The sequence below is a fragment of the Pelodiscus sinensis genome, chromosome 3 (assembly GCF_052426305.1).
Source record: "Pelodiscus sinensis isolate ZL-2025 chromosome 3, ASM5242630v1, whole genome shotgun sequence".
Taxonomy (NCBI): Eukaryota; Metazoa; Chordata; order Testudines; family Trionychidae; genus Pelodiscus; species Pelodiscus sinensis.
The window spans coordinates 90,131,166-91,130,510 of NC_143054.1; the positions used below are offsets into that span (position 1 = coordinate 90,131,166).

The following is a 999,345-nucleotide window of genomic DNA, read 5'->3' on the forward strand; positions in this document are numbered from 1 at the left end:
TGTTTGTGTATTGTATTTAGCTATTTAGAAAGTATAAAGGCTTTAAAATAAAACTAGATTCAAATACAAAAAATGATAGTATGTATAGGGAGTTCTGTTAGTTCATTCTTCTCAATAATGGTCCTCTGTCTTTGTCTCTCAAAAATGGTACAGAACCAGGGTAAGAACAGTATCTTTTCCTCTTCATAAGTTGGAGAGCTTGTACTTTGGCCCCATCTGAGAAGCATAAAGTGCAAAGTGTGTGTATACATAAAGCAATGTAAAGACTACCTTTGCATTCCTTCAGCTGTAGGGTTGCTGCATGCAGAGCTGGTGCCTCAGCATAAGTGATAACAGCCTTAAGGATTTACTTAAAATGCTAATAGGCCCAAGAGGCAAAGCTGAAGCATCAGATCAGCACAACATAGGTGAGTGCTGGCTATGCCCTGTTTCCTCTGGACATGTCAGCATGTCAGTAAAAGGCTTCAGTTTCCTCTATGCTGAGGTAATCTTTCCAGGGATAGATGCACCACATGTATAGCCAGATTTTACCAGCACAAAGTGGCTGCAGGGAATTTTAAAATCTGCCCCATAGACTTTGCTTCCCTGGATAAATGTAAAACCGTCTTTTCTCAAAATATCAATAATTCTATTACAATTAGTTTCAGTGATCTGTCAGCAGAAGTTATTGCTATGTTAATTCAAAGACAAACTCAGAGGTTCTGTATTGCTAGGTTGATTATAAATGGCAGCACATCTTATCCTTAGTCCCCATATTTCTTCTGTTTTTGTACCCTCTTGCATCAGGCAGTTGCAGTGCAAGTACTCCCTGCTTATGTTTACATGGTGGGGCAGCCAGTTTGGAGAAGTTCAACTGTGTTATAGCAGGTTTCTGTGGCTATGCTGAGATGGCCAAATCAGGGTGAATTGCTTAAAGACAGAGCTACTTACAGCCCAAGACTGGTGGTCCTGCACTATAAGGCACCAAACCAGTCACACAGAGCACTTCTGTTCACCACAGTGGCTAGCAACAAGTCACACAAGCAGTCCCCTTGGACACTCCAGCTTATCCTATGCCTCAACCAATATCCCTCCTTACACAGATGAGAGGTTATGAAAAAAACCTCACTAAATCCAAACAGATCCTTCTGATCCCAAAGGCCACATTCCCAGGTCAATTTATGCCTCTGATCTTACCCAAAAGAGCACGCTGTGCCAATCCTTTAGAATCTATCATCTAAATGTGTATTAATAAAAGTAAGAAAGAAGAGGTTGAGAGTACAATTGTTAAAGGAATCAAATTACTTGCACCAATGCAAAGTTCTTGATACAGGCTTGTAACAGAGGTGGAATTACTTCAGAACGACAGAGCTTTAAAAAGCCAGTTTCCAACTAAGTGACCAGAGGAGCTAATGAATAGTGAAGTTTTGCAAGGAAGCTTAATGAGGAAGTATGAGAGCCAGATAAATCTAACAAACACTCTCCAAACTTTGACCAATGAGCCCAATCCACCCACTCCCAAAAAATCCCCAAAGAACAAATTAAAAAATTCAAGAGTAAAAATAATAGAGTCCAAAGTCCATCAGCAGACTGAGGGCTATCCAGTTTATTGTACTGAATGCTACATAGTTAAATGAAGGTATTGATATAATAGGAATCATAAAAACTTGGAGAATGCTTAACAAGGGGACATGATAATACCAGGGTACAAAATATACAGCAATGACAGAGTACACTGCATTGGTTGAGGAATGGCACTAAATGTGAAAGAAATCACAGAGTCAAATATAGTAAAAATCTTAAATGACTCAAATGTTACCCTTGACTTTTTTTTGATAGAATCCCATGCTCAGATAATAAGAGTATAATAGTAGATATATTACTGACCACCTGATCAGGATGGTGACTGTGAAATGCTCAGGGAAATTAAAGAGGCTACAAAAATAGGAAACTCATAGTAATGGGCACTTTCAACTATCTGCATATTGACTGGCTTCATGTCACTTTAGGATGGGATGCAGAGATTAAATGTCTAGACAGTGTTAATGACTGCTTCTCAGAGCAGCTAATCCTTGAACCCACAAGGGCAGAGGCAATTTTTAATTTAGTCCTAAGTGGAAAGAAGGATCTGGTCCAAGAGGTGAATATAGCTGAACCACTCAATAATAGCGGCTAGAATGTAATTAAATTTAACATCCTTGTGGGACAGGAAGTATCAAAGAAACCCAATAAAGTGCCATTTAACTTCAAAAGATGGAACTACACAACGAGGAAACTAGTTAAACAGACATTAAAAGGAACAAAAATGAAATGCTTGTAAGATACATAGAAACAACTTTTAAAAAACATAACAGTGGCTCAAACTAAATGTACGTTGGAATTTTTAAAAAAATCAAAAAAAGTACCAAAAATGTTCTCTTAGGCTATGTCTAGACTGCAGGCTCCTTTTGGAAGAAGCTTTTCCAGAAGAGATCTTCTGAAAAACTTCTTTTGAAAGAGAGTGTCCACACTGCCAAAACGCATCGAAAAAGCGATCTGCTTTTTTGAAAGATAGAGTCCCCACTGAATGGATGCTATCTTGCATTTAAGCTTTGATTACTATGGACGGGGTAGTCAACAGGGCACCTGTGCTTTTTCCTATTTCCTCTTATTTCGAAAGAACTCCCTCTTCCCCAACCACACACGCCTTTTTCCAAAAGAGCTCTTTCGGAAAAAGGCTTTTTCCGCGTAGAATGAGATTTATCAATGTCGGAAAACCCCTCTGTTCTTTCGATTTTCATTTGAAAGAATGCGATTGCAGTGTGGATGTAAGGGAAGGTTTTTTCGGAAAAATGGCTGTTTTTCTGAACTAATTCTGTAGTGTAGATATAACCTTGGTTAAGCAACAAAATAAAGGAGATTAGAGACAAAAAGACTTCCTTTAAAAATTGGAAGTTTAATCCTACTGAGAAAAATAGAAAGAAACATAAATTCTGGCAAATCAAGTGTAAGAATAATTAGGCGAAAAAAGAATGTGAAGAGCAACTAGCAAAAGACAAAAACAAAGAGTGCCTCTGAAGCATGATGAAGGCCAAATAGTCAGCCAGCCCATTGGATTATCAAGATGTTAAAGGAGCACTCAAGGAAGATAAGGCAGTTGTAGAGAAGCTACATGAATTCTCTGCATCAGTCTTTACAGCAGAGGATATGAGGGAGAGTTCCACACCTGAGCCATCTTTTAGGTGTCAAATCTGAGATACTGTCCCACACTGAGGTGTCATTCAAGGATACTTGGAATAAATGATACAGTAATTAAGTCACCCGCACCAAATGGTATTCAACCAAGAGTTCTGAAGGAACTCATCTATGACATTCAAAACTGTGGGATGTAACCTATTGTACAGATGTGGTTGCCTCATCTCAAAAATATATATTGGCATTGGGAAAGGTTCAGAAAAGGGCAACAAAAATTAAGGCTTTGGAATGGGTCCCATATGAAAAGAGATTAAAAAGACTGGGATTTTTCAGCTTAGAAAAGAGGAGACTATGGGGAGATATGACTGAGGTCTATAAAATCATTACTGGTACGGAAAAAGTGAATAAGGAAAAGTTATTTACTTGTTCCCATAAGATAAGAACTAGAGGTCACCAAAGAAATTAATAGGTGGCTGGCTGAAAACAAACAAAAGGAAGTTTTTCTTTACACACTGGCTACGTCTAGACTGGCATGATTTTCCGCAAATGCTTTTAATGGCAAAGTTTTCCGTTAAAAGCATTTGCGGAAAAGAGCGTCTAGATTGGCACAGACATTTTTCCGCAAAAGCACTTTTGCAGAAAAGCATCCGTGCCAATCTAGACGCGCTTTTGCGCAAAAAAGCCCCGATCGCCATTTTCGCGATCGGGGCTTTTTTGCGCAAAACAAATCTGAGCTGTCTACACTGGCCCTTTTGCACAAAAGCTTTTGCACAAAAGGCCTTTTGCCCGAATGGGAGCAGCATAATATTTCTTCAAGAAGCACTGATTTCTTACATGAGATCGTCAGTGTTCTTGCAGAAATTCATGTGTAGACAGTGTAGACAGCTGGCAAGTTTTTCTGCAAAAGCAGCTGCTTTTGTGGAAAAACTTGCCAGTCTAGACGCAGCCAGCATGCATGGTCTGCCTGTGGAACTCCTTGTCAGAGGAGGTTGTAAAGACCAGGACTTTAACAGCATTCAAGAAAGAGCTAGATAAATTCATAGAGATTAGGTCCATCAATGGCTATTAGCCAGGAGGGGTAGGAATGGTGTCCCTAGCCTCTGATAGAGGCTGGGAATAGGTGATGGGAGAGGGATTTCTTAAAGATTCCTGTTCTGTTTACTCCCTCTGGGACACCTGGCATTCACCAGGAAGACAGGATACTGGGCTAAATGGACCTTTGGTCTGACCCAGTATGACCGTTCTTATGCTCTTATGACCCAACCCATACTATTCCTCAGAAAGACTCACCATTCTCAGATTTGGTCCTGCTTATTATTCCAGATCTTCACATTTCTCCTGAATACTTACACTGACATGAATTTCTCTTCAAATGACTCTGAGCAGTACTTTGTTGTCTCAATCCTGAAATTCTTTCTTAGAAATCCAGTATACCAAGCTTCTGGTCCTTGCCAGCATTGAAATATCTTGGACCCAGGAGCCAGAAAAAACACTGAAAGATTAGTGTTTGAAGGAGTATATTTTTATCAATAAATGCTAGTAAATGTCAATGGCGTCAAAGATATTTCCATTTATGATCATCAAAATTTACAGATAGGCAAAGCAAAAAAAAATGCTGCTTAACAGCTAATTAGCAGTTGATTTAAGGATATTTATTCTGTATATTTTGACATCTGATGCTGCCAATTTTTATATTAAAAGTTATAAAGCTTTAACTTTTAAATCTTCACTTTTATTAAATATTTATTGTCTGAGTCCTTCATTGCCTAACCCCCATAATTTCTCAAAACTATGAAAAATGTAATTGATTACATTAAAACAGGTGTTTTAAAATAAGCATCAGTTTTTATCATTGAACTTTTACACACACACAAAAAAATCAAGCTGCCTAGAGTAAGTGTAAATATTACTCAGTGCTAATTCATCTTTTTTAATTAGCATAACTAAGGAGCTTCTTCAAGGTAAAATCAGGAAGCCCAGTTTCCCAATATGAGTGTCTAATTAGGACATCTTAGAACTCAATTCAATATTTAAGTTTTCTGGAAAGGGAAAATTGCTTACCTGTATCTCTTTGGAGGTTACTGTTACCAGTCCCTAAAGTCACTATGCATGCTGCAGTGACACCCCTTGAAATTTGGAGTAATGCACCAGATTGTTGGAGGCAAACACTGTAAATGTTCTCAGCACTCGGCCTCAGGCTCTGTCCCTTGGTGGGTTCCCATGAACACTCAAAGAAGCTGATGAACAACAAAGGGTTGCTTTCCTAGGTCTGCCAGAAATAAACAGTTTAATTACCCTAGACATGATTGCTTAATCAAAAAGATGGCAAAGAACACAATAAGTCCCAATCCAGTCTCCACAGAGAGCTCATTTGGGGTGCATCTACACTGCACCCGTAGCTCGAAATAAGCTACATAATTTGAGCTATACAAATTGCGTAGCGTTTTTCATGTCAATTTCGAAATTGCTTATTGCTAAATTTGCACTGTCTACACAGCACTTATTTTGAACTAAATCACTATTCCAAAATGTCCCTTACGCCTCATGGAACGAGGCTTACAGAGATGCCGGAATAGCAAGCCCATTGTATTTCAAAATAATGGGCGTGATCAAAAGACATGAAATAGTGCTGCAGTGTATACATAGCCTTGGAGAGTATAGATGCGGAGCTCTCAGACCTACTGCCAAGGATATCTGTGCCTGGCTAGCCATCTCTCTGAAGCAATCATGCTCTGCCCTGCAGATACATCAGTCTTTTTTGCTCAGCACCTGCTATCTCAATCAGGCCTATCTACACAGTCTTGTGACTGCAGGATACTCTTGGCTAGCCACCTATCATAGCTACTGCTAGCCCCTAGGCTCTCTACAGCCAGCTATTCCATTGCTACTTCCAACCTATCTTTTCTGCTCACTGCTTCCCCCTGAACCAATCCCCCTCAGACTATAGGCAATACAGCTCTTTCTTTTCCTTTTCAACCACAGCTCTTAGATTTTCTGTCCCCAAAACTTACAGAGGTGGTATAGAACATGAGCCAGGCTGCAGCCACAGGCTTTAAATATCATTCCCTCAGCCTTCCAGGCTGTTGAAAAAGGAGCTTCTGGTATCACAATCGGTAGTGTAGTCAAGGGTAAACTTTTACCCATTTCTCATTTGGAGAATATAGAGTTTAGTTTTAGTTAGTTTACCCACTTCTTTCTTTACCACTATATCATTGGTGACAAACTCCTCCAGCACTGCAAGTGTTTTTTTTTATTATCATCTTCTCACATTAACCCATTTCCAGTCAGTTTGGTAGGTTACCTAATGTAGTACACAGTGGCCTCACTGTTTCTGTATTTTTTGCTTTGGTGTGCTTCAGCACACCTCAAACTCTTCTGGTCAAAAATAATCTTTAGAGAAAGCACATTATAGTCACTCGTTGCTGTTGTAAACACACACATACAAGGCTTGTACATGCTTAGGCTTCAAATTTGAGTTTAAAATGAAAAAATAAAGCAATAGAAACCCCTTTCAGAATAAACAAAAATTACTTAAAAATGAAAGCTATGCCATACTGCCCGGGCTAGTAGCCAATATATGCTACTAAAGTGGAAGGTCCTGGTAATAATGATAACCAACTGTGCAAAGCTATACTAATTCCTCCATTTCATTAACTGACTCCATTTTGTACTTTACAATGTACAGCATTTTGCATACCAATTTAACTGCACCTCACCAAAGGGACCTATTAACCTACTGCTGTTCTTGATATAGAGAGCTAAAAATAACTCTTAATTCTACCCTTTAATCTGAATGAGTAATGTCAATAGTTTACCTTTGCCATGCTTATGGTGCAGTCATTTGGTGAGAAGGAATAAAACAAGGTTTCATGAGGAAAGAGTCCCTTCAAATCTTATTTATGAGCTATTCCCTCTTTATATAAAATCTTCTTCTCTGAGTTGTCTGTTTCATCACTGTTCATCAATAGCTCAGATAATGACAATTAATGGAAATACTGAAAAAAAATCTGATCTTGATAAGGTACCTATTTGAATGTTTGTAGTATTTTATTACATATTTTAGTAATTTTTCTCTATCATTGCTGAATGAATAGATATTCATTCATTGCTGACAAGAATCCATTTCCACTGATTTGGAATGCTTTTGGAAGCCACATTTTCTTCAATAGCATCTTTCTAAACCACACATTTACAGATCCTATTTTCACTTGTAAATGCTCACAAAGATTATTTGACACAAATAACTTGAGATATTTCAGAATCTAATTGCATATGTTTCCTTAATTCTCATTGGTGCAGTTCATGGGGCCATATCATAGAATCCCCCAAACACTTGCATGCAGAGACCACTAGGCACAGTTCTCACTTCCATGCAAGAACTGGGATGCAGTTAACTTTGTAACACTATTCCCATACTTAAGACCCCACAGGGGGCTAGAGAATCATGTAAAGGGAGGGAACAGAAGCTAAGTGGGGTGAGGCAGAGAATGGAAGGCCTCACAGTTAGTAGAAAAGAGACTAGAGAAATACACATAGTTCTCCTACATGTCCTTACTGAAATTACCCAGAAAAGATGCATCATGGGGACTGTGGATCTCCCCAGCCCTGTTGTCATTCTAATGAAGCCATGAGTGTTGTGGTTTTTCCTCACTAGACCTCAAATGAAGGAGCAGAAAGACACCATCTGGCACCTTGCTATGAAGAGGTCAGTTCACTATAAACTTCACAGACCTCTCTCAGGGTATGTCTAGACTACATCCCTCTGTAGTCAGAGGGATGTAAATTAGACATACCAAAATTACTAATGAAGTGGGGATTTAATTATCCCACGCTTTTTGCCGAAATAGCGGTTTGCATGTGTAGCCCCTATTAAAGTTAATTCGAACTAACGGCTGTTAGTTCGAATTAACTTTGTAGTGTAGACATACCCTCCGTTATGATGTTGACAGTCACTGCTTTCCCCTGGCTGTACCAATTCAGCTGCAGAAGTAGGTGAGGACTGGGCAAATCCTTTACTAACTCCCTTCAGCATGCCAACCAGTGTTGCTGAACTGTCACAGAGAGGACACAATGACCATCTAGTCAAGATGATAAGTATGGGAGCTCTCAGCAGCTGTCCCCTTGTGCACATAGTCCAGCAATACAGATAAATCAGTTCTGGAACCAGATGCTGTTTTATACCTCCTAACTAAATAAGCCTGGATGATCATATGCAGATTCCCCTAACGTATGGAAATGCCTGGGTGGTGTAAATCCAGTTTAGGTAGCTCTGTGCCATCTGCTTTCCCTACTCCCAGCTGATGGTGTATTTAGGACATACTGGCTCTGATAGTTTTCAACCAGCAGAGGGGTCCTGACGGTATTACTCCTGTTAGCATAATTTAGAACAGAATTTGGTCAGCTCCATGACTGGGGGATTTAGATCTGTATAATAATAACTTTTTACAATCCCTTTGGAGAGGTAAGTACCCTTTTGAATAAGTACCAGCATCCGTCACAGGGTGGTTCCCTGAGCATATTTTCTCATTGTAAGTATAGACCACATCCATTCTAAGCCACCTCTGCTACCACTCTTGATTATAGCATTCCAACAGACCTTGACCCATAGTACTATTTATCTATTCACAAGTCCTCCTCCTCTTCTTTGGGGGGGGGGAGAGGGGGAGAAGGGAGTGGTATTAGTGTCAGCCAGCTCTACTTTCCTTTGGGCTCTTTATTTCTTCCTTCCTTCACCACCCACCCTCACTCTCCTTGCCTTCACTATTTTTCAACTCCCAGAAGCTCGAATTGCTTCCCTTCGCTAATTAGACATTCAGTTCTGGCCCTGTTTGTTAGCTGATTCTCTATTTAGGTTCAAATTAACCTATATTGGCAGGGTTTTGAGTGACAGGGTACTGAGATAGCACATGGCTCAGAACCCCTGTAATGGCATCCACACTCATGAAGCTGCTGCAAGATGTTTAGTGAGGAGTAGTTTGAACTGCATGCCGTTCTTATTGTATCAAATTAAAAAAAGTGTGAGTAGTAAATGTTCTATATCTAGCTAGGTCTTCTATTAATATTATAAAAGCTAATGAAATGCTTGTTGATGTTGTGACCCATTTCTGGGGAGGCTACCTTTACACCCTCTAATTTCTGGGTTGTGATGGGGCCTGAAATAGCTAATGGTTTAAATTAGGCAGTGAACCCCATCAATCCCCATCAATCCAGAAAGCTTGTAGTATTCTGGCCTTGACATGCCCAACCAGGGGCAGATGACTGTTTTGCGGGGCCCTGGGCAGCATAACTCCGCGGGGCCCCCCCTTTGCCACGGCGCATGCACGGGGCTTTTTTAAGTGCGGAGCCTGGGGCGATTGCCCCGTTCGCCCTGCCCTATATCTGCCCCTGTGCCCAACACATAGGGCATGTCCTTCTTCCCATTTACACTGGGACTTCCTAGGAGTCCTTGAAATATGTTTATTTTTATCAGTTACTAAAATTCTTCCTCTGCTGGAGATAAGGTTTTTAGAGTCCCTTTATAGTGCTGCAGCCCATATGCCATGAATAAAAGAAGACTGGAGGTGTGAAATTTGCCCCAAATGTGTAAACATCTATTTTTAGATTTTAGGTTTGCTTTGCTGAATTTTCTTTTGTTGTATGAAAGTAGCACTGCTCATAGTCCTGGAATATATTCCCAATAACTAGTTTTCATAGTAATAAAATATCTTAGCTTTGGTATAGCATGAGACCACATATATATTCATGTGTTGATCCACACATTGTCAGGTACCATTAATATTAATTCTTAATCAAGAAAAAATACACAAATATATGAAAATGTGGAAGGCTAGAGAAAATGTCTGAAGTATGGTTGTAAAAAAAAGAGAAAAAAAGAAAATGAGAATGCAAAAAAACCCTTGGAGAAATACATTTGCTTTAAATATCAGAAAGGGAAAAATAATTAAGCAATAAGACACAACAGGGAGTGCAATTATCACATGATAATAATTCCCGTAGGCCTTTCCAAATGGTCTTTAATCCAGGCTATAAATAGCATAATAGTAACTGCTAAAGACTGATTTTTGCATTCATTTGCAGTGTTATCATTGTGCAGTTCTTAAGGGATGCAATCCTGATAATGTCCATGATGCCCTTCTGCAAAATGAGCAGGATTACAGAAACAAGGACTGAACAATAGGTTTTACAGAGCGTGACTGAGAAAATCCATTTTTTAACCAGTCTTGAAATATGTTGTAGAATTGGGGTTGCAGAGAGTCACATCAATTTCTTTATATGGAAATTGGAAGAAACGTCTTCTCTCTTCTTAGTTATGTTTATCAGATCAGGGCCTAGAGGAAAGCATACTAGACTGGAACTCAATGGGCCTCACTTCTCCCCCCGGGCTCTACCACTGGGATGCTGAATAACCTCCAGCAAGCCACTTCACTGCTCTGTGCATCAATTTCCACATCTGCAAAATAGTGATAATGATAATATCAGCTTTGTAAAACACATGGGGCCTACTGCTAAAAAGTGTTGGCTATGAGAGATAGTATTATTATAGCAACAATGCATAGGGCCATTAGGTAAGATGTACGGGATTTCAACTGATTTAATCAGTGTGTGTGTGGGAGGGGGCAGATATAGGAGTTTGACAGCTGCATATGTTGGAGTTGCTTGTCATTTGAGGCTACGAAAAGGTGATCTGCTTTTTTGAAAGATAGTGTGCACACTGAATGTACGCTATATCGCATTTAAGTTGTGATTACTATGAATGGAATGGCCACTAGGGCACCTGTGCTTTTCCCTAGAGGCCTCTTCTTTCGGAAAAAAAAACCTACTTTCCCGTCCACACATGCCTTTTTCCAAAAGAGCTCTTCTTCATAGAAAGAGGTTTACTGCTGTCGGAAAAACCTCTCTGTTCTTTTGATTTTCTGTCGAAAGAACACAATTGCAGTGTGGATGTAAGTGTAGTTTTTCCAGAAAAACAGCCACTTCCAGCAGCAGCAATTACCAGAGGGATATTTACTCCAGCCACAACAGGTTAGGCATGTTAGAACTCACTACTCAAAGAATTAAATTTAAGCAAAGGAAAGAACTGAAAATTATGAAATGCACAGACCAGTCAAAAACCCGAAATAACCTACTTTGCAAGGAGTAAAAGAAGTAACACCAATGCCCCATTTATGTGTTGGGTCAGGAAATAAGAGTGAAGGACAGTGTGTGTTTATGAGAATGACAGACACACACACAGGGTGCTAGAGTGACAGAGACTGGCATTGCCAAGCTCCCTCCATCACCTTCCCCTTGTGTGGAGATAGGGTACAGAAGTGGGGGACACACCCTGACAGCAGTGCCCCCCTTCTTCTCCCTCCCATACTCTCAACAGCAGGCAGGAGCCTCCCAGAGGAGGTGGGGTAGCTCCAAGGCAGAGGGCAGGAGCAGCATGACAGTGGGGGGAGGGGCAATTGAAGTGCCAGTGCTTGATAGCTTCCTGGCCAAATCAGTCAGGATCTCCTGTCAGAGGCTCCAAGATCTACCGGTAGATCCTGATCCACTAGTAGGTGATCATTGTTCTAATATAAAGTTTCAGTGTAACATTATATACTTAGATACTTGATCTTGCACACATAAATTCATTCTCCTCCGATCTGCTCTCAGAGATGATTTTCCTGTCTTATTTAGTGTAACCAAATTATGTTGTGCATGCCACCTGCAATCTTTAGAGCTTAAGAATGGCAGTATCAGTCACATGATCCCTGTGATGGAAGATAGCTGCTGAGTCCCAAATCTCCTCACTTCACATATATCAATTTGTCTCTATAATTACCTTCCTAACAAAATGGAAATAAGTTTCTGTCATCACCTTTTGAATTAATCTCCCAAATGAACTTCAAACTGTTGAATAGGGAGACCAGTGGGGGGGAAAAAAAGAGAAGCAAAGGGGGAAACTGAAAAGCCACAGCAGAATCCAGCCCTAAATATTGCAGCACGGAAAGAACTTCTCTGTCCAATTGGGTTCCATCTGAAAAGATATTCATGGCATCTCTAAAGGTGAAGTCAGATCCCCTATGACTCACTTGGGATATGTCTACACTACAGAGTTTTGTCGGGAAAATGGCCATTTTTCTGACAAAACCTGAGTTATGTCCACGCTGCAATTGTGTTCTTCCGAAAGTAAATTAAAAAAAAAAAAAGAGAGGGCTTTTTCCAGTGTTGGTAATCCTCTTTCTAAAAAGAAGAAACCTTTTTCTGAAAGAACTTTTCCAGAAAAAGGCGTGTTTGGATGGGGAAGAGGGAGTTCTTTCAAAAGAAGAGGAAAGAGGAAAAAGCACAGGTGCCCTGGTGGCCATTCCACCCATAGCAATCACAGCTTACATCTGAGATATTGTCCATTCAGTATGGATGGTATCTTTCAAAAAAGCAGATCACTTCTTCGATGCGCTTTTGTATGTGGACACTCTCTTCTCCTCTCAACTGTCTTCTCAATATTTATTAAATATTTTGGACAAATTCATAAAGGGTTTTATCCTCCATTGTAATAAGCCCTTTTACTTGCCCACTTGTCACTGATGTTAATTGGAATTGAGGGTGTTTATCACCTCAAAGGTTCAAATCCACATTAGGTGTATTCCATATCTACTTTCTTTAATGCACATATTCAGTTACTTTTCTAATTTGCAAAGAAAAACAATTTAAAAGAATCTGAAAAATAAATTCAACTAATAAAAGGATGTTAGCAGTTGCACATAATTTTATGTTGCAAACACATCCCCTTAACTTCAATCAGTCTTTCATTGTTTTGCACCACCCCAAAAATTAATTTGTTGAAAACCCACCAGGCAGTCATATTGCTGTTTGAATTAAATAATTAAGAGAGCCATTATATCATTAGTGGACAATTTTACTAAGATGTAGCTATATAAATTGGTAGTTTGTAATATAGGAACCAATGGTTTTCTAAAAAAATGAGCAAAGTGGTTCCAACTCAAGTAATGCACTTGCTACAATTCTGCCTGCAAGAATGCAAGTATACTTAATAAAATAGCAGGTCCTTTCCATTTTCACATAAAGTATCATTCATCATTTTCACAATAGAACAACACATTTTCTTTTAGCTTTGTCCCATTCCCAAAAGTAGGTTTTAAAAAAGTCAGAAGAGATGGACTGATGGAGAGATATTTTTCTTTTATCTTTAAAGGCTTGTTGACATTAGCAAAATGTCCAGTTGTTGATAACTTGCCCAACCTGGCTGCTCCATAAGTAGTATTGAAACCGATTTGACTGAAAGGAAATTGACTACTCAATTTCCAGTGCCCTTTATAGCAGTGGCTTTCAATGTTTCCAGATTATTGTATGCTTTTCAGGAGTCTGATTTGTCGTGTGTGTCCCCAAATTTCACCTCACTTTAAAACTAGTTGTTTACAAAATCAGACATAAAAATACAAAAGTGTCACAGCACAATATTGCAGACAAATGGCTTGCTTTCTCATTTTTTACCATAGAATTATAAAATAAATCAGTCGGAATATAAATATTGGGCTTATGTTTCAGTTTAGTGTATAGAACTGTATAAACAAATCACTGTTGTTATGACATTTGAATTTCTACTGATTTTGCAAGCATTTTTTTATGTTGCCTGTTGTAAAATTAGGAAAATGTTTAGATAAGTTGATACGCCCCCTGGAAGACCTTCGCATATCTTTTGGGATATGCATTTGCCTGACTAAGAACCACTGCTTATTTAGCATGTGTGCTAGACACCCAGCTGAGAGACTATGCTGTGTGGCATATTTTCTGTAGTCAGTGCTGAAAACAAATTAACTCCACCAATGTTAAGTCACAATCTATGGGAAGTTATTGTTGACAGCAATTCAATTTCTTAACATATTGTGGTCAGAACATGTCTATTAACCATGTATCTTTAACCTCCCTTTTTATATTATGATGGAGAAAATGTAAAACTTCTAATAAGAAGGACTTAGATGTATCATATAAGACCATATCTTCCAGCAGATACCAAGATGTACCAAGGTATTTTAGACCGAATACTATAAAATTGCATTTATTTTCTTTTGACACTTTTTAGTTTCAGAAAGTACCAATACCATTTACATTTGATTAAAAAAGTTATTTAGATGACTACATGGAATTTTCATGTTTGTGAAGCGGGGGGAGGTTGTTGTTTTGTTTTGGTTTGGGTATTTTGAGCCTGGTTCTGGTACTCAGTACCAGTAATGACTGAGGCCACTGTCTGTTCCAAGGGGGAAATAACCTTTTCTACAGGCATTACTGGAGTCAGGTGTCTCTTGGCCTGGGGACAGAATCCATGCCTGTGTTCCAACTCATTTTTATCTATGGCCACCAGGATCATAAAAATGATCCTGAGTGAATAAACATGAGTTTTCTGACATCCTGATGTAGGAGTGGACAGATACTCACCCAGTTGTCCAAGGAAGAGTATTAGGAGCTCTTTATGGCTGCAAGTTGTATTTTAGAGCTCTGCTAGCTACAATAAGACAGGAGGTCAACTGAGATTACCCCATACTCCAGATAACCTATTCCAAGAAAATCTTCAGCTTCCTTCCCTGGAGGGGGTAGCCTTTTTATTTGGTTCTGGTGAGAGGAGTTTCTGTGACAGGCCAACATTTCTGCTGGGCTGGTTCCAGAATTTATGAGATAGTCAGTCTGCTAAGAAAAAGGTTTTTTTAATTGCTATTCAAGTAGCATTTGACATATTATTACAGTCTAATTGTTACAAACATTCTCAATGACCTAGAGGGCATGCCATTAAGTTCTGCTAGCAAGTTCACTGTGATGTAGGATGTACAGAAATACAAATACTATAGTAAAATTAAATTACTGTAGCTTTGCAGAAATAATAGGAGCATGCGGCACTATGTAATTTACAGGTAATTAGAGATGGTGCTGCTTTCACCAATGTCATAAAAGGAGATTTTTATTAAAGCTTCTTTTTTAATGAAGTGGGATAAATATATTCTGCTGCCTTACAGATTACACAAACAACTGCACAAAAACCAAAATAACGAGATTCACTAAAAAAAATACATTGGTTGTATAACTCCTCCTCCTGCCTCAACAAATATGGAGATAGCCCTGCATTTTATTGTAGATTTCATCAGTAGATTCAGATCTAGAGCTGTGATTAGGGTCCCAAAGTCTTGTGCTAAAACTGAAAGATGCACTTCAGCTGCAAATATGTAGCAATTATCATGAAATGAAGTTCATTCCACATTTTAGCAAATCACCATGGAAACCTGCATTCATTGGATTCTAATTGGAAACATTGTAGTCTTTGAAAACATTTTAGGTTTAGGATTGAATAATTTTTTTATTTGAGCAATCATATTATTATTTACAGGATGTGACCATCCAGCATAATTGAGGGTAGGGAGAAAGGGAGTTGACAATAGTCTTTGAAAAAATGTACTCCTCTAATTGTATGCAGGATCTAATCTTGCAGTTTTTATTCATACATCAATGGGACATCTATCAAAGTAAGGATTGCTGGATCAGGCCATTAGCATGTTAACAAACACAAACACACACTCACCATGAGAGGAGGAAGTATTGATTATTATCTAGCAACTTTGACTTTGATTGTCTGGATATTTCCTATTTTTTTAAATGTAACATACTCAACTGTGTTCAGAAACAAAACATTATGCACATAGCATATTCTCCTCCTGAAAACAGGACAAAGTTCCTCCACATTCTGTATCATGTTCAGTATCATGGAGTTACAAAAGTATACATATTTATGAGATACAATCTATTTCAACCACAAACAATTGGGCTGTGTAGTGATTGTTATTTCTCTATATATATATTCCTTTTTTTTTCCTGCGGGATGACAAAATGACATCATCACATCATCTGCACTCCTTACCCGTTCCTAGGGCTCAGGCATAACCTTTCCAATATAGGCACCCACCCTTACCTTTCTGCAGGCTCGGGCATAACCTTATACTTGGCGGGTTTTTGGGCTCTTTTACCCGCGAAAGAGCCTTACACAGTAATATCCTTCTTAATCTCTATTTATTTACAATAATCAAAAACAGGTGCACACTCCAGGCACACAGTGCTCACCACTCCCAATGGGACAGATGAACTTGTCTTGATGGCCACTCAAGATCAGGTCCTTTTGGGGGACTCCAATTTCAGCACAGTGTCATGGGCACAGGGTTGAGGTCTGGCAGCTCTGATCTTGGAGCTGTGTCCTGGAGTTGGTTCCCAAAGAATTTCCTATTCGGTCCCAGTTTATATAATGAAACCTGAATACAGCTTAGCTCTACTTTAACCAATTATTTTAGTATAATTTTTCTATTCAGTCGTAGCCTACAGTAACAGATTTACCTAACCAATCAAACCTCACCTCCTAGTTGATTTACACTTAGCAAAATTAGTTATACAGCTGACAGTAACAATTAAAAACCAAACAGAGATCATACAGACAAACAATAGGAAAGTGAGGACCATAACCATAGAATGAGGATTCCACAACCTCAGCTGTACAGTTTCTTGCCAGATGAAATGCTATTAACTAAGTTTTCTTTATCCATTTTGAAATCTGGCTGTAGAGGAAGGTTTTAGGCCTACCAATATGGCTACAGGTCTTCCAACAGAGATATAGAAAAATCATATTATTACACCCACTACCAGCCTGGCCCTCCTCAGCAGCCATGTGGAGAGCCTGGACTGCCCGACCCCTCCTCCCTAACAGCCAGGGGAAGAGCTGGGGCTGGGGCTGGGGCTGGGGCTGGGGCTGGGGCCAGGGCTGCCAGGGCCTTGGCCCAGCCCTTACTGGTGGCTGTGGGGGAGAGCTAGGGCTGTTTTGCTGCGGCCTCGGCCTTCCTCAGTGGCTGGGGAGAGATCGGGGTTGCCACAACTCGTCCTTGGTCCAGCCTTCCCTGGCAGTTGGGGGGAGAGTCAGAACTGCCTATCCCCAGAGAGAGGGATTGGTGAGCATAGCAAGTCCCCTAACATATCAGGAAAGAATAATTCCCTCCACAGAGTCACTGAGCAAAATGCAATGGCCTGTGTCATGCAGAAGGTCAGAATAAATTAACATGAAACACAATGCACTCACCTAACCATAAAATCAATTAATCTATATATCTATATCTACCATACATTTAACCCCATGTGTTATGATGAATGTGTATAAAAGTGGTAGGCTGTGTCTAGACTGCATCCCTTTTCTGTAAAAGGGATGCAAATTAGACACATCGCAATTGCAAATGAAGCGGGGATTTAAATCCCCCCCGCTTCATTTGCATAAACATGGCTGCCGCTTTTTTCCTGCTTGGAGCTTTGCCGGAAAAAAGCGCCAGTCTATACACGGATCTTTCAGAAAATAAAGCCTTTTCCAAAAGATCCCTTATTCCTTATTTTAAGAGGTTTACATATTTATCCAACTCTTTTAATGAATTAGCACAAAATTTTCAGACTTCGATGCCTAAAAACATTTAGGGTGGGATTTTCAAAAGTATCTAAAGGTATTTAAGATACATTGCCTTTCTCTAGGGTTTGTGGTCCTAAATCAGGTAGAAGGAAAATCATATTTGTTAAGCCATATATATGCATCTAAACAAGTAGCCCTATATTCAAAGGGGCTGAATACATGTACATTCCATTGATATTAATGGGAACTTTGTGTGCTCAGGTTTCCTGAAAATCAGCTCATTTTGTTAACCAGATCCCTCTTTTTGCCTTATTTTTATTGTCCACTTCACCTCTACATTTGTAAATAATTGGCTAGATTTCAAGAAATGCTAAGCTCTTGCTGATGCCGCTAACATCCTATGCCCATGGTATATATGACCTGTGACATAAAAGACACAAACACAGAGGGATCCCAACACCTCAGTCAGACACATAGGAGTGTTTAGCTTTCATTAAGACTGTGGGGAATAATTCTCTCCACCATTTTAAAATTAGAGTTAAATAGTTTCAGTTAAGAATTGCTCTTAGTGGAAAAAAAAGCCCTCTGATTAGATATGAAGTCCCAGAATTCCTGGGCTCCTTGCTCAGGCTCAGACTTAGGCTTCAGAGCTCCCAGACATCCTGCTGCAGAGCCAAGAAGAAGTCCTGAGATGACTGTCTCAAGCAAGGATTTCCAGGCTGTCAGCTCCATAGCAGGGAGTCTGGAAGCCCTAACAACTCCAGCTTAGGCTAGGGGTGTCAGGATTTCCAGGTGCTAGGACTAGGGTCCCCGCCCTGGAAATTCACATGATGGTCTACCCTGCAGTTCTAAACCCTAAGGTTATGTCTACAGTGCAGAAAACATAGAAGCTACTGCTGTTGATCTTCCAGGGTTTGAATTAGCAGGTCTAATGAAGACAGCTAATTGGAACTGAGAGGGTGACTCTGGTCGATGCTGGTAGTCCTGATTCCATGAGAAGTAAGGGAAGTCGAATGGAGAGTGTTTTCCCTCTGACTTCCTGCAGAGTAGACAGTGCCAAAAGTCAAGTTAAGGTACTTCGACTTCAGCTACGCAATGAATGTAGATGAAATTGCATATCTTAATTTGGCCTTATCCCATAGTGTAGAAGTACTCTAAGAGCCCTGGATCCTAGTCTATGGTGCAGTCCATCGTGGGTTTGCTCTGGAACTGTGAACCCTGGAGTCCGAGGCGGTTACATTTTTCAAAACACTTTGGGTTTGAGGAATGCACATTTCCTAATAAAACCCTGTTGCATCAAAAACCTCCCAACCAGCTCTAACGTTGATTGATTTTCCAGTCCTGGTTGTTCATCAGGTTTACCTCTCAGCTGCTCCTATGAATCACATAGGGTATGTCTACACTACGCTCCTAGTTCGAACTAGGAGGGTAATGTAGGCATACCGCACTTGCAAATGAAGCCCGGGATTTGAATTTCCCGGGCTTCATTTGCATAAACTGGGCGCTGCCATTTTTAAATCCCTGCTCATTCGAACCCTGTGCCGCGCAGCTACACGCAGCACGAACTAGGTAGTTCGGACTAGGCTTCCTACTCCGAACTACCGTTACTCCTCGTGGAACTACCTAGTTTGTGCCGCGTGTAGCCGCACTGCACGGGGTTTGAACGAGCAGGGATTTTAAAATGGCGGCACCCAGTTTATGCAAATGAAGCCCGGGAAATTCAAATCCCGGGCTTCATTTGCAAGTGCAGTATGCCTACATTACCCCGCTAGTTCGAACTAGCGGGGTAGTGTAGACATACCCATAATGGGCTACACTCTGTTCTCGGTTCAACATGTGTAATGAGAGTTGCACCCTTGTACTTGAAAGTAGATTGCCCAATCTAAGTATTAGGCAAAACCACAAAGACCACACATATGTCACCATGCAGTTTGTTTCCCTTTTGTTAAGACAAGAACTCATACCCAAAAACTCTTGAACATTCATATTGTAGGGAGCACTGCATCAATATAAATTCATTTCAATGAATCTAGCCATCAGAGGATGAAAAAATTCTGCAGAATTCTGGGTGATTCTGGGTTGGACAAATTAACATGTACTAAAGCAGGAAAGGAACACAAAAGCCAGAAAGCAGTGTTCATGTGATGTCACACTATGCTTATCCTCTCTATTAACACCAAACCCATGATTACAGAAGCACACAGCAATATTAACAGTAATAGTCATAGCCATAAAAAGTCAAATCTACCAACATTTGCCAATATTTAGTAATCACACAGTTCAACTATAGAGAAACAATGTGGTAACTTAGGCCATGTCTATACTATAATGTTAAGTTGATGTAAGCTGTGTTGATGATTATAAGTCACTTTAATTACATAGGCTGTACAGGTCCACATGAGGCTTCTTGTGTCTACAGAGTGTATCCACAGTTGGTGCCCGTGCATCAACAGAGAGCTTTGCATTATGGGTACCTATCCCAACATACAATTCACTACCCTCTGCTACTCTGTGCTGCTGGAAACTAATGGAATGGATCACAATGCATCATTAGGACATGCTCACCATCCTATGAAACAGTTTTTGCTATCCATTATTCATGGGATTCTGACTTTGTTTCATGCTGCTTTTCAACAATCCTTGTTAACTGTGCACCTGCCATCTCTTGCTGAAAACATAGATCCTCAACTGCTGACCAGTCTGGTGATGAGCATTATGAACACAATGCAGCTGATCCTGCATTATTTAAACAGTTCTGCTGTATTCCATATAGGAATCCGTTTACCGTGGAAATCCAAAATAGTCAACTGGGACAATGCTGTGTGGATTGTACATGCTGAGCAAACAGGAAGAGGAATTTCAAAAATTCCCAGGCTTTAAACAGGGCAGGAGCATGTGCCTATTTACCTTCAGGACAAGGAAATTCAAACTGCTGACCAGAGTAGTCTTGATGGGCACTGTGATACACCTCCTGGAGGACAATTTGGGTGTCATAATGAAGTACAGTGTCTATACTGACACTGTATCAATCTAACCTTTTCACAAAAAGCTTTGTGCCTCTTGCCAAGGTGGCTTTATTTTGTCAATGTAATAGGAGAGTTAAATCCTCTAGAGGAGGAGCTCTGTAGTGTGTACACCCACACTATTTTCTTGATAAAAACTGACTTTTGTCGACAAAGTGCTGTAGTGTAGACAAGGCCTTAGATATTGTGAATCTTGATCATCCAGTCAAACAAGTTCCAAACAATGATTTTCTAGTCTGATGTCTGGCATTTAAAATCATCTGGCTACATGTTGAAGGGTTGTCTGCTGCCAAGTGAGAATTTATTAGAGTTCTGGCAAAGGACATTCTAGCTGACATTATTTGTGGACAAGAAATTCATATTACACTGAATGACGCTCGTTAGTTTAAAATCATAGGTTTCACTCTATTAAGTTATGATCTTCATGTAAAACATCCCTGAAACTGAATCACATCTGTAGTGATATATCAGCTGCTATCCATACCGAATCTTCACCCTTTTTGAGACATGATTGAAGTTGGTGGGTTTCCAATCACACATGTATATTAGCTACTAGGTAAAACACTGAATGCACAAGATTTCCCAAGGCTTAATCATTCATCAGTGTATTTGGCAATTTTAATGGTCATCACAGCGAGTGGAGTTATGTGACTGCAGATCCAACCAGAAAACAACTGTTGGAGTGTGAAACAAATAAGAATTTCACATTAGTCCATGACTTCAAGCATCATAAAAGTTTCCATCAGCACATTTGAATAATAATACTGCCCAGACCTGTGCTGTGTCAAGTTGTTTGTACACTGAAATCTACTCCTCTACCATGGCTAAGAGTTCTCTGCAATATTGTTCCACCCTGTATTCACAGACAGGAAAGTGTAGCAAAGCTCATGACAAAATTATGTGATATGTGAGAAAGTGACAAACACGTATCGTGTCTTGGACCCTATTCAACATCAGCCCAGGTTTGATTTACCACAAAGGCAATAGAGCCTTCTGATTGGGTTTCATGTCTAGCATGGAATTTGTGCTGCTCCACAGGATTTCAGTGGGGTTTTGGAGACAGTCCACTATGTCAATGTGAGCAGCCACAAACCATGGCACACATTGCTGAAGACTGCAAAATAAATCAACTTCCTAGAGGCCTTCATACCTTCAACATTGTGGATGAGAATGTTGACTCGGTTTCACCAGATTGTATACAACATATAAGTAACCTTTCCCATGAGCCGGCAGGGTGGCGCTGAACCTTTCCTCTGTTTTGTAATTCATTTGTCTTTCTACCTCTGCCTTCTATATTTTTCACAAACATCTTGCTGAGTGTATTGTGGTTGTCTCAGAGAATCTCATTGTTGCCTTGTTATTTGTCGCATGGATTTTAGTCTTTGGATTTACACCAGATATTATTTCAAGTTCAAACACTCGGGCTGCAACTACACTACCTCCAGTATCCCGAAATAGCTATTCCACATCTTAAGAGCAAGCCACTTTTGGAGAAATATAATAGGCTCACTATTCTGATTTCCCTGTAAACCTCGTTGCATAAGGGTTAAGGGACGTTTAAGAATAACGCCTTATTTTGAAATTACTTTGCAATAAGCTACACAATTTGCATAGTGCAAATTGTGTAGTTTATTTTGAGGTAAGGGTGCTATGTAGATGCACCCTAAGCTACTTCACTGGTTGTTATTTGCTTCAGGCTTTTATTTTACATACTGGTATAAAGACAGAAAAAACAATTCTTTCCTATTGGATCTTGTAACAATGTACTTGTATGTTACTGACAGTCCAATCTGCTAGTAAGGAACTTTAAAGGAACATACATAGGCCTTTTATAAGCTATCTTTTGCATCAACTTTAACAGAATTTCCAGATTTTAGATCTTGCAAAACATCTCTGCTCAGAGTATCAGACTAAGCATATGGTACATGTTTTTAAGTACACTATTAGGCCCATATCCACCCAGGGACTTAGGTGTTGTGATGCTTGACATCAGAACACCTAACTTTTGGGCACTTAGAAAAATCATAGGAACGTCACTGCAATCCCTAAAGCCCAAATCAGTTGCTTAGGCACCCTGTTCAGTGAATGAGGAGAAATAGGCATATTACAATGTGATACATAAAGTCAGAATGCTGGAAAAGGGGAAATCTAAGCTATCCAATGAGACCCGTGGATGAAAAGGGAGTGTCCTAAGTATCCTACCCTTATCATGCAGGTAAGCACTCAGATCCAGGCCCATTAGATCAGTAAGACCCATAAGATCCTCTGTCTAGATCACCTATCTATCCAACATTGGTAGGCATACTTAGAAGCTGTCTAGAGCTGCATTAATCAGCCAGGATGAGGGAAGGAGGGGAATTTCCCTTATAACCTTTTGCCCTATCATTAGAGCTCTCATTTAGAATGAGGGAAACCACTGGTTCAAGTTGCCTATTTGCTATCATAATTCATATAGTTAAGGGGATACAGGCAGTCCCCGACTTACGCGGATCCGACTTATGTCGGATCCGCACTTACGAACGGAGCTTTCTCGCCCCGGAGTTCGAGGTAGCGGATTGTACCTGCGAGCTCCGGGGCGAGAAAGCCCCGTTCGTAAGCTGCTCTGGTGCCCCTGGTCTGCTGGAGACCGTCTCCAGCAGACCAGGGGCACCGGGCGGGTTCCCGCGCTTCTGAGGCTTTGCCAGAGCAAGGCCTCAGAAGCGCGGGAACCGCTGCTGCTGCTGCTGCCGCTTGAGACCCGGTGCCTGTGGTCTGCTGGGGACCGTCCCCAGCAGACCACAGGCACCGGGACCCAAGCGGCAGCAGCGGCCGGGTCTCAAGCAGCAGCAGCGGCGGTTCCCCGCGCTTCTGAGGCTTTGCTCTGGCAAAGCCTCAGAAGCGCGAGAACCCGCCCGCTGCTGCCACTTGGGTCCCGGTGCCTGTGGTCTGCTGGGGACGGTCCCCAGCAGACCACAGGCACCGGGACTGAAGCCGCAGCCGCGGGGGGGAGGGGTCCCGCACCTCTGAGACTTTGCCAGAGCAAAACCTCAGAGGCGCGGCACCCCGCTGCCGCTGCTGCTCTGCTCCCCGTGTCCCTGGTCTGCTGGGGGGGGGGGGCGTGGATAGTGTGCCCCCCCCAGCAGACCAGGCTTTTGTTTTGGACCCTGGAGCAGAGCAGCTGGGGTGCTGCGGATTGGTCCTGCAGCACCCGCTCTGGGCACTACTGGACCAACCCGGCAGCACCCCAGCTGCTCTGCCCCAGGTCCTGATTCAGCCGCTGCTGGTCAGTTTCAGCAGTGGCTGAATCAGGACGCCTGGGGCAGAGCAGCTGGGGTGCTGCTGGGTTGGTCCAGTAGCACCGAGGGGTGCTACTGGAGCAACCCAGGAGCACCCCAGCTGCTCTGCCCCAGGCGTCCCCAAGTCAGCCGCTGCTGAAACTGACCAGCGCTGACTACAGGAAGCCCAAGGCAGAGTTGCTCTGCCCCAGGCTTCCTGGAATCAGCGCTCATCAGTTTCAGCAGCAGCTGACTTGGGGAAGCTTGGGGTTCTTAAGTTGAATCTGTATGTAAGTCAGAACTGGCGGTCAGTTTCAGCAGCGGCTGAATCTGGACGCCAGTTCCGACTTACATACAGATTCAACTTAAGTACAAACCTACAGTCCCTATCTTGTACGTAACCCGGGGACTGCCTGTATTTCGTGATGGGCCTCTTCTTCTCTCCTATTGTTGTTCCCCTTATCTATTTGAATTAAATATTAATTGTGCAAGAAAAGTAAAGAGAATGACAAAATTCCACAGTTCTACTTCTTTCATGCAAATATTTCGTAGACCTTAAATATTTTTTGCTGGCATATATTTAATTGTATTTGATGAGAGTTGATATGGGTAAACCCTAAGGTATGTCTAGACTACATCCCTCTTTCGAAAGAGGGATGTAAATGAGCCCGATTGAAAGTGCAAATGAAGCGGGGATTTAAATATCCCGCACTTCATTTGCATAATGGCATCCGAGCGCTTTTTTGAAAAAGGGTTTTTCTAAAGTGAAAGCATCGTCTAGATGCAGTTCCTTTTAAAAACACCCTTTTTTAAAAGATTCCATACTCCTCATTCTAGATGGCGTTTTTTCACTTTCAAAAAACCCTTTTTCGAAAAAACACTCAAATGCCATTATGCAAATGAAGCGCGGGTTATTTAAATCCCCGCTTCATTTGCACTTTCAATTTGCCTAATTTACATCCCTCTTTCAACAGAGGTATGTTATCACTATTCCGCAGCTTCTTTGTTTCCCTAAACATAACCACATTATTTCCATTAAAATCCTAACTTCAGAAATGAATGTCCTTGCTTTTCCCTGGTGGCTTTACAGTAGGAAAATATAACCCAAAGTTATGTCTACAAACACAATTAGTAGACATTTTAGATTCTAATTTTCTGACATTCACTCACATGCATGAAACTTCAGAAAGACTTAAAATTACAAAGCATTTCTTGTTAGATATCTGATTGTTCATCTGATAACTATGTATCTAATGTATAATTAATAATATAATTATTGTGCTTACCTGGTTTAGATTAAGCACTACTTCATCCAAATCATGAAACTTTACTGGAAATAAGCCTTTTACAATTTTATAGATTAAAATGATAGCAGGTGGAATAGATTCACTGCATCTACATATACTAAAACCTTTTACAGCACTTGTGGACAGAGATTTATAGACAGGGTATAATTCTGAAATACTTAATAAAGCAAATTTCATTTAAAATATTACACAGAACAGATAACACACATTGGTAGGATTATTAAGACAGAGAGGTACTGCAGTTGGAAACCCTTAAACACACATTTTAAGAGGTTAATTCAAATACAATATGCTATTGAGGTTATTTAGTGTCACTTTCTTCTTGCCAAGAACTTTTAGGGGTTCAGATACACCAAAGGTGTGGGCAAATGTAAAAGTTTAGAAAGAAACCCTGATGCTAAGATTAAAACAAACAAACAAACAAAAAGCCTTCCAAACCATTTCATACTTCTATATGGTACTGGTGTAGCAATATCTATTTAATGAATGTTCACAACATCAAAGTGTTTGCATAGGAAACTAATTGGGATCATTAGAGTGGTAACCAAAACCATTAATAAGGGAACTTGTGTTTAGTGATAATAACTAATTGAATGTCTTTACTTCTAGTGAGATTTTTATTTTGCAAAAGTAAATAATTCTAATGGCATGTGAGATGGGCAGCAGGGCTTATAATTCAATTTAAATTCTATGACTCAAAATCATTATTCTTTGCAGATCCAAAGGGAATGGTATCCAAGGTTACATAATGTTGACTTCTCTACCCTTGAGACTGTGGTGATTGTCTTATCGTTAGTGAAGCAAAAGCTAGCCAGTCAGTTAGTGTCAATCAAAGCTTGTGAGGCATTTTACAGATTAGTCCTTATTGATATATAATGATGTATGAATCAAAAGCAAGAGATGGAGCAATTTGTCATTGTAACAGCCAGATTTCCAATTAGCCTTTTTAGCTATTTTTGTTGGCTATACCATGCATTTTTCATTGCTCCGTGCATTTTGATTGCATAACACAAATGCTTGAAGGAGCTGACATTAATCCAAATCTTTGTTTTATAATTTAGTCAAGGGAAAGCACATATAGGGAAGAAGGAGGGAAGTAGATTCAGTACACTTAGGGTTAGTGGAGTTACTTTTGTTTTACACCATTGTGGCTGCTCATTCCCCACTCCCCACCCTCTGAAGCGTCTGACAGTGGGAAGCTACAAAGGAAATAAATGTATAAATGTATAGCTCGAGAATGCAGGGGAGTTATCAGGAAGGCGAAAGCGCAATTGGAATTGCGACTCTCAAGGGATGTGAAGGATAACAAGAAAGGTTTCTACAGGCATGTTAGCAAGAAGAAGGTGATGAGAGAGGGTGTGGAGTCCCTACTGGATGAGGGTGGTAGCCTAGGCTATGTCTAGACTGCAAGCCTCTTTCGAAAGAGGCTCTTTCGAAAGTATCTTTCGAAAGAGCATCTTTCGAAAGAGAGCGTCTAGACTGCACGTTGAACTTTCGAAAAAGCGGCTTGCTTTTTTGAAAGAAAGCATCCAGTGAGTCTGGATGCTCTCTTTTGAAGAAGCCCTATTTACATTGAAGAACGCCTTCTTTCGAAAGAGGAACTTTCGAAAGAAGGCGTTCTTCCTCGTGAAATGAGGTTTACCGCCATCGAAAGAAAAGCTGCGTTCTTTCGATTTAATTTTGAAAGAACGCGGCTTGAGTCTGGACGCAGGGGAAATTTTTTCGGAAAAAGGCTACTTTTCCCGAAAAACCCCCTGAGTCTGGACACAGCCCCTGTGACAGATGATGTGGGGAAAGCTGAAGTACTTAATGCTTTCTTTGCCTCTGTTTTCACAGACAAGGTTAGATCCCATACTAATGAGCTAAGTGATGCAATTTGGGATGAAGGTGAACAGCCCTTGGTGGGGAAAGAACAGGTTAGGAACTATTTAGAGAAGCTAAACGTACATAAATCCATGGGTCCAGACTTAATACATCCAAGGGTACTGAGGGAGTTGGCAAATGTCATTGAGGAGCCTTTGGCCATTGTCTTTGAAAAGTCGTGGAAATTGGGAGAGATCCCAGAAATTGGAAAAAGGCAAATGTAGTGCCCATCTTTAAGAAAGAGAAGAAGGGCGATCCAGGGAGCTATAGGCCGGTCAGTCTTACCTCAGTCCCAGTAAAATCATGGAGGGGATCCTCAAGGAATCCATTTTGAAGCACTTGGAAGAAGGGAAGGTGATCAAGAATAGTCAGCATGGATTCATGGAGACCAAGTCATGCCTGATCAATATGATTAGCTTCTATGATGAGGCTCTGTGGATATGGAGAAGTCAGTGGATGTGATATACCTGGACTTTAGCAAGGCTTTTGATACAGTCTCCCACAATATTCTTGCCAGCAAGTTAAGGGAATGTGGATTGGATAAATGGACGGCAAGATGGATAGAAAGCTGGCTGGAAGGTTGGGCCCAGCGGGTAGTGATCAATGGCTCGATGTCAGGATGGTGGTTGGTTTCTAGTGGAGTGCCCAAGGTTAAGTTCTGGGACCAGTTTTGTTCAACATCTTTATTAATGACCTGGGGATGGATTGCACCCTCAGCAAGTTTACAGATGACACTAAGCTAGGGAGAGAGGTAGATATGCTGGAGGGCAGGTGATAGAGTCCAGAGTGACTTAGACAAATTGGAGGATTGGGCCACAAGAAATCTGATGAGGTACAATAAGGACAAGTGTAGAGTCCTACACTTGGGACAGAAGAATCCCAAGCTTTGTTACAGGATGGGGACCAACCAGCTAAGTAGTAGTTCTGCAGAAAAAGACCTGGGGATTACAGTGGATGAGAAGCTGGACATGAGTCAACAGTGTGCTCTTGTAGCCATGAAAGCTAATGGCATATTAGGTTGCATTAAGAGGAGCATTGCCAGTTGATCCAGAGATGTGATTATTTCTCTTTACTCGGCTCTGGTGAAGCCACATCTGGATTATTGTGTCCAGTTCTGGGCCCCCAATTACAGGCAGGATGTGGATGCATTGGAGAGGGTCCAGTAGAGGGCAACCAGAATGATTAGGGGGCTGGAGCATATGACCTACGAAGAGAGGCTGAGGGAGCTGGGTCTATTTAATCTGCAGAAGCAAAGAGTGAGGGGGGATTTGATAGCAGCCTTCAACTTCCTGAAGGGAGGTTCCAAAGAGGATGGAGAAAGGCTGTTCTCAGTAGTGATGGATGGCAGAACAAGGAACAATGGTCTCAAGTTGTGGTGGGAGAGGTCCAGGTTGGATATTAGGAAAAACTATTTGATTAGGAGGGTGGTGAATCACTGGAATGGGTTACCTACGGAAGTAGTGGAGTCTGCATCCCTAGAGGTGTTTAAGTCTTGGTTTGACAAAGCCCTGGCTGGGTTGATTTAATTGGGATTGGTCCTGCCTTAGGCAGGGGGCTGGACTTGATGGCCTTCTAAGGTCTCTTCCAGCTCTATGGTTCTATGATTCTATGAAATAAGGAAGTATAAGGAGCAGATAGGGTTCAGGGTTCACCCTCTCGTCACTGTATTACAGCATAATTCTCTATTGACTGGACAGAGAACACTCAGACCAGAGAGATTCAGTTAAGCAGTGGCTGATAAGCTATCCAGTGGAGAACTTATTCAATGTCTGGAGATGATATTCTGTAGTTAAAAGATAATAGTAGTATTTTAATTACTCTATGTCTTCCAGGATTATAAACAGTGGAACAGCGGACTATTTTATTCTTCTCTTTTTATTGTATAAAATGTAGCTTTGGAAGCTTATTATATTTCTTATTGTATCATGCCAGTAATCCTGCTAAAATTATTCTTGAGTTGGCATTTTCATTATAAATTCCAGTTTTAGGTTTCATATCCTAGCTATTCAAAATCACACTGATCTGCCATTTGGCTGTCAGCTTGGATTCAGAAACTATTGTAGCTCCATTAAGCTACTTTTTGAGGATTCCATATTTTAAGGCAACAAAATGGCAACATAGAATAAGATGCTTTTCTCAGAATAAAAACAAAGAAAATTTTTAAAAAGTGAAAGCTATGGATTTCACATAATTTACTCAATCAAATATTAACTTGCATCTTTTAAGGTATGGAAGAATAATCACAAGTAGAATAGGGAATGGTCTCAGAAATTCTGTTCATAAAGATCTTGGCTCTGAAGATTTTGGCAGCTTCCAGTTCATCTGAAGATTTGGATTTTGCCCATGAAAGCTCATGATAAAATATATACATATACGTTCATATAGTTAGTTTCTAAAGGCTTGCTGTACTAGGAAATTATTTCAAAATTACTTATTTTGAAATAATGACTCCTGAAATAGCTATTTCAAAATAGCATGTCCACACTACAGGGAAGCCTCAAAATCAATCCGAGGCAGGCTCCCTTAATGTGGATGTGCTACCTTGACTCAGAGCTCTGGGAAGCACTGGGGAGTAATTACTTTAAATGGCTCTGGGGAGTAGTTATTTCAAAATACCAGCAGTGGAGCATCCACTCTACTGCCATTTCAAAATAACAATTTCAAAATAAGCATTATTCCACGTGGAAAGCAGAAGTTATTATTTGAAATAACCAGACCCTAATTTCAAAATAACAGGCTTGATAGCGTGGACACTCCGCTAGTTATTTCAAAATAAGGGTAATTATTTCGAAATAACTTCCTAGAGCAGACCAGAGCTAAGGTGCCACAGGACTATTTGTTGGCGTTGAAAAATGATTCTTGTAAGTATGAATCTTACTATACTTTACCACATCTTCATCAGCTTGGGGGGACTTTTCAGAAGAATTTAAGAGAGTTAGGTACACACTTTCCCATCACTGTTCAGGACAGTTGCACCTGTATCTCCCCTCTATGATCCAACAAGGACATCTATTCTTAGGCTTCCAACCACCCATCCATGTTTCTTTCTCTCCTGGCTGCAGAGCTTTCTGCCTTCACTATGAATTCCCCAGCAAAATCAGACTTCATCCATAGGACTTTTTAGCTTTTCTCCTCAACAATGGCTAACAGTGCAATCGCCTGCAATCTAAATGAACACTTGCCTGCAAGCCCATTTATTCTTAAGGAAACCATTAAAAAAACCTAAGAACCTACACACATGCCAGTAATCTTACCAGAGATCACCCTGTTAGGCCCTAGAGAATTGGGCCTAGTGCAGTTATGTTAAGACAGATCAAGGAAAGAGGTTAACAAAGGTTTCTGGGTAGTCCCTGAACAGAACTAGAGACATGGTTCAAGCAAGGGGCGCTTCCTACATACTTGCTTGAGTTCCAGAAGTAAAATAAGTGAAAGGCTGCATTCCTATACTGGTTGTGATGGGAACAGCTAGTTAGAGAACTGATAAGGTAACTCCCTGTTTCTGTTCTCACCCTGATCTTAACAAACTGTCTCTGCCCTCTGTTTGTTTTAACTCCCTGTCTCCTTGTTGTTTGGTACTTGCCTTCTGGGCTGATAAGAAAGCTGTTGACGCATTATGAATTGCTGAAGGCCATGAAGTATACGCATTAACACTAGAAGCTTCTAACTAATTAAGGGGGGGCTGAGATGCTTGGACAAATGTTTTATGATGCGACGGAACTGTCTATATAATCTTAATTGTTACTGAAATCGTGGCTGGTTCACTTTGGAGACGGGCTGCTCTCTATTGTAGTGCGCACTATTGAATAAAGAGCTTGTGATTGGATCTTGCTGGTGTTGCCTGTCTCTTTGTGGTCAGACAACGAACAGAGGCCGTCCAGGTTTGAGTCCCTGACAACCCCAACCCCAACCCCAACAAGGGCTCTGGCTGTTGAAAAGTCCTTCACACCCTACTCTGGAGATTTCCTATGATTATAAATTCTTGTCTCCTTTTGCAGAACTCCTGGGAATCTAGAAGATATTCCTTTGTACCATCTTGGCCTTTTGCTTCTGGGAACAGGTAATTCATAGACAAAGGTACTCTTCCCTGGGTGAAGTTTCTAAACCATTTACATTCCCTCCTCCCACACATTTCCTAGGAAACTCATTCTTGTTCAATTGTTTAAACAAGTTGAAGCTCCTAACACTTCCCAAGGTTTACATTGGTCATGACTTTTACTCAATTTACATATAATCCCACATCAACACAAATATTTGCATTCTTAATACAGTGAGCTCCTAAGATACTTAAATGACCAATCTGAAATCAATATGATTTAATTTAATTCAGTAAGGTTTCTCCTGGATATTAAAAGAATTTACTATACTTGTAACTCTCATTGAAACTCAAAGGAATTGTGCACGTGACTTCTATTTGTTCTATTTGTTCCTGTGAAAATCCACCCTAAGAAAAGACTGCAATGCATACTACATAAGGATACATATGGAGAACACTTGGAAGCTGAAGTGGTTGCAGAATACGGTGGCTTGCATATTGACCTTGATCCTGCAAAGTCCTTATGTATGTTTAACTTTAAGCACATGCATAAACTCTGATTTTTCTTATGTAAACCTTTATTGCTTGTTAATCTAGTTTTTCCTCTGCTTTTGTACTTTCTCCTATGTTGCCCCATAAGCATAGACACTGTTCATTGTAAAATCCACAGTCACATTATCTTTTCACACAGCTTCTGAGTACAAATAATAATAAGAGTAGGTGTGGAGGAAGAGTGTTTTTGGGAGAAAGGGTAAAACACAGCACTCTCTTCCAAACATAACTTTTATTTATATCTGGTATATTTGTGTAAGTGCAGGAGAAGCAGGGTCAGGCTGGAAGTAAGTCAGCTGGAGCAAATGGTCTCTAAGTGGTGAGAGAAAGAAGGTGGGATAATCTTTTGAAAAGGTGGGAGTGAAGTTGCTGAAAATAATTTCATTCCCGTTTCCCTTTCAATTTATAAAATTACTTACAGCAGTGCAAAATGTGTGTAAAAGAACATATAGTAAGCCACTTTGCAGTGATGTGAATGACTACATTACATGTAAGTCAGCAAGGAATCTAGCACTATGTACTTACATAAAACTATATTCCAGGAAAAGTGTCTTCTTTGAAAATAAATGTCTGCGTCTGCTTTAAGTGTTTACTTTCCATAAGTGTCTTAGCTTTCATGTAGAAGCAAGAGACCATAATTCTGTGACAATGTTCTCGTCACTTCATGTTATATCTCAATTATGTTAAAGTATGCTGTAGTGCAGACACTTATTAAACTGATAATTTGCATAAAGCAGGGATATAATAAATTTGTTTCCTAATCAACCAGAGATCATGGCTTGATAGAGTAAATATCTGGATTTGGTTTAGATTCTGTTATAATATTAGAATTCATAAATATTAATATTATAAGATTAATAGTATAATATACAGTTCAAACTACTGTTTAAACTTTAGATTGTATTGGGCCTAACTTTCCATTGCATTGTACCACCTTTCTAATAGATTGTCTCCACTGACTTCAGCTGTGTAAAATGGCATAAGACTGCAGAATCAAACCCTAGAGTTTACGTTTGGCTAGCACTAAGAAAATTAGCATCTACATGTAGTCCCCTCACTAAAGGTGCCTCTGCTTATCTTCTGGGAAGACCCTGTGTGCTGCAATCTAGTCCCACAGACTACAATTCCCATGAGCCCTGGAGGAAAACAGGAAGAAAGTGACTTTTGTTTTGGAGACCTGAGTCTCTCCACATGTGTGGAGGAAGACTCAGTAGCCTATGGACTCTTCCCTTTATTTTTTTGGAACAAAAGGGAGCCAGGGCTGCTGTGGAGGAGTTTTTATCCAGTTCAGGAGCTGATAAGTTGTAGTTACAGATTGGGACAGAGAGCCTTTGGAACAGGTTCTAGCATGCTGCTTCTGATTGCCCTAGAGGGGAGGCCCTTTGGATGTACTTGTGGCTAGAAGCTACTCTGCATCTAGCACACAGAAGAAGACTGTGAGTAACTGGGCATCTTTGGGAAAATGCTGCTTGGGACAGACCTCAGAGATTCAGACTAACTCTGGGTTCAAAGAGAGGCAGAGAGGCCAACCCGGTGAACTAGAGCTGCTGCATAGCTTGGACCCACATACACACTATCTACAGAGAATCTCCATTACAGCTGTAGTTCTTCAAGCGTGCTCACACAAGCAAGAGTTTGGGACTCTGTGTCCAGGGGTGTGTATACTCTGGGGTGGGATAAATATTGTCAGTGCAAATGGCAGCTAGATAAGTTCCTTTTTCATAGAATCATAGAACCATTGAACTGGAAGAGATCTCAGAAGGTCATCAAGTCCAGCCCCCTGTTCTAGGCAGGACCATTCCCAACTAAATCAACCCGGCCAGGGCTTTGTCAAGCCAATTCATAAACACCTCTAGGGATGGAGACTCCACTACTTCCCTAGGTAACCCATTCCAGTGCTTCACTACCCTCCTAGTGAAATAATTTTTCCTAATATCCAACCTGGACCTCTCCCACCGCAACTTGAGACCATTGCTCCTTGTTCTGCCGTCTGTCACTACTGAGAACAGCCTTTCTCCATCCTCTTTGGAACCTCCCTTCAGGAAGTTGAAGGCTGCTATCAAATCCCCCCTCACTCTTCTCTTCTGCAGCCTAAATAAACTCAACTCCCTCAGCCTCTCCTTATAGGTCGTATGGTCCAGCCCCCTAATCATTCTGGTTGCCCTCTGCTGAACCCTCTCCAATGTATCCACATTCTGCCTATAATTGAGGGCCTAGAACTGGACACAATACTCCAGATGTGGCCTCACCAGAGCCGAATAAAAGGGAATAATGACATCTCTAGATCTGCTGGCAATGCTCCTCTCCCACCTCAACTTGAGATCATTTATCCTAGTTCTGCCATATGTCACTACTGAGAACTGCATTTCTCCATCCTCTTTGGAACCTCCCTTCAGGAAGTTGAAGGCTGCTATCAAATCCCCCCTCACTCTTCACTTCTGCAGACTAAACAGACCCAACTCCCTCAGCCTCTTCTCATAAGTCATGTGCTCCAGCCCCCTAATGTGTCCACATCCTTTTTGTAGTGGGGGGCCCAGAACTGGACACAATACTCCAGATGTGGCCTCACCAAAGCCTAATAAAGGGGAATAATGACATCTCTGGATCAACTGGCAATGCTCCTCTTAATGCAACTAATATGCCATTAGCCTTTTTACTTCTGTGTACTTTGTTAATTGATGTAATTCACTGTTAATTTGTTCAATCCTGTTTCTTTAAGTTAAGTAAAGGTTGTTCATTCTAATGCAATCTATTAGATGTATATTATTTATGATTTGTAATTGTTGTTCTGGAGTTAGATCCAGTTTATTGCTAGAATAAGTTTATTCCTGGAGGTTCCCAAGGCACACCAGTAAGTGTGTACAGGGCCAGCCAGGTGGAGGCACCGCCATTGTACATTCTTTATGAGCAAGGAACTGCGGCAAGTGGGTGGATAGGTTTTCCCCAACCAAACAACATCACCACTGGGGTACTTAGGATCTCCTTTTATGTCAAGACCACCAGGTGCCCACACACACATCCAGATCAGCAGCACAGCCATGGGTACATGCATTGCCCCACAGTATGCTAACATCTTTATGGCTGACTTAGAACAATGTTTCCTCAGATCCTGTTCCCTCTTACCCCTTCTCTACTTATGCTACTTCGATGACATCTTTATGATCTGGACCCATGGCCAAGAAAAACTAGAGACAGTCCACAGAGATTTTAATAACCTACACCCCACCATCAATCTCAGCCTGGACCATTCTACACGAGAGATCCATTTCCTGGATACCACAGTACAAATCACCAATTAGACACCACTCTCTACAGAAAACCCACCGACTCATACAGTTACCTTCATGCCTCCAGCTCCCATCCAGAACACACCATACAATCTATCATGTATAGCCAAGCCCTTCGATACAATCGCATCTTCTCTAATCCCAGAAACTTCAGGATCTCTTCCAAGCAATTATAAACCTCAACTACCCACCCAGAGAAGTAAAAAAACAAATTGAAAGAGCCAGACGAATACCCAGAAACCATCTACTTCAAGACAGACCCAAGAAAACCAACAATAGAACACCACTTGTCATCACCTATAGCCCCCAACTTAAAACCCTTCTAACACATTATCAATAAACTACAACCTATACTGGAACAGGATACTAAACTTTGAGAGGCTCTGGGAGACAGACCCATAGTCTCCTATAGATAACCACCTAACCTCAAGATGATTCTTACCAACAACCACAGGACATACCCCACTAACACCAACTGTGGAACTTTCCCTTGCAACAAACCCCGTTGCGAGCTTTGTCCACATATTCACTCTGCTGATACCATTATTGGACCTAACCAATTGAGTTATAAGATTAAGAACACATATTCCGGCTCATCCAGAAATATAATTTATGCTATCATGTGCCGACAATGTCTGTCTGCTATGTACATTGGACAAATGTCTCAGACACTTCGCCTAAGAATCAATGCACACAAAACAGATATTAGACAGGATCACAAAGAAAAAACAGTTTCTTGCTATTTCAGCCAGAAAGGGCATTGTCTCAATGACCTGATTACCTGCATTCTGCTTCAAAGACCTTTTAACACCAAAGTTGAAAGAGAATCCTCTGAACTGTCATTCATGCTTAAATTTGATACTTTACACCTAGGTCTTAACAAGGACGCTAATTACCTTACCCATTACAAAGATAGCCCCCAATTATCACCTCTAATATCATTAGCTCACAGACATTTACCTCCCCACTTCATCCCTCTTCTGTTCTGAAATTTGATTCGTCCTTTTCATATGTATTCATTTTTTTGATTGTATCCTTTTGTATATATGGTCGTGCCAATTTTCTTCCACAATTTGATCTGAGGAAGTGGGTCTGGCCCACGAAAGCTCATCACCTAATAAACCATCTTGTTAGTTTTTAAAGTGCTAAATAGTCCTGTTTTTTGTTCCACACACCTGTGAGTGTGACCTGCTCCCAAGTAACCTGGGGAAGAAAAAGGGGATTATACACATAACTATGTTAATGCAATAACACTGGTGCAACCACCTAATGTAGGACTGCTAACCTGGTCTAAAGCGGTGCATATACTTGTGTTAATTCATTTGGCAAGTTATTCTCAAGGGGAAGATTTCTGCAGGCACAAAGGATGAGAAGTGGGGCACCTATTTGCACTTTTTGTATTGGAAAATGGCCCCTTTATTGTTTCCATTGTCTCAATATACAGCTGGGCATTTTATGGTTTGCAGTGTTTATATTCATATTAATTCTATTAAAACATGAAGAAACATGTTTCTCTAAGTTGTTTCTCTAAATGTATTAGGGATACTTGCCCTCCAACAAGTTTTCATGTATTACCTGATATTAACTGTAATAAGTCTAATAGGGTATGTCTACACTGCCACCCTAGTTCGAACTGGGGTGGTTAATGTAGGCAACCGAAGTTGCAAATGAAGCCCAGGATTTGAATTTCCCGGGCTTCATTTGCATCTTGCCAGGTGCCGCCATTTTTAAATGTCCGCTAGTTCGGACTCCGTGCCCGCGGCTACACGTGGCACGGACTAGGTAGTTCGGATTAGGCTTCCTATTCTGAACTACCGGTACCCCTCGTTCCATGAGGAGTAACGGTAGTTTGGAATAGGGAGCCTAATCCAAACTACCTAGTCCGTGCAGCGTGTAGCCACGGGCAGGGAGTCCGAACTAGCGGACATTTAAAAATGGCGGCGCCTGACAAGATGCAAATGAAGCCCGGGAAATTCAAATCCTGGGCTTCATTTGCAACTTCGGTTGCCTACATTAACCACCCTAGTTCGAACTAGGGTGGTAGTGTAGACATGCCCATAATTAGTGTAAGATTTTTAATTGTAAACCCGTTAGATGATATTTTACTGAAGAGATCAATGTTTTTGTTGCCTTTTGCATTACCTCAAAAATTTACAATGAACATTAATTATGAGCCAAATTTGCCCTTTGAATGAACACATTTTGCTCCCACTGAAGTGAATGGGAGTAGTATGGATTTATGAGTAGACTTTGCCATTTCCCTGGGAACTGCAACAAAATTGCTTCAATTAACTTAGGCCCAGATCCTCAGAGGTATTTATGTACCTAAGTCCCACTGATTTTAAGGATCTAGACCTTAATCTTTTTCTCTGAACTAGAGATGGGCCTGAACCAAAACCACATGCCAGAACATCCTGGACATGAACTTCACAGGTAGCCTTTTACAAAGGCTGATCCAAAATCCATTCTCAAATTTTGAATAAATTTGGATCTAGAACCAAATTTTGACATTCATATCCACATATACCCGATAAAATATTATTCATGATAAACTTTTATGTTCATTTTGAGGATGAGTATTTCAATAGCTAAATGTCAAAGGGGTTAGGTACTTTAGGAATAATGAAGATAGATGATTATCTATTATTCTGTAAACTGGTATAATCGTATTAGGCTTAACTTTCCAGACCTGATGTGTTCCCAGGACACTTAAAGATTTTGCAGAATGCCAAACCATCTTTGAAAAATATAGCAGATAAGAATAGGCTTGCGTGTAAATTGTGGAATAGGCTGCCAACCCAGCAAGGGATTGGTTGCCATGGCTGCTGGTTATAAAAGCAGCTAGCTTCTTGAGCATCCCATTATTATAATTTATTGGGTAGCATTCTCCATGTATGAAAAAGTAAAAATGATGTAAAATGAAATCTGCATAGGCAGCATTATGAACAGCATGATACACTAAGTCTTTTGTGTCTATTCCTGTAATATTCCGGTACTGGTCACAGCAGACATGGACTTTGGATTTGATGGACAAGTGAGCAGACTCAGTATGCTAAATTCTGTACTCCTACCTCTGGTATATGCATGCAGATGTTATGATATTTACCTTCATTTGTGAGGATAGGTGGGATAATATATTCATTTCTACACCACTTCATTTTTTTCCTTCTTGCCATTAAACTGGGAAAGAAAAGGGAGAGTGAAAGAGACATCTGTGTTTGAACTTTATGTAGGCATGATATTCACACAAAGAATTTCCTAGCACAGCCAATTTTTCTTTTGATTATTTTGACTAATTAAATTAGCTGCAAATACAAATGAAAAAATAAAAGAAAAACAAACTTACAAACTTCTAACTCATAATTCAGTAGCTCCAAGCTTTTTACTTTTATTTTTGCTTGTTCTTAGAACGTAAGTATAGATGTTTGATTCTTTGGTGCACAATTCATTATTGAAGCTTGTGTGATGACAATTTGCTATAGTATAGCAAGAATTATCATGTACAGCTACCATGACTTTCAAAGGGAATCATTTTTTCCCAGGCTTAAGCTGCAACTGGAAAAGTTCCAAATCACTACCTAAATTTACATTCCACTGATGTCCAGAAATGTATTTTTTATAATTAAGAGCTATGGCCTACTCCCATTAAAGTAAATGAGAGTTTTGCCATTGACTTCAATGTGAGCAGACTTAGGTCTTAGCTTTTTTTGGAGTGCGGGGAGTTCTGTCTGCCAATATTATTACATATACTATATGTTTGTGTGTTGAAAAAAAAGAATGGCACAAAGTCTGATAAGAGACATTTGTACATAATGGATGATTATATGAATAGCAGTAACATCCTTGCAGAGGAATAATGTTTATTTATATACATGTATTGCCGAGACTTATTTCTGATCTTTTAAAGGTATAATGTGGAAGCTTGTACCTGAACGTAAGAGTCTGTGAAGGGAGTTTTGCAAGACACATCCATTAGATTCTTATTTCCCTTAACCATTGATTAAAAAGCCTTATGATGAGATGACCTGATTGCTAATTATGGAAGGGAAAGCTGTGAGATAGAAAGACTTCACTGCTTACAAAAACAAGGACATATTATAGAACAGGGACATATTGATATTGACGTCAGAGTTTTATCACTCCCCTGGTTGATACAGGTTAGGCCAAATATAAGAATATAATTGAATTTGGGGATAAAACATGCTGAAAGTTTGCCTGTATAAAGTTCCAAACCAGCAAAGAATTTAGGCACATGGGACTACTCACATAGGGTATGTCTACAATACCCTCCTAGTTCGAACTAGGAGGGTAATGTAGGCATACCGCACTTGCAAATGAAGCCCGGGATTTGAATTTCCCGGGCTTCATTTGCATAAGCGGGGAGCCGCCATTTTTAAAACCCCGCTGGTTCGAACCCCGTGCAGCGCGGCTACACGGGGCTCGAACTAGGTAGTTCGGACTAGGCTTCCTATTCCGAACTACCGGTACACCTCGTTCCAGTAGTTCGGAATAGGAAGCCTAGTCCGAACTACCTAGTTCGAGCCCCGTGTAGCCGCGCTGCACGGGGTTCGAACCAGAGGGGTTTTAAAAATGGCAGCTCCCCGCTTATGCAAATGAAGCCCGGGAAATTCAAATCCCGGGCTTCATTTGCAAGTGCGGTATGCCTACATTACCCCGCTAGTTCGAACTAGCGGGGTAGTGTAGACATACCCATACTTACCAAGCTGGAATGAAATCTAAGGCTATGTCTAGACTGCAAGGCTACGTCTACACTGGCCCCTTTTCCGGAAGGGGCATGTAAATTTCACCTATCGTAGTAGGGAAATCCGCGGGGGATTTAAATATCCCTCGCGGCATTTAAATAAAAATGTCCGCCGCTTTTTTCCGGCTTTTAAAAAAGCTGGAAAAGAGCGTCTACACTGGCCCCGATCCTCCGGAAAAAGTGCCCTTTTCCGGAGGCTCTTATTCCTACTTTGAAGGATGCCTACTTTGAAGTAGGAATAAGAGCCTCCGGAAAAGGGCGCTTTTTCCGGAGGATCGGGGCCAGTGTAGACACTCTTTTCCGGCTTTTTTAAAAGCCGGAAAAAACGGCGGACATTTTTATTTAAATGCCGCGGGGGATATTTAAATCCCCCGCGCATTTCCCTACTACGACTCATGAAATTTACATGCCCCTTCCGGAAAAGGGGCCAGTGTAGACGTAGCCCAAGCCTCTTTCGAAAGAGAGCGTCTAGACTGCACGGAGAAATTTCGAAAAAGTGGCTTGCTATTTCGAAAGAAAGCATCCAGTGAGTCTGGATGCTCTCTTTTGAGGAAGCCCTATTTACATTGAAGAACGCCTTCTTTCGAAAGAGGAACTTTCGAAAGCAAGCGTTCTTCCTCGTAAATTGAGGTTTACCGCCATCGAAAGAAAAGCCGCGTTCTTTCGAATTAATCAAAGAACGCGGCTTGAGTCTGGACGCAGGGGAAGTTTTTTCGAAAAAAGGCTACTTTTTTCGAAAAAAACCCTGAGTCTGGACACAGCCTAAGTGAGATCAAATCTTGCAGTTCTAACTTGGACTTTAATTAGGCAAAACTCCTATTATTCAGTTGAAGGATTTAATGAATGAGGTGCGTAAATGTGAAAAAATGAGGAAAGTGTGAGTCTTCCTTCTTTTTTGTGATGCCACATTCCATCTTATACCAACTTGTATAAAGGTTAAGTCAGCAGGCACTGCTGTGATTATCTAGTATGGAAGTGCTAGCCACAGAAGAAAATGTGGCAAACCAAGACAAGGTGATGTGTTGGGTAAACTTATGGTATGTCTAAACAGCAAAGTTATTTTGAAATAACAGTTGTTATTTCGAAATAGCTTTCCTAGCATCTACACAAGCCAACTGCTATTTCACAATTAATTCGAAATAGTGGAAGGCTTATTTTGAAATTGATAAACCTCATTTCATGAGGAATCGTGCCAATTTCAAAACTGATATTTCAAAATAAGTGCTTATTTCGAAATAGGGGGCCTCCAGCCCTTCCCAGGTTGCCGTGCTGGCTGCCCTAGCCACAAGGTAACTTCTGACCTGATGCCCTGCCAGAACTAGTTCCAGCTGGCCTGAAATGCGATTCAGCATCCAATCAGCATGGACGTGCTATTTCAAAATAGCAAAAAGCTATGTCGAAATGCATTTTGTATGTAGATGCGTTATTTTGAAATAAGATATTTCAAAATAACTATTTCTAAATTAGATATTTTGAAATAAAGCTGTAGTGTAGATATACCCTTACCATGTGTTTGGCTACACAAAAAGGCAAATATATACAGCAACATAAAAGTTTTCCCTGCAGTAGGAATTCAGTAGCCTAAATCTGCCTGCCAAAACACAAGTATCGTCTAGGCCACGGGTGGGCAAAAGGGCTTCTGCGGGCTGGATCCAGCCCGCCAAGTGGGTTGATCTGGCCCGCGGAGGCCCTGCCACTCTCCTGCCCCTAGGCCAATTAGGGCCTGGGGGAGGGGAAGCGCACAGAACTCCCTTCCACTCTGTGCAGAGCATGCGGCACTTCAAAGTTCTACATGCTCCTCACAGGGTGGGAGGTGACATCACGCACCCACCCACCCCCAAACCCCGATTGGCCTGAGGGTGGGGAAGCTGTATGAAGTTTCCTTCACCCTGCGCAGAGCACACGGCACTTCAAAGTGTTGTACACTCATGCAGGGCAGGGGCAGGGCAAAGGAAGCTTCACACAGCTCCCCTGTCCCCAGACCCTGATTGGCCTGGGGGCAGGGGGAGGGTGCAAAACTTCATTCGTCTTGTCCTGGCCTTGAGAGAACCAACCGTGCGGCACTTAAAAGTGCCACATGCTCCTTGCAGAATGGGAGGAGGCTTCCCGTGTTCCCCCACCCCCAGGCCCTGATTGGCCTGGAGGTGGAAGAGCATGGGAAAACTCTTCTCATCCTGCCAGGGGCATGGGTGCCTAGTGGAAAGGGTGGGGTAGCCCGGAAGCATCCTGAACCCGCCCCCTTACGGTTTAGGCCCTGCCCCTTCTGGGAGGCCCAGGACCACTTCAAAAATTTTTGAAGTGGCCCCCAGCCCAAAATTATTGCCCACCCCTGGTCTAAGCCACTGCTTTGTAACTGCACTTCCAAGTCTTGTTAAAGGGGCACAGTACTTGATAAAGATTTCAAAGATTCTTAACATTAAGGAGCTGAAGTAAGGGTTCAAAGATAGGAATCTAAGGTCAGTCAAGGAGACCATCTGATTACACATTCAAGTTGTTAAGTTGTTTAGACTTACAGTTGTTATGGTTTGTAAGTATCTAGATGGGGAACAAATATTTAGCAATGAGCTCTTCAATCTAGCAAAAGGAAGTATAAAGCTGAAAGTTGAAGCTAGACAAATAAGGTGTACATTTTTAACAGTGAGCGTATTTGACCATTACATTTTACCAACAAGTGCAATTGATTCTCTATCACTGACAATTTTTAAGTCAAGATTGAATGTTTTTCTAGAAGATCTGCTCTTGAAATTATTTTAGGGAAGTTCTTTTATGACCTGTGTTATACAGGTCAGACTTAGAGCTACCATATTTCCCAATGTAAAAATGGGACACTGTATGGGGCTGGCCTGAGCTGGTTGGCTTCCCCACTGAACTGAAGATGCCCACTGTGTGCGGTCGGCCTGACCTCCCACTTCCTGTCCCAAGCGAGTCTGGGCCAAGCCATCTGGTGTTGCCACCTGTGCAAAACCTGAACCACCTGGAGTTGATGCCTGAGCCCAAGAATCCAGCACCACACATCACCATTTCCCTCCCGAATTTTTTTTTTTTTTTGGTGGAACTGGTCATTTGTTCCATTTGCTCTTGTCAACCGATGGCCAATTGACAAGAAGAAATGGGACAAATACCCATTTTTACCAAAATAGTTTGGATGTTTGGGACAGGATTTAAGAAGTGGACTGTCCTGATCAAAATGGGAAGTTTGGTCACCTTAATCAGACTAGATGATCACAGCAGTTCCATCTGATTTGCAATCTGAGTCTATGAAATGTCATGTTATACAAATCAAATTTGTCTGGGGACTCTCAAAAATTATAGGATTGTTATTAAATTTAGATGATAGGTAAGTACAGTCTAGGAGTGCTTGGTGGCTAGATCTATCAACGCATCCCTTATAGAACTGATTTCTTTAAAATTAATATTGTAAGAAATGTTATACAAAGACAAAAACTATAATACATTGCTATGTATGGGTTTCCTTTGAACTCTTCTAAAATCCTGTGATGAAGAAACACTTCATTCATTTGTTCTTTGATAAATGTGCATCCCAGAAGCAATAGCCACATGAGGTCACTGTTGTTCATCCATGAATTATAAATTTAAACCTTGATGGTTTGAGTTGACTGATGCCCACATGTGAGACTGGTAAAAAGCAAAGTGCTATACAGTATACATTGATAAATGGTATAGTTCAAGAATTAACAGCTTCTGTTGATTTTTTTTTAAATACAAACTTTAACTCCAGAAAGATAAGAAGATTATCAATTGTAAATCAGTTGTTAGTTGAGGTTTGAAAATGATCAGAAAAGTTTTTTATATTGGTCAAAAAACCCTCATAACATGAAATTTAATGTCTTGTTACATTCACTTTCGGGATATCACCATGTATATCTGGGTTATATTTTAATTGATGGCCTGGGATCGCATACAAAGATGGCCTGAGAACAAAAAGCTTTATATTCTCAGTGGTTGCTTTATGGTTTTCATACAACAGATTTTTGTTTTGTATTTAAAGTTCAGCATCTGGAGAGTTGTGACATTCCACAATGTGTCATTCTCCCACCACCCCCAAAATACTGTACTGTGTTCCTGGAAAGCCAGGTACAGCATTAGAGGAATAAGATTACCACAGTCTGCACTAGTTCATTTTGTGTACTGAGTTGATGAGTGTGATGTGAAAGCAGCCTGACCATAAATCTACTTCTTGGATTCTTTTCCTTAGAATCTTAAGAAAAAAATTCTACCTCTTCTCTATTAAGCTCATATAATTTATGTGATTGGCTCCTTTCTTACAGAAACCCTTTCTTTCATGTAATATTGATAAGTGAATTGCATGAAAGTCAAGAAACTGACTTAGGTCAATTTGTGTAGCTTATTTCAAGTTAAGGCCTGCTGTGCAGATTCACCCTAACATGCCAGGCAGTATATATGCAGTAATACAAAGTGCATTATGAGTGTACTTACATTACAGAAAAGGTGCATTTACTTTCCATTATAGTGCATTATTTGGAGAATTATATGTCACAGCGTCCATTGTTATATGGTCATGTAATGAAAGGCCCTATTTTAATGATACAATCAAGAAGACAGAATTAATTTATCTACGGAGAATATCAGCTTTGAATTTCTAGAATATATATGATTTATTTATATGAGTAAAATATATTTACATTATTAAAATCTTTACTTCTAATATGGGCTCATTCCTATTAATATCACGTACATATTTTCTGGAAAAAAATTACTTAAGTAGTTGTGTTCATCAATGCACATTTAAACACAAATCATGATTTGTACCATAGCTAAAATAACCAGGAAGTGTGTAGAAATCAATTAATTTTACAGCATATTTCATAAAACAATTATTTATATAAGTCTCAAAGAGTTTTACAGAATTATAAACAAACTATAATAAAAAAATGAAGAATGCTAAAATTGCGAAGTCTAGAATTCAAAAGTTAGGAAATGCTAAAATAAAAGCCATCCAGATATTCTTAACTTTATTACAAATATAAGCATCAAAATATATTATATTCTAAATAAAGAATGTGTCTCAGATGACACAGTTATGTCATCAAATTTAGATTAATATGTAAGACAGTAGAGGACTGTGCGCTAATGTGGGACTGTAAACAAAAATAAAACACATACATTGCTGACTCAAAAATACATAATAAAGTAATAAAGCTTAAAGAACCTAGCCCTGATGCAATACAGTAAAAAAAATAAATAGTAAGTTAACAGGGGATAGCATTGTCAATTTCCTTCGACGGGATATATTGGCTTAGAAAAATTACAAAAAAGTTCCCTAATTACATAACCATGACAGATTTCTAATTCTATAGCATATCTTGCTGTTCTCTCTGTGCCTCAATATTCTGTTACTGTGAGCATTACTGTTTAATCCAACAATCTATACTAATATAGCACACGCCATAGTTCCATGGTTTTCAGTTTAGTTTACTTTGTGACTTTGAGAGAAGTCAAGATGATGGATCTTAAAGGAGAAACAGTTTACTCTCTCAGGGTATGTCTACACTACCCTCCTAGTTCGAACTAGGAGGGTAATGTATGCATACCGCACTTGCTAATGAAGCCCGGGATTTGAATTTCCCGGGCTTCATTAGCATAAGCGGGGAGCCGCCATTTTTAAATCCCCGCTGCTTCGAACCCCATGTAGCGCGGCTACACGGGCCCCGAACTAGGTAGTTCGGAATAGGACCCTAGTCCGAACTACCTAGTTCGAGCCCCGTGTAGCCGCGCTACACGGGGTTCGAAGCAGCGGGGATTTAAAAATGGCGGCTCCCCGCTTATGCTAATGATGCCCGGGCAAATTCAAATCCCGGGCTTCATTAGCAAGTGCGGTATGCATACATTACCCCGCTAGTTCGAACTAGCGGGGTAGTGTAGACATACCCTCAGGGTATGTCTACGCTACCACCCTAGTTCGAACTAGGGTGGTTAATGTAGTCATACAAACTTGCAAATGAAGCCCGGGATTTGAATTTCCCGGGCTTCATTTGCATGTTGCCGGGCGCCGCCATTTTTAAATGTCCGCTAGTGCGGACTCCGTGCCCACAGCTACACGCGGCACGAACTAGATAGTTCGGAATAGGAAGCCTAGTCCGAACTATCTAGTTCGTGCCGCGTGTAGCCACGGGCACGGAGTCCGCACTAGCGGACATTTAAAAATGGCGGCGCCCGGCAACATGCAAATGAAGCTCGGGAAATTCAAATCCCGGGCTTCATTTGCAAGTTCGTATGACTACATTAACCCTAGTTTGAACTAGTGTGGTAGTATAGACATACCCTCACTGGGTTTGGTTTTTCTTTCTTCCTTTCATAAAATAAGACATCTAGGCTGAAAATATATGCCCTTCATCCTGCAAATGCTTAAGCACTTGTGTATTTTTAATCACACAAATGGTCCAAAAAACTTAATGGGACTATCATAGAATCATAGGGTATGTCTACACTACCCCGCTAGTTCGAACTAGCGGGGTAATGTATGCATACCGCACTTGCTAATGAAGCCCGGGATTTGAATTTCCCGGGCTTCATTAGCATAAGCGGGGAGCCGCCATTTTTAAATCCCCGCTGCTTCGAACCCCGTGTAGCGCGGCTACACGGGGCTCGAACTAGGTAGTTCGGACTAGGGTGCCTATTCCGAACTACCGGTACACCTCGTTTCACGAGGAGTACCGGTAGTTCGGAATAGGACCCTAGTCCGAACTACCTAGTTCGAGCCCCGTGTAGCCGCGCTACACGGGGTTCGAAGCAGCGGGGATTTAAAAATGGCGGCTCCCCGCTTATGCCAATGAAGCCCGGGAAATTCAAATCCCGGGCTTCATTAGCAAGTGCGGTATGCATACATTACCCCGCTAGTTCGAACTAGCGGGGTAGTGTAGACATACCCATAGATCCACAGAGCTGGAAAAGGCCTCAGATGGTCATCAAGTCCAGCCCCCTGCTCTACGCAGGACCAATCCCAACTAAATCAACCCAGGCAGAGCTTTGTCATGCCAAGACTTAAACACCCTTAGGGATGGAGATTCTACTACTTCCATAGGTAACCCATTCCAGTGTTTCACCACCCTCCTAGTGAAATAATTTTTCCTAATATCCAACCTGGACCTCTCCCACCGCAACTTGAGACCATTGCTCCTTGTTTTGCCATCTGTCACTACTGAGAACAGCCTTTCTCCATCCTCTTTGGAACCTCCCTTCAGGAAGTTGAAGGCTGCTATCAAATCCTCCTTCCCCCCACTCTTCACTTCTGCAGTCTAAATAAACTCAACTCCCTCAGCCTCTCCTTATCGGCCATATGCTCCAGCCCCCTAATCATTCTGGTTGCCCTCTGCTGGACCTTCTCCAATGCATCCACATCCTGCTTGTAATTGGGGGCCCAGAACTGGACACAATACTGCAGATGTGGCCTCACCAGAGCCGAATAAAAGGGAATAATGACATCTCTGGATCTGCTGGCAATTCTCCTCTTAATGCAACCTAAGATGCCATTAGCCTCCTTGACTACAAAGGCATACTGTTGACTCATGTCCAGCTTCTCATCCACTGTATCCCCCAGGTCCTTTTCTGCAAAACTACTACTTAGCCAGTTGGTCCCCGGCCTGTTACAATGCTTGGGGTTCTTCTGTCCCAAGTGCAGGACTCTGCACTTGTCCTTGTTGAACCTCATCAGATTTCTTGTGGCCCAATCCTCCAATTTGTCTAAGTCACTCTGAACCCTATCTCTGCCCTCAAGCATATCTACCTCTCTTCCTAGCTTAGTGTCATCTTCAAACTTGCTGAGGGTGCAACCCATCCCCTCATCCAGGTCATTAATAAAGAGGCTGAACAAAACCGGTCCTAGAACCAAACCTTGGGGTACTCCGCTAGAAACCGACCGCCATCCTGACATCGAGCCGTTGATATCATAGGTGGCAAATTATAAACATCTTTAATTGCTTGTAGTATTGGGGCCTGAGAAAGAAAGTATATTGTTTTGCTTTTTGCGTAAGAAAATCATAGCACAGGAGATTTGAATTATCTAACATGCTCCTTCTATTTACAGTGCTATAGATGTTAAAGAATTAAGTCATCTTAAATCAAAACAGATTTTTGAAGGTATGTAGGTGTTGCTACAAGGTAACTTCTGACCTGATGCCCTGCCAGAACTAGTTGCGGCTGGCCTTAAATGCGATTTAGTGTCCAATCAGTGTGGACGTGCTATTTCGAAATAGCAAAAAGCTATTTTGAAATGCATTTTGTGCATAGATGCGTTATTTCGAAATAAGATATTTTAAGAATAATAACTATTTTAAAATTAGATATTTTGAAATAACGCTGTAGTGTAGACATACCCTTACTGTGTGTGTTTGACTACACAAAAAGACAAATACATACAGCAACATAAAAGTTTTCCCTGCAGTATGAATTCAGTAGTCTAAAACTGCCTGCCAAAACACAAGTATCGTCTAGTGCCTACGTTTCATTTTGCTGTGATATGTCAATGTGATTTTGCACCTCACTGCTTAAATCCCATTTGAAATGAGATTTAAGATCTTCAATTAGCTGTGCATTGCGGTGCTGAGGGTAGCAGCATCTAAATACCTTTAACCATAGGGCCTTATTCTGGGCCTTAACCATAGGCTTGACATTACTCCCAGGAAAAGGGACTGCAAGGGGTCCATTCATGTGGTTTGAGTGCTTTGCTAGATCATGGCCTTGATCCTCTCAACATCCTTCTGAGGTAGATATTTATTATTTTCTCCAGTTTACAGTAAAAGATGCACAGAGAGATTATGTGGCTTGCTCAAGGTTGTACAAAAAAGTATACAGCAAAACGAAAAATGAAACTCAAATCAGTATGAAAGAGCTCTTAGGGTCACTCAAGGGTGTGGACTTATCCAGACTTCCTGTCCCCTGATGCAGACTTATCTCTTTTAAATACCGCATTGATGTGTGGCAGTCCTGTGCTGTAGGACACTCCCAGGAGAGCCATGTTAAAATGTCTCCACCAATTTGAAGAGAAGATTTAGATGATTTTCCTGCCTCTGCCTAGAGTCATTCCCTCTCTGGACACTACAAAGGCATCCCTGCCAGAGAGCTCATAACAATACTTAAAAAAAAGCAAATTATTTTATCTTTTGAAAGGATCAGATTGCACCCAAGGACTGGAATTTTAAAAATAAATGTCTCAATGAAGAATAATTCTAGACTTCTCTACAGTATTTTCACTGCATGCTTTGCCCTCTCAAGTTGTACAAGATTAACAGGATGGTATTAAATCAATACACTAGATATATTTTCTGGATCAAACCGATTTTCCTTTTATGGCCAGATTCAAACACTCATTAAACTCAGCAGAAAGATACTCACTGACTTTAATGGGTGCTGAGTCTGGATGTTAAGTCATTAGAGGCCTTTGGGCATGCAGTAGTAATAGTAGGCATCCTTTAGTCTCAAGAGACCACAGGTATGCCACCATAAAAAAATTATTCAGTTTGTTTTATGGCAGCTGCAAATGTGGTTGAAGAGACCCATTCAAGAGAGACAATATCTGCTGCATCTGTCACATTGAAAGTTGATGTTTTGACCTCTGCTTCTGCAAGCTATTTTCTCTTCTGCTAAATTGGACTATGGTATTGGGGCAGTATGCAACCTAGATGAACTCCCCTACAAATCTATCACAGGAAAGGTAATTATTACATCATAGGTAATGGATTACTATGTTCTTGGAAATAGAATCTTTCATTGGAAAATGAACTTTCCATTCCATTACTGGTAATGGAGTCTTTCATTGTATCTTTCTTTGCCATTACTGGATTTTCTAAATTTAAACTTGTATTAATTTTTATTTAAATAAAGCTTTGTTCTTAAAAAAATCTAATTACTAGTCTAAACATGCCAAAGGGTCCTGACACTATTACAACTCTTTTTATGTCCAATTAAACAAGTTATAATTCTCCCTGAGGTTTTTCTGCACACTTTCATCTGTTCTAAGGCAATCCAAACAAATGAGGCAAAATCTCTTGTCTCAGTGAGAAGATCATATTGATAGTAGACCTTTCAGCTCTGAAGCCACATTGTGATTCAGGATAGATTCTGTCTGCCAGGGTCTGAAGTCAGGAAATAATGATAATAACAATAATAATAATATTTAAATTGTGCATTTCAATAAACGAATATGTATTCTGCTGTGTGTATTAAGGACAATTCTCTGGATGATGTATGTATATTTTCACTTGTGACATGAAACATTTTCTTGATTTACTTTAATTATCACCAGTACAAATTACAACAAAATGTAAAAATCTGAATGGACATAAATTATGGCATCAAAATAATCTGATATTTTACGATTAAGTAAATTCTGCAAATTAGCCTTTCAGTTTCATTCAAACCTATACATTTCTCCTCCCCCTTCAAATCCTATAGATTTTGTTAGGGTGTATAATCCATAGTGATAAAACTGATCTAGGATTGAAGAAATTGCAGTTATAATATTACATATTATTAGGGCATTCTTTTTTTCAAAACCATGTTACTCCCCTTTTCTCATCTATAAAGAGAAAGACCATTAGATTTACTGAAAGAGATGAAAGTACTTAAAACAAAAAGCTCCATTCTCCCAGACACCCCTATTTCAACCTTTTCTAACAAATATATCATATATTATGAGATGGACACTCTATATGACATGTTGAGAGTATGTCAGTTGCCCTTCATTACATATTGTATCATCTTAACAAGTCAATGCTAACCTGGGTGACATCTAATTAAGACACTGCTAATGAGGTTGTAAAAATTGGGGTCGCTAGAGACACTTGATTACTGACACATATTGCTCTTTTTATCCAAGAATTATATAGCTGTCTGTCTTTGGTCATTAGACAGAGAGAAACATCCCTGAGTGAAAATTTTAATATTTTTAAATAGGTTTTGAAGAGCACAGCCTTCTGTTGTAAGTAGAAAACAAATGTACTTAATCATTCAGTTTTCAGCAGATCTTGGCGCAATAGGCTTTTGTATTCATACCAAAAGAAAATGTGCATGATGTAGTAGCTGTAGCTTTATAATGGCTTAATAGAACCAATATTAGGCATATTCAAATAACAGAATATGAACAAATGTATGTGCTGACATTCTGAAAGCTTTCATATGGGTGCAATTTTCAAATTAGTAAACTGAAAGTTATCAAAAAGGCAACGTATTGTTATCCTCTAATGGACTATTATGGCATAACTTATTTACTTCTGTAGTGATCTGCTCAAGCTTAAATTCAATTTCTGCAGTTTTGGACACAGAGGCCCCACAGGGCTTTTACAGTCTGGCTGCTGTAGAGCCTAATCCTGATTCAAGAACCAGAGGTTTTCTGGACTATTCCAGTGGAACTAACACTTCCGTGTTTGGCAATGCATCTATCTAACACAATGTAATTCTGTGGAGGCATTTGTAACTCTGTTCATCAGCTGTGAATCGTACAGTGGAAAAAGTCACATGTCCTAACATCCTCTTACATGCAATGCTGAAACAAGACAGACCTGAGAACAAGGCCACCAGTGGTGGGCTGGGGGAGAGAAGAAAAGGACAAAGGAGGCAGCTGCCCAGAGGCCCAGCAATTTAAAAGCGAGAAACAGTGAAGCCAGACTGCGGCCAATTAACCTCAAAAGGAAAACATCAAGGTTCTCTGTGTTGGTTCCATTGCTCTGCTGGCTGACAAGCATTTAAATACTCTCATTCATGATCGTTTCCCTTGACTTTTCCTTTTGTCTGTCTCTTTCCCCACCCCTAACACATAATGCTGTGGTTCTCTTAGGTTCAGCCTCTTGACTTGGCTGTCAACCCTCTAGGACAATTTGCAAAACTGGTATCTTAGCCTATACCATAATCACTCATTTCTCATTAAATTCAACCTGTAGTACTGTCACAGAATCATTGTAGGAATCATTGCAGGAATTAAATATGGAAAATACTCCTGTCTCTGAAGAATTGTTTCTTTAAATAAGCCATATCCTTAGATGGTCTAAAGGAGGGGTGAGCAAATACTGACCTCCTGGGCTGGATCTGGTCCAGCAGGGTTAGGTCCTGGGTAGGCCCCCACTGTTATATTTACCTGCACAGCCATAGGTGCCTGCAATCACAGCTCCCGTTAGCCACAGATTGTAGTTCCCAGTCAGTGGGAGCTGTGGGAACTGGTGACCTGGTCTGTGCTGCTTCCCACTGCTCCCATTGGGCAGAAATGGTGATCTGCAGCTAATGGGAGCTGTGCAAGTAAATATAGTGGTAGTGGCCTGCCAGGGCTAACCTTGGTAAACTGCCTTCATGCTGTAAAGCCTGGTCTCCAAAGTCTCAGGCTACCATTCTATCTATTTGACTATTCCTCCTTTCTCATATCTATTGTTTTCCCTTCATCCACTAATTTTATAATTCTATCCCAAAAGCAATCAGCTTTGTCTGGAATGATCTGCTCTTTATAAATGTGTCCTTTGGCATCCCTGCATTCCTCTCGGTGAGAGGAATAAGGGATGTTCTGAAAGAGGAGTTTTTTTCTGAAATTTGGCCCTGTATAGACGAGCCAAATTTTGGAAAAACCTCTTAAAAGGGGTGGGGGGGAGATACGCAAATTGTGTATAAAACTCTGCAGTGGAGATGGAGCCTCAGTGACATACAACGCCGAGTTCCCAATTTGTCACCCCTTTCTTGGGACTGGGAGAAGAAACAAACTGTTTTCTAGCCAGTAGTGAGGCTGTGAGAGTATAAACTTTCTGAAGAATCAGAGAATAATTATATAAAAGGTTTCATTATAAAAATTAAAAAGAGAAACTACAGTAAAACTCCAATAGTCCGGCATCCAATTGTATGAGACTTCTGATAGTCTGGCATCAAAATGGCAAGAGCCTAGTAAGTGAGCTTCGGCAAAAAACGAGTCACAAGGCAGCAGTGGCAGCAGCTGAACCGAGCAAAACTGGACGGGACCAAGTCAGTCTGCCACTGGCATTGTGTGATGCTGGACAGTGCTTGTGCTACAATAAAAAGGGTTAAAAACACTTTATATACAGTATATAATGTATGTATATATATATATAAACCACCTATAGTACCCCCTGATAGTCCAGAATATCTGATAATCTGGCACCACCTAGGTCCCAATTTAAAAAACTAAGGTTACATCTACATTGCTCATTCTTGCACAAGAAGATATGCAAATGAGGCACGGTGATGAATATTGCCATTCCTCATTTGCATACCTAATGAGCTACCATTTTTGCACAAGAGGCTTTTGCACAAGGAGCAGTCTACACTGCTCCTTCTTGCACAAAAGCCCCCTCTTGCACAAGAGCTGTTCTGTTGCTTATTTTCTGGCAAAATGGCTCTTGCACAAAAGCCCCTTGTGCAAAATTAGCAGCTCGTTCAGTATGCAGTTGAGGTGCAGCAATATTCATCACTGAGCCTCATTTGCATATATTCTTGCACAAGAATGCACAATGTAGACATAGCCTAAAAGGACTAAATTCCTCTGTCCTAGAGATCACAATGAGATTCAGAAATCTATCTGATCCCATGTTACCTCGGAAACTTTCTTTGTGTCTTTATACCACCAAAGCAATTAAATCCCAATCAGACGCCCCTTTTCCACTCCCCAAGTACTTTTCTTTCCCTCCAAAAAAACTGTTAGTATGATGAAACCTGATCATGTACATTTTTGCTTTCATTAATACAAGAAATCCAATGGTATTTATATAATATAACTAAGCACAACCAACAATGGTGGCAAAGAGGCTACCAATTTACTACACTACCTTTCTCAAGAGGTCTTCATAATGTTAAGGCGAATTTCAAATTACCCTTCCAGGAAACCAGTGGTCATATCTCCAATACAATGAGCATCACAGTGAGGGAAACACACATAGGATTAGTACCATCCTATGGCCCTATAGCTGTCTGGGAAAATACACAACAAATAAACCAAATGATAATGAACCCCAGCAATACCTAGGGCATTAACTACATCATATCACTCAGGGTATGTCTATATTAGCTCGTTAATTTGAGCTAGGTAGGCAAATGAGGTGACCAGAGTTGCAAATGAAGCCCGGGATTTAAATATCCCGGGCTTTATTTGCATGTTCCCGTCCGGTCGCCATTTTGAAATTTCACTAGCCCGAACACACTGCCGCGCGGCTACACGCGGCAGTAAAACACTAATTCAAACTAAGTCCTTAGTTAATGAGGAGTAACAGTTAATTTGAACTAAGGACTTAGTTCAAATTAACGTTTCACTGCCGCGTGTAGCCGTGCGGCAGTGAGTTCGGGCTAGTGAAATTTCAAAATGGCGACTGGACGGGAATATGCAAATAAAGCCCGGGATATTTAAATCCCGGGCTTCATTTGCAACTCCGGTCGCCTCATTTGCCTACCTAGCTCAAAGTAACAAGGTAGTGTAGACATACCCTCACAGAGTTGCATAACATTTATTTCATAATCAGCTGCATGCTTGCTTTCACCATCCTCCCCAAGAAAGGACTTGTAAATTCAGAAATTCTCTCAAAGATTATTTTAAATACCTTTTTTGCTCAGTTTAAAAAGAATAAAACAAACAACCCCGTGCCCTCAAATCTAGACTCTTGTAAACAGAGCTGTTGGTTATTTGAATCAGGTAAATATTACATACAGTATTTTACTGACATTTCCTTCAGCATCTATATAGAAGTAACCAAACAACCTTATGCTACCTATGTGTTTTCTGACTTTTGAGTGAATAGGTTAGAAATGTGAAAAAAACACTTCCACAGAAGAAAGGCTGAATAACCACTGATGGAAAAGAAACATTAAAGTATAATTTTCTGAGATGTTCTGAATTGTTGCATTACTGTTATTAGAATACAAATAGAAAAAACTGGCCTTCAACACAAATATAATGGCTACAGACATTTAAATGGCAGGTGAAAAGGAAAAAATATTCTTTTTTTTTAATAATGATTATTTTGTATAAATAAATTTTATAGTACTGCATATTTACAAAGCTTTGGACACACACATTGAAATAGTCATTACTAAAAGAAGGATTCTCCTTTCATTCTGTCTCTCTTCTTCCACATGAAAGAACATATTGCAAATGTAAACAAACTTCAAGTGAATATAACACTGTCATTTTGCAGATGGATGACAAACTCTTACATCAAAAAATAAATTGTGAAAATTGTTGTATTCACTTTTACTGATACACTTCTTTGTGATATGTGTACTGCCTGTCTGAAAGTGTAGGACCAACATATTTGTGTATTATTAACCATCTGCATATTAAAACAATGTCACTTGGATGTTTGGTGATGCAAAACTGAGGCTATGTCTACACTACAAAGTTTTCCTGGGATACTGTATCCTGGAAAACTCTGCTGCATCCAGGGAACGCATCTGCTTTCTGATTTTTTTTTTTTTTTTTTGGAAGAGCAGAGACACTCTTTCGGAAGCCCTGTAAATCTTATTTCGCAAGGAAGAAGGTTCTTCTGAAAGAGGAGGTTTTTCCAAAATTTGGCCCCTTGTAGATGGGCCAAATTCAGAAAAGCCTTTTCCAAAAAAAGAATTGGAAAAAGGTAAGTAAATTGCATACCTTTTTCCAGAAAAGAAGTGTAGTGTAGACATAGCCTGAGTTACATGGAAAGTTTATGACTAAATGCTGCAACCTAAATTAACTTAGTGATATTATTAAAAACTACATACAAAAAAATCCTTTTTGCTTCTATATTCCAGTTTGTATTTACATTTGACATTGGTGCTAACAATAAAAGGGAAGACCATACCCAAAACAAGTCTGAAAACTAGCATATAGAAGTGAAATTATGACTATAGGAATAGACCTTGCCAAGAAAAATCACAGTAAACCAGCAGCAGCCCCAGGAGATATTATACCTTAGAGACACCCCTCTGAGTCAAAATTCCTCCCCTGCTTCCTTTTTCTTCCAGGAGAAACAGGTTAGAAATTTACTGCTGGCTAATAAATCATGACACAATCTTTCTCTATGTTTTGATAAAATAATGGGGGAAGTCAGTACTCTACTCTGTCCCCACCCACCTGTTCCAAAAATAAAATAAGTAAGAACGTAGACTGATTTAATCTTACACATCTGGAGCCAAGATTATCTCATGAAAGTGGAGTTCATACTCCCTTGTGAAGGCCCCACAGTCCAAATCAGAATTTAAACCCTAAATTATACAAATAAATCACCTATCGGTCGGTGTGTTTTATATATCCCTGCCCTCCTTTGTCTGATCCACAAAGGTTGTGAGTTTGTTATCAACCCCACCTACAAAGCCCAAGCTGTGCAGATATATGCTTTCAGTTCTGTAGTGGCAGGGAGAGCAAGAAGGGGACTGTCATATATTACAAAAAGTTCACTGAGAAGGTGTGATCACAGACCTCAATATTAATGCACAATTATATTAATACAATTATCACTATTTTAATATTATGTCATTACAAACTTGTTTGCACCTTTACTAAATATTAAGATATAGATAAAACTATGTTATATCCAGGATGCTAGAAATATAACAATATTTATGCATATTGTTGTTGGTTATGATATAAAAGGTTCAGATGATTATGGTGTCACTCAAAGACAAACAAATAGCAGGAAGACCCTTCTTAGCCATGAAAATTTGTTTAGTACCTTTAAGATTGTCTGATCTATATCAGGACTCTTTTATGTATAAAATATCAGTTTGGTAAATGTAATCCTTATCTCAAGAAAACAAACCATGTAAAACATTAATGTTCTAGAAAAAGATCAAGTGGTGAAAAGGAATGTGCAGCTGTTTTTTCAAAGTAATAAACTGAGTCTTAAGTGGGTTTTTTCATCCTCCGGAGAAAAAATTGTTAAGTTAACCTACACAGATATTCTAGAAATTTCCTTGTTGAAATGAATGTTCTAATTACTCTAAAAACTTCCTTCAGAAAAGCGTATTGGAAAAACATGTGCAGTTGGAAATGTTTTTAAACTTTTGTTTATTTCTTAAATGTTGAAATGACAAATTGTTTTGACTGGCATAGCTGCAAAAACTGTTTAAATGCAAATTAGATTAGATGAGAGTACATGCTCCTGTGCCTTGTGAATCATGAGGCAATACAGTGCTTCCACCTCAGTCCGTCTAGTGCCACTTTTCTTGATCCGTTATAGTCTGTTTCCATGATAGTGGAATATTCTCATTACATTTCTAATATGTCCTCTGTTGTCTTCTGTTATTCCAATTTCCACCAGGTGGAATCCCAGCAAGGGCTTGTTCAATAGTGTGAGTTTTTTATGTGCACACAACACATCAATTCAGCCTTCCTTCTCAGCATATTGTCTCCAAGTGACCAGTCCTTTGTTACATATCTGAAAGAGCTAACCTACCATAACTTATTTCTCTAAACTATTATTAGTAATTTTAAAAATAAAACTATTTGGGATGGGTCTTTACAAAGGCAAAGAGGAAACTAATAAGATCCTCAGGACCAGTTCAACAACAATAAGGGCACCTGCAAGGCGAGTTCTGGCTAAGGCACAGGGAGACAACAATAAGTCTCAATGGTCCCACTGGACAATGCAGTTTGCACAACACAGACTTTGTACAATGCAGCCTCAGAGCAGAATTTCTCAGTGAGGAAGGGCCGGAGGTAGACCCCATTTTAAACAAAGTCCAAAGGCCTGACCCAGCAAGAATGCCTGAGATTCTCTTTATTTTCATATGGCCTCCCTTCTCTCATAAGGAAAGAAAGATGGCAGAGGACTTTTTTTGTTGTCTTGAAGAACTTCATTGTGCCTCTGCTGTGGAAAGAGAGGAGAGAGAGGCAATTACGAAGGACCTGAATTGGAGGTGGAGAAAAAGAGAAATGTCTATAGTCAATTTCATTCAATTTGGTCTTATCTTATTCCTTTGTATAGTACTAGGGGTTATTCCCAGCATTGCTTGGGTCCTTGTGAGGACTCTGGATAGAGAATGCAGAGGTGTAGGAATCCAGGGTGGGGGTTGGGAGGTCTGTGAAGGCTCACCTGGACCGTTCGTGGCAGCACAGGTGGCGCTACTCCAGCTATGGCAGCTCCCTAGAGTGCTCAGGGGAAAGGGTGCCTGGGGCCATGCTGCTTAGCTGATAGCTTCTCCCAAGACAGGGGGCATGCTGCCTGGCTCTGGCCTACAGCTTCTCTGGGTGCTGCTCCCTCCCCGACTCTGCTTCCCCCCTCACTGCTTCTGAGGGCTGGGGGAGAAGTGATTTGGCACAGGACAGCAACTTACCCATGGCTGGTGACTGGCAACATGAAGAGTCCTGGCCTCAGCTGGCCTTTCTCTTCCTCATACTCTTGTGGTCACTGTGCAGTATAACTATCTCTCCCCAAGTGGTCATTGCACAGCATAACTGTCCTTGCTCTCATAACTCTCTCTTTCCGAATGCTGGGGGAAACAATTCAATTTCAGTCGCTTCCCATTTTCCTGTCACAACCAAATCCTAACCTGGCTTTAAAATATGATAAGAGAAAGCTGCATACCAAATTTAGTGGTCCTAGCTCTTATATTTTAGGAGGAATTATTGAACAAACAGACTCACAGATGGACGGACAGACTCACAGAGAGAAAAATACACAAACTCTCTAAATATGGACCATAGATAGATTTTCATTATACTTATCAGATATACCCATTCCTAGACTCTTGTCTGATGTAATAAAAGTAGGTTTAATGTTACAGTTTATGTAGGGCATAGAGAACAAATGTGTTTGTTCATAAATTATATGCCTATTATTCATGGAATATTTATAAAAATTGTTTCTGGCTATGAGTATGGAAAATAAATGTTTACAATCTTCTTATATTTAATTTCCCATATGATTTTTAAATTCCTTTTTCAAAATATACAACATGATCTAAGAAACCTTTGGCTTGGAGATTTTGGCAAGTCAAAAATTGCAAGGTAAGAGCATCTTCATTTCATGATTGTACTTTCTTGCATCATATGTTTTATAGATACAGGCAGTCCCCAGGTTACGTACAAGATAGGGACTGTAGGTTTGTTCTTAAGTTGAATTTGTATGTAAGTCGGAACTGGTACATATTGTAGGGGAAACTCTAGCCAAACATTTCTCCAGAGCTCAGTTTTATTCTCCCACACCTCACTTCCCTCAGTCCTTTATTCTCAAGCTGAGGTGTCTGCTGAGAAAAGCCGCTCCGCGTCTCCCTGGTCTGCTGGGGAGGGGGGGCGCTAGCTTCACGTCTCCCTGGTCTGCTGGGGGGAAGCAGCTAGTGCGGGGTTGCCTCACCCCGTTTGTAAGTAGGGATTCGATGTAAGTTGGATCCATGTAACCCGGGGACTGCCTGTAATTGGCAAGAATAGATAACCAACCTTTTAAATTCAAAAGAGTGCTTATAATATATCTACTGGCATCCTTTTGAGACAGCTGACTTCCCCTGAAGGGTCAAGATAGAGCATCACAATTTTAGAGAGAGAGCAAAATCATGAAAAAGAAAAAAAGAAAAAAATTCAAAGTGCTTAGATCAGGGAAAGTGGGCAATATTCAGTGCAGGGGGTTGAAAGGAAAATACCATAAGATATTTCTTGTTGGTTACAATTATGCACTTAATATTATGACATTTTAGGTAAAGATTTTAATAATAGTCAGTTTTTATGAAGCCAAATACTCAATAGTCTTCAATGGTAATTTGTTCAGATCCTTAGTAGTTGCCCAAAGTTACACAGTGGGAAAATAGTCAAAATGGGAGTAGAACTCAGGTGCTTGACTCAACGTTCTGCTTTATTTCCCAACATGTTCTAGCTACACCTTGAGTGAATCTTTTTTTCCTACTTGTGTTTGAACAGCAGCCAGACTCTTTTGAGTTATGTCTGTGGGCTAGGAAAAGAACTGTAACTGAAATTAAGAGAATATGGACTGCAGGAATTAGCTGGAAATGAGCTTGAGAAGGTCCAGAAAATTTGGGGAATAGAAATAATTTTAGCAAGGAGAAGAAAAATGAAGGAAGTCCAACAATAGCAATAGGCTATAGCCCTAAAGAAAACAGGTTAATATGTGTGTCCAGAAAGGGAAAAATCTGAGGAAAGAAAAAAGAGAAAAAGCAAAAGAATAAACTGAATTGAATAAGAGCAGAGAAAGTTCCACCAGCCAAGGGCTGGAGGCTGCCCAGAAGTCAATCCCTTATGACATGGATGCATGAAGTTCTGACATTGAGCTCTTGGCCCATCCAGCCTTTGAAGCTGCATAGGAATGGACCAACTAATGAACAATCACTCCAGCTGACCATGTGGCTATGCACTGAAGAAGAATAGAAAGGAAGTGGTTTAGTAACCTGATGAAATAGAATCTTCTTCACTCATGAAAAAGTACACAGGCTTTGAAACAAGAATGCCCAGATCCAGAATGAATGAAAATTCTGTGGCATACAACACAAGAAGATATTCAAAATAGTATTGCACAGATCATGCTTACCAATCAATAATCTATTCACAGACTTTGCCATTAACATCCATTACCTCAATAGCCCTTTAAAGTTCACTTAAACTCTAAGGCTTTTAAATATTTCAGGGGTCTTATAATGGCAAATAATGGTGAAATTAAAATTAGCAATATAATCCCCACCTAGCTATATTCATCTCAAGTGTTTTCCAGGCAGTCACTGTGTCTGCCTTTATTTGAAGAGCACCTAGCATACTGAGGCACTAGTATGATAATAATCCATACAGTACATGTGTGAAGAATATAATATAGCTATCACTGAATCCTGGATGGGAAAGTCTGGCTAGAGTCTTTAAAGTCTCTCCCCTGCTGATAGGGGCTGCTCTGCTACACACTCATGCATCTTGATATAGGTATGGAAAATGGAGTAAAGTGGATCAGAAGCTACTGAAAATGAGCCATCCTTACCTGAGGAGAATGGTTGTCTCTAGAGAGGATTTCAACTGGGGACGCACACATTGGAACCTTGGTAAAATTCATATCAAGAGAAAGGAAGAAGGCATAAAGGAAGTGCTAAAAGAATCTTAAAGAAATTGTGTCAAAATCCCAGGGAATTATTGATAACTAGATAGAAACTACTCTAATAAAGGCTCAGCTCTGGTAGCTGCAGGAATTGACAAACCTTTCTAGTTCAAATCTAACCTTAAGGCAGAACATGAAAAATGGGAAAGGGTATTAATTGCAGCAGATCAGACAGCGCTGACACCTGCCACCGCTGAGGAAAAATGCACATAAAATCACTTTGAAAGAATATGTGAATATTAAAAGTAACCAAGAAACCTGCAATAAATGTTAATGAAGCTCTGAAAAAAGGCAAAAGTGGGATGAAGTGTTTAGTCAGTGTAAGCTTATGTACAGCTTAATGGTTCAAGAGGAGGGAATTAAACTTGCATTTGGTAAAGAGAATGTCAGAAATTAGTTTTGAGGAGGGATTTGAATGAGAAAAACTAAAATTGAGAGGTAAATTGGGTATCCCATGGACGCAGAAGGTGCAGGGGGGAATGGGAATATGAAAAGAGTCATATAGTGGCTCAAATATTCCATGAGTCTCTAAAAAAAATTAAAGTTAAAGATGGCTGGTGTCAGCAGATCTCATCATTTTGACATTAGAGGATTCTATTATTATAAAAATGAAAGAATCATAACGAGGGGTCAAAGCTTACTGTGATTTCAAGGTGCATGGGGGAATCAGTGTTTCTAGCGGAGAAGTTTACTTCCCAAGTCTTATGAGAAGGCAGTAGCCTCTGCAAAGCTATTATTACAACCACCTTCCATTATAAGAATTTATTTGTGACCCCCCCCCCTTGTAATTTTGTAATTGTGAGGTGGTAAATTGTTTGACTGGAACATTTCTGTATTTTCCTCTTAAAGAAGAGAAGAATGGTTCTGCAAAGACTGAAGAAAATTCTTCAAACTGTTTTTTCAGTTATAGGTCACTACAATTATTGATATGAAATGTTTCTATCTCTAACATTTTGTCTCTTTCTAGCTCACAAATGGCTTGTTACTACTACATCTATATTTAAATTACCTTTCAAATCCTGTATGCCAGATATCTATAAAGAAAATCAAAATCCAAGGAAGACAGATTATCTTTTTTGTGGATTCTATAGGGGACAAGCAGGCTTAGACTAGTTAGAGTGATTCAATAGTTTTGCCAGTTGACTGGATTTAACTGCTCTAGCCAGTTTTTGCAGTGCTTTGCTAGTTGCAAATTGCTGGTGAAAATGTGCCTATCCTTTTCCTACAGCACCAACATCCCCTCTTGAGCTGTGTGCAAGCATGGCAGCAGCCATACAGCAATATTGTAACTACCAAAGCTCACCAGCAGAGAGGGGTAAACAGTCAGGACTAAGATGGGGGAGTCAAGAGTGTCTACACAGGATGGTAGGGGGACTCCCTCAAGAGCTAGGGCTCCTTGGAGGTGGGGTGGACACAAAGAAGGGGTATGTCTACACTACAAAGTTAGTTCGAACTAACAGACGTTAGTTCGAACTAACTTTCATAGGCGCTACACTAGCGCTCTGTTAGTTCAAATTTAATTCGAACTAACGGAGCGCTTAGTTTGAACTAGGTAAACCTCATTCCACGAGGATTAAGACTAGTTCGAACTTACTAGTTCGAATTAAGGGGTGTGTAGCCCCTTAATTTGAACTAGTGGGAGGCGAGCCCTTCCCAGCTTTCCCTGGTGGCCACTCTGGCCAACACCAGGGAAACTCTACTGCTCCCCTCCCGGCCCCAGAGCCCTTAAAGGGGCACGGGCTGGCTACAGGGTTTGTGCCAGTTGCAAGGCTGCCAGCACCTGTGCCAGGACACCCAGAAGCTGACACCCCATGAGCCAGCCACCCGATGCTCCCCACCCCTCCCCCCTCTTCCCAGAACCAGCCTGGCGGCTCCCAGGACCCTCCCAGGGCCACAAGAGGCGGGCGCCTGCGTGGTCTAGTGCGGAGATCATGGACCTCATTCAGGTTTGCGGGGAAGCCTCCAATGTCCACGATCTCCACACTAGCCACAGGAACGCGGCAGTGTATGGCCGCATGGCTGCCAGCCTGGCCGCCAGGGACCACCAGCACAGCCGGGAGAAGGTGCACTGTAAGATCAAGGACCTGCAGCAGTCCTACTCCCGGGCCTGCCTGCCAGGGGCCGACCCGGAGGAGTGCTCCCAATTCCAGGCTCTGGACCGCATCCTGGGGGCTCATGCCGTCCCTGCCCCCTGGGTGGTGATAGATCCCGGGGCAGAGGGACCGCTCCCAGATACCAAGGAGGAGGAGGAGGGCTCCAAGAGCCAGGAGCCTGCCGGCAGCCTGCCCAGGACCCAGGACCCCCGAGGCACCCCACAGAGACACTCGCCTGTGTCGTCCAAAGTCGAGGAGGCGTCCACATGTGAGTACCATCATGCTCCCCTTATGTGTACAGGGGGCTGGGGCGAGAGGGAGCCCAGGGACCGTGCGCCTGGGCCTTGCCCACCACGGAGCAGCAGCTGGGGATCCTGCAGGAGCCCTGGCCTTGCAGAGGGGGGCTGGGTTTCACAAACCTGGGTCCCTGGGGTAATTGACTGCTGTTCTTGTTTCATCACAGCTGCAGCACCTGGGACTGCAGGGTGCACCACCCCGCCTGCAGCAGCCGTCCGCGCCTGGGCCAGCAGGAGAGCCAGGAACCAAGAGGAGTATCAGAGGCGGCACCTCCGGTTCCTGGAGCACCAGCTCCGCATCCAGGACCACTGGGTCCAGGAGGACCTGAGGCTGCGCCGGAGGAGCTTGGAGGCACTGGAGGAGCAGGGCCGTGCCCTGCGAGGCCACCTCCAGAACCTGCTCGACCGCTTCCCAATTCCTCCTGCTCCGGCTCCTGCTCCTGCTCCCCCTGCTCCCGCTCCTGCTTCCTCCACACCGCCCGTCCCTCCTGCCCCACCCGCCACAACCATTCCCCACCAACGCCCCCGGACCCGCAGTGTTGCGAGACGGGAGAGGCAGCCAGACCCTCACCCCTGAGCTTTCCTTTCCCTTCCTCCCTTCCCTCCCCTTCCAGCTCCCTCATCCCAGGTTTCCCCCTCCGCTCTCCTACCATCCCCCCTCCCTCCTCCCTCTCCCCACCCCAGTTATGTTAAATAAAAAGATGTTTTTGTTTGAAAAACAGGTGTCTTTATTTGACAGTAGGTAGGGAGGGGAAAGGGGAAGGGGGTAGGGTGGAAGAAGGCCCCAGTGGGGCATGCAAGGGAGAGGTCAGTCCTCCTCCTCCACCAGGAAGCTCTCCCGCAGGGCTTCCTGGATCCGGACGGACCCCCGCTGGGCTTCCCAGACGGCGGCGGTGCTGGGCTGACCGTAGTGGCCAGCCATGCGGTCAGCCTCAGCCATCCAGGCTGGCAGGAAAGCCTCCCCCTTTCTCTCACATAAATTGTGGAGCACACAACATGCTGCCACCATGGGAGGGATGTTGTGCTCGGCCAGGTCCAGACAGGTGAGGAGGCATCGAAAGCGGGCTTTCAGTCGCCCGAAGGCCCCCTCCACCACGATGCGGGCCCTGGTGAGCCTGGCATTGACGGCCTGGCGGGAGGGATTGAGGTGCCCCGTGTAGGGCTTCATCAGCCACGGCTGCAGTGGGTAGGCAGCATCCCCCACCAGGCACATGGGCATGTCCACGTCCCTGACCCTGATGTGGTGGTCGGGGAAGAAGGTCCCGTCCTGCAGCCGCTGGCACACGGAGAAGTTGCGGTACACCAGGGCGTCATGTGCTTTGCCGGACCAGCCCACATTAATGTCCATGAACTGTCCCCGGTGGTCACACACGGCCTGCAGCATCATGGAGAAGTACCCCTTGTGGTTCACGTAACAGGACGCCTGGTGTTCCGGGGTACGGATGGGGATGTGCGTCCTGTCGATGGCCGCCCCGCAGTTGGGGAAGCTGAGGGTGCCGAATCCCCAGATGACGGCGTCCAGGTCGGCGAGGTGGACCACCCTGCGGAGCAGCACCCGGTTGATGGCCTTGGCCACCTGAGGAGAGACACAGCAAAGCGCCAATCAGTGGGGCTCCCGGGTGGCTGGGAGCATTCGTGCCCTGGCAGTGCCCCGCGCCCCACTCCCGGAAGCAACCCCCTGGCAGCATGTAGTACGGCCGGGACAGACCGACCCCTCCGGTGCGGGGTGCTTTCGCCTCCTCCCGCCCCCCCTTTGTCCCTGGGGCAGCCCATCCCCTCCTTGCAGCCCCCCTCTTCCCTCCGGCGCAGTGGCCGACGAGTGCCATATCTTCATGAGCATTGCTCCGACGGTGGATCTCCCCACGCCGAACTGGTTCCCGACAGATCGGTAGCTGTCCGGCGTGGAGAGCTTCCAGAGGGCGATGGCCACCCGCTTCTGGAGGGGGATGGCGGGCCTCATGCGAGTGTCCCTTCTGTGCAGAGCAGGGGCGAGCCACTCACAGAGCTCCAGGAAGGTGTCCCTCCTTATCCTGAAGTTCTGGGTCCACTGTCGGTCTTCCCAGTGCTCCAGGACGATGCGGTCCCACCAGTCGCTGCTGGTGTCCAGAAGCCAGATGCGGCGGTGCACACCGGTGCTGGGGCGCTGCCGCGGCTCCTCCATGGCCCCCAGGGTGGCAAGGTGGAGAGGCAGGGGGTTGATGTGCACCAGGTGGTGCCAGGCAGCCTCGAGCCATTGCTGGCAGGCTTGCAGCAGCAAGTCCAGAAAGTGCACCAGAAGGTGCAGGGCGAGCTCTGGCTCCATGTTGCCTGAAGGGAAGCACCGACACAGACGGGCACAGAGACCAACACTTTGCTGTCCCTCGGCGAGGTTGGCAAGCAAGCAGGAAAAGCTGAGAACCGGCTGTCCAGGGGGGTCCCTTTAAGCACGAGCCTCAGATAGCCTCAGACAGCAGCCACACAATGCAACTACTGACCTGATGCCCTGCCAGAACTGGTTTCAGCTGCCCTTAAATGCACCCCTGCGTCCAATCAGTGTGGACGCGCTAGTTCAAACTAGTTTTTAGGTCTAGCTGCGTTAGTTCGAATTAGCTTAGTTCGAATTAATTAATTCAAACTAAGTTAGTTCAAATTAGTGCTGTAGTGTAGACATACTCAAGGTAAGACACAAAGAAGACTTGAATCACTTTTTGCACCCAGCCCCTATCTCCACTGCTACCTTCATGAGCAGTGCAGAGGGAGTGTCAGTCAGCTGGTGTGGATGGCACTTGGGAGGGAACGAAGGAGGTCAGGAAGTAGGGGGAGGGACAGTGTCTCATTCTTTCTGTGTCTCAATGACAACTCTATGTTAAATGAACAACAAATGGGAAAGGGGAAAAGGGAGAACTTATGAACCCTTGGTTAGCACAAGAAGCTGAGAACAAAATTAATCAAAGCTCCAAAGCATGAAGTTCTTTAATTGCCAGTACACCAAAACTAGAAGCCTAGGTAATGAAAGAGGAATTGGAACTGTGCATTTTGGAGCACAAATTTAACCTGTTTGGTGATACTGCAGCTTGATGGGAAGTTTTGCATGAATGAAAAATTAAAACCAGGAGGCTCAACATATTTAGGAAGAAGGTTTGAGCAATCAAAAGGGGAGAGGGAGTCACAGAGTAGGTCGATAATGACATTAACTATTTCCAAGTCAATAACAACTCAGAGGGTATGTCTACACTGCCACCCTAGCTTGAACTAGGGTGGCTAATGTAGGCATTCGAAGTTGCAAATGAAGCCTGGGATTTAAATATCCCGGGCTTCATTTGCATCTTGCCGGGTGCCGCCATTTTTAAATCCCCGTTAGTGCGGACTCCATGCCCGCGGCTACACGCAGCATGGAGTAGGTAGTTCGAATTAGACTCTCTAATTCGAACTACCGTTACTCCTAGTGGAACTACCTACTCCTAATAGAGAGCCTAATTCGAACTACCTACTCTGTGCCGCGTGTAGCCGCGGGCACGGAGTCCGCACTAACAGGGATTTAAAAATGGCAGCGCCCGGCAAGATGCAAATGAAGCCCAGGATATTTAAATCCCGGGCTTCATTTGCAACTTCAAATGCCTACATTAGCCACCCTCGTTCGAACTAGGGTGGCAGTGTAGACATACCCAGAGGTAGCAATAGGAATGCTTATGGCTCAATGTCCTAACATGTAAAACATGGGTGAGTGCTACAGACCACCAAATCAAACAGCAGAATGACCAGCTCCTTAATCACTTAATTATGCAGGGAGGAAAGCTGTGCTATCATGGTTGACTTCAATCTGAGTGACATATGCTAGAAGTCTTGAGCAGTCTGTACTAAAATATTCTCAGAATTCTTAAATATTATAATGACAAAATTCTAACTCAAAAAGTGTTGGGGAGTTCTATAATAGACCTGTTCTTGATAGACAATAATTGATCACAGCAACTTAGTGGTTGCTTACATGCAAGAGAATATGTCACATTGTAAAATTGAATAAGATCCAAATCAGTGTTATGTATACTTGGTCTTTAAAATGGTCACTTTAGCAAAGCTGAAAACAATTGTGAAAGGCTACACTGGTTTAAATATGTTTGGCTTGGAGGGAAAGTGAAAGCAGTGATAAAAACTTTCTAAAGATACATAACAAAATGGGGAAAGGGAAGTTGATACTTTAGCAAGTAATGTAAAATACAGGTTAGAAATGATAGAAAATTGATAAAAGAAGCAAAAGGACACAAGCAGAAATCTATAACCATTAGAATGAAGGACAGTAGAGTTTATTAAATACAATAGGAACAAAAGGAACAATGTCACTGGTCCACTGCTACACAAAAATAGTAGAACTTACAACAATAATGTTAAAAAGGTGGGAGTGATTAATAAATATTTCTGTTTGACATTTGGGAAAAAGCTAAGAGGAATAGTCAGCCATTTAATAATGAAGAAATTCTTTCCATTTTGATAGTAACTCGGGAGGATATTAAACAAAGTCAGACATTTTCAGACCAGCATGTCCAGAAAATGTTTACCCAAGAGTTTTAAATGAACTGTCCAAAGAGCTGTCTGTACCATTAACGTTGATTGTTTTCAGTCAGTCTTTGAACTCTGGGGAAGTTCTAGGGGATGGGAAGAAAGTGCAGGTTGTGCCAACATTTAAATGAGATAAACCAGATAATTATAGACCTGTCATCCTGACATCAATCTTGAACTAAATAATGGAACAGCTGGTATTAGATTTGTTTGATAAAGAATTAAAATATTATAATATAATTTGTAGGTTATAAATCCAGTAGACACCATTGTGACCATCTAGTCTGACCTTCTGTAGAACTAATGGGCAATAGGACTTCCCTGAACTAATTGTTGTTTGAACTAGAATATATATTTTAGAATCATTGGTCTTCCATTCTGACTATGGCCTTACCTAAAAGGCTGCTAAAACTAAATCAGTGCGTGGCTGGCAATCACATGTATGCCAAATGCTTTAGTGCAGGGGTGGGCAATGAAACAGAAGCCGTTCGCCAAGGTTAGCCCTTGGCAGGCCACTGCCAATATATATACCTGCACCACCAAAGGTAAAGGCGATTGCAGCTCCCATTGGCCACAGATCACAGTTCCAAGACAATGGGAGCTGTGGGAAGTGGTGCGAACTGAGACACCACTTCCCACAGTTCCCAGTGACCAGGAGTGGTGATCTGCAGCCAACAGGAGCTGCAATCACCTATAACTGCGAAGGTGCAGGGAAATATAGCAGCAGTGACTTATCAAAGGCTAGCCCCTGGGGAACCATATCTGGCCCATAGGCTGGTAATTACCACTCCTGCTTTCATGGTAAAATATTGCTCATGATGGGCATATACTGAACATTCAACCAGACCACCTTGAGATCCAGGTGCCACTCGACCTGCAAGGAGGTCACATCCCTTTTTTCCATGATGATTGTTATATATTTTAGGAAAACATCCAATATTGATTTTAAAAATTTCCATGATGGCGCATCTACCACAGTCCTAGGTCAAATGTTCCAATGGTTAAGTAACTGTTAAAAAAAGTGTGGCTTATTTCCAGCTTGAAATTTCTAACTTCAAATTCCAGCCTTTGCATCTTTGCCTGCTAGGTTGGAGCCCTTTATTACTGGAGGGAGAAGGGAAGAGGGTGGCAGGGTGAGCTGCTCTACATAAAAGACTATATACACTGTAGTTAAGTCACCCTTTAATCTTCTTTTTGTTAAGATAAACAGACTGAACTCTTCTCAAAAGGCATTTTTCCAGTTCTTTAACTATGCTTGTGGATTTTCTCTGAACCCTGTATGATTTATCAATACTCTTGAATTGTGGGTATCAGAATACAGTATGCCAGTAATTGTCTCACTAGATACAGAGGAAATATTATTAAATACAAGAGTAAGATAATCTCCCTACTCCCTCTCAAATGCCTCTGTTTATATAACTGGGGCTCACATTAACTTGTTAGGGAACAATATTGCACTGGGAGCTCATGTTCAGCTGATTATGTGCAACACCTTGAAAGTCCTTTTCAGAGCCACTGCTTCCGAGACTACAGTTTCCCATTCAGTAGATTATGGCCTGCATTCTAGGTATATGATTTTACATTTAGCTGTACTAAAACTCATTGTTTGCTTGTGTCTAAGTGATGAAGTGAGCTAGAGTGCTGTGAATGATTTGTCCTTTACCCCAATCTGGGTGTTATCTATCCTTTGTGGGGGAAGAACAGCTCAGTGTTTTGAGCATGAGCATGCTAAACCCAGGGCTGTGAGTTCAATCCTTGAGAAGGGATTTTGGGGCAAAAATTTGTCAGGGATGGTACTTGGTCCTGTTGTGAAAGCAGGGAACTGGACTCAATAACCTTCCCTTCCAATTCTAGGAGATAGGCAATCTAAAAAAAAAATGTATCAGAAATTAACATTTTAATCAACTCAATGGAAGAGAAATAAAATAAATAGTGTAGAGGCAAAAACCAGCCCCTGTGGGATGCCTTTAGATACACACCTGCTCAGTATTGGTTCCTTGTTTATAATTACATTTTCCCATCTATCAGTTAAGGTATTTTTAACTCTTTCAATGAGTGCAATCTTAATTTTGTATCATTCCAGCTTCTTTATCAAAAAATTCCGTGGTACCAAGTCAAATACCTTACAGAAGTATAAGCATATTCTAGCAACACTGGTAACTTTATCAGCCAAGTTTGTAATCTGACTGAAAAAGTTATCAATCTATTCATGCCACATGCTTTTATCTGATATCTAATCTGATATCTTTTTGAAGAGGTAACTGAGAAGCAGAATGTTTAAATGACTTGCCAAACACTGCACAGGAGGTCAATAGACGGCCTAGTAACAAACTTTATCTTGAATCCTTTAAATGACTCATATTTTACTTGCTAGACCAAAGTATCTCATGCAAATTGCTTCAAATCTCAGCACTTAGATGAGGTGAAACAAGGGACCAATAATGCTTACCCGCCTTTGTATAATGCTTTAGGAGCTACAAATGGAAAAGAACTAGTTTAGTAAAAAGCATTATTATTTGCCATATTTTTCAAATGTGCTAACTAAGGCACAGACAGGTTTAGTGACTCACTTTGAGGCACACTAATCTAATAACATATGCATTAAGAGTGCTACTTTAAAGCCCACTGATTTCAGCAGGAGTTTTTCCATTAACTCCAATGGACTTTGGATCAGGCACTAGCTGAAATACCTGAGGGTATGTCTACACTACAGCGCTAATTCGAACTAACTTAGTTCGAATTAGTTAATTCGAACTAAACTAATTCGAAGTAACGCATCTAGAACTAAAAACTAGTTCGAATTAGCATTTTGCTAATTCGAACTAGCATGTCCACATTAAGTGGACCCTTAACCGGGGTTAAGGATGGCCGGAAGCAGTGCCGACAGGGCATCAGATGAGGACTTAGAGCGTGGAGCTGCTGTCTCTGGCTAGCCGAGGGCTGTGCTTAAAGGGACCCGACCCCCACCCCGGACAGACAGTTCTCAGGGGTGCCCTGCTTGCAAAGCAGTCCTGGCTTGGAGTGCCCTGAGTGCCCACACTGGGCACATCACAGCACTCGGCCATCAGACCAGCTGCACTTGCCGCAGGCTGCCATCTGGGGAGAGAGGGTAATTGGGGGGGCTGCAGGAGATCTTCCACCCCCAGAAGCCCGTAGAGCCAGCCCAGTCCTTCCCATCGGGGGCTCGTACCCCATTCCTCCCTCACCTCTTTCCACTTACCCTTCTCTAGCCCCCCTTCCTGATGTACAAAATAAAGAAAATGTGTGGTCAAAAATAGAATCTCTCTTTATTGAAGAAAACTCAGGGAGACTGGGAAAAGGAAGTGGGAGAGGGGAAGAGAGAGGGTGGGAGAGGGGAGGGCAACCAACTAAAATGATCAGAGGTTTGGAAGAGGTCCCATATGAAGAGAGGCTAAAGAGACTGGGACTTTTCAGTTTAGAAAAGAGGAGACTGAGGGGGGATAGGATAGAGGTCTATAAAAGCATGAGTGGGGTGGAGAGGGTGCATAAAGAAAAGTTCTTCATTAGTTCCTATATAGAAGGACTAGAGGACACCAAAGGAAAGGAATGGGTAGCAGGCTTCAAACTAGTAACAGAAAGTTCTTCTTCACAAAGCAAAGAGTCAACCTGTGGAACTCCTTGCTGCAGGAGGCTGTGAAGGCTAGAACTAGAACAGAGTTTAAAGGGAAGTGAGATCAATTCATGGAGGTTGGGTCCATGGAGTGGTATTAGCCAGGGGGTAGGAGTGGTGTCCCTGCCCAAAGTTTGTGGAAGGCTGGAGAGGGATGGCACGAGACAAATGGCTTGGTCACTGTCGTCGGTCCATCCCCTCCAAGGTCCCTAGGGTTGGCCGCTGTCGGCAGACAGGCTACTGGGCTAGATGGACCTTTGGTCTGACCCAGGACGGCCATTGTAAGCTCAGGGCTCAGGGTCAGAGGTCTCAGTGCACCACCTTGATTTTCATGCACACCTGCTCCTGGGTGGCCAGGCTGGCAGCTCTCCTGCCCTAGACAGCCACTTTCCTGTGCCTAGTGTGGAGGTCGTGGACGAGGTCCACGATGTCCACACTAGACCAGGCGGGTGCCTGTCTCTTGCGGTCCCGAGCAAGCCTGGTCCCGGGAAGGGGGGGGGGGGGCTGGAGGGCATCGGATGGCTTGTTCGAGCCGTGCCAGGTGCAGGGTCTGCTAGCTGGGTGCTGGCAGGCTTGCACCTGGCATGGGCATCGTAGCCAGCCCGTGCCCCTTTAAGAGGTCCGGGGCCGGGAGGGGGTCAATAGAGTTTCCCTGGTGCTGGCCAGAGTGGCCACCAGGGAAAACTGGGGAGGGCTAGCCTCCCACTAATTCGAATTAAGGGGCTACACACCCCTTAATTCGAACTAGTAAGTTCGAACTAGGTTTAGTCCTTGTACAATGAGGTTTACCTAGTTCGAACTAAGCGCTCCGCTAATTCGAATTAAGTGCGAACTAGCGGAGCGCTAGTGTAGCGCCTATCAAAGTTAATTCGAACTAACATCCGTTAGTTCGAATTAACTTTGTAGTGTAGACATACCCAAACAGACTAGATATGGGTCTAGCAATTAACTTACTATGACTCTGCCAGCATTCTGAATGTTAGTAAACTGTGTGGTGCACACACACATGGTTGAGTTACCTACCTAGATTCATTGCCATGGAAGCATTGAGGTCTCCAGAGGAGCCATTAATTTCAGCTCTCACTCCTTCAATGTAATGTAATAATTTGGTGCTCTATCCCATTCCATTTCCTTACCATTCTGAAACCTGCATAAGTGGTTACTGCACACAAGAAAATGTGTGTGTGTGTTTGTGTGTTTAAAAAAAATCTTGGGAAATTCTCACAACTAGAAAATTCAGAAACTGGTTAAGATTGCTAAGGAAAATCAGTAAAAGCAATGTACTTTACCTTTCACATTAGTTACAGAATCCTGATAACTAAGAATCAAGAAAATGAATTAAAAACCTCAGTGTTCAAGAACATGAATTAAGGATGTCACATGTTAAACACTCTATTCTGATTTATGTTTTGTCAAAACCTGCAGGGTGGGTGAGAAGTGGTTTAATAGAAAGGCCCCATTATGTTAATCAAAAGGTAGGTGGAAGGCCAGAGTAGTGGAATCCTCTTCCCAACAGGGAGGGTCTTCTAGCTGTCAGAGAAAAGAACAAGATCATTTTTCCTCTCAGCAGCCACAATGTGATGTGAGGACACTTTAAATTATCTGCCATATGCTGTTGGGATTCCCCAAAGAAGAGCTGGTGACAGGCAGCACACACTTCCTCTTTACAACAGTAGGTCATTCCACCAGACCACTGGGCTCTTTGTTTCATGGATGGAATGATCCCACTCATTCTTCGGATCAGCCTCTAGGGGTATGTCTACACTACCCCACTAGTTCGAACTAGCGGGGTAATGTATGCATACCGCACTTGCAAATGAAGCCCTGGATTTGAATTTCCCGGGCTTCATTTGCATAAGCCGGGCGCCGCCATTTTTAAATCCCGGCTAGTTCGAACCCCATGCCGCGCGGCTACACGCGGCATGGAGTAGCTAGTTTGGATTAGGCTTCCTAATCCAAACTAGCTGTACTCCTCATTCCACGAGGAGTGAAATGGAATGAGGAGTACAGCTCGTTCGGATTAGGAAGCCTAATCCGAACTAGCTACTCCGTGCCACGTGTAGCCGCGCGGCACGGGGTTCGAACTAGCCGGGATTTAAAAATGGCGGCGCCCGGCTTATGCAAATGAAGCCCGGGAAATTCAAATCCCGGGCTTCATTTGCAAGTGCGGTATGCCTACATTACCCCGCTAGTTCAAACTAGCGGGGTAGTGTAGACATACCCCAGGTAGTTAGTTTGATTAATTTTACTTGCCTTGATCCCTAGCATAGTGGGATAATATAGCTCTTGCCATTTAGCTAAAACAGAGCCCTGCTTAAGAAACTTACATATTCAAATCCATTTCAATGCTCTGAATATCATTAATTTCAACAGAAACTGCTTCTTAGTGAAATGGATTTCAGGCATCAGACTCTTATATGACAGGTGATTTTGTCACTATGCAAAATGTGAAACCTGTAATCAACTTGTTATGGCATTTCACAAAAGTCTGTGACAGTAAAGTAAGTAAACTGTCATTTGGGCAATCAGGTCTTGAAATCCTGCGGGGAGGGGGAGGAGGGGAGGGAAGTGCTTGACATTCAATCTTCGTGGTAGAGATGAGGTTAAAAAAATAGTTTAAGATGACTACAGTTTTTCTGGTTTGAATAGAGTTCTTGGTGAAATGTATTTAAGCTTACAATAATTTTCTCCTAGGTATAACATTTATATTTTTTCTCGTCATTGATCACCTCCACCCCCAATTTCATGGTAATACATAAAAGGTCTATGATTTTAACAAGTGTGTTAAACTGAAGTGACATATCCTTCCCTCTTTATCACTATTGCATTTTATCTTTTACCAACATTAGTTTGAAACTAGGGTAGGTATAGTGGGCAAGTATCTACACTGATTTACCTAGAGTTGTGTCAGACTGTATAGACATGATATTGGTGGATGGAATGTTGTGTACATATGCAAAATTTCTTGTGATACATGTGTGGGCATATTACTAAGGGAAATTGTAACCAACGCAAGGTTGCAAAATAGTATTTCAGTTGATTCACCTAGAAGCTTCACCATTTGGGCTGACATCTCCCCAGCTTGTTCTTTGCCCATGAACAAAGATTATTTGGGGGAATACAAGTATAATTAGGTAAATTATTACTAAGAGCAAGTAGAGTGGGGAAAGAATACACCCTTCCCTTCTCCTTGTGATAATTTTAATATTACAATCCATCCTATGAAATCACTGATGTTTGAAAGTTAACATTTGCGTAGTAATTCCTTCAGTGAGAAGCAGTCTCCTGCCTTGTTTCCCAGAAAATCAGTTTTGATCTGAGCATTTGAAAACTACTTGCTGAATACACACAATAGAGTGTAAGTTAATTAAGTATGAACCAAGAAAACAAATACACTGTCCATGTGTGCACAACTGACTTTTCCGCACCCTGAACTACATGGGCTACAAAATGGATCCAAACTGCCCTGGGGAAAGTTCAGAGTGTCTGCTCGGCAGCTCTTTCAAACTAGCTCCTCCCTGGCTGATTACAAGTGCTCAGAAGTGAGCCTCACAGTAGTGGATATAGGGATAAGGATATAGTATACCTACACTCCATGAAGTTCATCAGGGTGTAAAGTCAAGGGACTCTGGTCTTTGGCAGGAGGGATTGAACCTGTGCCTTTACTGCATGAGCTAAAAGCCAACTGCCTCTTAACTAAGGCTGTAAATCAGACTTAATTATCCCTTTTCAGTGGTCTCAGTGCCTATGGATTACAAGAGCATAAGGTTTTCATTTTTCGAAATAGTATTTTGATTGTTAAGAAAACCTTCTGAAGGGGGAATCAAAAGCAAACCTATGTTGTGTGGAGACTGTTACAGATTACATAGCTAAATGAGAGATACAAACTCTTCCCAACCATCTCAGTGAAACACCCACTAGAGGATAATTTAAAGGTTGTTATTTGACCAGCATTAGTTGAGAGGGAGGGACATGTGCCTGGCTCTTTGGCACCCTGCTTGCATGAGACCAGGAACTCCCATGCTGTTTGCAGAAATCTAGAAAGACTCCATAATAAACATAGGCCATGCGATCTTCTCTTGACCTTAACTACTCATCTGATTGCATAACAGTGCCCCAAGGATTCAAGAATATTCACTAGGAGATAGATCTAAGGATTTCAAGCAAGTCCTCACAAGCTGAGATATACAGTTGAACTGGCATGTTTATATTCCTTTTTTCTGCTTTGCTAGCTGATTTTCTTTCCTCCTCAGTGCAACTGCTGGTGAAAAGAAGCTGGGGCAGAAATGGAGAGGAAAGGCTGCAGAGGTAGAGAACAGGATGTAACCGTGTAGTGCAGGGAGCTATGAGCTACAGAGCTCCCAGGGAAAAAGCAAGCTCTGGGGGAATGTGGAGAAGGCAGGAAGGAGAATGATCCAAGGAAGTTAAATAGCATGGAAAGAAACACAAAGGATTAGCATGGAAGGGATAGAACAAGATAAAGGCAAAGCGTTGAGGGAGAAGAGCAAAGGGGAAGTGGGAAAACAGAATAAGGACAGACAGATGGAAACACAAGAACTAGGAGAAGGGAGGAACTATAAAGATGGGGAAGAAGTGGAAGGTACAGAGATCCATGAAGGATTGTGCTCTATTATTATTTTCACTGTAAAGATTTGACAGTGTAATAAATGTGTTGGAGTGCTAACAGGAAAGTGCCCCTCTGTTTTGGTTCTAGGGTCACAGAGGTTTCTACCTCATCATATGACAGTGGTCAGTCTCCAGAAATTCCAGGAGCTACTGTGGCATTGTTGATATTGAAAATAAAGTCAAATTAAAATCAGACATAATATGAATCAAAATAACAAGCATGAATTGGTGGCATCAGTTAATAAAACACATAAATGAAGATGTTAAGGGTGGTGCTCAAAGTAGACAACCAAAGTTCCCTGGTAGATGAAAACTATTCTATTTCTTGCAGGGCACTTGTGAGTATCAAGTGTCTCTGATTTGCCATGGCTTTCTGATCACGTGGCCTCTTCTTGTTCTCCAAAGAGCTCCTTCTGCAGTGACTTGCTATGCTGAGGTGGATCCATGACCTGGATCTTGTGTGTGATGTCCTTGGTGTTTTTTTATGAGTGATATGACAAGCACGTTTACTTCTGTCAGCACCATCAATAGCAAGACAGTGTCTTCAAGAACCAGTCTCATTTTTTGGTTTTGCTTAGATGGCTTCTGTTCCCCCTGTATGGCTGATCCTCAGTGGCAGTTATGTCAGATGACATTGTGGATGGTATAGCTACAGCAATTTTGTGCTTGGAATTGTCATTTTAAAAGGCATACCGGAGCAGTCGACAAAGGCTTCCCTTGTCGACCGCGCTGCATCTAGACTGATCGTTGGCACAGCGTGGCAGCCATTTTTATTTTAACGAAGCGGGGATTATTTAATCCGCTTCTTTGACTATGCCGAGTAAACTATTTTACATGGCTCCGTCGATGGAGCCATGTAGTCTAGACGTACCCACGGTTATTATTACAGACACGTATGATCTCAGCAGGCTTTGTTTAGGCTTTAATAGTGCTCATGCATTGAGTGTCCAGTTTTCCGGAGTAAGGCATTCATTCACAGTGAGCATTCAGTGGACCTGCATATTCATTGTGCAAGTCTCTGTCTAAATTTGATTAGTAAATCTAGAGTGATTCCTGCAATTCATAATTGTTATAATTGCTAAAACAACAGCACTAATCAGTAACTCAGCCAAAAGAGTGACTTCCCTGGAACATTATGTTGAGTGCTTCTGATGACACAGCAGGTAAATGGCTTTGCACTCATAGATATTGGATGGTTTACATGATTTAATGCTGTCAGTTTTTCCCAAACTTTATCCACATATTTTGGACACCTTGGAAATAAAGAAAAAGCTGGAACATCCCAGTCAGTGCAAATATTTTCCATAGTGCTTTGTAAGACACTGAATTTGTCTCTTCCAACAATTTTGAGCAGCATCAGAAATTGTATTTAGTGTTCTTATAGCTGTGTTAGTCCCAAGATATTGGAGAGACAGAGTGGATAAGATAATATCTCTTATTAGACCAACTCCTGCTGGTGAAAAAGACAAACCTTTGAGCTATCAGAGAGTTGTTGTTAACGGTTCTAAATCCTGCTGGAAAGGGATAACAAGTGGAGTTCCTCAAGGGTCTGTTTTGGGACCCGTACTGTTCAATATCTTCATCAATGATGTAGATATTGGGATAGAGAGTACGCTTATTAAGTTTGCGGATGATACCAAACTGGGTGGGGTTGCGACTTCTTTGGAGGATAGGGACATAATTCAAAATGACCTTAGCAAGTTAGAGAAATGGTCAGAGGTAAACAGGATGAGGTTTAATAAAGAGAAATGCAAAGTGCTCCACTTAGGAAGGAACAATCAGTTCCATACATACAAGATGGGAAGCGACTGTCTAGGAAGGAGCATGGCAGAAAGGGATCTAGGGGTCATAGTGGACCACAAGTTGAATATGAGTCAACAGTGTGATGCTGTTGCCAAAAAAGCAAATATGATTCTAGCTTGTATCAACAGGTGTGTTGTAAGCAAAACTCGTGAAGTCATTCTGCCGCTCTACTCTGCACTAGTTAGGCCTCAGCTGGAGTACTGTGTCCAGTTCTGGGCGCCACATTTCAAGAAACATGTGGAGAAATTGGAAAGGGTACAGAGAAGAGCGACAAGAATGATTAAAGATCTAGAGAACATGACCTATGAAGCCAGGCTTCATGAACTGGGCTTGTTTAGTTTGGAAAAAAGAAGATTAAGGGGGGACATGATAGCGGTTTTCAAATATCTAAAAGGGTGTCACAAGGAGGAAGGAGAAAATTTGTTCCTCTTGGTTTCTGAGGACAGGACAAGGAGTAATGGGCTTACAGTGCAGCAGGGGAGGTTTAGATTGGACATTAGGAAAAAATTCCTAACTGTCAGGGTGGTCAAATATTGGAATAAATTGCCAAGGGAGGTGGTGGAATCTCCCTCTCTGGAGATATTTAAGAACAGGTTAGATAGACATCTGTCAAGGATGGTGTAGGTGGAGCTTGGTCCTGCCTTGAGGGTGGGGGGCTGGACTCGATGACCTCTTGAGGTCCCTTCCAGTCCTATTATTCTATGATTCTATCCAGAGTTCTTTTTTAGGTCTGGGAAAGATACAGATACATACAAGATTCAACAGATTTTTTATAATAATATATGGAGATATACCTATCTCATAGAACTGGAAGGGACCTGGAGAGGTTATCTAGTCCAGTCCCCTGCCCTCATGGCAAGACTAAGTACCATCCCTTTATCATAAGCACATATTGTAAGAAACCATTCAAGGTGAAGTAGCTTGTTAACATTCTTCTGGACAAAATTGTGGAGTTAGTTGGTTACAGGTTGTTATAATAATTTATAAGTCCAGTGTTTTCATAAAGATGATGACTTTTAGTGTCTAGCAAAGTTCTGAATTTAAACTCCCAGGCTGATCTTTTGAAAGTGTTGTGCAGGTTTCCTTTGAGGATAAGAACTGTCAAATATGGAATGATCTCTTTGTGAAAAGTGTCCACTCAGAGATGACAGGGTGTTTTTATCTTTTATCATTTTCCTGTGAGTTCATCTGAGAAAATAGTGATTGTCTGGTTTCTTCCACATAGTTGTTACTGGGACTACATAGTATGTTGTGATAGGCATGTGTATGCATCCATGGATCTTGAAAGGTATGTTGTGTAGGGAAGTGTTGATTACTGCAGAAGCAGAAACATCTGCAGATTCTGCAGTTATTCTGGCGGGATCTAGTGTTGCTTTCAGTTGATGTACCTGTTCTGTGTGGAGCTTGCTTCTGATGATGAGTTTGGTGAGGTGGAAGAAGGGGTTGTTTAAAGTGTGTGTGTATGGGGGGGGGAGAGATTTCCCATCCTTTAGCTCCCTCCACCAGATCTGCTACTATACCAAACCCACTCAAAATTTTCCAAGCCCCTTTCCTCATTTCAACAGCCCACCAATTCTCTGATCCCTTCCAGTTAACCTGCCTCTCCACAACCCTGGCCCTTCCATGCAGGGGCAGCCCGAGGCAGGCTGACGGCAGCTGGCGCCCCAGGCAGAATGTGCGATTGGCACCCCCGCCTCCACAGCCCTGAATGGTGTGATGTCATCATTGGGCACCCCGTTTAATGCGGCGCCCTAGGTGACGGCTGAGTCAGCCTATACTCAAGGGCCACCCCTGCTTCCATGCCTCTAAGCTTCCCACCATTCATCCCTTCCATCTTGGGTTGCCAGGTGTCCAATATTCAACTGGATAGCCCAGTCAAAAACAGACTCTAGCAATGGTGCTGACCAGGCCATTAAAAGTCCAGTTGGCGAGGATGGTAGGCTCCCTGTGGCTCCTGGAAGCAGTGAAATCTTCCTCTGGCTCCTAAGCAGAGGGTCAACCAAGGACAAGTTCTTGCATCACTAGAGCTGGCTCCACAACTTTCCTTATATGGGAACTGCAGCCAATAGGAGCTGTGGGACAGTGCCTGTGGCAAGAGCTCATTTCACAGAGCTCCCTGACCCCTCATGTTGCTGCTTCCACAGAGCCTCTCCTGGAAAGTACTGCCCACAGCCTGCTTCCAACAGCCTCTTCAGCATCCCAACCTTCAGCATCCCAACCCCCTGCCCTAAGCCTGAGCCACCTCCCACACTACAAACTTCTATACCTCAACCCCTATCTCCAACCCCCCCCCCCCAGAACCTGGACCCCAGACCAGAGCCTGTATCCCTTCCCACACCCTAAGCGCTGCCCCAGCTCCGAGTCAGACACACCTTCCACATCTTCAACCCTTCCTTTGTGGCCCCACCCAAATCCAGTAGCTCTGGCATTAGCCATCACCCCTTTCCAGCCTCCTGTAAGATGGGGCGGGGCGGGAGTGCAGCCAAGGGGAAGGGGGAGAGCAAATGTGTTTGGTTTTGTGGGATGAGAAACTTGCCCGCTCAATGTCTATCCCCTCTGCCTCCTGCCTTTCTCTGGCTTTAGAGCAGGGCGCGCTGGGGGCGGCCCAGAGCAGCGGCTTCTCTTTCTGAGCAGCCAGGAGCAGGGGCTAGGATCGGGCTCCCCGGAGCCGCCCCTGCAGCTGGCGCGGAGGCGCTGGGGGCACAGTGCCAGGACTGAGACGGGGGGAGCGTTGCCAGCGTTTTGCGCTGCTTCTCCAGTGCTGCCCGGCAGGCGGCAGCAGAGAGCTCCTCCCGCGCCCGGTCCGTGGCTGGCTCTCCGAGCCGGGAGCCACCGCCTCCCCTTCCAAAACCGGGAGCGTGGGAGGGGGCCTGGCCGCTGCCAGTCCCCCCGCAGCTCCCGGACAGGAGCCTCGTCCCCACCGCCGCCCCCGCCCGCCCCCTTGTCTGACCCAAAGAGCAGCTCCCCCGCCTCCCCCCGAGCAAGCTCTGTGCGAGCATCTGCCGCTGGAGCGTGTGGCAGGCAGCCACAGCCGCTCCCGCCGCCGCCCACCGCCAAGGCCGCCCGGCTGCGCGGGCGGGGTGGGGGGAGGCACTTCGGAGAAGTGGCGATTTCACCACTGAAGGGGGAAGCCCCCCTATGGGAGGGGGTGGAGGAGGCAGCAAAGTCGGTGGCAGAGCCCGAGCCCTAAGGGGAGTGGGAAGCCCTCCCCTCCCCGCGCCTCCGCCGGGCTGGGCTGGAGCAGGCAGGCAGAGCAGCAGCAGTCCCCCCGTGGCGAGCCAGCCCGTGCCATGCCGCTGAGCAGCCGCCGCCCGCGCCGTGCCACGCTCTCCTCCCGCTGCTGCACTGGGAGCCCGGCCGGCGCCGCATGGAGCAGCTGAAGCCTTCGCCCAGGGGACGCGGGAGAGCCGGCTGAGCCTCCCGGCGGAGGGACAACCGCCGCTGTCGCTGCCCGAGAGCGGCTGGGGAAGGAGCAGGCGGAGGAAGGGGGCAGCGCTGCTCGGGCAGCCGGGGAACCCCTCGCCCAGCATGAACTGAGCTCGGCCGCCCTGCAGGCTTCGCGAGCCGCGCTGCGGGGCAGGCTTTGAAGCCCAGATGCCTTTGGGGCTTCCCAGCACAGCGCGGCTGCTCCTGCTGGCACCTGGCGCAGCATTGCCCCCCGCGCTGCCGCCGACGCGCTCGCTGGAGGCTCGCTCCGTGGTCCGCGGGCAGAGCGACGGTAGCGGCGGCGGCGGGCTGCGGCTGCTCACCCGGCGCAGCGGGTCCTAATGCCTGTCACTTCCCGGGACTCGCTGGCGGCGGCGGCAGCAGCAGGCAAAAGCCCCCGGAGCCCCGCGCAGGTTTGCCTGGCCTCTCCCGCAATCTGATTGGATCAAGTCGGGCTCTACGTGGCGAGGGGGTCTTGGAAACCATGGGTTATTGCAGCGGCAGGTGCACGCTGATCTTTGTCTGTGGCATGCAACTGGTAAGTGACACGCGCTGTGTGCGGGTCCTCGGCGAGAGTGGCAAAGCCGTGCAGGGCAGAGGCTGACACATGGGCTGCAAGGGGGAGGTGGAAGGTTAAAAAAAAAAGACTTTTTAATGGATCACTGACACACGGTATCATTCATCACAGGGAGCTTCTGCCCCAGCTGCCTTGAAGTATCTCCCGCCTCCCCAGAACTTGGGAGACTCCTTCAAATGGGAGAGATCTGGTACTTTGGATATGTATTAGAAAAAATATCGTTACGGGTTTTGCTTAGGGAACTATTGAGTTGTGTACATAAAGTAAAGTTAATTTAGAGGGGAAATAAACCCCTGAGGACAGTTTTGACAGGAATTGACTAAACTTGGTGTCAGATTTAGCGAACATATTTAGTTAGCACTCAGTTTAAAGATTGTTATATTGATAATCCTGAACAGCTTGCCACACAGGTGTAAGTGAATTTACCTCAGATTTTTTTTCTGCAGCTATGTTTCTTCTTGCAGTATTAGTGGCCAATGTTTAACTGCATTACATTATTAAAGAAGTGAAAAAATATGTGGGAATTCATGGCAGATACTGTATTTACAGCCATCAGACATACAAACCATAGTGAGTTTAACGAGTATGCAGTAGAGGTCCAATAACTTAGAAAAGATTTAAAGATAGATCTACTTATGAGAAGTACAAAATAGATAAACATACTGACTGCACAGGATGGTGGAGTTTGTAGAATTCAGATTAAATGTGATACTAGTACAGTACACATTGTTAAGGACTCAGCCACACACAAAAATGTCCTGTCTTTGGATTTCAGTTGCCCAAGAGTGGAACATGTAGTACAGGGTTTCTTTAAGCAGTCAACCTTGATCAGGAAGGAGATCATTCACACTACCCATTCCCCTCTATCTCTTGTTGCTGGAAAAGCCTGAGCTGGTATCAATGGCAACCAGCATTGCCAACAATTCTTCCAATGTAGGCAGGTACTAAGAAGACTAAAAAAGAGGAAGAAAACAGTAGATTTCAGGGACCTAAATCAGTACAGTACATAACAAGTAGATTTATCAGTAGAACTGAAGTACAAATGTCTGTGGTTTTTATATATGTTGTGATCAATCCTTCATTCTTCTGTATTATGGGAAGCCTTCTATTTGTACAAATGGTCTTCTCCTCAAAAGTTATGCATATGGTGTATCCTGGTAGACTTGATTTGTTCATGTGCAATCTAAAAAGAAAAGCGTGAATAGAAGTCTGTAGTACAAGGAATTGTAGGAATGTAACCTTTTCCGAGCATTTTGGAAACACAAAGTACATCATTGAAGTTTTCCAGATTTATTAAAGTTTCAGACCCATGCTTTTCATTTTCTTTGACAAAGACAACAAAAAGTTTAATGTTCTTTATATGGACAAAAGATTCCTTTGAACAAATATTAGCTTGAGTGAATTAATTTATGAATGTGAAAAGATGTAAAATACATTCTTCTTTATAGGGTCTTTGTATTTGCTAACTCATTTTGTGTATGTATAAAAACAAAAACAACCTCCAGGGATGTATGAATTTGTGATCAGGTAAAATAATGGAGGATCTTGTTTCACATTATATTACTTTTGTATTTTAACTTGGTAGGATGTTATAGAATAAGTAAAACATAACCTGAGTACTTTATTCCATCCCTGTTTTTAAAAAAAGTTGAGAAACAATATATTTTAAATAGCTTGCAAGGCACTACTATTGCCCCCTTTGACCTGAGCAGTTACCCAAAAAATGGGGATTTAGTTAGGTTGTTCCAGTTCGGAGGAGAAAGCAGTAATAGGTTCTTCTCTGATTCAATTTTATCTATTTAAAAAAAATGTATAAAGTCCTTTGTCAATGAATGCAGAGAGAATCAAATAGCAGGAAACCGATTATTTTGCTCACAGCACCAAGAGTACTTTTAACCAGCACCCCAAAAAACATCTCCCAATATCCTCCAGGGTCAGCCTCTATCAGCTGTTTCTTCAGGCTCTCTCTCTGAGTGTATGCCACATTTTTCTTTTTATTCAGCCTTCTCTCCACCCCCAATCCTATTGAAAATGATATTCAGCAAAAGCTCCAGGATTGGTTCACATATTCCTTGTTTTAAGTGGGGGCTTATATTTACAGTTATACTAATTAAATGTGTATACAGACCTATCAATCTCCATGAGGGTTTTAACTTAATCTATAACAAGTTTTCAGCTGGCTCATGATAGTATGAAGTGTCCTGAGAAACCTGAAAGCTTTAATTTCTTTACAGCACAATAGGGGGCACCTTACTAATAAAACAGCTGAATCATAGTGCATCTGTGTAATGACATTTCAGTAGGTTTTTATGGAAGAGTGCTCATTTACATGAAAAATATAGTTGGCCATAGAAAAATACTCTTTTCTCACTTCTTAATAATCGCGTTCCTCCCATTTCTGTGCCATCACATTGACATAGGTCATGAGCCTTCAAACCCTTTCTCATATGAATACTTCTACTGTTTGATTGGTGTGACTTTGTAAGGACTCCTTATGTTTAAGTCCTGCTCTACAGTAGAAAATTAAGTTGGCTTAACTATATTTCCTAGCTTCAGAGGGGTAGCCGAGTTAGTCTATAACTGGAAAACTTAAAAAACAATTAATAGAAAACATCTGAAGAAGTGGGTTGTACCCCCAAAAGCTCATGATACCTCTACATGTTTTCTTAGTCTTTAAGGTGCTTCTAAATTATTCATTGTTTTTATATTTCCTATGGGTTTGAAAAATCAACATCCCTGATCACTATAGTTCAGCCAACTTAAAAATTGTATTGACAGTGCTAAGTCAAGGTAGATTTCTTCTGTTGATGTATCTACTGCTTCTCAGGACATGGATTACCTACATCAATCAGATGACTGAACCAAAGAGCATCAGTGGTGTAGCTGTAGGGGAGTAGCTTGCCACTTTAGCATTTTTCGGATAGATAATTCCCTAACTGCCATTGCTCAGGGAGATGGTGTTCTTACAAAGATAGAAGAACTCCTTCCATTGCTGCAAGCTGTGCTGGCATAGCTCTGGCACCATAGCTATACCATAGTAATCTGTATAGAGTAGAATGGCCTACATTTTTTAGGATTCAGGCCATAATTAGCAGCCATATTAATGCAGATCATGATTTTTTACAAATGATGAAGAGTCAACTGGCATGATATAGTGAAAGAGCATTAGTTGACTGTTAGTCATTTTTTTTATCCACATCATTTTCAATAGAGAAAAAAATTAATTGAAAAAACAGTGGTTTAATTTTTAAAACAATTATAAAACATAGAAAAATGTTCTTTTAAGGGAAAAGTTTCAAATTTTAAGAAGGAAAAGTGTTTTGCAACTTGGTTTATATTAAAATTTTTGCATAATTTGCTTAGTATAGATGTTGTGATTTAACTAGTCTTAGCAGGATTACCAAAATATGTAATACAATTCAATAATGTGGGTCGCTAGAAAAGTTTCTGCAGGCTCATGTGTACCATGTTTGGCTAATCTCTGAAATGTACCATATAGGCTACATTTGCAAAGAGCGCATCAGGAATGCAGATAGATGCAGTTGAGAGGTCCGGCTTAAACACAGGATTATTTTTATAAATGCAGTTTAAACACCTATTGCTTGTGCAGTGTATACTATATCATCCGTTAGCAAAAGGATCCAAGAATAGTTTGCTTCCAACTGCACACAGATCAGTTCTTCCTTGCTTAACATACATTTTCCTTCCTATTTGTGCTCTCACTTACACTATGCAAAGCAGCTTTTGATAGTTCATTTTCTTCTATATTTGTTAACCCATAAGAAAAATTAATGCAGTTGTGACTGTTGCAGGAATGCTGTATCCAGTCTGGTACCCACAATTCAAAAAGGAGTTTGGTAAATTGGAGAGATTCAGGGAAGAGCCAAGAGAATGATTAAAGAAAACATGCCTTGTAGTGATAGATTGAACATCTTGAGTCCATGTAGTTTAACAGAGAAAATTAAGGGGAGACTTGCTTGCATTCTATCAGTATCTACAGTCTATCAGTATCTACCTGCAGTCTATCAGTATCTACATAAGGAACAATGTATTAATAGTTTCTACAGTCTAACTGAGAAAGATAAGATGAACCAGTGGCTGGAAGCTGAAACTAGACAAATTCAAACTGGAAAAAAAGGCAAAGTTTTACCATTAATCACTGGAACAATGTACAAAAAGTTATGGTGGATTCTCCTTCACAGACAGTTTTTAAATTAAGATTGGATGTTTTTTTCTAAAGGATCTGCTCCAGGAATTTATTTTGGGGAAATTCTATGGCCTATGTTATACAGAAGCTTCAGAGGGGTAGCCAAATTAGTTTGTACAGGATAAACTTAAAAAAAACCCAAATAGTCTGGTGGTACTTGAAGGACTAACAAAACATGTAGATGGTATCATGAGCTTTCGTGGGCACACGAAACAGACCAGTCATCTGAAGAAGTGGGCTGTGCCCACGAAAGCTCATGATACCATCTACATGTTTTGTTAGTCTTTCAAGTGCTACCAAACTATTTGTTGTTTTTGAAGTTATACAGAAGGTTAGATTATCACAAGGGTTCTTTCTGGCCTTCGAATCTATGAATTTTATCAGGTTAGAGATAATTTGGCTGATGTCAGGTCCAAAGTGTTAATTCATTTAGTAAATGAAAACAAATCTCAGTATACCTCTTAATTCTCCAAAGATATTGAACTGATTCTTTGTAAGTCTCTCTCCCCTTCAAGAGGTCATAGAGAATGAATGTGTGTGAAATGGAATCTCAGTTTCTTTCAGTTCTCACCCAGATTTCATGTTGCTTTGAGAGACATTTTCTAGTATTCTATCTCTTCTCCTACCTCTCTGACTCTTTCTTTTTGGGGTCTCCTTTCTCATTAATAGCTCGACTGGCAGCCGCCTATGCTGTTGCTTAACAACATTCTCAAGCAGCAACATGAAATTGACCTTATTAGCAGCTTCAGGGCTGTCCTTAAAGCTCTGAAGATCAGTAATGAAAATGACCAGTTTTGTTTCCCTGTGTTGCTGTGTGTGAGAGAAGACTATGAACAATGACAGAAGCACTGAGTTGGCCATCTGGAACTTCAGGAAGATAGTACTTCATATTTTCAAACTTGAAAGTCATAGTCATAAGCAAAGACTAGAAAGTTTAAGAGTTAACTTAACATTCTGCAGAATTTAATAGTTTATCAGTTCACTTCTCTTAATTGGGAAAGGATCTCACTTCCCAGACACGATTAGGTGAATGGTATTCTCCATTTCTGTGCAATGTTTTATACTATTTCTCTATGTTACTGTTCACATTTTTTCTGTGTGTTCTATACAGTCACAGGGTCCATTTACTATTAAGGCACCTCCTCCTGGAAGGTCTAGATTTAGCTCCATCCAAATCAGTTGCCCTTTTTCATCATGGTGCTTCTTTCAGTCTGGGTCTCAGATCTCTCTCCTTAAAGACTCAAATCCAGCCACATCACTATAGTCTTCTCCTACTGGGGTAGCAAAGTCCTTGTCCAACACTTTCTGCACCATGGTCCAATCTGTGCCACTTTAACAGTTGGTAGAAAAACCCTTCCCCAAGTAGAGAAACTCTACTCCAAGTTCCAGTCCAAGGTCCCTCGTGTTTAGAGACTGTGATCTGTTTGCATCCAGAGCCTGTTGCTGTTTCGTTTGGACTCCTTCCTACTTCTCCGCTCTTATTTTCTGTACATGCAGCCCCTCCCCCACTCTGAATTTATTAACCCAAACTCTCTGCAGAGTACCTAAATCTGTAGTGCTAAACACACCTTCCTTCTCCCAAGGAGTGACTAGAGACTAGTTCCCCGTAGCCCTTTTCTGGTACCAACTTGCTGACACTACCTGTTTCTTTCCTGCTGGACTCCCTCCTCAGTTAGACTTTCAATCCCTGACTCTTCAAGCATCTAAGGGTAATTAATCTAATTTAACCTGCTCTGTTTTGCATGGGGTGGACATCCTTTCACATATACTTGTTTGATTGTAATAAAATTCAAGAGCAAAATTTATTTTCTCTTTTTTAAAAGGCATAGCCTCATCAATTTGTTTGCAGAAAATTTCAGCTACACTTGACAAATAAACATAATGTTTTTGAAATATTACTAATGATTTTAGGCACCTCAATTTTTGAATGCACAAGTTCAATTGCTTTAAAGAGGTCTGATTTTAAAAGGTATTTATTAAGGACTTTCTGAAAGTCAAAAAATTGATACAGCCAGAATCACTAGTCACTTTTGAAATTGCAGGCTTTAATACTTAACCTGAGTTTTATGCTGTTTAAAGTAGTGATCCGTGATCCAGATGCCTAATGGAATCTGACAGCTTGCTTCAAAAACTCACTTGAGCTTCATGGCCTTGCACAAATTATTAACATGAGTGTAGAGAAAATTCAAACAATTTATTTCAGAAACAACAGCTATTGCGGTAATTTCTATACTTATCTGTGATATTTGTGTATGTGAACCAATACTTAGTTACACTGTTGCACCTGTATGCACATTTGTTCTGCTGGAAATAAAGCTCTAGAAACTTTCAAATAGAGGAAATAAATTACATAGAATCAGAAAGTAATACCTGCAGTATGCCTTTCATGGTCAGAGGTGCAACTATTCCACAGTCCACACAGTGCTAGCCTTCATACTTACAGCATTTTCTCTTCCAATTATTGCATAAACTGTAAAACAATGATACATTTAATCAAATCGAACAGAGCTTTATTCTTTGGAGAACAAGTTTGCCTTAGTGATCATTTCTGTAAAAAGTAAGAAATATAACATGACACACTTTGGTTTTAATAGAAAGCAATCTTTATGCTCATTTTTATCTGTCATGAACAGAATGTTTTAAATCATCATTACTGGCAAACTTGTAGATTCTGTCATGTTTTGTGAGTGTTGGCTTTTCATGTCAGAAACTTAGATTAAACACCAGCTTAATGTCTGAAATGAGAATGGTGATTTCAGGTCCGTAGCAGTCTATATCACAGTTCAAGCCCACTTGATTTGGCATAGTTTTATATCATTAGTATCCTTATTTAAGAGAAACCCTTGTTTGAATAGCTTTCAGATTGAATTATCTGCAGTTTTCCAAAGAGCTATGGCTATCCAGGTTGGAGCTGATGTCACTTAGGTTGCATCTCGATGTCGACACTATTTTGGGATATGTCTGATATCCCGAAATTTTGTTTTCCATGTCTTAACAGCACACCTGTAATTTCGAAATGCGATCGAAATAAGGGGCTTGTTATTCCAATGTTTCTGTAAACCTCGTTCCATGAGGATTATGGGATTTGTCAGAATACTGGGCTATTTTGGAATTTGGTGCTGTATACACAGCACCACATTTTGAAATAGACTATCTTCAAATAAGATTGAAATAAGCTACGTAATTTACATAGCTCAAATTGCATAGCTTATTTTGAGCTAGTGCTGCTGTATAGGTACATTCTTACGGAGTAGTATTAGAAAACTCACAGGGTTGTGCCTATGCAATATTTACCTGGAAGTTTTACAGAATAATTAACATTCCAGTCTAGATTTGTTCTTATGCCATGCTCTTCTCCATAGTATCTGAGTGCCTTCCAGCAGTGCATTAAGGGATGTGACTGACATCACGTTTGTGTTCTTTCATCCTCTCTCCAGTTGGGAAGTGTGTACAGGGGAGTATTTTCTTTTGGAATTCTTTTGATAATGACACACATGTTGTTATATTTTTATGTTGGAGAAGGCCAGGTCATAAAAATGTGCCTTGTACTTAGAGCGGAAGGTGGTAGGTTTGTGATGGTCCTCAGTTTCCAGATCCATATACTTTTTAAAAGTACAACGATTCTTTTTGCTTCTGAAACTGGGTCCGTGGATTCCTTCAAAATTGCATATGTGTTTTAAAACAGGCTTGTTTCTTCCTAAACATTTTTTTCTGTTTTTGTTTTTTTAGTTCTGGTAGAAAAAAATGGAATGGATGTAGATGGATATCCTAGCCTCTTTCTATCCCAAAACTTTCTGATGTCACTAACTATACAAAGAAAGTAAACAGATTTACCTGCAGCAGACATTACACAAATGTATATATATATATATTTAAAAACTGCTGTGTAATGCTGAAGAGTTCATTTGAGGAACCAACTGGTTTTGTAACAATTTTTAAGTGAGCAAAAAGTGGAGGGAGAGGTGATAAGCACTATATTTCTGTGCTGTTATTCAGATGAAGTACTCCAGATTGATAACTAAGATCTTTATTTCTTAAGATTTTGGGATATACATGGTGGCATAGCTATTATGTAATTTAAGTGTATTGAGTTGACTTCCAATATGAATGATACAAGGTTATTTTTATAGAAAGATGGCCATAAGCAGATAAGGATTTTCAAAATGGAGCAATGTGAAATAGGGATATGAGGTGAATTTTTCCTGAAGTTGCTTACATATTTTCTTGGTTTAATGGTGTTTTACTGAGATGAAAATAGTGTGATTAGCCTGACATTTATGATTTGACAACACCCATTACTCTCTCTTCTACCTGCTTCTCTGCTAAAAATAGATATGTATCACCCAGGACTTGCTTTGTTATGCCCTCTGTTTGGGCCATTTTCTATTCACTGGTTTCATGTATTAGAGAATTTGTAGAGAAATTTAGTGTAAGAACAAAAGTTTTTAACTATCAAGCATGTTTTATTCTTGTTCTAATGAAGTTTTGTTCTTGGTTTTAAATATGGATAGACTAACAGTGCTCTTCTAGAGGGAAATAACCGCTTTCAATATCTGGTGAGTCACATCATGGAAGATTTAGCTCCTTCTAAGTTGTAAAGTGATAACAAGATACTATAATAGCTTGAATGACACCTCCTTGCCAGAGCCAACCAGTAGGTCCCAAACTACTACCCCGTTTATTTAAAAAATATACAATATACTGTTGTGTTGATGGTGCTTGAAAATGTTTCTGGAAATAACATCTAGAAGGAAAACTATTGATCTCTGTGTTCACTAAGAATAAACATGCATATCTAATAGTTCTATTCAACATGCATCATAGGTATGCATTTTTAATTTAAAATCTTGATTTGAATTAATAAATAACATAAAAATATTTATCCATTTGACTGTTGATTCCTGCTAAAATGTAAATGTAATATAGTATAAAATGAAGGATACTGGTGAGATATAATGGTAAATTCATTTACCTTTCATTCTCAAACCTGATGTTCAGCTATTTATGTAATTGTAAGTTATTTAAGTGAGAAATATTAAACTGGGAAACTAAAGTTAGAAAAATGTTACTGATGTTGAAAACCCCCCACCCTTAACATTGTTTTACATTTCTCCACTGATAGCTTTCTAGAGCTCCTCTTTTTAGGCAATTTAACCTACATATGGTTTAATTCTGGTGCTATTGAATGAACTGAAAAAAGCAGGGGTAGGGGGGCCTCTGAGCCATAGAAAAATTAGTTGGGGGCCACATGCAAGAGAGAACGATAAATAAATAAATAAACCAACCCTCACCAAGGTGGCCCCTCACTGAGAAGGAGAAAGACACTTCCCAATATTCCCCTTGCTCACTAGAGCATCTGGCCCCCAGGCCTTAGCTTCCCTATCCCTGGTATAAATTATCAGTTACATCAGTAGGAGAAGGATTGATTCAGCATGTCCTCTATTTGCATCTAAGTTGGTTAAGACTCAGAGTTTTATTTCCTGCAAATCACAAGTGTCTTGATGGAAGAGATAAGTGGAGAAGACATAAATGTGAAGTTAATTATATTACTTCTAAGAGAAACTTAGTTTTTTTGTCCACTGTAACAGTATCTACCACCATTATATTTTGTATCCCCTTTATAGAGTTAGAGTTCTCTAGTGCAGGGGTGGGCAATATCCATCCATGGGCCAGACACAGTTTGCCAAGGTTAGCCTGTGGTGGGCTGCCAGTGGTTTATTTGCCTGCTCATCTGCAGGTACAGCCACTTCCAGATACCATTGGTCATGGACCGCCATTCCTGGATAATGGGAGCTCTAGGAACATTGCTTCTCACAGCTCCCACTGGCCAGAAATGGTGATCAGTAGCCAACAGAGCTGCAAGGGGCCATACCTGCGGATGTACACATAAATAAAGCATTGGCGGCCCATCAGTGACTCACTCTGGTGAACTGTCTCCAGCTTATTGCCCACTTCTTCTCTAGTGGGCAGGTGAGGTATGGTAGTTAATTTTTAAAAAGCCCTGAATTATAATTGTTCTGTTCCCAAATCTTCAATGGCTTTGGGTAAGTCATTTCACTTCCCTGCGATGTAGTTTCCATATCTGTAAAATGGGGATATAATGATGCATAGTTCTTGGGTAAATCACTTTCAGATCTGCTGAAGAAAATGCTATAAAAGAGATAGGTACTCATCTTCTTCTTTCAGAAGATATTACTACAAGATCCTTTGGAGACTCTGCCTCTATAAGGATCACATCAGTTTCTTCTTAAATTCAGCCACTTCTGTATTGTCACAGCTGCTGCTTAACAGTACAGAGTGGGACAGGAAGTGAACAGTAATTTCTCTTATAGAACTACAGTGGAAATTGAGACAGAGCATAATATAGAACTGTTAATTGGAATTTTGTTGACATAAGCATGAAAGGTATATAAAATGTTACCTGTACTCTATTTAAGTAATGTTGCAGACCTAACAAAAGGGCCAGATTTTGCATAGTACCTGACACATCTCCAAATAATCACACAAAAATAACTTATAGAATAAGATACTATTCACTGAAGGTTTGTTTATACTGCTCCGTAGCTCAAAATAAAATACGCAATTTGAGCTATGCATATTGCCTATCTTATTTTGATCTTATTTTGAAATATTTTATTTTGTAATTTAGAACTGTCTACACAGCACCAAATTTCAAAATAACCCACTTTTCCGAAACATCCCTTACTCCTTCTGGAATGAGATTTACAGGGACATTGGAATAGCGAGCCCGTTATATTTTGAAATATAGATATTTCGGGATACTCTGGTATCCCAAAATACCATCGCAGTGTATACGTAGCCTGAGAGAAAAGGTAGTGAATCTGACTTAGAGACAAATGTTGGCTAATATTTATATCTGAAATCTTAACTGCTATTTGAACTAAAGTAATTCTTTCTCAGGTGACTCATACTATGGTTCACTTTACGAATTAAAAATTCTTTTAGAATTTCTCCACAGAAGGATCTACTAATTGGGTATCAACAATTATTTTCCTTTTAACTTTAAGATAAAAAGGAAGAATGATATTATGATGTTTCTTTAGAGTAATGCATGGGAGTATGAAAAACAGTTATCCAATAATTCATAACAAAATGTAAAGCTTACAGATGTTGGCTATGATCAACAATGGCTCTGAGTTTTTCCTTTATTTTGTGGTCACTGATTGAACAGACTTTCCTAGAAACTCATAAAGCATTGAAACAAATGAAAGAAAAAGCATGTTGCATATCATTGCTGCTTTCACAAACAAAAACACAAATATATTATGCCTAAGAAGTCCCTGTTTAATATTCATTGGACCGACTGGTGACATGGGTTTTTATGAGTAGCTTTACTGGCCAGTGGTGTGTCATTGCATTTTTATTCAAGGTGGTAGTGAAAAAGACAAAAAATATGGGGAGTTTAGGAAACGCTAAAGAGTAAAAGACTGATCTGGAAAATGACTTTACATAAAGATGCTGTATTTCTTGTTAATGCTGTTATAAACCTTTAAAAATAAGGCATACACACCAGGCCCACCCCATGTATTTCACACCAATAGTATTTTAAGTTTCTTTTGAAATTAGTACTCATGATGACAGCCATTCATGGTAAACCAGTTGATGACAATAGTAGTGTTGATTATAAAACTCTGGCTCAAATTGTAAAACTCTGGCTCAAATTTAGTGTATAGTGAAAAGAGAATAAATTGTCTTGTGTTTTCCATGCTAAGCGAAGCCCTCATGATAACCAGCAAAAGTGGTACTTGCAACAAAAAAAAAAAGAAAAACCCAACCACAACAACAACAAACTGCAGCTGGATGTAGAATCTAGAACACAACTAATAATGTTTTGTTTCAATTTTTGGCAATCTCTAACAATAGTTAGGGGCTCTACCATCTAGTGCAATGCATTTTCTTGTAATGAATGTGTAACCCAGAGCTGGGGCTATAATAGTAGGTAAGGAAAATGTTATCAGTCTCTACTTCTGAAAGAGACATTGTGCTGTATAATGCTCAATTGTTCCTTTCCAGATTCAGATTAAGAAAGTTATTTATGCACACTGATCAAGTGCTGTTTGTTGTATAAAATTAGATAGGCATATTATGAAAGGTACCAAAAGGCAGCTACTTTAGCAGGTCCTATGCATGCCATTTCTCATGTATTTGAATAAAAATACTTTTTGTGATTGCTGGTATTTGAAATCATTCTTATTTTGTAGTATGCATTGTGGCAGAGCTCCAGCTGTGCCCCATGGATCTCACATTACTGGTGGATGGTATTAGCCTCAGAGGCTCACTGTGGTCCTGCACACAGTCTCGTTTTCTTTACAAGAGGCAGGGACCACAGCTTACTGAACCATACTCATCACAGGCTTTTTCATGGTTTTGGGGAGTAAGCCCTCTATAGACCTGGTCTCTCTTCTCAGGGAAGTCTCTGTGTTGGTGTGGGGGAGACTTGAGAGGGAACCCAGAACCATCCACTACTCCGGGTTTCAGCCCAGGGACCCTAAGGCAGCAGCAACAAACAGGGTTGCTTTGCTTCCGATAGGACGGCTTTTTCCCTGGGCCACTTCACTTCCCCAAATGATCCCCTCCCTCCAAGTGCCTTCCCTCTGGTATCTTAGCCACATACAGCATTTCTGTACCACTTTTCCTCTTTCTGGGTCCATCGCTCTTTGTCTTCCCCCCTCCTTACCCGGGTAAACCTTTTAAAGGTTTACCACAGGTTTTAATTAGCTGCAGGTGTTTAACGACTTGCCTGAGGGAGCAAGCTAATTAACTAGCCCCCAGGCCTGCCTTCATTTTGTGGCAGCAGTCTCTAGAAGCTTATTTGGGGAATAGAAAGCCATTCACCCAGTGCCCTGTATACCTGCCCTCGATTAGAGCACGGCAGCTTGCTGGTTTGGGTCTGTCACAGCATAAAAATATCATCATGTGTGTCCCTTATCAGTATTATATATGTTGGTGGTCAGCTATTCCTCTCTATACAAAACATTAATGAAACTCCCACAGATAATAAAGTTAGGAGTATAACTCACCACATCATTACTATAATTTATGCATGAATAACTGTCAGTTTCAAATAAACATGGATGTAAAGCAGGAATTGTACAATTCTGTATCAAATCAATGCATATTATTGAGAGAAGACTAGACCCTTATATTGATATAGTTAGAGTGTGTTTGCAATGCTGATGTTAGGAAATAAAAGACCGGTGGTAGCATAAGATGGAAAAGACTCCTTGAGCTTGGCTTTAATACAGAGAATTCTTACAGAAGGCATGTGTTGGAAAATAAGAGTCTATGTGGACATTGACATCATATTAATTGCCTTCAATATTAAGGAAGGGTGAGAGTCTTATGTGCTCCATCAGCAAAAAGCAGCTGGGAAGTCATTTAACTGGCTCCCTGAGGCTTCTCCTTGTGTAAGGGAAATTTGAGTTGTATGGAGCTAGCACACTGACACATTCACCACAGGAGGGCATTCCTGGGATAAAGAGGTATGGCTGGACATTCCTATGACCCATAGATCCGAGGCTGCTGGAGGTTTTGGATCTGGAAGGAGCTAGTTCCAAGACCAGCCAGGAGGCGGTGCCCAGGGACATATTCTTGGGAATCATCCACTGACATCGTATGTATTAAATAACTGTTTATATATGCAGACAGAACTTTCTTTAAAAATGTGCCTCCCCCCATATCCTGTGCAGAGTGAATCTCAGATGGATTAGAGCACTTAGCTAGGCATAGTACCATGTTTTTGTAAATGTTTCCTATTTTTAAAACAAAAATGTCAAATAATTTAAAAGATTATATACCATATTTAGAATGAATGAGGTTATATTTTTAAACACTGAACTGAACACCCTTCATTGAGAGCAGAAACAATTATTTTTAAGAGGCTAACCACCATTCCAGACAAAGTTATTGAGGAATTAAGTGATCTAAACTGAGCTATAACTTCTGTGCTGAATGGAGCTATTGAATGGGTACTCTGTTACATTTGATTATTTGAGAACTTTGCCATTTAAAAAGTGATGTTTTGTTGGCATGGACACCTCAGTAGCATATTTTTATTTGAATCAAAGAGTCTGGGTTTAGTATAGGAGATCCTATTACCTTTTTGGTCTCTGGAGGAAGAATGGACTGAAGAATGGAAGGTCCCAGAAGCACTGATCACTGAGGACCTTTAGTAAAAGATTTAATGTCAATGATTCTAGAGAAAGGGGACACTTGCTTGCTCTGGTACGTCTAGACTTATTTCCACTTTCGAAAGAAGATATGCAAATTTGGTGGTAATTTGCATATCTTCGTCCGATCGTTTTTTCAAAAGTTTTTTTTGAAAAAGCAAGCAGTTTAGACGCAGTTCTTTTGAAAAAAAACCACCTTTTTTTTCAAAAGAACCTGTAAACTTCAATTTTTGAGGAAGAAGGTTCTTTCAAAAAGAGGTTTTTTTTTTTTTTAAAGAACCACGTCTAAACTGTTTGCTTTTTCAAAAAAAACTCTTAAGAAAAAGCGATCGGAAGAAGACATGCAAATTACCACCAAATTTGCATATCTTCCTTCGAAAGTGAAAGTAAGTCTAGATGTACCCTCAGCTAGGGTGATCAGTTGGCAACTGGGAGGAAAACATAGGCCAGTGGGAAAACTCCAAAAAAGGTCACTTTTAAAAGAAATTACAAAAGTAAAAATTGTTAATGTTGGCAAGAATCAGGCAGAGACTAAGCAACCTGTCTTAAATAATTGTACTAGTGTAGGTAGAGCTTGAGTGTAGAACACTGGCTTCACATGCTGTATCTACCTCTGAATAGGTGACATGGCACCAACCCTATAACCTGGTTCTTAGTATTTCCAAACGTGGAGAAACTTTAGCCCGCAGTGTAAATGTACCCTTCTGGAGTTGTCACCCCTTATTTCAAGGATCAGTCTAGTCTTCAGTGATGGAGATGAATATTAGGTCAATTTTTACTAAAACTGTTCTGTCACCAAAGCTATACTGAAACCCAAATGGAGATAAGTATAAGGTCAGTATATTAACATGCTGCCACCTGAATCCCTAGGAATGTCAAAGTTGATCAAGATAAAGCATGGTTCATGAATTGTATTTTTAAAAGGTCAAGAAGTAAAGATGATTTATTTATTTCAATTGAAATTCACCAGGTCCAGGGACAGGGTGAAGGGAAAAGGAATTAAAACTTGAGAGCTATTTATTTGTTTAGAAGATATTAATCAACAATTGTCCCAACCCCAGATGTTTGTGAATATTGTCTATGTCTCCAAAAATATTTTGGGATAGTAACTCCTTTCAAAATGAGTTTTCAAGACTCATTTCTTGCAATGTTTGACTTTGAATTAGTGTTCCCAGAACATTTGGAAGTCTTAGTTTTTCCATAGATAATCTTCTAAGCAACTGAATTTGTGTTCAGAGATTAAATTTTGTTCTTTCAAAGTTTACAACTGAACATTGACTTAATACAACTTTGAAACTTTACTATGCAGAAGAAAAATGCTGCTATTAACCATCTTAATTTAAATGAAACAAGCACAGCAAGCACTGTTTCCTTGCCTTGTTCATTAAAAAAAAAACCTTTTTGTTTTTGGTAGTTCACATTAAACACAGTATTGTATGATAGGGTAGAGTATTTGCCCTTTTTCTCTCTGCTGTCTGATTGCTTACTTCCAGTTCCAGATGAGATGTGTGGTTTACTGGTCACTTCATTACTCTGGTGTTCATAACTCTGAGGTTTTATTGTAGGTAACTATTGGCCAAGATGGTCAGGGATTCAATCCCATGCTCTGGGTTTCCCTAAATGCCTGACTGTTAGAAGCTACGGAATGGATCACTTAATAAATTGCCCTGTTCTGTTCATTCTCTGAAGCATCTAGCACTGGCCGCTGTTGAAACACAGGCTACTGGGCTAGATGGATGATTGGTGTGACCCAGTATTGTGGTTTATATATCACCCTCCAAAAATCATACAAACCAAACAACAAAAACCAAAAATACATTCACTTTTTAAAGAAGCTGTGACATATAGTAAGTAAAATCCATCCTTACAAGGATTATTTACCCACATAATGGTGACCGACTTCCTGCTTTTCAAGAGCTAACAGGCAGTGATGTAGTATGTAGCCTCACGTTTGCCACCTTGAGTATCTTTTAACTACTTAGGTCTCTTATGCACCGCTTCCTTAAGAAGACTTAGTAGGAACAAAAAGATTGAGCAATTGTTTAGAATCTATCTCATTGGCTCGAAAAAAGCTACCCAATTTGAGCTACGCAAATTGCATAGCTTATTCTGAGTGTATTTTGAAATAAACCACTATTCTAAAATGTCCCTAAATCCTTATGGAACGAGGTTTACGGGGATGTCGGAATAGTGTGCTTGTTATTTCAAAAGATATTTTGATGGATATTTCGAAATAACAGGCTTGTTCAAAAGACACGGAATAGCTATTTTAGGATACGGGAAGTATCCAACAATAGCTCCTCAGTGTAGATATTTTCTTAGTTACAATGGACACAGACACCTCATATCTCTGGTAAAGTCTTTGTCATGAAATGTTACTGAAAATCATTAAGGGTATGTCTAGACGACTTTTTTTTTAAACTACCCTTTTTTCTAAAAAGCTTCACCTGCATCCACACTGCAATCATGTTCTTTCTAAATTAAATTGAAAGAAGGCAGGGTTTTTTGTTTTGGTAAATCTCAAATTATGAGTAAGAACGCCTTTTCTGAAAGAGCTTTTTCGAAAAAAGGTGTGTATGGATGCAGAACAGGGACATTTTTTGAAAGAAGGGGCAGTCGAAAAAAGCACAGGTGCCCTGGTGTCCATTCTGTGAATAGCAATCAGGGCTTTCTTTCGAAAAAGCGTCCATGCAGTCTCGATGCTCCCTTTCAAAAAAGCAGATTGCTTTTTCGATCCAGTTTTGAGGTGTGGATGCTCTCTTTCGAAAGACACTTTTTTGAAAGAGCTCTTTCGAAAAAGCTTCTTTCGACAGACGCTTGCAGTCTAGACGTACCCTTAGATTTCTTAAGTCAGTAACACATCTAGTCATGAGATCATTTGTACTCTCTACCCACATAAAATCTTATTACAGTGATATTGCAGTGGTTAATTTTTTCATTTCTCCTTTAAAACAAGAATTAATAATACAAGGGAATGTCATATATTAGCAAAGACACTCTGGCCCCTGCCACAGCACATCAGAACAAAAAGTAGCAGAGAAATACAATGTAATTTTGTGCACTTTGGGGGAAATTAAATCCAGCTATTGAGTTAAGTGGCTAGAATTACAATAGGGATTATTAATTTGAAGACATGCAGTTGTGGAAATAAGAGCTGGATTGCTGAAATGTTAATAGAGCATTTTAATAGGATTTTTTTTGGGGGGGGAGGGAGAGTGCAGAGGAAAATGGAACTGCTCTTGCATTTATAGAATTTTGGCATCACAAAGATTTTTTTCCCCTTCATAGCTCACCTTCTTTCCTCCAGCGTGCCCTTCTCTAAACTAACAGTGCAAAATGAATGATGGAGTCAAAGGAGCTTTCTGTAGGTAGAGAATTCACAGCACACATACCTGCAGTACTGCCTGCTCGTGTGACCTTTTTTGTGAGATATAAGGGTTCACGGGGGCTGGAGCTCATCTGGTGCTGAAAGTTCAGCCCTGCCAGAAGCTGGCAGATTTCTGTTTTCACAGGAGGGAAGACACAAGCTCAGAGACCCCAGCCCACAACATCTCTCTGCTTCCTCCTCCTCTCTGTGAGCAGCAGGGGCAGGACATCTGGTCCTTCCCCCCAGGCAGCACCTGGCCTGGAAAGGGGCAGAGAGGGGTAAAGAGCCCCTGGATGTACCTCTTTATTTGGATGAGAAACAGTGGTCCCTCTGCAGCACCCCTACCTTTTCCCCTGAACAACACCAGAAGGAGCAGAAGTGAGGTTGGAGGAACTGGACTGATGTGAGTGATGGGAGTGGTGATTGAACTCATATGGAGAGTACTGGATGGGACGCAACTGGTGCGAGACTAGGGGACAGAATTAGCTACTCGGCAGAGGACAGTCAGATGTGAGGGTGAAAGTTTCTTCAGCAGGAGACAAAATCACCTTACCCAAAACATTTGGGAGCACTGGTAACATTAATAGTCACACATTAATAGTATTGGGGATGGGAAGGGGAAGTTCAAAAATCAAGATAGGTCACAAATACAATATAATGGTTTTAAAAAAAAAATCTCATGGTGCATGATTTCATGAGATTGTCAGTACCATTACTGGTATGTCAAAGAGCATATGCAATAACTGTCATCTTCACTGACATACTAACGATTGGATGGGGACCTCCAGAGATAAAGCATGTGAATCCCTACAGTTTGAGGTGAAAGGTCATCTTTTCAAGCTGAAAGCTGTAACACACCCATGTCCTCTGTGAATGACACACAGTTGGGGACATGTCATACACTGACTGGTAGGTTACATAGGCATTTTCCGCAAAATACTGTAGCAGTCAAAGTGGAAACTGAGGTCAGTGATTGTGCTTGAATGAGTTCACATCTGTTATGGATTTATTAGTGTATTTCTAGTTACAGAGTCAGGTTTTCCCACAGAGTGTAGATGGTGCTTCAAGCTTTAAGAAAAAGAATGGTAAATCTGTTTTTGATTAAAGAATATTGCTGTAACCTTTAGGAACAGATCTGAGTTTACTTTAAAGTATATGTTATTAGTGAACTCATCATTAACAGTCTATTCTGGACATAATAAGTAATACATACCTCATGCTTTTTCTGCTCAATTAAATTAAAAGAATAGTGATAATTTCACTTTAAACTTTGCAGTACTATAATTACACCATTGATTAAAAACATAAATGTTAATTTAAGTGGTGTGTAACAGGGTTCCAGGATGCTCTGTATGAATGTTAGATTCCTTTCCTGAAAGGAAACACTGAGTTCAAATGGAGAGCATTTGGTGCACACTCTTGATTATAAATGAAACTCGTTGGCTCAGACTATTCTGTAAGGCAGCTAGAATGTCTCCCTTGGCCAGAAGGAGGCCTTTAGGGAAATGGGGAACTGTCAAATTAGGAGAGCGAAGTTATGCTGGGCTTCGTTTTGACCAATAAAGGCAAACCCCAGGAAAGGGGTAAATTTGGACTATGTATGGCATATAGAGATGCTGTTCAAGACATGGGGACTCCTTCAAGTGGTTATATAGTTCAAATGTGTAGAGCTCTGTGCAAAATTGGTATCTGCATCCACAGCTGCAAAAATGATCTGCAGATATTTGTGTTCACATCTGTGGATGTAGATACCTACAGATATAAAGTGGATATGTGCAGATTTGCATGATTCTAGATAAACAATTAGTATCTGCAAATATGAGCTGCGGCTAGCTACTTCCTCATGTGCAGATGTGAATACCTGCAGCTATAAAGCAGATATCCATGGATTTGCAAAGTTTTAAAAATGTATATTGCTCTTGTCTAAAAAACTGCAGCCCTTCTGTTGTATGTATGTATTTCTTGTTCCCAAGGTGCAACCTAATTATAGGACTGCTTAGCTCTCCCAAACCCACCAACCCGAGTTGCCTCTCACACTGTGATGATGTTGTCAAGCCACAGACCTCTGTCAGGTATTGCACCTACACAGACATCCACAGGCAGGGACATACACAACTGAATTAAATGAATGATACCCCAGCTACTCATGAACCATCTATAGGGAGGCTCCAGCCAATTCCCCCCAGATCCCTAGCCTTCTTGCACTGGACAGAAGCCTGGACAGAGTCAGTTCACTATCCTTGGTAAAATGAGCTAAGATTTCAAAAGCACTTCAACCAAAACACACTGTTCTAGGTAAGATATAAAACAGAATTATGAAGTACAGTATGATTTTAAGTGATTTTAAGTGAAAGCATAGCAATCAAAGTCAGTTACCTAAGAAATGAATTCATGGTCTGAGCTCTACAAATGTGAATTAAGCAGAGTTTCACCCAAACAGGTTACAGATTCTCATTGTGCAGGCTTCCGCCCCAGGACCCTCCTTTCCCGGCTCAAAGTCTTTGCCCTGCAGATATTCAGGTGTTGAGGTGGCAGTGTAGGCACAGAGATACCTAGTGGTGATGTCACTTCCCCTCTGTTATAGTTTGTTCCAGCTTGATGAAGGACTTTTGCTGTGACTTGGGGATTAAGCAGTCCCCATAGGTTAAGCAGACTCCATTTTCTATCTGCTCTCTCTGAGAAGTAATCATTGTATACAGTTTCTGGGATTGTGGATTCTTTCCTTGAGGGGGGTTGATGAGCCATTATCCACTATCTGGCTACTCCATGGTTGTATTTGAAAGGCTACTTGTGGGTGTTTCCAACATCCCAACATATTTCAATAATATACACATAGCAAAACTTAATAACTTCACATGCAGTGACAGTACATACAAAAGGATATTAATGTTCAGCAGATCAAGACTTTTAAAATGATACCTCACAATACATATCATAATTATATGACATTGTTGTATATAGAGGTTCCAGAGGTACAGAGTATCACAATGTATATATGTATAGATCCCTTTTTAGAAGATATATCAATTTCTGCTGAATTTAGGAGTTCCAGTTTAGTCATTCTAACTGTTTCACACATTTATAGCTTTCTCAAACTGATGTTTTCTTTTGGTTAAGGATTCATATGAATGTTTTACGAATTTCTGAGCAAAATAAGCTAAACCATTTAAGTCATGGGGACATAAAAAATATTCCTTGCACTTAGGTTCCAGCCACAAACACATGCATAACCCAAACATAGCAGTATGCATTCATTTCAAACCTAACTGATCTTGTAGGTATTATTCATAATGAATGAATTATCCTACTTTGGATAAGCTTTGCCCAGTAGTTGTAAAGCCCTGAGCACTTAAATTTTAAAAAATTATTTGTAGCCACTAAAATTTTATCTATATTATTTTTTATCTGTTTACTGCTAAAGAGAGCAGACAACGGTGGGCAAAGAGTTGAATCTATATATATTTTAGAGTTTGTCTTTCTGTCTTTGAGCCCATTTGTTCAAGAACTCCTAAACTGTAAGAGCTTGGATCACCACATTTGCTGTGCATCTTCCTCTTATCTTAACTTAAAGCAAGGTCAGGGTTTGGTTGTGCCAGGAAAATGGGATGTGCCTGGAATTCAGTTGTTTTCCATAACATGATAGGAGGGATAGTTATGTTCCACGATGTCCACAGGGGGCAGTGAGTGTGGGAAACAGTTATACTTCAGAGTGACCAGAGGGGGGAGGTCCCCCCAGGAAGAAAGTGGCCAGCTGGGGTCAAGGCTCTTCATATTGATAGCCAGTGATCTAGAGGAGGAGGGATAGCTCAGTGGTTTGAGCAGTGGCCTGCTAAACCCAGAGTTATGAGCTAAAGCCTGGAGGTGGCCATTTAGGGATCTGGGGCAAATCTGTTAGGAATGGTACTTGGTCCTGCCATGAGGGCAGGGGACTGGAGTTGGTGACCTTTCAAGGTCCCTTCCAGCTCTATGAGATAGGTATATTATTGTAAGTGGTTGTTATGCCCCTGAGCCACTTCCCCTCCCAGATCCAGGCCTGGTCCACAGGGAACAACCAGCCAGAGGGATGTCAGGGCAACTCCCCCATGAGGAGATGTCAGGACAGTGCAGCCCTGGCCCTCTGGAAAGAGGTGCCCTTGGAACAGTGCCACCCCTGCTGCCACAGGTAGTCCCAGTAAGCCCTGCTTTAACATCCCAGCCTCCTGCCCTGGCTCCTGCGCCCATAATAGCTTCAGTGCCTGGACCTGAAGGACCTGAGTAATGCTGGATACATTTTCTATAATTATTTATACAACAATAGCCATGAAAACCCTAACAGAGACTAAACCCCCTTTTGTGTTTTGATGCTTTATGTTCAAAGAGTCAGAGACAATACCTGTCTCAAAGAGATTACAATCTAAAGAGACAATACTGACAAAGAGGAGAAAGGAAATACTATTTTTCTCATTTTACAGTTGGGGCACAGAGACATAAAGGCCTCAATTCAGAGTCATATCAATGACTTGATTAAGGACATAATGCAAAACTGGGAGAATTGGGGACTGAAAACATAATTACTGAAATCAGCACCTTAGTTTCTGGGGTGATTTTAATGTTGACTTGATCTGTAGAAGCTTATTGTAGGCTCATTGTTTAAAGCATCTTGTTTCTTGATCAATGGTAAATTGGGTGTTAAATCATATCAGTCAATATAAAACTAGACCCAGAAAACCCCAGGACAAATATTGTGATATCAAATAAAGTGACATTTGCAGTTGCATTTTTTAAATACAATTCATACAAAAGGAAAATGCAGTGCTAGGATTTAAAGTTCAAGTCTAATTCTGGTTGCTTTTGCTAGTTTTTTAAACTATATTCTCTCTTTTAAATCATAAATAAAATGAATAATTCAAATGGAATTTCTTTAAATATATTTCTCATACTTAGTCACTGTTCATGGCTTGATTTGCATCCAGTGAGAATTGTAAAATAAGCCCAGATTTGGGAAAAAAAAACATTTTTTCAATATCTCATACAGATATCAAATAAGTCTGAATCCTAATTTTGTGGCTCCAGAAACTGAATCCCAAGCATCAGGAACTCAGGGGAAGTGCATACAAACATCATGGTTTCATTAAATTTGCTGCCTTTTGTAGCCATTGATTTTAATTGCATAGTCTTTATTTATTGTGTAGTGTTATATTTAATAAATATGTTATATTACATATGTAACCAAAGCACTGAGACCACTAAGGTGGGTGAAGTCTACCCTACAACCTCAGCTAAGAGCTGGTTGTGTTTTAGATCATGTAGTTGAGGCTCATGGCTCGGGTCCCAGGTTCAATCCCACCTGCTGACAGTCAGGGTCTATTGGCTTTATAAATATATTCACTATAAATCAAAGTTACTTGGCAGAATAATAAAAATCTAAAATGAATGTTGGCAAAAGCCTACCCATCCTGTAAAATGCAGTCTCTCTTTTGTTTCCAGGGGACACAACTAATAAAAAAGGAAGGGTTAATCCTTTCATGTACATGCACAAAATGCAGGTATAAACAAACTCACAATATTAAAAAAGGTGCCTCAATAGAAAAATTAATCCTTGTATGAAAAATTCCAGCAGGAATCACTCTTGTATCAATGAAATGGCCAACAAACCATAACGCTATCTAAAAGGATGTGTGTTTGCCCGTATAACTAGTACATAATATTTATCTTTAGAAATTGTTTATGCTGTAACATTTATAACTTTATTGGTATTTATATTATAACTTTTTGGTAACTTTAATAAAACTATATATATATATATATATATATATATATGAGAGAGAGAGAGAAAGAGAAAGAGAAAGAGTATGTTATTTGCCTATGGTTTCATGTGTTCCTATGAATTCTAAATCCACAACCAACAGGTTGAATTTAAGACTCTGACTGTAAGAGTCCGGCTGTAAGAGCTAAATGCACAAAAGCATAATGAGCCACTAAATAAAATAAAAGACTACAATTTAGACTTTGAGGACAATCCAGAATATTCCTATGCAGCCCACATATTTCTTAGTTGGCCTTTGAACTGCATGTCCAGATAGTTATCCGACTTGTTGAAGTTACAGTCAGTCCCCGAGTTACGCAGATCCGACTTACGTCAGATCTGCAGTTACAAACGGGGTTTGCTGCCCATCTCCCTGGTCTGCTGGTTTCCAGAAGACCAGGGAGACGGGGAGCAAAGCTGGGGAGCATGCGGGCAGCGGACAGCCCAGACGCGCCATGGCTGTCCCGCTGCCGGCGTGTTCCGCGGCTTTGCTCCCCGTCTCCCTGGTCTGCTGGAGACCAACAGACCAGGGAGACGGGGAGCAAAGCAGAGCAAAGCCGCGGTGCACGCGGGCAGCGGACAGCCCAGATGCGCCGCGGTGCAAGCGGGCAGCGGACAGCCCAGATGCGCCGCGGCTGTCCCGCTGCCGGCATGCTCCGCGGCATTGCTCCACTGTGCTCCCCGTCTCCCTGGTCTGCTGGAGACCAGCAGACCAGGGAGACGGGGAGCAAAGCCGGGGAGCATGCCGGCAGCAGGACAGCTGTGGCGCATCTGGGCTGTCCCGCTGCCCCCATGCTCCACGGCTTTGCTCCGGGCGCCTGTGGTACAGCAGCTGGGGCGCTGCCGGTTGGTCCCGTAGCACCGCTCTGGGCGCTACTGGACCAACTCGGCAGCACCCCATCTGCTCTGCCCCAGGCGTCCTGATTCAGCCACTGCTGGTCAGTTTCAGCAGCGGCTGAATCAGGATGCCTGGAGCAGAGCAGCTTGGGTGTTGCTGGGTTGGTCCAGTAGCGCCGAGGAGCAGCGCTACTGGAGCAATCCAGCAGCACCCAAGCTGCTCTGCCCCAGGCGTCCCCAAGTCAGCCGCTGCTGAAACTGACCAGCGCTGACTACAGGAAGCCCGAGGCAGAGTTGCTCTGCCCCGGGCTTCCTGGAATCAGCTGCTGATCAGTTTCAGCAGCAGCTGACTTGGGGACGCCTGGGGTTCTTAAGTTGAATCTGTATGTAAGAACTGGCGTCCAGATTCAGCCTGTTGAAACTGATCAGCGGCTGATTCCAGGAATCCCGGGGCAGAGCAACTCTGCCTCGGGCTTCCTGTAGTCAGCCGCTGGTCAGTTTCAGCAGTGGCTGAATCTGGATGCCAGTTCCGACTTACATACAGATTCAACTTAAGAACAAACCTACAGTCCCTATCTTGTGCGTAACCCGGGGACTGCCTGTACTCTGAAATCCAAGTCTGGCTCTTCACCATGCTTTTTTATACCATCAATGCCTGAGACATATCTTACGCAAGTATGGAGTTTTGCACTGCGATATCTCACCATCTTTCATGCCAGTTTTTTTTTTAAGCCAAGATTTTATCCAATTCTTATCCAACTACCTTTTTGCCTGTGTGCTGCACAATGAATCCAGAAGAGAATTTTGTGAGTTCTGATAAGATTTTGATTATTATTTCTGTAAGCTAACAGGCTTGACAAAATGCGACCTATTGTCATCTTCACAAATACTGTATAGTTTTTATACCTCCAGAAGAATGGTCTGATTTTCTACCTTATCAAAGTTTATTAGTATCTCATCTATGTTACCAGTCTGCTGAAATTCATACACATGTTCTTAGTATAGCCTGATTCTGAACTTGTGAAAACTGTCTACTTTAAGGCTGAGATTTGTAAAGGTGACAATAGGATTTAGACTCCCAGTTCCTATTGAAATGGAAAAGGGACAACCAAATCCTTTCAGCAGTTTTGAAAATCTCAGCCTTAATCCTTTGGAAGTTTTTTTGTTTTTGTTGGGGTTTATATTGTTTTTCAATCTTTTCACTAATAACCTAACAGTCCATGAAATTGGTATATCACTCTATTATTTGGTACCTGCCACCTTATATTTTTCTTATTTCCAATTTCAGTGTTTTAAGACTTACCTATTCCTATCTGCTACTTGTACAGTGCTTTACGTCAAAACTATTAAGTTATGCTTTTATAACAATAGAGAGAGAGGTTGTCTTTGGCAGAAACACTTTGCTTACTAGGCTTCTGGTAAAAAGCCACTTTATTTGGGGAGGGGGATTAATTCTATTTTTACATAGACTAAGTTAATTAGATAATGCTCAATATTTGGTATGCTTTCTACACTTTGTAACTGGCTGTATAAAAGTAGCATAAGTCAGGGAACTTTTTCTACTTCTGAATCACTTTTTATATCCTGCTCCCTCTCCAGTCTCAGAACCCTTATCACTTGCCTACTATTGTACTATATTTCACCTGTTTGACTGTCAATTTCTTCTCCATTTCATGTTGCTCTAAAATTGTAACTTATTTTCTTGGCTTATAAATATGATATGATGTTTCAATATGGAATACGACATCGGGTAGTAGCTGGTGCTTTTCTAGTTCTGGTAATTAAAAGTACTTCTTGTCAGGTTCCCCCATCACAAAAGCATTTAAAGCATAGACTTTTTTCTGTAAAAGTTGATGAAATAATTATATGTAAAGCCTACTCTATAGAATCAGACAGACATCTGAACAAATAACTTCCTATGATGCCTCTGTAAGATGCACACATAATATAAATGTCTACTAGCCCCTGCAGTTATTCCACATTTAAGAACCACTGATGAACAAGAATAGTTGCTATAACAACTTCCATTTGAAGGCAACTAAGGATAAAAATTGTCAAGCATGGAGCATTTGTTTATATTTAATCCATGTTTTCTTTCCCATCATCTGTACAAATAGAAAACCTGTTGATGATAACACCAGAGATGGGTTGGTGCATACCTGAACTTGTCATTGATGCTGGAGAGACAATCGCAAAAATGTAGTTGCAATGTATTTTGGGGAACAAATTATGCAAATGATAAAATAATAGAACAGGAAAGATCTTTTGTCACAGATATCTATTGTCATTTTCACGGTGCTGTCACCATGTCTTCTGAAAAATGTCTTGTGCAAGAGAATGTCCACACACAAAAGCACATTGAAAAAGCGAGGCACTTTTGCGAAAGAGAGCGTCCAGACTGATTGGATGCTCTCTCGCATAAAAGGCCACCTGGAACCAGTTCAGGCTGGGCTTTAGGTCTCCAGTTGCTTCTGAGTGCTGGTGTCAGAGCCCTTGCAGAGACACGAGCTTAACGGGACCCTCCTGGGCAGCCGTTTCTCTGCTGCTGCTATGTGCTTGCTACCTCTTCAAAGGACAGAAAAGCTTTCAGGGTATGTCTACACTTGCTCCCTAGTTTGAACTAGGGAGGCAAATGAAGCATACCGAAGTTGCAAATCAAACGCGGGATTTAAATATCCCGTGCTTGATTAGCATATTCGTGTCCGGTCACCATTTTAAAATGCTAGTCGCCTGATGTAACTTGCCGCATGTAGACTCATTAGTCTGATTTAAATCCCTTCCCTCGAATTAACAGGTACTTCTCATGCTGAAATTCATACATATGTTCTTAGTATAGCCTGATTCTGATCTTGTGAAAACTGTCTACTTTAAGGCTGGGATTTGTAAAAGTGACAATAAGTCTTAGACTCCCAGTTCCTATTGAAATGGAAAAGGGACAACCAAATCCTTTTGGCAGTTTTGAAAATGCAAATGAGGAGTACCAGTTAATTCTAGGGAAGGGATTTAAATCAGACTACTGTGTCTACACACAGCAAGTTACATCGGGCAACTGGCATTTTAAAATGGCGACCGGCTACGAATACGCTAATCAAGTACGAGATATTTAAATCCCGCGCTTGATTTGCAACTTCGGTATGCTTCATTTGCCTCCCTAGTTCGAATTAGGGGGCTAGTGTAGACATACCCTCACAGTGCCTTCTGTGGTTGCCCTCTTCTTTTTTGGACACCACAGTTTTGTTCTTTTGTGCCATGGAGTCGGATGGCCCCATGCGATGGGCCTACATGGCCATGCCGCAGTTTCTGAAGCACTTAGTGCCAGCTGCCTTCCTGGTCCTGCAGTACCTGAACTCCGAGCTCATTCTGGGATCCCTCTCTGTGGCTGCGGCTGCTCCACTCTGGCTACCACACCCCATTGTGGAGAGAAGGTTCTGGAGGCTCAACACAGTTCGGACTGGTGGGACGGCTGGTCATGCAGCTGTGGGATGACCAGCAGTGGCTCAACAACTTCCGCATGCAAAAGGCCACTTTTCTAGAACTCTGTGCCTGGCTCACCCCCCGCCCTCTGGAGATGCAACACCCACCTGCGACCCGTCATAACCATGGAGAAGCAGGTCGCAGTCGCACTCAGGAAGCTGGCCACCCCCGACAGTTACCCGTCAGTGGGCAACCAGTTTGGAGTGGGGAAGTCCATCGTTGGGGCCCTCCTCATGGAGGTAAGGCACTGTAGGGCTACAGTCCCTGCAAGGGGTGGGGAGAGTGTTGGATAAGGGGAACCCTCGGGTCTGGGAGGCTGGGGACTTTGGGGGATGGAGTGGGAGTGGTGGGGGAATCTCCATCCCTGGGGGCTTGTGCAGTCCTGCCCACACACAGCCCTGCTGCTGGTGGGTGTGGGGGAGCAGCCTTATAGGAGGTGGCTCCTGGAGTGTTGGGGGGGTAGGGGAGAGGAGCAAAGTTGCCACCTTTCAAGGGCTCAGGAACCCCCCTCCCTCATTCTCTGTTTTGTGTGTTTCTTTGTCTCCTTCTGCAGGTGGTGAGGGCCATCAACTCCCTCCTGCTGAGGAGGGTGATCCGTGTGGGAGACTTGGGCACGACCATGGCCAGATTTTCTGCCCTGGGGTTTCCGAACTGCAAGTGAGCAATCAATGGGATCCACATCCCCATCCACGCACCGCACCATCAAGCGGCTTAGTACATAAATCGAAAGGGCTTTTCCGTTGTCCTGCAGGCCCTGTTTGACCATCAGGGACAGTTTTCTGACATTTTTGTCGGGTGGTCGGGCAGGGCACATGAGGCCTCCATGTTCAGGAACTCAATCCTGTACCATAAGCTGAAGGTGGGCACATTTTTCCCCCGCCGGGACTTTGTGGTCGGGGACATTCACAAGCTTCTGTACATAGTAGGGGACGTGGCCTACCCTCTCATGCCGTGGCTCATGAAGCCATACACCGTCCACACAGATCCCAGCAGGGACCTGTTTAATGCCCACCTGAACTGGGCCAGGTTCCAGGTGGAGTACACCTTCGGCTACCTCAAGACATGTTTACGGTGCCTCCTCACCTACCTGAATGTAGGGGAGCACGACATCCCCAAGGTGGTGGCAGCATGTTGCATCCTCCACAGTATTGTGGAGCAGAACAGGGAGGCCTTCTCCTGGGATGGGGGGCAGATGCCAACCACGAGAGCTGAGGTTTTGAGCAGCCCCAGACAGCTGCCATCCGCCAAGCTCATCAGTTGGGGGGGGGGGGCGCATCCGGGAGGCCCTGAGGGAGAGGTTCTCTCAAGCACCCCACTAACTCTCCCCAGGGCCTTCCCAATAGGGGATTTTGGCTTGCTGCTCTATCCCTTCCCCACCACCACTTCTCCCTTTGCCCCTTCCCTGACCTCCCAATAAACACTCCTGTTTGATTTTCAAAAAAAATGCAGTCTGTATTAATGAAAGATTAAGAAAAGGTGGGCAGGGGGAGAGGGATCAGACCTGGGAGGGAGGTTCTGAATGGGGAGAGGGGCAGCTCGATGTGCCACCTCAGGTGTGGGGACCTCGTTGGGGTTGTGCGAGTCTGGGGACCACAAAGAGGTGGAGAGGAGGGAGGGCTGCAGCGGGGTGAGGGTTGGCGAGGGGGTGGAGGAGGGGTCATGGGTATCACTTGGGGAGGGGGCATGGGCATTACTAAGCGAGGGAGCAGAGGCATGGCAGGAGGGGCAGGCAGAGGGTGAATGGGAAGGAGAGTGAAAGCCAGGAATAGCGGCATCAGGCACGTGTTCCATCAGGTGAGACATGATGACGCAAATGTTATCACACTGCTGCATCAGTTGGTCCCAGACGCACTCCCACTACTGCCGGAGAGGGATAAGGATCTTGTGCATAAAGGGGTTTTTGCTCAAAATGGACACGTCTACACTACTTGTTTTTACGCAAAAACCCCTTGCACAAAAACGGCTCAGAATAGATTATGCAAATGAAGCACAACAATATGCTAATAAGAGCTTGATTTGCATTGCCTCTTCTGGCAAAAACTGATAGGCTACGTCTACACTGGCACCCTTTTCCGGAAATGCTTAAAACGGAACAGTTTTCCGTTATAAGTATTTCCAGAAAAAGCACGTCTACATTGGCAGGATGCTTTTCCGGAAAAGCACTTTTTCCGGAAAAGCTTCCGTGCCAATGTAGACGCGCTTTTCCGCAAAAAAGCCCCAATCGTCATTTTCGCAATCTGGGCTTTTTTGCGGAAAAGAAATCTGTGCTGTCTACACTGGCCCTTTTCCAGAACAGTTTTCCAGAAAAGGACTTTTGCCCGAACGGGAGCAGCATAGTTTTTTCAGAAAAGCACTGGTGATTTTACATTAGATCCTCAGTGCTTTTCCTGAAATTCAAGCGGCCAGTGTAGCCAGCTGGCAAGTTTTTCCGGAAAAGCGGCTGATTTTCCTGAATAACTTGCCAGTGTAGACACAGCCATAGTGTAGACATAGCTTTTGAGTTCTGTTGATTTAAAGCATCTGGGAATCTGGTCCAAAAATGTCAAAAGTGCTTCCATTTGTGAAGAATTGTTTGGAGAACACACACACACACTGTAAATTTGTCTACACTAGTGTTAGCTCATTTTGGAGTCTCAGATGAGGAAATAAACAGGATGGGACCCAAATATGAATACCGAGGATGTTTTTTCACTCCCTAGAGAGGTTTCTAAAGAGAATTGGTGCTGCCAGTGATAATTAGGGATGTGAAATCCTGGTTAGGTGGTTAACTGGTTAAATGAAGTGTTTAACTGGTTAACTGCAGTCTCCCCACCTGCAGTGCAGTGGTCTTATGTGTGTTGAAGCACCCACTGGCGGGGGCTGCTCCAGCCCAGCCACACCTACCAGGGCCAGCTTTAGGTCGTTTCGCCCAATTCCCTGAATCGGGCCCCGTGCCTAAAAGGGCCCCGCACCCTAAAGGAAGAGGGCCCCATGCCCTAAATCCGTTAAGTGTGCTGGCTTGCCAGGTGCGCTGCGGGAGAGGGCGTTGGCTCTGGAGGAGCATAGTGGCTTCTATGCACTGCAGAAGGGGTGAGTTGAGCGCAAGGTTTGGTAGGGAGGTGGGATTCTGCTTTGTAACTGGGAATTTAAAGGCGCTGTGACTTTTTTGTGTGAGCTATTTTTTTTGCTCAACCAAAATTTGTGTGTGGTTTTTTTTTTTGCTCAACGAAAAATCCTGGCTGACAGGGCCCCACACTTCCTAAAGCCAGCCCTGACATCTACAGTGTCATGGGCTGCTCAAGCCTGGACCACCATGGTGTGTCACAGGAGCTGCTCCAGTTGTAGTGCTCTGTTCCAGTCCAGCCAGGATGGAATGGCTCCTGTGAGCCCCCTCATAGCATGGTTCACTTGGAGAGGCTGGAGCACCCTGGCCCGCAGCACAGAGCAGTTGGCTTGGCCAGGGTGGAGCAGCCAGGTAACATGTCAGTAAAGAGCATGCTTACTGATTAAACTGTTAAACTTTTACATTCCTAGTGATAAAGCCTACAGACATGGAAAGTTCAGATCCTAGTATTGAATATACTGAAATTATAATTGAGCAGGTGACTGGAATTTAAAGCTGTAGGCCTCTGAAGTAAAGTTCCAATGCACAACCCGTCATCCTACCAGATCTAGTACTTGGATATTTTTCCCTAGAAGTATGCTGAAGGGTCCCAGCTTATTATCACTAATCTTAGAATTAACTTGAAATGCTTTTGAATTATTACCACACTAGAAAACTTATCTGGTATTGCCAAGGTCTATCCAAGGGCCTGGCCAAAGGGGACAGGAGCCATATTTCCTGGCTGCCAGCTTCTTCTCAGGGCTGGCCTACAGCTAGGGTGGGGAGGAGCCATGAAGGATGCCCACCAGCTTCTCCCCAGGGCAACTGTCCCCTGGAGCAGGTTAGGGTGGCATGGGCCAGTAGCTACTCCCCAGGTCTGGGGTTTTTGCTGCTACCCCTATGGTCACTCGTGAGTAGTACTGTCCCTGCCATCACATCCATCACATCCATCTCATTTGATGAGAAACAGTCACATTCCAGGCACATCCATTGTCCTGGCACAACCAAAGCCTGACCTTGCTTTAAGATATAAGTGAAAGCTGCATACCAAATTGGGTGGTCCTAGCTCCTACAATTTAGGAGGAGTTCTTGAACAAACAGACTCACATATGGATGAACACACAGACAAATAGATGCACAGACTCTCTAAAATTTAGATAATTAAATTGTGTGTTTAACTATGACCTCTCATGGCTGATTAAGAAAATGAAAGATTTAAACTGCTCAACTGGCTCTTTCTATATTATTTAAGGAAGTGTTATATCACTTTTCCCATTTTTAGTGTCCTAACAGATCATTATGTGAAAGCGATGAGGAGTCCTGTGGCACCCTATAGACTAACTGAAGTGTAGGAGCATAAGCTTTCGTGGGCAAAGACCCACTTCGTCAGATGCATGCAGATGTCAGATGTGTTCAGGTTTTGCAAACAGAAATGTATACCAGCAGCACACATATTTGACTATGAGTCATAGGAATCAAACTCAAGAGCTGGAATAGTATTTTGGAATAACAGTGTTCTTTAGAACTGTACTCAATCCATCTTTATGAAGAGTGCCTGCTGTCTAAAAGGATATAAAGATGAAATTGCTAGGATGTAGAATATTGTGTTTTTCTGGTTTTAATTAAAATTGAGTTCAGGTAGAGTGAATTTTACTAGATACTTCATCTTGTTCAGTATGTGTTTATTTTTGAAGAAGTGGGATGTGCCCATGAAAGCAGATAATACTATCTATATTTTTTGGTTAGTTTCTAAGGTGCTACAAGACCATTCGTTGTTTTGTAAGTTTCCTTAATATGTCCATTCTTTCTTCAATTAGTCCTAGAAGATTTAATAACATACTGCAAGGATTGCAATTGACTAAAGTTGTGTTCTTTTTTAATTACAGTTATTTTTTAAATACAACTTAGGCAAGTGGTGGTATTCTTACCATATGATTATACAGTGTTCTTAAAATATTTACTTTTTGAAGTGTAAGAGTTGTATTTAGTAAAAATTTACATATAAATTATATCTCTTGCTTCAAAAAATTGCAGAACACACAGCAAAAAGCACCACAAACCCAAATCCACAGATTTTCCATGCAGTCAGAGCTGGCTTTGGAAGCTTACAAATTTGCTATTGCAAGCATACCTCTCAAGTGTTCCACATTGTCAGAAATGTTCTGCATTTCAGATCCAAAATACATGTTTGTTCCGCATGATGTTGAAAAAAATGGGCCCACCTATCTTCTAGAAGGCAAGGTTCCCTTAAAATTTTGTGAACACTACATTGAAAATTGCTTTTGGTATGTTCTGACCACTTTACTCATTCATATTGTGTGAAAGCAATCAGTTCCTATTCTCAGGCATTATTCTCTACATTCGTGACCTGTGTTTCATATTAGCAGAAATGAAAGATAAAACAAAGACACAATTCAGAGAAAAGTCGCTTTACCTTTTAGTTTTACTATTAGCACGTAGACACCAATCCTGTAAAGGTTGAAGCTCTCTAGTCTGGCATTCTCTGGTCTAGCAACACCATGATTCGGCATGATTTTAATTAGCTGGATGTCCACTTATCATGGGTTGGCCGAGTTTTTTGTGGTCCCATAAAGTTTGTTTACAGCTACCAGTTCTTGCTCTCAGTATTCTGTACTGTCTTTTTATAGCTCAGTAAGCTATGGAAGTGTTGGTAATGGTGCTAGCTTGACAGTATTGACCTTCTGTGGTCAATGACCTCTCTGTGGTCAATGACCTAGTTCAAACTAGGAGGGTAATGTAGGCATACTGCACTTGCAAATGAAGCCCGGGATTTGAATTTCCCGGGCTTCATTTGCATAAGTGGGGAGCCACCATTTTTAAAACCCCGCTGGTTCGAACCCCATTTCACGAGGAGTAACGGTAGTTCGAATTAGGAAGCCTAGTTCGAACTACCTAGTTCATGCCCCGTGTAGCTGCGCTGCACGGGGTTCGAACCAGCGGGGTTTTAAAAATGGCGGCTCCCCGCTTATGCAAATGAAGCCCGGGAAATTCAAATCCCGGGCTTCATTTGCAACTGCGGTATGCCTACATTACCCCGCTAGTTCGAACTAGCGGGGTAGTGTAGACATACCCACTAAATGGGGAGACAAGCCCTATGTTATGTTTAAGAAATGTTTTTTTCTCATGTTGATGAAGAGAATTAGCTTCTACTGTGGCACAGTGGTCTTCAATACAGGCTGGCCTTGCTGGTCCAGCACCCTTGGGACCTGACTGGTCCTGAACAAGGGGATTTGCTGGACCAGGGAAGATCCCTCCCCTCATGGGCCATGCTGCCACCAGGTTAGGGCTCCAGTCTGTCCCCCCTGTTGCCTCATCGCCCTCGGCTTTCTCCAGTCCTGCTACTGCTGGGGCCGGAGTGCCACAGCCAGAGCTGCACAGAGTCAGAGTTCTGTGGCCACCTGGCTCCGCAGCCAGGGCAGAGCTTTGCAGCTGCCTGGCTTTGTGGCTGGGGCCGGAGCTCTGTGGCCGGGTAGAGGGAAAGGGCCAGAGTTCCAGGAACTGTTCAGCACAAAGATAAACATGCTCAGCCAAAGCTGTCACCCTGATTTTACAGTCCCCTACCCCATACACACCCATCAAGCCTGCTGATGGGAGGAACAAAGAGTGCAGTTCTTCTGGGGCCTGGTAATTTAAAAGGCTGAGACTGGGGCTAGAGTTCCTTGGTCTCTGGACCAGAATGAGACCGGAGCTCCACAGCAGGGGATGGGGCCAGAGCTGCCTAGCCGCTGCTGGGGTTGGAGAATCCTTGGCTGGGGCCAGAGGTCTACTTGCTGAATCATCAGGCCCTGTGTTTTAGGAAAGAAAGATCCTGATTTCACATTCAATAAACAGCCATGGAATCTGTGGTCACAATATATCTTATAATATATTTATTGTCAAATGAATCACTAATGTATTGGCCAGAATCACAATTTCTTGACCATCACAGAAGAAAACACAACTTTCACAATTTTGTTTTGTTAGAACTTACATTACAATTGGGTGCTTCTTTGTCTGCAGGACATTTATAGTGAGCCAACGTTCAGTTCTGAAATGTGTCTTCATTTACGACTGTGTTGAACCACTGAACTGCTGACTGACTGAGTGAAGCAGAGTTTTATGCGGAACTCAATACCATTTCCGTTTGTCTGTCTGTAAGGGTATGTCTACACTACAAAGTTAATTCGAACTAACAGACGTTAGTTCGAATTAACTTTGATAGGCGCTACACTAGCGCTCCGCTAGTTCAAACTTAATTCGAACTAGAGGAGCTCTTAATTCGAACTAGGTAAACCTCATTTTACGAAGACTAACGCCTAGTTCGAATTAGCTAGTTCGAACTAGCTTTCCCTGGTGGCCACTCTGGGCACCACCAGGGAAACTCGTCTGCCCCGCTCCCGGACCCGGAGCCCTTAAAGGGGCATGGGCTGGCTACGGTGCCGTGCCAGGTGCAAGCCTGCCAGCACCCAGCCAGCAGACTCTGCACCTGGCACGGCTCAAGGCAGCCACCCGCTGCCACCTAGCCCTCCGCCTCTTCCCGGGATCAGGCTGGCAGCTCCCGGGAGCCTGCCCGGGTCTGCAAGAGGCGGGCGCCCGCCTGGTCTAGTGCGGAGATCGTGGACCTCATCCATGACCTCCGCACTAGGCACAGGAAAGTGGCCGTCTAGGGCAGGATAGCTGCCAGCCTGGCCACCCGGGAGCAGGTTTGCATGAAAATCAAGGTGGCCCACTGAGACCCCCGAACCTGAGCCCTGAGCTTAGAATGCCCGTACTGGGTCAGACCAAAGGTCCATCTAGCCCAGTAGCCTGTCTGCCAACAGTGGCCAACACTACGGGTCCTGGAGGGGATGGACTGAAACAATGACCAAGCCATTTATCTCGTGCCATCCATCTCCAGTCTTCCACAAACAGAGGCCAGGGACACCATTTCTACCCCCTGGCTAATAGCACTCCATGGACCCAACCTCCATGACTTGATCTCACGTCTCTTTAAACTCTGTTCTAGTTCTAGCCTTCACAGCCTCCTGCAGCAAGGAGTTCCACAGATTGATTATTTGCTTTGTGAAGAAGAACTTTCTGTTATTAGTTTGAAGCCTGCTACCCATTCATTTCATTTGGTGACCTATAATCCTTCTATTATGGGAACTCTAATGAAGAACTTTTCTTTATGCACCCTCTCCACACCACTCATGCTTCTATAGACCTCTATCATATCCCCCCTCAGTCTCCTCTTTTCTAAGCTGAGAAGTCCCAGTCTCTTTAGCCTCTCTTCCTATGGGACCTCTTCCAAACCCCTGATCATTTTAGTTGCCATCCCCTCTCCCACCCTCTATCTCCCCCTCTCCCTCCTCCTTTTCCCAGTCTCCCTTAGTTTTGTTCAATAAAGAGGGTTTCTATTTTTGAACAGACGTGTCCTTTATTTTGTACATCAGGAAGGGGGGCTAGGGAGCCGGTCTGATGGCCAAGTGCTGTGATGTGCCGAGTGTGGGCACTCAGGGCACTCCAAGCCAGGACTGCTTTGCAAGCGGGGAACCCCTGAGAATTGTCTGTCCGGGGTGGGGGTCGGGTCCCTTTAAGCACAGCCCTCGGGTAGCCTGAGACAGCAGCTCCACGCTCTAAGTCCTAATCTCATGCCCTGCCGGCACTGCTTCCGTCCATCCTTAACCTCAGTTCAGGGTCCACTCAGTGTGGACATGCTAGTTCGAATTAGCAAAACACTAATTCGAACTAGTTTTTAAGTCTAGATGCGCTAATTCGAATTAGCTTAGTTCGAATTAGTGCTGTAGTGTACACATACCCTCACAGAAGAGGCGTGGGTTTTTTTTTTTAAAAGAATTTTCCAATCAATTCTGAAATGTCAAGGTATGATCTACACCAGAAGGGAGAGAACCCTGTTGATTCTGATGATGAAATTTAGAAAAGGGTAAGAGAGGACACCTGGAGTACCTTGTACATGAAAGAAAATAAATAACGATGTACAATGGGACTGACAAAAGGGGTGGGGCAGTGGCTGGTCTCCCCTAGGCAGTGTCACTGCCAGCTCTAGCGTGTTGCTTCTATTCCAGGCAGCCCTCCCAGAGTGTGCCGTACAGGGCTGCAGCACTGATTTAAAGGGACTTGAGCTCTGTCTGCTGCCACAATGACAATGGCAGTGGCTGGGAGCTCTGGACCCTTTTAAATTACCGGGCCCCAAGAGAACTGCACTCTTTGCTCCTCCCAACAGCAAGCCTGATGGGTGTGTATGTGGGGGGGGGGGGGGGGAGGGGCTGTAAAATGAGAGGTAGAGCTTTGGCTGAGCATGTGTATTCTTGGGCTGGACAGTTCAATACCCCAGGTCACAAATCTCTCCTGATCTAGATCATAACCCAAACCCCTTCACCCCAATCCCTTAGCCCAGGTCACAACTGACTTCTTCACCTGAACTCCCTCCCAGATCTCTCCGGTCATCCTTCATCCCACTCCCTTACCCCAAGCTCCCTTCTTCACTCAACCTCTATTCCAGACCCAGCACCTCCATTAATATCATGGAAGAGTGCGGCCCTCTACCACTTTCCAAAATCCGGGAGTGGGCCCCCATCAAAAATTATTGCCCACCTCTGGTTTAAAAGATGGAAGTGCTGTAGCTTCAGCACCATTCTCCTCTGTGTTTCACTGGGTAGGATCCAGAAGCAGAGGTGGAGGGATTTGGAGGAGACAGTTGGGCCCTTAGCTAGCACACATTTTTCTCCTCTTAGTGACATCCCTTTCACCGCTTTGTATTATTATACCTTTAGCAATTATGGTTTCAGTTAAGTGTTTTTAAATAGCCCGCTCACTTTATTATACATATGTATTCATTTCAAATGCAGCATAAACAAGGTAAGATCATACTGCAAGAGTAAAATAAATAGTAGATGTAGCTGTAGACATAGTATTATTAGGCTGTCAGCTTTACACTATTCTTAACTTATCATAGATCTTGAAATATGCAGCACAGCCAATTTTGGATCAAATGACCCAGAAAAGAATCTATTTTATCTGAAAGTCAGTACACTTCTTAGCAAATAAACCATCACGATGGTTGGCCTGAGAATGCTGAACTTTGATAGTCCTCTGGGCTACTCTGCACCAACTATATAGGCAAATTGAATGGTTGTAGCTAAAACGCACAATCAAGCTAATGATTTCACTGTGAAATGCTGAATTGATTCATAACTTGTTGGTTTTATTCATATGGGTTGTTTTATATGTGCGGTTCAATACAGTCTCTTTCCTGCTTAATTTATAAATCAACAGTGCAAGTACAGCTATGCTTCCAGTATGCAAATGAACTTCATGGATTGCAGATCTCAAATCGCACTCTATTAAGATTGCAACATACAGAAAGTTTGAATGGGCACTGTTTATACTGTCCACTGAATGAGGCAGGGATCTTATGAACAACAGTATGTAATTACAAACTGTATCATAATACATATGCACAAGAGGGCCAAATTAACGTTTCAATGGCATTTACTAACTTTTGAATTCTGGACTTAATATTCTTTTAACTGAGTTTTTATGTGTAATTTTTTAGACTTTTTAAAAAAGTGAAAAAATAAAATTCTATAATGTGGGACCATATTGACACCCATGTGGATCATAGAAGCCTAGAAGATTAGGGTTGGAAGAGACCTCAGGAGGTCATTTAGTCCAATCCCCTGCTCAAAGCAGGACCAAAGCAGGCATCACCAGTAGGTAGGTGTGACGGAGTGGGCCGCCTCCACCCCGCGGAGGAAGACCTCCCCCGCACTGAACCCGCGGTCGCTCTAACACTCCTCGAGACGACCCGAGGAGTAAAGATGATGTGCCGCTCCTGCTCCGCCGCCGCCGCCGCCCAGCTGACGGGCGGCACACAAGGGACAAAGCCGGCAGAGGGGCGGAGACAGGGGGAAGGGGTGGGCCTAACGTGCGCAGCGTCCGACGTCACTACGTCGGGACACTGGCGCGGGATTTCAAAAACCCCAGCGAGGCTGGGAGATGGGAGGAGGAGGCAGGAGTGGAGTGGGGAAAGAAGGAGGCAGGAGTGGAGCAGAGAGAGGAGGCAGGAGTGGAGCGGAGCGGAGCGGAGGGAGGACGCAGGAGTGGAATCACGGGGGAGATAGGGACGGGGGATAGGAAGTAGCCCAGGGCCGGGTAGGACCTGGCGTGCTGGTGAGTTTCGGGCAGGTGCCCCACCAGCAGGACAGGTCTCGGTGTACCTGTCCTTAGGGCCCTGGGCTGGGGTCCGGGAGAGAGGGTGGGCCCAGACCCCTCTATTCCCCCCCCCCCCCATTGGTGAATAACCAGGGGATCGCGACTAGAGACTGAGGACAACAGGAAGGGGGACAAGACTCTCCTGTTACAGTAGGAAAATGTTATTTACACTGTGCAAACCTTGACCACTTGAGCTAATAGAGTAACTGATAGCTGTAGCACGTTTTCATTCTGTATGTGGGCCAGCCATTAGAGCAGTGTTTCTCAAAGAGAGCCACAGTCCACAGCAGGGCTGGTGGTCCAGAGAGGAGTCCTCCCAGTGGGCTGAGGGCAGTGCACTGGTCAGGCCAGCATCTAGGAGTGGAGCCTCAGGACAGCCTGAAGCCTGACCTCTCCTGCTCTGGCAAACTCCTTATTTGGGATCACTCAGGTCCTGAGGATGCTGGACCAGAAAGGTCAAACCTGTATTATGTTGGTTAGGGCTGATTGAGAGCTCTATTGAAGCCAGTAAGAATTTTTCCATTAACTTTATATGGGAGTTAGATCAATCTCTGGGAGCTGTTCAGGAGTTACAAGAACATTGTTTCTTTTGAATATTGCCATTTTCTGTTTCATGTGCATGTTTTATATTCTGGTACATTTCTAAATTTTTGCTTTGAATTTTGAAATTTTGATCCTTTGTTATACAAAAGCTAGTACCTAACTAGTGTCAAAAGCCTAACTACTGTTGATAAGACTGGGAAAACCTCTGTTAATTTCAGTGGTTACTCTTCTCCTCACAGTATTTTTGAACTTGTTCGCATAGTGTGTTCTTCCTATTCCGGTTATCCACTGTACTATGCAAGGTAAATGAAACAAATACAATAAAAATCATATTAAATTTTACAAGTTTAAACTTAGTATTTTTTTACTTAACATTGATCTTGGCCTTCCATAAATTATTTGCATTCTTAATCATTAAGGCAGATAATTGTTTTCTCTCTTGCTCAAATCAGCATATAGATGGTATTTCCTAGTCTAATATATGCTCCCAGCATAGTATGTAAAGAAAGCAAATCAGTTTACCTAAAACCATCTATGTAAACCTAGTCTCAGATGTGTCGTTATTAGCTGTTCAAAACATGTATAAGGATAATTTCACTCCAGGCTATTTTAATGAAGCCTTGTTTGTTTAAGGATAATTTTGAACAGAATATATAATTTTGAATATATCTTACAAAATTAGGAATTTAGGACATGGTGTAAGGCATAATAACTTCTGTCTTGTGGAGTTATTTGTTCTTCGATTTTGTTCTATCATTTACTCAATTTTATATGTATTTATTTATTTTTTTGTATAAGCTCTTATATATATATATATATATAATATATATAAAATCAAGAGCTTATATAAAAAATCCAGTCATGTTTCCTCTAGGCTGGTGTTCCAGAAATTAAAAGTAAAATATTTACATGGGTTATTTTTTTTTCAAGAAGACAGCAACTCCACTAATCTGGAAAATAATGAAAACTGCACTTCAGTTTTCTTCTTGTGTACTGGTACAATATGTGCAGGCATTTAATTGGTAAGAAAGGCTGTGTAAATAAAGACACAGTAAAGGAAAATATTCTCATTCATTATGAAAGTGTCATTTGGAAAATATGTCTTGTATAAAAGAATGCTGCCAGGGTAACAAGACCTGTTAAGCCCATGCTAGACACTGATTTAAGCAGCTAATCTAGTTATATTGCATTTTGATATCAGTGTAGTTTGTTTCCTTCTACTCTATATTTTTACTTAGCAGTGATGCAGGACTAACTGTACTATTCAACACTGGATAACTCTATTGTTAAGTATCGACATATTGGTTAGAATTCAACCTTACCATCCATCTCTGTTGTCAGGACATGTCTACACTAGGAAACTATTTGAAATAACTAAATTCAACTTAATTATTCCCGATTTTACAAAATTGAAATAATGTGTCCCCCCTATGGGGAAGTCTTAAAATTAGTTCAAGGCAGGCTCCATTACTGTGGATGCGCTTCCTTGACTTAGGGCACGTCTACACTATGTTTTACTTTCGAAAGAAGATATGCAAATTTGGCAGGAATTTGCATATCTTCTTCCGATCACTTTTTCAAAAGAGGTTTTCTTGAAAAAGCAAGCAGTCTAGACGCGGCTCTTTTGAAAAAAGCCCTTTTTTCAAAAGAACCTGTAAACCTCATTTTTTGAGGAAGAACAGTTCTTTCGAAAAAAGGTGGGGTTTTTTTCAGAAGAACCATGTCTAGACTGCTTTCATTTTCGAAAAAACCTCTTTGGAAAAAGCGATCAGAAGAAGATATGCAAATTCCCGCCAAATTTACATATCTTCTTTAGAAAGTAAAATGTAGTCTAGAGTTGCCCCAGTGGGGAATAATTAATTCAAATTACTCTGGGGAGTAGTTATTTCAAAATAGTGGCACTGAAGCATCCACACTAATAATGACGAAGTGGGTCTTTGCCCACGAAAGCTCCAGTACATCTGTTAGTCTATAAGGTGCCACAAGACTCCTTGTCGCTTTTGCAGATCCAGACTAATACGGCTACACCACTGATACTTCACACTAATACTATTTCTTAATAACAATTTCAGAGTTAGAATTATTTCACCCAAAAAGTAGGCATACAGGTTTCAAAATAAGTAGCCCCTTATTTCAAAATAATGGGCTTGGTAGTGTGGAAACTCTGCTTATAAATTTGACCTAAGGGGCAGTTATTTTGAAATAAAGCCCTACTATAGAACAAGGCTTATAGACTATAATCCATGGTTTCTGTAGTGTTTCTGTCACCAAGTGGCATATGCTATATATGACATATCTAATCTTACTGAATTTAGACATATGCATTTGTGTTTCTGCATTAAACATTGCTACAGCCTGACAGCTTGGCTATTTGTGTATCTAACATGTAACTGTTATAGGGAAATATCTAAATTCATGTGAAGCTACCCTAAATAGATGTTCTTATCAATACCATGCAATTAATTGATCTGCATAAAGTTATGACAAAACTTAAAATTATTGCAATGTTTTAGAGAGGCATTAAAAATAATTTATTATTTGTACCCTTAGGAGTATAAGTGTATGCTTAAAATACAAAAGAAATATTATTCTGGAAGTTAAGATGTAAGTAAATTGTATTCCCTCATAGATCTTGAGATTTTACTATAATATAAAGGTGCCAAGTGACCTATAACTTAAACTCACCAAATCAGAAAAGATACAACCATTCATACTGTGACATTCTGAATGAGTCTTCAGTTTCTTTACCCCAGCTAGTTTGACAGATTTTTTTAATGAGTTGTCAAATTTCTGTCATATAAGTATAGAGCCAAAACCCGACGTATTTTTTCCTATGTTCAGAGTATGACAGCAGGAATCAAAGTGTAAGGATTGCACATTATTCCCATGCTGTACAAGAAAACCTTTTTGATCAGTAAGCCACATCTGACTTTTTTGTACCACTCAAAAATATTCCCCTGATTTTTTCCTTAGATTTTGGACATATTGAATAAGTAAATAAAGCTTTAAGTATGTTTGTGAAGCTTTAAGTATGTTGTTGCTTGTTATTTTAAGAACATGAACAAATGAACATGAAACTCTGGTGAGACTGGGGAAAGGAGGCTAGAGAGGGGAGAAGAGAGGGTGGGAGAGGGGAGGGGGAAACCTGGCAGGAGGGAGCTGGAAGGGGGATGCAAGGGGAAGAAGGAGGAGGGGAAGCTCAGGGCTCAGACTGAGGGTCTCGCCAGACCAACTTGATTTTCATGAAAACCTGCTCCTGGGTTTGCATGTGGCTTTTGGTGGCCAGGCTGGCAGCTATCCTGCCATAGGTGGCTGTGTTCCTCCATCTAGTGCGGAGATCATGGATGTTGAGGGCATCCCCTGCAAACCTGAATAAGGTCCATGATCTCCATCCTGGACCAGGAAGGTGCCCACCTTCTCTGGGCCCTGGCAGGCTCCTTGGAGCTGGAAGACTGCTCCTGGGGAGCGGTGAAGGGCTGGCTGCCAGTGGCTGCTGGCTCATGTTTTGGGGCCACTGGGTCAGGGGCAGTGACTGCTGGCTCCGGGCTGGTAGGCTTGGAGCTGGCACAGAGACTGTGGCCAGAGTCAACCCTTTAAGGGCTCTGGGGAGAAGGGAGGAAGAGGAGTGTTCTTGGTTGAGCTCAGCTGGAGTGGTTACCAGGGCACCCTGGGAAGGCAGGAGGCTCCCTATTTCGATATAAGAGTCTACACAGCACTTATTTCGAAATAGCTATTTCTAATTTGGCATTATTCCTCATGGAATGAGATTTACCAAATTCGAAATAAGTGCTCTGCTATTTTGAATTAATTTCGGAATAGCGGTTTGGCTATGTAGATGCTAGTAAAGTTATTTCGAACTGTGTAGACATACCCTAAGTGATTGCGTCTAGTACACAGTACCTTTGCTGAAGCTAGGATGATTAAGAACATAAGAACAGCCATACTGGGTCAGACCAAAGATCCATCTAGCCCAGTATCCTGTCTGCCGACACCTGTAACCCACCTCCAGAGAAACAGAGGCTAGGGATACCATTTCTACCCATCCTGGCTAATAGCCATTGATGGACCTAACCTCCATGAATCTATCTGGTTCTTTTTAAATCCTGTTAAAGTTCTAGTCTTCACCTCATCCTCTGCCAAGGAGTTCCACAGGTTGACTGTGCACTGACTGAAGAAATACTTCCTTTTGTTTATATACACCAGTTGAGGATCTGCCCCATTAGGCTTTTGTGAGTGAAAAAACCCTCACTTTTCCTTATCGTGGTAGCGTTTGTATTACTACACTTATAAACAGACACAGTTATGTCAAGATTAATTATAGTTTTTTAGTCGTATTATATTGCCATCCGTAGTTGAGATGTTCTAAAGAGCTTAATAAAACCATAGGTGGTAGCTGTAATGTGGGAAGGATAGCTCACCCAGTTTCAAGCGTTGGAGAATGTTTTGCTAACAGAGACTGATGACCAAGACATCAGATTAAACCTCTTTTTTCCCAATGTATACTTTGTACCACTTAGAATGCAGCAATTAAACTCCTCCTACCAACAAAGGCTTCAATTCAGCAAAGCATTTAAGCATATATCTAATACTTTGCTTAGCTGGCCTAAAGTGAAATAGTGATAGAAATGTAGCCGTGTTAGTCTGGTGTAGCTGAAACAAAATACAGGACTATGTAGCACTTTAAAGACTAACAAGATGGTTTATTAGATGATGAGCTTTCATGGGCCAGACCCACTTCCTCAGATCAAATAGTGGAAGAAAATAGTCACTATAGTCACTATTTTCTTCCACTATTTGATCTGAGGAAGTGGGTCTGGCCCATGAAAGCTCATCATCTAATAAACCATCTTGTTAGTCTTTAAAGTGCTACATAGTCCTGTATTTTGTGAAAGTGAAATAATCGTTTTTGGTAAGAGCCTGAGACCTGGTGTGGCAAATACGGGCATTTGGCTTACCTCTCAGTTTCCTCTCTGCTGAAGGATTTCAGTCTGACCTTTACTAATAATTTAACATATTTTGGGTGAAAGTCTCATTTTGTTTTCACTGCAACAATAGGCATTCTACAACTATGGGGTTTCCTGCCTATGCATTCTTTAGTTAATAGTCTATAATGGTTCCAAAGGAGTTATAATCCTGTAAAAAATGTAATTATAGATTAAAAAAAATACACGTATTTTTTGTAGATAGTCCATAATGGCTGCAATGTGTAAACATGCAATTATGGAGTTTTTCTAAACACTTACTATTTACTCAATAGGCCGTGAGAGCTCCAGAAGGAGTTCTTTATTACTTTGCAGATCATTGAACCTATAGACTATATAATAGCTCCCTTGAAGCCAAAATGTACTATTTAACGTGGGTGCTGTGTGTAAAGGCTACATGCCTTTTTAAAAGTGAATTGTAGAAATATATTTTGTTCATAATACTGAAATGGTTGTTCCTTATTTTTGGAAGTGTCAAAAAGTTAACCATAAGTTATCTGAGAATGGTAAAGATTTGGGTTTTTTTCATTTCAGTTTTATGATTTTTTCAAAGTAATGCTTGTTTATTTCAGAGCTGAGATTGTGCATGCCAATATTTGACCCGGATTATTATTACTATTTTTACTTTTTTAAAAGTTTTTTGAAACTCAGTTGGAAATCTCTTAAGTCATTGGTCACCAACTGGCAGATCACGAAACCTTGACAGACAATTTCAGTCTAGGGTTGCCAGCCTTCCTGGTTTGGCTGTGAATCTCCCAGAATTGGGCTCAAGCTCTGGGAGACATCTTCAGAGAAATGGGGAGATTGGTCACAAAGGGCACATCTGCACAGCAGGGCTAAAGCCAAAATAAGTTAATAACTCGAGCTACGTCAATTGTGTAACTTAAGTCAAAATACAGTAGACTTCCAATAATCCAGCACCTTTGGGACCCAGGGGGTGTTGGATTATTGGATATGCTGGAGTATCAGAAGGTACTCCGGCGGGGGGGCTGTGACGGGTCTGTGGGGGAGGAGGGTCGGCGGGGAATGGCGTGGCGAGGGGTGAACCCCCCGCCGTTTTGCAGGGAGGTGGGGAAGCCCCATGCAGCTGCCAGCAATAGGCCAGCTGGGGCTGCAAGCAGCAGTGGCGGACTTGGGGAAGCAGCTGAGCAGAGCAGCTTGGGTGCTGCCGGGCTGGTCCCACAGCACCGCCCCTCACCTGAGTGGTGCTGTGGGACCAACCTGGCAGCACCCCAGCTACTCTGCTCAGCTGTTTCTCCAAGTCCGCCGCTCGTCAGTTTCAGAAGTGGCAGCCGGACGAGTGTGTTCCCCACCCGCCCGCCGGATGAGTGTGTTCCGGCAGACCCGTCACAGGGGTATAATTCCCTTCCCCTCGTCTCTCCTTTCCTTTCCCGACCTGTGAGCGCTCATGGGGCTCACAGGAGCTCCAATTGTCCAGCTGGCTGGAGCACTTTCGGGTTCCAGTTGGTGCTGGACTATCAGGAGTGCCGGACCACTGGATGCCGGACAATTGGAGTTTTACTGTAGCTTATTTCAGCTTTCGGCGCTGTCTATACAGCAGAAAGTCCGAGTTAGAGCATTCTTCCTCCAACTTCTCTTGTTCCTTGTAAAATGAGGGTTACAGGAGTTGGAGTCAGAAGTCCTCCAGCTCAACATTATTTCAACATTATGTTGAAATAACTGCTTACTGTGTAGATGCAGGATATGTTATTTTGAAATAACATCAGTTATTCTGAAATAATGCATTTGACATGCATCTGATGAAGTGGGTCTTTGCCCACGAAAGCTTATGCTCCAACACTTCAGTTAGTCTATAAGGTGCCACAGACTCCTTGCCGCTTCTGAAATAATGCTGCTTTGTAGACATAGCCTAACTGTCCAGCAGTGTAGTGAGTCTAAGGCAGACTCCCTACCTGTGTTGGCCCTGTGCCAATCCTGGTAGTGGCTGGCATGCTCCTGTGACCCCTGGGGAGTTAGAGGATCTCTGCAAACTTCCCTCTTCCGCAGGGACTGGCCCAGCAACTCCCATTGTCTGGGAAGGAAGAACTACAGCTAATTGGAGCTAATTGGGTAGTGCCTGTGGATGAGGGCAATGAACAGACCACCTGTCCCTCCCAGCCCCAGGAGTTGCTGCCAGACATTCTGGCTGCCTCTGAGAGTGACACAAGGCCAGTATAGGTAGGGAGCCTGCCTTAGCCCCATTGCCCTGCTGCTGGGAGTCACAGTCACTGAGGTAAGTGTGCATGGCTGGAGCCTGCACCTCAACCTCACTCCTGGCTGGTGAGAGGAGGAGCAGAGAAATAATTCATGAATTTGTGTAGTTTCCCCTTGCTCCCTGATAGGGGAACGGGAAGAAAAGCAAGAAGCAGCATCCTGGTACGCATGGCTGTTGCCCCCGCCCCTCCCCCCCACTCTCCCAAAATGGCACCCTTGAGCAGAGCACTGTCTTGCTGAAGTGGAGATTGAATAGGCTGGAGAGGCAGGAAATCATCTTCTCGATGACAGGTCAAAGTGGGACACTTTCCAAAAGAGGAAGATGTCAGGAATCTTGACGTATGGAGAGGTTTCAGCCTGTTGAGGGAGAAGTGAATCAGCTACTAGATGGTAGTTTGATTATTTTTATATATTTTTTAAAAGCTTAAAATCCACTAGAATAATGCTTTCCAGACAGACTCACTTGTTAGTGGGATGATTACAGCTCATGTTCCATTACACTAAATGAAAATCTTGTAGTAGTTCTACACTAAAGACAGCCAAGATTAAAGTTATGCAGATAATCGTTTCAGTTAAATCTTCAGCATGAGATACAGCATCTTTGTCCAACAGATTAATCAGTTCTCAGAGGAGCTCCCTCTATACTTCTCCATGCTGTGAGTTGGGAGTAAATATCAGGTTTTTTTAACTAATCATTTCTATAGTGAAAAGGATGGGGGAGACAACAGCATTGTGAATACATATGCTGTATTCATGGGCACTATTATAGGGCTAGAAGACCAAAGGTTGCATTTTCATAATGTCATTGAACCTCTCTAAAATGCAGTCAGCTGCACCCGTGTGTCAGAGCAACTGTATATCAAGAGTGAAAGTGACAGAGATTGTGGGCATGACAAGGTAACTAGGTAAAAGCAGACATGTTGTATTTAACTGACGACTGAGAGGAGGATATATTTCTGTTTCTTTTTTCATGCGAGCAAGAGTCTATTCAACTGCACAAAGCAAAAACAAATTATCTCCCTCCCCATCCCTCAATAATATTCATTTTATGCAGGGAGAAGGGGAAAGGACACAGATCCTTTGGCCTTCAACATGTGTAATGTAACGAAATACTCTAATTATGTTCACAAACAGGAATAAAAGAAATCATTTAAAACTAGTCAAGAGTGGATTCAAAAATAGCTGTGATTCAGAATAAATGTTTGCATTCAAATGGAAAGTTTAAAGTAATTTATACTTCAGGAATCAGCATATCTGAAACAAAGGTATTATCTGAATGTGGAGTTAACTGTCATGTCAACATGTTGCAGTTGGACACACCACCATACATTAGGAACAGTTAACACTGTCAGATCTTAAGTATGTCATCAGTCTTGATTTTATAATGATGTGTGATTTACTGATTAATTTGTTGGTGTGATACTGAGTACAAAGGGATCATTAGAAACACCTAACATAAAACATTTCCTGTCTTTAGTCACAGAAGCACTTATTGGAAGTAACATTGTGAAATGGATTGGGTCTTGAACCAGTTAGTAGTAGGTTATGATAAATACCATTATCAAAGGCACTAATTAACAGTCTCAGTAGAGATATAATGTTTTCTCCACTGTGGACATGAAGATTGAACTACTTGTCCAACAGCTTACAGTCTCTTTAACCAGAAGACCCAAAAGCACTCTCTAGAGTTATTTTTCCACAGGATTACACTGTGCTCACTGGCTGTTGCTTGGCTTTTTAGCTTTTTGCCTCTGCCTCTGCCTCTGACACCTTCCTCTCAGTTTTTGTGTGTTCTGTCTACACCTTCATTCTTTTTCTCTCTCAAGGGTATGTCTACATTACAGAGTTTTTTTCAGAAAAATGATGGTTTTTCTGAAAAAAAAACTTCAATTACTTCCACACTGCAATCACATTCTTTCTGAAAAAATATTGAAAGAACTGAGAGGTTTTTCTGACATTGGAAAAACCCCTTTCTATGAGAGAGAAGCCTTTTTTCCGAAGGAGCTCTTTCAGAAAAAGGCACGTGTGGACGGGGAAGAGGGAGTCTTTCTTAAGAAGAGAAAAGAGGAAAAAGCACAGGTGCCCTGGTGGCCATTTCACCCATAGTAATCACAGCTTACAGGTGAGATAGCATCCATTCAGTGTGGATGCTATCTGTGGAAAAAGCAAATCTTTTTTCGATGCGGTTTGGCAGTGTGGACGCTCTCTTTCAGAAGAAGTTTTTTTGGAAGATCTCTTCTGGAAAAGCTTCTTCCGAAAGAAGCCTGCAGTCTAGACATAGCCTCACACACCTGCATCTCAGCCAAAGCCTCCTTCCCATTCGGTCCAAAAATCCTGGGTGGTCCACAAAATCTTTTTGTTACAAGGGCCTTGTGATTAATTTATTCTTACAGTTGTGTTAATTGAAGGATGAGTTCACATTCATCAGTCTCAGTGAGGTTTTAATCTGATTTATAACAATGTTTCAGCTAGTTCATAGTTCAACAATTTACAAATGATACAATGTTAACTATTTTGTACAGTGTGTTCCTGTTAAAATGTTTTCACATCATCAACCCACAATGATTTTTATTGACACCCAAGCCCCTTATGAGATTTTTCTCCCTGATGGACTTTCTTTGAAACACCAGGGAGTGCTCATTTCAGTCAGGAATCTGGGTGAGTGGCTGGGGAGGGCCACTCACCCTCTTAGGAATCTGGGTGAGTGGCTGGAGAGGGATCACATGAGGATTACCTGTTGTGATCCCTCCCTCTAAGGTTGTGGTTCTCAACTGGTGGTCCATGGTGACTGTCTCGGTGGTCCACAGGAACATTGTCCAAAGTCACATGGCCTGAGCAGGTGCCGTTGTTAGGCTGTTTTACGCTGTGTTCACAAGCATGCGGTGCGTCCTCCATAACGTCACTTAGGATTGGCCTGGTGGTTCGTGGACTGAAATGAGTTGAGAACCATTGCTCTAAGGCATCTGATATTGGCCACTGTTGGCAGACAGGATACTGGGCTAGATGGACCTTTGGTCTGACCCAGTATGACCGTTCTTATGTTCTTATGAATCTCTTGTGTTTCAATGGAATTTCCTGGCTGAGGCAGACCTTTGCCCTTTCTGTTCAAATGGAGGATTTGCCTCAAATTTTCCAGCTTCAAATTCCACAGATAAAATTCTCAAATGTGATGGGGAAGGTGGTCCAACATGAAAAGGGTTTTGAAACCTGGATATACCTAGACAGTCCCAAGAGCCCTTTTCAACTGTGAAAATGCTAAATCACACCCACCTCCTGAGCACTGAAATGGTTTCCTATCTTCTCTATTCGCTATTTGTCACAAACATTCCACTAATGAACAGAGATCAGTTCTTGTATCAAATTCACAGGAGTTTTAGCAGCTAACATCTCCTCCCACTCCTGATACCTTGGATCTAAAAACAGGTTTCAACAACTTCCCACCTTTCTGGAAAGCTTCTCTAATGCATAGCAGTTATAATGCTCTCTGACAACTTGCTCATTGCAAACCAGTTGTCTACAAACAAGTTGTCTCACCTTGGCCTTATCTTTAAAGGAAATTTGCAGAGATTGAATTTGTAAAATATATTTACCTTTCTGGCAAAGATTACACTGTTATTAGCCACCATGAAACCCAAGTCAATTAGTAGTTTTTCCACTGTTTCAGACACCCAAACTTCCTCCTTGAATTCAGACGTCCAGTCCTCAAACCCATTTTTCCCAATATTTGGGTGGGTGCACTTACCCCAATCACTGTCTTTGTTGGAAACAAGTTAGGTGGCTCAATTTTGCATCCTCTATTCCCTACTAGACTAACACGGCTACATTTCTATCACTATTCAACTCTTTTTAGTGTGTCTGATCTAATAATGATTATGTTGGAGCCTGTGTTAATCACTGCTGTGTTTTTACAGATCCTATCACAAACTCAGTAGCCAAACTCCCATTATTGTTGTTAAATTGCCCAGATCTGAACATAAAACTATGGAGCTGATCCTTGTATCACCAGCAAGCTTTGTCCCTCAGCTTGACATTTCCACATTTCATGAACTGGGTGTGACATTTCTGATATGCTGTTTTGCCCAGCATTAAATTAATGCTCCATTCTGTGGCCAAGTTTGTCACAGTACCATCATGTAACTGAACTATTTCCTTTAATTTTTGCATTTTTATCACTTTCCCTTCTTTTACAAACCAGTTTGCTTGTGAATGAGATTAGATTTCCCTTTTCCCCTTAGATGTATTAAATGCGAAGTCTCACTTGCAGGATTCAGAGTGATCAATTTACTTCTTACTAGTGGCTGCTTCCACTTCTGGTGCATTGCTGCTAAGGAAGTTGCAGATTGCAGCCTCTGAGTGTCTTTGGCCTCTGTTTGCTGATCTTGATCTTCAAGTCAGCTAAACATCTATAAATTGGTCTATTGACAGTTTATCCTGGAAGGCTTGGTGATACCTGGGTATGGCATCAACATATTCCACAGGTCTTCTGCCACTTTGGGTGGTATTTCTTCGTTCTGTCTCCTTCTAGCTGTGCCTTGACCATCTCAAATTGATGGCTAGATCTAAATCCCAAGTCAAGGACTTGTACCAGGTGTGGATACCTCGGTCTCTTTTATGAGGGTAAATTCTGCACAACCATCAGAGGTAGGACACCCACTTTACTGCGGTAACACCCTCTTTCTGTTCATCATGTCAGCCATTAATTTTGGTTACAATGCCTCCCACTTGGCTTTTGCATAATTTTAAGCTGGGACAGCCCAGTTTTTCCCCTTTGGGCACTTTTGGTTTACAAACAGTCAGATTATTGGTCACCTCATCATTTGCCATTCCAGTTGAGGATGTACTACAGCAGGGTTTTCCAATCTGCATGGGCACTTTGTAGTTGTTGCTCCAAAAGAGATCTAATCTTAGTCCTCATGTCATCTCTGAACCCTTTCTGGGAAACTTCCAGTTGTTGTTTAGGGTTTTGTCTTAATTCCTTTTGCCAAATCTCCAGCTCCTCTTTTAGGTCTTGTTTTAGATCCCACTAGTCAGTCTTGATTTTTGCAAGCACCTCCATTATTTGTTTCTTATTGGTTCAATGGGTATACCAGCTCATATTCTCTCTCCTTAAAAACTGGATCCCAACACTTACAGCAGTGTTGCCTCTTCCTGACCTGAGTGTCTAGTCAGCTCTCGGGGTTCTAGGATATTCCAGTTGGTAGCAGAAATAGCATCTAAGAAAATACCAGATTCCATCTATCTTGTTTATGTACAGGTGTGTACAAAATCCTGCTTCTTCAGACACAAGAGGTACCAAAAACAAAAGGAGCAGTTAGCTTATAGCCAGCAGATCTGCTTTCTTTAACTTTTTCCAGGGTCACTCTAAGCTCACTATCACTGGATTTTCACATTTGCTTTTCTCTCTCTCTTCTCCCCTCCTATGTGATTTGTGTGTTTGCATTTCTGACATAAACATCCCTGACCCCAAAACAAACAATTCATCAAATGCTCTCTGCCCACTCACTCCAAACTCTTGGGCAAGTTTACATATAGAGGACTAGTGACTAATTTATGCTTCCATTTATAAGTGCACAATCATCTATCTTAGTGAGATAACTAGACCCATAATAAGGTTTCCCTCAGTTCATAAAAATGTGCATAAGATAGATAGGGAAGGAATAAAAGGGCAGATTCTCAACACGGCTTCTTTCTGCCATCCCAGAGGAGCTGGATGTTGGTTTCTGTAAGGCCTGATCTACACAAGGATCTTAGTCCAAAATTAGCCCCCTCTTCCCTCTCCCCGTCCCCGGACCAAGGTCGAATTTGTAAGTAATGTGTCCACACTATGGAGGGATTTAGGGGCCATAATAGACCACAAGTTAAACATGAGTCAACAGTGTGACACTGTTGCAATAAAAGCAAATATGATTCTGGGATGTATTAACAGACAAGTTTGTTGTGAGCAAGACATGAGAAGTCATTCCTCTGCTCTACCCTGAGCTGATTAGACCTCTATTGGAGTATTGTGTCTAGTTCTGGGCACCACATTTTCAAGAAAGATGTGGAGAAATTGGAGAAAGTCCAGAGAAGAGCAACAAAAATTATTAAAAATCTAGAAAACATGACCTATGAAGGAAGACTGAAAGAATTGGGCTTGTTTAGTTTAGAAAAGAGAAGACCGAGAGGGGACATGATAGTGGTTTTTAAGAATTTAAAAGATGTTATAAGGAGGAGGGAGAAAAATTGTTCTCTTTGGCCTCTGATGTTAGGACAAGAAGTAATGGGATTAAATTGCTGCAAGGGAGGTTTAGGTTGGACATTAGGAAAAATTTCCCAACTGTCAGGATGGTCAAACACTGGAATAAATTGCTTAGAGAGGTTGTGGAATCTCCTTCACTGGAGATATTTAAGAGCAGGTTGGATAGACATCTGTCAAGAATGATCAAGACAGTGCATGGTCCTCCCATGAGGGCAGAGGACTGGACTGAATGACCTCTTGAGGTCCCTTCCAATTTTATGATTCTAGGATCTATGACTACCAAGCCCATTATTCCAGAATACGGGGCCACAGAATTCAAACTCCGTAGTCCTGCTTTTCACAAGGAATAACACTATTACTGAAATTTTAAGTACAAAATAACATTAGTGTGGATACTCTGATGCCACTAATTCAAACTAATTGGCCTCTGAGAGGCCTCCTGTAGCTCCCCAGAGTGCTTCCTGTGGCTCTGAGTCAAAGGCAACACGTCCACATAAATAGAGCCTGCCTCAGCTATATTCTATTCTTCCTCATAGTGAGTACACAGTACCTCAAATTTGTAAAATCGGGTGCCCAGAAGTCAAACTTAGTAAACTCAAAATAATCTCCTAGTGTAGACATGGCCTAAAAGGGATCATCTGTAACAGGCAATGGGCTGTATTTTTTTTTGTTTTTGCAACTTGAGTTCCGTATATGAACAGAACCTTTGGAAAAGATTAATATTTTTGACTCACTATCACATATGTGCCCTGTATTTGGAGCAGAACTAGGAAATTGCCTATGGACAGTGCCATAGATGATTATAAGAATTTTACCAGCATAGGTAAATTGGACCTACTGTAGTCAATGGAAGGAGACTTCTTCCAATTCATCATTTATTAAACATGAGGCACAGAAATCTTGATAATCTCATGTCCAGCTCTTCTTTTAGTAATGAATAATGTAATGGTTTATAGGCAGATGAAGAGAGCCATTGAATGTTTGGTATAAAGTTGTACTTAATACGATGATTCAAACAACCTTTTCAAAGTACATGATAGTAGAAAATATATGTAAAACCTTTTATCCTAACAACTAACATTTTGCTAATCTGTTGTTTATTTCCAGTTCCTGAGTCTTCATTGAACTATATGGATAAAATCATACCCTTTCCTCTCTATCAAGTCTTTTAATCCTCATTCCATTTTTTTAGAAACAGATTCAATAAAAGAGATAAAGTTCCATTTCAGATATCACTTATGTCAATCTGTGCTGAAATCTGCTGTTTAGGGCTCTATAATATCATTTGCAGTAAGATTGTACTAAAAGTCCTCAAGCATTTGGGTTTAAAATAATTCTTTTTGTAGTATGTTGCCATTAATGTAAATAATTATACATATACACAAATAGAGATGAATGAAAAGTCTACGAATTCTTAATCTATGAAGTTTAATGTCATTATAGTAAGAAATATTTTAGTAAATAGGGAAATAATTCCTTTAGGCAGACAATTTGCAATTTCTCAGTATCAGCCTGCACATCATGACAGGTAAAAAACATTGAAACAAACATTGTAATAAAATATTCGACAAATTGGAAAAGTACAGTAACTACGAGAAAGCTTTTCAGTATATAAAGAAAAGCTTAAGACAATATGCAACTTCCTCTGGCAGAAAGACTGATTTGTACAGTAGCAAGATGATGAAATTCTCACTGAGTGAAATTCACACATCATAATAGTGAACCACAGAAAACCACCAATGAATTGTAGAAGGTAATACAGTAACTGTAAGTGATACAAAAGGCAGAGTTGTTGAAAAGAGATCTTTGTTATGATATATTATTTATTAAGCTATATAAGAACTAGATATTAAGTATGGTCAGAAAGGCTAAAGAAGAAAATGTGTTACACCTAACAAGGGGCATAAAAAGCTGTAATTCTTTAAATATATTAGGATAACTATTTAGTAGGGAATGAGAACTAATAATTGATGACATCAAGAAAGCTGTGGCATTTTATGCTTGTTTTGCTTCACTCTTCACTAAAATGCCTAATGGTGACCAAATACTCAATACAAGTAATATTAACAACAAGGGGGAAGGAATGCCAGACAAAACAGAGAAACAGGTTAAGAATATTTAGGCAAGTTAAATGTATTCAAGTTGGTGAGACCTGAATAAATTTACCGTAAAGTACTTAAGGAATTAGTTGAAGCAATTTTGGACCTGTTAGCGATTATTTTGAGTACTCAAGGAGGACAGGTGAGGTCAAATAGAAGAACGTCAAATTCCAAAGGAAAGCAAAGAGGACTTGGGGAATTGTAGACCAATCATCCTAACTTCAATACCTGGAATGATACTGGAAAAAATGATTGAATGACCAATATGGAAGCCCTTGAAAGTTAATAGGAATATAAATAATAGCCATCATAGACTTGTCAAGAACAAATCATGCCAAACCAACATAGTTTTCTTCTTTGGCAGGGTTATTGGCTTCTTGAATGGAGGGAAACAGTAGATGTGCTAAGTATCAGAGGGGTAGCCATGTTAGTCTGAATCTGCAAAAGCGGCGAGGAGTCCTGTGGCACCTTATAGACTAACAGAAGTGTTGGAGCATAAGCTTTCGTGGGCAAAGACCCACTTCGTCAGTAGATGTGCTATATCTTGATTTTAGTAAGGCTTTTGATAGAGTCCCATCCGATAACCTCTCATAAGTCAAGTAGGAAAAAGTGGTCTAGGTGAAATGACTATAAGGTGGATGCATAACTAGTTGAATGACCATACTCAAAGGCTATGTTTACACTGGTGCGATCTTGTGTCAGAAGTATGCAAATGAGGCTAAGAGTGGAATATCACCAAGCCTCATTTGCATATCTAATGAGCTGCCATTTTTGCGGAAGAGGCTCTTGTGCCAGAAGGAGCTATCTACACTGCCCCTTCTTGCGCAAGAAAAACCCTCTTGCGCAATGCTGTTACGCTGATTATTTTCAGGAATAACGGCATTGCACAAGTGGGTTTTTCTTGCGCAAGAAAGGGCAGTGTAGACAGCTCCTTCTGGCGCAAGAGCCTCTTCTGCAAAAATGGTGGCTCATTAGATATGCAAATGAGGCTCTGCGATATTCCACACTTAGCCTCATTTGCATACTTGTGGCGCAAGATCGCACCAGTGTAGACATAGCCAAAGAGTAGTTATCAATAGTTCTCTCAAACTACAAGGATGTATCTAGTCACATCCACAGGAGTCAGTCCTGAGTCCAGTATTAGGCAATATTTTCATTGATGACTTGGATAACGGGGTAGAGGATATACTTAACATTTGTTGAGGACACCAGTCTGGGAGGGGTGTCAAAGAACAGAATTAGAATTCAAAATTATCTTCAATTGGAGAATCAGCCTGAATTCAATGAGATAAAATTCAATAAAGACAAATACAAAGCACTTCACTTTGGAAGGAAACCTAAAATGCACAGCTACAAAATGAGGAATAGCTGGTACTCCTGGTGAAAAGGATCTGATGTTTATAGTATAAATCGATCACATGATACAGTTGGAATATCATTATTGAGTGTTTTAACTAGAATGTCATTTGCAAGAGATGGGAAGAAACTGGTGACTTCTAAGGTAACTCCTAGCCCTACATTTTTATGATTATTAAATATGCTGAGTGGTCCAGAGTTCACAGTTAGAACTTCTCTTGCATCTCCTGGCTCCTGGAGCCATTCTAAACTATAGTTTGGACCTCCCTGGTCTGCCACCCTCAGGACCTGACCTGTCCCAAATAAGGGAATTTGCCAGATCAGAGGCAGTCCCCTGCCACCTGCCTCCCAGGACATTGTCCCTCCCTCCAGGTGGCTCTGCCGCAGCCCTGCCTGCTGCTGCCAGCGAGATAGGGGTCTCCAGGGATAGAGCTCTCCAACTTCTGAAGCCCTGCTTCTGTTCTGCCAGGCTGGGGCTTCCTAGGGATGGGACTTCGTGTCTGCCCCACTGCTGCTACACATAGACTTGCCTATACACAGCCTCTTTAGTCAGACTTTTCTCTGGAATTGAGAGCTCCTTGGTACAGAGAGTGAGTTACGGCTCTATGATTTCTCATGGTATATCTGCAATATTCCTGGCCCTGGAAATTCTGAAGATTACAGTAGCACAGTATGCTCCATTCATCCCCAAATACACTCTCTGTTGTCCGACCATCCCCTATGTAGATACTGGTGTGAGGTTGATGGCACAAGGCCTTGAAATGCCGGCTGTAACCCTGATAGTTTTCCTATGCATGAGGAACTCTCAGTTGAGGAGATCTGCCTGTTTCCTGGTCTCTTGGTACCTATTAATCATAAAACAAAGAATCTGGACTTTACATAGGATACCGGAATTAACACCACAACCTACCTAGCCATTTCTCTGTGTGGTTAATAATTTATGAATCTTCAGAGATTAAAAGCCTGGAATAATTTTATGCACATTTTTTAGAATATTGGTCTCCCAATCACATCTTGCCCACTTAGCAGTTTTTGCATTGATGGGTTTCTTGATCAGTTGCTGAAATAACAATGAAGTTTTTGCTGCATTGGAAAAAAATGATGAGTAAGGCATTATAAAATGTGTTATCGCTGTTGTGAAACGAAATTGTCAGAGTACAGAAGCGGGAATAAGAAGTGTCAGGTTTGCAAATATGGCTATTTTTAAACATGGGCCACCTACGTGAGCATCATCAAGACTGGAAAATATGTTCTTCGGATTATATAAAGCTCGCTGGAGGTGGGTTGCCAGTGGGTTGCCACAGGGATTCGTGTCAATGCCCGTTTAAATTAATGGGCCAGATTCTCTGATACATTTCCACTCTGGTGGCACAAAGGGACTGGAAAGCAGCAGAATTGGGCCAGCTATGAATTCCTACAGTGTACTTGATCTTCGTGCTACTCCCAATGCACCCCCAGATTTGTGAGCATTTTGAAAGTATGGCTAGAATATAGTTGATAGGCTGTCACTTGGAAACACTGTGGGAGGAGAAATGATGTGAGATTCAGAACTTGAGTTTAAGCTGAGCTGCAACTTCAAGGCACTGTCTCAACAGGTATATTTTAGAGTACTAGCATAAGCCCCACTAACCTGAGTATGTGGATCTGGACTGCAAAATGCTTCATAGACATATCCTTACAGGGTAACTGACAACCCTCCCTCTCTGCTGCAACAAGCAGAAATGTAGGCAGTAAGATTGTGTGAGCCAGCATCTTTATTAATAACCTAGAATGGGTAAGCAGCTTGTTAATTACATTTTCAGATTATATGAGACTGGAAGGTGTTGTGAACACCAGAGAGAAGGGAAAAATAATACCGACAATGAGGTTTGCAATATGCAAAAGAAATGAGACTCAATCTGTAAAAGCTAAGCAATAATGGTAATAAGAGGTATAATAAACTGAAATAAATATGCAGGGGGAGGACACTCCAAGTAAAGAAGCAAGAGCAAATGACACCCAAGGGTGGTGGTGGACAGCTAATAAGCTATTGGGTTGCAATTCAATTTTATAGGAAAAATCCAATGTGTTTTTGAGTTGTGCACATAGAAGTGTTGTCATGTCATGGATCAGGAAGATGACAGCTCATTCCTATGTGGAGTTGTGATAGGGAAGGAATTGATGGAGGCTATTTATTTTAACAATATATTTTTATAAGATTGTCAAGGGCTCCTAGAATCTGGGGTGAGGGACTCTTTTTCCCCCTAGCACACTAAAATGTTATATAAATAAATAAAGAATACTCAGGCCAGATACAGAATTCCAGGTTCAATTCTCAGCACCTAAGAAAGGGAGATTTATCAACATACTAGAAAGAATTCAGAGAAAATTTTAAGAAAAGGTTAAGGAGATGGAGGAATTGATGTATTAGAAAAGAGTTAAAGCATCAAACGCTGTGAGCCAGATTCAGAGCTGGTATAAATGGGAATAGCTCCCTTGAAGCTATGTGAATTTATAGCAGCTGAGGCTTTTGCCTTTTTCTATTACTTGGCCAAACAATTGCAAAGATGGCCATTTAAAATATAATGGTGACTGCAAAAGATGGTCCTTTACCTACACTTATCACTGGGCTTAGCTGCTTTCTGTGGCAATGAAGTGGGTTGAGTTATTTTCTCTTTTTTCAGAGGGCTGAAGTGGGATTTATGTAGTGCATAGGCCTTATTCTGGCCCTATAGGTGAGCAAATTTCCCCTTAAGTATAGGAAAGAAAAGGGTTGAATAAGGTAGTCTGATTATAAAGCTAGTATCACATGGAAATACCACTTAGGACTTGTCTCCACTTACTGGGAGGGAGCTCAATGCTGTAGAGGCGGGTCTAGTAAGGATGGTGATCATGTTCCTGTTGACTCCGGTACTCCGCCAAGTTAGGAGAGTCAACGGAAGAGTTTCTCCTGTCGACACCCTGCAATGGGGAAGTCATGGTAAATCAAGCTATGATACGTTGACTCCAGCTGTTCTATTCACTTAGCTGGAGTTGCATACCTTAGTTTGACTTTGTCCAGTAATGAAGACATGATCTCAGAGTCTTGCCTTTTGGATTTCTGCTGATCCAGCTGGTGCACATGAGAATCACTGCAGAAAAGACATGTTGAGGGTTTGCTTGTATAGTCACTATAAAAAAAAAAACCAGATGGCTTGTGAAAAGGAGATAAGTATTTGTGCTCTCTTTACTCTAAAATATACAAGAATACAGTGTGTGAGGAAGTCCACCCCTGTTTTATCTGGGCATTCTACAATCACACATAAAACTCTGAAGGCCAAGCCAATGTTAAAAAAAACAATAACAATAAACCATTCAACCTCAAGACAGCTCCTATACCCAAAGATATATTGTAATTTTCACTGCTCTCTATAGTTCACGTTTTTGCTCCTTTCAATTGTAAGACCTTTGGCACTTTCACATCCTTTGGAGTTTGGCCATGATAGCATTTACCTAGAGGTGGGGAGAATACACTAAAACTGCTTCTGTGCCATAAAACTGAACAAGCAGGTGCCATTAAACTGACCTGAGTTCATTCTTTAATAGACGTCACTTGACCTATCCTATCTCAAAGACATTAGCATGCTCAGTATTCAGAAATACAATATTCTGCTTTTAGTGAGGTTATTGCACAAGTCATTAGGTATTTTCTGTTGAAAAGCATGTCACAGTTTTTAATCTTTCAGTCTAAACAAACTATCAGTAATCAGAGAGGAGTTTTGCCCTTTTTCACAACTTTACGTCTGTACGTTTAGGACTGGGTTGAAAGCTAAATTATCAGCTATGGCACTCTCAAATAATGGATTCAGTTAAAACACAGAGGCTACGTCTAGACTGGCATGATTATCCGGAAATGCTTTTAATGGAAAAGTTTTCCGTTAAAAGCATTTTTGGAAAAGCACGTCTAGATTGGCAGGACGCTTTTCCACAAAAGCACTTTTTGCGGAAAAGCGTCCATGGCCAATCTAGGCGCGCTTTTCCTCAAAAAAGCCATTTTCGCGATCGGGGCTTTTTTGCGGAAAACAGTACTGTGCTATCTACACTGGCCCTTTTGCGTAAAAGTCTTTCGGAAAAAGACTTTTGCCCAAACAGGAGCAGTATACTATTTCCAGAAAAGCACTGACAATCTTACATGAGATCGTCAATGCTTTTCCGGAAATTCAAGCGGCCAGTGTAGACAGCTGGCAAGTTTTTCTGGAAAAGCGGCTGATTTTCCAGAAAAACAGAGACAGCCAGAAGGAATAATATTAAATAATCCTTCACTTGCCATTAAGCCTGATCTGTACTAATAGCTGTGTTCATAGCCAACAGCACTGGTTAAATCACTTCAAATGGGATTCCAGTGAAGTTCTTGAGCAATATAAAATGGCTTTGTGATTTCTGAGCTTTCTGCTGGGATGAGCAGCAACCTACCAGAACAACTCAGAATCCTTGAAAGTTATAGTTGATGTCTACTGCCAAGGAATTGTAGGACTCGATGGGACCTCAAGAGGCAAGACTAATTATTATCTAGACCTTCCCTGACAGGTATTTTTCTAACCTGTTCTTAAAAATCTCCAGTGATAGAAATTCCACAGCCTTCCTAGGCAATTTATTCCAGTGCTTAACTATCTGACAGGAATTTTTTTCTAATGTCCAACCGAAACTGCTGTTGCTGCAATTTAAGCCCATTGCTTCTTGTCCTAGCCTCAGAGGTTAATGCTTCTCTCTGCCTTGTAACAAACTTGTATGTACTTGTAAATGGTTATCATGTCCCCTCTTGGTTTTCTCCCATCCAGACTAAACAAACCTAATTTTTTCAATTTTCCCTCTTAAGTCATGTTTTCTAGACTTTTGATGTTTTTTATTTTTCTGGACTTTATTCAATTTGTCCACATCTTTCCTGAAATTCGGCGAGGCCCAACTGACATGGAGTAGTGAATGATTTACTTCTTGGTTATGTCTACACTGCAGGCTTCTTGCGCAAGAACTTTTTGCACAAGAGTTTTTGTGCAAAAGATTTTGCGCAAGAGTACGTCCATACTGCCATGTTCTTTTGCTCAAGAGTTGGCAATGTGGAGCCTTTCTTGTGCAAGAAAGCTCTGATGGCCATTTTAGCCATAGTTAATGTGTTCCTGTCTACACTAGCCTTTTTGCGCAAGAGCTCTTGCGCAAAAAGGCTTATTCCTCGTGGAGAGAGGAATAACTCTTGCACAAAAAGCCCTCTCTTCTGACAATCTATTGGAAACTTTCTTGTGCAAGAACGGGTGTGTAGTGTGGATGCTCCACAAGTTTTTGTACAAGAACAGCCGTTCTTGCACAAGAAGTCTGCAGTGTAGACATAGTCCTTGTGTCTTGCGTATAACATTCCTGCTAATACACCCAGAATTATGTTTGCTTTTTTTTGCAAGTGTTACACAGTATACTTACAGAGATCCACTACAACCCCAAAATCCCTTCCTGAAGTACTCCTCCCTAGGTAGTCATTTCCTATTTTGTATTATGTTACCTTTGTCAAAATATACTTACCTGGAACCAACTCAGATGATGACCAAAAACTCTGTAATGTAATTTAAAGGAAAATTTCAACTAAGAAGTGAATCTTGCATTGCACTCTAAAAGAGATAAAGATTCAGAGTTAGCTCTCTAATTGTCAACTGACAAAGGGTTGGTCCTCCATGTTGAAGTGGGGATAAACATTAGTTAACATTGGGCAGTGCTTTGAAGTTGTAAAGTGCTGAAAATTTAAGTGCTAACTATAATTACTGTGAGGTTCTACAGCCAGAAAAAAGATATTTTAAAAAGTACTCAAAAATTTACCTATGCTAGGATAATCAGAGAGGTGACACTTAATTTAATTATGCATACAGATTACATCCGCATCCAAGTAAAATGGATTGAAGTAATGCTGTATAAAATCTAATCTAAGCTTTACTGCATAGACATCCAGATGTTTCATATGCCAATGAGGTTTTTTTTAAGAGGCAATTCCTCCTTCAACCACAGGGCTATTTTTGTGCTGTGAAAAGGATTAAGAGTTGAATCCATGATCCATATAAAGGAAACAAAAAAGCAGTTTTATTGATTAAGGTTACATTTCCTTTCCTTTTCACGGACTTGAAGTAATTGCCTGTAATGGATTTTTTTGAGAGCTCAATATATTAAATACAAAAAAATCTACATCTAAGTAACATGAAATCTGTGACACAAAACAATAAAAAATAAAAAACTTGCAGTGAAAAATAGCTTTCATCATACTGACTAAGCAAGGCACAGAGCTGGGAGGCATATATGTTAATCCCAAACTCCTTCAAAGAATAATTTCATTAGATTCCATATTACTTACAGGATGTAATGTATACATTTTTAAAGGTATGCCATTAGATAGACTGGAAAACATCCATCAATTTTTTTTTCTGGCTTTCAGGCAATTAAAATGTGATTTCAAAGGGAGTTAAGGGATTAGATAACCAATTCCCACTGGGATTCCCACAGAATTTAATTTGGAGTTATGCATCCAACTGTAGCAGGCCTTGCAATTAAACATTCATGACTGGCCCATACCAGTTGACTTGACTCTTGGACCAAGAGACTGTTTAATTGTGTTGACATTCAGGCTTGGACTCAGGCTAGAGCCCAGATTCTAGAACCCTTCAAGATGGGAGAGAACCAGAGCTTGGGCAGCAGCATGAGCCCAAATGTCTACACCACAATTAAAGAGTCCCTTAGCCTGTTTCCCAGGAACCCACATCATAGGCTACGTCTACATTGGCCCCTTCTCCAGAAGAGGCATGTTAATTTCCAACTTCAGAATAGGGAAATCCGCGGGGGATTTAAATATCCCCCGCGGGATTTAAATAAACATGGCCGCCGCTTTTTTTCCGGCTTGGGGAAAAGAGGAATAAGTAGGAATAAGAGTAGGAATTTCAAAGTAGGAATAAGAGATCCTCCAGAAAAGGGCTTTATTCCGGAGGATCGCGCCAGTCTAGATGCTTTTTTCCAGCTTTTCCCCAAGCCGGAAAAAAAGCGGCGGCCATGTTTATTTAAATCCCGCGGGGGATATTTAAATCCCCCGTGGATTTCCCTATTCTGAAGTTGGAAATTAACATGCCTCTTCCGGAGAAGGGGCCAATGTAGATGTAGCCATATGGTATGGGTCAGCCATGGCTTGCTTTTCCTAAGAGTAGACGTACCCTTAAAAAATTGCTCCTTAAGAGTGCTTCACTGTATCTGCTAAATGTTTCTGCTAAACATTTTTTGTAAGACACTTACTGCACATTTAAGCTTTACATTTTCCTTAGGATGCCTGTACATACCGAGGCTTTTTTGTTTGGTTTGCTTTTTGTGCAGTCAGAATGTTAGTGAATTTAATGCAGCACCTGGATTAGGTTTATTGGTTAATTGGAGCTGCAAAACGAGAAATGAAACTCGAGAGCATAAAACATTTTTGTGTTTCTTTCAGAGATATTATTTTATAATAGCTATAGTTTTTTAGTGACAGAAGGTTAGATTTTTTTTAAAAAAAAGTCTAATAGTCACTCTCTCTGGAGAACATTAGTAGAGTTCTCATCCTCTAATCAGAAACTTTTTTAGTCACCATTTAAACTGTCAACATTTTACTGTACTATTTCTGAATGGGCAGAGTCCACCCATCAGTCTGAACACAGAACATACGCACCATGCAAATTCTCTAAATTCATCCCCCTGCTTTTGGTTTTCATTTATTCTAATCAGTAAAGAAATCACCTTCATCCTTAGTCTGAGAATCTTACTGAACTGGTAGTCTTTTGGTGCTTTCTCAGTGAGATACTTTATTTTACACCCTAGAGAATCTCCAGTTTTCATCCTACTGAATTGGTGCTAATGGGACCCACCTGTTCTGCCTACCAAAGCTGAGTATGAAGAATAGCCCTGAATCTCAATGCAGATTCCTAGGACCTGACATCCTATCACAGTTTCCTGACACTGAGCCCAGGATGTAAGTAGTGTTTTGGATAGTGTTGCATGGTAACTTGATAAATACACTTTTTTAAGTGGAAACCCTTATATAATAATATATACAAGACATAGCAGAAATAGCTTTCTTTTCAGTGCAGAGTGACTGACTTTGTTTTTGTGGACTGTGAATTGCTCTTCCTTTTGGTGATCATACCTGAAGGCAATAACGTCACATTACACTATATGCATGGTGATCAATCTCCAATGTTAATTTTTCCTCTCCATTTTGGTTTTCACCTGTTTTAACCATGTCATGTGAAATTAAGGGGTTGACTCTGACATAATTTTGCTCATAACACACATTAGGAATCCATTAGCCTTAATCATTTGTTTCACCAAATATGGCTTTCCATTAGTACCCTTTGTAAAATCAAGGATGGTAAATGACTTGCTTCTGAAAGGGAGGGAAGCAGAAATTCAGAGAGATGAGTGCTTTCCTGATTCGTGTATCTTTGTGGTCAGCCAGCTGGAAAATAGTACTAAAATAAGTATGGCCATTAAAATATCAGTACTGAAAAAAAAAACCCTATTCATGCTATATTCCTACAGGGGTATGAAGGTTTCTTCATTTAATTCCAAAATGAGTTCTTTTATAACCATGGGAATTAGAGATGGGAAAAGATATTATTCATTCACCACCTCCATCCTTCTACTTCAACTCTCGATCAGTGTATGATTGTTCCCTACAAAACATTTTCAGGTAATAAATAAAATTTTAGAGGATCCAATTTTTCTTCACACAAGCTCTCAGAACACCTAGTCTACGTCTATACTGCAGCGATATTTCAGGATACCTCTGGTATCCCAAAATAGCTATTCCGTGTGTTTTGAGCATACCCTTTTTTTTAAATATAAGGGGCTCGCTATTTCAATGTCCCTATAAACCTCATTCCACGAGGAGTAAGGAAAATTTTGGAATAGTGATTTGTTTCAAAATAAGTGCTCTGTAGACAGTGCCAAATTTTGAAATAAGCTATTTTTAAATAACATCAAAATAAGATATTCAATTTACATAGGTCAAATTGAATATCTTATTTTGACCTATGGTGCAATATAGACGCACACCTATTGAAATGCTGCAGAGAGTGTATACAGTATTTAGATACTTGTGTGTGGTTTTCATATTACCTTGAAATTCTAGATGTTTAATTCTTTTAAATCTTTCCTGTGAGTTTTTCTGTATTATCTATTCTTTTCCCTTCTGTATTTTCTACTTAGAATATATGTCAGAACTGGACACAGAATTCTAAGTTCATCATCATCTGTACAGAAAGAAAATCTCTGTATCATGACATAATATTTTAATGAGGTAGTTCAAAATCATGTTGGTTGCTCCCATCTCTTCTCCGTCCTCTATGTATAGTGTTACTAATTCTTATCTAATTTAATTTACATGGTTGTCCATAGCTCTCTCTTGGAAGCAGTGTAAATAGGGCATTGAACTGATATTTAGGAAAACCAGGTACTAGTCCTGCCTGTGTCACTCGTCTGCTGGCTGAACTTAAGCAAGTCTTTTTACTTCTCAGGAGCTCAGTTTCTGTATGTTGCTCTTTGAGATCTATAGTCCTTTGTATAGTCTATAGTCTATGTATAGTCCTTTGAGATCTATGGATTAAAAGTGCTGGCTAAGAGCGTGGCAATATAGTCATGACTGATTTTCAAATGCCTTCACAATAAATATCTTTCTCTGAAATCCTCTGTAAATTTACTATTGCCATAATCCTTGATTATGGGACTCTTGTACATTTCAAAGGAGTAATGCAGAAGTGCCTATCGACTAGCTGAGAAGTCGATGGAAATTCCATCGACTACGTGACTAGTAAATTAATTGATATTTAACATCCTTAGCCCGTGATGGTTGTTGTAGTAGCTCTTTCTCTATCTTGCATTTGCAAGTGCTTCCTTAGTGGTCTTCTTTCTTCTCTATCTGTAAATAATTATACAGTTATATTGTAGTGGGTTTGTATAAATAGTTAAGTATATGTTGGTGGTTCCCCCCCTACAATCCATTCCCCAGGACTGAGGCATACTGTAGTCATAGGGTTTCAAGTCATGCAGGTTGCAATGCCTGTCTCAATTGCCTGGGTGAAAGCTACCAGTTAGATAGATTCAAAATTTTCAAGGGCTTTAAGTCCAGAACAAGAATGGAACAGTATTTTCAATTGAAACTCTTCTTGATGGAGATAGCACTTTGCCCCAAGCCAGCCCAAGCAGCGTCAAGCCCAGCACCGGGAACGTCTATGTGCAGTGCCCTGACCTTAAAGTGGGAGGCTTCGACACAAAGGAAGGACTCATCTAAGGAGTCCCAGCAGCACCACTCCCTGTCATGGATTACCAGGTTGCAGTCCTCGGTGCCATACAAGAAGAAAAGAACTGCTGAGAGTATTCCCCTCCCAAGTTATCAGAGCATGTGGGCACCGAGGGGATGCATCCTGTATTGAGACACCCAACTTCAGGTCCACCTATGCCAGAACCATTGACTGTGGCCTCATGGGGAGGTCTGTTGAGTTCAGTTTTGGTGGACTCCCTAGTGTGAGAAGAACTGGAGGAGGATCTGGATCTTCCCCCTGTGCCAGACACATTTGACATGGCAAGGTACCTGATTGCCACAGGCTTTGGCAGTAGCACTGGATCAGGCACTGATTGTGGCATCGAAAGTGGCAGCACCAGTACTTATCTGCCACAGTGGCAAGCCCACTATGGTGCAGTACCTTTTCCCATTATCATGCCTCCATTCCCCAGCACATCAGAGTCAGGGGTGGAATCCCATGTGTCTTGGCAGAGCTGTTAATGCTGCAGGGCACCACTTCCAAGACTTCTCCAGGCACAGATAAGGGTTCCCATCATGTCCTACCCCTCTCAGAGGCAGGGGCTGGTTGAGTGTCCCTTTTGGATATTATGAGCCTATCACCAGGCTCAGGTGCCACAATCTAGAGCCTTATTGGTGTCATCAGAAGCAAGTGTGCATTCATCAGCCTCTTTGGTCACATGAGAATCCAGTAGAGTTTGGGAAACAGAGGCTCAGGCCATCGAACCAGCAAGGAGGATACTAGCATGAATGCCAGACTATAGCCACTTTGGCACAGGATACTGTAACAGCCATGGCATAACACAAGGAGCCAACACCCAGATGGTCTCCCATAAGCCAGAGAAACAGGAATACCTTGTCCCAACAAGGGTATTTTCCTCTTCCTCTCCCAGCGAGGCAGTGGTAGGGATTTACACCAGTTTGTCTGCCGTGGGTAACAGGGCCCATCAGGACCTTCTTAGAAGGGTGGCTCAAAACTTCAAGTTGCAGGCAGAGGAAGTCTCGGAGGACATAGACCAGATGGTGGATATTCTGACCAATGAATGGTTCTTGAGAGTAGCTTTGCCACTCCTTAAAACAATTCAAATGACAACAAAGATATTGTAGCACACTCCTGGATTTGTCCTGCCAACTGCCAAGAGGGTAGACTGGAGATACTTTGTGCTGTGCAAATAGTATGAGTTCTCTTTGTGCACCCCCAGTCTGGGACCCTGGTGATGGAGGTGGTGAACCATAATGAGTGGCAAGGGCAACTGGAGCCTACACCAAAATCCAAGGATGCCAAGAAGTTGAACCTCTTCAGGTGGAAAGTTTACTCCACTAGAGGGCTCCAGCTTCAAATAGCAAAACAATATACAGTCCTGAACGTCTATCAGTGTTCTGTCGAACCTACATAGCAGCAGAGCCCCACAGCTGTTTAATGAGCCCTGCACAGTCAGGGGCTCAGGACTCATACATGGAACTGCCTGGCTAGGGCACTTCTCCCTCAGCTACAGCAGCAGCTCCCTGCTGAGGTCAGAGCAATAAGTCTCTCCCGTTTGGGAGGGACATGCACAAGTCCCCTCTCTACTAGCTGGGAGAGATTTGCTGCTCTCTCCTCAGGAGGGAGCTGCTGCTGTCACTAAGGGAGAAATGCCTCTCCCCCACCAGGCAGCTGTGTGTATGAGTCCTGAGCCCCTGGCTGGGTGGAGCTCATTAAGATGCTGTGGGACCGTGCTGCCACGCATCTTAGAGAGAACTCTGGCCTTTATGCATATATCTCCTGGAAAATTTTGGCAAAATTTCAGGGATTGCTCCTGGCAGACTCTTGCTTCGAGATTGTGATGCTCCTGGAAGAGGGCAAAATGGTGGCTAGGACCTCTCTCCAGGCTGCCCTGAAGTTGGCAGACTCTCCTACCTGCTCTATGGCTCTGGCCATAACATTGAGGTGCAGCTCTTGGCTAAAGTTTCTGGGCTCTCACATGGTACAAAATAAAATCTAGGATCTGCTCTTCAACTGTTTGGCTTGTTTCTGGAGCAGACAGACTCAAGGCCTCAAAGAGTCACGAGGTGTACCAGTAGTTCGGAATAGGAATCCTAGTTCGAACTACCTAGTTCGAGCCCCGTGTAGCCGCGCTGCACGGGGTTCGAACCAGTGGGGTTTTAAAAATGGCGGCTCCCCGCTTATGCAAATGAAGCCCGGGAAATTCAAATCCCGGGCTTCATTTGCTAGTGTGGTATGCCTACATTACCCCGCTAGTTCGAACTAGCGGGGTAGTGTAGACATACCCTCACGGACTTGCGGGAGTCCCTCAAGTCTCTGGGAATTCACACACTGATGAAAAAGAGCTGTTTAAGCTCCACACTGCACCACAATTCGGCTATGTCTAGACTGGCTCCTTCTCTGGAAGAGGCATGCAAAGCAGGCAAGTCAGAATAGGGAAATCCGCGGGGGATTTAAATATCCCCCGCGGGATTTAAATAAACATGGCCGCCGCTTTTTTTCCGGCTTGGGGAAAAGCTGGAAAAGAGCGTCTAGACTGGCGCGATCCTCTGGAATAAAGCCCTTTTCCGGAGGATCACTGTCATTAGTCACATACACATTGGCACTGGAGTGGGGATGCCCCTGTGCAACATTAGGATTCAAGGTCTATGGTCCTAGGCAGAATTATCGCTGCACATTAATGCATGTAGCTTGACAGAATATTCAGGCCGCTCTGCAGGAACATAAGTTATCGGTGTTGATGGACAACACCACAACAATATTATATATAAACAAATAGGGTGATGTTTTCGACTCTCCCTTGTGTCTTGAAGCCCTCAAACTGGGAATTTTGCATCACCCACTCGCTACATATAGAGCTGTCATATCTGTTGGGCTCACAAAAGGAACTAGCCAATTGCCTCAGAAGATCCTTTCATGGCCATGAATAGTCCCTCCACCCGGACATCGTCATCAGTATCTTCCAGAGGTGGGGCTCTTGTGGGAATTGAAATGACCAAACAGCTGATCAAGATAATAGGGTTACTTATCTTTTGTAACTGTTGTTCTTTGAGATGTGTTTCTCATGTCCATTCCATGACCAATGTCCTCTATTGGAATATCTGACAAGAAGAAACTGAAGAAGCAGCGGATCAGCAGAGACCTAAATATACAGCCAAGAAGGCACCGCTTCAGAGAGACTTCACAGCTGACCCAACAGATACTGCTATGGAAAAACATTCCAACAATCATACACATGGCATGCACACCTACTTGGAATGGTCATGAGCAGCACATCTTGAAGAACAACAATTATGAAAGGCAAGCAACCATTTTTTATCAAAGGTGATGAATTTCCTCCATTCAGATAAGAAAACTGCAGAGGAGCTGCACACATGGTATGCTGCTATTAACGTGATACTGGACAATAATGGATACATTTTTATAACAAATGAAAGAGGACGCTCCTTTTAATTCTGGTCAATATGTTATGCATTTATTTCCATGTTAGCCTTCACTGGAAGAAGTATTTGCATTCTCCACCACTGAAGAGGTTTAGATAGCTTGGAAGAGTATGTGAAGATTTTCCATTTTTTTTTCAGGGAGGCTTGTTTACCTTAAATGACATCCATTAAAACAAGCTCTGCTGCCTGTCTCTTCAAACACCTTTGCCTATGTGAGGAGGCAGAGCTGGGTGAAAATGTCAAGTCAGCCAGCTGGTGCTAAGATAGAAGAGCTTGAGCAGGGAAAAACAAAAGCAACTTTCTCTGGAAGAAATTACTGGCCCTGAAATAACATTTCAGCAATGAAACATAAAAGCCATACACAGTGGGAGATCATTAAAAAGTATCCTGTCACTTCTGTAAAGACCCTGGATTGTAATGCAGATTATATTGATTTGCTTCCAATTTCTTTGTGAAACTGGAGTTTCCTCCAAGTGAGCACAGGTACTAAATCTCTTTGAGTTACAGTGGTGAAAAGCAGGGTAGCTGGTGGGATGTCTCTCTTACCAAAAACTTGAGATCAGAAGGTTATTAGCAGGAGGTTTTCAGACTTTTTGAAGGCTTAATAAATTATTAACTAATTGCATCCATAGTGTTCACTGTACCATCAGTGGACAGCTTAAAAGCGGGGGAGGGGCGGGGAGGAAAAGATCGCGCAGTGCTGTACTGTGTGGTGCCTTTATATTGGTTGTAAAGAAGGATATTATTTTTGTTGTTCTTTTCAGAGATTAAGAGACGCTATCTCTGGTGGAAGTAAGTTACACTTTCCCAAGATCTAAATTCAAATCTTATATGTCACGTATCCCTGCAGTTACTGAGGCTTTAAGAAAATACCTCATTTTTACCTTTATAAAATGTTCTAACTTTATCAGTTTTACCTTTCACAGACACTTTAGCCTCTGCCCTCAATAGAACCAATTGCACAGGAAATACGAAAAGCCACTACAAACAGCCATGTCAGGACTACAGAAGAAGATGCTAGACTTATCCTCTTCTATGATTGCCTGTGACATTTCAAACCATCAAATGTAATAGTAAAGTTTGAGACATTCAGCTGAGCTGCCAAAATCATGCAGAATAGAGGTTTGCTGCTATTTTAATACCATGGTCTCACATTGGTATTACTCACAGCTGGACCTCAGTGGAATCCCAGAATAATGGGTCTCTGATTTCATAATGGTTCTAAGGAGGTGCCGAGGTAACTTCCACAATGGTTAATAAATTACTCCTGGTATCTGAGGAGAAATGACTGAGTATATCTACCTTTGTAGAAGGTCAAAGACAATGGGCCTGTTTCAGTTACCCTAAGGCCTCTTTATGCTGCTCTCGCAGCAGAAAGGGACCTTTAAAGGCTTGGAATGATCCCACTGTAAACACCCAGGCCTGCCAACATGGGGGGCAATGGGAACAGCTGCCCTGGGGCCTTGTGATTTAAAAGGGTTCGGGGCTCCAGGCTGCTGCTGCTACTACAGTGTCATCAGTAGCGATTGGAGCCCCACCCCCCTTCGATTGCAGCCTAAAGCCAGGCAGTACTGAAGGGCTGGCTGGGAAGGCTAGATTTCACCCTGCCCATTCTGCCTGAGGCCCCACTCCTTCTGGGGCCCTGCAGCCAGCCCCTCCACCTTGCCCAGGGCCCAGTAAAATCTGTTGGCTGCCCTGCACATGCCATCTGGACAAGGTGCCTTCACAGCCAGTGTCAACTAGCCTTCGAATTTGACATCAACCCTGCTTGCAGCCTCTGGAGTAGAGGATATGCCCAAGGGCAGGCTGGGTTTGGGAAATGAGTAAGTAGATGAATGTGGTGGGCCAGGGGAAGGACAGCAGTCTGAGGTAGCTCTAACTTGCACTGGGGCAGGCAGACATTCCCCTGGCTATCCCAGAATACTAGCAGTGCAAAGCAAAATTGGTTTAGAGACACTGTTCCCACCCTGTTCTTGCATCAAGTGGAAGAACTGAACAAAAGAGCTGGCATTAGGGAACAGGAATCAGATCATGGAGCTGTGGCTGATACCTGCGAGATTTACAACTCAGAGGCTGAGAACTACTGAAGATTTTCTTCACTTTTCAAAGAAACAGCACTCACTCTGTTTGTGTCCCCTCAGTGTATCACATCTGATCTGTCAGGGTTTGTTTCACAGTAGAACTAGCTTTAAAATATGGTTGTACCATTTCTTTCCCTGAAAAGGTTTCCAGATGAAGTGGAGGAGTATGCCATAATTTATTTTTCAACTTGATTTACCATTTTGGAGCAGTGTTCGGTAGCTAATATATCATATGTACATTCTACCACTTGCTGAATTTAGCACTGGCGGGAGTTTAGCTCTGGTGAAAGGTGTTAGCCCTACAGCCCTGGAGACTGAGCTACTCTGTTTCTCTGTGTGCCATGGGCATTAACATAGCTAATTTCCCTCACATCAATCCACTAATATGCTCAAACTGGATATGAAGTGGACCTCTGTAATCATAAGGACTATGGGTATCCTCTTTCTTGGCATCTCTGTTGATAGTGTCATCAAGGGTGCCAGTTGTGATGCCCCTTTTCTGATATGGCAACTTGTCCACTAGGAGCTGGGCTGAGTCTGTTACCTTATGTCATGCAGGCTGATAGGCATGTTCTTTTTGTTTGTTTTTTGTTTTTGTTGCAACAACAGCAAGTCAAGTATGACACTTTCTACAGGCAAGACCAGCCACCCCATGGCTTTTATTGGCAAGTTACTTTCAGTTCTTTTGTATTTTTAGAATTAGTTATCACTGGCTTGGGAGTTTTCATTATCATCATCATGGCTTGGCTTCGCGAACGAAGATCTAGGAAGGAAATCCACGTCTTCTGCAGGCACGCTGGTGGCTGACGAGGCCTATGTAGGACAGGCATGTCCTGCCACAACGGCTGCAAATATAGGTCTGATCTGGGATAGGTGCTGTGGGGTCACGGTTCTTCTTCCTTCTCCTTTTGTCCTGCATACAGGCCCTGCGGGTATCTTCGAAGAAAGAGGTGGCCTGGTGGACTGTGTGCCGCCAGCAGTTGTGATCAGCTGCTTGTGTTGCCCACTGACGGTGATCGATACAACAAGCAGTGAGGGACTTCTTCAGGGAGTCTTTGTACCTCTTTCGTGGTGCCCCTATGTCGCGGTAGCCAGAGGACAGTTCCCCATACAGCACAATCTTGGGTAGGTGGTGGTTCTCCATCCTGGCGTTGTGCCCTGCCCAGCGAAGCTGTATCTTGAGGACCATGGCCTCGATGCTGGTGACCTCCGCTAACTCGAGGACTTCAGTGTTGGTGACGAAGTCACTCCAATGAATATTGAGGATTGTGCGGAGGCAGCACTGATGGAAACACTAGAGGAGACTCAGGTGACGACGGTACGTGACCCAGGACTCAGCGCCATACAAGAGAGTGGTCAGCACAACAGCTTTGTAGATGCTGACCTTCGTGTCTCTTTTGAGGTTGCTGTTGTTCCAGACACGTTTGTATAGTCTGCCAAATGCACTGTTTGCCTTGGCCAGCCTGTTATCGACTTCTTTGTCGATCTTGGTGTCAGATGAGATCACGCACCCCAAGTAGCTGAACTGGTGGACAACTTTCAGTTCTGTTTGTTCAATGAAGATGCTTGGTGGATGGTGCTCCTCGTGGGGTGCGGGCTGATGAAGAACTTCAGTCTTCTTCAGACTGACTTCAAGACCGAAGAGCTGAGCAGTTTTTGCGAAACAAGACGTAATTCGCTGCATAGCTGCCTCTGTGTGAGCAAGGAGGGTGGCATCATCAGCAAACAGCAGCTCCCTGATCAGTTTCTCCATGGTTTTTGTATGGGCCTGCAAACACCTCAGGTTGAACACGCTCCCGTCGAGACGAAAACGGATGTATACGCCATCAGCGTCGTCGAGGTCCTCTATGACCTGCTGGAGCATCATGCTGAACAAAATGGTGAACAGTGTGGGAGCAAGAAAACAGCCCTGTTTCACGCCGTTTGCAATAGGGAAAGGCTGCGAGAGGTCGCTGCTATGTCTGACTTGTCCAAGCTGGTCTTCATGAAGCTGGATGATCATGGTGAGGAACTTCGGTGGGCAGCCTAGTTTTTCCAGGATTTTCCAAAGTCCCTGCATGCTCACGGTGTCAAACACTTTTGTCAGGTCCACAAAGGTGACGTACAATGCTTTGTTTTGCTCCCGGCACTTCTCCTGAATCTGCCTCAGGACAAACACCATGTCTGTGGTTCCCCGGTTGGCTCTGAAGCCACACTGTGTCTCTGGGAGGTGATCTTCTGCTATCGCGGGTACCAGCCTATTCAGCAGTACTCTTGCGAGGATTTTGCCGGCGACGGACAGAAGTGTTATGCCGCGATAATTGGAACAGTCTGACTTCTCCCCTTTGTTCTTGTACAGGATGATGATTTCTGAGGTCATGAGGGAGTTTACCCTGCTCCCAGCAGCAGACGAAGAATTCATGGAGTTTGGTGTACAGTGCTGGGCCTCCATTCTTCCATACCTCAGGAGGGATGCCATCAACTCCTGCAGCTTTACCACTCTTCAGCTGTTCAATGGCTTCCTTAGTCTCTTGTAATGTTGGTGCCACATCCAGTTCAGTTTTCACTGGTTGTTGTGGGATGCGGTCAATCGCTGGTTCTTGAACTGAGCGGCTAGCATTGAAGAGGGTGTAGAAGTGCTCAGACCAGCGGTTCAGGATAGAGTCCTTTTTGGTGAGCAGTTCTTTCCCGTCTGCACTCCACAAGGGGCTCAGGATTTGGTATGAAGGGCCATATACCACTTTTAGAGCTTCGTAGAATCCCCTGTAGTCGCCAGTATCAGCGCAAAGCTGAGTTCTTACTGCGAGGTTGGTCCACCACTCGTTCTGAATCTCTCGAAGCTTGCACTGGAAAGTGCTGCATTCCAGGCAGAAGGCTGCTTTTTTGTGCAGGCAGGATGGTTGGGCCAGGTGGGCCTGGTGTGCTGACCTCTTCTTTGACAGCAGCTCTTGGACTTCTAAGTTGTTCTCATCGAACCAATCCCTGTTCTTCTTTGTGGAGAATCCGAGGATATCTTCAGATGTTTGCAGAACAACGGTTTTGATACGATCCCACAGCACTTCTGGAGCCAGAGGCGAGTCTGCTAGGCAGCTCGGTTCCTCTAGCCTGGATCGTAGGCTCTCCTGGAAAACCGCCTTGACCGCGGAAGACTGAAGGCTGCAGACTTTGAGCTTCTTCCTCGGGGAGTCACCTTTCCTTGGTTTGAGCTCAAAGTGGAAGCTGAGTTTGAAGCGGACAAGGCGGTGGTCTGTGTGACACTCGGCGCTGGGCATTACCCTGGTGTGAAAGACATCTTTTAGATCACACTGGCGCACTAAGATGTAGTCTATGAGATGCCAGTGTTTTGACCTAGGGTGCATCCAGGTTGTCTTCAGACTGTCTTTCGGCTGAAAGATAGTGTTGGTAATGGAAAGCTGCTGTTCCGCACAGAGTTCAAGTAACAAGCATCCATTATCGTTGCAGCTGCCCACACCATGCCTTCCAAGTACGCCTTTCCAGGTTTCCGAGTCTTTGCCCACTCTGGCGTTGATGTCGCCCAGGATGACAATCTTGTCATCAGCTGGAACATCCTGCAGAAGGCTGCGTAGGTCGGAATAAAACTTGTCTTTGTCAGCAGGGTCTGCCTGGAGAGTTGGAACATACAAACTAAACAGTGTGGCATGTTGCTGGTCACGAAGTGGTAGACGCATTGAGATGATGTGGTCAGAGTGGCCGGTTGGCAGGCTTGCAAGCTTGATAGCGATGGAGTCCCTGATCATGAAGCCGACACCTGAAAGGCGTCTCTCTGTCGCTGGTTTGCCTGACCAGTAGAGGGTATAACCTGCGCCATGCTCTCTTAGACTGCCTTCCTCTGAAAAGCGGATTTCAATGAGTGCGGCGATGTCAACATCCAGCCTAGTGAGTTCGTGTGCAATTAAAGCGGATTGTCGCTCAGGTCGAGTGCTGTCGGCTGAGTCTAACATGGTTCTGATGTTCCAGCATGCGAGTTTAAGTCATTATAAGTATTACTGAAAAGGTAGGCCTACTATACTGTAAAATGTCAATAAAATGGACTAGCTTGGTCCATATATTGTGCTAGATCCCCATCTGGAGTTCTGTGCTTTATACCAATCTAAAGAACTAGTCCAAATTGCTGACTTTCTAATTTTTCTCAGGACAATAGATAGGCCTGTCAGCCATTCAATATTGATAAATTGTTGGTTTCAATACAGGGTACTGACCACTGGCTATAAAGAATCTCAGGGGCTCACATATAAATATATAGAGGTTCACACTGTCAGCCTCTATATAAAACCATGGTACACCCACATCTTGAATACTGAGTACTCATCTCAAAAAAGATATATTGGCATTGGAAAAGGCTCAGAAAAGGGCAACAAAAATGATTAGGGTTTTCGAATGGGTCCCATATGTAGAGAGATTAAAAACACTTGGACTTCTCCACTTAAAAAAGAGGAGACTAAGGGAAGATATGATAGAGGTCTATAAAATCATGACTGGTATGGAAAAAGTAAATAAGGAAAAGTTATTTACATATTCCCACAATATAAGAACTAGAGGTCACCAAATTAAATTAATAGGCAGCGGATTTAAAACAAACAAAAGAAAGATTTTCTTCACTCAGTGCACAGTCAACCTCTGGAATGTCTTGCCAGAGGATGTGGTGAAGGCTTGAACTTTAACAGGGTTCAAAAAAGAGCCAGATAGATTCATGGAGGTTAGGTCCATCAATGGCCATTAGCCAGGATAGGCAGGAATGGTGTCCCTAGCCTCTGTTTCTCTGGAGGTGGGTGATACCCACTGTTGTGATCCCTTCCTCTGGGGCATCTGGTATTGGCCACTGTCAGCAGACAGGATACTGAGCTGGATGGACCATTGTTCTGACCCAGTTTGGCCGTTTTTATGTTCTTATGTTCACAACTACAGGAAACAATCAGACACTGAAGACCAAAAATCAGAATTTCACCTGTTGTACACTGGTGTCGATTTATTGACCTCAGTGGCATTATGTCTGTTTATATCAGATGAGGATTTATCCGATGTAAATATTCTTGTTCCTGGAAATGTTAGTCTGAGAGAAACAGAGACTTTTTGCGATAGACATTCATGACTTTTCTTTGTAATGCAGGAATTGAAACTCTGTTCTCTGCTCATTCACCATCACTTTTCTGACATTCAAAATCCTCTGCTGCAGCATTTTCTAGATCTTGGCTGAAAGGAGTAGCTCAGAAGCTGTACCGAATGTTAGATTTTAAGCAGACTACAGCATCATGCCAAAAATAAAGATTATCCTTTTCAGGATTTGGAGATTGAATTAGCCATAACTTTATTTGTCATTGGCCTGTTTGGCTAATGACAAATGCATTTTTAATTACATAGTAGTGACTTTGGATTATGGTTAAATTCATGCAAAGAACAAGGAAGAGAGCTAATTGGCAAGAGAAGTCAATAAAGTAATCAGTCTGAATTACAGGATACTAGAGATGGTTCTATATGAAGTTCATGTACATCATGATTGTGAGTGCCAATAGAACAAACTGCATTAGCAACTTGAGTTCAATAAGTCTCTGGTGCATAAAAAAATCAAGCTTGAGTTACACAGGATAAGATATAAAGTCAATTACACAATCGAAATATTTATTGCGAATCTAGTCTTGAAAGAGCAAGACCATTTTGAGGGAGGGATCCTCATTTTAGACCCAAATTTACTGTATCTCATGACTGCGCATTGAGGATATTATTATTTGCTCCATAGGCACCCTCTAGCTGCTAGTTATCTCACAAATTCTTTTTCTTTCTTTCTTTCTTTCTTTCTTTCTTTCTTTCTTTCTTTCTTTCTTTCTTTCTTTCTTTCTTTCTTTCTTTCTTTCTTTCTTTCTTTCTTTCTCATAGAACAGTTTTTACAAGAAACTTTGTCTCTCGTTTACTGATTATTATGTTGTCTCTGATCTTTGTCTGGCAAGGATTTTTAAGGCTATGTCTAGACTGCAGATTTTTTTCAAGATACTGGAAGTATCCTGGAAAAACTCTGCCATGCTCAGGGAACACATCTGCTTTTTCGGAACAGTTTCTGAAAAAGCGGGCATGTTCTTTCGTTATCCCTGTATTCCTCTGTGAGAGGAATAAGGGATGTTTCAAAAGAGGAGGTTTTTCCAAAATTTGGCCCTGTTTACACTGGGCCAAATTTTGGAAAAGCCTCTTCCGAAAAAAAAGCAGAAAAACATACACAAATTGAGGTTCGCAATTTGTGTATATTTTTCTGAAAAAAAACCTGAAGTCCAGACGTAGCCTAAATATGTTAAAACTTCTCTATTATATGTTTAAAAATCAATGAACCTAGTATCAAAGCTTTTCCACTCTAGGAATTTGAGTGTGTCCTTCATTTTAGATAAAGTGTGATTATATTCCAGGATACTGAGAAGTGGTGATCTCATGTATGCCCAATTCTCCTGTGCCGCTGTGCCATTTTGCTTCAGGAAGAAAATATTAATAAAAGGATGGACCCAGAATGAAGGGGGAAGAGGAGACCTGAGAACCTAATTTGGGCCAGTTTTTGGCCCTGTACTAAATCTGAAAGAGGAAGTGGGTGCACAATTTGGAAGACCCCACAATCACAATTATTCAGTGCAGTCATAGGAGAGTGGCTTATCTAACTTATTAATGACACTCCAATAAAAGATTCTAGTAGAGAGCTTGTTTAGAATTCATTGTTCTTTCTGTTTAGAGTGTTAAGTGGCAAAACCTGTGGAGATAAGGACCTTTACAAAATGGTTTTGTACTCAACAGAAGTTCAGCTCCTGTGATGGCCTTCATTTCTAAAAAGGATGTTTGTAATTAACAGAGTGAAGGACACAATTTATCTGGTGATAAGACAGGTGCTAAAGCTGCCTTATAAAGAGGAAGTCTGTATTAAGAAGGAATTAAGCAGCTTAGTGTCTCCACTACACTTGTGCATATTTGGGAAAAGATAAGAAAGGAGAACTACAGAGACCTTGAATACTTTACTAATGGATTTTGACAGTTAAAATTACTAGATCCAGAGAATGCCAGCATACTGCTATTTTCTCTACCCAGGTTTAAGATACCCTGCTAATTAAGAGTCATAAAATAACTCTGCATATTGTCAGATAACTAAGCTTATGTAGCAGATTTGGCATGTGCTCTATAGAAAAAAAAACAGAATTAGAAATTTGGTTATAGTTGGAAAGTTGACTGTAAAAATGACTTTCCATATCTGTTTTTTAATGACTTTCATATCACATTTATTCAGTTTTCATACAGGTCACAGTGATATCGTTTCAAGAAACAATCATTAGTGCATTTATTGCACATTATTTAGTCTGGGTTAAAGGGTTATAGTTTAGCTTACAGTTGCGCAGCTAGCTATAAAAGGCTGGAAGTGTAACTTAACTCATCTAGACTCAAGGAATGAAGTCAATGGAAAGGGACTAAATGCTGAAGAAGGAACTAGAAACCACAACTTCATTAAAGAGGCAAGAAGAAAAGCCACAGGAAAGTCTGCAAGATATTTTCAGTGCCAATATATCAATGCAAAAAGTATGGGAAACAAGCAAGTTGAACTGGAAGTTGTGATACAAGAAAGAAAATTATGACTTAATTGTCATTATTGAGACCTGGACAATACCCATAATTGGAATACCAACATTAATGGAGAGGGCTTGTTATGAAAAGATACAAGGGTAAAGGAAGAGGTGGTTGTATTTATACGTGTATACACTTGCTCAAAGGTTCAAGAGGAAGTGAACAGCACATCTATTGAGAAGTCTCCAGGGGTGCATCTAGATAGCACTCTGCTCTTGGAATAAGATACACAATTTGTGCTATGCAAGTCTATTAGGGTATGTCTACACTACCCCGCTAGTTTGAACTAGCGGGGTAATGTAGGCATACCGCCCTTGCAAATGAAGCCCGGGATTTGAATTTCCCAGGCTTCATTTGCATAAGCGGGGCGCCGCCATTTTTAAAACCCCGCTGGTTCGAATTCCGTGCAGCACGGCTACACGAGGCACGAACTAGATAGTTTGAACTAGGCTTCCTAGTTCGAACTGCCATTACTCCTCATTCCATTCCATTCCATTCCATTCCATTCCATGAGGAGTAACGGTAGTTCGAACTAGGAAGCCTAGTTCGAACTACCTAGTTCGTGCCTCGTGCTGCACGGGGTTCGAACCAGCGGGGTTTTAAAAATGGCGGCCCGCTTATGCAAATGAAGCCCGGGAAATTCAAATCCCGGGCTTCATTTGCAAGTGCGGTATGCCTACATTACCCCGCTAGTTCAAACTAGCGGGGTAGTGTAGACATACCCTTACAGATTTGGACTACCAGATTAGGAAAAGGAGGTGAATGAAGCATTCTACAAGCAGACAAAAAGATCAGCTAACACACTAGTTAATACTAATGGAGGATTTTAACTTTTTTATATCTTCTGGAAGACTATTTCAGTAAAGCATAATATGTCCTGCAAATTCTTAGCATATGTAGCGAGCAAATTCCTGATCCAGAAAAGTAAAGAAATAATGAGGAGGGGTTCCATTTTGGATTTGTTTTTTACCAACAGGGATGAATTAATTGTGAATGTTAAAGTGGTCAAGAACTTTGGAGGAAGTGATCATGATCTCATAGAATGCAAGATCCTAGGGAAAGGAGGATGTTAGTACAGCAAAACAAGGACATTGGAATTCAGAAAAGCAGATTTCAATCAGCTCAGAGAAATAGTGGGCAAGGTCATATGGAAAGACCAATAAGGAAGAAAAGGAGTGAAATGGGGCTGGCAGTGTCTAAAAGATGTAATACTACAGGCTCAACATCAGGCTTTTCCAATTCAGAGGAAAGATAAGAAGAGCCACAGGAAACCAATGTGACTGCAAAAGGAGCTTTTCAGGTATCTAAAACTCAAAAGAGATATATATAGGAAATGGAAGGAAGGTTATGTCACCAAGGAAGTATACATGGGAATAGCATCAGTTTGTAGGGACAAAATCAGGAAAGCCAAGGCAAAGAATGAGTCACAGCTGGCAAGAAATATTAGAGGCAACAAGAAAGGATTAAACAAATATGTCAGATAAAAAAGAAAATGAGAGATGGTGAGGGTCCACTGCTCAGCTGACCTCAGCTGGTTTTGGAAGATGATATGAGGGCAGAACTGCTCAGCATCTTCTTTGTTTCAGTCTTCTTACAAAAAGTAACATAGACAGGATGACAAAGAAAATTATGATACCAGTGGTTCCCAAACTTTTTGTTACCAGGGACCGACAAACCTATTCACAAACTTTTGGTGGACCAGCAACATTTGCATATTTCCATATTCATTTTGCAAATAATGAATATGAAAATAAAATAATACCGATCCACCAAAAGCTCTGGCCTCCAGAGTCCCCCAGTGCCAGCCCTAACCCCTAGAGCCCCCCCACCCTCCACTACCCTGAAGTGCCAGTCACTGACCCCAGAGTCCCCTGCACTCAGCCCCCCAGTCTCCCCTCCAGTGCCAACCCCAGTCCTCAATATTAACCCTGTCCCCAGAGTCCCCCAGTGCCAGCCCTGCTCCCATAACCTCCCAGTACTAGCCCCTCCCCCAGAGCTCCACAGTGCCAGGCCCCCAACTCTTAGAGCCCCCCAAGCCCAGAACCCCTCAGCATTAGCTGCACCCCTGGAAATCCTAGTGCCTTCCCTGTCCCCTTCACCTAGCTCTGCACTGCCTCCCAGCTGCCAGCTGAGCATTGCTGCCTGGGTTGTGGCTGCTTTAAGGCTGCTGTGCCAGGCTCCACGCGGTCCTCCTGCCGTGCAGCAAAGTTCTCTTCTGTGTCCGGGAAGAGCCCTCATCCCTGCCTGCCATGCCAGACCTGGTGACATCCCAGCCCCAAACACACACATGGGATCAGGGGTGTCTGTGGCACAAGTGACTGGGTGGGTGCACATTTCTGGTGGTTCGAGAGTTTCTCCTCAGGCAATTACAGTCAAGGCCTAGAGGTGTAGGGTCACTTAGCCCGTGCATGTCTCAGGCTTGCATCACCCACCCATCAGCTGGGCAGTACTAGCCCCCCTGACAGCTGCTGGATTGAGTGAGGGAGTCCGGCTCCCTTCGCACAACTCTGACCAGCTCTGCCGGCTGTGGTATTCTAGGGCATATATGCAGTGCAGACCGGAGCCGGCAGGGGAGACCCCTCAGGGGAAGCCGTGCCCTGCTGGAGGAGGGGCAGAATTTGCAGACACCCAGCGCGGCTCCCCGGAGCCTCTAACCAGCTCCTCCTCGATAAAGGCTGGGATACTCATAGCCTCAAAGGCTCTGCTCCCTCGTCCCAAACATGCCACCCAAAATGGAAAGGACACGAGGCAGCCACCTGCCACACAGCCCCACCGGCTGGGCCGCATGGCTGCCACCGGAGATAGAACCAGTGCCATAATGAAGCTTCCCCAGCAGGGACAGCCTCACCAGGAACAGCATCACTGTGGCCCAGCCCCAGCCGTGGCACACTGGGGCAGTGCACAGCACCATTCAGCATGGGAGGGTGGAAGAGAATTTTTAGTGCGTGTGCAAGTGCTCACCTTATAAGAAATAGAGTCCCCCAGTGGGTGGGGCTCATTAGCAGCTGGGGGTGTGGCCTGGCAGAGTTCTACAGCCCACCAGGCAGGGGTGCCCAGCTGCCACTGGTCTGTGGACCGTTGGTTGGGAACCGCTGCCATAGACAATAAAAGGGAGCGGATGCAACTCAGAATAAGTGTAAAAAATGTCACAAATGTTCTGACCAGTTTGAATTAATTCAAGCCATTGGGCCTGATACTATTCACCCCAAGGTGCTGAAGAAATCTCAGAGCCACTAGCTATAATATTTCCTGTCAAATGGTTGACAAGAAAGATCCTTGAAGACTAGAGAAGGACTACCATAGTGCCCATTTTTAAAAGGGGGGAAAAGCGTGATCTGGAGAACTATAGACTAGTGAGTGTGACTTTGATACCTGCGAAGGTAATAGAACAATTTATAAAATATTCAGTTTCTGTATTCCTGGAGGATTAAGGTAATCACTAGCAGCCAGCATGGATTTACTAAGAACAAACTATGCCAAACAAGTATGATTTCCTTCTTTGACAGGGAAACTGGTTTGGTGGGTAGGGGGAATATAGTGGACATCGTATTCTGGGACATCAACTAAGCTTTTGACATCGTCCCTCATGGCAGTTTGATAAATACTGGATAAAAGCAGGCTTGGCAGAACTACAATTAGGTGGATACATAATTGGTAAGAAAACCACAAACAAAGTGTAACTATTAATGGAATGATGTCAGATTGGAGGGAGATCTCAAGTGAGGTTGCACAGTTATATGATCTGGTCTTGTATCTTTATTAATGACCAGGATATAGGAATGGAGAGCATACTGATCAAATTTGCAGAGGACACAAAGCTGGGAGGGTTGCCAACGCTTTGGAGGGTAGAGCTAAAATCAGAGGGATCTTGATAAATTGGAGAGCTGAGCTATAGACAACAACATGAAATTCAATAAACATAAATGTAAGATGCTACACTTAGTGCAGTAAAACCAAACGCACAAATATAGAATGGGGACAACTGGCCTAGCAGCAGCACTGCTGAGAAGGATGTGGGAGTTGTGGTGTATCACACCTCAACATGAGTCAATAATGTGATGCTGTTATAAAATAAGCAAATGCATTTTTAGGTTGTATTAACAGAGGCCTCGCATGCAAGTCATGGAAGTTGATAGCACCACTCTACTTGGTGCTGGGTAGGCCTCAGCTGTGGTACGGTGTCCAGTTTTGGTCACCAATATAAATGATGTAAAGAAATGGAAAGGATCCAGAAACGAGAAGTAAAGATGATCAAAGGGATAGGGAAGCCATATGAGGAAAGGCTGAAGGGACTGGGTATGTTAACCTTTGGAAAAGAAGAGATTAAGGTGTTGGGGCTGTTCCCCACTTTGGCACTCAGAGTGCAGAAGATGGGGACCCACAAGGGACCTTAAATACCTTGCCTCTTTAGGCTCTGCTTACAAAAACTCCCTAGAGTCACAGATTTACCGACTTTGGGGAGTTGGTGCCACCATCAAGTGATTTAACCCTGAAAAACAGAAAGGAACACTTGAATTCCTTCCCCAGGGGTATCCCAAGTTCTTTTACCCAATGGCTGTGTCTAGACTGGCATGATTTTGCACAAAAGCGACTGCACAAAAGGGTCTGTTTTGGGACCCGTACTGTTCAATATCTTCATCAATGATGTAGATATTGGGATAGAGAGTACGCTTATTAAGTTTGCAGATGACACCAAACTGGGTGGGGTTGCAACTTCTTTGGAGGATAGGGACATAATTCAAAATGACCTTAGCAAGTTAGAGAAATGGTCAGAGGTAAACAGGATGAGGTTTAATAAAGAGAAATGCAAAGTGCTCCACTTAGGAAGGAACAATCAGTTCCATACATACAAGATGGGAAGCGACTGTCTAGGAAGGAGCATGGCGGAAAGGGATCTAGGGGTCATAGTGGACAACAAGTTGAATATGAGTCAACAGTGTGATGCTGTTGCAAAAAAAGCAAATATGATTCTAGGTTGTATCAACAGGTGTGTTGTAAGCAAAACTCGTGAAGTCATTCTGCCGCTCTACTCTGCACTAGTTAGGCCTCAGCTGGAGTACTGTGTCCAGTTCTGGGCGCCACATTTCAAGAAAGATGTGGAGTAATTGGAAAGGGTCCAGAGAAGAGCGACAAGAATGATTAAAGGCCTAGAGAACATGACCTATGAAGCCAGGCTTCATGAACTGGGCTTGTTTAGTTTGGAAAAAAGAAGATTAAGGGGGGACATGATAGCGGTTTTCAAATATCTAAAAGGGTGTCACAAGGAGGAAGGAGAAAACTTGTTCCTCTTGGTTTCTGAGGACAGGACAAGGAGTAATGGGCTTAAAGTGCAGCAGGGGAGGTTTAGATTGGACATTAGGAAAAAATTCCTAACTGTCAGGGTGGTCAAATATTGGAATAAATTGCCAAGGGAGGTGGTGGAATCTCCCTCTCTGGAGATATTTAAGAACAGGTTAGATAGACATCTGTCAGGGATGGTGTAGACGGAGCTTGGTCCTGCCTTGAGGGCGGGGGGCTGGACTCGATGACCTCTTGAGGTCCCTTCCAGTCCTATTATTCTATGATTCTATGATTCTATGAAAATCTTGCTGCCTGTCTACACTGGCCGCAAGTATTTGCGTAACGTACAAAATCAGTGGTTCTTGTGCAAATACTCTGACGCTCCCGCTCAGGGATAAGCCCTCTTGTGCAAGTATTCTTGCACAAGAGGGCCAGTGTAGACAGCAATGTTAATTTCTTGTGCAAGAGAGCATCTACACTGGCACAAATCTTTTGCACAAAGGCACATGCCAGTATAGACGGTCTCTTGCGCAAATACTTTTAACGGAAAAACTTTTCCATTAAAAGTATTTGCGCAAAATCATGCCAGTCTAGACACAGCCTAAGAGATCTTGAGAAAAGAAGCAAAAAGCACAGAAAAACAAACTGTATCTCTGATAGCTGACCTCCAAGGCTGGGCAGACACACACTGAACTCCTATTACATTCCAGGACACCAGAATCAAATCATCACCTTAAAAAAAGATGGTTTTATTAACAAAACAAAAAGATATACTCGATAAAGCATACTTGGTTGTTAGGTATTATAGAGAACTAAGAAAAGAAAAGGTCAAAAACACAAATAATCATACTTCTCCAGGCTGTAATTTAAATGGTGAGTGTGGGAGAGAGGCATAGATTCACACAGAGAAGTTTAACCAAACAACCAAAAGAAAGAAAATACCCAGGATTTTCCTTTTCTTTACTCACGATCCCTTCCTGGTTCAGTCCTCATCCATGCCCCAAATTCTTTGGAGGCATGGTAGGCCTGTCTGGGTTTAAATCATTCTGTGTCTCTCCTCTCCTGGCTTAAATTCCTCACAAAGAAAACAGGCAAGGTACAATTCAAATTTCAACACTGTATCTCATCGGCTCTTCTGGCTCTCTGCCAATCCCTGTTATCTACCTGAGTTTAATCCTTTAGTCACTGGGTGCTAGCCACCACTCCTCCTATCCATCACATAAGGTTACAGATGAAACTTCAAATACTTGGGAGAAAAGTTGTTTTTTCTTGCCACAGAGGGCAAGACAAGAGACAATGGGTTCTAACTACAATATAGCAGATTTACAATAAAACAAAGGGAAAAAAAATCCTAACTGTAAGATTGGGAGTACAGTGGGCTGCCTAGGAAGGCTGGGGAAGCTCTTTCACTGGAGGTTTTCAAAGTAAAGTTGGACAGCCTTCTCTCTTGGATGGTTTAGATATAACAAACCCTGCCTGATGGCAGAGGATTAGATTAAATGACCCTTGCAGTCCCTTAACTCTATATCTGTCTACTATATATTTGAGAGGGGTTTGAGAGCAAGTGAGTCTGTCTGTCTGTCAGTCTGTCCATCTATTTGTTCAAGAATTTCTCCTAAATGGTAAAAACTAGGACCACCATATATAGTATGCTTATCATAAATTAAAGCAAGGTCAGGGTTTGACTGTTCAGGGGCAGGAGCAGGGCTAAAACTGTTCAGCTTGGAAAAGAGATGACTAATTGTAGCTGTGATCAGGGTTTGTGAAATCATCAATGGTGTGGAGAAATTGAATAACCTCTCGACATAACACACAAGTCAGGATCACCCAATGACATTAATAGGAAGCAAGCTTATAAAACAAACAAAAGGAAGCACATCACACAAGATGCAGTCAGTCTGTGGAATTCATTGCCAGGGATATTGTGAAAATCAAACATTTAACTGGGGTCAAAAAAAAGAACTAGATACGTTCATGAAGGACAGGTACCTCAATGGCTATGAGCCAAGATTGTTAGGGACACAACCCTATGCTCTGCATATCCTCTGACTACTAGAAGCTGGGACTGAATGACAGGGGAAGTATCACTCAATACATTTCCATGTTCAGGTCACTCCCTCTGATGCTCCTGACATTGGCCACTGTCAGAAGATGGGATACTGGGCTAGGTGGACCTTGGTCTAATTCTATATGATTATTCTCAGGGATCGACAAATAGTGTAATCTACTCACCCGTGGTGTGTAGGTTACACCCTGGAAGAACTGGTGCGGAGTGATATGTGCATGCGCAGAACAATCTGCACATGCGCAGATCACAGAACCGTGCAGCTGGCGAGCAGGGCTCGCCACCACTCGGCGAGACCTCGTTATTCTTATGTTCTTTCCAGCTGAGGATCTGTCCATTTCTATTGCTCTATTGAATGTAAGATATGTATATTTTGCTACAGGGTTGTTTCAATTCTACAATTGTTACAATACAATTCTAAGTGTAAAAAAAAAGTTGGTGTTCCCTTGACCTGGGCTGCATTATGAATTCCATTGACAAGCCGCAGAGCTAAAGAGCCGTTGGTTGATACAGCCCATAACAACAACTTGCTGGTTAGAATACCAGAAAGTTATTTGCAGGAGATTTTGAAAATGTTTTCTGGAAGGCACACTGAATTGCTAACTAATTGCATTCACATTATTTGCCATACCATCAATGGGGAGCTTTTTATGGCTGGATGCAGCTAGATTAAAATCAATTAAAAAGATGAGTTGGTTTTATCATGTATTTTTATTTTGTCTGACAGCTGTTTTCTGAATGCCACAGAAGAGTGCACAGGAAGCAGATATTTCCCCTCTGAATAAACCAATTGTTATACTCTAACTCTTTTATAGTAGAAGCATTACATAAAAATGAGGCAGTTTTAAGTGACGTCTAAAACACCCTCTATTCTCCTGCCTCAAGACATCTCCAGCAATGGCACAATCTGCTGTCTGTGCTATAATACTAAGAAAGACCAGGGCAAAGCAAGAATAAAGTGTGGGGACTAAAATGAGAGGGGATGTAATGGTGGCATAAGTTACACATCACAATACTCATATAACAATGGTAAAACATGAGCTACCAAATAAGATGCAGTCCCATCCTGTCAAAAAATTCCAATTCAACATGTATCAGTTTTCATGCAGAGCTCTTTATATGTCTCTACCTGCTTACTTTGCTATCTAGGACTCTTTTGTTACTAATTACTTTGATGTAAATGCAACCATGATCAGGATTGATGACACCAAAATAAAGTGCATGTGACGGACCGGGCCGTGTCTGGGCACAGCTGAGGGCGTCCGCTCAGGGCGAATTGCTCAAATCCGGGGCTCCTTACAGCCTCCAGACTGGTGACCTCTCCAAACAGGCCACAAACCAGTCCCACAGAGCGCTTCAGCTGCCTGCCTGAAGCCTCACGAGCAAAACCCCTCCGACATCCCAGCAATATCTGTGCACCAGATGGCCCCGGGCCTTATACACAGGTAGGGGGTCGTAGCACCCAATCCCAAACAAGTTCTGTCCGGTTCCAAGAAACCAGCCACAGATCCCTGGTCAATTTACCCTCTGGATCTTACCCACAAATCACGCTGGGCCAATCCTTTAGAATCTATATCTAAACGTTTATTATCACAAGAAAGAAAAGCATGAGAGTAAGGTTATTAAAGTACAGTACGTTACATGCACCGAATCTCCCAGTTCTCGATGCAGGCTTTAGCAGAGATGTTGCAGCTGCTGGTTTAAAAGTTCTTATTGTGCATCCTAAGATCAGGATGGGTCCACAGGTCTTTCGGGCCCTTCAATCCCTGCAATGCTGCCTCTGGGATGAAGTCCTGAGCTGAAGACAGAAAATGGCATCGACCACATGGCCTCTTTATACCTCTTTCCTGGCCTCTTCTTGTATGCAGCAGGTCACCTGGTCAGAGGCCAATCTCTGTGTTTCCTGCTGGCTGCTCTCAGGTGACAGCCCCCATTCTTTGAGTGTGTCCTTGGCCCATTTAGTGCCATTGTCCTACAGGGCCTGAATAATCAGCCTGTCCATAGCAATGCTTAACCACATTCAGAGAAATATTCAGCTTCCACACAGATTACAGATTCCTACCTACACACACAGACATTATACACTCACACAGGGTATGTCTACACTACCCCGCTAGTTCGAACTAGCGGGGTAATGTAGGCATACCGCAATTGCAAATGAAGCCCAGGATTTGAATTTCCCAGGCTTCATTTGCATAAGCGGGGTGCCGCCATTTTTAAATCCCCGCTCGTTTGAACCCTGTGCTGCGTGGCTACACGGGGCACGAACTAGGTAGTTCGAACTAGGCTTCCTAGTTCGAACTACCGTTACTCCTCGTGGAATGAGGAGTAACGGTAGTTCGAACTAGGAAGCCTAGTTCGAACTACCTAGTTCGTGCCGCGTGTAGCTACGCGGCACAGGGTTCGAACAAGCAGGGATTTAAAAATGGCGGCACCCCGTTTATGCAAATGAAGCCCGGGAAATTCAAATCCTGGGCTTCATTTGCAATTGCGGTATGCCTACATTACCCCGCTAGTTCGAACTAGGTAGTGTAGACATACCCATAAATAGCGTACATAAGATCAGCAAACAATAAGCTCCCATTCAATACCCCACATGGCTCTCTTTTATACCAATTTCTGGGGCCAACACCTCCACCTAGGGGTGCAGCAGCGATCTGGCTGCTTCCCTCCAATTCGGTAATGTGACAGTGCGTACGAGGGCAAACACATGGGAGGGGAAAACCAAAGTGTAAAGCAACAGGAGAAAACAAAGCAGCATGACTATGGACAATGAGGGAAGACTTGGAACTGATTAGGCTTGGTCAAAACATTTCCACTTAAACTGGCTTTTGACAGGAATTAGCTTGGCAACTTTTCAACTCAACAACATATTGGGTTTAGGGAAGTCACATTGCACGTAATCAGCTGATTGAGTAGTAGATGGAATTTCCATTGACTACTCGATTAGACAATAAGGAGGGAAACTGCAGAGCCACAGTGGGTTTAGCCCCCAGCCCCAGGTGCTAACCCCACTGCAGCTCTGTCTTTTAAATGTATTAAGAGTTGCCAGGCTCCTAATGCATTTAAAAGGCAGAGCCATAGCACAGGAATGAGCCGGGAATCAGCTGATTCCCAGCACACACCCATCCCCTTGCTATACCTCTGCCTCCTTTGCCCCCCAGATGGTGCTGGGGGGAACCAGCTTTTAAGCCGGCTCCCTCCAGTACTGGCTCCTGCTCCCCCCACCTTTGAGGCGGGGGGGGGGGGGGGGAGGGAGCAACTAGTCAAATCACTACTTCACTACCCAGTAAGCATGTGCTTATTGGCTAGTTGACTAGTTGACTAATCACTTACATCCCTAGCTGGGTTTGGATTTTTGTTTTTTGTTTGTTTGATGAAAAGTATCTGCTTTCTTGGAAAATTTCAACTTAACCCATAGGCTACGTCTAGACTACAGGCTTCTAATTGTGTTGGTGTATGTATAGAGAGGAGCAGAAATGTAATCAATCCATTTCACCCTTCACATTAAAGCATATATATTTTCATTCTCTCTCCTTTATGGAGCTCTAATAGCACTTTAACAAAACTATCAAGGTCTTTAGTTGCCACAGGGCAAGTGTTCATTTATGGCTGGGACTCTGGGAGAACAATTGGTCCATGAGAGGACCTAGTTAACCTTAAAAAATGGTGTATTATGTAAAAGTTTGAGAATCATTCCTTGATAATAGAATACTAGCAGACTTACCCGGTATTGCCTTCAAAGCAGGGAACTGGTTGTGGGAGGTGGGCGCAGGAGTCAGGGCTAGGATTTAGGGATTTAGGGGGAGTGCAAGAGGCTGGGGGCGGGGGGAAGTGAGGGTTGGGAAGTTAGGGACTCAGGGCAGGGGATCCCATCCCACATGGGCCTTTGTTCTCCCAGCAGCCTCTCTTGGCCACCGGGGGCCTTTTTTCTCTCCCCCTCGTCCAGGCCAAGGGCTAGGAGTGGGGAAAGGGTTTGGGTCATAGGGTTACTTACTTGGTGTGTTAGCAGGCAAGATTGTGGAGCCCATGGGGGCTAGGCAGGGGAAAGCATTGATAGCTTGGCCACACCCACACTCTGCCCCCAGAACACCTACCATTGGCATCCTGGACCAAGACACCAAGTTCAACACTGCTATTCTTTGAAATTTAGTAAAAGTTTTAATTTAGCTAGACCAACTAAAATGATAGTGAAGAGGTGGTTGCATAGGCTTCGGTTATGAGATGTGCTAACTAGCCTGCTCCCCTGGGTACATTCTTGAATTGCTAGCTCACACTGTAATCACACCTCTGACTGCAATGTAGCCAGACTGTTGGATCCAACACATCTGGCACCTACTCTCTCTGGCTGTGTGTTAGACCATAAGTTTGGCAAGCTTTAATGCATGTCACAAGACATACCTCTATGTTCAAGCTTTTGAATAATATCCAGACCTTTAAATCTAGAATCACAGTTTTTAAGTCACTTTAGACCTATATTTTGTGAACTTCATTTTTATTTTTAATTAATATAAGGAGCCCAGGTGCTGAGGCAAAGGATGCAAACAGGTAAATACATAATTGTGGAACCATATATACATAAAGGTCTATAAATATATATAGGTATGTATCATACTTGCAGGCAGACTCCTTGAAATAATCCAGCGAGTGAATGTGGTGGGGAGGAGGTGAGAGGAGTGAGCAACGGGGAAAGAGGCTCAGAATGGGGCAAGGCCTAGGGGAAAAGGCAGAAAATGATGGGGCCTCAGGGAAAAAGGAATGGTGGGGCCAGAGCCAGGGGAGCAAGAGCAAGGCTTTATGTGTTCAGTTACCAGTAATTCAAAGATAGTGACCTTATAGATGTATCATGTAAAAATCTTTCTGGTCAACATCATTAGTTCATGTCATATACACCTCCAGAGAAAAAGCTATGACAGAGATGTAATAGGCTAGTCTTTTGTACTATTGTAATGTAAAAAAATGCAATATAGTTCTGATACTGTGTTCTTAATGTCCACAAATCCTGACAAATGTGCTTTTCAGAGACTTAGTAATACATGTGCTGAAGAACAATAATGTTTTTGTTGACATTGGTTCTAATGACACATTTGGTACAACTTAAATGTAAATGTAAAATGCTACTTGTTTTTTATATTTTGTATGCTGCTGCAAAAAGGAGCCACAGTATTTCTTAAAAAATACTTTTTAAAATACATTGATAAAAACAAGGAAATTCAAATTAAACTCAGCTCTGACAGCAGTGTATTTGAATGATCTGAAGTATTTAAGTGCAACTGAACAAGCTGTTTAGAGTTCAAACCTTAGCTGAATTTCGTAGCTTGTGATGTTCAGAGTGAGGGCTTGTCTACATACTGAGGTAGTGCGCATTATAGGAGCACATTGGTCCATGCAGCTTCTAAAGTGCATTAATACATTGCACAATTGTTGGTCCTGCTGTGCTTTAATGTCATGCTGTTTCAGTCATTTAGTGAGCACCAGCAGGGGCTACAAGGACAAATTTATGTACAGCATATTGCACTTTAGAAATCACACCCCCATAGTGCACATTACCCTACCATGTAGACAAGTTCTGGGATCAAACTGGTTCTACAGTGAATATTCCTATCTTAAGTACACTTGAACCTCCTTAATCCAGGTGTCCCTGATGTGGGAACACTCATGGTTTGGACCCTGGCAGGGGGAGGAAGAAGTGACTCTATCTGGGGGAACATCAGCACAGCAATGCACTTGTCCAGCAGGCTTGGGAACAACAAGGGGGTGCGGAGCCAATTGTGCCCCAAGGAGCAGGATGTTAGGTAAATGCCCCACCCACATCTTGCTCACGCCAAGTCCCCACACCCTCAATGAGCTCCTGTCACCCTCCCTTCCAGATATTGCACTCCCACTCACAGCATGATCCTGCATCCACCCTCTCTCAAAGGTAGACTTTGTTTACCCTTCATTTTGGCGAACACTAATGGTCCAGAAAATTCCATAATCTGGCATCATCTGTTTCTCAACATTGCTGGATTAAAGAGGTTCAAGAGTATTAGCTTTAATTAGTGGTAACTTGTTCTTAAACTCTCCCTATATGACAACAATGATCACGTTTTCTCAACTCTTTTTAAATTGTCATTTGCACTGAGAATTTGTGTTGTCATTCCCCATTTCTAGCCAGTGGCATTGCTAAGGAATCCTGCTTTTAGGTTGATGAATCTGAGATCTCAAATGAAGTCAGAGAGATACCATGGCCATTGTTGCACTCCTCTTTATCATTTGGTCATCTTGCGCCTCTTGTCCTGGTATCACGCATAGCTTCTCATTTAATAGACACAGAAGTTAACTTTCCATGGAGCTTCTTTTGTTAATGATTGTCTACTCTAAAAAAATAAATGCCAGTGGCAAAGAAGTGACCTGCAGTCAATGAAAACATTAAAAGAATTAGGCACCTAAGAACCCTTGAATCTTTTGAAAATATCACTTTACCAGCCTCGTAACTGTGGCTCCAAACTCTCAGGTCAGAATGTTCAGTTTAGTAGTTTGTGTAATTGAACCTAATTCATTTTCCCTTTGATTAGCACATCCTATTTTTAAAATTCCTTGTGTTCATGACCTGTGATATCTTTAAAGTTGCCTAATTTTTCCATTGAGAGTAAGCTAACTAAATTCTCCCATGAACACTGCTATGTAATCCCCATTGATCCCAACAAAAGTCACACATGCTTAGCAAGGGCAGTTTAGACTCCTAAGTTATCTTTATGAGAAAGAGGAGTGAATTACCTCTTGTACTGTTATAATACTGCACGTTTTTCCTCTGCAAGAAGTTTCTTTGAAAATATACCTGTAGGCACAATATATTATTACTCTAACATAATCAAATATCATTTTAAGAGAGAATTATTTTCTTAGTTGTCATCTAATGAGACCCGCTTTTATTTTAAGTATTTTCTATGAGATAACATGAGACCATTTCTGCCTGCAGGGTAACTTTTTATTAAGTACATGGAAAATACCAGTACTTTATATAAACCAGCTTGCTCACTTCTCTTTTTATTAATGATTTTTGCCTATAGTGATTTTATTACCTTTATACTTCTTGCATGTATTGATTCATTGGACATCTTCTGGAACTCATTACTGCATTGATATATAATTCAAAAATTTATTGTAAGCCTTTACTTACTGGAATAAGAGATTTATAAATTTTAACAAAGACACAAAGCATATGCTTTAAAAAGCTCTGCCACACTGAGAGATATTACTGGTTCTATTAGTGTTCCACATTTTAAGTATGTAGAATGGGTTTTTTTTTTTTCAATCTGGTAGGCTCTTTAAAATGGCAAGGAACTTTTGGATTATGCTCACTATATGAATGTACAACATCCATTGACTTCAGTGGAAACAAACAGGTATAACTGCCAGCAGAATTTGACTCATGTTTTTTAGCCTGGTCCAGAAAATGAGCCCCATTGCATCCTTATGCCATGCAATGCTTCTGGGTTGGTCATCAACACTGTGGAGCCCCAAAAGGTCTTCTGGATCTAAAAGCATGCCTCTACTGCCTTAACTAAAACTCCAATCATGTTGGTTCTAAGTATGTAGCACACCCACCAGCTTGTATTTGTGGCCCAGGGAGATGTACTGTATAACAGTATAAGAGCATGTTACATTTAAAATAACAGAAGCATCATACCAAGCTGTACTACTGGTTATCAAAATGTTTTTTCTTTTTGCATTCATTCATTTGAGCATTTGTAATTTTTTATAGCAATATGAAATTTGGGAAATAAACTATCCAAATATAAGTTTCAGAGGGGTAGCTGTGACAGTCTGTAACTGGAAAAACTTTAAAAACAGCCAATGGTCTTGCAGCACCTCAGAGACTAAAAAGAAATGTAGATGGTATCATGAGCTTTCGTGGGCACAACCCATGCCACGAAAGCTCATGATACCATCTACATTTTTTGTTAGTCTCTAAGGTGCTGCAAGATTATTGGTTATTTTTTAAGTTTTTCCTATCCGAAGATAGTTATGCATAGTGATGATAAGTCTCTGTAGGAACAAAGTTTCCATAATGTCCTCTCATTGATTTTCTTTGCTTGTCTTGAATTGACTAAGAATATGATGAGAAAGGTAAATCAATATAAAATATAGTTAATGAAAGAACTGTTCTTCCACTAGACTCTGATGATGGTTTTGCAAGTTTACACAGAGGAAAAATGTATCTTTCTGAGGGCAAATGGAAAAGAATTCTGAGTGAACTGGTTTCCAACTGGTTGAAGCACAGATACAGTTTGTCCTCTAAACAATAAGAATACAACTGTTCAAAAATGGTTCTGTATTTAAAAGTAGCAAAATCCACAATACTAAATTATGGCATTTGAATCATATGACATGAATGAAATAGTCACAGAAATAAATCATTGTCACAGAGTCAATATCGCTTTCTTTGAAAACAAATAGCTGTGACTTTGAGCATTTATTTTTGCTCAATATCTCGTCTTCAGTTCTGTATATAACTCCAATACCAGCTGAACAGCATACTATTGTGAAAAAATCAGGTACATCACAAAATATTTCACAGAGCTGGGTTTCAACTAAATAACAAATAACAGAACCAATATTTGAGTCCACTGGTAAATCAAAAGAAAAACTAGATAGTTGAGGCATTGCAAGTAGATAATATTCTTGAACCTTTAACATTCCACAATAAAGTTAAGTATTGTAAAGGCACAATTATAATGATTTTAACTGTGCCCTCTGTTCAAGCAGTGAGCCCCTACAGTAATCAGAAAAAGATGGAATGGGAGATGATTGATTTCCTTTTTTTCTATACTCTTATTTAACTTCTTATAAACAAATTATCTGACACTTCCTATAGATGCACAGAAGGCAGTGTTTAGCATAAAGGACTTTCTGTATAATGACTAAGTGATGGGCATCATGTTGAGCATATGCCTCTATGATTGTTGTTTGTGCTGCTACATTGCTTTTTAAAAACCAAATGAAAATAATGTGAGGGAGAAGGAGGCACCCAGCCAGTTAGCACAAGATGTACTTCAGCTCAAGAACAAGAAGCTTCATAATTTTACGGAGGAGTCAAAATCCCTGTTTTGAAAGGACTTATTTTAAAATGTAAAACCTTGTTCCAGGTGGATGTCACCAGTGAAGAGCTTATTTCACAGAAGGCTGGCTGTTAATTCTAGGGCACTACATCAAATTCCAGAAGATAAATTAACAAGGAACAAATTTGTACTAGTTCCGTCAATAACTAATCTGACTCTAGAGCTGTAGTTCATAGACAAAAGGAGCTTCGATAAACAGACGGGATGACAAAAGGCCCTTTCTTTCTCTTCTTATTCAAATGTTAAATGTCTGTAAATGTCTACCAGCACGAAAGCTGCTATTAATTAAAAAAATAAACTGCTGATGTTTGCTTCTTTCCCAGAAAACACACACACACACCCCACCCCCACCCCTAAGCCCTAACCCTACTCCCCTTTACAAGCTGCTGGTGGCTAGCCTATAGGCTCCTGGGGAAGTTTTATTATTGTTTGCCCATTCCGCAGAAAACAAAATGTAGCAACTTATGCCATGGCATTTTGTGACATTGAGATAGAACATCTGGGAAGTTTAGTGTGACAATGACAGCAAAGCTGACAGTGATGCTGACTAGCTTTGCTGAATACAGCTTGGGAATCTGCAATCATTGTCTCCCCCCCACCGCAGAAAACCACGGTACAGCTCATCTCTTTTTTGGCCTTGAAAATAGAATAATATCCCCCGTTTACTTTGAAGCTGTACATAGAGAACTGTGTATCACATACACCACAAAGCAAGTCATTCAGAAAAAAATATGAACTATAGTAAGTGAGAGGAAGTGCAGCTGAGAACATAGTCCAATTGCAGACATTGGGTGGATTTGATAATCAGATGTCTACTCTGCATAAAATGGAAGTTAAACAGCTAAACATTAATTACTCTTATTATCGCTTTTATATACTGAAATGTGGGACAAGATGAAAGAAGAAAAAAAACATCTTGGGAATAGAGCCAAGAAAGGGGGGATGGGAAAAATATTTGCATGTAGAATCTAAAATTACTCTTGCAGGCGATCAAAAGCTGCACTAGCCGAAAAGAAGGGAAGGCATTTAAAAAATTAAATCAAGTCTCTCCATCAGTAGGAATTTTTTAATACACTAATGTAAATGAAGTCAAAATATACCCAGCATTTTGCAAAACATTATTAAAATACTTTCTTATGTTGTCATTTATAAACATAGTGAGGGACCAAAGCAGAGTGAGAGAAAGCTCTGTGCCTGGTAGGAGTGTTTGTGTTGGAGTCAGGCTCTGAATGTGAGAACCTCTGTAAATGTGTGATGCATCTGGGAGAAATTTGCAATGCTCCTAAATGAGGATTAGCTGTTATCTAATGGTGTGTAGAATAAATACATACTAAACATGGGTATGTCTACACTACAGCGCTAATTCGAACTAAGGGTATGTCTACACTACCCTCCTAGTTCGAACTAGGAGGGTAATGTAGGCATACCGCACTTGCAAATGAAGCCCGGGATTTGAATTTCCCGGGCTTCATTTGCATAAGCGGGGAGCCGCCATTTTTAAATCCCCGCTTGTTCGAACCCCGTGTAGCGCGGCTACACGGGGCTCGAACGAGGTAGTTCGGACTAGGTTCCTATTCCGAACTACCGGTACACCTCGTTCCACTACCTCGAGGTGTACCGGTAGTTCGGAGTAGGAACCTAGTCCGAACTACCAAGTTCGAGCCCCGTGTAGCAGCGCTACACGGGGTTCGAACAAGCGGGGATTTAAAAATGGCGGCTCCCCGCTTATGCAAATGAAGCCCAGGAAATTCAAATCCCGGGCTTCATTTGCAAGTGTGGTATGCCTACATTACCCCGCTAGTTCGAACTAGCGGGGTAGTGTAGACATACCCTAATTTAGCTAATTCGAACATACCCTAATTTAGCTAATTCGAACTAACGCATCCAGACTAAAAAACTAGTTCGAATTAGCATTTTGCTAATTCAAACTAGCATGTCCACACAGAGTGGACCCTGAACCGGGGTTAAGGATGGCCGGAAGCAGTGTCGGCAGGCCATCAGATGAGGACTTAGAGCGTGGAGCTGCTGTCTCAGGCTAGCCGAGGGCTGTGCTTAAAGGGACCCGACCCCTACCCCGGACAGACAGTTCTCAGGGATGCCCCGCTTGCAAAGCAGTCCTGGCTTGGATTGCCCTAGTACCCACACTGGGCACATAACAGCACTCGGCCATCAGCCCAGCTGCACTTGCCACAGGCTGCCATCTGGGGAGAGGGGACAATTGGGGGGGCTGCAGGAGAGCTTCCACCCCCAGAAGCCCACAGAGCCAGCCCAGTCCTCCCCATCAGGGGCTCGTACCCCATTCCTCCCTCACCTCCTTCCACTTATCCCTCCCTAGCCCCCCTTCCTGATGTACAAAATAAAGGACAATTGTGTTCAAAAATAGAATCTCTCTTTATCGAACAAAACTGGGGGAGACTGGGAAAAGGAGGTGGGAAAGGGGAAGAGAGAGGGTGGGAGAGGGGAGGGCAACTACAATGATGAGGGGTTTGGAACAGGTCCCATATGAAGAGAGGCTAAACAGACTGGGACTTTTCAGCTTAGAAAAGAGGAGATGGAGGGGGGATATGATAGAGGTCTATAAAAGCACGAGTGGGGTGGAGAGGGTGCATACAGAAAAGTTCTTCATTAGTTCCCATAATAGAAGGACTAGAGGACATCAAAGGAAAGGAATGGGTAGCAGGCTTCAACCTAGTAACAGAAAGTTGTTCTTCACAAAGCAAAGAGTCAACCTGTGGAACTCCTTGCTGCAGGAGGCTCTGAAGGCTAGAACTAGAACAGAGTTTAAAGAGAAGTTAGATAAAGTCATGGAGGTTGGGTCCATGGAGTGGTATTAGCCAGGGGGTAGGAGTGGTGTCCCTGCCCAAAGTTTGTGGAAGGCTGGAGAGGGATGGCACAAGACAAATGGCTTGGTCACTGTCTTCGGTCCATCCTCTCCAGGGTCCCCAGGGTTGGCCGCTGTTGGCAGACAGGCTACTGGGCTAGGTGTACCTTTGGTCTGACCCAGGACGGCCATTGTAAGCTCAGGGCTCAGGGTCGGGGGTCTCAGTGGACCACCTTGATTTTCATGCACAACTGCTCCTGGGTGGCCAGGCTGGCAGCTCTCCTGCCCTAGACAGCCACTTTCCTGTGCCTAGTGTGGAGGTTGTGGACAAGGTCCACGATGTCTGCACTAGACCAGGCGGGTGCCCGCCTCTTGCGGTCCCGGGCAAGCTCCCGGGAGCCGCCAGCCTGGTCCCTGGAAGAGGCGGAGGGCTGGGGGGCATCGGGTGGCTGGCTCGAGCCGTGCCAGGTGCAGGGTCTGCTGGCTAGGTGCTGGCAGGCTTGCACCTGGCACAGGCATCGTAGCCAGCCCGTGCCCCTTTAAGGGCTCCGGGGCCAGGAGGGGGGCATACGAGTTTCCCTGGTGTTGGCCAGAGTGGCCACCAGGGAAAGCTGGGGAGGGCTAGCCTCCCACTAGTTCGAATTAAGGGGCTACACACCCCTTAATTCGAACTAGTAAGTTCGAACTAGGCTTAGTCCTCGTAGAATGAGGTTTACCTAGTTCGAACTAAGCGCTCCGCTAGTTCGAATTAAGTTTGAACTAGCGGAGCGCTTGTGTAGCGCCTATCAAAGTTAATTCGAACTAACGTCCGTTAGTTCGAATTAACTTTGTAGTGTAGACATACCCCATGATTTTATGTTGGCTTCATTTTCAGATTCACTGTATCTTTACTCTTCTTATCTTTTTCCTGAAGGAGCACTTTGCAGGGAATGTCCCTTCTGTTCTGAGGGAAAAAACCCAATGAGAGAATGTTACACAACATGACTGGTGTGTTTTTGACTGAACGGATGTTTGGGTGATATCTTTCAAAGGAACAAGTCTTTCAATACACACTGTAATTTTTAAAAGAAGTTTCAAGGACAAATGACTCGAAAACTCCATAATCTTAAAATAATATTCGGGTGGGGCATCCAATATGCATCTTTATAAAAAACTTTGACAGCCTCCCTTGTACTGGAGAGAGACTCTGAAATATAATTAGTTTCTTTTTAATTAATGGGGTGGACAGTACTATATTTCAGGAACCAGTTGTTGTGGTTAATGATATAGTACCCAAATCTTAATGGTTTTGTAAGGGTTTCTTCTACGTACATTTAAAAAGCACAAAGAAAAAGATATATAGCAAAAAGGAAACAACAGTTTTAACTGGGGGAACATAACTCTTTAAATCAACTTACCAAAGAGAAATTTCACATTTATTCTTTTAGAATTTTTGTAAAAGAATACAGGAATAGCTGTACCAGATAGGCCCTGTGATCCAGCAACTCCACTGTTCTGTATCCACTGTCCATCTAAGAGATACTTCAGAGAAAGGAGCACAAAAACATTGGAATAGGCATTTGGGCAATAACCTGCTTACAATGAAAATTTTCCTCCTAGGGCCTCCTATAATTAAAGCATAAGTTTTATATTCCTCCCAGAATTTTTGTTTTTGATTTTCACTATTAAAATTGCTGTGAAAATACTTGCAAATAAACCCATTTACTAGAATATGCAGAGGTCTTACACTGTCTCAGGCAAATGAAGAATTAATTACAACTGAGGTCCACATAGGTTCTCCATGGATCGACCATGAAAGCAATTGCTCCTGGAAAAGGAAGAAAGACGTTCTGAAAGAATTCAGGGCTGCAGGTTAGAGGACTTGTTTATTTATTATATTCTGATAGGTGTTCTCTAGTCTCTGTGACCGAGAGATAATAATAGCTTGTAGTTCTTGTGCTTTTTAAAGTTTACCTTCAGCTGGACTCCTGTCATAGTCAGCATGGTCTGTCAAATTTTCTTTTAGTGTAGTAAGGCTCCTTAGTGTTCATTTCAGCCTGAAGGCGTTCTGAGAGCTCTAATATAACTTTGCAACACAGGACATAGGACAATATATTAAAACAAATCAAATGATCCCTTTCTAAAGTGCAAGTGAGGTGATGAATCAGACTTCTTGAGTGGTTGTCATTATCCCCACACACTGGCTTTGTGCTTATTTCTAAATATCTTATACATTCTCTCTTCTAGTTTCAGGGTTTCTGGCTCTTTCATTGCATCATTTTCTATTCTCCATTCTTTTCTTAAAACCTAAACTGAGGCTTATAGAGCAATGCCAAGATTCAGTGTGCCAGGATTAAGTGAAACTATCCTTAATAGCCAGTGTGCAGCAAAGCTGCATTTGCTGCTTCATAGCACGGGGAGGGTGGCAAATTTGATCAGCTGTTCCATGGAAAGTTTTGGCACAATGGATCTCTTCTGTGCACTGATATACTGGCTATACCCTCAAACTTTTCCACTCCTTTGCTCTTTTACACATTGTTCTGAAGAACTCTGTTGGTCAGGGGATGAGTTACTCAATACATTTTCTGTAAGGTTCAGGGTACATGTGCAGCAGAAATATGGCCTTAATACACCAGTATTAGCAGACACAAAATTTGCCATCTATCCTACAACATCAATGGGGGCTACAGCACTTGTGGACTGTTTTTACGTACTTCCTCTACTATAAAATCTTTAAAAAAAATCCAACAATGGTCCTGTAGCATCGTAGGGTGTGTCTATACAGTAAAGTTGTTTCAGAATAATGACCATTATTCTGAAATAATTATGCAAGCATCTAGACAGCAATTCCATTATTTCAAAATCATTTGGAAATAACAGACAGCTTATTCTGACTTCTGTAAACCTCATTCTGTGAAGAATAATGCCTATTTCAAAATAGCTATTTCAAAATAAGGGGTGTAGATGTTCCACTTCTGCTATTTCAAAATAGCCCCTCACCAGGGCCATTGTAAGTTATTCCTCCTGGGGCTCTAAATCGAGATAGCATGTCTATATTAGGGAAGCCTGCCTTGGACTTATTTTTGAGGCTTCCCTGCAGTATAGACATGCTATTTCAAAATAAGCTATTTCGGAATAACTGTTCCGGAATAGCTTATTCCAACATAACTGTGCAGCGTAGACGTAGCCTTAGAGACTAACCAATATATATCATGAGCTTTTGTGGGCACAACCCACTTCTTCAGAAGACAAATATGGAGTAAGAGGTTCAAATATATAGCAGAAAAAGAAGGGGGAGGAGGGAGGAAAAAGACCTTTCAATTAAAGTGTCTTTGCTAAATGTGGCTAATAGTGTGGGCTGTAAGTTCCCATACTTAGCTTTTGATGTCATTTGGGTGTTGACTATAACTGCCCATCTAGTTCATGTCTTTGTTCAAACCATGAGAGAGAGTGTCAAATTTGTATCTGAAGGCCAGTTCCACACTCTCCCTCTAGGTGATTCCTGAAATTGTTTTGGAAGAGAATAGTCACCTTTAAATCCATTAATGAGTGCCCAGACAAGTTAAAATGTTCCCCAACAGGTTTCTGTATGTTACCATTTTCAATATCTGATTTGTGTCCATTAATCCTTTGCCACAGAGACTGTCCAGTTTAGCCAATATACATGGCAGAGGGGCATTATCACATTAGTGGAAGTTCAGTTGTATGAGCCTCTGATGTCATGGCTTATGTGGTTAGGTTCTGTGATGATGTCGCTTGTGTAGATGTATGGACAGAGTTGGCACTGGAGTTTGTTGCAGGGGTGGGTTACTGGGTGAGTATGATTGAAATGTGCTGCGTGGTTGCTGGAAAGAATTTGTTTCAGGTTAAGAGTTTGTCTGTAGGTGAGGATTGGCCTGTTTCCCAAGTTCTGTGAGAGTGAGGGATCATTTTCCAAGATAATCTGTAGATTGTTAATTACATGCGGGGGGGGGGGGGGTGTTAAAATTGAGGGCTGTGGGTGATGACCAGTGGTGTTCTGTTATTTTGTTTGTTGTGTCTATCTTGGAGAAGCTGATGCCTGTGTACATTTCTGGTTCTGTCAATCTGTTTTTTCACTACCCTGATGGGTATTTAAGTTTTAAGAATGCATGATAGAGATCCTGTAGGCGTTTGTCTCTGTCTATGGCATTGGAGCAAATCCAGTTGTATCTTAGGGCCTGGCTATAAACAATTGATCAGGTAATGTGTCCTGGATGAAAGCTAGAGGCATGTAGGTACGTATAAAGATTGGTAGGTTTCCGGTATAAGGTAGTGGAAATGTGGTCATCATTTAATTGTACTGCAGTGTCAAGGAAGTAGCTCTCTTGTGTAAATCGATCCAGGCTAAGGTTGATGGTAGGGTGGAAGCTGTTTCCTTTCCATGGATCCATATGATGAAGATGTTGTCAATGTAGCATAAGTAGAGTAAGGGTGCCAGGGAGCGAGAGCTGAGGAAATTTTGTTAAAGGTCAGCCATAAAGATGCTGGCATATTGTGGGGTCACGTGGGTGCCCATAGTGTGCTGCTGACTTGAAGATATAAATTATCCCCAAATTGGAAATAGTTGTGGGGGAGAACAAAAGCTCAATCACCAGGTGTGAAGTGGTGTCATCAGTGATAATGTTTCTGACAGCCAGTAAGCATTGTTTGGAATACAAAGTTTCAGAGCGGTAGTAAACTTAGTCTATAACAGGAAAAACTTAAAAAACAACAAATAGTCCCACAAAAGCTTATGATACCATCCACATGTTTTGTTAGTCTTTAAAGTGCTACCAGACTATTTGTTGTTTTTTTATTGTTTGGAATGTTAGTGTAAAGAGATTCTACATCCATGCTGGTCAGGTTGGTGCTTTCAGAAAGATCACTGGTGTTCTTTAGTTTCCTCGGTAAGTCAGTGGTATCTCAAAAGTAGCTAGGAGTTCTGGTAGCATAGGGTCCGAGGAGAAAGTCAATATAACTGGATAACTCTGCTGTAAGTGTGCCAATGCCTAAATTAATGGGGACATCTGTGATTTTCAGGTTTGTGGATCTTGAGTAGCTACTTCCTCTGCTATAGTTGCATGTCCATTGTTATTCTGTGATACTAGAATATGAATTGTTCTATGCAAATGAAGGTGAGCTGTATACATGGAGCTATTATCTAATTCTGATCTAGTTTCCTGGCTAAGTTAAATGGTCTAAGTTTGTGGATAATTTTCTGCAGGGTTATCCTTAACTATACACATACATTGATGGGAGACCAAGAACTGTCAGCAGTTAGGGTATGTCTACACTACAAAGTTAATCGAACAGACGTTAGTTCGAATTAACTTTAATAGGGGCTACACATACAGACCACTAGTTCGAATTTAAATCGAACTAGCGGAGCGCTTAATTAGAACTAGGTAAACATAATTCTACGAGGAGTAACATCTAGTTCGAATTAAGTTGTTCAAATTAAGGGATGTGTAGCCACTTAATTCGAACTAGTTGAAGGCTAGCCCCTCCCAGGTTAACCTGGTGGCCACTTTGAGCCAAACCAGGGAAACTCTTCTGCCTTCCTCCCGGCCCCGGAGCCCTTAAAGGGGCACGGTCTGGCTACAATGCTTGTGCCAGTTGCAAACCTGCCAGCACCCAGCCAGCAGAACCTGCACCTGGCACAGCATGAGCCAGCCACCCGCTGCTATCCAGCCCTCCGCCTCTTCCCAGGACCAGGCTGGTGGCTCACCGGAGCCTGCCCGGGGCCGCAAGAGGTGGGTGCCCGCCTGGTCTAGTGCGGAGATCGTGGGCCTCATCGAGGTTTGGGGGAGGCCTCCAACGTCCACAATCTCCGCACTAGGCACAGGAAAGCGGCCGTCTAGGGCAGGATAGCTGCCAGCCTGGCCACCAAAGGCCACATGCGAACCCAGGAGCAGGTTTGCATGAAAATCAAGGTGGTCTGGTGAAACCCCCGACCCTGAGCCCTGAGCTTAGAACATAAGAACATAAGAATGGCCATACTGGGTCAGACCAAAGGTCCATCTAGCCCAATAGCCTGTCTGCCCACAGTGGCCAGCACCAGGTACTCCAGAGGGGATGGACTGAAGACAATGACCAAGCGATTTGTCTCATGCCATCCATCTCCAGCCTTCCACAAACACAGGCCAGGGACACCATTCCTACCCCCTGGCTAATAGCACTCCATAGACCCAACCTCCATGAATTTATCTAACTTCTTTTTAAACTCTGTTATAGTTCTAGCCTTCACAGCCTCCTCTGGCAAGGAGTTCCACAGGTTGACTATACGCTGTGTGAAGAAGAACTTTCTTTTATTAATTTGAAGCCTGCTACCCATTAATTTCATTTGATGTCCTCTAGTCCTTCTATTATGGGAACTAATGAAGAACTTTTCTTTTTTCACCCTCTCTACACCACTCATGATTTTATATACCTCTATCATATCCCCCCTCAGTCTCCTCTTTTCTAAGCTGAAAAGTCCCAATCTCTTTAGCCTCTCTTCATATGGGACCTGTTCAAAATGCCTAATCATTTTAGTTGCCCCTTTCTTAATCCTTTCCAAGGCCAAAATATATTTTTTGAGGTGAGGAGACCACATCTGTACACAGTACTGAAGATATGGCATACCATAGTTTTATACTTCCTCTCCTCCTTCTTCCCCTGGCTTCCCCCTTCCAGCTCTCTCCTCCCAGGTTTCCACCTCCCCTCTTCCACCCTCTCTCTTTCCTTCTTCCATCTCCTTTTCTCAGTCTCCCCAGAGGTTAATCCCCTCCTCTCCCCAGTTTTGTTAAATAAAGAGAGTTTCTATTTTTGAACACACGTGTCCTTTATTTTTTACATCAGGAAGGGGGGGGGTGGAGAGGGGTAAGTGGAAGGAGGTGGGGGAGGAATGGGGCACGAGCCCCTGATGGGAAGGACTGGGGTGTCTCTGCGGGCTCCTCGGGGTGGAACCTCTCCTGCAGGGCCTCCTGGATCCTGACAGCCCCCCAATTGACTCCCCCGGATGGCAGCCTGCAGCAAGTGCAGCTGGGCTGATGGCCAAGTGCTGTGGTGTCCTGGGTGCAGGCACTCAGGGCACTCCAAGACAGGACTGCTTTGCTGTCCCTCATTGAGTTAGACAAGCAAGCGGGGAACCCTGAGAACTGTCTGTCTGGGGTGGGGGTCAGGTCCCTTTAAGAACAACCCTCGGCTAGCCTGAGGCAGCAGCTCCACACTCTAAGTCCTAACCCAGTGCCCTGCCGGCACTGGTTCTGGCCAGCCTTAACTTCGGTTCAGGGTCCACTCAATGTGGACATGCTAGTTTGAATTAGCAAAACACTAATTCGAATTAGTTTTTAGGTCTAGATGCACTAATTCGAATGAGCTTATTTCAAACTACCGCGCTGAGCCGACAAACAGCTGACATGTAAATTTAAATGAAGTGGCGATTATTTAAATCGCCGCTTCATTTTAATATGCCTGGTAGCCTAATCTACATGCCTCTGTCGCCAGAGGCATGTAGTCTAGACGTACCTTAAGACAGCTCAAAGTTGCATGTATAGGTCCCCTTGCAAGTTCCAGCAGCAGTGTAAGGGAAGTGCTGGGGATAGATAGAGGGAGGGGGCCTATGGCATATAGTGTAGCTGTATAAGTACACATAGCCATTCTAAAACAGGGTGCAGTAATTTAGAGCAACCCCCTGAGATATTTAAGCTGTGAACTGTTTTAGTCACCGCAATAGCCTGCAGATTTCAAAAGTGACATAAAGTGACCTTTGCCTCTCTTTCCCTTGAGCTATGAGTTTTTTGCTCTGCCAGGAAGAGGTGCAGCATGGAATATTACCCAGAGTTTAACCTTTTACATAGTGTCTTATACTTCACTTATGAAATTTTGAAGCAGGGAACTCCCTTAGACTCCTATATATAACAATCCATTTTGCAAAAACTAGCGTCTGCATTATAGCACTTACAATAGGATGGTGAAGGTTACATTTAGCTGTCTCTATTCAGTATCTTGGACACAGCAGTTTTACACAGGATGTAAACAACACCAAAATGTTTCATCTGGAAGACACGGAAATATAAAAAAAACTGGGGAGGATAAGGTTGGGAACATATCTGCTATACAATTTTAAGACGTTGATATGAGTAATGACTATTAGCTTTGGCTTGCGCCTGTCCAAACAATCCATATATTAGGGCTTTTAGCAGTATTAATGAGATGTGGTTTTGGGAGTGCACACACTAAGTTAGATTTTTGATTTTCACTCTGACACTGCTAGCTTTCACCCTGAAGCTCACTATTATTTTGTGCCATTTGTTAATTTCTTGCATGAATGCCTTATTTACCTTCATTTAGACTATGCTGCAGGTGGGAACAGAACAGTATTTATTGGCAATGTTTCTGGTGGTAAAAACTGAAGGACAGTTCAGGGTCTTACATAGCTCTAGGGTGTCACCACTGTGAAAGCAATTTTGAGGTGTGATTTGTCATTTATGAAGAAGATGGATCTGTTAAATACTGGTGCTATCCAGTGCTAATTACAGGAATAAAGTGTTCTCAATGTCTTCAAAGCAATTAGATATTACTGTACTGTTAAAGAGCCTGATCCAAACCCCATTAGAATCAATAAGTGTCTATCCTTTGACTTCACTGGGTTTTAAATCAGGACCTCAGCACATTTCTGTTTTGTTCAAGAGTATATGATAACCATAGCTGATCTCTGTGAGATAACAGATTTATGTAATAAATTAGTTAGTTTCTGACACTAAATCATTATTAGATTTCAGCTGCTAGTCTGGCCACTATTTTTTTTTCTTTTAAGACATACTATTTATTGCACATTATTCTGTTTTATGTGCATTGTATAAGTTGTATCAACAGAGTTTATAGCAGGTTTCCTTTAATTTGACTTTAGCAGTTCTAATTATAACAGATATTCCACAAGGATATCTGGATATGAATACAAATTAAAACACTATTATAACTAAGCTTTGCAGATTCTAGTTGTCCTTTATAGGAATGTGAAAGGTTAACTAGTTAACTGTTAATCAGTAAGCAGCACCCATTATGGGAGATGCTTACTGATTCAGGTTAACCAGCGGGGGCTAGGCAGGTTAACCAGCCCCTTGGGAGTCGATGGCAGATCCAGTGCGTCGCAAGCAGGAGCAGCCCTTGTCCATGGTGGGCCCTGTGCATTGTAGGCAAAGCTGCTCCGGGCGTCTGGCACAGCCCCTGTCCCTGGCAGTTGTGGGTTGCTCCTACCCAGCCTTAGCAGAGCTGGGCTGGAGTTGACCCCCTTAATTGGTTAACTACTTAAAGATTAAATAAACTTCACATTTATTCAGTTTACCAATTACAGAGGACTTTACATCCCTAGTCCTTTATGGTTTATGCATCTTTATTCACTCCCTCTCATCAGTTTTCTTTTTTTTTTCTTAGTTACTTTGGTAGTTTTTGGATTTCAGAAGTGTCTTCCAGAAGGTTGCTCAGCAAATATTTTGGTTCTAAGTTGTTTTCATTATCCTGGAACCTTTGTGCAAATTTCACACCACAATCATTTAGTCCAACATTAAAGCAAATGCATTCCCAAGTGTGAAAAGAATAACTCAGTTGTTATTTATGGAAATGTAAGAAAATATGTACTAGATTTTTTTAAAAATTCAATTCTTTATTCTTAACACAGTCAGGCCCCCACTCAAACTAATGGAATTTTGGTGGGAGAAAGTAGTGCCCAATTGCATCCATAATAATAAAGGATGTGTGACATTGTTCAGGTAAAATAAGAAAAATCTCTGTTCTTCACCCACTTTCAAACCTTGAACTGGTTTCCAAAGTTTAGAACAGTTGGGAACCATTCCTTTTGCCATTTTCTCCCTCTCCACATTTTGTAGTAAATGAGATTACTAACTTTAAAGGGGCTAATAGTTCCTTTAAAGTTAGAAGCATAAATAGCAGAAATAAGCAGATATGTTTCAGGTTTTCTGACACTTATTAGCATTGCACTCAAAAGTGCAAGTGACTATAGCAGAGGGTTGACCTGTAGGCAGAACAAAAATGAATCAGAATAAGAATCCGCCTAATGCTTCAGCTGTCAAGTGTTTACATTTATCATTTTTTCCCAGTGAGTAAGATCTTTTATAGAAATTAAGAATGGAGGCAGATTATATTTATACACCGTTGTATATATGGCAGCATAAAAAACAAGGGTCTGTTATTCAACTGTATCATTGAAAAGTGTGTACACTCTAGAATTATGCCTTCACAAACACTGACTGAATAAAGAATATGGGTGTAAGAGTGCAGTCTCTAAAAATAGCCCAGTGTTTATGAAGCAGAAAAAGCTCAGGTAGAGGAGAAATGGGTATTACAGAATCTGTGTTAAAACTTTGATTTGATATGTAGTGCGAACTCTGATCTCAGTCCTTGGTGTTTTCTGACTCTATTATTTCTGTCGTTGTTTTGAATGTGTATACACCTTCCTTGACAGTACGGTGAGTAAAAACATTGTTTCCTCAGCCTTGGGAACTGTTTGTTGTTTTACATACAGAGGAGCAGGCAGAGCCAGCAATATGCAAATTAATTGTTTGTCTTGCCCCAAAGAAACAGGCTCCAGACGAAGATGAATTCTAAGTGAAGTGTGAATGTACTGCCTAGTGCTCTAGTGCATGAGTCGGGGAAGTTAAATTGTATAATCTTCAATGCCTGTTGGAAGCTCTGGGCAAAGAATTAACATTTTATGGTGTATCACTCTGCAGCAAGAAAAGACATTGAAAAGGAAAGGGAGTTCTGATTGGTTAATAAATGCACATCTGAGAATTTTAGATTGTGAGTGTAATGCACCTCACTGGCTGGACAGGTGAATCAAATACTGGGTAGCTACAGGATAAATCCAAATCCAGGCCACCTGTGGTTACTGAAAAATCTCTGCAGCTATTCTTTCATAATAGTCCAGTGCAATGTGGCTCCCTATAAAACACCTGTACAAGCTGGTTGGCAGTAACTCATTCTTGTTGTTAAAATGACCCAGATTGTACTCATTTTTAAAACTACATGTCTCATTATTATTAACAGCATCATAGAAATGGAGATAATGAAAATATGTCTGAACAGATAGAGCCCCACATTTTCACATTTGTGCCACATCTGTGCCACATTTCTGCTTTGTGTGGCAGAGAGGGGAGGCCACTAGAGAATCTATGATGATATGCACTAATCCTTGCCCTAGCTTGGGCTAAAACAACCATGGGGCTGTACATTAACAGGGCATATCTGGAATGTAGCAGGCTCCAGCTATTCCTCTCAAGAGCTCCCTCTAATATGGCTAGTTGGTGGATAATGCAGCAGAATCTGGATATGCTAGGTATGTGCTGACTGCAAGCTTACCCCCTCCCTCCCATACTTGGTGGATTCTCAGCTGACCAGATTTGACTGCATTGCAACATGTGCATTGCAGGCGTGACGAAAAGGGGCCAGAAGGCACCCAAAGCATAGGGGCCCATACCATAAAAATGATAGGTCAATTTTTAGACCTGACAATTATCCTTTTGAGGATATTTTGATGAAATTAGTGTTTCAAAAGCTGACAGTTTTTAGCCTGTTATTTTACATAATGTACAATAATTTAGAAGTCTGGTTTGGCAGCTAAACTAGTCATTGTCAAGAAGGTAGGCATTCTTGTCATGAATTTATGGTTGAGTAAACTAGCTGAGATTGTTAAAATTGTATGTTTGTATTAAACTCCAATATAAAATACCAGGTAAAAACAGGATAACACCTATTAGTCACCTTCAGGCTGGAATTTGTATTGCATAGTGGTTTATGTAAAATAGGAACATACTTTGTATTTTATTCATATTGGATATTATTTTTTGGGGGGAAAAAAACCAGACACCTTAAAAGAGATGAATGAAAAGTGATACATCTACACATTTTCAAGTTACTGGTTCATTATCTTATTTCCACATCTCATCCTGCTGCACTTTTCAGTGGTTAATGTCTTTCTAATCAGGCCAAACTAGAAAGTTCTTTGTAGCTTAAAAACGCTAAGTGGGAATACAGCTGATCAGAAGTGCAGTCCCTGAAAACAGGACAGCTTGTTCCAAGGCTTTCCTCACGAGAGATGATTGTACAGCAGAGAATCTCATCCAGCAGCTGTAGATCAGGAACTGACCATCCAAGACAATTGAGATAAAATACCTGCTTCCACAGGGATGTAAAGTCAAGATCATTTGGAATGGAGTCAGAAATGAATCAGCTTTCAAGGAAGGTTCATATTTCAAAAAGAAAAGAGGTTACGTAGAAGGCTGTAACCTTGCTGGAGCACGTTTTCAAAGCAATACAATTGTATTAAATGCATGGGGACTGATGTCTTAAGGAATGTAAAGAAAGATGAATGCAAGTTTCTCCTCTTCACAGTTCTGTAGCCCAGGATGCAGCTGACACTATCAGCAATTGAAAATTCACATTGGCAGTTAGAAATTTGTAAGAGACATTCTAGAAAGGAAAGACAATGCAGTACAAACATAGTGCCATAAATGCACTGACTTCCCTCCAGTGTCCCATTTTCTTCAGCAAAGTGAAATATTTCTTAAAACTGTACATAAAGCTTTTTCTTGCCTTATATTGCTGTTATTCCTGTTCCATTAAACACCTTCACTCCTATAATCAAACTTGTGGGAAAATAGCCATAGAACAAATGTGAAAAATCAAAGCCCAATTGCTTGTGCATTATTATTGCTATTAATCAGCATCAAGGGATTATTATAGTAGTGCAGTGTATCTGCAGTATATTTTACAAGTTCATAAGCACTCACTTCTTAAAGGATTCTAGACAGAATATGAAATAGAGGAAACTAGGTGTATCCTCATGGGCAATTACAGAATGGAAGAAACAATCCATTACACATATACAAAATGGGAAATGACTGCATAGGAAGGAATATTGCGTAAAGGGATCGTGGCGGTCACAGTGGACCACAAGCTAAATATAAGTCAACAGTGTAACACTTGCAAAAAAAGCAAAGATCATTCTGGGATGCATTTACAAAAATGTTGTAGGCAAGATATGAGAAGTAATTTTTTCACTTTAATCTGCACTGATTAGGCCTCAACTGTAGCATTGTGTCCTGGTCTGGGTGCCACATTTCAGAAAAGATGTGGACAAATTAGAGATAGTGAAGGTGAAAAACTATTCTCCAGAACCTCTGAGGATAGGATAAGAAACAATAGGTCTAAAACAGAGATTTAGGTTGGACATTAGGAAAAACTGAAAGCGTGAACTGTGACCAGTGGGAGCTAGCAGCATCCCTGGTGAATCATGTGCAGCCAGAGTACTGGAGGTTCCTCAGTACTCGAGGTTCCTCAGGAGCTTCTTGCAGATAGAAACCGCATCAGTATCCAGCTATCAGACAGCCTTTTATTGCCTGTACCCACACCTATATTATCTTCTTAAAGGGGCAGTTCTCATTTCTCATATTCCATAATTTTATATTATTATTAAGAAAATTAACAACAAAAATATTCTAGCTTGTTACTAAATAGAAGCAGCATCAGCCTAGCTCTCTAACAGCTATTTACCAGCATCAGACATCCTCCTCACTGATTCTGCTGCACTCCCCCACGTTTCTTGCTAGGACTTTGTGGCGCATAGCCCATGGTTCCCTGTGTTGCACTGAGCCGAGTGTCTGTCTTGGGTATGTAAATGGGTAGGGGATGAGGGATTGTGAGAATGTATCTGTACTTGCGTGGTTTGACCTGACTCCTCCCTGCCAAGCAGAAGGGTTACCAGTCTGAATGAAAGTGGAACCTGTGCTCTAACCCATTCCCTCATCTGCGCTGGTTAGCTTGAGTGGAAAACACTCCCAATCTCAAGTGAGAGGGTTTTGTGTGTGGATCAGGGTGGGGCAACACTTGAGTGAAAATTCTGGTTAACTCTGCAGTGCAGAAATAACCTGTGTTGAGGCAGGTCTGAGTGGGACAGGAATTGTGAGTATTCATCACCTCTAGTAAAGGTTTGCCTAGATGGGTGGCTTACATCAAATTGGATTAACCTTTCTTCTAAGTTATTCTTCTTTCCCTCAACCCTCTCTTACCCTTATAGAGACCTTGTTTCTAAGCCTGTGTAAGAGAGTGGCTGGTTAACTTCGCCATAGATTTTTTTCCTCTATGAATATGAGGGCTGATATTAAGGCATAGTTTTATGTTATTTTGGAGGGGGTAGGATTTGAAGTTTCAGAAAGGGATGGGGGAGTGAGCCCTAAGGAGATTGAGTACAGGATTAAGAATTTTTGTGGTTGATATTTTCCTACTCCCTTTCCCCTACATTTTTGTATAATAGGGTAATTTGGTAAGGGAGCCCATGCAAAGTGTACTATAACTGGCTAACAAGGCTGGGATGTGGAAGAATAAGAAAGATCTTGGTTGGCTGATGGAAGTTACGTTATTAGAACAGATTTTGCAGCCTGTCCTGAATATCACTGTTTTATTGTGCACCGTGGGAGCTTCATCTCATTGATGGCAAATTTAGGGGGACTTACAGATGGAAGAATATTCATATGAACTGGGGTTTGGGGACCCTAGAGACAGTATGTCTGTATAGTGCCTAGAACAAGGGGGCTCTGATTCTTGACTGGATACTATTGCATGATATATAATAGTTTGTGGTAGTAGTGGTTTGAATGACCAAGGCTTGAGTCCTCAATCCCTGAGGTAGCAGGCACAGGGAGACAAGATAGAGAAAAATATCATGCAAGGAGTGAACTTGAATTGAGATGTTTGATTGTTATGTTGTATGAAAAGGCCTACAGTGTTACAGGGGTATCCACAGTTGTAGGTTTTTATTGTGAACAGAATGTGGGGATGCCATTAAATACTGTGCCATAGGTCAGGAGGCACACCAGGAAGAGTATTATGATTGTATATAGCATGAACCTTTCTCTGCAATATCCGTAGTACAGTGGACTGAAATCCTGGCCCCACTGTAGTCAGTGGGAAAACTCTGAAGCTGAAATTTCACCCGTTATTTCCTGATTTTTGAGTGCTTAAATGGGCAACCTTCACATTCTTCACACAGACATTTTTGTATAGGATTTTAGTGTAGATGTGAAAACATGATCTGAAGAGTTTTGTTTCCAAAGGGTTTGGCGTATAGTTTGGATGGCATAATGTTGTCAAACCACAAGTACATGATTTATTTTTGCAGATGACAGATGGCTCTCATGGCAAGATTATTTCTGTCATGAGACATGTCATAAAGTGCAAGGGATCTCTCATAAAAATAAACCAGATGTGTATTGCTGGCCTCAGCAATTTCTGATCATAAAAAGCCTTTAAAAGTGTAAATATAAAATATTTTAATAATCAGCCCCGCTGTTTTAACCTCCCCATATTATTGATGTGCTTTTAAAATATTTGCATTTGCAGACAGTTTACTATAAATCTTCCTCATCTTTTTTAATGTACACTTATAAAACTCCCTCTCATGCTCTCTTTGCTGTACGTGATCCAGTGGGGGCGGGAGAGGCAAGATTTCTGATGCCTTGGAGGCAATTTTATATTGTGTCTTCATGTCTGACTGAACCATGGAACAGTTTTTGGTGGCAAGGGGAAGAGAGAAATGTATAACTGGATCAAAGGCATTGCACTTAGGAGAAATCAGTCTTGAGTAGGATCAATGGAGAATTCAAGCTAGGGAGAGGAAATCCAGCTAAGGCATTTTAGTCTTTGGAAGACTTGGCCCAAATGGCAATTATTTTAAGATGCTGGTGTAATGTTTTTCATCTGAAAAGCCTCAATTTTAAACATGGTATATATATGCCATAGTTAAGGGTATGTCTACACTACCCCACTAGTTCGAACTAGGGGGGTAATGTAGGCATACCGCACTTGCAAATGAAGCCCGGGATTTGAATTTCCCGGGCTTCATTTACATAAGCCGTCCGGCGCCATTTTTAAATGCCGGCTTGATCGAACCCCGTGCTGCGCGGCTACACGCGGCACGGGCTAGATAGTTCGAACTAGCAAGCCATTCCGCACTATCTGTACGCCTCGTGGAACGTGGAACTAGGAATGGCTTGCTAGTTCGAACTATCTAGCCCGTGCCGCGTGTAGTCGCGCGGCACGGGGTTCGAACAAGCCGGCATTTAAAAATGGCGCCGGCCGGCTTATGCAAATGAAGCCCGGGAAATTCAAATCCCGGGCTTCATTTGCAAGTGTGGTATGCCTACATTACCACCCTAGTTCGAAGTAGGGTGGTAGTGTAGACATACCCTCTGAGAACAGCATCAGATACTAAGGAATGTCTGAGTAAAATTCTTGGGCTTATTTTATTCAGATGGACATTCTAGAGGATCACAATGACATTTTAAATATACAAAACCTAAGAAAGAAAGTTGTCTCTCTCTGGTTTCAGGATGCCTAGGTTCTGTTTGAGAGTTCAGAGATCAAGCACTTGTATACAGTCATATTATATTTATCACGTGTAAAACTTTATTTTATGGAAAGGGGAATATATGGGATGCAGCACTTAAATTATGCTCTGATCATGGAATTATTATGAGCTAACAGGGCATCTGCCATTAGGAACCAAAGTGGAGGGCAGAGCTGACTGAAAAATCAAGACATTTCAAAAGAAAAACAACATTTCCATTTTTTTCCAGGCCTTTATAGCAAATGTTTCAGCTTCATATTAAAAAATGGTATATTTTTTAACGGCAAGAAGTGATTTTTTAATGGAAATTTTCATTTAAATAAATAGTCAGGGTTTTTTCTTTGAAAGAATATGTCAATCAAAGAACAAAGAATTGCAACCTAATGGAAGTTGCAGAATTATTTTGCTGATTTTCTCCATTAACTAGACCAGGAAGGTTTTATTACAAGCACGACAGCTAGATAAATAGTAGGTGTGATGCCCTGAGGTAGCAGAGCATAAAAAAGAGGTAGGGTCAGCAGATGACCCAGGGAGAAGCCATTGGAATAAGCCATCTTGGGCCAGGGTTCTTGTTGAGGTGTTTGTAAATATAGTCCTGCCACAGAACTTGGTCACTTGAATCACATATAAACCTGCAGAATAAAAGAAACAACAAAGGGGGGAATTTTGGATCGGATTCTGCATGTTTAACTGGAAAACATTATTCATGTTTTGAACATATCTGTATCCATGAACAATGAAAAAGAAAAGTCATCTGCAGAAAACATACAATATGCAGCCTGATTCTCAGTTACTCAGTTACTCTAGTTTCACAGTAATGTGACTTTATTGACTTCATCTGTGCTTCACTGAGGTATAATTGGAGTAATGCAGTGATGACTCAGGCCCTATATGTTTACTTGTAGGATTAGATGACTGTGTTTTCTGTTTCTTTGTAATTGAAATGCCACATTATTTGTTTAGGATGGTATGGCTGCAACTTTATACCTTTTGCATGGCTCTGGATCTAACATGTTCAATTTAAAAGATAGATTGCACCCAAAGAGCATTTTAAAAAAAAGGTTATTTCAGAGAAGTAAATTACTATTGTGTGGTTTAAAATGGCAACTGTATTTGCAATATAAAAGAAAAACCTTTATTTTATAATATTGGAGAGCAAAGATTTGAATGAGATTATAATGAGGCATGATTGGAAATAAAATTTTACTTTTACAAGCTAATTTCCTTGCAGGAGAGAGAGAACACCATTCAACTTAGTATTTCAACTAAAGAATAAGCATATGAGGCAGGAACAGTAGAGTGCTTGGGAAAATTAAGATGTGTATGTATGTGCGTGTGTAGGTACGATCATAGATGTGTAGGACTGAAAGCATACTTTCCAAGCCATTATCTAAGTTATTAATGAAACTGTTGAATAGTACTGGATTTCGGGCAGATCCTTAATGAACGACAACTCTATAGAGTAACCAGAATATATATATATATTCATATATACATATACCTTCCTGTGCTGTCTAATTTATTAATCCTTCTCTAAATTTTATTAACTGAAAATAATAACCCGTTAACTGTATCTGAAAATGGTATTGACAGTAAGGGTATTAGCAAGACTGTTTATATTTGACCACACTTGTGTAATGGAGTCTATTGCCAAACATTACAATTTCATTACTCATTTTATCCCTTTATTCACTTGATCATGTTGATAAACTGACTGTGTGATTAACAAAACAGCATGCTTCGGTTTTCCCATTATAGAAGAGTGCAGTACATGGAGAGAAGCTCTACATATTCTTTGGTTTTTACCGTGCTGTTTCAGAGTGAAAATAGTAAATCAAGTGTTGAAGTTTTCTTGAAATGTTGTAGCTGTTGTGCAGGAAATAGTTTATTTGAAATGCTCTATTCCTTATCTCAGACCGTTAACATTTTTGCCATTCAATACTTTTCTGTTATATAATGGGACTTTGCGAGCTCCCTCTGGTGGAAAAAAATAAAAATTCTTAGTTGTTGAATGACTAAAGATCAAGTGAGATTTCAAAAGCAGCTAAGTAATTTATTATTTATATTGCTGTAGTACCGAGGATCCCTAGTCATAGACCAACGCTGCATTGGGCTAGGCACTGATTTAGAAGACCTGTTCCTTTTCTTACATCCCACTGTTCGTTCAAGAATTGTAGAAGAGCCCAGAAAAGCATATCTTCCTCATGATGAAAAGAGGAGTTTGTTCTCAGTCTTACTTCAGGGTTGCCCTTAATCTAAACATATTATAGTTATGCCCTGACATTAATAGAATATGTTTCTGAATTAGGATCACTATGTAAAATATTATCAGGACTATGTGTGGTAATTTGAGTGGTCACATATTTCAGCAGCAGAAGGGGGTCTATGAGTCTCCAAAAAAAAAAGGAAAATTTCAGCAGTAATTTTTCAACAGATGGACACAGCATTAGGAAGGTGACAGCAGGCAGTCAGCAGGTGGAGGAAACAGGAAAGCAATGTCACTTGCTGCAATGCTTGGCATTAATTACTACTGTTTGAATTGTGCATGCCCTTTGGCTTGCTAAAGTTAATCACTATGGATAATAAAATAAAAGTGCAAAATTATTACCTGGATTTAGTGAAGGAGCATAGGAAAACAAAGCATTCAAAAGCATCACAACCACCCTGAATTTTTAAATTGTCTTGAATTATGTTTACTGTGGGGAAGGTGGGAAGGGCAAGAAGATGGATCTGAATCTATCGTTTATTTAAGAAACATGTTAAGAGCCAGAAAACTTTTCAGCGATATTCTTTTTAGTAGCTTGGAGTGCAGTCATGGGTACCTTGAGTTGGGGGAGGGAAAAATTAAGTTTTCCTCCCCCAAAATTTTACAAGCCATTTTTCCATCAATGAAATCAGTGCTGTCTCTATGGTGAACATAAACAGCAGTAAAAAATTAAAAAACAACAAATAGTCTAGTAGCACTTTAAAGACTAACAAAACACGTAGATAGTATCACGAGCTTTCTATCTATATGTTTTGTTAGTCTTTAAAGTGCTACTAGACTATTTGTTGTTTTTTTAAGTTTTTCCTGTTACAGACTAACTTGGCTACCCCTCTGAAGTTCATAAACACTAGTGTTCCCCACATATTAATGCAGGCAGAAGAGTGCATCTGACTAGGATCTACTAGCTCTGCCATAGGCATGAATGAAACAGTAGTATTACCAATGAGTAAGGGACAGGAAACAATTGCATATTTAAAATGTACAATATTTTAAAGAAGATCAAATTTGTTCTGGATTTTGTCCTGATTCAGCAAAGCATGTGTGTAACTTTAAGCATGTAAGATGTGCCATTGACATCTGTTTATGCATGTGCTTAAATGCTGGGTTGGATCATTAGAAGTTTTTCTCCTGATTCCTACTTAGAAGTTAAAACATGAAATTCCCTTTGTTTCTTTTACTGATATTATGCTGGTATTCTTCTAAACAATGTAACCTGTCCATTATCTAATACAGGTTGAACCTCTCTAGTCCAGAACTCTCTGGTCCAGCAACATCCATGATCCAGCATGATTTTAGTTTGCCAGATGTCCACTTATTATTGATGTGGTCAAGTTTCCCACAGTTTGTTTACAGCCATCAGTCTTATCTGTCAGTGTTCTGTGCCATTACTTAGCTCTAATTTACCCTGAAATGCCTTCTAAGAGCCCAGTAAGCAGTTGAAGTGTTGGTAATGCTGCTAGACAATACTGACCTCCAGTGGTTCAGCAAATTCTCTGGTTTGGCACCAGTCAGGTCCTGAGGATGCCAGACCAGAGAGGTTCAACCTTTATTTGTATCACTTTGCTTTGGATGATGCTGAGAGTGAGTGCATCAAATGGAGTTAGCAAAATTATGCAAAAACATTACAGCAAAAACTCTGGGCATATTCTTGTTTAGTTCTGGCATCAACTTTTAATTGTTGACTTTCACTAAAACAAGTCTCTTGTTGACAGAAGAAAAGCAAGATAATATCTCTCACGTGCAGCAAAATTTCCTATCTTTTTGCTTCAACGAGGATCCGCTCTTTCCCCCCAGGCTGTTGTAAAATTGCAAAGGAACAGATGGACAAAACACTAATGGCCAACAGGATATAGAACAAACCTTTGCTTAGTAGGGAGCAACTTGATGTCTGTTTAGACAGAGAAGTTTGGATTCAGGACTCGGATGTAAGGAGAATGAAGTGGACTAGAAGTGAAGAAATATCACCTATAGTGAGTGGCAGTACACACTATGGAGTGAGATTTATTATAAACTCCCTATTCCTTAAATCCAAATATAGACAGTATACTCAGGAGACAGATATACAAAATGCCAAGGAACCTTTAGGTCCTCATTTACTCAGCACATGCCTCACCATTAACAAGAGGCTTTTAAAAGCTTTGCACTAAGATGTTAAGGTATATCTTTGTGACCTGGAAGAAAACACAAGATTTCTTCTTGAAACAAGGAGATGGCTAATGGATTATCAAGATTCTGGGCAGAATGTGCCTAACCAACAATGAAGAAACTAACTAAGTCTTTATAAATATAGTTGAAGTGATTAACGCAGAAGGGTGTCCTTTCCACACCCTCCTCCCCTCCAGAACTAGAACCAGAAAATATATTTAAGACATAAAAAGGGGAAAAGGTTACTAAGACACAAACCAAGTCTTAGATATTCACATTCTTCCTTAAAGAGCTCTATCTTTACAGAAGAGGCATTGGAGTCTGGTCCAGAGCACTTACAGGAAGAAACTAAGGACAGATTGTTCCCAGAGGATTTCTTTGATACTATGGTCAAAAGAGTCATAAAAAACTTTAGTGCATCAGCTGAAAGAGGACAAAATGAAAAAGTCAAAGGGGAAATACAGATAGTAAAAAGGAGTCCGATACTTATCCCTGAGGACTTGTAGATGAATTCAGAAACTTTAAAACAGCAGAAGTGGCAGTATAGGCCCCTTCATTACTTTATTTCCAGCGTAGGTCTTACGCATAACTGTAACCCATGAAAGGATAAATTAAAAGATAAGAAGTTAATTAATATTGTGGTAGATATTCCTAGAAGCATCTCCCCATTTCATATTCTTCTCTAGCCAGAATTAAGCGCTCTCATCCAAGGCTATGGTATCAAATGCTACTTCCAGGAAGCAGAAATTACTACCTTTGTGGAAAGCTAACACTCATGTATAGATAAAGCTGCTGCAGGATATGTGGGAAAAAATAAGGTAAATATAAAGAGGTCTAGAAAGTGATCTTCATTTTTTCCTATCAGAGTAATCACTCATGGAAAAATTACAGCTACAGCAGCTACATGTCAGGCAGGTATTAGGCCTATGGAGCAAAATAGCAGATAATCATTTCCTCTGTAAAAAAGACTATTTATACGGATTGCACATGTACTCTTTAATTGAGAGAGACTTTCCAATGGTTGAAAGACTGCCTTTCTTGAAATCAATATAGACAGTGACGATTACAGACAATTGGGTGGTTGAAGTTATACGAGAATGAAAAATTAGGTGTTTCAAGCAGAAATTCTTGAATTCCCTAACTTTTCAGTTGATTTGCAAATGAAGTAACATAGAAGAGGACATACATATTGCGGATGAGTTCCTGGCCTCACTGAAATCAGAAGCATAACTCAGCAGGGCCAAGATTTCACCCAGTGTCCCAAGATAACCTAAGAACCACCATGCATATTTAGAAAACTAAGTAACATTAACTGGATAAGAAGGAAGAGTAAAACAAGGAAGAGTCTTCTTGTTAAAGCTGCTGCCCTGGATTCAGTCCCAATTCCAACAGTCTTCTTACTGACCAGTTTTGTTGCTACTTAAAGCTCTACAGTGCAAAGGCTCTGTACAAGTAAAGCAATTACAGTTACATACCGCATATACAACATCATATTTTTAACTGTCACAGCCATGGAAAAACATTCATGTTGTTCTCAAAGAAACAACAAGATGAGTAGGGAAAGAAGAGCGGCAAGGTACATTTCCCCTTTCGGCCACTCTAACAAAGTACAAAGATGAGACTGGAGCAGAGGCAGATAATGGGCAGGGTAAAAAGAAGGTATAAAATGTATGATGCATGGTTTGGGGAATGTCAGAATTATTGGTGCCCAGTTGGTGGATATTCTTGATGTCCTTGGGGATCATTGCTGAGATGGAGGCAAGACAATAACAAATAGACAACTAAGTTGATTGCAGACTGAAAGTATTGGCCAATATGTACCTCTCTTGTGGAAAATCATGATAAGACCCAATTACTTCTTATTCCCCATGGCTCTAGAGGTTACACAGTCTCCCTGTGATCTGCAGGGTCAATGAGGATGATGTGTGGACAGTGGCTAGGGTCAGAAAAATGAAGCATTTTAGAATGTTTCTGAACATGAGGCACTGTACCAATTGCTGTAGGCTAAAAATGAAAGCATTGGCATCTGGTCAATGCACTGGTCTACAAATTAGAAGATGTGGGTACAATTCCTAGCTCAGATACAAATTTTCTGTGTGACTTTGGATAGGTCAATTAATCCCTCTTGGGTAAATTCACAAAGGTGTAGTGCTGCAGCACCTGTCTTTTAGGAACCTAGAAAATCACAGGAACACCACTGTGTTTCAGAAAGCCTGGGTTAGGTGCCTAGGCTCCATATAAAATGACTGGGGAAAGAGATGCATATTAGATTGTGATTGACAAAAGCCAGCATGCTATGTGGAGAGCTGTCAAAGCTAGTCAGTGGAAGATGGTGACCACAGGAGTGTGTGCTAAGCCCTATCCTTCTCCTGGAGATAGGCATCTAGTCCAAACTACAGAGAAACACCCAACTCTGGCGATAGGCACCTAAGGCATTTTTTTTTTACAAGAAACTGTGAAAGAAGGCTTCTCTCATAACTTTCTGCTTCTCAGGTAAGAATATAGAATATTGTGATGTGGATTACCCTCTGTCTCTCCTGCTGAAGCTATTCCACTGTGAATAATAAGTCATTTGGGCTAGAGAGGGAAAGCATTATCTCAGGAATGACTCTGTGGCCTGGTGTTTAGATTGTTCACCTAGGGGATGAGAGACATAAGGATTTGCCCCCCTATTCAAGAGAGACTGAGGGACCTTGCCCCAACCACAATATCCCATTTCCTAGTGGCTAAAGGTTATCCCTGGGATGTGGCAGGTTGCTCTTTGGATCCCGTCTCCTCAGCTGGTGGAGAGCAGACTTGAAGCAGGGGTCTGCTGCATCCCATGTGAGGGTGGGCCTCACTTTGTCCAAATTCACTTGTGGCCCCCACATGAGCTAGACGGCTGAATGCCTTTTTTCCCCTGATTTATGAATCACTCTGGACCTTAAGCAGAAGACAGGCATCTGGACATCTAGAGGGAAACAGCAGTGTGCATGCCCAGAGTTACTGTAAAACTTTAGGCACTAAGTTCACGTGCCTACAGGTTTAATAGAAGTTTGGGGAATTGCTTAATACGGGAGTTTAGGCCTTTGTGCAGGGCTGGCCTTACCATGAGGCGAACTGAGGTGGCCGCCTCAGGTGCTAGACTGTGGGGAGCGGCACCACTAGGACCCAGAGTATAGAAAATTGTGCCTGCTGCTGGTGCATATGTATTCTCTCTGCTCTAGATGCACAGAGATGGTGGAGTGCCATGAGAGGAATAGAACAGGAAGAAGGCTGAATTGAGATCTTTCAAAGTTTTGGCCCAAGCGAGGTGGTGTGGGGGCATCATTTGAGCTCCCTGCCTCAGGTACCAAAATGTTATGGGTCGGCCCTGCCTTTGTACCACTTATAAATTTGAGATAATATTAATTTGCCATAAGTTCTTTGGAGCTAGGAGTGTCTCTCACTAGGTTTGTAAAATGTATAAAATATTTGGGGCCCTGATCTTACTTAGGGAACTCTATGTATATTATAAATAATAATGATTATTCAAAAGTTTAATAATAAGTTTTGATCAAGTATGACAAACTAGAAAATATAGTTAATAAAATGTGTATATGCATCGCTGGTGGATAATCTAATATAGAATTTCTAGTAAAGAAGCTTTCACATTTTGAGCAGTGTGTGATCATTCACATCAACATATGTAATAATTTACAGGCCTTTGAAATAGTAAACGGACTCCCATTTTCATTTTTTCTTGACAGCTCTGGGTGTTATGTATCCTATAATTTCCCTCGGGATTCTGCTTAAATTACACAAGATCCCCCATGATTCTCTGGTGAAAACTTTCATTGCGGGGAAACATTAAAGATATAATGATAGGAGTTCTGTACTTTAATTTTTTGCCATTTCATTTCTTGCTAGCCCTATGTAGGTTTAATTTCTCTTCAGCTTCAAGAATTGCTCTCCCTGGATTCCCTTTGATAAAAATGTCAAGCCTGAGAGACATGCTGCATTTAATGGTATACTGTGCATTGTTTTATTCGCATTAGCCTACAGTTTGAGCCTTGTAGATGTTGTCTCACTCAGCTTGATGAATACAGTATATTTTTTTCAGTTAATTGCAAGCCTCATGAGTCTTTCACCTATCCCATTCTTAAAATAGAACTCTTTCACTATCCAGGAACTTAGTTTTTTATTTGAGCAATCCTTGATTTCTAATCTAATATGGACTTTACCGGTCCCTTGCTTAGTGACCTCAGGGCACGTCTTCACTCACCGTGCCAGAGATCGACTAGTCTAGCATAGACCTGTAAATCAAACGCTGAGGACAGCTCCAGCCGGCGCCTGTACTCCTTGCAGTCAGGAGGAGTACAGGAAGCCAACAGGAGTGTTTGCTCTTGTTGGCCTCCCCCAGTGGGGATGCCACTAATTTAGGTTTAAGGTAAACTGATTCCAGCAATGTATTCTACATAGCTGGACTTGCATACTTTAAGCTGACCGTTCAAGTCTAGTGTAAGCCTGGCCTCAGTCAGATAATTTACATCTGTTTTCCCACCTGTAACATGGGGATAATACTGACCAGTTTCCCTATCACATGAGGGATTACTTAGTGAATTTTTGTACAGTGCTTTGATGATACAAACTGATATAAAAAGGTTAAACCTTATCATGTTTATTATACTTTCAGTACCTTCCCTGGGCTTTTAGCCACAGATTCCCACTGCCTTTAATGGGAGTTGTGCAGTTAAAACCTCATGCAACACTGTGGCCATATAGGGAAAAGAGTTAAGGGGCTTGTATTTTGATTGTTACACTGTGCACCTTTCTTTCTATTCCTATTAATATTCATTATTAGATTGCAGTTGCGTCTAGAATCAGAGTCTCTCATGCTAAATGATATCTATCCATATATTATGAGAAGGTTCCTGCCTCTAGGAGCTTACAGTATGAGGCCCTGGTCCTGAAAATATTTTTTGGACTACTCACATTTCAAACCAAGTATGTGCATGCATCACTGTTTGCAGATGCAGGGACTGAGAGCTCAAGACCAATTACTCTTATCCCGATTCTACAAAAGGAGGACAGACATAGAGATTAGGTGACATGCCCAACATATGTAACAGGCCTGTAAAAGAATTGAGCCCAAGTCTCTGGAGACGCAAGCCAGTGCCTTGACAAGGCAATTTCTCATGTTTATAGGCCCAACCTTTCTGATTTATGTACATTTTGCTTGCTCTGATTGGCAAAGCTCCTTTTACCAGCTTGGTTTTTTGTTTGAATCTTCATACCATTTTACTTACACAACAGTAATCTTCCATCCATGCTATGTATCAATTTATTTCTGGAAATTGCTTTATTCTGGGATGCAGATAATAATAACGCTGCCACCAGTCTCTTAGTATTACAACCATGTTTTTCTCCCTCAGATATTTGTGTGTGGAAATATACAATTTGCTATTGTTCTGTAAAATTATGTTACTTTTTCACAATAATATGTACAAGTGTGCTAATGCAGTGGGAATGAGTCAACCCTCATACAAAGAAATTGAAATCGTGCTTTAGCAGATAACGTTATTGCTGTCACATGGAACTTGGTATAATATTTGTCAGATAATAATATGACTTGACACTTACATTATAAACTCGTTGGGGCAAGGACCCTGTCTACTGTTATGTTTACACGGCGCTTTGTACATTATGGGAACTACAAGAAACAAATAATGATATTTTTATCCCAGTACAACAGAATGCTTTGCAAGAATTATAAGTATGTGTTTGCTATGGGATGTCTTCCCCTCACAAACATTGTTTTGCCTTCCTGCTTTTTTCCAAATGAGCCTGTTGATTTAATTCAGTAAACATAGTCATACGGTAAACATCCCAATATTTAACCCAATATAATGATGTGATATACATTCCAATAACCAGATCAAGATAATGGTATTTATAAATTATTACAGAGCAACTATATTTTTATCATAATGACTACATGGAGTTTTGACTAAGAAGTTCAAATGGGCTCTACTTTAATATGGTAAGATTCATCCTGCAATCTTCTATGGAGGAATTTTTTTTTTAATTCTAAATTTAGGGCACTGAAATTGTGCAAATCATAATTAGTTGTCCCATCTTTTGGGAAAGTCTACATTCTTTTCAGATGTTTATGGAACTCCGTAGGTGAAGCATTTCCTTTTCCCACACAAAGGAACATAGGAAGAGACCTAAAAAAGAGTCACCATGGCTTAAAAGAAGCAGTGAGGGACAAAAAAAGGTATCTTTTAAGAGTGGAAGTCCAATCCTAGTGAGATAAATAGAAAGGAACATAAACACTGTCAAATCAAGTGTAAAAATGTAATAAGAGAAGCAAAAAAAGATTTTGAGGAACAGCTAGCCAAAAACTCAAAAAGAAATAACAAAATGTTTTTTAAGTACATTAGAAGCAGGAAGCCTGCTAAAAAACCTGTGGGTCCCCTAGACTATCGAGATATAAAAGGAGCAATCAAGAATGATAAAGCCATTGCGAATCAACTAAATGATTTCTTTGCTTCAGTCTTCACGGCTGAGGACGTTAGGGAGATTCCCAAATCTGCACCATCCTTTGTGGGTGATGAATCTGAGGAGCTGTCCCAGATTGAAGTGTCATTAGAGGCGGTTTTGGAACAAACAGAAAAACTTAATGTTAACAAATCTCCGGGACCAGATGACATTCATCCAAGGGTTCTAAAAGAACTCAAATGGGAAATTGCTGAACTATTATCTGTGGTTTGTAACCTATCCTTTAAATCAGCTGCTGTACCTAATGACTGGAAGGCAGCCAACGTGACACCAATATCTAAAAAGGGCTCTAGAGGCGATACTGGCAATTACAGACTGGTAAGTCTAACTTCAGTACCAGGCAAATTAGTTGAAACAATAGTAAAGAATAAAATTGTGAGGCATGTAGAAGAACATAATTTGTTGGACAAAAGTCAACATGGTTTCTCTAAAGAGAAATCATGTCTTACTAATCTATTAGAGTTCTTTGAAGGGGTTAACAAACATGCAGACAAGGCGGATCCAGTAGATATAGTATACTTAGATTTTCAGAAAGGCTTTGACAAGGTCCCTCTCCAAAGGCTCTTGTGTAAATTACATGGCCATGAGATAAGAGGGAAGGTCCTTTCTTGTATTGAGATCTGGTTAAAAGACAGGAAACAAAGGGTAGGAATAAATGGTAAATTTTCAGAATGGAGAGGAGTAACTAGTGGTGTCCCCCAAGAGTCAGTCCTGGGACCAATCCTTTTCAACTTATTCATAAATGATCTGGAGAAAGGGGTAAGCAGTGAGGTGGTAAAGTTTGTGGATGATACCAAACTGTTTAGGATAGTCAAGACAGAAGCAGACTGTGAGGGACTCCAAAAAGATCTCACCAAACTGAGTGATGGGCAACAAAATGGCAAATGAAAAGTGTAAAGTAATGCACATCGGGAAAAATAACCCCAACTATATGTACAGTATGATGGGGGCTAATTTGGCTATGACAAATCAGGAAAGAGATCTTGGAGTTATCGTGGACAGTTCTCTGAAAACTTCCACACAGTGTGCATCGCGGTCAAAAAGGCAAGTGGGATGCTAGGAATTATTAAGAAAGGGATAGAAAATGAGACACAGAATATCTTACTGCCCCTGTATAAAACGATGGTACACCCACATCTTGAATACTGTGTACAGATGTGATTCTCCTCACCTCAAAAAAGATATTTTGGCCTTGGAAAGGGTTCAGAAAAGGGCAACTAAAATGAGTAGGGGTTTGGAACGGGTCCCATATGAGGAGCGGTTAAAGCAACTGGGACTTTTCAGTTTAGAAAAGAGGAGACTGAGGGGGGATATGATAGAGGTATATAAAATCATGAGTGGTGTGGAGAGGGCAGATAAAGAAAAGTTATTTATTAGTTCCCATAATAGAAGAACTAGAGGACACCAAATGAACTTAATGGGTAGCAGGTTTAAAACTAATGAAAGAAAGTTCTTCTTCACACAGAATGTAGTCAACTTGTGGATCTCCTTGCCAGAGGAGGCTGTGAAGGATAGGACTATAACAGAGTTTAAAGAGAAGCTAGATAATTTCATGGAGGTTAGATCCATAAAAGGCTATTAGTCACAGGATAGAATTGGTGTCCCTGGCCTCTGTTTGTCAGAGGCTGGAGAGGGATGGCAGGAGACAAATCATTTGATCATTGTCTTCGGTCCACCCTCTCTGGGGCACCTGGTGGTGGCCACTGTCGGCAAACAGGCTACTGGGCTAGATGGACCTTTGGTCTGACCCAGTACGTCCGTTCTTATGTTCTTATGTTCTTATTATTTTCTAAAGTATAATCAGTTATTGGCCAATGAATGGATGTATGTTTTCACTTTGAAGGCTTCTCATGGACTATCTGCACCTTCCCCACTATAATTTCTGATTCAGAATGAAAAGGTCAGCTCCCTGCTTTGATAATCCCATGATTTCCTCCTCCAGCACCAATGTATGATTTCTCTTTGAGATTCATAGATCCCAATCTAGCATCCTAATTGCTCTGGTTGGTTAGGGACATAAGAATTGAATTGGGAAAGACTTCTCAGTTAGCCCTTATAGTGTGTTTTTTAAAAAATTCTCTCTGTCCCTAGGGTTTTCCTAGTGCCCATAATTGTAATAGTTCTTTTTTTAACATGACTGTACTTCTACATCATATATATAGTAGTCCAATGTCTGTGACTCTGTGATGCTGAAATGCTGGCTGTTCCCTCTGGGTGGCGCTGTTGCCTCCCTGGCTGTTCCCTCTGGGCGGCGCTGTTGCCTGAGTCACGTCCTTCGCCTCCCACCATAGCGCTCGGCTGACTTCTGCGCCACTCAGCCGGGTCGCCACAAGGGAGCAAGTGGCACAAGCGGGGGTTTGGGTGCCGTGGTCCCCATGCGGTACAAGGGTGCTGCATGGGGAGCATGGGGCCCAAACAGATGCTTTGTGCTGCTTGCTTCCTGCGGCGGCCCGGCTGAGCGGTGCAGAAGTCAGCCGAGCGCCACGGCGGGAGGGGAAGGGGGCGGGGCGGTGACGTACATGGCCAGGGGGCGGGGCCTGGCCATGTACGCCACTGCCCCGCCCCCCATCACGCCCCCCTTCACTCTTCACCTCCCGCCATGGCGCTTGGCTGACTTCTGTGCCACTCAGCTGGGCCACTGCATGAGAGCAAGTGGCGCAAGCGAATGTTTGGGCTCCACGCTCCCCATGCAGCACGGGGAGCATGGTGCCCAAGTGGCATTCTGGGCTCCGCGGTCCCCCAAGTTAGAGGCAGGAGGGGGAGGAGAAGAGAAAGAGAGAGACAGAGGGTGTGTCTAGACTACATGCCTCCTTCGACGGAGGCATGTAGATTAACCAGATCGGAAGAGGGAAATGAAGCCGCGATTAAAATAATCGCGGCTTCATTTAAATTTAAATGGCTGCCCCGATCTGCCGATCAGCTGTTTGTCGGCAGATCGGGGGAGTCTGGACGCGATGCCCCGACAAAGAAGCCTTTCTTCATCGACACAGGTAAACCTGGTTTCACGAGGCTTACCTGTGTCGATGAAGAAAGGCTTCTTTGTCGGGGCATCGCGTCCAGACTCCCCCGATCTGCCGACAAACAGCTGATCGGCAGATCGGGGCAGCCATTTAAATTTAAATGAAGCCGCGATTATTTTAATCGCGGCTTCATTTCCCTCTTCCGATCTGGCTAACCTACATGCCTCCGTCGAAGGAGGCATGTAGTCTAGACACACCCAGAGAGAGAGGCAGGAGGCGGAGGTGAGCTGAGAGGAGGGGGAGGAAGCAGTAGGAGGAGGAGACACACACACACACACACACACACACAGAGCAAGAGACTGGAGGCTCAGGAGAGAAGACCGATATGGAGGAGAGACCTGAAAATCCCGTCTTATGATGGGCTAATTGGCTAGTATCCTAAGAATTGATGTTATTTCTAGTCTGGCTCTTTTACAAGTGAAGGATCAGATCCTTAGGTCCTTTCTTGATTGCCTGAATAGAGACTAAGTACAAACTTCTTCTGAGGTCTAGAAAATGACCCAAAATATTGCATATCAGATGGATGTCTATGCCATTAACAAGGAATAAATACAGCACTGATTATTTACAATAGAATAACTGTAGCTCATTAATTTCAAAGAGATATGAAGACAGATTCAGATGCCACCAGAAATAAAGAATATGAATTGTCTGGTGCAGTATTTTAAAGAATAGAGTCCAAAGCTGTTAATGAGATGTAGTAACTGCCTTTTGTAAGAAAGACACATTGTTTTTATCAAGAAGGTCATGCATGTCAGACAGAGTTATCGTTTTCTATGTTAGATTGACTTTGTCTCAGTCAGTGGGAATTAAGATTTCAATGCACATTACTCATAGTTAAGACATGTCTGGGGATGAAACTGGTTTTGATTTATTGTCATTACTGTTAAATACTGTTTAAATACAATCAGCCGATGCATGTCACTGAAGCCATAGAATCATGCAAGTATTAAATTTACAACACGGAAAATAGCTCAGGGATCAGAGGAGCACAGATAAATTCTGACTCACAAATGAATGTGAAGAGCTGCCTCTTCATCTCCAAAAGGTTCACACAGTGTAGTCTTTTGTGTCTAAATTACCAGGCATGTGACAGAAAACTCTTCACACAAACTCAGAGATACACATCCCCATATGGAGCAGCTTGAGATGCTTTATTTGTATTAGAGGGGTGCCCAAAATGTGCTAGATACTGTACGCACAAGAAAGAAGACACAATCCCTGCCCCAAACAAGTTAACAATCTAAAAGACAAGGGAAGTAATCTCTTTTCATGAATCATTCACAAATCATTCCTGTTTTCTACAGATGTACTTATTATCTACACGTATTCACTAAATAATTTGTGTGAACAAATTTCAGCCTGTGTGGTGTTTGCAAGCTGTTCATCCTTTCAGGCTGTCTGATTTCGTCAGACACAGTTCCGTAGTATATGTCAAGCTCCCATGAGTGTATCAGCCTCAGTACACTCTGCCAAGAAGCAGGATACAAACTCCAAACTGATTGTGAGTTCTGTATTTAGATGTCATCAACTGAGTAACAAGTGCAAATTCCTCAAGCACTATAGTAACCTAACCATGGAGTCATAGCCCCCTGGCATACTCCAGTCTGTCTTGCCACTCAGGCAAACATGCCATTGTTTAACTAAACTCTTTTCCCCAAATGTGAAAGTTGGTATTACGTCACCTAAAAATAGGGGAAAAATCAAACAACCCATGTATAGATAAAGATTTATTAACTAAGAAAAATAAATGAGAGTGATGGTAACGGTTAAAGCAGGTAAACATACACATACAAATGAGTTTCAGAGGTAACAGAAACTGCTGTGATATGTAAGCTTTCTATAGCCCCTAGAGCGAATCCAAGCAAAACATCTTGGGGATCCCTTGTTTATGCTTAGAAATATGCCTTCTCTAAATTCCAACCAGTAAAGTGATACAATTCCTCTTGGTCAGGGATTTTATTCCCCTTCCCCAGAATGCCCCTCAGTGCTCCAGTTACTACAATATCCTCTGGCAGCTGAGGGTAACTTAAAGCAGCTCAGTGGTTGATCCTGGAATTGGGGACATGTGGAAGTTAGAGTGAAGCTCTTCATTTGTTGCACACTGCTGTGTTATGCCACTGAATACAGTGTAGCCTCTAAGGAGCTCTAGCCACTTAGCTGAGAATTCTCTCTACAGACTCCTTGAAGTATGATTTTTACCGTACTTTGTTTACATGTTAGCAATAGAAGCATCCCAGTAGCAGATAGAGGTGTATGATATAAACTGAATCTCGCTATATTTCTTTTCTTTTCTTTTCTTTTCTTTTCTTTTCTTTTCTTTTCTTTTCGTCAGTTCTATCATTTTCTGGCTTGTCTCATGTACATGTTAATGTATATAGCTGTGATTATCTTGGAGCATCTGGCAAATCTGTTTTCCCCTAATGTGAAAGTTGTTATTATGTCACCTAAAAATAGGGGGGAAAATCAAACAACCCATGTCCTCAACAAATAACCAGCCCCACATTTTGGGGCCACTTAAAGGAACTCTCATTGCAGACTCGCCCAAATTTTTCTAGATTCTCCCCATATGCAGATTTGCTATTTTGGCTCTTCGGTTTTAAAAGGAAGCATGTGAATCCAGATAGATAAACAAGGACATTATGTTTCACAGCTACTTCCCTTACTACTGGCGGTAGCTCTGTTGCTCTAATGGCAATTATGGCCTATGTAGGCTTTAGTCTGTATAGAAAAAGTCCCGTGTCATAGCATTAGAACAGAGAGAAAAATAGAGAAGGTTGGGTTTTTTTTTTATTCCTTGGGAGTGGTGGAAAGAGAAAATATATTTGGTTCATTATTTTTTAAAATGGCTTCTTGCTATAATAGCTGGATTGAAGTTATGATCACGCTTTCTGATGGCAGGAAATGTTGATAAAGAGTAACATGGGACACAGTTGCTTTTACAATTTGTATGACAAGCTTGCTGCATTCATTCTTTTCATTGCTCGGGAAAGATTGCAAACATTCTTTCATTTTTATTCTAACCTTGCTGATATTCCCTCTCTCTCCCCTCCCCCACACACTGTAAATCACTTGAGTGAGAACTGGTTTCTTCTGATTTTACTGTTTCTTCACTTTATAACTTTCTTGAAGTACAATAGAATCTAGGCATCCTTGACTCCTTGTCATCCAGTTTACACAATCTTGGCAGTGAAACCAGAGATGAGCAGCTGTATAGCACAAACAATCAGGGATAGGGCAGTGCCAATGAAATAACAGTATCAGGGTACGTACGGATATTGCCGTTGAGAATTAATAACATTAATATGTATTAGTTCTTATATGCATTTAGCACATGCAAAATTACAGTTGGACTGATTGCGCCTTTTTGAACTGTGGAGAGAGAGGAACCCACTGTACCTGAACATCTTACTGCAAAATGGAAAGGGAGTCAGTAGCCTCTGTTACAGTGCCTCCTGCTTCCCAAACCCTGTAAAAGAAATTCTGCTGGGATCCATTTGGGGATAGGGGAATGGGCAGGTTAGGGGGAAATTGTGCATCTCTCCCCAGTAGAATCACCCTTGGCACATTTGTACCATCTCTCCCAGGCTTCATTAACTTTCCATGACATGGACTTCTCATTTGAATATAGGGATACCCTTTTAAGAGGGTTTCTCTGGGCACTTGCTAACCAGGGAAGACATACTGAGGGACACAGAAGCCTCCCTCTGGTTTCCTGAAATTAGTGTGTTTTTAGCAGCCAGTCCAACAATCTGTTTAAAAAGAGTGAATCCCCACTGCCAGTTATTTTCCTGCAAGGTCTGCACAGCCCTAACTTATTGCCCACTTTGTGCTTCCTCTGTACCTCCTTTAGCACTTCAGACCCTCTCTGCCCTCATGGAAATCCCATGACAGGCTGACTTCCTTCACTACAAAGTTATTATTTCCTTTATTTCTGCTATCTTCTTAGCTACGTAGCTCTAATTTTCTAACTTAACTGAATCCCATGACCACAATCCCAGTTGCCTTTTCACCACTTATTCCTCAAACACCCCCTTCCTCACCTCTTTCTACTTGCCCAGTGACACCATCCCATTGACTGACTCCCTTAGTGGCCATTCTCAATTCACTTCCTTGCCCTTTTCCTCAACTTCTCACTCTCTTCCTCTCAAAATACAAACAACAACAAAAGCCCTTTGACTCAGTTGCCTCTAGCTACTGTACAACAGGGGAATTCTACAGGACATTTATTACTAGATTACAGCCCCTTTAAACTGCTGATGTGTCATCAAGGAGCTCAAAGGTAGCTAGAGACCCTGGCCTAGTGTATAACCATACAATATGACATTAAGGTTTTGAATGCATAGCACAAACTTGGAAAGAAATTTATGAAAGATAGGAAAAGTATTGATTCATTGTCATCAGTCACATATCCAAGAACTGACACACAGCAGTGGCTAATCAGAAGTGTCTGGGCATAGATTTAATAATGTGATTAAAGGTAGGGCAGATGTTGTTCCAAAGAATAAGTGAAAGTAATGATAAAGCCCTTTATGCATCACAATAGTCAACAGCTCTTGGGACTTCTCATTGACATGCATTTGTAAATACGCTTGACTCAGATCAATCTTCTAAGCTTTTGCCCTTCAGCCAGGCCCTCAAAGCCGTCATGGATGTGTGAAGTATCAGAGGGGTAGCCGTGTTAGTCTGAATCTGCAAAAGCGACGAGGAGTCCTGTGGCACCTTATAGACTAACTGAAGTGTAGGAGCATAAGTTTTCGTGGGCAAAGACCCACTTCGTCAGGACATGCATCTGACGAAGTGGGTCTTTGCCCATGAAAGCTCATGGATGTGTGGAAGAGGGTATTGCTCTGCCAACAACACTAGATTAACAGTGTCCTTAAAATTACCACAAATCTGAATGGGACTGTCTTTCTTCAACATTGGAAGAATTGGAGTTGCCCATGGACTATGGGTAACTGATATTAGGACTCTATTTTTGGCTAGGTTCTCCAGGGCCACTTCAACTTTTGGCCTGATAGCATATGTCACAGTTCTGGCCTTCAGATATTTTGGTTGGCTGCCAGTTTTAATATTCAGTTTCACGGTGATTCCTCTCATACTTCCCAGATCCTCTCCAAAAACTGCAGCCTATTTCTTTAATACATCGATCAGACCTGTTTCTTCTTTTGTCATCTGGTGCACTTCTGCCCAGTTCATCTGGATCTTCCTAAGCCATGGTGAATGGTCTTTCGTCACAAACGGTGGCAATTCAGCAGTCTGTCCATTGGGCTCCACCTTAACATCACTAGTGCTCTTCTCCCGTATATGTCATCAGAACAGTCTTTGTTGCCTTATGAAGAAGATACATTAGCTTTTCTTTATACACTGTGTCCGAGACCAACAAAACTGCTGAACTGGTGTCCTGTTCCATACATACAGGTTTGTCATCCAAAAACGGGATTATCAAGTATTCATGTGAGCCTGCTGCCAAAGACAAAACATAGCATGGCACTTCTTCAGATGGGGTGTCATCTTGAGTCTGCCCAATGGTATGCAGATTTCCCTTTTTGGTCCACCAACCCCAGGCCTTTTTCTTCTTTTGTTTTCAGGCATGCTCAATGTGTCCCTTTTCCCCACATTGTTGACACACCAGGTCGTTATATCAGCATTCAGATGCATGGTGACCTGGCTTACCACAGCAATAATATTCCTGACTCCCCACTGTTTTATGCGTAGGTTCTTGGGACACTTTATGAACCATAGGGGGTGCACTGAGGTATTGTGCCTCCAGCATGGCCAGTTCCATGGAGATTGCAATATTAACAGCCTTCTGTAGGGTGAGCTGGGCCTCTGTTAATAGGCGCTTCCAGATAGCTTCACTGTGCAGGCTACACACTAACCTGTCACATATGGCGTCATTTAACATCTCCTTAAATTCACAGCGTTCTGCAAGCTTTTTCAAATTTGCTACAGATTGTACAGCTATTTCACTTTCTTTTTGGTCTCTGTTGTGGAACCTATACCTTTCTGCAGTTATCAGTGCTTTTGGAACATAATGTGACCCCAGGATTTCCACAACGTCACTGTAAGATTTGGTATGTGGCTTAACAGGGTGCAGCAAACTGCGTAGCAGAAAGTAGGTGTTAGCCCCTATAACACTTAAGAATATTGGCACCTTCTTCTCTTCCTTAATGTCATTTGCAATAACAGAAAGCTTAACATGCTAAGTATATACGTGTCATTGCTCTATACGTGCCTCCTCAAAAGCTCCAAGAGGCCCTGCAAGTGTAGCGATGGCTACTGCACCTCCCTTCCTTTCCTTCTTTCTCTTTTTCCCCCGCTCTCCCAGCCTCTGGGCTTCCCTCCGTCATAACAAAGCAGACCCTGATTTTAGCTTCAGTTTGCACTGTCAGTGTAACAATCAGTTCTCACCCTCATCTTCCAAAACAGCAAAAAGGTTTGTTTGCTTACATTGATTTCTACTTCTTCTGTTGCTGGAGGCAGCACAGGCATCTCATTCTCATCTCCACTTTGTTATATTGTTTAGAATTACAGAGCTTAGGAAGAAATCACTTGAAACACAGAGCACTCTAGTGGATTCAAGTTGCCATTTAATTCTATAATAGAACTAACTAGAACCAGCCCAAACTGGCTCGGCTGACCCCCTAATGACCAAACTGAGTTACTATAACAATAACAAGATCTATGGCTACATCTAGACTATAGCGTTTTTCCAGATATCCCAGAAAACTCTACCGCATCCAGGGAATGCGGCTGCTCTTCCAAATGCTTTTTGAGGAAGAGCAGACACGCTCTTTTGGAAGTCCTTCCACGAGGAAGAAGGGCTCTTTCAAAAGAGGAGGATTTTCCAAAATTTGGCTCCTTTCCTGTGCGATGCCCCAGAAGCAGCTGGCAACAGGCCTGGCTTCTAGGTGTGTGTTGGGAAGAGTGCACAGGGCTCCGCATACTCCCCCTGCTTTGAGCATTTTCTCTGCACTCTCATTGCCTGGGAAACTGCTGCTGATTGCTTCTGGGATGCAGCAAGGTCTATGGCGCCAGGAGAGGCAGGAAGCCTGCCTTAGTACTCCCTCTGCACTGCTGACTGGGAGTGGTTCAAGGTAAGCCCCTTCTGCCCCAGCCCTGGCCCCCATCTCAAAGCCAAAGCCAACTCCTACACCCCAAAGCTCATCCTCAGCCCCATTCTGGAGCTCACATTATAGTCAAATTATGTTGGGTTGCAGGCATAAAACATTTTCTTCAATTGGGTCATGATTAAAAGTTTGAAAACCCCTGGTCTAAAAGATAAAAGAGGTCTTAGAATTGCTATACATTTACCCAGCTAGAAAAGTATAAAATGGCCTAGATATAAATGAGAAGCCCAGATGCAAATTACACACATCGCAATTGCAAATGAAGCGGGGATTTAAATCCCCCCGCTTCATTTGCATAAACATGGCTGTCACTTTTTTTCCAGCTCGGAGCTTTGCCAGAAAAAAGCGCCAGTCTAGACAGGGATCTTTCAGAAAATAAAGTCTTTTTTTAAGAGGATAAGGAATCTTTCGGAAAAGGCTTTATTTTCCGAAAGATCCCCGTCTAGACTGGCGAAGCGGGGGGGATTTAAATCCCCGCTTCATTTGCAATTGCAATGTGTCTAATTTGCATCCCTTTTACGGAAAAGGGATGCAGTCTAGATACAGCCCTTATGTCCTCTGTTACATTTAAAAATGAAAAGCAACCTGTGAAGGATATACTACCAATGCAAAGGCTTCCTGTTTTCACATGTCCGACAAAATGTGATCTCTCTATTGGAAAGAGGCTGTTTCTCTTCCAAATAAAAAAGATGTGGTAATCTGTTTAGAGAGCACTGTATACACGGTGCCAAGATTGAAAATTGCAAGTGATATGGATTTATTAGCTACTTGAAATCTTCTCTTTATTTTCACAGAAATGATTATTTTGTTTTATTGAGGTTTTAACTTCAGTGCTTTCTGTAGAATAACATTAATTACAATTCATTTGCTGCTTTTAATTTAAAGGCATAACTAAATATTAATGAATCCACATCTTTGTAAATTCCCTCAGCTAAGTCACAAAATAAACAAATATTGTTTTAATGTGCAGTAGCCTTTAATATTCTAAATTACATTTTTTGCGCTTTTGATATAAACCTATCTGCCTCTCAACACAATAATATGTGGAGATATTCTGACCACACCTTATTCTGTCCACAGTGTGCTGGTTACATTAGAACAATAGTTAAGCTGTTAATTCAGGAGGAGGTCCTACAATTATTGATATACAATCTTCTTTCCAGTTCTTAACCACAGCCCTGCTACAGTGAAATGTAGAATCAGGGTCACTATTCATTGCCATATGACACAAGTCACCTCCCCGCTCAGCTCAAAATGTTGTTGTTTATTGTTATCCTCCATTTACCCTTTTATTCCATTTCAAAATTCTCATTCCAGGACCACTGAAATTTTGTGAGATCCTACCTCACATTCCTTTGTAAAATTACCTATTGTAAGACAACTCTGTTCCTTTTTCTAATTTTGAAATTTTGATTTAAAAAGCAGTTAGGTTCTCTAAAAAGATTAATTCCTTATGGCCCCACTTTAGAGAAGCACTTAGTTAAATTCTTAAATTGAACCAATATGTTTATATCCCATTGACTTAAGTGCATCTTCTTGTGTGTTTAAATTGAAATATATGCCTAAGTGCTTGATGAATTGGGACTACTGTTCATACATAATATAATATTTTTGTGCTTAAGTATTACTTGTAACAATAGCAGGGACAACATACTCAGAGTGACGTGATTTCCAGGTTGGTGGAATTTTTTAACGATGTAATTTATGTTGGTGCCATTAAATGGCTGGTAGATAAAATATGATCAGATATTTACATAACATAGAAACAACTAGCTGCCTCAGAACATGTTATTTTTGTACAAAATATTAAAGCTGCAAAACAAACTTTGAACTCAGAAATAATTCTGTTAATTTGACTTTAACAGATAGCTTTGATTGAAAGCACTAGTGAAGGACTTGGTGTGTAGAAGAAAATTCACAAATCATGAACAATGCAAATAGAATTACAAGGTGGTAATCTTCTCTGCTGCACTGAGAAGCTTACTGATGTGACAAAAGCCCTCAAGACCACATGCAATCTGAGACTGTGGCTGCTGGTGAGCATCATTCCTGGAGCCCAACAATAAGGAGGAAACTTAACATATGCAGGTTTTTATTGCTGGTCACTTAGCAACCTGATTAAGGATCCTCAAAGTTGCACCAAACTTGCATATAAGTATGAGAAGTTTTTCTCCATAAAGGATGGATGGACTCAGTTCATAAGAATGGCCACATTGGGTCAGGCCAAAGGTCTAGCTAGCCCTGTATCTTGTCTTTCAACACTGACCAGTGCTTGGTCTTCTAGAAGGAATGAACTGTACAGATAATAATCAAGTGATCCATCCCCTGACATCCATTCCCAGCTTCTGACAATGAGAGGATAGGGACACCATAGCTGCCATACTGGCTAATAGCTATAGATTGACCTATCCTACATCTATCTGTCTAGTTCTTTTTTGAATCCTGTCATAGTCTTGGCCTTCACAACATCAATATTTTCTTGTGTTCATCTCTTCTTTAGCAGATTAATTGCACTTGCTCTTTTGAACTCACTAGCAACCTACACGTACTAATTTTTTACTTTATCCTGTAATGCAAAAGGATGAAAGAACATGGCTAGCATCCCTTAGACTGATTATTTGCTAAATTGGAAAAATTGGCTGTATTTGTAGGATATAGTTAATTTCAGAAGAAAATATTTCCTAATCTTAAGGAAACAAAAGAAGCAAGGGAGGAAAACACGTAACTATCAATGAGGAGTCTTTCCAGATTTTAATGAAGTTTAGATTTAAGATTAGGAAGATTCAAAAATATATTTGACCCTTATATAGGCAGAGCAAGCATATATAAGGCTAACTAAATTTTTAAAATACTATTAAACTTATTCTGTGGGGTTTAAAACTCTATTTAAATCTCAATGTAAACCTCTCTATTTATTAGAGATTGGGATGAAATCTATATAGGAGGCAGATTATTCTATGTCTTTCTACAAAGGGATTCTTACTCCTTGGGTGTGTCTAGACTACATGCCTCTGTCGATGGAGGCATGTAGATTAGACAGATAGGCAAAGGGAAATGAAGCCGCGATTTAAATAATTGCGGCTTCATTTAAATTTACATGGCTGCCGCACTGAGCAGACAAACAGCTGATCAGCTGTTTGTCGGCTCCACACACTAGTCTGGATGCACCGCGCCGACCTGAAAGCCTTTTATCGACATCCCCCTTATGCCTCGTAGGATGAGGTTTACAGGGGATGTCGATAAAAGGCTTTTATTTCAACAGGGGAGTGTCCAGACTAGCGCCCGGAGCCGACAAACAGCTGATCAGCGCGGCAGCCATGTAAATTTAAATGAAGCCGCGATTATTTTAATCGCGGCTTCATTTCCCTTTTTCGAATACACAAATCTACATGCCTCCGTTGACGGAGGCATGTAGTTTAGACGTACGCCTTTATTTGACATCTCTTGGCTTCCTATTGGTTGAGCATACATCTCTTTCATGAGGGAGAATTTTCACTTTAGGTTCCGGTCCTGAATAGCTAGGTGATATACTGCCTTCCAGTGAAGAGTGATGCATGTTTTGGCCAGCAGAAAAGAAAGGTGTGTGAATTTGAGTTTATATTGGTACAGTATAAGGCCATGGAAACAGGACACTGGATAGAATTCTGTGACAGTTCCTGTAGTTTCTGTCACATTCTATAGCAACACATTTAATGTGGCCTCAGATAAGGTTGGTGAAAGCAATTAGCATCATAGCAGTGGCCGCTTCCATCCCTGTCATATTCAGGACACCCATTGGATCAGCCAGGAAACTGAGTCATTCTTAATTTGAGGATACATTTTCATCAAGATTTTGTATGTTTATTTGTGTTTATATTTTCTATACATTTGAGAGAGTTTGTCTGTCTGCCTGCCTGCCTGTCTGTCCATCTGTCTGTCTTTAAGTTTGTCTGTTTGTTCAAGATATTCTCCTAAATGATAAGACCTAGCACCACCAAATATGGTACAGAGCTTCCTCTTATAATTTAAAGCAATGCAAGGAAAATGGGATGTGTCTGGAATGGGATTGTGTCTCATAAAAGCAAACACAAAAGACAGAATCAGCAGGCAGGTGAAAGGGGCTGGCTGGGGCATGCCCTCTTCCACCTAGCACTGCCCAACTCTGAGCCTCACGTCCTCCAAGAACCCTTTAGAGTGGGTGAGAGAATGTGAAGCTCCCTGCTGATTCATACTGTGATGTTGCTGGCTGTTCCCCTTTGTCAGGGAGTGAAGGGAAAGTGCACAGTTTGCTGCATTTCTCACTCTGTTTGGGGAGCAGAGGGGGCAGATGAACCTGGACCTGCCCCAGGTGGGGGATATGCAACCCTCCTCTGGCTGAAGAGCACTTTTCACCTGGCCTCAAGTTGCTACAGTAAGAGAGGGCTGGGGTAGTCCTCTCTTATTGGGGCACCCTGCATACTGGACCCTCATCTACAGCCCCATAGCAGAGCAATGATTTAAATGAAGCATGCACATTTTCATTTTATTTTCCAAAAAACAAAAAATGAATTGAGTTAAGGACCTGAGGAATGCCAGGTAAATCTTCTAGCAAGTTATAAGCACATTACAAAACAAAATATATATAAATACATGCACAGAATGGAAATATTCAGTAAAAACATTTGATGTTCATTATTTTAAAACCTGTCAACAAAACAAAATGAACCCTCCATCCACCATCCCCAAACCACCAAACCCTGAATCCCTAGAGGTCATGAAAACCATCAATTATTGAAGTGATTATCTAGATGAATGAGAACAAAATCTATTAGTATAAGGGACTAATATATACTGAACTGCAGAGTATGCAATTTTCATGTGTGAGTTGACATCCTCATATTATTTCCTTTCTATTTGAAAGGGTCATTTTTTCCCTATTAATGCAGCAGTAGCAAGCTCTCTAAGTCAGTCTGTGTATGAGGGAGGAATTGCAGAGAACCATTTTCTCAAAATAACTCAGCCTCTAAAAAAGTTTGCTGAAATGCTAACTGGTAATACCAGTCAGCATCCCTAATATACAATAATACAAGCATGGAGAAGGAAAGAATTTTTGAGAGAGCACTAATATGGTATTCCAGAACATACACTTTCCTGGATAGGTACAAAGCAGGGGTTTTCAACGCTGGGTCACGGGCCTGCTTGGGTAAGCCACTAGCAGGCTGCGAGACACTTTGTGTATCTAAGTGTCCATAGGCATGGAGCCTTGCAGCTCCCATTGGCTGTGGTTCACCATTTCCAGCCAAGGAGAGCTGTGGGAAGATAAACAAAGCATCTTCTGGCTCACCTGTGATCCATCTTTGAAAACCCCAACTCTAGATCCTAAGCAGCTATAGCCGGCCAGAGTAAGTCTAAGGTCCGACACTGGGCTCTCAAAGTACAAAGGACGCTACACAGGTATCTGTCAAACAGAAACAGTTTATTTCCTGACAGCTAACAGCTAACAGCTGTGCCCCATAACTGAAAGAACAACATAACAAAGAAGCGGCATATCTTACGTCCCTTCCTGCAAGCCTGGAACCCCGGATTAGGCTGCGGACGAAGTGGGAGGTTGTCTCAGCTTCCAAAGTCCATCGTTGAGGTTCAATTTGCTAGGCTTTGAGGCCGCCTTAAATACAGTTTTTCCTGCCTTGTTTTGCAGTTTGGAAATTTCCAGAGGTTACTCATTAAGTGTTGATGTAGGGCTTAGCTGTTAGTTATTGATCTGGTTCTGATCTAGTTCTGCTTTTTCTTTGACCCTGTTTACGTGATCAGTACGTTAGGGTAAACAGAGTTGTTTATGCATTTTTGCCCTTTACCCTTATCATATACTTGTTCTTGCTATACTGGCAACAATGCTAATCTTAAATGGCGTATGTTCCCAAAGACTTGCTTCTGGCTCATCAGATATAGGGAAAAGGGTGACGTTCCCTATATCTGGGGTGACGTTCCCTCAGTGGGCAGCCTCTGCGATGCCCCAACTCACCTCGGCATCTCTGCTGCTTTCTCCTGGGGTCTCAGGTTGCTGCTGGTCAGGAGCTTCCTTTATAGGTCTTTCTCCTCTGGCTGCTAGCCCAGACTGAGCGCTTCTCCAGGCTTTTATAGTTGAGCTGCATCCTGGGCATGCTTGGTAGGGTTGCGGGGGTAGAGCCTCTGCAGCCAGGTAACCCTGTCTGGGCACTGCGGATTCAGTTCAGGGCTGCCTTGCCCCATCACATAGAACATAAGAATGGCCATACTGGGTGAGATCAAAGGTCCATCTAACTCAGTATCCTATCTTCCAACAACGGCCAATGGCAGATGCGCCAAAGAGAGTGAAGAAAAACAGGTAATCATCAAGTGATCCCTCTCCTGTCATCCATTTCCAGATTCTGACAGAGACTGGCCAATAAGTATCTATGGACCTAACCTCCATAAATATATCTAGGATTTTTTTTTCATAGAATCATAGAATACTAGGACTGGAAGGGACCTCGAGAGGTCATCGAGTCCAGTCCCCTGACCTCATAGCAGGACCAAATACTGTCTAGACCATCCCTGATAGACATTTATCTAACCTACTCTTAAATATCTCTAGAGATGGGGATTCCACAACCTCTCTGGGCAATTTATTCCAGTGCTTGACCACCCTGACAGTTAGGAACTTTTTCCTAATGTCCAACCTAAACCTCCCTTGCTGCAGTTTAAGCCCATTGCTTCTTGTTCTATCCTCAGAGGCCAAGATGAACAAGTTTTCTCCCTCCTCCTTCAGACACCCTTTTAGATACCTGAAAACTGCTATCATGTCCCCCCTCAATCTTCTCTTTTCTAAACTAAACAAACCCAGTTCCTTCAGCCTTCCCTCATAGGTCATGTTCTCTAGACCTTTAATCATTCTCCTTGCTCTTCTCTGGACCCTCTCCAATTTTTCCACATCTTTCTTGAAATGCGGTGCCCAGAACTGGACACAATACTCCAATTGAGGCCTAACCAGCGCAGAGTAGAGTGGAAGAATGACTTCTTGTGTCTTGCTCACAACACACCTGTTAATACATCCCAGAATCATGTTTGCTTTCTTTGCAACAATATCACACTGCTGAGTCATATTTAACTTGTGGTCCACAATGACCCCTAGATCCCTTTCTGCCGTACTCCTTCCCAGACTGTCGCTTCCCATTCTGTATGGCTACGTCGACACTGGCACCCTTTTCCGGAAATGCTTAAAATGTTATAAGTATTTCCGGAAAAGCGCGTCTACATTGGCAGGATGCTCTTCCGGAAAAGTGTCCGTGCCAATGTAGACGCGCTTTTCCGCAAAAAAGCCCTGATCATCATTTTCGCGATCAGGGCTTTTTTGCGGAAAAAACTACTGTGCTGTCTACACAGGCCCTTTTCCAGAACAGTTTTTCCGGAAAAGGACTTTTGCCCGAACGGGAGCAGCATAGTTTTTCTGGAAAAACAATGACGATTTTACATTAGATCATCATTGCTTTTCCGAAAAGCAAGCGGCCAGTGTAGACAGCTTGCAGCTTATTCCGGAAAAGCGGCTGCTTTTCCGGAATAAGTGGCCCAGTGTAGACACAGCCTGGGCTCGTCTACACTGGCCCCTTTTCCGGAAGGGGCATGTAAATTTCACCAGTCGTAGTAGGGAAATGCGCGGGGGATTTAAATATCCCCCGCGGCATTTAAATAAAAATGTCCGCCGCTTTTTTCCGGCTTTTAAAAAAGCCGGAAAAGAGCGTCTACACTGGCCCCGATCCTCCGGAAAAAGCACCCTTTTCTGGAGGCTCTTATTCCTACTTTGACTTAGGAAGTAGGAATAAGAGCCTCCGGAAAAGGGCGCTTTTTCCGGAGGATTGGGGCCAGTGTAGACGCTCTTTTCCGGCTTTTTTAAAAGCCGGAAAAAAGCGGCGGACATTTTTATTTAAATGCCGCGGGGGATATTTAAATCCCCCGCGCATTTCCCTACTACGACTGGTGAAATTTACATGCCCTTTCCGGAAAAGGGGCCAGTGTAGACATAGCCCCTATGTGTAAAACTGATTGTTCCTTCCTAAGTGGAACACTTTGCATTTGTCTTTATTAAACTTCATCCTATTTATCTCAGACCATTTCTCCAATTTGTCTAGGTCATTTTGAATTATGACCCTATCCTCCAGATTAGTCGCAATCTCTCCCAGCTTGGTATCATCTGCAAACTTAATAAGTGTACTTTCTATATCAATATCTAAATCCTTGATGAAGATGTTGAACAGAGCCGGTCCCAAAACAGACCCCTGCGGAACCCCACTTATTAAACCTGTTAAAGTTTTAAACCTGTTAAAGTCCTGGTCTTCACATCATCCTCTGGCAAGGAGTTCCACAGGTTGACTTTTCATCACATGAAGAAAAATTTTTGTTTGTTTTAAACCTGCTACCTATTAATTATATGTGGTGACTCCTAATTCTTATCTCTATCTCATTTTCAAGTGAGCTGTTTGGGATTTTATGTCATGTATATCTTTGGAGAGGCCATGGATATCTTTGGAGAGGCCATGGATATCTTTTGAAATGAATCCAGTTGGTCTGTGTATTCTTTCCATGGCACGATATCCTGTGCTAGGTTCTGCTGTGGTTTTACAGGCTTCTCCATCAGCTGCTGAGGTGATTCAGGCTTAGGTCTTTTGTGGCCTTTGATTGTTTCCATGTGTGGAAACCATGTGCAACAGTCTGAAGTTTATTCAATGAATTAGTTTAAATGGTTTTGACAGAAACTTACTGCCAGTTTACTAATAAAGTAATTATTAGACATGAATTGCTATGAGAAGAGTGAGGAGGTCCAGGACTAGGCAGCCATCTTCCTCACAAGTGGCATTTGACTCCTTTTTTCAAATATAAATGTACATCATGTAATCTTAAAGTTTGCATGAATGTATGTCTCCCTTAATAAAATAATAGGCATTGTTCAATAATGTACCTCTTGAACTAGTTATTCTTTTATGTGTTTGGAGAGGATATGATCTTACAATGTGTTGAGCACTCAACTTCCTTTATTTTACATGGGAGATGAGGCCTTTGAAAATCTCACAGGATTGGGATCAGAAACAATCTCAGAATTCTCTCCTGGGATTTATTGTATGTTATTGCTTTGGCACCCATTAAACATGCCTCTCCAATAAATGACTAAAAATGGACTGCATTGGTTTTGTAGATTAGGGTTATATCTATAGCTTGTAGGTAAAACTTTGTGTGTGTGTGTGTGTGTGTGTGTGAGCATATTTTCATCAAATTATATTTCATAAATTATATTTACTTCTGAAATAAATAGTACCCACAAATTACCTTACCGATGTAATTAATCAAATTAATTAATATCAATAAATGTGAATATTTTTAATTTCTAAGATTACTGTGTGCCTGAGTGATAAGTAAGAGATGATTTACATGCTACATTGCTGGCATACAAAAATGTACCAAAAGACAAATGTAGAAAAATGTGTTGAATTAATGCATGTTGTGTCCTGATTCAGGAACCATTTAAACATGTGAGTAAATCAGTCATTACATTGGAAAGGTCTTACATATATGCTTAACCTTAATGGGACTTAAATATGTACTTTAAATGCTTTCCAGAATTTCAGCCTTAATATCTAGAAAATGTCTTGTAATATTACCTCAACATTACTAAAAATGGTGATCTGGAAACCAAAGAATTAGGTAGGATGAATGATTAATATTTTTATTTTTGGGATATAAATTCAGGGATGTGACCTGACTACTGCTTACCTGAAAATTCCTTCTAGGCCTTAGTTGGATGCTGTAAATTAGATGAGCTAGAGAAATCAAGTATATCAGTAGCTATGTATCTTTTTAATTCAAAAAATAATTCCATAAACCACACTGTGCTAGTTGAGTTATAACTTCATCTGCTGTGTCTTTCTCATAGAGAGATTCCAAGTAAGACTGTACTAACTGCAAGTGTGAGGCATGCAATGTATCTATTGTAGGAAAACTTTTCTCTATGCATGCTGAAAGAGAAGGTAATTTGAGCCAGGGGAGATAGATGGATTCTAACTATTGAAAGGAAGTCAGGTCCTGTTTAGATTTATAACAATTTATTAAATAACAAAAATAAGTGCTAAACCCTTAGAAGCTGGAGGAGAACTTTAATTCAGTTAGTAAAAGAAGCCACTTGTAGATTAGGGTTAGTTCTATATCAGTTGTATGGTGGAAGAAGGTAGGAGTGAAAAGTAATAAATATGTGGCCATCAATTGTTGTACTAAAACACCCTTGGAAAAGTTGTTTTTTCCAATTAGAAGGGAGTAACTGAGATGTATATTATAGGAGTTCCCTAATGCACACAATAACATTGTGTCTCATCATTCTTTGAGCTGAAGCTCATGGAGAACTTCCTGATTTAGTCAACATGTACATTGCTAATAGACTGAAAAATCAACTGTTCTACCTTGACGTCAGTGTTCTTATTTACACGCAGCAATACAAGGTGTGTATGATATCCTGGTTGCTGAAACCAGGGAGCAAACATGCTGCTGCATTCTAAATAAGTTATAAGCACTAGAGAAGCACTGCTGGAAGTCCTAAAAAGTGGAGCTACAATAATTAAGCCTTTTAATGCCAGGGTCATGCCTTATTTCTGTACAGTTATAACAGAGTAGACTGAGAAGGAGCTGGGTGCACTTAGAGGGAATTTATTTAACTTTTAAACTGTATATAACTTTATAAAAATATGCATAATTTGATTGCATTCTTCTCCCCCACCATTCCTATTGCTTGTCTTCTTAGACAGTAGACTCTTCAGGATAGCAGGTGTCTCAAATATTTTTTCAGTGGGGTCTTCCATGGAGCCACTGCAATACAAATAATTAATAGTAATAATAATAAAAACATGATTAATAGAAAATTGGGAAAAAACATACCTTTTGGCTATAGCCAACATATTTTTCTTTAGAATAGCTACGATTAAAAGTGTTACCAAGATTATTAACCTGATTAATTAGCCCTCCAACTAGAATATAAGAACATAAGAACTGTGTGAAACCAAAAGTCCATCTAGCCCAGTATCCTGTCTTTTGACAGAGGCCAACTCCAGGCGCCCCAGAAAGAATTAAGGGTATGTCTACACTACAGCACTAATTCAAACTAACTTAATTCGAATTAGTTAAATAGAACTAAGCTAATTCGAACTAGTGCATCTAGACCTAAAAACTAGTTCGAATTAGTGTTTTGCTAATTCGAACTAGCATGTCCACATTGAGTGGACCCTGAACCGACGTTAAGAATGGCTGGAAGCAGTGCCGGCAGGGCATCAGATTAGGACTTAGAGCATAGAGCTGCTGTCTCCGGCTAGCCGAGGGCTGTGCTTAAAGGGTCCTGACCCCCCCCCCCAGACAGACAGTTCTCAGGGGTTCCCCGCTTGCTTGTCTAACTCGATGAGGGACAGCAAAGCAGTCCTGGCTTGGAGTGCCCTGAATGCCCACACTTGGCACATCACAGCACTCAGCCATCAGCCCGGCTGCACTTGCCGCGGGCTACCATCTGGGGAGGGGTCAATCGGGGGGCTGCAGGAGAGCTTCCACCCAGAGGAGCCCGCAGAGCCACCCCAGTCCTCCCCATCGGGGGTTCGTACCCCATTCCTCCCTCACCTCCTTCCACTTACCCCCCCAACCCCCCCTTCCTCATGTACAAAATAAAGGACACTTGTGTTCAAAAATAGAAACTCTCTTTATTGAACAAAACTCGGGGAGACTGGGAAAAGGAGGTGGGAGAGGGGAAGAGAGAGGGTGGGAGAGGGGAGGGCAACTAAAATGATCAGCAAAAGTGACGAGGAGTCCTGTGGCACCTTATAGACTAACTGAAGTGTAGGAGCATAAGCTTTCGTGGGCAAAGACCCACTTCGTCAGATGCACGTCACATGCATCTGACGAAGTGGGTCTTTGCCCACGAAAGCTTATGCTCCTACACTTCAGTTAGTCTATAAGGTGCCACAGGACTCCTCGTCACTTTTGCAGATTCAGACTAACACGGCTACCCCTCTGATACTTAAAATGATCAGGGGTTTGGAACAGGTCCCATATGAAGAGAGGCTAAAGAGACTGGGACTTTTCAGCTTAGAAAAGAGGAGACTGAGGGGGGATATGATAGAGGTCTATAAAAGCACGAGTGGTGTGGAGAGGGTGCATAAAGAAAAGTGCTTCATTAGTTCCCATAATAGAAGGACTAGAGGACACCAAATGAAATTAATGGGTAGCAGGCTTCAAAGTAATAACAGAAAGTATTTCTTCACAAAACAAATAGTCAACCTGTGGAACTCCGTGCTGCAGGAGGCTGTGAAGGCTAGAACTATAACAGAGTTTAAAGAGAAGTTAGATAAATTCATGGAGGCTGGGTCCATGGAGTGGCATTAGCCAGGGGATAGAAATTGTGTCCCTGGCCTCTGTTTTGGAAGTCTAGAGATGGATGGCACGAGATAAATGGCTTGGTCTTTATCTTCGGTCCAACCCTTCCGGGGTAGCTGGTGTTGGCCGCTGTCGGCAGACAGGCTACTTGGCTAGATGGACCTTTGGTCTGACCCAGTACGGCCATTCTAAGCTCAGGGCTCCAGGTTGGGGTTCTCACTGGACCACCTTGATTTTCATGCAAACCTGCTCCTGGGTGGCCAGGCTGGCAGCTATCCTGCCCTAGATGGCCACTTTCCTGTGCCTAGTGCGGAGGTCGTGGATGAGGTCCACGATGTCCACACTAGACCAGGAGGGCACCCGTCTCTTGCGACCCAGGGCAGGCTCCTGGGAGCTGCCAGCCTGATCCTGGGAAGAGGCGGAGGGCTGGGTGGCAGCGGGTGGCTGGCTTGTGCCGTGCCGGGTGCAGGGTCTGCTGGCTGGGTGCTTGCAGGCTTGCACCTGGCACAGGCACCGTAGCCAGACCATGCCCCTTTAAGGGCTCCAGGGCTGGGAGGGGGGCAGAATAGTTTCCCTGGTGGTGCCCAGAGTGGCCACCGGGGAAAGCTGGGGAGGGGTAGCCTCCCATTAGTTCGAATGAAGTGGCTACACAGCCCTTAATTCGAACTACTTAATTCGAACTAGGCGTTAGCCCTCATAGAACGAGGTTTACCTAGTTCGAATTAAGCGCTCCACTTGTTCGAATTAAGTTCAAACTAGCGGTTTGCCTGTGTAGCGCCTATCAAAGTTAATTCGAACAAACGTCTGTTAGTTCGAATTAACTTTGTAGTGTAGACATACCCTAACATAACAGGAAATCATCAAGTGATCCACCTCCTGTCACCCATTTCCAGGTTCTGCAAACAGAGGTTAGGGACACCATCCTTCCTCATCCTGACTAATAGCCTTTGAACATACATAACGTAAGAACATAAGATCGGCCGTACCGGGTCAGACCACAGGTCCTTCTAGCCCAGTATCCTGTCTGCCGACAGTGGCCAGCACCAGGTGCCCCAGAGAGGATGGACTGAAGACAATGATCAAGCGATTTGTCTCCTGCCACCTCTCTCTAGCCTCTGACAAATAGAGGCCAAGGCCACCATTTTATCCCCTGGGTAATAGCCTTTTATGGACCTAACCTCCATGAAATTATCTAGCTTCTCAGATAATTATCTAGCTGCTCAGAGGGACAGGCAGCCTAACTGTTAGTGTGCATCACTGATGTTCCTATCCTCTATGAATTTATCTAATTCTTTTTTGGGACCTTTTGTTATAGTCTTGGGGTATGGCTACACTGCAAGGCTTTTTCAGGATACCAGAGATATCCCAAAATAGCTACCATGTATCTCCAAAAGCTGACTGTTGCATGAGGGATAAGGGATGGCTCAAAATATGGATGGCTCAAAATAGCATGTTATTTTGAAATTTGGCATTGTGTGAAATAACATACACAATTTGTGTAGGTTGTCTGTAAATTGTGTGAAGAAATGCTGCCTTTTGATTGTTTTAAACCTGTTGTATGTTAATTTCATTTGGTGACCCCTAGTTCTTGTGTTGTGAGAAGGTGTAAATAACACTTCCTTATTGATTTTTTTCCACTCCAGTCATGATTTTATAGACCTCTATCATATCCTTCCCGCCCCCGCCCCAGTAGTCTCTTTTCCAAGCTGAAAAATGTCAGTAACAGTAACATCACATATAAAACTATTTTGAAAAGATTCCATGTGATTGTCTGAATGACATGGGGTTTCAGTAGTGGAACAAATGTCTATCACCCTTTCTTTTTTGTATGACTTGAACTATTTAATAGCAATTCCAGACCCACCAGCAAAATTTCATCAATTATATTAAAAATGCTGAGACACGTTATAGTTTCATTTATAGTAATGGACGACTTCTATCTGAAATAGCAGATCGTTCATGAATCTGAGGCCAGATCAATACCAAAATGTGAGGACAACCCAGCTAGATCACTCATGGGTGTGAACAATCCACACCCTTGAACTATGTAGTTAAGGTAATTTAACACCTGGTACAGACAGTATTATGTTGATGGAAGAATTCTTCCATTTACCTAGCTTACATCATCTAGGGACAAGGATGAACCCCAACAGTGGCAAAACCCTTCCTTTCACTGAGGGAAATGTTTGCACTGAAATGGCATAGTTGTATGATTTCAGCAGTTCAAGTGTAGACATAGCCTATGAAACACAATCTTTACTTCAAAGGAAAACCTAAATCGTGGAAATCAAACTGGAATATCATTGGCATACAAGTGCACCTGGGAATGAATAGGGCCTCTTCTCAATTCCCTTCTCCAAAAACTAGAAGGCTTGAAAATTGGGCCTCAAATAGGAGCTGCTACAGGTTCAAGAAATGTTTCCTTGATAAGTAGGCAGTTCTGTGCATATCTGAGGAAGATCATGAGCTTGCAAATGAGGAGTTAATAATTTTGTAAATTATTGTACAACAGCCATCGTAGCTGCTTCAAACAAACAGGATGGAGAGGGGGTCCAATCCTGAGAAAATGGGTCTCGAGGCATTCAGAAGACTCTTGCAATCCAAAGGCCAAGAGAGAACAGGTTGCAAGCTATCTCATCCATGAAGGATATAAAACAGATTCCTCTCTGTAGCAAGAAAGCAGATTCCTCTCTGTAAAAAGTGGGTATAGGCAGTCCCCGGGTTACGTACAAGATAGGGACTGTAGGTTTGTTCTTAAGTTGAATTTGTATGTAAGTCAGAACTGGTACATATTGTAGGGGAAACTAGCCAAACATTTCTCCAGAGCTCAGTTTTATTCTCCCACACCTCACTTCCCTCAGTCCTTTATTCGCAAGCTGAGGTGTCTGCTGAGAAAAGCCGCTCCACGTCTCCCTGGTCTGCTGGGGGGGGCGCTAGCTTCGTGTCTCCCTGGTCTGCTGGGGGGAAGCAGCTAGTGCGGGGTTGCCTCACCCCATTTGTAAGTAGGGATCCGATGTAAGTCGGATCCATGTAACCCGGGGACTGCCTGTATACAAAATCCTTCTCCAAGTTGCTTCTTGGTCATCTTCTCACTATTCTGTACCTAGTCTACCTCAATGCACACAGATCACCAGTATGTTGCAGTAGTTTCTTTGCTAAGGGGACAGACAAACTAGTTAAGGCAGACAGGAAGGAAATCAAGGCCCCATTACAGTTGGTATCAAAACCATGATTTGAAGAGCGAAATTAATTATGTCTCAGCACCAATAAGGAGAGTACTAAAAGTCATGGGATTCATTAGTCTCTAAGGCATATGCAATTTAATTGGCTCTAGCATTAATAAATGTGAATTACCACTGGCATTTACATGCATATAATGATAGCGCGCGTATTTTGTGGGGTGAGACAATTATCTTAAGTACTTTAAACCAGCCCAAAAGATGAAGTAGAATATAAGGCCAGCCCTGGGCAATTTCTCCTTGGCCCTTTGAATAAAACCTAAAGCAGTGGTCTCCAACCTTTTTACACCCAAGATCACTTTTTAAATCTCCGAACAGGCAAAGATCTACCGCCCCGCCCCTTCCTTGAAGCCCCGTCCCTTTCTTGAAGCCCTGCCCTCTCTATTCTCCTCCTGTCCATCATTTGCTATCCCCAGCCCTTACTTACACGCTCTGATAAACAGTTTATTTTTAAATTATGCAATGTATAAAATTAAAATCACATGTTTATAGTTATGAAATAAATGGTCTGTTTTTTATTCATGCTGTTTAAATCTAAAATGAAGCATTTATAATTATACATTTTGTGGGAACAGAGTTCTTTGGCTGGGGGAAGGGGAAAGGGAACAGGGTGCTGGGAGGGCAGAGGACAGGGTTCTGCAGCAGGGGACAGAGTAACACTGGGGACAGGTTTCTGCAGCTGGGGACAGGGTGCCAGTGGGGACAGGAATAGGGACAGAATTCTGTGGCTGAGAAGTGGGGGCTGTGGAGTGGGGTGCCAATGGAGGCAGAGAGTCCCCTGTACCTGCCTACTCCCAGGATTCCCCCACCCCCAGAGGGAAACCAGCGCGTGCCTGCCCTGGGGCCGACCCAGCCGAGGCGCAGGGAAGCCTGCGCACGCACGCCTGTCCCAGGGCCGACCCCACGCAGGGAAGCCCCCCCGCACACTTGCGTCTGCCCCGGGGCCGACCCCCCCCCAGCGCAGGAAATCCCCACGTGTGCCTGCCCCAGGGCCGACTGCCCCGGTGCAGGGAAACCCCGCGCACGCACCTCCCCCGGGGCTGACTCACCCCTCCTGTGTGGTGCAGGGAGCTGATGCTCCCTCCCGCAGTACACCCGGCGGAGCAGCTAGCGCTACTTCCGGAATCGCCGGAAGCGGTGCTAAGCTGCGGGACTTCTGTCTATCCCCGGGAAGCGGACACTATCTCCATTTTCACTGGAGGTAGGTAGTGGGGCTTCTCAGGGGTGAGAGAGAAATGGGGGCGGGGCGGACAGGACATATGATTAGCATCAGTGTTCCCTCTAACCTGAAGGCAGCACAGCTTCACAGGTGATTAATCAGCTCCGCCCAGTCAGAGGCTCAGGGCTTCTTGCACAGAGCTAACTGATTAGGTGAGTCTGATTAATCACCTGTGAAGCTGTGCTGTCAGGCAGCTTAGAGGCAACACTGTTTAGCATACATACGTGTAATAGTTTTCTAGCAAATATGGTTCTTTTAGTAATAGTTCAGTTCCCGGCGCATTTTGTATGATGATACCAGATTAATGCATAAATTATAAAGACTTCTGTATTTGTATACCATGAGACCTATCTTGAGTGGCCCTCCAAAAAACACAAAAATCAGTTGCCTAACAGTACAGCTTTTTAAAAAGAAGAATTGCTCTTAATATTTTTGGTGTAATCTCTCAAGATAGTAAGGGTGGTTTCTTATATAGGTTTATTTGCAGTGAAACCTATGTAAATCAGATATTTCAAAGCTCTGAATGAGGTTTAGAAAGCTAGTTTCTAAGACATTAATAATGTTAGCACTTTCAAAGGGATTCATTGACTGAGCAATAAAAACTCCATTTAGTATGAAATTTGGCATATGGCTTTCAAATGAGATCAGATTTTTATTTTTTGTTTTGTTACTGCTGATAGTATATCTGCTCCTGTAACTCCATCAAAGTCATTGGAATTACATCAGAAAAGTGTTTGCCCCTACACTCTTTTAAGACAAAAAACAATCATAGAATTTTCTAGACCAGTGTTTCTCAACCAGTGGTATGAATACCGTTGGGGTACTCAAGAGAAGCCTGGGGGGCACATCAGCACAACTGAAATTTGGAGAAACCTGAATTTTTGTTTTAAGTTTTACAGTGCTTTATTATTTTTGTACTTTTTACACCCAAAAATGTCATTGTTTGCCCAGCTACGATTAATTTGTTTAAACAAATGTGTTACAATAGTAGAAACAATTTTGTGTGTCTAAAAACTGTAGGTACTGGGGGTACTTTTTTTTTTTAAATGGAGTGATTTATAAAAAAAGGTTGAGAAACACTGTTCTAGACCCATTGGGCAAGATTCTCAGGTGATGTAAATTGACTTAACTGGAGCTATGTTGTCTAACACTAGCTAAGAATACTGTGCATCATTTTTTCATCATCTTGGCTAGTGTGGTCTGTTAAAAGTTGCTTATTTTGTGCTTTTTAAAAGTAAGACATCAACATTTAATTACTATATGACAATTGAATGTGGATAGCAACAGCTAAACTTTTAGTCTGATTCATTAGCAGTGACCAGGTTTAAAACCCATGAAAACTGTAGAATGCCTACAGAATAAATCTGTGAAAAAAAATTGGAGCTGTCACTGAATGTGAGGGGGCATAGGCTAGAAATAACTTTCACTAACGACAGTATAATTCACTGGCAAAACATTACTACATCAGTGTTTCTGTTACAGTAAGATAGGACTTGGTAGCTATCCACCAACTTACCTGGATAGTTATTTTAGCAATGGCAGGATAGAGTTCATAGTGTGCTTTTTTTTTTTTTTTTAAGTCTTGACTTCCCAAATAGCAGTACCAAGAGCACAGCTGGTTTCTGCTTGTCCACCCAGTTATGTTTACAGTGACCAGATATGATGAAATTCAGTAAAAAAGGTGCACAACTGCCTGCAAAACCATATAAAAAAAGCAGCCATCAGTGGCTCAAAATAAAGCTAGAAGGACATATCAATTGGGGTCCTGCATAGATCTGTCCTGGGTCTGGTTCTAATCAATATCTTCATAAATTATTTAGATGATGGCTTAGATAATACACTTATAAAATTTGTAGCAAGCTGGGAGATGTTGCAAGTGCTTTGAAAAACATGATTGAAATTCAAAATGATCCTGACAAACTGGAGGAATGCTCTCAATTATATAAGATGAAATTCAATAAGGACAAGTGCAAAGTAGTCCACTTAGGAAGAAATAATCAATTGCAGAAATGCAATATGGGAAATGACTGCCTTGGAATGAGTACTGCAGAAAAGGTTCTCGGGGTTACAGTGAATCACTAACCAAATATGAGTCAACATTGTAATACTCTTGCAAAATAAACAAAGTAAGAATCATGCTGGGATGTATTAGCAAGTCTCGTAAGCAAGACACCAGAAATCATTCTTTTACTCTGTATTCAGTATTGATAGGGCCTCAGGTAGAGTATCATGTCCAGTTCTGGGCATTACACGTCAGGAAAGATATGAACAAACTGGAGAAAGTCCAGAGAAGAGCAACAAAACTGATTAATTATCTAGAACACATGGCCCATAAGGGAAGACTGAAAAAAAGAATAGGTTTGTTTAGTCTGGAGAAGAGATGATTTAGGTGAGCCATAACAGTCTTCAAGTACATAAAAGGTTATTATAAAGAGAAGAGTGGTAATTTGTTCTCATTTATCATTTAGGACAGGACAAGAAGTAATGGGCTTAAATTTCAGGTAGGGAGATTTAGAGTAGATGTTAGGAAAAACTTCCTAACTATAAGGGTAATTAAGTTAAGGAGGCTGTGGAATCTCTGCCATTGTTAGAATGGTCTAAATAATATTTAGTTCTGACTCGGTGCAGGAGACTGTACTAGATGACTGACTGAGATCCCTTTCAGTCCTACACTTCTATGATTCCATGATTCAAGAAGGCATTCAGAATCAACAATCAAGGAAGTACAACTGAATAAATCATTCGTAAATGACATTAAACTTGTGAGAGAGTCCCCAAAGCCAATCATTCCATAACTGAAATGAAATGTAAGATTCCACATGATACCACAGCCATGACTGCTTTTTACAGGGTAATTCAGTGCCCAAATATTAGTGTGCCATCAACTGAAAACACCAAGTTGGGACCCTTTACCTCATGGTTACCATATTTATTTTTCTCAACACTCCATGCCGCTTAAAGAGCTTTTGAAGATTGCTTTTATTTCAGGAAGGGTTTCTGATCATTTCACATATTCAGAGATTTTTTTCAAGCCAATAAATTCTTAAGTTTTTTTAAGTAGTTGCAAGTTTTGGAGGGAATCCAAAATAGTGACTTCTAGTAGTGTGCAACTGACTTTGGAAATCCCAGAGGGAAAGAATTTTGAGGATCTATGAATGTATAGTGTGAATGTTTGTATTGGCTGTCTGTCACTGATATAATGTTATTTCAGTATAATTTTCATCTGTGAAGAAAATTATCTGTACCATCTCTGTTCAGGTTCAGAAATGAAAAACGGGTTATTTCAGTATATTACTGTAGTGGTATGGTGTAATCCTGACTCCACCTAAGTCAGTTACAATTTGCCAATCAGTATATTAGGGCTAGCATTTCACCCCTAATTATCAGCGATTATGACTGTATATTTACACAATGCTGCATCATCATAGGTTCAGAATGTTCTTGGCCCTAAAGAGCTTTTATTGAAATATGTGCATCTTCATATAAATGAAAAAAGACCATCCCAAAGTGGGGCAATGTCTTCTATGGAGGTTAATAGATAGTCTTTCACTTGTGTTATTAAGGCTAGATTTTCAGAAGAGTGTGATGCAGCTAACATGAAAATCTTACCACTGTTTTTGGTGTCCAAATGTGAGCCGAACTCTTTTGAAGGACTGAGCCCCATTGTGGGTTCTCAAAGGATTGTCTCATGGTATGGCTGAGAAAAATGGGACACAAAGCCGAACAATTCTGGAAACTAATGAAGCAGAGAATATTCTTGACCATAAGCTCAAGGGAGAGTTTGCAGCAATTGTACAATTATTTTAAAAAAGAAAATGTAGTAGAACTATTATTCTCTTTACCCTGATGGACAGCCTGGGTGGAATATCCCATGACAAGGACACAAAAAATATTTTCACTGGCTATGACCCTTCTCATGGCATTCAGTGCTGTGAGTTACTATCTGCCTACAGTATGAGGGACTATGGCCTATAGTAGCTGAATGTTAGCTCCCGAACTCAACCAGCCTGTCAGTGACTCAGCACTCCCTTCTGCACTATACCAGCTTTGGTTTTCCCCTGAAGTTTCACAACAGATGCACCCTTGCCCCCACATCCCTACAAAGTGTCCCCCTGCGGTATCCATCCACTGATCTCTTGATAGCCACAGAAATATCAGCTCCTCTGTTCCCAAAGGAACAGTGAATCAGTTTCCCAGGTTTACCTTAGATCCCCACATTCATATATAATGCAGAACACTTGAGTTCAGTTATTAAATAAAAAACATAAATTTATTTAAGAAAGAATAAAGATTCACATGTAAAATGTGAAGTGATTTATTTTGTGTGTGTGTGTGTGTGTGTGTGTGTGTGTGTGTGTGTATTTACTCAAAGACCAGAGTTGCATAGGTGGAAACAAAAAAGGGAGTTAAAATTTCCATCTTGAAATACTGGTTGAAATATTAATAAGTCACGCATTTAAAAACCATGAGATTTCTAAAAATAGCAAGATGTGCTAGCTAGGTTTTGTAGAAGAGATTTTAGGTGGAAAGCTATTATCCCTTGTTACTTCTAGGACACCAGAAAGTATGTGCATATGAATCTGTGTAATTATAATTATTCATGCTCTGACACACACACAGAAACCCACACACATAATATCTCCCTATATATGTCATGCATAACAAAGAATTTGCACTGAACTTTAGCTAGGGTTTTATGACCAGTGCCTCCATAATATAAGGCATCTTCAGATATGTTGAACTGGCCAATTAAAGATGGAATTTTTCTATATCTCTACTTCAGTTTTACTGCAAAAAGAATTAGTGGGGAAATAGAGAGGAATCGTCTTAAGAATCTCTGTCAGAAAAAGTTGACAGGCCTTGCAGAATAATGCTGAATATGAATTCACAAGCCCTTCATAGCAGAGAAGGTATATTCAAACTGGCTTATAAATAGACCATCGTTAGCTTTGAACTGCCTCCATTTTACTCTGAGCTTCCAGTAAACCTTTACTTATATGCAACTCCAGTGAGAGTTCTAAAGTTGGCTATGAAGAAATTGACAGAGGTTCTGTTTGGAGGTTTCTGTCAGCCATGGAAGAAGAAAAGAAGCCTGACTTTGTGCCTTCTCCTAACTGTGCAAGAGGTATAGAAAACTTTTGGCTCTCAGAACTAAAATCCTTATTTGGAAACGTGCCCTGTGTATTGGGGCGCAAGGGAGGTTAAAAAAGTCTTTCCTTCCATGTGCCGCTATATGTAGCATGTACAATAGGATTCCTTCAACTTTTTCCATATACCCTTTGAAGAGCAAATATCCGAGAACTTGCCCTTACCTACCATGGCCTCATGCAGTGGTCAGCAGAGCACATAGTGGCAACAATATGATGAACCTTCCAAAAGGATGCTGTGTACTAACTGTCTGCAGCAGGGAAGTATTCCTGCTGGATATTCCTGTTACAGGATTTACTTACAAACAGAAGGACACTTACCCACCTCAACATAGAAAGCTAGAAAGGTACTCTCTACCTATACTTCCTCATCCTTTTCCCCTTTTTAATAGATTGCATGGCACCACATTTGTCTGATACAGAGATCAAGCACATTGCTGGCAGGAGCTCCACGCATGTGTTGATGTGTTGACATGAAGCTACAGATTTTTGCTTTTCTTTTATTTAAATATGACAAAACCAATGCACTCCCCAGAAAGAAAATCCATGATGACAAATGCATCTGTAAAACAAAATCAAAGCATTTCTTGTTGTAGGCAGAATGGAATCTTTCAGAATTAACAAACAAAGGGCAATGAACAAGTCTTTAGTTAGCCTTTAGTTTGCATCAGGTACATACCTTGTCGCCAGAATTCAAAGGGCACCCATTAGGAAAGGGTCCTAAATTACCTTTCATTGACAAACCCTCATAAAGGGTTGACAAATGGTAATTAAACCACCATATAAACAGTTCCTACAATAAGGCCTGTGGCGGGGTAGCCCCGCCCCTCCCGAAGACTGCCGGAACGCCGCGAGCACGGGGGGGGAAGCTCACCCCCCGCCGCAGCTCGGAGAGACGCCCGCTTGCCCCGAGAGGGAGGGCCGATGCGCCGGCCGGGGGACGAGCCGGGACTGGCGGGCAACGCAGCCAATGAGCAGTGGGAGGAGGCGGGAGGAGGGACGTCACAGGGAGGCCGGCCGGGGGAGGGGCCAGAAGCCGACGAGAGCGGTGACATCATCTGCCTGCGCCCAGCGGGCAGTTTAAATGAGTGCAGAAGGCCGGCAAGCAGGGGGGAGACCGAGGCGGCACACTCCCCCCAAGAGCCGGTGGACGGACGCAGATACTGGAGGCCCTGGGCAGGACCAGAGAGTGAACCCAGGTGAGACAAATGGACCTGGGGGGAAGAAGTGGCCCAGGACGGGGACGCGGACCCTGAGAGCAGGGGAGTTTAGGGGTCTCGACCTCCCCTGCTAGGTGGGGAGTCTTTCCCTGACCTTAGGGCCCTGGGCTGGGGTCCGGAGCGAGGACGGGCCCGGACCCCCTTCCCCCAACCGCCTAACGGAACCGAGCGAAACCGGTCACTTCGAGGCGCTAACGACGGAGAAACTGAGGGGGGCGGATGTAAGCCCCTCCGCACAAGGGGGGAACCCCTACAAGGCCCCGTCGCATAGGAACTATAATGAGGTTCCATAGGTTGAATAGTCACAAGTGGGTGCTGCACCTTTAAGAAATAATTGTGTAACTTCCAAAGAGGCCACCATGAAAGGAAAAATTGGGGGAAAGCAGGGAATGGTTCGGAGTGTAGGGTGGGAAACTGAGTCACAAATCAACTCATATTAGGTTTAAGTTATTTTAACCTTTATATGTCATTTTCAGACAGAATTGTTGTTACTTATAGTTTCTGGACATATATTTAGGCCAGACAGTAAACATAAAAGATAGAACAGGTCAAGTTACCAAGTTCCTGAGTACCAAGAAGTCTGCCTCCACTTCAGGATTGTCATGTTAGTCTCTGATTCCTAGTCTTATCTCTTAGGGTATGTCTACACTACCCCGCTAGTTCGAACTAGCGGGGTAATGTAGGCATACCGCACTTGCAAATGAAGCCCAGGATTTGAATTTCCCGGGCTTCATTTGCATAAGCCGGTCGCCGACATTTTTAAATCCCGGCTAGTTTGAACCCCGTGCCGCGCGGCTACACGTGGTACGGAGTAGCTAGTTCGGATTAGGCTTCCTAATCCAAACTAGCTGTACTCCTCATTCCATGAGGAGTACAGCTAGTTCGGATTAGAAGCCTAATCCGAACTAGCTACTCCGCGCCGCGTGTAGCCATGCGGCACGGGGTTCGAACTAGCCGGGATTTAAAAATGGCAGCACCCAGCTTATGCAAATGAAGCCTGGGAAATTCAAATTCCGGGCTTCATTTGCAAGTGCGGTATGCCTACATTACCGTCCTAGTTCGAATTAGGAGGGTAGTGTAGACATACCCTAAGTTTTGTTCCTTCACTTTCAGGTTCAGTATTCTTCTGATACAAGCCTTCTTCACTTGGTTATTTATATCTGTTCACATTACATATTCTGTAGCTTTCCTCCAACCAACATTAAGCATTGTGTCTTACATAACCTGTATGATATGTAGGTGCAAACTTTAGTTTAAACAACTTTTTATACTATTTTCATGTTGTTATGATTCCATGTCACCTTATTCTTGCTTTTCTTAGTACAGGGACACTTTGGCTATGTCTAGATTGCATCCTTTTTTCGTAAAAGGGATGCAAATTAGACGTATCGCAATTGCTAATGAAGCGGGGATTTAAATCTCCCCCACTTCATTAGCATAAAAATGGCTGCCTTTTTTTTCGGCACAGAGCTTTGCCAGAAAAAAGCGCCAGTCTAGACGTGGATCTTTCAGAAAATAAAGCCTTTTCTGAAAGATCCCTTATCCCTCTTAAAATAAGGGATAAGGGATCTCGGAAAAGGCTTTATTTTCCAAAAGATCAGCATCTAGACTGGCTCTTTTTTCCGGCAAAGCTCCGTGCCGAAAAAAAGCGACAGCCATTTTTATGTTAATGAAGCGGGGGAGATTTAAATCCCCACTCCATTAGCAATTGCGATACGTCTAATTTGCAGTCCTTTTATGAAAAAGGGATGCAATCTAGACGTAGCCTTTATATCTACACTACAGAGGGTTTTTTTTAAAAAACGGCCATTTTTCTGAAAAAACTCGCGGAACATCCACACCTCAAGAGCGTTTTTGCACCTAAAAATTGAAAGAACAGAGGGTTTTTTCCAGCTTATGCAGTCCTCATTCTATGAGGAAGAACACCTTTTTGCAAAAGAGCCCTTTCGCAAAAAGGTGTGTGTGGATGGGGAAGAGGGGAGTTTTGCACAAAAAGAGGAAAGAGGAAAAAGCACAGGTGCCTTGATGGCCATTCTGTGCATAGCAATCAGAGCTTACTTTCCAGAGAGTGTCCATGCAATCTGGACGTTCTCTTTTGCAAAAGCGCATTGCTTTTTTGATGTGCTTACGCAGTGTGAATGTGATCTTGCACAAGAAGTTTTTGTGGAAGATCTCTTCCGATAAAAGCTTCTTGTGCAAGAAGCCTGCAGTCTAGACGTAGCCTAAGTGTGACATTTGTGAATTTATTAAACTAATTAACTTCCTACTTTTTATCTAAATTTACCAATGCAATACCAAAATGCTACTTTTGTCTTATCAGTAATAAGCATTATATAAACAAATCTATATAAAAAGGGGGCAAAACAACTCTCATGCCAGGCATAAGTTCACATATAGTCTTAGCCAAACTTATTTACTATCTATAAATATAAATTAGTAAAATATTACTGACAGGACTCTTTTTATCAGTCTATAATTCTTCATCTTTACATTTCAAACTCACAATTGGACATATGTGTATCAGCCCCACCTTTCATTTGCATTTTATTTTATTTATTTTATTTTAATGGGAAATTTATGGTAAACATATTGATTTTTAATGTCAGCTATTTTTCTTCAGTCCTGGGTTTCCAAGAAATTTTCTATTTTATGGTCTAACATCATGTTTATATATTATTAAAATAGTTATCTATCATTTTGCCAGTTGCTTTTTAAGAGGTGCTTTTATTTTAGTTAATGAAGGATATTTATTTGTATTTGTATTTGTTTCCCAAGAGAATGATCTGGGGATGGACCTGTAAAAGGGTTATGGATCTCTGTGCATGCAGATACAGTAATCACAGTATCTCACACTCTCATCCACAGATTAGGATAGTAGCTGCCTTGTATCCAGCTCCCAGGATGGGAATTTAGTGCTAGAGAAATTCTGGTTGTATATGTGTTTTGCAAAAATGGCTTCAGAAGGGTAGCCGAGTTAGTCTGTAACTGGAAAAAACTTAAAAAACAACAAATAGTCTAGCAGTACTACAAAGACTAATAAAACATGTAGATGGCTGTGCCCACGAAAGCTCATGATACCATCTACATGTTTTGTTAATCTTTAAGGTCCTGTAAGAATATTGAAACAAAAAACAGGAATGTGTAGCACTTTAAAGATTAACAAGATGGTTTAATAGGTGATGAGCTTTCGTGGGCCAGACCCATTTCCTCAGATCAAATAGTGGAAGAAAAATATTCGCTTTTTAAAAAGTTTTTGCAATAATGTTAACTTCCCAATGCTGCATATAGGGTAATAACAATTGAAACTGTCATCCATAAAATTCAAAGAGCATCACAAAGGTGGGCATGCATTATTCCCATTTTACAGATGGTAATCTGATGCACAGAGCAGTTCCAAAATTAATTTCCTCTTAATATGAACTTCCGTCAATTACTGTGTTACCTATTCTATACTATAAAATGCAGAGATTCTGTATTGTAGCCAACTGGCTAAAACTTTAACTTTTGTATATCCTTACTTGTGATTGCTGGACTTCTCTCTCACACAGCTGAATCAATAGTAGCTTTAGTATTTCATACGTGGTCAGTCCTTACTCTCAGCTGCTTCCTAGCTAAGACAGTATGGAGCTGGGTTTGGCTGCTGGGCTTCATGCAGAGTACATATGCCCCATCAAAGTGGACTGATTTTAAAAACCTTGTAAAGGTTTTCCTTGAATCTGATGGAGACATCCAATTATAGTGGGAAGAGAGGCTTTTAAAGTCAGGCTTTTAAAACCAGTGATAAGTGAGGTGGAAAGTAAACAAATGATGGTCCAGTGGCAGTATATTTCAGGTTAAAAATGACATAGTGTTGGCCAAATCAAGTACAGTCATTATGCAGTGCAGGTACATAATAAGGCAGGAAGATGCTTGGAGGGTACAAAATTGCTATGCCAGAGTCACTAATAAATGCTAACGGTGACTAGCCTCACATACACAGCTGCAGAAACAATTGGGTCAGAGCTCCTATGTGGTGTTCTGCATCCCTCAAAAAGATTTCTTAGAAAAATAAAATTAGAGGGCAACTCAAAGGGCAGCTCCAAGGGAGATATGGTGACTAAAATCATTATAAAACAATTGGAAAATATTTTTCAAACACCAGATTGCTTTGGGCATTCTCATAAGCTACTTTGTGGTTCAGAACATTTTTGATTTGTCCAAAACAAACTACAAAACTTTCAGTTCTCCATGTGCCATTAGCTGGACCCAATATTTTGCCATATTATAAACAAAAGACCATTAAATATAACTAACCTCATGCCCAGCAAAAACAAGGCAGCAATAATCATCTTAGTTCTTTCACTTTTTCCTTCCATTTCTGTTTCATTAAGCCCTGTTTTTCCTCTGCTCTCTGTCCATTGCAGTTTTTTATCAGCCTTTGTCATAGTGTTTATTTCTGGCTGTGTCCTACTCGGAACTGATACTTGAGATCCTGAATTCAGAAATGTTCACAACAAGTGGCAACCAATTAGCTATTTTGTGGGGCAGATTCCCAATCTTGAGACCCATTATGACTGATCCTATTGTTCTTAGTTCTCCCACCACAAATTAATCAACAAGACAGCCTAAATATATAGTAGGTGCAATGGCTCTGCTACTCCATAAATGAGATCACTTTAACTTGTCTTTAAGACTAGAGTCTATTTTATCCATTTTCAAAATAACATTTAAAATATGTAATAGTACAGTGAATGTGTAAACATAGCATCTTCTTACTCAGTAACTCTGCTCCCTACAACTGTTCAGTCATATCTGGTGACATTTTATAGAATAGATTCCCTGGTTGGGCTTCCAGTGCAGGAAATTAGGAAATCTATCTTTTTATATGTAAAGTCAACACATTTGATCTAAAAATCATTAAGAGACAGTAAAAACAGAACATCATGATGACATTTTACAGTCACATTTCAGAGTATAACTTCACTTCATCTCATTGAGCACTTTGTTCTCATGCTGTGACTTCACTTCAGCTTTCTGTGTCACATGCAAACTTTTCTAACTGGGAAACAAAGAATCTTCCTCTACAGAGCAGAAATGATGGCTGTCCTGAACATCAACAGTGAGGCTTTCATTCTTTTTCACTTTATACAATAAGTATTTCCAGTGAGTATCAAAAAGTTTCTGATGTCTAGAGAGTAATGGTTAGTGCACAGAACTAAAAACTACCACCCAAACAGTTTGTTGCCATCTTTTTATTCTTAGACACTTTCAAGGATGCTGTTCATGCTCTAAAGTGCTGAGAAACAAGTACATCCACTTCTTTCTTCGAAATGATATAATTACATAGTAGGGGTTGTAAATGTATGAATTTGCTGTTTCTTGTATAAGATAAAATACATATATATATGTTGGGGGAGATGAATAAAATAGGCCCATGTAATCTCATTCCTAAAATCTTCTGCATTACAGAAATGGGCATTTCAGTAATTACTCATTTAACACGTGCCTGCTTAACATGTTTTCATGATAGCATGATTTTTTTAAGGGAATGTTTTTTGAATTACACGACTGTCCCCGGAATAACACGATTTCCCCAGCCGGCCTGTTGCCAGCGGCTGCACGGGGCTTCCCCCGTCTCCCTGCAAAGCGGCGGAGGGTTCATCGCTCGCCACACCATTCCCCGCTGACTCCCCGTCGCCCGACACCTTGCCCCCTCTCCTCCGCCCCCACTTACAGGCTGGTGGCTGGGTTTCCCCAGCCGGCCCATCGCCAGTGGCTGCGCGGGGCTTCCCCTGCCTCCCTGCAAAGCAGTGGAAGGTTTGCCGCTCGCCGCGCTGTTCCTCGGCGACGCCCCCTTGCCGGATGCAGTGTGGGTCCCAGCAGACCCGTCACAGGGGCATACTCCCAACCCAATCCCCCTCTCCTATCATCCCGTTCCCTTCCCCAGAGCCAAACACCTCCCCTCCCTGCTGTAACCCAGTCCCCTTTTTCCCCTTATGTCCCGGTCCCAACAGACACCACCGCTTGAAATGCAACTCCCACCTTTTCCATTATTTTCAATGGGAAAATTGACCCCGCACAACACGTTTTCACTTAACACGATCATTTTCTGAAACATATCTATAGTGTTAAATGAGGAATTACTGTATATAAAAATGACCATATTGAGCCTGACCTCATTTATCTGTGACCAGCACTAGATGTTTCAGAGGAATGAACAGATCAGAACAATTTCTAGTGATCTTCCCCCTATTGTCAAACCCTGGCTTTAGGCAGCTGAAGGTTTAGGGACAGCTAAAACACGTGGTTATGTCTGTCACCATCTTTGCTAATAGCTAATTTGTGGAGGATCTCTGATTCCTACTTTTAAGAGAGGAATAAGAGATCCTCCTTTTAAGTAGGAATAAGAGATCCTCCGGAAAAGGCTTTATTTTCCGGAGAATCACGTCTAGACTGGCGCTTTTCTCCGGCTTATCTCCAAGCCAGAAAAAAGCGGCAGCCATGTTAATGCAAATACCGTGGGGGATATTTAAATCCCCCGCGGATTTGCCTATTCCAAAGTGCTACATTAGCATCCCTTTTCCAAAAGGGAGGCCAGTGTAGACACAGCCATTCTGTATTAATTTCAATAAGTGACCCCTAGTTTTTTTTATTATGTGAAGGACTAGATAAAACTTCCCTATTTACTTTCTCCCTACCATTTGTGATTGTATAGACCTTAGTCATATTCCTCCCTTAGTCGCCTCTCTTTTCTAAGCAGAACAGTCCCAGTCTTTTTAATCTCTTCTTGTACAGAACTGTTCCATACCCCTAATCATTTCTGTTGCCCTTCTCTTCACCTTTTCCAATTCTAATATATCTTTTTTGAGAGGAGGTGACCAGAAGTGCATGCAGTATTCAAGATGTGGGCGTATCATAGATTTATGAAGAGGCATTATGATATTTCCTGTCTTATTATCTATCCCTTTTCTAATGGTTCCTAACGTGCTGTTAGCTTTTTTGACTGCTGCTGCACATTGAGTGGATGTTTTCTGAGAACTTTGTATGAGAACTCCACAATCTCTTTCTTGAGTGGTAACAGCTAATTTAGAACCCATCATCTTTGTATGTATAGATGGATGTTTTTTTTCAATTTGCATTATTTTGTATGATCAACACTGAATTTCCTCAGCCATTTTGTTGTCCAACCACCCATTTTTTTGTGACAGCCTTTTAAACTCTGCAGGCAGTTTTGTTCTTAACTTTCTTACGTAATTTTTTATCATTTGCAATTTTTGCTACCTCACTATTTACCCTCTTTTCTAGACCATTTATGAATATATTGAATAGCAAAGTCCTCAGTGCAGATCTCAGGGGAGGGTGGGGAGGGTGAAGAGAGAAAACTGCCAAAAATATTTCCTGAGAAAACTGAGCTTTTACAACTACTTATTCCTCTTAGTATTATAATGCCAATACAGCTAGGTGAGGAGATGAAATCAGATCAATCGCTTGCACATCCTTGCATTATTCTCTGAATTCCAACTGCAGAAACTCTAATATGCACTGTAATTAGAAATACACCTTGACTGCACTTATGTGTCAGTTGGCTCAGAGACACTGATGCAGATGCCAGAAAGAACACAATTTGACTTTCAGATTCCAAGTTTGCATTGTCAGGACTGGCAGTTATAAAATAAGAAATAAACCAAACCTTCTTTCACATGGAAACTAAACTAAATTCCTATAACTTCTCTGAGAGATAATTAACATGGAACGCCACCTCCCTCCTCCCCAATGTTTTTTGCAGGGTCACTTTTCAGACCACAACCACACTTTAAATCCCTTTCCAATATCCTCATTTGTGTCATAGTGCATGTTTAGTAATCTTCTTTGGACTGATACATCCTATAGCAACCTGAGCACAGAGTACCATAGGGCAGTGAGCAACTTCTTGCATAGATGATAGATCACCATGCTGTATTCAGCCTAGCCTAGCCCATGAGATAAATATTTTACTGGTTGATTTCATAGTCCACTAAAAGAGTTCTATTTTCACACCATTAGGCTACAGATGAAAACATTGGGTGAGAAACTATATTACTGAGCTCCACTAACCTAAATGGCTATGCCTTTGGCAAGCATCAAAATCATTAACTGCAACCACATGATTATGAATTATTACATCTCTTTCATTACATACACATATTGGTTAGCCCAGAGAATTTCAACTGCCTTTCTGTATTCATAATATGTGAAATTTGGGTGTTTAGGGGCTATAGATCACAAGAAGAAAAAGTCAACTAATAAGAAAAGAATAGATTGTCTTTTAATGCTGTCTCCCAGGATTGTTGATTTTCATGTGGGTGGATGATGGAATTGGGGATGAATTATTGAGAAATGCACTTCCTACTGTACTTTTTTCTTTCACCCAACTTGTACAACCATTTTTTTCATACAGCTAGGGTGTGTCTAGACTACAGGGTTTTTTCGAAAAAAGTGGCACAGCATGGTGGCCATTTTTATTTTAATGAAGCGGGGATTACTATGTTGAGTAAACTATTTTACATGGCTCCATTGACAGAGCCATGTAGTCTAGACGTACCCTAAGGGTAACTCACAGCAACTAGACACAGATGTCCTGGTTTAAGGTATTTCCTTTCACCCATATGGACTGCTTAAAATGTGTGCATGTGTTGGTGGTGCACATAAGAAATTTCAACCCGCCCAAAAGAAAACTCATCCTACCCAAGGATAGAAACTGTTAGAGGAAACACTGGTGACTGGACATCCCATTTTTTAAGGGACAGTTCTTTTATTAAGCCCTCCTGCAGGCATCCTGACTTTTTCTTAAAAACGGATGAATTGTCCCATATTTTCTGTCCCCTCAGTATTGGTGGATCCTGCTACTGGCCAGATCCTTGCTCACCAACTGATTGCCTTTCAGTGCTGAGCAGGAGGGTCCAGTGACCAATGATGAAGGTAGATGTGCAAGGCTGTTGGCAGGGACTGCTCCCCATCAGCTCAGCTCCATCCCATTTCCATCTGGCATTGGTGCAAACACAGTATCAGGGCACATCCTGCTCCTAGTGTTGTGCCTAGAATCAGCCCCTGGCAGGAGCATTCAGCTCAGCAAAAAGTCTGGATGGCAGGATCTTTCCTTCCCCTACTACCTATGGCTGGGCTGGTTCCCTTAGAAAGAAGAAGACCCTCCAGCCTAGAGTGCTGACCAGGCAGACCCAAGCCCTGCATGTGTCAAAGCCCTGGGCAGCACTGGTATGGGGAAGCCTCTCTGCCCTTCAGCTAAGCTCTGGTGAGGTGGAAGCACAGTTCCAGTCTGTTCACACCCTGACCATGCAGCCTCCATAGTCCACTAAACAGAAGCTTACCACCCTTTTCACACACACACACACACACACACACACACACACACACACACACACACACGTCCTGCCCCCCAAGGAGTTAGGCCCCAGCCCAATTTTGGTCACCAGTTTCTTAAAAGGATGTGGAGAAATTGGAAAAGATCCAGCAGCAAGTGACAAAGATGTCCAAAGACTGGAATGCCAGAATATGAGCAAAGGCTGATAGATATAGTATGTTTAGTTTCAAAAAGTTAGGGGAGGATGTGATAAGTCTTTAGATACTTGAAAGGCTGCTATGAAAAATTAGAGACAAGTTTTCCTATCTTGCCACAGCAGGCAGGACAAGAGGCAATGGTTTTGAACTACAGAATAGAAGATTTAGATTAATTCTCAAGAAAAAAACTTCTTAACTGTAAGACTGGGTGGACAACAAAACTAACAGGGAGGTTGTCTTAGCTCCTTTACTTTTTCTCTGATGAAAATAAGTTGTCCGTGTCTCCTCACCATACAGAAGAGTGCTGAGGATGTAAGCTTAGTGCACTAGCATTTTGGTCTTGAGGGTAAGCTTTGAGTTGTTCCATGCTCTTTTAGTTGGGTAAAGGTTGTAGCAGCCTTTCCAATGTGAACATTTAGTTCCTCATCCAGTGAGAGGCTGGTGGTCACTGTAGAACCTAAATAGCTGAATTGCTGGTTTACATTTAAGGAAATTGGAGGATCTTTTGGGAACCCCTGTCCCAATACAACTCTTTGCTTGATACTGATGGTGAGAGCAAATGACTGACAGGCACTTGAAAGGCAGTGTGTGAGTTCTTACGGTAGATCTTCAGTGAGGGACTTGAGGGCAACATCATCAATGAATAGAAGTTCCCTGATTAGCACCTCTTTGACGCTGGTCTTTCACTTAAGTCAGGAAAGGTTGAAGAATTTCCCATCTGATCTTGGGTGGAGAGACACTCCACCTTTCATGTCCTTAGATGAACAGTTCAAAAATACTGAGAAGATTCCAAAGTGTGTGGGGGCAAGAACACATCCATGCTTAATTCTGCTTTTCATCTCATGTCAGCTTGAACTGAACCCGTCAAATTAGATAGTAGCTCTCATATTATTATGGAATGAAGATATAAGATATAACAAGGTTTGTAGGCATCTTGTCTTCTCTAGTATTGCAAATAGATGTGCTTTGCTGACTGTGTAGAATGCTTTGTTTAGGTCCACAGAGGTGATGTACAATGATTGGTTTAGCTCTCTGCATTTTTTTCTTAGAGTTGTCACAGAGAAAACATCATGTCTCTAATGGATCCTCAGCCCTGAAAACCTGTACTGTGATTCAGTGCAGACATGATTCACCAGATGCTTTAGTTGGACTCAAGTGACTTTTGCAAAGGCTTTCCCTGCCACACTTAATAGTGAGGGTATGTCTACACTACCCCACTAGTTCGAACTAGTGGGGTAATGTATGCATACCGCACTTGCTAATGAAGCCCGGGATTTGAATTTCCCGGGCTTCATTAGCATAAGCGGGGAGCCGCCATTTTTAAATCCCCACTGCTTCGAACCCCGTGTAGTGCGGCTACACGGGGCTCGAACTAGGTAGTTCGGACTAGGGTCCTATTCCGAACTACCGTTACTCCTCGTGAAACGAGGTGTACCGGTAGTTCGGAATAGGCACCCTAGTCCGAACTACCTAGTTCGAGCCCCGTGTAGCCGCGCTACACGGGGTTCGAAGCAGCGGGGATTTAAAAATGGCGGCTCCCCGCTTATGCTAATGAAGCCCGGGAAATTCAAATCCCGGGCTTCATTAGCAAGTGCGGTATGCATACATTACCCCGCTAGTTCGAACTAGCGGGGTAGTGTAGACATACCCTGAGATACCCTTGTAGTTGCCCTTTTTGTCTTTATTTTTATACGTAGTGATGATGTGTGTGTCACACATCTTTTGTAGCCCTGCACCCTCTTGCCAGCATTGAAGTAGCAGCTGATGAAGGTATGGTAATGGGCTGTCTTTCCAGAGCTTAAGGATTTCTGTTGGAATGCCATCTTTTCCAGGAGTCGTTCCACTTAATAGAAAATCAATGGTCTTGCCTAGGTCTTCTATAGTGGGCTTCATGTCTATCTCTAGCACAACCTATAGAGTTGGTATTTGGACCAAAAATTCACTAGTCTCTTTCTTATGCATATAGCTCTGAATAGTGTTCAACCTAATGAGACAACTGCTTACTTTTATCTGTAATGATTTCGTTGCCAACGACAGTGTTGTTGACAGTGGGACCTAGAGTTTTCTTTGGACTGTAATGCACAACTTGTGAGTTTTCCTGTGTCTGAGGCTGTCTGGATCTCTTCACAGAGCTTGTTCAACGAAGGATTTGCACAGTGGTTTTTGTATCTTGTTTTTGCATGTTGAAGTCTCTTTTTGATGCTCTCTGTTGGCTTCTTGTTGTGTTTCAGATAGGTTTTGTTTTTTAGTACTGATGAGAGATAACAGTTTCACTCCATTTTCTTCATACCAGTCCTTTCTTGACAGTCTCTTTCCCAAATTGTTGCTAAACGTGTTTTGTGGATTGTTGTTCTTTAATCTTCCCAAAATTACTCTGCCTTCTCTGGTAATGACTTCATGCATGCTAAGTTCAAAAGTCTTCACAAACTCCTGGCATTTCTTCTGTTTTTTACATTAATAGCATTGATTTTGAGTTTGCTCCTAAGGTTTTGTTCTATGCAGTTTCTTGGCTATAATTTTTACATTGCTAATAATCAATGAGTGGTGAATGTCATGATCAGCACTGTGTGTGGTGGGGTGAGAGAGAGGGGGCATTTGAATGTTCTGCAGTAAACGTAGGTCTTTCCTCCTGATGATAACAGGTGCCAGTGGCTTGCACTTGGTTGTTGCCATAAAACTTTGTAGTGATCTTTTCCTGTAAAATATGAATTGATAATGCACATTTGGTTGTTGCTGTTCTCATAAATGTTGGCAATGCCAAAATGTCCTAGTCAATCTGTCCATGACTTATTGTATGTGCCAATATTTACATTGAAGTCATTAAAGGAGGAAAAATTGCTCAGTTGATGGTATTCTTTTATGACTTGATACAAAGAGTTGTAAAATATACCCTTCTCCTTGGGACTAGTTTGGAGTATTGGTGCATAAGTACTAATAATGTTCACAGAGCTGATGATTGTATGAAGCTTAAGTGAGATGGTATGCTCTGATTTCCCAAAGTGTGTTTCTAGGAGCTTCATTCATTTGTTTTTCGCTGCAAAGCTGACACCATGCAGATGTTTTTCTTTGTTGCTTGTACCTTGCCAAAAGAAGGTGTAATTGGTCACTTGGACTGAACGAGCATCTGCAAGTCTCATTTCCTGAAGTTCTGTAATGTCAACATAGAGTTTGTACAGCTGATAGTCTATTGAAGATGATTTCTGTATGCTGCTTATGCATTGTAGGCCATCATTGTCTGTCAATCCTGGACACATGGTCCTGACATTCTAGCTTCCAAGCTGAAATGACCTTGATTTCTTATTTTTGCTAGGTGCAACATTTCTGCATTCCTTTCAACTGTTGCTCAAGGTCCATGCACCCTATGAGATGGACAGATCATGGAGGGTCAGCACCTAACTGTTCAGGGGCTACTCAGGTTTGTAGTAGATGGTTACTGGCCAATGGAATGCAGTGATTCCTCCTAAGGTCAAAGGTGATCTGTGGCTCCCTTTTCTATACCAATGAAGTTAGAGCTTATTAACCATATTTGCATTTTAAAAACCACCCACAGTAGTGTTCTCTTCTGCTATATCTATATTGTGTAATCTACATTATGTATTCATGAGTCCTTGCCTACTGGTATCTCTTATGTTAGGTCTGGAGCTTTGGATGCTTCTATGAATTATGTGGAGCTAGCAGTATGTTAATACATTTGTCTGGGTGTTTTCCCGAAGCTAAGGATTCTTTGATGCTTGGTGTGCATTTACAAGTATTGTTGGCTTTTTAAAATACTGCTATGCATTCTGTAACATTTGTTGTGAACTAATAATGATCATTTGATCCTCCAAAAATATAATTTTACTGAGAGAAAAAAAACACTGCAGAAAATTAAAGTACCAAACTGACATGTAATGTTATACAAATCTAATGGGGCACAGGAGGATCTAAAATTAAAAGAATGTAAACTTTTATGTCCAATTTTGTAAACAGATGTGTTGTGGCTACACAAACACTAATCCCGACTCTCACAGATGAGAAGATGTGGTTTTCTTTGCTTTCCTCAGTGTGCAGTGGTAGGTGGAAGTATGCAGTCTGTGATTTCACACAGTATGCTGGGGAGTGGAGAGATTTAGGAAACACCAACCATGGAGTCCTGCAAAGGGACTTTTGGATGTGTGGGTCAGCTAAAGTCTGCAGCATTTGGGTTTGCTGCCTGAAAAGACACATTGGGTGCGTCCAGACTGGCAAGATTTTGCGCAAAAGCACATGCTTTTGCGCAAAAACTTGCCAGCTGTCTACACTGGCCGCTTGAATTTGCGCAAGAGCACTGACTTTGTAATGTACAAAATCAGTGCTTCTTGTGCAAATACTTCCCTGCTCCCGCTCAGGGATAAGCCCTCTTGCTCAAGAATACTTGAGCAAGAGGGCCAGTGTAGACAGGCACCTTAATTTTTTGCACAAGAAAGCCTAATGGCAAAAGCACGTCTAGATTGGCATGGATGCTTTTTCGCAAAAGCACTTTTTGCACAAAAGCATCCGTGCTAGTCTAGACACTCTTGCGGAAATACTTTTAACGGAAAAACTTTTCCTTTAAAAGTATTTCCTCAAAATCGTGCCAGTCTAGACGCAGCCATTATGTTCTGGTGTATTTACTGCTTCTTATCCTGCGGGGACTCTTGGGCCTAGTTCTTGTCCCTCCCTGTCACCATGCTGTCAGTCATATTAGGTGCCTAAGCACTGTCTGATACAGAACTGGATTGCAAGATTTTGCTTTGATATAGAATGTCCTCCCTGGTCATCTTCTTCCTCCTCCTCATCAGGGTGAGGCATTCTGTGGGTTTGGAGGGGATACCATTCCCCACCTTCCACCAGGATTGTACTTATTCACACACACATGGCTGCTGCAGCCTGCACAGGGGCTGGGCAGGCAGGTAGGCTGCTTCAGAAATGAACTGGGCTACTGTCCAGGAGTCATTCAGGTAAGTCTCCTGGCCAGAGCCTGCCTCTGCCTCCAGCCTCCCTCTCCTTCCAACCCTCTGCCCCCCCCCCCACTCCTGCCTCCTAACCCATATAACCCAAACTCTCTACCCCTTTCTGCATCCATTCCCCCTCCCAGATTTGGCAGCCCAATCTTCTGCCCCAGGTCCCAACTCACTCCTGTCCTAGGTCCCAACCCAAACTCCTGCACCCTAGGTCACAACCCCCTCCTGCCCTAGGTCACATCCCAAACCCCTGCATTCTAGTCTACTGCCCCAGATACAACTACCTTCTTCACCCCAACTCCATCTCAGACTCCTCACTTCCTCCATTAGTATCATGGAAGAGTGCAGCCCTTGACTACTCTCCAAAATCTTGAAATAAAAAATTATTGCCTACCCCTAATTTAGGATATGCTAGCAAACCCTATGAAAATAGCCCCCTTTCTGTTGCTGTGGTAAATGATACTCTATAGCTTTCTGATATTATTACACCAAAGTTTACTTCAACTAGTGTAAGGTGTTATGAGATACGCAAATTAATTGATCAGATTTATAGTAAAGGTATTGGCCAGTGTAGGTGATATAGCAGCTATACCGTTTTGTTTCATTCTAGTTGTGCTTAATACATACTAATATATGCATGGTGTAATTATAAAGCATATATTAGTCAACAATACACATGAACAATTCAAAAGAACTGAAAGTAAATATAGTTAAGCAGATCTGTAAGAGTTTGCAAGACCGAGATTTTAAATGGAGTTCTTTAGAGCAGGATCTCTATTTGTTTATTGTCATGTGTAACAGGGACCTAATCTTTAGTGCAGAAGAGGCAATGTGATTTAGCAGATGGAGCACTGAACTTAGATTCAGAAGGAAGAGGGGTTTATTCCTGGCTTTGCTATGACATTTTGGGGGAGGGGTCTTGGGCAAGTTACATTCTTGTGCCTCAGTCCCCTCGTCTGCTTTTCTTTGCAATGCACTTTCAGAGCTACTCAAAGTGTTAAATAAGAAGTATTATTATTATTTGGGCTTTCTGGGCAATACTGTGATAGATAGATAATTTTTTTCAGTAAAGGAGTCCACTGAGGCAGAGGCATTTCAGCCCTTTACCTTCCTCCATTTGCAGTGGTATGTTAAATAATGGCTATTCTACAAAATGTTGAGCCCATTAGAAAGCTGCCAGATTAGACAGAAATAGCAGATATCATGCATCCCAACTCATCTAGTTTTTAGGCAAACTTCTGACATGGTAAGTTCAGAAAAAAATAGTGGCAATGAATGAAGTAAGTTCTAAATGCATTAAAAATTGCTGTATGTGATATGGAACAAGTTAAAGGTGTAGAGACATACTTTTACAGATGGAATATCATAAGGAAAGAGTATTAAGATTAGTTTTCTTTATAGTTACTGTAGTAACTTTAGTCATTTTATTTGAAAGACTATTCACTATCATGACATCCACTTACTTATTTACAGTTTTATATAGTATAGTACATCATGGTAATCACAGATCTATGCAAAGTCTGTTAAAGACAGGACTCCTTTCCTTTTGTGATTTTAATATAGAACCTATTTTTAAACATCTTTTAACTATTATTCACAAGGTTCTTTAGCAAAAAGGAAATTCAGTTATGCACCTTATTATTATACTAATATAATATAAAGTATAGTAATAGTTGCTTAAATCCATTTTCATTGTTAACACTTTCAGATACAATATATAATTTTAGAGGCATTGTGTGATAATATGCAGAGTTTTGGAGAGCAGAGCAGTAGGATTATTCTAGCAACAGCTTTGCGTTTGCCGAGATGAAAAATGTGTTACAGAAGACAACCACAATTGATTTAGAAGGTTATAGGACCACAAAATATGGAAACTAATGAACCAGACTTAATTTCTAGTTCTCAAGAAAGAAAATGGTAATTTCATAAAAGCAGCAATTATTCTTGAAACTAGTTGCAAAAAAAGGCTGAAATCAACATATTCTGGACTGTTTTAAAAGGATTATTGTATATATGATTGTGACTTCACTATGAACCACTGCTGCTCATCTAGACAGGATCCCACTAGCCTTCATCTAGCTAGCATGAGTATAAATAGCAGTGTAGCAACAGTAGCACAGTTAGCAGCAGCAAAGGCACATCTGAGTCATGCTAAGTACAAATCTGCATGTGCCTCCACTCCTGTTACTAGTGCTGTTGTGGCTACACTGCTAGATGTAGACTGCTACTCTGTGGCTGGACAGATAGAGCCTAAAACACAGGAGGTTACTGTCAGACTGTACTTGACCCTGGTGAGGTCTCAGCTGGAGTGCTGTGTTCAGTTCAGGGCACCACACTTTAGGGAAAATGTGGACAGACTGGAGAGAGTCCAGAAGACAGCAACACAAATAAACTATTTAGAAAACTTGATCTATGTGGAAAGGTTAAAAAAACTGGGCATGTTTAATCTTGAAGTGATCAGTTGTCTTCTGTGTCCAGTAGGACAGGAAGTATTGACTTAATCAGCTGGAAGGAAAATTCAGTTTAACATATTAAGTAAAACTTTCTAATTATAAAGGTAAGATCTGGAATAGGCTTTTAAGAGAGGTAGTGAGATCCCCATCCCTGAAGATTTTTATGGACAGGTTGGACAAACACGTGTCTGGACTGGATTGGAAGACCCTCAAAGTCTTACATCTCATGAAGCAAATATCCTGTTTGGGGCAATAACTTATCTAAAAACAAAAGGTCGAGGACCAAAGTTGAACTAAAGCATAAACAAAGTTAATCAACCTTTCTTATCAGCAAAGGTGACTGAAATACAGGCAGTCCCCGGGTTACGTACAAGATAGGGACTGTAGGTTTGTTCTTAAGTTGAATCTGTATGTAAGTCGGAACTGGCGTCTAGATTCAGACACTGCTGAAACTGACCGCCAGTTCTGACTTACATACAGAATCAACTTAAGAACCCCAGGCGTCCCCAAGTCAGCTGCTGCTGAAACTGATCAGCAGCTGATTCCAGGAAGCCCGGGGCAGAGCAACTCTGCCTGGGGCTTCCTGTAGTCAGCGCTGGTCAGTTTCAGCAGAAGCTGACTTGGGGACGCCTGGGGCAGAGCAGCTGGGGTGCTGCTGGGTTGCTCCAGTAGGCCGCTCCTGGTGCTACTGGACCAACCCAGCAGCACCCCATCTGCTCTGCCCCAGGCGTCCTGATTCAGCTGCTGCTGAAACTGACCAGCAGCGGCTGAATCAGGACCTGGGGCAGAGCAGCTGGGGTGCTGCCGGGTTGGTCCAGTAGTGCCCAGAGCGGGCGCTGCAGGACCAATCGGCAGTGCCCCAGCTGCTCTGCCCCAGAGTCCAAAACAAAAGCCTGGTCTGCTGGGGGGAGGGGGGGAGCACACTAGCTGCGCTCCCCCCCCCCCCAGCAGACCAGGGACACGGGGAGCAGAGCCACAGCGGCAGCGGGGTGCCGCACCTCTGAGGCTTTGCTCTGGCAAAGCCTCAGAGGCGAGGGACCCCGCCGTGGCTGCGGCTTCAGTCCGGGAGCCTGTGGTCTGCTGGGGACGGTCCAGAGCAAAACCTCAGAGGCGCGGGGAACCGCCGCTGCTGCCGCTTCAGTCGGATCCGCGTAAGTCGGGGACTGCCTGTATGAAATAAACTTTCTGGGTACAGTTTTGATCCTATTGAAATCAGTGTTAAAATTCCCATTGATTTTGGTGATGGCAGAATTTCTTTTATCATATCAACAGAAGCAGGTGGCACAAATCAATTTAAAAAATTTTAGCAAGAAAAATTCAAGCCAAAATCATCTAGCAGATTTGTGCGTTTAAATATTAGGAAATGGACTATTTTTTAGCATTATAAAAGCATATTATTTTGTTCCCCACAAATCTTAGGAATATCTCAGTGAGAACATGCTTTTAACTTGATTATGTTGGGTTTTGACTTATAATCCATTGACTAGATGAGCCCAACCTAAACCTCTGAAAACCTCTGTCAGAAGGATTCAAAACCTGGATTAAGACTCATGTTTTTCAACTCCGACCTGTCTCTTAAATCTTGAGTGTTAAAATTTTGATTCTGACATAATACATAAAGGTTTCAAATGACATGATTTCTCAGACTCCAGATTTCTGATCCAACTCCCATTTTCTAGAGTTTGTGCTGGATCAGAATTTAAGAATATAAATTCAAAGACTGATTTATTAAAGCTGTCAAGGACAACAACTTAAAACTTTTTAATGATTGTATTCTTTATTCTCATATTTGAAAATTCATATTTCTCTTTAAACCTGTCTATTTGCGATTGTTTTCTATAAAGGTATGCAAACTTTTTGAAAAACAGATGATTAACTTAAAGAAAACACCAAGAATTGCTGTTCATGTGCTCATTCTTCATATCTTAGTTCATCTCCTGTGTTCTGCTCCTTGGTAATTGTATACAGGATCAGCGATTATATGGGATATTAAGGATGGCACAACACTGACTCATTAAACAATATCATGCAGTTCATTATCAATTCACATAAACTACTTAAATTGTTACTGATGCTATTCTACCATTTTATCATATGCCTGTTCCTACACTAACTTATCTATGCTTAGTTTTCTTTTATAGTTAGCTGCATGGGTCATTTAACAAGGGGTACACCTGCTTAAAAGATGAAGCATATCTCCTTAGGCTCAAAGTCAGCTACTCATAGACCATGGCCAGAACTCATTTCTTAGCATTTTTTAAACTTAATTTTTTCTAATATTTTTCCATATCACAGTTCTTCTTATTAACTCTGTTTCTAGTGCTGCTGCATCAGCTACAATAAGTGTTTTCACACTTCATTTCTGCCTTGGCTGCATATTTTGGTTCAGTGATTCAAGTTGATTCCCATTCATCACTAAGACTGTGGTCTTACTTCCTGAATGAATCCCCTACTTTCCTAATATACTAAATTACTGAAGCCAATTTTAGCTACCTTTTTATGTTTCTTAAACTGAGCAGTGACTATGAAAAAACACATTACAGCTTTGCTGAACATCAGGCCTAGCTGCCTAAAGTTTTGTACAATCACACCAGACTGGAGGGCTTACTGCTATAAAATAAACTTTAATTGCAACTGTATAAAGCTGCCACTGCAAAAAAAAGTCAGGATACATAGGAACATTTTTCCTTAGAGCTTGTCTACAAGGTACATTAATTCGTGGTAGAGGGGTGTGAATTCTACTGTGAATTTTAGAGTGTGCTGGACAGTAACTAACCCATGTGAACCCTGCTGGCACACAATACAAGTTAACAAGTACAGATTAAGTTTGCACTGCTTGGAATAGAACTGAATTGATGCACTCTTCGTAGCTTTTAGAATGTGCTAGCAGGAAAAATTGAATGAATTGTTCATGTTTAATGTAGAGAAGACTGAGATGAGACATAGTCTTCAAGTATATGAAGAGGTAGTTTAAAGAGGATGGTGATCAATTGTTCACTCTTCCTACCAACAATAAGAGAAGAAATAATAGGCTTAGTTTTCAAAAACAGAGATTTAAGTTACATATTAGTAAATGCTTTCTAACGACAAGTTGAACCTCTCCAGTCTGACACCTTTGGGACCTGACTGGTTTTGAAACAGAGAAATTTCCAGATCACAGGAGGTCAATATTGTCTGTCAGCATTACCAACACTTTCATCGCTTACTGGGTTCTTAGAGGACATGTAGGGGTAAATTAGAACTAAATAACAGCACAGAACATTAAGCGCTAGGATTGGTGGCTGTAAACAAACTTTATGGGACCGTGGGAAACTTGGCCACACCTATGAAAAGTAGACATCCGACTAAATCATGCTGGACCGTGGATGTTTCTGAACCAGAGAGTTCTGGACTAGTGAGGTTAAACCTGCAGGGCTTGACAAATAATACAATCTACTTGCCCGTGGCAAGTAGATTGCAACCTGGAAGAACCGGGTTTGGGCGATCTGCGCATGCGCAGAACAATCTGCGCATGCACAGATTGCTGGAAAGCGCTGCTGGCGAGTGGGGCTCGCTGCAGTTCACAGAGCCCTGTGTATAAGGATAGTTAAACAATGGAACAGATTACATATAGAATTTGTAGAATCCCCATCCTCAAAGAATTTTACAAAAAAGGTGAGACAAACACCCATTAGGGATGCTATAGAAGTACTTGGTCATGTCTGAGGGCACGTCTACACTGTACCATTTTTCCGGAATAATAGCTGGTTTTCCACACACAAAAAAATACTGGAGTCCACACTGCAATTCTGTTATTTCAACAGAAAGTTGAAATAATGAACGACTTTTTCCAATGGCAGAATAAGCCCTTTTCCGAAAAAGCTTTTTCATAGGAGGGTGTGTATAGATGTCCCACTGCTGCTATGTTGAAAAAGCTCTTCACCAGGGCCATTATAGAGTTATGCATCCCCAGTGCCTCTCGGAGCTCTAAGTCAAGATAACACGTCCATATTAGAGGCTTTTGTGAAAAAAGGAGCAGTCTACACGGCTCCTTTTTGCACCCAATCTCCCTCTTGTGCAAGAGCCGGTCTTCTGGGAAAAAAAAGCGGAGGCTCCTTTCTACACAAAATCCTCTTGTGCGAAAATGGGCGCTCATTAATTATGCAAATGAGGCACGGTGATATTCCACACTCAACCTCATTTGCATATGTTTTTGCTCAAAAAGGCTATAGTGTAGACATAGCCTTAGACAGTAAAACTCTGAGCCAATTTCATTTTTTGCTTTTCATATATATTAGTATTGCCCTGCACTTTTTAGGATCCCACCAATACAGGGCAATATTAATGTTTAAATAATAATACAAATTGGAGAGAAGGGCAGAGAGAAATGAAGAAAGCATTTATTTTAAAATTAGGTTTTGATAAATTTCTTGAGACTAAATAAATAGATACATTTTTATCCTAAACAAAAATGAACAAAACAGTTTATGATAATGTAGAGAACACAAGGAAAACTAATATATAATTTTCTTTCTTTATTGGTGGGGGTGCTGATGTAAAAGCAAATGAATGCCCACAAAGTGAAAAGTGGAAACTAATGAACAACGTGATTCTGAAATAGCTGCAAAAATAAAAAAAGAAAGCCCAGTAAATTGCCATTTAACCACATTCTAGAGAAGCATATTACTAAATTCTATAAATCCTGTTGGGTTTAAATGAATTATTTTGAGCATATAGCATTATTAAAGGTTAGATTGTGGCTGGCACTATGCACCCTGCCCCACACGTTCTTATGTGGGTGACTGAATATTGGGTCCAGGAAATGTAAAATAAAAGGGCACTGTGTACCAACTTCCTCCTCCCTACACAGAACAAGTGAATGTGGTCTGGGCAGAGCCTTGTCCAATAGCCAACCACTGGCTCTGCAAAACAAGGGGGAAATAAGAAACAAAGAACATGTCTATACTACAGAGAAGATCGAAACTTTGAAGGTCAATCTTCTAGCATTCGATTTAGCAATTGAAGCTGAGACCCCCAAATTGAATGCTGAAGTCATCCCCCCACCAGTGTCCTGTATTCCTTCTGCAAGGAATAAGGGAAGCCAACAGAAGCGTGTGCTCCCATTGACCTCCGCAGTGTAGATGCTGTGGTGGCTTAGCTTGAAGTAAGCCAAATCCAGCTATGCATCTAGTGTAGGCCAGGCCAAATTGTCCCCTGAAGACATCTCTCTGAGGCACATTGTTTCCTGCGGTACTCCCAGGTTGGTGTATCTTAAAACTCCTAGCTCAGGGCTGTATCTAAACAAATACATAATCTGGGTTTGTGTACTTTGGTTATTTTTCTTTTTCTGCAATAAAGACTACACAAAAAAGGAAGGCATTGTAGTGTTTAAATGACTCTTATATCAATGAAGTGAGGTTTTCAAGTTAGAAATAGCCCAGTAATAATAGCAATTAGCTGATAATTCTACTAGTATTTTAATGCACACTTCAGTGCCTCCTTTAAAAGAAAACAATAGTTTCCAAACAAAGATAAGAACTAATGATAGCCATTGTTCTGTTGAGGGCATCATTCTTGATCAGTGTTGTGTTCTTATCCTTTTGTTTTCACTGTTGTTCTGTGCAAAGGCATTTGAGCAGATTTGCTTAGCTTAACAAAGCTGACATTACGTCACACTTGGCACATCAGAGAAATGGACAAAGAGCTGTTTGCTGGTGGCTCTGTCATTAGTGACAAATGCCATCCCACACAAAGAGAGAAATAGAGAGACCTCTGAATTATTAAACATCTGATCAGCAACTCAGCTGGGAATTTTGTTGGATCATGAATGCTGGTAGGTTGTCAGGGAAACAGGAATAATGTAACTGAATGCTTAGATCTGTTGTAAAGCGGTTTCATCTTTCATATTTTTGGTTGCTAATAGCTGAGCTGGATTTGCAGACTAGCTACAAAGGAAAAAATATAATATGCTTTTGATTTAATACAGACAGCTGTCTAAATATGCACGCATAATATGTGGGGTTTCTATTTTAGTTTGCCTGAAACTTATTTTTGCTATACTAATCAAATGCTCCCAAATGTCAAGATTTCTAGATATTTTGGTGGTACTGCAAGCAATTAAGTGGTGCTTTGCTGATGACACTACTTTGGTGTAATGCAGAAACAGTTCAAACTGGTCCAAATGAAACTGTTTCAGCACAACACATCATTTTCAATGGCCTCCCTCATACAAATTTTATCCTCAAACTCTATAGAATTAATATGTTCAGAGCAGCTAGATACATTTTCAACAAGTAAGTCACTGGCCCCTTGAATAAAACTGCAGTATGGAAGAGGAAGGTAAGAGGCATGGGCAAGAGAAAAGAGGGAGAGAGAGATTTATCTACTAAATGAGAAGGAATTGAGAATCTGTGAGATGCAGAGCTAGGAAAACTATTTTAGATTGATTGCATGGGCTGCAGAGGGAAGGACTCACACCAATAAAGCTATAGAGGAAAGCAGCCGGTGACACATGGACAGGAAGGGGTACATGGCTGTAGTACTCTCCAAACTGTCTCCATTCCAAGATCATCACAGCCTAAATTTGCTGACCATCACCTAGATGTGAAGCTCAGTTAACATGGGCAGTTGTGAAGGGAACGTGGTTGTTAATTTGGAAGGAGATTTGATAAAAGGAGGATGGCTTTACATTCAGGACCTCTTATTCCAAAGCCTTTTCTACATTCAGGGATTGCCCCAATTCACTCACTGGTGGCTATTAGTCTATGGCTGCACTGGTGTGATGATCCATGTAGGTGAGGGTCATTTGGGGTTTGCAATCAATGAATGGGGATTTATATTGATAATGAGAAGAGATGAATTTTAATTAACTCAATTGGGGGCAAGTCCCAGTTTGCCATTGTCTGCACTCATGGGTCAGCATTGTTACAGAATCACTAATTGCTGGCTGTTTAGGATATTCCCATGTGTTAAAATCTGTACTCTGCAACCACTATTATGAATTTCTTGCAGGCAATTTTGTGCCTTATTATTCAACATGTTGGAGAAAACTAAGCTAGTCATCCACCCAAACCTAGTTTCAATATGCTAAATTTTATGGGAAGACCTATTAGAATGGCTATCCTACAGAAAGCTCAGATTACTGTGTTACTTACTGGGGAAAAATAGTTCTGAACCGATGTGTAACACCAGCTGTTTAAACATTGAATATGTGGTATTGGAAATTTAAAAAGGTCTGAAGAAATTCACATTAACCCAAATCACCATAAACACAGTTGAAAAGTACTATGCAAATTGGTGCAAATATAGAGCAGCCTTTGTCTTTTCCTGAGTTATCTTCAAAATAACACTAATTGTACTGATTTGAGTTACTGATGATGTAAAATCCTACAATTGCTTTCATATCAGACTTAAAAACTCATACACTTCAATTGCCAATTTGCAGTGAACATTTCAGCCAGCTCTTGTCTATTGATTTTATTTTCAATTGGATGTCAGTCCATATGCTAGGTGTTCTATAGACCTCCAACTACTAGAACAATCTCATTGTAGATGTCAGACGTATTTTCTTTTTCCTTGAAAGATGTCTGTACTTGAGCTGAGACCGAGGCAGTAAGAGCACATGTTGTTTCAAGGTGTGAAGGGAAGCTATCCAAAGATCTAAACATTTTCTTCTGTAGTCATACTTACTTTGGATTACAATGTTTTTCACTGCTGGAATTGGGTTTGAAATAAAACCATCCTCATCTCTTGGATCAGCTGGCAACTGAGGGTATGTCTACACTAGCCACCCTAGTTTGAACTAGGGTGGCTAACGTAGTCATTCGAACTTGCAAATGAAGCCCGGGATTTAAATATCTCCTCCTGCAATGAGGAGTAACGGTAGTTCGAATTAGGAGCTTTAATTCAAACTACCTAGCCCGTGCTGCGTGTAACCGCGGGCAGGTAGTTCGAACTACCGGGCATTTAAAAATGGCAGCACTTGGGAACATGCAAATGAAGCCCGAGATATTTAAATCCTGGGCTTCATTTGCAAGGTCAAATGACTACATTAACCACCCTAGTTCGAACTAGGGTGGCAGTGTAAACATACCCTGAGTGTTTTGTGTCGAAGAAATTTTCCTTGCTGTGTTGGAGCGATATGTTTTTTTCCTGGAAATACAGGTTTTACCTCCATTAACTGGGACTCTGGTCTGGCAACATCCATGGTCTGGCACGGTCTGGCATAACCATGAATGTTTCTAGTCCACAGTGCCCAGGAAAACGGGAGGTCTGGTGGGGGGACAGGAGCACTGTAGGGGCCAATGACTCAGGCAGGAGCCCAGTGTTGGGGGCAGGGGAGCACGGCATGGCAGGGAGTTCTGGTCCCAGTGGCTGTGGAGTTCCAGCCCTGTAGCCAGGGAGCTCCAACCCCAGTGGCAATCAGGGAGCTCCAGTCCCAGACCCAGACCCATTCTGGCTCCAGCAGCCGGGGAGCTCCAGCCTCAGCCCCAGCCAAAGAACGTTCCATCCGTGCCTCTCTGGCCCTGGCAGTACTGGGACTGGTGGCAGTTAGAGAGCCCCAAGAGGGAAGCAGAGGGGCCAGGCTGGAGCCCTTGCCGGGTGTGAACAAGGTAACATGGGCCATAAGGAGAGGGACCTCCCCTGGTTCGGCAAATCCCCTTGTTCGGGACCGGTCATGTCCCAAGGGTGTTGGACAAGGAGGTGTCCAACCTGTAGTTTCAGCTGCATCTTCAAGGCTAAGACTCCCCAAATATCGTTATTTTCTGTTTGTTTTAAGGGACTTTCTCTTTGGGAAGAACATGCTTTTAGTCTCTTTCCCTGTTTGATTCTGAAAGTTACTGAGCCTTTTACACAGTCTGAACAAACAATTTCTCAACTAATCTGTCTTGTATTGCTGTTTGGTTCTTTCACAAGTGAAACTTTTCAAATGTCACATTAATAAAGAAACTCTTTATGGAAACTAAGTAAAACTACAGCCCATAGCAATCAGTATAATCAAATCCATTTCTCATCTATTTAAAAGAGGTATTTCTAAACTGCTAATGAAAGCATTAAGAAGTTTCATTTTTGAAGAGGGGAAAAGGTTTTCATTTATTTTCCTTCTGTTGTTTCCTTTGCCACAAGCTAAAGTTTAGAAATTTATCCATTTTGTTATTCAGTATGAATTTGACTAATCAAAGTGCATCTGAAATACCATTCTTCATTCTTATTAGGGATGTGAAGAGTTAACCAGTAAGCAACACCCAGTAAGGTGATGCTTACTGATTATGGGGGCTTTGGTTGCCCCGTATAAGCAGTTAACTGGTTAAACTAGTTAAACATAACATTTAACCAGTTAACTGATTAAACGGGATTTATGTCCCTAACTCTTACCCTATAATATGATCTTCAAGTGAGAACACTGGTCAGCTTACATGTTTTAGGGTATGTCTACACTACCCCGCTAGTTCGAACTAGCGGGATAATGTAGGCATACCGCACTTGCAAATGAAGCCCAGGATTTGAATTTCCCGGGCTTCATTTGCATAAGCGGGGAGCCACCATTTTAAAAACCCCGCTGGTTCGAACCCCGTGCAGCGCGGCTACACGGGGCACGAACTAGGTAGTTCGAACTAGGCTTCCTAGTTCGAACTACCATTACTCCTCATTTCACGAGGAGTAACGGTAGTTCGAACTAGAAAGCCTAGTTAGAACTACCTAGTTCGTGCCCCGTGTAGCCGCGCTGCATGGGGTTCGAACCAGCGGGGTTTTAAAAATGGCGGCTCCCCGCTTATGCAAATGAAGCCCGGGAAATTCAAATCCTGGGCTTCATTTGCAAGTGCGGTATGCCTACATTGACCTCCTAGTTCGAACTAGGAGGGTAGTGTAGACATACCCTCTGATAGTTTTAGTATATGTGGATGAATGAAACGAGAATGAAAATACTGTAGATTAATTTCAACAGAATTTCTTCTTGCAGATGATTGTTTTCCTTCTTGTCATGTAGTTAAAAACCATCCATTTGTTCAACTGTATAGCAATCATTTCAATTAGTGGCAGTGGGCCTTTCACAACTCAAGAGTCATTTTATTATCAAATAATTGCAGAGAACTACAAACAATATAATAACAGGAAATGAGCTAGATACATTTCAGACACACAGGATGACTCAGGCTATGTCTAGACTGCACAGTTTTTCCAGGATACTGCAGGAGGGCAGGGATAGAGTACAGAGTGATTTAGACAAATTGGAGGATTGGGCCACAAGAAATCTGATGAGGTTCAACAAGGATAAGTGTAGAGTCCTGCACTTGGGACAGAAAAATCCCAAGCATTGTTACAGGCTGGGGACGGAATGGCTAAGTAGCAGTTCTGTAGAAAAATACCTGGGGATTACATTGGATGAGAAGCTGGACATGAGTCAACAGTGTGACCTTGCAGCCAAGAAAGTTAATGGCATATTAGGTTGCATTAAGAGGAGCATTGCCAGTCGATCCAAAGATGTGATTATTCCTCTTTACTTGGCTATGGTGTGGCCACATCTGGAGTATTGTGTCTAGTTCTGGGCCCCCAATTACAGGCAAGATGTGGCTGCATTGGAGAGGGTCCAGCGGTGGGCAACCAAAATGATTAGGGGGCTGGAGCATATGACATATGAGGAGAAGCTGAGGGACTTGGGTCTATTTAGTCTGCAGAAGCGAAGAGTGAGGGGGGATTTGATAGCAGCCTTCAACTTCCTGAAGGGAGGTTTCAAAGAGGCTGGAGACAGGCTGTTCATGGTAGTGATGGATGGCAGAACAAGGAACAATGGTCTCAAGTTGAGGTGGGAGAGGTCCAGGTTGGATATTAGGAAAAACTATTTCACTGAGAGAGTGGTAAAGCATTGAAATGGGTTACCTATGGAAGTAGTGGAATCTCCATCCCTAGAGGTGTTTAAGTCTCATCTTGACAAAGCCCTGGCTGGGTAGATTTAATTGGGATTTGTTCTGCCTTGGGTAGGGGGCTGGACTTGATGGCCTTCTAAGATCTCTTCCAGCTCTTTGATTCTATGATCCCGGAAAAACTCTGCTATGTCCAGGGAACATGTCCGATCTTCAGAACAGTTTCCGAAAAAGCGGGTGCATTCTTTTGGCATCTCTGAATTCATTTTGGTGAGAGGAATAAGGGATGTTCCAAAAGAGGAGGGTTTTCAGAAATTTAGCCCTGTGTAGGCCAAATTTCAGAAAAACCTCTTCCAAAAAGAATGCGGAAAAAGATACGCAAATTGCAAAAAACCTGCAGTCTAGACATAATCCCTGCTCACAAAAGCCTACATTCAGAAAAGACAAAGTCGTACTAGTGATGTAGAGAAGATATACAACATACAAACAGATCAGAAGAATAGTCATTATAATGGTTGCGTCTACACTGGCATGATCTTGCGCAAGAAGTCTTTTGCGGAAGCGTTCTTGTGCAAAAACTTCCAGAAGAGAGCGTCTACACTGGCATCTGCATTTGCGCAAGAGATGTGCTGTTGCGCAATAGCATCCATGCCAGTGTAGACGCTCTCTTGCGCAAGAAAGCTGTGATGGCCATTTTAACCATAGGGCTTTCTTGCGCAAGAAATTTATGTTGCCTGTCTACACTGGCGTCTTGCGCAAGAACAGTTGCGCAAGAAGACTTATTCCTGAGTGGGAGCATCAGAGTTCTTGCACAAGAAGCACTGATTTCATACATTAGAACATTCATGTACTTGCGCAAGAACTCGCGGCCAGTATAGACAGGCAGCAAGTTGCGCCAATATAGACACAGCCTATGAGTATGTCTACATAGCAACATTATTTCGAAATAGCTAGTGTTATTTTGAAATAACTCACTCCACATCTACATAGCAGTTACTTATTTCGAAATAATGTCAAAGTACTGTTAATCTGGTGGACTTCTTACTCTGACTCCTGCAACCCTCATTGTATGAGGAGTAAGGGAAGTCAGAAGAAGAGTGCTCTTTTTCAAAAGAAGCGCTGTGTAGATGCTCCCAATTTCAAAATAAACTATTTTGGAATAAGCTCAAATTGACATGGCTCAATTTGTGTAACTTATTTCGAGTTAAGCCCCTATGTGATCATTTATATTTGTATTCTTCCCCAAACCAGCCTCCTCCCCCATCTTCCACATCATTTGTTTCTAAATTCAGTTCCAGTGCTCTTATAGCCTGGGGTGCTAGCAAGAAACTTTATTGTGGGCAAGTTGCCTCATAAATGTTTTCTGCAGGGTTTCTTGCACCTTCTTCTGTGGTATCATGTAATAGACTCTTTTGGAAACAAAATACTGGATTGAATGCATTTCTGGTGCTGAGTGGCAAATCTTCCTACCATTCTATTCCTTCAGCACAAATGACCAACTCACCTAAGCCCAATGCCCTTATACATTTTTTCCCACCATTCAGTCTCTATCCCATTTAATGGGAAATGAAATCACTGGGAGCTAGTTGTCTAACATGCTTATTCATTTTTGAAAATCTTGTTCTGCACTTATCTGTATTTTAGATGCCTAAATCTGTCACCTAATTTCTCCCAAGTGTACCAGGAGATCTCACAATTTTAGTATATCACACCTTTGTGAGAAGTTGGGTTCTACCAATATCTCTGCTGTCCACTTGTGTTTTTGTTAGTGTGTCAGCCTGGATATCTTGTTTTTGTGTACTATGTTTTCTCATGGCAAATTCTGTATTGACATTGATGACAGCATACTGTATCTTACTAAGAGCTATGTAGAGATCCACCTCCAGAGCTAGAACAGTTGTGATTTAAGTATCACTGATTTAGGTTAAAGACTCTGTTCTTCTGTCAATTAAACTATCTTTCAGCATTATTTAAAATGACAGAGTTGTTTAGGGCCTGTTGTCCATGAACTTGAAATCTTTTAGGTAAGGCAAGGTATCCCAAGTCAGGGAATAGCTAGCATCACTTACACTGTGTCAGACAATGCAGTCTTAGATTTATATGTAGTTGTGACATATGCAAAGAGTTCCCTAATGAACTGTCTAAAAAGTATACAAAAGCAGATAGGAGCCCTTTTACCGGTATGATATTGGATCATGCTGTATTGGCAAGCACATTTCCCTGATGATAGTCACATGGAAAAGTTAGATTGGAAATGATGAATTGTGTAAGGAGTAGCAGTGCAGCAGTAGCTTGCAAATTTCATATTGCTATCCATATTTTGGTATGCTGTTCTATTCTTAAGCTTGAGCTAAGCATTAGGTGACATCCTCACAGACCTTAAGGCCAGAGAGAACTTCAAGCCATAGAATTTCACCCAGTTACCCCTGTACTGAGCCAACAAATTGACAATGTGACTGTTGTCTGAGAGCAAACTGGTAATTTACAATACAGAAAGCACATACTCAAGAAAGGTAGGTTAAAATTGTCTCTGTGCCGATACTGGACTAAGGAAAGTGAACACTGGCAAGCAAGCCATAGAATTTTACCCAGTTACCTCTGTACTGAGCCAATTTGCATAGAATTAATCTTCCAAGCAGAATTTATTTTTTTTCTGCAGAATTTATGATTTACCCCCAGCCACCTGAAGCTGACAGCTGGAGCATGGTTATATTGTGTTATTTTGACAAGAATTTTTAATATTTTGGCATAGAATTCCCCTGGGAGTAGTAATATTCAGATGTGATTTGTGAGAGGACTTTTCATTTATAAAGTAGAGATACAGTCTTAAGATCTATCTTACATGACAAAGACCCCAGGGCTTCAAGAACAAGACAAGAAATCTGAATAAAATGGAGAGCCAGAGGCCATCAGAGATGCTGGAAGATAAAATGAGTGTTTGAAAACTATTTCAATGAATATGAGAGAGAGAATTTGAAATCAGAAGGCAGGGAGAATCAACAGAGAGAATATAGCCCTAATCTTTATTAATACCCCTACCAAACAAATCTTAGACTATGCTTCCAAGTTTACCCTAGATTGCCATCTAAACAACTCCATCAGAAAACTCTGTAAAGCAAGACACCTGTTTAGCCAGGAAGTCAGCTCTACTAGAGTAATTTGAGACAATTAACTTTTTCAACAAGTGTAGCACTGAAATAAAGAATATCTATAGTGAATATTTCTGGAAAATAGTCCTGAATCACATTAATATTTTCATACTAGCAAACTGTTAAATCTATGCAGATTATTTTAGTGGAATATTGATTTATGATTAGTTGGGGGACAATCAGGGAGTTTTCATGTTAATTAACTTGGAAGAATTATGTTAATAGTAAAATATTGCAATTGGCATCGCTGAAATAATTTGAGTTAAATAAAATTCAGCAAGAGACAGTTTATTGATTTGAAATTCTTAAAGTTGAAGAACTGCTTTAGGATAATAGTATTAAAAATTAAAGGATTAATTTTATTATTTTATTAGAATAGGTGATATCACAGTTTCAGGGAAACTGCACCTGTATTTTCCCTCCATGGTCCCTAAAGGACACCCATTTAACATTTCAGGCTTCAAGACCTCACTTGTATTGAGCAGAGACACACATCTCTTTCTCTCCTGAAGGGAGGTTTAAAGGCTGTACAGCTCTCTGCTACTGTGGCTATCTCTAGACTGCAGAGCTATGCCGTGTCCAAGGAATGGGTCCACATTTTTGGAACAATTTCTGAAAAAACAGATGCATTCTTTCACCATCCCTATAATCCTTGTTCTACGAGGAAGAAGGGATGTTGCAAAAGAGGAGGTTTTTCCAAAATTTGGCACCGTGTAGAAGGGCCAAATTTCGGAAAAGCCTCTTTTGAAGAAAAGTGGAAAAACATATGTAAATTGCAGTTCGCAATTTCTGTATCTTTTTCCGACTTTTCTTTGCAGTGTAGACCTAGTCTCTGATATCCTCAGCAAGCCAGACGGCCTGAAGGCCTGTGTGTGTGCCTTCCTTTCTCTTAATGACCAGTGGCAGTGTTTTAAACTGAGACCACAGAGCTCTTCTAAGCAAGCACTTTTATTCATAACATAACTATGCTACAGAGAAAACACACCCCAAACCCAGATTTAAAACCACACTAAACAAACACCAAATCACCCATCTTCCACATGGAAAATCTGATAAGTTAATGTCCTTTCCAACATATCAGCAAAGATTGTGGCCTCTCCTGGAACAAAGAGTCATGTTGATTTGCTGAATCAAAATGAAGACCCTGGATCAATTTAAAAGCAACCTTTATCTACCAAAAGCCCCTTTTATTCATCTGACTCTGTAGAAAACCTCTTTTGAACCAGTATATATATACCTCTCCATGGGTCAGTACCTATCAAGAGTTGTTTAGTCTCAGTGATTGGCCTTAACAATCCCACACTATTTTTAGTTCCTGGAGGAACTATTGTAACCCTCCCCCATGGAGTGGAACACAATCATACATAAAACCACTCATTAATGTAATAAAGGGGCTGATAAGATACAACATGGATTCATAGTATCTGACATGGGTGACTATTAAAAATGTATTAACTCCCCTGCTATTTTTTAAAGAGAAGATCTGTACTTCCCCTTTACCATGTACTTTCTTCTTCCCAAAATTCTAGGAGAAAGCACCTTGGTCTTCTCTGCCTACATGGATTAAGAGATTGTGTCATTTTCTGCTTGGAAAGCAGATGCGACTGTCAGCAACTGAGTCATAAGCAGTACCTGTGGGAGCAAGAGTCATTATAAAAGCAAGAGCTTTTATAAATACATTAAAAGCAAGAGGAAGACCAAGGACAGGGTAGGCCCACTGCTTAGTGAGGAGGGAGAAGCAGTAACAGGAAACTTGGAAATGGCAGAGATGCTCAATGACTTCTTTGTTTCGGTCTTCACCGAGAAGTCTGGAGGTGTGCCCAACGTAGTGAATACAAGCAGAGAGAGGGTAAGTTTAGAAGATAGGATACACAAAGAACAAGTTAAAAATCAATTAGGAAAGTTAGATGTCAGCAAGTCACCAGGTCCTGATGAAATGCATCCCAGGATACTCAAGGAGCTGATAGAGGAGGTATCTGAGCCTTTAGCTATGATTTTTGAAAAATCATGGCAGACAGGGGAGATTCCAGAAGACTGGAAAAGGGCAAATATTGTGCCCATCTATAAAAAGGGGAATAAGAACAACCCAGGAAACTACAGACCAGTCAGTTTAACGTCTGTCCCAGGGAAGATAATGGAGCAGGTAATTAAGGAAATCATATGCAAACACTTGGAAGGTAATAAAGTGATAGGGAGTAGCCAGCATGGGTTTGTGAAGAACAAGTCATGCCAAACTAATCAGATAGCTTTCTTTGATAGGATAACGAGCCTTGTGGATAAGGGAGAAGTGGTGGATGTAGTATACCTAGACTTTAGTAAGGCATTTGATACGGTCTCGCATGATATTCTTATTGATAAACTTGGCAAATATAACTTAGATAGGGCCACGATAAGGTGGGTGCATAATTGGCTAGATAACCATAGTCAGAGAGTTGTTGTTAACGGTTCTAAATCCTGCTGGAAAGGGATAACAAGTAGAGTTCCTCAAGGGTCTGTTTTGGGACCCGTACTGTTCAATATCTTCATCAATGACGTAGATATTGGGATAGAGAGAACGCTTATTAAGTTTGCAGATGATACCAAACTGGGTGGGGTTGCAACTTCTTTGGAGGATAGGGACATAATTCAAAATGACCTTAGCAAGTTGGAGAAATGGTCAGAGGTAAACAGGATGAGGTTTAATAAAGAGAAATGCAAAGTGCTCCACTTAGGAAGGAACAATCAGTTCCATACATACAAGATGGGAAGCGACTGTCTAGGAAGGATCTAGGGGTCATAGTGGACCACAAGTTGAATATGAGTCAACAGTGTGATGCTGTTGCAAAAAAAGCAAATATGATTCTAGGTTGTATCAACAGGTGTGTTGTAAGCAAAACTGGTGAAGTCATTCTGCCGCTCTACTCTGCACTAGTTAGGCCTCAGCTGGAGTACTGTGTCCAGTTCTGGGTGCCACATTTCAAGAAAGATGTGGAGAAATTGGAAAGGGTACAGAGAAGAGCGACAAGAATGATTAAAGGTTTAGAGAACATGACCTATGAAGCCAGGCTTCATGAACTGGGTTTGTTTAGTTTGGAAAAAAGAAGATTAAGGGGGGACATGATAGCGGTTTTCAAATATCTAAAAGGGTGTCACAAGGAGGAAGGAGAAAATTTGTTCCTCTTGGTTTCTGAAGACAGGACAAGGAGTAATGGGCTTAAAGTGCAGCAGGGGAGGTTTAGATTGGACATTAGGAAAAAATTCCTAACTGTCAGGGTGGTCAAATATTGGAATAAATTGCCAAGGGAGGTGGTAGAATCTCCCTCTCTGGAGATATTTAAGAACAGGTTAGATAGACATCTGTCAGGGACGGTGTAGACGGAGCTTGGTCCTGCCTTGAGGGCGGGGGGCTGGACTCGATGACCTCTTGAGGTCCCTTCCAGTCCTACTATTCTATGATTCTATGATTCTATGATTCCTAGCCAGCTAAAGGTGAATCCAGAGTCAGCACCAGACCTAAGCGTTGTTACCAGGAGTCCTCAGAGACCAAAGCATAAACCAAAGAATTAATTGGAGTTGCAAATGATAAAGCGTAGCAGAGGGTCAGAGTTGGGAGTCAGAAATCAAACCCTAAGCCAAAAGATTAGTTAGAGTCAGTTAAAAGGTGGAGATGAAAGTTTGAGCTGGACATCAGAGGTCAAGAAGAAGGTAGGTACCGGAGCATGAGCAGCACAGATGCTCTAGGAGGTAGAGCTGAGGGTCTGAGCCAGGGAATGGAGCAGGAGCAAGAGCAGGAGCAGGAGCAGGTACAGACAGGAGCATGGCTATGGATAGTTGAGGAAGGAGCAGACCCAAATGCAACTGCAGACTAAGAGTGTATAGCGCACTGTACTGCTGTTGTTACTGAGCTTGAGCACCAGCCTGCAGACTCAGGCAGCCAGGTGGCATGGTCAATTGGGCAGCTTCTATCAGGGCCATCTGTGCTCAGTGGGTTGCTTAGAGACTTGCTGTGCTACAGGCTGGCCCCTGACTGTGACATTCCCTCTAGATCAGTGGTTACCAGCCAGTAGATCAGGATCTACTGGTAGATCTTGGATCCTCTGTCAGGTGATTCTGACTGGTTTGGCCAAGCAGCTATTATGTGTCAGCACTTCAACTGCCCCTCCCCGCACGGCTGCACACCTCCTGCCTATTGCCTTGGAACTTCCTCCCTCTTCCTCCTCCCACCCCCCAACCCCAGGAGCCTCCTGCTTGCTGTGTAGAGCAGGGAAGGCAGAGGAAGGGGTGCTAATGATAGGGTGCCCCCTCTCTTTCACCCTGTATTCTGTCTGCACAGAATCGAGGAGGGGGGACACAACAGGACTTGGGATGGAGTCTGCTGGCTGCTTTTGGGAGTGGTGCAAGGCCAGGGCAGGGGTAAGCCTGCCTTAGCCCCATTGCACCACCATCCAAGAGCCACCTGAGGTAAGCAGTGTCCAGATGGACCCAGCTCCAAACCCTTGTCCCAGTCATGCATACTCTCCTACACAACAAGCCCTGAGCCCCCTGTATCCAAGCTCCCTTGCAGAGCCTATACTCTGAGCCCCCTCCTGCACCCAACTCCCTGCCCCAGGCTCAGCTCAGAGCACCTCTCACACTCCAAATCCCTTCACCCAAGACCAGAGACTCTGCCCGAACCCTCTGCCCTTTCCCAGTGAAAAGGAGGAAGGATAGTGGAGGGAAGGAGGATGGAGTGAGCAGGGGCAAGGCTTCGGAGAAGGGGCACAAAGGAGGCAGGGCAAGGTATTTGGGTTTGAGGTAGATCCTGGATTGTATTTAAATTCAAGAAGTGATTGTGTTTAAAAAGATTGGAGACCACTGCTCTAGATTCTCAACTTTTCCAGGTAATTGAGTTTAATACACTGATTTTGCTTGAACCACTGTTTTCCTTCTCTTGCAGTCACTACCTTTCTGCCCCCTTGCCTACAGCACTTATGATTGAACATTCAATTAAACACATTAGTGCCTGAATTCAACCCATTTTTCTTAGAGTAGCCAATTTTTAAGAAATGAACCAAGGTATTTAGGAAAGTTCTAAAAGACTGAGGCTAAGAAACCACTTCAGTATGGAAAAGAAGTGGAATCTGGAATCCAGAAGTATTTGACGTATGGCAGAGGTGATTACTGACTTGTAGTGATCACTGGTTCATTGCTTAGTGTGATTGCTGAAAAGGGTGACATAGATGTGCCATGTGTGTATAAAAACCATTAAAACTTTTATTTCTCCTTTGCAACACAGCTCCAAAACAGAGAAATAATGTTAACCATTTCACTAATTATAATTTACATTTTTATAAATTTAACTCAATAATTTTGTAGTTATATCATCTACAGCAATTCATTTCAACTGAATAGTGCTGTAAAATATTCACATTTGACCCATAGAACATCTTTTACTCATGGCTAATTAACAAAGTAACAGTTCAGTTATATACAGGGAAGTGGTATTATGCAAAAGTGGACGTTTATCATTTGTGTGAGTGAGAAGGAGGTGTTACTCCATTCTTTCATTTTATAATCTTTCCAAATTACATATTACAATGTATTAATAACATGTAACATGTATTATTTACATTTTCATATACAGGCAGTCCCCGAGTTACGCGGATCCGACTTATGTCGGATCCGCACTAACGAACGGGGCTTTTCTCGCCCCAGAACTCGTGGGCGGTGGGACGACCCAGACGTGCAGTGGTCCCGTCACCGCATCCTCCGGGGCAAGAAAAGCTGCTCCGGGTTTCCCTGGTCTGCTGGGGGGGTCCCTAGCAGACCAGGGACACCCCGAGCAAACCCTTGGAGGTGCGGGACCCTGCCGCCTCTGAGGCTTTGCTCGGGGTGTCCCTGGTCTGCTGGGGACCCCTCCCAGCAGACCAGGGACACCCCGAGCAGACCAGGAACACCCGGAGCAAAGCCTTGGAGGCGGCGGGATCCCGCGCCTCTGCGGCTTTGCTCAGGGTGTCCCTGGTCTGCTGGGGACCCCTCCCAGCAGACCAGGGACACCCCGAGCAGACCAGGAACACTCGGAGCAAAGCCTTGGAGGCGGCGGGGTCCCGCGCCTCTGTGGCTTTGCTCCGGAGCAAAGCCTTGGAGGCGCGGGACCCCGCCACCTCTGCGGCTTTGCTCCGGGTGTTCCTGGTCTGCTGGGGACCCTCCCCCACTCCGCAGCGGACCAGGGACACCCGGAGCAAAGCCTGAATCTAGAGCCAGTTCCGAGTTACGTACAAATTCAACTTAAGAACAAACCTATAGTCCCTATCTTGTACGTAACCCGGGGACTGCCTGTAGTTACTAGGCATTCCAGTTTGCAATCTATGTTGCTCCTTGGTATTACTACTGAGGTGTTACTATTGAAGTGCTTAAGAGGGCAGGATTTCTGTCACCATTTGCTTTGCTGGGATTGACGATTGATTCGAGGGTAAAGTGTTCCTTTGAAGTGACTGAGCATACCCACTATGGTATTCTTCCCATTTCTAAGAGGGTCTGTCTACACATCAGTTATTTTGAAATAACTGACATTATTTTGAAATAACAATGCGAGTGTCTACACAGCAATTCCATTATTTCGAAATAAATTTGAAATAACGGATGGCTTTATCCTGACTTCTGTAAACCTCATTCCACCAGGAATAATGCATATTCCAAAACAGGTATTTTGAAATAGCAGTAGTGTGGACACTCCACCCTTGTTATTTCAAAATATCTCCTCCCCAGGGCCATTCAAAGTAAATACTCCCTAGTGCTTTCTGGGGCTGTATATGGTGGTGGCACACGAACATTAGGGGAGTCTGTCTTGGACTAATTTTGAGGCTTCTCTGTAGTGTAGATGCACTATTTTGAAATAAGCTATTCTGGAGTATTTCTTTTGGAATAGCTTATTCCTAAATAAGTGTAGAGTATAGATGTACCCTTAGCGTTCTCCTAAACCCTTTTTTGTATTTAGGCATCCAAGACTCCCTTTGCTTCAGTAGGCTTGGATTGGACCCATTTTTCCACATATTTCATCACATTAGGATTTGGAAGGGAGAATATAGACATGCAAAGTAAAAGTCAAACTTTTTAGTAGTAACAAAGGTATGAGAGTTGGGATTCCTTTGTATATACATTTTGCACAACAGAGGATAATCTATAGAATGTTTAAATATATGTAATTAGCTAAATAATGACACACAAATTTAAAAAAAATTGTCCTCCATTTTACTTCGCAGGTTTATCATGAAAAATAAAATGAACCTACCATCTTATTGCCAAGTTTGTTGGATTCACAAATTAAATGAGAGGATGAGCATTTGTGTATAATTTAGTCCAGTGGCTCTCAACCTTTCTAGACCATTGTATCCCTTTCAGGAGTCTGATTTATCTTTCATGCCCTCAAGTTTTACCTCATTTAAAACCACTTGATTACAAAATCAGATATAAAAATACACAAATGTCATGGCACAGTATTATTTAAAAATTGCTTACTTTATCGTGTTTACAATATAACTAGAAATAGAATATAAATATTATACTTACATATATACTTACAGTATATAAAGCAGTATAAAAAACTTACTGTCTGGATGAAACTTTAATTTGCACAGACTTTGCTAGTGCTTTTTTATGTAGCCTGTTGTAAAATGAAGCAAATATCTAGATAAATTAATATACCTCAAGGAAGACCCTTGCATGCCCCCAGCATATAACCCTGGTTGAGAATCATTGTTTTAGTCCATAAAGAGCTTAATTCCAAGATACAGGCTAAGAACAATGAGATATAAAACCACAGAACATATACCGTGATAGAATTTTAATGGTTCATCAAAAGCTTGTCTAAAAGAATAATATTGGTAACATTGGTAATATTGTGGTAACAAGATAATATTGTGGACTGAGTCTGTTAGAATGCTTACATGAAATGAATCAGTTCCTACCTGTTCTTATTCATATTTGCCCTTGTCTGAATGATCACTGCAAACCTCAGACATAAGAGCTTAATACTTCACTGATAGAAAATAGGAATGGTAACCTAGTAACCCTTGTCTGTTTCAGAGGCTTAAAAATGAGGCTAAGTGGTTCTTTCATGGTGATAGTGATTACAGTGTTTCATGTCATTTTTTCTAAATTACATTTAACTCACTTTAAAAAAAAATCAAAGTTGCTATGCAGTTTTTAAAATAACTTAACCTAAATCAGGGTTACCCTTCTATGCCCTTTTCTCTCAGATCCTTTTAGTAAACATGAAATATATAAATTAACATGTTAAAAGTGTTGTGCTAATACAGTGTGCATATAGAGATTGTTCATCTGACTGCAAGTAGAATCTGTCCTGTGAATGTTCCAGTTTGTATAGATCTAGTTCAGCCAGATGGCATACTGGATTAGACTCACTGGTCTTCCCTCAGATAACCACTTAATAAGGTATTTCCCAGATTTTGGAGGAGTATCCAAATCCCACTGAAGTCAACAGAACAAATTCAGGGTGTATCTAGACTACCTGCATCTAGACTGCTGCCGCATTCTTTTGAAATTAAACTGAAAGTACGCGGCAGTTTTTTTCGACCACGGAAAAACTCATTTTACAAGGAATAATGCTTTTTTTCGAAAGTGCTCTTTCAAAAATAGTGTTATTGAACACAAACAGTGCTTTTTTGAAAGAGGGCATCCAGACTGCCTGAGTGCTCTTTTTCGAAAAAGCGGCTCTCTCTTTCGAAAATACTGGTTGCTGTCTAGACTATATCTTTTGAAAGAAGCTTTTTTGAAAGATTCTTTCCAAAAAGCCTCTTTTGAAAGAGGCTTATAGTCTAGAAGTAGCCTCAGCTGATTTCAGTGGGAAGTGGAACTGCCCCTTGAACTACTACTCACTACTACCTAGTTCGTGCCCCGTGTAGCCGCGCAGCACAGGGTTCAAACGAGCGGGGTTTTAAAAATGGCGGAGCCCCGCTTATGCAAATGAAGCCCGGGAAATTCAAATCCCGGGCTCCATTTGCAAGTGAGGTATGCCTACATTACCCTCCTAGTTCGAACTAGGAGGGTAGTGTAGACATACCCTAAGCTAGTTGTGAGCGATTTGCCATACAGTATTCCCTCATCTACTGGATGCCTGTTGCCTGCTGGAGATTTCCTCCTCCTGGAAACAAAGTCAAAGAGCAGGACAAGGATACATTTTTACAGAAATTAATTTCTTTTAATTCTCAGCCTGTTTTTCCTGGGCTAGTTAGTAGTTTCCAAGGAAACAGGAAGGGATCAGAAACATGAAACCAACAACTGAATTTACTCCTTTCCAGTCCTAGTATTCTATGATTCTGTGATTCCTTACCTTATTTTGTTTTTCCATGTCTGGGATTTGGAAGAGTTACTACACCAGGGCTAAATCTAGACTGGCCCCTTCTCCGGAAGAAGCATGCAAAGCAGGCAAGACAGAATAGGGAAATCCACGGGGGATTTAAATATCCCCCGCGGGATTTAAATAAACATGGCCGCCGCTTTTTTTCCGGCTTGGGGAAAAGCCGGAAAAGAGCGTCTAGACTGGCGGAATAAAGCCCTACTTGCAAGTAGGAATAAGAGATCCTCCGGAATAGGGCTTTATTCCGGAGGATCGCACCAGTCTAGACGCTCTTTTCCGGCTTTTCCCCAAGCCGGAAAAAAAGCGGTGGCCATGTTTATTTAAATCCCGCGGGGGATATTTAATTCCCCCGCAGATTTCCCTATTCTGACTTGCCTGCTTTGCATGCCTCTTCCGGAGAAGGGGCCAGTCTAGACGTAGCCCAGAAGTACTATATTCAAACTCTCAAAGACTGTAACATTTTCATTTTGCTGACTGCCTGCTGTGTATCTGATTATTTTTAAAAGACAAATGTTCCTCTCATCTGTATTACTGTTAAAATGAAATGATTTTATAAAATCCAAATAAGGAATTAATAGTCCAAATAACAAGGTGAATCCGTTAAGTTATATCAACTCATTATTTTTGCTTCTGAGTCTTCACCTATTTTATTTATGAGTAAAGACCTATAAGAAAAAATTATGAATTGTTTGTTCCTAACAGATAAACAGAATAATTGGTTCATAAATTGAAGCTAATCTATTTTTATAAGACATATTTTGGCCACTTCTGCAGTATCGATCTTTTTTAGGGTTTCTATTACTGAACTGTTTTGCTTAGGTTAGTAGTATTACGTTTTCAGTGTTGGAAAAGGCACAAGATTAATAGATTTTCATTAGAGTATAATTCTAAGGATGATTAGAGATCTCCAAGAAAACTTTGCAGCAGGGACAAAACACTAATTCTTTTTCCCATGTATAAAATTGCAGAAAGGAGTCTCTGGTCATGACTAAATAATTCATTCTAAGCTGAAAAGAATAATTGAAGCTGCCGAGGGAGTATATAAAATTAAATACAGATGTTCAGTAACTTATTTAAGGTAGTGAACACAAGTAATTCATCTATCTTAGGTTGTAAAGAAAAAGAAGATAAACCATAAGTAGAGAGCAGTAGGAATACTAAGACCACTAACCTGATTTCACTTGTGAGACATGTAGTCTCATAAAACCTAGCAGCGCATAAGGACCAGGAGGGGCATGAGAAGTATTCAGATTAAACTAGTGTGGCCTTTCATTTATGAAAACTGCAAATTCTTAAGGATGCATTTGCCCTTTTCTCATGCAAGAGTGGGATTGTGAGATCTAGATAAACAATATTTTGGCAAGATCATCCCAAAGCTGAAAGATGCTACCACGAATCACTGAAGGAAGAAAATTACGATTTAAAGTTGTCTTACAAGAGAGTTACTATATAAATTAATCTTTGAAGAGTTAGATAATGCTAATATGTTCCCATGTAATTTTAGATCTCAGTGGTCTTTTGTCTGGAATAGGAAAAAATGGCTTAACTTTTTATCTCAGTTTCTGAGTTATTCCTAATGTTTTAAATGCAAGTGCATATTCCAGACTCTTAATATGACATTTCTGAGCTGCATGAATTTGATAAAACAGTCCCAATTCAAAACCCAGCAAAATGGATACATGCTTTGAGCCAGAAGGATCCTTCGGGTGCAGCATTAGGGTTGCTATTAATGGCAATGGATAATAGATACAATGCATTCACTTCTGAATCACTTCTTTGAATAGTGCACAGTCAATACTGATGGAAAATGGTTAGGATATGGTAGCTATTGATTAGTTTTTCATGAAATAAGGTGATGGCTCTGCTTCGTAGCTGTTATATGTATGCATATACCATAAAACTGACTATTGCAATTGGTACCTTGTCATTATGCCATTGTGTTTTATCTCAGGGGGGTTTTTTATTGTTAAAATTCTGGAAGGTAGGAAATGTCATGTCACATGTGGCCAATTAACACTTTTGTAAACAAACTTTGGTTACGAAAAGTTTGTTAATTCCTTGTTGTCTGTGGAGGAGTCAGATTCAGGAAAAGCTCACACGCATATACCAATAGAGGAAGCATTGTATATACTTTTCCACTACACAAGACAGAGATTCATCTAAATCTTAGATTAGATCTTTGCTGAAGCAATGATCTGGGTTACTCTAATTTGCAGAAACATTTGTCATATGTAGGCATTTTTTGTTGTTCTTTCTGTGCTAAGCAAATATTTGTGAGTTTAGTTTTTCCTAGAAAGACATCATTAAATAGCAGTGCTTGAATATGTCTTTACCCTCATCCCCTAAAATATGATTAATTAAAAGTGCTTCTTTGTAGGAGCCTCTTGTGACTGTATGGGAATTTTTCCTTTTTTATCCCGATGAGTTTAATAAATATTTAAATTATCCCTTGTTAAAAATCAGAACCATAGAACAAGTTATTCCTGTCACGGAAGCACCGAGAATTTGTTTACAGTAATATCTGAATGCAGTTCAAAGGATATGACACCATTAGGGCCTAAGGAATGTCTAAAGAATATGGTTTTTGCATCCTATTGAAATGTAATTTCAAATGTACCAACTTGTGAACTATACAAAATTTGTTCTAAAGGTAAGTATTGTATGAAACAAGGTTGAAATTAAATTTAGCCTCTTGACTAAATTTAGCCTCTTGACATATGGGTTAACTAAGGTCTCGATGCAATGCCTATTGGAATAAATGGAAAGACTGAAATTGCTTTAGTGGGTATTAGATCAGGCTCTAAATGATTCTGAAAATAGACTTATGGTCCAAATTACTGTATTTAGTACTTAGTTAAAAGAGTTTCCTCAACATTTTTGCAATAATTATTGTCCAATAACATCATTCAATGTGTTAAATCTAAGTCTAATAGATATAGATTAATTAGCATATTAGTGACTCTTTTAAGAGCCAGTTGACATAAACTTATTGGCCGCAGTCAATGGGTTTTAAACAAGTATCAATCTTTGTTTAATGGAATTGAATAAGGACATTTTTCTAATATCACAATCAGAGGAATTTGGCTGGGGATGTTGTTGAGATAAATCTTGCATACATTTTCTATTGTGACACTAGAATTCTTTCAATTTGGGAAAGTCCTATATCATATGATGGGGTCTTTATGCAACAGTATTCTATCCATTCTTTTCTCTGAATTTTGCATCTGTTGCTCCTTTAAGTCTGGTATATGCAAAATATTTCATCATAATTTTCCATTTGAACTTTTAGCATGCAAGAGACTTGGTACTATGTATTAAGGTTAGCTTTACATTTTTCTAGATACTTTGGAGAGATTTGTTGGTTTATTTCCTTTCCTAGCTTAACCTCATATTATCCATATTGCCGTACATATTTTTAGAAACATGGGTATTCAGTATACCTATTTAGCTTTTGATTTATTTTTGAACAGGAAACTTTATTTCAAAACCTTTTTTTCTAGTGAAACTGTATTCCAGGATTATAATTTTTGTAAATATCAACCTGAAGATAAAAAAATGCTATTTTCTGATATATTTTTCTTTTAGTTGTGTGAAAGATTTTAGCTGGCTTTTTATGTGGTTACAGGAATAAAAGAATTAAGAGAAATGGAAGGAGGTACTGCTTGTTACAGGCTAAAAGTTCATCTGTTTGAAGAAACCTACAACAGGTGGGATGAACCGATTAATATAAATAATGTATATAGTTTTATTACTTTATAGTATATACAGCAGTCCACAACCTTCACTGACCTATCTCCACTGTTCTCAGCTAGCCCCTCAACCTGTAAGCTGATATATATGGGAAGACCCCTACAGTCATTCATAGCCCCATTGATTTCTAGCTGAACTCAGTGCATGTGTTTGTAGGATCAAGGTTTTAATTTATATATCCCTTGGAGTGCCAACAATTCTGTTTATATTTTTAGAAATGGTAATTAAATATACAACTACTTACAAGTATATTAAATTTATTAAGAGTATATCCTGTATATAAACATAATCTATCTTGTCTTTCTGGAGCAGTGACCTTTTACATCTTTTGAGATTGGCAATGGCACTAGTAAGTGCTGTCCAGTATACTGAAAGATGTACAGGAGGCACTCAATATGGATTTTAATCAGGCCACAACTTCATAGATGTTTGTGACTGGCCGGCAGATAAAGTATACAGTGTATACAAATCATTAACTGCGATAGGGAGCTTCAACAAGGACACTGCACTTGGGACGGAAAAATCCCAAACATTGTTACAGGTTGGGGACCAAGGGGCTAAGCAGCTGTTGGGCAGAGAAGCTGGATTACAGTACATGAGAAGCTGGATATGAGTCAACTGTGTGCCCTTGTAGCCAAGAAGGCTAATGGCATATTAGGAGAAGCATTTTCAGCAGATCTAGAGAAGTGATTATTCCCCTTTAATCGGCATTGATGACGCCACATCTGAAGTATTATGTCCAGTTCTGGAGCCCCCACTATAGAAAGGATGTGGACGCATTGGAGAGGGTCCAGCGGAGGGCAACCAAAATGATTAGGAACACATGACCTACAAGGAGAGGCTGAAGGATTTGGGTCTATTTAGTCTGCAGAAGAGAAGAGTGTGGGGGGATCTGATTGCAGCCTTCTGCTTCCTGAAGAGAGGTGCCAAAGAGGATTGAGGTTCTCGGTAGTGACAGATGGCAGAACAAGGAACAATGGTCTCAAGTTACAGTGGGGGAGGTCTAGGTTGGATATTAGGAAAAACTATTTCACTAGGAGGGGGGTGAAATACTGGAATGGGTTACCTAGGGAGGTGATGGAATCTCTATCCCTAGGGGTTTTTAAGTCTTGGCTTGACAAAGCCCTGGCTGGGTTGATTTAGTTGGTCTCTTCCAGCCCTAGGATTCTATGATGTAAATCCAGGGTAGGGATGTGAATGAGTAGTCAAGTAGACGATTAACACATAAGCTGAAACTTATCAATTAATCATCTTGACTACTCGCATTTTTTCCCCCTTGCTGCCTCTATATCAGAGGCAGCAAGGGGGGGTCAGGAGCTAGTGCTATGGGGAGCTGGCTGCTGGGGGGAGTAGCTATCAGGGGTAGTAATGCAGAGAAGGGTGGGGGTGACAGGGGAGGCTGCTGCAAAGCAGCCACTGATTGTGGTGGCACCTGGCTCACCACAGAGGCTGCTTTGTGGCAGGAGCCCCTGTCCATGGGGGTCCAAGCTCCCTATACACAAGAGGTGCTGCCAGAGCAGCCTCTGTCTGCAGCGAGCCTGGGCCCACTATGGGCAGAGGCTGCTTCACAGCAGCCTATCCTGCCCCCACATGCGTTGCTGCCAAAGCAGCCTCTGTCTGTGGCCAGCCCAGGTTTCTGCGGACAGAGGCTGCTTTGCACAAGCTTCCCCCACCCTCTCCCCACTGCAGACTCTTTCTGCATGAGCTCAATTACCCCACTAACCAGGGCTGCTGCCACCCTGCACTGCTACCTCTGTATCAGAGGCAGCGGTTTGAGGCAATAGGCAGCCAGTCTGTAAGAGGAGCTGTTTTTTAAACTAGGTCCCCTCACAGAAAAACTCTTGCCTGGCACCCCACACTGCTGCCTTTGATACAGTGGCAGCAGTGCAGGGTGGCAGGAGGCTCCCTGGGAGATTGCACTAGCTGCTGGCCCCACGTGCAGGTTCTATTGAATAGTCATGTAGATAGTTGACTATTCTATTACCTGATAGCTAACATCTCTAACCCGAGGCTTCCATCAGCTCTCCTTCATTTCAATCTAAGTCCTCCAGTCCATCCATGGCTTGGACCTTGCCATCCACAAAGGGGCTTCCCCTGCCCAGGGCTTGTACCTTATGACTTTCAGACCTCACATTCCTGGGGGATTAGTCAGTGCCACACACAGATCTTTTGCAGCAGTCTCTGACCTCATTCTCCTAATCCCACCCCAAGCCATAAAGCACAGCTGACCTCCCTCCACTTTAAATGCAGTGCAGTTATTATGCTGATAATAGTAGGAGCATCAACATCTAGTATCAGTCTTTGAAATTTTTCATTTTATACCATGAAATTGATTACAAATACCAAAAAGGTCATATTTAAATAAAGCAATCATCTTATAAGATTAGAGAGAATAAAATATGTCTGTAGAAGTCTGCCGAGCAACTGCTAATTTAGGCCCAGATTTACCAGGAACGAGCCTAACTCTACATATGCGGAGAAGTTCCACTGAAGACAGTAGAATCTGCACATGTGCAGGGGTCCATCCCTGGATATGAATTTGCTGGTAAAAGGCTTAAGTGATTGTGACTCAGAGACCTCTTTGTGCCAAATGGCAGAAGGCATAGGGGTACATAAGTGATCATCTGGGTCCAATGTCTACAAATAGAGTGCACCAAATAATGTCATGTAAAGATCTTTCATGAAAGTCTGTCACAACTGTCATCATAATCAGTGTGAGATGTATGTGCAGATAATATATATATATATATATATATATATATGAAATAACGTCCTTAAGGATGGTAGATGAAGGCAAGATTACTCAACGGTAATAGGACTTGGACACTTATCTCTATAGCTAACCATAGTGAATTGCATGTCATACAAGAGAAGTCCATTACCAAACTGACTCAAATGCTAATAAAGAGCCTCAAAGGACATAAAAAGAAAATTAATAGGAAGAGAAAAATATCAGCAAGGAATCCCTATTTTCAAGGTGAAGATTAAAGATCCGGTCTGGTCTTGTCTAACTGGGGGAATAGATGCCTTCACATCATTCATTGGGGGAGGGAACTTGCTAGTGGGCTTTGCCATGTGAAAGAAAGGTTGCAACCATCCTAGTTGAAAAATGCTGTGAGAAGAGCTTTGGAGTAAGCAGTATCTTTATGGACAAGAGACGATATTGTTAGCTAGGTTTATTTAGGTTCTATAAAGGCATGTGATGATTTTGTTTTATATGTAACCTTTTGTTTTAATTATTTCTGTTTGCTACCATAATAATATGTATTCTATGTTAAATAATCTTCTACTTGCTTTCTCCTCAAACAAATCTAAGTTCAGTGTGTTAATCAGAACAGTGATCAAAGGCGAGCTAGTAAACTGTGGTTCCTTTGGGAACAGAGGCTGCTCTATGACAGGGGTTTTAAAACTCTGAGTCACAGCTTATAAGGGCAAGCTGCTAGCTGGCTGCAAGACACTTTGTTTACCTGTGTTTCTGTGGGTGTGGGTGTTTGCAGCTCCCATTGGCTGCAGATTGCCATTCCTATGGAATGGAAGCTGCAGGAAAACCCCTGGCCTAAGGTGACCAGACAGAAAGTGTGAAAAATTGGGACAGGAGGTTGGGAATAATAAGAAAAAACTGAATTTTGAGACTTTCTCTATAAAATTGGTCTACCCTGGGTCACCCCAGGCAGGTCATTCCAGGGGGATTTTTCCCCTGCCATCACTCTAGGCAGTTTGAAGGATTTCTATACTGTCCTTTTCCTGGTAAGGACATGCCAGGCCCTGAGGCCTCCAACATAGGGCCTCTGCCCTTAATCCTGCCTTTGTTTTGTTTTGACTTTGTTTTATACTTATACTACAAGTCCTAGTAAAGATCAGTACCTTATGCAAGTCATTGGAAAAGGAGGTATGAAGGTTCTTTTCCCCGGCTGTGTCCAGACTCAGGGTTTTTTTCGAAAAAAGTAGCCTTTTTTCGAAAAAACTTCACCTTCGTCTAGACTGCAGACGCTTTTCTTTCGACGGCGGTAAACCTCATTTCACGAGGAAGAACGCCTTTTTTCAAAAGTGCTCTTTCGAAAAAAGGCATTCTTGAATGCCAACAGGGCATTTTAGAAAGAGAGCATCCAGACTTGCTTTTTCGAAAGTACTGCTTGCAGTCTAGACGCTCTTTTTCGAAAGAGGCTTTCAGTCTAGACATAGCCCAAGAGTTTACTGTCTAAAAAGACAAGCCTTTCAACTAAATGTTCATAAACATCTCACAAATGCTGAATGCTGTCACCAAAAAAATCCTTAAACTTGAGGGCTGTGTCTACATTGGCACGATTTTGCGCAAAAGTGCCCGCTTTTGCACAAAAACATGCTGCCTGTCTACACTGGCGGGGAGTTCTTGCGCAAGAACACTGATGTTCTAATGTGTGAAATCAGTGCTTCTTGCACAAGGACTATGATGTTCCCGTTCAGGAAAAAGCCCTCTTGCGCAACTGTTCTTGCGCAAGAGACCAGTATAGACAGGCAACATGATTTTCTTACGGAAGAAAGCCCAATGGCTAAAATGTCCATCGGAGCTTTCTTGCACAAGAGAGCATCTATACTGGCACAGATGCTTTGCGCAAAAGCACATCTCTTGCGCAAAAGCACATGCCAGTGTAGAGGCTCTTTTGCGCAAATACTTTAACGCAAAAACTCTTGCGTTAAAAGTATTTGCGCAAAATCATGCCAATGTAGACGTAGCCATGACTGTATTTCACTGATTATAGATTAACCAGTTCAACATTCCAGTTTTACATCTTTTTATATTGTGTATTTCTTTTCCTAATGTAGTGCAAATGTGCCAATCAGTTGTTATGGTGGATACTCGAATGAGACTGTGCAATCAGAGTAAACTCATGGCTCAGTTAGAGCTAAACAGTGTGACTCTCACCTAGCACATCTACCTTAAGCACCTGCTCAACTGTGAGCACACAAGTAGACCCATATGTCTACACAGCAGGCTTCTTCTGCAAGAACTTTTTGTGCAAGAGTTCTTGTGCAAAAGGTCTTGCACAAGAGCGTGTCCACACTGTCATGTACTTTTGCGCAAGAGATGTGCTTTTGCACAAGAGCATCCATGGCAGTGTGGATGCTTTCTTGTTCAAGAAAGCTCTGATGGCCATTTTAGCCATAGGGGTTTCTTACGCAAGAAACGCCTGTTCCCGTCCACACTAGCCTTTTTGTGCTAGAGCTCTTGCGCAAAAAGGCTTATTCCTTGTGGGGAGAGGAATAACTCTTGCGCAAAAAACCCTTTCTTCTGATGATCTAGTGTAAGCTTTCTTGGGCAAGAACAGGGTTGTAGTGTGGACACTCTGCAAGTTTTTGAGCAATAACAGATGTTCTTGCGTAAGAAGCCTGCAGTGTAGACATAGCCCCACTGTCTTTAACTGAGGGAACTCAGCCACTCCAGGGCTGTGTCTATACTGGCATGATTTTCTGGAACTGCTTAAAACGAAATACTATTCCGTTTTCAGTTTTTCCGGAAAAGGAGCGTCTACATTGGCAGGCTGCTTTTCTAGAAAAGCCCTTTTCCCGGAAAAGCGTCTGTGGCCAATGTAGACGCGCTTTTCTGGAAAAGACTACTGGGCTGTCTACACTGGCCCTTTTCCGGAACAGTGTTCCGGAATAAGGACTTATGCCCGAGTGGGAACAGAATAGTTTTTCCGGAATAGTGGCTGATTTTGTACAGTAGAGCGTCGTCACTTTTCCGGAAATTCAAGGGCCAGTGTAGACAGCTCGCAGCTTATTCCGGAAAAGCGGCTGATTTTCCGGAATAAGTGGCCCAGTGTAGACACAGCCCAGGAGTCGCTTAGTTCTTATCAGATCAAGACCTGTCTGTATCAAAGACTATCTAAGCTTTTCCTCGTGACATTTAAATCTATTAAAGATAACCCAGTACGTGCTCCTTTTTGCAGTGTAAAAACGAGTATCTAAATATAGGCAAATAATAAATCTGTATCATTAATCATTAATGGGGTAGTAGAAAAGCACAGGATCAGCATAATCCTCTTGGACTTTGACAAGTGCGTACTGCCACTTTAAATAATGGCATAAAAAAGCAGCTCTGCTACCCAATATAGATTTACCATAGTAAATGAGTTTGCATTACTGTATATATTTTGCACTATATGCCCTGTTATCAATAACAGTCCTCATGCTTTACAAAGGGCAGTGCAAGCAGGAAAAGAATAATTGCCATTCTGCATGGAGTCAGTTTATTGATGAGGTGGACAGAAGTAATATTTTTAGCCTGCTGGCTGTCCATCTGTAAGCAGTTTCCTGGAGCTGCCACTTCTCTTTTCTCTGGAAACTGTTATGGCTTTGTCTGCCCAAGGAAAATAATGAGATCCATCTATCAAATAGAGAACAAACAATAAACTCTATACCTTCCAATTAATTTGTTTTTCACCTCTGTTTACCACTGTGCATGCAGTTAACTATCCATCATATCATATGCATGTAAAGAAGTACATTTTTCAAAAGGTTAAATCCATTAACTCTTTTGCTAGCAAAATAGAGTTGAATGCCCTCCAGCTAAATGAGGGACTTGTAAAAATCAATCCTTTTGGAGAGCCTGAAACCTAACAGCACACAGTGTTTGGTGAAACCTGCTGAAATAATACCATCCAAACATAAAGCCTAGTTCTGCCACTCTTGAGATAAGCCATACTTTTGTTTTACTAAAACTACCTATGAAGTAAAATACCCCTCAACATTAGCCAGAGTGGCAGAATTTGTCCCATTCATTAGTTCTGGTGTTTGTACTGGTAGATACGTATCTTCTAAAGGTGGTTTCAGCCACTAACTCATGTTCTAATGCTTTATCTCCCCTTACATTTTGGGGAAGTTTTATTCCTGATCTATAATTATCCTTTTGATCACAGCTCTACTTTACACTCTTTAATTTTTGATGCTTTCCTAAAGCATCTTCAAATTTGTGACTTTTAAAAAACAGTACCAGCTGCTAATTGAAGATCCATACAGTCTGATTATGATTGATATGGTCATATGAGTAGAGCAGTGTTTCTCAAAGTGGTCCATGGATCCACTCTGAGAAACCTGCTAACTGACCACTCTGGTTTGTTTATTTCCTGGCTTCGCAGCCAAACAGCCTCGTGGTTTCCATTGGCTTTGGTTTGCCATTTGCAGCCAGGATTCCCATAGCTCTCCTTGGTTGCAAACAGAAAATCGGAACCAACTGGAGCCTCGAGGCTCTATGGCTACAGAGCCGGTAAATAAATGAACTGGAGCAGCCACTTAGTAGGTTTCTTAGAGTGGATTCGTAGCCCACTTTGAGAAACACTGGAATAGAGATGAAGGCAGAACTGCACCCTTTATTTGATAGGATAACCTATATTTTTGTGGGAACAATTCGTACCTTTATTTTTTGCATCCATAATCCTGGCATTTAGATGGCAAAGCAACTGGTTTGCCAGTTACACCTGCAGCTATTTCACCCCGAGTCCTAAAATATAAGAGTGTATTCAGGTCCCTTCATTACTCCCATATGCTACTCAATTTGCATTTCTTCCATATGCAAATCTCCAGGAATACAAGAAATCCATGTGATGACAGGAAAATTTTTAAAAGGTTTCAGGACTGTAGTATGAAGAAAATATCATAGAAATATGATGGGTAGGAGAGGGTCCAGGAAATATAAGACAACCAAAACCAAAAAGAAAATTATTTCTTAGAGATTTTCTCTTTTTATTGGATCTATACCTAACCACCATTACATTAAGTAAATAGATGAGATTTTATGCATATGAACTGATGATTTGCACAGTTCCTGTACTATATACAGTGTCTAATATGCAGTAGATGTTTTAGCTTCTATTTGTTAGGAAGCTACTTTGTATTCATATGTTTTTTGGAGCTCACCCACAATGGATTGGAGAGAGAAGTCCACTCATCTTGAATAAATGTGAGATAGAGGGGCAGATGTATAATCTGGGATTACTTCCAGATTTTTTTTTAAATTGATGTGTTCAGTGTTGGCTACATGAAATAAGATCCTTCTGTCTGCAATAATACTACAATTGGTAGAAATGTTCTAGGAGTTCAGGCATCAGCAAACTTCACTAGAGGTTCAAATGTTTTATTGGTTCAATATAGACCCAGGTTTCAGCCTGGGGAGTTACAAGCCTTTAAATATGAATGGAGGATTTATTTTTGGTGCTTTAGTTTTGTTATTGATGTCTTTACAATATCCAGTAAGCCAAATTCTCATTTTTTGCTAAGTTGATGTATCTCTTTTCAACCAAATGCTCAGCTACTGATCTGGTCTAATATAGCATATGTATTAGTTTCAAAGCTTTTACTTGATTTTAATTTTTTTTAAATAAGAGACTTGGCTTTCCTTGTCTTTTGCTATTGTCCAGTTATGTCATATGGATTTCTGGCTAGCTAACTCTTCTTCTGTTCACACCACATCTGTCTGATACCTCTACTCAAATCCTTTCCAGCAGCAGCAATAATTATGTATAACCATAAAAAGGCTACAGAATACAATTCATGTCTTCTGAATTTGAACAAACTGTGGGCTGAGTGCAGTCCATATTAAGTCCTAAAGGACAATAAATGCATTAATCTCAATGGGAGGTAGGATTGCAGGTGTTATCTGATTGTTAAGCAATTATATGCACAGTGGTTACATTAAAAAGCTAACTTATCATTTACAATAATTCATATTTTAATATTCACAACATCACCAGGTTAAGTATGATAATTAGGTAAAGGGCAAATTCATAATGGATTTAATGGCAACCATGTACCCCAAAGGGTTTGTGTGTAGGGTTGCCAGATGGTTTCAACAAAAATACCGGACACACTTGAGATTACATCACAATCTACATTACATCTTATTTAGAAAATACCGGACATTTATATTTTCTCGTTTATATTTTCTCAATTTATTTTCCAAACAGAAAGATCAAATACTGGACTGTCCAGCTCAAAACCGGACACCTGGCAACCCTATTTGTGTGTAAAAAGATAAAGATATGTGTCTATTTTGATATACTGGCATACCAGCGAGACCTTATTCACAAATATGGGCATCTTAACATGATGTCCAAATCCTACACTTTGGATGTCAAATGATTTAGGAACATCATATGGGTATTTGGCAGAGACCAAGTTTGGAAAAAAAGGCTTCTGCTAAAATGGAATACACAAAGGCTGTGTCTAGACTGGCAAGTTTTTCTGCAAAAGCAATTGCTTTTGCGGAAAAACTTGCCAGCTATCTACACCGGCCGCTTGAATTTCCACAAGAACACTGACTTCCTACTGTCTGAAATCAGTGCTTCTTGCGGAAATACTATGCTGCTCCTGTTCGGGCAAAAGTCCTTTTGCGCAAAACTTTTGGGCAAAAGTCCTTTTGCGCAAAACTTTTGCACAAAAGGCCCAGTGTAGACAGCACAGATTTGTTTTGGGCAAAAAAGCCCCGATCGCGAAAATGGCGATCGGGGCTTTTTGCAGAAAAGCGCGTCTAGATTGGCACGGATCCCCATGCCAATCTAGATGATCTTTTCCACAAATGCTTTTAATGGAAAACTTTTCCGTTAAAAGCATTTGCAGAAAATCATGCCAGTCTAGACGTAGCCAAGGATATTACAGGCAGTCCCCGGGTTACGTATAAGATAGGGACTATAGGTTTGTTCTTAAGTTGAATTTGTATGTAAGTCGGAACTGGCTCCAGATTCAGCCGCTGCTGAAACTGATCAGCGGCTGACTACAGGAAGACCTAGGCAGAGTTGCTCTGCCCCCGGCTTCCTGGAATTAGCCGCTGATCAGTTTCAACAGCGGCTGAATCTGGACGCCTGGGACAGAACAGCTGGGTCACTGCCGGGTAGGTCCCCGCAGGACCAACCTGGCAGCACCCCAGCTGCTCTACCCCAGGTGTCCCGCAACAAAAGCCTGGTCTGCTGGGGGGGGGGTGCACTAGTTGCACCCCCTCCCCCCCCAGCACACCAGGGAGACCCGGAGCAGCTTTTCTTGCCCCGGAGGACGCAGTGGCGGGACCGTTGCACTCTGGGCGTCCAGCCGCCCGCAAGCTCCAGGGCGAGAAAAACCCCGTTGGTAAGTGCGGATCCAACATAAGTCGGATCCGCGTAAGTCGGGGACTGCCTGTACATAAAATGGAATAAACAAGGACTAACATCTATCCCAGTCCCTCCCTCTCCCCTTGAATGAAAGAATGCAGCAACAGCAGGGCAAAATATCTCCTGGGTAAGAGGCCTGCTCCATTAGGACTAAGAACTTTCAGCTGCAGGTGTTCCCTGCTGCCATTACCAGGGGTGCGCTTAAAGCCAGGAGGCCGCTGCTGGTGGTGGGTCGCTCTGAAGGGGGAAGCCCTTGGTGTAGTCTGAGGGGGGGTGTTGTAGTGGTGGTGGTTTTGTGTGATATAGTATAATTTTTGAGTGTGTGTTTGTGTGTGCTGGTGAAAGCAGCACACTTGTTGGTTGTATGCTGATCTATTCAGTCTCTAGTGAGAGCAGGGAGGTTAGGGGAGGGTTCTTGGTGAGAGGAAGTTCCCCTTACCTGCCTACACTGAAGGTGAAGGAAGATTTGAGTTTATTCTTTTTTGTTTGTTTTTTGTTATGTGCTTTGCAGAGATGGGGTGGCAAAGAGGGAGGGTTCAGATAGCACTGTGGAAGTTGTGATAGGTAGGGGAAGATATGTCAGTAAGATCCTGACTGGCCAGCCAAGGTGAACAAGGTTTAGACAGTTATGTGCTATTCCTTGTTTCGGTTCTGTTCCCAGCCTCAATAACTCTGGGAACCTTAACACCTGACTATCAGCCCTGAGGGTGCTGCTGCTGAATGCAAGATCAGTATCCCATAAGACAACTGTCATTCGTGACTTAATCCTGGATGAAGGGGCTGACCTGGCTGGTATCACTGGGAGTGGAGGGAGGTGTTGACCTTTCCCAATTGTGCCAGCTTGGTTCTCGGTACAGCACTAGCCATGACTCAATGGTCGAGGAGGTGGGGTGGCGATTGTCTATCGAGATACCATCTACTGGCCAGGGCCTTGGTCCAACAAAGTGTTAGATTTGAGTGTTTGTACCTGATTTGGGGTGGCCAGGATAGGTTGGGTATTCTACTTGTATACTGTCCACCCCACTGTACAGCAGATGCTCTGCTTGAGCTGGCCGAGGTAGTCTTGGACTTGGCATTGAGGACCCTGAGGCTTCTGGTCTTCCACACTAAGGCTGTCCTGTCTGGTCCGGCCCTTGATTTTATGGATATCATGATGACTCTAGGACTATCCCAGGAAATAACTGCTACCACACATGTTGCAGGTCATATATTCGATCTGGTCTTTTGGACTAATGGTGATAGAGTTCTTTGGATAAGGGATGTGGTTACACTCCCTTTGTCATGGACTGATCTCTAACTGGTCAAGTTTAGACAATCTACTGATCTTCCCCTCCACAGAGGCGGGGGACAAATTAAGATGGTCCACCCTTGGAGGCTGATGGATCCGGAGGTCTTCCTGAGGTCCCTGAGGGATTGTTCAGCCATTATGGCAAATAGTCCTGTAGATGCCCTAGTTGATATATGGAACATCAAGGTAGTCCAGGTAGTTGACACAACTGCTCCTAAGTGCTCTCTTTGGGCTAGTTAAGCCAAGTTTGCTCCCTGGTTTTCTGGAGAGTTGATGGTGGCAAAACAATCTGTGTGACGGTTAGAACACCACTGAAGGAGTCTGATCGATTGCAAGTTAGAGCTGAATTGCAAGCTTACTCTGTGGCGGTGCTGACAGTGAAGAAAAGCTACTTCTGCACCCATAGCTCATCCACGCAATGCCATCCAGAGAAACTGTTTTGAGTGGTGCAGAGATTGTTACAGTCTGTCACTCATGATGAAATGGAATTGCTCTTGGCTCCCCATTGTGATCTGTTCATGAAGCATTTTGCAGATAAGATAGTTTGCATTCAGTCTGATTTGGACTCTGGATGTACGTGAGGTACAGAATGCGTTGAGTGCACTGCCTAGTTGTTTTTCTTTGGAACAGTTTCAGCTATCGCAGACTGAGGATGTGGACAAGGTGCTTGGAGGATGTGACCGACCACGTGTTTGCTCGACACCTGCCCTTCATGACTTATTAAATCTAGCTGGGAAGGGATGACTGGTTGGGTCCAGGGGATTATTAATGCAACTTTTAGATCTGGTAGGTTCCCACCGCCTTAAAAGAGGCATTGAAAAACCTCTATTTAAGAAGCCTTCCCTGGACCCACATGATTTGAGTAACTATTGTTCAGTTGCTAATATTCCTCTCTTGGGCAAGATACTCAAGTGGGCGGTGGTGTTGCAACTCCAAGCTTTCTTGGAAGAAACAGATTATTTAGATTGATTTCAGTGTGGCTTTAGGCCGGATTTTGGAGCTGAAACTGCCTTGGTCACCCTGATATTCAACCTACTCCGGGAGATAGACGGGGGAGTGCATCCCTGTTCATTCTCTCGGACCTCTCAGCAGCTTTTGATACCATCGATCATGGTATCCTTCTGGAACACCTGGTGGAGATGGGTATTGGAGGCACTGTTCTGCAGTGGTTCCAGTCCTTCCTGTTGGGAAGTTTTCAGAAGGTGGAGCTAGGGGACTGCTATTCGACTCTGTGGTGATTGTGCTCCGGGATCCCGCAAGGTTCCATCTTGTCCCCTATGCTGTTTAACATCTACATGAAGCCGCTGAGAGAGGTCATAAGGAGTTTTGGAGGATGGTGCCATCAATATGCAGATAACACCAAACTCTATTTCCCTGTGACATCAGAACCAGGTGTGGCAGTGACTGACCTAAACCAGTGTCTGGAGGCAGTGATGGACTGGATGAAGTCAAACAAAGTGAAGTTGAATCCATATAAGACTGAGGTCCTGTGGATCAGGAGGGCACCTGTTTGGGAATGTGACATGGTACCTGTTCTAGATGGGGTTACTCTCTCCCTGAAAGAACAGGTATGCAGCTTGGGAGTCCTCCTGGACCCTTTTTTAACATTTGAGAACCAGATTTCTTCAGTGGCCAGGAGTGCTTTTGGGCAGCTTCGTCTGATCTGCCATCTCTGTGACCCTTCCTGAACAAGCATGATTTGGCCACAGTGATCCATGCTCTTGTTATATCCTGACTGGATTACTGTAATGCACTTTATGTGGGGCTGCCTCTAAAGAGGCTTTGGAAACTCCAACTTGTCCAGAATGTGGCTGTTCGAGTTTTAACTAATACTTGTTATATGGAGCACATAATGGTGCTGCACTGGCAGCTGCACTGGATTCTGGTATGTTTCCAGGCACAATTTAAGGTCTTGGTTATGATCTATGAAACCCTAAACGGGTTGGGTCTGGGGTGTCTGAAGGACAAACTTCCCCCATATGAACCTTCCCAGGGATTGAGGTCAGCTGGGGAGGCTCTGCTCAGTGTTCCCCCATTTATGGAGATAAGATTAACATCTACATGGAACAGGGCCTTCTCAGCTTTTGCTCCCAGGCTGTGGAATTCTCTTCTTCGGGATATTGGCATGGTGCAAACAGCATTTTTTTGACGTCAGGCTAAAGCCACCCTTTTATTCATGCTTTCATTGGTGTTTGAGTCTATCTGTGTGTGTTCCTCTTCAGACATTTTTAGCAGGTTTTAGGTCCTTTTGTGGTCTCATATTTTAATTTTTATATATATTTGTATTGTGTTTTAAAAAATTGTGTAAGCCACCTCAAATATTTTAAATAGAGAGTTGGGGTAAAAATAAATACATAAATAAATTCTCAACTGGGAATAATTTTAGAGCACTCTACTGAATTTAGTGGAAACTATCCCAGTTTACACCAGATATGAATTTGTCCTTTAATTGTTAAAGACTCTTGGTCTCAACCTGTTGAAATTTGAAAACATGAATAAAGAGAATTTCTGTATAACCAAACTGCTTAGAATAAGACAGGAAACCCTGAAACCAAAGTGGCTAATGGGCTGTTTCTGTCATTTGCTATGCTGAATAAACTCTGGATGGTTGACATTAGGTAATCAAATAGAGGGAGAAAAAGAAACAGGCTTTGCCTGAGCTAATCACATCAGTTTTCAATACATTAAAGGGTTTTCTTGGGTATGTGTAAAGCTTTACTTATATACCATTATAGGGTTGACAGAACTTGTCTATATTAGTCCAGCTGTACTATATGCTAATGAGATACAGTACCTTTTAGTTTATCAATATGCTTAGCAATTGGTGCTGGTGGATATTTGTTGTAGCTGTATTTTTAAAAATGAGGAAAAACAGTAATGTGTTAAAAAAAAGTGTTAACCTCAGAGAGAAACACAATACTCAGGCAGCAATAATTAGAAACAATAATGGAGCACCTTACCCTCTTGCCTCCCACACCTGCTCTGTACCTTTGTACATTGTATAGAAAGAATGGTAGAATTGGGCCTTTCTAGTGAATTATGACATAAGCTTTGTGTAATGCATAACACACATTCCAAATGGGATTTATATGATAGACTAGAACAATTCAGTCTCTTGGGTATTATAAATAATGCAGATTTTTAAAATAGAGTTTTAAATATATATGTCTTTGATGGACTAGTATGGCTCACAAACTGTTGCACATTTCGGATGTTTAGAAGACACTACTTCAAGCAGAATATACATCCTTCAAGCTCCATAAGAGACATACTGTCTTGAACTAATCCAGTAAAGAACTGAAGCAAATACCTAACTTTAGGCACCCGAGGAGTCCCATCATCCCAGAGTTGGGCTGTTAGATCACTTGTATCAGTGAGATTACATGGATACTTGAAGTTACATTTAAGTTGCTTTGCTGGAGTGAAACCTAAACATGGTATTAAAATATAGTATTTTTAATTTTTGCCTTTGGGAACTGAGCTCTTCCACATCTTGCACATCTGACTCAAACTCCATATTTTTCCATAGCTTTGTTGTCTCATGGATCAGATAGAAATTTTCTTGGAGCATTATGACAGAAAGCTTTGTTGAGTGGTAATGATGGATCTGAAAATTTTAAAGAAAGTACCCTCATCTCATTCACTTATCATTTCTTGTTGCTTTAGTTTGATCCTTATGTCATCTTAATTGGAAGATCAGAGGGTACTTTAAGGTAGACATTAATAATCTTCATGCACTATCTATCCACTACTGAATAACAGTAATAATCTAAACCATAAGATCGCATGTAATGTCCAATATAAGACAGACTGTTAATTGTCTCAGCAGTCAGCCTCTGAAGATGATGCATAAAAATAGAAAAGAACAAATCACTAATCAAAAGTTTTCAGATCCTCTTCAGATAAAATATTATGGTGCACTAAGATTTTGGGATTGCAGCTTTTACTTGACTCAATGTCTTTTCTTGTCTTTAAATTTATTTCTTAGAAACAAAAAATTAGTATAAGAACATGAGAACATAAGAACAGTCAGACAGGGTAAGATCAAAGGTCCATCTAGCCCAGGATCCTGTCTGCCAATACCAGATGTCCCATAATGAGAGAACACAACAGGTAATACTCATGTGATCCTTCTCCTGTCACCCATTTCCAGAGGCTAGAGACACCATTCCTACCCATCCTGGCTAATAGGCATTGATGGACCTAACCTCCATGAATCTATCTAGCTCTTTTTTTAACCCTGTTAAAGTCCTAGTCTTCACAAAATTCTCTCACAAGGAGTTCCACAGGTTGACTACGTTGTATGGTAGAGGAATTATAATCAGTGACAAAGTTCTACTATGTTCTCACACGTATGGGTGCTAATAGCAATGTGTCATTAAAGTAGGGACCATAAAGAGATGTTGCATAGCCAGAAAGTTGGAGCTAAGCAGAGGGAAAGACCAATAAAGAGCCAAAGTATGAAATGAAAAGTTTTAGTAGGAGGAAAATTGTTACACAGTGTGTGAGAGGCAATAGAAAAGAAGAAAATATTGGTGCTTGGAAAATGGGAACCAGATCAAGCAGAAGAGATGGAACAAATATGAGAAAATACCAGACGTATAGGAGAAAACTTCATTAAAATCATATTCGATATGCATGCTTGTCCTAATGCATGATCTAATTACTGCGAGGTAATATTGTTTTGTCTACATAAGAAAGTTTCACCGATTTAAATTAATTAATTTTTTCAACTGATTTAGACTTTGTCTACACTTCCAATTTTAAAGAGCTGCCACAGTAGTGATTTTACTTGGCAGTATAGACACTATGGGTATGTCTACACTACCACCCTAGTTTGAACTAGGGTGGTTAATGTAGACAACCAATGTTGCAAATGAAGCCCGGGATTGAAATATCCCGGGCTTCATTTGCATCCTGCCGGGCGCTGCCATTTTTAAATCCCCGGTAGTTTGGACTCCGTGCCCGCGGCTACTCGCGGCATGGAGTAGGTAGTTCAAATTAGGCTTTCTAATTCGAACTACCGGTACACCTCGTTCCACCTCGTTCCGATTTGCAACTTCAGTTGCCTACATTAACCACCCTAGTTCGAACTAGGGTGGTAGTGTAGACATACCTTATGGGTGCATCTACACTGCACCCATAGCTTGAAATAAGCAACACAATTTGAGCTACTATTATTTTGAGTCTGTTTCAAAATGGCTTATTTTCAAATTCAGTGCTATCTGCACAGCACTTATTTTGAAATAAATCACTATTCGGAAATGTCCCTTACTCCTCGTGGAATGAGGTTTACAGAGATACCAGAATAGCGAGCCCGTTATATTTCAAAATAACGGGCATGCTTAAAATATGTGGAGTAGCTATTTGTAGCTCTCGTGTGCTGGGTAGCCTGTTTAGACTTGTGCTTTATTGCACTGTAACTTGCAGCACTCGGAAGAGACAGGAAGGGGTGTTTTTTCTCATCCTTGAGCTACAAAGTTACAGTGCAGTAACTTGTCAGTGTGAATAAATCCTTAGTTAAACTGGCAGAAACCTTTATAGGGACATTCTTATTTCAGATAAAGATAGTTCATCTGGTATAGACCAAATGACCCTAAATGACCCTTGCTTATACCGAAATAAGAGTGTTCACAAAGGGATTTGTTCTGGTTTAACTAAATTGGCTGAAATTCACTCCTCTTTAACTAAACCACCATTCTCATATAAAAAAGTTCTAATACCACTAACCCCATATGAAATTGTCAAATGTCACCAAGGACAAGTTTTATAGCTGCAATTTTTTTGACAAATTAAGCAATTACTTTTGGGACAGGTAGTTAGGCACTCAAGAGAGATACTATTTTCCAGTTAGCCCAAAGTAACAGGCATGAATTGGTTCAAAAAGTAGCTAAAGTTGAGCCCATAGTTAGAGACCATGATATAACCGAAACCAACATTCTTGTGATAATATCAAATAATGATCCTATAATGTTATACATTTTGAATGAGGGAATTAAAAAATGAGCAAGCTGAAGATGGCCTGCAAGTGAAGAAATGAAAATCCTTAACTCAGTATGGAATACTGAGTCCAAAATAAGGGTACCATAACAAAGTCATGCATCCTCCTAAGCAAAAAAAAGAAGAAAAAAAACCCCGAAACAAAACCAAAAAAAAGGAGCACATATAGCAAAAGTAAAGAGGATAGTAAAGAGGATAGCCACGCCAAATGGGTTTCCTTCAGAAATTGGACATCAGACCTAAACAGAAGCTCTTAGAAGAAAATATAAAACATGGCAGATACAATGGAGTACTAAAGTAGAGTTGGAAAAGGAAATAGTCAAACACACAAAAACAAATACAAGAGAATCTTTAAATATACCAAGCAAGAAATCTACAAGGGAAACTGAGGAGCCAGCAGACAACCTGGGGGTAAAAGAACTATAAAAAGATAAGCAAAATGCAGGACTATGTAGCACTTTAAAGACTAACAAGATGGTTTATTAGATGATGAGCTTTCGTGGGCCAGACCCACTTCCTCAGATCAAATAGTGGAAGAAAATAGTCACAACTATATATACCAAAGGATACAATTTAAAAAAATGAACACATATGAAAAGGACAAATCACATTTCAGAACAGAAGGGAGATGCGGGGTGTGGGAGGAGGAAGGAAGGTAAGTGTCTGTGAGTTAATGATATTAGAGGTGGGGAAAGTTAGATGTCTGTGAGTTAATGGTATTAGAGGTGATAATTGGGGAAGCTATCTTGGTAATGGGTAAGATAGTTTGGGTCTTTGTTCATTCCCTCTCGGAGAGTGTCGGATTTTAACATGAATGACAGTTCAGAGGATTCCCTTTCAAGTGCAGATGTAAAAGGTCTTTGTAGCAGAATGCAGGTGGTTAAGTCATTTAGAGAGTGTCCTTTCTGGTTGAAATGGCAAGAAACTGTTTTTTCTTTGTGATCTTGTCTGATATCTGTTTTGTGGGCATTAATCCTTTGGCGAAGTGTCTGAGACGTTTGTCCAATGTACAAAGCAGATGGACACTTTCAGCACATGATAGCATAAATTATATTTCTGGATGCGCAGGAATATGTGTTCTTGATCTTATAACTCACTTGGTTAGGTCCAATAATGGTATCAGCAGAGTGAATATGTGGACAAAGCTGGCAACGGGGTTTGTTGCAAGGGAAGGTACCAGGGTTGGTATTAGTGTGGTATGTCCTGTGGTTGTTGGTAAGAATCATCTTGAGGTTAGGTGGTTGTCTATAGGAGACTATGGGTCTGTCTCCCAGAGCCTCTTGGAGTATGGTATTCTGTTCCAGTATAGGCTGTAGTTTATTGATAATGTGTTGGACAGGTTTAAGTTGGGGGTTGTAGGTGATGACAAGTGGTGTTCTATTGTTGGTTTTCTTGGGTCTGTCTTGAAGTAGATGGTTTCTAGGTATTCGTCTGGCTCTTTCAATTTGCTTTTTTATTTCTCCGGGTGGGTAGTTGAGGATTAATGCCCACAAAACAGATATCAGACAAGATCACAAAGAAAAAACAGTTTCTTGCCATTTCAACCAGAAAGGACACTCTCTCAGGGTATGTCTACACTACAGCGCTAATTCGAACTAAGCTAATTCGAACTAACACATCCAGACTAAAAAACTAGTTCGAATTAGCGTTTTGCTAATTCGAACTATCATGTCCACATTAAGTGGACCCTGAACCGGGGTTAAGGATGGCCGGAAGCAGTGCCGGCAGGGCATCAGATGAGGACTTAGAGCATGGAGCTGCTGCCTCAGGCTAGCCGAGGGCTGTGCTTAAAGGGACCCAACCCCCACCCCGGACAGACAGTTCTCAGGGGTGCCCCGCTTGCAAAGCAGTCCTGGCTTGGAGTGCCCTGAGTGCCCACACTGGGCACATCACAGCACTCGGCCATCAGCCCGGCTGCACTTGCCGCAGGCTGCCATCTGGGGAGAGGGGGCAATTGGGGGGCTGCATAGTCCTGCATTTTGCTTCAGCTACACCAGACTAACACAGCTACATTTCTATTACTATGAAAAGATAAGGATATTGCAGAAAAGTTAAATTTCCAATTTGCATCAATCTCTACCACAATGAATGTTATAAAAAGACCTTGGAGTCTAGTCCCTTTTCAACTAAAGCCAAGGTACTAACAGAGATTGAGGTATCAAAAAAAAAAGATGTAAAAACAAATGGATACATAAAAAATCTTCAAGTCACCAGCTTCAAATAGAACAGGTACTTTCAAATTCAGATGTAAAACTTTGTTTTACATAACTGGGTACAGTTCAGCTGTAACTTAAGGGAAGCATATTTGCCTATGCTTCACTGAAACTTCAGTTCAGGGGACAAAAAAGTAAAGAAAAGCTTTAAAGCAAATGAAAACAATATTTGTTGTAATTTATAGTAAGTAGGGGCCAGAGTAATACATGTTATACTTAAATATCCCCAAATACACTTCCTCTCTGTAGTTCAAGGCCTAGATTCTGAATTAAATGTTGAAATGTTACAATCAAAGTTTCTATTATTAGCTTTAATAAGAAATGATTTCTTAAGAGAATCCAGAAATCACATGTGCTCCGTAGAGATCTCAGTCTTGCTGCTTTCATTAACAGAAGTCAGTGCTCACACTATTCATATCAGGATTCAGGCTGCTGCTATCCATCTATCAAAGTATTTAAGGGACATCACATTAATATTGAAGCACGTCCCACATAGTAATGAATTTATCCTCACAACACTACTGTTAAGATCCAGTGATCAAAACCCCAGCTCAACCCAAAACCATAGTGCATCCTAGGGTGTGGGAAACCTAATACATTAATCCAATAACACCCTGTTCTGAGGAACCATGCTGCTTCCATTGTCTGTCTAACTTTCTGTATTTTCAGGGGTAGGGAGGGAAGGACTGATTTTCACCCAAATGCTTTGTTTTTCTCTGTTAAAAATATATGATGCATAAGACTCTGTAGCTATTTGGAAAGAAATACTACTGCCTATGGTTTACAAGTCACCCTGGTGTCATTGAGGGTTTTTTTTTTCTGTACTGAGCAGGTGGAACTATCTAAGAACTCATCTTGTAAGAACCTCACAGATTTGAAAGAGTGCCATCATTTTCATAGTGAATATCATATTATAGGGTATGAAGAAATGAAATACTGTACTTGAAGCGATTAACACATATCAGATTTTCATCCCAGATTTTTTATTATAATTATAGATGGGGTAAATGAACAATGTCTCATTCCAGATGCTCTCTGTGCATATTTTCATGCATTGTATAATCAGAATAACTGCATCTCCCTTCACTCAGAACTCTCTGAAATACCATTTTGATTAATGGGTATTTCTATGAGGCAGAAGTGCAGTTATAAACTATAGTAGTCTTTATTATAACAAAGGAGAAGAGTGTTTGTTCATGAATGTTACAGGTTGTACTGAAACCAAATTAGGAAATATTTAGAACAAATTCATATCAGTGATAAGTTTAGGAATGATGTTCAATGATGAACATGGTCCCTTATGTAACAAACAATTTTCATAAAGTGTTTTCTGTTTTACCTTGGTAATAACAATAGGATTAAAAACTTTATACCTTATACATTTCCAACATAGTTAGGCTGGGAATTATTAGATTGTTATTGATAAATGTCCATTTCATCACACACATACATACACACACACCAATGGAAAAAAATCCATTGATAATAGTCAAATTTAGAGAGTGGTGAAATAGAAAAAAATGCTGTTTGCGAGGTTTGATTTAAGGATATTCACAATGTATATTTTAATATGTGATGTGAATATTTATGTTTTAAGAGTTATAAAACATTAATGTTTTTATCTTATTTGCCATTTAATAATTATTTTCGGATCCCTCATAATTTCCCAAAACTTAGGTTATGTCTAGACTGCAAAGAAAAGTCAGAAAAAAAATACTCGAATTGCAAACTGCAATTTCTGTATATTTTTCTCCTTTTCTTTTGAAAGAGGATTTTCCAAAATTTGGCATGTCTATACGGTCTATGAGGTATACAGGGATGGCGCAAGAATGTGTCCGCTTTTCCAAAAATTTTTTTTGGAAAAGCGGATGTGTTCCGTGGATGAGGCATTGCTTTTCAGGATTCTTCCAGTATCCCAGAAAAGCACTACAGTCTATATGTAGCCTTAGGAATTTAAAATAATGGAAAAAATATTTGAAAAAATACTGATATTATTATTTTCTGATCCCTTGTCATTTTCCAAAACTTTGACATTTTAAAACAATGGAAAAATGTTTGAAAATAGACACCAATATTATCCATCAAAATATATATAAAAGGGAATTCTGCCAAGTCTAAACATTTTTCACTAATTGTTAAAATATTTCCATCTGTTCTTAACCCTGCTGAGGAAGAAAAAAATCCCTTGGCAACTCTTTTGTGGCAAACCTGTCTAATTCTGCTGCCAATTCAATGGAAAATTTGTTTTACTTGACAAATGAGGAATTGGGCAATCTTGTAAAACTAATCATGGACAAGATATTGGTACTACTTAGGACCTGTTTTATTCAAATGGCCATCTGGTGGCATTGTTCTTCTGTTAATGTTTGGTAACGCCCTACAACTAGTAAGTCTAAGAAAGAAACAAGAGTTTTTTAATAATTAGAATTAATCATCAGAATGATGTCATTAATTTGGGGAAGCACAAAGCAAGCACAAAGTATATTTTTACAATTTGCTTTCACCACTTTCTGTGTTCTTTTTTTGCCCTGTATTGTCAGGAATTGAGAATGTTGTTGATTTTTGTCTTTCTGCACTGGATAAATACTTTTGCTGAGATTATAGCCCCTGATACAATCCTTTATACCACCCCAGAATTAAAGCTGCCCTAACTGAGGCTCTGGGGCTTCATCTGTCACTCCTGAGAAAGCCCAAAGCTGATAAGTAAGTTTACAGTACTCCACATGGAAGGCTTGACCACAAGGCTGCTCTACCATGGAATATAGCTTGGCCCCAGACAACCATAGTGATCAGAAGTGCAAAAATACACAGCGCCCCACATCTCTTTGTATCTTTTTGCTAAACTCAGCAGGCCTGCAACTTATGTTTTCATAGCACCAGTGGAGATGTGATATAAAACACTAATATTCTGATTGGAAAGCCTCTTACAACTTCTTGACACTGAGTGTACGTCTACTCTGCATGACTATTTCGGGATACTGGCGCTATCTGGAAATAGCTACCCCACATCTTAACAAGCCGCACTTTGTTTCAAAATATTTTTCGAAATAACAGGCGTGCTATTTTGGCATCCCTGTAACCCTCATTCCACAAGGGTTAAAGGATGTCTTGAAATAGGGCATTATTTTGAAATTTGGGGCTGTGTAGACATGCCAAATTTCAAAACAATTTCAAAATAGAATCAAAATAAGATACTGAACCCATTTCAACTGTAGGGTACTATGTACATGCACCCTTAATTTCCATTGGTGCCAATGATGTTATGTGGTGCAGACCAACAAAGGATCAGGTCCTTTATCTGCTTTTCCACCAAAACCTTCTTATTTTAATTCTTTTTTTTTCCTGCCCATGAATCACAGCTGCTAACTGAATGAATGCATGCAGCTCTTGGGACCGTTTTTTAATTAACTTCCTCTGAACTGAGGCTGAAGGGTCTCATAGATTGCATTTTGTAGTGACCACATCAAAATGGCAGTATTATATTTTTGAGTTGCCCTGCAAGGGTGCTAGCTATGTCAGGAAAATAGATAATTAGGTGTTGATTATAATCTGGGATATACAGGCACATGATAAATTGCTTTAGACCTAAGTGTTTATCCAAAGGCCTTCTCATATTATAATAAATATATAAAACATTCACAAGTTAATCACAAAATTTGATTATAGAAAATTATAGTGTACAGGTTAATCACGCATCAAAAATTGTGTTAAAATATAAACGGTATGCTTGACTTTGCTATTGTAATTTTATTCCCAAATGATTAGCCATATTATATACACCCTATGTGCACATATTTCAGAACAAAAGCAGTCACAGCTGAATATAAAGTGTATTTTTACTTACAACATTTAAATACCAGAAATATTTGAAATACATTTTCATCATAAATTGAAAAATGAGATGATTTGCAGATGAGAAAAATGGGATTCTCTCCAATGAGAAATACATTTGTCCCAAATAACTTCCTAAAGTAACTTCTCAGTTATGAGACTATCTAGACCCTTCAGATGACATGACAGATAAATCAGTCACCTTGCACGAGGCACTTTCCATATGACAGATTTTTTATTATTTTCCCAATTTATTCTATTTCTTTGCTAATGCCCCTTTTCCTTTTTGGGCTGCCCTCACCTCCCCTGTGTCTGGATTCAGAGATGAGCGCCTTAGGGCAGGAATGAGACCAGTGACATAGGTGAACAAAATGTAGGACACAGAAACAGAATGTACAGATGCCATTTGTTCTCTTCCCGTATCCCTGCCCCCATCTTTTCGCTTTCTGAAGAATTATTCTTTAGAATCCTTTCCCTGAATTATTTCTTCTCTAAATCATCCGTTCTGTTGTTATATTCACTTCACTTTGCTGTTATCATCATCCACTTGGCCTGCATTCATTCCTCCAGGATGGCACTCATTCTTTGGCTGTGCTAGATATCTGACTCAGGTAACATCGGAGACACATAAAGTCAGAAGCTAATATTATTTATACAATGCTTTTTGTAAAGGGACTATACACATTTTAAATGTGTGTATTGTGTATAAAAGGTAGCATAGTGAGTACTCTGGAGTGTTTGACCCATCCACTGAATAGTTATAGTCAGAAGCAGTGCAAACATGTCATACATCAACCCTGCCCTAACTACCTAAGGTGCTTGTCACTGTAGTATTTGAGGGTATGTCTACACTACAACCCTAGTTCGAACTAGGGTGGTAATGTAGGCAACCGGAGTTGCAAATGAAGCCCGGGATTTGAATTTCCCGGGCTTCATTTGCATAAAGCTGCGTGTCGCCATTTTTAAATGTCCGCTAGTGCGGACTCCGTGCCGCGCGGCTACACGCGGCACGGACTAGGTAGTTCAGACTAGGCTTCCTAGTCTGAACTACCGTTTCACGAGGAGTAACGGTAGTTTGGACTAGGAAGCCTAGTTCGAACTACCTAATCCGTGCCGCGTGTAGCCGCGCGGCACGGAGTCCGCACTAGTGGACATTTAAAAATGGCGGCGCCCGGCTTTATGCAAATGAAGCCTGGGAAATTCAAATCCCAGGCTTCATTTGCAACTCCGGTTGCCTACTTTACCACCCTAGTTCGAACTAGGGTGGCAGTGTAGACATACCCTGAGTGTTTCACACTCTTTAACGTATTTAACCTCACAACACACCTGCGCCATTATCCCAACTTTACAGATGAGAAACAGAGGAACAGAAAAGCTAAGGGGCTTTCTCATGGTCACACAGGAAGTCTGGCAGTGTATAAATACTTTAACCAACGTTTTCCAACTCTTAGACTATTATCTATACATTGGGTCATCCAGCCTTCCTGCCAGGACCACATTAAAGACCAAAAAAGGAAAGCAGCGTCCAGCCCCATGTAGTTTTTGGCTTTCCAACTGAGAATGTGGACACCCAGTCACCATATGCTCTGTACGATGTCTGTGATTAGAGGAAATTAGGTATGAAGTCTTTAAAACAAATCAGCCTACAGACAACAAATCTAATAGGTAGTCTAGAGTCATTTTCTAGGTATGAACCAAGCAGCACAGTTGAAAGAACTATAGTGCATTGAAAAAGTTAGAGCTTCTAGCTTACATACAGCTGCACTCAGTGCTTTCATTCCCCTCTTGTGTGTAGTGAGGGTGATAGTCACAGTAGTGAAGGGCATTCAGGCAAAATATAGTGTAAAAGACGACAGGAAGGTGTGTCCAAAGTCTCTCCACGAGATGCGTGTACAAGAAATGTAAATGTAGCTGAACCAGGCATGTTACATCTACACTACTGATGGCCATTGACACTTTTTGCTGGGACATTACAGTGGGCCCCTATCCAAGGAGAGAGAACAGGGCTTGGGCAAGGGATACTATCAGCTTCTACCTTCTATGATGTGAATTCTTCATAGCAGAGGCCTGAAATCCAGTCTGGCCAATCCCTATAAAGACATCGGCCCCAATGACAGCAACCATATTCTAGAGGCATGTAATCATAACAACAGATGGCAGTAGTTCGTCAGCCCCACATTTCTGTGACAGCACAAGAACATGCATCAGGCATACACCATGCAGTCAGATCACACAGGCAGAACACCAACTGCATTATAATGGCATTTGCACTTCTCAGTCTAACAACCACTATGACTTTCTCACTCACACCCTTAGGGCCTTGTCAGAACCAGTACCAGTTCCCAGTGTCATCATCTTGAGCTGCTGAAACTGCCATTCTGAGCATTTGTCCTTGCTTTGTGATGACTTTCTCTGCATCACTGTCCTTATCTGGGTGGTGGAGGCAGGAGAGGACTGATGAGCTCCTCCCATAACTGGCTATTGCCAGCAGTTTTAAGGAAGACAACTGACTGTTTCAAATTCAGCCCTATTTTGAATTAACCTTTTCATTCATGCAATCTTACTAATGGAAAGGGGATAACCAGTGCTATGCTATGGAGCCTGTAGCAAGATTATGGATTGATGTAACTAGGTTCACATTCTGTTTGCCTGTCTCTGTTTCTGCCTAGAGAAAATTCCCCTGTTGTGTCACAACTCACATAGCAACACCATTAGACTCTGCAGTTGATCCATTTGAGTCTAAGTTCACATGCAGTTTCATCCATCTTTGCAAATTCACTAGCTCAAAACATTTAGTTTTGTAAATAAGGAATTTTCTTGGCTGCATATTTCCCGCTTGTAAATTTGTGACTGTCCACATTTCAAGAATAAACTTCCTTCCCAAAGCCTATACATATATCCCACCTGAATTGATACTGCATTTGGAAACATTACAACATTGAACCTCCCAAGAAAAGGAACCTGAAGTGGGGTTAACTAACAAAAAACAACTTTTAGCTACTGGTGTTGTTATGATTGAATCCAACAGTACAACAGCGAATTTTCACAGCTCATTACAAAGGCATCTTTTAGAGCTGTATGTTTCTGTAATTGTTTTCCTCTATTTATACAAATGAGAGAGAATTGTTTTTTTTTAAAAAACAGTCACTTGGTACAGTGGATTGTGTAGGGGTTTAAACTGAATGCTCCCATTGAAGGCAATGGGAATTTTGCAGCTAAAATGATGCACAATGCTTGGTAAATTTACTACTGTTTTTAGAGGAGATAGGGTGAATGAAGATCCTGTGACATCTTTTTTACCATGTGGGCCTTGATTCTACTTGATGCTTAGCATAATGCTCCTAATCCAGCAAAACACTAATTTTAACTTCAGTGGAACCACTCACATGCTTAAAGTTATCAATGTGCTCAAATATTTTGCTAGATGTGATCAGTGTTCCCTCTAAGCTATGCACCAGCACAGCCCCACAGCTGCTTCCACAACCCCACCCAGTCAGGTAGCTCCGTGCTTGGAGCCCTGAGCCCCTGGCTTGGAGGCAGGGGAGCTTATTAAGCAGCTGCGGGGCTGTGCTTAGAGGGAACACTGGAAAGCTCAGCCTCTATACCTCAAGTGCTTGGTGAGTTTCAAGGTTATTACACTGCATCTATTGAATCAAGCTTTGAGCTGACCTCCCGACCATTTTATTGGTAGAACGTGCAGATTTGCTTGTGTAGTCTTTAAAGAACTAACATATGGAAGTGATGACTTGCAAGGTGAACCACTTACAAAAATGCAAGTAAATAAGAGGAAAAGCAAGGATACTTTTCTTTCATCGCTAAAATAAGGATTTCCATTCTGCATGTGCAGAGATGCAGGATATATGCAGTGTCCCACTCTTAGCACACATAGCATGAATTTCTGCAAGCTTTGGGTCTTGAATCTGTATTGGTTCTGTGTAGTTCCTTATTTTGTAGTTTAAACTAAGGCTGGCATTGTGATGTCACCAGTAATACGAGCAGTACTATTATTTTCTTTCCTTCAGATGACAAGCCTTTGTATGGAACTTGCAAGTAACGGGTGAAATACCTGTCAGATATTAGTGGGGTTACCTTCTTGATCATTGCATTTGACAATAAGAATTAGTTTTCTTTAAAGCAATTAATGTAGATGAGTGGTTTTCAGCCTGCAGTCTGTGGACTGCTGGGAATCCACAAACTGTGTCTCAGATTTACAAAGGGGTCTACATCTTTCTTTGAAATTCTTTAAGGTTTCAAAATGAAAATTAAAAAAGGTGGAAAATGAGTGATTTAGATCTACAGGAAGATTCCCTATTCTCTGACATGAAGCAATCTATTTTGAATTGAAGGGTCCTGTTGAATTGAAGGGTCTGCTCCTATGAAGAAAGATATGCACATGCTTAAATGCTTCGCAAGATTTGGCTTTGCTGAGTATATTAAATAACTGAGTTAGCTGATATTGGCTCTTAACCTTAAAATCATATCTAGAAACCAGTTGAAAAAAACTTTATATATGCAAAAAAGTCAATATAGCAAACTGAAGTTTCAGAAGTTGCTTAAATGTTGCAAGATCCCATTCCACCGATTTTGTGTAGCTCACAAAGCCACCTTTAAGAAAAATATGTACTATGTAAAAATAAATGTCCCCAGTGACATAAATGCACCCTCCCCAGACCTCCATCCTTGTGGGTACTCTTGTATACAGTTTAACCTTTTGGGAACACGTGGGAGTTACAGCAAGGAATTCTGAGATTTAGCAAGGTAGCTTTTTCCACACACTTACTTCACAGAGTGTAAAAGACCTACAGATCTGGAGTAAAATAACTTAACTCCTATACAAATAGCCTGTGCCCCCACCACTCTTAGAGCTCCAACAGTTTTTCATCAGTTCTTTCACAGTCCCCAGACCCTCTAGTTCTCATGTTCAACCTTCAGGATTGTCCTGTCTTCACCTACAACATGTTCTGTTTAGCTTGCCTAGGTTAAATGTTCCATATAACTCAGAAAACATATCCCTTTGAGTATCTAGAACCTCTTGGAGTCTTTCTTTTAAAAAACACCTTTTATAACGTATTTTCTGTTCCTGTGTTCTTCTAGTGATTTTCTGCTGCTCTAACTCTGTGTACAGGCTAGATGCACTAGTTTTTCCTAAGATGGGGCTCTTCCATTGTTCTAAGGTGCTCCAATTGGATTGGGAGGCTATATAGGTTAATGACTCTCCATTGTTCTGTCTAGATACCTGACACAGTCCTCTGTCAACATCTGTTGAAATTTCCGTCTACCATCCAGGCAAAGAGAAAATAGGAAAGGGATAGTAAAGTGTCACAACCAAGGTGGTACTCAGAAAACAAAGTACAGTTTGATCTAGATATAGGCATATATTGACCCTCATAGTTTTCCATTGATTAGTGACAGTTGCAGTTCTCAAGACAAACAAACAAAAATAAAAATGTAATAAATAAAATGCAGCTATTAGTTTATTCAAAATACAAGGCTCCCAAGGGAGCTGGGATGTCAGGATCTTTGAAACTGAAGTAACATATTGATTTAAGATGTTTTATTCAGGTACAGGAGCAGGAAAATTTGGCCTAGTCTCAATATATTGCAAGCTATTTTTCAATTAAAAAGAATGACTTTTGGGCAGAGATGGTAAATTTCATCATAAAATTTTATTACAGTGTTATAAGCCCCTGAATATAAGGAATGGAAAGATTGTAACAGCCTGACACTACTGTAAGTAGTGTATCTATAGAGTTGCAAACAGGGTCATTATAATAAAAGAAGTGAGCAATGTATTTCATTGATTATGTTGATGAATGTAAAGTAATGTACCAAAATTCAATTAGCATTCACAGTTGCGTTTCTATGGGGATTATTTTTAATGTTGCCTTTAAAATGAAAATCCATACATTTCCTGGTCACGAACTATTTCTAAGGAAGCTTTTTTATTTTTATTATTTTACAGTTTTAGGACTATAATTTGTAGAATGCAGAAAGGAAATAAACCTGTACTTGTTGTTTTTAAAACATGCTCAAGAGCAAATAGTGCTAATTAAAGTTACAGAAAATATGGATTTAAATAGGTATGGTGAAGGAATTTGTTTCTTTGCTTGACTTTTTTTTAGAAGGTTATATATCACTTTTGAAAAAAAATTAGGCTTCTTGGGATAGATATCTTAGCAATCTCAAAGTATTTTCCTAAACAGATGATTAATTTATTTTTTCCATATCTCAGTCAGTGTACTACTTGTATATTACCTCTGTATATAGAGTGCATTTTTGTACATGTATAATTATATGGAACATTATGTGGTTATATAGATCATTTTATTGAGAATGCAGTTTAGGGATTTTTATAAGCATACCACATCCCTTATTAAGCACTCATCAATATACAATAAATAGCTCTCTACAGGCTCCATTTTTATTTTCTTCCTTTGGAAAATAATAGGAAGCAATCATATTTTTCAACAAACTACTTTGTATTAAGCATCAAGTTCAGTAGTTCTCCTGGGTGCTGTTAAATAGTCTGTCATAATGGCTGGTTTAGTGTTTGAAAAATCAGCTGGTGAAGTTACAGTGCTGATATAATGTTGTGTGCACATATGTGTATGCATGAATGTATATCAGATCTTTGGTACTTCTTTAATGCTTCCATGGGAGAGTTTATGAACTTGGAAAGTTTGTTAAGTAAACAATCAGGATGGCTTGGTGCAGAAAAGCAAAAAGAAAATAACCCCCTTCAAAATTTAAGCATTTATTTAATAAAGTAAATAACTTTTTTTGCATGAGTCGGTGATTATTCTAACTAGTTTAATCACATTGAAAGCAGGAAACTAAGGTGTTCTGTTAGAACTGCAGCATTCTTTTTGCCTTCAATGTCATGTCGTAATCCCCTTGTAACAGATCATGAAGGCGTAACATACTATCCTTTGATAACTTCATTCCTTTTAATATGGTCTTATGGAAATCTGTCTGAGCTATTGCCATTACTTAATTGGACAAATTTGCATACAAAAATTGATAGATGACTGTAGGCTACGCCTTTCTGTTCTTATTACATTACAAAAAAAGTCAGTGATTAGGAACACATTTAATGAAATCCTTAATTTATAGGCAATCTTTTTATAGAATTTTGTTTTATATTGATATTCATTAGCTCACAGACACTTACCTTCCTCCCCCCTCCCCCCCCCCCCCACATCCCCCTTCTGTTCTGAAATGTGATTTGTCCTTTTCATATGTGTTCATTTTTTTAAATTGTATCCTTTGGTATATATGGTTGTGACTATTTTCTTCCACTATTTGATCTGAGGAAGTGGGTATGGCCCATGAAAGCGCATCATCTAATAAACCAACTTGTTAGTCTTTAAAGTGCTACATAGTCCTGCATTTTGCTTCAGCTACACCAGACTAACACGGCTACATTTCTATCAATATACTTTATATGATCCATGAACTTTGGATATGGACAAATATTTCTGCAATAATTAAGCTAGTTGTACTGATGTCCGGACATCTTTTTAAGGGTTGCTTTTGGAATTACAGCTGCTCCCTGAGTTACTACCACCTCCACTTATGACCATCAGCACTTACGACCAAAGCGGTCATAAATGCAGATCCGAGTTACGAACGGCAATCTGCACTTACGAACAGCACGATCGCCATGTAACTCTATGGGATCTGAGTTATGATCACTTCAATTCACGGACCAAGTGTTGGTCTGTAATGTGTTTGTAACTCGGGGAGCGGCTGTGAGGATTTACTATTTTTACTAGGCAAATTTTGTGTAGGTCAGTTACTCAAACCTACATGTTTTCTTTTTTTCTTTATGTGTGTGTGTGTGCATGTGACCTATTTTACTGATTCTTGGCAATGAGTGTCACATATCTCTTGTACTGGAAAATGGTACCCAAAAGTGTGAACTCTCTTTGGGCACATCTATACTTACCAGAAGATAAAAGTTCTGGAAGTTGCTCTTCTGGCGTTTGCTCTAGTGGGTCTAGTATAGACCCATAAATTGGTGCTGAAAGCAGCTCCTAACAGCATCTAATACTTCTCCTTTTGCAAGGAGTAAGGGAAGCCGACTGTAGCAAAAACTCCCATCAGCTTCCTGCAGTGGGGATACCCCCAAGACTCGGCTTAAGCTAAGCTGACTCCTGCTACACATTTTGTGGAGTTGGAATTGGGTACCTTAAGATGACCTTCCTAGTCTAGTGTAGACCAGGACTTCCAGTATGTTTGTTGCTGTTTAGAATGTTGAGAATGCTTGAGATAGAGAAATATTTAACTCTTATGAAATTAAGAGGATCTACCTTCGCTTTGAGCTGGTAATAGTTTCTTTATGCATAGCTTGCATCCTGCCCCTGAGAAAATACAGTCTACCACTTAGAGCAGCCAATGTGTTCCATTTTCCACCTTCCTACTGCTTTCTGAGTAATCATGGCTAAGTCTCATGACCTCTCCTTATCTTAGTTTCCCCATCAGCAATAATCCTTTAAAAAGTGTTTTGGGATATTTAGCTAAAAGCACTATAAAAATGCAAACTATTATTTAATATTATCATTACCTGAAGACATTAACTAATCTGAGGACATTTATCTGGCTATGCAGAATATTGAGAGTTTTCATAATTAATAATTGTTCTTTGAGTGCTTGCTCATGTCAATTCTACCATGTACACAGTACCCAGAAAGTTATCTCCTAGCAGCAAAAATAGCATGTGATCATGTAAATAAATGTAGTATCACAGTGCAAACAAAAAAGGGTGCCAAATTCAAGGTCATTCAGCAAGCCAAAATTCTTGCATTTCTGAATTTTGAGTGCTTGTATTTGCAACCTTAACATGTCTTTTTACAAACATTCACTATGGAAAATTTAAACCTAAGCAATGGAACTGTGGCAAAATTATAAACAATTGAAAACAGAGAAGTGCTGAACAACTTTAACCACTGGTGACACTTCCACCTCTGCCTATAAATAATAGTGTATATGTTACCATTGGTGGCTTAAGTCTATTTTATTTTAGTTCTGTTCCTTTTGTTTTGGCAGTTCTTTGATAACGTCCTTCTTAGTCTGTCTTATATATGTCTGCCTGGCAATGGTCTGTCAGATGTAATTTGTGAAATCCAAAAGTATTATATCATTTAGGGAAATTTTCACTCTGTATACATGAAGGATTAACTTGGGGGTGTTTTCTGGCAGCTAGAGCTAGTAAAATAGGCACTGACAGCCTGACTTGCTCAATTTCCTTCCCTGGAGCAGAAGCTATGTAGATGCTGTCATCTTCTCTGAAGGTGCAGTTTTTCGTGCTGACTGAAGCTTTATTTTAGCAAGAAAGACGTAGGGAAAGTCTGGAAGATCTGTTTGTCTGCTTTCTGCACCTGGTATTTTAGATTGCCACTGATTAAATTGCAACCTGTTTTTCCTCCCACAGATTTTCCCTAGGTTTAACAGAGTCTTAGCTTTAATTTAAATACTCAATCTGGAACCAACTTGCCAGTCTCAGGAAAAACTTGTAGACTCTGAAAAGTGTACATATCCACTAGAAAGCAATCACTTCAATTAATCACGTAAGTTAAAATTAACATTATTACCTAGCATTATTCTGATACTGCTGTAAAAACAGTAGTCTCTACTAAAAAAAGACAGTATTTGCTAATAATTAAATTACCATTCTAGCTATAGGGGAAAGTTGTGGTATTTCAGGTGTTAACACAACTGATAGTGTTTAATGGAGACCACCATAAAAATGGTGTCACATCTGGTCTAATACCACAAATGGTAAAACAGCCTGGAAAGTACATTTGCATTTTTGCATCTGTTTACTTTAACATGGAATGAAACGTGATTTTATGTAAAGAAAGTTCTTTCTTCCTGTTAGTATCTGTAATTATGTAATATTTGAAAACCTCAAAGAACTACACATAAAATAAGTCTCCCAAAACCTTGGTACTGTGCATAGAGAACTCTGAAAGGGCCTTTACCACAGTCACTTGTGGGATGTGAAATTCTAAAAGGACAGAGAAAGCTGGAAGTGAGATGCTCAGGTAATAGCAGCAACTGAGGTTTTAGCTGTGAAAATGCTTTGAGAAAGGAAAATCTCCCGCTCCCAAAGATTCCGAATGGATAACAGTAGAACAGCACATAACTGCTTGAGAAGAAAGGCTTGATATAGTAGAGAAACCAAAGAATGAATAGATATATAAATGAGGAGAAAGAGAGTAAATGTCACAGGAACAGAACAGATAATAGTCTTTTGCTACCACATAAATGCTGAGGCCAGAGGGTGAAGCAGGAGACATTTCAAAACAGGCAGCATTGATCCTGTGATAACAGTCCATTACCATGATTTTATTTCCATGAAACTGATTGATACAGATGTAATCATTTTGTCTGATAGCTGTGGGTGCAATTGAATGGTATTTACTCACTGTGTGCCTGCTGCTAATATGATATGCCCACTTGGAACTCCCATTGACATCACTGCATCATTGTTAACATGCCAGGTTATAATCTGATGAGAGAACAAAAGCGGGACGCACTTGTTAGAGACAAGCACATGTTCAGAAGCACACTTCTAAAAATGCACATTCTATTTTTTTTGGAGATTCTAGCTGCAGCCAGAAATGTAATACTTTTAAAACTGTGCTATCAGCAAATCTTGGTCAAGTGTCTAGCAGTCTAATAAGCTATAAATATTGACACTACACAGGAATGTAAAACAGTGAATCTACAAGTTTATTAAGAAATGGTTGCAAATTAAAAGACATCCTCAGATGGTGTAAATCAATATATATCTATTACTTCAATCAGCTACATCAATTTATACTTCCTGAGGATTTAGCCCTAAAATTGGCAGCTGTTTTGTTATTGTCTGAAGAGTTATATAAGCTAAACATCTTCTACTAAATACAAGCCTATAATGAACAAAAATTCAATCAATGGAAAATTATGCATCAAAATTATGATATTTTATATGCATGTTAACTCAATTTAATAAATAATATACAGTGTATTAATCATCACGGCCTTCCCACCACTTTGGATGTATGCTAATTGTGGCATAAAGGAGAACAGTGGTAAGACCATACATATACCATATAAATGTGACCCAAAGACCTTTGTAGCTATATAGGTCTTCACAAAGTCATTCTATTAAAAGTAAGTTTTAATGAAGCTTAGGGACATGAGTTCCTTTTCATCTTAAAGAGATTTCATTTCCTAGTTTATTTTATTCAAGTAATTGATGGCACATTTACAAGAAAATAGACAAAGTTAAGTGTTTCGGTTAGTGCTTCTTTATCATAGAATCATAGAACCATAGAGCTGGAAGAGACCTCAGAAGGTCATCTAGGCAGGACCAATCCCAACTAAATCAAACTTTAAAATGGTTTTATACTCTAAAGAAGCTTTCCTACCTTCTTCTTAAAGGATTACATAAGAGAAAAATACAGGCAGTCCCCGACTTACGCGGATCCGACTTATGTCGGATCCGCACTTACGAACGGGGCTTTCTCTCCCCGGAGCTCACAGGCAGCGGTCAGCCACCTCGACCTCCAGGGCGAGAAAAGCTGCTCCCGGTGCCCCTGGTCTACTGGGGACCATCTCCAGCAGACCAGGGGCACTGCGAGCAAAGCCTCAGAAGCGCGGGACCCCGCCGTGGCTGCGGATTTGCTCCCGGTGCCCCTGGTCTGCTGGGGACCATCTCCAGCAGACCAGGGGCACCGGGAGCAAAGCGGGTCCCGCGCCAGAGCAAAGCCTCAGAGGCGAGGCACCCCGCCGCTGCGGCTTTGCTCCCCGTGTCCCTGGTCTGCTATGGGGGGGCGCAGCTAGTGTGCCCCCCCCCCCAGCAGACCAGGCTTTTGTTGTGGACCCTGGGGCAGAGCAGCTGGGGCGCTGCCGGTTGGTCCCGCAGCGCCGCTCTGGGCACTACTGGACCAACCCGGCAGCACCCCAGCTGCTCTGCCCCAGGCGTCCTGATTCAGCCGCTGCTGGTCAGTTTCAGCAGCGGCTGAATCAGGACGCCTGGGGCAGAGCAGCTGGGGTGCTGCTGGGTAGGTCCAGTAGCGCCGAGGAGCGGCGCTACTGGAGCAACCCAGCAGCACCCCAGTTGCTCTGCCCCATGCGTCCCCAAGTCAGCCGTTGCTGAAACTGACCAGCGCTGACTACAGGAAGCCCGAGGCACAGTTGCTCTGCCCCGGGCTTCCTGGAATCAGCAGCTGATCAGTTTCAGCAGCAGCTGACTTGGGGTTCTTAAATTTAATCTGTATGTAAGTCAGAACTGGCGGTCAGTTTCAGCAACAGCTTAATCTGGACGCCAGTTCCGACTTACATACAGATTCAACTTAAGAACAAACCTACAGTCCCTATCTTGTACGTAACCCGGGGACTGCCTGTATAGGGAAGCTGTGTGGTGTGCACAGGTCAGGGATTCTGGAACTCATGGTTTCTAATCTTAGTTTTGCTTTTGACTCTTTGGATTAAATACTAAACTATTTTACAGCAGCGTAACCAGGAGGATTTCTGTTGATGTCCATAGGTATAATCTTAGCCCCAGTGAGGCCAATGATGAAAGTTTAAACTTAGCATAAATGAAGAGAATCATATTCACTGTGTTGCCTTAAGAAATCTTCTACCTTGTCTTGGCCTGATTCCTGGCCGCTTCTATACATTTTGTTTAGCTATGACCTCTGCAAAGAGGGTTACATGACAATGAAAGGTACAAGGCCACAGGGAATCAGGCCTCCTGTGTGTTATTTTCTCATGTGTAAAATGGGAATAATATTTAGCAGCTATACTGGGGCGTTATACATGATAAAGGAAAGTGTATGAGTGATATTAATTAAAGAAGAGGTGAATAGTTTTATTTAGCAGTTTCATTCTCTGGAGGATATACAGAGGGGAATTTAATGTAAGCATATACATTAATTTAAAGTTAGTCTCCTTCAAACCAATGGATGGATGCCAAACTCTACCTGCTTGACAGGTCACAAAATGTATTGCACTTTCACAAAAGAAAGTGATAGTTAAATCACAGCCTAGAGTTTGAACCACTCTGCTTGGTATGTTTTGGTGTTAGTATATTATAGAAAGTTAAAGGCATTGCTAGTATTCAATGTGTAAATTTATTAGTGATGGAAATAAAAGACTAACAGCATTGACTTGAGCATAGTGCAAGTATTCTCTTCTCAAGCTTCTCCACTCATATGCTCGATGAAAGCGTGGCTGCATAATTCCAGTGAAGTCAGTGGAATAATGCTTGCTTACTGAAGAGTTGTATTTGGCCTAATTGTATAGATATATCACTCCTTTAACACATTTTCCCCCAGCCCTATAATGTACACCATATACCATGGGAGAAAAAAATATAAACAGAAGCTCTTTTGTAATCACAATTTATTAATGGGTGATAACACCATTTACAATAAAACTCCAATAGTCCGGCATCCAATAGTCCGGCACTCCTGATAGTCCAGCATCAAAATGGCAAGAGCCTAGTGAGTGAGTTTCGGCAAAAAATGAATCACAAGGTAACAGCGGCAGCAGCTGAACTGAGCAAAAAGGGTAAAAAAGGCTTAAAAAACCTAAAACATTACAGTATACTGTATACAGTATGTACAATAAAAAGGGTTCAGAACACTTTATATACAGTATATAATGTATACAGTATGTATATAACTATCTTATAGTACCTCCTGATAGTCTGGCATATTTAATAATCCGGCACCACCTAGGTCCCATAGGTTCCGGATTATCGGAAGTCTACTGTAGTTGCAAAATAACATCTGTTTAGAGCAGATATTGGAAAATATACTTTGTTCCTGAAAAAAAAAAAGTAAATTGGTGATATATCACAGTCCATCTAGCGAACAGTCATATAGGGATTAGTTTGTGTGATTTTCAAATAGGGATAGAGGACAGTAGTAAAATACCTTGGGCTGATCTACAGATATAATCTACAGGGATTTTTTTAAAAAAAAGACTTGGCAATCAGAACATTAAGAAAGCCACTAAATAACTGTACTGGGTAATTATTTTTATGAATCTCAGAAAGAAGTCCTTTCTGACAGGGATTTTAACAGTGTCTGGAGATTTTCTGTTCAATTTGGTGTGGAATTTTAATAAGGGCACTAGTCAGAAACTCACATTTCCACTGTGATGGTATCAATGACTATCCAAGACGAACTATTGATTGAAAATTTTCCAACCTTTTTTTTTCAATTTCCCCTTTCCAATAACAGGAATATTATTCAAGTGCTAAAGCAGACTCACTATAAGTGACTTTTGCAGTTACCTAATATCTCAGCTTATTTGCAAGGCTATCCTATGTGAAAACCATTGCCTCTTATACATATTTAGGAAGATGTGCACACATGTGGACTACGAAAAAGTGAACTCATAGGCCATGGGTATACTAGGAAACTATTTCAAAATTATTAAATTCAACATAAGAATTCTTAATTTAACAAATTCGAACTAACGTGTCCACACCATTGGGAAGCCTCAAAATTAGTCCAAGGCAGGCAACAGAACAAGAAGTAAGGGTCTCAAGTTGCAGTGGGAGCAATCTAGATTGGATATTAGGAAAAACTATTTCAGTAGGAGGGTGGCAAAGCACTGGAATGGGTTACATAAGGAAGTGGTAGAATCTCCATCCTTAGAGGTTTTCAAGGTTTAACAAAGCCCTTGCTGGAATGATTTCATAGAATCATAGAACACTAGAACTGGAAGGAACCTCGAGAGGTCATTGAGTCCAGTCCCTTGCCCTCATGGCAGGACCAAGCACCGTCTAGACCATCCCTGATAGGTGTCTATCTAACCTGTTCTTAAATATCTTCAGAAATGGACATTCCCCAACTTCTCTGGGCAATTGATTCCAGTGTTTAACCACCCGGACAATTAGGAAGTTTTTCCTAATGTCCAACCTAAACCTCCCTTGCTGTATTTTAAGCCCATTGCTTCTTGTCCTAAGTTGGTTCTATTTTGACCAGAGGATTGGACTATATGACCTCCTGAAGTCTCTTTCAACCCTACTCTTTTAGGGTATGTCTACACTACCCTCCTAGTTCAAACTAGGAGGGTAATGTAGGCATACCGCACTTGCAAATGAAGCCCGGGATTTGAATTTTCCGGGCTTCATTTGCATAAGCGGGGAGCCGCCATTTTTAAAACCCCGCTGGTTCGAACCCCATGCAGCGCGGCTACACGGGGCACGAACTAGGTAGTTCGAACTAGGCTTCCTAGTTCGAACTACTGTTACTCCTCATTTCACGAGGAGTAACGGTAGTTCGAACTAGGAAGCCTAATTCGAACTACCTAGTTCGTGCCCCGTGTAGCCGCGCTGCACGGGGTCCGAACCAGCGGGGTTTTAAAAATGGTGGCTCCCCGCTTATGCAAATGAAGCCCGGGAAATTCAAATCCCGGGCTTCATTTGCAAGTGCGGTATGCCTACATTACCCCGCTAGTTCGAACTAGCGGGGTAGTGTAGACATACCCTTAGTGATATTATGATTCTAAGTCTAAAATCTAGATTGTGAGTTATGATTTTATTTGATATGTAATCATTTGTTTCCATTACTTCCACTTAAATTTCTGTACTTTGTTAAATAAACTTACTAGTCACATGCAAGGCATTATTTTTAGGTCTCTGGGCTATCAGACTTTCACAAGAAATCCTCATGAAGAACATCATTCTGTAGCTCTGACCCACAGAAATCTAAGGAAAGCAGAAGCTGCTGAATATGTTGTATCATACAACAGTTGGTTTTATGCTGTGGTAACACATTTCTAGGCTACCATTTTTCAAAAACAGAGAAGTAGGTAACTAATTATAATTGTATGATATCAAAAGAACTTCATAGGTGTAGTTCTTAAATTTCTGTTCTTCAGGTGAATGGACAGGTATTGAAGACAGATTTTGTAATAAGCAAACTACTAGTATGTACCAATCACATCATTGATTTAGAAGGGCAATTCTGGAAATTAAATTGTCCATGTGGATGGAGAGGATACTATTTATTGAAGTAACTGATATCTCTGCTTGAGCATTGTTCAATGTGCATCTGAGAATAATTACTTTATATGATTCTTTATTAATAATACAGTAAGTAGCACATTTAAGTATTGGAATGCATGTCTCAATAATGTACAGACAGTATGTAATTTATTTTATCTCTGGTTAAAAACAGCAACCTTTGTAATGGTTCTCTTATGCACCAAGGCGTCTCTCTGTCTTTGGATATTGCACTTTGCCCTCAGCAGCATACCGGGAAAGACTAACTAATGGTTGTGTCTGTCAGTGAGCTGTTTATATTTGTGCATATGCAAGTATAGTATTGCTGTGCTTCTATGCCCAGGTATTGTTTTATTCTGGTCTCAATTACATACATCTCCAATTTTAAAGCATTATTATGAACTGTCAATACAATATTTATTATTTTACTTTAAAGAGGTTAACATAGACTCCAAAGGTGGGATCCAAATGGAATGTAGGGAGTGTGAGGCCTCAATCGAATGCCTGTGGGGTCACCAAATAGCAGTCTAACGTTTTGCACCACTGTGCTGCAAAGCTAATTAGGAAAAATGCATATGGTACCTCTCAAACAGAGGCTACCTCTGTTGCCCCATTAGCATCAGCTAAGTAGTAGCCAACTGCTGACCGGTCAGCTCCTAACATAAATCGTCCTGTTCTTGTCACACCCCTTTTTTCTAAGCAGTTAGCTTCTAAGCCTGCTGCTGACTTGGCGTCACCCCTCTCCCCCCTCCCCTCCCTCGCCCTGTTTTTGCCACTTTGTCTGGTTCCTACCATTTGTTCCTAATTCTTCATCCTGATACTAGTAATTGACTTTGGCTTTGACTCCTGGAGTGGCTTCTATATATGATTCCAGTTTGACTCTTGGAATTACTTTGGTCGCTGACTCATTGGCATGACTCCTGACCCTGACTGTGCTCTGGGTTTTGACCATTAGGTTAGATAGCCCATATACAGGGAGAGTCAATGGAATTGCCAGGCATGTGGCAAGTTGGAAAGATGTGGTGCTTTGGGGGGAAGAGGAAGAGTGGGGAGTGGGGATTTTGTAACTCAGAGTGGTGTAGCACACAGGGACTTAGGTGCCCGAGTCTGAAGTTTACATGCCTAAATTGTTTTGTGGCTTAAACCTCAAATAACTAATGGAAGAAGCATGAATTCCTAAGAGAAAATCTCTAACTAGAACCATAGGTGCTGGAGCTAAGGATGCTGCAACACCCAGGGCTTAAACAGAATAACAACAGAAATATGAAAGGATTTCTGTCTTCAGCACCCCCCACTGTAACACATAGTGGAAATTTGTGTGAACTAATATATATAGCGAGAGCGTGTGAGAGTGAAATGTGACATTAAACCATGAGTTTGCCTTATGTTTGAAAATCTGGTAAGAAATATGGTGTTATTGAATAAATAGGTTAGCTGAACTGAACAGTGCCCAGCTCTTCTGTATAAAGAAATATGAAGTATATGTCACTTTCGGGTGGAAAAATAGGTAGTATTTAGGCAGAATGAAAAAAAAGTACGGTAGCAAACTTTATTTGCTGAATGGCAAAGAAAGATCACAAAGGTATCAGAGGTTTTCATAGTCAGGTATGTAATTGCTGATCTGACTAAAATATGACACAATAAAAAAATTGTAGTATATCCTGGTCAAAAAGATAATGGAAACTCTGAAATTTTTCAGCAATACTTTTTTCCCATATCTATGCCCAATGTAATCTTTTCTATGCTTCTGTGTCATATTATACCGTAAAGAAGAGTTGTATGAATTTTGTTTATTTATTTTAAGATGCTCTGCATACAAATAATGTAGGCCTTATAGGTGGTGCTATTCAACAATACAAGTTGAAAGTAAATGTTAGCTTATTGGTTTAAAATATTTTCAAAATTAAAACTAAGGTGACCTAAGTCCATCACTCTTTGGTTCTAGAGTGGGCACAAGTAAAGAATGTTCACAATTGAAGAAAAAAAGTGCATGGTCCAGATAAGATCCAAAAATTCAACATAGATATGGTTCATACAGTTGCTTGCACAGCAAGCAAACTCGAACTAAAGGAACTGCAAGATATTTTTCATATGATTCTTTTGCTGGCAACCATGCACATGATACTTAAAAGATAAAATTTGTCTCTACTCCTCAGTACATTAGAGAGCCAATTGCTTTTCTCTTGCTGTCTGTGTATGAATTCCTAATGCACCATCATCACAGTAACTGAGCACAATATAAAAATTAGTAGAACCATTAGAGTGCTGTCTTATTTGACTCTAGGCTGTGCCTAGAGAGGCTTATCCTTCTTCAGGATCTGTTTTTGGATGGTTATTACAAACTAACAGGTGAGGTCAGTCATTGACCAGACAAAGTAATTTTGTGTAAATTACACTTATAGGAAAGTTCAAGAAATTAAATATATGTAATAGAATTTTTTAATAATGTGCTTGAAAACGGAAGAAAAAGAACAGTTTTAAATGTGTAGAATTTCAACTTCAAACATTATTTATTTTATTGAATAATTACCATACATAGTAAATTGGAATCAGAAACTGGTAAAGCTTCCATTACTCTTTCCATTACTAATTTGAATTATTTTGTGATTTAACAGTGAAAAATTTCTTGATACTAAAATGACAGTTGAATAGATGACTTGATTTTAATTTTGTTAGGAAATACTTTTTATGAACTCTAATCATAACAGTCATGACTTTTTTTCTGATGATAAACAAAATAAATTATTTCAATCTTTCACCCAGCATATTCTGGTATAAACAGTAATGCGTTCAGCTAATTGAAATGGCAGGACTATTTATGCAAAATTTGGCATCTGAAGTTAATAGTGAAATATGACTTTATTTTGCAAAAACAAATTGACAAACAAACTCTTCAAAATATATAATAGATAGATACAGTCAGCCATTCAACAATCTTCTTTTCGGAATAAATTCTCACACTGAGGTGAGTCTTGTTTTTTGCTATCACGGTGATCAACCCATTTTAGCTTGATCTTTCCTAGCAGGGATCCCACAGCTATGGACTCTCCATCAAAAATGCTCTGTTCATGTTCTTAGTATTTGTTTTATTGTAGTACTCCAGAACACCATTGTGTTAGGCAGCATGCATATGCACAGAATAAGAGCCATCCTCCCCTGAATTTACAATTCAAATATACAAGACAGACAAAAGGCATGCAGCACATGTAACATACAAGAAGCATGAACAGTGTGGTGAGTTTGCTTGCAAATTTCATGTTATATGCAAAATACCTTTGCTGATTTGTTTCTTTTTTTAAAGTGAATATTGTGATGGGCTTATCTGAAAACAGAGACAAGAAAGGTAGAACAAGCCTGTGACCAGGTGTCTACCCCACACCTGAACAAGGGTTTAATAAAATCTGTGAGCTCAGTTAACCTCCAGGTGCAACACAGTGGGTGATGTCAGATTTCATTTATTATTAAACCCAGCTGGGTCTTGTTTATAAGAGGAGGTCTATGAGAAGAGGTTAATTAGGGAGTTCCTGCTCATTGAGATGGGCTTGGGGACAGGGAACAGAAGAAAGCCCCAGAGATGGAAAGAATTTCTGAGATGAGCCTGGGAAAGAGGGCAGGACTGAGAGACAGGGAAAGAGTTGGGAGGAAATGTGGAGGAGCCAGAGGTTTGAACCTGAAGACAGGCTGCAATGAGCATAGACTGGAGGGAAACAGCACATGGTGGGGCTTGGAGGAAGGAAGTGGCCCATGGAAACAGAAGTGTACCCAGGAGTAGAACTAGCTGCTTAATACAAGGGCCCTGTGCTGGAATGCAGAGAAGAGGATGGGAGTGGATTTCCCTCCTAGCCCTAAGAAGTGGTTGTACAAGTCTGATGTAAGGACTACTGATTCTAAAGGAGGGGTAGAAGGATCTCTTGTATTGGGACACTTTTGGACTTCTACATATACTCTTCTTTCCCCAGAAGAGGTGGGATTAAACTGTGATTGACCAGAGGGCCAAGTAGCAAAAAGGGAGCCATCACAGGGCCAGAGCAACTGTTGGTGGGAGTGATGAGTGGAAAAACCTACTATTTCACACGAGCTACAAGGGAGCATGCAAGTGGTGAGTCCCTTCTTCCATACGGAGCCACTACAGGGAGGGGTTGAGGGAAAAAAGGTAGAAAGCTTGTCAGCTGAAGAAGCCCTCTCAGTGGGAGTTTTCTCAGAAAGGTGCTGTGAGAAATGGAGGTAGGTTGTATCATATTGCTTTCTCCTTTGCTATTCTCAGATGAACATGTACAAAAGCATTTTTTAAACTTTCTGATAGGGATGGAACTCAAGTCAGGACACTACCCCAGATGACCATTCTGATTATCCTATCTGTTGCACAGGCACTGTTTGGGCCTCAAGTGATTGCATGAAGTAAAAGCAACTGTTCAGCGATTGCAAGACTAAATGCTTGCTTACAGCAGCCACTGTATCCTGCCTTGTAGTCACTTGCTTGCCTCATATTCAGAGTTGTAGAATACAACTCAGCTTGTACTCAGAGGGGATAATCTCTGTGCCAATATGGAAGGCAAGGCAAGAAACTTGCATTCCTGCACAAGTTCATCTGCAGTAATATCAGTTCTCTGGGCAGCAGCGTGACTGCGTGTTCCTTCCCTTTGCTAGGCAGAAGGATGCCACAAAGGGTACTGTGGACTCCATCTCTGTACATGCTGACCCCTGGAACCATCATGCCAGGAGCAGCAATGACACCCTCCCACACTGAAGAAAGTCTGTCTAGTGCTGTTCTGCAAAGCCCCCTGCATAGGAATTAAAGCTATAACATAGCCCAAAGTGTGTCCATGCTAACATCTGAGTTGCTACAAACCATAGCCCTTTGGAGAAAATAAAACTAGATTAAAGCTGCTCAAGCTGCACTGAGTTAAAGTGTACACAGATGAATGAGAGACATTAGGGACATTGCACTAAGGCCCAGCATGCATTACTCATAATTAGGAAAGTGCGCATGAGAGAATAGAATGCTAATCACAAAAACCTGAAGCACCGAGCCTGATATGCATGTCAGTGATGGACAACTACTGTGCTGAAGTACCTAGGGGACAGTCCTCTAAAAAGCTACCAATAAAACAATCTTTGAAATGATGCTACTATCAACCTGTGGAGGAAGAGTATTGCGGGCTCCATGTCCCCACTGCATTCCTGTGGAACTCCCAAGTCTAAAGACTGGTTGGATCTTTTTTGTAGCATTAATCTAAAGGAAGTAGGCCTCTTACAGATGCTCTGACATCCATTCAAACACTCTTGCCAAAAATAGGATTTAAAAAATGAGGTAGTAATACATTGGGATCCTTCTTCAGGAAAGCATTAATTGCTTCCTCTTTGAATTGAGAAAAGAATTTGTATTTGTTTATAAACCATTGAATAAGGAAGGAAGGAACCCCTTGAGGTGCAATCATCTTTGTTCCAGGGCAGTCTGAGTAACAAAATCTGGGATAAAAGAAAAAAACATAAACTCAACCTCCATTAGCAACTTGCTAACTATCTTCTTTTACTTACCAACAAGTCTGAATCAGTCCATAATAGAGATTGGGAGAGATTTTATGATAAGACTATAAAGATTATAAAGTGATAAAACTGTAAACCTTCAGGGCTGCTGGGTAGTCAAATGAGGAGATTTGAAATTGAGATGGTTTAATGAAGCTTTGTTGGACTGAAAGAAAACAGGCACTAAGCAGATCAGACCGCCTGTTTGGGGTTTTCAGTTGGTGAAATCTTGAGGCTAATAGTAATAGACTGTAAATGAAAAATAACTGTTTTATTATGTATAGATCTCATAATGCCAGGGGGAAAATGTCATGTCACTGTAGAGTTTATCCACTTTCCCCTTCTGTCTCGGACAGCCTAGTCATTCATGTATATGTAACATGAGTGAGTTCCAGTTACTTTTGAGTATTTTAATATTTGCATTTTCTGGTTCTAGAATGTGTAGAGATGTATCTTTAATGTTTTTGTAAGTTTTGTATTTTAATGTTTTTTTCTTTGTTTTGGTAGTCAAGAAATGAGGGAAGCTTTGAGCAAATGGAACAAAATAGAAAGTCTGTGCTTTTAAACATCTAACTTCTTACAAGCTCAATAAAGCAGGCCTAAGGCCCAGTCCTGCAAGCAGACTCACACAAGCAAACTTCAGTGCTTATGTGGTATCCTAATGACTTCAATGAACCTTTCTAAAGCCACAAAGGCACAGAGCTATTTTGATTTTAAAAGCCATCTTCTCTCCTCTCTGCTTCTTTCTTAAGGGTCTGTTTTCCCCTTGAAAATGTTGAGAATAAAGGGTAAGAGGAGTTCTATTCAACACTGAAATGTTTTTTGTTCCAACTTCTCTCTTCTCCCACAATAGGTCTTTGTTTTGGCAACCTGGGTCTTTTTAGATAACTAGGAAAATGGCATTGTCTAGGCTGGGTTATTGCCATTTATATTCCAGTGACTAGAGGAAATGGTTGATTCAATAACTGTAGAACTGCCATCTCATCTACAGACAACATATGCCATTTGCACATTTAGCTCCATGTTCATTGCTTAAATTCATAGCCAAATTATCCTTGTAACTGAGATCAAGTATAAAGAACCTTGTGTTGCTGTCACATCATTGTATAAGCCTGTTAACATTTGTCCATTGGTGACTCATCCTTTGTGTTTGTGAAAATAGGCATTCTCTCCCTTTCTCCTTCCCTTACATCTTGCTTTTTCTGTTGTTTGTTTCCATCTCTTGGTGTTAATGACCCCTGGTCTCCTATGCTTGTGTATTTCTATATAATTCTCAGTGTTAAAGGGGCTTAGGTACAAACAACTAAAGGATAAATCCCACCACCCTTCCTGTGGTATTCAGAATTTCTTTTGTTTTCTCTGAGCTTGCTTTTGAAGTCCAAATGTAGCTCTCTGAGAGACACTGTTGCATTGCCATCTTTTAGAGTTTTAATTGGTATTATACCTCCTTGACCTACAGAACAGGGGGTCATTTTCCAAAGCAGGAAAATTATGTACTTCTAGTTCTGCAGCAACATCACACTTTTGAGCCTATCCTTTAAATGAGTTCTGTAGAAAGTACTTTTGAATTACAATATATTGAACTAATAGTGTCCACATTAGTGTGTTATTTCTATGCCACTGTTAACACAGTAGTTCAAATCCCATAATTAAAGTCAGTGTAGTACAATATTCATCTCCTATTTAGATCGAAACCATTTCACCTCCTTTCTGAAATACTGTAATTGGAGAAATTATATTTGCTCTATTTTTATGAGTTAAAATACAGCTTTGGGCATAGTAAGAAAATTAGAGATAAAATAAAAAAAGACTTAAAGATAAAGGCAAAGATAAGTCAAACCACCCAACATAATATTTAGGGAACGTCAAGCAAATTCTTTGTGTGTGGTGGCAGGGAGATAGTTGTTTTTTGAGAGTGTAGAGGAAATTCATGCTGGTCAGCACTTCCCTCACCCTTCCAGTTCTGTTTAATGGGAAGCAGAAAGGAAAAGTATTGGCTAAATGCACCAGTTCTTGGTGGATGTAGGTAGATAGAGAAGACTTACTGGTACTTTAAACTCTACATGGAGAGTGGTGTCAGTGAGAGAACAAACTAAACACTAGAATCTCTCTTTAAAAGAGTTTTAATAAGAAAAATGCTCTATTTGAAATGAGCGTGTATTATGATTTCAGTAAGAAAATTTGGCTCGGGGGAGGAGAGAGTGAAAAGTGACTGTAGGCAGCACATCTTTAATACTGAGGATGGCTGCCTGAAAACATAAACTTCTCACATCCACATACATTGTATCAGGACATGTTTTTCAAAGTCCTGCTGAAAGCCTACTGATCAATAATATTTTGTGGTTTTTGTTCCCCTAAAGTCCAACTTGCTGTGTTCAGTTAATTAACTGAGAATCTCAACTTCAATTAAATAAAAAAAGCAATTTCTGGCCCTCATGATTGTGAAGAAAAGCATGAAAACATAACCCCCAAGGAATCTACTACCAGAGGGCATATATATATTCTTTTTAAAAGCATGATATTTTATAATCTTGTCCTTTTTTAGGCCAATTTAATGATTCTTGAGACCTGAGTCATGATTTTTTTTTTTACACAAAAAATGTTTGGGATTGACAATACTACTTTCCACACTCCCATCACCTTCCTGAATCAGAGGAGGAGGTCAGCTTTCCAGACTATCTCCACAAGGAAGAATGCCAAGTACCTACTTCTGTTTCTATTTCTCAGAAAAACAGGGCTCCTGGCCTTGGGCTTGCAGGCTTGAGAGAGTTGGCCACTGGCACAAAAGCCAACAAACTCCACCTTCCAACTGGCCAGCAGTGAGTCATTTGCACTGGTGTTTGTGTATAAGTGCAACCCTGGAAGACTATGTTATCCTTGCGTAATTTTAATCAGGTAACGAAGGCTAAAAATAACCACCCTGTTTGTGAAAGGAGAGGCAAGGTGGGAAAGATACAGACTCCCACACAGTAAGAAAAAAAAATAAAGGTAGAATTCACTGAATAACAATTGAATTTGAGATGTTGGGAAATTAGTATTCGCTTCAGCGAGAGAAGGAGAAAAGCCCAAAAGTAACTCCAGATTTTACTTGCATATACAACTGCTTCTCCTCCCACACGCTGAGCACTAATAGCTGAAGCACATCCCGACCAGAATTCTCAGACACACATAGGGGTCAGACAGTTCCCTGGAGCTCTCTCCTATTGCAAACCATTAAGTGAACAGAAGAAATACCACAAAGAACAGAGCTATAGTTCATCCAGTAAACACATTATGTCTCCTGTTGAGACGGCATCTTCCTGTACCAGCTCAGAAACACTTTGAGCTGGAAAATGGTTTGTGTCTGCAGAAATTAAATACTTGTGAAAAACACATAGACATTTGGCAGATACCAGGCTGGTGGTGTAAGTTTAACATAAACAAAAAACACTGGGCAATGAATCTGTATGACTCTTTTTCATTTTGCTATGTTTTGCCTAATTTTGAACCTATTCAAATACCATCGCTGGAAAAGTGCTGCTGCACTAAATATTGGCTGTCAAAACAGGAGAGGAGGCAGGCAGGGGAAAAAAAATCAATGAAACATGGGACACAGTAAAAAAAAACAAATGTAGAGCTGTTGTGGAAAAAGAGGAGGAGAACAGTCTAATAAAATAGTGTTGTCTTTTTTCTTGACATGAATGTAACCTCTTCTGAGTGGTAGCAGATGTCTGGGGCCTTGCAGATTTCATTTCCCGTGAAGGAGACATCAGTGATACAGCCTGTAACTTGTTTCGTTTATACATGCAGCATAGTGCTGAAACGTATGTGGTCAAACAGCATGCAATGCACTTTGTTTTTCCCAGGAATCTCAGCAAAGCGCCAATGCTGGGTTCTCAGGCAGTAACTCTGCTTAAAGAATTTTGATTCAAGTCAGAGAAAACTCCTCCCACTCATGCAGCTCCTTCTATCCAGAACATTGTATATCATAAGATTGCTTTCACAATTAAAAACTTGCTGGCATGCTAAGAATATGGAAGACTGGGTAACAAGATGACCTGGTGATGCCTAGATAGTAACAATTGTTATAGCACAATATATACTGTCTGTTTACTTGCATGAAGATTTTTGGTTTGAGTATGTGGTTTCTTTCCTCACTAATATTTCAGATGTTACTCTAAAGATTAGGGTTGCCAATTTTTGAATCCCACAAAACCAAATCCTCTTGCTCCGCCCACCATCCTATCCCTTCTCAGGCTCTGGTCTCATACTCCACTCTCCTCCCCCAATATTCAATCTCCTCCACCCTCATTCCCTTTCATGGGGCTTGAGTTAGGGGGAAGGAGGGGATGAAGGCGCTAGCTGGTGGTTCATTCTCCAGGACAGGACTGGGAATGAGGGGTTTGGAGAGCAGCAAAGGGAATCAGAGCTGGAGCAGGGAGGGCCATAGAGACATACTGACCACTTCCAGGAGTCCTGCAGCTCTGCTGACTGGAGCCACGAGTCCCTTTCCAACCAGTTTCCAACTGAAAATTAGAACCTGGTAGCCCTACTTAAGATCAGTTTTTGTTTTGTTTTAGTTCAATTTACTTTTAACTTGGGGGGGGTAGGTGGATGTATGTACTCAATACTTGAACAATTAATACATTTTGAACTGACACTAGTTATTTACAAACCTATTGCCCCCCCCCCCTTCCAAAGTTTTCCATTTCTGTACAATCCAGCTCTCATAAGTTTAATTTTTTTAAGTGGTGGGGGGTTGTTTTGTACTTCAAAGGATGCTCAGGTAGTGATTACCAGTTTTTTTCTCCACAACCAAGATAGCTAGTCGCTTGATACTTTTGCCTTTCTTTTATGTCAATGACATTCTTGTGTAATAAATTGTCTCCAAGAACTGGGAATTCGATTAAAAAATACACATTTTTGTGACAAAATTGAGAATTGGCAAAAAAAAAATTAGACACAATTACTATGTGTGAGAAGCCTGTTGAAGGATAATGTGCTGTTTGTAGTTTAAGGGAATTTGTTTAAAAACCAAAAAAGTCTTTTGCCATTGATAAATTAATTTTCTTCAACAGTAGTTTCCGGAATAGAAACTTTTAGTAAAAGTACTGCATTGCCTAATGCTCCATTGATTATTTCTCCTTGAAATACAAAACCAAAACAAGAAAAATAAGGCTCTGTGCAAAGAGAATGAACACTTGAACTGCATCACGTCTGTTCAGTTCCCAGGAATATCATTGCTGATCTAGATACAAAACCATCCTCCTGTAAGGTATGAAGACTAAAAACATCATCTAAAATATTGCAAACCCACAGTCCACTTAAGGGATAGACCTGCTCTCAGCCTTTTTGCAGAGGTAAGTTGCAGAGGATCTTGTAAAATTGGCTCCTAACACTGTGATGCTGAAACTTTGAGGCTCCATCTGCCTCAGATGGGACAGGAATTCTATGCCTTCCAGTATTATTCACCTTGCATGGCAAGAAATCTCTTGCATAACATGTGGCATTATAAATCTCCACGTCTATCATTGATTTTTTTTTTTTTAGAAACACAGTGATGATCACTCCATATATCAGGCAACATGATCAAGCTCCATAAATGGTTTGTTCTATCTGTACAAGGCTTTCTGATTGTTTCATAACTCTTCAGCATCCTGTGGAGATGTATCTGATTGCATATTTGGCATTTTTACTGTATCAGCTGTGTGTCTCTGTGTTCTTTTGTGTTCTGCCTTCTCTTATCCATAATAATCAAATCACTTTCTTTCTGTTGATCTACCTACTTGGCCTTTCTTCCTTCACTCCATTTTACTTTGAAGGCTGTGTGAAATATTTACAGCAAAACTAACAGCTTTTCATTCATATTTCTTTTTAATTTCAGAAAGATGTTTCAAATCAATCAAGAATAGTACAATTTTGTGATGTTTGGGGGTGGAGGGCTGGTTCAAAAAATAGTACAATGTTTGAATGAGAATGAGCTTGTTTTTATCCTGAAGTGGTAAACCCATATAGTTCCAGATTATATTTTCAGTTTTCTTGAACTACAACAACAAAAAAACACCTACAAAGCTTAACTCAAAAATTATATTGAGAGAGTATTAAGGTCGTAAAATCATGCATTCTAAAACCGAGACTGTTTATGCATAGTCAAAGAAAATTAATTTAAATTAATACATTTCATACATAAATCACTATAACACACATAATTTGAGGATTTTTACAAACTATAAAATGGAGAGCGTTTTGATAAGACACAATGAAGGCTATGTATCAGTCTTGCTAATTAAAAAATTCTTAGCTACATTTGCAGAATGACACCTGCACTATAACAAAAAAAAATCTGTACTATAAAAGTCAGCCTCCTTTGTGCTTTACTACTAATGAAACATGGAAGTATGATGATAATTTATATGCTTACGAATAATTTTTTTTTCTTTCAATCGGTCATATGGTTGTTATGTTGGTGCAAATTTGTGGAGGTATGTGTTAAACATTTTCAGTGAATAGGACTCCAGGAGGAAGGTTGGAGGAAAAGAAAGAAATTTGTCAGGGTGTATTAAGGTCCACCAATGCAGGATAACACTTATGCATGTGAGTATTCCCGTTAATCTGTGGATTAAGCACTGGTTAACTGACAGATCCCAAAAATTAGTAGTCCAGTGAGGAACCCTTTTTAAATGGGGTATTTTCTAGTGAGGTTCCATAGAGATCAGTTTTAGTTAATAATAGATAATATTTTTATCAGTCATCTGAGGCAAATACAAAATCTGTTGATAAAATTTGTAAGAGACAAAGATTAGCAGAGTAATTAATAGGACAGGGCAACCATATAGAGTGGTCTATAAGGTGGGCCCAATAAAACAAAATGTGTTTTGTTTTGTTTTAATATAGCTAAATGCAAATATATAGATTGAGGAGCAAGGAATGGAAACCACAGCTGCTGAATATACCTCTGGGCACAGTACTGTGGAGACTAATTCTGGAATATTGTGCATCAGTCTAATGCCCACATTTTTAAAAGATGTTGAATAACTGGAAATGGTGCAGAGAAGAGCCCCAAAACATGACGTGAGGATGGGGAGGGGCACTTATAAAAGTTTTAAGCAGCTCTCTTTTGGTCTTATCTAAATGAAGATAAAGTGATGACTTTATTATTGAGTAAATTTATGGGTAGAAAATACTAAGGCCCCAGTGGAAATAGGCATGAAATTCATACTAGAAAGAAGTCACAAAATATTAACTGTGAGGGTAAATAATGAATGGAACAAACTACCCAGATATTCTCTATTAAGAGTGGATGCCATGCTAGAAGATAGACTTTGGCTTGTGATATACAGGTCAGAGGATGGCACAAGTGAGAAGATATACAGAACTAATGGTACCTCTGAGTCTAAAAACGTATCTATATCTTAGAACTCTAAACAAAGTTGCTGGACCAGACCTGCATAGTTACGAAGATTCTTGCTATAGGCCTGATCCAAAGCCCAGTGTGGTTAGTATGAGTGTTTCCTTTGGCTTCACTGGACTTTAGATATGTTTCAAATCATACAGTTCTGCTAAATAATAATGAAAGTAAAGATGGGATCATTTCAGATAGCAATTAGAGTATACGAAATAAACTATGAATGGAACAAATCAATTTTCGCTTTGCTACATATTCTAGATTTAGAAGCTACTTGCAAACTGATCCGATATTTACAGTTGATATTCTTGAGGAATAGCATTCAGCACTGGCATAGTCAGTCCACTTTTATGCATTTAACGTGTCATTATAATTTCATTTGTTTTTAGTTATTGAGCTGGCTTCTTGTACTCACACCCTTGAAACACTTCAGTGCATTGTTTGTGGAAGTGCATGTAACCTTGAGCACATTGCTTCTAGACATTCCCTTCTCTTCTGAGAATACAAAACCTACATGGTTTATAGGTCCTCTCAAAAATGAAAGCATTTTTGCTGCCTTGATGCCAAAGTAGTTGCCACTACATTGAAATAAAAGGTAAACAGTTTGAGGCAAAATCTAATTATTTATTGTTGTCTATATTTGTTGTGCTAATTGAATATTTACATTTTTCAATAACAGTGCAGAATATTCAAGTGTACACCTTTCAATGAGTAATTATTGCCACCACTTTTGGTCATAAACTCCTGTGGAGACAGACAGACAGAACAGCTAGGGAACTAATTACTTCAAATAGATTTCTTACAAGCTAACCAGTAAAAGTGTTGTCAAAATTATCACATATGAATTTATGAGGAGAATGTTGAACACTGTGTGATACTGTTCAAGCAGCTGTCCTTAGTATAGTTCAGTTTATAATAACTGGAATTTTTTTAAAGGTTATCTTAGGGAAAATTTAATAAGATGCTCTTTTTATTTTTAATTCCTAGTTAATATTTGTATAGAAAAGTAAATATTGGTGGATTTGGCATCTGAATTCCCTGCTTATCAATTTTTACTTGTTTAGATGACCCAGTCCCATAGATCCATGTGTGATGTAACTAATCAACAGTGCAACCTGTAAATGTAACAATTCAAACTAAAAATTTCCTGTTTGTGAGTATTGACTGGCAATACCTGAGCACCTGTATGCTTGTGGCACAAGAGTTGTGAACATGAGCAAATCAATTTTAGTATCAAATTCCAGCAAACCTTTGTGGAAATCATAGCCAAAACCGGTGCTTCAATTGGTGCCCAGAAAGGAATTGGAAAGTATTGCAAGCTATTAAGTACAGCTAGAGGTCCAAACTTCCAAAGGAGCTCAGGGTCGAGAGACAGAGTGCAAGGCTAAAAAGAACTCACCTGGCACATGAATAAGGACCAGATTTTCAAAAGTGCTTAGCAGCTTCTGTTGTGATACTTATTGCTGGACTTTCAAAAGAGGTCAACAGCCAACATGCTGAGTTCTTTGGGAAATTTGTCCCCAACTGTGAGAGCTTAGCTGTTCTGAACAACTTGGTCAAGAGTACTTCCTTAAGAGATATAAGTAAATGGAAAACACTCTATATGAGCTAAGTTTCCAGGTAGTGTTCAATTCCTTTGTGATTTTTCACTTGTACAGTTTTTTAACTGTATGTGGTGGAGAGATGTATTATGGTGTAGGATGCATTCACAGATCGTTATTTATTAGCAGCTTCTCCGATGACAGATAGCTGATGTACCCTGTATGTGTGTGTTAGGATGACACATCTCTTGAGAAAAATATGACTGGGGTTGAACTAAGCAAGTATCTAAAAGAATTTTAAATTGGACCTATTTTCCACGAACATTAAATACTCAGCTGACAAGTGATGACGTTCTTGAAATGCTTCAAGTTTGAAATACTTAAATAAGATTGTATGTCAAAACTGAAAGCTTTGTCTTGGTAGCAGGAAAAAGGTATTGCCTGTTTTGCTCTCCTGAAAGCTACTTTAATATCTCTTACATGAAAATTAAACATGATTGAATAGATTCTTAACATCTCAAATTTAACTTTGTAATTTAAATTGAATACTTTGTGTATTTATTTTAATAAATTGCCTATTTATGGATGTGAGAAATGCAATGTATTGTCTCTGAAACCTCAGTGGCTAATCTAATTGCTATTAATAAACTCTGAGGCTTTGTCTACACTGTAAGTTTTTGCAGCAAAAATATGCTAATGCTAGCACTACTTATGCTAATGAGTCCGTGATTAGCATATTTTCTGCAGCAAAAACTCGCAGTGTAGACAAAGTCTGAGAGTGCATCTAGACAATGGCTCTATTTCACTATCCGGAAATACTGAGATAGTGTTTTCTGTGTCTTGATAGTGTGCCCATTATTTTGAAACAACTTTTGAAATAACAGGCTTGCTATTCCAATGTCCCTGTAAATCTTGTTCCATGAGGATTATGGGACGTTGTGGAATAGCGCTCTATTTTAAAATTTGGCTCTGCATAGATAGCTTATTTCAAAATTTGGTGCTATTTCAAAATTAACTCTCAATAAACTATACAATTTGCATAACTCAGGGTTTCCAGCTGCTGCTAGTGTGGCAGCTAGAACCCTGTATCTCTTAAATCGCTGCTGGCACCACAGGGGGGTCAGCATGTTCTGGATACTTCCGAAGAGCTGGTAGTGGGAAGCTAGCACCCAGCTCCACCCCTTCTACCCAAAGCCCTGCACATTCCAGGGGTGCAGAACTAGCCTGGAGGTCTGAAAGTTCTGTCAGCCCCCTGTACTCAAATGTGGTTTTTTCATCAGATAGAGGTGTTAAAGATGTCAAACATGAGGATTCTTCAACAGGGAGCTCTCCCTAAATGGAAATTCCTGTGAGCTCCCCAAGATCTTCTAAATGAAGATTGTACATCAATGTTTACTCTGTGTTTGCTTACTAGCCTTCTCTATTGTCATTTAAGGTGACAGACTGGTATGGGGCAAGACTGATTCCTAGTCCACATGGGTACACAAAGTGGAAGGGAGCATGTGGGAAACTATTTTTCTAACTTGAACTCCCAAAATAAGGAGGAAGTCACAGTACAAGTGGCCTAGAATGGTGTGGGTGGGAGATGGCGGAGTCACTCACTGATACATGGATACTTCTAGAAACTATCTCCATGCCGAACCTCTTCATATATCCCCTACAAATAGTAGTTTAAAGATATGTCAGCCCAAGATACAACCAGTGGTAACTTGTATTTAGCAGAAGACTGTAAAAATGACTGCTTTTGATTTCTAAAGCCCATCAAACCATTCCCATTGTTGCATGTACAATCATTTAAAAATTATATACAAGATCCAGTGGTTAATTTTAGTCATGCATTGTGCTGGAAAAGAGCCCTACATTAAAAAGATATATAGATATTCAGAATTTGTCTGTGACATTATTATTGCAGGACAGTGCTAATGCATTACTTAGCCTATTCAGATTGTACTTTGTAATGATTTCATAGAATTTTTTTATGCATCTTTTCAATTCTCCTTATAAAAATAAATTGACCTATTGGCTTGCAGGAGAACAGTTTCCATCCATGCCCCTGAAAATAATACCCTTCTCTGATATCTCTGTTGTTTGTTCATGCTCAGTGCTGAATAGCATGAGAGGTTACAAAAGTCAAATAGGGAGTCTTATTTCTTATTAGAAAAATCAGACATTTGGGGGCTGAATAGGTCAGGAACTTTGTAACAGGCTACAGAAGCTTTTCATCTCAAGGTCACTGGTTCATCTACAACCGAGGCTGGTAGTAACCAAAACATACAATCTATTAGCTGGTTGGTGTCTTGAATTCAGGTAAACTGGTATTATTACCATAAACATCACTACCGGTTTCTGGCACTCTTGTTGGTAGACTCAGCAGAGAAATGTAGGGTTGAGTGGACTACGGAAGATGAGCTCCTTTGTTCAATGGAGAAGGTAAGTTGAGGTCGGTGGTGTCACACTGGTGTTGTATGGGAAATTTGATGCTGCCATGGCTTGGGCTGCCCTATTCTCTAAGGAAAGAGAAGAAATATAAATGCAGAAGGGAACAGCTTAATAGCTCAAACCTCAGGCTAGGAACATGCAAACTTCTTGGAGCCATATTTCATTCATCCTGAAATAGATGAATTGACTATAGTGCAGGTGTCTTTGTGTGGCTCTTATAAACAAGACCTTGAAAACTACAATTCTCTCTGCTCAGTGTGGACACTGAATACCCCATGACAGATTTCATAAGTAAAGAGTTTTCTCTGGTGCACTTAGTTAAATGCCTCCCCTCTCTCCCTGCATCATTATTTAATGGGCTGCACACCAGCTGGCTGCATTTTAGTGCTGCTGTGTGTGTACAGTTTGATAATCACTCTGCAGCAAACCTTCAAATGAAAGCCTCTGTATAAAAGTCAATTATTTATTTATTTATAGAAGATTTCATTCTCCAGTGCCATTCACTGGTTTAAAAAAAAAAAACAACAACAACAACTTTAGTAGCCCCTAATGCCAGCACACTTAGCAACAATCCAAATCCTTGTTGGCAGAAAGGCTCAGGATTGAACTGGCACAGAGGTGAAAGTGACCCCATGTAAATGTGTTATTCAGGTCAGATTTGGAGGCATGTTAATGGGCTGTACCTTTTCTAGGAATTGAACTGATTCCACAATGCTGTCTGTCTGGCACTTTTTCTGAGCAGTAAGAGTTAAATACTAACTTAATATAGTGTGGTGGGTGGGTGTGTGAACCCTGACAGAGTTACTTGCATGCATTCTAGACCTGAATATGATTCTAAGGGCTTGCCTAAATGAGAAGGTGTTCCAGAATAGCTATTCCTGACTAATTTCATGTCTGGGCTCTCCTAGGGTATGTCTACACTGCACAGCTATTTCAGTATCCGAAAATAGCTACCCGGCGTCTACATAAGCTGCCTGTTGTTTTGAAATAATGGGTGTGCTATTTCACCATCTCAGTAAACCTTGTTGCACGAGGGATAAGGAATGGCTCAAAATACTGCATTATTTCAAAATTTGGCGCTATGTAGATGCCCCAACTTTCAAAATAAGCTATTTTGAAATAGATTTAAATTAAGATATACAATTTGCGTTATGCAAATTGCATATCTCATTTTGAGTTTAGGGTGCTGTGTAAATGCACCCCTACTCCAGGATAAGAGTGCTTTTATTCCAAATTATCATAATCCACTTTGAGTCCATTTGCAAAATTGTTTAAGCTTACTCAGAATAAGGCACTTGTATCCTAGAATAGGTGTCCATATATGAAGTTAATCAGGAATAGTTCCACTTTAAATTCATGTCCTATTTTAGCTTTCAAGCCCTAAATTCACTCTTAAGTATAGGGTATGGCTTTATTTTTATTACTTAGGTTATTTCATAAAGAGTTATGGTTTCTTTTTCGTAAATTTGTTTTGGCATCTTGGGCATTTTTTTAAAAGTGGCACAAAGCTTTCTTGCTTATTTCCAGGCCATTGATCTGTAACACACATTATGCTTTGTTTTTGTTAGAGTTCCAGCCTTTGGTGGTGTTACTTCTCTTGGCTTTCTGCTGCCCAAATCTGTCTTATTACTTTCATGCCCTTTTCTCAGTAGAAACAATCAATAGAAAGTGTTTTTAGCAGTGTCACAGTACACTGGTTTACTGCAGCGTGGGTGCGGGATGGTATTCAGACTGTTGACCTCCAATGCACTGTGATTTCAGTTAAATAGCAAGTATCTTTGTGCTCCATTTATGTGTGTCTTCGTTGTGACTGAACATGGATAATATGCATATTTGAACTTCTGAGTAAATGCCTCTCCCAGGATATTTTATTTTATTCATTGTTACTTTAAATTCCTCTGAAAGAACAATGGTTTATATTTATAAGGCATTTCTCATCAATGTTTCTGATAACAGTACAATGCTTATGAAAGGAAGCACAAAATAAAAAATAAATAAATTGGGGAGTTGAGATGAATTTCAGATATCCCGTCACCCCAGGTATCAGTGGGAATTAATTTGATGGGAATTTTGCTTTTTACTTTATTGGGCCCAGGGAATCTCCAGTGCTTGGATATGGGAGTTTTGCCATTTCCTTTAGTGGCGCTGAGGTTTCGTTGTTTGTCCCGAATCTCAGGTCTCTGGGTATCTGTGTATGAGTATCTTAAATTTTATCATGACATGTGCCAAAAATTAAGACTGTTGGATTTCAAGATGTCCTATAGTACACGTTTCTTCATGCAAAATGACACTTGATGTTAAAAATTAGTTATATACATTAGCATTTTTAAAAAGTTAGACTATGCAGAGCTCCTAGTGAAAAGGCTGGTGAAAAGGACTTGCAGCACCAGGGACAGCTCAGTGTTATAGAGAGTGAGGAGGAACACTTGCCTGGCTGCTGGTTGTGAGCACAGAATCCTGAGGTAAGGGTGAAGATTTGGGGACTGTTAGGGTTGTGGGGAGATGAACCAGAGAAAAGAAAACAGTTTTGCTAAAAGGAACAAGGTGGCATATGACTGCTATTGTTAGGGTCCCTTGGATATAGCCAGGAGTAGTGGTTGGGCCTAGGTCTGCCCATAGGCCACTGGGGAAATGCTGGCCCACCAATGGGGATGGGGGAAAAAGGGGCAACTGCCCTGAGGCCTGGCAAGGCTGTTGGATCCCCCTGAAAAAGTGACCTACAATTGAATAGTCTCTGAACTATTTAATTGCCTAGTTTGGGCCAGAAAGGACAACAGAGGGTGAATTCATTGCCTTCAGGAAGCCTTGAGGGTATGGCCCCAAACTAGGTTTTTCTAATGTTACTCATCATTGCATATCTGACGCGAGATTTCCGTTTCTAGATTATTCAACATCTTTTGCCAGGCCTAAATTAGATTACAAAAATTAAAAAGCATGCCAAAATGCACTGTCATATGTTAATATGTGAATACAGCTTTTATCTTGTAAAGAAGATATAACGTGTCACTTCTTGAAATAAAGCCTTACAAATCCAGAGCTGGATTTTATTCTTGATAAATTAGTCTAGAACTGAGGGCTACAGTCCATTTGTAACCCATAGGAGGAAACCAACTGGTAGTTGTGGGACGTTAAGGAGGCCCCAAGGTTGAAGAGAGGCATCTCTCTACAGAAAAGAGAAGTAAAAATGTTCTAATGAAAATAACGCTGCTTCCATTTTTTACTGGCTACTGAGAATTGATTGGTCCTTCTCTGGGAGGGGGAGTTTTTAAAATAACTTTTTATTTGCTGTCTAGTGATGGATTGTTAGACTTTTCATTTAGATTCCAAAGCTTCAGTAAATCTATACTGTATAGATGTGAAGAGGTACAAGTATATCAAGGGAATAGGAATAAAACCCTAGCTAATGAGGTGGATAATTCATTGGTAAATATAGGAAATGCTTTATTGCATTTTACTACTTATTGTCAGTAGAAGCAAATAAAGGTCACCACTTGCTAATGGCACTGCAACCTCTGCCTCACTGGCATCAAAATCTTATGAAAGAAATGTTTCTGTGGAAAAAAGGCCTTTAATACATTCTTATAGTTTCATTTTAGTACCAGTCCATTTTCTTTCCATACTCTGGTGCTCAGTAATTTATTCATGACCTTTATTTGCTTTTAAGAATGCAGATAGAGAATTACGATTGTCCACACCATTGGAAGTGTTAAGGCAGGAATGCTTTGAGAAACTTCAAGGTATTTTAACAATGAGATCTACTTCTCAAGCAGAATGGAACAGCTGAAGATGCTGGTTTCAATCCATCTAGCCAACAGGTGGAGGAGGAAGATCTGTGTTTAAAATCACATATTGATAATTAGGGTCTACGATAAGCAAAATGTTAGAATACATGAGGATGATTTGTGACCTGTAATTAGGAAAAAAAAAACCTTAATATACCAAGAATGGTTTGTCTGCTATTTTTCCAGGAACAGCTGGAAAGAAATGTGAGTGTATGAATTACAATAACGTACTCTTTCCCTTACTTCTAGGAAAAGTAGGTAGTGTGTGATATATATGTCACATATTTCATACGTATTTCCACATAAACACCGCTAGGGTGAAGCTAGTGCTGCAGGAGCAGAGGAAAAAGAAAGTCTCAACGTTAGACAACCAGCAAATATTAGAACTTCATCCTACATCCTTGAGTTGCTCGTAGGTGTCCCCACCACCGTCTGCTTCTGGCAGTTCTTACTGATGGTGACTGACATTCCTGATTTAAAATTTAATACATTTTGAAATGGGTCTTTCATCAAGTTGCTGATCTCTTCTAGCTAAGTTCAATTTTATATCTCTTGTTCTGTTTCTGCTTTCCCCAAAAGAGCAGAACGGGTCAATACTTACCATGTTATAATTCAGATATCCCATATTTAATTCAGTTCAAACTTGATAGAGTTGGGGTCAAAGTCAGATTTTTTTCTAACACCAGTTTTGATATCCATGTGATTTCTTTGTGTTTAGTAAAGAGAAGACCTAACGTTGTCCTAAGATAAACACAGCCGTGACCTTAACTAGGGAGTGGCTCAATCAGTGCATAACTAAAAGTAATCATTTACATTCTAGGGCAGGTTAAAGTAACTTCCATGTTCTGTTTCTTGCATACTTTGTGACGATTTTTTGAAAAACTAGATTTTTTTCTGTATAATAAAGGTATTTTAAGAATATTGGGGTTATATTATTTGATCAGTCTAAGTCTAATATATTAGAACTGGCTTTCTCAGCAGTGTAAATTGCATAGGTGTACTGTAAAAAGACATTTATAGTAATCGCCTTTATTAGGTTGCTTTCCTGCCTGCTCTCTAAACATCTACCTCTTTTATCTGAACTTATAAAAGGTAAGTGGGGTTGGCCTCTCTCACAATGGCCCTCTCTGACATTTGTGCCCTTTATTTTTCACCAGAAATACTTCAGCTCTTTCGAGGAAATCCTTTCAGATTGTGACAGGTAATTGAATGGGGTCTGGTTCACAATAACTAGTGTAGTACATCTCATTTTCAGATTCATGTATATCTTTGTGAAACCTGGTTATCTTTCAGGATAAAGAGGTACACACACACCTTAGTTTTGCAATTTAATATTTGTATGTACAATATTGATCTGAATTCTAGACTGGCTGGTGGAGCAATTGAGATTGTATGACATTTCTCCTATTCTTAGCATAACTGAGCCCTGCTCCTGGTTGCTATTACAATACAATATAATGGTGAAATCCTGGTCCCATTAAAGTCAATGGGAATGTTGCCCTTTCAGTGGGGCTAAGATTTCATCCTTAATATTATGCAACATGAAGATAAAGTTTTGCTTTTCCAATTATGGACAGAGAAGTGTTGCAGTTCATTTTTAATTCAGTGGGACATATTGTGCCATTAGGTCTCAAGATGAACTATTTATTGCTTTCCTTGGGGACCTTTGCTTTGTGAGGGACATTGTATGGCTTCATGAAAACTTTGTGTATAAGCTAACTTGATAATTAGTCTTTGTTTATTAAAGCAGGGTTTATTTGGATGATAATGCAATCTTTTCCTCGAAGCAACAATCACTGGCTTACAAGTTTTATTTCTATAAATCATCTTACATTAATGTGGATTAGCATACTTTCTTAAATGTGCCATTTTCACTTTAAATAACATTTCTATTCATGACTCTCTTGCCATTAATGGTATATATTTTTATTTTCCACAAAACATGGTTCCTTTGGGTGCATGAGAATCTGACTTTAAAGGGTTAAAAATGTAAAAAACCTGGTGGTTGTTTCTAAGATTAGATAGCACTTGTATGAAATGTCAGGGCATATTTTCCCTAATCGCAGAAGAAGCTTCACATATACCTCACCATGCACAATGTAACTCCGACTGAAGTCCATGGGAGTCTTCCTCTTCGCTTTAATGGATGTTAAATCAAGCCTCAGTTCATTGATGTGCTTAGTAGAACTTAGCAAGATTTTTGTCAAATGAGAAAATTGTTGAGAAATGCATTTTGGGAGGACCAAAATGATTCAGAAAATCTGATGGGATTAAGTGAGTAGCCAGAAAAAATGATTTGAAAAACACCAGACCATTTTGACACTTTTGTTTAAAATGACATTCTCAAAACAGCATTCAGTTTGAAATAATGTTTGAAATGTTTCAATCAAAATATTTTTAGATTCTTGTTTTTACATAAAATTCAGTTTCTGTTCAAAAATCAACTTTTTTTTGGATAGGGGGGGTCAGCCACTTCAGTGAAAAAAACAACTATTCACTCATAAAATGTGCCTAACTTTAAGCACATGAGTAGTTTTATGGATCTCAGTTATACTCTTTATATACTTAAACCAGCCATGAGCTTTGTACTTAGAGAATGGGGACTGCACGGAGTGATAGTTGGTCTACCAGAGATAATTGGGATGTGAAGACAGGCCATAAAGGTGTCACAAGCTGCAATATCAGTTTAACAGGTTTTGTATTAGATTCTGAAATCATTGGTGGCCTTGTTTCACAGTGTTCTAAATATGTTGCGCTTTAGTCCCCTTCCAAAATAACTTTATAACTTTTATAGCTTAATGTCACTGTAAAATTATCAAAACCTAGTTCTACATGAAAGAAATGTGGTGTGTGGAAATAAAGAAAAGCCCAGAAGCTGTATGTGATGAAGGGAAGGGAAAACCTTTGAGAGTGATGCAGAATTTAGCCCCTGCCAATGCACAAAAACAAACGCTGAGTCAAGACTTTGTTAACATGCTTTGTGAAAGACACATTTTATATAATGAAAAATAAAATATTTTTCTGCTTAGTGACTCTTTCTATGCTGCCTTTCCTAGCTATTATCTTCACAATGGATTTGTCTGATTATTCAAATAAGCATATTTTATAGTGTATCCTTTCACACATGTGAAACTATTTTTTTTGGGGGGGGGCGGGAGTGGTAAGCTTTTCATGCCTTAAATTATAAATATCACAGAATATGATAGGGCAGTTTGTAATTGTCAAACTAAGGCTTCCTTTTAATTCTGCTGCAATTCAGATTTAATGGTGTGGGAGTCAAATTAGTAGTGTTTGAAATAAGGACTGTTAAGGATTTTGTTAGGCAGCATTTGTTAAGAAACAATATTTATTTTGATGGTAAGTACTCATTACCTGACAGTACTAAGAACATAAGAATGGCCATACTGGGTCAGACCAATAGTCCATCTAGCCCACTATCCTGTCTTGCTGTCAGTGGCCAATACCGGGTGCCCCAGAGCGAGGGAATATAACAGGTAGTCCTCACATGACCCACTCCCCTGTCACCCACCTACAGAGAAAAAGAGGCTAGGGACACCATTCCTACCCATCCTGCATTATAGCCATTTGTGGACCTAACCTCCGTGAATCTATCTAGCTCTTCTTTGAACCATGTTAAAGTCCTAGCCTTTCCCTCCCCCCCCCCCCTCTTTTAATGCAGTGATGGTAGTGCAAAACTGGGAGAAAATGAAGCCATGAATTAAGATTCATATGACCAGCACATAGATGCATTTATATGAATCAGATCTTTTAGGAGTTAATGAAATGTCTCATATTGATTTCAACAAGCAATCATATGTGTCTGTCTTTCATGAAAACTGAGCATAAATCTTACAAAGAGGTTAATTTTTAGGCCCTCTTTATTTACATTTACGATGTGCACTGCTTATTCACAGTCACCTGAAAATGAGAACAGGCATTCACATCGCACTGTTGCTGGCATCTTAAGATATTTGTGCCAGACATGTTAAAAATTTGTCATGATACAACCACTATTCCAGTGGGCATGAATCCATGCTGATGATGGGTTCTGCTCAATAACGATCCAGAGCAGAGCAAATCAACGCATGTCAATTTTCATCATCTGAATCAGATCCTACCAAGAGAAGGCTGATTTTCTTTTTTATGGTTCAGTTTTGTAGTTTTCACATCAAAGTGTTGCTATTTTAAGACTTCTGAAAGTATATTCCCCTCCTCATTCTCAGATTTTGGATGGTACTTCAGGTCCTTAAACCTTAAGTTAAATGCTGGAGCTATTTTTAGAAATCTTACATTGATGCCACCTTTGTGGTGTGTGGGTTGTGGTGGTGTGGTGTGCGTTTGTGTGTGTGTGTGTGTGTGGTTTTTTGTGTGTGTCAAATCTGCTGTTTGAAAATGTTCTTAAAATCAACTTGTGCTGGGTCATCTGAGACTACTATCACATGAAATATATGGCAGAATGTGGATAAAACAGAGCAGGACATATTCAATTCTCCCCCAAGGAGTTCAGTCACAAATTTAATAAATTTTTTTAACAAGCATCAGCAAGGAAGTATGATCTCTGGAATGGTGTCCGAAGCATGAAGGGATTTATGAATGTTTAACATATCTGGCACAAATACCTTTCAACATTACAAAAAGTGCCATGGGAACACCTGTTCTCACTTTCAGGTGACATTGTAAATGAGAAGTGCACATTGTAAACTTGTCTGTCTTAGAGAGTAGCTGAACAAGAAGTAGGACTATTTAACAATGTGATTTTTAATCTCAATTTGCCTTAGTTGCATGAGTTAACTGTAATCAACAGCAATACTTTTTTTCCATATACCAGGAGTGTTACAAACACAGACAATTATTCTTACTTGGCAGACTATATATAAGCCTCCACTACAACTCTTGCAGAGATTGAGCATACTCAATACTAAATTACTACTTCTCTACTTTTTTTTCCTGCAATAAAAATAACATAGATACATCTAGTTGTGTATTTAAATATTTTGGCAGATCAAGGTAGAATTATTGAACTTGCAGGGCAGTTCAATAAGAACACGCATCCCTGAGATGTCATAAGCAATGAAGCAGACTTATGTACAATCAATGACCTAGTGAGTTTTTGTTTAGTTAAACAGAAACTTATAAATCCTTCAATATGACATCTTCAATGTGTGTTCAGCATTCACTGTAAGTATTTCTCTGACGGGCCAAGGTGCTTTGGGAGGAATTTGTACAAATCACCAAGCCATTTTCTATGATTGTTTTATTTAATTTCTTGGTGACTATGGGTTTTAATGTTAAAGGATGTGCTGCTTGTGACAAAGTATTCTCTTTAATAAATCTGAGCAGAAATCTTTCCTTATCTTTAATTATAATTCAGATTACTTCATTCATGCTACTCAGAATATTTCCCTTTCCATGCTATGTCCTTTCAAATGGGGATTCCAAAGTGTTTGGAGGATGTTTTATTTCAGAGATCTTCATATAATACCTTGATATGTGCTGCATGCTTTACTGTATCTCAGTAGAACATATCACTCTGGTTAAGTGTCCTAACAATTACTAAAAAGTGAACTCTTTGCTCTTCTTCTCACTTGATCAGAGAAATTCATTGTTTTGAGTGTTTTTCCTATCTTGCTTGACCCGTTGACGCTTCCTTTACCTGTGAAGATCTGGCTATAAACTGTGCCTTATATTGTGCTCTCTGGATCAGAAGCAAAACTCACCAAAGCTACTTCAGGCTTCCATATATATTTCGTTGGGCGGGAGATGAAGCCTCAAATGCAGTGAGAGACATGGCTCATCCTAATCTGTCAGGTGTTTTTGTTCTGTACCTCAGTGGCCTTTAAGATGATGTACTTACTCTCCCTAGCAGATGTAGTATTCTTCACCATATAATCCAGACCTCCTCCAGAAACAATGATCCCTTAGCTAACAAGAGGAAGTATTTCAAAATGAAATCTGGGGCATTTAGCCAAATGCTGGTATGACTGACCATCCATCTGTCAGAGGGGTAGCTGTATTAGTCTGTGTTTGTAAAAACAATCATAGAACGCTAGAACTGGATGGGACCTCAAGAGGTCATCAAGTCCAGTCTCCTGCCCTCCCATCAAAACTAAGCATTATCTAGATCATCTCTGACAGATAGCTAACTTGCTCCTAAATATCTCCAGTGTTGGAGATTCCACAACCTATTTATTCCAGTAAATTACCGACCCTGACAGGAAGTTTTCCTAATGTCCAACCTAAACCTCCCTTGGTGCAATTTAAGCCCATTTCTTCTGTCCTATCATCAGAGGTCAAGGAAAATACTTTTCCCTCTTCCTTGTAATACTATTTTATGTACTTGAAAACTGCTCCTCCTCCTCTACAGGGCTGAGATAGGGAACACTGGAGACAGGAGTAGGAGGATATGGTGGAGGAGACAACACATTACAATTGGACTAAAGCTGTTCTGGTTTGCGGAGCAACTTCTTAGCAGCTGTAAGGAAGCCTCAATACTTTAGAGCATTCCCTAAGGTTGTGGTAATGCATAGTTAGCCCCACAATACCAGAGGTATGAAGCAGCCAGATGTATCCCCACTGTTCCTGAGTCATACTTTCTACCAACCTGTGTACTGTGCCTTGTGGTAGGAGTAGTACAGAATCTAGCTCTCGGTATTTTTTTTTAAACCTATCTCCCATTGCTTGTTACAACCTCTGGCAAAATAGTCAAGCATCTCTTCTACTATTTCAATTCCTTTCCATGTCAAATTCATGAATCACTTCTAATACTTAGGGTGCTTGAAGATTTTATGTTTCCCCCACCACCTAATTTTCTTGTAGTAAATCAACTGTAGCGAAGAGTTTCAAAAGGCTCTTACAAAAGTAGGTGATTGGACAATGAAAAGGCAAATGAATTTTAATGTTTATAAATGTAAAATCATTCACATTAGAAAAAATAATCCCAATTATTCATCCAAAATGGAGACTAATTTAGCTATATCCACTCAAGAGAGTGATTTGGAGTCATTGTGGATAGTTCTCAGAAAACATTCACTCAATGTGCAGTGACAGTCAAAAAAGCAAATAGAATGTTAGGAATCATTTTAAACAGTATAAAGAATAACACAGTGAATATCATATTGCCTCTATATAAATCCATGGTACGTCCACATCTTGAATACTGCATATAGATGTGGTTGCCTCATCTCAAAAAAAGATATATTGGCATTGGAAAAGGTTCAGAAAAGGGCAACAAAAATTATTAGGGGTTTAACAAGTCCCATATTGTCAAGGTGTGCTCTCCCCACTGTGCCTCAGTGACCCACTGACTGTCTTCATCTATCCCATCTCTGGGCAAGCTACAGTCTGTATTGGCTGCTCATCACCGGCTCTGGGGTATATCTGCTGCTCCGCTTACCTGGGCTGCATTGCTACCACCCTCCAAGCCCCGGGCCTTGCCTCAGGCCCCCAGCCAGGGAATGCCTTAGCCGGTGCTCCCCTAGCCCTGCCTGGCTGCCCCAATACTGTTCTCCCACCTGGGAGCCTCCTGCTTATTCTGCTGCCAGCTCTTCACTGCTCCCCCTTCCAAAGCAAACTGTGCTTCTTTATATATCCCCCAGCGGGGCTCTCATTAGCCCTAACGGCCTCAGCTGGGTCTTTGCTTTTAGCCCCTGTTCTAGGCCTGAGTTTTGCCCTTAAAGGGCCAGTGCAGAGCAGGCGCCCTGTCACACATATGAAGAGAGATTTTTAAAAAAACAACGGGACTTTTCAGCTTAAAAAGAGGACACTATAAAGGGGATATGGTAGAGGTCTATAAAATCGTGACAGGTATGGAGAAAATGAATAAAGAAAAGTTGTTTTCATGACACAAGAATTAGAGGTCGCCAAATGAAATTAATAGGTAACATTTTTTTAAATAGGAAGGTTTTTTTTCATACAGTGCATTGTCAACCTGTGGTACTCCTTGCTGGAGGACCAGGACTTTGAAAGAGTTCAAAAAAGAAATAGATAAATTCATGAAGGTTAGGCAGGATGGATAGGAATGGTGCCCCTAGACTCTGCTGGTCAGAAGCTGGAAATGGATGATGGGAGAAGGATCACTTGGGGTGTGTCTAAACTACATGGCTCCATCGATGGAGCCATGTAGATTAGGCTGATCGGCAAAGGGAAATGAAGCCATGATTACTTAAATCGCAGCTTCATTTAAATTTAAATGGCTGCCACACTGAGCTGACAAACAGCTGATCAGCTGTTTGTCGGCTCCGCGCACTAGTCTGGACGCTCCCTCACCGACCTGAAAGCCCTTTATCGACCCCCCCGTTATGCCTCGTAAGATGAGGTTTACCGGGGAGGTCGATAAAGGGCTTTCATGTCGGCAGGGGAGCGTCCAGACTAGCACGCTGAGCCGACAAACAGCTGATCAGCTGTTTGTCGGCTCAGCGTGGCAGCCATTTAAATTTAAATGAAGCCACGATTATTTAAATTGTGGCTTCATTTCCCTTTGCCGAACAAACAAATCTACATGGCTCCATCAACAGACCCATGTAGTTTAGACGTACCCTTGATGATTCCCTGTGCTGTTCTCTCCCTCCGGGGCATCTGGCATCAGACACTGTTGGAAGATAGATGAACCTTTGGTCTGACCCAGTATGGCCATTTTTATGTTAAGATGTTAACAGCATATCAAAGAATAACTATTTTAAACACTGCTGCAGACCCACAGTGAATAGCTGCATACTGTTTCAGTGCAGTATCTACATAAGGAGTGCACGTTTTAGAGGATGGTGATAGTTTATTGTAATACTCGCTAACAGAAATAGATTTTTCTTCTTCCACTCAATGAGTATTTAGAAAACACAACTACTACCTCACCAATTAAATTTGTGATGGTAGGTCAAATTTTGAGCCTAAATTATTACATACTATGGGCCAGATTTTCTGCAAGGCACCTTATGGAAAAGGACCAAAAGGTTGAGGTTCCCTCACTTTGAGGGTGGACCTTGGGTCTAGTCTGTGTGTTTTCAGTGCAAGCTTAATAAGAATGATCATCTGGTATACCAACTATGTTTTGAGTGTGTCTGTAATGGAACATAGGAATAAACACCATATAAATTCTTTATCCTCTATTAGGGTATGTCTACCCTGGAGCTGGGAGCAATGTAGATGGACTAGGATTTTTCAGAAGTCTGAGCAAATGGCTGAATGCCTGGAGCCAGGGCCATTGACCTCTTTGCTACCTTGGAAAGGTTCATTTTTTGATTGACTCACCCAGAGAACTGACCTGTTGAAGACCTGCCAAATGTGGTCAGCAACCTACAGAGTTTGCTAGGAGCAGGAACATGGCTGCAGTACCATAGGAGGCACTGAAGAGGCAATTGCCCCTGTAACACATCCCTTAATAGGGATTTCTAACAAAGAGGCAGGACTATAATAAGAACAACACATGCCTAGGCTGTATTACCATGTCTTTTGTTCAGAATCTCCTCCAGGCCTGAGGAGGGGCATTATATATCCCATCCAGTTCCTCATATGCAAGTCTTTCCATTGGCATCTGTGGGATTTGGGTTAGGTCAGTTACAGCATCTCTCACCTCTAGGGGCTTTCTCAGTAAAACAACCCAATCTGGTTATTCAACTCCACACGTTTTGTTAATCAGGAATGTCTGTAAGTATGTTCAAGATACTGCCTATACAGCAGACTGACTGAAAGGATTCCACTATACCAGTTGTGATAGCATATTGTAAATCTCTGCGGGATTACTCTATAATAAAGTATAATTAAATGTAACTGTTTTTCAATAATTTATATGTTCCTGTGTCTTCAGGGAGTCTTAAACATAGATGAAAAGTCTCCAAGGGGAAGCCATGTTAGTCTGAGTCTGGAAAAACAACAAGGAATCCTGTGGTCTCTAAGGGTATGTCTACACTACCCCGCTAATTTGAACTAGGGGGTAATGTAGGCATACCGCAATTGCAAATGAAGCCCGGGATTTGAATTTCCCGGGCTTCATTTGCATAAGCCGGGAGCCGCCATTTTTAAATCCCGGCTGGTTCGAACCCCGTGCCGCGCGGCTACACGTGGCACTACCTAGTTTGTGCCACGTGTAGCCGCGCGGCATGGGGTTCGAACCAGCCGGGATTTAAAAATGGTGGCGCCCGGCTTATGCAAATGAAGCCTGGGAAATTCAAATCCCGGGCTTCATTTGCAATTGCGGTATGCCTACATTACCCCCTAGTTCAAATTAGCGGGGTAGTGTAGACATACCCTTAGGGATTAACAGATTTATTAGAGCATAAGCTTTCATGGGTAAAACCCACTGTAGATGTATTGGAGTGAAGTTTACGGAAGCATGGGTATATATAAACTCCACTCCAATTCATCTAAAGGGGTTTTTACCTACGAAAGCTTATGCCCTTATAAATCTGTTAGTTTCTAAGGTGCCACAGATTTCCTCATTGTTTAAACATAGATGGTGATATATGGAGCATGAGAAATGCATACACTTCATTTTTTTATATGAATACTTGAAATATAACACTATGTACTTTATTATATTATGAAAATAATTTTTAATGCAATGGGTACCCAGTCTCATTATTGAAAAATCATAACCCTAGAAGGTACCTTGAGAATCCAGTCCCGTTCCCATGGCAGGACTAAGTATTATCAAAACCTTTCCTCGCAGGATTTTGCTTAATCTGCTCTTTAAAATCGCCAATACTGTAGATTCCACAACCTCCCTAGGCAATTTATTCTATTGCTTAACCATCCTGACAGTTAGGAAGTTTTTCCTAATGTCCAACCTAAACCTCTCTTGCTGCAATTTAAGCCCATTGCTTCTTGTCCTATCCTCAAAAGCTAAGGAGAATAATTTTTCTTCCTCCTTGTAACAACCTTTTAGGTACTTGAAAATGTCATATCCAGTGTTCCCTCTAAGATTTTCCACTCGTGAGTGGAGTGAGTTTTGTCTTGTGCATCAGTATTGAGTTCATGTGCGTTTGTTCGGATGTTTGCTACTGTGGCACCCAAATTATTAAATATCTTATAAACCTCTCCCTTTTCCCATCTACTGGTCTTCTACTCTCCCCTCACCCCATTTGCTCCTTTGGTGCTTGCTGCTGTTCCCCCCCCCCCCCCCCCACTCCTCACTCTCCTCTGCTGTTCTGGTTCCTGCCCTTCTCACTCCTTTCAGCTCTTTGGGAATCTGCCCCTTTCCCCATCCTCCTTGACCCCTGCACCTGCCCACCCCTCTTCTAGCCTGACTCTGATAATCTGTAGCTATCCTTCCCCATCCCCTCTCCTAACACCACCCTCTACTCACCTGCCCTGCCTCTCTCCTCTGTCCTCTGGTGCCAATCCCTCCCCTCTACATGTCTGCCCTTCTGCTTCACCCCCACAATCCTCTGGCACCTGCACCTTCCCTTACCCTTGCACCTTCCTGGTGCCTCCCCCTTCCCTCACTGCCCCTGCCCTCCTTGCCCTCTTTCTCCCTGGTGCCCACCCCCCTCACAACTCTCTGCCCCAGTTCTCCTCATGCCCCTCTGTGCCCTCACGTGACTTGTTCCATTCCCTGCCTTCCTCATGCCCACCCCTCCTTCAACCTCTTTTCTCCCAGCATCCACTCTTCCCCTTTTGTGTTCCTTCCTCTTGCCCCCATTGTCCCACCCCTCTCATTTCCCAGTGTCAACCTGTCACCTTCCCTCCCCTCCCACTTCTGTCCTTTTCCTCATTGTCTCCTCTTGGCCACCTGGCGCATTTGTCTCTTCTCCTCCCTGCTCCTTGGTGCCTTCCCTTTTCTTCTCTGGCCCTGGCTCCTTCCTCTCCCCTAAACACAAGCTCATTCCTCTCCTCACTCTACCTTCCCATTAGTTCTCCCCCTGCCCTTTCCCTAACTTTCTACCTTCAATGGGACAATGTGCTGGAGCAGAAGCCGCCTGTGGTGCTATTTTTAGCACCAAGGTTCCAGTCCCTGCGGGACCATGGTACCAAAAATAGCACCGCGGGTGACCCTGGCTTTAGCTGGAGTAAAGTGGCAGCTGTACGAGGCCCATTCCACGTGGGGCAGCTTCACCAAAACAGCCTTGCCTTACATACTCTGGCTCTAGGCAGAACAAAAGGGCAGCTGCCTGTCACCAGGAACTCACCAAGCCATTGGCAGCTGCTGCTGCCATCACTCACCTTCCATTCCAGCAGGAAGGTGAGCAGTGAGTGCTGCTGCATGGCTCTTAAAATGACATGGGTGGACCTCAAATTTTTAATGCACGGCCACACAGGCAAGCAGCTTAGAGGGAATACTGTTCATCTCCCCTCTCAGCCTTGCTTTCTCAGACTAAAGAGACCCATAAGTTATGCTTTCTAGACTTTTAATAACTTTTGTTGCTCTTTTCTAAACCTTCTCCAATTTGCTTAGAACTGGACACAGTACTCCAGCTGAGGCCCAGTTAGCACAGAGTAGAGCAGAAGAATTACTTCTCAAGTCTTGCGTATGACACTCTACATCCCAGAATGTTAACTTTTTCTGCAACAGTGTAACACTGTAGACTTGTATTTAGCTTGCGATCCACTATGACCCCCAAATTGCTTTCCACAGTACTCCTTTCTAGGCAGTCATTTCCCATTTTATATGTGTACAGCTGATTGATCCTAAATTGAACACCTTGCTTTTGTCCTTATTGAATTTTAAACTATTTACTTCAGACCATTTCTCCAGTTTGTCCAGTTTTAATCCTATCCTTCAAAGTACTTGGAGCTAGGCAGCTCAGTGAGTAGTCAACTATATGATTACCTGATAAGCCTAGGCAGCCTCTGTTCACAATGAACGCAGACTCCCCATAGACAGCCTCTGATCTGACAGACCCAGGCTCACTGTAGACAGAGGCTTCTCTGTGTGAGGCAAAGCAGCTTCTGTCTGTGGGAATCTTAGACCCACTGTGGACAGGGTCTGCTGCCACTCCAGGCTGCTGCCTCTATCAGAGGCAGCAGCCCAGGGTGCCAGACAGCCGGTCCGTGAGGGGAGCTGTTTTTTTAAATGACTCCCCTCACAGATCAGCTGCAGCCTGGCACCATGCACTGCTCCCTCTGATACAGATAGTCAATTAACTACTAAGAATTCATGTGATCAGTCGACTATTCTATTATCTGCTTTCTAACATCCCTACTTGCAACCCCTCCCAGCTTAGTATCATCCTTAAATTTTATAAGTATACTCTCTATGCCATTAGCTAAATCACTGAAGATATTAAACAGAACTGATCCCTGTGGAACCTCACTTGTTATAAAGCTTCAGAGGGTAGCCAAGTTAGTCTGTAATAGGAAAAACTTAAACAAATAGACTAGTAGCATCTTAAAAGACTAACAAAACATGTAGATGGTATCATGAGCTTTGGTGGGCACAGCCTACTTCTTCAGTATAAATGATCACTACTCACTGGTTGGAAAACTGTTCCCAGATTTGCAGAACTCGGTCTCCAAATGTATTTATATGCCACGGTCTTCACATTTGTTTTTCCTCTGGTAAACTAAAATACTGAGGAGGGGGGAGTGGTTTTGTTTTTGGTTTTTTGGATTCAGTCCTGTCTCTTTCTGTGACTATTCCAAATTTTGTTAAATGTCATTCATTACAGGACTAAAGGACAGGAAGGCTGATTTTGCAGGCTTCTCCCTTTAGGTGGCACACTCACAAAAGAGTCTGAATTAGGTGCAATGATGGGTCTACCTGTACAGGCACACAATGGAGGTTGTCTTCTATATCTTTTTAACTGTTTCATCTATGAGCCACCTTTAAAATCATGTCTTGCTAGAAAGGTAACTGAGGAGTCTGGTAAGTTTACATTTAGACACAGTACAGATTTCAAAAATTGCAAAAAAAGAGGACTAATGGATGTGGGAATGATTTGCTTTATTTAGTAAGATTTTTATACTCCAGAATTTATAATTAAATTGCGCACGCACACACAAAAACACATTACTTTTCTCTTATGCCTCTGAAGCTTGGTCACTTCATGCGTGGATATTTGGAACATCACAAAATATTTAAATGCGAGTATTTGATTACTTTTCAAAACTTGTCTTAATATTCCAGTCTGCAATGTGTGCTGGGTATTCGTGATTGGATTATGTGGCAGAGGGTAAGATGGACAACAGTCTGTGTTTACTAATTAGCCAACATCAAATGCAATCTTGCCATGGGTCAATAGTCTTCTCCATGAAGCTGGGTGAGCAAATTAGTTTGCTGTTTTAAACCAAAAGACTCAGTTTGGTATTAGACACTACTAGCAGAAAATGAAAGCAACATATTCACAAAAGACTGCTGGATATTTCATTCCCTCTTAGGAATTTGGGATCTCTGACAGCAGTAGATTTAAAGAGTTGTACCAGTAGCTCTAACCTGAATGAACAATGATAAAATGAAAAAATGAGGAGCATAAACTGACAGCACTGGCAAGGTCCATTAGTTTGATTCTATATAATCAATTTTCTGCTAACATCTTGTTTAATGCAGCTAACACTTCCAAGATTTTTTTTTACTTCTGCTCTTTTGAAAAAAATATATATTTATATTCACTGGTGGAAGAAAGTTAAGGGTTTAACAGATAAACATGTTGTAATACTTCATATCTTAGAGTTTCAAATGAAATACAATAGAAAAATCAACTAAAAATACTCCTAGCAAGTTTAGTACAAACAACAATTTTTAACACAGAATTGAAGCTGCTTGTCTGGTATTTTGCAGAGTGGAGGTACTGTGTATTATGAAACAGGCTTAAGTGTTTAGAATCAAACTGAGGGCTCCCACCCACCCCACTTAGGTGATTAACTGATTAAGTGGGATTTTACATACTTAAATTAAACCACCCAATATAAAAACTTTTATTATTTATCATAGCTGTTACGGAAAATTAGCTATCTATTGTTGTTGGTAGTTATTTTGTTGGTGGTAGGAGTACAGCAGTTCCATCTGTTTCTATCCCAGTTATCTGAAAGCACCTTGAATAATTGAAAAGGAAATAATACAGTATTTTCACAATTATGAGGTTATAAATAATTACTACTAAATATTTGTGAATTCCTTCTACTCAGGTACTTCTCAAACACATAAACTGGTCCAAAACATCTGCTTATTTCCATGTTATACAGAGAAGAAAAAAATATTGTTATAACAGTCATTGTATTAATGACCAGATTTAATTTTTGTTTTAGTATTATTCTGGATTGATGAGGCTGATCACTTTTCCTCTTTGGGTACAAAAATTATAGCTGTGTAATTTTGGGTGTATCACAGAGGGCCAGCTCTTTGTCTTCTGTTGCTTTAGGCAAACCATCAAATGCTCACACATTGTCAGTGAACGTTTTTCTGCCCTCTAATGTGTTACAACTTAGGGATGCCACCTGTTTGGCTTGTATAAGAGAGCCAGCTTAGTCCCATATCTCTCATTTTTAGGCTTTCATAGAATGCCTGTTAATGTGAATATAAAGCCTAGAAATCTAGGGTTTGCAGGGACCTCAGTCTTCAATGTAACCCCCAGAGCTGTGCCAGGACCAAGTAAACTTACACCCTCTTGACGTGTGTCTGTCCAACCTGTTTTTGGTTTTGTTTTTTTAACCTCTGTTGAATGGATTCCACAGTTTCCTTTAGAGACCTATTCCAGAGCTAACTATACTCTCGTCTGGATTCCAGTCTGTCCACATCTTCCCTGAAGTGCTCAGATTTGAACATAGCTCTAGCTGAGAACTCACCAATGCCAATGAAAGTGAAACAGCTACCTCTAATTTCTTGACATACAAGATTTCTGTTATGCCGCAGAATTATTAGTCTTTTTGCAACTGCATAACATTGCTGACTCTCATTCAATTTGTGATCCACTGCTACCACAGATTCTTCAGCAGCACTCCCACCTTATTTCCCATTTTGTAGCTATACATTTGATACTTTTTCTTTCAAATGTAGTAGTACTATAATTTACTGTCAGTGAATTTCAGCTTGTTGAATTGTGATCAATTCTCCAATTTTTCAGTTTTTTGGGGGGGTTTTCTAATCCTGTTCTACAGAGTGCTTGCACCCCCGCCCACCGTGGTGTCCTCTGCAAATCTGATAAGCATAATCTCCACTCCATTATCCAACTCATTAATGAAAATATTGAATAGTACTGGACTCGGGACTGATGCCTGCCCTCAAAGCCCTACTGTATATATCCTCCCAGTTGATCAGAAAACTACTGATAACTAGTCTTTTAAATAAATGTGCATCCATCTTGCAGTAATTTAATCTATTATAATTTTATCAGCATATTTCCCTACTTTATTATAAAAATGTAATGGGTGATTATGTCAAATCATCCTAAAAACAAGATGTATCCTAACTACTGCTTCTCCCACCCCCATCCATAGACCAGTGTTTCTCATGGACCCACTCTGAGAATGCTGCTACCAGGCTGTTCCAGTTTGTTTACTTACTGGCTCCACAGCTATGGAGTCTTGTAGCTCCCATTAGCTGTAGTTTGCCATTTGCAGCCAAGGTGAGTCATGGGAAGTAGCCAAGTGGGTCATGCTGCTTCCCACAGTTCCCCTTGGCTGCAAATGGCAAATCACAGCCAATGGAGCCATGAGGATCTGTGGCTGCAGAGCTAGTAAGTAAACAAACTGGAGCGGCCCGGTAGCAGCAGTTTCAGAGTGAGCCTGCATACCACTTTGAGGGAGACTGTAGTAGGCCAATAACCTTCTCAGAATAAAAATTAGGCTGGTCTGCAATGGGTTGTCCATTCATGCTTGCTATTCTTTAGGACTCCAGGTGTTTAAAATGGAATATTTAACAATTAGTTGAATATCTTTCCAGATATCATATTCCTGGATTGTCTTAGTTTCCCTTTTTAAAGATAGGTATTATATTTGTTCCTTCCAGTAGTCTGGGATATCACCCATCCTCTGCAAAGGTAATAGCTGAAGCAATCTCAAAACCATTAGTTTTCCAGTGATGAATGTCATCAGGCTATGCTGACTTGAGTGCATCTAACTTAAATATTCTTTAACCTGTTTTTTCCTTATTTTGCATGCATTCCTTCCCTCTTGCTAATATTATAAAGTATTGGTCACCATGAATATATTAATGTAAAGCAATATTGACAAGAAACACCTTCATATTGTCCTTCTTTCTCTTGTTCCTAATGTGTCTTTTGCTATATATAACTCATTTTGTGCCTCACCTTTTCTGATTTGTTCATATATAGTTGTGCTATTCTTTGGTACTAATCTTTAGCAGATTCTCTGTTTCCTTTTTGTAAAATTCCTTTTTGAGTTTCTGGTCATTAGAGAACTCCTGATGGAGCCATAGTGGCTTCTTACTATTTTTTTCCTAACTTTCCTTTGTATGAAGATAGTTTGCAGCTGTGCTTTTTATATTGCATCCTTGAGAAATTACCAGATCTTTCAAACTCCCATTCAGAGTTTGGGAAGGGATCTTACCTACCACTCAGAGTTTGTTAAACCCTGCATTGTTGAAGTTCATTATCCTTCTGCTGCTTTCCTCTTTCCTTGTATTTCATGAACCCTTTAATCAAAACTGTGCTCCAGCTTCATATTCACAACCTCCCTATTAGTCAGAATCATGTCTGAAAAGGTTCATACTCTGGTTACTTCCTCTGCTTTGGAACAGAAAGTGGTCCCCAACATATTCTTAGAAATTACTGTACATTTTCTGTTTTCTCATATTGTTTTCCAACAGAATCTAGGCAGTTGAAGTCCTCTATTACTAAATCTTGTGTTTTGGCTATTTCTGTTATGTATTCTAGAAATACCTTGATCATATCTTCCTGATTTGACCCTAACAATGGCCTCACCCCTGTCTTTCTTGTTTTATCTTTACCCTGAGACTCTCAACTGCTTTGCCCTGTGCATCCTTGAAGGCTGCAGGAAAAAGTGTTTGTATTCTTTATATATGATACAATACCTCCTCTTTTTTTTAATCCCACTTGTTCTTCCTGAATAAAATATATATATATATATCTTTATCAATAATCTGGTCATGAGACTTATACTAGCAAGTCTCTGATTCCAGGTGACACAGGCTGGACAGTGTTGAGGGTACGTCTAGACTGCAAGGGTATTTCGCAATACTGGCAGTATCCCAAAATAGTTACCCTGCATCCAAGGAACGCGTCCACTATTTCAAAATAATTTTTGAAATAACGGATGAGCTAATTTGGCATCCCTGTAAACCTCATTCCATGAGGAATAAGGGATGTCTCAAAATAGTGTTTTATTTTGAAATTTGGCACCGTGTAGGTATGCCAAACTTCAAAATAGCCTATTTTGAAATAAAATTGAAATCAGATATGCAATTGATTTTAGAGTGCAGTCTAAACATACCCTGAAGGGCTGGTTGTGGAAGGCTAGCCCCAGTCACATTCTTTCCACCCAAGCCCCTGTCCCTCCAGGGGACCCAGAGCTGGGGCCCACCACGTTGGCCAGGGGCTGGCAGTCCTGTCGGCAGCCTTGAAGACAGGAACAAGATTGATCCAAGGACTGACAATTGAAGCACCTGAGCTCTCTTTGCTGATACTTCTTTCAGTAAAAATGTGCAGTTAGGGTCAGAACTGATCATAGAACAACTGTGTGCTCATGTGAAGCCCTGTTGACTTCAGTGGTCTTGCGGATATAATGGTTTGCCTTCATGCAGTCATTTGCAGTATCAGGATCTAGATTAAATTGCTTTCCTTATATAGGAACTGTTAATATCAGTTTCCCTTTTCATATGTCACTAAAATTCAATTTATTAAATGCCCAATGGGGGAAATTTTCAAAGAAACAAATGATAGCCAGGTATGTAACTATTGCCACGTATCTAACTATTTTGCCTGTTAGTCATACCTACTGATTTCCAATCACTATGGTGCTAGAAGTGCTGTTTTAAAAAGAGAAAAGTGAAATGCTGACCACTTCTGTTATTTAAAGCTGTCTAGAGTCTGTTTTGGCTTTTGGAATGTTAGTCATAATCCTGGCAAAATGCTAATGGAGGAGATACTTCCTGTCAATTTGTCCTTTGCGGAAGCAATTGAACATGGTGATCTCTTCATGTTCCTGGTGCAGACTGCAACTTGTGGATTAGGCCTGGCTTTTATTATTAAACAGATGCTGTGTTTCACTTCACTGGAACTAGATTTTTAGTGGTGCCTGTAGTTTTTCTTAATACTGTTTATAAATTCAATTTTTGTAAAGCTCTTGATAATATTTATACTGAAAGAAGCTGTATTAACATATCTGGGTTTAGTAAGCTTCTTTGTAGATCAGATATCAACTGAACACATGGTTAATATTTTGTTTCCTTCATGAAGACTCTGCAAACTATAAACGTATGGGAGGGGAAAAGAACCCGCCAAAAAAAAAATACAACTATGCATCTTTGCATGCTATTCTTGAACTGGAAATTAAAGGAAAACCCAAAACAAAACACATTTAGAGGCTCCTGTTTCCTTGATGAAAGGACCACAGTACAACTAATAGGTGTCCCCAGATGTTCAACATTTTAAAATCTCTATTACACTTTACAATACAGTGACCTTAATTACACTGCAATTACATTGTAGTTATGTTTGAAATGTCTCATTACTACCAAATTGATAGAACTGGAAGGTTAAATGAATGATTTAGATTAATCAGTTGCAGCTACCATGTAGCTAATGTACCTAATTTAAAAAAAATATTTATAGCAATTAAGGGTAATTGATAGTAAAAATTGAATCCCAGTGTAATCAGGTTGTAATTTCATCATTCTGTTATGATATATAACTAAAATTTCTTCACTGTTAACATTTTTTCAGAACTAAAAAACATGATGGTCCATATGCAGATGTGATATAGTTACACTAATGTATATCCATTTACATGAAATGTGTATCTTTCCTGCAGGCAAAGGGAAAATAGCCAATAAAAGTTTGAATACCTTTGGAGAAAACATATTTTGAGAGTCTATACTACAAAGTTTTGTTAGCATAGTTATGTTTGTGAGGCCATGAGGGGGAAAATGCACTGTTTAGCTGATACAGCTATACTGGCAAAACCAGCAGTCACAACTGTGACGAAAGAACAGCTATCGGGTGTGTCTAGACTGGCAAGATTTTGTGCAAAAGCGGCTGCTTTTGCTCAAAAACTTGCCAGCTGTCTACATTGGTCCCTTGAATTTGCAAAAAAGCACTGACGTTCTAATGTAAGAATTCAGTGCTTCTTTGCACAAATATTTTGACGCGCCTGCTCAGGGATAAGCCCTCTTGCTCAAGAATACTTGTGCAAAAGGGCCAGTGTAGACAGGCACCTTAATTTTTTGCTCAAGAAAGCCCGATGACTAAAATGGCCATCAGAGCTTTCTTGCGCAAAAGCACGTCTATACTGGGCACGAATGCTTTTGCGCAAAAGCACTTCTTGCGCAAAAGCATCCGTGACAATCTAGACATTCTTTTGCTGAAATACTTTTAATGGAAAAGTTTTTCTGTTAAAAGTATTTCCACAAAATCATGCCAGTCTAGACATGCAGCCATCCTGAAGCAATGTCATGGAAAGAGGTGGTGTAACTACGCTAAGAGGAAAATCCTATTGGAATATGCTGAATGTATAATAGAGGGCTCTGATATAAATTACAAAGTATTTGTATTGTAGAAAAAACTTCTATTTTACACTTAAGTCCAGTCATCCATTGTTTTGGTTTTAATTTTTTCTGCTCCAATTGTGCTTTTCCATTCTGGAGTGGAACATAAACCAACATCCATCCATTTATCTCTTTTTACCAGTTCAGAGCAAACACAGGCTACCCAGGAGTATTAAGTGGATTGATTCAGTGGCCTCAATCCAGTTCCCAAAGAACTGGTGTCCACAATCACAAAACCCATGGCTAAAACTGGCACTGATTACTGCTTTGCTTGGTCATCTCTGCAGAAGAATTTAGAATTAAATAGGAACAGCACCTGACCCATTCTTTCCCCACAAAGGAATTTCTCCTTCTGAAACAGGATTGAAGCCAGCTAGGTGGATGGGAGGTGCTATGCTGTTTCTTTGTAAATAACAAGAGACTTCAGAACTGATCCAAAACTTTCACAGTTTATTTATTGGATCTGAATTTGATCTACTAGTAGGTAAAGACTTGGCTGGCAGAAGAGACTACTAATCAAAGCAGTGAGTCCTAATTTTATGAAAATATCTGCAGCAATCTACAGTAACTTTGGGACATAAAGAATGCTCAATGTTGTTTGCAGTGAGAGTAAGTGAAGTAGGTGTTAGGATTGAAGAGGACAGCAAGGCTGGGGGGGGGGTCCTAAGTCAGAAGGAGAGACTGCTTCTTAGTAAAGAATACACATAAAACATTATGTATGCACCAAATCAATATTTCTTGTGAATCTAGCAGAGAACTTCATGTTTGTCACCCAGTGCCAATTCATATCAACTCACTGCAAGTTTTGCATTCCACTTTTTATGGCTGGCATATCACATTAGAAAGTCAAATTGAGATAACTGAATTAGGTAGTAACATCAGTTAAATAAAATGAAACAATGTCTTCCAGGCATTGGTTCAAATTCCATGATTGCCTAAGCCTGCCTGACTCCACTGACTTGAATTTAATTGCACCTGGTTATAGTGGTAGTAAATTTTGGTCCTCCTATTGAAAAGGCAAATCTATGTGGCTTCTTTGAATCCCAACAATTCTGACTCCAATGGAACTATGCCAGTTTATACCAGCAAAGTGTGTGGCTTCCAAACTGAAGCCTCATATATCTATCTGAAGGAATTACACAGCCAGCATTCTTGCTTCTTACAGATTCATGTGGTTTAATAATATTATAAACTTGGGCTGTGTAATTCTTTCAGTTGTTTGAGACTCCTTTTCTTGAAGGTATACGCCCATTTATCTGAAATCCTGTTAGCCATGCTGCCACATCTAAATCCCTTCCTTGATCCTATGCCTGAGATGTATGTCCTTAGCTGCAATCCATGCAGGTGGACAAGGAAGGGATTCAGCTGATGTGAAAATCTGGCTAATAGAGAAAAGATGCCCCCACAATCAGCCAGGACCACAAGGGGAAAGAGGACAAACTCCTGGTCCTAGGGGAGGCCATGCTGCTGCTCAATGGCTTCTTCATCAGCATAGCAAGCCTTTTGCTGTTATGGGGAAGGGACAGCAGCACTGCAGTGGGTTTCCTGCATAGCCACTGGGCTAATGATACCCGATCCCAGCAGGCACAAGGTGCAGGAGGAGGGAGGCTGCAATTCTGGCTGGACAAAGTAGGATGTTGGTCAGGAGTCTTAGTTGTGCTCCACCAGGACCACAGCCTTCTCTTCAGTACCTTGCTTCTGCAGGGACTGGATGTCACTGACTCTTTGGAAGCACAGGGAGCCCTCTGCAGCCCTGCTATCACAGAAGTGAGCAGGGCAGACAAAGACCCTTAGCCAAGACTGCAAGGAGTAGGACAATGAGACTTCAGCCCCCAAGGAGCCACCCTGCTGATGTATAGCTCCTGCCCTCTCAATTGACCAAAGTAAAACTCCTTATTAGCCAAATAAAATTCATATCCCCCATGTTGTCAAATAATCAGGAGGTCTGTGTGTGTGTGTAAATACACAGCTTCCTTGATTCAGTAGGCTGACTTTTTTACCCATTTACAGTAGCAGAGAATCTGGCTGGTTTGCATACAATACGGAAATCACATCCTCTAAGTGTATGCAATGTAGCTGGAACTAAAAGGAAATTATCTGTGTAGTCAAGGAATCTGAGTATGCTTGAGGAGTATGATGGGTGAGAGTTAAGACATGAAATTGGTTGTTGGTATTGTTGGTGATGTAACTATTTATGTGATTATGTTGATAGAAAGTACACTTGAGAAAGCTAAGTTTTGTTGTGTGGGGACTGTGCTACATGATTTTTTTGGTAGCACAGATTTGTGAGTATGTGACTTCTAGAACATGAGCACACTACTGAGATTACTCCACATGTCAAAAGTTGTCACCATTCTTTATGCATTACTAAAGGCACTTGTATGTTAGGTGATTAGGGTGTTATAAGACCGATATAGACTAGAAAATGTCTCAGAGCACCATGTTCCAAAAAGGAAGCACCAAAGGAAGCTATTAACTTGGATTCTTATTCCTAGGATCATCACACAAAACAAATGCTCTTCTTATTTTGACAAATTATAATACAATGGACTTTATTTTTGGAATACCTATGGCTTATCTTGAAATAAGAGCACTTTATTTCCCATCTGCTGTCACTCTGTGTATATGCACACCAATGCTGGTGCCCAAATAGCATTAATTAAGAAAAGCTTTTCTTAATGCCTGTAACAGAAATGTACTATATGCGGTCCTTTGCTGTCATCTAGATGATGCTTTTTAAAGGACTGTTTCTCATCTTGAGTTAAGGCATGATTTCATACAGAAAGGGTGGCTTGTTGGGGTTTGTAACTAGGATAACTGGAAAGGTCACTAACTATAATTTCTTGTAAATTAAGAAAGCTAATACTGATCTCTTTTTCCCCCCCCCTCTCCCCTTCACAAAATAATGAAACCTCCAGCAGGGGTATCCATACTTCAACAGTGTGCTTCTATGTGGTGCATCAAAATTCACCAAATATATATTTGGGGGGAATTATTTCATTTATCTGTGATATTTAAACATGTTGCTTTCACTTTTCAATGAGGTTGAGATTTTGTCAGGTTGGTCTCAGTTACGTCGAAGAACTCTTGGTCTTCCAGGTCATAGAAAGAGGATCAGAATGTTTGGATTTGAGGCAGTAGATGATCTTAAGTTAAATTTGTAATCCTAGTTGTAAATGTACATGTTCTCTGTTCCCCCATAGCATGCCAACAATCCACTCACTCATTATTTTCTACATAAATATTCCTTGGGAAGGACTCTCCCATGCTTGGCATGATGGGGTGTGCATATGCCATTCCCAAGTGAACTAACAAGGGAGAAAATTAAAAAGCACTTAAACTCATTCTCCCCAAACACAGTCTGAGCTATGGATTGGGAAGGATGATTTCTGCAGATGAGGTATTTTGGGACCAAGGAAACTCAAGGAAGTATCTGTTTTAAGATAACTCTTCTCAGGTAGGAAGGAAGAGTCACAACCCTCTAACTATGCATGAGGTTGGTAGACCTTGAAATAACCTTCCTAGTCCAGGGCTTAGCTAAAATTGAGAGACAGGAGCTCTTAGGAAGTAAAATAGATGATCTAAAGCAAGAGGTGGACTTTGTGTATTTAATTCATTTCTGAGGGTGGCAAGGATATTGTTTGGGAAGTGAGGGCTGGTTTTGTTTCATATTTCCTACACAATCTGGGACTGTACTGAGTCTCCCTGTAATAAAGGCCATTTATAGTTGGGCAATGGCCCATTGGCAGTAATACCATTTATTGTTCTCCCTTGTTGAAGAGACCACCATCCACTTTTAAAAAAATCCTTCTTGTGTAATGTCCCATTGATTGTGGTGGAGAGAAGGAGCTCCAAGTACTCTGATGGGGTGAGGTCACAGAAGACCCCTTGGGGGTGCCTCCAAGAGTGCTGACACAGCCACTGCCACTCGTCTTCATGATCTCTGGAGCTTTTCACCGTTCAGTCCTGCTGGGCCATCTCCACTGGTATCCCCCCAACCAAGCTGAGATGACTGCCCCTCCACAACCCTGCTCCCTTAAGAAGCAGTACAGACACTGAACCTCTTCAGGTCCAAAGAGAGGGCAGTTTTGGGCTCAGCCTCCTGGGATACCACTCCCTAAATGGGATCAAAAAACCCCAAATGAACTGTTTATTTAAGCCCCCTTTAATAATGAATGGGGGAATGTACACACTGATTCTCCCCCAGATAATTATTTACACTTGGCTTGATAGTAAGTAAGTGATTTTATTAAGTACAAGCAGTAAGATTTAAATCATAGAATACTAGGACTGGAAGGGACCTCGAGAGGTCATGGAGTCCAGACCCCTGCCCTCATGGCAGGACCAAATACTGTCTAGACCATCCCTGATAGACATTTATCTAACCTACTCTTAAATATCTCCACAGATGGAGATTCCACAACCTCCCTGGGCAATTTATTCCAGTGTTTGACTACCCTGACAGTTAGGAACTTTTTCCTAATGTCCAACCTAAACCTCCTTTGCTGCAGTTTAAGCCCATTGCTTCTTGTTCTATCCTCAGAGGCCAAGATGAACAAGTTTTCTCCCTCCTCCTTATGACACCCTTTTAGATATCTGAAAACTGCTCTCATGTCCCCTCTCAATCTTCTCTTTTCTAAACTAAACAAACCTAATTCCTTCAGCCTTCCCTCATAGGTCATGTTCTCTAGATCTTTAATCATTTCTCATTGCTCTTCTCTGGACCTTCTCCAATTTCTCCACATCTTTCTTGAAATGCGGTGCCCAGAACTGAACACAATACTCCAATTGAGGCCTAACCAGCGCAGAGTAGAGCGGAAGAATGACTTCTCGTGTCTTCCTCACAACACATCTGTTAATGCATCCCAGAATCGTGTTTGCTTTCTTTGCAACGGCATCACACTGCTGACTCTCATTCAACTTGTGATCCACTATAACCCCTAGATCCCTTTCTGCCGTACTCCTTCCCAGACAGTCGCTTCCCATTCTGTATGTGTGAAACTGATTGTTCCTTCCTAAGTGGAGCACTTTGCATTTGTCTTTATTAAACTTCATCCTATTTACCTCAGACCATTTCTCCAATTTATCTAGGTCATTTTGAATTATGACCCTATCCTGCAGATTAGTCGCAACTCCTCCCAGCTTCATATCATCTGCAAACTTAATAAGCATACTTTCTATACCAATATCTAAATCACTGATGAAGATATTGAACACAGCTGGTCCCAAAACAGATCCTGGTGGAACCCCACTTGTTATGCCTTTCAAGCAGGATTGTGAACTATAAATAACTATTCTCTGAGTACGGTTATCCAGCCAGTTATGCACCCATATTATAGTAGCCCCATCTAAGTTGTATTTACCTAGTTTATTGATAGGTCTTGCATGATATTCTTATCAAATGCCTTACTAAAGTCTAGGTATACCACGTCCACCACTTCTCCCTTATCCACAAGACTCGTTATCCTATTAAAGAAAGCTATCAGATTGGTTTGACACGATTTGTTCTTTACAAATCCATGCTGGCTGTTCCCTATCACCTTGCCACTTTCCAAGTGTTTACAAACGATTTCCTTAATTACTTGCTCCATTATCTTTCCTGGCACAGAAGTTAAACTAACTGGTCTGTAGTTTCCTGGGTTGTTCTTATTTCCCTTTTTATAGATGGGCACTATATTTGCCCTTTTCCAGTCCTCTAGAATCTCTCCTATCTCCCATGATTTTCCAAAGATGATAGCTAGATAGAGGCTCAGATACCTCCTCTATCAGCTCCTTTCTGACAATGTCCTTTCTGGTTTAAATGGCAAGAAACTGTTTTTTCTTTGTGATCCTGCTAATATCTGTTTTGTGGGCATTGATCCTTTGGCGAAGTGTCTGAGACGTTTGTCCAGACATTGTCTCAATGACTTGATTACCTGCATCCTGCTTCAAAGGCCTTTTAAGACTACACTTGAAAGAGAATCCTCTGAACTGTCATTCATGCTTAAATTCGACACTTTACACCTAAGTTTGAATAAAGATGCTAATTATCTTACCCATTACAAAGATAGCTTCCCCAATTATCACCTCTAATATCATTAGCTCACAGACATTTACCTCCCCCTCCCCATCCCCCTTCTATTCTGAAATTTGATTTGTCCTTTTCATATGTGTTCATTTTTTTTAAGTGTATCCTTTGCTATATATTGGTTGTGACAGTTTTCTTCCACTATTTGATCTGAGAAAGTGTGTCTGGCACACGAAAGCTCATCACGTAATAAACCATCTTGTTAGTCTTTAAAGTGCTACATAGTCCTGTTTTTTGTTTCAGCTACACCAGACTAACATGGCTACATTTCTATCACTATTGAGTATTCTAGGATGCATTTTATCATGCCCTGGTGACTTGCAGGCATCTAACTTTTCTAGGTGATTTTTAACTTGTTCTTTTTTTATTTTACCTTCTAATACTACCCTCTTCCCACTAACATTCACTGTTAGGCGTTCCTTCAGACTTCTCGGTGAAGACCGAAACAAAGAAGTCATGGAGCATCTCTTCCATTTCCAAGTTTCCTGTTACTGTTTCTCCCTCCTCACTGACCAGTGGGCCTACCCTCTCCTTGGTCTTCCTCTTGCTTCTAATGTATTTATAAAAAGTCTTCTTGTTTCCCTTTATTCCCGTAGCTAGTTTGAGCTCATTCTGTGCCTTTGCCTTTCTAATCTTGCCCCTGCATTCCTGTGCTGTTTGCCTTTATTCATCCTTTGTAATTTGTCCTACTTTCCATTTTTTTATATGACTCCTTTTTTATTTTTAAATCATGCAAGATCTTGTGGTTAAGCCAAGGCAGTCATTTGCCATATTTTCTAGCTTTCTGACCCATCAGAATAGCTTGCTTTTGGGCCTTTAACAATATCCCTTTGAAAAACTGCCAACTCTCCTCAGTTGTTTTTCCCCCCCAGTCTCGATTCCCATGGGACCTTACCTCGCTGAGCTTACCAAAGTCCACCTTCCCAAAATCCATTGTCTCTATTTTGCTCTTCTTCCTTCTACCCTTTATTAGAATTGTGAACTCTATGATTTCATGATCACTTTCACCCAAGCTGCCTTCCACTTTCAAATTCTCAACTAGCTTCTCCCTATTTGTTAGGATCAAATCTAGAACAGCTTTCCCCCTGGTAGCTTTTTCAACCTTCTGAAATAAAAAGTTGTCTCCAATGCAGTTCAAGAACTTATTGGATAGTCTGTGCCCCGCTATGTTATTTTCCCAACATATAACTGGATAGCTGAAGTCCCCCGTCACCACCAAATCTTGGGATTTGGATGATTTTGTTAGTTGTTTAAAAAAAGCCTCATCCGCTTCTTCCATGTGGGTAGGTGGACTGTAGAAGACTCCCAGCATGACATCACCTTTGTTTTTAATCCCTTTTAGCCTAACCCAGGCTGTGTCCAGGGTTTTTTTTGGAAAAAGTAGCCTTTTTCCGAAAAAACTTCGCCTACATCTAGACTGCAGCTGCGTTCTTTCGAAATTAAATCGAAAGAACGCTGCTTTTCTTTCGACGGCGGTAAACCTCATTTTACGAGGAAGAACGCCTTTTTTCGAAAGTGCTCTTTCGAAAAAAGGCGTTCTTGAATGCAAACGGGTTTTTCAAAAGTGAGCATCCAGACTGCCTTTCGAAAAAGCGGCTTGCTTTTTCGAAAGTTCTGCTTGCAGTCTAGACGCTCTTTTTTGAAAGAGGCTTTTTCGAAAGTATCTTTCGAAAAAGCCTCTTTCGAAAGAGGCTTGCAGTCTAGACTTAGCCCAAGTGTGTTCATTTTTAATGTATAAGGCAATACCTCCTCCCTTTTTTCCCTGTCTATCCTTCCTGAGCAAGCTGTACCCTTATATAGAAACATTTCAATCGTGAATTATCCTACCAAGTTTCTGTGATGCCAATAATGTCATAATTGTACTTATTTATTAACGCTTCCAATTCTTCCTGCTTATTTCCCATACTTCTCGCATTTGTATATAGGCATCTAAGATGCTGATTTGACCTTGCCTCCGAGTTTTGCCCTGACTGTCCTTTCTCTTTGCCATTGTAGCCCACGCTCCCTCCCATTTCTGACCCATGTCCCCATGTTCCCCATGTTCTCCACTTACCTGTGGGCTTTGCTCACCTGTCCCTGTCGAACCTAGTTTAAAGCCCTCCTCACTAGGTTAGCCATTCTGTGTCCAAATAGGGTCTTCCCCCTCCTCGAAAGGTGGACGCCATCCCTGCTTAGCAGTTCTTCTTTGAATAGCATCCCATGGTTGAGGAAGCCGTGGTTATATGTGAGAACAGGCAGAATAAAGTAGATTACAAATTAAAAACAGAAAATGCTTACCTAATTCTACCACTAAATCTTCAATACAAACTTATTACAAACTCACCCTAAAACTCTTTGTTCTAGCTGCACCTTCAAACCAGGGAAATCTCTACTTTCCCTTTGGGTCTCTGGTTCACTCTCCTAGGTCTGCCTGCCAAAGACTCCTACTTTCCTATTGTTTTTAAAGATTCCTTTATTGCACGGGGAATCACCTGGCTGCTCCCTACCAACCATTGCTAAGACTTAAGGACAAAAGGCTATTTGCATATGATTGCCCAAACACTGAGGTTTCTTTCAATTACTTTTTCACATGTTTAAAACCTATAAAGTATTCCCTACTCCATATGTCTAATTTTACACACACAAATGATACCTACACCAAAATAAGATAAACAAATCCAATGGGTTAAGACATGAAGATTGTTAGGTTACATGAACCAATTTGTCCAAAGCACTTTTGAGTTGTGTATTCATGTCCATAAGTCCATTTCATAAAGCATGGGAGAGGTCCATCACATACTCCTCATTCACATTTTAGTATCATATTGCACAAAATAGAAATGCTAGAGTCAGCATTTAAGGTCACATGGGACCACTAGTTTATCTAATCTGTTCTCAGATTACCACTGCCCACCAACAACTCCCAGCATCTGCACACTAAACCCAGCAACCTAAATAACACCAAAATACTACAGCCCACACAAGATGAAACTACTGTGTGCCACGTGCAGAGAGAACTCTGATAGCACATTTTACAGGTAAATAATCCTTAACAAGAAACAGGCTCTGTGCTAATTTAAAAAGCATTCCTTACATCCACATCAATAACTCAATAGCTTTGGGAGGTTCATTACTCACTTCAACTCTAAGTATCACTTCTAATATTAGTAGCAATATCTCTGTATAGGTACTATGTTGAAATCTGTCTATTTCTTAAATATCTGTAATGCCCCAAGAGTATGTCTACATTGTAATTAAGTACCGTGGTTGGCCCATGCTAGCCAACTTGGGCTTAAGGGGCTGTTCAGTTCCTATGTAGACATTTTGGGCTCAGCCTGGAGCACAGGTCTTGGGCCTTGTGAGGTAGGAAGACCCCAGAATTTGGGCTGCAGCAACAAACATTGATAGAGTGGTTATGCAGCTCATTTGCCTGAGCCCCACAAGCCTGAATCAGCTGGCATGAGGACCAGGTCTACATTGTGGGGTTATGTCTACACTGCACACTTATTTGAAATAACTCATATTATTTTAAAATAGAATGTGCATCTACACACTTTACTTTGAAATAATTTTGAAATAACAGGCTTCTTACTCCAACTCCTGTAATCCTCATTTCACGAGGAGTAAGAAAATTCAGAGGAAGTGTGTTCTTCCTTCGACTTTCTGCTGTGTACACAGTGCCTAAAGCTGAATTTAGCTATTTCAACTTAAACCACACAATTGATGAAGCTCAAGTTGTGTAGCTTAATTCGACTTGTCCTACTGTGTTGAAGTACCCTGGATGTCTAATTGCCATGTAGGCATAACCTAAAAGGGTGGTTCTCTCCTACGGTGCTTATGTCCAGTGAAGGGAGCGCCCACATACCTGTGAAGTGTGATACAATCCTTATCACTCTTAAATTAGCGAGAGCTAAAATGGCCACCTTCTGCAAGTACACGTTTTTCTGTTATATTCTGTAAACTGTCTTGCTCCTTCCTAATTTTTCAGTCTTCTAGTTGATGTTATATTCTTCTTAAGGAGAAGTTTCTTCTATGGAGGTTATAGACTGGAGACAACTCAAATTTTGAGAAAGTCTAAGCTAATGACTGGCTAAGTAAATAGAGAATTAGAACTATAATGGTATATGATACTTAATTAAACAGTGTATGAAAAATTTTGAAAATTTTCCAAAATAACCAGTAAACCTCGTTCTATGAGGAATAAGGGTTATTTTGGAAGAAGGGTTTTCTTCTGAAATAACCGCGTCTACACAGCATTTGTTATTTTAAAATAGAGTATTTCAAAATTGTGGTGGTCCACGATTATGCAAATGAAGTGCAGGAAATTCAAATCCGCGCTTCATTTGCAATTTTGCTGAGCTGCATTTGCATCCCTCTCTCGAAAGAGGGTGCAAGTGTAGACATGCCCATAGTTATATTTTGCCCAAGTCATAGTCACTATGTAATGCCAGGAAATATTTTGCTAGATCAATAATTAGTGACTACAAGCAACCATCTATTTCACCTCTAATATATAACTGGCCCTATACTTCAAGGTGTGCTGTACATTTGTAATAATGTCCTTCAGTACGTTTGAAATTTCAGGCCTAGTTGAAAGTTCCTAACAAAACTGTCATCCCCTTGTACAGCTGTAACAAAAATAGTCTGCCTTATTTCAACTTCATATGTAAAAAGCTTCAAAAACAGGAACTGTTTTAAAAGCTATTTTACTTAGTAAGTAAAAGACAGGTAAGCACACAACTCCAATTTGTGCCTTTTGAAAAATACCCCTTCTGATGTACATAGCACTTAGTCTGAATTAAGGACTCTACTAACATAGTGTAAGCCACCATAGGTTGTTCAGAAGTGAGATACTGATGTATATCTCATTTTCATTATCAATGAACTATACTTATCTGTATCCTACTAATATATGCCCTGGTGTGATTTATTGGAATAAGAAGAGTTGTGTGAAATAATGGAAAAATGTTATGTGCAAAGATTTGATAATCTTCATTGATATATGTTCAGAAACTGAAAGTAATGACTCTCTGATCATGTGATAAATATAAGATGCATGATATATAACAAGAACCAAGTTGTTGTCTGATACGATTGAGTGGTGGCTGTGTCAGCTGATTGGGCAGTAGATACTGTACAATATTATTTTGACAGAAAAGCCTCAGAAAAATGAGTAGGACTTGTTCAGGGAAAATCATTTTAAAATTAGTGCAGATTATTTGTTAGCTTTTCTCTATGTAACAATAACATGGCTTGTATTTTTACCAGATAAGATCTTGCACAAGAATGTTATTGTTTTCATGGAAGTATTCCCTAGAGGACACAGTATTCTATATTCAAAACAAAACAGAAATTAAGTGCATCATTATCTTCCACTGCGATTAATACATAGAGATAGCAATTGTGTCTATGTATGAATGAGAACCCTTCCTCTTCTAAGACTGTCATGTGTTCTTTATTCTTTAATTTGCTTGCTTTTTTGATCCTTAGTATTGAAATTAAGGTTCCTTACCTCAGATCTCAGCTCACGTCCTTATTATTGTAGCTTTTTTTGCTGAATTTATCATAGGACCTGAAATCATATGTTCTCCATTATGTAAATGAAGTATAAAAATGGTTTACAATTCCTGCAAGATGCCCTGCTTTAAAGTGAATAGCTCACTAAATTGCACTGAATAGAATGAATGGAATAAGAACATTGATGCTGTTACCTTTAGTGGATTATACCTTTGGTACTCATTTTTAAGCTAATCAGGACTCAGGATTGTAGATAAAAAACCTAACCTGAGGAAGAGCTCTGGGTAAACGTAAAAAGTTGGACCAACTTCTTTTGGTGAGAGAAACAATAGAAGATATTCCTTTCCCCCACTTTGTCCAATGGAAAAAAAATGTTCATGTTCACTTGGTAGCAGGAAACATAGAGGTGGCAAAAAACTTTCTTTGCTCTTAATAAATATACTTAATCTTTTAGATATGCTTTTAGATATGCTTGCAAAGAAAATATATCACCAAATTTTTCTAATTGTGTTCTCACCTCTCTGTTAAGACTACAAAAACTAACATGAAAATAAAGGTTTACTTATTAAACAGACAGTTTGGAAATGTAAATATGAAGTTTTACTCCTAACCCTAACCGAGTCATCATATTCTGCATAATTTATGATAGACATCTAATGTCATTAATATCTTAGCACAAAGTTAGTAACTTTGAGTTAAGGTTGCTAGACTGCATGGTCCACTGGCAGACTTGTTAGTATGTGAGTACTTCATTAGCCATATATACACAGTGCTGCTCTCACTTTCATTTTCCATTACCTTGCCACAATATCATGCAGCTGTATGGGCTAGATAGTTGAGCACCTCTGAACTCTGATCATGTGTACTGATAATCATGATTTTCAATTTCTGCATACTCTGATGGATAAGTAATTGAAGTAGAGTATAAAAACGTAAATGACCATTGTGCTTTGTTTTTCTGCAATCTAAACAAATCATGGGAGTATGTGAGCTTAATTTATTATGTTTCAAATCTTCACTTGTGTGTTTTTGGCACATTGTATGTATGGTCAGTGTTTTGGTTGTTTATTGTTAACGAAGTAGCTGGAGTAAAATGGATTGAAGCAGGTGGAAGGATAAGAGGGAAAGTAGTGAATGGGTATTTGATAGAGTTGACAGGTGTCCAGTAAAAAAAATCAGAAAATAGTGGACACCTAAATTTTGGGTATCTTCTGATTTCCCTCCCCCCCCCCCCCCCCGACAGGAGGCAAAAATACCAGGCACCTCGCAACCCTACCACACTCAGCAATGGGGCCTAGCCTCCAGGCCCCTTCTGCCCCCCCCATTCCTCCCAAACCCTCCCTCCTGCACATGTACCTGGTTCCATAGGGGAGCTCTCTTCCCACACAGAGTAAGAAAACAAGATGGCCAACGGCAAAAAAACAAACCCATGCTGGTCTTTTTTTGTATTTTTTCTTTTGCACAACTTTGGTCTCCCCGCTCCTCCCTCCCCCCGTTTTTTTCTAAGTGTTTTTTGGGGGAGGGGGGAGGAGGAGGAGGGAGATGCTCAGTATTTTTGGTTAAACCCTCTGGCAACCTTCGTATTTGATGATCAGAGTATAGCTTTGTTAAGGCCAGAATGGAGTAAGAGCTAATGAGTTCCATTACATGTGAAAGTATTCAGCCATTTTGCGGATGCCAGGACAAAAGTGTTCTTAAGGCTTAAAATGGGACAGTATTTATCATATCACATATCCTTACATGGACAGATTTTGTTCTGACTTTGTTCACACCACTTCACATTGATCCGTGCCCAATACTGCAAATTTAAGGCAGAAAGAAGGTCTTTAACCTGCATAGAATGCTGCATAGAATTGCATAGAATACTGTGGGACTGTGGCCTTGCTTTTGCTTTGAGCTATCCTCAAACATGACTGAGCCTGTATCTACCATACCTCATACTCCTCAAACTTGGTACTATGTGCCACAAAGCAATTGAAGATTAAGTATCTCAAATAGGAAACACCCTATTTTATTGAGTGTTAGGCTAAGCAGAATAAGTTATAGGGGTTTAACTATAAAATATTATTGTAAGGAAGTTCTCATTGTGACAATTAAACTAGGTGTGGGTTTAAACAAACAGAATAAAAACAACCTTATGGTGTGGTCGTGTGCAGAAATACAATCTCTAGAGATGGGACCAAACCTCATTATTCTGGTTTTAAGCTCAGAGTATTTTTCCCTAGCCTAATAGGATATTTGCAATTCTCACTAACCTGCACATTCATGCTATTGACATTTTCCTCACTGAACAGGACAGGCAGAAATAGAGAGAGTAGGCTAAAGATCCAGTATTCTTGAGCTGTAGAAGACTCCTTATATCTTCCCACTCCTCCCACTTCAGCATCCACTCAATACTAGGCACTATCTATCTCTAAGGCATTTTTTCTTTGCTTGTGTTTGGTGTAGTGCTCTGCTAAACAATTAGATAAATTCTTCAGGCAATACAAGGGCTATAATTGGCAAGATGCATCACATATGCTATGTTCCCTCTCTCCCTATGTTCCATTTTTACTTTCACCCATAATCACTCCTTCTCCCCCTCCCCTTTTTATTTTCCATATGTCTTACAGGCCTGGCAGATTTTGTGCTCCAAAACCAATTCTCTCCTGCTCAGCTTAATGGTTCCGTCTGGTCCAGCTTGCTCTACATGTATATTGTCATACAAGGACTCATGAGAGGTGGGATCAAATTAACCGCTAGGATCTGTGAAGGGGCAAAGTCCTCTGGAACACTTGTCATTCTAGCACAAGTCAAAATGTGAATGCCAGCAGAGTTTTAACTCATGAGGTTAAACTATTTTCCTGACATTAGCAATTTCAGGCTGACCAATGATGCCTCTTGATTTTATTTTATGTGACAGAAAGATGCTCTTGGAGAATTTATTTTATGGATTACATAAGATCAAATAATGTTTGAGTCTCTCCTCCACCATGGCTGTTAATTAGCATTGATTATGCTGGTTGTGACTTTTTTTTTCCTGAATAAGGATATTGTTGTAACTTTAAGAAATAAACACTTGCATCTTGATACCAAAAAGATCGATGGAAAGGCTTCCATTGACTTCAGTAGGCTTTGAATAAGCCCTTAATAGAAGAGGCCATACTCAGAACCATTTAACATGTGAGGCAGGGTCAATAGTTTGAACAAGTTATATCTCAGGCCATTTTTGTATATATGCTTCAAAGCCTCATTCATTATTCCGTGTGGTCGTCAGGCAACCATAAACAATAAGCCATTAGGCATTTCTTCTTCCCAAGTAAGGCTGTAATTTTGGAGAAGCCTTTCCAGATTCACCAGGAAAATCCTCCAAAACAACTTGTTTCCCAGAAACTTACAAATTTGTTTTAATGAAATAATGTCTCTCCTTTCACTTTTTTTTTATATTTGTGTTCATAATTCTGTTGAGAAAAATAAACCATCTCTGGCGCCAAGCAAGGAGACGACAAAGCTTGCTTTTATTGTCATTGGTAAATTTTTATGTTTTTTTTAATTCCACAAATCGAGTGGAAATTTCATGCAAATGACAATTGCATGAGCTGAGACATAAGATACCACACTATCTGCAGTTTCAATTCTAACCTTATCTGTTGCTTAATGGCAACACTTGCTTGACCCATGAACTTTCTGTTTACTGCTCGCTGTTGTGTGGGCAATTTATTTAAATTACTTGATAACGGAATACTTTCCAGACAATAAACAAGTGCCATTAAATATATTGTCTTGAACACATTTACTTTTAAAAGTGTTTTTGATGCACTGAGCCTGGCAGAATTATGCACCTATCACCCATCAACAGCAATTTACATGCCCTGCTGTAACAGTTGCTGGTATGGCCAGAACTCAGCCAACTGAAGATCACCCACTGCAGAACTCAGCAAATGAGCTGTGTAGAACTCTAGCAGATGGGCTTATTCTTTTATGATTATGCATGTTATCTTATGAACCATTTTTATAGCTTGTGCTCCTTTAACCTGGCAGTTTAGTGTTTATGCTTATAAACAGACTAGTCATCTGGTTTAATTCATCTGAATTACTTAAGTCTTAAGAGGTTAAAGGTATATTAGAAAAGCTTTACTAGCAAATAGGAAGAATCTGTCCACTTCTTTGCAGCCTTTCTAAAGAGCAAAAATATATAGTTGTTTAAAAATATAATTGGCACTGTCTCACATTCTGTTATAACACAATCTTCCACTGCCACGTGTGGTCCCTGTACCACTGTCTCCCTAGACATAGAGATCTTGCCTTTCATAGATTGCTCAATGGGGAATGGAAATAATTATTCCATTGCATTTCTGCTGTCTCATAACTATGTCAAAGGTAGAACTGGTCTGGAATATTTTGACAAAACCAGTTTTTATTGGGAAATGCAGACTCAGCACCACCCATTCACCAGAAAGAGTTGGTTTTGCAAAATGTCCCTTAAGAAGTTATCTAGGGTTCAGAATGGACTTTCTGGAGAAAGAGACCAGCCCACTCTGATAGCTAATAGACTAATAGCTAAAATACTCACCTGAATGTGCAAGATCCAGGTTTGCATTTCTGTTCTGAGTCAGACCAAAGACTTCATTCAAGGTCTCTCACATCTTATGAGGACCATATCCACAGGGCTATAAAGTCTATTTCTTTATTCTAGTGAATGTTTATTTATAAAAAGTGAAATGGCTCTAACAGGAGAGTTTGAGACCCACCCCAAAAGAGCCAGATGTTTACAATATTCACCTACAGTGTGGGAGTCCTGAGCTCAAGTTCATCTGAATCAATCAGAGCCAGGATTTGTATCTGGGACTCTCACATCCTATTTAAATGCCTGGACACCAAAATATTCTAGGGTAAGTCTTTCTCTCTCTCCTCCTGACTTCCTCACTTGTCCTCAGTTAAAAATTGTAAAGGGTTTTGGTTTCATTCCACTGGACAATGTTTTGAGATCTTGAATTTTTTTGTGGAAAGGGGAAACCATTTCCTCTCCATCTCTCAAATTTTCAGTATTGTATTCTGGTTTATTGTGATACTTTAAGATGCATGTTTGAGGGAATTTTTATGAGCTATTTAAAAAACCAGTTTTCAGCAAGATTTAAAAGTAGACTTACTTTAATTCAATTTTTTTCAGATTCATAATTGCTAATGGTTTTAGCCCTCACTAGCTCATGAAGAAAAATGAGATTAAAAATGAAACAGAATAATGAAAGTGAAATACTGTGCGAAAGTGCTTATTCTTGACATCTGATTGTCTACGGGTCTATATGTAAGGAAGAGAGTTCTGCTAAAAAAACCTCTTTAGTTTACCAGAAAAAGACATAATCAAATGCAACAGTTGGATTTTGTGCTGGCAGGGCTCTGGGCCAGCATGCAGGAATGGGACTTAGTAGTTGTATCAGCTCTCCAGTACCTCCTGTAAACACTGATTTACTCTGGTTCACTAGTAGGGAAAAAAACTACTAATACTTGATAACTGACTCAAACAGACCCATAGTTGTAGAGCTAGCAAGTTACCAGCAAGATACCAGGAAGGAGAACTTAAATACATTTATTCAGGATGCAAAGCTATTCCTTGAGTTTGTTTCAGTTCAATAGGTCCACACTCAGACAAATGAAGACTTCTTTTCTAGTGAAAATTTTGTGAAAACTTTGTATTATGCTTTTTTTTTTATGAAATAAAGTTCAGGGTAGCTGTTGAAGGCTTGAGTTCCAGTCAGAGTCAGGGTAGGTGACGGTACTACCTTGACAACCACTGATGTCCCTATTTTTCAAATCTATCCATATATCTATTGGTATCTCATCCCGTGCAGACCGAAGGAACCACCAGTCAGCTGAGTAGAAGGGCACCCTTTGAAAACTGCAGTTTCTCAGAGTGGTTCCATTCTTCCTGTCTAGTTTACTAACCATTTTTTTGTAAAACATCCGCTGGGCTGTCCCTAGCCCTTTTTTTACATTGCTGCAGAAGTGGGGAAGATGACCTTTTCACCTGCTCTCAGCTGCCAAATGCCTCCCACTGTCCTCTCTTCTCATCAAAACTTTCTACTACACACTCACCAGTCACGCACCTGCAACACATGTCCTTATGTGTCTTCTCTCTCCCCAACTTCCTCTTAATAAATCTGTTAATTCTATATCCAGGAAGCAGCATCACCCTTTCTAGAAAAACTTTCCAGAGCTGTAAGACTCCAAGGACCTCAAATTTACAGAATGGCTAGAAATGGCCACAATCACTGTGGACAGAGGGAGGGGAAAAAAAGACTGTCTGTTTAAATACCAAAAAATCAATGTTCAAATAGTATGAAGGGACATCTAAAACCAACAAATGCCAAGTGAAATGGGAGTGCAAGTTTTGCCATTTCAATCCTTAGTCCCCATAACTGTTTCTACATACTGCATTTGGCTCAGAACTATGTATTCTATCATGGAGGTGAGTAAGGTGATTTAACATCACAAACTGTCTCAGAGCGGTAGCTATTACTAATCTGTAACTTTAAAAATGAGTAGTCCTGTGTCACTAAGGGTATGTCCACACTTGCTCCCTAGTTCGAACTAGCGATGCAAATGTAGGCGACCGAAATTGCTAATGAAGCAGGGATTTAAATATCCCGTGTTTAATTAGCATGATCTCGCCGGCACGTTACTCCGCTCAACAGCTGTTTCAACAGTGAAAGTGTGTGCCGGGATGCGCTAGATCGAACCAAAATTAGGAGTAACATTAGTTCGAACCAAGGGGTTGGTTCGAACTAATGCGTCCCGGCACACACTTTCACTTTCGAAACAGCTGTTGAGCAGAGTAAAGTGCCGGCGAGATCCCACAACCCACTTCTTTAAATGAGATGAGCTTATTTGTTCTCCCTTATTAATTAAGATAATTACTGTTATCTTAAAACAAAAGTAAAGGAAAATCTATGTCGACTTAGAAAAAAATAGCTGTCACCATGGAAGTGAGGTTGATGTAGTCTGTTTGCCATCACATTTCCATTCTGCTGGTGTGCGCAAAACTTATTGAAAAATTGTCTGGACTGAAATTTTCTCTGTTTTCTTTCAGCCCAATGGTGAAATTTTGAGGGGAGTCTGGGTAAAGTGTACCCACACATTCCAGTAATGAAAAAATAAGGGGAAAATTATGAACTGGGTCAAGGGTCTAAGTTCTTGATCTCAGAAAATGATTTTGCATGGTGAGAATTTGAGGGGTCTTCTCTTCTCTCTATAGGATAAGTCATTTATTTGGAAAATTACTAATCCTTCAAAGTGTGTTTGGGGGGCTGAGAGATTGGAATAATAGGTGAGGGAGATGTGGAGAATGCCAGTTTTAGTCCACTATTAGGACTTGTCTCCTGACAGGTTTCACTCACACACTCATGATAGAAATGAAATTTTAGATTTATACTTTTTCAGTAAAAGCAAAACAGAAGAACACAACCTCCACCAGTATTTAATTACAGGACTACAGATTGAGGTAATGATATAATATGCTAAATTATTTAGGAGCTTGCTGCACAATGTTACTTTTGCTCTGTGCAGTTCCACAGCTGTGAAAGGGTGTGATTACACTATAACACTATAGCAGCATTAGAACAGAACCTAGGAACAGCCATACTGTATCAGACCAAAGGTCCATCTAGTCCAGTATCCTGTCTTCTGACAGTGTCTAATGCCAGATGACCCAGAGGGAGTGAACAGAGCAGGGAATTATCAAGTGATCCCTCTCCCGTCATCCATTTCCAGCCTCCGACAAACAGAGGCTAGGGCAGGGGTGGGCAATAATTATTGGCGGGGGGCCACTTCAAGATTTTGGAAAGTGGTCAAGGGCATGCACTTTTCTGTGGGGGGGGTGCAGGGTCTAGGAAGGAGGTTAGGTACAGAATGGTGCATGGGGTAAGGGATTGGGGTGCAGGAGATGGTGTGAGGTCTGAGGAGGAGTTTGGGCGAAGGACGGGGTTGTGACTTGGGTCAGGGGATTGGGGTCTGGGCTTAGGAAGGGGCTATGGGTGCATGAGAGGATTCTGGCCTGGAGGAGGAGCACTAAGAGGAGGGGGAAGCTGTGACCTAGAAAAAGAGCAAAAGGGGGTGCAGATTGCAGAGCATTTGGGTGGTAACTTGGGGCAGGGGAATGGGGTGAAGGATCTGGGAGAGTGTTTGGGTGCAGGAGAGGATTCTGGCCTGGGGGAGGGATGTAGTAGGGAGTACAGGGTCTGGGAGGGACTTGTGACCTGGGTCAGAGGATTTGGATGATGACCTGGGGGAGGGAGTTGGGATGTGGGAGGGACTAGGGTGCCAGAGGCAGGCTCTGGCTGGGAGGTGCTTACTTAAGCCAGCAGCCCTGCAGCACCCTGAGGCAGGCTGGGCTCCTGCCTGCTGCAGCCCCACTTAAAACTGCAGGCTGCTCCCTCCATGTGGCGCTCAACTTCGGGAGGGGAAAGAGATTTGTGCTGCTCCCATCCCCCAGGCCAATCTCTCAGCTCCTCTTGGCTTGTTGTTTCCAGCCAATAGGAGCTGAGAGATTGGCTTGGATCAGTTCCTATTGTCCGGCTGTTTCCAGCCAATCGGAGCTGAGAATTAGGCGGAGACAGGGATATCGCACAAAGCTTCCCCACCCTGCAGAGCAGAGATCAGCATGGACTGCACTTTAATCCACGTAGCTGTGTGCCTGAGGGTTCTGACAGAGTGGTCCATGAGCTGGATCCAGTGGCTTGGCAGGCTGGATCTTGCCCCCGCACTGTATTTTGCCCAGCCCTGTGCTAGGGACACCTTTCCTACCCATCCTGTCTAACAGCCATAGATAGACCTAACCTCCATGAATTTATCTAGTTCTTTTTTTAACCCTGTTAAAGTAGGTGAACTTACACAAGAGAAGCCTTTCAGGATATCTGCGGAAATCTTTTTGAGTTTTCCACAAAAAGAGGCATTCCAGAACTCTTGGTATAATACTATTTCTTTATTCAATTTGGCCCAAGAAGGTTAAACTAGTAATTTTGGTTTTAAATGTAACTGAGTTTATGTATATCTACAGGCAGAATTAGACAAACTTTACTGACTTTTGCGGGAGTCAGAGGTGTTTGGTATTAAGATACATAACTATAACCAAAACTGTAATAATCCAAATCCTGAATAATATGGAGTGAATTAGGGATATTATGAAACTAATTTTTATATTTACATTTCTTGAGTTTAGCATATTAAAAACAGTGTGTTGAATGTTACCTTCATTTGCAAATTTGCTTAAAATAATAAAGTTAAATGCATAGAAAAACTCAATATTTTTAAATGCATAGAAAAACTCAATATTTTTAACATTCCTATTGACACTTATTCAGTAGCTCTTGACCACTATATAAATGTTAATATTTCAATCTACAAATTTCACTGATGCAAGATCTTTCTGAGAATGCATTCATTCATTCATTACGTGCAGTATATATGAAACCACCATTCTTCTCAGTCTGAGCTGGGCAAACCATACATAGTGAACAATTTATTCAGTGATTTTTAGCCCCATTTTTGATTGGCATATTAGTTAAAAATGTCCATGAATATTTATGAAGATTACTGATTGAAAAATATTCAACAAATCTCTTTAAACTCCCACTAGGGTATCTGAGCACCATCTCAGTTTTAGGCAGACAGATTTCATTCTTTAGATCAGTTGAAGTTTTCCTGTAATTATTTCTAGTTTTTGCTAGTTGCACTGTAAGATTTGCATGCTAAATCAAATAGTATAGATAATGTGCTATAGATCATAATTATTTAATTTTCAAACATAGGGTCATGATAAATGTACTGATGTTAGAAGTGGGGCCTACTCTCACGTCTGGTCTTCAAGTGTTAGTTGTACAAAAACTTACATGTGTGACTTCAGGGTTAAGGTCAGGAAGTTGAACCACAGAATACTAGAACTGGAAGGGACCTCGAGAGATAATCACATCCAGTCCCCTGGCCTCATGGCAGGACTAAACATGCTCTATATCATCCCTGATAGATGTCTGTGTAACCTGCTCTTAAATATCTCCAGTGATATTCCATAACCTCCTTAGGCAACTTATTCCAGTGTTTAACCACCCTGACAATTAGGACGTTTATTCCTAATGTCCAACCTAAACCTCCCTTGCTGCAGTTTAAGCCCATTGCTTCTTATCCTATCCTCAGAGGCCAAGAAGAACAAGTTTTCTCCCTCCTCCTTGTATACTCTTTTAGGTACTTGAAAACCACTATGTCCCCTCTGTCTTCCCTTTTCCAAACTAAACAAGCCCCATTCCTTCAGCTTTCCCTCATAGTTCATATTTTCTAGACCTTTAATCATTCTTGTTGCTCTTCTCTGGACCTTCTCCAATTTCTCCACATCTTTTTAAACATTTGATGCCCAGAACTGGACATAATACTCCAACTGAGGCCTAATCAGTGCAGAGTAGAGCAGAAGAATGACTTCTCATGACTTGCTCACAACACTCTGGTTAATGCATCCCAGAATCAGGTTTGCTTTTTCTGCAACAGTGTCACACTCTTGACTCATACTTAGCTTGTGGTTCACTATGACCCCTAGATTTCCTTCTGCAGTACTCCTTCCTAGACAGTCACTTCCCATTATGTATTGGCTCACCTAGACTGCATTTCCCTCTCAAAAGAGGAATGCAAATGAAGCAGATAGAAAATTCAAATGAAGCATAGATTTACAAATCTCGCGTTTCATTTACAAAATGCGTCCGAGTGCTTTTTCGAAAAAGGATTTAAAAAAAAACCCACAGTCCAGATGGGGCTCTTTCAAAAAAGGGGGTGGGTTTTTTTTGAAAGAACCCATACTCCTGGAAAAAATGAGGTGTACGGATTCTTTCAAAAAAGGGGTTTTTCCCCCCGAAAAAACCCCATCTAGACTGCATGGGTTTTTTCGAAAACCCCTTTTTCCAAAAAGCTCTGATGTGATTATGCAAATGAAGCGCAAGATTTCCAAATCTGCACTTCATTTGAATTTTCAATCTGCTTCATTTCAATTACTTTTTCGAGAGAGGAATGCAGTGTAGACGTAGCCTCTGTGTGAAAGTGATGGTTCCTTCCTTAGTGGAGTACTTTGTATTTGTCCTTATTAAACTTCATCCTATTTACCTCAGACCATTTTTCCAGTTTGTCCAGATCATTTTGAATTTTTACCTTATCCTCCAAAGGGCTTGCAATCTCTCCTAGCTTGGTATCATCAACAAACTTAATAATTGTAGTGTCTATGCCATCATCTAAATTGTTGATGATGATATTGATCAGAATTGGTCCAAAACAGACCTCTGCTGAACCCCACTTGTTATGCCCTTCCAGCATGACTATGAACCATCACTCTCATAACTACTCTCTGAGAACGGTTATCCAGCCAGTTTTGCACCCATCTTAGGAACTATTCAGCTGCTTAATATTAAACGTATACACAGATATTTGCAGAACTGGTGCTTTATTTGTCATGTTCATTAGTGATCTAGAGGAGGAAGTAAACATTATGTTAATGAAATTCATAGAGAGCAGAAATTTGTAGGTGATGCTAGCAGTCATGAGGACAGAAGTAATCAATAGATTGAATGAATTACTTTGTAAACCTCAGAAAGGTAGCTGTGTTAACTTGCCCAGGCATTCATAAATGGATTTAAAAGTGACTGTCCTCTTACAAAGTAATTTCAGTGGACACGCCAATATAAACCCTCCACCTGGAGAGGAAAATGGGGGAGCCCAGGACAGTTCCGGACACATCTCATGAGCCAGTCGGCGCCAAGACTCCCGCAGAGGGGATGTGGAGTTGGCCGCGGGGTTAGGGGTAAATCAGAGACTCGTGCAGGATCTGGACTTCTGGGGCCCGATCACAGACTCCAGCCCCGCAAACTGGAAGGCAGAAGGTGGGGTAGGGGAAGGAAGAAAAATAGGGGGAAAGGGTGGGAGAGGAAGGGGCTTGTGCTGAGGGGAGGGTGATGAGAGGGTGGGCATTAGAGAAGAAGAGGGCAAAGGGGACAGGGGCAGTGAGGGAAGGGGGAGGCACCAGGAGGGTGCAGGGGTAAGGGAAGGTGCAGGTGCCAGGGGATTCTGGGGGTGAAGCAGAAGGGCAGACACCTGCAGGGGAGGGACCAGCACAAGGGGGGAGAGGCAGGGCAGGTGTGCAGAGGGAGGTGTTAGAGGAGGGGTAGCGACACATGATCAGAGTCAGGCTACTGGAGGAGTGGGCACAGGGGGGAGAGAAGTGCTTGTTGGGGGGGGTCTCAGGAGGGCTGAGGGCAGTGAGAAGGGCAGGAGTCCGAATCAGGACAGCAGAGGAGGGTAAGGGGTTGGGAAGCAGCAGGCATCAGGGGAGTTGGTGGAGCAAGGGGAGGAGACATGGAAGCAGAGAGAAAAGGTAAAGGTTTATAAGATATTTATTAATAACTTGGGTGTCACAGTGGCACATCCAAACAAGCCATATGAACTCAGTACTGGTGCACAACACAAAATTCATTCTGTTCATGGGAGGAAACTCTTAGAGGGAACACTTCTCCCAACCTCTGCTCCCCTCCCCTCCCACTTGCCAGGTGTCCGGTTTTCTACTGGAGAGTCCGGTATTTGCACCATCTGTCAGGTAGAAAAATTCAGAAAATGTGCAATGTCCGGTATTTTCTGAATTCCTGGCTGGGCACCATACGGAACCCTGGCAGAGGCAGGGGAATTACTGGGAGGCAGGGCCACAATTGATGCTAGGAGCCTCTGGTTGCATGCAAAAGCTGAGGGGGAAGAGCGGGGGCCAGGACTACAAGCCACTCACCCTGTCTGGCTTCTGCACACAACCAGAGGCTCGCAGTGCCAATCATGGCCCTGCCTCCCAACTGGAGCCCCTGGCTGCGTGCAGAAGCCATACAGAGGGAGTGGCTCCAAGACCCTTCCCCCCCCCTCACCCGGCTTCTACAAGCAACTTGAAGGAGTGCCTGCCAGGGGCATGGCCCCTTGGACTCCAGCTGCAGCCTGTGGCTGCACAACCCCCGCCAGCTCCCGTCCAGCCCCACGGCCCCCTTCCTCCCAGCTCCTCCCCTCTCCCGTTCCTCCCGGCCAGCCCCATGCCCCTGCCCCAGCTCTGCTTCTCATCCCCCCTTCCTCCCAGTTAGCCCTGCGGCCCCCAGATCCCCCCCCCCCCACCAGCTCTGCTTCCTGCTCCGCACCTCACCCTTCTCCCGGTCATTCCCTCGCCCCCCCCCCCCCACCCATGATCAGGTGTGTCCAGTTTTTTGGGAGGGTGTACCTGGTAACCCTACCTCCACCCCACTCTTGAGTTAATGTGACACATACTGGGTTAATGCAATTGCAGGATAGTTGCATGAGGTCGGTTTGGTGGGGGCCAAACTAATCCCTATTGGTAGGAGTATGGTGAGAAAAGTCCTTAGAGAGGGGTCACATGACACCTTTTACTTCTGGTCATGTGTCCATCTTCCCTGAGAGTGTTACCTCCAAAGTCATGGCTAATGGGGGTCAGAGGTGTGGTTAACGGGTCAGGGGTGTGGCTAATGAGGGTCGAAGAGTAAATTTAAAAAAAATTCTTTGATGTGAAAAAGTGGGCCATTCTCAACCCATTTTCCGGGCCTATTTTGATTGCCAGTCTGCCCCGAGACACAGTATCAGAAAAAGAAACTTTCTGACTGTGAGGCTGTGTCTACATTGGCAAGATTTTGTGCAAAAGCAGGTGCTTTTGCGCAAAAACTTGCTGCCTGTCTACAATGGCTGCTAGTACTTGCGCAAGAACACTGACATTCTAATGTATCAAATCAGTGCTCTTGCGCAAATATTCTGACGCTCCCGCTCAGGAATAAGCCCTCTGGCACAACTGTTCTTGCACGAGAGGCCAGTGTAGACAGGCAACATCCATTTCTTGCACAAGAAAGCCCAATGTTTAAAATGGCCATTGGAGCTTTCTTGCACAAGAAAGCGTCTACACTGGCATGGATGCTCTTGCGCAAAAGCACATCATTTGCGCAAAGGCACATGCCAGCGTAGACGCTCTCTTACTCAAATACTCTAATGCAAAAACTCTTGCGTTAAAGAGTATTTGTGGAAAATCTTGCCAATATAGACATAGACTGAGAGATGCTAGGCTTTGCAATAGCCTTTTAAGGAATGTAGTGAAAGCCTCATTTATTGGAACTTTAAAAAAATATTTTGTCTAGTCTAGTTTAAATCACTGTAGAATTGTTCCCTACAGTGTAATGGAGATTGCTTGGATGCTCTAAGAAGTCTTTTCCATTGGCTGATAATTGTGATATTTTGTGTATTTTACTGGGTCAGCAGGCCCATCCACAATGTTGACATTCTGAATCCAGTAGATTAGAAAAGCAGCTACTGCAAATGTGCAGTGCTATTTTCAGAGGTAAGTAATTTTCTAATTCACTTTTTATTTTTAATTAGAACAGTCAATGGTCCATAAGTTGAAAGTGCCCTTGGATTCTAAAGGTTGGATTTAATTTTCTGGTTGAATATTCTCTTGAATATTCATTTTGACTGAATATTTGGCTCAAAGAAAATAATGAATCCTGGAAACTAATAGAGAAGACCCAAGAATTATGGAGGTAGAGACTAGAACTACATTTTTTCAAAGACCCAATACAACAGACCAACTTGACTGTGGAAAACATATAGCTTCAATTATGTGCTAGAAGAATTATTCACAAATACAAATTGTGTTTTAATGTAGCCACATGTAAAGTTACATATTCTGGGAAGAAAGCATGTAGGTTATACTTAGTCCTCCATCCTGTATTTTGGGAAGCAGCGACTCTGAAAAGATTTTAAATCTTATGGTGATAATTAGCTGAACTTGAGCTGTCAGTGTGGCCAAAGGGACTAATGTAATCCTTGTATGAATAAATAAGGGAAATATTTGATATTTTACTTCTGTATTTGCTCTGGTATGACCACTACATGAATTCTATGGCAATTTCTGGCACCCACAAAACAAGAAAGATGGTGATTACTGGAGAGGGATCAGGGAGGAGCCAAGAGAATGATTAAAAGGTTAAAAACATGCCTTATAGCAAGAGATTTAAGGAACACAATCTATTTAGCTAAACGGAGAGAAGATTATAAGGTGATTTAATCATATATTGTGAGTACCTTCCTGGGAAACAAATTTTGATAGACGGCTTTTCAATCTGACATACAAAGGTACAAGAAAATCCAGCATCTATAAGTTGAAGGTAGACAAATTCAGATGAAAAACAAGCTACAGGTCATCATGATAGTGGAGAGATCAGGCCAAATTTGAGTGAGCAGAGTTGCCACTTGCTTGGATTTGGCCTGGTCACTCCTCTGTCATGATGGGGATTGTGGCTCGGCCAAAGCTTATCAGCACCATGATCCTTGTGTGCCAAATCCTAATGCTAATTACAAGTCCTCTAATTACTAGTCGGGCTCTGTCTGCAACACAGTCCTCCCCAGGATCTCCAGGGGCAGGATCCCACCATGTGGATAAAATTAAATAATACGGTTTATGAAAAACCATGAAAACATCACCAGGCTTTAGCGAAGAGCCATTGATTTGTTTTTTGCCTGTAATTTTTGTGACACATCTTGATTCAATTTTGCCCCAGGATTTTATGATAGAATTTTGTTTACTTGAAAGAAGGTGACAAAGCTGGTACATTAGGTAAGGGAAATTGATTTAAAGTCTTGCTTTTGAAGGCCTGCTTTTGAGACATATTACTTCTCAGCTTTGTTGGAAAAGTCTCTTGGACATTGTTCTGGTGACTGGAGGATGAAACTTTCATTCTCTGGTGCAAGAACTGAAACACTATAATAGGCCAGCTCCTTTCTCCAGATTTTGTACATTTATTGGGAGTCTGCTAGCCCTGCAAAAAATAGGATCATTCCTTAATTGGTGTTGTGTTATAGGGATGTACCTGATCCCATTGTAGCTGTTTAAAGGTGCTATGTATCCTGTGTGTACTGAAAATAGTCACATACTGTTTTAAGATAGTTTTGTGCCCTTCCACTGGGTACACTTCTTCCCATTTTTAAAAACCAGAATTCAGTACAAAAAGAATTGAAGCTCTACAATACTGAAGTGCTGCTATCCCATGTTTTTCATATGGCAAAGTCAAATTCACAATGGTCAACAGAAAACAGTACAGTTATAAGCTTAAATGGCACCACTTCTTGCAGGAACAACTTACTAGGCAAGGCATGACAAGATCTACTGTAACTTTAGCAATTCATTATTAACACAAATCTAAAAATATCCCATTTAATAAGTACATTTAATAAGTACATCTTGTTAGTTGACACACAATTATGTTAATGCAGTAGAACTGAAGAGTAATTTAAATGTAATTATCGTTTTAGAGCTTAAAAGATAAATGGTACAGAACATTGAACTTGTTCTCATACAGTCTGTCTAAAATATTGTATTATCTTTCAAAATTCATTTCTGCAAAATGGAGAAAACATAGGATAAAAGTCATTTGTGAATTAAATACAGGTCTGCTGGTCATGGTGGTAGTTCACTTCCAAGTTGAGACCTGCACAATTATTAAAATCTTGGAAACAAATTCATGACTGAGACTCAGACAAATGGCATTAACATTTCTGACTACAGTTTTACCACTAAAAGATATATAATTGCTTCTTTATTGTATAACCTAACAAGCATTTTTAGCTACAGATTTAACAAGATTCCAAACTCAAACATTTTTTTTTTAAATCTGAGATCTCATCTTCAGCTTTTTCAACTTAGATTAAAGCTTTTTTCTTTTTCATAATGGTAACTGTATCTATTTAGTAAGCAACATGTAGCAGGATTAATGATCCTCACTTCCTCAAGAAGCACATTTGTTGGGTTTTTATTATGAAGTTATATAGGCTGATAGCAAAGAGTAAGTCTAAATCTTGTACAATATATCGTGGCATTAGAACAACTTTCGGAGTGAAGGTGCTGAAAGTCATTGAACAAACCTGTAAACCATGTACAGGATGGAAAAACAGCACCCCAGTAATAATGGTCTAGGAAATGTGAAAACAAAATCCAAATTAAATAATGGTTCACTGTATTAAAATTGTGCACTAAATCTTTCCTGTCATCTGTTTGGAGAAAATATTTAGGAGTCTTGTCTTTCTGCATGAATGTAATTGTTACAAGATGCATATGTATTTCTTAAATATTTCAACTTATGCATATCATAAAAGCAACCTTTATACCCCGGTTATGATAAATCATAACCGGGGCATAAAGGTTGCTTATTCTATTACACCCCCTCCTCCATAGGACTACTCACTGCATCGATCCTAGCTAACCTTTTTTTGAATATGGACTGTGAGTTTCTTTCCCTTTTCCCTTGGGAATCTGGCTAATTATTCTTACTGTTGAGAATGTTTCTCTTCATATCAAGCCTATTTTTTTCCTTATCTGAGCTTCAGGCCATTGTTCCTTCCATTCTCACTATTATACTTTTTGTTTTCTTTTTAGTATATTATATTGACTGTATTTATAGACTGCCCTCATGATTCGTCCCTTTCCTATACTGGACATTTAAATTCCTTCTTTCTTGCTTCATTTGTTTTCTCCACACTTCAACTGTTTGCTGCTTTTTTTTTTTAATGTTTCTCTTCATTGTCCATAATCTAAGGACTAGATCTACACACAATGCTCCAAGATCGGTCAACCCTAGCTATTTAAAGCAGTCTTGTGACTTTCTTGTTCTGTTTTGTTTTGTTTTTGTGGGTTTTTTTTTATGATTCCTCTGTGTACATATTCAAAACAAATATTTTTCACAATATAATCACACTGTAGCCAAATTGGTACTACATTCATTCCTATTTCTGTCCAGTTCATTACCAACTATCTGCCTCCCAGGGCTGCTGTTCCCTGAAAAGCTTTCCCCAGTTGCTAGGCATTGCATTGACAGCTTTCTGTTTCTTCTCCTTCCCATTCTACCTTACTGGCAAAGTCTGCAGTGCAGAGGTCTCATATGCACTATACGGAAAGAATTGGTTGGAACTATGTTGCATGATATTATGATCCAGGAGTAAATAGACCTAGGACAAGCTCAGCTAAGGTTGCTCTAAGCTTCTTTGTCCTCGCAAGTAGCTTGAAATCTAGCTTGTTTGGCAAATAAAGGGTTCTCCTTGCTCACTGGTATTTATGTTCTACATAGCCAGGCCTTTTTTATGTCCTATGGATCTTTGACTGATAAAACGGCCCTTGAACTTAAGTGGGATTTAATTAGGACACTATATTGTCCAGTCATCTGCGCAAGCAGGAATTTCATGGAGTGCCCATTTTAAAAAATTATGTCTTTTTATTATTATATCCTTTATGAACATGTTCATTTTATACTGATGAATTTATATAGTAAAGTTCAGATTCACCAACAAGAACAGCATAAAAATGTCTAATATTCACAATGGGATTCTTGGGTGTGAACGCCTTACTGATTCTGATGTCATATGAAAGTGTAAGTAAATGAAGCCTGGTAATGTTCTTCCAAAGAGCCAGGTCTCCCGTATTGTTATGGAGGAGGGCAAGAAAGTGAACCTACAAGCCAAGCAGTGCAAAACCAATTTAATAATCCTAATGGCTTAGTATTAGCTCATACAAATGATGTAGCAACACTTAATGGATACAAATTAGAATTGTACATGAAATTTTGAATTTGCCTGAGATGCAAATGTTGTCTTGATCTGCCAGCTGTATCTCTCTGTACCAAACTAATCTTTGTAATGCATCCTTGAAAATTTAATAAAGATAATAATTATTTTTAAAAGCCAGTCTTATACAGCATCAAAAACCCTATATGAAAGAAATTCAGGCTCCGAGGCTAGAGGACATTTTATATACAGGCAGTCCCCGGGTTACGTACAAGATAGGGACTGTAGGTTTGTTTTTAAGTTGAATCTGTATGTAAGTCAGAACTGGCGTCCAGATTCAGCCGCTGCTGAAACTGACCGCCAGTTCTGACTTACATACAGATTCAACTTAAGAACCCCAAGTCAGCTGCTGCTGAAACTGATCAGCAGCTGATTCCAGGAAGCCCGGGGCAGAGCAACTGTGCCTTGGGCTTCCTGTAGTCAGCACTGGTCAGTTTCAGCAACGGCTGACTTGGGGACGCCTGGGGCAGAGCAGCTGGGGTGCTGCTGGGTTGCTCCAGTAGTGCCGCTCCTCAGCGCTACTGGACCAACCCAGCAGCACCCCAGCTGCTCTGCCCCAGGCGTCCTGATTCAGCCGCTGCTGAAACTGACCAACAGCGGCTGAATCAGGACGCCTGGGGCAGAGCAGCTGAGGTGCTGCCGGGTTGGTCCAGTAGCGAATAAACCCCGGCCGCCCAGATCTAAGTGCCATGCCATGCTGCAGGGCCGCCAATGGCCAGATCTAAGTGCTGCGCTGCTCAAATTACCTTGGGGGTCACAACATGAGTACAATAAAAAATGGGGGTTGTGGCTGAAAAAAGGTTGCGCACCACTGATTTAGATGGGATGACCTGTATGAAGCTACCTGGACTTCAGTGGGCTCCAGATGTGTGCTGCTGCCTTCCTGCTCAGGCTATAGTTCTGGATTGGGTTCCAGTTATGCTTTTTGTTCCTCTCCCAAGCCTAGAACAATGACTTAGGTCAACATTTTCAAAATCTGACACATTTTGAATTCCTCAGTTTTGGTCTACCCAGCTTTGCTGCTCCTAAAGTAAATCAAGTTAAGTACTTCCCCAATCAGTGGTCATTTTTGAAATGTTGGCTGATGTCGAGTTACAGGCTGTCCATCAGGAAATGGTGACTGTGAGGAATCCATCAGGAAGGAATGCAGTTACATAAACAGATGACTGCATGTACAGGGTTTATGGAAGTTAACATTTTTGTCAACTTAATCTGCATTGACCTTCAGATTTTACTAATTAAATTTTAAAAAGGGAAAAAAGGGATACAGAATAAACAGAAAATATCTTATTGCCTCTATATAAAACCATGGTACGTCCAAATCTTGAATACTGTGTACCGATGTGGTTGCCTCATCTCAAAAAAGTTATATTAGCATTGGAAAAGGTTCAGAAAAGGGCAACAAAAATGATTAGGGGTTTGGAACGGGTGCCATGTGAAGAGAGATTAAAAAAATTGGACTTTTCATCTTAGAAAAGAGGGGACTAAGGGGGGATATGATAGAGGTCTGTAAAATCATGACTGGAGTGGAAAAAGTGAATAAGGAGAAGTTATTTACTTATTCCTACCGTATAAGAACTAGACGACATGAAATAAAATTAATAGGCAGCAGGTTTAAAAAAAACAAAAGGAAGTTTTTCTTCACTCAGCATAGTCAACCTCTGAAACTCTTTGCCAGAGAATGTAGTGATGGCTAGGACTTTAACAGGGTTCAAAAAAGAGCTAGACAGATTCATGGAGGTTAATTCCATCAATGGCTATTAGCCACAATGAATAGAAATGGTATCCCTAGGCTCTCATAGAATCTTAGAGCTGGAAGAGATCTCAGGAGGTCATCAAGTCCAGCTCCCTGCCCAAGGCAGGACCAATCCCAACTAAATCAACCCAGCCAGGGCTTTGTCAAGCCGAGACTTAAAAACCTCTAAGGATGGAGATTCCACCACCTCCCCAGGTAACCCATTCCAGTGCTTCACTCCCCTTCTAGTGAAATAGTTTTTCCTAATATCCAACCTAGACCTCTCCCATTGCAACTTGAGACCATTGCTCCTTGTTCTGCCATCCATCACTACTGAGAACAGCCTTTCTCCATCCTCTTTGGAACCTCCCTTCAGGAAGCTGAAGGCTGCTATCAAATCCCCCCTCACTCTTCTCTTCTGCAGACTAAACAAACCCAATTCCCTCAGCCTTTCCTCATAGGTCATGTGCTCCAGCCCCCTTATTTTTGTTGCCCTGTGCTGGACCATCTCCATTGTGTCCACATCATTTCTATAGTGAGGGGCCCAGAACTGGACACAGTACTCCAATGTGGCCTCACCAGAGCCAAATAAAGGGGAATAATCACTTCTCTGGATCTGCTGGTAATGCTCCTCCTAATGCAACTTAATATGCCATTAGCCTTCTTGGCTACAAGGGCACACTGTTGATTCATATCCATCTTCTCACCCACTGTAATCCCCAGATTCTTTTCTGCAGAACTACTACTTAGCCAGTCGTCCCCAGCCTGTAACAATGATTGGGAATCTTCCGTCCCAAGTTCAGACTCTATACCTCTCTTTGTTGAACCTCATCATATTTCTTTTTCTCCCTCTAAAAACTGGAGCTCCAAGCAATCATACTGCTCTCTTACATACAATGCAATTCCTCCTCTTTTTCTCCCCCGCCTGTTCTTCCTGAACAGTTTATACCCTTCCATGACAGTGCTCCAGTCATGCGAGTCATCCCACCAAGTTTCCGTTATTCCAATCCCATCATAATTCTTTGACTGGGCCAGGGTTTCTAATTCTTCCTGTTTGTTTCTCAGGCTTCTCATATTGGTGTACAAACACCTTACATAACCAGTTGATCGCCCTACTTTCTCCATCCGAATCGGGGGTCCTCCCTTGTTGCTCGTTCCTCCTTGTGTTTCTTCCGGTATCTGACTTCCTCACTTACCTCAGGGCTTTGGTCACCATCCCCCAATTAACCTAGTTTAAAGCCCTAAACACTAGATTTGCAAGCCTGCCTGCGAAGATGTTCTTTCCTCTCTTGGTTAGGTGGATCCCATCTCTTCCTAACAATCTTCGTGCCCAGAACATAGTCCTATGGTCAAAGAAACCAAAGCCCTCTCTCTGACACCACCTCTGTTTCTCTGGAGGTGAGTGATAGAGGAGGGTTCACCTCTGGGGCATCTGGCATTGGCCACTGTCAACAGACAGTATACTGGGCTTGATGGACCATTGGTCTGACCCAATATGGCCATTCTTTTGTTAATAGGCGTGATTATTGATTCATCTTGTCCAGTATTCTTCTTCTAGAATACTATACTAGAATATGGCCAAAGAAGGCAAAATACACCTATAACGTATCTCAGTAACTGTTTAATATTTCATAAGGTGGGAAGGATAGGTTCTTCATCACACCAGATTCATGCTGATTTTTTTTAAACTAGTGTAGTTATTGTATCAAAGGATGGCTGGTCCGTTTAAGTGAAGTGAGTGTAGCACATGTATGTCTCACATTGACCTTTTTAAGAGAGCAGGGCAGCAGCTGGGGATAATAAATGATAGGAAAAGACTGTGATTGGAAGGAAGTCCCTAGGGGCAGTTCTCTGCAGAAAGCTAAGAGCAGGAGCATATACAGACTAGTATATTGACCTTTCCCAGGCAGAGGCTTAGAAGCCATTAGATGTCTGGGATTTCTGCTGTGGTACAAAAGTGTGTGGAGTGAAAGAAGTCCAGGTGTGTCAGATACTGGAGCTGGGGCATGAGATAACTTGTTGGACTGGTTTTTAAGACTATTATTACTATATGCACTCTGAGATAAATAGACTTTCAAGGGCTCTTTGCACTGTGTGGAATAATGAACTAGCCTCAGGCAGGGATATGATCAGACCCAAGAGAACTTATGAACTTTAAAGAACGTGAGAAGAGTAACCCTACATAATTACATCCAGCTGCAAATGAGAGCTCGGAGTCAAGGGAGAAATCATGACAATAGTAATACTTATTCATGTGTCCTGTTTTTCTTTTAATCTTTCTAAACTATGAAACTCAGAGACAATACTATCCCCAAGCAATTAGTCCTATAGTTAGAAATAGAGAAAAGGGAAGGCAGAGATTTGGCTTCAGGCTATGAGGAATGCTTTGGGAAGGACCAAATATCTCATTTAGGGACAGATCATAACAGAGCTCTGCATGAGTGTGTAAGGTGGAAGAAAGCATACAAGAAGTATGAGGTAAAGTTTAGAAGATAGGATACACAAAAAACAAGTTAAAAATCACTTAGGGAAGTTAGATGTCAACAAGTCACCAGGTCCTGATGAAATGCATCCCAGGATACTCAAGGAGCTGATAGAGGAGGTATCTGAGCCTTTAGCTATGATTTTTGAAAAATCATGGCAGACAGGGGAGATTCCAGAAGACTGGAAAAGGGCAAATATTGTGCCCATCTATAAAAAGGGGAATAAGAACAACCCAGGAAACTACAGACCGGTCAGTTTAACGTCTGTCCCAGGGAAGATAATGGAGCAGGTAATTAAGGAAATCCTATGCAAACACTTGGAAGGTAATAAAGTGATAGGGAATAGCCAGCATGGGTTTGTGAAGAACAAGTCATGCCAAACTAATCTGATAGCTTTCTTTGATAGGATAACGAGCCTTGTGGATAAGGGAGAAGCAGTGGATGTCATATACCTAGACTTTAGTAAGGCATTTGATATGGTCTCGCATGATATTCTTATTGATAAACTAGGCAAATATAACTTAGATAGGGCCACGATAAGGTGGGTGCATAATTGGCTGGATAACCGTAGTCAGAGAGTTGTTGTTAACGGTTCTAAATCCTGCTGAAAAGGGATAACAAGTGGACTTCCGCAAGGGTCTGTTTTGGGACCCGTACTGTTCAATATCTTCATCAATGATGTAGATATTGGGATAGAGAGTATGCTTATTAAGCTTGCAGATGATACCAAACTGGGTGGGGTTGCAACTTCTTTGGAGGATAGGGACATAATTCAAAATGACCTTAGCAAGTTAGAGAAATGGTCAGAGGTAAACAGGATGAGGTTTAATAAAGAGAAATGCAAAGTGCTCCACTTAGGAAGGAACAATCAGTTCCATACATACAAGATGGGAAGCGACTGTCTAGGAAGGAGCATGGCAGAAAGGGATCTAGGGGTCATAGTGGACAACAAGTTGAATATGAGTCAACAGTGTGATGCTGTTGCAAAAAAAGCAAATATGATTCAAGGTTGTATCAACAGGTGTGTTGTAAGCAAAACTCGTGAAGTCATTCTGCCACTCTACTCTGCACTAGTTAGGCCTCAGCTGGAGTACTGTGTCCAGTTCTGGGCGCCACATTTCAAGAAAGATGTGGAGAAATTGGAAAGGGTACAGAGAAGAGCGACAAGAATGATTAAAGGTTTAGAGAACATGACCTATGAAGCCAGGCTTCATGAACTGGGCTTGTTTAGTTTGGAAAAAAGAAGATTAAGGGGGGGGACATGATAGCGGTTTTCAAATATCTAAAAGGGTGTCACAAGGAGGGAGGAGAAAATTTGTTCCTCTTGGTTTCTGAGGACAGGACAAGGAGTAATGGGCTTAAAGTGCAGCAGGGGAGGTTTAGATTGGACATTAGGAAAAAATTCCTAACTGTCAGGGTGGTCAAATATTGGAATAAATTGCCAAGGGAGGTGGTGGAATCTCCCTCTCTGGAGATATTTAAGAACAGGTTAGATAGACATCTGTCAGGGATGGTGTAGACGGAGCTTGGTCCTGCCTTGAGGGCGGGGGGCTGGACTCGATGACCTCTCGAGGTCCCTTCCAGTCCTATTATTCTATGATTCTATGATTCTAAGTCCCCACTTCCCATCTTGCACATTCCATATAAAGACACATGAAAACTGCACTCCTAGTGCAAAAGGGAATGATTTCCTAAATATCAACAGTGCATCACATTTAAATTCCTTCTATAAAGTTTTTACTGAAGAGAAGAAAATGTCCAACTTAAACTTTCTTTGGAAAACAGTGATACAAGATTTTATCTGAAACCAAACTTCTTTCTTAAGCTCACTAGAGCAAATGAGCAATTAGATATAGCTTGGTTAACCTCTTTTCATAATTTTGTATGGCTGCAATTGCTTTATAAAATTGCAAAAAAAGACCTATAATTCCTAAGTATTGCGCCACAGAAATCATGTGTGGATCTTCTGATTACATGTTGAATATTGTGCTATGTTTACATGCTAGTCAGCGTGTGTGTGTGTGTGTGTAGAGGGGTATTAGCCACTACTTAATCTTGTCATTTGGGGCCTTTAGGAGATGGTTCTACATCATGTTTTCAAATGTCAGTGTGAGATTTTTTTAAAACTGGATTTGGGGAGGTGAAAAGTAAGACTTAACTAATTAAAAGTGATTTGTTTTCATTATCTGGTTGAAGCACTGTATTCCAGATGCCCAAGATACCTCTGAGATGCAGGCAGAATTTTGTCACATCATCCAGGAAATCCTTATCAAAACACAGCTTGGTTCTCTGGTGGCACTGAGTGTGTGGTTTGATAAGTGGATCTTATTTTGCTGTCTGCACACAGGTCCTTTATAGCAGAGGGCATTTATTAAGGAAACAGATGGGGAAACATCAGTTATCTTTTGTGCCTTCTGTTTTCTATAAAGGCCAGAAAGACATGGAGAGCTTCACTGAAATAATTGAAGGTATCCTAAAATAAGTCAGGTATGTCAGGAGAAAGCACATTACTCAAACTCCATGACCTGCATAGCCGCTAACAAAGCAAAGCATTTTAATAACCTTTTTGCATTTGTGGCTTTTTTTAATAGATAGCTTATGAAACTAGCTGAAGATTTGAAAAAAGCAGTGGGTTTTATTTTTAATGAAGTGGTCACGAGTAAACTAATATACATTCAGAAGGATTTTCATGCTGAGGGCAAAAAGCTAAACCTTGGTATCTTGTGAACACAATTTAGTTATTTGAAAGGAAATGGTCTGTTTTTTTCAGAGGTGCTGTTGATTACCCAGCTGCAAATTCCATTGACTTCAACTGACACAGTGAATTCTCAGGACTTGTGACAATTAGACCCAAGAGATTTAGCACAAAATAACTAACAATGCCAAGATTTCAATCTGATACAAAGATTTTTTTTTTTTTTTTAGTGGCTAGTTAGGGGTAATATGCCTCATAAATCTGAGTTCAGTAGCAAACCATTCATTTAGAAGTTACAGGTGATCAATCTTGTTTGAGTTGTACTTGTGGTTGAAGGAGGATTTTTTGGGGGGGAGGGGGGAAGGGGTGTTATATTGTTATGAGTAATGATGAATGGAATCTCAAAACAATAAAGTCCAGTTAGAGAAATTGGCATCCTAGAACCCTCTGGAAATATGGATTAAAATATCTTAATTTATATGATTTACCAGGTTCTACTTTTTGTGGTGTATACAGCATCACTAGAAGCATGGGCCAGGACTTCAGATAATTGTATGTTGGGAATCACTGCTGTTCAATTTGCATTTAGATGAATTCACAAACTGTGTCCCAGAGTGTACTTCATCTCCCAAGAATGTGCAAGATGTGCTTTAAGCACAAACTGAGGACCATCAAAAAGGGGAGGGGGAGTCCCAAGAAAGCTAATAAACTTCTGGGAAGATTAAATTGTGGAATGTCCCATGGATGTAGGAGGAATTAAGGAGCACATTGAGATCTTGGATGATACTGGGGGAATAAAGTGGCGTGCCCCCCTTCCTTCAACACTTTGCTGGACCCAGAACTATGCATGGAGGCTCTCCCCAACTTTTGGAGGAACAAGAATCTAGATCAGTGGTAGGCAACCTATGGTCCTCGGGGTTCATGCAGCCCACCAGGGCAATCAACTGGCAGGCCACAAGATATTTTGCTGTAGACAGTTAACATCAGCAAAATGTCTCATAGCCTTCCAGTGGATTACCCTGATGGTCTGCAGGTTGCCCACCATGGACATAGGTGGTGCATTTCCTTCTACGTACTATGTAACCTGGGGGGTGGGTGTACTGCATAGAGGAGCCAGCTAGGGACTCCAGGTGATAGCAACAGGAGTTGTATTATTTTTATTTCTTTGCTTTAGATCCCTGTCTTAAGTTTTTTCTTGTTTTCTATTAGTATCATGCATTCTTCCCAAAGGAATTCAATCAATCCATTGCAGTGACATTTACTATAATGTGTAGTTGAACTATGTATTTTTTCTGATACAAATGGATGTGCATTTTTGCCAGATTTATTTCTCTAGGCATTCCATTATTTTTGTTATAAATCAAGCTAAAGAGTATGTATCCTGGGTTAGAGGTCTCTGACAGGCTTAAAAATATAGTGACACAAAGACAGCCACTTGAAAATAAGAAAATAGCCAAGCAGATATACCAAACAAACATCTCAGTGAAACCACCATCACAAGGAAGATCCCATGCTCCATGCGAAGGCATTGGTATATGCCTTGCAAGAAACATTTGGTCTATATTAAACTAAATACAGGAGAGATTTTCAAAGAGAGATGCATTTTTTTCATGGAAAATTCCCTGCCAACAGAGATAGTCACCCCCATCGTTACTTTTATGTTGTAGGGATTTTAACTCTGGTGTTTCTGCTGACTACATGTAAGGCAGGAAAAGAAAAATGTTCTTTCAAATGACTAGTTCTCAAGCCAATCAGGGCTCTATAACTGAAAACCAGCACCTCAAATTCCACTTGGAAATCACTGTACAGCCAGTGCAGATTCAGTCCCACTGGCCTATTATCTAGATCAGCGTTGTCCAAACTATGGGCCGTGGCCCGATATCGGGCCACGGGAAAAAAATACCGGGCCTCAGCATGCCTGGTGGCTGCCATCAGGGCCGGCCTTAGGCTGATTCGGGCCCCACGCCCCTGAACCCGGAAGTGCCGGTGAGTTAGAGCCGGGGGCCCTGCTCCACCAATATGTGGAGCTGGGTCTCTCCCCCAGCTCTGCCTGGAGTGGGCCCCAGACCCCACGCCGGCCCCCCCCGCACGTCTTCCCACCCTGCCTCCAGAGCGTCCCTGCCATGCGTGGCTGCTCTTCACGGCCTGCTGCTGCCCATGTGCAGCGTTGATGTGATGTGATGTGATGTCACGGCCCAGGATTTTAAAACTCTTTGGAGGCACGTGGCGGGGCCATGTGGGCTCCGGGTTCAGCCTCTGGGGCCTGAGCGCGGCCTCCGGCCCCGCAATGTGGAAGGCAGAAGGTAGGGGACGGGCTTGGGCGGCGAGGTGGAGGCAGGCTTGGGCTTGGGCGGGGGTGGAAGGAGAAGGGGTTTGGGTGGGGGAGGAGAAGGCACCAAGGGACAGGGTGCAGGAGAGAGACAAATGCTAGGGGGTCAAGTGCAGACAATGAGGGAAAGGGCAGGAGGGGAGGTGTCAGTGGGAGGGTGATGCTGGGAGAGGAGAAGAGAGGGGAAGGGCATTGGGGGCTGGAGGAGGAGGTGCTGGGAAAAGGCTTGAAAGAAGGGGGTGGGCATGAGGAAGGCCAGGATGGAGCAAGTCATGTGTGAGGGCACAGAGGGGCAGGAGGGGAATGGGGCAGAGTGTGCTGAGGGGGTGAGTATTAGGGGGAAAAGAGGGCAAAGGGGGCAGGGGCAGTAAGGGAAGGGGGAGGCACCAGGAGGATGCAGGGCTAAGGGAAGGTGCAGGTGCCAGAGGATTCTGGGGTGAGGAGGAGGGGAGAGCTGGCCACCGGAAGCAGCACTGGACGGGGAATCGGGGCAGGCTGGGGAGATTGGGGGGCTGGTGGAAGCAGGGCTGCCAGGGGGTGTGAGGTTGGGGGCAGGGAGCTGGCTGGGGAAGATGTGGAGGGGGTGGGAGAAGCGGCCGCCGGAAGGAGGGCTGGCCAAGGGAGATTGGGAGGAGAAGCGGGGGAGAACTGGCTGCTCGGGAGGGGGTTGGGGGAAGTGGGCTGGCCAGAGGCACAATGGGGGGAGCAGGAGGGAGGAATAAATTGGCCTGCAGGGAGTGGGACCGACCCAGCCATATGTAGATCTTGGGGCACTGCCCCCGTTCTCCCCTCCCCCCCACAAAGCACAAAGGATGAGTTAGTCTGGCCCGGGAATTCTATTGTCTCCACACACACACACACACACACACCCCTCGAGTAGTTGCGAACTGGCTGGCTGGTAGAAACACTCATGCAGCCTGAGCACATTTACCAGCCAGGCAGTTCGAAACTACAAACTGATAAATCTAGTAATAATACAACTTACGTAATGAGAAAATACCAGACATGTTATATGTCTGGTATTTTCTCAGTTTGTTTTTTATGTGTGTATATTTTTGGGCTGCAAAAAGCAGTACTGAAAAAAAAGGGTTCCAACTAAAGTAAAAAGTTTGGGAAACCCTGGTCTAACCAGCTTTCTGTCTGTCTTACAGTCCATTTATCCAATCCATATTCCTTAACTTGCTGGCAAGAATATTGTGGGTGACCATATCAAAAGCTTTGCTAAAGCAGGCACTGGGGGGTTTGGGAGGACCAGAAACAACTTATTTGAATATTTATCATTCAATTCATGAATATGCAAATATGCAAATGAATGTTACCGGTCCTCCAAAAGCTTGTGAATGGATTTACTGGTCCCCGTGTCAAAAAGTATGGGAACCCCTGATCTAGATACATAGATAGCAAACAGCTGCCATATAGTTCAGCAATTTCAACTGGAGAGATGATTTTTCTGTTTTGAGGTGTAGTACTATGTATTCCTATGTAATATTTTCATCAACGATTTAGATGATGACATAGAGAGTACAATTATTAAATTTCAGATGATACCAAGGGGTTGCAAGTGCTTTGAAGAATAGGTTCATAATTAAAAATGATCTGCACAAACTGGAGAAATACGATGAAGTTTAATAAGGACAAATGCAAAGTACTCCACTTAGGAAGGAACAATCAGTTTCACACATACAGAATGGGAAGTGACTGTCTAGGAAGGAGTACTGCAGAAAGGGATATAGGGGTGACAGAGGACCAGAAGCTAAGTATGAGTCAAGAGTGTGACACTGTTGCAAAAAAAGTAAGACACAAGAAATCATTCTTCCGCTCTACTCTGTACTGATTAGGCCTCAATTGGAGTATTGTGTCCAGTTCTGGGCACCACATTTCAAGAAAGATGTGGAAAAATTGGAGAAGGTCTAGAGAAGAGCAACAAAAAATGATTAACAGTCTAGAAAACATGAGCTATGAGGCAAGGCTGAAGGAATTGGACTTGTTTCGTTTGGAGAAGAGAAGACTGAGAGGGGGACATGATAGCGGTTTTCAGGTATGTAAATGGGTGTCACAGGGAGGAGGGGGGGGAAATTGTTCTCCTTGGTCTCTGATGATAGGATAGGAAGCAATGGGCTTAAATTGCAGCAGGGGTGGTTTAGGTTTGACATTAGGAAAAACTTTCTAACTATCAGGGTAGTTAAACACTAGAATAAATGCCTAGGGTGGTTGTGGAATTTCCATCACTGGAGATATTTAAGAGCAAGTTAGACAGATATCTATCAGGGATGATATAGACAATGCTTGTTCCTGACATGAGGGCAGGGGACTGATCTCTCAAGGCCCCTTCCACATAGTGTTCTATGATTCTAGAGTATGTTGCAGTAGACTAATCTGGATGAGAGCAAAAAGGAATGGATTATTGTTGCTATCTACATCTAACAGAACTGATTTCAAGTCCTGGCCAGAAGAAAATTGGAAGAAATCCTTTGATACTGCTGTTATGATTATCCCAAAAATGTACCCTGTACCACACCAATATGGATTTTTTAAAATTCTGAGAAGCGTTCCCTCCCACTTCTGCCTCTTCAGTTACCCATATGACTCCTGTCCTTTGCCACTGTTAACCAGCTGATCTATGGTATGGTTATCCCTTAAATGTCTCATAGCAATTAGACCTCCTCTGGCTTTCTTCACAACCTAATCTGTTTATGATCCCATTTCTGGCCACCACCTCACTCTGTTGACTACTGATAAATTCAGAGCCTGCATGCTTTTCAGAAAGCAAAGAACTCGCCACAACACATTATCTTAGCGTGCAAAATTTAAATTAAATAATGCTTAGAGCCAATGAAGAAATTATCGGAGCCTCTAGGGCTGGTAAATAACTTGAAAGCGAAGAGAGAGGTCTGTGGGTTAATATTGGTGGAATCAAAGAGATACTAGCTGGTGGAGCTAGAAGGATATTGGAAGACACTCTGGCCTGGTGTATTCTAGAGGTGCACAATTCCAGCTACACAAAATGTAGTTGGCTTTCCTTAAGCCAGGGCTACTAAGCATGTGACCTGCAGCCTGTTTGTTTGCAGCCTGTGGTGCAGTTTGGGTTTATGCCAGGCTCAACGTGCAGCCTGTGGGTGGGATCATTTGAACATGGCCTCCACTGGGAACAGGCTCCATAATGGCGAGGCGTCTCCCAGGTGGGGTGAGCATTGAAAGACATAAGCAGAAGGACTGGCTGGAATAGACAGGTACAGGGTGTCGGCATTTCTAGCCTGCAGGGAGGAGGTGCCAGGCGTGCTAGGGTATTGTGGGAAGCGGTTTGTATTCATGATTGTCAGTGTGAAAGAAGCTATTTGCATATATTTGAATATATATGCAACCACAGTTAAGTTGCGGCTTCGGCATTTGCTGTGACTATCATTGTGGCCCCCCCCCAGGCTTCCGAAGTTGAGTAGTCCTGCCTTGAGCCAACCCATGGCAGCGTCCACACAGTTGGAGGCCAATGGGAGCACACACTCCCATTGAACTTCCCTTACTCCTCACAGGAGAAATTCTGGATGCCGGTAGGGGCTACCCTCAGTGTTCATTTTAGTGGGTCTATATTAGACCCACTAAATCGAATACTAGAAAATTGAATTCTGGGTATAGACGTGTCCTCAGAGGGTGGTGATGAGTGGAGAGTTTTAAAATGTTCAGCTAAGCATACAAACCTTCTGACTCTCAGCTGATCATTGTTTCTGATTGATACTGGCCCATTGTCCCTTTTTTAAAATGAAATTTGAGTTTCTTACACTTTGTCTAAGCTACACATCATTACCCTCAAGTACTATACTTCATCAGTGCAACTTTGTTTTCCATTGTGTAACTTAATAAGGTGTAGCTGTGTTGGCCACCATTCAGTGGATGACAGGTGGCTGATAAAGTACTCAGTGGAATTTTCCATCTGTTGTTGCATTTTCTTTTTCTAGCCAGGGCTTTGATGGCACACATTTTCTCCATACACAGCACACTTCTAACTACCAAAAGAATTTCCTTCATGCGCCTTCACTTCTATGATACTGCACTAACCTGACAAGTCTTAGTGATTTTTTTTCTCATTATAAGGTACACATAGTGATTTATTTATATAGTATTGCTGGATTCTGAGTGGGTGTATACCCTGCAGCAGTAACAGATGTGTCACCTTCTGGTGCTCTGCCAACTAGTGTTCATCTGCTGAAAAGGCTAATTAAAAATTAAAGTATGTTTAGGATGCTTTTAAGGCATCAGAAACACCGTCACTCAGTTGTTATTAATGTACCTCATAGACTTACATTTTTCATGGCAGACATTATAAAAGCTTGGTAATATAGTTAACTGACATATTAATTAGTGATAAATAGATAGCTGCCAGCTTCAGGTTATTGCAAGTGAGGGGAAAGTTATTTAAACAATCTTCTTTGGAAGCACTGAATGTTTAAGAGACGGCATGGTTCAGTGAATATGCCCCTCAGCTGTGTCTTTGTAGATCTGAATTCTATTCCATGGCTGTTGGCCTACTGGGTGACATTTCTTCACTTTTCACTTCCTTAGTTTCCCCATCTGTAAAGTGGAGATAATGATACTAACACTCTTTTTGTAAGGCACCATGAGATCCATGGATGACAAGCATTATAAAAGATCTAAGTGGTGGTGGTGGTGTTGCCTTGACTGATATAGCTCCTGTTATTTAAAACATTTTATTAAGGTTCTTGCTTATATTGTGCAATGTGTGGTTTAGATTGTACCACATCCTTTGAGGAGCAAAGTGATCAAGAATGGGGAGTTGGTTAGCTCCAACAGAAAGAAAGCCATCCCAGCATAGTGACCCAAAGAAAAGACTTGAACTAAAATGAGCTCTAAAGTTCTGGGGTTATTTGATCCAGATTTTTGACTAAGTTTATTTTTATTTCTAAACAGTTGATTCTCCATTTCATGTTACCCACCTCTTGGCTATATGTCCATCCATGTTTTAATGTCATCTAGTCGATCTCTTAAACAATTCAATAACTCTGGGCAGTCTCTTATTTTAATCTTCTAACTAGTTATACCCTTAAACATAAGCTTATACTACATAGGCAAGTATGATCCAATTGAAACAGAAGATTTAAATGTACCTTCAAGAAGTGTAAAAATAAGTAAATAAATTAATCCTAATTTTCATGGAGAACTCTCTTAATTCTTAGGAGATGCTGCCTAATCGCTAAACGGAAGAACTAACAGGAGAAGATTTTCTGATTGTTATTTTAAAGGCATTTAAACTAGCACAATTATTGAAATTATCATATCAGTGTAGTGTTGTATAATTGAGTTCAGCCTCCCTAATTCAAAGTTATATTATGTTAAAATAAAACCTTAACCTACCAAATTCCCGCGTTACACATAGGGGAGACTTCAGCACTTCTTTTCCATCATGTTCAGTGACTTGGATGCGAGTATCCATATATTTTGCACCAATTACACATTGGCTGTTAATATACACAGTTTGTTTATATCAGTGATTTCCAACCTTTTTACATTTGTGGACCCCTAAAAACTTTCAAATGTAGGTGCATTTAGTCTGGGAACCCCAGAGCTCTATAGATCACAGGTTGAAAACTACTGGTTTATGTGGTATCCGTTGTGAGATTAGTCATTTCACTGTTCCTTAAATTGAAGGAGGGAGCTTTCAGCTTTTGTTAATAGGCATATAGAATGTACATATGAGGACCAAACCTGTGTCTCTAAGTGGAAATTCCCATTGACTTAGCTCTTATGCAGACAAAACTTCTAGCAATGTGGATGGGATCTATAGTAACAGAGAGTAACCATGTTAGTCTGGTCTTGCTGAAACGAGAGAGAGAACTATGCAGCACTTTAAAGACTAACAAGATGGTTTATTAGGTGATGAGCTTTCGTGGGCCAGACCCACTTCCTCAGATCAAATTGTGGAAGAAAATTGGCATGACCATATATACCAAAGGGATTAAAAAAAAGTGAACACACATAAAATTGACAAATCAGATTTTAGAACAGAGGGAGGTGAGGGGGGGAGGCTAGTGTCTATGAGATAATGATAGTAGGGGTGATAATTGGGGAAGCTATCTTTGTAATGGGTAAGGTAGTTAGCATCTTTGTTAAGGCCCATACGTAAAGTGTCAAATTTAAGCATGAATGACAGTTCTGAGGTTTTCCTTTGTAGTCTAGTGTTAAAGTCTCTTTGAAGTAAGATACATGTAGTTAGGTCCTTGAGACAATGCCCAATCTGGCTGAAATGACAAGAAACTGTTTTTTCTTTGTGAAACTGTCTGTCTGATTTGTGGGCATTAATTCTTTGGCGAAGAGTCTGAGAAGTTTGTCCAATATGGTGTACCGGGACACGGAGTCCGCACTAACGGGGATTTAAAAATGGCGGTGCTTGGCAAGATGCAAATGAAGCCCGGGATATTTAAATCCTGGGCTTCATTTGCAACTTTGAATGACTACATTAACCACCCTAGTTCGAACTAGGGTGGTAGTGTAGACATACCCTAGGAGACCGTGGGTCTGTCTATGTGAACTATGGGATTAATGTGAACTATCTGTTAACACCAAAACTATTCTCTGCACTAAAAAGTCACTATCTAAAAGATCCCCTGCATGTATATGTTCAGTTTTATAGAAACAGACATAGGCACCCTTCTCAAGCTCTGGGTATCCTGCCAAAATCTAATTTCACAGTAAAGTATAATAAACAACCATTCTCAATATAAAAAAATCCCTACACAGCTTTAAGAAAAACTCCCCAAATGTTACTCTCCTCCCCATCCTAGCATCTTCTCTTCCAAATATTTGAGCGACAGTGCCATTTGTTACATACTCTAATGAAATCTGTACTCTGGACATAACATTTACAAAAAAGCAGGAGCCACAGAGAGAACAGGGCAGTCCTCTGTATTACAGAGTTTCCAGCTCGAGTGCCTCACCTGTTCTAAAAATATGGCCTAGAGCAGTGGTCCCCAACCTTTTGAGGTTGTCGGGTGCCAGGGGGCGTGGCCGTTCGCCACCTGGCGCCAGGGACACTTGCGCGCCCGGGGGCAGCCCCCCCCCCATAGCCGCATGCGCGGGGCCGGGGCCCCCCCATAGCCACACGCCCGGGGCCGCTGCTCCCCCCCCCCCCGCAAGCGCTGCACGCCTGGGGCCGGGGCCAGCGCTCCCCCCCCCCCGCAAGCGCTGCGCGCCCGGGGCCGGGGCCGGCGCGCCCCCCCCCCGCAAGCGCTGCGCGCCCGGGGCCGGTGCTCCCCGCAAGCGACGCGCCATGTGCCCGGGGCCAGGCCAGCCCCGAGTACCTGGCGGGCGCATGCAAATGGTCCCGCAGGTGCCATGGTACCGTGTTGGGGACCACGGGCCTAGAGAGAGGCTTTCTCCCACATAACCTACTCCCACGGAATTTGGAGTCTGTAGATCAACACTTAGTAGGTAAAACGTATGATGGAGGAATTAAGAAGAGAAATTGCAAAGAAACATGAACAAAAACTCTGCCTTCTCTCCCTGCCAGAGTAACTAATTGTTAGCACGCTAGTATTCAGTACTGTTTATAGGCACTCTTCTTTATTTTTGGTTAATAAGCTTTCTCTTGAGTTCTGTAATAATTGACTTAGTCCTTGCATGGAATGTTTTCTTACCAAAAAGGATGATGAATTAAGCAGGCTGCCTCCCCTACAGAACAAGTAGAAACTAGTTTACAGGAAAGGCATCTGATCAATTTTTGTATCCCACCAAGGTGATTATTGCTGTGACCATAGCCCACTTCTTTCCCTCCCAACTGCTTTTTGCAGTGAAGCAAGAGAAAAGCCCAGGATAATATTGAATGTTGGTCCTGTAATTATTTTCTCCACTTTTCAGATGAATTGGTATGTTTTTCAGATTTTTACCCAGCGAAATATGATTTGCCTATATTCAAAGTCTGGTGTGGAGCCTTGAACATAACCCAGTGCAGTAATTAAACCACAGACCTTCTACCATGTCAGTTATATTGTTCCTAATGACGTCCTTCTTGGATGTAAAATGAGCATATACTTCCTAGACAGGGGATACACTGGTGATAGGAAAGCTAGAGCACCTCACAAACAAATCTATATTTCCACAAGAAGGCACTTGCCTCAGATGTGAACAATATTTTTAAATTAAAGAAGTCCTTGAAGGAATGCAGTAGTTGATCCCTCAGCACATGAGGGTTTACATTTTCTTGCTCAGTAATTTCTGGCTTTGGGGCTATGGCCTGATCCTCTCTCTCTGAGGCTCTCACCTTGTCAGGGTGAGCTCAAGTAAGAGGCCCACCAGCAACCAGCATTCTTACCGTCCTGAGGTGCTCTATGTGAAGTTAGTGTTAATGTTACAGAAATAAAGCTACTCACTGCATGAAGCCCTGAAATTGGTCCCCTTAGTCCCAATGTTTGCGGTTTAATAGTCACCAGTACAAAGCTGCCTGTACATTGTGGTTTACATTATGATTCCAGCAGCCTACTAAGCATGCTGACATAAAGAACTTGTAACACCCCCCCTTCTCATTCTTTATTATTCTTTTGTGTGTGTGGTTTTTTCCCATCTGCTTAGGCTGTGTCTATTGCCCAGTCACAATATTCCTAGTGTAGAACTGTCAGTAGCACTGAATGTTCAATGGGTACTGATCCTGTCTTCTCCATGTTGTAGCACCTAGAAAGGCAGGGAGGGAGAAGACTGAGTCTGCATTGTCTTCCCTGCCCTCCCGCTGAAAGAAGGTAGTCTTCATTACTGTAACTTCCTTTTCACCCTGACTGTACCACTACCCGTTTAATTCTTCGGTTGTCATCGGAGGGCGGGTGGCATGAAGGAAAGAGAATAGATCATTATCTTGGCTGCAGCAAAATAATGCCACGCATGGCAGATGTGGTGTTTCACCTTTTGGTCTGCAAACAGCAAATAAAGCTATGTTCTTGCTTTTACATAACAGAAGTATTCCCCCAGCATATCAAATTACCTTTTTTGGATATTAGGTATTTAAACATACTACTCCTCTATATATACTGTTTGACTAATATTTAACAAAGTACTGCATATACTTCTGCAGCTATGCATATTTCTTGTTAATAAAATAACAGAAGCCAGCTTTGAAAAACACAGTATACTATAAAATAGTCTGTTAAAGGCTATTGCTCCAGAAAAGTTAGAAAACTAGCATCATTTACAGTATTGAGTAATATGGTCATTAAAAAAAATTCCCATTGGCTTAGAGAGCCACAGAAGGGAGCATACACTGACGCAGCTGTGTCAGTGCACCTGCACCGCTATAAGTCTGTCTCCTAGTCTAATCCTTGTTAAATGGGTCACAAGCAATTGTAAACAACTCTTTTTTTTTTGCAGATCATGATTGGATAAACGACCACATTTTGTATAGCTCTAAGAGGTCACTGACGAACAAGTTCGAGCACTCTGAATGGATAGATTTAAGCAGCTAACCTTAAATTGTCAGCTCATTTTGTGGGAGGCACTTTAGAAGAGTTAGGCACCGGCTGTTTAATTTGCCTTTCATGGTCTGTCATGATTATTTCTTACACCAAAATATCCAGCGCAACAAATTACTAGAGTGTGCTGTGTTGGTCAGGCTGCATTCCAACTCCTGCCATGCCGCTGCTGGCTGTTTGAAGCACTCCCCGCACAATAATTATTGCTGTGTTTCTAGACTGCATCAAACCAGCAAGGTGATCACCCCCTTGGAACAGCTGGGGATATGAGCTGTGGAAAAAGTGGAAAGAAATTGCTGCCCCTCTGTCTTATCATGCCAGCAACTGCCTCTTGAGTGATGGCAGCTCATGGCAGGGGAGGATTCAGGTGCAGGGGGAGCTTGTGGCAGTGGATTATAGCTTTTGCTGCTTCCAAGTGGAATTGGTATGGGCTGGGCACTGCAGCAAATAAACCAAATTGGAGGGCAAGGAACGTGGAAATTAGAAGGCAAATGCAGTAGGAGCAACTAATGTCACACATCACAATTCTACTTCATCGTACATGATTGAGTCTTCTGTGAAGCAGCAAATTTACCCAGTCAACAGAGTGGCATAAACTAAGCAGGTATATTAGACAGCCCTCTTATTTTGTCCATAGCATATTTAAGTAAACATGACTCTTTGAGCTTTTGTGGTGGTGTAATTTTAGGAATCTTGACCCCAATGGAAGTTATTGTAGGGGGGAATTACTGTACTACAGCAGGGGTGGGGAACTTCAGGCCCGGGGGCCAGATGTGGCTTCCAGCTTGCCTAGATCTGGTCCCCAAAGCTCATTCCTCTTGGAATGAGGTGTAACAGTTAATCCGAACTAAGGATTTAGTTTGGATTAACTTCTGACTGCCACATGTAGCATTTAAAAATGGCGCCCACCCGGGAACATGCAAATGAAGCCTGGGATATTTAAATCCCTGGCTTCATTTGCAAGTTCAAATGCCTACATTAGCCACCCTAGTTCGAACTAGGGGGCTAGTATAGACATACCCTATAATATTGTCTCTTAACAATTCATAAGTGCTTCTGGACAGAGGGCTATGACAGGCCATTCTCCTTCTGGTTTTCATTCCAGACGATCCGTGTGTCGAGTTAAAACAAGGGGAAACAATGTATCAACAGTTAGGGCTGCAAAATAAGAATATACATTTGTCGGAACTACTTCTGTGAAAAAACTTCTACTATATAGTTGAGAGAATCCATTTGTTTGTCTGTTTGTTCAAGATCTCCTCCTAAACTGTAAAAGCCAATCTGGTGGTCCTCTTATAATAACTTACAGTAAGGTAAAGGCTTGGTTATAGCAGAAAAATGGGATATGCCTAGAATGGGGATGGCTTCTCAGAAAACCATAGAGAAAAGAGACAGTCACCAGGTATGTGAAAGAGGCTAACTGGAGGCACCTCCCCCTCATCTAGAAATGCCTCAGCCCTAAACCTCCCACCCACCAGGATGCCCTTAAAGGAGGACAGGAGGGGGCTGAAGTTCTCCCATTCGCTGATTCATACAGGGATATTGCTGTCTGTTCCCCTTTGTCAAGGAGTGAGGGGAAAGTGCACAATTTGCTGCATTCCTCACTCTGGCTGGGGAGTATAGGGGGCAGATGAAACTGGACCTGCCCTAGCCAGGGGAAATGTACCTCTCCCTCAGCTGTTCCTGCTGGAGCTGTAGCAGCCATGGAGAGGAACTTCTCCTCTGGTTCCAAACTGCTGCCAATAACTAGGCCAATATAGGTGAAAGAGGCAACCCTTCATTCCCAGCCCCACTGCAAGGCGATGGTTTAAATAAAGAAAAACAAAAATTAACTGGGTTAAGGACCCAGGCAAAAGCTGGTAAATCTTCAAATCTAAATATATGTATGAAATGTGCATTAGTTTGTCCATCTGACTCCTTTTGTTTAAGAACTCCCCTGAAAAGTTAAGATCTTGGGCCACCAAATTTGCGATGCAGATTCCTCTTATCATAACTCAAAGCCAGGTCAGAGTTTGGTTGTGCCAGGGCAATGGGATCTGCCTGGAATTCAACTGTTTCTCATGGGACTGTCTAGTATATTTATATAGTTAATATCCTGCCAATAAGTAGGCCAACATGCGGTGTGCACATTTTTAAATACACCGCTATTCTGAAACATCCCTTAATCCTCGTGGAACGAGGTTTACGGGGACATTGGAATAGTGAGCCCATTATATTTCAAAATAACAGGCTTGCTTAAAAGACATGGAATAGCGATTTCAGGATACAGGAAGTATCCCAAAATTGTGCTGCAGTGTAGTCGTACCCTTAAAGAGTGTTATAAGGTCAGAGGAAGTCAGACTTCTGCATATTCAAATGTGACGTGGAGTGAGTGACTACAAATCAGTAGGCTCTCTATGCTTATCAGTTCCAACATGGCTTAGCTATCTTTTTTGCAATAGCTTTGAGTAAGTTTGGCTATTGGATCACAGATAAAATGACCCTAGTATCTAGAGACCGGCTATTTTTCCCTGATATATTCCCTTGATACCCATTCCACATTGATTTTTACCTTCATATCTTTCACTTCTGATGAGTTGTGAGCAGTCTCTGTTAATGCATCTCAGTGCTGATTGATTGGCTGCAGAGTCTTATACAGCATTTGTTTTGAACTCTTTTCTCTCCAAAAAGATCCAGTGAATGAGATGATTTTTGTTTGTTTTTAACGGTAGGTAGGTAACTTTGTGCAGACATTGCTCCAAAGTCTGTTTTCTATAGCACGCGTGTAAATGAAGGATAATTCAGTTACCTGCAGAGGAATTAATCTAGATATATACTGGTGAAACTCTAAGTCCTACATCTACTGTAGGTCCAAAAAGTGTAACTGAACATAATTTGGTCCCCTATATGTAACATGAATTTTTGTGCATCTCAGAATTTCTGGATTCTCAAAAGTTTTAATAACATGGAAACAATTTTGAAATTCTTGATATGCACTTGCACATATCTGAAGTCATGGTTCTGCCTGCACTCATACTTTTGTGTACTACTTTCCCCCCTCCTCCCCACCCCTGTGATTTAAAAAAAACAAACAACGCATCCGGCGGCCTGCCAACATTGAATGCTAGGAAACTGCACACAGCCAGTGGGATATGTATTGCCCACCCCTCTTATAGCAATTAGTTCTTTTTTGAATAAAACTTCTATGTTAATATTGTTTAATACCCCTGTAGATTAAAAGTTATAGTAATGCAATAGTTAGTTTTTGTAGAACATGATTTCCAGAGAATTAACTCTTCAAATTTTCTTGCAGAGATTCAAAATGGGATGTGTATGATGTTTCTCTGAGTCTGCGTTACTGCATGTCAGTTAGAAAAAAAACATAGCTACTTTCACCCTTCAAATAAACCATTCTATAGAGAATATTTTTCAAGATCTTTTTTTTTTCTAATCTAAATTCCTCTAAAGCATGTTTTAAATCCATCCTATTTTAACCCAATGGGACCTGTGCATGAAGTTGAAAATTTTAAGCTTGCATTTAAGTGTTTGGCTGACTTTGGACTCTAAAACTGCAAAATGAATATACTCAGGAATTTTTCCCCTTGTCACTAATCATTGTTAACATATAATGTACATCAGCTGAGATTGCTTTCATTAAAAGTCACTAAGTAAAGGTGGACACACAATTTTTGTATAAAAAATTAAATCTGAGATGTTAGTAGCAACTATATAAGCAGAAGAGAAACTGATACTTGCATTAGGTTTGAAAATATCAATTGTATCTACTTACAGTAATGTTAAAAATGTCATCCAGTTCCAAACAAACAGAGGCTAGAGACACCATTCCTACTCATCCTGGCTAATAGCCAATCATGGACCTAATCTCTATGAATTCATTTTGTTCTTCCTTGAACTCTGTTAAAGTCCTGGTCTTCACAACGTCCTCTGGCAAGGAGTTCCAGAGGCCAACTGTGTGCTGTATGAAGAAAAATGTCCTTTTGTTTGTTTTAAACCTGCTACCAAACAATTTCATTTGGTTACCCCTATTTCTGATGTTATGGGAACAAGTAAATAACTTTTCCTTATTCACTTTAACCACATCAGTCATGATTTTATAGAATTCTGTCATATCCCCTTTTGTCTCCTCTTTTCTAAGGTGAAAAGTCCCAATCTTTTTAATCTTTCTTCATATGGCACCCATTCCAAACCCCTAATCATTTTTGTTGCCCTTTTCTTAACCTTTTCCAATGCCAATATATCTTTTTTGAGATGAGGTGACCACATTAGTACATAGTATTCAAGATGTGGACATACCATGGATTTACATAGGGACAATAAGATGTTTGCTTTTTTGATTGATGCTGTGCATTGAGTAGATGTTTTCAGAGAACTATCCACGATGAATCCAAGATCTCTCTTGAATAATTGTAGCTAAATTAATCCCCATCATACAGTATGTATAATTGGGATTATTTTTTCCAATGTGCATAACATTGTATCAAATTTACGTTAAATTTCATTTGCCATTTTCTTGCCCAGTCATTTAGTTTGGTGAGATCTTTTTGAAGCTCTTCACAGTCGTCTTTGTTCTTAACTATCTTGAGCTGTTTAGAATCTTCTGCAAATTTTGCCACTTCACTGTTTACCCCTTTCTCCAGATCATTTATAAAAAGGTTGAATAGAATTGGTCCCAGTATGGATCCTTGGGGGACACCACTAGTTACCTCTCTCTATTCTGAAAATGTACCATTTATTCTGATCTTTGTTTCTGTCTTTTAAATAGTTATCAGTCCATGAGAAGAGCTTCCCTCTTATTCTATGATAACTTACTTTATTTAAGACCCTTTGGTGAGAGATCTTGTCAAAGGTTTTCTGAAAATCTAAGTATGCTATATCCACTGGATCCCACTTATCCACTTGTTTGACTCTCTCCCCCCCCCCCCGCCCCCCCACACACACCCACAAAGAACTCTAGTAGATTACTAAAGCATGATTTCCCTTTACAGAAAACCATGTGGACACTTCCCCAACAAATTATGTTAATCTATGTCTGACAATTTTATTCTTTACTATAGTTTCAACTGATTTGCCCGGTATTGATGTTAGATTTCCCATTCTGTAATTGCCAGGATCACATCTAGAGCTTTTTTAAAATATTGGCATCACATTAGCTATCTTCCGGCCATAAGGTACAGAACCTTATTCATTTTAAAGATATTTTGACCAACTGCCATCCTCTCAAATTCAACCTGGAATTTGAAAGTCCAGTTAGTCTTAATTTTATGTCACTAGTGACAAAAATGACAATTGCCATTTAGCTAACAAAACCATTCATTATATAAGTGAACTTAAAGAATCCAGCTCATTCTCCTTTTGCAGTATCTCCTTTGCAGGGCAAAACTAGTGTTTAAATGGTATTTTTAATTTTATTTTTTCAGGGGAGTCAGCAACTAACCCTCTGAACACACAAGAGGAACAGATATGTTGAATAATAACTCTATTGGTAATCCCATATCCGCCAAGTTATTGCAGGCAAGTAACTTGCTGTGCCCATGGAAAGCCATATTGGCTTCAGTAGGGCTTAGGGCAGGAGTGGAGATTTACATTATACATTTTTAGCACAATTATAGTAAGGTCTCATTCCTACTCCCAATGAAGTCAGAGGGAATATTTGTGCTAAGATGTCAATAATCTCCTTGAGGGATCTCTATGCTGTGCTTCTTACAAAGAAGTCTGCGGGCAAAGAATAAATGATTTCTTGCTAATTATTTCTAGAATCTACTGTATTTGTAACTAGCTTCTGCAAACTTAAGACCTAGCCCTAGAATATCTTATGAACACACTGTACATATTTCCTCAGGGATCTTTGTATTTAGAACTGTGCATGTAGTTCACAATGAATAATTTGTGTCAAATTCAAGCTTTTGTTCTGCTCACCAAACATCTGCAAATATCTCACATCTTTCTAATTTTTATAAATTACTTGAAATTATTGAACTATTTTAAGCATGTTTAATTCTGTGGATTGATCCCAAACTTTTTTTTAAGTATTTGGTGGTATTTAATTTTTATGGGTATTGTTTCTTTTTTCTAACTGGGGGAGTGAATAATCATTTCTGCCTCAAACTCAGACCAACTGAAATTTTAGGTTCTGCAAATTAGTCTATGTCCCTTTAAATTAGCTTCAGATGAATGTTTGTTCTATTAAAAATTATTCCCTTGAATGCCAATGCAAAGTGAATGAGCATGGCTTGAAGCAATTAAAAACTGACCCTTTAAAAATCAAGACTAGGAAAATAAAGCCCAGCTGTGTTAATAAATTCTGTTGTTTTTATAATTATTTTTAATCCTGTATCTTCCTTTCAACAGCGCTTCTTTTTTCCAATATTATTCCAGTTATACCAGTATATATGGGCTTGATTCTCTGTTACTTCAGTTCTTTCACTGGAATAACTACAGTGAACTCAACGGAGTTACACTGGAAAATCAGGCCCTATATCTAAATCTACTATCCAGAATTGTCTGGAAAATATGTTTTTTTTTCCTGAGCAAGCCATAAAGGGAAGAAATTTAGAACAATATGCTCAAAATGTAATGCTTGGGAACTCAATGGTCTTGCAGCTCTTTTTTATGAAGGTGTGTCTAACTTTAGGCACCTAACTTTGAAAATATTTGCTCCAAGTTTACAATAATCAGAGTCTGCTCAACAAAGTAATACACTGTTCATTTTTATTTTTGTGTAAAGTTCTTTTCTGTGATTCGTGGGCTTATGTTTTAGGCCCTCTTCTTACTACACACACATCTGTGGTTTTTAGAAAAGTGTGGGTAAAATTTCATCCCTTCAGGTAATCTTAGTTATTTCTCCAAGGTGTGGGGGAGGGGGAGAGGGAGAGTCAGATCTTGTATTTAACACATCAGCCACAACTTGGACAACAAAATCCATGTTTAGGCACATAAATAAAGGATGGCTAATTTTTAGAGGGGGTAAACACTAACAATAGGCACACATCCATGTTGTGCTTAGCATCTCTCCAAAAGAGGTGACGTTTATTTAGGTGTCTAAATGTTAATTGAGAGTTCCAAGTTTAGGCACTCACATTGGAGGACTTTTGCCTTAATTTTTAGGGATGAGTAACACTGTCTCCTGTTTGATACTCTGCAATAGAGCAAAGTTTCTCAGAGTGGTTTCGCGGATCACTTTGAGAAACACGGCAATAGAGCCATTATAGTAAATTATGTAAAGTCCATTTCCAGCAATTTTTTTTTGTATGAGACCATCAGTTGAAGGCAAGTATCACACTATGCAGCTGAGAATGTGTCACGAGAGTGCTTTTTTGACCTCTCTGGTCCTTGGAGCTAATCTAATACACTCAGGGTATGTATACACTACCCTCCTAGTTTGAACTAGGAGGGTAATGTAGGCATACCGCACTTGCAAATGAAGCCCGGGATTTGAATTTCCCGGGCTTCATTTGCATAAGCGGGGAGCCGCCATTTTTAAAACCCTGCTGGTTCGAACCCCGTGCAGCGTGGCTACATGGGGCACAAACTAGGTAGTTCGAACTAGGCTTCCTAGTTCGAACTACCGTTAATTTTCATGAGGAGTAATGGTAGTTCGAACTAGGAAGCCTAGTTAGAACTACCTAGTTCGTGCCCCGTGTAGCCGCGCTGCACGGGGTTCAAACCAGCGGGGTTTTAAAAATGGCGGCTCCCCGCTTATGCAAATGAAGCCTGGGAAATTCAAATCCCGGGCTTCATTTGCAAGTGCGGTATGCCTACATTACCCCGCTAGTTCGAACTAGCGGGGTAGTGTAGACATACCCTCAGGGACTTCAAGGCCAGAAGAAACCATCATGGTCACCAATGACATCCCAGTCTCCTGCTGTTGCTTATAGTACTATAAAGACTCCTCTAATCTGTGCCAGCCCTTAGTGGCTCAAAAGATCCATTACTGTAGTCTTCAGGTTGGTGGATTTGAAATACTGTGTTCAGATCCATCCCAGTAGATGGCTGGGGTATTAATGAAAAACTGACCACAAGCTCTCAGATTACTGCAAATATAAATAGCTAGATAGAATACAGCACTACTAGATTCCAGGCCCGCCGATGGGGGCAGTTGCCCTCAAGGCTCAGCAATTCAGAAAGGTGCAGGGCTCCCAGTTGCTGCTGCCGCTGCCACTATTGCAGGAACAACGGTGGCTAGAGCCCCCGGTCCTTTAAATCACACAGCTCTCAGAGCTGGCTGATGGTTGGGGGTGGGGGGAGGAGAGGAACAGTGTGGTGCGTTCCAGGTAGTGCTGAGGGCTGGCTCTTCGGAGAGTGCAGACCTGCCCTCCCCAACCTTGCTCAGGGTCCTGGCAAGCCTGTTGCCCTCCCCTGCTAGATTCTGAAACAAATTTGTAATTGCTGGGCTGGCTGAAGGACTTTTGAGCTCTGCTCTTTGAATTGTTATATTTCAATTTCTATTATGTATGATTTCAGGACTCAGTCTTCCTAACTGCATTCCATGGCGCGCAAAAAAAAAAAAAAAAAAAAAAGTCATAGCATCCTGACACACAAAACTACACTGGCACAAGTCAATCTGTCTCTGATCCATGTCATCCATGGGCTTCCAGCTTAAAGAAAACAGCCATATAGTAGCAAAAAAAAAAAAAAAACCCGGTTAATAATAGAAAGGAAAATAAATGAAAGTATGTTAAGTGAAGATTTACTATAGAATATCCTTATAGTCAATATATCCTTGAAAGTAATATTTTGACAGAACTATTAGATCTGTCACAACTTCCCCCTAAAAAACCTGTGATATACATTGTTGCAATTTTTTCTTACAGTTACAGTAGGAATATTAAGTTCCCTATTTTTTTATAATGAACTATGGTACTATTTTATTCTATAATTGGTGCATTTATCTGTGAGACTTCCTACTGTTAGAATGATTTGCCTCATCCCCTCTGTATTTTGTAACTGATTCTCTGTAGTTACTCTAGTAGAAGTTTGTACAGCTTATTTTCTTCTTACAAGTGCTTTGCAATTCTTGTTTTACTGTTTTTTCAGTTGATGAAGATAAGAGCTCTCTGTTATGAATGAACATTTTCCCTTTGTTAGATGGTTAATAGGAGTATTCTAGATGTAACAGGTATTTTGTTGCTACCTTTACAGGATTTCACACAGACCTGCATAGTCACAGATGGATCTCATTTATTTCAAGTGTTAAAATATAAATTAATAGTTGAAGCAACTTTATAATGCAGCATTTAGAGGTTTCAGAGGACAAGGATGGTGTGAAATTTCTAAGACAGCTTGGTCTTTTAGTCACATCACTGCAATTACAATTAGCACATTCACTTTGCTTCTTTAGGAATCCTTCTGACGTGTTGCTGAAATTGTGTTTCTGAAGATGATGTGAACAGGATCTGCAGAATCTCGGGTACCTTAAAAACAATTATTTTCTAGCTTAGTCCATGACACTCTTGTAAAATGTGAAGCACAAAAAAATTGGCTATTCATCTGATTGACTGTACAGTGATAACCTGTAGCTAGAGAGGAAGAATTTCAGGGGTCACCAATAAAGCTGGGATTTTAAAAGGAATATGAACTTCAATGGGATTAGGATGCCAGACTACCTTAGGTTCCTTTAAAAATTCTAGGCTAAAAGATCAGCTTTTGTCAAAAGGCACCATATAGTTACACTTTCCTGCTATAAGCTGGGGGAAATGTATGGTATCTCAGTTACCATTGTGTGGCAGTGATTGGCAAATGGTGTCCTTTTAATGGTGGTATATATATTTAGTAACTTCTTAGTAAGGCCTTGTTTTATATTGGTTTTTGGGTGTCTCTGTGGACAAGAAAATACTGCCTATGAATTACACAACCTAAAGAACTGCAGCCAACTAAAATTAATTATTCAGCTAGCACTTAATCTCAGACACCAATATTAACTTTTAAATTAGCTAAAAGCGTTCATGACAAAAACACCTAACTCAATTGATCCACTGCCTTTTATATACTGAGTAGATATTCACCAACAGATTTTGTGGGGGAGTTATAACTTCATATAGGAGCAGCTGTTTAAAAGAAATCCTGGATTGTAATGGATTTCATAAAGTTTGCTCAGAATTCTCACTGGACAAAATTGTCTAGAAAAATAAATGTGGTTGGGGATTTTTTCCCCCCCTGGAGGATGAATTTAATTTTATTCATGGTTTTTGATATGCAGTTCTGAACATGCATCAGTGTATAGACCTGCACGTTCATGAACTATCACTATACCAGTTAATGCATTCTGCTGAATTCTGAAAGGTGTCCCTAATTGAGTCAAACATCTGCTTTGCTTTTCTTATTCTGATCGAATTACTTCAAATGTTTTTGTTTGATAGGGTCATCAACTGCCCTAACTTGGGTTGCATTTACAATGATGTAAATCAAGGATAGGGACCTAAGACCTGGAAGCTGAATATGACCCCTGAATTGCCTGGACCTTAGGGCCTCCCCAAGCACTGAGGAGCCTGAGCTGGCACTTCAGCCCCCCACCACCTCTCTGCAGCCCCTGGCCTCTGACTGATTTTTCTGTGGGTCACATAAATAGTTCTAAAAAATGAAGCTCATGCACTCTTCCATGATATTATTGATGGAGGTTGGGTGCAGAAGAGAGCTCAGGGTAGGGGATACAGTGTAGGAGGGGAGTGCAAGGTCCAGGAAGGGGTATGGGTGCAGGACAAGATTCTGACCTGAAGGAGGGGTGCAGGAGTGAGTCCAGAGTATTAGACAGGATCACAAAGAAAAACCAGTTTCTTGCCATTTCAACCAGAAAGGACACTGTCTCAACGACTTAATTACCTGCATCCTGCTTCAAAAGCCTTTTAAAACTGCACTTGAAAGGGAATCCTCTGAACTGTTGTTTATGCTAAAATTCGACACTTTGCGCGGGGATCTTAACAAAGACTCTAGTTATCTTACCCATTACAAAGATAGCTTCCCCAATTATCACCTCTAATATCATTAGCTCACATTTACCTCCCCCCCCCCCGCATCCCTTCTGTTCTGAAATTTGATTTGTCCTTTTCATATGTGTTCTTTTTTTTTAATTGTATCCTTTGGTATGTATGATTGTGACTATTTTCTTCCACTATTTGATCTGAGGAAGTGGGTCTGGCTCATGAAAGCTCACATCTAATGAACCATCTTGTTAGTCTTTAAAGTGCTACATAGTCCTGTATTTTGCTCCAGACTATGGGAGGAAGTAGTGACCTAGAGCAGGGGTTTAGGAGGGGATGTAGAGGGTTTGGATTGTGACCTGGGTCAGGGATGCAGGGGGTTTGATTTTTTTACCTGGGGCAGGTATTTGGAGTGTGGGGTGCCAGGTACAGGTCTTGGCTGGGATGCACTCATGTTAGACAACCCAGTGTGACCCCCAGGCAGGCACCCTGCCTGCCATGCCCAGCACCACTACCCAAAGCAGCCAGTTGTGGGAGATATGTGTCTCCCCATGGGTTCCCCCCATGCTGCCTACATTGCAAGCACAGTCCTGGCAGTTCCTATTGGCCAGTTTTCAGCCAATGGGAGCTGCGAGAGGTTGTGGATGCAGTGTGTGATACCTCCCCCCCCACACACACACACACACAGCTGGCTGCATTGAGTGGCAGGGGGGAATGGCAGGAAGGGAGCCCGCCTGAGGCCCCTGCAGGATCGTGTGATGGTGGTGGGCCGTATCCAGCATGTGGGCCATATTTTGCCTACCCAGGGTCTTGACGATTGTGTAGCTATTCATATTTGCTGTGAAACTTTCAGCAGTGGTGACATTAAGATTTGGTGAGCTATTTCCTGCCAGTGATGCATTTTTGTATTTGATTTGCATAAAATTTTTATAATTTGTGTGTAATGTAAAAATACCCCCCAAACAGCAAGCAAATCCTTTGTTAAGAAGGTCAAGAATGTCAAGTTTGCAAAATCAAGTACTCAAAAGTTAGGAAATGCCAGAATACAGTCTTGCTTTATAACATTATCAGATATGAAAAAGAAGTTAGAGGTAGCACATGACTATGTATGTGCAGAGTCACGTGAGGAGGAAGGAAAAAATGTATATATCTGTAGCCAGTCAAACAGAAGGCAGGTAAGTATTTGGGAGTAGGGAGAACTACCGTGTCAGAAGGGAGACATTAGGAAAAAACAGACTTTATCTGTTCTGCAGTGGAGGAGAGAGAGGAAAGAGATTGAAGGATGAGGCTTACAGATGGGAAGAAAGCTCTTCAGGAGATAATCTATACAAATAACTTATCAATTTTCCTAGAAGTTCAGGGGAAGAGGGGAGAGGAGAAGAGGGCAAATACAAAAAATAGAACTTATGGGGGGATAAAATAATTGTTTAGACATTGTCCATGCTTAAATTCTATTAATAAAAGTGAAGGCAATGAAAAGCTAGATTTGTAAAACAGAGGAGATGCTATACCTTTTATCCCATACAAGTTAGAGAAGTCATGTGGGGAAGACAGGTTCAAATCCATTCTCTAGGCTAATCTTTGGACTATAGACTATTCTGGTGTGGGTCTGTCTCTTGAGGCTGTTCTCTTTTGGTCCAATGACTATTCAAGTGTTTCCAAGAGAGAAAGAGACTCTTAAATCTGATGGTTAGACTAATCACATGGGAGGGGCATTTCCAGGTTTTCATTCTTTCACCAATGGATATTTAATTATTTATACCAAATGGGAACAGTTTCCACAGGAGATATTGAGTGAGTCCTACCCTAGAGTATCTAGTAGTTGGGCAGTAAGGGCACTGACCTGGGAAAGAGGAGATCTGGGTTTCCATCCCCACACCAAAGAGAGCTTCAGATCTGGGATTCCTACATTGGGGGTGAGTGCCCTAACTACCAGGATCCTGGGAGGGTAGGTAAGCAAACACCACCTCCTCAATTCTTGTGAATGGTTTCTATCCCTTGTGATTTTATCCTGAAAAATCTAAATGTTTCATTTTGATAGTGTCTAGATTAATCACTTCAGCATTTCTGGGAAAAATCACCTATTTATGTTTTCACTAAACCACTTTGCCAGAATCAACATGGGTTTGGAAATCATTTAACTGAATCAGTTGATCCAATATGCATTTTTTTTTTACTGAAAAAGTTTCAGCTGAAAATATTTCGTTGAGCTCAAGTCTTAAACTACCACTGACTTTCAGCACCACTATAAAAATACAGCATTTGCCAGTGTATATGACAAAATGATTTGTGCTGTTTCTGCTGCATACACAACATCCCTGTGAAAAGGGCCTGGTATCTTGGCATAATCTCCCACATTAATATTTTAGCAAACTGAATATAACTCAGTAGGCTATCAATGAGGAAATGCTGCTTTCACTAAAACCAAAAGGTAAAACTTCGCAAATTCATTTCATTATATTGCTGACTGAACTAGTTTTAAACTCAGGGCAATTTTTGTGTTTTGGGGAGGGAATATGTTGTCTTATCTATTTTTTCTGACTTGTTCTAATCTGTGCATTTTGTTGTTTTTTAATCCTAGGTTTGTGTGCTGGAGAGGCAGATATTTGACTTCCTTGGGTATCAGTGGGCACCAATCCTGGCAAATTTTGTGCACATTATTATAGTCATACTTGGCTTATTTGGAACCATCCAGTATAGACCTCGCTACCTAACAGGAGTGAGTACCACTTACGTTTTTATTTTCTGAGCATCAGAAAAAATGGGAAAGAGATGGATGTGCAAACTTTACTCTTTTGCTTTGGAATATACATCTTACTGTTGTTAACTTGCATATGTATTTATTTTACAACTGTAACATTTTTAGGTGACACCTACCATAATTAAATAGAATCAGGCAACAGCAGCTGAAAGCAAATATTCTCACAATATATGAGGATGTGAATATAGTAAAAAGCTTAATTAGTTCACATTTATAAAGTACTTTGGTATCCTCAAAGAGGTGATAGAGAATATTGTACATACTGAATTGATTTGGCGAATTACTGTAATTTTTAAGGGCTATTTGTTATTAAGCAACGTTGTTTAGAATGTTAAAAATATACCTGCTTCTTACAAATAAGACCACGTTCCTATACCAAAGAGTTCAAAGTAAAATATAGTGCTTATGGGTAGACAGTATTGGTCAGGGAAGTAATGACAAGACAAGAGTTATAAAAAATAATATGCAAATCTCAGGAGTTGATCTAATATTTTTTCCTTCATCCATCCTCCCTTTATCCTATTTGCATACTTGCAAACAAAATAGGCTTTGTTATACTTTCTGGCCCATTGCAATTTTAACTAGGTTTTAGATTTACATTTGTAGCATTTTCTTTAGAGAAGGTAAGGTATAAAAAAGTTTGCATCTCAAAAATGGTGCTCAAAATGACTTTTTCTAAAATTAAATCCATAATAAAAATGCTAATTCCACAGTTTGGTATAGATTTTTTTAGACACAAACACAAATCAGAAAATTCTGAAGCCCCTGTTTCACTATCATCAGTAATTCAGCCTTCAATCACATGCTTGTTTGTCCAATTTGTATTGGTCCCTGTGGGGTCAACTGAGGTTGCCCTCCTTCACTGCTACCCAACATGTGGGTGAGCGGCCCATGATTTAAGAGGTCATGATGGTCTCCTTATGTCCTTGTATTCCCTGAGCCATAGATTGGTAGAGAATTGTGTAGATACAAAATTGGTATCGGCATTGCAAAAATGATCTGTGGATATCTGTATCCATAACCACAGGTATAAAGCAGATGCACTATATATGCAAATTTCCAGCACTCTAGATACAAAATTGGTATCCACAATTGTATCTGTAAAAATGTGCCATGGATATTTGCACCCCACATCTATGAATGCAGATACCCATGGATGTAAAGTGGATATCCACAGATTTGCAAGGCTCTACAGATTAGTCCTATGGTATTGATGTTTATGTGTAAGAGTGAAAATGTGCTTCTCTATATATGTATTATTATAGCCCAGGATATTAGAGGAATAAGGGAGATGAGGTAATATTTTTTATTGGACCAATCTCTGTTGGTGAGAGAGGGAAGCTTTGTGTCTGAAGAAAAGCAGTGTGTAAGCTTGAAAATTTGTCTTTCATCAACAGAAGTTGGTCCAATAAAATAAGGTACCTCCCTCACTATGTGTTTCTACCCTGGGATCTATGTGGCTATGAAAACACTTCAAACATTGTGTGTGTGATATATGCATACACCTAATTAATATTGCACTGACTATAGTGTGCTGCCAACTACCATGATTTTATCACAGGTTTCATATTTGAAGTTTTTCATCAAGTCTCGCCTTCTGCAGTCCCATGATCAAGTGAGAATCACAGCTTTCCTTTTCTGAGAGAGTCAGTTTCTAGTCCTTATGGTTGTGGAAGGGGAAAAGCTTGAAAACAGGACCTGAGTGCACCCTAAAGACTAAGAAACCATAAGGCAAATAGAACCCAACATTTACTTAAATTCTTATGATTTACATTTTCAGTCAACTATAAAGGGAAAAACATACTTTCACACCTAGAAACATTACAAGGGAAAATATAATGTTATCAAATGTTTGCTTTTTGAAAAATATCACCTTTGGGCTCAAAACCACTCTGAGAAATATAAGCACAAGGAATCTTTTTCCTGAAAAATGCCAGAAAATAGGGGCTAATATTTAAAAGGGTCTCTATAATAGCGCAAGGCACAGTTGTCTGCTACAACCATGACTATACCAAGAATCAGAATGAATTCAAATTCTAGTCATAAAGTAGATGCTAGTCTATTTCTACAACCAGTTTAAACTCCTGGATTATTGCCATTCCTACCATTCTTTCTATTATTCTTCTCTGATATCCTCTCTTTGAACTCTCCCTTCACTTTACTCTTTGTCTTAAAGGGCCCTGTCATCTGGCCTCTTAGTCTAGAGCTGAAGTATGTGTTCCTCAGATGTACAGCAAGTGCCTGATGCAGCTGCATCTCTGTAGTTGGCCATGGAGTGGGCTGTAAGTAGCCTGATCGTGCCAAAGAACATCTAACTAAGGGAAACTCCCTTTGCTGCTGCAACAGCTGTCTCGAGACCATGTACATCTTTACTTGTTACTCAGGAATCTCACTAGGAATCAGGAGCTGCCCCAGCTATCACAAAGTTGCTAGGAAACCACAAACTCATGGCATCTGTTTCCTCCAATCAGTCTGTCAGCTGCATTAGGGAGTATAATGTGTTTTTCACTTCATCTGCTGCTCTATCTGGAGTGACTGTGTCTGTAGATTGATTCTTGCCCATCATGGTTTTAGTGGGATCAGACCATGTATTCCATTGAAGCTAGGAGCTGGAGGGAGTTTCCACCTGGAGAATCAGAAGGTTACAAATTGCCAACAATATCTGTAAATATTCAGTAGGGGGTCTGTAAAACTCAGACCACCAAGTGAATATGAAAGGGATAGGCAGCCATCTTGTGGGAAAGTACTCTGCATGATCCCTACTCCTCAGTCATATTAGTATCTCAAGTATTTCTTGCTTCTACAACACCAATATCCTTTAAGAAACATGTAATATAAAATTAAAATTAATCATATTTTTAGAGACCGTGAGTCATATGTTAAAGAAAACAGACGGATTTAGAGGTGAGATTTAAAGAAATCAGTCCGCATCTCAGAGGGATGTGGAAATGAGTTCCTCACAGACATGACACAACAGGCATATCCATGACCTTGAACTCTGGAGAATTACAAGAAGCAGAGAGAGGCCAATACTGGCAGATTGGAGAATAGGTGACTATACTGTCAGATCTTGAGTGGTATTTTAATTGAAATAGGAGATGATACAGGCAGATAAAGAAGATGGGTATGGTAATATTTTAGGAAGGAATAGTATGGCTGAATTTTAGAGATCAGATATTAGAGAATGGATAGCATTCAGAAGTGATAGGATTGAGATGTGAATGTGGTTTTAGCAGAGCCATCAGTGGAAATGGCCAGTTTAGATGTCTGAGGCTCCCAGAGGCCTGAGGAGGTGCAGATCAATCTCTGCCTAGGCTACACACTGAGGCTCAGTCTTTTTCACTCCAGAGACTTCCTGCAGACCAGACCTCGGAGTGCACTGATGTGTGCAGTCACATTTCCTGCTCTACGGCTGGTTTGAAATGCCTGCAGCAGGAGAGTGCTCCTGAAAACATTGATGTTCTCTGGCTTCTGCTCTGTAGAGAAGTTCAGCGTTGATGTTCATCTTTTTTCCTCCCCCTTCCAAGAGTTCTGAATTGGGACAGGCATGTAAATATTTCCACAAGGTGTTACTCCTATCTCCTGACAATGAAGATGAAAACATTTTGGGATGCCCCTAGTCTATAGGGATGGTAAAACTGAACCCCGTGTTGCTCTTTGGCAGGGGGAAGAAGGTAAAAGGAATGTAAAATGGAGTGATGTGAAGTGATGAAGGGGAGTGTGGGGATGGAAAATGTGAAGAGAGGAATTTGAAGAGAGAAGCCACTGGGTGTCAGCCTTGCCTACTATCAGCTGTCAGCTGCAATTTTGGAGCTTTTAGTCCTGTTGGTGAACCAGTTCTTCTACAATAGGGGTTGTTCCAAGATGTATAAATCCTGGCTGTATACCTGATAGAAAGACCAAGACAAGCAAGAATTTTAGACACGGTAATTGGAGCTTTACAGATAGGAGGATTTGCACGGGGAGGTCAGAGAAATGAATTAAAAGTTTTAATAAGATTTGTGGCCATGTGAGTGAAGTGAAGATCTGATGTGAGACACTAGACAAGAAGAACTTCTTAACCAGAAGAGAAATTTAGGTTTTTTAAAGTCTGTACTAGTAGTGTAACTAAGCATATTTTTTTAAATTGGCTTTTACTGAATTTTAAAATTAATAGTGGTATAGATTATATGTGATACAGATATACAAAGAGGACAAGAAACAATCCCTCTTTTAGGGATAACAATAAGAAAAATTAGTAATAGTGGACATAAAGGAAGACTCCTCTAGGCCTCTGAAAGTACTCACAAATATAATATGATGATGGGGAGGGAAGCAAATTTGCAGCCAGTTAAAGGAGGACAAACCTTATATAGTATAATACTTGGCCACATTATGTCTTGGAAAAAGGACAGATTATCATTGGTACAATACCGAACATGTAATTGCTGATATATATTAAAAGAGTGAGAGAGATGCAATTACATTATGTCTGAACTTCTTGCAGCCTCATCAGTCTGCCAGCCCATTAGGCCCCAGAGAGTATAACTGAGCTAATCCATACCTCCTTTAAGGCAAAGAATTGCCAACTGCCTCAAGCAACATAGGTAGACCAACTCAATGCCATATAGTGAATTTATCTCTGAATCTGCCAAGATTGCAGGAAATATTTCAGTAATATATTGAACTGCAAATGACAGCTTAGTACCTGCTGTGCTTTTAGAATGTTTCTGGTGCTGAATATAAATGTTCAGAAGCTCATTTGTAATGTGGATGTTAGCATATTATCAAATAGGTCAGTTACAAATTAGTTGTGCCACAAAAATTCCTATGCAGAAATTAAAAACAAATAAGATTTATAAAGTTAATCTTGAGAGTCCTGGATCACCCTATTGTCTGCTACCCTTTGCATGTTTGTATTTAGGTTGTGTTATTCAGTGATTTAAGAGTCATTGTTATTGGTTTTGGTAAAAGAATTACACTGGTTTTTTTTTTTTTTTTTGGTTTTGGTTTTTTACTCCCTAATATCTTACAACAGACGAGAACACAATGGATTGCCAGTGCTTTTCACAAGAAAAGCTATTTACTCATACTATAACAAAAGCTGCATATTTTCAGAATTTTCTGTGAGGTAACATTTTCTGTGAGGTTAAGTCTTGCCATATTGACCTCATCCAATTTGCTTTCCAGAAATTTGTTTCCTTTAAAGGCCACATGTGCCTTCAATCCCTGAACAGCAATTATCCAAGTAAAATATTTCCCCTCTTACATTCTGTATACCTTTGGGGTAGGACACTACCTTGTAATCAATGTCACTAAGGGAAGGCTGAAAGGGAATGAAGTCTCTTAAATACAGGCAGTCCCCGGGTTACATGGATCCGACTTACATCGGATCCCTACTTACAAACGGGGTGAGGCAACCCTGCACTAGCTGCTTCCCCCCAGCAGACCAGGGAGACACGAAGCTAGCGCCCCCCTGCCAGCAGACCAGGGAGACGCGGAGGGGCTTTTCTCAGCAGACACCTCAGCTTGAGAATAAAGGACTGAGGGAAGTGAGGTGTTGGAGAATAAAACTGAGCTCTGGAGAAATGTTTGGCTAGAGTTTCCCCTACAATATGTACCAGTTCCGACTTACATACAAATTCAGCTTAAGAACAAACCTACAGTCCCTATCTTGTACGTAACCCGGGGACTGCCTGTATTCTGACCAGGCTGAGAAGAATAATATTCCTGATTGTTCAGAAACCTAGTTTCCTAGCTGAAGACACTCAATTTAAGTAGTGGCTCCTTGAGATGTTCTTGTCTAGATTACAATCCTTTAAGGCAACACTTCCAACAGGTCGTTTATATATACTGCAGCACCAAATCATAACATGAGTTAAGGGCATTACAGCCTCAGAGAATCAGCTGGCACCTATATTGCAAGTACAGGTGCAAACAACTGTATGTATAAAGAAGCTTTTGCTCACACAGTTTTCCAGTATTCACAAATAGGATTTTGAAGCTCCTGATGCTGTGAGGAACACAGTTAAGGAAGTGTGGGACCTGAATATTTTGTAAATCTATTGCCTAAAAGCAGATAATGATTTTTTGAACTTCTCATTATTTGAAATTACTTTCCATAAATATTTGTGGCTCTTAGTAGAGGAGCAACGTCATCTGAAATATTTAATGTTAGTGAGTCTTGATTATAAATTTAAATTATGCTTTCCCCTCCTCATTCAAAACCCATAATTCTTAGTTACAGGCTTCTGATGATAAAACATTTTTTAAAATACAAAATCTCCTTTCTGCAACTATTATGCAATATATGCATCAAACTGGCTATTTCTTTGAACATCCTGCCAATCTCTTCATTCGCTAAAAGATGTTTTGAAATTCAAAGCACAAGGGAGATGAGCATAACTGAAGTGAGCCCATTCAAAATTTTGAATAAGTAGTTGTAGGAAACATCTTGCAGTGTTCGCAGAGCTCTTGCTGTGTGATTGGCTTTAGTCTGATTGAAAATATTATCGGAATAGCCTTTCAATTTGTGTTTTAATATTTGTACTTACTTTCCTGGAAGAAAGAAACCAGGAAGTGCATGATCATGGATGCCCATTAGCTAGAAATAACAGATACCAGACAAAAAGTGAAATAGGTGCACAATCAATAGTGCTATAAATTTCCATATACGAACACAAGAAGGAGTATGTCTACACTACAGAATTTTGTCAGAAAAACAGCCATTTTTCCAACAAACCCTGAGTTACGTCCACACTGCAATCGCATTCTTCTGAAAGTAAATCGAAAGAACAGAGGGGTTTTTCTGGCATTGGTAATCAACTTTCTATGAGGTAGAAGCCTTTTTCCGAAAGAACTCTTTCAGACAAAGGTGTGTGTGGATGGGGAAAAGGGAGTTCTTTAGAAAGAAGAGGAATCCATAGTAATCACAGCTTAAATGTGAAATAGTGTCCATTCAGTATGGATACTATCTTTCAAAAAGCAGATTGCTTTTTCGATGCGCTTTTGTGTGTAGACACTCTTTTGGAAGAAGTTTTTTCAGAAGATCTCTTCCGAAAAAAAGTTCGTCTGAAAGAAGCCTGAAGTCTAGACATAGCCCAGCTGAAAAAGCAAAACTAGGGTATCTAAGTTGCCTGGCAATAGGGCTGCCAACCCCCCAACCTTGCCCTGTAATCTCCAGGAGTTTAATATTAATATTCAATTAAATATTATGTGATGTGATGAAACCTCCAGGAATGCAGAAGTAGCAACCCTACATAGAAAATAATTTTGACTGTAGAAAAAATTCTGAAACACGTTAGAATGCCAGAAGTCAGTAGAATAGTGGGTCACTGGTGCGTACATTGTACAAGGAAGACCATTTTGGGTATAGAAATTTGGGAGAAGCATTGTGCCAAACAGATGTCATAAAATCTGAGCATAATTATCTGAGTGGACAGACCCATGCAGTAGAATGAATATATATATACACACACACACACACACACACACACACACACACACACACACACACACACACACACACACACACACACACAAATTGCAGTTTGTCAGACTACAAATATACTAGTAGATTTATACCACAAATGTTTTCACCAGAAAGATATTGAGGATATTGAGTATGCAATGGAAAGCAAGATCAGAGGCAACAAAATTGTAAAACTTGGCTACTTTAACTACTGGCAGGCTGATGAAATGTCATGACAGGGCAAGGTTTAGAGAAACAAATTTTCAATATTTTAAGAAATTGCTTCTTGGAATAGTTCAAAATCAAACAAGAGTAGAGGCACTTTCAACTTAGTTCAAAGTAATGCACAGGAGTTGGTTCAAAAAGTAACTGTACTGAGTCAGAACTAACAGTAACTATAGTATGATAAAGTTCAACATCCTGTTGAGTGGGATCTTACCAAAAGCTATCATTGACACTAAACTTCAGAAGTAGGGATTTTAAAAAGATAATGAGGAATCTAGTTAAACTGACCCTAAAGTATTTGAGGAATAAGCTTAATCATAGCACAGTAGAATCCCAGAAAGCATTTATATCCCTACCTGGAAAAGGAGACTGACGGAAGGGGCAATAGTATGATTACATGTAGAGGTGCAACAAAAGGGTGGGAGCACACATTTTGTAAAACGTTGTCTTCTGAGTGGTAGTGCTTCTGCAGCCTCAGAGGCAGCACATTGCTGAGCCCACAGGACTCCTCTCCCTCCACATGAAGAATGTCAGTGGTAGAGCCTGTCTTTGGAGGTGGTTACCATTTGCAGCCTGGGAAATGGTATTGCCACTGCCAAGTCTTTTTGTACCATGCAGGCCTCACCCAGAAGCCTGAGCTCTGTTGCTCTCTCCCTGTAACACCTATGGTAGTGTAACCCTTTGGCCGGTACCAGTCAGCAACCAGAAGGGCTGGGTTCAATGTCTAGGGGGGGATCCCTTCAACATAGAGATAGAAACAGTCTGTTTAATCACAGTAGGCAAGTATTAACTGACAAGACCACACATAAACAGTGAAAAACCCATAACACGAACAACCTGTGAGCAAGGTACCATTCCCATGGTCTTCAGGGTGAAGTCTAGAGGTCTTAGTCCAACCCTGCTTTAAACGTCCCACTTACAGCTCTGTCCAGTCAGTGCAGACCCAGACACATCACCCTGATGACTTCCCTCACGGTATGTCTACACTAGCTTGTTAATTCGAGCTAGGTAGGCAAATCAGGCAACTGAACTAAGGACTTAGTTCAGATTAACTTTAAACTGCCGCGTGTAGCCACGGGCAGTTAGTTCGGACTAAGGGGGATTTAAAAATGGCGGCCGGACGGGAACATGCAAATAAAGCCCGGGTTATTTAAATCCCGGGCTTCATTTGCAACTCCAGTTGCCTGATTTGCCCACCTAGCTCGAATTAACGAGCTAGTGTAGACATACCCTCATAGAGCCTGATGTGATGCCACCTGTGTGCTGCCCCTGCTTCCTACTGGGAAGCAGGGGCAGCACACAGGTGGCATCACATCAGGCTCTATGAGGGTATGTTTACACTAGCTCGTTAATTCGAGCTAGGTGGGCAAATCAGGCAACTGGAATTGCAAATGAAGCCCGGGATTTAAATATCCCGGGCTTTATTTGCATGTTCCCACCAGCCACTCCACTGGCCGCCTGCCGCTGCTCCGCTGGCTGCAATGGGTCTGGCTCCAAGCAAAACCAGTGACTTCAGCTCTTAGTGATTTAAACTCTTTAGCCACCACCTAGGCTGGCAAAAGGGTCCAGTGGAAGCTGGAATAGCAAAAAGTCTCCTGATGGAGTCTGCTTTAGGTCTATCCTTAAAACAAGGGGGAAAGAGGCTGGTTGAACACGTGTTACAGCTCACCTGGCAGGCATGAAGCAGGCTGGCTTAAGCTCTTCTCCTCCCCTCCCCCAACTCAGTTCACTCAATTCTGGAAAGGGGAGGCTTGTTCATCTGAGACCTCTTACAATGATGATGTCTCTCCTGCAAGCACTGGTGTCATATTTAAAGTTCCCACATTTAAGGGTAACGTGATTTGTGACCCCCACAACAGCCCAAATTAGTTACAATACACCACATTCCATTCTAACAATGGATCCTCCATCAGCCCTGGCTGAATTGGTTTTACATAATCACCCCATAAAGCAGAAGAGGAGAAACCTTGTACCCTAAGGCTGGGAGGTCTGCAGTCATCACTTTCTGACTACAATAGCCCTCTGACTACCCCATGCTATTCATCCATGTGGTCACAAGGTGTGACTTCAAGCAGATCAAGAGTGACTACAGGGCTCTGGAAGTACAGGTGATTGAGTTTGGAGTACAGGTGGTGTTCTTTTCAGTCCTTCCTGTGAAAGGTAGGGGCCCAGGCAGAGATAGGTGCATCCTGGAGGTGAATGCCTGCCTGAAAAGTTGAGAAAGCTACAGAGGGCGGGGGAGGCTGTTTTTTATTTAATTTTAACAAATCGGAAGCAACTGGATGAAAATTTGAAAGTGGAAAGCAGCTTGGGAGAAAGTGATCATGAAATCATAGAGTTCATGATTCTAAGTAATGGGAGAAGGGAGAACAACAAAATAGAGACAGTGGATTTCAGGAAGGCAGATTTTAGTAAACTCAGAGATCTGGTAGGTAAGATCCCATGGGAAGCAAGACTAAAAGGAAAAACAACTGAAGAGAGTTGGCTGTTTTTCAAAGGGACATTATTAAAGGCTCAAAACCGAATTATTCCACTGCATAGGAAAGATAGAAAGTATGGCAAGAGACTACCTTTGCTTAACAAAGAAATCTTACATGATCTAAAAATCAAAAAGGATTCCTATAAAAAGTGGAAACTATGTCACGTTACAAAGAATAAATACAGGCAAATAGCACAAGTATGTGGGGACAAGATTAGAAAGACAAAAGCACAAAATGAGCACAAACTAACTAGAGACATAAAGGATAACAAAGACATTCTACAAATATATTAGAAGCACAAGGAAGACCAAGGTCAGGGTAGGCCCATTGCTCAGTGAAGGAATAACAATAACAAGAAACCTGGAAATGGCAGAGGTGCTCAATGACTTTTTTGTTTTGGTTTTTGTCAAGGAGATTGATGGTGACAGGATGCCTAACATAGTGAGTGAATCATGAAAATGGGTTTAGTTTAGAAGTTAAAATTTTAAAAAAGTTAAAAATTACTTAGAAAAGTTAGATGTCACCAGGGCCTGATGAAATGCATCCTAGAATACTCAAGGAGATGATAGAGAAGGTGTCCGAGCCTTTAGCTATCATCCTTGAAAAATCATGGAAGTCGGGAGAGATTCCAGAATACTGGAAAATGGCAAGTACAGTACCCATCTTTTAAAAAGGAAATAAAAACAACCCGGAAAACTACAGATCAGTCAATTTAACTTCTGAGCCAGGGAAGATAATAGAGCAAGTAATTAAGGAATTCAACAGACAGCATGGATTTGTAAAGAACAAATCATGTCAAACCAATCTGATAACTTTCTTTGATAAGATAACAAGTCTTGTGCATAAGGGAGAAGATGTGGTATACCTAAACTTTAGTAAAGCATTTGATACGGTCTCGCATGACATTCTTATCTATAAACTAGGGAAATACAACCTAGGGTGGGGCTATTTGTAAGATGGGTGCATAACTGGCTGGATAACCATTCTCAGAGTAGTTATTAATGGTTCACACTCAGGCTGGAAGGGCATAAAAAGTGGGGTTCTACAGGGGTCTGTTTTGGGACTGGTTCTGTTCAATATCTTCTTCAACAATTTAGATACTGACATAAAGGCTGTGTCTACACTGGCATGAATTTCCGGAAATGCTTAAAACAGAATAGTTTTCGTTATAAGTATTTCCGGAAAAGGAGTGTCTACATTGGCAGGCTGCTTTTCCGGAAAAGTCCTTTTTCCGGAAAAGCATCCGTGGCCAATGTAGACGCGCTTTTCCGGAAAAATCCCCGAGCGTCATTTTCGTGATCAGGGCTTTTTTCCGGAAAAGACTACTGGGCTGTCTACCCTGGCCCTTTTCCGGAACAGTGTTCCGGAATAAGGATTTATGCCTGAGAGGGAGCAGAATAGTTTTTCTGGAATAGCGGCTGATTTTGTACAGTAGAGCATCGTTGCTTTTCCAGAAATTCAAGGGCCAGTGTAGACAGCTCGCAGCTTATTCCGGAAAAGCGGCTGATTTTCCGGAATAAGTGGCCCAGTGTAGACACAGCCAGAGAGTATGCTTATTAAGTTTGCTGGGAGGGATTGCAAGTGATTTGGAGGATAGGGTTATAATTCAGAATGATCTGGACAAACTAGAGAAATGGTCTGAGGTAAATAGGATGAAGTTTAAGAAGGACAAATGTAAAGTACTCCACTTAGGAAGGAACAATCAGTTTTGCACATACAGAATGGGAATTGACTGTCTAGGAAGGAGTACTGCAGAAGGAGATCTAGGGATCATACTGGACCACAAGCTAAGTATGAGTCAACAGTGTCCACTGTTGCAGAAAAAGTTTACATGCTTACATAATTCTGGGATGCATTAACAGGAGTGTTAGGAGCAAGACATGAGAAGTCATTTTTCCACTCTACTCTTCACTGATTAGGCTTCAGCTGGAGTATTGTGTCCAGTTCTTGGCAACACCTTTCACGGAGGATGTGGAGGAATTAGAGAAGGTCCAGAGAAGAGCAACAGAAATGACTAAAGGTCTAGAGAACATATGCTATGAAGGAAGACTGAAAGAATTGGGCTTATTTAGTTTAGAAAAGAGAAGACTGAGAGCAAGCATGATAGCTGCCCACTAAAGCTTATGATACCATCTACATGTTTTGTTAATCTGAAAATATTGAAATCTTTCAACTTTCTTTTATTTGAAACATCTTGTTTCAAAAATTCTTTCTAATTTTTCATTTAAAATATTAATTGACAAAAAAAATGGTCTGGTAGCACTTTATAGACTAACAAAACATGTTGATGGTGATATGAGCTTTTGTGAGTGCAGCCCACGTCTTCAGATGACCAGAGTTTTTCCCCTGGAGCAAGAAAAAGAAAAAGTTTTTTGGGGGATCCAATTAAATATTTTTTTCAATCCCTGAAACAAATTTTGATTTTTTATTTAGGTGGCCAAAAAAAATTCTGTTTTGTGAAATAATTTACTGGCCATGCTGATAATTTTTTTAAAAAAAACCCTAAAACTTGACTTCTTAGTACAGTTCTGCTCTCAAGCACAAAGGGATTAAATCAGTCTAAGTAAAATTGTGACAGCTTTTTTTTTTTTCTTTTTCCTCTGAAGACCTTCGTAACTTCTTACCATGACTTTGGATGTCATAGCATTAATAATTCCAACAAGAACCTAGAATTTAAAGCACCCAGAAATGCTTTTTGTCTTAAATGTTTCTTATTTTGCAAAAGGAATGTCTAATTAGCCTCCTAATCAGGCAGTAAAAAAGAGGTCAGAAATTTAAAAATCATTCTCTGCATTGCTAAGAAATCTCGGTGCTCCTATTAATAAAGTAATCTTTCAAAAGATACCAGTCCTCTCAAAACTTCCCTGCTCTCAGAGACTAAATTTCGAAAGACAAATGTATTCAATTCTGTGTTCCTAGAGAATGAGAAGCTATGGACAATTTCTGACTCCCGGTATCCTTTTCAAGTAGTGAACATTTTGAAAATTCTTGTGGATTAATTCTTTTGGCTTGCTTGTGCATGGGATTTTTCTCCAGGCTCTGAGTCACTGGGTCTCAAATTTAATATAACTAGGATGCATTTAAAAACTATGAAGACGGTCACTCTAGAAAATCCTGAAACAGAAAGATGTATGTTCAAATTTCTTTGACAATAGTTCTGGTTTTGGAGCTTATTTTCATTTTATTAAAAAAATTATTGCAGATGCCTTTTATGAGCATATTTTAAACTTTTCACGTCAATAAATCCCTTTAAAAGTACTTAGTTAATATTTCACATGGATATAAATTTTAAAAAGTATTGGAAGATGACAAATTATAATATGCATCATCTAATGAAGACTAACATTGATTTCTAGTAAATTTTGTGCATAACCTGTCCAGTACTTGAAGCTTTCTGTTATTTTGATAATTTAAAGCTTTAATTATGAGATGCTTGTAACAGGTTTAGTTAGTGCAAAATTCAGAAACATTTATCCTTTCTAAATGCTTTTATCTTATTTAGTGAAGAGTATGTAAATAAAAAAGCCATTTAAAATGTCTGTCCTCATCCTCTTCACAAAGAAAGATAGATGGTTTTTGATGGAGTCTTCATTGAGTACAGTTCCAGTTTAGGACTGTTAGTCATGTACAGAGAATATGAATTTTTATTCTAATTCAAGTTGGAGAGCTCCCTAAAAGTGGGAATGTGCCAAATACTTCTTCTCTTCCTTTAGATTATCTCCTCTGACCTCTTCCCATAAAAGACAAAAAGGGTTCTACTCTAAATATTTTTAACAAGAAAACCTTTTTGTGTTGAAATAATGTCAGATTGGCACTGTGTAGTTTAAACTCTATCAGAAGCATGGAGCAACAAACAGCTTGGTGGGTGATGTGGGTTCTGACAGATAGTGTAAGAAATCAGGGTGAAGATCTGTAGCTTTTGGTTCTTCATTCTACACTTCTGCAAGGAAGTATTGACGTTTTCTCATAATGGCTCTTACTCTGGCCATCTAGGCATAAATTCTTTTTACCTACAGAGAGAGCTTCAAACCTTGTTACTATGCTTATGGATTTATGTGCCATGAAAAGAGTCCCCCAGAGCCTCACGACTGGATAGTATATATTGGTTATGGCTGATTATTTTACAAAATGACCTGAACCTGAGTCAGTGACTGGCCAGGTGATGACTCAGTATTTTCTCTCAGCCTTGGGTTATGTATAAGATATGGTAGACACGGGAGAAACGCTGAATCACAGCTACTTGACAGTATATTGAAATTCTTAAAAACCCTAAGGCTGTGTGCTTCTATCTATCCTCCACAAGCGGATGAGCTTGTTGAGTTTCTACTCTCTGAGATGCAGTAAATAATCAGGAAGATGAGGGGGGCCTGTAGCTACAAACAGAAGTGTTTGCCGAAAGCAGTATTATAGAGGAAAACCTAGTACTTTGTCAGACCATTTATTCCAATTTCTCTTCCAGTAATAGCTGACTCTTGTGCTGACCTGCAGCAGAAGCTATGTGCTTTCCCTAGGAAGAGATGGGTAAATTCTTGTAATGGCCCAGGCTGAACTGAAAAACATTATGATAGTAATGTCCAAAGAAATGTCTGAACTCTTGCAATCTGACTACCAAACATGATTATACTGTTTGTGCTCCTTATCATTCTCCCCTCCCTGACTTTGTCCTCCTCCATTTTCTTCTACTCTGTTACTGCCCCATATCCACCAACATGACAAGTATCTACAATGAGCACTACACTGCTTCCACTTCTGGCTGAAACACATTTTGTTGATCACTTTTTTCTCGATTTTAAATTAAGCCCCATGGACAGAGGCTGCTCTTCATCCCATGCTGATGCCTCTTTTTTTTAAACTGGCTCCCCTAGCAGACCAGCCTCTGCCTGCCACCCTGTGCTGAGGCCTCTGATAGAGGCAGCAGCGCAGTGTGTCAGGGGGATCCTCGGGAGTGGAGCCAAAGTGCACTGACTGCTCGGCCTGTCCCTGAGGACTATCAAATAGTCATGTAACCAATAATTTTTTATACAGTTACATGACTGTTCAAGTACACAATATCTAACACCCCTATTCAGCACCCATATTTCCCTTCAATACAGTAGAGTTGTTATAACTGATTCCACAGATCCACATCTTGGGGTTACCTTGCTGTCACAACATTCACATAAAGCACCTGAAACATGGTGGCATGTCCATGTCTTTTGAGTGTCTTGCCACACTGCCTAAATATTTGATAGTTGCCACCTGTTTGGTGTCCTTTCTGGACAGGCTATTGTTGAGCTTATTGTAGTACTGAAGCTGGAGGCCGCTTGGTTGTAATGGCCCAGGGACTTTCTCACAACTGATAACTGGACCAGTGCATACTGCTTCTTGTCTCACTAGGTCATTCATCAGCTGTGGCAGTTCACCAAACTGAATCACCAAGATAATGTCATTGGCCTATTTGACATTGATTGATTGTATCAGTGGAGAATGATCATTGTGTTATAAGAAGCTCACAGGATCTTTTTCAGGGGAAAAGGCAATACACTGTATTTAAATGCAACATGAAAAGCAGCATTTGCTTATGCATTCTCAACCTCTCTCTTTTTTACACTTACACACACACACACACACACACACACACACACACACACACACGAGAGTCAGGTCCTGCAGATGATCTTATAGTTGCTAGTCTGCATTGTGGCTCAAGTCAATCTATTGGCCAATTAAAATGAACAAGAATGAGGAGTGTAGTGAAGAGTTGGATTCTGTCAATCACGATTTGAGGCTCTGAGACTTCGCTTTCAGGACCAAACCCTGGCAAGAACACCCTGATGTTACACTTGTGAGATCCCATTTGAGTATATGGGTTTTGTAGCATCATGCTGCTATCTGTGATGTATTAATCTTGGGGTTTTCCCGCAGTTATCCTTTGTTTGTGGTTTTATCCTTAGGGTGTCTGCTTATCTATTCTGCTAATTTGTTCAGACTTGGGCACAATGGATGTTCTCTGATTATCTCCAAGTCTCTTAGGGTATATCTACACTACCCTCCTAATTCGAACTAGGAGGGTAATGTAGGCATACCGCACTTGCAAATGAAGCCCGGGATTTGAATTTCCCGGGCTTCATTTCCATAAAGCCGGACGGCGCCATTTTTAAATGCCGGCAGTTCGAACCCCGTGCCGCGCGGCTACATGCGGCACGGAGTAGCTAGTTCGGATTAGGCTTCCTAATCCGAACTAGCTGTACTCCTCATTCCACGAGGAGTACAGCTAGTTCGGATTAGGAAGCCTAATCCGAACTAGCTACTCCGTGCCGCGTGTAGCCGTGCGACACGGGATTCGAACTGCCGGCATTTAAAAATGGCGCCGGCCGGCTTTATGCAAATGAAGCCTGGGAAATTCAAATCCCGGGCTTCATTTGCAAGTGCGGTATGCCTACATTACCCTCCTAGTTCGAATTAGGAGGGTAGTGTAGACATACCCTTAGTCTTTTTGGTCATCTGGACATTTGGGGTGGCTTTCACACACATTCTTCACTCACACCAAACAATTCTACAGAGAATTTCAGACAAAGGATTACATAGTTATTAAAAACCTTTATATAACTTAGTTTGCAAATGAGATGAGAAGCACAACTTAATTGTGATGCTAACAAGAAGCAAAATTTTATAGCAAATACTGTCTAATCATGAGAAGCAGGGCGAAAGAAAACTCATCAAATCATGGTGTAGGGCATTATTATACTTATATTCTTTTACCAGCACTAAAATGCTTCATCTTGGCTAAAAATTCAAGATGCTCATCAACTATCCACCACTGGCAGTTCACCTTCCTTCATCCAAGAAAAGATTTGTATCATGATCCATAAACTATAGTCTGGGAAGGTCCCATAGGTTTGTAACATAATCCCAGAGGTCAAGTAAGTGTATTGTTGTATCAAGGCTGAGTAGGTTGTTATGGACCTTTTAAGTATAATAATGTCATACCAAGGACAGGAAGAAGGTGATTGTTCTGACTGTTCAATAAGTGTGAATATTGTTGCATGCATAGAATCATTATGCTATCACTCACTGTGAAGTGTTATGCACTGGAATTAATTGCCTGGAGAAGTTGTGGAATCTCCATTATTGTCTAGCCATCTCTTAAAAATCTCCAAACACTTTTCAGGAACTTTCTAGATGGTGCTTGGTCCTGCCATGAATGCAGGGGACTGGACTTGATGACCTCTCAAGATTCCTTCCAGTTCTATGACTCTATTATATGATTTCTTTTCTTCTCAGTTCCATGGCTGCTTCCTTTCTTTTCTGAGTTTCAATGTCATTGAGGTCATACTTCAGAAAAGCTGCATTGAAAATCACATATGTTGGCACTATCCCATTAATTTGCCAGACACTACTTTTGAGAGATGCTGGAGATGATTTTTAGTCATATTCTAAATGTGGCTCTCTGCTTCCTTCCAACCAGAACCTTTGTGAACACTTTTCCTGAAAATCATCTTTTCATAATGTTCTACTTCAGAACTTCAATGATGTTTCTTGCTTCCCCTCTGTACTAATCTTTTTTCATTTTTAATATTTTCATTATGATTTTCAACTCTTGGATCTCAGCAGAAAAAAGGACACTGGGTTTTTTTTCAAGCTCTGCCTGTCTTAAAGAGTACCATTACCAAGGAAGGAACGTTTTCCAGCTGACACTGAAAAGAAAGATAAACAATGTGTGTGATAGTAAAATGCAGCACTAAAGATTTTCCAAAATGTCTATTGCTCACTGTTTCAATCATTTAACTGTCAACTGCACTATTTATTTGGAGATTGTTTTATGGGTTATTATCTATGCTCAGGCATTGATGATAATGCTACACACATTCATGTGGGATAAACTGAACCATAAATAAAGAATAATCTTAGGTTTAAAATAATAAAAATCACAGTGAAGCAGCAGCTTATGGTCTGTGAACTCAGCAGATAGAGTGTGAATTATAAATATCTACAAGTACAGAATGGCACTTTTCACATTCCTTGATATCAACATAAATTTTCTTACTAAACAACTTGAGTACCATAATTTTTGTTTCACAAGTAAATGTTACAGTTCACAGTGTGTCAGCCTGGGACACTAAGGACACTGCTGCTGTGTTTGGTCTCTGGATGCAGCCTCTTAGCTACGTTCAATACTATTTTTGGCTAGAATCATCTATTCTTGTTCCACAAAACTCTCTACAGCAAGTCTCTTTGATTGCAGAGTCACCTTCCTGTGAGCGCAGAGGTAATCAACTTTAGGCTCCCTACTGCTGAAGTCACCCAATAAGTCCACTTAAGGCTTCTCTGATGTTTCTGCTGAGACCAATAAGAACTTTATTTGCTTTACCTCCCTCAGGATCAAACATGGATTAAGATTCAGATGGATGAGGAGTGTGTGACTACCCATCCAGTGCTTGTTAGAAATGACTACAGAGCTCATTTAGTTAATTATACTAAAACTCATCTCTCACTGGAAGAACTACAAGAATAGGAATGTCTCTAAAGATAACATGGAATTTAATAAAAGTAGTATTGGAGCATAAGCACCTCAAATGGTCGTCTTAAGTAATTACATTCTTTAGGTGTTACTTATTCATATCACATATTCCTTGCTCCTGTCATCTGCTGCAAAGCATACTGATCAACCTTGATTTAGGCATTATGCTTTCATTAAAAGCATAGCACCCTCTAACTCATGCATAAGCAAGGACAATTATTGTTTAGTAAGCAACCATATTTTTCTTTCCATAAATGTTTCAGTAGAAATAAATCTTAAAAAAAACAAAAAAAAAAAAAACCCAACAACCATGAGTTGAAGGTAGCTTCACTTATGTTAATATTCAACCTTTTACTGTTGGATAATCTGGGCATTTATTGCACAGGTTTACAGTGATCACATCTTTAAAAAAATAACTATATAATGTGTCATAAAGAAGGAAGGGCTGATGCCAAGTGGTGTCACTGGGAACTTCAGATGTGTTGTATAATATTAATAGCACATTTTCCTAAATGCCTGTTCAGCATGTGTGCCAGAGTATGCTGTTTAGATCCTGCTTTTCTTCATTCTCCAGATTTATTTTAGGTGCAATGGGAATAAGCAATCTTCCTTCTGTTTTAAATTAAATTACAGGAAACAGCTGGGCATAGATTTAAAATGTTTTCTGAATATAAGTAGAAGAGCAGAAGTAGTTCAGTATTGCTTATTGTGTTCTTCTGACCATGCGAGGGGCTTCTAAACGCCACACTACTTTAAATACATGGGGCCAAAATCTGTACTGGGGTACCTGCCTAACATTCTTATTGCATTCAGTGGGAATTATCAGTCTGTTTCTAAGAGAAACATTTAAATCCTATTGAGTGTTCACCCACTAATGAACCTCCTGTCTACTGTTGTCTTGTTTCTTCACGGTGCTTTGTGCCAGGGAACACAAACTGAATGGGCTTAATAGTCATACTCTAACCTAAATTTACACTGTATTTTCATCATAATTGGGGTTATTATTTGAAGCACACTAATGTTTGTGCTGGGTCATAAGAGATGGTGGAAAGATCCTATAATAAAGATACAATAACAGCTGTCTGAACACTCCATTAAGTCATTAAAATCCTTGAGATCTAAGGTTAAAGAGCTCTATAAAAGCAAGCTGTTTTTATTGTGATCTTCATTCTCACTGAGATATATGTACAGCATTTCAGAAATGTGCCAGTGAGAACTTTCTAACCCACTTCCCTTTGTGGTATTTGTGGATATCATATTTGAATTCTATTTAAAACAATAACTCTGCACCATGCTACATAGGAACTCAGTAACTAAGCAAGTATACATAAGATAATAAACCTTTCTCTACATACATGGTTTTATTCTTTGTATTTTTGGCCAAGACTTTCAGTTCCAATTTTTTCCTCTTCATTGGGATCCATGTGTGTTAAGGATCCCTGTAAATCAGGCCACTTTTTTTTTTTTGAATGCCCAAATATGGATTCAGTATTCTAACTGTAGTCACCCAATTTTGAAAAATTTAACCCATTTTATATTTTCATTGTGATAGTGCCCAAAAGCTCCAGTCAAGAACGATATCCCAGTGTGCTAAACAAGAATGGTATCCCAGTGTGCAGACTCCACTCCTAAAGGGCTTACAAATATAACTACTAATATGGAGACTTCTATGGTATGGTGTTTTCATCTGTTGTTCTCAGTATGCATTGTAACTGTTGAATCTGCATTACTATCCCCATTTCACAGATGGGGAAAATAAGTCAGGTTAATGATTTGCCCAGCTCAGATGGGTAATATTTTCAGACACATAATCTGTAAGCAGTCTTTTAGGATAGACATTTTAATGCTATTTCTTTTTGTGAAGTTTTTTTCATGGTCATGCCCTCAGTTCTGATTGCCTGTTCAGTTAGTCATTCTAATCTTTTCGTGATAGTTCTCCTTAAAATACACAGATTAACATCCCCCCCCCTCAAAATATGGAAACTGTATTACTGCATACATGTCTCTGTGTGTTTAAGATGGAACACAGACAATAGAAGTCACACATAGTCAAAACCTTACATACGCTGCATAGGCCTCAATGATAATTAGGTGTATATTTCTAGTTAGTTTCTATGCAGGAATTTAGATTAGCCAAACATATTCAAACATCCTAATTTCAAATCCTTGCATGTAAGAATGTCTGGAATGTGAGTGCTATGGAATCTTCAATGAAAACTCAAAGTCTTAGGTTTACAGTAGGCTTATGGAAACTAACAAATAAGAAAAATTAATTTGTCTAAAGTTGCAAAGCTACAGAAGATTGCTTTGATTGTCTTAATGTCTTTAAAATCTCTCAAAAGGGCTGAATTGACAGAGCATACAAGGCTTAAGAGGCAAGATCCCATAGGGGGAAATTTCCTACTAAAACCTGCTACAAAAACCCTCTCAATATTACTAACTTTAAATGGATAGATTAAATTTCCAAATCTGCAATATTCCCTTGTAATTGCTCTAAGTACCTTGAATAATGGAAATATTAAAATTAGCTAACTGGAAATTGTATTTAAAATATCCTAATTACTTTAATAAATGTGCCATCACCAAAATACTCTTTGGAATGTGGAGGGAAAATATCCTGTACTGATGTCACAAAACCTATTAATGAGGTCATGAAATGGTGAGATGATATCTTAGTGCACATTCCCCATTGTTTTGATTCATTTGTACTTAAGAGTGATGGCACAACTACTTAATGGAAGGATGATTATTGTGTAGACACCAGACCTGAGACAGAAGGTATTTAAACATTCTACCTGCCGTGGTCTGACGAATGCAGAATGATGTTGGGGCAGGGACAGCTACAGAGTCTTAAAGAGGAGCCTCATATACTCCTCCACAATGGCGTGGTGTGCCTCCTTCTCCTGGCTAGTGTGGAAACAAGGAGACTGAGCCTTCGTCTCGAATGACACAAACATTCACCCTTCAGCAAATGAAATCATGAGTTCATTGAAAGTTGGGAGTTTTACAATTTGGCTTCAATGAAGCTAAGCTAAAATTAGTGGTGACTCTAATTTACCCCTCTCCCTACCGCGTAACTCACCGCTTGCACTCGAGATGCTAAGTACCTGGCTTGTGCTGCCTACTGCTCAACCGTGGGTACAGTTTCTTGCATTCCAGTCTCTCCTTCGCATGCCTGTACAAGAATAGCCAGAATCTGGCCCTTTACTTCCACTAGAAGAAAGAAAATTCTGTTGTGCGATACATAAGCTTTCAGGCAAGAGGCTTATTGAACACAGTGAGAGCTTCCTGTAGAGTTACTGAAGGAGAACCAGCCACCATTAGATTTATAGCTCCAATAACATGCCCTACACAAACTTCACATGGCAGGATGTTATGTCAGTTCTCTGAAGTACTGAGTGAACTCATATAGATAAATGAACTCATATAGATAAGTGTATCAGCCTGACAATGATATACATATCAGGAGAAGTCAATTGTTTCTTTCCTTAAGAATTATGCCTTTTCAAATGTCATCCTTTGGATGTCTAAGCAGAAATAGAATGATCAGTCATCTATAATAAATGGCATCCATGTAAGTGTTTAATTTGATCCATTAAAACAGAGAGTGGCAATCTGAGCACAAATCAGGCAGATGTATATATAAAAATGCCAAATATGTTTGGTGCATTTCTTACATTTGTCTCAAGTTTAGCATCACTACACAGTGATTGGTATTAGGTTAAATTCCGGTTTGACAAAGCTCTGTCTGGGACGACTTTGTAGGGATTGGCCCTGCTTTTAGCAAAGGGTTGGACTCAATGACCTCCCGAGGTCTCGTCCAACCCTATGATTCTATGATTTCATATTTTAAAATGTGCTCCTGTATCATGATCACTGACTTTCATTTTTTTAAAGTAATGAGAAAATACAAAGTCAAACATCAGAAAGGGCCATAAACATCAAGTAATTGAGAGAGGGATGAATAATTCAGCAGCATTGAGGAGACATTCAAATGACCTTTCAAAATAGAAGAGTCCAAAATGGTATGTGAAATACATATCTTAGGGCAGCTAATGTGCCAAAAAAAAAGAGTAGCTCAGTAACGTAAGTTCAGTGTGTCAGTCTTTCAAAAGAGACACAATCCCTAATGTTGGAACAATTTAGTCAGTATTGTGATGGATTCTCCATGGCTGGCAATTTTTAAATCAAAACTGAATTTTTTCCCCTCAAAAGATAGGTGCAAGGAATTAAGGGGAGGTTCCCCTGTCGGTCAAACTAGATGATCACAGTGGTTGTTTCTTGTCTTGGAATCTGTGAATATATGAATAATACATAAACAGCCTTTTAGTGTTGGTGTAATGATTGTTTCCATCACCTAAGCACAATATGATGTGTGCATAATATTAGCAATACTGTCCTTTTATTTATTAGCGGTATTAAGGTTTTCCATTGTCACAGACCTACTGAGTTTGAATCCAAACACCAGAACCTGTGGGCTTGTAAGCCCATTGAGTCTCAGCAGATATCAGCGTCTTAGGCTTTTTCTTACATAGATGCCTATACCTCCCCTGATTTTCTCACTTGCTATCTGGTCACCCCTATGCCTAAGAAAGAGGCTTCCTGGCCTGTATCCCTTCTTGGAAGTGAGCCGCAGCTGCCCAAGGCTCCAAGATCACTACTGGATCCCTAAGTCTTCCCAGCATCTTAAGCGGAGGGGCCAACAGGATTTCCAGGCCCTTGGGCAATGTGCAGGGGCCATCTCTGTGATCCCGGAAGGGGAGTGGCCTCGGGGAAGGTGCGGGGCTGGGGCAATCCGAGCATACTGCATGGTGCTGTGGTGGTAATTTAAAGGGCCGGGGGCTCTGGCTGCCACTGCTGATATAGTAGCAGCAGCAGCCAGGTGCCCTGGGCACTTTTGAATCACCAGGCCTGGGGCAGTTGTCCCCTTGCCTCCCCACTCCCCAATAGTGGGTCTGATCTTAATCAGACCTTCCTCAGAGCTCCAGCCTTGTTTACAGTTTAGCCTCTGAGATCTGGCAAAGTAACTTCTTAAACCTACACACTCATGCCAGAGAAAACCTGGAGATGCACAGATCCATGTGATTAATAAAACCTTCCTGTAAAAAGCCTCCTTCAAGTGTCCTCACTGCTCCTAGAGTCCCTTGGGTTTTGGTCAGTCCTTTCAGGATCGATTCTCCTCTCCTCTTGTCCAGCCCTCAGATTCTCTCTACCTGGCCCGGGAACAATTTCAGTTCAGTTCTGGTGGGCAAAGGTTCACTTTAGCTCAGGAAGCTTCAACAACATTCTATTGCCTCTCACTCCTCTTTTTCTGGAAAGGAATTTTCATTGTTTTAACCCCACTCGCTTCCCTGCAGACAGCCTTGGATAACCACTTTCCTTTAGTTTGGCCAGTCTCTTTAGCAGTGGGGTCACCAGACTTACCTCCACACCTCTGAAGTGGTAGAGTCTCATGCGGATGGGGCAGGACTAGAGTGAGCCTCACCTAGTCAGACCTCATGCTGCCTGGAGCATACTGTGCCTATCCCAGACAGCCCTCAGCACAGTCCAGAGCATGATGCGTGGGACTCCAGCAGGGATTCATAGGGCCCAGGTCTCTGGCTGCCACTGCTGCCAAAGTAGCGGAACTGGGAGCCGGGAGCCAGGAGCCGCAGGTCCTTTTGACTCACCAAACCCTAGAGAAGTTTTCCTTTTGCCCCTCATGTTGGCAGGCCTGCTCGTTATTCAACCAGGACACCACCATTCCCTTTGAATCATTACTTTATTTGGCCTTGTCTCAGAGCATGGCAAGGCCCATGACTTCTGACTGTGCTAGGTCCACAAAGTCACTGAGACCCTGGGTTGAGTAACCACAGGTGCATTTTATTCTCTGGCTGGTTCCCACCACTGTTCCAACATGTATAAGTAACCCTTCACCATTTGCAAGGAGGAGAGAGCAGCCTCCCTGCTAAGCCCCACCTTTCCCCATTCTTCCTGCTCCCGTCAGTTTCCTTCTCCTGGGGCTTTAAGGTAGGAACTGTCTCCATTTCCCCAATTAGGGCCAGGTTATCTCCAGCCCACTCTAATTTGCTCCCCTAATGAGGGAGAGGAATGAGAGAGGGCTGAATCTTCAACTCCTTGGCTGGCACCCTGTTGCATGCCTGTAGCATAGAGCGTGTGACACATGGCAGCGAATAGTGGAATTATATATTGAAGTCATAAAATCAATGAGAATTTGTAAGTCATTCATAAACAGTTTCCCTAAAACTTCAGAGGCAAGCTAATGACTTTATGCTGCAAATTAAAGTCTTGATGATAAATGATCCTGAGGTCTCCACTCAAGGACTCCCATGAATTTAAGTGGGCTTAATACCTTGCATGATACCTTGCTGAATCAGACCTTATGTTTCAATGAGCTGCATATCACTACATCTGGATTTTCCTGTTACTTGAAATGCATCCTATTGTATTGTGTGTCTATATCTTCACAACACTAAATCCATGAAGGTGAAGCCTAGTTTGGGAAGACAGCCAAAGCCCTGCCTCTTCTGCCCAATGCCACACCCCTTCCTCCAGCCTGACCCCTTCCCTGAGACCATGCCCCTTTGCAACCTTTCCCCTCCCCAGCCAAACCATGTCCAACCCCAGCTGAGGGCCAAGACATGGCCCCAGCCTTCCCCAGGAGCCAGACTGCTGCACAGTGCAGCCCCAGCCCTTCCTGGGCAGCTGGGCAGTTTAGGCAATTTTGGGAAGGCAATGCCTTCCCTTGCCAACATTACCAACCACACATTCATATGCCCAAAATTGCATCTACTGTATTTTGTAAAGGGTTTGTGTGTCTGTCAATCAGTTCATTGATTTGTGTTTACATTTTTTTTTAAGATCTCCTATGATCACCACATTTGGTATGCAGCCTCTGCTTATCCTAACACAAGGTCAGGGTTTGGTTGTGACAGGACAATGGGATGTGCCTGGAATTTGATTGCTTCTTGTAAAATGGAGATGGAGAGGTCTGTTAGGAGGGACAATTATACTTTAGAATGACCATGGGGGGCAGCAAGAGGTGGGGACCAGAACAGATATTATCCCATTGGCCCATCAGGGCAGAGAGAGAAAGGGAGAGCTATCTACTATATATTTCAGAGAGTTTGTGTGTGTGTGTGTGTGTGTGTGTGTGTGTCTGTGTCCCCTAGCCAAGGGACATGCATTACTCCTGGCCTGGCTATGCCCACTTGGCCCCAAGCTGCAGTAAGAGAGGGCTGAGGTAGTCCTCTCTCCCCAGGGCAGCCTGCATACTGAACCCCTCATTCCCCAGCCCCACCCCAAAACAATCATTTAAATGAAGAAAACAAAAACTTATTTGAGTTAAGGACCCAAGCAAGGCCAAGTAAATCTTCTAGTTTCATCTATTTATACTTCCAACAACTATCAATCAAGGCTATTTTAGGGTTTATCTGCATTGAAAAGGATTTTTTGTTGTTGTATTATAAATGAGATAACTAATGTGTTAACTATCCTGATGCAAAATCCTTGTGGAGACAGACACTGTAGTCTGTATCTTGAGATAGTCAGATGTAGTCAACAATATCCCCCCAAACTTTATTTGACCTTCCCTCCTTTAATTTTCAGGTAAAGTACTGCTTGGGTTTTGAAAACAAAAAAAAAAAAGTTTATTTCTGGTTATTTAATCAAAACCTGGAGTTTCTAAAGAAATTTTAAAAAGAAAAGGCCATTTTGGAGTGTGGGAGAATACCCTACCTTGTACTGGGAGTAGCTGAGATACCAGCCTTTTGCCCATTTTAAGAGTAATGAGGCCTCATGCTGAAGCAGAGCTGAAGGTAAGCATCAGTGAAGTATGCAGTTGCTTGCAGAATACTTTTGCCCAGGTCTTCCCTTCTGCATCCTGAAGCTCTAGTGCTACAACTGGCTGTGGTAGAGCCAGTTTTCCTTTAAGAGATGGAAGGGTGGGAAGAATTGGCGCTTCCTGTGGATAGCAGGTAGGAAAGCCATCATGGGGGATGGAGAAGAGAGTGGTGTTGAAACTGGCAGTCCTCTCTCATCTTCACTTCTCCCTCTTCCTCTGTTCCTGATGCATGGCCTCTAAGTATGAGACATCAGCACAACACTATAGGAAGATATATCACTGAAGGTGAAAGGTGTTTGGGTCTGTAATTTCTTGTTCTTTCTTTCTTAGTTTCTTACTTTGCAGGATTACTTCATCACTGAATAGCTGTGAATATATCAAGGCTGTGTCTAGACTGGCAAGTTTTTCCGCAAAATCATTTGATTTTGCGGAAAAACTTGCCAGCTGTCTATGTTGGCCGTTTGAATTTCCGCAAGAACACTGACAATCTCATGTAAGATCGTCAGTGTTCTTGCAGAAATACTGTGCTGCTCCCGTTCGGGCAAAAGCCCTCTTGCACAAATCATTTGCGCAAGAGGGCCAGTGTAAACAGCACAGTACTGTTTTCTGCAAAAAAGTCCCGATCGCAAAAATGGCGATCGGGGCTTTTTTGCAGAAAACCGCGTCTAGATTGGCCACGGATGATTTTCCGCAAAAAGTGCTTTTGAGGAAAAGCATCCTGCCAATCTAGGCGTGCTTTTCTGAAAATGCTTTTAACGGAAAAGTTTTCCGTTAAAAGCATTTTTGGAAAATCATGCCAGTGTAGACGTAGTCCAAAGGTTTATTTGAAGGGATGCCTGCATTTCATGCAGAACTGCTGCCTCAGCCCTCTCTCACACCAGTTTACCATTAAGGGCACTAAATTGGAGATGGCTGAAGAAAACCAGACTGAAGGAGAGACAGCTGCCTGCCCAATTAGACTGGGACTATGCAAAAGGCTGGGAGAAGGGAATGAGAGTGGAAACAGAGAGAGAGCTCTTTCCTAGAAACCCAAAGGTTGTGTCTAGACTGGCCAGTTTTTCCAGAAAATCAGCCACTTTTCCGGAAAAACTTGCCAGCTGTCTACACTGGCCGCTTGAATTTCCGCAAAAGCACTGACTTCCTACTGTAAGAAATCAGTGCTTTTTGCGGAAATACTATGCTGCTCCCATTCAGGCACAAAAGGGCCAGTGTAGACAGCTCAGATTTGTTTTCCACAAAAAAGCCCCGATCGTGAAAATGGCGATCGGGGCTTTTTTGCGTAAAAGCGTGTCTAGATTGGCCATGGACGCTTTTCCGCAAAAAGCGCTTTTGCGGAAAAGCGTCCGTGCCAATCTAAACGCTCTTTTCCAAAAATGTTTTTAACGGAAAACTTTTCCATTAAAAGCATTTCCGGAAAATCATGCCAGTTCAGACGTAGCCAAACTGTATACGGTGAAAAGGTAGAAAGAGCAAAACCAATGTTCTTTCTAATTTTTTCCATACATCTGCAGAATGAATTTTGTCATCAACACCAATATGCAGGTGATTTCTATATAAAACAAAATGCATGTGGTGGGGAGGAGGCTGAGGAATTCAAAGTGTGGAGTAGAGGGTTGAGGTTCGGGAGGTGGTAAGGGTTCTGGCTAGTGTGCAGACCCTGGGATGGGGCCAGGGATAAATTGCTCAGGGCTGGGACAGATGGCTGGGTTCAGGGAGACGAGGGCTCTGGTTCAGGGTGCAGGCTCTAGGATAGGGCCATGGATGAGGGGCTTAGGGTACAAGCTGTTCCAGGGCTGCAGTGAGGAGAGAGGACTTCCCCCAGCTCTCTTTTCTGTAGCAGAACCTGGACTATGGGGGGTGAAGTGCTCCATGACTGAGGCCAGCAGGTCCAGGGCTAAGCTGGGTTGAGGATGGGGGAAGAGGGCCTCTTCCCTAGCTGCAGTGGGTCTGGGGCCAGGTGTAGGTTGGAGCTGGGAGAGAGGTGTCTCTCCCCAGCCACAGCAAGTCCAGGGCTGAGGGAGAGGCATCTCACCATGCCGCATCTCTGAATGCTTGTATGGTGCTTAACAGGCTGTTGTCATGCCACACAGCTAAGAGACTGAAACATTTTTTATTTGGAAATGTCAATGAGATGCTTTTTCTGAGTTGTCGTTTAGGTGCCACTTAGTTGCACTGCCTCCAAGAAAAGAATGTGTGAGAAAAATAACCATTTACATATTTAACTATGCACAAGATATTACCTATCTGAACCTAAGATTGTGTCGTAATGGAGTAGGAGCTTCTGAAAAAAAAATCACATAGATGCTCTCTCTATATTAGCAATGTGAACGTGTATCCGAGTACATGGTTAATTGATGAGTCTGGGCTCATCAGTTAACCCTCTTACAGGCAACCTTCCGCTCTAGCTGCCTCTGTATCAGTGGAGAGGAGAGACGAGTTGGTTTGTGTGGGGAGCTCGCTCCTGGGGTGCCACCTCCTCTACCCCCATCCCGCTGCCTACCACAGAGGCTCATCTGTGGGGGGGGGGGGAGTGTGGGGGGAGGGAGAGCAGGTGGAAGCCAGTGCACATGGGTAGCCTACTTTCAAGCCAGCTCCCTATTTGTGCCAGCTCCCACTGAGCTGACTCCCTCCCCCTCCTCTGCACAGTATGCGCAGGGAGCCAGTTCTGTGGACCCACCTGCCCCCCTCGAAACTGCTACCTCCCATAGAGGCAGTGGGGTGGGGCAGGAAGGCGGAAGCCAGTGATCACAGGCAGCTGGCTTAAAAGTTGGCTCCCCATAAGCACTGGCTCCCATGAAGCCATCTGCCCCCCCCCCCCCCACACACACACACACTGCTGCCTCTGATACAGGCTTTTAAGCTGGCTCCCTGTATAAGCACTGGCTCCTGCCAACCCTCTCCCCAACCCATGTATACATGTAACCCCTGAAAAAAATCATCAGTTACATATTTACACAAATAACTGCATTTTAACATCCCTACTCTATATAGTTTTAAGGTTCCACAGGTTGTGAGAGAGTGGTTAGCCTCTGAATGAATCTGCTACAGTAATTTGCAAGACATGCTATGAACTTTAGTGACTTTCACAGGTATGGTGGCATAATGAATGTCCTTGATTTTCTTAGCATCTACTGATCTACCATCTTTGGAGAATGTGAATGCAAACAAAAATCTAATGTTGGTTTATCAGTTTATCATACATTTGTCTTGGTTTAATGTGAGAAATTATTCCCTACAGTCATTCAAAAACAGCTGCTTGTCGAGTATTGTGTTGTTCAGATGTGTCGCTAAATTCCAATATGTCATCGCTGATGTTAAGATCTCCAGAGATTTCAGCTAGTATCTCATGTACGGTGCTGGGAAAATATGCCTGTGATTGAAAAAATGCCCAAACTGTGTTTTGTTAGTCTCTAAGGAGCCACAGGACTTCTCGTTTCCCAACTGAATTGTTTATAGTGCATAAACCCAAGTATGTCATTAGTATGTAGCTAGAGTACAGGTAGAGCTCAAGTTGGTCTTTCTGTGAGGCCAAACTTGTAGAAGAATGTAGCTACTTTCAGATCTGCAATTTTATTTATAATGGGGCTGATGTGTCACTTACACTTAATAGCCCCATTGGCTAAACACATATCTTTGCACATTTTGATCTTACCTGATTTGCAAGGTTGAGGAGAGGGCTGTCCCTGCACTCCCAGAAGGGGCAGAGCCACAGGAGGAAGGGACAGGGCTGGAGTAGCCAGCCCTCAGCGCTGCCCAGTTCATGCCATGCTGGCTCTCCCATCAGAAATTCCATCGACTATTCGATTAGCTGATTAATTAAAATTTAACATCCCTAGTTCTTAGTATGGTGTACATGTGCTGTTTCTGACAGTCTCTGTGGCCAGGTTGTCTTGTTTTGTTTGTTGAACATGTGTTTCCAACATCTTTGCTCAATAGTATCTGTCAGTATTCTGAGAAGTCGTTGTTGGATCTCAGAGAATTGTCTTCTCTGTTTAGCTGACAAATATTCTTGTTTTTATCTGCCCTTTTATGATCCACTTCTATCTGTCCTCTTATGAACTCACATGAAATCACAAGGTAGTGAAGGCACACATGATTTTCCTCTCTTGCTGATGTGCTTGCTGGGTCATTGATCATAGTCAATGTTTTTTGTGATTTAAAACACTTTACAAGTATAGGTGAAGTTGTCTTCCCCAACCACAAGAAATATGTTCAGACAATGTTCCTATTTGGGTCCCAGAGTGGAATATAATTCATGGACAAAAGAAGCTCTGGGAAGTACAAGAACATTATTTTCCAAGTTAAGACCACACTACTGCAAAACATACTGTATGGCTGTGGAAAATTTGTGATCAATTTGTCACAAAACCTTGGGTAGCAATACTATGTGTAACACTTTTTTCCCTGTGTGTTATTTAACTTAAGATGGGCTTGTTCTGGCTTTTTTATGCTTTTCAGAAGATATGCCCTACACTGCCAGTCTGACAGAAACAGGTGCAATTGCTGCAAAGTGCCAATTAGAGCATGGCATAAGTGTGGCTTCTGCAACTGCAGGTCGGCAGACTTTTTCTGTAGGCAGCTTTGTATAACCTAAACATTCAACAGTGAAAAGGCTCATACTTAGGGGTTTTGTTTTTGTTTTGTTGTCAATCCTTGTTACTATTGTTTTCTACCTGCGTATCCTACAAAGAATATATATGCTGTGTAGAGTTTTAATTAACATCCCACAGACCACTTGTTTAATCTGCAGCTCAGAGAACACAGCATGCTGTTTCTTGACCCTAGCTAACTGAACTCACCAGTAAAAACCTTAAATGTGAAACGGACTAAATGTGCTCTCAGTAGGCTATTCATTTGGTTGGAGTTCCTTCTGCCAGGCCAACTAATGAATAGTTTATTCTAAGATAGGATTTCCGTATGAATTTTTGAAAGCAAATATAACAGCTTCTATTTATATGACCTGGCTGATATACTTGAGGCGCTAAAAGAAAAAACCTGGCATAACTCACAGAATGAATTCTCCATAAACACTACACTTGAATCTCCTTTCCTGTAAGACTTCTGGGGGAAATGGTAGGAGAATGAAGAGGGATATCATTAATGGTTTCACTGTTTGATGTTTTGATGAGTTATAGATAAATTATTTATATTTATGGAGGAAACAAGGCTATTAATCCATCTCCCAAAAATGGCTCACAGTCAGTAGTTATGTGTATCCCGTGGTAACATTGTTAAAAGTTAAGTTTTTTAATCTACATAAAGGCTGATAATTAAAACTGAAATGCTTTTTCTCCTTTCAGTAATCTAAGGAAAAAGCTGTAGTTTAAAAATGCATCTGAGTAACTGCTATATTTTAGCTTATCATTCAGTTTAAAATGTTCTCCCAGTTGTAAATTTTATCCAGCCAATTTCTCTGATACCATATTTCCTTCCAGTATAGGCATTTGTCCAAGGCTTTATATCAGTTTTTAACAAATTAAGAGATTTGTATCTTCTTAGATTTTAGTAATAAATTACCAAGATTTAGCCATTCTCTGCACATATAAACCAAGGCATAGTTGAACACTTTGTCCAACTTTGAATCTAAAGTTTAAGGGCTTACAGAAGCAATGTATTATGTGTTAGAATGGGACATCACCACACTTAAGTTTGGGCTATGGTTTCTGTTTAAAAAAAAAACTTTAAAAAGGCAGGGTGAGTATTAGTGATAATGGAAGCTTTCACTGAGGGGAGGGGGGATGAATTATTAGAGGTTTTCTGAAGCAGAAAAACACTTATTACTAGTAGAACCCCCAATTCTTAAGACACTTCTATATGTGCTTTAACTTGGTGAATATCTGTGGTCTCAGAAGTAGTCCCATTACTTCAGTGACCATCAGGTTATACACATGCATGTTTGATTAATTGAGACCAAATTGAAACTAAGTCAATGGTCATCTTGGTCATGACCAAATGATTTATCCTACAACTGAAACCCTTAAAAGTGGTAACAACTTTAGTTCATATAAAGAAATATGGGGATCATGATTTAGATTTGCATAGAGCAGTTTTTCCCAATTTTATTTGGCCTCGGAACACTATTAAACTCGAAAGAATTTTGCAGAACCTCTAATAACCGTCTAATATATGGAGCTGAAAAAGTAAACCACAAATAAGAAAGGACAATAATAAACAAATGCTAAACAAGGTCATGAGATCAACATTTAGTTTAATTGCACATATTTAAAAATAAAAATCACATTTAATGTGTACAAAAAATAAAGCTAAAAAACTAATATGCATTATATTGGCAGTTTTCAATGCGAAGAGTAGTTTTTCTTTTTTTTCTTAGCAGATTCTTTTTATATTTGGTTTAATACTGGAAAGTTGGATTCGTATATCTGCTGGCTGCAGTCATGAGTGAAAGAAAAAAACGCCTCTCTGGGGCAGCATTCAGAAATAGAAAGAAAGCAAAGGAAGCTTTTCTATCTAAGCAGGAAGGAGCTCTCCTGAGATACATAGACACAAACGTTCACAGTGAGCCTTCCGGCCCCAGTGAGGACTTGAGTGGTGAGGAGATGCCTGATCTTCCAGTAAGAGTGCAGGTGACCTGGCAGCTACTGCAGCATCCATATCTCCATCTCAAATGGATGTAACCATGTACATTCCTGAAGAAAAGTGTAGATCAGAGAAGAGTGTGGTGGAGGCACAAAAAACAGCTGCTGCTGAGTTTAGTTCCTTAAGTCTAGATGATCCAGGGCTGTGGACCCACTTGAGCAGTAGCCTGAGGGACTTCCTTGTACTGCATGGGCCACAGCAAGTGAAAAACGTCATGTTCCCCAAAAACAATGAAAATAGAAGTTTCCATCTAACACATTACTGGTGTGAAATCCCCTATGGTGACAAAGTGGAGAGGCTGTGGCTTATGTAGTCAAGCCCCCAGAATGCTGCATACTGTTTTTCTTGCAAACTCTTCCAGTCTACTTTTCCAGCCACATTGGGTTCTACAGGAACAAAGGACTGGAAGAATCTGTCTAGAAATCTGGCATGCCATGAGAAGGCAGCAAATCACCAGAGAGCACTCCATAGGTGGAAAGAGTCTGAGGTTAAAGGACACCATAGATGATCAGCATCAAGAGAAGATTGCATCAGAGTCTCTTTACTGGCAAAATGTTCTGAAAAAGCTCATTGCCATTATGAGAATGCTTGCTATCCAAAACCTAGCACTGTATGGCACTTCAGATCAGCTGTATGTGCCAAACAATGGAAATTTCCTTAAAATTGTGGAGCTGATCGCTGAGTTTGATGCTGCACTCCAGGAGCATCTAAGAAGAGTCACCACCCAAGAAATGTTCACACACCACTACTTTGGAAAAACAATTCAGCATGAGATCATACAGTTACTGGCAACAAAAGTCAAACAAAAGATTGTAGCAGATCTGAAGTCAGCAAGATATTACGCTGTTATTCTGGACTGCACACCAGACATCAGCCATACGGAACAAATGACTTTAATGGTGCATTTTGTAACAACAACAGAACCTAGTGAAAATGTTCCTGCAGTGGTGGCTGTCAGAGAATGTTTTCTAGAATTTATTGACATTGATGATACTACAGGAGCTGGCATGACAAAAGTGCTTCTTAAAAAGCTGGAAGATATGGGAATTGCGATAGCTGACATGAGAGGTCAGGGCTACGATAATGGTGCCAACATGAGGGGAAAGAACAGAGGAGTACAGACACAGATCCAAGAGTTAAACCCTCGAGCTTTTTTTGTCCCATGGAGTTCTCATTCATTCTGTGGTCAATGACGCAGCATCAGCTTCTAGTGAGGCTGCTGAATTTTTTAATGTAATTCAAAGCATCTATGTATTTTTCTCTGCGTCAACTCATCGATGGCAATTTTTGAAGCAACATCTGGGAACATCCTCTCTCACACTGAAACCACTGAGTGCCACATGATGGGAAAGTCGAGTAGAGATGATAAAGCCTATCAAACACCAAATAGGGAAGATAGATGATGCCATCGTTGCTATTATGGAGGATAATGCTATGACAGGAACTGTTCATGGGAGAACAGTGGCAGAGGGAAATGGAATCATCAGAAACATACATGACTTCAAATTTCTGTGTGACTTAGTGTTGTGGCATGACATACTGTTTGAAATAAATGTTGTAAGCAAGAGACTCCAAGGTGTTGACCTTGATATATCTGGAGCAATGGAACAACTGGACAAATCAAAGTCATACCTACAGTCTTACCGGTCATATGAAGGATTTTAAAATGTTCTGAAGAGTGCACAGAAGTTGGCAGAGGAACTTCACGCTGAAGCTATTTTCCCACCCATTCAAGAATACAAGAGTCACCGAAGAAGACATTTTGATTACGAGGCATGGGATAATCCCATGAGAGACCCAAAACAACAATTCAAAGTTGAATTCTTTAACCAGATGCTAGATTGTGCAATATAGTCAGCTGAAGAACGTTTCATGCAGCTTGAGGAACACAGCAGTATATTTGGGATGTTTTATGATTTTCCAAAACTCCTCACTATACCTGAAGAAGACCTACACCAGCAATGCAGGGCACTAGAGACAGTGTTGACATATGATGACATGCATTATATTGATGCGAGTGATTTAGGTGATGAATGGAAAGCCCTTTCAAGATACATTTCAGCAGGATCAACTCCAAAGGCTGTTCTGGAATATATGTGCACAAATAAGATGACCACCCGCTTTCCAAATGCTTTTGTTGCTCTGCTCATACTTCTCACACTTCCTGTAACAGTTGCCAGTGGAGAATGCAGCTTCTCCAAGCTGAAGTTAATAAACACACATCTACGCTGCACAATGATACAGGAGAGGCTGGTCGGCCTTGCAACCATCTCTACAGAGCGTAAGCTGGCCCAGACTGTGAACCTTCAGGAAGCAGTTCAAATCTTTGCAAACAAGAAGGCATGGAAAGCACCACTTTGATTATTCAAACAGATAAAAATACCAGTGTTTACTATGCAGACAAGAAAGGTTACAGTTGCTGTACAGGTGTTTAAAAGTTAAATGTTACTTAATGTTTGAATAAGGCATTTTAAGGTGTTAGTTCTCCTTTATTGGGATAGGTAGCAGAGCAGTACCATGAGGGGAGTAGAAGAGGAAGAAGGCAGAATTGAGACCTTTCAAAGTTTTGGTCCAAGCGAGATAGCATGGGGCATCAGTTGAGCTCCCCACCACAGGTGCCAAAATGTTGTGGGCCAGCCCTGCTTCCAGGGAGTATTTGCACAAATGAGCAAGTATGAATGCTCAGAGGTGGGGCTAAGGTGTGTGTGTGGGGGGGGGGGGGAGAGGGGGAGAAAAGTCTAATCTGCCATGCTTGAATATTTCCTTGAAAATACATTCAAATTTTATATGCAGTCATATTATACCCCGTTCCCCATGTCTGTTACATAAGTGATATAACCAGGTACACAAACAATTCAATATGATTTATGGATCTATCCTGCACAGTTGAAATATTTAATTTCATACCACAGACAGCCTACAAATCCTCATTATTTTCTATTGTGCCTAATTTCAAACAGTAATTTTCTCAAGTTTATTTGCTATATATCGATAGTTTATAAAGAAAAAAGACAGGAAAACAGTCCCATAAATTACTTAATATAACTGTCTTGGCTAGCTGTACTCCAAAACATTGTAGCTCTTAATTCTATTCACCTCTTCTCTCATTTCCCTAATACATTCTAAAAGCTTGTTTCAAATTAAAACATAAAAGTTCAATAGTGTGTGTATTTAGAGCCTACTTGTTTTAATAATACATCTAAACATTTGTCTTTAAACCATGGAAGATGGTTATTAGAGTAAAACCTTGGTTTTTACCAATATGGATCTTATGAGCAGCCAGTTATAAGAACCATTTCCCCTAATTTGATTTTAAAAACACATTACAAAAGTAGTATCAATGAAGAACAAGCAGCACATCCCTTCATATTCTGATGCCTTCAATTCACTGGAAATCACTTGGCAGTAATTTGAGAGACAAGAAAATCAATGCAGTGCAGCATACTACAACTTATGCACTGCAGTGTATTTTGAGAGATTCAATTTTATGAACTTTCCATATTTATGAAGTCTTCACTCCCCTTTTAATGTAAAATAGAAATACCTCTGTCACACTAAAGTATTAAGGTCTTGTTTTTCAAAATGTGGGGTCTGCACAAATGCAGTTTCGCTTATACATTTTTGAGTACTATTAATTATCTGCAAACATCATTTGGAAAACTGCAGACTTTCATAATTTTTTGCTGTGTTTAAGGCTCATTGGCAATATACTGGAAACAGAAGTATCTCCCACATAATGGTGAATAGATTGGAAGGTTATTGGGAAATCTTCAGCAAGGGAAGTTGACTCATTATCCAAAATCATTTCTAGAGACACTTCTTTACCAATTTGTTTCCCTTTCCAACAACATGAAAAATTAGATGCCACATGAGTTCCTGCAGCTTATCTATATACTAAGGGTACATGTACACCACAGAGGAAAATCGAAGCTGCCACTGTCAATCGAATTAGTGGGTCTAGTTAAGACAGCTAATTTTAAGTGAGAGGGCCACCCCGGTCAATGCTGGTAACCCTGCTTTCATGAGGAGTAAAGAAAGTCAAAGAAAGAGTGTTCTTACTTTGACTTCCTGCACTGCACCGTGCCAGAAGCAGAGTTAAGCTACTTTGACTTCAGCTGTGCTATTAATGTAGCTGAAGTTGTGTAACTTAATTCAACATTGCCCTGTAGTGTAGATGTACCCCAAGTTATCATGTAACAAAACAGGGTGTAATTCATTAGCAAAACCAGCTTGCAAGACATTAACGTTCCTTATGGATTCTAACAAAATCCCATACAGCTTAATATTAGTAATAGCAAGCTGATGGACTGTAGATTCACACCTTGACTTGTCATACTGTAACTTGCTCTTGAGAAAAAACTTCAAAGAATAAATTATATAACATTGATCACATAGGGATACCCCTAGTATCTAAGCAATATGATTTTAAATACAAGAGTTGTCTGTAATTCTCAGCTGATGTAAATCTACATTAAGTCTATTGTCTTCACTGGAACTATGCTGAAAAATATCACCTGAGAATCTGAGACTGCAGTCAAACAGAATTTTAGTTAACCTGTTACAGCAAGATGCATTTTCTTACTGTAAAGAAGTTAAAGTAAATAGCAAATGCATCAAAGCCTGAAAGTGAGCAGTACTAATAGGAATAATATCTGTTTCATAGGTTTAGAGGATGTCAAATATAGTTAGCACTTGCTTATCCAACAGCTGATTACTTGCTTCTTCAAATACTGACATTGCAGGTGTAGAACTAATGTTTTAAGTAAATTCAATCATCATGAAAGGTGGCAGCTTGATGGCATTAGACAATAAAGTCATATCATCTGCTGATCAGCTGCCAACTTACCTTAATCATGATTACTGCAGGCACCTCCTACCAATGTACCTCAACCCTGGCCCACAGGCAAGAGAGTAGTTTAACTCTCCATGCATAATATTTATGTGTGTAAATTCTCCATGACCGAGAATTTCAATCTTTGACCCATCTGCCACATCTAATCTACTCAAAGTAGATATTTTACAACTGTGGTGTTGTAATACTTAACAAATATTTAATTAAAATCTGAAGGTATAATGAGCAAATAGTAACAGTTTTTGTTCTTTTTCTTCCAATAATATTTATTTTATTAGCAATTGTTCCCCTTCTTCCTCTTTTTGTATACATATTTTAGAGGATGCTTTTGAAATTCCCATCACTATGACATTTAAGCACAGCATAGATATTTCGGATTTCCCAGGCAGTTTCAATTAGGTCTCTAGTGGATTTAATGCAGAAATCTTCTTTTCACTTTTTCTTCCTTAGATGATAGTTGTTTCTGTGGGAAAAACATAGCAAAGGGATTCTTCTTCACTAGGCTCATTTTGTTCCACAAAGCAGCTTAACTTTAGGCATGTGTTCTTAAATTCCATTGATTTCAATGGTCATTTTGTCATTGGGTCCAGGTGTTCAATAGCTAAGTAAGACATTGCTGATGATTTTTGATGCAGTAAAGTTGTGGTCATAGCCCAGAGAGAGATGGTTCTTAAAATATCTCAGGGCTAGTTTGCTGAATGCTTTAAAGATCAGTTTCAAGCCGAGGATTTAGAGGTTAATCTGGAATCCAGGGGCAAGACTATTAAAAGTCTGCAGCACAAGGTAGATTTTTTCCATTGCCATCTCACTTAGCAACTGGGGTGTCACATTCAACTTCAGCTGGAGTTTCTTAAATGCCATCATATTCACACCCAGAAATAATGTGTGCCTACATAGAGTATAATCATATTTGTGAGGAATTACATTGTTCAGCAGCAGCTCTTTGAACAGGCCATTAATAAATGGGGACTTTATAGAGCAGCCACCCGAGATTCTAGTGTAGTGTCTCTTCTCTGATTTTTAACAAAAAAAAATAGTTGAAATGTGTAAGAATGAATTATTAAAATAAAGGAAAAATGAAAGAAAAGTGACTAACTGGCTGAGAAGCAATAGACATAGAGTGAAAATAGGGGTTGATATCATAGATACAGAGTAAGATAGCTCTAACATGAGCTAGGTCACCAGCATTTGGTGCTATTACAAGAGGTGAATTCTTCAAGACAGTAGTTCAAACTGCATTGGAGGAAGTTAAGTGTGTGGGACAAACCAATGGAGGGAAACAAGAGCAAATCCTTAAATTGATTCTCCATCCCTCAAAAACATTTCAAAAAGGTGTCCTATCCTGAATTGCACTGAAAAGCCAAAGACCCAAATTTTTGGAGAACCAAAATTAAAAAAAAAAAAACTTGGTAATTCTTTCAGGTCAATCAAAATGTTTTGATTAAAAAAAATCTAAATATTTTCTTTCTGATTTTAATGTAAATTAATATACATTTCCCATTGATAAGTCATTCCAAACTACAAAATTAAAACATTTTGTTTTGGAAATGTCAAAACGGAACATTTCAATATTTTTAAAATGTTTACTCCAAACTTTTTCTGAAATGAAAAAAATTGTCAAAATTGACCTGTTGCTGCAGAAAGTCCTCTTTTTGACAAATCCTCATCTTATCACCATAAAAAAATTCAGTGAAAAATTCATGACCAACTATATTGAAGACTCTGGTTGGAAATAGTCCAGCTCTCATAGGGAAATGGAATAAACTCCTCAAGTCTGTCTATAATTCCTAAGATATTTTGAAAGAATAAATGCACTGAGATGGAAAAACGTAAAGGAGACAGGCTGGCCATGTACAGACAGTCCCCGGGTTACGTACAAGATAGGGACTGTAGGTTTGTTCTTAAGTTGAATCTGTATGTAAGTCGGAACTGGCGTCCAGATTCAGCCGCTGCTGAAACTGATCAGTTTCAACAGCAGCTGAATCTGGACGCCAGTTCTGACTTACATACAGATTCAACTTAAGAACCCCAGGCATCCCCAAGTCACCTGCTGCTGAAACTCATCAGCGGCTGATTCCAGGAAGCCCGGGGCAGGGGCTTCCTGTAGTCAGCCACTGGTCAGTTTCAGCAGCGGCTGACTTGGGGACGCCTGGGGCAGAGCAGCTGGGGTGCTGCTGGGTTGGTCCAGTAGCGCCGCCGCTCCTCGGCGCTACTGGACCAACCCAGCAGCACCCAAGCTGCTCTGCCCCAGGCGTCCTGATTCAGCCGCTGCTAAAACTGACCAGCAGTGGCTGAATCAGGACGCCTGGGCAGAGCAGCTGGGGTGCTGCCCGGTTGGTCCAGTAGCGCCCAGAGCGGCGCTACGGGACCAACTGGCAGCGCCCCAGCTGCTGTACCACAGGTGTCTGGAGCAAAGCCATGGAGCAGGGGGGCAGCGGGACAGCCCAGACGCGCCGTGGCTGTCCTGCTGCCCTCGGGCTCCGTGGCTTTGCTCTGCTTTGCTCCCCGTCCCCCTGGTCTGCAGACCAGGGGGACGGGGAGCAAAGCGGCGGAACATGCGGCTAGCTGACAGCCCAGACGCGTCTTGGCTCTGCTTGGCTCTGCTTTGGCGGCTTGGCTCTGCTTTGCCCCCCCCCCCCGTCCCCCGTCCCCCGTCCCCCTGGTCTGCAGAGCAAAGCAGAGCCAAGCAGAGCCAAACCGCGGAGCACGTGGGCAGCAGACAGCCCTGTCCGCTGCCCGCGTGTTCCGCCACTTTGCTTCCTCTCCCTGGTCTGCTGGAGACCAGGGAGAGGAAGGGCCCCGTTCGTAACTGCGGATCCGACATAAGTCGGATCCGCGTAACTCGGGGACTGCCTGTAGTGAGAATGAGAGACAACAGATAGACAGCACGTATACTCCATTGGCATCCACAAGGCGTGAAAAGAACAAGAGGAAGGCCTCCAGCACATTGAGTGGATCCTTTATGCAGGATTCATAGAAGGACATGGATGAGAACTGCACAAAACAGAACAGCATGGAAAAGTTGTGATCGGCATCAGTGGCAAGACTATCTGCATCAGTGAAATTACAGATCTTCCAAGTATTACAAGTAAATGCACTGAACAAGGTCTGTGTTTCAGTCTACATACTATACTTTCAGGCTACACAGGACACCGTATATTGTGTACTCTTTGCTCTTTTAAGTATGCAACAGTTGTTGCAGCAGGAACTGAAGTCACAATAAACAGACTATAAAGTTCTTCAGAAAGCAACCAAGACCAAGAACACTTTTGAGCCTTTCTGCAGAGAAAGCTTTAAACTTTCTGTCCAGAACTATGACAAAGCAATACTAATTTGGTATTTCAAATTTTTTGGTCTGTAGAAAAATCATACACCACCTTTTCTGATTTCTGTGCTAAAAAATGAATCAATAAAGCCATCAAAGCCTCTTAGATGGTTTGCCACAAAGAAACAGGAGTTAAAAGATAAGGCTTTAGATGTTTGGGGGTTTTTTTCCAAAAAGAAATTGTAAGAAGAAAATAAGCAGATATAATTTATGGGAAAAGTAGTAGGTTCCAATGCCAGAGAAAGTATCTGATTTGTCTCAGTAGAGCAATACAAGGCATAAAATCTCATACTACTGGGGAAAATCTTATTATGACAAAAGCAACTGACATATGTAAAGGTATACTTGAAGCACAGCAGAAGCTGCCAACAGGCTAGAAACTATTTTGTACATCTAAAAATAGAATCAAAGACATGATCTTAGTTTAAAACCCCAGCACTTGGACAGAATTGGGTAATAGGTTTATTTGTGTAATAATCTTTCTGCAGCAGAGGGAAGGACTAACTAAACGGTAGGGTTTTTGTCTTTTACTTTGGGGGGAATCTTTATAAACTAAAAAAATTAATCACAATTGTTACTCTTGTTGCATCCTATAATTAATGTCCCTCTGTCCCAAACTTTTAGCCCAGTAAGGCTATGTCTAGACTACATTCTATTCCACGGGATATGCAAATTCCCGTGGCTCTTTCGAAAGTGAAAGTAGTCCGGATGCATTTTTTTTTTCAGAAAAAAAAACTTTTTTAAAAACAACGCTCTTCCTTAAAAAATGGGGTTTACATGTTTTTTTCGAAAAAGGTTTTTCTCCCCAAAAAAACTGCATCCAGACTACTTTCACTTTCGAAAGATCCTCTTTTGAAAGTGAGATCAGAAGAAAATATGCAAATTCCTGCTAAAAAAAATAGTTTAGACTTAACATATTATTTATTATCATTAGGGTCCCTATGCTCTTTTTTTCCCAAGAACATGAAGGGGAGATAGGAGTCAGACGAATGGTGTAAAAGGCCCATGCATTCATGACTGTGGGGTATAGTGCTATACTTTTCCCTTTCTTTTGAGTCTAGATGAGATCGAGCATCCATGCTAATTCCATATGTTTGGAGATGGGTGCAGTTTCAGAGGGCATACGGGAAGTGGGGAGGAAGGTGTTGGAGAGCCACCCTCTCATGCAACATAGGGTACTCTAAAACTATGGATATCTAAGGGCAAGTTTATGGGAGAAGGATCCTGGGCTGAAGACAGTGGCAACGTAGGTCTGCAAGAGTCATGCATCATGGTACTTCACCCACTGCTCAGACATCCATAGTCCCTTCCCTTAAAGGGGAGAATCTAGCTGGAGATTTGCTCTAGAGGAGCTTCATAGTCTGTCATCGTGACCTGCAGTGAAGCCAGTCTCTGGACAACCTAATGAGTGTATCTGGTTTGTCATAGACTGCCTAATTGGCTAAACTGCCTGTTTGGAGGGAAGTGTTGACAAACCAGCTGTTAAGCCCAGCAGCAACTCAAAGCAGTTCAGCAGCTGCTCAAAGCATTTACCCTTCACCTCCTTTTTCACTGCCTAGCTTCTGCTGTTTCTCAATCCATGAAAACTTGTTTGGACTGTTGACTTTTATTCTGGTCTCTAACCCACTAGGCATGACTTCCCAAGTTCCAGTCAGCGACACTCATTCACTTCTTGCTGGTTTAGCCTTGTGCAGAAAGGCTGTAACCCTAGAATCCCTCATGTACTTTTCTAACTACTAACCTGTGGGATGCCTCTCAGCTGGTACAGTGTGTTTTCCATATGTCCATTTCTACAGAAATACCGTCCTGTAGCTGAGAACCGGTACATATATGCCAATAGTTCCTTGATCTCTTTTGCCATTTCCTTAGTGTTCTTTAATAGAAATTTATCTGGTGTGAGGGAGTCCTCCTTGACTCCTCAACTTACCCTGAAGCATGAGTTTCAAATTAATTTAAGCATGAATTTCATCTGGTATGGCAACAAATGTTTTTAGTAGTCACAAAATTAGCAATTTTAAAAAATCCAACAGTATTTTCATGATGGACCTCCTGTAGTGCTGATCTCGATTCTGCAAAGAGGAGTAACTCCCTTTAAAGATTCTGACTTTATTGCCTTTTATTTCATTGAATGTCATCTTGTTTTATTATTACAAGGCAGAGTATAAAAAGAGAGACCTGCTATGTTTTTATTACACCTTTTATATCCCGTGTAATTTTTGAATAACTCAGAATGGCACCTCAAAAAAAAAAATAAACCCTCATCCCCTTTGTAACCAAAGGTATCAGGCAGTACAATTGCTTGTCATAAAATTGCCATTGCCACTTTTCTGGTGTGGCACTTCTGAGTGTACTGACAAAGCTGTCTGATTTAGTTCTACTCTGAATTTTGTGTGGCAATCTGGGCTTGTTGAGGCAAACCTGAATTTAGCTCTCTTGTCAATGTGTGAGAGCTACTGCTCCTTTCATTATTAATATCATCAAATATTATCTTGACATATGGATATATTCCCATTCCATTTAAAGTGTCAGCTGTGTATTTTCTCACTTGGTTGACCTTTCCTACCTCCTTATAATTTGTTGAGCTATCATCCTTTCTACAAGCTGCTATTTTTCTCAAAAAAATGCTGGGAAAGGGTGGGTATCATTCTAAGTGTTTATCAACTTAAATTGGTATGATTTTCCATTTATGCTATAGAGTCACACTGCTAAGAAAGACCTCTGTCAAAGTCCATAGTAATCTTTTGTTGCAGGCTTGGTTTACAGCTTGCAGTTCATATAGTTAGGTATTTCAGCTGTATTTTTTATGATCTCTAATGATCCTCTCTATGTGGGAAACTATGCTAAAACTGGTTCTATTTAGCATACATGACCAATTTCAATTTTTATGTATCATATGTCTTACAAGAAATTCCTTAAGTTTGAAGCCCTACTTATGAAGTTCAAGAACTTCTTTTTGAGTCCTGTGTTTTTGAGGAATGTTATAATCTCTCTGGACTATAACTTGATGAGATACTACTATTTTGATGGCAGTACTTATAGTAGGGTTAACATGTATTAATGTCTACCTTGACCAGTGATTGGTTTCCAGATTGTATTTTTGCAATGATTTAAGGATCTGTCTGACAGCTCATGAATTGTATGATAAATGTTATGATATTGACTTAAACTCAAAGTCTCTGTGTTGATGTGTACCCACCATCAGAGTTGCACATCAGACTGGAAAACACTTAATTTTAATGTGTGGGTGTTTTTTTCTGGTCAATAGGCAAGGTAACCTCAGAAAAGTTAACTTCCTCCTTCTGTCTGAAGAGAGGGGGGATGTAGGAATTTGGAAAGTTACTCAAGAAGAAGCCCAGGTGATGGTAGATATATATAGAGAGAGAGAGAGCCACATGGGGAGCTTGAGGAGAAACACAAAATGAGTTTGGTTAGGACTGGCCTTCATCAGAACAATCTGATTTGAGGAAGAAGGTTCCGGAATGTAAGGCATGTACTGGAGCACAAAGTCTTTGGTGGATCCAAACGACATTGACCCCAGACCAAAGAATTTCCTGGATTGTTGAGGAACTTGAGGCAGGCAATTGGGTTTATCATTTTAGTATAGATCTGTGTGTTTCCCATGTGGTTTTAAACTGTGATGTGTAAGATTCAGTACAGATTGCCTTTTGTATTGTACACCTACCACTTGGCCCCTTGAAGAAGTAAGCCATGAAGTCCTGGGGCAGTCTGAATTTAAGCTCTACAAGTGTCTGAGGAATCAATGCTGGTTCCAGGGGTTGGTCAGGAGACTTTGTTGTTGCTGCTGTCATTATGGAGTGCTAGACAGAGGGCCTGAACCTCAAAAATGTACCCATAGATGTCAAGACTGGAGCAGGGACTGGTAGGGTCACCAGGTGTCTGGGTCAAAAAGGGTTTCTGGTGGTTCTGGTCAGCACTGCTGACTGGGCCATTGCCTGTGTGGCTGGTGGTGCAGCAGGCCGGCAGGTTCCCTTATAGCTTCCATGCCACATGGCTCCCAGAAGCAGCATGTCCCCTCCAGGCACCTATGCAGCCTGTGGATGGGGCAGTGCACAAAGCTGCCTGGACGTGCCTTCCAGAACCACCTTGAGGTGAACATCACCCAGAGCCTCCTCCTCTGCCTCCCATTTGGGCCCCAATCCTTGCCCTGATCCCCCTCTTTCCCTCCAGACTCCTCATTTCCAGCCCAGAGTACCCTCCTACATCCAAAGCCCCACATTCACAGTCCCACTGCAGAGCTCACAACCCCAGCAGGAGCCTTCACTACTTCATGCTCCAGGCCCCTGAGTTAGCCAGGTGAAAAGGAGTGAACGAGGGTATGGGGCACAAGTGATGCTTGGGAAAATGCAGTGAGAAGGGGCAAGGCATGGGCAGTGATTCATAGGAGGGGTGGGGCAAGAGTGTTTGATTTTTGCCTAAGTAGAAAGTTGGCAAACTACTGACTGGATAGTCTGAACCTTTTGAAGCTTAAAATGCAAGCGGATCCAGCAGTCAACTGGGGAGCCTGACTGGATTTGTTGCAAATTGTAAACCCAAATTTGAGTTTCTACGTTGCTGCTCTTAATAATGAACTTTCAGCTAGACTTAATGCCATTTATAGAGTGGTGTTCCCAACCCTGATCTTCAATACCTCAAGTTTTTCATGTGTCATCAGTTATGTCACATTTAGCATAGAAAATCATGTTCTTAGCTTTTAGAAATGTATTACTGTACCTGTTCTAGCCATCTCACTTTGTGTTCCATCTCTTGCCATTCCTCAACCCTACCTAGCTTCATCTCTCACCCCAGCCCACTTAAAATGGGTAAAATAATAGCCTCATATGAAATGTGTAAAAAAACATTTTTCTATAAAATGCTGTTTGGTGGTTCAGATTCTGAATAACTATAATTTTGGGGGAGGGGAGGTTTCTTCTCAGGTTTTCAATTTTTTAAAATTGAGATTATTTAATCTGAGTAGCTCTATCGGTGTTAATGTAGGGTTTGTTTGTTTATTTACAGCTTATTTGAACAGAAAAGGGGATTGGGATTTTTCTTTCCAACTCAAACAATATCAGTCTGTGACCTTAAGCAAGTCACTTTTAATTTACTTGTAATTCAGTTTACTCGCTTAAAAATAATTCTAATATTTTTATCTAAAAAAAATTGTTGTTTGATAATTTAATAATGTTAAATAGTTTAAAAATGTAGGGCTTGATCAATCAATGTCTTTCTCTAGTTTTTATACCAGTGTAATTACTAACTTCATTGACGTTAGAGCCACATGAAACTTGATTCGCTCACTGGTCAATCTGTCCCATGAAATATAGCCATGCCACAAAGGGAGAATATTTTAAAAATTTGTCTTTGAAAAGTTTCATCTAATCTTGGACAATAAACACCAACATAATTGCCAAAATTCTATGGATATTGCACCGTGTCACAACAGGGCAGAGTTAAGGTTGTGTGGATACCCTATCTATGTATTTGCACAGGTTGTCCTGTTTGGATTTATTTTAAGAGTAACTCTTTCTTGACTTTGCAATGCTTGATTTGGGATAACTGCAGCACCTCTGAGAATGGATTTTTAGCCATAATTAACAATATATACACTCTCAACCTTAATTCAGTTTTAATTTAGGTTATTGTTTTTTCCTCTTGGCTCATTAGCATTTTGTAGTTTTCTGCATTGCGGCATATCCATGACCATGAGCAATGTACATTTTCTTTTTCTCTACAAGAGTTTTAAAAATTGGCTTGGCACATAGGTGGAGTGTGATAGAATGTGGACTGTATTGGTTTTCTGCAGAATATCTGAAACCCCAACTTCCTGCAAAAGAGATGGCCCCTTTCAGGTCTTTCCAGGTTGACCTCCTACAACCATTAGTTGGCACTTGTGCCCTAATGCAATCATCCAACTAACTGATGGGTGGGCACCTTTCCATCTGAACAGATGGGCTTCAATGTAAAGAGCCAAAAGAGAAGGTACGTGCATTAAGTGTGGATGTTGATGGCAGGCTTCCCAGCCAGTGAAGTCTTAACAACTCAGTGTCCTGAGATCTTATATCTGTAGTGAAAGGGATGCCAGCCTTGCCTGGGATTGACTATCAAAAAGTAAAAATAAATAGTCCTATAGGACTTTTGGGGGATATTTGAACAGCGTATATTAGGCAAGAAATGACGATAAAGGCAACATATAACAGAGTTTTTACCTGCTAACTACTCTGAAGGCCAGAATATATTAATGCCAGCTTTTTTACTTCATCCTATATACTGCAGACCCATGGCTATATTATAGGAAACTAGTGCACAAGCACTCTTCTGAACAAATGTATCAAGGTTTCATTAACCCCAAATAAGCAATAGTTGTATGCACTTTTGTTACGTATGTACACAATAATCATATTGATTAATAAGTAAAATACTAGTGGTACATTTCATCCTTTAAATATATGCAATACCTTTTATTAATGCTACATAGATACCTATTTTCCAATTTCAGTGCAAAATTTATATTTTCAAACACTACTTTACACTTGCATCAATTTCGATTTCTTATTTTATGTTATTAGGCCTAGTGCATGAAGAAATTATTCTATGTTGTAGTTAGAGCAATCATTACTAGTTCATCCAACATTGTACAGATTTTTATAGAATTTTTTTTAAGTTATGCAGAGCCACATTGGTGTGTCAACCTAAACCCCTCATTTACAGAAGTGCAATTATATCCCCCCAAAATTGCACAACACGTCTGCAGTCTCAGCCTTTTACCCCAGTGAAAACAATTCTGGTGGGCTCAACTGACCAGTTGGCTTTAAACAGTTGTACTATCCGAAGTCTTTTTAGAGCTAGGCAGTTTGCAAAGTCACCAGTAATCATTCTGTTTACTCTTCGCTGGAAGATGAAGTGCAGCCTTTGTAGCTTTCTGGCCTCTTTCAAAACAGCCAACATCCTCTCAATTCAAGACTGCCAGCCAGCAGGCTTTGGAGTGCTTTATTCTGTAACCCCCAACTCTGGAATTTAAGCTTTTCAAAGCATTTTAGCTAGGTCTCCCTGGGTTATCAAACTGGGATTCTCCAAACTTTTTGGATGGCCTAGAAAACTTCAGGAAAAAGCTATAGCAGAATGACATATGTCTAGACAGAGCTTTGTCTAGAAGAGGAGTGGGCAATAATTTTTCCCCGCGAGCCACTTCAAAATTTTTGAAGTAGCCCTGGGCGCCACCCTGGAAGGAGCGGGGCCTAAACAGGAAGGGGTGTAGGAGCCTCTTTGTCCCCACCTTCCCACTAGGCACCCAGGCCCTGGAAGATGCTTGGCACGGTCCCCCACCTCCAGCCCAATCAGGGTTCGGGGGGCGGGGGAGTGTGGGAAGCCTCCACCCGCCTTGCGAGGAGCCCGTGGCACTTTGAAGTGCCACAGGCTCCTTGCAGGGTGAAGGAAGCTTCATGCAGCTCCCCCGCCCCCCGGACCCTGATTGGCCTGGGGATGGGGGAACACACAAAGCCTCCTTCCTCTCCCCTCTATTCTGTGAGCAGTGTGCGGCACTTCAAAGTGCCACATGCTTCTTGCAAGGCGGGAGGAGGCTTCGTGCGCTCCCACGCCCCCAGGCCAATTAAGTGGAGAAGGCTTCTGGTGCACCCCTAGCCCCAGGTCTTAATTGGCGTGGGGGCGGGGGAACAGTAGGGCCTCTGTGGGCTGGATCCACCCACTTGGCAGGCTGGATCTGGCCCTTTTGACCACCCCTGGTCTAGAAGGAGGAAAGATTCTGCACTTCCTCTTCCTCCTGCCCACCCATACATCCTTGAACTACGGGTGCTGGGGATTGCTGCCTGGCTGAAAGTAGTAATCAACCAAATAAGTGGTTTCTGCCTTGAAAATTGTTCCAACACCACTGCACCAAGAAAAGAGGGAAAGATTTGAACACTTAGGACTTAATCTAACCCTCTCTCCCCCAGTGAACAGACAATTGACTTCAGTGGACTTTTGATATGGAAGAATTTAAAAATTTAGCATGTTCCCCTAGAATATTGATACTGATGTGGTCATAGGCACCCTTGTATTCACATACTAATGCAATAATATTTATTCAGATATCCATCTTGTGAAGTATCTTACGAAAGTTAATAGTATGCTGGTTATTAATATCATTGTTAATGTTAGACATGAATTTAAGAATGTATTGTGTCTGATGTTACTACAACATATATAAAAATGGGACATATCTGTTTATCTCTCTAGGTAAAGGAGATCAACAGATAAAGGAATGGGGGGTCTACCTCAATTTACATATAAACAGTAAACAAAGCCATTGAGCTAAACTAACAGGGATTTTCCCCCACCTGAACTCAAGCCAGAGAGAACTAATGTGGTTCCTGCAAGCCAGAGAAACACAGGAGACTGAATGTCCAGGAGACCTTCCTGCCTTATATGACAAAATCATCTCTTTAGAACAGAGAGACTCTCGCTCCAACTTTTTCCTTGCTTTAGACAAAGAAACCAAGCAATTCTATCTCTGTGCTGGGTGCTAGCTAACACAATATGGCAGGGCTGGTCTTACCATGAGGCAAACTGAGGTGGCCGCCTCAGGTGCCAAGCTGTAGGGGGGCACCAGTAGGACCCAGAGTATAGAAAATTGTGTCTGCTGCTGGTAAACAAGGCATTTTAAGTTGTTAGTTCTCCTTTATTGGGCTGGGTAGCAGAGCAGTACCATGAGAGGAGTAAAACAGGAAGAAGGCAGAATTGAGACCTTTCAAAGTTTTGGCCCAAGCAAGGGGGCATAGGGGTCATTTGAGCTCCCCGCCTTAGGGGCCAAAATGTTGTGGGCCAGCCCTGCAGTATGGAAATGAAATTGGGTGAGGCAATTTTTCTTCAGAACAGTTTATCTTGTTAGATTGTTTTTGCCTTTTAGTGGAGTGTTTTGGTTTGAGCTATTGGTCTACCTATTTCCTTTTACTTGGAATCTCTTGATCCATGGTTCTTTTGCTAATAGACATGCTTTGCTTTCTTTGTAAATCATCAGTGCTGTGTAAGTTCAATAAAGTGTGTGCTTCTACAAAACTGGCAGGCTAGAGTGCTTTACTCTCTCTCTAAAGGCAGCAATCCTAACCCTTTCTCTGTGAGGGTCCAGTGAGAGGAACTGGTCCCTGAAATAGGGTGAATTCAGGGCTGGAAACATACCAAGGTCAGTCTGCAAGAAGTAACTGGTGTGGGCAAAGTCATAATGAAGCTCATGGATTGCTGACAGGCTGTTGGGGCCAGAACCTGGACCAAAGCTTCTCAGCCACTGGACAGCCAGGGTTATGAGGTAGACAGCAATCAAACTCCTTACTGGCCTGGGTAAATCCCAAAATGTTACAATTGAATCAGCAATGTCAGTGCATAACGTCTTAGCTACTATACTAATGTATTCATTATATGTTACAGGAGACTGATTCCCTTAATAGTTCCTTAGATGTCCAACAATTCTAAAGGGCATGCAGGCACTGTTATGATAGGCATCAATAGAATAATCTAGATAAATGTCTGTAGAGCTGTTTCTGGCTACAGGGTCTGCTGATTTTATCTTGTTCTTTCTCTTAAAAATTAATACCAGAAGACTTTTGGATCTCATTACTTGTATATTTTATTAGAAAGTTTAAATTGTACAGCTGCTAAAAGCTCTATTTATATAAAACAGCTTCATGACCGAATCATAATCATTATTCTTGTTTCTAAATTTCTCTGAAACAAGCCCCAGGCACTAAGAATGTGGTCTATTTTTCACCCAGTAATATTCCTTAATCTGTCTGCAAAACAAAATAAAAGAAATTCACTTTCTATGTTTCTTCATTCATTTAAAAGCTCTTAAGAATGGGGGGAAGGGGGAGGAAACAACACTCTTGCAAAAAAATTAGTGTGTCATTATTTCAATTCTGTTTAATCTGTGTACATTTTCAAGTACTGGGATTTCATTGAAAACAAATCCTTACGTCTGTTTCTATGAAGATTATTCTGCTGTATGTGCTGCAAATTTTAGTAAGCACTCAAGAAATAAAAATTCTTATTAACATCTTGCACACCCAACACAGAGGAAGTCTGCTTAGCCTTCTTGAAATATCTACAGGTTGGACCTTCCCGGTCCCGCATGAGGGATTTTGCTGAACCAGAGTAGATCATTTCTGGATCCCTGTCACCAGCCCCCCGGCCTAGCTGCTGGCCTCCTAGGTGGTTCCCCACCTCTTGCTGACCCCACTGGGCATCCATCACTGCCACGGCTCCTGGACCTCCTGGGCAGCCCTGCTCTGGGACCTGCTGGGAAGCCACATGCACCCCACTGGGGCTCCAGGACCTGCTGGACAGCCATCAGCTGTGGCTTTCTGCCCCATCAAGCTACCACAGCTCCCAGCTCCGCTGATCAGCCACGCACCAAGTCTCCAAACCCTGCTGGGCAGCCCTGCTCCCATTCACTGGGCAGCCCTGCCATCAGCTCACTGCGGGCAGTCCACTGCCCTGCGAGCCTCATAGGGATCCTTGCCACTGGCTCCCTCCACTGGGACTCTCTGGTCCTACAACATCCTTACCGGACTATGGGTGTTGCCGGATCAGAGAATACCGGTTAAGAGAGTTTCAACCGGTAGTACATATTGCACAGGTTGAAGACATATACAATTTATTAACAGAGCCACCATAGAATCATAGAACACTACAACTGGAAGGGACCTCGAAAGGTCATCGAGTTCAGTCCCCTGCCCTCATGGCAGGACCCAGTACCATCTAAATCCTCCCTGATAGATGTCTATCTAACCTGCTCTTAACTATCTCCAGAGATGGAGATTTTACAACTTCCCTAGGCAACTTATTCCAGTGTGGGACCACCTTGACAGGAATTTTTTCCTAATGTCCAACCTAAACCTCCCTTACTGCAGTTTAAGCCCATTGCTTCTTGTCCTGTCCTCATAGACCAAGGAGAACAATTTTTCTCCCTCCTCCTTGTGACAAGCTTTTAGATACCTGAAAACTGCTAACATGTCCCCTCTCAGTCTTCTCCTTTGCAAACTAAACAAGCCCAATTCTTTCAGTCTTTCTTCATACGTCATGTTCTCTAGACTTTTAATCGTTCTTGTTGCTCTTCTCTGGACCTTATCCAATTTCTTCACATCTTTCTTCAAATGTGATGCCCAGAACTGGACACAATACTCAAACTGCGGCCTAATCAGCACAGAATAGAGTGGAAGAATGACTTCTCATGTCTTGATCACAACATACCTGTTAATTAATCCCGGAATCATTTTTGCTTTTTTTTGCAGCAGTCTCACACTGTTGACTCATATTTAGCTTGTGATCCACTATGACCCCTAAATCCCTTTCTGCAGTACTCCCCCCTAGACCATCGCTTCCTATTCTGTATGTGTAAGACTGATTGTTCCTTCCTAAGTGGAGCACTTTACATTTGTCCTCCTTAAACTTCATCCTATTTACCTCAGACCATTTCTCCAGTTTGTTCAGATCATTTTGAATTATGACCCTATTCCCCAAAGTAGTTGCAACCCCTTCCAGCTCTGTATCATCTGCAAACTTAATAAGCGTACTTTCTATGCCAATATCTAAATCATTGATGAAGACATTGAACAGAACTGGTCCCAAAACAGACCCTTGCAGAACTCCACTTGATATGCCTTTCCAGCAGGATTGTGAACCATTAATAACTACTTTCTGAGAATGGTTATCCAGCTTGTTATGCACCCGCCTTATAGTAGCCCCATGTAAGTTGTATTTGCCTAGTTTATTGATAAGAATTTCATGTGAGACCATATCAAATGCCTTACTAAAGTATAGGTATACCACGTCCACTGCGTCTCCCTTCTCCACAAGACTCCACTTTAAGCAGGCTACCTCCATGGCCTTGCAGGAACACATCCTCCAACTCATTGCAGGAACTTCCTCATCTCTCTGCAGGCACTGCTCATACGGTACAACCCCCATGCCCTCCCCTGCACACTGTGCACCAGCACTTCTGGTGTCTGGACACCATTTCTGACTGGTGGGACTGGATCGTTATGGAGCGGTGGGACAACCAGCAGTGGCTCCAGAATTTTCACATGTGGAAGAACATCTTTCTGGTGCAGCGTGAGTAGCTCGCCCCGCCCTCAAGTGACAACATACCCACATGAGACCCACCATCCCCTTCGAGAAGTGGATAGCCATTGCCATCTAGAAGCTCGCCATACTGCACAGCTGCCACTCTGTCAACACAGGAGATCGACTGTCAGGACTGTGGACATGCAGGTATGGCATGCTCATGCTTTTGTCTCAGGAGGGTAGTGAACTTCTGGAATGGGGTTCCCCAGGAAAGGAGAAGGGGTGGTGGGGGAAGCCCCATCCCTGGGAGGCTTTTCAGTCCCACCTTCACAAAGCCCTGACAGGGGATGGAGTTAGTAGGGGGTTGCTCCTGGTATGTGGAAGGGGGTTGTGGTCTCATGGACCTCATAAGAGCCCTGGCAACCCTGTGATTCTCTGTCTCCTCCTACAGGTGGTGCAGGCCATCAACACCATTCTGCTGCACAGGGTCATCATCCTGGGCAACATGAATCCCATCATCACCAGTTTTGCCACCATGGGCTTCCCTAGCTTCAGGGGGTCTATTGACAGCACCGACATCCTCATCCGGGCCCCCGACCACCACACATCTGCATACATCAATCGCAAGGGGTACTTTTCAATGGTCTTGCAGGCCCTAGTAGGCCAACACAGGCAGTTCACGGATCTCTTCATCAGGTGGACAGGGAAGGCACACAATACGTTTGTCTTCCACAACTCTAGCCTCTTCCAGAAGCTGCATGCTGGCACCTTTTTCTTCAACTGCACGTGGACATACCAATCTGTATTGTGGGGGATGCAGCATATCCTCTGTTTCCCTGGCTAAGAAAGCCCTAATCTGGAGTTTGGACACCTGGGCAAAAGCAAAGGACACTTCAATGCCAGGGCCTGCATTGTGGTGGAGGACGTCTTCGGGCATTTGAGGGGAAGGTTCCACTGCCACCTCGGCCGTGTGGATGTCAGGGATCAGAAAATCCCCCAAGTGGTGGCAGCATGTTGTGTCCTTCACAATATTTGTAAAAGCAAGGGGGAGACATTCTTCCCAGGGTTGGGGGGCTGCTGTCTGGTCAGACCATCAGAGTGCTGTGCACATCAGGGAGGCCCTGAGGGAGAGTTTCACACGGGATCCCAGTAACACTCTCCCCTGGGCTTCCCCACAAAGGGCCTGTGCATTGCCCCTCTTTTCCTCCCATATCCCTCTCTTCTCTTGCCCTATCTTCCTCCCCTGCAGAGACAATAAACTATGCTTTTTGTTTTCAAAAAATAAACTCTTTGATTTTATTTGGGGTAAATGTAACTGGGGAGGGGCTGAGGAAAGAATCTTGGAGGAGGGGGAGAGGAAGCAGGAAAAGAGAGGATGGGGGAGAAGAGGATCAAGTCTGAAGCTGGGAGTGGTGCTCGCTTTGGGTGGTCCCGCCACCACGTGTGTGGGCCATCAGTGGCCACGGGGGGAGCTAGCAGGAGGGGCAGGAGCTGGCATGGGAGCAGCATCAGGAGCAGGCACCATGCTCACAATGACTGCTTGGAGAGCTGCGCAGATGGTCCAGCCCTGCTCCAGAAGCTCCTGTCAGGTCTCTCTGTGCAGCTAGAGGTCCTCCTCCAGTCTCCGGTCCTGTAGGTCCATGAAGCGCTGGAGGGCTTGCAGGGTAGCATTATGCTCCCTCTGCAGGTCCTGTGGCCTCTAGTGCTGTCAGGTCATGCGGGATTGGGAGGCTACCACTGGAGGTGTTGATTGCTCCCCTCTTGCAGCTGGTGCAGTTGTGTAGAACAAAGAAGAGGGCAGTCATCCCTGGAGACAATGTGACTGAAGCTTACCCCCTCATCTCTGAGGCAACACCAAAAGGCCTTGGGTCAGATGAAGGTGATGTTCCATCTGTGGCCTAGTTAGTGGGCCCGTTCCTACAGGGGCACAGATTTCCAAGAGGGAGCCTCACTACCCCCACATCCTGGGGTCAAGCAGGCATGGGAAGGTGCAAGCCAGATCGAGATCCTGCAGGAGAGAGGGAGTCATGGGGAGGCTGGGCTTCTTTCCATGCCACGGACATGCCGGGTCCAGCAGTGGTGGCGTTCCACAGGGAGAAGATTTGTATCCCTGCCTGTTGGAGGAGAGGAGGGGCAGGATACTTGGGGGAGGTGTATGAGAGCAGCAGATGCTCCTGCACCTCGCCACACTGTCCTCAAAATGAGTGCTGCCCTGAGAGTGTGGGCATGTCCCAGTGCAGCACTGCTGTGTGTGTGTGTGTGTGTGTGTGTGTCCAGCCTCATTTTAGTGGTGGCTTCTGGAGGGAGGGTGTCCCACCCTGGAGTTAGGAGGAAGGCAGGCCTCTCCAGACACCCTGTGAGCAAGAGCACAAGGGTCTTTTGTTGCAGAGTCCTTGGGCTGTGTGCCTAAGAGTGGTGCCCCATGTGCACTCACATGCATAGGCTGTTGCGCAGTCCCCAGCGTGAGAAGACCGAGCAAAGAGCACGCAGCTACCCCTTGCTGCCTGCCACCTCCACCCATGTGTGTCTATGGAAACTAACAGCACTCCTCAGATGGGCCTGCCCTGGTATCAGATGATGCCTGGGAGACATCCAAGGTAGGAGGTACCAGCTTCAGGGAGAGCAAATCATCCTGGCTGGTGGGCATCATAACACTGCTGGCTTCATACGTCTGCTGCTTCTCCTCCTCAGTGTCTCTGCCCCCCAGGAGGTCGATGACAGGCATCTCCCGCTCTGAGTACACTACCAGGGGTGGGAGAGAGGGACTCACCTTTCCCCCTAAGATGAGGTGGAGTTATATGTAGTAGGGGCAGGTCTGGGGTGCTACCCCGGAGTGGTAGCTCCACTCGCTGGCCTTGGCATAGGTCTGCCTGAGCTCCTTAACCTTCATCCACACCTGCTCCTGGGTGTGGCTGTGGCCCTTAGTGTTCAGTCTCTCAGCCATAGATGTCGGCATTCCTGCATCTGGTGCGGAGATCCTGGAGGTTGGTCTCATCACCCCATACCTCAATGAGGTCCAGGATCTTTGCACCAGACTAGGAAGGTGCACACCTCTTTTGTCTAACGGCAGGGTCCTGGGAGCTGGCTGCCTGCTCAATTGCAGCAGTGGAGGGCTCAGACGGAGCACGGGGATGGCTCGTGTTAGCAGGGACAGCTGTGCAGACTGCTACTCTGTGGTTCAGGGCTGTCAGGGCCTGCCATGTACTACAAGCCTTTTCTCCTAAGGCTGCACCTTTGAGGCCTGCAGGGGAAGGTGTACTATAGAGTTTTGATGAGTGTGGACAGAGGGGCCAGCTGGGCACCCATGGGAAGGGCTGAAGGGCAATTATTCCAGCTGCACAGTCTATACATGCACTATTCCGAAATAGCTATTTCAGAATAGGCGTTATTCCTCGTAGAATGAGGGTTACAGACGTTGAAATAAGCCGCCCATTTTTTCAAAATTATTTCAAAATAACGGGCTTGCTGTGTAGACATTCATGTAGTTATTTCGAAATAATGCTGCTGTGTAGACATGCCCGCTCTCAGATAACGAAGCTCCTTAAACTACCAGAAAGGGGAAAAAAACAGGCAACTCTGGTTCCATGAAGATTTCTTATCAAATGTGTTTCTAATTAGTTACATATAATAGAGAGCACCAGAGGGATTTGTTCCTTGTCACAGAACTCTCAGTGCCAAATTTCCAAAATGTTTAGCTGAAGCTCCTGAGACCAAAGAGGCAGTTATGATTGTATGTGATCCAGTGATAAGAGATGCGCCTGATCTTAAGCAGCTGAAATAACTGTCAGTGGGAAGTGGGGGCATTCTTGTTTTTTGAGATAATTACGTTCGATGCTCATCTGGTAGCAAACACTCAACATCACATTTTCACAAGTAGGGGCTCCTAAAAATACTGGAAAGGATTTTTTGTGGTTGTCCTTTAATAGCAGTTGTTGGTTAAAAAAAAATCTAAAAGTCAGATGATGTTAGCATTTGGAATGATTGTGACTAGGCAGTTGGAAAAAAAAGAAAAAAAACAATAAATGGTCTAGTAGCACTTTATAGACTAACAAAACATGTAGATGGCATCATGAGCTTTTGTGGGCATAGCCCACTACTTTTTTAAACATAAAGGACTCTGCTATTACAAAGTGGCTTGCTGCATTGTATTGACCCAACACCGTGTGCTTGCTTTCCAAGACATCTTTTAAATCAGCTACTGCACGCGTACAACATGAAACAGAAATCAGAATCTTTAACTCAGTCAAACTGCCCCCACCACAGTGCATGTGTAAACAATATAAAAAAATAAAAAGGCTAACTTCATGAAGCACTGAGAAATTAATAACTGCCAGAACTAAGGTTGCTTAGGAAGCCTTATTTTTGCCCTCATTTTGCTTTGCGTCACAACTTTGTGCTAAATCATGAAGGTGCTTTTGAAAGTCCCATCCTTAGAGAATGGACCTGTGTAAGTCAAAAATTAGCTTGCTCATAAAGAGTAACATCAATATTTAGATTTAAGGTTTAGTCTGCTAGACTAAAGCTTTATTAATAATAATTTTAAATAAAGGTTGCTTATCCAGTTGTCTGACAATGGTTTAATTGTAATGTAAGAAATGTAATACATAAATTTAAATGTTGTTTTCATATGATCACAGGCAAGATTTTTCAAGTAAAGTTAGAACAATGTGTGGAGGCTTAGGTTTTGGGTAGAAAGTAGGATGACAGACCATATGTACATGTTGAAGTGTCATATCAAGAAGTACCAGCAGAGCAGCACAGGGATCAGTTTTAGATTTAATAATATAACTTACTTACAGGCAAGTGTAAACAACAGTTAAACTACAGTACAATCCTTACACCTAGTTAGGAAGTCAGACTGTAGCAAGAATGAGAGAGAAAGAGAGACATTGTAAAAGAATCTAGAGAATGGAGAGGACTAGGCAGAATTTAACAGAATGAGATTTACTTGAGATAAGACAGATTATAGACCTATAAAAGGTGAAAATGCTAGTGAAAAAGTAGTAAAGTGGGGAAAGATCTGGAAGCAGTACATTAATTCATAGTAACCTATATGTTTCACAGTGGAATGCTGTCAAAAATTAGAAAATGTTCTATTGGACCATATAAAAAACTGAACATTATAAGAAAGGGACGTATTTCTTTCTTTCTTTTCCCCCCTAGAAATGTGGTAAAGACAGCCATAGATTCAGAGCTGTCCTGTCTGTAGCATGGTTTGGGATGGCCACCCTAACCCTAAGCTCCAGGGAGCCCCGCGTGACCACCTCAACCATGCTGTGGCCAGGTCCCAGGGAGGCCCAGATGATTACCTGGGAGGAGGGCCTTGGCAGAGGATGACAGCAGGGAATGATGCTCCTGTCCTGCACTCACTGGAGCGGTGGGATCCGGAGGAGCCCAACAGCATGCTCTGCTATGCCTATCACCCTCTCCCAGCCTGCTGTGCTAGGCTTCCCCACAGCAGTGGGGAGCAGAGTGCCTTGGCCCCAGGGCGTGCCGCTTCCTACCGCGGCAGAGAAGCAGGACATGGAGGGCTCAGAAAGGGCAGACGTGCAGAGTGAAATAGGGTGCCCTGGATCCCACCATCTCGGTGAGTGTGGGAGGGGGGATGACACCTGCTGCCATCCCCCCAGCTCTCATTACTGTGCGAGGGGACAGAGCATGTGTGGAATAAGGGGGTGGAGTGGGGAGGGGGACATGGCAAGAGAGGGGCATGCAGCAAGAAGGTTGCCATGGGCCTCACACCCGAGGCACTGGAGCGGGAGGGTCCCTAAGACCTGTGACCTCTATGGATGGCCCTGCTTAGATTACAATGTACAATATGTACTTCTCATGCACAAAATAAAGAGATGGAGATAGTCTAACAAAATACAAACATTTTAACAGAATTAAACATATGAAACAATGTCAGATTAATGTAATGTGTATGGCTTGAGGAAAAGGGAACAAAACAAAATGGAATCTGATAAATTTGTGAAGTCTTGAGGCAGAGGACATTCGTGGCATAACAATGAGAAATGCCCATAAACTAAAATTGGGGGAGGGGAAAGAGTATATATTATAGAGTTGTTCCATAAACCTGTAACACATACAAGATCCAGGGCCAATAGCATGAATTACCAAACATACAGAAATGAATCAGGAATCACTAGCAAATAGGAATAATAGTCATTAGAAAGGCATTTGCAGATGTTAAGATTTATTAGACATTGGAATAAATCATGAAAAGGTTTTTTGAGGTGCTAACAGCAGGCATGACTAGACAATGTGTCCGAAATTAGCATAGGAAATCTGCAGTTGAGAGGTTACATTTCCAAACTTGGAATTTATGATGTCTCTAGTAAGGCAAAAATGTAGCCATATGTGTAAATGTGAAGAGAAGGGCAGAAATAAAGTGTTACCCCCTTCACTTTCACAACATATGCATATTAGAGAACACAAACCATCAAATGAGTTTCATTCCAGCTTTTCTACTTCCACTGACTAGTATAGTTCAAACTCAGAGAAAAACAAACATTGTCAATGTTGTATTAAAATGAACATTTGTGAATAGTGTACCAGATAGTTTTGTATAGTAGTTCTGAAATGTCATAAAATACATGTACAGAATTCCCTCTAGATTCCTCACCAACATGGTAAAATAGCTATAAAAAAGAAACATCTTCCAGATATTTAAATTTAACTTATGTGATTGCAGAATTAATAATGTATTATTTCTTTCTTATTCCTCTACAGTATGCTGTATGGCTAGTCTTCTGGGTCACATGGAATGTGTTTGTTATTTGCTTCTACTTGGAGGCTGGGGACCTTTCAAAGGTAATTTATCATCTGATATGTCTAGGCCATCAATACAGTATTAACATGCCCCCATTCAGCGGCTAAGTCTTCTGCTACTTATCCTCTTGGTATCATTTAAATGAGATTAGCATGATGTAAACTTTGCATATTCTGTATATTTTACCATTCCACATCTCAGACAACTTGAGGTATTTTGATTTTTTTATATTAACTATACTTTAAAAGGAAAATTAACTTAATTTTTTTCTGGTAGTTATTCAGTGCAAATGCCACCTTTGGGAACGATACAAATGAGATTCTATAACTACAAAGGAAGATTTTCTTATTTGTCTTCTCAAGGATAAATGTGTTCCTTTGGTATCATTTAACTTGCATATTGCTTTGCTGAATTCTTTCCAGAGGTCTATACTACAGTGTAAAAATGGTAAAACGAGGTGTCAGTCGTTAAATTAAAATGTAAACTGAGATGCTAGGATATACAGGCATTCATTGTGGTACGAATCTCGGTTTGTTATTCAGAATCTGTGATGAGCTAAGAGAAATTTCACTGAATCCAGAAAAGAACCAGACTCAGAGTGATAGCCATCTTAGACTGTATCTGTAAAAAGCACCAAGCAGTCCTGTGGCCCCTTAAAGACTAACAGATATTTTTGGGCATTCACTTTCTTGGGTGAAAACCACTTGGTCAGATGCATGGTGCAGAAATTACTCCAGAACTCCTTGTTGTTTTTCCAGAAAATAATTCATTTTTCACTCTTACTCCACTGTGTAAGTGCTGCCTCTCAAAGCACTCCCCAGAATATAAATTGAGTATACTATTCAAAAGTATGTTGCGTTCTGATGTGTGCTGCTCCTGCAAAAGTTGGATGAAATCCTAGGCTAATTTGTTACTGCTGCACAGTCACAGCGTGGCAACCGTATCGTTGTGCTTCAGTATTCTAAGTTTTCTGTGTAAACCAACCTCAATTGAAGTCAATGGTAAAATTCACTTTGACTTCAGCAATACCAGAGTTCACTTAACCTATTTTTGAGAGAGGAAAATGTGCTGTTCTTTCTGCTTTTGTAACTTTAAACAGGCCCACTCTATTAAAGAACTGGCCAGTGATACAGTAAATGCGATGACCTTCCAGACACTACTTTTTGTTGCTTTACAAATGCTATGTATATTGCAGAATGAATTATAACAGTCTTTGTAACAAACTAGTTATGCTTATGACATCATATACAAGCTAATATTTTGTGTTAAACTCATCCCTACTTAGACCTGTGCTTTGTATACGTTGCTTTGTGTACAATTGTTGCATACATTGGCTAGTCTCTGTCTGTGAATGGAAGTTGCTTATTGCAGACTGATTTGAGAAGGAATTAATATATTTTAGCATTGCATTTTCATGGTTAAAATTATTTAAAAACAACATAAATGAGGTGTTCTGAATAGATCCGGGCCAGAGCTGAGATTTTTTTCAGAAGTTGGGGGGGTCTAACTGAGGCCTATATAGTGGGTGCATTTGAAAAGTTTATTTTAGTTGCACTGGTATGCTCTATACTTCGAATGGGGAATACCCAGTATATTCCCATTATCTAAATTAAGTTTTCAAGCTATATGTCTACTCTCCTGAGGCTGGCCGGGGGTATCACCTCTAGGGTTGCCAGGTGTCCAGTATTCAACCGGACAGTCTGGTTTTTGGGCCCTCTGTCCAGTTAAAAAAATTCAAAAAATACCAGACGTGCAATGTCCGGTATTTTCTGGTTTTCAGGCTGGGCACCTGACGGAAGCCTGGCAGAGACAGTGGGTGTGGCTGGGAGGTGGGGCACGATCGGCACTGTGAGCCTCTGGTTGTGTCTGATGTTTGAGTTATGCCTTAGGGAAGAGCAGAAGTCCTGTCTGTGCTCCTGAGCACTGTTCAAGCGCATTGAGGAGCTGTAGCTGGACTCGCTCATGCTTCGCCAGGACCATGCGTGGGACAGGCATCTCCCTGGGATCTGCATGTGCCTGGGTCAGTCCCACTCCCCACCGGCCGATTCTCTCCCCCCTTGTTCTCCCCCCAGCCAGCCTCGCTCCCCCCAACACCCTCCTGGCCAGTGCTGCTTTCTGCGGCCCAGTTCTCCTCCCCCCAATCTCCCTAAGCCAGCCCCGCTTCCCCGGCCAGCTCTGGTTCTCCGCCCCCCCCCCCCCCCGACCAGCTCTGCTTCCTGCCAATTGCTCCCCTCCCGATCTCCCCTGGCCAGCCCCACTGCCCCCAAACCCTCCCCCCCACCAGCCCTGCTTCCTGTCCCCCTGCCCCTCCCAGCCAGCCCCACTCCCCTCCTGGCTGGATCCTCTTCCCTGATCAAGTTTGTCCGGTATTTTTTCTGAAGCTACCTGGTAACCCTAATTATCTCACAGCTAGGCATTCAGAAATGCTGTTATAATGAATGGTTAAAGTGGAGAGAGGAAGAAAAGGTGAGTTGATGGATCTAGCCCATGAAGGAATGTTGCAAGGCTTTGGTGAGGATGGTTCCGTTTAACCCTAAATAAAGTTGGTACCTACAACACTGTTATTTACCAAAACTAAGCACATAATTTGACACATCTGCAGAAATTCAACAGTCTAAGACATTCTGAAGCAAACTCATCCTTGTTGTAACACATTGCGTGTGTCTTCAGGCCACTTACTTCTAGCTATCCTGGTACATCTCGCATTGAATTCTCTTCATACGTGTATTTTCAGCTGAGAATAAGTATGAAATCAAAGCTTGAATAATACTCAGGAGTACTGTCTTCTGTTAGGAAAGACACATTCAATCTTTAAAAGATAAAGTACTGAGCTGGCTTTAAATAGAGAATAAAAAGTAACCTTTAGGGGAGCACGGAATTAACCTATATCTTCCACTAGGGACTCTGCTAAAGTCATAAACAATGAGAGAGGCAACTTATACAGCATAGTTTTAGGAAATGCTAGATTAAAGTTACAGCCTAATAATAGTCCATCTGGGCATAGTTATTTTATATGTATGATATATAGCTTTCTACCAAATAAAATAAAGCCAGACATTTTATTTTTGGAAATGTGAAGCTTGCTTCTACTCTATGGATGTCCATTTTATCATCACCTAGTAATTTAAAGAAGACCATGTATTTCAAGCTGTTAATATATCATATTAGTGGTTTACTTGTTTATTTTTTTCTAAATTAATTTTTAGTGGCTAAGGTCATGGCATTTTTATAACTGTGCCTTATTACAATGAAAGAGCCCTGGAAAGACACTGATATTTTTAGAACTATGACATTATGACCTATTTAGTGAAGGAACTAAAGGATTACCAGTGAACAGCCATATGGAGTTGTTCACATTCTATGCCAATATGCGGAATGTGTTTCTATACAATGGAGAGTGGTATTACACTTTTGAGTATTTTCCTGTCCCTGTATTTGTTCTTTTTTGGCGACTGGTTAGTTTTTTTGTTCTTTTTTTGTTTTGTTTTGGTAAATGCCTTTGTTGACAATGTGACTTCTATCCAGAATAATTTGTTCATTTCCAAAAAGAAACTGGTTGTGTTTGTTGGGATTTTTAAAAAACTACTTGATTGATGTATAGATTTATGCCCACTTCATAGTATATTCTGTTACACAGTAACCTTTTTAAATAATATTTCACTGGCCGTGGTCTTTCTTTCTCATGGGCCGTATGGAGATCTTCTTAGGAAGGCACCATGCACAATATAGATGGGAGTTCATTGGCATCTGTAAGAGAAACAGATAAAATTACCATTTAAAATGTTTCAGGGGTGGAGGTAACCTATGGAATACAAAAGGCATAAAGTCCCCCAGATAACTATATGCATATGTTATGCCCATGTAATGAGCATACTGTCAAATATTGAAGAAAACGTATTTATTCTTCGTAAGACAAAAGCAGAATGAGTTTCCATTACATTTTAATTTTGCATTTACCACTTTAAAAAAAGACAAGAAATGTTTACAGATGTCACTGGAGTGAGGTGATTCTGCGACTTTGTTGGGGAGCATGAGATCAATTAAATGTAGGGCTGTATTCAGTATTACTTATTCAGGCAAAACTCCCTGTGGTTTTCTGTGGGAGTTTTGCCTGAACAATAGCTACTAAATAAAACCCCCTCAGAAAAGAAGTGCTGTGAATGCTTATGTAACAAACTTGGTTTCAAGAACATGGAGGCTTTCACCAATGACATCTATAGATGCTGCAAATTCCACAATAATGTATTCCGTATAACTAGTGTTGGTTAAAACTCGAGCAGCCGCATTCTGGACCAGTTGACGTTTCCGAAGGCTCTTTAGAGGTAGCCCTACATAAAGTGCATTACAGTAATCCCGTCGGGATGTAACAAGAGCATGGATCACTGTGGCCAAGTCATGTTTGTTCAGTAAGGGTCGCAGCTGGCGGATTAAACAAAGTTGCCCAAAGGTACTCCTGGCCACTGAAGAAATCTGATTTTCAAATGTTAAAAAAGGGTCCAGGAGGACTCCCAAGATGCGTACCTGTTCTTTCAGGGGGAGATTAATCCCGTCTATAACAGGTGCCATGCCACATTCACGCACAGATGGCCTGATGATCCACAGGACCTCAGTCTTATCTGGGTTAAACTTCAGCTTATTTGACTTCATCCAAACCGTCACTGCCTCCAGACACCGATTTAGATCAGTCATTGCCATACCTGGTTCTAATATCACAGGGAAATAGAGTTGGGTGTTATCTGCCTATTGATGGCACCGTCCTCCAAAACTCCTTATTCCTTCCTGGCTAGATTTAATAAGCCATGAAGGGCAGGGGTTAAGTGAGCACGTGGTTGGTCGCACTCCTCCAAGCACCCTGTCCACATAGCTCTTCTTCGCTGTCAGCACCACCACAGAGTAAGCTCACAGTTCAGCTCTAACCCGCAGCCGGTCAGACTCAGCTCTAGTTCTCCTCCAGCGGCGTTCTAGCCGTTGCACAGACTGTTTTGCTGCCATCAGCTCCCTAGAAAACCAGGGAGCAAACTTGGCTCGACTGGTCTGAAGAGGGCGCTTAGCAGCAATCATATCAACTGCCTGGGCTACCTCGGTGTTCCATGTATCAATTAGGGTATGTATGTATAGGACTATTTGCCAAAATGGCTGAACAATCCCTCAGGGACCTCAGAAAACCCTTCGGATCTATCCGCCTCCGAGGGCGAATCATCTTAATTGGCCCTCCGCCTCTGTGGAGTGCTATATGTTAAGATGATAACAATTGCTTTGTATACATTCAGCTTTGTCTTCAAGGAAGCTGCCAGATGTTTTGGAGTCTTCAAAAAGCAATGTTTGCCTTCCTGAGCCCTTTCATTTCCTTGGAACTGGTACCTCTTTCCTGATGGTATTTCCAAAATAGGCCACATTGTCCACTTTCTCTAGTTTCTCTTCATCAAATAACATTAAAATAAGACAAAAATTCTATTCAGAGTCACCTCACTGTAATTCTAAAGTATGATAGCACTAACTTCAGTGGAGTTTCTCCACAATTATATAAAACTGGCAGAGTTCTGCTGATCTACTTTTTCATCTTTCTTGATTGTTGATTGTGTAGGTTAACTTTATTTGCATTTATGTCGCATTGCCTGACATCTTCATTATTTTAACTGAGAAAGTGGAACATTGCACTGTAAGTTTGCTTTCTCTCTCTTTTTCTAAAATTACACACAGAAATACATTAAAATAATGTTATATTTTCAAAGCCAAGAACTAAAAAGTTTAGGAAATGCCAGAATTTAGGTTGCCTGTGCAAATTGAATTCAGCCCTTTTGTGTGTATGAATTATGACATAGTCTTAGTTGCATGATCATATACAGGTTGAACCTCTCTAGTCCAACACTCTCTGGACCTTCCAGTGCCGAACCAGAGAATTTGAGAAACCATAGGAGGTCAATATTGCCTAGCAGTATTACCAACACTTTCACTGCTTACTGGGCTCTTAGAAGATATTTAGGGATAAATTAGATTTTAATAGCACAGAACACCGAGAGTCAGGCCTTGTGCCTATAAACAAACTTTATAAGTCCATAGGAAACTTGGACACCCTCATGATAAATGGACATCTAGCTGACTAAAATCATGCCTGACCACGGATGTTGCCACGCCAGAGAATTCCAGACTAGAGAGTTTCAACCTGTACTACTGCCTTACAGAAGACCCTTACTTCATTCAGTGCACAGGATGAATCGGAGAGATGTACAGTCAAACAGATTGTTGTCTGTAAGACTTCTGCCTTATTAGTTGCAGAAGTTGGAAGGTGTATAATGAATGAAGCAGAAATGAGTGGATGGTGCTATTCAATAACTTACTTTCATCTCATTGTTCACGGTGTGGTCCCAACTTCTATTTACTTCAGACTATTTGTACTCTAAGAATACTGAATTATTTTGTTTTTATTGCTAGGCACTCTAGTCATGGCTATGATGCTCTTCCCCATAATATCTGAGTGATTCACAAACTTTAATGAATTTATTTTGAGAACACCTCTGGGATGTGAGGTAGTATTATAAATCCCATTGTACAGATAGGGAACTGAAGTGATCAAAAGTGATTGCTAACTTTGGAATTCCAATCTGAGATGCTTAGGGGCTGGTTTTCAGAGTACTTAACACTGTGTAGCATTTCATTCCTTCACAGCACTGCTCCCATTGACTTCAGTTGTAGCTCTGAATGCTCAACACTTCTACAAATCAAAGCCCAGGGACTCAGTAAATGAGGAACACACAATTAGTGCCCACTTGTGAAGTTTGCTTTAAGTGACTTGCCCAGTTTCACACAGAATTCTGAGGCAGAGGTGAGATCCAGTTCTTTAGGGTCAGCATTCAGTTGTGTTAACCATGAGGCAGGTCCAGGACTAGAATGTCCTGTAGATGTCATAGACCATCTGTTCCTATCCCCTACTGGTTGTTGCTGTTCCAGGCTTCCCCCCCCCTCCCCCCAACCTCCTTCATCCTGACTCTTCATCCCAGTGTCAATCTCCAGGCCCAGTAAGTCCCAGGGTTTGTTTTCCCACTTGGAGCTCTCCATATCTTTCTGAAACTTCCTCCTCTCCCACACAAGTTCTCAGACTTCTTCCTCCCTCTCAGATCCTCATTCCAGTCTACTTACTCTTTTTTCTGTCCTCTTCCTATGCTAGTTTCTTGACCCTCTACTTTCAGGTCAATATTCTTCCTCCTCCATGTAGTCTGAGTGTATTCAGGAGGAACATAAGAGAATAGAAGAGATCATCTCTCTTTCTAATTCTGAACAAAGGAGCATGTCCAATTCACAGCAGAAGTTCAGAAAATTGTTACTGAACTCTAACAAGTCTAAGCATGTATGAACCAAGATTTTTCAAATTGGCTCAATTTTGGTATCTTTTAATGGGGCATCCCCGCTACCAAGAGTGACTTTCAACCACATTTCTAGCTCCGACTTCAAAGCATGGGTGCGCCAGAGCTTATCAATTAACTGGTTGTAAGAATTTAACATGAGCAAACAATGCTCCTCACCCTGTCTTATTCTCCAAAATGGCTGAAATTTGCCCAAAATGCACCCTGAAAAATCAACCTGTAATAGACTTCTTGCATGTCAAATCTGAAAACAAAATTGTGGCAAAATAATAAACAACCAAAAGCACGGCGTTATTGCCTTTTGCCAAAAGCAGGTAGTGCCTATCATTTGTGTTAGGATTCACAGCTATTTAATGAGGGATCAACAACTTGTGAAAAACTAAGCAGTGTGTTAAGGAGATTCAAATTCTGTTTGTCTGGGCTATTCACAAGGAACATGTGGGTTTTGAGATGTCTTGATCTTGGGACTGTAAATTATAACACAGAATGTTTCTAGGCCCATGGAACTGAGAGTTTCGTTCTTTCTCCATTTCTTGTAACCTGGATCCAGGTAATTTTGTCATTTTTTTTATCAGTTAATCTAAAAGATGGCCAGAGAGGGTCTAATTTTGCCAGCAGCTTCCATTTTTTGTATTCTATGTTTGTTTGTTTTTTTGGAGAAAATAAGCTTATACTATTTAATTCTTTCACTTCTGTGGCTGCTGCACATCCTCTCTGGTCAACTGGTACAACAGCAGATGCAATTAAGATCAATGTTGATGGAAAGAGGACAGAGATATTAAACCTATGAAAGGGAAACTTTCAAACCTCATTTATTGATGATGTTCTGAATATAGACTGCACATATATCAGATGAGAGCAGTGTGAGTGGCTGGGTGCTGATCAGTTGTGAAAATCAAACTCTTTCATTTATATTCCTAAGTAGGAACTGAACTCTTCAGTTCCTGCCACAATTGTGGGTACATAGAGCTGCCATGTGCCATGCATCTCCTGTGGTACTCACACATCTGGCAGCATTGCCCGGCTGATACATCTCTCTTCAGTTAAACTATAAGAATTGCTGCTTCTGGCTATTAGAGCACAGTAGCATCTAATTTCCTCTTGTTGCTCCTCCTACTGGATCCCTCTGGAAGGATTAGCAGAGAGGAAGGATAGGCGGGCAGCAGTCAAGGGGACAGAAATACCTGTTTGAGTACTGGTTCCCTGCTCACTTTGCATCTACCCCTCCCAAACATCAGGTTTTCCTACTAGCCTTCTCTAGCCCTCTAGTTTATTCTGCTAGTTTTGCCAAAAGCTCTCTGTCCCCCAGTTTACACACTAGATACCTAGCCCTGGCATCTAACCCCAAACAACCCTCCAGCTACACATGCCCAATGATTCTCCTAACTTCCCCACCCAGTCCTCTGCATTCTGTACCCTAGCACTCATCTAATCCAGAATCCTATACACACCTGTCAGAAATTCCAGATTCCTTCCATCATCCTCTCAACTATGCAGTATCCTGGATATCTTCCAAGATTTGCCCACTTACCTCCCCCCCAAACACCCATTCAAATGGACACCTCAGGCATCCTGGTACTCACCCACGTGTATAACATAACAATCCCCACGTTTTCTTCTACCTTTTCTGGCTGAAGCTACCAAACTTCTACAGCTCCATATCCTGTCCTTGACCCTGCTTGAGTAGAGGGTGTGTCAAGCCACAAACTGAAGACATGGGCATATAGAAATTGTTGGCAATTAAGCCAGTTAGCTCAATACTGTTTATCATTTATATAGATTTAGATATGGAGCTCAACAAAACTCAACAGCTAGGCACTTTTGAAGCACTTAATATGCTGGAATTGGATAATGACACTTAAAATAAAATAAACTCAATTCAGTTGAAAAAAACGGTGGAGGAGGGAAGAAGAGAAAAAAAAAAGAAATAAAAAAATTAAATTCTTCCTTAGTGTAATTTGCAGGAGGGCAGCATTTGCACTAGGCACAAACTGACCCTATATTTTTTCATATCTGTGAGTGTAATAATAATATTGTTTTGGCTTCACATTTACTAATTATTTTCATGAGGGAGTGGTGGTTTTCAGTTGAATGTCAATGCTGCACATACTCTAATGATACAACCTGCAGGATGTTTAATTTTCAACATATTACCTTCCTTGGATGTTGTTTTAACAGATGTCCCGTTAAGATAACAGAGAAATTAAATTAGTTTTCCATTCAAAGCATCTGGTTAACTTTGTAGGTAAATGCCTTTGAGCACTAAATCTGACCAGGGTTTTTGGATAAATAGCTATCACAATGTTTTAAGTAAATGACTTTATTTTTTCACTTCTACTACTTAGGGCAGATTTGACATGCTTGATCATATATCTAACAGATGAAAATTGAAAATATGCTGGCAACCAGCAGTGTTAGGTTATTTTGAGGGTAGTTTCATGGGTAGATACTATAAAGCTTGCTTATGGTTCCAGTTAAATTAGTTTGCAGCATTTTTTTAACCTCAAGATCTCAGCCAGCGAGAATGGAACTGATTACAAAATAAATCTGTTTTTCTGTAGATTCAGCATATGGTTGAAAGCATTTATAAAAATTTGCATTTTTTTCTTTTTTCTAGGATTGGTATTGCACATGGCCATAGGAAATGATTCAACAGTGGGGAAAAAATACCATATGTGATTGTATGTTTCTGACTGGCATAGAATGTAGCCACATTATTGCAACCATAGCTTATATTTTATGCTAAGATTCCACGTAACGTGTGTGTGTGTGATAAATGCATAGTCTCCACATTAGTATAATAATTATGGTTCTAAGTGCAGGAAAACACATAAATAGCCTCTTAAGATAAACTTGCCAAAATTAATCATAGTGATAAAATGCTAATTATATCTAATACGTATATTTATCTAAGGTCATGTTTAAAGATGATCCAGTTTATGGTACGTTGGAAACTGGTACAAGTGTGTTATAATTACAGGCGGTCACTAAATGGTTTCCTGTCCTGCTTGCGGATGAGGGAGTTCTATGGGAAGTCACATGATACGACTCTGTGGAGCCTTTGTAAAGTGGAGCAAGGTGGTGGTTTGAGTTGTGCACCTCTGCCTAAGGGAGCAACCTACTTTGTCTCTCTATTTAGGTTCTTGTTTGTTAGGTTTCTGGATTCTGTTACAATCTTCCAGCAAGAGCGGCATATGTCTTTTCTCTTACTTCTCTGTGTGTATGCTGGGAACATAAATATTTCCTAGCTATTCAACCTATACCTCACACCAGCACATAGTATAATATGTATGCATGTACATTTGATAATATTTATATTCATGCAATGCATTATAATGGAGATTTCTGCAGGTTTTTCAAATTCTCCACTCTAGAGATTGCAGCAAAAGAGCAATGTTTAGATTTGTCATGTTATTATTTGTTTATGTTGCAGCACCACAGAGCAGTCCCAATCAGTATCAAGGCTCCACTGGGCTAGGTGCTGTACGTACATATATTAACAAAAATGCTCCTTGACCCAAACAGTTAAGTGTCGACATATGAAGACAGAAGAAGAGGAGTGAACAAACAGGAAATGAAGGGTGGGAGGTGAAACAGAGCAGGAAGATGGCACTGAAAATTCCTTCAGAACTATGAATGGTGTATTTAATGAGTGCTGCCATTTACCCCTGTTTTTACCAGCAGGAAATCCAATGAATCTGATAAAAACAGAAAATAGTTCAGAGTCTCCGGCCAGATCCCCGGGCCCTTCAAATCACCCCCGGTGTGAGGACTGGAGGAGGGAGCGAGGGGTCAGATGCACTGAACTCTGGGTGGTGCTCAGGGCTGCCAGGGGACGGTGCAGCTCCATCCCTTCCTGCCAAGCCTCCCCCATCCCCCTTTTAGGAGCATGGAGCCAGGCCAATCCCATCTTACTCAAAGTTCCAGCAAGGCTGTTGTCCCTGATGTTTGAGTTACAAAAGAGAACAATCTACTTAGCACTGGGATTTTATACATTACTTTCCTTATACTATAATTCCTTGTTCTGTGCATATATATTATAACTCTCCTTATTTCTGTTGTCTCTAAACAATCCCTCGCTGCTATTTTTTATTTACCAATAGTTTACCAGTTCATTTATTGGAATGTGAGTCTAAGAAATGTTAATGTCAGAATACTGATTTCAACCCAACCCAAGAAAATACATTTATGCCATTAGCAGCTTTTTTTAAAGAAGAATTGTGACACCGTACTTTTTTATGGCTAAGACAATATAAGGGAATTGAAGCACTAGTTGGTATGTAAAATTAAAATTTTAGCTTTGTTGTCTGCCTCCTTGATTTTTAATTTTCAATAACAAATTTGAGAGAAAATTTTTACAACAAAGGTAAGCAGAGTGTTCACTTGATTATGATACAACATAATTTTTGTCATTGTGTAACCTGCTATAGGATTGGGAACATAATGACAATTGCATGACTGTTGGGTTTTCATACACAAAACGTATAAAGGATGAAACTAAAGCAACTGGGATTTGTTTCAAGAAACATTTTGCATATTGTAGAACAAGGGGCTTATATCCGCTTATTGAGATTTAATTGCAATATTACACATTTGCAAGGCACTTTCAAGAGACTGTAGTTCATAGCTTGATGTAGATCTCACAGTGGAAATGAATGTGCTGGTCTCCAACTTATCCGCAGGGGACATTAGTCTGTGTCCTACAGAATGTGGCACAAATGGTAGACTTTGCTCAGGTGAGATTATCTCCCTATTGAAATAGTCACTCAGGACTGAAGTGAACTAGCAGAGTTTATTCAGGGGAATTTGCTTGATTTACGGAACCCCTATGCTTCAGGCTGTGCTGACAGTCCTTTATACCAGCACTAAAATTCATCCAGTAAAAAGAAATAATTAAAAGAGTCTTATTATTGACTGCTTTTTTCCAGTGCATTGGTATTTTAACGTTATACAGCACACGATGTCAATAAGACAATTTCCTTTTGTCCACTGACATAGTAAAAGCATCAATTTTTATGCTGGTAAATATCAAATACAGTACTGATTTTTAGTTTTTTCACTGCACACAGGAAGAGTGCATAATGCAAAATCTTTCAAACACAGCTAGTATAATTTCTTGCAAAATACATTTGCCTCCTATATAGGTGAGAAATGGCCTTTGAACTAATGTTTTTTGATTGTGAAAAAGAGAAATCTTTGTGTATAATAGACTCAGCTATGAAGTAAAGAAAATGTGGCCCAGGTAGCTTTTTATAAAGCTGCAGAAAAAAGTGCTGCATATTTAAATAAAGTACTAGCTTCCCTCTTTTACTTGTATACTATTTTATTTCAGAGTAGCTCAGCTGTGCTGAACTTCAAATTCACTGAAAATCTTGCTACAATAGCCATGAAAAAACAGGAACTTGGTTTGAAAAACCTTATTCAGAAAGTCATACTAAAATATAAATGAATAATAAGCACTAATATTTTTGCTTTCTCTGATCATGGAGTGATTGAATTTCAAGAAGTAATAAGGAGATTTCTAGAAGTTGCATAAAGTACATGCTTGGAAACAAAGAGCAGTGTTGAATACAATGAGTGTAAATGTTTGTGAGGTTTTCATGAGAAATATGGAGAGGACTATGTATAACTCTCAAAACAAGAAAAAAACGTGGTTTGGAGATTCCACATATTGAATAGTACATTTACACAATATACGAAATGATATAACTTTATGGCTATCACGTTTCTGTTACATTTTCTGATAACAGTTATAAGACAATATAAGGAAAAAAAGCAAACTGTTAAATATTTTAAGTATTTCAGCAAATATTTTATTTAACATTTTTTAAAGTATATATTATGTTGTAGAAATGTGTGTTTTTTAGGCTTATAGGTATAAAGCCATGTGACATATTTTTATTTTACAAACTTTTGGAGGATAATTTGAGTTATTATTTAGAGCTAAAAATATGCTTATGAACAAATTACATATTCATATATCATTGTCATATAATTAGAGTTGTAACTAAAAGCTTAAATTGCCTTGCAGATTTTGCACCTTTGTTAGAATGATGCTAAACTTTTGCAGTTTATTTTGACTCTGAGTTTTTTGTTTTGTTTTGTTTGCCTTACATGCACGCTGCCTTTTGTGGTAAAGGTAAATGGAAACCTAGGGTCAAATCATTGCTTACAGAAAATACATGAATTGAATGAGTTATGCCATTGACTTCAAAGGGACCAGAATTTGAACTGTAGTCTTTTAAAGGCTCCTAACGTGTCATCTCTTTCCCCTCAAAACATGACTGTTGCCTCAGAACACTGCATTTCAAAATCAGCTTTATAATAGAAGAAAATACTTAAGTTTCATTGATATGGAAATTATGTTATGAAGCATATCTTATTCAAACAGTCGGTGACTAAACCAGCATCCCCATAAGGCATGCACACCTAATTTCCTTCCTAGCCAATATGTTGTTAAATTTGATTTAGAAAAATACCTACTTGGTATTTATCATTGCGAAACATGGATAAATGTATGAGTGATAGTGTAGCATGAATTCAGTTTTTGATAAATTGCTTATTTCTGACTTTCATAATATAGCAGGCTTTGAATATACCTAGTGTGCCAAGGCTTAGAGGACCAAAATCCTCATTGAGACTTTTTTAATACTTTAAAAACTGGCTTCACAAGAGAATTAGCAATTCCATTTATCTGCAGAAAAGAGAGATGATTGTATTGCTGGACTAGGACTCGAAAGATTTGGGTTCAGTTTCCACTCCTGTCACAGAATTTGTCTATGTCCTGGGAAAGGATGTAAGCTACCAGTCAACTAGTCAGAGAGAGGCAGCAAGGTGGGGGGGCGGGGAGAAGGAGCAGGTGCTCTCCTCCCCAGCACCATCTCCAAGGGGGGGAGAGGTGAAAGAAGCAGAGGCATAGCGGGGGGGGGGGGGGGGAATGGCATTGTGCCTTGTTTTTTAAATGTATTAAGAGCCAATGAGCTCTTAACACACTTAAAAAGCAGAGGTGCAGTGAGGGGGACCAGATGCGAGCTAGGAATCAACTGGCTGGGAGCTAACCCCACTGCAGATCTGTAGTTACCCCTTGTTGACTAATCACGTAGTCGATGGAAATCCCATCAACTCCTTGATTAGCTGATTACCCACAATTTAACATCCCTAGTCCTTGGGCAAGCCATTTATTCTCTGTTTCCAATGAGGATAACTGGTTTCCTTCATCAAAAGGATGTTGTGGGGCTATATCCATTGCTCATCTAATAGAAAAATAAGGATCTTAATCAGAGATCTCACTCAGCATTGTGCTGTTACTATTTGTGATCATAATTGGATATTCAAAATAATGTAAGTGTTTCATAAGGACAAATTGTAGCCAATAGATTGTAGACAAATAGTCTTCATCTGGAATTCTTAATTTTTATACATTGTGTGAACATTGGTCGCTTTCATCCCATGGTATTATTTCCATTCTGGATGAGTGTAATTGCAATATAAGAGAGAGGTGGCCAAAGGAAAAAGCATTTTGTTCTTTCAAGGACATTGTGAGTGACATAGGAGCAATTTGCAGAACCCAGATGACAAAATAAGGACATCTGATTTTACTCTTTGTCTTTGTTCTCTTGAATTAGGACTTGACTACAAATTAAGCTATCATAATATTGTAGGGTAGGGGCAGATTTGATTTCTTGTCTCTGTGTAACATATTAGGAGATTATATATTTCTCTTGTCATTCATTTACCATGGCCACTGACACAGTGAACAAAAGGAAGCAATGGTAATATTGCCAATTTTTGTGTTATGGCAACTCTGCGATAGTTAGTATTTTCCATAAAGACCAACATCTTGGTTTCACTTTCCTCAAGGGTTGGATTCAGTGGTTATAAAAGGTAGGGGGAGTAATTTAAAGGTTGTTTAACCAGAGTATGTAATTTAATTGCAGCTTATGGCAGTTTACAAGTATATGTAAGAGGCTGAAAGAAACAAGCTTCAAAGGAAATCTGAACCAAAAGACTTGGAATATAGCAGGGAACCCTGCTAACCTGTATGGAGAAAGACTGACCTTAAGTCTTTGTAGACACTGATAATCCTCATAAAAACCCTAATTCTTCCTTTATTCAGATGTGAGCCAAATACAAAGGGTTGGACTAAAGGTAACAGGTCTGAATATTGATTAGGTGGTATGTCCTTTAACACCACAGTGGATCTAAATTTATGTCTGCAGGTTTTGGGAAAGATTGGTTTCATACCCTCCTCACCCAATTAAAGGTCAAAGTTAATCAAGTTGTAGCCTGTGGCTTTAAATGCATCCCTGTATCTATTTTATTCTTCATGTCCCGTGATGAAATTATGGAAAATCTGAGCCACTGCTTGTTTTGGGAAATATGCCATTTAGGATTTCTGTGGCTACTGTTTAAATGTTATTCACCGCTCTCTTAATATATATTTATTTGAGGGCCTGGATGAACTGTCTATCACTGAGTTCAAACCTGTATAATTATCCCAGGGATTCCTGAAACCAAAAATGCTGGCATAAATGATGGAGGTTAACTGCAAACTTCACTACAGTGGGCTTAAACGATTCTTTATGTAATGAAAGCTTTTGTCTGACACATATTAGAGTCAGATTTCACCTTATAAAAGTTAAATGTCTCAGACAAAAGCTTCTGGGAGTTTCATTGTAACTAAATTTATGAGTCAGGAAACTTGAAAATTAATTTCTACACCATAAAATGAGGGTATTTTTAAGATCCTTGAGAAGAAATGTATGATTTATATTTAGATATCACTTTTAATTTGGAAGGATCACAAAGCACAGTACAAGCTATAGGTACAGGAATCCCTTCACCCATCACTGAAATTTCTTAATTGGTTAAGAATGCACCACAAACTTGTATAAAAATTCAGTCCAGGATGTGAAGAATACATTATGCAGTAGGAGGAACTTAAGTAGGCAAAATGTAATTAATTCATTTTGAAATTTAGTCAGTAAACCGGGTTTACACCTCTCATCTAATAAAGGGTACCGCAGGACCTTTTAACAACTACAAGCACTAAACTTCAGATTTTTGTCTCTTCTGAAAGACAGAATCTAAGAAACTCTGTGAAACTTTTTCATGGCAAAGTGTTTTTTAACGGAAACTACTTCATTATAAGTAGTGCTTCACTATAGCAGAAGAAAAGCTATCTGTCAAAATAACCCTTTGCTTTTATCTGGGCATATTGGCAAAACCCCACAGCTGTAAAAAAAACAAATATTTTTCTTTATGGGAAACAGCTGACCCACAGCAAGACCCACACCACTCCTGTCTACTCTCTATTTGGTGCGGATCCAGTAAGATAGGGAGACAGGGATTTCACCACTTTCCTCCATGAGATCGTGGCAATGTCTTTTATTTTTCCCTCTTGTGATCTGCAAATGCTCTATCTGATAATTAGCCAACAGGGGTTAACACCCTATTGGCTTCCCTTTCCCCTTCTACGGGTCCCCAGGGGAGGATAATGAAGGACAATTGGAGAGTGCAGGTCAATCAGATTTCCCAACAGGAAAGACCGGGGAACTCTGGCTGTCTAGTAGAAAGGCTCACTGGTGCCTTAGAGTAAGGAAAACTTTCCATCCATCTGTCTATCCACAGAGTATCTCTGTATTTCCCTAGTTTCCCTAAGCAATATATGACAGTGGTTAACCACCCTGATGGGTAGATGGGACATTCTCCCTTGTTGCAATGTAACCCCATTGCTGCTTGTCCTGTCCTCAGAGATTACAAAGAATAATTTTTATCCTTCCTTTTGTTACAACCTTTTAGGTACTTAAAAACTATCATCATGGCCCCTCTCTACCTTCTCTTTTCCAGACTAAACGACCCCAGTCTTTTCAATGTTTTCTCATAAGTCACATTTCTAGACCCTTAGTCAGTTTTGTTACTCTTCTCTAGACTTTCTTCAGTTTGTTCACATCTTTCCTTCAGTGCGGCAACCAGACACAATTCTCCAGCTAAGGCCTAATCAGTGCTGAGTAGAGAATTTTTTCCCATGTCTTGCTTACTACACTCCTGTTAATAAATCCCAGAATCATGTTTGCTTTTTTCAGTCATGTTACAATGTTGATTCATAATTAGCTTGTGGTCCTCGAGGACACCACCACCCTTTCTGTAGTACTCCTTTCTCTATAGTCATTTCTCATTTTGTGTGTGTTCAAACAGATTGTTCCTTCCTGAGCAGACTACATTTTTCCTTTTTGAATATCATCCTAGTTACTTCAGACCATTTCTCCAGTTTGTCCAGATCATTTTGAATTTTAATCCTATCCTCCAAAGTATTTGCAACCCCTTCCAGCTTGGAATCATCCAAAAACTTAAGTGTACTCTCTGTGCCATTATCTAAATCCCTCATGAGATACTGAACACAATTGGACACAGAACTAATCCCTGTGGGATCATCTCAATACACCCTTCAAGCTTGGCTATGGAACACTGATAAGTACTCTCTAGAAGCAGTTTTCAACCTAATTATGCACCCATCTTATAAGAGCTTTGTTCGGGTTGTATTTCCCTCATTTGTTTATGGGAAGGTCATGCAACACAGCATAAAAAACCTTATTAAAATGTACATATGGTGCATCTACCACTCTCCCCCTCCCCCTTCACAAGACTTGTTACCTTGTCAAAGGAAGCTATGAGGTTGGTTTGACATTGGCTATGTCTACACTCGTGGCTTCTTGCGCAATTGTGGCTTTTCTTGCGCAAGAATCTGCAGAGCGTCCATACTGCCCACCTGCTCTTGCGCAAGGAAATTTACAGTACGGCGTGGTAAGAGAGGGCTTCTTGCGCAAGAGCCACGCTCTTTTTTAACAAGTGTAAGCCCTAAATGGCCACCAGAGCTTTCTTGCACAAGAGAGCATCCACACTGCCATGGGCGCTCTTGCACAAAAGCACAGCTCGCATATGATAGTGTGGACGTTTTCTTACACAAGACTTCTTGCACAAGAACGCTTGTGCAAGATGTTTTTGCGCAAGAAGCCGTGAGTGTAAACATAGCCAATTAGTTCTTGGCAAATCCATGCTTACTACTGTTTATCACTTTATCTTCTAGGTGTTTGCAAATTGCTTAATTACTTTGTCCATTATCTTCCCAGGCACTGAAATTAAGCTGACTAGTCTGTAATTCCCCAGGTAGCCTTTATTTCCTTTTTTTTGTAAACGAACACTATATTTGCCCCTTCCCAGTCCTCCGGCATCTCTCCATCTTCCATGACTTTTCAGAATTAAACATATCATCTCAGTCAGGTCCTTGAGTATTTTAGACTCTATTTCATTAGGTGACTTAAAGATTCTAACTTGTCTAATTTTTAACTTGTTCTTTCCATATTTTAGCCTTTAATACAAGAAGTGGGCTGTGCACTAACATGTTTTGTTAGTCTATAAAGTGCCACCAGACAATTTATTGTTTTTTAAGTTTATTCTGTACAGACTAACTCGGCTACCCCCTGAAGCTCCTTTTCACTAGTATTCACTGTTAGAGATTCAATCATTACTAACTTTTTTTTCATGAGAACTGATTCAATTTCTGCCATTTCCATATATTCTGTTATTGCTCCCTCTGTCCTCCCCCGTTAAGTAATGGACCTACTCTGTCCTTGATTTCTTTCTTTCTTCTAAAGTATTTGTAGAACATGTTCTTGTTACTCTTGGTTTCTCTAGCTAGTTTGATCTCATTTTGAGCCTTGACTTTTTTAGTTTTATCTCTACATATTTGTGCCACTTGTGTGTAATCATTTGTAATTTGTGTATATCATTTGTAATTTGACCTTGTTTTCACTCTTTGTAGGTCTTTTTGCGTTTCAGATCATTAAAGATCTCCTAGTTAAGACAGTATGTATCTTGCCATACCTCCTACATTTCCTACTCAGTGGAATAGTTTGCTCTTGTGCCCTTAATAAAGTCTCTTTGAAGTCCAGTCCATGAAAATGTTGTGTTTCTGAACACTCTGAAGAATAAAGAAATCTGAAGGACAAATACAGCTGGCTTGTAAAATTATTTTGGGGATTTTATTTGCTTATTTGTTTTGCTTTTCTAACAGTGAATCACTCTAACTACACATAACCCCTCTCCTCCATTACAGCAGAGAAAACAACAAGTATGATAATCCTTTTGGACTGAATTAGTGACAGTTCTTTATGTGTATGGAAATGAATTCAGGGTTTAATTTGATGTACTGCATTCTCCATGTAGGGTCACTGTAAGAGCTCAATGAACAATAGTTGTATCAGTTTAATCAATATTTGATTCTAAACCAATTTTTTTTATTTTAGTGTAAACCCTTATGTGTGTGCATAGTTACTATGGTTTACCTCTGGCTTACATTGCTTTGTCTAAAATTATGTGTGAAGATCAAACCAAACTCTGTTTACTATATAGACATTTATCATGTGGTATGTTTGGGACAGATGAAGTTTCATTGGACTCTTTGCTACTCTTCTCTAGATGAAGCATTCATTGTAATTGCCATCATAATCACTGTAATGCAGTAATATATATGAATTCAAGTAAATAGAAAGGATTTATTATTTAATATTAATTTAAGTGCTATGAGTCCAGTTCATGAAAATTTACTTGCTAAATCTGTAAGAAAGAAAATTAAGGGAATATCTTGTCTTGAGCTGATCTTTCAAGTTTATTGCAGTAAAAATAGCGGTAATTCTGCCCCCACCCCACCTCCATACTTTAGGCATTCTACCTGTTTACCTTGCTGAATGCAATGTGATTAAAATTTTATGGTTGAAATTATAAATCAAAATTGATTATTAGTCTGGTTTATTTACCTAAATTATTCTCTTCCCTCCCTCTTGCCAATTCATGACCTAAGTAATGTAGTAGACTAGCTATTCCGCTGCCCACATAGGAATAAAAAGGCAAATGTCTTACTGTAATACTGTATCTGATCAATACATGATTTAAAGAACAATCTGGAAAGAGGAAAGTGCAGTTCTTGTCTGGTTTTTCACATGTAGCACTTAATTTTCTCCAGTAGCTTCCTGATTAGTTTAACTTACGGGCGATTTATATTTTATTTATTTTTCCCACTTTTTCATTTATAAATGAAATTTGTTAATGCCCAGCAGGAAGCCAAATTGAAATAAATACAAATAAAAACCATATCCATGACTAAATATCCCTGAGTGTTGGACAGCTTCATAAATCGGAGAGTCTAAATGTAGGAGGCTTATGTTGGGATTTCATTTTCCCTTGTCACCAAGATAGCTACCCAGTATAGAAATACTGCCATTTATCTATTGCTGTGACAGAGACAGACTATTTTTAAAGTGGTTGATAGACTTTTATTGAACACTATTGTACATAATTTGAAATGCTGATGGAAGAGAATGGCCAATGAATTGATGTTATTGAATAGAGTTGTGCCTCCTAAAACTAGCAGATAGTATGGCCATATAGTCATTTTTGATCACTAGTCCCAGCCTAGTTTAATTAAATTTCAATAATAAGGCACAGTACTACATAGGTTTATTTTGTGTGGAGTGTTGTTTGATTATCCATTATGTCCCATTTTAGTTGCTGTTGTTCTTTTGGTACTGTGTCCCATATATTTAGCAGTTATTTTGGTGCTTACTAAAGATCAGCTTTCCAATGGAGCTGACATCCAATTTTGAATGGTGGATGGCTCTTTAATCGTTGACATTTCCACTCAAAGTTTAAAGTCTTCAGCCTTATTACTGATCTTCAGTTTGCTGTTGATTGTGTCATCCTCATGCATCCTGAAAATGACTTCATTCCATGCTGGATTTCCTCATGCAAGCTTCTCATTCAATATTGAGAAGACTAACTTGCTTTATCGCCCTACATCAGGCCTTACATATGACCCACCACAAATCACCATTGAGGGTCAGACTTTTGTGACAGTTGAGCACTTTTGCTATCTCAGTAGCCAACTATCTCAAAATGCAACAATTGACAATGAAGTCCAGCACAAGATCCAGTGTGCAAGTGCTTCTTTTGGGAAATTGTATCAGCATGTTTTCATGGCCTATGACCTAAGGCAGGACACCAAGATACAGGTCTACAAGACAATTGTTCTTCCTGTGTTCTGTTATGGAAGTAATACCTCGATGATCTATTGACAGCATATCAAGAGTCTGGAGAGGAATCACCAATAATGCTTCCTAAAGCTCCTTGAAAATGGGTTTGAGAGAGAGAGAGAGAGAGCGAGAGAGAGAGAGAAAATGTGAATGAAACACACTTTCTCCCAGCAGGCAACCCGACTGCCACAAAATGTCTATGATTACTGCAGTTGCAGTTCCAGGATCAGATTCCTGAGTCATCTCAGGATCCATATATAAATCTGAGGTAGAGATGATCTTTGAATTGAGGGATTGCCAATGAACGAATGAATGAGTGATATGCCATTATGGAGAAAGGAAGCAATTTCATGAAACATGTTGGTGTCTTGTGCAGCATAGAGAGAAGAGCTTAGAATGATGATTTAGTCAGCCTACATGAAGAATGATTAGTGAAGTAATAAAAGATGCCTTCCTCTCACTAGGAAAAAAATTAAAATTATTTTTAAATTGTTACTAGTGGCCCTCAGAATATAATGCTCCAAACAGTTCCTATAACTGAATGTGGGAGAAATCTCTGATTATGATCTTCTCCATCATAATGCAGAAAAGTATAGCTATCAAAGGCAGAATTTATAAAACACTGACGTTGAGAATATATTATGCCTTGACAGCAAATGCACAGCTGAAATGATAGGTAACACATTTAACATACATATAAAACTTTAAGAGGAAAATCCTAACAAATTGCAATACTTTTACTGATGCACATGTCATTTTTACTATTTGAAAAGAGAAGCCAGAATGACTCATTAGAGAAGGAATTTAACAGTACAATATCGCCATATCTTTATTTAGCCTTTATATGAAAAGCCATTAAAAAGTACATTTACAACACTTGGCTTAGAATAGATTACCTCATGGTATTGTTGCAGCTATGCAGTACAAAATGTATTTATGATGGCAGAAGATAAAATGACTCATCCTCTGCTGATTTAGGCTGTAACATTTAAAAGCTGTCATGTTTGGAAAAACTGCCTACATCTTAGCTTTAATTGTTAATAATGTGTTGAAATGCTAAAAATCTTCTTGACACATGCAAAAATAAGAAGAGTAAAACATTTGCAGATTAATACTGCAGTACTAAAAAAACTATATATAGTTAGAAGTATGATTTGATATTTAATATCAACAAATCTATTTTGCATGGAATGTAAGGATTTAGGACTTTAGTCAAAAATAATGTATGTGGTGATAAAAATGCACAGTACTGAAAACTCCTTTGCAGTTCAATTCCTGGATATATTTCCATGTAGATGAAATATGATGTGACTTTTCACTCAGATTAATTCTCGTAAAAGTGCTATGTAATGTTTTACTGGGGAGGTTATCCTATAGACAACTTTAGGTCTTAATCAACAATTTAAAAAAACCCTAGAGTATTCAGTATAATATTATTCAATCTTTTCTTTTAGAAGATTTCTATGAGGTGACAATTCTAACGCATTTCTTCACTGGTTGCAGAAGACAAGTTTCCTCACTAATTCAAGTAATGCGGGTTTTGTCAGTTGGGTTTTTTTAAAGGTATTTTCAGATGACTGTAAAAAGCAGTCTGAATCCAGAAGAAATGTTTCCTTCCCTGTTGCATGGTGGGTGGTCTCTGTTCTGGAGGCTTAGAACATCCTAACTAAAAAACTCCTGCCTACTCAACTTTTTTTTTACAGTAGTAGTTTTTTGTTTTGTTTTGTAGTATTTCCTTTATCTCAGGAAGGAATGCTCAGGAAGCTGCTCTCTTGCTTTTCCTAGGGAAAAATGTAATGTTCTCTCACTGGGGCCCGAAAAACCTTGCTTATCCAAGGAGAAAAGAACAGCTCAGGTTGATTGTATTCTGAATAGCAGTTATTTGAAAAAGGAATGCCAACAGATCTACTCCCATTGTTCAAACAGAGGCTTGGTCTATACTAGACCAGGCAGATCAGTTTAAGATATGCAGCTCTAGCTATGCAAAATGCATAGCTGGAGTCAACTTACTTTAAGCCAAGCATCCACACAGTGGAAGGCTGATGGGAGCACATGCTCCCATTGGTTCCCTTACTCCTCACAGAACCAAGAGTACCAGACACTGACTGGGGCTGCCCTCAGTATTCGACAATGGGTCTACATTAGACCTGCTAAATTGAACACTAGAAGATTGACCTACAGAGGGTTGATCGGGTATCAGAGGGGTAGCCGTGTTAGTCTGAATCTGCAAAAGCGACGAGGAGTCCTGTGGCACCTTATAGACTAACTGAAGTGTAGGAGCATAAGCTTTCGTGGGCAAAGACCCACTTCGTCAGATGCATGTAGAGGGTTGATCTTCTCTCTAGTGTAGATATACTCAGAGAGACTTCTGCTCCCTTTTCTGACAAATAATAAGTTTGTATTACTTTTTGCTGCCTTTGTATTTTAAAGGCAATGGAAATGTGAATGAGTGAACATGGCATATCATGCATATCATCAAAACACGTATTTACTAAATTACACTGGTGCAAACCTTTTAAAGGTAATTCAAAGATAACACTGTGTAGACAATCTGGAGATTTTAAGAGTCAGACATTGCAATGGTGGATGTGATTTGTCCCACCCAAATTTCTATTATTGGTGATGGTAGTGAAGGAGAGTCTAGGCTGACTTTCTGAGTCTAAGCTGAATTTTCATGGGATGCTCTTTTTTTAAAAAGAAAACTTGTACAAGGATAGCTTATAATCTAAAAATATCTCTGAGACATAATAAAAATGGAACTCTTTATTGCTATTTTAGTGTCTCTTTTCATAGTAGAACTATGTTTCAAGACCTGTACTTGGAGTAATTATCTCTATTTTTCAGATGCAAATAACTACACTGCTAGTCTGACTTGCCTGTCTTAGCCCCATTCCACCACCAAACTTTTTGGGGGTATATCTACACTATGGGATAAAGTTGAATTAAAATACACAATTTCAGCTATATTAATTGTGTAGCTGAAGTCGAAGTTCCTTAACTCGACTTTTGGCACATTTTTCCTTTGACTTTGCTTAGTCCTCTGGGAAGCAGGACTATTGGCATTGACCAGAGTGCCCCTCTCAGTTCAAATTAGTGTGCCTTGACTAGACTCACTAATTCAAACCCTGGAAGATCAACAGCAGCAGCTTCGATCTCCTCTTTATTGTAGACCATAGTTCCCACTCAGGTGTGCATCTGTGTGGCAGTGCACAGAAAATTCTTACCCTGCTCACCTCCTCTGGAGAGCCATGCAGCAGCCCTCATGTGGCAGGTGGCTGCTCCAGGGGTCAGGGCCAGCTGAGATGGCATGGTAAAGGAGCTTCTGGGGTGGGGGCTGGGACCTGCCGTGGCCCTGAAGGCCATGTGGTGGGAGTGTTGGGCCTGTTCTGGCAGCTGGGGCTAGGAATGGGACCTGCCATATGACTGGGGAAAGGGCAAGGTCTACTCTCGTGGCCAGAAATGTGTGTCTGTTAATAAACTGGGTGCCACAGTGGCACACATCCAAACCAGCTCAAATTGGTGCACAAGCCAAGTCTCAGTATAGATGTGGCCTTAGAGGCCTAAAATCTCCCAGTTTGGCATAAGTAGCCTTTGAAAGATAGAGCACATTTGTAAGAGACTCTCGGGACTGGCAACCCTCTCAAGAAATCCATTTACAAAATACATAACTAAGAACTCTCCAGAAAAGAGTGAAGCATAAGACATCTTAGCAATAGAATTTCAATAATTTGATCTGTGCTCAGCATGTCTTAGAAATGGCAGCTACACCCAGTGTAATAGTACACTATTATGTTTTACATGTAATTATGGTTACATACTGTCAAAGGGAACTGCAAAAAAGGCATTTGTGCTTTGTTTTTGTTTATTTTTGTTATATGAACTAGGCATTACTTTTTTTCCCTATTTTTTTAGAAATTAAGATGTTTTATACCCAAGTATACCTTATGTATAACAGGCAATATTTTGCTATCACACATGTTAAGGCATTGACATCTACTTAAATAAAAAGAGGGAGTGTGGGTCCATCTGGATTTTGTCAATGCTTGTTTAACTCAACCACACTGTCTACAATAGAAAGAAAAGCTGATAGATAAAGAATGACCACTTTGGGCTTTCCATTTGAGAGAAAACAGAGCTCACAAAAGGCAGTTCTGAAGGAAGATCTGATCTGGCATTCCTGATATTTGAAATGTAAAGCAATTGGGATAAAAATGTACACACATACACACAGCAGTAAATCACAAACAACAAAAGATGTGCACACAAAACAAAAAGTCAACAACCTGCAAGGTTTGTTTGTCTCAATGAGCCCCAAAAGGGGACCCACCATTTTATTTTCTCTTTTGCAGATCACTTTTGTACCATTGTGTTCAAGATAGTTGTTCTTTTCCTATATGACAGGAGGACATTAGTTCTTTCCTTTGCCTGAATGGAGGATCACATGTACGGAGACTTCATCTGGAGTTTTTGAAAAGCATTTTTAACAATGACAGCAAAAGGCTATTTTGGGTTCCAGTTCTATGCACAGCTCCATTGACTTTGCATAGCTCCTTGTAGAATTAGGGCCCAAGTGTAGATCTGGATTCTATACAGTAGAAGAAAACAGTATTTGAAATGAAGTGTTCTTGAAAATGATGCTAGAAAAATGGTGTGAGTTTAGCTGGTGCTCTGAAAGGGGAATTGCCATTGTAAGGGTGGGTTGTTTTTTTTTCCTATTACTTTTGCCATCTGTGTCGAAGGTGAAGACAATCTGTGCATGCACTCTGAGGAAAACATCTGAAAGAGAATATACTGAGCCTCTGGATCACTCAGTGTTTCTCTCAGGCTCCAATTTAGCAAAACATACCTGAGTACATCTATCCATATGCAGAAGAGCACTTTGGCACAGGCTTACCTGTAAGCATGTCCTTAAATGCAGTCCTCAGTAAAGATACTTTCCTGAATCTGAGTTTTAGTTAAGTCAACTCTTACTGGAAAGCTCAAACTTTTCTTCAGATACTGGGAGCTGGGGCATGTTAATTATTTTGATAAAAGTAGACTTCTTTATTTGGGGCATCCTCTAAAGACCTGTATGATGTCTGTAAATTTCCACCTAAAGTGAATATGTAGAGTGGTGAATAAGCTCTCTTGTACTCCAAAGCTATTAAGTTCAAGTCCTGTTGCATTTTTCAGTAGTGCAACTATAGATGAATCCTTACCAATTTTCTAAAGGGAAAAAATAATTCAGATACAAACATTTCACATATGAAATCATCTAAGTTAGAGAAATGATAGATTCAGCCTCATGAGAGTGTAATAATTTAAACCACAGAAAAGCATTAACCAATCATGGCCATATTAAATGTGACACACACAGGACTAATTTGTTTGCTTTTCTCCAATTCAAAGTTCCCATATATGTGTATATGAACCTTAAGAATGGGGACCAGGTTTTCAGTAATTGTTTAAATTACTTGTCCTTTCCTAATATGGAGGGGGGAGGGTTATATAACATCCTTATAGATTAATACATTTTTAAGGTTTGAAGGGATTTTTATGATTATTTCTTCTGGCCTCCTACATGACATAGGCCATAAACTTTCCTACATCAGAGCTCTACTTATGACTGAATGTATCTCTTAGACACTGTCTCTCTTTCAAGATAGAGAATTCATCACAACTTTGGGCTAATCATGTCTATTTCATTACCTTGTATTTATCTGCTTCATCTTTCAGCTCTCTTGTGGAGTGGGCAAGAGAAGCAAAAGGAAGGAACAATAAATCTAAAAGTGCTGCTGTCTACGAGACAGTTCTCAATGCTTGCCAAGCAACTTCTGAATTAAAATTACTCCAGAGTTGACTGGATTAAATATATATTAAGCGTAAGCAGGGTCTGAATCAATGCTGCCATTACAGCCAGCTGGAATAGGAATGGAATTCTGGGTGTGGTTTTTTAAATACACTTCAAGCAGGTTGCTCAGGCCTGCTAGATTTTCAACTGTTAGAAGATACTTTGCCCATTGTAACCAATTTGGCTGTTGTGGGGGTCACAAACTGTGTTAAAACTAAATGCAGGAATTGTAAGATATGACCACCGATGCTTGCAGTTATTGTGGGAATGCACAATGCAGAAATGTCAGACTGTGTTTAATTCAGTTAAAAGAAGAGACCTTGTTGGTGTAAATACACTTGGGCTATGTCTACATTATAGCCTTTTTGCAGAAAAACACATGCAAATGAGGCTAAGCGTGGAATCTCGCTGCACCTCATTTGCATAATTGAGCGCCCATTTTTGTGTAAGATGCTTTTCCGCAAAAAGGAGCCATCTATACAGCTCCTTTTTGCACAAAAAGCCCCTCTTGCACAAGAGCAGTTCTTCCGCATTTTTTTCTGGAAGAATGACTCTTGCACAAGAGGGTGGTTTTGCGCAAAAAGGAGCCATGTAGATAAGTGTTTCTTAAACTTTTTGAGTCTACAGAACACCAAACAATAATATTTTTTTGAGGAACACTTATGAAAATTTTCTTAGAAACAAATTGTCAGACCAAAAAAAGACACAAACAAAGAAGAAACAAAAACAAAGAAGAGGTCGCGGCACACCTGCGAGTTGTTCATGGAACACCAGTGTTCCGCAGAACATAGTTTAAGAAACACTTGTGTAGATGGCTCCTTTTTGCGCAGAAGCCTCTTGCACCAAAACGGGCACTCATTAATTATGCAAATGAGGCACAGAGATGCTTAGCCTCAATTGCCTATGCTTTACCACAAAAAGGATATAGTGTAGACATAGCCTTGGATGGACAGAAGCTGGTCTTTCAGAGACCTATAGAATGAGCTGGGGAGGGAGGTGAGTCAACAGGCTGCATGCCCTCCAGGTGTGAGCTGTAAGACTGACTTAACCTGTTTCTCCCCACTGTTTCAATGTTAGAGTTAAAGACGGGATCCATAAGGAGGCCCTTTTTGTATGTAAACTTACTCCAGCAAATACTGGAATCTCTTGTGGCTGGACTGTGCTTTTGGGCCAAGAGTTGAAATCATGAGGTTTGGCCCAGGGTGGGGAAGTAGGGGCAGGTGTCAACCCCTGCTGCGGCACCACCCCTGGTGGCCCTGGCAAACCCCTGTCGCAGCTCTTTAATTTTCCGGCATATATCCTCCTGGGTGCGCCTGTGGCCTTTCTGGGCCATGGTGGCCACTGTGCGGCCATAAATGGCCACGTTCCTCCGCCTGGTACAGAGATCATGGACATTGGGAGCCTCCCCCAAGCCTCTATGACGTCCATGATCTCCGCACCAGTCCAGGCAGGCACATGCCGTCTACGGCCCCTGGCTTGCCCCTGGGTGCTGGGGGACTGGGCGAGGGATGGCTAGCTGGCACTGGCTGCCTGGCTCATTATGGGGCCACTGGGTCAGGGGCAGAGACTGCTGGCAGGCCTGACTCTGGCACGTGCCATCTGGCCAGAGTCTACCCCTTTAAGGGCTCTGGGCCTGTGGGAGAGGAGAGGAGTTTTCCTGGTTTGGCCCAGAGTGGCCACCAGGGGAAACTGGGAAGGCCTGGATGCCAGCTAATTCGAATTAAGTGTCTACACAGCACTTATTTTGAATTAGCTATTTCGAATTTGGAGTTACTCCCCGTAGAATGAGGTTTACCAAATTTGAATTAAGTGCTCTGCTATTTCGAATTAAATTCAAAATAGCAGTTTGCATGTATAGACACTATTGAAGTTAAGTCAAAATAACGGCTGTTATTTGGAATTAACTTTGCAGTGTAGACATACCCAAAGAGAGTGTTTGAACATTCTATTCATAGTGATAATTCATATGCCACAAATTTCCATCTTTTCCCACCTCTGTCAGCTTCTCGAAAGGGAAGGTATGTATATTTATAGGTATTTTTTTAAAAAAAACAAAAACACCTAGAGCTATACGTAAGGCATTGGGGATTTAGCTTCAAATAGCAAAACAAATAACATCTCTGGGTCTGAATTTTCTGCTGCATTTACGCTAGTTTTACCTTGGAGTAAATCTGCTGAAGTCTATGAAATTATACTTATGTAAAACTGATGCATTTATATACACTTATATAGCACAATGGAAAATCAAGCCCTCTGACTCCATAGGTAGCATTTGATTTTTTTCTGAAACTTCCCATTCGTCTAAGCCACATATTATAAAAGCATCTAATGATCCCAATTATGTTACATCCAATGTTACTGCATTGTCTTCCCAAAAAAGATTTTAATAGCTTGCTGGGCTATTGCATAGTACTTTTCATTTAGAATTATCCCAAAGAACACTACAGATTTTGTGTGACACACAAAAAGATCAAATGCTCATTCATTCATGACTGGAAAGCACTGACTTTCGAGTGTCATGTGTAAGTTGTTTCAAGACAGCACAGGCATTTTTAAGATAGGATTTTAAAGATTTCATTTCTCTATTTTAAATATCAGGCAAAATTTAGGGTGGTAAACAGTTATAGTCAAAATTGGAATAGTGTTGCAATAAGTGTCATGGATACTTCAATAACAAGGGTTGAGGATATGGATTGTTGTGTCCTCTAGAAACTGGTATACTCAGCACCAGAATAGTTCCCTAATCCCATGCTGGGACATTGGTTTACTGATGAATTAGAAGGAAGAGTGCCAACTGCTGAATCACTGATGCTACTGTCTGTAGCACCTGAGATTTTCCTTGGAGATTTCCCATCCAATTGTTATTCAGCCTAGAGCCTGCTTAGTGTTTGATATCTGACAAGATCATGGTCTGAAGAGGTACAGATAGCAAGGCATTCCCATTAATATAGGCTCACAGACAAATGTACAATTTTCATTTCATATCTGCTCCTAAGAAAACTGTATGAAATTGGTATTTGGTGCAGATAAATATTTAAAGTGAACCTGAATCCATAGCAAATATGTATTGTCAATATATCCTAATTTAGCTATATGAATTTGGCTTCTATTGAAAAAACTGAGTGGTGACAGATAACTTTTTGAGTATATGCATGTATAATCATATATACTCACTCATACTCTCTCACATTAAGACTATAGAGCATTTGAGGACTTGAACATGCTCTGTCATCTTTTTTTAAGTGCCAGGCTACTGCAGTTTTTGTTTGTGTACTTTCATTGTCTCTGTCCTGTTTCCCTTCTTTTCTAACAGTTGTTTTGATTATTCCACCATCCCCCATCTTAGCCTTTCCAAAATCTCCTTACATTTTCCTTTCCTTCATATATCCCTTTTCCCCTTTGCACAAGTCATTTTGTAATTTTTCTCCCATGCCAAGCTGCCTTTTGCTTGCAGTTGAATTGCAATATATTGGCTCAGTTATTTGTTTCAGTTTCATTGACGGCGCTCTGTGATATGAGACACCTACCGTTCACCTGTACTTGAAAGGTGACTCTGCATTGACTCCATTCACCTGTCTCTCCTCCTCCCCCAATATCTTTGTTGGCCCTCAGGGAAGCCTTTTCCCTTGTAGTAAACTTGTGCTAACTGTTCATATTTCTATCAAGCATACAGATAAAGGGATCAGTACAAAATCAGCATGGTTAAGTTATGACTAGAAATCTTATTCCTCTGACTCATGTTAGGGAGAAGGGCTGGGAAGAATATAAAAGAGGGAGACTTCTGCTCCCTCCAGTGTGTGTGGTAATCCATAAATAATACAGGGAGGGATGATCAGTCATCCTAAAGAACAAAACCCCCTAATAAAAATGGTCACACATTTCTCAAGATGGACATTTTTTTGCTTGCAGCTGTGTCATAGTCATCATCATACTCCCCCTGCAATTACAATAGCATTTTACCCTGCAAAACCACTGCAATTAGCATTTCTAAACACATCCAGTTCAGAACTTGCTGTTTGGAAATTGTATAAATTAGAACTATTGTATAAAATTCCAAATTAAGAATCAAAGACATTCAGGTTATTAACAAGATACACAAGGTTCTAAAATGTGCTTGAACCATGATGGAAAATTCTTGCCACTTAAGTGACTTGGCTATAATCCCTTTTCTTTGCAACAGCCTAGAAAACTATCCACATGAAATCTGCATCAAAAGTAAGACAGTTGTAGGCAGAATGTTTTCTGGATGTTTTTATTTTGCTTTATTATTGTTGTTATTTATTTATTTTATTATTTTAAACATCTATGAATAAGATACAATTTCAGTATATTTGGAATAAGCTAAAGGCAGAAAAGCTTGTTGGAAATATAATATAATCTCTCATTAAATATCTTTAAATATCAAAACTTTCAAATGCCAGAGAACTGTATATGCGCTCGCATATAAAATTATTGATTGTATAATTTTTTTAGATATCTCGGACTTTTATTTCTTGTGATAATATGTATTAAGGAGAGGGTAGAATGTTGGCCTACTGAATCAGAGTCAGAGCCACCCCTATGGAGCTGTGGGGCCCGGGAGGAAATCAGCCACTCTGCATTGGCGGCTGTCTGGTGGGACAGATTCGTCCTGGTGGTGGGCCTCTTGCTGCTGCTATTGATGGTAGCCAGTGGCTAACTACATTGGTCAGAGCCAATTGGAAAGGCAGGAGAGTTGCTGCACTGAAACATTGGTGGCTGGGCCAGGTGCTGTCTCCGCTAAGTTCCAACAAGGTGGACGAGACAGATTTGTCTTTTCTAGACCAACCTCATCAGCCAATTGCACTGGCCAATGGGTTCCTAAAATGCAAGGCCTAGAGCTGTCACCCCAATTCGCCATATCTAAGGGCTGACTCTGTTTGGAGAGCTGGGTTTGAATCTAGGTTCAGGTAATAAGCCAAATTATTGTGACTGTAGGTAGGTCATGTAGTCCATTTTTCTGTATTGTAGTAGGATTAATTATTTCTAAGTTGATGGGTCACAGGAGTTAAGGTTGATCTGCAATTATCTATTTAGAGCTTCCTTTGATAGCTTTGCTGCAATGTCTAGTTAGGCTTTTAGCATTTTTGCTAGTATATTATTGATATTTTTTCCTACTGTAGCTTAAGATACATGTCTGGACTAATGAGAACTGAGTTTTCACATCTACTCATGTGATCCATGTCAACAGTATTGCATTTATAGCTTTTGCAGAAAGGAACCCAGGCAGTAGCAAAATTGAACAGGTATATATGACATTATAGTATTATGAGGGGGCATCACTATATACATACCCTTGTCTCATGTAACCAGTCCATGGCATGTAACCTGAACTTAAGGTGATCCTTTCATAAAAAACAGGAAGATTCAGATCAGCTGTCGTTTTATGCATCCACTTGTGCAGGGAATTCTAGAAACTCAACTTGGAAGCAGAGGATAAAATATAGTCTGATCAGTTCCCCATACGATCAACCTAAAAAACTACACTTTCTGTGATCCAGTTCTGGGGAAATAGTCAGGAATTTAGGGTAAGCTTCATTGAATCTGGGTAATAAAATTGAACCTGAACACAACTGACAAACAACTGACAAGCCTCTCCTCTGTCTTCGCTGCCTAATGTGTTCCATTGTCTTAATCTTCTCTTCACAGATTTGAATTTCAGGCCCACTTTGAGTGTTTGTTTTATTACTCTACTTAATAGAGAATTCAGAATCAGGAGGAAAAAATTGGTGTCCAATTCATAGCTTCTACTAGATGTTGTTTCTATATCATAGAACTACTCAGTTTTTGTATCGTCAGCCTTCTCAGAGGGGCCAAGATGTAAAATGGAAGGAATAGTGTCAGAGAAGGGTGGCAAACTTGCATAGCCCCTAAACATGCTTAGCAAAATTCACATGGGGCTGAGGTGAGGTGTAGAGCCTTTTGTGGCAACAGAAGTAAAATTGCCTATTATGCATGAGTCCAGGTTAGTGTTAGTTCCTTGTTTTCACAAACAACAATATATTTTTTAAAAATCTAGGGCATTATAAGACCATCATTAGCATAGTATCTCAACACTTCCCAATTTAATAACAAGAACAGCAACAACCATTAGTGCAGTTGCTTTACCGGATAAGGTTATGCCCAATATTAATACAGTTTTGTTATGAAACTTTAATTCTTCTGCTATTGCAAATTTAACATACAGAGTGACAAAATGAAAGATGAGTTTACAAAGAGCAGAATACATATCGGTGGTAGGTTCACAAGGGTCATGGCCTAGAATATTCCTGTCTAAATCCTACTAAAGGGTAGTCGGTCTGTTTTTTCTTTCTGTCGTCAAGTGTGTGCGTGTCTATATGTATGTGTAGTGGAACCTAGCTTACATTTTTATTTGAATGCTTAGACCTTGTAAGGGGCAGTGCTCTTCAACAAGATTGAGTATAAGTCTTATTTCCTATCACCAGCCCCTACGACTTCATATAAAATTCCAGAATTCTGATAAACTGTCATGGGGAAAAATGATAAAGTGATTTATACTCAATTTTGCTGGAAGGGAGAAATGCAGGGGTTGTCATTCTAGGTCTTCAGAACAAATGAGTTACAGTTCACGAGGCAGCTCAATAAGGCTATCATTTCCCATCAGCTCCCATCACTGACAGTTAGAGATTTACTAGACAGAGAAAAGGAAAATGGCTGCATTTTGGTGCTCAATGAATCGACACTATTACTCTATCAACCAGACTTGTATAGACAAGAGGCTACCATGAATATTTGATAGAAGCTTCTTCCCAGAAATGCTTATGGAATGCAGTAAAACCATTCTTTTTATTTGCTGAGAAATATTCCCACTCTTCCTGCTTGGATCCCTTTGAAACTTGCCATTTGTAAGCCACAAAGGTTTCTCTGATTGTGTGCATATGTTTCATTCATCAATCTGTTTTTGCCACACTACTTATTTATAGCCCTCACAGAAAGAAACAAAAGAATCCTCAATCTGCTGGGATTTCTTATACAATACATTTGTCTTTATTCATCTAAAAGAATAGCAATATGCATGTAGCCACAGAGCCACCTGCGTGCCCAGAGGAAATAGACTTTGATCTGCTATGCTTACAAATTGTAAGAAATGTGTATGTTCCACTTTCAGACAGCAAAAGGTGTAGGTCATGACTGGCGTATGTATACTCTGCATCTTCTCACTAAAGCAGATCAACATAACTGGCTTCTACATTATCCCAGTTTTAAGTTACGCTGAACTTTTCTGGCTACCTTTAGCTTCTGTTCAAGGAGAGACTGAATATGGTACCTGCATTTGTCAGGGATGCTAGCATGTGATGATGCAACTAAAATCCAAATTGCTTATACTCATCTGTTAAGTCAGGGCTACTCAACTTTGGAAGCCCCAGGAGACACAATCACACACACATGCCGAGAGCCTCATCTTAAGTGTGGTTGCATATACATGCAAATATACATGCAAATAGCTTCTTTCACACTGATGGGCATGAATACAAAGATTAAGGAAAGACTACACAACATGCAGGCCCCATTTAAGTCAGTTCTGCTGATATTAATAAAATGCAATATTTACCCGATTTCCACCCGTATGACAGCACTTTTAATGAGCAATGCCAGTCCAGGAATTTAATTACTAAAATGTGTATTAACAGAAGACCATTATATTGACTCCTTTTTTTGTTTGGGCTTCCACCTGCAGGCCACGTGTTGATCCTCATGTCAACCCAAAGCACACTTCAGGCCACAAACAAACGGGTCATGGGCCACATGCGATCCATGGACCACATGTTGAGTAGTCCTGTGTTAAGGTATATATTTTTTAAAAACATATGGTGAGATTTCAGCTTTAAAAATTCTCTGAGGTGGATTGGCTACATTACGAAAAAAAGGGGTATATTTTTCCCTGGAAACCTAAAGTTGATTCCTCTTGAGGATTATTTTGATTTCATCCTTCTCTCACCAATATTGAGACACAAGGTGGAAACTAGTATCCTTCCCCCCCCCCCCCCCCATGTGTCTGTGTCATTAGCTGCTGCTTCCATCTGCTCTCCAGTTTTGAGGTCAAGTATTCTGGCCTCCTCAGTAAGGATTCTTGTTAAGGTTTCTATGTCGTGCCCTTGTTTCCTTGTACCAGTTGGTTGACAGCTTCATGTTGGAATGTGTTTTGGCCTCCAGAGTACATGACCCAGATGTATCCAACATTTCTTTCTCATTTTGGTAGAGATAAACTGCTGGTTGGTAAATTCTCTGTCTCCCTTTTGATGAGTCTCTCCATCCACCGTTCAGTCTCTTTTGTAGCTACTTATTTTCAAAGGGATCTAGCTTTCTATTAAGCATATTAACTCTACAGCTCTTATGGCTGTATGTTGGCACTGAGATTTTGTTTGAGTTGAAGATTGTCAGTTGCATTTTGGTACTGTATGTCCTCGATTTCTATACATTGTTAAGTTCAGGGAATGCTGTTGGTACCTTTCCTTACCTTAGTGTCCCTTCTTTCTTGAGGACTGAGGTATGAGGATAATGGAAATGTATGTAGATGGGCAGAATAATGGTCCTTAACGAGTAAATTAAAATGCTAAGTAGGGAGCAGCAAACAGCCATATTATTTCACATGCAGGACAGAAACCAGCTTCTGACTACAAATTGTTATCAACTGATTCTGGCTTCCCCTCCCCCATACCTTTCTTGATAGCTCTGGTAAGCAGGATGATATTGAAAAAGGAGACTCCATCTTTCCCTTGGCCCTGCTGACTCACACACACCCACCTGCATGGGTGGTGGCTCATATGATGCAGGTAGCCCATGCTGTGCCAAAAAGGATGTCATATATGCTTTACTCCTCTGCATAGGCATGCGGGATTCACAATCTGGACCAAAGGGAATATTATCAAAGATGAAATTGAAATCCAATATTTCTAAACCACACTCTATCCTTATATCCTGAGTTGTTTTGAAAGGATTATTTTATTACTTTTACTATCTAATCACTTGACTTTTAATGATGTTTTCAGTGTTGTTGCTCTTGTGCTATGTTGGTCTCAGGGTATGAGACACAAGGTGGGGGGAGGGTAATACTTTTTATTGGACCATCTTCTCTTTGTGGAAGACAGACAGGCTGTTCAGCTTCACAGAGCTCTTCTCCAGAAGGGATGCAAAACCTGCCTACATATCTCTGCTGTTATGATGATCACCACTCCCCCACAACAGACCTTTCAAGATGCCTGGGTCCTACACGTGCCTATCACAACATGTAATGCAGCGTACCTGATCCAGTGCATCAGTTGCCCCAACAACTAGGTGGAGGAAACAGATAATCTCTACGCTCATGAATGAACTCACACAGAAAAATTAGAAAAGACAAATAAACTATATTATCCCTGGAAGCCAGTCCACTTCCCTCCTCAAGCTCTACAGTGTGACCTGCAGCTGGTCTGTAGCTCTTCTGATGTGGGCTAGACCAGCCCCTCTCTAATTGGCTCACCTTCGCTGCTTCCCTGGGGATATATTAACCCCTTATGGGCCAGTGTGGAGCGCACACCTTATCACAGCATCATAAAAAGTTGATTTCTAATTATCAGAGCTGGCTTCAGGGAAGAAGGAAAATCACCAACATGCAGTAACATTTTGATAATTTCTCATAATTCAAATACTTTGTAACACCAGGCTGCCTAATTAATGGGCTGTTCTGTTCTAGATTTGAAATCACTCTTTCCAGGGTTTGTGGTTGCAGCCTTATATTAAAATATATTTGCAACGTCCCTAAAGCAGTTGTATGGGACTCAGTTAAATCATTAGGGCTCTGTCTATACTGCAAGATTTTTGAGCAAAAATGGCAGGTTTTGTGCAAAAATGCTGTTCTTACGCAAAAAACCTGTGGAGCGTGCACACCTCGAATGCGCTTTTGCGCAAGTAAATCAGCAGTAAAATAGCAGAACAGAAAGCTTTTACCGGTATAGGTAAACCTCCTTCTGTGAGGCATAACTCCCTTTTGTGCTACAGTTATTGCACAAAAAGGCAAGTGCTAGACTCTCCAAAAAAAAAAAAAGCACAGGTGCTCTGATGGATATTGTGTGCATGGCCATCAGAACTTTCTTATGCAAGAGAATCCACGCAGTGTGGATGCTTTCTTGTGCAAAAGCACATCACTTTTGCAATGCGCTTTGAGGTGCAGATGTGCTCTTGCCCAAGAAGTTTTTGAGCAAAAACTCTTGCGCAAATGGCTTCTTGCGCAAGAAGTCTGCAGTGTAGACATAGCCTAGGAGTTTTGTTTACATCATGCAACAGGGTCAAAAGCTCTGCAAAACAAATAAAAAAATTGTACTAGATATGCTATCAATGTGAAAAAAGAAGAAACAAATCATGCCTCCAACTAAAGAAAATTGCAGCCAATGTGTTTCAGCAATGTTTCATTAGTATGCTTTTAAAGTAAATCCTAACCGTTTTTATCTAGAGACTGAAATACTTTCCAAGGTTCTCTTTTGCCCATATGGTTGAGCCTTTCCCTGTTAATTACTAATAAGCAACAATATTTTAAAGAAAATAATGCTTTCATTTGTTCTAATGATGGAAAGCTGTGTGCTAGTTCTGTCTAATCTTTTTCTTCTCTTAAGCTTTGAGAACCTCAGTAAATATATTTTTAAAATGGAAAAAAAACATTCAAAGTCAAATCCGATTATCAGGTTTGTTATTTCATGGACATTTTTTCATTTAAATATAATAAATACATGGCTGTACTCCAGTGACTCCTATTTTTTCTCATTTAGCTGAATGAGTTGTGCACCACAAATACTCTCTTGTCTGGCACCCTCGGAACCTGACCATTCCCAGATGAGGGAATTTGCCGGACAAGGGGAGGTCCCTGAAACCAACCCGTCATCCTGCTGCCTTTCCCCACTGCTGGCTCCTTCAGTATGGCTGGGCTGTCTTCAGGCCAGTCCCAGCTCTAGTCCCACTGCTGAATGGCACATCCAGTCAGGCTTCCGCAGCCCCAGGCCCACTCCTGCGCGGCACATGGCCCCAGCTGCTCTGATTCTGCTGGGCTGCTGTGGCTGGCTTCCCCTCCCAGGCAGCCGTGGCCATAATCCCAGACCCAAAGCCAGGTGGCAGGCAGAACCAATCATGCCGTTACCACCGCTGCTGCCCAGGCTACTGTGGCCCTGCCACCTCCCAACCTGACACGGCCCAGCCAGACTTCCCCTTTTCGGCTGCTGTGGTCCGGGCCAAACTGCCAGGCAGCAGATAGCCCCAACTGCTCTCCTCCCAGGCTGCTGTGGCCCTAATGCTAGTAGACTGGCAGGGTCGCACCAGGCTCCCAGCTGCTGGCCCTCCTGCCCTGGGCTCTCTCATCTAGGAATATCCATGGTTACTCTGGACCACAGATGTTACCAGATGAGAGAATCCCAGATTTGCAACCTGTAATGTGTAACATATCATGAGCTTGAGGTGTTTGTCATTTGTCATCTATCATGTTCAGTTATCAGAGATCATAGCAAACACAAATTTAAACTATTTAGGAAATGCTAATGCATCCGCTCCAGATTATCTAGATGCCAAGTGCTTAGCCCCTTCCTTTTTTGGCTAGGTCTGCATTTGTACTTGATCAACAAAATGTTTCTTGTTCACAGGTGCTTTAAAAAACTCCATGAACAACAAAGTCTGGTCACAGAAAGTGCGAGTGTGAATGTTGCTTTGATAGCAGAGAGTGCTCCTGAGAACAAAGCAAAACCCCCTTGTAGGGAGTGGAAGTGTTTTCTTGGTAAAACTGCCAACCAACAGCATTCGTGTCAACACAGCGTTGGCACTGCAATGTACTTAGTGTAGACAGCCCCTTAGACATGCTCAGCAGCGGTGATGACTGCATCTCAAAAGATATCACAGTAATGGATGCATTAGACATTCCTACATAAATTAGAGTTTGATGTGTAATTTGGTAACTGAGCGCAATAGAGAGATTGCAAATTAATCAGTATAGGTCTCCATCACACCCAGCTCTCACTGTCCTCTATTTTGTTGGAGCTAGATCCTCCTATTTTGCTGGAGTAAACTGAGTGAAGGTGGCTCTGCCTTCTATCCTGGAAACCACCTTCTCCTCCTCTCCTCTCCTCCCCTCCACTCAGCTCTCGCCTAAGAGGACAGGGAAAGTAAGGAAGAGTAAGGCCACATCTCCATTTGCTGCACCAGAGATTGATCTTCTGGCATTAAATTTAGCAGGTTAGTACCCACTAAATAGAATGCTGAGTGCCTCCAGGACTCCCACTGTGAAGACGGTGCCAAGCTCGGCTTAAGGTATGTCGACTCTAGCTATGTTATTTACATAGCTAGAGTTGCGTACCTTAAGCCAGGCTTCCATGTCTAGTATAGACCTGGCCTAATAAAAAGGAAGGTACATGGCAAAATGATTCTTCATCAACATAAGATCCTGGAGGTCAGGCCCAGCCCTTGGGGATGGCAAGCAAGGCAGTTATCTTGGGCCCCAAGCATTCAAGGCCCCGTGCTGCCCAGCTCCTGGCCCCACTCACCTAGCCGCTCAGTCAGGGCCCTGTGCTGCCCTTCCCCCAGACCTGCCACCCAGCTTAGCCACACTGCTTTGGGCCCCGCACACTGTTTGACCAAGCCTGCTGGAGGTAATTTGTATTAGTGGTGTAAGTTACAGTGGCTTCTTTGCCGTGTTAAATTGTGCTAGGGTCATCTGATAATCAGGGAAGTCTGGTACAGTGGAGAATCTGGTTCCTGCACAGCCATGATGTGATTATCGATCTCTTGTGTCTAGGCCCACTTAGAATATAAAATAAACACACTTAAATGAGAAGAAAAATAGGAGTCCTAAATTATAGATACGTACATATAATTCTTACATGAAAATCTGTCTATAAGAAAATGAAACTTAAATAGTATGGGGAAAATCACTTTGGAAATAAATCTAAGTGTAAAGGGCTCCTCCGCCCTTCCTATGAGCGCCTCTCCGTGGCTGAGGGGAGTGTCCTAGTCTCTCTACCTGGTTCTCTATATGTGGCCTAGGACCAGGCTTCTTGCTTCCTGTTGTGGCTGCTGGAGGTTGGAGGAGACCCAGGCCCATCTTCTTCTCTGGGTCCTGGCCCAGGGACCCTATAAGTAGCAGTTACCTGCTGAGTCTCAAAGAGGTTGGCTATCATGTTCCCTGGGCCACTTCTCCCAGAAGCTGCTCTGTCTAGCCCTTTCTTTTGGGCCTTGTGGTCATGTCCTCCCTGTCCAGGGTTCTGCAAGGGTTGCTGTTGGCTTACCAGCTAGTCTTCAGCTGCAGGACCTGGTTCTGACCAGGTCTGAAGTCCAGGTCCCACTCAGAGGTGCCTGGAGTGCTGCTGTTCTCCCAGTGAGCCCTTAGGTCTGCCTAGGTCCAGCTCCAGGAAGGAACTGACAAATCCTGGCCCAGCAGCTTCTTTTATAGTGGCATGCTGCACTTGATTTGCTGCAACAGAGGCTGCCACTTTATTCTGCTTGCAGGATCTCTCTCCTGCTCCTGTTGCAGGGATATTGGGGCCTAGTCCCATCATTGTACTAAGATATTGTAATTAGATTAGAGAACAATGTATCTGAACAGGAAGGATCTATAAAATGGGGCTGGGTACATTGGAACATGTCTACTATTTATCCTGGTCACAATCACAATTAACCATTTTTTTTAGAACCACAAAAAAGGATCCATTTGAGTTTTAATAAGAGTTCAAGTTGCTTTTCATTTGCTCTAGATCTGACCTTGAGCCACATATTTTGGATCCAGATCTGTTTCTCAGCATTTGGGATTGTAATTTGATCTAAGTCCATTTCTAATTTTATCCAGACTGGTTCACCCATCTCTATAGAGAAACCAGTCTGCTCTGATAAGTTCACCATCAGCTGATTTCTGTGCTAGCTTATTATTTTCCTTATGTCTTGCCTCTCCATCTTTCACAGCCACTGTTGACTGTTGAAGAAATCAAAAGCCAGAGAAACATATGATTTGTCCAGAAGTTTCAAAAAAGCTCAAATTTTATATCTGACACATCTCAATTTTAGATGTATGAAAGGAGCAGGTGCTTCATAGCATGGCGCTTAAATGAAATAGACCTTTTCCTTTGGGGCTGTAGGTTCAAATATGGGTTAAGTTACATGTGAAAATGAATTTGCCATTTCAGTCTGTGGCTCATATTTGAAATCTGTTCACATCATAGAATCACTCTGTAGTTTGGCATGAGTAACAGTAGGAAAAGACGAAGACTGCAATAACAAGACAGAATAAGCATATAACTACAATGCTGTGGCTGGACAGCTTCCGCTGCCTGCTTGCCCACGCTTTCTGCATCAGCTCTCCATTTTTTATGAGCCTTCTGTTCTCCAAAGGTCACATCCTTCTCTCCACTTTCTGTTCTGGAGGAGATAAAACTATCATAAAACATGCTTTTTTGGGGCCACAATTCTGTTAAAAGCAAAGGAATTGAAGTCAACGCAGCAACGTCCCTTCTGTGTGTACAGTAACCCTTCTATCCAAATGTTGCATATTCTATCCAAATACTGTCTGCTAGGTGGTAGAGCAATCCTCCATGCATCCATGGGACTGATATGTGTGAGTGAGTGCTTTCTGTGCTATCATTATTTTATGGGGAATCCCAGTAAACGCTCACTTCCTGCTTTTTGTGGGGCAGGGAGGTGTAACTGAGGATCTCATAGCCACAGGAATCCAAGAGATATGTGGTTAGCCAGGAGAAGAAGTTGTGTTGAACAGGCACTGAACATGTGCATGAATGCCCAAGCTAACCCATGGGATTTTTGTGTATATCATGGAGCACACATGGATTTAGAGCACTCTGCTACTTCCTGCTAGGCTAAGAGGAAGCCAGGTATCCCATAAGTCAGAGAGGCTGCTACCCTGTGGAGCCAGGGAGTCTCAGCAGCATAAAAGACATCCAGGTCGGAATCCAAGGTTCCTGCCATCTGAGGTGCTAATAGCGTCGGCCCCCTGGAGAGCCCTCATTCTCCAGTATCTCACCAGGCAGTTAGGCAGGGGGCCTGCTTGATTTCTTTTGAAAGTTTAGGTACAGCTTACATCTTCTGTCAGATCTGTGTTTTCCAATAGAAAATGTTTCTATATGAACATTTTCGACCAGTTCTGTATCATGGCAAGATTTTTTTTTAGATGTGATGAGAAACCACATCCCTGTCAAATACCCTGTCTAAGTGGATACCTGTCAGAATACTTGTCAGTTTAATTGGCAACAAGGTCTGATAATTGTTGATTGTCACACAGAATTTGCAATAATCCAATTTAAGTGATTTGGAAAAATCTGCATTCTATAGTACTTTCTTCATCTGCATAAACATTTATAATAAAAAAGAGATTTAGGACAACTCTCTTTCTGCAAAATGACTTTCATATTGTATCCTGAATGATTTTGCCTTTTTCTTACTTGAAAATTCCTGTTAAATAAAAATAAAAAAGTCAATTGACATGTTCTTTCAATAAAACAAAATGTCGTTTAGATTTTGAATTTTTGTATTATTTAAGTCATCTCCATAATACATATCAAAAAGTTTAATTGAAATTTAATTTCAGATTTTAAACAAATATTTTAAATGATCACAAAACAAAATTTCATTAAAATGCCATGGAACATTTCAATGTAGACAAATTGGCATTTTGCTGATGGAAAAAAATGTTCCAACAGAAAACTTCTGATCAGCTCTTCATCTCAACTTTGTGCATATCTGACAATATCATGAAGTTTTATGGAACTTCACAGAATTCTCCTGAGGACTTCACATTCTGTTAGCTCCTTGCCAGCTAAGGCTTTAAAGAGGCTACAGAGAGGGAAGAGAATACAGACATTTGTAATGGATTTTTGACACTGTTACTTTCTACCCACTGTCTAATTATGCACACTTTCTGTTGGTGTATTCCAGCTGGATTTATTTATCTTTGTAGCTCATGATCAGGGTCCTAGTACTGAACTTGTGTAGTTTCTTTGTGATGTCTTTGTTTTTTTATAAAGAGGTTCATGTTGGCTTTGCTCTGTCTATGATCTTCTGTTAATTTTTTTCTTTGTCCTTCAGATTTGTTTCTGTCTTTCTGAATGTTACATTCCTTTCTTATCACAGCTTATTTATTCATTTCCTTTTCCTTATAGTCTTTGATATTTTCTTTGATAGGTAATTAATTCTTACCCAATACTCTTACTTTTTTATTTTATTTATATACTTTTATTCCTGGCACTTTTCACAATAAGGGATAAACCTCCATTGCTATCTCTTGATGTGCTATTAGTGCAAAAAAACTAGAAAGCTACAATATGACTGAAATGTTTGCACCTGGTCCCGCCGCCCGCCTCCTCCGGGGCGAGAAAAGCTGCTCCCCATCCCCCTGGTCTGCTGGGGGAGCCAGCAGACCAGGGAGACGCTGAGCAAAGCGGCGGAGGACCCGGGGCCGGACCCGCGGCGCTTCCAGATCAGCTGGAAGCGCCGCGGGTCCGGCCCGGGTCCTCCGCCGCTTTGCTCCACGTCTCCCTGGTCTGCTGGGGGGGGACACAGCTAGTGCCCTCCGCAGCAGACCAGGGAAACGTGGAGCAAAGCCCGGGGCCTGTGGTAGAGCAGGTGGGGCGCTGCCGGTTGGTCCTGCAGCACCGCTCCTTGGCGCTACTGGGCCAACCTGGCAGCACCCCAGCTGCTCTGCCCCAGGAGTCCTGATTCAGCCGCTGCTGATCAGTTTCAGCAGCAGCTGAATCAGGACTCCTGGGGCAGAGCAGCTGGGGTGCTGCTGGGTTGGTCCAGTAGCGCCGAGGAGCGGCCAAGCTACTGGACCAACCCAGCAGCACCCGAGCTGCTCTGCCCCAGGCATCCCCAAGTCAGCCGCTGCTGAAACTGACCAGCGGCTGACTACAGGAAGCCCGAGGCAGAGTTGCTCTGCCCCGGGCTTCCTGGAATCAGCTGCTGATCAGTTTCAGCAGCAGCTGACTTGAGGATGCCTGGGGTTCTTAAGTTGAATCTGTATGTAAGTCAGAACTGGTGTCCAGATTCAGCCGCTGTTGAAACTGATCAGTTTCAGCAGCGGCTGAATCTGGACACCAGTTCCGACTTACATACAGATTCAACTTAAGAACAAACCTACAGTCCCTATCTTGTACGTAACCCGAGGACTGCCTGTACTTAGAATTGGAATATAATTCATTTGGTTACATTTTCTTTAGTTTCCAGTGGCAATCAGAGGGCCTGATTCACTACTGCATTACTTTACCTGATTTCAATGGATTCACTCTGGTGGGAAATTGGAGTAACACAATGATAAACTGGTCCCAGAATTGGTGTTCTAAACAACTTCAATTTTTTTCATTAAATATTATGGGTTGAGTTAAAGCCCAGTTGAAACTCCTGGGTGTGAACGTATCTTTCATTTAGATAACTATGAGAGACATTTAAGCAGACCCATCTAACACAAGGTACAACAGAGTCTGCTGGTAGCTAGCAGCATATGGATGGAGAGTTACACTGGGTATTGTCAGAAGAGGGTGTATGTTTGTGTTGGGTACGGGGTGTAGATGTGTAAGATGAGCTGAAGTGTAATCAGAACCTGAGAGAGCACATAGAAGGATCCTGGGAGAGAGTGACAGAATCAGAGAAAGCAAGCCAAGCAGCAGCTTGAAAGCATGGTGCTACCATGGGAAAAGCCTAAGGAGAGTTTAGATCAGGGATTCTGGCTGAGAGAAGCTTGGGCCTGTGATCTGGGACACTTATCTCCTACCATTTTAGTTCCTCTTGGAATCAGGAATATGGGATTTTGTACATTGGATCATACAATCTTGTTTACATACAAATGTATTCAATTTCTCTTCCTAAGTGGAACAATCCACAAGATCTGGAATTTTTGGCTAGGTGCTTGATCAAAACGGATAAACATATAGTATAAACTAGTGGGCTATGTAGTTCAATGGTTTAGTGAACTAACCTTTTACTTTTCAGACCTGTGTTCAGCTCTCACCCTGGACACAAGTAAAAATGAGACTTGTGATTTTATTCTAGTATAGTGGTCTCCAACCTTTTTAAGCATGAGATCACTTTTTTTTAATGTAAGTGCAAATCAGGATCTACCTTAAACCCAAACACTTTTTCCATGCCTCCTTCCTACCTCTTCTCCAAGGCCCCGCCCCTGCTTACTCCATCCTCCCTCCCCAACCGTCACTCGCCTTTATCAGGCTTGAGGTGGAGGGGGATGCAGGCTCTGATGTTGAGCTTAAAGGATTTGGAGTGTGGGAGGGGTTCTGAGCTGAGCATGGGGCAAGGAGTTGAGGTACAGGAGGGGATGCAGGGTGCAAGCTCTGAGAGGGAGTTTGGGTGCAGGGTGACTCAGGGCTAGGGCAGGAGTTTGGGGTGCAGGAAGGGTTCAGGACTGGGGCCAGGGTTCAGAATGTGGGCTCCAGCTGGGCATTGCTTACCACAGGTGGTAGTGCAGGGAGCTAAGGTAGGCTCACCCATACTCTGACCCTGCATCACTCCCAAAAGCAGACAGCAAATCTCTTTCCGTCCCTGATCCCCCCCCCCCATCACTCTGTGGCAATAAAATACAAAGCGGGGAGAGTATCAGAGGGGTATCCGTGTTAGTCTGGATCTGCAAAAGTGACAAGATGTCCTATAGCACCTTATAGACTAACAAATGTATTGAAGCATAAGCTTTCGTGGGCAAAGACCCACTCCGTCAGATGCATGTAGGGAGTAGGGAGAGAGGACCCTGACATCAGCACCACCTCCTCTTCTTCCTGTGCTCTGCACAACAAGTAAGAGGCTCCCAGGGGTGAGGAGCAGCTCCAAGACCGAGGTCAGGAGCAGCATGGCAGTGCTGAGAGGGGCAGATAAAGAGCCAGCACTTGATAGCCTCCTGGCCAAACTTGTCAGGATCACCTGTCAGAGACTCCAAGATCTACCAGTAGATCCCGATCTACTGGTAGGTACTAGGACAGTGGTCACCAATCTGACCTTATGACACAACAGCCATATAATCTGATACAATTGGCAAGTTTCATCACAAGAGAGATCCAGGACTTGAATTATGGCTTCCACCACACTGTCAAAAAATGACCAAATAATGCTTGTGTCCTCATCTATTCTATTAGTCCATACTCCTGAAGATATCATGATAATGTCTCCTTCCTCCAGGAAAAGATTTGAGAGCAGATTTTCTTCTGTTGCAGTCTTGTAAATCAAGACAAGTTGGTGGATTCCAAGTTCCAAGATTTACTTAAGTGCAAGTGAGTTCAGAATCTGGCTTTTTATTTCTCTCTTTCCTATCTTCCCTCTTGACTTCTTGTTCAGGGACCTCAATTCTCCTTTCTGCTAATAGGTAACATGATCTTGGTGCCTCCAGTAATGCTTAGACAGTTTTGGAGCTACTAATGAGACATACTTCTTTAGCAGACCCAGGAGTGTAAGATCCAGGCAGGAATATGAGGATTACTTATTAAGGCATCAATATTCTGAGTTGAAAAAGAGAGACTCCTTATAGATCAAATATAGAAGACAAAAAGCTGGGTCCTCCTCTCTAAAACATGGGCAAGTAATAATCATTTACTGGAATAGCAATTGTCATGAGTTAGGAGTGATATATGCTAGCAAAGCAGTATAGGGGAACTTGCAAAGTGCCTTCCTGCTCTTTTCTGAGTCTAAATCACCTGTTAGTTCACGTACACTACATTTCATTTCAAATTTTAACTCCAAAATATGCTTGAAGCTGCATCCAGAAAACTGTGTTTGAAGCAGGGCTGGCATGAAGCATGTACAGGCAGTCCCCGGGTTACATGGATCCGACTTGCATCAGATCCCTACTTACAAACGAGCTGAGGCAACCCCGCATTAGCTGCTTCCCCTCAGCAGACCAGGGAGACGCAAAGCTAGCACCCCTCCCAGCAGACCAGGGAGACGTGGAGCGGCTTTTCTCAGCAGACACCTCAGCTTGAGAATAAAGGACTGAGGGAAGTGAGGTGTGGGAGAATAAAACTGAGCTCTGGAGAAATGTTTGGCTAGAGTTTCCCCTACAATATGTACCAGTTCCGACTTACATACAAATTCAACTTAAGAACAAACCTACAGTCCCTATCTTGTACGTAACCCGGGGACTGCCTGTACACTCAATTCCCCCACTCATGGCACCACACTTGATTATTGACCCTGCTAGGGGCTGTTTTGACAATTTTGAATGTGTTAATGATGTTTTACCATTGCTTTAAAAAAACCATGTCATTTTTGCACCACCCAGAGTGTGTGTGTGTGCGCACCCCACTCCTGCTCCACATATTCAAACTAAGCCCTGCAAATAATCATGTTGGCCCTTGTTAGAAAGATTGAAATTTCCTTTTAGAGAAGGCTACAAGAGAAAGTACATGAATCATTAAATCAAACTATCTAATGCAAGAAGACAGTGGAGGGAAGAAACCTAAAACTTAATGGCTGCATCTAGACTGGCAAGTTTTTCCGCAAAAGCATTTGCTTTTGCGGAAAAACTTGCCAGCTGTCTACACTGGCTGCTTGAATTTCCGCAAGAACACTGAATTCCAATGTCTGAAATCAGTGCTTCTTGCGGAAATGCTATGCTGCTCCCGTTCGGGCCAGTGTAGACAACACGGTATTGTTTTGTGAAAAAAAGCCCCGATCACGAAAATGGCGATCGGGGCTTTCTTGCGCAAAACCGCGTCTAGATTGGCATGGACGCTTTTCCGCAAAAAGTGCTTTTGCAAAAAAGCGTCCGTGCCAATCTAGACGGTCTTTTCCGTAAATGCTTTTAACGGAAAACTTTTCCGTTAAAAGCATTTGCGGAAAATCATGCCAGTCTAGACGTAGCCAATGTGTGGGGTCTATTTTTTTAAGAGCTGAATCTCTGAGGCCATTCTGTGTTGTCTGAAAACCTTTCCAACTCATGGTGAACAAAAAAATAATCTTCATGACAAATACATGAACCTGTGACAAAATGTTCTGTGAATCTATGCTAATATTTTCAATTCAGTGCACCCACAAGCCCTTACTAGGAGTTGCACACCTTCACTGTGGGGAAACTTTATTTCAGAGAATGCAAAGATATATCTATTTCTCTTGCATCAAGGATTCCAACAGTTGAAGTGTTGAATACTCAGATGTATATTTAAGGTAATAAAAAACTATTATTCAGGTATGTGACAGTAAAGGATGAGGTAAATATTATTACTGAGATACAGCACATATTTTTTTGTGTTGTAAGTGCATATTTATCAACAACAAGGAAGAATATTTTTAGAAAATTGAAAAAAGAAATAATTGCTTAAGGTTTTGTAAGGTTTTTTTAGAAAAGATTTTTAAACAGTTCTAATACAGTTGTTGTAGTGGGAGAATTTTGGGGGTAAAATCAGTTCCTAAATTTTGTATTTAATATTTTATAATGATTTAAAGGTATATGATAAGAACATATATTTTAAATCACTTCATCTCTAACTTTAATCAAAAGCACTGTACTTTCCCCAGTGACCCTTTCTGCTTGAATTGCTTTGCTCTGCTGCCCAAGGGAGTATGGGAACTTTAGACATATATACTTCAGATTACTTAAGGCTTGTAAATCTGCCACCTGGGAAGACAATGTAAGAGTCAGTAATGATGCATAAAAAATAGACTTAAACCAGCTGTGAAGCAGTAAGGGAGATGGCTAAAATATGCATCAGCAACAGTAGAAGTGGAAAAATCAATGGTATCTCTCAATGCAACCTCAACTAGTTTGTGTAGCAATTTAACATGATTGTGCAAGGTCCCTCGACATGAAATCACTTATCTATATTCATTGCAAGGTGATCCATCTGCACATAAGTAGTACTTATAATGGTTCAATTTTTTCTCATTTTAGGTTTTTTAAAAAAATATTAGAGCAGAAGCACTTTGTGATAACTCAACAGTCTTAGGAAACTAAAATCTATTTCCAGTTCTTCAACTGATTTGATCTCTGACCTTTGCCAAGCTACAGAAAAGCTGCCTTTAACAAACTCAGAACTGGTAGGTAAGGTCCCATGGAAAGAAAATAAGGGAGTTCAGGAGAACTGTATGTGTCTCAAGAACACAATATGAAAGGCACAACAGCAATCTAGATACAAAGGAAAGAAAGGAAGAACAGGAAACAGTCAAAATATGGCTTCATCAGGAGTGTTTTACAGGAAATTCAAAAAGAAATCCTACAACCATAAAAAATTGTGAAGGAAGAATAGAAAAGATTAGCATAAGCATGTAGAGACAAAATCAGAAAGTCTAAGGCACAAAATGAGTTATACCTATCTGGAGACATCTTAAGATAGTAACAAGAGGTTCTTCAAATACATTAGGAGCAAGAGAAAAAGGAAGGAAAGTGCAGATCTTCTACTCCAGCAATTCCCAACTCCTGGTCTGTAGACTGGTGCCAGGCCACAACTGCTGGCTTCCTGGTCATGGTGGCTCTGGGAGCTGGGGGTGGGCTTCACTACCCAGCACCTCATGGATAGAGGATAGTGGGGGGATTCTAGAGGTTAGGGCTGGCACTGGAGGATTCACGGGGCTGGGGTGTGCCCTGTCCCCCAGAGCTGCCATGAACAGTCAGTTTCAGCTTTGGCAGCCACCCACCACACAGCAACTGCTGGAGCTGAAGCCGGCTTTTCACTGTGGCTCTGGGGGCCAGGACTTCTGGCAGGCTAGTAACATTTTATTTGTATGTTTGCATATTCATATAATGAAGTCCCTTCTGTGGTTTGCTGTAGTGAGTGTGTGCATTCATGGAGAACATGTATGCATGGAGAACCAATATTAATGATTTTTGTATGTTTTCCAAGTTCTTGCAAATTGCAACATGCTGCCTGCTCACAAGAACAGAACAGAGAGGAGGACAGGAAGGGATTGTATAACATGCACATGTATGCACCCAGCGAGGAAAAAAAAGCAGGTAGTTTTCATTTTCAGGCTAACTGAATCCTTGACGGTCTCTTCAATAATATAGCTGTTTTACAATGAAATCTACTAATGCAGTAGAAAGACAGGCCTTTTAAAGCATATTAAGGCTCAGAGCTAAATAAATTGTCACAAAATTGATTGTGTACATAAATGTGAAGGCTATAATAATGGCAAAGTAGATGAAGAATTATTCTCTCCTATCTAGGGTCACTTTAAATGTAACCCGAGGTTTTCACTACAATAAATTTAGTGTTATTACCTGTTAGGCAACAGTCCCCCATCCGCCCATTAGAATGAATAAAAAGCATATAATTGATCATAGTTAGTCTTAATTGGTCATTCTCAGCTTCTTTTCAGTAGTATTCAAAAGTGAGACTACAGCAGGGACCTGACTCAACATCTTTGAACATGATTTCCTTTAAGTCACCACCAAGCTTGTTAGATGCTGAGAGAATCTCACTTAGTATTTTAAAGGCTATGAATAAAGTATGTTCATATCGAATTCTGTGGCAATACCTTTCATGTACCTCATCACATTCCTCCTCAAAATATATATTGCAAGCAATTTCAGACAGCAGTCAGGTAACTCCTGTCAGTGTGTCTCGGAGTAAGCAACTATGTGATGAGCATCAGGAAGTGTAATATGCTGTACATTATTCACATGCATAAGTAGACTGATATTGAAGTATGCTGTTGAATGCCAGGATGGCAAACCTTTGCACAATGAGAAAAGATTAAAAAAAAAGTGAGACCGTATCTTGAATATTATAAGAAAGTATTTCCTCATTCAGAATATATTTTGGAAAGGCTGAAACACTATTTCAGCTTGGTTGGTTATGTTTGTTTGTTTTGGAAAGCTTGAAATTCTGTACTGCTACATTTCTGAAAGTGTTCAAATGCCACACCACAGACTTCAAAATAGCTGTATGGAACAGAGGGCATCCTTTCGTAAAAACAGTGTTTAGTATTGTAGCCAAAACTCAGTTCTGTCAACCAATATAATATAGCTTTGTGAGCATTCAGAGTCCTAATGTGAAGATAAGCATGTGTCATTGCGCTATGATACTATGAAGTGTGACACTGCATTGGTCTATCGTGTTTCAGGTATCCTAAACAATGTGAAATACCTTTGTCAAAAATGAGGTTGCCCCATTGGGGAAGGAAGAAAAGATAGGCACAGGAGCAAACTTCAGTTTGATTCCTCTCCTCAGTGAAATCCTGTCTTCTACACTTCATAAGCTGATACATGTATCTATTCTGAAGCCAGAAGGAATCCTGCAGTAGACTGGGAAATGTGGTGAACACACGGATTAGCCTATAAGTACTTTTGTTGGGTCACAGTTAAAATGGTGGTCACCTAAAAGGACAATTATTTCATAATCAATGTATAGTGAAACTGTAGAACTGACAAAAGAGAATTATTGACTACTTCATGATGATATATTAAATATAACCTGAGGTGATTTCATTGTTGTATAAATTCGCTCCCTCCTCGTCATCTTACTTGTATCTAAACTCAGAGACTGTAATATCTTGCTGTTCTTTATCCATAAAAATGAGTACAGTAGAACCTCATTTATGAACTCCTCAGGAATGGAGGTTGTTTGTAGCTCTGAAATGTTCATAACTCTGAAATAAACATTTTTTCTTTCAAAAATTTACAGTTGAACGTTGTCTTAATGCAGCTTTGAAACTTTACCATGCAGAAGAAAAATACTGCTTTTAACCATTTTAATTTAAATGAAATAAGCAGAGAAACAGTTTCCTTACCTTGTTAAATGTTTTCAAACTTTCCCTTTATATTTTAGTAGTTTACATTTAAGAAAGTTCTGAACTACATTTGCACATTTTTTTCCTCTTTGGTGTCTGCTGCTGCCTGATTGCATACTTCTGGTTCCAAAAGAGGAGTGTGGTTGACCTACCAGTTTGTAACTGTGTTCATAGCTCTGATGTATCTAAACTACAAAAACCCCTGTACTAAGTCATTTCTGTTTAAAGTGTCCAGAATGTTAAATGTTGCTGTTCATGTACCAATTTCTTCACAAATCATTAATCTGAAATAGAGCACATGAATATAAAGTAATAAAATCTTGCAGGAAATGTATTTTTGAAGAATCAATACTTTACCCACTCACTTGAGATATAAGATCTAGGCCTTTGAATGTGTTCATTGTGACTTATGAGCAATGCAGAATTTAAAAAAGAAGACTCCTCAATGCAGTAACAACATACATTTATACATCATCTTTCCCAAAAGCTGATCTGCAATCTTTCAGCATACCAAACAAACTAGTTATGGCTAATTTCTAGAGTAGTGATGGCCAAAATGAAATACAAAGAAAGCTTCCTATTACAAAAATAAACTAAGTGTTAGGTATAGATAGCTATTATCTTTAAGAAGTCATAGTATATAGGAGAGATTCCAGAAAACTGGAAAAGGGCAAATATAGTCCATCTGTAAAATGGAAATAAGGACAACCCAGGAAACTACAGCCCAATCAGCAAAGATAGTGGAGCAAATAATTGAGGAATCCATTTGCAAACATCTAGAAGATGATAAAATAAGTAACAATTATCATAAATTTTTCAAGAATAAATCATGTCAAACCAATCTGATAGCTTTCTCTGAAAGGGTAACAAGCCTTGTGGATAAGGGCAAAAGGGTAAATGTGCCATATTTAGACTTTAGTAAGTCATTGGTTATAAGATTTATATGACCTTCTCATTAACAAAGTAGGAAAAGATCATTTAGATGGAGCTAATGTTAGGAAGGTGCATAAGTTCTTAAATAACCATTTCCAGAAAGGACTCCCTGGTCCAGCAACATCTGTGGTCTGGCATTGAACATGGATGTTCCCAGATCACAGAGCCCAGGAAGAGGGAGGTCTGGCGGTGGGGCTGGAGTGTCGTAAAGGGCACCAGCGACTCAGCTGGGAGCCCGGAGTGTGTGTATATGTGTGGGGAGGACAGATGGCATGGGGGAGAGTTCTGGCCCAGAGGAGTTCCCTGGCCCCAGCAGCTGGGGAGGTCTAGCCTGGCCATGGCTGTGGATCTCCAGCCCTGACTAGGGAGCTCTGGCCCCATCCCTGGGTGTGGAGCTCCAGCTGTGTTCTGGCTCCACAGGCCAGGAAACTCCAGTCTCAGCCCAGCAGCAAATAGGGAGCTCTGGCCCAGGCTGTGAAGCTCCAGCCCCGTCACTCTGTCCCAGCCACAAAGCTCTAGCCCCAGGTGGCTGCAGAGCTCTGCCCCAGCTGCACATCACTGGCTGTGGCCCTCCGGCCCCAGCAGTACCAGGGCCGGGGGCAGGCGGCAGTCCTACTCCAGTTGCATCATAGCCATGAGGGGAGGGGTTTTCCCTGGTCCAGAAAATTCCCTCATTTGGGACTAGTCAGGTCCCAAGGGCACCAGACCAGCAAGGTTCAACTTGTAGTTAGAAATAATTCCGAGCTGTGCAGAATGGGCATAAATGTGAGGTTCTTAAGGGATACGAGTCAATAGGGTAACATTATGCAAAAAAACCAAACATCATTCTGAGATGTACTAGCAGGAGTGTTGTAAACAGGACACAAGGGCTATGTCTAGACTGGCATGATTTTCCAGAAATGCTTTTAACGGAAAAGCATTACACTAAAGTAACATAGAATTTCTGTTTTCTATTACAACAAATAAGTGTGGGCCAAAATAATTAAGAAAAGGACTTTAAGCCATACAGGTTGTCTTTAGAAAGAAATAGTGGTTTTTTTGTAGTATTCAAAATAAATGTACAATTTTCTTCTTGTTAAATTCATTGTTTTTAAGAGATGCCATGATCTCCAGCACCAGAATCTGAAAAGATTAATTTTAAGAAAACATAAACTACGCCTTAAAGAAAATGACAAGAACTTATGGTATAATTATTTTAAAATTTGTATTACTGTCCGTGAATATATAAGTAATTATGCAGGTTTGTTAAATTAAAACAGAATCCAAATAGGCATTTTGTCAACTACTATGTGAGTAGAAAACAGATCTATCTCCTAGCTGAACCTTCAGTTGTCATTCTATATTTGAATCATTTGTATATCTGAGATCATTCAGATACATGTATGTCAGAACACATGTTTAAAATGTTTAATATATTGACAGATATTTGGGATTAATTTTTATCCCATCACCTCTGAAATCTTAATTATCATAAATCCAATTTCACAAGCTTCAAATTGATACAAAATGTGTAAAGTTTTAGAAACATATATTTTTTAAAATAGCTTATTTTCCTTCATAGAATAATATTGTGATTTCTGAAATTGTATACACATTGGGAACAGCATAAACCTGGCTCCACTGAAACCCATAATAAAATTCAGCTAACTCCCAGCACTCCTTATGGTGGACAGGGGCTATACTGACAAGTGAGCTGTCTGCTAGTTTCTGTTGCAAAGCAAGAGAAGTTAACTGAATGGAGCAGGCCTCATTTGCGCTTCAGTATTTTGACACTTGGGGGCATTTTGTTTAAAATTCAGTTTGGGAGCCATAAAATGCAATTGAGCTTATTGAGAAACACAAGGACAAAATATTCCTGTTGACTGCGATCACCATGACTGTGACTGCTCTCAGGTGCCCTTGGGTGATAAGGGAGCCTGCTGCTGAGTATGTTTCCGCAGGTGAATGCTCTGTAAAGAGCCCTAGATACCCACTCCCTAAGAGCTGAGCTGAGACTACTGAACAGCCAACATTGTGTAGTGCAGTGGTAACAGCGGCATCTTGGGGACTAGAGATGGCACAAAGCAGCTCAGAGGTGACTGATGGTGCTGGAAGCCAGCAGCAGCTTCTCCCAGGTAAAGGACATGTTCAGAGCAGCAGTGCCACCTTCGAGATGATGGACGGTGCAGAATTCTGGTAGAGTTAGGCAACTTGGGCTGAAACCAAAGACAGTAGTAGCCCACCCAAGGTGCAAGCTTCCCTATCTAGTAATTAAAACTCAAAATCCTCAAAAGCAGTCCTAAGAGGCCAGAAAAAAAAGGAGCGAGGTTGGAATCACTGTTAAAATATCCTTGGGGTCAGAGTCTTACATGATAGAATGTGTTCATTTTCCAGTTTTCCCAGATTCATTCTGTTATCTTCCTCATTCCTCCCCTCCCCCAATGATTGTTGCAAGCCTTGGACTCAGGGAAGAATAGCCCAAGACGGTGATTATATTTTTGGGAGGTGGAGGAGCTCGAGACTTTGCTAGTTAAGACTTCTAGGAAATCAACCCTGTCCTCTGTGCTGCTAAGGATACCTGGCAGAGGGGTCACAAAAGCTCTTATTGCTCTAGGACTCACTGTTGTTCTTACTGGTCTTTGAGCTCTTAGCTTTTCAGAGAAGAAAGAAAGAAACACTTCCTTGTATAACAGTTCTTAAAAATGGCAACCATTTGACACTGCTCAGAAACATGACATTATTATGTTACGATTACTCCTGGAGGAAACGGATCAGTAGGTAGAGTGCAAGAGAAGTGTTCAAAGCTGCAAATGGAACTTGTATTTAGTCACACTGGCGATGGGTCCTATAAAAATCTGTAAGTAGACACTAAGAAACACAGAATTTATTAGATCTACTCCTGGACACTACAGTGCAAATAAGTGATGGTCACATAAATACCACTCTGTATCAGAAACATACTTACCTACATGCCTCCAGCATTGATGCAGAACACATCGCACTATCCATTGTCTACAGCCAACCCCGTTTGCTCCAATCCCTCAGACAAACACCTACAGGATATATATCAAGCATTCTTAAAACTACAATGCCCACTTGGAGAAGTGAACAAACAAGTTGGCAAAGCCAGACAGGCACCCAGAGGTCACTTACTACAGGACAGATCCAGCAAAGAAAGCAACAGAATGTCACTAGCCATTACTTGCAGCCCCTAACTAAAACCTCTCCAACACATCATCAAGGATCTACAATCTATCGTATCTGACAATCCCTCGTTTTCACAGACCATGGCAGGCCAGTTCTCACTTAGACAGCCCCCAACCTGAGACAGATACTGCCAACATCACGCCACACAACAGAAACACTAACCAAGAATCCAATCCCTGCAACAGACCCATTGCCAGCTCTGTCCACATCTATCCTAGCGACACCATCACAGAACATAACCACATCAGCTATACCCTCAAAGGCTTGTTCATATGTACATCTACTAATGTAATATATGCCATCATGTACCAGAAATGCCCCTCTGCCATGTACTTTGGAGAAACCAGACTGTCTCTACACAAAAGAATAAATGGACACAAAGGAGACATCAAGAATGGCAATATACAAAAACCAGTCAGGGAGCACTAAAACCTCCCTGCACACAGCTACTGACTTGCAAGTTGCCATTCTCAAGTTAAAAAAAAAAACTTCAAAAACAGAATACAAAGAGAAGCTGCTGAGTTGGATTTCATATACAAATTTGACACTGTCAAAAGAGGTTTAAAAAGAATGGCTCTCACATTACTATAGGTAATTTCCTCTACAGGTTCTCTCACCTTCTCATCACTGTTGGAGGTGAGCCACATCAACTGTGATTTAATTAGTACTGATGTCACACTCCCATCTCTGCAGCCCTTCTTTTTTTCTTTTCTCTTCAAGCATCTGAAGAAGTGAGTTGTATCACTTTAGCCACTGCACTCCTTGTTGAATTTATTAGATTACTATAGCACCACTTTGTAAGGAGGGGTTTTAAATGAGCCAAATAATACATGTAATTCCCCTACAAAGAAATAGAGATGCAAATTGTAAAATCTGTTTAGAGTATAATTAGGGTTAGACATATGCATTTAGCCAGTGGGATTGTGGATACTTACATTGAATAGAATTTGTGTTTTTTATACCTACATGCTAGCTTCTGCATGAGTGACATGCCACTTGTCAATGCTTCACCTTGTAGTTTGTTTTGCTGAATTGAAGTGTAATTAAATCTGTAATAAAACATGACAAGACAACAAAATCTGCTAGTAGTTTTGAATCCTCAAAGCACACTGTTTAAAAATGCCATGCTTCGTTGCTACATCAAGGCCAAACATAACTTTGATTTATGCATAGAACAGGATGATTTGGCCATTCAGTTCAGCTCCTTAGGGTAACCTCAAAGAAAGGCAGAATGGCCAAAATGCCAATTTTTACTCCTATGATGGTAAATAAAAAATTACCTTTGTGACTTTGATGTAACATTGAAACACAGTCTTTTTAATGCTGTGCTAAGGGGATTTGAACTGCAGCGAAGAATTATCAGTTTTCTGAATGGGAACTTCCTACTAGCTTCAATTGTAAACACCTGAAACATACAATTTTTTTCCTTATGTAAAACTGATATTTTAGATTGTGCTGCGGGAAACTATTTTTAACTATTGTCACCTTGAAGGGAAATCTGGCATATAAATTTGTGTATAGTATGGTTTCAGTAAAGCAGAAAATATTGCTACTTTTAAAGATGAAGTGTGCTCAGCATCAGTGGAAAAAATATGGAAAAAACCTTGAACCATTCTTCAGCATCGTTACGCATAGCTTCATGCTGAACGTATTGAGCCAGAAATGTAAGAAAATGAAGTGACTGAGGCCTGTCAAAAAAGAAAAACAGCCAGCCGAGCGATGATATAGATCCATGGATAGCAAAATTGAATCTGCTATCTTCACTGCACTGATTAGACTATGACAATTCTATGGGATGAAAACTTTCAGAGAAACAATGATAAAGAAGAAGTAGTAGTACAATACAAAATGGGTGGCTATTAGCAACTACGGAGGAGCTAATTTCTTCTGTTATGATTCAACCTAGTAATGTAATGAAAAAATTGACTATAGCTGTGTGTGTTTTCCTTTGTTATGTACTTTGATATTTAGTAGACGTTAACAACCAGTTAAGAAACTATTAGCTTGGAAAGAGAATGCCTGGCCTCACTGACATTAAGGGGAATTTTGTCACCAACTTTGATGGGGAGAGAATTTCACTTCATAATGCTTTGAGATGTTAAAATGAAAGGTAGTTGTGTCTCTCTAATATGATCTATTCTACCTCTGGTAGATAAGCACCAGAATACAATTAGATAGCATTTGTGCATGACCATAATGCCGTAATTCTACATTTCTCCTCATTGCTTGCTTTATGTGAGGGTTTGCTGTTCTGTCAAAGATGAATTTTTCAGTGATGGAAAATTATTCCTCTATCTTCTCCTCCTCTTCCTTCCTTCATCACGGTGTTTGTGTTTTGTTGTTAATTATTGCAAATACATGGCTGCTTGAGACTGTGTCTGGCATCACTTCTCTCATGCCTTACCACTAATGTCTCATGCTATGCATAGCTAACCTTTGCCCAACAAAGCACCACATTGTGTCAACTTGATGAGTGCACCTATTTTTCAAATAATGGCATGTATTGTACGTGTCCTCATAGTTACCATGAATTTGCAGCCTCCTGTAGATACTATAGTTCCTAACATGCAATAGTCATGCTTGATCAAAGTTGTGTGATTCTGTGCAAGTAACACTTGTTTATTAAGTATGAGGATGTCTTCCTACCCTATTTCACTTAAGGGTACATCTACCCTGCACAGACATTTCAAAATAAGCTATTCCAGAATAGTTATTCTGAAATAGCATGTCTACACTGCAGGGAAGCCTCAAAATTTGTCAAAGACAAGCATCCCTAATGTAGAAGTGCTATCTTGATTTATCCCCTCACCAGAGTCATTCTAAATTATTCTTCCCCAGTGCCTCCTGGGGCTCTATTTCAAAATAGCAGTAGTGGAGTATCTACACATGCCTTACTTTGAAATAGCTATTTTAGAATAGGCATTATTCATCATAAAATGAGGTTTACCAATTTCAGAATAAGCCACACGTTATTTTGAAATTATTTCAAAATAACGGAATGGCTGTGTAGATGATCGCAGAGTTATTTCAAAATAACTCTAGTTATCTTGAAATAACGGTGCAGTGTAGATGCATCCTTAGGATGATTTTGGAGTTTGTCACATACCAAATACCCCTGTGGTAGATTTCAGAATCTTACTATCTGCTGTTCTGTCAAAGATGAATTTTTCAGTGATGGAAAATTATTTACATTCCAGTTACTTTGAATTGTGAACAATTCATGCTTACATGTAATTTGATACAACAGTTTTATATTCCCTGTTTTAACTATTATTGCATGCAGTTAATATTTATATTGAAGTCTTCTTTTCTGTTTAAGAAGTAATATAGCTTTTTACCTGGAAATTTGACTTACACTATCTCCTCAATTGTGGAGTCAATTCTAAACAAAAGAATGAGATGAGTGCTTGAAAATATCAGAAAATAAAATTTTGAGAGACAATTTGTAGTCTTTATTGAAGTATTAATAATGTTGGTACCTTACTCATGAAGGAATTCTTTTAATGTCATTATTGAGTACATTGCAAATGACAAAATGCAACTTATATATGCAAGGTGTGAAATGTACAAATGACCTGAAAAGATGTTTTAAGAGGAACCACTGTCAAAATGACTTAGGACTTTGGCATTAGGTTAGATGGAATTCAGCATAAGAATAGACATTTATCAGGATAATGGTACATCCAGTTACATTCAATGGGTTAAAAACTATAGAAGGAATAAAATAAAGTATCATTCTTCTGAGTATAAGGCAGTCATAAGTTGCCTGAGGTTCGAAGGAACCTTCCACTAAGTTATTCCATAATTTTCCACCACTGGAATTTTATTTTATTTTTATTTTTATTTTTATTTATCTTTATTTTTATTTTTATTTTTATTTTTGCCATCTCCTTTGATACATCTGGTACCATCTGTTCTCAAAGGAAAAACACTGGACTAGATATGTTTGATCCATTCTGTCCATTCCTATTTTTGTATGACAGAATCAGCTGTCGTCTATAATAAGTAATTACTAAAAAGCATGAGTAAGTCCATTCAATAAAGAGAAATTAGACAAAGAATATTCTGTATGTATCATTTTTCTGAGAACAATTATCCATAATTAGTTGATAATTAAGATCTTATCAGGGAGAGAAGAAATTTTGAGGAGCATTCTTTCACTCTGCAGATTGCTACAAAGTAGCACCTCACTATTGGCTATACAACTGGAACAATACCAAAGAAAACCTCTATTCTGGTACTTGTCATGTATAGAAGTAGAAAAATAGAGTGTTCCCCACCAAATGAAGTTACAATTAAATAGTATTCTCTTCCTACAGCAGTCTTTGTTTTAAATTAATTGGATGAATTTAATTCAGAATATTTTTTTGTGCCCATCTGGAAACTGAGGCCTCTTGTTCATCATCCCTCAAAATTCATCATCATGAAAAACACGCACAAGCATAAGTAAACAATAAGGGGGATACCATAGAATTTGGATTATAACAGTATATTAGTAAGAATGGCCATACTGGATCAGACCAAAGGGACATCTAGCCCAATATCCAGATTTCCAACAGTGATGAATGCCAGGTGCCCCAGAAGGAATGAACAGAACAAGTAATCATCAAGTGATCCCTCCCCTGTCACCCATACCCAGCCTCTGACAAACAGAGGCTATGGACACCATTCCTTCCCATCCTGGCTAAGAAGCATTGATGGACCTATCCTCCATGAATTTATCTAGCTCTTTGTTGAACCCTGTTAATATACTGGTCTTCACAACATCCCCTGGCAAGGAGTTCTACAGGTTAACTGTATGTTGTGTGAAGAAATACTTCCTTTTGTTTGGTTTAAACCTGCTACCTATTAATTTCATTTGCTAACTCCTAGTTCTTGAGGAACGAGAAGGAGCAAATAACTCTTCTTTGCTTTTCCCACTCCAGTCATAATTGTATAGACCTTTATCATATCTCCCCTTAGTCATTTCTTTTCCAAGCAAAACAGTCCCATTCTTATTTATCTCCCCTTCTATGGCAGTTGGTCTAAATCCTAATAATTTTGTTGCCCTTTTATGAAATGAGGTGACCACATCCTTACACAATATTCAACATGTGGGTGTAACATGGATTTACATAGAGGCATATAAGATATTCTCTGTCTTATTCTCTATCCCTTTTTAATGATTTCTAACATTCTGTTTGCTTACTTGACTGCTGCCACACATTGAGTAGCTGTTTTCAAAGACCTATCCGCAGTTACTCCAAGATCTCTCTCAAGTAGTAATAGCTAATTTAGTCCCCATCATTTTGTGTGTATCGTTAGGATTATGTTTTCCAATGTGCATTACTTTTCATTTATCAACATTAAAATTCATCTGCCATTTTGTTGCCTAGTCACTTAGTTTTGTGAGGTACTTTTGAAGCTCTTGACAATCTGCTTTGGACTTAACTATCTTGAGCAGTTTAGTATCATCTGCAAATTTTGCCACCTCACCTTTCTCCTGATCACTTATTAATATATTAAATAGGATTGGTCTGAGTACGGATCCTTGAGGGACACCACTAGTTACCTATTTCCATTCTGAAAACTATTTGTAACAGACATCAATATATCTTGAATTTGTATCATATCAACTAATAGTACAGGAGAAAACAGAAATTGACTACAGCTTCATAGGCCTTCATTGCAAAGAATGTCATGTTCTTATAGGTGCAGAGAAGAAGGCCGTCACAGAAAATCATTTGAGAATAGTTACGTGAGTATACTAAATGAACCTTTAAAATTAAGAAAAGCAGATTGTGTTAAGCACTCTAGCCCTCAGTGAATATTTCCCACCCTTGCTGTGATGACCTTCAAGTCACAGAAGACATTTTATAAAGTCCGAAAGCCTACCCTTTTGAATCTGCAATTTTGAGTTAGTGGAAAGAATGGCAAAAGCAACTCATTATCCTTTGTTGCATATGGAGGCATGTTTGCTTCCAATAATGTCAACCATCAGAAGTAAAATTAAATACCTTTGATAGGGTTTTGAGTTCTTTCTTCATTCCGAGGATAAGTTGAAAGTACTTCAGGCAGATAGTTTATTCCTCTGGGGTGCGTCTAGACCGGCAAGATTTTGCGCAAAAGCACCTGTTTTTGCGCAAAAACTTGCCAGCTGTCTACGCTGGCCGCTTGAATTTCCGCAAGAACACTGACGTTCTAATATAAGAATTCAGTGCTTCTTGCACAAATACTTTGATGTTCCTGCTCAGGGATAAGCCCTCTTGTGCAAGAATACTTGCGCAAAAGGGCCAGTGTAGACAGACAACTTAATTTTTTCCACAAGAAAGCTCGATGGCTAAAGTGGCCATCGGAGCTTTTTTGAGCAAAAGTGCATCTATACTGGGCACAGATGCTTTTGCACAAAAGCACTTTTTGTGCAAAAGCATCCGTGCCAATCTAGATGCTCTTTTGCGGAAATACTTTTAATGGAAAAAAGTATTTCCGCAAAATCATGCCAGTCTAGACGCAACCTTGGTGTAAATGCAGTTTAACTACATTGAATTAAAGGATGTATGTTGGCATGACTAAGAGCCCTGTCTAGCCTCTAATCTTTGGTGAGTAACCATTTGAAATTGTTTTCCTTTATTATTTAGAAATGATCATATTACCAATCTTTACTTTAAACTTCTGACATGGAGCAAATTGGCAAAGCAGAATCATTATTGTTGCACATTTCCTATTTATACCCGGTACACCTGACTTGAATGAAATTCAAGTGATTAGCTTTAAAAACAAACAAAATAGTCAGTACTGTCCCTTCAAAGTAGTTATTCTAGACCCATAATATTGAAGTATCTCATACATGGAACATGTCTACCAAAAGTGGAGATTTCGATCATGCAGTTGACTAGCTTATATGATGCAAATACAAGAGGAATCGTGCTTCATCAACTCAAAGTTCAATTATGGAAAAACAGGCTTCATGAGGCTCATCTTTGAAGAAAGACCACTCAGAAGCTTCATCTAATACATCCAATGACCTGGTTAGAGTATCATGCTTAATACAATTGTGCTCTGTACACAATGGCTGCCGGTTAAATTCTAGGAGAAATTTAAGATGCTGATATAGAGATTCCTAAATGGTCTATGTCCTCATCATACAAGAGACAGCTTTTCATTTTGTGTCCAGACACCTGTTCTTAATTATTATCATGGAAAAAGCAACAGAAGCACAGGGTATTTGTAGTGGTAGGCTTGCATTTCTGGAATTTACCTCAGTAGGAATGTGTGAGGTTTGTCTACTTTTAGAGCTTTATATATGCCACAATTTTGGTCAGGCTGTGGCATCCCTAGCATTTAAACTAGTGCTTTATTTCTAGTCCCTTAGGCCCTTTCAAGGAGTTGCTTCACTTGCTGCAGGACATAATGGCTACGTCTACATTGGCCCCTTTTCCGGAAGGGGCATGGTAATTTTTGAAATCGCAATAGGGAAATGTGTGGGGGATTTAAATATCCCCCGCGGCATTTAAATAAAAATGTCTGCCGCTTTTTTCCGGCTTTTAGAAAAGCCGGAAAAGAGCGTCTACACTGGCCCCGATCCTCCGGAAAAAGCGCCCTTTTCCGGAGGATCTTATTGCAATTTCAAAAATTCCGGAAAAGGGGCCAATGTAGACGAGCCCACACAGAACAATGTATGATCCCAGTTTTAGGGCAAATGTCACTTTGCTCCAGATGTAAATCCTATAAAGTGCTCCAAGAATCCACAGTGATAAGTCATATAAATGCATAATTATAAGTGGGGCTGACAGCTTTGCCAGGTCCCTGCACAAGGTAGTAGAAAGCCCTGCTCTGTGGCAGAGGCCTCAGGAGAAAGAGGCAAGGCTGAGGCAGAACTACTCAAATTGCTGCACACCTCTTCCTGCCCCCCTGCAACGAGCTCTCAGTGCTGCCAGGAGCACATTGTGCAGCACTCCAACAGTGATTTAAAAGGCCCAGGACTCTGGCCACTGCCACTGCTGCAGTAGAAGTGGTAGCAGCCAGGAGCTCTGGGCTCTTTTGTATCCCCAGATCTCAGGGCAATTATTTTCTTTGCCCTTCTCCCCCATTAGCAGGCCTGGTCATAGATAAATAAAAATAATTAGCTGTGCTGCCATGGAGGATAGTGAGCAAGGAGGCAGTGCAGAGGCATAGCATGGAGATAGCACCAGGATGAGTGTTCACAGTAATGGCACAGTTAGTGCAGAAAAGGCTTAGTAGAAAATTATTTTCTATATCTTGCTGTAACAACTGTGAGGTCAATCATGTGAGATACTGAGGGCCTTCAATTCTCAATAAATTCAGCAGCATTTGAGAGCCTGAGCATCTTGTGGGTTTAAGCCCTTTATGTATAAAAATAGTTAACATTTCCTGACATTTATAAGCATTTTGTTGATATACAGATTGGTTGATGTATTTTACTTAGTGCTTTTTTTTTTTTTTTTTTTTTTGAAAATGTATACGCATTAATACAAAAGACCAAAAGAGCTGGTAAAGTTGAGGGCTTTTTAAATCTAATATTGGTTTACGAGCAAGGTTGAGTAATTTTACGTTTGTAATTAAATGTAACCATTTAATGCTGCAATGATGATAAGACGCTCCCAAATAAAAACATTTTCAATAAAAACAGTTATACTGCTACTGCAGACAAAATCCTAAATCCATCAAAAAATCTAACTGCTATTATTATATGATAGAACAGCGAGAAACTGATAGACCATATTTGCAATACCATAGCAGGGCTGAAGATATTTTTCCATCTCACTCCCTGCATTAATAATGACAGGTGGTTCTGAAGATAATTTTAACCAGATTATGATGAGCTATAGTTCAGATTCAAAGACTTTTTGCAGCTTTTCTTGCTTAGTATGTGACTGAACACACTTTTAAATGCAGTTCTTCAAAAAAAAGTATTTGAAGATTATGCGTATGAGAGCTGATGAGGTGCTTGCCTTTTTGAAAATAATTCTTTGAAAAACTTAAAAAGCATAGATTTCAAAAAGGTATCTTTGACTTTCATGTGAAGATACATATTTTGATATAAAATGTTTGTAAATGGAATTTCCAATTTGCAGATTTCTCCTTCTCCCCCCCCCCCCCCCAAAAAAAAATGAGTACAAACTAAACGAGGAACAAAAAGAATGCTGTGCTACATTTAGGTCTTGCAAATGAACTGTGACAGCTAATTGCAAGGTAGTGTTTCTTTTAAGAAGCAACGAACATTCAGATTTCAGTTGTAATCTCTTTACCCCATTGTCTAGTGCTGAGATATGTAAGACTTTTTTCGAAGCTTACTCTTAAGCAGAGTTTGAGTTTCCCAGTTCATTTTTTTTCAGTTTAATCTTCAGTGTTCTCTGTGTGTGTGTATATATGAATACATGCATGCAGATTAGTGAGGGGGTGTGCATGCTTGATCACATAGTAGCTGTATTGTAACAAAAACGGGAAAATTATTAAACCTTATTTATGCTAAAATTATAATTTAGACAGAAAATGGTCTCCCTGAAAAACGGTTAGCAGCCACCTCATATAAACATAAAAATGTAGAACAGGAAAGGACTTTGATAGGGCATCTGGCACTGAGATCAGAAGTATTATCTAGAGACCATCCCAGATAGGTTTGTCTAACCCATCCTTAAAAACCTCCAAATGATGTCCACAGTCGCTGTAGGTAACTTATTGCAGTGCTTACCTGCCTTTACCATTAGGAATTTTTTCCCTAATATCTAATTTAAATCTCCCTTGCCCATTATTTCTTGTTCTGTCTTTAGTTGTTAAGGAAAACAATTTATCACCCTTCTATTAATATCAACTTTTACATATTTGAAGACTATCATCAGTCTTCTCATCTCCAGGCTAAACACACCCACTTTTTCCCCAATATTTCCTCATTGGTGGTGTTTTCTAAATGTTTAATTATTTGTATTGCTCTCCTCTAGACTTCTCCAATTTGTTCACATCTTTTCTGAAGTATGGGTACCCAGAATTGTACACAGTACTATAGTTGAGGACTTATCATTGTTTGCTAGAATAGCAGAATTACTTCTTATGTTAAATGTCTTAGTCTATAACTGCAAAAACGAGTCACCTTTCTGGCAAATTCTCCTCTCTGGATATTCACATCTTCACACCATCTGCTATGAATGATCATTTTCACTCTGACTTGATTAGCTTCATTAACATAAGCAACTTGGTCCTTATATATACACCCCTGCTTCTGTATCTCTGATTCCAATTCATCTGATGAAGTGGATTTTGCACACAAAAGCTTATGTCCTAATAAATCTGTTAGTCTAAGGTGATACAGGACACCTTTTGTGTGTGTGTGTGTGTGTCTGTCTGTCTGTCTGTCTGTCTGTCTTGCTTACAACGTTCCTGCTAATACATCCCAGACTGATTTTTTTGCAACAAAAGTGTGTGCTCCATAACAACCCCTAGATTCTTTTCTGAAATACTCCTTAAGTAGTCATTTCCAATTTTGTATTTGTGTAATTGATTATTCCTTCATAAATTTAGTACTGTGCATTGGTCCTTATTGAATTTCAGCCTTATTTTAGATCATTTCTCCAGTTTCTCAAGACTATTTTGAATTCTAATCCTGTCCTCCCGAGCACTTGCATCCTTCCCCAACTTGGTATCATCCAGACCCTTTAAGTGTACTCTCTATGCCATCATGAATCATTATAAATTATTTATGAGCTCCATACAGCTCAATTTGAATAGTTTTTAATGGAAAACCAAATTAGGAATTTTGGCAATTGGTGTCAACTTATTTCAGTGTTGGGAGCTTAAAAGACATGGATCATTCCAAAGGCAGAGAAAAATTTGAAATGCAGGAAATTAGAGATGTAAATCAGAGTAATGGATGTGGAGATTCCAGCCATAGTATAATATTGATTGAAATCTGGATTAGCTGGCTGAGAGAGATGATTTTGAATGATATGAGCATATCAAAGGAGCAGTGCTGGGAATAGTAACAGAGTATATGTCTGGTTGGGCATTTGATTTCAATATAGTGTTCTGTGCTATTGTTCATTTTCTGTGTCTGAGTATTAACATTGCATTTTGTTTTTGTCAACTAATGTCCTTGTTTAAAAGTGTACACAACTGCACCTGCATTATCATATGACTAGACTGTGTTCTGTGTATACGTGAATGTATTTGTTTCTCATCAAGGAGAGAATCAAGTCCTGGAGCCTATAGTATCCCAACTCTTTGTAAAGGAATTTTTTTCCCCCACATTACACTCTCCATCTCCATACTAACTTTATAACATGCTATTCTTCTCAGCGCTACCATAAGAATTTTCTCCAACTTAAAATATAACACACAATCTTACCTTGGAAGCTCATTTTGCTCCCTTAAAACTGTGTGAGATTGCATTTATTAAATTATGAGTATGTAAAAATATAGAAGTTAATGGTTTTTGACATAATTTAGTACTTATATATCATGACTCAGAAATGTAGATTTTGTTTAATAACTATGGAATTTGACAGAGTGGTTCAAAAAATAGTCTGATCCTGTTAGTTGTTTTGAATAAAATTATTAAGAAGATGCTAAATTTTAAAATTTAAATAACAATCATATATAATGACTTTTTCCAATAAACTTTGACTTTTTCTTGCTTTATTTCTAACTATGGATTTATATTATAAATTGTAATTTCTCCCTGAGCACCAATTGCAGACAGTTTAATAAATATTGTTTTAATTAGTGAGATTTTAATTCTATATTTAACAGTTCTCTCTAGAAGTTTAGAATAAGCCACTATGGAATACTGAGTAAATAATACCATTTAAAAAAAACCACTATTATAAATGTTTATAATAAAACTTCCCACAAATATAATGCTTTTGCTCTTCAAAGTATTTTAGTTAGTTAATTTTTGTAATCTCCAAATTATCCCTCTGTTTGAAATAGTATTTCTATTTTACAGTTGGGAAAAGTGAAGCAAATAAATTAATTTACTTAACTCATTTTATTCCATGTGTTTTCCATGAAATTACTAATTGCTCTCAGCCCTGACAATGGGGGAAAGGGTAAAGAGGGAAGGGCAAAGGGCCCAGGCTTCCTGACCACTGCCACTATCACTATGACAGCAGTAGCAGCCAGACCAGACCTAAAGGTCCTTTAAATCGCTGTGGGAGTGTGGCACAGAAGGCTGGGGGGCAGCAATGAGGGCTTCCTGCCCATGGCCCCACTTCTTCTGTTTGAAGCCCCACCCCTTCCAGGAGCACCCCACCACCACCACCTTGCCCTGGGGTCCCTGGAGTCTGTTGGCTCTGCTGGTTGCTTCACATATTCCTTGTTAGCCCCAAACTTTATTCCTGCTTACAAATAGTTAATAATTCCTCTGCAACTTCTAACTGTCCCACTTTAATCTTTCTGTCCCTGAATTATTTAACCTCAGTGTAGAATGAGTATTAAATTCCTTTCTGCTTCTGACTGGAATGGGAGAGGTTAAGGAGAATGGTGGAGAGATTGTAGTAGCAGCCTTGCCAGGAGAGAGTGAAATGTGAAGTGAGAGAAAGAGGTGGTACAGTACCAGACAGAGTATCTAGGACATCAGCTGGAATCTGGGGAAAGTGAGTTCATCAATCTCAACACCAGATGGGAGGCTGGGTTCAGCTGGGATTGTGAGAAAAAACGGTGGAATTCCATAGGAGGGAAAAGGTATATAGTCCCAGAATGACTGAATGGCATGAGAAGTTATGATGAGTAGATTAGAGAGGAAAATAGTGTGCAGAGAGTTGAAGAGAAGGATGGGCTGCAGTAGGAGTGCAAGTAGGTGGCTATACTCCAGTACACAGTACCCGCAAGAGATTTTTTTTAGTGGATAGAAGATATCAGAAAGAAGTTGGGGCTAACCCAGCTCCATTCTGCTCTTTAGAGGAGCAGAATGCAGATGCTAGGGTGGGCATTTGTTCTTTGTATGGTTTTAACACCACAATACATATGCTAACAAACTTAAAAGAAGCTCTTGCTTACATTTGTTAGCATATGCATTGTGTTGTTGTATTGGTCAGGGCAGGAGAAGTCCTCAAGATGAGGAGGGGAGAGGCAGAAGATCTGAATTATCCATGTTCATACCGTATCACGCCAGTTCCAAGGATCAAATCATTTACAATCTCTGCTTGTACTGACCAGAGGATATTTGGATACTGATGTCAGCCCAGGTCTCAGTTTGACAGGAATCAGGTGTACGTCCAGTGTGCACAGACTTCTTCTTTGCAGTCAAACTAGTCAAACACGGCCGACTGCTGAGGTGGGACATGGAGCGAGGGGCACCAGCTATGTGACTGGCCCTCCCACATGACTCCTCCCCATGCCACCCCTCCTCTGGGAGGAGGGTCAGGACAACCCATCCTCCACCCCAGGCCCTGCTCCTCCCCACTCATGACCTGCACCTGTTCTGCTGCATCCCTGCTCCTGCTTTGCCACCTCCCTGCCTCTCCCCTCAAGCATCCTCCCCCAAGGGAAATGGCCCAGTATGCTAGCAGAGGTCTAGTGCTAACAACAGGGGTCAGTCCCTAACCCCCACAGTCGCAGGCAGTGGCAGAGGAAGCACAGGCCCTGTCCTGCTCAGCTCTGCTCTGCTCCCCCAACTCCCAGCCTGTTGCTCACGGGAGGAGCGAGACCACCTTCTTGCATTCCTCAGCAGGAAGCAGAGCAACACAGCTGGAAGTAGGGGAAACTGAGCAGATGAGGGCCATGTCCCTCTGCTTCCCTCCACGACTGCCAGTGAGTGCAGGTCCCCTGCTAATTCCCCAGGTCATCCAGAGGCTGTGGCCACCTGCCACTCCTGCTTGTTGGGGACATGTGCTTCCTTGTGCTTCCCCTTTGCTCCCTCCCCCCCGTGTGTTGCCCCTATAGTTTAACATGAATTTTTTTAACTGGGACTGGAGCAGCAAATCAAAGAAATAAAATGCCTCATTTTTCAACTTTGGGGCAAGAGAACTGTAAATTAAGATTATAATGCCAGTTTCTGATGGCCTTAAACTAGCTGCCTCAGGAATTTGCTGAAAATAGGTTCCTCATCTTAGCAGTAGAGCTAAGACTTATCACACATCAGCCCACCTTTATTTTAATGAAGCTCCTTCTTATCTGATAGCTCAGGCATTGCCAGTTTCATCCAGAACTATTTACAAATTTGGAACCTAGTCCTGTAAACTCCTAATCATTAAATCAATCCCACTGAAAGCAAGGGGACCATTTGCATGACTACAGATCACTTTTGTAGTAAGAGTTTCAGGAGTCTGTTCGGTTCCTAGAAAGGATGTTGTCTCTTCCACTGAAATGCAGTGTTTGCATATAATACCACAATGCAGTTTAGGATACCATTCTGCTTAAAATTTCTTTTAATAAGTCATACACATACTGAAATGGCTCCTCACCCAATTCCCATATAAACAGACTGAAATACTACACATTTGGAGGGAAAGTAGGGAGTTAAGCATGTGGATGTTTGTATATACAAACACCAATTCCATCACCGTTCTGGAAAATACAGTTGAAATTAATATTCTAAGAAATTTGAAGAAAGTTTAAAATTGTTTTCTGTGTTAATCCATGTGTACCTGAAAAGAAATGATATACGTTCTAAGAGAAAAGAATCAGTCCCACTTAATGAAAAACAAATTCCTCCTAACTGGTGTTTAGAAGAGTGTGTTATAATCTTATGAGCAGGGGGAGGACAGGATATCCTCCCACATTATGACCAGCATAATAATAATAATAAATAAATCTCAAGGAGGCAGAGGTTCACAGATTTGCAAACCTAAAAGCCTGTGTTATGCTTTAAACTACCTCAGCACATACCAGATTTATGAGTATTAAACCGTTAACTGCAAAGGAAGACAGAAGCCCATTAACCTGAATGTGTGCCGGCCAATATGCCCTCAGTGACTAAAGGCACAGTCACACCTGAATAGCTAAAAATTTACCTTGCCCTTCTAGGCTTAATAGAGTCATATCACTGGCTGTCTCTCTGTTGTTGCATAACAAATAGCAGAACTCTAGTGGAGGCAGGCACATAGAATCTCAGGTATGTGCTATAATTTTTCCAGAATCTATTTTGGGAATAGTCATGTATGTGAAATAGCTGATATTTCACTGGGGCTGTCTCTATCAGAAAAAAGATATGCAAATCTTTTCCTGCTTTCCTTCCGAAAGAGGCTTTTCTGACAATTGGCCTGTCTACACCTCTTTCGGAACATCCCTTCTTCCTCATAGAATGAGGTTTACAGGGATGCTGAAAAAACCGCGTCTGCTTTTCTGATTTTTTTTAAACCTCTGGTATACCGGAAAAACTCTGCAGTCTAGACATACCCTGGATGACCTTTTCAGGAACACTTATGTCACAATGGACCCCGGAAAACGCCTGTCTATAGCTAATGGACTTTTCCTGTGAATATTCTAACTAGAATATGGGTGAGATGATGGATATGTAACTTTCCAATGTGACTCCAAATACCATCGTTCACAGTGAAAACAGATTTCTTTTTACCTGGCAGTTGGCAGAAGCTAAAAGGCCCTGTCCTGGAAACATCTCCATTTTGCCTCTTTCCTACTCCAGCCTTTGTATTATGAACATGTACTAATGAGGGCATTCTAATCAAGGGACTGAGGACTTAAGATTATCTGGAGCCTTCATATTTCCTTGATCCTTTGTAGATGGGTTTATGAATTGGATATGGTACAGAGACTGTTCTAGTCTCATTGACTGCTGATTTCTCCCTTGCTGGAGAAAGATCAGATGTTTTCTTAACTTGGCTTTTGGCGCTGTCTACACTGCAGGAAGTTGAAAGGAGAACACTCTTCCTTTGACTTCCCTTACTGCTCGTGAAAGCAGGGTTACCAGCATCCACCATCGTGCCCCTCTCACTTCAAATTATCTTAACTAGATTGCTAATTCAAATCCTGGAAGATTGACAGTGGCAGCTTCAATCTTCCTCTGTAGTGTAGAGGTACCGTCAGATACCTGTGGTATAAGCAAAATAGCCCTAGTTTGAGAGGTTTGTTTTTTTCCTCTCTAAATATCAAAGCCTGTTTCCCATTGAACTCAGTAGCAAAACTCCTTTTGATTTCAGTGGGAACTGGGTTTGGGCACCAACAAGTGCTCATAGAATGTGATTTTGATCAATTGGTTATCTGTTCTGCCAGGCTGATTCTGATCGACCATCCTGGACATCATGTTGAGGAAAATAATAAACCAATTTGCGCTGTAGTTCTACCCAGATGCACATGGCACATGTGGTTCTATGTCTCTTTTCTATCAAACAGTGCAACATCTTTGCTTTCCTAGCACCTGGTGAAGAACAATACTTAGATAATGGCAAGCTGAGAGAAGCTTAGCTTAGATATAAGGAAGGCACGGATGCTGTGTGAAGGAAAAGTGGGTGATAATCATTCCTAGCCTTCTTTCATTTAAGAAATTTTCAATTTGAGGTGCTTCTGGATCCTCAATGACACCTGGAAGTAAAGGAGGCACTGGGGCCCAAAGTATTATTTTAAACTGCATCTGTGTAACAAATGGAGTTGTGAAATTTTAGATGGGTAAGAGGGTGTCAGAAAGGATGGGAGTCCCGGGCTAGGGGTGGGGAGAAGTCACATGGATGGTCATATGGGGAGGTCACATGCCCACCCTTGTGTTTCTCTCAAGAGTGCAGTACCAGCAAGAAATTGTTTCTACTTGCACCAGTAGGTTATAGGAATCCAAACTAGGCATGAGTGATGGAGACACAAGTTTACTTAGCTGATAGGAGATAGTGGGATAGAGTCCTTAAAGAGGAGCAGGGAAGAAAAAAGGGAGATGGATCAGGCCCTAGCTGTGGAGACAGAGGCAGTTGTTAGCTGCAGTTGATAGGATCAGTGAAGTGATTCGAGACACAATTAATTATTTTTCTAATTTTAAAAAGTTACCAAGGTGGAGTTTTTAAAGAATTTCATAGCAAGGGATATTTTCACTGATGTTAGATGTTTAAAAGGAAAAGTATAGAAGGCTTACATGGCTAGTCATTAGTTCATGGTGCCCACCAAACACTACCACATAACATGAGTGGATAACAAAAGTATTAGCCATGGTTTTAAATGTTCAGGTTTAATTAGACTGCTATTAACTAACATGTTTGTTCTGTATTTGGTTCAGTTTACACACTGTGCGGCTGCAGGAATGGAGGCATTATATCTATTTTGTTCCCTTTTCTGACAGTGGGGTCCTCTTCGGAGACCAGTATAGCCCCTCCTCTAAACAGTAGTAGATGTCTGGGACATTGCTGGTTGGATTCTCAGTGAATCAGAAATTGGTGATGATGAGTCGGAGTGTTAAGTGTAACTTGTTATATAAATACACATAACAAGCTTTCGAACAGAGGTGGTCAAAGAGCATAAATGCAATTCCCTCTTTTGGGAATCTCATCTCAACATCATGCCCAATTCCCAGGGAGCGATTGAACCTCCAAAATAGACTCTAATCAGAGATCAAGACAGAGAAGAGATTCTCTTTCTCTCTGCACACCTCCATCCTCAAGGACCACTGCCTCTACACAGAATCTCCCATAACCAAAACTTAAATTAAGAACAATCCAACCTGTTTCTGAATATTTGCTTGAACACACACACACACCACGAAGTCAGAAGACTGTGAAACAGCACTGTATAATGTAAGCAATGTTTATGTTTGAAGTACTACATTCTCCTAAGTGACCAGCATTAGAGTTGTACAGCAACTACTTCACTTTGGCCTTATAATTGTGAGATTGTGGTTGACTGAGTACTCCATTATTTATTAAATAATAGTTGCAGGGATAAAAAGTCACATGATTTCTGTTCTTAGTGTTACTGTGCTTCGTAATCACTACACTCCTGCTAGGATGGATTTAGTCTTTTTTTTCCCCCAGACTTTTTTTTTCCTGTGTGCATGGACATGTAAAGTATCTCTTCTATTGATTATATTTTTTGTTGCCAGCAGATACATTTTCAATATTTTTTTCAATTTTGAATATAACAAAAGATTTGGAGGACTACAAAACAATCTATGGTGTAAGCCCTGAGAGAAGTTTATATAATAAATACAGGACTTGTGTGCCATTTACAGTTAAACTACACCCTAATTAACTAGACTGCTTAAAATGTGATTAAGAGCTTAAACTTATATAAAATCTTTTATTTGGCTATGGGGACAGAGTTTCTGTTTATGCTGTGACTTGTAACAGTGTTGCTACTAGGTTCCTTGGGTCCCTTATTGAAGAAGAATGGTCAGGTCTTTAGATTAGGCCCAGATTGACTGAAAAAATGTTTGCCCTTAATAAACTGAACTTAACCAAGAAGACTGAAATGTTTCTGAAAAAAGTTTGCTCACAAACTGGTTTTCTGTTAAAAAAGCACATTGTTAAAGTACGGCACATCTTCAGAACTAATTGCCATATTATTAACTCCTATGCAGTATTATAACTTGATGCATGAAATAACAATCCTTGTCTACCTGACATGGTTGCACTAGTTCAACTAAAGAAGTGACAGTAAACCAATACAACAAACAAGAGTTTAAACAAGGCCTTTTTCAGTTCACTTTAAGTCATTTAACCTTCTGTTTAAGTCAAAATTAAATAAACCACTTTTAAATAGACATCAGTGTTGCACAAGGAGTTGCACTAGTTTAACCAAACAAGGTTAAGAAATTACTTAAACTAGTGCAGATTTCTGGTGTAGACAAAGCACAAAGACATAATCAAAGTCCTTAAATCCTAAACTGATAAAAGGCAGTTGAAAAAACCATATATAATATTCACTCTTGGCTGAAGAATGGAAAAGGATCCATGCGTGACAGATGCTGTTTACGTAACCTTGTGTAATACTGGAAAGCACTCAAAAACCAAGATGAAAGGTGAGGCATACAATCCTGAATCAAAGAGAATGGAACTTGCAGGTGTTAGCATTGTAAATAAATCTTTTGTTAGATAATGTAAAGAATGCTCATGTACAGCACTTTGAAAAGTAAGCAGATATATTAAAGAGAGAGAAGCAAGGACAAACTGGATATGATCACATTGTGGTTGTACATGGGCCAAATTTTCAGCAGGCATACATCAACACAGCTCCATTGAAACTACTGGAGTTACCACAATTTACTCCAAATGAGGATCTATCCCAAGGAGAGTTTAGAACTGTAAACCAAATTCTCTTCTCACATAGGCCTCAAATCAGGAGAACATGCTTTTTTCAGAAAAGTACATAAGCATCTTATCTTTAAGCACATGTTTCAGTCCAACTGAATTCCTGAATAGGGATGGATCTCAGCCTGTGCCTAAGTGCTTTTCTGAATTGTACCTTATAACTCTACTGATTTCATAGAATCATAGAAGAGTAGGTTTGGAAGCGACCTCAGAAGGTCATCCCCACTCAAAGCAGGACCAACCCCAACTAAATCATCCCAGCCAAGGCTTTGTCAAGCCTGGCCTTAAAAATCCTCTAAGGTTGGAAATGCCAGCACCACCTTAGGCAAACCATTCCAGTGCTTCACCACCCTCTTAGTGATGTAGTTTTTCCTAATGTCGATCCTAGATTTCCCCTACTGCAACTTCAGACCATTGCTTCTTGTTTTATCATCTCCCACTACATAGAATAGCCTACATCCATTCTCTTTGGAATCCCCCTTCAGGTAGCTGAAGGCTGTTCTCAAATCCTCCTTCTTTCTTCTCTTCTGCAGAATGAACCCAGTTGCCTCAGTCCCTCCTCATAAGTCATGTGCCCCAGCCCCCTAATCATTTTTGTCGCCATACTTTGGAATCTCTCCAATTTATCCACATCTTTTCTGTAGTGGAGAGCCCAAAACTGGATGTTGCATTTGAGATGTGGTCTCACCAGTACTGCATAGAGGGGAATGATCATTTACCTCGATCTGTTGGCAATGCTTCTACTAATGCAGCCCAATATGTTGCTAGCCTTCTTGGCAACAAGGGCACTGTTGACTTATCCAGCTTCTCATCTACTGTAATCTTCAGACCATTTTTTGCAGAACTGCTGTTTAGCCAGTCAGTCTCAAGCCTATTGCGGTGCATGGGATTCTTCCATTCGAAGTACTTTGGACTTGTCCTTGTTGAATCTCATCAGATTTCTTTTGTTCCAATTTTCCAATTTGTCTACATCTCCCTGGATCCCATCCTTACCCTGTAGCATATCTACCTCTCCCATCATCCAGATTATTAATGAAGATGTTGAACAAAACCAGTGCCAGGACTAACCCCTGGGGGCACACCACTTGATACCAGCTGCCAGCTGGATATCAAGTTGTTGATCACTACGGCTACGTCTACACTGGCCCCAAATTCCGGAAAAGTCATGCAAAGCAGGTAAGTCAGAATAGGGAAATCCGCGGGGGATTTAAATATCCCCCGCGGATTTAAATAAACATGTCCACCGTTTTTTTTCCGGCTTGGGGAAAAGCCGGAAAAAAGCGTCTAGACTGGTGCGATCCTCCGGAATAAAGCCCTTTTCCGGAGGATAGGAATAAGAGATCCTCTGGAAAAGGGCTTTATTCCGGAGGATCGCGCCAGTCTAGACGCTTTTTTCCGGCTTTTCCCCAAGCCGGAAAAAAAGCGGCGGACATGTTTATTTAAATCCTCGGGGGATATTTAAATCCCCCGCGGATTTCCCTATTCTGACTTACCTGCTTTGCATGACTTTTCCGGAATTTGGGGCCAGTGTAGACGTAGGCTACCAGTTGAGCCTGACAATCTAGCCAGCTTTTGATCCACCTTATATTCCATTAATCCAAGCCATAGTTCTTTAATTTGCTACTATGAGGGACCATATATAAAGCTTTGCTAAAGTCAAAGTGTATCATATCTACCACTTTTCACATATGCACAGAGCTAGTTACGTCATCATAGAAGGCAATTAATTTGGCCAGGACATGACTTTCTCTTGGTGAATTCATGTTGATTGTTCCTAATCAACTTCCTCTTGTCCAAGTGTTTCAAAACTCCTTGAAGACCTGCTCCATGATTTTTTTCCAGGGACTGAGGTGAGGCTGACTAGTCTGTAGTTCCACAGATCCTCTTTATTCCCTTTTTAAAAATGGATACTTTATTTGCCTTTTTCCAACCGATAGCCATGAGTTTTCAAAGATAATGGCCAGTGGCTCTATAATCACATCAGCCAACTCTCTCAGCATCCTTGATATTTTAGTGGAGTAATTCTGATTTATAGTGTTAAAAATTAAAAGAAAATTGGGATTTATAAATTCAAGCCACCATGTACCCACGTAATGCCTGTAGGTGGAGATTAAGGTTCCCAAAAGTTTCATCTCATTGGATGGAGATGCTCACCAGCCAGCAAAACAAGTGCAATTCTCCTGCACAGTAGGGGGACAGATTTCCAGTAGTCTTTGCGCAAAGGGAAAATTGCTTAGATAGTGCGTAGCAACCTGTGTGTTCAGAGTACAGCACTGGTGGACAACTTGTGGCTTGTGCATCATATGTGGCCCATCAGAGTAATCTGATGGTGGCTGTGAGACTTTTTTTCTGACACTGACTGTCTGCAGGTAATGTTCCCCACAGCTTGCCATTCCTAGTCAATCAGAGCTGTGGGAAGTGGCAGCCAGAACATCCTTCACTCCTGTTAGCCAGGAACAGCAAACCACAGCCACTGGGAGCTGCAGGGAAGGGGGCGGTGCCTGAGGACAGTCAATGTCAGCAAAACATCTCGTGGCCCACAATCAGATTACTATAGTAGGCACATGTGGATCATGGGCTGTAGACTGCCCACCACTGAAGTAGAAGCATGGGCCAGAGTAAATGGGATAATGCTGCAACTTGTTACAGAGGTTCCAGCATGAGGATTTGGGGGAGGAAAATACCAGGTTATAAAAGCAATTTCAGCCATTGCAGACAGGACTGCAGTCTCTTCAATTAGGAATGGGACCACGGATTTTAAGATCATTAAGTAATTTTGTTTGATGCCGCAAGTAAATGCAGAAAAAGTCCAAAAGTGCTATGTTTCCTCACATAGTCATTTCGTTTCTTGAATGTTTTTTCTTGAAACACAGCTGGAGGTTGACATGGCACTTGACCTCCTCTTACAGCATTTGTTCCACTGGCGCATGTAAAATGTTGCCAGAATGAAATAATTTAAAAATAAATAAGTAGCAAATGGAAAGCAGATAAAGATACCAAATCCAGTTAGGAGGGACTCCCTTCCCCCCAGTCTGAAAGCACGCATTATCCTCCTTCGATAGAGAAACACAGCTGTGCAGTACTGAGATACTAATACATTTTGCATTAAGTAGATTGTAGGGAGAAACAGACACCTACTTTGGGTACAATTCAAATGTTTGGCAGCATCGTCTAGCTTCTGAGGTGACTCGCTTCACTTCATTACAACACAGAGACATTGTTCATACCTTGTTATATGTCAATCAAGTATAAGTGAGGTATTTTCATGCTATTGATATGTAGTTTATTAAGAAGCATTTCATTTCAGAAATTTAAAATATTAAGTGAGCAGATGGCTATCTGCCAAGTACAAATTACCACATGTGCCTCTTAAGAGGAAAAAATATCCAATTCTTTTGCTAACAACCTCTCACTGCCCGGTATAGTACATTGTGTAGACATAATAGCCAGCTAAATCCTCCTCTCATTTTAACCACTGTAAATCTGAAGTAACTCCGTAGATGCCAAAGGCTTTATTCTAGATTTACAGTTTTAATTATGATTAGAAAGTGGGCTATAGACATAATATACATTAAGGATGGGTTTAAAATATTGTGTTTTATAAAACTAAATACAAGCAAAATTGCAAATTGGGAAAAGAATAAGATGATATCAAGAGTGCTGAAATGTTTTCACAAATTAGACAACAAAAATCTTTTAACATTTTACAGCTTTTGGCCATTTTTGTTCTCATCCTTCTAATTGCTAATTTCTGTCGTTTTCAGCTAATTTTTTCATACCTGGCTGCCTATGGTTAGGCTCATAAATACATATTTATGTCCCTAAATAGAAATAGTTCACATTTCAAAGTTGCAAAACACCTTCAACTCTCATAGATTCCGCACCTCTCATTACAGAGCTAACCATATTTAAAAAAAATAGTAACTCTGTGTAAGATAAACAGTTATAGTAGCCATAAATCCTCATGTTCAAAGCATGGCTTGCATGCATTCCTAATAAACCTTCCCCTTGGAAATATTACTAATTTTCCATTATGGGGATGTTACACCTTCCTCTGAAGCATCTGAATTATGATCTTGACCTCATGCAAGCCAATGAGTTGGAGAGATGAGGCTGGGAATGACAGTCCCACCATCTATTGTGTTTTCTTCCAAGGAGAAGGTGTCATTTCAACCCTGTCCAACATTTTTACATAAGATTTCTTTTGCGTTGCACATTAGCCAAACTATTCAGCTTCCAGTTTTCTTTCCTAAGCTGCATTAGTCCACACAGGAATCTGATTTCCATAGACTAGATGTTAAAAGAAGATTAGCCTTTACTTGACAGATACAGGCCATTCCTGAAGACCCTTTAGATGTCTTGTTTCTATTGCAGATAGTTTCTAAGGCTGTGTCCAGACTCGGGTTTTTTCGAAAAAAGTAGCCTTTTTTCAAAAAAACTTCACCTGCGTCTAGACTGTAGCCGCGTTCTTTCGAAATTAAATTGAAATAATGCAGCTTTTCTTTCGATGGTGGTAAACCTAATTCCACGAGGAAGAACGCCTTCTTTCGAAAGTGCTCTTTCGAAAGAAGGCGTTCTTGAAAGCAAACAGGCTTTTTAGAAAGAGAGCATCCAGACTCACTGGGTGCTTTCTTTTGAAAAAGCGGCTTGCTTTTTCGAAATTCCGTGTGCAGTCTAAACGCTCTCTTTCGAAAGAGGCTCTTTCGAAAGTATCTTTCGAAAGAGCCTCTTTCGAAAGAGGCTTGCAGTCTAGACATAGCCTAAGTGGAGACAGACCTTTCTAAATGGATCTCTGAATGTGTTATTGCCTGTTGTGGTTCTGCTAAGTTTTCACATTCTACTAGATCACAATCTCCAGCCACAGGCCTACTCTAGAACTCTCCAGTTGCTGAAATCTGCAAAGCTCCAACATGGGTCTTGGTGCACACTTTTTATACTCATCATTATTTGGTTCAGGCTGCAACATCAGAAGCTGCAGGTAGCCATGCAAATCTTTCATCTCTGAAGTATTCTGCTCTGAAACGCCCACCTCCTTAAGGCATTACTGCTAAGGAATCACCTGAAGAGCAGCACTAACAAGGACACTATTCAAAGAAGAAGGGGACGACACTGACCTTACACAGTATCTGAAGTTCTTCAAGATTTGTGTCCCTGTGAGTACTTCTCTACTCAGTTCCTCTCCTCTGCTTAGTAGTTTCCTCTGAGGGCGGTTTGCACATTCAGCCGTATAGAGGGCATATGCATGGGCTGTACAGACTTGCTACTAAAAATCTCCAATCAAAGGCACAGGACACACATACACACCCCTGAAGTGGTGAGCCCACTGAGATGCACATCCTGAAGAACTTGAGTTACTGCACAAGGTGAGTCTTTTATCCTAGTCACTCCCTTATTTGAAGCGCAGCTGGTTCTCAGAAGTTATCCTCAGAAAACTGTCTCTTCTATTATGCTGTGTCCCCCATGTTCATCATGTTCCCATATTTCACCCTAATCCTCAGATACTGTTTATTCTTCATGACTTTAGTGAGATAATGACTGACAGACTGAAAAGCGATGACTAATGAAATGACTGATAAAAAGCCAAGAGTGACTTTTCCAGGCAAAGTCTCAAAACTTGAATAATTTCTATGTATCATAGTAATTGGGCTCATTTCTTCCATTTATTTTGACTTAGAACATTAATAGTCATAAATGCCTCATTACACATGTTTTGGAGTCTCTTCAGGTGACACTAAAAAAAGGTCTGTTTGGAGTTCCCCCAAAACTCACATATTAGCCTTAGACCTGGTCTACACTTCAAGTCTAGGTCAATGTAAGTTGCCTTTCATCAACCTAACTTTTTATGTATCTACACTTAAATTTGTTTTCTACTGATGAAAGCTCTTAATTACACTGATAAGTAAGAGACCGCTTCTCTGAGTTGCACCAGAGGTCAACACACTCTGAATGTAGACACTGCATTACCTCTGTTGACCCTAAAATTCTTCCAGCAGCTGTCCCACAATGCCTGATATATATTGCTATGCTCACAGTTGTGAACTCCACTACTTCAGTCAGGAACAAATTCCAGATCTTGTTCTTTCAAGGCACTTTTCATGTGGACAAGGTTGGAATGAAGATTCTGCTATTCACATCCAAGATAAGCTTAGAATTACACCTTTGTTCAAATCTTTGAAGTAACATAGAGAGGAAAGTGTATGTATATTACACGAATACCTTCCAAAAAAGGTAAACTTCTCTGTAGGGTACTGGCATGTTCAATGAGGCCACAATTGTAGAGCTATATCTCTCTATATATCTGTCCGAGTGGCTATATCTCTCTGCTTAAATAACTTTGGTCACAAGTTTGATCCTTTTTAAAAAATATATGAGGTTATGCACGAAAAATGCATATAGTATTCATTTGTAATATATCCCCGTGCTGTCAAATGAATACGTCCAACTTACCTTCTGCGATATAAAGGAGCTCACAGACCAGTTTTTCAAGTAAAAAAAATTCCTTACATTTTATGCTTTTCTCTTTTTTTACACATCTGAATTCTGCATTTTCCTATGCACCTGCAATATCAAAATAACCAAGGTAATGAATACATTAAATATAACAGTTAAATTACATAAAAACAATCTACAGTGATACCCCTTTTGGCCCGGTTTCATACATAAGCACATTTAAAGTGGCTGAGTTTCAAACCCCTCAAATAATAGATTTGCGATGAAACCCTGACAGACCCTTAATAAAGGAGCAGAGCTAATGCAAGCTGTGCCACTATAACTTTTGATAAATTAAAACTGATTATTTTATCACATTTTAATGGATGTATTCCTTTGGAGAAAAGTAACAATTTTCTAATTCTCTTCATTTCTAAAGGTAAAACCAATGCACAACAACATGACTTCAATATATCTAAAATTAAGTTGATCATCATTTCTGCCTCCATTTTTTTGTATGTGTATATAGGGGAGTGAATGCATGTTTTCTTATATACAAACACCCAACATATATACAAAATACAGAACCTGTTTCCCATGTCTAAATGATTGCTCTGTACAGGCAGTCCCCAAGTTATGCGGATCCGACTTATGTCGGATCCGCAGTTACAAACGGGGCCCTCCCTCTCCCTGGTCTCCATCAGACCAGGGAGAGGAAGCAAAGCAGCAAAACACGCGGGCAGCGGACAGCCCAGTCGCGTCTGGGCTGTCTGCTGCCCGCGTGCTCCACGGCTTTGCTCTGCTTTGCTCCCCGTCCCCCTGGTCTGCAGAACACAGCAGAGCAAAGCCACGGAGCACGCAGGCAGCGGACAGCCCAGACACGTCTGGGCTGTCCGCTGCCCGCGTGTTCCGCCGCTTTGCTCCCCGTCCCCCTGGTCTGCAGACCAGGGGGACGGGGAGCAAAGCAGAGCAAAGCTGCGGAGCCTGGGGTTCTTAAATTGAATCTGTATGTAAGTCAGAACTGGCATCCAGATTCAGCCGCTGTTGAAACTGATCAGTTTCAGCAGCGGCTGAATCTGGACGCCAGTTCCGACTTACATACAGATTCAACTTAAGAACAAACCTACAGTCCCTATCTTGTACGTAACCCGGGGACTGCCTGTATATATATGAGCTCTGCTTAACAAACTAAAAGACAAGATGTTTATCCTTAACTCATATGGGATTTTCTTCCACTCATAAAGCAAAACTTTGGAAATAGTCTATTTTATAAAGCTGACTGTATGAGAGACCCAGTAGAGTAGGTCCTTGCTCCCATCAGGAATATTGATCCAATTATATAGTTTCATTGAAACGTGTACCTCAACCATAAAGCCTTCAGTGTTGTGCTTCCAGTATTCATCATCCTTATAGGGAAGAAACAAGTATCCTTGTTCTAACCTGAAACCACTAAGCTGGGGGTATTGTAAATATTTGATAATCAAAAATGTATTTGCCAGCCAAGCCATGTACTGCTCTTGAATAAAAGTTATAACTACTTTTGAAACATGACAGATCTTAAATATTCTACATAATTTCACAAAACATTTTTCTACAAACTGGGATAAGTTATACAAGCACATTTGTGGGCAGATCTTTAGGATCACAGCAGAATAAAGTTGTGGTGCATTTTATTTAACTCCAATTTTGATCTTTTGGTTTTCTTCTTCTCTTGCTTATTGAAATTGTGGATATTTTAGTTATGAATACTATCAGCAGTAAAGTGCAATAAAAATGATGAAGGGACCTTAAAGGGCTGATTTATGAGGAAAAAGGTAAAAGAGCTAAATATACAATGTTTCTCTAAATTATGACCAATGGAGTATATGCTAAACATAAGTCTTTTAAGACCATAAATGCCAAGAAGAGAGCAGAATGGTTTAGAACCATTATTATTTTAATAATATTTCTAATAGAAGGTTTTGTGTGAGGATCTCAAAGCATTTTACATGCAATATATAACTAATCCATGCAACACTTTTTGGGCAGGTCAATATTATTTGGATATGGACATTTAGTTGACAAACAACTGGTCAACTGAACTCACTCTGTCATTCACTCTCAAGCCGATATCATCCAGTAAGATTGACAACCTGGAATCTGAAATATTGATAAAACCAGCATTAGAAGGCCAGTTCCCAATTGTCTGAGAAGGGTAAATTCAGAGAAGGGAGAAGGAAGCTATTTTCGTATCACATTGAAGTCATTCTCTAAGGCTGAGTCTAGATTGCAGGCTTCTTTCAGAAGAAGCTTTTCAGAAGAGATCTTCCAAAAAAACTTCTTCTGAAAGAGAATTAATAGAGAATTAATGGAGATTGCCTAGCTCCTAGAACTGGAAGGGACCTTGAAAGGTCATCGAGTCCAGTCCCCTGCCTACACTCCAGTCCCCTGCCTACACACAGCATCCACACAGCAAAAGCGCATCTGCTTTTTGGAAAGATATCATCCACACTGAATGGACACTATCTCACATTTAAGTGTGATTACTATGGATGGAGTGGCCACCAGGGCACTTGTGCTTTTTCCTCTTTCCTCTTCTTTTAAAAGAACTCCCTTTTCCCCGTCCACACACGCCTTTTAACGAAAGAGCCCTTTCAGAAAAAGGATTCTTCCTTGTAGAAAGAAGTTTACCAATGTCGGAAAACCCCCTCTGTTCTTCTGATTTTTTGTTGTTGAAACAATGCAATTGCAGTGTGGACATAAGTGAAGTTTTTTCAGGAAAACAACCTTTTTTCCGAAAAAACTCTGCAGTGTAGACATTCCCCAAAGTGATCTCCTTTACATGGATATGGTTTAGTTATAGTATATTTTTCCCCACTCCTTCCATTCAGTTGCTAGCCTAACTTGCCATTAGCCTGCTCAGTCTCACCAACCTGGTCCAGGTTGAGCCACACAATATGCACTCAGGAGGAGAGGAATGAATAGAACCATGGTCACCAACCAGTCGCTCGTGAGCTACTGGTCGATCTCGAGGCCTCGATCAGTCGCTCACGAAGCATCCTGTAAGCCCCACCCCCATTTCCCTCCCACCCCCAGAAGCCCCACTACTTACCTCCAGAGAAGACAGAGGTAGCGTCGGCTTCCGGCGCGCTGGGGTTTGGCCACGGGGCTTCCCGGTGCGAGGAGGGGGTTGGCGCCGGGACAAGCACCTGCAGGGCTTCCCGGGGCGAGTAGGGGGGTCGGCTCCCTGGGCAGGTGTGTGTGCGCACAAGGCTTTCCTGCACAGGAGGGCGGTGGGGGGTTGGCCCTGGGGCAGGTGAGCGCGCGCAGGGCTTCCCTGCGTGGAGGGGGGATTTGGCCCCGGGGCAGGCATGCACGGGGCTTCCCTGCGTGGCGGGGTTTGGCCCCAGGGCAGGCAGGCGCATGCACACGTGGCTTTCCCTCTGCAGGTGGGGGGGTCGGCCCCCTGGGCAGGCGTGCGCGCGAGGCTTTCCTGCATGGGGGGGAGGTTTGGCCCCAGGGTAGGTGCGCGCGCGTGCGGGGGGCTTCCCTGCACAGGTTGGGCGGGGTTGGCTCTCTGGGCAGGCGCGCGCGGGGCTTCCCTGCGTGTGGGAGTTTGGCCCCGGGGAAGGCGCTCGCGCGCAGGGCTTTCTGCTCCCCAAACTCTGTCCGTACTCCCGTCCCCACTCCCCCAACTCTGTCCCCACTCCCCGAACTCTGTCCCCACTGGCACTCTGTCCCCTGCTGCAGAATCCTGTCCTCTGCCCTCCCAGGACCCTGTTCCCTCTCCCCTGCCCCCAGCCACAGTACTCCATCCCCACAAAATGTATAATTATAAATGCTTCATTTTAGATTTAAATAGCATGAATAAAAAACAGACCATTTATTTCATAACTATAAACACATGATTTTAATTGTATGTGATTTTAATTGTATGTATCACATAATTTAAAAATAAACTGTTTATCAGAGTGTGTAAGTAAGGGCTGGGGATAGCAAGTGATGGACAGGAGGAGAATAGAGAGGGCGGGGCTTCAAGGAAGGGGAGGGGCTTCAAGGAAGGGGAGAGGCGGTAGATCTTCGCCTGTTCTGAGATTTAAAAAGTGATCTTGGGTGTAAAAAGGTTGGAGACCACTGGAATAGAATAAGTGGCCCAGCAAAGAGGTGATTGAACCCCTAGTGGGATCAGGATGAAGGGGTTCCAAACTTGAAAGGGAGAGAGACATGCTCCACCACTATCACCCCTTTTCTAGGCAGCCACCATTTCATTTGCCTCTTTACTCTATTCACCAAAGGTCTAGTTGACTTTTGTGATAAATAGTCTATTGAATACATGCCAGGGGAAGTAATAGCAGTAGAAAGTCTATCTAGAGCACAGTTAAGTAGCCACCAATGGATGAAAAGGCTGTAGAGAAATATTCCAAAGCCTATATTAACTTTGTTCCGGCAGCAATTTCAGCTTCTGCCAGCTGACTTCAGAAAATTAAAGATAAACAACTAAAAGATGAGACTTGTCTAAATTTGTTCAACTTTGCCAAAGAAGAAGAGTCTATTAGGTGTTTAACATGGGCTAACCAGATTCTGCCACAGATTAACAAAGGAATTGGTTCTCTGCCAGGCATACAAAGGAATTGGTGAAACAAAAGACAGAAGTATGTAGCACTTTAAAGACTAACAAGATGGTTTATTAGGTGATGAGCTTTCGTGGGCCAGACCCACTTCCTCAGATCAATATGTGGAAGAAAATCAGCACAACCATATAGACCAAAGTGATACAATCAAAGAAATGAATGCATGTGAAACTGACAAATCAAATTTTAGAACAAAGTGAGGGTGAGGGAGGAAGGTTAGTGTCTGTGAGGTAATGACATAGGGATGATAATTGGGGAAGCTATCTTTGTAATGGGTGAGATTATTATAGTCTTTGTTTAAACCCATACATAAAGTGTCAAATTTAAGCATGAATGACAATTCTGAAGCTTCTCATTGAAGTCTTGATTTAAAGTCTCTTTGAAGCAATATGCATGTTTTAAGGTCATTGAGGGAATGGTCAGTCTGGCTGAAATGGCAAGCAACAGCTTTCTCTCTGTGTGAGAGAGTCTTATGTCTGTTTTGTGAGCATTGATTCTTTGGCGAAGTGTCTGAGACATTTGTCCAATGTACATAGCAGATGGACACTTTAGGCACATGATGGCATAAATTATATTTCTGGATGAATAGGAATACGTGTTCTTGATCTTGTAACTGGCATGGTTAGGTCCAATAATGGTGTCAGCAGAGTAAATATGTACACAAAGCTGGCACCGGGGTTTGTTGCAAGGGAAAGTTCCAGCGTTGGTATTAGTGTGATATGCCCTCTGGTTGTTAAGAATCATCCTGAGGTTAGGTGGTTGTCTATAGGAGACTATGGGTCTGTCTCCCAGAGCCTCTCGGAGTATAGTATCCTGTTCCAGTATAGGTTGTAGTTTATTGATAATGCGTTGGACGGGTTTAATTGGGGGCTATATAGCTATATATATAAGTAGTAATGTGCTGTGATATTTTTATGTCTAATTTTGTAAGCAAGTAGTTTTTAAGTGAGGTGAAACTTGGTGTAGGGAAACAAAAGACCAATCAGACTCCTGAAAGAAGTACAATAGTCTAGAAAGGCAGAGAACCACTGAATTAGGGGTGAGCAGGAGCTGGCTCCCATATTAATGGACCAGGAACCATATTTTTGTTGGTTTTGGATTACACTACTTTTCAAATGGTTCTAGCAGTCCTTTGTTTCTTAGGACATAAGATTTATCATAAATCTTCCCTTTGTGCTTCTTAGCTTCATCTTCTGTGGCCTTTATACTTTTCTCTTTCAGCTCATATTTCTGACATGAAATAGCAGAATTATTATGAAGCAATTAACTCTCTGCAGTAGTATCAATAAAAGATTGTAAAAGAAGAAAATGGTTCCCCCCATCTCCTCCTGAATTCCAGAAGCTGCTTTTGAGTGATGTTTGTTTATATTCCTTGTTAATTGTGGCACTAGATAATATAGTAGTATTTTTCTAAGATACAATAGCAAGTGCAGAGGCTGCATACTATATCATTAATATTAGAGAAAAGCATGACTAATGTAGTGCACATCAGAATGATATCTGTCCTGAGTTACTATGCATTAGTCACATAACCCATATTATTATATTTAAAATAATAATAAGACAAGAAATAATAGACTCCTAAAATTTAATGAGGTAGTTTAGTTGGCGTACAGGCCAACACAATGTGTGCTTGTTTTACTTCACTTTTCTTTTTTTAACAACCACGTACAATGGGGCTATCAATTTCCATAATTAAATGTAGACCATAACCTTAACAAGGAAATATGAGGAAATTTGCACATTTGTTTCCATAATCATTTTGTCTGCATAATACAGAAATGATAGTGGTGAAAGAAAACAAGTCCGACAACTCAAACATACACCCTGTCCATGTGTAATATAGGCAATTTTAAAACAAAAGAACTTGGTGAATAATGGTGAAGATGCTGTGTACACATGGCCAATTGAACTCCAGCTATCCATTTACAAATGCTAAGGAGATTAACTTTTTTATAATGGCAAAAGACAACAGAGAAGCATTGTATGTTTTATTTGGAGAGTAGATGGGATGAGCATCCCCCTATTTAAATGGTTATTGTGGCACATGGTCAACGGGCACCAGCCTGAGTGTGTGAGTGGCTATGGAGAATGGGAGATTGGTTTTGCTCACATAAATAAAAAGCAGGGTATAAACACATGATTAGTTTTTCTCTTTCTGTGAATCAGGCTATCGTACCTACTGAAGGACACCTTAAACTAGCAGCATTTGTATTACCTCTTTGTATTTGAATAATCATTTCTTGAAAAATAAAAAATAAACAACAGTTTGCAAAGTGAAAGCAAGGGAGAGCCAAGAAATTGAGGGAATATATATATTTTTCTTTATTAGATGGTAGTGGTGTGTGTTCAGAATGAATTATGCCACTTTAGAACAAGGCATATGCTGATGTATACCCAGCCTTATGTTCAGGAACAGAGGACGCTGGTATTCTTAATCCAGAGATATAATGTGAAAAAACACAAGTCTGTAAAGCAGTCATGTTTCAGTGAACCACATAGAATCCACTATAAAGGAAATGGTTTTCTTGAATCAGGCTGAGTAATGAGGGTTATTCCTTTGCACATTCCACAAACTGAAAGATGATAGGACAGAATGAGAAGATGCATGCAATAGGTCTTTGCCTCAGCAATAAGAGAGGTGGATATTCCATCATAGAATATTTTTCATCAGTGATAGTTGATTTTTTCAAAAATCATATGTAGCTTTTATAATCATCATATATCTGTGTGGGTTTTTTAACATCTGATTTGTCAGTAAATGACTCCACTATACTCAGAAGGCAATATAAATTAATTGTCCTAGAATTTCAATTGCAGATTGCCTTCTTTACCACTCTTACCCCTAGATTCAGTTTTGCCTCAGCCAATTTATGTTAACAGTCCTTATCTTGTGGTGCAGCACAGAGGGGGAGGGAGACTTGCATTTGTTTTAAACAAGGTGGTTTTCTAAAAGTATTTTTAGTTAAGCCATTAATTATACCCACTCATGAATCTAAAAAAGTCACCTTGAAAATGTGGTGATGTTCTTGTCATTGGACATATCGAAGTTTAATGTGAAGGTTTCAGTTTGGGATCCTCTGCATTTTGTGTTGTACTTCAGAGATTGATTTTTATCATGGAGCAGAAAATGAAGTGCATTACTAGTAGGCAAAATACTCTACTGATGATTATATCTTTGAAGGAGAATACTTGGACTCAAGTCAACATCTTAGATAATTAATTAAGTGGTCAAAACCCATGATTGCTGTCAAAGACTCTCAGCTTCTTTATTATGTCTATTTTATGCACCACAAAGATAATGCTTGGATTGCTATGGAACTTACATGAGTTCAACAAAAGTTAATGCAGGCATTTCTTGTGCTTCTGAATGATGTGTGTGCCAAAATTTTTATTTCCCCAGAAGTTACTTTCTGAGCAAGAGTATTTCTTTGGTGCATTAATTAGACCGGGATAATCTCTGTATATATATATGACTGCATTCTGACATGGTAGAGTATAGAGATGGACCCAAAGTAAAGTTCAAAATGTGAACTCCCCTTAATGTTGGTGGGAAGGTTCACAATCTGGTTCCAGATTTTCAAATGGTCCATATCTTTATGATGGGCTGAACCCAAACCCCGCAGCATCTTCCACTCTCTTCATGGTATTGAGCTATCCATCTCAAGAGATCAGGTCTATCCCTCAGTTGACTCAAAGTACACCTTGTGGCTGTTGCTTTCCATCAGTAAATAGAAGGATGCTTAATTTTTCCCCACGTAGGGCTTAATTTATGCCCCACGAGGGCATAGAGAACCACTGTCCCAACCCAGACAACCCACTCAATGTGAAATCTAAATCTAATTTTTAAAAGCCTGACTATGCCACCCTTTAAACCTAATGTCTCTTGTTCATTCACATAGTTGTCAATGAAGACTACATTCTTCATAGTCATTGTTTTGGTGAGGAAAATGGAAGCAATAGCAGCACTAACTGCACACACACATACCCTTTGCACTATTCTTTAAGTACAGTGTTACTCCTAGATCACACCCGAAGTACATCCCCAAAATGACTTTGTCTTTTCACATAAACCAAACTAATTCACCTCCTGACCTTTTACCCTAAACATAAGAACGTAAGAACATAAGATTGGCCATACTGGGTCATACCAAAGGTCCATCTAGTCCAGTATCCTGTCTGCTGACAATGGCCAATACCAGATGCCCCAGAGGGAGGAATCACAAAAGGTAATCCTCATGTGATCCCTCCCCTGTCACCCACCTGCAGAGAAACAGAGGCTAGGGATACCATTCCTACCCATCCTGGCTAATAGTCATTGATGGACCTAACCCCCATTGATGGACCTAACCTCTAGCTCTTTTTGAACCCTGTTATAGTTCTAGACTTCACCACATCCTCTGGTGAGGAGTTCCATACGTTAACTGTGCGCTGAGTGCAGAAAAACTTATTTTTGTTTGTTTTAAACCTTCTGCCTATTAATTTCATTTGGTGACCCCTAGTTCTTTTATTGTGGGAATAAGTAAATAACTTTTCTTTATTCCCTTTTTCCATACCAGTCATGATTTTATAGATCTGTATCATATCCCCACTTAGTCTCCTCTTTTCTAAGCTGAAAAGTCCACGTCTTTTTAATCTCTCTTCATATGGAACCCACTCCAAACCCTTAACCATTTTTGTTGTCCTTTTCTGAACCTTTTCCAGTGCCAATATATCTTTTTTGAGATGTGGTGACCGCATCTGTACATAGCATTCAAGATGTGGATGTATCATGGTTTTATATAGAGGCAATAAAATATTTTCTGTTTTATTCTCTGTTCCTTTTTTAATGACTCCTAGCATTCTATTTGCTTTTTTGACTGCCCCTGCACACTGAGTGGATGTTTGACTGAGTGGAGAACTATCCACAATGACTGCAAGATTTTCTCTTGAGTAGTTGTAGCCAAATTAGTCCCCATCATATTCTATAAATAGTTGGGATTATTTTTTCCAATGTACATTATTTTACATTTATCAACATTAAATTTCATTTGCTATTTTGTTGCCTAGTCACTTAGTTTGGTGAGATCTTTTTGAAGCTCTTCATAGTCTTCTTCAGTCTTAACTATCTTGAGCAGTTTGGTATCATCTGCAAATTTTGCCACATGCCTGTTTACCCCTTTTTCTAGATCATTTATAAATAAGTTGAATAGGATGGGTCCTAGGACAGACCCTTGGGGGACTCCACTAGTTACCTCTCTCCACTCAGAAAACTTACCATTTATTCCTACCCTTTATTTCCTGTCTTTTAACCAGTTATCAGTCCATGAAAGGACCTTCCCTCTTATCCCACAACAACTTACTTTACTTAAGAGTCTTTGGTGAGGGACCTTGTTAAAGGCTTTCTGGAAAACTAAGTATAATATATCCACTGGATCCACTTTGTCCATGTTTGTTGACCCCCCTCAAAGAACTACAGCAGTTTAGTAAGGTATGATTTCCCTTTACAGAAACCATGTTGACTGTCCTCCAACAAATTATATTCATCCATGTGTCTGACAATTTTATTCTTACTATAGTTTCAACTTATTTGCCTGGTACTGATGTTAGACTTATCAGTGTGTAATTGCCAGGATCACCTCTAGACCCCTTTTTAAATATTGGTGTCACATTAGCTATCTTCCAATCATAAGATATGGAAGCCAATTTAAAGGATAGGTTACAAACCAGTTAATAGTTCCACAGTTTCCCATGTGGTCCCGGTGACTTGTTGTTAATTTTATCAATTTGTTCCAAAACCACTTCTAATGACACCTCAATTTGGGACAATTCCTCAGATTTGTCACCTAAAAAAATGGCTCAGGTATGGGAATCTCCCCGATATCCTCAGCCATGAAGACTGAAGCAAAGAATTCATTTAGCTTCTCCGCTATGACTTTATCATCTTTGAGTGCTCTTTTAGCATCTTGATCATCCAAGGGCCCCACTGGTTGTTTAGCCAGCTCCCTGCTTCTGATGTACTTAAAAAACATTTTACTATTACTTTTTGAGTTTTTGGCTAGCTGTTCTTCAAATTCCTTTTTGGCTTTTCTTATTATATTTTTACACTTAATTTGACAAAGTTTAGGCTCCTTTCTATTTTCCTCACTAGGATTTGACTTCCACTTTTTAAAAGAAATGTGTTTATCTGTGTCTGCTTCTTTCACCTGGTTGTTAAGCCACAGTGGCACTTTTTTTGTTCTCTTACTGTGTTTTTTAATTTGGGGTATACATTTAAGTTGGGCCTCTATTATGGTGTCTTTGAAAAGTTTCCATTCAGCTTGCAGAGATTTTACTTTTGTCACTGTACCTTTTAATTTCTGTTTAACTAACTTCCTCATTTTTGTGTAGTTCTCCTTTCTGAAATTAAATGCCATGGTGTTAGGCTATTGAAGTGTTTTTCCCACCACAGGGATGTTACATTTTATAATATAATGGTCACTATTTCCAACTGGTCCAGTTATAATTTACCTCTTGAACCAGATCCTGCACTCCACTTAGGACTAAATCAAGAATTGCCTCTCCCCTGTGGTTTCCAGAACCAGCTGCTCAAAGAAGCAGTCATTTAAGGTATCAATAAATTTTATCTGTGCATCCTTTCCTGAGGTGACGTGTGCCAACTCAATATGGGGATAGTTGAAATCCCCCACTATTATCGAGTTTTTTAATTTGATAGCCTCTCTAATCTCCCTTAGCATTTCATAGTCACTATCACTATCCTGATCAGGTGGTCGATAATATAGCCTACTGCTACATTCTTATTATTGGAGCACCGAATTACTATCCATAGAGATTCTATGGAACATTTTGGCTCATTTAAGATTTTTACTTTATTTGATTCTACATTTTCTTTCACATATAGTGCCACTCCCCCATCAGCATGACCTGTTCTGTCCTTCCAATATATTTTGTACTCTGGTATTTGTACTCCTAAATATTTTCTCTACAGTGAGTAAAGGTCCAAAAAGGTGCAGCAATTTCACCAGAGACTCACCAAATGAGTCTGGAACTGAATCAGCCACCACTATTGTCTTTTCAATGTTTTGCCTCCATCTGGAAACTGCATGCACTCAGTTTTTACCTCTTGTCACCTTCTTTAAGAATGTTTCTATCTTGGAAATCTGTAGGGTGAGCATTAGGGTTTCTGAACATACCTTCACAGGACACTATATGATTACCAGAGACTCTGCTTCCAACACCATCTTTAGCTCAGCAGTATTGTCATCAATAATAGACTCAATTCTGAAGCCCCAATTTTCCACTGGGATGCTGCTCAGAAATCACCTTCATTGGGGTACCTATTGGAACACTAATGAAGAAGAAGAAGAAGAAGAAGAAGCTACTCACCTTGTGCAGTATCAAGAGTGCTTTGAAATGTTTGTCCTTATGGGTGCTTCACAACTATGCTCCTCCCCTCTTTCAGCTGGGACTCTGTGGTATAAAACTGATTCACCTGTGCTAGTTAGCCTTGAGGCAGAGTACGAGGTGGTGAGTATCTATGAATAGTCCAAAGAGACATTGCTACCAAAGATCTCCTATCAGAAGTGCAAAATGTATTGTGGAGCGCTTTTAGCAATAGGCATACCAAAGAACCATTGTTACTGTGCAAAGTGAGTAACTTCTTCTTTGAGATATCTCTGTTAGGAGATAAGAGAAGAACAGAGTTAACAAGATGCCTAGGAAAATAGATGCAGCCATCAATGATCTGAGACATGGTTTTGGCTGTTGGATAGATTCAACAATCGTTAGTCACAGAAGAAATTGCTTTTGGGTGGAGTTGTAAACTATTAGGGGAGACCCAATTTGCTAAAATCTAATAACTGCAGGGCATTTGGTACAATGAGTCTATAATGAATGTCAATTCATATAGAGTCTTCAGAGTCAAAACAAGAATTTGCTTATCTTTTTAACTGAACAACAACATAAAAGTATCCAATTCAGTGTGCCTAAAGTTGAGGAAGTGGAAGGAGACAAGTGATTGTGGGATCTGAAATGAAAATTGATCATTTATTTAAATTTAAATGTAAAATATTGTCAAGAATCATTAAGTAGGGTAATAGAAAGGATTTTTATGCTTTTTCAAAATACAGAAAATTAATTCCTTTGGCTCCTTCAAGTTCAGATATTCCATTGATTGAAATGTGTCTATTGAAAGCACCGAAAAATTGATGAGTCTGATGATCCTGCAAATGAGACATTTTAATGTCATCATCATTTCTGAAACTTAGTTGTAATGATAATTTATGTTCCTATTCCAGACCTGTCAGCAGCATTTCAACATCTGCTACTTTTAGGTACAGCCTTTGTTCATTTTCAGCACCCCACAAATTACGAAGACCAACCTGTGTTTATGCCATAAAACCAACTAAAAGGCAAAATCTTAAAAAGAAGGTGATAACTTATTGATCAAGTTACACTTATGTCACCTATAACGGGGTGGGAACGTTTTTTGGGTCAGGTGCCACTAACCCACAGAAAAATCAGGCAAGGGTTGTACCTAAGTGAGGAACAAAAAAAAAAAAATCTACCCTCACCGGCGAGGGCTCCCCAATCCTCAGGGGCACCAGGTAAACTGGGGGCACCATCTGGCCTCCAGGCCTTAGGTTCCCCACCACTGACCTATAAGCCCTTCTTCATGGTTGTATTTATTAGTCCAGTCTGATTTAAATTCATAGGTCTGTTACCAAATGCTGCAAGTAGAAAAATATGAGGAAAATTAAATGAGGAGTAAAAGTATCAACATTATATTAATAGATTTCAAGGTAATAAGGGATCACTGTGGTCATCCAGTCTGACCACCTGCATAACACAGACATAGAACTCCCCAAAGTTCTTAAGCATGACTAATGATCCAAAAATGACTGCCCTCATGTGTCTAAGGATAAAACAAGTTCCTTCACAATTTGTTCCAGTTGTTGGAGGGAGGCTGTAGAATACTGATTTGAATTTCCCAGGCTTCATTTGCAAGTGTGGTATGCCTACATTACCCCACTAGTTCGAACTAGCGGGGTAGTGTAGACATACCCTGAGTTGCTTAAGGTACAATTTCTAAACAAAATCTGTTAAAGAAGCTATTCCAGAGCAACGCATTGAGAACACCTCCTTGTGGCATGATGTGGCTTTGCTTCCAGCTGTCTAGGATGGCTAGGTGTCTTGTTTTCAACCATAATACCCGGTTGAAAAGGGATCCCGGAAACTCAGGTGAGCACTGCCAACTGGACCATTAAAAGTGGGTTTGCAGCACAGTGGGGCTAAGGTAGGCTTCCTACCTGTCCTGGCTTCCCACAGCTCCAGGAAGCAGCCGGCCAATCTCTGCAGTTCCTAGATGCATGGGGGCCATGGAGGCTTCTCCGACCACAACCCTGAGCACTGGCTTTGCAATTTGTATTGGCCAGGAACTGCAACCAATGGGAGTTGCAATGGGCAGTGTCCGTGGGCATGGAAAGTGTGTGGAATCTCCCTGGCCTCCCACCTAGAAGATGCAGGCACCCACTGGTTGTTTCCTGGGAGCTGACTTACGTAAGTGCCAGCTGGACTCCTGAATTCCTCCCACATGCCAACCTACTGTTTAAGCTCTCTTTCCCAACCCTGAGCCTCTTCCTACACCCCAAACCTCATGGCCCCCACCTGGAGTCCCTGCTGCAATCCAAACTCTTCACCCCCAGCCTAGAGACCTTTCTGCATCCTAAGCCCCTCATCTCTGGCTCCACTCCTGAGCTGTCTCCTCTAACCAGAGCCCTCATGCTCCCCTCCCCCTCAGCCTTCTGATACAATCAAAAAAATGATTGTAGCACTTTGGTATATATGGTTGTGCTGATTTTCTTCCACATATTGATCTGAGGAAGTGGGTCTGGCCCATGAAAGCTCATCACGTAATAAACCATCTTGTTAGTCTTTAAAGTGCTACATAGTTCTGTCTTTTGTTTCAGCTACACCAGACTAACACGGCTACATCTCTATCACTATAGAAGCATCTCCCTATAACTGAGCCCTAATGTCTTTTTTTTTCCTGGTCCACATGTTCATTATTCAATTAATTGCATAGGTAGACTTGTTCCTTTAAAGTAAGTCTTCATGCATAATCTAGGTCTGGTGCTCCCTTAATGGGTCCAGCAACCATGTGACTGTTACAATTTGACAACATGATGGAAAACTGGGACATTTAAAATCACAAAGGGCAGGACAGTTGAATATAGAATTTTGTCAATATTGAAATGACCTGAAGACCTTTCCATTCATCAATTCAATATACATATTTAGATCAGTTTGGTCATAATGCAGTAGATGCTAAAAAGTAAATAATTTGGTAAAAGTCTATGTAAGGATAGATACAAATAAGAGTGGCTGCTCCAACCTAGCTTTTTATACTGGGACTCAATTATTGTGTTCTTTTGTTTTTCTTGCAGAATGGACAATTTTTAATTTAGGTTGTGTACTTCTTTATATTTGAGAAACAATTATGTTCATAAATCCAAATGATCAACTTTAGATTATTACCAAACATATATATGTAAATCTTTTTCATTTTTTAGTCTTGTTTAGCACTATCTTCTGATGCACAGTGGAAAAATATTAGTGTTGAAATCTATATATAAAACACATGCATTATTTCTTATATTCTTAGTATTAGTAATACTAAATAAGAGCTAGAATAATTTAACTAAAAATGTTTCTTTTCTAGCATCAGATTATTTTGAGGCATTACAAAACCAATTTTGCACTTAGCAGATGTTATGTGAAAGAAACCACAATTCTTTGTTGAAAAATACTTCAATTATAATTGAAATGGCAGAAATGTCATTCAGACATGGCAACTAAGACATTTTGTGCCCTATGGCCCCAATGCTACAAACTATCCCTCTCAGCAAAGCATTTAGCATGTACTTAAATTCTATTAAAGAGATTTATTGAAGGGGGATGGATTTAAACTGCCATGAACACTAGCTTCCCCTGGGAAGACTTGTTCCAGGAGAGCTTGAGCTAGTGTGCTAAAAATAGCAGTATGAATATTATGGTTCCAGTACAGGTTGGACTTCACTGGTACTGCACTCTGAGGACCTTACTGGTCCTGAACGAGGGGATTTGCCAACCAGGGAAGGTCCCTCATGTCCCATGCTGCCACCGGGCTAGGACTCCAGCCTGCCCCCGCTGCTGTCCAGAGGCATGAGGTTTGCTCAGAAATCAAAAAGGGGGCATGATGCTGAAAAGTTTGGGAACCACTGCTCTAGATGCTGCTGGCCCCGCTACTGCCAGGGCCAGGGCGCCACAGGTAGAACTGAGCAAATGGGGCAGAGCTCTGCAGCCACCGGTCTCCGGGGCCAGGGCGAAGGGATGAGGCTGGACCTCCACAGCCCAGGCCAGAGCTCCATGGCTGCCACTGGGGCTGGAGCAAAAGCTGGAATTCCCTGGCCATTGGTGCCACAACGGTTCCGGAGCTCTGCGGCTGGGGCTTGGGTCCCCTGACTGCCGCTGGGGTTGGAGCTCCCCAGCTGCTGGGGCCAGGGAGCGTTGCTGAGGCCAGAACTCCCTGCCTCGCCACACATCCCTTCCTTCCTCCGTCCCTGCACTCCCTACTGAGTGGCAGGTGCCTCCTAGGGAGCTCCTGCCCTGCCTCCAGGGCTCTGTAGTCCAGGAACATCCATGGTCCATGCTAGACCACGGATGTTCTGGACCAGGGAATCCCAGTTTAGGGAGGTAAAACTGGTGACTGTCATCTGAGCTCAGACCTAGGAGTCTGGATAAGCTTGAAAGAGAGCCCAAGTTGGTACCAGCATCATAATATTCACCCTATATTTTTTGCCTGCTAACTCAAGCCCTGCTAGTGTGAAACTGTGTATGTACCCTGAAAGTCTTGTCCACAGCTTCCATGTTAACATACCCTCTTAGATCCTGATCCTGCAGAAACTCACATATCTAGCTTTAGAAACAAAGGCAACTCAATTGACTTCAATTGTCATGTTCTCTCTCTCTCTCTCTCTCTCTCTCTCTCTCTTTCACACACACACACACACAATTTGTAGAATCAGAGCCACAGTCATTTAAAAATATTTTTTGCACAATTGATTTAGGGGTAAAATGGAATGGCCAATAAGAATTCTCCCTTCAGTAGCAAATTATGTAAGATTTTATTAAGGACACTAGAATATTCTGTTGAAGTTTCATTTTTTTAATGTTCAAGCTTCTCGCTGTATTTTAAGGTATTCTTTTAACTCAATACTAAAAGCAACATCATATACCTAATTTCTTTTAAATTAGCTTGCTTTTTTTTGTTTGTTTCTCTGTTTACCAATGTGGTGATTAACTGCTAATATTTTAAGTTACAACAGCATTTCACTATCCCAATAAAAATCATTGTATGGGTTGTTATGCTAATTCCTTGGCAGTAACTTAATTAACTTTCTCTCAACAATCCATGCTGAATTTTTGGGGAAGTTTTCCTCAGGTTTGTTTCTTCTTTGGACTTCAGTGTTTTTGTCATCTGTCGATGTCAGCTTACATGTAGAGATGGACTAGATAATTCCACACGAATTGTGGAATTCATGCAGTCTAGGCAGGGTGTGTGGAGGAGGGTGCTCACTTTAGAGTTTTTTAAATGACTACTCCTTTCCACTGCTATGTGATTATATTTTTCAGGCTTATTTAGACTTGAAATTGGTTGGGATCACTCTTTCACTGGTTTCATGCCTTTGGAATTGGCTTAGGTGGCTCCTTCAGTAGAGATAGGGAAGTGTTTTCCATATGTAAGAAATATGAATTAAAACTAGAACTATTGTAGAGAAGAGCTACTAGGATGATCAGAGGAAGGGAAAATTAATGAGAGGATCAGAGGAAGGGAAAATTAATGAGAGGAGACTCAAAGAGCTTGGCTTGTATACACTAACCAAATGAAGGGTAAGGGGAGAGATGACTGCTCTCTATAAATAGATAAGAGGAATAAACATAAGGGAAAGACAAAAGCTGTTCAAATTAGACACCAGTGTTGACACAAGAACAAATGGATATAAACTAGTCTTCAACAAGTTTAGACTTGAAATTAAATGAAGCTGTTTAACCATCAAAGGAGTGAAGTTCTGGAAAAGCCTTCCAATGTGAATGCGGGGGAGGGGGACTTAACTGGCTTCAAGAATGATCTTGATAAGTTTATGAAAGGGATGGAGTGATGAAACTGCCTAAAATGACAAGTAGCCAATCTGCAAGTGCTAGTAACAGGTATTACCAATGGCTCCGGTAAACCACTAGATGGAAAGGACTTTGACTTATTACGGAAAAATCTTTCTCAGGTGTCCAGTTATTGGGTCTTGTCCACATTCTCAGGATCTAACTGATTGCCATATTTGGGGTCTGGAAGGAATTTTTCTCTAGGTCAGATTAGCAAAGACTAATGTGTGTGTGTGGGGGGGGGGGGGTTCCTTTCTCTGCGGATCAGCCACAGGTCACTTGCAGGTTTAAACTAGTGATTAGAGTCCGTAAGTTGAAGTTTTTTCATGATTTTAGGACCTCAGTAACTCATTTGAAGGTTATGGGCCTATTAAAGGAGTGAGTGAGTGAGTGAGATTTTGTGGCCAGCTATGAACAGGAGATCAGACTAGTTGATCATGATGATTTCTTCTGACCTTAAATTCTAAGTCTCTATGGGTTTGTCTACACTACAGACAGGGGCGGATGAGAGTGCTGCGGGGCCCAGGGCAGCGCTGTGGGGATGTGTCACATTCTTTGATAAGAAACTCTGATTTGTGCTTTTTGAACAAGTAATTTCTAGGGTTACAACCTATCATTTGCAATGTATTTACATTTTGTAATTACAAATTCTTATGAAATATTTTATACAAAGTGCCATTTACCGTAACTAACACTTATATACATCTCTCAAAACCCAGTGGGACTGCTCCGTGTAGCCAGGATCCTGGAGCACCGCAGCGGGGCTGCCCCACACGGCCGGGAGCTCAGCCCTCCATAGCAGGGCTGCCCCATGGGGCCGGGAGCTCAGCCCTCCATAGCAGGGCTGCCCCATGGGGCCAGGAATTCAGCACACCACAGCTTGGCTGCCCTGTGTGGCCAGGAGTCTAGCGCACAGGAAACTGGGCTACTCAACATAGCAGGGAAGGGGTTGAGAACTGGTAACAGAGGAGCCAGATATGATCTCCCCTGGTCCAGCAAAATCCCTCATAGAGGACCGGTCAGGTCTCGAAGGTGCTAGACCAGGGAGGTCCAACTTGTATTTAAAGACTACTATCACGTCTCCCTTTAATCTCCTCTTAATACCCAGTTCAGAAGATACAACATTTTCAGACAGAAATATGATTTTTAAGTAGGTTGTCTCCTTTAATTCTGCACTAAGATGATGCTAACCAAAATGTACAGTTTGTCATGTCGTTTATTCTGCTTATTCCACGTTAATTATATTTGAAGTGTTCTTATGCTGGCAGGATAATGCACTGAGTTTACCACTGTCACTTAACTACAGGAGCTCTTCACAGACTCTCTAACCTGTCTTCCTTCATGGGATTACACAGAACTTTCCTTTCTTTCCTTTGTGTTGCAGTGAAGGACTTGTTGCTAAGAATACTGTGCCTACAAGAAGAAAACTGTGTAAATTTGCATGTGGCCAGCCATTATTTTTAATGTTTTTCTTAAGCTGTCTTATTACCTCCTACTTGCTGCTACATATTTTTATCAGAATAGATAACAGACCATCATGATTTTTCATGAGGAAGAAAGGGATTTTAATGAAAATGCCACTTTTAATAAGAAAACTCAATATTATGCAGTCTTGGTTTTTCTAGCTGAGAAATTATTAATGTCTAGAACACTTTTCTATAGAATTCAATAACTAAGAGGGAGAAAGAAAGGAGCTGGAGAGTTAAACATGCTATGCTATACTAAATATATAAGATGGTCATTGAAAATGACAGTGGAACTGCCTTAAAGCCTTCTTGCAGTAGATTTAAAACTCTTAGCTGTCAAATAGATTTTTACATGGCTTTCTCAGTAAAATAGAATGGACGTCCTTCTCACTGTCTTATATTCTTGCTTACCTGAAGAGATGCAAATGATGGTTAATCTTTATATGTGAGGTGAATGTAGTGAAGGAAACACTTGTCCTAAGTATAAGATAAACTGAGTTAGGTTGAATTGTCACTTCTTTGATGATTTTTTTATTTCGGTAAGAATGGTAGTTACATGAGGCTATATTTGAAATCCATCTGCATGCTGCAATGGAGCAGAATTCAGTGGTGAACCAACATTTCTTGTCACTGCATTTAATGTGTGATATGTAATCTGCAGTAGCAGCCTTTTGATTTCTACTTGTTTGGTGGATTTTAAGATATTGGTATAAAACCCTAAATACTTTGTGATCTAAGGGCCTAACTCTGCAAATCTGTATGCACGTGTTTAACTTTGTGTGTCTTAATAGTGCAATAACTTTGCTGGAACTGCTCACCTGCATAAAGATGATAAACTTGCCTAAGTGTTTGCAGGATATAGTCTCACAAAACTGACATCACTATGGGCATGTCTATACTTAATTCGAAATAACCAGGTGAGCATCCACACTACTAAGCCTGTTATTTTGAAATAAGGGACTTGTTATTTTGAAATAACTTGTGAAGAGGAATACACTTGTGAAGAGGAATACGCTTATTTTGAAATAGTTATTTTGGGAGTTATTATTTTGAAATAACCTGGTAGTGCAGACATAGCCTATGAAAGTCTGCCACAACTTTACTTAGTGGAGACACCTGAATTGGAATCCCACTGTTGTAAAAGAGTGGGGCTTCTGGGAAAGAGTTGTCTATTAGGAGTGTTGCCCAGTTCTTTAGCGGTTATTGATTTCCAGTGAATTACTGATTACATAACTGAAATAATAGGGTTCTAGTCCCAGAATCAGGCACAACAGAATAAAAGTTATCAAGTTTAATATCTGGTTGGAAACCCTAGGGTATGTCTAGACTGCATCCCTCTGTCAGCAGAGGGATACAGATTAGGCAGGTCAACATTGCAAATGAGGCAGGGATTTAAATATCCCACACCTAAATTTGCATAAAAATGGCCGGCGCGTTTTGATGTGTAGACTGTTATTTTGACTTATGCTAGTTATTTTGAAATAATATTGCTGTGCAAACATACCTTAACTCTGCTAAGAAAATTGCTTAGTTTTACTTTGCCCTCATTATGAGTTGTGCACACTAGGGGTATGTCTAGACTACAGCCCTCTGTCGGCAGAGGGATGCAGATTAGGCAGGTCGACATGGCAAATGAGGCAGAGATTTAAATATTCCACGCTTAATTTGCATAAACATGGCCACCGTGTTTTGCCAAGTCAGCACTTTGTCGGCAAAAAGCGGCAGTCTAGAGGGGGATCTGTTGAGCAGGAAAACCTTTTTCGACAGATCCTGTAAACCTCCTTGCAGGAGGCATAAGGGATCTGTCGAAAAAGGCTTTCTTTCTCGACAGATCCCCTTCTAGACTGCCGCTTTTTGCCAACAAAGTGCTGAGTTGGCAAAACGCGGTGGCCATGTTTATGCAAATTAAGCGTGGAATATTTAAATCTCTGCCTCATTTGCCATGTCGACCTGCCTAATCTGCATCCCTCTGCCGACAGAGGGCTGTAGTCTAGACATACCCCTAGTGTGCACAACTCATAATGAGGGCAAAGTAAAACTAAGCAATTTTCTTAGCATAGTTAAGGTACGTTTACACATGCAATATTATTTCAAAATAACTAGCATAAGTCAAAATAACTTAGTCCGCCTCTACACATCAGGCAGTTATTTAGAAATAATGTCGCAATACTGTCAAGCTGGAGGACTGCTTACTCCAGCTCCTCTAACCCTCATTTTACGAGCAGTAAGGGAAGTTGGAAGAAGAATGCTCTATTTTGAAATAAGTGCTGTGTAGACGCTCCCCATTTCAAAATGAGTTACGCAGTTTGTGTAGCTCAATTTGTGAGTAAGCCCTGCTGTGTAGATGCACCCTTAGTAAAGACCAAACTGCTTAAAGATATAGCAAAAGTATTAGCTCTTGTACCATTCCTCGTATACATGCTCATATACTCACACCCTTTCCTTTAAATCTGATGTTAAGAAATGAAAGTCCAGCTCTGTCCCTGGCATACCAAACAAGTGCAGTGGTCGAGATCTCTAACATGATAAGTTTTGATTATTACAGGACCTAGGGCAGGAGTGGGCAATAATTTTTGGATGGGGGCCCATTCCAAGATTTTGGTAAGTGGACAAGGGGGTACGGGGTCTGAGATGGAGTTTGCATGCAGAAGGGAGCTAGGGGTAGGGATCTGGGGTACAAGAGAAAGTGTGGGGTTTGAAAAGGAGTTTAGGTGAAGGAGGGGGTTATCACTTGGTTTGGGGGGGAAGGAAGGTTCAAAGTGTTTGGGTTGTGACCTTGGAGAGATTGGGGTGAGGAGTCTAGAGTGGGGTATGGGTACAGAAGAGGTTTCTGGCCTGGGGAGAGGGGTTGGAGGGGTTCAGGGTCAGAAATCACAGGGAGTTTAGCCACTGATTTCAACAGCGCTAAAATTTCACTATTATTCTTTAGATCTGACCTGCTTTGATAGTAATCACAGCTGTAAGCCTTTGTCTTCAAAATAACGCAGTATAATTTCTTGTTTCAACAAACGTATTTTGGAATATAAATATAAGGAGGACATGTTACTTATTGGGAGCTAAAACTTGAGTTTTTCAATAAAATCAAGTTTTCCTCTTTCCCCCTTTTTTGTAGAAGGTGAGGGCTGCAATGTCTGCATTGAGTTAACAGGAGTTACAGCAGATAGAAATGTCCCAGATTCACTGAGGAGAGAGACCAAGTGGCTGAATTCCCCATTCAACTCAGTTCACAAGCCTCATAGGTTTGGGTGCCCATTCAACTCAATTCACAATACACACATTTTAAACACACTAACGTCTTTTTTCTACATGACATCCATGTTGAAAAAATAAGCGTGGTTCTTCTAAAATTGTGACCTATTGAGACCTAGTGAAAGGCTAGAGTTTAAATTAAGCTCTTTGAGTGAAGGAAGAAAGTACCTGATCAGTGGAGTTCAAAGCCCTGCAGAAGCAGCGTTCCTGTTATGCTCCTTCTGACAGATGAAACACTACAGTACAGGCATGTTTCCCAGAGGGTTACTTCTTAACATTAGTCTGAGGGAAATTCTGTGCTGGTGGCCTAGGCACCTTTGCTAGAGATGCTGCTAGACTCTAGGTCTAGGTTTCCTCAGTCTCCTAGTCTGATTAAAGAGTCAATGGAGTTGGTACTGCCTCAGTCTTTCACGGATAATGCTTCATGTATACGTTTTGCATAACAATTATTATAATTATTGCAGAATTCTCATCTTAACAGTGTTTGACTCTTTCATTTCTATATACATGAAGGCCACCATGTTAGCCAACACTCCCGAAATGGTAACCTCCAGAGATTAAAGCATGAACTGCTACAGCCTGAGCTAAAAAGGCAGGGCTCTGTAATGAGGCACTATAATAACTTGCATCCTCGGTGCACTAGCAGAAAAGGAGGAGGAGAACACACTCTTCTGTGAGTTACTCATACCTATTAGCATACACGCTTCGTAGAATCTAATTAATAAAAATGATAGGGAGCCGCATTGTGAATTAATGAAAACACATACAATCTAAAAATGTTAGAAATAAGGCATCACAAACCATATTTTGTTCTTTTAAGCACCCACGCCTTTGAAGTCCTGGAAGCCCTCAACTTCCTTTGATTAAAATAGAATTGAAGTGTTCCACAACTTGTTGAATCAGGTCCCTAACTTAGTGTTCTTTTAGTTTAATTATGTACAAGAAGAGTTCATTGTATGATAGTGAATGTTCTATAGTCTATACTATAGAAGTAAAGTCCTAATTATATGAAACTTCAGTACCACAAAATGGTCATAAATCCACTGAAAATTGAGGAAAGGCTTCTCTTTTTGCTTGACACAAATTAGTGAAGTGCAGCAGGGACCTTCTACTTTTGTACAATATTAATTTGTACCTGTAACAAATATAGCCAAATATTCCACTTGGATGTATGTGAAGTTCCACTCAGATCTGTGGGAACACTCTATTGACCAAATACATGGAGTAATTGGCCCGCAGTGTTCATACGCTTGCCTTCAATAACCTGAACTATTGGTTTTGAAATAAAATACTATGCACGGATGGTCTGCTGAAGAATGTATTTTGGGGCTACTGTTAAATTGGTTCTATTCTGAAGCCTAGTTCTCTCAGAAGCATCCTTTTAAATTCTATAAATGAACTGAGGGTCAGAAAGAGCATTTTCCTGTGCTATCTTTCACTTCTGCTTTCCCAGTAATCTGCCTGCCTCAGAGCAGCCAACACTTTTAAGAGTCCCGACAAGGATGCATGTGCAACTACACCTTCTCTACCTCCATTACAAAAACAGTGTGGCTACGTCTACACTACATCCCTTTTTTGGAAAAGGGATGTAAATTAGACGTATCGCAATTGCTAATGAAGCGGGGATTTAAATCTCCCGCGCTTCATTAGCATAAAAATGGCTGCCGCTTTTTTCAGCACGGAACTTTGTCGGAGAAAAGCGCCAGTCTAGATGCTGATCTTTTGAAAAATAAAGCCTTTTCCGAAAGATCCCTTATCCCTCTTGAAATAAGGGATAAGAGATCTTATGGAAACGGCTTTATTTTTCAAAAGATCAGTGTCTAGACTGGCGCTTTTCTCCGACAAAGCTTCATGCCGAAAAAAAGCGGCAGCCATTTTTATGCTAATGAAGCGCGGGAGATTTAAATCCCCGCTTCATTAGCAATTGCGATAGGTCTAATTTACATCCCTTTTCCAAAAAAGGAATGTAGTCTAGACGTGTCCGTTTTGTACGTAAAGGATTATGGATTAAACACCTGTTTGAAATTAAGAGCATCTCCTAATAATTTCTTGCCTTGAAAGCAGGTTCCATAACTGATTCTTAGGCTTGCACAATATAAATTGACATTGATTACATAAATGACTCTGGACCATGCATGCTTGCAGACAGTAATAATAATAGCCTCTGCTAATGCTGTTTAAGACTGAATCCCAAAGCACACCCTTGAGGGATTTAAACAAGAGAATTTGAAATTAGCTGAAGTACTGAGCTGGTTGCTTGTTAAATAATTATCATTTACTTAACTTGTTTGACTGAACCTCACTCCCTCGCCTTCCCCCACTCTCTCCCTTAGCTGAAATAAGAATTATACTTATGTGCTTAGAAGTTAAAACCACTATGTGTAGTACCATTGAGGCAAAACATCCATGATGTTGATACAATATTTATACAGCTGTATTCAGTGAGATGCAGCCTCTCCTTCCTTTAAGTTAACAAGCTTCTGTCAGGTGCTGTATAGGGTAAAATAAAAGGCATGTAACTATAGAACTAAACCCTCCACAGAATATATTTATGGCACTTCAGTGGCCCATGTAATTCACAACCTCATTAATGCCACAGCATCCTAAGTACAGTCCAGAATGCAGATACAAGTATTTCTACTTAACTTATTTAATTCTAAACAGTTGGAAGCATTTTATTTTTGTCTTAACTCTAGCATGAGAGATCATTTCAGAAAGCAGCAACCTAACAAGCTGCTCATTGTCCACTGTCAGACCCAAATGGCCTATCTGTTTGCAAACTTCTGCATACAAGGCTATTGACTTCAGGGGAAGCATGACTGGCTTTATGTAGCTTGGATGAAGCAATCTAAGCAATGGACAAACAGAGATTAATATACAGAACTTCCTCCAGTCATGTTTATTATTTTTGCTCAGAAAGGAACAACTTAAGTACATTGCTTAAAATCCTTTAATTTACAAAGCAGAATAAATTATATAAGGGACTGAACCAATACATACAGTGCTACATTAAAAATTGATAATAGGTTTTAATATCTACATATAGAGCTGTGTCTATTATTTGAACAACAAAAGTCTTTGGTAATCTAAATCTAGATGGTGCTGTACTCTTACAAATTATGGCATCCCATTTTTTCTACTGTTTCAGCACTGGCTTCCTTCAAAATGGAAATGTTTGTAGCTCATCTCTTTTAAAAACCCACAGACACACACACTGTATTGGCGTGAAAATGTATCTATCACTGAACTGATTCAGGAAAACTAAGTATGTTTAAACTTCTGAATATTTTTCACCATAGTAATGTTCACAAGTGTGAATATCCCAGCTGGGTTCTTTGGGGGAGATGCTGGTTTATTGCTTTCCTTCCTATATTCCTTCCTTCTATCCAGATGAAAAATGTGTATAAGTAACCCACATGTGAGCAGCTTATATATAAAGTCTGGTTTACACACTTAAGTTTGATGAGCTCATATATAGACTCACCTATGAATTGATATAAAAGTGACCCTTTGGTATATTACAAACCCAATATATAGGATGATATGGTGTAATAAACGGTGTACTCCCATTTATCCAAAACCCTATTATCCAAACCTTCACATTATCCAAATCTCTCCTGATCCCCTGATGCAAGATTGAGGTTACAGAGCAGACATGAGGGCAGGGTCTACCTCACCAGAACTGAGAGGAGAGCTCCAAGCTGTTAAGAGCCACCTCAGTGCTGAATGGCTCCTGTCCTCTCAATTATCTCAACTCTCGATAAGCCAAATAATATCCATGTCCGCGATTCAGATAATTGGGAGTGTATTATATATGCCAATGAAATACATTTCAGTGTTGCCAACTTTTATCAGTTTATCACAGATCTCTCAATTATTTGATTTTTTTCTTCAAGTCCCGTGTAATTATCTGTTAATCCCAATTTTATTTAAAATAAAGAAATGTTCCAAACCTCTCAATTTCAGAGAGGTGCTGGAAAATGCTAACCATAAATTTTAAACATTCAAATAATAGAAAGTAAAGCAGACCCCAAAATTTTTAATCTCAGGATTTTGTGGGTCTAGTCTTGAATGTGTTGGCCTGGCAATAAAGTTGTTCTTCCCATAGAGGTCTAGGTCAAGCCACCATTCCATTCCAATGTAGCAGCAATCTTCTTGGGACTTGGGGTGATGTAGAAAATGTAGTAATTGCCCATAACAACTCCCTCCGACACAGGACCCATCTTCCTAGTGCTACCTGCTAAGACTACAAATCCCTAAAGTACCTTTTTAGTTCCTTTGTAACTTTGCAATGTGTTGTACATATTTGCACTTCCAGTGAGTAGTGCTACCATTGGGGACTAGACAATGTTGTTGAACATGGTTCCTCGTTGGACAGAACATTCCTCTGCACATGCTGTCAGAAGACCCATATTGTAATAGGAGGAGTAGAAGAGTGGTGGCAACTTATTTGAGAGTTTGCCACCATTTGGGTTTGGGTGGCAGGTGCATGTTCCAACATAGACCAGTTGGGGGAAATTTTGACTTTGGCATCTGGATCCCTTTCCCAAGTCAAACATGACTGCTCCTGCCCTTCTCTAATCTTAATAAATAACTAAATGACATGCCACTGTTATTATTTACCATTATAAATAATAGAATCATAGAAAAGTAGGACTGGAAGGGACTTTGAAAGGGTATCAAGTCTAGGTTCCTATGTTGAGGCAAGACCATGTAAACCTAGAGCATTGCCTGACAGGTGTGTTTGTTTAATCTCTTCTTAATAATTTCCATGATGGGGTTTCTATAACCACCCTAGAAAACTATTCCAAAGCTCAGCTATTCTTGTAGTTAGAAAGCTTTTCCTAATATCTGACATAAATCTTCTTTTCTGCAGCTTAAGACTATTACTTCTTATCCTACCCTTGGTGGACATGGAGAACCATTGATCCCTTTCCTCTGCATAACAAACCTCAACATATTTGAAGACTGTTATCAGATTCCTCTTTAACCATCTGCTCTTAAAACTAAACATGCTCAGTTTTTTTAACTTTTCCTAATATTTCATGTTTTGTAAACCTTTCCTTGTTGTTGCTTTCCTCTGGACTCTCTCCAGTTTGTTTTTATCTTTCCTAAAGTGTGATGCTCAGAACTAGACCCAACACTCCAGCTGAGGCCTCATAAGTGCCAGGTATAGGGGGAACAATTGCTTCCCATGTCTTACATATGGCATTTCTGTTAATACAGCCCAGAATTATATTAGCCTTTATCACAACTTCACCACATTATTGACTCATTTTCAATTTGTGTTCCATTATACTACCAGATCCTTTATAGCAGTAGTACCACCTAGCCATATGTTAGCTATTTTCCATATTTTAGTTAGCCATTTGATTTTTCTTCCTAAGTGAAGTACATTTCACTTGACTTGATTGAATTTGGACCAGTTCTCCAATTTGTCAAAGTCATTTTGAATTTTAATATTGCCCTCCTAAATCATTGCAATCTCTCCCAGCTTGTATCATCTGCATTGTTAGACATATTCTCCACTCCATTATCCAAGTTATTAATGACAATATTTTATAGTATTTGATGCAGGACTGACTCCTGTGGGATCACACTATATACACTATATGCTATATACATTATATACACTCTGCCAGAACCACTTATTATTACTGTGGGATCAGTTGGTGTCCACTTTATAGTAATTGCATCAAGACCACATTTGTCTAGTTTGCTTATGAGAATGGGGCTGTTGAAAGCCTTACTAAAATCAAAATATATCACTCCTACTGCTTCCCCGCTCCCATTAGGCCAGTAATCTTGTCAAAATAAAAAAGGTAGGTTAGTTTGCCAGGAATTGTCCTTGACAGATCCATGCTGGCTATTCCTTTTGGTGATGTCCTATCTCTTTAAATATTTGGGCTTTGCTCACTTAAAGAAAGAGCCTCACTTTCATTTTGGTTTCAGCTTTTCAGTCAAAAAATAAAGTCTCCATAAGAAGCTCCTGTGTTTCCATTAGCTCCCTCTATGTTTTTGTATATCTCCTTCTCTGCCTAATGGAGATGTTTTTTGTGGCTTTGTACGATATTTATGGAAATGTGAATGTTCCCTCAGTCCCACCTAAATCCCCAAATCAGAGTTCAATGTGCACTCTCAGGTCTGGTTTGTGACCATCTGCCACTCAGACATGAAATAATTACATTTACATATGCAAACCAAATCATATTCAGTAACCTAAGACACAGAAGCAAGGTCATTGTATTAAACTGATTACTTTTATCTAACTATCCTTAGAACAAATGAGAGGACATACTAATGTGGGCTTCCATAACCTCCAAAGCAGCTCTAAAATTAGAAATAGGACACACAAAGTTCAAGGCTGTTTTGGATCTCTGATTCTGGAGCCTGACCCAGATTGTTCTCACTGTTTTCAGTGACACTAGTTGAGGAGTTAGACATAAATGAACATGAGTAACAGAGGCAGATTTGTGCCTTTAAATAGCATTTGAGAATTGAAACAATAAAGACAATGGGACAACTTGGTAAGGCAAGTCAGATTTAACCCATAATGGGCTTGATTTTAATGGAAAACTCACAAATCTGCTGCTGAGACCAGTATTTGAATCAAAATGTACTCTCATCAGATTCTTCCAGGAATTTAGAAGTAGGAGAAAAAGGGAAAAAAAACAAGTTAAAATAGAGAACAAATTAATAGGACTTGTTTGATTTCATTTTTTTAATTTGAGCATAAAGAAATCTGTTTTTGTATCTTTAACTGAGACCTTTAGCATGGTATGAGTGTTTGGTATATGACATTTTGACTTGCATTTAATTGACAAGAGACTCGAGTGTAAAACTTCAAAAGTGCATTTCATCATAAATGTTAGTAAATGATTTAATTATAATGAAATGCTACAGTTTTCATGTTATCTTTATAAACTTATAGTAATTAGTCATGCTGTTCTTTTTGCATTTGGTATTTTTTTTTAGAGTTGAAAGGTCTGTACAGTAAGCAATCTGGTTCACAGCAAGGTGTTCAACTTGACATTTGAAAGTGTATGGATAGTTGGTCTTCTGTGTCTTCAGCTGTATGCATGATGGTTAAAATATTTCTGTTGTATTTTCTCTCTCTCTCTTTCTTAGCATGACTGCTCGTTGTGACTCGTAGAACATAGAATTTAAATGAAATGTAAACAACGTTTTTTTCAAGCAGTCCTACCTAATATCTTGAAACAATTTACATCAGTTGTAACTTAATATCAAGTACATTGGGAAAAGTCACCCCACAAGTTGGGTATGTCTGTTCATGGGTGTGTTGTGGGTAAGGGCAGGCATGTCTCTGTGAGCGTGTGGTTTTGTATGATATTTACTATACACACACTCTTTAATTTAAAGCTGAGTGAGTACAGAAAAAAAGTACTTGCGGATATTCCTGTGACTATAGCTGCTGATACACTTCATTGGCGCTCATGACTGCTTTTATTCATAAATGTTAGAGTGAGCAAAATTTTAGTCATAAGAATATTCATGCAAAGCAAAGCTATTGTGAACGTTAGGAAGAATAAGTGTTTACTAGAGTGCTTGCAATGGAAGGACGCTCCTGGTTATTTTAAATAGTTTTTTCATTATTCTCACAATAGATGGATCAAAGAATTGTTAAAATGTATGGGATAATTCATGAACTGAAAAGGCACTCTTTCTTTTTACAAAGCTTAAGTCATCCAGTGTGAGAACAGTAACAATGCCAGTGACTTAGGTGATTACTCATATGGTATAAATAATAAATAGCAAGTACTGATATTGACCAGTTTATAAATATACTCCATAAGCTAAAAATTGCTTACACAAATGATTTCAGATAGCATATAAATTCATGAAAATCACAGCCTGTTCATGAAAAATTTGCAAGAAGTTTTAATTTATTTAATAAACTGTCCCATCGTTTGTAAAGACATGATCAACTATTAGATTTTTTTAAAAAAATTAGGGGCAGTACTTCTTGGACACTTTAAATATTTTCATATGATCATGAAGCAATAGACAGAAAGTCAGTAGGAGTGGGCAGTTCATTAAAAAGAGCATTTGAATAGTGAGGATAGAATTAATCTTGACTATATGTGTACAAATATTTTCCTGGCAATTAATGGAAGAAGAGAAGGAGGAGGCATGCTTCACTTTGGAGGAAAAATGTTTATTTTGGAAAATTAAAATATAGGTTGTACCTCCCTAAACCAGGACTCTCTGGTCTGGCAATGTTTCTTGACCAGAGTGCCCAAGGGCAGGGAAGCCAGTGGTGGACAGGGGGCTCAGATAATGTGGGGAGTACAGCACCAGAGGGTTCAGGTAGCACAGGGAATCCCACAATGAAGCCGGAAGCCCTGCAACAGGGGGTTCTGGCAGAAGAGGGAACCCTGTGTGGGGTTCTTCCAGTGCGGGGATCTCTGGTGACGCAGCCAAGAGAGGGGCTCAGGTGGTGCAGGGAGTCTCACAACACAGGAGGCTCAGGTGGCATGGGGAGCTCTGGTGGTTTGTACAGAGCTGCTCCCTGTAGTGATGTGCTACTTGGGAGAACTTATGGTTCTACTGGTAGCACATCACTATAGGGAGGAGCTCTGCATGAGCCACCAGTGGTTCAACCAGGAGCATAGCAGGGGGCTCAGGTGGTACAGGGAGTCCCACAGTACCAGGGATGGGGAGCCCTGCGGCAGGGGCTCAGCTGGGGAGTCCCATGGCTGAGGAGTCCAGCCAGGGCTGGCAGCACAGCTAGCAAAAGGCAGTGAGGGTCAGCAGACGCCAGAAGCAGAGTTGGCGGGTGACTGGGAGGTTAGTGACAGGGAACCTCCCCTGGTCCAGCAAATTCCCTTGTTTGGGATCTACCAGGTCCCAAGGGTGCTGGAACACAGAAGTCAAACCTGTATAAAAAATATTTTGGCTCAAAGGATGTTTGTAACATTCCTGAATTTAAAAAAATAAAATACCGTATATTCCGGCGTACAAGACGACCTCTGATGTTAAAAAACATCCCCCAAAAATCGGGGGTCGTCTTGTACGCCGGATGCCCCGCCCGCCGGAGCCCCTCCGCGGCTTTGAAAGCCTCGGGGGAAGCCGGCGGGGGGGCATCCCAGGCGCGCATGGGCTGCCCCCCTGCCGGAGCCCCTCCGCGGCTTTGAAAGCCTCGGGGGAAGCCGGCGGGGGGGCATCCCAGGCGCGCATGGGCTGCCCCCCCGCCGGAGCCCCTCCGCGGCTTTGAAAGCCTCGGGGGAAGCCGGCGGGGGGGCATCCCAGGCGCGCATGGGCTGCCCCCCCGCCGGAGCCCCTCCGCGGCTTTGAAAGCCTCGGGGGAAGCCGGCGGGGGGGCATCCCAGGCGCGCATGGGCTGCCCCCCCGCCGGAGCCCCTCCGCGGCTTTGAAAGCCTCGGGGGAAGCCGGCGGGGGGGCAGCCCATGCGCGCCTGGGATGCCCCCCCGCCGGCTTCCCCCGAGGCTTTCAAAGCCGCGGAGGGGCTCCGGCGGGGGGGCAGCCCATGCGCGCCTGGGATGCCCCGCCGCCGGCTTCCCCCGAGGCTTTCAAAGCCGCGGAGGGGCTCCGGCGGGAGGGGGGGGGGCAGCCCAGGCGCTCCTGGCGGCTTTGCTCCCGGTGCCTCTGGTCTGCTGGGGACCATCTCCAGCAGACCAGGGACACCGGGAGCAAAGGAGGCGGAGGGGCGCTGGGGTATAAGATGAAACCCTATCTTTTAATTAAAAAGATAGGGGGTCGTCTTATACACCCAGTCGCCCTATACGCCGGAAAATACGGTATTGATAAAACAACCACTACAATTCTTCCCCTTCTTTTTTGTCAGGTTTTTTCTTCCAATCTCCTTTCTTTTTCTGTTATAAATTGGAAGGTTTTCCTTTTTTCCCCGCTCTCATGTGAAGAAGTGGGTTTTGCCCATGAAAGCGCATGATACTATCTACATATTTTTGTTAGACTCTAAGGGTATGTCTAGACTGCATGACTCCATTGATGGAGCCATATAGATGAGTTTACTACACTTAGGAAAATGATTTAAATAATTGCCGCTTCATTTACATCAAAATGGCCACCACACTGTGCAGATCAGCTGCTTGGCAGCACAGCGGGGCAGTTTGGATGCGCCGCGGTCGACAAGTTGAATATGAGTCAGCAGTGTGATGCTGTTGCAAAAAAAGCAAACATGATTCTGGGATGCATTAACAGGGGTGTTGTGAGCAAGACACGAGAAATCATTTTTCTGCTCTACTCTGCGTTGGTTAGGCCTCAGTTGGAGTATTGTGACCAGTTCTGGGCACCGCATTTCAAGAAAGATGTGGAGAAATTGGAGAAGGTCCAGAGAAGAGCAACGAGAATGATTAAAGGTCTAGAGAACATGACCTATGAAGGAAGGCTGAAAGAATTGGGTTTGTTTAGTTTAAAAAAGAGAAGACTAAGGGGGGACATGATAGCCATTTTCAGGTATCTAAAAGGGTGTCATAAGGAGGAGGGAGAAAACTTGTTCATCTTGGCCTCTGAGGATAGAACAAGAAGCAATGGGCTTAAACTACAGCAAGGGAGGACATTAGGAAAAAGTTTCTAACTGTCAGGGTAGTTAAACACTGGAATAAATTGCCCAGGGAGGTTGTGGAATCCCCATCTCTGGAGATATTTAAGAGTAGGTTAGATAAATGTCTATCAGGGATGGTCTAGACAGTATTTGGTCCTGCCATGGGGGCAGGGGACTGGACTCGATGACCTCTCAAGGTTCCTTCCCGTCCTAGTATGCTATGATTATATTATTAGCTCTATCTACATAAAATAGTCAATTTGGTGGTTCAGTAGTAGCAGTATCTTGAGACAAGTGAGTTCAAAACAGTTTGAGGTACTCCAGAAGAACTTAAGCTCATACCAGCTGCTTATACTAGTCCATAACCCTCAGGACCTGACCAGTTACAAATGAGACAATTTTCTGGACTATGGGAGGTTAATATAGTCTAGCAGCATTACCAATACTTCCACTGCTTACTTTACGGTTAGACAGTTAGGGGTAAATTAGAGCTAAATAAAAACTCAGAATACTAGGAGCCAGGACTGGTGGCTGTAAACAAACTTTATGAGACTGCAGGAAACTTGGTGGCATCCATGAATAGTGGACATCCAGCTAACTAAAATCATTCTGGATGACAGATGTTTCTGGATAAGAGAGTTCTGGATTAGAGACGTTCAACCTGTACATATGGTAGTGCATTGCTAGATTCAAATTTGGTTTCTTTTGTCCAACTCTGGTAGCTGCCCAGACAGAAATTTTAAAAAAATGCACAGGTGGAGCCTTCTCCTACAGTATCCTGTCTTCTGATAGTGGCCAATGCCAGGTACCCAAGAGGGGATGAATAGAACAGGTGATCATCAAGTGACCTCTCCCCTGTCACTCATTCCCAGCTTCTGGCAAACAGAGGTTAGGGACACCATTCCTACCCATCCTGGCTAATAGCCATTGATGGATCTAACTTTCATGAGGACACAGCATCAAGGGAAAGACCTTTGCAGGCTATAAAGGTAGGTCTCACAGGCATTTGACCTAAATGGAGACAAAAGACAGCAGATCTACCACATGGCAGCCCTTGTAAGTGGGGCCTCAACCTAGTTTTCCTAGTTCTTTCTCTCTGTTGCTCTTCTATTCATTTCTCTTCTTCTTTCTCTTTCCCTCTCTCCTGAAGCAGAGGGCAATTGGGAGGCAGCACTTTCATCCACATTTTCAATGACTGCCATGAGATGAAAACACCAGCAATTATAATGCCATTTAGCCCTTCCTGGTCACACTGCCTGGGTTCCCTGTGGGTGTAGGTATCGTAAGCCATATATGCACATCCTTTCAGTTGAACTACATATACTTTGCTGTGTGACTATACTAAGTATATAATTAAGGATCTATTCTTCATTGGGAAAAATAGCAAAGTATGTGGTTTTTAAGATGTCCTGACTCACTTGGATCCCTAATCAAATAGTCAAATTATCTAGGATATAACATGAAACAAGGTAAGAGATTGTAATTCTTGCCATAGATGGATACCTACTTTCTTTGAAGATGCACAAGCTGGTGGAAATCTGAGGGCAGTGTTGTTGTTGTTGTTGTTGTTGTTGGGGACATTTAACTCTGCATCTTTCTGTTTCAATTTGTGTCTTAAATTGTAGCCTTTACTCTGAACTTCTTGGCTTTCAGACATTTGTTATTTTTTAAATTATAATATTCTACTCTTTTATTTCACTTTGTTATGAGTATGTATTTATAACTGTAACTTTGAGAGTATGTATTTACAACTGCAACACTACCTCATGAACTCAAGCCATTAAGTCTTAACTGATGCCAACTATGGATGATTTTGTCTCTTGCCAGGAATCCTCGGTGTCTACATTGCAAAAAAATACTGCATGCTTTCATATGGTAAAAGGACAGATTAGTTGGGAATTCACATCTCAGATGAATGTTTTGGTATTACCTTTAGTCTCTCAAACTGTATTGAAAAGTAAGGAGGCCCCATACACTTCGAAGTGTATGTTTTTTTCATGCCACCTCCCTCACTATATCAGTGTTACTTAGAGCACTATAAAGTAAAGGAGATGGACTGCTTTCATCCACCCTTTTAGATTTCCATATTTCTCCCTTTTAAACTAAGTCTCCTTCCAAAGAACACAGTGTTAATAATTCTTTTTATATTCAGTTTTTCTACAGAACAGTATGAAATTAAGGCTAGGAAGTGGGTACTATAGAGTACATTACAACGGTAGGTTCCTAGTTCAAGCAGTTACATTTGGTGATAACGAAATGCATTTATCTTCCGTGGCATTTTAGATAGCTCCACAACCTGCTGTGTATTCTAATGAAACCTGTATCACTACCAATTAGACACCTGCAGTAGAAGTGGGCAATGTAAATGCCTTGCCCCTGAATGTTATTTTCCCTTTCTCATTAAGCTTTCAAACTAAATTACATCACAGTTAATGGTTAGAGACTTCTCCCCTCAAATTTCAAAGTGTTGCATGGAGTTTAGCCAAACACCTCCCACTGATTTTAATGGGAGTTGTGTGGCTGCAAGTCCTTTGAAAATGTATTTGCATTGCTTCCCACATGCATAACCCAGACCTTTATAATAAATAAATAAAATACTTTGGTAGGCTTAGCAGTATTATGGATTATTGTTTAAGCTTTTCCCCTATAGAGGCCCTTACATTCAAATGTGACTTGATATGAGTTGCGTGTGATGTGAACAAATGTTTGTTGGCTACATAAATACAGTATAGAATACACACATCGGGTAACTAACTTACAGGGCAATATTTTCATTGAGAGGTTCTGCTCATATCATAAACCATAAGAACAAAGCCAGATCGATTTGTGTAGTCACCATAACCCCAAATTAGAATGATAGCTTTATCTTTCAAGTTAGCTGTTTGATATAACATGTAGTTCTGAGGGCTAGCTCCAAGCCCTATGCCGGACACATATCCCTCCTTATACTATCAATGCTGGTTTTGCCTCTTCATCGTCTCTGGGATGCTGCCCCATCCCCACACTTCTCTAGTGTATGCCACATGCTGTCTCCCCTACACCCTGGTTTGATGGACTTCTGATATAGCTGCTTTCCTCTCCTTCTCCAGTGTGTTGCCTGTTCTGTGTCTTGGCAGTAGCAGTGATCATTGCTCCCAGTCTTTCAATTATGCATCCAAACATATTTCTGCATACACGCTGTGTTCAGACATCAAAACTGGCTGAAGTAGCTAAACAATTTGTACTCAGAAAAGTTGTACCATCCCAACTGCAAAACTGCTGGAATGCCATTGATTATTGTATCCATATAAATGTGAAATTCTTACAGTGGTGGATCAGGTTATTTTATTTTCTATCTTGAAGAAAAGAAATCAGTGAGACTAATGAAAAAAAACAGCTATTTTTTGCACAGAGAACAATAGTAATTAATGTCACTTAATAAATTTTCACATTTTAAATTGCAAAGGGACTGGAAGGTGGTTCAAATATATATCTATCTTTTCAGATGTACCTTTTCAATTGGATAAAGACAGAAAACAAAACAAACAAAACCCCACAGCTTATTGGGAACTAATTTAAGGTATCATGATAAAACTTCCATAACACCAGCCATTTCTAAAAAGAATAAAGTGGATGTATAATGTAATTTGATTATGTAATACACATTGTTTTCAATATCAAACTGTGTTGTCTTTTGAAAATATTCTTGTGGATTTCTATATTAGTATAAAATGTACTGTTCTTTCCACAAGAAGAGATTGAAAAAACACTCCTTGCCCTAAATTTGTTTTTAGGGTATCACAAGTGTTGCTCACTGGAATTAGCAGCATACAATAGTTTAAGCACAGTCTGCTTCAGCCTTGAAAAATGCAGAATTTAATTTTTAAAACTCTTAATTCTCTGTTGCAGCTAAGATGTAAGTGTTTGTATGCATGTGCATATGAAAGCATATGCTTAACAATGTAGAACGTTACTATTATGAATCCTATAATTTGTGTGACTTCTTCTGTCTGTCATAAAGGTTACTCTTAGATGGCAAAAAAATTGCATTTGTGTAAATACAAATGTTGCTGGCAGCAACGTTTACCCTAGCTGGCAATAAGGCTGTAAATATCTGTAAAGTGAGCTACCTTCAATCCAGAGAGACTTACATACAGTGCAAAATGTGAAAAGGCTGTAAAATGACTCACTAAACAGAGTAAAGCTTTGTGTTTGTTTCGTCATGGGGACTGCAGTTCTTTTATTACTTTGCAATGACACTTACCAAGGTGACAGAAAACCTGTGGCTTTGCTTTATGAGCTGTCTTTCACAAGCAGAAAGCAAAGAGTATAGAAAGCATGCAATAATCCAAGGCCTTAACACAAACTAACAAACAAAAATATGAATTTTATATGGAAACAATCTGTTTATTATTGACTCATTTACTAGGAGAGTTTTTCTGTCCATTTAGAATTCCTTAGAGTCATAGACATTGTTCTGTAACTCAGAATCATTATTCCTGATTATAGAATATCCCTGCCATTAATTCATTGACAAAGAGTGTGTGGTCTTTTTCTCCATGTTGACTGTGTATCCTCTGTGGAAAAAATTGAAAATTTCAAAATACTAATCTGAGTGGATTGATTTATATATCACTCTACTTGGTCTACCCCAGTGTTGGCATGTAGAGTATGGATATCTACCTGCTGCAGTGAAGAACTTCAGTGGAAGGAAGCAATGGGGAAAGGCTTCTCCAGAGAGGAACTGTCAGACCCTTTCTGCACTGCCTCCCTTCTGCCAGCGCAATTCACCATCGCTGGAGAATTTCACTGTTCTAGAAGCAGGACACTATTCTGAGAAAAGTAGCAGTGTAAAAATATGGGAGAAATTGCTTGGGTATAATAGAGGGTAAGAATTCAGGCATGTGGGACAGTCTAGTCTATTTACCTACATACTGTTGTTTATACCAATGCTATTAGGGTGTCTGTACTCTACACATTGCCATTTAGACTTACCCTAAATATTTTTGTCTTGTTTTATTGCTTTTCATTCTGAAAACTGTTAAAAGAATTATTAGAATTTAAGGGCTGATCTAAAACCGACTGCAGTGGAATGGAGAGACTTGTTTTAATTCAATCTTTAGGGGCTGGGATTTTCCTAGAAACCTGAGATGCTTTGGTGACCAGTTCCCATTTAAAGACCTATTCTGTGCCTTTCCCGAGGCAGTTTCAGCCTGTTGAAGCTGCTAGCTATGTCAGTGTTGCTAACTCTCTCAATTTTATCACAGGCCTCATGATATTCGAGGTCTTTAAAATGTTAGCTGCTGGAATGAAGACAAAGTAGGAAAATCTCCTAAAGTCATGAATATATGAAAATCTCAGTTTTTATTTTTGTTAAGAAACCAAATTTCTAGTTGCCTAGAAAAGCTTGAAAACATACAATGATTGTGCCGTAAATGCTTGGAAACCAAAAGCTAATGAAACATAATGTAATTTTATTATTATTATTTTAATCTTATGATTTTAAAAGTAATCATGATTTCTGGACATCTGACCCCTGTTTGACACTGGCAATACAGGGCTGCTCTGATTTAGCCAGGAGTCTGTCCCTGGCAGCAGCCTGAGAATTAAGATGTACAAACTATACCACTTTTGCACAATCACTTTTCTCCCTGAGCCACACTTATGGTTTCTTGCCTTGGAGAATATAAATAGTAGATAAGCCAAAAGGAGATAGTCACTGCTCCTCCTTGTGTTTTGGCAATAAAATGTGTGTGATCATCCTGCAACAGGTTCTTGTTAGTGAAAGTCTTTTCAACTCCATAAATAAGATTTCCCATCCTCAGTCAAGAAAGAACTTTAGAAAGTATAGATTAATAGCACAGGGAGTATTCACTTTGTTGGTAATATTACATAATGACCACTTATTAGGAAGGGCTTGCTGCTTATGCCACACAAGCTGTACTGTTTTATCAGATTTCTTTTTCTGATGGAACAACTGATAGGTTGTTTTGACAATGTGCTATTGATCTGGAAGAATCACAATCAATAAGTATTATAGCTACTCAGTGACTGGGTTATTAGAGAAATAAATTAGGAATTATCCTGCTGGCAAATAACCATTATTTCACATGGCCTATTGACAAATTGTTCCCATGTCATAGCATATTGTTCATTTTCAGAAAAGGATAGTCTTTTTCTAATGTTATAAATTTCATTTATTGATCACAGACCTTGATTAAGTGGTTGCTATAGAAGCATTGCTGGTCTGAGTTTTCTCTTTTAAAATAAGAATCTGTTGTATTGCACCACAATTTATCATAAAGAATTGTGTATGTATTAGCAAGTCCATTCCTTCCCTTCTTCCTTTTAATTATTACTGACTCAGTGGCCTCTCTGATTTAAAAAGGAAATTCCCTTATTGTGTCTTTTTCCAGCTTATCTCTGTGTTCAGGTATAGAGAACATATATTGATTCTTATTGTGGCTCATGCTACAAGCAATTCTGTGCATTTTGAACTAAAGAAGTGACAGTTTATCTCCATATTGAAAGCTGGGTTTTTACTAGATTTATTATTCTGTAAACTGTTGCTCTGGACTATCTTATTTGTTAAGAAGTTTTATACTAAGGGAGGAGAAGGTGTATAAATTCCGAGAGAGAGAAAATGGCACAAAGTGTCATCCTCACCTAGCACTGTATGCAGGTAGAGACTCATGCCTTGAGGCCCAGAATAGTAGAAAATGCAGAAGTAAATTTAATATGGAAGTAGTTTTAATATAAATAAATAAGTCCTTTTCAAGGGCATTTTGCTTTGTTGAGGGCTAGTCAAGAATTGATAGTGGCTGATAAAACAACTGCTTACCCACAAAAAAACTGAAAAGAAAAGGAGGAAGTTGGAATTGAAAAGGAAGTAAATATTTCAGCCATTCTTTAGCAATTATTAAAATGTGCCATAGCCCTGAATCACAACTTATTTTCATTGAGTTGATATTTTTGGAGATATTCATTCACAATGCTGATGGACAGGATATAAAAACCTAAACATAGGCACTGTGTAAATCTTTTTATAGAATTCTGGAATCTGTCATTTTATTACATGATATTGCTATCTCAAAAGGATTAATTTCCAGCTAAATTCATGTGTATTCATGGTGGCAGAATTATTAGATAAACTCGCTTTAGTCAGATGACTACCTGTTTTCCTCCAGAGAATATACAGTATATTGAAGGGATTACATGATCAGAAAGAAAGCTCAACAGGATGTGCTCGGTCATTAGTGGCATTTACACTGTTCTTCTGCCTCTATCTCTTCTTGTCTATCAATTAAATGTTTTTGAAGGAAACTCTACAAATGAAATAGCAGAACAAAAGAACCATAATAGGTCAGATGGCTGTGTGCTAACAAATATGAGTCTATACATTATATTTTACAAACAAATAACACAGTCCATACTCTGCTTTAATCATGAGATTATTTTTAATGGAAAATGACTTTAAATTCAGTAACTTAAAATGCAAAAGTTAGGAAGACAGGTCAATACGAATCAATGCTGTTTAGACCTACCTGAAGTTCTAGTTGCACAACAAAAAACAGAATTGAATCCTGATACTAACTGCAATACAAAGTGATTGTCTCAGTTTTGGAATCATACCATAGCAAAAGAGATAGTAAAATATGCAGGCCAATTATTTCTCAGATTATTTAATAGTAAAACTCATACAAATATTAGAAAATTGAATGCAAAATTTCTTGCTAATGCAATGTTAAGTTAAATTGTATCTCTATATAGGGAACAAAGATGAGGTGTCCTGACTCTTGCAGTATGGAAGGAGCAAATCCCAGCCGTAAAGCCAAATCCCAGCCGTAAAGCCATGTCCTCCACTATTTGCCATGACTCAGGAATCTGGGGCTGGCATCAGGCCTAGACTTGAGTGTTAAATGAATATATGGAAGTGGAAGGATTATAAATGGAGGAGAGGAGAGGAGAGGAACAGGGGGACTGCACCAGTGTTGCCTCTAAGATTTTCCATCCTTGGGAGGGTTGAAATTTCTTATGTGCACACCAATATTGAGGTAGTGAGTGGATGTGCACTCACTAGTGGAAACAAAAACTATAGATATATTTATATATTTTAAATAATCCATAGGTGTGAAAGAAAAGATAATATTAAAACAAGGGATAATTAACAAAGAACAATACTTATGATTATTTAATGTGAAATCAAATAAAAAGAAAATTAACACTATCCTTTGCTGAAGAAGTAGGTTATACCCATGAAAGCTCATGATACTATTTAAATATTTTCGTCGGTCTCTAAAGTGCTACATGACCATTAACTTAAGGGTTGGTTTTTTTAATTACAGACTACCCCTCTGAGACCTTGGAGTATATATATCATCATCCTTTCTAATAGACAGTTGTGTGTTCCAAAGAGCTTTCAAATAAGGTTTCATCCTACAAAACAGCTAGCATCACTCATAGTACTTGCTACTTCTGACTCATAAGAGCCAGAACTCTACCAGATAGCAAAGATCTGGCCTTAATGCAACAGTTTACTATGTATTAATTAGTAACACAAGATTTTTTAAGAAATCATTAAGATCAGAGTTCTAGATATCAGCAACACTTAAAAAAATTCTGTTAAAAGAATCTTTTTCTTTCTTACCTTAAGCCATTAAGACCAAAACTTTGTTTGAAATATAATCATGCAAGTGTCCTGGCACATCCCCCATGAAGCCTGCTTCAAGCCCTTTCCAAGGGGACTCATATCAGTCTTATGGTACTAAAAGAAGTCCCCCTCCCTTAACTGCCTAAGATAACATGTACAGAACAAATTTACCAGAGGCTCTAGCTTGCACTGTTCCCAAGGAAACATAGCTTCAAAATCATCTTACTCTTTAATCCAAAGTCTTGCATTTCACTTCTCACAACGTCTTTTCACAACATTGGGTTCCTTCCCTTCCCCCCAAAATCATTACCAAATGTCTTGATTCAAGCAGAAGACCATCTCCCCACCCTCATCCCATTTTCAACCTCTGCACTTGTAGGCTATGACTGTCCCAAAATAACAAAATCAAAATAGTGTGTTCCCACTACGGGGGAGCCTCGAAATTAGTCCAAGGCAGGCTCTGTTAATGTGGACATGCTACTTCAACTTAGAGCCCCAGGAAGCGGTGGGGAGGAATTACTTCAAATTACTCTGGGGAGTAGTTATTTCAAAAAAGCAGCAGCAGAGAACGCACACTAATGCTATTTTGAAATAGCTGTTTTGAAATGAGCATTATTCCCTGAGGAAAGCAGGAGTACACATGTTGAAATAAACGGCCCCTTATTTCAAACAGGCTTGGTAGTGTGGACACTCCACTTATTATTTCAAAAAAAGGGGTGTTGTTATTTTGAAATAACTCCCTAGTGTAGACCAAGGCTTAGTTCAGCAAAGCTACATCAAAGGGAAATAACTTTGCCCCTAATGTGAAGGATACACATCAAACCAGGGAAAAGTTAATTTTGTTGATATAAAAATACTCTTTTATAAAAATGCTATAATTTTCTATAAATATATTATCAAAAGATATAACGATCCCTGAAGACATCAGTGGCAGTGCCACCAACCTCTCCTCATTCAATTTTTTCCTAAATGTCCACTCCTACACAACATCTGCAAGGAATTCACCAACTGCTGTAAAAATGCCTAGGTTGAGAGGCAGAGGAAAAATTGAGAATACTGTATATCAGTGCTTAATTTGTTCCAGGGCTTGCCAGGGCTGAGACCTAACACCTCTGGGCTTGGCAAATGATACACCTCTGGGGCTGGCAAATCATATCCCCACCATCTTTGGGCTTGCTGCCTCAATTATGAATGTAAAGAAATTGCTTGAGCCTCAGCACCTAATTATTTCAGCCCTCGTACCTGTTTCATTAAAATGAAGAAAGACAATTGTGGAACTGACAAAATGAACACCAGTCATTACTCTGAGCTCATGATGTACATGTTATGTCCCTTTCCTCTGTTCTTCTGTTTGTGCATCTTCTTATAATGTAGACTTTGTGCGAGTACCATTTTGCTATTGATTGTATGGTTCCTACCACATTTCATGGCAGTGCTGTAACATAAAACCTGGCATTTCTGAGAGTTGCTTATGTTAGAAATAGTTTCCATCTTGCATTCTTTGCAGATAGATAAGAAAGCAAACTCTTGTACAATCCAAGCTAGTGTGTGACAACTGCCTAAAACACGTAGGATACTGTAATGGCTTGGATATTTTTTTCCAGAGGCCACTGAAGGAATAAATTTCAGTTCCCCTTTTCTCAGCACATCAAACAGGAAATGCTAATAAAGGACTAGATCATGAGTTTATGATTCACCATGAGCAGTGCATTGCGGCTGTGCCCCTGAAGCAGCCTGGGAGCAAGATTGTAACTTAGTGGTTATAACCCTCCTATTCTCCCAGCGGCTCCTGGAAGAAAATAAACTGTTCTGTGTCTATATGCAGCACAGCATATGTCTGCTGACACTCTGGTGCAGTTATGTTTGCCTGGCATAGTGAGTGAACAGGACGGAGCCAAATCTCTGCCTCTTCCCAGATCCTTCCCATATATTATGCCTACCACATGTGTATGAAGATAAAATAAGGGCTCTCTGGGGCCCGCTTCTCATCCCATGCTGAGTGGTGATAGTTGTCAAAATGTAATAAAGAAGTGCCTTATGATCCCTTACTACCTGGTGCAGCTGCTGTAGCAGGACTACAGCCTGGCCTAGAATATATAATACACCAGTATATTCATTCCTCTCTCTGAGGAAATATTGAGTTATGCCTTAAAATAGAGAACCGTCATTGTGAGTAAGAGAAAATATAAGATTTTTGAAAACTCCAATTGCAATAACACAAAGGTGTTTCATGAACACCTTGTTATACAGCAATTGTTCCAAATATAGTCTTAGAGATAGAAGAGACTCAATAAGTTACTTTGTCCACTCACCTGCTATTACATGATTGTTCCCTGTTCTGTTTTTTCTCAATTCTTTAGTTTGAAGCAAAACTAAGAGTGATGTTCATTTACACAATCCACCAGAGGATTTGACAAAACACCATTATAATAGGGTATATCTACACCGCAAAGTTATTTCAAAATAATAGCCGTTATTTTGAAATAATTTCACCAGCATCTACACTGCCAAACCGCTATTTTGAAATTAAATCAAAATAGCAGAGGGCTTATTTCGAAATTGGTAAACCTCATTCCATGAGGAATAGCCCCAATTTAGAAATTGCTATTTTTAAATAAGTGCTGTGTAGATGCTTATTTTGAAATAGGGGGCCTCCAGCCCTTCCCAGGGTGCTCTAGTGGCCACTCTGGGCACAACCAAGAAAACTCCTCTCCCTCCCCTTCTCCCTGGAGCCCTTAAAGGGGTAGACCCTGGCCACAGTGCCTGTGCCAGCTCCAAGCCTGCCAGCCCAGAGCCAGCAGTCGCTGCACCTGACCCAGTGGCCCCAGCATGAGCCAGGCAGCCAGTGCCAGCCAGCCCTCCACCGCTCCCCAGGACCAGTCTGCCAGCTCCCTGGAGCCTGGCAGGGGCTGGAAAAGGTAGATACCTGCGTGGTCCAGTGCGGAGATCAGGGACCTAATTCAGGTTTGGGGGGGATGCTCCAACGTCCACGATCTCCGCACTAGATGGAGGAAAGCAACCATCTACAGGCGGATGGCTGCCAGCCTGGCCACCAAGGCTCACAAGTGAACCCAGGAGCAGGTTCGCATGAAAATAAAGGAGCTGCAGCAGGTGTATGCCAGGGCCACAGGGGGAAGTTCCCAACCAGGGGCAGACCTGGATCCCTGCCCCTATTTTAATGCCATGGACTTCATCCTGGGGGGCAGGACAATCTGTGCCCCTCCGGTGGTCATCAACCCTGAGGCAAAGCTTGCTGCCCCCTGCTGCTCCAGTCCCTGCTGCCTCCCCAGCTACCGCTCCTGCTCCCACTCCTTCTCCCTCTCCTGCTTCTTCCTCCCCACCCTCCCCATGCCCCCAGGGATGCCGAGGCCCCCTGCACCCATAGTGCCGGGAGATAGTTGGGCTGGCGAGACCCCCAACTCTGAGCCCAGAGCTTCTCCTCCCCCTGCCAACTCTGTCCTCCCAGGTTTCACCCTCCCTTCTCCCACCCTCCCTCCTCCTCTCTCCCACCTTCTTTCCCCAGTCTCACCTCAGTTTCATTCTCCCCCTCTGTTTTATTCAATAAAGAGGCTTTGTTGTAATGAACACGTGTATTTTATTGTACAGCAGGAAGTGGGGTTAGGGAGGGATAAGTGAAAGGACATGAGGGAGGAATGAAGCACAAGCCCCCAGTGGGGCACACCAGGCAGACTGTTACTTCCTGCAGAACGTGCTGCCAGGCTCACAGCAAAACGTCCAGGAGAAGCAACAGAGTGCCCAGGGGCAGCTCTGGCTCCGTGCTGCAGAGTGTTGTGGTGTCCTGAGGGAGGGCAACCAGAGCACACAGAGAAAAAAATGCTTTGCTGTCCCTCAGCGAGGTAGGCAAGCAAGCAGGGAAACCTTAGAACTGGCTGTCTGGGGGGTTCCATTTAAGCTCAGGTCTCAGATAGCCTTAGGTAGCAGCCACACAAGGTAACTCCTGACCTGATGCCCTGCCAGAATCAGTTCCGGACGGCCTTAAATTCAATTCAGTGTCCTATCAGTGTGGACGCGCTATTTCGAAGTAGCAAAACGCTATTTCAAAATGCATTTTGTGTGTAGACATGTTATTTTGAAATAAGCTATTTCAAAATAAGATATTTCGAAATAACGCTGTAGTGTAGACATACCCATAGGGAATAGACACTTCATCTGTAGGCTACAAAGCCACTTCCACTTCAGTATTGACATAAAATCATAAGTAGTGTGGAGAGGGCAGATAAAGAAAAGTTATTTATTAGTTCCCTAAATAGAAGAACCAAATGAAATTAATGAGGAGCAGGTTTAAAACTAATAAAAGAAAGTTCTTCTTCACACAGCGTGTAGTCAACCTGTGGAACTCCTTGCCAGAGAAGGCTGTGAAGGCTAGGACTATAATAGAGTTTTAAGAGAAGCTAGATAATTTCATGGAGGTTAGGTCCATAAAAGGCTATTAGCCAGGGGATAAAATGGTGTCCTTGGCCTCTGTTTGTCAGAGGCTGGAGAGGGATGGCAGGAGACAAATCGCTTGATCATTGTCTTTGATCCACTCTCTCTGGGGCACCTGGTGCTGGCCACTGTCAGTAGACAGGATACTGGGCTAGATGGAACTTTGGTCTGACCCAGTACGGCCGTTCTTATGAAGTGAATGGCTTCTTGTTATTTGACATTTAGTTATGCGTGTTGGTCAGTGCTTTTCATAAGTCACTGCCACAATAGTTTTGATAGCTTTGGTCATTGATAGGGTAGTGGATGAGGAAGTGATGTTAACTTCATCTCCAAAAATCTTTTGTATAGCAAGGGATGAAATGATAATAGAACATTATTTAAGCTTAATAGTTTTCCTTTGAGATTTTGCTCAGTTTTCTGTCTTTCAAAGATCAAAACAAAAATACATTGTGTACTGACAATAAATTGCATGTTGTATTTCAAGGGAGAGAGTCTGGTATTTGGTGTCTAGCTAGAGAGATAATCAATGTCCTGCTTAGGAAAACAGTAGAGATACTCAACATGTAGATTGTCACTGTATTACTTACTGTACACATCATTTAAGGCCTGATCCATAAAGCATGGAAAGACTGACATTGCTTTGAATAGAGCTGTATTAGGTCTTGTATGAAGAAACTTGATTGTTGGAAAAAATGGGACCAGAGCATAGAAAATAGAAAATGTGCCTGTAAAGAAAGTGAATGTGCTGCACAACATGGATTTTCTGTTGTTTGACAAAGCTAGGATTTAATCTACAAAAAGCAACAATAAATGTTCTTTTTAATCGGATAGTGGAACTCAGCAGGGTTTGGTGTAATAAACAGTGAATTTTTTTAATTAAGAAGGCATGTTTGTGCTACATGAATTAACAAAGTGTCCAAAGAAATATAAGACTTCCACCCTGAATGCATACAAAACAATAGAGAGTTGCAACAGACCTGTCGCTCGCATTTGTCTCTTTAGAGTGAACGGTACAATGATAACACCAGTGACCTGAAATAATTGCCATTTAAGTACACTTTGGATGAAAGTTCATTTTATTGCTCATATTGTTTCATTGACAGCAACCACAAACTTTTTTCTTTGTTTGGAGTAGAGGAAGGAACAGGAGCAGGTGCAAAATGACAGATCTGTGAATTCTCTTCCCTCTGCCTACCTTCTCTTTCTTTGCCCAAGGCATGAATCAACAGCTCCAGCCTGAAGGAAGAAATGAATCATTTTTTGTGTGTGTGATATGAAAAGGAACACTGCCTAGCTAGCAACCTGTTAAGTTGGCATGGCTAAATCCTATTTATGGCTGCCTGCTGTGTCAAAGATCATACCCCAGGAGACCTGGTATGCAGTGGACCACTGCACAATACAAGTCTGAAGCACTGACTTTCCAAATAGAATGGAGCCTATGGAGTTTGAAATCACTCAGCAACAAACTATTATTCAACCTTTCTTCTAAAATATGGTTCCACCCAGACCATCTTATGTAATAATGTGGACAGGATAGAAAACTGCCTTTCAGACAAGTTCTTGTAAGTTTATTTAAAGCAAAGCTATTGCCCCATATTTGCTGGAGAAAAAGGGTTTTTTTAAAAAAAAAAATCCTTTATATATTAAATAAAATAGTGATATCAAACCTGTATAAATTGTGGAGTTCTGTGCTATGAAGGGGATTTATACATATAACTCAATTAATGATTAACTATCTGTATAAATCCTTGCTTTGTCAATAGGAAAAGTGTACTCTTAAAATATCAAATGTACAAATCAAATATATTGGATTCCTAAGATTGCATGTGGTCCTTTCTGTCAGTAAGGGAGGCACCCTAAATATAATTGATATTTTGGTTTCCAAATAATATAAGATCAGTTAATTCATTCTTGTCAGGCAAGAATAAATTTGTGAAGCAGAATTAGCTTGAGCACTCTTGGGTGTATTTCTCAGGGAACCATGAATTAATTCTGTCATCACTGACTATGCATATGTTATGATAAAATAGTATATCTGTGATCAAATTCATTATATTCCCCGGAGTAAAACACTTGTATTTGAGTAAGCTTCTTCTATAGTTTTCCTTTAAAATGAATCAATATGCATATGATAGAGCCTTGGGAAGAAGGATGTTTACTCAGGAAGGGGGTAAAAGAAGGTGACAATCATTGTTTTATCCAAATAATATCCTCACACACACACACAAAATGTCTTGGCGTTTGCACATTGTGGATCCAAACTTAGCATTTCAGAGAGCACCTTGCAGCTCAAAATAAATGTCTTTTTTATATCTGACTATGATTGTGAATCAAAAGGGGGTAAGAGGCCCTTTTAATAACTTTGTGTATGACCTTTCTTCCACTGTAGTCAGTGGCAAAACTCTCGGGCACGTCTACACTCGCCACACTGGAAATTGACATTTGGGCATTTGATTTAGTGAATTTAGGATAGCCTTATGAATTGAACATTGAGGCCAGCTCCAGGCAGTGCCTGTACTCTTTGTAGTTGCCTCCCACTAGGTGGACACTGCCAAGCTTGGTTTAAGGTAATCTGACTCTAGCTACATATTCTGCGTTGCTTGAGTTGCGTATCTTAAGCCAACCTTTCAGGTCTAGTGTAGACCTAGCCTTATTGACTTCAGTGCAAAGAGAATTAGGCCCATTGTGATTTTCTTGTGGTTTTCTCACTGATCCATATGTCTGTCTATTCCACCTCACATCTTGTTTTATAGATTGTAAATTCTTTAAGCAGGGACTGTCATGTAGTTTATCTTTGTAGAGCATCAAGCACAGTGTGTCCCACCTTGTTTGTGATATTTAGGCTCTACCACAATATAAAAGTTAATAAATAACCACTATATCTTCCAGTTTTCTAGACTCCTATGCAGTGCTATGTATGTACAGTTTGAGATTTACAGTTCTTATTTTAATGTATTCTTGAATTATGTTCCTGCTATCTTGTTTTAATCAAGTGCCTTGCATTATATCTGAAAAAAATGTAGAATGTCTATCAGCTATTTTATGACTGGCACAATTTTGTCCTACTTCACTGTATGTTAATATTTAGTTAATATTTCTCATCTAGTTAACTTTTAGTTAATATTTCTCATGTATCAGTTGTGAGAGGCGGAGAGAGTGGTTGAGCAGACACAACTAATAACAAGAGGCCCTTGTCTGATGATAGGAGAAGTGAGGAAGAAGGTTGTGGGCATGACTGCAGAAAGCTAAGGAAAATCTGAGGAGGCCAGTCTGTTACTTGAAGAATTTAAACCAATTACATTTATCCCGTGAGCCTACCTAAAACCACTACTTTTTAGTCTGAAACCTTATTTTGAATTCATCTGCTCTAGTATTAAGATTGTGATCAGCTCTATGGATTTTCCAGGGAAAAGCCACTAGCTTAAGGCTAGATGGCTTTCCCTTGAAGGAAACAGATACAGTCCTCTATTCAAGAATAGGTAGCAAACAGTAAATCCTTCAAAAACAAAAATAATATTTATTTGAAAGTGAGGTTGCAACAAAAGGGGAGAGATGTGAAATAAAATAAAACAATAAGTATTACAGTTACAGTTTAAATGAAAGTGATGCAATAAATAAAGGTTTTGGAGAGGGAGCTGTGTTAGTCTGCTTCAACAAAAACAACAAGGAGTTTGGTGGCACTTAAGGCATGGTCTACTCTAGACCAGACACATCAGCTTAAGGTATGCAACTCTAGCGACATAAAATGCATTGCTAGAGTCAGCTTACAGAAGCCGACTCCATCTATGTAAAATGCATAGCTGGAGTCAGCTTACCTGAAGCCTTGGTGGCATCCATTATTGTGGGAGGCTGATGGGAGCACATGCAAATGAAAGGTGAATCTAAATAAGGGAAAATTAAATCTTTACGCGATCAATTGCTTTCAAAGGTAATTTATAGTTGTTATAAATTTTCACATAAATTCACAAGACATTTGAGTGAATTTTGACTTCTGCATCAAAGCTTGTCTTGCACAGCTAACATCTGCTTTCATTTCTGTTCTATTCATATTCTTAAGCTTCATCTCACCAAACTCATTTCAAAAGTCTATGGGCCCAAAAGTGATGAGGTTTCATTAAAGCTGATAGAATCAGAGAAAAACAAAACATTCTTGTTAAGAGTTCTATTTCTCCTGCTGGAAATTAGGGCACCATTTAACTTTTGCATTTTATTTAAGAACTTTATAATAGTAAACTATATAGTACATTATTTTGTATTATGTATTTATCCCACCATAAATCTCTCTTCCCTTAAGGAGATTTTCAAGGCCTGTCTTATGTACACAGGATCTAAGGTGAAAAATCTCTAGGGGCATTCATTAAATCTACAAAATCTACTTTGGAACAAGCAAACAGGCTTTAAAACCTATTTGCACAGACAGTTTAGTGTACTTCTTTCTTAGAGTTGTCTGTTGACAACTTAGTTTTGTGGTTACTGTCATAGCACTTCAGGATTGCATCCTCTTGAATTAACTCCTTCAGTTTCTCAGACTCCTGAATATTTGCATCCCATTTGTCCACTGGACTTTCTTTATAATAGTGTTCTGATTGATGCTTTTAGAACCTCAGTTAAGATACACATTTCCAACATAACCATTCCAAAGAACATTTGTACCTTTTCTTGTCTCTTATGCAAGGCATGTTGGTGTTGTCCTTCCCCTTGCTGTGATCTGTGTGAACACTTTGCTGTGTTAATGTATCTCTCAGGTAGGTTTATTCCCATTACATGAGATATACATTTTGTTTGTTTAATTTTATCCTAGCAGTTCTAGTCCTTTCAAAGCTATTTGAAGCCTCTTATCCTTCTACTGTTTTTTCCAGGATCAAAAAGTCATCTGTGTAAATGTCAGCAATAAAAAATTATTAAAAAATTATTTTTTTCCACACAGCTCAGATGGTAATCTGTGGAAACAGTGTTTCCCAAAAGGGGTGTAAAACTTGCATAAATACATGTGTTCCCCCTGCCCCAGAACTCTCCCAGAAACCTGCTGACACAGCAAGTGTAGAAAAATATTTGGCATCATCCACATTAATCTCTTGTAGTTAGTGGAAGTTAATCTCCTTTTATAATTTTAGTCCATTTTTTGTGTCAGTGCATAAGTGAGGGGGTCGATCTTTGTTTTCCTCCAACAATTGAGTGTACCCATGCTTGATTTTCCTACACACTAATTCGCAAAACAATGAGCTTATCCAGCTCTTCTTGTATCTTCTGCCTTAAGGAGCCTTTCATAGGGGTATGAATTATGAGGTGGTTTGACTCTTTAAGCTCTATTCTGTACTTGGGATATAAGCAATTAGTCGAGTCGACTACTCAACTACTTGCTGTGCTAGGGGGAGTTGCCCCCATGCTGCTGCCTAGAGGCAGCCTCTGCCCATGGTGGGAGCTGGGACCCCCCCGCAGACAGGGCCTGCTGCCAGAGCAGCCTGTGTTTGCAGCCAGCCTGGGCTACCATGGATAAAGGCTGCTGCTGGGAAGCACTCCCATCTATGGTGGGTCCCAGCTGCCCACTGGGACCCACCACAGACAGGGGGCGCTGCTGGTCCTGGCATAAGCCAGGACTGAGCAAGCTCAGCTTAGTTCCAGCTCATACCAGTTCCAGCTCATACCTGCGCTGCCGCTCTGCATTTTAAATGTAGGAATAGCCAAGCAACTCTTACTACATTTAAAATGCAGAGCTGCAGTAGTCCCAGACTCGGCGCGAGCTGGGACGGATCTGGGCTTGCTCAGTCTCAGCTCACACTGGGTCCAGAATCTACCTGTGAGCCCAGCTTCTACTGCATTTAAACTGCAGAGCCGCAGCGGGGATAGCTCCCAGACCTAGCACGAGCCAGGACTGAGCGCCTTCCTTTATTGACTAATGGTGTAGTCAGTACAAATTGTACCTGCCTCTTAACATCCTTATTCTTCCTCTGGAAGAAATCCTCAAACTCTTGTTTGTCTCTGCCCCTCCAAAAAGTGCACCCTCCAGATAAAACCAAGGGCTTGACATACTTTTAAACCCAATAATGGATGTTCTTTGCCCTGGAGCTATATATTTACTCAACATATGCCATTGGACTGTTAAGCTTACCAGTGTAAGTTTTGAGTTTCACCCATTTACCCACAAATGCATATATCTTTTCTTTTAGAACACTTTTCTGGCACCTTCTAGCTTGTGCTCAGTGTCCAACTTAAAGTTTAGTAAATGCCCCCAGGGTGATAGTCCAATTGTCATCTGCAACAGTGGTGTCTATGGATCCTTTGAATAATTCCTTTGTTCTACTGGTTTAGTCATTATCCTCTTTGTCCATACTGTGCACAGGTGAATGGTTTTTGCAAACCCTAGCAAGGAGATATCATCCATTACATTTCTTGCATCTGTTACCATATGCTGAACATTGTCTTGTCTTGTGCTGATTGCCACAATGTGTTTGGTTCCATGACCTATTTTTAGGGGAATCTAACTTTGTGCTCTAAATATCTTTCTGCCTTAGGTGTCTTTTCTTGTCAGTTGTTTAAACATTATCCATTTGTTTTCCACATTTTCTGAGTGCCAGCTCTACTGGGGCTTTTAACTGCTCCATTCTTCCACGTGAGACCTTCTCTCAGTTCTTTTTTATTCCTGGTACCTGATGGTTTACAGGGATCACTAAGTGCTTAAGGAGATATCCTTTATCTGTGCCCGATTCCAACTAGCTGTGCACAACCACAAGAGCTTCAAACACCTTGCTCAAACTCTGTCTGGGAAGCTCAACCTTAAAAGCATAGTCCCCACAGTCCTACAGCTCTTACATATATACAATATCTGTTTGATTTCCTGTTAGGGAGAATGCTCTGCACCTACCAAAGCAGCATCCACCAGATCAAGAACTAGATTAAAAAAACAGATATTTTTAGGTTTTTCATCCCAGTATTGGGCTCTAAGCAACCATGTCTCATGGCTCATCCCTCACAGAGGGAAATCTAGAAGTCAGAGAAAAGCATTGGTTAAAATTCATCCCATGGTACAGAGGCTAACACAAGCCACAGACATCATTTAAGTCCCACTTAGGCTCTCAAATACAGTAGAGCACAGGGATACATTTAATCTATATCTAAGGGTACGTCTAGACTACAGGGTTTTGTCAACAGAAGTTTTGTCGACAGAATCTGTCGACAAAACTTATGTCGACATAGAGCATCCAGACTACATCACTTTGTCGACAAAGCGATCAGCTTTGTCGACATAAGAGCGTCCAGACTGCAGGATGCTCTGTCGACAGAAGGAGGCACCCGGAAGTGCTTCTGAAAGGTCACAAGGGCAGCCATAAAGCCCCGGCACTGCTGCATGCTCTCTGCAGAGATGCGTGCTTAAAGGGATACTCCTGGATAGCTGTTGCTCTGCTCCTGCTTCTAGCTTGCCAACCTTTACAGGGAAAGCAAAGCTGCTGCAGTTTTCCTGGCTCTGGTTGCCTTGCTTTGTCGGACACCACAGCTGAGTATTTTCTGGTTTGTCTGTTTGTTTGTGTGTTTGTGTGTTTGTTTGCTTCTGTGTGTGTTTGCTGGTTTGTTTGCTTGGGTTTAGACTTTTTTGGTTTTTTTGTTTGTTTGTATTTTTGTTCTTGTGTGCGTTTGTTTGTTTTGGTCTTTTGTTTGTGTGTTATTTTGGCTTCTTTGGGCATGGAGCCTGAGCTGCCCCTGGGCAGGCGATGGCCCCACACCATGCTGCTGGAAGCTCTGCTTCATGCCCAGGAGAGCATGCTGACATTTGCAGAAGAGCTGGATCCTGAGGCCAGCTTTGAGCCCCTCGCTCAGGATCCAGCTGCAGCCCTGCTGCCCTTGCCCCCCAACTTTTTCCTGGAGAGGCGGGTTTGGAGGCTGGACACCAGTTCAGAATGGTGGGACCGGCTAGTGCTGCAGCAGTGGGACGACGATCAGTGGCTCAGAAATTTCCAGATGCGGAAGGCCACCTTCCGGGAGCTCTGTACCTGGCTCGCCCCTGCCCTGCAACACCAGGACACCCACTTGCGGCCTGCCATCCCCCTGGAGAAGCGCGTTGCCATTGCGCTCTGGAAGCTGGCCACCCCCGACAGCTACCGCTCTGTGGGGCATCAGTTTGGTGTGGAGAAGTCTACCGTTGGGGCTGTCTTGATGGAGGTAAGTCACTCTCGGGGGACAGTCCAGGGGGCAATCAGGACCAGGCACAGGGAATTGGGGATAAGGTGGCACAGGCAGAAGCCCTCTCAGCCTCCCCCTGCCATGGTGCAGGGCCAGGGAAGGGATTGTCTGGGGGACAAATGGGGGAGCACTCCTCATCAGGTGAGCCAATCCCTCTAAAGTCCTGTGCCGTGTGTTTCTATTTCTCCCATTCTGCAGGTGGTGATGGCCATCAATGCGGAGCTGCTCCACAGGACCATTCGCCTCGGAGACCTGCAGAACATCCTGGCTGGATTTGTGGGGCTGGGTTCCCAAACTGCGGTGGAGCACTGGACGGGACCCACATCCCTATCCGTGCCCCGCCCCATCGAGCGGCACAGTACATCAATAGGAAGGGCTACTTCTCTATGGTGCTGCAGGCTCTGGTCGACCACAGAGGACAGTTCACGGATGTTTGTGTCGGGTGGTCAGGCCGTGCACACGATGCCCGTGTGTTCAGGAACTCCTACCTGTACCGCAGGCTTCAGACTGGGGCATTCTTCCCAGAGAGGAACCTGGCTGTCGGGGATGTGCAGATGCCTACGTGCATTGTGGCTGATGCGGCCTATCCCCTTATGCCCTGGCTCATGAAGCCCTACACCGGCCACCTGGATGTGAGCAGGGAACTGTTTAACTCCTGCCTGAATAGGGCTCGCTTCCAGGTGGAGTGCGCCTTCGGCCATTTGAAGGGCAGGTTTAGGTGCCTGCTGACGCGGCTGGATATGGGGGAACACAACATCCCTGATGTGGTTGCAGCACGCTGTGTGCTGCACAACCTCGTAGAGAGGAAAGGGGAGGCCTTCCTCCCTGCGTGGAGGACACAGATGGAGATGGAGGGGAGGCAGTTTGGGCAGCCCCGGACAGCTGCCACCCGGCAAGCCCACCAGCTGGGCCTGTGCATTCGGGAAGCCCTGAGGGAGCAATTCTCACAGGGAGGCCCCTGATTGTTCCCAGGGCCTTCAACATGTGGGATTGCCCCATGCCCCTGGTGCCTTCCTCCCTGCAACCCCTCCCTGCCCCACATTCACCCATTCTACTCAGTCCCCACTCAGTGAGAATGGAGACAGGTGATGTTGAAAAATACAGTACACTTTATGTAACTGTTTTTTTGTAACAATTGAAAATAAATAACTCTTGGATTCAGAGACAAAATAAAAATGCTTGCTATAGAAAATAAAGTGCTTAAAAAAATTCTTCCCTCAGTTTGTGTCACTGGTGGGAAGGGGGAATGTGAACGTGGAAGGGGGGAGAGAGGCTCAGGGCTGAGGGGGCTGCCTGGAGGCCGAGCTCCTGCTGTTTGGGCTCTGGCGGCCTTGTCGCGCCCGGCTGCGTGTGCGGGATGCCACAGAAGGGGGCTGAGCAGGAGGTGGGGCTGGGGCTGAGGAGGGGGCAGGCTGAGGAGGAGGGGCAGGAGCAGGCAAAGGACCGGGGAAGGCCATGGCCCCCTGGATGGCAGCGCAGATGTCCCTGCGCTGCTGCCTAAATTCTAGCAGCAACTGCCAGTGCCACTCGGCATCTGCCTCCCAGCCTCCTTTCCATGGAGTCCTTCATCTCGTGAAGGACTCCAATGTGCTGGCGCACCACCTCTAGATAGGTGCACCAGTGCCTAAGGGTGCCCTGCGGCCATCTGGGTGGTCGGGCAGGTGGGGCGCCCCCCTCCTGGTCAGCTGGTCCAGCTGTGGAGGACAAGAGGGAAAAGTCGTCAGTCATGCATGCTCACCCTTTCCCTGAGAGGCCATGCCCTCCTTCTTCTCATCAGGCAGTGCCTGTGCTAGGGTCAGAGGCTGCTCATGTGTGTCTCAGTAAGGCATGGTGCGGCCTGGCAGGTGTCATACCGCCCCGCCCCCACGCATCCCCCATGGCTGAGCAACACGGATGAGTGTCAGGCCACAGTCGGGGTTCCCACTGAGTGCTGAGAGGCCTGCAGCTGTGAGGCTGTCCCAGCGTCTCCAGCCCATGCCTGCATGTGGCATCCCTGCCTGCAGGAACAAGCGGTGCCTAGCAGCCATGTGGATGTAAGGGGGTAGCACGGTCCTCCCTGAGGGCAGCCATGGGTGTGCCCTCTCCCTCCCCCCGTCCCTTGCTCAGCATGACATGTTAGAGCACTGCACCATCCCCTTTGCTCCCTCCTGCCCTGCCCTGCCTTGCCCTGTGTGTGTTGGACCTTCACAGCACTCACCTGATGTTCCCTCCCCGGGGTCCGAGGTGGTCTGGGAGGCCTCCTGTGTCTCAAGGCCTGGCTCCTGGGTGCCGTCCTCCTCATCTGCCTCCTCCTGGAGCTCCTGGTCCCCCAGCAGGTGTTCCAGCTGCTGTACAACCGGGGTCTCGAGCCCAGACTCCACCAGTCTCTCAGGAGGCAGAGGATCCCCTGCCCCCAGGATCCTGTCCAGGTCCTTGTAGTATTCACAAGAGTACGGCTTTTCCCCAGAGCCGGAGCTCTGCTCACGGGCCCGGACATACCCCTGCTTCAGCTCCTTAACTTTCGCTCTAACCTGCTCCAGTGTGCGGGGATGGTGGCCTTGTTTGGCCAGGTCTTCTGCCATTCTGGCAAAGATGTCGGCATTCCGCCTCTTGGTGGAGTGCATGGCCTGGAGGGACTCCTCCTCAGCCCAGAGGCCCAGGAGGGCTTTTATCTCCGGCCCTGACCAGGAGGGTGCCCGGCGCTTCGAGCCCCGGGGTTCCCGGGAGGATGATTCCCTGGAAGGGCCGGAGGGGTTTGGGGGGGCTGGTCCCTCTGACATAGCTCACCCACAATTGAGCAGTACAGTTCTGATCTGCTCTGGAGCTCGCTTGCTGCCAGAGTGCTGCTCCTGGGTGCCTGTGCCTTTTAAAGATGGCTACGGGCAGGAACAATAGAGTTGCAAGCTGTGGCAGGAGTGTCCACCAGGGGTTCTCCCTGGAGGCCTTTTTTGTCGACATAACTTTTCCCCTGCGTCCACACTGCTGTTTTGTCGACAGAACTACGTCGACAAAGGAGTTATTCCTCGTAGAATGAGGTTTACATACGTCGACAAAACTGCTGAGTTCTGTCGACGTTATGTCGACAGAACTCAGCGGTAGTGTGGATGCAGGTATAGTTTTGTCGACAAAAGTCCACTTTTGTCGACAAAACCCTGTAGTCTAGACACACCCTAGATGATGTATTTTTAAATGACCATTTTTAGTGAGTAAAACCTTAGGCAAGTGCAAAGATGAGATATAAACTTCAACAAAGAAAAATAAAGTTGGTCTGATACCTCCCATGAAGAGGGCTCTGAGAATAGATTAAGCTAACATGTACCTCTCATTGAACAAACACATTCTGAAACCTTGACTTGTTTTGTTTTGTTTTCCATTTGTTTTCCACTCCAAAATTAGAAACAGGACATCTGGAAGATGAGGCTGATCAAGCCCTTTATTATCAGATATCATATCAATGTTTTCGTGTCACATTTTGACAAAATGGATAATTTCCAAAATGGATAATGCACATAAATATACACTGCAACCTGTGTTCATAAAATTAAATGGTCTTATGCAATTTTACAAGAAAAATATATTTAATTATCTTGCCTCTTCTAGTGAATGTATTAAACTGATTTGCCGTAAAATGTATTTAATGGTATTTTGAAAGATATGAACGGTGGGGGGGAGGGGAGATTTACATTTAAATCATATCCCAATCAACCTTAAGAGTGCTGTTTACACAGTAAGGGTTTAAAATGTTAGCTCATTAAATATGCACAATGTTTTGCATTGCAGAAAGGATGTGGATTGTACTTTTGATTTCCAAGCAAATTAAGCCTGCTGTCAGAAAGCATACTGTAGCAGGATACAGTGGGCTCTGCGGAAACCAATTTAAACAATTTATGCCGGTGCTTAAAAGTTTTGTGAATTGGATTGCAGATAAATTCTCTCTGACAAGCAGAGCTACTTCTTGAAAGATCAGGAAAAAACCTTTTTTCTCAGATTTAAGTGAATGGGATTTTTCATTTTCTTCCTGATTGCAAATGAAGGGCCACATTTTTATCCTCCATAACAGTGATTGACTCATGAGTAAATGGGATTAGTGTGGGAGGCCTATGAAGGAGATAACTGCCTTTCTTCCACACCTACAGCAAGGATACAGCAGCAGAAAAGCCTCCAGGGTTTAGTACTAGCCTACTTTGTCTCCCTGCTTACACATAGTGATTTTGGTTAATGAATTCATGTAGAATGAAGGCTCATCCCTAACCACCTTTACTACAAAAATAACCAGCCTAGGGAGTTCTCAGTGATATCCAGAGTATTTAGGATCTCCCTGTATGGCCTTGCTGACTCTGATCATCCCAAAATAAACAGTATCAGAGCCACTTTTATTTAGGTCTTTAAAAACCATAGAAAGTGCCAGAATATGCACCTTAGAAATGCATTATTCTAAGTCATGAAACTGGTGGCATATTTTCCCTTAATATGTGTTTAGGGAAGAGAAACAGCGTATGCTTCCATACCCTGGAATTTTATCATAAATGGCATTCTAAGCCATAATCCTTCTGATCCCAGACCATTGTCCTAAAGAAAAGCTGGGAGCATTTCTTTAAACATAAGTGTGAATTGTACTTCTACCACTAAAAGGAGCATATTCCTGAACACTGCTTGACCAGCTTTCTGACAATGCTAGAGACTTACTTGTGGGTATAGCTAAGAATGATGAAGCTGAGGTAATGAAATAGCCATGCTAGTCAACTAATAAGCTTATGAAATGCTTCAGCTCATTACATATATACTAAAAATGACAGCAAAGGATCTATGATTCCTGCTTTCTTCCTCTCTTCTGCGGTCTTTTTTGAGGTTTACGTAGGATGGTCAATTTTAGTATTCCTGGAGGTTTCATCATATGACAAAATCTTTGATTAAAGATTAATCTTTAATTCCTGGCATCTCCAGTACAATCCTGGAGTGTTAGTAATTCAGTTTTAATTTAGATTTAGTTATAATTTCTCAGTGAATTCATTCTATCATCAAAGAACAAATGCTGTAATTTGGTGAAGAGTGATTCTATTTTTTTCATACATAACAAAGAGTTCAAGCCCTTAAGTGTAAAACTTAACTAAACTTTAATTAAGTTTTGGAGTCAGAGTTCATCCATAATAAGAAGTAGTGTTTGACACATAGGGTACGTCTACTCTAGCCCCCTAGTTCGAACTAGGATGGCTAATGTAGGCATTCGAACTTGCAAATGAAGCCCAGGATTTAAATATCCCAGGCTTCATTTGCATGTTCCCGGGCGGGTGCCATTTTTAAATCCCCTTAGTTAGAACTCATTGCTGGAGGAGTAACAGTTATTCCGAACTAAGGATTTAGTTCGGATTAACTTCTGACTGCCGCGTGTAACCGTGGGCAGTCAGTTCAAACTTAGGGGATTTAAAAATGGCGCCCGCCCGGGAACATGCAAATGAAGCCTGGGATGTTTAAATCCCGGGCTTCATTTGTAAGTTCAAATGCCTACATTAGCCACCCTAGTTTGAACTAGGGGGCTAGTGTAGACATGCCCGCAGAGATATGATATACTGTGACTGCAATATCATATTATCAGAACATACAGATGAATTTATGTGAGAGGTTCCTATGATACTGGACAGTTATAATACAAACTGCTAGGAAAAATATTATTTAGCAGATTATTCTAAAGATCCTGAAGATTATATTATTTTCCGTATATAAAGAATGGCCTTTATATTGTATGCTAGGCAACACAGTAGAAAAGATTTCAACCAGCAACCATAGCTGCTTAATTAAATATTAATAGTGCCCCCACAAAACCATTATAACTAAAAGGAAAGAATGCTTTTAAGCATTTCATATTCATCACTTCATGAAAATACATAACAAATTATGACACATCTAATAGAGATGAAAAGGGATGTGAATCCTAGTGAATGTTTAACGCAAATAATAAAAAACATTAATAAAACTTAATTATATCAATAAATATTTAAAATTATATTCTAAGCTACACTTTATTGTTATTTAAAATACCTTCATGTGGAATACTTAAGAGAATGTTATATAAAACATTGTCAATTGGTCTCACAAGAGGAAATTAAAGTGGCTGTATTTGTTATCCTGGTAAATATTACCATTTAACATATCCTTATGAAATTTCAGCAGTCTTTAGACTTTATTACAGTTAATCCTTTTCTCCATACAGAGAGGAAAATAATTTACTACTACTGAAAATTCATGATAAATCTTTATCATTTAAAATTGACTTTGCATGTCATATGAATATTAGCACTGTGCAATTTAAATTTATGATTACATTTTTTTTTGGAAGATCTGTACTGCATTTCTACACCTTCACCTCATGACTAGCATCATTCTTCCCACCACATCATCCAAACTGTGATCTATGTATTTAATCTTGTGACTGTGCCTAAGTTAGCATTACATTTGGCCCCTTTCTTGTCTCTCTGGGTTCACCCTTCAGGCAATGGTTCTCTCATCCTTACCTGTCTCTGAGTGATTATTCCACTCTAAGACTGGCTATATGCATCTCTTCCTCTCAGGTGCCAGTGACTAGTAATAGCGTAGCAAGCTGCTTTCTTAATACAAATATGTTTATTAGCCAGTGGAACAAGGCTTCAGAGTAAAAGGGCTTTAGATCAGGAAGCAACCTATACATGTCCATTTGTACCTAAAGTTTTACCATCCTATGATGGTAACCTAAGCAAGCCTAGTTTCTCCAGATACCTCCTCCCCTATCCTTGGTGGATTCCTGTGTCTGCATCTGGTTTCAAGGTGGTTTCCTCCTTGCATCCTGGAGACAGTGTCATTCTAAACCTGCCAGGAGACTTTCTTAGAATTGTTGGAAGGCTTGGGCCCTTCTTGTCAAACCACTCACACAGGCTCAGCCAGGACCAAGCCAATTCTGAGATAATAGTTCCGGCATTATCCTTTAAGGATTTTTAAAAGTCAACTGGGAGATGTGCATCTTGAGCCACCTTCCCCTTTCTGCCTGACAGATTCCTAGTTGCAACTAATTAAACAAGCTGTAGAAACACTATCCCAATAACTAAGCTACCAGATAATATTAATAAATCATTACAAGCACTGCATATTCATCGCAACCTCTGCATAGTTAACATGTACAATATTTATTTGATGAATAGTGCTTTGTATATTTGTGTGTATTTTTTAATGAAAGCCCCTTTCTGTGAGTTCTACATCAGCCAATGCTAATTTAGATCCTGTGCCTTCATGTTTGCAGTGGTTCCCACTCTGCACCATCACAGCTGTTCAACAACAACCCCTTTCCAGGAGCAGAACCTGTGACTAAGGGCATGTCTTCACTCTGTGGAAGATCACCGCTGCCGTAATCGATCTTCTGGACTTTGATTTAATGAGTTTAGTTCAGACTTACTAAATCGAGCTCAGAGGGCATCCCCGCCAGCATCTGATACTCCCACTGTGGGGATGTTGTCAAGCTCGGCTTGAGGTAAGCCAACTCCAGCCACATATTCTATGTGGCTGGAGTTGTGTACCTTAAGCTGAGCTGCCAAGTCTAGTGCAGACCTGGTCTAAGAAATCTTCTTCCGCCAAGGAGGTATTGCTTGCCCAGTGTCCCAGCGTAGACAAGCATAGTTCTTCCTAACTTAGTGCTGTTTGAGAGAATAGAATGGGTCATAAGACATGAGAGAGAGAATCTCTTATTGTCCCACTGGTGAAAGATTCTCAATTTACAATCAGGAAAAAAACAGAGCTATCCTCACGTCAGCCCCCTACAGAAAGACAGACAGAGATCATATGTGACAGGGTGGGGTCTCAAACCCAATTTACTTTTGGGCCAGCATCAGTCCTCAGATCCTCCTAGTGGGCCAGTAGGCCTGATGGGGGAAGTGTTTCAGGCTGTTACTAGCCCAGGAGTATGAGGAGTATGATCTTTCTCCTAAGCATGTTGCAAGAATAGTTTCTCCTATGCAGTTCACGGTCCTGGAACCTCAGCTTGGTGCAGAGCAGATTTAGGTTTCAGTATAGGGATATTGTTTTCCTTATTGCTGCACTGCTTGGATCCAGGACTGAACTTTTTATGTATATGCTCAATGCATTTGAAGATAAAATTCTCCTAAGAACCTTGATTTTAAACTTTCTGGATTTTGTGTTCTTAAATCTCAACCGTACTGCAGTAAGTGTTTAAGGACTAAGGAAAAACTTCAGGGTTAGTCCAGTGGCTTTTAGTATTTAATAGAAAGAGGACTACATTCATCCTTGGTGTGATTCCATGGAAGTCAATGATGAATTTGACTCCAAGAATGCAGTTTGTCTCTGTGCCACACACTTGTCATAAAAGAGGAATCCCTATCTACGTCATTCTAGTAATGAGTTCATACATGCATTATGCGTCAACAGTTCTAATGCTATTGCTTATGTGGAAATTATAATACGACAGTAATATAATTAAAAATGCTGGCTCAAAGTTGCAAAGCATATGATTATAAAACAGAGTAGTAGAAGTAAAGTCACATAAATTCAGGCTTGAAACCTGACTTTGAGTTGCTGCCAACAACACCACATAGCATACTGCATTTTAAAGGAAAATACAGTAGCTCCTTAATACAGTAAATTTCAATCCCATAATCTAATCCAGCAACACAAAAACACAATGAAAATACCTTTGTTAACAGAATAGCCTCTTGGATCTCTTTGGTTTCTCCTCTTTTTGAGCCTGCCTCTGCTTAGATTCTTAGGTTTAGTTTGATATTTAGCAGGTCAGAAATGTGTGTATTTACGGATCATAAATTCAGCAGTTGATGTTCTGATTTGTTCAGAGATACCTATGTCACCTATGCCACTGCTTGTGGCAATGTCTCCTTATCAGTTCTCACTGATGCTCTGTGAGCAGCCCTCATTAACTCATGCCCACTCCCTTTTCTAGGCCAGGGGTCCTGCCGTGTTTTGTATCCTCCTTTGATCATAGCTTTATTATTGGGACAAGTCAACCACTGTCATTGGGATGGAGCCAGGCAGTGGGTATTACCCAATTAACAGCTTCCTCATTGTTTCCACTGGTATTCTTATACATGGCATTGATTTGCTTGTGCTTCTTGAGGCCTCTAACAGCCCCTTTTGATCTAATCCATCACAACTAACATCTCATAATCAGACATGCACAATATTCATTAAAAAAGATATTTCCCTATTTTTCACAACTTGGTTCCTCCTGGGTACCCAGCAGAAAATATGAAGTTATGTTAGTAATCTGTCCACATAAGTGTCTTTTCTGTAACCTAATGATTCATTTATTTTACTTCCATTATTTTTTTGGAAACTGGAATGTAGAGCCCTACCAGAGGGATCTTTTTTACAAAATATAGTCATGCTATAGAAGATCAGCAGATTAGTCTTTAGTAATTACATTTATTTTGCTATAGGGAGTGAAACATTCAGACACACCAATAACTATATCACAAAAAGAGATTCCAACGAACACCTCAAAATAAGTAATAAATTATTTTATGTATATTTTAAAGCTCTAATATTAAACATTATTTACAGGACATAAGAATCCTGATTTTCTCCTGCTTAATTATTCAGTAATGAGGGTGGTGTTGAATTCACCCTTCCTACACACACAAACACACACGAAAAAAAACTCATTAAATAGAATCACTTTGTAAATGCTGACCTTTGAATATTAAATGTGGACTCTCTCAGTGGTCAGGTGGCAATACCTGTACTCACATTCAATAAAACCTCACATTGCACAAAAATAATGGTGTGTCAGTATTATTAAGTGGCCACTTTAGACTAGTGTTGCTATGTGTTGGTGAAAATGTAGCAAATGACATAAATTTAAATAGCTTCATAGTTTGACTTTCTATTTCTCTTGCTGCATAAGTGTTTGCAAACTCTAGGTGTAGTGAACTGAAGTATAGTTATGTCCAAACTGATGTTGAAAGATCACAGCACAAACAGGACAGGAAAGCAATCTGTTCAACAGTTAGAATTACCTCCTGAGTATCCCTTTACTGGGATACAGAAGATAAGAAACATCCAGGGATTGAGACTGAAATGAATGGCAGAATTCAGGAACCAAATGATGCACAGACTGAGACTTTAAAAAAAAATCCCTAACTCTATAACTGAAAATGAAATAGCATGGACCGACCTGCCAATGGGGGGTGGGGGGGGAGGGAGGGGAGAGAGAGAAAGACAAAGGGGACAATAGTCCTGGGGACTAATGATTCAAAAGGGTTAAAGATTCAAAAGGTTCCTGGCTACTGCTGCCACTACTGTGGCAGTGGCAGTATCTGGAGCCAGTAACCCTTTAAATTGCCCCTGAAGTGCTGCGCTGCATGATGTGGATACCTCTGAAGGCTGGGGTGATGGTGCACAATAGTCTGGGCAGCACTTAGGGGTGGCTGCACCTGGCCCCACCTCTTCTGCTCAAAGCTCCTCCCCTTCTGGAATCCCCCAAACACCTTGCCCATGGGTCTGGGAAGCTCTCAGTTCCCCTGAGCACAGATTTTGTCAAGAGATTGACCCAAAATTAAAATCACAGGTTTAATCTCGCCAAATTCTGAAGGCAGAAGGTTTTTTAAAAATACAGACCCAATACTCTGATTGATCTGTACCTGTGTGTCTCTTCAGTATACTAGCCAGGATGGGCAGGGATTAGGGATGTCAATGTGAAGTCGACTACACAATTAACCGAGTAGCCTAGACTATGAACATTTGCCCTTCTCTCCCCACCCTCCCTCGTGTCCGAGGCAGCAAGGGAGGGGGAAGCAGGAGCTGATGTTTCATAGAGCTGGTATAAATGCCAGTTCCCCCCAGCATCAGTTCCACAGTGCTGCTTGCCCCCTTCTGGACTCTGCTTGCCAGAAACTAGAAATGGGCAATAAAGAAAGGATCACTTGATGATTACCAGTTCTGTTCATTCCCTCTAGGGCACCTAGCACTGGTCACTCTCAGAAGAGAAGATATTGAGCTAGATGGACCTTTGGTCTAATCCAAAATGGCCTTTTTTATGTTGTTATCTTGAGTGCATCTTTGGGTATATCTACACTGCACGCTTATTTTGAAATAAGATATTCTGGAATAGTTATTCCGAAATAGCTTATTTCAAAATAGCACATCTACACTGCAGGGAAGCCTCAAAATTACTCTATGGTAGGTTTCCTTAATGTAGATGTACTATCTTGATTTAGAGCCCCAGGAGGCACTGGGGAGGAATAATTTAGAATGGCCCTAGTGAGGTGCTATTTCAAAATAGCGGCAGTGGAGCATGTATATATACCTTATTTTGAAATAGCTAGTTTGAAATAGGCATTATTCCTCACAGAATGAAGTTTACAGATTTTGGAATAAGCTGCCTGTTATTTTGAAATAATTTCAAAATAACAGAATGGCTATGTAGATGCTTGCATTGTTATTTCAAAATAACGCTAGTTATCTCAAAATAACGGTGCAGAGTAGACACCCCGTAATTGTCCTAATTTGACATCATGGAGCTGAGTTAATGCTTTCCTGAAACTCAGAAAACAAATGTGTGTCAGTCAGGGTAAATGATGATACCTGCATAAGAGATGGTATATCCTAAAGTAAAATATCTTGATCTGGGAACATTTTTTTACTGTTTATTCCTTGTACTTATTTTGCTTTTTTTTCTTTCATGATAATTAAAGTGCAGTGTTAGAGCACAACATTTCTTGAGCACATTTGCCTTTATTAATGAAGGAGAAGTCCAATTCTAACCCTAAAAGAAATAAGTTCACAGCCAACTTCTCACTGATATAATTCCACAGAATCCAGTTATGAAGGCAGAGAATTTGACCCTATATCACTATAGGACTGCAAAGATGACATCAAGATTAAAGCAATAAAATGATCAAAAACAAACATCCTGCCTCTTTTTTTTCCCTATCCAGGAAGGTCTATAGAAGTTATTACACTATATATCCCTAGTCAGATATTGGAGTTCTGGCTTTCCTTTCAAAGAATCAATAACCACTTCCAGAGTATTGCACTCCAGAATGCTTTTCAGACATAGGGAGCACCTTCTCTCTAGTACCTCTGGCAGGAGCTGTGCCTTTGTACTGCTGTCACATGCATTATGTAGCTACACAGGACAGCTGAGATCAATAAATTGGCAGAACTGCCAGTGCAAACCATTCTGTAGAAAGATTACGGCATAACAGTGTGGAAAAAATGCACTGATAACTTTCCAGATTTTTGATGGACATGGTGGAAATGCTCTTATCTGTCAGCGGACCCAATAGCTTGCTTAAGGCCCTTTTCTGAGCCTCTTGCAGATGTTCAGAGCTCCCGGCGCAGGCAGGGAGCTCAGGCTGAAGAGGAAGGGGGGCAGACACTCGCTTCCTCGTAGTGGAGGAGCAGCCGAAGCAGCCGCTGCCTGCTGTACTGGCTCCCGCCTCTACTACCGTCTTCACCCCTCCCTTCCCTACCCCTCTGGAGGGTCTGTACTCGCAGAGGGATCATGTGCCCCAGATTGTGCTGAAGCTGCTGCTGAAGGGGAGGAGGGAACTTTGCTTCGTTGCCTGCAACCAGCCACGTGTAAAAAGCTGGGTAAGGTACAGGCCTGCCAGATTGGCTCCATTTCTCTGCCCCTTTCCCAAATCCTCCCCAGCCCTGTGAACTGCTAACAATATAGCAGCCTCCCCTCTTCCTGCTTCTCCCCTAGTCCTCCCATTGGGGAATTGATTGGGCTGGGACCCCCTGTGTTACATTTCCCAGCTGTGTGTGTGTGTGTGTGTGTGTGTGTGTGTGTGTTTCCGATGACATTTCAAGCAAAGTTTAAAGAGGCGTTAATAGCTTAAGATAAGAGAGGAAAAGATTATTTTAACAAAAATTTTTTTGACTGTTGCAGATATCTAAAACTCTAATCTTAATTATTTGTGTTTAAATCCTGTGATACTAATTAATTCACGGTAAATTGTATTGCATTAAGGCCAGATCTTTGCTATGTAGTAGAGTTCTGGCTCTTATGAGTTAGAAATAGCAAGTGATGCTGTTTTGTAGGATGAAAACTTATTTGCAAGCCCTTTGAAACATGCATCTGTATGTTAGAAAGGATGATGATACATGTACTCCAGGGTTTCAGAGGGGTAGCCCTGTTAGACTGTCACTAAACGACATTAGTCCTGTAGCACCTTAGAGACTAACAAAGATATACAAATAGTGTCATGAGCTTTCCTGGGCACAGTGCACTTCTTCAGCCATGGGTAGTGTTAATTTTCTTTTCATTTGTTTTCATATTAAATAATCATAAGCATTGCTCCTTGTTAATTATCCTTTGCTTTAATATATTGTCTTCCACAGCTATGGACTACTTAAAATATATATGTATATCTAGAGTTTTTGTTTGTACTGGTGGGTGCACATCAACACACTACCTCAATATTGGTGTTGCACATTAAAAAAATTCTGCCTGTCCAAGGATGGAAAATCTTAGAGGGAACACTCTAGCATCCCTGGCAGCGAGGCTGGGAGTAGCAAGCCCTTTTAAATAGAAGGAACTGAAAGGGCTTTCTGCTCCTGTCCCCCACTAATGTGATGCCTAGGAGCTGCAGGGGAGGCACAAACTTGTCAAAAACATAAAACCAACCAGTATCACACTTCATAGATTTTTCAGGCCAGAAGGGGCCATCATCTAATCTTACTTCTTGTATAATACAGGCTGTGAAAATTAATACAGGTATTGGTAAGGATCCATCATGGATGACTAAAATATTCTTAAAACCAAAAAATGTCTTCAAGTTAAATTTATGTTTGATCTGTGCCTGGCACTCAATGGTGATTGAAAAATTACTGGCTCCAAGGAAGCAGGAATAGTTCTTATGAAATAATAATAAGATATAAAATTCTACTCAGCCATAATAGTCAAGTCTTCCTTTCTTTCCAAGTCTGCAGTTAAACCCATATAATAGGGAATGAGTAGAATTAGCTCCAGATAATTGCAAGAAATTTGGAGTTGGCTATGTCCATCCGGTTTTTGGTAAAGATATTTTTTTAAAAAAAAATTATGGATATCCTTATCTTTTAAACAACTTAGTTAAAACTTCCCTTGCAAAAAAATAAGTGGATGTTTAAATTAAATGTCCTTTTAGCCAAGAGATTACTGTGATTCTTATTTCTCGCATTGCCAAGCAACCTATTATATTGCTGTTTTCTCCGGTTGTTTGACTTTGGTATGACAATTTTAGTCAGCTCAGGTGCTCCTTAAAGTTTTGAAAGAGATTGTATTAAAAAATATATATATCAAAAAGTGAAATGTGAAGTTTCTTTGTAATTAGCAGGAAAAATATATGCCTTTATATTAGATTCCACTGTAAAGAAAAGAGCAGTCTATTTGTTTTTGTATTTTTCTTCTTAGTACAGTACAATGTGTACCATCGGATGAGCAATGCCCATCCCTTGACCATTTTTCAGTATTTTTTTAGTTGTACAACCTAAGCCACAGACATGGAAATTATTAGGCTTAAAACACTGATAATGCACAAGTGTACGAATCCTGCAGTTGAATATGAAAGCCGTAGCCTATCAGCTCTCAAATCTGTTTTCCTCCTGCTGCTGTTGTCAGCTGACTACTCATTTGATGAGCAGTGAGATGACATTGTAGATGAAAGACTATTCCTGAAATTGGATTAATATTGGGTTCCTGTGCACTTTCAGGCCCCCTTACAGTTTCTAAAATTGAGTCCTCGCTCTGCTTCTCCAGAACAGAGCCGTGACAAACAAGTACTTTTTGATTTTCAGATATACAGCCACATTCATCTTTTGATTGTCACAAAAATTCAAGCCAAAAAATAGAAGAAAATGTTTTGTCTTTTCACAAAATACATTGGCCTGGAAATATATAATATACATCTATTACATGCTTTTCACTCCCTTCTGTGTTTGCTGTCACATCAGTTTTATGATATTGTTCATCTAGTGTTTGGCTCCAACTGCTGGCATTCTCTGAAAACCTGGTTTTAATTTCAGCCCTCTTGGATTATGGTTCTCTCACTTCTAACCATACCTTAGCAAGCTCAGATATTTTTCAAGTACCTAAAAGGGTGTTACAAGAAGGAAGGAGAAAAATTGTTTTCCTTCACCTCTGATGTTAGGACAAGAAGCAACGGGCTTAAATTGCAGCAAGGGAGGTTGGATATTAGGAAAAACTTCCTAACTGTCAGGGTGGTTAAACGCTGGAATAAATTGCTTAGGGAGGTTGTAGAATCTCCAACACTGGAGATATTTAAGAGCAGGTTGGATAAACATCTATCAGGGATGATCTAGACGATGCTTGGTCCTGCCGTGAGGTCAGGGGAATGGACTCGATGACCTCTCGAGGTCCCTTCCAGTTCTAGTATTCTATGCTTCTATGAAAATTATGGCCTAATTAAACCATATCAAGTATCTCCTGTCCTTATTCTGGTACAGATGGATAATGTTCACACTTACCCTATATTATAATACCAGTAGGGGAATTAGCTGGTACCCAAGAGAATTATAGTGATTCCCTTCACTATCATAGTGTGACCTTCACAGTGTGGTAATGCTGCTTCCAATCTTCCTTTCCTGCTTCCATATGAATTGTGAAAATCTTTGCAGTAGTCTCAATATGAGGGAAATGTTGGTACCAGTGTTTCACTTAGCTGGGGCAGCAAAGCTTCACAGGTGATTAATCAGCCCCACCCAGTCAGTCAGCTCTGTGCACTGAGCCTCTGACTGGGCGGGTCTGATTAATCACCTGTGAAGCTGTGCTGCCCCAGTTTAGAGGGAACACTGGTTGGTATGGTCAATTCTATTTCCACTAGTTTTTGTCAGTGGTACAGTTGGCTCACAGCTTGTTCACTAGGAAACCCAGCAAGTTCGGCAGGACCCAATGAGCCTACTCCAAATGATTGAGCTTTCTGATTGGACTGGGGAGCCACCTGTTTGGTACAACAACAAAAGCAATAGCCCCAAAATGGCTGCTCACCACGTATCATGCCCACTTATCCAGTTCTCACGTCTACTTTCTGTTCCAATCCTTGATTCAGGCTGCTGCTTCCAATCCTTGCCCCAAACCTTGCTCCTGCCTTGGTCCAACTTCTGTTTGTGCTCCAGCCCCAGCCTAAACCTGCTTGTTCTGGTTTCTGATTCCTGGTTTCACTATGTTTCTGACTACCTCTCTGACTGACCTTTCCCAGCTCTGACCCCTAACTATATCTCTGATTTCAGCTCTGCCTTACTCTTCAGTTCAGCTCCGACATCTGACTCTGGTTCTGACATTTGGTTTATTCCCTGAGCCCTAACTCTGGTTTCAGCCTTGGACCAGTGCCTGATTCCTGGATCTATACTTGCCATTATCTGAAATGCCATCATAACTGCCAGCCAAAGTCCTGCTCAACCCACTAGTTTGGCTGACCTGCTCTGGCAGCTTTACAGTGGTAGACAGTGGCATCTAAGATAAGTCCTAATTTGAAAGAGGACTCCTTCACCTGGAAAAAAATTTGTAGTAGCTTTGATTTCCTGGTTCTTATAGCAAGAAACCTTTTGAATGATCAGATTTTACTTCTGCAAAGAAGAGAATAAAAAGTTGCTTGGGTCTCAGGTTTTGGGCATAGAGCCATTCAATTCACTGTTATCTCATGAGCTAAAATGTTGTTTGATCTGACCTGACAAAAAATGTGCTTTGTATAACGTACTAATTGCAGTTATTCTAAAAAGCTGCAGTGAGGACCAGGATCCTGTTGTGCTATACAATTATGTAGGAAGATATGGTCCACTCCTTAAACTTAGAGTTTAATAAAAAAAAAACAAGTGACATACTGAACGTGGAAGAGAGAGATACCATGACATATGTACAATGTTTATATTATATCCTTCTTAAAAATAAGGAAAAATATCATTGTGCCATTCATTACTTGGATACTAATGTTTCTCTTGCATAAAACTGTGCACTGAAAAACCAAAATTTAAAAAGCGACAGGATAAACTTGAAAGATGTCACATTCAAAATGAATTAAAGGAAATCAGAATCATTGGACTGGAAGGAACCTCGAGAAGTCATCAAATCAAGGCCCCTGCACACAAGGCAGCACTTACAACCATCTAGAGCAACCCTGACAGATATTTATCTACCCTGCTGTTAAAAATCTCCAGTGATGGAGATTCCACAACATAGGCAATTTATTCCAGTGCTTAACCACCTGACAGGAAGTTTTTCCTAATGTCCTTGCTGCCGTTTAAGTCCATTGCTTCTTAGCCTATCATCAGACATTAAGGAGATTAATTTTTCTCCATCCTCCTTGTAACAATCTTTTATGTATAGGTTGGACCTCCATGGTCCAGCACCCTCGGGACCTGAGCAGTCCCAGATGAGGGAATTTGCCGGACCAAGGAAAGTCCCCTGCCACCAGCCCGCTCAGCCTGCCTCCCCTCCTCATTGCTGGCTCCTTCAGCCCCATTACCAGAGCGGCTGCCCCAGCCCTCATGCTGGCACAGCAGCCCACAGCCCTCTCTCTGACTCCATGGCACCAGCCCTGCTGCTAAGTGGCATGTCACCCTAACTGAGCTGTCCTGGTGCAAGCCAGATTGCTGCTGCAGCACCAGTCCCACTGCCGGCCAGTATGAAGCTCCAATCAGGCTGCCAACCAGCAGCAGCCTCAGCTGGGTTGTCACAGCCCCTGACTCCACTGCCACAGCCCCTGATGGGTTTTTCCTGCTGGGCTGTCACAGCCCGGCCTTATTGCCAGCCAGGCTGCCATGGCTCTGCCCCCACCGCTGGGCCAGCACAGCTCTTTTTCCAGACCTACACACAGGCTGCTATAGCCCCAGATAGGTTGCTGGGCTGCCTCTGTCCTGCTTCTTATGGCCCTGCTATCACCACAAGGCTGCTGAGGCTTCAGTCCTGCTACTACCAGCCTCCCCGTGCATGGGTTCCCACCTGCCTTGGGGCTCTCTCATTCGGGAACAGCCATGATCCTGCCAGAGCATGGTGTGGTAGAAGAGAGTCCCGGTTTTTGGAGGTGCAACCTGTACTTGAAATCTATTATCATGTCCCCTTACAGGCTTCTCTTTTCCAGACTAAACAACCCCAGTTCTTTCAGTTTTCCCTCATAATTATTTTTATTGCTCTTCTTTGGACTTTCTCTGATTTGTCAACCTCTTTCTTGAAATGTGGCACCCAGAACTGGACACAGTTAAGATCTCATCAGCATAGAGTAGAGCAAAAGAATTACTTATCATTTCTTACCTACAGCAAATACCTTGTCATAGTGGAAGTCATTGCCACAAGATATTCTGGAGGCCAAGAGTTTAGTTGAATTCCAACAGGGATTGGACATTTATATAGATGCCAAGAATATATAGACTTGTTATGCAGGTTGAACCTCTCTAGTCCAGCACTCTCTGATCTGGCAACATCTGTGGTCCAGCATGATTTTAGTGTGTGGTCAAGTTTCCCGTGGTCCCATAAAGTTGTTTACAGCCACCAGTCGAGGTTCTCAATGTTCTGTGCTGTTGTTTTTCTTTAATTTATCCCTAAAAGTCTTCTAAGAGCCCAGTAAGCAGTGGAAGTGTTGGTAATACTTCTAGACAGTATTGACTTCCTGTGGTCTGGCAGATTCTCTGGTTTGTCACCGGTCAGGTCCCGAGGGTGCCGGATTAGAGTGGTTCAATTAGTAGTAAATAATCCAAGACTTTTGGAGGGAATATAAATCAAAATGCCTCAAGGTTTCAGTGCATCTGTAAACATCTAACAAAATCATCCAAAGTGCAGGATTTGGTAGAAATGGGGGACTTCAATTATACAGACATCTGTTGGAAAACTAACATAGCAAGGCAAAGATTATCCAATAAGTTCTTGGACTGCATTGGAAATATTTTTTTTTTATTTCAGAAGGTTGAGAAAGCTACTGGGGGGAAGCTGTCTTGATCTGATTGTAACAAATAGGGAGGAACAAGTTGAAAATTTGAAATGGAGGACAGGTTGTGACCATGAAATCACAGTGAACATGAAACCACAGAGTTCATGATTCTAAGGGATGGTAAAAGGGAGAAGAGCAAAATAGAGAGAATGGAATTTCGCAAGATAGATATTAGTAAACTCAGAGAGCTGGTAGGTAAAGTTTTATGGGAATCAAGATTAAGGATATGTCTACCTGCAGAGTTTTTCCTGAAAAACTGCCATTTTTCTGGGAAAATGACACATCCACACTGCTATTGCTTTCTTGTGACAGAAAGTTGAAAGAATGCAGGGTTTTTTCCGACAGCAGTAAACCTCTTTCTATGAGGAAGAAGTCTTTTTCCTAAAGAGCTTTTTTGAGAAAAGGCATGTGTGGACACAGAAAAGAGTGTTTTTTCAAAAGAAGAGTCCTCAGGAATAAGCCACTCCATCCACAGTAATCACAATTGAAATGCAAGATAGCATCCAATCAGTGTGGACACTATCTTTCAAAAAAGCACATTGCATTTTTGTTGTACTTTTGCTGTGTGGATGCTTTCTTTCGAAAAATGTTTTTCTGGAAGATCTCTTCTGGAAATGCTTCCTCCAAAAGAAGCTTGCAGTCTAGACATAGTCTAAGAGGAAAAACAACTGAAGAGAGTTGAGAGTTTTTTAATGGGCCATTATTAAGAGCCCAAAATCAAACTATTTCACTATGTAGGAAAGATAGAAAGTATGGCTGAAGACCACCTTGGATCAACCAGGAGATCTTATATGATTTAAAAGTAAAAAAGAAATCATATAAAAAGTGGAAACTAGATCAAATTACAAAGGATGAATATAAACAAATAACACAAGTATGCAGGAGCAAGATTAGAAAGGAAAGGTACAAAATGAGTTAAATCTTGCTAGAGATATAAAGGGTAACAAAGAAGATGTTCGACATGTATATTAGGAGCAAGAGGAAGTCCGATGACAAGGTAGGCCCATTGCTCAGTGAAGAGAGAGAAACAAAAGATACTTGGAAATGTCAGAGGTACTTAATGACTTCTTTGTTTCGGTTTTCATCAAGAAGATGAAGATGATAGGATGTCTAACACCATGAATTTTGAATTTTAAAGTAAAAGAACAAGTTAAAAATTACTAAGAAAAGTTAGAACAGGACTATGTAGCACTTTATAGACTAACAAGATGGTTTATTAGGTGATGAGCTTTTGTGGGCCAGACCCACTTCCTCAGATCAAATAGTGGAAGAAAATTGTCACAACCATATATACCAAAGGATACAATTAAGAAAAAGTGAACACATATGAAAAGGACAAATCAAATTTCAGAACAGAAGGAGGATGGGAAGGGGGAAGATAAATGTCTGTGAGCTAATCAACCCACCAGATAATATTGTTAACCTCTCCAGCTACAAACTCAATCCAGCGGAAGAGTCTGTCTTATCCAGCGGAAGAGTCTGTCAATCCAGCGGAAGAGTCTGTCTCTCTTTCTGGCCCACATTCCCCACAAACTGGATACAATTTTGTGATGACCTTGAGGCTTTTTTCCGCCACCTCCGAGAATATTTCCAAACCACCAATGAACATCAATCTGACCTACCAGATCCCCCCTATCAACACCAAAGGAAAAATAATTCTATATGGACTCCCCCTGACGGTCAGAATTACAATCTGGATTTCTATATACAAAGCTTTCACAACAACGCACAGACTGACATTATTTGCAAACGACAACAAGTGACACACAATCTTAGCCGCGCTGAACACCATGCCATCCAGAGTCTTAAAAACAACCTGGACATTATAATCAAATCAGCTGACAAATGGGGTGCTTTGGTCATTATGAATAAGGCCGACTATAACCAGGAGGCAACCAGACAACTCTCCAACACCACATTTTACAACCCTCTCTCCTCTGATCCCACCTCGGAATACCAAAAGAAAATACACTGTCTCCTTAAAAGCCTCCCTACAGCTACTTGGGAACAAATCCACACAGAAACACCTTCTGACCCCGACCAGGATTGTTCTGTCTGCTTCCCAAAATCCATAAACCTGGACACCCCAAACGTCCCATCATCTCAGGTAACGGCACGCTCACTGCTGGTTTATCCAGCTATGTTGACTCTCTTCTCAAACCCTACGCAACCAACACCCCCAGCTATCTCCGAGATACTACTGACTTCCTAAGGAAACTACAAAACATCGATAACGTCCCCGATAACACCATCCTTGCCACCATGGACGTAGAAGCTCTATACACCAACATCCCACATGAAGACGGATTACAAGAAATTAGAAACACTATCCCAGAGGACACCACTGCCAATCTGACAGCAGACCTATGTAATCATTCTACACGAGAGATCCATTTCCTGGACACCACAGTACAAATCAGCAATGGAAAATTAGACACCACTCTCTACAGAAAACCCACTGACTCATACAGTTACCTACATGCCTCCAGCTCCCATCCAGAACACACCATACGATCCATCATCTATAGCCAAGCCCTTCGATACAACCGCATCTGCTCTAATCCCACTGACAGAGACCAGAAACTTCCCTACCAAGCATTTATAAACCTCAACTACGCACCCGGAGAAATAAAAAAGCAAATTGAAAGAGCCAGATGAATACTTAGAAACCATCTACTTCAAGACAGACCCAAGAAAACCAACAATAGAACACCACTTGTCATCACCTACAGCCCCCAACTTAAACCTGTCCAACACATTATCAATAAACTACAGCCTATACTGGAACAGGAAACTCCAAGAGGCTCTGGGATACAGACCCATAGTCTCCTATAGACAACCACCTAACCTCACGATGAGTCTTACCAACAACCACAGGACATACCACACTAATACCAACCCTGGTACCTTCCCTTGCAACAAACCCCGCTGCCAGCTTTGTCCACATATTCACTCTGCTGATACCATTATTGGACCTAACCAAGTGAGTTATAAGATCAAGAACACACATTCCTGCTCATCCAGAAATATAATTTATGCTATCATGTGCCGAAAGTGTCCGTCTGCTATGTACATAGGACAAACGTCTCAGACACTTAGCCAAAGAATCAATGCCCACAAAACAGATATTAGACAGGATCACAAAGAAAACACAGTTTCTTGCCATTTCAACCAGAAAGGACATTGTCTCAATGACTTGATTACCTGCATCCTGCTTCAAAGACCTTTTAAGACCACACTTGAAAGAGAATCCTCTGAACTGACATTCATGCTTAAATTCGACACTTTACGCCTAAGTTTAAACAAAGACATTAATTATCTTACCCATTACAAAGATAGTTTCCCCAATTATCACCTCTAATATCATTAGCTCATAGACATTTACCTTCCCCCCCACCCTCCTTCTGTTCTGAAATTTGATTTGTCCTTTTCATATGTGTTCGCTTTTTTTTAATTGTATCCTTTGGTATATATGGTTGTGACAATTTTCTTCCACTATTTGATCTGAGGAAGTGGGTCTGGCCCACGAAAGCTCATCACCTAATAAACCATCTTGTTAGTCTTTAAAGTGCTACATAGTCCTGTTTTTTGTTTCAGCTACACCAGACTAACACGGCTACATTTCTAAGAAAAGTTAGATGTCTGCAAGTCACCAGGGCCTGATTAAATGCATCCTAGAATACTCGAGGAGGTATCCGACCCTTTAGCTATCATCTTTGAAAAATCATGGAAGTCGGGAAAGATTCCAGAAGACTGGAAAAGGGCAAATATAGTGCCCATTTATACAAAGGGAAATAATAATAACCCAGGAAGCTACAGAGCAATCAGTTTAACTTCTGTGCCAGGGAAGTTAATGGAGCAAGTAATTAAGGAATTCATCTGCAAACATCTAGAAGATAATAGGGCAATAGGTAACAGCCAGCATGGATTTGTAAAGAACAAATCAAGTCAAACCAATGCAATAGCTTTCCTTGATAGAATATCAAGCCTTGTGGATAAGGTAGAAGTGATGGATGTGGTATACCTAGACGTTAGTAAGACATTTGACATAGTCTCATGTGACCTTCTTATCAATAAATTAGGGAAATGCAACCTAGATGGGGCTACTATAAGGTGGTTGCATAACTATCTGGATAACTGTTCTCTGAGAGTAGTTATTACTGATTCACAGTCATGCTGGAAGGGCATATTGAGAGGGGACCTCCTCTTATGCTTAAACAAAGCACACAGGATCTTTTTCTTTATTTTTTGATAATAAAGTAATACGCGCGCGCACATACACACACGCACATATGTCCCGCTGACATAATAGTTACCAGTCTGTTGCTTAGGCCAACCTATTGGCCGGATAGGTTGTGTGTGAGGAAGGAGTGGGTTCTTGTCAGTCCAGACTGATGTTCCACAGTCGTAGCAGGATAGAACCCTAAGAACCATACAAGACTCCCCATCCTTTATAGGATTTTTCTTCCATGAGAGTCTATGCATTTTGCCTTGTCAAGCCCTAATCAGTCATTCAGAATCACAATCAACCTTTCTGCGACATATGTTAATCTGTAAGGGTATGTCTATACTATAGCACTAATTTGAACTAACTGAATTCGAATTAGTTAATTCAAACTAAGCTAATTCGAACTAGTGAATCTAGACCTAAAAACTAGTTCGAATTAGCGTTTTGCTAATTCGAACTAGCATGTCCACATTGAGTGGACCCTGAACCGAAGTTAAGGCTGGACGGATGCAGTGCCGGCAGGGCATCAGGTTAGGACTTAGAGCGCGGAGCTGCTGTCTCAGGCTAGCCGAGGGCTGTGCTTAAAGGGACCCAACTCCCACCCAGGACAGACAGTTCTCAGGGTTCCCTGCTTGCTTGTCTACCTCGATGAGGGACAGCAAAGCAGTCCTGACTTGGAGTGCCCTGAGTGCCCACACTGGGCACATCACAGCACTCGGCCATCAGCCCGGCTGCACTTGCTGCAGGCTGCCATCCGGGGAGGAGGGGCCTATCGGGGGGCTGCAGAAGAGCTTCCACCCCGAGGAGCCTGCAGAGCCACCCCAGTCCTCCCCATCGGGGGCTCATACCCCATTCCTCCCTCACCTCCTTCCACTTACCCCTCTCTAGCCCCCCTTCCTGATGTACAAAATAAAAGACACGTGTGTTCAAAAATAGAAACTCTCTTTATTGAACAAAACTGGGGGGGGGGATTAACCTCTGAGGAGACTGGGAAAAGGAGGTGGGAGAGGGAAAGAGAGAGAGTGGGAGAGGGGAAAGGGAAGGGGAAACCTGGGAGGAGAGAGCTGGAAGGGGGAAGCCAGGGGAAGGAGGAGGAGGGGAAGTATAAAACTATGGTACGCCCACATCTTCAGTACTGTGTACAGATGTGAGCTCCTCACCCCAGAAAAGATGTTTTGGCCTTGAAAGGGTTCCGAAAAGGGCAACTAAAATGATCAGGGGTTTGGAACAGGTCCCATATGAAGAGAGGCTAAAGAGATTGGGACTTTTTAGCTTAGAAAAGTGGAGACTGAGGGGGGATATGATAGAGGTCCATAAAATCATGAGTGGTGTGGAGAGGGTGCATAAAGAAAAGTTCTTCATTAGTTCCCATAATATAAGGACTAGAGGACACCAAATGAAATGAATGGGTAGCAGGCTTCAAACTAATAAAAGAAAGTTCTTCTTCACACAGCTCATAGTCAACATGTGGAACTCCTTGCCACAGGATGCTGTGAAGGCTAGAACTATAACAGAGTTTAAAGAGAAGTTAGATAAAGTCATGGAGGTTGGGTCCATGGAGTGGTATTAGCCAGGGGGTAGAAATGGTGTCCCTGGCCTCTGTTTGTGGAAGGCTGGAGATGGATGGCATGAGACAAATGGCTTGGTCATTGTCTTCGGTCCATCCCCTCCAGGGTACCTAGTGTGGGCCGCTGTCAGCAGACAGGCTACTGAGCTAGATGGACCTTTGGTCTGACCCAGTATGGCCGTTCTTATGTTCTAAGCTCAGGGGTCAGAGTCGGGGGTCTCACTGGACCACCTTGATTTTCATTCAAACCTGCTCCTGGGTTTGCATGTGGCCTTTGGTGGCCAAGCTGGCAGCTATCCTGCCCTAGACGGCTGCTTTCCTGTGCCTAGTGCGGAGATCGTGGACGTTGGAGGCCTCCCCCCAAACCTGGATGAGGTCCACGATCTCCGCACTAGACCAGGCAGGCTGTTGCGCCTGCCTGAACCGCCTCTTGCGGCTCCGGGCAGGCTGCTGGGAGCCACCAGCCTGGTCCTGGTAAGAGGCGGAGGCCTGGGTGGCAGTGGGTGGCTGGCTTGTGCCGTGCCAGGTGCAGGGTCTGCTGGCTGGGTGCTGGAAGGCTTGCACCTGGCATGGGCACCGTAGCCAGACCGTGCCCCTTTAAGGGCTTTGGGACCTGGAGGGGGGCAGAAGAGTTTCTCTGGTTGTGCCCAGAGTGGCCACCAGGGCAAACTGGGAAGGGCTAGCCTCCCACTAGTTCGAATTAAGTGGCTACACAGCCCTTAATTCGAACTACTTAATTCGAACTAGGCATTAGTCCTCATAGAATGAGGTTTACCTAGTTCGAATTAAGTGCTCCGCTAGTTCGAATTAAGTTCGAACTAGCGGTTTGCTTGAGTAGCACCTATTAAAGTTAATTCGAACTAACATCTGTTAGTTCGAATTAACTTTGTAGTGTAGACATACCCTAAGTTACTCACAGTCATCTGATATCACTGTGCTGATGACCCCTCAGCAATACATTTCCACAATTGTAGCACAGAACAAAGGGTGCTTTTAGTCATTTGAACAAAGTTACAAAGTCTTTCAACCTTAAACTTCTTTCTGTCTATTCCAAGGCCTTACCTAATATTAACATCACTACGCATTACAATATTCCATCCCTTCACTTTAACAGAGCTGGAGATAAGTTATTAAAGCTGCCTAGCCTGTCTGAGGCCTATATCTTGTGTTTAAGTTTAATCCAAACCTTATGTTATAACATACATTCATTATAACTAACTGAGGGTATGTCTTCACTACACCATTATTTCTAAATATCTTATTTCAAAATAGTTAATTCAAAATAAGTTATTTCAAAATAACACATCTACATACAAAATGCATTTTGAAATAGCGTTTTGCTATTTCGAAATAGCGTGTCCACACTGAATAGACACTGAATCGCATTTAAGACCGGCCGGAACCAGGTCCAGCAGGGCATCAGGTCAAGAGTTGCTTTGTTTGGCTGCTCCCTGAGGCTATCTGAGGCCTGTGCTTAAAAGGACCCCCCCAGTCAGCCGGTTCTCAGCTTTCCCTGCTTGTTTGCCTACCTCGATGAGGGACAGCAAAGCATTTTGTCTCTGAATGCTCTGGTTGCCCTTACTCGGGACACCATAGCACTCTGGCAACATGGAGCCAGAGCTGCCCCTGGGCACTCTGGTGCTTCTCGTGGATGTGTTGCTGCGAGCCTGGCTGCACTTTCTTCAGGCTGCCATCCGGGACGTCCATCAGGGGGCTGTCAGTATCCAGGAGACCCTACAGGAGAGCTCTCGCCCTGAGGAGCACTAAGAGCTCCCTGGTCTGCCCCACTGGGGGCTTATGCCTCATCCCTTCCTCACATCCTTCCATTTACCCCTCCCTAACCCCCCTTTCTGATGTCAAATTAAATACATGTATTTTCATGAACACAAACTCTTTTTATTTAACAAAACTGGGGGAGAGGAGGAATGAAACTCTGGTGAGATTGGGGAAAGGAGGCAGGAAGGGGGAAGAGAGAGGGTGGGAGAGGGGAGAGGGAAACCTGGGAGGACGGAGCTGGAGGGGGGAAGAAGAGGGAGGGGAAGCTCAGGGATCAGGTTTGGGGGCCTAGCTGGATCAACTTGATTTTCATGCAAACCTGCTCCTGGGTTCACATGTGGCCTTTGGTGACCAGACTGGCAGCTATCCTTCCATAGATGGCCGTGTTAGTCTGTCTAGTGTGCAGATCATGGACATTGGGGGCATCCCTCCAAACCTGAATAAGGACCATAATCTCCACCCTGGAAAGGTGCCCACCTTCTCCAGGCCCTGGCAGACTCCTGTGACCTGGCAGACTGCTCCTTGGGAGCAGTGGAGGGCTGGCTGCCAGTGGCTTGCTGGCTCATGTTTTGGGGCACTGGGTCAGACTGCTGGCTCTGGGCTGACAGGCTTGGAGCTAGCACAGGCCCTGTGGCAAGAGTCAACCCCTTTAAGGGCTCAGGGGAGGGGGGAGGGAGAGAAGTGTTCTTGGTTGAGGCTGCAGTGGCCACCAGGGCACCCTGCAAAGGCTGGAGGCCCCCTATTTCAAAATAAGTATCTAAACAGCACTTATTTTGAAATTGTGATTTCGAAATTGGTGTTATTCCTCATGGAATGAGATTTACCAAATTCAAAATAAGCCCTCCACTATTTCAAATTAATTTCGAAATAGTGGTTTGGCTGTGTAGATGCTAGTAAAGTTATTTCGAAATAACGGCTGTTATTTCGAAATAACTTTGCTGTGTAGACATACCCTGACTTATTGCCTTCAAAATTACAAGGTTACACTACGGGGGTCTGTTTTGGGACCGGTTCTGTTCAATATCTTAATCAATTATATAGATGATGGCATACAGAGTATGCTTATTAAGTTTGCAGGTGACACCAAGCTGGGAGGAGTTGCAAGTGCTTTGGAGAATGGAGTCAAAATTCAAAATAATCTGGACAAACTAGAGAAATGGTCTGAGGCAAACTGAAGTTTAATAAGGACAAATGCAAAGTACTCCACTTAGGAAGGAACAATCAGTTTCACTCATATAGAATGGGAAGTGATTGTCTAGGAAGGAGTATGGGAGAAAGGGATCTAGGGGTCATAGTGGACATCAAGCTAAATATGTCAGCAGTGTGACACTGTTGCAAAAAAAGAAAACATGATTCTGGGATGCATTGACAGGAATGTTGTGAACAAGACATGAGAAGTCATTCTTCTTCTCTACTCTGCACTGATTAGGCCTCAGTTGGAGTATTGTGTCCAGTTCTGGGCACCACATTTCAAGAAAGTTGTAGAGAAATTGGAGAAGTTCCCGAGAAGAGCAATAAAAATTATTAAAGGTCTAAGAAAATGTGAGCTATGAGGGAAGACTGTAAGAGTTGGGCTTGTTTAGTTTAGAAAAGAGAAGATTGAGAGGGGATATGATAGCAGTTATCAAGTATCTAAAAAGGTGTTATAAGGAGGAGAGAGAAATTGTTCTCTTTGGCCTTTGATGATAGGACAAGAAGAAATGGGCTTAAACTGCAGCAAGGGAGGTTTAGGTTGGACATTAGGAAAAACTTCCTAACTGTCAGGGTGATTAAACACTGGAATAAATTGCCTAGGGAGGTTGTGGAATCTCCATCACTGAGATATTTAAGAGCAGGTTAGACAGACGTGTGAGGGATGATCTAGACAGTACTTGGTCCTGCCATGACAGCAGGGGATTGGACTTGATGACCTCTCAAGGTCCCTTCCAGTTCTTGTGTTCTACGATTCTATGAACTACTTGGAGTTAGAGGAAACCTATCCCCAAAATGGTATTCCATAACAGTCTTCTACCCTTTTCCCCCTTTCCTCTGAAGCAAATGATGTTGGCCAGTATTGGAGTAAGGTTACTGAACTAGATGAACTATAGGTGTGATCCAGGATAACAATTCCTTTTGTGTGTGTGAGTGTGAGTGTATGTGCATGCTTTCATGCACACATGAACACAAAAAGAAGTAAATTTGAAAACAGTTTCATATAGTTAAGGGGAGAAGGAGATTAGGAGGAAATGTAATTCCAGAAACAGAAATGGCATTTTTAGGAAATCAATCAAAACCATCAATAAAGTTACCTTGCACTGAGTCAATTTCAAAGGAGAAGAGTGAAAATAAGCCTGGGCATGGAAGGACAGGGTGCCCCCTATGGATTTCTTATAGTCTCTGTAGCAAGTGACACATTTCACATAACCCGGGAAGCCCATGTCCCTGAAACACTTTTTTTCATTCAGAGTTTAATTGTTATGTGATGTGATCATTAAGGTCTGCACTGCCATCACAGGTGTGACTGCAGCACGTGTAGACATGACTGAGGAGCTGTTATGCAGCTAGCTTGAATTACAATACCAGGGAAGCTGTAGTACAGGCCAGAAAATCATGCACATACACATCCAGGATCCCAGGCAGGCTTCGGCAGATCATGCTACCGAAGCGTCACAACAACAGTTATTCTAACGAGTCAGATCAAAGTCAGCACTGATGTGTCTACACGTGCTTCAGCCACACCTCTGATTGCACTGTAGATATACCCAGTGGCAGAAACTGGTTTTGCAAAGAGGGACTTGAAAAGAAGTCTGCCCCACACTCACCTGGCAGGGGCAGTTCTTGTCCAGTGATGCCAGACCTGGCTCTCCACACTGGGCATTCCAATTTGGCTCACAGGGTCTCAGGTTTGGCCAGGCCACCCCATCATCAGACAAAGTAGTAGGCAGCCCATTTTGAGTGAGTAGCATTGTGACATGGTGTCTCCAAACCTCATGTTCACTGTTGCAATTCCTGAAGCGGATAGCCAAGCACAGCTGCAATTCCTGGGTGCGTGCAGGATGGGATGTCTCTCCAGTTCTAAGTGAAAATGCCTGTCTTACACCTCCTCCTATCAGTTGCAGACCTCACACATTATCTAAAGGCCACTGGTGGAGACCAACACCCTTGCGTTTAACTCTGCCACTGGACATACCCTTAATGAAAGGGGCAACCAATGCTGACTTTCCAGCTGTTACATGCTACCTTATCTGTGGTCGGTGATGGATGGAAAATTTAGATGGAGCATCCAAAAGTTTGAATGCTTTTCTGAAACTCTTCCTCCTATTGATAGTTCTATTTGCATACTGCAGAGCGGCTGTCTTACCATAATTATAGCCATTAAAAATACATTTTATATCATTATAGATATTACTCCAAGGTTTACAGCCTAAAATGATAGCACTTTAATTCTAATAAATGATAAATTCTGTCTTAAGGAAATTCAGTCTTTGGCACCAAATCTGGGTTGTGCCTGTTATTAAGTCGACTTCCCACTTTATCTTCAGATCACGATCTCATTCAAATCTGGAATGAAGCACTCCCTCCAGAGCACCCTTGAACTCCGACTGCTCCAAAGGCTGATGGCTGGTCCTGCTGCAGTCATTTTTTGATGGGGAAGTTGAATTTGTATTCAGTTTTCAATCCACTAATAACTTTAACTTTCAAGTCATTGCCCAGAAGAATAGAATAGGAACTTCTGTGCATAGTGCCGAGGTCCTGGAGTAAATTAGAGTTGTAATTGGTATACAGAAAAACTGGATTGAACTGCAGAAGTCCTCAGTACACTAATCAGGTTCCTCTCAGTAGTGGCACTGGAGCTGTTAAGGCTGATAGTGCTCAGTGATTTCAGTGTCCAATGTGCATGGTGATGATTCACCTGAATCAGAATTTCATGGCTGCTATGACAACCATGGGACTTTTTGAGCTGTTTATTAGCTCAAACCATATGGCTGAGCATGATATTTAGGAGCTGATTAAATGATAGAGAAATGGGGATTATACTGCTGCCATGATCTGGACAAACTGGAGACATTGTCTGAAACTCATCAGGATGAAATTTAATAAGGACAAATGCAAAGTACTCCGCAATTAGGAACAATCAGCTGCACACATTCACAATGGGAAATAAAATAGCAAGCAAATGGTCTGGTAGCACTTTATAGACTAACAAAACACGTAGATGGTATCATGAGCTTTCGTGGGCACAACCCACTTCTTCAGATGACTGGAGTTATGATTAGAGGATAAGGAAACTTGAAATAAATAGGAGAAGGGAAGGGGAGGGAAAGAAAGATGTTCTGTCGCCCACCCCTCTATCCACCGCTCTACCCACCTCCCACCCCCCTATGCGTAGAGGTAGAGGGGTGGGCAGACAGAACATCTTTCTTCTCCTCCCCCCCTTCCCTTCTCCTATTTATTTTGAGTTTGCTTATCCTCTAAGCATAACTCCAGTCATCTGAAGAAGTGGGCTGTGCCCATGAAAGTGAACGATACCATCTACATGTTTTGTTAGTCTATAAAGTGCTACCAGACCATTTGCTTGCTGTTTTATTTCTGTAACAGACTAACTCGGCTACCCCCTGATGCTCCTGAACATACAATGGGAAATGACTGCCTAGCAAGGAGTGCTGCAGAAACAGAACTCGGGGTCATGGTGAATCAGAAGACAAAAATGATCACGTTGTGTAACACTGCTGCCCCAAAACAAAACAAAAGATCTCAAACATAATTCTGGTATGTGTTAGGAGGAGTTTTGTAAATAAGACACAAGAAGTAATTCTTCTGATCTACTCTGTGCTGATCGCCTCAACTGAACTATTGTGTCCAGTTCTGAGTTCCATATTTCAGGAAATGTGGACAAAGGGAGGACTAATAACATTATTAAAGGTCTTACCTATGAAAGAAGATTGGGAAAAAAACTGTGTGTTTAGATAAAAGAAAAGAAGGTTGAACAGGAACATAACCATTTTCAAGAATATAAAAGGCTATTACAAGGAAGGAGAATAATTGTTCTCGTTAATCTCTGAGGATAGAGCAGAAACAATGGACTTAAATTGCAGCAAGGGAGGTTTAGGTTGGTCATTAGGTAAAACTTCCTAACTGCCAGGGTGGTTAACCACTGGAATAAATTTCCTAGGGAAATGGTGGAATCTCCATCACTGGAGATTTTTAAAAAAAATTAGACAAACACCTGTCTGCCAAGTACGGTCTAAATAATACTTAATTGTTCCTTAAGTGCAGTGGACTGGATGAGGTTCTTTTCAGTCCTTTGATTCTGATTTTAAGGATTATTTATTGTTGCCTGTATTTTGATGTTGAGATGCTCCTGTCTCAAATGCTCTTGTCTCAAAGGACCTATTTTTATGGCCAGACTAAAGAAATGTATGGAGCTGATTGGCTCCCAAATAATGCTGGAGGAATATGCTGTTCAACATTCCTCCACACATGTGTACACACATTTTTTTAATATTTTTGTCAACAACATTGACAATCTTTGTTTAAAATTGAAATTTTCCCACAAAATTTTCTTTCACAGAGAAAAAAAATCTATTTTCCATTGCAGAGGAGAGAGTGAGTGTTTGTATGTGTGAGTGTGTGTTTGTTTGCTGGCATGATTGTTTGCTTGCTTCTTTGTTTTTAACAGCTTTAGTTATATAAAGCTGTTAAAAAAAACAAAGGTATAATGGATACCTCTGCTCACTGGAGACAGCAGACAGAGGAGTTTCTGGAGATTATTTTGACGCCTCTCATTGGGGTAATGAATCTGACATTCACAACTTATGCTTAAAAATCTTGGTATCTAAACAGATCACAATCTTCTCCTGTTCGTTCAGGTAGAACAATGTTTTTCCATTTCTGTTTATGCAAGATTGTGTAATTTTCTTTTTTCTCATGCAGACCTTGTTCTAGTTACTCATGTGCTTGTCAATGGAGAATAGATTACTATAATCTAGATCCATGAGTCTACTTGTTGATATTAATCAGAAACAAACACTGATACACAATATAGCTGCCCCTTTGTTGCATTGCGCACAATGAAGAGTGTATACTATACAGTGCTTCAGAATTTACAGCAGCAGCAAGGGTTACAGGGCTTAATGGGGGGCAATATTATTGTTGGTTCACTCATATATTTATTATTGTTGGGATATTGAACAGCACTTGCAGTTAAAAGAAGAGAAACCTAAGGTGCAATGGACAACCCTTTAGTAAAGATTTTCTGTCTTATCTTGTACACTTATATATTTTTCAAAAAGATCCCAGGCTTTAAATTTTAATGTAGCTTAAAGAAATAAAAATCTTTGTGTGTCCATTCTCGTATCTAGAGTAACCCTGTTTATTTCCCTTACAGATATTTTAAAAAAATGGTTTACTACAGGGTGAGATATTTTATTTTATAGTGCTCTGTACCGCTCTTACTTCTGCTGTTAGACCTCTATAATGGGGAAAATATTGCAATGGGAAAAGTCAGTGCTGATTTAATTTTAAGATTCATTATATCTGTTGTAATTTAATCATTTGCAAGTTTCTATCAATTTCCCAAAGTGAAAGACCACCTGTAGTATGAGATAGGTTAGCAGATGAAATCTGTTGTCAATAGTATCTAAAACCAGTAGGATAGGCTTTTGTACTATAATGAAAATTTGAGTCTAGACTAATATTAGAGAAAGGGAGCTCTGAGATAAATAGAGGTCCTGCCAATTTGAAATTGTAATGGAGCTTTTTTATTCTGTTATATGAATCACAGACCTCCTGGTGTACACCTGGGCTATGTCTAGACTGGCATGATTTTCCGCAAATGCTTTTAACGGAAAAGTTTTTCCATTAAAAGCATTTGCGGAAAAGAGCATCTAGATTGGCATGGATGCTTTTCTGCAAAAGCACTTTTTGCGGAAAAGCGTCTGTGCCAATCTAGACGCGGTTTTGTGCAAGAAAGCCCCGATCGCCATTTTCGCAATCGGGGCTTTTTTGTGCAAAACAATAACACATTGTTTACACTGGCCCTCTTGCATTAAAGCATTTGTGCAAGAGGGCTTTTGCCCGAACGGGAGCAGCATAGTATTTCTGCAAGAACACTGATAATCTTACATGAGATCGTCAGTGTTCTTGCGGAAATTCAGGCAGCCAGTGTAGACAGCTGGCAAGTTTTTCCTCAAAAGCAACTGCTTTTGTGGAAAAACTTGCCAGTCTAGACGCAGCCCTGGTGTAGCAGGAGATACCAGCAGAAATCTCCTCTGAAATGAGCCTCAAGGACCATGGATGGATTGACCATTTGTCTGAAATCATGTTATTTCTCTGGTTTATTCTCGTAGTGAGCAATGCTTTTGTCAGTGATTTCACAATCTTAATGTGTCTTATCAACCTCAAAAATATTGTCTTTAGTTCTAACATATAGAGGGTCCTTATTAAATACTTTCTTATTATGTTAAATCATGTACTGCAAGCCCAAAGTTTTCCTGGCATGCATTATTATAGGTAGTAGTATCTTCTTTTTTCTGTGCAGTACATTTTGCAGTCAAAGTGAGGAAGTGGCAAAATATTGGTTTATTTTTAAAAGAGAAATAGCTATTTGTGTAGTTATGCAGAGTTTTGCCCTCTTTGAACCTACACAGAAGAGAAAATTGGAGAGAATTGTCCTATGGTAAATGTAAAGAGGAAAGAAATCTTAAACAATCACCTAAAAAAAATCAAATTGAAGAATAAGAAAAACTATATTATCCATGGGACAACTGCTTCTCTACTTTACTATAGTTATTCTTCCAATAATCTATCCACACTATCTCTTTCCTGGTTTTCTCTCATAGTAACTATGGGTATGTCTACACTACCCCCCTAGTTCGAACTAGGGGGTAATGTATGCATACCGAACTTGCTAATGAAGCCCGGGATTTGAATTTCCCGGGCTTCATTAGCATAAAGCCGGCGCCGCCATTTTTAAAAGCTGGCTAGTGCGAACCCCGTGCCGCGCGGCTACACGCGGCACGGGGTTCGCACTAGCCAGCTTTTAAAAATGGCGCCGCCGGCTTTATGCTAATGAAGCCTGGGAAATTCAAATCCCGGGCTTCATTAACAAGTTCGGTATGCATACATTACCCCCCTAGTTCGAACTAGGGGGGTAGTGTAGACATACCCTATCTGTATAGCAATGAAGGTATATAGCAATGTGTTTTAAAAAATACTATGATACTTCATACTTCTACTATTTCTGGGCCCAACTCAGCAAAGCACATAAGCACATGACTAACTTTATGCATGAGCAACTTCACTGAATTCAGCAGAACTGTGACTATGCTTAGACCTTTTCTACACTCCAGGGGTAAGTTGACCAAAGTTATGCAACTCCAGCTACATGAATAACACAGCTGGAGACAAGATAGTTTAGGCTGATATACTACCGTGTCCACATCATACTGCATAAATTGGAGACACTCTCCCATCGACTTTCCTTACTCTTCTCATTCTGGTGGAGTACTGGAGTTGATGTAAAGGAATCGGTAGTTAATTTAGTGGGTCTTCATCAGTGTTCCCTGTAATCTGTGCACTTGTGGGGCTGCTCAGGAGAGATTCAAATGCTGCCCAGCTAATTAGTGGAGTGCTCAAAGCTCTTTTTTTGTGTGTTTCTACTGGTGGTGCACAAATGTATTGGTGTACATAAAAATTATTCCACACACAGATGGAAAAGAATAGAGGACACATTGGTCTTCACTAAATCAATCCATAATGCATCAGTCATCATAATATCGATCCCCTTTTAAGTATAGACAAACCTTTAGTTAGGTATGGTCTTAAGTAACTTGCAGGTCTTTGCACTCTGTATAAAGTAGATGTTTAGATATACAAATATCAATTTTTGGGCTTCAAAGAATAGTAGCTAATTCAAGTGGTTGTAGTGATTTTTATTCCTATCTGCATATTAACATTCCTGTGTCTTGTCATACTGAAGTGTATTTTATAATTAAGGTGCATGGTGGTACCATTACTGAAAGGGTTTCCTTTAAATATTTGAATATTTTAACAAAACTGTTCGCATTTTTTTCACCTAATCCTATTGTCTCTGATGAAGACAGTTCCTTTGGTTCTGCAGGCAAAAATGTTCAGAAATTTTAAGTGAAAATCTATCTTCATGAATCTCTGTTACCATGGTAACAAAATGTGTGCTGCATGCTTTTTACATGGATAAGGAGCAGACACATAAACATACACTTTAAATTTGCAGGGAATTCAACTTTAAAATAATAAATAATAACAGCAATGCAAATAATAATTATTGCATCTTTTCATTTAGAAGTCAGAAATGGGATGCAACCATGAGAAAAACGATGCTGATTCTTAAAAGGTTATTCCTCTTAAACCATAAATAGACTTGTGACGGTCCTCCATACTTTATGAAAATCAGCTTCTGAAAATAAATATGCATAACTCAAGCATGCTTTCGACAAAAGTACCTCGTTTAGCCTATCAATTTTAATGTTACAGTCTGCTGGATCTGTATATTCTATTTTGATGCATGTTTCATTATTGTATGTGAAGTTAAGAAATATGAAGTTTGAATCTCTGCATAGTCTTAAATGTGCTAATGACAGGTATTACTGGTGTCCTGGAAGCCTAATCGCTTAATAATCATCTCAACGACTTATAAACAGCCTTGTTTGTCCTGTAAGTCCAAAGGTGGTTAGTCTAGAAAGACATGTGATCATGCCACGTGGTACTGGAAGCCCATTTTGAACCTAGTATTTTTTGGTGGGAAGGTGAGATCACAAATGAAAGATTCCCACCCTGGGAGAGAATCCATCTAAGCATTGGGAAGCAATCAGCCCTTTGTCTTCAGCTGTCTTTTGAAACTGCCTGGCACATTCTAAGAGGAAACAAAGAACTTTCAAGAGCTGGAAATCCAAGTCAGAATTTGTCTCTGATTTGAAACTGACACCTGAAATAAAAACAGCTGTAAATAATGTTTAGACCTTTAAGGTATTCCCTCTCCTCTGTTACTTCGATTCTCATTTTTTCAATAGATCAGCTTATTCCTAATATAGTGATATTTTTAGAATGATCCAGTAGTTCAATGCATTTAGCAATAGCTGCTGACAATAGATTTTGTTGTAATAAAAATGCATTTTGATTTGAAGATTGAAAAGAAAGCTATATTGGGCTCAGTTTCCCAAAAGCACTTAAGTACATGTTCAAAATTAACTTTTGAAGTTAATGAGATTTAGGCAACTCCTTTCCTGAGCAGGGGCCTTGATGGGAAGATAAAGGAAAGCTATTTTAGTAGCAGGAGTGGCAAAGGAGATAGTTCTTTCACCACAATAAGTGTAAGTGAAATCACAATGAGGTAAGTGGAGTGAACAGAACAGGAAATGAGCGAGTCTGAGTGCTAGGCTTGATGCCAGTCCACAGAGGGTTTAGGGTTAGGGTGAGAATTTTAATCTTGGTGGAGTTTGTTATCCCACCTTCCCATTAAAGATACATTTCCATTAAAGATACATTTTAGATCAAATTAAAAAGTTATTGTGCTATTTTAAATACACATATCCTTTATTAATGTGGAAAATGGCTCCTTAGTGATATATAAGAGTAAACAATAAAATTAAGTTAATATAGCCAACAAAAATATCCTAACATAACCAAAATGGGAGAAGGTGGAGAAGAAAAATGACTATTTACCTGATATATCTCTGAAAAATAAATTTAACTTCAGTATCTTGTGCTGAAGGTCGAAAGAGAAAATTAGACACTAAGATATAGAGCTAGAGGTATGCTAGTTGTAATGATAATAAAATGTAAACTCTGAACCAATCATTCAGTAAATGCTTTTCTTTTGTAGCATTAAAATACAATTTAAGAAACCTACTCTATTTATTGATTGGTGTGTAGAACGGTAGTAAAATCTTAAAACTCTAGAAACTTGCTTTGAGAATAATATGTAACTGTCTTGAGCTAGATGTCTTTGGTTCCTTCTGAACAATGCCCTGCTTTTGAAAAGAATCACATGTAATTTGATACAATTGTCAGGTGTGATCAAAAGAGACTGAGAACTTCATTTACATACCATAGGAACTGAAGCCCCTAGCCACTCTACAAAGAGTTGTTGAGAACAGAGTGCAGAGAAGTATTTTGTGGTTTCATTGAGCATATATAGACAGTGTATCAAAAAAAGGGCTTCAGATTTCAGCAAACCAGTTCCCAAACACCAATAAGCACCCATATTAATGTAAAAAAGTTTTTAAGATGGTAACAGAATTAATGTACCCAGTTGTTTCACTGTTATTTTAGTAACTATAAGATTCCCAACCAAAAAGATGGTTTGTATTTAAGTACAGTTTATGTTTGTATAGATTCCTAGAAAAATACCATGTACCTGCTAATGTGCTTTCAGCAGACAGGCCACCCAAATGAATTGATAAGAACATTGAAAATTAGTATGCATAAACATGTTGAGATAGTTTTCTTATAATGTATAATGCTCTTGGACTATTAAATTAAACAATTCTAGTGCTTAAAAAAAGTTTTATTCTGATAATTTTTCAGTCTGCAGCCTGTCATCCAATAAAGCAGCACATTTAAGTCTTTCTATCAAACAACTATAACTACTCTGTCAAGTTTGACTTTTTAAACCTGTCAAGTAGTCATTTCTTTTCCTTCTCAAAATGTCAAACTTTGAAGCTTTCTAACATGTTTTCCTAATAGAAGTTTCAACAAAATACACAGTAAAAAAAATCCTATTTTAGAAATTTCTCTCTTGAAAACAGAGAGAGAGAGAGAGAGAGAGGGAGAAAGATCTTTCAAACCTGCCCCGTGTTGTTATTTTTAAAATGATGACTATATAGAGCCAGCAACAGTTACTTTTATGTTTAATTGGTAATTGATTATTTTTATATGTGGGTCTGGAAATGACAAGTCAGGCTAAAGTTATCTAACATTGTCCTGCATACGCTACAGTTTCAGTTGCTTGTAATTTTCCAAAGTTTATCTATTTATGCTAAAATTTGGTATGCTTCCTCTTTGCTGTAGGCTGATTTAAAAAGAAAGTTTCAGAGAAAACAATTTAACAATTTTCAAGAACAAGACTGGAAGAAAATTTATGTTTCTTCTCATTTATTTGAAGAGTTCTAATGTCCATGCTTTGGAATGAGAATTTGAAATTTGGCAGGAAGATGATCCTAAAATAATAATTCTTGCCCAGGAAAACCCACTGAAATTTGCTCAAACTAAAAATCACTATTGGCATCTATTTGTTAGAAGCTTGCTGCTAAATTTTCTGAGCATTCCCTATATATTGATCATGCTCCAAGCCCACAAAGTTCACTATCTGTCAACTTCATTGAGTTCTTGCATAGCACCATTGAGCTAACTACAAGATAGGCACAAAGATAGAGTACTGAAATAGGTGTGAGTGGGATGTAAGAGAAGCAGCCATACACCACCCTTTAACCTAGAAGATAGTGGTTTTGAGGACCTACTTGCATGCTTGTCTAGCTCATCCACTAATAGCTATGAATGTTGTGCCTTTCACAGCCCTTAGGAGGAAGGCAAGTGCTATTGATCTATTTTACAAATAACTGAGAGTTCACATAAGGTCATTTCTATCAGAGTTAGGAAAGGTGCCTAAAATGGCAACTTTCATGTACATAACCACAAATTATTCAAAACAAATATTTGCAAAGTCAGGAACTCAAAAGTTAGAAAATTCCAGAATGAATGTTTCGGAAACCTTAATTTAGACCCCTTTATGTGAATTATGATAGAATAGTATCTATATCAATTTTCAAACTCTGCTTTGTTTTGGGAATGCCATGATGCCTTTTTACTGTCCTGTGCCCTTTGTATAGTAGCCTCCATCTTTAGCTGGGACTCCTGGGAGGTGTCAGAATCCTTACCCCTTGCAGAGTGACTAGCAATGGGAATACTTCCATTCTGAATGTGTCCACAGTATGGCAATAGTCTGTCTACAGTCCAGAGGTTCCCTTTTCCAAAGTTTTTACCAAAGTGAAGAAATATTCAGCAACTGATCACCTGGTGATGGTTTTGAAGATGCTCAGGAGGTGACCTGATAGAAGAGGCCAGGACTGTATTTGAGGATCAGATTTTTCTTGAGCCGGAGTTCTCTCACCAGCCATTCATCAGCTGACAAGATGATTCAGCAGGAGGAATAGGGTGCAAAAGGGTCCTGGGACCTTCTAAGGCCATGAAAGTTGTTTAACCAAAACCCAGGAGGTGTTTGAAGGATGTTGTAGGGGGCAGAGCATGTGTGGTCCTGCCCAATACTTACCGTCAGAAATGTGGAAGCAAAGCCAGGGTCAGAGTCAGGAGTCATGCCAAGGTCAAAGCTGGAATGAATGAATAAAGATACTGAGGAAAGTAGGCTTTGGAGGAGGCTTGGGGTATCAGCACGTGTCTCTAGGCCTAGAACACTCATACCCAAAAGAGGTTTAAGCCCAGGAAGTGTGCCTGAGAATCTAGATTAAGAGGCAGTGTCTGGATACTGCTCAGACCCAATAGACGTAAAGGCATGTAGGGTTCAAAGATTTGGGGCCAATACAGCAGTCTGGTGTCTGACCACAATGGGAAGCTCAGCCAAGGCTGAAACACCACATGCATTATAATGACATGACGGCATGCTATTTGCTCTATATGAGCGGTACCTCACTCATTGTACGTGCTTGACAGTAACAGAATTCTATTCCTGGTTCCACCACAGGTATCTCATATGATGTATGTAAGATTATCCTGATGCATGCAACCAAGTCAAACAAGCTGCACAGGCAACCTTAATTCAAGGATTTCCTAACAGTTAAATGGCTTTACTTTGCAACCTTAATGTTTTTAACACAATGTTTTTGTATGTGATTGTTATTTATGCCACACTGCAAATATGCCAAAATTAATCAAATGGTAGCTCCTTCCCCTGCTAATTTTTTTTGCATAGTTAAGACAAATTGCGGTGGTTCTTAAAAAACTCACCAATTTTGCCTAAAATAAAGCGAGACCTCCATATCTGCAGTACTCATTTCTAATTGCTATTCCCGTATATGGATAGAAAATAACTTCGCTCCTACAGCTATTGAGATCATGTAAGATATTATGTATTTCAGGTTAACTAACTCTTCATTACATCAGGAAATTAGCCGTTTTAAATAACTCACCCCTGATATGACAACAGATGAAAATAAACAAAGGAAAACAAAGTAGAGTAGGGTTACATCAGTGAAAAATTCAGTGAGCTCAATGTCAAGTAATTATATAATTAATTCCTCTGATGCAGGATGAGGTAGAAGTTGGTGACATTTACAATGACACATTTTTAGAATGCGAGTTAAAATAAATAGATGTTCTTATCACAGCTCTTCTACTTTTTACTAATTTCTTCTCTACTCTTTTTTATTTTTCCCACGTACTCAACATTGTCATCACAGAAGATATGAAATCAAACCACACCATGTTTTGGGCATGTTTTACATCTGTCACTGTGGGGCCCAGTTATGACTCAAGACTTTGGGCACTCTGGCAATGCATGTGATAAAGAGTAATAGTGAGGCTGACAACCTCACTGGGCCTTGGGCAAGGCAGGGACAAGGGGAAGGCTCTGCACCCCCAGAAGAGGAGGGACCTCAGGTGGAAGTAGCAGAGCTGGGGCTAGCTTCCAACAGGCAGCTTCAGTGCTGCCTGGAGTGCACCATGCCTACCCCAGGCAGTCCTCAGTGCTGCCTGGAGCACACCACTGGGGCTCCAGTGGTAAGCTAACAAGCCCAGGCCTCTGGCTGCCATTGCTGCCACAGTAGCAACAGCTGGAAGCCCCGGGTCCTTTTGAGTTGCTGAGCCTTAGAGCAGGCTGCCCCTTTTACCCTGCTGCCAGCTGTCCTGAAAAATAATAATAATCACTAATTACTGCCAATTTGGATTGACTTTGCCCAGCCATTCTCTTTGAGAAAAGAATCAAAATTGGTGAGTGAAAACAAGCCCACACCATCCCCCTTATGAACTTAAAAGATTTATCTTTTGTTTTAAAGGCATAGTTCATCTCAGTGCAGGCAGTCTTCAAACTGGCTCGTTAAACCATAATCTAATCTTTTAAGAAAACTGCTACTTCATTTTGCAGACTCCATTTTGCATTTGGTTGGTTTGAGATGACATGTAGCTTTCATAGTTTTCAGTGAAGTCACCTACCTGTGGTATGGCAGCACAGCAACGTGATACAGGTGCTGTGAACTATAATGTGTTTATTATTTTAAAATTGTCATCAGAGAGACACTCCAGGAGAGCCAAGCATCTGCACCTGCTACAGAAGTGTCCAAATCCCTGTAGTTTGGCCATTTCATTTTTCAAATGATGCTTTAGCAGAATTTGTTTGGTATTCATTGGGTATTACTCTATATGACATCACAGCATAGACATGCATACAGGAAAAGACTGGTGATTTCCAAAGGCATCAGAGTTGCTGACTTTTACAGTAATGCTTAGTTTGGAAAAGAATTCAAACAGTAAAAGGCAAAATTCAGAGCCATTTCAGTTGCAATGAGACATCTCAAGACATGGTTAACATGCAACAATATGTATATTTAAAAGAAAAATAAAACCCAGACAAATCAATACCCTACAGTGCACACAGTTCTCCCCATTGTATGCGGATGAGACTGAAAATGCACCCCATGTGACAGATGATAACCACATTATTTAATGCCCTTTTAGAAGGCAATCCAATACTAGTGACAGAACATAAGAATGTATATAATATAGACTAGCCTAGTCTATATGTATAATGACACACTACACAGTCTGAAAATACTCAGTCTTGTTCTACTCTTAGATCTATGGCTGTAATTCAATAAGTGGGATTTTTGCTTGAGAAAGGACTTCAGGATTAGTAACGTAGTACTCCCAGCTACCAAACCATGAAGTGACATTGCACTTGCTTTGCAGATGCTACTGCAACCTCAGGGTCCAAGCATTTCATGGAAATTGTGCCCAATTCCCATAAGAAGGGAAGGGGTTTTGTCAAGGAAGCCACATATGCATGGAATTATTGGCCATGCCCAGAGCTAGATTCTGTACTAGAACAGATTCTGCCTCTGCAAAGCATATTTCTGTGGCATGCACATGCTGCAAGCTACTTTAGTGTGTGCTGTCAACAGCCTTCTTCATTCATTCTCTCTACTGTGGAGTAGTGGTTGAACAAAAAAAGAAGATAATTTCAGGTTGACCCAAAACATTTCATTTGAATGTATGTTACATATAAAAATAAAGTAAAATTTGAAATATCTTTTAAATGAAAAATAAAAACATTTCATTTAAAAAATGTTGAAAAATTGTTTGATTTTTTTCAGTATTGGGGGAAGGGAATAATGAAAGCAATTCAGAAAATTCAATATAATTTATTAAAAGTTTTGGTTGACCTGAATCTGTATATTATTTTGGCCAATAATTATTTGTCTGAAAAATTTCTCTTACTGTAAAATCGTGAGTATAGTGTGCACCTATGTATAATGCGCACCTACCTTTTCAATGTCAGAATCATGGAAAAATCTGAACTCCTATATATAAAGCACACCTATATATCTAGACTCCTGCCAACAGGTCCACCAGCACCAAGCCCAGCCTCATCCACTTCCCAGAGCCGGCCCCGGGTTGCCCGTATGCCACACCAAGCTCGCGCCTGCTGCGGGGGCCCCCAGGCACAGCTACTTCCTCCAAGAGCCTCTCCAAGCAGAGGCTCCACCAGTCCCGCAGCCTGGACCCAGCCATCATTGGCAGCTGCAGGCGAGAGTAGGGGGATGGCCCGGCCAGGACACCATGGGCCAGGGAAGTTGGTGGCCCCTCGGCACAGTGCCTCACTGCCTTCTCCTCCCGTGCCCTGATGCGCCTGCGGGGCAGTGCACTCTCTACTCTCAGCCTGCCACGGGGGCCTCCGGGCGTAGCCTGAAGGAGCCAGGGCGCTGCAACCTGTTGGTGGTGCCACCAGCTCCTCACCTTGTCCGGGAGCCAAAATAAAACTTTAAAAAATAACTGCTATGTATAATGCGCACCCCGACTTTGACCCAGGAAAAAATCAGAAAAATGTGTGCATTATACTCGAGATGTTACGGTAGTTCTACTCTCCCGCTGCAGAATGAAGCCATGTGGTTTCCACCTATGAAGTGTGAGAGAAATCAGGATGTGTTAATTAGGAGTTCCTCTCCCTGCATTTTTAGGTTGATGCTACTCTGGGAGAAATTAGACCCATTAATTCTTCATAGGTTCACCTCTATTCATGGCAGCCATCCTGGAAACTATGAACCGAGCAAGATAGAGTATCCCTATGGTAGAAATGCTTCTTATCTATCCACATTGCAGCATCTACCATTACTGTAACTTGGAAAGCTGTATTGGTGGTGAATTGCAATTGTGTTCAGTAGATAAGCCCCTACTGGAGATGCTCTCTATAATAAAACCTTCTAGTAACCAGATCAAAGCAACAAGATACAAATGGAAAACTGAGGAAGTGCACAGAGCTTACTACAAAGCACCATGTCTTGGTTTTGAAAATGAAGTTTGATGGCCTGTAGTGAAATACAAGCCAGCTACACATAATAATAGGAGCCACAGATGGAAAAAAAAAAAAAAAAAAAAAAAGAACAAACTATCAGACTACTCACACCAGGTCTATGGGGACAGTATAGAATGATTCCTATTATTATAGTGCATTGTAGCAGAATTTTTGTTCATAATGAACTTCTGAAAGCAATTTGGATATAATGGTTAGCTCACTGAATTCCCTTTGCAGGATATTCCTTTGCTTTTCTCAAAAATTTGAAGTTTTTTTGCAGATCTTTTGCTACAGAAAGAGAGTTGCCTTTGCAGATTGACACGTCCTTTCCAGATTTCTAAGAAAAAAATCTCTCCAACATGATGAAAAGACAGTTGCCAATTAAATATGTTTGGGAAATGCTCCATATGGGATTTAATTCAGTTTTTCTGAAGCACAGTTTTCTAAAACTTTGTTCAAAATGACATCTTCCTGACTGAGTTGCTCAGGGGTCAGCACACTGTCTGCTTAAAGTTGTCTGCTAAATGTAGTTCATCTTTTTTAACTTTGTCTGCGTGAAAGCGCTAGTCATTGGAGAGTATTGAGATGAGCTGTGATTTAAACCTGGGTCTAAATGGAATAATAATTTGGTGAAGAGGGAAGTTGTTCAGGCCATTCTATAGAGGTGCTTCACCAGTGGCTATCACTATGGTATCATTCCCAGAATTGTCCTGAGGACATACTAGTGAAGTAGGGTTTTGTTTTTGTATAGTAGTAGCAAGGAGGAATCCCTTTGTGGAGGGTGCTGTACAAATAAAAGAAATCTCTGGTGCCGAGAAGTTTACTGTCTAAGTAGGAGAGCTTATGGGCAGAACTGGGTAAAAAAACTGATTCTTCAGGTGTATGTCAGTTCTGAAAAATAAAAAAATAAATTTCAGTTCAAGTCTAACTCAATTTGATTTTTTTTTAAATTCATTTTGAATTTGTTAAAGACCAAGGATTTGAACTTGGGTCTCCCATAGCCCCAAATCCATTGTGTGAAAAACGATAATTGCCGTCTGCTTCTACAACTATTTTGTGAATGGCCAAAACTAGATGTGTCACATTCATGGGTAGTTTCAGATAGACCAAAATTGCATTTTTTTGTTGAATAAACTACTCATCCAAAAAAATTCACCACATTTCTGAGTTAACCAAAAATAAGCTTGTGGGTTTAGTATCGGATGTGACCAACTATCTCTAATTACTAGTTCACATTAACATTTCTGACACCGCCACGGGTTTTCTTGTCATCCTGTGAGTCACTCTTCTTCTGGTTCTTATATCTGCATCGTATCAGTGTGTTTTACCTCTTTGGGCCTGAGTTTCCCCATCTGAATAACAGGGCTGATAATAATACTCACCTTCCTTAAGAGGGTGATGCTATGCATATTGTATTAATAATGTCCCTATGGAGAGTGGACATTCCAATTCACAAAGGATTTTGAAATTTCATTTCATTACAGATTAAAACAACTTCCCCCACCCCAATATTTCTAAATTTTCCAGTGAAAAATTCACTGTGAAAAAATGGTGTCTGGTCAATTGAAATCGTTTGTTTTGATTTTGACTTTAAATACTCTGTAATAAACCATTCAAAACAATACTTTATCAAAATATTCCATTACCAAAACTTTTTTCTCCCATTTTTTCTCTGAAATTGAATTCCAGTGAAATTGGTCTGATTTTCTAAAGCATTCCATTTTAAGAGAACTACATATTCCAATGGAATATGGTTCTAAATTTCTCTGACTAGCTTTATGTTGCTTTGAAACCTTTGCATAAAAAGTTCTACAGAAATGTAGTATTATTATTGATGATCATTTTTAAAATGAAGCAATTTCTTCAAATTATGGGGGCATATAAAATCATCTGGAATCACAGAACTATTTTTTTAGTGTTGTTGTGCCGCTAACATGAAAATGGTAAAAATTAACAAAGTTAAATTTGGTTATCATCAATAATTAATTTCAAAGTCTGGGGTTAAAAATTTTTGACCTATGTTGTAGTAATAGTACAAAAGCATTAAAGAAATCATTTTTAATTTTGTGGTTTCAAATGCTTTTATGTTATCCTATAATCAAGAATAACTGCCACATTTTTTAGTATTGTATGTGTCTGAAAATAGCTTAATTTAAAATTATCTTTCACATGTAGATGTCACTGGGCTAGAATCCACTAAATTCATCACCTGAAAAATATTCTCCTTTTGCAATGTGCCATATAAATTAATTACTTTTTCAACAAATAGTCATATTTTATAAGAACCACAAAATTCCATTATACTGTTATGAAGAGATTTTCTGCTAGATGTTTGGCCTGTAAATACATTATGGTGAAATAATTATTTGTAAATAATCAACAAATGGTGAGGATAGTTTAAATTGGGAAGGCCTGCAATCTTTCTTCTTTTATCCCAGAATAGAGCTTGCTACTAGTCTGATCAGCAATCAGAATGCTGTGGGAATCATGTATCCTTCAGATGATTAAATGTGAATGTAACCGTGTGCATGATCTGATTCTACATTTTAATGCAGACCACTTTAGTGCATTGATCTGCTGATGTGATTTTTGGTCTCTCTTTATACGTGACTATGAAACACTTTGAAATATCCTATCCTAGCCTCATAGACATTATTAGTGTTATGTAGGAGCAGAAGGAATCCATTTAAAATGAGTGTGACTCACTCAAAACATGCACATCTTGCTAAGTCAGTGGAAATCCTGAGTAATAATCACTGAACATGAACTCCCATGTTTTTCAAACTTTGGAGAGCGTTTTAGCCCATATGACTCCAATTAAAATGATAAGTTGCATGCCTGAAATACTGCACAACTTTTTGAAAATGTTCTCCTAAAGCTCTCTTTTGACCTCTTTACATTTGTACATTAAATTAGTGGTGCACATCACATTTTTGCTGTACAACTTTCAAATTAAAGTGCACATTCTGCCATGTAAGTGACTAAGATGGGCAACCATATAGGAGAATTTAAGTCAGGCAAATTTTATTTTAGCTGTCAGGGAATAACATGGTACTTGCTTTTCCTCTAGTAAGGGCAAACCTGCATGCATGGGTTAAATGAGTTCTTGTTTTTCATCCTGCAAATGTACACCAATGCAACAGGGATACTGTTAATACCAAGAGGAATCTCATCAGAGACCATTTTCTTGTGGCTGCAAAATCAGATTTATATAATACTATCCTGGCTCCCAATGTACTTTGTTGCATTATTACATTAACTGTGATTCTTGTCTGGTTCTACTAGGTCTGATTTTAAGCTGCTTAGTCAAATAAAGGCAGAAGGACTTCTCTCGCAGTATAACTGGAAGATCAGTCTCATTTAAATCACCGCTCTCAAACTAGAGGTGGGACAATTTTTTTCAGCAAACAGTAAACTTCCCCAAAATGCATGCTTAGGCACACTGAAACTATTGATGAATTTTCTTAATAGTTTCAGCCCCAACATTTTTGGGGGGAGAGGAAGGTACTGAGGTACCAGTCACAAAAAGACCAAAGAAGTAATTGAAGCAGAGATGTAAACTTCAGCCCCTCATCTCCCACCTAACTGCCCTTATTTCTAAGTGATAGAGTCTTTCTCATTATAGCTTTGATCCATTGATTCTTTACACACAGTGAACCAGCTTGAACAGGAGCAACTGAGTAAAACACACACAGAATATCCTACATCCTCATGACTAGGGTATGTTTCTGCAGTACATGAGACCTGAGAGCAAATCTCTTCCCCATTGTAAGTTAGGGGAAAGAACTGAACTTGGATATCCCATATTCCAGCAAATGACCTTTGCCAGTGGACTGAAATTTCTAAGGTACTGCTCCTCCTATTCCTGTACCGACATTTTGTGACTAAACAAAGTGTTTTGGGTTGAACAAACCATTGTATAGAACCTGAAACTGACTTTATTTGTCAACATTTGTTAGAATTTTCAAATGTGGTTTGCTGTGAACTGAGTTTTTTTGAACTGTCAGCAAACTGACAAATCTGTCATTCACACAGTCAGCACTCCCAAGGGACCAGAATAGTGACTGAGGAGCAAAGCAGCATTTTTGAACTTTGGCTTTATTGCATCTTCCAAAGACAGGAAAATCAGAGTAGAGACAGAATTCAGTCCTCAGAGAAAAGAGGCAGGAAATATGAATTAATATAGTGATTTATTACAGGAAAATAGAAAACACTTTGTAACTTTGGGCAAAAATAGAGACTTATTCATTTTTGTATGCAGTGGGACTGGGAGAAAAAAAGAGTCAAGTAAACAAGGATGGTCTTGTTTTATTTCTTTAAAAATGTGAACACCAGATCTAGATTGCAGTGCTGATATTACCAATGCTGTATACAGAGGTAAGATTACCTCCCTACTCCCATGTTTACATATCAAGCATTGCATTAGCCCTTTGTGCATAGCATCACACTGAGAGCTTATGTTCAATTGTTCCTTCACTGTGATCCCTAAATCCTTTTCAGCATCACGGATCTCCAGGATACACTGATCTCCTTCATCCTGTACATCTGGGCTGCATTCTTTTTTAAAGTAGTTATATGACCTTGCATTTGTCTCTGTTAAAATGCATTTTGTTGGTATGAACCCTGCTGATCACACAATCCAGAATACTCACTCTGACTACCCTGTCCTCCTCATTATTTACTGTCCCACCAGTCTGTGTGTCATCTGCAAATTCTATTGTCAGTATTTCTTGTTAATTGAATACTGTAGCAGTTTTCCCATTATGTTGACCATGATTGATGCCAAGCTAATGGGTCTATAATTGCCTGGGTCATCCTATTTGTGCTTTTTGGATATTAATACAACACTATTACTTTTCTAGTCTTCTGGAAATTCCTTGGTTTTCTAATAATTATTACAAACTGACTGCAGAGGGCCAGTGATCTTCTCAAGGGACTTTTAAGATTCTTTGGGTGCAAGATGTCTGAGCCTGCTAATATGAAAATATTTATCTCTAGTAGATGTTATATATTTTAATATGCTTAACACATACTGTCATCCTTCTGTACATCCTCAATGTCCTCCATGTCCTCAAGATTTTAAATTAGCCCTTCTCTGTATATTAAGTCACTATTTCTTCTATGTCTGGATAGTCTGAAGGAGATGAACCTATAGACAGTTCAGCCACACTGCCATATGAAAATTAAAACAAGATACAGGACTATATAGCACTTTAAAGACTAACAAGATGGTTTATTAGATGATGAGCTTTCGTGGACTGGCAGTGATATTTAATGTTTCTTCCCCTGTGCCAAAAGTAGGCATTAGTTGTAGGAAGGCATGGAGACAAACATATCATCAGCTGAAGAATAGAGAAGTAAAAGACTGAGAGAAAATTAATGAGAGAAGAGAAAATGAATTTGCTAGAGAGAGAGAGGGTATGTCTACACTACAGAGTTAGTTCGAACTAACTTTTATAGGCGCTACACTAGCGCTCCGCTAGTTCGAACTTAATTCGAACTAGCGGAGCGCTTAGTTCGAACTAGGTAAACCTCATTTTACGAGGATTAAGCCTAGTTCGAACTAGCTAGTTCAAATTAAGGGCTGTGTAGACCCTTAATTCGAACTAGTGGGAGGCTAGCCCTCCCCAGATTTCCCTGGTGGCCACTCTGGCCAACACCAGGGAAACTCTATTGCCCCCCTCCCGGCCCCGGACCTCTTAAAGGGGCACGGGCTGGCTACGGTGCACGTGCCAGGTGCAAGCCTGCCAGCACCCAGCCAGCAGACCCTGCACCTGGCACGGCTCGAGCCAGCCACCTGATGCCCCCCAGCCCTCCCCCTCTTCCCGGGACCAGGCTGGCGGCTCCCGGGAGCTTGCCCAGGACCGCAAGAGGCGGGCACCCGCCTGGGCTAGTGCGGACATCGTGGACCTCGTCCATGATCTCCGCACTAGGCACAGGAAAGTGGCCGGCTTGGGCAGGAGAGCTGCCAGCCTGGCCACCCAGGAGCAGGTGTGCATGAAAATCAAGGTGGTCCACTGAGACCCCCGACCCTGAGCCCTGAGCTTACAATGGCCGTCCTGGGTCAGACCAAAGGTCCAGCTAGCCCAGTAGTCTGTCTGCCGTCAGCGGCCAACCCTAGGGACCCTGGAGGGGATGGACCGAAGACAGTGACCAAGCCATTTGTCTCGTGCCATCCCTCTCCAGCCTTCCACAAACCTTGGGCAGGGACACCACTCCTACCCCCTGGCTAATACCACTCCATGGACCCAACCTCCATCACTTGATCTCACTTCCCTTTAAACTCTGTTCTAGTTCTAGCCTTCACAGCCTCCTGCAGCAAGGAGTTCCACAGGTTGACTCTTTGCTTTGTGAAGAACAACTTTCTGTTACTAGTTTGAAGCCTGCTACCCATTCCTTTCCTTTGGTGTCCTCTAGTCCTTCTATTATGAGAACTAATGAAGAACTTTTCTGTATGCACCCTCTCCACCCAACTCCTGCTTTTATAGACCTCTATCATATCCCCCCTCCGTCTCCTCTTTTCTAAGCTTAGAAGTCCCAGTCTCTTTAGCCTCTCTTCATATGGGACCTGTTCCCAACCCCTGATCATTGTAGTTGCCCTCCCCTCTCCCACCCTCTCTCTTCCCCTCTCCCACCTCCTTTTCCCAGTCTCCCCCAGTTTTGTTCAATAAAGACAGATTCCATTTTTGAACACAATTTTCCTTTATTTTGTACATCAAGAAAAGGGGCTAGGGAAGGGTAAGTGGAAGGAGGTGAGGGAGGAATGGGGTACGAGCCCCTGATGGGGAGGACTGGGCTGGCTCTGCGGGCTTCTGGGGGTGGAAGCTCTCCTGCAGCCCCCCAATTACCCCTTCTCCCCAGATGGCAGCCTGCGGCAAGTGCAGCCGGGCTGATGGCCGAGTGGTGTGATGTGCCCAGTGTGGGCACTCCGGGCACTCCAAGCCAGGACTGGTTTTCAAGCGGAGCACCCCTGAGAACTGTCTGTCCGTGGTGGAGGTCGGGTCCCTTTAAGCGCAGCCCTCGGCTAGCCTGAGGCAGCATCTCCACGCGCTAAGTCCTCCTCTGATGCCCTGCCGGCACTGCTTCCAGCCATCCTTAAGCCCAGTTCAGGGTCCACTTAATGTGGACATGCTAGTTCGAATTAGCAAAACACTAATTCGAACTAGTTTTTAGTTCTAGACGCGTTAGTTCGAATTAGCTTAGTTCGAATTAACTAATTCAAACTAAGTTAGTTCGAACTAACTCTGTAGTGTAGACATACCCAGAGAGAGGTGCTTGGGGGGTTGTGTATGGACAGGTAAGGGAGAGAAAAGAGGGAGAGGGGCTTTATTGAATACGGAGGATTACAGTTGAGTGAGATTTTGAATTTCTCCTCCAAGGGGTAAATTCTGACATTTCAACATTTGTTTTCCCTCCAAAACTGGATGAAAATTTGAATTTTTGAAATTTTCCACGGAACAGAAATCCTGAAAAAAAATCTGCTCAGAAATATGCAAATGATTCATTTTGGATCAAAATGAAACATGTAGGCATTCTCAAAATATAAATGCTTCTTGCAGTAACCCAGAAGGCTTCCTTTGGAATCACGGCAACATCAAACTGTATTTCCTACAACCTATTTGGAGTCGTAGCTTACCCTCCGTCTCTCCTATGGGCCCAGCTTTCTGGCTGAACTATATCTCCCAAACTACAGCCAAAGCAATGTAATTCCCATGATGCCCCATTCAGATGACACACATTATGGGAAACGTAGGCTTCAGGAGCAGGGCCAGAGCTACAACTCCTCTACAGCCATATGCCCGAGGGGAACACAGCTTGCTTGTTTCTTTGGCTGATTCAAAATTAAACATTTGAAAATCAGAAAACTTAGACAAGGATAAGGATGGAGACAATAAAAATGTTAGAAATAAGGCAGGATTTTTGAGAAGGGATTTTTTTTTAATCAACCAGGGTTTGTTAATACACAAAAAAAAGTCAGCACTGGGAGACAATGGGAAAGGTTACAGAGGGGTAAATATTGTTTTCTCCGAATGAAGGGTGGGGCACCCTTTTCTCCTCCACCAAAACTATCCTGACCTCAGGTGTGACTATGCCTCTTGTCCACAAGCCTATCACAGATCTCCTTATTTTTCACTTTAAAAATCTGGTAATACTACGTTCCACGCATCAGTGCTTTGGAGCTCCTTCCTCCTGCTCCTGCTGTACTGAACAGTCATGGTGCAAGAATTCTGTGATTTTAGTCTCTGCCATTTGGAAAAGACTTTAGGCTGAGATTTTTCAAATTGGCTATGTGACCTGGATGCTCAATTTACATTAATTTCAACAAACCACTCTTTTTTTAATTGTTTAGTTACTGTACCATAGTAACTCCCTTCTGTGAATTTATTATCCTTTAAGGGTCCAGTCCACAGGCCATTAGTTAAGTTGGACCAGGCTCTAAAACAGCAAAGGTTACCTATCTATATGGGACTCTAAATTAAAACATGGCAGGGAAGTTTGAAAAGAAGTATATTTTGTGTGCTATGGAAATGATGCTGCAAAATATTGAGACAAAAGTTTCCAGTACAGTGAGTTTACAAAGTCAGTCTAAATATTGCTATTTTTGTTGCTGCATAGTACATACTAAACTTTAGAGACACATCAAAGTTATTGGAAGCCAAATTTCACTTACCTTTCTATTTCCTTGTAAAATCCATATTACTCCTGAAAATTCAGTATTTTAGTAGCTCAAAATTCATGAGCAAATGCACAATAATACATATACATACAAAGAAAGAATTGTGAGGAAACATATTTTAGGGTCACATTTGCAAGGGTTGTTATAAACAGTGAATTAAAAATATATGTTAAAATCCTCAGTAATATCTATTTCTAAATGCAGGTTTTATTATGAAGTTATATAAATAAGTAAAGCTTACTCTATTTTTATGCCCATTAAATAACTTGTAGGCTGTTGCAGTAGGTCAGTAATTAAAAACACCTTGGTATAGCGAAGTTGTCTTCATTGAAAGCTTAATTCTTGTTATCACAGTTGAGCTGGGAATCTTAGTTATATAATTATGAGCCACATTTCTGAATAAAACCTAAATTGGCTGGCTGCTCCTTATGCAAGAAAGTTTTTAAAACAGAAGTGAGAAAATAATAATAATGGAGACACAGAGTCAGACCCAGTAGACCTTTGTCTTTGTCTCCATTTCCAAAGGCAGCCATCACATAGCCCCTCTAATGAAATGAGGAAAATGTGTGAAATACTCTAAAGGCATGCCTACACAGCACAGCAAAACTATTTTGAAATAACTAGTGCTACTCCAAAAAAACTTAGTCCGTGTCTACACAGCAGGCAGTTATTTCAAAATAGTTTCAAAATACTGTGAAGCTGAAGGACTTCTTACTTTGACTCCTGTAACCTTCGTTGTATGAGGAATAAGTGAAGTCAGAGGAAGAGTGCTCTACATCAAAATAAGTGCCTTGTAGACGCTCCCTATTTCAAAATAAGAGACGCAAATGATGTAGCTCAATTTGCATAGCTTATTTTGAGTTAAGCCCTGCAGTGTAGATGCATCCTAAGATTGGCATTGTCAACCTCCACTTTCTAACTCTTACCTCTTTTGGCAAAGATCATTCTATATAAGTTTCACGTTGGCAAGCTTCACCTTCAGTAACAGAGACAAAAAACTGGGAGCCTCAAATCCAGTTAATCTCATTTGATAGGAACTGCAAAATTGTGCCTCCTGAAACAAGGGTCAGGCAATTCTCACCTATGGATCCAGAAAGTCTATTGTGAAGAGATCATAAATAAGGTGAGTTGTGAAAAATTGTGATCAAGTGTTAAACAAAAAGATACCACAAGGCATGTTTACTGATACAGTGTGCAGTGTCATGTGTCACCATTGGAACTAAAGGGAGGGATCTGAATGTTTGGGAGAAGATGTCTGATAATTTAATCTGGCCTCTGGAGAAGGGCTGGAAGTTGAAGTGAACAAAGATGAAACTGAAAATAAGACATAAGCTTTTAACAGTGATGGTCATAAACCCTTGCCTCAGATTAACAAGGTCACTTGGGGTCACCTACACTGCACCTGGTGCTTGAAATAAGCTACACAATTTGAGCTATGCAAATTGTGTAGCTTATTTTGAGTTAATTTCAAAATAGCTTGTTTCAAAATTTGACACTATCTACACAGCACTTATTTCTAAATAAATTGCCATTCCAAAACGTCCCTTACTCCTCATGGAATGAGGTTTACAGGGATGCCAGAATAGCAAGCCCGTTATATTTCAAAATAATGGAAACACTCAAAAACCATGGAATAGCTATTTCGGGATACTTCCAGAATCCCAAAATAGCGCTGTAGTGTAGATATAGCCTTGGAGTCTTTAAATCAAGCCTGGATGTCATCTGGATATCTTTTCCAAGGAGTTACTCTACTTCAACCATAAGTTATTGGGCTAGATTCAGGAATTTAGACTAGATGATCATAAATGGCCCTTCTGGCCCTCACATCTATAAATCACATGAAATATGGAGACAAGTCTCAGAGGGGTAGACAGGTTAGTCTGTATCTAGTCCAATGCACATGATGAAGTGTTTTTTACCCACAAAAGCATATGCCCAAATAAATCTGTTAGTCTTTACGGCAGTGTTTCTCAAAGGGGTCTGCAAAATATTATTCCAAAATAAGAAATGGCTACACAACAAGCCATTATTTCAAAATAGTGATGAGCTGGAGGACTTCTTACTCTGACTCCTGTAACTCTCATTTTACAAGGAATAAGGGAAATTGAAGGAAGAGTGTTCCTTCTTTGACTTCCTGCTGTGTAGGCAGAGCCAAAAGCCGAATTAAGCTATTTCAACTTAAGCTACACAGTTGACATAGCTCAACTTGCATAGCTTAATTCAACTTTAGACCTGCCCTGTAAACATGCCCTAAGGTGCCACAGGACTACTTATAAAAATAGGACAAATTAACCAACCATTCAGTGATAATGAACAATCTTGAGTTACTGCAGAGACTAATAAGCTTTCAAAATTGTATATATATATAAAATATAAAATTCATAATTTTGTGTGCAATTTGTGTTTCCTTTGCATGACAAGTTAATCATTTTGCACCTGCAGTTGCACCTCTAGGAACTGCAAACTGTGGAGGCAATTGGCCTTTTCAGGGATTAGTGTATGTTTTGCCTGCATCACTTAAGCATGTATTTAGGCCATGATTCAGCCATATGTTAATGCTTGCGCTCAACATTACACACACAAGATGAATTGAGTCATAACTTTCAGTGGTAAATTTTCATTGAGCTATGTGAATTAGCACATGCTCCAAGCAACTGTTCATATACCATAATTTATCATGCATAAATTCTGAGAATTTACTCTTTTGTAAATTTTCTCCTCTGCATTATTGGTCTTTGCGGTTTATTTGGCTAAAAGATTAACTTTTGGGCTAAAAGCTTGTGTGCTTACTTCTGACACTCACAATCTAACTAACAGCAGTTTGATAATATACTAAACTGAAATGTTTTCTGTAATTTTCCTAGTGGTATGGAATATAAATAAAATAGTGCTAGTATAGTGAACATTCCTTTTTGAATTTCCAGTGAAAAGGTGATAAAAGATATCTCACACATAGTATATTAAACAAAAGGCAGAACTATGTAGCGCTTTAAAGACTAACAAGATGGTTTATTAGGTAATGAGCTTTAGTGGTCCAGACCCACTTCCTCAGATTAATTTGTGGAAGAAAGCTCATTAAAGACTTGTTAGTCTTTAAAGTGCTACATAGTTCTATCTTTTGTTTCAGCTAGAACAGACTAACATGGCTGCATCTCTATCACTATATTATATGAAGACATTTATAGGAACAATGTTTAAAAGGAATAATATTTTTTCTGAAGGTAACTTGGTACAATATAAAATAGGTTGTTAAACATATCAACAGCTGGGATAGAAAGAAATAACTCCCAAAAGCTAAATGAATGTGCAGTTGATTTTTAAGAACAATGGATTTAAGACCCTTTGTGTAGGTTTGATGTAGTAAAGTTTCAGAAAATATATGAACTGTATTAATAGCTATGATTCTTCTTGAAATATTGCCTTATAATTACACTTAGTGCTATCAACCCCATTATTCACTGTAACTGGAAAATATAAAACATTCAAATGTAGGTTACTGCTTCTGCAGATTATAAATTTAAAGAGCATTGCGTTCATGCTATATGATAAAGTAAGTGAATATGGGCTTAATCCAGAATCTATTCAAATGCATGCAAAGATTCCTGTTGATTTATGTGTGCTTTGGATCGGGTCCTTCCTTGTTCTTTTTTATCATATAGGGTTGCAGAAATTATTCTTTCCTTTATTTTGGTTTTTTTTAAGAATCCTATAGTTATATAAAATAAATTGTAATAATTGCATATTATTTATGTAGAAGAAAGCAGAGAGGCAGTTTAGTCTGCTTGACTAAGAACAATGAGGAAAAAGAGAAACTCCTCAGTTCCTCTGTGTGGCCAATGTCAAATCATACTACTTTATATCTGTTTCCCCATCTGCAATAAGGGGAAATAAATAATACTTACTAGCACCACCACTTACCTCACACCACTTATTAATTCTAATGTGCTTTGAAAAAATAGAGGTGAATGTCTTTGTTATTAAATCACTAAACAAAATAATTAAACTGTCTAAATAGAAGTAACAAGAATAATTAGCAATTACACTGGATGCTGTTATCTACAGTGTGGGAGTGATAGAAGTAGAACTTTGAGAAGGCAGGACCCTTTGAATTCAAAAGAAAACAGGCACAGTGAAAACTATTGCAAAGTTCCAGTCACGTTGTAATTCTCCATTCATGAAAAGGCGACTAAACCATTTTTAGATTAACTGCTTACTCCTATTAAATGATAGAATTTGTGACTGTGAAAGAGTAACCTGGGACTTCTGCAGCTTAGTACATGAGTCTCAACAGCTTAAGCTAAATACCAGCTAACTCTCAGCTAAAGCTGAGTCTTTCTCTCTGTAAGTGGTGTACGTGTCATTACATGAGACAATACACCGCACCCAGTAGATGTGTGGGTTACAAAAGTATTTTCTTTTCCTGTGTTACCAAAAGAGGTTAGCAGTTTCTCCATCTTACTCTAAAAGATCAGAAAGATGCCCCTGCTACAAAATATCCCTAAAACAGAAGTGTCTATACTGAGTCAGCTGCCACCATTCACAGCCCAGCAGACAGTAAAATAGTGACAGATTTTTTAAAATAATCTTCAATCTGTATTTGTAAAGCCAAATTCTCCCCATAGATGTGGGTGTTCACATCTCATTGGAAGTCTAATAAAATTATCTCTATTTATCAAAGGAAAGAATTTTGACCCTTATTTGAGAAATATATATGTTGCTAAGATTTTATGGCTTTACTATGGCAATTTTCCATTAAATATATTTCAAGGGTTGTTTGTCAAAAAAAAGAAAATCAGGGGAAATGTGACCAGCAATCCTGTAACAAAATTTGGCCACCTTCTTTAGCATATCAATTGTATTGCCCAAGAAGACCTATTCAAATGTCAATGAGTTTTGTTAGTCTATGAATCTAATCCAGGTATGTAGGTATACTTTCCCTGTCATTTTAGCAGAATGAGTACAAAGCTAGAACACAACAAAGATCCAGATAGTTCATAAAATCAAACTGGAATTCATACATTGTACATTGACAGATTCCCCTAATCATCACATGGGGATAAGATTATGTATTGTTGACATAAATACACTAATTCATGGATTATCATGAAGCTATCACATGCTATGTTATTGGGGACCATATAAGATAGACTACTTGCAGGATTTGGCCATATATATGAACGAACTGCATTGTAAGAGTTTCTTACTAAGATACCCTTCACTGAATAATATATGAGCATAATGCTTTCCTTTGTACCAAACACCATGCATAAGGGAGAGTGGTGTATTGACAAGTTAGATTATTAATAAAGATGTGGCAGTACTGTATTGTCTCCATATTCACATTGTCTGAGGAAAATTCAAATTACCTGCTTTATGCAGACACCAATCTGCTGAACTCTCACCAAGCATTAGACACTGCAGAGGAATCATCCAATTTGCAATGAATGCTTTAAAAGGCTTTTCCACTTGTGCCATCATTAGAATGTAAAAACAACAAACAAATAACAGTAAAAATGTTTCTCTAGATTTAGTGCTTACTTACCATGTAAAAGCAGATCCTGAAGTCAGTAAATAAGTCATTGTGAGAGCTGAGCAATTAGCTAGGTGCCCCACATGTTTTCAGGTATGGCAGGTCTCTAATAAAATATTCTTCAGTCAGTTGACCTGTCATTAGCATTGTGTTAAAAATGCTGCAAAACAAAAAACAAACTGTATAGCCCCTTAAGCAAAACAGTAACACAGTAAAACTTCTGAAAGGCAACCTTTCAAGGCAGTGACAAGAAGGGAATATCCTGAAAGATGATGATCTATGATGTTTTAAAAAGTTAGATGGGTATTTTAGTTGAACAGCAGGAGGGAGTCCCATAAAAGATACAAATATTTATGTTATGTTATCTCAATTTCTAACTATTTACAAATGTCTTAATATACAAATATTTCAATACTTTTTTGATATTTTAAACACATAAATAACAAAGATATTTTAAAGTATAAGTATTCATTTGTAGTCTAAACCTTCATCAGTCTACCAGTTACTCTAGACCAGTGTTTCCCAGTGTTTCCCAAGTGGTGTTCCGGGGAACCCCGGGGTTCTGCGAGTGAAAATAAGGGTTCCGTGAGAAAATTCCATTACAATAACATGTTATTATTAAAAAATAATAATTAATATTAAGCATTTATGAATTTTATTGAAAACCATTTTCATTTGTGTCGATCTCATGACCTTGCTTAGCATTTGTTTATTATTATCCTTACTTATTTGTGGTCTACTTTTTCAGCTCCATATATAAGACTGTTATTAGGGGTTCCACAAAATTCTTTGGAGTTTCAGTGGGTTCCGTGGCCAAATAAAATTGGGACACACTGCTCTAGACTTTAGTTACATCAAAACATAACATTTAGCTGCTTTTTTTAATTTTTATTTTTTTACATATTTTGGTTGTTAACAGTCCCGCGTTTGTCAGTTATGCCAACGTTGAAGATGTGGACCTCCACACAACAACTGTTGCAATGTCCATGTGTTTCCTTCACTCACCCTTGAGTGTTCAGGGTTTGATTTTCCTTTGCCTTATATTCTGACACAATGCCAATGAGAGGTGTGTGAGATGAAGCTGCTTTGCTATAAGATAAAGTGAGTGGACGACAGGACATTATCCATTAGGGCCTGTTGTATTAATTTAGAAGGAGCATATAAATCCTAGTCCCTGTCCAACATTAAACAATGTTAAATAAGCGTTTGGTACACAGAAACCTTGGCCTGCTTAGTAACATGGCAAACACATTATCAAAACTATTTTAAGAATAGCAAAGAAAGAAAATGCAGCTTCTGTCGCTAGTGTTAATTTCACTTGCAATCCTACTGATAGAAAAATACAGTTCCAGCACACAGACTTATCAGCCACTTCAAGACGTGACAAATCTGTATGAGCATCAGACTGTTAGGGCATTGCCTTTAGCTGCCTCTTTCTGGTCTTCTGGTCACAGGATTACTGCAGTGTTGCAAAATATATAGTCTTGTCTGCCTAAGTGAGACCTTATTAGACAAAAGGAAGAAGTATAAAAAAAAATACGGAAGAGAAGAAATAAGGCTGGGAAGGGAAAGAACACAGGAGGAGGGATGTGAGACCAAGTCCCACATCTGATGTAGTATTCAGGGTTTAATCGGAACTGGTGAAGGTATCGATGTCACCAGGCTTCCTCTTTTTGGCACTGTATAGTCAGGCCATCTTACAGGATTTGGAGAATGAAGGTCCAGGATCTTGTAGAGCATTTGGGTGTGGACAGCCATGATGGTGAAGCTTTGTCTCTCCTCTTTCAGCCAGCCAGCATTGCAGGAACCATTTTTGGACCTTCATCTTTCAGTTCTGTAGGTAGGACCATACGTGATTTGTATCTTCTGCAGATCAGGAACAGAAGAGAATTTGTTACATACTCACCAATGGGTTACATACTTCCTCTGATCAAAGGACGCTTGTCCCAAGAATCTAAGACCCATGGAAACTCAAATCCCAGAAAAGTCACTGCTTATGGTCAACACACTAGAGCTTGAACTGAGGTCTCCTGAGCTGAAAGCATAAGCTACTACAACTGGAGCTAAGCTCTGTATCTGAGAGCTGTAACAAATTCACAACCTCTGTGGACTGGGTTACACAGGAGTCCCATTGATTTCAGTGAGGCTACACAAATATTTAGAATTAAGCCTGTGCATAAGGGTTTGCAGGATTATGACTACTGTGAGTATTTCTGAGGTAAATGAAATGCTTAAAGGCTAGTGCTCTAATAGAAAGATCCTTTAAACAAAAAGAATCATAGCATCAGAAGTTGAGTTGCCATAGTATTGCATTAGAAGACATGGTGGGGGGACAATATCTATTTTGGACCCAATTCTGTTTGTGAAAGAGAAAAGCTTTTGAGCCAACACAGCATTCACCCAAGGCTCTCATATTTTGGAACCAAACCAGCTACAACTATACTGCAAACAATAGCACTCTATTAGAGTTGTAACATACCTTTTCTACTGTTAAGACCAGAGAATGGGATTTGTTCATTGCTCTGCTAATTGAAGAAAAAATAATGAAGCAGACAGACTTGGATAACTACTGTAAAATATGCATGCTATATTGAAGAAATCATCTAAGTATATTTTTCTGGGTGAACACATAACCCCTATAATGCAGTTACCATAATGATCTACTGAGAAGTAATGTTAGTTTGAACCAAGGGGTTTGATTCGAACTAATGCAGCCCGGAGCGTACTTACTGGTTCGAATCAGCTGACAATTGGAATAGCGCGCAGGCAAGATCATGCTAATGAAATGCGGGATATTTAAATCCCCGCTTCATTAGCAATTGCGGTCACCTACATTTGCACCCCTAGTTCAAACTAGGGAGCATGTGTAGACGTACCCTAACAGAAAACCTTAATGAGCTCATTGTTCTTTAAGAATGTTTTTGGGTATTGTGTACATCCTGAGGTATGTGAGACCAAGATATCTTTCCTATATCTTCCACATGGTGCATTACTACATTGTCCCAATTCTCTTCCCAAAAGTGATCTTTCAGTTTTGTAAGTCTAAATGCTAAATCCTAAAGCGTATGTAAACAACAAAGATAATATAATAATAAAACTTTCTTTTGGTTAGGACTCTGCAAGTACAAAATTAAGTGTTAAGACTAATAGAAACTAAAATTCTGGTTTACATGTCTTTCTTGGAAGGCAGCCTTAGGACAAAGTGCATTAAACTGAAAGCATGGTGACGTCAAACATACGAATGCCAGTGAATGAATCACTGCAAGTAATAACTAATTGCATAGGGAAGGTTCTTTATCTCATACCACATCAGCCCTTTTGCACTAAATCATTCTGTCCAAAAATCATAATCTTTGAGAAATTTGAAAGGATGGACAGAAATAAAAGATTTTATTTTGTGCCTACTTGCCACCTCCTATTTTCTGAATAATGTTCAATAACAAGAAAAAGCTTTTTCTCCTTTTCTACTGTGAGTTACATGATTGCTGATTAATATGGCATATTTCATAGACCTGTGCCCCAAGAAATAATTATTATATTAAATTCTGAGCTAAACATTGATGTGGCATTGACAGTCATTACAAATAAAGCTAAGGGTTTAGAGGACATGGTAAGCTAGGCTGAGTCACAGCAATCTAAGCCTTTTAGTACTGTGTATGGTCAAGTCAAATGTATTTTTTTCTAATGAAATAACTGGCTCAAAAGCTTGGAGGGGGGTTTACTGAATAAAAAGAAATGTGCGTAGCCTCAGAAAGCCAAAAAATCCTGTGAAAGAAAATTAGAAACAACCTGCCAGAGAGATCAAAGGATGTTTGGGATTTGTAGCCACAGAAACAATGAACTTTATGATCTTGGAACACGAAAGAAGGCATGTTTGGAGTCATTGTGTTTTAAGAGATGTGAAAAATAAATTTGGTCTATATGAAAATGTTTGCTGTGAGAAGATGTGTATTGAAATATTATCACATCAGTTGTGGGAAGCCAATCAATGAAGCCTATACTGTGTACAGGAATTAAAGAGTTAAACACAAAGAGCTCCATTATGAGTACATTATTAAGGTTTGAAAAGCCTTGCACTCAAAAAGTAGAGAATGGCAACATTAAGCATTGCCTGTGCAATCATAAAGCAACATACTTGTGCATATAAGTTATGGTACAATCTTTAATTCTGTGATCACACACTGTTTTTCCACAGGACCCTAGTCTGTCAATGCACAGGATGGATAGTGCTCACTTAGGGCACATCTATACTTATGTGAAGATTGACCCTCCAGAGTCTTCTAGCGTTTGATTTCCTGGGTCTAATGAAGACCCACAAATCGAACATGGAGGGCAGCCCCCATTGGCGTCTGGTACTTTTCATTCTGCATCATGCCTAGTTATAATTTAGTTATTATAATGAATAGCAGATCAATGGGATTTGGCAAGAGATTAGAAAATTAAATAGTTCATTAGACCAACTACAGAATGATTATTAAAGAATACTCAGAGTCTAGATTAATTCAAAATAAAAGCAGAAAATATAAAAGAAAATGCAGTTTTCTGGTTAGAATTTCACAAATTGAACTGGCCTCTATGCACAATAAATCTAGTATGTGCGTATATTGCTGTTGAAATAAGGGTTGGAGGGTAAAGACTCTATTATGACTTATCAGATATATTTGAAGAAGTTTAATTCATCTTTCTCAATTATTTTAACTTTGAGATGTCTGATTCTTTAAGATGTCTGCTGTTATCAGTGATACTTGTACATTAGGATAATCAGTGGGGGTACTTGTACATTAGGATAATCAGTGGGGGTATGCCCAAACTTTAATAAAGTTTTTTTTGATCAGGTTGGAATGTCATTTATACAAATATGAGAAACTTAGTTTTCCAAAACAAGGTATGTATTAATGTCAGACATTAATAAATTAACCAAGGCAAGAAAAAAAAGTTCTCACTTTTGAGAGAGTTCCTTAAAATGTGACATTATCAAGAATTAATATATTCCTGTTTTTATTGATCTAATTGTGATGCCTTGAACATTATATTAACATCTGGGAGTTTGTTAATGAGGATTTTGAATAAGCGCTGTACTCTTCTGGAATACTAAACTAAGGAGAGGGAGTTCATTATCTTGACTGTGAAATGGGAAATGTGTTTCTCGTGTAAGAAATTATCAATTTTAGAGAGAGATTTTTGTATAACATTTAAAAATAATAAATAACAATGTAAAAAGATTAAACTTTTCCTTGATTTCCTCCTTTTTTATCCTTTTTTATCCATTGTAGTAAAAATGCTGACACTGCAAATGAAAATTTTACAGGCATGCTTTTGGATGAATCTTTTTGTTTTAATGTAAGGAAAATGAATATGTTTCTTGTTTTTTCCTACTGTGTGCAGATTAAGAGGAGAATGTGAAGATTTGAGGGCTATATATGGATGGTGTTTATTTGTGAAGCGCTTGAATTAAGATTTAAAGAAAAATATCTAATTTATACAATTCTAGACTAGATAAAGCTTTTTATTTCAGAAAGTGATAAGTAAGTAAAAGAGAATTATGATGAGAATTTCAACCTACCCTTAGTTTATAACTAAGTCCAACATAATCGTAGTGGCTGTTCACTGCTATTCAGTATTATATATGAAAACTGAAATTTATAAAGGTGTGTGTATCTAATGAGCTATGAATCAATAGGAGTCTTTTAGCTGATGTAGGTTTTGGATCTGGTCTCACTCAGGAATATTAGGCTAGACATTAGCAGCCTGTTATGGGGTGAAAACTGAGTTTCGGTTTTTGCTGCTGAAAAACCTAAATTGGTGTTAGTGGTTTTTGGCTACTCGGTGGTAAACCTATTGGAGTCTTGATTTTCTCTTGAATGAACTGCATCCACAGTCCTCTTTTCCTGACAGTTGTCTCATGGAATGTGCTTCCTTTCACTTCAGTTATATTTCCTTTCTAATTCAAGACCACTTCTTGAACTAAGTCATACAACATATAAATTCTACTAATTCAAATCCCTTCTAGAAACAGATATTATAATGGTGTGACATTAGTTGTAAGAGTCTGAGTTCTATTTACTGGATGTGATCATCTGACATGGGTCAATATTCAGAGAGGTAAATAGCCTTGTCAAATGAGCAGAGTCGGTGTCCATTGACTTCGTTGGTAGATCATCCTATCTTTTGGCATTCTACTCGTCTATCTTTTTCTCAGAGATTTTTATTCTTAATTATGTGGGTGACATTGCACAGAATTTGTAGATATATTGTATAAATGGTAAATAGGTCAAGCAAGGTAAATTACAGAACACCCTGCCCAATTACAACAGAAAAAGTCTATTTATTTACATACAATCACACATTCTACCCTTTTGCTGTAAATAGTGAAAAAATTAGAGTTTAGCAAATTAATATTCATCCCTAACGCCATAAAAGATGTGCACTGAATATCAGTGATTCGTAAAAGCCCCCATCTCATCTGAGTGAGAGGTTTACAATCTTTAGTTTTGGATTTATCACAGATTTAGGTCTGTATTATTACAGATCATTTCCATATTTATTCAAACTGTCTCTTCTGGATCAGCAAAATAATATCCCTCTCTGAAAGTAATCACAGGATTCTAATAGGAAATGTAAGGGATGGATATGCATTTTGGTTCAACATTTATTAGGACTATCACAATCTCAGTTTCACTGAATTTATAACCACAAAGGCAATGGAAATGTTTATTAGTTAGCCAACAAAAACTGTAAGTAACGAATGTTTTAGACTGTTAAAGAATCTCCTCAGTATAGCTCTTGCATATAAAACAAAAGTTGTGAACAGTGATCTGCTTGATAGCAGGATAGGGTGACTCACCTATCCCATTTTTAAAGGGACAGTCCCATATTTAAGCCCTCCTCTAGGTGTGTCTACTTTTTTTTTAAAGGCAAATTGTGATATATTTTTTCTCTCTCCCCTCATCAGTACTGGTGAGTCCTGCTGCTGTCTGGATCCTTGCTCACCTGCTGCCCACACACCAGTAATGAGTGGGAAGAGTGGGGAGGACTGTCCAAAAGCTGAGGATGGGAGTGAGTTCCTCTGCTGGTCAGTGTAGTCCCCGTTGTGTGCCAGCTGTTGGCCAGCAGGCTCCTCCCCCAGCCTACCCCATTTCCAGTGGAAGCTGGTGAGTGCGAGCAGGCTACATGTCATCTCTTTATTTACTTCCCCACTGTCCTCTCCCTGCTGTGCCTATAGTCCAGTCCACCCCCACCGCTCCTCCATATCCCCCCTGGCAGGGAGCATCCTGCTCCTGGCACTGAGTGAGGAACCTAGTTGGCTCTTTCATCCCACTAACAGCTTGACGATCAGAGTCCTTCCTTCCCTCACTGCTTCAGGCTAGGCCAGCACCCAGGGAAAGCTCGGGACCCTCTGGCCCAGGATGTTGGCCAGCAGAAGCCAGCCCTGCATGTGCCAAAGCCCTTCACAGTACTGACTGGGAGAATTTTCTCCACCCTTCAGCTAAGCTCTGGAGTGTCTGGGAGGAAGCTATTTCCAGCATATTTGCACCCCGCCCCTGAAAGTCCCCAGGCCATAGCTGCTTAGCATGCTCTTCACATGCTGCCCCCTGCTCTAGTTCTGGTCCCCAGGGAGTGTGGGGTTGCTCTGGATCCTAGACACCCTCCACCCGCCCTCCCCACTCTCTGTCCAGGTTTGCTGAAGCCCCTGCAGCCAGGTTCCCTGGGCTTTGTTGTTCAGTGCATCCTTAGGGTTTAACCCCTTCTTGCCATGCTGTAGCCAGGGGACAGGAGGTGGCTGGGTTATGTCTTGAAGATATTAGCTGCCTTTCCACACCATGCAGGCAGGAAGGGACAAGCTACTTCTGGTCATAGGGGAGAGAGAAGAGATGACCTTTGGAAAAACATGGGCCAAGTCATCCCTACCTCCATCCCCATCCCTCTTGAGCTGGAAGCAGTTCCCATCCCTTCCCTCCTGCACAATGCTGAAAAGCTGCTGCTTGCCACATTCTGGTTTGAACTCTGATAGTAATCTGGGGAGGGGGACCTGCATGCCCCAACATGTTGTCTTGAGAAGAGATGGGGACAGATACCAGAGAAGATGGGTCCAGTCCAGAGGCCTAGCCAGGCATGAAGCATTGAGAGCACAGGATATGAAGGGTTGGATCAGGTCTGTCAGTCACTCCCATCCCTATGTAAGAGGTGTATAGGAACGTGTCACCTCTCCCTGTGCAAACCTTAAAGGTAAGAAGGCAAATAAAATTACTGCAGCTCCACTGTATTTCCTTTTAACAAGGGCTCAAGTTTGATGTTAATATGAATGTCCTGGATAGTTCTGATTGATTGTCATTGAACCTGCTTGCATAAGAGCAATTTTACCAGGTGTCCCATATTCAGAATAGAGAAGTATGGGTCACCTGATATTAGGAGGATATGTCCTATTTTAGTTCAGTGCTTAATATAAAAAATACATAACCTGATGAAGAAATGTTATGAGACTTAATTGTTGATATTTATAAATTACTTTGACTATGAAAGGAATGGAGATGAAGGATCTATGTACACGTTTGCACATAGCATGAGCAATTATTTACAGTTACAGCTTGAAGGAGAGGCTGGAAACAGAGACTTGACATGACTGGAAGAGGGTAAGAGCCAATAGGATGGCACAGGAACCAGGAAACCCAGGTGTGGGGGTCAGTTTGAATTAGAAATTAGAACCTAGCAAGAATGAAGAACATTAGTTGAAACTGGGGAAATAGGGATGCGAGAGAACTTTGGTCCACCCAGAGAAAGAAAAAGGATGAGCACACCATTATCTTTCTTGCAAACTACAACATAAATATCAGCTATGTTCACAATAGCAATTCCAACAAAAATAATAAGAGGTACAAATGTAGCCACTATAGTTTGCAAACAGATTTTATTTTTAAGATTTTAAAATATTCCTTCAACTGATTCTTTGTTTCATTCTGATCTTTTAGCTTGGGGCAAATTTATATAGACACTCAAAGCTACTTTCTGAAAAATTCCCATGTTTTCAGTGTCCATGTTGTCTACTTCCTCTCCAGCTGTAGCTTGAAGTTGACAAGCAAATTCACCCTACCAGAATTATGTAAGAAACGATCACCTGCAAGTCAGACTGGTTTCCTTGATTTTTCCATGGTCAATTAAATCCAGTCTGTCATGACAAATTTTTGTCCCTGCAGTAAGTTGTCATTTTTAGTAACAATATGTTTTGTCTGCTTTCCTCTCCTATGAATCCAAAACAAATCATGTGATTGTTTAGAGCAAGATTGTGAAAACAACAAAACAGTAAGGCTGTGTCTACATTGGCATCCCTTTCCGGAAAAGGGATGCTAATGAGACACTTCGGAATAGTAAAATCCACAGGGGATTTAAATATCCCCCGCGGTATTTGCATTAACATGGCTGCCGCTTTTTTCCGGCTTGAGGATAAGCCGGAGAAAAGCGGAAGTCTAGACGTGATTCTCCGGAAAATAAACCCTTTTCCGGAGGATCTTTTATTCCTACTTTCAAGTATTCAAATAGGAATAAACGATCCTCAGGAAAAGGGTTTATTTTCCGGAGAATCACGTCTAGACTGGCACTTTTCTCCAGCTTATGCCCCAAGCGGCAGCCATGTTAATGCAAATACCGCGGGAGATATTTAAATCCCCCGCAGATTTTGCTATTCCGAAGTGTCTAATCTGCATCCCTTTTCTGGAAAAGGGGTGCAGTTTAGTCACAGCCAGAATGTCTGCAATAAAGCTGGTCAGAAATTTTCTAGTGGAACATTTTTCCATCAGAGAATGTCATTTCGTGACAATCTAAAATTCTGTAGGAATGACATGATTTGACAAAATGCCAGTGGAAACAAGGCAGGTTTCCAACACAATCTTGCCTGGAATGTGAAATTTGCTTGGTTTAGTAGCAGTTCATCCACCTTGATCTTTTGTAGTCTAGTTCCTTGACCCCATCTCCCATATTCCTAATGTCATGGGCTTTGGAAACCTGAGCTTCCAGGGATCCTGGCTTCCCATCTGCTCAACACATGGAGGGCTTCCAGAGTGCCCTAGCTGCTCAGGACTCTGCTGGGTAGACTGCTTGAATTCTGGGCAGCAATGTCATTTTCAAAATGAAAATTTGAAATTCCCTTGCCTTGGGAAATTTTGAAATTTCATTTTGTGTTCTGTTTTACAACAGAATGTATTTCAAATTGTCAAATTCCAATTTTCCAGTTTATGGCAAGTTTGAATCAGAAGCCATTCCTGCTACCTGAATATGTAGTAAGCCAGTATTCTTGTTGTTTTTACTGCTCTATATGTATGCATAATGCTTTCTCCTTTTTGCGTCCTCTTTCATTCCCATTTCCTAAATGCACTCAGGCCCACCAAAAGGGAAAAAAGGGGTCAATTTCCCTGGGGTCCAGCATTTCAAAAGGACCTAGGCTACGGGTTGCAGCTGCTATTACTACTGAGGCAGCAACAGCACCTGGAGCTTCAACTCCACAGTCCCGACTGCCCCTGGCCCCAATCCTTTTACATGAGGCCCTGTCCCTTCTGGGAGTGCAGAGTCCCTCCCCCTCCCCCCCCCCCACACACACACCCCACAACTTGCCCAGGGGCCCAGCAAGGCTGTCAGCTCTCCTGGATACACACCACTCACATTTTGTGTTCAGGGTCCCATGGGTAGATTAAATAAATTACCAACAGAAAGTTAGAAACTTGAAAAGGAAATAACTTTTTCAAAAGGATGCCATTTCATTATAATTGCTTCTAAAATGAGCACCTCTTAAAATCATCTGATGTCTCTCAGAAAACTCTGATAATAATGTTTTATTTAGATTCAGTTATTCTTACGTAGCATATATTTGGGGAGATATTTCCACTCTTTATATTAAATATGTCGAACTCTGGTTAAACCACTTGTGGTGATTAATACATGTTCACAGGGTCGGGCTTTAGAAATGGAGAAATTACATGAGAAGCCTAATAGCTTAGGGTATGTCTACACTACAAAGTTAATTCGAACTAACGGACGTTAGTTCGAATTAACTTTGATAGGCGCTACACTAACGATCCGCTAGTTCAAACTTAATTCGAACTAGCGGAGCGCTTAATTCAAACTAGGTAAACCTCATTCTACGAGGACTAATGCCTAGTTCTAATTAACTAGTTCAAATTAAGGGCTGTGTAGCCACTTAATTCGAACTAGTGGGAGGCTAGCCCTCCCCAGCTTTCCCTGGTGGCCACTCTGGGCACCACCAGGGAAACTCTTCTGCCCCCCTCCCGGCCCCGGAGCCCTTAAAGAGGCACGGGCTGGCTACGGTGCCCGTGCCGGGTGCAAGCCTGCCAGCACCCAGCCAGCAGACCAAAGAGCCTGCCATGGGAGCCTGCCCAGGTCCGCAAGAGGCGGGCGCCCGCCTGGTCTAGTGCGGACATCGTGGACCTCATCCATGACCTCCACACTAGGCACAGGAAAGTGGCTGTCTAGGGCAGGATAGCTGCCAGCCTGGCCACCCAGGAGCAGGTTGGCATGAAAATCAAGGTGGTCCACTGAGACCCCCGACCCTGAGCCCTGAGCTTAGAATGGCCATACTGGGTCAGACCAAAGGTCCATCTAGCCCAGTAGCCTGTCTGCCAACAGCGGCCAACACTAGGGACCCTGGAGGGGATGGACCGAAGACAATGACCAAGCCATTTGTCTCATGCCATCCATCTCCAGCCTTCCACAAACAGAGGCCAGGGACACCATTTCTACCCCCTGGCTAATAGCACTTCATGGACCCAACATCCATGACTTTATCTCACTTCTCTTTAAACTCTGTTCTAGTTCTAGCCTTCACAGGCTCCTGCAGCAAGGAGTTCCACAGGTTGACTATTTGCTTTGTGAAGAACTTTTCTGTTGTTAGTTTGAAACCTGCTACCCATTCATTTCATTTGGTGTCCTTTAGTCCTTCTATTATGGGAACTAATTAAGAACTTTTCTTTATGCACCCTCTCCACACCACTCATGCTTTTATAGACCTCTATTATATCCCACCTCAGTCTCCTCTTTTCTAAGCTGAGAAGTCCCAGTCTCTTTAGCCTCTCTTCATATGGGACCTGTTCCAAACCCCTGATCATTTTAGTTGCCCTCCCCTCTCCCATCCTCTCTCTTCCCCTCTCCCACCTCCTTTTCCCAGTCTGCCCAAGTTTTGTTCAATAAAGAGAGTTTCTATTTTTGAACACATGTGTCCTTTATTTTGTACATCAGGAAGGGGGGGCTAGGGAGGGGTACGTGGAAGGAGGTGAGGGAGGAATGGGGTACGAGCCCACGATGGGGAGGACTTGGCTGGCTCTATGGGCTCCTCAGGGTGGAAGCTCTCCTGAAGCCCCTTGATTGACCCCTCCCTCCGGATGGCAGCCTGCGGCAAGTGCAGCCGGACTGATGGCCAAGTGCTGTGATGTGCCGAGTGTGGGCACTCAAGGCACTCCAAGCCAGGACTGTTTTGCAATCGGGGAACCCCTGAGAACTGTCTATCCCAGATGGGGGTCGGGTCCCTTTAAGCACAGCCCTCGGCTAGCCTGAGACAGCAGCTCCACGCTCTAATTCCTAAACTGATGCCCTGCCGGCTCTGCTTCCGGCCATCCTTAACCCCGGTTCAGGGTCCACTCAGTGTGGACATGCTAGTTCGAATTAGCAAAACACTAATTCGAACTAGTTTTTAAGTCTAGATGCGCTAATTCGGCTTGACAAAGCCCTGGCCGGGTTGATTTAGATGGGATTGGTCCTGCCTGGAGCGGAGGGCTGGACTTGACGACCTTCTGAGGTCTCTTCCAGTTCTATGATTCTATGATAAGGGGATGGTTGGATGAAATAACATGTCAATTAGTTACCAAGATCCATTCATTATAGGGAACTTTCTGGGTGTCTGGCTGGTGAGTCTTACCCACATGCTCAGGGTTTAGCTGATCGCCATATTTGGGGTCAGGAAGGAATTTTCCTCCAGGGTAGATTGGCAGAGGCCCTGGAGGTTTTTCGCCTTCCTCTGTAGCATTGGACACAGATCACAGCTGAAGGACTCTCTGCATGTTGGGGCCTTCAAAGTATTTGAAGGCTTCAATATCTGAGACATAGGTGAGAGGATTATTCTAAGAGGGGTGGGCGAGATTCTGTGGCCTGCACTGTGCAGGGGGTCAGACTAGATGATCATAATGGTCCCTTCTGACCTTAAAGTCTATAATTTGAACTAACTTAGTTCGAATTAGTGCTGTAGTGTAGACATACCCTAAGTCCTTCAAGGATTTAGTCTCACACTTACTTTTATGCAGTGTGCTAAGTTGGGACCATTCCCAATTCATAAGGTTAAGTACATTTGTAAATCTTTGCAGTGTCAAACTGATAGTGTATGGAGATATATTAAACTGCTGCAACAGTGAAAATAATGTGGGTGTAAATAAATGATAAAGTATTACAAGATGTGTATCTTGTGTATCTAGGGTTGCAAAAAGCAGACTGCATTTCACTGTATAGGCAGAGGAAGGGAGAAACAAGGTTGTCTGTGGAAGCATAAGTTTGGCATTTCCTGACTTTTGAGTGCTGAACCATGTAGTTTTAATTTCCTCCTAACACGCGGCCTTGTTGTGCCATCAATTTTAAACAGAAATTCTATTTACATTAATGGGTATTTATGCTTAACCATCAATGATACAATATAGTTCAGCTTTTTAGATGGAATTAATGTATAACCTGATCTGTGATTGCTTATAAATTTCCAGTTTACCACCTTTAGGGTTGACAGGTCCTTTGTCCCAGCATCAGGCCCAGCATTCAATTATTCTGTGGTTGAGAACCCTGTTGTGCACAGATGCAACACCCACACTATAGGAACTCTTATATATTTACAAACATAGTTTATTAATACATTTAGCACAGTCCACAAACACCCCAATTTCATAAGATAAATAGGAAATGTACATCTATATTTCCATACCATTTACTCACATAATTCCTTCTAGAACAACCTGAGGTGCTAGCCATCATCTTCCTCATCACCTGTACCTTCCGCATCATCACCAGGGCCATCCTTCCAGCACCTCCTAAGGACTATATCTTCTGCTCCTACCACTCCTAGGCTGGATGCCACTTTTATCATGTGTTACGCTGATGTTATGTTTGATGCATATTCAATAGGGGGTGTTTTCTTTTCTTCTTGTTTGTATTTCCTCACCTTACTAATGGTGAAGTCAGCATTTCACTGATCTCCGCTTATTATCATATGCATTAATTTTTGTTTCCATGGGCCTTTTGAGGTTGTCTATCACATTTATTTCTGCCCTACCTGATATTTGGTCTGGTATCAACTGGTTATTTCAGATTTTTCTAAGTAATGATGCACCTGCTCAGTTTGAGGGTATTCTTGGAAGTGCCTATACCATGGAATGTGTCTCTATTTTACCACCATCTAGCTAGGTGAAAGTTTCCGAACATATGTGAGCTAACTGCGCTATCTGGGTGAAAAGATCCAGACAAAAATACAAACTTTGCCTTAGCTGAACATATAGGATGTGACCTGTAAGTCTCTTGTGTTACAGGCAAACTTCCAATATAAACTTCTGTAACTTCTTGTAATGAACATATAAAACATAAGGAAATAATAAATTTAGATATCTACAGGCAAGCAAGCAGGTTAGCCCTATAGTCTACACTGCTTTGTGTTGTGAGTACAAAAGGAACTTAGTTCTACATTCTTTGTACATTTAGAACTCTTTGTGATGTCAGTAGAGCTATACAGATTTATACTAGCAGAGGTGCTGGTCCAGTATTGGGAATTAGAGGAAGTTTTAACTATTTTAATTTTTTTCATTAAAAAAAATAAAAATAGATGGGGTCAATGTAAAATTTGTGTGCCTTGTGAAGAAAATGTCATTCTAATAAGTAATTTATTAGTAGCATCTTACACAATGAAGGGACAAGTCTTAAGTGTTTTATTATTAGTACTTATAATAAAATAATTAGACACTATAGTAATGAATTACTAGGTGTAACATTTATTGGGTACATATGTATTTTTTCTATAAAATCAATTTTTACCTGTCTTCAAAGCCTACATTTAATAAATCAGATATTTAATATTTATTCCTTGACAAGAAAATTAACTCTACATCCTATAGTTCACAAGTCCCAATGTGTTACAATATGCTTAATATTATGAAGTCAAATTTCTTTGATTTTTTCCTCAGCTGGTACTCTATTTTGTATCCCAGCATTGCAATTCAAAGTAATAAAAGCATCGATCTTCTAACTCTCTGACACTAAACACAAACAAAAAAATGCAGTATAAGAAGCCCCCAGAGACAATTCAACAAGATTTTGGATTTCCCTAGGCCAAATCAGCTATTGAAAACTTTCTTTAAGAGACTAACCCAGATACTACAGTTAGAATGGTAAATCTATTGTCTGTCAGTTTCTTAAATAAAGTTTTCAATCACCAATTCAGTCTACACGTCAGTGTTCCTTTCCAGACCCCTCTCTGGCAAGTTAAGCTTATGAAAGTTTGGCAGTTGGCGTGTTTGATTCTAGTATTGATTGGCAACTGGAGCATCTTTAGATTGAGATGGAAACTGAAATGGTGTTTGATGGGAAATTTTAGCTACAATAGGCAAAAACTTGGCAAACAGAAAATATTAGCTGAGAAGTGTTATTTTACATCTCAAAGTTTAATTAATATATGTGAAAGAAAACACATAAAGACAAATTCCCCAAACTGTGGGCCAGATTGTCTCATCTCTGGCCTATTTCTGACATCTGAGTGGCAGGAAGGAGCTGAAACCTAGCCCACATCTGAACAGCTGATATTCTGTGTAGCACGAAGCTCTTTCCATTGGTGTAAAACATGTGAAGCAAGCACCTACATCTCCTGCCCCTCTTTCATCCTCTTGAGATGAAATGTTAGAGGTGCATCAGGACTGAGAGGCAGTAAAGTGAAATTCACTTCCAACCCATGAATTCACAGCTAATCTGATGCTTCCAGACATACCAACTTTGTAAAGTTATCCCAGTGGTCCTTGCCATGCCAAGTTGATCTTCCTTTCTGGGCATGAGGATGAAGCAAGTTACCAAAAAGGAAGTCCCTTGGGGAGACCTAGATTTTAAACCAGAATTTTGGACAGAATGATAAAGGAAAGTAAGGCTGAGACTGGATAGTTCCTCCCAGTACACAAATCATAACAGATTCTTATCACACATTCACTATGATGCCAAGAGGATTTTTTTTTATGCATACTCCAGTGTTAATATAAGCAAATAATATGTCAACGCACACTGTAAGTAAAGAAAAAATATATAAAACTCTTTATGTGGGAACTCAAAGTGCCTTTCAAACCTATGGGAGACTGTAAGCACCACCATGACATATGGACATCCACCACAATACAGTCCTCCGACATTCTCCCCTGATGTCTTCCTGTGAGGAAGGACAAAGTACTTCCCAATGTGGTGGAAAACTCTCCTTTCTGGTGGGAGCACAATAAATGTATGTACAAATAATTATGAAACTGGAATCATGATAAGAAAGGTTGATTTGGTTTGGGGTTCCTGGGTAGAGAAAGTGAGAGAGCATTATAACTGTTCTGAAGGAAGCCTGCATCCATCAGAATTGAAAGGTGATTTTCCTCTTCATACAACATTGTCAGATGAAGCTGAGCATCAATACATGAATTTCATGCGCTTATTTGATGCAATATATTTCTTTCATCTGTTGAAAAAAAAAGCAAACATCGTTCTACCTCTACACTCATTAGGTATCAAATGGAGTATTGTGTCCAGTTCTGGGCACCAGATGATGTCAGGAAGGATGTGGAGAAATTGGAGAAGGCCCAGAGAAGACCATCACAAACGATTGATGGTCTAGACAACATAACCTATGAGAGAAGACTGAAAGAATTGAGTTTGTTTAATTTGGCACAGAGAAGACCGAGAGGAGACATGATAGCACCTTTCAAGTACCTAAAGGGGTATTATAAGGAGAAGGGAGAAAAATTGTTCTCCTTGGTCTCTGATGATAGGACAAGAAGCAATGGGCTTAAATTGCAGCAAGGGATGTTCAGATTTAACATTAGGAAAAACTCCCTAATTGTCAGGGTGGTTAAGAACTGGAATAAATTGCCTAGGGAGGTTGTGGAATCTCCATCATTGGAGATTTCTCAGAGCAGGTTACACAAACACCTGCCAGAGGTGATTTAAACCATGCTTGCTCCTGCTGTGAGTGCAGGGGGCTGGACTTGATGACTTCTTGAAGTCCCTTCCAATTCTAGTATTCTGTGATTCTATGATTCTATGACTACAATGTAACCCTTATTGCTGTGCCAGTGAAGTTGTCAATTCATGTGAACTGCATCATTAAAGCATGCCTGATTCAGGAAGTATCTTTTTTAGGGAATATACATGAAAATGAGGGGCTGAAAAGGCATGAAAGAAAACCTGATTCTATGCACAATATTTCTTGTGAAAATATTTCTCAAGTTATTCCAACTTCAACCAGAAAAGCATGCAAATGCAGGAAGCAGACAATACACATCTTCCTTATTTCACACTGCTGTGTAAGCTATCACTTATATCTTAAATCTGTAGTCAGAAAAGGGTATTGATTCATGTAGTAGATAATCAAATTGCTTTAAATAAAACTAAAGCCATGATCATTACTAAGTGATGTAATATAGCGCCACACAAAGAAAGAGCAGAGTCACTTGCTTTTAAATTAATTATTGCATGTAAAGTGAAATGAGTTTTCTATATCAAGTCTGAATTTAGCTTTAGGCACTATGCTAAACTGCAACACCTCCAAGGGCAGAAGTGAACTTTTTCTGGAGTAAAGTTTGTCAGACTCATTTAACATATGCCTTGTTGATTTAAAAAAATGAATATTTTACAGAGCAACCTGAAGAAGATAGTTATGCTTTCCAGAATGGATAGGCTAGAGATAGCTGTATTCTTAGGACAGGAGCTGTGTGATCCTGAATGGCCAGATTAATCTTTCGTGCAAATCGGTATCAGGGTTACCACAACATTGATCTCTGGGGCAGGAGTTGTGCACCTATTGTCTTTGGAATGTATTTGTGAGAATTAACAGATCTGAGTTTCACTTGGGACCCAGTTTTGAGCAGCAAAGCCAAACCTCTGGAACATTGTGAACTTTCAGATCTGAACCCAAAGTCTGTGGCTGGTAACCATCTCTATAGCATGGATATGTCCCTGAACATCAAAGGAAAACCTCACTCAGACTCTAGTCACTAGCCATCTAGGCTAGAGTCAAATCACTAAATGTGAAAAGATTCCCCGTCCTTGTAATTCCCTGAGTCCCTTGAAGCGAATACTGAACTTTAAATGTCTAAAATTCAGATTAATATAAAATTGCTATTTACTGGGTGTGCTTAGGCGCTTTAGAGCACTAAACAGGAGCATATTTATCCTCAGTTTGGTGCACTAAATTGTTAAAGATGATATATTTATGCTTTTCTTCTCAGTTTTTGCACAGAAATGCAGTCTCGCATTTATCTGTGTTCTGTGCCATCCTCCTCCCTTCCGGGTTAATTGACAAAGCACATTTGCCTCCTCATAAGGTATCCTTACATTTCTAACCTGTCTTGGCCAACAGCTCGATCAGAGCTGTGCTGAGCTCCCTGCTTCTCCTCCAACCTTAAAATGATTTCCCAGTGTGACCTGGCTCCTCACAGCTCATTCCCAGCTCATAAAATTGGTTTGGTGGCAGGAAATGTCAGTAGTGTGTGTGCAAAGGAAGGAATGGGAATACTTGGCAGAGGTAGATGAGGGTGGCTGAATTTGGAAACATATTAGCTCCTGTAATAGGACTGTTGCTTTCTATGGAGCCCACAGGGTGAGCCACATTGTTCCATATCTTCCTTTTTGAACCTTTTCCACTCCAGGGTAAGGTCTATTGGAGAGAATTGGCAGATGAAACCACCTGACCTATAAGTGGTTGAAATTGTTCTAAAACAATTAGATCCTTGACTACCCCCAAGAACTTTGTCTCTGGATTCAGACACTGGTCAGCTAAGTCTCGCAACCTCTGGGCTATAATACAGGGCTAGGCTCCCAATGGAAATGGCACTGTGTGGAATTTATGCCAAGATGCTTCAGCCAGGAACTCCTGCCAATCTACAGTAGCTGTTTTCAGTTTGGGGTACAAGCTTAACTATGCATCACTGAAGTTTCTGCGAGCAGTTTTAGTCTCTTCAGTTAGAAATGGCACCACCCTAGCATCCCCGTGGAGTCTTCCCAGCCAGCAGCATAGGCAACCCACTCAAAGATGCAAAGAAAGGCCTCAGCATCCTTCTCTAAATCAATTTTTTTCCAGTGCTAGATTTGGCCTGCTCTGTCCCAATCTTCCCAGAGATTCTGGGCCCATCTGTCCCATTGTTGCAGAAACTGCTCTTGCTGGTAACATTAGGACTCCTGCCACTGCTGCCAGGTTATCCAGCTGGACCACCTACTGCTTTTGTTGGCTTGCAAAACCAAATGGAGAAAGGTCTGAATCTTTTTGCTGCTGCTCTACTAATAGATAATTGCCTCTCTCTTTTCTTAATGTTACTGAATCTGTAGCAACTTCCTCTTTGGTTGGAGGGGTGTTTGAGCTTGATGAGCAGCCCTTCCTGGCCAGGGTTGTCACTGAAGGCTCCACACCTCAGATTTTCCTCTGTTCAAGGACCTTAAAGAAGCTTTCGCTGGTGAGCAGTACCCCTGCCTAGGGATAGTTTCATATCAGAAACAGTTTATAAACAACCTAAGGTGGCCACTTTCTAAAAAGAAAAAAGCTGGACCCACGCAGGAGCCTTGCTTCCGCCCACTGCTCCTCTTCCCCCTGAGACCTGCTCCCTGGTTAGGCAGGCATCCAGAGCTAGGCCTGATAAGAGCTACTCAGGGAGCCTGGGCCATTGTGGGGAGCCCCACAGCCTTCACTTAACATGGACGGAGATTTGGGATGCCGAAGACCAGCCCCCCAGCCCGTGCCCCTGTCTCCCAGGGCGTGCCACCCAGGGAAGGTGGAATATTCAGAGCTCCCCAAAGGGGCCCGAGCAGGCCTGCTTCCGGCTGGACATGGGACAGGGCCAGAGGAAGAGGAGGAGACAGAGATTGTGGTGAAAGGGGCCTAAGGCCCATCTCAGCCCTCCCACTAGGAACTGTCCCACCCAGTTTGGGTCAGGTGGCCACCATACAAAAGCCTGCAGTCTCAAACTAAAATCCATTCCAGCAACACAAAGAAAAAGTCCATAGTCCTGTCATTTTGTCTCAGCCCCAGGGCTATCCCACTCTAATTGCCCAGTCAGACCTGCCAAAAGGGATATAGTTGGACAAAATAAAGCCTGTATGGAGCCTATGTAAGGAGCCCTTCAGAGGGGGAAATGGAGAAAGGGTTTGGTAGTGCCACATAGGAGGTACTGCAGGACAGCATTCCCACTTATAAAGTCATTGTACATCAGGAAAAGACAAATCCACTAGTTTACAATCTCACATTTTTCACAGCATTTTATAATATTTAACTGATGGTTTAAAACCAATGTCTATTCCACTCTGCTGAACAGATAGAGGGGAGTCATGTTCATCAGTGAGCTGTCTGGGTTAAGGAAGAATATTCTCGGGGGAAAAGCAACAAATTGATAATTTTGTCATGGAACTCTCTCTGACAAACATAAGACTTAGGGTAAGATTGGGTCTGTAGGCTCAGCCTCTAAGTAAAGGGTAGTGTATAAACTGTACAAGTCCAGGAGCAATTTGCTTTGGAGGGTAGTAATTTGCTACTGTCCAGTAAAGCAGCAAGTGACAAAAGCTCTCTGCTGGATCAGTTGATTTGGCCAGCAAGTGGAGCAGACGGGCTTGCCAGCACAGGAAGTGATTCTTGATCCATTGTTCCTGATTAACTCCATGGGTGGATACTCTTATTCAATAATAAAAAATCACTTATTCTGAATTAGCTTAATCTACACATATAACTAATGACTGAATAACTGCATCCACATGTAGTTAATCAGAAACAGCTAATCTGCTTTAAATTCACATCCTGTGTCTAGACAAACCCTAAAGCTCCCCCCAGTTCTGTGCCCCTGCTCACCCCTGCTGCCCCTAAAGTGTCCTCTCTACTCACTCACTCTAGGGGCAGCTGGGGTGAGAAAGGGCACAGAACTTTCCTTACTTCTATGCATCCAGATCCAAAGTCTAGGTAAGCTACATAAGGGACAAAGGGGTGTCTTTGTTCATATGCAGTCTTTTGTGCTCGTGTGTTATCCATGTCTCAGTCTAGTACAAGTTGAACCTCTCCAGTCTGGCACCCTCAGGACCTGATCAGTGCTGAACCAGAGAATTTGCCAGATTGCGGAAGGTCAATATTGTCTAGCATCATTACCAACATTTTCACTGCCTACTGGGCTTTTAGAAAACATTTAGGGGTAAATTAGCACTAAATTATGGCACAGAACACTGAGAGCCAGAACTGGTGTATACTAACTCTATGATACTGTGTGAAACTTGGCCACACCTTTTATAAGTGGACATTCAGCTAACTAAAATCATGCCATACTGCAGATGTAGCCAAAATAGAGAGGTTCAACCCGTACTCTGTCGCAAACTTTGCCTTGTCTCCATTGCATGCCATAAGGACTTAGAATTCTCTGTTCTCCTTGTGCCACTCCAAACAGTGCAAAGGGACTCCAAAGCAGGCAAACCTTACCAGATATCCATCTATTCCCCTGCATGAAGAGAATTTCCAAGTTATGGAAAGCTGTCATAGAAGCTCTATCACACTCTTTTGCAGCCCTCCAGTCCTGGAGACATAGCTGAGGGAAAGAAGATTTTATATTGCACTCAAACTAGACCTCTTGATTGGATAGAGCTGATCAAGCAGAGTGCTTTTGGCACTGTGAAGAAATAATATTTTAGCCAAATCAATCACTCTAAAAGGGGAAGATTTAAAAAATTTTCTTTTGTGTCTCAATATTTCTTTCTCTTCAGCCTAGACTTTTCTATCAGCAACCAACTAGTTTTGTCCCTAGCACCCAGTCTTTTGGATGCTGTCCAGATGCAATAAATCCATGTCTTCAGAGTGTTTTATTTAGAATTAGGAGTTTGTTTATGTTTCTTTCAGCAAATTCTAAGCACTATTGATCTACATATTTGCCTTGATAAACCAAGACAAGAAACATAGCAACTGTCCTGAAACTGAAGTACAGCTAATATGTTTTTAAAAGCCCTTCCACGTTGCACACGAGAAACATGAATACTGGTATAGGCCAGTGGAATGAGACAGTTTTAATTATTAGTAAACAACCAACACCCTGAAAGTCTTTCACACATTTCTTTCATTCTGGAGAGATGTAAGAGAAGATTGAATTTGGAAAGGTTCTAAAATCCATTTTTAGTTGTATTTTCTAAAATATAACTTTGATGTGGGAAGAATGGTGGTGGAGACTAGAAACAGGGGATGGTGTCATGATTCTCTCTCTATGAAGTCGTGTTCTCACCTAAAGTAGGCCACTCAGTTTCACATTGTCAGACTGAAACAGGAACGTGGGTCCATAAAATAGGTCTCTGGATGCCTAATAACTGATCTGAGCATCCAAATATAGAACTCAGCACTTTAAGTAAGGTGTCCAAGTTTGAAAGCACTTCTCCATAGAATTTACATTGTCCTATACTTCGCTACTGATGGATAAGGAGATACCAAAAGACAAAGATTTTACTGGCAGTCATGTACACTGATGTTAATCATGAGAAATTACATTTCAATCTGTAGTGTTATACCAAGATAAAATTGATATGCGTGCATTAGGCTCACTGTACAGCTGCATCAATAAAGCTTCTAGGCTCCCATAGAACAAACTGTGAGATATAACTGTAGTTTCTTGTGATTTTTTTTTATTGAAGGACAATGCAGACCATTTGCAAAAGTGATAGTGAAACCGAACTCTACCACAATAAGAGCTGTGATTCTGGACTGATCGCTTTGAAAATGCTGGAGTTAAATCTTTTATGAGTTTTCCTAGAACAGGCCAGAAATCTTAGATGTGTTGAATGTACTTGTTCCATTAGGACTCATCTACAATAAAGAAGAAAGTCATCTTAAGATATTCAACTCCAGCTATGTTAATTACATAGTTGGAGTCAAAGTATCTTAAATTACATTTTAGCACCATCCAAACAATGGGAGGTCAATGGGAGCACACTCTCCCACTGACTTTCCTTACTCCTTGTAGGAGCAGGACTACCGGTGCTGATGGGAGCACCCTCTCGGTTTGAATTAGAATTAGAATTAGACTCACTAATTTGAACCCCAAAAGATCTACTACAGCAGCTTCAATCTTATCTGTAGTGTAGACAAGCCCTTAGAAGGCAGAACTAAGATGTTTAGACTCAGTTAGTTGAGACTGCACTAATCACAGCTTAAAAGTCTTCAGACAGCATTGATGGGAGTGGCCAAAACATTAATATTCTGTTGTAGTAAGTGACAAAACCAGTGGTGTGAAATGTTGGAGGATGTTGTAATTTCTGTAGCAATTCAAAGGGGCTCAGTCATCCCCATATTTCTTAATTTTTTATGTGCTTTAGTAGGGTTCTTGAAAGAATACCATCCCTGGAACTCATTTTAGATTAATTGGAGAAACTTTTCAATAGTGCCTTGATTGAACATGCTGATGAATGTGCTTCTGCTGTCTCCATTTATAAATCAGCAATTAGATGGCAATGCAATGAACCAGATTCTTCGCTCTTGTACGAATGAAAATCAGGAATAATACCATTGAAAATAACCATTATACTGATGAAAAATTGCTTGTGAGAGTGGACATTCAGGGCCAGCACATGCAGGATTTTATGCTTCTCACCCTCAAATATCAAATAAATAAAATTAAATATAAGATCTAACAATAATAAATATTAAATCAAAGAAAGGGACACAAAGATCCATGTGCAAGAGAAAGGAAACTGAAAGTGACAGACAATGAGTATTCAACAGGAGAAAAGAAAGTGTGCAAAAGAAATCCATGATCTCAAACACAAGCGTAATTACTGTTGGCAATAGCTTTGCTATATTACAACTAAATACGTGTGTGAAATTTATTGGTGTGATTACTTCATCCTTATATATTTCCAATTAATAACATTTACAGTTCCAATTTTTTAAAAAAAGATAAATCAGTCACATTCCATAAAAAATACATCCCTTTCAATTTCTGTGCACATTATTAATTTTGAATCATTTAAGGATGACTGAAAGGTCTGCCTATGGGAACAGATGCTAGGCGGCTTTACATTATTTTGCCCCACTGGTGAATGCAAATGTTTCTTGAGACAGGAAAAGGTCTGCTTATATGATGAAAATGATACTGCCCAAAGAGAACTAGTGGAAGTTGGAATGTGAGATAACAGGAGAAAAAGCTGCCTGGGGAGGCTTCTGTGCATTTAAAACATCCAGAACTATAGAAGCTTTTGGAGGTTGATTTTATCAGTGAAACTGCATGTGATAATTCAGTCTCCACACAGCCTGCTCTTGATAGTGTGTTTGAAAAATGAAACAAGTGGTGTTGACTGCTGTATTTGACAAAACTGGTATTGAAACATTGCAGGCTTGCAGAGATTTCAGCAATTCCTAATTGGAACAATGAAAGCATCTGATTTCCCAGGACAAGATGAGCCAGCAAAACTGAAGCTGATACAGGGAGGTAGAAATTATATCTCCCCGTACCAGCAAACTTTGTTGCTCTTTGTGAGGGAGCTGCCCTGAAATACTACTACTTGCTGCCTTCTCTTGGGGTTGTCTCTAGATAGAGCTGCTATAACCAATTCAAGAACTTCATAGGGGAACCATTGTAAGGAAAAAGTTGAAACACTATAACCCAGACCATCTCTATGTGTTGGCTTCTTATGCCTGTTAGTGCAAAAGAGATTGTACCCATTTTCTGACGATTCTTTTGCTGAAATTAGTGTCACAGGGAGAGTAATCTTGAAGGCATCCAAATATATAATGCCTCACTGGAATCTCCAGAGTGTAGTTTTGTTATGTTATCCACTAGTACCTTCCCATATCTACAGCAAATATCTTTTGTCATTTAAAGAAAGACAATAAAGATTCCTTTCCAAATATTCTTTCCCAGTTTCTCTTTCTTGGTGCATAAACAACATCTAGTTTAATTTTTCTTAACAGATTTTGTAAATATCATGAGGATTTACAAAACCTTCACAGTAATCATCAATAAAGCTCATACAGATGTATTTGTGTCCGTAAGAGGAAGCAACTGTTTGATGAATTAGGGCAATAAAATCTTCCTTGGCATACAGGCTGTGAACAATACTATATCGGCATGCCCAGAATGTATCAACATTCCTGTAAGATCCAAAGCTTCAAGGCTTATCAGGCTACTTCTCAGTATTTCTCAAGAACAGCATCTGATCCACAGATACTGAAAAGAATACATACAGGAAATACACAAGAGGATTAAAAATAATCCCTTGCTGCTTCTGTAATCTTTTGCTATGTCCACTAACACTGTATTCAAATAGTGTGCATAGTAATGTGTGTAAATAGCAAGAGGAGTTTCTCCATGAAGAATTCTCGGTGCTCTTGCATAATGGATGGTTGTGATGGATGTATCTTTCCTCAAACTGACTTAGACAGTTCTTCAAAGACCTTTCAGCATTTACTGGTTTTGTCATTGGAACCTTTAACCCTCCCCACCCGCCAGCCATGGATTCTTCTCTCGTCTCCTTGTAAATGGAATGACACACACATGGAATCCAGATCCCCAGCTGGTGTAAATTGTCAAAGGCTCATTGGATTTGAAGCCCGTGTACCTATGATGATTTACATCAGCTGCAGACCTGCTCCTTAGTCCTGCTTTACTGATTTACTCACTACTTCACTGTAGGTAGGAGACATAATGGACTCTGGGACTGATTCTGAGCCTGTTTATGCCAGTTTTATATGGTAATACCTGTGAATTCAATAGAATTGCAGGAGTATCTAACAGAGATCACAATCAGGCCTATTATATTCCGATTTCTGTTGAGACATGTGGATGTATTTACTGAAATCAGTATGCCATTTGACTTAGCACCTCTTTTTGCTTTTTAAACTACATTTCTCTTAGCTGTTGATTCAGTTTTAAAATCTTATTAATATTCAACACTTTTTAGTACCTTCTACCCAAAGATCTCAAAGCTGGGATTCTGTTTTGTTTAAAAAAAATTATAATTGTTGAAGACTTTCAAACACTTCTTTGTGATAGATATCACTCCATTTTAAAGATGAGGAAAACAAACAACATTGATGTTCAGTGATTTGCTCAGGTAAGCAAGTCCTTGGTGGAGCCAGAAGTTAAACCCAGTTCATCCGCTCACAGCCACTGTGGTGTTGTGTACTTGCTTGAGTTTTCCTTTTTATTTTTTTATCGATAGCTCCCAAAAGCCTATCCTTATCTGAAGCAATTGTAATTGAATACTAATCACAGCTTTCCAATAAAATGCCAAAAACTGTTATTTGGGGGGTAAAAAAGTGTTAAGTGTAATAGAAAATCATTCCAGTGAAGCTTTAGGGAATGCGTTCAACAACGGAAGAAGACTGGAATATGCAATGTTTTATATGCATATGTAATTATGCAAATGTTAATGTGTAATTATATTGTCTATGCTGTTTAGAATTTTATTTGCATTTCTCATTTCTAATTCTGTGGATCAATGCAGCCAGGTGTAAGTGAACACAATTCCATTGAAATCAATGAAATTGCATCCACTTACATAAGGTTTGAAATTTGCCCCTCCATGGCCAACCACCTCGCTCTTTTTTCAATTCCAGCTTTACACACATAAAGAATTACTCCGTGTCTGACTGTTGTTTTTGTACTGTTTTTTTTCAGAGTTCACTTTGCATTTCTCATTTTTATTTCTTCAAATTTTTCATTGACCATGATACTTTTGAGTTTACTGCAAGCTATAAAACAGAATGAAACAATTCAATCCATTCTGACTGCTGCTCTGATAAGAAAGTAGAGAGGTTAAGAATTTCCCACAATTGCTACAATGACATAAAAAGGAACAGGTCTTCGGACAATAATGTAATGAACTTTGATTTACTTGTACCAGTGTAAATCCATTAATTTAACTTCAGCAGAAATACTGGTAGTGTAAGATCTTCACCCTTATTCCAGCCTCTTCGTGCCATGTAGCAGGAACTTCCAATTTTCTTGTATGGAATAGGCAATCAAAATTATTGCGGAGACAGATGTTCTGGGCACATAAAAATTATATGTCATTCCAAATGTTATTTTACAATGCTTGAGACAGCTAAGGTATTGAGACAAATTGGTTTCCTTTTGGGGTAATTTTAATATAAAGTGTTAGAATTCTCAACTTTATTGTACTACTTTTGCCTCTGTTATTTCTATATTCATATGTTTCCCCTTCCACTAGATTTTCAACTCTGTTTATTTCAAGATGAGTAATGTGGGTATGTATGTCCATGCTGTAGCTGGGAATATGTGAGTAGACAGATGCATGCTAACTGTACTCCCACTAGCACGCTAAAAATATCAGTAAATCTGGAGTAGCCTAGGTCACAGTTTGGGCTAGTCTCTTAGGGTATGTCTACACTACCCCGCTAGTTTGAACTAGCGGGGGTAATGTAGTCATCCGCAGTTGCAAATGAAGCCTGGGATTTGAATTTCCCGGGCTTCATTTGCATGAAGCCGGCCGGCGCCATTTTTAAATGCCGGCTAGTTCGGACCCCGTGCCACGCGGCTACACGCGGCACGGACTAGCTAGTTCGGATTAGAAGCCTAATCCGTGGAACAAGGCGTACAGCTAGTTCGGATTAGAAGCCTAATGCAAATGAAGCCTGGGAAATTCAAATCCCGGGCTTCATTTGCAATTGCGGATGACTACATTACCCCCGCTAGTTCGAACTAGCGGGGTAGTGTAGACATACCCTTAGGTACAAATCTGCCCAAAGTCCCTGGGTACATACTCTGCCAGAGAGCCTGAACCGAAGCCCATGCTACCCCACCTACCCTGCTGTTTTCTAATGCATCTATTTATCAGTGCTGTGAAATGTGCTCCAAGCTGCAATATAAGCAGACTATATATAAAACCAGAATCTTGTACATCTCTATTTCCAGGGCATCATCTTCATTATTCATGCTTAACTTGTGCAAAATAAGGGCATCTTTCTTTGCTCTCAATGCTCTTGCTGTTATGAAGTTTTATTTTGAAACATCTGCCAAATTAAACCACAGTATTCAGATTCAGTTCAGTGGACCTGACTATATCTAGATCTGTCGGGTTTTGCTATTTGTCCAAATGTTCACATGGGGTATGATTGTCCAAACACTTGCCACAAGGCATAGAAGTTAATATTATGAGTAGCCCTATTCACATTAATAAGCACTATCCATACCTAGAAGGCTCTTATGGGATTGCATGGTATTTATTGATCGCAAAAATATTCACAGCTGGCCCTGCTATCTGGTAGTTGTGTGGGTCCATACAGATTAATAATTGATTTTAAACATACCCAACAGTGATATCCCCATATTGAAGAAAAGTCTGCATATTTTAAAATATGTTTAGCTGCACGATGGTGCCAAATGCAAGCACAGATTGATATATCAGTCATGAAATAATGCAAAAAAAATTTGCATTAAATTACCGTTGTTTGAGTTAGTACAAACAAGGAGACTATGACTTAAATGCAATTGGAAAATGAGTACTTTTGAGAGAAGAGGAAAAAAACACCCAGTGTCTTCAGAATGGAGTTATTGTACTCGCTTCACTGTGGTAAACTTGGTTAAATAGTTATTTTGAAATCTTTGGCGGTCTTAAATATTCATGTATTCAACAAATTGAAAAATGTAAATAATCTGGATGTGTAGGAGAGCTTGGTTCTGCAAAGATGCTTCTTACAGCAAATTTTCTTTGTATGGCTGAGAATATGTGCTGATTGATACTTTACACTAGGGGTCTCAAATTCCCAGCCCATGGGCTAGTACCAGCTGGAGCAATTGCACAATCCATCCCGGGACTCCCAGTAGACTGGGGGGATCTGTCCGTTACTGGCCCCCAAGTAAATGAGGTTATTTTACTGCTCTTGCATCCCTTATGCCTATTGTTCATTGTCTAGATGAAGTACAAGGGTAATACTAGAACTGATACACCCAAGAACACCTCAGCACCAATCGGCAGGAAGGTGATACAAATATCCTGATCCTGGGATGTGCATTCTACTTCACCAAAGAGAATCATGTGAGGTCTCCTATAAATGCTTATGACACACAGATTCTCATAATGCTTGCAAAATGTACATATGGATGATGTTTAAAGAGGTGTGTGTATGTGCTGAAAATATGTTTTAAAGTTTGTCACCAAACAAAGATGTAAACAGGTTTCTTCTGGACCTTAGATACACCGTGTCTCCCTTTATCAAAAGATCAGCTAAGCATTATAAGCCAACAGAATGGAAGAATAGAGAGTCAACTGGAAAGGAGCACATAGGAAAACAACAAGACTGGGGATTAGCCTGGCTGTGCCCAAAGACTGAATGTTGGGGGACATATCTAGGCAGCAGAGAGAGAATCCCTTTTCCCTGCACTTAAGAACTAATCTGGCAGTGGCCTAAGATTCATGAAAGCAGGATAATAACCACCCCTAGATGAAACACTGCAGAAGACTTTTGGAGTGAAATAATGTTCTACATAGAATGTTAACAGGTTATACTTTCTAGAGACTAAACTTTTATTATACGTTAGTTTGATATGTCACTTCTTTGTTTCTTACCCATTATGTCCAAAATGTTGATCTTTGATAAATGTATGGTTGTTGCTTTTACCAGAAATATATCTCAGTGCTGTGGTATGAGCTGACACAAATAAGCTAGTTTGGACATTGTCCCCTTTCGGACTTTGAAGTAAGAATAAGAGCCTCCGGAAAAGGGCACTTTTTCCGGAGGATCGGGGCCAGTCTAGACGCTCTTTTCCGGCTTTTTTAAAAGCCGGAAAAAAGCGGCGGACATTTTTATTTAAATACCGCGGGGGATATTTAAATCCCCCGCGGCTTTCCCTACGACGACTCGTGAAATTTACATGCCCCTTCCGGAAAAGGGGCCAGTGTAGACGTAGCCCAAGGCTAAGCAAGGACTGGCATAGCCTGCAGGAGTGGCTAACAGCTGACACCCAATTGAGGGCAAGCAAATCTGCTTCTTGCAGGGACCAGTGACGTAATAAGGTGACTCTCAATCCTGAGTACTCCAATACCATCAAAGTACTATTCCAGAATTATAGCCTTCCCTTTTTCTTTTGTAGGAAACGGATCTTATCCTGACCTTCAATATCTCAATGCACCGTTCTTGGTGGATGGAGAATGGCCCAGGCTGTACAGTGACATCTGTGACACCAGCCCCAGATTGGGCACCAGAGGATCATCGTTACATCACTGTCTCAGGGTGTTTGCTTGAATATCAGTATATAGAAGTGGCTCACAGCTCCCTTCAGATCTTCCTTGCAGTAAGTGTTCACAATCTCTTTTCCAGCCCTTTTTCTAGAATTTATATTATAGTGAAGGCTACTTTCCTCACCAGTCCAAAACCACAACATCTTATGGCCCATCTAACCACTCAGAAAAAAAAACTGACTATATTTTGTAGCCTCATTCTCCAAAATGGCTGTTCTTGCTGAAACTTTGGAAAACATATGTTTCAGGGAGAGAGCAAGCAATTTCTGCCATATCACACAAAAGGTGAGAAATTCTCACTCCACTGACCTCAATAAGCAAAATTCCAAGTGCTGCCAGGTTTTCACCTTTAAAGTGACAAAGTTATAAGCAACTGAAAATAGGCTTGTAACATAAAGTATTCAGCAACTTTAACTATAGCTGCTGCTACTAGCTCTGCCTATAATAACTATTCTATTCCAGCAGTACTTAGTGACTATTATTGAGTCTCCATTGAGTTTCACATCATACAAATGTGTAAAATAAATACAGTAGTTGCTCAAGCAACATCACAGTCTTGGATTATGACAAGATGCAGCTTGTGGATAAACAGGCCAATAGGCTTGAAGTGTGTGGGGGGGGAGGGTGGGCAAAGTAATCATAAATACAGGTTTATTTGCATAAATATGTAATCACAGGATAGTATTCATGCCCTAAGTTTATAGCTAAAGCTCATTTCCAAAGTCCATGTTTAGGATTTTATTCTCTACCTCAATTTTTGTAGAGAATAATAAGTGATGAGTGAAAGAATAAAGAAAAAATATAGTTCAGTGCAGGATCTATTCATGTTCAGAAAAACATGGTGTATTGTACGTCAGATCTTTTAGGGGTGTCAATATCTGAGCACAGCTGTAGTTCTAGATAAGGCCTTGCTTAGTACAGAATGACAAGCTATCAGATTCTGTGTTATAATCCGAGCACAATTTAGCCAGCCATAGTTAGACCTTTTATTACTGCCCATGCTACAGTTATTACAGGTATCCATTCACAAAGCAAAAACTTGGGCCAGTTTTCCAAACCATCATATTGGATTGCATAACATGTAGTTTAAATGTTTTCTTATAAATAATAACATGGAATATGGTTATACTAATAGAACCACTGGTGACATGCAACACAAAGTCAGACAAATTAATCTTTCCTTTTAATTCTCTTTTATGGGCACTTACCTGGCTCTTGGACTTTAACTGTAAAACCATACATAGAAATCTACAAATTGGTTCCTTGCTTTCAATTCTCCCCCTCTCCCATGTTCCTGGCTAGTATCAAGTTAATGTTGATTTTAGTTTTTTCAGGCACAGGAGTATCAGTGGTTGCTTTTGAAGGGGTTTTCTTGCAGGTAAAAACAGTAAGGAAATCATTCTTATTGAGCTGACTGTTAGGCTCCTTTGAAAGTGACAGAATATTCAGTGCATTTTCTATGACTTTTTACTAGGCTTGCAAAATGTGCAGCTAAAGAAAGTTGTGATGTACATGTGTGTACAACTTAGTGAAAAAAGTACTTAGATACATAATGCGTTAGCAGAAGTGAGAGCTCTTGTTCTATCCTTTTACATGTTGTAAATAGAAGAGTTTATGGGGAACTTTTGTGCACTCACAAAAGGAAGCACTTCCGGAGGTACTACCAGAATTCCACAGCACTTAAAGTTTCCAGGGGAAGAGATCTCTCCTGAGAACTTTCTAAACTGTGTTGGACAAAGTGTACTGGTGGCATCTAAGTGGCAGATTATGGAATTCATATTTCCTATTGCAAATATTAATTATACATTCTGACGTTTGTTCTTTCTTTATTTTTTTTATTTTGATCTAAAATATCTTGAAAACATTAAAGAATGCTAACCCATGTTCTCAAAAGTCAAGAAATTCACCCTTGTGCAGAGAACCAGCCCAAGGCCTGGACACCACTTATATCCCACATACCTTCACAACAGGTTTTGAGAATAGCATTTGAGGACATAAGTGATATCCAAATCTTGTCCTGGCTTCCACAGAGTATCGAATTTCATTCAGTATGAATACACATCAAGGTCTGTTTCCTAGAATACAGCTGGTAACATTGAAGGAACAACAGAAATATTCTGATTGTTTGCAATTTTCTAAGCGACTGAAAGCAGGTAGCCTTCTAAAATTCTCCAAAATAGGAGCAGTTTTCAGAGAGGCACCATCTGCCTTCATAGAACAAGGAATACCCTGATTTTTCGATTGGGTGCTTATCTACTCTGGTGTTACAAATGCCTACGATAGTCACTTTGGTTATGTCTAGACTACATGGCTCTGTCGACGGAGCCATGTAGATGAGTTTATTAGACATAGGAAAATGAAGCGGCGATTCATTTTCATCAAAATCACCACTGCGTTGTGCCAATCAGCTGTTTGGCTGCACAGCAGGGCAGTCTGGACGCTCCGTCGTCGACAAAGGAAGCCTTTGTCGACCGCTCCATTATGCCTTGTGGAATGAGGTTTACCGGAGCAGTCGACAGAGGCTTCCGTTGTCAACCGTGGAGTGTCCAGACTGCCCCGCTGTACCTCCCAACAGCTGATCGGCACAGCGCGGTGGCCATTTTGATGTAAATGAAGCAGCGATTATTTAAATTGCCGCTTCATTTTCCTGTGTCTAGTCAACTCATGTACATGGCTCTGTCGATGGAGCCATGTAATCTAGACACCCTTTATGCCCATTTATGCTCATTTGCTTGATAGCCATGTTGATTTTTTTTTACTTATTTGTTTAAACTCAGTATATTGATTTTATGTTGACAGATACTGCCCTTGACAGGAACACTTTCAAGTTCACCTAGATATTGTGGAGATCTCATCTGAACTTGCTATGCTTAGCTTGCCTCTCTGAAACTATGCAGGATCAAAGATCCCAGTGCCACAGCTATTTTGCCTGACAACTTTTCTTCAAAGCATCATTGCAAATAAAATCAGGAGTGGAGTCTCAGTTGTCAGTGAGTGTGTTTGTCGTTTGGTTCTTTTCAGGCCAAACTTGACCTAAATTTTATCACTTTCTTTCTATGCTGTTCATCATCTCACCTCTCCTCTTCCCTCATGCCTACGCCCCCAGTCATGTGAAGGAGAAAGAAAGAAAGAAATCTGTCATCTTTGGTCCTGCAGTCTGCAGAGCTGCAAAATAAAGTTTTCAGGCACTACCTACAGCACACATCTGTACTTACTGGAGGAGAACTGCTAAAGATGCGATTTGGTCTGTTTAGTATGAATCCCTGAGCTTTGGGAAAAGATCTGGAGCAGAAGTTTCTACATAATCATCCCACACATTCCCAGTTAATGCTACAGATGAAATTGCTAACCCAGAACCTTAACTCCATTATGTCTCACAAAGCAACAGTGTTTTAATTTGAGTAGAGTGTTCACATACTAATATCAATGAAATGTTTTGATATGTAACTCAGCTTTTACCATTTATTCAGCCAAATTGTATTAACAAGCGTGAGCCACTGTCGGTAGACAGGATACTGGGCTAGATGGACCTTTGGTCTGACCCAGTACGGCCGTTCTTATGTTCTTATAAGGGGCACAGTGGCCTCCCTTTGTGTGGTTATGGGCAGGTGACCCTGGGCCCTCCTACTCCACCAGGTTGTGAGCTAGGGGCCCTCTGTAACACTGTAATGAGGAATCTGTTATCTGTGGTCCAGCTAATGCTGTCCCCGGGGCTTTTTCCTACCACTATATCTCTCCCTTTGGGACACATCATGGCTGGTATTTGACTCTGGTGACCTTATCCAGGGGTTTCAACAGGGTACGGATAATCATAGAATACTAGAACCAGAGGGGACCTCAGTAAGTCATCAAATCCCCTGTACTTAGGGCAGGACCAAGGACCATCTAGATCATCCGTGGCAGATACTTATCTAACTTGCTTTTAAATATCTCTAATTATGAAGATCCCACAACCTACCTAGGCAATTTATTCCATTACTTAATCACCCTTACAGTTAGGACGTTTTTCCTAATGTCCAACCTAAATATCTCTTACTGCAATTTAAGCCCATTGCTCTTCTCCCATCATCAGAGGGTAAGGGAATATTTTTTTTCCCTCCTCCTTGAAACACCCTTTTAGGTACTTGAGAGCTGTTATCATGTCCTCTCTCAGTCTTCTCTTTTCCAAACTAAACAAACCCAATTCTTTCAGTCTTCCCTCATATAGATCATGTTTTCTAGATCAATTATTTTTGATGCTCTTTTCTGGACTCTTTCCAATTTCTCCACATCTTTCCTGAAATGTGATGCCCAGAACTGGACATAATATTCTAACTGAAGCCTAATCAGTGCAGAGTAGAGCAGTAGAATTACTTTTCATGTTAATGGAAAGTGTGTTTATCTACCCCATCACAATAAACTATGCCAATTTATATCACTTGAGAGTCTGTCCCTATTTCTAAATAGAACTTTAAGTAAAAACAGAAATATTCAACCTGATATTTTACAAATCCCATCTCCTTGTGAAATACCGTATATACTCGAGTATAAGCCGACCCGAATATAAGCCGAGGCACCTAATTTTACCACAAAGAACTGGGAAAAAATATTGACTCGAGTATAAGCCTAGGGTAGGAAATGAGGCAGCTAACAACCTTAGCTCAATCAGCAACCAAGCTCAATCAGCTCCCCATAGCTCTTTTCCTCAGGTGTCCTGGCTTCCTAGCTGTTTTCGTGTTTTTAGCTGAGGGAAACTTGCAGATGGCAACTCCCTCTCCACATATACCATTCCCCCGACACAGAGGATAAAATATTTCCACAATCCCTGGGCAGATCCTGCTTTCCATAAGGATTTTATCCTTTCCATTCAGGCCCCTTACCTTATCTCTTCTCTTCAGCCTGCGCCGAGCCGCGCTTCTGCCTCCGGACCCGCCCCCTGCCCACAGCACAGTGACAAGCCAATCACTGGCAGTCACTGTGCAGCCAACAAGCCTATGTATGTGCGCTGTTCATCGCACATACATAGAGCTTTCAGACCTCAGAAATTGACACGAGATACTTTGATGATGAATTTACAGCGCAGTCCATAACAATAACACCTCCTGACAGATACGACAACCTGGATGCCTTAGAACCTGACCAGCGTACTCACTTTCCTCAGTTCTCGAGACGCTGACTCGAGTATAAGCCGAGGGGGGCATTTTTCAGCACAAAAATGTGCTGAAAAACTCGGCTTATACTCGAGTATATACGGGTATTTACCTTTTTACATTGTTGCATTGACTTTCTCTGAAATGCAAGTATTCTTTGATATAAATGTATTTGCATTGTTTGTCTCTTATTCCATTAGCTGTCTGCTTCTGCAAAGATAAATATCTAACTGGAGAACTCTCTTGTAGACCTTTCACCTAACTCCCACTTACCAAATGGTCTTTTGCAACTCTTTGGTTTGGCTCCCATTTGTTTATGTGTCTGTGTTGGTTTCATGGTCATCAAATATGTAGTGAGATAATCAGTGATTCAGTCTTTCTCTAGCTGCTCTGTATGACTAGACTGAGCTGCTGTGGTGATGGAGTAGCTTAGGGTATGTCTACACTGCAAAGTTAATTCAAAATAACAGACATTATTCTGAATTAACTTTAATAGCGTCTATACCTGCAAACCGCTATTTCAAAATTAATTCAAAATAGTGGAGCACTTAATTTGAATTTGGTAAACCTCATTCTACAAAGAGTAATGCTAAATTCGAAATAGCTATTTTGAATTAAGTGCTGTGTAAACACTTAATTCGAAATAGTGGGCCTCCAGCCCTTCCCAGTTTCCCCTGGTAGCCACTCTGGGTTCAACCAGGAAAACTTACTGTCCTCTCCCCCAGCCCCGGAGCCCTTAAAGGGGTAGACTCTGGACACAGTGCCTGTGCCAGCTCTAAGCCTGCCAGCCCAGATCCAGCAGTGGCCACCAGGGCCCCCTGACCCAGTGGCCCCAAAACATGAGCCAGCAAGTCACTGGCAGCCAGCCCTCCACCACTCCCCAGGAGCAGTCTGCCAGCTCCCAGAAGCCTGACGGGATGGAGAAGGCAGGCGCCTTCCTGGTCCAGAGTGGAGATTATGGACCTTCTTCAGGTTTGGGGAGATGCCCCCAATGTCCATGATCTCCACACTAGATGGAGGAACACGGTCATCTATGGCAGAATAGCTGCCAGCCTGGCCACCAAAAGCCACATGAGAATCCAGGAGCAGGTTTGCATGAAAATCAAGTTGGTCTGGTGAGACCCCCCCCAATCCAGCAATGCAGGTAAGCACATGCTTAAGTCCCACTGTCATTAATAGGATTCAATCACGTGCTTAAAGTTAAGCACATGCATAATTGTTTTGCTAAACCTAAGCCTTAGAGCATGTCTGAATTTGGCCCTTGTTTAAATAGCATATGGTTGTTCAGGCATTGGAGTGAGATTCTGCCTCAAGTTTGTACGGCAGACTTTTTGCATGTCCTTAGACAAGTCACTTCATCTCACTTTGCCTTGATTTTCTACCTATAAAGGAAGGAAAATATTTTCTGTATATGTCTAATCTGTTTTGTAAGTAGATTGTAAGTTTTTCAAAGTCGGGACTATATTTTACGGCACATCTACACTGCACGGCAAAAGTCAAATTAAGCTATGCAACTTCAGCTACATCAAGTTGCATAGCTGAAGTCAAAATAGCTTAATTCATCTTTTGGTGCTGTCTACAGTTAGAACATCTTCTTCTAACTTCCCTTACTCCTTGTGAAATCAGGGTTACAGAAGCTGGAGTAAGAAGTCCTCCATCTTGACATTATTTCAAAATAACAGCTTGCTGTGTAGACATACTCTTTGTTGTTTCAAAATAACACTGTGGTGTATGCGTGTCCTTAAAATCTCTGTGTTTATACGGCATCCTGCACAGGAGGCCTTTTAAGTAACACAAAGAGTAATAATAATTACATTTCTCATAGCAGTGGAGTCCAGACTCATTATGTACAACTTGTATCAGCCTATATTTTACTCTCTGATTAGCCTTTACCTTCCTTCATTCCCAAAAGTCTGTTTCTTCAAAAGAACACAAATTAAAATCCATTTGTAGATCAAAACCTTGAAATTATGCAAAGAAAAGATCGGTCATGCAAATAAGTATGGAAGAATTAAATAAGTATTTGCCAACATAGGATTTGGACTATTTATTATGCTTGTATTTTACTTCTGCACTTTCACGCTCACAAGCCTATTGATTTTAGTGGAACTAAGTGCCTGAGTTATGGGAATATGATTAATGCAAGGGTACCATCATAGGCAATTTGGTTTTTACTTATACAGGCCCTGGAAAAGACAAACTGGGTAACATGCACCACTGAGTATGATTCAGTAATATTATTTGAATAAAACAAGTGAGTAGGCATTTCTTCATATGCTGTATATGTATTATTCCTGATAACGTAACTGTCAAACAAAACCATAAGAAAATTAGTGTATATAAATATTGGCCAAAACCATAATAATCTTAATGGACTTAGTACATTTTATGTTGTATATTGTTTGCATGTTTTAATCCTTCCTGAATTAATACAAGAAAATACGCATTACAAGAACTACTATTTATATCATCGTTAAAAATTATTTCATGGTTTAGAAAACTGTAATCAATACTTACTAATCCAGGTTGTTTACAGTAAATACCTACCACTCAGAAACCTGCATATCCTTTTTAGTTTATATGATCTTTCAAGCTATGATATTAAGCCAACATGATTTAAGCCAACACAAACCAAAATTGTGTTAAGAGGAGATAGGAAAGATGGTTAGCATGCTAGCTTAACACAGCGGGGAGATCCAAGTTCCTCTGCTATTACAGACTTCCTGTGTGGCCTTGGGCAAGTGTGTGTGTGTGTGTGTGTGTGTGTACAGCTTAATTCCCCATAGGTCAGTGGTTCTCAAACTTTTTGGCCTGCAGCCCACCTGGCTCAGTGTAAACCTTTCTGCAGAGCATCAGTTGCTAATGGAAACTTGCCATTAATTACATAAATACACCCAAGTCCTTTTGCTAGTGCAGCTATGGAGAATGGTTTAATTTAAATTATTAAACAGATTAAGTGCAAGACTTTTTTTAAGTGTTGCCAGTTACAATACAAAAGGTTTCAATGTTTTCTTTATTTACGGCAGGGGTAGGGAACTTTTTCTGGGTTTGAGGCCACTGACTCAAAAAAACATCAGTGAGAAGCAAAAAAACTCCTCTAAAAACCCTCATTGATGTGGGCCCCCAACTGAGACATCTCACTCCTCTGGCAATTCATCTGTGGTGGGAGAGGCAGAGAGAACTGAGATTCAGGGCTTCCCATAGGCCACATTTGCTCTTCTGGAGTACTGGGGTTAATGGATGTTGTGAACCCATTTAGGTTTTGGAGTGGGGACAAAAATGAGGGGTTCAATGTACAGAAGAGGGCTGCCAGTGAGTGGGATAGGGATGAGGGTGCAGGATCTGAGCAGGCGGTGGGGTAGAGGAGAGGGTGATAGTGTGAGGTCTGGGTGGGAGGTAAGGTGCAGGAGCAGGCTGGAAGTCGGATGTGTGGCCAGGAGGGAGGGTGCAGGGGAGAGGCCGGGAAAGGGTCTCTGGCCGGGGGGGGGGGGGGGCAGGAAGGAGTAGGCAGAAGGTAGGATGTCTAGCCAAGAGGGACGGTGCAGGAGAAGGGCGGGGAAAGGTTTTCTGGCCAGGGGTGAGGGTGCAGGAGCAAGGGAGAGTGCAGGAGCAGACAAAGGGTAGGGTGTTTGGACAAGAGGGAGGGTGCAGGAGCAGGCTGGAAGTGTGGGATGTCTGTCCAGGGAGAAGGGTGCAGGAGCGGGCTGGGAATGTGGGGTCTCAGCGGGGGGTGCATGAGAGGGTTGGGACTGCAGGCTCTGGGCATGAGGGAAAGAAGGGGAATTCTTTGCTCCCCCCGCTGCTCCCATTGACTAGAATGTGGCACTTCAATGTCATGTGAGGGAGGTGGGGGTGTGAGGCTGCAGCATGCACAAGGGTTCCCTGCTGTGAGAAGAGTGAGGGGACTGAGCTCAAGCCATGGACCACCTGGAAGGCATAATGGTCCGCAGACCACAGTCTGAGAACCACTGCCATAGGTAAAATGGGAATAATAGCTCTTCCATACATTGTAAGGATATTGGGAAAATGTATTTAAGATTGTTAAACACTTAGGCTGGGTCTAGACTACATGCCTCTGTCGTCAGAGGCATGTATATTAGACACATAGGCAAAGGCAAATGAAGCCGCGATTTAAATGATTGCGGCTTCATTTAAATTTACATGGCTGCCACGCTGAGCCGACAAACAGCTGATTAGCTGTTTGTCCACTCAGCGCGCTAGTCTGGACGCTCCCCTGCCGACATCAAAGCCCTTTGTCGGCAGCCCCGTTATTCCTCGTGGGATGAGGTTTACCGGGGCTGCCAACAAAGGGCTTTGATGTCTGCAGGGGAGAGTCCAGACTAGCGTGCTGAGCGGACAAACAGCTGATCAGCTGTTTGTCGGCTCAGCGCGGCAGCCATGTAAATTTAAATGAAGCCACAATCATTTAAATCGCAGCTTCATTTGCCTTTGCCAAAACAACAAATCTACACGGCTCCGTCGACGGAGCCATGTAGTTTAGACGTACCCTTAGATACAGTGTTGATGGGGGCCATATAAGCACTTAAATACCTGAGAGAGACTAGCATTGCTATATAAAATATATATGAAGAGGCAATTTTAAGCAGGCACCGCTCAATAATAAAAATGAGTCATTGTGACAGTCTTCATGAGAATATATTGCTGGTGTCATCAGATAGATGCATGTTTTGGAGTTATCAGTCTGATTCAGTGCATTGTGGCATTTACTTTCAGGGGAGTAAGGCCACAAAGGTTTAATAATTAACTTGGTTTAAAGGAAGTGAAAACCATATATATAAAAAACGGAAAAAAGGGGAAGTTGTTAGTAATACATATAAATTAGAAGCTAGATATTGTGGAAAATGGTTAAGGGAACCAAACGAATAAAGAGAACGCTGTAGGGTGCCTTGATCACAATCTATAAGCAAGGGGAACAAACATTTGGGATCGTCTAAAGTTCTTGGACCAGCTTTTCCTCTGTGGCTGCAGACACTGTTCAATATCAGAAAGTTCAGCGGCAAAAGTTGGACTGAAAATTAATGGGAGGAAAATAAAAATTCTTCTGGTTGGTATTTTTAAACACTTTGCAGGCTCTGGCAACCTAGTGGGTGACCATCCAGTTGAGATTCTCAGTGATTCCACCTGCCTTGGCTCTGCTGTCATAACATGAGCAGCACTGAGAAAGAACTTTAATCCCATGCTGCAAAATAGTCATGAGGCACCTCATTAGGTATGCCAGTCACAAACTGAATACTTTGATAAGTAGAGAGATGTAGCTGAGGATATACAATATATAAGAAACATAGGATCACTTCTGGATTTAAACCTGAGTGACTTTGGCAAGCCAAAATATTGAATAAAAGCTAGCAGTTGTTTGTATGCAGTTTTTTGTATGTAGGCAAAGGGTTATTAGGACAAAAGGTTACATATTTGGCCTAGTTGCTATCCCACTTCTTAGGATATTTTCCCAGTGTCATAATTAACTCATTGCCATGACAAAGTATGAAAATGAGAACATATATTACCATGAATAAACCCTAAATTATATTTAAACAATCAAGACTAAACCAAATCTGAGGTGCAACCAAGAGAGTGAAGATCAAATACCACTGCATGTGAAAGTACAGCTCATATCTTATCATCGGTGAAGATACTGGTGAATATCAGCTTAAGTTCAACTAAGGCCAATTACATGGGTTAAAAACTTTGAATGGAAAGCCCTTCTGCAGAGCAATTTGAAGATGCTGGAATCATTTCCCACTTAAAACAGTGAAGGATCTCTGGATTAAACCAGTATCATTCTAAGGCTGCTGTAAGACTAGAGTTTGAGAAATCTTTTATGTTTGTGCCAGACTATTGGAAAACTACAGGCATTGTGCAGCATGGGGAGGGAAATACAATAGACAAACCCAAACACAGAATAATTGCTATCAACAGTAAAGCCTAATGGGAGAGAAGTATCCAAAAGGAAAGCTGTTGGGAAATCATTTTAAGAGTTTACATCCTAAAATCCAGGCAAAGTTACAGCGGCTGCTTGCAGCAGATTTTAAGTTAAATTAATCAAGTTAAAGGAAAAGGGAGTCTCCCATCAACCTTTCTGTAAAACAATGATTTTTTTAATTAATTTGTTTAGTGAGATTTAATTACTAATTGCATTAATGGTGAGACAGTTCAAACCATTGACATTGATTATATTTCAATTTTAATATCACTTTGCCCAATTTAATATGCTCTTATAAATTAAGACAGGAGAACTAGTTAGTAACAAATTTTGCTTAAACTTATATAATACATTTATAAATGATACACTAATCTGGTCTATTTCCTAGAACTTCAGTGCAGACAAAGTAACTTACATAGAAGGAAAATGTAAAATCCATAACACAATTGAGCCCATTATAGATTTCAATAAGTTAAAATATTGCCCTATTATTTTTACAAATGCTTGAGTGGTCCGTATTCTGACTTATAGGACCAAAACTTGGCCCCTCTCTGGCTACATCTATACTGTGAGCTCACATACACATACTTGTGCAGTCTCTCATCAAGCTACTAAGAGTATAAATAGCAGTGTAGCCATAGTAGTAAGGATAGTGGTACCAAGGAAACATGGCTGAGCCACGTCAAGTACATGCTTTCTGGTTTCAGGAGGCTCTGCATGGCTCAACAATGCCTCCACTACTGCTGCCTATGCTAATGAAGCACTAGCTTGATAAGAGCTATCGATAAAAGAACAAAAATTTGTGAAGAAACATAACTTGTTCTGTGCTGCCCAACAGCATGAAAACTCATCTCTTCAATCTAGCAGAAAAAGGTAAAGCATGAGCCAATGGCCGGAAGTTGATCCTACTGAGAAAAAAAGGCAAAAAATTGTTTACACTGAGGTAATTGATCATTGAAACAACTTGCCATTGCTGACTATTTTAAAATCTATGAATCTCAGATGTTGTTGTGGGACCTTTTGTATTTAGATAAAAGCACATTTAAATTTACTCGCGTTCTAGCCTCTGAGGTGCCACATAGGAAAAAACAGTAATTGTCATTAGGCAGCACAGAGTAGGAATCATAGCACAAAGAGAGGAAGGGTGTTAGAGAGTGTGTTCTTGTGAAGCTCAGAACATTTTTGCCTGTAAATAGAATCCTAAATGTGGTATAGTAATAGAGATGTAGCTGTGTTAGTCTGGTCTTGCATACAGCTATTACATATTATTATTTGTATCACCATGAGGCCTTTGTGTTCTCTCAATGGCCACACTGAGGAAATGATTAGAGAGGTAGGAGGAGAACCAAGATTTCAAGAACAGGAGCCTGTCTGACAGTGTCAAAGTCAACTGACACATCACGAGTACTTGTTTTGAAGTTTAGAGAAATTCGCGAGAGTACTTTCGGTGTGGTCCAAGGGAAGCTGGGTTGGAGAGGGTCTATGGTTTCACTGAAGAAGAAACACTCCAAACACCAGCAGAGTGTTCAATTAGGTTAGGTATGAAAAGGAGAAGGACGCTAGAGTGTTAATTAGAGAGACAACTGGGGTAAAGGGTGGCTTTTTTAGCCTTTTTTAGGCTGGGAGAGACTACACCATGCTTGTGTTGTGAGAGGAAAGTGCCATAAGAGAGTGAGGCACTAAGGGGGAAGGGAAGGGATGAGAGAGATGTGATGGCAGGAAGAGGAAGAGTTTAAGGAGTGACTCAAAGGTGCTGCAATGATGGCAGGGATCACAGGCATGGCAATCAGATAAATTGGAAAGGGGCCGTTCTTTAGCTGGAAAGGTGGCAGAACTGAAGGAGGAGGGAACAAATTGGTGGTGGTGGAAGTCAGCCTGATCAGGGACGGATTAAGGAGGGGCTAGCCTCCCACCTATGGGAGGCGCCTGATGGCAGCTGGAAGGGGCGCAGCACACCGGGAGGGCGGGCCGCACATGTGCAGTGCACTCGGGGGCAGAGCCGCGCATACCCCAGGAATGGCTGGAGCTGGCCTGGAGCTTGATCATTGGGGGAAGACAAAAAAATGGGGGAGAGAGGCAAAAAAATTGTCAAGGATTCAAGACAGCGAGGCAAATAGAGAATCCATAACTATATCAATGGAAGAAAGAAAAGAGGAAAATTAGAAGTTTTAATAAGTAAAAAGGAAAATGCCAGAATTAAATCTACTGTATATTTTAGAGAGCTTGTCTCTTTGTCTGTTGGTCTTTCTGTCTGTTCAAGAACTCCTAAATGATAGGAGCTAGGACCACCAAATTCAGTATACAACTTCCTCTCATCAGAACTGTTGTGTGAGGATAATGGGATGTGTCTGGAATAGGACTGCTTCTCAGAAAACCCATACAAAAAACATACACACTCTCTAGGCAGGTGAAAGCAGCTAGCTGGGGGTGCCACCCCTCTCTGAGACTGCCCCTGCCCCAAGCCTCCCACCTTCCAGGTAACCTGTAGGGAGATTGGGTGGGGATGATTCACATGGGGATGTTGCTGGCTGAATCTCTCATTCCCTGATTCGTATGGAGACATTGTTGGCTGTTTCCCTTCATCACTGTCAAGAAGTGAGGGGAAATTACACAAACTTAATTGACTTAAGGACCCTAGCAACACTGGGTACATGTGCTAATAAATTATAATTATTAGATATCTTTGGAATGAGGATCCCATTGCGAAAATGAGTAGGGTACTAGTGTGTCTCCAATATGTTACTGAGTAGAAATAAAGAAAGTATAGAGTGGTTTTGAATTTAAGTAAAAAGTAAGCAGTTCAAATTAGGGTCACTTTTTCTCTAAGTCACTCAGGATATGGGCTAACCACCATCTTCAATGCTAGTTTCTTCATAGCATAATAAAGGGGCTTTGAATTCAAATTAAAGATTACAATCTGTAAGGAAATACTACTGTTTAACATGGGTTTTAAACACTTTTAGTAGTCCAGTGAATGAGTACGTAATTCCTATTTTTAGAATAAATATAAATTGAACCCTTTTAAATAACACTTATTTTGCAAACAGAGAGCTTACTTTCTGTAAGATCAAGAACCTACTCAAAGCCTAAAAGGGAAACTTGGATGAGCTCAGAAGAAACTGGAGGAGGAAAGAAATTTTGGAGAGTAATAAATGAGGAAGGATTATGTTAGGAAGGAAAGTCTGTACAGAGCTGAGAGCACATGTTGTGAGTAATGTTAGAGAAGAAACAGGTGACCCAGGTGTGGATGGGGTAAAAGGGACAGCTTTATTGCCTACATGTTTACCTCGGACATTCAACACAATGTCCGAGTGGAAACAACCTAGCAGGAATCAGACTCTGTTATCTATTTTAGTATATCAATTCACATGTTTATCACTACTTTTCCGAAAGCCTTATTTAGTAATGTTAACTCCCATAAAATGAATATTAATACGCAAATAATTAATACAATTATATCTTCCCCTAATTACTATTCACAGAATTTCTAATTAAATCAACACTTTTATACTACAAACTAACAAATCACAGAGATTACAAGGAAGTTGACTCTAAAAATATTATGCAGATCCAATGAGGATAAGCAAGAGACACAACAAGGTAGAGCAGCCCCATACTTATCTGGTTTCCTAGGCTACAGAATAGACAGAGAGCAAGGTTATATACATCAAAACATAATACTGGTCTCAACCAGACCCTATCATCCCAAACTACAAAACAAAAGGAAAAAAATATGTCCAAGGTCAATGCTTTCTGTGGCTGAATTCTGAACCACCAATGCAAAAAGGCCTTTCCAAACCTATTGATTTTTACACACACACACACACACACACCCCCAACAAGTAATTTTGTGCTTCTATAGAAAGATTGTTACAATTTCCTTCTGAGTTCCCATCCAAAGCTGTACGGAATAAACATCTGGAGAAGTTTCTTACAAGGTACTCTCAAAGTGCCTGATGCCTCTTGTATTTGTGTCATCCTGGGGATATAATTTTTATGGGAAAATGGTCCAGAATTTCTTGTAATCAACTTTTGACTTTTTGAACCTGATAGTGAAGAATAACCTTATTTGATTAGTGTAGAGTTCTTTTCCAGATCAATACAGTTTTCTGTTTAAAAAATCTAACTGGTATAGACTGGTACTTGAGAGAGACTAGTCTTTACTGCAGAACTGGTACAATAAGTACAGTAGAAGTGGTGTATAAATCATTGCTAATTTAATAACACTGGCATGCTGTGTTAGCTGAGGAGTGACATCAGGTTAAGGTTTATTTGACAGTGCCTCAGAGAACAGTATATTGCTGTTTCTCTATTAAACAGTATTGTTAGGGCACATGTCATTAGTGTTTTGAAGGAACAAAACAAAGATTGCTCTATGCCTGTTTATGTTAGTTGTTGTCTGCCTTTATCAAATTGCACCTGCTTTCTTTTGCCAGTCTTTGCAGGAAACTAAATTGCATATATCAAAGCATATACTGTACTTGCAAAAATTGCTTTTTTTAAAAGCGGGGAGCTTTGTATGTAAAATTATACTTGTTCACTTACATAAAGGATTATTGTCTAAACAAATGTCATTCACATGAAGGGAGTTCCATAATAGTTGCATGGAAAATTTGTGCAGCCAAGTCATCGTTATGGTTATTTGCATGTCCAGTATGACCAGGATTTATGGCACCAAATTTATTTCCCTAATATTATAGGTGAGTTTTTCAGGTGAGACTCGTTCCTTAATGGCATGGACATGTTTTCCTAACAGTTTAGTAGGGACCAGGAGATGCCCCCAATGTCCATTATATATCATGGTTCCATGGAGCATTGAATATCACCTGACTGAAAATTATAGATGCCAGAGTGACATAATTATATTGACCTTAACCACCCATGTAGATAACCGGGGGGGACAGCTTCTCCCACCAACATAGCTCTGCCTCTCTCAGAGGTGGAGTTATTTAGCTGACCAGAGAATTCTCACCCATTGGCATAGAGCATTTTCACCAGGTGCTACACTGACTCAGCTGCACCACTATAGGTTGAACCTCCCTGGTCTGGCACCCATGGGACCTGAGAGGTCCCAAACCAGGGAATTTGCTGGACCAGGAGAGGTCAATATTCCCATGCTGACTGCCCCACTCCACGGCTCCCAAGGCTGAGACTCCCACCCTGCTGCCAGATCCGCTGCCACCAGGGTTCCCTGGGGTCTCCTGGGGCCAGAGCGGGCTGGGGCTCTGCTGGACCATGAATGTTGCTGGACCAGAGAGTTCTGGATTTGGGAGGTTCAACCTGTGTACATTTGTAGTGTAGATGAGCCCAGAGTGTAGTGCATTCACTTCAGTGTACTATGATTGTAGCTTACATGTATGCTATGGTTATGGCTTACATGTTGGCTGATACTAGGTGTGCCAGCTTTCCAAAGGCAGAAAACCAAACACCTCTGCCCTGACCTTACCCCGCCCCTGGGGTTTCTAGAATTTGGACAGGAGATAAGGTATGGGGAGTGGGGTTGGGTTCTGGGCTAGGCATGTAGGCTCTAGGGTGGGGCTGATTTTGGGGGGTGCAGGGTGTGGACTCTTGGCTGGGAACGAGGGGTTTGGAGTGTGGAGGGGTGTGGGCTCTGGGTGGGAGTTTGGGGATTTGACTTTTGGCACTGTCTACACAGCAGGAAGTCAAAGAAAAAACACTCTTCTTTAGTCTTCCCTTACTCCTTGTGAAATGAGGGTTACAGGAGTCAGAGTAAGAAGTCCTCCAGTTTGCCATTATTTGGAAATAATGACTTGCAGTGTAGAAACACTCTTTATTAATTCGGAATAAAGTCAGTTATTCCAAAATAATTCTGCTGTGTAGACATACCCTGAGTGACCAGAGTGACACACATTCCCTATTTCTCTCTCACACACAAACACACACACACACATTAACTGAAAAAATGAAAGTAATGCACTACAATGATTGGTGTTGTAAACCATGTTTTCCAAGTTGCGTGCAAACATATATGTGCTACTTTGTATTTCATTGCTGTGTGCAGTTCTCACAATGGCATCTTCAAAAAAAATGTTAACTGCGGGCACAAAACTATACTTTGTCTTAGACATACACTTGTGTATTTGCTTTGAATTACCCATTATGTATCCATAATTCTCTACACAAAATGATGTACATACTATTTTTAAAAACTGGTTTGCTGAACTTATAGAAGGCCAGAAAAAGTTATTTATTTCTCAGCCATTGCAATTTGGCTTTACTGAAGATACCATATTAGGTACATTTACACACTCACAAGCATATTGATTTTAGTGGAACTAAGTGTTTGACCACAGAAAATACTACATGTGCACATAAGAAAATGGAAAACTGAGAAATATGACTTGATTATGCTTGCTTCTGTGAGTGTGTAAACATCAGTCAACACCACATTATGAATCTTTAGCTTTTTCATTTTCTATTACAGTCATTTCAACATAAATGCTTTTTAAAATGCTGTAAAGGAACTATTCATGAATGTTTGAGGCAAGCCAAGGAAGTGGAGTTGGAAAAAAGGTCATTGTATTTTTGCCCTGGGAGGGGCCTTCGTATCATGCTAAGTTCTTCCTTGAAAGAAGGACCAGCCTGAGTTTACAGAGAAATAGATGACTTAAGGACGTTTCCTTCTCTAGCTTCTATGATGCTTCAATTCTGCTATTCTATAGTACAGAGGAATCTGAGAATTTTTTTGGCATGAGTGTTTTGGAACTCTCACCTGATACCAAGATTTCAATTGACAGGTAATAGTGAAAATGTCATTGTTCCACCCAAATAGAAAGAATGACCTTTCCACAAAAGCACAGGTAATCTGTTCTTAGCACGTACTTTGAGAGGATGTCAGCCTACTCTCAATCTGTTCCTCAGCAGATGATACCTGCAAAAGCCCACTGGAAATGGTTTGGCTAGACAGCACATTTGTGTGCTGCTGATATATTGTTTGGGCTTTCGAGATGTGCTCTTCAGAAGCACCATTCAGTTAAACTGCAGAACCATTTAGATATCACACTTCTTCAATTCCCAACCTCTGTAAATTGATTGGTGCAAAGGGATTCATATTTCCAAAGCCAACAAGGCAGATTCCTTTTTCCAGCAGACAGGATTTTTTTTTTAACCGCAACCTTGGGCATTGCTGACTTAACCTCCACTCAATTCTAAATGTGGAAAAGGAAATGGTTACATTTTAATGAACACAAATTAATAATGAAGTACACTGACTTTTTTTTTTTATGTGCAAGCTCTATATGGTTTTGGAGCAGATCATTCCTGTGTGATTTATCACTGCCAGAAAATGGCATTTGCCATTTCTTAAGGTCATTTAGCTATTGACAGTGTGCGTTGCTATATGTGAAAATCCTATATTAGCATAGAATTCTTTCTCTTTAAATGCATTTACAGAGAGTAATGAAATGGTCACATCTGGACACTTTCCCACAGATTCTAGTCAATAAAATATTAATAGCTGTCGTTTCGAGCAACAGGAATATGACAATAGCACAATGGAGAACTCTCCAATATTCCCCGCACCAATAGGGCTCCCTAATTAATTAACCAGACATCTTTTTTCCTTTCACACCTGTGAAGATCAGGGACAGTAAAACCTGGGGATGAGATATGAATTACTAGGGAAATTGTCACCCAGTACCACTCATCTATTTCTTGAGGAAGGTTTTCTGTATTTGAGATGACAAGGTCATATCATAAGTTATAGTAAATCATGAACCTGATCCTTCAGTCTATACTCAGACAAAACTACCATTGAAATCAATGGGAGTTGAGTGCCAGTAAGGACTGCTGAATTGTATCCTGTAATTATAGATCAGTGTTTCTCAAATTGGTCCACAAAATCACTCCCCTTGGCTACAAATAGTGAACCGAAGTAAATGGGAGTTGCGGAGCCAGTAAATAAACACACTGGAGCAGCCAGTAAGCAAGTTTATCAGAGTGGTTTCACAGACCACTTTGAGAAACACTGTTATAGAGTAATAGCTGCAGGAAACCCATATATTGAAATTCAGATTATACTATGCAGTCTTAACTTGCGCACTCGACAATTTGCCAGATGTTTCAGGCTCCTAGCAAATACGTGAATTCTGTATTATAATGGCTCATAGAGAGGATACGAGGCAGATGTCATGTTCTTGTTTCAAGCAATTCTGCTTCCCCTTCTCTGCCCATGTAGCGTATATATCAGTGATGGGCAACCTCGGTTAGTGAATGGGCCTCTTTCCTTTCAGTGGGCAGCAAGATTGTCATAATCAAGATGGCCTCCCAGGAAAGAAAGGTATTTTTGCTACCTGTGCTTGCATACCTAAAATTTGCAAGATGTGCCGATTGAACCATAGCAGTACTTCAATTGGATGCAGAGGGAACACACGGCTTTCACAATGTCGTGTACAATCAGCCTGCACCTCACTTTATGTGCCCTTGCTTTATGTGCTTGTCATTTTAGTAATACTGTACCAGTAGGAAAAAACTATGCAGATGGAAACCAGCAGAATATTGCAACCCTGTGCATGGGCAAGGGAAAAAAAATGTCTCATGGGTCACACATAGAACCCCAATGGTCCCCATGTGGCCCATGGGCTTCAGGTTTCCCACCACTGGTATATATGCTAATAATCACTTATGCATAGGAGGAAATAATTAGGTTTAATGAACCTCCGAATATCAGTCACTTTGTAAAAGACCATTGTGTGCTTTTATCAGCTAAAGGCACCCAAACTCTGTATAAATGTGAGAATCTTTTAAACAAACTACATCCAGCATCAATAAATTATCATAGACTGATTACTAGACTTTTAGCCAGATAACATTATAATCCCCATGTGAGCTATTTTATTGTTATTCGTGTCTGCTTCAAAACATGTCTTCCCTAGAAAGCTTTCCTTCATTCAGTCAGCTTCTGCTGCTGGAAGCAGGCAACAGCTTGAAGCTAGCAGCTGCTCCTGAACAAAGCAGGTAGAGATGCAAGAAAGGCTGCTGAATTCATAACAATAAGCACATCATGATATAATTACAGTAAATCTCCAGAGTGGCCCACGCACACAGAATGCCATATGTTTCTTGTTGAGGAAGCATGCAATACTGAAGGCATAGTTTAATATCGGCATAGTACTTCTGCTAGTGTTAAACTGATATTTTATCCAGAAAACTAGCATATAAACATGATGGCAGAACTGAAGATAATGTTTGCAGCATCAGCTAATTGTGCTGGTAGATCTAATTAATAATAAAAAATTCTGAAGGACATGAACAGGTAGAGGGAAGGTTTCTGATTCTTTGCAGTGTAACTGTACATGTTTGTAATGGGCAGTACATCCATTTAACCTCTCTTTGATAAGATGTTCTTTGAACAGTGCATGTAATAGCTGTTCCATTTTAAAAATGTCTTCATTTGACTTTGACCAGGTTAATAGGATTTACTGCTTCTGCAGCCTGTCCATACAAAACAGATTGTCAGTGTGGACAATACCTTGCAGTCTGTCAAGAATTAATAAACTGTAGTCTCAGTCCCTGCTTCAGGAAATGATTTATTCCCTAGAAGATTTAGACACAAGCAGGTATGAGTCTTGTCTGAGCTGGAATTGCTTTATAGCCACTTGGTATTTGCTCGATCTGCTGGCAATGGCTGCCACATTTTCAGATGACACACTCCTGATTCTCCTTTAGAGAAGTGTGCAGAAATGTTGCCAGATGCTGACTGTTTAAAATAGATCTCTCACATACATTTCAAAGATGGCACTGTACTTTTGCAAACATTTTCGCTTACAAACGACACAAATCAATTTGCTCTTCAGAAGCATTCATCTCCTAAATCATTGCTTTATGCTTTATCAGAACTCGGCTTTTATGTTCCAATGACTCTGTGTACTGTAAAGAAGTTCCTGAAATCTGTGTGCCATAAGAAAAGGATTAGTTCCCTGGTTGCTTGCTGTTTCTTGTCATGATTACTTCCTGCTGCAGTGATCAGAATATAATGCCGCAGCAAAATTTTGCAGAGATGTAAATGGAGTAAAACAAACATATGTTATTAATTTCTAAAGATGCAGGTCATAAACCCAGTTATTATACGGATACTAAGTGAGCACACACACATGTACACATTTTTTATGATTTGTGAAGCTCCAAGAAAGAGGGCCCAAGTTGCTGTCATGGACAGCAGGAAACAGGGGTTGTGGTATAATTGCCATTTGACTGCACCTGCTGAAAAGGGAAGTTAAGCCAAACTGTGAGCACTTTAGCACAGAAGCACATGATGCCTGACCTCAAGCCCACTGTTGCGGGGGGCAGGGGAGAGGGAGAGAAGGGAGGGCTCAATTCATCATTCTGAACCTAATGTCAACCTTCCTGCATGTACTCTCCCTCATCCTACATCCACTCCCTTTATTTAATTCTACCACTTTTAAAACAAGAAGAATACATACAATCCTACCACAGCTTATTGTAGTCTCCATCCTGAAATACTCCTTGTGGGCCAAAACTTCTGCTGCTTTGAACGTAAAACTGTCTTAATCCATTTCAAAAATTGATATTTTGCAAATATGTGACACTGCTCACTCTTAGAAAGTACAAACCACAGGTGGATGCTGGAATTTTTAAATTGTCCACATCATTACAGCGGGTATTTCCCCTGGTGATTGCAATTCCAGACTAATGAAACAAGGCTATCCATTTTCCATGAACTCAGTAATTTAGTCATAACCTCTCCGGTTTTTTTCTAGACCACTTAGCTCTCATACAAAGTCATCAAAACTAGAGATGAGCCCAAACTGAAGCCCTGGACCATAACATCCTTAAATGTAAGGAGTTTGATCTGGGATCATATATGAATTTTGTGCCTCAGTCCCGCCTCTAATCAAAAGCTCCATCTCCAAATCCAAGTCATTTAGGAGTGAGAGTCCTCGTTTGACCTGTGGCTCCACTGGGCGCACATATGGAGAGCAGGTATCTGAGTCTGGAGCTCAGGTGTCATTTACCTAGGAGGTATGCAGGCAACTAGACCATTGCCTGGCTCATATGATGACTCAATGGAGCTTTTGAAATCAGGGACATAGTTGGATGAACCATTGCTTCGGAGGCTTCACAGTTCTTAGCATAAGTCCCTCATTTTCATAAGCACTAACTCAGACAGAAATGTATTTAAATGTACCCCAGAACCCTTTACAGCAGGTGCTACAGCATGACTTTTAAAGAAAAACACTATATTATTCTTATTTACTGTACTGTTTGATTATATGCTGTATTATTATATGTCCACCAGTGCCTAAAATGGTGAGGGATGTCCCTAAATCTCTCACTGCCAGGATCACAGGGGATGATTTCCCTGTACTGTCCATTCCCTCTGAAGCATCTGGCATTGGCCACTGTGGAAGACTGGATTCTGAGCTACATAGACCATTAGCGTGACCCAGTATTGCCGGTCTTATGATTTTATATCCTTGGTTTGGCCAGCTGGAACTTCAAATGAAATCCAAAGGTGAAAATAATAGTAATAATAATGGTAAATACAAACTTGTCTTGTTAAAATTATCATTATACAATAGAGAAATTGTTGGCTATATTTACTATAATGTTTCCATAATTATTTATTGAACCGCACTGCTTTTCATGTGAGCTAGCTAGCAAACTGCAGTGAGTTGTTCACTTACCTGTATTGAAAATTATTATAAAATACACCTGCTAGAAGTGAAGTTCAATATCCTTGAACACCCTCTCATGTAATAGTGCTAGAGCTGTACCACACCTATTTTGTTTACTGACCAATAGCTACACTAAAGCTATAGAGCTGAGTGAGCTAAGCTGTGTCAGTATCTTGCAATTTGGAATGTTCTTGTGGTAATATCTTGCCATCTCCAACGCCATTATAATTACACATGTGACCAAGACAGGTGATTGGAAGTAGAGTGGATGTACAGAGACAGATGGATTAAGACTGTTATAATTGCAGTTTTACTTGATTATAATTTTAACAGGCTCCAGGTGATTTCTATTTTTTACAGCGTCACTCATCTCAGTATGTCCCAGCGGGCCTAGAAACAGGGGAGAGACACATTCTGATTTTTATATGAGCCCGTCTGTATTGTGAGCACTTAGGAGAGTTGTGCTGTGAAAAAGCAATTAGCTTTTTTAGTCTAGGGTGCCATTTAGAATATTCAGGCTCATGTGTTTCATCATAAAATTGACCTTTTTAATTTTTTATGGCTGAGATTCCCCACTAAAAGAGTTAGCATAAAAAAAATACAGCCCTAGAGAAAATACTGAAGGAACGTGTAGAATTTATTAAAGGAGGTCTGGCCCTCAAGTGCTGCAGAGAGCAACTCTATCTGAATACAGTAAATGTGAAACATGAAGTACTGTGTGCCTAATTTTTATATAATTGGTGTCATTAAGTAACATAATGACACTAGTTATATATAAAACATAGGCAAGCAATGTGTGGTGCATTTACATTTTCTGTCACATTTTGCTCAGAGTAATTGCTGTCTCTGGAAAATAGGACCGCCTCCTGTTACCTTTGAATGCCATTCCCATCTGCTAATCATCCTAATGTGTTAGGATTTTAACCATCCCACCCCCCGGCACATACATTATCATACATAGATTACTAATATATTTTCCTAATAAAACCCCAGAGGATTTTTAGGTGAGAGAGACTGTCATGCAGGGTTTATTTTGCTCCAGGACAGGTAAAGAACACATAGAGTTGAGGATACCTGTAGGTACCGGAGTGTCAATGATTGTGAACAGTAAATGGTTGCAGTGTTATATGAATACCTATAGCTCAGTGGTAATTTCCCTCAGGGAGTTTGTGGGTTCCTCCTATACCCTTGTGTCCTTTGGAATGCATCTTCTGTTCCTCCCATAGAAAGCTGATAGGACCCTTATTGCTACTTGAAAGCAGTGATGCTCTGACTATGGTTTACATAGTCCCAGCCCACCCCCACACCTTGCCCCAAAGCCCACAGTTGTTTTAGGCCCTGCTGGATCCCTGTAATCTGAAGATAACTTAATTCTCATTCATTATCAACAAAGCCATCACAATACAGAAAATAAATCCAAAATATTTCAACATTGTGAGTGTAATTTTTCAAACCGAGCACTTTTTAAGCTATACATAATATAGTCCATAAATGTTCATTTGGCTTACTGTCTCACTCACACAATGAGTTTTACTTAAAAATGAATCAAAATGTAACCTCTGAGGTCTCTATAGAAATTATCTGGAGCTGATGTGCTGTAGAAAGTAAATATGACATGCAAAGAAAAGGTTATTTGTGTCATTCTATTCAGTATAATTAAATTCAGATTCAACTTTTGCAGTATGTATATTAAATCACAGACATCCTACAAATGCATCTTTATTTAGGAATTTGTCCATCCAAACTATCAAGGGTCAAAATACTTGAGTATCTTCCGGTAATGGCCAATGGAGAATGTTTTGGATTAAGGCATAATGTAACCTAATCCCCATAATGCACGTAACTTGGCAATATTATACTTTGGTTTAATTTATCACATTTGGGATTAGTTTATGCTTTGAAATGTAGCTCTTTGTAGTTTTTGTTATTTTGTTGAAACTATTTAATTACAGATACTACTGTTATTCATGCAAATTAATAATTCTTTTAAATAAATTTATCAAATTATTTAATATCCTGCAGGTTTATTTTATATTATATTTTAAAGTGTTTCCTTTGTCTTGTATACAGTTATTTCTACCACATTCTATTTTTACCTTCAAACTCCTTCCCATCTTCAAGTCTCATAATCTTTAAGATATCACTTTTCTTCTGTCCTCTCTTCACCGTGCCCACTCTGTCTGTAAGTCCTGTTGCATCTTTCTCTTGTTCCCTACCACTCTCACTGCTAAATCAATGGGCTATCACTAAATTATCTCTTGCCTTTAGTACAATAGTCTTTCTTCTATCTAGACTGGCTACCTTTCACCCTTCTAGTCCAAAATGCAGTTGATGAAGTCATATTCCTCTCGAGTCCTATTCTCTGAGTCCCTTTATTGGCTTCATATAACTTGGTGCGTCACATTAAAATTCCCTACTCTGATGCTAACAGCCCTACATATTCTTGAATGCATCTAACTCTCTGTACTCCTTATCTTTCCTTTGGCGTCGTGCTTTTCCTAATCCTTTTTGCTTATGCTTTTTCATCTCCTTTTCCTAGGATAGGCTTCATAATTCCTATTATGCTTTCTCTGCCCATGGGACGGTCTCCTTTCCCTCTTCCCCTAAGCACCTCCTCTGTGTGCCAAATCCCTCTTTAAAACTCACCACTTCCTTTGTTCTTATCATAAATCCTCCCACTCCTGGATGGTTGTCCTGTGTTTTCTCTAGAGTATGTGTTAGTATGGTCTGTCTTAGGCTGTAACACAACGGTGGGCAAGTACTGGCCCATGGTCACGATCTGGTCTGCAGGGTTTACCCCTGGTGGGCCTCCACATTGCCATATTTACCTGTGCCTCTGCAAGTAGGGGGATTACAGCTCCCATTGGTCATAAGAACATAAGAACGGCCGTACTGGGTCAGACCAAAGGTCCATCTAGCCCAGTATCCTGTCTGCTAACAGTGGCCAGCACCAGGTGCCCCAGAGAGGGTGGACCAAAGACAATGATCAAGAGATTTGTCTCCTGCCATCCCTCTCCAGCCTCTGACAAACAGAGGCCAAGGACACCATTTTATCCCCTGGCTAATAGCCTTTATGGACCTAATCTCCATGAAATTATCTAGCTTCTCTTTAAACTCTATTATAGTCCTAGCCTTTGTGGATTGCCATTCCCTCCAATGGGAGCTGCGATCATCTGTACATGCAGAGGCGCAGATAAATATAACACCAGCTAACCCTGGTGAACTGCTGCTGGTTTATTTACCATCCCTGCTGAAACCCCTTTGGGGCAGAGAATGTGCCTTTATCTATGTGATAAAGCACAGAATAAATTGACAGCACTTTTTAAATGTTTTTAAGTAGCTATTTGATAAATCAATTTGGAGAAATATTTTCAACAATAAATTATTTTGTCATAACATCTAGGTCACATGCTAATTGTTTTCAAGGTTCTGACAAATATAAAAGCAATTAATTATATTAGCCATGGCCTGCTTACTGCTTACAGCTGAAACAGAAGTTTTAGTTTCATTTCAATGGCAAGGAGTTTGTAAGGCAGTTTATTTATTTTGCTTCCACTCTCTGCTTTCCAACTGCAATCATAAGAAATATTTATTTTGGGGATTTTGCTCATTAATGGTTTAGTTAAGTTTAAGCTCCTTCAATCCACATTGAAGAGAAAAGAACACAGGCAAACATGGAGGGTTTTCCAAGCAAGCAACAGAAGAAAGTACCGTACTTACAAAACTAATTTTCATCGAAGGATAGGAGATTGCAGTTCCCTTAGGCAGAGTCCTCGATATCAGAAAACCAATTTCCAGCAGATTGAAGGGGTTATTCCCCTTTGGTTTTCCAATGTCAGAAAGGAGATGGGAATAGAAGACCCTCTCTCAGGGGGCTGGCGACTTCACAAAAAAACAGATGGGACCTGACAGGCTCTTTCCAGAAGATGGAGATTTTGAAACAGGAAGCAGGGATGCCTGAGTGACTATTGAGAGGCACCTGCTTTTAAACTGGGAAAGTCAAGGACTCAGTTGACAGCAGGCAGCATTAACTCACATGCTGCCAACTGTTGTGTGTGTTGTAGGATGATGGTTAACCCTGTACAACACCAGTTACCTCAATTTAATTCTGAAAAGAATTATTTGTGTTGTTTGGTTTGGTTTTGTAGTTTTTTAGCTCTAAGGCCTTTATTGTGTATAGAAATAGCCTTTGATCAGCTCGGGTATATTACACAACACCCACATTGTTGTTGTGGTAGTGGTTATTACTATTATTAATAATAATAATTATTATTATTATTATTGTTATTATTATTGTTATTATTTTATTATTGTGTAATCTGAAAGGAACTGTAAACTTCAGACCTATTCCCTTCTTTCTGCCTTTTTTTTCCTACAAGTTCTTTAAAATTAGTGACTGGAAGACTATTAAAAAAGAAATCAAGTTTGGAAAATGCTGGAAATATAAGTAGTTAGGGCTTAGCTCATGGCTATTTCTGAAATTCTAATCTCACATCTTGAAAATCTAATTGAGTGTACATAAAACAACAATGTCTCTGTGGGAACGTGATGCAATTTGAATCTCTCTAGACCATCCCAAAATATGAATTGTGTGGTGTGGCATCCTTAGAAGCAAGTATTTCTCTATACCATCTGCAGGGAGAATCAATGCTTTTAAGCTACATAGAGAATATTTTGTACTGGGAGGAAAGAAATATTGATGTGAAAAGGAAGAGAAGGTCCACAATTTGTTTTTGTGTGGATTGTATGTTAATCTCATTCATATACAGTGGAGCCCCATTTATCCAATCTAATTGGGCCAAGGGCCAGATTGAATAATCAGAAGAATGGATGGGACTTGGACTCAGTTCAGTTAATACAGAGAGCCAGATAACTGAGGCTCAGACAAACAAGATTCTACTGTATCTCTATTTTGATAAATGTTTATTGGTATCAATTGCAAGGGAAATTTCACTCTCTCTTTTTGTCCTTCTTACAGTATCAAGGGAATTGTGCAAATACTTGTCATTTTTGTAGAGTTCCAGTTGGAGCCTTAGTAACCAATATCCATGTAAACAATATCTAGAAGCTAGTTAATTTGGATGGCAGGGCAAGAATGGTGTTACCGAGAAGTAGATAAACACCTGGTATGCTGAAGACATTACTTCTCATTCTGACCAAAATTGTCTCAATGCTTACTAGTGCTCCCTTGGCCTACTACAGTGTTTCCCAACCGGGGTTCCACAGACCATCGTCATGGAACAAATAACTCTGGGCGGGGCCTGGAGTGTCTGTCACGCCCTTCGCCTCTTGCCCTGGTGCTCAGCTGACTTCTGCGCCGCTCAGCCGGGCCACTGTGCGGGAGCAAGCAGCCATTTGGGCTCCGCAAGTGAGAGGCAGGAGGGGGGGAGAAGAGACAGAGAGAGTGAGGCAGGAGTGGAAGGAGAAGAGAAAGAGAGAATGAGGCAGGAGGAGGAGGATATTTGATATTTGAAAAAAAGATTAGATAATACAAAAAAAAGACAGGAAAAATGCTCCAATTTTTTTTCTTACAATGTAAGCTGATATATATATATATATATAACAGCTCTTTACAAATAAATTTTCTTGAAAAAATTTAGCAGTAATTGAATTGCACTCCCCGCTGTCAACTTTTTCTGGCCAAGCAAACGTTTTCATAGGTAGAGGTTCCTCGGGATATGAAAAATTATTTTAGAGGTTCCTCCATGGGAAAAAGATTAGGAATCACTGGACTACTATCTATAGCTATCTGTGGTCTTATCTCATATTTATCTTAAGGTCAGGGACCATATTCTTCTTCTGTTTTTGTTCTGAGCCTAACACAATGGGCTCCTGATCTATGATTAAGGTTCCTAGGTGTTACTGCATGACAAATACATGGCATGACTGCTATAAATCGCCCCTGTATACATCCATTCCACACTAAAGTTGTTGATGCTTATAGGTACTGATGTGTTATAAGTCCTCCTATTCCCCACTCTTTAAGTCACGCCAAAAAAAAATTGCACAAATGGAAGTCAGCCACAGGAAAATAGTCCCCACTTCAAGTTGTTTCACCATGGCTACGTCTAGACTACATCCCTTTTTCGTAAAAGGGATGTAAATTAGATGAATCACAATTGCTAATGAAGCAGGGATTTAAATCTCCCCTGCTTCATTAGCATAAAAATGGCTGCCGCTTTTTTTCAGCACGGAGCTTTGCCGGAGAAAAGCGCCAGTCTAGATGCTGATCTTGCAGAAAATAAAGCCTTTTCTGAAATATTCCTTATCCCTTATTTCATAGAATATTTCAGAAAAAGCTTTATTTTCCGCAAGATCAGCGTCAAAACTGGCGCTTTTCTCCGGCAAAACTCCGTGCCGAAAAAAAGCGGCAGCCATTTTTATGCTAATGAAGCGGGGGAGATTTAAATCCCCGCTTGATTAGCAATTGCGATTCGTCTAATTTACATCCCTTTTACAAAAAAAGGGATGTAGTCTAGACGTAGCCCATAAGTCCAAGTTTTTTTGAATGTATCTTGGACTTATAGCAAGGATGGTTTGTAAGTAATATTAATGTGTGCAAGTTCCTCAAGGAAATTTTTTGTGAAGGTTGTTTCTCACAATAGAGCACTGAGGCTCATTTATCTAATTTTGGAACCTGAAGCTCTTACGAACAGGTGGGAAAACTTTTTTCTAGCAGAGGCCACTGTCACCACTCACACGCAGCCATCAGGGGCACTGTGATGGCTCAGGTGGATGGATCCGGTGCCATTTCTTCCAGTGGCAGCTGGTCTGTCCAGTTGGGAAAGTTGGCAACCCTATAATTGAGATGAGGGGTTCATGGTGTAGGAGGAGGCTCCAGGCTAGTGCAGGCAATTGGAGAGTGGGAGGAGAGTAAGGGCTCAAACTGGGGGTGTGGGCTCCAGGGTTGGGCCTGAGATCAGGGCTTTGGGGTGTAGGAGGGAGTTCACGGCAGAAGGTTAGGATGAGGTGTGGAGTCTGGGTAGGAACTAGGGAGGGGGCTCAGGGTTGAGGCAGGGAGGGAGTTGAGGTGAAGGAGGGGTGTGGAGTTCTTACCTCTGGCAGCTCCCAGTCTCAGTGTCCCTGTAGTCCCTGGGAGGGAGACAGGAGGCTCTGTGAGCTGCCCTTGCTGGCAGATGCTACCCCTACAGCTCCCAAAGGGGGGCTGTAGTGGTGGCACCTGCAGGCGAGGGTAGCATGTGGAGCTACCCTGATTGCCATGAGCTGAAGCTTGCAGCCCCAGTCCCATGGGAAGGGGTGGAGTTCCAAACTCAGAGATTCCAGCCCATGGCACAGAGCCTTGCTGTGGTCCAGATTAAATTAAGCAGGGGGCTAGATCTGGCCCACGGGCTGTAGGTTCCCCACCCAGGAGTGTTTTCTCCTTGGACTAATAACAGACATCATAAAAGGAAGAATTAAGCATGTCAATATTAGCAGACTGACAATTTTTTTCCATGTATGTGTGTGGTTCTGAGTAATGCAAGCTTTGGATTGGGCCAGATTTATGGTGTTTTGAAGCATGCATATGTGCTGCTGTTTTGTGGCATAGGAATGCTATACAGTGGTGACTGAGAAGGGGTCTAGAATGAAGTGGTATGTGAACATCCTCACCAGATCTGTTGTTCAACTGAACTAACTGTCTGGGGCAGGTGATTCATAACATATTTCTGCAAGAGAGGATATGGCAGTAGTGACTAAAATGACTGTAGCATAGAACGCTGAGTCCAGGAAAAGAGAAGATCTAAGGAGACTTTTGTAATGAAGTGGTCATGAAAGAATTAATTGGCTTATTCAGTTTATTGTGGGTTGGTTCCATATTCTACCCATCCCTCATTTCCTGTTAGTTAGTGTGTGCTTTCCTTCTTTTATTATGTAGCTGAATAAAGCAGCATGTTCCTAGCCTGCAGTATGGTAAGGTGTGTTTCTTCTGCATTGAGTGGATCATTGAATATGTTGGAACATTGGACCATGTTTTTGCAAATGAAATTATAGATAAGGACAGACAGAATTTCCTCAGTGTCTAAGACAGTAACATCTAGTTATTAAAGAGTATGTGACAACCTCAGACTCTAAAAGTTTAAAAGTCTTCAAAATATATTAATAAAGCAATACAGACCAAAGCCTAACATATTATAGCTTGGTAGCAATGTATAGACAAACAAAACATGTAGGCTGTGTCTACACTGGCATGAATTTCCGGAACTGCTTAAAACGGAATACTATTCTGTTTTCAGTTTTTCCGGAAAAGGAGCGTCTACATTGGCAGGCTGCTTTTTCGGAAAAGCCCTTTTTCCGGAAAAGCGTCTGTGGCCAATGTAGACGCGCTTTTCCGGAAAAGACTACTGGGCTGTCTACACTGGTCCTTTTCCGGAACAGTGTTCCAGAATAAGGACTTATGCCCGAGCGGGAGCAGAATAGTTTTTCCGGAATAGCGGCTGATTTTGTACAGTAGAGCGTCATTGCTTTTCTGGAAATTCAAGGGCCAGAGTAGACAGCTCACAGCTTATTCCGGAACAGCGGCTGATTTTCCGGAATAAGTGGCCCAGTGTAGACACAGCCGTAGATGGTATCATGAGCTTTCGTGGGCACAGCCCACTTCTTCAGATGACTGGAGTTCTTCAGAAGATCTGAAGAAGTGGGCTGTGCCCACGAAAGCTCATGATACCATCTACATGTTTTGTTACTCTATAAAGTGCTAGCAGACCATTTGTTGTTTTTCTGTACAGACTAACTCGGCTACCCCCTGAAGCTTCTGATTATTGTATCCTGTTTTGAGAACGAGGAGGCAAGGTGAACTGTAGCTGTGTATGTAGCAGAGCTGAAACAACTAACAGAATAATGCTCATTTGAAAGTGTCCTAGAGGACATGCAGGGGGCAGATTTGTTTGTGACATTAATAATAAGAGAATTCAAAGACTGTTGCTGTCAGTGATGACTTATCCTGGCCCAAAGCAGTAGAAATTAGCAATCCCAGTGGAATCAACAGTGAGAAATTTACAAGACGTGCACTGCAAATGCAGGGGCAAACTGATTCAATAAATGAAATAAAAGCGGCGAGGAGTCCTGTGTCACCTTATAGACTAACTGAAGTGTAGGAGCATAAGCTTTCGTGGGCAAAGACCCACTTTGTCAGATGCATCTGACAAAGTGGGTCTTTGCCCACGAAAGCTTATGCTCCTACACTTCAGTTAGTCTATAAGGTGCCACAGGACTCCTCGCCGCTTTTGCAGATTCAGACTAACACGGCTACTCCTCTGATAATAAATGAAATGTAAAGCCAACAGCAAGAGATTTATGTTCCTTTGGGGTGTTCCCACTGTGGAAGAGCTCATTTTGCATTTGTTTGGAAATTTAAAGCAACCATGTCATAAATGCCTCAAAATTGGATACTTAGCCAGAAAATGCAAAGTTGACTATCAAACAGCATTTCAAGCACAGGGGAATAGACGCCAAAAGACAGGAGGAAAAAGAAGAAAGCAAAGGGGGTTTTGCCTTTTGGGGGGGGAGGAAGACATAGAGGCTGAGGCGCATGCTATGTACTATTGAAAAGGGAAGATTGTGGGACCTTATGAAGTAACAGTAGAATTAATCAGTTGGTCCTACTAGTGAATATAGGAGTGACTTACACTGGAGGAACATTGAGAGGATAGGTTCTGTGCTTGTCCCTGTAAAATATAAAAGCCAAACAAGAAAAAGTGACAAGTCATAGTGATCTGGGGACAAGGGCAAACGTTGTTCATTGGTTGCAAGAATGATAACTGATTAGGAAACAAAATTTTCACTTTCAACCATAGCAAAGCACCAGCATTCCAGGAAATTCACCTTGCTCTAAGATGTGCTGGGGACCACGGATGGTGTAATGGTCATGATTTATAGCCAGGGTGGGAGTCAATCAAAAACATTTTAAAGTAAGGACAGTTTTTTTATGCCAGGAAAAAGCATGAGGCTGAGTTAGACATCTGTAATGCTTGTGATTAAACCAGCCAATCCCATCAACATCTGCAGGGATTTTAAAGTCAGAGTGAATCACATCTCCGGGGTAGACAATTACCACATTCCACAGGTGGAGACTTGCTGAAGCATTAGATGTAGGTCAAAAATCTAGAAAGCGTGGCACTTTGTAGATGAGGCTGGAAAAGAGTTGTAATAAGTTTACCACTGGAAACATTCTCAGAGACATATACTATACCATCAGTTGCCATATGGAATACAATCAGCACTTGGAATTTTCCAGAGAGCAAAGAAGAATTTGCTATGGGACCTAGGTGGTGCCGGATTATCAGATATGCCGGACTATCAGGAGGTACTATAAGATGGTTATATATATACACTGTATACATTATACACTGTATATAAAGTGTTCTTAACCCTTTTTATTGTACATACTGTATACAGTATACTGTAATATTTTAGTTTTTTTAAGCCTTTTTTACCTTTTTGCTCAGTTCAGCTGCTGCCGCTGTTACCTTGTGACTCATTTTCTGCTGAAGCTCACTCATTAGGCTCTTGCCATTTTGATGCCGGACTATCAGGAGTGCCGGACTATTGGATGCGGGACTATTGGAGTTTTACTGTATAACTTAGCTATAGAAGTAAATTATGCCAAATTTCTGGAGCTTGCCATATGGGCCACAGTGCTTCCCAGAATTACTCCACGGGGCAGGTGATAGCCCGACCTTAGGTTCACTCTCTCCCTAGATGTATGAGATTGGTCAGGATGCCATTGCCAGGGAGTCAGCTTTATGGCTACCTTCTTCATGCCTGCACCGGGGACCATCTGTTACCAGATTTGCCCAGTACTCTGGGGTATGCTCATCTATTAGGGTTACTCTTATGGGACTGGCGGAAGTCCCAATAACAATTCTATCAGTGTGCTGCTTGTGCTTACTTGTGCTCTCATATGGAGCTGAATTCTCCCTGCTGCCAATTCCCCCTCACACTGGAGCTCTCCTGCAGGAACTAGGTTCCTCAGGATGGGGTTCTTCCCACCTTGGCAACACACACAGACACTCACACCCACTAACAGAGCACGTCTGAGAGGACTGGGTAATCAGCACTCACAAGTTGACCCCCTCATATGTCCCTGGACTCAGCTGGCTGGATTAAACAGCACTTTAAGCTGCCATCCTCTACGCCCCCAGGTTCAGCACTTCCCTATCCCCACTTTCACACCACAATCATTCACTGGTAAACCACATGATGAGCAAACCCCACAGGACTTTGGGCACTACAGAGATCTTTAGCTTGGGTACAAGAGGCGTTGTTGCAGAGCAAATGGGGAAGCCAAAACAACACCTCTTGAGGAAGAGTGAGCAAAAGAGAAAGAAAGAAAGAAAGAAAGAAAGAAAGAAAGAAAGAAAGAAAGAAAGAAAGAAAGAAAGAAAGAAAGAAAGAAAGAAAGAAAGAAAGAAAGAAAGAAAGAAGCTTAATAATGAAAGTTATTTATTTCTGAGTAGTGAATTGATATAAAATGTTACAATAGTAAATCTAACAGTTACAATATTAAATCTAAATTGAAACGGAATACAAATGTTATGGCTAGCTAACCATTTAACAGTTTACATAGGGCAGGGTTAGGAGGCTATGCTTAGAGAGGTAGTTGATGGGGGAGAGAGAGAGAGATTTCACCACTCCATGGAGCTTGCACCGATCAGGGTTCCCAGATGCTGATGGTAGCTGGGGGTCCAGAGGGCAGGAGACCAACAAAGCAGAGCCCCCCAACACGATCAGGCAGGAGATGAAGAAATCTCAATGGAACTGATGCAGTTTAAATCCAGGTATCAGAACAGTTTGTCTTGGGGCAAGGATAGGAATTTTTATAGGGATAGGACAATAGTTCAAAGAGAAAGAAGTGAGACAATAGAGACTGATCACCCTGGTTATGGATGATGTTCCTTGAACGAGCTCACAGTGCAACTAGGCAGTTTCGGTATTTTAGATGTCAATAGGATCGTTACTAGAATTGGTCTGATAATGACTAATTGGGTGTGAGCAGGCCTGGGTTCATTAGCCTCTGGAGTAGAGATTTCCCATCAGGCAGTGCTTCTCTGCTTTCGGTATCCCATAGTTCACTGCGGTTCCTGCCTTGGAAGAGCTGGTGTCCATTCTTCATGCTAATGAGTTCTATCTTCAATGCAGATGAGGCTGGGGTATTTCCTTAATTAGTTTAGGTGTGTCTTCCCTGGCCTTTTCAATGCTTTGTCTGATTCTAGCAAAAGCTTAGGGGAAGGGAGGGGAGGATAGTTTTCCATGAATGTCACTCCCTGGCTCCCAAGAGCACAGTGCTGGTAGGTAACACATCCTCCAGCTGGTTTCATATATTTTAGAGACATTTTATGCTCCACTGTTTGACCCTTTATGCTGGAGTAAAGGACCAATGTAGAGATGATGATCTCACTCTTGGTCTCTATTCCTGACTTTGCTTCTGACCCACTATATGATCATGGGCAAGTCAGTTAACCACTGTATGCCCAAGCTTACCTGTCTCTAAAAGATAATATAATATTACTTACCTATCTCATAGTGAAAATTAATTGTCTGCAAACAGTTTTGACATCTTCCAATGAAAAGCCCTGTACCACGCCAGGGCTAAGTACAATTATTATTTACTTCAGTAACATATGCTCAAATGTCAAAAATCTTCTGCCACCAAACTCCAGGGCTATGTCTAGACTGGCCCCAAATTCCGGAAAAGGGATGCAAAGCAGGTAAGTCAGCATAGGGAAATCCGCGGGGGATTTAAATATCCCCCGCGGATTTAAATAAACATGTCCGCCGCTTTTTTTCCAGCTTGGGGAAAAGCCGGAAAAAAAGCGTCTAGACTGGCGCGATCCTCCGGAATAAAGCCCTTTTCCGGAGGATCTCTTATTCCTCCTTTCAAGTAGGGATATTTAAATCCCCCGCGGATTTCCCTATGCTGACTTACCTGCTTTGCATCCCTTTTCCGGAATTTGGGGCCAGTCTAGACGTAGCCCAGGTGTGGTCAACTAATTTTGAGTACAGAGTACATTAAAGTCTGCCAAGCAACAAGATTGGAACTTGGATTCCAGATGCACAATCTGGTGGATGCTTGCTACCATCCTACCATGCAGCATGAGTCACACCTCAAAGAATGATGTGTATGTGTGCATCAAGTTTTAATGAATAGGGTCCTTATCAATCATTCTTTAGACCTCTAATCTCAATTGTTTTATGCAGTTCATTCATCACTTTTAAAAATTAGAGCAATTCGGTAACATAATTTGAATGTATAATTGAATTTGCTAGTTACTCTCAGGATTTACAAGTTAATCAAATGACATAGACTTAAATAAGTTTTAGTGCTTGGTGCAGGCTAAGTGGGTGGCCAATCAGCCCATTATGAACAGAAAATTCTTATACATCATGCTCATTCAGATTTTTTACTGATTAAACTTGTTCTTTTTACAAATAATAGAATAATTTTTTTCCTTCCAAGATAACAATTAATAACACAAGGCTATGGGGAAGGATGAAAAAAGTGTAATTTCAGTTAGAAGACTGGAATGACGAGTAAATGAAAAATGCTAAGTGAGGTGGAAGAGAAATGTGTAATTGAGCAGCACGAGAACCATATGTCAAATGCCTTCATAGAAAGAGACAGGAAAAGAAAATCTTAGATGCAGTTCTAAAAAAAACCAACGTGTGTGCGTCTCTCTCTCTTATCTTGACATAGTGGGCTCATCAGGGAGATCCTACCTGATCTAACATTTGACAAGTTAGTATCTCAGTTGATGTATTCTGACATCCAGTCAGCCTTCTTTCTTGCTTGCTGGGGCTAGAAAGACATTGAAATTATGCAACAACAAGGTAACAAAAGTAAATTAGGCTAAAACTGCATACATCTTCTGTTAAAACAATTTAAATATATTGGAAGGTTAGCTGTTTAAAGCCCTGATACGTTTGAATTGTTGCTTCTCTGAGATTTCTAGGCTTTGTCTCAGATGTGATTCCAAAAGCCAGGTAAGCAACTAATAGATGTGTGTCATGCCCTGAATGGAATCCAAGAAAAGGTTAGCTTTTCTTGCAAATACTAATGGAACACAAGGATCTTTAAATTCATGCCTTTCAGTTATGAATATGTCTATGGAATCTTTTCAAAGGGGTTGCTACCATTGGGATGTCATTTCATTAATAAATCTCCACATGGCTTTTAATCTGACACAGATTATAATTGAAGTTGATAGTCCCAGTTTATCTCTGGTTTAATTCCTTGGATTCCTGAGGAGTTACATCAGAAATTAATATGGTCCACTATTTTTTTCTAATCTCAGTGTAGCTTCTTCTGGATATTTGTATGTCCCAATCTGCAAATCCCCATCAGGGGAGTTGTATGAAAGAAACTTCTGTAGTATATGCCTATGGTTCACTTAGACCCAATTTTAGACACCAAAATACCTTAGATGATCTGGGCCTGAGCTCTTAACAATGTCAGTCTCTGATCATCATGAGCATTAAAAATCCCCAGTTTAGCTCAAAATATGAAACATAAATTCATCCTAAATTATGCTTTTTTCACTATCTCCATTTCTTGCATAGAATCCACCTGCTCGTACAAACACACCTATCCTGGGATCCTCATTGTGGTTGTAGGATGGCATCATAATACAAATAACAGCTGGTCTTCTTAAGTATATGTGCTGGCCTGTTCTTTGACTGTTCCATTTAAATCATGATCATCATGATAAAGCTGGGACTCCTGTCACTTATGGTGCATGTTGTTCCCCATGTAATGCCGACATTTTAAATAACAATAAAAATGAATATAGTATCACTAACTGTGTTAAGTAAGTAAATTTCACTTCATTGGAGGAAGGGAATAGAATAGCAAATCAATATACTGGTAATTATGTGTATTTATATCGCTATCTTTATCTTTATACTGAATATCTATTTTATAATTCATATAGTAGTCTCTTTTGATTCACTAGATACTATCGTATTATAATTCTTAATTCGTCTTTTTCCATTAAGCAATTAAAAAGAAAAGATTACATTTTAATTCCTCTGTTTATTTAATGGCTATTTCAAAGTCTTTTAGATTAATTAGTGCTCCTGCTACTATTGATTTCACATAGCCCGCTATGGAATAAGCAGACTTAAATAGATCTATTTATATTTTTCCAGTTCATTGATGGTGAGAACCGAAGAAATATGGTGATAATTGTATCTTTAAATGCCAGTCTGCAAGGGAGTGAAGACACGGGCTATATGAAAACCAATTTAATTCTCCATGCATATGAGGGCATCTGAATCAGTACTTAATGTCAGAGCTTCAATTAACAGGATTTGGGAAATGTCTAGAATTTTTCAAAAAGGATATAAAATATCCATCTCAGATTCAATTTTTTAAAATGGAATTACACTGTTAAAAGTGTGTCTGATCAGACACTTACCTTCCAGAGAACTGGAACATTTCCAGATTTGGACTTGACGATTTATTGTACTCATACCCTCTTTTCTATTTCCCAAGTGCTGTCTGCTTTCAACAATTAATACAAATGTTATGGCTTTTGATTTGCATCACTGCAGCATATGAACTCAATTACTTTTCATCTGTAGCTTTGAAATGGAATACACCTCTTTGTGATGAAGTTTTGTATTGCACTGGTAGGAATTACTGGACCATGGACTCTTACCATGAGAGCCAGTCTTGAAAAGCACCTTCCATTTGTTTTAGTTTAATGTGACTCCACTCACTGATATGTTCCACTATGGCAGGAGGTCATAGAGGCAAGTACCATAATTGGATTTTTAAATTTCTTGTTAATTTCCTGACCGATAATAACTTACATAGTTTTGCATGCTAAAGTAGGAGTAAACAACTTTCACATTTCAGGACATAAGATGAGCACTACCACGGTCAAGAATGACTTTTCTTTCTATATGCAGAAAGGCATTATTGGGGTACCTCTAAAGTATTGAGTGCTGGCAGCTGCTGGAGGCAGGATAAGAAAATGAAATTCCAATCAGAAAAACAAAGAAAAGGGGAAATGACACAGACTAAGGGAAAAAGAAAGAGCCAGACCTTCTGTTGTTTGAGGAGTGTTCACATGGAGCCAAGTTAAAAAAGAGCAGCACAAAGGTATCTTATGTGTGCATAAGCAGTCCCACACACACACAGAATCCTAGGCTGTCTCAGTGCTGAGCCTATTCCTGGTATAAATTAAAGCAGGCTGGGGGATGCTGTAATTTAAATCAGATATTATAGCATCCAAAATTTGCTGTAGCATAGAAATGAGCAAGCCATACCCCGTTACAAAAAAGGGCATCCAACAGTGGCTAGCTAAGATTGCTTGAGAGTAGCTTTGTGCGAATAAGTCACAACATTCTCATGATTTGGCCAAAAAGCATGGAAAAATCAGACTGTTGTGTATATATATGCTCATTGTCCATTAACATGATCCACTGTTTTGGTCTGTTGCTTTGCTCACTGGATTGTAGGAGTTGGCAATAGATTACACTACATTCTTTCTCCCATGCAACAGCCGTCAAGAGTTGTTTAGATGACAATTGCTCCCCATTCATCATGAATGCATTCTAGGGATGTAAGTGACTAGTGGACTACTCGGGTAGTTGAGTAGTGACTTGACTAGTCACTTCCCCTGCCTTTGCTGCCTCTATCAGTGAGAGGCAGGAAGGGGAGGGAGCGGGAGCTGGCCTAAACGCCAGTTCCCCCCAGCACTGTCTCCTCAGGGGGCAGTGGAGTCAAAAACGTCCCAACTTCTGCACCTCTCCCTTTGAAATGTATAAGAGCTGCTCGTGGCTCTCGTATATTTCAAAGGCAGAGGCTCAGTGAGGAACCAGCGTGAGCAGGGACCTATGCAGTCCCGCGGTGCCTCTACCTTTGAAATGTACAAGAGCTACAGATTTCGAAGAGAGAGGTGCAGCAGTTGAGACCCCACATGAGTGGGGACTGCTTTGTCCCTGCTTGTGTAGGTTCCCCGCTGCACCTTTTCCTTTGAAATATACAAGAGACATGTGGGACCCCTCCACATCTCTTGTACATTTCAAAGGCAGAGGCGCAATGGCATAGCAAGCGCTCTGCATCCCCCCACCCCCATTATTGGCTAATTGAGTAATCAATGGAAATTCCATTGGCTACTCAATTAGTTGATTAATCAAAATGTAACATCCCTAATGTATTGCTTAATCATATTGGGTGCATCTAGACTGGCAAGATTTTGCACAAAAGTGGCCGCTTTTGCACAAAAACTTGCCAGCTGTCTACACTGGCCGCTTGAATTTGCGCAAGAGCACTGACTTTGTAATGTACAAAATCAGTGCTTCTTGCACAAATACTTTCACGCTCCCGCTTGGGAAAAAGCCCTCTTGCACAAGAATACTTGGGCCAGTGTAGACCATGAAGAACTGTTTTGCGCAAAAAAGCCCCGATGGCTAAAATGGCAATCGGGGCTTTTTTGCGCAAAATCGCGTCTACACTGGCCACGGATGCTTTTGCGCAAAAGCACTTTTTGCACAAAAGCATCCGTGCCAATCTAGACGCACTTTTGCGGAAATACTTTTAACGGAAAAACTTTTCCGTTAAAATTATTTCCGGAAAATCATGCCAGTCTAGACACAGCCATTGAGCCAAGCCCTTTTTTCAGTGGCATGAGCAGAAGATAATTAGTGGTGCTCAAGTTACGTAGCTGTAGTTCTACCAATTGTAGTTACTTTGTGCTTTATTTTGTCAAAAACAAAGTGATCAAGAGCATAATACAGAAGAAGGACAGGAACTTTAACATAAAATTATACAATGAGTCCTCTATCCCAGTGACATTTCATACTGGTACAAGACATCTAGTAAAATTACTTGTATTCAAGCAAGTTCCATAGCAATCAGAACTATGCAGTACAAACATTCAATTTAATATCAAATCAACTGAGCCTCCATTAAAAAGAAATACTGTGTATTTGGATTCTTTTGATTTATCTTCTTATTGGCTTCTTAAGGCTGTAGGTTTCACATAGGGAGAGGTGACACATACCCCCCTACTCCCCGATCTCACAGATACACACTCCCATACATCTCTCACACAGTGGAGGTGAGCACCTGAGCCAACCCTCCTCACCAGTACTTTCCATCTTCTATGCCTGGCTGGGCTCCAGGGACAGACCCATCTCTCCTAGTACCTTGCGTTACATCTTCCCAAGGCAACGTGTGTGGGGACATGAGGGCTATATGCCCCTATATCTCAGATTTCTGCCAGGGTTCACCACAGAATCTGGCCAGTAGCAGCCTTCTGGCACTGTGCAGAAGGAAAGGGATGGGAGTTATTTCCAACCACATGCAAGGAATTGAGGGAAGGAATGACTTGGCCCATGTCTTTGCAGGGCTCATCTCTTCTTCTCCCCTATGTTCCCCTTCCCCTCCACGTGGGTTCAAAGCAGCTTGTCTCTTTCTGCCCGCACAGTGTCAAAAGTCAGCTAACATCTCCAGACTGATGTTGGCTATCAACATAGTTTTTCTGTTGCCTGTCCCTTGGTTATAGCATAAGCAGGAAGGGATTAAGCTCTCAGGATACACTGTGCACCAGGTCCTATGGAACCTAACTGCAGGAGCTTCAATGAACCTGCCCAGAGACATAGAATCATAGAACTGGAAGGGACCTCCTCACAGCAGGACCAAGCACTGTCTCGATTATCCCTGACATGTGTCTGTCTAACCTTCTCTGAAATATCTCCAATGATGGAGATTCTACAGCCCTTCTAGGCAATTTATTCCAGTGTTTAACCACCCTGAAAGTTAGAAAATTTTTCCTAATGTCCAACTTAAACCTCCTTTCTGCAGTTTAAGCCCATTCATTGCTTCTTGTCCTATCATCAGAGGCCAAGGAGAACAATTTTTTCTCCCTCTTCCTTATATCACCCTTTTAGGTACTTGAAAACTGCTATCATGTCCCCCCCTCAGTCTTCTCTTTTCTAAACTAAACAATCCCAATTCTTTCAATCTTCCCTCATAGCTCATGTTTTCTAGACCTTTAATCATTTTTGTTGCTCTTCTGTGGACCCTCTCCAATTTCTCCACATCTTTCTTGAAATGTGTTGCCCAGAACTGAAATGAAAATTAAATGAAATAAATGAAAATCAGGCCTTGAGTTTAGGTGACATCCTTCCTTGGAAATAGTGACTTGTTAACCATGAAGATGTACTTGTTTCCTGTCTTGCCAAGTGATGACTGTGTAGGAAAAATCGAATACTATATAAATGGGGCCTTGTAATAGTGTAAGCACAAATGAGCTGTCTAGCCCTGGGATACTTTTTACCAGTTAGTTCCACGTAATTGTTAGTAATATTTGTTGCTTGAAAAATATTTGCAGCTCAGCTGAGATTAATGACTCTTGTTGATTTCAGCAGTCAAAGCAATGTTATGGTAGCCAGAAAATAAATGTAATATTGTACAGCAATTATAAAGTCTTTGATGAACATTTCATCAGCACGGCTGCCACTTGCAAGTTTTTGTCCCTTACTAAAGAACTGGGGAACTCATGCGGCCAAACCATGAGTTCACAGACAGGCATCACATTACCTCTTTCACTTGTATGACAATATTCTTAAAGCTTTACGGGGTGGCCGAGTTAGTCTGTACAGGTAAACTGAAAAAACATCAAATAATCTGGTAGTACCTTATAGACTAACAAAACATGTGCCCACAAAAGCTCATGATTCCATCTACATGTTTTGTTAGTCTATAAAGTGCTACCAGATTATTTGTTGATTTTTCAATATTCTTAAAACCGTTCTAGTGAGAGAAGTTGAAGGCCAGCTTTCTTTTTGAATATATAAATGCTTACGTACATAGGGATTGAAAGCACAGTGCAGGACTGATCCTATAAGAAAGAATCCTTTAACATAATGAAACTGACTTGGAAAGAAGAACCAGAACACTGAAGATAAATAATAATTACATATCACTTAAAACTAAACCATTTCTTAGGAAGATGTTTTTATAATGAGTTATGCAATTCAGTCCTGTCAATTGCCTCCATTCAGGTAATGTAAGATTGCAAACATAATGCCTGATTCTGCATTCCTTACTCATGTGAGTAGATGAAACTACTGTCATAAGGAAGGGCTGAGACCAAGCCCCAGCCATTATATAGCTTGTTTGAACCTGGGTAACATGGTCAAACAGACAGATTCATTCCCGGGGAGTTCAGACATTCAATTCCACACAAATTTCAAAATCCCCAGGTTGCTAGAGAATCAGGCTTTAATGTCCAAGGAAGTGTGAGTAGGATCACAGCTGTGAAAACATTTTTATCATAGGTTAGAGCTGACATTTATAACAGCAGTAAGGCAATTGCTGGGGTTTAATAGCAGGATGCATTCTCAGTTACAGTTATACGCACACATCAACCAATGATAGTCTCTTCTGTCAGCCAGTATCATCCAATCTAGGATAATAGGCAAGAGACAATGAGTCGTCATCTTGCCACAGTTAAAAATAATCCTGTGAAAGTGAGAGCGTCAAACAGTTTGTCAAGTATACTTAATTGAGTTAAAGAAGCCAAACCACTGATCAAATGCCCAGGGGGTATCATCATAAACAACAATTGATGACAGCATAGATTACAAAGACACTTAAATGATAAGTAAATAAAGAGAATTATGAGACTGCAAATATATCAGGGGATTCTGGTAGTGTTATAATAAAGTACAAATGCATTTTTCACCTTCTTTAAAATGGCATCACAACATCTACTTGTATTCTTAGCCTTGTTCATAGTTTTCTTAGTTTTGTATTTATCTTACTATATATATTTTAGAAATGTGTGTTTGTCTGTGTGTCCATCCATCTGTGAGTCCATTTGTTCAAGAACTCTTCCTAAATGGTAAGAGCTAGGGCCACCAAATATGGTATGCAGCTTTCTCTTACCATAACTTAAAGTAAGGTCAGAGTTTGGTTGTGCCAGGACAATGGGATGTGCCTAGAATTTGATTGTTTCTCATAAAATGGAACAGGAGAGGTCTGGTAGCAGGGAGTTACACTGCAGAAAGAACACAGGGGGGCAGCAAGGCACCTGAGATGGGGATCAGGTTAGCTATCTCCCCATTGGGTCTGCAGGGGGCAGAGGTGGAGAAAGGGACAGCTATTTACTATATATTTCAAAGAGTTTACCTGTTTGTGTTTCTGTCTGTTTCCCAGCTGGGAGACATGCACCCCTCTCTATGCAGCTGCAGTGGGCAAAGGCAGGCTCTTCTCACCTGCCCCCAACCTGCTGTGGTGAGAGAGGGCTGGGGGTGTAACTTTTATGAAATGTGTAACTTTTATGAACAATAAATGCACTTCCCCAAATTTCAAAATATCATGCTTTTTGTGACAGTACTCAAAGCAGAAACAAATAATCAGGGAGATTCTTCTATTGCTAGCATCTGCCAAAGGAGGTGCATGGTGGCTAATTAGATTTGTAAATGTGCCAGAGTTCAGTGACATTAAAGAAAACTCGTGTTGTATCTTAAAACTGCAATAAATAGCTTCCAACAGATAATCAGCAATAAATAGATTCATTGTTTCATTTCCTAACAATTAAAAAAGAGAAAGAAATCTGAAGTTTATTAGTCACTTATAAGTGCTCTGACCTTCCAAGTAATTGAGCTACTAAACCAGCTGAATATTGTTTGAGTTTCCTATTAGAATCCTTGCCCCTCCAAATAATGATTTTTCCATAATTCTTAATTTAGTGTGTGCAAAATGGAACACAACTGTTTCAGCAAATGAAATCACTTCACCATTGTAACCAGGCGGAAGTTGAGAAGTGAAAGTACCTTTTGATTATTGCTGGACAAATAATGGATTTTTTTTTCCACTGTCAACTCTGAAAAATAAAAATAGTTATTTGTGATCAATCAAAAATAATTTTTTTTGAAACTTCTGCCAAACAATTTGAAAAAAGTATTAAACATAATTCTTCATTTTGACAAAAACCATTTGTTTTGTTTTGATTTTGTCCACTTTAAATTATTTTTATTAATTTTAAAAATGTAAAGGAAGCTTTAAACACAAAGTCACTTCAAGACAAAAAAAACCCTCAAAATATATAACACTGAAAATATTCAAGCAACATTTCTTTTTTCTTTTTAATTTTTATTAGGGTTTTCTTGAGCAAAACAATTGGGCAAAATCTTTACAAATGTGTGAAATATTTTGGTGTTACAAAATCTGCCTCTTTTCACAGAAGACATTTCATATAAAAAATTGCCCAGATCTACTTTTGAACTTCCAACAAGATCTCCTGTTTGGAGGAGGTTTTTTTCATGCTTCTAACATAAATCATGAAATATAGTCTGGAACTTTGACAGTTGCACTTCTCAGTTTAGTTGGCCCATGTTACAATTTAGAATATTTACAAAGGTAACTCTGCTACCAAAGGGAAGCCCTGGGCTATCCCTTTGGATTCCCTTTGTGCTGTTCAAGCTGTTTAACCCTGACTAGTCTCCATGTGAATTTTTCTCACTGAAAATGTATTTCAATATGAACAGGGTTTTTAATATGAAAGTAAAATTTTTGGTGTGATATTCCCTGAAAGTAGGTTTGTTGTTAGTTTATCATCCTTAATTGCCAAATCCTCATATTCATGGGCCTATTTTGGTTTCCATTAATCCTAAAGAAAACTTAACAACAACTTGAAGAATAATGACATATATTTCCAGCATAATTGTTTGTAGCTTTTATACTTTTAAGACCAGTGCATCTCTATTGCATAACATGGTCCCCACTATTTTGATCACTTCATTTAAAATGCATTCAGTTCTGGTTTCTATCACTGATCATTTTTTCTAAAGCCTTTGGTTTGCCCCATTAAAGGAATCATAAATATCCTTGTTTCCTCTTCTCCCTTCTTCTCCTTATGTGTTAGAACTACAAAACCTAAGGCATACATGAATATAAAACATATCAGTAACATTATTTTTATATTTTCTAGTTAAAAGGTCTAAATGTAGCACAATTGCTCTGTCTCCAGAGGAAATGTAGAGAATGTGATAATCCTAGACAACCGATTGTGAACATCTGTCAAGCAAGGAAGCAAATCATATAATCTCATCAACACATATAAACCAATGGTAGATGGTTTACAAGGGAGGAAAATAGGATGAGACATTACAGTCACCAGTGACAGAAGGTCATAGACTGTCAAAACAAAATCTTGCATGACAATGTACTGAAATATCATAAGCCACCTTCAGCAATTCAGCTGTTGATTATTGTTATACTTATGTGAATATGTGTTATAGTATAATGGTTTTCCATCTGTGGTTCATAGATCCCTGGACATCCACAGACTATCATGTAAGATTTCCAAAGGTGTCCACACATACATTCAAAAAATTTTAGTAGTTCACAAAATGAAAAAAAAAGGTTGAAAACCACTGTTATATATACAATATGCTATATAGTCCTTCTGTATGAACCTAGTTCATCTTTTTGAACAGGCTTGGTCCCCATGCTTCCATTTGGTTCTCTTTTCAGGTTAACTGTAAATGTAAATATAAATATAAATATAAATATAAGCATAAATATGAATATAAGCTTCAGGAAACTGATTATCCTATTACTGATACATTGATAAAGAGGTGCAAATTTTTTTTGTTTTGTTTAACAACAGGAAGAAGATTAAAATTATTCCCTGTGCTGAAGCATTAAAAGTCTAATCACACAAATTACATGCAGCTAGTGAGATACATTCACACTCTTTGGTAGTTATTAATATTACTATTCACTAAGTTCATTTTGGTAGCACAACCAATGGGCTTTGTGCTTTCCTGGCCCCAGTAACTCAAAATTTAATAAGAGACAGTCAAAAGATAGAAGAGAAAGATTAAGAGGTTACTTGCTATGGTATTTTAATCTCCATGTGTCTTGCAATTTCACCACTACTAAAAGGAATTACCACAAATGCCGACTCCATGGGTACTCTGGGACTTGAGCACCCATAGGAAAAAATAGGACTCAACACCCGCCAGCCACAGCTATTTAGCAGTGCCTGAATCAGCTAGTTGGTGGTGCCACTAAACAGCTGATCAGTGGCTCAGAAAGCGGTTTGGGAGAGGGCAAAGAGCTGGGACCAAATGGTGGGCAGGGGCCTCAGGGAGGGGATGGAAAATGGGCAAGAAAAAGTGAATCAAGGGAGTGGCTTTGAGGGCTGGGACAAAGCAGGAGTAAGAAGAGACAGAGGAACAGTGAAATCTTGGGGGGAGGGGAGGAGGCAGCAAAGGTAGACCCTTAAAAGGAGGGGTCAGAGTTGGAGTGAGAAGAGGTTGAATGATGACGGGGCCTCGGGGAATGAGTGGAATAGGGGCAGGACCTCAGGATGGAGTAGAGGTAGAGCACCACATAGGAAAAATAAAAGTCGGCATCTGTGCAACCACATTGTCCATGTATGGAAGGCCATGAAACTATTTTATACTGAATTACCTGACATAATTTCAGGGCAATAATAAGTCTAATGTAAAGCTGCAACATCATTGAGCTTTCTCGTAGGTTTACAAAAGTTACAGGGGAATACATTTGTGAGCGCGGAGGAATGTTCAACCTGACAGCCAGTCTAATGCTATGTCTTTAATCTTAGAACTGCCTAGATGTGATCCATCAAAAAGCATGAAGTTGAAATCTTTCCTGAGAAGCAACTGTAAGATACTAAAATTCAGTTAAGTTCAATATCATTCAAGGCTACAGCAGCCCTTTTCCTCCTTCTGATAATGCATGAGTATCTCTCCCAAGTTTTCAACATGAATGAAAAATGCCAAGGGCTTGAACATTGATTTGAGTCCCAACCAATTTACAACTGATGAAGCATATCTGAATGATTCCACTCTAAATCTTCTGAATTTATTTGTCTTCAGGGTCCCTAATGCCATAAGAGAAAGAAAAAGATGCATTTATCCAGTTCAACATACTGCAAACTATTCCCTAACAGAAAGCAGATTTGGTAGTGTTCCAATACTGGAAATTTAAATCAGACCGAGATTCAAAAATCCAAGATTAGGTATTGCCAGGGAGAGGATGGAATGTGACAAAAATTACTTACTGAATGGTATATTCCTTTGGTTTCTTCACTGGGGGTACGTCTACACTACAGCGCTAGTTCGAACTAACTTAGTTCGAATTAGTTAATTCGAACTAAGCTAGTTCGAACTAACGCATCTAGAACTAAAAACTAGTTCGAACTAGCGTTTTGCTAGTTCGAACTAGTAAGTCCACATTGAGTGGACTCTGAACAGGGCTTAAGGATGGCCGGAAGCAGTGCCGGCAGGGCATAAAAGGAGGACTTAGAGCATTGAGATGCTGTCTCAGGCTAGCCGAGGGCTGCGCTTAAAGGGTCCCGACCCCCACCCCGGACACACAGTTCTAAGGGGTGCCCCACTTGCAAAGAAGTTCTGGCTTGGAGTGCCCTGAGTGCCCACACTGGGCACATCACACCACTCGGCCATCAGCCCGGCTGCACTTGCCGCAGGCTGCCATCTGGGGAGAGGGAGTAATTGGGGGGCTGCAGGAGAGCTTCCACCCCCAGAAGCCCGCAGAGCCAGCCCAGTCCTCCCCATCGGGGGCTCGTACCCCATTCCTCCCTCACCTCCTTCCACTTACCCTTCCCTAGCCCCCCTTCTTATTGATGTACAAAATAAAGATAACGTTTCTTCCAACATTGACTCTGTCTTTATTGAAAAAAACTGGGGGAGACTGGGAAAAGGAGGTGGGAGAGGGGAAGAGAGAGGCTGGGATAGGGGAGGGCAACTAACATGATCAGGGGTTGGGAACAGGTCCCAGATGAAGAAAGGCTACAGAGACTGGGACTGTTCAGCTTAGAAAAGAGGAGACGGAGGGGGGACAGGATAGAGGTCTCTAAAAGCAGGGGTTGGGTGGAGAGGGTGCATTCAGAAAAGTTCTTCATGAGTTCCCCTAAAGAAGGACTAGAGGACACCAAAGGAAAGGAATGGGTAGCAGGCTTGAAACTAGTAAGAGAAAGTTGTTGTTCTTGACAAAGCAAATAGTTAACCTGTGGAACTCCTTGCTGCAGGAGGCTGTGAAGGCTAGAACTAGAACAGAGTTTAAAGGGAAGTGAGATAAAGTGATGGAGGTTGGGTCCATGGAGTCCTATTAGCCAGAGGGTAGGAGTGGTGTCCCTGCCCAAGGTTTGTGGAAGGCTGGAGAGGGATGGCACGAGACAAATGGCTTGGTCACTGTCTTTGGTCCATCCCCTCCAGGGTCCCTAGGGTTGGCCGCTGTCGGCAGACAGGCTACTGGGCTAGATGGACCTTTGGTCTGACCCAGGACGGCCATTGTAAGCTCAGGGCTCAGGGTCGGGGGTCTCAGTGGACCCCCTTGATTTTCATGCACACCTGGTCCTGGGTGGCCAGGCTGGCAGCTCTCCTGCCCTAGACGGCCACTTTCCTGTGCCTAGTGCGGAGATCGTGGACGAGGTCCACGATGTCCGCACTAGCCCAGGAAGGTGCCCGCCTCTTGCGGTCCAGGGCAAGCTCCCGGGAGCCGCCAGCCTGGTCCCGGCAAGAGGGGGTGGGCTGGGGGGCATCGGGTGGGTGGCTCTGTGCCGTGCCAGGTGCAGGGTCTGCTGGCTGGGTGCTGGCAGGCTTGCACCTGGCACGGGCACCGTAGCCAGCCCTGCCCCTTTAAGGGGTCCAGGGCCGGGAGGGGGCATAGAGTTTCCCTGGTGTTGGCCAGAGTGGCCACCAGGGAAACCTGGGGAGGGCTAGCCTCCCACTAGTTCGAACTAAAGGGCTACACAGCCCTTAGTTCGAACTAGCTAGTTCGAACTAGGCGTTAGTCCTCGTAGAGGTTTACCTAGTTCGAACTAAGCGCTCCGCTAGTTCGATTCAAATTCGAACTAGGGAGCGCTAGTGTAGCACCTATTAAAGTTAGTTCGAACTAACGTCCGTTAGTTCGAACTAACTTTTAGTGTAGACATACCCTGGCTTTGTTTTGGATATTTTATCATTATTTAGCATCCGTGTAGAAAAGAGACAGAGGGAAGGACTACAATATAGATCTTTTGGAAGAAGTGTTTTCTAAGAATAAGAAAGGAGTTGAAGCATAACAAGTTGGGGGTATGGGTGGGCCTGGTCAGAGAAGTGGTCTTGCATGTAGGAGTTCATGTGGAAGAAGGAAGAAGACTTGTAGGATACATGTCATCTAAAAAGGTCAGGTATTCTCTCTAACATGGTGTCAAGAATATCATATGAAGTAGCAGGGTCAAGAAGAATGTTACCTTTCTGTTGCATGCACTGCTGAGCATTTATTTGATTGGTAAAGAACTGATTCCAATTCTAGAAAATGAAGAGAGGCAGGATGAGAAGAACAAAATAGGGTATCAAGGCTTGATTTAAAACCAGTTGAAGTCAATTGAAGTCCTTGATTTGCTGAACCAGTATGTTGTGATTCACTAGATTTTGCATATTGAAGTATGACCTTAATTAGCTATCACACAGAAATCAATGAAAGGGATGTACTCGGGCCTGAACTAGCCAGCTTATGTTCAGCTTACAGGGGGGCACTTCATCATCTTCAGTGTGCAGGAAACATGGTTGGAGGGAAGAAGCTTCCTGTGCCTTCTCCTTCTGTTGTATTCTCATGCACAAGCATGTCAAATGTGGGCCATATATTTTAAAGCACTAAGGTAGTTCAACATTTATTGAAGCTCTGATGGGGCTATGTTTACCAATTGAAGTTTGATTTTAAATGAACTACATGGGAAATATGTCCAGGGAATTTATGTATATAGCTGCTCTGCACTGCTTTAAACACATACTCCCTAAGGGCTCGACTCACTAAAACGTTGTTGGTTCTTTATGTGTCTTATACACTTTAAAAATAACATTCCAACACTGGTAGTGTGATTATGATGTTGCCAGCTGTTCAAGCCCACCAAGAAAAACTGGTCCTAAAATATTTCATGCCTACAGGTATTCTGAAGAATATTGAAATGTCATTTTATATTGTCTTCCCATAGCACAAAGCAAAGGAAAATAGTGGTAAAGTGACAAGCAGGGAAATCAGGAGAGCAAGCAGAGGCAGGTATCAACAAATCTGAAGTGTCATTTTCATTATCATTTCTGATTATGGACTCCAAAATGGAAGTGAGAGACTTTATTTTACTATGCAACATTGTATTAAATACAAACTGCCTCTAATGTTACTTGGTGCTCTGTGAAAATGAGGATTGTTTTGCAAATGCAGGCTTAGATTAATACCACCAGTATGAATGCAGAATAAATCATGTCAGACTGTTGAATCTAGCACCTGACAAAAATCCAGCATATTTTTAGTTCTGACTTGTTGTCCAGTGTCATTCAACCTTGACCTGAGTCTCAGTGTACCAAAGGAATTAAACCAATTTAGAAAACAATGGTCCATGCCATATGTCTATAAAGGAACATATAGAAATGGAAGGACTTTCAAGACAGCAGATGTTTGTTTTGCAGTTCAGTGTCTACACTAGCAAAAGTTGTCTGTTCCTGAAGGGCAATTTTGTTCTCGTTAACTGTGTTTTTAACTCCAGATGGTCTTCTCCACCCTTTAATTATTTCCCATTTTACTATGAGATGCAAATCGAGTATTGCTGCATTACAGTCATTCTGGCCCAGTGTAGATTTAGGCCTTGAAGCGATAGTTGCCCATCACTACTCTTCCTTTTCCAGAGTTTTACCTTTGAAGACGTTTTCTTAATTATATTATTAGGAAAGTATTTTTTTCTCTGCTTTGGGGTTTCTTCCAAGAAAGCATTTGCAGTCATAATTAAGAAATGTGTTAAGCTTTCTGTCAATTAGCTTAATTGATGTAAAAAGCTGATTGGGTCCTGGGAGGGTTAGCTTTTCCCAGCTGAACCTTATCAAAGAACAGCTTTGTGCAAAATGAGGAAGAAGCCAAAGCATATAAGACAGTCAGAAAAGCTAACAAAGCTTCAACAGAAGGTGAAAATCAAAACTCATGTGCACAGACTACTGTGTGGGTGTTTTAAAAAGTACTCAAGCATTCTTTAAATGTTTTCATGCTAGTGCATGGCAGCAGCATACAGAGGGTTTAACAATAAGTGTGTAAGGGAAGAAGAGAAATCTGTGTTGGTATAAAAGACTTATCTGGAAAGATTATCAGAATCTGGGAAGAAGAAAGGTTTCCCAAAAGCAGAGGACCCGTGAGTCAGATAGTCCAGATAAAGAACTTTGGTTTCTGCTGGAAAGACTCCTTATGAATTCCAGAGGTTGGAGAGATCATAGGATATCAAATTATCTTTATCTGAATGTATTATGTGACTTGGAGTCTTGTATGTACTGTAGTGAAAGACAGCCCATGATGAACACATAATAATGGCTCAAAGTGGGATAAGAAATAGATTTTGAATATTTGGGTCTCGACTTGCACAATGGAAAATTTCCATTAATATTTAAGCTGCTGTCTGTACTAATGCTAGATGTAATATGTACATGAACATAGTCAACAGCACGGCAACAAAAAAAGACCCATGGCAGAAAGTCTCAGAGCCCACATCACCTGATCCTGGCTCATACTGGGGGGCTAAAAACATCAATGTAGTCATTTGGGCTTGGTCTGGAGCCTGATCTTGAACCCCTTCTCCTATGCCAGGTTTCAGAGCCTAAGCCTGATCCTGAGCCTGATCTGCCTTCTCTTTTGGTTGTCTTGACAACATTTGTAGGAAACAGTTCCCTTTCTACAAACATTTGGATGCAGGTCACTAACACTACATGCATGACCACATCCAGTACCTAGTCTTAAGGAAGGAAATCTGGACAGGAAGAATAAAGGTTAATACTACAGCAGCATGCAGCAAAATGGCAAACCATGCATGTGTGGCTTCCAGAAATCATATGCTATGTGAAACTGGCTATACAAGTTGAGGAGACTCTCTGGGAATGGCTAACTGCTTACTAATTCCTTGCTATTCCCTGTGTTTGAGGCTCTGAAGCTCCTAGGGTTTTTAAGTCAGTTTCCTGCATGTACCAGCTCCCACCAGCCCACTCCCCTGCTCTGCTGCCTCTGACACAGAGGCATCGGGGGAGGTAGAGGCAGGAAACTCTCTGGGGCTTGTGTGTACTGAGAGCCTGTGTGTAACTGTGAAGGTTAACCTATGAGCCAAGGCTCATTGGTTCACTGAGTACACAGTTATACTTTCACAAACCACATACAATTTTCATACTTTATGCAAGCCACATACAATTTTCAGACATTAAGGAGCCTCAGGGCGTACATAACCAGCTGAGTAGGGCATTGCCTATTGGTGCATGGGGCTTCTACCATAGTGTCTTCCTTCCTGCAGGGCTAAAGCCCAAGACCACCTCCCCCTCAGGTGGAAACTCCTAGCTCTGCCTCAGGAAAGAAGCCAGGCAGAGATGGGGACATGAAGGGCTCTGCTGTGCAAACACAGAACAAAAAGACAGTCTCTGCCTCAAAGATTTTTAGTGATTTCTCTGCTTATGAAGCGACATTTTCAGAAGCTCTAGTGTAAATCATTACATATCTGGGTAGTCTGAGCAAATGTAAATAGGTGTGTGCTGAGTTAAAGCTACTTCTCCATAGAATTGAAGGAATTTATAGGCAATAAAAAACACTAATAATGTAACATCATGTGAGGCAAGGATAACCAGTCATCAGTCCATACACTAAAGCCAATGATCCCCCCCAAAAAGGCAAAGATATGTAAAGTCCTACTGGCCAGTACACTTCCCCCGCTGCCATACATTGTTTGCATGTTATCATCATATTGTCGAATAAGAACTTCTGAAAATTGCATACCCATAAGAGCAGAGATGAAGCTTTTGTGATGGGGTCCTGTGTGTTAACCTGGTTCACCCCCATCAGCCCAATGCAGGGTTGGTACACCCTGTCACCCAGTCATCAGGATTCCCCATTAAGCAGGTGATTTCAGTCAAATGGGCCCCAACCCCAGACTGGCTCTCTTACAAGAATAGCCCATGGGCCCTGAGCAGGCAAAACAAACAACTAGTCTTGAGCCCTGTAGGTTCTTGCTGGGGCAGGCAATAGCCCTTAGGGAGTGTGGTAGGGAAACCAACCCTTCCTGCTCCACAGGATTCCAACCCAGGGCCCGATAGAGCCAGGGATTCCCCAGTTAAGAGTGGAGGCAACAATTTCTGCTATAGCCCCTGGGTCACTTCCTAGCACAAGTAGTATCTCAGGCCTCTCCTCAGCTGGTGGCAATCCGACATCCCAATCAGTCTCTATAGTCAGTGAGCTGTGGATAGCTCACTGACTCTTTGAGTTCACAGGCTCTGCCACCTGGAGCATCGCTGGCACCTCTGGTGGAGCCCCTGGGACACGTCTTTCTTCCTCCTCAGCCAGCCCTGACTGAGCTGGGCTCCCTCCTTTTGTCTGGCTCCTCCACTTGGAGCATGCACAGCAGAGAAAAGAGGTCAGGGGCCCACAGTGATTGGCCTACCCCACATTGGCCCATTGCAGGGCTGGTGAACCCTGTCACAGTCCCAAAGAGACCCTGGACATGGCTGAAGTGTAATCATTGGTCAGACACATGCATTCAGTTATGATACGTGGCTGAGTATGGACTGAATTATGCAGCTATTGCTCACTGTAAATGTGTCCTGCAGTGTGCTCCGTTAGCGCCTAACAACGCCTCCCTGTCCCCGTGTTTCCTTCACCCTTTCGGGCGCCCTTCGGCATCCGAGTCTGTTTTGACCAAGGCTTGCAGGGCCCTCACTCATTTGGGGTTTTGCTGGCCCCTAAGCAGGAACCGGCCTCGCACCGACTGCGGAGAGAGGGGGGGTCCGGGCCCGCCCCCTCTCACAGACCCTAAGGACACGGACGTTTCTACCGTCTGGTCCGGCTGGCTGGGCACCTGCCATAACTCACCAGCCCACAGACTCCCTTTGCCCACCCTGGGCTACTTCCTCTCTCCGCGGTCAAATATTCCCTTGCCTCCGGGCTCACCTCCTCACCTTGGGTCCTCAGCAAGAGGTCGCTCCCTCGGACCTCCTCCTCTCTCCGGCATCTCCTGGAGATTAAATCCCTGTGCCGGCTCCCAGCCCATGGGGTCCCGCCCCTTCCGGTGTGGCCCCACTTGCGGGCCGTCGGCGGGGCTGTGACCTGATGTCGCTCCCCCACGTCGGCCCCCGGCCTCCAGGCTGTACGTGGGCATCCTGCTGGGGCAGCCGCCCGGGAACAGCTGCAGCACAGCCGGTAGGCCGGCCCCTGCGCCGCTCGGCCAGCGGCATGGGGCGTGCCCGACACCGCTACTCTGCCCCCTGCCCTGGGAGCCGCCAGTAAGCGGCAGCTGGCGGGACCAGAGTGCAGGGTGCCTCCGCCCCATCACACTCACATTGATTCAGGAGCTAATTAATGTCAATGAGAGGCCCATGTGAGATAAGTACTCCTGAAAGGGTATGTCTACACGGCAGAGTTATTTCGAAATAACTATCCTAGCATCTACACAGCCATTCTGTTATTTTGAAATTAAATCAAAATAGTGGAGGACTTATTTTGAATTTGGTGAACCTCATTCCATGAGGAATAATGCCAAATTCGAAATAGCTATTTCGAAATAAGTGCTGTGTAGACACTTATTTCGAAATACGGGGCCTCCAGCCTTCCCAGGGTGCCCTGATGGCCACTGCAGTCTCAACCAAGTACACTCCTCTCCCTCCCCGCTCCCTGGAGCCCTTAAAGGGGTTGACTCTGGCTATAGTGCCTGTGCCAGCTCCAAGCCTGCCAGCCCAGAGCCAGCAGTCACTGCCCCTGATACAGTGGCCCCAAAACATGGGCCAGCAAGCCACTGGCAGCCATCCCTCCACCACTCCCCAGGAGCAGTCTGCCAGCTCCCAGGAGCCTGCCAGGGCCCAGAGAAGGTGGGCACCTTCCTGGTCCACGGTGGAGATCATGGACTTTATTCAGGTTTGGGGGGATGCCCCCAATGTCCATGATCTCCACACTAGATGGAAGAACGCGGTTATCTATGGCAGGATAGCTGCCAGCCTGGCCACCAAAGTCCATATGCGAACCCAGGAGCAGGTGTGCATGAAAATCAAGTTGGTCCAGCGAGACCCTGAGCTCTGAGCTTCCCCAATCCCTTCTTCCCCTTGCTTCCCCCTTCCAGCTTCCTCCTCCCAGGTTTCCTCCTCCCCTCTCCCACCCTCTCTTCTCCCCTCTCCCACCTCCTTTCCCCAGTCTCACCAGAGTTTCATTCTCTCTCCCCCCAGTTTTGTTAAATAAAGAGAGTTTGTGTTCATGAAAATACATGTATTTTATTTGACATCAGAAAGAGGGGTTAGGGAGGGGTAAGCAGAAGGACGTGAGGGAGGAATGAGGCACAAGCTCCCAGTGGTGCAGACCAGGGAGGCTTTTAGTGCTCCTCAGGGTGGAAGCTCTCCTGCAGGGCCTCCTGGATACTGACAGCCTCCCGATGAACCTCCTGGATGGCAGCCTGCAGAAAGTGCAGCCAGGCTCGCAGCAACGCATCCAAGAGAAGCACCAGCGTGCCCAGGGGCAGCTCTGGCTCCATGTTGCAGAGTGCTGTGGTGTCCCAAATGATGGCAACCAGAGCATGCAGAGACAAAATGCTTTGCTGTCCCTCATTGAGGTAGGCAAGGAAGCAGGGAAACCTGAGAACTGGCTGTCCATGGGGGGGGTCTCTTTAAGCACAGGCCTCAGATAGCCTCAGGCAGCAGCCACACAAAGTAACTCCTGACCTGATGCCCTGCCGGATCTGGTTCCAGCCGGCCTTAAATGCAATTCAGTGTCCACTCAGTGTGGACGCGCTATTTCAAAATAGCAAAAAGCTATTTTGAAATTCATTTTGTGTGTAGACGCGTTATTTGGAAATAAGCTATTTCGAAATAATGCTGTAGTGTAGACATACCCAAAGTGAGCAAGGATTTACAAAATGACACTCTCTGACAATGTCTGTGTCTGCCACCTCCTGGAAGTTGGAAGGTCTAAAGTGATGTTCTGAAAGTATCTCTGCTATAGCTCATGCACTACACAGCTCCTTTGAAGATATTTTACCTTACTAACCTATAATGTTTCCAAACACTGCTGTTCAGGCTCTGTTTCTCCGCCACTTCCCCCAAGGGACTTTACTTCCTCAGATGCAAAATGCATACATTTTCCTGTTGTTTTAATGTGCATCCAATGAATTCTATTCTACTAAATGGTAAGAGAGTTCTCCAGCTATGGGTGCAGTCCAGGCAGATGTTTAGCCTTCAGTTTTCTTGCATGCTTAATTTCTAAAAGAAATGCCTAACTGGTTGGTTATATGATGTTCTGTGGAGAGCAGCTATATTTGCTTTCAGCACTGTTCTGCAGAGTTTTAAAATACTTATTTTGAAAGTTTTTGCCTCTATCTACTTCATATCTGCTCCCAACTCTCAAAATTGAGACACCTAAGGCGTAGTATGTCCCTTACAAAGATAAATGAAAAGAAAGTGCAGGAAGGATAGGACAGTGGTTTCCCCTGAAGCTCTTCTCTTGTTCTCTCTTCATCCCATATTACATTACTTGTATCTTGCATGGTTTATTATAGAAGACATACGCTAATATTCTTTTTTCTTGTCTGTATTTTTCTTTTTTTTAGGTGCAAAAATGATTTTTTTAAAATATGGGGTTGAAGACAAAGGGAACCCTGATCTAGAACCCTGCAAATTTGTGAATATCTGCTTTATATTGTGTGCATGTCGATGCTGATAACTCTAGCTCATTCTTGTGGAAATGTGAGAAGCACAAAAAGAAATAAAGGATGGCTGGAAGAAAAAAAGAAAAGGCACAATTTACCTTATGTGTTAGTTCAGTTTTAAATCAGTAAATTTCACTGGAGTCTATGGAAATGTACCAGGAGAAAACTACAGTAACACAGTGGAGAAATCAGATCCTAAATATAATGTTGCCGATTTTCATGATATTTAGTGCATTTCTTAAATCTCTGCCTCTGAAATCATGTTAGCTAGAGCTGATTAGGATTTTCTGATGGAACTGGGGTTTGTTCAAAAATACCATTTTGTCAAACCCAGAATGTTTCATGGAAGCCTTTGGTTTAATTAACTATCCATGGAGCATACGTAGGTGCTATGTGAGCCCAGGATTCCAGAGTGCCAAGCAGCCCTGCCATATAAATGGGCCCAGAGTCTCCAGAGCTTTCAGGATCCTTGCTGCAGAACCTGAAGCCTGGAAACATTGGTTGATCTCAGAGTTTCCAGGGTATGCAGCTTCTGGATATCCCCGCCACGCAAGCTGCCCCTGACCAACAGAGTTTGCAGATTCCCAAAGTATCTGGCTGCCTGACTATTCTGCTTGGTTAGCCAGCTGCCCCCAAAATGAGGGAGCCTAGGGGAGCAGTTGGCCTGGTAGTCTGGAAGCCCTGGGGAACCTGGCTTGGGGCATTCCACATGTCAAAGTTATCCTGGAGTTTTGGACACTGGGAGTCCTACTAGCTTGGGAGTGAAACTGATAACATGATTCCAAAGAAATCTGAGTGTAAATACAGGGGAAAAAAAGCATGGGAGTTGCTGAGGCATAACAGAGTATAACTAATGCTGTGCAAAAATTGCTAATGGAAATTACCAAGTGTTTTGGCCATTTCTGGTCATGTGGTGCTCCTAAAATTGTGGGGAACCACTGTAGGGAAATAAATCCTGCCAGGCTCTACGTCCTATGACAGAAGAAGTTGGATGAAACTCCACAAGACAAACTTTCTGCAGTTTTCTGGCTCCTACAGGTATTTCAGTGGGAGAAGGCAATTGGGAGTGAGCAAATAATGCTCTTCACTGAACCCTAAAGAATTTACTTTTGTTTTTTTCTTTAAACAATTCTTGCAAATTTGTTAGGCATGGGGTAAAAGTTAGCATGAAGAAACTCCCAGAACCTGTGCAGACAAGCCCTAGCTTGGGCTGCCTTTCAATCAGACAGGCTTTTAAGTCCTGGAAACAGGGCTTGTGTGCTTTTGAAAATTTTACCCATGATCTCCTCTTTCAGATTCAGTTCAAACAAACTGCCTGACTCTTAACTCTCTAATGCATTTTTTCTCCTCTTTTTGGGTATGTCTACACTACAAAGTTAATTCGAACTAACGGACGTTAGTTCGAATTAACTTTGATAGGTGCTACACTAGCGCTCTGCTAGTTCGAACTTAATTCGAACTAGCGGAGCGCTTAGTTCGAAGTAGGTAAACCTCATTCCACGAGGATTAAGCCTAGTTCGAATTTACTAGTTCGAATTAAGGGGTGTGTAGCCCCTTAATTCGAACTAGTGGGAGGCTAGCCCTCCCCAGGTTTCCCTGGTGGCCACTCTGGCCAACACCAGGGAAACTCTATTGCCCCCCTCCTGGCCCCGGACCCCTTAAAAGAGCACGGGCTGGCTACGGTGCCCGTGCCAGGTGCAAGCCTGCCAGCACCCAGCTAGCAGACCCTGCACCTGGCACGGCTCGAGCCAGCCACCCGATGCCCCCCAGCCCTCCCCCTCTTCCCGGGACCAGGCTGGTGGCTCCTGGGAGCTTGCCCGGGACCGCAAGAGGCGGGCACCCACCTGGTCTAGTGTGGACATCGTGGACCTCGTCCACGACCTCCACACTAGGCACAGGTAAGTGGCCGTCTAGGGCAGGAGAGCTGCCAGCCTGGCCACCCAGGAGCAGGTGTGCATGAAAATCAAGGTGGTCCACTGAGACCCCTGACCCTGAGCCCTGAGCTTACAATGGCCGTCCTGGGTCAGACCAAAGGTCCATCTAGCCCAGTAGCCTGTCTGCCGACAGTGGCCAACCCTAGGGACCCTGGAGGGGATGGACCAAAGACAGTGACCAAGTCATTTGTCTCGTGCTATCCCTCTCCAGCCTTCCACAAACTTTGGGCAGGGACAACACTCCTACCCCCTGGCTAATACCACTCCATGGACCCAACCTCCATGACTTGATCTAACTTCTCTTTAAACTCTGTTCTAGTTCTAGCCTTCACAGCCTCCTGTGGCAAGGAGTTCCACAGGTTGACTCTTTGCTTTGTGAAGAACAACTTTCTCTTACTAGTTTGAAGCCTGCTACCCATTCCTTTCCTTTGGTGTCCTCTAGTCCTTCTATTATGGGAACTAATGAAGAACTTTTTTGTATGCACCCTCTCCACCCCACTCATGCTTTTATAGACCTCTATCATATCCCCCCTCAGTCTCCTCTTTTCTAAACTGAAAAGTCCCAGGCTCTTTAGATCATTTTAGTTGCCCTCTCCTCTCCCACCCTCTCTCTTCCCCTCTCCCACATCCTTTTCCCAGTCTCCCCCAGTTTTGTTCAATAAAGAGAGTTTCAATTTTTGAACACACATGTCCTTTATTTTGTACATCAGGAAGGGGGGCTAGGGAAGGGTAAGTGGAAGGAGGTGAGGGAGGATTGGGGTACGAGCCCCTGATGGGGAGGACTGGGCTGGCTCTGCGGGCTTCTGGGTGTGGAAGCTCTCCTGCAGCCCCCCAATTGCCCCCTGTCCCCAGATGGCAGCCTGCAGCAAGTGCAGCCGGTCTGATGGCCGAGTGCTGTGATGTGCCCAGTGTGGGTACTCTGGGCAATCCAAGCCAGGACTGCTTTGCAAGCGGGGCACCCCGGAGAACTGTCTGTCCGGGGTGGGGGTCAGGTCCCTTTAAGCACAGCCCTTGGCTAGCCTGAGGCAGCAGCTCTATGCTCTAAGTCCTCATCTGATGCCCTGCCGGCACTGCTTCCGGCCATCCTTAACCCCGGTTCAGGGTCCACTTAATGTGGACATGCTAGTTCGAATTAGCAAAACGCTAATTCGAACTAGTTTTTTAGTCTGGATGCGTTAGTTCGAATTAGCGCTGTATTGTAGACATACCCTTTCTGTGTCTTTGTCATCTTCTCTATCATTGATGTCACTATTAGTGGTTTAAAGTTTTCTAAATCTTCCCCAACTCCTGTGTATGTTTTGTTTTTTCCTTCGTAGACCTATTATACAGATGTTGCATTATATTTGGGGTAGGGGTTCACTGGTCCTTGCATTCTGAGTGGTTTTATCAGTTCAAGATTTTTCTGTCTGTTTCTTTTATACCACTGAGTAATGGAATTATGGGATTATAGTCTGTTGGAGGATTTTCAATTTTAATTTTAACCTAATCTCTTCAAGACCTTTATTGATATATTCCTGATTTTCTTCTTTTTCTCAGGGGAAATTTAAGCCTGTTTCTTTAACCTACCCCATTCTGTGCCTTGTGAACATGAAACTAGAGACTCAATTTCATTTTGAGGAACAGATTCATTTCCAAAGCATATTTTACTCCTAAAAGTCCTGCTGTCTCTTTCACTGACCTCTTGTTCTGTTAAGTGTTTGAACCATCTCTTATTTATCTTAGACTCTAATGAAATCTTCCTTGCAAACTCTGAATTGGTTTTTCTTATCATTTATGCAACCTTAAGGTCATTCAGCAGTGCTTCTGATCCTCTATTATGCCTCCTGTGTTATGCCTTAGCATTTATGCTATAGACTTCATTTCAGATTAGTAATTTTTTGTCCTCTTCATGCTTATTTGTTGTAAATTTGAAACATGAACTTTGTTAACCATTCACAAGAAAGTATTAGCTTTTTACTCCACTAAACATGATCTGAAATCCAGCCAGATCCATTAGTTTATGAAAGTGTAGTTTATCTGTGACTTGAGAAAGAACAACCTTAAGAAAGATACTGTGTTTCTGCTCAAACCTTAAACCAAAGATTTGTATTAATGGTTATCTTCAGAAGTACAATATGCTTCTCAGAGATATCGATGGCATTTAACCAAGCAATAAAATATGATGGTGATGGGGTTATTAAGAGGTAATCTTTCTAATTAGAGGTTAAGAGTTTTGTGGTGCTGTAAACCTAGCTACATATATGGCTACCACTTTAAAGTCATTGCCTTTGAATCTGCAGAAGTAAACACTTTAAATTTAATGAGACGGCTATTATGTATGATGTTTATAAAAAGTAGTTTTCAAAAGCACCTTAGACCCAGTTTAAACAGTTACATCGGTACTGAAATCTTATTAAAGGTCAGTTCAGATAGGATCCTAAGTGCTAAAGCCACATTTGAAAATGAGACTTAGGCTCCCCAAGTATTTAACCACTTTGGAAATGTTATGGAATATACCTAAATCTGCTCTCACTCTAGTGTAAAGCTGGAGAAATTCCACTGAAATCCATGGAGCTACCCCAATTTTACAGCTGAATAAGTGAGAGTAGAATTTGGCCAAATGGCTTTTTGAGTTCCTGAGAAATATATTTATCTGTTATATATTTGAGAGAGTTTGTGTGGCTAGCTAGCTGGCTGGCTGGCCATCTGCCTGCCTGCCTGTCTGTTCAAGAGCTTCTCCTAAATGATAATAGCAAGAACCACCAATTTTGGTATATAGCTGTATGGTTTCCTCTCATCCTAACTTAAAGCGAGGTAAGAGTTTGGCTGTGCTAGGAAAATAATATATGTCTGAAATGGGATTGCTTCTCAAAAAACCATACAGAAAAAAGACCGTGAAAGAGGCTGGCTAGGGGAGTGCCCCTGTCATCCGAGACTGCCACGCCCAGAGCCTTAGAGACATCAGGCAGCTTTTAGGGAGGGCAGCGGGGTTGAAGCTTCCCCTCCCCTGATTTGTATGGGAACATTGCTGGCTGTTCCCCTTCATCATGGAGAGAGGGGAAAGTGCACAGTTTGCTGCATTCCTCACTCTTGTTGGGGACAAATCTGGACCTGCCCTAGTCAGGGCTCATGCACCCCTCTCTGAGCAGCGCCTGCTGGAGCTACAGAAGCCATGAAGTGATGCTTCTCACCTGGCCCCAAACTGCTGCATTGACAGAGAACTGAACTAGTCCTCTCTCCCTGTGGCAGCCTGCATACTAAATCCTCATCCCCAGCCTCACCCCAGAGCACTGATTTAAAAGAAGCATGCACATTTTCATTTTATTTTCCAAAAGCCAAAAAATAACTGAGTTAAGGACCCAAGCAATGCTGGGTAAATCTTCTAGTAGTCTATAAATATAATTCTATAGGCAGTGTGTGCATATATTTGCCTCAGTTACCTTTAGTGCCTTGTCACTGAGGAAGGCAGAGCATCAAAGTGAGTGGAAAGGTACATTAGCTAGCCCAGAGGCATAAACACGAAGACTGTTTTAGCATGAAAGTCTCAGTTTTGCTCTCAGAGACTTCCTTCTCAGCTCTGCATCAGTAAGGTACATCTCTACTAGTTATCTGGTGCTGCCCAAAATGTCCAAGAAGAGTGCAGGGCTGGCCTTACCATGAGGCGAACTGAGGCAGCCGCCTCAGGTTCCAGTCTGCATGTGGGAGGTGCCACTAGGACCCAGAGGGTAGAAAATTGTGTCTACTGCTGGTGCATATGTATTCTCTCTGCTCTAGATGCACAGAGATGGCGGAGTGCTATGCTGGAGGAAGGAGGGCACAAGAGACATAACAGGCAGGCAGGAGAAAAGGTGAGAGGGAATAACAAACGAGGTATGGGGGTGTCATTTGAGCTCCCCACCTCAGGTGCCAAAATGTTGTGGGCCAGCCCCAGAAGAGTGACATTTTATTTGGCATCTTCAGAGCAATATTATAATAATGTCCAGAGTAATATTATGTATTATTTTAGACCTCTTATAGTACAGTGAGCACTTCATAGAACACATGGAAAGATTTGGTCCCTACCCCAAAGGACTTGGGATCCAAATTATGAATGTGACACAACTGTCAGAATGACAGTGAGGAGGGGGGACAAGGAAAGGCAAAGATGACAATAATCTGATAATTCAGTTCTTCATTTCAAGGCATGTGCACAGCTTGGTAGTTCTAATGTATGTATATTTTAAGTATAAGATAATATTGGAGATGAAGATAATTATAGCTAGAGATGATTAGTGACTCACTAACAGTTAGCATGCAATTCTCATGCAATCACTAAATCTGACTAGCCACCACCCTCCCTTCTGTCCCATTTAGGTTGGATTAAATTGAGTATCCTAATAATTGAGAAGAATGTGTATCTATAAAGAGAAGTAGAGTTTTAGTTCTTCTTACATGTTGATTATATATCAACTCATAATTAAAGGTGTGTATTGAGGTTTAACAGGCATGCTAAATAAATATTCATTTCCTAGTTTTTAAACCTCAATACTCTTTTAATGCCAAAGTTAGACAATATCATTTTTCAGAGAGCCTTACATAGCCTTATCACCATCTCACAATCTTTATTGTATTTATCCAATTTCCCTTCAGGTAGGGAATTACTGTTATTCCCATTTTACAGATGAGGAACTCAGGCACAAAGACACAAAGTGACTTGTCCAGTGTCACACAGAATGTTTGCAGGTATTGATTCCAGGTTTTCTTCAGTCTAATCAGGCACCTAACCTCTGACCATCCTTCCTCTCATGCTTGGAATATCCATGAAAGACCAAAAGTCTATCATCTCTGTGGCCTGATCTATCAATTATGTAATTGTAAACTAGAATCCTGTGGTTATATCTTAACAGTCGAGTTATTACAGAATCCTCTTATGATCTGGGTGACTATGTAGATGAAGGCTGTTGGACTTATGTCTTAGTTCGCTAAGGTATGGTCTTACAAGCTTGAGGCCTGTAGGTGCATTGATTTACTGTACAAGTTGCACCTCTATAAACTGGAACTCTCTGATTTGGCAACATCCGTGGTCCACCAGGACCATGGATGTTCCAGCATAGAGAGTCCCAGCCACTGCAGAGGGCGAGGGAGTCCAGGATCCAGTGTGCGACTTAGCTGGGCTGAGGGGGAATGTGGAAGCCAGCATGTGGGGCTGTGGGGGTTCCAAGAACTGGCACCCAGCTCTGCTGGACTGTGGGGGGAGAGGCGGGAGTCAGCACACAGCTCAACTGAGCTGGGGAGGGAGCAGGGGCTGGTGCATGGCTCAGCTGGCTTGCAGGGGGATCTGGAAAGCCTGTGAGGTGCTGGGCAGGGGGTGGGCTGGGCAATAGAGGGGCCAGAAATGACCACCCCTGTTCCATCAAAATCCCTCATCCAGGACCAGTCAGGTCTCGATGGTGACAGACCAGAAAGGTTCAAAATATATTAATTTATGGCTATGACTTACATAGCAAATGCCTGTACCTGTAGGCTATACATGTCTCTTTTTTATCTCTGCAATGGCAGCATTCTTATGCTCCAAGTTTTTCCACCTCTCAAGTGACTGACACAAAATCTGAGATTTTTAATCTTCCTGCTATTCTCTCTTCTAATGCTTTCAAATAAGTATGACTTTAAGTGGCTGTAAATAGCACTAAATAGCTGGATATTTGTGTATCAACTAAATCTTTTGCAAGTTTGTAAATGCAATCCAGGCTGACCTGTAACAATCGGGTAGTCTATTCCTCTCCATTTTGAAGACAATTAATTCAGTCATAATGAACTGTATCCCTAATCTCTTATGTCCTTATCACTTCCATGGCTCATTTAAAGATATTAACAGAGAAACATATCTTGGTGGTGATAGGGGACTTCAGTTATCCAGACACTTGTTAGGAAAATGACATAGCAGAGCACAGATTACCCAACAAGTTCTTGGAATGTATTGGAAACCATTTTTTTTAATTTCAGAAAGTGGCGAAAGCAACTGGGGGAGGCTGTTCTAGATTTGATTTTAACTAATAGAGCGAAACTGGTTGAGAATTTGAAAATGGAAGGCAGCTTGTGTGAAAGCAATCATGAAATGGTAGAGTTCATGATTTATAAGGAAAGGTCAGAGGGAGAACAACAAAATATAGTGGATTTCAAGAAGGCAGACTTTAGCAAACTCAGGGAGTTGTTAGGTAAGGTCCCATCGAAAGAAAGTCTAAGAGGAAAAACAATTGAAGAAGTTGGCAGTTTTTCAAAGACACATTAATGAGAGCATAAGAAATAACTATTGAACTACATGGGAAAGGAAATATGGCAAGAGATCACCTGGCATAACCAAGAAATCTTCAATGATCTAAACATCAAAAAGGCACCCCACAAAAAATGGAAACTAGGTCAAGTTACAAATGATTAATACAAACAAATAAAAAATATGTAGCAGCAAAATTAGAAAGGCCAAGGCACAAAACAAGCTCGAATTAGCTAGAGACCTAAAGAGTAATAAGAAAACACCCTACAAATATATTAGAAGCCAGAGGAAGACCAAGGATAAGATAAGACAATTACTCAATGAAAAGGGAAAAACAATAACAGAAAATGTAAAAACAGCAGAGGTGCTTAATGACGTCTTCGTTTCAGTTTTCACCAAGAAGGTTGGTGATAATTGGATACCTACTATAGTGAATGGTAGTAAAAATGAAGTAGGTTCAGAAGTTAAAATAGAAAAAGAACAAGTTCAAAGTTACTTAAACAAGTTAGATGTCTTCAAGTCCCAAAGGCCTGATGAAATGCATCCTAGAATACTCGGGGAGCTAATTGAGGAGATATCTGAGCTATTAGCAATTATTTTTTAAAAGTCATGGAAGATGGGAGAGATTCCAGAATACTGGAAAAAGGCAAATATAGTGCCCATCTACAAAAAGGAAAATAAGGACAACCAAGGAAACTACGACCACTCAGTTTAACTTCTGTACCAGGAAAGATAATGGAGCAAATCATTAAGGAATCTTTTTGCACATAGAAGATAATATGATAATAAGTAGCAGTCAATATGGATTTGTCAAAAACAAACAACGTCAAACCAACCTGATAGCTTTCCTTGATAAGATCACAAGCCTTGTGGATAAGGGGGAAGAGGTAGTTATGTATACCTAGCCTTTAATAAAGCATTTGATACAATATCACATTACCTTCTCATTAATAAACTAGGGAAATACTACCTAGCAGGGGCTACTATAAGGTGGGTGCATAACTGGTTGGATAACCATTCTCAGAAAGTAGTTATCAATGGTTTACAGTCAACCTGGAAGGGTATAACAAGTGTGGTTCCAAAGGGATCAGTTTTGGGACTTGTTCTGTTCAATATCTTCATCAATAATTTACACAACGGCATAGAGAGTATGCTTATAAAGTTTTTGGATGATGCCAAGCTGAGAAGGGTTGCAAGTGCTTTGGACGATAGGATTATAATTTAAAATTACGTTGACAAACTAGAGAAATGTTACTGAGGTAAATAGGATTAAATTCAACAAGAACAAATGCATAGTACTTCACTTAGGAAGAAACAATCAGTTTCACACATACAAAATGGGAAATGATTGTCTAGAAAGGAGTACTGTGGAAAGGGATGTAGAGATCATAGTGCACATCACGCTAAATATGAGTCAACAGTGTGACACTGTTGCAAAAAAATCAAACATCATTTTGGGATGTATTAGCAGCAGTGTTATAAGCAAGACACAAGAAGTCATTCCTCTGCTCTACTCTGCACTGATTAGGCCTTAACTGGAGTACTGCGTCCTAGGTGCCACATTTCAGGAATTATGTTGACAAAATGGAAAAGTTCCAGAGAAGAGAGACAAAAATTATTAAAGGTCTCAAAAACATAACCTCTGAGGGAAGACTGAAAGAATTGGGTTTGTTTAGTCTGGAAAGAGAAAATTGAGAAAAGACATGATAACAGCTTTCAAGTACCTAAAAGGTTGTTACAAGAAGAAGAGAGAAAAATTATTCTCCTTAACCTCTGATGATTGGACAAGAAGCAAGGAGCAAAGGAGGTTTAGGTTGGACATTAGGAAACACTTCCAAACTGTCAGGGTGGGTAAACGCTGGAATAAATTGCCTACCTGGGGTGAGGAGTGAGTTGTGAAATCTCCATCACTGAGATTTTTAAGAGCAGGTTAGACAAACCTGTATGGTCTTGTCATGGTGCATGGTCCTGTCGTGAGTACAAGGGACTGGATTTATTGACCTTGCAAGGTTCCTTCCAGTGGTATGATTCCATGATTCTGTAAGATGCCAAGGAGAAAATCTCCTAAATTGCACTATGTCTTAATTTTATTGAATGTTTAGTGTGATCATGCAGCTATACAGCTCTTGTGTCTTCACAGATGGTTATATGACTTGGACCTCATTGTATGGTATCGTATTGCATCCTCCTTTTCTTGCCAATTAAATTATCGTTTCTTCCCTTTATTCTGCCAAGATAATACAACAGATGGAATATTTGTCAATTGTGGTGTTGAAATTTGGATCCAGGACATCAAAACATGTGAGAACCATCTCGCTTCTCGATGTTATTAGGGCATAACTCTGGTTTTCATTCTTCAAAGCTCCAGGTTTATTAGACAATGCGGGTAAGACACAGAGGTGAAAGTAACCCCATGAGTCCTGGTGTGGTGCTTCAGCAAGAAGCCAGTCTGCTGGGGCAATTAGCTGCAGGGGGAGGGCTGGCTCTTCCGGCCCAGCTTCCTGAAGGCTGCTGTGTTCAGCAGCAGGCAGCCAGGCAGATTGAAGGAGCTGACTGGAGGCTCCCTCCTATCTGGGATTTCGCTAGCCCCGAGTTTCCTCCCCCCATTGCCATTGGGAGGGTGAGGGGGCTGTAGCTGCACATACCAACTCCTTGTGTTGCTTTTCCTGTTTTCTGTGACTAGGGAGCAAGGGAAAATGCACTACCTGCTGCATTCCTCTCTCTCCCAACTGCTCAGGAACGCAGCAGGCTCTGCCCTTTCCCCTCATTCCCTAGTCACAGCAAACAGGAAAATGAATACACAAAGTATGGTATATTTGGCTGTAGCCCCTTGCATCCCCTGAAATGGTGTCCTTCCCTTTCCCCCTCCCCCGCTCCAAGCTAGCCCCTTGTCCTGAATCCTGCACCCCCCACACCTTCCCTTCCCTGAGCTCCCTCTCATTCCTCCTGCCCTCTGTCCTGAGCCCTTCCTCATACCCCCTGCCCTTAGCCCCTCATACACGCCAACCCTGACTCCTGCATCCCCAGCCCTAACTCCTGCACACACCACACCCTCTGCATGGAGCCCCCCGCACTCCACCCCACACTTACATTTCTTATAAGTACTGTTGTATTGCCAGACCCTCCCCCCCAGCCTAAAGCCCCCTTAAAGAGGATGGGTGGTGATGGGACAGTACCTGTAAGAAATGTAAATTACTTTCTCCCCCTGATGAGATAAACCTTTCATATTGGATCTTCTGCTGCTAAGAGAGAAAAGCATTCAGTCTTACACACAGCTATTCTTCAGGTCTGGAAAGTGTACTCTTGAGTGTCAGCTAAATGCAAGATGAAACAGATTGCTTAGCATAAGTAGTTAACACATATTCAGGGGCCCATTCACGGTGAGGTGTCCTGTTAAACCTCTTCAGTTATAGGGTGGAAAGGAGGAAAAAAGGCTGGGGGAGGAGAAGAGACAGTTAGTGGATTATAGATTGTTGAAATAGGCCATAAATCCAGTGACTCTATTCAGCCCATGATTTTTAGAGTCTAGCAAAGTTATGAACTTAAAGTCCCAGGCTTATCTTTTGAAGGTATTATGGAGGTTTCCTTTGAGGATGAAGACTGAGAGGTCAGATATAGAGTGATTACTCTGTGAAAAGTGTTCACTCATAGGTGAGAGGGAGTTTTTGCCTTTAATCATTTTTCTGTATGATTTTATCTGAGCATCTCCTGCCAACATAGCACTGTGCACATGAGCACTTGTGCCAGCAAAACTTCTGGTGTTCTTTCATATCCCTGAGCAACAAAAGCTTTGCTGACGTAAGTACTAGTGTAGACATGGCATCAGTCACTCATGTTTCCCCTCAGGGCAAATGATACAGCAGCATGCTGAACAATGTCTTACTCAAAGCTCAGAAGAGAACTACATGCAGGTCTGTTGAGAACTACATGCAGCAGCTTGAGAGCTTCCAAATGAGTATCAGTGATTTAGTGGACAGCAGAGAAGGGACTCGCTCAATTGAAACATTTAGCATTAAATGAGTCTCTGATGTCTGTCGACAGTCTGAGTTCGAATTGTGACTTCCCTGGATCATCCTGGCTGGCACTGTCCCAGATATTGCATTATATGAGCAAGACTCATAAACTGTTAGATATAACTCATCCACTTAGCTCCCTAGAATGATGCATAGATTCTAAGAATGCAGCCTTTTCAAGAAGTGTAGCTTTATCATTTGTCATTGTCCCAAATGCTTCAGGATATAGGGTGTTACTGGAATCTTCAGCTAAAGTTGTTGGGGTGGTTTGGTTTGGGGGTTTTGTTGTTTTTTGTTTGTTTGTTTGTTGTTTTGGTTTTGGTCACACACATTTCTGAGACTCTTGTATTCTTATACCTAGGGTACCCCTTTGCTCCAGGCTGTGATGGGGGCACATAACTTTAAATTCATCCTATCATTACTACTTACTGTGCATCATACAAAGTAAATAATAAAATGATTTCCTCTCCACCTCCACACACGTACTTATGACAGAAGGCATGTGTGATGAAAGTTAGCCCTGGCTGTGTTTTTTTTTAATTGTCCTTTCCTTTGAAATTCCTAGAGAGTTATGTCTTTTCACAAAAGCCAGACTGCACAATATGATATTCCTTTAAAATGTCTAGCTGCTTTCATTGCAGGGCAGGTTTCATAAGGTGTTGTAGTGTTGGCTTTTTTTGAAGCCTACTTAGCCTATTTGAACAATAGCATTGCCATGTCAGTTTCAATATAAATCACACAAGTAGCAAAAGCCTGATCCCTGCAGTAGCCTGACACTAGAAGAAAAGTAGTGAAATGCGAGCCATGCTCAGTCATGGCAAATGTTAGGTACCAGAGAAAGGGCTTTTAGTGACCATGTCCTTCAAGCCTCATGGGACTTGGAATAATTATATTGTGTTTATAGGGCCAAATCCTCATGGCAGGCCAAGTGTCTGGGGTGTGCATTGGACAGATGCACAGGGAGTAGGAAGGAGGAATTCTGTGGAGCTGCTTCAGTCTGTTTACTAAAGTAGCCACCCAAGACTCTGCCCCAGATCAAAAAGCTTGAATATCTGTACAGGGTATGGTGGCCAGGTGGCCAGTTTGCAACCAGAACACCCAATGAAAAGGGATCCTGGCAGTTTTGGTCAGCACTGCTGATCAAGTAGTTAAAAGTCCAGTTGGTGTTGAGCCAGTAGGCTCCCTACCCATCTCCATACAACTCCCAGGAAGCGGTGACAGGCCCCTCTAGCTCCTAGTCATAGGAGTGGCCATAGGGGCTCCACTCGCTACTCCCACCCCAAGCTCTGGTTCCACAGCTCCTAGTGGTCAGGATTCCCAGCCTATGGGAGCTGTAGAGCCAGAACTCAAGGCAGCACGTGGAGTCACCTGACTGTGCTCTTGCCAAGGAGCGGAAGTGGCCTGTTGTCACTTCTGGGGGCCCCCTAACGTAACCAGCGCCCACATCCTGAATCCCCTCCCACATCCTAACCCTCATCCCTGAGCCCCCTCTGACATCCAAACTCTCTCCCAGGACCTCACTACCTCCCCCACCCAAACCACCTGACCCAGCCTAGAGCCTCCTCCTGCACTCCAAATCCCTGGCCACATACCAGAGTCTACTTCTGCAGCCAGAAGCTTCACACCCTTCCATATCTATTCCCCAGCTCCCCTCCTCCCCCGCCCTTGTGCAAGAGCTCTGCTGTCAGTGGTTCCTCTGTGGCCATGGACATGAGACTAGCCCCTTTGCAAGAAAACCAACTGCCCTTTTGTTGTGTATGCACTTACAAATTGTGGGTCACTATATCCCTAGGCTATTACTCTGATTCCTGCTTCCCTCCCAAACTTTTGTTCTTGTCTTTTAATAGTCAATTGATATTCATTGTAGAAAAAATGAAATCATTATTTGGCAAGCAAGGTTGAAAGTGTGATCAATAATCTGTACTGTGATTGAAAAGATAGCCCAGGCTGTTACATCCTGATCATCCACCCACCATGAAGCTAGTGAAATCTATTGAGACTCATCCCCAAGACTAACTGCCCTCAGAACCTTCAAACACACAGGGATTCATAAGAATAAAAATAAACAGCATCACGGGGAAAGAGTCATTCTTCACAGGAAAGCTTCTCTCACCTCCTCTGAAACATTCTGTCTCTTGGTGTAAGTGTGATAGCATTGTTCTAATTTAACACAATATGGGACTGTAAAGAACAATGAATTATCTCTGCTTCTACAACACCCTTTCCTTCCACATTGTTTTCCATTAAGCCTGAAAAATCTTTTTTGAGCTGGCAAATCAACACAGCACCTTTTCACATTCTCCTGCATTTCTTTTTTTCCTAATGCTGCCTCTTTGGGAGTGTTCACAATCAGATCTCCCAGCTTCACTGGCCATATAGACACCTGCACATGATGATTTTTCATGGTAGCAGAGGTATTTGCATGTATTTGTATAGTGGGGGAGACGATGACTGTGATGGCACAAGGGAACACTAAAAACCTTTGATAAAACAAACTGCACAATCTTCAGTTATGCACATTTTTCCCATGGTCCCTTAAATGAATGCCTAGCATTAATAATCAACTGTTTCATCTCATCCAGGTCGATTTTAAATGCTAGGCTTTCATTTGGTGGGCTGTGAGCAGTCTGTGGTTTTGTTAGATCTGTAGCATAAAGAGCCAATTTTTCTTTTCTTAATCCTATAGCTGTCTGGAAAAGGTGACACGCAGTAAGAAATAATGATAAGAAATCTACAGCTGCCCAAGGCAGTCAGATACCAAAGCCAGATGATTAAACTATTCTGTAGCATTCCCAGAAGACAAGGGGCAAGGGGAGGATATCTCCATGCCTAGTGCTATAAAACCTTCAGAGTAAAACATAAGAATGACCATGCTGGAGCAAGACTATGTTTCATCTAGGCCAGTATCCTCTCTTCTGACAGTGGCCAGTGTCAGATGCTTCAGGGGGAGTGAACAGATCAGAGAAATGTATTGAGTGAATTATTATAAAGTGGACTGTTGTCCAGTCCCAGCTTCTAGCAGTCAGAGGCTTAGGGATACTAAGAGCTTTGAATAGTCAAGCAGGTGTTTACACACAAAAAAAGTCAAGTGGAGTTAAGTTTCTCAAAAGTAGAAAAAGAAAAAGCAGAGGTTGATTTGCTAACTTAGCTATTGTTCAAGTGACAGTAAGGCCTTGATCCTAAGATGCTCCCAGTATCTATCAAATACAGCTCTTCTGTACTAACATCTATCCAGTAGGGATTGCCATAGGACAGTGTATTCTGGTCATGCTTCGTCGTGCCAAGAAAAATCCCAACATGCTCTTTGTGCAGCAGAAACTGTTCAGAAGGAATGCAGTGGGACTCAGGGTTGAGTTGGATGGTAGTAAAATACAGTAAAACCTCTGTTATTCAGCAAGCGGCATGGGGAGGTTGGTTGAATATTCTGGTTAACTAAATAGAATAGAATCGTTCAAAGAAGTAGAATACAATAAAATGAATAAAGTATAAAATAGCATATGGGTACTCACTAACTCAGTGGTAGTACTGCACTGTATAGTGGTTGGTTTCCTGGAGCACTTAGGTGTTTTCCATATAGTAGGTTATCTTACGACACTACATACCACTATGGGGGTGCATTGTGTGCATTCAGATCACTAAAAATACACTTAACGCTAAAACTATATTAACATAATTTAATCTTTTTTGATGATTCAGAAGGATCTTGCAGTGCCTCAGGCATGGGGTACCAATTGCCTCCCCCTTTGATTTCCTACTGTAGCAGAATAGTATCTCCTGCCTCCCCTCTCTAGCCAGGACTCAGAGTAACACAGGTAGTTTTCTTTGTTTACCCCTCTCCCCTCCTCCGCTTTGCTCACCGAAGTGAAGAAATGCAAGCTCATCAAGGGCACATCTGCACAGCAGGGCAAAAGTAGAATTAAGCTACGCAACGTGAGCTACGTCAATTGTGCAGCTGAAGTCAAAATAGTTTAACCCAGCTTTTGGCACAGTCTACACAGCAGAAAGCCGAAAGAATAACACTCTTCCTTTGACTTCCCTTACTCCTGGTAAAATGAGGGTTACCAGGAGTTGGAGTAAGAAGTCCTCAAGCTCACCATCATTTCGAAATAATGACTTGCAGTGTAGACACGCTCTAATGCTGTTGTATAGCTGTATCCCCAGGCTCATCAAGTAGAACAAAAGGACCCACCCATACAAACTGCTACTTGGCTTCCTAAATTCCCTCTAAGGTGTGCCCCTGCATGGGCGCACACAAAGAATTTTAATCACACCCACCTCCTCAGCTGAGCCACAGTACTCACCTTCCTTGACGTTGAAGGTAAGATGGTGCACTGGGCTTGGTAGGTTGGAGATCGGGAGGCCAGGGCTAGGTGGTCGATGACAGGAGCTCGGGCCGGAGCTGGGGCCATGTAGCAGCAGTTGGAGCTGTGGCCAGGGTGAGGCCACATGATGGCGGCTGGAGCTGGGACTGAAGCGGGGGCCGTGTGGCAGCAGCCGAAGCTGAGGCCAGAGATGGCTTACACATGTAGCTACCCGCTACCAAAATCTGAAATTGCACTCCTGGCCTCAGAGCCATCATCATCAACATCAGTTATCACTGTAGAGGTTGAAAGTGTGGGAGATTGGGCTGAATCTGTAATGATCCTATGACACATCCTGGAAGCTGGGGTGGTTTTTTTTTAAAATAAATCCCTGGTTTCTGTTTGCTAAGTAGTCTTCTCCCTCTTTTGCATAAAAATAGAGTGAAGACTGTTCAACTGCATAACTTCTTGGGCAGCATATTAGTCACGGTTACTAAACTGAAGATTTGCATGGAGAGATATCAGAAATGCTGGTTATTTGGGTGCCGGATAACCCAGAGCTTTTACTGTACTATGTTGTTTGAGCTTAATCAGGTACAACAAACAATATGTAGTTTCAGTTCTGACAAGCTGGCACCCTCTCAATTTTACTTGTACATTGGGGGGTCTGAAAAAACTTGAAAACAAAGCGAAACACAGTCCAAATGTCAGCATTTCCTAGTGCTTCACATTGAAACCATGACAAGGTACTGAACTGTACATGCTTAGAGTCAAAACCATAAACCCAAAAAATACCTATTCAGATAGAAAATTTGTGTAAAGCATAGCACAGTTTTGCACAACAGGTCTGCAAAATATTCTGCAAACCTAGGTCAAGTTAAAGGTTTGTAACAAATCTTCAAAACAAGTGACACCTGGTTTCCACTGTTTTTAAGAAAGATTTGCACAATTCTCAAGTGACAAATCTGTTATTTAGTTTTCTGTGTCCCTGTAGTGTCTCCTCCATACATTAGGTGAGAAGGCTAGCTAGGGGAGAAGTTAAAGGAAAAACTGCTCTTAACAATATATATGTGCAAAAGCCCAGCAGCATTTCAAATAAAAATGTTCTAGCTTGTTCTTGGTACAGATCTTGAGATATTTAAGCAAAGAAGAAATTTGAAACACAAGTCAGCAAATACAGGCCTATCCCAAGTATCTTCTAAATTCCTCCCTCATGTCCTTCCACTTATCCCTCCCTAACCCTCCTTCCTGATGTCAAATAAAAGACACGTATTTTCATGAACACAAACTCTCTTTATTTAACAAAACGGGGGGGGGGGGGGAAGGATGAAACTCTGGTGAGACTGGGGAAAGAAGGTGGGAGAGGGGAGAAGAGAGGGTGGGAGAGGGGAGGAGGAAACCTGGAAGGAGGAAGCTGGAAGGGGGAAGCAAGGGGAAGAAAGGGGAGGGGAAGCTCAGGGTTTGGGGTCTCACCGGACCAACTTAATTTTCATGCAACCCTGCTCCTGGGTTTGCATGTGGCCTTTGGCAGCTGGCAGCTATCCTGCAATAGATGGCCGTATTCCTCCATATACTGTGGCAATCCTGGACGTTGGGGGCATCCCCCCCAAACCTGAATAAGGACCATGATCTCCACCCTGGACCAGAAAGGTGCCCACCTTCTCTGGGCCCTGGCAGGCTCCTAGGAGCTGGCAGACTGCTCCTGGGGAGTGGTGGAGGGCTGGCTGCCAGTGGCTTGCTGGCTCATGTTTTGGGGCCACTGTGTCAGGGGCAGTGACTGCTGGCTCTGGGCTGGCAGGCTTGGAGCTGACACAGGCGCTGTGGCCAGAGTTTACCCCTTTAAGGGCTTCGGGGAGGAGGAAGGGAGAGGAGTGTTCTTGGTTGAGGCTGCAGTGGCCACCAGAGCACCCTATTTCGAAATAAGTGTTTACACAGCACTTATTTCGAAATAGCTATTTCGAATTTGGCATTATTCTTCATGGAATGAGGTTTACCAAATTCAAAATAAGTGCTCCGCTATTTCGAATTAATTTTGAAATAGCGGTTTGGCTGTGTAGACACTAGTAAAGTTATTTTGAAATAACGGCTGTTATTTTGAAATAACTTTGCTGTGTACACATACCCTGGTATACTGCATAGGTGGCCCATATCAAAAAAAAAATATTGGAAATGAAAAAATATGGCCGCCACACTGTGCCAACGATCAGCCGATCCGGCACAGCGCAGCAGTCTAGATGCGGATCTGTTCACTGGGGAAGCGGTCGGCATAGGCTTCCCCAGCTGACAGATCCGTGTCTAGAACACCATGCTGTGCCGGATCAGCTGATCATCGGCACAGCATGGCAGCCATGTTTATTTTAATGAAGCGGGGATTATTTAAATCCCCGCTTCTTTGCCTATGCCAGGTAAACTAGTTTACATGGCTCAGTTGACAGAGCCATGTAGTCTAGACATATCCTAACAGGGTTCAAAAAAGAACTGATGGAGGTTAGGTACATCAATTGCTATTAATCAGGATTGGCTGGGATGCAAAATCATGCTCTGAAGTGTCCCTAGACTCTGTTTGCCAGAAGTTGGGAATGGGCAACAGCTGCCTTTTCTGCTCATTTCCTCTGAAGCACCTGGCATTGGTCACAGAATAGTGGGCTGGATGAACCATTGTTATGTTCTTATGTTCTCCAATAATTTAACACAGCTTCTAAAAGATCAGTTAATCTGGCTATCAGTTAGGGCCAAGAGATTTGATCACATTAAATATCTGCTTTATATAGTATAGCATTTTTTAATTCCACAGCCAGAGTTCAGTGTCTGTGCAAATTGCATTCTCCAAATGGCTTTGGGCCCAGCATGTTAACATTTTTAAATGCACCTGCCTACTGTTTCAATAAGGAGTAGTTAAACTTTTAAGCAGATAAGAACTCTCAAAAAATCAGGATAACACTTGTACATATAAACATAAACAAAGCTGCATCTCTGAAGAATAGTTTCTGTACTGTACTACTTCAGTAGCATCATAAACTCTAGCTGTGATCTGCTGTCTACAATGCTATAATGCTTCAGGCAGCCAAAATATAATTTGAAAGGGTTATTTCATGGGGCAGCTTCAGAACCCCCAACTAATCTCATTCTACAGCTATTGATAGAAAGCTCTCTGTCTCCTTTGTTCTGTTAAGTAATAGATATGATTTCCTTGAAAAATCAATATACTACAAATTTTCTTGATGGTAATTTACCAATCCTGATCTTCATATATTACACGGTCAAAAATCCATTTAAAGAAACATTGACTCTTAACCGCATTGTGTTTTGGGGACTCTAGCAACATACTTCTCGGTAATGTCAGTGGAAGACACATAGCTAAATTGCAGGTGACTGATAATTTAGGTACAAGGGTTTGACCTTTGCAGTTACCATATAAACAACAAAATACAGAAACAACACTGACATTCTGGGCCTGATCCTACAGCATTGGTCCAGCTTTCTATCTGTAGCCTCCCTCCCCCTTTTCTTTTCTCCTCTTCAGAGATCTTCAGCCTCTGAGTGATCTTTTCAAACCCCTGTGTTTTACAAAACTTTGGCTTGACCTGAGAAACTAAAAGACAAGCATTAGCATTTATCTGCTGCTGCGGATGCTGCTGTTTTTCAGCCCAGAGACACAATGCATTTGTGTTGGATTGACCTTTCTTCTGACAAAGAGCAGTCATAGAAGAAAATAAGAATTATTCATTTCAGTGAGGACAAGACCTTATGCTACTTCCAGAATCCTTAAGTCATTCATCTTCATATTTATAAGTTTTCCTCTTCAGCACCACATGCAAAACTTACCTTCTTCTAATTTTGTTTTCCTTGTTGTTATTCTTTGATTCAGCTAACTCACTTAATAAATATGCCTCTTTATAATTAGCAATGCAGGTGCTATATTCCAAAAAATTGAACAGGAATGCTGTGTTTTCCAAAAAATAGTCTGCTGTCATTTGCTGTGAATGAAAATATTTTGTCTCAATCAAAGGGGTAAAGGAAGAATAACTAGACAGGTTTTTGAACAATATTGATTTAGATGTAGTGTGATCACAGCACTTGGCAACCTTGGCCACACCAGAAGTGCACTCAGATTAAGCTCAGGGTTAACTTATAGTCTGACAAAGACCTTAAGAGTATACTTCTGGGTTACAGTGGTAAATAATCAGTCAGATTTTCTTAAAGAGATGTTTTTAACTTGGTGTGGACATGAAAAGGGTGTATGCATCAAACAAAACTAAAGCAGTCATGAAGTAATCTTTGAAACCTTGTAAGTTCCTCTTGGGGTTGTATGTCTGGGTTGGGTTTTTCTTTGTTGGTTTAGGGCAGAGGTTAGGAACCTTCTGTTCCTGGGCTGCACATGGTTCGTGAGGGTTAGCCGCTGGTGAGCTGCCAGATGGAATGTTTACCTGAGTGTCTGCAAGCACTGAGCCCTGCAGCTGCGAGTGGCTATGGTTCTCTGTTCCCAGCCTATGGGAGCTTCAGGAAGCAGGGGCCCAGTCTGTGCCACTTCCCATAGCTCCTATTGCCCTGGAACGGTGAACGTGACCCCTGGGAACTGTGAGTGGCCATACCTGTGAACATTCAGGTAAACAAAGCATCTGGTGGCCTGCCGGGGATAATCTTGGTGAACCACATTGGCCTGTGGGTTGGTTATTGCCCATCCCTGCTTTACAGTGTCTATAACAGAAGTAGCAGTGACCGGAATGCACTCAAAGTAACAAGAGTCTCCATGGCAACTTTTCCAGCTCTGAAGTGTTCTCTGAGATCAAGTCAAGGTTCTTCTCTCCATAATACCCAAGGGCTCATTCACTACCTGCTCATAGCAAATTTTTCCCATCAGCTGCTGAATTTGAGAAGTTCTCTTTATATAGGTTTTGATATCACACTCCATCAGGGTAGCACCTGAACACATTCCAGTTGTGTATTAGGTGACATGATTAACATCTGTCACACATTTGTTCTTTGATACTATGCATTGGAGTATTTTAGAATACATTTTATTATACATACACACATCATTATATCTTAACTGTAGAGAAAGCAAAGTCAAAGAAATGTGCTCTGCACTTGGAACCAAAGGTGGTGAGGTTTGTGATAGTCTTTAGTCCCTCACAGAGTTCATTCCACAGGCTTAGGCTGGCCACTGAGATATACAATGAGCTTTATCCTTAATGCACAAAGTGCCACTGTGCCTGAGGTGCAAAGTTGTCTACCAGGGTCTTCATTCTGGAGCTCTAGACAATCTTTTAGTGCTACACCTTCATTTGTACACTTCCTTGGGTACTAGTCCATGTATTGGTAGTACATGGACCTGCACCCCCACCAAGTGTTCACAGAGCCTGGGTTGGGCACAAATTAAGGTATCCAGATCTCCTGATTTTATAGGGCATTATTTCAAACTTTGTCCTACATAGAATCCTATAACTCCTTCACTCCTATTCCAATTTTTCACATTTGCTGTCTGGTCAGTCTAGCACAGGTACACACTGTGCCCAGGCCTATACCCATATCCACACTACCCCTTTTTGGTACACAATGACAGTGCTATTCTTTTGGGGTGGTATTTCAGAGCCCTGTGTATCTCAGAACTGCATTGTGATGTGTTGCTAGGACGGTACACCACCTTCACACAGTTGGTAATAGCAGCTCCCAGTCATCTCTCCCTTGTGTCAAACTTCTGATGACCAAAGTAGCTCCAAGACTTTCAAATAGGAAGCAGATCTTCATGGGGTTGTGTGGGAAGCTTGCACCAGTGCACTAGTGCTAGACCATTCCATTTTGAAAACCAATGTCATTGCAGAAGCAGGTGACTATCATCCTGCCAATCTGTTGTAAACCAGTTCAGGATTGTAAAGTCTGCCGTCTATGTGGTAATTGTCATGAGATGGTCAATTTCAGGATCCTGACAAAACAAAGAAAGGAGAGCAGCAAAATACACACCCGGGACTTCAGAAAAGCAGACTTTGACTCCTGCAGAGAACTGATAGGCAGGATCCCCTGGGATGCTATCATGAAGGGTAAGGTGTCCAGGAGAGCTGACAGTATTTTAAAGAAGCTTTATTGAAGGTACAGGAAGAAACCATCCCTAATATGTTAGGCAACCAGATTGGCTTACTGGAGAAATCCTTGGTGAGCTTAAACACAAAAAGGAAGCTTACAAGAAGCAGAAACTTGGACAGATGACTAGGTGGGAGTATAAATATATTGCTCAAGAATGCAGGGGAGTAATCAAGAAGTCAAAAGCACTATTGGAATTGCAGCTAGCAAGGAATATGAGGGGTAACAAGAAATGTTTTTACAGTCATGTTAACAATAAGAGGGTGATCAGGAAGGGTGTGGGGCCCTTACTGGATGAGGGAGGTAACAAGACAACACAATATGGGAAGAAGGTGGGCAGCTCTTGGTGCAGAAAGTACAGGTTAGGAACTATTTAGAAAAGCTAGACATACACAAATCCATGGGGCCAGATTTAATGAATCCGAGGCTAGTGAGGGAGTTGGCAAATGTCACTGCAGAGTCTTTGGCCATTATCTTTGAAAACTCATAAAGATCAGGAGAGGTCCCGGATGATTGGAAAAAGGCAAATGTAGTGCCCATCTTTAAAAAGGGAAGACGGACAATCTAGGGAACTACAGACCTGTCAGCCTTACCTTAGTCCCCGGAAAAATCATGAAGGGGATCCTCAAGGAATCCATTTTGAAACACTTGGAAGAGGGGAAAGTGATCAGGAATGGTCAGCATGAATTCATCAAGGGCAACTCATGCCTGACCAATCTAATTAGCTTCTACGATGAGGAAACTGGCTCTGTGGATATGGGGAAATCAGTGGATATGATATATCTTGACTTTAGCAAAGCTTTAGATACAGTCTCCCACAATATTCTTGCCAGCAAGTTAAGGAAGTATGGACTGGATAAATGGATTGTAAGGTGGATAGAAAGCTAGCTAGATTGTTGGGCCCAACAGGTAATGATCAACGGTGCAATGTATGGTTGGTGGTTGGTTTCAAGTGGAGTGCCCTAAGGATCAGTTCTAGGGCTGGTTTTGTTCAACATCTTTATTAAGTATCTGGATGAGGGGATGAATTGCACCCACAGCAAGTTTGTGGATGATACTAAGCGAGGGGGAGAGGTAGTTGTGTTGGAGGGCAGGGATAGGGTCCAGAGTGACCTAGACAAATTGAAGGATTGGGCCAAAAGAAATCTGATGAGGTTCAACAAGGACAAGTGCACAGTCCTGCACTTGGGCTGGAAGAATCCCAAACTTGCTGCATGCTGGGGACCAACTGGCTAAGTAGCAGTTCAACAGAAAAGGACCTGGGGATTACAGTGGATGAAAAGCTGAATGAGTCTACAGTGTACCCTTGTTGCCAGGAAAGCTAATGGCATATTAGGATGCATTAGGAGGAGCATTTCCAGCAGATCTAGAGAGTAATTATTCCTGTTTATCAGGTATTGTTGAGACCACAGCTGGAGTATTGTGTCCAGGTCTGGGCCCCCCACTATAATAAAGATGTGGATGCATTAGAGAGGGTCCAGCAGAGGGCAACCAAAATGATTAAGGGGCTGGAGCACATGACCTACAAGGAGAATCTAAGGGATTTGGATGTCTGCAGAAGAGAAGAGTGAGGAGGTATTTGATAGCAGCCTTCAATTTCCTGAAAGGTGGTTCCAAAGAGGATGGAGAGAGGCTGTTCTCAGTAGTGATGGATGGCAGAACAAGGAGCAATGGTCTCAAGTTATAGTGGGGATAGTTGGATATTAGGAAAAGCTATTTCACTGGGAGGGTGAAGCACTGGAATGGGTTACCTAGTTAGGAGGTGGAATCTCCTTCCCTAGAGTTTTTTAAGTCCCAGTTTGACAAAATCCTGGGTGGGAAGATTTAGTTAGGGCTGGTCCTGCTTTGAGCAGGGGGATGGATTTTATGACCTCCTGAAATTTCTTCCAGCCCTAGAATTCTATGTTGTACAGGTTTTGCCAGGCTATCGATACTGTAATGTACCTATTGATCATTGCCATAAGCCAAGTACCTGAAATTCTTGCAGAATTTCTGAGGATGGAGTTTCTAAACTGCGTGAGGTGTCATCGATGGAAAACACATCCCTATACTTTGCTCACCAAAAGGGGCCAGTGAATATATGAACCACAAAGGTTAGTATTCATGGGTTCTCCAAAGCTCAATGGACTAGAAGAGTTGGTTCATGAACATGATTCTTGTACAAATGGGAAAGATCCTTGATTCCAGGGAGCCCAGGAGTTCATGGTTGTTCTGCAATGGGGAATAAAGGGCTTCCTTCCCTGCTGATGACGTGTGAAGCCCATTACAACTATTTCCAGGCAGATGCAATCTGGATGCTCGGCACAAAGTCTAGCCCTAACAAAGACCAGCCCTAACTAAATCTTCCCACCCAGGATTTTGTCAAACTGGGACTTAAAAAACTCTAGGGAAGGAGATTCCACCTCCTAACTAGGTAACCCATTCCAGTTTTCTGTGGCAACGTTTATTCTGGGAGTTCCCACGTGCCCATTCTTATGACGGCACATGACGCCATATCCTGACATTGTTAGCAAATTCATAGCCACAGTGTGTGTTGGAGGGACGAAATTCTTCACACTTCCATAGGACCAGACTTTTAAGAAATCACAGTTATTGCTAGGAGGTCTTCTGCCTCATCCCAAACCTCTGGAAAGTACCACATTGATCATACTAGGAAAACAGAGTGAAGTGAACAGCAACTTTTATTTACATCCATCTATTGTCAATAGAGCTGAAACTGATTGTGACAGGAACAAATGAAACAAAAAAATAAAGGTCAAATTCCTTGAGAAGCAATCAAACATTAATGTCCCTCGACATGTCTCTTCACCCTTCCTATCCCCCCTCACCCTCAAAATGGAAAAACAACTGTGGACTATTATACAGGACATCTCCTGCATGACACAGAGCTGAACACAGGCTAGACTATAGGGATTAGATTGGGTTCATTGTTCCCTTCCAAGGACTTTGTGCCGAGTATCCAGATTGCATCTGCCTGGAAATAGTTGTGATGGGCTTCACACCTCATCAGCAGCCAGGATGGCACCTGGCAGAGTAGAGGAGGAGGTGGTGCTTGTTCCTGGACTGGAGCAGCTGCTCCAGTGGCAGGTGAATACTGAAAGCTTTTCTTCAGCTGTACTAGATCTACATGAGGACATGATCCCATTCTTGTTGCGCATGCTCTCATTGCCTATGCTGTCTCTCCACTTGCAGAAGTGCCTCATCCTGTCGAAGAGCCCATGCCTCCCTTTACTTAAAGTCAAAATGCTCATGGCTCCTCCTGTGCTGAGAAGCAGGGTCCTTCATCTTCCTCTGCTAGCTTTGGAGTGCCACTCCTGCTGTACCACTGGAATGGTTTCCCTGCCAGCCTCAGAATATCCTGCTAGGCCAAAGACAAGGGTAGTATTTACCTAAAATTTACCTAAATTCCCCCCACATAAGGCAACTGTGCTGCTAAAGGTCCCAATATGGATACTTTTAAGCATCCCCAGAATTCAACTGGTACATTCTCCTTCCTTCAAACTACTTTTGCCGCCCCGTGAGGAAGGAGTTGAGGAATTGAGGAATTGCAGATGACACTAAGCTAGGGGGAGAGAGAGATACATTGGATGGCAGGGATAGGGTCCAGACTGACCTAGACAAATTAGATGATTGGGCCAAAAGAAATCTGATGAGGTTCAACAAGGACAAGTGCACAGTCCTGTACTTGGTATGGAAGAATCCCAAGCATTTTTACAGGCTGGGGACCGACTGGCTACGTAGCAGTTCGGCAGAAAAGGACCTGGGGATTACAGTGGATGAGAAGCTGGATATGAATCAACAGTGTGCCCTGTACCCAAGAAGGAGGATGGACTATTAGGTTGCATTAGGAGGCACATTGCCAGCAGATCTAGAGAAGTGATTATTCCCCTTTATTTGGCACTGGCGAGGCCACATCTGGCATATTGTGGAAAGGATGTGGATACATTGGAGAGGGTCCAGCAGAGGGCAACCAAAATGATTAGGGGGCTGGAGCATATGACCTATGAGGAGAGGCTGAGGAATTTGGGCTTATTTAGTCTGCAGAAGAGAAGAGTAAGAGGGTATTTGATAGCAGCCTTCAACTTCCTGAAAGGCAGTTCCAAAGAGGATGGAGAGAGGCTGTTCTCAGTAGTGATGGAAGGCAGAACAAGGAGCAATGGTCTCAAGTTACAGTGGGGGATCTCTAGGTTGGATATTAGGAAAAACTGTTTCACTAGGAGGGTGGAGAAGTACAGGAATGGGTTAGATAGGGAGGCGTTGGAATATCCATCCCTAGAGGTTTTTAAGTCTCAGTTTGACAAAGCCCTGACTGGGATGATTAATTGGGATTGGTCCTGGTTTGGGCAGGGGGCTGGACTCGATGACATCCTGAGGTCTCTTCCAACCTATGATTCTATGATAAAATTGATAAGATACCTTCATTACTTTTATTAAACTGTTGTAATGTTTCCAGTGCATCAAGAGGACCAGTTTGGATCTGATTTGTTTCCTTCAGAGTAACATTACCAGTCACCTTTTTCTTCTTTAAAGACTGGCCATCACTTGGAGAACATAGATGTTTTGAAAGGTACTGGAACAAAAGTAGCTATGTATGCCAGAGAGATGTTTCTGTTAATAGTGATGCTCTACATATTGCTGAGTGGATGGGCTCTACCCTGGTGAGCACACAGTCTTGATCCTCATAATATGAGTATGTGCTAAGTCCCCTCCAAGAGTGATTGTTGAAGTCTTTCACCCTCTGGTACAGGCACCCAATGCTCCTGGCACTTGGACAGAGGGATGAATGCCTGTCTCCTCAAACCTCTGCAAAATCTCCTAGTACAGGAGATGTGAGCAAGTTCATGGAGAATGTTGGATGATCTTCTTTGACCTCCATTGATCAAGTCGGGGGTATTATACAGAGACCAGGGAACTGCTCTCAGACTTTGATCCGTAATTGCCAGTATAGGTCAATGGAGGTCAGCAGAAAACTATTTTGAAGCATTCAGTACGGATTGCTACTACTACTGGCAAAGGATCAAGGCCAGAGGTCATTATATTTTTAGGCAAAGACCAGGCAGAAAAGGGCTCAATGCATTGTGGGAATAGCTCTGGATGATTAGCAGTCTCAGGACCTGGTGTGTGTGCCCCTTGCCCTCATTTACACTGTACTATAGATTGGGTAGAGGGCTATGCAGCATTGGTAGTGTGTAAATACCCACATCCCTCGTTCATACTAGCTTTTGTGCACTAGGCTGTCCTTCAGAAATGTGCTTCAAGGTTTTAGATGTGGATAATACAGAAGTTATGGTACAACAATAGACGTGCAGTTGTGTACTGTCAGAAGTGTAGGTGATCATTGGATATGTTGGGCCCAGACCATTTAGCACCTTACATATATGAACCAGTACCTTGAACTTGACTCTTTATTCTAGGGTATGTCTACACTACCCCGCTAGCTAGCGGGGTAATGTATGCATACCGAACTTGCTAATGAAGCCCGGGATTTGAATTTCCCGGGCTTCATTAGCATAAAGCCGGCGCCGCCATTTTTAAAAGCCGGCTAGTGCGAACCCCGTGCCGCGCAGCTACACGCGGCACGGGCTAGATACTTCGAACTACGTAGCCATTCCGTGGAACGAGGAGTACAGATAGTTCGGAATGGCTACGTAGTTCGAACTATCTAGCCCGTGCCGCGTGTAGCCGCGCGGCACGGGGTTCGCACTAGCCGGCTTTTAAAAATGGCGGCGCCGGCTTTATGCTAATGAAGCCCGGGAAATTCAAATCCCGGGCTTCATTAGCAAGTTCGGTATGCATACATTACACCGCTAGTTCGAACTAGCGGGGTAGTGTAGACATACCCCTACAGAAGCCAGTGTAGAGCTCATAGGACAGAGCTGACAGTGATGTTCATGGTAGCCTGTGCTACTGAGGAGGTATGCTGTAATGTTCTGTCCTACTTGGAGTTTCCTAAGGGCTAGTGGCTTTGTGCCCAGATATATGACACTGGTAACTGATCACATGTTTAGAGACATCATGCAATAACTGTGTGAAATAATGAAAAGCTACTTTGCTAAATGATATTTATTCAGTGCAGTCCATCTGTGCTGTGTGAACCATTGGTGCTCAGCTATAAAGGCTACTTTTTATTGTTCATAGAATATGTCTCCCTTTGTGAATAGCAGTGGAATGTCCATGGCTGCATCTGAACCAATGCATTATGAAAAACAGCTGTGATGTTAAAATTAAAATGAAGGTTGATCCGTGCCTCAAGAAAGGGCTGGAGGAACGTGAGAGAAGGAGACGTTTGTTTTACGAACCCTGATTATCTCATGGGAAACAAACTTCCATTTGTGTTCAGAGCAGAACAATTTCTAGCTTAAAGGCACTGTTTTAATCAGCAAGCTCATCTGATGAAATTCTGTAGGATTTACTTATATATCAAAGGAGTTCCCCAGATATCTAAGACATACGACTGAATGCAATTAAAAGATCAGTGGTAAGTACAATTTGTGATACGGTTTGTTTGCTTCACTTTGTGAGAGGAGGTTAGTTAATAACACATGAACTCATGGCATTTTTGAAACTGAAATACCAAACTATTGTCAAAATGTCTTTACCACTGTGATTGCCTACCAGAGATGTAACTATTAAGCTAATTTGGATCTGATGATCTGTAAAAACAGAACAGAGAAACTATTAAGCGGAGCCTTACATTCAAGGGTTGGAATCATTTATGAATAGCATTTATGGGCCTAATTCTTGCTCAATGAAACTCCATATAACATCATTTAAGGCAATGGGTATTGCACAGCACTATGTGGGTGCATCTACACTGCAATGGAGTATCCCGAAATAGCTATCCCGCATCTTCACAGCAAGCCTGTTATTTCGGGCTCTCTATTCCAACCTCCCTGTAAACCTCATTCTATGAGGAGTAAGACACGTTTCGGAATAGCGCTTTATTTCAAAATGTGGCACTGTGTGCTAAATGATGAAATAAGCTATTTCAAATAGCATCGAAATAAGAAACACAATTTGCATAGCTCAAATTGCGTATCTTATTTTGAGTTACAGAGCTGTGTAGATGCTCCCTGTCAATGGAGTAATTTAGTGCTCTTATCTTTAAGCCAAAATACAAAGGAAAATAGTGAACCAATAAAGTAGAGATGAAACACTCCTGTTAACAGAAGGTGCCACTGTTCTTGGTACAATAGTTCTTTGTATCCAACAGCGAATTTTCACATGCCTCCCTGGTGTCAAAGCCTCCCAGCAGAACTATATGAAATAAATAACTGAAATGATCATTTAGCTCTGTTGTAACAAAAATATGCCTCTAGTGATGTTTTTGCTCCCAATAGGGATCTAACTGCCCCCATGCAGCATCTGCATTGGTTGCAAGAGATCTCCGAAAAGAAGCTTGATTTGGCCAAAAAAAAAGGTGTTTTGTTATTGTTTGGTTGCTTGTTTGCTTGCTTATTTGTTTGTTTTAAGCCTTTTGCATCAGAAATCTGGACTCTAGTATCTCAAAACTGACAATGATGCAAAAGGGTTTTCACTACAAAAAAAATAAAGAACTTAGACTAAGTTGTTTCACTACCATCATTATGTATATCTTAATGATAAGCTAAAAGATGTAGCAGTCTGTTAAAACTATGTAAAGGAAAACTTCCCAGTTATCATATGTGACAAAAAAACCTTGAAATTATTATCTGTGGTAATCCACTTGTGACCCTGGTCTTCTAGCATCAAATATGTATGTTCTTTGAATGATATTGTTGCCATTTATTATGTTCTGTTCCCATTCTTACAAGGGGGAATCTAAGGAACAAAATCTGTGTTTGCCAATTTCTGTAAGAGAAACTGATATAAATACACCCATAAATCTTTCTTTAGATGTAAGACTAGCTATTTCTTGGGTCTGAGAGAGCAATTCAGACATGGTAATCCATTCCACAGCTTCAGCTACAGCACTCTATGTGGTGGGTGACGGAACATTTAGATATCAACTCTCAAATTCATTGAACTAGATTCTAAACCAAACTGAAGTTTTTTTACTAAAAAGTTTGTTTCTTTGTTTCATTGCCATCCCTCCCCACAAAAAATAAGGCTTCATTCAAAAAGAAATCTTTCCACCAGAAGTTTTTATAAAAACAGTTGCCAAAAAACAAAAACATTCAGTTTTAACAAATTTAACAATTTCAGTTTAACAAAAAAATACACATTTTTATGGGACTAAAATTGACTGAAACAATTTTTGCTTTCTTTTCTTTTTTTTTAATGTTTGCAGACGAAAAAAATAATGTACTGACTAGTTCTAATAAAGTCACAGAAAATAAGAGAAATCCACTCACTAAAGGACATGAAGAGCTATCATAGGGTATGTCTACACTACAAAGGAGCCTGCCCGAGGCCGCAAGAGGCGGGTGCCCGCCTGGTCTAGTGTGGAGATCGTGGACCTCATCCAGGTTTGGGGGGAGGCCTCCAATGTCCACAATCTCCGCACTAGGCACAGGAAAGTGGCTGTCTAGGGCAGGATAGCTGCCAGCCTGGCCACCAAAGGCCACATGCGAACCCCGGAGCAGGTTTGCATGAAAATCAAGTTGGTCCAGTGAGTTCCCCGACCCTGAGCCCTGAGCTTAGAACATAAGAACGGCAATACTGGGTCAGACCAAAGGTCCATCTAGCCCAGTAGCCTGTCTGCCGACAGCGGCCAACACCAGCTACCCTGGAGGGGATGGACCAAAGACAATGACCAAGCCATTTGTCTCGTGCCATCCCTCTCCACCTTCCACAAACAGAGGCCAGGGACACCATTCCTACCCCCTGGCTAATAGCACTCCATGGACCCAGCCTCCATGAATTTATCTAACTTCTCTTTAAACTCTGTTATAGTTCTAGCCTTCACAGCCTCCTGTGGCAAGGAGTTCCACAGGTTGACTATTTGCTTTGTGAAGAAGAACTTTCTTTTATTAGTTGGAAGCCTGCTACCCGTTCATTTCATTTGGTGTCCTCTAGTCCTTATATTATGGGAACTAATGAAGAACTTTTCTTTATGCACCCTCTCCATACCACTCATGATTTTATAGACCTCTATCATATCCCCCCTCAGTCTCCTCTTTTCTAAGCTGAAAAGTCCCAGTCTTTTTAGCCTCTCTTCATATGGGACCTGTTCCAAACCCCTAATCATTTTAGTTGCCCTTTTCTGAACCCTTTCCAAGGCCAAAATATCTCTTTTGAGGTGAGGAGACCACATCTGTACACAGTACTGAAGATATGGCGTACCATAGTTTGATACTTCCCCTCCTCCTTCTTCCCCTGGCTTCCCCCTTCCAGCTCCTTCCTCCCAGGTTTCCTCCTCCCCTCTCCCACCCTCTCTCTTCCCCTGTCCCATCTCCTTTTCCCAGTCTCCCCAGAGGTTAATCCCCCCCCCCCCCCCACCACCCAGTTTTGTTAAATAAAGAGAGTTTCTATTTTTGAACATATGTATCCTTTATTTTTTACATCAGAATGGGGATCTAGGGAGTGGTAAGTGGAAGGAGGTGAGGGAGGAATGGGGTGCGAGCCCCTGATGGAGAGGACTGGGGTGGCTCTGCGGGCTCCTCGGGGTGGAAGCTCTCCTGCAGTGTCCCCTGGATCCTGACAGCCCCCTGATTAACCCCGCCCCCCCCCCCCCCAGATGGCAGCCAGAGGCAAGTGCAGCCGGGCTGATGGCCGAGTGCTGTGATGTGCTGAGTGCGAGTACTCAGGGCACTCCAAGACAGGACTGCTTTGCTGTCCCTCATCGAGGTAGACAAGCAAGCGGGGAACTCTGAGAACTGTCTGTCCGGGGTGGGAGTTGGGTCCCTTTAAGCACAGCCCTCGGCTAGCCTGAGGCAGCAGCTCCATGTAAGTCCTAACCTGATGCCCTGCCAGCACCTGCCAGCCTTAACTTCGGTTCAGGGTCCACTCAATGTGGACATGCTAGTTCGAATTAGGAAAACGCTAATTAGTTTTTAAGTCTAGATGCACTAGTTCGAATTAACTAATTCGAATTAAGTTAGTTCGAATTAGTGCTGTAGTGTAGACATACCCATAAAGAATAGTCAATGCTGCAGCACATAGCCTAGGAAGGTTTTTGTTTTTTAAAGCAATTATTGTGTTTGCATTATAACTAATACTGTTACATTTTGTTTCAGCTGGGAGGGTTCATCTATGCCTGTTATGTTGTGAAATGTATTACCGAAGAAGAAGACAGCTGTAAGTACTAAAGCTTTATTAATACTAGATGAATTCTTTGTAATATCCTTAACACTGCTGACACTCTCTGACAAAGCGTCACCCTAAATACTTTGTTAGAGGGTTGTCAGGAGCATGCCTTCTTTCCCACATACTTGATATATCAGTAAATATCTAGTAAATCAAGGTAGCAATGAAATGCAACTTCTAAAAAAAGTCTTTAGTATTCCGAAAGCAGGACTTACAACTTTTTTTTTCCTCCGCCACATGTTGTTAAAGCAAAACAAATCAAAACACCCCCAGAATGGGTAAACAATACTTTTTTTTGAAACTGTTATTAACTACTGTGATAATAATTGGCTACCACTGGGGGTACAATCTCTCCTGTGTTGACTGCCAGGGATTATAAAAGCACTTCTGGAAAGAACTGGCTTTAGATCATTGCAGGAACTTCCTTTAAGAGATGTGACACTGTGTTTCTGTTAGTTCCCACTGTTCCAGTGTACAATTAAAAGTATTGGAAATTTTTAAAACATATGTTTAGGTTTCTCTTGCTTACTTGTGTCGATAAAACCTATTGAGCCCAATTCAGTATGAAGAGATATTATGGATCCATGTAATCTTGTTTATTATTTATTTTATCTTTGATTTTTAAAAAAGAGGTATGGCAGTATTTCAGTGCACTTTGGGATTGAAATGTTTCGGAAACAAATATCAGAACCACATGTAACTTTGATAAAATATACATGAATCCTAGAGACTTAGTTTTCCAAAAGGAAGCTTACAGGCTTTTATTTGATTGAGAGCAATGATAAACCTGGTGGGGTTTCCTTTGTATGTTTTCCTGTGCAGAAAATAGCTAGAACACTCTAATCTATTGGTTTTTCAGTGCCACTGTGAGCCATTATGGAGATTTAGCATTTCAGTAAGTCTCATTTCCAAAGTCCTAGAGAAGAGGTTCATCATAACAGCCTTCTTTTGTTTTAAAGTAGTACAAGTGGAATACTAATAAAAAGGGCTCTGAACATATTCAATGTGAAAGCCTAAATCATGGATGTACTGCCATTTAATGAAATGTCTAGGCATATGGAATTGGTCCTGTTGTCTAATTTGGTGAGTTGAGTAGCAATAGAGCTACAGGGAAATTAGACCACCCCAAAATGGAATAATATTTTAAAACATTCTGCCTTGTCTTCTAAGAGATTATATTCATGTTCAGTTTTCTGTAATGTCATTGGGCCAAATCCAAGTAAAAACTGAGTAAGGACATCGGTACTTGGCTCATTATGTGAAACTCAAATGGTTTCTCCTGTGTTCTGTAAAATGGTATTTCTCTGTCAAATCTTGTACAGCTAATATGCTATTTTTCCATTCATTGTTGTGAGAACTATCTTTAGGAAAAGAGTTCCATGCTTTTCAGAAGATTTTCTTGACAGTGTCTTGCCTGTTTGGGGTTTTTTATAACTTTGCTAATGTACTGTATGCCATTGGCCCCTTTCTCCAGATAGGTATATCAGCTTTAGCCAGTAGATTCTGGCTAAAGAGTCAGATTTTCAGTTCTGGGAGCATCATCATAGTGCAGGGATGGCCCCATGTAAGTAAAGATGGAATGGAGGCTTCTCCATTACTCCTCTATCTGGGACCAGTTTATAAAGCAAAGCTGGAGAAAATGGGAGTGTGTCTGAGCTGCCCATAGACTACAATGATCCCCATCTGTGGTATTGGTCTTTTCTTGCTATTAACTGACAAAGGCGTGGGAGATTAGAGGTGCAGAAGGTGCTACAGCACCCCCAGATTTGGCTAGGGTCCCAGCTGCTGCCCAGAGCCCTGGATACCAACTCCAGCGTGTTCCGGCCACCAACCCTGCTGCATGTGAGGTCTGGCAACTGGCCCAGTGGTCTCCGTTTTCAGCCCAGGGTCCTGTCCACCAGGGACTCTGCTGCTGCCTGGAGTCCTAGCAACTCCTCTGCAGACCCCTGGACCATGTTCATTGGCGCAGTGCCTGGGGCGCTGCAGCCACCCTGGTTGTGGCCCGCAGTTGGGGCAATGCGGGATGAAGATGGGATAAGCTGGAAGGATTGCAGCTCAGAATCTCTACCCTAAACATTGTTCCGACACCACTGTTAACTGAGGTCATAAAGCAAAGCTGAGGAAAATTCTCCATTTATACTATGGGGCCAGTCCTAGGTATATGGTCCAGGTTTAGGGTAATACAAAAGTGAGTTTTTCTCTTCCTTTTCATGGCACCCTGATTTGTACCATGCTCTCCTCAGCATTAGGCAAGGATGTGGGACCTCACACATCGACCTGTACTTAGGTTTATTTTTTTTATTTCTGAATTACTGGATGACTGTGTTTTCTAGTCACTCCCCTCCATTTCCCCATACATATATCTTTAACAGACCCGTCAGGCCAGTTAAGTGTCTGCTGTTGCTGTTGTGATTTCACGTCTCCTGGTGTTCATATTCTAAATATAGATTCTGTGTGTAACTTCTTCAAAATACTCTGGGCCAGATCATCTCATGTGCATCAAGCCAGAAAAGGGGATGGTTTCAGGAGAAGACGGTTTTATCCCTAATGTTACTCCCCAGCTATCACTGTAATCCAAGACCCTGGAAAAGCTGCACCTCCAGTTTATGTGAATGGTTCGGTCTGTTGATCTGAATCACTGCAGATGCACTAGCCATGCTTTTACTCCTCTTATAGCCTGCCCTTGCTCTCCACCCCCATGCTGCAAGAGAGAAACACAGGGAACTCAAGGAGTATAGACCTGACCTCAGTTGTGCTTATTCCCTGATAAATAATGACTTTGGTTCTGCTATATCTGCCAGTTCCTACATGCCTATCAGTAGGAGGAAGGATTGCATCTTTATATAGAGCTATATCTTCTTCCTGTTGGCTGGCTATTCTTTATTTATTTATATCAGGGGTGGGGTACCTCCGGCCCACGGGCCACATGTGGTTCATTGGGATTAAATGCCAGAAGAGTCATTTAACTCGCAGGTCCCAATGGCCACAGTTTGCCTTTCTTGTAAATGCAGGAATAAGTTTATTAATAAAGATGTTAGTGATACTAAGCAGAGAGAGAAGACACAGAAAATGGTTATGACTAAAACAAAATACAACATACTTTCTAGTGGGTAAGATTGGACAGATTACTATCCTGGTCTCAGGCACTTATTCACCTACACTCAGTTCTCAGCATCCTCAACCCACATGGTAGGGGGATCCACCTTTCACGGATTCCCAGAGTGTTGTCCCTGTTGGTGATGTATAACAAAGGAATCCCCTTTTTCCCCTTACAGTCCAGAAGAATTCCTTGAAAAGTTAGTCCAGAAAGGACCAAAAACCTTCTGCTTGCTCTTTAGGGTGTAGCCCCTGCTTTATCCTGTGGTCAATTTTCTTTCTCGATTGGCTTGATCACTTTGTTTACCTTAGATGCAAATGTATGTCTATTGTATTTTGCTTTCAATCTGCTCAAGTGATTTTCTCTTCTCCTGTTCACTTGATCTAAACAGACAGATAAATCCATGATCCTTTGTCTAGGGCAGGCTTGTTTATCAGCTGCCTTCACAACATATTTTAAGATCACATTTCCAAAACCCATACATGGCTCTTTATATACAAGGTGTACACACATCACACAGTGACATCAATGAACAGAATGTCAGCAGTTTTTATGTGATACCTTACAAAACACTGTTTGTGTGAATATTTTGAGAAGAATTTGTTGGGTGTGCCCTTTGCTGGGTGGCAGAAAAGGCATTTTAGGCTCACAGCAATGTAAAAGCCAAGTGATCAAGCTTATGATGAACACCTCATTTACTTAATCTAGGGCTTTTGGCCTGAAGGTAAGGTCTTTTCAAAGTTTCCCAGGCCTTCAGAGTAATCTCTGTAATCTCAGGATTTTGATTGACTCCTGCTAAGAGTGTCACAAGCATGAAAGTGGTGCCAGATAAAATTGGAGGAATAATAGAAATATGAACCCTGCAAGGACAGGATATAAAAAAGAACAGTTCTGTTAGAACAATTGTCAGAAGTCACTTAAAATGGGGTCAAGTATTTTTTTTCTAATTTAAAGCAACAGCAACAACAACAAAACCCTATAGCCATTTTTTCAGTTGGGGGGAGGAGGAAATTAGGTGTAGGTGCAAAGTAGAGAATGAGATGGGCATTGTAGCCAAAAAGGAAAAGCTCTGGCTTTTAACTTGCCTAATGTAGGCCATTATAGTGGTTACACCTCTTGTTAATATCATATTCTTTTTTATTTGTGGTAAAATGGGAACAGCAGTTGTGGTGAAGCAAAATGTTAAGAGGGGCTGAGAGCATGGGGAAAAAAGGAAGGAAGGGAAAGAGGGATGGAGGAAGGCTGGCAACAGGGAGACCGGAGAAGAGCCAGGTGGAAGGAGACAAGGGACAAATAACCAATCAGCAAACAGAAGAGAACACTCAGAGTTCTAATGGTTATAAATACCCATTGTCAACCCCAATGTCTCAGGGCTCTGAAGGTGCCTCACCCCCTGCCTTGCTAATGCTACACTTGGCTGTGGCTAAATAAGACCCTGTTGTCTCTGGAGCCTGCCGTGCCTCCTGCTCCATGCACTTGAGTGGGGAGGGAGTTCCCTGAAGGTATACATCTGGAAAAGGGGAGGGCCTGGATCATCCCCAAGTGAGTCTTTCATTGCTCCTCCCCTCTCATGTGCCCTGTTGCTAATGGTAGGGTGAAATAATTGTCATTCTAACTTCATTAGCATTATTAGTGCAGCAATTTTTTTAAAAACCATGAAAATGTTAACAGCTATCATTGCTTGGCAGCATTCAACAGCTGTAAACTTACCAGAGCTTCTCGTTTGTTTTCTGGAATCTTATTAGGGCTACATTTTAGATTGCAAACTATTTTTAATACTTTGAAATGTTCACTGAAAGTGCTTTTGCTCACTAGCAGTTTGGCTCCCTGCTATCTGCTGTTAGCTGCCTTCTGTAAAGAACAGTCAACGTATTTTTGAAAATGTTATTAAATATTCAGATACTTAGTGAAAAAAACCCAGGAATGTCATCAATAAAACAACATCCTCCTGGGATTTTTATACTGCAGGAAATTAAACACAGAACATGGCTACTTAAATGGAATGCCCCCGCACCAACTTTCAACAGACTCAACCTCTCCTGTGCTGGGAGACAGGCAGTAGCAAGGGGGTCAGCTGAGCCCAGAGGTGGGCAGCACTAAGTGGAGAGGAGGTGCAACTGAGATGGCTGGAGAATTGCAAATGTAGTGCAGCCCCACACAGCACCCTCACCAGAATGCCTGTGCAGCCAGAGCTACCAATAAAGGCTGACTTCTCCCTTTGTAATGCACCCTCAAAGAAAGCAGTAGTATAACTATTACCTGTCCAGAGTGAAAAACAACAAATAGTCTGGTAGCACTTTATAGACTAACAAAACATGTAGATGGTATCATGAGCTTTCGTGGGCACAGCCCACTTCGACACCCTGTACTAGCAGGGGTGAATCTAAAACATGGAAACTGTGCCTACTCACCTTGTGGCTACTCATGTTACTACCTTTTAAGTACTTGGTCCCTCTTTTGTTATTTCAAGGTGAAATACAAGGCAAAAATGACAGATTTCCATGCTGACTATCCATCGAGCCAGGATTCTGGGGATATTTGACATAGAAATAAGTTCTAAGTAATCCTTTTTAATTTCTTCACTCCCTTCTCTGCAAACCTCCTGGTACTTCCTGATTCTCTGAAGATATTCCGAAATGCAGTGTCTCAGATACTACAAATCCATCTGCCACACCAATAAATCAATGTGATTTGTTATGTTAAAGAATGCAGTGCATTGGAATATCAGCCATGAACAGATATGCCATGATGATTTCACATTGTGGGGGAAAGAGATTTTAATTTGGTTAGTTATAAGAGATGTGATCCTCTGGATAATGCACAGGATGGGGAGCCAGGACTTCCATCTTCTATTTTTGGCACTGATGTAGACTTCTTTGTGACCTTGGGAAAGTTATTTAACCTACTCATATTTGTTTCCCATATTTAAATTAGCAGGTAATAATAAAATAAGTGCTTGAGGTGCTATGCAAGATCATAAAAATAGTTTTCCAATCATTATGAAATAGAACATGCCACCATCAACAAAATTACAGACAAGGTAGATATGTGTGAACTGGGAGTTTTGAGGCTATTATGATACAACTGTGCCTTTTAGAACAGTACTCTCTTCAGTAGGACTGTTTATCTCAGTATTCATATTTGAGTCTATATTTTCTGCCTCTGGGAGCCATTTATCAGGTCAGAGTAATGTAAAAGCAATCTACCACCTAAAAAATGAAATATCATGAGAAGCCCGACTCTTGCATTATTTTGGCCCCACAAATGGCTCTTTGAGGCATTAAAAAAGCTCTGAAAAACCAGTTACAAATACAGCTATAAACACAAAGATGAGACCACACACCACACATACACACCTCTGTTTTCTCACCTGTTCAACAAATTGTGTGTGCCGTGTATGAGCAAACTAAGACTGAGAGGCTAAAAATATGTTTGAAATTTGCCAGAGTCCTTTGACACAGGTGAACTCCCAAATTTACAGCCTGGCTAGAAGCTTTTCTGAGTACTTGTTTGGTTTAGTGCTCTGACTGCTACATAAAGCCAAAGCGGGGGGAGGGCGGATGGTGGAGAGCAATGGGCTGTTTTCTGCTGTCAGGATGCTGATGCAAACACACACAGAATGAAGATTCAGAAATCCCATGGCACTGTCTGACACATTTCATCCTACAACAAGCTGGCTTGGGAAAGCAAACCACCACTATGAGCAATGAGCATGTAGGAAACTTACTGAGAAGTCTATACAGCATCAGCCTTTTGAAAGTAACAATAGCCAATTCCCACTTCATTACTTTCACTTGTGTTCTAACCTTGTAAGTGGCCTCTAATAAAAACAGAAAAGGCTGGCTTATACCATCTCATTCCCCCCAGCAGTGAGACGTAAACACTCTGAATCCCACAAGGTCTGGCCACTTGTTCTAAAATACACACTGGAAACAACTAGGTAGCAGAATTAACTGCTGGGAGGAGGTATATAAATAGCAGATAGAAAAATTAAAAAAAAAATGTGTTTGACATGTAAATTGAACGAAACTATCCAGGTATTTACAGGACCTACACAGACATTACGCTGCCTTAGCTATGATCAGCTGGCATGTGTTGCAGCAAGAGAAATGAACTGAAAGCTCAGAGGAGGGGCAGTTTATTTAAATAATAACAAGTAATTAGGCTAAAGACAAAATCAGCGATGGCATTTTATAATTACAATTAATTTAAAGGTTAATTTCCTTTGGTGCTAAAATCTTATTTAAAACATTTACCAGGAAAGGAAATTAGGATGTTATTATCAAGATGCATAGAGTGCTTCTGGGAATCCATGCCTATTATTACTAGAAAATTAGGTTAGGTTCAAAGTGGGAATTTCAATTCATTTAATGTATAATAGATGGTGGTCAGGACCTTGAGTCAGAAGGGTTGGTTAGGGTAGTCTGTAAGATTTGCATTTTCTTTGTTTTCAGGATTAATTGCAAATGTTTCCAACAAAAGGGCTGGGTTTAAACGTGAACAAGCTTGACATGAAAGGAAAATTGGTTATGGATTGCTGCCTTCATAGCTAATGAAGTTGATGTTAAAGGAATCCCTAAGAGACTGGGATGTGGTATGAAACAAAATATATAAATAAATGAAATCATGCGGGGGGGGGGGGGGGGGAGGGGACATGGTTCTGTCTCTGGCTTCAGAGATGTTAATTTCCCTTCTTCCTCTATGTCTTGCCTTCCCCTTCCTCTACATCCCTCACCTCCTCCTGTGGGGATTGTCAAGCTTGAGTTTCAAAAAAAAATATCTAAATAACATAACATTAGTGCTTGAAGGAAGTAACATTTCCATTTTGGTGGCTCATCACGATGGAACACTGTTTAATAAAATCAATGCACCACAGTAGCCAAGGGGATGTGTCTGCCTTACATTATTGTATTTTTTTCATTCATCATCCATCGCTGAATCTTATTAAATGAAAAGTGTTTTAAAATAAGGATGCTTAAAATATTATATTGATTCCCCTAGTATAGAAAGCCATCTTAGAAGCAAATTGCACTGGAAAAGATGCAGGGAGCATGCAAAGTTAATCTCCTTTCTATAAAGAGAAATGAATTTTACCCCCCAAACCCTTTCAAAAATCTTACACTGCTACTCACAGATGTCATTATACTTGGAGGAAAAACTCAAGACAGGAGATCAAGATAACAATGCCCTGCACAACTTTATCAAGTCCATAACAGAAATGGGTTAGTAACATAGGAGTTTGTGCCTACTTTCACTGGACTACGTACTGAGAATGCCCATATATGATTAACTTAATGCAATGTACAGTTTGTTACAGTTGCTCCACACAAGTACAGCTGAAAAGCATTGTCACCATTTATCTGGCACTCTTTAAAATAGGTTTGATATGAACAACCAAGCTCCAAAATCCCTTATTTGGGGACCCAAAGCTATAGAGCCAACCTTTCAAGGTGTGTCTGCTCACTTGCACTGTCTGGTATTCTCCTGTTCCATCCAATTTAGTGTTTTCTCCACTGTAGGAGTCAAACTGAACTTTTTATAATGTCCTGGAAGTTCCAAGACTCTTTCTGACACGTATATTTGTGCTAAATTTCTCTAGTCTACTAGTATGTCACCTCTCAAAGGTCCTCTTATTTCTTATTACTATTGCCCTTTCCTTTTAAATGTTTGGATAGCTGTTCATTAACCTTGCTTTGTTAGTCTTCACACATTCAGTGCCCAATTCTCCTTTTTGTTCCACTTATTAATTCTTATTATGCTTATTTATTTGTATTATATCATTTCTCATTTGCTACTGAGTTATCAATTCCTGCCTCAGATTGGCCCATGATGCCAGTCTCTGTCTTCCCTGTCTGTGCTTTCTGCCTGCTGCCTCTCACACCTAGAAGGAACTCCCCATAAACATCCACAAAACAAACTCATTATCCTCCTTCTAACCTCCTTAAAACATTTCTCTGCAGAGAGGCCTACAAAAGACTTGACATCTGTTATGCTGTTGATGTGCAGAGAACACAGCCCATCAAGTTGACCACTATTGTTTCTGTGTACTCCCCCATGTGTCTCTATCCATCTGTTGTCTTTTGTCTTATATTTAGATTGTAAGATCTTTGGACAGCGACTTTTTTTTTCTATGTATATAAAGCGTCTAGCACAATGGGACCGTGGTCAATGACTGCAGCTCCTAGGTGTTACAAATAATGACTGTGGCAGTGTGGCCCCAGTCTGCTTTTTCTTATCACTACCTTAGCCCTAGGAATTAGCTAGCCTATAGCAAATTCTTCCTAAGATCTCCTTTTATCACTGCCTTGGTGATCCTATTTAACCTGCATTACCTCCAGCTGGCACTGGGCAAAACCTGTCGAGACTTTAGCTAATTTAGAAATGTTTTATCTCAAGGACACTTTGGAAATGTTCACATGCACAAAGATTGGAAAGCAAATAGAAACTCTTGGAAGGACCAGGCCTGTCTGAGATATACTTAAAAGGAAAAAATAAAATATATTTTTAAATTATCGTAACTGAAGTGAAGGCATTTAACAGAATGGAGGAAGGACCTTGTTGGCACTACATTTGACAATTTGATTTTGCTAGCCCATGCATTACCGAGACCCAATATCTTACACCAGATGGAGTGGGGGAAGAGCTGGCCACGGATAAGCAGGGCTCACAGAGGGCCCCAAATTATCTTAAAGAACACATTAAGTGGTATAAGGAGCTGCTGCGAAGCCTGGAAATTCATGATCAACCAGAAAGGAATGCCAAAGAGAACAGTTTCCACTGGTATGAAAGGGAATGGAATTGCAATGATGAGAGCCCATCAAAACCAAAGCAGATAAATCTGGATAGAGTGTTTCCCTTTGCTAATCCTTCAGTCTTTGGCTGTAATGTCTCAATGGTAATGGCACATCTTCACAAACTGGCACATATGCTCTTCGTCGCTGCCACTTTTCTACTGTTCTCGTCTGTGGATCTTAATTGTTATGTCCACAGGACAAAGACCTCTGGCATTTGTTTATCATTGTAAACAAACTTTATTGAGAATTTGTATTAGAACAAACATCAATCTATCTGCTGAACAGTGTGCAACAGCCATGCTCACAGTTTACAAAGGGTATGGCTAGGTAGGTTTGTCAGAGAGGGAGTATTGTGCCGTCACAAAACAGCTTGGCAGGAAGCCAGACAGTGGTAATAGCCTACAAGATCATAAAGCTCTTCCTACTTGTTTAAAGATTTTCTTTATTTTTTTACAGCAGACATCTGGTGTTCTGATTTAATTTCTAATTTAATAAAATTGTCCCTAATTTCAGTGCATTAAGTGTTTCTAAATTGTGTCAAGGTTTGTTAAAATCAGCATTTTTGCACCGCTCTTAACTATATCCAGTATTCTATTCTATTTTATTCTATTCTAGACAGATTCTTATACCCCCAGCATCACCATGTATCTGTTCTGTCTACTCTGTTCAGAACGTCTACTCTGTTCAGAAGATTGATGCTGCTGCAGTCGATCTTCTGGGCTTTGATTTAGCGGGTGTAGTATAGACCCGCTAGAATGAACTGAAAAGGAGTACCATCAGCCCCGGTACTCCTACTCCTCACAAGAAGCAAGGGAAGCCGATGGGAGTGTTTACTCCCATCGACCTCATGCTGTGTGGACAGGGATTTAAGATACGTTAACTCTAGGTACATAATTTACATAGCTGGAGTTGCGTACCTTACCAACCAGAGAGCCTTGCAGTAGAGCATTGAGTAACATGACTTTGATGTTTGTAATGTGGAGTTCATTCTCTCATAGTTTCTCTGCAAGGGGAATTGTGTGTACAGTGGAAATATTTTGTGTAATGATCATGCACATGATAAAGTGTATGGCTATTTCCCAAACTTCCTTTATAGATAAGGCCTCTCTTCCTCTCAAGAGTCCATAGCCTTTCATATTTAATTTGCACTGATTTTTATGTCCCTACTAAATTTTGATGAGTGCCAAAATGTCAGTGTTATTTCTATAGGTGAGTGTCCTAACTGCTTGTTAGACATCTTGGCTCAGATCCAAACTGGTAGAAAATACCATAGCTCTGCTGAAGCCATGTGTATTATTTTCTGGAGGAGGATGGCCAGTCACCTGATTTCTTTTTCTTTTAATATTCTTCCTTTTTTTTCTGCATGAGCATCATTTTGCTACATTATGCCACATTCTTTCCTGCCTACTTATCTATCTATTTCTTTGTTCCTCACTGCTGGTCTTGGTAGTGACGCCTCGCTCTTTGATATGAATGAGGCCTCTTCTGTTCAGGTCCATTTGCATATCAGCAAATTTCCAGCAACTGAAGCTGAATACCAACTTTAGACTTACAATCCCATCCTGCAGGCTGAGATGTGTTCAAAGCTTCCATTGACTTCAGTGGGAGTTTTGACTATGTGCAAGGGCTGCAAGATCAGGTCCTGGGTGGGCATATTAATAGAAAATAGGCCCATTATTTTGAACTATAACCTATTTTAATTACATGACTTCCACAGTTATGTCCTAGAAAGAGTTGGTGATAGTTTTGTAAACTTGACTTCCTGACCAAGAGGAGGTTAGTATCAGTGAGTCAAGAAATAAATTCAGACTCACAAAATGAAAGTGATATTTTCATTGTTAAATGTTTAGAAATAAATTATAGCAGCACTTCCAGAGTTCAAGCAAGCCTCCCAGTATGTTTCATCTGTTGAGATGGTATGTAAGCAGGATTGTGTGTGTGTGTTTATGAAGGCAAAGCATGATTAAAGGCCTGAGTTTTGTAATGATGATATACAAGATTAAAGTAAAATATAGTAGGCAAAAAATGTGTTTGATGGGTAAGGTTAGGAATTGAAACATCTGTAATGATTCAACTAATGAGGCTTATTTTATTCATCTCATGTTACTGCTGCCAGGAATGTATCAGTGGTATGACACTTTTAGTGACCTTTTAGGCACAGCCAGGATAAAATGCCCAGTAAAAAGGGCAGCATTTTGCATACTTTGAGAAACTCACTCAAAATCCATAGGGAGCTTTTAGCACAGTCTAGGCACCACGGGCTTGGCAGCACTGAAATGCTGCCACAATGAAGGTGCTGCAAAGAAATTATAGACATTCTCTGCAGCAGAGTTCATATTGCATTAACCCCTGCACACACTTCCCAGTTCACTTGCAGGTACGTGAGGAGCCATTGTAGGCTTTAACAAGGTCACAGTCATATTCTCTCCCCTACCTCATACTCTCTCCTCTACCGTCATCTGGATATACAAGTGGGGAGTCTCTAATGTCTGCTTAAAACAGAGCTCGCTCTACAGGCCCATCTTGTTTATGTCACTTGGTATTCTGGCCTGCTTATACACTGAGTTTCCTTTGTGCAAGAGAGCAAAAGACAGGGACACACTGCCATGCAGAAATAATAAGCACACTTTTTTTTTACTGACCCCATACAAATTCCTTTTATTGCTGGGAATTTGTTTCTGAATGTTTTGCTTTAGCTTTCTGGAAAAGGACCTAGAAACTCCCTTTGGGATATTTCTTCTTGTGTCTTCAAAACAAAGCTTTCCTGCCTGTGACATTAGAGTAATTTTGTCATTACTTACAAGGTAAAATTTTATGTTACAACATGCCTCTGAAAGCACTCACACACTATACAGAGGGACAAGTCCCCCAGCTGACTTAAATTGGCATTGTTCTGTTGAAGCTTGCGGAGCTATGCTGATTTATACCAGTTGATGATCTAGCCCAGACTGCTTGTTTTCTGAATTCTTTGTTCAGAAGGTCAAGGCTGAAAAAGAGAGCATTTATATCAAAGGCAATTCACTACAAGATGTATCGGCAAAGACCTGAGTCACCCATATCTGTGTTGAATAAGAGTTCAACCATCTCCTAAAATCTCAATCCTGTGTTCATTACTTATGTCTCTTCCTATGATAATAACTATGATGTCACAAACATAGGCGGCATGTTGTATGGGCCTGTGGTACCAGCGCTCTACCAATATTCAGAGCACTAGGGCCAGATCCACCAATGTTCGAGGCCAAGCCACTCCCCAGCCCTTGCCTATCGCCCCCACACAGCTTCCTCAGAGCATCCCTGAGAAGAATTGTGAATGTAGTATGTCTTTGTTTTGAAAGGGATTTGAGTGTTGGCTAGGGGGGTATATAATTGCTTGGTTTTGTTTTTTAATTACATACTATTATGTGTTTATGTTAGAGAAGGAAAAGTGAAGAACTTTGCCTTGTTCTTAAAGTGGAAGATGGCGAGGTTTGAAATAATCCTTAGTTCTTGGGCCAAGCACCAAGCAAGTTCGGTCTCTTGTAAAGATGAGCTTTACCCTTATGGATGAAAGCACCATTGTGCCAGAGGAAAAAAGTTGTTGACAAAGGCCTTCAGCCTAGAGCTTTTGGTGATCTTTTAGATATGCTGGCCCAGACCATTGGGCACCTTGAAGATAAGTCTCAAGACCTTGAACTTGACCCAATATTCTATGGGAAGCCAGAGTAGAGAGTAAAGGACAGACCTGATGTGTTCACAGTAGGCTGTGTTGCTAAGGAGATGTACTGCAGTATTCTGTACTAATTGGAGTTTTCTAAGAGCTGGTGGCCTCATGCCCAGATCTTGTGTGGATAAAGGGAAGGGTATGGCCCTACGAACACAGTAGTTCAGAGTTTTTGGAAAGTAGATATGTGTATGTGTGATTATATGTTAATGTTTATCTTAGAGCAAAAGCTCTTCATAATAATGTGTTGTGAAATGCCGTATGTAATCTGTCCACTGTGAAAGCTCTCAAATAAAGATTTGTGAATTATAAAAGGAATAACACGTGAACTCTAATTTTATTGTTGCAGTCATATAATTAGAGAGTAGTATGTTACTTTCTGGTGCATGCAGATACCTTCAGAATCACAGTTTGCTTAGGGGAATCTCAGTATTTAAGGTAAACAGAGTTCCAAATCTGAACTTGGCAGGTTTGGCTTCTCTTTTGATAAGTAAAGTCAAAGTGGTATACACTAGAGCAGGGGTAAGCAAATACCAGCCTGTGGGCCAGATCTGGTCCACCAGAGTTAGCTGCCTGTGCAATAAAATGGCAGTGGTTTGCCAGGGTTAGGCCCTAGTGCGCCACCACCACTATACTTACCTGTGCTTCCACAGATGAGGGTGATTGCAGTTTCTGTTGATGATGGATCACTGTTCCTGGCCAAGGGGAGCTGTGGGAAAAGGTGTCCTGATCCATGCCACTTCCCACAGCTCCCAGTGGCCAGGAATGGTGTTCTGCAGCCATGGGGAGCTGCAATTACCAGTGTCTGTGAAGGTACCGGTAAATATAGTAGGGGTGGCACACCAGAGGTTAATCCTGGCAAACCACTGCCATTTAATGCCCATCCCTGCACTCAAGCTAGGTGAAATTTTTTAGCTGAAACTTATTTTGCTGAAAAAATGCAGATTTGGGTCAAATCATTTCATGTATGCATATATATTTTGGTAATTGATTTAATTAAAATGAAAAAAATGGAAACATCCAAATGGGTCATCTAAATGTCAAATCTCTCTTAATTTTCAGGCAAGATACACAATAGGATTTAGGGTACATTAACAAAATGACAATGATGGGAGATGCTCCCTTTTTACCTATCAGAGGGGTGGCCGTGTTAGTCTGGATCTGCAAAAGTGACAAGGAGTCCTGTAGCACCTTTTAGACTAACACATGTATTGGAGCATAAGCTTTCGTGGGCAAAGACCCACTTCGTCAGATGCATGCACGTCTTTGTCTTTGCCCACGAAAGCTTATGCTCCAATACATGTGTTAGTCTAAAAGGTGCTACAGGACTTCCTGTCCCTTTTTACCTAATAGCTCAATAGTTGAGGCACTCACCTAAGATGTGGAAAATGCAGATTCTAATTCCTGCTCTTGAGCAGGTTCTAAACACCAGACTATAGGTTACTCGAGGGTAGGTATCTCTCAGTCTCTCCTATAGAAGTAGATCCAATTATTCATGCCTCTCTAGCGTACAATGTGTAGGTTAGAAGATTGCATGAAGATAGCATCCAAATGTATATGTGGGTTACAGTTATGTGAGACACAAAGACCTCATATTACATATAAAAGAAAGTATTTGAGTATGGAAAACTGGAAGTCTCAGAACTGAATGTGACTGTCTATCAGGAGTGGGCAATAAAAAACAGGGGCTAACCCTGGCAGGCCACCACCATTATGTATACCTACATTTCTGCAGGTGTTGGACAATTGCGGCTCTCATTGGCCATGGATCACCGTTTGTGGCCAATGCAAGTGGGGGGAAGCAGCATCCCAGTCTTCGCCGCTTCCTGCCGCTCGCATTGGCCATGAACAGCAATTTGCAGCTATAAAGAGTTTTGATTGTCTGATATCTGCAGTGGCGCAGGTAAACATAGAGGTGGGGGCCTGCCAGGGATTAACCTTGCAGACAGGATCTGGCTCCCGGGCTGGAATTTGCCCACCTTTGCTGCATATGATTTTATAAAATAAATAAACATAGATAGCCAGTGTTTGAGTTAAAAACTAACCCCCACTCACAGACCTCCATTATATTTGGAGTATCTTTAGAACTGTGAAGTGCCCTCTCCAATGCTCGGATAAATTGCTCTCAGCCTCTCTCTCTCTGCATTTCAACCCAAATGTCAAAGCAGGGAATCAGAGAAACTTCTGTCTCTCAAACAGAATAGGATCAATATCCTTTCTCCTCTAGACCATTGAACCACAGTATGTCAGTGAGCTTGACACAGTAATCACAGTCAGTAGCATTGCATCCATACCAACAAATAAATGATTTACATCATTTGTCGTATCAAAATAAAATGTAATTTTATATTCCAATCATGTGGTCTGCTTGAGAAAAGAGTGATGTATAATTCTCAATAGTGTAAAAGGATTTTATAAATCCCTCATTGTCTCTGAAGACACTACCTCTCTTCTCCCATTCACCTGCCACCTACCCTATGTACAATTAATCACTCTAATTTTAGTAGATAGATTATTAGGAGGTCTGTCCAATGCAATCAGTGTGATAGTGCCTATTATTTTTGAAAAGATGTTTCTAATGGAAGCAATTTCCCCCTCTTTCAGTTGACTTCATAGGTGGATTTGACTCTTACGGCTATCAAGGCCCACAGAAGACATCTCATTTACAGCTACAGCCCATGTATATGTAAGTACTTCACTTCTGAGATACTCTATGGGGTGCCATACAGATATTAAAGGATTATTAAACTGAAAGATTACATGACTTAAAAATTCAGGGGAGGCAGAAGTCTTTCTTGACAGACTGAATTCAAGTTGTGCACTTAACCACTAGCATTATCCTTCTCTTGCAATATAATGATTTCTTGTGGTGGGATACAATATATCACATTTATTTTAATAAGTCTGATGTGTCCTGATAGTCAAACTGAGACTTGGTCTAAACTTCAGACCTAATTGGTACCTGCCAGCAATGCGATTATACTGATCAAACTCCTACTATAGACCGTGCTATGTCAACAGGAGGGCTTCTCCCCTCCAAATAGCTACTGCCTCTCAGGGAGGTGGATTAACTACACCAATGGGAGAATCTCTCACATTGGCAAAGGTAATATCTTCACCCAGTGCTAGAATGGGGCAGTTGCACTGATGCAGTGCTGTATGTAGACTAGTCCTCAGTAAAATCTGACTGAGGATTTGGCCCAGTGATTTTATCAGAGGTTTGGAAACATGTTATGTAAGAAACACAGTTACTTTATTTTTTCTTATTAAACATCTATTCTTTTCAGGTGTTCCACTACTTTATTTGCTTTCTTCTCATCTTCTTCTTCTTCTTTTTTAATGGCATGTTGCTTTTGAAATCAGTTTAAGTAGGATGATATATTTTGACTGCAGTGTGAGAGTGACAGTTCCCTCTACTGCCTAGAAACACAAGCTGATACATTTTGGGGTTGAATGAAAAAGAAAATGTCAGCAAAAGCACAAGACTGGAACAGATTTACACTGAAGTCCTTGCTCATCCTTAGACTGCAACATGGCAATGATTTACAAACATCACTTGAACTAGTGCCAAGCAAAAAGCAAGCCAGATTCATTACTGCCCAGGTGAATCGTGCCTCAGTACAGAGGTGTAACTTTTGGGGATTTGTTTAATGTCATAGACTCATTAGATGACAGTGTGACATGTCATGTCTTACAAGAGAGCATCCTTTCCTTTGTGCCTTTTCTCTTCCAATCACTTGTACTGAAGGAGAGAACTAAACATAACTAGGCGACATCAATTCAACCCTAGTAACCATTCACACTGTAATGGAAACATTAAACTAAATCTTGTAATTACTTTTTAGAAAGGAAACCTGCTGCTGAATTACCAGCCATTATTATTTACATGAGTCTGGTATTTACACTTTTGCTGGTTGTGGACTTTGTATTGGGAGGGTGCTCAAGACTTGGCCTTTTGTGAGGCATGCTAGTTTCTGGCAGGATTGTAGCAGTTTTAAATTAAAATAGCGCATAGCTCTCATTTCAGCTCAACCTCAGCTTTCCCTCTGCATATGTTCAAATAAAGATTTTTCACCTGCACTTTTGGAATCATGTTGTACATTTAGAAAATGTTATTTCCTTCCTTGTACTCGGGGTGGTTCATAGGTACTTAGAACAATTCTAATCCTATTTTTTCCTCCGTGTACTGTGCATTGCCATCAACATATGGAGCCCTCTAGCTGAGATATTATCCTATTTTCTTTATGCGCTCTGTGTTTCTTCTTCAAGACTAGTTGATTGCATTTACAGAGCCTCCTAACACTGAGTGGAGGGAATGCTGGAGCTGTAGAAAACAGAAGCCAATATACATTTGAAAGCATGTAGCTGAGACAAATAAATATATGATGAACCTTTAAAACTGAATTCTGTTTTATGGCTCTACAGCTTTTCTGCTTGGGTGTGTGTGATTTTATGGCACTGAAAGACAGAAATCAGTATGAAAGTTAATATTATTTCCAATAAACCCAGAGAAGGCATATTGTCATGTATCAGTGACAGTCAAACAAAGACATGTAATGTTTCCCTCTCACTGAGTAGTGTTTGATCAGGGTTCTATAGAATTCCTTCCTGCAATGTTTAACCATCTTTGACAACATGTAGCAACAGCTTTAAACTGCACACTGCAGAGGCAGGCCAGGAGCACACACGTGTGTATCCTGGAGCAATGCCTTGCCTTCAGCTCTGTTGATGTGCGCAGATCATTTTTAGATAGTGGAATGATAAATTCAAAATTCCATTTAATCATATTGCAGTATCACTAGTTTGTAGCATTTTTTTAAGACAATACTTAGTGGAAATTGCATCCCTTCAATGATAACAGAAGATTATAGTTGGTTGCTTTAAATTTTATGTCTATCTTTCATTTCCACATGGCTCTTGTCTACTGGAGAACAGCAATATTAGCTCCATAAGATTCAAGGGGAAAGTAATTTTAAAATAGCTAGACTTCACACTACTGTGTGTGGCCAAAGATTCTGTGTTTTACAAACAACCAACACCGCTGTGAAGTAGGTAAAGAATATGCACATATTGGTAAATAGCCTGCCAGCAAAATATAATCATCTCTGGGTAGGAATGTGACAGCTGTTTAACAGTGCACAGAAACACAACACAGCAATGCAGGAAGAAATATGAAGAAAAACAGTGAATTCAGTTGAAATTGCAGCCAAGAATTTAGATAGGCTGAAAGTAATTGCTCAACTCAGAATGTGGTTTTGCCAGTGAGGGTTACTATGCAGATCAAATTCTGACATGGGCAATTATATTCTTCTTGCCTATGTTGAAATCATGCACAAACCATGGGCTCATAATTGACCACAAGTGATGAAGACCTAAACTTTGTAACTTATGTGAAAACATCACAGTTCCCCTTAACACCATGTTGGGTTCTAGGCTCAGCACTGAACTAGAGGAAAGAGCACCACCTATTGAATCAGCAACACCACTTCCAACAGCATTGAGCTCTTCCTTGGAGGTCCCCTATCCATCCCAGTGCTGCTTAGTTTCTGAAATCTTCCAGGATCACAGCACAAGGCGGTATGTTTTCTGGTCATATATGATTAATCAAATCCCACTCTTCAAAGTATGTATAATTTCATCACTTGCAGGAATTGGCTAAATACATTGGACCAGATTGATCCAATTTAAGGAAATCTTTGAGTTGTGCAGAGCTGCCTTAGAAACTCTGACACCGTCCACTTTCCTGGCCTCCAGTGATAGCGAAGATTCCTAGTATAGAGGGAGTATGGCATGGGCATTCCTGCGTCCAGTGCTCCCAGGTTGCAGAAATAAACCCTTCAAGCTATGGGCAGCCTCATTTAAATTAAAGCATTTTTGTGGCTGCTATAATTTATGCCAGCCATCGAGGGTCCATAAGGGTGAACTAAAGCCACCTATGCAGTCTCCTTCCTCCATTCTTGCACTTCATGCAGCTCAGCTGGACCAGAGGATATGCACTATTGTGTCTGTGCAGAGAGAGAAGAGAGGTGGCCTTCCTCTGTTGTATTAGGTATCAAAGGCAGGATGTTTATTTGTAATTTATGTTGTAGTTGTGCCTATTGGCTTCAATCAGGGTGGGGGTCCTGTTGTTTTAGACACTGTTCAAAAACCAAGGACACGGTTTCTGCTCTGACAATATAAACTTTCAGTGATTTCATTTGAGTATGGCTGCTTCTGTGTGGTGCCCATAAGACTCACTGAATTGTGGCTTACAGCATGGATTTCAATAATGAGTGCAGCGATTCCTCCCCATCTATTTAATATTTTTGATCCTTTAAGGAAACCTCACAAATATTAGTTCCACCTGTGTAGTTCCAAGTATATTTATTAGCCTTCACCAGTAAATTGTTCACAGGAAGCGATGGATTTTGTGGATTATAATGAGAGAATTCCATCAACCTGAATTTTTATCTGTATTCTAAATATCTATTATGTTTATTATTGAAGTGCCAGCAATGTGCTCCATGCTGCACAAGACACACAACGCAGACAGTTGTGTACAAATCATTTTCCTCTCCTTCCTTCCTCACCATACTTGTTTACAAACTGTCTGACCATAGCACCAGGCTATAAAAGTTGCCAACTAAATAGAACCAAGCAGCACTGATGTTCATGTACATCCTTCCCATGCTCACATGGCTGATACCCCACAACACAGCTTCATGGCAATCTGTGTTGAAAGTGCCCATGCCCACTTTCAGACAACAGGGCAGGAGTGTGCCCACAGGCTTTGAATGATAAGATGATACAATAAATAGTCAAAAGATGGGAGAGCTGGCATGGAAGGCAAACTGAAAACTAGGAGCTTCTCTGTGTCACTGGAATTAGTGAATTAGTGCCAGTGAAATCCAAAAATAAAACAAAACAAACCCCTTGAGTTCTGGAACATGATTCTGCACTGTGTGACCATTTCTCTGGGAGAGTGTTGGAGGGAAGGAGATGTAAATAGAAAGAGAGAGAGTTTTTTCCCCATATTGTTCACAATAAACATGTTTGTTCAAGAAAAAAAGAGATAAAACAAAACATCGTCACTGTCTAATATTGAAGCCTAATGTGCTGGAGAAATTGTTCAGGCACAGTTCATCCTTAAGAAAAGATTTCCTTGTCATTCCATGAGATTTGTGAATCTTTGAGTTATCTGTCATGTCGATGCCACACAGAAATATTTATAGGCTTTTTGGTTACATGCAATTTACTTTCTGGAGGGACCTGAGCTATGAAATTCAGTTCAGGATCCAAATATCCCAAAGAATAAAGAGGTTTGGATCTAGTGACCTACTTTGGGCCATCTCTAGTTTGTTTGGCCTCCTTCCCTGTTCCTTCATTTCCTCTGCCTGCTGAAATTGCATGATCACTCTGCCTGTATTAGTCTCCTATTATAATGCTGCAGCTACATGTTCAGGTGACTGAATAATAATTTCACATACATTAGGTCAAAGAATTAATGTACATTGTGCCATTTACCATTCAGATTGTCTGAAGATCAGATATAAATCTAGTGTAGGTCTAATTTTCATAAGAGAGCCCCTGATGTGTAGCAGCCATCATAATGCCCAGTCCTTCACAGTGACTATGAATCTGACATGATGTGATTGTCTCTTTCAGCTGAAATGCCTTGATTAGAATTTATTTGTGTAATTTAAACTACTAGCAAAGTTTCACTCAAGTAAACGGCTGTTGAACACCTATCTAGCAAATGGTACCAATACAAGTTTAGTCATAGGCCTTACTAAAGTCATCAGGAGCTGTGCAGCTAAAACCTTGCACACTTGCTTTGCTGAGGCAGTCATAGGTGATTTGAGTATGCAGCCATTCTGTTCTATATACCAAGTCCATCTATTTTGCTGGATTACCATGGTTCAGGTCCTCCTCTAGGTTACACATGGTCAGCAGCTTGAGAGAATTATAAATACTGCTCCTACCCAAAATGGTTTTGAGAACCTGCTTCAAATACCTTGATAACGTTTTAAAAGATGCTAAAGAGATTATATGAGTAAATCACTTGCCCATGCCTTCTTTCTGTGCACATATGTATGCAATCTGTCTGAGCATGCAAACGGGCAGAGGAAGTGATCTCTGTCTGCAGGGAGGGAGGTTGTTGCAACTGAACTTTGCAGTCTAGTGGGTGTCTCACATGAAGGGAGGTGATACATCAGTACATTTGTGAGTTGATTACAAATATCTTTTTTTCCTGTGTCTCTCTTTTAGGTCAAAGTGAACACGGTGACTTCTGTGTGGGGCTGAAAGACCTTTCAAAAAACTTGTTTCAGGATGGCCCCATGTGTTCTACAAACAGAAAAAAAAACCCACCAACCTTTGTGTTTTAAAAAATGAGCATACACAGAGACAGAGAAACAAAAGGTGCATTCGACCTCTCTTTCCAACAAGTACAGGCAGAGATGTACATTACCCCCTTCTTGGATTTCCTGAATACACAAAAACAACTGCCAGACCTTTGGAAGGTTCAAAAGGAGAAGCATTAGTGCCATCTGCTGGCTATTACGTGTGTTTACTACCTTCATTCTTTTTAATTGAGTTATGAAATTATTTCATCTAATTGAGTTCTTTCTGGGACCACTTCAAGTAGCACCACGTCTCCTTAGTCATTACAATATTTAAAAAAATACCATGATGACCTTGTAACAGAAGCCAATAGACAGCAAGTTGTTTGCCCTAAAGGCTGTACAGTACATACTTGCCTTAACCCAACTAAATTGCACATCAGAGAAACTCAGTGCAGGCTTACTGAAGCGACTTCCTTTAGATTCAACATGCTGCTCTTAACTCTGAAAGATTGTGTGTGTGTGTGTGTGTGTGTGTGTGTGTGTGTGTGTGTGTGTGTGTGTGTGTCAGGGGAATAGGCTCTGTTGCTCAGCAGCACCAGAGCGACCGTGTATGAAAACTGCCAGCTGTCAGAGAAGTGCTTTACTAATGAGCCTTCACAGTGGTCAAGAAAACAAACAATTTATAACGCTCTAAAAAAAAACCAAATAGAGCTCTGGAGCTTTGGGAAAGGGGCAAAGGGAATCCCTCATTAAACCAATAACTGAACCTTTCAGAAATAAACACCAGAAACAGTGTTTCGTAACCCCACTGGTTTTATTTATTACACTGTAGGTGCTTTTATAACTACTCTAAATATACCTTTTATTAACTAAAGAGACATCTGCAGATTTCTATCAACAGAGGCCAGCTGAATATGTATTAGCTACGTTTACTCTTTTATATCTAATTTCAGTTGAAAACCCTGTAAGTAAGCATTCTTTTTTCTAATTGCACCAGAAGGGAGTTAACTTTTTTTTTTTTTTGGATGGTTGGTGTAGAGTAGAGAGAGACTAGCTGCATTGGTGAAATATTGGAGACCTTTTTGTGGTATATTTGGGGATATGTTGTGTGTTAGAATGTGTATTTTATCTTCCTGTATTATTGTGGCTGAAAAAAAACCTGTGCTGTTATGTAGTTGGCAACAAGATGCCTTTGGGGATTTTACTTAGTAGGTCAATGTGCTTATGACATATTCTGAACTCATAGGAACGTTTGTTTTATTCTGAATTTGATCTGTATTTTCAAGCACTTAGGCAGCTTTCATTAGGAAAAAAAATATTTTGCTCAGGCTTTTCAAGAACTTGAACTGTCATTCTTTCTTTGCTCAGAATCTGCACAGACAAATACATATGCCTGCCACATACACCTGAAAGCCACCTGTCCTTGAGGCATGAGGGTTCAGTGCTTGGAAAGGTACAAGTCATCACAAAGTTACTCTTGTCTTAGTTTGACAAACCTTCACAGTCTCTGTGGTTTATAGGTTCTGTTGCCCTGAGCACTAACTCTACTTATCCATTATTATAGAAATTGGCACCCTTTGCTGTGTATGCATGGATGTAACATGTCACAAACAATACATCTGGATAATGACAGTGTGGCAAGTATTTCCCACTGAAAATAAGATATAAGACAGGCTTAGGAACTATATTTACATTAATTCTGTAAGATTTTCTCTATATGTGTGTGTGTGTGTGTATGTGTGCATGTATGTATGTATATATAATACACACCTACATATATTGAGGGAAGCTGTATAACATTTTGGCTTGAACATGGGGCTAAGAGCCAGGATTTCCTGATTTTTAATCCCGGTTTCTGACAAGCCATGTGACTACAGACAAGTCACTTAGGCCCTGGACCAGCAAACCACTTTAAATGCTTAATGTCTTTTGCTAAATTGGGGTCTTCAAAAATTTTCCTATGTGGGTAACTAAATTTAGACTCCTAATCTATATTTAGTAGAGCTGGCTAGAAACTGGAATTGCCCATTCTATGAAAAATTCTTACAGCTCAAACTCTTTTTCATTATGACTCAGAAAAAAAAAAGCTGAAATTTCTGACAAATATCTGACAAATTTTGAGTTGGGCCAATTGAAACATGTTGTTCCTGTTGAACCATTTTGTTTTGATCATGCTGATTTATTTCATATTAACTTTTATATTAGATTTTAAATGTTTACAAATGCAGATAAATTAAATATAAAAGTCCAGATTAAATTAATCAAAATGTATAAAATAATGAAAAAGTCAAAAACAATTCATTTTCACTTCTTCCCATCAAAAATACTGTTCCAGTGAAACATTTTGAATTAAACACAACTGCATTTTTCATTTACATTTTTTTTTACCAGCTCCAGTATGTAAGCACCTAAATTGTGGCTTATTTTCAAGGATAATGAGCAGTCATGCCTTGCATTGACATTCCATTCACATTGAATGGGAGCTATATTTGCTCTGCTCCTTTGAAAGTTAAACAGTTTATTTAGGTGCCTCAGCATGGATTTAGGGCCCTAACTTTAGGTACCCAAGTTAGAAAATTTGTCCTTAACATCACTCTGTTTCAGTTTCCCCAACTATAAAATGGGAATAATAATAACTACCTCACACAGTGGTTGTGAGGATTAATTAATGTTTGTGCAGTGCTTAGAATTACTATGTAAGTGCTAAGTATTAAAAATAATGTGTGTATATTTATATATTGCATATGTACACACATATGTATACATACACTCAAATATATAAAGATATATACACATATATATAGTAGGCATTCATATTCCTGATTAAGTTGCAGTTAAAGCACTAGTATTTCAGGACTGTTGACTACTACACTAAAGGATGATGTCTTGGAAGCAGTTTGGAGCACAGTAGTGTGAAAATATCTGGAATGACATTTTTGATTTGTACAGCTGTATCCGCCTCAAAATCCAGTAAAGAATGTTATTTTTCTAGGCTGGGTTTTTGTTATAAAGCTAAATATTCAGAAGGCAAGAGTTACAATCCAAATGTGTCTTTTTTTTCCTTTTTGCGTTTGTTAATTCTGAATGTATTTTTAACAAAAGTGATTTTTTTTACTTACTAGTGTAATTTGCATTAAAAAATAAATGAAAAAAATATATAGGCTTCCAAGCTATTCATGGCCCATCTGGTGCTATTCACAATTTGCAAGAAACTTAGAATTACAGTTCCTGGCCGACAACAATCCAGCATGAGGACTCCTTTTAAATTTACAAGATGCCGCATGAATGTGTCAGTGCTGAAAAGAAATTGCCAGGTCATGACATCATTTTAACTGAGTCATAGGTAACACGTATTTTCATTATCTACTGACACTAAAAGGATCCTTTTACAAGGCTCACTGCAACAGATGCATTGTCATTTAGAAAATGTCTTTTTATTTTGTCTACTCATCAGGAATGTTAAGTCTGTGACAGGTTTACAGTTGCCAACAGTGCTAAGTACTGTATTAAGTAATCCTTGCTAAGAGGGAGCTATGTAATATGGATTTTTCCACAGCAGTTCATTTATTAAAATGCTGCTTCATTGCCCATACAGTGCAATAACACAATAAAATGAAAACCTGACTTAAGCAACCATGTCAAGGGCCTCACAAAAATTGGTTACTTAGATTACATGCTTAATAAAGGTGGCCCAGAATTGTTTCTTAAGATAGGCGATTGCTTAAGAGTAGCCTTTTACATGGGTATTTTAATCCTTTCATTATTATTCTGTGCGTACCCTCATAGGTACTACTGTGTATAAGTTACAATTCAGATACGTGAGAAGACAAGCTCTGTGACCCAGAAGGCTGGTTGTGGTACTAAGTTATTGTATAGCATTTTGGAAGGGGTTGGGCCAGACTATGAACAGTGTTCCCTCTAAACTCCATTGCAGCACGCTTCACAGGTGATTAATTAGCCCCACCCAGTCAGAGGCTCAGGGCTCCTTGCACGGAGCTGACTGACTGGTTGGGACTGATTAATCACCTAGGAAGCTGTGCTGCCACACAGTTAAGAGGGAACACTGACTATAAACTACAAATGCTATACACAGTGATTCCTGGTTGTATCTGGATGGGATTTAAGCTATTAACTCTGAAGCTGAATCTTTTAATCTTTTAAATATTGACAGCCACCCCGTGAAAACAGTGATGCACCTGCTCTCATACACATGAACTTCTATATATCTTCAGAATGCCAAACAAAATTCTTTGTAAAATCAAACCTGAAGGCCTGTATCATTTGTATTTTCCAAAAAGTATTAGTTGTCTGTATTTTTCTTTTTAAACTTTATTAATCAGAACACAAGTTTGTTCTTGAGAAGATGGAAGGCTCCATCTATAAGTTAATAGTGATGTTTGTTTTTAAGTGTAACCCTTATAGGGTATGTCTATACTATGGGATAAGGTTGAATTAAGATAGGCAACTTCAGCTACGTTAATTGTGTAGCTGAAGTCGAAATAGCTCAACTCAACTTTTGGAGCTGTCCATACTGCAGGAAGTTGAAGGGAGAACTGTCCCTTACTCCTCGTGGAAGCATCGACCGGAGTGCCCTCTTCACTAGACCCACTAATTCAAACCCTGGAAAATCAAGAGTGGCAGCTTCGATCTCCTCTGTAGTGAAGACATACTCATAGGTGGAATCTAACCTGGGATCTCTGGCTTAGTGCATAAGCCTCTACTGCATGAGCTAAAAGCCAGCTGGCTCTCGGCTAAGGCTGTAGAGCAAACTCATTCTTTCTCTCTGTAAGTGATGTAAGTACCACTACTTGGGACAGTGAACCATGCTCAGAAGGTGTGTGTGAGTTACATAAGCATTTTCTAATAGTAAGCTTAAGCCGGGCTGAAAGCAACTCATGCGTTCATCAGGTTTGTATTCTAGTCATTCCCTTGTTATTACAACACCTTCGTATTGTATATGGACTCTGACTCAATGCTGAAGAACACTGCTGGTTAGATGTGCTACCGGCAGCACTATATCAATTGTTCCATTACAACTTGAGAACAATGTAGATTGGATGCTGGATACACACATCAATCCATTCCAGAAAAGTGTATGTACTTTTAAATGTATCTAGTTCTTGTGACAAATGCACTTTAGACTGAAATAATCTGTTTATACATAGAACAAATATCATGTTGACTGAGTGCTGGCTAGCCTCGACCTCAGAATTCCAATAAGAATGCCAATCAGCACCAACTGGATTTATACATCTGTTCACTAGACTCTGGACTAAAGCACTGATGTGCCTGAATCTGGACTGAGGCAATTGGTTCATGGCAAAAAAGTGATCCCGTTCATCTGTCAGATGTTCTCCATTGTTTGGCTGCATCATAATGTTGTGCATGGATCATATCGGCATGTTTTGTAACTTGGAGAACGATGGCACAACATTAATGCTATATAACAACTAGCCATGTGGCTAAGTGATACACAATCAAAATATTTTTCTGCAAACAATGGGGGGAAATCCTCAACTATTACACAAAAACATTAGTTCCTGATAATATTGTATATATATTCCTTACATGTATCTTGCCACTAACTGCCTTTCCAGAAATCCAAAGTGTTTTTTAATATACACTCTTTCCTTAGAAGGTGCTTTATCTAGGCATCTGGCTCCTAAATCAAATGTAAAGTCTCTCTTTATGGGCCTGGTTCAAGCTAACTGAAGTTGTAGACAGTCATTCCATTGATATTGGTTGACTTTGGATCAGACCCTACCAAACATGCTACATTCTAGATTGCTCATTAAACAACCCAGTCATGCTGTCTACACAGTCATATTCCCCGCATGTCAACATTGACCTGTCCTTTGCTCGGCCTGCCCCTCACATAGTGACTAAGGGGCTGTGGGCCCTTAGGGAAGCCTCACTTTGTGAAAAATAGGGAGTAGCATCCATCTTGCTGGGGGAAGTCTGTGGATTCCATCACGTTGACGTTAATGGTGGATAGCAGCCATTTTGGGTAAGGGAAAAAACTTCAAAGCAATTGAAGACAGAAATCAATGAGACTCGCAATAAAACTTCAAGAGTTGGCAACACTATAATCACAATAACAATCAAGGACTTTCTTTTTCTCTAAAGTAAATCCTTGTTGGAATCATTTTCAAACATTTGCTAAAAGTTATCGTTCAGTGATCACAAAAAACTCATAAATAGCAATGATTACAAAATGAACGAGTGGGAAAATATATTAGTGAACAAGTTCACTGAATCAGACTCAAGCTTCAATCAGATAATATATAGGCTGCTTTTTGTGCTTTCCCTCACACACACACACACACACACTCTTTCAAGTGATTGGTTAAGGTTTGTATACATGTGTGGGAAAGCACTTTTATTCATGTGCAATTGAGCATATTTATATATCATTGATATTCATGCAACTGTATGTATTTACATTAGAAGTGCTGGCACCTCACCCTGCACGTACTCTAGCTGTGTGTGCTTGGTAATGAAGGCATTCTAAAACTACCTTGAAATCACTTTCCACTTCTCCCTACTATTCCCTAGTTGATAAATAGACCTCAGTGCTGGTGGGCCATGGCCATGACTCAGGCACTTTTTGGTCAGGACAAACCTGGATAGTGCTGCTACACCACACACCAGGTTGCAGTGCCACTCGCTCAGATTTAGAGGGAGTGTGGGTGTAGGGCTCTAAGATCAGAGAGGTCAGGATGCTGGTGTGGGGAAGGGATGGAGCCTGAGAGGAGAAAAGAAGGGTCAGGCATAGTGGAAAATCTCTCTCTCTCTCACACACACACACACACACACACACACACACACACACACACACACACACACACACACACACACACACACACACACACACACACACACACACACACACACACACACACACACACACACACACACACTTTAAATACAGCTCCTCCTCCAGAGAGCTTTAAAGCCCCAGCCATTTTTTCAGACATGCATTCTGTTTATAAAGGTTAGGCTCAGTACCTGTGGAGAGGAAAGGTGCAGGGAGGACCACACAGAGAGGCAGGAGGCATGTGGAGGCACCACATTTAGCTATTAAAATTGTGGCAGGGAAATCGGGGGTGCCTCCTGAGTGCAACCATGAGTCACCTGTGGATCCAATCTCAACAAAAATTACTCCATGTGACTTTATTTGGAATTCAGTTTCTGTGTTTACTACCTGTCTGTAACATTCCCATATTGTTAGTAGGTAGCCCTAGTTATATTTATGACAGCAATGAGGAACCCTAGACATGGACCAGAACTACATTGGACTAGGTACTGCACAAAGCAGAAAAAAGAAAGTTCCTGTTCCAAAGTGCTTAGAGTCTGTGTAATCTAGGCACTTTACCGGTGGGGTTACCAACCCTTCAGGATTATCCTGAAGTCTCCAGGAGTTAAAGATTATGTCATGTAATGAAATCTGCAGGAATTCATGCAACCAAGGTTGCCAGTCCTATTTACAGTAGAAATAGCAAAATGCAATAGCTGAGTTTACAGTCTAATATTGGATAGAGATGTAATGCAAAAAAGAGGATATAACACAAAAGTAGGGAAAGAATTTGAGGTGCAAGAAAGTAGATTATAGCTATAAAGGTATATTGTTTATTTGTATAAATGTGCACACTATGATAGTTCAGTTATATTTTAATATGAGCAAAATACGTTTGCTTGTTCTAGTTATTTATTTTCATATTGGCTATGTTGTGCTTTGAGGCCCCAAGATTTGGTTTAATTAGGTTAAAGTTTAGCATGCACTGGTGTGTTTTTACTATTATGTCAACAGCATAGGCCCTTGGCTATGGCAGTTAAATCAAAATACATTAAGAATGAGATGATCAAAGTATTACAGAAAACAAACCATTTTTGAAAAATCTTCACTAATTGGTAGATAATTACCAACTGGAAAACAAGGACAAATGTGATGTCATAAGGGGTCCAGTCTGCTTTAGCTGCTTTCCTTAGAGATGTGCCTATGTTTTATAGGTCACTTTTTAAAACTGGAATGATATGAACTTCATTGTCACAGGAGATCAGTATTGTGCCTTATAGATTAAATTCAATCCTGACCTGGGGAAAGGTCTATATCACTACTAAAGCCCTGTTTCTAGTGTTAAGTAGCATATATAGTTCATGCTGACTTTGTGAATTCACTCTAACAGTTCACTTCCTAGATGTGGTGAATCAGGCTCAGATTACTCAAAGTGTACAGGGACTCTAATCTCAGGAGGGTCCCTGATTAGCTAGTTGGTTTTTAACCAGCCTCACTAGTTTTCCTTCTTCACTGCGGGTTGCAATGTGAACAAGGGAGGTTCACATGTAACATGTAAGTTACACGTCGAAAGAAGTCCTAGGCCATTCCAATCATTGCTGCATGAGGCCACCAACAGATGATTCCACTACAACCTTCAATTGCTTTGGCCCCTTGGAGTGTTGCTGGCACAATACCCGGTTCTCATTCTCTGGGATGGCCTCAGTTTCCAATGTGGCAGCTCCTACACCACTTGGCATCAAAAAGCAGGCTGGACCCAAGGATTGCCAGCAAGGAGGACTAAGGAAGTTTAGGGAGTAAGGGGCTTCTGAGAGCTTGGGAGGAAGGGGTAGGGGGTTCCCTGAACTGAGTTCTTGGGAAGGGGTGGTTGTAGGGGTCAGGACAGGATAGGGGTCAAGCTGATTTGAGGGGAAAATGCCTAAAAGGGGAAGAGGATGGTCAATCTGGGGGGGTTGCCGTGGAGGAAAAGAGGAAAGTCAGGTTGGTGATGGTGGCAGTATCTGGAAGGGGGAATGGGCTGGTAGTAGAGACAGTGCATGGGACGGGGAGGGAGTTCAGACTAGTGGGATGGTGCCTCAGTCAGAGTAGTGGGGGGCAGTTCCTGGGAGAAGGGGAGTGAGGCTGGTGGGTGGGTGCCTAGAAGAGGAAGAGTGGGAATGAGGCAAGTGGAGAGATCAGTCGCTGGGAGACTAAGGGGATTTCAGATTGGTGGGAGCAGGCATTGTCACGTTTTCTGTCTCTCAGCGGCTACAGCCTGGTTTGATCCAGTCATTCATGATGCAGAGCAGGAAGACCAAATTTCCAAGTGAGTGGGATTGCAACTTGGCATGCTGGGTTTCAGTCCTGCTCACACTTGATGCCCAAGAGCTGGACTGCCTCTTGGCCCTTTCCCAAATGGCCATAGTGATCAGACACATAAGAGTAGGGCAGCTTCTCTGGTCCCTTTACGTGGCTCAGCTTATCTTTGGCTTGTTTTGCCTCCTTCGTAGTGCTATTATCATGAGCCATCAGAGTCACAGCCCCCTCTTCAGTGTCCCAGTAGCTAGGCAACACAGCCCCCAAGTCCACCTTTCTCTCCAGGGGAAAGAGAACCAGCTTTCCTGCTTGTTCATCTGTTGAATGAGCCCACAGTCAGTAGCTTGGAATCAGTCTCTTAGTTGTACTGATTTCAATCAATCTTGTGGCCAGAGCCAGCTGAGATTCCGGGCCCCTTTCCCTTAAGCGCCCATAAGGTTACTTTCTTAGCCTGCCTGTTTTTCAATAGGCAACAACCTGTTTCTGATTCAGGAGGCTCAGGCATCCAATTCACTAATGTATTCTCTCTTTTCTGGTTTGCATGGCCTCCAGCAAATTGGTCTCTACTTTCATCAGGACCCTTTTCACCTATAGCTGGGGAGCCAGCTGAGTTCAGTTCTAAATCTCACTTCATAAATACACACAAGAGATTAGCTCCAACTTAGCAAATGCTGCACAGAGCAAGAGAAAGTGGGTATTTGGGGTTTTTTAATCAAATCACTATATGTGATTGAATAAATTAATATGAGTTTTTATAATCTATCTCCAATCAAATAGTAGTAATTAGTGATTGGAGATAGTCTCATATTTATACATTGTCTCTCACATGCTCTGCCTCATTTAAGAAAGGTGGAGAGCCCTAAATTTCCATAGTGCACCGGGGCTACACAATTAATTAATCCAGTCTTGAAAGGAACAGAAAACAAAAGTTTCAGCTAACAACATCTCAGGGTACATCTAGACTGCAGAGTTTTTCCGGGATACCAGGAAAAGTTCTGCCACATCCAAGGAACGAAAAAGCAGATGCGGTGTTTTGGCATCCCTGTAAACCTCATTCTATGAGGAAGAAGGGATGTGTTGAAAGAGGCTTTCTTTCTGATATTTGGCCCAGTGTAGATGGGCCAATTGTCAGAAAGGCCTCTTTTAGAAGAAGAACAGAAAAAGATACACAAATTGCACTTCACAATTTGTGTATCTTTTTCCGATAGAACTTTGTAGTTCAGACACAGCCTCAGTAAACTAACAGATTCCTGTACAATACATGTTTATATATATTAACATGCTACACAACTTTTTACCTGGATACAGATATAAAGCAGCAGCTATGAAAGAACAACAACAAAAGACTGCAAATTGATGCTGTCACAAAAAGGATGATGGATTGATTCAATTAATCAGTCCGTCATTTCTAAGAGTTCTGCAGGGAGTTATTTACCAAAGCCATACCCTGTTTATTCTCTTCTCTGGAGAGTATACATTCTGTCATTTTTCTTCATTATTCTTCCTGTTTCATACATCAACTTTTGGAGCATATTCTCATCATGGTGTGTGGGAAGCTGCACATGTAAATCTCCCCCTCCTGCCATTTACTAATTTAAAGCTTTGCATTGAACACTTCCACTAGTACAGCCTGCAAGCTTTGTTTATTGCCTTTCTGACAGTGAGAAGCACTAAGCAAGTGTGTCAAATTGAGGGGGTTTTTATTATTATTATTATTTAATCTATGCTTTTACTATTTGATTCATGTACAGTAGATTTAGGCCCTGATCCAACAAAGCATTTAAGAGCATGCTTAATTTTAAGCATGTGAATACTCCTATTGAAGTCAATGGGATTATTTATGTGCTTAAAGTTAAATGCATATTTAAGTGTAATACAGACTCCATCATTATTATTATTCTAAAAACCACCATAGGAATGCGTACTTAGCCCTATCCAACCTTGGCACTGAAAATACCGGTAGATGCCGATTATTAGGTGTTTGTGATATTTCAAGGGTTAAATATAAAGAAATGATCTCTGAGGTGAGAAGGCATATACTCTAAAATGTGATCAAAAACACAAAGAAGGAACAATTGGCGTGTGTGCGTGTGTATTGGTAAGTGTAAATAAACACATACACACACAGATATATAGCAGACACACTTAGAAAGCTCATTCCAATTTTAGAGGTATAGTTAGTTCTAATAGTGTCTCTGATTTAAAAATATAAAAATATAAGGGATATCATTAGCACTAGTAATACTTCTAAAACCGGAATGAACATTCTAAGTGTGTCTGCTATATACGTATAGCTGAGATATGAGTGAGATTATAAAAAGTACACACGATCTAGCTTTACTCCACTAAAGTAAATCCAGTAGGTAAGAGTTAGGCCAGAGACTTCAGTGGAGCCATGAAAATGTATACTGGCTGAGGATGTACCCTAGCGTGTTTTTGAAAACCCACTCTAGTTACATATATACACAAACATTATATGTGGTGGTAACATTTGTGTTATGAAGGCAGCTGGGACACCAAGGACATTAGCCAGCTGAGTTTGCCAGCAGAGAAAGGGAGGTGTTTTTCTTCAACCTGCAAGTACTCTGCAAGGAAGAACCCACAGGCTGTGTCTAGACTGGCAAGTTTTTCCAGAAAATCAACCGCTTTTCCGGAAAAACTTGCCAGCTGTCTACACTGTCCGCTTGAATTTCCGGAAAAACACTGATGATCTCATGTAAGATTGTCAGTGCTTTTCCGGAAATATTATGCTGCTCCCATTTGGGCAAAAGTCTTTTTCCAAAAGACTTTTGCGCAAAAGGGCCAGTGTAGACAGCACAGTACTGTTTTCCGCAAAAAAGCCCCGATCGCGAAAATGGTGATCGGGGCTTTTTTGCGGAAAAGCGCATCTAGATTGGCCACGGATGCTTTTCCGCAAAAAGTGCTTTTGCGGAAAAGCATCCTGCCAATATAGACGCGCTTTTCCGAAAATGCTTTTAACAGAAAACGTTTCCGCCCTCGCTTGGGCCAAAACTTTGAAAGGTCTCAGTTCTGTCTTCTTCCTGTTCTACTCCTCTCATGGTACTGCAGAGAGACTACATATGCACCAGCAGCAAACACAATTTTCTACACTCTGGGTCCTAGTGGTGCCCCTCCACAGTCTGGCACCTGAGGCGACCACCTCAGTTCTCCTCATGGTAAGGCCAGCCCTGCTCCTATATATCAAAAGTGAAAATGAATCAGGTGACAAATTTAGGAAGGCCAGAGAAGGGCTAGTGCCTCTATAATGGAAATAATGTGGAGGCTCTGCCTTGTGCATACTCTACAGCATGAGAGGTTGGAAATCAAAGGGAGAGAGGGATGGAGCATCTGTCATCGGGCCCAGGTTTGAGACAAGGAACAAATCTCAGAGGGGCTGTAATGAGCCAGGGACTCTCAGGAACCTCCTTTCCTAGCATGCAACAGGCTGCCTCCTCCTCTCAGATTCCTACTACCTCCCCTCTTATCCTTTTCTCTCCTTCTTCCATCTCCCACTCCTGAGTTGAATCATTCTTGTTACTAATTATATCTAAAATCCAGTCAGTTTGCCAAATTCACTTGCATTTCTTATAGATATTATAAAATGTTGGGCAAATACATTCACTGAAATCTTCCAACAGTCGAGAAACTATGAAATCTTCCAACAGTCGAAGACTTCCCTTCCCAGCTTTCTAAAATCTAGTGCAGGCTTATAGTCTCTGTGGATTGGTATCAGAATGTATGAAACTTCGGAAACACCTGGGAGCCCACAAACACAACATGGATGAGCAGCTTCCTCAAAACAAGCACACTAATATCAGACTACCAAGGCAACTGCTGGCAGGTTTTTGACATATTTGGAGCATGCCAAAGGTTTGGGCTATAGACACAGAAACAGCCACTCAGTCGGCTTCACTTAAGGAATTAAGTGTAGAACAAACCCCTCTTTACCCCCATAAAGTATTGCAGGGAGTGTGTTTTAACTGTCACTGTTACACTCCTCGGGGACTCCATACAGCCATTTGTTTCATATGCTTTGGATATGGGATATGGACCAGGAATCTTTCTACTGAAATAACTGTTATAACGTAGAGAGGAACAAATCTTCCCCAGGATGTCGTGCCTGTTAACAGACTGGAGGATTGGGAATGTAGCCCAGTTATGTTTCATAGAAATATGCCTGCTCTATACCAAATAAGTGGGACTTGATTCTCATTTACACTTTGTACCACTCAGGGAGTTTAAAGAGACTTTCAAGTATCTGCTAATTAATTTATGTCCACTTTAAGGTTCCTTTACATTTCTAGAGGGGAGTCAAGGGGCACTTACATTACTAGAGGGGAGTCAAGTATAAATGAGAATCAGGCCCAGAGTATTTAACTGAGAGTTATCTAGCCACTGAAGAGCCTGACTCAGCATTCATGTTGCCAACCACCAGATCAAATTCAGTGATGAATCTTGTTCACGTGCCACCTAAGGCACATTTTGCATGTGCTAAGAAGACTAATCCACCCACCCAGTTCAAAAATATATCTAAATATTCACCATCCAATGCAAATTAGCAATTGGTGCAGTGGCTGGTTTTCCAAGATAGATAATCAGTTAATCTAGAGACTTGGGAGAGGGATTTTTCTGACCAAGCATGACTGTGGAATCTTACCAATGAATATTGGAAGTATAACAAATCTTCTTAGCCTTGTAACAAGTGGGCTGCAGTTTAAACTCCTGCACATAGGGTCAGGGATATGTGGGAAAGTAAGTGAAAAAGGAAAATAAAGCAACATAACCATTATAACCTAAAAGAAGCAGATGAAGCACTTCTAGAAAAAATAGCAGCAACAGACAAAACACAAGACCTGATAGTAATGAGGGACTTTAACGCCTCAAACGTCAGTTGGAGAAGTAATACAGTAAAGTACAAAATGTCCTGTAAGTTCTTGGAAGGTATTTAGGATGTTTTGTTTCAGAAAGTGAGGGATGTTACCAGAGAGATGGCCATTTCAGACTTGATTTTGAGCAACAGGAAGAAATCAGTTTTTTATCTGAAGATAGGAGGCAAGTCAGATGAGAATGATCATGAAGTGATACATTTCATGTGTCTAAGGAAAGGAAGGAGAGCAGCAGAATAAAGAATTCAAAAAGAAGACTTTTAAAAACTCAGAGAACTGGTCTGTAAGGTCCCTTAGGAAGAACACCTAAGGAATTAAGGTGGTATCAGGTCATTCTTTGGTCAGTTATGTTAATCATTTCTTAAACCTACTAGCCAATTAGCCCGTCATAAGACGGGATTTTCAGGTCTTCTCTCCTGAGCTCTCTCGCTCTCTCTCTCTCTTCCTAGTGCCTCCCCCGCTCTCTCTCAGCTCTCCTCCTCTTCCTGCCTCTCTCTCCGTCTCTTTCTTTCTCTTCTCTCCCTCCTGCCTCTCACTCTCCCTTTCTCTTCTCCTCCTCCTCCTGCCTCTCTCTCCCCGCCCCTCTTCCCCTTCTCCTTCCCTTCCCCTTCCCTCCCGCCGTGGCACTTGGCTGAGTGATGCCTGCTCAGCTGGGCTGCCGCAAGGGAGGGGAGCGGGGCGGTGACGTACACGGCTGGGGCTGGGGCCATGTACATCACCACTCTCCCTTCCCCTCCCATCCCGGTGGAGCCCAAACAGACCCTTGCACTGCTGACTCCCCCAGCGGCCCAGCTGAGGGGCGTAGCACTCAGCTGAGTGCCACAGCAGGAGGGGAAAGGGGGCGGTGACGTACACGGCCCCGCCCCCTGGCCATGTACTTCACCGTCCCATCCCTATCCCCTCCCTCCACGGCAGCTCGGCTGAGTGTTGGCCCAATGGCCTGGCTAAGGGGCGCCCACTCAGCGCCACGGCAGGAGGAGGAAGGGGGGCGGTGATGTACATGGCCCCGCCCCCTGGCTGTGTACATCACCGCCCCGCCCCCCTTCCTGTCCCACCAGGGCTCAGCTGAGCGGCGTAGCGCCAGCACCACTCTGCTGGGCCCCGCGTCAGGGGAGCAAGCGACAGCAAGCAGCCATTTCGGGTCCGGCTGCGGCCAGCTCTGCTTCCCACCCCCTCTTCCTTCCGGCAAGCCCCACAGCCCCCCCGGGTCCCGCCCCCGCCAGCACTGCTTCCCTCCCCCCTTCCTCCGGGCCCCCCCATCCTCCCCTACAGCCCCCGATCCCCCCCAAGTTCTGCTTCCCACCCCCCTTCCGGCCAGCCCGCCCCCTTCCCCTCCCTGTGTGGCGCCCTGCCCCCCTTCCCCTCCCTCTCCCTCCGTGGTGTGCTGCGCCACTCCCAGCTGAGAGGCGCTCCCGCCGGGCCCTGGCAAGGGAGCAAGCAGCGGCAAGTGACCCTTTGGGGTCCGCGCTCCCCACAGCGGGCCCGGCTTAGGTGGGCCCTGCGGGAGCGGCGGTCAATGGGGCCCGGGGTTGCAAGCGGCTGTTTGGGGTCCGCGCTCCCCAAAGGGCCGTTTGCCGCAGCTTGCTCCCCCGCCGGGGCCCAGTGGGAGCGCCGCTCAGTTGGGAGCGGCGCAGTGCACCACAGCACACCAGGCAGGGAGGGGAAGGGGGCGGGGCAGGGCTGGCCAGAAGGGTGGTGGAAAGCAGAGCTGGGGGGGCAATTGGGGGCTGTGGGGCTGGAGGGGAGGATGGGGGGGCAGAAGAAGGGGGGAGGGAAGAAGCGCTGGTGGGGGGGAATGTCCGGGGGACCGTGCAGCCTGAACCGCTACGGAGTGAGGGGAAGGGGGGCGGGCCGCTAACATACACGGCCAGGGGGGCATCACAGACGCACAGACATTGGGCTACTATATATATGATGCCCTTGTATGGCTAAATTGAATTCTTACAGGCCTCAGCCTGTAGGCTTTGCATTTCAGCCCTACTTACTTAAATACCTAATCCATGGCTATTGCATCTGATTACTGATCAGTTTTATACTTATATCATCCAAACATTGCACAACACACAATAAATAGATGCTAAGATAAAATAATTAGATATAAATGTTATTGTCACCCTTGTATTTTCTCTCATCTTCCTCCTTCCACTTGACTGTTTAGGACCCTCCCTTACTGAGTCATGTTAAATAGTAGTCTCTGGGGAAGGACTGTGACTTTGCTTGGATTTGCAGGGTATAAACATGCTCTGTGTTGATGAAATTCATTCTCCAGGCTAGTGAAGACAAAAATGTACTATTCTTGTGGATGAAAATGCTTCCAAGGGGCCATATGATGTTGAAATCAAAACCAAATTTCACCAGGACACACAAAGGCCCTTCTTCTCAGAGAGGGCTTTGTCCCTGTGAAATTTCAATTTCCCATACCAATCCATTTTGAATATAGAATTCTTCAACACTTCGGCTAACCCACACTCCAAAACAGAATGGCTCCTATAGACACATGGTATTTATGCAGGGTTTTCTACCAGTTCAAATAACACTGGTTCAATTCTCTACCAAAGAGTAGGCCTATGAAACCAGATTTCAAGTCCTGTGTTGATCTCTAGTACACTGCTTTATTACAAAAAAAATTAGCTGGCAAACTCATCTTTGAAATACACTGGTCACTGTTAGAGAGATTTAATGGCAAGAAAATAACTTTAATAACTTTCAGATTCCTCCTTTAACTGCTGTAATACAGTCTGTACAGCTGATTGCTAGGTTGTCATTTTTAATGAAGTTGAAAACATGCTGACAACTCAGTAATGTTTTCTTTTCAGCCCTACAAATGCTGTAGCAACAGATTACAGCCAGATTGAAAGTGCTTAACAAGAGCATTACAAAAAGGAAAGAACAATTGGACATGTGGGGAGGGGAGGAGAAAGTGAAAAACATTAAAATAAATTAAATTAATGAAAAGGAAGAAGGAAAGAGAAGCCAATCCAATACACTTTATTACTTTAAAATTTAGAACTACAATAGCAGAAAAACAATTCAGTGATGAATTCCCTTTATGGTTCCTTGTACCAATTTGTAAACTGTCTTTCTACTTCCATTATTCTCTCCCTGGGGGGAAAAATGGATGTATGAACTTCTCCAGACTATGAGTGTTAAATAGAACAAAGCATCACACATTTCACATGAGGTATTCTGTGCAAATGTACAATTCTTCTGAGTTTAGGAATAACTGCAGTACTCTAATTAAATTTATTTTTAATTGTGTGTGTCTTGGAATGCTAAAAGCCCAGCTCTGGGTCAAAGACACTCTCTAAAACAAACACAAAAATCAGCTGTTATTTGCATTTTAAAAAATGAAAACAAAACGTAGTTAAATCCTTCCGTGATGTTGTGAAGGTATTTTAATCATAAATGGCTGATTGGAGAAGTTGAGTGCAGGAATGCCAATTAATTATGGTATTTACATATTAGTCTGCACAGATCATTGCAGAGTTTGAGGGGAAAGAAATTGTTCTAATTATTGTAGATCCCTGTGACAGGTCAGGACCCCCTTAGAACTGTTACCTGATGTTTTGAGACCCCACTGAGCCTATTTTCTCTTTCAGCTTGGTCCCCCAGTACCCTGTTTTGTTGAGTCAGACATGCTAGCCTGCTGCAATACAGACACAGGGTCGGGGATATATCTTCAAACCTGTGGACCTTAACTAAAAACAGCACAGCAAGATACCTGTCTCTAGCACTCAAGAACATAGCTCCTCTGGGAGCTGAACCCTAGATAAATCCATTTTATGCTGTATAGAGATCTATACAGTGTAAGCTCATGAAATTCACCCTCTTTCTCAATGTAAAGAAAAATATGCACAGACTCCTTGCCTAACAATTATTTACGCTGGGTTTACTAATAAACAAAAGTGATTTTATTAAGTACAAACGGTAGGATTTAAGTGGTCCTAACAGATAGCAGACAAAACAAAATAGGTTACAAAGCAAAACAGAACACACCAACTAAGCTTAATACTATAAGGGAAATGGTAACACATAAGTTCTCACCCTAGATGTGGTTCCAATAATCTGTGTACAGACTGGACACTTTTCTAGTCTGGGTCCAATCTATATCTCTTTTTGGCTTTAGATGTTTCTAGCAGTCCTCTTGGTGTGGTCTCAGGAGAAAACTGATGACCTGGATTAGCTCATTCCCCATTCCTAAATAGTATGACAACATTAATAACATAGTACGTCTACACTTGCGCTATTCCGATCACCAGCCGATTCGAACCAGGAAATGCACTCTGCGACGCATTAGTTTGAATCAAACCCCTTGGTTCGAACTAACATTACTCCTCATTTATGAGGGAGTAATGAGGAGTAACGTTTGTTTGAACCAAGGGGTTTAATTCGAACTAACGCGTCCCGGAGCGCACGTCCTGGTTCGAATCAGCTGCGAGCGGAATAGCGCGCAGCGAGATTATGCCAATGAAGTGCAGGATATTTAAATCCCTGCTTCATTAGCAATTTTGGTCAGCTACATTTGCATCTCTAGTTCAAACTGGGGAGCAAGTGTAGACGTACCCACAGGTTTATACTTCATACTTTTATCTTTAAATACTGGAACGATACATGCACATAAATAGGATAATCATATTTAGGAGACTACAGCTTTTCCAATGATAGCTCACATGAAGTATCTTGCATAAAGCTTATTCCTTTTGTGTCATTTTCAGGGGGGAGGGAGAAGCAACTGCCCCGGTGCCCAGAGTCTAAAAGGGCCTGAAGATCTCGGCCACTGCAGTGGTGCCCAGAGCACTGGGCCCTTTGAGTTGCTGCCACCATGCATTGAGCTCCAGACAGCACTAAGAGCTGGTGGTGATAAAAGTTGGATACCCCAGACCCGCTCCTTCCAGGAGCATAGAGCCACCACCCCCATCATCACCATCACCACTGTCCAGGGCCTGGCTTGGCTGTAAGCTCTCCTGGTCATATTCGTAAACATATTCCCATAAAGAATAAGAAATATCCCAGCACAATTCCTATGCATCAACTGTATAAATTTGCATGCCACCCCCAAACTGTACCCCAAACTGTAAGTGCACAAGGGTGATGGAGAATGAATATACTGCCAAAGTTGTAGAAAGGGTTCAGGGCAGAGGGCAGCTCCATAGCCTTTACTGTAAGCCCTGGTTGGAAAATGAAAAACAAACCCTGTACAGCTTCTACCTGAGAATCTGTGACCCCTGAAGTCATATAATTGCAGAACCAGTCATATACCATCACTCTCCCTAGTTATTACCATACCTCTCTCTTGCCATGGTGGACTATTTAGAACTAACGCATAGACCAGCCCCAATATGCACATGGGTGGAATCCTGGCCCTGTTGTAGTCTGTAACAAAACTTCCATTGACTTCTGTGGAGCCAGAATTTTGCCAATGGGGTGAGAAATCCCATTCCACAGCCATTTCTCCACTTTGCAGTGGAACTACATGAGTTATGCTGAGCTGAGGATCTTTGAGGACTGTTATGTGATTATTCCTTCCCTCCTCCAGAACATGGACCTAATCCTAATGTCCTTACTCAGGGAAAAGTTTCAGAGGGGTAGCCATGTTAGTCTGTAGGGGTACATCTAGACAGCAGCACTATTTTGGGATACTTCTGGTATTCCAAAATAGTCTTTTCTGCGTCTTGACAGCACGCCCATTATTTCAAAATATAACGGGTACGCTATTCTGACGTCCCTGTAAACCTCATTCCATGAGGATTAAGGGATGTTTTGGAATAGCGCTCTATTTCAAAATTTCTAAACAAGCTATTTCAAAATACAATTGAAATAAGCTACACAATTTGCGTAGCTCAAATTGTGTAGCTTATTTTGACCCACGGGTGCAGTGTAGACATACTCTAACCAAAAAAACTTCAAAGACAGCAAATAGCCCTGCAGCACCTTAGAGACTAACAAAAGATGTAGATGGTATCATGTGCTTTTGTGGGTATCTGAAGAAGTAGGCTGTGCCCATGAAAGCTCATGATGCTCTCTACATCTTTTGCTAGTCTCTAAGTTGCTGCAAGGCTATTTGTTGTTTTTGAAGTTGACTCAGGGAAAACTCTTATAGCAGGTATTGGGAATTTTGCCTGGGCGAGGACTTAAGGGCAAATCATACCCTGTTTGTATGGACATAGAGCCCAAAACATAGCAGACCTACAGCAGTTCCAATGTACAGCAAGATGCTGAGCTGAGGGAATCTACAGCCTCTTCTCCTTGCTCCTCTTCTGTGGCCAGCCTGGAGGAGGAAGGAGTCAAGGACCACTGACTCCCACGAATTATATGTAGCCCTTAACTGAAAGTTAGTGCAAGGGGAACAGAGTAGGGTCTTGACCTCAAGAGCTATAGTAAGCACCATGGAGTTACTATAAAGTGCTCTACAGTTTGGGGGAGTGTCATGGGATGTACAGAGCCCAGGCAGACCCAGCAACCAAGGAATTAATGCAGTAACTATGGGGCCAGCACTGCTTGGTAGCCTCAGAGCACCTGGATTTGCTGAGACGAGCAAATAGAAGAGCTGGCCTCCTCAGACCAAATAGAAGAGATGAGAAACAGTCAAGTGAGGCTACTGCCAAAGGAGCAAGTAGGCCAGAGAAAGAAGGTCCTGCCAGCAAGCTGGTGAGAAATGGCCTCAGAATGACCACAACCAGTGTTCCCTCTAACCTGCACTGAAGCAGAGCTTTGCAGATGATTAATCAGCCCCTCCCATTCAGTCAGCTACTTGCTCAGAGCCCTGAGCCTCTGACTGGGTGGAGCAGATTAATCACTTGTGAAGCTGTGCTGTTTAGAGGGAACGCTGACCACAACCCAAAGAAATACAACCAGAGCCACAGACTGCAGAAATCTACTGAACTAAGAGAGGTAAGAAGGAGCTGAGGTACATCTGGAGAATTGTGGAGGACTGATACTGGCTTCCTATGTTAAGGGCCCTGACCTGGAACCCAATGAAGCAGGTGAGCTGGTGTTTCCTATCTAACAACAGAAACTGAAATACCAAAGGGGTTTCAGGGCCCTAGAGGATAAGGACCACCGCCTGGCATAAGGTGGTGCCCATGCATCCCAGTGGTACAGAAATTAATCTCCTTGGCTCCAGAACAGGACTATGCAGACTGAGAAAAGACGCTTGGACTGACTGCCACACCAATGTGAGCAGATTCTCTGCAGTGTCCTGTCTGTCCAAAAGAATGTGCTGATGCACTGGGGCACAAAGCTCACAGGAAGATAATTGTACCTTCCATCAACCCTTTATAGCTCACCCAACCAAAATGATTTGCTCAGACTTCACACAGTAGGATATCACCAAGTGAGAGGCCTGGGCCTGTATGGTACTGCTCATAACTGGGCCGTATATGAGTACACTTAAAAATCTACTAATAATGCCACTTTTATTCTGAGATTTTCTGTGAAAATAGGTTCCTCCTTCATTTAATTACTAGTATCTGAGTTCAGGATACTGAAGGTTCTCTGCAGCAGCTGATAACATCAGCAGTAATGACAACAAGGTTTTGTCTTCCCATACACAAAGAGCAACCATACATTGTCAGCCCAAATTACTTTTATTTTACTTAAAAAAAAAAAAAAAAAAAAAACAGTGATGAAGGTATACAGTACAATCTGTATATCAAAGCCCAGAGTGGCTATCTCTTTTGTCTAGGTTGCAGAGACTCAGAAACAAAATGGCTACTATCCCTGTACACTGGCAAAACTACAAGAGATGTATGGAGCAATGTGCATACATCCTGGCCACACACACAATATGAACCATGGTAGGAATGCTGTATTAGGAGGTTGATGTATCATCAGCTACTGCCCAGCAAATACAGATCCCTGAATTCAGTTATTGGTAGTAAGTAAAGAAGAAACTGACTATTTATACTTTCTATCAATATGTGCCAGCCTTAGGGTTGCCAGATGGTTTTAACAAAAATACCGGACACACTTGACATTACATCTTATTTAGAAAATACTGGACATTTATATTTTCTCATTTATATTTTCTCAATTTGTTTCCCAAACAGAAAGCTCAAATACTGGACTGTCCTGTTCAAAACTGGACACCTGGCAACCCTAGCCAACTTCCACATTCAATGTGGTTGAAATGGCATTTTGAACATCCTAAGGGTTTTTTTAAAGCTGTGCCATACATATCAGAACAATGAAAACATTACAAGAACCAGAAAACCAAGAATACAATTTTTAATTTCAGGCAAATTAGTAAGAAAAGAGAGGGCAGGTGTTGCTTCACTCGCACAATTTGTATACAAGTGTAAGCCAGGGGTCTGAAGGACTGCTTGCAATTCAGCCAGCTGAAGATGTTTAGCCCTGAAAGATAATTAACTGTTGATCTGCAAATACAGCTCATGCTGGGATGGGGAAGGAAACCGGGGTGTGGTTATGTAAATCCAGTTCAGCCAGGGCTGATGGAGGATTGGTTGTTAGAACGGAATGTGATGTATTGTAACTAATTTGGCTGTTGTGGGTCACAAACCACGCTATCCCCTAAATGTAGGAACTGTAAAATATGATACCAGTGATTGCAGGAGAGATACCATCATTGGAAGGGGTCTCAGATAAACAAGCCTCCCCCTTCCAGAGTTGAATTAACAGAGTTGAGGTGAAGGGCTTGAGCCAGCCTGCTTCATACCTGCCAGGTGTGAGCTGTAAGACTGGTTCAACCTGTCTCTTTTCCTTCCCCTTCCCCTTCCCCTGTGTTCTAAGGCTAGACCTAAAGCAGACTCTATCAGGAGTCTTTTTGCCAGTCTAGGTGGTGGCTAAAGAATTGAAATCACTAGGGCTGTGTTTACATTGGCAAGATTTTGCACAACAGCAGACGCTTTTGCACAAAATCTTGCTGCCTGTCTACACTGGCCACGAATATTTGCACAAGAACACTGATGAACTGTATGGCTACGTCTACACTGGCCCCTCTTCCGGAAGGGGCATGTAAATTTCACTAGTCGTCGTAGGGAAATCCGCGGGGGATTTAAATATCCCCCGCGGCATTTAAATAAAAATGTCCGCCGCTTTTTTCCGGCTTTTAAAAAAGCCGGAAAAGAGCGTCTAGACTGGCCCCGATCCTCCGGAAAAAGTGCCCTTTTCCGGAGGCTCTTATTCTTACTTCAAAGTAAGAATAAGAGCCTCCGGAAAAGGGCACTTTTTCCGGAGGATCGGGGCCAGTCTAGACGCTCTTTTCCGGCTTTTTTAAAAGCCGGAAAAAAGCGGCGGACATTTTTATTTAAATGCCGCGGGGGATATTTAAATCCCCCGCGGATTTCCCTACGACGACTAGTGAAATTTACATGCCCCTTCCGGAAGAGGGGCCAGTGTAGACGTAGCCTATATGTTTCTTGTGCAAATACTCTGACACTCCTGCTCAGGGATAAGTCCTCTTGCGCAAGTGTTCTTGTGCAAGAGGCCAGTGTAGACAGGTAATGTCAATTTCTTGCGCAAGAAAGCCCAATGGCTAAAATGGCCATCGGAGCTTTCTTGCGCAAGAGAGCATCTACACTGGCACGGATGCTTTTGCACGAAAGCAAATCTTTTGTGCAAAGGCACATGCCAGTATAGATGCTCTCTTGCGCAAATACTTTTAACGGAAAAACTTTTTCGTTAGAAGTATTTGCACAAAATCTTGCCAGTGTAGACGCAGCCTAAGAGCTGAAGTCACTGGTGTGGCTTGGAGCCAGACCCGTTGCGGCCAGCAGAGTGGCTGGTGAGAGCAACTGGCAGGTGCCAGCAGAGCGGCTGGTGAGAGTGACCGGCAGGCGGCCTATAGGAGCAGCGGCAGGAGGCCAGCAGGACAGCTGGTAGAGCAAGCAGACCACAGAAGCAGCACAAAGGTGGCATGGCCTCAGGCTCAATGAGTGGAGACATCAGGGTGATGTGTCTGGGTCCACACTGACTGGACAGAGCTGTAAGTGGGGTGTTTGAAGTGGGGTATGGAGGATGTTTGGGCAGATGAATGGGACCCTTACATTGTTGGACTAGTGAGCCTGAGAGGCAAAGGACATTGCTCAATTCATTTGAGCTGGGATGGTTACTCATGGGTTGATTATGAACTCTGGTTACGGTATTTTCCCAAGCTAATACCATATGACTTCTCTCTCTCTCTCTTTCATTAAAAGTTTCTTTTCTATGCTCAGACTCTCTGCTTGTGAGTGGGGAACCATTGTTTCTCAGAGGGAACCACTGCCACGCCCAGGGGTGTGTGAATTTCCCAGGCTATTGGGTGGGGGCTCAAGCTGGTTCTGTGTGAGATGAATGAAAAGGAACCCCTCGATAATGAACCCAGCCCTGGCTGCTGCTGGTGCTACCTGGCAGAAGGGTTATACAAGTAAACAAATTGCTTTGCTGTAGTTTAAGTATTCCATTTTTAAAATGCTGAAAGTGAATTTACAGCAGAAAGCTAAATTTTCTTCTTCAGACCAACCAATCTAGTAGGTAAATTAGATCGCAGAGTGTGTGATGTTGCTATTCACCATTTGAATCTTACACATTCTTACTACTAGCCCTGTAAATAACCACTTTAAAACCTACATCACTGCCAAATAACCCCTTTAATTCCCAAAAGACATTGTACAGTCAGCTTACTTCACGTTTTTATTATTGAGTCTCCGTAAGCTTGATTTTCAAAATAAACACTGGATCCTTATCTATAAATGTATTTAGCAGCAGTAGCACAGAATGCTGTTCCCATGCTTACTGATCAATTTTATGTACATTCAGTCAAATCAATTTTTTTCCTCCAGTTTCCTAACTGGGTCTTTCCATAGAAGGAGGCCAGCTTAGCATTGGAGACACTCAGTCACTTGCCGTCACTACTAATGCAGAGCCAGCTTATGCTGCCTCTTAGTGCAAAGAGCAAGAACTTTCCTGGATTTATTGCTATTAAAAAAAGAAAGATTTCTTTGTGTCGTCTGGTGCAGAGTCAGGATTGTTTGATGGTTTCCAAATGTGTATTTCCTTGTGCTTTTTCCAGTTTTCTGTTCTACAGCATCTTCTGTTCTTCCCCCACATCTTTTAGGGTATGTCTATACTACCACCCTAGTTCGAACTAGGGTGGTTAATGTAGGCAACCGGAGTTGCAAATGAAGCTCGGGATTTGAATTTCCCGGGCTTCATTTGCATATTGCCGGGCACCACCATTTTTAAATGTCCGCTAGTTCGGACTCCGTGCCGCGCGGCTACACGCGGCATGAACTAGGTAGTTCGGATTAGGCTTCCTATTCCGAACTACCGTTACTCCTCGTGGAACAAGGTGTACCGGTAGTTCGGAATAGGAAGCCTAATCCGAACTACCTAGTTCGTGCCGCATATAGCCGCAGGAACGGAGTCCGAACTAGCGGACATTTAAAAATGGCGATGCCCGGCAATATGCAAATGAAGCCCGGGAAATTCAAATCCCGGGCTTCATTTGCAACTCCGGTTGCCTACATTAACCACCCTAGTTCGAACTAGGGTGGTAGTGTAGACATACCCTTAGAGACTATTCCGCAACCTAATATGTCTCATCATCAGATTTTTTTCCTCTGCAATTCAATACATTTCCCCCTCTTAATTTAATCTCCTCTCCCTTAGTTAAACTTCCCTTGTACCATGCTAAATAATCCTCTTCTTTGTCCCTGTTAGACCTTGCTGTGATAGGTAGATCCCCAACCTAGTCAAGAGTTCCTCTGAGCACACACAGCCTCACCCTGGTGCACTTGTGAGACCTGCTAAGCCTGGAGTTGGGTAGGTCCTTAAAAGGGAGGACTCCTGCTCAGCCTATATCTCCCTAGTACCTGCAAGGAGGGGGTTGCTGACTGGGAAAATGGTGTGAAAGCCTTGACTACTGAGACTATCTCAGAAGGAAGAACCATAATGGAATGCTAAATTGTGTTATATTATGTGACCACTAGGTGGTGCTGTGTTTAAAAAACACAGGTTAGACCTCCTTGGTCCAGCCCTCTCAGGACCTGACTGGTCCTGAACCAGGGAGTTTGCCAATCCAGGAGAGGTCACAGACTTCAGGCTCTCCTGGGGTTGGTCAGTAGACCAGGCAGGGCTCCCCTCCCCTACCACCTGCCACTGGGCTCCCAGCTCTGCAGCTATTCCTGGGATTGCCAAGACAGCTGCTGCCCTTGTGCTGGCAGCACTCAACCACTCCAGATCAGTATTCTCTTTCAAACTATTAACAAAGGTGTTAAATGGTGTCAGTCCTCATGCTACCCAACAAGTAACTCTCTTCCAGCATGACACATTTACACTGTTACCAATCATTTATTTCAGTCAGTTTTCAATCTATATGACAGTTTTCCTACCCAATCCAATTTGAATTAGTTTTAAAATTAAAATGTTGTAAGACATTGTAACAAATGCTGGACTGAAATTCAAATATATGGCATCTAGTGCTTTCCCTTCACTCACTAATGCGATGTGTCTATTAAAAAGCAATTAAACCTTGTCTAGAAAAATTTATTCTCTATAAACTCATGCTGCTTGTTACTAATGATTCCTTTACATGCTGGGGCGATGCAAGACAGGAATCCCAGATCCAGTGAATCTCTGCAACAGGAAGTGGTGAGTGCTCTACACCAATTTATCGCCAGGCCCTGCACAAGGTATAACCTGAGATAGAGCAGACTGGAGGAGAAATCAAATTGCCCTCCTACACAGTGAATATGGCTTGTGCCTTGGGAGATTTGAGGGCTTCAGCAGACTGTAACTCCCTTCAGGGGCTGTGCTGCTATGAAGGTTAACCAGTTAGAAGGCAATGTTCATGTGTGGTTCATCTAAAACAAATAACAGGTAGGAGGGACAAAATGCTGGCCCAAAACACTGCTGAGTGCCAAAATGCCTGATATTTAGAGGCCTAATCAAAGGGTTTGAGAAATTTAAGACTCTTAAAATTGTATATAGCATTGCCACAAAATTAGTTTCAGAAGTTAGTGATTAGCCTCTGATTAGTTTACTCATTTGTATAGGAGTAATTCACTCTGAGTATAATATTTTATGTATTATTAGTTGTACCACAGTAGCACGTAGGAGACCTCATCATGGACTAGGAACTATTGTGCTAAGTGTTTTACAAATAGAAATAAAACTGCCTTTCCCAAGAGAGCTTACAATCTAAGAGTGCATCTACACAGCAAAGTTATGCCGAAATAACTATGCGAGCGTCTACAGAGCAATTCCATTATTTTGAAATAACAGACGGCTTATTCCAACTTCTATAAACCTCATTCTATGAAGAAAAACGCCCATTTCCCTGGAGCCCTTAAAGGTGCAGCCTCAGCAGAAAGGGCTTGTGGCATTCAGGAAGCCCTGACAGCCCTGAGCCACTCTACAGCTTCCCCAGCTTAACTTTTCCCCAAAATGTGCCTGTCTGCTGCTCCCACCCAGGACGCAGGAATGCCAATGTCTATGGCCGGATGGCCAAAAGCCTGGCCAACAAGGGGCACATCCGCATCCAGGAGCAAGTTCAGATGCAAGTAAAAGAGCTCTGCCAAGCATATGCCAGGGCCAAGGAGGGCAACTTCTGCTCCAAAGCAAAACCCCACACCTGCATTTATTTTAAGAAGCTGGACTGAATCCTGCGGGGGGAGCAGTCCCTTCACCCAGGGACTCCAGGTTCGAGACACCCATTGTCATCCTTGTGAGAGGAGGAGGAGGAGGAGCCAAACGAAGCCAGCACCAGCACTCTCCTGACCGTGGAGCCGGTACCCCTCCCTGTTGAAGTATCCCAGGGATTGTCCAAGGCCGGGGAAGGAACATCATGTGAGTGCCATCATATTCCCTTCACACAGGGGGTGAAGAGGTTGGGCAGCGAGGAGTAGCTGGGTGCTCCACGCTTGGCCCTTGTGGCCTGGGGATCGTGCAGCAGCCTGTGCACGTGGGAGCATGTCACACTGCTCCTGCCCACACAGCCCCAGGAGGCTGCCACAGAGGACTCTGGTGCTATTGGCCACAGGGTGTCTAGAGAGGCCTGACATGCTCAAGACCCTGGGGTGAGCCACCCTCCACCTTCCCTCCACAAGCCACCTCCAGAAGGAGACTAGGGACACACACACACACACACACACACACACACACACAGCAGACCTGCACATGGCACATCGGCATGCCCGCACTCTTGGGACAGAACCTACTCCTGGGGACATCTGGGCCTCTGTAGGAATGGGCCCACTAGTCAAAGTGCACATAGCATTGTTCCAAGCACGTCACCTTCAACTGAGCTGAGAACTGTCGCTTTCGGCTCACAGATGAGTGCAAGGATTCAGGCACAGTGTCCCCTGGGATGACTGACCATCTCTCTTTATTCTCCACAGCCAGGCCAGCTTTGAGAGGGGGGCAGCCGACACCATACGGGACAGCCTTCCAAACTCAAGGGACCCTTAGGTGCTGGAGACCCATGGATGAGTTCTGGAAACAGCACCTGCTGGCACTCCAATCACTGGAGCAGACCATCAACCACAGGCTTCAAGAGGACATTCAGCTGCGGTGAGACACCTGGCAGGAGCTGCTGGAGCAAGGCCACTTCCTGTGCACGGCTGTGCACTCCCTCGTTGCCAGCATGATGCCTGCTCCTCTCTTGCTGCTGCTCCCACTCCTGCCATCGCTGTAGCTCCTCCTCCCACTCCCGCTTCTCCCCCCAACACCCTCCCCCCACCGTGGCTGCCAAGGCCCCTGTATCTGTGGCAGCGGGATCAGCAGAACCAGGCACCACTCCCAGCTCTAGCCCTGAGTCTCTCCTCACCCCTCCTCTCCCTTCCAGCTCCCTTCTCTCTCCTCCAAAGTTCTCATCCCCCCTCCCTCTCTCCCAGGTTCTTTCCCCAGTCTCTCCCCAGTTTCTTTGACCCCAAATAAAAAGATACAAAGTGTTTAGTTTTTCAAAAACAAATTTTGTGTTTATTCCGTCAGCAGGGAAAGAAGGAAAGGAAGGAAGGGAGGGGTTGTTGGAGGAAAGGCAGTGAGGGGTGAACCAGAAGCCTCTAGTGGGACGACTCGGGAGACTGTCCCTGGGCCCCTGGGTTGAAACTCTTCCTCAGGGTATCCCGGATGTACATGGCCCCCTGATGGGCCTGCTTGATGGCAGCAGTGTGTGGTTGTTCAAAGGCCCTGTTGATGTGGTCTGCCTGCGCCCCGGGCCCCCATCCTGGAAGGAATGCTTCCCCTTTCCACTCACACATTGTAGAGCACACAACACACTCTTTAAGCAAAAGTCTCAGATAGCCTCAAGCAGGAATCACACAAAGTAACTGCTGACCTAATGCCTTGCCTGAATTGGTCCCAGGGGGCCTTATATGCGAGTTAGCATCCCGTCAATGTGAATGCTCAATTTCGAAATAGCTAAGCACTATTTCTATACACATTTTTGTGTGTAGATGCACTATTTTGAAATAAGCTATTTTGGAAGATATCTTCTGGAATAGCTTATTCCAAAATAAATGTGCAATGTAGACATCGCCTATGTGTAAGACAAGAGATAGCAGATGGGGAAGTACAAGGGAAAAAATGAGACAATATTGGTCATCACGATATGCTGTGGTCTCAGCACACCTGTAGCCTAACGGTTGTCAAGTTTTTTGTAGACATCACAGCAGAGAAGATTTGAAGAGAAATATGAAGATGGATGAGATATATTCATGTGTCTTTATAGGGAATGCATCCTAAGCCTGTGAAGAAGCAGGAAGATGCTTGTTTGACAGTTTTACAAGTGGGTGATGGAAGCTGGCACCCTGGGCTAATTGGAGGGAAACTAATGAAAGATGATCAATAGAGAGGAGATTAACCATGAAGAGCCTTTAAAGTGAATACAAGCAGCTTATGCTGAAGTGACAAAGAAGGAGCACAGTGAAAAGATGCAAAGAGAAGGGTAACATGATCAAAGAGAGGGTTACGAAAATCTTTACAGCAGAAATCTTAATAGATATGAGCAGGGCAAGACTGCATTTGCCAAGACCACAGAAAAGGAGGTTCTAAGAACTGAGACACAGGATGATTGTTTCCGCTGTGTGGATTTATAAGAAAGACCAAGTCTTGGTATTATACAGAAAGAACTGGCTAAATTTAGAAGTAGCCATATTGTGAGGACCTAGAGAGATAGCTCGGAGTCAAAGATGATACCCAAGATACTGGCCTGCATGACAGGCAGAATGGTGGTATTGTCCTTAGTGATCAAAACAAGAGAAAGTGGGGTTGTTTGAGGAGAGGGAGAGATTCACAGTGTAGCTTGAGCTAATGGCTATACATGTAAAAGGTGATGTCTGTGAGTCCACATCCTCATCTGTGATGGAAGGAGGTGGAGGATTTCTTGCAATATCACCACCTGAAGTTGATTTCCATCCTCTTCCTTGACCCAGTCACCCAGAAAAGACAAGGCAAAAAGACTCTGGCCATCAGCTAAGCCAAGCCTGATGTCTACCAAAGAAAGAAAAAAACAGATTCATCCCTGCATGCAATAAGCTTCAAGTTTATCCTATCAATAAGTACCAGTAAATACCAACTTAGTTCTAAATGAAAACAAAGCATGAAAGACAAAGACTTTGAGAAGGTGTGCAAATCCTTCTGTATAGCAATTTAAGAATGACCAAATCACATTTACACCCATTGATGAGTGTGTACAGGAGGCCTCTGTTTTACGACGGCCCGATTTACAATCCCCTGCACTTACAACCTTTTCCGTAAGTGAGGAAGGGGACGAAATCCCCCAACTTATGTCTTCAGCCCCGCATTTACGATGGCATACAACACCTGTCATAAATGCAGGTTCAAGTTACGACGCCCCCAACTTGCAACGCTATCCCCAGAGTCAATCACATTGCAAATCGGGGAGCAGCCTGTATGTCTCTTCATTCCCAGCCAATGGGAGCTGTGAGAAGTGATACGGACCAGGACACTGCTTCCCGCAGCTCCCATTGGCCGAGAACAGCAATCCATGGCCAACAGGATCTGCAATCACCCCTAACTGCAGAGATGAAAATAAACAAAGCATCTCATGGCCAACTAGCAGCTTGCATTTAAAAGCTACAACCCAGCGTTTGAAAACCCCTTTGGTAGAGGGACATGGCTTTAGCTCATAAGGTCTCAGGTTCAAACTACACTTTCTTAAAACCAAGGCAAGGAATAGAACCTGCCTTTAGCAGACTCTTAGCAACATGCCTTAAATCAAAGGGAACAGCTTCTCCCTTTAACCTTCCTGCAAAACTGTGAGAGAATTGTTTTCCTTGGCCAGTTCATTATAATTTGATTTAATTACTTATTGTAGTAACTGGCAAGCAGGATAAATTGAGCTATTGACTACATTTCAATTATACTCTTGATTTGACTGTTACACTGTAGTATTGTAAATAGGTTAGAAAAATTATAGGATAAAATAACTAATGGCATTTTTGCTTATACTCATATTTGTCTGAGAATTGCTTTCTTAATTGTTCAATAATTTTATAAAAGATACAGTGAACTGGTGTATCTCCCCAACATTTCAATGGAGACAAAGTAACCTGCACAAAAGTGAAAGGAATTAGCTATACAGGCAGTCCCCGGGTTACGTACAAGATAGGGTCTGTAGGTTTGTTCTTAAGTTGAATTTGTATGTAAAGTCGGAACTGGTACATATTTGTAGGGGAAACTCTAGCCAAACATTTCTCCAGAGCTCAGTTTTATTCTCCCACACCTCACTTCCCTCAGTCCTTTATTCTCAAGCTGAGGTGTCTGCTGAGAAAAGCCGCTCCGCGTCTCCCTGGTCTGCTGGGGGAGGGGGGGCGCTAGCTTCGAGTCTCCCTGGTCTGTTGGGGGGAAGCAGCTAGTGCGGGGTTGTCTCACCCCGTTTGTAAGTAGGGATCCGATGTAAGTCGGATCCATGTAACCCGGGGACTGCCTGTAGTTTCACCTGAACCCATCTTTTATTTTTATTAAAATAACACACTATAAACTGTACATGCTGTAATTTTCACCTTCCACTGCCTCCCTCCTCTTTTTGTGTTACACCAACTTAAAGGATCCCTTAAATGCACAGGCATGCAAATTATACTCTCTTATTTGACCCAAAGCCAAGCAGAGGTGCTCTGTTTGGAACTGGTCAATCAATACAGCAATCACGTTGATTGAGTAAGTAAACAACACCAGAAATCACTTTGAGTACCTAAGAGTTAACCTATTATAAACATTCAAAATCACACCAGCTGGCCCTGAAGTGAATAAATAAATATGCTTGTACCTCTCTGAATAATTAATAGTATATTGCAGGTAGAGTTGTTAGAACAATTTGTGTTGTACGGGTGCTGAGAGCCATTGACCCAAACTGCAAACCAGGTATAGGATGGAGAGCACTCCAAGCCTGGGAGGTGCAGCAGCACCCCCAGCATAACCGATTTCAGCACCTATGCAGGCTGCACTGTGTACATCTCATCATGATATCAGCTTGGGTATTAATTTATGAACAGTTCAGCTCAAGCCATATCCTGCAGTTTATACTTTGCCTCAAAACTCTCCCATCTAAACACCTGCCCCTATGGCTACCACTGTATATTCTATTGGGCTTTTGACATATTTTATCTAGAGCCCATCTAGAAATCTTAATCATGGTTTATAAATGGCTAGTATAAGAGCAACAACTATCTTATCTCTTCTCCCCTTGAAGGATTAACTGCTTCAGCCTGCTGTAAACGGCTATAGAGTTGGTGGTAAAAATTTAATAGCATTCTTGTCTCAGGAATCAAGCAAAACAGTGCCTGCAGACCCTCCGGATGGCATGAAATAGACTCAGCCAAGCAGTAACACATGGGACACTTCCCATTTAAATACATAATGCAGCGGTGAACAAGGGCCCGGAAAGGGTCCTAGCCACTTACTTAGAGCAAAAGAACTTGTACACAATTCTGGATATGACTACAATTCCCAACCAGCTTTGGGTCATGAATTTAATTTCAACTCAATCAAAGTCTGATTTTGAATGTGTTTGCAGCTTGAGTCAAACATAATTCACATATGCATGTGCTTAACAGACTAACCAGGATTTTACGAGCATCATGAGCTTCTTGTTGCTGCTCTAAGTTGCTCTTTACAGCAAGGGAACTAGAAATTTGTGGCAGAATACATTAAATATCATCAGATACTATGCAGACTATAGGGTAAGGAACACTGAAAAATGCTACTAGTGCCACACAGTAATAAAAAAGCAATAGGGACAATGGATCTTGTTAAATTGCTAGTGCCACCTCCTGATGAAAGGGCAAAATTGAAGGTGCTTGTTGCTAATATGTACCTTTCCAAAAGGCTTAGATGGTATTGTTCCCTCTGTCATAAAACTTTCAGGAGAGGCCTGAGAGATGAATCCCTGGCAGAGTTTCCATGGGGTCATTCCACTGGGGTTGGGTTTCACCACAGCTCTAATTCTCAAACCCTTCAGAGCTCCCATGGATGTAAGAGCCCAGGGTTCTCCCCACAGAGGCCCTATGCCCATAGAGGCTCCATGCCTTCGTAAAAGTTCCCTTCCCACCTGCTTTCTAGGTGTGTTTTTCCCTTGAAGTTCCATTATCAGGGTACTCCCTGCTAATGCTCCTGATGTATTGGAAGCATTAGGCTCCAAAAAAGGTAATACAGTCCTTCAGTCATATTTCCTTCATTTAACATACATCTGCACAGCAGGGCTAAAGTCAAATTAAGCTATGCAACGTGAGCTATGTCAATTGTGTAGCTTAGGTCAAAATAGCTTAATTTGGCTTTAGACACTGTCTACACAGCAGGAAGTCGAAGGACGAGCACTCTTCCTTTGACGTCCCTTACTCCTTGTACAATGAGGGTTACAGGAGTCAGAGTAAGAAGTCCTCCAGCTCACCATCATTTTGAAATAATGACTTGCAGTGTAGACATGCTTTTTGCTATTTCGGAATAACATCAGTTATTATGAAATAATGCTGCTGTGTAGACATCACCCATGTTAGTATGTAGGGGACTAATGTGTCCAGGGTGGCCCTCAGGGAAAAATTATTGCTCACCCCTTGTATACACAGAGAATCTGAGGCATAAGAACATACTAGGCTGCAGTAACATTGAGGAAAAATGTGTGTTAGAAAATATACTATCCTCTGCTGGGTTTCCTAGCCAGCACAGAGTTTATCTCCTTTGATAGTTGTCAAAAACTGAGTTTTTTCACAACCTAGGCTAATAACATTTGAATCAGAGGTCAAGTCAAAGCCTCAGAGAAGGAGGCTGGGAAGGAGTATGGCAGAAAGGGATCTAGGGGTTATAGTGGACCACAAGTTGAATATGAGTCAGCAGTGTGATGCTGTTGCAAAGAAAGCAAACATGATTCTGGGATGCATTAACAGGTGTGTTGTGAGCAAGACACAAGAAGTCATTCTTCCCCTCTACTCTGCACTGGTTAGGCCTCAGTTGCAGTATTGTGTCCAGTTCTGGGCACTGCATTTCAAGAAAGATGTGGAGAAATTGGAGAGGGTCCAGAGAAGAGCAACGAGAATGATTAAAGGTCTAGAGAACATGACCTATGAGGGAAGACTGAAGGAATTGGGTTTGTTAGTTTAGAAAAGAGAAGATTGAGGGGGGACATGATAGCAGTTTTCAGGTATCTAAAAGGGTGTCATAAGGAGGAGGGAGAAAACTTGTTCATCTTGGCCTCTGAGGATAGAACAAGAAGCAATGGGCTTAAACTGCAGCAAGGGAGATTTAGGTTGGACATTAGGAAAATGTTCCTAACTGTCAGGGTGGTCAAACACTGGAATAAATTGCCCAGGGAGGTTGTGGAATCTCCATCTGTGGAGATATTTAAGAGTAGGTTAGATAAATGTCTATCAGGGATGGTCTAGACAGTATATGGTCCTGCGATGAGGGCAGGGGACTAGCTCCCCCACCCTCAGGCCAATCAGGCCCTGGGGGCGGGGAAGAGCGGGAAGCCTCCTCCCACCCTGCTAGGAGCATGTGGCATTTTGAAGTGCCACGGGCTCCTCACAGGGCCAGGGCAGGGCAAAGGAAGCTTCACACAGCTCCCCCACCCCCAAGCCCTGATTGGCCTGGGGACAGGGGAGCACCAGGGTCTTTGCGGGCCAGATCCACCCATCTGGCAGGTCGAATTCAGCTCACGGAAGCCCTTTTGCCCACCCCTGGTGTATACAGCTATGTGCTCACAGTCTCTCTTCCTTCAATAAGTAGCTAAGTGTTTCATAGAATTTTAATCACCATAAACATAGTCATTGGGTTATCTTCAAATTCTACCCAAGAAAGGATTAGTTTGGTGGTTAAGGCACTGGACCGGGACTCAAGAGAACTGTCAATTCTTGGCTCTGTCATGTACTTCCTGTGTGACCTTAGGCAAGATGCTAGAGTGAAATTCTAGCCCTACTGAAGTCAATAGGAAGATTCACCTTGATTTCAGTACAGCCTGATACAACCCTGTCACCTCTCAGGGCTACATTTTCAAAAGCAGTGAATGATGCAGATAGGTGTTTTTAAAAACTCACACTAGACACCTAACTAACATTGGGAGTTGGCACCTAGCCTGCTTAGGCCCTTTTGGAAATTCCATTATGCACTGATCTGCATCTTTATGAGCCTAAATTCTTTTGAAAAATTGGTCCCCTGTGTCTCATCTCTGTACCTATACAGCAAAATACAGATAAACTTATTTATGCCTATGCAGTGCTCACATCTAACAGTGACAGGAGCCATTTAAGTAACTGCAATTATCTAATAGCAGTGAGCTGCTGGCTGAATATCTCATGTTTATGATAAATAAACAGAAGAGGGAGCTCTAGGACCAACATGATTATTCAACTAATAAACTATTGATTGACCAAATCTGAAATACTTGAATAAACAAAGATAAACAGAATCCAAAAAAATCTCATGCCAGCTAATATTCTTTTAGGGTTATGTACTTTTCACATAACATCAGCGTGCTGTAAGTGAAAACACATCACACAGAAGAAAATAGGGCAATACTGGTCAATGCACTCTCTGATCTACCAATGTGTCATCATTTCAGAAATACTTCTTTTTAATTTTTTAGTGGTGAATTAAGACTCTCTACTGCCTTGTAGTGACATCAATAGCTGTGCCAGATGGATGCAAATGTTGCCAGATCAGAATGACTTTGTTTTACACTTTCTTTGCAGAGGTGTCAATGATTATCAAAGGGGCAAGACAATGGAGAATAAGGGTCCAGGAATAGAGGGGACAGATCAGATCAGATTAAAAGAATAATTATAATAATTGGAGAACATCCCATAGAACTTTAAATTCATTGAATATTTAAACTCAAATCAGTGTATAGGTAAGAGAATTTCCCTTGTTTAGTTCTTTTGGTACCATAACTTTGACTTATGTACGGACCTGTACAAGTTGCTTCTCAATTTTTAACTTAATTTGTAAACGATGTAGCAGCAGAAGTTATTTCCTCTCCATGACTTCTGGATCAGTATCACTGAACTGGTTACTGTGGTTGGATTACTTGATTGAGTCCTAGCTAATCTGGGTCACTTTTAAATATTTATCAATTCTATATAACATGTTTCTGAATTCATTCTGTCTTCATTAAAATTGGCTGGGACTAACCATTCCTCTGACATATATATCCCTTGCCAAACAGGTTAAAAGACTGTTCTAGGACAGGGAGTGAAAAATCTGCTTAAAACTACAAGTCTACCCAAATGCTGGAGGGAAAAACTTCTAGCTGTAGCTGGCTATCAAAAGGAAATAAAGGTTAGTCTAATTTATGTTAGGATATTTTTTCTAAAAAAGAATACATACTACAGTAAAACTCCATTGGTCCGGCATCTGACGGTCCAGCACTCTGATGGTCCGGCACCATCAGGAACCCGGAAGTGCTCCGCAGCCGGACCATTGGAGCTGCTCTGCCCCCAGCTTCTCCTATTCAGCCGTTGCTAAAACTGACCAGCGGCTGAATCGGGGAAGCCGAAGGCAGAGCAGCTGGGGTGCTGCCGGGTAGGTCCCCTAGCGTGCCCCTGGGGGCTGTGGGACCAACCCGGCAGCACCCCAAGCGTCCTGATTCAGCCGCTGCTGAAATTGACCAGCGGCTTATTCCAGGAAGCCCAAGGCAGAGCTGCTCTGCCTCAGGCTTCCTGGAGTCAGCTCTTGGTCAATTTCAGCAGCGGCTGACTTGGGGACGCCTGGGGCAGAGCAGCTGGGGTGCTGTTGGGTTGGTCCCGCACCACCGCTCCTTGGCGCTACCGGATCAACCCGGTAGCACCCCAGCTGCTCTGCCCCAGGCATCCCCAAGTCAGCCGCTGCTGAAATTGACCAGCGGCTGATTCCAGGAAGCCGGAGGCAGAGCAGCTCTGCTTCAGGCTTCCTGGAGTCAGCTGCTGATCAGTATCAGCAATGTCTGACTTGGGGACGCCTGAGGCAGAGCAGCTGGGGTGCTGCCGGGTTGATCCAGTAGCGCCAAGGAGCGGCGCTGCGGGACCAACCCAGAAGCACCCCAGCTGCTCTGCCCCAGGCGTCCCCAAGAGCAGCTGGGGTGCTGCCTGGTTGGTCTTGCCGCGCCAAGGGTCAGCGTTACCCCAACCAACCCCGCAGCACTCCAGCTGCTCTGCCCCAGGCGTCTCCGATTCAGCCGCTGCTGGTCAGTTTCAGCAGTGGCGAATCAGGGACGCCTGTGGCAGAGCCGGACTATCGGAAAGGGGGGCTATGAGGGGTCTGGGGTGGCACCCCCCATCCCAGACCCCTCATAGCCCCCCCTTCCAATAGTCTGGCATATCTGATAATCCGGCACCCCCTGGGTCCCAAAGGTGCCGGATTATCAGAAGTTTACTGTACTGTACTGGACTTGAAGGAGGAAGGTTTGGGTTACCTAGGGAATACAAAGGCTGCTGCTTCAGGCCATGTCTAGACTTTTGAGAAGATCGACACTGTGGCGGTCAATCTTCTGACGTTTGATTTAGTGAGTCTAGTAAACACACACGAAATTGAACGCTGAAGGCAATCATGTCAGCGCTGGTACTCCTCACTGTTGCAAGGACCAAGGGAAGTCAATGGGAACGTTTCTCCCATTGACCTCCCACTGTAGCAATGGTGCCAAAGTTTGGCTTAAGGTACATCAACTCCAGCTACATAATTAATGTAGCTGGTATTGCGTACTGTAAGCCAACCTTCTCCAGTAGTATAGATCTGGCCTGAGGCATGAAAGAACTAAGAAAAGAATCCAAATGCAGCTGAAACATTTTATTCTTTGTCTTAATATCTAGATTCTTAGCCCTACTTATGCCTATGCCACAAGCCAAAAATTGATGTTCACTCCCGTGACCTGGGACTACTTGAGGGTATGTCTATACCACGACACAAAGTTGAATTAAGATATGCAACTTCAGCTATGTTAATTGCATAGCTGAAGTCAAAGTACCTTAACTCAGCTTTTGGTGGTGTCTACACTGCAGGAAATCAAAGGGAGAACACTCTCCCTTCGACTTCCCTTAGTCCTCATGGAAGCAAGACTACTGGCATTGACTGGAGTGCCCCGTTCAGTTCGAATTAACTGCCTTAACTAGACCAGCTAATTTGAACCCTGGAAGATCGACAGTGGCAGCTTCAATCTTCCTCTGTAGTGTAGACGTACCCTGAAAGACCAATCTGAACCAAGAATTGACCAGTTTGTTTATTGTGTAGCAATAGAGATTGATTCTAGTATGTCTCTATTCCATAAACCTAAAGCCTCATTCCATAAACCTGCAGGATTAATTAATGTTTGATGGTACAAGAGAGACATTTATTATTGTTAAAAAACAACGAATAGTCTAGTAGAACCTTAAAGACTAACAAAACATGTAGATGGTGTCATGAGCTTTCATGGGCGCAACCCACTTCTTAAGATGACTCTGTGGGTTGCGCCTATGAAAGTTCATGATACTATCTACGGGTATGTCTACACTACCCCGCTAGTTCGGACTAGCGGGGTAATGTAGGCATACCGCACTTGCAAATGAAGCCCGGGATTTGAATTTCCCGGGCTTCATTTGCATAAGCCGGCCGGCGCCATTTTTAAATGCCGGCTTGTTCGAACCCCGTGCCGCGCGGCTACACGCGGCACGGGCTAGATAGTTCAAACTAGCAAGCCATTCCGCACTATCTGTACACCTCGTTCATTAGCTCAAAGACATCTACCTTTCTCCCCCTCCCCCCGCATTCCCCTTCGGTTCTGAAATTTGATTTGTCCTTTTCATATGTGTTCATTTTTTTAAATTGTATCCTTTGGTATATATGGTTGTGACTATTTTCTTCCACTATTTGATCTGAGGAAGTGGGTCTAGCCCACGAAAGCTCATCATCTAATAAACCATCTTGTTAGTCTTTAAAATGCTACATAGTCCTGTATTTTGCTTCAGATACACCAGACTAACATGGCTACATTTCTATCACGAATCTACATGTTTTGTTAGTCTTTAAGGTGCTATTAGGCTATTCATTGTTTTTTAAGTTTTTCTAATTACAGTCTAACTCAGCTACCCCTCTGAAACGTACTATTGTGTTTTTGTGCTAGAGACACTTGAGTGAATAAAACTGTTGTTCTCCACCCATGAGCCATAGGCCACCTACAGCTCAATCAGCCAAAAGCTGCAGCCCATGCAATATCCTCAGGGCCAGACAGGTAGTCTATATATATTGTGTGAATGCAGCCCACATAATAAATAGAGAGTTGTATATGTGGTCACAATGGTAAATAGTTTGAGAACTACTGGAGTAAACTGTATTTCTTTCACCTGCTACATTGCTTGTTTGCAGCCTTGGCCAGTAAACTGAGATGTTCTCAGGAAACTTGGTTTAAATGACTGTCTAAAGCTATGTCTACACTAAAAATGCCACAGTACCATGTTAATTCTTCTAGGTTGATGGAAGAGTTCTTTTTCACTCTCTATACCTGGGGTTAGATTGGCTTAACTACCATATTAAGGGGGGGGTGGATTTTTCCAGCATAGTTGGTTCAGCCTAACTTTTTAGTATTGACCTGCCCCATCTTTAGCTGCATATCAAATTCACCAATTTAGCTCATTATCATGAAGAAATATTCACCCCTCAGTTCCAGAGGCATCTAAATATAAGAGAGAAGCCAGATGGTTTCAGAGCTGATAACTTTACAAAAGTGAGGATCAACTCCCATGTAAATCATAGGGCATTTTGCCATTGACTACTGTAGAAACAGGATCAGGCCCTGTAACGGGTTGTGACTGACCATGATGGCACCTCCTTCTGGTCATTCCTTATGAATTAGCTCTTCAGCCTCAGAGCACCCCCGTTGGCCAGTGTTTCTCTCACTGTGTTGCCTGTCTCCTGCACTGTGGGGTCCTACCCTCCCAGGAAACCCCAGTCTCCTATATCCACCTTTCCTCAGTGATCCACCACCAGTCACCATCTAGCCCCTGCCTCAGAAGCACACTGCAGTCTGAAATGGCCACTCATCATTGGCAAGAGGTGTGGACCTGCTGCCTTCTTATATTCTGGCTGCCTCTCTGCAGCCGTAGTGCCCTCGGGCCTTGAGAGCAAGGCTTTAGCCTGGGAGTTTGCCTGGCCAGAGCTCCCAAGCTCCGCCGGCCCTTCCTCAGAACTGCTCTGTCTCAGGAATTTTCCATAGTTTTCCTGGCAGCCAGGTCCCTCCTGCTCCTCAGCTAGAGCAAGCGTGTTCTCTCCTCCACTCCAGGAGCCCTAATTTATACAGCCCCTGTTGGGTCCTAATTGTCTGCTACCTGCCATAGATGTGGGCTCCACAATCTCAGCCCTTTCTCAGAACTGGGTTTAAGCCTCATTAAGCCAGTGCAGGGCTGCCATCCCATCACACACGCCCCTTCTTAAGCTCACCAATCCTGAGGGTAAGTTTCCTAGCCTGCACCAGGTGCAGGTGCCCCTGCAGGCCACTCACTTCTCTTCTTTCACCTGGCCATGGCCTTGTACTCTCTGGACATATCTACCTCATCTACCCATGCCTGGCAGTGGCTCTTTTCCACTGCCTCTATCTGCATATACAGTCCAGGCTTCTCTGGACCCTCTACCTTCAGAGTCTGGGTCCACACGATAGCTTGCTCCACCACTGCAGTGTTTGCCCCACAATCCTACTGGGACATCTCTGTCATAATCCCCCTCTCAGCCACTTCTTATCAATAGCTCTTAGGGAGGTCTTCTGCCATCACCATGGCATCTGCCCTATCAGTTTGTAACTTCCCTTGGTCAATAGGCACCACTGCCCTGTGTCCCTTCTGGGAACAGTGCCTTTTCATACATCCCCACTCATGGCACAAGAAGCAGACCCCTCACCTCTCCTTGCTCCTTCTTGGGTTCTGCCCTTTCTGGGTCACCTTGGACCTTACCTTGTGGGTCAGGGCAACCATGACCTCTCCATGGGTGCCCCTGCTGTCCACTGGCCCAGTATGTCTGCCCTGTCCCTAGATCTCCATACATGGGGGAATGTGAGTTCTCTTAGAACACTGCCCCTTTTCTAAATTTGGGCATAGATTTCTCCCCCCCCCCCCATCCTATAGTGACAAGCCCTCCATAGGTGTCCGTAGCCACCACTGGTGTAACAAGTCCTCATCTCAGTCACCAGCCTCCTGGCCCTGGGATTCCCCCTCTGCCCTGGGTGGCTGCTCCTGTATGCCCTCTACAGCAGTTTTACCAGGTCCCACTGTTCTGTGACCAGCTGCTCCAACTGTTCCTGAAGGTCTAACTGTTCTCCCCAAATTCCTGCAGCAGTGTCTCCAGCCTTACCTTGTGAGAAGGATAAAAGAGTTCCTCTATGAGAGTTTTATGGAGATGTGCTGGGAGGACTCCTGCTACATATCCAGACACATTAACAAGCTGTTTTGGGAGCCCCACACTGTGTAGGGACAGTGGCCACCATAGATCACATGCAATTGCCATAACACACTTGTTGCATGATTAAAAATGTGAACACACCAGAAGTGCCCTCCCTGTCATCAGGGCCCTGAAGCGATACATCCTGGGAGGAGGGGAGTGTCTCCAGAGCTATAAAAAGTTCCTGGCTGTTGATGAGCTTGGATGCTCTGCTTGCCTGCTGACCATTCTCCTTCTCCTCTTCTTCCTCATCCACACTGTCCTCTGTGCTGCTGCCTGAGTGTCTTGGGAGGAATCCATGGATTGGTTTGGGAAATTAGTTGGGTCTCCCTCAGAATGTTTGTGGTGATGGCCCAGAATATCCATTTGTCTTGTGATACACCTGCCTGCCTTTATTTTTACATGGCATTGCTGGGCGTCCCTAGTGTATCCTTTTTCCACCAACCCCCTTGCAATCTTGGCATAGATATCAGTATTTCTTTTGCTATTTTTTGACAACTAACAATGTCCATTTTTAGTATATAGAATATCTTTGACATCCCACTATCATTAAATCAGGAAAAAAATGTAGATCTACTGGTAGATCCTGGAGCCTCTGAGAGGTGATCCTGACTAGTTTTATTGGGAGGTTATCAAGTGCCAGCACTTCAGCTGTCCCCACCTTCCCCTGCCATGCTGCTCCTACCCTCTGCCTTGGAGCTGCCTGCTGGGAGCTTTCTGTCTGCTATGCATGGTGGGGGAGACTGAGGATGGGGATGCTGATATGTTAGGGTGTCCCCTTCCTCTGATCCCTGTATCCCATCTCCACAAAGTGAGCAGTGTGGGGCCTCAGAGGAGGAGCAAAGAAGGAAGCGGGACAAGGGTATTTGGGTTTGAGGTAGATCCTGGATTGACTTAAATTCAAAAAGTGATCTTGTACTTTGAAAGCACAGCTTTAATGCAACTCTATATCTCATGTTTATAAAAATGCCACACACATCTCTAGGATCATGTGAACAACAAATTATCAGTCGCTGTCAAACTCCATTCATAAATAACAAATTACAATGGACATACTATAACAAAATCAACTGATAGGCTTCATGTTCAGCATGTTACTGCTATTCTCATCTATTAATGATGTAGTCTTTATACTGAGTGACAGAAATCTCTTCTACTGATGTTTAAAATCTACCTATTTTATTAAGGAAAATGTCTATGGATTCAGTGCCAATGAAAGTATTGCATATATGCAGATAGAGAGCATACCGCACAGCACTCTTGTAATGGGTAAAACATTGTTCCATATGTTTGACTACATTTTAGCTATCATTTCCTGTTCTCTTGTTACATGTTAATAGTGTGTGTCTGTATCATTTCAGTTAAATTGGTGTAACTGAAATTAGAACCTTGTGGAAACATCTTTAATCATTGCTTATGTATTTTTTTCTCGAGAATGGAAAATGCTTGACATACATTAATGTGTTTCTTGGAGAATGGGCTTCATTGATTAAAAATGGAGGTTAAATTCATAACTCTGCTAGACACTGAAAACTATAGACTTAATAGATACTGTTACAACTATTTGTAACACACCCTGCTGCCTATGTCCTATCACAGCAAAAAATTTAATTATCCACTTTATTTTAAGTGGTCTCCTACAGTGGTTCTCAAACAGGGGCAGGGGTGGCCTGGCCTGGCGGGATACCGGGAATTTCCCAGTGGGCTGTCCTCCAAAGCATGCGTGGCGTGCTCAAATGCCGCACAACAGCTGAGAGGGGAGACACCCGGGCATGGTGTCCTGTCACAATCCCCCGGCCCAGAGTTGCACCGCGCAACTCAGCTCCAGGCCTGGCAAGTGGTCTGAAGCTCCGGAAGCAGCTGGGGCCACGGCTGCGGGGACTTCTGGGGCCTGATCACAGACTCCAGCACCACAAACTGGAAGGCAGAAGGTGGGGGGAAGGGGGAAAAATAAGGGGAAGAGGTGGGAGAGGAAGGGGCTTGTGCTGAGGGGAGGGGTGCAGGTCAGGAGAAGAAAGGGGAAGGCACCAAGGGACAGCGTGGAGGAGAGACAAATGCCAGGGGGCCAAGTGGAGACAATGAAGAAAAGGGCAGGAGGAGGGGGGCAGGGTTATGCTGGGAGAGGAGAGGGTAAGGCCATTGGGAGCTGGAGGGGGAGGTGCTGGGAGAAGGCTTGAAAGAAGGGGTGGGTATAAGAAAGGTGGAATGGAGCAAGTCATGTGTGAGGGCACAGGGGCATGGGGGGAAGAGGCATCAGGGAAAAGGAGGGCAAAGGAGGCAGGGCAGTGAAGGAAGGGGGAGCACCAGGAGGGTGCAGGGGTAAGGGAAGGTGCAGGTGCCAGGAGAGTCTGGGGGTGAAGCAGAAGGGTAGACACCTGCAGGGGAGGGACAAGCACTAGAGGAGAGTCAGGGGGTGTGGCTAATGGGGGTCAAAGAGTACATTTAAAAAAAATTCTTTGATGTGAAAAAGTGGGCCGTTCTCAACCCATTTCCCGGGCCTATTTTGATTGCCAGTCCACCCCTGAACAGGGGTATGTGTAACCTTGGAGATGCAAAAGTTTTTCGGGGGAATATCTACTTGTCTTGTCAGTTGCTTAATTTTACAACAGGCTACAGAAAAAGAACTAGAAAAGTCAGTACAAACTAAAATTTCATACAGACAATGGCCTGTTTACACTGCTCTAGATGCAATATACCGAAATGTTAAATATAATATCTATATATTCCAATTGATTTATTTTATGGTAATAACAAGAAAGTAGACCATTTTTCAATGATAATGTGCTATGACATTTTTGTATTTTATGTTTGATTTTGTGTGTGTGTGTGTGTGTGTGTGTGTGTGTGTGTGTGTGTGTAGATTTTAAGTGAGGTGTAGTTTGGGGTATGCAAGACAAATCAGAACTCCAGAAAGGGGACCAATAGTTTGGAAAGGTTAAACGGCACTATTCTACCCTATGTGGGACCTCCTTATGCTTAACAATCTGTTCCTTCTTGTATTTAGCTGTGACACGCTGGTCACAATAAAATATTTTGCCATTTACCTGAGGCTTAATTTTTTCCAGGGCCGAGTCCCAGCAACTCTGAGTTTGCCACATTAGTTATGAAAGTAAATCACTGATCGAGCACTGGCATCTCTGTGCTTGAGCCCGGGAACTTCTTTCATTATAAGTTAAGCACTTCATTTACCCCAGAAACCTCGTATCTCTCATATCCTGGGTCCAACAAAACTGAAAACAACTGATTAATCTTGGCAGACTATCATTAAGAATTTTTCTTCTTTCTTGGATTATATGGACTCTGATCTTTTAAAAAAAATATGCATATGGCATTCTTATGATTTCAGCAGTCAATAAAAAAGAACTGAAGTGGGAAGAGAGAAATTATACTTACCCACCTTTATAAAGTCATTTGAGATGTATTACAGTAAAATATCAAAGTTAAAACACCAGAGTTATGAACTATAAGTCAACCACAAATCTCATTTGGGACTAGAACAGCAGCAGAGATTTTTTTTTTAAAGAAAAAAAATGGGGGAGGGAATACAGCACAGTACTGTGTTAAATGTGAACACCTAAAAATGAAGAGAAATTTTAACAACAAATATTTGAAAAGGTAAGGAAACTTTCAGGTGCTTGTTTCATTTAAATTAAGAGGGTTAAAAGTAGCATTTTTCTTCTGCATATTAAACTATTCAAAGCTGTATTAAGTCAATGTTCAGTTGTAAACTTTTGAAAGAACAACCATAATATTTTGTTCAGAGTTGTGAACATTTCAGTTATCGACAATCGCCATTTCTGTAGTGTTCACAGCTCTGAGATTCTACTGTATGTTCAAATAGTTGTTACAACATTTAATATTGTGTATTTAAGCAAAACTGTGATGCCTGTGGTCAAATTTATCCCTGGAAAATCTAATTTTAATCTGGAATGAATTTAAGCTCTTTGAATCCATTATCAAGCTAAGTTAGTTTACTGTTATAATGTTTAGGGAGTAAACAAAGTTTCTCTGAAACATTCCTATTCTGAACATTATGTTCCTTCCTTGATGCATATCAGACTAGAACACTTTTTACCTGGCAACAATGAAAAATATAAGGTAAATAGCAATACACTCTTTCCCCTGTACAGGCAGTCCCCGGGTTACGTACAAGATAGGGACTGTAGGTTTGTTCTTAAGTTGAATCTGTATGTAAGTCGGAACTGGCGTCCAGATTCAGCCGCTGCTGAAACTGACCGCCAGTTCTGACTTACATACAGATTCAACTTAAGAACCCCAAGTCCCCAAGTCAGCTGCTGCTGAAACTGATCAGCGACTGATTCCAGGAACCCCGGGCCGGAGCAACTGTGCCTCGGGCTTCCTGTAGTCAGCGCTGGTCAGTTTCATCAGCGGCTGACTTGGGGACGCCTGGGGACGAGCAGCTGGGGTGCTGCTGGGTTGCTCCAGTAGTGCCGAGAGCGGCGCTGCAGGACCAACTGGCAGCACCCCAGCTGCTCTGCCCCACGGTCCACAACAAAAGCCTGGTCTTCTGGGGGGGCACACTAGCTGCGCCCCCCCCCCCCCCCCCAGCAGACCAGGGACACTGGGAGCAAAGCCGCAGCGGCGGGGTGCCGCGCCTCTGAGGCTTTGCTCTGGCGCGGACCGCCACCGCTGCGGCTTTGCTCCCGGTGCCCCTGGTCTGCTGGAGACGGTCCCCAGCAGACCAGGGGCACCGGGAGCAGCTTTTCTCGCCCCAGAGGTCGAGGTGGCGGACCGCTGCCTGCGAGCTCCGGGGAGAGAAAGCCCCGTTCGTAAGTGCAGATCCAACGTAAGTCGGATCCGCATAAGTCGGGAACTGCCTGTATATCATATACTTGGCACACATCCAGGTATTTTCATTGCAAACTGGATTATTTTACTTACTCTCTGCCTGGAATTGTTTTTTAAATGAGATACAGATCCATGTCACTGTACATACTATTTTAGTACCAGAGACAGCATTCACACTGAACAAGAAATCAAATCAAATAAATGCTTTATGGCAGAAAATTCAAACTGCATTCATCAGAGTCTCTGTCAATGATTTTGGCCAAACCAACTATTTCCTCCTCAATCTCTACATTCTGTGTCATTGAAGAAACTTTAAAGGGAGCCAATCTTTTTTGAAGTTTTAAAGTCACTGGGGACACCTAATGACATTAATACTCTCGGAATGTTACTCAACTAGTTATGTTAAATGGATTGTAAACTTTATCCCTAGAGACAGCTGCTGCTTTCAAAAAAGAACAATCTTTAAAAACCACTGTAACAAGAGTTATTAAGACTTTACATTTGAGGATACCGAACTGAATGTATAAATGGAAAATCAGCAGTGCAAGAAAATGATCAAGGGTGAGAGCATAGTGAGGAAGAATAATTTAAACCCATCACACTATAAGACTATCAACAGCTCCAGCTTGCTGAATTCTTCTTTTAAAGCACACATTGGTAAAACTAATTATATTCCAAATGTTCTAGCTGTAAAAAAAATACCTGACCCCCCCCAAATCAGTGCAAAGCCACAGGCATAGAAGTCACCTGTGCTATGTCTATACTGAACCCATTTTGCGCAAGAAATATGCAAATGAGGCTAAGCGTGGAATATCGCTGAGCCTCATTTGCATAATTAATGAGCACCTGCTTTTTGTGCAAGAGGCTTTTGCACCAAAAGGAGCTGTCTATATGGCTCCTTTTTGCGCAAAACCCCCTCATGCGCAAGAGCCATTTTTCTGGAAAAAAATGCGGAAGAACGGCTCTTGCACAAAAGAAGGGTTTTGGACAAAAAGGAGCTGTATAGACGGTTCCTTTTTGCACACATGGCTCCTTTTTGCACAAAAGCCTCTTGTGCAGAATGTGGGAGCTCATTAATTATGCAAATGAGGCTCGGTGATATTCCATGCTTAGCCACATTTGTATATTGCTTGCGCAAAACGGGTGCAGTATAGACATAGCCTTTGTGTCTCCCTCTGCCTAAGACCTTGTCTACAGTACAAAGGTAGACCAGCTGACATAAGGCACCTTTTACCTATGGAGGAGTACACACTACAATGCTCCTTCTGCCACTTTAACTTGTGTGCTACACCAACCTAATAAAACCACGTTGGTGAGAGATGTGGCACTTAGGTTAATGTAGTGCCAATATAGACACTCTGTTGTTTACATCAACTAAGTGGCTTCCAGGAGGTGTCCCACAATGCCCATTGTGACCTCTCTAACAATCACCATTTTGAATTCCACTGCCCTGCAGCTAGGTACACAGTTATTCATCCCTTCCCTTTTAATGCCCCAGAAGTGATCCCATCTTCACCATCATGCGCCCTGTGGATATTTTAGGTGAGATGGAGTCACAGGGCTCTGAAGTAAACCCTGAGGATGAGGTGATGCATGAGGAAGTATAGAAAAATGGGTTACAGGCTTCAGGGAATCAAGTGGCATGGTGAGCCAGAACCTCTTTTTGACTCCTGAGCAGCCTAGCCACTTCCAGCAGTCGAGCACTGATGAGCCAGATGCAGGAAAGGGAAATTCTGGTAAGTACTAATTTTGCTTCAGTACTACTTGTGTATTACTTTTTAAATCAGGCTAGAAGAGGTAGTGGAAAACCAATACTAGTGCAGTTGCTATATGCTTTTTAGTCTCCTTGTATTGCTAAGCATAGGAAGAACAGGGATTTTTATGCACATAGCATAGAGATCTCTAGAAAACTTTCCTAGGATAATCTTTAATCCTCTGCTAAAGGTTTCTTGGGAGGGCTACCTTGTTTCTTCCCTGGCAGTAGGAAACTTTGCCATGCTACCCAGAAATTAGTTCAGCAGACACCCTACAGTACACAGGTGAGCAGCACATAGACCTGGTCTGCATCCAGACACAGGCAAGAGCTGCTCCCTGGGATGCTCTCAGGAGTGAGATATCAGCTACAATCACTGCCATCTGTGGAAAACCATGCCAGTATTCAGTACAATAGTCCTTTCCTCTTGTACTGATACACAAGTGCTAATTCACACTTATTGCCCCATCTCTCCCCTCCCACTGCCAGCTGTACTCATCATGACAGGGGCTGCCACCTGTTCCATGATTCCTAAGAGAAAGTGAGAAAGTTGTGCTTGTAATTTGTTTGGCTTAAGGAGTGAAAGTGCTCTGACAATGGTACCTCTGTCCATTGTTTCTTTACCAGCTGCAGCTATGACCTTGTGGGTTTCCTCAGGCACACTGGGAAAGCAGCTCACCCAGATAAGAAGAAAGAAGAGGAGGAATGAAGACATGTGCCAGGAGATGCTGAAAGTTGCTGGTGCTTATGATTGTCAGCAGAGGTGCTTGGAGGGTAGCAATCAATGACAAAATGCAGAGGGATCATGTGGACAATAAAATGGACATCGGGAAATCACACTGCTCAGGGAGCAACCAAACATGATTGGTTTCACAAGGAGTAACGGTAGTTCGGAATAGGAAACCTAGTCCGAACTACCTAGTCCGTGCCGCGTGTAGCCGCGCAGCACGGAGTCTGCACTAGCCGACATTTAAAAATGACGGTGCCCGGCTTTATGCAAATGAAGCCCGGGAAATTCAAATTCCGGGCTTCATTTGCAACTCCGGTTGCCTACATTACCACCCTAGTTCGAACTAGGGTGGTAGTGTAGACATATCCTCAGATATTGAAGTCCTCAAATGGTTTAAAGACCCCAAGATGTAGAGAATCCTCCAGCAAGTGATCCGTGCCCCATGCTACTGAGGAAGGTAAAAAACCTCCAGGGCCTCTGCCAATCTACCCTGGAGGAAAATTCCTTCCCAATCCCAAATATGGCGATCAGCTGTACCCTGAACATGTGGGCAAGACTGACCAGCCAGACACCCAGGAAAAAATTCTCTATAGTAACTCCTATCATCCCTCCATTGGCCTATTTACCACTGATAGTGAAAGATCAATTAGTTACCAAGATCATGTTATCTCATCAAACCATCCCCTTCATAAACCCATCTAGTTTAATCTTGAAGCCAGATAGATCTTTTGCCCCCACTACTTCCCTTGGAAGGCTATTCCAGAATTTCACTCCTCTAATGGTTAGAAACCTTCATCTAATTTCAAGTCTAAACTTCCTAATAGCTAGCTTATATCCATTTGTTCTTGTGTCCACATTGGTAGTAAGCTTAAATAATTCCTTTACCTCCCTGGTATTTATCCCTCTAATATATTTAAAGAGAGCAATCATGTCTCCCCTCAGCCTTCTTTTGCTTAAGGTAAACAAGCCAAGCTCCTTAAGTATCCTTTCATAAGACAGGTTTTCCATTCCTCGGATCATCCTAGTGGCCCTTCTTTGTACCTGTTCCAGTTTGAATTCATTCTTCTTAACCATGGGAGACCAGAACTGCACACAGTATTCCAAATGAGATCTCACCAATGCCTTGTATAACGGCTCTAACACCTCCTTATTTCTACTGGAAATATCTCATCTAATGCATCCCAAGACCGTATTAGCCTTTTTCACGACCATGTCACATTGGCGGCTCATAGTCATCCTATGATCAACCAGGACTCCGAGGTCCTTCTCCTCTTCCGTTACTTCCAACTGATGTGTCCCCAGCTTATAACTAAAATTCTTGTTATTAATCCCTAAATGCATAACCTTACACTTCTCACTATTAAATTTCATCCTATTCATATCACTCCAATTTACAAGATCATCCAGATCTTCCTGTATGATATCCTGATCCTTTTCTGAATTGGCAATACCTCCCAACTTTGTGTCATCCGCAAACTTTATTAGGCCACTCCCACTTTTGGTATCAAGGTCAGTAATAAAAAGATTAAATAAGATTGGTCCCAAAATTGATCCCTGAGGAACTCCGCTAGTAACCTCCCTCCAACCTGACAGTTCATCTTTCAGTATGATCCGCTGTAGTATCCCCTTTAACCAGTTGCTTATCCACCTCTCAATTTTCATATTGATCCCCATCTTTTTCAATTTAACCAACAATTCCCCATGTGGTACTGTATCAAATGCTTTACTGAAATCGAGGTATCTGTGTGAGAGAGATTTTCCTCTTCCTGATAAGGGCAGTTTATTTTAAATGTGCCTACTTCTTGTTCATTACACATAAACTGGAGAGGGACCTGAGCCATAGGTTTGAATCCAGATCTGTATCTGTAGAATCATAGAACACTAGAGCTGTGTCTACACTGGCACCCTTTTCCGTAAAAGGGATGCTAATGAGACACTTCGGAATTGCAAATACCACGGGGAATTTAAATATCCCCCGCGGCATTTGCATGAACATGGCTGCCACTTTTTTCCGGCTCGGGGTTTTGCCGGAGAAAAGCGCCAGTCTAGACGGGATCTAGCGGAAAATAAGCCCTTTTCCGCAAGATCCCTTATTCCTACTTTCAAGTAGGAATAAGGGATCTTGCGGAAAAGGGCTTATTTTCCACACGATCCCGTCTAGACTGGCGCTTTTCTCCGGCAAAACCCCGAGCCGGAAAAAAGCGGCAGCCATGTTCATGCAAATGCCGCGGGGGATATTTAAATCCCCTGCGGAATTTGCAATTCTGACTGGTCTCATTAGCATCCCTTTTCCGGAAAGGGGTGCCAATGTAGACACAGCCTAGAACTGAAGGGACCTCAAAAGATCCAGTTCCTTGCCCACCATATAGAAAGGTTATAGAAAATGTAGGCTCTAAATCAAGCTTGTCACTGGGAAGAAAAATTATATGTGTCTGTAAGTCTTTGGCCCCTAATCCATTAAAATGTTCACTGCCACACTTTTCAGCTGAGACCTTAGCTCCATCCCTTCCGCCTGAGGCCCTGCCCCTTCCGGAGCAGCCCGGGGCCACTTCAAAAATTTGTGAAGTGGCCCTCCCCTTCTAAAATTATTGCCCACCCCTGCTAAAGACAGTCCTGAACCTGGTAGTACGTATCCTAGATGGCTCTCTACACACCCAAGTAGTGCCTCTCCTGTCTACATGGCTATTTTTAGTGAAGTGTCTCCCCACAAAGCCTTTTCCTGATGCAGAGAAAGACCCTGGCAGTACAGAGCCTGCTTCCTGCTGCCTGAGTCTTTCCCAAGCACAGGGAGCCTTTCCCCCCACTGTTTTTGCCCCCTACCAGAGTCTCTCACTGACACATTAGCTACACACTGAAGTGTGTACATACCCTACATGCGGCTGCCTGTTTTGTGTTGCATAAATGTAGCCTGAAAGGAAGCCAAGCCCCATGCTCCCCTTTGCTTTGTTTTCCTAAGGCAGCCTCTACAGCTGCTCCAGACAGTTGCTTTAGGATTTGAAATGGCAATACCCTCCCTCTCTCTGAGAGCAGTGACGTGTCCTGCTTCCTCTCTCCTCAACAGGATTCAAAAAGCTTATGTCACATCTTTATTTTGATGCAGAGCTTAAAGACAATCACCTGGAGAGCAGGAAGTGTATGGCCATCACAAGTGAAACTTACAAAGCAGTAGGAATGTGCAGTGAAATAGTCCACAACACAATTAAGTAATATATTGTACAGAGTCTGGAATGATGAGAGTAATGTCCCTGCAATCACTACTTTCAAGAACAAAGGCAGAAAATTCAGAAACAAAGACATCTGTAATGACACCTACCACCACAAAAATGGTGATTCAGGAAGTACGTATGTTGAGGGGTAGGGGCAGGGAGACTAAAAAGAATAAAAGAATAGACAATGTACTTGTTTTCCCTCTGCAGTCTCTGAAACAGGATTTCCTTTTCACATTATGTGGGGCCATGTAAATATGGCCCCTTTGGCTCAGTGGCAGAAATCATTTCCTCTAATGCTTACAGGGAAGGAAAGGGGAAGTCAGGGTCTTGGGGATTTGTATCAGCAGATAGCACTTACCCAGGAAAAGGATAACGATTACAGAGAAAATGTTGCTACTGCTCAGTAATCCTATTCTATCACACACACACTTTCCCCGCCCTGAATCATAGAGATTTGTAAATGTAAAACAAAAAATCTTTCTTTTGCTTTACTTTATCTTTTTCTAATTGATGCATAATGGAGAAATTAATATCCCCTTATATCCATATATTAAGCAAGTAAGCATAAATTCAGTATCTACCAGTAGAGGGATATAAAAAAGTTCCCTTTCTGTGTCTGCTCACTCAAGGCATATAGAAGATTATGGGCCCAATTATTCCTACTTTCAGAACAAAGCAAAAACATTGGAAAAGAAAAAGGTCTTTTTAAAAAGGGACTGGTACCTTGACACAACCCTACATTTCCTTCTCTGTTCTTGTTGTTTTGAAGATTATTTCAAAAACAAGAATTTACTATCTAAATCTGGATGAAACACAGGTACAAAAAGAAAACATCCCAACCATCCCCATGCCAGACTCTTCATCCTGAAATCTAAAAGATCTACTTGGTATCTTAGTCCCCCTTCCTTCCTCATTCCACTGAACTCATTCTTTCCCCCCACCCCCACCATGGCCAGTTATGAATTCACAAATCGTGTGAACTGAGTTTCAGATACGTTATTCTGTGCTAAAAGACAAGCCTAAAGCAATTCTGCCACAGGCAATATAAAACCCAGTATGTTAACACCTGCTACCATTATCAAAGAAAATATGCAGCACATGTCTGTCTTTCCTTATCAAGCAAGATGCTGAGTCCTCTTGTGTGTATCTGAACGAGTCCAAAAGCCAGTTGTCTCATATCAGTCTGGCAATGGAACAGTGGTACTCTCGGGTTTTTAAGCCAATAAGTCCCAAATACAGACATTAAGAGCATGTCTACGCTAGGATATTATTTTGAAATAACTAAATTTGAAATAACTATTTTGAAATAAGCTTATTCCCCAAGGAAAACAGGAGTACAGATTTCGAAATAACCAGCCTGTTATTTTGAAATAATGGTCTTGGTAGTTTGGACACTCCAGTTGTTATTTTGAAATAAGGGGGGGGGGGGCGGTTATTTCAAAATAACTCCCTAGTGTAGACCAGGGCTAAGAAGGCAGAATAAAAATATTCCATTGTCTCCCTTCATGCAGACTAGGCTTCTCAGGCACAGCCTTTATCTTCAGAGTACATCCCTCAAAGGTGGATAACATGCAATTTACCCTGAACTAACTGCCACCATATAGCACTGTATTTACAGGGAATTCTATTTCAAAGGTACAACAAAGCCTTCCTAAGGCAGTCTTCAGAGCAATTCAATATGGCTACATGTTCTGGGGAAAAAATACCTTAAACACTCTCTGGTATTGGTATAGCACTTGCATAACCTGTAGTCAGTGTGTTAGAATGCTGTCTTGCATCAATATGTACGTAAGAAGGGGCCTGCCTGTTGCAGAAGGAAAACAGTCCTTTTTAGGGGCTTTGTCCCACTACTGACTCCATCTCTTCCCCTGTAACATTTCCCAATAGCACTGGGAAATGAATGGCCATACACAGCCTCCAATTGTCTGAATCCTATGATAATGAAACAAAAACACCACTAGTTAGAAAATTTCAGCACATACCATCCCCTTTTTAAACTGTCATGTGGATCCCACTTCTCTTCACAGCATTTATTGCCCCACAGCATCTGAAAATATAATCCTGTCACTCTGATGCAGTTTTCCAGGGAAAGAATACACGTATGCCTTATAAATGCAAAGGAGTAACAGGAATGTTTTAATAAACATCTCCCTCAGATGACTCAGCTACTGAATCACCAATGATAGCTCACACCCAACTAACAGAAATCAACTAACAAACCCTACCCAGCTCCATTTCTATTATCCTCAACATCAAAAACATCACCTGTTTAGAACAATAAGCGACAGGTTCTATGGACCAAAAAGATAGGACCTTTAAACCTTCAAAACATCATGCCTAGAACATAGTTTTATTTCCTGGGTCCCTGCTAGATCCAAATCCTGCCCCTTCAAAAACTAAAGATCATTTACTTTTGGCAATGCTCAGGATGAAGTGCACATTCCAAGTTGGAATCTTCATCTATATAAAGGCTCAGGTCCAAGCTGTGACAGGTATGTGCACTCCACACCTAGTTGACCGTTGTCTCTCTCCTACTAAACCTCTCTGACTTACCCTCTCTTCTCATTCTTCCCTTTTCTGTCTCCATTTCCCCCTTGTTGGCTAGTTCATTTTCCTCAACTGGTGGACTTCCTAAATCCCCATCTTCTAATCCCAACTTTGAAGTTCTTTTTGAAGTTGCTCAAGCCCCTAACCCTGAATTCCTTTCCCCAGGTTGATGTGCTTGCATTGCATCCACAGGCTCACCTCTCTTCACTCCCTTCTTTCCAAAAATGCGTAACATAGAAAACCTGTTATCCATTTCAACAGTGAAAACGTTGTGTGATTCAGATAGTTGTAGGTCACCCTCAGTTGCCATCCCCCCAGCAGTGTCTTTGGAGCCTCTCTCTACCTGTCTGACTTCAAGAAATTCTTCTACTCCTGGAGCTGAGCACATCAAAACCTCCTCCCCAACTGTTTAGTCTGCCTTACCCACTGCTGGGCAACCTCTCCCTGGGGACGAGGACTCCTGCATAAACAAAAGCACTGGCTGATGTTCCTTATCCTGCTTCTTCCCCTGCTTCCCATCCCTGATAGTCTTCCCCCACGTTACTAGTGCTTGTGTCAACCTGGCTCTCAATGGTTCCAACTCCCTCTCCCAAAAGTAGAGAAACCTTGTTACTCAAAATAGGCCTTCATTAATCTCTGCAGGACTACTTGGAATCCTCTGGCCCTCTGGCTCAGGGAAAGAGGAAGGGTCCTTGAAAGTTTGGGAATTGAGTCTTTCTCTACTGTGCTACTGGGCTCTGCCTACAAACATGACCATTTCCCCACACATGTTGCATCTAATAGAGTCCCTACCATCTTCAGATTTGTGTGTATGAGAAACAAAGCACATATATTCATTATGCTTACAAGTAGCACAGGATTTTCTCCAGGGGAAAAGGCAATATGCTTTCTTTAATGCACATACAACATAGATATCAGTATATGCATGCATTCATGTTCACACACGTGTCCTGAAGCTGGTGTTATAGTTACCAGTCTAATTGGTGCTCATGCCAGCCTAGTGGCCAGTTAGTCTGGGCCTGAGGAAGGAGCCAGGTTCTGTTGGTTGTGATCCACTGCTCTAAAGCTGTCTTCACAGGACAAACCCAGAGCTTCATGGCTAAACACTCCACTTTTATAGTTGTAAGTTCCAACTTAGTCTATGGGTTTCATAGTGCCATGCAGGAGTCATCTAATTGTTAATTTGTATTTACCTCAAGGATACTTCCATTGTCATGCTCCATCAGTATTTTGATGAATGTCCTGGGAGTAACTGCAGCTGATTTATCTCGGCCCCTCTTTGACCATCCTGAATTTGACTGATGCCTGAATTCACACCTCCTTGTTAACCATTCTGACCATCTGGTACTGGCTTCTTCTGTCTCTTGTCTTCACACATTCCACAGTTACACAAAGGACAGTTCATTTCAGATAAAGCAATTTATCTTACAAAGGAACAGGAAAGATTTCTTACGGACTTAAAAAGCTGAAAAACAATTTGTTTTACAAACAATCTCTTACTTACATATAAGACCTAAAACAAAATACATTTTAATACCTAGCAGCTGCTATAAAACAAAGCTTATAAAACAAAATCTATATAATTATATAAAACAAAGCTAAAAAATAAATCCTTTATAATTACCACTATGTGTCAGACCTACATATTTCCTCACACCACACCCTAGACTAAAATTCCCTGTAAAGTCACAGCGCAAACAAGCTCATGGCTACCCAGGATACTTACAATAACCCTGCTCAAAACCTACATAAAATATATGGGAATATATTGTAGGAAAAGTTCAATGCTGCCTTTAAATTCACCATTCCAAACTCAAAATCAATCAAACTTAAATTGGAGACTGCAACTCTTTAGCATAACATGGAACATAATGCAGAACAGCCACTTCAGGTATATTCTCATTGTGGAAGAAAATAGTCACTGGGTTAAAGGCAGGCTGGAATAAAGAAACATGTCCTTTTCCTAATTCCAAACTGCCCCCAGAAAAATTCTACCTCATCAGTAAGAGGAAATGTTGGCAATGAATTCTCTGCTGCCCAATAGATGTATCACAGGTCTTGATTGTGCAGAAAAGCATCAAAAAAATTTTAACAAGAGCCCCACCAACAGAAAAATAAAGCCCATTGTGGGACATTTATCCATGTTTCATTATGATGAGCCTTGCCCAGAAGCCTGATCCTGGGCAGCTGAGGCTACGTCATGGGATATCTCCCTAGGCAGGCCTTCATGTGCCTTTATTTTCACTGTTCTTCAGTTTCCCTCATGTGTTCCCTTATCAGCAGTGAGGCTTTTCCTTTGAGTTGCTGGGAGTCTCAAGGTCAAGAAAAACAAAAGATCCCATTTCAGATTCTTAAGGGCTACTTTTCCCTCTGGTCAACTCATACCCTTAATAATCCTCTGTGGGGAGCAAATGAAGTTACTAAGCATACACAAGGGAGTAGCTCCCCGCAGCTCCACCCCAGGCCCTGCCCCCATTCTACCCCAGCCCCACCTCTTCCCCTGCCATTCTGCCCCCTCCTCCCAGTGCCTACTGCATGCCACAGAACAGCTGATTGCAGTGGGCAGGAGGTGTTGGTGAGCAGGAGGAAACACTGACCAATGGGGCTACCAGTAGGTGAGAGGTGCTGGAAGATAGTGGAGGTGCTAATAAGGGGACTACCAATGGATGATGTGCACTCTGGTGCCTAAGAATAGCCCAATGTTGTTCTCATTTCCACTCATAGGCAAAAGGAGAGCTGCTAGTGTGGCAGCTAAACAGCCCTTTAACTTTACATTTCTGATGTAGCCTGACTGAGGCAAAACTCCACTGTGTTCCTTGAGACCACAGGCAGGATCTGAAATGGAGGATATGTTCCATAATCCATTTTGCAGAATAAATGGACTTAATTCTGTGACTGCTAGCAGCAAATATCTCCAAAGCTGGTGATGGGGCACTGGATGGAGAGGCTCTGAGTTTCTGCAGATAATTCTTTCCCTGGTGTCTGGCTGGTGAGTCTTGCCTACAACTCATTGCCATATCTGGAGTCAGGAAGGGATTTTTCCCCAGGTCAGATTGGCAAAGATCTTAGAGGTGTCTTGCCTTCCTCTGCAGAGGGGTCATAGGTCACATGCAGGTTTAAACTACTATAAATGATTAACTCTCTATAACTTGCAGCCTTTAAATTATGATTTGAAGACTTCAGGAACTCAGCCAGCGGTTATGGGGCTTTCACAGGAGTGAGTGGGGAAGGTTCTGTGGCCATGATGTCCAGCCAGTTCTGGAGCAGTAGCCACAAAGTGGCTATAGTGAACTAGACACACTCAACTAGCCAAATATCTACATTGTTCTAGCCAACTAGTCACATGTGACTAGTGGCTAGCATGTTGGACACCACAGTACTATAGCCTTTAGTGTGCAGGAAGTCAAATTAAATGACCATGACGGTATCCTCTGACTTTTAGTTTGTGATTTCTACCCTCTCTATACCCTGGTCTTTTGTCAGCTGCCTCCCAAAAGCAGGGAGTCACAAAGCAAACTCTTTTTTCCTTTTAAACATGCACTCCTATTATCTGTGCCTTCTTCCCCAATAGGGGAGCTGTCAACCTCCACAGGCCCCAGGTAAGGTATGTGTGTGGGGGTGACTCCATGCCTCCAGAAGGGTCAGGAGTAGGGCAGCCAGTCCTCAGAGCCTTTTGGAGCAAGGATGCTCCAGTGGATATTTAAAGGGCCCAAGGTTCCAGCTTCTACTGCTGCTCCTGGTGCAGTGGAGGCATTTGGGAGTCCAGGGCCCCCTTTGAATTGTTGGGCCCCAGGGCTATTGCCCACTTTGCTTTTCCCCTCCCTTAACAGCAGGCCTGCTCTCATGATCCACCCACTCAGTTCCCAAATCAGCTTCCCAACAGGTACCTTCAGTCAGGAGGCATGTGACAGAGTGCTGAAAGCCTGTACCTATTGGCTGTGTCTACACTGGTGCGATCTTGCGCAAAAGCGGCCGCTCTTGTACAAAAACTTGCTGCCTGTCTACACTGGCCGCGTGTTCTTGAGCAAGTAAACTGACGTTCTAATGTATAAAATCAGGGCTTCTTGCTCAAGAACTCTGACGCTCCCTCTCAGGAATAAGCCCTCTTGTGCAAGAGCTCTTCCAGAAGAGGCCAGTGTAGACAGGCAACATGAATTTCTACGGTTAAAATGGCCATCAGAGCTTTCTTGCACAAGAGAGTGTCTACACTGGCATGGATGCTCTTGCGCAAAAGCACATCTCTTGCACAAAAGCACATGCCAGTGTAGATGCTCTCTTCTAGAAGAGTTTTTGAAGAAGAACTCTTCCGCAAAAGAGTTTTTGCATGAGAATGTGCCAGTGTAGACGCAGCCACTGAGTTCTGGGAGACAGATATACAAGCCCATCCACATTTGAAGCCTCCTCCCTCAGGCTGATCCAGCACTCTGGTCACTTAAAAATTAACTAGCTCCCCAGGGAAAAAAAGTCTGATGGAAGTGTGGAGAACTAAATTAAATAATGAAACTTGGAGTTGGAAGGGGGCTGAGGAGCTAAGAAGTTAATTAGCTCGTTAGCTGTGAGGATAGTTAAATAGCACTGGAAGGAAGTCTACAGGAAATAAGATCTCAGTGTGGTAAGCTCTCTTCCTCAGGAATGAACTGAGGACTAGAGAAAACTTATAAATAGAATGGCTGCATGGGGTTTTGGTGGAGGTACTGTAAATAAAACACAGGGAGATACAAACAAACAGAAACCATCCAGGCTATTTGGGCTGGATCTTAGGGCAGGAGCAGAGCCTGCTTTGTTACAAGGTACAATCCCCAGCAGCAGGGCCGTCTCTAAGGAGGTGTGGGGTCCAGGACCTTCCCTCTGCCGCAGACCCTGTCCCCACCCTGCCTATTTCCACCCCCATTCTGCCCCTCCCCTATTCCATCGCTTTCTCCAAGCTCCACCTCTGTTCTGCCCCTACCCACCTCTTCCCACCCCTCATTCTCCATCTCCTGCCCTCATTGTACCCCTTCCCTCAAGCCCCCTCCTCCAAGTGATGCAGCCCAGGGTATGTCTACACTACCCCGCTAGTTCGAACTAGCAGGGTAATGTATGCATACCGCACTTGCTAATGAAGCCCGGGATTTGAATTTCCCGGGCTTCATTAGCATAAGCGGGGAGCCGCCATTTTTAAATCCCCGCTGCTTCGAACCCCATGCAGCGCGGCTACACGGGGCTCGAACTAGGTAGTTCGGACTAGGTTCCTATTCTGAACTACCGTTACTCCTCGTGAAACGAGGTGTACCGGGAGTTCGGAATAGGCACCCTAGTCCGAACTACCTAGTTCAAACCCCGTGTAGCCGCGCTGCACAGGGTTCGAACCAGCGGGGATTTAAAAATGGCGGCTCCCCGCTTATGCAAATGAAGCCCGGGAAATTCAAATCCCGGGCTTCATTAGCAAGTGCGGTATGCATACATTACCCTCCTAGTTCGAACTAGGAGGGTAGTGTAGACATACCCCCAGAGATTACTGGGGGGCCATGCACCAGGCATTGGCAGGAGGGGTTGGTCCCCCTGCACTCATGACAGTGGCAGAAAGTGGAGTGATCTGGCCCCAGCATGCTCCATTCCCCTGAATCTGGCTCCCAGCCATGTCACTCGAGGGAGTAAAAAAGGCTACAGTTGGGTCACTCTGCTTCCTGCAGTTTCCATCACTGCTGGTGAGTGCAAGAGATAGGTCCAACTCCTGAGGCTGGTGGTAGTGCTAGCGCCCTCCAGTAATCCCGCAGACTGGGCCCCTCAGGGTCTCCAACATTCAAGGCCCAGAGCGGTTGCCCAGAATGGTCTTATGTATAGGACAGCTCTGCTCAGTAGCATCACAGGAACCAGGCTCAGACCATCAGCTGATAGTGCTGCACAGAAACTTCTGCATCAGTCACCAAACAGATACTCTTCCACCATCACATCCAAAAATACTCCCTTCAGTCCCACTATCTGAGAGGGCAGGAAGATGATGTGAAAGATCTTTTTCTCTCACGTGCCCCACCCCCACACACTGAGTAATGTGGGAATGGTGGCCTAGTGGGAAGTGGACAAAGCTGCTTAGATTAGATAGCCACGTGAAATATAGGCCTGTACACATACAGTATACATATCCTATATGAATTCATGCAGATGTTTTCTTCTTATTTGCCCTCCAGCTGTTTTTTACCTTGGCAGCATAGCTGATTTCTATGTCCGGTTGCCATTGGCTCCTTTGATGTAGTCGCACATTGCAATCATGGAGTTCCTACCATGAGGCAAGTTCATTTAAAAAAAGTTTTGGAAATCCAATGTGCTTTTTATTACTTTTTAAACTTTCAGACCTAGCCTACACATAGTGCTTGTATTAATTAACTTCTTCAGTAAGGCATGTGATTTTTTCCCTGCCAAATTAACTAAATTGGTTCAACCCTTCAGTGTGGACAGTGTTACATCAGTATAAAGGTACTTTATTACAGTGAAGCTTATTCCTCTCTTCTAGGAGAATAGTTATACTAATATAAGGCTGCTATCAGTGCTTCCATGTAAAGGGGTTATACCACTTTAATTGTAGTGGTATAGCTAAGGGAGCACAATTTTTGTGTATAGACATGGCTTTGGCCAACTGTATTTTTCTGAACTTCACTATTGTCAGAGACTCTCTCATCTTTTTAGACCACTGCTGAGTTTATTCTTTGTTTTCAGCTGTCTATGGAGACTTGAGCCTTGCCTGTATGCACAAGTTGTACTACTTTAACTATATGGGTGCGTCTAGACTTGCAAGATTTTGTGCAAAAGCAGTTGCTTTTGCGCAAAAACTTTCCAGCTGTCTACACTAGCCACTTGAATTTGCGCAAGACCACTGACGTTCTAATGTAAGAATTCAGTGCTTCTTGCGCAAATACTTTGATGCTCCCGCTCAAGGATAAGCCTTCTTGCGCAAGAATACGTGCCAATGTAGACAATTTTTGTGCAAGAAAGCCCGATGGCTAAAAGCGCGTCTATACTGGGCACGGATGCTTTTGCTCAAAAGCACTTTTTGCGCAAAAGCATCCGTGCCAATCTAGACGCTCTTTTGTGGAAATACTTTTAACGGAAAAACTTTTCCGTTAAAAGTATTTCCGCAAAATTATGCCAGTCTAAACGTAGCCCATGTGTATATAAGAGTGTGGCTTATTGTTGTATAAGAGATGAATAGGCACTATACTACTTTTCTACGGATATAATTACATCCTATCGTAGGCATTGTACTGGTATAAACAGTTTGGTTAAAACTTTCTTAACCAAAATGGTTATGCTGACCCAAAATTTGCATGTAGACCAAGATCTGCTCATTTCTCTCTGGCTAGCTGTTAGTGGGCTACTTGCAGAAGTACCTGTGATTCACTGCTTCCAGAATACAGTCCTTCTTTGTGTAGGTATGGCCTGCATTCCTTGTTCCTAGATGTTTAACTTTGCATTTGACTCTATTAAAACATTTTCCGTGCCATCATTAGGATTTATGGAGCCCTACACACAGTACTATTATACTAGTGCTCCTATGCCTAACAACAGCCTGGGGAGGACAGAGGGTGATTTTTTAGAGATGTGAGTTTATAATCTTCAGCAAAGTAACAAACTAATAAAATATTTGTAAGCAAATTTTAAACTAAGGTCCTATAGACTAACACAGTAAATTCAGAAACTGACAAGACATACCTGGGTAGGCAAATGCCTGTTAAGTGGCATCATTACCACTGGAATGGCTCTTTCACAGGTCCAGTGTTCTGCTAAAAGCTCTGGCAGGCTTTTTGTCTTTTAAGTTAACTAGATCCTTTCCAAAGCCACAGAACAGGAATAGGAAGAGGCAGATGGGTAGACAGTGGGGCCCCAAATTTTGGGTGCCCTTCTCAACTGCATATTTTGTGTCTGGGTAGGGATGGCCCTGCACATTTTGTTTGTATGTGCTCAGCCTACCAAGTGATCCAGGTGATTCTTTGACTGCTATTTACCATTCTGCCTATCTTTGTGTCGTCTGCAAATTTTATAATTAGTGATTTTATGTTTACTTTTAGATCACAAAGGAAATGTCAAAGTGCTGAACAACTGGGCAACCCCACTAGAAATGTCCCCATTTTGATTCCTTATTTTGAACGCTATCAATTAGCTAGTTCATAATCCATGTCATATGTTTTATTGCTATTATATAGTGATAATTTTTAAATCAGAATGTCATGAAGTTCTATGACTTATGACAGGGTATTATATCTATGTAGGTGTACATGTTTTTGTCTTTTGATCCTAAATTAATTCATAGGAGCTGGAAGCAATGTAATTTAATATAAGTGTGAAGAGATTGCTCTGAAGGAACGGTAGTGAGTAGATACATGTGATGCTGAACTAATGAAACTTGTGGGAGCACTTACAATGATTTAAGCCTGGTTTATATTGATTTAATCAGCAGTAACACAAAGTTGCACTAATTTAACTAAACTGAATTAGAATCATACTTTTAGTTAACACTCTATGTATAGATAAGCCCTACCTTAAATATAACTATAATCCTATATTTCTGTTTTGAGGCATCATGATCATCAAACACACATAGGACTGTTGTGCTAGCCAAAGTGACTACAGTTGATGGCATCGGGCCAAGCATTTTACAGTGAAATTCCCAAATCTGGTTCAATCCTGCAAATCTTAAGGCAGTGCCAGAGTCAAGGCATGTACCCCTTTGTGCATTGATGGAGGGGTTGAAAGCATAGTATGCTGGGGTGTTCTGCGCCATTTTGTGAACATAGCCAAAGAGCATGCAACATGCCAGTGAATATAAAGAATCATTTAAGGGAGCCCAAATCTCAGCAAGATTCACAAAGTCAAGCCAGTTTATTCTTAGGCTTTAGTGTTGACAGCACATATGGAATGCCTCTGATTCTTCCAAGTCTGCCTGTGAGAAGGTCCAGGTTTCTGATACAAATAGCAATGTAGATAGTATACAGGTTTGATAGATCCTGAACTCTGCCTCAATGCAAAGATGTTTTTGTATCCGTAATTGAGACAACAACTAATGCAGAAGGTAGCAAGACCTAGTCATCAAACGAACATCTAGTTTGTATTTTGAGAAAACCCTAGATAAATCTGTTCTTATACTTAAAAAAAAGTTTCCAGTGCTACACAGTGAATTAATGGCAGGTTAGCAGTGTCAGCACATACCAGCGTACATTTATGTCACATCTGAAATACTTAGCCAGCACATTCCCATTCAATCTTTCTAAGTGTGAAAAGTGCATCGACAATACGAATTTAGAACAAAAGATAAATCCAATTACAAACACATGATTGTGTGTTTCTCATTTGCACTCTCATTCTGTATTTTTTTTTCTTCTACTGCTCCCTATTTCTCCATAGGGAAAGGGATCTATCTACTGAGTACTTTCAGAGGTGCAAATGTATCTTCAGTATCACTTGTTCTTTTTATCTCTCTCCCTTTAAATTTCATCAACTCCCTGACATTATGAAAAACTGAGCAACTATCTCTTTGGAAGAGTTATACATTAATGTCACTGTCAAAATGAGACTTTGCTCACTAATCCTATCTCTATGATCAAAAGCCAAAATTTGAGTCCTGTGCTTGAATTCCACATTTTGCAGACTGGCTGAGCCACTTGTTAGTACTATTAACACAGGATATTTGTATTCAATAGCTATTAGAAAAATACTTTATTGGACTGATTTTTACTTATTTATTGCACTCCCCATTTTTGTAAACACAAATGTCTTATTTGTATGTGCAATTACAAAAGCAACATACACAAACTGGGTGTAATTTACACACAGATGATTGTTTGGACATTAACACTGCATCATGTGAGGAGAACCAAACTTTCAACTGCTGACAAAATACTGTATCATCTTGCTTTTTAATTATTGCTTTTTTAATAATTTATTTTAACTTTGTTCCCTGTTGATTGTTGTTATGTGCAATGACAGGGTGTGTTTAGACTACATGGCTCCGTCAATGGAGTCATGTAGATTCGGCAAGACGGCAAAGGGAAATGAAGCTGCAATTTAAATAATCGCTGCTTCATTTAAATCAAAATGGCTGCCGTGCTGTGCCGATCAGCTGATTGTCGGCACAGCGCGGCAGTCTAGACAGGGAACTGCCAACCACAGAACACTTTGTCAGCAGATCCTTTATGCCTCGTGAAATGAGGCTTACAGGATCTGCTAATGAAGGGTTCTGGGGTCGGCAGATCCCCATCTAGACTGATGTGCTATGCCAACAATCAGCTGATTGGCACAGCGCGGCGGCCATTTTGATTTAAATGAAGCTGAGATTATTTAAATCGCCGCTTCATTTCCCTTTTTCGCGAGCCATGTAGTTTAGACATATCCACAGTGTTTGACATTCTTTAAAGTCTTAGCAGCACTTAGAAGAGATGTACCATCTGTCGTTTTGTGTTTTGCATCATATGCTGACTACCATAATGCAGTGGACAAACGTTAAAACATGTGGTCAAGACCATTTGCTTCCGAATCCTGCTTACTAATTGATCTTGATTTTTGTTAGAATGCAGCAAAAGCAGAACTATCTATAGAATAATCAATAAACAGTTCTGCTTTTTCTGGGTCACGAAATATTAAGACAGAAAGAAATTCCTTGGAAGAAGGGTTGGGGATTTTGGAGGGGTTGGTTTGTTTTGTTTGTTGCTTGCTTGTTTGCTTTTTTCTTCATTTACCATTGGTTTTCTGAGACTCTCTTGGAAAGGCATAGTGACTCTGTAGTGAAGCCATTCTCTCTGCTTGAGAAACACTGCAGAATGGTACAAAAGTCTGAATCATTCAACAGATCACACTGCCAAAGCTTACCGGGCAGGTCTCCTCTGAAGAGGTACTGTGTAGAACTGTCACTCTTTTATAGGGTGACCAGATGCCCTGATTTTATAGGGACAGTCCCAATATTCAGGGCTTTTTTTTCTTACATTGGCAACTATCAATGTTACTTCTGATCTTTTCTATCTATTGTCAGTCCCCGTAATACACGAGGTTCGAAGGGATGCCGGAAAGGATGAGACCACAACTGGGGGTTTCAAAAAGCACAAACTGATTTTATTTTGATGGCGCCAGACAATCATCAGAACAAAAATTAAACAGATTGCCAGACAACACAAAACAATTCCCTGAGGCTTTTCTAAATCACAATAATTTCCAATAACTGCCCAGGGGTTAGGAACAGTTGAATTAGCACTGGTATTGTCCATAGGGCTGATTATTTACACAACTTTATACAAGGAAACAGTAAAAAACCTAAACCACAACTATTTATAAACTAACTTAGTAACTCTTTAGCCACTGTCACTTGGCAAGCAATAAGGACAACTAAAAAATCAATTAGGATAGGGATGATGGTGGTGGGGGGGGGGGGTGTTATACCAGTTCTGGAGATAGCAGGAACACAAGTACCGGTCACACGCTCATAAACTGTCTCCACTCGGGTCGACCAACTCAGAGTACGCTCAGTAAGACTCAAGAGCGGGGGGTGCAAGGTGTCTGGGTGATCAGGTCAGGCGTTCACTCAATGCGAATCCCCAGTGAGAGAGGGGCTGCCTGCCTGTTTTATTGCCTGTGAACTTATCACCCCATAGGTTGGTTTTTGCTGCAGTGGGTGGAGTAGCAGGCCTGAGCACCAGTCAGCCCATTAGCTGATCTGTTACTGCAATGGGTGGAGCGAGCAGAGGAAGATTATTAATTTACATGCCCTTATATGGAAAACACTCCACCTCACAGACAGAGCCCCCTATACCAGCCTCAGAGGTATTACAGGCTATGGCTCCCTGTGACGGGCAGCCATTTCTGATGTTCTGTCTCGGACATCTATATATGTAGTTTTTCCATCCATATGAAGAATGATTTTTAATGTGCACCGAGGCATGTGTGAATGTGCACCTCCAATAGAAACACAAAACCTACTTGAGGGAGCTCTGCTAATCAGCTGGGTAGCATTTAAATTTCTCCTGAGCAGCTGCACATACACACAGTTTATAAGGAACACATGTACCTATTACCCCTTACACTCTGTCACAATTTTTCATACTTGTTATCTGATCACCCTATCTTCTTACTTATTGTTTACAGTATTATTATAGCCATGTTGCTCCCTAAAGAAGGCCTCTGTGTAGTTCGAAATCTTGTCTTGTTCACCCACAGAAACTGGTCCAAGAAAAGATGTCCTCACCCATCTTTTATAGAGCAGAATGTCCTGTGTATAGACAATCACATCTTTTTACCTGAAGGGACTGAACTAAAGAGTGGGTTTGATTAGGATATTTTACTCTTAGCCCTGGAATGCCAACATAGTTATGGGAGAGTGAGCTGGATTCTATTCTAGCTTGTGATATATCCATGTAATTATTAAGTAAGGTCTTTTATTGGGACAAATTCTACCCTTAGCAAGCTGAGAAATACTATATTGCACAGAAGTCTGAGACAAGTGGAGGTGTTACATAGAGAAGTGAAAATGTTGAGTTTCCTCCTTCTGTACAAGGACAGTTTAGGGCAGGCATGTCCAAAGTCCGGCCCGCGGGCCAATTGCGGCCCGTGTTCCGGTTTAATACGGCCCCACAGGTAATTTGGTAATATCTATCTTTTAAGGCCCCCAACAAATCCATATGTATTGAGATGAATACATTGTAAAATCTCAGTTAATGTCAGTTGGTCTTAATCAGTTATAAATATATTTGGACACAACATGTATACTTGGTGTTATGTTCCTGTTCATATTTTTGGAACTTAAAAGTTGACAGACAACCTTTATTACCAATAATATGTAATGTACTTTACAATGTTCCTGACATATATTTCAGCTTCCTGGATTTTTTTTTCATCTGGCCTTCAGATATGAAAGGCAGAGTGATTTAACACCTGTTTAGATTTGTGATCCATGTGACAAAATGAAAAGTATGCCGTTTGCAATAAACTTTGCATAAAATAGTTAATTTGCATTTAATTTTAATGGTTCAAAGAATGTCAGGCAAAATGGTCGGCCCTCACGCATGTTCACTTCATCAAATCTGGCCCTCTTTGAAAAAAGTTTGGACTCCCCTGGTTTAGGGGGTTAGGGTAGGTTGATTTTTCATGTTTCTAGCCTAGATAACCAAAATATGGTTTAATTTGTTACAACCTGCACCATTATTATTTAGTAGTAGTCTGGGACAGTGTTGCCTCTAAGATGCGCTGCATCACAGCCCCACAGCTGCTTAATGAGCCGTATCCAGCCAGGGGCTCAGAAACTGCCTGGATGGGGAAGGGGCACTTCTCCCTCAGCGGCAGCAGCAACTCCCTACCGGCTGGGAAAGATGTAGGATCCAACATTTTCCCTAATTTGGGCCATGCTGGGTTCTCAATGACAGTGTAAGTCATTACAAGTCTAGTGATATTAGTGCAATTTCAAGGAAATATCAGTGATAGCACCTGCATGGAGGCTGCTAGAAGCTGGAAAGTATAGTTTGAGGTCTTTTTAGGGTTTGGACTCAAATAATTCACTTTTTGAAGACTGATCTAATAGATAAAAATATTATCAGAGGGTAGGGTCAAAATAATTTCTGTAGCAATTAAACTAGACATCCATTCATCCTTTTTGGTTAATTAAGAAAGTATTGTATTAAGAGATTATAATAAAATTATTCCAATTTACACTTGTTTTTCTTATTCCACATATTCTGTAATATAGTAATATTGTTCCTTTATCTCAGGAAAGGAAACAACAGAAATTCAAAGACTTGAGCCTGCAAGAAACTACCATAATGCAGAAGGTAGCAAGACCTAGTTATCAAAAGAACATCTAGTTATTCCTCATTTTTTGAGGAGTAATGTTAGTTCGAACCAAGGGGTCTGATTTAAACTAACGCGGCCTGGAGCACACTTCCTGGTTCAAATCAGCTGGTGATCGGAATAGTGTGCGGGTGAGATTATGCTAATGAAGCACAGGATATTTAAATCCCCATTTCATTAGCAATTTCGGTAGGCTACATTTGCATCCCTATCTCGATATAGGGAGCACGTGTAGACGTACTCAAAGAGAATTTGACACAGATTACTGAGTATGTCTTTGCTATGGAATGTATTTGCTATGATCCAGACTAGTGATAGTGAAATGAGTATTACTCAAGCGTGAATAAGAGATATTTTGAATTTTTGTGTGGTGCTTATATGATAAATCATAGGAAAAAAAAGTTCTTCCTCTATGGTGACAAATCAAAACCAGTTTTACTGATTCTTTGAAGCCTTCTACACAAAATAATTAACATTCTGTGAACTATTTCACAAATTCATTATTTTGTATTTATTACCCATGTATTTTCAATATAAAGACTTATATCACTGTAAGTGGAGAGCTGAAGTGAGCTGACCTTAGCTGAAGTGAAGTCTGCCATGAGTAACACTGCAATGACAACTATACAATGCTGTACATGGAAAAATGAACTGGCCCACAGATGAACCTTAGCATGAGGTAAAGTAGATGAGGTCAGCCCCATGTGGGGGTATAAAGTGTTATTTCTTTTACTGGGGTAAACCTGACACTGCTTTAGAGTTTGCTAGCTCCTGAAATTCTGGACTGAGTCACTAGGCGCTCTACCTTATGAACTACAACACTACAGGCTACCAGCACCGTAGGTACAATTTTCCAGCACACCTGGAACCAGGGGTAGTGATAGAAGAGACTAGAAACTCTTGCTGAGGCCAGTTAGGAGGCTTCTGCATATGGTATGTGGACACTTTGGACAAACAGTTGCTGGGCAGTGATGAGCTAAGGCTGCTCAGCCCCACAATGGGAGGGGACAGCTTGACTCAGAGCCAAAGTGATTCATGTAGTTTCTGTTGTAAGCATTGGAATTTTTGGAGCTGAAAGAAGAATAGTTAAAGGAGTCTTTGATTAACTTCACTCTTGAGAAAGGGAGTTTTTGATCTGCGGTGGGAGCTAGTGCATGGGTCAGACAGTTCCAGCCCAGCAATGCCTATTGTTCATACTGGAAAAGAGCCAGCTGAAACTTGCACAGGACTCCAGACCAGGGTAACCAGGACAGGACCTTGTAGATTCCCATTGAGTGATATGAAAATCGATTCCATAAATTAAAAATCACAATGTCACAAAAGTACTGTCCCTAAATATTTTGACTCATGCTCTCTGCAAGAGACTTAAAAAGAAGAAAAAAGTTAGACTTTGCAACATGTATGAAAAGTTAACAAATCTGAGTTCTGATGGACCGTGTTGGAAAGCGAATTCTGAAACTGAGGATCCATCACAGAGAATGCCCTGTCAGCAGCTTTCTCATACATGTAAAATGTCATACATGTAGGCTACGTCTAGACTGGCATGTTTTTCCACAAATGAATTTAACAGAAAAGTTTTCCATTAAAAGCATTTGCAGAAAAGAGTATCTAGATTGGCACGGACACTTTTCCGCAAAAGCACTTTTTGGGGAAAAGCGTCCATGCCAATCTAGACATGCTTTTGTGCAAAAAAGCCCCGATAACCATTTTCGCGATCGGGGCTTTTTTGCGCAAAAAAAATCTGAGCTGTCTACACTGGCCCTTTTGTGCAAAAGCTTTGCGCAAAAGGGACTTTTGCCCGAACGGGAGCAGCATAGTATTTCCGCAAGAAGCACTGATTTCAGACAGTAGGAAGTCAGTGTTCTTGCGGAAATTCAAGTGGCCAATGTAGACAACTGGCAAGTTTTTCCGCAAAAGCATATGCTTTTGCGGAAAAACCTGCCAGTCTAAATGCAGCCCTCCTGTTAGTTACCTTTCCTTTTAATTTCCTTGCTTCCTTGTGTTGTGAGGTATGTTGCATGTCGCAAGCCTAACTGCTTCACAAAAAGACTGGTAAAGATTGAACGGGGAGGAGTGGAGCTGTAGAGTTAAAGATGCAACTGGTAATGGGGAAACTAGCAGCAGTGCACCAACTCTCATGTTCAAGCAGCTGCTTGTGAATTCTGTATAGGGTAAAATCTGATAGAAAAATGGAGCTCTTGGCAGGTTTTATGCCTAGCCCCATCTGGCAATCATATTTAAGTGCATCTATTTCATATCAATAAAATGTTGTACAGAACACATTAATTTTATCTATAAATTTTAAAAAAATCAAACAATGACCCTAACTCCTATACACACACACACACACACACACACCTATACCTCAACATAGTACTCCAGAACCTCTATATTCGGCACTGTCATATGATTAAGATATGTGTACTCTGTGAGATAACATTTAAAAAGACTTGATCTGTTGAACCTTGATATCCTGTAGGATTCTGTGCACTATTATTGTATGTGATGTTATGAAGTATTGCTATATGTGCTATCTAAATATGTCATGCAGTGGGGGAGACACCAATATCTGGACTTTCAATAGGGTCAAAGGAGCAACTACCACTGGCCAGACAGACATTAATGGCACAGCAGGAAGAATCCACTACCCAGTCACAGACTTTTCAGAGAGGGCATGTACGCAGTGAGGACTGCCTGATTCCTGGAGGCTGCCTGATTCCTGAATCAATTCAAGGATCTTTCTTGCACCTGGAAGAAAGTATAAAAGAGACACAGTGACATTATCACGTGGCTTCCCATCCTCCTCCCCCTTTCCCATTTCAGCACCTGGAAGATCATCTGGAAGACAGACTTTGAGCAAAGGAGATTGGTCCACGCTGGAAGGGATTCCATTGGTGTATTGAGAGCTATGAACAGTCAGTAACATCTACTATAGAGAGAGACTAATTGATTCAAATCCTACTTAATCTATTAAAGTTAGAATTTAGACTTTCTATTTTTATTTCTTAAGTAACCAAATTTGTATTCTATACCTGCTACTAATTATAATAACTTAATCTTTCTGTAGTTAAAACAACCTGATTTATATTTTATCAAAAACAGTGTTTTTGGTTGAAGTGCTTAGGGAATTCAAGTTCAGATTACAAAGACTGAAGCATGTCCACGTTCCTTTGAAGAAATGGTGATCTAATTAATGAACTTGGTCTGTCCAAGGGATTCTTGAGCAAGGTAAGATGGTATATTTCTGGGATGCAAGGCTGGGGGCTGGAGTTATTCATGAGTGGCTCAGGGAGAATTCATGCACTTTAGCTGGGTATGGAGGTCTACATGCTGATGGCTGATTGACTACAGTGCCTGCAGGGGTTTGCTACTTGTCACTAGCATAGCATTGTGTGAGACAACCCAGGCTGGAGTGTAAAGGAGGCACTTCTGTGCCTCTCCTCTTCTCTCTCAGAATTCCACCCCACTCCTGACCAGGCTGAAAGCTGGATTCTGGCTCCCATAAGAGCAGCTTGAGGATCCTGGATGGCTGTGGGGGGCCTCAGACCATCCATTTACATGGGGGAAAGGAGGATAAAAGCAGTCTCAGTTTGCCCATGTGACTCTTACCATGGCCTGGCTGCAGCTCTTTGACCAAATTTCTAATAGCAGAAAAACACACAACCTGCTCCCCTCCCCAAAGCCACTCACCTTTTCTGAGACCCTGCTCCCCACTCATTCCATCCATCCTCTCTTCATCACTCACGCTTCCGCCATCCTTGCTCACTTGCTCATTTTCTCCAGGCTGGGGCAGGCGGTTGTTGGTGGGAGGGTCTTGGGTGGGGTTGGGGATGAGGAGTTTGGAATACAAGAGGCTCCCAGACAGAATCTGAGGGGTTTGCAGTATGTAAAGGGGTTCTGTGCAAGGGGTTGGCATGTGTGAGGGAGTATGGGCTCTGGGCCTGGGGCTGTTCTAATTAGGTGTTCAGGATAAAGGAGGGGGCTCAGAGTTAGGATGCAGTAGGGGCTTTGGGCTCCAATTGGCAAATACCTCAGGGTAGTTCCCAGAAGCATTTGGCATGTCTCTTCATCTCTTAGGTGGCAGTATATGATAGCTGCCAACTGGGCTCCTTTTTGACTGGGTGTTTCAGTCAAAAGCTGAACACCTGACAACTCTATCTTTAGCCTCCAAGGCCTCACCCTCAGATCAGGCCAGAAGCTGGAGCTGAGTCAGGATACAAGCCTTGCAGGCAGCTGTGGGGAGCTGTGGACCTGCCACATCAGTGGATGTGGAACATTTTTTCAAATGGCGGTGATGAGCTGCATCACCTTACCCTTGTTCATGCTCCCTAAAGTGGGGCCCAGGAGCAATGCCATGGCTCTGGGAGAGATGGACGTGGATAGGGGTAAGACAGCCAAGACTGGGTCCACATTAAGGATGTTAAATATCGACTAGTCAATAGGCACTTTCGCATTCCTCCTTTGAAATGTACAAGAGCCCCCGCTGACTTTGTGCTCCACGTGAGCACTTCCACTTTGAAATGCACAAGAACCCCTGCTGGAGCTCTTGTACATTTCAAAGGAGGAATGCAGAAATGCCTATAGACTAGTGGAGTGAGCTGCTGCTTTGAAGTACCCCCCTTCTCCCTCCGTTGCTGCCTCTAGCTCAGTGGTCCCCAACCCATTTGGAGCTGCTGAGCACCAGGAAGCGGGGCCGTTCGCCTGCCGGGCGCCAGAGGGCGGGGAAACTCGCGCACCCGGAGACAGGGCCGCGCATATGCCACACCCCCATGAGCTACGCGCCTGGGGCCAGCAACCCCATGCGCCACGTGGCCACAGGCGGGGCCGCCCATTCGCCACAAGCCTGGGGCTGGTGCCCTCCAGAGCTGTGCGCCCAGGACCGGCACCCCCCATATCCGCGCACCTGGAGCCAGCGCCCCCCATAGCCATGCGCCTGGGGCCAGGGCAGCCAATTTGCCGCGCGCCCGGGGACAGCGCTCGCCATGCACCCAGGGCTGGCACCGCGTATGCGCAGCGTGCCTGGGGACGGCATCGCGCATGCACCATGCACCCAGGGTGGGGCCAGCCCCGAGCACTTGGCAGGCGCACACAAACGCCCCTGCGGGCGCCATGGCACCCATGGGCACTGTGTTGGAGACCACTGCTCTATCTGATAGAGGCAGTAAGGGGGCGGAGTGACTAGTCGACTCGACTATCTGATAAGGATTTGCTTATTGGATAGCCGACTAGTCCTCCACCTTTAGTCCACACCTGGTGGTGGGTGGGGGAAGGAGGATGAGAATTGGGCCCAGAAGAGGCAGGGACTCATGCTCCTTCTTTTAGGAAGAACTATTGCATACTTCTAGCTATTTTTATGTAGATAACTCACCACAGGATTATCGGTCATACTGCATTAGTTAGTTCTCAGTTCATTTGAATTACCTCGCCTGCGCTATGCTCTACCAGATTGGCTACCTAACAGAAGATGCAGTTTATCCTGGTATGTGCAATTATCTTAAGGTAGTGTATAGAACCCATGGGGTTATACACATCTGTGGGTTATCTAAAACTTTTTTTACACATTCAGGAAAAACCGTGGGTTATGCACGGGTGTGGGTTATACACAAGTGTGGGTTATATATGCTAATTTACGGTAATTGAAATGACAGTGTCTCAGATCCTCAAAAGTATTTAGGCTCCTAACTTCCATTGATTTTAATAAGGCAGTTAGGAGTATCTGGGGTAATGGACCAAAACTGCTAGTCTTGATAAGGTAGAACAAGGAAGAATACGCATCTGTTATTAAATGACCAATATACTTGTCACTACCAATGCTTCAGTTATCCTAGAATGGGCATTTCTTGTTATCTCCTGTACCTACCAGTGATGTTGAGTTCTGAAGGGTATTTTTCCTAACAGCTTGCTTCTGGGCAGGCTTTCTGAACCGCATGCACAGTAATTGTTTCTTTAATCCTCTTACTAGCAAGTGACAAGACATGTTGGATGTACATTTATCAATCTGTCTGATTTTAATTATTTAAATCACTTTTGCAGATGTCATAGTATTGCTCACATTTGGTGTGCCAGTCATAAACCTAAATGTCTATGACACTAAGAGGATAAAGACAATGCTTCTACTTTTTACAGTTTTTCTTTGAAAGTGATTTTTAATTGGACATTGGATTTTTAATTGGACATTGGATAAAATATAGTACATTCTAAGCGTGGGCAGCTAGGGAAGCTGGCCTGATTGCCTGGGTGAGTGAATGAGAGAGGCAGGGGCCGCCCTAGACTAGCTGCCAGCAACTGGTGCCCTAGGCGAACCAGGCAATTGGCGCCCCCACCTCCAAACCCCTCAATGATATTGTGCCACCATTTGGCGCCCCATTTAACTTGGCACCCTAGGCTACTGCCTAGTTTGCCTATATGGACGGACTGCCCCTGGAGAGAGGCAGTGTTAACAGATATGTGTATGTGGGGGTGGGGAGCAGAGTTAAGAGGAGAGTAGGTATGTGAGAGAGGCAATGTTAAAGGGTGAGTAAAGGTGTGAGAAGGGTCTGGTTTAAAATGTAGGCAGAAGTTTGTGTATGTTACAGTGTAACAGGATGAAGGGGTAAATGGGTATGTGTGTGAGAGGTGTCTATGTGAGGGGTGGAAGTGAAAGGTGGGTGAGGGACGGGTGCGAATCGGGAAGGATTAAGGGGTGTGTATAAACTAGGGTGACCTGACATCCAAAATGATTGGAACCGTCTCCCCCGCCCTCCCCACTCGGCCACACCAAACGAGTTGCAGTTTTCCACACATGCAATCTGGACACTCTAGTTAAGTGCAGGAAAGGTGGGTGGGAGAGGCGCAGCGCTAGGGCGGGGTGTGTGGGTGGCAGGCACAGGCGGGGCGGTGTGAGGGGGGGCAGGTTAGGGGCGAGGCGAGGTGTACGTGTAGAGCTGAGTGGGGGCGGGCGGCTCCGGCGTGTGGCCAGGAAGGGGCGTGACTGAGCCCGGGCCGGGAAGGATACATGTGAGGGGCCGGCGCGGGGGCGGGTGGTCGCAGCCCATCAGTCGGCCCCGGCTCGGGGACTCTGCTGCGGCCGCAGCGCGGCGGGATGGGCGCCGGGCCGGGTGGGGCCCGCGGGCAGCGTTGACCAGCGCAGCGGCGGCGGGGCCCGGACCCGGAAGCGGGGCCGGAGGCGGCTGGATGCGACGCGGCGGGGATGGGGGAGCAGCAGAGCTCGCTCAGCGCCCTGCGGCCGCCCCCCGCCGAGACGCCGCCGCCCGCAGGCGGGCCCGGGGAGCCGGGGCAGGAGGCGGCGGGGCCGCGGGAGCCGGAGCCCGGCAGCAGGCGGCGGAGCGGGGAGCTGGAGCCGCTTCCTGCCGGGGCCCCGGGGAGCCCGGAGCGCAGCGAGGAGCCGCCGCCCCCTGACTCTCCCGCGGGGGAGCCGGGGGCCGGCGGGGAGCCCGGGGCGCCCCCCGAGGAGGGGCCCGAGGGGGGCAGCCGCCGCCGCCGCCTCCCCCCGCCGCGGAGGCACGTGTACTGCACCGTGTACTGCGTGGAGAACGACCACGCTGGGCCGGGACCCCCGCCCGCCGGAGCCCCCGGGGCCCTGCCCCCCGGCCGCGCCCATGCCGGAGACCCCCTGTCCTCGGGGGGCAGCATCGAGGTGGACTTTTACCTGCTGCCCGAGCCCTTCTCCGGGCTGATCGCGGGGGACTTCGGGCCCTTGCTGGTGCTGAGCTGCCGGGTGTGCCTGGAGGAGAAGCCGGTCAAGCCCCTGCCCTGCTGCAAGAAGGCGGTGTGTGAGGAGTGCCTGAAGCGCTACCTGAGTGCCCAGGTAAACACCAGCCCTCCTCACCCTCTCTATGGGGGCCTGCCCCATCCCACCCCAGCGCCCAGGGAAACCTCTCCCTCCTCAGCCTTGGCCCTCCTCAGCAGAGCATGCCAGCTGTCATCCATAGCTGGAGGAGCCTTACCATTGGGGTGGGCTTCACGCTCCCTTTTCTATCCCATGTCTTAGATCAGAGAAAAATATTAACTTTCTTTCAGAAGTGACTAGTTACAGGGCTGCTCTCTCTCGTTTGGAGCAGATGGACATGCTGCTCCACTGGAAGTGGACACTATGAACAAGATGTGCACACATGTTGCTTAAGGATTTGTGTGCCTGTAAACTGGAGATGCTCTAAAGTTTAAACTCATTTTCATTAAGTGTCTCTTGAATTATCCCAGGCTGATAGCATCAGCAGGTCAAGAAAACATGGAAGAGACTGATTGACTCCTGCTGTTGTTTGCCAGAGATCTACTAAAACTTTCCACTAAGCATTGACTAGTACATTAGTCATTTTGTATGGACCTTGTGACTTTTTTCAGTGATTACTTGGAACTGGACTGGGTTTTATATGGGGGAGGCACCATCTCCTTCCTCCAATGCCTCTTAGATAAAAATATAATTGAAAACTGTTTCCCTCACCCTCGTTTAATGTCAGTAAGAAAGTCTATAGCTGGACTTTAAACTACAGGTTGAACCTCTTCAGTCAGGAACCCACAGAACTTGGCGAGTGCCAAACCAGATAATTTGCTGAACCACAGGAGGTCAATCTTTGTCTTACTGGCTCTTAGAAGACATTTAAGGTCAAATTAGAGCTAAGTAACAGCACAGAAAACAGAGTAGGACTGGTGACTGTAAACAACTTTATGGGGCCTTTGGGAAACTTGGCCACAGCCATGATAAATGGACATACACCTCACTAAAATCATGTCAGACCATGAATGTTCCTGGACTAGAGAGGTTCAACTTGTTGTCTGTTCATATCAGTGATATAAATAGATTTATCAGGTTAATTTCATATAGCATATTGCAAACTACTTTTGAATTGCAGACTATAGCTTTTTTTCAGTGAATTACCTAAAAGTACGGTCCAGCCTTATGGTCCAGTATGGCAACACTTTGTGCTACCTTGTTCAAATAAAAATATTTACCAAATTGCTTCAAAACTCTATGATTTTTATTAATATCTGAGACCTATTGGCTTTAGTGTTTATTATCTAAATGCTAGGCAGTTCAAAGCACAACAAAACGTGGTTGTGCATGATATTTTAGTGAGCCTACTTCATCTTTCTCTCCATTTTTACATTGTTGCTTCCTGGTCTTGATTGAAAAGAGTATTATTTTATCCTTTAAATTGATTACTGTGCAATGATTGACTTAATCTCTCCCAACACTTTCCCTTAAAACAAAGAGAGAATTGATAAGTAACTTAGTAACTATAGGCATTTTTTGCTTTGAGGTTGCATGATACTTGAGTTCAGAACTTTGGTCCTTATCCTGCAGAATCTTACTTGCAAAGTCAACAGCACTGTTTTTGAGCTCCAGAGGGTAGCCAAGTTAGTTACAGAAAACAACAACAAATGGTCTGGTAGCACTTTATACTAACAAAACATGTAGATCAGTGGTCTCCAACCTTTTTATACCCAAGATCACTTTTTAAATGACAGACCAAGCCAAGATCTACCGCCCTGCCCCTTCCTTGAAGCCCTGCCCCTTCCTTGAAGTCCCGCCCTCTCTATTCTCTTCCTCTCCATCACTTGCTATCCCCAGTCTTTATACTGCTGCTTATTGAGGTTTTTCCAACATTTGGCCTGTCTATACTGGACCAAATGTCAGAAAAAAAAAGTGATAGAAATATAGCCGTGTTAGTCTGGACAATGTAGCACTTTAAAGACTAACAAGATGGTTTATCATCATCTAATAAACCATCTTGTTAGTCTTTAAAGTGCTACATTGTCCGGCATTTTGCTTCAGAAAAAAAAAACCTTCTTTTGGAAGCCACCTTATTCCTTGTGGAAAAAGGAATATAGGGGTGACCAAAAGAGCCTGTTTGCTCTTCCACTAAAAAAGCGGAAGAACAAACGCAACCCTGGATGCAGAAGAGTTTTTCTGGGATATCTCCAGAATCTGAAAAACTCCTGCAGTCTAGCTGGACCCTTGCTGTGTTGAGACAGCATGTGTAGGCTCTGGGAGGGGGGGGGGGAAATGAGGGATTTGGGTGTGGTAAGGGGTGAGAGGTGCAAGCTCTGGGAGGAAATCTGGTTGCAGGAGGAGGTGGAGAAGGGGACACTGGCTCGGGGAGGGGGCTCCAGGCTGGACAGTGTTGGGATACTAAGCAAGCCACAGGCTTGCCGATGTGAGGGTGCAGGAATTTGGGTTGGGGTATGTGAGGGGCTGAGGGCATGAGGTTCTAGTGTTTTATAGGCTCAGATCTATGGTCTGGGGCAGGGGGAGTGCAGGAGTGGTTGTGGCCAGATGGGGGATTGGCCCCAATTAGGGGTTTGTTGGCCAGGCTTCATTTTTAAATAGAATACTATGTTAAACACAAAAAGTTTCTGCATTGTCTTTATTTATGAGAATGGCAGGGAACCTGCCTTGAGTCAGGGGTCACTGATCCATAGAAAAGTCATTTGGGAGCAGGGGACACAGTACTGGGGAGGAGTGCTAGTGGGTTCTGGAGCAGGGAACAGGGTGCCAGTGGGGGCAGGGGAGAGGGGGCAGGGTGCCAGGACGGGTTTCTGCAGCAGGGGACAGTGCTGGGGGGGACAGGTTTCTGCAGAGGGGAGCAGGGGGATAGGTTTCTGTAGTAGGAGACAGGGTGTCAGAAGGAACTGGTTTCTGCAGGGGGGGCAGGGTTCTGGGGGACAAGTTTCTGCAGGGGGGGGCCGGGAGGGCGGGGAACAAGTTTGGGGCAGAGGAGAGGGAACAAGGTTGGGGGCAGGGAGTTCCCTACACCAGCCACGGAGGGAAGCCTCCGAACCGTGCTACCTCCAGACTGACCGCAGGGCAGCCGGGCTGGAGCAAAGAAAAGTGGCTGCCCGGCCAGCTGGCCATGGCGCTCAGCCAGGGTGCCACCAAGCTCCATGTGGGCAGGCGCAGAGGGGAAGCTGCCCAATCAGCTGGAGCGCGGTTCAGCCTCCTCTGGGCTGAACACCACAGCCAGCAGGCCAGGCAGCTTCTCCTCTGCGCCAGCTCACATGTAGTGTGGTGCACCCTGGCTGAGCGCCATGGCCAGCTGGCTGGGCAGCTGCTTCTCTTCCCTACAGACCAGCTGCCCTGCGCTCAGCCCAGGGAGGCTGTGCCTAGCTCCAGCTGTGACAGCCACAATCAGCTTGCTGGGGTGTTTCAGCCCTCCCGGCCTCCCAGCTCCCACCGTTCCTCGCAGCTACTCACCTGTGTTGTTGCTCAGTGAGTAGCTGCTCCTCAAATGAGGAAATCTAATGTAAATGTACTGCGCAGGTGCACAGTTCAGAGAGGGCTCAAGAGCTACTCTTAGAGCCCCTGAGATCTACCGGTATCTCACGATCTACTGGTTGGTGACCACAGATGTAGATGGTATAATGAGCTTTCATGGGCACAGCCCACTTCTGTGTGCATCTGTATTTTCAGGATCAAAGGCCTTTTTGGGTAGCAGCATGTGTGGTTTTTTGTTTGTTTGTTTTTGTTGTTGGGTTTTTTTAAAGTTGGATGGGTGCATTAGTTTTGTCTGTGCATTCCTGCTGGTAGATACAAAGGAGGTAATAACACCAACTACAGCTCAGTTCCTTCTAGTAAATAAAAATCAATTGTAAGACTGAAATAATGTTGATAAAGAAGGTGGGGAGTTTAGGTGCATACAGTCGGTCATTGTGAAGAACCATATTTACTGTAGTAAGTAAATGTTCCCCTTGTTTAAAACATAACATTCCTGCCCTGGGTGAATAGCAAGTACATAGGATATCCACTGTATGATTCTAAATAATCTCAGGAGATGATGTGGTGTCTCAGTTTAATAGTGACAGAAGGTCTGCTATTCCAAGGTGAGACCATCTGACTTATACGTTAAGGCTTTGTGTACAATGCGGTTTTTAGCCTCTGGTGTAGCTGCACCAGGGCAAGCTTTAGTGTAGACACTAGGGTAAACTACCTCAGTGCAGATACTCACTAAATCCATGAAATAAACCATGTAAAGGTATGGATAAAACTCCACCTACTGGATTTATGTACTGATATTAATGGAAATGAGATGAAAAATAGAGTTGATGGTACTGGAATCTTTGCTGGTGAATATGTAGGTCCATGTAAAATTCACAGCCATGGAAAAAACGCATCATGGACCATGAAATCTAGGCTTTTGTGTGCTTTTACCCTATACTATGCAGATTTTTTAGGGGAGACCAGCATTTCTCAAACTGGGGGCCCTGACTCAAAAGGGCATTTCAGGAGGGTTGCAAGGTTATTTTAGGAGGGATCACAACATTGCCACTCTGACTTCTGTACTGTCTTCAGAACTGTTGGCTGGGTGCCCAGTTCCAAAGGCAGTGCCCTGCCAGCAGCAGTGCAGAAGTAACAATGGCAGTACCAAATTGTGTCGTGTCATCCTTTTGGCAAGTTTGTCTTGGCTAGGTAACTTCCTTGGTTTTGCTTTTTAGAACTGATTAATGAGCGTGTTCTCACACTAACGTAAAAAGGCAACTAACACATTTTTCATTTCAAGCTGGTCGAGTTTAGGTTTTAACTCGACCAGCTAGTGTGTGTGCCAAAGTACAGTTTGCTTTGTTTGTGTTAGTGTTGGAATGTGTTAGATGACATTTAAAAAACCAAAACCCTAGATCAAGACGCACTCTAAATGTCTTATTGAATGGTTTAGTTCTTAAGTTAAGATAGTAACAAATCCCTGCTGCTGGGATTAGAGGAATTTGGAGGGGGGTACATACAGGTTAGGGATGTTAATGGTTAATCTGTAAGCCTCACTGCTTACCAGTTATGGTGAATTGGCAGAGGCAGGAGCACTCCCCTGCCTGAGGCAGGCTCCAGGGGGGAGGGTGACTGTTCCAGCCCAGCTGCCGCAGGCAAAGAGGTCACTCCTGTTTAGTCAGTTAATGGGTTATACTTAATTAGTTATCTAATTCCAGGGGATTTTACATACCTAATACAGGTATGTTTGTTTCTGGTCCAAGAGGATTATATCCAGTAAGGATCCTCGACATGTCCTGTCCTAAGAAGAGAACAGATTTCTCTCTGGGACCATGAGTTTGCCAGTGCACTCTTCAGGAGGCACTTGTACTTGATGCTATACTTACAACTGAGGTCATCTATCAGCATGTTATCTTTGCCTTTAGAGGGTAATTGCAGATTTGATGTGATACTGGGTGCCATTTCCAGTTCTTCATAGCTTCCTGGTATGGTAGTTGTTTTGAGCCCCACCCTGCCAGTTGACTTGGCATACAGCAATAGTATTGCTCACTTGTGAAAAGGAACACTTCAAGGCAGGAAAAAAATGCCTTGCAGGCTAGAAGGCATGACAGGCCATCAGGGAAGTGATAGTTGGGACTCTTTGTAAACACAGAGATCCTGTATTATGAGATGGTCCAGCTGAGTTCTGCAATCTAAACCTTATGTGTCTATTACAAATACTGTACATGATGGGCTGAATTGAAGAGAGCGACTCACCAAGCATGTAGTGATTTCACCTACCCCCCCCCCCCCGTCACCCATGGAGATTACAGTTGCAGTGTGCACAGTTCTCTTTCTAGGTCTAAAACTCAGGGGTGATTGAATTCATTTAAGCTAAAAGTTTCATTATATAAGCAAGAAGCCATTAGACTGAGGAATCTTGTGCTGAATCTCTGTTGTCTGAGGATTTGTCCTGAGCTAATGCAACTTTGAACATAAGCCTGTAACTAGTCTAGAGGGGGTACATTATCTGGAGTCTAAAGCTATCTCTTAATAACTTCATCTGCATGAGTATGGGCTTTTTGGGGATGGTTCTTAGACCTAAGAAACAGAACAGCTGATTATTTTAGTAACCTAATGTACAGCCCTTTGAGGAGTGAGATCTAGTATTGACTAGTTATAGGAAATTGATATACACAAGCCTCCTTTAGGCATGTAAAATCCTGTTAAGTTAAACATTATGTTTAATTGGTTAACCACTTAAACTGGGCGGGGAGCGTAAAGGGAGAGTGTGGTGTGGCATGCCACGCTGGGCTGCTGGTTAACTGTAACTATTAAGTTTCACTCAGTAAGGGTGTTGCTAACCAGTTAACCATTCACATCACTAGCCTCCTTAAGGTTGCTGTTAATGCTGTACACCAATTGGGGGCTGGGAGATGCAGGGGGGCTGGAGTGCCAGTGTAGGCTTGCCAGTGCTGAGGGAGGCCATAAATGCCTCGGGCCAGATCTGAGCGACCCAGGGGCTGCATCCAGGCCCCTGAGCCTTAGGTTCCCCACCCCCGTTATGCACTCTGATAGATCTTGGGGCTGGCTATACAGAGTCCAGATGGCAGGACTCCCCTCTTGTCCCCTTCCTCCTCCATTCCCCCCCCCCCCCCGCCCTCCCTCCATCCCAAATTGTGCTGCTCTCCTACACAAAACTTGGATTATTTGCTGTCTTCAAGTCTATATTCTCGGACTAGTCTTGTAGATATAAGGATGTTATCACAGTTGCTAATATCACCCTCCACAATTTCATTTGCTTGATAAATTTCTTCAGAAGTCTCAAATACAGCGTGAGCAGGTCCCTCTTTTGGGACTCAGGAAATCACAAGTATTAATCCTTTTTCATGTACTGTTGAAGAACCTCCCCTATGACTCTAGTCTATCTAGAATAGGAAAAAGTTTTGTGAGAAGAATTCCTGGGAAAAGAAAAGGTAGGATAGAGTGGAAATAGATCTTAGAAATTTAGGAGGTTACACTATCTGAACTAAATTCTCACGTAGCAAGGAAAAAGAAAAGGTAGGTGGCAAAAGGGGAAAACGTCTAGAAACAAGTTTGGTTTGAGCTGCTCAACAGACATCAGGCACTTTTAACTAGGAAAGTTAAAATACGTTTATTTTTGTAAAAGAGTAACCGTTGAAATTTTTAGCAGTCACGTGTTTACATCCTTGTGGCAGCTGATGCTTGTGGGGAGCCTACTTTTAAGCTGGCTTGGCAGGAATACCTGCATTCTCCCCTCTCCCCCCCCCCCCCCCCACCTCCTTCCCTCACATGCTGCTTCTCATACAGAGGCTGCAATGTGGGAAACAGGTGGTTTCTCAGGAGCCCGGTAGGTAGGGGTGGGTGGGTGGTTTAACCCATGGAGGTTAACTGATCAGCCCAGGCTTATTGATTAACTGTGTACACTGGTATACATTAACATCCCTACTTAAACTGCATTCACCATGGTAGTTACAAGAACCCACACAGAGTAGAATACAACAGAATTGTGAAATGTAGTGTTTGGATCCAAGTGTTGTAGGAGTTGAACGCTGGCAATGATGGTCTTGGGTAGTAAAATCTGCTCTTCTCTTTAGATATTGATTGCTTTTTATTTAATTCCGGACTGGACAGCTGCTGGAAAAATTCTGATCTTTGAATCATCTTGTCATTAAACAAGTCTGGGGTCTGTACGAACAGATTTTCAACTAATTTTGGTTAGCTATGGTTTCTAAAATGGTCCTGAACAGGGTTTTTCTTCAACTGCAATTGCAAGAGAAATGGTGCAGGAGAATAGTCACTGGTTCATTGTCAATGTCTATTTTCTCCTTTGTTTAATTTTGATAGCATAGGGCAAGACTTAAAAATCAGAGCCACTAACGCAACCCCTCTCCCACATATCCATCAAATTCCACCTAAAACTATCTTCCCTGTCTGTCTCCTGATGCTTAGGCAGTGTGGTGGAGCACTTCCTGTAGATGGAAAAAGTACTCTAACTGCAAAGTATTCTTTGTTTTGTAGATGTAAAATCCAAAAGCTGAGATTAATTTACTGGTGGTGGAGTGGGGACTGATTTAGTGGTTAGAAGCTTAGCAGAGGAGACCAGAGTTCTTATAATGGGCCTGATACTGACTGTGTGACTTTCTGTAAGTCACGTATTTTTTTTTCTGCCTCATTTCATCAATCCAAAACTTGGGTGTGATTCTTAGCAGACATGTCCGGAAGTCCCTTAGGAGGAACTGTTTGCTTGAGAGAATGCTTCTGTTTGCTGTATGGTTGTTTGCTGCCTTTGAACAGAGCCATTGGGGCTGTGGATAGGTGATGATTGGAGTGAGATTCCAGCCTCTGTATGCTAGGTGTAGATGGTTCTAGAAGGGATGAATCTGACCACAATTCCCCTGGCATGGGAGCTGAAGAAGACAGCCACTCTCAATCCTCAGCATAGGTAGCATGTTTGGGTGGGGCTGGACGGTCAGATATGATGGAACTACAATGCTGTTTCTGGGAAGCACCATGGTTGGGTAGCCTCCTTAGTGCTGACTAAATTACCCCTAGAGCAGTTCAGGACAGGGTGGCAGAAAGGAGGCTGAAACCTGGGTTAGCAACCCTTCCCTTGGGCTGTCAATTCTGTTCTGCATAGGGTATAAACTAAAAAGAAAAGGGAGAGATTATTGTACTTGATTTCTCAACCTTAATATTGTATTCATGCCACTCAGCTTTCCTTATTTTAGAAGCTGTGTGTACATGCAAGCCTGCTCAATGAATCATTCATTTCCTAAGCTCTGTTGGTGGCTTGTAAATCTGAGTCAGAATGAATATTTGGTGTTTGGGTTTTGTTTCTAAGAGGAATTCTCAAATAAACTTAGTCAAGACATTTGTTACAAGGCTGTTTCCGGGGAGGCTTTGCTGCAGATTCTGCAGCATTAAGCTTATTTAAGCTTTATACTACAGAGCCCACAGCGTGTGTCACTGCTAGGATTTTTAGAGGTTACATTTTTAAATGCCTTTTTACGTTTCTACTCCTGTTCAAGACCCTTGCTGTTTTTATTGCCTTATTTACTTGTGGATCAAGTGTGGTTTGGTTCCCCCATTTGTTAGTGATGTGTTTTATTTGAAGCTTTCACTTGAAGGAACATAGTCAACTTAAACAGAATACTGTATTATGCATTTGTTAATGTAGTATGATGACACCTTAAAAGTTACTATATCTGAATGGAGGAAACATTCTCTGTTTTTTGTTTTTGTTTTTGTTTTGTTTTGATAGTACTTTGTATACTTTCATTTTCTCCTGAAGTCAGTCTGCCTGGGTCTTTCGCACATCTGTAAGAAAAAACTAAGAAAGCATGACTAAAACCATGCAAATAGGGAATGCAGAGGGGGGCGTGGAAGCAGGTGTATTGCCTAATATTATCTTTAAAACTGACTGGATTTAAAGCTGCCTCCGTTCTGCTAAATAGACATTGTTTTGTAAACATGTTATAGAACCAAGTACCAATAGAAATGATTCCATATAGTTTTAAAATTTAAAACTTATTTTTTAAAATCAAATGAATATTTCTGTGAACCATAAAACTGCAATGTTGCACTTGTATGAACTGGATCTGGCTCCTTTTGTGCTAAGTCCTCTTTATGCTTCTCTGGTGGTATAAAGTGGCTGCAACTTTATGAACAGCTGAGAATTATGCTGTGTGGGAAAATCCATCATGGGGGTGTACAACTGACACATCCAGCTCTAATCTCACCACCCCAGCCCCCTTTGATATTTAGAGCTGGAGAGTATGTGTCCAGTGTGTTCTGTGCTTCAATTGTTGCTGCATGGCACAATAGTCCTAGGAGCTGTTATGAACCATTTTAACACTTGACACTGCTCTAAACAATGTTGTGATTTGGGATGGTTTAGACTAGATCCCAAGATTGGGGACCTACAAAGAGATCTGTCACTATCCTCACAGTAGATGTTCTCAGCGCTTATTGGGCATGGTTGAGGATTAAGCTCAAGAACTTGAAAGTCAAGTGGATTAAAAGCTAAACTGTCAAATTTTCTTTGGCTAAGTGGCAAGAAATGTAAGCGTTTAAGGGGAAGAGGCAGAGCAGTTGATAACTTACCTTCACTCCAGTCTGCTGTTTCTTCATTCTGAGTAACTGTTCTTTCAACTGCCTGGGGCCTCCTGGCCAATCATTCATCTCTACTTTTCACTCGCAGCATCGTGCTGTTTAAATGCCTAGACACATGATGTCCAACTATTTCTGAAACAGTAGCCACTACAGTGGCTACTGCTATCCACACTCAACCGGCCAAATAGCCACATGTGGCTAGCATGTTGGACACCACAGAACTCGAGTGTGATGAGATACCCGGGGTGTAGCATGGGAATGTGGGACTGCTGTGCCCCTTTAACGCTCCAGTTGGGCTGTCTCAGTGCTTTGCTAACCTTTACAGGTGCTGTTATCACTCAGCACAACGACATGTGAAGAATCCCACCCAGTTAAGTTGAATGAATGCTCCCAGAGCTACATATGAATCATACAGCAAGGCACCAGCCAGATTGCCTCAGCCTTGTACCTCAGGAATACAGCATCCCGCACTGCTCAAAACAAGCACTGCAAGTTTATTCATTGGTTTACCACTTCATCATTGGAAAGTTGGTATATACCAGCCTTTGTAAACTTGAACAGATTTGCCAAGTACTTCAGGGAAATTCACTGGTAAAGATCAACAGTAAAACAAGTTCATTGGGTACATAAGATAGATTTTTAAGTGGCCATAAGTTAGGGATGTAAAGTCCTGTTTAATCAGTTAACCAGTTGAATGTTACGTTTAACTGATTAAGTGGAAGGAATCTAATGGGCATGCATGGCTAAAGCTGCCCCCACCCTGCAGGGCTGCCACCTCTGCTAGCCTGCCCTGTGGGAGGCCTGGTAGAGCTGGAGCAGCTCTTCACCCATGGCGGGCTGCTCCTGGGTGCTGGTTAACCAGTTACCATAAGCATCAACTGGTAATGGTGATGTTTATCAGTTAACCCATTACCCATTCATAGCCATACTATTAAGTGATAGGCATAAAGTTAGAATAGTTACCAAAATAAAACACAAACACACGTTAAACTGGACAGCATCTAGATTAAGCAGTTTCTCTCACCCCACTGGATATATTGTAGTTCTATAGTACACAGGTTTCACCCTTGAAACTTAGCAAGTTCCCTCATAATAATAGGTTTCAGAAAGTCCAGTTATGCCTAGATCTTCTCTAGTTATCGATCATTCTTCCTCACCTACTTTTTCTTACAGTTAGTGCCACCTCTTCAAATTAAGTGCTCCCTTTGAACTTAAGTCCCTACAGCTAGTTAAAAGAGGTATTGTTCTGAAATGTGTAGGTAACTACTTGGGGTTCAGTTCATGCTTTGACCTAGCATAATTCCTTTTTTTAAGTTTCAAGATTTCTGGCAGGGTTGTTCTGCAATTTTTTAGATTGAGTACCTACCTTCTGAGTGTGTCAGAAATTGGGAGGTGAAAATACTTTTCTATACAATATTGTGTTCATTTCTGGCCATTGTTATCAGAAGGACATGGAAAAGTTAGAGGAAGTTCATGGTGAGAAATTAGTTTTTATGTGGGACTGACTGGAGAAGAAACATTAAAAAATATGTAGAAGAGTCTAAAACTTTTTTAAAAGATGTGAACATTAGGAAGGGAGGAGAAACTTAGTGAGTGAAGGCTGATATAATGAAAGTACAGGTAGTCCCCAGGTTACGTACAAGATAGGGACTATAGATTTGTTCTTAAGTTGAATTTGTATGTAAGTCGGAACTGGCTCCAGATTCAGCTGCTGCTGCTGAAACTGACCAGGGGCTGACTACAGGAAGCTGGAGGCAGAGTTGCTCTGCCCCCAGCTTCCTGGAATCAGCCACTGATCAGTTTCAACAGCGGCTGAATCTCGAGCCTGGGACAGAACAGCTGGGCTGCCAGGCAGGTCCCTGCAGGACCAACCTGGCAGCACCCCAGCTGCTCTACCCCAGGGTCCACAACAAAAGCCTGGTCTGCTGGTCTGCTACTGCGCCCCCCACCCCCCACCCCAGCAGACCAGGGACATGGGGAGCAAAGCCGCAGTGGCGGCGAGGTCCCGCGCCACTGCGGCTTTGCTCCCGGTGTCCCTGGTCTGCTGGGGACCGTCCCCAGCAGACCAGGGACACCGGGAGCAAAGCCGCAGCAGTGGAGGGGTCCCGCGCCTCTGAGGCTTTGCAGACCAGGGGCACCAGCAGACCAGGGGCACCTGAAGCAAAGCCGGGGAGGCGGAGGGGTCCCGGTGCCTCTGGTCTGCTGGGGACCGTCTCCAGCAGACCAGGGACACCAGGAGCAAAGCCGCAGCGGCGGCGGAGTCCTGCGCCTCCCCAGCTTTGCTCCAGGTGTCCCTGGTCTGCTGGAGACGGTCCCCAGCAGACCAGGGGCACCTGGAGCAGCTTTTCTTGCCCCGGAGGTCGAGGTGGCGGGACCGCTGCGCTCTGGGCGGTCCCGCTGCCTGCGAGCTCCGGGGCGAGAGAGCCCCGTTCATAAGTGCGGATCCGACATAAGTCGGATCCGCGTAACTCGGGGACTGCCTGTAAAGGAAAACTTCCTGAGCTGGAAATGGTAGGTGTAGAGTAGTCTTACTAAAGTGGAGGAAAAACCTAGTTTTCTTCAGTCTAGTTTAAATATAATGTATAGTAGTGGATGCCTTGTATCTAAGGAAACCAACTGGATATTTCATCTCTTTATTTCTGATGTCTATGATTCTGTGACCCTGTCTAGCAGTAGCTCTGGTAGCACTTAAGACTTGTACTTATTTCAGGCCTGCACAACTTGGAAAGCAGAGAGGGCCATATTACTCCAAAGAAAACAGCTGTGGGCCACAAGTAGGATTGCCAGATGCTCTCCCAAAAAATACCAGACATGCGGGCTAAAAATTTTTGTCGAGCAAAAAAAAAAAAAGAAAAAAAACCCCCACACACGTCAGACATACAAAAAAAAACCCTGCACTACCCGGCTTCAGCGCACAACCACAGGAGGCACCACCACGATTCCGTCCAGTGCCCAGCTGTCTGGTAGAAAGCCAGACACCTGGCAACTCTAGCTGCAAGGGTAGGTGGTGGAGGGTAATACTTTATTAATAATTTTTCAATTAAATCAGGCCTGCACAACATACGCAACATACAGCTCCTAATGCCCTTTCCCTCTCCTCTCCCAGCATCACCCTGTCCCCCCCCCCCTCCCACTGACACTTCCCTTCCTACCCTTTTCCTCATTGTCTCCACTTGGCCCTCGGGCATTTGTCTCTCCTGCACCCTGTCCCTTGGTGCCTTCCCCTTTCTCCTAACCTGCCTCCCCTCACCTCAGCACAAGCCCCTTCCCCTTCCCTACCTGGCTTCTGCCTTCCAGTTTGCGGGGCTGCCAGAGCCTTTTTTAATTCAGCGGTCGCCGGCCGTGATGTCACGACGCCACGCCAGCATCTTGGCGTCTGCCAGCATCCTGCCCTCTGGCTCATGCCCCACCTCCTCGCGCCAGAGCTGCACGCAGGCAGCCCGGCGACAAGAATCGCTTCACTTGCCCCTCCCCAGCGGCGCTCTGCTCCTCCACCTGGCTGGCGGATTGGATGGGGCTGCGCCGCCCGTAGTCGTCACAGGCCGCACAGTGATCCCCTGCAGGCCGCATGTTGTGCAGGCCTGGCTTATTTAATGTTTAATGTTAAGGAGCTGTTAGGTTTTTTTTAATGTCTTGTCTTATTTCAGTCCACATTTAACAGAGACTATGCTAATGGAAGCCAAGTTGGAAGTTTATTTTCAGCTATTTTTGAATTATTGGTGAGCAAAATAAAGCCAAATGTTAAGAGTACTTTTATAGCACACTTAAACATAGAAAGAGGTTTTTCCACAAACTTTTATTCTTAAATGGAAAAATAGCCACTGGTGGGAGTAGGCTTGGAAAATTTTGACCCCAAAGGAAAATGTTTCTGCAAGTTATGAATATATAAAAACAGAAGATGTTAATTAGGCATATAAAAGGTTAACTGGTAAATTAGAATGGACTCAAGCAGCCCTAGGCAGGACGATGCTCCCGCCTCTCAGGGCCTGCTGGAGCAGCTCTTGTTAGTGGCAGGCCAGACCACCCTCCACCTCACCTCGGGTTACAAATGGGCTCCCCAGGAATGGGACCATCCCTAGGAACTGGGCCTGCAGCAGCTCCTGCCAGCCTCACTCCTAAGGAGGCTTTGCTCCGGGCTCAGCAGTATAAAGATTATTTAAACTTTATACTGCAGAGCCCACAGCACATGCAACTGCTTGGATTTTTTTTTTAGTAGTTACACAATTAAGTGCATTTTTACATCCCTGATGTTAATAGAACTATGTGATTGTCCTAATGATTGCATTAATTACCACAAACGTGAACTGAAAGTATTGGTGTGTCTGAATTATAATCAGATTTAGCAATCTAGCTCCCTCAAAAATCGTGCAGCCCATGCTTTGTGGAATGCAGTTTCATATTCAATGTTCTTATAGAATTTGGCAAGCGTATTTAGGTAGAACGCTGCAGGTTTAGCAAGTATATATTCTCTGAAGATAATAAAGTTTACTTGGTGTGAGGGATCATCCAGGTTACCAAATATTAAGTGGCAAATGGTGAAGGGCATGTGGGGTTGTTCTTCAGGACACAGCAGGAGAAAAGAGGGTTTGAGAAAGACAGGGCAAATGAAATGGGAGGCTGACAGGCTTGCTGGTCGGAAACTGACAGCTAGCTGTATAGGAAGAAGGTATCACATTATGCTAAGTTGTACTATGTTAGTGTATTAAATCAGTTTTCTAAGTTGTTTGTTTTTATTTCCAGACAAAAATGACATTAAATAGGAGTTAAGATTGATAATACGTATCCATAGTTACAGTTTTTTTTAAAAAAAAAAGAGTGCTGTAATTATTCCAATGCCAAATGTTGCAAAACAAGAAATTCATAGTTAAGATTCAATTTAAAAAGAAATTCAAACATGTTAAATTATGAAACTATAGTTAGGGCACCTAAATAATTGTAACTCAGTCCTAAAGTGACACTATGCAAAATCACATACAGGCAGTCCCTGGGTTACATGGATCCGACTTACATCGGATCCCTACTTACAAACGGGGTGAGGCAACCCCGCACTAGCTGCTTCCCCCCAGCAGACCAGGGAGACACGAAGCTAGCGCCCCCCCCCCCCAGCAGACCAGGGAGACACGGAGCGGCTTTTCTCAGAAAACACCTCAGCTTGAGAATAAAGGACTGAGGGAAGTGAGGTGTGGGAGAATAAAACTGAGCTCTGGAGAAATGTTTGGCTAGTGTTTCCCCTACAATATGTACCAGTTCCGACTTGCATACAAATTCAACTTAAGAACAAACCTAAGTCCCTATCTTGTACGTAACCCAGGGACTGCCTGTAATTACAAAATGTGTGGCTGCATATTACAGTGACTCTTTAGGAGACGTTAGGGTTGTTTCCTCCCCCTCCCCCCCCCCCCCCCCCCCAGAACCTTGATGTACCATGAAGGGTCCAATTTTAACTCTAGGTAATTGTAAACTTGTAAAATCTTAGAAAATTAATGTTGAGATCAGAAAGCAAATACTGCGATTTTGGGCAGGATATGTTGTATTCTTTAAGTATCAAGTGGCTGAATACAAGTGCAAATCTTAAATTTGTGGAGCCGTGATCTGCATTTCATAATAATAAAACTGAGTTATAGTATTGCAGAACTTTCCTTGAAGAGGAAAATGTATACATTTTGGCCATATCTCATTCCTTCTGCTTGTAACTTTTATATATTGTTAAAACTGCTGTTTCACATCCCCCCTCTTTTTTTTTTGAGGGGAGGGATATCTAGGGCAACAATAGATTAATGGAAAATGACTTATGATTCCCTTTACCGTTGAAGTATAGCACATAAAGACTGTGAATCTTCCTATCTGTGTAGTTTTGCTTTGTTGACTTTCTTTCATATTCAGTTTTTCTTATATTCTCATTTACATTTAGATCCCTTGAAAACAGCTTCTAGAGCAGCGTGTTAAATTGAATTCACTGTACTGCACTTTCATTTGTTGCTCATAAGGGTAGTTAGCTTCAGACTCAGATTGATGTTAGGTGTCATATCTGTTGCTGTTCTGTGCTGTTAATTCTTCACCATACAGCTGCTGTTAGCCATTCAAGTTAACAGTGGACAAAAATCAGCCATCTTCTTGCAATGAGCCATCACCTGTTGTCACAAGGGAAAATTGTAAGCAAAAAATCCTTCAGTATAGGTAGCACAGCCTATACTTAAGGTTGCTCCACTCTTCCTATTATAAGACCCTTTTTTCAGTTGCTTATAACTTTGGCAAGCTTGAACCATCAAGCTGAAATTTTCCATGCCAGGTGTCTGCTTTTCAGATAAAATTTAGTCCCAAAAATTCAAGCAAAAAACGGATCATCCATTTCTGAGAATAAGATTATAGGAAATGGCTTTTTTTTTACCCCTTTTTTGTGCAAAGCACGTCTCCCAGTTATTTCAATTGCTGCTATGTGTATTCAAGTTGAGCATCCATAAAATGAGAAACATTCTGTTAGTGACCACCTGTGGAAAGTTTGGTTTATGTGATTTGACTAGTGTCACAAGTAGGGAAGTAAGCAAACTAGTCGACTATCAGATAAGCAAAACCTTATCAGATCCTCAACTAGTCATGCCCTCCCCCTGCTGCCTCGATCAGAGGCAGTAAGGGGGGGGAGCAGGCGCCAGTGCTGGGAGGAGCTGGCTTAAAAGTCGGCTTCCCCCAGCACCTTGTCCATGGGGGGAAGGGGAGGCAAGGAGGTAGCTGGCTGATTCTACTGTCTGTGCTAATATTTAGCATGCTTGAATGTTTAGTACACTTCTATAAAATGGATTTAAGTAGAGGTAGAAGTAGACTCCAGAGATTTTTATTAATAAAACAGATTTATAATTAGGGTACACCATGCCCCAGAGTAGAACAAAGGATCACTTTGGTTTTAATAAAATATGTTCCATTACATCTAAATGATTCCATAAAATGCTCTTAAATTTTCCCCTGGTGCTTATTACTGTTGTTTGGCAGGGATGGGCTTTTGCATTTAAAAAGTAATTTTGTGCCTTTTTTTGTAATTTAGTAATTGAGTGACCCAGAAGTAGACTGTGTAATTTATTTATTTTCCGGGTCCCATGTTTTCTACACTAGTATGGCATTTTCTACGGACAGACACCCTAGCAATAAGATTTGGCTGCAACAACTAAACTTTTTATTTATTTTTTAACATTGATTTTTAGCTCTTTCTGGTTGTGAAGATAACTGCCCAAATGTGAATCTGTGTAGTATGCTTTACTGTGCAGACAGCATGAACAAGAAAGCTCTAAGAGTAGTATGATTTGCGCCTGTCCACCCTAATATAGTGGTTCTCAAAATTTTTGGCCTGCAGCCCGCACTGTTCAACACAAATCTTTTGGCGGACCGCCAGCCCACCATGATGAAAAAATAGGTGCAGGACGGGGTGGGATTGCAGAGACTGGGCAGGAGGTTTGGTGCAGGAGCAGGCTTAGGTCTGGCCAGGATTCTTGCCAATGGGAGCAGTGGGGGAAGCTTTCAGGTGTGCAGTTTCCTGCAGTGCCATTTCTCCAGCCTGGGAGAAGGGGAATGGCAGCATCTGTGGAGCCACTTTCTCCTCTTCCCGCCCCTCCCTCCTCCCCTCCGCCTTCTCCCCCTCTCCCATGAGCTGGATCTGGCCCACGAGGCTTCGAACTTTCCTCCCCTCTCTGCCGCTGCCTCAGCCAAACTAACTTGTGCGCACGCGCGGGACTGGAGTGCCAGTGTGGGCTCCACGCTGCAGCCTGAGCCCGTGGCCCACCTGCAAGTCTGTGGTCTGCAGGCCACACTTTGAGAACCATTGCCCTGATAAGATATTAGTCAGAAATTCACTCGTGTAATTTTAAATGTCCTGTGAGATGTATTTCACTGCTGACAGTGTTGGCATACTGTCCAGCTAATGTTTTTATCCATCACATGTTCTTATTATCAGTAATGATGGAGAAATAAAAGGCGGGAGGGGGGCACAACCAGACATTTGGCTGTTGACTAGGGTTTGTGGGTACGGAAAGCAGTGAAAAACCATGCCTGCTTCCCATGGTTTTCCTTCACCTCCCCTGGAAAAAAGATCAGATGATTGTAGTCTCTGCCAATAAGGGAGGAACAGAAGGAAACTCTTATCCCAAGAACGAGAAATCTTAACTATCCTTGTGGTATTAAGACCCAAGCTTCACAGAAATCTGCAGCTTTTCTCAATAACAGCTTTCACAATCGGTTTTATGTGTTAATTCAAAGTTTTGCAGCATACTGAACAATGAAAATCTGGAGGTAGTGCATATGGACAAAATCCAAGATTTTGGTGTTTAATACGCAACTAAAAATAGTCATTAGGTAAAGTTTTGAATTTATCTGAATCTAGTGAAGAAATTTCATTGACTTGGAATTTAGCACTATATTGCAGCAATTAGGATTTTGCTACAGGTTTTAATTTGTGTGCCAGAGAGTATTCATTCAGGCCCTTCATATAATCTGATCAGGAGATCCCCGAGGCAATCTTTGTTTTTCACTTTCACAGCATTCTTGCTAACAGTTTTTCACCTCTACTTTCCAATTTCCCACATCTTTACTACATCTTGTCATCTGAATTCCTTTGGATTTAGTTAATAAAACTATGAACAGTTGAACTGCTTCTGTCTTTGACTTTGGAACTGGAAGTAGATGTAGTTGTCTTTTTTTCCTGATTGTGTTTGTGTTGATTTGAAATGCCTTCTGACAGTCTTAGAAGAACAATACTGCCTTCTCAAAAATGACCTTTACTGTGATTAGAAACTGGTGCAGCTGAACTGGTGCAATCTGAGACCTACCAAAAGGTTTGGTATGGGCGTCTTGAACTTCATGTTGGTGTAACCCACTCCTAGCACCACTACATGAGTCTCTGAACCACGCCCACTAGGTATGTGGGTTACATTGCGTCTAGGTGTGTTACCCATCTCACCACTTAAAATACACCACTCAGCCACTGATCTTTGAGTTGACTAGATTGAGAGAAATGTTTGTTGTGGGTGAATTGATGATGTTTGCTATGGAAAAGTTATGGAGGGAAAAATTCTGCTCATAGTTGGAGGCAAAAAAACTTGCTTTGCCTGTCTTCTACAGACATTTCAGAATAGCTTATCCAAGCTACAGAACCAAAAAGGCTATCTAGTTTATTTGAAAAGTATGACAAAAGGGCAGTGTTCATAAAATATCCTTACAATAGTGTAATTACATCCTTTACTGAATCATTCTTGCACATCTGCCCCCATCACTAAATGGGAATTATTGACTGTCACTCTACCTCCTTGTTTTTTGAGATGTTATTTCTTTCTCTGCATTAAGCTTGAATTGATTCAATGAAGTGTTTGCATTTAGTTTCAGACATTCCTCAAGAGGAAGTCTGGTTAGTCCATAATAAAAGCAGTGCCCTTAAGGCATATCTATAATTGGGCTGCTTTAATTTCAAAGAAGAAAATACTTTTATCACCAAAACAGTGTTGTTCAGTGTGATGATCTGATAAAAGAAAACAATAACACTGTAAATAAGTGTTCTTCAAAAGATCAACATAGAAGTATTATGCATAATTAAAGACCAAATCTGAAGTGTTAATGAGGAATTTCTAAACATGGAAGAGTGAAATGTTTAATTTAGAGCTTTTTTTTTTTTTTAAAAGAAGGATGTGCTACATCACGTGTGTGTAAACTCACACATTAAACATGGCTTTCCAGTTTGTTAGAAGTCACATTTGAAAAAACCCAACAGTCCCCAAGCAGGAGAGAGTTAGTGTCCTACCCAGAATCTTCCACATCTTTCTCCTTCCTTGAGAGATGGTAGAAGATGATTGTAGCTCTGTGGTGCCAAAACAGCAGCCCTGGAGCCCTGAGTTATCCATTCACCCACAGAACAAGTAAAGCACAAATAGAAGATTCCCCTACCAGGGTTCTGAAATCACACCCGGGAGAGATCATTTCAGTTTACTCTTTGTGCCCATTCATTCCGACACTGCCAACAAAGATGCCAGTTCATGCTAGTGGTGACTGTGTTGGGACCACTACACTGGGAAAGGAGCCCATCAGATCATTGTATATAAGCCTAAGAGCCTGTAGGGAATAGCAGCTTTTACTCATCACTGAAACAGATAAGGTCCAAATAAGTAATCTAGGAGTAAAAGGCCCAGTATTCTGTTATCGGCTTCCTGAACTATTCACTCAGGTTCTCTCTAAGTAACATGGATCTGGAGAGCACAGTATGTATTTAAGCTATTACTGAGCCTGTAATCTAGGATATATTTGCTTACACAATCACTTAACTACCACCATGAACAATAATAAGTCATTCATTAAAGGGCATGTATAGCAAAGAGATTGAAAAGCACTGTGAACATTATTTATACAGTTAAATTTAGTGAAGTGTGTGGTGTATTACATTTATAATAATCAGGGTGAACCCCTTCAGTGAACCCTGCTTTAAAAAAGCTGATGAGCTAGCATTACCTGTAGGTTGTAATGCACAGTAACGATGGCTCTCTGGCTTATTATTTAATCATTGTGATAAAGAACATTGCACTACACTAACTAAAAGAATAATGTTCATATATTCATTATGAGGCTAAAATGCTACTGTCAAGTAACAAGGGGCTAAGAGAGGGAGTATGATTTAGGATTGATAATGGAGAGACAACTTTTCACCCAGATCCCATTGTACTTGGCAGCAAAGGTATGCCAACAATTTATGAATGCTGCCTTTGAAAATTAAGTAGCATAAAAAATGAACTAGGCTATAAGTGACCTGTAAACGATGAGATTATCCTCAGATTTAAATGGACCTGATTCTGGCTAACCTCCAAGAAAACTGAATTGATCCAGTAACCAAAGATTTCTAAATTGAGTGTGAAGAATATATCCGCTTTGGCAATGGTTTTGGGTTTGATAGTCTGAGTCACTTGGAGATTTAATGTGGCTTCCCCAGAAACTCATGTGTTAGAGCATAGAGGGATTGACAAAAAGAACTCGAAGCGTGTAGGAGGGACTTCTGTTCTGAAGTACGCTAGGCATCCTGTTATGACTTATGAGAGACCTTCTCAAAGCACCTCCTAAATTGTTACTCTACTACCTTTCTCTGGACCATGTCAATTTCAGTTCCAAGTGTTCTGAAGCATACTGGAGCTAAATTCTCAAGTATTTAAACCACTTTGAATCTTGTGATGCAATAGTGCAAAGTTCTGTACAGGTTGGCACTCCCTGGACCAGGAACATCCATAGTCCAGAATGAGTTTAGTTAGCCAAATGTCTACTTGTCATGGTTGTGGTCAAGTTTCTCAGTCCCATAAAGTTTGTTTATAGCTACCAGTCCTTGCTTTTAGTGTTCTGTTCTGTTGTTTAGCTCTAATTTACCCTTAAATGTCTAAGAGCCTAGAAAGCAGTGTCAGTGTTTGTAATACTGCCAGACAATATTGACCTCCTGTGGTTTGGTAGATTTTCTGGTTTGGCAAACTCTGACTACAGAGATTCTAGACTACAGAGGTTCAACCTGTAATATATTTTTCAGAGGCCCATTTTAGGATTCTGTGGAAAATCATAACTGAACCGTTTGGATTTTGTGCATTTAACATATGAACCACAACCTAAACATCAGCAGTTTTGGCCCATATACATACACAAGTATTTTTCAAAACTTATTGTTTTAAAGTAATTTATGAAAATAGCAGTGCACCCATTCCCTTTTTCATCTTTATTGTGATTTTTCTGGCTCAAACCCAAATGAAAAATGTAGTAGGAAGGGTGAAGAGAAGATTGTCAGGAAAAGAAGCCAGTATTTGTTTTTGTGGTGTTGCTTTATTTGTCCCAGAGTATGAATGTGACCAGATGAGTGAAGTAGTATCTTTAATCGGGCCAGCTTCTATTGATGGGAATGTACTAGCTTTTGAGCTTCACTGAGCTTTAGGTGAGTGTCCAAATTGAATACAGAGTGGGATGGATCACGCATAAAGGAGTCACGCACATTGTCCAATACCACTTAAAAATAAGTGCACATTTAACACTGCTGGAGTCATAGGACAGTGCAGGGTTAGTAGGCAGCGGGATACATTGCAAATTGTTGTAGTGGGTCATCAAATCTGTACATCTCCTTTTACCAGCTGTTCTCCTACTCTTAGACCTGATTCCAGGTTGCAGTATCCTGTATACTAACCAGGCTTTCCCTGATCCTATGAACTTGATACCTGCAACTTTTTCCTTTGGGAGCTATGGTCAGTGATAGGTTAGTCATATTGGGTTCAAATTTCAATCTGTAACTTAAGGTATCAAAACTAGACAAGCTTTTGGAATTTAAACTGAGTGCACTTAAGGGATGTTAAATGGTGTTTAATCAGCTAATCGGCTAATTGGTTAGTTGATGGGGGGGAGGGGAACGGGACTGCAGATCTACAGTGGGATTGGCTCCCAGCCCCAGGCGCGAACCAGGAATCAGCTGTCCCAGTGCGCCTGGTCCCCTGCTACACCTCTGCCTCCCCTGCCGCTACCAGGGAGATGGTGCTGGGGGGAATTGGCTTTTAAGCTTGCTCCCCCTTCCTTGCTGCCTCTTTGATAGAGGCAGCAAGCGGGAGGGAGGAGGGGAGAGTGACTAGTTGAGTCACTAGTCAACTATCCAATAAGCATACACTTATCAGATATTTGATTATTTGCTTATGTGTGCATTATCAGGGCTTGACAAACCGCTGAATCTGCTCACCCATGGTGAGTAGATTTCAGCTGGTCGCTCCATGCACCCCATTCACAAGCGCTTTGCGCATGCGCAGTACCAGTCTGGCGCATGTGCGGTGCGGGGCTGACAAGTAGCTCTTGCCAGGGTTTGTCAAGCCCTGTGCGTTAGGTCCAAAAGATTTTTATAACAGTATGTCTTAAACATCAAACTTTTGTATTAAATGTGTTTGTATTGCAGGTGTAATATGTGGCATTTTCTTCCTTACTTGTCTCTCCCTCCTTGCTCTGTGTTCTGTCCTTGTAAGCAGATTGTATATTAAAATGTTCAAGAATCCTGCTCAAGTGCCTCAACAGGATTTTTTGTGTAATTTACGCCTTTTTACTTTTTATCAACAAAAAAATGGCTGAGGATAGTAGAGCACGTTTACATACTTAAAAGGCTGTGTGCCATGTATGGACCCTAGGAAAAAATAAAGAATTTGAAGGTAACTTGGCAGTAATACAAGATCTGCAGGCCAGAATTCTTTCACTTGCGTATGTGGAATCCCACCACACTTTTTTCCTCACTAACACCCTCCATGGCTTGAGTGGGCTACATACCTGCTGGGTGTAGTTTATGTCCAGTGCACTGGCACTTAGACTACTCACAGAGAGAGAAAAGAAAAGAGGAGTGTGCTCAGCAACCTTAGCTGCAAGTCAGCTGGCTTTTAGCTCAACCGGTAGAGGCTCATGCACTAAGCTCCAGAGGTCTCATGTTTAGTTTCACCTGTTGGTGTTGTACATGCATCTGTATCAGAAGACAGAATTTGTCCCTGTGATAAGAATTAAATTATTCCCCTAATGGAAGACTTTAAATGTAATCCTGCTTACTTTTCCATGTCTGTCTGCAGTTCTAATAGTAGCAAAAGGCAGTAGTGAAGCTAGCAGATGAGTCTCAGAACACACACAGCCAACTTCTAAGAAAGTACCATTTATGCATCATCACATCTGGTCATCTTAAGCACATACTTCAGGCTGTGACTTTGAAACTGATCTTTCTGAGTGGAAAATGAGGCCATTTTGGTGCTTAATGTAAGGTCCCCTTCTTCACAAATTATGGCTTTGAACTTTTTACCTTTTTCCTCTAAAATGGGGAATTGTGAGGTTTAATTGTGATTCTACAGTATTGCAATGATTGAATACCATAGAAATTCCTGTAGATAAAATTTGCATTTATATACATAGTTCATGAGAGTAGAGTAGGTTGCATATAGAGATGCAACACCATTATATGGTAAACCTCTGACAGAAGAAATGATTTCAAAACTTTAACCTTTTTTATATTTAAAAGTACAGCCTTTCCCTTGTTTAAAGCTTTACTTTCTGTAATTATAGTATTCTTATTCTTTCTGTATGGATGAAATTCTCCCAGTGTGGAGTTTGTCTGCACTGGACCCTATGCATTTACTTCCTATGAAGTGCATGGTGTGTGTGTGTGTGTGTGTGTGTGTGTGTGTGTGTGTGTGTTTTGTGTGTGTGTGGTTTTAATCTGTGAAATGTATTATATTAAGCACTCTCTGTCTAAAACAAGTATCTGTGTTTAAGAACATAAGAATGGCCATAGTGGGTCAGACCAATGGTGCATCTAGCTCAGCGTCTTCTCTTCTGATAGTGGTCAGTGTTAGATGGATGCTTCAGAGGGAGTGAATAGAAAAGGGCAATTATCAAATTTTGAACACATTTTGCACAATCGACGAGGAGTCCTGTGGCACCTTATAGACTAACTGAAGTGTAGGAGCATAAGCTTTCATGGGCAAAGACATGCATCTGACGAAGTGGGTCTTTGCCCACGAAAGCTTATGCTCCTACACTTCAGTTAGTCTATAAGGTGCTGCAGGACTCCTCGTCGCTTTTGCAGAATCAGACTAACATGGCTACCCCTCTGATATTTTGCACAATGTGTTCAAAATGATTTTAAAATGGCATGTCTTATTAATTCAGAACAAATTCATTTTCTTGTGCAATTCATTAGATGTTTTGGAAGTGCTTTGCTTTTGACATTGTTGACATGAAATATTAGCTGTACCAGTCAAAAGATCATAGAGCTGTAATATTTTACCCTTCTGTTTACATGCAGGTGCAGCTGGGACAGGCAGATATAAAATGTCCAATCACAGAGTGCAGTGAACACCTGGATGAAACAACTGTCCTCTACAGCCTGCCACATGATGACATCATCAAGTATAAATACTTCCTGGAACTCAGCCGTATTGACTCCAGCACCAAGCCATGCCCTCAATGCAAACATTTTACCACTTTCAGGAGGCGAGGTCACATTCCAACCCCTACAAAACTGGAGAACAAATACAAAGTGAGCATGCTCACCAAACCTATGGATTAGATGGCACAGCTGTGAGCAGCAAAAGTAGGACAGCATATGGTGGGCATTAAATAGGCTTTCCTTCATTACTGGAGCCTAATGTAAGCTGTGATTTAGAATATAAATCTATAGTAAGATACATCTGAATAACTGATCAAATCATGTAATAGTTCACTAGTCTATATGAACTTTGTTTTTATCATTTATTTCTTGTGGCGGTAGAATAGTTTTGACCATTACATTTTCATGGTTCTTTGTAAGGTGATTAAGCCCTTCACTTGTCTCTGCATTAACTGAATGACAGGACAGAAAAATTTGAGGGGTACTAAGACTGACTTTCATAACTAACTAGAATTTTTAGCCACATGATTCTAGTCAACTTTTCTCTGATTAACAAAAATGTTAAGGTACACATTTAAATCTCTGTGTGTTAGGGAAGCACTTCTGATGGCTGCTATGCTGTTCTGTGATAAGTTGCTTATAGGTTCAACTTTTTATTTTTGTAACAAATAACTACTTTTTGGGAATTATAAAACAATCTGATTATCAGTTGCTTGGAATTATCCATTACCCTGTCGAGGGAGAGATGATACCAGAGGGCAAGAAAGCTAAAGGTTTAAAAAAAAAAAAAAAGTATCATATTTGTCTGTGGTCCTGTCAGGTCAGAAGATCATACTCTGAGAAGGGACATACTGGGTGTTATGATGTTGGTGTATATACAGTAAACTTCCGATAATCCGGCATCTTTAGGACCCAGGGGGTGCCGGATTATCAAATATGCCAGACTATCGGAAGGGGGGGCTATTAGAGGTCTGGGGTGGGAAGGATGCCATCCCAGACCCCTCATAGCCCCTCCTTCCGATACTCCGGCTCTGCCCCAGGTGTCCCTGATTCAGCCGCTGCTGGTCAGTTTCAGCAGCAGCTGAATCGGGGATGCCTGCAGCAGAGCAGCTGGAGTGCTGCCTGGTTGTTCCGGTAGCGCCGACCCTTGGCGCGGCGGGACCAACCTGGCAGCATCCCAGCTGCTCTTGGGGATGCCTGGGGCAGAGCATCCGGGGTGCTGCCAGGGGCTTGTCCCGCAGTGCTGCTCCTCGGCATTACGGGACCAATCCAGCAGCACCCCAGCTTCTCTGCCCCAGATGTCCCCAAGTCAGCTGCTGCTGATACTGATCAGCGGCTGACTCCAGGAAGCCTGAGGCAGAGCTGCTCTGCCCCTGGCTTCTTGGAGTCAGCTGCTGGTCAGTTTTAGCAGCAGCTGAATCGGGGAAGCTGGGGGCAGAGCAGCTCCAATGGTCCGTCTTCCTGGAGCACTTCCGGGTTCCTGATGGTGCCGGACCATCAGGAGTACCAGACCATTGGAGTTTTACTGTACATTCATAGCCAAAAATGCAAAGCATTACCCACTATGCCTGTAGTCTGACTGAAAACTTGCATGATGCAAAAACAACCAGTCACATTTAGTCACTTGTACTAGATTTTAGATTTTCTCAGTTATTTAATGTTCTTAGAGCACATAGTGCTTGTATGATAAGTGATTAAGTTTACAACAGTGGGAACTATATTTTTAGGAGAAAAACCATATGTAGTCTTTAACACTATCCTCACCTTCCTCCTCCCTTTTTTTACTTCTTATTGCTTCAAATACTTTTTATTGTTTTGGGGAAGGAACATGTAGGGTGGACGATATTACACATTTTACTTAACTATTTTACCCATTTCCTCTTTCTTCACTCTCTCTTTCCATGACTTTTTAAATATAAAATACTAAAGATGACAGAACTTGTTTATATATTAGAGCCACATTTTTATCATTTTATTTTATTAGTGACTACTTACTTCCATTTACATATTGTTTGTAACCTCTAAATGAATTGCAAAGATGTGTAGCATATTCTGCTCCTTGAGTCACCACCATCTGTGCTAGAAATTCCCTACAGTGGCAAATGGCAGTTATTTCATTGCTCAGTCGGGAGGGAGAAACAGTAACAGGAAACTTGGAAATGGCAGAGGTGCTTAATGACTTCTTTGTTTCGGTCTTTACCAAGAAGTCTAATGATGAAGGAATGCCTAACATAGTAAATGCTAGTGGGAAAGGTGTAGGTTTAGAAGATTTAAAAAAAAAAAAAAAAAAAAAAAGTTAAAAATCATTTAGAAAAGTTGGATGACTGTAAATCACCAGGGCCTGATAAAATGCATGCTGGAATACTCAAGGAGCTGATAGAGGTATCTGAGCCGTTAGATATCATTTTTGAAAAATCGTGGAAGACGAGAGATTCCGGAAGACTGGAAAAGGGGCAAATACAGTGCCCATCTATAAAAAGGGAGATAAGAATAACCCAGGAAACTATAGGCCGGTCAGTTTAACTTCTGTGCCAGGAAAGATAATGGAGCCAGTAATTAAGGAATTCATCTGCAAACACCTGGAAGATAATAAGGTAACAGACAGCATGGATTTGTAAAGAACAAATAGTATCAAATGGATAGGATAGCTTTCTTTGATAGGATAATGAGCCTTGTGGATAAGGGAGAAGCAGTGGACGTGGTATACCTAGACTTTTGTAAGGCATTTGATATGGTCTCTCCTCATCATCTTATCAATAAACTAGGCAAATACAACTTAGATGGGGCTACTGTAAAGTGGGTGCATAACTGGCTGGATAACCTTTCTCAGAGCAGTTATTAATGGTTCACAATCCTGCTGGAAGGGCATAACAAGTGGGATTCCACAGGGGTCTGTTTTGGGACTGGTTCTGTACAATATCTTCATCAACAATTTAGATATTGGCATAGAGAATATGACCATTAAGTTTGCAGATGATACCAACCTAGGAATGGTTGCAACTGCTTTGGAGGATAGGGTCATAATTCAAAATTATCTGGAGAAATTATCTGAAGTAAATAGGGTGTAGTTTAATAAGGACAAATGCAAAGTGCTCCTCCTAAGGAGGAGCAAGCAGTTTCACACATGGGAAGCAACTGTCTAGGAAAGAGATCTAGGGGTCATAGTGGACCACTAGCTAAATATGAGCCAACAGCGTGATGCTGTTACAAAAAAAAAAAAAAAAAAAAAAGCAAACATGATTCTGGGATGCATTAACAGGAGTGTTCTGAGCAAGACACAAGAAGTCATTCTTCCACTCGACTCTGCGCTGTTTAGGCCTCAATTGGAGTATTGTGTCCAGTTCTAGGCACCGCATTTCAAGAAGGATGTGGAGACATTGGAGAAAGTCCAGAGAAAAGCAACAAGAATGATTAACAGTCTAGAGAACATGACCTATGGAGGAAGAATAAAAGAATTGGGCTTGTTTAATTTGGAAAGGCGAAGACTGAGAGGGGACATGATAGCAGTTTTCAGGTATCTAAAAGGGTGTCACAAGGAGGAGGGAGACAAATTGTTCTTTGGCCTCTGATGATAGGACAAGAAGCAATGGGCTTAATTTGCAGCAAGGGAGGTTTAGGTTGGACATTAGGGAAAACTTCCTAACTGACAGGGTGGTTAAACACTGGAATAAGTTGCCTAGGGAGGTTGTGGAATCTCCATCTCTGGAGATACTTAAGAGCACGTTAGATAGACATCTATCAGGGATGGTCTAGACCAGTGGTCTCCAACCTTTTTACACCCAAGATCACTTTTTAAGTCTCAGAACAGGTGAAGATCTACTGCCCCGCCCCTTCCTTGAAGCCCCGCCTACATTACATAAGGAAATCTAATGTAAATGTACTGCGCAGGTGCGCAGTTCAGAGAGGGCTCAAGAGCTACTCTTAGAACCCCTGAGATCTACTGGTAGATCGCGATCTACTGGTTGGTGACCATGGGTCTAGACAGTACTGGGGCCTGCTGTGAGGGTAGGGGACTGGAATCGATGACCTCTTGGTCCCGTCCAGTTTTAGTGTCCTATGATTCTATGGCAGTTATTTCAAAGGGCGACATGATTCTGGGCATGACATTCAGGAGGTAATTCTTTGCCTTCTATGTATTTTATTGATTAATTTAGGAGACATTTGGAAGAAAATTACCAGCAGAAGCTTAAAAATACTGTAATTTGCCTGTTACAATCACTTTTTTCTTTGATTGTATGATCAGAATGTTACACATTTTCTAGTCTGTGAAATATGCTGGTGGGTTGTTTGGTTTGAAGTCATTTGGGGGTGCACTACAGCCAGAGTGACCCTCCCAGACTGCATGGACAAACTTGTGCTAATGGTGTATTAGTTATAGCAATAAACACATCAGTATGGACTTTCTGACTGGAGCTAGAGCTTTAGCTCTCAAGCCTGAGGATCAGGTGGGTTTCACAGCCTGTGCTACTATGTCTATGCTGCTCTTTTTAGTATGATGACTCGAGCCCATTAGCATGTCTGTCCATCTTGCTTGGGAAGCTCGCTCTCAACCACAGTATAGACACACTCCCAAGGGAAGCTGAAGTCAGAATGACACCGGCTGGGCTGTGACCAAAGCTGTGCTTACCAAATTAACTAGGAGTAGTATAAAGATATTTCATCTTTACAACTCCCTCTCCAAATCCCCAAGCATTCCAGCCATTAGGCCTCTTCAGAGCATGAATTAGAGCATCCTTACAATAGTTGTACTTTATGCTGTGTGTCCATCCCTCAGGGTACACAGCAGCAGCTGAATATCACTGGCACAGGACACACTGATCATAGTGCTTACAACTCCAGTCTCTCCTAGGCTGTGTCCAGACTCAGGGTTTTTTTAGAAAAAAGTAGCCTTTTTTTGAAAAAACTTCACCTGCGTCTAGACTGTAGCCATGTTCTTTCGAAATTAAATCGAAAGAACGCGGCTTTTCTTTCGATGGCGGTAAACCTAATTTCACGAGGAAGAACGCCTTTTTTCGAAAGTGCTCTTTCGAAAAAAGGCGTTCTTGAATGCAAACGGGTTTTTCGAAAGAGAGCATCCAGACTGCCTGGGTGCTCTCTTTCGAAAAAGCGGCTTGCTTTTTTGAAAGTTCTGCTTGCAGTCTAGACGCTCTTTTTCGAAAGAGGCTTGCAGTCTAGACATAGCCCTAGACAGGCAGAATCACCACGTGGCCTATTAAGCCTAGTCTAGGTCTACCACAGCAGACTAGAAAATGAGGCATAATATATTTTTTAAACGCAGGCTTTTCTCCTCAAGGAATGTAGAATTTAATGTGACTCTGAAATAAAGCTTCATAGTAACATTAGTTTTTTGTTAAATTTATCCTTGTTAGATAGACCAATCTTTTTACTGTACAACCTAAAAGCTAGAAAGGGCTTCTGACCCTTGGGAGTACTGGGCTAAGGGCATTAGATGCAGGGGGAATTACTAGCATCAGTACTGACAGTGGGGCACTGGGGCTCAGACTTTGAGGGGAGTGAGGCTTTTAGCCCAAATGCTCCCCCTATAGCTAAAGCCCTGAACCTTGGTATGCATTTCTCTTCACACACTCACACTCACTGCTGCCCCACTGAAACTGGGAGCAGAGCCCTGGGAAGCCCCCATACAGAAGCTGGGAATAGAGCTACAGGGCTGAAGCCCCAAGTCCTAGACCTCCCTCATGAAGCTGAGACTGGGAGTGGAGCCTCGGGCTTGAAGCCCTGAGACCCAGTGCGCCCCCAAAATCTACAGTCCTGGTACTCCTGAAACCCACTCCCCCTCCATACCTTTAACAGTGTCTGAAGTCTGTAATGTCTTGTTTGGAGTTACGGACAACATCCATTCCCAAAGTGTCCATACCCATGAGGTTTTACTGTAGCTTTATTATAAGCATTCTTCCCCTTTTTTGTAGACTTGGTCTAAGATTAGTTTGGTAAATTTAGACTTCCCAGATTGTGTTCTCTGAGTGACTGACAATAAAGCCTTTCCGCTTGCCCTGGTAGACCTGAGCTCATTTGTGTAATTTTGCAAAAAGCAATAATCTTTCTATGCTGGAGTCCTCTGAATGGAAATACTTGAAAATGTCAACCTTTGCTTACATGAGCTATTCAGGTCACCTGTGTGTTTCTACTAGTTGCACTTAGCCAAATCTTCATCCAGCTGCTTCTTTTCCAGCTCAGTGCATATCAGAGTAGCTGCTTTGCATACAGTAATATGAAATTATTTGTGTCTATCACCAATAAACTGTGTGATGTGTGGAGCTCTCCAGTCATTGCTGCCCTGCCCATAAAGATTACCCTCCCTGATGCTGTTACTGTGCAAATGCCTCTTTTCCCTGCTTCTCACTCCTGTAGTTTACACTTGAGAGAATTCTTCCTATTCATTATTGAATCAGAAACAGGAAATATACTGCTTTCAGAAGAACTAGCTTACATATGTGAGGCTTACAGAAAATCAGCAGAGGGACAGAAGTTTAGAAATTCTGTATCAGAAGTGCATTTTTATAGTAGATCAAATTTTTATCTCTTAGCACCACTGTCTAGACGTACCCTATTTCGGGATACTTCTGGTATCCCAAAATAGTTATTCCTCATCTTGACAGCATGCCCATTATTTTGAAATATCTTTCAAAATAATTAGCGTGCTATTCCAACATCCCTGTAAACCTTGTTCCACGAGGATTAAAGGATGTTTTGGACTAGCATTTTATTTCAAAATTTGGCACTGTAGACTGCACCAAATCACAAAATAAGCTATTTTGAAATAAACTCGAAATAAGCTACACAATTTGCTAGGAATACTCTTTTTTTTTTTTTTAAACCAGATATAAAAAATAGCATATTCTCACAAACTAAGTAATGAATGCAGTTTGAAAACAATTACAAATCAGTCACTTCTTAAAAGCTAAATTCAAACTTAATAGTATTTATTTTGCTTGCTGTTGCTGAGTCTTCTACAAACTAAAACCTAAAGTTCAGTCGTTCATTGCATTCTAGCAATGATTACTAGAGACATCAGTCAAGATCAGGACCCCATTGTAGTAAGCACTTTATGAACATAGAATTAAAGGACAGACGCTGCCCTGAAGTTTAGAACTTATTTCAGGAGTGTTAAACTCATTTTGTGATGCAGGCCTAATTATCCAATCAGTCAGTGGGTTGGGAGTATAAAGATCATTAGCAAGTAGTAAATTTTGTAGTCTTGTCCAAATTCAGAAGTAAACTACTTTAGTAAAATTTACAGGTAAAGGGTGAAATCCTGGCCTCATTGATTTCTTATAGCATTTATGAAATCTGTTGTCCTGTGTGTACCATACTACTCCTTTGATCACATAATTATTCATTTGCTCTCTCTATTCCCTGCTATGCCTTTGCCCGCTCCCCTGCTCCTGCTCTTCTATGGGAGTTCTTTGCTTTTTCAACCTCTCATTTTTTACCCATACTTCCCCTTTGTCGTCTCCATACATCTCCTTCTATGGTGATTTCTTTGTCCCTTTCCTCCTTTTTCAGGCATGTGTGTATACAGGGCACTAATGTAATGTAGTATGGGGGAAGGCAGGTATAGGAATAGAGGGCAGGAACAGATTACTGGAAAGAAAAAACATAAAGGGAAAAGTATTGAGGGAAGGTAAGTAAAAGAAATAAGGAAGGTGAAGAGAGGCCGAAAGGGAGAGGTATCTAATAGGTTGGGGGTGTTAAAAAATGCAGTTCATCAACTTTGAGTTTATATCTATAAATCTTACACTTTGAAGAGTTCAATATATTTTGAATTACTTTCAGTTAATTTTTAAAATCTGTGATGGAGGAAAGAAAAGTGGCTGCTTTAACACAATGTAATATAGCATTAAGAACTTTCCTACTTTTTATGCTTTTTATGGGGGTGAGGCTAGATTGGGACCATTTTCCTCCTAAAAATTGCTGCTGTCTTCACACAAAGGAAAATGGAGGCAGAATGATCATTGTCTACCTCTCACGTCTTTCCTCCCCCAGAGTTTAATTCACTGTTGCCTGCTTGGTGGCAGGATCCAGAGATGATTCTTAAAAACAACAGACTTGGACAGGAGAATGAAAGAAATGTGTGAACTCTTAAGGCCTGGTCTACACTGAGTTTAGGTTGAACTTAGCTGCATTAGGTCAAATTTCTATACCGTGAGTCCACACCACCAATCCCAATCTGCTAACTTTAATGTCTATTTCTTTACTTCTGCCTGTCAAAAGGAGTGCTAATACAGCACTGTGAAAGTCAACGTTCTTAGACTCCAAGAGGTATCCCACAGTGCTCCAATGTGACCACTCTGGCCAGCGCTTTCAACTCTGCTACTCTCCAGGTGCACAGGAAAAGCCCCAGGAAAATTGATTTTCACTTCCTGTTTGGCTAGTGAGGCAGACCTCAGAGCAGGCAGCATACCTCAGAAGAGCAACTGACCATGAATTCCCAGGGTCACAAATGAGCACCAGCACGGATCATGCAGGAGCTCCTGAATCTGATTGCTGTGTAGAAAGAGGATTCTGTGTAGGCAGAACTACGAAGCAGCAGAAAAAAGGCTGATGTCTATGCCAAAATTGCACAGGACATAGTAGACAAAGGATATGCCAGGGACATCCAGCAGTGCACTGTGAAAATAAAGAAGCTCAGGCAGGCATGCCAGAAGACAAAGGAGGCAAACAGAAGGTCTGGGTCAGTGCTGCAAACGTGCTATTTCTATGAGCAGCACATGGATTCTAGGGTGGGCCTGACCAATATCCCACAGGAGTCTGTGAATACCTCCCAAAAGACACTTCAGGAAGCCTCTGGCAACATAGAGGAGGGCATTATGGAGGAGGAGGAGAATGGTCAGCAGGTGAGCTCTCCCGACAGCCTGGACCTTTATAGCTCTAGCAACAGTCCTGTCCTGATGGATTCTGGTGAGTTCACACTTTTAATTGCTACAAATGAGTTAAGGCAGTTGAGTGTAATGTCATGGCCACTGTGCCTACACAGCAAATGCTCCCCAGAACAGTTTAACGTGTCTGGAAACTGAGCGAGAATCCTCCTTACATATCTCCATAAAGCTGTCAGACTTATATTCTGATCCTCTCAAGGTTTCTGGGGAGGCCTGCCTTATTGTCCTCCATGGTAGGACACCTTTCCATGCCAAACCAGCAGTAAGCGGCTTGACATCACTGCAACACAAAGCATTGCAACATAAGGTCCAGGTTTCTGGCCTCATTCAGTCAGCATCTGTTCCCTATCATCAGTCTTCTGCGAATCACACAGGATATTGCACATGGCAATGAGGATGAAGTAGGGGAAGCTATGTAACTGATACCACAGCAGTACACTTCTAAGCCATGCTTTGTTGGGGATGAATGCTGACCATGTGAGACATGCCTAACCCGGACAGACTCTTGTGAGAAGGGAAAGTTGCACTGTCCCAGCAAACAGGGTGTGCCAAACAGAAAAGGACCATATGAGCTCCTGCTGTCACAACTGTTTCCTCTTCCCGGGATAGCTGCTGGTGACTGTGGGTCCCTCCGTGTTGTACAAAACATATGCCTATTTTGTTGGGCAGATGCTCTTTCTTGGTAAGAGATTAGCTTTTGTATTCTACAGTGTATCCCCTGTAAAGTTTGTACTTCACTTCTTTCATTACAGCAGGTGAGAGAGTGAGTCTGTTACCCGCTGCCCAGCTCCTCCAGCTGTTTGGCTTGCACAGATCTGAAGCAAAAAAAAATTAATCGGGATGATATGCTCACTGAACAAATGCAATCTGCCTGCATTGACAAGGCACAAATTAAATGTGCGGAGGAGGCTGATGCTGCAGGAGATGTGAAGGGAGCATGGGAAGAGGCAAGTGTGCAGGAAATGTGAAGCCCAGGAGGAGATCTTGTGTCCCTTGGGGCAGCAAACAGAGCTGCTGATGTACCCAGAGCCCCCCTCCACTCAATGCTGAACTACCTGCCCTTGTCAACAGGTTCCATAATCTCCTTTCCCAGGTGCCCTAGAATCCAGGCACTGTAGAATTGGAGGGAGGGGAGGAGGAGACAAGGGCAGCTTTCCATTCACCTCCCAGGGCTGACTCCCAGAACAGAAGGCTGTCATTCCCACACCTGTACTTGCTGAGCAGGTGTACTGTAATATGCCACTTGCCCGTGCTCCCTCCAACACCCCAGGACTCCTGCCCTGAACTCCTTTTCTATCTCTGCTTCCTTGTGTTCCTAAATAAAAATGCATGATTTCTCAATCCTATCTTTATTGCTTGTTTTACAAGAGGAGGTGAGAGGTTACAGACTTGCACACTTAATGCAGGGGACATCTTGATAAGAACAACATATATTACTATCATATCGCTGTCAGGCCAGTCACAACACTGTTTTTCAAAGCCTTTCTGATTTCCAGTGTCTTTTGATAGGCTTTCCTTATTGCCCTGGTATCTGGCCGCTCATAGTTAGCAGCTAGGTGACCAGCCTCAATCCCTTTTCCCCAGCATAAAATGTCCCTCCCCCCTTTCACAGATATGGAGCACACAGCAGGCTTCTACAACAATGGGAAATTGCTTTCACTGAGCTCTAACCTAGTTAAACTGCAGAACCTTACCTTTAAACATCCAAAAGCACATTCCATGACCATTCTCCACTTTCTCAGCGTTCAGTTGAACTGCTCCTTATTGCTGTCCAGGCTTCCTGTGTACGTCTTCATGAGTCATGGGAACAAGGGGTATAGTGGTGTCTCCAAGGATCGCTGTTGGCATTTCAGTGCCTTCGATGGTTTCTTTCTGGTTTGGGAAGAAATTTCCAGCTTGCAGCTTTCTGAAGAGACCAGAGTTCTAAAGATGCGCGTGTCATGCACCTTTCTCAACCATCCCGCAAGATATCGGTGAAACAGCCTTTATGATCCACCAGTGTCTGCAACACCATCAAAGTATCCCTTGTGACTTATGTACTCTTTGGTAATGTGGTCAGATGCCGAGAGGGATACATGTTCCATCTATTACCCCACAACAGTTAGTGGATGGCTTTGCGGCAATGGTGTTCCCTATGTGCTGCACATTTCCTAGAGCAACTATCCTTTGTAGCAGAAGAGTATTGATTGCCTTGGCTAATTGAATTTCAGCAGCTCCCACTATAGATTTCCCTCATTCCACATTAATTGATTCCCAACTGCCTGGGAGTTGTCTGGCATTTCAAGCTTCCACAAAGCTATTGCCACTTGCTTCTCCATTGTCAGACTGGGTCTCATTCTGGTATTCCTGAACTTTTGGGTGGGGGAAAAGCAATTTGCAAGCTTTCCTGTAAGTGGCTTTATGCATGCAAAAGTTTTGCAGCCGCTGCTGATCGTCCCATAGCAGCATAACTATGCAGTCCCACCAGTCTGTGCTTCTCATGGCACCAGAACCAGCATTCTGCTGTGTTAACAGGATTGACTGCTGCCAGCATCTGCCATTTGCTCCGCTCTATGGTTTCATACATGTCTGTGTTCATGCCCTCCTTGAATTCTTCCTTGCTCCTACCTAGGCTCTGGATATACTGCAGCATAATGTGTGAGGTGTTTGCAATACTTGCTATAGCACTTTGCAGCTGAACAAGGTCCATGCTTGCCCTGTTATGGCGTCTGCACAGATAACCAGGGAAAGAGGGGTATGAAAAGATTGTTTGCCATTGCTTTCAAATGTGTGTGTAGGGTAGGGAGAAGTGGGTGAGAAGCTAAGTACACCATGTGAAGTTGACATTATTTACCCAGAACCACCTGCTGCACTGGGTTTATCCTAGCCTAGAATGTAAAGAGGCAGCAAGAAGTGTGGGATAGCTACCCACAGTGTAACGCTGTTGGTCATCATTAATCACCCTACTGGGGATGCACTACATTGAGCTCTTGCGCACAGTGGGGACATGCACCTTTGACTTTACAAAATTGGGTGCTAAAAACTGACCTTAATAAGTTCAGCCTAATCTCGTAGTGTAGGCATGGTCTCAATAAGGGATAAACAGCAAAAGAAATGCGGTGGAGTGTAGAGATGTAAAATTTCAATTAATTGGTTAATCAAATAGTTGATGCAATTTGCTGTTGCTACGCTTCAAAGGGGAAAGCACTGCGGGGAGCCCAGGCCAGCAGGGGACTCAAGCAGTACCCCGCTAGCCCCCCAGCATTTCAAAGCAGTAGTGCTGCATAGAGCCTGGGGTCAGGTGGGGAGTTGCCAGCTGACCCCAGGCTCCACGCAGCACTGCTACTTTGAAATGCCGGGGGGAGCATGGGGCTAGCGGGGTACTCCCAGCTGGCCCCGGGCTGTATGCAGCGTTTCAAAGTGGCAAACCCTGGGCTCCATGTAGTGCTGAAGCTTTAAGCATCCCCTCCTCTCCTCCTGCCCTCTTGCTGCTGCTTTCTGATAGAGGCAGCAAGGGTGAGGTGTGGGGGGGACCAGCTGACTAGTGCATCGACTATCCGATAAGCAAATGCTTATCGGATATTCGACTAGTCATTCACATCCCTAATGGAGTGGAAATTGAGGCGGGAAAAGGAGAGGTAGATTGAAGATATGGCTTAAATATGGAATATTTTTTCATTCACACTCCACTTTTTTGAGTTCTTTGTCTGCTGCTGGATCTTCATTTTTCTGCTTTCCCAGTTCATCCTGTTGGTATGGATTGGGGTGATTTCCCGTATTCTGTCTAGCTTTGAACTATGTTGTTTGGGTTCCCATCTCCCTTTGTGTGACTCTAGTATCTGCTTTTCTGCTAATAGTTACCAAGTAGTAATGTGAAACTTATCAATTCTACCACTGCTACTCAGTGTACCCCTGTGAAACTCCCAGTGACATTTTAATTTCACTTTGCCACTGCTTGGAAAGTTATGAAAGTTATGAAGCCCCACTGCAATGGATTTCATTTTGGTTAATTGTTAAAGATTCCTTTATAACCATAAGAGCTAGACAATTTTCTCAAATGAAAATTTCCATTCTGAAGAAATTTCATAGTCTCCTGTTCTCCGCTCTCCCTCTATATGTTTTGGGTTATCATTGGAGAGTGAATAATCCTTTGTCTTTTGTCTTTTAGTTTGGGATTTTTGTTTCTAGCCTCTCATTTGTAAAATCAATTTTTTCAGACTTATTATTTGTTAAGGTATTTTCTATTTACTGATCAGCTTTGGAACTATTTTGTGGTGAGGGGAAATGGTGTTTTGAGCATTTAACAGTAGGAAATATATCTATGCATGACAAATTTCAGCCTGAAGGTCATGTTTTAAAATGTCAGGAAACTAGAGGTTAGTTTAGAAGAAGTTTTTCAACCTTCAGTATAGCAAGGGTGACTTCTGAATTCTACATAACAAAGTACAGTGAAACCTCTGTTATCTGGCACTCTGTTAACCAGAAAACTTTAACTGGCATTGCCCCCAGCCATAATACTTTCATATCTTCAGGCGCACAGGCCTGGCTTGGTTTACCATGATTGGCTTAAGTTTTTTTTATTTAAAAAGTACTAATCATCTTTAACTCAAAATAGAAATGTGAAACCAACTGCCTCACACTTCAAAACTACCAATATTAAAAACTTGAGTTTTACTATTATTGTCCATTGGTTTTTCCTGGGTTGGTGGGACCTTCAGACAACTGGAATGCCCTAATCCCCAAGTGTGCTGGATAACACAGGTTTTATTGTATTTTATATTGTCTATTCTGATTCCCTATATATAGGGAAACCTAAAACAAGCTGCACATATGTGTGAAGAAACGTTCAGTTCATCAAAATGTTGGAATAATGATGTCTGGTTGCAGATTTAGGATCAAACTGCTTTGCAGGGTTACAGTGTATTTTGCTGGAGTAAATCATAAATGCTATCAACGAGTTTGGTACACAATTGCAGAGATATCATGAAGTTGTTAGAAGAAGAGCTGATGGGGGCATCATGTGTTAACTTATTTTTCTGTTTAACATAGAGTTCTGGCCACTGGTCCCTAGAACGTTTCCTTGAAATTTTGGAATTGATTGGTTAGAGCCTTGACAAGTTACTGCCTTACTGATATATTGCCAAGTGTTTCTCGGTCTGAGGCCTCCTTGCAAGCTTGGCCACCTGCTGGAGGTCTTCAATTTTTGGAAGAGGGTTCTATGGCTACATATTAATGTTGGAGTGGAGATCACAAACTAATCACAAATGTAGCATAATGTGTCATAAGAACATAAAAATGGCCATATGGGGTCAGAACAAAGGTCCGTCTAGCCCAGTACCCTGTCTGCCAACAGTGGGCAATGCCAGGTGTCCCAGAGGGAGTGAATCGAACAGGTGGTGATCAAGCCATCTCTTTCCTGCCATCCATTTCCACCCTCTGGCAAACAGAGGCTAGGGACACCATTCCTTACCCATAATGGCTATTAGCCATTAATGGACTTAACCTCCATGAATTTATCTAGTTCTCTTTTAAGCCTTGACCAAAAAAGTTTCCCCACCCCTGCCATGAATAAAGACAACATTGAAACCTTTTTTGTTAGACATAATATTTTACTTTATTTACAATGAAGCCTGACCAACAAAGCCTCACTAGGAGCCCAGCCCCCATCTGGCTTCAGCATCCTGTCCCTGGCCTCAATCCTGGGGCAGGCCCTGTGATCCAGCCCCCATCTGGCTCAGAAAGGGCTGATGGTGGCCCTCCTGCTGCAGCAAGGGTAGGAGGGGAGACCACAATCTGATTGCAGCGGATAGAGGGGCGTTGGTGAGCATACCAAATGGGCATAGCCCCCTAATTTTTTTTTTTAAATCTGCTTTTGTTTGTTTGTTTGTTTGTTTGTTTTTTTAAATCTTGGATATTGAAAATCAGTCAGTGAGTCTGACTTTCATGTTCTCATGCACTGTCACTGTCTGAAATACTTGGATTACAACTGCTGCAGAGAAGTACTTACAGGCAAAAAAGCTTTCATTTTTTAAATGTGATGGAAACATTCCTATTAATATTAACTCTTTTCTCACAATCTTTGTACTGCCTTCCTTGAGGACTACAATAGTTCTTTATACTTATTTGCCAAATGCACTATATTGTGGTTTTTTTTTTTCAATGTTATGTGTAATGTGAAGGCTGTTGTAGGACTATGGAGCACTACTATGTTCAAAGACTAGAATATAATGTACACTAAAAGTACTAAGTAAATGAATTTACATAATCTACTACACACAAATTTTAAATAATTTCATATAGGCTATCTAACTTAACAGCAAAGTTTAACAGTTTCATATTTTGAATTATGCATAAGGAAGACTGTACTTGTTAGAGAGAATATGTAATACAGGGCATCCCCGCTATAAGTCACCCCAGGTATACATCTGTTCCGCACTAATATCATTGATGCTTATAGGAACTGATGCATTAAAAGTCCTTCCATTTCCTGCTCTTAAGTCATGCAAAAAAAAAAAAAAAAAAAAAAACCCTAGTTTGCACAAATGGAAGTCAGCTGTGAGAGAAATTCTCCCCTTTAAGTTGTTTTGCTGTAAGTCCAAGTTTTTTGGAACATATCTTTTGCGGATGGCCTGTACATGGCAACTCCTAAAAATATTAAAATAGATATAAAGAGGATAACCTCCATCGGAATTCTGGTACTGATTCTCTGCCTTTTTGGTTTATGGTAGACGGGGCTTGACAAATGGCGGTGAAATCTACTCACCAGTCCCGCACTGCACATGCGCAAGACCTGCATTGTGCATGCGCGTGCCGCCGGTGAATGGGGCAACCGGCTGAAACCTACTTGCCACAGACAAGTAGAAACGGCAATTTGTCAAGCCCTGGTGGTAGATACTTGTACCTGTGAAAAGTGGCTTAAAACACCATCAAATGACAGCTGTAGGAAGACCGCAGAAGCTCATATTTTTTAGGGGCTAGTCTAAACACACAGTTGAAGTGGTTGAGTTAAGCCATATGCAGTTCTGTACATTTAATATGGATTGAATTAGTTGAACTTGCCTTTGTAAAGCTATTGGGGGCAAGAGAAACCTTTGTGTGAGGACATAGTTGCAATTCTTTAGCTAAATTGGTTTAGAATCACAGCTCACATTAAAATGGGTGCAACTTAGGGTGGACCAGACCCTTGTGTTTGTCAAGTGCCTACTACAATGGGTTTGGGGCTTCTAGGTACTATTTGCTCTGTGCAGATAAAAAATAGTTTTTAACTGAGAGTGTACCTAAACTGAGAATACTACACAAGGTACCAGGTAGTGAAAATGAGGTCATGTAAATCTATAAAGCTGTGACCACATCTGTGTGCAAATCAGAATGTGAAAGGAAAAAATACTGAATGTTACTCATCATGAAACGCATTTAAATTGTATTAAAGTTCAAAGAAAAAGCTGTGCTATTATGAAACACGTTATCTATCAGATAACTAATATTTGTATTGAACTGCTTAGTCACAAAAGGTCAGAGAACTGTGCGTGCAACAATAACTTCAGTTCAGTCCAACAAAACAATTAACATTTGAGTAATTCCATTGAATTCAATGGGACTGTTAAGCACCTGACCGGGGACTTTGTTGTCTCCTGATCTTGAGTAATTAATCATGTAATTAATTATGTAGCTTTAACATTTTCTTAATACAGTTTAAATTGCCACTTTTTGATATGCTTTTTTAAACTATTCATCAAACTTTTAGGTTTGTTTGACGTTAACAGTCATACAAAATTGAGATCTTAATTCAAATTAATTATAAAGGTGGTGGTGGTGGTGGTGGTGGTGGTGGTAGTTTTTTCCATACACATTCAATGCCCAGCTTGAAAATTTGTGTTTTCACTTGTGTTTATGCAGATCCAGTGTCCAACTTGCCAATTTGTCTGGTGTTTTAAGTGCCACTCTCCCTGGCATGAAGGTGTTAACTGTAAAGAATACAAAAAGGGAGACAAGTTGTTGCGTCACTGGGCCAGTGAAATTGAACATGGGCAAAGAAATGCCCAGAAATGTCCAAAGTGCAAGGTAAGCTATCCTCTATTATGACACAACATAAGCTTTCAAAATTTCATTTGAATGATCTAAATAATTAGCCAGACAGAGCCTTCTATTTGTCATCTCAGCAAATTTATAATGGATGTATATTAAGGAGGTGCAGGGCTCTAGCTGCATAAATAAGATTGAGTTTTGAATTTAACAAGAGGTGCTTGTGCTTTATTCTCTGAGTTCAGAATGAAATTTCTCGGAATTTACAAATAAACATGAAGACAAGATTATTCTAAAAATAGATCTTTAAGAAATGTTGTATCCCTCTAAATCGGGTGGGCAAAAATTTTTGATGGGGGGGAGGGGCACTCCAAGAATTTGGAAAGTGGTAGAGGGTGGCATATTAATGGAGGAGGTACAGGGTCTGGGATGGAGGTTGGGTGCAGAAGGGAGCTTGGGTAAGGGAGGGAGGTTGGGTGAAGGAGGCAGTTGTCCTGGGGCACTGGACTACGGTGCAGAGGGTTGGATTGTGATCTGGGGTAGGGGATGGGGTGCCGGATCTGGGAGGGGATATGGGTACAGGAGGGGGATAGAGGATTTGGGTATGTGGAGTGGGGGGTAGAGGGTTGGGGAAGGGAGGGGCTGGGGCGCCAGAGTTGGGATTTGGCCAGGAGACTTACTGGCCAGTATCCTGTTCTTGTTAATTCCTTTTGGTAGTGATTTTTTTCCTGTAACAACATAATATTAAATCAAAGCTGCACTAATATCGGGGTGGGAATTCTGGTTGTTCCCAGAATGCGGTATCTATACTTTACTTCACCCTAGAACACCGCAAATAGGCCAAACAATATCAGCTAGATGAACTGGGTTTACAGTTGCTTTGCATTGTGGCTGGATTGTGAAAGAACTTTTCACAATCCTTTACCCTGTCAAATCTCTAAGCACAATTTTGCCCCTTGCCCTCTTAGTATCTTCCTCCCGCCTATCCCCAACATACCAGTGCATTCCCACACAAGATTTCCCCTCTACTTCCTACACACTTTCCTATGGGAAAGTTTTCCCTATCCTAGATCCCTGGTGATTAGGTCAGGTGTTATGAGTGTGCTTTTTTAACACAGAAATATTTAGGGTAAGTGGTCTTTTGCTGTTATTTTTCTTAACTGAAAAATGATGACGACAGACTAGTGCATAGAGTCTTTGAAGGAATTTTAAGAACTGCCTACTTTCCCAATGCCAGCCACTGCCTATAGTACAAATAATCAAGAGCTGCCCTTAGTTAGGTATGTCTTCTTTCAAAATCACTACCACTTCCCATTGTTTGTAAATAGGAATGAAAACACAATACCTTAAGGAAAAGTTATGTCTTCTTATGCTGGAAGTAGCAGAAGAGCAATATGAAAATCAGGTGAATGAAAATAGTCACCTGTGCTAAGAAGAGCCTCTGGCCTTGGTCTCATCTGAACTGTAGAAGAAGGTTGCCACTTTCACAGAAGAAATTTAATGAAATTCTCTTAACTGAAAGTTTATTCTACAGCAAACCCTCGTTTTAGACAGTTCTCTGTCAACAAATGAGTTTTTATTGACCTATCTACCAGTTCTCAGGGAAGTGGATTATGAAGTATTGCTGTAGCATTTCATAGACAAGCAAATGTGTGGAAAAGAAACTTTAATAAAACCCTGTCTGCAGTTCAGTGATGTTTAAGAATTGTGTATTTCTGTTGAGCTGTAATCTGTGTGTGAGGAAGTGTGATTGTTGCTTAAACAATTTTTTTCATGGTGTCACAGGATGGATACGGCAGGTCTTCAAAGTTGAATGTTTTGTGTTATCATTTTAAAGTGAAATATTGACACTGTACTCTCTTTACTGTAGGTCGTTCTTGTTAATTCCTTTTGGTAGTGATTTTTTTCCTGTAACAACATAATATTAAATCAAAGCTGCACTAATATCGGGGTGGGAATTCTGGTTGTTCAGCATGCATCTTTGGAGGAGAACAGAGTTCTCTTAGCTTATAGAGTCTGAAAAGTTTGTATCAAAATATTTAAGCAAAATCTAGTCAATGAAGTAATAACAATAACTACTTAAAGAATTAAAATGTTTCTGCTCTTCTCAGTGTTTGTAGTACAAAGTATCAATAATACTATCATCTAGTCGGATGTATTATTTTTCATCTGTAGATCTCATAGTACAGAAAATGACCTCAGGAAAGTGGAGATGCACCACAAAATAGCACTTGTAACTTTTATGAAAATAAAAATTGTATCTGAAGTAGTGGGATATCTTGAAGCAGATGAATATCCCATATGCATATTGGGAAAGGAGAGGAGAAACAAAGGGAGGAGGAGAATCTGCAGCAAATATGCTCTGTTTGATGAATCTTAACTTGTTCTAGGTCCAGTACCTTCTTTCTTGACATACAGGTTGGACCTCCCTGGTCTGGCACCCTTGAGACCTGAGTGGTCCCGAATGAGGGATTTTGCCAGACAAGGGGAGGTCGTGTCTCACTCCCTTGCCATTGGTTCTGCTCCTGGCCTGGCTTCCTGGCTAGCTCCCCACCAGCCCTGATGCTCTGCTATGACAGTCCCTGGTCCCGCTGCTGGGGCTCCTGGCCCTGCCTGCCCTGCTGCAGAAGCTCATTCCTGCCATTGGGGGCCCTTGGCCCCACCACAGATGATCGCTGCTGTGCCAGAGCTCAACTGCCCTACCACTGCTCAGCCAGACTTCTGCAACAAGGGCTTACGGCCACTGGTCCCTCTGCAGCCAGCATAGCTTGGTTCCCACCCCCACAAGGCTCCTGCTTCTGGTCCTCCTCCGGTTGAGAGAGGTTCAACCTGTACTTAATTAAATCAGTTTTCTTGCATATTCTAGTAGGCAGTAATGTTTATTATATAGTAAAATCAACATCAGCCATTAAATCAGGATACTGAAAAAAGTAGTAAAGCTTAAGTATTAAAAGGAGCAGGGTATTACTGTTTGTTTTAAGCAAACATGATCAAAGTGGTATACGTTGAATCGAGAACATATTATGATTTTATTTTTCAATACAGCTATACGTTTCTGTATTTCCTTTTGGATCTTCTTTTGAATGGCTGTGTTTTTGCTGCTTTGTGTTTTCCACCAACTCCCTTTCCCACCAAAAAATCCAAATGTTCATGGAAGGTAGGAATTAGGGCTTTATTCTGGAGGATCGCGCCAGTCTAGTTGCTTTTTTCCGGCTTTTCCCCAAGCCGGAAAAAAAGCGGCGGACATGTTTATTTAAATCCCGCGGGGGATATTTAAATCCCCCGCGGATTTCCCTATTCCAAAGTTAGAAATTAGCATGCCTCTTCCGGAGAAGGGGCCAGTCTAGACGTAGCCGATAAGTCTAAGCAGATGCGATAAATTGACTGTCAGTGGATTGATTGCTGTGGTATCAATCCACTGTGTAGTAGAGAGAGGCCTTTTGTTGCCAACATAGTGCCAATAAAGTGTTCCTTAAACAATGTTTTGATTTTTCTGAAGTTTGTGAGGGTTTTAGTGTTATGACAGTGCTCCTTTGGGGGATATATGGGGAGTATTTCTTGTTTTACAACATTTTAAGGTAGGTATCTTAGAGTTTCATATTCTAGAAAGGTACACCGAGCACAAGGCATCATCATGTTGCCACAACTTTAATCCCACCGTAACTTTTTTGTGAGTGAATACCACTTTTAATGCATCTGACAGAAACATTTGTTTAGGTGCAGTTGCTGCTTGTAAGATGTACTTACATAAGCAGCCACAAACATGTGTGATCAAAACCCATGGTATGTTATGTTTTGCCTTTAATATTTGTAAAAGATAATTAAAATGGCAGGCTTGAAGTTTCTTTGGATTCTATATTAAATGATTTATGACTAAATAATTTAACTTTTTATTAACCGATCCTGTTTGTTCTGTTTCTGGAGTATCTAGTGCATTGTGACTTTCTGAATAGTTACACCAATATGCTTCTTGGTGTAAAGTTCTAGGTTTATTTCAGGCAGAGATGTCTAGAGCAGTCAACTAGTTTCCTCTTAACATAAGTTTTCAAAAACTCTGAAAATAGTGTGGTTAAACAAAATTCCCCTGCTTTCTTGTTTTACTGTACAGCAGCTACACTTGAAGTGTCATATGTAGAATATGTGAATTTGCTGGGGATTTCAGGAGAAATGTGCCCTCCCCATCCCCCAGCCCACACACTCAGTTCTACCTTTGTTCAACTTTCATGATAGAGATTGCACTACAGGGCTTAAGTGAACTGAGAAATACTATTTTACTTCTACAGTGCTAATATTTATAATAAATATAAAGTGAGCATCATAGACTTTTCAGTTACAATACAGAATACAATCAATATACAGTAATTGAAAATGTGAAAAACATCCAAAATATGTAAGTGGTATTCTATTAAGAGCATAATTAATCATGATTAATGTTTAGTTGCTTGACAGCCTTAATGTAGATGTTGGTTATTTTATAACTATGTAATAAACAATGTGGTTGTTTAGAGCAGGAGCTTAGGGATCTATTTCAGTCTCTGCCACTGATTCAATGTGACATCCTGGCCAAGTCATTCTCTGTTGCAATTTGCCCATCTCTGAAAAGGGTATAATTATCCACCTTTTATAAAGCATCATTGGATTCTTGGATAAACTTGTTAGGTAGGCCTAATCTGTAATATGAAGAATGTTCTTTGACTGCAGTGGGAGTTGGAGGTGCTTGTTGCCATGTAGGGGCAGGCCAATAATAGATTCTTCAGATTCAAGTTGTCTTGTGTTTGGCTGCTCTCATTTTCCATCTCTGTTAGAGAGGAGGATTACACAAAGAAATTAACAAAGAAATTAAATGTATCGAGCAATTGAAATGTGCTAATTATAGCAAAGTACATTTCTAGGGCTGCACAATCCTCATGGTGTCTATTGTATGTCACAATCTTGCTGTTTAGGATAGAAACATGTAAATGACATCTGATCCGTCACTTTTTTCCCCAACCTTTAGCTGCATAATAATCCATCTCCATTGGAGTATTCTCAAGATGGTGAGGGGAAAATGACCACTGAACCAGAGCTACGTGGGTGCTAAGAGAAAGCCAATATGTGACGAGATCCAGCTTTTAAGCTGACTCTCCATGGATGTTAGTTTTGTGGTACTACCTCCTTGCCACCCACCCTCCCAGAGCCTGTACCTAGAACCCCCTCCTGCATCCCAACAGCCTGCCCCAAGCTCAGCTCGGAGGCGGCAGCAGCACGGTGGGGTGGGGGGGAGGCAACTCTGTGGGAGTCTTGTGTGGTTTCAGGTCTTGTGAGGTGCTTGTGTGGTTTCAGCTTTTAAGACAGCAAGATGGAGGAAGACACAGATAACCACAATAAGATGATGCAGTGACTCAGTTCAAATATGTGAATGGTTCATGTTTTATTGGTTTAGTTGAGTGTGTTTATAGAAGGATATTTAAAGATGTGAGAATGAACCTTCAGGAATAGTTTCCTTAGCCTTGCAGGCAGAGATTTCTTTCAGGATATTCTTTAGTGGTTTTCAGATTTGAGGCCTATTCTAAGGATGCTAAAATGTGTTTATTTAGGTAAATATGTAACTGTTGAAAATCCCAGTGGTTACACATTTACATGCTGGGCTGGGGCAGGCAGCATTTGTAGTCAGCCAGCTTAAAAGCTCTGTGCATGACTCCTGCTTTCCCACTCTTCCCCCTGGGGAATGGGGTAGGGAAGGGAGAAGAGTACTGCATGTAACTGTGAAGGTTAATTGGTGAGCCTAGCTTGATCTGATACAGTCCCTAGGGGCTGGGATCCAGAACTCTAAATGTTTTTTGTTTTGTGAGGTGTTTTTTTTTTTTAATAAAAATAAAAATTTGTTAGTCAACTGAACAACATAAAAATTGGGTGGTAGTGTGATGGAAGCATCCTTTATTCTGTTCAGTGAAACATGTTTGACCCTTGACTCTGTAAATGATGCACTTTCAAAGTGATCCAGCAAAAATTCTTTAGCATCCTCTAGCATGCTGGAGAAACTGAGGGTGCCATTAAATTGAAAATGCTGGTTAACTAAAAGGAAGGAAGGTGTGTGTGTGTGTGAGGATTATGGGAGTGGCTTTGGAGCACAGGTTCTGGGAGGGGTTGTGATGCATGGGATACCAGATGATCAGGCAGGTTCTCACCGTTGGTGGCCCCCACATATGGCTCCACTTCTGATGCTCTTGAACAGTGGTGGGCAGCCTTAGCTGTAAGTGGTTAAAAGTGGTGGTATGAGGGAATATGACACTAATGATGATTTGCACCACCTACTGCTCTCTGTGGTGATAGTATCACTGAGGATCTCTGAGCTGATACCATGCTTTTGTCTGTCTTTTCAAGAACCCCTCCTAAATGGTAAGAGCTAGGACCGCCAAATTCATAAGTAGTTTCCTCTGATCCTAACTTAAAGCAAGGTCAGGGTTTGGTTGTATCAGGAAAATGGGATGTACCTGGAATGGGATTGCTTTTCATAAAGCCATGCGGGAAAGAGACAGTCACCATACAGGTGAAAGAAGCCGGCTGGCGGTACATCCCTCTTCCATCCGCATCTGGGATTGTCCCAGTCCCGAGCCTCTCACCTTGCAGATACGCTTTAGGGAGGGTGGTGGGGCTGAAAAATGATTCAAGTGAAGCATTTACATTTTTCATTTTATTTAAAAAAAAAAGGGGGTTGGGGGTGGGGGACCTGAGCAATGCCTGGTGAATCTTCTGAGAGACATGAAATGATCACAAATGATATCAGAGAACTCCTAGCAGCGAAGGGGAGGTAGGTGACAGACTTTCTTTTCATTTTAAAAAAAAAAAGGTGGGAGGGGTTTCAGTGTTCATGTTAGTTATTTCTAAGGCATGCTAGATTTTGTTCAGACATAGGAAGACAATCCCTCCCTTAAATGGCTGATAATCCAAAGAGAGCAGTGGGTAGAGGCAGGAGATCTGAAGTGTAACTTAAAATTCAAGCAAAGATAACACATTTTGTTGTATCTGTGAGTTTTTGCTGTACTTCAGTGGTGCAGGGTGGGGAAGGTAAAGACAGGGCAATGGTGGAGTTGGGTTTCTAGTTGCGATTTGAGTGATATAAAGTTGGATGCTAGACCATTTGAAGAGGTGACCCTAAGTATAAGGGGCAAGAATCAGAGGTGTATATATATATTTGTGGAAGGAGATGAGGACATGTAAAGCACTTTTCAGTGGCTCGTATGTTTCTCTCAATCAGTTGACTCTTCAAAATAAAGAATGTACCAAATCTGATCTTTTACATTTTGTGGTTCCTTGTGTATGAATCAGTGTGCAGGATCTTTGGGCAAACTTCCATAATTTGTACATTGAGATGTCAATGAAGATGGAGAATAGGGGAGTTCAGCAGTTGCAGTAGGGACCAGTATGCTTGGGACCAGGCAAGATTGGTGCTCACTTGCGTTTTCAATATGGAATAGGGTAATGACAGATCAGCAGACAGGGAAAGGTGCCTTTCTAAATTAGGTTTTTTCAGTACTTTTTAAATTGAACCATAGTTGTACTTATTGAATAAAGTATCTGAATAATCACCAAAGCTTTTATTTTAAAACTGCAATAACATTTGGATTATTTGGGGAACTCCATTGAGCTCTTAGCTGGGGTACAAAAAGAATGTTCTCTTTAAAAAAATAAATAAATAAAAGAGGGCATATAAATGGGGAGGTAATCCAACATTAACTTTGTCTGTGGAGCAGCAAAACCATGTATTAATTTCATTGACCAGTTATTGAAGATGATAATGTTACCAGTAGAATGGCTGTGATATGCAAGGTGACTGTTTCTCTGGGAATCACTCGTAGTGACTCTTCATCTGACCTTCGTTCCAGATACAGGCAGTCCCCGACTTACGCGGATCCGACTTACGTCGGATCCGCACTTACGAACGGAGCTTTCTCGCCCCGGAAGTCGGGGCGAGAAAGCTCCGTTCGTAAGCTGCTCCGGTGCCCCTGGTCTGCTGGAGACGAGGGGCACCGGGCGGGTTCCCGCGCTTCTGAGGCTTTGCCAGAGCAAAGCCTCGGAAGCGCGGGAACCGCTGCTGCTGCCACTTGGGTGCCGGTGCCTGTGGTCTGCTGGGGACCGTCCCCAGCAGACCACAGGCACCGGGACCCAAGCGGCAGCAGTGGGCAGGTTCCCGCGCTTCTGAGGCTTTGCCAGAGCAAAGCCTCAGAGGCGCGGGGAACCGCCGCTGCTGCCGCTCCAGTCTGGGTGCCTGTGGTCTGCTGGGGACAGTCCCCAGCAGACCACAGGCACCCTGACTGAAGCCGCAGCCGCGGGGGGGTCCCACGCCTCTGAGGCTTTGCCAGAGCAAAGCCTCAGAGGCGCGGGGAACCGCCGCTGCTGCCGCTTCAGTCAAAGCGGCAGCAGCGGCGGTTCCCCGCGCCTCTGAGGCTTTGCTCTGGCAAAGCCTCAGAGGCGCGGGACCCCCCCCGCGGCTGCGGCTTCAGTCCGGGTGCCTGTGGTCTGCTGGGGGCCGTCCCCAGCAGACCACAGGCACCCAGACTGGAGCGGCAGCAGCGGCGGTTCCCCCGCGCCTCTGAGGCTTTGCTCTGGCAAAGCCTCAGAGGCGCGGGACCCCCCCGCGGCTGCGGCTTCAGTCCGGGTGCCTGTGGTCTGCTGGGGGCCGTCCCCAGCAGACCACAGGCACCCAGACTGAAGCCGCAGCCGTGGCGGGGTCCCTGCCTCTGAGGCTTTGCCAGAGCAAAGCCTCAGAGGCGCGGCACCCCGCTGCCGCTGCGGCTCTGCTCCCCGTGTCCCTGGTCTGCTGGGGGGGGGGGGGCGCAGCTAGTGTGCCCCCCCCCCCTGCAGACCAGGCTTTTGTTTTGGACTCTGGGGCAGAGCAGCTGGGGCGCTGCCGATTGGTCCTGCAGCGCCCGTGGGCACTACTGGACCAACCCGGCAGCACCCCAGCTGCTCTGCCCCAGGTCCTGATTCAGCCGCTGCTGGTCAGTTTCAGCAGCGGCTGAATCAGGACGTCTGGGGCAGAGCAGATGGGGTGCTGCTGGGTTGGTCCAGTAGCACCCCAGCTGCTCTGCCCCAGGCGTCCCCAAGTCAGCTTCTGCTGAAACTGACCAGCGCTGACTACAGGAAGCCCGAGGCAGAGTTGCTCTGCCCCGGGCTTCCTGGAATCAGCTGCTGATCAGTTTCAGCAGCAGCTGACTTGGGGACCCTGGGGTTCTTAAGTTGATTCTCTATGTAAGTCAGAACTGGCGGTCAGTTTCAGCAGTGTCTGAATCTGGACAGTTCCGACTTACATACAGATTCAACTTAAGAACAAACCTACAGTCCCTAACCCGGGGACTGCCTGTAATTATTAGATAGTACCTGCTTTACTGTTTTTGTTTAAATTAACATTTTCTTTTTCTTTCTCTTGTCCTCATAAAGATCCACATCCAGAGAACAGAAGGATGTGACCACATGACCTGTTCGCAATGCAACACTAATTTCTGTTACCGATGTGGGGAGAGATACCGCCAGCTCCGTTTCTTTGGAGATCACACATCAAACCTCAGTATATTTGGATGCAAATATCGCTACCTCCCTGAGAGACCGCATTTAAGGAGACTAGTGCGAGGCTCTGTCTGTGGTGAGTGGATGATGTGCTTTGCAGAGAACTGCATTATGAAGTGATGATGGGTGGGAAAGCTTTTTTTGATCGGGGCCACTGACTTTCAGAAAAATCAATGAGGAGCCACACATAGTGAGAAGCAAAAAAAATGCAAAACAAAACAACAACAAACCATTCTCTCACTCAACTCATTTGGGGTAGGGAGCACCAAGGCTTTCGGCTTCTCTTGCAGAGTGGAGACTGCTGTGTGCCTGATCAGAGTAAGCCTGGATCTCGCTCGTGGGTCATAAGTTCACTGCCTCTATATTAAACAATTAACAATTGGTTCAAATTTCAGGATAGACCTCTTTATAAAAAATTGTTTTAAGATGCTTCATTAAAAATATTTAAAAAATTGATTTTTTTTTTTATTATCAGGCTATGAATGAATACTTTTTTTTTCTTTACCTTTTCTGATGGACTTCACTTGTATTGGAACTTTTTGTAATTGGAGTGTTATGTTAGCAAGCAAAATGGAAAAAACTTTATATGCAACATAAAACCATGTTAATGGGGAATTGAAGCATGTGCATCTGAGAAGACAAACTTAAGAAATAAGGATGCCTTGGTGAACATACTTTAAGAGCAACTTAGATTTCCAAAGAGATTTAAATTCTGGGATTCTGCATTTCTCTTTGCACTCTGTCCCTTGTTACTTTTGTACTCTACACACAGACATACACACTTGAGCAAATTAGCAAGCACTTTTTTGGTAATGCAGAGAAAACTACATCTGTGGCCTTACAGATGAACAAAGGGTATTGTAGGAACCATGGGCATTGTCTCCGTGGTATTTCCCTTCTGTTTGTCATGCTACCAGACTTTGATGATCCAATTACTAATGCAAAACAGTGCTCATCTAGAGCTGGTTGAGAATTTTCTTTCAATGGTTTTTTCCATTGGAAAAAATAGTTTCTGCAGAAAAATGTTGACTTTTGTCTGTGTTTTTATTTTCACTCTTATTTTTGGTCTGCTATCTAAATGAAATATTTTGAGATGGGATTTCATGAATTAAAACATTTCATTTCCAGTCAGTTTGATGTTGAACTGTGCATCATGAAAAATGCCTGGCCCAGAAAGGAGAAGGGGGGCTTGAGGAATATGAAGTGTCATGGTAGCTGGATGAACACAGTTCATAGTCAAACAAGCTGCAATGAAACATTTTGATTAGGACTATCAATATAGTTTCAATTGAAAATGGAAAAATGAAGTGCTTCAACACTTATTTACATTTTTGTAAACTTCCCATTTGGGGTAAATTTGTGATGATACAACTTCTCATCCAAATCAGGAAGAAAGGAAATGTTAACCTAACAGAATATCAAATTTCTTGACCATCCTGGCCAGCTACCTCATTGAATATTAATATTCAAAACCAGCAAAATACTATTCAGGGTCAACATGGACTAGAAAGCAGTTATGAGATTGGGTGGGAGGTATATCTAACTTTCCATCTGAGGACTTCTGACTGCTTTCTGTGTAGCCTTGGGCAAGTTATTTTAGTGTCTCATTTGCCAATTCTGTAATGGAGATAATAATACTTTGCCTTGTAGATTTGTTGGGTGGCATAAATCATTATTTTGAAGATGCTCTTGTAAAGTCTGTAGCCTATTAAACTATTTGTGGATATTTCTCTTAGTGAAGGTAACAGTAAGTGGTAATAGCTAACTTTGACCCCATCATCTTGTATCTAGGCATGCTTCCAGGTGTTGAGATGGAGGGGAAATGAGGTTAAATAATTGTCCCTTCCCCTTCTTGATAAGTTCCTCCACATCAGGGGTGAGCAATCATTTTTGCCTGGGGGGCCACTTCAAAAAATTTTTGAAGTAGCTCCAGGCCACTCTGGAAGGGGCGGACCCTAAGCTGGGCTACCCCACTCCCAGACCATGATTAGTCTGGGGGTAGGAGAAGCTCTTTGCGCCCCCCCTTCCCACTAGGCACCCATGCCCTGGAGGAGGCTTGGCATGCTCCCCCACCCCAGGGGGCACAGTGAAGGAAGCTTCACGCAGCTTCCCCGCCCCCAAGTCCTGATTAGCGTGGGGGTGGGGAGCACACGAAGCCTCCTCCGCTCTTCCCCTACCCTGCAAGCAATACATGGCACTTCAAGGCACCACATTCTCCTAGCATGGCAGGAGGAAGCTTTGCGTGCTCCCTGCCCTCAGGCCAATTAGGGCCTGGGGACAAGGGGAGGGCCCAAAGCCTTCTCTGCTCTGCCCCCACCCTTGTGAATAGTGTGCGCAGCCTTCTCCACTCTGCCCCTACCCTGCGCGCAGCACTTTGAAGCGCTGTGCACTGCTCGCAGAGTGGGGGCAGAGTGGAGAAGGCTTCAGGCGCTCCCCCCTCCCTCAGGCCCTAATTGGCCTGGGAGCAGCAGGGCCTCAGCGGCCAGATCTGGTCCATGGAGGCCCATTAGCCCACCCCTGCTCCACATTCTGGAAAGATCTGTTGCTATGATGTGAGTCAAACAGTTCTCATTGTCCACATACTCTCTGAGTTCCTGGGGAAGTCTTTGTAAGTGTGTATTCCCCTTTATGGGCTATCAATCCTTTCTGACTTCTCTACTGTTGCACCTGAAAGACTGGTTGTGGGTGTTTCCAGCTTTCCAACAAATTTCAGTAATACAGGCAGTCCCCGGGTTACGTACAAGATAGGGACTGTAGGTTTGTTCTTAAGTTGAATTTGTATGTAAGTCGGAACTGGTACATATTGTAGGGGAAACTCTAGCCAAACATTTCTCCAGAGCTCAGTTTTATTCTCCCACACCTCACTTCCCTCAGTCCTTTATTCTCAAGCTGAGGTGTCTGCTGAGAAAAGCCGCTCCGCGTCTCCCTGGTCTGCTCGGGGAGGCACTAGCTTCGCGTCTCCCTGGTCTGCTTGAGGGAAGCAGCTAGTGCGGGGTTGCCTCACCCCGTTTGTAAGTAGGGATCCGATGTAAGTTGGATCCATGTAACTCGGGGACTGCCTGTACATAGCAAAACGTAATAATTTAGCATACAGTGACAGCATATATAATCCAACAGGATATTGATATTCAACGGATCGAGACTTTGAGTGATACTTCACAAGGCATACTTTGTACAAAATATATCCTAATCATATCACTGTGGTAAACATGGGACAACCAGTGAGTTACTTTGTCCATATAGAGTCACAGTGTTACTCTGTTGCAATGCTGATATTATTGCAATCTAGACCTCTAAAAAGAACATTTTCTAAGTTTCTGTGTGATGGACACATTTGTTTTAAATTAAATGTTACAGCACTCCTGATTTCACTAGAGAAAACCTTACATGTTGAGGATTCAAAACAGAAAATAAATCCAGAATATTATTCATTGATTTCTGTTGTACGGCAAAATTCAAGTAATAGAGTGCAAACAAATATAGCTAGTTGTATGTCAGTAAACAAAACTCTTGGGTAACAAATTACAAAATGTTCTCTTAAAAACAATGAAACAAAAATAAAATCACACTTTTTTTTTCTTTCCTTTGCTTGCTCCCTCATTGCCTACTTTAGAACTACTGTACTTCTCTGGAAGCCAGAGAGAAGTGTTTCTGTTTATGGTCTCTTCTTTCTTCCCCTTCAGCTCTTTCTATCCTTTTGTGATGTTCTGCAAACTATATTAATAATGCTTTCTCTGTGTCAACCTTTACCCATAGATGAGTAAAAACAGTGGCTCAGTTGTTGCTTCAGAATTATTTCCTCCAAATGACAGCTCACTGTTCTGAAAAAAATGCTGTACAAGATCTGGATTCCTTCCAGAAAGATACTGAATTATCTATGTTAATGCAGACCTCAGGCAACCTTAAGGCTGACCAATGACATCAATGCCAAAAGACCTCCTTGGGCAGTGAAGCCAGTTTCAGAAGAAAGTTATAGCAAATGATACAACCACACTGTCCTTCCTCCCACTCCCCTCTTTCATAACCATATTCTTGGTAGCACATGCTTCTGTACATCTCCGTAGAACAGTATTTCTCAAAGTTGTCCACAAAACCTATTAACTGGCGGCACTGGTTTGCTTATTTACCGGTGGTGCAGCCATGGAGCCTTGCAGCTCTTATTGGCCCGTTTCACTATTTGCAGCCAAGGGGCGTTGTGGGAAGTAGAGGCCCAGGCCACGCTGCTTCCCCCAGCTGCCTTTGGCTTCAGACGATGAAGCGGAGCCAATAGGAGCCATGAGACAATAGGAACCTGGTGGTCAGGGCGCCAGTAAATAAACAAACTGTGGTGCAGCCAGTTAATAGGTTTCTCAAAGTGGTTTCGTGGACCATTTTGAGAGACACTATCATAGAACAATCATTTTGGGGGGATTTTGGCATTTCTTAGTCTCTCTCACCCAACTCTCTTTAGGGCTTTGCATCTAAAGGAATATTCAGAAGCTTTGTAACCAAATTCAGACACCACTAGAAGATACTAGAGGCCAAGTGTGGCCAAACTATGTATTAGGAGCTGCATGTGGCTCTTCCACTGTTAGAGTGGCTTATGAAGACTGTCCCCCCCCCCCCCACCCATGCCTCACCTCTGTTTCCCCCCTATCAAACTCCGGAGGAGGGGGTTTGCAGTTGAGATTTCTGCCCTGCTAGGAAGTGGGGGTGTCTGGGACTTTAGCCCCATGTCCCAGAAGGTGCTACCGCACAGGGCAGATTGTGCATGTCTTGCATCTCTTGTACTTCTGAAGATTATCAAATGTGGCTCAGAGGGTTGGTAAATTTGGCCACCCCCACTATAAGCAATCCATCATGAAAGCTCCTGCTGCTATCTTTCTTATTAATCTGAATAAAATCTGCAAAATATGGTGTCTGTCTTGATAGCTTAATATGCTTTTATGAATCTAGCTTTTGTTGCCAAATTACACTTGTACTGAATACTATTGATAAGAATATTTAGCATTCCTAGAGAGTATCTACAATTGCATAGTTTATTTTGAGTCAATTTTGCAGTAGCTTATTTTGAGATTTGGTGCTGTCTACACAGCACTTATTTAGAAATGAATCGCTATTCTGAAATGTCCCTTAATCCTCGTACAATGAGGTTTACAGGGACATCGGAATAGCAAGCTTGTTGTATTTCAAAATAATGGGCACACTCAAAAGACGTGGACTAGCTATTTTGGGATACCACAGGTGTCCCGAAATAGTACTGCAGTGTAGATGTAGTCATAGAGTCCTTCTGGAGGAGACTTGTGCACTTCCTGAAAGGCTTAAACTCTGTCTTAACAGCAATTTTTGGGACCTAGCAAAGGAATTAATAATTATTCATGTTTTCCAATTGCCATTGTTCTCTTTTTTTAAAAAAAATATTATAAAAAGAAATTCATGTGCATTATTTCACTTGCAAAAAGAGAATTTCCCTGTCCAAACACCATGACTTCTCTAAACCTACAAGGGAGAAATGGGCCAAAACAAGAATATTTTTCCCCAATGAACCTCTGGATCCGGGTTTTGGTTTGGATCTGAACCATATCTTTGGCTCTGCAAAACTGAAGTGGAGATTCCATGCTGCCTTTATGCTACAGCATTAACGTCATGACTACAGTAATGCAATAATTAGTTCTTCTTGGTATAAAGGCATGCATAGTTCATCAGATTCATCCCAATGTAGCTACCTACAATTAAAATATTATTCTTGTATCTAAATATACAACCCATACAGAAATCTGACCAAAAAAGGTTATATTTATATACTGTATTAAGACATGTTGGTAAGACCTAACTGCAAGTCTTACATGCATAATTTTACAATAAAATCAATATTTTATTGTATTACAGCATTATAGGTCCTCAATAAATAATATTTGTTAGGCAAAAAAGTACAATAGTCTGTCAAAAATGCTGTCATTTGATTAGTGTAAAAATACTGAACCACCAGATTCTTTTTAACAGACCTCACATTTTTATTTACTACTTATCTTTTAAAAATTTCCTTTGGAGGCTGGACCTTACCTATACTTGACCAAGAAGTTTGGACCTTGGAAAAAGAAGACTACACCTACCTATGTCATGTAGGGGTGCACTTAAGCGACACTAAGCCACAGTCCATTAACTTATCTTTCATCTCAGTGTGATGGATTTACTACAGCAATGGAAAGATCCCTTCCATTGCTGTGGCAATGGTCTACATGGTTGTGCTACAGAGACAGCTCTGCAGCTGTAATGCTAATCGCTTAGATTTAGCCTAACTTGGTTTTATGGCAAAGATTGTGAATACTGTTGATCACTGAAAAGGGAGGAAAATACACATCTTGTTTAAATGTATTAAAGCAGACTCCAATTAAGTGAATTAAATGGTAAATGGCGTGCTGCATTACTGATTACATGCTACGTAGCAGAGCGAAACAACAAATCATAAATCGGGTTTTTTAACAACTGAAGCATTTACATCAGAAATAACTGCTTAAACTTGCTCTAGTTCTAAGACTTAATATACTTTTATGCCTGTTCTTTTTACAGGTTGAACCTCTGTAATCCGGGACTCCCTAGTCCAGCAACATTTGTCGTCCGGCAGGACCACAGGTGTTCCAGGACCAGTGTGTCCCAGTGGAGGGCTGGCAGATGGGCTCCCCGCAGCTGGGCTGTCCAGCGCACCACAACTGGGCAGCCAGGTACAACCTGGTAGCACTGGCCCCCGGGACCAGGAGCTTGGCGCACCACAGCAGGTGCAGAGAAAGAGATGGGGGGACTGGCAGGACAGTGAGGCTGGTAACAAGGGAGAATCAGGTAGGAGGCTGGTGGCTGGTCCAGGGCTGTGGAGAGCCAATAACAGGGGAGCCAGATATGATTTCTCCTGCAAAATTCCTCATCTGGGACTGGTCAGGTCCCAAGGGTGCCGGATGAGGGAGGTCCAACCTGTACATCTATATTCTACTCCCTCTAATGCTCTTCAGATTAGGTGCTTACTTCAGCAGGATACATTCACACAATTTATGTACTACAGAAACCAGTGTATACCCTCTGTGTCCAACCTTCATTAGACAGATGCCAGGCTTCTTTATTTTTGAGCTAAGATTCCTTATATATGAGAAGCTGAAACTAGTATTTGCACAGACTAGTTAATCTGCCTGTATTTGTGTTCTGAATACAGGTATTGGATTGAGTCCATAGTTAAAAGATATATTGAGATTTGTGCACGCATGGATGAAACACTCGTTTCACATTGAATTCAATGTCCAAATCTGTCCGAATCACTCAATAGAACAATGCTTTTAAGTTTAACTGTAATTTTAATAACACATGCAGAGAAACAGATTTTTTTTGGAGGGAGGGAACAGAGGGTCTGCAATGTTTTGAAGTTGATTTGTAGTACCAGTTCTTGCCCTGAAGAAAAGTATCATGAACTATACCAAAATATGAAAAGGTACAGTATAACTTCAGTTATGAACACCAGACTTACAAACTGCCAGTCTCTCATACCACATTTTGAGCTAGATGTACACAATCAGACAGCAGACCAAAAAACCCAAAACAAACCCACAAACCAATACTTAACAGCAGAGTTTCGTGGGAAATATGTTACCTTATCATAGCCTTAATGCTTTTTTTTAAAAGTAAGAAAATTGTTTATGCTTATTTCTTTTAAATTCTGATGGTTAAAAGCAACATTTTTATTCTTGTGAAAAAACAACCATAATGTTTAGTTCAGATTTATGAACAATCTCCATTCCTGAAAAATTCCTACTTCTGAGGTACTACGGGAGCTGGACTTGCTTAGAATTACTCTCTTGTTGTCAGACAATCAGTCTTGAGCAGTTAGCTTCATTTAATGAAGGTGTAGAGTTTTAAAAACTTTTCTTTTCAAGTTTGTTTCTTTACTTAGTCTCCAGGAGGTCTCAGCATTTAATGTTCCTATAATAGTGATTGACAGTGTCATGATACTTTTGCATTAGTTGGACTAGAATCTCAGCTGGTGTAAATTAGTGATAGATGTAGCCGTGTTAGTCTAGTCTAGCTGATTTTTGGGAAGCAGATAGAACAATCCTGGTAGTGGTTCAGAAGGTGTTTGTGTGGATTTGGTCAACTTATACCTCCAGATCAGTGGCACATAAACCAGGACACCCCGGATGTCCCCTCATCTCAGATATTGGCACGCTCACTACTGGAATACCCAGCTATGTAGACTCTCTTCTCAAACCCTATGCAACCACCACTCCCAGCTATCTCTTAGATACTACTGACTTCCTGAGAAAACTACAAAACATCGATAACCTCCCTGATAACACCATCCTTGCTACTATGGATGTAGAAGCTCTATACACCAACATCCCACATGAAGACGGATTACAAGCAATTAAAAACACTATCCCAGAGGTCACCACTGCCAATCTGGCAGCAGACCTATGTAACTTCGTTCTCACCCACAATTATTTCCAATTTGAGGACAACTTATACCTCCAGATCAGCGGCACAGCCATGGGCACCCGCATGGCCCCACAGTACGCTAACATCTTTATGGCTGACTTAGAACAATGTTTCCTCAGATCCCGTCCCTTTTTACCCCTTCTCTATTTATGCTACATCGATGACATTTTTATGATCTGGACCCACGGCCAAGAAACACTGGAGACATTCCACAGAGATTTTAACAACCTACACCCCACCATCAATCTCAGCCTGGACCATTCTACACGAGAGATCCATTTCCTGGATACCACAGTACAAATCACCAATGGTAAATTAGACACCACTCTCTACAGAAAACCCACTAACTCATACAGTTACCTTCATGCCTCCAGCTCCCATCCAGTACACACCATACGATCCATCGTCTATAGCCAAGCCTTTCGATACAACTGCATCTGCTCTAATCCCTCTGACAGAGACCAGAAACTTCAGGATCTCTACCAAGCATTTATAAACCTCAATTACCCACCCGGAAAAATAAAAAAACAAATTGAAAGAGCCAGACGAATATCCAGAAGCCATCTACTTCAAGACAGACCCAAGAAAACCAACAATAGAACACCACTTGTCATCACCTATAGCCCCCAACTTAAACCTGTCCAATACATTATCAATAAACTACAACCTATACTAAAACAGGACACTACACTCCGAGAGGCTCTGGGAGACAGATCCATAGTCTCCTACAGACAACCACCTAACCTCAGGATGATTCTTACCTACAACCACAGGACATACCATACTAATACCAACCCTGGAACTTTTCCTTGCAACAAACCCCGTTGCCAGCTTTGTCCACATATTTACTCTGCTGACACCGTTATTAGACCTAACCAATTCAGTAATAAGATCAAGAACACATATTCCTGCTCATCCAGAAATATAATTTGTCATCATGTGCCAACAGTGTCAATCTGCTATGTACATTGGACAAACGTCTCAGACGCTTCGCCAAAGAATCAATGCACACACAACGGACGTCAGACAGTATCATAAAGAAAAAAGTTTCTTGCCATTTCAACCAGAAAGGGCATTGTCTCAATGACTTGATTACCTGCATGCTGCTTCAAAGGCATTTTAACACCACACTTGAAAGAGAAACCTCTGAACTGTTGTTCATGCTTAAATTTGACACTTTATGCCGGGGTCTTAACAAAGATGCTAATTACCTTACTCATTATAAAGATAGCTTCCCCAATTATCACCTCTAATATCATTAGCTCACAGACATTTACCTCCTTACCCCATCCCCCCTCTGTTTTGAAATTAGATTTGTCCTTTTTGTGTTCACTTTTTTTGATCGTATCCCTTTGGTATATATGGTCATGCCTATTTTCTTCCACAATTTGATCTGAGGAAGTGGGTTTGGCCCACGAAAGCTCATCACCTAATAAACCATCTTGTTAGTCTTTAAAGTGCTACATAGTCCTGTTTTTTGTTTCTGGTGTAAATTGGTAGAGACTACACTTGAACACAGTGGATATATCCCAATTCACACCAGCTGTTTCTTACTTAACTTTTGTTCTGTGTAGAGGCCATACTATAAAGCAGAGGTAGGGACCCTTTCTGGGGGCCAGGGCCACTGACCCACAGAAAAATCAGTTGGGGGCCACACACAAGTGAGAAGCGAGGAGATGGGGAGCCCTCACTGACATGGCCCCCAACTAAGAAAAAAGATGCAGATCTTAGGGGGGCCCAGGCTAGTAGATTTTGTGTATTCTAACCCCACAGAGGGCCACAGGGTGGCTGGAGCACAGACTCCCCAATGCTGTAGGGTGGAGTCCGAAGCTCAGGGGCCAAATTATACAGCCGGTAGCCACATCCAGCCCACAAGCCTTTAGTCTCCCCACCCCTGCTATAAAGTGTCATTGGTGCATTCTGTTTATCGTGAGAACAGTTTTTATTGGTGGCTATGGCAGACTCATTTTAACCAGTGGAATTCATTACAATTTATGCTTTTGTTTAATATGATTAATCAGAAATATTCTTTTGCGGACTCAAGTCATATCTGCTTCTCTTTTACTTAAACTGGACGTTGGATATACCAACTTACTAATTTGGTATTACTTTTTGTTAACCAAGAGAATGCACACTGGAGAACGTCACATCTATATAGTTACTTAAATGTGCATAGACAGAGTACAATCTGGGCAATTGAACAGCTGCGTCCTCTCAACCTTCCAACCTTGGGACCCTTTCACATTGCTTGGCTATGAGAACTACGTCTCTTGGCCTGTTCACATACAGTCTCTAGAACATTCAAAATCACTCCCAGCTGAATTATATAAATGCTTTTAGCCAGCCACTTCTGAATGACGTTGCAGAGTGACACCAGAAAATTCTGTCCCAAACTTGTCCCCAGAAATGTGCGTTTTGTACTACCTAACTCTTTCCTTCTATGCAGTATAAGCTCATAGAAAGTCTATCGTTGCATTAATAGAAAATATGCACAGAGCTTGTTATCTCAGGGAGGAGACTGTGCATGCTCCCCCACCCCCAGGTCTTGATTGGCCTGCGGCGGGGGAATGATAAGGCAGCCACAGGTCAGATCAATGCACTTGGCAGGCCAGATCCAGCTCACGGAGGCTCTCTTCCCATCCCTACCATAGGTGTTTCCTACGGCGCACAGTCAGTCCAGAAAGGTATATGACCCATGCATCTTTTGGAACACTGGTCTGTTCAGGAAGCTGCAGGTGGGGACCTCTACATTTTGTTGCCAAAACTTGCCTTTTGGTGACAAAACAACGAAAGCTAGGGTTGCCAGGTGAACCGGACAGTCCAGTATTTGAGCTTTCTGTTCGGGGAGACAAATTGAGAAACTATAAATGTCCGGTATTTTCTAAATAAGATGTAATGTAGATTGTGATGTAAAGTGTGTCCAGTATTTTTGTTGAAACCATCTGGCAACCCTAAAGAGCTTACACTGCCATGCAACTATTGGGAAGGTGGGGGGCAGGGAGAGCAACCAGTTTTGTCAACAAAAAACTTCCAGCCCTGCAAGAGACTTCTTGCTTTTCCCCCCCTTTATTGTTGACAAAAAGCCAGCATGGACTCTGCTATTTGTTTGTTTTTCAGAGAACTGGTTTTGGCCAGTATCCCACAGTGCTCTAGCCCTGATAGCTGTGCTCAGCTTTGTGATATCTGCTGCCTGCGGACATGCAACCCTCCCTTTTTTCAAAACTCTGGGAAGTATCTGACAGCTGAGTGACCTGCTTTGTTTGGGGAAACAAAGAAAGAGCAAATCACCAGAATGCTCCTGTTCTGCCCTGCTAGGAATACAGTGGCAGGCAGACTGCTGCTGCAGGGGGAGGCTAGTGAGACTTCTCTACATTCTTTAGCACAGAGAGCTCACAGAGCTATGTCAAAATCCCAAGAAGCGCAAGGATCAGCTCTGCTCTCCCTCAGCACTGCACTGTGTTGTGCATTGTTTCACTCTTATCAGTCCACAGGGTCCTAGCAATGTGCCATAAAATGTCCACAGTGGGACGCAGAAAAACCTGTTTGACCAATTTTAATTCTGGTGACTTTTGCATGTCGATAGCACTTTTGTTGTCGAACCTTCCCAGTGTGGAAATAGCTGAAGCTACACAGCAGTCTGTCGAGGGTTTCATGGGTATTTAGGGCTGTAGCAGGGGCAGGCCTCTATCCCTCAGCTCCAGCCCTAGAGATTCTATGGGTTGAGAGAAGCAAGAGGAGACACTCCTTTTCCCCCCCCTGAGCTCTGGCTCTCAGAGCTTCCACAGCCAGGGAGATAGCTGGGGGAGGGAGTTCTCTCCCCTCCATAGCCTCGGGGCAGCCAGCATCCAATACCCCTCATCCCTGGGCACACACCCTTTTGGAGCCCTCACCATTCCCATATCCCAATTCTCTGCCCCAGCCTTGGTCTCTCTCACACTCTGGACCTCTCGGTCCTACCCCCACCAAATCAATTTTGTTATATGCACCATCACCTCCATATTGATGCACATAACAAAAGTCATTCTGCACATGCATGGGGAAAAATTAGTGGGATTATTGCTTCCAGAGGTAATGTCTTAATGGCATGACCTAATTTACGGATTTATTGAAATTTACATCTCCATTTGAACTATAGGAGCATTAAGAACAACAAAACACTTGGCATTTACTTCCCACCTCACATTTTCAAGCAGCTGGACCAGAGCCCCTTTGTTGCAACATCCTGTGCAAACACACAGAGAGAAACTATCCCTGTTTCAAGAGTTCAGTTTGCATCAGCAAGACAAAATAATTGTATTGCACAGGTTCTGGTTTGATCCAAATTGCTACTGTTTGGAAATCATCTTGGCTGCTCAGTCCCTCCATGCAGTTCTACAAGCTGTAAACTTAAAAAATACCAGTCTGAAAATAACAACTCATATGGGGTAACATCTGTGGGGTCTGCTCATCACAGCTCTTCTCACCCAGGCCTGTGAGCTATACCTTTTTTTTTAAATTTATTATTGATTGAAAAGAGTCTTAGATGCTCTTAGGGATTGGCCCTGCATCATGAAAACCTATGGGAGTGCTACCATTGTTTTCAAAATGCAATGGGTCAAACCTTAAATTAGCTATCAGTTGACAAGGTCTGTTTTGAGCTGCTGCTACTGACTATGTACTGGGTTCCCAATTTTGGATCAGGGTCTAACTCCCCCAAGCCCCAGAGTGATGTCTGCTTTGATGGGCATTTTCCTAGGGATAGTAGTGTGGTGAATGTAGTAGGGCTTCTGGAGTCTTCCCAGAGGATGCCAAAAATACTGAGCAGTCCATGCCCATCATTCTGCTTTTAATTCTGAAATGTCTTAAAATTAGAACTGGTAATAGATGCAGGTTCACTGTGAAAGCTGATCCATGCACTCAGGTATGGGGTGCATGAGAGAGAGGTTAGCCTGCACGAAGAGCAAAAGAAGACTGGGTTCTTACTAATGGCCTCTCATTGGAGTTAAAGGTATTCCAAAGGGGAACGTCCAAAATGTCCAAAAATCAGTTTTATATCAGAAGTATCTGATTAGGGGTTTGGAATGGGTGCCATATAATACGAGATTAAAAAGATTGGGACTTTTCATCTTAGAAAAGAGGAGACTAAGTGGGGGAATATGATAAAGATCTATAAAATCATGTCAGGTATGGAGAAAGTGAATAAGGATAAGTTATTTACTTGTACCCATAATATAAGAACTAGGGGGTCACCAAATGAAATTAAGAGGTAGCAGGTTTAAAGCCAACAAGCAAAAGGAAGTTTTTCTTTACAGAGCACACTCAACCTGTGGAACTCCTGGCCAGAGGATGTCACCAAGACCAGGACTTTTAGCAGGGTTCAAAAAAGAGTGAGATACATTCATGGAGGTTAGGTCCATCAGTACTTATTAGCCATGATGGGTCGGAATGGTGTCCCTAGCATCTGTTTGTCAGGGGCCGGAAATGGATGACAGGAGAGGAATCTCTTGATTCCCTGTTTCTGTTCACTCCTTCTGGGGCATCTGGCATTGGCTACTGTCAGAAGACAGAATACTGGGCTAGATGGATCTTTGGTCTGACCCAATATGGCTGGTCTTATGTTCTTATCTATGAGGTTAGATTTTTTTTAAATGTGTTTGAGTAGCCAGGAAGATAATAAAGTAAAGTAACTAATTTTTAATTTTTTTTTCAGCTGGAAAATTGCTCATTGCACCCTTAATACTGGTATTGGGACTGGCGCTGGGAGCTATAGCTGTTGTAATAGGTAAGAACTCATGTAATGTAATAACTATTCTGTATTTTGCGAAAAATGAAATTGGTAAGTCTAAGTAGTCAGTAGTATCATGCAGTTGAAGCTTAGTGATCGTGTCAAAAGATTACTCGGAAAATGAGAATCAGAAATTGCTCTTCTGGGTTCTAACCTGATTTTGCCACTGACCTGACATGACTTTGAGCAATTTATTCAGCCTACAGTATTGCCATTTTTAGAAATACATACATGGAGGCACAAATTACATACATACCTCACAGGCATGTTTCTGTGATTCTTGTTTGTTAAAGCAGTTTGCATGTTGTTAATGGTTTCTATATGAGAATCTCAATGCGTTATAATTATGTTTTCCTATACAGAACGGATGCCTACCAGTTATTTAAAAAGAACAAATTCTTATCAGTGAATTATACTTTGGGCTTGTCTACACTAGAACATTTTGCCACTTAAACTATATCAGTATAGTTACAGGAATAAAACCTCTGTTAGCATGGATGTAGTTTATCACAGTATGAAAGAGTTTATATCAGTAACAGAGGTAGCTGTGTTAGTCCGATCCTGGTAAAACAAAAAAAGCAGTCATGTTGTACTTTAAAGACTAACAAGATGGTTTATTAGATGATGAGCTTTCGTGGGCCAGACCCACTTCCTCAGATCAAAACTAACGGACGTTAGTTCGAACTAACATTCATAGCCGCTATACTAGCGCTCCGCTAGTTCGAATTTGAATCGAACTAGCGGAGCGCTTAGTTCGAACTAGGAAAACCTCATTTTACGAGGATTAAGCCTAGTTCGAACTTACTAGTTCGAATTAAGGGGTGTGTAGCCCCTTAATTCGAACTAGTGGGAGGCTAGCCCTCCCCAGGTTTCCCTGGTGGCCACTCTAGCCAACACCAGGGAAACTCTATGCCCCCCTCCCGGCCCTGGACCCCTTAAAGGGGCACGGGCTGGCTACGGTGCCCGTGCCAGGTGCAAGCCGGCCAGCACCCAGCCAGCAGACCCTGCACCTGGCACAGATCGAGCCAGCCACCCGATGTCCCTCAGCCCACCCCCTCTTCCCGGGACCAGGCTGGCGGCTCCCAGGAGCTTGCCCTGGACCACAAGAGGCAGGCACCCGCCTGGGCTAGTGCGGAAATCGTGGACCTCGTCCACGATCTCCGCACTAGGCACAGGAAAGTGGCCGTCTAGGGCAGGAGAGCTGCCAGCCTGGCCACCCAGGAGCAAGTGTGCATGAAAATCAAGGGGGTCCACTGAGACCCCCGACCCTGAGCCCTGAGCTTACAATGGCCGTCCTGGGTCAGACCAAAGGTCCATCTAGCCCAGTAGCCTGTCTGCCGACAGCGGCCAACCCTAGGGACCCTGGAGGGGATGGACCGAAGACAGTGACCAAGCCATTTGTCTCGTGCCATCCCTCTCCAGCCTTCCACAAACCTTGGGCAGGGACACCACTCCTACCCCCTGGCTAAGACTACTCCATGGACCCAACCTCCATGACTTGATCTCACTTCCCTTTAAACTCTGTTCTAGTTGTAGCCTTCACAGCCTCCTGCAGCAAGGAGTTCCACAGGTTAACTCTTTGCTTTGTGAAGAACAACTTTCTCTTACTAGTTTCAAGCCTGCTACCCATTCCTTTCCTTTGGTGTCCTCTAGTCCTTCTTTATGGGAACTCATGAAGAACTTTTCTGAATGCACCCTCTCCACCCAACCCCTGCTTTTAGAGACCTCTATTCTGTCCCCCCTCCGTCTCCTCTTTTCTAAGCTGAACAGTCCCAGTCTCTGTAGCCTCTCTTCATCTGGGACCTGTTCCCAACCCCTGATCATGTTAGTTGCCCTCCCCTCTCCCAGCCTTTCTCTTTCCCTCTCCCACCTCCTTTTCCCAGTCTCCCCCAGTTTTGTTCAATAAAGACAGAGTCAGTGTTGGAAGACACATTATCTTTATTTTGTACATCAATAAGAAGGGGGGCTAGGGAAGGGTAAGTGGAAGGAGGTGAGGGAGGAATGGGGTACGAGCCCCCGATGGGGAGGACTGGGCTGGCTCTGCGGGCTTCTGGGGGTGGAAGCTCTCCTGCAGCCCCCCGATTGCCCCCTCTCCCCAGATGGCAGCCTGCGGCAAGTGCAGCCGGGCTGATGGCCGAGTTCTGTGATGTGCCCAGTGTGGGTACTCCGGGCAATCCAAGCCAGGACTGCTTTGCAAGTGGGGCACCCCTTAGAACTGTCTGTCCGGGATGGGGGTCGGGACCCTTTAAGCGCAGCCCTCGGCTAGCCTGAGACAGCATCTCCACGCTCTAAGTCCTCCTCTGATGCCCTGCCGGCACTGCTTCCGGCCATCCTTAAGCCCTGTTCAGGGTCCACTCAATGTGGACTTGCTAGTTCGAATTAGCAAAACGCTAATTCGAACTAGTTTTTAGTTCTAGACGCGTTAGTTCGAATTAGCTTAGTTTGAATTAACTAATTCGAACTAAGTTAGTTCGAATTAGCACTGTAGTGTAGACGTACCCTGAGAGTGGTTATCCAGCCAGTTATGCACCCACCTTATAGTAGCCCCGTCTAAGTTATATTTGCCTACTATATTGATAAGAATATCATGTGAGACCATATCAAATGCCTTACTAAATGTGTTTTTCTTGTAAAGTTTATTTTGCGTATCAAGCTATATTGTACTGAAGCTATATTGCATTCTCTGTATTAAGAGGGGTTTGTATAGCTATATACTGGCATAGGTATAATAGCAAATTTCTAAGTGTAAATTTGGCCTAGCTATGATCAGACAACTCAAATAATCCTGAAAAGTAATGTATGTGCATTTTTAAAAAGAAATGTTGATTATATATAGTAAATCTCTGAAATTGAAGTAATTATGGCAACATCTGGTAATAGCATAGTGTAAAAGTAATCTTAATATTTGTAATGTAAACCATTCTACACCAGTAATTTCAACATCTGTATTTTGACAGTTCATTAGGGTATATACTGAGCTAGGAGTAATGATTTCAGGAGACATTCTTTATGATACGATAGAGCAGTAGTCTCTGAAAAGCACATCTTTCCTAACCAGTTTGTATGGACAAAATGTATGACACTACTATTTCAATTTCAATTGAAAAGTACTTCTTCTAACAAACTGTTCTTTTTCACTTAAACAGAGTCAGGTTTATTGAATAGCTTGCTTTTTACAGAAATGCTTCAAAGATCAACTCAAGGGTGTGATGTTAGTACATATTTGTTGATGTGAAGATAAAACATGCTGCTTTTGCCCATAATAAAGTGATTGAATTCAAGTCTAGAGAGAGGAACCTGGACTTCAACACGACCAAACTGAGCATGTTTTAAAGCAAAATATCAATGTGTTAGAACATGTTGGATAACACGGACAAACATCACACATTTAAATCCTGGTCTAGACAAGGCATGAATGAAAAATACTCCGTTGTATTTTGTTGCACCTTCTCTCTAAGAAGATTTTCACAAGTCTAATAATAAGTTTAAAACTCCACACTAATGAAAGATAAAGAAATGTTAACCAATAGGCTATTGCAGATCAATATTTTCCATGCTAGTCTAAATGTCATAACCATTTAAAATTTGTCTGGAATTTATAGAACAGTATTTGAATACTGGGTGGTGGTTGTTTTTCAGCAGATGCACAAACATTGAGAAATTATGGTTTAGTGTTTCATAATATGCTATTTTAATTTTGTATGTTCTTTTTTTTGGCAGGTTTATTTGTGTTTCCTATCTATTGCCTTTGTAAAAAGCAGAGGAAAAGGTCACGGACAGGTATGCCCTGGTAAGAATGGACCTTACTCACCTGAACTGAGCTGGTTGTGTAAGGGCATGTGACAGAGCAATATAGTGCTGGTTAACAGCTCTGAAGCCTCAGTTCTGGAAAAAGAACGAGAACTTTCTGCCATATTCCCTCCACACAGTACACTACTGCTGACCAGAATGCCTCTTACAGTGGTGCACTCCAAACAAGATGGACTCCCCAGCTGCTGCTTTTTAAATGTTTTTATTTTATTTTTAAAGATTTAGATCTAAGTTTGTTTCCTGGACAATCAAAGTCTGTATTGTAGCCACAACTCTACTGATTGTCATGTGAAGAAAGCATTGTTAACATTTTCCATTTCACTTCTGTAGAGACCTTTCAGGGGAAATGCCTAGAAGTTTTTGGACTTTTAGTGTACAGCAGTGGTCCCCAACCTTTAGAGGCTCCCGGGCGCCCACGTCCGGGGGCTCACCAGGGGACTGGGATTCCCTTGCACCTGGCACCGGCGTGTGCCCTAGGGCCGGGGCTGGGGCCGCCCGAGCGCCTTGTGCTGTGGGCCCGGGGCCTGCGCTGCCACCCGAGCCACGCGCCTGGGACCGGCGCCACTCGAGCACCGAGCGCCCGCATGTGCCCTGGGGCCGCCCGAGTGCCTTGTGCCGTGGGCCCAGGGCCGGCGCTGCCACCCGAGCCACGCGCCTGGGGCCGGCGCCTGGGGCCGGCACCGGCACCGCTTGAGCACCGCGCGCCCGAGCGCCCGCATGTGCCCCGGGGCTGGGGCCGCCCGAGCGCTGCGCACCCAGCGCCGGTGCATGTCGCGCACCTGAGGCCGGCGCCTCCCGTGCACCGGGGGCGGGGCTGGCCCAGGTTGTCGGCGGGCACACACGAATGCCCTGGCGGGCGCCCGTAGGCACCACGTTGGGGACCACTGGTGTACAGCGAAGAGCCTAGTCTGATGTTAGTCTAATTCTGTAAATATTTCTCATCACAAAGTGTTCTGTCTAACATACCAATATGTAAAATCAGATGCTAGAAGATGACGACTGGTTACATTATCTGCCAATTTTACCAGCCGATAAGGGAGTTTAATCACCGATGTGGCAGGAGTTGCCACTGCCAAAATATCAGTGCCTCAAAGGGAAGTAAGGAGGAAAATTATGGGAAGAACCAAGTCAATGATATTTGTCGTAGTTTAAATTATATGTTAGCAATATAAGAAACGATTTTGGGAAGCCTAATTCTGTAAGAAAGAACAGCATTTCAGCCCCTCTCAGCAAAAAAGAAATATCTGTCTTGGCTAAAGAAACCAATACTGTATTAGTTGCCCTTTCTGCTTTTAGGCACTCACTGAATTGAGATGGGGAAATGGGTAGGAGAATCTATTTTCATGGCGGAGCTAAAACTAATTTGTATTTTGGCACATGCACTGCAAGCTACTACATTATGAAGATTCAATCTGACAATATTTACACAAACAGCATATGTTTAAGGAGACAGCTCAATTCCTAAAAGATTCAATGTCTCATTGATAGGAGCAAGCAGCACGTGGGGACAGGGAGGTAGAAACAGTACTGTTGGTATGCCATACTTTGTGTTTTTCTTCCTTGGTGTTTAACTTGGCTGAGGTACTGTGACAATAGTAACTTTGTTTGAAGAGGTTTATTTCTAACTTAAAATCATATTATTCTAACTGGCTTTTTCACAGTCTGTTGCAATCCGAACAATGTACAGTAAACTTCCAGTAATCCAGCACCTTTAGGACCCAGGGGGTGCCGGATCATCAAATATGCTGGACTATCGGAAGGGGGGGGCTATGAGGGATCTGGTGTGGAGTGGGGGGGATGCCCCCCTAGGTGCTGCGCGACCAGCCCAGCAGCACCCCAGCTGCTCTGCCCCAGACTTCCCCAAGTCAGCTGCTGCTGAAACTGACCAGCAGTGGGGCAGAGCACTCCAGCTGCTCTGTCGTCTCTCCCCTCCCCTCCCCCCCCCGGGCTTCCCCGAGTCAGCCCCTGGTCAGTTTCAGCAGCGGCTGACTTGGGGACGCCTGGGGCAGAGCAGCTGGGGTACTGCCGGGTTGGTCCCGCAGCACTGAGGGGCCGTGCTAGGGGATCAACCCGGTAGCACTCCAGCTGCTCTGCCCCAGGCGTCCGAGTGCTGCCGGGTTGGTCCCCTAGCGCCGCCCCTCGGTGCTGTGGGATCAACCCGACAGCACCCCAGCTGCTCTGCCCCAGACTTCCCCAAGTCAGCCGCTGCTGAAACTGACCAGCGGCTGACTCAGGGAAGCCGGGGGCAGAGCAGCTCCAATTGTCCTGCTGCCTGGAGCACTTCTGGGTTCCAGATGGTGCCGGACCATCAGGAGTGCCGGACCATTGGATGTCGGACCACTGGAGTTTTACTGTAATTAAAATTTAGGAATAAGTTACTAGAACTAAAAAGAACACACACACAATCTCACTATCTTGCTATTGTGCAAATATAATTGAATCTTTTTATTAAAATGTTAGGAAGAAGAAATTAAGATGTATTTAACTAAAATGTCTAAACATGAAAGGAGGTGGAAAGAAAAATACCATTTTTTTCCCATAAAACATCAGTCAGCCTTTTAGGAAATAAAAGGAATAAGATTACTTAAAGTGGCCGTATTAACTGGCCACATCTAACCAGGTATCTGTATATGTTGTTTTTTAGTCTCCATGAAAGCCTGTAGGTACTGTAGATTGCACCCAAATGCAGCATAGGATTTTGAGAGTATGTATTTTGCACCAATATCCTTAAAAAGAAAAGCTGAAACCTGAATATAACAGCAGTTTAGTGATCCATGTTTACTCCTGCAGTAGTGTGTATACTTCAAAGCCTCAGTGGAAGAAACTGTAGTGGATTTTGTTTACTTGGCAACACAAGTCAGCTTACTGTAGTTGGCTAGTGTTGACTTACTTACAGGCTTTAGCCAGCTTGCTTTTTTTTTTTTTAACCAAAACACTGTGCACAAGTATATAATGGTAGCCAAGATGGATCCAACAGCACCTCTGTTCATCTTACTTTTCAGTTTAAAGGTATGCAGATTCTGCAGTGTTTGTGGAAACTGGACCTTTTCAGAGAGTTTTGCTGAGGCAATTACCTAATTTCCAAGTAGAGGATTTCCAATTAAAATATATCTATTATGTAGCTTTTAAAATCCTATCTGCTCTGACACATCTGTCCCTTACTTTGGTAGCATCTGAAAGTTGTCAGCTGCCTTGAAACTAGTTTAAGTGAGTCTGTTTTCAGAAGCATTACATATCAGTTGTCTTTGGATTACTCAGGGATTTTTATTCCTTTCTTTTAAAAGTCAAATCACTCTTTGGAGATATTTTTGTATTATTTAGAAAAGTTTCAGACCTTACAATATAGAGAGAGTTTGCAATGCAGACTACAAAACAGGGTCAAATACATTATTTCATTTAAGAATATCTTACTTATATTGAGTAAGATTTTCTGTAATTGGTTACACAGTGGAATGATTCAGTTATTCTTCATGGCTCTTTAAAAATGTTTGAAATATTCTTGCATTGTGTAACCTATTTTTGTAGGGGTTTTTTTTTTTTTCCAGTGTTGGAGGTTTGAGGAAATAACTTCAGATTTTCTTATCGGAATGCAAGTAAGATCTTAAGATGAGAGAATGGGACGAGGAGCATGCATTTCCACGTTAGTGGATAGGATAATAGATCCAGTCACTTTTTGTTTTACAATCAGAAAAAATATTTCTGAACACAAAACGTGCCATTAAGGTAAAAAAAAAAAATACAAAAGAACATCTCTCAATCCATACAAATACTATGTCATCTAGGCAAGTTAAACAATCAAATAAGTTTCCATTTTGTTTGTACATATAACAAAATTACACAAAATTGTACTAATGAATTTATAAAGATGAGATCTTTTGTATGCTCCCTCTCCAAAAGAATGATAGGAACAATTGATTGTGCTTTCTTGTACGAGAGGTAAGAGATTCAGTCCTGGATGACTTGCCCACTTTATAGTTCCATGATTTACTTTTTCTTAAATAAAAGATATCTTACAAATTTAAATACTGTATCAGAAAGATGACTTTATTTTCCAGTTGCTTAAATATACGTTATCACACAAATTGACAACTGTTCAAATGTGACTACTTAACAAGTTTAACTATTGTATGTTGATAAATTCGTGAGTTGTAAACAGTCATTTAATTTCCTGGGAAATACATTTAAGAGTTTGATTTTTAATTACAAATCTGTAGTTTCTCAATTTCTAATGCACATAAATTGTATCAGTTTAAGGAATAGAATTTATTTAGCTACTATGGTAGGGAAACTGATAAATGCTTTTCATTCATCCTCTTAAAATATTTTTACTTGTAATTTATACAGAATAAAACCTACATTACACCATTCTTTACTAGGCAATAGTTCCTCTCCACCTTTATCGGTAAACCACTTTAATTAAAAACATAAGTTGTTTGCCATTTGAATAATTCTAAAAACAGGTTTCATGTTACAGTATGCTGGATTCACAGATCTAATCAGCACTGGGAAATAGCTTCAATAGACAAGACTGTTTTTCATTTGAGGTGCTCTTTCATACCAAGAGCCATATTCAAATGGAGATTCCACGGGGTAATTGGGGAGAGGCAAGCCAGTTCAGTACCTGATCACTGCCCACTGTAGAGATTCCTGTGAAAAAATAATACAGCCTTAGCTTGCAATTAGAAGATCTCCTTAAAAGTAGGCCTCAGCATCTGCTGCCAGTAGTATAAGCTCTATTGTAGTGGTGCCACTTGCAGAGCCTGATAAAACCAAGATAGGCAGAGGTCCTGGACTTCACTGTGGAATGCTCTGGCCTCGTATTGATCTTCTTGAATCTGTGGATTTTGGATGCCATCTTTTTTGTTCTTCAATGAAGAGGAGCAACCTACCACTCACAAGACATCTTAAAAACTTACTCGTTTTTGTCCCTTGACAAATTGTCCTGTCAGAAGAGGAAATACGGCCCTTTTTACTTATCTTCAAGCTGATAGCTCCCTTGCTATTTGAGGGCAAAACTCAGAAGGAGTTAGCCTTATATATAGTTGTTAGAGTTATTAGAAACCCCTGAATTAATGCTGTATGGAAAAGAACCCTTTTAATCTTGCTCTCTGAATGGCTAGTGATTTGGTTGTGAACATATGGAAGGGGAGTTCAAACATTGCCATGTGCCAATTTACCTAATTCTAGTTTTCCCAGTAATTCTCTCCCATGCTGCTGTTTGCCCCTTGAGGAAGGCTTAGTCCCCTCCCTTCCTTCTCAAAGTATAATTGAAATTGTATTTATTACAACAAGGTAAGGTTACAAGATGAGACCTGGACCAGAATCTGAGACACCCATATTTATGACAGTTATGTTGTAGAGTTCTAGATGTGATAGCCTTTCAAAATGGAGGCATTTGTGTAACCCTGCAGTGATTGTGCAGGGAATTGCATATTGTATAATCTGGAAAATAACTACAGTTATTGTGCAAATTATCTCCTCTTGGCCATTAAGAATGGCTATGCAACTGGAAGGTGGGAGTATAATTGAGTCAATAACTGTATAGCAATCCTGTCCTACAGTCGACTATAACATTTCCTTTTCAACGTCAAAAATTATATTTATATTGCAATTTTATCACTTTTTTTAATATATAGCACAGTACAGTCACAGCTTTAAAGTCATTACAAATGCACTTTCAAATCACCTCTGGACAGCAGGGGTTGCAGATCTTGTCCATAGTTCATTTTTTTCTATAATATATAAATAGTTGATTGTTGCACAGCTTTTGATGACATGGTGTGTGGTTTTTTTTATTGTATCTGTTCACCTTGCTTATGGAAGGTTGGACAATGTGACATTTTAAATTTTTCTATAATGTTAAGTGAATATTGCCAATATTCAAAATCATTTGCCACTATGAATTTTGTTTAATCAGTGGGCTGTCTGTTTTTCCAGTGAATCACAGCAGTTAGTATGATATTTAAAAAAAAAAAAAAAAAGTTCAGGACAGTATCCCTCTGTTACAGAGGACTGATAATCCCTACAGATACAAGCAGAGAATGAAATGATTCTTAGAGTTTAATGGTTTCTCTTGCCAAATGTACCTGGGGAAATTTGTTCAAATGCAGTGTCAAAATGGATCATTTTTATAAGCTTTGAACTTTTAAATTTTGTCGCATTTCTTTCTGGAATGGATCTTATACCATTTATAATTCTTGGCCATGATTATGGCTGTATAATTCTAAGTTGTAAATGTGAACCATGGCCATTAGAACTTAAATCTATATTTTAGATCACTTCGAATTTTGTTGATCGGAAGCATCCTACAGGAGCACTTTATTGGAAGAGAATTTCATTATTTCTTCATGTAGCCTTTTAGTTGCAATAGGCCAAATTTGCTGCTAGTGTTTGCTGTAGGTACAATTCCGTTGGAGTCACTGAAGTTGCTTCCATTTTTATGCCGATAATTAACTTGATCCACAATGTTTTCACCCAGTTACATGAAGTTATGTTTAAGGATTGTAACACAACAACTTTTTTACAACTTCTGTAAGAGCAGAATTTTTCAGATTGGCTTCTGTCCTCTCCACTCTTCTAAAGCATCCTATCTCTTTTCTGACTATCAAAACCTCTTAGTGGTTTAGCACTGATTTTATGTGTTTTGGCAGGGATGTGAGGCTAACAATGGTTGTTCTGGTCACATTGCTTTCTATGTAAGGTTGCAAACTAAGGGACTGTTGACTTGTAATAGTCCATCGCCATTTTTCTCTTTGAGATATTGGTTAACCACTTCACATATGCTAATTTAGGCATTTTTTTGAAACCTGCTTTATTCAGCGGACCCGTATCAGTAAGTTCTAGGAACTGAAGCCAGCAGCTTTCTATTGTTTTTAAAAAGGGAATATCACACTTTGGGACAAACTTAAAGACTACTAACTAGTAGTTTGAGTTGCTAATATTTTTTGATATTTTACCTATTGTTAGTAGAAATATTATTTATATAAAAAAAACTTTCAGAACCCAGTTTCATTAGTTCTTTTATTTTGCAGTGATTCATTACTTGCACAGGAGTAAATTGACTTAAACATTAAAATAAATAAGAATAAATTTGAGCTGAAAGTGTGAATATATTTGTAAGTTTTCATGCCACTTTTCATACACATAATACATTGTGACTCCTTTAAAAACAGCACCTACAACAAAATTACTATCTGTTTGCAGGACTTCTTCCATGTCAATCCAAGTAATAGTAAAGGCTTTAGAGCTATGTATATTCTCTTTCTGTAAAAAGTGGAAACATTAGCAGTAACAAGGCATTAATCATTAATGCTCTTCTTGATATGGCAGTAAAATCCTTGCTACTACCTACAGTAGGGAATAGGAAGCATAGAATCATGAATACATCATGTATTTGAACCATGGGAGTGAATAAGTACAATTACTTATTTCCTTGAAAATTAAAATTGGATGTCTAAATATCTCATCCTTCCCCATAAAATGTATTGTAAGTCTCATTATATGAACTCAGTACTCAATGGTAATTAGGAAAAAAATATTGAATACAGTGCAGTAGAAACCCTTTCATTTTCTCTTTGGCTTGTGAGAGAAACAACAATATATTTGAAATTATGTGGATCAAAGTCAAAATGGCAGAAATTTATTTGTAAATTATTAGAGAAATACCCATTTTACACTTAAAAAAAATTGAACAAAAAGTATATGCAAGAGCCTTTTAAACATCAGTGCATGCCAGCTCTTTGCATTCTTGGCATTAATGTTGTGGAAGACCGGACATAGGCAAGAAGGAAATTCTTGGAAAACAGTGAGATGACAAATGATACTTCGTTGGCATTATTTTTATTATTTATTATCACTATCTCAGCATAGTGTTACTAATGTGATTCCTCACTTGCCTCATTTTACAAAGGAAAAAAAGGTGAAATGAAAAAACAGTCAAAACAAACTGTTAAAATATGAACACTGCTGCTTGTAAATTGCTGATATAATCAAGAAATGCATTCATATTTGATCCAAGCTCCAGGGGAAGTCAAGCAGGTTCAATCTAGAGCCCCCTTTTTTTACACAGAAAATGCATTGCTAAGAATTTTTCATGTCAATCTATGTTCTCCTGCTTCAGATGCAGAAATCGCAAGGACAAAGAGGTAAATTTGTTTTAGTCTGTGTGCCATCTCATAATGTTTGCCTTATTGCTAGTTATACATTTGATGTAATCATATTCTTAATTCACAAACTGATTGTTAAAGGGACTAAAGAGGGAAATAATTGCATATAAAATTGACCATTAGAGACCATATTGATGCATAATTTTATTAGTTAATGCTGTTTTATATATAGAAATAGTATCACGTGGGATTATAGTACATACAGGTTGAACCTCCCAACTCTGGGACTCTCATGGTCTGGCAACCAGGCCACAGATGTTGCTGAACCAAAGAGCACCGGAAGAGTGGGGTCTGTGTAGTCCCAGCTTGGAGGTTGCTGGACCAGGGAGGGCCAATCTGTATGATAAGATCTGTATCATTAGATAATATTGCTCGGTTTAATAGTAATGCCCCCTAAAGAGAGAACGATCTTAGGCTAGTTTACATGGATATAACTCAGTAGACTTCAGATCTATAAAAGGAGGATATATTTATAAGGAAAAATTTAAAAACAAATTATCAATGTCTCCTTTGGCATTCTAAATTATATTTCTTTAAAAAATTGAAATAAAATAGGGAGGTTGTATGTAATGTAGATAAGTATCATGTACAATGAGAAAATGAAAATATTGCTCCTGCTCCTAACATGATTCACAGCATAGGTGCCGATTCTATTTTCAGTGAAAAAAGTGACAAACTTTCTTCTCTTTATATGCAGTAGTAGGAATGCTGTGGCAAGAGAGAACTTGGATTCATTAAATAAGCAATTCCTTCAAATTTCATTTTAAATGAAATGTTGCACACATAAATAAGATGCTGTAATATGTCTCTTAGCCATTCAACAAAGAGAAACACAAAGGCCATTAAAATGAGAAAAGTGGATATAACACTTGTTTTTCAGCTTTGATTTAGTGTGTTGACATTGTTTGTATTAACCTATGTTAGTGCCTTATTGGTTCAGTCAGTTGAGTTTTCCTTTATAAAAGAGCCATATGGAAAATCCAACCAGTTTATTGCTTACATATAGATATATTTAGGCCAAAAGTCTGTTGCTCTGAAATTGGGATATTTAGGAATAGGAAAAGTAATCTAACCTATTCAGTTCTCAGAAGCTTCAGGTGGTAGCCGAGTTAGTCTTACAGAATAAACTTTAAAAATAACTAATGGTCTGGTAGTACTTTATAGACTAACAAAACATATAGATGGTATCATGAGCTTTCATGGGTCATCTGAAGTGGGCTGAGCCCACGAAAGCTCATGATGCCATCTACATGTTTTATTAGTCTATAAAATGCTACCAGACCATTTGTTGGTTTTAGGTTTATCCTGTTCAATTTTGTTTGATCTTAATCCTGCCTTTCTGATTTTTAATCTGCTATTCACTCCCATTCCTTTTCTACAAATGCATCTAAATATGTATTGTCAGTATTCATTTTGTCTTTTAATAAAAGTACCTGTGGGTTTTCATACAACCTTTCAGGCCAAATTTTAGATGAAAGTCAGTGGTTGATCCAGGTTTTGAAACCTGGGGACAAGGAAGCATTGGGTCATTTATGGAAAATCCCTGTTCAGAGGATATACTCCTAATCTAACATGGCCTCCTTGTCCAACTGAGGAGACACCTACCTCCTGCAGCAGCACATTCCATCCTGGCACTACAACCCTGATCCTTGTGAGGTGCATGAAGGAGGCCATAAATATGTGGGGGAAGGGGTCTGGAAAGCAAGCCTGCCACCACCACCCCTTCCCCCCACATGGCAGTTGTGGCTTCTGACTTATAGGGCTGGGCCTAGCTCCCTACTCTAGGCATTGCAACCTAGCACCATGGGGTCACAGCACCTTCAAGATTGGTTACCTTTTCATGGCAGAGGAGCAACCATGCCAAATCTGAATGAGTGGCATTGTGAAAAGTGGTTCATGGGGTTGTTACACCACTTGACCCTGTGTATGTCATGGTGCAACTCCTGTAATGGGCAGCCAGGTCTATCTACATGGGACAGGAGCTGCTATTGCTGGGTGAGGGTGGGGCAGGCTTGCAGTATCTGTAGCATCCAAGGATGTTTGAAGAGACATCCTGGCTAATACTTGACCCTCCATGATGACGGCATGAAACTTCCCTCTAAAAATTGTCATCCATCTTTTTTGGCAGTTCTATAATATGCTTGAAAAGGCTTCACACACATGGCTTAAAGGCCATTTTGGGGGAGGAGAGCGAGAAGAGCAGCTGCCCCCTAACCCTGTATTAATTGTTACTGATGATATATTAAAAGTTACCCTGAATTAGAGACTCATGTGACAAGACTCTAGTGAATGTGAAACTGATGCTGCTCACTCAGTATGGTCAGTATTAGTTGTCCCTGTCAGTTTCAAGGCAGAAGATGTGATTGCAATGTCTTTTCTCCTTTCTGTGAAAATGTTTGGTGACATTCTGGCATCCCACTAACCTCATTGATGGCCAGGATTTAGAGTGTATGAATTATATTTTAGTGTGTGTGAAGTGCTAATTTGTCATGTACCACACAAGTTACTGATGTTTTGTTTTTTGTGGTGTTTTTAAATGTGGTGGCGAAGTAAGGAATAATTTCTGTTTCTGAATTTTTGTAGATTCTTCTGAACTGTTGAAAATCATCAGTTTTAAAAAAAATACTGTAGACAATCTGATATTTAGATGAAAACTCAGGCTTGTTTTGGAAAATTATTTATTTATGAAACCATGGTCATTAATAGGCTTCCTTTTATAAACTGTTTTCTACACTCTGTCTAGTCTGACCAAAAATAAGATGGTGGGATTTTTGTTTTGCAGAAATTTGCCTGCTACTGAAATTTCTGAATTACAGAATTCTGGAAGATGTTTCATCCAGTGCCATTAAGTTTCTCATAACAGTAAGGAAAATCTTTGTAGAAATTATAAGTCAAACTGAAGGTGGGAATAAAGAAATTTACAAGTACTTAACTAGGATCCAGTCAAATATGTCTTAATTCCAACATTTTACAATTCTGGAGTTAATAAGAACAGGGAATATGACTGAGAGTCTCACTTCAGTGAAATTTACTGAATTGCCATTTCCTTGTTAGACCAATAACTTTATTCCTGCATTAAATTTACCAAAATGTAAGTACTCCAAAATCTAATGAATGAGACCATGTATCATCACACTTCAGTTATTCTAGGAAAAACAGAGTACTAACAGGTGAAGGCCATAGTTGATGGGCAAAGTCATTTTGTATATATTACACTTACAGGAATGTTTAAATATGTGTAATATAATTTTTTATTAATGTGTTTGCAAAAGGAAAATAAAAGAACAGGTTTACATTTGTAGGATTTTAATTTCAAACATTATTCATTTTATTGAATAATTACCATACATAGTAAATTTAAATCAGAAACTCATAAAGCTTCCATTACTCTTTCTGTAATGATACTAATTTGAATTATTTTGTGATTTGTAACAGTGAAAATTTTCTTTGCACTAAAATGACAGTTGAATAGGTGACTCAATTTTAATTTTGTTAGCAAATATTTTATGAATGGTAATCAGTCATGGCTATTTTTCCAATGAAAAACAAAAATAATTATTCAAACCTCTCACCCAGCCTATTCTGGTGTAAAAAGTAGTGCATTCAGCTAATTTAAGTGGCAGGATTGTTTATGCAAAATTTGGTATCTGTAGGTAATCGCAAAGTATGATTTTATTTTGTATAAACAAATCCACAAACCTTTCAAAATATATAATACATTTGTGTAACATTGTTTCTTTAAAAGCACATTCCTCTGTTTCCATGCAACATTCAGACAACTAAAATACTGAGATACAAACAAGAATTGTCAGTTATTTGAAAATTACATTACACAGCAAAATTATTTTAAATAATTGTAGCAAGAGTGATTGTCTTATACCAAATTTGTGAATGTTAGTCTAAACTTCTGTTATAGTAATTTGACAAAAGAAAACCTCAACAGATAATTTTAGGTAGTAGGGTTTTTTGGTTTTTGATTTTTGATTTTTATACTAATCTACCTTTCAGACTGATACTTTAGAATTATCCCAGTATCTGTTACTGAATAAGCTCCTACCACAATTGCTTCAATTTGTGTCAATGTTTTGTAACTAATATTTTTCCTCTTCTTTTGAGTGCCTTTTGTTTTTCATGGCCTATAGACAGTGTTTGTCCTCTATCCTCTTCTGTACAATGTCTGAGTAGTGTCTGTTTAAACTTGTCCTAATGAATGTACAACTAATACTGAAATGAATTGTTCAAAAACATGTAGACACAGGTTGTATATACACATGTACAAAAACATGAGAATAAGGAAAAATGTCCTGCTGGACAGGATCTTTTGAAATTAAGTGAAATTTTTAACAGTTTATTTTCAAATGATACCTCACTAATATTCATTTATAGGTATGTCACTGTACTGTTCCACTTTGCTAAATTCAGTCACACTTACTGCGTAGGCATTTTGAGTAAAGTATCCAGTGAATCTGGTGTATATGCTGTGGGTGAAATTCAGAAGTCAGAAGCTTATTGTGCTTCATTGAATGCATCCCTTTGACGTTCATCAATATTCTAATGTCCTTTATTTATGAGGAATTAAAAGGAAACTATCTCATGATGAAACTGGAGAATGTTGTTAAAAAAATGTGAATGTACTCCACCTATTCCAGACCTAATCTTGGCAGAGAGTGTTCTGAGTGTTAACATCTGGATTGTGTGATGGTATACACAGTGCAATTTCTTTACTTGCATGCTGAGGGTTATATGGTGTCATCTAGTAATGTCTAATAAAATTTTGGAGAAGAAAAGGCTATTGATGTTTCTGAATCCTTTTTTGAAAGCAAAGGACCAAAATTCTCTATCTGCAAATTATGCAATCAGCTCTAACAGTAGTCATGTTCGATTGATCATTACACAACAGGGATGGAGAACCTACAGTCCATGGGCCGGGTACCAGCAGCTTGCCTTGATCTAGCCCATGGGACTTGGGGCTCTCTAAGGATGTTAACCAGTAAGCCTGGGCTTAACGATTAATGTGCATGATTACATGCAGCCTGACCCTCCCCCCATGCTGTTGCCTCTGTATCTTCACGTTGGGGAGAGAGCCCTGAGCTTCCTAGGCCCAATCAAGGCAAGGCAGGGAGGTATTTGGTCCACAGGCTCCATCTGGCAGGGGGAAGGAAGCATTTCTGCCCTCTGCAGGCAAACAGCCAATGGGAATTGCGTGCTGTCACGGGGAGGGGAGGAGTAAGGTGCAAGCTTCTCGAGCAGTTGTGGTTGGCAGCAGGGGAATAAAGTCCCCAGCATGCTGGCTCCAGCAGCTACTCGGGCAGTGGGAACGGGGAGTCCCAGACCATGCCATCCCCAACGGCCTGGGCAGCGCGCGCTGCCTGAGCAGCTGGAGCCAGCTTGCTAGGGACTTTATTCCCCTGCTCCCTGCCTGCGGGGGAGGGGGAATCCCAGCTCACGCCAACCACAACTGCTCAAGAAGCTTGCGCCTTACTCCTCCCCTCCGCATAGCAGCATGTGCTGCCTGAGCAGCCAGAGCCGGCGCAGTCCCGGACACTCAACCCCTTCCCCGTGCGCAAGAAGGCAGCAGGGGAACAAAGTCCCCAGCACGTGATGGACCAGCATTTTTGGTTGGGGCTGGCGTGGTCTGGGACTCTCACTCCCCCTGCCACTCCCCAAGGCAGAGGGGAATAAAGTCTCCAATGCGCTGGCTGGAGCAGGCGTAGTCCAGGACTCCTCATCCCCTCTGTTCCCAGCCTGCACAGGAAGGCATCAGGCTACACAACAAACCAGTGTTTCAGGTACCGTGCCACTGTTTAGGGCTGTGGGGAGCAGCCCACTCACTTCCTGGGCCTTGGCGTGCAGGTGCAGGATCCCCAGGTACTGGTCCCTGTCCCCTCCCCCTGCCCAAACCCCTGAAAGTACCCTGCCCCACCACCCACTGGCACCCTGTCCTCTGCCCCGGCACCCAGTCTCCTGCCCCAGCACCCATTTGCACCCTACCCAGCACCCTGTCCTGGTACCCCCTGGCACCCTTCCCCAATACCATACCCCCTGTTCCCACCAGCACAGTTGGGGCCACATTAGTGAGGATGGGGGGGGGTTGGAGTTTGCATCTCACTTGTGTGGCCTCAACTGATTTTTCTGTGGGTCAGTGACCCCGACTCTCAACAGGTTCCCTGCCCTTCTCATAAATAAAGGCAATGCAGAAACTTGTTGTGTTTGACATAGTATTTTATTTAAAAATGAAGCCTGGCCAACAAACCCCCCATGGGGCCAAGCCCCCATCTGCCCACAGCATCGTAACACTGCTGCACTCCCCCTTCCTCCAGACCCTAGATCTGAGCCTATCATACACTGGAACCCCCTGCCCTGAGCCCCTCACATACCCCAACCCAAATTTCTGCACCCTCATACCCACAAGCCTGTGGATTGCTTAGTACCCCAACACTGCCTGGAGCCCCCCTCTGCAAGCCAGTGTCCCCTTCTCCACTTCCTCCTCCTGCATCCAGATTTCCTCCAAAAGCTTGCACCTCTCACCCCATCCCACACCCAAATCCCTCATTTCCACTCCAGAGCCTACACATCCTACCTCAACACAGCAAGGGTACAGCTAGGCTGCAGGAGTCTTTCAGGATTCTGGAGATTTCCTGGAAAAAAACTTCTGCATCCAGGGATGTATGTTCTTCCACTTTTTTTAGTGGAAGAGTAAACGTGCTCTTTCGGTCACCCCTATATTCTTTCCACGAGGAATAAGGGGGCTTCCAAAAGAAGGGTTTTTTCTGACATTTGGTCCAAATGTTGGAAAAAAACTCTTCCTACAGAAGAATTGTGGGGGAAAAAGCAGCAGTATAAGGGTTGGGGATAGCAAGTGATGGAGAGGAGGAAAATAAAGAGGAAGGGGCGGGGCAGTAGATCTTGGCTTGTTCTGTCATTTAAAAGGTAATCTTGGGTGTAAGAAGGTTGGAGACCATGGATATAGGTCTTTTGCTAGACTTGGACAAGTCAACCCTAATGTCCACTCCAATAATAGAGTTCATGGGAGCCACCCTGGACTCTACCTCAGTGAGAGCCTCCCTACCCAATTGCTGGTTTCTCACGATAGAGGCGGCAGTCAGGGACCTTCAGAACTTTCCAGTGACCACAGCCCGGACTTGCATGTTCTTCCTGGGTCTCATGGCCACCTGCACTTATGTAGTGCAACACGCCAGGCTGCACATGCACCTGCTACAGATGTGGCTATTGTGAGTCTACAACCTGGTCATCCATTCATGAGATAGGGTGGGGATGGTCCCCGCCCCCATCCTTCTTGCTCTGAACTGGTGGACCAACCAGGCAGAGGTCTCCGCGGGGATACCATTTTCCAGGCCGGTACTTATCCGCCTTATCAGGGACACATCAGACACCGCCGGGGGAGCCCACCTGCAAGACCTTCATACACAAGGTATGTGGTCTGTGGACGAGATCTCCCTGCTCGGAACATGAGGGAGCTCCAGGCAGTCTTACTGGCTTGTGCTGTTTTCCTTCCCCACCTCAGGGACATGTCCTCATTCCATCACAATATGACAGCGGTGGTATATATAAACAAGCAAGGCGGGGCCCGTTCCCCACACCTGTGCTTGAAAGGGATTCACCTGTGGGAACTTTGCATTGGGGCAGATATCCACCTCATGGCCTCATACCTCCCAAAACGTCCTGGCGGACAAACTGAGCAGATCCTTTGTAGGACACGAATGGTCTTTGAGGTGGGATGTAGCCCAATCTATCTTCCATGCATGGAGGTCTCTCCATCTGGACCTTTTCACCTCAGGGCAGAACAGGACGTGCCACCGATTCTGCTCCCTCATGGGCTCACTGGGAGATGCTCTCCTCCTCCCCTGGCCACAGGGCCTACTATACGCCTTCCCACCATTTCCCACTAATCCACAAGGTCTTACTCAGGGTGCAGGAGTTCAGAGCATCCCGGATTTTAATTGCCCCAGCCTGGCCCAGGCAGCACTGGTTCTCAACCCTCCTCAACCTGTTATGCAAGAGACCTATGACCCTCCCACTGCTCCCTGTCCTGATTACTCAGGATTACATTTGACAGCGTGGAAGCTCCATGGCTAATGGCTGAAGAACTTCAGTGCTCGTAACAGGTCCAGGAAGTCCTACTGGGTAGCAGGAAGCCCTCCACTAGGACCACATACAGAATTGTTTCCACTTAGCCAAGTATCTGGGCCGCCCAGAAGGGGGTACACCCAAGGCGAGCTGTGATCCCCTTGATCCTGGATTACCTGTTAGACCTCAGGCTCCAGGACCTCTCTTCCTCCTCCATCAAGGTTCACTTGGTGGCCATTTCAGCCTTCCACCTGGGGGAAAAGGGGGAAAACTCTGTTGGATATCCTAGTGGTCATCAGATTTCTGAAAGGGTTGGCCTCTACCCACACATCCTCCAGCCTGTCCCACGGTGGGACCTAAAGCTGGTCCTTTCCAAACTTATGGGACCCCCATTCGAACCTTTAGCAACGTGTTCCCTTCTATACCTGTCTTATAAGGTCTCTCTCCTGGTGGCACTCACATCTGCCAGGCAGGAATATGATTCAGGGCACTCACCTCAGATTCCCCCCCAACACAGTGTTTTTCAAAGACAAGGTTAGGCCCCGCCCCCTCCCAGCTTTTCTACTTTTCTGGGTGGGGTCATCTTTCCATTCATCCCAGAATATTTTCCTGATGGTCTTTTACCCCAAGCTGCACGTGTCTGGGAAAGAACAGGCTTTACACACTCTAGATGTGCACAGGGCATTTGGTTTTATCCTGTCTCAGTAAAAAGCTTTCAGGAAGTCACTGCAACTCTTTGTGGCCATCGCCGAACGGGCAAGGGGTCAACCTGTGTCCTCCCACCGGATCTCCTCCTGGATAACCACTTGTATCAAGGAGTGCTATGCCCTAGCGGGGGTACCGGTTCCACCCCTTAGAGCGCACTCCACAAGAGCTGTGGTAGCCTCCACCACTTTCATGGCACAGGTTCCCATCCTGGACATCTGCAGAGCCTCTGTCCATACCTTCGCCAATCACTATGCACTAATGCATCAAGCCAGGGAAGATGCTGCCCTGGGCAGGGCGGTCCTCCACTCCCCCGTAGCTTCAATATCCGGCCCTCCCCCATAGGTTCTGCTTTGGAATGCACATGAGCAATCACTCGAAGAAAACGGTTTCTTACCTCGTAACTGATTCTTCGAGATTTGTTGCTCATGTCCATTCCAAATCCCCACCTGCCGCCCTGTCTCCAAAGTATTCCGGTAAAAAGGAACTGAGTGGGTAAGAGGGGCCAGCAGGGGTATACATGGGTACTGCTTAGGGAAAAACTTCCAATGACACATGCACGCTGCGCACACACACCTAATTAGAATAGACATGAGCAACACATATCAAAGAATCATAGTTATGAGGTAAGTAACCGTTCTTTAAGTGTTTAAAGTGGAAGAAATGCTTGGGAATGAAAATGGTAGTTATTCTTTACAGATAAACATAGCTATGTTGAAATTCCACCTTCCTACAACATTAGGTAGCTTTGTTTTAAATTTGCCAGAGGACCTCACAAAGGGTGAGCTGAAGATCTAAGAACTCGATCCTAAGCTGAGAAACAATGAACTCCTGGAGGGTTATAATTCCATTAACGGTCAAAATGCTCTCAGTTTCTTGATCAAAAAGCTAGTGATGAAAAATAAAATTTGCATGGGGCCTCTAGTTGACAGACCCTATGAAAAGAGGCTGGAGGAAAACTTGCATCTCACCCAGCTCCAGGATATGATCTGGGTAAGATGCATCTCTTGCTAACCCTGCCTATACAGCCTGAACATTTAGATGGCTATAATTATGATAATTCTGTGTACATGCCTAAATAGCTGGATCACAATGGTTGTTTAAGTCCATTTCTAAGTTAATTGTAACAGGCATAATAATTGATGAGGAATTCAACAAATCAACTTAACTTTGATACCTGGAAAGATACTGGAACAAATTACTAATTTGTAAGCAGATGGCAGATAATGAGGTTACATGGATAGGCCAGCATGGATTTATCAAGAACTAATCATTCTGAATCAACCTCACTTCCTCCTTTGACAATCATCGCCCTAGCGAAGAGGACAAAAGTAGTTTTTAGTGCAGCTTTTTATGCTGTCCTAAATGACACTCTGAAGCAAACTAAGGAAATGTGGTCTAGATTAAACTACTATAAGGTGGGTTACAGCTGGTTGAGACTATACTAAAATAGCAGTTATCAATTATTCACTGTCAAACTGTGAGGGCATATGTAAGTGGGGTCCTTTGAGGTCATTCCAGGGCCTGGTACTAATTAATATTTTTATAGATGACCTGGATAATGGAATAAAGAGTATATTTATAAACTTTGCAGATGACATGAAACATGGAGGAGTTGCAAATGATTTGGAGGCCAGGATTATAATTCAAAATAACATTAATGACACAGAGAATTGATCTGAAATGAAAATCAATAAAGATAAGTGCAAAGTACTTCACTTGGGAAGAAAATCTAAAATAATTAAAAATACACAGTGGGGAATAACTGGCTAGGTGGTAGTATTGCTGAAAAGGATTTGAGGGTTATAGTGAATCTCAAATTGAATGAGTCTAGACTCATGCAGTCATAATAAACATTCTGGGGTGACTTAAGTGTCATATGCAAGACCTGGCTTGCTGGATAGGGAGCTGCCTAAGCCAGCCAATAGAATAAGGAGAGACATGGTTTCTAAACCCTAGTTAAGGCCCACTAAATCGAGCAGTGAGGGCAGCTCTGGTACTCCTTGCAGCTGCAATGAGTAAGGGAAGCTGAGGGGAGCATTTAAACCCATTGGCTGCCTTCTGTAAAGATGTTTCAGGTAAGCAGACTACAGGTCTGTATTTTATGTGGCTGGAGTTGGTTATCTTAACCCCATTGATCGCGATCAACTGGTCGATCGGGAGGGCTCAACCAGTCGATCACGAGGCGTTTAGGGCCCCCCCATTCCCTTCCCCCCACAAGAAGCCCAACTACCTACCTCCAGTGACAATGGAGGTAGTTCCGGCATCCCGCAGGGTGGACGGAAGTCTGGCAGCTGCACGCCACTTCTGGGGTTTCTGGAAGTGCGCTGCCTGCTTCCCTCCTCCAGGTCTGTGGCGCACTGGGGACTTTCTGCGTGGGGGGAGGAGGTAGGCGTCCCAGGGGAAAATGCACACTGGGGCTTCCCTCCTCTGGGGGAGGTGGGAGAGAGGAGGAGTCAGGCGTCCCGGGGGGAGGTGTGCGACAGGGCTTCCTTTTTCCGTGGGAGGGGGAAGTTGGGCCTGGAAGAGGCATGCGACAGGGCTTCCCTCCTCTTCGGCGGGGGGGGGGGGGGGGAGAATCCTGGGAGGAGGCTGGTGCAGGGGACTCTCTGCCCCCACTGGCACCCTGTCTCCTGCTGCAGCAACCTATTCCCACTGGCACCCTGTCCCCTGCCCTCCTGGCACCCTGTTCCCTCTCCCCTGCCCCCAGCTGCAGGACCCTGCCCTCACTGGCACCCTGTTCCCTGCCCCAGCACCCACTAGCACCCTTCCCCAGTACCATGTCCCCTACTCTTACCAGCACAGTTGGGGCCACATTAGTGAGGCTTGGGGGGAGGGAGAGTTTTTTTGCATCTCACTTGTGTGGCCTCAACTGACTTTTCTGTGCGTCAGTGACCCCTGACTCAAAACAGGTTCCCTGCCCTGCTCATAAAGAAAGACAATGCAGAAACTTTGTGTTTGACATAGTATTTAAAAATTAAGCCTAGCCAACAAACCCCGTTTGTTCTGCTTTTTTTAGTGGAAGAGCAAACATGCTCTTTCAGTCACCCCTATATTCCTCTTTCCACGAGGAATAAGGGGGCTTCCAAAAGAAGGGCTTTTTCTGACATTTGTTCCAGTCTAGACAGGCCAAATGTTGGAAAAACCTCTTCCTATAGAAAAATTGAAAAAAAAGCAGTAGGGGATAGCAAGTGATGGAGAGGAGGAGAATAGAAAGGAAGGGGTGGGGCAGTAGATCTTGGCTTGCTCTGTCATTTAAAAAGTGATCTTGGGTGTAAAAAGGTTGGAGACCACTGCCTTAGCTCAACTTTCCAGGTCTAATGTAAACCTGGCCTCAGGCAGGAAGTAGGCATCCGCAGGCCAAGAGTGCTCATGATTAGAGGAAGAAACATCAGTGTCTGGGGAGCTTTTATTCCTGAAAATTTAGGAACCAAGTGGGTTTAGTCACCTATGGGGTGTGGGGAGAGTTCTCTGCATTATTGTGAAGCCTAAGCCCCTGATTAGCTGCTTAAGTACCTTTTGTTAATCCAGTCACGAGTCTCTATTATGTTGCCATAATATGTAGTGTATGTAACCGGCTAATATGAGTGCTAGTGTTTTAAAAACACTTCCCAGTGTGGTCAGCAAAGCCATCACTCAGAGTAGACCAGCATGCTCTTTCCTTAATGAGCCACTGAAGAGACATATGGCTTACCTAGGCAGATATCTAACATTTCTCCCAATGAGGCTTGATTGGCTCAACCAGCAGGTAAGTGATCAGGGAGCGATCAGCCAGGTGGCTTGCCTATAACAAAAATTACTGCTTCAGAAATATATTGAGGCTGTCTACACTGCACGCTTTTTGTGAAAAAATGTGTGGAGTGTCTACACTGCACACATGTTCTTGTGCAAGTAAATTTACAGTACAGCGTCAGAACAGAGCATAAGAGTTATTCTTCTTCGAGTGATGTCCCTGTGGGTGCTCCACTATAGGTGTTGGGCTTGTCCCGGTGCCGCAATCCGGAAAGTTTTCATCAGCAGTAGCCCCCTCCGGAGGACTGCGCATGCGCAGAGGTGTCCCGTGCCGTTCGCGCCTTTTCTGCATCACGCGGTCCGACGCGCCAGTTCCTCCTAGCCGTCCACGGCCGCAGACAGACTTGGAACATGCTCCTCTCCTGAGGAGAAATTCTATCTTAAATTCTTACTGTTCCTTCCCAGTTAGCCCCTTCCTACATAGTGTTAGTCAGTTTATTATCATAGTTAGTTAGTCGTTTAAAAAAAAATCTCTTTTGCCGTTATCATTACTGAGGGCCGCTCCGACCAGCCCCTCAAGTTGTTTCTTCCCCGGAAGACCGCCGCACTAAACATGCCCGGCTCTCCCGGCTTCAAGAAATGTGCCTCGTGCGGCAACCCCATGCCGGCCTCCAATGGCCACTCCCGTTGCATTCACTGCCTGGGAGAGGGCCACATCCCCCAGAAATGCGGTCACTGTTCGAAGTTGACCGCTCAGGCAAGATGGGATAGAGAAATGTGCCTGAAGATGTTACTCTTCAATAAGGCGCTTCAGCCCCCATCAGCAGAACGGGAAGCTCCAGTCCCATGTAAGTCCAGGGACAGAAAAAGCTCCGCTCCGCCTAGGAGTGTAAGTGCAGGAGAGGCACGGAGCTCATTGGGCTTCCCTCCCAGACAGGGTGCGGACAAGTCAACAAAAACCCGAAGTACATCGGCGCCTAGCCCCGCGCTTTCAGTATTCTCGGTACAGCCAGGTCATCCAGAATCGGCACCATCATCTGCGGCACCGAATCTCCACGCGGCACCGCAGCTACATACGGTGCGGTCCTCGGCACCGACGCACCGTTGCCACATACGGCACCGGACCAGTCATCCAGGGCGGAGTCGGCACCGATGACCGATCCTGCACCGAGGACCCATCCGGCACCGTCACGTAAGCCGGCACTGAAGACTAAGTCGGCACCAAGAGCCGAATCAGCGCAGACAGCGGAGCCAGCACCGAGAAAACACTGGGCACCCAGATCAACCCGGCCCCATTCAAGACCTGGGGACTCGGCTCCGCATCGCATACAGGGCACGCCCGCGCCTGCCTGCACCGACCACCCAATGTGTGCGACCCGACCTGCACCGCCTGTCATTTCGGCTCCAGTCCCTGTGATCCAACAATCCGGCAGCTCAGGGGAGGATACGGCACCAGCATCCCCATCCTCCACACCTAGGTCACCACGCCTCTTGGGGGAAGTTTCCGACTGCATCGGTCATCTCGATCCCCAGTAGCCCAATCCCCATGGCTCCCCCATCCACAAGAATACCGACTAAGGCACAAAGGAAGACTCACCATCCCCATACGCCTTCCCCCAGTCCCGACAGGGCGGCATTTTCCCCTGAGCCATCGCTCTCACCTTGTCAAAGATGACGGCACTACCATTATAGACACTCTCCCATACACTGTTACTGCAAATCTCCAAGGCAATCTATCACACTGCCACGTTACCACCGCACATACTACTTGAGATCTCCATGTTGTCATTCCCATTGCTCACGATCCCCAGGATCCCCTCCGCGCTCGCGTTACTATCGTCATAGGAGTGCTTCTTCTTACTCTCCGGCATATTCGCACCATGACTCCCATTACCGTAGGTGTACCTCGCCCCATCGTGATCGTTCACGTTCCTTCACAAGGCCGTCCCTCCCCACCTTGTCTCCAGAGCAGCAGCAATTATACTCACCACGACCAATAACCCAGGACTCCATCCTGCTGGTTCAGTGCTCACCAACGCCTACCGGTGATGCGTCAACAACTTCTGCTCCCCACAGCGATGTCACTCAGTCACCTGTCGTGGAGCAACCACCCACAGCTTCCCCAACAGACATCTCTTCCTCCTCCCCAGATGACGCAGTATTTAATGAACCACCCTCTCTTATGGATGATTACAAACAATTCCACGAGTTTTTTAAACGGGTAGCTTATTCACAAAATTTACGTACCTCCAAGGCACCACAGAAGCAGCATGCCCTCCTCAGAAGCCTCCAACAGTCCAACAAGTCGAAGCTGGCTCTCCCTTTCGATGCCGTGATCCTTGAAATATCTAATGACATCTGGCAGACCCCAGCGTCCATGCCCCCTACCAACAAATGCACAGAAAAGAAATACTTTGACGCCAAGGATGCGGAATTTCTTTTTACACACCCCGCTCCAAAATCCATCATCGTTGACGCGACGCAGTGCAGCGCAGCGCAGCAAAAGGTGAAGTCCGCACAATCGAGAAACTCTGCTGCAGACAAGGAAGCTAAGCATCTGGACTTGCTCAGGAGGAAGGTATATTCGTCGGCAACAGCCACACTGAGGATGGCCAACTACTCCGCCCAACTTGCTAACCACGACTTCGATAATTACTCAAAGTTGGTGCCTTTAATGCAACATTTGCCGGACTCCAAACGGGACATACTGAAATCCATTGTGCAGGAGGGTTATACAGCAGCCCGTAATGCACTCCAGATATCTCTGGATACTGTCGACTCGGTTTCCCGCACTACGGCGACATTGGTCGTCATGCGACGTGCCTCTTGGCTCCACCTTGCTTCTGTACTGAAAGATCTACAGCCCAAGGTGGAGGACCTCCCATTTGATCGGGCCTTCGTTTGCCCAGAACACAGATCAAGTGTTCCATTCTGGAAAAGACTCCCGAACCACCTTAAGAACCCTCGGGATGTACACTCTGCCTTTCAGGCGCAAGAGAACATGGCCATATAACAGCTGGAGGCCGCCACCGCCTTCTTCTTCTTCTTCTACCACCCAACATAAACAAAGGCAGCGCCCCCAATGACGCTGCCAGCAGCCTAATAAGCCGCAAAACCAACAGCAGCCTTGGCAGCAGGTTTGACGCCCTTGTCGAGAGTCTGCGCACCATCCCCCTATTGGAGCCTTCGTCATGAGTAACCAAACTTTTCCACTGCCACCTGGGCCCTTATTGCCACCACTGGTTCGCTGCCACCACTGGTTCGCCATCACCACAGACCGTTGGGTCAGGGAGATCGTAACCTCTGGACTCACCATTCCCTTCTCCACTCTACCTCTCTCCAACCCCCCATCCCCGTCCCTTTTCAGGGACCCCTCTCACGACCTTCTACTGCATCAGGAGGTCATGCGCCTACTTACCATCGGTGCAGTAGAAGAAGTTCCTCCCGAGTTCCGAGGCAGAGGCTTTTATTCCCGGTACTTCCTCACCGAGAAATCTGGCAGATGGAGACAGATCCTGGATCTTCGTGGACTCAACTGCCACCTGCGGAAACAGAAATTCAAAATGGTTACTTTGGGCTCCATCATCCCAGCGCTACACCAAGGAGATTGGTTCACGTCCCTCGAGCTCCAGGACGTGTACTTCCATATTTCCGTCCATCCAGCTCACAGAAGATTTCTAAGCTTTACCCTGGGCATCGATCACTACCAATATGCGGTGCTTCCCTTTGGTCTCTCCGCAGCCCCAAGAGTTTTTTCAAAGACCCTGGCAGTTGTAGCTGCGTACCTTCGATGGGCCAGCATCACCATCTTTCCCTATCTCAACGACTGCCTCCTCACGGCCCCCTCTATGCAAGAGACTGAGACCACAGTTACTGCTACAAGAGGTATTTGAGACTCTTGGACTAATAATCAATCTTCCAAAATCTTCTCTGGTCCCGGCCCAGTCCATCGAATTCATTGGTGCCAGACTGGATTCTACAACCGCTATGGCATACCTACCCATAGACAGAGCTCACGCCAACCGAGACCTATCGAGCGTCCTGCTTACTGCCCTGGCAGTCTCGTACCTTACCTGCCTGAAGCTGTTAGGCCACATGGCGTCTACAACGTATGTGATAGCACACGCTCATCTTTGTATGCGGTGCCTGCAACATTGGCTTCTGGCAGTCTACAAACCCGGTATCACCAGTATCCACAACCCTGTGGCTCGACCCTGCCAATACTCTTGCGGGTGTCCCCTTCCGCGCTCACGCCCCGTCAATCCAGCTTACCACAGACGTGTCCCTTGTAGGCTGGGGAGCACATATGTGAAAGCATCACGTCCAAGGCTTGTGGTTCCACCAGGAATCCCTACTCCATATAAACTTCCTGGAGCTCAGGGCAGTTTTCAATGCTTGCCGCCACTTTGTCCATCAGATCCAGGGAACCACACTACATGTTCTCATGTACAACATGTGCACTGTATACTACATCAATCGCCAGGGCGGAGCCAGATCCTGAACTTTATGTGCGGAATCGGTACGCCTTTGGAACTGGGCGATTCGCCACGGCGTCACACTCATAGCCTCCTACCTCCCCGGCAGGATCAATACCATTGCAGATGCACTCAGCAGATCCTTCCACTCCCAACACGAATGGGAACTCCTCGACTACGTAGCCCGCGATCTTTTTCAACTATGGGGCTATCCAGAAATCAACCTCTTTGCCACCCACGACAACAAGAAATGCCGCTGTTACTGCTCAAGAGCTGGCATAGGCAGCCAATCTAAGGGAGATGCCTTCCTGCTCAATTGGGGGACATATAATCTATACGCCTTTCCCCCGATTCTGCTGATACTGAGTGATAGGGAAAATACTAGCCGATGCAGCGACAGTAATCCTGGTGGCTCCCTTCTGGCCTAGTCAGACCTGGCTGACGCAGCTCATGCAGATGTCGCTATCCCGACCTCAACGACTTCCACAACTGCACAACTTGCTCTCGCAACAACGCAGCAATCTTCTCAATCCAAACATCGACCGGTTGCATCTGACAGCATGGCTCCTAACTGGCTTCAAGGGCTAGAACTAACCTGCTCCCAAGCAGTTGGAGACGTGTTGGTACAAAGCAGGTAGCAGACCACTCAGTGGTCTTACCTCTACAAGTGGCGTTGCTTCTACGCCTGGTACCACGCACAGGCCATTGATCCTCTCCAGGCACATATCCAATGCATCCTAGACTAAATACTCCACTTGCATTCACATGGCTTGGCGGTCGCTTCCCTGAGAGTACATTTGGCAGTGATTTCAGCTTTTCACACTCCGATAGAGGGTTTTTCCATCTTCTCACATCCACTCACGAAGAGGTTCTTTAAGGGTATTTCCAATCTCTACCCACCACACAGGCCTACCCCAGAACCATGGGACCTTACCTTCGTATTGGACACTCTTACTCGCCCACCATTTGAACCGCTCGCAACTTTTGACTTACAGACTCTCACTATTAAAGTTGCCTTTCTCCTCGTGATCACCTCGGCCTGCCGAGTTTCCAAACTCGCTGCACTCTCCGCCGATCCTCCCTACACAGTATTCACTCAACAGGGCGTCACGCTGAGATGTCACCTAGCCTTTGTCCCAAAAGTTAATTTGTCATTCCACGTCAATGAGCCTATAGTTTTTCCTACCTTCTACCCCAAGCCACATGCTATGCCCGAGGAAGCGTGCTTACAAACACTAGACGTCAGAAGGGTGCTTGCATTCTACTTGGACAGAACGTGTCCCTTCCGGAAGTCCCCACGATTACTATTATCAGTGGCGAACCGTTCTAAAGTTCATCAACTGTCATCACAACGTATATTGTCGCATATCGTTAACTGCATCACTCGCTGCTACACCCTTAGGGGCAGGCCTCTGCCCTGTGCACCAACAGCACACTCGACCAGGAGCATGGCAACTTCCGCAGCATTTCGTGAAGAACGTCCCGTTACGAGACATATGCCACGCGGCAACCTGGTCGTCGTCATCCATGTTTGCTAGGCGTTATGCTCTTGATCGTTTCAGAGCTACGGACGAAGCAGTCGCTCAAGCAGTTCTTTCTTCTGTACACAGATAATTCCGAAGCACGATCAGCCGTTTGGATTACTGCTTCATACTCACCTATAGTGGAGCACCCATCACTCGAAGAAGAAGAAATTGTTACTCACCTTGTGCAGTAACATCTGTTCTTCGAGATGTGTCCCCCCGTGGGTGCTCCACAACCCACCCTCCTCCCTGCTTCGGAGCTCTTTTATTTCTCTATTTCAGATGTTCCGGTTAGGAGGAACTGGTGCATTGGACTGCGTGACGCAGAAAAGGCGCGAACAGTGTGGGACACCTCTGTGCATGCGCGGTCCTCCGGAGGGGGCTACTGCTGGCGAAAACTTTCCAGATTGCGGCGCCGGGACAAGCCCGACACCTATCGTGGAGCACCCACGGGAACACACATCTCGAAGAACAGATGTTACTGCACAACATGAGTAACAATTTCTTCCTCTCCCTATGAGGAATAAGCGTCTTTCACAAGAAGGTAGTGTGGACAGGCAACAGGGGTTTCTTGCACAGGAAACCCTTATGGCTAAAATTGCCATCAGAGATTTCTTGCCCAAGACAGCATCCACACTGTCATGGATGCTCCTGCACAAAAGCACATTTCTTGCACAAAAGCTCATGGCAGTGTGGACGTGCTCTTGCACAAGAACTCTTGTACAAAACAGTCCTTGCGCAAAAAGCCTGCAGTGTAGACGTAGCCTCAGAGGCTACGGTCTACATTGGCAAGTTTTTGCGCAAATACTCTAACGCAAGAGTTTTTGCATTAGAGTATTTGCGGAAGACAGTGTCTACACTGGCATGTGCTTTTGCGCAAAAGCATCTGTGCCCGTGTAGATGTGCTCTTGCACAAGAAAGCGCCGATGGCCATTTTAACCATTGGGCTTTCTTGCGCAAGAAATTCACATTGCCTGTCTACACTGGCCTCTTGCGCAAGAGGGCTTATTCCTGAGCGGGAGAGTCATAGTTCTTGCACAAGAAGCACCGATTTCTTA

General features: G+C 41.6%; 2 protein-coding genes and 1 long non-coding RNA gene across 8 annotated transcripts; 2 read left to right on the plus strand and 1 right to left on the minus strand.

The window, feature by feature from the left end:
- Positions 1–80,609: 80,609 nt before the first annotated feature.
- NKAIN2 (sodium/potassium transporting ATPase interacting 2) lies at positions 80,610–828,948 on the plus strand. 4 transcript variants are annotated; one of them, XM_006139449.5, is made up of 9 exons: positions 80,610–81,604; positions 254,401–254,505; positions 428,720–428,857; positions 488,955–489,035; positions 713,534–713,734; positions 803,806–803,866; positions 820,071–820,152; positions 822,900–823,043; positions 825,714–828,948. In XM_006139449.5, the coding sequence occupies exons 1-9, from the start codon at positions 81,551–81,553 to the stop codon at positions 825,721–825,723; spliced, it is 876 nt and encodes a 291-aa protein (XP_006139511.1). In that variant the 5' UTR covers positions 80,610–81,550; the 3' UTR covers positions 825,724–828,948. The 4 variants fall into 4 exon arrangements, with proteins under 4 accessions (XP_006139511.1, XP_014437208.1, XP_014437207.1 ...); XM_014581722.4 differs by lacking the exon at positions 822,900–823,043; XM_014581721.4 differs by lacking the exon at positions 254,401–254,505.
- A 72,405-nt stretch (positions 828,949–901,353) lies between these two features.
- RNF217 (ring finger protein 217) lies at positions 901,354–984,556 on the plus strand. 3 transcript variants are annotated; one of them, XM_075924096.2, is made up of 7 exons: positions 901,355–902,241; positions 927,044–927,277; positions 943,900–944,064; positions 953,446–953,647; positions 967,715–967,786; positions 971,510–971,579; positions 982,547–984,556. In XM_075924096.2, coding segments are annotated over exons 1-7 (1,362 nt in total). In that variant the 5' UTR covers positions 901,355–901,623; the 3' UTR covers positions 982,548–984,556. The 3 variants fall into 3 exon arrangements, with proteins under 3 accessions (XP_075780212.2, XP_075780211.2, XP_006139509.4); XM_006139447.5 differs by having other exon boundaries at positions 971,510–984,556; XM_075924097.2 differs by lacking the exon at positions 943,900–944,064 and having other exon boundaries at positions 901,354–902,241; positions 971,510–984,556.
- Positions 984,557–988,993: 4,437 nt separating this feature from the next.
- LOC112544100 (uncharacterized) lies at positions 988,994–997,584 on the minus strand. Its single transcript, XR_003087421.3, has 3 exons — positions 995,708–997,584; positions 994,537–994,673; positions 988,994–992,711 (listed from the first exon to the last, which is right to left on the minus strand). It is a non-coding gene; the product is annotated as an uncharacterized LOC112544100 (long non-coding RNA).
- Positions 997,585–999,345: the final 1,761 nt, after the last annotated feature.

Excerpts from the sequence above, each read along its gene's own strand:
- NKAIN2 (XM_006139449.5), top strand. The coding sequence starts at position 81,551 with ATGGGTTATTGCAGCGGCAGGTGCACGCTGATCTTTGTCTGTGGCATG. Across the intron at positions 81,605-254,400 it reads TTGTCTGTGGCATGCAACTG|GTGCAACATTTCTGCATTCC; the intron begins GTAAGTGACACG and ends TATTTTTGCTAG. Across the intron at positions 803,867-820,070 it reads TACCGAAGAAGAAGACAGCT|TTGACTTCATAGGTGGATTT; the intron begins GTAAGTACTAAA and ends CCCCTCTTTCAG.
- RNF217 (XM_006139447.5), top strand. The coding sequence starts at position 901,624 with ATGGGGGAGCAGCAGAGCTCGCTCAGCGCCCTGCGGCCGCCCCCCGCC. Across the intron at positions 902,242-927,043 it reads AGCGCTACCTGAGTGCCCAG|GTGCAGCTGGGACAGGCAGA; the intron begins GTAAACACCAGC and ends GTTTACATGCAG. Across the intron at positions 967,787-971,509 it reads AGCTATAGCTGTTGTAATAG|GTTTATTTGTGTTTCCTATC; the intron begins GTAAGAACTCAT and ends TTTTTTTGGCAG.